The sequence below is a fragment of the Coturnix japonica genome, chromosome 1 (genome assembly GCF_054131305.1).
Source record: "Coturnix japonica strain WE chromosome 1, WE-NBRP24, whole genome shotgun sequence".
Lineage (NCBI taxonomy): Eukaryota > Metazoa > Chordata > Aves > Galliformes > Phasianidae > Coturnix > Coturnix japonica.
In genome coordinates, this window is record NC_140663.1 from 34,077,347 (window position 1) to 35,080,039 (window position 1,002,693).

Genomic DNA, 1,002,693 nt, shown 5'->3' on the forward strand with positions numbered 1-1,002,693 from the left:
GAAGAGACCTGCCCCACTCTCACTGTAAGCACCTTTCAGGTACTGGAAGAGAGCAATAAGGTCTCCCCTCACCCTCCCCTTTTCCTCAGACTAAACAGCCCCAGCTCCCTCAGCCTCTCCTCATAGGGTTGATTTTCCAAGCCCTTCACAAGCCTCGTTGCCCTTCTCTGGACCTGCTCCAGTACCTCCGTGTCCTTTTTGTACTGAGGTGCCCAAAACTGAACACAGTATAGAATTATAGAATCACCAAGGTTGGAAAAGACCTCCAAGATCATCCAGTCCAACCATTCACCTACCGCCGGTATTTCCCCACTAAACCACGTCCCTCAGTATTGTATATAAACATTTCTTGAACACCTCCTGGGGCAGAGGCAGAATGGGGAGGAGGGCAAGAAAGCAATAATCCTTAGTGAAGCTCCACTGAATTTTGCTGCCTTGATGCGGCGGTGAGTTTCCAAAGTGAGAAGGCATTCAGAAGCACTCTTTTTTGTCCTGTCTCGGCTTTATATATAATGCATGCTTCTCAGCAGGACAAATTAATGTGATCCAAGTGCCATGTTGTAGTGGCTAGACTGCTTCCTGCAAGCTTGGTCTGCTGTAGCTCACCGAGCCCCGCTGCTCTGTCCCCACGTGTGCTAATACCTGATGGCATTACAGAACAGCTGTGGAAAAGATGGAGTTTTCTTCCCAGCAATTTGCATCTCAGAAGGACAAAGCTGTCAGAACCACTGCTGTTGTTTCTTATTCTGCACTCACACAAGAATTACGTCAGGAGCATCTGTAGATGAGAATGAGAGAAATGCACCGCTCTGTGAGAAACTTGCAGAGGAGGAGACACTGAGGGGCACAGGAATATCAGACTGCACTTATGGGACTAAAGTATTGGGCACTATTCCAACATATCTGATACGAGGCAGTTTGGTTTTAGAAATAGCCCACCTTTTTAGGTTTGTTTGTTCCTTTTTTCCTTATCATACCGCATATGGAATCCATGCTGCAGCTTACAATGCAACATACAAACATGAAAAAAAAGGTAGGAATAGGAGATGGCAGTTCGTTTTGGTCAGTGTGGTGCAAACATTTGCTTCGCTACAGATTTAAGTGACTGTTGTTCAGAAATTGCTTTTTATCCCGGGGAGAAAAATACATTTTGACATTTCAGGAATGAGAAAGAGCTCTGCTGTCCTGGGCAGCAGCGTAGTGGGCACAGAAGGCCTCAGAGGCAAGGGCTTTTTAACAGCTAATACAACTTGGCAAGCAAGCAAATAGGAAAGGCAAAATGTGGGCTGCTCAAAGAAGTACAGCATGTGAACTAAAAGCCTTTTTATGAAAATATTAATCTCCTTGGACCTCAGTTCTAAACATCTCCTTTTCCCTGGGAGGCAAACCCCTACATTTCTTACACTGCTGGCTGACCTGCTCAGCGCTGCAGCCCTCAGCTCACAGGCAGAAGCATCGGGGCCCACCCAGACCTGCAAGCACACAGCTGAATGTGCTCCCTACAGAATTACCCTGGGAGTGGGGGGAAAGATAAATTGTCCTTGCTGGATAAATAGATGTTATATCTTTGCCTCACCCCAGGCGTGGATGAGTCAGCCAGGTGTCGTGTTCCTTGCCTGTATTTCCAAGAGCTGGACCTGACCTGTAAAGTCAGAATCCTGATCCTTATGTCCTCACTTGATCTTACCCAAACAAACTACCAGCCTCATGCAGGGCTGTCTTGACACATTTTTTGTCTGGGCTGTTTTGAAGAGCCCAGTTCTAATACAGCTTCACTGTACAAAATACCTCACCTCATTGCTTATTTCTTTGTGTCACTGTATGGTTAACATTTTAACCTTTGGTAAGCAAACTTCAGTTTTAGTTCACACTGTGCCCTTGCCTCCCAGGATTTACTCTTCCATTTTTATGTCTCTGTATGAGTACAAAAACGCGAGACCCTCCAGGTCTTCCTTCCCACAGATATCTCAGAAGGCATTGCAGCAGCTCAGATAATAAACACTGCCTCTATCTTTGTATTGACAAAGTAAAATAGGCCAATGCTCTTTGAGTAGCTGCATAAACTGCAAAAGATGCTGACACTGGATAGAAGAAGGAAATAGGACCTAGAAGTGGAGAGGAGCCATAGGAACAATGTACGTGGATGATTCATTGAGGCCAACAGGCCTTGGCTAAAGCAGATCCGTGACTGTACAGTATCAGAAGCAGCCACAGCACCTGGTGAGAGGCTGCGCTACAGCAGCTACAGGAAAGAAACACAGGGGGTCCGAGGTTACTGGGTGTACTGGGAAAAGCACCTGGGTCTCTGCATCCCCCTCTGTTGGGGTGGCTCCGAGCAGCAGTGCCTGCATAGGGCAGACCTTCCCCAGGTCTGTGTGCTCTGCTGAGGACAGAGCGGGTGCTTTCTCTGGCTGCATATTCTGCCTCATTTTTACAAGCGCATTCTGTAAAAAGAAAAATAGTGCTTTTCCTGCAAAAGTGCTTTGCTTTTGATTCTGACCCAGATCTTTCCAAACCGTCGCAGCTCCAGAGCTAAGTGGAATGGAGCAAAATTCTCACCTAGCTCAGAGGAGGCTGGTGCCTGCTGCACAAACAGGGAAGGTTCTGAGGTTGTGAAAGACATCCTTCAAAAATGCCACATTCTTCAATACCTAAATTTGCATTTATATATTACGTTCATGTGGGAATTTCCCTATACGAGCTGACCGTGCTAAAACCCAGCGATATGTTCTGAGCCAAAGATTCGCTGCAGGATACTGGTTGAAGGCAAAGATTGTCTTCATACTCTCATGCATTGTCCAAACACGACTTGAGAAACACAACAGAATGGGAGGGGTCGAAAGCGCCAGTGACCTTACCCAAGGACTGACCTCCCCTGCGCTGTGAGGCAAAGGTTTGGTACCAAAACGGGTATTTCAAAGAGACACCCAGGTGAAATCCTAACCCAGTTGAAATAGATAGGAGCTTTGATCAGTAGATTTCCATTTGTTTGTGTACTATCGCAGCTGAGGTGGAGCTATAGCATGTGTTCACATTTCAAACGCTGCAGCCAAACAGTTAGCAAAGTCTAATAATAAATAAAAGCAGGACCTTGAGGACAGCACAATCAAGTTCTGTTTCCAGTTGTACTCGAGAGTGCTTGTACGACCTTGACAAAAGTTGGCGTAGAAACTCTTTGAGGCTGCACCAGAGGGACAGAAGAGCAGAGCTGAAACTTGCAGGAGGCAGCTGCTGGGGGATGGAGGTGGAGGCAAAGGGTCCATGCAAGGGCAGGCAGTGGGAGGTGGAGAGGGGCTGCTTAGAGGGTGAACCAGGTGCTGATGGTTTGCAGAGCTTAGCAAGAAAACAGCAGGTAAAAACGGATAGATGAAAGGAGAGGAGGAATGTTCTCCTGCCCCAATCCAGCAAAATCTGTGCCTACTTTGGCTTCAAATCCCTGCTTAACACACAGAGCTCCACCAAGGCTAGTAAACAATATGTGGGTCTACAAGTAGGATTACACTATTATTATTTTATAGTGTTCCCAGTTGTGAGAGCAAAGGGAGGATCCTTCCTTGAGTAAGCACTGGTTTTATTCTACTTTTCTCAATCACAAAGAAACTTTCAGTAAAATCATTCCCATCTAAGTGTCTGATTTTATTAGGGCTGAATGTACTTAAGGAAAACCTCAAATTTACAGAAAACCATACTAAAATCAAGTGCTTCATCTGGTCACAAGAGAGAGAAGAGAAAGAAATAGCAGAGGTTTGTCCTTACTGAACACTGGAGAATCAGGAGTTGTTTGTTGAAACAGCTTTTCCTAGTGGTTATTATGCTCTCAGAATAGGGGGAAAAGCCAAAGTACTAAAAGAGGCTGAATAGAAAAGTGGCTATTTCCATTTCACTAACCGTGATGAATTTTGAGAAGACGTTTCATCTTCAGAGCAAGACTGAATTACAGGCAGGATGACAGATGGGTTCTGGGCTGAGCACAAGGCTGCAAATCACGTCAATGGCTCCGCTAACATCAGACTGCGGGGATGCTACCTGCTTAGAAATGTAGAGAAGCTACTATCACAGCATCATTTATTGGTTAGTTTGCATAGAAAACGTAGTTTGATAAAATGCCCTTTCTCTATGGCTGAAGTGTGTGAGATCTCCTCATCAATGCTGAAAAGGGCTTAAATGAATGAAATGATCCAAACCTTGCCCTGGCAGTGCAGCTGCTCTGCCTCTCCTCCTGTGGTATCCCAGCTGTGCTCCCACCTGAACCCTTCGCTCCTTGACATGCTGTTCTCTTCCATGCTGGAGAAAACCTTATGCTGGGCCATGCCATGAGCCCATCCTATGTAACATATTAAGTTCTTGGCTGAGGCCAGAGCACCAGGAGGAACCTTCTTGCTGAGCTGTGTTGAGCATGAGGCTCTGAGGCCCAAAGCCGATGGCAGATCCCACAGGCAGCTGAGCCCGGTGTGTGGTGTTGTGGGCTGGGAGATGAAACCTGAGGACAGCACATGCTTCTGCTTCCATGGGACTCTGAGTCAAGAGATAACTATATGGGTGAACAGGACTGGAGAGTTTGGTGTCCCCCAGACAGCCTTAGTGCTATTTTCAGAAGGCCCTGTGCCAGACAGGTCCTGTCGTCATGTTGTTCTATCAGAGCTTGCTTCTCGCTGCCTCGTTTCCTGCTGTCCATCTCTTTCCCACAATAAGGCCTGGAAATTACCTTGTTTTCCTGATTATTCTAACAACCGCACTGCTGTGAAACCTGAATGGTTCCTTCAAAGGAAGAAACCCGATGCTCCTTCCTGCTTTTGCATAGCAAGGCATCCTCAGTGCCCCAGCACAGAGAGCTGCAGGGCTGCCAGAGGCTGTTCCTCAGTGTGAGGTGAGATCACAGGCCCCGGTTACATTTGGGTAAACAAGGACCTGCTTCGTGTTTATCAAAAGCCTGCAGCATTTTGCTTCATCATCCATCAGTTATTCTATTCATAATAGAAACATGAATAGAGGATAGCGATACACAGCATGCTATCTAATGTTTTAATGGCACTAGACAGAAATCTGTCAGTGGTCCCCGCACCTTCAGCTCTGTCGCCATTCACCCTGAGGGTCTTTTTGTTTTCAGATGCTGGCAATTTCAGAAGAGCTCAGGGCACAAATAAAGAAGCTGAGTTAGCGTGGAAATGCTCTGGTTCTGAGGGACCGGTTTAAGAAATGCAGCCCGATGATGAAGACGTTATTTTAGGAAATCAATTCAGCGCCATGTTCAGGTTCATAGATATTCCAGATGAAAAAGACCTATTAGGTCATTTGTCTGTCATTCCTGCCAAGGAAGGATTATGGCAGCCATTGATAGCTGAATTTTTCTCAGTCTTTCCAGGTTCCCTCTATGCAGAAGCATGAATGTTGGCTGCAGGTCGTTCCTGCCTGTCAGCTTCTGAAGCACAATCCTGTTGGCAGTGCTTAGGATGCCCACGGAAGCAGGGATGCAGCTTTCCAAGGATCAGAGCAAATCTGTGGGCAATAATTTTCATTCCTCCTAATGGGACTTTTATATTCCTGGAAGACAATGAGAAATGAGAACGGCCCAAGGGGTGACAGCTTCGTGCTTCATTATCTTCCTGGTGCCTGCAAGGCAAATCAGGTTTTTCCTGATGTTGGGAGGGGATGTGTTGGACTCAGTTCTTGATTTTCTTATCCAAGACTGATTTCCTGAACTTTTAATTCCATCCCTGCAATTTGACAGGGGAGCAGCTATCTTGCCTTCACACGCTTAAATATCATTGCCTCCTGGGTACTGGCAGTGCCTGTTGGATGATTCTTAAATTCAGTTCTGAAATTGCTTTCAGGAAGTACACAGGTAGAGCTCAAATTGCAGAACGAAGTGTTTGCTTTGTAATGCAAATACTCAGATTAGAACAGACAGAAGCAAAAAGATACTTGGAAGCTTCTTTACACCCCTGTACATGCTTCATTGGAGACTGTGAGGGTTAACCTGATGCAAGGCTGCTGGGCAGAAGACAAACGGGCCCCAGCAGCACACTGTTCTTCTCTTTCACTGCTGAGTCTCATTTCCTTGTGCCATTTTCTCCTTGCCCGTAGCTAACTTCTCTTCCAGTTACTTCTAATGTTTCTCTAGCAAGAGAGCCACTGGCTCCTGACAGAGGTCACTAGAAAGCTTATTGCAAATGCAGCATCCTTCCTTCCCATTGAGGAGCTAAACTGGGTGTGGATCTACTCCCTTCAGCTAACAGTGGTGGGTTGTAAAGCTGCATAAAATATCCCAGTGCGAGGGACAGGAGGACATCCAGAGAGACCTGGAAAGGCTTGAGCACTGGGACTGCAAGAATCTCATGAGGTTCAACAAATCCAAGTGCAAGGTATTTCACCTGTGATATGACAATTCCTGCTATTAGTATAAGCTGGGGGATGTAAGGATAGAGCGCAGCCATGCTGAAAGGGACTTGGGGGTACCGGTGGACGGGAAGCTGGACATGAGTCTGCAATGTGCCTTCACAGCCCAGAAAGCCAAATGTATGCTGGGCTGCATCAAAAGCGGGTTGAGGGAGGTGATCCTGCCCCTCTGCTCTGCTCTGGTTAGACCTCACCTGGAGTATTGCATCCAGATGTGGAGTCTTCAGTAAATGAGAGACATGGAGCTGTTGGAGTGCATCCAGAGGAGGGCCACAAAAATGATGCAGGGGTTGGAAGACCTCCCTACAAGGACAGGCTGAGAGAGCTGGAAATGTTCAACTTGGAGAAGAAAAGGCTCTGGGAGAACTGAGAACGTCCTTTCAATATCTAAAGAGGGGCTGTCAGAGAGATGGGGACAAACCCTTTAGCAGGGACTGTTGTGACTGGACAAGGGAAAATGGTTTCAAACAAAAGGAGGGGAGATGTAGACTGGATATAAGGAAAAAGTTTTTTATGGTAAGGTTGCTGAGACCTGTGAACAGGTCACACAGAGAGGTGCTGGGTGCCCCATCCTTGGAGATACTCAAGGTCAGGCTTGACCAATCTCTGAACAGTTTGATCTAGCTGTAGGTGTCCCTGTTCATTGCAGGGGAGTTGGACTACATGATCTTTAAGTGTCCCATCTCATGATGCTAGCTCCTGTGCAGCACCACCTCCACTGAGGTGGGCAGGGGTCAGCCATGCAGGTGTTTCTGGACAAGCATCTTGCAACATGCTGCTTGGGTTGGCAATAATGCTCTTGGAATAAAAAACAAGGGTGAGAGGAGCACAAAAAGCTGACCAATAGCATGGACTTTTCCCAAAAGGCAATGGCTCCTTTCTTTAATGCAATATTCCTTTAAATTGTCACTCGGTTTATTCAGCCAGCCAAACATGATAGCAGATGGAGTCCTTGTTTCTTCTCCCAGTGTGTTCACAGCTGGAATGTGCAAATCCTTCATCTCTATTTATAGGAATATTAGTAAATATATTTGCATTCTGTGATGACTTGGAGTCTGAATGGTAAACAATGATGATCTCGATATATTAAGGTTGATGACACAGTGTGAGTAATCTGGGTTCCAATACCTTTCTGTAATGCTGTAATGGAGGAAGATTTCTTTAGGAAAATACCCGTTTGGTGCATCAATATCTATGAAAAAATATAGCATTTCACCAGCATCGTTCTGCTATATAATCCTGAGTTCTTTTAAACAAGAACAGTTCATGATACGATCCTTTCAGCGTCACTGTTCCCAGGAAGATATTTCAGGAGAGAGCAGGGAAATGTGAGGCAGTGGCTATCTGCAGGTACCATAATTGCTCAATACAAGGGATTATGAATACAATAAATATTGCAGATTATCAACGCACTGAGGTTGAATGTTGCCTCTAGAGAGTTGCTCCTGACACCACCACAGCAGAGCACAGAGGTCAAATGGCCACCTCTTCCCACCTGGGCTTTTCCTCACATGCCTTCAGGGACAACCCTGCACCATCACAGCCTGACCCCACCAGCTGAAAGGAGCAGGTGTTCGGGGAGCTGCAGTCCAGCTCATCCATGTCAGCCAGCTGCTCTGGGAGGAGACACAGCATGACCTGGAAGTTCACACCAGCACCGGGCAGCCACATCTGCTCGGGTGGCTCCCAGCCTGCAGCTCAGCCATGCACACATCGCTCCGCTGACTGCAGGAAGATTTTGCTCCACAGGCACATTCCCCTGCATGGATAATGGTTGGGATTCAATATAAAGAAGTATTTCAAAAATTCTATTTACTTTTTTGGGGGGAGGAATTATTTATTTAGTTATATTTTTGTTCGGTGTTACTTGGTAGGTTTGAAGGATGAATTTACCGTGTTTGGATCTTCCAACTGCAAATATCAGCTGAAATGCTGGTTCATTTAAATATTGTTGCAGGAAGCTCGTGGGGAACTGCATTTATTTCAAAACAAACAAAACTATAGTGAAGGTTTTCATTGTTTGGTCGGTTTTTACACTTACTTGCAGAAAACAGAGAGTTAATAGTAATAATCATAAAAATAATAATGAAGAGATTTGTAGCTCTGACCCAAATTAGCAAGCTGGATTGAAGTTTCTGAGAATCTCAGACTCAGATCTTGGATCTCACTTTATCATCAAATGGCCTGTGTTGAAAAGGACCACAATGATCATGGGGTTTCAACCCCCCTGCTATGTGCAGGGCCGACAGCCACCAGACCAGGCTGCCCAGAGCCACATCCAGCCTGGCCTTGAATGTCTACAGGGATGGGGCATCCACAGCCTCCTTGGGCAACCTGTTCCAGTGCGTCACCGCCCTCTGTGTGAAAAACTTCCTCCGAATATCTAACCTAAACCTCCCCTGTCTCAGTTTAAAACCATTCCCCCTTGCCCTATCACTGTCCACCCTCACTGTTTATACACTCCCTTCAAGTATTGGAAGACCACAATGAGTTCTCCCTGGAGCCTTCTCTTCTCCAAGCTAAACAAGCCCAACTTCCTCAACCTTTCTTCACAGGAGAGGTGCTCCAGCCCTCTGATCATCATAGTGGTTCTCCTCTGGACCTGTTCCAAGAGCTCTGCATCTTTCTTGCCTGACATCTTCCTTGTCAGTATAGGTATGACTGGGGAAAAGCCAGATTTTTACATCAGGATTGGATTTCCATCAGTCTTGGATCCACATGAGCTACAGGAAATCCGGTTGCTGTTTCATCTGTCTCTTATAAGGGATGAAAATCCTGATTCTGACAGAAGGTTCAATACCCATGTGCAGTGCTGAAGTGATGTTGCCCCTCAGTGAACTGGAAGTCAGGTTCTCACCTACAGGTAAATTCCCCATAGTAAACAAATCTTATGGACTGATGGCAGTGCCCTCCTTTCCTCCCCCAGTCAGAGCAGGTAGTCCCGTTTTGGCATAGGTAATCCCCAGGTGCTGGAGAAGTCCTGCTGACATGCATGGACACAGGTTTGTGCAATTGGGCAGATTGCTCTGGAAATTTTTGTTATCAAAAGAAAGGCAGCTCTCTGGATCCCTATTTTCCATATTCATGAAAGACAGCGGAGCTGCAGAAGAATGGAAGTAAACACCATGCATAATTTAACAAATATTCACTGCAGAAATATTTCAAAGATTACCTGAAGTAGTCCCAGAAAAGCATAAATAATGGATGTCATGAAGTGTGGAAACCAACGGAGCCCCTCACAGCATTCCTGTGCTGCCTGCCTAACAGAACTGTTCTCATGTCACTACAGTGGACACTGCTACATTGGTGATCTCAGTGTGATTGTGGTGACCAGGCTCACCAGCTGGCCTTCAGCAGTATCACAGACACCAGGATGCCGGCATTTCAGTCTGGTATGTCACTTGTTGGATGCTCCTAGGCTTTCAGGGTGGTGAAAACACGTGCTTGTTGTGAAATGAAGGCAAAGAAAAGCAAGAAAACCAGGATCTAGCAGTGGGAGCACCACTCCACGCTGCAAGGGAAAGCTGTGCTGAGCAGCCATGGCAAGGCTGGGGGCACTGGGCAGGCCTGGGGCCTGCTCCCCTCCTGCAGCACTGAGATACCTGAGCATAGTGGGGAAGTGTCAAAAGATGGAGATGAGCTTGTTTTGCTGGAAAGAGTCATCGATCCACAGCAAATAGAAGGTGGTTGTTGTTCTGACAGGACTGAACAACGTCCCTCTGGTGACACAGGAGGTGAAAGAACAGAGCTGTTCTACTCTTGGAGAGGTGCAGCCGTCCTGGGCCGATTCTCTCTTCCAAGAGAGACACTAGAAACATTGGTTACACTTCTTAAGTGCTGAGGAGACCGGGCTTTTCTATTTGCTTTATTGAAGCACGGGGCACTCCAGTTGTCGGAAGAATGTGGAAGTAGCTGTGGGACTTGTAGGAAATTTGATCTTACAAGAGACTCCTTTCAGTAATGCTGACGGTAAATCCTCCTGAGCACCTTTAATGAGATGATCATAGCCAGGAATTATTTTGCACTGGATGCCAGATGCATTTAAAGGAGAGATGCTGAATCGCGAGGGCTCCACAGAATGGTGAACAAAAACTCCCTGATTACTTGAAAATCGCTTTGAGTTACACAGATGCAATTAGAATTTCATTTCAGCTAAAAAAAAAAATCATTCTTCATTTCCAAAGAGCTATTTTCCTATTTTTTAATTAGAAAAATCCAGTTTCTGCTTAACGCATTTAAGAACTGGGCTGAGTAGAATGAAGTGTGACAGATTCCAAACATGAAATCTCTCCCTCCAGTGTTTCTGGGCTGTGTGGGCTCTGGATGCAGAAGGCAATGCCACACCTCCATGCACCTTCCTGCTGGGAGCTTGCAAGCCCTTTGCAGATGCAACTTGTTATCTGGGAGCATGATCCTCGGGTACTATTAGTGCTGCTGGCTTGCAAGTAGCACAGAGGACAAAAGGGTTCAGGGTTGAGTCCCACACCCCCTCTATGCTGTGCATAGGGCTCACAGAAACCCAGCTGCCAGCCAAAGCACAGGCCATTACCCACACAGATCAGAAGGGTAAAGGAGGACTCTTCCCTCCTAAAAATGTTTTGCTCTGAAGAAACCATTCCTGCTGCAAGTTTCTGTTGGGGAGATACACCTGAGCTCCCGATGGTGATGAACAGAGCCCCTCTGGGAAAAGACATTTTCTGTAATTCCCACATCATCCTTGTTTTTCTTCCAGCCTCTATTCACAGTTAATTATTGTTTCAGGCTCTACCCAGCCCTCCTGTCTTTTTCCCCAGGCAATTGCTGCAAGGTACTTGAAGGTTAATGGGCTGGCGTGCTTATTTTTAGCTCCGCATCTCTTTAACACGGGAGAACCTGGCTGTTGGCAAAATAAGTTTCTCTAGCCAACAAGAGCCATTTCTGCCCCCAGTGCCCTTCCAGATATTATTTCATGTTGGTTTTTTTCATTGAAGTGTTGGCAAATACCCAGTGACCTGCTGTGTGAGGCAAAACACATTGGCTCTCATATGTCTCTGGCAGGAACTTCGAGGTACAGGCAGCCTGTGAGGAGCTGTGAGGAGCCCCTGCTGCAGGTATGCAGAAACAGCAGAAACTGGGGCTTCCTGAGGGGAAAATATTCCAAAAAAGAAACCATTCTGCTATAGAAACCAATTCATATGTAATCTATTGCTCTTCTGCCCACAGCAGGCTCTCCCATATAGCAGCTCTAGTTAAGCTATCAAGGAAAATACATGGAGTAGAGAGAGAGGGCTGGGAGAGCAAGGATGGCAGAGATGCCACACATGGGGAGCTGTGCCTTGGCCAGCGCAGGCAGAGACCCTGACATGCTGTACAGCTGAACTTCAACCACTGATCAAAACACACCTTTTGCAAATTCTTCGAGTGGCTTTTAAATGCCCTGTGGTATCAAGAGAAAAAGCAGCCCCCAGCACTCCCTCCTCCAGAGGCACAGGCTGTGAGGGTACATGCTTTAGTGTCATAGGGGGTGGTAGGAAAAGGAGATCAAATCCCACCTGTGTGCTGCTGGATGGTGTCTTTTCAGTTCCAGAAGAACATCAGACATCACTGCACATCTCTGTGTATGGACAGCTTTGCCATGGGAGACAACATCTCTCCAATATAACTTTTATGTTGTGTTCAGCAGCCCAGGCCTCACCCAATGAACTGTTCTTATGCTTTAGTTTTTCTATGATCCGTGATACATTTGAGGGCAGTTATGGTAGCGTTGGTAACATTTTGAAAAGGGGAGCACAATTAGGGGCTCCCTGCTGATAGAGAGAGATGTGGTGGGCTGCAGTAATGCCAGGAATGCAATGTTGTATGATGAGACATGGGTCTGCAAAACATTGTTGCAGCGGTTACCAGTGAGTGGCTGAGATGGCACATTCCTTCTCCTGCTATGTGCATGGAAAGCTGTCAGTCCTAACAGGGAGGTTTTTTGGAGGTATTTCGTTGTTCAAAGGAGCTACAAGAAAATATGTTACAGAGATTGAATCCGTGCCTTTCTATTAAACACATGTTGTGGGAAAGGCTGCACCAGCTGCTTGTTTTCCCTCAGCTGATAAAGGCAAGGTGTTTTGGCTGGGGCTACAGTGGGGATGTCGCAGCCATGTCCTACACCTGCCCCTTCTGCTGGGGAGAGCTCCTGGCCACCTGCTTCATGGACACAGTGCAGAGATGGATGCTCCAGGTTGTTCAGGCAGCAGGGCTTAACTTGTGCTCTGTGGGCCTGAGGAATGGCCACAAGGAAAAGGGCTTTCTGGTGAGCTGCCACTTTGCTCAGCTGCTCCACAGCCTTATCTTCTGTTGTGAAGGACTCTGACAAGGAAAAACACCACCTGTGGCTGCAGTAATGCTGGCTCCCTGTTAGGTTCTCTCAGTCTCCCTTCAAACATCAAAGGCAGAGAAGGCGATGGCTGCCTCCCCTTTTTGATAGGTGTCAGTAGCGAAGGAGAGAGAGGATCAGGAGGCAGAGGATGGAGCCCAGGAAGAACTGGATCTGCAGAGGGCCCTTCCAACCTCAGCTGTTCTGTGATCTGTGATAGGAGAATGAACCCAGCCTTGCAGGGACTGGTTTCATCCACAGCAAGGACCTGCCTGGGCTTTGCCCAGGGTTAGATCATGTGCAGTGTGCTCTTCTCAGCACATGTTTTGTCATGTAGCTATGCAAGTCCTCTCTGTGTTGGCATAGGCAGGACAGGCAGCATGGGTTTGTGCCCCCAGGGGTGCAGGTTTAGGCTCAGCTGGCACCTCTGGAGCCAGGTGGGTGGCAGGGACCAGGGCAGGGTGCTAGGAACATAGGCTGGGGTAGAGCTGCTGAGATGCAAAAATATGGAGATGCCAAGTGTGGTGATGTTGATATGCAGTGATGCAGGGATATGAAGATGCAGAGGTCCTGCCCGGGAGCTGGAAGAGGAGATGTGAACAATTCCCATCCGTTTTTGTTCCTTCAGATTTGGGGTTTTAATAATGCATGATGCAGGAAAGCGCTACAGTTATTACTCATAAACTCTGTCCAACTCATGGGCAAATGAAGACCTAAATATTAAATTTGCCCTTAGCCCTTAATAAGGAGCGAGTTAAGTCCCATTTGGATCATTGATTTCAAGTGAAAATTCAATAACAAAATGCTTTTGACATGTTTGCCAGCTCTGTAGTTTGCAGCAGTTATCTGCTGCCACTGCATTTCCAGCTTATTTTCTGACTCCAAGGGCAGAGTTGACAGGTGTGATCTCCAGGAGGGGCAGCTGGCCACTGAGGCAGGCCTTTGGGATGGCCCAGTCACACAGCCAGCTCCAGAAAGCCCAGGGACTCACAGGAGAGGGCAGGGATTTACCCACTCCTGTCAGCTCCACCCCATTTTGCCAGGAGGCCAGAGGACGTGAGTGTTCAGACTGCAGCTACACTGATAGAACGTGAGGTTGAACACAAAGCCATTCTCTGCTGGGGGAGAACTAGAAGGCTTTTGATCACAGTCTGGTCCATATGTCCCCATTAGCTTGTGGGTCCTGAGCCCTTCCTAAGCTGGAAGCTCTTTCCTGGTGGAGACCAGCTCACTCTATGAAAGTTGCTTTGCAAATGTTCCAGTGTTTTATTCCTTTTTGCATTTTTTGAATCAGGAGAGCTCCACCACAGATGCTCCTCCATTTTACTGTTTCCTTTCCCTGCTGCTGACGGTGATACAGATCAACTGAGGTCGGAAAAACCACACAAGAATGTAGATTTTGAAACGTCATGGTTGGTAATTAAATGAAGGTAGCACGGATATTAGACAATTTCCTGTGATTAATACCACACTATAAGCTTTATTCATGAGCATTTCAACCAAGGAATGTATTTCCTAAATCTCCCTGCTTTTAGTTCCTTGTCCTATCCCCATTTGAATGTGTAAAAAGTCAGACTCCCTCCTCTCTATTAGCTTCCTCCAAGCACTGGAGGACCACAGTGAAGTCTCCTCAGAGGCTTCTCTTCTCCAGACCAAACAAGTCAGTTTCCCCATTGGCCTTTCTTCCTTTTCCCTTCCCCACAGCCCGGTTTCTTGCCACCCTTCCAGTAGAAACGAGTGTTACTTAAGCAGTCCGGAGGTGCTATAAGGTAATTCCCACAAAGCTGGGAGGCAGATGCTGAACAGCACTCACTGATGAATAAATGATGTGACAAAAAGGAACAGAGTGCGTGTTCTGGCGCTTCCCCATCTCTCACACACAGCACGCTTGCTTGCACAGCACAGCTTTTCCATGCCAGCTCTTCACGGCCTTGTTCTTCTTTACCCATTCTACTTTACGCTCATGCAGCCCTCACAGCTACCCCTTGGTTCTCCTACAGCCCTTTACCAAAACACGTTGTGCAGGCTGACCCATCTTCCAGGCAATTCATTTGCGCTCCCTCTTTGAGTTCTGGTCCCAGCACTAATTACTCGGTGCCTGCTTTTCCACCGCTGCCACAACAGGAGGGGCCCAGCACTGCTCTGACAGCCCTCAGACACACAACTAATCCCGCTGCCTTTGTGTAAGTGAAAGCGGCAGGAGCAGGCTTTTAAGGGCTAGAAAGTATTCCACTCAGGGTAACGTTCATTCATTCTCATTTGGCAGCTGAGCTTGCCTGCTGAGAAATAACTGCTGAGGAAGAGCATAGGGGGAGTGGAGAATTCAGCCTTTATCAGTGTCAGTGTGCACACTTCGGGAAAACAGCCATGTGGACATCAGTGTCCCCATCTGATTTTCCTGCTCAGCTCACAGACTGCTTGGGGTCATTGCCTGGACACAGCTCTGTTATAGGCCTGGAGACAGCCCAGTACCAACTGGAGATCTTCGCTGTCCTTGTAGCTTGTTGCCGGATGCTCACCCTCTGGGTGAATCATTGCACATGGTCTCAGCATGGCTTTTTTTTACAGAAGTCCTTCTTAAGTTCAGTTATATATATATATATATATACACATATATGTATATATATATACATATGTTTTGGGGTTTTTTTTTGAGACAATCTGTAGAGAAAGAAGAGCTGAATGAACATGTCACCAACTTGCCACTTTCCCATTTCTCTCCCTGTCTTTGCCCTTCCTTTAATAGTCTGAACCAATTTTAGAAGAGTCTCTGATGCCCCCGATGATGCATTGCCTTGGAGTCCCAGACAGCAGCCCACGTGGGCACGTTGCTCGCCGCAGGCACTGCCAATGGAAGAGTGATGCCAGCACAGGCAGCACCGGTGAGGGGCTGGGTCTGTGTTGTACAGCTGCTCAAGAAATCCCACTTTTAGTCCTTTCATTTTTAGCCAGAATAAACTGACACCCCGCTGATGGATCCCACACCTTTCAAGAGACATTTCAGGCTACACCGAATGCAGCTGTCATGTACAGAAGTGTGGAACGCACGATGGGAGGAGAGTGCATTTCAAGTCCCCAGTGCTTGAAAGGAGAGCCGGGGGAAGTCCTCACCCAACCCCCTGCTGTGGCAGCATCGATGCCGATGGGAGGTCAGGTCACTACTTTTGTCTCTTCCATCAGCTTCCATGAGAGCGCGGGATCAAAAGGGCAAATCCGCAAAATCCCAGGATTCAGTTTCCTGTGGATTACAGCCATGGAGGAGTCAAGAGCAAAAAAAACAGCACATGAAATTTAACAAGGACTGAAAGCTCGACACAAGCCCACAGTGTTCTCTTGCAGCCCAGACAGCCAACTGGGTCCTGAGCTGCATCAAAATAGGGGAGGCCAGCAGGGAGGTGGAGGGAATTGTCCCCATCTGCTCTTCCCTCTGAGGCCCCATCTGTAGTACTGCGTCCAGACCTGGGGCCCCCTGCAAGGAAGGATGCAAAGCTGTCGGAAAGGATCCAGAGGAGGGGCACAGCCACAGTCAGAGGCCTGGGGTACCTCTCCTATGGAGACAGGCTGAGGGAGCTGGGCTTGTTCAGCCTGCAGGGCTCTGGGGAGACTTCTTTGTGGCCCTCCACAACCATGGCAGGAGAGAGGCATCACTTGGCTGCAGGCTGCTCTAGCACCGAGCTCAATATTGTCTGCTGTAAGCAGCTCATTTTCAAGATGCATACTGAGAGGTGTTTCTCGGGCCTCATCGCTGCAGGCTGCTATCAGGATGCAGCAGGAGAACCATGCAGTGCAAACCTTGCAGTAACCTCGCACTCTTTCTGGGGTGTTTCTACTAAAGCACCCACACAGAGCACTTCTGGCATGCAGGGCAGGAGCCACTACTAGTGAAACTTTGTTTTTATATGAGAGATAAAATAGGTTGGTGGTGGCTAATAGAAAACAGTGAGGAAGCAGAGAGATGCTGTCAGTGTCACATCAGTGTTGTTCCTGCTGGTTTGTCAGGTCATTGATCCTCTGTATAACGCTCCTGCTTAGAGCTCGCTTGTTGTGTCAGGACAAAACGCTGCAAACCAAGCACTTCTGTTGGATGTTAGTGTGATCTGAACACGACCAAACCCACCCTGTACAAGTATTTTAAGCAAACAGCCCCAACGTTGCGCAAAGCCGATGTGGAGACACTTGTGGCAGCCATCAAGCTCCACGCAAGAAATCTTAATGTATTCCACTTGGGGAATTTCACTGGCAGGATGACACAGCCCGATGCACTTTGTTCAAGTGTCCTTGAAAACACATTCTTTTTGCATCGCTTTCATGTCAGCAAAATGCTGAGAGCGCTGCTGGAACCATTCCAGCATCCAACCTGCTTCCCAGCCAGCGTACGGGAGTGCGGCAGAAACCTTGATTGTTGTTTTAATATTTGCATATAGATCCTCATCAGAAACCCTAATGGATGTGCTCAGACACACCGTGAGATCTGCACGGGCTGTGGCCAGCCAGCAGTTGTAAAATAATCCCTGTGAGCGGATATGCAACATTTTAGCCCTGGGCTTGTGGATTTTACATCACCATGCCCCAGCCTGGCCTAGGATTTGATATTAACGGTGTTTTCCTACAGAAACATGCATCTTACTGCCACACGGCAGCTCGCAAACACAACACTGCATCTCCAAGCAGCAACAGTGTCTGCCGGGCATGGGGTGACTGCGGGTCTGTGCTGGTCCAAGAGAACAAAACAGGCTTGGATGGGGATGCTCCAGTTGTTCAGGCTTAACACTGCTCACTTCAGAGCAGGAACAGAGCCACTATCAGGGACAAAAATAAACACCAGTTGTTGTTCAAAGCCTTCAAAACAAGAGCAGGAGCAGAGCACAGTGGGTACCCTTCTCTTTTGACAGCCATCTCCCCCAGGAAGCAGGAGAAAGGCAGAGGCATATTTGGGTTTTATTCCTTAATTTCACACAGTGGCGTTCCCCTCCGTCCCAGCCAGTCCTCTCCAGAGGGTGTTTGCCCACATTTTTGCTTCCCACTACAATTTCTGCCATGCAATGCCAAGTACAGCTTTGCTGCTGCCAGTCTAGGGACATGGATGCGTGATCTACATGAGAGCTCATCTCCTTTATTAGACCAAATGATGCACTTGGAAAGAATGGAAAAGCTTTGGCGCCCTGGAACTCGCCTGCCTGTTTCCCTGAGGCCACTCTCCTTGCCTACCTTTGTCTTCATCACCCAAAAAGGATGCAGGATGGCAGCTCCCCACACAGAGCACCTGCCCTGCCAGTCTGCAGCACCCACCTGCTCTGTACTAGAGCCACAAGACTGACAGTCTCCCTGTGGCCGTGCAGCCCTCCCCCCAGTGCTTAGTACCTGAGCTTTGCTTCCTGCCTGAAACAAGCCATTGTGTTAGCACAGATCTCACACAGCTTGTGTGCCTCATGAAGAACACCTTCCCCTAGTGATCTTCCACGTTTCCATCTCCACTGTGCCACTAGGGACCAGGCTTCTCCCAGCCCCTGCCCCTGTGGCTGCTCATCATGACTGAGGACATGGAGTGCAGGAGCCCATCAGCCAGCTGTCACACACAGGTAGGTAGGTGTGCTTGCACACCATGCCCTTGTGCCACTGCTGTTGTACCAGTAAGAACACTGGCTGCTGTGAGGCCATTCTTGGGGGGGTTTCAGAGCAGGTGCTCCTGCTGGCTCTGCTCTCCTACAGCATTATTCCAGATTCACTTTCATAAGATGAAAAAATCATTACTGTGGATGAGTTCCCAGAGCATAACATCTGCTCACCATCCAAAGCCAAGAGAGATAAGGAGAAGAGAGAACAGGAGAGCCATGCGTACACAAGACTGAAAATAAAAGAGGAAAAAAAGCACAGAACTCAAAATGATAATGAAGCCGATGTGGCTCCTCTTCCCCAGCCTGTATGAGGGGAATGCCTGCTTTACAGGCATCTGAGATAGACAGCTCCTTACAGTTGCTTCAGTCAGAAATGGGTGGTAAGATCTACACACCTCACTTTATTTTCTTCCCCATTTTCTTTTTATTCAATAGGGCCAATATTGCTCATCCCAAAACATTTCTTAAAGATGAGGGGGATAAAATCATGACAGCGATTCATTCACACAGAGCCAATTTAACCCGGAAGTCTCCGTTAATTTGCCACAAAAATAATTAATTTAAAACCAAATGGGAATGACTGAAAACAAAGAAGAACATCTCCGGAGACTTTCCCCTCCCTCAGAGCGAGGCACCTGCCCGTCCACTCAGATTGCTGCTCTGCTTTAATGGCTGCAGCAGATTTACGCCTGCGTAAGGGAGCTATTAATTAGCCTCAAAGATTTATCTTCCCCTGGAAGAAGCCACTGACTGGCCCCACTCCAAAGGGACAAGCCTCCTTGCTGATGACCAGAGGCTGATTCCTGCGGGGTGAAATCAAGTGCAGCATGGCAGAGGGGCAGGCCCGGGACACCATGCTTTTACATCAGGGTTTTATGAGGCTTCCTTACTGCAGCAAAGCAAATGAGCCAGACTAAGAGTGGGTGACAGTCAGGTGGAAACCAGAGTTAGGGACAAGGAGAAAAGGGTTTTGCATGAGGAAGACTACGATCTCCTGCCAGGGAATAAGAATTCAGAGGTATGAGGTCCACAAAATCCCTGAAGGACAGCGGTACATTGAGGGGCCTGGTAGTGGGGAGAAGATGGGCCTTCACTCAGCTGATGAACTTGTTACTTCAGGGGGCTGTGGAGGTGCAGAAGGAAGATGGTTCAGAAACCACATGGATGGACTGAACCAGGATAAGGCCAGGAAAAAGCCAGTGATAGTGATTAAATAATTAATGAAGGATAAACCCTTCTTTAGACGTGGTGAGGAAGTGGCTCTATAGGAGCCACTACTACTCAGGACAGACCTCATTGCTTGAAATGAGGTTGTGGTGAGGTGGAGCTTGGCCTCTTCTCCCAGGTAACAATGATAGGATGAGAGGGAATGGAAAGTTGCACCAGGGGAGGTTCAGGTTGAGATACTAAGAATAATTTCTCCTCAGAAAGAGAGGTAATGCACTGGAACAGGCTGCCCAGGGAGCTGGAAGAGTCACCATCCCCAGAGGCGTTTACAGAAAGGGTAGGTGTGGTATTTAGGGACGTGGCTTATTATTGGGTCTTTTCCGGCCTTAATGAATCTATGATTCTGTGATTCTATGGTTCTATGAACAAAAATATTTTTCCCAAATAGCTTGAAAAGAAAGGATGGGTTTTGGCTTTTCCAAAGTTGGTGCTTCTGCACTTGGCACACAGACCACACTAGAAGAGCTGCCTTTTCACTTTGCATTAACATCACAGGATCCAACAGATTAAAATGCTACAATCAACAAGGCAAATACACTTGACTGCATACATGGTTTGGATGGCTAACAGCTATTAAGGACGTATCTCTTTTTGTAGCGAAGAAAATGCCAGAGAGAGAAATACTTCCAGCCAGAAGTGGCTGTGTGTGACTCAGCGAACTGAAGAGCCCAATATATGCCTTGCTGCTCAGTACCAGCTCGCTCTGAGCATCACAGCAGTGAGAGCTGCTTGCCAAACTGCTGCCAAACCTTGTGCCTGTAGCTCATACCTGGGATCTGGGAGTGTACCAGGCAGCAAACGGCTGCTGTGGCTGATGTATACCTGAAGCAAAGCAGAGGCACGCAGCAAGGCTTGCAGCCACTGTTGCAAACCTACACCGGTAATGAGTGGGGTTACTTCTGTGAGAGAACAGAAAGCAGCAAACAAATGCCTCCTCCTACTCTCAGCTACAGAGGGTGCAGCCGGAGCAGCTTTGCTTTTCCCAAAGCATTAGAAAAAGGCCCAGGTGAACAAATGCACAGAGGCAGGCTTACATATCAGGCTGTGCTCTAGGGGATGGGGAGAACAAAAACAGGCTGCAATTAACAGAAGGGCCACTTTCTCCTTTCCAATCAGAAGATATAACAGGCAATATTTTAAGACCATGAGTAGGAGTCCTTTTGTTGGATAATTCACAGGGACCGCTCATTACCTCTGCTGGAAAGCACAGCAAATCTTAGGCAAGGGACCGAGTTACTTTAGAGAAACACAGCAAAAAAGAATAAAACACAACAACAAAACCCAGGCTTGTGGTGTGCATCTCAAGAGCTGGAAGTACGCCCTTAGTCTGAAGGTTACTCAATAATGTGGGGACATTTGAAGCTCGCCATTCATTTGCTGGTGCTGCAGGAGGGCTGCACCCATAGCACTGTGCAGAGGTGGCTGCAGCACAGACCTGCACTGCTCTGCCCCCCTTCACACACCCTCCAGGGGCCCAGCTTATAGCAGGGGGGCATCCCTCCCAAAGGGAGCCCTGTGCCAAGCACTGAGGTCTATCTCATATAAAAGAGAAGGGTGTGGAAACAATCAGCTGTCAATAAATAACTCCACACTCAAAGCACTTGCTCATGGTGACCACCTACCACCTCTACTACCTCTCAAAAAGGGACTCAGAACTCAGCAATCAGAAACAACCGAGGGTCTGGGGAGGACTTTTCTTCTTTCAGCAGATGACAGCTTTATTTCATAATATAAACGCATTTTCAACTCCAACTTTTAATACCTTGGAGCTTTTATTCATTACCCTTCTGCCTTTTAAAAATCACTTTATGGCTTAATTCTTAGCCATTATTCAGTATTTTCATCAGTGTTAACTAAATGCAGGGAGCACTTGCAGTTTTAGCCCAGATTAAACCTTTATTCCTCATTGTTTTAAATGCATGAAAGTCAATCGAGTTGTTTTGTTTGATCCTCTCCATGCCACAGTGAGCTCTGTGCTGTTAAGGCTGTAAATGGGCCACATCACTCATGAATTACTAATCCCCATCACTCACATTTTCTGGGGAACATACACTATATTTAGTCCTTCGACTTGGAAAAACAAAGCTGGAGAACGCTGTGGCTCTTTTTTCTCTCTTTTTTCTCATGAAGAGTCTTTAAAATATTCCCTAAAAACCAGCAAGATAATTTAGCCACCGCGTATAAGTGCAATTCATTAACTGTGGTGGAAATTAGACCCTTGAATTGAGAGGCTAATTTAGACGTTTAGATATAGAGCCTGAAAGGAAACTACGCAGACATTTCTTACAGTCTCATTTACAGCTATGTAAATCTGGCCCAACTCCACTGTCATTTCTTGGATTTATACCCAAGTAATTGAAATCACTACCGAGCTCTTCTAAGCTCACCGTATCAGCAAAAGGAATTGAAGTAAAACAATTAGCAGATAGGCTGTGCTTTTCACCATTGATTCTAGAGGAACTCAGTAGCACAATGCTGGGACTTCAGGGGGAATTTGCCATTCTGATGGATTGTTTGTCTAAAATAAAAAGTGTGATGCATTTAGTGGGTCACCATTAATACAAGGAGCTGCCAACCCTACAGCATTAGCAAATGAAGAGAGCTGGAAAGCTTCAGCTTCTACTACTGCCCCTTCCAGGATGACCATTACTTTTAATTAGTGGCCCTAGCCACGTTTCTTTCCACCACCAGCTGCACCGGACTGCAGCTTGGAGCAAGTGAAAATACTGAATGAAACCTCTATACAAACCATGCAGAGAAGCAGACAAGTTCAGATGGGGGGACACAGCTATGGATTACAGCAGTGTGCTTCTTCTGTGCTGCTGGCCTCTCTGTCCCTCCTGGGCCTGGCAAAGCAACCAGTCCCTTCCCTCCCAGTTCCATCAGCACTGTGACACTGAATGTCATCTGGTGACATACTGGTGTGGTCATGGTGCTCCAGGAAACCTCCTTAGCAACAGCAGAATTTTAACCAAGATCTGTTGATTGCCCTATGAGCAGCAATGTACATCAACCTTTTTTTTTTAACAGCACGCTGTGTTTTTGATTGCTAATGGCAGATGATTCAGTTCCCTCTGACTTTCCCACATTACCTCTGGGGTAATTAGTCAGCTTCTCAGTTCAGTCATAACTCTCTGTCCTTTCACTTGCTGTGAGGATGCTCTGGCAAGGCACCCGCAGAAATCAAAGTTCAAAGTCAGAGCATCACGGCAGCACAACTACACCTAAAATATTCCTTCCCATGAATAGATAGACTGGAAATAGGGAAGAAGATTTTTATAGAAAGGCTGGTGAAGCACTGGAAAACTGCAGATGATGATCCCCAGTAAGTATCTGGTATTACTCTGAACCAGAGGTATGGGTCAGACCTGTTATCAGTAAAAACAGTTTACTGTTTTCTCAATAAACATAATCTCCAAAAGGAGATTAGAGGAAAGAAGTGGAATTCCATCGATAAATGAGAAATATGGAGATGTTAGACTCATCCCGATGGCAGCTACATCCTCCAAAACGTAGGCTGTTTCATGAGGGTTACCCAAGTTGAGCAGTCAAAGCAGAATCTCAAGGTGTTTTTGCATTTGTCAATGATAAACACGAGCAGATATAGGAATCGCATGACACATACATTCTAATAGAAGGTTCCTCACTGAATGCTCAGTTGTCACAGTCACACCGTGTTGCACAGATGCAGCTGGGACACACACAGCCTCTGTGCCTCTCCTGAAACAGAGAACAAGAAGACCAGAGTCCGGTGTCACTCTGTTTGCATTTCCTCGCTGAATGCAGCAGATGGGAGCGTTCCTCCCAAGGCGTGTTTGTGCCAGATACTGCGGTCACAGTGTGTTCCCAGTTGCTTGTGGTTCCAGCCACATTGGATGGCTCTGGGCTGCAGCAAGTGGAAGAGCTTGTCAAAAACACATCCCCACGCTGTGCACAGAAACCCTTCCTCTGTGAGTGAGGAGCGGTGTTACTAGCCTGCTTTGGCAGGGGGGTTGGACTCGATGATCTCTAGAGGTCCCTTCCAACCCCTACAATTCTGTGGTTCTGTGGCACTGCAAAACAGTGTAAGGAAGGAGAGCTGGGTGGGGAAAACACGTCTGTCACAATATGGGAACTAAGGAAAGGCGCATACATGCACACACGCCTTGCTACAGATGTGGGTGTTTCTGTACTTGGAACAAATTTATTGGAAGCTGAAAAGAAGAGCATTTAGAAAGCTCACAATGACAAGTGCGGTAACACTGGGAGCAGTAGAGGCAACATTTCAAAGAGGCAGCATTTATTCTACCTTCTGATGGTAACACCCACTCGCTCTGACAACTGCAATCCAGGGGGCATGACAATGAGAAACGTGTTTCTCTGCATTTCCACACAGATTCAGTCTCTGCTACAGAGCGGTACCAAAATGTAAAGGTAAAGCTGTTTAAAAGCTTGACAGCTGCCAAGGTACTGAACACAGCATGCAGATGCTGCTGCTCTGCAACCCAATTCTGACCTCAGGCACACACTGCTATAAGACTCCAGAATACAGAATTCACTGAGTGGTCCCTCATAACAGATTCCCAAGATATTCAGAGGTGTTTGCCACGTTTTTATTGCAATTTGATCTTTGCAGCTGAAATGATACAGTCGAAGTCAGCAGTTCTGAACCAAAACACAGTGTTAAACATGAGATATGAGTCATGTTTGTAATACCCTGCAGATGCCACAGAGCAAGAGGTTAGAACACAGATAAGTTTAATGTAAAACAAGATAACCATTTATGATCTTGTTAATAAACTTTTTAATCACCTTTCATTTTAATGTTGAAAACAACGTCAATTATTAATCAGAAACATATTGTCCAAATATATAATATAATAATACTGGGCAGCCTCATCTAGTGGTTGGCATCCCTATCCACGGCAGCAGGGTTGGAACTAGACGATCTTTGAGGTCCCTTCTAACCCAAGCCATTCTGTGATTCTATGATTCTGTGATAATAATAACATAGATAACAAAAGTACACTGGTGTGCTGCCCCTAAGTTTGGTATCTTTGGCTTGAAGACACTTGAATACATTTAGATTAGAGTTTTGGGTCTGAATGTGCAGAGGTAGAACTCTGCTGTTCTCAGTGGGGATGAACCATTGGACTTCTTTTAATGATCCCGAGTGCCAGCTATTAAACAAACACTAGCAATAAGAGGGATTGGTTTATAAGTTCCCAGAAAACTCTGGTTTTCATAATATTCTTTCCTCTCAAAACATCTCACTCAAATAAGAACTCAGAATGTTATAAGAAAGCTGTTTTATGTCCTATAATTCTATAAGGAGACTTATAGAATAGAGCTCCTGTCATACTTCACTATGTACAATAAGCTTAAAGGACCTAGGTGTGCTTTCTACGCTTAACACAAGTAAATTTAGATTAATTATCTGAGGCGTAGCTGGTGGCAAATTCATCAGATGATTTATGACTACAATAAGAGTTTGTGTAATTATTTCCAATGCAATAAATCTAGCAGCTTCCATGCCTTCCCATGGCATCCCTGTGCTACTTGCTGCACTTCCCACAGTATGAGCCCACCCAGTGCCCCCAGCCACACTCCAGGACCCCCTGCCACTGAGGTCAGGGAGCTACTGCTACTGATGGCCCCGGTGTGTGTCTGTAAGTGCCTAAGGATCAAAAACCACCCCAGTGAGGACAAGCTGTTCTATCTCAACACATCTAACACACACACCCAGTCCCTTTGGCACCCACCCCGTGACTCCTTGAGCTTCAGTATCAGACCTCTGAATTGTTCTCGCAGGTTGTCACAAGTTTATGGCCCAGATAGGCAGGGTATGTGGGGACAGGCTGCCTGCAGGGCTCCTCCCAAGGCTTTCCAAGGTAGCTATTTGCATATTCCAGCACAGGAGAAAATGTATTTTGGGGATTTTTTTCTATGTGCCACTCTTCCAAGAACACAGTGTCTTCCCCCTTCCTACCGCATACCCAGGGAAGGCTCTATGGAAGCTGTGGCTGCTTTCTCCTGTTTATATACACCAGACTCTATATTCTTGCTCCCAAAGGGCAGTTCATTCATCACTCACTTTTCATCTTTCTCTCTCTCTTCCCTTTGAACTGGGTGTTACTATCTCCTGCCTTCTCTCATTCCGGTTCCTCCCTCTCCCCACCCACGCATCCATGCAATTACAGCTGGATTACAATGTCTCATCACCTCTATAGTCAACCAGAGAGTAGAAGCAATGACCCAGCCATAAAGGAGGAGAAAAGTTCCCCCTTCCTGCTTGTTTACTGACTGGCTCCTTTTCACAGATCCAAGCCAGATATCTTCTGCAGCACTTAGGACTGCAGCCAAGGTGGCAAACATCTGAAATAGAGCCCTAAGATATAGTGATGCTGACAGCACTTCCTATTAACCATCAAGGCTTAGAAAGCGCATCTAACTTTACAGGGTGATAAAAATACCTCAGATAACAGGGAATGCACCGCAAATTCTGATTGCCAACATTTGCTGTATTATTACAAGCACTGGTCATTTCCAAACCTCCCCACTTACCCACACGGCAGCGTGTGAGATGGCCAAACTCACCCATAGGGATAAAGGCTACAGCAAGTTGGATGATACTGCATGTGACTTTGGCACAGTAGGACCCTTCCTGAATACGACTGAGCAGCTTTTGTGTTTTTCAGCCCCAAATGAAACAGGAGAGGAAACAGCTCAGCAACACCTGATATCAGACCCAGGACAGAAAGATCTTGGTTCACAATGTTTTTGCTGCTCGGCTCACATCTCTTTCCAGCTCCCCCAGCAGAGAAGAAACAGGAGAACTGTCTTCCCAGCAAGGGGACTGAAGAGAAGCTCAAATAAAGGACCAGACAAAACGAAGGCAAAGCAAAGTACTTTTCTGACTCCTTTTCCAAAAGAACTGAAGTGCTCGGCCAAAATTCTCCACGTGTCAGCAGGAAGCAGTCACTGCTTGTGCAGTGTGGGGAAACTTCAGCCAAAAAAGGTTATTCGGGCTGAATTACTAATGCTGAAAATCGACTTTCATTATGGGAAGTACCGGTACTTCTTACCAAGAATTGACCTTAAAGTATCACAGCTCTAAACCATTCTTTTCAGATGTGTAAGTTATGAAGAAAGGTTTCACGCGTACAAAGTCATCAATCAGGAAGCTGAATAGGCTGCCCTCCGCTGTGTTCTGGGAGCTATAAATGCACTGCTCACAGGGCAGCTACAGGCTGTGTGCAGCCAGCTGCACCAGAAAAGCACATCATCCAGGCCGCAGCCATGCAGAGCTGCCTTCAGCACACCAGGGAGGGCAGAGGCGTCCTGCAGCAGGGGCCCACAGCTGCCCCGCTAATTGAAAACTAATTATATTTGGCAACAAGGGCCAGCACTGATAACAGACTGTATTTTCTGCAGCACTACGTCATAACACTGTACTTTTTTCCTGTTTTACATCACTAATAAGAGTCTCAGAGTATTCCTAGTTTTAGGAGATGGCTTTGAATGGCTTATTTGCCTCATAAATACAATCCAGCGGTTTCTCCAATGGCTTTCATTGCTTCAAAAGCCTACATATAATCCTCACACATGCTGCCAGGCATGGCAAAATCTCAGCAGACAAACTCTCATTTGGAGCTGCCTTTTCCTGAGTGCCCAGAGAATTCCTTGCCATGTGTTCGCTCTGCATTTACATTTCAGGGTAGGATTTGATCAGATGCTCGGTCTGGAAAATGGAGACACCCACTGAAAGTAGGTCATGATAGTTCCAAAAAGCAACATCACCGCGCTGAATTGTTTTACTGCAAATCCAAAACACGACCAGGTTAGAAACTCTGTTCTGTTCAACAACACAACCTGCAAATACGTTAAGTGGAAATATTGCCCCTTACAGTGAGTTCTGCTGGCGGTGGTTTAGGACGCAGCCGCACAGGAAGCAGTATTTCTGATGTCCCTTAATCCTGCACTGAATCAAAGCTGCAGCATAACAGTGCTTTTATCTGTTCATGATAAATAAACTGACTGCTGAACCAGCACTTGCTGCTCTTTTTGCCAGAAGTGTTTTTAAACAGAGGGCAGAGCTTTACCTCCCGCCTTCATATCTATTGCAGGCATAAGCACTGCTTCCGAAGTCTCGTCCTCCACTGCATCATGTCATAAAGAAGCTATTAACTGTATTACATACTCACTTTTATCATGATTGGTTTTGGAATGCTAATATTACAGTTCTTACTCCTGAAAGCAGTTATTGGTTTGACGCTCCCACAGGGAAGCAATCTGTACCATCTCAGACCCAAGCGGCTGTTTCTAGCTTCACTCACAGGATACAAATGCTGCCTCACAAAATGCTGCCGCAAAGATTTAATTGTATTAATTGCAGACAACACATTTCCAAAGCTGCTGTTTATGAATTCTGACACCAGTGCTTCATTTGTTCAGTCTTAATAGTGAGATAAATGACATAGTAAACAAAGCTCGTGCTTGATACCTGTTCTTAATGGTGATTGAAATATTTACCCGTTCTTTAGATGTAAAGAAATTCAATTGCAAACATCTCTTTGCTTTCATACTGAAGTAGTTCCTTGCTTGAGATGTAAAAGAACGCTGAAGAAAAAAGAGCCACAAGGAGACACATTAACCTAAGCACTGACAGAAACTAATTTAGCAATCAATAAATAGGAAGTTTCTATGGCTAATAGCAGATCTGCTGCATGGCAAAAAGCAAATCTACTACAGGATGAAGTGAATCCGGTTCTAGCACAGTCACCGAGATGTGTGCGCGTGAAGAATATAATCTTCCTTAATCTCCTCATGTGGTACCATTAATCACCCACCTGTGTGCTCTGGAAGACTGTTACAAAGATAACAACTGAAACAATAGCAAGTTACCACAGTACAACAAATACCGCCTTGACATTTGGTACTGTTTAAGTTAACCTCAGAGCTTTTGGCTTAAAGGAGCATCTCACACTGGGCTCAGAGCCCAGGGCTGGGAATGAAACAGCCCCGTGCTGAGCACGTACCCATCACAGCAATGCAGAGCAAAGGCACAACTCCTGACATCCTCTGAGGAAAAGGAGCACCATTTGGGGAACTCTCTAGAAAAACTGAGGAAACTGTGATTCAGAAGTGAAAATGGATCATTCCCAAAACAGAAAACAGCAGGAAGTCAATGGAATACAGCACCCAAATCAAAGAGCCTTCAGATTTGAGAGCCTTCACCTCATTTATACTTGTAAACGCAGCTGCCCAGCACCGGGCCTGTCTGAGCAGGGAGCTCTGTGGGCTCAACTTGGGCCTGCTGTTGCGTTACTGAGCTGTCAGGAGTGTGATTTTCTCCCCTCTCCTTTGTGTTTAGCTCACCCACTCTTCTGCGCATATCAGGAATGATTCTACTAGAAGAAAAAAATTCTGTCTCTTGTCTCTTCCTCAAATAAAAGCTCGTTAGTGAACATGGAGGTGCTCCCTCATGCAGGATGGGGTAGAAAATGAGAACACCACCATGGGGTGACAGGGAGGGAGCCTACTCAGTAGTTACTGTCACGTACAAAATAGACTTGGTCTGAGGAAGATCAGCTTCAGCCTCAGCTCTGTTTCCCCCTGTGAGCAGTGCAGGGGATCAGGGCTGCAGTCAGTGCAGTCAGGTGTGGCTCCATACGGCCTCCCATAGGCCACAGCTCTCCAAGCTCTGCTCCATAACAACGTATGAAGAGATCTTCAAGCCTCCGGCAGTGACATTTAAAACCATTTGAAAAGAAGACGCAGGGAAACGCATTATCAAAAATGTTTTTATTTACAATTTCAGAAATCATCATCTGAATCGTTATCCTCAATTTTCTGCAGTGGCCGCTTAACGCCAATGATTAAATCAATATTGAGAAGCTCTGTAACACAATGAAGAACAGACGTTACCAGCTGGTATTTGCAATAAACCGACTCCAAGCCTTCCTCACTCACAGACAGGGGCTCATTCCTCCTGAGTGCTTCTGTGGTTCTGAGATAAAACTTGGTAAAGCCGTTCCGTTCTGTTCCATACAAGGCCTTTGGAATACTTAACAAAGCATCAGCGACTACATTAGATATGACAGTAACCGCTGACTGCTGAACCTGCTTTGCGTAATGCTGAATATAATAATGTAACAGGACTTCAAAGTAACCTCCTACCGGCAGAACTGATCCTGCTTCAATGATGGAGCAGGGATAACTCTGTGCAGCACCACAGCCAGCCCCCTCTGGGCCTTTATCGACACTTATGTGCTCACACAGGGTAGCAGTGTCGGCTACAGCAGTGGTGTCATTCCTGTGGCTACACACTGCTGGGTGCCTTTGGTGGCTCTCATCCATCCCATCTACACACTCACACTGTGTTTGTGGTTTGTGTGTCCCTGCTGAGCCAGCCCCATCACTGCAGGCATTCGGCTCCTTGCTGTGTGGGCCAGGGGCTGAGGCTGGTGGTGCGTGATCTGGATATCTGCTTCCCTGCAAAGCAAGATCTGAACTTTGTGCTGCTGTTTCACCCCTGCAGGCTCCCAGCTGATGCTCAGAAACCTGACTGCTGCCAGGAGCAATATGTCCTGTCACAACCTGCGTCTCAGTAGCTGGGGAATACCCGCTCCCAACACCGGAGGCACCATTGTTGCTCTCACCCTCAGCTCCACACTGCTGATCCACCGCTCTGAAGAGCTGCAGCAGCATGGTGAAGGCCCCGTGCAGAGCGGCAGCGTGCTGCTCGTTAACGGCATCGACTGGAGCGCACAGAACCAGGCAGTGGGGCTGGAAGGCGCCCGTGCTGCTGAAGCCGATGTGCACGTACCGCTGGGAGCCCAGCAGCAAGGGCTGGCAGAATGTTACCACCGCAGCCTCCGTGATCTCCTTCTGTAGGCTGTCACCAGCAGGGTCATAGGGCGACATTCCCGTGATCTCAGAGATAAGGGACACTTCTTCCTCTGACAGACACTCCACCACAGACACCCCGTGTAACTTTGCATAGTAGATAACCTCCTCGTGCTGCTTCACTGCGGACAGCAGCAGCCTCACTCCGCTGTTCCGCAGATGTTCCATCACAGCCTCCGTTCTCCCGCCGCACCAGCGCAGCGCAGCCCGGTGCTGCCTCTCGGAGCTCAGGGCGCACTCCACACCTGGGGCTGTTAGCGCGGCCCGCAGGCAGCGCGTCACCAGCACTGCGAGCAGTTGTCCGCCGGTAGGGCAATAGGCGGCGAAGTCCCTGCGGAGCAGGACGCCGGGCAGCACCACGGAGCGGCCGAGGGGCAGCCCGGACACGGCGGCGTGCAGCTGCGCGAAGCGGCCGCAGAGGACGCGCAGCTCGGTGGGGCGTCGTGCCCCGCATCGCGCACACAGCTCGCAGCCCAGCAGCGCCACGGCTCGGCGCTCCGCAGGCCCCAGCCGGCCCCGCAGATGGGCCGCCAGCAGCGCACAAAGCGACGCCGGCTCCAGCTCCGCCCTCGGGCCGCCCGCGGGGAAGGCGCTGCGGAGGTGCGGCCTCAGGCCCCGCGCCACGGCTCGATCCAGCACCCGCCGCTCGAAGGACGGCAGCGCCCGCACCGCCCGCCGCGGGGAGCCGTCCCGTATGGCGCCCAGCACGGCGGCCAGCAGCAGCACGAACGTCTTGGCGCCGTCCCCCGTCGCGCTCTGGTGGCGGCAGGCGCAGGCCGCCATCACCCTGCGGGCACACGGGCCGTTATCAGGCGCTGCCCCCGCCGTGCCCGCCCTCCGCCCCGGCCCCGCCCGCCGTACCTGGCCGTGTGCGGCTGCAGGCTCAGCGCCTCCAGCAGGAGCCGCCCGTCCCGGCTCAGCACCGCCCGCCCGTCCGCTCGCACCACCATTGCCCGCCCGCCCCGCGGCCCCAGCGCGCCGCGAACCGCGCCCGATAGCGCTGCAGCCTCCTCATACAGCACGGGCAGCGCCGCCATGGAAAACAAACGAGGAGCGGGGCGAGGCCGCGCTGTGAGAGTCCGCCTCAGTGCCCGCCTCAGTGCCCGCCCCTCACAGCCCGCCTCAGTGCCCGCCCCTCACGGCCCCGGCCCCAAGAAACGCTGTCCCAAGTGTGGTTTAGGTCTTTATTTGTAACCGGAGGGTCGGGCGCAGCAGGGGAGCTAGTTTCAAACACGCAAGCCTTGACGAAAGGTCGGGTGTTACATATGGCACAAAACTTGACAAACCGTGTCCGGGAACGTGTTGCACGAAACCCCTCGGGAAGGCACTGTTCTTACAAAGCTTCAACCTGCTCGGAGGGTACCCTTAAAACCCGATAAAACGTCCAGATGTACAGAACCCCTGTTATCCGTTATTTACATACACAGGTGAAGTAACAGCTTCTTAAGAAAACACTCTACACATGGAACCAAGAGTCCGCTCCATAAACACCAGGCTGGGAAAATAAGAAGTAAAGGAAATCCCAAAGGCACAGGAGGGCGGCAAACAAAGAGGAGAGCAAGAGAAACCACCATTATCACATTTGGAAGGAAGACCTATGAGATCATCTCTTGACCAGGTTAAACTGGAGGGGAAAGCAGGCTTTGCCCTCAGCAACGCCTCGTCTTTAAAAGACACCCAGATGTGAAATGCACATCGTCTGCTGTTGAAACGGTGCCCTATGGCACCTCACAATTGCTCTGTTAACCTAGGCCATGTGCACCTAGCTGGGGCAATCAGTACCTAATGGCAAATTAAAGGCTTAGAGTGCATCTGAAAACAATACAATAAAACCACATGGCAACAATTTCTGACCGTGTCTCCTGTACAAGAAAAAACAACCACCCCCTCCAGATCTCTAAATCAAATGTGAAAACAAGTGCTGTTTAATCATAAAAACTGGGAAGCTACAGCCCTCACACATCTGCAAGCTGTACAGTGTGTTCTACAACTCACACAGGGCTCAGCATTAGGTATTCCACATTCAACATCAGCCACACGCTGACTGCAGATATGGAACACTGGTTTAGTCTGATGTTGCCCGACACCGGCCGGGTCAAACCCATGAACAGTGCACGTAAAAATACATGCAGTCTGTGTTAGAGACTGATCTTAAACAGAAGGATTAAAGTCAAAACAAAAGAGCAGAAGGACATTTCCATTTACAAGGCAGATAAAAAGCTTGTCGCTGTCAGTCAAGAGTTTCAGCACCACGAATTTAGCAGAGCTATTTTAGGGGATTAAAGTTATTGCTCAAATTGTGATTTTATTTTTACCTTACTTGTTTCCTTTCATATTACTCCCACACACAGCGTATGCTTAGGAACCTGTAATGGATCATTAAGACAGATGAAACTTTGACATTTGAACACTGTAACGAATGGCCCAATTCCATGCCGAGTGGATTAAATTAATACTATAGTATTCTGCTTTTCTCATGCCATTTTATATATGGCAAACAGCTTCTGTTGGAGACTTAACTCAGGGACACAAAACTTAACAGTAAGGAACTTTCCACCTCATCATATATCTCATGATAGAGTCCACATTGCAAAAACTGATTCCAGAACCTACGCTAGTACGAAGCTGTAAGGAACAAGCTGAAGTGACTGCTTAAAGCAGTGAACTTCCACGTAGCTGAGGTCCAAAGAAGGGGTAAGATGAAACAGAAAGTGATGTGCTGTGAAGATGTCAGCCATGGGAACAAATGAGCCTGACTACCTTTAAGTAAATAGAATGTTCACCAAATGCTGGACAAGACTGATGCAGAACAGAAGGTGAGATCACCTGCACAGTTATTGAGGCTGCCCAGGGCCACGGCAGCTCCAAACTTTCCATTTGATTTCAGAGAGAATCCAACGAAAACAAACTTGGCTATAGTTTAGTGTTGCATCTCCCATCTTCCTGCTGTCCCGTCTGGGTTGCTGAAAGTAGCTTTACAATAAATACTACGGCTACTTTTTGGCTTGACAGATATACATGGAAAGGCTTGACTGCCGGGAGGACTTCACCAGATCAACACCGGTACCACTTTCCTAGCTGAAATTCTGTGAGTTCTGTACATGCATGTTGTTCTTCCAACAAAACATCACAAGCCCTGGTTTTAACTCCAGATTTCAAGTTCACATGACTTGGTGTGGCTGCAGATAATGAATAGTTGCTCTGATTACTCAGGTAGCATCTATATACTGTGAATGTAACAAACTGCTTCATGATCCTTTGTTCTTATTTTTGTTTCGTTAGCCATCCCACCATTTCTGAAGCCATTTCCCTTGTAAACACACATTTTCATTTGCAGGTGACCTGCTGACAGTGGCCAAATTCTGTCCCACATGGTCTCTCCTATGGGAAGCTCAGCTCATGCTATACACTAAGCCCAACTTTCCACCTTCACATTTTGTTCCTGAAGTAAGAAAGATCCCTGGCATTGGTAGCTGCCTTCGTACTGAGACGCAGCCGGACCCCAGTATAAACTCAGGACCGTCAGATTTATCAAGACTTAAAAAAACAAACCCTAAAGCCTCAGTATTTGCAGTTCATGAGTGCGAGTGTACAAAGACAACACCTTCCCATATGCCATGCTATTAAAAACATGCTCTGTACAGCAGATGCAGGAATGTTTCTGTGAAGAACCTGAAGTTTTAAACTATACAATAAAATAAAACTGGCTCATAAGCCGCTGTGGTAATTCAGGACATTAACTGTCATGCTGCCAAAACAAACCAAGGACAGAAAACTGCAGAATTCCCAGAGACTTCAGCTTTGTACTCGCCAGTTCCTACCAGCCCTGACCTTTGTATAACAATGTTTTCATTTGACCTTAAATAAAAGCTCACATCCAAACACCCAACGCCATTTACAAAACAATGTTGGTGAGCCTGGCTACTTTAAAAGTTACTTTGTTACAAAAATGGTAAGTTTAAATGTAACAAAGTCTGCTTGTTTATTACACTACCAAAACGGGAATCAGGTCCAACCTACAGCGCCTGACCTCTGAACTGTGAATGTATCTATTCTGTGGTGAAGATTCATCAGTACAGCATGGTAATACAAAACACAAGGCTGATGCTGTATGTCTGAGACAGAGGCACACACCAGGAGCAAGAGTGTACTGGCACTTACACGATTCTTACTTCAACTGGGTAGACGGGAGGATGATTCCGAACCATGGACTCTGAGGCAAAAAGTTCTGCAAGTTGTTGCTACAAGGCTCTTTTAGATAATATTGCATCATTTAAAGTCCAACTTAAAATATGGTCCCCAGTAAGAGTCTGATCATTCCAGTTCAGAAAGGCCCTTGTTCATGCTTCCTATTTGAATAAGAAATTGATGATAAGCTGTAGCAGAACCAGGATTACAATGAAGATATAGTGCTTCAGCTGCAAAAACTGGTTGTCCACAGGTGGGGAATTAGAAGTGACTCGATTTCTCAGAGCCATTATGTCCCTGTAAGACACAGAATAACATCGTGTAAATCACCATCCACACAATCTGACATTTCCAGTTTGCTGGGGCTCCCCACAGAGCACAAACTTTGAGGAAATTATGTAATACTGATAAGTAACTAACATTTAGAAGGAGGAGAGCTGACCTGGTTTTCAAAGACAACATGGCATGAAAAGGAGGAAGATACACACCAGCCCCCAAAGCAGCTGGGCAACCAGTATTCTCTTAATCACTTTAAACCATCTTGTATTTAGTACTACCTCTTAATGTCTTCTTGTGTTTCCTTTATAGATTCAATGGCACTCTGCAGTTCACCAAGGTCTGCTCCCTTTTTCCTTATTCTTGTATTGTGCTTCATAAGTTGCGCTAGAAAAATAGAAAAGATGAGTGTAATTCACTGAAGGAAGTCCTCAATCCAAAATGGAACACAGTAGTATGACAAGCTTGCAAAAACAAGGTGGGAGTTTTCTAGGTGAGTTTCTATTGAAAACTAAAGTTTTATTACAAAGTTACTGGAGCACAGAAGGAAAGCAAGTTAAGCTTTAGGAATACCTTAAAACTCTCAAGGTATTTAATTCTTGCAGACGGTCTCAAACAACTAAAATCTGCCTCTACACACTTAATAGAGAACATGCTCCATACTGAAGCGCTATCTAAAACATGCCTTTGTAATGCAAACATCTGGAAATAATAATATGTGCGACCAAATAACTTAAGTAAATTTCTTATATCACACAGAGTCACAGTATCACAGTCTCATGCGGGTTGGAAGGGACCTTAGAGATCATCGAGTCCAACCCCCAGGATTCGAGCCTCTGTGTAGCAGAGCGGCACTTCTACCACTTGCGCCACCGGAGGCACACAGTTATGTTTGAATGTAAGCATATCTTCTCCTACCTTCACTCCCAGAGGAATCTTGATTATCAGGCTCAGGGGATGAGAAACCACACTCCCCTTTCTTCTGGCTGGTTGGTTTTCGTTTGATTTTTGGAACACTAACCTGCAATTGAAAACCACATGGATTACTGCAGCAGAAGCAGACCTGCAGCAAAGCAGCGTGTCCTGTCAGTAACAGCTAACAGCACGGTACCTCACTAAATTCCAAATCAAGATTTTTATTGTTTTTAACACAAAACCAACCCAAAGTTTGCACATCTTCCCATTTAAGGGAAAACTGTGTACAACTGTTGAATTTAAGTTTGTGTTATTTTACGTTCTTAGTCAATTAAGTGAACTCCACCAGTCGGGATGCATTACAGAAGCGAAGGACTATGGACTGGGGAATCTACATTTTTGCAGGGTATCTTCCCCATGCTTTGAGGCCCTTCATACACACAGCACAATAAACCCAAGTCCCTGGAGCTTGCCGAACCTACTAACAAAACCAGAACATACCATTGGTGTGCGATGCCGAACTTTAGTTTGGATTGTGCCATCTTTTTCAAACTGAATCATATCATTCAAAGGGTCCCACGGCCTGGTACTAGACAAAATGAACACCGATTATTAGTATCACTGAGTTGAAGTATTTTATTGCTCAGAAACTATTCCGCATGGACAGGCTAACAATCTTTCTCCCTGTATAGAAATCAGACATTGAAAAAGCAATCCAAATGTCTACATATAGCCTGAAAAACCGTGAGATCCAGGAGCCTCAAAACTGCTTTCATTCCAAAGTGGCTAATGGTAACCTGCAATGGTTTCATGTGGCAGTAACGAGCAACGTACAGTTTGCTCCTTCAGATTTTTAACAGTGCTTTTCCAAATGCAAGTTGATCTAAAATGAAAAATACCAAGCAAAGGACATCTCTCATTAGAGAATGACAAGTTGCCAAAGGTAAAAACAGACATTCCCACTAAGCACAGCCTTTCCAAGACAGAAAGCACAAGTCAGCAGCATGAAGATCATTATTATGCACATCCTTAATGAGTGCAGATTAAGCATGGATTTTCTTTCACTTCTTCTGGCATGTCTTTTTTTAGAACATCTGTGGCTGTTTTGGATGTTGTGAACGTACACCTGCATTCACAGCTTAATGTGGCTTGAGTTAAATGCTGTCTAGGGTAACTGGATAAGAACAAGGCACTCCTCTCCCAAAGGTCTCTCAAAATCACAATCCAGGTATCTAATTCAGATACCTTAACATATGCTGTGTTTCACCAAGCACATTTTTCATAGTAAGTATAAAATCCTCTGCTCTTCATGCAGACCAGGTGGTGAGCTGGCCTCACATTCATAAAAGGAATCAGAAAGTCCTTCCAATGACAACTAACAACACAGACTGCTTTCTAACACACAGTAACACTTCTGTGGCACATACTTGAATGGTAGAACTTCAAGGACACAGAAAATACACACACTGCATCCCAAAGTGCCATGTCTGAGAAAGCTCTGGAATAAAGTACAAATCTGCAGACACACATAACCACAAATAGGGAAAAAAAAAACAACCAAACAAACCGAAACACAGGAAAAGTCCATTGGAATAAGTGCTTGAAACATAGTTTCCTGCTTTAGTAATTCAACTAGCAGTTTTGTTATAAGCATTCCAGCACTCACTCGGCGTATCTGTAGTGCCATTCTCCCGTGACTGAATCCTGATCGAACAGCTTGCACGTCCACTCTTCACCCTTAAGTTTCCTCTCTTTGGCACTCTTCCTCTGAGCTTCCTCCAAAACGTATTTCTCTTGAGTAGCTTCTGTTTGGTCTTTATTATTTATTGCTTTAGTCACTTGTTGCCAAAGCCTGACAAACAAGCAATATCAAGAGTAGCAATCTGGTTATAAAAATGATTGAACACATTTCTCTAATTATAGGCTTAGTAGAGGTCATAAGGCCTCTAAATGGTGAGCCTGCATTTAACAGTACCACTTTCTTGCCATGCAGGTCAATATTAGCAAACACAGGAGGTAACAAAACCATCAGCTACTGGCTAATGTCACAATTTGGAGAAGATAATGAGTTCTATATTATCAGAATAATCATGTGTGCTTCTAATGGGCACTTACTTCTCTGACTCAAAGTCATCTTGTTCTTCAAACTTCACAGTGTATCTCGGCAATCTACGCTGCTTGATATCAGAAGTTGGGTTCCAGAACGTCTCTGAAACATCAGTCTTCTTGTCCCTAATAGTAACTTCACTGTCCTGTAACACACATAATCTAGTGATCCTAACCGTAATGTGGCACAAACAATAATGCAAACTGAATGAATAACAACTACTTTTGTAAAAAAATAATAATAAAAATATTTCAGATTCACAGTCAAGAATAACTACACATGCTAATTCCAAGATTCAATTTCTGCATTCTACTCTGGTTCTAACTCATTATAGGGAGGAAATGGGACCACTGTTGTCAAACAAGGGTGCCAGTGTCATCTCATCAGAACTACAACCAATTTAAGTGTTTTGTGCTGGAGCCACAACAATTCCTCAAAGTATTAACATATGTACTAGAACGTTTTATAAAGCTAGTAGTATTCTCATCAGGAACTACCCAAACATACTCAACAACAACAGTACATTGACTCTAAAGTCATTCGTGAGGACTGTTCAGCTACAAAAAGACACCTCACTGAAAATGGCATTTACTCAACTCCTGTTTATTAACAGCCTTTTTTGTAACTAGGTCCTATTTTCACCTCTTTTAACTCAGAATTTACTCAATACTCACTACTTACCCAGTGGCCCTCCAGAATAGCCAGAACTTCTTTGCCAAGCTTAATTTTCCCTGATATTTGATTAACGCTGTCGTTGTTACCTAAAAATGGCTGCAAAATAAAAAGAAAAGCTTCCATGTTTATTTTAATAACAAAATACATTTGCACATATGTTGAGTGTTACGAAATAAAATGCATTTATGAAATCTGATGTGAACAGCCCTGAATGCTTTCGGTATTACAACCTCTGCCTAACAGTGCCACAAATAAATTGTTCTCTGTATTTTCTCAAGAGCTTTGCTGATCAAAATTATTACGATTGGCTAAGGAATTTGAAAAGGGCAAATAATGTAGAAAACATGATGATATGTGAGTGATATGATGATACCTTGAAGGAAATTGTCCTCTGCTATGCTAATCTCACCCCTTGGCCAAGGCCTCTGTTACTAGAGATTAACTCTTGTAAAAAACAACAAGAAAGATGACAGCAAGAACTTTTCTTCAGCCTTTTCCATAGTCTACACATGTGCTGAAGAGGTGAAACTTCAATTGATACAGCCTAACTTTTAATTTTCCCCTACAGTCTTAGCTGAATACAGTTTCTCTCCACACGCACAATTTTCCCTACTGACTCTTTAGCTTTAAATCAGTTTGTCTCAGAGACAGCAGGGACATTTTCAGCCATTTATACAGAACTGAGAAACCTTTTGTTTAGCCTTTGCATCTGGTGAGTGCTTCTATAGCACAGACGGCTGCAAAAAATAGTACACGTAACTGCTCTTCAATGCTGGACATTAAACCGACCTGAATGTTAGCTATAACCCTTCTATTACCTCTGTTTAAAGGTTTATTAAATACATCACATTAAATAAAAAAGGAATTATACTGTCCTCTGTTCCTATTTTTTTTTTTTTTGTTCTAATCACCAATTGCTAGATTGTATTTATGGTATGATCTGATAATATACACATTTTAATATCAGCGTGCTCATTCTCAGGTCCGCTCACAGCACTGACTGACCTTTAGCTTGAATTCAATTGTAGCACTGTAGCCAGTTTTTTCACAGGTGATGTTGACCGTTCCCCCAAGCTCCAAGGTCATTGTGCCATAAAGAATTCCTGCAAGAAAGAGCCAACATGAGAATTTATAACTGGACAAGACAAAAGAAAACCTAAACTCTTTTGGCACAATTCCTGGGGTAAACACATCTGTGCCAGAGCACAAAAAGAAAGCAATAGTGAGTGAAGTGTTCAACATTTACACCGATGGGACAGGTCTGAAGGTTGTATTGATTACTGGCCAGAAATCTTTTGCAAAGGAGCAGGAAATAGCACCACTTATTCTCTCTTTAGATGACCTTTCCTAACCATGAACACGATTTTTCTGCCCAACAAGGTAACCTAAACCAAAACAAGAACATCCAAATGAATTACCTAAGCAGGAAATCTAGTTTCAATAGGAAAACAACTTCACTCCAACAGATACAGTGAAGACAATCGTACAACCAATACATGACAACACTGATCACCTCTCTAAAGACTTTTGGGAGCAAAAAGGTTGATAACTCATGTTTCCTACAATCACAGTCTTTCCCATGCAATCCAGCATTTGAGACACTGAGTGTATTTCACATATAATGGATGCCTGTGGAAATATGTTTTCCAGCATGTACATTTTCCCTTCCATGCATATTCTTCCATCTTTCTCTCTCTGTATCAGCATCACTAGTCATTCTAGTTCTTCTTCCTGCTTGTTTTGTATGTATGTATACATGCTAGGTACTTATTACTTGTTAAGCCTTATTTCTGTCTCCAAAGTCATATAAAAAGTAACCACCAATGCTGCTTTGTTCAGAAACACTTACTCAGATATCAAGCTTAAATTCAACAACAGTATATTCAGAAGAATGAACTCTACCTTTGCAATGAGCATATGGCATAGTCATGACATAATCTTCTCCTCTGTTTAGGAATGTCAGCCGTCCTTCTCCATCCAGTATGGCAGATAATGAATTCCCTGGAATTCAAACACAGAGAAACACATTTCACAGCCTGCAAGACAACAGTCGACATCTCCTAATAACCAAGAAATGGAATGAAGATTATCACATCCAGCATTGAAATCTATCTCGCCTAACAAAGCCACTATAATCACAGCATCTCCAAACAAAAATTAAAATGTACTGTACACGAGACATTAAAATCTGAAGACCAGAAGTAAAAGCTTTATAAAACAACTGTGATACAATGATCCAAACCCTGATCCTTCTAAAAGCCTTTTTTCCATCAAGACACAGCCCTCTTGCACTGATTTTACACTCCTCAATAAAAGCACAGCCAAAAAATAATACAGCCCTCCGAACTCCCAAAACGTCACTTACCATAGAATTTGGATTTGGCCAGAATGCTACCACTAAGGCAAAAACCGTCCTTGCGGTTGCTAACGTAGAAGGCAGATATTGGGGGATGATGAGATACCTATTGAAAAAACAAGCAATGTGAAATAATCCTTGCTCTAATAAAGACAGAATGCAAAATTCACGTTACACAGAACAGAATACAATTAATCCATGAGATCACAGAATCTTAGGATATCCCACGTTAGAAGGAACCCACAGGGATCTGACTCCACACAGGACCACCCATAATTCAAACTGTACATCTGACAGCTCCGTCCAAACACAACTTTAATCCTCAGAGATAAAGATCAAACAAACATTTTCACTGAATTACACCAGTTAAAAAAAACTAGTATCTGACTTTCACTGGAGGAAGGCAGAACAAAAATGCTGAGACACCTCTGTCTTTCTAAGAACTATACTTAGGAGAGTTCTCAGGATACCACACCTACATGCAAATACATTTTCTAGCACTGCCATATTGTTTATCTAGCACGTTTATTATTCTTAAAAACATTCATGCTGGTTATGGCAGGTACCTGTTCTGCAATGTAGAAAGTCTTGCTGTTTGTCCTTGGATGAATCCACATACAGCGGAAAGTCTCACCAAGTATAGGATTGTACGGCTTTTTTAGTCCCTGAATAGAAACAAAACAGAAAGTAACCATACGGTGCATGTAGAGAACGCAGCATATTTTATCAGTCTGTCACTGAAAGACAGAGGAGGGAAAAAAAAGCAATCAAGCATAATGCACATGCCAAAGCACATTGCCTCAATTTCATCACTTGAATATTATGCTCAAGAAGCAGTAAGCAATATCATCTTGAAATACTATTTCCCATCGAGCTGCTTGTAAAGAATATTGAGTTTAAAGCTAATGGAAGTAGTGGAAATTTTACTCCTCCAAATAGGTTAAGGTGTCACTGAAGAACAGTAAACAAAGATATTGCCCAACTTTGTGTAATGTTTAGTTACATTTCTACTTCAAGGGCAAAAAGCAGTTGTGCACTGCCTACTTTAAGCGTGGCCAGGGACCATAAAGATCTACGATAGATTTATATAAATAATGAAAACTTAACCTTGCTTTAGAAAAAAAATGCATAACAACATAATGAAACAAAAACTCCAGCACATTCCTAAGCCCCCAAACGAGACACAACTTCCAAAACAAAGACAAAATAATGAGTAAAAAGACACCTTTGGCTTTTTGTAGAATCCAGACAAATACCACTTCACTACTTTTTTCATGCGGTTGTAAGCATTCTCTTCAAGAGCAGCTCTGTGAAACAAGCAGAAAGCACAGACTGAATGTCAGCACTGTTTCGATTATAAGACGCTGCCAATTGTTGTTATATATCTTATATCTAGGAGCTGACTTACACAGAAGTTTTGGGATTCTCAGTATTGTAAAACTTTCTTTGTGTACTTTCTTTGAGCAGGTAAATACATTCTAAACCAAAACACTATTTAATATTTTTTTAAAAAGCCTAACTCTTGCTCTTCTGCCATTATAAATACGCAGCCAAAAGAAGAAGGTAGAAACAAACTAGTTTTCTTACATCTTGAGAAGCCTTTTAACCATTTCCTAAAAGCTGCAACAGAAACGTTTGCAACACAATTGCTATTAAAGTATTAAGAGGGGACAGACTTTGAGACATACCAGTGAGCTCTTAGGCTGATAATTTTCAGAAAGTAAGAATATTTGATGACTGATACACAGTCAGACAAGCATTCTGACTATGCATTCTATTATGCTGTTCAAGAGAACCAGATCAAACAACAAAGACTTCAGTATCTTACTTATTTTAGCTTAAAAAAATATAAGGAAAGAAAACCAGCGATAGGATTGACTCACTCGGATAGGAAGTCTGCATGGTAGTAGTAATCAGAGAGCTTGTCAAGGAAAGAACGAGGCTCCAAGATAAACGTAGGCAATACAACCTTGGATAAGTCCATTCCTGGACGGACTTGCTTCAGAAGCGTCCAGATCAAACTTTTGTTTTCTTCAGACACTACTTCTGTCTGAGCAGCCTCCCCTGCCTGAGATAAATAACAAACTGCTTACAGAAAGGAGGAAGAAAATAAACCTTGAACTGTTTCAAAACATTCTGATGATGCCATAAAAACAGAAAACATATGCACAAAATGGAACACTCAGAGGAAGAGATATAAAACTTCTTTTAATATACTTACATTATATATTTAATATATGATACTGTATCTACTATTCAGCATTAAAAACTGCATTTCTATTTTTTTCAACCCTAAAACAGAATAACACCTCAATGTGCTTCTTTTGGGCAAAGAAAAGCAGAGAGATTCTTCCTTATCATAATAAAATGCAATCTGAACACTGAAAACATATCAAGTCTTCCACAGAATTCTGCAAAGCCCAGCACTGCTTAACTTCTCTCTTGCATTAGAAAAAGAGGTGCCAGATTGAACAAAAATCTTCAACTTGAAAATTTTTACTTGAAGAAAAAAAAAAACAGAACAATTTAATAAAAAAAAAAAACAGATTTAGTAACAAGAAGAAAGGCATTCATGGTCAACTTCTGCTGCAGGTGGTCCTTTTAGAGTAAGTGCCTTCTCTCTGAGAAACACCCCAAATAATCTTTAACAAAGAGATCATTCTCTTTATCAGCTTCTTTGCAGATGACACCAAGTTAGGAGGTGGTGTTGATCTGCCTGAGGGTAGGGAGGCCCTTCAGATGGATCAAGTTAAGCTGGATTGCTGGGCTGAGGTTAATGGGATGAGGTTCAACAAGGCCAAGTGCTGAGCTTGTACTCAAGTACTTTGACCACATGAACCCCATGCAACTCTACAGGCTTGGGGTGGAGTGGCTGGATTAATGTGAAGAGGAAAGGGACATGGGGGTATTGGCTGATGTTCAGCTGAACATGAGCCGACAGTGTGCCCAGGTGGCAAAGAAGGCCAATGGCTTCCTGGCCTGTATTAGAAATAGTGTGGGCAGCAGGAGCAGGGAGGTAATCATCCCCCTGTACTCAGCTCTGGTGAGGCCATATCTCGAGTACTGTGTTCAGTTTTGGGACCCTCTTTACAGGAAATACATTGAGGCCCTGGAACATGTCCAGAGAAGGGCAATGAAACTGGTGAGGGGTCTGGAGCACAAGTCTTATGAGGAGCGGCTGAGGGAGCTGGGATTGTTCAGTCTGGAGGAGGCTCAGGGGAGACCTCATTGTGTATTACAACTTCCTGAAGGGAGGCTGTGATGAGGAGGGGTTTGGCCTCTTCTGCCAGGAAACAAACAGGGCCCAAGGAAATGGCCGCAAGTTGTACCAGAGAGGTTTAGATTGGACATAAGGAAAAACTTTTTCTCTCAGAGTGTGGTCAGGCACTGGAATGGCTGCCCAGGGAGGTGGTGGAGTTGCTGTCCCCGGCAGTATTCAATGATAATGGGAGGATGGTTGAACTAGATGATCTTGTAGGTCTTTTCCAACCTTGTGATCCTATGAACTTATCTTTCAGAAGCACAGAAGCGGTGTAGCAGAGCAGAACATGGATGGACAATTTTTTTCCCTCTCAACATTACTAATAATGTGAAAGTCAGTCCTGTAAGGCAGCTGTCTAACACAGTACATCCTCTGAAGTACCACCTTTACATTCAGCAAGTGACTCGCTCACTACATAAAAAGTACTTCTACCTCTCCAAGTTCTTCATGACTTTGTTCTAAGTAAGTTGTTTCTTTGATATCAATTGGCTCTGGATCAACGTAAGAGTCATCTTGTCGCTCTGAAGTGTCACTATCACTTTCTTCACTTTTTCCCAATCCGTCATTATCAGATTCATCATGTTCATGATCATTTTCCTTATCAGATTTATCAGAGTACATATCTTGGTCTTTAAAGTGATGCCTTTCGATTTCACTGTCATTTAACCTACAAAAGATAAAAGCTAAATGAATCTTCAGCTTCACACTATGATTTCACGTTTCCACACAAAATCCTCACAAAAAACCCCACAATAACCCTTAGAATTAAGTGCTGGTGTGAACCTTGCTCTGGCAGCAAAGTTGAACTTGCTTCAGTGGAAATATACAGGATGTGGTGTTGTCATTGAACTGTTAAGCGTACCAAATTTACTTTGCATTTATATTTAACTACTATATTCTCTAACCATGGCTAATGAGGTAAGGAAGGGACTAGACACCAAGGAGAATGAGAATTCTATAATGGAAGTGATACCTCACACAAGGCAACAATTAGTAGGTACAGAACATTACTTCCTCTCCCACATCAAGACAGTGTAAATAATACTGATTTTAAACTCCTTATTAACTCCCCAACATGCTTTCTTCTCCAGGTTACACAGTCGTACACATTCCCAGAAGGACCAAGGCACCCTCTGCTGTGATTCCATTGAGAAATGTACAAGGCGAGCTCTCAGCTGCAGTTAAAACTGCTTTCTTGTTTTCTCGCTCTTCTAACCCCTTTAAAACTACGTCTGTAGTTTTAATTCCTAGATAAACACACTGAATACTCCTACAATACTCTACATCCAAAGATTTACTTAATTAAACTATTACTCCTAATTAGACTTAACAGCAGTAGCTAATTGCTGTGACTGTAATCTGGGCCAGCTGATGATATTAAATTGTTATTCATGACCACAGATCTCCAGCTGAACTGTACAAAGCCATTTTACTGTTTCCTTATGATTGTGGAAGGAGCAAAACTGCACCTGGACAGAATATCAGTCATCTGGATGGTGCCTTGAATCTGGACAGGAGGCAACAGCCTGCTTTTTCTAAGTGGTTCTAAGTCAGCAAGAAATGCATTTCTCCCTGTGCAGGCCTGCACTTCTGTCTCAACTACAGCAGTATCAAAGCCCTTCCCATGCAGAATAGACATGGGCAGCTGTCTTCAAGTGTGTGAGGGATTATTCAAAATATGTTTATATCAGTCTAAAAGTGTACTGAACTGGTAGAAGATCAGTGAGAAAAACTGTGCAAAGCTCAAGCTTCAGACTGAATTATTTCAAGCAAAGGACTAAATCTTTTATAGCTTTCTAATGCACTCTGATGCCACAACTGGGAGTGCTGGAAAGCACATTCATTCGCCATGCCTGTTTAATGATATATTTTCAGGAATGACCATGCTCACAAAAATTTGGATGAGAGCATTTACTGAAATGAACAAAGTGACTCAAGGGCCCTCAGACATTTTACACCTATTAGTAACTGTTTAATTTCATAGGCTGACGGAAGCATTACTCATTAATGTGATGATTCAAACTTGAGGCACATTAAAACCATTTAAATAGCTTTGGTGTTACTTATACCTCGACCAAAGAAAAGCAACTCATATTCACACCTGCCTACTTTTGTAACATAAACTAAACTTCTTTTCAGCTGAAACAAACAAAGGAGACCAACTTCAAGATCCAAAAAAAATAGTAAAAAATTAAACTTTAACAGTTTAACTGAGTGCTTAAACTTATTGGTTTAACACTCAACTTTGAGTTCCTTGGGTCAAGCTGCCCTATGTATCTGCTTTGAAGTGTGTGTATATATATATATATATATATACACACACATATATATTATCCATGTATAAAAACACAGTTCAAATAAGTCTTACATAGAGAATTTAGAAGCGAATAGAACTGCAAAGAGAAATCCTCCCCCAGTAACTTCAGAGAAGTTATTACTACATGGTTCTTCCAGAAAAAACAATCAGGTTTAAGTAATTAATTTACTTACGGTAAGTTGTCTCCACTGTTTAAGTTGTTAGCACGAAGCAGGCCATAGAGAGAGACATGAGCACTGTCGCTTGAAGAATTCAAGTCATGTTCTTTACCTTCTCTAATCATTGTACGTTTAAGTAGACTTGAACATTTCAAAGCCAGCTCCAAAGCATCCATCCAACACCTGCCTAAAGACACATTTATTATTAGACTAGAGACGTTGCTGTGTAGGGCGGGCAAGGTGGATGATTCATTTAGAGCATATTCCAGCATTTCTTCCTTAATACCAATATGGCTCCATCAAGGCTCTACCTACTGAATTCATCTAAAGGTGCTCACAGACATGCTCCACTTGGAGACCATATAATTATATCACATGGTGGAATTTGCTCATGTTATACAATTACAATATGGAAATTACAGTATAAAAATCAGTTCAGTAGTGGACATTAACATGTAGTTTTCTACTATATTCTACTACTGGAACCCTGCAAAACTCCCGGATTTTATAATATACAAACACTTTCATTACAAAGAGTCTACATTAGCATTTAAGAAAGGAACGAGCTGCAAGGAGCTGAGTGACAACTTCTTCAATTCAGGATTATCCTTGAATATACATGAAAACCTGCTAGTACCAACACAACTGAAAGCACCAAGTTAAGGAAGAGCCTTTACAAGCATGGAACTGTAACCACAGGGCTGTAATAGACAGTAAGACAGCTGAAGCAATTTCTTTCTAATGACTGACTGATGTCACGGTGGAAAAAATACTTGAAATGCCTATTTACCATCTGATTCTGAAGCGGCCCGGATGATCAAGTAACTGCTGGGTAGTGGCTGAGTTATAGAACCAACTGCTTCACCTTTTGGACCCTTGAAATACACAAAACAAGCATCATATATTTAAATTCAGTTTTAGAGTTTACCATTCATGTAACAAGCAGACACACTGCCGGCTATTTACCGTCACTCAGCAACATCTAATGAAGATATGAATGGAAAGATGGACAGCCCTCTTTTACTGGATTTCTTCTTCAAAAACATCCTTCTAAGTATAGCCCCCAATGCAACCCTCTTTATTTTAAGGAGAACAGTCTTTGGGATTCAAGTAATTTTTGCTGGTTTTTTTGTTTGTTTTAGGGATTTTATGTCTTTATTTATTTTTGCTTTTGGTAAATCAGATTTGGTGCAGTAGTTCAGAAATGCTCTGCTGATGCCACTTCAGGCAAAAAGACAAAAGCATCAAAAATGAATGTTACGAGGGGAGTCACCCTCACCTTTTAAGGGACTGTAGATGGACACTGAGACATCAGGAGGGATGAGTTGTTTCTCTTCAACTCCACATTTGAGATAAATAGGTAAGTTTGAAAACAAAATATATACATGGGGGGCATTTTAAGAGGGTTGATTTACAACGACAGCTGTCTAGCAGAAGACTCCACATTTGTAAACAACTAACCCGCCCCCTCTGGTCCTCATCCTACTCTTGATGAGAGCAGATTCCTCTCAATTCCTAAGAAGATGCAATGGTTCAGAAACCCCAGAACAACAGCAGAGCAAGCCAGACCACTGGAGAGAGCAGGAAGCTCTCCTCAGTGATCCACTTCATGCTTCTTTTACACAAGAACATGTTTGGTAGCTCAGCTGCATCCTATGCTCCAGAACTGCATGGCATCTGCTGTCTTTGGAAGACACAACTCAATCAATATTTAAAGAAAATGGAGGTAGTTGCTCCCACCTGAACACTAAGTCTTGCAATAGGAATCCACTCTTCTTGTCTCCCTCCTTCTCCCTTCAACCTATCACCCCCCCTCCCCCCCAGATTTTGGTGCCTAACTGTATTTATTTCCCTAACTAACTGTAGGCTTGGTGCTTAAAAAAATAAATTAAAAAAATGGTAAGGATGGTAGCTAAGTAAATAAAAGACATTCAGATGCTTCAGTCTTTCTACAAAGAGAATCAGCAGGACACTAAGAATTCAGTTCAATCAAAATAAACATACAGGACATTAAATGCCAAAGTTTAACTTTCATTACAAAGTGTTTTTTTTTCCACATTTGTAATGTAAAACAAAGCAAATCCAAAAGACCCTTCAATTTCTGCTAAGCTTTGCTTTGGAATAAAATACTAAGCAATCATTTTAAAGTCCCTTCAAACACATTTACCCACGGGAACATTCAGGTAACTGATAGGCAAAGAGGGCTGTATAAAAACACACTTGAAGCTATTGTTGAAAGCTGGGTTAAGTCTGCCTGATTCATGATTTATCACAGTTTGGTCCTGACTGATTTCCCCATAGAAGCCTGTATAAGGCTTATACCCCAGTATAAGGCTTGGAAAAGGGAATTTGAAAGCCAGCAGAAGTTTTGAGCAAAAGCAGATAATGGCAGATATTTTAGAAGCAAGCGTATGAAACAGCCAGAACATTTCTGAGGGTGAGAGGCAGGTAACCAGGAGTCTTAGTGGTGCTTAGATACCCACAGACATGAGCTCTAGCGCTGGTGTAAACAATCTTCAGAAACTTCTGAACAGATACAGAGTGGAAGTCATTTGGGTATTAAGATTCTATGTTACAGACTCCACTGCTGACTGGAGAGGCTCATCTGTGCAAGTTGTTTGATGAGGCGGCATGTAAGGACTGCAGCTAACGAGACCCATGAGAGACACTATGTAGAGCACTCCTGGTTTCAAGGGTGGATCACTAAGGGCCTGGCACACTGGGGGGACACAAGGGAGAGTTCATTGCACCCCTGGGGAGAGCAGGGCTGGGAGACATCACTGAGCACTGCACAAGGGGGATGGCAGTGTGCTGTGGTACCATGGGCACACGTGTACCGAGCAAATGCCTCCACTATCCCAAGTGTTCAAAATTGCCAGATCACAGGATACAAAGGGCAGCACTCCTCTCATGGAGTCATGAGCACTTAAGGTTATGCTGTGGGCATACAGGATGCACTACTTTGTACCAGATATAATAAAGAAAAAAGGGTTTGCTTTTCAGTGTGTGTGAAAGCTATACTTCCTTGGGTAGCTGCACAGTGTACTGACTAGCACAGAGTCACTCATTTGACTGAATATTTAAGTAGGCTGATTTATCTTGAAATATTTGCTTGTGCATTTTTAATTGATCACTGTTCCAAAAAAAACTGAGATGGCATCAGGATTGGGCACATGAGGAAGAAAGCACAAGGTTCAGTGCATTGAGTGCCTTAGAGTGCAGAAGGAACATCATAGACCACAACAAGACGCTTAAGGGAGCATGGTAAGTGACTGGCTGGAAACTACTGCAGATAAGAATTTGCAAGCTGTCGGAAGGACACACTGCAGAAGGTGCTTTCAAGCAAGAAAACATCCCGCAGTACTTATCTCTGTGTAAATTCCTTGCAATGTCATCTTCCTACACTGATGGCCAATGCAACTCATTTTGTCTTAGACTTCAACCTGGTTCTGCATTATCTACTCTGTAAATCAGTCAGTTGCTATTTATGCTCATGAAAGTTTACCTGACAGTAATAAATTCGTTACTAGGAAGTTATAATAGACAAGGAAAACAAGGCAGAAAATAGTTTCAAACTTCAAGGCCTCTCATCTAATTAAGTCCAGTAATTCTCAATTGCAAATAGCCATACCAAAATGAACAAATGCCACTCCAGCTCTCAGCACATTTAAAATGGACAATATCAACTTGTTCAGGTTCAAAATATGACCTACCTTAAAAAAGTAAAAATCTGGAGGGGCATGTCCTCTAAATTCTAAATATCTAGTTAGAAAAACAAACAAATCCATTTCTCATTGCCAAACAATAAGGAAATAAAAGATTGATTTGTGATCTTCTGCAGACAGGCCACTGCTTTGCAATGTACACATACAAGTTCATAAACAATTAAATCATATCAACACCAAACTCTGTCATTTTGAACACAAGACATGACGTTTGCGTTCCGCTAATGTGAGATCACAATTAGTGAAAAGTCCTCCTAAGCAATATTGAAATTTCCTACATTAGAGTGATGTAGAATACAATATTATATACTCATTCCTTCCACTTACATAACTGCCAGTGATGGCATTGTTCTCTTCAGGGCATACTTCTGCACATCATAAGTTAAATTTTAAGTATATACAGCAGAAAAAAAAAACAATTTTTTTTTTGCGATGAAGAAAACTACGTGCTGAAGTTTTACAATCAGAATAAACAAATCACTGAAAGTTATAACAGACAACGCAGTTCAACATTCTCTTATGGCTGTCTTAACTCACAGTTGGCCAATACTGGCCATCCTTAAGAACCATACGTGCTACCACTAACCTTTATAGCCCATATGGACTGCTCCAAAGGATGAAAAAGTTTGAAACAAAAGCCATCTTTTTTAGAAGGTCTCTCAATGAGTTCACAAGCGTTCAGGAGCACTGTGCCCACCCACTGGCCATTCTTGGGTGTTTTGTAAACAAGCAACACTCCTGGTTTCAGTACACACCACAGTTTGGTCCAGCTTTTCAAGGTTCCCCGAATCTAGAAGACAAACAGTTACAGTTACATCCCAGTGAACTCAGAACACAAATCATCCTCTTCAACAAAACAGAAATCAAAATTAGATGTGTCTGTGTTGTTTTTTTTTTAACTCCAAAAAACCAAAAAGTCTATTCAAGTTCATCCATGTTTATCAAATACAGTAAAAAGGCATAATTTAAGTGCTCATTCTTTTACTCTGTCTTGACAAGTACTTATTTTACAGAAGAATATACACACAAGATATGTGAAATGTGGATAGTCATCTGAAACTTCGTGAATTGTTCTATTTGGAACATCCTATCACTAGCATGAAGGCAGGATGATCTTTGGAAAAACACTTCTGAAAACATGACAAACATCTGATAAGAAAAACAGGATATTCACAAAATAAATTATTCAAATCAGATCTGAATCTTTGATAAAATCATTCACAAGGAACTTAATTTCAACCCATATCTGCTATGTAAGACCCTTTCAAATCCCTGAATTCCACATATCTGATTAAACTGCTTGCATCATTTCATCACCTCTGGATTTAGGTCCTTCTGTCTGTAGGACCAAACGACAAAACAACTTGTAAGCAATGTTTTAACTTGTTTACATTCATTTTGCAAAACACTGAGAAAGTTATCCTAGACAAGCTATTGTTTGGAGCTAAATATAAAAACAGGATTTCTAAGTAATATGTTACATGTTCAAGGCATTACAAAACCGACTGCCATCTTTAATGAATTCATTTCTCACTTTCTGTACAAGTATTAGCGGACAGTTCGTTCTTAAGAAAGGAAAATTACCAGAAAGAAACACAAATAAATATATTCATATACCTAATGTGACCAAACTACTCTCACAGCTGGCAACAAACATAACAGAGCTTCAATTCAAAGTGCAAAATAAAAAGGACAAGACTGGAATAATAAAGCCAACCCATTTAAAGCTAATGGCTACACACATGAGATGCATGTGACTATGGTGAGCGCAAAAAGTGGGTGGTAGGTTCCTCCATTATTCCCCTAGGAAGTGAGCACAAAGTCGCTGGGATGCAATTAGTATCTGCTGTTTGTAGAAAAACATTAACAGCAACTTCAGTTGCTGAGCCTTTTCTATTCTGGTCAGAAAGCAGATGGCAGCTGCTAAATCTTCAACTTAGGTTTCACATTTAGATTCTGACCTTCAGCCAGTCAGCCATAACAATAACTGATGGGTCTGTGATTGTGCTGAGCAATTCTTTCGTGGCTCTTTTCTTTTCTTCTCTGTAATTTTTCTTTTGAACCTGTAAATAATAATAAAAATAATATATATATGTATACATATAATATAAATATGTAGTAAAAATATTTATAATGCCAAAGACAAAAGCAAGTAATCACAGCACAAAAAGTCATCTACTATTTCAAACTGGGTTAAAATCTGCTAAATTCAATTAGCAAGAAAGATGGAGATAAGAAGTTTTAAAACAGTATTTGAATCCAAGGTCTAAACAACTATTCCATACTGTTTCAAAAGCTGCTACCAACATAACAGCTTCACGCTCCTGTACAACTTGGTTTTCATACCGAGAACTGTGAAATCCCTCTTAGAATCATGGAGTAAGATGAGATGGAATGAACCAAAACAATGACAAATACCCTTCCTTTTTAGGTGCATGGTACAAAACCAAATTTAAAGCTAAATTCAGATTTTTACTGGCACTTTATATGATCAATTTTTATCCACCTCTCACTTTCCCTCCCAGCAAAAATTCACTCTAATATACATTCCTCTTTTAGTGGCAAATAATGTTTTGTTTCCTCCTGAAATGGCATTTAACCAACAGAGGAAGTTTAGTCTTGTTATAACAGAGAGATAAAAAGTCAGTAAATAAAACAACACAGGGAAAGCATGCAAGCCACAGCTTTGTTATTTCACTTTGTCTTTTAATCACAGGTGTATGTCATGAGGTCCTTGCCAAGGTGAATTATCCTATAAGCTTCTAAGTTATCCTATAATCTTATGTATTCTCAAAGACTATATTATAAAAGCCCATACTCTGTAGCAGTACAGTAAGACTTGAAAACCCAAGAGAATCAGCAACTTTAATTCTCACAGAACATGGACATTCCACAGAAGTCTCCTCACTGATTGGCATTTCTCTTCTCACCAGAAGAATGCAATAAAACTTTGTGCGTGTTTATAGTCCATGAGAAGTTACTGAGACAGATTCACCTTGAGAGATTCCTTTTTGGTAAGTTTGCTTGAAGATAGAGAGACATCTTTCTCAGAGCCATTGAAAAGCTTGGATTCAGACTGAAATTAACAAAACACAGAAAAAATAAATGATAACAGATATGAAACCATATTACTGTATCAGTGTTTGAAGTGTACAGCTGTTTCCAAACTCCCCACCCCCATTCTTTTTTCTGCTGTTTATACACTTAGTAAAACAATGCTTGTAACAGTGACTATTCACCACCTATTAGAGTCTTTTCTTTCATAAGGGTTTTGTGGGGAACATATATGAGATTCCTCCAGAAGCTAAAGTAAATACAGTAAATATTTAGGCTATGTATCCTGTTGCTTTATATGTCACAGTCTGGACTAGGTAGGCATTACTTGAGCAGAGAAAGAAGGTTTTAGGAGAACCCTGGCATTTAAACTCAAGAGTCATTCCTGTGTCTGACATGTGAATCTCAACATCTTCCTAACTTCACTGCTCCTCCAAATGGATTGTTATAGAGGCACTTACCCCATGACCCATAAGGAAAACAGAGCCTCTTCAACCTAGAATTCAGTGCTCTGCAAGTTACCAGAATACAATTGACCACTGCTGGCACTTGTTCTGCTTCCTCCTTAATGCCACGCTCTCATTACTCTGCAAATAATCTCACCATGGCAATAGGCAGAAGACGACTCAGGTTTGTTTATAAAACCCAAGTCCTCATTCATGGCAGGACAATATGCTGCCTCAGCACCACGTGATTTCTGCCTCTCCCCCATCTCCTGTAAGGTTCAAAGTTTATTTCTTGGCATCTGCTGCCTACTAATTGTAAGGAAACGGGAACCACTGAAGATCCACCCTGGGTTACACAGCTCTTCTTGCAAAACAAGAAGAGTACACTGAGTTATCACACACCATTCCTATTCCAACTCAGAGAACACAGTATGGGCACCCCGCTGTATAATAATATCAGATTAATTATATAGTTGTATTTCTCTGTGCAAGGAAAGATAAACCAGATCGTCAAAACCACACGTGCAGCAAAAGCAACTTTAAATCAAAATCATTTCAGCATTAAGTAAACTTTCCTTAACTTCCACGTACGTCTTGCAAGAAGGAAGGTTATCTCTTCTTTTTATATTAAAGCTATGCTCCTAACTCTGAGAATATAAGACAAGCATGCACCTTGAAATTTAATTCCAGCCTAGAAGTTAAAGGAAAGATGGTACTTTAAATGTAATAACAAGAGAAGGGAAAAATGCTTATCACTGTCACATAAGAGGTAATGAAGTCATTATGCAGGGTATAATGGAGTAACACAAGTAAAACATTCATAAATATTCCAGTTGCTCACTAGCAGAAAGCTAATGTAATCTAAAGTCCACACGTATAAAACCCCAAACCAGTAAATATCCCAGGTTACCAAGACTCATTTTCTCAGTTGTAAAGTTCAATAACATGACACTGAGTGAAAGTCTGTATTTGCCCATCCAACAGATTATGGACAGAACACTGATGAGGATATTTTAATTTAATGACCTTTTCATCTGCATATGGGGGGGATAGGATCTAAATTTACAAGAAGAAACCTCTTTGGTTAGAAACGAGGATTGCTACTTCACCTCCATAGCTGGGACAGCCGGTAACCATCTTCTGCTGGCCTGAAGCTTAATGGTGGGGCATAAAGGAACTACTGGTCTTAACAAAATCCATTGCAAAAATAAGGACAGAGAACTAAATATGTTAAGAGAAGCAGAAATATCTGTCTCCTCTTAAATAGCAGAAAATCACAGGAGGAACAGTAAAGCATAAAAAGACCTGTGATTCTAGAAAAAATACAGAGCCCCTCGAAAAAAAAAAAAACAAAAACAAAAACAAACTGGTTAGTCAAAGATCAATTATTAATAGAGTCACAAATTCATCTGTGTTAAAACAGACAGTGCTAAATTATTTCCAAGACAAAAAAGATTGAGGTGTTTCTGGACCAATAAAAAAATACTTTGACCAGAAATAATCGAGGTGATTAAATACGCTTCCTTGATCTCCCTGATCAGGAGACGTTCAAGCTTACAAAAACAGTTCTGTGACTCCAGATTAGGTGGAAGGCAGTGACTCCAGGGGCTGCTCAGCTGTGACATCATGGAATTGTACCATGATCACAGAAAGTGACCTGCTGTTCCAGAATGCAATTCTAAACGTACTATTTAAGTAGGGGATGTTACCATAATCCTTACATCAGTTTGATTTTGTTCAGCACCTGGTTGATGTTTCTCTTTAAGATTCAGACATATGAAACACTGCAGAAAAACTTCTATGAAGGCCTGGAGGTCACTCCCCCTCTCTCCTCCGGCTGTGGCTGCCTGTGCCTGGGGCAGCTTGGGGATCCTTGGATCATGCTGAGAGCTGTGTGGGAGCTCACTGAGAAGCAGGCTTCTTCCTCACCTCACTCAGGAGATGGATGTATGGGAGCTTGGCACCCAGCCTGTGGTCCCAGCCCAAACCAGCTTACAGCTGTGCACCTAACTGACCCAGCAGCCGACCTATGCATTTCAGCTCCCAGCTTGGCTTAGTGTTGTCACCACAGATCGGTGCTGTAAGCTGAGCCTGGCCTGCACTACCAACCTCACTCTCCTCACCCTGTCCATTGCACTCCTGGCTGCTGCCCCACTGCCCTCCCCACACAGCCATGTAATGGGATCACTTGAAGCCTTTGAAACATAGCCAGTGGTGATGCTCAAATAAGAAAAGCAACTTTCTTCAATGAGAAAAAGACATCTGTTTTATGAGACACCCAATTAAAAATTATTTTTCTGGAATTCCCCATTCAAAATATATATAGACCAACAGATGAAAATGTTGTGCTTTGACAAGCCAGCCACTCTGAGAGTTACAATAATACAGTGTTTAAAGAAAGTAGCATTAGAACAGCCTATACAGTGTCTTAAAATGTAAAGCTTCTATTACTGTTATGCACAGATTTAAAAGGATTTAGGAAAGGAATAAATAGATAAGGCAGATTTTTCTCTGCATTACTACAGTGACTTTTTACACAAATGATTTGCATTGTATCATTTTATTCTGAATGCTAAAGCTATTGCAAAGTGTTCATGTAAATAAATTCAATTAGAACAAAAAGAAACTCTGGAGATAAGAAAAAACGGGATCACTACACAACAGCCTTTTTGGTTGCTCGAGCAGTTCAAGTTTTCTTCCTCTTTAAACTTCAGCCATCTCAAGATGCTTTATTTTTGGTGACTGCTGTCTCCCAGCTCTGTGCGTTCTCATTTTTCACTGCATCTCAGTGAACCTTTTCACAGACAAAAAAGGCTCCGCCATCACTATAAGATGATGATTATGAATCTGCATGAAAGTCTAATAACGTTTGTTAAAGCAGGCACTCAGCTCCTTTGCATGCTGACATTTTTAAGCCAGACGGAGGCAGCTTTCCTTACCTTGCTTTTGGACATAGAATGTGCTGTATCCTCTTTGCTTTGTGAGGCATCATCCTTCCCTTTGTCAGAACCTTAAAGAAAAGACAGCATTGTTGCAAATGATTTGAACGCACCAAATTAACACAAGTTAGCCTTTGGAATAAACTTGCAAATAGTATTTACCACTGTAAAGTGCAAGCAAACCACATTTTCAAACAGATGACATATATTAGTTCATCATGTAAGTTGAAAACATATCAGTTACCACAGCACAGTCTGATTTAATACCTGCTAAGAAGTAAGAACAGCCCACTGCATGTGGATAGTGCTGCACCCAATTCAGAGATCTAACCAACTGAAAACATCCTCAGCACATTTTCACCCTTTTATGCCCCTAGCCTCCCCTATCTGCACACACAGGTATGAACATAGCAGAGCTCTAAGGAAAGCTGGGATTGGTTTGTTCATTCCTTTAGCCAGAAATAATGGTTAAAATCCATACAAACGAAAGCAAATAGATAACATGGATCAAGATTGCCAGTCAGTTTCTCACAAGTACATGAAAAGATGACACACATTTGCCTTGAGTTTATACTTTGGACTTCACACTGTACAAATGCAACAACATGGCTTTATATTAAGTCACCAAAATTCCATATTTATCTTCTGTGAACGATTCACAATGTGAACCCCACACTTTCACGGTATCCAAAGAGCAAAATGAGCCAACATCTCAGTAATTTGCTTTCTTTGAAGAAGTTGGCTCTAGCACAGGCACTTATATACAGGAATAAAACAAAGACCTCACCGCATTTATTTCAGTTACAGCGCTGTCACTGACAAGCCCTCCAGACATAAGAATCACAGAATTGTAGGGGTTGGAAGGGACCTCTAGAGATCATAGAGTCCAACCCCCCTGCCAAAGCAGGCTCCCTACACCACATCACACAGGTAGGCGTCCAGGCAGGTATCGAATATCTCCAGAGAAGGAGACTCCACCACCTCTCTGGGCAGCCTGTTCCAGTGCTCTGTCACCCTCACTGTAAAGTTCTTGTGCACATTCATGCAGAACTTCCTATGCTGTACTTTGATCCCATTACCCCTAGTCCTGTCCCCACACACTACTGAAAAGAGGCTAAAGTGAATATCAGGAAAAAAGAAAACAGCAAAAAACAACAGCAAGAAGTGTGTTCAAGAAACGTTTAACAAGTACCGTTGTACTGAGGGACACGGTTTAGTGGGGAAACAATGGTGGTGGTTGGATGCTTGGACTGGATGGTTGGTTGGTGATTGCGTGGTTCTATGACAAAGCCTTCAGCCCGGCCCAGCAGAGGGCACCAGACCCACGGAGAAATGGCAGATGGATGGAAAGAAATGCGGCTTTGAGCCTCTGCTACAACTCAGCCCACTTCTCTGCCGCATAAATGGGTACTTACGTCCCCAATGTTACTTCGTTGATCAGAGAAACAGTTTGACTTCAGGTTCTTCAGTTGAGTGCGTGCACGTGCGTGTAGGCTTTATAAGGCTTAAAAGAACTTTTATCAAGTCTCTGTTTCATGTGGGATTTTATTTTTTAGGAATAGTATTTTCACCTTTCCTCAACGTACGCTAAACCCTGAGGGTTAAGACAGCACTAATTCATCTGTCACAAATGCACATCTTGGAAAGTCTCTCTGGGTTGTCAGAGACATTAGGACAATCTCCAGGTTCTGTGAGGAATCCAAGATGGCTGCTTTGCTTCAGTAGCCCTATTTTCACCTTCTTGTTTTCTAACTTATTACCTTTCACAGAGACTGAGTTTGAAGATCAGATTAAAATAAAAAATATCATATAGTGCAATACTATTTCATTTTATGCCTACCCAAACAAAACTTCACACATCTTTACAGAAGCATTTCTGCAGAGAGTTCATTAAGCCCTTCCTTCCTAACACATCTGTGAGATGTTTCTTCAGCTAACAAAAAAAAGGTGTAATGCAGCAGGCTATTTGACCACAGAGAAGAAGCATCAAGACATGCACTAGAACTGTAGCTCTCCAGCAAAAAAATAGTAATAATACAAATAGACGCAGCAGAATCCAAAAGCTGGTAACCATATTTCATACTTAAGTCCAAATACTAAAGCATATTTTCTACAGGACCAGTGCTGTATGAAAACAAAGATGACCTCAAGTCTTGGAGGGCAGATCTAAGTCCAGTGAGAAGTTATTAGACTTGATGCCAGTCTTAGACAGTCAAACATGCACTACAATCACAGTAATGATGTCTTCTCATCCCACAGACAAGAGAAATCACCAGTTAGGAACTAAGTTCTGCTGAAAAGGTAGTGCAGGGATATTTTAATCACTTTCCATGTTTCATTTATCTATTTAAACACAGACAGAAAAGTGATGAGAATTACCAAGGAAGTGCTACATCAGGGTTGGGATTACAGAAGAGAAGCCCTCTATCTGAAGCACAACAGCTTTAAGGACTTTGCACATTCTTATCTAACACGCACATTTTTCTTTTCAAATAAAGCTCTGCATCGGTATCACCAAGCACAACTAAAACCAGAAGGAGTTGTGCTATACTCAGAGCATCAGACAAAGACCAAAGCTGTCTTCCTTAATTGCACCTTCTTGTTCCCAATGCTTCCTGCCAGAAAGGAGTGCACATTTGCTGCTTTACAATATATCACTCCCTCTCTTAGCCACAGAACAGCAAAATGATGGCTGGGGCACTTGATAGTGAATCCAGCTGCTGAAATCTGCATCTTCATTAGATGAGGGGAATGCCTGTACAGTCAGTATCATGGAATGGTTTGACTTGGAAAGGAACTTAAAAAGCTGCATTTTTTTTTTTAAAAACTTAAAAGGCTACCCAGTTCCAACCCCTTGCCATGGGCATCACTGCCAGCCACTGGACCATCCTACCCAGGACCCCATCCAACCTGGCCTTGAATGCCTTCAGGGACAGGGCATCCATAGCTTCACCAGGCACCCCATGCCACTGCATTACCACCCTAAGAGCCAAGAATTTCTTCCCTATATCTAATCCCAATCTGCCCTCTTTTAGTTTAAAATCATTACTGCTGGTCCTGTTCCTACATGCCCTTGTAGGAACATCCCAGCTTTTAAGCATAAGCCCCTCTTTTAGGTCCTGAAAGGTCTTCTCCAGGCTGAAGAAGGCGCTCCAGGCCCCACATAGTCCTGATTCTCCTGACATTAGTGCTAGACTAATACCTTCAGGGAGATTTGTACTGAAACATCACCAAAAGCCAGGTATGAGTCCTAACTGAAGACAACATACACTCTGCCATGGAAATATTTGGTCAACAACATCAAAACAATTATACTCATAGAATCAGAAATGAGATGCAGTTTCCCCCCCTCCTGATAACAGTTATGAACTATGAGTTTCTCCACGGATTTCTATTTAATCTTATGAGACCCATCTTCAGACAAAACAGCCACAGGAAAGCAAGCAAGGGCAGTCTGATCAGCCCTCAGAGCTGCAGACTGAGCACCCATTATTTTTCAAGGCACTTGCAGTTATATCTCTTTTAATTGTAAACTTTTCTGCTGTAGCCTCTAAAGCAGTTTTGGATAGTAGAAACTGTATCCAGAACTACACTATCTTAACAGATTCCTCCCATTGCAATCTTTGTTTTGTTAACGTCACAGGCCCCATACTCTGAAAGTTGATCCCAAACCGAGCAAGCTATGGATCACGATCTGATCTTAAGACCTCAAGGGAAACTTTTCCAGGACTACATTCCTATTGAGGGCACATGACAAGTTCAGATGAAACCTCACAATGAACTTTCAGGAAAACCTGAGAGGAGGCTGACAACTGCACACAGTCTGAACAACCAGAACTTCATACACGTAAGCTGTCCTCGCAACAGAACCAATCAGTAATTGGCAGGGACATTGGAAATGGGTCATCTTTTAGCTTCCTGCTTATCTGAACCATTCCATGATTCTGTAACTCCTCAGAAACTGAGCTACAGCACACTGACAACACTAAAAGAAAGATCTTCCAAAAGATCATCCTTGACAAAAAATAACGAGTAGGAATGATGTGAGATTAGTGTTCAAGAATCTATAGTATGAAGCCTGCAGTAGGGTGCATTTACAACTAACATGTTTGTTTACGATACTTCAGTCTTGAAGCACAGCATGTGTTGGTTTTTTGAAGTCATACCTACGGTTTGTCCCTAAATCAATCTTGAGCAAAGCAGGAAAGAAAAAGCAGAACAACCATGCAACATCTTTGCATTTCACGTACTGGTACAGTACCTCCCAGCAGCTCTCATCTACAACTAGGATACGTCACAAGAAAAGATCAGGAACAGCAAAGCCAAGCAATAATATTACTAGCTTGCAAATGAAAAGAAACGGACTGATTTGATTACTGGTGTCAATGTGCAGTTCTGAACAAAAGTTGCTGAGCTGAAAATGGATATACTTCAAGGACAAGGCGAGTTATAATCTGTGGGAGACAGAAATACCAGCATTACTTAACAAACAGGGCAGGGAAAAAGGAAAGAATCTTTTAAGACTCATACATCAGAGACAGCAATGTTTTTGACTGAGTGATTTTCAGTAGCTTTGTGACAAATGCTTTTTTAAGAACACTATTCCATACTATCTAATTCATTTTGAAGGTAGGGAGGTTCTGCCTATTTGCCAACTTCAGGTTTGACATCTTCATCTCCTGAGCAGCTTTAACGAGGTTCCTGGTAGAAGACTGACCACTTCCTGATGCAGACAGAAAGGCTATTTTCTGTGGTAAAACAGGAGGGCTACCAGGAGGGCTAACAGTGTGCTGAGGAAGCACCCAGCTGCCAGCAGCTGAGCATGCCGCTCCAGCAATTCTGCAAGCCACTGTGAGCCAGTGGTGCGGAGAGCTCAGAAATCACCAGCCCACGGTATCCTGCTTACTCTGCACCCCAACTCTTTTTCATCACTTCAGAGGCAGAGCTTACAAACTGAGCGAGCTGTTTGTCTGAAGGTACAGTAAGAAGAGAAAAAAGTACTTCTTTTCCCCCCCAACATTCCAGCCCCACAACAAAGCTGCATTTGCGCAGGCTCAAGAGAAATCACACGTGCAGAATAATTCCACTAAGAATGTACAAATTTTGCAGCGTTGCTTCTAAGAAATAGGTGACCTTGTATTTCCAAGGATCAAAGTTTCATGAAGTAAACTACTGAAATTCAAGTACCTACATCAGCAGGACACGTGACGGACAACAAAGCTCTAGAAATTCACTTCAATATTCCATCACTAATTTTCAGGAGACAACAAATCTGAGGAAAAAGAGATTCAAGCCCTTTCTGGTGCTAAATTGTTTAAAAGAAGTCTTGCAGTACAGACTTCAGCAAGGCTATGGTTTTAGCCTTAACTCATTCTATCTTGTCACTACATGTACTTCAAGAAAGGGATTTATAAATCACAGTACAGAACCTCAGTCATGAAAGCTCAACCAACCAAACCAAAATACTCCACGAAGAATCAAGTAAACAAATTACTTTTAAACAGATACTTGCTGTAGGATAAGCTACCTTACTTGCTTGCCTGCGTACAACAGCTCTTGCTACTACAAAGAGCTCTTACTTCAGTGCACGCAACCAATATTCTTTCTGATTTCTGCTAACAATGTCTACCAACACCTCAGTAGACTACTTTCATTCAAGCTGAAAAATCTTATCAGAAATTATATTATCTTCTGTACATTTTAAGAACAACAAACCTGGTGAAGCAGGTGAGAGTTCATTATATCCTCCAAAGGAAGCATTCCGGACAAGTTTTCGGCCATCAGCTCTTGCAGAAAACACAGATGAAATCCCAGCACATGAGGAAAACCTACGTCGCAGTGCACCCTCTTCCTTCATGAGTTAAGATGTTTGTATAAGGATTATGTTCTCTGTGAAAGCTGGTTAGCATTAGCTGGCTGGAACAAGAGTGTTGCAGTAACAGCCTTCTACCTCATATTCTGATGAGTAAGATACAAAAGGAAAAAAACAAACGAAGGGCATACGTGAAAAATGCAGCAAAGAGACAGAAGCTGCCAAATCAGCAGCAAGCCAAGCAATATTATCCTGTTCTCGTCAACTCCATTAAAACATTTAAAGGTGAACAGCTGCGTTTCAGCTTTTCTTCTCCACAAATACATCTCCTACTCATCTCTGCTTTCTAAGAGCACTAAAACGACCATTATTCAGGTTGTAAGGGTTCATCAAATGAAATCTTTTTCGTGTTAGTCTTCCAAGTCCCAAACTTACACAGCACTTAAGAGCTAATGAGGCTTCCCTGTTTGATATTTCAATACACAACGGGAACCTAAAAAGGAAGCCAGCGTTTGCTTTATGCTGCCATGATGAACTCCCCTGTTCGGGCACTTATCTATCTAGTTTTCACCAGATGATTTATGTGGCTTCTACATCTTCACCCCTTAGTTCTATTTAAAAGGTGAGGTGCCAGCATATTCTTCTCTAAGACTCAGCCACATTTATTTATGCAAACTGCCTGACTTCTGGATGAGCTGCACAAAATAAGCTCCACAAAAAAGTTCTCATTTTTATTTTCAATGGCCAAACATGTGCAATGAATGCAACACTTAAACCAATTGTCCTAAATTTTAAACACAAAAAAAATAATTCCAGAAAATTATGCTTCAAGACCAGGAATCAAATGATCCAAACTGTTCATTGCCAGATAAGCTCTTCCTACCCTCCTTCATGCACTCCACATCTCATTGGCTGCTTCTCTGCCCCATTCCATATGTGCTTCCAATAATTCCATTCTTCCATCCCCTGGCTCTGATTGACTCACACCATATTTCTGACAAACTACATTTTGAAACCTGCTCTGTTAGCTGGAAAGCCTTGAAATAAAGTCTCGCGTGCTCCCTTACTTGGTACAGGAGGTCTTCTTAAAGTGAAATGCAAACCCTAAATCAAGGTAATGGCAACGTGAATTTCACTAATTCTTAAATAATACTGTGAAATCCAGATGTTTGTGTAAATAAACGTAGTATTTGCAGATAAGCAACTTCAGTCCACATTGGCTTAAAGGTAACACAGTAGACCAAAACACTCTTTAACTCCATGACAGGCTTAAACTGTGCAGAATGTTCATCTATGTGCACCTATGAATACATATACTAAAATACATACAGAAATCACTGAAAACTAACTCTTCTGATTATGAAGCATAGCAGCTTCCAAGATGCTATAAACTGCTAGAATTTCTTCATGCCTCTTACCAGAAAAATGTTCCAATATGTTTCAAGCGATTTAAGAAAAACTAAACTTGACATGTAACTTCCACTTATTTTGTATGAGAAGTGAAAAACTTATGGGCACGGTGAAGGGAGAAACTAGACATTTCTAGTTCCTAGACTAGTTCATTGTACTGAGAAGTAGCAAGATATGCAGGGGCTTGAGGAAACACTAAAATCTTGAAGGTTAATCTCTCATTTCCAGCCACATTTTCTCAGGCCCCTTGGCACTGTTTTGTGTTGCCAAGCTGTATCAGAGTACAGTCTAAAACCCTTCTCCTTATACCTTTTCCTCCATTTAGAAGGAAAAGTAAAATCCTTGGCTAGACTTCCAATTGTGATAATGTTGCAGCTGCATCACTCCTCTCTGAAGTTACCTCCCAGCCTAGGAAACTGCTACTTGCACCTCTTCCTTTACTCCAACAGCAGCACAGGAGCAGCAGACTATGAGCCTTTTGTCAACCATCTCATCAGTACAAAGGAAAGGGGAAAAAGTAGTTTATCACCCTCTCACCAAATCATCCTCATATCTCACTTCCACATGCAGTGGTAGAGCAGTTCATAGCAGGCTTTGGCTGTAAAAATTCCACCTCTGGAGCAACTTGTGATTTCATATGGCTTCTAATACTTGTGCATGCACGGTCAGTTATTTTAATGCAGAAGCATCAGATAACTGACACATAACAGAAAGGCTGTTAGACCAAAAGAACTCTGTAACTTTCAATTAAAAATGAGCATTCTTCTCTATAGTGTGACTGCAAATGGAAGTTTATTATCACTCCCAGGAATCAGCCTGCGGTACTAAAAAAGTTTCTGCTCCCCACAGACTCAGCACTCTAAGTTTCCAGAAACCTTCTGCATTCTCCATAGCAAATTTTATTACTGAAACAGCCTGAAAAGATGTTTCAAGTAGCTTGGACACACTCTTATCTGCACATTCTGTACACAACAATGGAGAGGTGCACCTCATAAGGCACCATTTATTAAACAAAATCCTTTTTCTCACTGTTTCCAACCTAAAAATAAAATAATACAGAATGAGCCAATATATTGATAAAAATGGAATTAGCATCATTCATTAAATTAAGATGCCAGAAAGTCTTCTATTCTTTTGATGTATTCAGTGCATAGAGCCTTAATAAACGGTATACTAAAAAAAATGCACTAACATACAAAGCTTGACATTTCACAGAGTTTCTAAATATTCCCAAATAGAACTACAGCCAATGGCAGATAGTAGATAACTGTCAATGTCTATAAAAAAAGGAAAATATTCTGGCTTCAGAAGGTATTCAGGTGCATGCCATAGTGCAACAGTTAAGTACTTCATAAAAGCAGACTTAAAGGGAGAAAATATCTTCTGTTTTCTGTTTCATGTAATAGCTACATCGGCAGAAAGAAGAGAAAGTCCATGACTGGAATACATCATTGATCTATCTCAAGGGAAAAGCAAACAACACAAAAAGTTCATTCCCATTTTTTGTCTTTTTTATATTTATATTTATACTTTTATATATGAAGCGCCTATCACCTGGTTGATAAACATTCTTTGGAACCATTCCATAAACTATTAAACTTCTCAGAGAAGGAAAACTTATGCGTTGTTCATGTTTTCTCAAGGACAGAATGTATTTCTCATACCATCTACTCAATCACAGCTCCTTTACTAATAAATGCTGTCTGAAAACTACACTGTAGTCCTGCACTTAAGGCATTCTTTCAGGATATTGCCTTATGTCTTTGCACACACACTCTAAAAAGCAAGTAGGCAATGCATGCAGTTCCACCATCACAGGAGCACTTTTGATACAGCATGGTTATAGTTTTAAAATATTTCTCCAAATAATAAATATTCAATGTTGAAATAAAGCACAGATTTATAAAAAACTTGGAGTTGTGCAGGTAGGAACTGCCAACCATGAAAACTGCATTCTAAAAATCAATTCATAAAAATCAACCATATTCTAAACTATCACACTGAGGAACTGTAAACAATTAATTTTACACAGATTTCAGTAACTTAAAATGATGAAGATTTTAAACAAATTGATATCACTATAATAATACAGCTCTAAGTACACCTACTGATGCAAAGTAAAGAATATTTTCTCTTAAGAGATGTGCAAGGAAAGCCCAAATGTCTTCTTAAAACCAAACTCTGTAAAACCTGAAGGGAGGAAAAAGAGAAAGGAAAACTGACAGCATAGCAGAGAAGCTGGGAGCTTTTTACACTCACTCTTCAAGTCTGACAATAATCTGCTCTGACATCTCAACAACGTGAGTTTCCAGCCGGCTTCTCCTCCCCATCCAGCAAATGAAAACATCATAAATCATTTTCTACACGTAGTATATGCACATTCTGTAAACTATGCAGAAAACAGTAAAAGCAAACTGCCAGGCTACCATGCCTACAAACAAGTTCTATCCAACACACAATCTTTGCACATTGATTTTAAGCAAGCGTTTTTCTTCTATTTCAGAAGAAAAAAATAGTAAAGATGTACTTGCCTTCAGATACCAATATTTGATTCACATCTGAACCATGAGCCTATGCATTGTGGTGCCAGTTTACAATGGTAAATTTCTTCCACCAAATCTTCTTTTGTTCTCTACTATTTCCAGGTCAAATGCAGTCTCGCTGAGGAGTAATTCCAGAGGCATGCCTAAGAATGGCTCATGAAATAACACCAGGACTCCCAGCGCCTTGCTGGCAGCTGCACTTGCCTCCACCTCATGCTTGCTAAGGCTCCTGCTACGCTCCTCCCACCCAAAGCAAACAGCCTTGCTCACTCACTGCTCAGGTTTCAGCGCTTTTCATCTCAGCACTTATAAAACTCAAGGTCACAGTTCAGGTTCAAGTACATCAGCTCTGCGGAGATTTACATGGAAAAAAGAACTTCTTTGAGAAGTTTCGCAGTAATCAGCCCTATTGTGCCCTTCAAACCCAGCACCATTCTTTCACAAAGCTATAACTCGCAGAAAACGGAGCACATATAATTTACCCAAGCCACAAATGCTGGGTGGAGCAGCATTTCAGAAATGGCAAGTTTTAATAAATACACATTGACTTGCAGAGGAATGTGCCAGAGCGTGCATTACGGTAAGAAAGCAGGACATCAAGATAATACACTCAGAAGAGTAATCACACACAGCTAAACGTATTCACCACCTTCACAAGAAACTCAGTTTGGCAACACAAACTGAAAACAAATTACATAGGGTCAAACTCCTTCCCTCTTTACTGCGGACAGAACTACATTAACATTCTCTCTGACAAAAGTATCGGTGAAGCTACTCCAAGTAAGCAGCGCAGTTCTGCACAGGCTTCACTTGCGTGATGCTATGCACAAAGCTGAAAAATGACCACTCGTGTCACTGAGGCCACTGACCTGCGCCTGCCTGCAGCAACACAACAGATATGAATCCAGAACTACCTGAAGAACCACCGTGTCCATGTGGTTTCTATACACTACAGATTACAAAACACTTCTTCAGCATCAAAGGGCAAGGTAAGACAAAAATACTTTCCAAGTGCATGGCAAGAGAAACCAAGACTAAGGGTTGCAAGATTTTAGACAGAAATACAGTGTGGCAATAGAAAACATTTCTAAGATGTTAGCTATACTTAGACGAAAGTGCTTGACTTCAGAATTACCATTTAATGTTAACACGGAACTGCTAAAACAAATACAAACAAAACAAAAACACAAAAGGAGTCTCACCAAACCTTTAGCAGTTTCCTTGTGAGTGCTGAGTCAGTTTTAGGTGAGGATGAACTACGTTTAAATACAAACAAAAAACCTCACATGACATGCTTGGTAATAAGTTGCTCATACTATAATCAATTATTTAGTCATTCTTCGGTTTCTCTGTTCAAAGGATAGATACAGCAGAGTGAAACAGGAGACTGCATGAAGTTATTTGCATGATTAAGTTTGTCTGGATATACAGCAGAAAAGTCAAAGGAAACATTAGAAGAAAACCAGAAATCATTATCAACCATTCGATATAACCCAGCCGCCCAGAAAACAATTTGACTTGGAACCAGACAGATGGGGAAGATCTATCATCTAAAAGCATCATAGTCAAAAAGCAATACTAACACTTTTAAAATGCTAGCTGAAAGAAAAGTAGGAGCTGGCATTTAATCAAAGATCAGAATTGACAGTCCTGGAGTGACAGAGGTTGGAAAGGAACCTCTCGAGGTTATTTGGTCCAATCCTTGTATTCCGACAACACCCAATGCCTGGAGATACAGGCATGGAGGACCCTTCTCTCCAACTCCAGCAGACACAGCCTCAGCTGTCGCTTCAGCTCTGTGCACTCCCATGAACAGGCTCTCAACAACCTGCCCAAAGGTCCAAAGCAAAGTGTCCATCTCAGAAATAGATGCTAGTGAACTAAGAAGGCTCTACTCCAATATCACAGGGCTGAACCTTTCCCCTTCCACTGAATCACAATAACCAACGTGCTACATTTCAAGAGCCTCATGCATGCTACCTGCCAGTGAGACACAACAGCCACCTCCGTGGTGTCCCAAGTCTGGAGTGCCATGTATTTCTTGCCATACAATCAAGCTGTCAACTGAGCCGGCCTGCTTGAAAACAAATGGTTTTAAAAGCTGCACGTTGTGTGGATTTACAGAGAACCACCTTTAACTTGTCAGTTGCTCAGGTAGACTGTAATTTGTGCAAGTCTTATGTTCTCTTGGTCAGCATAGCTACAAAGGCTTCTCACCCCTCCAAGAGTTAGCAAGTGTCCTTCTGCAGCTAATGCTTGAAGACATTTATTTTTCACTCACCATCTTCTCTCTCACATAAAAAATAGTGAAATTTTCTCTCCAATTTGTTCTCCAAAGCTTCCTACAGATCCTGCTTCTTAGATCAGCTCGAGCTCCTTCCAGACACCTTTGTCCAGGGCTTATCCTTATGTGACAAGCATCCACTTAATCATGCAGTACGTCAGTTTAACACATTAAAACAACCAAGCCCTTAAAATCCAACACAAAGAGCTATCTCTCTTTCTCCCCTTGCTCCTAATCAACAAACTGAAACAACTTCTTTGTTGCTTTAGGAAATAATGTAGGAGGCAGCAGACTTCAAAAAAGAGCAGGAAGCCACTAATCTAGCACAAAGATTTACATTACTTTAAAATACGTCCTCCCTAATCTTTATCATGGTAACACACTTTTCCCAGATACTACTCACATCTTCACTCGTTGATGCCTTCTATAAAGGTAGAAATACTGAGTTTTGATGCAATTAAATTAAGCCAGGAAGGTTGTATGCACAGGTCACTGTTCACCACAGGAAATAAAGAAATCAGAGCTCCAAAATCCTAATGCATCACCTGCTGAGTTGACAGCCTTAAAGTATAAGCCAGAATACCGTCAACACAAGCACCACTGGTATTTGCTCTTGATCAGGTTTGGATGATGCTCCCAGTACATATAGTACAGTACAAGTAGTTTAAAGTTGATCAACCTGCAAGAGTTCAAGATGACAAAAATGCAGAGTGGAAACATTTCCCAATAATGGATGCAGTGAATTTTGAATTCCTCTTGGTGGATTTTCACTGCCTCACACTTGAATTAAACTCAGAGACTATTACCTGAGTAAATAAACACACACGAATGCTATTCAGCATGATCAAAACCACAAAGCATTTCTTCTCTCCATATATGCTTTGTACCATACACTCAGTGGTACGCAGAAAACAACAGCACAGCACTCATTACATAAAGCCATAGAGAGGCAATACAAATACATGTAAAAAAAAAAAAGGTGTGATATTTTCAAATACCTTATTATAGAATGCTTAATGTTGCTACCTTAATTAAATTGCTCTCTTTATCACAAGAACAGCTTCTCAGTTAAGCATATATTTTATTTTCATGTTTTATGTTTTAACTGCATATTTACAAGTTGGAAGGTATCCCCTCCTGAGGAGGCTTCTGATTTCTTCATATATTTGAAGAGATTGGTATTTCTATATGAATGCCCTTTATCAAATAGAAATAAAGGGGCACACTGATGTAAGTCTGAGTTAACAAGATTTACAAAAATCCAATTTACGGGGATAATTTGTGTAACAACATAAACAGCTTACAACAGTGAGCACGTCTCTGATTCGCAGTTTTTGAGAATGCAGTCATGGGCTCAGTATTTTCAATGCTCATTTTTAACCGCAATAACACGGTTTTGTCAAAGGTTCCTTTCTATTGCACTGATGCTTCGATAAAAAAATAAAAGCAAAAAGCCCCAAATTTCCATATACAGCACTGACAAGTCAGAGACAGGGTTAACGTGGCAGGTATTAGGAAAGGATGAGTACAGACACAGACTTCAAAAGTCACAGTTAAAGACTGTATAAGGAAAAAAGGATTTGCTTTAAAAAGTTAGTTGTTCATATCACTACCAAATCCTTCTCTCTCTTTGATCACTTCCCACCTTGATTTAAGAAACAATGTAACCTTACTGAGTAAGCTGCCCAATGAAAGAATTTAGAAATGGCTGTTTAAACATATACGGACCGAGTGCCGGAAAAGGGAAGGGTGGAAATCAGTAAATGTCTTCAAGATCAACTAAGTATAGGGCCGCTCCAGCCACTACTTGCTCCCAAGCGGTTCTTGAGTCATGATGCTGAGAATGTCTGTGATCAGAACATTTTTACCTGTGCAGCTGAGCTTAGAGCTCCCAGAAAAAAGTTGTATTGCTGGCTTTCCAGAATTAAACCATTTCTTGCACACTATGGAGGCAACAGGCAAGTTTCTATATTTGTTTTCATGTCACTTGAACCTCAGCACATGAGCGTCTCAGTTTTTGTACTAGATGGCACTTGGCTTTTGGGTACTATGCAACTTAAAGCCACGACATTTGGAGGTTCAGTACTTGCAGAACAAAATATAATTGCAGCCAAACAAGACTGGCTTATTCTGACTCTGTAAATAACAAAATGGGCACGGCAGAAAGAAACTGAATCCACATTAATTAAAATTACAAGTCAATCTTAGGAACAAGGCTGTATAGAGCTGACTTAACCTTTCAGCACTAAAACTCTGAAGTTTCTGTTTAAACTGATGAGGTTATGCAGGCATAACTCCCATGATCAGCTTAGCAAACCTGCACTGGAAAGGTACAAGGAAGGAAAAAGCATTTTACACTAAGAAACCAAGTGTAGGAAAACAGAGACTTTCTGATATCAAGAACTACATTCATATAAATTAAAACCCAGTATCTATACATGAGAGTACTTGAAATTATGAAGTATACACCACTTATAACTTTACAATTGTATGTTATAATGCTCATTCTTTGTTCCAGATGGGAGGTCAATGGATAAAAATAATTGAACATTTAAATCTTTATCTCTGCTCCCTTATATTAAGAAGGTTCAACATCTCATCTACTTTAGTTATACTTGTAGTCATTACCATTAGGATCTTAAGACATGAACAGAAGACACAAATTAAGCCAGTTCCAGTAGATATGCCAAGGACAGGCACCAAGTTACATCTCTCCCTGGACCTCTGCTGGTTAGCCAAAGAATTTGACATACATTGTTTTCATTGACTTATTCCTCTTTGCCCACTCACACCAGTAACTCCATTAGCTGCTTCAACTCATTCATTTTTAACCACAGGTTTTACAAAAAGCTGGATTTGCCATGAAAATTACTTTATTCAGGCAGCAGGAATTATAACTTAGGTAATGGTGGATAAACCATCCCACGGCAGAAGCCAAGATACTCATGTCACAGCTTCCCTCCATATATATTCAACCAGAACCTTGTGGACTGTCATACATCTTTTTTCAGGTCTGATTCTTTTCTGTGCTGTGCCTAGTAAGCTTCTCAGACTGTTTGTTCAGATTGCCAATCTCCTAAGGGTGCATTCAGGTACCAGTGACTAGATGTGTCTGTAAGAAATGCCTGTAAATATTGTATCTAATCATTTCCTAAATATTTCCTAAATATCTAAACGTTTCCGCATATAATCACACAGCAACATGGGTGCATTAGACAGTAAAAGAAAGTACTTACCATAATATTTAAATAAATAACTGCATCACTTTTCAAGTAAAGGGATATGACACAGTACACAGAATAATACAACATTTATTTGAACAATCAGTGTTACAAAGAAGTTAAATTCACATAAACTACAGAAAACATTTCCAGACTAAGCACAACGTAAGCCAGAAAACATCAAGCACTATTCCAGTGAGATAAGAGAAGCTTTTAGAAAATATATCAGGGCTAGCTATACATAACACAGAAAATACTACTGTAATTCTTAAAGCACAATGAAAGAATACTAGATTCAACACAGTAACAACTATATTTGATTTAAAAGTACTTCCCCTCTTATGTCAATGACACTAATGAGAAAACAACAAAACGATTCAAAGATGCCTTAGAACCTGGCTTTATTACTATGACTAACATCATCACTTGGACAAATCACATTACAGGAGTTTGGGAGGCTTGTACCAAGTCAACTCAGAAACATGATTTGTGTTGAGAGCCGGAGTAACCACAGCTGATCAGCACAGCTGACAAGATCAATAAAGAGTAACAATTAAAATTAAAAAAAAAACTGTATCCACCGCTACAAATACTGGCTAGAATATAATTATAAGTAAGACAAATAGGTTCAAATCCAAATAAGTACAAGGACAGCAACTGCAGCTTGTTTTTCATTTTTGCTTCTAAGCAACCTATCAGTGCATCAGGTCTATGGGTCTGTTTTGCTGTGGATCCAATCAGTCACACAGATTTATTGAGAGTTTGTTTTTAGCAGGTTTAGTGGAGAATGGGTTGAAGACTGGCAGGCAGTGCTGAGATTTTTACCTTTCAAATGGAGAAGGATCTTATAGAATTAACTGTTAATGAACAAGGGCTCCAGGCTTAGTCAGTGTATCGTAACACTTCTGCATACCAGAGACATTAACATGACCATCAATTACAGGGTTATACACAGATAATGATTTTCCATCATGTGGGCTGTTCTCTCACAAGACACAGCATACTCCATTAAAGTACTGCACCATGTGGTAATTTTTTTCTTTCAGATCAACGTGTAAGGACAAAAGAAATTACCTGCAATACTTCAATACACTTTCTTCCTTACTTCTTTATTGTGGAGGGCTCTGGTTTTGAACTAATGTTTGAAATAGGCAATGTCAGCATTTAGAGTTCTTCAAAACCTCTGTAAAAAACAGGTTTGTCTTACCATGGCTGTGAGCAGTTGCTGGGCTGAGAGATGGCTGGAGTAACTCTTTGGTTGGAGTAAAATAAGCTTCTTTCCCTTGGCGCTGGCTCATTTTTCCTGGAGTTAAAAGCTGAGATTCATCGCTGTTTGTTACCACTGCTGAAATACAAAATGGATGCTCACTCAATCTTGTGTTCTTGTATATAGATTTATATCAACTTCAATGCTTTTTATGAAATGTGGATTAAACGCTGCCTTGTGAAATACTTCTTTCTATAAAACGAAGATTTCAAACCAGAGATTTGCTTGGGAGGGGATGGCAGCAAGGAGCCAGAAAAACTGGTCTAAGATATGAGTCAGAAGATGCAAACAAAAACTAGTAGATGTACGAAAGCTGCTACTGAATACAGACACTGCACTGAGCTGTTACTGAAGTGCTGAAATTAGGATTTCTTTGCCACTTTTTTTACTTGGTTTAACTAGTCACAGGAGAGTTGACCCAGGAAACAACTTGCTCAGTCAAGCTATACTAGCATCTCAGAAGGCTAAGATGAATGAATGTATACATAAACATCAAAGACATGCACCTTATTAATAAAGATCATGTAGGGAATATATTAAGGGAAAGGTTCCTCTCCTTGAACTTTATCAGTTTGAAAAGGACTTGTTTGATCTCTTTTAGCTATTCGTAACTAGGCGGCCATCCTGTTTATGATGTTCATACTTCATCCTTAAGCAGCACATATGAACTGTAAATTTTTTGATAGGGTAAGAATGGCTGACTCAGTAACATCTGCCCTTTGGAACTACATGTATGGATAAAAAGAGATTAAAAGAAAAACAGAAGATGCTTACTAAGTAACATTCTGCCTAAAAGACTGTAACTTATAATGCTGTTCACTTTAAAGAGTTCCCCAGCTTTCCCCAAAATAGTTTTAAAAGTTCAGTAGAACATCTAGTTAAAAAAAATTCTTAAATCACGTGGACTTTTCAGAAAATCAGTCTGTAAAATGGGCAAATAATTAGAAGTTTTTTAACATTCCTTTTAACTTTAATAAAAAGCATTATAAAAGTTGCAAACAAGTGGAAATAAATCAGTTAAGACCATGTATGTCTATGTGCACAGGAGCAGCAAACAAGAAAAAGTTATCTCCCTGCTTTCCAATGCCTCATCCTGATGCTCCAAGATATTTGCTGTAGGGCAAGGGGAAAGACAAGGACAGGCAGAACAAAAGCCTGGGATCATTCAGGCTGAAAAAAAGCTTTAAGATCATCAAGTCCAACCATCCACCCAGCGCTATTAGCCCACTGCTAAACCATGTCCCAAGTAACATACCTGTTAACCTGAAGGATGAAACAGTGAATAAGATTACTAAGAAGATTTCATCATTTTTACATAAGGGATCAACTAATGACTAATTTTTTAAGATGCCGTGCTGCGTGGAGCCAAGAGATGGACTCAATGATCCTTGTGGGTCCCTTCCAACTCAGGGTATTCTATAATTCTAAGCTTGAACACCTACATAAACCTTATAAATCTAATGGCAGAAGCTCTGGTACCTTAGACAGAAACAAAGAAAACTATTTCAAAGAAAAGGAAAAAGTATTTGGGAATGAGAGGAGGAGAAGCTATGCATGTAATGAACCTCAGTTCTTAAGATGTCATCAAATTGAACACCTTACATTTGGAAGTAGGTCTTTTATTTAAGAGGTGATATTTAATTATTACATACTAATAAATAGCTCAGCAATTTGAAGAGGCTCTTTGGCTGCTGTCTATAGTTTCTGATAAATTGATTTTATGAACAGTAAAAAAAAAAAAAAAAAAAAAAAGAAGTGTGGCAAACACATAAATTATCCATTTACTGACTATGCCTGATGGTCCTATGGCTAATATCTAATTCATTTGAAGTCAGAGATGATTTTATCCTGGAATTTGGGTAAATTCACAAAATAAAGTAGGTTTTTCTTTCAGAAAAAGAGCAATGGTCATTTACTCTAGTGTCTCGTGCACTTGCAAAATCAAAGTTTAACATGAATGAAGAAATGATGTTCCTAGTCAATCATATTAGTTCTCATTTACCCATAAATCCAAACTGAAGCTTCTAGTGCCCACTTGGGTGCCCACATGGACCTACAGTAAAATCTTGACAACTAATGAACAGTGTGGGTCTCAAAACCCACACTCAAATTCTGGCTAATCTTCAAAGCACCCACACTTTCTAGAGAGTGAGGTCTTAGCTTCTTATTCAGGTCTTTATGGCAAGGAAATCCAAAATCTGGTTTTTCTAATGATCCCAGGGAACATGTCACTTCCGTTTCAGATGTCATCTCTGCAACTTGAGAAATGGATTCAGTAGAGACATACGCAGCATGCACATCAAGTAAGATACAATAGCATTGCCAACCATTTCTTCCACTCAATGGCCTTGAAGTGGTTATGTATTTTTAGACTTTAGCTCAGGCTTCAGAGCACTCGCACAAGAGAGAAAAGAACTTAGTTCATTCTTTACCTGAACATGTTTAAACTCATAATCTACCTCCTTAAAGCTAAGCAGAACACTATTTTCAGAAAGAAACATTAAGTAGTAAACATCAAAGCCTCTTTGTGAATCTTTGGAGGGCACATTTGAATACCAACAGAACTGTTAGAGATGATAATTTATACTTCTATTTCTCACTACTAGCAATCAAATTACTAATTATAGATTGTCAGTAAGATTTATGTATCAGAAGAAATACAAATTGAGGTCTTTACAGCCAATTTATTTCATCAGATTAGGTTGTGAAAAAAAATAACTGAAGTGGTAGATTGCCAATTTTTCTGTTCCATAATGAGCATATCAAAGCGCCTACACACTTAGTACAGCACAAGGACATGAGATATAGGAAAAGGTCTATTCAAATTCAGTTCTGCATTAGTTTTTACTGTCTAAGAAGCAACAGTAACTCCACTTACAGAAAATGAGGAAAATTATAAGTTGGTAAATTGGAAGTGTTATTTAGGTAGTTATTTTAGCATTAAGCTTTTACATAGTCTGTTTTCAGGGATTTTCTAGCACCTAGCATGGTTACTGCTTTCACTGAAAAAAAAAACACCATGAAAAATAACTTCAAAATGTGGGAAAAAGAAGCTTCAGGAATGATCTGCAGGCTTATGAGTACACTCTACTAAGTGCCTGATTTTCAAATCAAACATTTATATAGCACAGCCATCTCATATTTGTTTCAAGGAATCACAGAGTAGTTAAGGTTGGATGGGATCTCTGCAGCTCATCTTTTCTATACCCTCGCTCAAGCAGGTACACTTAGAGCAGGATGGCCATTTTTACATTAGATTGTGAGATTTTTTGCAATCAAAGTCCGGGAGACTTTTTGTACCTCCTATCAACAGCTCAGAAGACACAGAAGCTGTGGATGCCATTAACTATATATCATAAACTGAGACAAGAGACGAGCAGCAGCCTGTACATTAATCTGCAGTGCAGAGTTTAAAACTTTGAATAAATTTATTTTGTACATCTATTATTACAGAAAGTAGCAAAATATATTAACTTGAAAAATAAATGCTTGGATGCTAAAAGAATTCTTTCTATTGTAAGTATTTTCATGATTAAATATCATCTTTATATTAAGAATGTGCCTCATCAAAATGCGTTCTTCATAAAGAGAAAACCTCTACCTGGTATGGGGTTAATGAACAGCCCACAAAAATTGATTAAAATCACAGCTTCTGCACAGATTTCTTACAAAGAAGAAAGTTCATGCCTGCACCTGTCCCTCCCTCACATACACAAACTCTAAATCCAAGGCAAAATTACTCTGCCAATCATACAATCACACTGATGCACATGAAGCAGTGGCACTAGTCAATCTTTGACTGCATGCTCATGAACACACATAAGCTTTCTCTATTGAAACAGCAGTCAGTCTTTGAGTACTACAGTATATGCACCAGTGGATTTCTGATGATTTATTGAAATGACATAGTGAAATTAAACCACACAGCGCCATAAACATAAATGCAAAAATGAATTTGTTTCTGAACCACTTTTCCTTGTCTTTATTATCTTCACTATAGTAGCTTTTTAAGGATTGTTTTTTGTTTGTTTGTTTTCAAAACAGTAAATTTTCCACTGTATCTCAGCTTCTGGATTTGAAGACAGAAGAAAATGAAATATTTAGCATAGGGGCTCATTTACAAAGAAGGAGGCTACCTATGGTGCACATATGTCCGAAATACCATAGTAAAGATGAGTTCACTTACTTGATGGTCCATGAGAGTCTCTGTTATCACCATGATGCTGTGCACACATACAATTGAAGAACGGAGAACAGCAAACAAAAAGATCCAGGCCAGGAAGAAGCAAGTGCACAAAAGCAGCAGCAGCAGGAAAGAAGGACAATGAAAACAGAGTTAGTTCATGGCTAAAATACAACATGCACCTCAATACCAAAGGCAAGACCTCAAGAGACTTAGCTTAGAAAAGTTGAAGCAACAAAACTGACAAATATACTAATAAAGAAGCCATTAGAAGCCATCACTGTGTATGGTTAGTGTACATGATGAGCAACTGACTAAGCTGCTAATTCTGAGTGGAATCTCCCACTGCTCCTATGACTTGATATATAACGTACACTAAGCAATTTCCAGCTGAAATGTTTTCAGAAGACCAAAGCTCCAAAGGTAGTTGAAATAACACAACATTCATTTCCAAAACCGGTCCACTTTCAGACGGGTGTTTCAGAAATAAAAAGGTTCTTAATCATTAGTGTGCAAACAAACACAAAAGTGCTAAAGAGATACCCAAGCCTAATGGCTTTGGCAGGCAAACATCAACTTAGAAGTCACATTTAGTATCAAAATATATCCAAAGAACCGATTTGCATTAATGAATTATCTTCCTCGCGTTGAGATATGTGAAATGTGGCCACCGCAGGACAACAATCACACACTAACAGTCTGGACACCTTTCTGACATTGGAATTGCTTGAAAGTCACTACTAGCAAAGCCACAATGGGCTTAAGATCCCACTGTGCTCATCAGTGTACAGACAAGGTAAGTCCCATCCACGTCTCAAAAGGTTTTTTGAGACACATACAAAAACAAAAGAGGTGAAAGCCAGCACATAGATCAGCATGAAATGCTATTTCCTTTCTAACACCAAAATAAATCCAAAAAAGCCGTACCTACTATACCTCAGACTAAAACCTTCTGCTCCAGTTCCATGTAGGAAAGAAACCTTCACCCTGCTTTACAGAGCATTCATTTTTGCCTCTCTGTTACCAGGACTAATTAAAAGCAAATTTGAAAAAAAGTAAAAATCTTTGCAGGCAGGAGACTCATCATTCCCCATCTGAAAATGCAGACTACTATCCCTCACAGCTGCCAAGGGGCATTAAATCATCAATGCAACGTGCAGTGACAAGCAAACCTAAAATAATGCAACAAGAATTATGGAATTGCAGGACAAATCATTGCAAAGATGAGGGAACACTTCTTTCATAATGTTGCACTTCATGGAAATAGATGTGATTGAACAAGAGAAGCTGAAATAAAGTGTGCTTGGTATACAGCCTTCTGCCCCTTGTCAGACACTTCAGGTCAGAGGGAAACAATCCTAAAGGAACTCATGAACTTACCAGACGAGTACCAGCATACGAAGTGCATGTAATAATTGAATAGTTTTCAAGGTACAGCTTTTTAGTGACATACAGCAGGAGAAAACTGCTGTTTGGATTGTAACCGTATTAGCCTATGCTGTTTACAGATTGAAGAGAATTACTGACAGGAGAGCAAGGAAAGAGTTTGCAGTAACAGATCCAGCAGCTGATGGAAGGACTTGAAGTGCCAACGCTCAGTGCTGGTCTGCTTTATTTTGCACTGCAAGTCGGAAAGCAAGAGAAGAGAACTGGAAAAATAAATTATTAACAGGCACATAGATCAGAAGTTTCTGATGCTCGGACAGCATGGATACTAACAGAGCATACTTACACATCGAAGAAACGGAGACAAAGCACAGCAGAGGGTTCTGTCTCACTGCCTGCTTCTCAAGCAGTTTGACCAAGATACAACATGACACCACAGTGCAGGGCAACTGGTCACCCGAGACGATGCAGGGACTTTTGCGTAAATATTTTAGCATTGCCTGGTTAATCCTATGCACTGGTACAAACAGCTCCCATGCCAGGGACTGAAATACAAGCCTGGCTAACTCTGTCCCCTCTGTCCCCAGTCTTCCCCAAAAAAACATTCTGTTTACACACCAAACACGTTCCTTTGTGGCCTGTGCATTTACCTACAACCAAAGGAATATTCTGAACACGATATGAGATGCTAAAATACTGAGATGAGATTATTTCAGTCAAGAAGACCTCTTCACTTTCCAATAGTCCATTGCACCTCAACGATTTGCAATTCCTATCCCTGCAGATCAGCAATTCAAACCCCTCAGGAAACAAAAAAAAATGATCGTTTTACTACCTCAGTGACTGCTTTGAAAAGAATGCCCCTCTCAGGGCGTTCCTGTTCCTCATCTCCCACAGTTTTTATTTTGAATATAAAGAATTAAGAGAAATCAATGTAACTGTATTTCCAGAAACACGGTCCACTGTATTATCACATTTATTGAACTGACAACAAGCTTCAGTTTCAGAGTAAATCCTCTGACAAGAGAAGCTCTCAACATCAAATAATTTATTTTCTGCTGGAGTGTATTCAGTTAAAAATGTTTCTACCAAACCACACAAAGCTCAGCACTCCTCCCAGTAACGTTTCAACTATTCAAGACCAAAGAATGAAGAACAGCAACACAGACCAACACACGCTACAGTGGCAATAATACTGTTTTCATACAAAAGCTGTTCTTTGCTTCAGAGAAGTATTATTTTTAGACATTCATTTCTCAGGGATAAAGCTTATACTGCCACTAAGCCTAGAATTACATCTGCCAACTTGTCCTACAAAACAAAATCCTTTTCCTGTCGAAGATTAGGCAAAAGCAAAAGTGAATGTCATGCTAGTGTGTCTCAGTCTCACTACAAGAGATCAATTTGTTAAAGATATTTACTGGACTTACAATCTAAACCTATCACTAAATTCTTAATGGAGTTTGAATACATATTTTAAAGCCAAATCAGAATTTTTAGCCTGATGAAGAGAGATATTTTTGGGAAGCCATTTTTATTACATATAAATCACTAATATTAGTCACGTTTCAATTAAGTTTAGGACCACTAACCCAGCCTGCAGAGCTAACCAGTAAAAAGGACCAATAAATTATGATTTGAGAGGGTAAAAAAAGAAGGTACTTTGCCATCTGCCAATGCATTTAAATAAAGACTGACCATACAACTTTATATCAAATGCAACATAAAATGCATACTTTGGTCAAAAGTAGTTGATTTCAAAGTTGTTAAAAATAGTAATTAAAAAACAATCTTTACAACAAATACTCACTTGAAATACCTTGCACTCTGTGCTACTTAAGCTTGTTTGAATTATTATTTTTCAGAAAAATAGGCAAAAACATTGGATCTGCCCAACTTCAGATTTCTATGTAGTAAAATGTACCCAGCCTCACTTCAAGACACCTTTTCAAAAGAAGATGCTTTTGTGAAGGTCTGTCACAAAAACAGAAGTAGCAAATTTCAATTACCTTCAACTTTACAGTGAAGTCCTTTTTAAGGTTAAGGAGCACAGCAATTGAACTGATGGTATTTATTTGTAAATAAAATATCCCATTAGAGAGTTGGCATGTGACACTCAAAGTGCATTGTGCATGGGATATGCACATATTTGTCCTGCACAACTCAAGGAACCTTTTAACTGTAGGAAAAAAAAAAACACTTTTTTTTTTTTTTTTAAGTGCATTGTAAAACAATCTTGAATTGATTGTCTCAAAAGTATTTTACTACTGCCTTTATGTTATCAAATGAATAGTTTTGTGTGGTAGTTGAACCATCACAAAAAAAAAGTTTGTTGCTAATTAAGTGTTAAACTTCATATTCACCTCAATTTACAGACTCCAATTGTGCCTTTTGGAGGCAGCACTTTGTGCTGCAGCTCTGGAAGGAAAAAATCATTTCCTACTTCAGTAATTAGAGTGCTTTCACACAACACAGCTTGTGGAAATATTAAGTTCTTAAATAATTCTGACAGCCTGATGATGACTAAGTGTCACAGCACCCACTGTGCTCTTCCTGTTTTTAACTTGTGCTTAGAAAGAGAGCTGGGAGATTCACTACTTCAGTAAATTTATAATCTGCATAGATTGCCAATTTTTATACCTGAAATGAACCTGAAAATACATCATTACCCATCTCTCTTCTGTTCCTGCCTCCATTCCATCGAGAAATAGCTTATTTTTCTTTTTGTCTATAGTAAGTAACTAGTGAAGTGTAACAAGTAAGACTGGCAGGAATATTTTTATTTTGGGATTCAGATGCACAAAGTATCAAATCCAGGAACCAGGCATTTCGGGACATCCAGCACTCCTGCCATTAGAGCCTACCAAATTATGGTTGGTAGGACATAATGTACCAAGTGCATATATAAGGAAAGCATCAGCTCCAGCAGAAACAATTCAAGCCTTTTAGCCCTTCTTCTTGGAAAAACATCTTTATGCTTTCATTTGAATAGATGAAGCCACATTTAAGTTACTCACTGAATTTCTGTCAAGTTCCCCATCAACCAGAACAGTCTCCATGCTGAAAGAGCACGCTGTGTCTCTCCTTCAGCTACAGTTCTTCCATCCTGCCACTCAGTGTCCTGGAGAGAAAACAAACAAACAAAAAATAATGTCCAGAGTCTGAAATCCATTAAAAATCTCTCATATTCTCTCTTAAAAGACCAAAGAATCTTCTGCTGTATACACTCTGCATTATGGTTCCTTGCAAAATGCGCATACTACCTATAAAACGCAACCTTTTAGGAGTTAAGGGAGAAGTTAGCTGCTGAATAAATGGCCAAAACAAAAGCTATTCCACATACACTCACAAAGGCAAGCCTTTACATTTAGGCACAACTGCCACAAACGACAAAGAGCTGAAAAAACATAAACGAAAGAAATAGCCAGATGGAGGGAAATCCTTCATTTTTCCCCTGTATTTTTCTTTCACTCCAGACATTAGCAGCACCACACCACTTCTGCCCTGCAAACACAAGCACAAACACACACATGCTGCTTGGATATACAGAAGGTGTTCTGGAATAGTAGAGACAAAGAGCTTCTCAATTTAACTTTGGAAACAGCCATGTTTTATTTTGTGGAACCACAACAGAGAAATTCAATTATTCAAGGCAACCAGCCCCTCTGTGGCATGCCGGGGCATTCAGTTCATGGTCGCTGCCCTGGAATCTGGCAAACAATGCCTCATTCTCTTGATATTTCCTATTTACTTCTCTGATAGAGAACAAAAGCTATAAAAAAAAACTCGATACTCACACCACATTTGAAGTCAATAGTGAGACAAGAAAAGGGTTTGGAAATGAAACAGTGATAAGGTTTAACCACGTGTTTAGTGGGTTCAAAGAGGGAAGCAGATGAAGATGGGATGGGCACAGAGATGCCCCCAGCTCCACAGAAGCAGAAGTGAGGGCTGCAAGCCAGCCCATGCAGAATAGAGGAAGGCAGCAACCCACAGGACAACAACCAGCTGTCCCTGCAGCCTCCAACCACACTCACAGCGTCTGCCCTCTTGCCAGAGCAAGCAGTCAGCACAGTATTAGCCCATGGACGCTTTCTTCTCCCTTTCTAAGAAGGGCTGGGCAGGAGGAAGCTGAGTCAGAAGCCAGATACTGAACATTTGGGCAAGAAGAGGAGCGTGAAGACGATGGCATTTTTTTTAAGCTACTGTATTAGCATACTGTGCTAGGGGTACACATGAAACTGTAGATTCAGCTCAAGCAATAGCAGAAACGTAACTGAGCAGAGAGAAAGGTGGTCCCACAGCCTTCTGGAGGACAGGGAGGACAGGGAGAGAGATGGGAAAAGAGAGGAGAGCACACCAACCTGGCCGTGCAGCCCCAAGCCTGCCTTGGAAAATACACACTCGTGGAAGAAAATCGTACTACAGAGAACAAGCATTTGTTCAGCTGTTCCATAATTGCCATAATTTTTGTTCTTGTATTACATAAAGCACATTAGAATTAAAACTCCCTTAGGCAGAACAAATAGAATTAACACACCGTAGCAAATTGAAATACTAAATTACCATAACATACGCCACTGAAACACAAAAGAAAGTGATAACTTTTTTAAACAAAGCCATAGTCTGCCATTGTGCTTAAGAAATTGCAAAGGTTATTGTTCTCTATGACTCAGTTCAAGAACCAAGGACGAGCTTTTTCATGTACCTCAGCAAGTACTGAGATGACACGTATCTGGGAAGTACATGTCTGGATGTTTTCATTTAAATTGGAAACTCTATCCATTGGAAGGGAGGTTATAGGGGATTAATTGACATTACTGAGGTGAAAGGTAACGTTACCACAGGCAGAACTCATCCCTACCACTTTATATCCATGAGCAGCAGGCACAGCAGCACTGCCTCCCCAGGAGCAGATGGGGTGCAGACCACCAAGGCTTCACACTCCTGCAGGCTGCTCCTTTTCATCTCTTCACCCCACACCCATTTGGGGCTCTATTATTAGCAGGCTATTCAGCAGCACCAGGATGGCTGTGCACACATTCAATTTACGGAAACACTAAGCACTCTTAAACAGGATGAAAAAGGAGTGACACCGCAAACAGATGCACACACTGATACCTAAAGCAGTCAGTCAGCTGTTGGCTTTGCACGAACTCGCTGCCACACTCAGTTATCCAAACAAACAGATCTTTCCTGACACAGGAATATTCACCTTAAAGCTGTTTTAAACAGATCTCTGTTTTTATCAGATATCTTCAACTTATGGTTTTTATTGGTAACACTCCTGGTGCATTCAGGTTCTGTCTGTCCACAATACTGCAGCCATTTCTTCATTTTCCCTTCTTTCAGTCACAAAGGTGGTACCCATGACACCTACCCCAGTACCCACTTCTTGCCATTTCCTGCCTTATCTGCTGGCCAGGCAACAGACCATCCAGCACAGCCCAGTGCACCACAGAGGAGTTACAGGGGGCTTCCAAGAGTGAGTGCAGTCTTTTCTACTTCCAACCCAAACATCAGGTTGGAAAATACAGCCCCAGTTTTAAATCACCACCGTCTTAGCTTTTGGGAGGCCTTTAGGATGTGCTTTTGCTGTTCTTGTCACACACACCAGCACAGACAATCTGTTTGTCTGTCTGGTTGGTTGGCCTGGGTTTTTTTAATTTACAGACATTCCCATTCCATAATCACATCTCTTAAGAGCTCACAAACTGAAATTGTTTCAAGATAAATATATGATGATAACCCAGCTAATCCTGTTTCTTCTATAAACAACAGATACAAACAGGAACTTAGAAAGATATTGCTCATTTTAAAGCAGCTCCAACAGACAAATGATGCTATAAAATAAGCTATTTGTTTCCAACTGTGAAGTTAATCTAGGGTGATTAGCTCAGAAGCATACATTTCAAGCAAAACGAAGATGCCACTTCTCACACAGCCAACAACCTATCATGCTAACAGCTCTATTTCATTTCCATTGCTGTTTCATCAATGGATCAAGATACTTGAATCTTGGCAGGCTACATATGATTTAGGTATGTTTTAGCTTTGTCCTTAAGCACCATCACCTGCAGTCATTAGATATCCCATTTGCAGCACGCTGCTGTTTCCTGATCTGCTGTAGTATCACAGTTTACACTCCAACACAGTAACTGGTAGACAAGCACACAGCCCCATCTGTGACCCGCTAATGGGCTGCAGCGAGTGCTGGCTGAAATGGATACTGCGCGCTGCTCTGGCCTGCCCAAGGGGGAAACATCCTCCAGGGCTCTGACCTCAAAACAGACCTGCTAATCTGTTGGACACCTGCCTTCTTTCTTTAAGGTCTAGAATAAGTTACTGCACTTCAAACGCCCAAGATGGTTATCAGCTGACAGCATACTCTAAATTTTGTTACGATGACACGGGTGTAATTACTTGACTTCAAAGATCAGTGAGGCAACAAACACAGGCACGCTAGCAAAAATGAAACCTTGCTGTTTGCATTGGCATCAGGAAGGGTAAGAATTGACCTAAGTCCTTTCTGCAGTCACAACAGCACCTGAGAAATACTCCACAGGGAACCACTGAATCATTTAGGTTGGCAGTGCCCCTGGGGTCCATCTGTTCCAACCCCTGCTCAGCAGGGACAACCAGAGAAGGGTGCCCAGGCCCATGTCCATGTGGCTTCTGAAGATCTCTAAGGAAGAGACTCCACAGCTTCTCTGAGTAGCTTCTGCCAATGCTCTGTTTCTTGGTGCTAAGAAGGAACCTCCTGTGCTCCAGTTTGTGCCCACTGGCTCTTATCCTCGCACTGGGCACCCTGAGAAAAGCCTGCCTCCATCCTCTTTGCATCCTCCCCTTAGGATCACTAAGAGAAAAGGTCTTCTGGCTGAACACTTCTAGCTTTTCCCCCTCTGAGGCCCTTCACTGAATTCTCTCCAATATGTCTATGCCTCTTTTGTACCGAGGAACCCAGAACTGGACACAGCACTTCAAGCATGGCCTCAGTGCTGAGTGGTGGGGAATAATCACCTCTCTTGACCAGTTGGCAGTGCCCTATTGCAGCCCAGAGCATCACTCTCCTTTGTGTCAAGGGCACATTGCTCCCTCACAGTCAATTCAATGTCCACCGGGATCACCAGATGGGCCCATGTAAGCTCTCAGCTGTGGTTATCAGTGGGTTCAGCTCAGTAAAGCCTTTATGAAAGGTTAAAATATTACCCTTGAGAACAGTATAGGTGCTTATACTTATATAATATATAATATACTTATATAATTTCTTAAAAATTAAGAGCTAATAGGAACAGGATAAGTTTTAAGAAATTCATTAAGTCTAAATCCTAAATCTAACTGGGGTAATCAAACTAAGGCTTTCAAATAATTCAAGTATCTTTCAGCAGCCACATGACAGGGAGAAGGCACTTTCTCTCTGGTCCATGCAGTGGGAGACTCACAGGAAAAGTGAACTCTGAAGAAGATACACATCTCCCATCTGAGGCAGTTTGAATTCAGTGCACCAGAACAAATACAGCACCCTGGATGCAGCACAAGACCACACACCAGCTCTTTCAGTTTATGAGTACACACACACTGAGTACGCTCTATTAACAAGCAGCAGATCAGGTCAGCTTCTTGCACATAACACAATGTCACCACATGCCAAGGACCACGTGCTTGTTGAGAGCAGTTCCGAGAAAGCAGAAACTGAAGCTGAGTTACTGGTAAAAATGGCAACTGTCCAGAAAGGTCAAAAGCGAGTAGAAGACCGTATTGAAAGAAATAAATCACATTTTCTTCAGCTACTAAAAGTAAGTACGTAATGCATGCTAACAAGAATTTGTAAGAACTTGAGAGAAGCTTTACTCTGCAGTTCTGTAAGAGAGAAATCTGAGAGCTGAATAAACCCTCTGGTTCCATCTCTCTTACTGCAAAGTCAGGTCAAATACAAATGCTTGACAAAACTAGTGATAATCTAGGGGAAGGTGTTCAACTGCATGGTGAGCTCTGAATCACAGCATTTAAATCCTCAAAGTTTAAACACCAAATTCAACAGATGCCCCCCCCCCCCCCCCATATATTGTGGCCATTTAATGTTCTAAGTCAACAAACACACGCTTTTGAAATGCTTCCTTCCACTGTCAATTTCATCACCTGCCTTCTCATTTCCTGAACAAACAGCTCATGTGCAATGAAAGTTCTTTCCTCTGTTTCTCTATTGCTGTTTTCAGACGGAACAAAACAGGAAGGGTGAAACGCTTCAGAAAGACTTGACAAAGTTCTCACTTAGAAAAATTTTGGAAAGTAGATGCATAGCTCTGATAGTTCAGCTATACTTTGTTAGTGGTAGATGGCAATGAATGCCAAGAAAGAGATACCAGGCTTCCAAACAGGCACTGCAACTTTAATGAATTGCTACCTTAAACAAGCATCCCACAGGAAAAATTGTGTTGGCAAAAAAAGGATGCTAACATCCCCTCAGAGCTTATGTCAGATATTCTGGAACCCTTCTGCCATTCAAGTACACTTCAAAGCTGCCCAGCCTGTCCCAGTCTTCATGATGCATATTTTGCATGACTGCTCCCACGATTCAAAGGAACCATTGGTCTTAGTGGTAAAAACGGCTATTTCTTTGCATAAGAACATCCAGTTATCAGAGCATTAGTCCCATTGCCTTCACAAGGCAGTTTTATCAAGGGTGAAATCTAGCTTTTGAACATAAGAATGAGAGGAGATATTATTAGTATTTTTGCATTTACTAAAATTGAAACAGAGAACATCTATGAAGCTTCATAAAACATTCAAAGGACTTGTCCTGCTTTGCTGTGATGATGTAGGGAAAGAAGATTGAATGACACGTTTCACAGGCAAATCTAATATTTTATTTTTCTATCCCAAGACGCTGCAGTACCAACCAGCAAAATAACCAAGCAGACACCAAACCCACCTTACAGCAGATGCTGATCTGTCACCACTAGCATTGTTTAAAAGAGATTACATTGCTCAAGGACAGCCTTTGTATGAAGGAAAAAAAAGACGCACTCTGACAAAGTGGTTAGACACCTTTCAAGCTGTTTTCCTTTCAGAACAACCCGCCCCCACCCCCTGGGTCACTCTGGCCTTATGTTTCTCCTGCCCAAAGATGATAAGCTAGAAAACGTTTTAGAAGAGTGCCAAGTTCAATCATTCTAATTTTAGGGAATCCTGCCTTTCTTCTAACAGTGTTGGAATTTCTCATTCCCAACTGTAAAGTTACTGCTAATGCCACACATGCATTAGCTACCCAGCTTGCATTCACCTCTTCAGAGGCTTGCATCAGAAGCCAAGACACTCCCAGTAATATCCCCTGTGCTGCGCTGAGAGGCAGGTTGGTACTTCTCATGTCTTCTTATCTCTCATTTTTGACACCTGTATGAGGCTGCAGCAGGACAGCCCCTGTGCTCACAGCTGAACAAGTCTCCAACCTAACAGCCCTCCACGCTGGGCTGCTCTGGTGGCTGCTTCCAGAGTGGCCTGCACATACAGGATGTGCTCCCAGCCCACTTCAGCCACATTACGACACACTGCTTTAAACAGACACAGGCAGATAACTTGAACAGGGCTAGGACAAGTGACTTTTTACATGCCTCTCTGCTTATATGTCCAGCATGGCAGTGACACAGAGCTTCAACCTCTGCCACATCACTTTGTGAAGACGTGGGCTATGCTTACAGCTATGGACCTGTCCAACACTGGTTGGAAACCAATGAGGAAACAAAAGGAGTCAAACCACTGGAAAATGAAAGGTAGTGTTTTTGTGAAAGGTTTTTCTGAAATGAAAAAGAAAGGTAAGTCAGCAGAGATGTTTCCATTGACAAGATGGATAGGGGACAGAACATTTCCTTCCATTTCCGATGCCAAAGTGGAGTCAGTCACCATTCTGATAAACTGAGACAGATCTGAGTTTCCTTTGCATGGAACTTTCCAAAACAAATCCAACCTTGTTTCTCCTAAAACAATTTTTTTTGTTGGTTTTGTTTTCCCTTGGCAGATATTACTGTCAGGTACAGAGCCAAAGCATAAAAAAAAAATGGACACCTACTATTTCAAGCCTAAGAAAACTAATCATATTAAGACTTGAAAAGCCTCAATAAGGGAATGCTGAGTCTATTTTAATACTTCAAAAGAAGCAGAGTACTATTTTCAGTGATGAAACCCTCTAAACATCTAAGTTACTATCTACATCATAGATACTGAACTATTTTACATGTCATGTGAAAGTCAAGATTACCAACGACTTCATAAGGAATGAAGCTTCAAAGAAAGCTATTCTGGGTTTACATGCAGTTAATTGCAAGGAATCACATTACTGCAGAAGAGTGAATTGCCAGTCGCACGATGAACAGTGACCAGATGAGGGCTGTTTACCTGGCAGAAATGAAGTACAACATGACAGCTTAAACTGAAGTTTCAGAACTTCTAAGTGGCAGTGACTTTGCTTGGACAAATAGTTGTTATTTCTTCCATTTCACAGAATTACAGAATCACAGAATGACCCGGGTTGGAAGGGACCTCAAGGATCATGTAGTTCCAACCCCCCTGCCTGGCAGGGCCACCAAACATACACATTTACTAGATCAGGTTGCCCAGGGCCCCATCCAACCTGGTCTTGAACACCTCCAAGGACGGGGCATCCACAACCTCCCTGGGCAGCCTGTTCCAGGACCTAACCACTCTCCTAGTGAAGAACTTCCCCCTAACATCCAACCTAAATCTTCCCTCTTTTAACTTAAAGCCATTTCCCCATGTCCTAGGAAAAGGGGAATCATCCCCTTTTCTCACCCACAGTCTCTCATCCATCTTTGCAGGAGTTTCAGATACCTCAAAAAAATAGGACAGCATTTTTCCTCCAAAGAAAACAAAGCCAGTCAAATCTATCTCAGGACACTCCTGACAATGGACATGGACCAAATCCAACTAAAGCAAATTCAGATTAACACTGCTGTCAAGAGCATCACCCAGCTGTAAATGCCAAAGCTCAGAATATGCTAAACATAATCAACTTAAAAAGTGACTAAAAAACCAAACACACAAACATCCTTTTCAGAGTGCAGAAATGCAAAAAGAATCATCTAGAAATGAATTACAGTTTCGCATGTTCAGCTGTACATGAGGTCCTTCCCAGTAACTAGAGTGACTAACCAAAGAAGATATCAATCTTTACTTTTCTTACTGCATCACTTAACTAATAGCTGCCAGTGTTTGACTGTAAGCTCCTTAGAGCACAAACTATTTCTTTGTTCTATATCCAGATGCTATCAAATTCAATTTGATCCAAACGCAACAAGGCTTCTCAAGTTCAAAGCAATATAAATGGAAATTATTGACTAACAAGAGAGTTAAAGGAAAAGAATCTTCTTAATGCACATTACAGCAGAAAGAAGAAAACGAAATTCATCAAATGAATAACATTCCACCCCAACTGAGTCAGTGTAAAGTTTTAATCTTTCCCCTGCACTGTGTATTTTGCCACTTCTCAGAACTGAAAAGGATGACAAATCCATTTTAAAACTTTTTAAAATAGATTTTTGTCTCTGTTAAAAGGGAACTAAGTTTCACAAAAAGGAGGTGAGGGGGTGGGTAGGTGGTTCCATGCAGTGAAAAAATCCTCAGAATGATGCTTAGCTGACTCACTGACACGTGCCCAACAAGAGCACAATGACTGTAACTCAGAGCATGATGCCACTTAACTATGATCATTTAGAAATACCACTGGACTACAGGCTTCCAAAGGTCTAACAATAGTAAAGCTTCCCCTCTCCCCATTAGTAAGCACTGTTAAGGAATAGCATTCATATAAAGAGAATAAAACACCATCCATCTTTCCTTATCCAGAGCTACCAATGTCCTACCAGCACAGAAGCACCTTTCTACACCCAAGGACTTAGTTCAACCACTTCCATAAACAAACTTCCAAGGGATTCTGTGAAGATCAGCTATGATCCCAACTTCAGATCTAAACTGAGACACACGTCATAGAAAACCAGTGAAAGATGGAAACCCTCTTTCATGCTTTTAGCTTCAACACGGATCTCAGCTGAGCTGTACGCAGCTGCTGTACAGTTACATTGTGTCCAGGAGGTTTTCATGAGATGGATGATCTGCAGTATTAAACATGGTGAGTATTTCCAACAGGAACCTAATGTTCTTTGGTATAATTTAGTTTTCCATATCTTAGCAGCCGTGTCTCTTCTTGATATTAAAATAGAGTCAGTGACATAAGAGATGGCCTTCCTTTGGGTTTCTTTAGGCCAGTGCTAGATGGTAGTTCCTACAATAGAATTTAAGAGCAAAAGGTCACAGAAGTGCAGGGCAAAAGGAAAAACCTTGGAAATAGTAACTTAAAGTAGCAGCAGTTCAAACAAGCAGTGATAGCATCTCACTTACACATCATGGTTTATTAAAAAGATTTTGAAAGTCTAATTTAGATTTCCACTGTTTATGCCAGTTTTTTGTTTTTTTCTTTGCTTAATTAAGATAAGTTGATGTATGAACTTCTGGGTTTTTCTGTGTCACTGCTATCCTACCTGTTTGTGGTTTGGGATCTGTCACAGAGTTCTTCTGTTCTATTTTCCGTTGTGGGGTCTCTCTTTATTATTATGTTTTAAGTCATGAACAAACATTTCAAGTAGCCTGTGCAAAGGTTTAGCAAGGACTAATGCTTTTAGTGCCTGACATTCCAGTTTACCTTTCTGAAGCTACTGAGCAACTTTGATTTGGAAGTGCTTCGGGAGTTTCATCCATCTTTTAGTGACAGTCTGAAGTAATGGCACTTAAACAACATAAGCTGGCTTTGTGGTTTAAGCCAGCAGGCATCCCATTGCCACACAGCTGTTCACTGTGGGATGGGGGAGGGAGTCAGAAAAAGGCAGAACTGATGGGCTTAGATAAAAACAGTTCAACAGGACAGAAATGGAAGAGTAAGCAACAGTGCTAACAATTGTATATACAAAATAAGAGGTGCAGTTGCTTAACACACTGTGACATTCCAGACCTTGTCAAGTTACCCAGCTCTTACTTCTTGGACATATCTCCTGTTTCCCTATCCATTTCTATCCATTAAAGTGTCTGTTCCCCACAGGATTTCTTTAGGTGATTTGAAGTACTGAGTCTTCCACGAAAGCAGCAACGGAAGAGATACAAGCATAATCAAGTGACAATGTACCTGCGATTTACAGCCCTCAGAAATCAACTTGATATTCCTGTTGAATGCAAGTCAGGCAACTGCTCATATGCTTTACAACACATACGCAACTTGCATAAAAAGAGCTTTTGCCAAAGGTGAAGACAGAATGCAAGTCTTCCAGAGGTCAAAGCCAATCCTCAAGCAAGGAAGTAATAGCAACAAGTAGCAACAACATCACAACATGACCAGAATACATTCGATGTTCTCCCTCAGGGGCCTATGCAGAAGATATTAAATACATTCAAAGAAAGTATATGCCATGGCTGGGATAACAGAGTTCTGTTATTACAGTCTGAGTATGGTTACAAGGTTGCTTTGTGCTGCACAGCCAGGACAATGAAGCCTCAATAATTCCTTGGGAGTTCTTTGAGATGCTCCAGAGAATAAAACAAATAAAGGAAAGCTAGTATTCATTCAATTCAAGCCCAAGGAATCTTGAATGGACAAAGAACCTCCACCCTCCCTTCCATCTAGACTACTCACATAGTGGGAATGTGTTCTACCACAAAATGGTTCAACGGAGCCATCACTAATTAATTAGCTAGTTAAGCAAAGTAATAACAGCATGGTGCGGGTTTTGAAAAGATATCTTCCTGTCTGGGAGGCCAGGGGCAGACTGAAGGCAAACACAAACACCCAGACAGACGGCTGCAATGCTTGTGAGCTCCAGTAAAATCTGTTTTCATCAGTTCTTAATCAGTTTCTAATAGCATGTCATTGTTTAGTTTTATGTAGAAAATTGCACCCGCCACCGAGATAACATTAGCTTAACTACCAAGATAATATTAGCGTAAAGCAATTCAACACCTGTATCCCTGCCACAGTCGCTAACTACACCTGGAAGTATCGCATTACACTTCATAGTTCCTCGAAGGGCACTCACATGTGTATTTTGAAGTCTAGCACATAGCAGTAGAATAAAACACTAATTTCCAGTCTTCATTATGCAGATTAATCTAGGTAGCAACAGCAAAGGTGTCAGCGACACAACTCAATGACAAACATGTGTCCTGAATTAGGCATTGAGAAGCTTCCATTTCCTTGGGTGTATACGATGGCTGACATTTATAGTCCAACACAGAACTGAGATGTCAGAAGGAAAATCAAATGTATCATTTTAGATCATATTAAGCTTTTGTTTCTTATGTCCAGATTGTCTGCTACACACATGCAATATGGAATTATGATCAGGTAACTCTAGGAACGCTATTAACTTCATAAATTTCAGACTGCAACTGAATGGCCTTTTGGACATTTCAATACTGTTTAAAAGCACCGACTGTAGAATAACCAAGATGTTTACCTACCCAAACCACCTAACCAAGACAAACACACAAGTATTCAGTAATAAAAGCCACTTGCCCCACACCACGAGTTCTGTGCCAATACTTCATATATAAGGAGACTGACTGTTTGCAAATGCTGATAAGTATAATTAACCTTCACAACCCTGTCTCTGGCCTTGAACATTGAAGCTGAATTCATCTCGAAAACCAATTAAAATGCTAAGTAGTCTATATGCTTTGGAGCTAGAAAATGGCACACTGCATTCAATAAAAGTATGAAAAGTACAATTGTCTCCTTAGCATCAAGGAGTTGTTGGTTAAGTGAAGTCTTAACTACATCATGCTTTTAAATAATTGAAGAACTCTTCAAATCTCCCTTAAAACCCTGAAACATTTAAGATTTATGCAGGGATACAGATCTCCAATCTCAACAAAACTGAAAGTTTAACAAAAACAAAAACCAAAAACCAGGCAAAGAAACAAAGGAAAGGGTTAAGTGTGTCACAAGGTTTGATGCTGCCTTTCTGTGCTTATCTGTAAGGACAGACATCAGCTGTATCAATAAGGGCCAAAGGCTCATCCTCCCTCACAGAGCACACTCTGCATTTCATTCTGCCTTTAAGTTCATTCTCCCCCAGCAGGGTGTCCTTACACATTCTGCCCTGCAGATCAAATCCTGACAAGGAAAGACACTTAAGATTTATGTTGCTGAAATGGCCTTTCTAGGGCTGACAGTTTTAAATGAGCAGAACAGCATGGCAAGCAAATGGATCCTGGAATTTTCATTTTTCTGACACTTCTTTCCTGAATGAAAAGCATGGCAAATATTGGGCTACAATGCTTCATTGCAAAGTAAGGCTTTGGACAGACCTCGCAGCCAAGTAAAAGCTGAATACATATTGAGAGCCTTATAGAAACATATTTTTAAAAACCAGACATTTCAGAATAGTAGAGTCTCCTTAGAGATCACTTCTGCAATCCATCTAGCTTTAAGACAACAGAAACATCCCCAAATGACACGCAGTCATCCATTCTCAAGAATATTTCTGAATGTGGTAGCACTCCAGTTTAGCCATGTATGAAATTCTGCTCATTTAATATGTGCTCTTTGGTATAGGAGGCTGCCACATCATGACAACAAAGGTAAAATCTGTATATCTTTATAGTTGATTATTACATCTATTCCTTCTCATTAATCATTATTGTTATTCGCTCTGTTACTACTTAAATTCACGGTGGTTGTTGTTTTTCCAGTTAAAACAGAAGGTAGATGCATAACTTCCTTGGCAGAAGGAAAAGTAGGTAAGATGATTACTAATTCTGCAATGAACCTGAGCTGCTTATCACCATTTAAAAGTTACTACTCCGTTCTACCATCAGAATATTGTTTCCAGTGATCTATGTGTGTCTTTAAGTAGTGTTCAATGCTGTCACGTTAAACCTTGACAGCTAATGTACATAGCTACACTGTAGATGGCAGCGTTTTATATAACTCACCACTTTACCTTGAGTTAAATTGTGCAATGTAAAGGATATAAGTTGACTCTGGCCCATCGGCCACCTACTTGTTATGCAGAGCCTCCCAGAAGCAGTTGCTTTCTCCAGGTGACTTCACACACCTCACAACACAGACAGCATGAGCTTCACAAAAGCAAACTGTCACTGGAAGCAAAGAGCAGTTCAGTCCAAAAATCAAAAAAAAACAACACGACAAAAAGAAACAAGCAAAGAAACAAGTCACTCTTTCCTTCCTTCCTTCCCTCTCTCCAAGACTTCATAAAGAGACAAATTTAACCATCACCTCAACGAAGACTCTGAGCTATATTCAGAGATTCATCTCATGAGTGGAGAGGTTGCTTCTACAACACTTCCCCCAGCATCTTAAAGAATTATGAACTACAACAGATGCTACTCATCCTCAGAGAGACAACCTAAGTATAACAAGTCTGAATTTAAGACAGAAATATCCACTAAGGCAACAGTTTACATTTCATTCGCCCACAAGAATCTAACATTTTTTTATTATTTTTTTTAATCTCATGAAATTACATTGACTGTTAGTGCTGGAATTGTAAGCATTACTTTTGAAACCCTCCAAAATGCCTACAGTGAATAACAGTTGGGATTTGCGTGCCACGCCTCAGATGTTTCAGCTATCACTTCTGGGCACTGTACATTGGGAGTGATGTCAGTTCTCTGTCACTAGAGCTTCCTTTTCCTCTGCCGTGACTACCAGCACCAACGCTTTTGTACATAATGTTTGTACAAAAGGTCAGCAGCCAGACAACAACACTCAGATTTAAAAAGAATAAAAAACTCAGCCTGTAATCCATAGTTCTCAAGTATAACCACCGAGTTACCCTTTAGACTATCAACTACAGATGCAGCAAAGCCTTCCTGAAGTTTAAAACTAGAAGCAAAACTGAAAGACTCAAAGTTTCAGGAAGCAATAAGCCTCCCATGCCTACTCAGCAGTACCCAGCAATCAATGTTACAGACAAGTCACTGGTCTTTTGCTAAAATCAGAACGAGACACTCAGAAGTTTAATTTTTCAGCTGGATCTTCAGTAACCTAATGAGGAAATGTTCAGGCTGGAGAAGGGGAGGCTCAGGGGAGACCTCATTGCTCTCTCTAACTTCCTGAAGCGAGGTTGCAGTGAGATGGGAGTCGGCCTCTTCTCTCGTGTCATTAGTGATAGGACTAGAGGGAATGGTTTCAAGCTACGTCAGGGGAGATTCAGGCTGGACATTAGGAAATATTACTTCTCAGAAAGGGTGGCCAGGCACTGGAATGGGCGGCCCAGGGAAGTGGTTGAGTCACCGACCTTGGGATTGTTCAAGGAACAACTGGATGTTGTGTTGAGGGACATGGTTTAGTGGGAGCTATTGGTAATAGGTAAACGGTTGGACTGGATGATCTTTTAGGTCTTTTCCAACCCTGGTAATTCTATGATTCAAATCACTGTTGCTTGCTCTGCTGATGAACTTGCAATTAAGTATTCACAGCATGAGAATTTCTGAGATGATACAAATTTCACAGATCTAAAGAATTCTGTGCATATACTAAGAGAAAGGAAGATTCTGAAATTTATTACATGGAACAATTAAGGAACAGAGTTAAAAAGATATGCCAAAACCTGAAAAAAGTACTGAACTTGAATTCAAAAACACATGAAGCAGCACAATTTGTAACCTGAGAGCTGAAATGCTGGCAGTCCCCAAATGAGAGCTCCTCTACAAATGAGGAACAAACCAACCAACCTCACACACCACAAGCCTCACTGCCTTACACTTCCTTCTTTGTATAAAATAAAAGCATGTGCTCCTGTTTCAACCTGAGAACCAGATGGAGCTGATGACAGGTGTGCCTGTATGCTCAGATCTATTTTCATCAGTTCTCTAATTTTATACAGCATCTTATTGCTTTTCATTCTGATTTTTTTTCAACCTTGCTTGGCAAGCAACAGATTGCTATGTGGAGCTCTTCAGTGAGGCTCTCTTTTTTAATGATAAGAGAATCCTTTTTTAAAGAAAAACATTATTTCTAGTTGATGATTTCGAAGATCAGTCTAAACCTCTTCCACAGTAGCTCTGTGAGTTATTCAAATAAATAGAAACTGCACTTTGCTTTGAAATATCATACACCTGAAACCTGTTTATTCCCCTGAAGAGTTTCTACTAGTGGCACTGTAACGTAGTTGTTTGTGCTAAGATTTATCCACTCTTATCACAGCAGCACAGTCAGGGCAGGTCTGTACGAATCCTATCTCAAATCACAGTACCATCTTTACATACACCAAGCAGCACATCCTCATTGGAAGGTATGCCTGGAGTCCCAAATTTAACTTACAAACATGCTTCAAGTGATACCGGCTTTTCTCCACAACCATAAAGACTGCATTTTTCTTACTGATGAGATATTCATTTCATCACAGAAGAAACATCACAAAAACCGTAATTCCTGTACAGGAGAAATGTACTGCTTCACGAGTCTTTCAGCCTCTAATAGATCAAAGTGGTCAATCTAGTAACATTACAGCATAAATCTTGAAGCCAGAATTACTGCCTTTAAAATTACAACTTTGTGCATATTGTGCAAACTCAATTTAGATTTTTAAAGAGACACAAATCAAAGCAAAGAATTATCTGCGAAGTCTTCAATTTGAATCACAGAGGTTATACAAATTTGCTCTTCTTACCCACACAAAAGCTTCCTTTTTCCAAAGGAAGCTGCAAATAATATGAAGGACTTCAGGTGCAGCCTGCCCATACTGCTGTGCTTATTGAAAGGCAACAGCTTTGAACAGATGACTGTCCGTTCACGGAAAGGAATCTGTTTCTGATACATTACCAGTACTGCTCCTTTACACATGTAAATATACACACTCCTACATGCAGACTATGTTCTACAAGTTTAGCAAGTCCTTGCAGTGAAGCAGATGCTTCACAGGCACTGCCTGTTTCAGAGGCAGATAGCACATACCACTGTCTCCGCCTTAGAAAAATCAAAAACACAACAAAACCCACCCTCCCCCCAAACCAGTAGCCATCCACAGTGTCTGAGCTACCCAAAGGGAATACAAGGTTCTAAAACTATATAATTCTGAGAATAGTTAAGTCCATGATTAGTCATATGGTGCCCAGAGAAGCAAGAGATGAGACGGAAATCTCCCTGCAGCCATTTAACCACACTCTGTGTAGGAGACTGAGGCCGAAGAAAGATGAGAAGTAATGATGGAAATCAGAGCACGCAGTTTAGATGAAACTGCAGGTGAGAGTAGACAGTACATACACCACAGGAATAGCCAGCAATCCCAGATGTCCCTTCCTAAATAAAACTAACACGCAGAAGGCACTCAGCATCCTACTCAGGCAGCAGGAAAGGAGAAGCAAAACAGACATCTCAATTCAGGCAGAGGGTTGTCCACCAGGTGTATGTGCAGCCACTGTATCAAGTGCAAGTCTTCACTGACAAATGCCATTCCTCCATTAGTGACATGCATACTAGATCCACCTCCAATATTCCACGTATCACAATAACAGGTTGTAACACAAGTGACAGAAACTTCATTCTTCACAAATTTTATTCATCTTTCCAGTAAAGACTTCCCAATACTTTATTTTCACCAAGAAACCTAAGCAACATGAATAACAACTATTATTTTAGCCAGACTCCCAAAATTGCCTTAACTGTGTTTTATTTGCTTGGGGGGGGAGGAGGGAGGGGTTGTTTTTCTCCCACAGAATTGCAGAACTGTGGGGTTGGAAGGGATTTCTGGAGATCATCTAATCCAACCCCCTGCTATGGCAGGTTCCCCACAGTAGGTTCGAAAAGAAAATGCCTAGGCAAGCTTTGAGTATCTCCAGAGAAGACAGCACCACAACTTCACTGGATTTTTCTCATGATGTGATGGAACTTCTGCGTTCCAGGGTTTAGGACCTGTTGCCTCCTTTCCTGTTGCTGAGCACCACTGAAAAGAGCCTGGCCCCATTCTCCAGGTATCCATTCTTCAGATATTTGCAACTGTTGATGAGAGGGGAGGATAATTTCCCTTAACCCGCTGATCACACTCTTTTTAATGGACCACAGGATACCATTGGCCTTCTTGGCTCTAAGAGCACACACTGCTGGCTCATGGCAAACCTGTTGTCTACTAGGACACCCAACTCCTTCTCTGCAAAGCTCTTTTCCAGCAGGTCAGACCCAACCTCTACCGATACATGCATTTACTTTTCCCCAGATGTAGGTAGGACACTATATTTTGCCCTAATGAAACTTCATCGGCTTCCTCTCCGGCCAGTCCAGGTCTCCTGACTGACAGCACAGCCTTCCGGTCAGTCACCCTTCCTTTGCTGAGAGCCCCTTCTACGAGCCTGGAGGCACGCTGCTATGCTCTATACAAGGGGCAAAAGCACAAAGTGAAGCCAGAAAGTAAATGAGTTGCCTCTATTCCATGATATATGTGAGAGTGGAAATGAGTAGAAAGTAAAACAACTAGCAATCAGAGCCAGGCCCCAGTGCATATATCATGTGTTAGTCATGGCATGACAATGTATTTATTTCAACCAGTATCTTTTTTCTGTATTATTAGTATGCATCCCCAATAGCTGATTACACTATTCCAAACATTTATCTAAACCATCTCCGCTCTCAGCAGAGCACAGATAAACTAGCTCTTATGATGGCTTCCCACTGGAAAAGCACAGAGAGAAACATCACAAGAGCTCTTGACAATGCAAAAAGAAACTTACATTGAAGGCCTTACAATGGAGCTCTTATCGGACAAAGGTAATGTCACATGAGGAGGGAGACTGGTGATCTTCTAGGCCACATTAAATATTTGCCTTTAGGCCTCACGCACTCAGAGCAGTCCTTCAACAACAAACAATGGTAAACCCATTCCCCTGGTACAACACAGCACTGCAGTTTTGACCCCCCACAGCTACAAAACAAAGACCTGTAGTTTATCTGGCCCAAATGTTTCCATGTCTACACAATATCCTAGCCGTGCTTCCCATGTTTAAGTACTGTGTTTGCTTTACAAAGGGTAATGGTTTGCAGGCCATGCTGAAAGAAGAGCAGCATTGCTCTGCTCTCTGCAGGACATCCCACACACAGAACAGACCTGCTGCCCAGCTACCCACCACACAGCAGCCCTTCAGGGCTCCAGCAGTGCGATGTGTCAGCTCTGTGGCTCAGTAAGGGGACCAGTCCTACAGCACTGATATCACTGCAGATGGTGCACCATGCAGAGCTCTCTAATTGCTGCTTGTCCCAAATTGATCAGAGACCTGCAAGCAGCTATTTGCACTGGACAGAGCTTAACATGCAGGAATAATGAGAAAAATATGCTATTTAGCACTGCAACTGTCTTCTATCCATCACTGAATCTCCATTCTGAGTGATCTTCCCCATTACTTCACAGCTGGAAGAGGGAAGCTGAGCTCTCAAGTGAACGTTTCTTAATTCAGCACCACTTGATGAGTATCTAGTCACACACGGCATCATCACGTACTTCTGTAAACTTGCAAAGACTGCAAGAATGTACAATCTGAGCATATTAACCTAAAAAAAGCAAGAAAGAATCCTCAGATCACTGCCTGAACAAATGCTTTGCCCAGGAGAATGCCCACTTTGCTGGTAGAAGTATCTGGATTACTACATGTCATAACAGTAATGAGAAAAAATATTCCACAGAAAACCTCATGCAGAGGAACCTGCTGTGTACCTGCCAAAAAGTGTTCATGTCTCTTACAGTGAATCATATTTCTCCTTCAGGATGCTGCCAAGAACCTTCAATAATTCATGAATTAGACAGCAGCTGAACCTACATTCACTGCCCTTCACAGAATCACAGAATTGTAGGGGTTGGAAGGGACCTCTAGAGATCATCGAGTCCAACCCCCTGCCAAAGCAGGCTCCCTACACCACACCACACAGGTAGGCGTCCAGGTGGGTCTTGAATATCTCCAGAGAAGGAGACTCCACCACCTCCTAGCTTTAAGTAACATGCTGTTTGCCTTAACTCTCCAATTCATCTATATCAGTTAAGAATATCCTTCTGAGGAAAATATGCCAGTTGCTGAGAAGAGGCAATCCATAGGTATTTATAGGAAATCCCAGTGTTGGAATCATAGTTCTTCCATTCATCATTTGAGGAGTCAAGTAAATCATCCATGAGTATTGTTACTTTTGCAGGGGGGAAGAGGGGAAACATACTGCAGAACTTAAAGTTATTGCTAAGGAAAGACAAATAAAGACCAACCCCAATCAAGTATCCTCTTCAGTACACTGGGCACCAGCTTAATATCAGCTTCAAGCCAGCGTGCATTAAAACCAGCTTATCTTCTGATGCACAGTTCCTTCAAGCAAACACACTTCCTTAAGTTGTATAATAATACTTTTATTAAAGAAAAAAATAAATAGATTCATGAGTTTAAATGAGGAGTAACACACAGCTGCCCTCTGAATTCCAAGTCTCTTAAAAAACAATCAGCTGGTCTTCAGAATAGCACGACTTCTGTTCGCAGGCAAAGAAAAGGTAACAGAAAGAAACAAGCTGCCTTCCCCTGCCTCAACTGAACAGTCATATCAACATCTTCTGCATTACTTCAATACAAATGCTGGGTGACAAGATTACAGCACTGGAAAATACATGAACGTAGAGATAGTGCGTGAATGTACTCAAGCCTAGATGCTGTGAGAACATAAAATGAGATACGGTGCAGGGAAACGGTCGAATTAAAAATAAAGAGAGGAAGGTCAGCTACACGCATTTCAGTTCTGTGTCAAAGTCACCGCAAATTCAGGAGCTTTCAAAGAGACAGATGGAACATTTTCACTGGACAATCAATGCTGCACACTGAGGGAAAAGGCAAACCAAGATAAAGCTCACATCTACCACTAACAGTGTGAAGAAAATGAGGCTTATTTCTTCATCCTGTACCAGAAGTCCATGTTACTTCCTCAGAACGAAAATCTCACTTTCCAAATGCCACTTACCATCTGTCAAACACTTCTAGTTCTCTAGGCTTTTTTTTATGCTACCATATACATTACATCTGCAACAGATTTCCCTGTTGTAGAGTACAGATGGAATAAGATTGTTTTATAACAAACACGGCAAAATACTGCAGAATTCAAACTGTGTACAATCCAGAACAAGCTACTCTAAGCAGAACGCTTCTGACTAACGTGTCTGCTGTTAATCAGCACCCTATTGCAAGAACTGTTTCCTGAACATCCCTCAGTTTATAAGGTTCAGTGCTGCACATATACCTTCCTCTTAGAGGTGAAGGTCAGTCCTTGAAACACCTTCAAGTCTACAGTATGAAATGACCATATAATGAATTATCAGAGACAAACTACTGGAAATATATGCAACTTGCTATTACCATGAGTTGGCCAAGTGCTTCCTTTAGATAAAGCCACAAGCAGCTGCTTCTACAGAGTTTAAATTGATTGACTTTTTAGGTAGAGAATCCATCTCCTTGACCAGAAATTGATTTATAGAAAACATCTCTGAAATGATGCAGATTGTTTAAGTCAGGGCTCAAAAGCAAGTGTACGAAGTAACGACATCTTTTCCCTTTAATTCCAAAGATTGTGAAAACAAATACTAATTTTTCATAGGAAATAACCTTTCTTGTACTGTCTGATTGCAATTAGACCTTCTGACATCTGAAAAACCTGTAAAAGCCACACTAGCCTCAATATCTGCTCATACCTTTTCAAGGAAAGCAAGAGGCCCTTCAAGTGGCTCCAGCTGTAAGCCCTTCACTCTGCATTAGTGGAAGAGCTGTAGCAGCAGAGGGAAGGAAGGAAATGAACCTACTGGCAGTAAACAGAGGTTATCAACATTATCCAAAACACAAGAGCAAAAGAAATCACTCGAGCAAATCCAGATGCAGCCCTCTGAAAGGAAACAAAGCCTTCAGGAAAAATCTTCCTTATCCCTCGGACTCTAAAAGACAGACTGCTGACACACACAACAAACAACTATGTGTTGTTAACTATTACTACTATTGACTGTAACTATCTCTACATGCCTTGTTATAAAAGTTAACTAGAAAGGCAGCCTAACAAAATAGAGAAGTTTTACTAATTCAATAACAGCATGAGCATAGAATAAAGGAAGGGGGCCCATTTGGAATAGTTAACTATATGATGTCATGTGTTCCCCGTATCAAGTTTATTTTCTGTTCCAAAACAAAAGCCCACGAGACTAACATGAGAAATGATTTGGCAGATAGCCTGACATGACAGAGATTTCATAGCACATGGGGGACGAGGGAGAAACCCCCTCTGAAAGTTACACAAGAGGTGTCAGAGAACAGTTGTGTGTAACGCAATAGGGAGGCAGGTGGTGGGACAGCCACCGGGGAAGAGAGCCAAACCAGCAGCACAGTTGATTAAATGTTGGCAAAGTGCTCCACACAAAGATTTACCAGAGGGAGAGGGAGCTGGAGCACAGCTCCATAGGGCACAAGCATGCATCGGTTCTTGTACTGGGTGGCAGCATGAGCATTTCCTTCAATGAATGATAACAGACAAAATAAAAAGCTGGATGCTTACACGTACTGCATTCCTTCATGCTTTTATCCATCAGTTCAACACAATATTTATCGCCTCCAAAACACAGCAATCCTAACACTTCAAATTTCTACTAATTCCAGCACTTCGGCTCCATTAGGAGTAAACCCCTGAGGTAATACGGTAAGATACAATGAAAAACAACAAGCATATCAGCCTGCCTTTCCCCCCGGTTCACTTCCCAGTAAGAAGTACACAAGCCCAATAGTTTTTCCCTCAGCCTCAGTAAATTGTTCCTTACACAGTAAAAGTTAACAAGTTCAAACAAACATTGATGACAATTCAAGCACAGAACACAAAGTACACACAGAAGTTCAGTGCTGTGCATGGACACGAGAGCTGCACAGTCATTTTCTGAGTTCATTGTACAGTAATTTGACAGGAAAGCGTGTTTAAACAAGGCCCTTTCCCTTAACCAGAGGAAAAGATAAACATATATCGCTTGTTGTATTCTAAGTTACACCTCTTTCAGCAGCTCACTATACTTACAGCACCCACACAACTCCCCAGCAACAGTTAAACCAGCACCCACAACTGAGCAGCTTGGTGCTTTGGTTTTAACAGGCTGTTAAGTTAGCGCTCAGAAAGGAGCTCTAAGAAAGTTGTTTGCTCACAAAGCAAACTGCTTCAAAGCTCAGGAGCTGTGATGCAAAACCAACACGAGACCCAAGCAGCAAACAGCCTCAGCAGCTGGCAGGGAACTCTGAAATGGAGCAGAATGGAGGTACCAGGTGTCAGCAGCACCAGGCGCTCTGTAAGGCAGATGTGTCCGGAGCTGCGCTCTGTGCCCAGTCCCACCTCTGACATCAGCCGTGAGCTTCAATTCAGTACCCACGGCTCTTACCACAATTTCCACCGTCAGGTAAACACCGAAAGAACACCAGCAGCGACCCAACTGCGTACCGGCGATCGATAGATCCGTATTGCCCGCACTTCGGATTAAATGACTGAAGTTAGGAAAACTTCCAGGTGCACCCTGTGGGGCACCCTGTGGTGGGGCACCCTGCGGGACCCGCAGCCCGGCGGCAGCCGCCACCCCCGGCCGAGCGGGCGGCACCGCGGTGCCACGCAGGCAGCCCCACCGCCCGCCGACGGCCCCTCCGCCGCGCAGCCCCGGCGGAGCGCTGCCTCACCTTGTCCCCAGAGCCGGGTCCGGACGGGAGACACGGCTCGGCCCAGCCGGGAGCGGGAGAGGCACCGGGACCCCTCCCCGCCCCCGCGCCGTCCCCGCCCCTCTCGCTCCGCTGCAGCCCCGCCCTGTCGCCGCTTGATCCGCTCATCCGCAGCCGCCGCCACGGCGAGAGCGCAGGCGCCGCCTTGTCATGAGGGTGTCGGTGGTGGCTCGGGGCGGGGGGTGGGAGCTGCTCGTCACCATGGGGACGGGAGGGAAATGGCCGCTAACGGGGAGAGGATGGAGCGTTTTGGGGCAGCGGGGGTTGGAAGGGAGCTCTGGAGATGATCGAGTCCTTGCTCAAGTGGATCCCCTGCAGTCGCATGGCGAGGCCTCCCATAGCCTATACTAGGCTCTCCATACTAGGAGAGTGGTTAGGCCCTGGAACAGGCTGCCCAGGGAGGTTGTGGATGCCCCGTCCTTGGAGGTGTTCAAGACCAGGTTGGACGGGGCCCTGGGCAACCTGATCTAGTAAAGGTGTATGTTTGGTGGCCCTGCCAGGCAGGGGGGTTGGAACTACATGATCCTTGAGGTCCCTTCCAACCCGGGTCATTCTGTGATAGCAGGAGTCTCCACAGTCTCTCTGGGCAGCCTGTTCCACTGCTCCATCACCCTCACGGTGAAGGAGTTCTTCATGTGGAATTTCCTGAGTTCAATGTCCTCTCATAGCAGTTTTAGCCATGTATGTGTTGGTAATAAAAACCCACAGCACATAGATCACGTTGTCATGTTTAAAATAAAACAAATGCACACCCCAGGTTTTCATCGCCTGCCAGTTGCTATAACTGGGAGCGGCTGCAAACTGCTGAGTAACTTTGGAAATGCTGAGCATCCTCTTTCCACTTATGTCAAGAGGGATGGCTGTCAGTACAGACAGAAGACATGTGGTGCCTCCAGTGCTGCCCAGCTGACCAGTGGCACAGAAACTGCCAAAGGATGAATGCTTCCAGCCCTGAAAGTACAACTTCAGCTCCATCTATTTTTCAGTGTTATTACGTGTCAGTGTCTCCAGGAGCCCATTATCTCCGGCCGATGTTCCACTCACGGTCTTTTCATTCTGTTCCTCAAATAGGCAGAGTTAATTAAAAGGCTGAGTATCCTTCCAGCAGCTCTTCTTTTTCTTTCAGATACATCTGTAGCAATATCTCCAGCTGCAGAAGGTTGCTTTTCCCCTCAGTTTTAGGTACAAAATGCCAAAGAGAAAAAACAAACAAACAAAACAACAACAAAGTGCCTGAAATCTCACAGAACAACCATGGGCAAGTCACGGTGTCGGATGTGTGAGGAACATGACACCGGGCAGTCATGGCAGCTAGGAACTGCTATGTGTAGCAAGCATACCAGCTGAATCCATGCTGCACTCTTTGCCTCTCCTGGAGGTCACCAGTAAACTCCTCTTACTCATCTCTTAGAGTGCCTTCTTAGCATTACACGTCTTGTATTTCAATCTGCACTAGGAGGGGAGGCTGACAGCATGCCAAAACAACAATCCTTTATGGAGAAGCCCAGTTCTCTGATCACATGGTGTCAGCTGAATTGAGTAAATGCCAACATGGGTTTCACTAGGTTGTGCAAACCTGGGTTGCATCACAGAAATTGTGTTAACAGACCTCTTATAGCAAGGGGATAATGACCACGCACTATTATATCTTCATGTTTGAGGACCTAGAATGCTGATGGATAATAGGAGTTTGTAGTTCAGTCATTAGGGCTTCAAGTGGAAGAAATACATGACTGTTACCACTGATATGTTGAGTGGTGAAAGCATTTGCTACCAACTCTCTTAGCTGGGGGCAGAGGAAAGAAGAAATGGAAACAGCTGTATAAAATTGGACAAGCTCAGTTCAATCTACGATACCAGGCTTTGATTAGGGCACGTTTTCCTTTGAAATTGAAAGGATGCAGAGAATTTAAGGGTGGACCTAGTGTTTGGAGTAGTTGGGAACAGTACATGCAGGTTGCTCCCCAAGAAAATGTGAGCTGGGAGCCCAAGGGGATAACATGGTTGGCAGGGTAGGGGCTTTGCCAGCCAGGGCCCAGTTTCATTGAATAAAATACAGGGATAGAAGCCCCCACCTGAGGGTGGGAGCTTAGGACAGCGCTGCCACCACACAGCTCCTTCCTAGGTTTGTGTATCCTCTGCTGTTGCTCGGAAAACAAGATAAAGAACTTCACAGTGTAAGGGGAACAGTAGGAGGGCAGAGTGCTTTGTGTTGTGGTTGGGCTATGATTAGGAATGGTAGATGGCAGAGGAAAACAAACGGGTTTTGTAAAGAAAAGAAGATAAGAAACTGTGTGTTATTCTCAGATAACACATTCGCAGAGTCACCAGAGGATAATTCATTGTAATCCTGTTAAGGGTTATCATATTATCTAGTGGCAACACGTACCACAAGGGGCTTCACTGGTGAAGTAAAACAGAGGAAGTCTAAAAGCAGCAGCAGAGTCTGAAGTAAAGTGAGATTTTCGCAGTCTTAACAAGGGAGCTTTTGGCACACTGACTTCTTTTTACTTTCTCAAGAATATATTACAGCTTCCTGACACACCCATAGGGGTGGACATCTCTCAAAGTTAGAAGGAAAAAAATCCCACCGAGAAATGATATAAAAATCTTGTATTAAGAACCATTAATATGAGGGATAAGAATGGGTTTGTGTTTTCAGGGAACCTATTTCTTCCTTGCTCTTCCTAGAAATTCCAGCTTCCCAACACTTTCAAAGAGAATAGACACGTAGCAAAGGTTGATATAATTGATTATAATTATAAAAAGTTTGGCTATAACTGAACAGCAGCTGGGGTTGGACGGGGGCAGGACAAAAAAAGACTTGCAGCTTGATGTCCACCGAAAACGTTCTCAGCCTCCGGGTTACGAGGACTTTCATCGAGCCTCCGTTGCCCTCTAGGGGAGAGCCTCAGCATCGCTTATAGAGCTCAGTTCTGCCGCCTCTCAGCACTTCTTGCCCCGCTGCGTTTTCCTTTGTATCTTCTCTATCACACTGTTTGGTAATGCCTGGTCATTTCTGAATAAGTACTTCGAAATTTTAAAATTACTTTGATTGCTAACAATGGTTTGGTTTTCTGATTGCAAGTCAGCATGGTTGTATTCATTGAAATTAGAAGTAAGACAGCAGAAAAAGAGATTTATTGCAACTATCAGATATTTCTGTTTTGCATTATGGTAATTCTTGTTTCCAGTTGGTTCATAGTCATGCCTGCTAGCCTTATGAAACGAATTTTGTCCTCAGTAATCCATAAGTTTCCCCACTCACTCATAATATAACAATCCATGTTTATTTTTTTCCACTCTCAGATCACTTGTTCCTTTTCTAAGCTCCTAAAACTGCTCATTCTGTCACAGGCATCAGCACTCCATAATGTCATTACATGTGTTCTTCCTTCCTTTTGATCTAAGCTTGTCTCTATGAAATATGTCAGTCCTGCTCTGCTGCATTATATTTAGTTATTTAGGACATGATGTTATAGCATTTTTTTTTAATTTATTTTTTAATTCAACCCAGGCATTTTGTCAAGTAACAGAATATTTTTATTCTCTTGCATCCCAAGTGTTCAAGTATTCTTAACCCTCGTCTGGTTTTTGGTATATTTTTTTTTGCAGTTTTCAGTATGCTCTCGTCTGACAAGTCCTCCTCAAACATCTGCTCTATCATCTCCTCCGCTATCTTGGCAAAGCTCCTTCTCTCCACACGTCTCCGTGGCTTCCATTTTCTTGCTGAGCACTGTTATCTTTTTAGCCTTCAACTTCCATGTTGAGAACCTCTCATTTCTCACGCACACTGAACTGAGCTTGATAAGATTATATTTATCTGTATGAGTAGGACTCAAATCCAGTAATCCTGCTGAGAAGTTGTTCTTGTCAGCAAGGAGACCTAAAGCACATTTTACCTCCCATGTAATTTGCATGCCTTTGTACTCAGCCTCCTCAAAACCCTTTGTATTAATGTTTGTTACTGTGAAAAAAAAATGGTTAAAGGATACAAGATGCAAAGGTAGCTTTCATGCAGAAAATCAGTTCTTTCCTGGGTTTGAAATAATCCTTTCCAGTAATGACCTTCTCAAGTCTTCTGTAAGACTCTCTGCAAACACTAGATGCATCAGACCTAAGTGGCACTGACAGGCTAAATGCTCCCCCGGTTTCAAGCCTTTATTTGTTTGTTCTGGAAACTCTGTACTGAGGAGATTCTTGGAGAGGAGGAGAACGAAGAGGGGGAAGCTGAAAAGTACCAATGCAATTACCAATTACTGTACAACTGTATCTTGGTGGTGGCAGTATTCACCTGTTCTGGCCAAGGGTACACAGTCATTAATGAAGTAATTAATGAATCCAGATCAGAACTTTGCAGTTCTGTGTAGAGCTTGTTTTGCGCTGTCACATATCCTTGTCAGTTGTTCCTAGGTGGAATTCTTCATCTGCCTAAAAGTAGCTACATGATTAGTATAATCTTCCCAGGCAATAAGCTGGTAGCCAGAACCAGACCTGGGTGGCTGTGCAGTCCTCATCTTCTGCACAGGGCATCCCTGTCATTCACATGTTCCATCCATCTCAGGTGGTTGCTCCTGGCAAGGAGTCCTAATATTTGCTCTTTCCAAGCTTATCACATAGACCCTCACTTACTCGCTACATTCTTAGTCCAAATCTTTGGAATGTTAGAGTGGGAGGAATGTAAATCCAGTACTCGCTGCATACTTGTATGTTTTGTTAAGGGTATGAAGCAGCAATTCCTACACAGATCAGTAAGGTTACTGGAGCTGTGTTGTCATAATTCCTCCATCTCCTGCCAGTTTTGCAGGAAAGGAGAAAGATGTGCACACATTTTAATAAAGGAACTCCAGGTGAAGCCTTTTTTTCAAGAACTTTTTAGTAAAAAACAAAAAACTTTTGTTTTCTTCTTTAGTGTAAAAGCTTGTGCAGAACATTGAGAAGACGTACTCAAAGTCACGAGTCTGTCTTCCAAAAGGAGATTATCTGCTTGTATGGAAAGGGAAGGGCCTCCAGAGCTGTGAGAATGTTCTGGTCTCTCACCGGGTCAGCAGGCAATATCTGCTTTGCACTCAACAACAGGATTTTTACCAAGACTTTTTGGTGTCCTTCTGTGATTTTTTTTCTTTCCCCTGTTCTTCCAACAGATTTCTACTATACTGGATGGAATACCATCTGTGGCCTATTCAGTAACTCAGAGTGAGTCAAGGCCCTCCCTGCTCTTAAACCTGTTAGCAAATGCTGGGTAAGCAATTCCATTCAGCTAGATCATGGCAGCTACAAATATAGTCCCCTTGTGACCAGCTGCTGAGATTTTTGCTTAGGTGAAGTAGCGACTTCAATTGATCCTTGGCATATTGCAAATGAAATCTCCTGTCCTAACCTTTGATTGCTAACTGAATTCATGCCCATAATGTATTACTATTTATGTCTTTATCCTTTATATCCTTAATACATAATCCTCAAAGCATATTCTGTTTCCAGGCCTCCTCCTAATCCTGGCCACATCTCAGCTCCTTCATCTTCTTGGTAGATAGCTAAGTTCACTTATCTTGTAAATGCTTGGTCTCTAGCACATCATTACTAAAAACATATTCTCTGCACTAAGAATATCTCAGCCGTTCAGGGTAGTTATTTAGTCAGTGCTTGGGGAATTTGGTCAAAAAAGGCCTACTGTCACATTTGATTTTTCTTTCACAGTCAAGAATTCATTAATCCAGAGCAAACCACTGGTATTTGGGATGATCCATTCTATGATTTTATGATTCTATTATTTCTCACAGTCTTGTTGAGATTGTTATTTAGCATTAGGGCAATTGAATAAAGACTCCATCCACCTCTGCAAATGTGTGTTGTGATTATGTGGTCTCCAGGCTGTCAGAAACATTTTCTAATCAAAGGAAGGCAACTCAAGCAGTTTTTCTCTTTCTCAGTTCTTGTACCACTGAGCTCCTCCATTATCTGACTCTTAATTTCTATCTTAAGAAGGGCTGATATATAAAAATCTATGCCAAAGCAAATCATCCCATGTGTTTCTAGGTCCTTTCCACATTATACAATACTACTTTTTATTGTTCACCGTATTTTTGTTACTTTCTTATATATTAAAGGCCATTGTCTCACATCTGGACCTTGACAAGCCTGACTGTGGTAACCTGAGAGTTATGGGCTCCATTTTGGCATGTATTTTATAACTATAAACAAATGAAATACAGTGCGTGAAGCTCATCATTACCCCAACTAATGGAAACTTCTTGTCAATCCTCTCTGCAGAAGCCTTGTGATCTACAAATTTAGCTGGAAGTTTCCGAGTTGGTTCTGCATTTCCAACTCACAAAATATCTGAATATCTGAAATGTCATTTCATTTTACCTGTTATATATATTACAGTCGTCATGAACCTTGACAATGAAGCACATTCTAGAAGACGTGATCAGCCTCCCCACTCTCCTTCTCTATAGGGATCTTTGTGAGGGAGAGAGTGAACTGGCCTTCCTATCAACAACAGTGTGTGCATAGTTGTGACAGCACTGCTGGAGCCAGTATTTATATATATATTGCAGAGTTCCAGAGAGGAATCAATAGAAAGAATGCAAAGGAAAACTGGGAGTATCAGCTGGGTAGGTGGAGCTATGAAATTCCACACAACATAGGCACACTGTTCCTATAGTTCAAGTTTTGAACAAACTTGACTATATTCAGTAAAAATGTTTAAAACATTCATTTCAACAAGTGCTAAAAGCATTCTGCAGTGTGTGTATCTCACCTGATTCCTCTCTGTATCCTCCTGTATCACAGAAATTGAACCACCCCTATCAAGTGAATTGCAAGTGGGTCCGAATTCCAGCTTAATGCATTCAGAAAACTGAAAACCAGAATGTCATGGTTTCTTTCTTTTTATTTTTCGTGAAGGTTTTAACTGAGCAAATAGTTCAACTGAATAATGAAAATCATCACTAACAAATGCTGATTCTGAGTGTAGCTGATTATTTCCAGCAAACTGTAACCTGTGCCTTCACTGAAATGTAACTGTGGGCAGAGTGAAAAAAGACCACCCCTTCCCCAGTACTTTCCATGCTCCTTCACTGGGAGAATGCACTCTGCTCTGTCAGCTCTGCAATACTTCATATGAATGGCACAGCTGTGAGGCACAGGATGAAAAGCAACAGCAGAGGGAGGCATACGAATAGGCACAGGACAAGATCTGCAGAAAGGAGATCTGAAAGCAAATGCAAGGAAAAGAGAAAGCCTTGCCCCACAGAGGGTCAGAGGAGGGTAGGACTGCACAAGTGGAATGGATGATCTTTAAGGTCTTTTCCAACCTGAGCAATTCTATGATTCTATGACAGAAAGGGACCACACTTTGAGTCTCAGTGAAACCTGTCCATTGCTGGCATTAACTAAAGGCAGGGTATGGAGCAACTTTGAACTTCCAGGAACTGCAGGGAGGAGATGAGGGAGTTAGGTCTGGAGATTTTTGTTTGGGTTTCACTGCTTCTAAAACGTTCCACTCTGGGGATTTTAACACTAACTTCTGCTCACTGATCTGGGCACTGGGAGAGAAAAAAAGTCATTACAAACACTTTGGGAGACATCTTTCCCTTGCTCAACTCTCCTTGCCATGTACAGCCTCTCATTTTGCTTCAGGCTACGCTCAGTCATCCTAGGTGGGAGGCAGGAGTCTAAGTGTGGTGGCTGCTTTCTGCCCTCCTCAGTAGTCACCCTTCATCCTCCCTGGAGCCACATGGCCCCAGAGATATCTTCCTTGTCGATCCCAAAGGCTCAGACATCTCCCTTCAGCTGGAGAGGGAGCCCTGGCACTCTCTGAGGCTGGCGACTGGCTGCCAAAATTTCCTGCCTTTGGAAGCATAGGAAAACTGCCCCAATAAGCATGTCCAAGTCATATCCTGGGCATCTTCTGCAGGACTTTCCTTTCAGCAGAAAACTGAGGTGTGCTATGCTTCCCAGGGAACTTCATTACTACTGACATTATTACATCTCTGCTCACTGCCACTTGTGTACTAAGAATCCTCTGGCTGGTGTGAAGTTGAGATATAATGAATAGACTGTAGGATCAGCTCATAAAGCTTGCAGATGGCTCCTATAAACACTCTCACTTATCTTCTGTTCCTGACTATGCATAAATCACTAGTTCCATCTGTCTGCTGTTTCCTTCTGCATCTTGGGCATTATAACTCATTAGGAGGTAGCAGAGAAACTCATCTCAGGCTGCAACGTTTTTTTTGCCAAAAACCACAAGGCACTGAACTCAACCCTCAGGAAAACACACACATCAGCATTTTGCTGATGATTCCCTTGCAGAAAGAAATGCCCTGTTTTATTTTAAACTTCTTTCAAGGTAGAGAACAGACTATTTGAGAGCCTGAGGTATCAGGCAAGAAATCCTCACTCCCTATTTTGCTGTGCTTCACAGTGGGAGAGAATGATGGCAAGCACAGAAATCCTGACAGATTTCACCATCATTCTGCTTGGCCCAGAGTCACTTACAGTTCCCAGTGCTTGCCTGCTTACTATAAATAACATCCTGTCAGGAGAAAAAGAAAAGGAAAGAAAAAAAAAGGGGGGGGAAATGAAAGAAAGAAAAGAAAGAAAGAAAAGGATTTGCAGCTTCTTAGTTGCTGGCAATAGGAAGGTATTTTCATGCTGTTTGTCAAGTATTTCAGGCTCTGCCTTAGCTTTCTGTAATAATGAGTATAATAAACACAAGTTGATTGTGGGCTTTGCAAGACATCAGGTGAGGGAAGCACTCAGACAGGCTCAGCTGCAGAAAGAGAGCAATATGGGCTGATGCAGTCTGAGAGAGAAAAGACTACAGGAAAAAAAAGTGTGAGTTAACCAGAAACCCTGAGGGCTTTGGAGGAAAAGAGCCTGTGAGTGAGAGGAAGACATCTTTTGATGGAGCACAGCCAAGCACAGTGCCCATGGGCAACGGTGACCCCAGTGAAGTGGTGAGCAAGCTCTCAGGTGAGAATTCTCATTTCTGCTTATGGGTATATTTCCTATTTAAAAAGCTTTACACATTTTTTACTGACATTGACATTTTGAAATTGATTTGGAAACTGAAAGTTTCCAGTTTCAGAATGTCGCTACTACAATATGTAGCTCATGAAGATACCCTTGTTTTGACCCTTAAACTTGCTGTTGCTCACTGCTAGTTTATGAGAGAGCAGGTATGTCCTCTTTGCTGTGTCAGGCACAAATCCTGATCTGAAACTGTGCAATGTAGAGGCAGTGCCCTGCCACACACGTGTGTGTTCTTCTGTTTGGCCCTGTGTGCAGAAGTGCAAGATTCCAGGTCAACTGGTTAAATAATGTGGGTGTCTGTAGAGGAGTGTTACACTGGATTAATCGTTTTACATCACAGTTTAACTGAACTGATAGGGATGTTTCAGCAGGCAAGATTCTAGTGTGAATTTTCTATCCTTCCTCAAACATCATAAGAATTATGTGTTATAATTCTTCCAAACATTTTTTGTTTTACTTTGCTTTTCCTGCATCTCTCACACATCCTCCTGCGTACACAACAGCTTCTCATAACTAGGGATGTGCCATTTAAATTATTTATCACTCTGGTACTTTCTGATGCTCCCTGACAAGATCTATGATGCTCTTGTTTAGCCCACCTTGCGCATACTGAAGGACTAATTTTGGTGCAAACAAATATTTTTCTAGCACTTTTTTAATCCCTGTGTCTTGCTTCACATCAAAAGAGCCCATTTCCACTAGAACATTAAGCATCACAGGATTCCAGCATTACAATCCTTTTTGGATGTATGGAGCAAAAATAATTATAATCTACAGCAGAAGGAACAAACTGATAGCAAGAATGTTCTGTCTAATGCCCATTACATTTCAGTCAGGCTGAAGTTTGTGCTAACTGCTGGATGGCTGCTACCATGTATCAGGAGTGCCCTATAACCACTGCTCCAGGCTGCAGACTCATAAAACCACCTAGAGACTTCGCTTTCAGGCAGTTCATACTTCCTTTGTTTAGCAAATACCCTGTGAACTCAACAACCTGCCAAATTATGCAGCCTTTGGGTACACCGTAGAGCTGATCTTGCCTTGCCTATTTCCCTACCTGTCCAGGAAGGAACAAGCTGCTGCTAATTTTCATAAAAAGGATGTGGGGTTGTTCGACGTGGGTCCTTTCTCATGATTCGGTAGTTTTATTGCAGCTATAAGATGCACAGAATCCAGAGCAAAGCCTACTGGTTTACTTTATGTACTCTAAGAGGTAAATAATATATGAGATCAAATTATTTTTGCTACCTTCCTGCCTTTTTGTTTTACTGTTCCATTATGCAGACAGCTACTTATTTAGGCTCTATATCATTCTGTTTCTTTTGATGGTGTTGCAGCCTATAGCCAAAGCAGAAGAATAGTATTCAAAATATAGGTCACTATTCTTTTGTTTTCTTTACTTATGCACGGTAGAATGAACAATATATAAATATATATTTTAAACCTGTGACTTACAGAATACTGGAAGAGTTGGGCTTATATACAGTATATTGATTATGAATAGCACTTAAAAACTGTGAGTCTAAATAATTATGTATCAGACTTCAGGGTTATATATGTTTTTTGAAAGTTGTTTTTTTATATATGTTTTTATGTTCCTACCAGTGAATCCATCAAATCCCTATCAGGAGCCATGGTGTATAGACAAGCTTAGAGGCATAGGTGTACACTTGCACTTGAGAATCATGCCCATGTCTAACGTAGTATGTGACCACCATGACTAAACCAGGCAAATACGCTGGTCTTCTGCTTTGTGCAATCAATTTGTGAAATCTGATGTCCTAAGGTAGAAAGTGGGATTGCCATTATGTGCTCTTTGTTCTCATTTTATGAACTACGTTGAGGCACCAGGCAGGCAGGCCTGGCTTAGCATGACCATCACCTGTTCCAGCCAGCGCAACACTCTGGATCAAGTCCCTTTATATCTCCAGAAGCAATAAGAATATGATGAATTCAGCTTTTTCTCCCCACGTGAAGCTCCTAGTTAGTATGAGATGAGGCTGTGTCTGCCACGCTGTGAAACAGCAGCAAGAGTTAAAGAGTAGAGTGAGTATCTGAGGCACCAACACAGAATGACACAGACAAATTGCTGCTCACATATGATAATGAAACAAAGAAAAGGAGAACCAAAGCAAAAATGAAGCAAGGGCACATGAGACACAGTAAGAGGAAATTACAGCTATGGAAACTGTGGAGCAGGTTTTCTTTTCTCCAGCAGATGGTAGGATTTTCTCAGCTACAGTCAGGCAACAGCAAGAAAAATCACCCAAATCCTTATCTCTGAAAAGCCATCTCCAGCCTCTTTTGGCTTGTAGATTCCTACAATTCTAGGGGAATTAGGATAATAAGATTAAGCTGCTGGAAGAAATGTGCAAGGTACCTGGCATGTCTGCTAGCACTAGTCTGTGTAGCTGAGGTTTAAGCTACGTGTCATATCTTTTCCATAATACATGCAAAAACCCACAGACAGCATTCTCCCACCCAGCTCTAACATGCAGTTTAGGGATATCAGATAAGAAAATGTGCCTGATAGAAGGCTATTTCAGCTTCTGAGTCTGAGCTTTGCTGAAACTGCAACGAGAGGCAAAGCTTCTGTCTGTGCTCTCTCAATGCAAGCAGAATTTAAAATAGATGGAAATTCAAGAAGGTTTTCCCACTCTTCAAGAAGGCGGAGAGAACTGAACAAGGCGGTGCAGTTTCTGCATGAGCACATGCATTCTTTTCAAAATCAAGGTCAGTGGAGCAGAGATAAAGTTGCTTAAAGTTGGCTCCCTCATTTTTCTTGTTGTTCTTCTGAGCCGTATGTGGTGAGGGTAAGGAAAAACTAATTTGTCTCTACAGATGTAGAGGTTTTATTCGCGCTCCTTTGTTTCCGGGTGAGCCTTACTCTCCTATCTTTTGTATGTGCTTAGAACTTGCAAATTAGCAGAATTCAGGTTTTGCCATACTCTTCCCTATATTAACAGCTTCTGAGTGGATAGGTATTCAACCATCTGCCAGGCGTAATGTGTAGGAGGTGGCCAAGTCACTCTGTCAGCTCTAGGAAGGTAAAGAGGCCCTGAATAATTTTCTTGCTGCTTTTACTGTAAACATTTGCAGCTATCTGCAATCCCTGGAGCATCACAGACGTCCACAGAGCTTCTAAACCTATTTTCCATCTGTTGCCTCTGCAACCTACAACAGCAATAATGTGCCTCAGAAGATTTTGCTGCTTTCCCCAACAGCAAGAGCAACATTTGGATCCTTCTGCTGTGTGCTGGTGTTGATGGGAGCTGGCAAATAGCAGGAGCTAACAGCTTCAGAGCCCTGCAGATAGGGTTAGATGCAGAGCTGGCCTGTGACTGAAGCCATATACTGACTGTGCTGGGAAGTGTGAAGCTCACGTATGATCTGATGGACAGTGCTGTGACCTGACACTTGCATGCCCAGAGCTGTTAATGCGATTGCCTCCACCTCTGCAGATGGCAGAGCCTTGGCTCCGCTTGGATCTCCTTTCTGGCCAGAGCAGCTAACCCAACAAATGAAAACCAGTCTGCTGCTCTTCACCAGGAGGAGGAAGGGTGAAAGTGGGTTTGTTGTGTCCTCTGGGCATAACCCACCGGTGGGATAGTTCACTGTTTGGGGATACAGCTGGAGGCAGGAAGAAGGAAGGAGCTCCCAGAGCTATTAGAGGGAGTGACTTGGGAAGAATATCTCCAAAAAGAAATAATGTCTGTTTATTCTGTGACCATTGCTATACCGTGATATACTGAATTGATTTCTCTTAGTCATGGATGCACTTCAATAGTGTATAATTCCCATCCAGGCACTCCTTCCCTCAGTGCTTCACCTTTGTATGGCCTATGCCAGCCGTGTGGTGGGATGCTGGAGGAAGCTGCCATTCTTCTCTTTCAGATTTTCTTTGCCACAGCTGGATTCACAGATCCATGCACAGAAAGAACAATTTGAGAGCTCGCTTTTATTTTCCCTAGGTATTAAGGTACATCACTAAATCACCAAACAGTTATTTCCTAATGGTACTTTTTTTTTCCTGTAAATGAGGTGAAGATGAGATTTTATGTGACTGTGATGCGAAGATGGGAAAGCATCAGGGAGAGTGTTTCTGAGAAGGGGAGAGACTGAGTAAGAAGACAACAAGTCTACTGGCAGAAAGAAAAGAGAGATAAATGGAGGTGGAGATACCTCTTCCCCTGTTTCAGGAACCAAAAAGTGGAAGAAATAAAAGCATCTACTTAACAGAGCAGAACTGAAACAGTGTGATGAAACTTGTGCTGTGATGACACAGCTGTGACTGTTGCCACCACTGTTTGTTTTCATGTCACTTGGAGAAATAACCCAGTTCTCGACTGTGATCCTCCCTTGGTAAGTACTAACAACCTGGTTAACCTTTTCTCCACTTCCCTGAGCTCAGAACAGCAGCAGCCGGCACTGATGAGGCCTGGAGGCTACCAAGCCACCCCCAACAGGCAGACAGGAGCTCCCTCCCATCCTGGCAGCTTTGCTTAATGCTGGTGCCAGTGCTGCTCTGGGCCTGCTGTCCTTCTGCCTCTCTAGTGACTGCAGTAGCACTCCCCACAATGATGTGAGACAGGCTGAGAGTGAAGACAGCAGGGAGGTGCTGCAGGCCTAGAAAGCATCCTATCGGAAAGGTGAACTCAGACAGAGCCTTCATCTGTGCTTTCTTCATGTGTCCTATGAGTGCCTGCTGTATTAAGGATGAGATTCCGAGACAGGGCCTGCTTGGAAACTTGGGTACTGCTGGTGTCACTGGGGGCCACAGAATGTGTCAGAGATCATCTACAGCAATGCACAGCAAGCACTGGACATACTGAGAGCTCCAATGGGGTCACTTCCATCTCCCTGAGCACAGTCTCCATGTCCATAAGCAGCTTATAGCAGCTTATATTAGGTGGGTTGGCAAAGCCTCAAGAAACTAGTATGAGCCAGCCAGGGGCTAGAAATGATGGCAGAGCACTTAGCGTGGCCAGACTGGAACACAGAGATCGGTTCTATGCTGCCTAAAGATCTGGGGAGGTCACAAGCAGCCAGTTATATACCTCTGCTGTCAAAGCAGAGCAAATGTGTAAACAGTTTCAACAGTACCTTAGAAATCAGCAAGACACATTTCTGAGAACAAGAATAATGGAAAATACGGTTTTGGTCCATACTAAAAATGAAAACCTCTCTAGTGCCCTCCTGCTTTAGAGATGGAAGTTGATATTTGGCAGGGGGGTGACCTCATGTCAGAAATGTGCCATTTTCACATCTCCTGACAATAGCTCATTTTGAAAAGGCTATAAATCTCTGTGATAGTTCAGCTAATATGCACTCCATAAAGACTTGTCAGAGCTTGGTACCCATATTCCCAGGAAATGTGATCTGCAGCAAGCACATATGTTGCCCAAGCTGTAGCATGGGGACTAAGAGCCCTGCAGCAGCTGCTTCTGGTTGATGCAGGCTTTGTGGTACTTGACACCAGGGCTGAGAGCAACAAGCCTGTCCCACAGGGATTTCCTGTGTTCCTTCTCTTGGAGCAATCCCAGCAGCAGGACAAGAACTGGAGAACAGCCAGGAGTTATGAGGAGGTGGCAGAGAGGAGTGAAAAGGAGCAGCACTGAGATAAAAGACTGGAGCCATGGGAAGAAGGCCAACACTTTCACATGATGGAAAAAGATAAGCAATTTGGCTCTTTCGGGTGCTTTGAGAAGAGACTGGAATGCTAGAAAACAGATTTTCCTAAGGAAAATTAACTGTAATTGTGTCATAAAGAAAGACCAAAAAGCACTTTTTAAAAACTGGAAGGAAGCAAAATTCCTAATAATTGTACTGGAAATTAAAGAGTAGAGGATATGAGAAACAGAATTCAGAATAGCAAGAAATGAGAGCTGTAAAGATGTTGCTCAAGGCATGTGGATACTGAGAGGCAGAGCAGGGAGCAGGGAATAAGAAAGTAATTTAAAATATAAGACCGGTCAGGGCTAGTAAAAATAAACACAGAGTTGACAAGTGCTCTCAGGGGCCCTTAACAGGCCTGCTTTACAACCAGAAACAGCAAACTCCTCCACACCTACAGGAGTGTACTACATAAGAATCTTCTCTTGTACAACTGTTCTTTCTAGAAGAATTTGCCCTCCACCTTCCCACATTAATTGTTGTTGTAGGACAGTTATGCCTGCAATTTCTTTTATAGTGTTAACAATAAAATCATCAGATTTCTCCCATCACTTCAGAGTGCTGCAGGCACAATGAACAAAGGGAGTTTAATTAACAGGGTATCGGTAGTTTCATTACTCCTTCTGTGCAGAGCTCTTTGCAGAAAGGCTAAACAAAATTAACTGCTCAGATGGAGAAGGAAGTGGAGAATGAAAAGGGAAGAACAAAGAGAGAAGCGACAATGGACTCTAGCATGTAGCGATCTGATTTGGCACTCTGTTGTACCACCCTGTGTGAGACCACAAGAAGATTCATCCTTGCCGCTAGCCCACTGGTTAAACTGGAGACAAAGTCAAGCTGAATAGAGCCCCCCAGTGTTCTCAAGTACACATTCTCTTCACAGTGAGTGTCTAAGCTAATTGTGCCTATGTGGGATATGTGGAAGAAAAATGAGGTTCTGCTACTGACTTGCCAAAACAGTACTGTTTATGTGGTTAACTTATAAGTGAGATTGCCTTCTGCTCAGGCTTTGTTTCCTTGTGCCCAACTCAGGTTTGGATGTGGGGAATCCAACACTGTCCCATACAGCAGAGAGTAGGGAAGGAGCAATAGAGCCCAAGGTCAAGACTGAGGTTTCAAAAGCAGCAGTGTTCCTGTTGTGAAAGTATATCAGAGCATGGCACCTTTTACTGCAACTGCTGTGTTTTGTTGGCTGCTGATAAAAAGCCTCTGTGAGAAACGGCACATGGACCTGCAGATCCAGCACACCTCACAGTGAAAGCAGGAGCTCAAAGTGGACCTGCTCACCATTGCTTCTGCACCTCACCTTTCCTTCATTCCCCCTGCCAGAGGAATACTGTCAGGTCTCACCCATGAGTGACTCTGAGGCTCTTTGATTTCTGGAGGAAAGGCTTTACAATGACAACCATGAGGCTGCCATTCAGTATTAATCTCTGGATGTTCAGTACAGATAGGACAATAATTTGTGTACACATTTAATTTAATAATGAGCAACGTAGTGCTCTTGGTAGATCTCTGAGTGACCTCTCTAGGCTTAAACAAACAGTACGCATAGATTTGTTAAGACCTGGCAGCACCACCTTCTGCTAATGTTTTCTTCTTGTCTGAAAACTAAAGACTACATTACTGTGTTAGAGGAAGTTGTGTTTGTTTGTTTAATATTGCCAGTTTTGTCCTGTCCAGCTCTTACACCTCAATTAGTATTTCAATTTGTTTTCCTTCCTTCCTTCCTTCCTTCCTTCCTTCCTTCCTTCCTTCCTTCCTTCCTTCCTTCCTTCCTTCCTTCCTTCCTTCCTTCCTTCCTTCCTTCCTTCCTTCCTTCCTTCCTTCCTTCCTTCCTTCCTTCCTTCCTTCCTTCCTTCCTTCCTTCCTTCCTTCCTTCCTTCCTTCCTTCCTTCCTTCCTTCCTTCCTTCCTTCCTTCCTTCCTTCCTTCCTTCCTTCCTTCCTTCCTTCCTTCCTTCCTTCCTTCCTTCCTTCCTTCCTTCCTTCCTTCCTTCCTTCCTTCCTTCCTTCCTTCCTTCCTTCCTTCCTTCCTTCCTTCCTTCCTTCCTTCCTTCCTTCCTTCCTTCCTTCCTTCCTTCCTTCCTTCCTTCCTTCCTTCCTTCCTTCCTTCCTTCCTTCCTTCCTTCCTTCCTTCCTTCCTTCCTTCCCTTTTCCAAATCTACATGTGCATATTCAGTTACATGCCCACATAGGTTTCAAGGATTAAGAAAGATGTGATACTGTGGAAAGATAAACTAGAGACACATATGCCTGAAAGGAACAATTATTGCTAAATTAGCAGTAAGTTTTTGCCAAGGCACAGTCAGTAAAGAAAAGCTGCATCTGCCAAAAGGACACCTCCCTGGAGCACATTTGGCTGAGTGATAATGAGATCCATAAGCAAATGTGACACTGATGGATAGCTCAGTTACACCAGTGATGTGAGTAAGGACAGGTATCATGTATTCAAGTGCAGATACAAGACTAAAACCGATATGCCCAGAAGATTGCAGTATAAGTACAGAAAATCAATGAATGACTTAATATGGTCTACAAATCAGTTACTTTTAACCCCTTCTGAATTTGGGGGTGTTTCTGTAGACAGACAAAAGACTTAAAAAAGGAAAGCCAAGCTAGAAGACATTTCAAGTTGTGGTCTAACTAAGGCCTGTGGTTTTAGTCTTTTTGTTGCCTCATATTTGACATTAAGTCTTTACCTGGGTGGTGGGGGAGGTTCTCATCTCCCATTCTCTCTTTGTTGTGTCAACTTTTTGAGCCCATGGCCAAAGCCTTTCTTCTCTGCAGACAGAGAACAGCGTCCATGCCATGTGCGCCTGCCCTTCCCCACAGCAGAGCAAGGGAAGCAAGTGCCTGGGTTGAGTCCTACATGCGACAGGGAGCAAGGATGACTTCATTATATGGTGAAGGAGGCTGGGGAGTGATTAGCTGATGTGACAGATTTGTTTGACTCTTTCTGGAGAATAGTGCATGGTTGGGTCAGAACTGCTGGGGAGAGAGATATTCATTCACAGGAGCTTTCTGTGAACTCAGCAGGTAGTGGGATACTGTCAGGGGCATGTGAGAGAAAATTAGGAGAACATCTGTAATTGGCACCAGTGAAGTACTGTTGTTTGAAAGTATCGATAGTCACAGCAGAGACTGGAGCAGTTTCATGCTAATCGTCTGACCCTCTCAGCTCATTATAAAGCAAAACTCAAGGCAGAGAGCAGGCAATATGCTGAGTAAGGCTGCTCGTTACTCAAGTCAGTGGAAGCTGAGTGAGGAGCTGAAATGTATTCCAGAGAAGTGACGAAGAGAAGGCAATTTGCATGAGGGCAGATGCACTATGCACTCACCTCCCTTAATAGGAGAAAATTCTTATCGCTCAAAGGATTGCAGGAAATACAGCAGTCAGTCCGCAGCGGTCTGAGATGATTCTCTGCTCTCACATGGGTAAGAGCTGCTTTCATCAGTTACACGTTATTAAGGCCTTTGTGCAGTGTTACATGTGGCAGGATGGCCAAAGAGGATGAAAGTTGCTTCTAATATGGCTCCTGATACTCTCATAAGTAAGTAGTCTGTCATTTTTATGTATTTCTTCTTACTTCAAAGGCCTTGAATCCACAAAACGCAATTATTGGAGCCAGATCTTCAAATCCATGCCTGCACTATGGAACATGTGCCCTCAGCTGGAGCTGGAAATTCAGAAATGGAGTGAGGAGAAGGGTGTGTGCCAAGAAGATGGACTGAAGAAGACAGCCACCAGTTGACACAGCCAGTTCAGAAAAGAGACCCGAGTGCAGCTTCCTAAGTCCCAGTCTGTCACCCCAGCAGCTCAGCTGTCAACCTCTGTCATTGAAAGTCAATGGGAAGTCATTGAAATGGCACCTAATGTGTGACACACCTAATGGGTCTGCATTAACACACATTGGTGTCTTCATACCTAGCTTGATTCTATTCTTTTCTTGGGAGGAATCACACTTTCTCTGCTTAGTTATTCATTCATTTTAGTGAGACCTCTAGCAATAAAATCAGCCATGCATGTTTCATGAAGCTGTAATTAGACTTTTTGTCCTGGCTTTAGAAACTGAACCTGTGAAGTAGTAGCATAGAGAATTGACAGTGGGGAACAACAGAAAGGAGGAATTCATGTATTTTTACTTCACATCAAGTCCATTCTGTGACAAGGATTCCAAAGCCTAATTTTAGTTTGTTCTGACTGCTCACAGCATTTCTCAGCACGACAAACAGAGGCACACTTGAGCTTTCGGTGATGTGCACATTAAGCTGCAGGAGACCTTCTTGTCCTCTTCTTTGGGAAATGCCTCAAGCAGCAGATGCTGGGCTAGAGCGATACAAGCTTTGATTAGAAGGAAGACTCTCTTTGGAACACGTAATAGTGGCATAATGATGTACAAACAGTAGCCACTGTGTGTATGCCAGTGGCTGGCAGGTGAATACTGCTCCCATAGCCTCCATCTATCGCAGTGTCACTGCAGCAGGCTCACATTGGCTTCCCTCTCAGTTAGCAGCACTGATGCTGTTGGTTAGCCGGAGAGGCGACTCAGCATGCACAAGCACATACCGCTCCAAGAGGAGCTCTGGAGGTCATTGGCTCACATTTCAGGCTCCCTGGCAGGCTGCCTGACAGCAGTCTTTTGATTTCTTTGTGCAGGAAAGCACAGCAACTTGGCTTTGGAACCCTGGGTTAAGGCAGATGTGGCCTGGTGCAGGCAGTGCTCCGCTAATATGCTGGGCACCTCCACTGTGCTGCAGAGAGGCTTCTGCACACCTCTGGACCAATGGATCCAGCATAAGCAGTGGGAGAACTACTTCAGAGTGCCTTCAGGGCTCAGCCTGGCACACAACGGAGCATGGTTTTCCTTCTGATAGGAAAGATCTGCTTGCTACCTCCAGGGCAAGCTGCTTATCCTTGCATTGCTCTGCAAGAAATGTGGGCATGCACCTGAGCTCTCCCATTGCCCCACCAACTGAGAGCATCCAGCTACAGAAAGGCCACTGCCAGTAAAGTTGATTTCCAGCACCACTTCTTATGTGGAGAGGAGTTTTTTGATGTCAGCAAAGGTGAAACGTTTGTCTTCTGAAACAGAAGCATGGCGTATCTGTTACACATCCACATTAAGCACCTGTTGGTCTCATTGCAGTAAGGCAGAGCTCCGCACCACGAGATGAAACTTTTCCCACGTGCAGCTCCCATAGTTTGTCTGCTTTCCATTCTCCAGCACTTACTGTGTGTTTGTCTTTTCGATAACTCTAACCAAAAGTTGGCAAGTGACTTCAGTGCCAGAGTTAAAATCTCTCTTTTTTACCCAATCTTTTAAAGTAGAACCCTTTGCAGTGACTCCAACAGAGTACTTATCTGAGGTTTGTTTCACTGGGCATCTCTGACAGGTGAGACAGACTTGAAATGACAGGTAAAGGCATACAAAGGAGAGCAACACGCGGAGCACTCAGGAATATCCACACACATTTGATGTTGGCATCCTCTAACAGGACTGTCAGGTGCCTGTCAAAATTCAGATGTTTTTGTTGTGAGGCTTGGCAGTATCTATGAGCACTGCTGACAGCTGTTAAAAATAACCCCAGAAATGCATCCTTTCTAGGTCAAAACTGACTATGAAGCTGAGTGCACTGTAATTACAGTGCACTAAATGAGCTACAGCTTGAGCTAATCACACCCCACTGCACTAAAAGCTGTAATTACGCAGAGATGGTGTGAGTTTGGCAGCATCTCCTATGGCAGTCCATAGCTCAAGTGAAGTCTGGCACTCAGGTTGCTGCCACTGCTGGCTGGGCCTCTGCTGGGCCAACACATGGCTCAACAGGTGGAATGAGCTGATGTGTGTGCTCAACAGAGTAAAGCACGCTGGTATTTAACTAGCAAAGAGGTATAAAGAAAAGCCAAATGGCAAAGTTACTTGAAAACATGCAGCTAATGAAGGACAGTTCTCAAGCCCACCAGGGCTGTGCTGGTTTTATGGCAGCAAAATGCTGCCAGGAGCTTTTCTAATTTATTGGTGTGACCATGTAGGGAACTGGGGCTTCTGTATTTTTCATGCATTTCATATTCTCCCCTTATGTCAAAGTAGGTATCTGGATAACTTACTGAATTTAGGGTTTGACCCTTCCTTTTTGATTTCTTGGTTCTCTGAAATGTTCGCTTTCACAATACTGTGCAAAAGTTCATTTCTGGAAGGGTACAAAATACTATTTTTGGCAGTTTAGCCTTGTGCCATCCAAGCTTTTCATCACTGATTGATAAATGGCTTTGAGTTATTTGTTCATTTTGCCCCATGTTATGATTATGTTATGTTATTTTGGCAGAATCATGGAAATCCTGTGAAGAGTGGTTCAAAGAAGTAACCTTAAATAAAATGCCATATCATAGAATCATAGAATGGCTTGGGTTGGAAGGACCACAAGGATCATCATCAAGTTCCAGTTCCCCAGCCACAGGCAGGGTTGACAGCCAGTAGATCAAGAACTAGATCACATTGCCCAGGTCCCTATCCATCATATTTGTTAAAAACCTCATTATCATCCATTCTCTACAGAGGATTAAAGCTGCAATAAAGGTAAATAAGAGTGGAGGAGTTGAATTAACGTTAAACAAAGAGAAAAAGAAGACAGATTGGAGAAAAATATTAGACAGATAAACTTGCAGAGAAATGACATATAGTGTGTAGGTCTGGGCCCCCAGTACAAGAGAGACATGAACGTACTGGAGAGAGACCAGTGGAAGATCACCAAGATGATCAAGGGACTGGAGCGCTGGCAAAAGCTTTCCAGAGAGGCTGCAATGACTCCTCCTTGGAGATCTTCAGACATCACACGGTCATGGGTCTGGGCATTGTGCTGTGGGAGCCCCTGCTGGGCAGGGGTTGGAGAAGATGGACACAGAGGGCTCTGCCAACCCTGGGATTCTGTGGTATTGTACTGCATGAGGTGACTCCTGAGCTGAATTTAAGAGATGAATTTAAACTTTGTATTCATTCAAGCAGTATCAAGTGCAAACTGCCGCTACAACAGTAGCTACAGAAACTGCCTGACTACAGCAGATACCGTTGTTGCTGTTAAACACAGTCTGATAGCGCAGTCAACTGAAAGCCAGCTGTAAGCATGGTTCCAGAAGGCACTTCTGTTCACTGGGGAATGTCTGTGTCACGTTTCAGCTGCACCCTCCATGCCTTTGGCTGTTAGATCTGTGCAAAAAAGATTGCTTTAATTTTCTGGAACATGTGACCCACAAATGATGGTGACCAGATGATCCCTTGTGCCAAGGAGAGCAGATTTTCTTTGTGGCAGGATTCCACAGCTGTGAGGATGTGACAGTTACTGAGATTCTGATGATGCCTCAGTGTACATTAGTGCCCTCGCACTCCCATCCTTAGCAGTAATGATCGATTATAAGTTTGGTTCACTTAGTTAAGGTTTTCCTGGTCTAGCATTAAATGTAGAGGTTGGTGGCCCTGCCAACTGCCCCTCCTGTGGTGGAGAGGGGTTGGAGCTTTATGATCCTTGAGGTCCCTTCCAACCCAGGTCATTCTATGATTATGTGAAGAGACATCCAAGACCTAGTGCCACCACAAGCAGCCTGCTCTGACACTACTTCCCTAAGCCAGCAATCACACCAAGTGACCTCTAGAGGTCTTGTATGACTTGGGATGTACTTCCATTTTACCATCCTGTCAGAAAGTCCCTCACTGCTGGATCCTCTTGAACATGCACACAGATTTAAATTACCAGTGAATAGATAAAGAACAATGCTTCTATTGCCTTATTTGTTGGAAGTATCCTTGGTTTCTTGTAACTCTCAATAACAGATGAATTTTGTCTAGGCCCGCTTACAGGGCCTAAATACAGCACCAGGATAGATCATTTAATTTCACCCCCGTACTTTAAATCTTCTGTAAGGTGGTTCTGGCTCTTATAGTTTTTTTCCTTTACCAAGGCTTGTGCTTATGTTCCATCCACCTTATACAATAAATAAAGCAGCAGGTGAGATTTTGAAGAAATTCTTGTCATTTTAACAGCAGTAGTCAGACTGGAAATGCTTTAAAGCGTGCAGCAGAAATTATCTGGAGTCATAGGCCATTATGAGAAGCAGTGGCATGACTTTGAAAGCATAGCATTTTGTTTTGTTTGACTTGCGTATTCTATATATTAATTTCAATAAATGACTTTCAATTTCCTTAAAAACATGAAATGCTAAGATATTTGTGGTTTTATTGCCTTAGTGGGGTTTCATCTAGGGTAATGCTGGCCCTATTTTACTGTCAGCTGGGGAACTTGTCAAACCAAGACCCTAATTAAGTACACAGTTGTATGGAACCTCTGATTGACCACCTGAAGCAGCGCTAAGTCAGCTGCAGGACCACAGGTGAAAGTAATTCAGCTGTGTGACCAGAAGGAGTGGAGCCTGGCTGCAGCTCTCCTAGACCCCATTTAAGGGCTGACTGCAACTGAGCAAGGATGTCTTTCTGGAGGTCACTCCTTATGGAGTTTCTTGTGAGCACTTTCATTTATCTCTGACTATCTTCTTCAACTTGATAACCTTACCAGCCTCACATCTCTGTATTCTGTACAACATCTGTATACTCATTGATCATACAACAGTGTTTAAGAGCAATGTCTGCATTGTTTACAGAATTGCACTTCATTAATAAACACAGCATTGTATTCCATGGCTAATGGCATTTAACATAATAACCAATACTTGGGTAGATAATTGCTTTTGAGCTATAACAGGAAAAGTTACTCTGCAATTTGAGATAATGGAATACTGCTCTTTTATTATTATTTTTTCCCTGATTTACATTAAGTACTTTTTTTTTTTTCCTTAAATAACAGGAAAAAAGTGAATCAGCTGTTAACAAAAGGTGCTTTTGTATCACTGTAAGGAAAAGCTAGCTTTGCAATGGCCAGGGGCTGCCCTCTTCTCACCCAGGTTCTGCTCTCTGTGCATGCACAGCACAGATCCACCTCACTTACCCAAACTCATCAGAGCTACCCATGTGATTAAACTTCAGTTGTCAGATGATTCTCGAACCCCATGCATTCACATTTGATTTTAGATGCTGAGGTCTAAAGTTTACTCAATATTTCCATGGCTTATTTCAGTTTACAAAATATATGATATATCCTAAAGCCCATTTCCCATCCTTCCAGCAGAAATAAATCTTTACGTGCCCCTAGTTTCTCCCTGTTCCAAGGAAGCAATCCTTAATCTGAGATCCTTAAAACCAGTATAAGCAGTAAGCCAAAGCCAGAAGTAGAAGTTCTAGGTACATTTTTCATATTCTTTGCTGGAGATTCAGGCTACGTTCCCCTTTTTGCTTTAGTCAGCATGGGGCTTACTTAGGGATGATTCATGGTTTGTTTTCAGAATGACAAACTGAAATCTTTCATCCCTTGTTTATACACAGTCACTACAGCTTGTCATGAGCAGTTTGGATGTTTCCCAATCCTTGCAATGAAATGCTATGATTTCTTTTTGAATGAAAAATATTTACTGTGTACAAATAATGACATGTTAATTACATATAGGTTCCAAGAAGTTTGCTCATTTTGATTCCATTATTTTTTCCTCAGATTAAGGATGCGGTTTTGTTTTAATTATTATTTACATTTCAGATATGTAATTGTTTATTTGTTAACTGTTACACTATAATGCAATGGAAAGGACAGCAATGTCAGTAAAGTAGCAAAGTTCTAGGCTGTAACAAATGAAGACTTACTTAAATGCAATAGCCATAGACACAGAAACAAAGAAAAGCCTCTTCTCTCCATTAGAAGACCTCAGGTACACGGATATCTCCAGCAAGATACCCTTGCCTCCATTGCCAGCCCTTAAATGAGGTCTGGGAAGGAGTGGATCCTGGTTCTACCCCTTCTCGTAACTCAGGGGCACTGTGTGCACCTAAGCTCCTCTGGGTTCGCCTTGCCTTCCAACTGGGTGCTCAATCACTGCTTCAGGCCTTGACTTAGCATTTCTGCTACATTGGGTCACTGCCTAACCAAGCTATCTTTTCAGTTTATTGCTTAGTAATGCTTCGTAAGTATTTTCTTTTCCCCTTTTCTTGAACTTATGAAGTGGAAACAAAGTTAGTGGTATCTTTTAGTTTTCTTGTCACATCACTTGGGATGTTCGTAATGGCAACCAGCAAGAGAGAGGGGAAAAAGCATAGTCTACTTTGCTCACATTTTTGCTGTAGGTACCTCATGAGGAGATAAAAACAAACAATAAAACAAATCAACCTCCCCAAAAAGCAACATTTCAGTTTGGAGAAGAAGAGGTCCAGTGCAAATTGGTGGGTTTGGGAATAATTAGCACAGAGACAATATTCAGAATGTGTTTTCATTGGTAGCTGCTTAAACTGCATGTGCAAGCAAAGGGTAGGAGCTTTTATTGCCTAGGGAAAAAACACACTATGCTTAGGTGTTAGAAGCACTGTCTCTGTGGTATGGTGCTGTTTGCTTGGGTTTAATGCATCTGTTTCCTCAGCAGAGCTAATTAGCCTGTGAGAACTCAGGATGTGCTCTGTGCAGCTGGATCCAAGTTCACAGCAGTACAGCAGGCACCATTGCGCTGCTCAGGAACAAGAGGTATCTGAAGGAGCATCTGAGGGGATCTCTGGCTGAAAGCTAGTGCTATAAGAGATGATGCTCCACCAAAGGAGAAAATGCAGGAATCATCTGGAAGGAAAACACAGAGCTCGTATGGGGCAAAACAGCAGCCCTCCACATAGTTTTGGAGGCAAGGTTATGTTTAGTGTCTCTGATGGGTGCTACTTGCTAATTAGGGCTGGATACAAATACCTAATGTCTGTATATTCCAATTCAGAAGAGAATAAGAGGAGAAACAAGCTGAAAAATGTTCACTCCCAGAGTGAAACAAGCAGTTGTTTCATCCACTGAGTATCCTATTGGTGCTGAAAAGGCTCTTGTGTGACCAAGAGTATCCATGGAGAATGGAGGGGCCATTAGGAAAGCACCGTGCTTTTTGGCAAGGAGGGCAGCAAGATGATGGAGGTCTGTGATCCAGAAATTTGCCATTACAGACAATAATACACCTGAGAGGGAGAGAAGGAGTGAGGTTACGAGGGTTGTATTGTATCCTAACTTCCCTAAACTGGGGGAAACAAGGCCTACCAAAATTCAGTGTGGAAGTTGTACTGAGTGGTGCTCCCAGTATGTGCTCTTCCTGGTGAGGGAGAGGTACTTCAAGCAAGATATAACTCTTCCAGCCTGGTTATTCATCCTTTGACAGGAAAAGTACAGGCACAAAGACATCAGTCCTGTACGCAGTTAAGAACAGAGATATGGATACTGCTTTCTTAGTTGCTGTTTTGCACCAGAAGATGCTGGTTTTTTATGAATCCAATAAGAAAGGCACTCTGACTTTGCACTGTTTTAAATACTCTCTGTTAGTGTTAACAGTATAAAGAAAGAGAAGATGGTGTAGCTGACCATGTGTCCCTTCAGATGCTGGGAGCCCCAGATTGTGCAGCATCAAGCAGGACTCTGATCTGCCATACAGACCCCAACCACCATTTTCAGCCATCAGTCAGGTCAGGAGCACTTTGGCTGGCTGCATCTAATTTCCCTATCTCAACAGCTACGTTAAACACTTCTGTTTCCATACCTTTATTTAACTTGGTAACTTTTATGAGCAAACTAAATAAACCCATGACCACAAATAAAAAATATTGCATGTTAAATAGAGAAGGTATTTACCTAAGTCAAGCGTGCATTTCGCTCAGTAGGATGACGTAATCTGCATGCATGGAGAGAGAACTTCAACTGAACCATTAAGGCTGGAGAGGTTAAACCTCTGAAACATGGTTGCTGGTGGGTTTGGATACTTTTCTCCAGAGACCCTTTAGTAAAATGTTTCATCGAGGTCTTCTTGTGCAGTGTCAGCCATAAATATGCCAACTGAAATGCAGTTAATTAGAAAGCACTTATTCTACTTCTCCAGAGTGTATTAAAATAGAGAGTTTCACTTTCAGGCTACAGTTTCTCCTTTCGTTTCCAGCTCCATTCTTTTGCTTTTTAATTTCTGAGATTTTCTTCTCCATTCAGTGACAGGGCAGTGCATCTAGCAGGCTTTCCAATGGAGATTTCCTTCCGTGCTGAGTAGAAAAGGTCATTGTCTGGGGAAGCAGATTGCAAAAGTCCTTCGGGGAGTGCAACAGTGGTTTCTTCATCTACCCTGTCAATTTCTTCTAGGTTCCTTTCCTTTAAGAAAACATATATATCTCCTTAACATTCAGAACTGGTAGAAACGGGCTACCTCAAAGTATGGCTACGGGACTCCTCAGACTCAGAACTGACATTAATTGTCTGCTAGCGTTATAAACTGCTCCCCATTGGGAGCTCAACTCCCCTATTTGCTTGGTGCGCTTGGTAAATTTGAGCAGTGAATTTGCTGAAGAAAACAATCTGGAGAGACTGGATAAATGTGTTTAATGACAAGAAACAGGATGGCAAAATTGTTTGAAACAGAGCAGAGTGTCACAGAATTACACCATATCTTGGCATTCTTTGACATTTTTGAGATAAAAATGGATTTTTCAAGTTCTTATAATAAAACCACCTCTTCTACAGCATCATCCCTGTCTGTGTTTCAGTTACTGGAGTGATAATTCCCCTTGGGTTGTGATCACAGCTTAAGTCTAAGACAGACTTGCTTGAGCTATACCCTACAAGTGAGATCTTGGCTCCACTGAAGAGAGCTGGCCTTATACTTTAGCCAGAATATTGTTGGTGTACTGGTTTTATTTCTATCCACCTGTACTTGTAACCAACAACTCATCTTTCTTGTCCTCATTGGAATACCACAATTTAGAGAAGAAAAACATAGGCTGGTCTGTTTGATTCTCAAACTTTCATATTTTCAGATCTGGGGATCTGGAAAGGACTCTGGCCTTTTTCGCTACTCTGAGAAGTTATGTGGCTAGAATGTGTTTGCCATTGGAACTGGAGCTGTTGGATGGAGAATGTCGCCAGTAAGAGAGGGGAGCAGCCTTGGGCTGGACAGTTTTCAGACTGGATTAAAAGGTGAGCACTGGAATATGTTTATCGGACAGATGTGATGGGCAGGGAATGATGGCCTAAGATGGATGCTGAAGAAAGATGTTGAGTTTCTGGTTTCAGTTTTGCAAGTTGAGGACCAAAGGCTGTGACTGCACATAAAAGAAGTATGGGATGGTTTTATTTCATTGGGTTGCTTGGGCTGGCTGGGGTTGGTGTGCAAGGTAGATTTTGATATCTGAATTAGAAGACTTCTGGGTAAGTGTTACTGTAATTTAGTCTCAAGAGAATCACAGAATTACAAGGTTGGGAAGGACCTACAAGATCATCTAGTCTAACCACCCTCCCATTACAGTTGCTACCACAAGACACTAAACCAGATCTCATAGCTCCCCATCCAGACACCTCTTGGACACTGCCAGGGATGGCAACTCCACCACCTCCCCAGGCAGGCCATTCCAGTGCCTAAGAGAACCCTGGTAGGAAGTTTTCTTGCTCCCAAATGACCAACTGGGTGATGAGGAAAGGGATACAGACTCTGTCTCAGCTGTAGTGTTGGTGCAGCAGTCACTGCATTGATCATTTCACCAGGGCAAGATTTTGGGGCCAAGGCACAAATCTCCCACTCCCCTGCCAGCCTTCTTAGAGAGCTGCAGCTCACAGTTCAGATCTTGAACGGGAGAGAAGGAGGCAAACAAGGGGAAACAGTGTCTTGTATATGTCACAGAATTTGAGCTCGGTAATTGCTAATATCCTTTATTACAATGCGTATCAGGCAGTTGCACAAAGAGAAAGGTCTGTGGATCTGCTTTCTTTGACATGTCATAGACTGGCCACAACTAGAATTAAGCCAGGGCAACAATCTGACAGACTTCTCAGGTTGCTGGTTGCCATATCCTGTTCATAATCCTTGGGCTAAGCAACTTGACAGATTTGGGGTTAATGTAAAGATTAATCTTTTCCTTGGTGTCAGATTGGCAGAGACTGAACAGCTTTTACTTTCCTGTTGGGCACGATGCAGGGTCCATCTGCTAGAAATTCTCCAGGGATGTTTCAGCTAATGGCCGTGCTGTGCGTGTCTTCTGATTGCTTTCTGTGCAATGGTGAATTTTTGAGGCATTTTGCTGCAGTTTTTACACACTATCAGAGACTACTCTGTGGTATCTGATACAGGTGGAGCAGCTGATAGTCAGAGGACCCACCTGAGCCAAATGTCAACACCATCACTGCATGGCTGCGGTGAGCTGTATTCAGGGACCCTGGAGCTTCTCCCCAGCCCAACACTCTGCCTCACACCAGGTGAGCTCAGACAGATATTTGTCACCTTTTGAAGTCTTATTTTCCTGTCTCTTTGCTACTCTTTAGTTGTCTCCTATGTGGAAATATCTTCTATCTGCTTATGAGACAACCTAATAATATAAAGCATTTCTGGAATAACAGAACATGGTAAATGACATAATCCTTTGAAGCATTACTGTTCTGATAATTCTTACACGTATCTTTCAGTTCCTGCATTAGCTTTGGAGGCAGCATTTCCACAAACAGGTGGAGTTGGGTTTGAAAACTCCTGTGCACTGTGGAAGTTGTGATTAAAGGTTTTCAGATGAAAAATGTCATTGTTTCAATCATAAATCAGTTCATAGGCAGTAGCCATTAAAAATGGGTCTGAGTCGAAGTGAATCAATGTGAGCAGAGAGAACGTTAACAAAAGTAATGTTATTTTTATCTTCAAAATCTCATGAAGCACTTGGCCTAGAAAACAAACTGCTCTACATCTTTGGAGGGGTGGGATGGATGATTAGCCTTCTTGTGGCATGGAGCATTGATTTCCATTCCTGGAGATCCCAAATCAACAATCAGTGACTTTTAAAATTAGAAAATCTTTCAGGCCTTTATCTGGTTGGGGGAGGATGTTTTCAGCATCTCACGTACCTTCAAACCACTTACCTGACATTACCCACATGAAGTAAATCTACTCCATGGGAGTAAATAGAATGTAAAGGAAATATTATTTTTTTTTGTTCTCCTAATGTGGGAGAGGAAAAAACGCAGACGTAGTTGTATAAGAGGAACTGTCTGCATGAGGCCTTCTTCTGAAAGGCTCACACGTGGAGAGTAAAGCTCTTCTTAATCACACACTTCTCAGGCAATGGTACAAACCGCACACTGTGCATACAGCCTTCAGTTGTGGTAGCATCAAGCATGGGTAAAAAGGAGGATCTGCTGCCTGATTTTCTAATTCTGTCTGCATTGTTTTGGGAAACATTATTTCTGCACAGAGCTTTGGGGAAGAAAGGCAATTATTTTCTATTTTTTGAGTGCCGGGACTTGTGAACGCTAGAAACAGACCAAAACCTCCATGCTGTTTTTGACATTCCGAAGTCAGAAAAGCTCAAAGACTGCTTAGTCACAAAAAGAATGAGACCCCATTGCTTCCTCACTCTCTCGCCCCAGCCTATAGGCTGTATGCATTGTGTGGGAGAAGATGGAGCACAATCCAAAAATCGGATTAAATACCGGCAACTTTACGATTAACCAACACTCCACAAAATTAAACATGTTTCAAGAGATAATGAGTAAGAAATGCCCCCTTTTTTTCTCCACTTATCTTTTGCTTCTTTAACAACCACCTTTCTTTATCGTTTACTGCCTGCTTTGGGCAGTAAATTGTCAAACTGCCATTCTCTCTCTGTTCTATAAATCTTCACTGACTCATGTTCTTTCCTTTCTACTCAGAGCTCTTTTTCTGTTTTTCCACATGTTCCCAGTTGCCTACTCCTTCATTCTGAACCTTGGCTTACTCTGTTCCTATTTCTACATCTCCACCTCTATGTCAAGGCTGCTGCCAACTTAAGACAAGAATATCAGTGAAGGGCAGAGTCTGGCTTCAGTCCACAGATGAACTCTTGAAGGAATGAACAGTCTGGGGAGTCAGTAGGCTTCAGAAATCTGCACTATGCCCTTTCAGACAAGGAGCTGAAGTTCTTTTGTGTCTAATGCAATAAGCACAAATACAGAGTGATAACACCACTGGAGGAAGATGGGGGAACAGACTGTTCATACTGTAAGGAGTAATTGAAATTTTCAACAATCCTATTGCTATTCATGAACTCATACTGTCTACTTCTGTGCTTGCAAAGGTACCAACAGTACTCACTGCTCCTTTCTCTTAAGAGGTGATTCCTGCAAATACTGAACCTGATTCACAGCTATTTTTGCTGAAATTTTGCTCCAGCATAACCCCACTGATTTCATTGGAGACAGGCCAAGCTTAGCAATATAAATGAGATCAGGAGGAGTAAGCCTAGCCCGATATTTCCTTCTGAGTGCCTTCGAAAGTATTCTATTGTATTTTGAGAGTCTCTGCATTTCCACTCAAATTCAATTATTCATGTATGACAGAACTTGCTCCAGCATTTACTGTGCTTTAAAAACCAGAAACTCCTCCAAGGTATAACAGAAAATATAAACCCCCCTATTGTCCTTGAAGGGAACTCTGGAAGGTTGTTGGTTCTGTTCTTTCAAGCAGACTGATAGATTTTTGTGCTATTGTGTCAGTTCATGGTTGCTGAATGTATTCTAAAACATCTCAATTACTTTCTACTTTACAGACATTTTTATTAGATCTATAATCTCATGCCTCATATCCTTAGAGCGTCCTCAGTGTTCTGCCATTGCTAAGCAATTACCAAGAGGATGTATTTTCTTCCCTGATGGATTCTAAGCTTTTCTTCCAGAGGCTGAATTTTATTGCAGATTTTATGTCAGGACAGCAGAGGCTTATTGTTTCTTCTTAATTTTTCCCACTAGACGTCAAAAACATAAATACAGAACGAAGAGCCAGAGTGATAATCCAGGCAAGAGATAGAGCTGTTTTAGATGTCCAATCTTCTCATAAAAATTCATTTCATGTTCCTGCTGACCTTCGTCTTGTTAACTCATGACAGATAACGGAATGCTTCTCTCATTTTTCTGCTGTTGTGATGCATCACAGAAGCCAAGCTCATTTCTTACCCCGTCTCTTTACTACAGAAAAACAAGCTACAGGATGGCAGAGAGTTTTGTATGCCTTCACACTTTGTTCTTTCTGCCCCTATCTCTATTAATTCATCCCCTTCATATCCTGAAAAACTTCATCTGTTTTGAACTTAGGTGCAAAGAAACATGCAAATAATTGCCAGTCTTACAAACATGGACATCACGTATGTTTATCACCTTTCTAATTAACCTTCAATTCCAGACTTTGCCTCCTATTTTGCTTCGGGCCTTGAAAATGAGGGTGCCAAAAAATGGTAGGAGAAATTTTGTCAGGAATACAGCGCATGTCATTCCATGCACATAGTGGATATTCTCAGGTGTTTTAAAGAATACGCGCATTAATGAGCTGAACAGCAGCAATCGAAGGGATGAGTCTAGACTCATTGGTCTCAGTATTATGGGAGATATCTTGCTAGCTGGCAGCTTTGTGTAACTAACTCACTGTAACTGCAGGCTGCTGCTTTGGTCTCAAAGGAGAAGGAGATTTTGGAGAAGAATGACAGAGAAATTCAGCAGCAAGGCTGAAAACAGTCCTGCTCAGTGCAGCTCCTAAAGTCGGTAGACTCAAACATTTAAGAGAACAGAGTTAGAGATTAGCATTTAGTGAGAAAACTACCACAACTTCTCTTGTTTTGGCAAAAAACATTCAGAGATCTACAGAATTTTCACAGTCTGAAGCAATCGCTACCAATTTATTCATTTGATTATCAGTCATTCGGAGTGTTTTCTTCCCCATGCACTTTGACAAGCACTTGAAATCCCACCACTAAATAAATGCACCTGAATTCAAGCCAGCATCCTTCCGCGTAAATGCAGTACTTCAGAAGATCCTGTATTATTTTGAAGCTAAGGCAAGTTTTAAAATGGATCCTGGATTCCCAAGCGATTCAGATGCCTTGGAATGTGAATTCTAGGCTGGATCAATGATAACGTCCACAAAAATTTCTTATAAGCACAAAACCTGGACAGAGGTAACCTTCAGCTTTAGACAATTGCAGGTGTGTTGTGCTTCTTCCAGCTCTGCTACCTTTTCAGAACAAAGCAGATGCAGCTGAGTCCTTTCACTGTATTTTCCACTTCTGCTTGGCTTTCTGTGTGGATTTACCCAGAGCTGAGGACAGGAAATGAACGTTTGCAAAGGGTAAGCTATGAGCACGGTGTGACACTCCAATTAAACAGCACTATGCCTATCAATATAGCTCGCTAATGGTCATTATTGTGTGCAGTGACTCTGGATTCCCATCTGCAAAGTCTCTTCATTTTCTTCTTTATATCAAAGACCTGTTTTGATTTGTTGTCTCTATCTACAGTAATCATGTAAAGCCAGTTTTGTACAATTCTTCAGGGCTTGGCTTTAACATACAACTCTGACCACAGACAGCCAGCTCCGCATGTTTCCATCCCCACCTGGGAGGTGTCTGGATGCACAGGTTGTGTGCACTGACTCTGATCACCTCAGAGCCTTAGGATGCTACCCAGCCTGTGCCTGCACAAGTACCAGGGGGCACTTGTCCCCAGGCCCATATGTCAGCCACAAGGCCGCAACAGGGCTCCCCAGGGCCCTGCCCAGCAAGAAGCAGCTCTGTTCCTCTGCTACAGCGTGCAGAAGCTCTAATGCACGGTGCTAAGAAGCATTACTTGGTTGAAAACTAAGAACACCAGACACAGGCAGTCAGGAAAAAGGAAGACATATCTAAGAAACTAAGCATATGGTGCTGTGCTCTGCATTATTTTTCATTTCATCATTAGCAAACAATGCTGCGTTTCTCTCTGAAACCACTAGTGTTATACAGGGGAGTCACACTCATGCAGCAGTGGAACGGGCTCAGCTACAACATGCTGATCTGCAGTTCTATAAGTGAAATTGATTTTTTTTTGCTGTTAATCCCCTCCCTCCTTATTACAATTCAGTGCTGTGGTGCAGCACTCCTGGTAGAGATGTTCTGTCATTTTGTCCTGGGTGTGCTGGAAGCATGTATGTGCTTCTAGCAGATGCTGAAACCTAAACTAAAAGGCTTATGAATTAGTAGTGGCAGGCTACACTACAATAAACTGCTTAAGTTTTTGTTGCTGTATAATGTGTGACCATTTGTAACAGTTTTAAAGCCCAGCTATACACCCATCTATTAAATACCATTCTGCCTGCCAAACCTTTTAGTTCTGCTGTATTAAATGTGAGTCTTTTTATATTATTATTATTTTTTTTGAACACTGATAAAAAAGTCAGCAGTAAATTAAGTCCAAAGCGACCAAGGGCTTGATCCTGCAAGTTCCTGAGCTCTGCACTTCCCATTAACATCAGGCTGTGTCGTTGGAGTGCTGGGAAGTCTCTCTTTAAAGAGACATTTTGGCACTTTTGAGAACAGGGCCTGAAAGGGTCTTAAACTTTACAGCAATTCAAGGGAACTCTGTCTTAATGCATTGTAGGAATCATCTGTGCTGTTTTGACTGTGTTACTTCAGCTTATAAAGGAAGATAACACGCTCACTTCATTTAAAATATCTTACCATCTAGAGACCCTTTTTTTTTTGTTGCTGTTGTTTTCAGACAAAAATGGGGAAGGTGAAATCATCTGGAATTATCTTAATGCTTTGATAAAAGTTTTGTTCTTTTATATTTTGCTCCTGATGCCATTCCTTTCTTCTTTTACATGAATGCAAACAACCTTTTGTGTTCAGTCAGTGGGCAGGTTCATCTCTGGCAATACGCTGCAATGGTCTTTAGATGTCTATCTAGATGAATATCATGATGCTCATGACTGCAGTTATGGATTACATTTGTTACAGAAAGTATTCCATGATGATGCTACTTATAAAACTGTCTTATTATTGTATGTTCGGGCATCATCTTAATCATGGAAAATTATTTCAATCAATAAATTTGACTGAAATAATCAATAAACAATAAATCAATAAATTTGGCCAATTTTAGTGTGTAAATGGGAACAGCGTTAATTTATCATGGTCCTCTGCTCTTTGAACTGAATGGAGCAAATATTTATTTCTTTTGATATAAATTACCAAATAATAATAATAATAATAATAATAATAATTCATTTATTGGCTTTCACCCAAAGTCGTTAACTTAAACTCCTAACTGTGTTCTGTATTTTATTTTAATATTCATCCTCCTTCAGATTCAGTTCCTGAGAAACAAGTCCATGAAATACACCGTAACTGAGTATTAATTGCTTCATTCTCATTAATACTGCTCTGAAACAGTGGCATGGCTACTGACTTCATTTTCTTGGTCTATCTTTGTTTTTCCATTCGGCAGAGAGCTCCTCCTTCAGCAGTTACACTTGTTTCAATCATACCCTGTTTGTCTTCAAAGGCAGCTGGGATTAGGAGCCCAACACATGCAAAGAGAGGTCCGGGATAAGAAATGGGCAATGAAAAATAGCCACGAACATTCATGAAGAGTAAGTCAGCCTTCAGCCCCAAATGTGTTCATCTTGCCTTACAAATATTAAACGTAATCCAGTATCAGCTGTTGCACAGGGCTGGGGTAGGTTTGCCCCCAGAGAATGAGCACAGGCAGAGACATTAGCAGAACAAACTGATATCTGCAGCACGTTCCTGGATGTGTTAATAAAAGAGCTGCAGGGTAAAGCTCAGAGGAGACTAATAAGTACATAAAAAAATACATTTTAGTACTGCTGTGAGACATATTTAAGCATTAGGCAGTCTAAGCAGTGAGAACATTAAGTAACAGTAAGTTTGGCTATAGTGAATAAAGAAAAAATAAATTATGCTTTGATAGCAGCAAAGCCATCCATGAGTATGATATGATATCAAGATCAAGCCTTCAAATTAAGATGAGTGGGAAAGATAAGAACATTGTCTTAGAGGGGAAAAAAAAATGGGCATAAGATTGTTAAATAAGATAAAGCCACCCATTTTTCTATACTTCTATACTAAATCACTGTGAATCACCGATGAATTTGTCTGCATGTGGAGTTGTACCAGCAAAGGTAATCACTAAGGGAAAGAATCTGATTATTCTACATTATTCTGAAGCTATACAGAAATTTGTAAGATTATTTTGACAGTGGAGAAAAATACACAATAAAATGCTAAAAACACCGAAAGCCAAAGAGTGAGGTTGCTATGCTCAATAACAGTCCACATTTAATTGTTTTCAGATGCTTAATAATGATTCCATTAAAACAAAACCAAACTATGCTAAAAGAGCAGAAGGGGATGGAAAGCAACTCTCTAGAAAGAAACCATAGGATCATGGAGTCACAGAACCGCTTATTTGGAAGGGACCTCAAGCATCATCAAGTTCCAACTCCCTTGCCGCAGGCAGGGCTGCCAGCTGCTAGATCAAGTAATAGATCATGTTGCCCAGGGCCCCATCCAGCCTTAAACACCTCTGAGGATGAAGCACCCACAGCCTCTCTGGGAAACCTGTTCCAGCATCTCACCACTCTCTCAGTAAAGAACTTCTCCCTGACATCTAGTCTAAACCTCCCTTCCTTTAGTTTAAAACCGTTCCCCCTCATCCTGTCCCTATGTATCCTTGTAAAAAGTTGTTTTTCCTCATGCTTGTAACTCTCTTCAAATACTAGAAGGCTGTAATGAGGTCTCCCCACACCCTTCTCTGTTTCTATGCTAAACAAACCTGGTTTCTTCAGCCTGCCTTCATAAGAGAGATGCTCCAGCCCTTGCTTCATCTTTGCGGCCCCCCTCTGGACCCTATTCAAAAGCTCCACTTCTTTCCTGTGTTGGGGGTCCCAGACTTGGACAAAATATACCATCAGGGGCCACATGAGATGTCACAATCAGAGGCTAAATTCCTTTTGAAATCAAAGCTTTAATAGCAATTATCTAAGCCATTTAGGATTCCAGAAGTATGGTCAGCATCTTACAGTTTGTCATCGTCATATATGTGTTTATTTTATCAGCACTGTATTTTAATAATATAACACTATGGGACCAGCTCTTCATGTTTAATTTGATATAGAGATTTGGGGTCCAATTGCTCTATGGGAAGGTAGAAGTAAAAAAAAAACAACCCTTCAAATGAAACATTTAACATATTTTAACATTGAAATGGGATTTCCAGCTTCTTTTAAGACTGCATTCTCCTCAAGTGTTTCCACAGGAGAATAGTGGCTGCCCAGGGAACAAGCAGACTTCCCTGGGGAGACCTATCCTGTTTCATACCAACAGTCCTGCAAAATACCTGTTATCTGCAGACCAATAGCCAAATCATGGCTTGCTTTCCCATCAAAACAAGTTTGCTCCCGATGGATTTGCACAGGAGCAGTGAAAAAGAAGGCAGCCATCTCTGTTAGTACCACTGTCCGTGTCATGTATTACAATTTACAGTGGTTAAGGGAGCACCTGGAAGTCAGATAATAGTTAAGCTGAGATTTTTCGACCATTTTCCCTCTGCTCTGGGAGGATCCAGTGATACTGCATGGTATCTAAAACTCCCCTGTATGAAATGTGGTAGTATATGAGAAATAGTAAAGCTAGTATAGACATTGTGTCTGCCTTTCCTCCCTTCACAGCATTGTAAATCAAGACAAACAGCACTGAAATTCAGAAACCCATCACTAGAAATCTGGTATAAGAGAACTGTCAGGCTCCCTGATGTGATCTGCAGAAACAAACAGTCTGCCACAACTGCCTATTGCAGCCACTGCGACTATTTCTCTTTGCTGGCTGTGCAGAGAAGAGGAGCCTGACAGTGCATGGCAGTAAGCAAACCTGACCATGCATGAGGGTTGGAGCCTGATGGTCCTCAAGGTCCCTTCCAACTTAAGCCATTCTATGATACTATGATTCTATGGTACCATGTTGCCGTAGCTTGGCCTGTAGAAGTATATTATGCAAAGATTTCAGAGAACACCTGAAAAAAGGAGGGCACCTGGGGGTGGCTGTACTCGTGGGTTGTCAGTGACCCAAACTGCTGCTTGAGAACTGTGTGCTTTCCACCTGGCAGTGAATGCAGACAGTAAGCACAGACTTGGAGCAGCCCAAGCAGAATTCCATGTTTCATGCATTCATCCGCATTTAGATGGGTAGATGCAATTATCAGTTGAGAAAACACAGAGCGCACAAACTAACACGATTAGAAAACGTACTGCAGAGAGCTAATAACAAAGATGTAAAACACAGGGTCACTGGAGTGCTGAGGATGTCATTCTAGCAGTATTTCATTTTTCCTGTGTTAATTACATTACTCATCCTGATCAGAACTGCTCTGCAGACATACCCAGAGAATAGGGATGTGATATGGTGATATGGCTTATGCAGGTATTTTAGCCACTGCCAGTGAAGCTGGCTTTTTTTGGATGATTAAGGAAAGGAAAATTTCAGAGAGGCCTCAATACGGTGGTAAATCCAATTCACAGTGTTTTAATTAGAGTAGGATTAGTGAAAATGACAGATGAAAAGTAAAGGACAAAGGCTGTTCTTTTAAAGATGTTCATTCTTGTAAAGTTAGGAAGGGTATTCTTGACTTAGCACTTATTTTTGCACTAAAACATTCCAACATTTTCACAAGTAGTTGCCTGCCAAGAGTACAAACATTTGCCTTGAACTGTGGTGTTTAACTGCAAACATAAGCATTGTTTAATTGCACTTTTAGTCATTTTAAATGGTAACACCGTAATACAAAAATACCACTAAGACGTCTGTCTTTTGTCTCGTGTTTCAAAGTTTAGTAGTAGATACAACGTAAAATAGCTGTACAATCAGCTATAGTGACAGGACCTGTATCTGGCTGCCAGTTTTGCAAATTGCCCTTCACATTTGTGCAAAAGAGGCGCAAGTTTTGTTACCAGAGCAGGTCATTGGGTTTGTTCCTGCTGCTCAGTTACTGTATGTAGTTATTAAGTGAATCTGTAGTGACAACAGAGACAGTAAAGAACTGTGTTTCCGAGCAACTGTATTACAGATGAGGAAATGACTGGGAATAAAAGACAGATCCAGTCCTGAAGAAGGATATAATGGGCCACACATGAACTGTATACACAGAGAGAGCCTTAAGTGTAATGGCAAGCATTCTCTATGCAGATGTCTTCAAGAACAGAATCAGTTACAAGACATGTGAACCTGTGAAGAACAGAGTATAAATAGGGAAGCATCAGGGCTTGCATTTACAATCCAGCTCAGAGCAGAAATTGAGTGTGTCATGGAATGAAGCACAGCTTCTTTGGACTTCTGGAGAAATACAACATGTATAGTAAAAATGCTATAAAGATTTTTGGTTGTTTTACGATCCTTTCCATTATTATGCATAAGAAAAGAACGGTTCTGATTTATAGGATTCCTGTTTCTGAGGTTTACAGAAGGTCGAACAACCTCTTCTTTACACAAATCAGATTGCAAATTATATCTAAGCTCTCGTATATTTAATAATATACATAGTTAAAAAAACCCTCTTCTGTATATTATGTGTTGTATTCTGCTCTTTCAGCTCCTCAGCACCTCAGGGTTTCAAGTCTGTGATTTCATACTCGTTTCATAGTCGTGGTTTCTAAATCTCATGCCATTCTTCTTCTTGACAATTGCAAATTTACATTTATTTAAACAGCAAAAAGATATTTATGGTTTAACATTTTAATAATGCTGTAGTCAAATTTTATTAGTGATTCTCTGTTATGTTTTTTATGAGATGGGAGAGTAATGAAGAACATATCATTGTGAGGTTTTAGGCTTACGAGCTTAATGTATTATGATATAACAAAATGTATGATATAAAGTCCCTTTCTCAGGAAGGCAAATGAGAGCATCATAGATATGACAACATAAAGCAGCAATCAAACCAGCAATAATGCTCTGTAATTGGGAAAAATGTTTTTTATAAAACATAACGTATGAAGGCAGATCATAAAGAGCTTTTGGATTGCCAACAGTAGCTGTATGCATATTGCATAGGTAGTAAGAACAGAGAATACAAATAAAACCTACTGCCTCACAAGAGTGAATTTGGTCTCCAAATGTGCAGCAGTTTGTCCATCTGGATAATGTATGTGACAGGATGTAAGTAACCATCACAGAATCACACAGAATTGTAGGGGTTGGAAGGGACCTCTAGAGATCATCAAGTCCAACCCCCCTGCCAAAGCAGGTTCCCTACACCACGTCACACAGGTAGGTGTCCAGGTGGGTCTTGAATATCTCCAGAGAAGGAGACTCCACCACCTCCCTGGGCAGCCTGTTCCAGTGATCAGTTCATCCTGGTACCAGTGATTGGAGAGAATCCTTTGGAGACTTCCTTAGAAAGGCGAGTTTTCAGTAACCTTAGAAATCACCTTTGATTTCCTCCCATGCTCTCTTAGCTACCTGGCAACATGAACATAACCTCCAAAGAGAACCGGACGAGCATTACTTTGTTTGGATACAAATCAACACAAACCACAGAGGAGTCCTTATTTTGCAAATTAGAATGAACTTAATTAAGTTGAAATTTCTCTCCAAACCTAAATTACACTAAACATTCCCTTTAGAAGCACTAGCACCGGTGTCTCCAGATGCCAAGAGGAAGCTCCCTCAGGCATGAAGGGCAGCGTGCTGGCAGTGTGTGCTGGCTGCTACGGGACAGGCTTTGGGGCAGGTAGCCTGAGGGACAGGAGTACTTTGCATCCAAGCAGGCTTTGTGCCCGCTGAGTTTGGTCCACAGATTGGTGAGGAAAGAAGCACCACAGGGCATGCCCTGCTCCTCCCCTCAGCCGCCGCAGTACCCGGCATGCAGCGGGCGGGCGGCTCGCACCAAGATGGCGGCGCCGCTGGACGAGTATGAGAAAGAAGCGGGTTGCGTCCCCATCCTGCACCCTGAGGTGAGGCCGGGCCCGACAGGGCGAGGCGTTGGGGCGAGGGCTCGGGGCGAGGCGGGCGCGGCGCTCGACGCTGCGGATAGGCGAGGCGAGGCGGGTTGAGCGGGGTGCGGGATGGATGTGCGCCGCCGCCCCCCGCTCCCGGCCTGGGTGTGCGCGGCGGGGCGGGATGGGGCGGGTCGGGCGGAGGAGGGCGCGGATGCTGCGGATGCCGCCGTGTGTGTGTGGAGGAGCGCGGGGTGCCCCGCGGGCTCTGCGCGGAACCGGGCCCACAGTGGGGGCGAGGCCCGGCCGCCCCCGGCCCGCTGAGACCGAGCCGCCTCTACCCGGCAGCGCCGCCCCACAGGGAACGGACGGTTCCTCTGGCTCCGTTGCCTCTGGCTCCTCCCTCTCCCATCCAGCCGCCGGTGCTGGGGTTGATTTAGGAGCCAGCCGCATACCGTGTCTGGAGTGTTCACCGGTGGGAGGAGTGCTGACAGGTAACGTGCAGAGGTCGTTCTGTGTCGTGTTTTGATTCTCCTTTGTGCCCCCCACGTTTGTCAGCAGCACCTGCGCTTTCTTGAGGACTGCTGCGATTGTTTCGGGGTATTTTAAGCAACCTTTATATGTGGGCTTCTCACCTGGTTTGCTTTTTCAGCCTACAAGTATGGACTGCTTTTTCAGCCTACAAAAAAGACAAGTGCGTATGCTCTGCTCCAGTTTCTGCTAAACAGATGGCACTCTGTATTTCTATAAACAACAAGTTAAAGACACTTCTAGTTTTCTCGATGACTCCATAGGCATCTGTATATGGTTGTATATCCCACCCTTTCTTCTCTGCCTCTCCAAACATTTGCATAGTTAAGACTTGGAAATACAGCAGTCTATTTGAAGGTTGATTCTTGCACCCCAACCATGGCTTGGGTGTTTCTTAAAATTGACTTTAGGTAATGTGCAAAGAGTGGTGCTACGTGTTTCTGTAGAGCAGCAGGAGAAACAGCCGCATCTCATGTATTTCAGGAGTGATAGAAGCTGACAGTAGCCATCCAAACTGATGTCTTTATTTGGAAGAGGATGTTCTGAACTTGTTGAAAGCTTAGAGGGGAGGATGAAAGCGATGAAATGGATTAACAAGCGTGTTCAGCCTGTTAGAAAACCTCATTGTTTTTAAGACTGAAAATTAGTGTTTAGTAAGTTAACTTTAAGGGCTGCATAGTGAAGAAGTGTCTTAATGTAAACTGATGGAAAATCTTGTGTGAGGTGATCTGGTAAAATGTGATATTTAAGTTTATACGCTGAAGGAATATGTTTACGATAGATGAGGAAAGAAGTTAATCTAACATATTGTATACTCAACACCAGCCCCAATTTGTTAATGTGCAATAAATACCACTAGTCTTGAGGTTTTTATAGATGGATCTGTCTGGAAATGCTGAGCATCTGACTGTACTGACTGTGTATCTGACTGCCTGACTATCTGACAGCATTGAAGGGGAGTGTTTACATAGATTTCAGTGGGTGTTCCCTTAGTCCTTAAAATTCCCTTATGCAGATAAGCTCTCATAGGAGGATGCTTTTAATGTCATTGGTGGTGACTATTTAAAGCGTGTTTATGGAGTGTTTTATTAAAAACTTGAGGATTCTGTACAATCACGGCATTGTTACAGACCTGCTCAAGGAACAGCGTTGTACCATCTGTGTTTAGTGGTTTTTTTTTTCCTCTCGGAAGTTTAGAGGCCTTTGTACTCAATTTGACTTCCACTTTTTAAGAAAATAGCACCATACCCTTATGTAAGTGGTGACGTTGGAGCACATAATCGCTTCTTACATACATACATGGAAAACGATGCTTTTTATAGGGCTGTCATAACCTTTCCCTGTTTCTCGTGTTTCATGCTAGTGTTGATCTCAGTGTCGTGCTTCATTTTCAAATATCTTTTTGTGCTTTTAAATTTAGTTCTGCTTCTTTTTTGTTTGCTTTGGTTATTTTGTACCACTTTCCAAGTTTAAGGGGCTTTTTTGAAGAGGAAAGTGTTTTTATGCAAATAGCTTTGCATTATCCTGTGAGGTGTTTTTGGGCACTGTCTTTAATTGATGTGTTAAAGGTGGTCTTAGAAATAAAGATTTCTTAAATAGAAATAGGCAGCCTGATTTTTATCAGGGAAACTTCTTGTTTCAAGGCACCTTATTTATTTATTTCTCTTAATAATCAAAGTTCAGATCAGTATTGCAGTGTGGAATCATGGAATTGTTTTGAGGTGGAAGGGACCTTTGAAGGCCGTCTAGTCCAACTCCCTTGCAGTGAAGAGGGATACCTACAGGTAGATCAGGTTGCTCAGTCCCCCATCCAGCCTGGCCTTGAGTGTCTCCAGGGATGGGGCTTCTACCTGTTTCAGTGCTTCACCACCCTCTCTGTAAAAGACTTTTTCCTTACATCCAACCTAAAACCCATTCCCCTTGTCCTATCTTCACAGACCCTGCTAGATCCCACTCATCTGCTAACACAGTTATGCAACTAATAATGCAGTGAAGTGTATCAGCATCATTTTTTTCACTAAGTACAACAATTGACGTCCACTTTGCATTGTATGAGTATTGCATGATCCTATAGCAGTAATAAATGGATGGAGTTAGCTGGTTAACTGCAGCTTCTCAGAAGTGGTTGAATAGAGGGGACTGTTCCTGGAAGTCCTATGGGAACAAATCCACAAGACTGAAAGCATTTTTATGAATGATTTGGGAGGAATTACAAAATCATCACTAATACAACTTGCAGATGAACAGGACAGATGGATATCAGATATTTGGCAGTGAGGACAAAACAATGACGCAAACCCATCTAGGACCCATGTTAAGTTATCCTAGTAAAGCAAGGTCCATCTTTGTGCCGATATGTTCTAAATGAAGGTGAGGAGCATAGGTGTGGGGCTGTATCAGGTAGTGCTATAACCAGGTGGATGTGAATACAAACAAGCAGTGCGGTGTGTTCCCTCATTTCTTATAAAGATGGTTTACAGATTAGGAACAAGAGGATGTTTTCTGGCTAAGCATCTAATAGTACAATGAAGCGCTGCACTGAAGATTTGAACACTCCCATGACAGAATCACAGGATTATCAAGGTTGGAAAAGACCTAGAAGATCATCTAGTCCAACCATTACCAATTCTTCCTGGCTAAATCATATTCCTCAACACCACATCCAAGTGTTTCTTGATTCTTTTGAAGTCATTGTTAAGCACTAAAGACTGTGTTGAAGTTTAAAGATGGTTTTAGTATTGCGTTACGGTGGAAGAGCTGGAAGAACTCTGTTCACACTATTAGGAATAGTGAGAAGTAACTTCTGTGCAGCACGCTTAGTGAGATGCAGCGCTTCATTTAGTATATACTTAACAAGATCAAGTGTCTGGAAAGTGAAAACAGATGGGATCAAACTGAAAGGCACAAGTGGTCAACAGTGAGGATGGGTGACAAAGCAAGACGGGAAATGGTGGATTATCTTATCATGCTTTTAGCTCAAGTGTGTATGTCTTTCTGGAGACCAAATGCAGTCTTTGAATTTGGTGCATGAATAACTGTTGTGTTTCAAGCCTGTGGCTATAAAGGAGCTTTCACAGAATCACAGAATGACCCGGGTTGGAAGGGACCTCAAGGATCATGTAGTTCCAACCACAACCTTCTCTTCTCCAGGCTGAACAAGCCCAACTCCCTCAGCCTGTCCTCATAGGGGAGGTGCTCCAGCCCCCTGATCATCTTCGTGGCCCTCCTCTGGACCCTTTCCAAAATCTCCATGTCTTTTTTGTACTGAGGGCTCCACACCTGGACACAGTACAACAGATGGGGCCTCACAAGAGCAGAGTAGAGAGGGACAATCACCTCCCTATCCCTGCTGACCACCCCTCTCCTGATGGAGCCCAGGATCCCATTTGCTTTCCAGGCTGCTAGAGCGCACTGCTGGCTCTGGTTCTCTGAGTGATGTATCACTGCTTTCATACCCGATGAATCCTTCATCGTGGTGGTGCTGGGGTGCAGAGGCCATCAGCTGTTTTGGGATGTGAGAGCTCTTCTCAAGGAGATGGGTGGTGTGTGCAGACCACCCTGGACAGCGCACACTGGTGGGAGCAGGCCCTGCTGGTTTGCCTCCTCCTGTCAGTGTTCACATTACACAGTGGCACTAAGAGTGGCAGGTAGCTCAGCTTCCAGCTATGCCTGTAGCTCTAGTTTGGGAATGGTTGTGCTGTTTGTACTAAGTCATCTTAGTAGTTCTTCTGATCTTAAATTCCTTGTAAATTCTGATGGTTCTTGGAGCCCTGATGGTTCTGTGGTAGGTAATGGTAGGCTTGAAATAAAGGAACTGCGAGGGAATGTTTAGAAACTGGCTTTTGTTTCTTTCATTCCTTCTCTTTGTTTGCAAAATATTCTTAGTGTGTGAACTAATACTGCCTGAACTGCCAGAGGTATTTCAGCTGTTCAGGCTGTACCTGTTCTGAGCTGATGGAGGGGAAGCTTTGCTTTGTTACTGCTATGTCATGTGCTCTCCAGCTTTGTTAGGTTGTGCTGGATGTGTGTGAGAGAGGTGGAAGCTGTCAAGTATTGCCAAATTCCTTTGGCACTGGAAAAGTCTTGGCTGTGGATTTAGATATTTTTGCTATTGCTGTTGTTTAATCTGAAGTCAGATATAAATCTTCCCGTGAAACTGAAAGAAAATTAAGAGTTATGTGTTCTGATAGGTATTAGCTGGTTGGAAACCTGTCGTGTTTTTGTTTTGTTTCTCTCCCCGTGATACGTAGCAATGTAGGAAGTCCGAAGCACAGAGGTGGGGGGTTGAAGAAAATGGACAAACGTACTGCAGTTAACTTTGGCTCTCGCTTTTTCCATCTTGTGAAATACCTGTGGGATTCAGTTGTTGTCATTGAGGCTGTGCTGGGCTGCACGTTGTTCTTGCTTGTCCTGTAAATGCGTGGAAATTGTTCCTTAATTTAGTCAGGGACTCTCCAGGAGCAAAACATCCGTTTGTGATCTTATTCAGACCAGTTATTATTTATTGTGTTATTTTTAGGTAGAAAATGAAGCTATGAAGTGCCAGGCAAGTTACCATGCTTAATATCGAAAGTGGAGTCTTGTCTTATTTAATGCATCATGGTCAGCTCATGGGCTATGAATCTAATCTGACCTTCTAACACAGCCATTGCAAGGTTTTCTTTAAGGAAATAATTCTTTTTATAACCAGGATACTGCTTCTACTGTGAAAAAGAAAATAAACACAATTTTACAGTTATTCCTGCATAGCTGGGCAAGTTGGCCCTGAATTTAATTGTTCTGTTAAACATTTAAACCTGCCTTTAGAATGAGTTTAATTTGTTTCAGGTCATTAGGTCCTGAGAGATATCTGTCCATACCCAGGTCTGTCTGTATGTACTTAGTACTCTGATGATTATCAGATCCCTACATTGCTGTTATGGTCTGTAGTCATGCTGAATACTGGACAGTCTGTATAGTACTCACAAAATGAGCAATAAAGCTCGTTGATCGAGCTTTTAATATATATGCAAGATGGTCCACATCATTTTCTTCAATATTCAGATTTCTTAATTGAGCTATCAGGGCATGCTACATAATACACTTGGAGCATTAAGGCAGACTGTCATTTGTGATCTGAAAGTGCTGTGTTTGGCTTTTTTTTTCTGTAATACCACCGTATTTACCATTACTAGTGTTTCCTTTTTTTTCCCCCCTAATAATTTAGAATAGTGGCTCATGTTGACCTTTCTCCAGACCTCTGAAGTTTCTTCAGGCTGAGGTGAAAAACAGTATTAACATCTTTTGGGTGATATATTTAACCTTAATCATCTGTATTTTTAAGAAGTCTGATAGTATTTAATAGAAATAGCAGAGAGATGCGATTTAAACTTCTTTTCCTCATCAAAGTGTATTGGGCAATTTCAGGAGTGGTTTGGGTTAGCGACAATCCAGTTGTGTTGTAATGCTGACAACTTCTATTTTGGTGGTGTGTGTGAGTTTGTTGCTTGGTTATTTTTAGTCTGGGTGCTCTGTTGACCCTGGTACCTTTTTATTTCCTTTCTTTTTATTTATTTCTATTGGATGTTGTGTTGAGGGACATGGTTTAGTGGGAGCTACTGGTAATAGTTGAACGGTTGGACTGGATGATCTCTTAGGTCTTTTCCAACCTTGGTGATTCTATGATTTATTTATTTATTTTTACTTCTGCATATTTCCTTTTGGAAATGTAACAGAACTGCTCAGTAACTTTCTGAAGCAGTCCCTCTTGAAGCACCTGTGATAAACATTGGCTTTGACCTACGTTTCCGTGTTGACTCCATCTGTCTTTGCGTGTTGTGCACACTCTTAATGTCTCTGATCACATAAAATCCTTGCGTTCCGACAGCATGTATCTCACTGTGTCTGTGGACCTTTCTGCTCAGAAAATCGGTGGGGCTTAATTGGGGAGAAAGTTACCACTAACTTCTCAGAAGTTTCGTTTGAGGGAATAAGGGGGAAATTTTGGGAAGGTTTGTTGGTTGCTTAAAAACCAGCTAACGTTGTCATTGGTGCTGCCGTGTTTAGATGTCAGTGTTTGCTCTGTCCCATGCTCCTTCTCAAAGATTGAGATAAGAATTAAACTTCTACAGCATCCCTGTAGTTGAGTGAGACTAGAGTCTGTTAGAAAGGAGACTGCTCAAAAAAAACTGTGGAACTTCTCAAATCAGGGAGGGAGGGCTGACAACAGCGGGACACGGGGAAATGGTTTTAAGTTAAAAGAGGGAAGATTTAGGTTGGATGTTAGGGGGAAGTTCTTCACTAGGAGAGTGGTTAGGCCCTGGAACAGGCTGCCCAGGGAGGTTGTGGATGCCCCGTCCTTGGAGGTGTTCAAGACCAGGTTGGACGGGGCCCTGGGCAACCTGATCTAGTAAAGGTGTATGTTTGGTGGCACTGCCAGGCAGGGGGGTTGGAACTACATGATCCTTGAGGTCCCTTCCAACCCGGGTCATTCTGTGATTCTGTGCTCAAAAAAGCTGTGGAACTTCTCAAATCAGGGAGGGAGTCTGACTGAACCGAACCCTGGGGCCTGCTGTGTGATGTAACATTAGACTACAATTTCTCTCACACAGTCTTGAGATGTAGTGATTCCTTCCTATGCTCCTAAAATGCCTTCCAAAGTGTTTCTGTGAGTGTCTCTGTTTGGGAGGTAGGTACCAAAACTGGAGGGTGGTGTGAGGCTGTGGTCAGCTTGGAGGGATGCTCAGTTCACATCCAAGGGAAGATGGCTCAAGGGGAACAGCAGTATCAAGGGAGAGAGGACAGCAAAGCATGCTTCAAAAGCCCCTGTATTGCTGTACTGCATTTAAGCTGATCTAAAGTACAAAGCAATCCAAACACAGTCCCTCGTTCTTCCTTTTGCAGTGTGTGCTCAGTAGGTTAGCTGGGACACAGATTGCTTTATGGGTCTGTGGTCTGGTCTGACTGTGCTGTAGGGAGAGCTGGTGGGGAGAGGGAGGTGTGATGGAGAATGGGTGGCCAGGACTGTGAGTGAGAGCAACTCATCTGGTCACCTACTGAGCTGCAAGTACCTTTCTTGTGCTTCCTGCTTCAGGCAGGTGAACCGGCCTGTGCTTATTATAAGTTGGAATGAGAAGTTGTATGGCCATTGATTTGAGGGTCTTTTTGCTTAGTGAGGATTCGCCAATTGAAGTTTTCCATGAGAGCTTACTGCATGTTGTACTAATGTTTTATTTTTGGTTTGTTTTCTGATATGTGCTAAGGAGAAAAGAGAGGGTTCACAGCTGGACAGATGGCTGGCTCTGTAATGCTCGCTTGCCAGTTTGGTAATCCTTGAGTTATTTATTCACCGTTTCTCAGAGATGAATTAGTTACAGACTCGCTAAGTGGCATTGCTTACGTTTGATATGTGTGCCTTGGCAGCTTGTGGTAGGAGAGTTTAATGAAGAATCAGAATCGTAGAATGGTTTGGGTTGGAAGGGAGCTTTAAGATCACCTGGTTCCAACCCCCTGCTATAGGCAGGGACACCTCCCTCTAGGACAGGTTGCTCACAGCCCCATCCAGCCTGGCCTTGAATGCCTCCAGGGAGGGGCATCCACAACTTCACTGTATCAGGATTCAGCTGCATATGTACTTAAGTGCATTTATGAAATTTAGAACTTGGAGGGTAAAAAAGCAAACTTTTTAGTTGGTTTTAAGTTATTCTCACAATGGCTAATTATTAATGCTGGGTCTCTGGGTTGTGTTTGATGTACACTGTGAGGTCTGCAAGCTCTCGTGCTCTTGAGACCTTGATATGTTTAAATCACTTGGAAAAATATAATTTCATTTCTGTTACAATGTTCTGGTTGTAGATGAGAACACAAAGCAAAACTCTTTAAAAGAAAACCAAGAAAGATGGAGGCATGTGTTAGTAGAAGTTGCTAAATATTGCAGCCTCATTGCAACCTTTCAATACTTCAAGGGAACTTACTCCCAGGAGGGGAGTCAACTCTTTGAAAGGGCTGACAATAGCAGGACACGGGGAAATTGTTTTAAGTTGAAAGAGGGAAGATTTAGGTTGGATGTTAGGGGGAAGTTCTTCACTAGGAGAGTGGTTAGGCCCTGGAACAGGCTGCCCAGGGAGGTTGTGGATGCCCCGTCCTTGGAGGTGTTCAAGACCAGGTTGGACGGGGCCCTGGGCAACCTGATCTAGTAAAGGTGTATGTTTGGTGGCCCTGCCAGGCAGGGGGGTTGGAACTACGTGATCCTTGAGGTCCCTTCCAACCCGGGTCATTCTGTGAAATAAGGTGGAAGCTGTATGGACTTACCTTGCTAGGAGGAGAAAATGAGTTACAACTAGTAAAAATGTCAGTGGACTTTGAGCTGTGAATATCTGTAGTTACTGTGGTCTTAAAGGTAATCATGTGATTGATGTGCTGCATAAAGAAACTGTTAATTCAGGAAGACCTTATTCTTTTCAACATCTTATTGCCATGCATTTATGAGAATATATTCACTTTCCTAGGATATAAACTGGATTCTTTTTTCTATATTGAACAGCCTTCTCTCCAGCACGCTTCTGTTGCTGAATTTAACTGGTGATGGTACGGTTTCATGCTGAATACTTCATGACTGTGAAGAGGAAAGGGACATGGGAGTGTTGGTTGATGCTCGGCTGAACATGAGCCAACAATGTGCCCAGGTGGCCAAGAGGGCCAATGCCATCCTGGTCTGTATAAGAAATAGTGTGGCCTGCAAGTGCAGAGAGGTGATCATTCCCCTGTACTCAGCTCTGGTGAGGCTGCAGCTCGAGTATTGTGTTCAGTTTTGGGCTCCTCACTACAAGAAAGACATTGAGGCCTTGGAACATGTCCAGAGAAGGGCAATGAATCTGGTGAGGGGTCTGGAGCACAAGTCTTATGAGGCGCAGCTGAGGGAGCTGGGATTGTTTAGCCTGGAGAAGGGGAGGCTCAGGGGAGACCTCATTGCACTCTATAACTTCCCATAGGGATGTTGTGATGAGGAGGAGCTTGGACTCTTCTCCCAGGTGACAGGCAGAACCCGAGGGGGTGGTTGTGGGTTGTGCTGGAGGGGGTTTGGACTGGATATAAGAGGGAAGATTCCTTCTCTGCTTGTTTCTTTCCATTTCTCTATGATATTCTTTCCAACTGTAAAGCCACGATACCTTTTCCAGCAGCAACACCTGTATTTACTGTTTTTGAGAACTTAAAGACTTTTGCATGGATATTAATGTGATTAAGTACATTTTAAATTATATTATTGTAAGCTTTTAATTGCTTTAACCATTCCGAATGCTAGTAAACATGTCTGACTTCATGCTTGCTGGTGACACTACCTGTGCAAACAGGAGGTGTTCTGATTAGCCTCTGTGTGAACATGATGTGGACAAAAAGGTAATAGTCTTCAATTCAGAAGCACCTGTAAGTAAATGAGGAGGAAGCGATCAGTTGGTGATGGACATTTGCTTTGAGCAAACAGGACTGAGTTGTTGCCAGCTGTGCCTTAAATCCCCCCATCTCTGACCTCTGTGCAGTGGTTGGATTAAAGGCTCTGGCTGAGCAGCTCTGGCTCCTTGTTATGTAAAAGCAGAGGTTTGCATTGGAGTGTATGGGGTTATTCACTGTGCAGGATAGCAGTTGTGGGTGGAAATCTGTATCAGCAGAACTTTATCATGTTTGAGATGAGGCTTTGCTATCTCACTTATTTTTAAGGAAAGCATTGCCTTCAGCTGTAACGTGCTTTCAAAATTAAACCCGAATGTTGTTTTAGCTACCGGAGGTTTTACCACTGTGTGTTAATTCTGTCATTAGCTTCTCTGGGGATTTCCTTAAGTTATATTGCTTTCTGTGGGCATGCCAAGGATCCATGCGAATTTAAGGAACCATGAAACAGACTTAACAAGATGCTGTCACATGTGAAAAGTAATGGGAAACGGTGACAGAATTGGCATAGAGTGGAAAATTTTTGTTTGTCAAATCACATGAATTTTGTGTCATTTAAATGCTGTTTGGAAGGGCAGTGAGAATCCCTGCGTAAACTGTGTGTCCAAGTTAAGGATGGCTTGTTTCTAAGGTGTTAGGTGGCCTGTTAAGATTCAGATGAAAGTGGCGTTGAACATCCTCTCATGGGCAGTGCAGACTGGTTTGGATGAGAGTTTTCTGGCACGTGTTATCTAAATGGAAGGTGTGTGCACACATCACCCCGGCTCAACAATCAAACAGCTCGTAGTTGTGTTCTGCAGCAGATGAACCCACACAGCCCTGCAGGCTGTTCTTCTGTCTAGGTCTTGTAAGCAAGATGAGGCTCCCATTTGATGGCAGTCAGCAGTGAGGTGAGCTGTACATCTCCTGCACTGCTTCTGGAGAAGAAACTGTGCTGATGTGATTCTGTCTGAAGTTAAGGCACAGTGACTTGAGTCTCTGTTCCTGTGACTGCGTTGCAGCATTAGGTGAAGGGGCAGGGAAAAGAAAGTAAGTGCCACCGGTCTTTGGAAAAGAGATTTGCATTAAAAATGTTACATCAGCAACGTGGTCTTTTTTAGTACTGCTATTAATTGATTTACTTTGATTATTTTGTGAGTATTTTTCTGTTAGTGTGTGAGTGGCTGGTGGATGTGTGTTCAGACACGCTATGGGTGTGTATGTGTAACGTCCAATCAGTATCAATCCATTGGTCTTCACAGGAGGGAGGAGCATTGCTTTTAAGAAGCCTTTGCAATGTATTCTAACAAATGACGAACATTGAAGTTGAATACATAATTTCAATACCTGAAGGGAGCTTACTCCCAGGAGGGGAGTAAACTCTTCAAAAGGGCTGACAATAGCAGGACATGGGGAAATGGTTTTTAGTTAAAAGAGGGAAAATTTAGGTTGGATGTTAGGGGGAAGTTCTTCACTAGGAGAGTGGTTAGGCCCTGGAACAGGCTGCCCAGGGAGGTTGTGGATGCCCCGTCCTTGGAGGTGTTCAAGGCCAGGTTGGACGGGGCCCTGGGCAACCTGATCTAGTAAAGGTGTATGTTTGGTGGCCCTGCCAGGCAGGGGGGTTGGAACTACATGATCCTTGAGGTCCCTTCCAACCCGGGTCATTCTGTGATTCTGGGAGAAGGAATTCACTAGTGTTAACCAGCAATAGTCTGTATTAAAGATAGCAAAGACATTACTACGAGAGTTGGTTCATTATTATCTACCCTGACATAGTATGCCTTGAAAAAAAGATTTTTTTCAATTGCAGCCACGACGTATTATGAAGTTGTCAATAACATATATATGTGTGTATATAAAATATATATGTGTGTATATATAAAATATATATCTGACTGCCTCAACGTTATGGGTTTTTCCTGTTTTTAATATAAAGCACAGAAAACAGCAAGCCATATTTTATTGCTGGTAATGCTTCCATTTCTACGTTTTTATTTCAGACCTCGTTAGTATTTTCTTTCCAAGTGTCTGTTAATTAACTTCATTCCCATTCAGATTTTGACTGGCTGACTTCGATCACGATATCTCTTCCTTGCAGCAATATTGCATAACGTTAAAGGAGAAGCAGCCCTAGCCATCTGCTGATGCCTACCAGAGCCATATGCAGCAGCTATAAGCAGCAGTGTTTTCCTCCCTTCCTTATGTCCAAACAGGCACACTGACCTATTCGTATCCTCCTGCTAAATATAATTGAGAACAAGGAGATTGCTATTGGAACAGTTCCACCTTTGTCATCTTATTCTTTCACACATAATTACTACTTTCTTTTTCTCCTCTTTTCTCCCCCTGTGATTACTGTTTCTGGGATTCTCTTTAAACTTATGTCACGTTTGGCTTTTTTAATTGGAAGAGATTAAGATTCAAGCACTGAGGGGAAGTTGGCATAGCTGGAGCACTTGGTGATGAAAAGAGGTGAGCAGGAATGCCGGTATTGCTTCTATTTGGGAATCATCCTCCCTCATCTCCTCCTTCTTCCCTTTTAGCCATATTTTTCATGTTTTGCTGTTTTCTGTTTCCCAGCTTATTGCTTCTGTTTTCCAGAGGAGATTCCCTTTTCTCTCGCACCCTGTTTTTTCTCTGCCTAATTCTTTCCTTCCCCTTCATTGCTTATGCATCTGTGCAAGCAGCCTGCACAATTTGTGACTAATGAGTAATGACAAACTAAGCGCAGATGCATGCGAGTGATTAGGGTGCTGTCAGAGGACGGTCACTGAAGTGGGAAGCTCGTCTGGAATAAGTGCCCCTTAGAAGTAATGAGGGAACCAAGTTCAATTATAAAACAGACAGAAATCTCTTTCTCTTGCATCCTTCCCAGCTGACCAACTGGTTCTTAGAAGCAGCATCGTTCTCATCCTGTCAGCACTGTGTACAGTTCTGTGATTGCTTTGTCAGGTACACAACTGGCAGCTGCCACGCTGCTCTCAGCGTCTTCTCTTTCCTTGTATGTCCCCTACCAGTGGCTGTGCAGCTTGTGTATCTACAGCAGAAATGGCCCTAGGGGAAGAATCAAACAAGGAACAGCAGGATTGAGTCTGTTTTCCTCTCTTAATGGCACTGGCTGATTGTGGTGGTGAAATCACAGAATCACAGAATGACCCAGGTTGGAAGGGACCTCAAGGATCATGTAGTTCCAACCCCCCTGCCTGGCAGGGCCACCAAACATACACCTTTACTAGATCAGGTTGCCCAGGGCCCCGTCCAACCTGGTCTTGAACACCTCCAAGGACGGGGCATCCATAACCTCCCTGGGCAGCCTGTTCCAGGGCCTAACCACTCTCCTAGTGAAGAAATGATGGACCCAAGCTGGCTGAGCTGGGCTCAGGGAGTGCATGGCCAAGAGCAGCAGGGAGGTTGGATGGAGCGCTGACCTTTCTCTTGTAGAAGTGCTGTGCTGCTCCTTGGGCTCCAGTCACCCCTGGAATTGGCTCCTTAAAAAAGGGTGCAGTAGAGATGTAGCATTTGAAGCCTGTTTATCTGGAGGCAGTAAAGTCAGGCCTTATCACTAATACCTCGCATTTAGCTTTCCTGGCATTCAGGCAGGGAGATGGGAAACCTATTGACCGTAGATATCAAAATAAATATAAGATTTTCGTCATATTTTCATCTGTTTGTTAGCTGATAGTGGTTTTTAAGTGGATCATCATCATACAATTAATATTTCCTGAAATAACATTGTTACTTATCAGTCTGTCATATGTTTAGAAATAAGTAATTAAAAACCCCATTGCAAAACAAACAAACAGCTGTAGTGATTGCAAGAATTTTAACTGTTGTTGTTTATGGAAGGAAATGACAGTGAAAGTGACAAGACAAAAGGTTCTGTGATATGCATCATGTAAACAGGTCATTGTTTTTCACTTCCTTAATGCTTTTTCCTGTTCCTTTAAAAACGGTGGGTAACTATATCGGACTAGGATTTCTAATCAGAGCTTTCTCTTCCAACAAGTCAAAGGAAATAATCTGTATTTTTGCATGTTTTAATCTTCTTTTGACCTCCAAAAATAGATGCTGTCTGAATATCAGGACTTACAATTTCTTCTATTCTAGCTGCTGGTGCGGCCTCTCTGATCCATTTATATATTGCCCTTATGAAAGCAGAGGTAGCGCAGCTGAATTCTGTTGGCCAGAGGTTGGAATATAACAAGCCGGGGAATCTTGAGGTGGTTAAACACAACAGCTTATAGTTTCCTGAGAAGTCAGTGTTCGATCTGATGCACTGGAACAGGTTGCCCAAGGAGGCTGTGGATGCCCCATCCCTGGAGGCATTCAAGGCCAGGCTGGATGTGGCTCTGGGCAGCCTGGTCTGGTGGATGGTGACCCTGCACATAGCAGGGGGTTGAAACTCTGTTTGTTGTGGTCCTTTTCAGTGCAGGGTCCTTTTCTGTGATTCTGATGAGTAAGCAGAGGTGTACAGAAACCAAACTGAACACTGAAATGACTGAATCTGGTAGTGAGTGCCAAAGGAAAAGGTGGAAGCCCAAGGGAAGCTGTGTTGAGTAGACTAAGACAGCGTTCATCAGTTTTGGGCTCACCTGTTGAGAACAGTACAAAAGGGGATATCAGAAGATAAATTTTAAGTGCCTAGTAAATGTAGTAGGTGAGAGTAGGGGCTAATAGATATAATTTCTCACTTTATTTTTGAAATGACATTGTTAATAATTAATATTCAGGCTTTTGCTCTATGCTTGTAAACCTTTTTGTGAAAGCATTAGTATCACAAGGCTGTGGTTTCATGGTCACTTGGGGCCAACATAATAAGCATCGCTTTTAAGTGAGCCTCTCTCTTGACTTGCTTGGTGTGGGCTCAGGGGATCGGAAGCCTGATTTGTGTACTAAAAGTGCTCAGTAAAATGCAGCTGAAGAGAAACAGTATTTCACAGTAGTAAATTCACAAATGCCTGAACACAAGTTTCTCAGTTTGCTTTTAATACCTGCTGGATAACAAGATGGCAGGTTTATTTTCCCCGCCCCCCCTTTTCAGTATCTGTGGAAGGCTAAGAAATGTCTGCCTGCTGTAGGGGGCCTGCTTTGCAGGAGGGCTGGACTCCATGCTCTCTGGAGGTCCCTTCCAGCCCCTGTCATTCTGTGATTCTATGAAATACATTGGAACAGGCTGCCCAGGGAGGTGGTGGAGTCTCCTTCTCTGGAGATATTCAAGACGCAACTGGACGCCGACCTGTGTGACGTGGTGTAGGGAGCCTGCTTTGGCAGGGGGGTTGGACTCGATGATCTCTAGAGGTCCCTTCCAACCCCTACAATTCTGTGTGATTCTGTATTCCAGGACAGCAGATTTCCTTTGCTCTGGCCTGTGCCTGTTAAATTTTTCCTTTAGATTTTCAAAGTCTTTTCATTATGGCTTGAAAAATAGTGGTGGTGATTTTATAGTGTAACAGGAGAACGGGGATGGTATGAATCCTGTTTTTTCTAATATGAGGGAAAAGAGAAAATTGCACGGCACGAAATAATGAATTTAGTATGGTATTATGTTTTCCTTTGTTTTCATTGTAATATCATCTGTTTGGTGCCTTTTGCAGCTTTACTCCAGAGAGCACGCTGACTTATCTGGTAGCTACGGTGGAGTGAGTTTGGCTGAGCTATTGCTGCTTTAAAATGCAAAATGAAGCAGTGTTTTTGGGCAGTAAGAGAGTAGTTTGTGACCTGCAATTTGGATGGTAGCAGATGCCCTGTTACAGTTTTTGGTTTGATCCTGGAGAGATGGCAGCAGAGCAGCCTTCCTGCTGGGGCTGGCAATGCTTAAGTGGTTAATCTAGTTAGTTTTCAGGCTTATAGAAACAATGAGAAGATTTAGCACCACGGTAGACATTGCAGTCATGTATAGATGTACTCTGGTCATCTGAGTACAAAGGGAAGCTGAAGAAAATCATTCCTTTTAACAAAAGCCTATGAATAGGAATAAATCTGTTTTGGTCATTGTGTCTAGAGGTCATTTGTTCTTAAAATGATGCTCCTGATGCAGTCATTAGTGTGGTAAGAAGATGCTAACACTTCATTTTAAGGAAGTAAGTGCAGGGGTGGGAGAGTATATGAAGTGGGAGAGTATATGAAGTGGGAGCCCTGCTCATCTCGATAGCAGCATGGCCCCAAGGCTAATGCATCTTCAGTCACTTGAGTGAGCTGGGGAATGTTTGTTTTCAAGAAGTTTGTGGAGATTTGAGACTGCAAATCTTTCTGTTAAGGTTAGGTGTGTTGTAGCATGATTATCTTGGCTCAGGTTAGCTTTATTTATATATAGAAATCTATATTATGCAGTTACGCTGAATTGAGCAGTTGTTACCCAGGACTTTCAATTTGTGTGTGTTACTTGTAAGATATGGGAAAGAAATGTGAACTATATAAAATCCATTCTTTTTCAACTTGCTGAGCTTTGTTATCTGAATTTCTACATGCACTCAGCTTTTAAAGAAAAATGATATGTTGCTACCTGAGTGATGTGTCAGTGCGGTATTTTAATGGAAATTCCACCAAGGGAAATGTTAAGGGTTGAAGTGTTTCCATTCAGCAAAATAATTAAGCAAATAGGGAGCGTTATCTGACTAAGAACTAAATGCTGATGCAGTCTATTTCTATGCTGAGGAGCCCTGACAAAGTATTAAATTCCATTCTTTCAGTTTTGCATCAAAAAGGGACCTGCTGATTTAACATAGGTAGATGACCTCTCAAGCAGGGACTTAAGCTGTAGAATCAGTAAAGTATCAGTAGATCCTACACACTGTTACTAACCATTCTTAATTCTTAAAATTACCCAAGGAAAGGATTTGCCAGAACTCTGCTGCCTACAAATGGCATCTTCCATAAGGCGTCATTACAAAATGAAGACATTTGAGCAGTCAGCTACCGCACTCAGATTCGGGTAGATTTATAGCATATGTAGGGTACTACTCATTTCATTTTTTAAATGTCCTTTTAGCAGTGCTGATTTTGGTGTCCTAACAACAGATTTCTTTTTTTTTAGGAAATAAAGCCTCAGAGCCATTACAACCATGGATATAGTGAATCTCTTGGACGAAAAAGCCACATTGACGATTATAGCACTTGGGACATTGTCAAAGCCACACAGTAGGTTTATTTTTGTGCTTTTAATTTGTTTCTGTATTATTTGAATAATGAAATTTTAATGTGAAGAAAGTTCAAGGCTGACTGTATTTGTGTATACACTAATGCAAGACCTTATAAATTAATTGTATTGTTTAGGACAGATCTTCACACAATGCTCATAGCACTGTGGTTAACTGTAAATACAGGTGGTTGCTGGGAGGACTGTTGGAAAATAAAGCATTTCTTTCCTGTTTGTGCTGGAGTTTATTTTCTCTAACTGATGATTAAAAGGTAGGTGGGCAACATGTTGATAAGCAGACATGAGGGTTTCCTTGATTTGTTGGCATCATTTATAGGTTAGAATATGTTATGTACTCATGAATTCTGTTTCTAATTCTGTGGTTTCAACGCTGCAATAACAAGAGTTATCGTTAAGAAAGGATTGTAGGAATAAACGGAGAGAAAATCTAATTAACAATTGCTTTCTTAATGCAGATTACTTATGCAGATTTGTGTTCTGTAAAGTCCTGTAATACATTCTAATTTGCAAGACTTTCTGAAGAATTGTTATTGAGCTGCCTTCCAACTTTCCATTATTTTCAGTTCAGAAACTACCAATGTCACTTTCATCTTCCTTCTTCAGAAAGCTGAAAACATGATAGTTTTACAAAAAAAAAGTCTTACATTGTTTTGAATGCCTACATGATTACATATATTAACAAGTTATATGACTCATATACATATTTATGTACAGATTTTTTTACATATTTCCTAAGGAATATCTTTAATTGAAAGTACCTTTGCAACTCATTTCCTGACTTAAGCCACATTTAGGTTTAGGAGATACGTGCTTTCCTTCACTTTCTGAACGGATGGGAATTTTTAACTTCCTGATATAGATGTTGACTGAACCTATGATTGTAACTCTAAAGATTTAAATAGTAATACTGCAACCTATAATCCTCTTAGCAGGGGATTCCTCGAAATGAAACCATTGGTATGACATGAAACCAGGCGCTTCTTGAACGTGTGGGACTATGATAGAAGGAGTGATGATTTTGTAAATTACGTTCTTCCTTTTTCTGTGCTTGTTGTATGCTTGAAAACCTAAATCCATCGAATTTAGGTTGATCTACGCTTGTGGATTTTAGTTCTTTTCTGGTCTCTTCTAACATATAACTGACTGGCCTGATAATTGTTATGCTCCTTCACAGTATTGGTATGATGAGATTGGTGAGATGTCTGTATATGTGAGCTGGGGGACGAAGTGCTGGTGAGCCACTTTCCCCAAGTTAAACATGAGTTATCAGTGTGCCCAGGCAGCCAGTCTAGCCATAACCTGGGATGCATCAAGCACAGCATCACCAGCAGATAAAAAAATGGTAGTAGTTGGCTTTTACACGTCAATAAGAAGGGGCATTTTTCACTGGCAATGTTATAACATTTCCAAAGACATCTAGTTAGAGTTTAAATTACTATTATCTTGTCTATTTCTATCACTTACATTAAGCACCTGCATCATTCAAGGCTGGAGTTAGCTTTGAATATGACTTAGGAGAGGTACCATGTTAATGTAGTGACTTAAAGTTGATTGCTGACTGTTTAAAATTGCTCAAGCCATGAAACTACGGAAAGGTAGTTATTGTTCCCAGATGGAGAAGTATAAGGTGGGCAATGACTAGAACCACCTCAGAGACAATTTAATCCACCTATATTGGAAGTAGTTGTTAAGTAATATTCTGAACATTAGTGTTAAACATTAATGACATTAGGAGCTACTTACTTCAGTTCTGCAAGATTGATTCCTTGTGCCCCAAGTATGATCTTTCCATTGCAAGATTAACTTTCTATTAGTTTTAGCACTGAGATCATTCAAAATGAGATTTGTGTGTATTGTGAAACAGTGTAGTGCAATGCTTGCAGAATCTGTGCTGAAGTTTGCTCAGGAAGAAAAGAAGTTGGATATGTTTGAGAACATTCATAGTATACCTAATAAGAAAAAAAGAACCTGCAGAACAGTGGCAATTGGTGAGGGCTGGCCAACATTACAGGTACTAATGTTATTTTCAGCCACTCAGAGGAAAGGACAGGCAAACTTTGACAGAGGCATGTGTGCTCTTTACCTGCTTATTGTTTTAGCCCATGGATTTTATATACACATACCATTTCCAGCATTATAATCAAAGTTCAGATGGAAGGCTGTGAGTTTCCTTTTCTGTAAACCACATTATCAATATATCCACAACTACCAAACCACTCTGAGACTTTGGAATGCATACTACAACTGAGTTTCTCATCTCCAAAATCATTGTTTATGGTTCATTAAGCAGCTCTGGAGTTTGCTAAAGAGCAGCTTTGCTGTTGAAAACAAAGCTGCCTTTCTGTTTAACACACAAACAAGATAAGAATATGTGAATAGCCACCATCATTCATGGAATGAGACTTGAAAAGATCGAGGGGAAAAAATGATCATTTTGATACTAATTGCATTTCTAGTTGAAATAGCTTGGATTACATTTGCGATGATGGCAAGATGAGGAAGTAAACTCTTGGATTGGCCTTGTACCGTCACCGAAAAGAAAGAGGTTCTTTCCTAATATTGAGTGTTTTGTGTTGAACTTAGGGCAAAGCTGGCAGTGTCTGTTTCTAAGGCTCACTGCTTGTTGAGAAAAGCGGATTCTGCATTTAAAATGGAAAGGGATTCTCCAATACTACTTTTCAAATTGGTTTTTAATTAAATTTAGATACGTTATGGTGAAAAAATAAAGCACTACATTAGTTTCTGCTGACATTAAACTGCGATAATGAAATGAGCTTAAGCAGTGGTATTTTTGCCTTGGAAGAACTAGTCCATTTTTTCTCAAGAACAAGACAAGCTTAATAGTATACCTTATGATTATACTCCATTGGTATTTGTAAATATCACCCTCGAGTATTCAGCCAAGTGTGGAATTTGTTATATTAATGTACAAACCTCTTGTGAGACTTTTTTCATCGAATTGCCAGAACAAGTTGCTCAGAGAGACTGAGGATGCCCCAACTCTGGGGGTGTATAAGGCCACCTTGGGTGGGGGCCCAGGCAACCTGATCTAGTCATTGATGTAGTGTCTGGCAACTTCACCTGTGGAAGGGGGGTTGGAACCTTATGATCTTTGAGTTCCTTTCCAGCTCAGTTTATTCTATGATACTTGTTTATATCTACATTATGAGTATGGTGAGTATAATGTACATTTTGTAATCTAACAGTGTGTCATGAACTTTTGGAGAAGACAGTGCCAAGACAACTGCAGCAAACTGATGAAAGAAGACTCTAGATAATATGTAAGAGAAGGGTGCTGTGTTTCTAGGACAGAGCTCAAAAAACCAAGACTTCATCAAATTCACTATTTTCTTGCGGAGAGCATGCTTTTTCCAGGAAACGGAATGAATTACTGCAAATTCATGATCTTTTCTGCCTGGTGATTTTTGTCTGTTTACAACCCTATGGCTTCTTGTGACAATAAATTAAAGAGTTATTAAATTTTACCTCACATTAAATCTTTTATGATCAGTTATAACCTCCAAACATTGTAAAATGTCGGTGTGAGGCAAGAAGTCTGGGAAATTCCTAAAGCACATTGAAGACTATTGAAGAGATATGATGGTAGTTGGCTGTGTTGGCCACAGTGATCATGAAGTAGTTGAGTTCAAAGATTTTGATGTAATGAGGAAAAAAAAGGTCAGCAGAGTTACCACCCTGGATTTCAAGAAAGCAAACTGTAAACTAGTTGGGGAGTCAGTTGTCAGTGTGTTTCAGGAATCATGCCCAGTGGGTTTGCAGATCTGTCAGTGAGTTGCTTTTTAAGAATGTCTTTTAAAAGCCCAGCAGTTTGCAATCCCACTTTGCCACAAATGCAGCAAGCAAGGTAGAAGACTGGCTTGACTGAATGGGGACCTCCTCCTGGAACTAGGGAAGCAAAAGAAAATGTATCTGTGGAATCAAGGTCTTGCTTCACAGGGACAGTACAGTGCTGCAGCTTACACCTCCTAGGAGAAAAAGAAAAGCCAGAGTTCAACTTGTTACAGGTCAGTGTAATGTCAGACAATGAAAAAAGGCAAGGTCTGAGGAAAACATTGGAATGATACTTGATGGTAGTAAGAATGAGTAAAAGGAAGAGGCATTTAATGCGTTTTTTTTACTTCAGTGCTTAATGATGATGATAGATCTTGGACTGCCTGGCCCTCTGTGCTGGAGGACCATGACTGGGAGAGAAATAACTTTTCAATTGCAAGTGACCATCAGTTGAATGTTCATTGGACCAGATGGGATTCACCCCATAGCATTGAAGGAGTTAGCATTTGTTATAGCTGGAACCCTCTCAACAATTTACTGCAAGTCTTTGCAGGCTGGGGAGGTTCCCACTGACTGGAAGTGGTCCCTTCCAACTGCCCTATTCAATTCTATGTACTGCCTGATAAGACAAGAATTTGCTATCTTGCTTTCAGAAACCCCGCCATCACCCCTCTTGCTGTGTTTTTTCACTGCTCTTCATTTTTGACTGATTTGCCTGTAGTTACCCTAAACCTGTTTCAGTGGAGCTTTTGACTTCAGGAACATCCAGGAATTGTATCTTGTTAATCCATTTGAGCAATCACTTGTCAGGTCACATTTTAGACTTGAACTTCAGAGATTGGTCAGACTTAGAACCTTTCTGATTTCTTGGCAGTTACACATGTCTGAGTGTGTGTATTGTCAAATTGGTTGCGTGTTTTTGAGTCTTCATAAACCACACTGTCCTTCAGTGTACAACCTCAGTTAAACTGTCTGACCCAAGTGGGGCAAAGAGACCTTCAGTTGTCTGTGTAATCTCTAAAAAGGAAAATGTAGAAGCAGCATAAGGAAAACATTTAAATTCCAGCTTTTAAAGGATGTTAAACTGCTCTAGCAGAAGTCAGATATTGCTTGGAGAGGAAGGTTTGGACTCTATTCCAGATCTTGCCTGTATCAGTATCCTTCAGACTTGGGAAATCCCTGTGGGTTGTACAGGCATTGAAGTGTATTCTTTACAAGCCTTTCTACATTGCTTTTATGGCCACTAAGAATGGGACAAACATTTAATCTTAAATAACAGAAAAAGAGCATCTAAGCCTAATAAGGAAAAATAGGAAATATCTGAAATGTGCTTATGTCTGTAACTGATCTGATGATCTTGTTATCTGCTACACTGATTTTTATTTATTTATTTATTTATTTATTTATTTAAGATAATTTAATCAGTCCAATTATTGAGGCCTTCAAGATAGAAAGGAAGGAGAGCAGGCATGCAAGATGCAAATATTGCAGAGGCCCTGGGAGGAGTTTGTTTTACCCTAGATATCTTACTGCTGTGTATTTCACCTTGTTCCACTCTATAAATACTTGTGGATACAGGTCTTCTGTAAAGTCTTGAGTTGGTTCATGTAAGTTCTAGAAGTGGGAAGTTACTGTTGTAACAGATCTGTGTTTAATTAGAAACTGAATGTTTCTGCTTCATTTCTGTTTTGTTGAAGATAGTGTATCATAATCTTTATGGTGTTTCTCTAATTTTTTTTTTCCCCAAGATAACAGCTTTAGTAATAATATTTTCTTCTTCAAGGTATGGAATATATGAACGATGTAGAGAGTTGGTGGAAGCAGGTTATGATGTACGACAACCAGACAAAGAAAATGTGACACTTCTCCACTGGGCTGCAATCAACAACAGGATAGATCTGGTGAAGTATGTACTATATATAAAGATTTATATAAATTACATTCTTTAAAATGTTTGTTTATTTATTTAAGACCATTAGATGCAGTGGCTACTTCCATTAAATATGTTGTATAGTGAGCTTGGAATCACATAGGCAGAGTTTAGGTGTAAGTGATCTGCTCTTGCAATAGCAGATCTCAGTGCCTGTCTTACCAGCTGTTGGCTATTTTAGGTCATCTGAATGAAGAAGTTTAGCAGTTTGTATGTGGAGAGTGCAAACTTAGAATTAGACTCCCTTTGTTTTTTGACATTCTTCTGTTGCAAAACTTGGGATTCTGCCTAGATAGGAGTGAAGTCCATGGATGCTTCATAATGAAAACTACAGAACCCTTCTTTATTTCTACAGTATCAGGGAAAAGTGTTCCATAAGCATCAGACATCTATAATGTACTTCTGTATAAATCACCGCACTGATTCTTTTGGTTTGTTTTTGACTCAATTTTATGAAAAGGCAAAAATAGCCTTATACCTCTGCAGTTATGAAGTGACTACATTTCACCAGATGCTACTTTTTATATTCTCCAGACAAGGATTTGTTTTCTGCTTTTCCTCTTTCTACCAACAACAATTGCATGCACTTCAGTTTCACAACAACTGAATCCAAGCATGGGCAGTTTTCAAATGGTTGGCCAAAACTTAGTGATTCTAATGTGGAAATCACTGGAAGTACTTTCTTTCTAAGCCAACCTATTATAAGGTCTGCCTGCCTTGAATTGTAAGTAGTTTGCTTAAATAAGACTTGTGTACCACACCTGCCATGACTCAACAGAGTCGAGTCGTTTAGTTTCTCCTTTCAGTAACATTCTCACCAAGCACAGAATTGAGAGAGATTTATCTAGGCAAGATTGAGTTCTTGGATTCGTTTTGCAAAAAAACTCACCATCTATGTATACTCCAGTAGAGTGATAAAACTCAACTTAGTCTGGAACACCCTTAAATAAACATTAGTTATTTCAGTGCACCATCTGGCAGGAGGTAGGCGCCTTGTCTTTTCCCAGTTGTCAAACTGGGAGTTTGTCATTCTAAATAAAATGTACTAGCCAACAAGCAGTGCTGCTGCTCAGTAAGATCTGAACATATTCTACATTTCTGCAGGGACTACTGTTTGAATGAAGACAATCTGTTTAATGTTCACCTCCCTATGAGTGGCTGTCACATCAGTAAGATGGATCCAGGCTTTGCCTGTGAATTTCTGTGTTGTCTTCTTTTCTAGACAGGGTTGCCTTGGAAGGTTCTTCCCCAAATGGACTAAATCTGCTTCTTGCTGTCTTTCTGAAGTTTATGTTTTCATGTCTGAATCTTGCTTCACCACAATGAAATGAAACCCCATTAGCTTTTATAAGCTTTGTCTATTCTCTTACAAGGGACCGGGTCTTTCAAAAAACTCCTCCTTGTTCCCTTTGAAGCATCCAAAAGCTTCAGAAGGGAGATACTACAGTGTACAGTTGAAATAACACAAGTATAATGTACAGTTGGAATAGTACAAACATAGTTGGAAATAAGTAGCCAGAGGGTAACTAAGGAAAAAGAACTCACTAACTCTGAGGCCTTCAAGATAGGTGCTTACTGACATCAAGAAAGAGATGCTACCTTAGTGGTGGTCAGCCCTTAAATGGGATCTGGGAGAGGTGGAGTCAAGCTCCACCCCTTCTGGGAGCACAGCTGAATTACCCTCACCTATGCTCCTGCAGCTGACACATTGCTTGCCTCAGATAGTTAATCAGAGGTTCAGGCTGTAATCGACTGTTCCTCTTACACTGCAGTTTTGTTCCTTTGGTGTCATAAAGCAGTGAAGTGGGCTATACTGCACTGATCAGGGTTAGATATCCAGTTTGTTCGACTTAATATCTGATAGCTTTAGACCTGTTGTGTAAAGGACTCTGCTTTTTAGCATGGGTATTGTTATCTAATGCATTCTTCAGTTGCTGTTTCAGTAGGTAAACTCTGGACTCTCTTTAAAGCTTCAATCTCAATTGATGAACACTTGAGCAAAAGAAGGTAGTTGCTTTGAGTAATGGTTTTCAGATTGTTTGTTGTTTTCCTTCTTGCCATCTACCTTGAAACGAGTACAGGAAATTGAGGTGCGAGCAGCTCTATGCTGAGGATTTTGAAGGACAGTTTGTGTGGGTAGAAGAGTAGGATTCACACAGACCTTGAAGGTATTGCATAGTGCAAGCAAAAAGTCCACAGGCACAAGTACTTGAAATGTGCAAGCGCTTAGGAATCTGTAGCTAGGTAGCACTTTTCAAAAATCTATTAGTTGTAACTCTTTGCCATTGGCACTTAATGGTACTGAATGAAGAACCGGTGTTCTCAGCCTTACTGGAAAACTTTTAAAAGCATGAGTTTTTGTAATATGTGCATTTTCTTTGACAAAGGAAAATACTGCTGGATTTGTGTGCCAAATAAAACAAACACCAAGGGAAGCAGTTTGCAGAAAGGTTACAAATGACAATGAATATGAGTTGCTACAGTTAAATAATGGATTACTTACCATGTTCTTAGGGGTAGCTTGTCTGTCCTTAAAATGTGCTGGAAGAAGAAATAATTTTTAGGCCATCATTTAAAGAGCTCAAATGTTTCTGTCCTTCATTTAATATTGCACTTCAACAGAGAAATGTATAAAATCTTAAGGCTTGGTTTAAAATGTAACTTAAGCAGAAACTCTTGGAACTGTGACATTAGCAGGGGTGTTCCAGCAATGATGATGCATGCTGTAAGATGAATTACATATAGCTTTGTCATCTTTGCCCAGTTTCTCTAAGTGTGCTTAGTCTGCTAGCAGCATTTCCTTTACTATTAATTCAGAATTATTTTTATCCTAGTGAGTCCCCCAGCAAATTTAGAAGAAACTGTTCGGGTTTTTTTTTAAGGTAGTTATATGGTGGCATGGTTTTTATTAATATATGTAGCAATTACTATGTTTTGCTTTAGAACCAAGTTAGAAAATAGCAGCCTGCTTAATACACAGAAAGAGGTGTACCTGTTCTCCTCACGCATATCAGAAAGGCAAAAAATTGATCTCTGAAAAGGAAGTTTATATGAAGAGATGGTGTTTTCCATAATGTCAAACAACTTGCCCTCTGTGTGTCCTTTCTTCTGAAACAAGATGAGCATTAACATGTACTGTTTTGTTGTTGTATAGATATTATATATCAAAAGGTGCAATCGTTGATCAGCTTGGAGGAGATTTAAATTCTACCCCACTTCACTGGGCAACAAGGTGAGGAAAAGTCTTTGGATTTTCCTTTGTGTTTTTCTTAACTTGGTACCTGCTACTGACTGATTTATACAGTTGCTGTATTTTATGGGAATACTTGCACAGGGATGAACGCAATCACTGATGACAGAGAATGCTGTGAATGTGATGTGTTTGAGCTACAAGAGCTTTTAGCATATGGTTTGATTCTTGTCTTATCTCTTCCTGATGCAGAGGAAGATTTCTGTGACAGGAGAAAATAGAGTGTGTAGTCACCTTGCTTTATTCTTACTTGGAAGATCTTTGTTTTATCAGTATTTTGAAGAGCAGTATATGTCCACATGGGGCTTGGGTTGATTTTGCATGACATTGTCCTTGCAGCTTTCTAGTATGTGTGTAGATATTTTAAGATCACTTAAAATCAGCGCTTTAAATCAGACTTATGGTGTAGAAGGAGGTCTGGGGATGATGACTGGAAGAATTGAAGTCAGCCTTCAGTAATGGCTGCTTCTTCAGACAACTGGTAGCAAATAGACAGGAAAGTAACATATTAATATTTTTGACAGCAGACTGCAGAGGAAAACTTAGAAAATGAGTTTGTATCAAATAATTTCTTTACTAAAGATGAGAACTTTCTTATTAGACCCCCTTTAAAAATCTTAGCTTGCGTATTTCTTGCTGGTACAGATCACGTTTTACTTTCTATGTGTTAACAGCACAAATGTTTGATTACAATTCCTGGTGTTCATAACTATAATCTATTCTTTGAAGCATTGTGCAAAGCTGCCTGTGACACATGAGTTGTTTTTTAGCTCATGTTGGTAAGTATGCTGATAGTTGTACACCTTATTTGCTGGAAGGATATGTCTATATATTCATTCTGCCAAATACCTGAGGTTCAAAAGTGTGGAGAAAAAGTAGGGCTTCCATTTTCCTTTTTCTCCAATTGTTATTTCTGTTATTTTAATAGTAGGAAAACAACATATACTACAAAAAATATATACATATATATATGCATATATATAAAAGCAGTTTGACATCTTTTAAAACAACAGGTTTCATATGTGGATGGGAAGAAGTCACAGTAGGCTAAATATCTGAGCTAATAATTGTTGTTGCTGATTGGCCTTTTACTTCACAACACACATAAGCCAATTGTGTATGATCTGTGTGTTGGCTGCATAGAATTTGCTCTTGTGAATGAGTTTATAAACTTGGCTGTGGAATCAGATCATGATGACCGCTTTTGTCAAAGTATATATTAAATGTCATGTTTGTTGCTTTAAAATATTTTAAAATTGCGTAGCTTACCTGTATATTACCTGTATATAGGTATTCACTTGTTTGTTTTCTGTGTTCTGTTGCATTTAGACAGGGTCACTTATCCATGGTTGTACAGCTGATGAAATATGGGGCAGATCCGTCGCTAATAGATGGAGAAGGATGTAGCTGTATTCATTTGGCTGCCCAGTTTGGACATACTTCAATTGTTGCTTACCTGATAGCAAAGGGACAGGTAAATTTTAAACAGTATCATTTTAAAGTAGTTTTTACTCAAAACTGGAGTAATGAAACAATTAAAAGTTGCATCTATCAGTCAGAAAGTGCAAAATGTTCACCTGACTAAAGACAAATCAATATCTTCTACTGTAGCCTGCTGTATTTTAGTTCATGAACATATATCCATTAACTTAATTTCCTGGAACAGTGGTACTTTGGGTTAAATTCACATCTTAGTGTGTAATATATGCAGATTCTAGGGTGTATTTCTTTACCATTCTTTATTTCCAATGAAGTTAGTATTTAAATATTAACAAGGACTATTACAGCAAATTTTTTTTAAGTCTTCATAGAAATATCAACTTAGGCATTGGTAAAGAATCTAATAACTAAGAGTTGACATGTATTTAGATTAAAAAGACAGCAAACCTTCATACCTCTTGTATAATGGCTAGATACGCAAGATGTGTATGTATAGCTCACTACATGTACTCACTACTCTTCACATTGTCTCCCATCTTTCATTCTCTGTGTTCAAAACATTGTTTACATTTTTGCTACTTGCTCTGCATTATTCTTAATAGATTTACTCAAACACAGGTATGTGCCTGATGCACATTTATTTACTTTGTAAGCCATATAGAGAAGTCAAAACCCTTCCCTCATTTTACAGTCTTGCTACTACTGTTCCAGTTGTGTATTGTGCCTGTTCTTTCAAATGTCAGGTGAGGTACATGAGGTACAATCCAATGAGTCTGATAGAATGTGAGTCTGAAATTAATTGATTTTGGTCTGTTTTCAGCTGCAAAGCCAAATACTAGGTTTGCTACAGGAAATCATCTGTGTATATATAATTTTTAAAAACTGCATTTTGCAGTAATCATTTTCTTATCTTATAATTGTTTGGTGAAACAATATTTAGGGTATGCTGGAGAGTAAGGTAGGCACAAGAAGGCCAGTCTTACATAATCACTATTTCATGAGCTGAATAACGCTCTTAACTTTGCAAGATAATAAATGCTCTTTGGTCAGGAAGAAGTTTTATATGTTGTTCACAAATTATCTAAAATGGAAAACCCATATTCTTACACCAGAAAAATCTTGCAGATGTTCTGTATTTGCAAACTTGTTGAAAGCGTAGCATTAATAATATGTAAATATCCTTTAAGATGTTATATCATTATTATGAAATCTCACTGTGAATGTTTGCCCTGATGTTTATATACAGACTTGGCCTAGTTATTTATTTGAGCATATAATGCTTCACTCTGAGGGCAACTGTGTGCGTTGTATAGTTGTGTACATACATGGATGCAAAAATCTTACTTTGAAATTTGAGTCCTATTATCTTGGTAACAGGTCTCTTGTTACCAAGAGCTTTTTCTTTTAGAGAGTAAGTCTTAATAAATCCCCCCAGTGTAATCAAACATGATTTCAGTATCCTTTGTATTCCCTTCCAAGTTTAAATTAACTCTTATTTCAAGCACTTCAGAAAAGCTGAATTGAAGTTATTTATTGATTTGTATACCTAAAATATACATTGTAAGGTGGAATGATACAAAGATTGTAACAGATATTCAAAAGGTTATTTATAAGGAAAGACTCACCAATACAGATGCCTTTACTGGGAAATGCTGAGGCAACCTCCACCAGGGAGCTATCTCCAAGTGATGCTGCTGTAGTGGTGGTCAGCCCTTAAATGAGGTCTAGAGGAGATGGAGTCAAGCTCCACCCCTTCCAGGAGCACAGCTGAATTACCCTCACCTGTGCTCCCACAGCTGACCCAACACTTGCCTCAGCTGATTAATCAGAGGTTCAGGCTGTGATTACCAGGTAATTTCCCATACAACATATAATAAATAATATAATTATAAATAACATAAGTAACATTGCAATGGCAATCTCTAAACTCATAATTTTTTTAGCTATACATACAACTACAGAAACTGCTCAGCTTCTGTAGAGGCTATGGGAAATTTAATGATTCTACTTTTTATTCTTCTTCAAAGTGCATATGTGTTTGTTAGTCATGGAGTCATTTGAGTTGTAAAGGACCATTAAAGGCCATCTGGTCCAAGTCTCCTGCACTAAACAGGGACACCTACAGGTAGATCAGGTTGCTCAGAGCCCTGTGGCCTGACACTGAATGCCTCCAGGGGCAGGACATCAACCTCCTCTCTGAGCAATCTGTTCCAGTGCTTCACCACTCTTACTGTTAAACACAACAACAACAACAAAAACAATATTTTCTTTATATCCAGTTTAAATCTCTACTCATTTAGTATTCTCTTGTCCTATAGCACCAGACCCTGCTTTTTGTTGGCATTAATCTTTACTTCCTTTTTATTATAAATGATTTGGAAACTTAAACTGTTTTTGCTAATATAGACTTACCCTGTTAATCTTGTAAACTTTTTTTTTCCTTTTTGCTTGGCAGAGATGAGGCTCTCTTACATTCTGAGAATGGGCTTGTCCTTGTTCCAAACCTAATTGTAGCATCTGGGTGATGAAAGGCATGTAAATTTAAACAGAATCATGGAATGGCTGAAGGTTTGACCAGATGGCCCTTCCAACTCCTGATCAAATACAGGCACCTAGAACAGGTTGCCTGGCACCTAGTCCATGCAGCTTTTGAATCCACAAGGGGGATGATTTCACAGCCTCTCTGGGCAACAGTGTGTGCCAGTGCTCCCTCTCATGTCAGCACTGAGCATTATTCTTGCAACAGCACTCAGACCAGAAGCTGCTAAACCAAGCATTTACTTCCTAAACCTACACAAGAGTGCATTAGTTACAGAATTCTGAGGCCAAGCATGATTCTTCTTTATGAGTGTCAAAACAAACTCTGATGGACTGTATTATTCAGAGCAGATCTCTTGTTCAGAAAAGCAAGGTAACTTCTTTTGCCATACCTAACTTGGTAAATTGCCTGTCAGTCTGCACTAGATTTGTTTCACTAGAATCCTATGAAGTCTTTTGGAGAATAATTGGTATATCTTTCCCAAATCAGAAAACATTTTCAGTTGAACATCCACCTTCCTGATTTTCTTCCTTCCTAAATTTTCTTTACTCTTTACTTTTATGTATGTTATTTCTTAGAGAGCCTGTTTTATTTTCTCTGGCTGACAGTCTATGTAAAAGATCTTTTCCTTGTTCAAAATCCTATTCTCCGTAAGCGTATGATGGATCTTCTTATAAAGTCATATCATATAAAATGATATGTAAAATAACCAGGAATGTTTCTAGAGATGATCAAAGTCCCAGTCTGTTTATGTGCAGTTCAGTGTATTTTTGTCTGGAATCCATTTATGCTTTTTGTGCTTTTGAGAAGGTTGTGTTATAACACGGGACTGGCTTGATCACTGCTATTAAAAAGCCCTGGTAAGCCAAAATGTTGCTGTGGTCTCTAGTGGCTATTCAGAATTTAAACTCATCAGCTGTTACTTCAGAAAGTGGTGTCAAGCAGCAGAATTAATTGACACAGCTCCTTTTCATGTAGGAAGTTGTTTCCTCCCCTGTTTTTTACCTCTGAAGCTTCTTGTGGAATCCTGTATTAATGCCACTGAACTAAAATCTGTCTAGTCTTTGAAGATGTTCTCTTTGAGAGCCAGAGCTATCCTATTTCAAGTACTTTTTAAATAATTACTGATGTTGGTCTGTTGTGTTCTCTCATTTAATTATATACATAGGATATAAGTATACTTTTAATCATTGCATCACTGTATTTAGTATTGAAATCTGGCTCTTGTCGCGCTGAAATTCCTTCCCTAGCAGCATGGACAGCTGTCCATGAGCATTATCAGATTGACCTGTCACCAGGAGTTAACAAGAAGGTAATGCTGAGATGCCTGATGGTTAACACCAGAAAAGAACAGTCTTCTGATGTATTATATGTTGCTGAAGGTTTACTTTGTCACCTCAGCACTTTGATACAGAAGAGCAACAAAACTTTCTTTCTGAAATGTACTCTTTTGTTGTGTGAATGTAGCATTATTTCATGCACATAAAACTGTGTGCAAGTGAGTCTTAGTTTCTTTGTCACTAGCTACAGTTCCTTTGAAGAGGGATCTGCCTCAGCCCATGTTGAAGCTTAGCATGAGTAATCGATGTAGCCTGCTCATATAATATAATAATTTGGAGCTCATCTTTTTTCCTCTTTTAACTGTCATCCGGTGTGCAAAATGTAGTTTCAGTTTGTCTGGTGCTATCACTAAAGGAGTCTTTTTTACTTCCTTACAAGCAATCAGCTCTCTGTAGATCACAAAGCATTTTATTTCTTCACATAATCTAAAAATTAAGAGTGATTGTTTATGTCTCATTAGTATGTGCATGTTTAAAAACATGTAGTTCACACAGTGTGACCTGTGAATCAAACTCATGCTTCTTAAGGATGAATGACCTGGAGGTTCAGCTGTGGTTCTGATTTCCTTCACAGTCTTGGCAAGGGAGCTTGAAGGGAGTGAATGCCAACAGTTGTGTGGCTTTAGGTGGTTCTAAAGGATGGACTCTGTGTGCATACATAGAGGAAAGAGGCTTAAATATTGGTCTAAGTACGTGCAGCTTGTTTCTCAATATGCTGGGCAATAAAGTAGTGGTTCTCATCCTTTCTTATCAGTCACATTTTATTTCTGATCTTTAATTTTTATTTTTTTTTTTTTTGTTTAGCAATTGAGTAAAAATACACTGCACAGGTATCTGCAATCTGGGGATCTTTTAAAAGCAGTTGTGTAGTTATTTAGTAGAACTAAACTGGCTTTTCTGGAAAGCTTTTTTCTGTATCAGGCTAGTAGCACCCGGACTTCTGGGTGTTTGGCAGATACCAAAGCAGAGAATTGGCAAGTAGAAAGCTACATCTTCTGCATTTTGAGTTTCTCTCAAGAGTTTCTATAGTATATGCTTTTATTAAAACACTTTCAAACTAATTTTCTTAGTAAGGGCTGAGGGAAGTAGCGTAGGAGATACTGATAGAGCTCTGCCACCTCTAAGCACAGTTGTTCCGGTCTTGAATTAAATTTAGAGTAATTTTGTGCTGACAAGCTGTAGAACTTGCTCACTTGTGCTTGAGAGACTAATCTGGCTCTGAATGTATATAGGACCCACCAACTTCCTTGCCTCACTACAGGCAGAGGTCTATAACAGGACAAAACACTGTAGATAGTAGATGCTTTCCTTTCTGATAGAAGTTAAAGAATTGTTTTATTTCAGATGTCCTGCGTACTGCTGTTTTATCTACTTGAACAAACACGTTTATCTCATCAATTTTCTTTTTTTCAGGATGTAGATATGATGGATCAAAACGGAATGACACCGCTAATGTGGGCAGCTTACAGAACACATAGGTAATACATATACTCACTGCAATTTTTTTTTAATCTTGATGTTAACTACATATGTCACTTGGAATAATGACTGATTTTGAGTTGTGGAGTGTGCTTTGCTTTAATTAGTCAGTGTATTTACCATAGTTGACTTTTTCTCTCTCTTAATTTATGACCTCTTCCAGAGTGAAGATACTGTCCAGATACACTCATTATTATGTTTTGGGTTTTTTTTGTTTGTTTTATTTTGATTTTAATTGAGTAGATCTTTCTGTGGAAATTGCTGAAGCAAGTTGGTGTAAAAAGGCAATTCTTCAAAGTTGGTTTGAATTAGTTTCCTGCTGGGAAACTAACCTACCTCCTTTGTTGAGTGATACATAAGTGAGATTTTGCAAATACCTGCCATTGGCCACCAGTATTTTTATTCTCATCTTTAGGAATGTGGAGTGGAAGTCTGAAATACTGTCTGTATAATAATTTGTTTCCTTTTACAAATCTACGTTAATACTGTTAGTTGTTGAGAGACATGAGAACAGAATTAGGTACCAAATGTGTTGCGTTATGTCCCAGAAGAAGCTCTTTTTAAATTCAACAGAATTGCAGTTGTTCTTTGGTGGGAGTAGAATTTGAGCCATTCATAATCATCAACAAATACGTCGCATCTACATAGTGTAATTGATGAACATTCTGTATAGAATTTGAACTCATTAAGAAGAAGATGGAATGTATTGAATTCTTTTGTAGGTCTAACAAGGCTTTTCTTTTCTAGTGTGGATCCAACCCGATTACTACTTACGTTTAATGTTTCTGTTAATCTTGGAGACAAGTACCACAAAAACACAGCATTGCACTGGGCTGTACTAGCAGGAAATACTACAGTTATTAGTCTTCTGTTAGAAGCTGGAGCTAATGTTGATGCTCAGAATATAAAGGTAAACAGTCTGTTTTTATTGTAAGTGGTTTGAGATAGAAATCTGAAGAATAAATTATTCTCGTGGGTATGGTGGGATCGTGAAGATGAAGCAAATATCATGGCATTAATTTTTATCCAGGTGTCAGTGCTTATTAACAGTGATGCATAAATACTAAATCTGAACCTTCAAAAGTACCTGCGTAAACAATTTAGAAGTGGTTGAGTATATTTGGAATAGGGTGCACCTTCAGATAAGATGCATGATGTGCCATGTATTTGGATGGAAAAAAATCTGTCTGAACATATTGTAGTGAAGTTTTGGGATGACTGTCTTTTTAACTATTACGAGATGTGAGAAGGTTCATCTCCTCCTGGCAAGGAAATTGAAGGCTGAAAAATACCAGTAAGAGTAGATTACAAAAACAGGCTCTTTCTTGTATCAGAACTTCAAGTTGCCTGGTTATTTTGCCAGAACCTCTTAATGAAGATTGATTCAGCACTAATTTAGCCCATCCTTAGCATGTGTTAGACCAGCCACAAAGCTATTAGAACTTATGTGGTAGGCATGGAGTCTGTGAGAGCAGCTTCTCTGATGGAAGGTGGGCCTATTCAATCTTTGTGGTGTTTTTGTCCAGTGCCTGTCCATTACCATTATGTATAGCAAATCAGCTGTACTTTATCACCTTCGTTGTTTCTTTTGTGGTGTTGGAATTCAAGTTTAGATAAAGAATTTTCCACTATCCCCTTTCTCTTCAAATATTTGTATTTTTCACCTAATATTGAATATTATAATTGTTATAAATAGACTGCAAAAAATACAGGTCTACACCTGTATTTACAAAACATTATATATCTAATTAATTTGACCTTTCACCATTTTTCCTACCTGTTAAGATGGCCGGGCCTTACTTCAGTTGGAACAAATAATAGAAGTGTGCTTAAGGCAAACAAAGCCATTCATCCATTCTCTTCAACAGCATGTAATAGTGTTGTTAGGGATGCATTTTAATTTTACTTATAGATTTTTAGGTTCTACATGCAATAGTTATGTATTAATGCAGATATGCTTCCTAGTCTATGAGGTCAGCTGTGAGACAAATCGTAATTTAGCCACACTTCTTATAAACTGTTAAGAAGCTCTTCTCTGTGCCACCTAATGGTAAAAATTAATAACTAGGTTTTTTTTTGTGTGGGGAAAAAAGATCAGTGTGTCATAACTTGCTTCCCTTGACAAACTGATTAGTTCACCTAAAGTCCTCACTTTATCTACGTTTCTGGACTCTTGTGCAATCCGTAATACAATTAATATGTTTGGCCAACTGAAATGATACCAGCTAGCCTGCAGCAGTTACATTATTGACAGACAGCAGCAGTCAGTAGGAAAAATAGGCTTCTGAACCTGCTGGATCATGATGTCTTTCCAGTCATGCCAGAAGACGCGTGCCTGGTTTCGTTATCTGCAGTGGAGTCAGGATTACTCGTATGCTTTCCTCTCAGTTTCTAGGATATTTAGATGTCAGAATGCTTCTAGCAGGGGTAGTTTCACGATCCTGTCAGTATCTATAAAGGGTGTTGTTTGGGGTGATTTATTGTATGTTCATCGCAAGCACATAATAGACATGAAACTTGGTTTGATTTCTTTAGATATGTAGAAACTGGTTTTTGTGCTTCTCATTTGACTGTTCAGCAAAAAAAAAAATAAATAAAATGAAATAAAAAATTCAGCAGAAAGACTGCTTTTGAAGTGGCTCGTATTTCTTTAGAAATAAAAGAAATAATGAGAAACTTCTTCCTAATGAAGTAATTCCTAGATTTCCGTAGCAGTATTGGAGTCCTTTCTTCAGATAGGTCATGAAATTGACCAAAACCAGCAAAGGCAGCTGCAGTTGAAGAAATAAACCAGTTGATACACCTTTGTCTTTTTTCAGATTATGAAATGGATGAAATTTTATTTATTAATTTTGACCTTTTTGTTATTAGCTCGAGGCAGCCTATGTTAGAAAACTGCGTGTTGTTGGCTTTCTAGTTTTGGGTTAGGTTGGAACCAGTCATCTCAGTAAGCTTTTATGTTGCATGATAGTTTGAATGCTATAGTGGAGGAGACCTAAAAGAAAAGCACAATCACACTGTTATTCCTGAATAAAACTGGATAGTTTGGAGAATAAAGAAACATGGAAAAGGAGAGAGAGAGAGAGAGAAGGTCCATTTTGGAAGTAAAACGATATAAAGCGACATTGTGGGTTATTAACAGCTGAATGTGTATATATCGTAGGTACAGTTGTTCCAAGTGAATCGAAGTGGATTTGTCCTGTTTTTGTTGTTTATCGGATTTGTATTATGCTGCACGAGAGAATAACAATTTTCTGTTGGTAGTAAGATAGGTTTTGTTTTTTTTTTTTTAATTTTCTTTCTTTTGAGACCCAGATTGCAATTGCAATTGGAAGCTTGTTAGTAGTCAGGGGAGAGTTGTGTGGTTTTTTTAAGTGTCTGGCCTTACTAGCAGACAGACTGAGCAGATGAGGTCAGGATTTCTTAAGAACTCAGCTAATAATTGGAATTAAATAATTAACAAAATTTTTTAATACATTGCTGAATAGATATTAGGTGTAGTTTGTTGATTATGCAGTGTATCCATAGGTTTGTCTGTGGAAGTCTACATGTAAAGTTCCCTATGGTAATGACGCTTCAGAAAATTCTTTCTGTCTAATCACTTAAAATATATACTCTTGGAACGTAATTGATTTCTGGCAGTCCAAGTTGTTTAGTGGACCAAGATCCCTGATTTTTTTAATTGCTTTTTAAGCAAGTCACCTATCCATCCCTTTGAATACAAGGAAAATATTAAAGTACCCAGATGATTAGACGCATAGTCAAAGATTTCTTTAAAGCTCCCTCAATCTTTTTATCTAGGCAGTTCCTAGGTGTCTCATGGCCCTCTAGTGGAAGGGATGCTCAGCTGGACCCCAAGGCAACTTCAGGATTTACTTGGGAGATGAGCTCCCAGAGAGAATTGCTTGTCCACAGGTAATCTTTATGGTCTGGAAATATAAAGTGGTCTTAAGAAAAAATTAAAAACACATGATGTCTGGAGTTTTCCAGATACTAGCAATTCAAAATGAGATGCCATTAAATTTTGTGGTGAGGCAGGCACCATAGTTTGATTTCAGACATTTCTGCTGAGAATCAAGAGCCTCAGCCTGTTTCCTAATCATCTGTCAAAAGAATATCCTTTTCTTAGCGATTTTGGAAGTTGAATTTTTTGGACAGGCCGCCTGCAAGATCGTGTTAGTCAGCAAAACACTTCACCTCATAATCTGTAGTTTATGCTGTTTGCCCTTTTAGCGATTTGGAGCTAGATTTCAAAGGCAAAGGTGACAGTTAAGTCTTTCTGTGGCATATAGATAGCTAACTGTCTTTTTTGTTTTTGACACCTCTTCTGTCTATAGTAATGATTGCCCTTTGTGGGTAATTTCAGTTTCTGGTACCTGTCTCACTTTTTTTTTAGGAGGGGGCCAAGCGATGGAGGATTCAGCCATTTTTCAAGCCTCCATGAGTGCTTTGTTTAGGAGGGGATTTAACTCCAGTAGAAGAGAGGAGGAGTCAAATGCAAAACTGAAGCTGGAGGTACCTGCAATTGGTTGTCTCTTGCCTCCTCTATAATTTTAGACGCAGTCGGTAGCTTTCATTAAGCTCTCTTCCTGAAAGTTTAAAAAGCAGTGATATCAAATCAGTCTGTTAGGCACCTTTGGCCCCTGTATATCTCTTTCTCTTTTTGCTTTGTCTGTCAGTTCTCTTAATGTAGGGAATGTGAAAGCATGAACTGTTGCTGGCTTTGCACCCAAAGTACGTGAAGCACAAGCCAAGCATCAAAGCTCAGACTTATAGAATAAGTTATACTCGAGCAATCAGTTAATTCTTTCCCATTTTCTTCCTTGATCTTCATTAACTAGACAGATTTAGAACATTAAACTTTTTGGGGAAAAAAATAATCTTTATTTAAAATATTCTATTGTATTAGTAACTTCACTCTGCCAGGAAAGCAGAGAATTAACTCAAGTCAGGCTTTAGACTGGGAGAGTTTCCATGATCCAGTGGGTTGTGAGCTCTATTTCTTTGCTGGATTTCTGCTGCCTGTCAATAGCTAAGGAGGAAACACAGTCTTTCTTTTGCAGACTGGTGGGCTGTGTATAGAGCAAGGAAACAGATATGTTATGCCAAAGGCAACAATTACTACTATGTCAAGACATGTATTGTCAGTATTACTTAATATTCTGTTTGATTGTATGGTTATATCTGTATAGTTATAAGAGCGTGAAAAAGATCAAAAGGAATGATGAATGAATGATGATTGGTGTCAAGTATGCTGTAAAGTAAAAAATAAATTAAAAAAGAAATAATGCCAGAATTCTGTTTCAAAAGTGCTTTGAATTCATTTTATTTTTAAATCAGTTTTTTTCCTACTTTTATGCTCTCGGCAGGGAGAATCACCACTCGATCTAGCAAAACAGAGGAAAAACGTTTGGATGATCAATCACCTACAGGAAGCAAGACAGGCTAAGGGATATGACAGTCCATCCTTTCTGAGGAAACTAAAGGCTGATAAGGTGAGAAGTAGCATAGCACTTATAACATAAGTCAGTGTTACTGCTGACTTTGGTGGGAAGGTGGAGTTATGTTTGTTTAGGGTAAGCAATTCAGTAATGCATATTCCCCACATTTTAGTTAGGAAATGCTGTCTTTTTATGCTAAAAATAATTACAAAAGAAAAATAAAACACCAGAGCAAACAAAAGCAACAAAACTGCAACCCACCATAAGCCTTCACTGTAACTTTTAGCATTTGTGCTGCTTACACATTAAGAAAGTGCCAAGCAGTTGTACTGCTGGGGCAAATCCAAGATTATTACGCAGCTAATTCTCAAGTATGTAAGGGAAGACATAGTTTTAGATATCCAGAATTCTGATCTCCTCACTGTTAGGTAGTATTTTGTGTCCAGTGACTAAAGCAGTTGTGCTGACAGACTTACAATGTTGTCAGAGTCTTTAATGTGGAGGCCTTTTTTTGATCACGTTATTATCTGATACTGTGGAGAGGAGGAGACTAGAAATGTGTGCATAAAGGGTTACTCTAGCATGAAGAACTGTCTGTTTGCTCAAAGTCTGAGGGCTTGTGTACTGTTAATGTTTTCTCATTGGTGAGAATACTGTGCTGGGTATTAAGTGTATCTGTAGTTTATAATTGTTTCTTGATTTAGGCATTGCATCTTGATTATTACAGCACTGGTTACAGCCTCTGCTGTAATTGTATGGCCATACAGTAATACAACAAATATGGCCCTTCTGTGATTTGTGCGCTGCATTATCTGCACGCGTGCACTTTCAGTATCCAGAAAAAGTTGAAAGTTCCTTAAGCAGGAATTGTACCTACATAATATGACCTGTCTTTCTTCACAGAGTCTTCTGTTTGGCAGTCTATTTCTTATAACGCTTCAGTCTTTAATGCTACCTGAGATTATCTGCACTATAGTCTATAGTAGCTTGCTGCATTTCAATGCTTTTAAAAAAGAACTGCTATTGCCTTTATTCGGGATTAGTAGTAAAATCTCTAAAAGGTTTTTCTTATAAATAGTTAATTTGTTACAGAGTTTAGGAACTTTTTTTTTTGCATATATACTGCAGATACATAAATATAGGTTGATTTAAAACAAACAAACAAAAAAAACTTGATACAAGTTTTTGTGACTGTCCTTTTTATTATAGAATGTTATTATACAATCTGTTCCTAAAAGTAGCATTACTTACAGATATTTGTTTCTATATAGGAATTCCGACAGAAGGTGATGCTGGGAACTCCCTTCCTAGTTATTTGGCTCGTTGGGTTCATAGCAGACCTAGACATTGATTCTTGGCTCATTAAAGGGCTGATGTATGGTGGTGTTTGGGCTATGGTGCAGTTTCTTTCAAAGTAAGTGTTTCATCAGGATACTGTCTGCTTAGCATGCATACAAGAAGTATATTTTGGCATCACGTTTGTTGGATAGATAGATTTGTTTTTCATGTGGTTTTTAGACATGCTGCTTTATTTACTTATTTGTGTCATTTTTCCTTGGAAAGATCTTGTGCATCTTTGTTCCGTTGTCTTGAGAACACATGGAATTACCTTGGCTGAATTACACTGAGCTTATAGAAGCTAACAGAAAAGCAGAAATTCAGTCATCCTCCAGAGGAGGGTGCTGAATGTCTGTCTGACAAAGAGTTATCAGTGTAAACTGTATAGAAAACAATCATGGGAAAAGCTACAGGGACAGAAAAAAAAGACCTGTGCAAGTATGCTATCAAAACCCCGTTTTTGTGCAAAGAGGTGACTAAAGAAAGTGGCTGCTTTTTAATAATGTTGATTTGTTAACTGATTACAGAGAGCTTTAAATGTGTTTGTGATTACTTAAGTGACTGTAGATGTACATAAATGTGTGCACGCACAGGTGTACTCTAGCAGATTTTCAGTGTCCTTAGACATCTTCTTTGCTTTTCTTTATCCTGTGTTTTGTGTATAGAAGAACCTGACATATAATTGAACTTAGAAGCTATCTCCTTTTCTGGCATTGAATATCATGTTTTTTAGAATCACTTTCTCCTCCTTCCTTTCTGTGCAGAGGAAACTAAAATTTTCTGCTTCCTAAAACAAGTTCATGGAATCTAAATGATCTTAATATATATGGGAGGGGTGTTCATCAGACTCATGTCTCTGAAAGACCTTTGAGAAAATCTGGTCAGTCTTTTAGTTATCTGAAGCTGTTCAATCTAGTGACCTCCTTCTACTGCTAGATCACTTGGTAATGCAAATCCTCAGCCATACTTCCTACAGGCAGGGATGACATTTCAGTTACTCAAGATGTGTGTTGTCATCATTTCTGTTCTATTTTTGATCTGCTTGATACCTGCTCAGGATTAATGTTATTTCTTATCCTTTGCTTAATGTTTGGTTATGCATGATTTTCAAAGCGTAGAGATTTGAATAAAACTTTTGCTATTATTGTAGTAATATTTCCTATGCCTTTTGAATTTTAGCTAATCTGCTTAGCTCTGTTTTCTTCCCTATTCCATTCACAAAAAACAAGTGTATAGGAGTCCCTGAAAGAATAGTTACTGCAGTGTGACTGCTGTGTATCTTAATTTATATTCGCATTTTATTTACCACCTTAACTCATCACCTTAGCCTTACAGGATTTTATCAAAAGATTTAGGAAGCTTATATTAGAAGAGTGACAGCTACTAAATCCCAACTAAATTCAAATTCTGTGCAGAATATCCTTTAAAATGGAGAGAATGAGAAGGTAAAAATAATTCTGATGGCTTGGTTTTTGTTTTGGTTGATGTAGTAGCACTCAGTCTTGGAAACTGGCAAATCTATTGTTATGGGAAGTACCAGATTTCCTCTGATTTTTCTATTAGAAGCTCTTACAGAAGTGAAAGATTCAAGAATCAGAAATATGTCAAGTATGTAGGCCGATAACACCAAAGTCTCTTAAACCTTTTCCTTCTTGAAGCGTTGTTGGCTTATGAAGTGTTATACTCAGTGAACCATGGTACTTTCCAAAATAGCAACAGGGAAAACATGGGTTTTCCAATATTATGAACAATTTAAAAACAAACTGAACTTTTTTTTTTTTCCTGTTGAGAAGACTGGGCATTTTCATTTTAGTGCATGTAACAAAGATATTATTCTTAAATCAGATAAGGAAATGTTATGAGATGATATTAAAGTGATGATGAGTCAGTATAAGCTGAGACTTTTTAATGGATTTTTCTTAAATCAACTATTGGTGTTTTATTTTACTGTAAAATACGTATCTCTGTTATCTTGCCCAGGACGTTCAGATCATGTTTGCCTGATGTATTTAGTATGGAGGTTTACTTAAAAAATGAATGTACAACAAACTTAACTGTGATGTCGCTTCTGCTCTACAGGTCATTCTTTGATCACTCCATGCACAGTGCATTGCCTCTTGGAATATACTTGGCAACGAAATTCTGGATGTATGTGACGTGGTTCTTCTGGTTTTGGAATGATATCCTTTTCTGTGTACAGAAATATTTTCTTCATGTTAGTAGTATGAGGTAATAGCCAGGGTTATTCTACATGGAAGTGTAAGTTTACTACTTAAAATTTTGAAAGACTGTCTCCATGAAAAATTGTTTTTTGTCTTGTTGGTAATTATTTTTTGTGCTTTGAAAATGTGATGATAATGTTATGTTTCAGAAAGCAGAAGATTTTCCTCAGAACTGCTTTACAGCAGTCTGCTAAATCTCCTATGCTTTGCAAGTTTAAGTGGGGAAATGTAAGCAAGCCTGTAAGATATGCTGTGGCTGTGAGCTGATGAATTTTAACTTCACAACAAAACAGTAGGCAGTTTGATCTGTGTTCTACTGGAGTTAACTTTGTGAGTAGTACTTACAGGTTTTACAAATTTTGTTTCATGCATACTGTAGATAAATTTGGTTTAACTGTATATTCAGTCTTTGAAGATGGATGCATTAGCAATACTTGATTACAGAATACGCCCATCTTTTCATTTTTTTGACTGTCTGCCTAGACATGAACTTGTATATTCACTTGGTTAGAAATTGTTTCAGAGTCCAATTAAAAATGTCCCTTTGCCCCCTAAGGAAGCATACTGAATTTTTTAAACAACTTTCTTTTGTATTTTAATTACAATAACTTAAAAATTGAATAGACGTTTAGTGTTGTTTTTTTTAAAAAAAAACAAAACAAAACGTTTAATGCTTGCAAATAGTTGAAGTGAATTTAATATTTATGATGGATATTGGTCGTAAGCTGTGCAGTTTCGGGCACCATAATAATCTGGAGATCATCCAAAGGAGGGCTACGAAGATGGGGAGAGGTCTGAAGGCAAAATGTGTGAGGAGCAGCTGAGGTCCGTTGGTTTGTTCAGCCCAGGGCATAGGAGCTGAGGGGGGAGGCCTCGTGGTATACAACTCCTCAAGAAGGGAGCAGAGAGGCAGCACTGAGCTCTGCTCTCAGTGACAGTGACAAGAGAATGGCGTGGAGCTGAGTTAGGGGATGATCAGATTGGAGGTTAGGGGAAGGTTCTTCACCAGGGGATGGTTGGGCCCTGGAACAGGCTGCCCAGGGCAGTGGACGCAGCCCCAAGCTGGTAAAGTTCAAGGGGTGTTAGGACAGTGCTCTCAGACATAGGGTTTGATTTTGTGTGGTCCTTTGTGGAATTAGAAGTTGCACTTGGTGATCCTGGTGGGTCCCTTCTAACTTGGGATATTTTGTCATTCTTCGATTTCCTGGAAAGGGTTTTTCAGTTTCAGAGGAATTATACCATGAAACAAGGTAGTAGCAATGCAATCCTTTCATTATCTCCTCTGTATGTTTTTTGATCTTAGCTTGTGGTTTTCATTTAAGATGGAAGTGTAATTTTCCGTGTCTGACAGAATGGAGTGGATAGTCTGAATACACTGTGCCTTTAGAGTGAAGTTGCTTTCTCTGTTATTCTTTGGTAAGAAGATGTGCCTGACTTCTGACAAGTAGTGAAATAAAACTTTCTCAGGCAGGTTTAACAACTGCACCGTCTCATTTCTGATCTTTCTTATACCTTATAGAGTTTGTTTAGGAACTCGTGGTTAAGTAGCAAATGCTGAGCTGCCTTGAAAAGCTTTTGTGTGCTAGCATAACATCATCTTGAACTGTATGTAAGTATGTGCTTAGTTTTAAGTTGGAGTCCTTCATTGGATTAGAATTGCTTCTACAGCCAAAACAGCATGGTGATGGCCTCCATCTTGATGTGAAAAGCTGTGTCTTGTGGCTAGCTTGTGAGATAGTTTTCCTGTACTGTATAGTTTTTTCATATTCCAATGAAAACTGATGTCTTTCATACATACCAGCTTGCTCAGATTTTTATTTCTGATAGCCGTCCTGGTTAATATAACTTAAAGTTTGTCACCGGGTAATGTGTATTGTTAACCAGAAGTAGTAAGCATAGGTAAGTAACTAATCTGAAAGCATGACTTGAGAAAATCAATAAGATACTGTACTGCTTCTGTAATTTAAGTTGTCTCAAAACCTTCGCAAAAGCTTTTTGAGACACAAAAGTAGTCTGAAAGTTTCAGTTTCTACTGATTGCATTCATTAGAGCTGACACAATTCTATGTGACAAGCAGCTTTGGAGACAGTACTTGGGGCCATCTTCCTTTAATTGATGATTTTAAATTGGAAGTCTTTGTAATAAGATTCCAGATCCATTCTTCTTCTGGAAAATTGCCCTGTAGCTTTATTGAAGAAGAAAAAAAAAAAAGAAAGAAAGAAATTGCATGCCTGTTCTATTTTTATAGCATGAGGCACAATGCTGTGGTTGGGGAAAAGATTCTTGTATTTTTACAGCTTTATATAATTACTTACAGCAGAGCAGAGCACTACTTTATACTCTGTAATGTTCCTCCGATGATGAAACCTGTCCTAGTCATTTTCATGAACTGTGACAATATTTTGCTCGGGAATAGTGTTTCTAACTTTTAAACTGTCAAGTGATGCCTTCCTGGAACTTCAGATGTAACATTACAAGTAGTATGAAAGTCTTTATTGCTGTGAGCATCACTTTAATATTCAAGTATTTGTTAAGAATTCTCTTTTCTTATAGATTTGTTGAAGGTGTCTGAAACAGCATCTAGTCTGCTGGCTTTAATCCTAATGAGGCAGAAAAGGGCAGTAGAAGCCCTTTTCCTTTTCACAAGGAACATACAAAACTAAAGATGAGCAGTGTAATTTCTTGAGTTTAAGGATTGTCGTGTGGAAAATAAATTGTTCTATAAATTACAAGACTTAATGATGTGTCATTTGAAGACCAATCTTGAAAGTAAATTTGAACAATTTATATGAATGTAGTGCCCTTGATTTTGTGCATGTTTCCATTTGATTGAGTTTTCTTTGTATTTTCTGAGACTGATTTATTTGTTAAAATAGAACACTCTTCTTTATAGCAGTTCAGAAATTCCTGAACCATGCATTTACACTTCCCTTCTGCTGTTTTGCCTGTAATGAAGGATAGTTGTCCTGCTCTCTTAGTTTGTCTTATTCTGTTTGCAGAGCAGGGTTTAATAATCATAGAATTATAGAATTACCCAGGTTGGAAAAGACCTTGAAGATCATCAGGTCCAACCACAGCCTAACCGTAGTACCCTAGCTCTAAAAACCCTCTGCTAAATCATATCCCTGAGCACCACATCCAAACGGCTCTTAAACACATCCAGGGATGGCGATTCAACCACCTCCCTGGGGAGAATAATAATAATCCTCCACACAGAATCACTGTATTTTAATTTTATTTTTAAAGAGGAAAAATGCATTGAAATTGCACTTAAAATAATGATAAATCCATAGAGTATTTCGTTCCTTTTCTTTAGTATTTTATAGGTAGAACATTCTCTTACGTCCTATAGAAATTCAGGGCAGATGTATTGAGTTCCTTTGTCAGTTGTTCATGCCATCTTCAAGTTAGAGCTAAACAAATGGAGCTTGTTGTGTTTGAGGTTATTTTGCTGCTTTTTGTTTACTTATTTATTTATTTTTAAGATATCAGGGATTGCTGAAACCCAAAATAATCACAGGATTTTTTTTCTTCTTCCTGATGTTTCCATTTAATGCAATTTTGAGGGTATGATTTTCTTTCATTATGATCTTTTGGTGTGGTGCAGCGCTTGCAATGCTGAAGTACTGAGATGCAAGGCAAATAACTCAAAATTGTTAAAAATTTGTCATTGACTAATACTTTGTTGGTTATCCTTATGACTGGCGTGCTTTGTGTATTGATGTTTTTTAAGTAAAGGAAAACATTATTTCAATTAGAGATAGTTGTTAAAACTGGTTCTAAGAGTGTGCATGATTATTTTGATGCTTTCACAAAGCTGTTACCGTAGCATACTCAGGAGGCCCTGATGCAGTGGCACAGCTGCATAGAGAAGCTGTGGATGCGCCATCTCTGGAGCTATTCAGGGCTAGGTTGGACAGGATCCTGGGCAGCCTGAGCTGGTGGGTGACAGCCCTGCCCATGGCAGGGAGCTATAACTGGATGGACCCTAAGGTCCCTTCCAACCCAAGCTGTTCTTTGATATTTTAAAATTATTAACAAGTTATTTGGTGCAGTTAAACAGTAAAAAAAACAGAAACCCACATAGTATCAATATGTAAAGGTGTCCATTAAGAAAGCACAACACAAACAAATAAATAAATAAATAAATAAATAAAAGCAAAAACAAAAGCTTTACCTGGAGAAAGGGAGCAACAGTGACTTTGTTTCTGAAGGAATCTAAATGTGGAAAAAATATGATCTCCAGTTTCAGCTGTCCATATCTTCCATTTAAAAAGTAGAAATCTGTGGGGTGTTTGTGAGTCAATTACTTTATGGAAAGTGAGGGATTTTTCTTTATAAATAGAGAACAGAGGTCAGATGTAGAGGCCTTGCTGATCTTAGCTGGTAAACATGGATATCATCTAATAAATATGTAGCTATATGAGACCTCTTGTATACCTATAGGCATGGATCTGAATGTACAGCTATTACGAATTGGCAGCTTCATTAGCTTGTGTTCATAGAATCATAGAATTACCCAGGTTGGAAAAGACCTTGAAGAACCACAGCTATAGTTACATAGTACCCTAACTTTAAAAACCCTCTGCAAAATCATACCCCTGAGCACCACATCCAAACAGCTCTTAAACACATCCAGGGATGGCGATTCAACCGCCCCCCTGGGGAGCCTATTCCAGTACTTAACTACTCTTTCTGTAAAGAAGTGCTTCCTAATATCCAACCTAAACTTGCCCTGGCTCAACTTGAGGCCATTTCCCTTCGTCCTGTCACTTGTCACCAGTAAGCACCTTTCAGGTACTGGAAGACGGCAGTAAGGTCTCCCCTCAGCCTCCTTTTCCCCAGACTAAACAGCCCCAGCTTCCTTAGCCCTCTCCTCATAGGGTTGATCTGACGTCTGATGCTAGCTGCAGATCTTTAGGAAAAAAGAATTTGTTATTGGCTTTGTAGTTAGTAGAAGGGAACATCTTGGTATGTAATGCTCGCTCTGGCTTGGTTTCAGTCTATTGTATGATGTGTAACGGTGATACAAGGAATTGGCATTAGTTTGGGCCATTCTAAATAGTCAGCAGATCAGGATAAAAAAATAGCTGATGGCATGTTTGTGACACTCACGGGGTTTGGAATGGGATGGGGATTGCTTGTTTGGTTTTGTTTCTTTCTAATGAGGCAGTCTTTAGGTTCCAAGTGGTTTCCTGGAATGATATTCAGCCTGTTGTTCTTATATAACCTTATTAATTGTGACTGAGGGTAGGAAGCGTTTTGTGGTTGTTTCTGCTTCATCTCTCAGTAAAAAGTGGGGAAACCTTGTAAAAGGCAGAAGGTCAGTATGGTGCCAGAGGTAAATGTTGTATCATGTTTTTTCAGCCATTAATATGGTAAAGGGTTTTTCTTTGCGCAGTTGCAAATGAGGATGTTAGGGCAAAATGAGGCACTGTCTCTGGAGAGCCAATTCCTTAGTGGATTGCTAATGCAAAGTTACAAGGATTTTGTTATGTATGGAGAATTTTGAGAGATGTTTGTGATACAAGTTGCTGTGATCTCTTTGGAAGTAAATGTCAGAGGAGAATTCATAATTTAAAAAAAAAAAAAAGAAAAGAAGAAGAAATTGTATGGCTCTGTTTGTCTGAATTAAGGGTCTTTATGCTGACAACTGGAAGTGGCTTTACTTACTGTTGAGGGGTCCCCTCATAACCCCTGTGATTCTGTATGTTGCTGAGTGACTGAAGGTAGGTAAAGTGAATCTCACAGTCAGAGTTGTTTGTCTACACTAGATTCGAGGAATGTCCTGGAAAGCACAGTTCTTAATATCCTTTCTTCATCAGGCTCTGGGTAATTTTCATCCCAGTTCTGTTTAAAATTTATGAGAGATATTTTGGGTTTGTTTGAAGGTTTTAGTTTTCAGCCTTCATCATTTATGTAGTTGTAGCTTGCTGGTACGTAAATCACCCTTCTTATGTGATCTCCCAGCATCTCCTGTCTATGGTATTTATCTGCCACAATTTAGATCTGTCAGCATTACATTTATCTCACACCACCATGGTAAAAGGCAAAATTTAGAGTTTGTGTTAGAGTTTCTTAGGCTTTCCTATGTATTTTACAGAGTAAGATGGAGGAAGGGCAGATGTGGAAGAATTCTACCTGCTGAATTTCCTGTGGCTTGAATCCATAGACATGTCACATTGTACTAATTTTGATCAGTTAAAAACAAAAACCTTAATGTTATAAAAGCATTTTATTAGGTAGAAAATAAATTGTCTTTTCTCCTGTCCTTTTTAAAAGTCTAGACATGACGTATAGTAATTAGGAATGGTCCATAACTTTTTTTTGCTGTACCTTTATTGTTTGTAACAGATGTCTGGTTAAGGTATTTTTAATGCAATGTTTTCACTGTTGCAGCAAATGAAGCTCAATGACAAAATGAAGCTCAATGACAGCATGAGTATTATATAGAAAATTTAATTTCTCTTAAGCTATAAAAATATGTGGAACCAGCTTAGTTTTGGCAGCAGGTAAACTTAGAAGAAAAAGAGGAAGAAAGTAGATTGTACATATACTGAAGTCAGAGCTTTTCATCTGTAATGTATTAAATAGAACTTTGTTCAGTTTATAGTATAGATGGTTGGTTTTTTTTTCCTATTACAAAGTACTAGCTACGAGATGTGGTTTAGTGGTTTGTTGGTAATGGGAGGACAGTTGGACTGGATGATCTTGTAGGTCCTTTCCAACCTTGTAATTCTATGGTTCTATGAAACTTGCGGGAAACAGTTTATTAGAGGAAAGGTGAGTCTTTAATAAGTTAGTACGAACATTCTACTGTATCACATACATGACTATGATTTTTATTTCATTTGCCAGTATTCTTATTGAAAATTTACAGCCACTTCCTTCCCCCAGCAGAACAGGGAAACAGAAGTGGGTTTTTTTTGTCATTGTTGTTTTTAAATACATTAACAATTAGACTTCAATGAGAAGAAAAAGAGAAACATCTCCCTCATATTTAGAAGGGTTAGAAAGGGAAACCCTGGGAGCCACTGAGTGGTCAACCTCTCCTCTGTGCCTGGGAAGGTCATGGAAGTGCTCCAGGACCAGGTTGGATGGGATTTTGGGCTACCTGATCTAGTGGGAGATGACCCTGCTCATGGCAGAGGAGTTGGAGCTAAATGGCCTTAAAGGTCCATTCCAACACAATCCATTATTTGATTCTATGATTTAATAAGTACAAAAGAGGCCCTAATTGCATTGTAGGGTTCTTCCATGACACCAGAGCATTGCAGAAGGATTTGAGAGGTTTATTGCTATTCTTCAGAACTTTAATTTTCTTTCAGTTAATATTTGCTTATATCTATGCCACATAGATTTATTTACAAATGGTTTTTGTGATATTTTTCTAATACTTTTTAATGCCTTTCTTAATCTGTTTTTCCAAGAATACAAACAGAGTAGAATATATTTATAGGTACATAGTGGAATGTATTTGAACATCTATTCTAGCTTCAAAATCCAATTTTTACTAAAGCTTGCAAAAATGCCTTTATTAAGTAGATTTTAAAGCCTTATATACCAGTTCCATACAAATTGCCACTTCATAACGCTTTATGTTTGTATGCAGAGGTTTTTTGTAACGCAAACACTTCCATATTAAGATTTAATTATGGAAGTCTCAGTGACTACCTAAGTAGAGAGTAATATTCATCCAGGTAACAAAATTGTCAGAGTAACAAAATAGTTTGTGCAACATTTTGTGGCAGAATAACTGTTATCCTTTTTACCTGGAGCTTTGTCAGGTATGGCATCTCATTGCACTTATGAATGACAGCTGGCAGGTATCTTTAGTGTTGGTCAAGTCCTCCATAGGGTTATTGAACAGTAAATACTCTTAATTTTTCAGTTTTAGGGGCAGAGGCATATCTGGAAGGGTTTGCTTTTCCAACGTCATTGTTAAGAAATGTTCTAATTCTGTGAAGAAATGTCAAATGCTGTAAGGCTATGCATGTTATGGAGGATCATTCAACACAGGAAATATATTTTAAACCTAATGGTTATTTTCTGTCTTAATATGGTAAATGGATTTCATAAACATGTCCTGGGACCTCTGAGTCTTATGTTTGTTTTTTTAAGAATTAGATGTATTAGAATGTTAAAAATAAGCTTCATTGGTGTGAAATATGGGTACTGCCATATGATGGGACCAGGGTCCAAATAGTACTTTTCTTGGAGATAACTGATTGTTGTGACATGATTCATGATCACAGTCCAGCATTGTTCCATTTAGTACAGTTCCTTAAAAGGCTGGAAACAGGAGTTTCTGTCATCTAACTGGAATTTGAAACCATTGAAGACTTATTAGTCAAATGATGATTTTTATAAATAGAACTTTGAAATGTTTATTGTGAAAACAGGAAATACTTTTGAGAAGATAAATTTAATGGAATTTATTTAAAGAGGAAAATAATTACAAAAACTGAACTGCCATTTCTAGAGATCTAAGTACTTTAGAAGTATCTCATAGGGGACGTTTTATAAACACGAGTTTGGGATTTTGAGCAATAGAAAATGCTGAATACAAAAAAAGAAGGTCAACTTTGAGTATTGTTATTACAGGCGAAGGCATCGTCTTTGTTTCATTTCAGAATTATTAGAGTGTTTTCAAGAGGAAGTTCAGTTCTAAACTTTAAATTCCTTGACTTTGAACACATCTCAATTTTTTCTTTATCCATCTTCCATTCCTTGCTAATAGCGTTGCACTTTTCTACAATTTTGGAAAATCCTGGAAATCTGATCCAGGAATCATCAAAGCCACAGAAGAACAAAAGAAAAAGGTAAAGCTGTGAGCATGTCGGACTTGTTCTTCAGCTGCCTTCTGCCAGTTGGTTGGAGTGTGCTGTATGATGCATGGCATGTCAAGAAAGGGTTGTATAGAAAGTGTTGAAAATACTGAATATTTCCTTTTGCTTGTCTCCCAGGTTTCTGTCTTCTGTTCACAATAAGCATTCAAGTCTAACCAGCCCAAAGCTGCGTTTAGGTTGTTCTCAATAAGAAAAAAACAAAAAAAAAAATCAATTTAGGTTTTCAGTAGAGAAAGTTTAAAAAGTCATTGGATGAAATGTAAAGATTTAGAATTTTACCTTAATGTAAGAAGTGACTCATTCTGGGTTATGTGTTGCTTGTTTGATGCTGTAAAAATTGTACAGACTTTAAAGCACCTCTAGTTCTCCTTACGTTTGTAATTAAAAGCGTTAAGTTGTTGAAGATTTTAAGTATAAAACAGCCAAAACCACTGGCTGTCTTGATTTAAAAATAAATAAATAAATATTAGAGAAAATATTGATGATCTTATGAGATTTAATGCTTCGTAGCACTAATGACATTTCTTCTAATCTCTATGCGTTTTCAGCAGCCAAACTGAGCATTGACCATGCCAAATATATAAAAGCACCAGGAACATGTTTGTTTTGTTTTGTTCTGAGTTTTCTAGAAGCTCATGTAGCAACAAAAGCTGAGTTCTGTGGTTCTGTTCCTCACTCACTTGTGGAAAACAGCTATGTGTATCACCGTAAAGCCACTCTGAGTCATGGCCTTAGGAAGTGATAAAGATCTTTACAAGATGGTTGTGATGGCTTGAATGACTTTTTTTCTGATAGATTGTTACTGAGTTTTGTTCATCAGTGTGCAAATTTTCTGTGCAAATTTCCTGTTATTGCAGATTTGCCAAAATAAAACCCAGGCTAAATTCTCTTCCTTCAGCAGGGCTAAATTAAGTCCACAACTGCCTATTGGTGCAGATACACCACATCGCACAAACATGCAATTCATTTTATCTACGTGCACTAGTTATACGTGGGTACAAAAACCTTGTTGAACTGTATAGGAATTGTAAAAGGCAACTTCCTTATTTAGATGTTTATCATTGTTAATGTTCTGGATTTTTTATCTTGCAACTAACCCAAGTGTAAACTGATTTATTATTGGCCTCTCTGTAGGCTATGTCTTAACTGGGTGCACTGTAGTACTTTGTCATATTTTCATAATTGGTCTCCAAGTGTGTTTACACTAAGTTTGCCCTTAGCTTTTGAATGAGTAAGAAGAAGGTTCTTCTAGCTCCATATGACCCAAGTTAAGGATGTTTGGAAATGCTGCAGTAAGCAGCATTTTCAGATGTTTATTCTTTGGATGATATGTCATGTCATTTATTTTTTTTTTTATATAGCATTTCTGCATTACAAAATAACCAGAATTTTTCTTAAAGGAAGAAGTCAGTTTTCACAGTTAAATGTTAATAATTTGAAAGCACAGAAGGTAGATCCAGCGCTCACAAAGCACAAAAGTGTGTTTGTAACATGTCCTTCCGGATCCCTCTGTGTTGTATGTTCTAAGGAAAGCTTGATTTGAAAGCACTTTACATACACCTTGCCAGCTCTGTTCTCGTGAGTTTTAGGATGTTTCCTTTGGCTATAGTGAACTCCAGGGTTGAGCATCGCATGTAAATTCCTTTGTGTATCTTCTCGCTAGTGTGTAGTACAGTGCAAACTCCCACTGGAGTCAGTGAAACTACTTGTGGGTGCATGGAGTGAGAGTCTGGAAGGTTGCTTTGATGGAGATGAATATTGCACCAAAAGTAATTGGAAGCAAGAAAAGCAAAAGAAAAGTCCAACTTTCAGAGCTTAGTTAAGAAATGTTAGAAAATTTAAGACTGTCCCTTGTTCACCTTAGATCAGCAGGAGAAGCACTAAGACACCCCTGGACTGTTGACTGTAGCTTTTATCATGTACTTTGAGGCAAATAATCCCATAAATGTTTCCTGACTAATTAATTGTGGGGAAAACTTCTACACCTTCAGTGAAGTTAGTGCTTGTCATCTTGTTAGGGAAGTGACAGTTTTATTGCTGTGATGAAATAATACCTATGAGAACCACATTACTGCTTCTCCAATGAAAAACCATGTTAATGCGTAAGCTATATGTGGTTTGAAAGGGAGCAATAGTTCTGTTTAGTGTTAGGCAGTTTATGCTGAGTGAATTCCTTCTGGATCAAGAAAGCCTATTTTGGCAGAAGATGCTTTCAGGATATTTTCCGTATGTGGCAAGTGTCATTTAAAAGTCTCATGTGAGACAGCTGCTGAATTTTGGAATTTGTTGGAAAGCGTATAACAGAGTTGTAGGTTTCTGCTGTTCCATCAATGAAGTAGATACTGAGGGAGTGCACTTAACACTGGATTAACAGAGTATGTTTAAAATCAGTTTCTACTAAGTTTAACTTGCTCCTGTATGTAGAGAGTGCCTGAAATTTGTAGAGTTCACAGCCTTTGAGTCAGACACGTTATTTGTTGTCAACATTTGTTCGTATGCTAAATTCTATTTCATCTTCTTTTTTTTTTTTTTTTTCCCTGCAGACCATAGTAGAACTTGCAGAGACAGGAAGTCTGGACCTCAGTATATTCTGCAGTACCTGCTTGGTAGTATATATATATATATATTTTTTTTTTTTTTTTACTGTGCCTAAAGCACAGTACTCACTAATTCCATATAAAGGGCAAAATTTATTTGCAATCTTTAATTCATGCAGTATTTTCAAATAATAACATAATTGACACAAAAAGCTTCTTGCAGCAGTAAGGAAGAAAAGTATTCATAATAAATGAATGTATTTCTTTTTAAAAATAAGACAACTTTGTAATTATCAGGGCAGTCAGTATTACAGTTTAATGCTCTGAGCTAAGTAGAACACAAATGATGTTATATTCTTAAAATCAAATCTGGAGTATGATGTACAAATGTGGCAACTTACAATTGTGATGTGTGTATATCTCCAAATGCTTAATATCAGATCTTCTTTCTTTGTTGCTATTTTATATTTCTTTCAAAACATGAACTTGAAAAAAAAATTGTTGAGAGTAATCAAGAGTTTTGAGCTGCAGTTGCTGAATAGCATTCCTGCCTTTAGAAAATAAGCAGAACAGTTTAGGCCTTCATTATGAATATTGCTGACAGAATCATGGAACTGGAACTCGTTCTGTACTTTCATCGCTGAGAAGCTGAAATGAAATTGGTTGCTATACAAAGCTCAAGAGCTGGAGGGGATAGAACTGTGGGGGAAAAAAAATCATTTATATAGGCAATTAAGGTTGTAGCGTGCATGTGTTTGTGTTAAATAATGTATAGGTTGAGGTGAATAGCTAGGATCATGTTAAAAGTTGAAGTTATCTGAGGAGTTAACAAAATAAGTTATTTTGCATTAAACTGACTTTTTTGTGTTCCTTACAAACGTTAATAATCATTGCAGATACGGAAGCCAGTGAGGTCTAAACACTGTGGTGTATGCAATCGATGTATAGCAAAGTTTGATCACCACTGCCCGTGGGTGGGTAATTGTGTAGGTAAGTGATCTTCTGAAATACAATGTCTTTGCACTGTCTGATAAAGAAGGCAAATGCTTCTGGAAATTATCTTGTGTGTTGTATGGGATTTTGCCTGTTCTTCTTTCACAATGAAAGTGAGTTGGCAGAAAAACCATAGAGGACTTTTGGTAGAAGGAAGATCATTTTTAATATTGGTCCTAAATTTTCTTTCTATACGCGATTCTCTGTGTTAGTCTTACCTGTACTGTCTGTTTTATACCCAGATTCACAATTGTTATCTGTCTAATTCAGTTTCTTATATGTGTATTTATGCTAACTTTTTATACTAACTTAAATTTTAGTAATTTAAAAAGTCAGTTAGGCTTTTAATCTTTTCTTTCTACAATAAGAATATTTACTGATTCCACAACTGACTCTTTATCCATTTGCCTAATACAAAATCTTTACTAACAGTTTTCTAATGGGAAAGTGTATGCATTCAAAAATGCAGTTACAGTAGTTAGATACAGAATGGCTTATGACTGAGATATTTTTCTCTTTTTGACCCCCTCACCTTCCACCCTCTAGTTCCCAGAATGAATTTCATTTTTTCTCCCTAGTAGTGATATAAAGAACTGATACAGAATGGGAATGTAGTCTCTAAATGCTGCAATTCCCCGTCTTCCTTCTTGAAAAACCTTCTTGAAAAGCTTACTTGAAAGCCAATATTATGCAGGGGCTTCACAGCTAGAAAATGAATACGACTGCTTCATTTCTTTTTTCTTTCTTTCTTTAAAAAAAAGACATGAGTAGAGGTAAATTCAGTCTTGGGGAGGAATTAGGACCTGGATTCATCGACATTGTAGTCCTTTCAAGTATTAATAATAACATTTAGTCACTGTAGTTTGGTTGTTCTTAGGGAACAGGACAGTGCTGACATTTGATTTATTAATAAAGCATCACTGAAACCTCATGGAGATGGGCTTGAGTTATTCCATTCTCTTTTTCATTTCCTACTGTTGTCACTCTATGAGTTACTTTTGATTTATATTATAGATGTTTTACAGTGAAGATCTAAGAAATCTTGTATGAACAAAACCAAAAAGGCTGAGTGGGCATAAGCTCAGATTTTGAAGACAGCATCAAGTGGCAGTTTGATATTTGCTTTGCGAGAGTGCTGAGAAGTACTTGTCAGTGGGACAGAAAGACCCAGAGCTTTAAGCAGTAAAATTTGAAAAGCATAAAAATTGGGTGGAGAGGGAAAAGAGAGACCTTAGTTTGTGTCTAACAGGAGAGTATGTGAGTAGCAGGACTAGGGTAGGTAGAGGTAACACAGTGGACTTTTTCTTGTTTGGTTGGTGTTTTCTTAACAGTGGTGGTGGTGATTGGTTTTGTTTTTTCCCCAGAAACATTGGAGATGAAAAAGCAAAACCTTCTTGGTCCTGAACAAATCAGGATAACTGTTAATAAAAGTAAACATGAGGAAACTTGAAAGTATGCTGGGAAAAAAAATGAGGAGTCACACCATGGGAAGGGAATGATGGTCTAATGACCTTATATGGCTTTTCTGCCTCCAGTTCCTAGGTGGTGACTGTGAGCACAGGATTACAAAACAGAATCCATTCTTAAAATTGCATCTGTGGCATGTTTCCCAAGAAGAAAAACATGAATTATGATGGAAAGGTTAAATTTGGAAATGTTTTGTATAGTCTTCAAATGTGTTAAAAGGACAAGAATTTTACCAAAGATAAGGTTGAGGAAAGAGTGTGTGCAGACACTGTAAAAATAAATTCTTTGGGGTTTATTTGCTATGCAAACAGATGAAAAGGACAGGCTTAAAACAAAAAAAGAAGTTCGGCAATAAGGACAAGTTATTTTCATCATATCTGCAAAAAATGTCATGAATGTTGCAGTGAGCGGGTCTCTGAAGGTGACTGATCGTACCCATCTTTCTAATGGAGTATCAGAACAACCAAATGCATTTCACAGGTGGTTGTTTACTAAAACAAAAAAAGTATTTCTCACTTTTAAACTTAATGTTAAGCAAATGCCATTTCAAATGCAAACTGTAGACTTGTGACAGAAATCTCTACTATCTATATATATAATCAAAACTATATAGAAGAAATTAACATCTGTTCTTAGTGCATTGTATTATCTGGGAAGTCACTCACTGCTTTCCTGTTAGTCCAAGGAGAACCTGTAGTATACAGTGCTGTGTTTTACTTAGTCTTAAGTAAGATGCAAAAGAAAGGTGGATTCTCTACTTTTCCAGTCTTAATAGTGACCAAGGCTGTGCACACATAGATGTATATTTTCACCAAATAATGGGCTCTCCAGTTAAGTAGAATTTGGTTCAGTATCTCAGACAGGAGTTGCTACTGAAAGGAACATTTCATTGAATTCCATATCAGGTGGATGCGTTGGTCAGACCATGCAACTTTCTGGTCTTGAATTTGTTTTTATGAAACTGAACAGTTCCAAAAGTGGTAGCAATACCTTAGGGCATTCCCAACACTCCTTGTGCGTACTCTTAGCTGAATGAAAGCAATGTTGTAGCGTATTTTACATCCAATGGAACTTGTTTGATACTCAAGGAAATGTCTCGCACCCAGTCTAGCTTGTGTTTATGTGTGGTTTTCCTCAACATTTTCATGTAGTCATTCAATTTGCTTGCAGAAAGCACTTGATTATTTTCTGCCTCCAGAGGATGTTCTCAGTTTAGCAGGCCAAACATCTGATATGATGAAGTAAATAGTTTGCTTGTAGATGATGACAGCTGAATCTTTGTAGCCCACTGCAGTCTCTGTGGGTTTAGCTTACAGCCTGATGCCGTTAGAAGGTTAATACAGTGGATGTATTTTATAGATGGAAGGTTGAGTCCTTCAAAATTAGGGCCTGCTTGCATAAGAGACATCATCTTAGCTATACTAATGTTTAAAATAGAGCATTCTTCTAAAAACCAGTTTTTCTTGTTTTTAACTTCAGTTAAAATGTTGTACTTGTTTTTGTGCCATTTGTTATGGTAGCCAGCAAATTAGGCCTTGTCTGTTCAGTTTTTATCTGACTTTTGCTAAATGTTTTTGGTTGGGCTTAAACACACTTGAAGCTAAGCTTCAAGTTAAGTTGTTACAGTCACAGGTCATACATTTGTCTCATCTTCCTGTTTATTTTAAGAACTCTGTAGTCTGATAATTTTTCTTCTGCTGTCATTCTAAAAAAAAATTACATATTGATGTGTAATTCCTCTTTGTTCTGGGTTCTGTAAAGCTGTTAACGACGTTGTTCTAAATGTTGTATATTAATAATTGTATTAACTCATGAATGAGGTTACCTATAATAGGAAATTAAGCTTCCTAGTGTGTTTTGTCTTCTGAAAGTGGAGTAATTTGATCTCTGTTGTTCTTGTGCAACTTTAGGAGCGGGGAATCATCGCTATTTTATGGGATACTTGTTCTTCCTGCTATTTATGATCTGCTGGATGATTTATGGATGTATCTCTTGTGAGTAAATGTGTGGGGTTTGTTTGTTTTGTTTTGTTTTTAATTACCTAAAAATCCGTGACAGGAGATAAAGTATTTATACAGGGTTTTGCCGTATCAGAGTTTTTGATGTTTTTTATTCAGGAATTAAACTGCATTTTAATTATTTCCCTTGGTAACTTAACTTAAAAGATGTTTTCTTGTCCTGTTTCTTTGTCTTCCTCACGGCCATGTCTGTGCCTATGTCATATATTGAGTGACTTGAAAAAAGAAGCCAGAACAAGTAAAACTCTTTTGGTACACCGCTGTTTTCATATTTCATGCAATGTGTTCTGATGTGAGGTTTATGTTGTTGTATAGTAAACATAACTTAAATCTTCTGTATGGTGTTTGTTGCTTTCTTTTTTCCCTAGACTGGGGTTTCCACTGTGAGACGAGTTACGCAAAGGATGGATTTTGGACCTATATTACACAGATTGCTACCTGTTCTCCTTGGATGTTTTGGATGTTTCTGAACAGTGTTTTTCACTTCATGTGGGTGGCTGTGTTACTCATGTGTCAGATGTATCAGGTATGGAAGAGCATTTCATTTGGGAGTACATAGGTATATCAGATAGTTGTTGTCCAGATGTTCATGTTCATTATGCAAGACCAAGTGTTCAGTCAGCCACAGCTGAAGGAGGGAGGCATCTGTTGTCTCTGCATAACTGAAGGCATCATTCGCTTCTCATTCATTTGTGCTTCTATTTTTTAATTTATTTTTTGCAGGAGGTTAAAATACTTTCCATTCTCAGAATGACAAAAAGGCAGAATAGACCAGAGGAAAGCAATAAAGACTAATAGAAGCCCAGAGGATAAAATCTGTGGGTAGAAGTAGGAGTAATGCAGTATGTTATTAGCTGGGTGGTAACTTCAAATGGGACACAATAATTTCTTCAACTGCTTCAGGGTGATTCGTCATCACATGACTTTACTGTAATCTGACCAAACCCATTTTTTTCTGTATCCTTTTTAATGAAAGACGAGTCATGCTGGAAGCCTTTCAATATTACTTGTCATTAATGAGCAGCCAGACACTGATTTAATCTGTCCACGGATCCTGGAAATAAAAATCGTGCTCTAAGATTTAGGTACAACTTCTCAGGGAATTTGAGTTTTCTCCTCCTTTCTGTAGAATGTTTATTAACAATATATGCCAATTTCAGAATCTTGTCTATGCGCCATTTGTTTTTCTAAAGGTCTTTGTTGGTCAAGACAAATGAGTGAAGATAACTATGTGTATTTCATGTGGCTTTCAAGCCAGTCTGAACCTCCAGACTTCTGTAGAAAGCTGAGTGTGTAACTTTGGAGAGAGCCTTCTGTCATATTTGTTCTGACCCACTGAGCTTCACATTGAGAATCCCTGGAAATAGGATCTGTGTGCAGATGAATCTTGGAATTATGCAACACTTGGAAAAAATACATTGCATTGTATTCTGTATCATTAGTGTAATTAGGCAACACAGTCTTAGCACTTGACTCATTTATTAATCCTGGAAAAATAAAATAAATTAAACAGTGGTATTAATACAGTGTAGCACTTAGAAAACTCAGGATCTTGTTTGACAGATCTTTCTGTGGAGTCTGACATAAGAATTGATGAAATTATTCTCCATGTTATTTCTGTGGTTGTGCAGCTACACAGTCTCTGCTATTGCTTTTTGTTTTTTTCCCTTCATCATCAAGTTTTGACTCGCCCTTTATATTGAACTGGCCGAGGATCTTGCCAAATACTACGTATGAAAGAAAAGTAATTAAAAAACTTTACTTCGAACTTCAAAAGTTGGCCATTAACACCTCATTTATATACATAGAAATGAAACTCCACTGGGTTTCATGGAGGGAGAGAAAATGCTTGAGACAACAAGTAAATCCAAATGAGACAGGCAAGCCCAAGTTTAATTTTCTCAGTGTTCATGTTTTTCTAACATGTAGCAGAGTTGACTTGATATTCCACTGGGAATTATAAGATTTTATCTTGCTGCAGACTACTAAGGGATTTCTCACAGTTCAGTTTCCAATTACATCACAGTACAGTAAACTCCAGTTTTATATGTGCCCCATTAGGCTGAAGTAGTTGGAAAGTTATTACATAAAATTGTATTATTTGAGCCAAATGATTGTGGTTTGAAACAAACAAACAAAAAAACTTTTTTCTAGTCATCTTTTTGTCTGCTGACAGAAAAGTTTTGCTACAAATTTTTAACAGAGAGGGAAATACTGTACTGTCATAATACTGTACTATTATCAGAATGTCAAGAGGAAAAGAAAGCGATTCAAATGCAGTGTAAAGGAACTCCTGAATCTGTTATCACTTCAGTTGGTAATTAATAAAGGCATCTCTACCCTATGACCTGGCAGGGCACTGTTGGTTTAGTGATTGTGATTTATTTCTGATCACTTTTAAGTACTTCACAAAGTCTGGTACGGCGGTTGTATGGCATTTTATGTTGGGATCCAACCATTTCAGCAGGACAAAAAATTGTTATTCAAAAGAACAAATATAAAAAAAGAAATTCTTTTTCTGCCTGTCTTATGTAGGGCTTGTTTGCCTGTTTTTATGTTGGCTAAATTGCTTTATGTTTTGTTTTCAGATATCTTGCTTAGGAATCACTACAAATGAAAGAATGAATGCAAGACGATACAAGCACTTTAAAGTTACAACCACATCTATTGAAAGCCCATTCAAGTAAGTTTTAAAGCATAAACATGCATTTCTCACTTGCGGTGCTCTTCATGTTTGAATTGTGCAGCTTTTTGAGAAAGAACATAGCTAAATATGGGGTACAAGATGTCAGAGGAGCTGAAGTGGATGTTGTGTAGATGAGATACAGGTTTTTTCAATGTCATGAAGAGTAGGGTGTATGGTGAGGTTCTGGTTTTTGTAGAGATAAGAGTGCAAGCTAAGAGAGGAGAAGTCCAGGATGGAGTAGCACTGGGATGGTTAGTACTTGTAGGAGGGGAATAAGGCAGAATGGAGAAGCTTGTAGAGTCAAAGCCGAAAATAAATGAAGGCATGTGGCTGGAATATTGGTGGGTTGAGGGCATGTAATGAAGAAGCAAAGAAAGGACAGAAGCACACCTCATCCTGCAGTGTATACTGTTATTTCTGTGGGAGCTGCTGCTCTTTCAGAGAGTACCCAAAGGAAGGGCAGATAGAAGTCCTAGTTGCATGTAGTTGATTTTTGTGCTGGAATAGAAGCTTGTATGATTTCTTAATATCTTTACATACAAAACCTTTATTGAGAAAAAGACAAGCAATTCTCAATGGTTGACATCTTCCTACAGAAGAAAGTTGTAACAAAATCAGGTAATTACATTTTCTGTGTTCTGTTCTGAAAGAACACGGAGTGGTAGGCAGAACAGGAAACAAAAACTACCAGTTTTATCCCTATTTTGATATCCAATTTGCAAGCCATATTTGTTGAAATGGCTGCTATTATATACGTGGTGTTAATTTTTGAGTCCTGTTTCTAAAATAACTGATTGGCATCACCTGTCAAAATAAGGAGTAGTCTTCTCGTTGCTTTCACCTGTTCTGGTGTGTTATCACATAAGCATGTCTTCCAGAAAACCATGAACATATTCAGCCTGTGTGCCATTATTAAAAAAAGAAGTATGTGTTTTGGAGTTTTGGTGCAAGCATCTTAAATATATAATGGTGAATTCAGCAGCAAAAAGCCCTTGAATGTGTAATCTACTTCCTTAATGCTTCCTTAATTTTGTGTTGTCTAGGAACTTCATTGATCTTAGACCTACAGCTGTGAACCAGTAAGTGTGACAGAAATAAGCATTAGGAAAGACAGAAGAGTTTCTGGGTCAAAACAGTGGATAGTTGAAGGACTAAGAAAGCAGATAGTAAAGGAAACATAGTGTCATGATTGTGTCCAAGGACAAAAATTCATCAGTACAATGATATATTTTAGAACTTGTGCTGTCAGCAAGCACTAAGACAGTTCTAGGAAGACAAAACAAACAATGTACTTTGTTAGAAGAGCTTTGCTATTACTTTTTAACATGTATTTCTCTTCTGTTTTTAGCCATGGTTGCATAAGGAACATTATAGACTTCTTTGAATTCAGATGCTGTGGTCTTTTTCGGCCTGTTATCGTGGACTGGACGAGGCAGTATACGATTGAATATGACCAAACGTCAGGATCAGGCTACCAGCTGGTGTAGCACCACCTTCATCCTGCGAGCATATCATATCTGAGTGGTGCCTGAAAATCTTTTTTCTCTCTCTCTCAAAACCACATCCCTTGAAGAGTAGCATGCTATGTGTAGGGCTGGTGATGAATCTTAAGGTACCTTCTCTTCATCAGAATTTTATTAACAAAAGTCAAAATGGACAGAATAAACTGCCAAACCTGATAAGGAAGAGGAGGAAGATCAAAAAGGGATTTTAACAGTTCTTAACATGAGAATTATTCGCAACAGCATATTCACAGTATTTGTTGCTGTCTTCTTTTATTTTATTTAAGATCTCTCACAATGGAGCATGACATTATTGGAGTATTGACATACGTAGTTATGTTGTGCTGAGCAGAACAATTTATTTCCCAATATGAATAATTCCACTGAAATGAGAATCTAGAATACAAAGCTGAATTTCATGATGCAAAGTTCACCGATTGCTTTGGTGTAGTTCCTGTAATGTGATTTTTTTTTATTTTTTATTTTTTGGTTATTATTACAGATTTTCTGTAGTATTACGTGCATTGAAACATGTGCTCTTCAGTACTGTGATAAACATCACGTGGTGGGGATCCCCTGTAATGTTCAGTTATAGCAGTAATGCACATCTGGTAATGCTAAGAAAAAAACTACGTTGCCCACATTTTTTGGTGGTGATTATTGTCACTGTGTACTGGTACAACTAAATACTTGTGGAAGCCCTGTTCTGAGATTGTATAGTCTGGAATAAAAGATTGCACGAATAAGAAAAGTTCTTCTGTCAAAGTCGAAGCCGTGCTTAAATGCATGATGTGCCTGCAGAAGTAGGTTGCAGTATATAAAGTTCAGGGGAAAAAAAAAAGTGAAAAAGAACTCATTATCTTTGAAGTAAATGTATAAACATTGCACAGACTAACAGTGCTTCAGTACTGCCTTTGGTCCCCTGACAGCACAGTGTAACATGGCTACAGATGCGTTCAAAAGTGTAGTTGCATGGGGGAAACCAAAGATGTGAAAACAAAAATCTGAATTATAGAAGTATCAAGTAAAATAGTTTTAAATCGGCTTCAAATGCAGAAGATGCCATAGTTACCTGAAATGCTCATTTTGTACGGGCGTAAAATAATGGAAACCAAACTTTGAAAAGAATAAAACATATCTCCAAAATAGCACACGCACATAGAAAATGTAACGTTCTGAAGAAGGTGATGTATTGGCAAGTGGGAATCACCCTTAATGTTTTTGAGTTCTCATGCTACAGAATGTTTGGAAGGTAAGGAGTCAACTGAAATGGCATTTCAAGGGGGCTCTTCTTGAATGTGATGCACTGATTTTTGTTATGGTGTTTTCATATACTCATAGTGAATTGTTCACTGCTTCCTTAACTATTGTTTACAGAGAGACTGAGAATCAGGTTAGTTCTTTTCTAAGTGCTGTAGCAACCTAGTGGTTTGAGAATCCTGTGAGGGGAGCCTGGGGAAGGGACCCGAAAGCCGATGTCTGAGACCAGTGTAAAGAATGTGTATCTGTACATAAATAATTTATCAAATAGTTTTCTCTCTGTGAGTGTGTGTTTAGTATATTTAAAGCTGCTCATTTTCATTTTATTCAACCAAAAAGTATAGGAAGATATCTAATGAGCTTTTAGTGATGTTAAATATTGCTGTTAATAGGCGTTAACGCCCTGCAAATTCACTGCATGTTTGATGCTTGGCAAAATTAGCGTTTTCTGTAATACGCAGATTACAGGTAATAAAGCAATCTAGTGGTATTCCCGCCCCTTGCCTTAGTAAGAGGAGCAGTGAAACTGTAAATAGTTGATGTTCAGTATTTGCAAGTAAACATTTTTTTTTCCTGTAGTTGTTTGTGGATCTCGAGACACACGCTTAGTTTGCAAGTACCAGATATCAGGATTTACAGAAGTGCAGCATTAAAGTACTTGAATGTTTAATACTGGAAAAACCAACATCATCTTGGACACAGTTTTGGTGGAGAGGTTTGGGTATAGGGGGAGGCAAGAGGCCTTTGCTGTTCTTGTCAGACAAAATTGTAATCCCAATTCCATTTCAGTGAAGACAGTCGCTGTCAGTTACTCATCTTTTTTTGTAACCTCAAAACAAAGTGTGAAGACCTTGCAATGCCATTCATTTATTCATAATGTTCTGAATACTTGTTCACTTCTCACATCTCTGTTGGGGGTTGGTTGACTTGAAGAACTGAAGTCCGCTCTATTAAAAGCCGCCTGGCACCAGAAGAGCGGCTCAGCACGTGAGGCAGGTTTTGGTTTTTGTTGCCCAGTAGCATTAATTGCCATGGATTGTCCTGCAGTCCTTTTAAAAGAAGTGTGCGAAACAAGGTGATCTTTGGTAATATGTGGTGAATTCTGCACTATATTCACTTGGTAAGAATTCTCTGGTGACGGTTTTGTGAAGGCCTGTAGAATTGGAGCAATATTGGTTGTTATTAACATTAACCTGTGTGTGGATTTGGGATGTGAAGTTTCCAGTGCAGAATGTGACTTGTCTTGAGTTTGAGTAACATTTTTGGATCAGAAGTGGTGAAATGGCACAGCGGGGGGAGCCAACTATGCAGCATTTTTCTGTCAAGTTATCAAACTTGCAATTCATTTGTTGAACCAAAACTGCGTTGCTTCTGAAACTCGATGAAGCTCATCCAGACCAACAGCAGATCAGACCAGCTTGATCTGATCCAGGTAGAATAAATGGGAATTTTGTCTTGGCCCTAAACATGTGCTGTTCCTTTGCAGATTTCTGTATTCTTTGATGTCCACCAGATTTATTATTATTATTTTTTAATTAATGTGTAAAACAGCATCACTACATTTTAAGCTATGGATTTTTTTTTTTTTTTTTGGTATATTCTTTATTTATAACTGTGCCAAGTATTATTTTAATACTGTCAAGATCTTGATGTATTACATTGTGAACAATAAAATCTGTAAAATGTTTAATAAATTAGCTCTCCTTACATAAATTAAATCTGTTAAATTTTGTAAGTTATTAATCAAATAAATATTGACTCTTAGATGCAGTGTTTCTCTTGACTTCTGGTGTGGTTACACATAGCACTGGCTTTGTCCATTCTCAGAAGTCTTCCTGGAAATGGACATCACTACAAGGAAGCACTTCCATCACCTAACAAGGCTACAGATATTGTCTTTGTGGCCTCAGCTGTTGCAGCCTGGATTCAGCTCCTGAGTTTGAGCCAGAGGTTGTATGTAGGAAGTTGGATAAAATGTTCTTTTACTCATTTGGTCATTAGCTCTTAAATTTGCATGTTAGGAGCAGCTCTGTCCTCAGATGTGAGATACTTATGTGTTTGAGATGGTGGCATCTATTCACGATGATGACAGTGACAAAACCCACAGTGAGTAGAATTTCATTTAGGAATAATGGCTTAATGCTGTTAAATGGTCTTAATTTGCAAGAATTTAACACGCTTAAGAATGTCTTTCCTAAAGGACCCTCAGTTTATGCACTGAATGCAGTTTCTTGAGACTACTGTTTGTAGTAATGCAGAAGCCTGATAGGAGCTTGTACAAAAACTTAAGTTACTGTTTAAGTGCAGGAATTCATTTTGAGTCGCTCTGAAAGTTTGTTTCGGCTCATTTTATTCTTTTTCTGTTGTGTAATGGCTTTCTACTCCTTTTCCCAGAGGCTTCTCGGCTCTGTGTAGCACAAGGGCAGGCTCCCTGGAGGCCGGCTGTGGCGGTGGAGGTGTGAGCCTTTGCTGTGGTTGAGAGGGCTGCAGGCTCAGGAGTCTTCCTGCACAAGTTTAAAGTTAGCAAAGGGGAAAACAAAATCATTTTGTAGCAGAAGAGCATTAAATTCTTCACTATGGAGGACCAAAGGGTTGCACTGGTGCTTGTGGTCTCGCTGCCACCCCAGTGTGTGCTGCTCTTTACTACTGGTGTCATTTTCAGTTGTAATTTTCCCCTGTGTGTGAGCCATGCGAGCTCTTGGCTCACGTTTTGATCTGCCTGTCTGCTCTTCCTCGTATCCACATTGTTCCTCCCTGACTGGTACAAAATGCTCTTTGTGGATTACTTTGAGGAGGACATATTTTTCTAATCAGGCAGTTGGCTGAGTGCTGCTGCACTACCTCAGACTGCGGCGGTAGACACTGCTTGAACCTCTGCCTGAGCCCACGCTCACACACGATTACCATTTTATTGCAACATTCCTCGTCGTGCTTGTGTCTGCATGAACTCATTCTGTAAAGGCTTTTTTTCCCCAAAGGTAGCAGCCTGCTCCCAAAACCAGACGGTTTCAGCTCTCATCTTTTCTGTAATAACTTCTGTTGGGCAGGATGAGAAGAGAAACAACCTCCCACCTCCACCCTGACCACAGCTTGGGCTGTAAGTGCTGTAACCAGTGTCTGCACTGCCTCAGCAATGCAGCCATGATCTTGAAGCCCTCCTTGCTGTGCAGGAGCCTATTTCTGCACTGGAAGAGATGGGAAGAAGCTCCTCCTGCAGCCTGTAACCTGCTGTAGCTCAGGCATATTCCTGAGGTACAGAGTGTAGGATAAGGAGCTGATTCCCAGATGAGGCAGCTTCCCTTAAACTTGAGTGACTTCTGCCTCACTTTTAATACCTCATTCTCACATAAGGCCGCTGCGTTGGGCTGGACTCAGGGCTTCTGTTGGGGAAGTGTCCTCTGTGCTTGTTCCACGGGAAGTGAAAGTTGAGGTACTGTTGACTCAGGCCTTGCACTGTCAGTGGGAGATGCTCTAGCCCTTAAAGGAAGCCCATCTCTCCTGAGAGCTTTCCACTCAGGATGTGGCCATTGTGTCTACACAGCTCCCCCCAAAGCACCCCAGTAACAGCATGTAACTACCTTCTCACAGCTAGCAGCAGAGATAACATTTGGCTTTAAGATATGTCAACAAGCAAAGCTTTATTGAATTGATACACAGTATGAAAAGTGGGGTTACATAAAGCAAGGAAAAAAGCAGTGCTTCAAAAAAAATCATCTAGAAGTATGGCCCAAACACTACAGTCAACTAGCATCTGTTTCACAGTAGTTAGTAACATCTTGGAAACTTTCCTTTAGCTGAATCTGCAGAGCTGTGCAGGTTGCGCTGTGCTCCCTCACTGGGCATGAACGAGGGCTCCTGCTCCCTGACCGTAGCCAAATCCTTTAGGGCCGAAGTTCTTTGCGTAACAGCCTGCAAGAGAGAGGTGCTGCTAAGAGCTGAAGCTTATGAGCTGCTCTCAAAGAGCAGCAATTTCTAGGTTAAGCCACTTGGCTGCTTTCCTCATCAGAACACTGGAATACAAAGTGACCCTTAAAAGTCAACAGAAGTGTGAGCTGCAGGTCAAAGAAGGCAACTCTGCCCCTCTACTGTGCTCTTGTGAGACCCCAGCTGGAGTACTGCATCCAGTTCTGGGACCCCCAACACAAGAACGAGGTCAAGCTGTTGGAGCAGGTCCAGAGGAGGGCCATGAAGAAGATCAGAGGGCTGGAGCACTTCCCCTACAAGGACACACTGAGAGAGCTGGAGCTTTTCAGACTGGAGAAGGCTCCAAAGAGACCTTGTAGTGGCCTTCCAGTACCTGAAGGGGGCCTACAGGAAGGCTGGGGAGGGACTTTTTAAAAGGGCAGGTAGCAACAGGATGAAGGGAAACTGCTTTAAACTGGAAGAGGGCAGATTTAGTCTAGATATCAGGAAGAAATTCTTTACTGTGAGGGCGGTGAGAGACAGGTTGCCCAGAGAGGTGGATGCCCCTCCCTGGAGGCATTCAAGGCCAGGCTGGATGGGGCTGTGAGCAACCTGTCCTAGAGGGAGGTGTCCCTGCCTATAGCAGGGGATTGGAACCAGGTGATCTTAAAGGTCCCTTCCAACCGCAACCATTCTACAATTAAATGATGGTGTTTGTTTCTTTCCTCACCTTTACAGTAGATTTCTCCCTCTTTTTCAGTTAGGGTTGTAGATTCTAGACTTTTCCCACACTTGGCACATCGGAAGCAGTTCTTGTGCCATGGCTGGGGGAGGGGAATGAAAAGAAAGATAGTTTAAATACACAGAACGCGTCAGTTTGTTTTTTAAAAAGCATTAACTAAAGATGACAGCATCCGAATTGTTTACTTAACTGGTGCAATGAAAACCAGTCAGAGAGCATGCACCAGTAACCAGTTAAGACTGTATTTTTGAAAGGCAAAAGGCCTGAATTCCACACTGCTTCCTGCTCAGAGGAGTGTTTTGAAAGGTCTGAGCTTGTCCTAATCAATGCTGATCTTAGCTATCGGTTGTGAGCCAGACAGCTGGTTGAATGCATTGCAAAGTGCTACATGGTGCTTGCAGAGAACATGCCCGTTCTGCTGAAACACGGAGCCCTTCATGAGCTCTATGAGAAAAAAAAACCTCATTCCCTCATCTGGAGGGCTCCTGTACTTTGAGGAAGTACTGAAGCTTTGCCTCTGAGAAACAAGGCAAGAGCTCATCACCCAGAATTTCCATTTCAAGTCCAAAAAAGTGAAGACAAGACTGATTTGATCGTTTCCAATTCCGAGAAACGCAGCATTAAGGAAACTGTGCCACGGTCAGTTCCCTGCTACCTCCTGGACAGCATGTTCCAGGAAGCCTTCGTGACTTACTTCACTCACTCTGGAGTTCACCTGGCAGACAGATACAGAAGTCACATTCCCTTACCTTTCCAGCACCTATGACTTTCTCCGCCGCATAAACAGAATCCCCACACCGAGAACATTTCTCCGCACCTCCAAACTTCTGAGCGAACTTTGAAGTATTTGGGTTTGTGGTGGGTCGGTGAGGAGAAGGTGAGCTGAAAAGGGACATTTGGGTTTTGTAGTTGAAGGGTTTTGGCTTTCCCCAGCAACACTAACCATCAGCATGCAACACACAGAACAGACTCATCTGTGAGGCACAGCTCAGGTGCTTTTCACATGCTTTGCTTTACAGCAAGAACTTGAATCAGATTAGGAATGTTTACTGTTTTAATAAGCCATTTGGTCTTGGCTATAATTAAGCCCTTCATTTACCAATTAAAAGCTCATTCTTATAGCCCCAGATTTGCAGCTCCCCGAATCCATCCCTGCACAAACCTGCTGAGCGGCTGCATTCGTAGCTTATTTAAGAAAGCATCCCCAAACCCACCAGAGCGCTGCAGAACCATCAGTGTGTCAGCAATCCCATCCCATTGCATACAGCTCGCTTCTCACATCCTCATCTATGCCAACACCTGCCCTTACAGGGCCTACCCAGAGTCACTACAGAAGGTTGTTGGCTAACTGCCCTGTACTTGGTTACGCTGGGGAATTCTGCAGCATTTCTGTTCCAGGTGGCACGAATTAGACAAAATCCAGCCTGAAACACTCCTGTGAGAACGCTGCCGGAGAACACAGCTCACACATACTGCGGTTCAGTTAACTCACCTCTCAGGCTTGATGCCTAGTCTCTCTCCCCTGTCCATGTTCAGCGTGCCCGCCCCTTGCCCATAGCCGTAACCTTTTGGGCCGTACTTCTTTCCATAGCAAGATTTGCAGTAAACTTCAGCATCATGAATCGCGACAGTTGTGCTGTCCAAATTCTTCCGGCAGACCACTGCAGGGAAAGAAGTTCAACATCATTAAGCGCCCATTTCCATCACCACACACAGTAAGCCTGAAGTCAAGCTAGAAGTGTTGATTAGGCTGTGGGACCATTGGAGAGATTAGAGGTGGCATGTCTTTAGAGATAATGAATTATGTGTAGCCTCATAAAGGGCTCTGTTCCCTCCTACCTTCCCATGGCCATACTCAGAAACCCAGACAGTATGGCCAGCAGTTTCCCCTGACAGATGTCATACAGTACAGAGCAGATCTGTGCAGTAAAGTCCCCATCCCACCCTCTTGCCCAGGGTGGGGTTTCCCTCCTGCCCAGTGCTGGGTTGGAGCACAGTTGGTGCTGTTTCACAGCTGTCACCAGAGGGTCCTGGCTTTTCTGGCATCCATAAATCATCCTTCAGCACAGCGTAAGCACCCTGCTCAAGGTTACAGTTGAAGGCTGAACTATTTCCTGCTTCTTCTTAAGCCTTCTTTTGTAACCAAGCTGATGTGCTTTCAGTCTGCAACAGCAGTTTGCTGTGATGAAGAATGCGGACTGGGAAGGAAAAGAAAAGAAAACCTTATGAATTCTGTGTTCAGAAAGAATTTAAGGTCTTCAAAATACATGGCGGCCTTTGCTTACAGCGTTCATTAGCTCCAAGGCTCCTTTTATAAGACACAAATATCCAGTAAGTAAATCAACTCATGCACATTTGTTAGAGCATGCAGACTTTAACCCCAGCAGAATTATCCACTAGGCAAAAGCAAACACAGAGTCAGACACACTAGAGCCATTGTCTGACTGTAAGTTCCAGGTTTCTTTTAATAGAAATTCCCATAAAAGGCTGAAAATGAGGCAGCTGAGACATCTGATTTTTTTTTGTGGCTGCTGTAGAGCAAAGGAAAAGGAGCGTAGGTGTGCCCAGGCTCCCATGCCAGCCCAGTGTGCTGACCTGATGGAGATTAATGGCAAAGCAGACCGAGAGGCCCGGCTGCAGCCACAGCTCACAGAGAGGGCTAAACCCAAGCTCTGTCTGCAGGCACTGAGCACCAGCAAGCAAGACAAAACAATGCTTCACGTTTGTAATAAGGTAAAGTTCTCTGACTCGGTCAGACAGGCTGCTGGTTTGCAAAGCATTCACAACCATAAAGTGACCCTTTGTTTCTTTCATCTAATCAGAAGTCTTTTCAGCAGAGAAAGCTGTTTTCAATGCCTCAGTGGACTCGTTGGCTGGATTGGAGAGCAGCGCTTTGGACTCCTTTCATCTGAAATAAGCTGCAGGCCTCTGTGCCAAGAGTGCCTCAGCTTTCGGCCGTGCTGAAGCTTTGACAGCACAGCAATGCCCCAGGCACATCTCACCCATGCTGTGCTGCCCACCGCCTCACTGCCGCAGGCCTGAGCTGTGCTGGGGTGTTTCTGTTGGGCCAGGAGGGCAGTACTTACTGCAGAGGAAGCAGCAGCGGTGGAAGCTCCGTCCGTCGCACTGCACCTCCTCAGCATGGTAGACCGTCCGACCGCAGGCGCCACATTTGTTGCCACCTCCCCAGTTCGGCATGGCGGTGCTGTGGGGAGGAGAGCTTTGTTAGGTGAGCTGACATGCTGTTCTTCAGGGCCCTGCCTCCATGCTGGGCTTTGGTGCTCCCTCAAACACCACATGTTGCACCCAGCTGTCAGGCACAAGCTTGGGATCTCACCAAGTGTTTAATAACCTGTGCTTCCTCAGAGCAGCTTCTCAGCCAGGCCCAAAGGCCCCGACAAACCCAAGGGAACAGTGGCCACTGCTGCCCAGCACTGAGGAAAGCAAACACTGAGCCCACAAGTTGATTCCCAGTGCACGCTCAGGGCTTTCAAAGCTACGTAAACTGGATACGCACAAATTACACTTTCATGCACAAGGGCTTTACCATACCGTACCTTGAGCTAACATCCCCCCAGATGGATGTAATTTCAGTTTCTATGCTTCATTAGCTCCAGGCTTCTCGCTGGTGGGAGCAAACCGAAGGTGCCAACAACGGCATTTTGTTTTACTGCGGGGCCCATCGCTTGGGATGGAGCAGAGCTGGAGAACCACTTGCTGGGGCTGCAAGGGCATTCTGAACTCCTCCAACATCATGCCTGGGCTTCAAAGGGGCTGGACCCATTGCTGTTACATGAACTGGCTTTAATGAACAGGTACAGGAGCCAAAAGCAAGCATGCAAAGGGCTTAGAGCTGCTGTAAGCAGCAGCAGAGCTCTCTCTCTGACACATGATCTGCAGCAAGCCCAGGAGGCTGGTGAAGAGGGACAGACACCCTGACACATCCAGCTTCAGCCCTAGCAGCAGACTCCCACACAAAGTAACAGCAACACCACCCAAAGCTATGAGCTGTTTGCCACACTCCCCCGGTGGCACTGCTCCCTCCTGGTGCACAGCCCGGTTCTCATGGGCACCCAGCTCCTCAGGACTCATAAATCCCAACACAAAGCACAAACTCCGCTAAGCCACAACAAAGGGACCCACCTCACCCATGTTCCAGCCAAGCACCCTGACCGGGTCAGCAGTTCTGGGTATGAGCGAGGGCTGCACGGTTCCCAAACATGACCCGGTGCCAAGCGTCTGATAAAAGAGCTTTGTCCCAGCAGCCATTTATGGCATGTGGGAAAATAAGATTAGTTTATTAACGTGAACTGGGGCATCTCTGGTACATTCCTAACCAGAGGCTTAGGAAACTTCCTCAATGGCTGAGCAGTGCCATTTACAGCACTGACACTAATTACTGAGATATTCCTTTGTTCAATGCTTCCACAGGATTAACACCATTACCGCTTGTGGTTTAGCGCTAATACTCTGACTGAGCTCATAAAATTAGTTTTATGACGTTTACCACTTTGCCTCTGTCATTCTTGGCACAACCGTAGAGCCTAAAAATTAAGATTCCATTTCTTTTATTCAAGTGTTTGGCCACGCTACCGCACAGCAGCTGACATCAATCATGGCAGACAGCGTCCTCACTTAGAGGGAATATGGGCTGTGCAGAGCTTCGCAAAAGGAGCCCGTTAACCAGGAGAAAGCAGAGAGGAGACTCCTTCCCACTTTGTACAGCCTCCAAAGCAGAAGTAGTAGAAATCTGACTCAAGAACAACTTCTGTCTCTTCCTCTCACCATCCCCACGCTGATGTCCCTTTCTGCATCTACTTCAGCTTAAACTATTGGAGCCGGCTGCAATACCCTGATAAGGTTGTTGGGGATTCATTAGACCAAAACCAAAAAGGAACTGAAGTCAGCACCTCACAGTGACCTTGCGCTCTTCCACAAAACAGACTTCCACTTATCCTCCCCATGCTGTTCCCATGCCAGCCTGCATGGGAAGGACGGCAGCACCTCTTTCAGTTAGCCAGCAACAAGGGCTGTCCCGGGGCAGCGATGCCCGCAAGGTATGGGTATAGGACAGCACACACGCCTGGCTGCCCATCAGCTGCTGGCAGCGGGGCACAGCGGGCTGCACAAGGAGCAGGTCCCAGCCTCACACCCTGCCCAAAGGCAGCTCTGCTTGCCGAAGGCTTCTTGGCTAGTCCAGGCAGGCCTCCAGGGAGCTCTGCAGCTGTAATTAAGCAGCCAGGTGATCTCATTGCCAGCACAAGCAGCTCTCACTTCAGAGTGCAGGCGTGTTGGCAGCCGCTTTCCTGAGATAAGAACCGCCTGGCTGCTGCGGTGCTTGTGCCCAGCCAAGAGGAGGCCACAGCACCCAGCTACTTCAGCTGCACACCGTCCTCTCCAGCGCATTTATTAGCAGAGAGTTTACATACAAGAACAGCTACAAGGCAAACACCGAGGAATTTCCAGCCACCCAGTTATCTTTAAAACACACAAAACTGCATTTCCAGCGACCCATCCCGGAGCCGAAGGTGCCAAAGCTGCGTTCATCCAGCAGGGCACGCCAAGCGCTGCCGGGCACAGCACGGTGCCGCCGGCTTCGCCCCTCTAGTTCCTCAGGCTCAGCCTCACGCTCCGCAACAAGAACCAAGGCTGGAAAGCCGAAATGCGTGCTGCCCAGGCTGGGCCGTCAGCGGCAGGAGGGGGCGAAGGAAAAGATGAGGGTTCCTCCCCGACCTCCCCCGTGTCCCTGTACAACAGTACCCGACCCCACACCTCTACTCACCACGGGATCCACTCCGCACCTCTCGGCACGGCGCGGCCCCGCAGCCGCTTAAAGCACCGGGGCGGAGCTTCCAAGGGCCCGGCCCCCGCCCCAGCCCCAGCCATCTCCTTCCCATTTATTATTATTTCTTTTCCATTTGCAGTGGATTGTGAATGACGCGCTTGTGCCCGGCTTGCGCTCAGCGCTCAGCGGGGGTTCCTGCGGGGTAAGACGGTGCTGGACGTGAGAGGGGCTGGGAGGCTGACCCAGCTCTCATGTCAGCCAACGTTCTGCTGCAGGATTTGAGTGCACGCAGAGAGCAGAGGGAGTTAGTGACCGCTGTGTCATGGCCTGGAGATAACGCTAAAGGAGAGGAACTCTTCAGCTCAGGAGAACGGGGTGTACGAGAAAGAGATACTCCCTGTGACTCAGGGACAGTGCTGCTGCATCACAAAACTCTGCAGCTCCCCTCATCCAACGATTAGTTTTCTTGTGTCCTGTAGTCAGCCTGACAGAGCAGCTGGGAGGGACATGAATCCATTGGTGCGGCACTCAGGGGTCCCAACTTGGAATGGAGGAAACGAAAAATGAGAGGGGAAACTTCCACCGTATGTTTTATTTCCAATGAAAATGACTGTTCCTATCGAGGCGCTTTATAAATATATATAAGTGTGCATAAATATTATGTCTGAATTCAGGCTTATTTATATGTCTATATTGTACAAATATGCCAAGATCTATGTATACACACAAACTTTATCTCTTCAGCAGATCCCTCTTCGGACTGTCCTTCCCGAGGCCATTCTTCAGAACCACTTAAAGATAACACATGCATCCAACCCTTCCACATTTCTCCCCTTGGTGCTGTTACTCCGAGCCTCCTCCTGGTCCTTGTCAGCTCCGCTGCCCCCTAACCTGCCCCTACCCACAGCCCCATGCTGGCTGTCTACAGGCAGCTGGGCTCCTGGTTCCTGCCAGTTTCTTCCAAACTTGTGCTGTTTTGAGCAGGGCAATCTGTAATTAGTCCCCTTTGTTCTGAGAAGCGGCATTGAGGTGTATGAACAACTCCCGCTTGCTTCTCCTATCGGTTGGGCAGCTCCGACATGTGGAGCCTGTGAGCAGAGAGCTGTGCTTCTGCTTGCTTCTCTTAGGTTTGGTGGCCATGTGCGAGCCTGCTGCTGTATGAAAACCTGTCCTCCCTTCCCTTGTACAAGTGACCCAAAGCATGTTTCTGCGCTGCTATCACCTCAAAACAAAGCCCTCTGTTTTAGTCCTGTGTTCTATAATCTTCTGTGAAAGTTGCTCTCCACGTTCTGGGCACTGAGACTGTCTGACCTATTTACTGCACTGCCACACACCACTGGCCCCAGGCCTTTACATCCACTGAATACTTTCCGCTCACCTGGGATTCTCTTATCCCTGTTTGATCTCATTGGTGCGGTTCCACAAGTCTGTTTACAGCTCAGGTGATCTGCTCGCTCCCCTGGTGCTCCCTTGCTAATCCTTGCTGCTACGTTACGTGCATTTATTTGAGATGGCTCCAATTTTACTTTGCAGAGGGGTTTTAGTATCTTTTTCCAGACATCGCTTTAATACAATGCTCACACTACAGATAGAGCTTTACCTTGGCTAATTTCTCACCCACACGCACCCTTAGTTAAAAGAGATTTTGAAATAAGCTCTGTTCATCATCAGCCGGTGAAAAGCAAATTCCTGCTTGGTTACCCACAGCCCTATTCTAGAAGGACATACCTCTTTAATTAATTTCTGTTTAAATATTCATGTATCTCAGTAGTGCTATACAGGCTTTTTTTAATGCTGTAAGTTCAACAATGATGATTTGATGAAGTTTGCACAGAGTAATGAAAACCCAGCAGACAATTCTAGAGTTTGCCAGAGCCGAGACTTTTTGAATCAGCTGTTTCAATCCCCTGTAGAGACCTCAGGGATGAGGAGGCCGTGCTGTCAAAGCTCATTGCTTTCCTTATTGTTGGTCTTGTTTGCCTAGAAGTTATAAGAAACAGCAGTTTGGTCATCCAATAAGCAACACGATCCAGCCTGGTGTTGTTTCATGAACTATAGTTACCAAGTCTGAGTGCTGAGGTTTCGCATGGCAGCGCCTGGGAAGCCTAGCAAAGCACAGGCTCCATTCCAGTTGCAGCTCAGCAGAACGCTAATACCTGCACCAGCGGTGATGTCACCTTCCTGGCAGGAGGCGTAATCCAGGTTGAAAGTATCAATTTCTTTAATAAAGCTTGATTTATTCACAGTACGCTCACACAGCTGGATTATCCCTCACATCTTGCCAGGGGAAAACCTGCAGAGGAGGGCTTTGGTAATCCCCGGGATGTACAAGCTCTGCTGCTGACTGACAATTTCATTAGTGTAGGACAGAACACAGGGACCCACATGTCTCGTTCCAATAATGCCACAAAGGCAAGGAAATGTGGTCATTGTTAGACAGGAGACACAGAGGGGATAGCAAAGTGAGACAGTCTGGTTTCTGCTATTAGAAGGCAGTGAGATGTTACCTGGATAGCGGATGGCAGCCACACAGTCCGCAATGAAAACAAGCAGTGGTTGGGCTGGGATAGGAACCCAGGAAATGCTCTTCATCAGGCCCTGCCTGTGGGCAGGTTGGGGCCCAGCACCCTTATCCATCTGCCCAGCACTGCCGTGTGTTGTGTCATGCCCTAACACGGGCAATTGCAAAGGCAAGTCTGCAGGTGGGATGGCAATGCTCTGTTCCCTGCCTGCCTTAGCTCTGAGGGCAGCTGCGCTGTGGGTGCTTCTGAAAGCATCAAGCTCTCAATGTGGAGATTCCTGCATCCTCACACCAAAGGGTGAGCACTTTGGTCTCCCCAAAAGCAGCCAGAAGTTGGTCAGCACGCAGACTGGGCGGTATGCTGGTGCCTACTGGAAACCAGGATGATCCCACTGGTGCTACAGAATGGATCTTTAGAGTCCCTCCCATAGAGCACAACCTGGAAGATGCCTCAATGTTTCCCAGGCTGGGGATGTTGGGTCTGGGGAGAGGGAGTGGGAGAAATGTTGGCAGGAAACCTGCCCAGCCTCAAGGGGAATGAGCTATTGTGTGTAGTTGGTGTGCAGCTTCTAGCAGGTCTCTTCACATTACCGAGCAGTTTAATGGCACTGCCTGCCTGTGGAGGGGCTCTGTGGGATTGCGTATTGTTCCACTTCTCATTTAAACAGAGATGAGCACCAGACTCCTGCTTTGTGGCTGACTGCGATGTCTGAATGACAAACAGATGTCACCACAGGGTGGATGAATGTGCTGTGAGGTGTCCTCTGCCCAGTGGTCAGACAGCAGAGGACAGGTATCCCACACCCAGCATCTGCCCCAGCCTTGCCTCCGTCTGGTGCCTTTCCACACACAGGAGCTCCAGCAGGATGCAAAGAGCAAATACTTGGAGATGCAGTGTGCTTGTACTGACACTGGGGTGCTGCTGGGTCCCTTGGTCCTGCTGCTACTCCCTGTGCCCATCCCTGGCCATGCCCTGTCCCCCTCACTGGCTGGAGTGCATGGAGCTCATGGTGTACAGTGGATTCCAGCTCTTGACGACTGTGCAGAAATCACATACATATAGCGGCAGGGCTGGCTCCGGCCAGTCGTACAGCTACATCCTCAGTAACAAATCATTGGAAGGCACTCGGTTCTTCTGTGGTTTCTTTGGATAACAATTTATGACCTCCTTCCACAAAGAGTGAGTGAAAACAAGCTGTGCTTAAAGAGACCACGTTGGCCAGCTCTTGCACATCATGCAGCCTTGGCAACTGTCCATTTTTCTTGGCGCAAACACAGGCACTAGGAAGCTACAGGGTGTCAGAGCCTCCTCTGCATGGTGCTGATGGTCAACTTTCAACACTTGGCTTATTAATTATCTTTAACACGGCATTCACTTTATAAAGGTCTTGGTCACATAATGCTCATCCTGTAACAGTGCAGAAATGATTCTTTTAACGTTGAGGGGCACCATTAAAATACAGATCACATTGCTGGTGTAAAAAGACAATGAAAAAGCCTAGCAGATTTCTACAGATCTTTTATCGCTTGGAAAAGAAGACCAGCTTTAACAAAAGGGAAATTCTGTGGTCAGGACAAAGCCCAAATAAGTTACAATATTTTCCTTAAGTGGGTTATAAATGTCACTTTTGGAACACACTTAAAGATCAATTATTCTTTTCTCCTTGTGCTCAGTTTGTTTTTCAGTGTCAGTTTGTTTTTTCACCCTTCACCGAGCAATGCAATGAAACAAGGCTGTTACATTTCTTATTGATTCCACTTTGTGTTCAAAGCCAGTTTATCTTGCTATAATTTGGTCAACAATGAACTCTTGTTGTTGTCTTTTCTAGCCCAGATGAGATGGTTATCTGCACTAACTTCAAAGCTGCAAATTGTCACTGTGTATCACAAGGTCATTTCCAGCTTTCTTGGGATGTAGATTCTTCCATTAATTAGAGGATGCATTGCACCCAACAAGAGATAGCATGAATGTGTGCAGGTCAGAAAGAGAACTTGCTTAACATAAAAGATAAAGTGGGAAAAGCCATAGGAACAAGAGCTGAAGAGGATTGTTGTCTGAAAGTTAGGGACTAAAGAGGAATCTTGAAGAAAGAGATTGCTCATAGGCACATCTGAGGAGATCATGATGAGCAGCACAGGAAGCACCAAGCCTGGGGTGAAAAAAGGAGCAAAGAGGGGAAATGTGCAAATGGGGAAAAAAGATGAGAAGGAAAAAGGGAAACTGGAGCAGGGATAACAGGGTAGACAACATGCAGCGTCCTCAGTGGATAAGGTCTTCTGGATGAGGACAATGAGCCGACATCTAATGTTGTTTGAGACATGAACGCTGAACAAGGTTTGTGGACAGAGGTCATTCTCTTAACCCTAATTCAGAAGTGTGTTAACTCTGGCCAGGCTTCTAGAAGCAGAAATATGTTTATTTTCTGTATTCCTTGCAAGTCATGGCACTGGTTACACCATCTGTCCAAAGACTTCTGTTTCCCAGTAGCAGACCACAAGTGCTCTATTTCTGATGTTTGAAAGCTTTAATAAACAATTGGCTGGCATTTTATGAGTTAATGGTGCTTGTTTTTCTTACCACCAAAAAGCTTATTCCTGAAACTCAAAATAATTTGTGTGGTTTTTTTTTTTTTGTTTTGTTTTGTTTAAGATAACAAATTTCAGGTTTGAAATGTAAATAGTCACATATCTGTAGGCACATATAAGTATCTGAAGGGGAGAAGCCTCTTTAGCAGGGTCTGTAATGATAGGACAAGGGGAAATGGTTTCAGACTAAAAGAGGAGAGATTTAAGTTGGATATAAGGAAAAGTCTTTTATCATAAGGGTGGTGAGGCACTGGAGCAGGCTGCCCAGAAAGGGGGTGGATGCGGATCTCTGGTGGTGCTGCTGAGATGCCCCCAGTCCAGCCAGGGCTGAGTCAAGAACCTGCTGATAATACCTAAAAGAGGCTTGTGGAGTTCAGTGAGTCCTGAACAGTCTTTCAGCCCTTTGTTTTTACATAAAGTAGCACCTGTTCCCGCTATGGCAGCAGCCATGTAGCACGCGGCCTTCTGCCTGCACCGTGCAGGCTCCCAGCCCATTGCCTGCAGCTGCCACAGCACCTGCATTTCACAGATAATGCTCAGCTCCCCGCAGGAACAACAAACAGCAGGACAAAGGAGCAACAAGCACCCCGTGCTTCCAACATGTGAGATGCTGCAGTATTAAAGAGCCCTCATATTAATTTTGCATCCCAAAATCTAACCTTTGTGTTTGCTTACTTAGAAGAGCTTTGTTTGCAGGCTGTGGTTGTTTGGTGGGAATCAGACCTCAAGAATGCTCCTTGGCACTGCTCGTGTTTTTCCGATACCAGCTTGTAATGTCCCACGGATAATTACACGGGGCTGAAATTCACAACTACAACTTTTATTTCCGTGTAATCGTTTTCATGCTGCCAGATCCTGTTTTCAGTGCAGCATCGTGTTCCTAGCAGAAAGGTTAACAGAAACCAATGGCAATCAGCTTTTCCAAAAAGCAGTCGTCTTATGCAAAACTTAAGAGATTTTTATTATTATTATTGCAAAGGAAACAAGGCAAAATAAGATTATTTTTCAGGTTTGTGCAATGTTTGCTGATTGATGGTCCTTTATGTGGCCTAAAACTAAGAGAAGGAGATGAAACAAGTCCACTTTCTGCAGCATGTTTGGACTGTGGTACCAAAACCAAGAGGGAGATGGGCAGAGAGACAATGGTTTAACCGGTGGTGACACAGCTGCTGGCAATTACACATTCATAGTAACAAATGCTGGTGGTTTCCATCAGCCTGTGCTGCTTTAGTGTTCACAGGGAGCTTGACAAATTCAGGGCGTGCAGCAGGAGACCTCACACACACATCAGCTCTTGGTGTGCTCAGGCTGCTCTCACCCATTTCATGTTTCAGGTGAAGGTTTTTGAGTGTTGGTGTGATTCAGGAGTGCAGTGCTCATTGCAAGAGGTGGCAGGCAGACCAACTAGATGTGAATCAGATGCAGCACTACATCCAATTAGCTGCAAGCACCTTCAAGGCCTGGAGGTCTCAGCCTGGCAATGCAGCCATGGTCAGTGACACCATGCACTGCTCTTGCCGCTGCATCCTGCGCTGCCAAGCAGAATCCTTCTCCAATGAGGAAATTCAGTGCTCCTGGGATGTATTTGTTTTAGCTACTGTGACTTCATGCGATGTTCAGACCTGTATAAACATAATCCTTTCCTGATGTTTTCTAAGCTAATTGCCTCCATAATGCCTATGGAGTTAGTTTCTAGGGGTTACCCGTTTGCTTATGCAAACACTTCCTGCTATTCATTCTGTTGTCATTGCCTCACCTGCTCTTGCTCTTTCTGCATGGAAAATTCAGGACGCATCATGTTGCTCCATCCATCCTTCATTCTCCCCTTTTCCTGGCAGTCTTTTTGCTGCCTCCACCCCAAAGCCTGTGTGCCCATCTGCATTTTCTAAACCATGCTTGTTGGCCCTGCTGGCACACTGAATCATGGAATGACAGAATCATTAAGGCTGGAAAAGACCTCTAAAACCATCTAGCCCAACCATCAACTGCCTTACTCACTAACCCTGTCCCTCAGTGCCATGTTTCTTGAACACCTCCAAGGATGACAGACTCCACCACATCCCATTCTTTCAGCAGTATGTTGAGATATTCTGCACATAGGAATATTATCCTCGTGCTGGAGTTGCTCTCTGCTTTATCTCATGCCCTTGCAGTAGGCGCACACTCCATTCCACTGGCAGCACATCTTTCCATCATTTCCACAGCTTCTTTTTCACTAGAGAGCACACATCTATTGTCTTGGCCCCTGCAAATAACTCCTATCAAATTATGTTAGTTTGTCTTAGCAGCATGTTTACCGTTGAATTTATGAGGTATTTTATAGTTTGACTCTTTTTCCTTGCTCAACTATACTTCAGGGAAAAAAATTCTGGAAAATAAAGTAAATACGAAATAAAACTGTTAGGCGATGTATTAATGTTAGAATTTCATTGTGCTATAAATTATTCAATATATAAATAAGGAACAGGCATTTAATGCACTACGGTCTGTCTGAACTAGTCATATATGGTAAATCTCCACGAAAGGGTCGTATTCGACTGAAGGTGTCTATTATTGTTGGCATATGCTTTCCAGAGCTGCTGGACTCCTTGTGGCACTGGACCAATTTGTTATTTTGGGAGCAGATAAAGTCTTCGTTTAGCCTTCTGGCGCTTGGTGTAGCTCTTAAAAATGGGTTTCTTTGTTTCGCTTTGGGTTTTCGGTTGCTCTCAATTCTGCTCCATTCTACAGTTTTGTCACGGGGGACCTGGGCCTGAGTATTAGGTGTACTCTGTCTTGGATGTCTTCCCAGAAGGTTTAATTTGGAGTGAGAGGGAGGGGGACTCTTGCAGATAATGTACAACACTGTACTTGTGCATTGTGGTGTCAGCACTCATGGCTTTGTCTAAGATCAGCAGCTCTCACTGCTGCTGTTATTCACTAGATGTCAGATAAGATATTTATATAATACCACAGCACCTGGAGTGCTCTGTGTTTTTTTTTGGGTTTTTTTTTTCCTCAGTGTATGTTGGCACATTGTGTACAGTCAATAGATAAAAAACTTGGAGTCAAATCCAACAGAGAACTTGGACACTTAGAGGAGAGTGTTTATACGTGGCTGCAAAGCTCCCCAAGTTCCTGGTTTTAAGGTTGCTCCTTGCTGGACCTGCAAGAATAGGGGGCCCAGAGCTGCCCTGTTCCTGGCACAGATACCACCTTGGGGTGTGGAGGATGCCCAAGGCCAGCTGGGATCCTGTGCAAAATGTTCCTGCCCCACCTCCCTTGCTGGGCTTTGTACACAGGCAGGATTGTTCTCACTGAAATGCTATTGCCAGCTGCCCTGGGGGCAGCTCTGTGCAGGATAACCTTGCAATTAGGGCAGCGGACAAGAGTCTGGGAAACCCAGATTTCATTCTCTTCCCAGGAGGATGGGATGAGCCTGCTCTCCTAACCAGGCTGCCAGCCTGAGGCCGCCAAGGCAGCAGGTGGGGAGAGCCACCTGTCCTGCAAAAGGTGCTGCCTGCCTTGCTCTTCCTCACGCTCAGGCTGTTGCAGATCTTGTACAGTAGGTATTTTTCAGCCTGTCAAGTCTAAAGTAAGATCCCTGGCAAAACACACTTGTTAGGACATATCTTAAGTTCCTGCATCCAGGGGCTCCCTATGGAAGTGGTCATGGCAGTGACCTGGGTGATGTTCTAAGACATGGTCTGATTTTTTAGTAGTCCCGTGTGGAATTAGAAGTTGGACTTCATGCTCTGTCTGTGTCCCTTTCTACTTGGGATATTCGATGATTCCATGCTTCTGTGATCCTGAATGAAGCTTAAGTAGGTCACTGAGTATCCCTCAGTTGCTTTGCAGCAGCAGACCATGGCTGCAGGACCTGACTTTGCTCTCTGTTTAGGCACAGGAGTCAGTAGGAGAAGGAGGCCGGTGCTACCACACCGCGGTCAGGCCTTGGAGCTCAAGGAGGGGTTTGGGCTTTGGCTCTCCATGGAGGAAATGATCCCTGGTGTGGTGTCTGGTGCAGAAACTGCACTGTGCTCCCTTTCTGTGGTCCTGCTCTGCCCTGTGTTCCTGGCTGCTCAGCAGGGGTGGCAGAATTGTAGTTTTCATGCATCTGAGCTGTATAAAATACCCTGCATTTCTCAAAGTGTGTATTTTAAACACCAACCAATGGGACTGTCTCCAGGAATCTGTTTCCCCAGGAGATGGTTTCTCATTCATCTCGAGTACCGCGTTATGCTGCGAAAGGCCCAGCTCCTCAAACATTTACCTTAAGGCCCAGGAGAGCCACACTGAGTAAAATCCCTCCTGGATTAACAAGTGTTTGAAGAGTCTGAATGCAGACAACTGATGCTGAAAATCCTGACGACAGCCTGACCGTGTCTGTTGGGAAGTGTCACCTCAGCAGCACAGGGATATCCCTCAGCCTACAGGTTAGCAGTCAGTGGGTATTACAAAGCCCTGTGCACAGGTGCTCTGGTAACAAGCATTTAATTGATTTTTAGAGGGGTGAGAGAAACAGAGCTTTAAGTTCCCTGTGAAAGCAATGTTTCATCAGAAGGTAACATCTGGCAGTCTGTTTGGAGTGAGACAGCTAACTATCAGCTTGCAGAGTTGCTTAAGATGTAGGGCTGTGCTGTGTAGCCCTTATTCAGCTGCTGCTTGGGGCTTGGGCACCTGAGCCTCCTGATGGTCAGCTGAATGAGCTGATGCAGATAGAACTGCAGCACAGCTGCCTACATGCCTACAGGTGCCTGTTCTCTATAGGGCTGCTGGCCCATATTACTCTTTTGGGGGACCTGAGAAGGAGAATACACTCCACCCTCCTTGTACGTAGCTCCTTGATTCTGGGATCAAGACTTTGGAATTTCTGAGATGTCATTTGGTTTATTTATAGTTCAGGGAAAGTGGCAATACAAGGAGTGCTGGTACATTCCACTCAGTGTGGGAATAAGGGTGGTCATACAAAGAGCACAGCAGTCAGCTTGTGTGGGTGGGCTGGCGAGCAGCATACCCATGAGGGCCTGAAAAGCACATGTGCACACTATTCCAGGCTACATCTTGAAGTGCTCACTCTATTATTTGCTCGAATGGGCTGTTAACATCAGAGAGGCTGTCTGTATCGAGAAGAGGCGTACTCAGAATGAGAGCAGCAGCATTAGATGCCTTGTGGTGAGGAAGGGAAAACTGGAGTTTTATTAAAGAATATGCTTTAAAATGCAATCTGAAAGCCAAAGGGATATGAGGAGTGGGAAGGAAGCAGCCCTCTTGCCCTGTAGCTAGAATGGGTTCTGACACAAGATCATTGCGGATACAAGGAGGCTGGAAGACACGGCTGCTTCTTAGTTCAGAGTTTTGGGCAGCTCATTTGTTTGCTTGTTTGTTGGCTCCGTAGCTGTACTGGCTTGTTTCCTTGTTCATTATTGACTCACCAATTTTGTTTAATTCTTTGTCGTTTCCAAAGAGACCAATTAAGGTCATTTCCTTCAGCTTCATCATTAGGGACAGGGTTCCGTTGTGTGCTCCGGTGACACAACAAATCTGGTACAGCCATCCCAGCCTTTGGGGAGACCCACAAGGAAACTGGAACCTGTGTTCCTCTTATCTTGAATAGATCTTCACAGAGTTCTGCACAAAGATGGCTTTGAGTTACCGGGAGCAGGGGGCAAGCGGTGTCCCACATGGGGACGTTCAGTAACACACACAACTTGGGTCTTAATTTAAGGTTTAACCAAAAGAAAGGTGTCAAAATATTGATCTTTCCAGACTGCGTGCAGATTGTATGAGAGCTGGTCGCAGAAGTGTTACTTCAGTCTGTATCAGGATTGCTGATGCTGATACAAGTTACTAATATAAATATTATTCAAAGGTTCATTTTCCTCCTTCAGTGTGTCTGCAAATGGTCTGGAATTCTTTACTTTCCTTTTTCATTCCTAAATATTACTTAGAAAATACACATTAAATGGATTGTCTATATGACTATACATACATATATTTGGTGTGGTCAGTGATGTTTATGGAAGAAAGATAGAACCTGGGTCAAAGTCATGCCAGAGTACAACTCTACTTTCTTTATACATTATAACAGGAAAGCAATGATGAAGGGATGTAGCTACTGTCCTGTAGTACCTGATGATGGATGCAGTCTCCTGCTGGAAGATTTTCTAGCATCTTATTTTTGTGAGGGGATGAAAAGTGTTACATTCTTTTTCTGATTGAATGAGAGAGATATATGGAAATTTTCCTTTTTGTGTGTGCTGGGTACAATCGTTATGTCTCTGGAAACTGCTGTCAAAAAGCAGAAATTATGCTTAATCTTTGCTGTGTTTCTTAATGATCTGAACTAGTTATTTTCTCTTGTCCCGTGCCCAGGAGCAAGTGTACCTTCCCCATGCACTGTGTACAAGCACGCTGCGGTCACCAGATGCCAGTCCAGCTGTTCCCATCAGATGCAATCACTGGCAGAACTGGGTTTGGAGGAACCAAAGAACCTGTGCTTTCCAGGAAACAAGCTTTTGGCTTCAAAACTTAAGTAGAAGCTCATTTGATGGTAGATTTCCATGTTGAATAAATTAATGCAAGAAGAAAATGCACAGCAGAAGGAGTTTATAGCCCAGGAGGAGCATTGAAAGGATATGGACATTTGTGCCCACTGCAGAATTATGACCCTTCTTTATTGGGAGAGATAATTACACCGTGGTTGTGTTACTGCCAAGTTATAATGTGGGTAGGATGGTGTCTTTCAAGAAGACTATCAAATGGTTCAGTAGCATGGATAACCAACTGTGGTTTTCTCTGCATGATGACACCAAGCACTAATAACTGGTTGGGAATAACGATGCTATATTTTTCCATTAAATAAAGTTTTATTTGTAGAACGTTGACTGATTTTTAAAGTAACGTAGACTTTCCTTACCACCAAAGCCCACATATTTAACTCGCAGCCAAACTGTTCCCTCTGAAACCACATTATGCATGTTGTAACAATACTCTCCCACAGACGATGAACAGTGAGGACATATTTTTCCACGTGAATCATCCATTCACTTAAAAAATAAATTGCCTTGTTAACAAAAAAGCAGCCATGTGACAAGTTTTTCAGCTCTATGTCCCACTTTTCTTTTTCATTAGACTATTAAAAATGTATTGCTGTTTCAAATCATTTTCTGATGAGTGCATAATTTTTCCTCCTTATTCCCCTCGTTTCCTTTCCAAGATAATATCAAGCAGTTTCCACCTTCACTTTGCTGCGAGCACAGCAAGTAAAATAAATGACCAAGAACTGATCCTGCAGTGAGCTGAATGCAAATAGATCTGCATTGCTTCCTTCAAACCAGTGGTCACACGTCGACCCATAAGGCTGCCAGTTGGCATTTCTCTGCTGAGTATGGCCCCAAAAGAGACATGAAGTTGTCATTACAATCCCTGACTCTCATCACTGAAAAAATATGGAGTCCCTTGCAATTTTTGTATGTTTTTCTTTAAAACTGGAAGGTTAAGAAGGAGCATGAAAAGCATATGTCGCTGCTGAAAGGCTGGTAGTCTGGGTCGGTATCCATTACCAGATGCTGTTCTGCCACTGATGATACTGCTTTTCATGGGTATTTGCTGTCCATTTAACAGCCCCAGATAAAAGGTAAACAAGATCCCAAGTTTTAGAAGTAATTCATTTGGATAATTGCTCTGCTGCTTTCTTTGTGCAATTTACTTCTATAAATATACACCAGGGGAATCATTTGTCTAGCGTACCATGGCACAGTAATTTCCGATATAATTTCATCCAATTGCTGCAGGAACTCATTTGAGCAATTGTTAATTAATCATTAACAATCATTAACTTTGGGTACCAGTGATTGCTAATCAAGATTTCCATGCTTCATTTTTAATCTCTGAAGATTCACCATTAATCAAATTAGTAACATTTTTTTGTTATTTGAGGAAAAGAAACCACACGTCTCATCTATTTAAAGGAGCTCTTGGTATTATCTTTCCCTTTAAAATCATTACGTGCCTTCACTCAGGCTGTTGGAAAAGTCAGGGGCTTTTTTTTGCTGCATAAATTACTTGCAAGTATTTTGCAGTTTAAATTAACAATGCTTTCCCATTGTTCATGCTACTGGCAATTATTATACTGCAAGGAACAGCCATGAACATACTGACAGCACTCCAGCTCTTTCCATCATGCTTAATCTTCTTTGCCCCATAGCACTGAACCAGCTACCGGTAATACTTGTAATACTCCCTTTTCCTCAGTGCCATATCTAATAATCATCTATTTTTCTGTGCCCGGTGGCCCACCGGCACTGCATTTGTAAATGGTGTAGACATTGCTGTATTAAGATTTTGCATGGCTGCTCCACAGAGGAACATTTAATTCTTATTTCCTACCATGCCACAGTATGAAGACAAGTGACGTAGCCTGTAGACAGTGAGCAGGTGGACATCCAAAGAAGGCCAGCCAGGTGTCTTTGCTTCCTTTTGCCCGGCCTGCACCTCCTGCTGCTGTGCTGGAGCTTATCAGGCCTGGCCTGCCCACCCTGGATTAGCTGTGCCGTGGGTGCTTCCCCAGAGAGATAAGCTGCTCACAGCTCACTGCACAGGGAGCTGTGTGGATTAAGGTGCGCCAGGTCTGCCGAGGGGGAGAACGCCAAGATCGGCGCTGGCATTTTATCGCTAATGCTTGCTATTACGTGTGTTATTAAAGCTCGTTTCCCACAGAGCCGTGCGTTGCGGGGCCGTGAATAGCATCAGGCTGAAATCAGGGTGATCTTATTTCAAAGAATTCCAGAGGAATGAACGGTAATTTGCCACTAATTGCAAAGAAGCTTTGATAAAAACTCTGAACAGATTCCCAACAGCACATATTTTCCAGAGCCTGCCTGGCAATTTTCAATAAGACCCAAGAACAATATGACCATTAACTGCTATGTTAAATGTCATCCAGATTTCTTCAAACCGTTCTTCACTGTGCTGCATCCTCTGTGCGTGTGTGTGTTCGTAATGGATGGTGTGAGGCCACACGTGGGCTTGCTCAGCGATACGCGTGGGGGAAGAAATGCAATGAAGTTCAAACCAAGCCCACCAGAGAGGGGTGATTACCTTCCCCATTTGGCTTTTCCTTCGAGTTACCTTTCAGTTTGTAGTTTCATTTGCAGACAGATTGCATCTCACAAAACCCCTTACGTGGGAAGGTTTAAATGCAGGTCACCAGCAGCGACAGAGTTTGGATCACACTGTGAAATACATGATGATGGTTCATGGCAGCCTCTGCAGCACTGTGTGTGTGTGCAGCTTCCTCAGTGGGTGCTCGGGATGGCAGGACCAGGGCTGAGCCCCCAGCCTTGTGGACTGCAGGTGGGCAGGGAGCAGTGAAGAGCCTGAGCAGGTCCTGCACGGTGCTGGGTGCCACTTCCAGTGAGTCCTGAGATGTCTGAGTTAGATTCTTTATGAATATGTTAAACAACATACTTTACTTACTGAAAAAAGTCACCCTTGTGTGCTTGGCTTGGCTGCTCATGTGTTTTAATAACTGTAAATGTTGAGATAGGTAAAGATATTCAGAAGGCTTCTTCACTGTAACAATGGCATCTAATTATTGTGAGTGCTTGTAAAAGGGGCAGGTTGTTTTTGCTTAAATTTGCTGCTGCTTCATGTTCCAACAGCTGGAATCAATACCAGATGACTTAAGTTAGCAGCCAAACAAGAGGACTTGGCAGATAGTTGAAACAAACAGTTTGTAGTACCTCATGGGAAAGTTATTTGTCCGAATTATTCAGCAAATATTGCAAATTCACAGACAATTAGAAAATCTTTTGAATGTTTTGTTGTCATGAAAGATCTATGTCTATAAAGAGTAGTATTTTAAATTCACATTTCAACTGTCTCATGTTTAATTTATCCTGCGTAGCTGGCCTGGTTTTGTCCTGTTGACGAAGGAAACAGCAGTTTATGAATGTTCTCTGATTCCCAAATTCCCTATTCAATAAAATATATTAAAAAATTAAGAACAAGCTTGAAGGCACATCCCAGTGCTCCTCTTGTTCTCTGAAGAAGATGAGCGGATGCGATGGCATCGTTGTCCTCGCCGTGCTGGGATCTCAGCTGCCGGGCTGACATCTTCCCTCATGTAAGCACAAGGCATTAAAAAATATAAGTGTTGGTATTTTATGTTGCCTAAATGAGGAGATGTCAGTACGTGATATTCATTAGGCTGAACCCTCTGCTGATGTAAACCCTCCAAAAAGAAATGGTATAAATGAAACAAACTGACAGTCTGAAGAGATTTCTTGTGTCAAGACAAAAGCAAACAAACAGGGCATCATCTTTTTCTGCTTAAGTACCAAAGGACAACTCAAGTGAAAGGCTTTGCGCCTGACGTCGTACTTGTTATCAACTCAGGTAAGATTTCTCTTCTGCTCTGTGCTTGAATGTACCCTCTGCCTCACAGCCCTGCATGGCCACCGCTGTGTCCACCACTGCCACAGACTGAAGGTTCAAGGGGGAAATGTTGTGTGTTGGAGTCTCTTTGTCGTCACTGAAATGCACTCTGCTCTGAAATGCTGAACACAGTCAGCAATGTCGTTTTTTCAGAAAGAGTCTTCCTAACAATGTGATCAAGCATGGATAGAACTTGACAGTGCTTCACATGAAGTGTACTTTTCAAGAGCTGAAATAATAAATGCTCAGGAAATTGCTATTTTTTTTTTCCTGCCTCTGCCAATTAAATCCATGGAAAAGGAACAAACACACTGAAAAGTCGCTTAATGACCAAATGGCTTTTCAGGTGGTGACGTGATTCTTGCAAGCAGAGAATTTCACTTGGAAATTTCATTTGGAAACCACTGTTATAAAACCCAGCTTTATTTATACTTTGCCTTCTCTTCTGTACATAACCTACCCATAATTTTTTCCCAATATCAGATGTTCTGTTTTAGCCCCACCAGGTGTTGTAAGACCAAAACATCAGTTGTCATTACATTTAAGAAACAGTTTTTCTATATTAAGGAGCTCCACAAGAAATACTGCAATCTGATATTCCCGCTGTAGGTAACTAGTATTCTTCCATGTTTTTTTCATTGTTTAATGATAATATTCTGTTCTTTTCCTGATTTACACATTTTGGCCCTTCCAAATACCCTACATCTTTCAATTAATTAGTTTCCTTACTACATCTATAATTAAAGACAAATCAGATTATGGTGATTAGCATATATTATAAAACATTTTACTAATTTCTGAGGGCACATTTCTAAAAGGGATAACATAGAAATTAGAAGACTAATTAGGCTGAAATTACCTTTGCTAATGAATCTAAGCAGTAGTTAAATCCTCTAACAAAAAAGACATTTTTGTGCTTTGGAGGTTGAAGGTTTGATTCTCAGGAGCCGCCATTAGCAGTAAATCTGTGGAGTTCCAAGAAGATTTGTGAAGAGCTCAGCTCCAATACACCTGAACTAAGTCTCTGCAAATCTGCTGCTATTAGGACTAACAGTGTTAGCTTCAGACATTCATACTATTGTAAAAGTCTGAGGGAAGAAGAAATCCTCCTCTGCAGTGCAGTTCTTTCCACTGTTCTCTGGGTTCGTGGGGACAAACCGAGAGGCTTGAGGTGCAGTGATTACCTGCTGAAACTTTCAGCCTCTGAGCTGAGGTTTTTTTCTCTAGAATCCATTTCATTTAAATGTGCAAGTAACGAGGCTCATTTATTTTTGCAGATGGGGAAAATATTCTCCCTTCATCTGAAGGGAAAAAAAAAAAAAAGGGAGGGAAGGGGAGAGAAAAGCAATAGATTGTTTTGAACAGCTCTGGTGTCAAAATGGGTGGGTGTAAGGAAAGAGTGAAACTCTATAGGAAAATTGCCCTTGGAAAGGCGACGGGCCTTCTGGTATTCCAGTGAAGGAAGCCAAGGCCTTGGAGTGATGGTTTCCACATGCGCAGTGGGCTTGCACAATTGTTTCCCCACATTCTCCATAAAGTAAGGCAGAGCTGTGCATGGAGATGTCAGGATGGTCTGAGTGTGGTAGGAGTGAAAGCAATACCTGTAAAATGCAGAACTGACACAGGGAAAATGCAAGGTACCTCTCTGATGTGGAACAAAAGCTGAGCCTGAACCGTTAGTGTTACCTGTACCCACAGGGTGGAAGAACCCAGTGGTTGTCTAAGCTGATGAGCTGAGAGATGCTTTATCAAACAGAGTTAAAAGGAAAAACATAAACTTCTCTTCAGCTGTGTAAGCAAGCTTGTGTAAACCAAACTGAGGTGGGAGCTTTGAAAAACAATGCAATAAAAGTTATGGGGCAGGGCAACACACTGCAGGGCAGCCAGAACAAGCAGTTGAGCTGCCTGGCCATGAGCAGGTTGCAGCCCAGGGTGGGTGAGCAGTGTGTGGTGCCTGGGGAGACCAGCACCCTGCACAAACTGGAGCACCCCAAGGAGCAGGCTGAGGTTACACCACACTGCCAGGAAGCATTTCCTTTTGGCTAGCTCAGGTTTCTGCCCCTTACTGATTTTGCTTCTTTCTGTTGAGGGTGGCTTTCTGTTAAGGCAAGCCCTGCTCTATAAGCTGATCAAGTTGAAGTGTACGTATTTCTTATTTGCATTGGGAAGAAAGCTTTCCCTCAACAAAACATGTAACAATAGCATTTTTCTTCCCTGTGGTACTTATAACAAATGTAAGCATGGAGAATTATTGCCAAATATAGGATTCGAGACACAAAGAACATTAAATAATTTTCCAGCTGAATTTATTGTGGGGAAAGCAGCGGGGGGTGGGAGGCTTCTCCCTGTGTTTCATTTTCCTCACTGGGTGTGACAGCAGCCGTGTCAGAGTGACTTTCTGGTGAGCATACTCATAGGGAGCTGGAAGCTGGCTAGACTGAGGTGGCTGCTGCCAAACCTCTATTGTTTGGCTGGAGATGGGTATTCTGGAGTGCCTTTGCTTGAAAAACAGCTGTCCTCCAAACTTTCTGCTCTATGCGAGGTTCCAGAAAAATTACTGGTGAGGCAAGAATCATGGGAATGGGGATCATGGAATGAATGTAAATCTACCACTCTTCTGAGATATGGTTTCTTCAGACTGAAAGACTAAACGCATTCAGAAACACTTCCCTGCCTGGGTATGCATTGCTGAGGAGACCCCACTGGAACACCGTGCTCCAGGAGAGGATTCACCCAGCAGCATGCAGCCGGCTGTGTGCGGCCACGGCCTGCCAAGCTCCAGCCAGACTCGCACTGGAAGTGCTGGCGGCAACAAGAATGTTGGCTGTGGGACAGGCATGTGTTTTAGCATGGAACATCTGCGCCAGCAAAAGCCAGAGCGGAGATGCAGTTGTGCTAACAGAAAGTGCTCTGCCAGCGCAGCATATACAAAGTACAACAGCAACAGAGAATGCCTTTCCAGCTCCTGGCATCTACGTGAGGACTGAACCAGAAGCATCTGCTGTTCTTGTGCAAGCTGAGGAGCAGAAGGCTCAGCTGCTGCACTGTGGCTCTGGGCTAGGTGTAATGCACCTGCCAGAGGAGGCTGAAGCCTGGGCAGCTGCAGAAATCAGCAGCTTTCACTGGTACAGCACACTGCGCTTTCAAATGAGGATCAGCTTTAGGTGTGCAAGGAGCTGGTTCCACACGTGCACCAGTGTGCCTGAACTAGAGCCTGGTCTCCAAGTGCTCAAATCAGGGCTAATCCCCATTATTGATAAGTCCTTATAAAAATCCCACTAAGAGCGGAAAATCTGACTCAAATGCCACTTAGCAAATTTCATGACCAGCTGGCTCAGGCAGACGGGGCTAAATGGTACTGACAGTTTCTTCAAGCTGAGCACCCTAAAGGCACCGCAAAGTGCACCACACTGACACCTTCCTGGGGCCGGTACAGTGCAAAAGCCAGGGGGGTCTCAGGAAGATGAGATTTTGGCTTTGTTTGGGAACCAGATACCTCGTAACAACAGTTTACTTTGTCAGAGGCCACGTGGTGCCAGTTTGTGTTCACGAGACAAATACAAATTCCATTGAGGAGATTAAACTCATAAGAGTCTTACGAAAAATAAACATCCTGGTTAGTGAGAGAGACTGGAAAGTCGGTGCTAAGTGTAACCACTGGGTACTTGGACCTCAGACAGCAGTGACGGGGTTAATGGATAACTTGATACCTAAAGTGCTGGAGAGAACCTCAAAAGTCCATTTGAAAGGAGGTACATAAACCCTGTGTGTGTCTAAGATAAGGAAGGAGGCCAACAAACATAGCTCTGTTTAAGTCACACAGTGTGATTGAAGAAATGGGAAGAGGATCCTAGAAAAAGATAAGGCTGCAGGAGTCCCTGCTTCTCAGGGTAACAGGATTCTGATTTTCCTGACCTGAGATGCAGGATATAAACAGGAGAAAAGGAGTTGTTTATTCTTACTGAACAAGTTACCATTTGTGCAGATAGAAGCTGAGGTAGATCTGTTCACAGACACAGCACGTAAGAAGGTTATGAGAAACAGTCAACATGAATTGCCCTCTACAACATTGTGATTTGCTGTGTGGGAAAGGTGAGACCCGCTAATGCAATAGTCCTTGACTTTGTTAATGACTTTGATGCCATCACTCACAGCACTATCATTTGGAAGCTGAAGAAATACAGGCTGGGGGAAAAAATTAGCTAGGTGGACTGAAAAGCAGCTGAACCTTTGGGTTCAAAGTGTGGTTCCCATCTGGTTGGCAGCCATTTATGAGATGAGTTGTTTAATGATTAACAACCGGCTTGGTAATGAAATAAATCATCAGCAAATTTGTAAAAAATATTTAATTAGTGTGAGTGGCTGATGAGATGAGAGACAAAGCTTCAATCCAAAGGATCTTTGCTATACATGAGGACAAGGGCAACGTAAACAGCTTTAAAAGTTTAAGGAGAAAAGCAAAGTTTTGTACCTGTGGCAGTAGCAGCCATGCTAAAAAAGCCCTGGATGTCTATGGTGGATGATGCTGACAGGACACCTTCCCTGAAAAGAAGGGAACCAACACACTGGGCTGTATTACAAGGAACACTGCATCCCAGAATATATGGATGAAAGGTATACGTCAATGTAGAAGTGAGACAACCCTTCACATTCTTGTGCAGAGTCACCTTCCTCCCCAGACAAGAACACTTACCATGAAATCATCAGGTGGGCCGAACTCTGGTCTGAAATGTGGTGTGTGAAAGCTGGGAGTTGTTTCAGTTGTAGTCCTACACTGGCTATTTCTGGCTGGCTTAAACTATTTGCTTTATACCTCAATAAAGTGATGCTTACTGTTATGAATCTTGATAGGTGGGAGGGGCTGGGTAATAATCCTTCCTTGTTTTCATTACTGCTCTGTATAATTGCAGTTAATAAAAGTGATGGTTTTTTAAAATGCTCTCTGTGCACTGCAGCTGTCCTCAGGCAAGAGGACAGTGTGTCTCTTTAAACACTCAGCCTTTAGAGCAAGAACAGAAAGACTGATGGTCTCTCCTGAAACACGTAAGAGAAGAAAGAAGTGCACCCCTTGCTGAAGGTTTTGAAATTATATTCTCCATCTTCCTCTGGTTTCCCCAAACTCTTTTGGTACATCCATCTATCCACCCACTCTCCTTCTAAACTGAAGAGAAAATGGAATGCTCTGGGCTTCTGGGGATTAGTGACTTCAACAGAGCCACTGGGATGAGATCAAAGGCTCGTGGGAAAATGATGAGTTAGCTTTTCTCCAAGTAGAAACACAGCAACAGCCCTCACTCGATTCCGGTGTTACACTGCCATGAACAATTTTGCCCAAATTCATCCCATCACATTTTAAGCACTTAGTGAGGCACCTAAATTAAGAGTTTCATTATCTTAAGCTCTCTGATTCTTCTGGACAAGAAACTCCAGAATGCAATTTAGTCCTCCCATGATCTAAATTACCGTCTCAGGGTGCCTGGACTTCAAGGAAGCTTTGGGTGACAAATGTAGGCACTTCAAGCATTTTTGTTTTGGTTTGTTTGTTTATCAGTGCAGAAGTCAGGATTTATTATTATTATTTTGCTTTGTTTTGCTATGTAGAGTTTACAAGCTGTGATTAATTCTGCTGGCTGACTGCTTCACTGGAGTGCGTCAGCTCTGGCCTGACACATTGCTCACACAGTGCCCAAACAGTCTAGAGGACACTACAGACAAAACAAAAGAGCCATTAACATAAACGTCTCCACTGTAGACAAAAGAGAATTAAGATAAGAGTAAAATTTGAACTTGAAAGGCTGTTTCACAGAGGCCCTTTTTTTTTTTTTTGGCAAGTGAGCCATCACAGCAGATAGATACTGTCAAAGTGGGATCTCTTTCCTCCTAGAGGCATCAAGCCTGCAATGAGGATAGCATGATTCGTAATGTTGGTCTGTACATACATAGCAAACATACATCCAAGATTCCCGTGAGCTTCCTTCTGCAGGTACACAACAGAACATGCAACTCTGACTCAGTTGCTGTCTGGTTGAGGACTGGGAATGTAAATCTAGGTGGAAGAGTCCTGTCCACTGAGGTCTGAAAACAGGTCATTGGTGGTCCCGTCTTCCCACCTCCCTTTTTCACCTATGCCTGCTTCATTTTCCCTGGAAGATCCCATCCCGCTAGAGAGAGAGGTAAGTGTGAGCTGATGGTTCTTTGAATCCCTGAGTTCCCTGGGTCTAAAGCTCACATCAGCTGAGCTCTTGCAGAAGAGGTATGGCATCCTTCAGTGCATTACTTCATATATAAATACCACTGTAAGTTAGTTAGCTGTGTTGTGGGTAGTATTTAGCCCTTCTATGGCACTTTTGGATCACCTCCTCTTATATTTTTCCATAGTAGGCACCTATCTGGGATCCATCTGCAGTGTTTGGGAAAATCTGGTTCAATCACATTATTTCTCAGCAGTTATTTCTAAGTTATTTCCTCTTTTTCTGGTCACACTAGCTCTGTGCTTTAAGCAAATGTCTATTGCCAGCTTATGGATGGAAACAGAAAGGGGCACCACAAAGACAAGTTTCAGCTGTGATATTATGAAAGGTTTTTCAGAGCTGTGGCCTGGATTCCTGCCTCTTGACATCAGACCCTCAAACAAGGTACCAAACAGCCTAACCAGTACAGCTACTTCCAGGTGGCAGTTGTTTTTCAGCTTGCTTCACATAACTCCAGAAAGTGCCCATCTTTCTCTATTGTCCATCTTCCGTAGGCCAGGAGGGGACCATGCTGTGATTCCTGAGGTGCTGAATGTTGTCTGTATCCTGGAAGTCCTCTTTCCTGCTGTGAGGATGGAAGATACATCCCAAGCCATAAGAGTTATTCCTATGAAATAAAGGCATTTGTACCCATAGAAGATGTCAGCTTTCCTGTTCAGATATCAAAATACACATTCAGCTTTAATTTCACACAGTTACCCCACTTGTTTGAAGTTGAAAGCTCATGCTGAGTGTTAGTTTCCTTCTTTTCAGAGTGTATACTGCATTCCTGTGTAAAAGTATCTTTAAGTGTAGGAAAGCCTTCTTCCTCTCATTGTCCGCCTATTGGACGTGCCATCCATTTGTGTAAACATAAACTTCATTTTAGAGAAGTAGGAAAAAAACAAGCACTTCCCTGGATTAACTCATGTTTTACCTTTCCAGAGTTTGTGTTGATTTCATTTTGCAAGGTGCAGCACTCCCAAAACTTTCTATGTGTCCCTGAGGTATCCTGAGGGACACCAGGCATCGTGCTGATCAGGGTGTGGGGTGCTCAGGAAGGTGGTATTTCCACAGGTAGGGCTGCCTGCAGCAGCATCCCACCTTTCAGCCATACAATACAAGAAACCCTGAGTAGTTCTGCTCCCAGCAGCTGGTGCAGGGCTGAGACAGACCTTGCAAGCACAGGGGAACCTGCTTCATAGGGTTACAGCAACAGTGATTGTAGAGTCAAGAGTTTCGGCATGACTTTGAAGTGTATTTATCCATTTTTATAAACAGATAGCTATCTTGTTTCCCTGAAGAAGAACAGAGCGTGGATTCTCTTCCCAAGGACATCCACGTGGCTGTGTGCAGGAAGGAAACATCTGTGGAGGTGAGCAGGAGTGGCTGGGAGCTTTTGTTCTGTGCTGCCTTGTGGGAGCTTATTGCAGGCCACTTGAGTGTTTTATTGAAAGTAAGCAGTGCGCTTATGTCCTGGCACTTGGCAGTATTTCAAGGCAGGAGTTTTACACTTGTTTTCCTTGTTGCTTGTGGAGCATGAGATGCCAGAGAATATTAATTGGAGGGGTGATAACTGCATCTGAACTGCACCTGAATGGTGGCCTGCAGCCTGTCTGGAGATCAGATCTGTGCCAGGGGTGTGGTGGGACGTGGAGGGCATCAACACTTCATTTGAGTGGCACCCACACTCTGTGATGCTCTTTGTGACCCACACATCATGAGATACCATCACACCACATTGCATGAAGGTGGGTCTGGGAGCTCTGTGCATTTTCAGCCTCTGTTTCCCCCGGGAGATGGGGGCATCTGTGGGATAGTGGAAGGTCAATTCCTCATTGTCATTATCTGCTAACAGCTTTAGCAGGCAATATTCTGTGGAAGAAGGTATATAGTCAGTTTATAGCTGTTGGAAAAGTGGGACAGGTGAATAGCTCAGAGGCTATCAGCTTGAAAAATAGAATCCAGAAAGATGTAACATAAAACCACGGTTATGATGCCAGCTGTCCAAGCTGTTTCCAAAATGTGGTTTGGAAACCTGCAGGACCTTAGTCTGCAATAAACCAGAATTTAAAAAGAAACAGGTTTTCTTCTCCTCCTTATTCATTAGACAATGATGTTGATCCAAAATGCTTACAGTGCCACAGGGCCTATCCAAAATGATAGGGTCTTTGAGACTTACCTGTCAAGATTGGATCTTAACAGAAGTTCTCCCAAACCAAACCTCCATGCCCTGCTGTTACAATCCCAGCAGCTGGAATAATACTCATTTCCAGACTTATTTCACTCCGTCTGAAAATGGTCTTTAGCTGTACTACAACAATATTAAAATACACCAGAAATGTATTTTCCTGCCCAGTCAGTCATTTTGACTTAAGAATATAGAAAAACCAGATGGGACTCATTTTCTCTTACTTGGTCCAAACATTTCAACAGGTGGGTTATTTTCCTTAACAGCAGCTGGACTTCCCACTGTTCTTAATAGGATTATTTGGATAAATAAATCGATCCAACCTTGGCCCTTTATTAATCATACACCTGAGGCAGAACATGCAGAAGTTAATGGAAAGAGAGGATGTCTGGTCTAGTAAGAAATGAGCTCATGTTGCTTCACTGTGAAAAGGCATCAAATTGCCAGTTTTATTTCTGTTATGATTAGATGAACACACTAAAAATGAACAGGTTGGAACGTAGCTTGGGAGGATAAAAGAGAGGAGAATTATTATAACTATGTTAATGATTTACAGATGTTTCCAGTGGGTATGTAGATGGATCTCTTTCAGAGACATCCCTGTACCATTTTACCAATGTTCAAGCTCATTTCTCCCTTTGAGACTGTATGTACCTAAACTACTGCTGGAGGAAAAAGAGGTTAAAGCTTAGTATGCAGCAAAAGTGAGATAAGAAAATCAAATAATGGAACAAAATTAGTTTCCACTAGAGAGGAAAATGGAAAATTTTCAAGAAGTGAAATGAAGAAACAACACAGGATGGACATTCTCTTTCTTTTCCTTCAGGAATAAGTGAGTTAACAATGCAAAGAGGCAGTGAGATACAAGTAACAGTAACAGATGCAAAGTCAGTAATCAGATGGAAATGCTGAATGATGGAAATAAAAGCCAAGCAGTGCTGTAAGCCTGCAGACTAGAGAAGGGGTGCAGGTTAAACTCCCACATGTCAGCTCTAGATTGCTGATGTCTTCTTCCTAAACTGTGATCATCAAAGGATTGAAGATGGAGTAAAAAGTTCCAAGGAGCTGACTTAGATTTAAGATGAAATAACTGGAAGACAGGAATGATGGTCATGACTGCAGTGTTCTGACATGCCAACCTGTGTAGCATTTCTTGCTTTCCCTTTTGTAAAGCAGATGTGGGATTATAGGTGTAATGGGATTGATGCTATACTGGAGCTGAAGTAGTAGCAGGACTGAAGCATCCCCTGTACCTGCTGACTGAAGGTGTAAGAGGCATGTGTTGTCTCAGCATGCAAGTAACAACTGCATGATACCACTGGACTGCTTGGCTGCTAGGAACTGAACACGGAGTTGACCATCAATCAGAACCCCCAGACCTCTTTCTGCAGGAATGCACTCCAGCCACTTGTGTCTTTATCTATGTATATCCAGGACTACACAGCAATGGTGGAGAGTGGGATTAAGAAACCGTGTCTGCAGTCTCTCTTTTGTTGTATTTTTTTCTTCCTGCTGTACTGCCATAAGTTTCTGTTTGCTCAGATCTGTTGGTTAGGCTACTCATGATCATTTCTTCCTCGCATCAGTCCAAGTGAGATGAGTTAATACCTACAAACAGGATTGTTCAAACAAACAGAAGTGACTGAGGAAATACTCAGGCAGGGGAGAGTGGTGACAAGTGTTTGGCAGCCAGCTGACAGTAGCAATCTCTATGACTGGCACATTCTATTTGTCCTCAGTATCAGGTCCTCCTGTGAACTTGGCCCAGAGAATTTATCACCCTGTTACAGTGGAGCTGGTTCCAATCATGAATTTGAAGAGCATGTATATAACTTTAATGATTTTACCAACTCCTGCATTAGTACAGTTAGCTATGGCGCATGAATAGACAGACAGATATGTGAGAGCAGGTTTTCTCAAGTAATTTTGTTATTTGCAGCATAAAGTACTTATTAATAATCAGTGAAGTTGTGGAAGACAGTGTAGGTAATGGTACTATACTATAATCTCTCTGCAGATTTAGATGCTATGGAAATCAAACCAAGCAGACTGCCTTACTTGACAAGAGGCAGAGTATTGTGCACAAGGTCATTTTGTTTCTGGACAAAGCATTATTCACAGCTGCAGAACTGTTCGGGTGAGAGTGGTGTGCAATATATATTTTAATGAAATATTTAGGAAAGTAATGAACACTGTGTACTAATTTCAATTAATATTGACTGCACTTGTGACCTTGTTTAGATTACTGCATCTCTTTCTAAGTGTCTTTCTCATAGAGATGTCATGAGGATGAGGTAGCTAATGTTTATGAAGTGTTTTGAAGTCATAAATACTGCTATTACTTTAATGACTCTGAACTTCACAATGTTAAGAGGGCATCTTATCCTTCACATCCTACTCACCCATCAGGGACGGCAATAGCCATTTCACAAATAAATGCATCATTCACATCAATCTTCATACCAGCTGCTATTCACTCCTAAATTTCTTTATAAATCTGGGTGATTGCTGGCTGTTTGCTCTCTGTGATTGCCTAATTTTTTATGGCAATTAAGAAATAATTTATGCTCAGTTTTTACAAACATTTTACACTGGAGATAAACAATTTCTGCATGGACTAGTATTTGTCACTTCAAGCAGCTACCGGTTGATTTTTTTCTTCTTCAATTATGATTGATTCATATAATTGCAAATTCATCATTTCTCAGACAAACAGCAGAATCCTGTTTTGACATGGGAGCACCATTAAAATGGCATAAAAGAGAATTACAGGAGTTTTATTTTACGCCTAAGCTTTGGAAGACATTGACAGCTACTGTTGGTTTGGTGTTTCTTCTGTGTTTCTAGGCTAATATACCCCAATGATGTACTGATGTACCTCTGTTTCTTATGCTGTAGTTTAATATCCTAGAGGAGATCTCTCTGGCAGTGAACAGTGAACCAACAGAAGTCTCAAGTCATGGAAAAAGTGTAAACACTCATAGAAATCCTACATACTGTTGAATCTCAGATTTCCACCTACGAAAATAAAATCAGACTTTGTCCCAAGTTGGCTGGTAACTTCTGTTGTTTGTTGTTTCTTTTGGTCTTGCTGGCAAAAGGAACCACAGAGCCATGGAAATAGGCAGGAGTTGCCCTAACTCTTAGAGTTGTTCAACATTGCTTTAATTTTTATCTTGATGTACAGTCCCTATGCTAATTTGTCCGTGCCTCTATTTCACTATGTTCTTCTGTGATGAGATAACTTCCAGCATGAACAAAGGGAACAACTGCCAGGTGTCTGGCATGGCATGAAATGGGCTAACAATTACTGGATGTGGCTACTTGCCTTCACCAGAATGAATTATTGGAAAGAAAAAGAAGGAAAATCATTTGTTGGTTGCAAGACCAAATCTGAAGAGACAGGTCTTTTGGTTTTGCTGCCATCTAGCAGAAGACAGACAGCCTGACAACCACCCACTCATAGGGACAGAGGTGCATAGCAGATTCCCTACATAGGTGGGGAATAATGTGGCCTCTGAGTTTTGCTAGTTGTTAAAAGATGCTTGATTTTGGAAGAGCAGTCCGTAGGCTGCTTGTGATTACTTTCCTTGATATGCAAAGACTTCTTCAGGCTGACAGTCATTCACACCACTGAAGACTTGAGCCAAGCTGCTGCTGCCATGACAGTCCAACTATGCTGGAAGAAGTGTGTGGACATAGATAAGAGACAGAAAACAATTCAAATACACCCTTTAAAGACAAAATCTCTAAGCAAGAAAGAGCCACATCTATTCCTCCCAGCACACAGCATTCTCCTTCCTGTTATGGTCCTCATGAGTAGCCACGACAGAGCTGTGCTGTGGAAGTTTGGCTGCTGGTGGCCCTGGCCAGTCATTCATGTTACCTAAGGATTCTCCTCTGTAGTCTTCTGAGGTGCAGTGAGATTGAGAATGCATTATTTGTACATCCCTGCTCTGAATTAGATGAGCCAATACTCCTACAGGTTCCTTCCTGCTGCAGGTGCCTCTCTGAGGAAAAATTCACATCCATTAGACTTTTTAATGCTAAGACTTGGATTTCTGGGGAAGGAAAGCACTCCTCATGTGTATAGAACACTTTTAAAAACAATATATAAGTAATAACACGCATTTTGGTGTAGGTCTGGTCAGAGTTCATATAAACAAACGTTACTTTCTAAAGCACTCCATGCAGTTCATTAGCTGAGACTCAGTTTATACCACTTTATTATCTGAATGGTTATGAACAAAGCTTAGTTACATAATGATCATGTTAGGCTTCTAAATGAGTTTTCTTTCCTGCAGTCATTAATCCTCCAGCTTCCCACTTGCTTGCAATCTCATTTTCTCCTGCATTGTTCCTTTCACAGAGATAGATAACTGGATCTCACGGACAGTCATTTATGGTCTCCGTTCATTAGTTCATAGTCAAAGGATGCTAAACAGACTCTGCTCCGACTTTTCTTTTGTTCACTGGAAGCTGGACATTTATTATGGTTTTATTGCTGATGGGAAGTTCAGTTTCTAACGTAACATAGACTAGAAATTCACAGAAGATAAATACTTTATGTTCAGGAGTAACTGAGCTCGTATATATTCTCAAGGGAAGGGAAAAGCCTACTGAGTTGAGATTATTGAAATGTGCCTTTGAGGCTAAAATTCATTACGTTGTAGATGTGCACAAACTGAAGACTGAAAGTTATGCTCTAAAAGAAACCAAGGTGAGTTAAGATACAGAAATACACAGACAGATCACCCAGACAACCATATGTCTACCCAGAAGTGGTGTTTGATTGTGTTCATTACACGGTCAAAAAGAAGTCCTCACTTCTGCAAGATCATGTTAGACTGAAATTATGTTTATATTTGTTTGCTTTAAATATATAGAGGAAGGTTTTAATGCCTTTTATTTTTTATTTTTCCTCTTGGATGTCACAGTTGGTGAAGGTCATTTGTCTGAGGAGAATATCAGAAGCAATTAGCCCTCAGCTAAGTTTCTGGACTATTGCTTTTTCTTTGGCCTCATGAATTCAGCACTAAATAACGCTGTAGATGTTTAAATTACCCCTTAGAGGAGAGAGCTCTGGGTCACACCTTCAGACCATTTAGAGCCACAGCTCTTGTCAGAGTACAATTTATCAGGATGTCATTGATCAAGGCCACTGCCTGGGGTGGACTCCACATCACTGCATGAGCACCCACCCTCAGTCTGGCAGGGGGATGGACTGGAGGAGGGGAGCTACAGGGTGCAGGCATCCAAGGCATTGTTAGGGCCCATCAGGATGGGTGGAGGCCCATGGGAGGAAGTTCCTTGTGCCATGGGACGCTGGAGATACCCAGTTCATGGGAAGGAACTCACCAGCCTTCCTCTTATTCCTCCTTTAATTAGGAACATAATTAAAACATGATTTTATCACAAAAACCTTCTTCAAATATATATATTTTTTCATCAAGCCCATTGAATCAGTGAAAATGTTTTCTAAACTCAGGTTTGCAGCAGTAACCTTCCCTGAAGGTCTCTCTGGAACTCATATGGTGTTTGCAGCATGGTGACACAGATGCCTTTTGTATTATACTTGGTAAAGTGTAAAGATGTAACTTGACCAAAGGGCAAAAAATAAGGGATTCTGGCAAGTAGGATTTATAGTCCTCAGTAACCACCTGATATTACAAAAGCATTTCTGCTTCAACTCCAGATTTTATGTGCCCTATCTGTACAACTAACCCTACCTATGGTTCTCTTCTTTGCTGGGCTGTGACATCCCACTCCAGCCTACAAGAACTTTATGGTTAGCCTCTTTATGTAATTAAGAAAGGAAGCATTTGTGTAAGCTTAGTTAAAATTAATGACCACAGTCATGAGAGAGGGTAAGAGAATAATTTAAACTTTAAAGCAAATTAGCTTTCAAAACATGCCATCGTTATCACCCAAATAGTCTTTTTAAGACCAGTATATTTAAATCAAATAGAGTTAAGTTTGTAAAAGTAAAAATGTCTCATGCTACAGAAACATGCATTTATGCCTTCCAGGCAACACTATTGTGGCAGCACCATTGTGACTGAAAAACAGATTAGAATAAACTGGTTTTTTTGCACCAACCTACTGCTACATTTAGAATTATTGCCGTCTTTCTAAAGTCTCCTCAGCTCATGTATTCATATGGACTGGGAACTCTTAGGAACTTCAGTGAATGCTCAGGTTTTATGCTCATCAAATCAAGACTCGTTGAATTAGGGATATTTTTGCACTGGTGGGGTCATACTTGTGATCCAAATCCTCCCTCTGAAGGCAAAGTTTCTGTAAAACTAAATTTCAATCAGGTTCAAAGAAAGTAGAGTTATGTGCCTGCTTTTTTATTATTTTGACTTACTGCTTCTTGCTATATTAAATCACTCGCTGCCCTATAAGCAATTTCTGTGATAATTTACAGCTGGTCTAGTGATTGGAATTGAGCACATCTATGCCAGCACAATCTTTTTCACTGTAGAATATCACTGGTAATCCTCTGAGTACATGGTAACCTGAATTACACTTTCAGGTCAGGAAATGTGTTTTTAGACGTGTGTCAGTACAAGGTCCCAGGGTGACTTCTATACAAGCAGTAAATGCAGTTAAGTTAAGGGGGCTCAGAGTTGTGTCTTTATGGTATCGGCCATGAAAGGACAGTCTGTCCAACCAACACAGATTTAGTTAATACAGATTTAGTAAAATCCAATATTTGGTGACATATTTATATGCTACTGATAAGTGACCAAAAGCAGGAAAGAGCAAAGTTCCCCAAACCAACAGCATCTGTCTTATAAATGTGTGTTTATATTCTAACATACAATAATAGCATTCATTCACTGTTCACTATGTGTTATTCATTCCTCTTAACGTGATGTCTGTTTCTAACAGAGAAGGGAAAATTGGATTTTTTATGTCCTCTTTGCAAGATTTTCATTTTCTCACTCACACCACCAGTTCTTTCTGTGCAAGTAACTGCACAGACAGTTTTGCTTCCAGCAGTGATTTACAGGTTCAGCAGTTGTCAGCTGGGCGTATTCACGGAACGATGCTACAGGAACTGCAGTTTCTAAGCATGATGTTCCCCACACTGACACTATTTAGCCTGCCATGTGGAGGCTGAAGCTTTGTGGAAAAAAAATGTCAACATCTATTAAGGGATATGCTCATTGAGATTCCCAAAAGGGAGAACCTTGTAAAAACATAAGAAGGGATTTTAAAATATAACAGAAAAGGTGAGGAATAGCGTATTTCTCTCCAAGATGGAAACAGAGAATCGAAGAGAAATGATCGTCTGTGTTCCCCTGCTGCTGAGATATTTTCACTCTCAGACCATGTGTGACTGCTTGGAAAACTATTATATATGTAGAACCAAAGTAAACATAAGGAAATCTGAACAAAATGCCATGACAGTGTCATCTATGTTATTTAAGCTGATCACCCAGATACTGGAAAAAAACACTGTGCTTTTATCATGCATAGATATAGTTTCTTGAATAGCAAGCTGGGACTGCTCACTCGCTCTGTAATGCTGGGGTCCTGCATGGCAGAGACTGACGCTATCCTTGGTACAGCAGTATCTTTGACAGCTTCTGATACCAAAGGCTGAATCATCTTAGTAGTTGTTAGCCTTTCACAAAGCAGCATCAGAGTTCACACCATCCTGTCACATAAATGTCCAATTGATGTCATAGACTAAAGCCTGAAGAGCTATGTGTACCTATAGTGGGGAGCAGGCTGGCTGGACCCAGAGGCCTGTTTCATTCTTGCAGCTGAGCTAATAGCAGCAGTGTTGTGTTTCTGGGAGCAATTGCTGTATAGGACAACAGTGACAATTTCCACAAGCCCAGGCCAATGCAGTGACTTTCTGGGGAGACCTTCTACACAGCTTTCACATGGGACTGCACCTCACAAACAAATGTAAAAAAGAAAACCCATTTTGTTTAAAGGAAATTTGAGTCATAACCATGTTTGGGTCTAGAGCGTGACATAACAGATTTTGATATCGAAGGCTAACTTCAGTAGGTCAGCACTCCTTGACTGAAGGAAGCTCCCCCTTGTCTGTCTGCTGAGATTCCCGTTATGGAGGCTGGACCCTTTGGTGTTTCTTATAGTGAAAATAAACCTTTTAAAACGTTTTGTTTGACGGAAGTGTTTGGAATCTGAACCAACTGGAAGTGCACTAAGAACTGTGACAGAATAGTGCTGAATGGATGATGGGGAACACTACCAGCTGTGCTGCTGGAGATGATACCATTTCTACCTCCACATACTTCTCTTCCTCTATGAAATATCAACCCCTACATAGTCAAATAGTAGTTTTATAAGGCAGTGGAATCTGCCTGTCTGTTTTAGCTAGAAAGTCAATTTAGCGCTTTTCTCAGTACAATGCCTTTGGTATGGATACTAATGTGATTTTTCTGGCTGCAGCAGATAAGGCTTTGGGCATGGCAGCGATATGTTCACAGCAATTTGTTGTTAAGCAGATATGCTGCTTAGTTTCATAACAACTGAAATATTTTCTGCGTTTATGGCTCCCATTTCAGATGTGCATTCTGATAGTTTATATTCAGAGGGTATGAACATACATATAGATACCTCGAGTCATACTTGGCTCCAGAGACAAACCACTGATAGAGCAGAATTTCACTGTGATAAAGGAAGTGAAAAAAATACAATGTGATAAAACCTTGCTGCAGGCCTTCAAAAAATCTTGAAATGAGAAACCTTGGCTCAACTAGTCTGTTACCAAGATATTTTTCTTAGGCATTAATTTTCTCAGCATTTTCAGAGAGATCCGCTGTTCTGAATCTGCTAACTGAAGTCACTCCTTTTCTCTCCTCTTTCATTCCACTTTTTCTCCAGAAGTACAAAGTCAAATCCCTTTTAGCTCACTTCTCAGAGGAGCTGCACCATACTGACTCCTAATGCAACTAAGTAAGTGACTTAAGCACTCACAGGTACTTGAATGCTCTCAGCGATATGAGTGATGGCCTCACAGAATTGAAGGCCTCAGAAAGCAAAGGTCAAAGGAAACTCATTTTATAGCTTTGCTCTATGTGTAACAAATTATCTTACTGTATTATGTCATAATACACATACTGATGTCTTATAAGTGAGATTTAATCCAGGTCTCAAGTGGGATTTTTTTTTTTTTCTCTGCATATGGTGTGATGGATGTCCCATAAGAATGACTCACTCATCCCTAAAATCTCTTGGAATTGCTTCATTACACAACAGGAACAGAAAAATCTGTCCCTGTACAACAAACCAAAGTTGTACTGTTGAGAAGAAGGCTCATAAAATAGGAAGTGATTGTGGTAAGGCTGAACATTGAGCCCACTAAATGGAGACCGTACTGTTACACATACAGATACACATAGCTATTTGACTTATACTATAACTCAGTGTATTGAGAGCAAGCACAAACAGAAATCAAACTCCTCAAACAGAAATCACAGAAAGTACTATGTGGGACAGCTCTTTGTTTACTGGAGGACATGACTGAAGGGGTCTCTAATTTTCAGACAAACTTTCTACTGCTTTTTTCAACACTTGCTGCAATGAGGGTAACTCACCTTCCAGGAGCCTCCCTGCATTTCCTATTTTCTTAGTATTGTTAATCTCTAAATGCCAATGCTGTGTAAGAAAGCAGGGATTGTCCCTGTAGCAGTAATGTAGTTCTATGCTCCTTGTAATCCTTGTCTCAAAGGGTGTGAATGTTACACAGGAAACAAGATTCTCCTCACCTCATTTCTGGATGGTTCTGTGCAGAGACAGGAATTAGATGTGAAAATCCTTGTGGGCCCCCCCCCAACTCAAGATATTCTATGATCCTATGGTTCACACAATGAACTGTCTTTTGGAAATGCAGGATGTTGGTCAGGAGGGGTTTCAACTTCAGTTAATATAAACAGACAGAGACATCACTGTCTCCAGCTGCTGTACAGTGCTTGAAACATGACAAAGTTGTACCAGTTATTACAGCCCCATAGAAGACCAGGTGAATGGTTTCAGGGGGCTGTCATGAAGGATCATAGTGCAATATGCAGTAATGGACTGCTTGAATTTGCTGATATTGCTCATTCTTTGCATAATTGTTTCCAAATTCATGATCATTTTAAAGCTGCTTCATATTTCCATAGGTTTTAATGGCTTCTATTTTGGTTCGGCTGAAGTTGACTTCCTGGCTGGCTCTTGTTACTGCAGAGACTTCTAAATTTCTTTCATTATTCTCCCCCACAACATCAGCATCTTGTCCTCCAAAGTGTTTTTGGTGTCATTTTTTTCCTCTATATACATTTTCCAGCTGCTGTAAACAAGCTATATTGCTGGTGAGAAGACAGGAAATAGCTTAGAAGGGCAGGAAGGACATTAAAAATAAGCCCCAATGGAACAGATCTTGAGTATCTTCAGCTGCATTAGGATAGGTATTCATTCTTTTGGTGTGGCAATTCTACAACTACTTTGGTGTCATGCTGATGGAAGTCACATGTAAACGTCCATCAATTCTAGTGAATGCTAGACACACCCTGCATTTGTTTGCTAGAAAGAAGCTTTAGCCAGATGTGAACAGGAAAAATTCCTCTTGTGCACAGGCTTTCATAACATTTCTGTGGGCTGCCATTCAGTAAATGCTAGTGGTTGTTGCAGCATCCTCAGGATGGTGGTGTTTGTATATGATATAGAGTAACTGCACATCTCTGGTTGGGAAGGTGTTTAATACAGCTCACTATGTTGCTTCTTACTCTTCCTAGTACTCTCTGTGTGAAGGACTACTGAGAGGAGAATGTTGTTTTTACTCCCATCTGTTTTCAGCTAATCTCAGCCAGGCTCTCCTTGGTCAAGGAGAGGCCTGAGTCAAGACAAGAATGGTCTCTCTCCTTCCAAATTGCAGGCTTTACCCTTTGGTCTAACACAGGAACACAAGTAATTAGAGTGCAGAAATGCCAGAAGCTATACGTGAACACACAGTCAGCTTACAAGGTGATATGTTAAAGCTGATTCAGGCCTGTACACAATCTCTTTTTCATTAAGGAGGTGTAATTAATCACTTTGTCTTATTATCACACAATTGGATTAAACAGTCACTTTAACCTTCTCTATATCTTGGAATCTATTCTGGCACAACAGAAGCCAATTTCCTCTGGAAAATGTGATTGTGTTTCAGCATCTGTGTGGATGCAGCTCTGCAGAGAGTTGATTTTAGCTTTTCTATTCATCACCTAAACTTGAAGTGCACATTAAAGTTTGTCCCTTTCTCTTTAGCAAATCAAGCTGTCCTGCCCTCTAGGCATTTGGTGACTAAGCTGAGGAGCTCAGCTGCATGACTCCTAGGCCAGCAATGTGCTGATAAAAGCAAGAAGAAAGATAAGAGGGAAGACCCTGGAAGCTGCTTTTCAGATGAGGCTTTACCTCTGGCCCCAGCTGGGCTACATCACAGCAGGACAGCAGCCAGGGCTGCCTCAGGGTTCATTCCTCTGATTTTGGTGTGGCTTGGTCTCAGGCTTTGCTCGTTACTTTGCTAGGTGATCAGTGGCTGCGCCTGGGCCCAGTCCTGACCCTGGCTTGCCCCGCCATGTCCTGGCTCCTTGTGGCTGAGGGCACTGCCTCTGAGGGCCTCGTTCTCACACTTGGCTCTCTGTGCCTTGATGGAAGCTGCTGGGACTCACCTAGGTCTGATAATAAAGAGATACCCTCCTTGGCCTGGTTCTGAAAGATGTCTGAATGCAGCTTCACTCAAGTTAAAACTCAGGGGTTAATGGGTAACCCTGAGAGTCATAATCTGAAATAGACCCAGACTTTTGGTGGACCTCTATGATTCAGTGCAGCTTCATAACAGAGTTATTTCAAGGATCAACTGCTCTTTTTACTTCATCTCAGTTTTTCCTTTTGATTTTACCATGAAGATTTCCTCCTTGAAAAAGGGACAGAAGCTTGACCTGTTTTTGCACAGAACCACAAGAATAACATTTTAAAATGCAGAATTATAACCTAGACCAAGATTTCCTGGGCTTTAACAGACATAAAACATTCATGAACCTCTGAGATTTGTTTTGCTCTCCTTAATTAAACTCTCCCTACCCTACAGAAGGCAGGCTGTGGTCATGTTTACCTAGCACAAGAAGTGGCAAGGGCTTTGCTGCAAAAAGGGAGCTGACAGGCTGGTACTTACTTTCTGTCTCCTGGAGATAACGATTCATTAGGATCCTACAAGACTTTGCAGTGTGCAGTAGCTTGAAGAAATGTCTGGAGAGACTTCAGAACTGGGGGAGGAGGGAGGCTGGCGCCTGAGTGAATCCTTTTATTCTCTGCAGAGACTCCTGGAGCCCAGCCCTAGTTACTCTGGCAGGGCACCGTGTAGTTATCTGATTATAGTAAAATATACTCACTGATTGCATCTGAAATGTTCTTTCCTCTTTAATTGTATATGCTGGGAAGACTGAAAAAGCTTTTTCTTCCTTGGCCTCTTAAAATAATCTTTTATCTAATGAATTTTGAAGCATTTTTGTGAATGTCTGGTAGACATAATGGGCTCTGATCTATGTGATTTCAGCCTTAAGACACATATCAGGAGTCTTAAATTAAAAATCAATGTCACATAATGGTCAGACAGTAAGAGAAGGTCAGCATAAAACAATCAGGCTTGTACTACGTGGCTATCAGTCTCTGATGTGACAGCCTCTAATAATGTGAACACCCAACGATGGCTGAGTTTACATTATTTTCAAATCAGGGAATGTTTGCCCACCTATTTCTTAAAGCCTGCTCAGCAGGGCTGCCCTGGGCTACTCTTCAACCCTATGTCTCTCCTCCTGCATGCCATCTATACTGGCTAGACTTTGTGAGGCCAGGTGATAGGCTTGACTGATTGTAATTGTTCCGGTTTTAGAGAAGTCAGACTGATTTTCTCAAAGTCATGCAGTAAAGAACAAGCAGAAGTAAGCCCAGAACCAGGAGACAGATCTTCCCATAAATCAAGATCTTCTTCATAAATCAAGAGCAAGTGCATTGGAGCCACTGGCATCATGATGATATGAAGGAAGAAAGGAAAAGAAGCATTTGACACTAGAGCCTGAAGTATCTGCAGAGCTGTTGTTCATCAACATCTTCCAAACCCTCCAGTTTTAGTGCAGCTGCAGTAATGACAAGAGCGCACAGCGCAGGTTGGGGTCCACTGGTTTATCTCCGTCCCTGGCAGCTCCCTCCTCAGGGCTGTGCAGGGTGGGTGCAATGTCACAAGCCTCAGTGATGTTGCACTTCCAGAAACAGGAGGAAAGCAATCAGCCCCCAAGTAACCTCTGCAATTTTCCCCCAAGCCCATCTTCGTTAGATTTTTTTCCTGTGGCTTTTATTGCTCTGGTTTTCCTACTCCACAAAGACACTTGGGTGCCTCTTTCATATTACTCAAACAAGGGGCAGCTGGGCCCAGGGGCAGGGGTTGATCACTCCCAAAGATCAAAGCATCACTTGCCAGCAGCAGGTAACACCTTCTAATGCTCTGGGCTGAATTTGGTCTCCCAGCTGGCCCTGGCTGCACAGCCCAGGCCACAGGGCACTAAGAACTTTCATCCACAATGCTACAGCTTTTAATTTTCCCTTTTAACAGAGAACTAAACCAGAGGGCATTTAATGCTCCCCTCTAATTATTTTTTACTTCAAAAGGGCACACAGATGTGGATGGGAACTACTTGAAGCTACAGTCCTGAACTCTGCCAAGGAAGCTACAGCCATGGCATAACTAAAAGGGCTGGAGCAGGGCTGGGTCTGTTAGCATTCATCCCTTATTTAATCTTATTAATTTGTAATCTTTTCCTGTCAGTGGAAAGGGAAAGTTAATATTGGTGGAGTCACAGGTCAGAAAAAAGCCAAACAATATTGAGTGAGCTGCTGAGTTTTCATCTTAAAAAATGACTTCTGAGGAGCACAACCAGTCATAACTCATAGATAACTCATAGGCATCTTGCAGCCAGGTCTCCGTGACATGAACTTGCATCTCTTTAATTGCTGGGGGAAAGCAATGCAGGACTTGGTGAAATCAACAATAAAACAGCCCCTGATTTTAATGGAGCCCCAAGGTCCCTGGTAGCAGCACAGGCCCCCTGTGAAGCTGATAGCTCCTAAGGGCAGTGCCTACAGCCTGGTTTAGGGGCAGAGCTGTGCTCCTAGCCAGCTCAAGGACTTTATTAGCCAGCTTATGTTGCACTGGTCCTTGAGGCTACAGCAGCACAGTAAAACAGCTGTATGCTAAAGCAGTTGAAGTATGCTGTCATCCCATTACATATTTGGTGTTCAGATTCAACAGTGCTAATCTGAATGCATGGCAGATGGTTATTTATTTTCAAGGAATGCTCTCCATACTGACATCACAGCCTCAGACTTGGTTTTAGTTCCACTTTTATTCTGTAAAAGTTTAATATTTTGCTAAGAGATAGGATTAAAAAAATAATCATCCCAACATTGTGATTGGAGTAAAGCTATAAAGCAAACAGCTAAAGATTGCTACAGAGCAGGAAACGCGGGACAGTTACAAGCAGCAATAAAATTAATACCTATATTAAACTAGCAGTGCAAAGATACAAACTGGAAGCAGCTTTACATTAAAAAATACCGCTTTTTAAATACAGAAATAGCACCAATTTACAAAAGATAATCAGTTATGTAAACGTGGCAGGTAGATTCAAGTATAAGTTACACACTCACCCTCCCTAACAACTGTTTCAGAACAGAAAGGTTTTACAAACCCTGCAAAACATCATAGGTATGCACTTTTCCGCAGTGTGAATACAAATTCCAAAGCTACTTTGTTGGTGAATTGTTACCAGTTCCATTTACTGTTTTGCTTTCGGTGAAGGCAATGATAGAAAACAAACTCATTCTCTTACAACAGCCCACCCCTCTTGCTTTGCCTGTCAGCAGCAAGCAGCATTGTCCCCAGTGTCACCCAAACACCCCAGTGCTGCTGCTTTATCCATCCCTCCACCTACTTCAGTGATCATTTTGCACTGACAAAACCAGAACAGCACATAAACCCCCTTCTGCTCCCTGCCCCACATTTGCTTTCACAACCACATCCCATCCAACAGCTTTGACTGTGAGGGAGTTGATCCTCATTTCCAGGCCTGCTGTATTTACAGGAACTCAGAAGTAGAAGCAGAAATTGGAAATGGAAGATGCATTTTCAATCCCCGCATTTTCAAGTATGCTATGACACGGACTACAGCACAAGGCAAACACCATGATCATGCTTCAGCTGGAGTCAGTACTCAACCCCAGCACTCCCCCCTGCTGCCAGCTGCCATTTCATTCAAAGGCTGCACCACGCTCAAGAGGAAAAGACAAGGTTTCTAAAACGACATCCATGACATCCACCTCAACCACCGCAGCCTCTCTGCAGCCAACAACTGTAGGTTAGCACAACTGCAGCAGCAGCACCGTGCCCGTTACAGGTAACTTTTCAAAATGAAATAAATAGAAGTGGGTGTATAAGAAGAAAAAATTCAGAAGCAAAGATTGTAAACTTTCACAATTGTAGTGTGATTAGAAGAAAAAACAACAAGGAAAACCCACATTTAGCAGTCTGAACATTTCTTCTTATCATCCCTGACATTTCCTATGATAATTCCACTGTAGAGATCTCCCTTCGGTGAGGGCTAACCAGCTCTCCTTATAAGGCTGCTCTTCATTTATTCGAAGATAAGGCCACATTAACTCAATTCCCAGTTTAGGCAAAGTTTTTTCTTAAATTCAGTTTTTGTAATATATTATAAAAATAAAAATCCTCATCAAATTCCCAACTCCCACATAAAAGCTCAGCCTCCCTCGACCAAGTAGCACATCAGCCTCTCTGCTCTTGAACACCAGTACCAAAGTTCCTACTTGCAAGGGAAGAGCTGATGCTGTTGGCCCTATGCTTGCTAAAAATCCAGACTAACATGAAGTCAACAGCAATGCCTCCTGTCTTTTGAAAAGGAAACTGCACAAGTTTTATGGCAGACTGCTATACCAGTAAAGAACATACCCAACCATAAGAGTATTAACCCTTAAAATTATGTCCTATATTATTAATAGCACCACTCGTTATTTGAAGACCCTGAATGTTAAGTGTTACACATGCCCTTTTCTTCCTCCTTATCTTCTCATATGGAACACAAATAATTTTTTCCTACTTCCAAAATTGGACTCCCATTCTTTTTTCGCTTCTTTTGTGGTTTAGACAGATATGTGCCAAAAGATAAAATCTGCCTCATCTTCCAAGTACATTCAAACACTATTAAGTAGTTGCAAAATTCCCACAGATGAGCAGGCACTTAAAAATCTACTTAAGGGGTACAGACTGAAGTAAAACTCTAAGAAGGCACTTAAGGAGACCCAGGTTAAACTGAATCCCATAGTGTGATTACTGACTTACCGGTGTCCCTTTAGTCATAAAGTCCAGGACATATATTGCGTGGGAAACTAAATCTTAGCACAGCTCTCCCAGCAGCTTGACACTCTCAAATGACTTCATCAAACTTTTTTTAAGAAAGAATCCGGTTTTGTGTTCTTCACACCCACCTTTGTACCTTTTGCTCAGATTAGGAGAAAGAAACCCAAGGAACAATGCAGTTCATTGACGTAACTATAACAACGTTAACACAGTTCTTTTGGTCTTAATGTATACATTCACTCACATGGCGTTGTTATTAGTTTTCCTAACCACAAGCGCTGGGCAAATTGTACAACAATTGACTGACATTCAAGTAATCCTACCCTGAGAAAATCTGCTACTCTGAAGCTCCCACTCTAATGTACAAAATACACAGCAAGAGGCTGTACTGAGGAGGCAGGGTTTGGCAGATTGTTTTAGCTCATCAATTTCACCACAGATTTACTCAGGGTAAGCAGACATGTTAAAGAAAAAATGGCTTACCCCAGGTAAGTGCTAGATGTCTCACTTAAAACCATGAGCAAAGAACCCGTGGGGACTCCAAGGAAATCTCTTGGCATCTCCTCACAATGATAAGAGTTTTCCAGATTAAAACCACAAATGAAATTTGATGCCCACAAGGTTATGTGAACTACAGCACCTGAATTCAGATCAGTACTGAAGGAACAATTAAGTACAAGGTTTTCAGTGCCAAGTGTGATTTGTGGAGAAGGTTAACAGAACTGGTGGGTGAATGGATAGTGGGGAAGTGGGCCAAAAGGGATGATATGTCAACATGCTCCTCGTCAGATTAAGAGCTTGTTCTCTTGTAACAAATACCGTGTCCTAGGACAATCTGCCCAACCTTTGCAATGCGTGGAGTTAATCAGTGCTGGTACTAGAGATTTCTAGCCTTCTCTGCACGGAGCTGGCATTTCTGGTCTGGTTGCCTTCGCTTTTCTTCCACGCACCAGGATCTCCAAGACTTCCCGGAGTTTTGAAGAACGCCTCGTGACGTGCAGGACGAACGCTCTTGGGAGTGACAGGAGTCGATGAAGGCTATTTGTGAAACAGAACCAAGGTAATTCAGTTGTGTTTTATTAGTCTACATGCAAGCATGCCTACAAGGTCTCTTCAGTTTGCAAGAAGCCCAGCATCCTGTGCTACTATGGGGAACCGTGTCACACAATACATTCAGGAGCTCCACATGAATAGCTCTGAGCTATCTGTCACTGCTGGGAAACTGAAAACCTTTATCTCATTTCCAACTTAAGTATATTCACCACTAGTTTGTACTCATTCACTCTTATGCCAGTCTTGTCCTCTAGCTTGAATGGCTCTTTCCCCTCCTTAACGTTTTGATCATTTCTGTTATTTGCTAGCAACAAAACAGATCTAAAATTAGTCTACTAAACCCAAGCCTCTTCTGCTTTAAGTGTTGCTCTAATGCTGGTATCTGTAAACAGGTTGACTCTATTACAGCCTTTTTGTAAAGCCTGAACAACATAAAATAACATTCATAAAGCTTCCAAAAGTTCTGTTTGTCTCTTTATTAGATGGCAGAAAAACACATCTCAGACTAAAAATATGTAAGCTAAAGCAGTGCCAAAATATCATTGCTAATAGTTGTGCACAGCTAACACAGTGTGACATAACTATTTTAACTCATTAGTTGTCCTTCAGATCAACGAGTCCTTCCTTTGTGAATTTATCATTTATATATTCAAAAAATCCACTGCTATGGTAAGTTCTCAAAAATACTTTTTGATCTTCAAGGAAGATCAAGTGGTTATCACTCAGTTCTGTTAGGTGCCGCTGCTAAGCTCCCTTTACTTAGTGAGCAGAGATTAGAATGGGGGTGAGGACATAACCCAGAACATTACCACCTGTTCTGGCCATTTGACACTTTAATGATGACAAACAATCCTCCCATCTTCCCAGTGAGTTTCTATAGCTCCTGCATGATACACTTAGGATCAAACAGGGGTTTAAAAAAAAAAAAAAAAAAGCAACAACCCAAAGCACTCAGATCTTGGGAAAACAACCACAGACTCGTTTTTCTTCCTCTGTTCAGTCAGACTTCTAAGATTTCAAAATGTAAGAATTGAAAACTCACCACTTTACCACTCAGCATGAGATACCCTACGCTGGGCCGTGTGTTTAACAAACACTATCCCAATCCCTCCCACCACGACAGATGGACACGTGAATTATGTGGACTACACCACCTCCCAGCCTGCCAACTTGCTGCTCTGGCACACTAGCACCAGTCTGCAGCACAAGCTGCCTTCAGTCCCATTGAGTTGGAACTGTGTTTTCACTGTTATTCAGTCACCTTTGATGCTTACCTGCTGCAGTTTCAGAAGGGTCACCGGATGCCCCACACACACAGGGGAGTCCAGTTTAACAGCACTGCAGGACCTCGCGAGCATAGGTCTCAGATGCGCAGCAGGGTGAGCAGTTTGCTGGGGATCCACTGATGGTGAGGGTGAGGCATTTGGAGTAACTACTGCTGTGGTGCCTATGAAAACAGGAGTTGTTGATGCCAGGCCAGGCATGCTGATATTCATGGAGGCAGCAGCAGAGGAGCCATCAGGAACTGGAGAAAGAGGGCTGGGAATTGCAGGAGAACAGACGAGAGGAAAGGAAGCCAAGGCTGCTGATGGCACCATGACACAGGGGACGCTCAGAGAAGGTAACTGGCCTGCAGGCAGCCCGATGGCACCAGGAGCTTGGTTTGCAGAGAACAGGAAATTAAAACTACTTAATCCTAAACAAAAGAGAGAAACAGCGAGGCATTAATACAGTTGACAAATTGGGATTAAGCTAACACAACTTCATACAGAACAGGAGGGAGGTATGACAAGAAAGAAGGAAGGATAGGCTGCCCAGGAAGAAGCAGAACTGTGGCTGTTAAGCCAGGCTCTTTTTTCCTACATACCCCCATGTCCCCCCCTGCTGCCTGTTCGTTCTCTCTACATCTGTTCACTTCATTCATACTAAGCACCACCTACGTCTCGCTATTTTCTGCTTCTAACTTGAGTTATGGGCAACAGCTTGGCTAAACAAACTCTTTACACTAACAAGAATCCTATTCTCTGCTATATCAAAGTACATGCACTGTGTTTTAGCAAAAAAATAAATAAATACAAAAAGAAAACATCTACATATACCCTAAAGATGCTCATTTTACTTTGAAAAAGAAGCTGGTTCCCACTTTGTTTGACCTTCCAAAATTCCAAGTTCAGCATTTTCCAACTGAGTATCTCTATCCTATAAGTTCCACACAAGTCAAAGCCCACAGGCCCTATTCTATGCCACAAGGGAGTCAAATATGAAAGCAGTGGTCATAAAAATCTACCTCGCATGTGTTGCTCCCAAAAATCAGTCTTTGGCACCATGTAAGCACAGAAACAAACAAGGGTAGACATGAAATCCTGGTGTATTTGCAGCTGCTTCCTCCCTGTTCCTACTGTGTCCTTGGATACTCCCAGCAATTCAGTTTGTGTGGCACGATCCCATTGAGGCATAAACAAGAAAGTGCAAAGGGTGGCTAAGTGCACCCTTAGGGGAATGCTGCTGCACTATTCTGGCCACCTTACTGACAAATCTAGACTTTCAATACCCTCGGTTTTGAATACCAGACAGGTGTCTTAATTTTGCAGCACATAATTCAAGCGTGCAAAATCTACACTATTTATCTCTAGTAACACCTGAGTGCCTAAAAAATAGAAAGCCTCTGTTTTCAGAGAAGAAACAATTCATATGGAAGTCAGTTATTAAACTACTACAGAGAGCTGCTGACACTTATTGTGCCAACCACAGACTTCCTGACCTATCTGTAGGTCTCCCTGTTTGAATGCCTCAGTGAACAGATGGAAAGGTTTGAGTGCCTCTAGATCCCATGTCTGCCCTTACCAGCAGCAGGCTGAACATAAAGATACTGTGGTACAAAAGGCTGACTGGCATTTCCTTTAGAGATGTGATCTTTTCCTGGAGAAGGTTCATCGTGGTCTTTATTCTGAGACCATTTTTCTTGCTCCTGAGAATCCAAAAGCTTAGTAGACTTTTTGTCTGCAGTCTCTGGAGTAGCAGGACTTGAGAGGTCAAGATGAAAAGCTTCTAGATGTACAGCAGATGCGTAGCCACTTTCTGGGGCAGTGTCTGCCTTAGGCGACTCAACAGGCTTCTAAGCAAAAACAAGAGAGGTAATGAGGAGTCCAAATTGAAGTATGGTATGATGTCTCATATGCCTTCTTCAACTACAGAATAAAACACGTACCCGTTTCAGATTTATATTCAAACACTGGTGTGGGGCCTGACCTCTGCTTTCAATAGTGAAGAGAGCTGAGAAATAGATGCACTTCATTATCTGCTCTCTCACCAATGTGCTGTGGGCAACCCTGAGTATATAATGAGCGTATACTGAGGCTGGAGATTAGGGTGAAAGTACTAATCACAATTTCTGTGGGTCAGTGGAATAAGCAAAGAGTGGAGGATGGGGAGTAATAGTCATATTGATTTCTTCTCCCCCGCTACCCCAATGATAACAATGATTCCAAAGGACAGCTGATCATCACTTTGCAATTCAAAGCAATCATGGTCCATTTTCTACTAACACTGCAAAAACATTTCCTAGTTAATGCCTATACTTCCTGATACAGCACTCACGTAATTCCATTAACATGCTAATTTGTATCCACGACAAGAATGATTTTCTCGTTTCTAAAAACACTATACTGGGAAAAAGTTTTCCCAATGAATAGGAAGCTCAACTGATAAAGAAATTCATTTCTTTACCTTGGGTACCACAAGTGAGATAGGGACATCACTCTGTCCAATGATCTGCTTTTTAGCAGCTGGTTCTTCATCATCAGTAGGAGCAGAGGGCGATGTGCACCTGTGGGAGCTGCGTTTCTGGCAATGAGCTGGAGGTACAGCACCCTGAGCTTCTGGGGGCAAGGCCTTCTCCTCTGCACTCCCGCTCTCCCTTGAGAGATTCTCCTGAAGACCACCACACAGCATGAAAAAGGATGATGAAGGGAAACACAGGAAGGGTTGGCTGGGGAGTAAGGGAGGTTTTCCATTCTCTGTCTTGGTGGCTGCTGCACTGGAAGGATGCAGAGCTTGGCTGCTGACCCCTTTTGGCAGCAAAAGGCTTGGCATATCTGCCTGGACCACAGGGAAAACTGCCTGAGATAACGGGTTAGCACAAAAATCAGAGTCCCCAGGAACTGGAAGAAGGGAGATAGGTGAGGTTTCACTTGGGTTCCTTACTGCATCGAGTATTGCTTCTGCGGCACAAGCTTTGCTCCTAAAGAAAAGAACAAAAACATTCAGTACAAAAGTAAACCCATGTTTTATCCTTACAAGCTACTACATACACAGGCATAAACACGGAAAATTCACAAAAAAACTCCACCTATTTTCACAGTTTGCAAGGGTCTCTTTTTATTACATCAAATTATACGGAAGCAGACTCATCAATTGCTTGGCAGAACAATAATGCTTTCAGCTGCACTTGACTGGACTAGAAAAGGCCACTAGGGAGATGCGCCTGGCATCCAGACACAAACTCAAATTGGAATAGATGTAGAGAAGACCCACTAATATGACAAGGGAGGTTTTCCATGGAACTGTGATTTGCTCAGCCTAAGTAACATGAAAAAGCCTCCTTTTTCAGTAAAGCCCTGTATGGACACACCTGAGATAAACAACTACTACTGAAGCAAAAGGATACCAGTGGAACAAACATAAGTACATATGCGTTGGCTGTGAATAAGCTCAAGTAGTTAAACAGAAGAAAACTTTTAATTAATATAGCAATCAAGTTAGATAGACCACTAGACAAAAAGCCCCACCAAAGATACAAGCAATACTGAGACCAATAAGCATTAAAATACCTATAAGGAGACTCTGGGTCCTTTCTATACTGGTACAATGAACTGAATCCAGCCTTTAACTTCCCATGGCAAACACCAAGCTGAAACAAGACCGGAGTTTTTAAACACCATCTTACCTGGTATCTTCCTCTATCTTCTGCCTGCAGACAGTTGCTAGATTTATCATTTTTGAGCAATACTCATCTGAATTCACAATGCAAGCTGAAAGAACGAAGGAACATTCAGTTAGTAAAAGACAGGTTTACTAAGTGTATTTTGATACTGGCCATATAAAGTACTGGCTACAGTGTTTCTTCCCTGACACATTTTTATAGTGTCTAGTAATCACCTAAAGCCAGAACCTGAAACATTCTCAGAACTCTCAGTCCCACCCAGGAGGTGTTTGACACCATTACTTCCTATAACAGGGACCCGTGAAAGGCTTGCTCATTTTAAAGAGCTATCTGTTATTATTACAATAAATTCCACTATTTTAAGAACCATAAATTAAACCAGCCATCCAAAATACAAGTGAAAGTACTGGCACCTACCTAAGGTAATTCATATATATTTTAGTAGGCTGTTTCACTTGGTCAGCTGCCTTAATGAGTGTGCTTACATTTGGGCAGATTCAGTAGCATACAAACAAACACGCTTCCTTAGTAGTTACCTTGTCTCTCTCGATTTGGGCTGCTGGGCTCAGAGCTGACCTTCCTTTTGGTACCTTCACAGGGCTGTGCACTGTTAAACGAAGCATGACGTGTGAACCTCTGCTTTCCGGTAGTACAGATCTGATACGGGGCACAGGCTCCTCTTCGTGCCTCTGCTGGAGGACCAGATGTTGGGCAGTGCCCTCTTGGCTCATCTGAAGGGATATAGTTTGGTACAAGTCATTCAAAGTAGACAGCTCGTTATTTAGACTTCTGCCATGTTAATAAAATTGGCCATAGGAGAAGAGGTAACCTCTATACCATCCCAAGCCCCACAACATTAAGTATATCACAGTTGGGTAAGCATGGGTAAACAAGACAATGGCTTCCCTCTTTACAGTTCCATGGTAGCTGCAGGAAGCAACTATGCTCCAGTGTGTATGGCCAGCAAGAGAAAGGGGCCTAAAATATCATTAACATTTACAATCAAGTATGCTTTACTTTTACTTGGTCATAGCACTGGCCCAACTCACAAAAAATACAGTAGCACAAGGCTTTCCTTCACACTTGTTTCTAGACAAGAATCAGCAGCTTACAAGAGTTCAGGCCAATCCTCTCCTTTACAAACTTCTTCATGAGAAAATACAAGTTCTCTTATCAAGGAAACAACTCATTATCAAGTTATGATAGAAATACTGAGGTGTTGTAATCCCTAAAACCCACGGAACCACATCTGGAGATGTAGGCATAATCTTCTATTGTTCTACAACTCATCTAGTTAATTATCATTAGGTAAGCTTGGTTAGGGCAAATTTGGAGCTGGTAAGTGGTTGATAACCACACGACAGTTAATTAATGTCAAGACATTCCTCACATGCGGAAAACTACCTTCTGTAATCTGGAAACTAATGTCAGAAGAAAAGTGCAGTGAGCTACACAATTTACCGGTCTTTCCAGGGAAGTCCACAGGCCCAATCCATTTGAAAGCTGGCTTGCGGCCTCGTTCCTCTGTGACATGAACTTTCTTTATCAAGCATAGGCTGGTAAGGACATTGGCGATATCATACAGCCTTCGTACCTTTGCTAAGGAAAAAGAACAGGCGTAGTCAAGGCAGTCACATTTACAATGCAGACAGTACGTATTTATGTAGTAATTTCATTCTAGAGTATCATCACAGATGAGACAAGTAAAATCAAACTGAAATGGACTCCAATAACCCCTCTAAAGGCTGCCATACCAGCTCCCATTTCCACCTGCTTATCATCACTCATTTTATTTTAGCTGCGCATCCAGCCTACCTCATTTTGATGGAAATGAATTAGGGAGTGATTACATCATTGGAGGACCAGAAAAGGCAGCAACCTCCATAAAGGGAAAAATCAACACATATAAGAAAGAAGCTTGTGAATGTGCACAAGGAAAAGAAAAAAAAATCTCTGAGACTCCAATAAATAACATTTTGGAGCTGGATACAGTACACATATCCACTGCTCAGCTAAAATTCTTTCCTTTCTCCTGGCATCTGGAATAGCATTTTAACACTGACATAGCTATACTTCATTTAAAAGGGCAAAACGATTTCCTAACGCTGTTTTTGTCAAGTTGTCCAAGAGATCTAAGTACCAAACCCCACTAACAAAACCATGCTATCCAGCTGTCAGACTTCTGGGGTGAAAAGGAAAAGTAACAAACTTCTTCAGAGAAAACACAAACAACACATGTCATTTCACTAAGTCTTAAAACACGCCATTCAAAGGAAAATGAAATAAGGTATCAAGTATAAAGAATTCAACTTAGAAACCCAATTTTCACACATTCTGAAACTAAAACTTTAAGATGATCGTTAAATTGATACTTTTTACCCCAAGGTCTATTTAGAGAAACTGTTTCCAATCAATAGAATCCAACCCCTATTTTAGCAAAAGATTCCTGACCTGTTCTTGCTGTTACCTACTGGTGTCAGTCCAAACATGCCCCTTTTCCTTACTCACTGTCTGCTTTGTCTCTCAATACCCAGCTTACTTTTAAATTTGCTGTAATCCACCGTATCCTGGTTTTCTTCTATCAAGATCTTCGCTGCGATGTCCAGAGTGACTATCTTGGTCTTGGAGACAAGGAACAGCATGACAAACTTTTGGCTCATAATCCGCAAGGACTTGTCCTTTCTGCTGTTTGCAGATGCTGTGTTACAAATAACACCCAAGCCTCTTAGCATATGTCATCCATCACAGCCAGAAAACTAATCAGTAGGTTTCTCACACATAAAAGGAGTAAAGTATTTTCTTGTCAGGAAGCAGAAATCTTTTGAAAGGCAGAAAATAACTGGATAAGGCAAACAGAAGCCTCTCTTCAAGAGGCAATACAAATTAAAGCTTACAGAAATAGCCTTTAGAAAGACAGATTCCAAAGCTGATTCTCCACTGTGTTACACAGTCCTGTGCAATTATCATTTTAATGGACTTTAGAACTTAAACAGTACGCATTATATGGGGAATGTGTAAATAATGGACAATGGAATATGACTCTTTCTGTTAAAAGAATGCATTTATTGTCAGGTACGGATGGGGAAAAAGAGGACTGGAGCATCTTGCAGAGGTTTCTGACAGTCCAGAGGAGAAAAGGAAAATCTGCTCTGACACCAATGCTAGGGGCAGGGCAGCAGAATGAATTCCATCACTTATACAGTGAATTCAGCTCCTTTTTGCAAGGAGTAACTTTTTACCATTTAATTCAGAAGCACAACAAAGGGAAAAAGTCACACGGTAAACAGGAGAAAGAGACCTATGTCTGTATCTCACACTGCATGCATTAGTTATCTTACCGGATGTGCAATCTGGTTCTGCAAAGTCAAGTAACGGTCTGTCTTGTGAGTCTGGCACTGTTTCCTTTTTCTGCTCTCCAGATTTGTACTCTGTGTCCTGTTCCTTGCACTGGGAGGTCACTAGCTCTCCATATTGCAGCTCCCCTGCTTCCTGAAGCGTCTGCAGAGTCTGACTTAGGTTGTGCCGCCCGTGCCAGCAGTACTGGTTCTTGGCCACACGACTAACCAAGTGCAACGACTCCAGCACATTCACTATGTCATAAATTCTCCTCCTCCCAACTCCTGTTTTAAGAGGGGAAAATAAAAGAGAGAAAATAAAAATGTTTGCCTAGTTTTAACCCGCTCTTCAGCAGAAACTGAACAAAAAACAGGCGGTTCTCCACACTGAGTATTCACAAAGCATCTTTCATTTGTTCTCCTGAACATGTTACATTACACCCACCCAAATCTGCAAAATCAAAACCAATGCATGACTGAGGAATGATGTCTTCTGTCTGTTCAACAGATACAAGCTCAACCATAGCTACATCTTGAAAGACTGACAGAGTTCAGATGAACTTGCTGCAGATTGTTCAGCTTCATTCACACTTAAGTATACTGTCCTAAGAGCAAGAGCACTTTGGCCCTTCTTTTCAGAGTGCTGGAGTTCAGGCATGGATCTGCCTAAAAGTGTGTGTGTCAGGAAGGGCAGGGAAGGGTCTGAGTCCTGACACAGGGTAGATATGAAATCTTACACCTGCAGTGGAAACAAGTCCTCATAGAAAGCCAATGGGAAATCTACAAAGTAACAGCAATTAGAGTTCAGACTGACCAATGTGAGCAAAGCAGGGAACTGTATATGAAGGGGCTGCTGGCTCCACTTGCTATCCCAAGCACTGCCCTCCAGTGGTGTTTGAAGTGTGGCTGTTGTTTACGACACAGTGTACATTACACCATCGGCAGCAACTACACCTGAAATCCCATAACTATTAGCATCAGCTGAGCAGAACACGGGCTGGCCAAAGGCAAAGGTTTCGAAAGATTTCTCGGCAGAAGGCAAGGCCTTGATGCATCTGTTTACCCATCTGCATAATATGGATAACACTTACAGCTTCAAATGGATATTAAAACAAACAATTCATGAATATTTCGAGTGTGGGCATCCTGGAGTGAAAGATACTCCAGATAAGCAGAGTGCAACACACATTTTGGTGCCCACCACATACCAGCAGCAAAATTTCTCGTCATTAGAAAGGCAGGGTAACACCAGCCCCAGCATGAGATCAAGCACTACTCCTATGCAGCTATACAAAGAAGTCATGAAGTATTGTTTCCCTAATTGACTTCCTACGCCTACTTGTTTGCAATTGTTTCCCTAAAGTTTTCATTTTGACACAAATTGTTGTTTACTAGTTTCCCTATAAAGGGCTTCCAACTCCCACAACTGCTCCAATGTTCAGCACATGGAAAATTTAAGAAAGCAACAGCATTGGGAGACAGCTGAAGGACTGACCTGTTTAGTAAGAAGTACTGCCAGAAAGCAGATTTCAAAACAGCCTCTTTGGAATATTAGGCATTTCTAGCTTGTAATTAGTATGATTAGAAGAGTATCCAGATGCAAGGAAAGGCAGATTTTGAACACTCAGTAACAAGGTTGGCCTTCTCGAACACATTCTGTAAGATTACCCGGATGATCATTTACCCCATTTTTGCAGGTATACATACCAAGAATTGATGCCACTTCATCCAAAGAAATTGTAGTTTTTTCTGTTGACAGTGGATAACTTGGATAACGAGCTAGAAACTTCTGGCACAAGAGTCCTAAGCTTTTCTGTTTTCTGCTGGGCCTTTGCTTTTCAAATTCATCAACCGTGCCGTCATCTACCATATCATACTGTTAAAATATAAGCGTTGAGCCTTTAGTGCAGGTGCTCAGAAATAAGGCATAGCCAAGCAAGGTATATTTCAGGTGACAGCAATATTCAGACTTCCTAACAAGAGCCTCTCGCAAGAGCAGAGCACTTGGGTGACACACTTCTGCTTGCATATACTTTAATCCAACACACAACAGCTGTAATGAAATACTCTTACCTGTAAGTTCATGCAATAATGGTTTTGCATAAACAAACACATATCTGAACTAGCAAATTGGAGCTTGGAAGGAATACTTCTGTTTGAGAGAGGAAGAGGAATACTTCCTTTAACACCTCTGGATCGAGTAAGTCAGAAGATGAACAAACCATCAAATAGCTCCTGCAAAACCACTTTCAAGAGAAATTACTGTCCTTCACAGTGGTTAACTTTAAGGAACTGGGCTGGATGGTGTGGGGAAGAAGGGAAAGTATGATACTAAGAGGCTATAAAAGGCACTACAAAGGCTCTAAGCCTTAAACTTAGTTAAGCTGTTAGTTTAAGGGAACTTAACTTTACTGATCAGTCTGAGGAGGTGTGGCAAATAAGGCAGAAGACTGCAAAAGCAGAGGGAAATACATGCCCATGCTGTAGTCCAATTGCTTTTGAAAATGGCAGCACAGTGGCCAAGCAGGGCGTCTGTTTAAAAATAAACTGGCAGCTTTCTTTCTAATGTGGTTTGGAAAATAGCTTTGAGGAAAACTGAAATGTGCTGGTTTCACCACTGTAAGCTCTACTTCTTTCACTGTCCTCTCAGATCAACTCATCTTCAGGCTCTCGTGTGGTCCCAAGTCAGTCATTGCTAAGACAGCTACCTTCAGTCTTTGAAATTCACACTGGTCAAGCAGCGCTGCTCTGGCAACTGACCTTGGGAATGTTCTGACATACTGCAATAGGGGAGCTGAGGACCAGTTGGAAGAAAACTAATGCTCAGTTAAAAGAAGGTCTGAATTGGGACTGAATATAAGGTAACCATGTTCTGAGTCTTACCTGTAATGAGTCAGGTATGTCATTCTGCTCACTATTTTCTATTGGCCTGAAGAGCTCTTTCTTCTTTTCCCTGTCCCTCATGTCAGGGCTAGCAGCACTAATGAGCATCTTCAGGTTAGCAGTGGGGGTCCAAGGGTCAGCCTGAGGTCTGTCAATGAGCTTAACAGGTGTCATTGGATTTCTGTCCGGGGTGCAGCCCTTCTGCTTTGATAAGTCAACTGGATCATTCTTAATGGGAGTCTTTGGAGTCATCCTGGACCGATCAAGTATGTTTTCCTATTAAAAACAGAAAACAGTTTGATAATCAATTTTATTTTGTTCTTATGAAAGTAACCTTAGCGAGTCATGCCTTGGCACTCACCACTGTATTTAGTGCAGTTCTTCTGCATTCATTGGAAGCAGTGAAACATTCTATGTGATAGCATACGGGACACAACCCTAAATTACAGAAGATGAGGTGAAGCAGTCAAACTTGGCCTACTACACTTTTAATTTCCATTCTTACGAGACAGCATTGCCCATGAACATAAATTGGATGGAAAGAATTCATTGGTCACATTGCACTCATAATATAAAAAATATTTTAAAAAAAAATAAAAAAATATGAGGTTCTGCTTGAGAAGTCTCCAATGAAAAGCCATGCTGGGAATGCAGCTTGGGTTGTCAGGAGCATCGAATTGAAATGAACTTCATGTGCAAGGGGAGCAAGCTTTACACCCATGCTGTCTGCTGCTCAGAACAACAAAGAACTCAATAACGGCATTCCTTGACCAGAGCTGGGAGCTGCCAGAAGGAAAAGCTTAACCTGTAAGCTGATTTTCATCGTTCCTTGAATGAAATAAAGCTGAATTCCCTCCAGTCCCCAGCTGCAGCCCAACCTTCTCTCATCTTTGGGTCTCATAGGAGGGCCAGATTCCTTACCCCTGCCCTTACTGTGAGAGCCCTCACTGCCAACCAATAAGTAACTGAAAGGAATTCATTCCAGAAAGCATCAATGGCACTGAGAAATCAGCTTCTGAGCTACAGAAGACAGTTTCACAGCAGCCTGTGGATTGAAGCAGGTCACAAATGCTGAAGGAACGAGGAAGACAGAAGGTCACTCTGCTGTCTTTGCAGGATGCATCAGATGGCGCAGAGAAGGCCATTTTCTATAAGGGTGGTGAAGTGCTGCAACAGGTTGCCAAGAGAGGTGGCAGAAGCCCCATCCCTGAAGGAGATACTCAAGGCCGGGCTGGATGTGGCTCTGAGCAACATAATCCAGCTGTGGTGTCCCTGTTCATTACAGGGGAGTTGGACTAGATGCCTTTAGAGGTCTCTTCCAACAATAAGGACTTGATGATTCTAAGAACTTGTTCACGTTTTGCTGTTTATCATTAACAATTCAGCTATCACTAGCAAATATATTAGGTATTTAAGCAGGTGACCTCAAATACTACTTCATCAAGCCCAATCCAGCCAGCAAACACACCTACAGCTGGCTTTTACCAGAAGCAGCTCTGCAACATTCAGTGTGGGGATCAACCTGGCCCATCAAAAGCATTCTGAGCACCAATATGGAATATTTATGCATACATTTATCTATGAATAACCCTAAATTAGATAATAAGTATCTTCTTTTCCAATCAACAGCAGCCAGCTGTAACTGTGACAAAATAGGAGTGAATTCAGAGGCGACAGCGCTGCTTGGAATATATACTCGCACAGAGCTGGCACTTCGTATGTTCTTCTAAGTTCCCATCTGGCAACAGATCAACACTCAATGTGCAGCAGAGGAAGTCCCTTTCCCCTCATGTTTCTGCTGGTGCCATTGGGACTGCAGTGAGGGTCACTATAGAACCCCTGCTTCCCCTGCCTCCAACACCTGTCCTTGTGCAGGTATCACAAAGGAGTAGATGAAGCACTTCTGCACTTCAGCCCACATCCACTCCACTACCAACCTCCCAGACTATGACATCTGGAACACCACAACTACCCGCTGAGATGAGCGACCAGGCAGGTAAAACCTGGCTTCACGTTGATAAAGGAGAGCTGGCTCAAAGCACAGAGGGCCGCAGGGTTTAACCCGGCGGCAGCGCGACCGAATCCCCCGCGCCCAGTCAGAGCCCGGAGCCCCGTCCCGGGGGGCAGCGCCGCCCCGACCCCCTGACAGCGCCTGGGGCAGGTGCTCCCCGATCCCCCGCTCACCTTGTGCGCCGCCTCCGTCTCGGCGCGGCCCCGGCGGCTCGGCCGGACGGCCGCCAGGTCCCGCAGGCTCAGGACGTTCGCCTCCATCCGCACACAGAGAAGCCGCCTTCGCGCCGGCCCTTAAGGGCAGCCCGCCCTGCCGGGGGGGGTTGGACGGGCGCGGCAGGCGGGCACCCAGCGGCGGGCGGCCTCACCTCGGCAGCGGCTGGGGATGGAGCTGGGGCTGGGGCAGGGCCGGGCCGTGCCGCCCGCCCGCCGGCCGCTCCCGCCAGGCGCCGCAGTCCCCGCGCTGGCGCCCTCAGCCATCGCTTGCTCGATCCGGCCAATCAGGCGCGGCCTGCAGGCCAATCAGAACGCGGGCGAGCGGCGCGCGGCAGCGCGGGACCAGGATCCCGCCCGCGCGGGGCCGGTTCGCTCCTTTTTTCTTGGCGCGGGCGCCGGCGGCCCTAATGCCTTCCCCTAATGCCTTCCCCTATTGCCAGCCCCTACTGCCAGCCCCTACTGCCAGCCCCTACTGCCAGCCCCTGCTGACATCCCCTCCTGCCCCGCCTCCAGCACCTCAGACCGAGCGGCCGGGTACGGAGCTGGGGGAGTGTGCAGAAGAACTTCTTTACATGTAAGTGTGAGGGAGCACTGGAACAGGCTGCCCAGGGAGGTGGTGGAGTCTCCTTCTCTGGAGATATTCAAGACCCGCCTGGATGCCTACCTGTGTGATGTGGTGTAGGGAAGAGACTGATCACATCTCTTTAGTCAGACTTGCACCTGAAAATCACTTCCAGCTGCTGCTGTTAGAGAGCTGGCTTTCACAAAGGTAGCATTACACCTCCAAGCGATTACTGGATGGTGAAATTAAATTGTTATTAATGATCAGCTCTTTGTACAATTACAATTTCATTACTCTTCTCTGAATGAGATATAGTTTGCTTAATGTCCCATAGCATAAACCTTCTTTGCTAGGGTTACAGATAGATGACTTTTCAAGCAGAGAGGCGGGAACAAAGGATCGGTGTTTAGTTGTTTAACTAAGAATTAATACTTAATGCAAAACAGTTGTAATAGTTATTAAAATAATTACTAGAGTATTATAGGGTGACACTGTACAGACACAGGGATTGTTGGCTGAAGCCTTGTCTTCCTGTGCAGACCGAAATATCTTTACTGTGGACAACCCTCAATCTAAAAGATAAGGGGTTTGGGATATATATTGGGAAATATGGCTTCCATGTCACAGACACAGAGTACATTTATCTCTGCCTTGACAGATTGTCTTTAGTAAAAGTGCCCCAGTACCTCTGCTTAACTTGTTTAGATTCAACCTGGGATGAATCAGGAGCTCGTAGTATAAGATGCTATTTAGGCATGAGTCCATACCTCCCACCGATTCAACTTCTGGAATTGTTTGTTTCTGTTGTGGAATATCAATGAAGAACAGAACCATACAGTTATTTCTGCCAAGCATTCACAGACCAAGACTTGCTGTTCCATGAAACTGTCAGTAGTTTAACAGCCAGAAGGATGCACTCTGTGCTGTTAATGTTCAGAACTGCTCTCTGGTGATTGCTTGCTACTATTTCACTGTGCAAGATGTCTCAACAGCGCTAGTTTCCTCCATGGACTAACCACCTGAAGGCCTGGCTTTTCAAATTAGCACTTAAAGAGACTGCCAAGTATCTTCTTACAGACGAATGGTTTACCTCCTGACTTCAGTCCCAAACCAGGACAGCAGTCCTCCCTCAATCACTTTAAAATGTCTCTTGAGACCAAACATGAAAAATACGGGTTTGAAAAGTAGGTTGTTACCTGAAAGTGATGGACATAAATGTTATAACAGAAGTCTCAGTATCACCCCAGCAATGTGATTCTGTAAGAACATCTGCAGTCAGTTGTGAACTCTATCTGCAAAGCATCTTCTGATGGAGGAACAAAATTAAGAGATGAATGAGCATGAAGGAAAAGAAAGTCCTGCACTTCTTAGCTTTCTTGTATGGCACTCCTGGCAAAGACTGCTTTGCATGCTCCTCGCTCATTTCATTACCTTGCCCGGTGTGCTTTGATCTTGTCTGGTTGTCCCCAGATTATAAATCCTGAGGGACCATTGGATCATCTGATCTGACCTCTTGTGTGTTGCAGGCTATTAAATTTCATTCATTACCCTTGTATTGATCTGAAGGTCTTTTGCTTGGCTACAGCTTGTGTTCCAGTGATGCCTGTGGTATTGATCTGCAGACAACAAAAGACTGAATTCATCATTTCTGCTATTATTGGTTTAAATATTATCCCATTCTCCCCATTAATTTCCCCCCTTATTTCTAACTTTATTTTGTCTCATTTCTGTTTCACGCCATTATTTTCCTGTTGGGATTTTCAACCCTAAACTGCAGAACATTTCAAGTACTGCTATTTTCCTGTGTGAATGTTGGAACAGAAAGCTAGTAATAGACTCAGAAGGAGAGCTTTTGTTTCTCTCGAAAAGCCATTTTCTGATGCTCTCAAATGAATTCTGTTGTTTTTTTTTTAATCAGGTTCTCCATTTTTCCTGATAAATGCAGCATTTCAGTCAGGATGATAAAAAGGCTGCTCTGCTCCTTGCTTCCACTACAGAGATTGCACTGGCCCTACTTATACAGCGCTGCAGCCAGAGCACACTAATAACTGATTGTCACCTATGGGCTCTAGATCTTTCACAGTCACCGCTCTGTAGCCCCACAGCTATTCAGAGGGACCTGCGTTGCCCCTTCCTAGTTGAATAATGTGAGCATGTATGGATGTTTTCTGTTTGCAAAGTGCTCTTCTCATCAAGTTGCCCGTATTCCTCTATGACAGCTCTTCTCATCTGTGAGTTTTATCAGTTTTAAATTTTTTGTCTGCAAATTATGCACCTGCTGGAAAGATAGCAGACATGGCTCTTCGTTTGCTTTTCAGTGCTTACTGCTTTGGCAAGTTACCATGCATCACTGAAACTGGTATGTATGAACGACAGGAGAAAACAGGGACAAAGCTGAACCTCTCAACCTAGGTGTCTTAAAGTGTTTGTATGATAGAGCCTAGTCCTACAGTCTTTGGAGCAATGGAGCTTCTGGGTATGCCTTGAACCAGAACGTATGTGCCACAAAGGTACCCCAGTGGCAAATGTGTTATGTTGTCTGAAGACTGAGGTTTCAGGAGTGCTTTTCTTGGCTCTTGAGCTCAAGCTGCTGCCATCTGACTCTGCACCCAGGCTTATAGACCCTTTTGTAGAAAAGAATAACTTATTATTGTTATACTTTCAGCGTATTGCATTCCATTGTAAGTGGAATATTGGTCTGAGTTACCATTGCTTCTGTCACTTCTTTTTTAATTCCTTGTCCCAACTCTTCCTTTTTGCCCAGCACTTTCTTGTGCTTGCCCTGTGGCTATCCTACTATGCAAAGCAGTATTCCTCCTGCTTTTCAGTATTTCAGTCCTTGCAGTCTGAGCAGAGGCAGCTCTGTGATTCTGTAGGTCACTGACTGCAATCTGGCAGAGCAGCAGTATTTACTAGCTGGACTGCTTCCACCGAAGCATTGCTTCCAGACTGTGGGATGGAACAATACAGGTGCACTCATGCAGTGCAGTCCCTGGAATAATAAACTAGCGCTGGGATGGTTCTGCACAGAGCCCTATGAAGTGTCTCTACTTGCAGCGAGGTCAGGTTGTAATCCAGATAAATTGCCAATATGTAACTGAGCAGAGCTGACTATATATCTGAAGTCTCCTATGACTGCATTTTTGACAGTAATGACACTGAAAGAAAGCAACAGTTCAGCATTGCATTTGATAGACAGCTGGAGCTCATTTGACCTGGGGAGGGAGGAGGGCATTTAGCACCTTACAAGAGCAAGCCCTCTTGGTATTTGTGAGGATTTAGTATTATACTTACTATGCACTTGAAGGAAAATAGAAGCCAACTGAAACTTATGGTTGGCATGTGAAAGCTGTGATTTAATGAAATTTGTTCCATTATATGAAAGAAGGCTCTTGGAAGTGGAATAAATTGAAATACCTATGTGTAATGGTCCTGTCAGGGCTAGAGAACAGAATAACATTGTTATGATATAAGTGGCATGGGCCATATTTATAGTACAAAATCTCTTATAAAAGTTGCTCTCAGTGCACTTCAGTTTCTCTGATATTTGTAAGCCAAGAGTAATATTTTCCTCTTTCTCTGATGTATGAATGTGGATGATTTGAAAGAGATCAGCTAATGCTATAGAATAATACCAGAACCCTACCCCAATGGGCTTTAAAGTGCCACCATAGAGTAAAACTGTGAGTCTCTTAAATAAAAGCCAAGTACCATTTGTCTTTTGTTCAAGATGTGCCCTACAATCCTCACACATCAACGGAGGAACTGCTAAGAGCTTGGTGTATGTTGGTGTCTGTTTAGGCATGAGAGCAACAGCTCTCAATCACAGTGGAAGTGATCGAATGTGGACCTAATTTACAAACTCAGAAAGACTCCCTGCCCTCTAGACAGTTCCTTTTGTGTTTCCCTTTTTGCATTTCATGCTTGAATACACCACAGGGAAATGCACAGGAAGATCTCCTTTCTCATCACCCAGTCCAATTTTCAAGTGAATTTATTTTTCACTTTATTTTTTTGTTGTTAAGTGTTTATGCCTGATGTAGTCCTTTTGAAGCAGATAGAGAGAAGACTTTCTCGTAGAGCATTTGGGGTGTATTTTGAGCCACGCTTTACTAGGAAGGTTTTCAAATTCACTTACAGAATCACAGGATGGCTTGGGTTGGAAAGCACCTGGAAGACCTTCCTGTTCCATCCCTATACTTTTGAACTGAACCATGAAGTCACGTGCTCTAAAATCTTCATAACATATAAGTCGGATGCATAGAGGACATCAGATGCAGGGAGGATACCTTGAGCAAAGCTGACAACATCCACAGATTCATAGATTTTACCCAATCACTATAGTTATTGCTGATGAATACAGGAGAATGTAAGAATGGCCATGTCAGATAAAGCCAGGGCTCTGCTCCACCTAACATCCCACAGCAGGCAGGAGCAAATGCTTAAGGAGAATGCATGAAATAGGACTATACAGAAAATGCCCTTTTCCCTGCTCATCCATCCCAGACCCAGCATCATAGGGAACTTCCTGCTATGGCACGTGCATCCAGACTGCCATGTTGAGCAGCCGCCTCAGGGCCCAGTCTGTACGGCCTCCTGAACTCGTCCTGGCTCTGAAGCAACAAGCTCCACAGGCTCGTTATAAAGCATGGAAGGTGCTTCACTTTAATGTGCTGCCTGACTCAGTACAAAAGTTTTCTTTACATTAAGCTGTCCCTTAAAACAGTAAAAATGAACTAATGAGAGATCTGCTGTGGTAGCCAGCTATAGATTTATCTCCAAGTGCATTAATGCTACCATTTGATTTGCAGGTGTAAATTGAATATTTATGTGGCGCTGCTGTTCTTATTCCCCTAAGCCCTCTACAGCGTATGAATGAGCTGCTGTATTTGAGCTGCAGTGTGTGCAATCAGAGGCTTCTGGTTCCTTTGGGAATTCGGTTATAGCATGAAATTAATCTTTTTCAGCTACTCTGGTTGAGCAGGTGAAAAGTGAAAATAATTATCAAAGCACTGTGGCCTCCAGTAATTGTGTGAAAGCTCTGAATATGCCTGCACTGCAGCTTGCTAACATAGTTTGCAATTGTCTCAAATGACATCGTGCTTAAAATAGATAACAGCGCTGCTTTATTCTTGGAATGCTGGAACGCTGCGAAAACCACGTAGTCACTCACGTGGCTTTGAAAAGCCACTCATTTTCAGCACGAGTATTGAGTGAATTGCTTATTCACTGCTCTTCTGACGTGCCCCAGGTAGCTGGGAATGCAAGTAATTGGGCTCAGTGTGGTGGCTGTCTCTTTAGATGGAATGACAAGAACTGATTTTGCTGGTGCTGCCCACATTATCAAGAAAGAATACAGTATCTAACCAAGAGAACTGGCACCAAACCTTAAATAGGAGCTACTGTTGCTTGTTTTGGCTGAATACCAAGAAGGGCTAAATATAAGTTCAGAGCTTACTTTCACTGCTTGGTGAAAACTGTTAATAATCTGGCTGCTTTTACTTAAGCCTGCTCACTCACTGAGAAATCAAAATAATTGCCGGAAAAGTCAATGGCTGCTTCTTTTGCTCTCTTTTTTTTTCAGCTAGTCCTTTGCATTTTTAGATATTTAGTACAAATGAGAAACCTAAAGATGCTCAGGAAGGTTGTGAAGGAATAACTTGTTCTCATTCAACAGCTTGTAAGAAAGTAGTAAAGGAGATGTCTGAGCAGGTATATTCCAACCTTGCTTAAAACAGACGTCTTTCCAGATTAGGAGTGATGTTCCTCTTCATCTGTGCATCAACAGAAATGATAATAACAAGAGTCAGCAAAGGGCCTGTTGTCTAAAGGCTGGGAACTGTACCTGAGCAGACTCTGAGTCCAGAGCTAGTGGCTTGTGCTGCTGTGAGAAAGACTGGGGCATCTGGGTGCAATGGTTATACAGATCTGCCCCCGAGATCTGTCCTCCTCAGCCTTCAGTAAAAGAAGACTAACAGCCTGTAGGACAGCTTGGTACTCAAAATCTGAGAGATGTTTTCAATCTTGTGTTTTTAACCAGATTATGACCAAGGGAAGCCCAGAGGAGCAGTGGGATTTCAGATCATTCCGCTGTTAGTTGGGTTAGATGTGTCCAGGGCTCCGAATATCAGACGCTGAATATCCAGTTCTGTCCTTTTCACAGGAGGACCTTGGCTTTAGGAATTCCACACAAATACTGGCAGTGCCCAAACAACCATGAAACAGAGATCCAGCTTGACTTAAGGCATAGGTACTAAATGTTCTTGATTATGTTGCTCATGAGCACTTGTTTTGGAAACAAACATCTTGGTTGCGCTTATCCCAAGAATAGCAGATGTTTCTAAGCATTCAGCTCATGTGAAAACATAACTTTTTTTTGTGCAAACCACGGCACAAATGAGTCTGCTATCATTAGAGACTGGTGTCTGACTCAGGGTCAGAATTTTATTATCATCTCTAAAGATATGTGCCAAGGGTTTATAGGCATGAAATGCCCTTGCTTTGCTCAGGATTTATTGATAACTCCTCTAGCTGGGGATGGAGTATAACCTCTTTGCTTGTAAAGCAGCATGTAACATCAGTCTCAAAAACATGTAGATTGATTGGTTAAAGCTTCTGAATTCTCCTGGAAACTGGGAAACATGCTGAGGCCAAGTTATGCAAGAAGTACATGTGAACTTCATGACATCGGTCATGGACATGCCTAATTGAATCCCTCAGGGTTTTGCTTTTCTTATTGTCTGTATGGATACAGTGATAAAGAGTAAGATTTGATTTATGAAGATGCTGATATTTAAAATGACTGACTGTCCGTCAGTATTGATTCTGGAAATCAACTGTTGCTGGAATAAATCTGACAGAATAAAATGTCTAAGTGTATATCTATCCGTCACTACTCATTTGTCCTTTCTGGCCATTTTTATAAGTGTGCTATGGGCATCTAAAATGAAAAAGCATGTTAATAGTTCAGAGGTGAAATAAAAGTTGATGAGTATAGGATGTGGTAAAAAAAAATCCAGTGGGCCACTTTTTGCTTGCCAAGTGATTTCAAAGAAGGTTTGTTGATATACCATCTGTTCACTGAGCACGGTAACTCTAACTCAAGTGTAAAAGGCCTTACTTATTAAACTTGAGGGAAGAACAGAAATGCACACTTCAGCTACCAAATTTAAGTCCTTTTAAGACTTATGAAACAGCGTGTGGCTATTATATTCCTACAGAAAATCCATGATTTATGCTATGTGTGTCATGTAAGCAGAAGGTAAATTTCAGCATGGAACAACATTCAGACTGGAACTCTGGTTTATGCTGTCACCAGATTTGAGTTGAAGTGTTTGTTTCCCTTACTGCAGCCCTGGGTCTTGTTCTGCTGTTGTTTCTCTGGACACTCCCAACTTCAAGAACTCTTCGATGTCTCGGGGCTTCAATACTCTGTACTCTACCTGTATCACTCTGGTGCCCCTTTTCAAATTTTTAATGATGGAAGTGTTCACCTTTTGATATGTCAGTGGGGTGCTCTGTCTGAGACTGCTCATGAGACCAAATGTGTACAAGTCTATAAGGCCAGACAACAGGCATCTATGGTCCTGAAGAAACTGGATGATGTGAATGCCAGGCCATGTTTCTTCATATTTCAGAAGTCATGACTGTCAGGCAAAGATTCCAGTGACTCACTGAGAACAACTCTGTGGAGAAGGACATGGGAGTTCTGGTGGACAAAAAGTGTGACATGAGCCAGATGTGTTCTCTTGCAGCCTGGAAGGCCAACAGCATCCTGGGCTGCATCAAAGAGGGGAGGCCAGCAGGGAGAGGGAGGGAACTGGTACCCCTCTACTCTGTTCTTGTAAGTCCTCACCTGGAGTACTGCATTCATGCTTGAAGCCCCCAGCGCAAGAAGGATGTGGAGCTGTTGGAGTGAGTCCATAGAGAGCCATGAAGATGATCAGAGGGCTGGAGCATCACCTCTCCTGTGAAGACAGGTTGAGGGAGCTGGGCTTGTTCAGCCTGGAGAAGGGAAGGCTCTGGGGAAACCTCATTGTGACCTTCTTAATCCTTAAAAGGATTGTTTTGACCCAGAGCACTTGCCTGGCCCAGCTCCCAGCTCAGCCCCACATGTGCCTGGCACAGGGATGAGCCACTGTGCAGTGGGAATCTGAGGGTGTGTGAAGGCGAGGAGAAGAGAGAAGCAAGAGATTTTTGGGACAGGACTGACTTCTGTAGGTCTAAATGGAGACCAAGGCCAGGGCTGGCATCCCATGGGTGTTATTTATTCCTCAGAAGCTGTCTTCATGGGCTGCTGGTCTTTCCATATCTCTCCCTTTCCTTCCCATTCCCATTCTGCAGTTCAAAACCATTTTAGTGTGACATTTTTTTTTTTTCTGCAGCTGCCATGTATGACAAACCATAAAGTATACCAGACCTTATGAAAAGGGGAAAAGGAAAAATAAAGTGTTCTAAATTAGATTTCCAGCAGAAGGTGAAGGTGATACTGTTGAACTAGTGAAGACCTGGCGTCGTTTTGATTTGGCAGGCCCTATATTAGGAAAGCCTTCTGCCTTCAGCTGTTACAGCAGGGCAGCAGCAGGTCTGGGAGGTGCAAATTACAACAGGCACCAAGCAGGCAGATATTGTCTGTACTGTCTCCACTGGTCTGATGTGGCTGGTACTGATGTATGCAAAACTTTTATAAACCTGAAGAAGTTTTGGCCATGCAGCTGCTTGTACTGCTTGGACAAGCAGTGAACTGTCTGGAACAGATCATCAGATACTGCCCTGTTGGACGGGAGTCCTGTGGTAGCAAGAAATGGTGAGGCTGTGCTGTAACACAGCACTTTCCTGCATGGCGGCCCAAAGGCAAGGCTGAGCGTGTCGGGAAGAGCAGTGAGAGCTGGTGTACAGGCCTTTTAAAAACATTTCTCATTAAGAAAAAATGTTTTCTCACATCCTAGCTATAGTAAAATGCAGACTTGGCAGAATTAGTTTTGTATCTTGGTACCAGTATGTAAAGTTACAGGTTTGGTTCAGCAACGTCTTGATGAAATTTTATGCCTTGAGGGTTTTGTCACTATTTTTGTTTTGCTTTTAAACCGAGGGTGTTAAATGAGATGAGCAGAATGGTGCTTTCCTGTGCTGAAGTACTTGGAAGGTTCATTTCTTTTATTCATATTCCCCTTTATAGTCATGGGCCATAAAATAACTTCCGTAGTGAACTTTATTAAAAGGAGAAGGGCTCTTGGAATTGGTCTTGCTTTCCTGTTAACTGTTAGTTGCTTCACATCTTGAAGTCACAAATTAAATGCAGTACTTGAAACCACCCAATATTAATATAAATAATGTGGGCAAAGATACTGTTTTACTTCTTATAAAGCCAAAAATGCACATCAGTTTTGAAGGTTAAAACTCTTATGTGTTGCCGGTTTCAGTGGCTATAAAAACTTCTGCATAAGTTCTAATCAATCTTAAGTTCTCCAGACTCCCAAGGCAGCCATCCAAAACCCAGCATATCCAGTGATCATTCTAGTCAGGTACGTCTAAACAAGGAAGGCTGCTGCAGATCTGTATGAGCAAAAACCTCTTCCTTCTACCCCACACAGGCTCTTGTTTGCCACTCAGCAACTCGTAACAAGATACATTTTCACCTCAGAATGACTTGATTCTCATCCCTGTATTTTTTGGCACTTTGGAAGGGGCATCTGTCATTTCCTCCAGCAGCCTGCAAGCCTGAGCTTGTTTTCACAGTCATCTGGTAGGAACTCCCAGCAGGAGCAGTGCGTCACCTTCTGTCAAAGTGGCGGCAAGGTGGGAAGAAAAGAGAGACAAAGAAAGGATAATCAATTAATGAGGCAAAAGGTTAGAGGCATGTGGCAACAGGTATCCTAAAATGAGCAGATTTACGTTAATAGTCACACCTGAAAATCACAGGAAGTGATTTTACAAAAAAAAATAGGAGTTTTCTCGTGCTCTTCTGGCTCGTCACAATATTGTTCAGTATTATTGAGTTAGAAAAACTACTAATAACATGGTAAGTGCTATGTTAAAGGTATATGGAGGTCTGGGAGTGAGTAAGGATCCTGATTGCCCAACCAGGAAGCAAACTCGTGTATTTCTTTTTGATTTCCAGTAGTCACATAGCTTCCCTAAGCCCTTGGGTGTGTTGTTAGCACACACGGTCAGCCACCTGTGGGACAAGGTGGGGGGAAATAGTGAATAGGGGGTGGAGAGGCAACACACCAGAGAGAAACAGTGACATGGGAGACTGTGACAGTCATTTAACTGAACAAATTCTAAAGCCCAGAAAACAACTTGTGCCTCTGTATGGTTCTGTCATGGTTTAATAATTTTGTAATTTTGCTGATAGCAAAATCATGACAGGGTCTCATCTTCTAAAGAGTCTGCCAGCATACCTGTCTGCAAGGCCATCTTTTTCATCTTTCCACAATAGGTTAGATTCACATTTCTAGAGTTAACATTTCTGTTCCAACATGAGGAAAATGATGCTGTGCAGCAGGAACTGTTTATTATGAAGAATTGGTCCCAGAGCCACAAGAAAGGTAGTGTGGGAAACAGATAATCATTGCCCGTGAACTCGTGGCTGTCACTACTGTTGTTCAGACAGAAGGACAGAGAGAGTCTAATAGCAGATACAAAGAGCCTGAGGAGGGTGCAGATGATGTCAAAAGTCAAAATATCTTGGTACAGGCTCTGGATGGGCTGATTAGTTGACAGCTGACAAGAGAGATTATGCTGAGATATTGGACTTCCATGGAAAGGAAACTTTTCTCCTCAAGGATCCTAAAGACCCATGTAGCTGTCAGCCTGCTGCTTGGACAGCCTGCTGTCTCTGCCTTCTCCCAGCTGATTTCCTCTGCCATTAAGGGATATCATGGATACCATGTCACCTCCTGTTCTTCTGTGCCAAGAAGTAGCTGCTGTGGGCACCATACTAGAAGTGGCAGCTCTGAAAACTTAAGAACAGAATATGAATGCCTTCCATGTGGCTTTAAGCAGAAAGCCTACCTGAAGATGGGACAAGGATTCACAAAGCCTGCTGCAGCCAGATGCCCCACAGTCTATGGAAGCTCAGAACCTGAGAAGGAGCTGGAGTGGCTTCAAGACCCTTCCTAGTGCCATCTGCAGCTCAGCATGGACAGCTAATTCCATTCAAGCATATAGTGAGTCCAGAAGGACACCGTGATGGGGAGGAAAGTGTTGGCAAAAGGAGCGGCAGGGAACAAAAAGCACAATAAACCTGAAGCCCGCTGTGCTCTCTCAGGCCCAGGGGCTAAGATACAGGCCTTATCTCACACCATCCATGGAGTGGGCTGCTACTGCAGTAAACCCCGCAAATGTGGGCTCCCACGTACACTGTTACTTTCACTTAGCTCTCTGGTGAATAACTGATGGAAGTCAGTGGTTCCAATGAGGCTAAATCCTTACTTGATAGGCAGACACTCAACAGCTTCAGGATACCCAATTATTCCACACTTTTCATCAGATTCCTTCTGAAATTGGAGTCACAGCCCTGTGATTGTCCTCTACTGGCCTGTAGGTAGTGCTGATCTCATGTCCTTCCATGTATGGGCCCCTTTGGCTGAAACAGCTATTAGTATTTTAGTAGGCCCTTCTGCCCACAAAACGGCATTTCCTGTGCTGCAAAAGCTGTGCTTTTCTGTGATATGAAACAAACTTCCAACCAAATTAAGAAACGCAAAAAGACTTCATTTTGTGATAGATCATTTCATTCTTACTTTTTGTAATTATGTGCCTATTAATCTGATATTTTTATTTCATATTTTTTCCTACACTGCAATATATGGGGATCATTTGTTTGGTTATTGTAGTAGAAACCTGATGAAATGGCGCAGGTCTATCAGATAGGCCCTGGAGTCAAGGGATTTACTGGGTAAAGGCACCTTTGTGCTGCTATACGTAAAAACATTGAACAGCTGATCTGGTAAAACATACACTGACTTCAAGGGAAGTGATATAGAATAGTTCAGAGCCTCAAGAATGGCCAGACATGAATTATGCCTATATATGTCTACATTACTATTTTATTGAGCAAGATAAGGATAAAAGGAAGAAAATCAATCTTATTCAAGCAACCTACAACTACCAAATACATCTTCAGCTGCATTAGGCAAATGTTTTCATCCATTTATGTGAACAAATACTTTGGCTCAATCATAAACAAAATAAAAATGTGTTTTTATCTGTGGTCAATTTGAGTGGTGTTGCAGACATAATGGAACAAAAAGGCACAATAGCCTAAGGATACACATTCTGTCTGAGGAGCCAGCAATTTCTTTCCTTTGTGCTTGAGTGAATGTTTGTTTGGGGGAGAAAATGTTCTTTTACCTGGTAACAAAATATTTCTCAATATCTTGGCTTTGATTTCAACACTGAACATATATATACTGGAAGAATTCAGTTAAAATAACTGTTCTGGGAACATAAATAGAATCTACCCTCTGAACATGTAGTAAAACAAAATGTGAAAATCTAAATTTGAAGTAAGGTTTCATGTAGCTGGGGAGATTTCTACCAAGAAAAGTTTAACAGAAAGCCCGAATCTGGACATTTAAAAAACCATTTCATGTAACTCTACTCCAGTTGGGGAATTTAAATCTATTTCTAGAGGGAGCTGTGCTATATAATTCCACAGTTTGCTAAGATTCTGCTTCTCGTTGAAGAACACTCACTGAACCAAAGAAATCTAGGCTTGACTCAAACTAATTAAGCTTGTGAGGATTTACAAACAGAAGTCAAAATCTTGCCAGCAAAATATTCATTGGGAAACTGTGTAGAAGCTCAAACCTCTTTCTGTAAATTGAACAGCTTTCATTGGAGCTCTAGCTAGGAGTACGAGGCTTAGGGGATATCTTTGATTTAAAGAGGGATTTTCAGAGCACAAAATGAAAACAAAATGCTGAGGGACCAAAAATATTTTATGAACTCTTCCTGATAGGCTGTGCAGAACGTCTGAATAGCTAAACAGATGACCAGTCTCCAGATAGAAAGCTGATTTGCCATAACTTGGCCTGCGCATGCGCTCCTAACTTGGTGCAGCAGCAGAACAAAATATGCTAAGCTAAATTAAATATATAAGTTCTATTCCTCCATTACGGTGAGTCAGAAGCATGCAGATGGTTGGTTAAAATTCTTCAGATGATGAGTCAGCTTCTCAGACTTTGTCATTTGCACTTAACCTGATTGTCTGTGGTAGTCTGACTGCCATTACTAAAACATGAAAAAAAAACAATAGATTTAATCTTTCACTCTCTTAGCAGTATTGGACCTGACACCACACACATATGGCGCCTGGGTGCAGCACAGTCCAGAGTCTGTGTTCTCCAGAGTCTGCACATAGCCCCATACTTTCCCTTCCTGTGTTCTTTCTGGAAGGTGAAATCTTGAGTGAGGTGGGAGGTTTTCAGTCTGGCACATTCATGTATTTTTATATCGACACTGAGTCAGCCCGAACACTCATGAGCACAGTAAGGGATTAGAGACCCATCCATTTTAATGGGCGTGTGCTGATGAATGTCATGCAGACTTGGAGACAAGAGCCAATTCCATAAATGCAAGCATGGCCAGTCTGTCACTTACAGGATTTAGGCTCTTTGAGGTAAATCTGATTTGTTTTGTAACTGTGCTTGTTCTGGATAATGTTAGGGAAAACCTTACTTAATAAAAGCCCAACTGGCCCTGTACAGTGAGCTGGTCAAGTTGGCTTTCTGATCCACATACTGTAAAACAAGATTATTACTTACACTTGTACTGAACGTTTCCAGTTTGCTCCACCTCTCATGAAGCATGCTGCACAACTGACTGGTAAGAGACGCTCAGAGAATGATAGAGAACAATTCTCCAGAGAGTGAGCTCACTCCTGTCCAGGAGAAGTCCTACAGGAGATAATTTTCTGACAGTGATAAGCAGAAGGGAAGAGGTAAAGGCATAGAGCTAGGCAGCCCGATTGAGCTGCTTGAACAGAAGTGCACATTGGACTCTGAGAGATCCAGTGAAATGTGGATGGTACCCAAGAGATGTGCATGGGGTTGCCAAATATGACATAGGGCCTCTGATAGTCTTGCACCATTATGGAAGGGTTGTTGGAAGTATTTGAAGGCACCTTAGAGCACTAGATGCCATTCAGTGGTGTGTGACAGGAAGAACTCCTCCATTTTCCAGTTAGAAAAGTTTTGCTGCTTTGGGAGAGAGCAGGAAATACCTAGACCAGATTTGTCCAGGGCTGGTACGGAAAGAATTGGAGGTGAAAAGCCTAAAACAAAGATGGCTGATTTTTTGGTGGGGAATGGGAAGAGAGGTTTCAGACAGAGTTACAGAACTAGACTGTCACGAAAACATATGCACCATTCAGCATTTACCTTGATTAAGCTGGAGGCTACACAGTGGAGAACTCAACTTTGCATTAAATGCTGTATTTTTCAGTAAAGCCACTACAATTGCTGTCTGTCTGGCCTGTTGAAGATGAGCCACAGTCTTACTGACAGGCACCGTGGACAAGTAGAAGATGGCCCTGCCATGGTGCCTTAATGTCCTTCCCATACACCACTGGGAATCCCAGTCAGCTCTGAGGAGCAGCATTGCCTTGGCACCCCAGCTAAGACTTTATGAACTACATGACTCTTGAGAACAAATCTACTCTGCAAACATCTTAGCTTTCCCCTTAGCAAAGTCTTCTTCCAGATTTATATGTTGCTACGTATGCACCTGTTCTGTTGTTAGTTATACCTACACTCAGACAGATTGCTGTAAATTTAGATTTAAAAGGCTAGATGATCTCATTCTGACAATATTTATTAACTGGGCTTTATTGCCATCTCCTGTCTCCATCACAAAGAAGCAACAGGCTACAAGCGATTTTTCTTACTTCAGATAATCTATGAAGGGCATATGTTAGAATATGCTTTCAGTTGTTGCTGTTGGGTATCCTGCCTTACAAAACACAGATATTTAAATAACTTTATAAAACATGGTATTCTAAGACTGATGAAAAGATTATTAAAAATGAATTGTATTTAATATATTGTTTATATATTTATATACACACTTAAATCACTAGTGCCTTTTTCCTTCACCAAACCTTGTATCAAATCATACGTTTCTACTGCACTTTTCAACACTTACCTACATATAGGTGATCTCTGTAAGGTGTTAATTGCCCTCAGCACTGATTTATTTCCTAGTTAATAGCCGTTACTACTGATACTCCAGTCATACACCTGCTTGGGTGCTTGGGTTCATACTGAAGTCACTGGCAGAGTTTTAATTGGAATTGTATCAAAACTTCAATTTTATAGATTCCTTTGGGCACTGAAGCTTTTCAGTGTCAGACAAAAGGTACACAAAGGTCTTACAAAACTGAGTTGCTATTGGTGAATAATGCTGCATGATTGCTGGCTAATTACCATTCAATATTCTGTTAGTTTCAGCAGCCAGTGGCATATTATTAATCCTGCTTTGAATGATTAAATCTTAAGGTGATTCTCTTTGAAGACTTCTCATTCATTGCACAATAAGCTCTATTTTCCATGTTCTACATGAGCTATTTTTTATTGTGTGAAGTACTGAAAAAATGACTATCTTCTTAAATACTTCAGAATAGGATATTTTCAGTAAGACACAGCATTTTATCTTATGAAAACAAAAATCCAACACCTCTAATCCTTTGCTAAGATGCAGCTGTTCACTCATTCCCTTTTTTTTTCCATTCCATTCAGTATTTTTGAGGGAGATGGGAAGAGATTTTGTTTGTTTGCTGTTGAAAAGAGCTATAAAATGGTGAGCAGCACTTGACAGAATCATCTCAGTCAACACGTAACTGAGCCTGTGTATAGGAACCAAAAAAGACAGAATAGATGTCTGCAAGGAAGTTTAAAGTAGACATAGTGCGGAATAGTGTGAGATACTCGCCTCGGCTTAATTTTTAACATAAATCATTCCACAGAGGTCAACTTGGAAGAATACTATGTGATTAACAGCAGAAACAGCAGTGAGCAGAGCTTGACAAGCCCTGCGGAAAGGGATCCTTAAGGCAGTCTGAATGAGCAGATGGTTACTTCTGGAATAAGAGAGGAAGCAAACTTTATGAGCCTAGTGAATGACAGAGACGAGGATGGAGGTGGAGATGATATGACATGTTTGGAAGCTGCTACTGGATCATGCATGGCAGAATTTTAAGCTTCAAAACCTCACTTTCACAATAGCATTTTGTAGCTAATCACACATCTGTAGCTCCATGTTATTAAGTAGACAGACAGCAGGTAGCATTTATACACAATATATTTTTCATATTCTTCATTTTCCATGAAGTGCTTTCTGAAACTTATTCTTACATATAGTAGATCACTTGCTAACAAAAATGGGGAAAAAAAAAAAAAAAGAAAGAAAAAGAAAAAGGTTTCATCTACTCTCAATCTCTTTCAAGTTCAGAGCTGTAAGAACAGGGAGCCAAATACATTGCAAAGCCAGGCTGTCTGCCATTTTTTGAGACAGGGAAACTTGAGTTTGATAGCGTCACTTGAAATTACCAGCAGGATAAACTGGTCCTTGAAGTAGGTTGACATTATCCATCAAGCATGTAGCAAGACAACAACATGTTGTCAAAAGGAAGGAAGGTGAGGTGTTTTTTTTTGTTGTTGTTGTTGTTGTTGTTAAAAATAATTAACAATCAAGCAAAACTAACAGAAAACGGGGCTGTGGATATAGCAAAAAAATGTGTTTGCATGAAGGAATCAAACATCTCTATATGATATAGTAGAGGTCTGTAGTAGAATTTAATACAGAAAGTTATCAAATATATGTGGTAGTTCCATTTGTTAATCATACTTCTGCTTGTTTTTGGCAATTCACTGTGAGAAAAGGAGTGAGGATCCAGCTGGAAAAAGTGCCATAACCATTATTCTACTCAAACTGCAGAAGGTGATTGGCAATATTTAGAAAAAATGCTTGTTTTGGGGAGTGAAATAAGTTTTCAGTTGGCTTTTGTATACAGAAAGATAAATTACCTGTGATTTGGATTCATTAAATTAAATGTTCATGTTACCCACACTTCATGTAAAGACGTATAAATACCATTCCTGGTAGTCTACTTTTTCTCGTTGTTTGCAGTTTTTAACTTATATTTTCAAACACTGTTCATAAAGTCCTTTTCTGTGTACTGTACAGATTTTATTCAGATTGCCTTCCTTGCTCAAGACTTTATAGCCAGCCTTAAAGTTTCAAACAGTGGTAGTGGAGCCAGGATAGTGTCATGTGATTCATTGCCGCTGCAAGTCCTAGTGCTTATCTTCATCACAAGGATTGTAACAGGCACATATATTATCACTTGAACAGTCTTCTCTCTGTTTTTGAAGAATAGTTAGTTCTGGTACCCATGTGATAGAAAACAGCTGTAATGTAAATTCTATTCTCATAGTTAGACCTACACCACAATTGTTCTTACCTGATGCCCTCAGCAACATGATTTGAGACTTGTGACGTAACCTTTTCCACTCACCAGAAAACCTTTCCCTCTGACACTACATACACAAATTAGCAATCAAGAAGACTGGATATGAAGTTCACACAATTACTGCAATGCTCTGATCTTCATTTTGAATTGACATTACATGTTGTATTCATAACTCTGGGCTGCTGAATCTGTTTCAAAGGGTTCTTTGGTTTACAGAAAGACCCACGTATAACTGTGTTGTGCTGATAGTGGATGTGAGTGATGGAAAAATATGATGAAAGTTTCAAATGGCAGTGACTTTTCGTTTTTGTTGTCCTGCAGTGCTTTTCATCATTCTTACATCTCTGATCAAGCTGTAAAAGTTGTTGTGCATATCTATGCTGTATTATTCTTCATATTATGACCAGGCAAAATTCCTTCACTGCATCTTCAGGTACTGCATTTCACTCAGTGTTGCCATCTGCACTAGCGAATTATTTGTTGAAAAAGAGTCAGAATGGGTAATGAAATTGCTAAAGAACTAGTGAGGTTCTAGGTTACCAGTCACCTTCAGTTAGCAATTAACAAATATAATCAACTTCCGTGCTGCTTTTAATCTATATGGAGGACAGTTGAAGTTGTCTGTTCCCCAGGATGCTGCCAGAAGAGTGGACAGTTATGGTCCAGCACTTTCAATGGGGGAGCACCTACCTCTTGCACAATGGGCTTTTTAAAATTAGCTTTTGGTGCTATCTGTATCGTAGTGATATTGTTCTGGTATTCTGACCAGGTGAGTGACAGGCAGCTCCCAAGATCACCGATACACCCAAGGTGTAAGGGGTTGTTAGTGGAAGATGCTAAGTAATTATGAAGGGAGACATCAGAATGATGTGTAAGGGTTTCTTGCAAGATTTGCTTGTCCCAGGCAAAACTTCATCAACAGCTTGCTTAATTTCTGCTATATTAAGAACAGGAACAGGTGACATAGCCATGCTCACGTCTCTTAATCACATTAGTGCTGAGTCTCTGGGCTGGATCCTCAGGAACTATGTCATTCTTTCATTGTGTTTGTGCTAAAATTTCATTTACAACATGTGTTTATAAAAGCTGCTGGCATAAGCTTTTTGTTACTCACAGAGTTATGAATGTTTTCTGTCTTTGCAGGAAAATGTAGAGAGCATTGCAGAGATCCAATCCTCTGCTGAAGGTTTTTCTACTTACGAGTGTCCTTGCTAATACACCAGTATGCAACATGTACCCTAAGCTCACAAGGGAGTAGATATGGCAGTAGAGAACACGATCTGATGACTGAAGGCCTGGAATAGCCTTACTGAGTGCTATTTACTATTTTATGTTTATGTCCCATTTATGTTGCAGATCAGGGGGAAAAAAAAGCCACCCAAAAAACAGAAAAAGAACAAATGTGACTGATGTTGCTGCCTTTGCATGTTGTGAGAGAAAGCCATTGCCAGGGAGAGAGAGACTGACGTTAAGACAAAACATGAGCTAAAGCACATGTAATTGTTTCTGTGAGCTCTAAAAATCAATTTTTGAGCCTTGGCAATGTACAAGACATTAAAATTCTCACTAAGTCTCTAAACAAATTCACTGAAAAAATGTTATGTTATGAAACTGGAATTCATGAATACTTACAAAAGCATATAGAAAAGAAACGGCAAATAGAAATTCAACTCCTAACATTTCTAAATGCCTGTGATGTTTTTAAATCACTTGTTTGACCTAGGAATCACACCACCGTTCTTGAAGTGAAACGTTCAGCAAATTACTCATAGTGGGACTTTTCTCTATAGCGTTCAAATGAAAACCAGAAGCCACCTACATAAATATAAAGGGAGAGGTAAAAGCAGTATTTCTCACTGTTGTGCTTTTGAAAGTGTTGGTAAGTAGTACGTGATGTGGATTGACTGGATGTCGGCTTTCTTTTTTCAGTTCTTCCAGCTGTATGATCAAAGAGCTGTCAGTACAGTGCCTCTCTGCATGGAGGCAAGGGGCATACTGAGTATACATCAACACAGGTACAAGAATCCAAAATGAAATGCTAAATAAATGGTCACTTGGTCTGCCAGATTGCAGCCAGCAGAGCTCAGTTATGGGATGAGATCTCTGAATGGTTACCTGAATCACAAGAAAAAGGCTCTGGTTAGTTCCATAATTCAAAGTTTGACCTTTAAGAAATTAATTGGTAAAGCATATCTTTTTACCAAGCCTACACTTGCAGACATTTTGACTGCACAGGACTCTCCTAAGGTAACCTGTCAAGTTTATTCATCTCTCCAGACAAATCACCAGCCTATTGTGTCTGTGCTCACACGCAAAAGGCAATCTAATAGAAACAGGTGAAGCACAAAGTGAAAATTTATGAGTGCAGGGTAGGTCTCCCTGTCAAACAAGGGAGTGCAAATTTTTCTTTATTACTTGATTGAATTTCAGGTGCATCATAATCATCACTGGGCTCAAAATCCAAGAGTCGTGGATATTCCATTATTGCTGCTTTGGCTTCATTTATCCCTCTAGCATAATGTGCTTACCTCAGAAGATGAAGTTCAGGTTTCAGAATAAAAATTCTTTGCAATATTTTCATAACGGCATCAAGACCAGAGTCAGGGAGGTCATTTGTTGATGCCGCTGCTAACCCAAGTGAGCTACACAAGAGCACTCATTCTTATATGGACGGGGGAAAACAATTCCCTATTGATAGACAGAAGAAGCATTAGTTCCCAGTTCAATAAAATAGGAGGCTAACAAAGCAAGCAAAATAGGTGTGAGTCCACATTCTCCTTGCATTCCCATCCGAGCCTTGATATCTCCACTGAGGCCCACAGGGGTCAGTACTTCTCTGCTCTTGGTGTCTGAATCTGCGCATAAAGGCAGCATTGGAATGAGTGAGAGGAAAGAGAAGGAGCAGAGCTCTTTTGTTTTAAGAAAATAATGGCAGCGGTGAATCAGCAGGATTCCAATAGTAAGTAAAATACCCAGATCACAGCTCTTTGATGGTCTACCTCCTTCCTCTCCACCCTATTGTTAGCTACTCATAGACTTTCCTGTCATTCTTCTTTTCAGGGTTAACTAGGATCAGATCGTAACAATTCCTTTTAAAACTTGCTTCTTTCATTGCAATGCTCTGCAATATTTTTTCCAGCCCCTGCTGACAGACAGAAGCCTTCCCATCCCTTTGCTGCCCAGCCTTGAAGAAACTCAAATAAATTTCCTCAGTGTGGTCTGTGCTTACAAAGATGCACTTACCTCCACTAAGACCTTGCCACTCAAACTCATCCCAAGGGTTTCAGGCTCTCAGGTGAAAGCCACACTTAAGACACAGCCCTTTTGTGCTCTTCCAGAGGTACCTTGAACATTCAGAGGGACTGGCTTTGGTGACAGCTGGCTGACACTGTGGGCAGCGCCCCTTTGGAAATCCTCTCTGGGGTGCTGCTTATGGTGGAGGTATGCAGCACCAGGCCCAGCAGATCCTGAATTATTCTTTCACCTGGGAGAGAACTGTTACTGAACTGCAATGGCAAAGGTAGCTGCCATTTAGGAAGGGCTGCCTCAGTACACCCTGCTTTCTAATAACAGCAGTGATTGCAGCTGTAGGGCTGCCACACAAAGCAGCAGTCATGGATGTTTGCTGCTCCCATGGGTGCTGCTCCCATCTTTGTGTCTGGAAGGCTCCTTCCTTTACCCAGGCCAAGAGACCTCAGTGCTGTAAGTTCTGGATGAAGGTGACAAACACTCAGGTTCATGCAGTCCCCATCACTGTTATGGTTAACAGAGGGCATTAATGCTTCTCATTCAGCTGGAAGGCAAAGCAGATGCAATAAGCATATTCGTGGTGCATAAGGCTCTTGAGTTAGCCCATCCTGTGAGGGTGTGCTCCACTTTAATCATGCTTGTTGTTCTGCTGGGCTATGTAGCTGAAGTCAGGCTACAGCCTACTCTTGGCTTGAGCTGCCTTAATTCATTATGCTGCTATTAAGTCACCAAGTAAGGATTCTTCTCAGAGTGTCACAGCACCCTGGTGCAGCATTGGGCCAAATCAACTCCCTGCTCAAGAGAAATGAAGGAATGAATTAGTAAATTAATAAATATTAGGAAGGACTGGGAGGGAACTTTTGTTATATCCAACAGTCGCAGTGATGTAGCACAGAACTAATATCGCTCACTGATGGAGAAATGAAGAACCTGGCATTTCATTCTGGGTCCAAAGCAGACCTGGCAAAAGCTTCTTGTGTCTATGGACGCTCTTGGGGTTGTAGTGTAAGGCAATAGGAGCATAGCATTAAAGTTTAGCTTTATTTAATTCTTCCTAGTAAACTGTCATTGTGCTTCAGAATGGTTGTTATGACCAGAGTGATACAAGGGAGCATCAAAGTAACGTAAGTTTTAATGTTCTATCTAGTGGATAGAATTGACCCTCTTGGGTGTTTTTATCTTGTTTGGAGACTAAAAGGCTATGGAAGGCATCAAGCTTATAGTTAATGACCAAGTGTCTGCCTTGAAAATGATATAAGCAAATCCTTTAGCAAGAAGACTTAGTGTCTCTGTGAGCTGACCCCACAGTCACAGGCATGAATTCATCATACTCATTTACTGTGAAAACAGCAAATTTCAATCAGCAGTGTAATATAATGCTTTGATTCCCCAACTTCTGCAGTCTCCAGAGTGGAACAAAATAAATGTAAAGCCAGATTTTCATGTGAAATTATAAAATTCAAGTGAATTCAAGGCGAGCTGACTCCCAAATTGCTGATTTTAACCTTTCATAAAAGACCTTCAGCTGATGTTCTTAATATGAGCATGCAGGATTATGAGTCAGGAAGTGCTGAGTGAAGAAATCCAACCCAACCTGTAGGGAGAACTGTGTTCATTTGTGGATTTGAAGGTGCTTGGTGCTCTCTTAGGTCTCTGCCTTGACAGCACAAAGCATTTTATTGTGTATAAACATAGATGTATAACAAGGTTTATTGGAAGGAATGCAGTTGCTCGTTAATATTTTAGTGCTGCTGTGAGCCTGGAGGATTTTCAGACTTCTAAATATTTGTGCATTATTTGAGTTTATCCACTAAAAAACTGTACAACCTAAACTGGGAGGGAATAAGGAAAGACAAAATGTACTAGTTGAAAGTATGAAGGCCTAGAGATCTCACTAGTTTATTCAGGAGCTCCAGGAAGGCAGGAAGGCTAGAAAGACTTATCATTTTTCAAATATCCTTTTAAAAATGATGATCTGAACAGCCACATTTTTGCCTTGGAATAATTTCTTTCTTATTATTTTCTTGGTATACTAAAAAAAAACCAGCATGAATTCACATATCTCAGAGCCTGTGAACTCGAATATGCTGCCTTGCCATTTCTCCTTTCCTGTAGGGGGTTTTCAGAAGCACGAGAATCAAGGCAGAATTGCTCTGTATTCTTTTACTCCGAGTCCTGACATGAGGATACTCTCTGTTTAAGCACTAACACACTGTTCTAACTTTCTCCCTTTTGAAATGAGATCTAAATAGCAGATCAAACCCAGCTGCAGATATCAGCCATCAATATCTTTTCATTTTACATTTCACAAATATGGCAGAGATGCTGTGTTTGTAGTTTTCCATGCAGCTGAAAAAGCGCAGAATTACTCACCAGCCCCTGGAAGTCATTTATATGTGCTTCCTTCTCTGAGCTGTAGAGCAAGCACCAGCATTCACAATCTAAAAGACTAAATCACTTCCTTCCTCCATCCTCATCAGGGTGCATGCATAAAGATGGGTCCTGGGTGTCAAGCTGTCAGCTTTACTTCACTGATTGTTCTGAAATTCCTCTACTAAGAAGTGAAAGAAATGAAAAGGTGAGCAAATAGAGTGAAAAATGTCTGTAAGAAATAGCACCACCTGAATCCTCCTTCACTAAGAACCCTGCTGTTTGCTCTGCTGATGAACTCAGTGCCATCCATTGGGCAGGTGGGACAGGGACAGACATGAGACACTCCACCAGTGTTTGGTTAAAGGGAAGTTGTGCTGGGAAGGGGCTGAGTCCACTTGTGGGAATGCAGTTTGATGCTGAAGATAATGTCATTTAACAGGTATTTGCCCCTGAAGTGGCATCCCAGTGGCTTTTCCTGTAAGGAGAAACAGGAAAGAGGGAACATGCCTTTTAGTAACAACTAGCTCTCTTGTTTGCATAGTGGAGTTATTAACATCACCCCTGGGCCTAGAACCACTCTGACCCTTGCAAATCCAGCAGCTTCAGTGGTGCAGAGCATTGCTGGATACAGAGAAGGTAGATTTTGCACTTTTTTATCAGACTTATTCTAGTGACATTTCTTTTGTGTGCAAAGAGCAGAATTTGATCATCTATGTGTGGGCATCTACCTTGTATGTCCAGTAATGCTCATTTTAAGTGCTAAGTTCTTACTAGTTCAAATAGCAGCACTGCTTCACCTGTGAACAGATGGAGAAAGGATGGAGTGGAAATGTCTGCAATCTTTCTGAACTTGCTTTGGCCACTGAAAAATTCAGTCAAACCTAAGTGCACTAAAGTACTTCTATTGTAATGCCAGCTTCACATATGTGTACTGGTCTCTGATGGAATTAAATCCACGCTGAAAACAGGCCAACAACACACTGTTAGCATTGAAGGTAAAGCTAAGCAGGAGCACCCTCAGCACTTCTGTCAGTCCTGACAGGTGTGGTAGGCTCCTGAGGCTGCAGCTCTGCAGGTGTCTGCTGAAGGGCACTTGGAGGGACTGTGACAGTTGTTTTGCTGGACATCTTAAAAAGGCACCTGGACAAGGTCCTGCGTAGCCAGCTCCAGATGGCCTCCAGGCGGCCCTTCCAACCTCAGCTCTTCTGTGATGCTGTGATCCTATGTGTGCATATGGGTCAGCTTCAGTTACCCAAATGAGTATTTCTTGTGCTGTTTGGGATGCTCTGAGGTAACTTCCAGCAGGATGCAGATATCTTTTGGATTGTCTTTTTTTTTTTTTTTTTGCCATACCCTTCTCATATATGTCAAGGCATCTCAAATGCATGGTCTCCTTTCAGATAGCTGTGACTGCTCTACGACAGACCTGCTGGACGGCCTAGCTCCAGGAGGAGGCAACAGCTGAGAGCTGCTTGTCAGAGCAGTGTGAGAACTTAGTTAACTTTGAAGTCCTGCTTTTCTTTTCTCATTTCCTCCTGGCCAGATACAACTGCCTTTGTTCAGTGTGGTGACTTCTCATTACTGTAACCCAAGCTGACTGGCTCTCCCTGGGCATGGTGTAGAGCAATGAAGATTGTAGTAAAAATCACTGTGGAAGCAGGGTTCCTTATAGCTTTGCTTATTCAGTTGTTTATGTCATCTCAGGATGTGTTACATAGGTCCGTCTGGAAATCTGCACTCAGTACTTACTCAGGTCTCTGGGAGCTGATAAATAGCAGACAGGACCCTGTGGCATAGCTGAGAAATATGTGACTGTATCCCCAAAGGACCCCAAATTTGATGTTTCTTGTAAGTGCTTCAGCAGATAGGTGGAGCAGTGGCTGGAGGAGGAAACACTCTGATCAGAGGAGGCTGTTATGGTGTAACATGGCTGACAGCTCAGCACCACACAATTTGCTCATTATCCCCCAGTGGAGAAAAATGGGAAAAAGTAAAACTCACAGGTTGAGACAAAAACAATTTAATCAGACAGAAAAGGAAGGGAGAATTTTATTTATTTATTTATTAATGTATGAAACAAGGGATGCACAAAGCAATTGCTCACCACCCAATGCCCAGCCAGAATCCAAGCAGTGGCAGTTCTCTGCCCCTGGTCAACTTCTCCAGTTTTATAATTCCATAATACTGAATGGTGTCATATGGGATGGGATATGGGATGGGTATAGATAGGTTATCCCTGTTTAGGTCAGCTGACCTGGTTCTGTCCCCTCCCAGCACCTTGTGCACTCTAGCCTCCTCTCTGGAAGGGCATCAGGAGAAACTGAGACATTCTTGATTCTGTAAGAACTGTTCAGCATAAAATAAAGCATTGGTGTGTTACCAACATTATTCTCAGCCTAAATCCAAAACATAGCATCATACCAGCTACTGGAAAGAAAATTAACTCTATTCCAGCCAAACCAGGAAAGGGAGAAGGGAGCAGCAAAGAGGAAGCTCTGTCACTGTGCACAGCGATACTGCTGTGTACACAGAGCTGGCTGCAGTCTCCTGACATGTTCTGCTGTTTTTCCCTAGGAATTCAAAGTGTGTTTCAGTATCACTGCATCACCCCTCAGGAAGATGCGTGTGTTGGTTAGAGAACAGAAATATCCCACTGGGTGCATGTGCTGCTGCCTTTCCATGCGGAAACTGATTCAGTTCTTCCCAGAGCTCTCAAAATAGCATATGTAAATGTGTTCTTGCTTTCACATTCATTTTCTTCTGCTTTACACCTGTTAGAATTCATATTTTCCACAAAAAGAAGCAACCATTAGCCATTGCCTTTTTGTTCCAGAAAACATTTCTTTTCCTGCCAGAGCCAGCCAAACAGCTTGTGCTCCCGATCAATGTAAAAAATAAAGCTGTTCACCTGAAACCACAGATAAGTGAATCATATTCAGCAAGGTCATCTATTCCCAGCTAAATAAATTACTTTTCTTCCAGGGTAATACAATCTTCTGGTACACAGAGATTGAATTACCGGTTTTTAAAAAATATAGAAGTCTTAACCTTTTAGAATATCGAATGTTTGGGAATTTGCTTTCAACGGCCTTAGTAGCAGAGCATTCTACCAAAGCAAGCCAAGAAATGCTTCTTCTTGGGCAACATGTGAAGTGTTCCAGGTTTCCCTTAGGTCAATATTCCTGCTAGGTTTTTTTCTCTCTACTGTCTCTAAACTACCTGTTTACTATCATTATTGCTCCAGATACAAATGGCTTATGACTTCAAGAAGTCAATTAGGAAACTGGCTTTGAATCTCTCTTCTACCTAACTTCTGTCTGCGGCTGTTGTGTTGCCAAGGGAGCTGTATTGTTTCCTAGTGCAGCAAATGAATAAAGTTAAATTTATATCTTGCTATGTGCTAGAGAAATAGAGATGTAGTTATGTATGCATTACCTTGCATATAAATCATATAGAAATCTCCACCTCCTCTGTCTGCTACAAGGCATGCATGAAAATGTCCCTCTGGGATAGAAATAAAACTGCAAAACACTATGTCTGCAGCTAGAGATGAGTCAGATGGAGACTTCAGAAGTGGATCCAGATTTCAAATACCACCCAAATCTCTGTGCATGATCAAAGGTTTTGGTTCTGACCCAACTCTAAACTGTCATAACAGCCTGGATACAGTTCTGAAGCTATAAATCTCTACCTTTTCATACACTCATTTAAACATATGGAGCTTCTTTCTCAAAGCAGAGCTGTGAGAAGATGGGGCCATTGCTAGGCATAAGTATGACTCCTGGGCCAGCCATGGAGCTGTTTTGTAGCCTTGAATCTGACCCTGGATTGAAATATTCTCTAAATTGTAGGGTACTGAAATCAAGTAGTCATAAGGGCAGAGGGGAGATGACTGAGATGCTTTGTGAATTTACCACCAAGTGACCTTTAAAGAAAATATTATGGGCTTGTTTGCTGTTTTTTTCCTAAGTAAAGTTTCATTTTGAAGTAAATGATCTTTAAACCTTATTAAAATAGTCAGTCTTTTTTTTCTTCAAGTTTTATTTTGTTGAAATCATTTGTCCCCCCCCTCATAAAACAACAACATTTAAAGTGCAGTGGGTAAACTTAGAAAGAGCTCTAATCACAGCTCTCTTAGATGCTTGCCTTCTCTCTTACTGTCTTGGAAATTGCATTCTTGGTGAGTGTGGTAGATGAATAAGAGTACCAGTTAACACTAAGGTCAGACAAGGGTATCAGACCTGAGTTTAGTCAAATCACCCAATTCACTGTGACTGATTGTGTTATATCCCCATATGTTACATCCTAGTGAAGTACAGGCACATACTTTGCCTGACAGAGATGTCCTAAAATTAATTAATGAGCTATGAGAGTGTAATGAGAAGTGGTTGTGTCTCCTTTAATAAGAAAAGGATCATATGTATCACTTCTTAGTGTATCATTAGTCTTGACTGAGACTTATCCCTCTAGCTCATAAATAAATATGACAGTTCAGATTTAGCACATCTCCTAAAAATCAGCAAATGTTTTTTGTTGTCAGGGTAATGGAAGAGATAGGACAGGACCAGAAGAGGACAGATCTCTCCTTCTACACATTGCTTTTCTCTTTTCAGGGGGAATTATTAGAACTAGGAAGGGGACAAAAGATTTTCTCATCTACATTTAGGGGAAAAACTTGTAATAGCATTTTTGAGGTCAAGAGATGAAGTGAATGAAAATCTTACTTCCAACATGCAGCAACAATTCCAACTCTAAATAGGAATGTTACTTCCAAAGCGTCACATTTTAAAGCGCAACAGTTCCATTTCAATCTCCTAAAGCTGTTTTCCATTCTCCTAGTAGTGAAAGAGAGAAAAGCTAAAGGAATGGGGAAGACAGCATTTAGGATGGGAATCAGGACAAAAAATTTGAATAACCAGAAAAGTTTTAGATGCTTTAAAAAAAAACAACAAAATGAAACAAACAGACAAACAAACCACAAACAGACAAGCAAAAACCCTAAACCCTTCTAAATGTTCTTAGTGCTGGTTCTTGGAGTTTTCCGGCTTGACAGAGACACTGTTTCATTGCAGCAGTCCTGTGCCGATAAAATCTGAGCTCACGAGCACTGTGTGGAGATGCCATATGGGAAGCTTTGTAAGCCTCTGGCAAATATCTGTATAAACTACACTTGTGTAGTGCTTTTTGCATGCAAAGCACAAAATGGCAATGAGTGAAACCTCTCAGCATCTGTAGGTGGCAACAAATCACCTTCTCCACTTACAGATGGTAAAATTGGACCCACCTGTGCTGCATCCAGCTTCATCTCTGAGGAGGAAGGTAGTCTAAAATTTTGCTGTGCTAAGCCTATAGTTAACAAAGGAAGGCTGGGGAAGGGAAGAGTGAGCCCAGCACATTCCTGGAAGGAATGTAGTCTAGACTGGGGTCCCAGTCCACCCTTCTGCATGGGAGAGTCATCTCATAGCTGGTAAACGCAACTGCTCTGAAAAGATACAGGTACTGGTGTCACATTTATTTGGTAACTCAAGTCTTTTTGCATTCTAAAATGTGTGAGCAACACAAATGTAAATCAGCTCTGATTGCAGAGCAGCATTACAACATGCTTCAGGGCATGGGGGATCCCTCCTCCTCCCAACACTTCTTATCATCATGGTAACATGCCACATTAATAAGCTTTATCTTGGTGGGCCATTGACCACTCACAGCTTGGAGCAAGGAAGCAGTCTTCAAGGAGCAGTGAGCCAGATACTGCCCTTTATGGCATTTGCCCAGGGAAGGCACATGCTGCAAAGCGTAAATGCTTTAGAAATCAGTTATTTCCAGGCAGGCTAGGAAACACTGCGACTACTTTCAGGCCCATCCATAATAAAAATGAAAGATGAGAGCTTCAGTCTTCCCTGTTTCGTGTATATCTTTCCCACTCAATATTCTCCCTGAGCAGGGAGTTATTGGAGCACCTTTATTGAGCATTACAATATATCATACACACCATTAATTCAGCTACGTGCAAGCAATTACAGCCATCTAAACTGAGCATCACAGCAGGTCAATATAGAGAAGCAGCTGCCATCACCCTACAGAGTTATTCTGTTTTAAGCTACCCTACCTACTAATTATTCATGTGCCATGTAGAGTACCAGAAATGCTCACCCCTGCACAGCAATTTTAAAGTGTTAAATTCTTTCTCAGTCATTTCTACAGAGCAGTAGCTGCAGTATTGCAACTATTGCCTCTACAGACTGTCATCAATAACAACCGTCTGCCTCTCAGACACCACTAATAAATGCTGAGTTTAGCAGCCATGTACACAAGCAAGAAAATATATCTGCAGGATTGTTTATCACATACATCATCCATCAATAAGAGAAGACAGAATGCAGTCTATGGAGATCTTACAGGCCAGCTAAGAGAGGGACTCGAAATTGAGATTACGCACCCATACCTTAATTTAGCTGCCTTATGCCTAGGGATTATGATAAATTTGCTAATTACACGATCACATACGGTGTTTTCCCCATTTAACTCCAGCTTCGCTTGGTACATAGGATGCTCTACCATGGGCATCTGTTCAGCGAGCCTCTTCTGCCAGTTCCCTGTGCAGGGGCCCTGTGCTGCTCTGACTAAGCACCGTGCTGCATGAAATGGATGTAATCATCTCCTTGTGTGCTTTTCTGAATTGTGAGTCACTGGGAAACCAGAGCGCTTCAAAAATACCAGCAAAGATATCTTTAGAGCTCCACTGTGACAAAAGAATTTATCCCCATTGAAGAGACATGGCTGAAGCTTGTGCAGGCCTAGTATCATAGAATCATTAAGGCTGGAAAAGACTTCTAAGATCATCTAATCCAACTGTCAGCCCATCGCCACCATGCCCACTAAACCACGTCCCTCAGTGCTTCATCTATACATTTCTTGATCATTTCCAGGGATGGTGACTCCAACACCTCCCTGGGCAGTCATTTCCAATGCCTTATCACTCTTTCTGAGAAGAAATGTTTCCTAATATCCAACCTGGACCTCCCCTGTTGCAACTTGAGGCCACTGCCTTTCGTCCTTGGCCATTACCTCTTGTCTTCAGCGATATTTGCCTGAATTTGACCCTCAGCTCTACCAGAAGTAACTAAGTACCGTCACAGCAATCGTGGATAGTGCTCCCCATGAAGGCTGTTTTCCAGCAATGCCAAAGCAAGGCTGGCATGTTTGGAGGGATTTGTGTATCACTTCTCATGGGGGCCAAGTGCATACCGCCCATGTTAACTAGGCCAGAAGCAGAGGCCTAGACTGGGGAAGGGGAAACCAGCCCAGCTAATTACCGTAGTAATACAGTTAGATAACTGGTAGGGGCAACCACAGCCTAAACAGAATACAAATATCTTAACCAGTAAAATCTTGGAATAAAACTGAGAGTAAAAGAAAACCTGAAACCTCATACTTCCAGATTAAATGAGAGGGGTTCTGGAAAAGCCATCTTGAAACTGTTTTGTGGATTTTCATATACCTTTAGAACTGTCTTCTGCTTCAGACTTGGCAGCTGGGTCCACTTGGAAAAATCTGTATTTTGGCCTGAATGGTATCCATCTCCCTTTGTATTAGACATATGTAAAGGCCTCTCAGCCCCAATAATGCAGCAGTTTTTAGCACGCCAATACTGACAGCAGGAGAACTGACACCACAAGAGGTAGTAAATGCTGTAGGTTTTCCTACTTGATACAGGTAGTTTGAGCTGCAGCTCATCTTTCACGTAGTAACTAAAGTTCTTGGTCAAGGACAGTGAAGTGTGGGTTTTATGCCTGCATCACTGTAGGTGAGGTTTTAACCTATTGTTCCCAGTTTGTAGGGACTGTGCTTCTCAATATCCCATAGCTAATACAGATGGGAAAAGAGACTAGAAAAGTGTGAAGATAAATTTGTGGGAATAGGAACATTTAGCTCTACCAAATGAAACTACGCCAGTATAAAAAGCAAAATCGATGGTCTACAAAGCAAGAATTCAAACAAAAGCCTGAATTGTAGCCCAGGAAGTTGGGGACTTCATACATTCTTATCCATTAATGACTGGGTAAAAGTGCATGGGGGGAGGCACCAAAACCAACGGAACAGGGCTTAGAACCCGGGCTGGCAAAATCACATCCGAATCAAAGTAGCAGACAGCAAGGGCTAGTTATACTGGAAGGCATCACTCCTCAGTTCTTCTGCAAGAAGTTGCATAAAGTTGGCCATATGATTAAGAACCTAGAAGATTTGCAGACAGATGCTCAGTTCCTGTAAATCTTTGCATAGCCTGGTATGAAGGTGTTATAAGTGAAAGTGGATAATTTCCTCATTTGAAAAACTTGACAAGTGGTAATCATATTAAGTTGTGCTCTAAGAGAGATTTTCTCGTGACTCCAAGTTCCTTTGATCAGAAATGCAGCACTGATTAAATTAACACGTCCAGTATCCCTTGCCTTGACTGCAGACATCCAGTGGTCTTTACACACAGTTTCTTGCAGGCAATCCAAAGTTTGTATTGAGGGAATCTTCTCAATTCCCCTGTTTCAACCAAATGGCACAGGCCTTATTTTGGTGGACTATGTGCCAGCAGGCTATGCCTCTAGCCCAACCAGGGCAACACCATCAGCACTGCCATTCTTGCACAGATCACTTTATGCCTTGCTTGGCAAAGAAAGAGAAATTTCCATTAATTTCACTGCAGAAGTAGCAGTTGCCCTCCTCCCAGCTAAGCAGGTCTGGCCTTACAGCTCTGTAAAGAAGCGGCCTCTTTCTGCAAGCAACCTCTTGATGTTTATGAGCTGCAGAGAAGCAGGCATGCACACACCCTTCCCCTTGGGGCTGGGATTCAGCCATCCTTGGCTTTGGGGACTGGAAGCCCACTGAAACCTGCCAGCTCTGACTAAGTTCCCTGGGCTGGGTCCCAGCACCTGCATTTAATTTTCACTTAAAATTGGGGGACCGGCTGTACTTGTATCCTTGCAGAGGCTGTAGTTCCCCCTGTGCTTGCCTGGCCATGTTGTGCATTGGGACACTGTGTCTTTGATCAGGCCTGTGTCAGTTGAGCACATCTGGGTTAATCTATCCATCCTCATGCCACACTAGAGGGAAAAACGGTTTCTCCGTGCTTGTATGGGTCTGCCTCCTACCACTGTTCTGGGTGGCAGCCTGACAGGTGCCACAGGTGTGAAAAAAGCAAGGATTCAGGACATTGTGTTATTCAAACAAAGTGGCATCTTTTCAAGAGCTGCCACCTGCCTTCAGGGGATTATGGCAATCTGGCCTGGAGCTGCCCTGAGCCTCCTCTGGCTGCATAGGGAATGAGACCACTGAAGAATTGTAATGAGTAAAATCCTACTTCAGCTGCTAAACTAAAATAACACTGTAAAGTAGGCTGTAAAAGCTGTTCGGTTTGTATCACTCTGTGGCTGTTTGCAGACTAATTTACAAGAGCTTTTACTCAACAAATATTTCAGTTTAAGCACCGTTCTCATTTACATCCTCGCAATTTCACTGAAGGTCATGGGGGTGTATTCTCTATCACATCGAGTACTAAGTGGGAAAAGCAGACAAAAAATCTAATGAGTCATATTAAAGCGGGACTATTCCCTGCAGTCTGCAGAATTGTGCTGTTAAACCCTGAGATGGAGAGTTTAACAAAGGCTGGAGACCATTATCTCGCAGCCGCTAACCGCTTGCAATTTGCAGTTGGGGTTTAGCTGTGCGAGCGCTGCAGGATTTGGCTACCGTTGAGGCTTTTTCAAACCTTGCATTCACTCAAAATCTGACAGAGGCTGATTTTCTTCATGAAGCAGATAAATGAAATGTGACCGTCTCGTTAATATATGAATTGCTCAAAAACCAGAAGATGTACTGTGAATCTGAATTTGAAAGGCATCGTTTAGTATTTCGCATGTCATTAAAGCAGAGCCAGTTTCCAGTGTTTTTCTTTGTAGCATATATGTATGTTCAATGTAAGTATAGCGCTGCACTGTGTCTACACACTTTCTATATGATGCACAAATGATTGGCTTTATGTAGGACCTTCATGTAGGACTCTCAAAATTACAATTCAGAATCTGTTTCCCATGCTTTTATCCTAAGTGCCGAATCTAGTCCAAACACAGCAGTGAGGCAAAATGTTCCCAGGGCAAGCCAATCTCTTTTGGAAAACAGGAAAACCGTTAGCTGTTTTATGCACATGAATATTGCTTAAGTGTATAATTACATGTAGGAAATTATTTCAAACACAGAAACACAAGAAACATCAAATCAAGTGTGATTCAGTAACGGCAGTCCTCTGCTGTGCTTTTCCACGAGGGGAAGCTGTCAATCTTAATCTGACATAGTGGTAGTTCCCAGAAATGAAAGAAAAAGCTGAAAGCAGGATTCATTTCAGAGAACTTTTTCATCTAAAGCAAGGTCTCTTGTGCAAGCTCTTCACCTGTGCTCCCTCTGGGATCTGAGAAGTGAGAGAGGAGAAGAGTGAAACCCCACCAGGCACTTTGTTCAGTCCTATAGCAGGGCATTCGGGGTGGTGGGTTTTCTCCTGAAGCTGCCAGTTCTGATCACTAGCTGGAGAAACAGAGGCTTAAATCTGCATTTTTATTTTTCAAATAGATGAAGCTGTGTGAGCAGACCTCACCCTGAAGAACTTGGCAGAAACCTTGCAAGGCACCCACAGAGGGGATCCTGGAGCAACAGCTCAGCTTCTTCCCAGAGATGAAATATTTCTCTCCTTTTCCTCATCTACTGGAAATCCCTTTGAACTCCAGTTTTCAAAGTTTCCAGAGGACTTTATTCTTTCATGGCGTTTCAGTGGTTTGGATTTGGACACTTTGCTTCTGACAGAGTCCTGTGCTGTTCCGTGGAGCAGCTGAGCTAGGTGCCTGCACCAAGGAAATGCCAATTACACAAGCTTGTTTCCTATTGTGCACAATAACTCAACTCTTCAATCCTAAAGCATATTTTTTTCCTCAACTGATTCAAGACACCATTTCTTTGACTTCTTTTGTTGTTATGTTTTTCATCTTTTTTTCTCTGTTCACAAAGCTCTTTGTTATCATGTAGGTTTTTCTTCATGTTTCCCTCAAGCCTAAATTATCCTTCACATGTGCCTTATTTGGGGTCTTGTTTGGAATAAACGTTCAGAAAAGATAAGCTGTGTTCAGACCATTTGACCTCTAAGCATATGCTTCTGATCTGCTTACCATTACCAGCTACCATCTATTCAGAATCATTAGTCATTTCAACACTGTGACATCTTCCTTGTGTTTGTTGATTTAAACAGAAGCCAGATGAGCATACCAATGAGAACTTCATCTCTCCAGAAGCCATCACCTCCCTGGCTGTACTGAGAATGCTTGCATGAATATGCAGGGACTACAGAGCACTGCAGAACCCCTCATTCCTGGAATAGCCATTCACAAACAGCTCTCCTCACACTGAGCTGGATAATCTGAGCAGAGATGCGATGCCTGATAACAAAAGGTCATCAGGAAACATGCCACTATCCACAAACCAGCCTAATCCCACAGTTTTATGTTTCTCTGAACAGCCCATCCACAGACGCAGCCTTTGCTGCAGAGGGGTCATGGTGCCATGCCCTGCTTTACACGGGGGTGCTCCCTGCAGCAAAAGTGCTTTCATGTTCAGTCTGTGAGATCCTCTTGAGAGAATCTGAGGATGGTAGAGCTAAGTCCATCCTCCTCCTACAGCATGTTATTTCACTCTGCTTTCTGGAGATAGATTTTCCGGCTTTTTCTTCCCAAACTACTCAGTAGATCATTAGTGTTGCTTTATATAGTAAAGTGAAAGCAGAGCTAAGACAGTAACATGATATTTTTTTCTTCCAATGGAAAATATAGATTTTTGTTTGCTTGCTTTTAAATCAAAGTGTAAGTCTGCAGTTTTATTACAGCACGGCCTCTCTAAAAGATTTTATGGTTATTTCAAAGAATGTGGGCTGTGCAGACATATAAGTTTATTGTATACTTGGATGAAAAGATTTAGATTTCTCTGGAAAGGAAAAAAAAAGTGCAGTTTTTGAGAAAAAAATAAAGTTTACATTGTTTTACAATGCTGAAGATTTTAGCATTGCTTGAAATTTTCACATCAGGGTTTACATCTGAACACAATAAATAGCATATGTAATAACAGGTCAGGGTAAACTGCTCAAGGACGGTCGATGCCCGCTATTTTCTTGTTCACTGTTTCAAAGAATCTCCCACATATGTGGGGAGTGGATCTCCATGGGATCCCTGCACTGAGTCCCGCTCCCTGCTGCTCAGTCTGTAGCTGTGGGCTGGGTAAGGGCATTTGTCTTTATGCCAACAGAGCTGCTGGATCTCAATGTTCACAAGCAGACTTGGTGTAACAGGTGTTTTCACACTGAAGACTTCTTTATTTTCTTTCACACTGGGCATTTTTCAGGCTCTGCATGTATGAAAATTCATTTGCTCTTCTTACATACTCTGCTTTGGATCCATCCATATGATTGTATAGGCTTATCTCCATTTTTTAACTAGTGAACAGGCACAGAAATACCCTCACAATTTGCTACTGTAACGAGCACAATCTACTTATCAGCCTAAACATAGTATTTCTGAGTTCTTCATTTTAATTTAAGCCTACACTTAAAGCTTCTTCATTCATGGCAATATGTACGAAGAGTACTGAAATATTTATTAAAAACAATTTCAGCTCCTTGTCAAACTAGCAGGCCACTTGCAGAATGACAGTGTCTTAAGTGGGTTTGCCGCTTGGACTAGTGAAGAGAAAGCAGGCCATAAAAGCCTAAAAAGAGAAAGCTCACCATAGCAGCTCCTGCTAACATCCGAGGCAATTCACCCATTGAAATCACTGGTGCAGCAATGCGTTCTTGCACTGTAAATCCAAACAACCACCTAATGCATTAGTTTGCCACAGTGACCTCATCAGATGCACGTGGCAGATATTTCCTTGTAATGGTGAGGAAACTCAGAATGTTTCCAAGTTTTAGACATGATATCGCCTGATTTAAAGTGGGTATTCTTCATATAGCAATAGAAGGACACTATTTTCACTGTCCTCTGTTACATGCCTTTACTTACCTTGCTTGTACTGTAGCTACCACTTTCTGATCTGTCATTCCTTTTACATGAGACACTTCTACTGAAATTAATGAAAAATGTGGGTGTTCAAGGAAGTTCTATTTACATGTTTTAGCATAAAGATGCAAATTAGGCCTGGTGTTAGAAACCTAACAGAAATGGATGGAGCTGTAAAGCAGAGGCTGTGTTGTATAGAAGTAATTTGTTCAGACATTTTTAATAAATATTACAAATAATTTAGGGTCTTTATTATATATACTGCTTACTGTGAATCTGGCAGCAGGATAGCAAGTGTTACAGAACAGCTTTTTATTTAGCAGTCTCAGCTTCAGTTTTGAACTGATTTTGGGAATTTGCTGGAGCACCTTCCAGGATGTAGAGATTTTGTGGGTTACTGAACAAACTGGGAGCATACATTCATTAAGGCTCGGCTTTTCAGAAGGAAAAACTTGATTTAGGAGTCTTAAGTGTGATTCCAGGCTCCTACCGTAGCCAGCTGAGATCACGTGGAGTGACTTTGATTACCCTGAGTGGACACATCCTGGTTGGCCAGCTGAGATAACCTCCGCTCTCTGCTGGAAGATCTGGCAAGATCTCCATGGGCTAGTGTGGGAACTGTGTCTGCTCCCCGAATTACAAACCTGAGTTTGGGTGTCACAGCTGGAACTGAATTCCTCTCCCAGAAATTTCCAGAGGTGTGAACTTATGACAGGGTAACTCAGGGGACATTTCTAACTGTGGAATAAAATTCATAATTTCTACTGTAACAAAATTAATGCTGCCTATTCCCTCCATGTCTGTGGGGTTTAGACTCTCTGCCTGGTAATTTCAAGTACTGACTGCTCTGCCGAGCTGCCCCTGACTCAGCTGGGGTCATTTCTGTGATATTGCTCCTTGGGTGGGCTCCCACCTGGCCCAAGAAGCTGAAAGGAAGAGAACCTTCCAATACCGTGTCATGTATTTTGTTTCTGAATGCTTTAAAGCTTCCCAAAACCCTGTTTAAAGATTTCATCCAAAGGAAATAGAAGGTCTTGTATTTTACTCTGAAATAACTTCTGGAGACAAGCCAGACTGAAGTAAATGGAAAAATAAATTATTTTTTTAAAAAAAGGAAATGAAAAGAAAAAGCATTTACAAAATCTAATCTGTAAGTGGATTTTGAGTCAGAACTGCTCTTATGTGAAGTTAGCCAGGAAAGAGAATATGTAATTCTCAAGGGAGGTGAGTAATGTCAGAATGAGTCTGTAGTGTAGGGCCTACAAAAGATATTTGCCTTGTTGCTTCTGCCTGAAATACAGTGATTCGTATAAAAATGATATTGATGACAGAAAGATAAGATGTTAAGTAAGAAGAGAGGGAAAGAGAATGAATAGTGATAGTACAGTGTGATGGTAAAGAAAAGACACTGACTCAAAAACTTATATTCTAGGAGATTTTTTCCTTATTTCATTACAAGAAGGAATTATAGCATGGGGAGATGATAGTTACTGATAATGGATAAGAAATTTTGCACATGGATAGTCTCATAACACATAAGTGGGGAACCTGATGCTGAAGCACCAGTGATCCTCCTTGGTGTAAGATGCAAGAAATACACATTATCAACTTCGATTTGGTTCTGTTAATCCTAAGTGTATGACCTGCTGGACGGAAGCAGTGCTGAAGCAGCCCTTAGCCTTACAGTTGCACATTCAGCACTGGGGAGAAGTCAACTCAACTGTCAAGCAAGAAATACTGGAGACCTACCAAGGAGCAGGTCACATTTGCACTATAATTTTTCTGTTGTTTAGAAAAACATTTGAAGCAACTCTTGCCTTCCTGCAGACTGAATTTTCACATGGACAGACCGTGATAGAAAAAGGAAGAATGGTGTTTCATTAAAAAAAGGTTAGATTAGGTTGGATGTTAGGAAGGAATTTTTGGAGTGTGGTGAGGCCCTGGCTCAGGCTGCCCAGAGGAGGTGTGGATGTCCCATCCCTGGAGGCATCGAAGGCCGGCCGGGTTGGATGGGGCCCTGGGCAGCCTGAGCTGGTAGGTGGTGGCCCTGCCCATGGCAGGGGGGCTGGACTGGATAATATTCTAGGTCTTTTCCAACCTCGATAATTCTGTGATCTTTAAGCTCTCTTCCAACCTAAGCCCTTCACTGATATAGCTGAAACATTAATGGCAAAGTAACATATATTTTAATTTGTAGACGAGATGGTAGATTGCATAATAATCGCAGTAAAATTACTATAGTTCCATGTTGCTTGCATTTAATAATCAATATAGTCTGACTACTACATGACTCTTTATTACAGTATAGATTCAATGGAGTTAGTATATCTGGAATCTAAAAATAGGCATTAAGTACAAAGCTGATTGATTAGAAAGTCACTCAGTCATAGAGACAATCTCCAACTTTTAGATTTTATATGCTCAGGAAATTACCAACATTGTGATACCACAATGGCTCGACATAGCCTTAAAACAAAGTTCTGCATTGTTCTGAAATGCACATTTAGCTGAAGGACATGAAAATCTGTCTAGTTGTATTTACTTTATGGCTAGAGTACAAAATAATAATGCAAGTTGCTGTTTCCGTGTCTTTGGAAAAATAAAAACTAAAAAAAGAAATCAATATCAGTTCTGTAAGTAGTCACTGTAGGTCTACAAATCTAGGGTTGAAAACGTGCCTGACCACACAGTGTATAGAATTTGGATTTATACATTTTCCATGTCATGCCACTGTCTCAGAAAGGTAGAATGAAACACAAAAAAGGATAGTAGGAGACTTCCATGAGTCCCAGGATCTGGGAAAAAGACCAAAATAATAATAATTGTGTAGAATGGCCTTCTGGGCTTCGGTCTGTCTCTCAATTAAGCTTATACAGTGATTTCTCCATCTTGTTCAGACTTTCATAGCATATCATTCTACGAGACATTCACTCCTGGCTTAAAAGCTCAGAGTGAAAGCTCAATAAATACTTTCTGTTTTGAAATGGAAGGATTTCTGGACTGAGTTTGTCTGCTTATAGCTTTCTGCCATTGGATCCTGTAACTTTTTCTGTTAGACTGAAGACTTGCTAGCTGTGAAATGTCTCCTGTGTATTACAGTTCTTTTATACTGTGATAAAACCACCTATTACCATTTTCTTGGATAATCAAAATAGATGAAACTTGTACATTTTCTTACCAGAGGATGTTTCCTAAGCCAGATCATTCTTTTCTGGCTCTCATGTAGCTCCTAAATAGTAAAAATATCCTTCATATCCCCATCTCTAGGCACCATAGCGAGGATAATCAGTGCCTATGGATTATCCTACCCATTGGACCTGGAGCAATGAGCACAGCCTGGCCTTGCCACTGGGCATAGAATCAGCACAGAAGAACCAAAAGCTGTAAGAATAGACCAGCCACCTGAGAAAGAAAAGTGGCAACTCCACTGACACTCATAGTTAATGCTTTATTTTGAAGTAAAGAACATAATGTATCTGACAACATAATGCTATTTCCATATTCCCTCTTGTCATTTGCCTGTTTACATGGTGATGGACAGGGTTTGCTCTTTCAGCTATGGCAGTGTACTGCTTATCGGCTACAGCTACTAAGTCCTTCTAAAAGCCATTGCTTCAGATATGACCTCCCTTATGAATGGGATTTATTTTCTCTCCGAGTGTAACCTTGTATTTGTCTGTGTTGAAACCTGCATTCAAATGAAGCCGCTTTTCTGAATGATCCAGATGTGTGCCCATCATCTTTCCTCTCTTCCTTTTTATTCTCCACAAATACTATCAGCAGTGATTTAATATTTTCTTCAAGATCATTGATAAAGTTACTGAGGGAGATGATGGCAGCTCCCTGGAGGCTTCTGCTTGACAAACCCTAGGTGACTGCAAATGCCTTGCTGAGATCTAAGAACTGAGCAATTCTTAATCTTTTTTAAATGAGCCTGCATTGATTTTCTTGTACAGCTAATTTTTATATGAACATTATGAAGGACTTGCTGTAAATCTTCATAGAAACTGAGTAACCGAATGAAGCCCGTGACGTCACAAAACTTCTGAGGTGGATTTGAAAGATAATATACAATATTGATTGAAGCACTTGTTCTTTTGACTCCTTGCTGATTGTTTTCCCTGCCAGCCTTGCCTGCATATTATCAAAGACCAATGTCAATCTCAGCTTGTCTGCAACCTTGCAGGCTGGATTTTTTATGATCAGTCTAGGATTTATTTGTGTTAATAATTCAAAGAGCTCCTTGGCCGCAGATTTAAATCCATATTGGTGCAAATTGCCTATTCTCGCAGACTCAAAGAGGTCTGAGCAGGATGTGTGGGACAGAGCATCTCATCTGTGTGTCACTCCCTGGTGTCTGGCTCTGCCTGACGTCACCTCAGCTCCTCACACCCAAGGGAAGAGCCGCCTGAATGCTTCAGCCTTCTGCATTTTGTTATGGATGTTACTGACAGCCCTGCCCAGAAATGGGGCCATGCTAATGGCATTTCATTGCATTTGCTCTTCATGTATATAAACAACAGCTTCTAGATAACCTTACCCTAGCTGGCCACTGATGCTTCTTCTCTCCAGTCATGTTTTCTAACTCCTTATTTCTGCCTACTGCTAGCAGCATTTTGGTTTTTAACTGTTTTTCCACCTCAATTTCACCACTGAGTAGATGGAGGCATTAATCCCCCAAGGAGCTGAGGAGTCTTTACCCAGATATGGATGATTAGGAGCTGCTTTCTACAGAACTTGATTTCTCTCAACCTCAAATCAAGGAAATATCTAACAGAGCACAGGACCGGGCCTTTCTCAAATAATGTCTTTTGGGTTCAGCAGCTGTGCAGTCAGCTCTGTCCCTGCAGCTCATCTCAGCATTGAATCTCCTCAGGGCTTCTCAGTACAATGGATAGGCTGAGGAGCTTTAGAGCTGCTGCTAAAGCCCAGTGGAGGTGGGACAGTTCTGGGAGTGATTCCTGAGGAGACCTGGCTCCCTTCTCCAGCCCCATGAGAGGCTTTATAGCAGCAATGAGTGAACAACTGTTCATTTGCAGGGCATATAGCAGGTAAAAATTGTGAGCACTTGTATCTATGCTATTCAATGACTGACATATTTGTGTTCATACTTAATACGGATTTCTTCCCAGGTATTGTAGTACATTTTGATAGAAAACTCAGAAACATTACCAAATTAGCTGTCTTGGAAGGGTACATCTGCCTAACAATTAAAAGGGAGGGGATCTGGTTATTGTGCAAATGTGAAGTGTTACTGATAGTTTTGTAACGTACTGTTGTATATGATAACGTTTCCATCTGAAAAGCCAGACAGTGACATTTGAATTGATACTTGCAGAATAAATATTGGCTGATATACTGGCAGAGGAGGTCTCGAACAAAAATATTCTTTGTATTAAATAGCGTGCAGTTTAATGCATCCAACTATACCTGCCAGGGTGTAGCTGATTTTTTAATACATTCCTTTGATTTTGTAAGAAAATATTCATTAATATTATTTTCCAAAAACCAGAAAAGATACTGAATAGACATGGAAGATCAAGAAGACTCATTATGTGCTATCTCAACCCATTGTATCTCTGGATGAAATTTGCTCTAGTGTTCTTCCTGCCTGTCTGATGTTTGTTATTCAGAATGCTCCTGATCTCCTTACATGGCCGTGTCCTCTTTGGTGTTAGGTTTTCCTGCTGCATGCACTCCAGAATCAGCACTCCTCATGGTGCTTCTGGTAAATCTGCCCTGTGGCCCAGGGGAGACAGACCCACAGTCCTCATTGCCAGATGCAGTGGATGATGAATGACATATAAGAAAGGATAAGGTTTGCCACTGGGCAGCTTCTCCCACTTTTGCTAGTACTGTGGAAACCAGATCAAATGCAGAGAGATGACAAGCCCTTAACACTAGACATATTGCACTGTAGCTCAAGTGCAAGCTATCATCCTAAGTGAAGGCTTTCTCTTAAGCTCATCCTCCATTACCATGGGGTTCAGCTTAAAATAAATTGTGGATATTTGTGACCTGGAACATACTTAGCAAGTGTCTACAGAGCTGTTCTGAGTTTAGTGGTAAGCAGTGATGGCAAAGCAGCACACACGAACTGCTGATGGTGGAAGCTTGCACATCTACAAGGCCTTAAACCAATGCTCAGTGTTTCCATTTATGCTTTTTCCTGAGATGCATCAGGGGCCACTAAGGAGATAATCAAAATTATGCATAGACATGGAGGTAATTCAAATAAATTTACTTTAACATGCCATAACTTAATGAAGGCAGTTTTACTGCCAATGAGTATCATCCGAGATGCTAACACACACATTTGTGCAAAGATCAGTCAGTTGCACTTACAACAGAGAAGAGCAAACTGAATGCAGGCTGAAAGTTGGTTAGCAACTTCAGATTTTCATTAAGTTTCCCCACTGGACATATGAACCATATGTAGAAATAAAATGTATGCATAAAACTGTAAAATCCCTGTGCAGTATATCAGATACTTGACACCTCAATCAACATACTAATGTACTTCCTGAGATGCCTCTTAAGCATCTGCAAATATTTCCTTTTGATTGCTTTTGTTTTCTTGTGAAAGAAAGACAAGCCTTCCTCTTCTGGCCATTCTTGGTATCCTGAGCATGTAACCTTCTGTGCCTGCCCTTGGCTCAGAGTTAGTGCTATCTTCCTGGAAATACTGTGACTTGTTTTCCGATGGCCTCCCTCTGGGAGTGTCCAGCTTCCCAGGGGAATCTCCTTTGACTTCTAGCCATGGGTTTTAAAAGAGGGGCCTTTAAAGAAAAGAAAAAGTACCTCAGAGCAGAGTCTCTGAAGAGTTATTTAATGCTTTTACTCTTTTCTTTTTGACAGAATCCTGTGCCAATTTATGGTAACAGAAACAACAAAACCTACGGTCTGACTTTAGGTGTCTCTGTGTACACTGGTGTTAATAAATAAGGATGAGAGAGTCTGCTCTCTGATCCCGAAGGGAAGTGCCAAGCTCCAGTCTGTGCTCCTATAACCAAACTCCTCCCCTGTCCTTCTGGATGTGGTGATTTCATTCATTCTGCCTTCTGGCCTGTGTATCATCTGGCTGACTTCCAGGCAAGTACCACTTGGTGTGGGTCAAACCTGCGCCAGGTAATGTGTTACTGCAAACACTCAGTTAAACGGGATATATGATCACAGGCCAGTTGGCCTTCTGCACTGCTTGGTTTGCTAGAACAGATACAGCCCCTAATTCCCTTCAGTAGGCATCTCCAAAAAGTGTTCAGTCTCGACAGCTTGCTGGAAAGATGTAGACTTTTTATGGGGGGAATAAAGAGCTAATGCAGATCCTGCCTGCATTTGGCACCTGCTGACCTAGCTGACCTGCTCTGTGGCTTGCAAAGGGACATGCAGGAATCTTGGATAGCAGGACAGAGGTTTCATTGTTCCACATTTGCAGTGATTGTTGATGCACACAGTCACTATGCTAACATGCAGATATAAAGCCTTTCCTGCTAAAACTTGTTTTCCTTATATATCTTCCTTGCTCCATCATTCTTGCTCCCTCTCCCTCCATCTGTCTCTAGACATGGTTTGCAAGAGATAGAATGCCACAGATTTTGAACAATGACAGTTCCCGAGCACGCAGAGTATCAGGAATTTGCTAAGACCTGTTGGTAAGTATAGCCTCTATTTGCCAAGTGACAAGTAAAAATATCCTAAACATACAACATTTCTTATTTGCCCCTGTTGGAGCCCAGAAGGACTCCACAAGCTGTACTATCTCATCATAAATTCTAATAAGCAGCTGACGAAGACCTCTGTCCCAACCAGATCCTCCACTCTAAGCAAATATAAATCCTACCAGTATAGGGAAACAAAGAAAAACAGCAGACAGGAACAAGCTCAGAGCCAGGTAACCGGCCTGGAAATATCCCCAGGAGGATAGTCTCTCCCACTGGTGGGAGAGCAGTGCAGCATCTAATTTAGCTATTGCATTTTTTTTTCTCCTTCCAATCTCCATGTTCCAATTGCTTCATCACTCATCAGGCCACAATTTGTGTTCCTTTGGCACCCAGCACCTCCTGGGCTGCTTCTCTCATCTGTTCCTTCACAGCTCTAAGAGCTCAGTGACTTAAGACACAAGAGCCCTGAGCTCACGGGATACATGATTTCACTGCGTCACTATCCCAGAAAGGTCAAGGCTGTCAGTGTCCTTTGTGTCAGTCTGCTCCAACTCTTGTTCTACAGGGACACACACAGCAGGGTGCCCAGGCCCATATCCATGTGATATCTGAAGATGTCCAAGGAGGTGACCCCACAGCCTCTCTGGGCAGCTTCTGCCAGTGCTCCATCACCCTCACAGCACAGACATGCTTCCTGGTGTTCAGAATCTCTCATGTTCTGGTTTGCGCCCATTGCGTCATGTCCTGTCCTAGGTCTCTCAGCCTGTCCCCATAGGAGAAGTCCCTATAGGAGAAGTGCTGCAGATCCTGAATCATCTTTGTTGCCTTTGCTTATTTATTCCGAGGGGGGCAAATTTTTGGCCCCTTTGATTTGCAGTTTATTTGTCCAGAGCCAAGACGAACAAGTGAAAAAGCAGGGCTTGTGGCTTGGGGTGCATTTCTTGGAGGCTCAGGAAACTACCACAAGAGATGAAGGTGTCACACTGAGCAGGAAGGTTAGGAACCCAGGTACTCATTCAATCCAGAGGACAGACGAGTGTTGTGCTCAGGTGTTCCAGGAGGAAGAGTGTCAGGCCACTGTGAGGCTCTGGGCCTCAGAGGCTGAAAGAGGAACCAGGAATTACAGAAGAATTTGGGGAAAGAAAACTAGCAGTTAATTTCAACTGTTTCTGTGTCAATAATGATATGGATAATAATTCAAACAATTCAGTGATCTAAATCCATACATCTGAACTGCCTAAGTGCATCCAGGACTAAGGGGCTGGCTTGAGGCCTACATTAGGAGCCTGCATTGTTGAAGCAGAACAGCAGTTGCTGCTGCTGCTGTTATGCTTGAGAGAAGGTCATGCTCCACACTCTGTACACGCTCCATACTCTGTAGTGATGTGGTCCTTGGTCCTTTCACAGCCCCTCTGCACTGTGTGTTACTGGAGCATACAGAAAGGAGTCAGTGCAGAATGGTGGATGGAGACCTATCTGGGACATTGTTTTATTTCAGCTGTTTCATTTAGTAAATGCAAGAAGCACAGAACTGCTGCAGTTACGAGGAAGTACTGTCTATTTATCTAAGTTACAAAAGGCAAATTTTGAAAGGGCATTACATTATAAAAGGCCACAGGAGGGAAGAGAAAGCACACACACTTAAAACCTGACATCAGAAAGACACGGTACCTCTGAGTAAGCCAATAGAGATGTTAAAGCTCAGAAGCCAAGCAGACATCTGGTAACTTAAACATGCAACTGGCAGCTCTCACTGAGCCATGCTCTCATGTGTTTCTCGACTGTTGCTTGCTTGTATTTTCTAATTTCAACATGCCTCCTTGGTGTAACTCCTACATGAACTGGCAGTGTTGTCAGAGACAATCATGTCAGTGCACTGCAGACCACTTTTTCCCTTATGAAGAGGAAGTTAACTTGATGGATCTTGTTGCTCGAAACAAAAAACACAGATTTCATTTGTTCAAAGCTTTATATTTTTGCACTGGGAACACTGCCTGTCCCTGTTTGTGGGAATTGGGCTAAGGAATCTGCTTCCAGCCATGAAAAGAAAACCAAGTAGAAGGAAGGTGATTCCTCTCACTCTAAAGCAGTATGCTCCATAAGCAAGTGGACATTCCTAAGGTTCAGGGGAAACAATACTAAAATGTCATCTGTCTGCAGCAGTTACACAGTCCAGTGTGATGGCAAACAGCAGCAATGGCAAACCCATCCTGATTTGGGATCACATAGACTCTCTGTGGAAAGCTGATGTTATAATTAATTGTCAGGGCTAAGTAAGCTCTTCCAATCTACTGTTGGCATGGATCTTCACTTTAGGTGTGACTTTTGATTTTTAATAATGATAAACAAGGGTCATCTCTGCACTTTCCCTGCTCCCATGTGATGGGTAGAGGCAGCTCTTTGTGAGCTCTCTTTTTTCTGTAGTGCATGGTGAGCTCCAGCAAAATGCCTCAACCACCCAAAATGGGAGCAAAAGAAAAGGGAAGAAATATGGGCAGGGGGATCATGAGGTCACAGATCCACCCAACATCCGTAACCACCAGAACTACTGATATTTTAATTGAGAAATAAGATTAATTGACATCAAGGGTAGAGAGTTAATTATGAAATGTTTAAGCGTGCACTTAATTCAGTCAGCGGGAACTCAGCCAGAACTGTGAGGTTTTCTCAGCACTAATAACAGGAGTCCAGAAACTGTTTTTGCACCTCTTCCAAAAGACCAGCACCCAGCAGCCTGTTTTATTTTGCTGGCACTTGGACTGAGTACTCACTTTGCAGCAAAAGCCAAGTCACAAAGAATCACAGAATCACAGGTTCAAGTCTTCTCACTTCTTTCTTCAACACCTGAAGGAACCATAAACTCCCTGTTTTCTATCTCAAGGCCAACTCAGTCCATCTCCAGTAGATAAGAGAGAAAAACTTGTGATAACACGTTTGTAGACCTGAAAAGGACTGGTATTAAACACAAACTTTTATGTTACTGTGTATCGATTCTGAGTATGTATTTCAGTCTCTCTGCTGGCTAATAGTCATGTATGAGGAGCAGTAGACAGCGGCACTTTGTCTTTTATTGTGTTTATATCAAAGGGCATGTTTCAGTGCATTGATACAGCTCTGCTCTCAATTCTTATGAAAAAATGAAGCCTGCAAATCAGTGATCAGTTTGCTGCTCTTTAAGCCAGGAGCGACACGGCTCCATTGAAACCCACCCTATCTCCGGGGTTGCTTTTCAGATAAAAAAGAAAACCAAAACCAATTTAGGAATACCCACAGAAGAAATGAGTCAAACGCAGCAGTGTACAGAAGTGTTTTAAAAGAAACTAACAACCTTGTGGGGCAGCCTGCAGCTCTGAGCCTGTAACTTTGCCCTTTGGACATGTCTCTCTGCAATCAATGGGATGCACAGCAGCAGCTTTCAATTCCAGGAGGAATCAGCTGCATTAATGCAGGAGGTAAACAAACAGAGAGGAGCTTGTTTGACAGCCTCCTGTGTGTGTGACTAGGAATCCTTTAGTAGCATGCCAAACACCTTTTGGGAAGGTGCAGTTTGGTAATGAATATGCCAATCACTTGTGACAACTCTGCCATTCAGAGTTTTGTCGCTCAGAGCTTCCAGACCTTATTTTACTTAATATGTTTGCCTTTTGGATAAGATTAAACCTAGCAGTGGTCTGTGGCATTCAGAGGGGGTAAAATCACTATAAAAAATATACCTTATCAGGATAATCTTTTCCACTTTCATTGCTTCCTCTTCATTTGACATCTGGTTAACTCCCTCTTCAAATACGCGATGGCAAATTAACTAAGTTAAGCAATTAAATCAAAGATCACCACGTCTCAGGCAAATCGTGGTCTATGAAACTTCCTTCTGCAAGTAACAGCCTTCCCTCTAGCAGTTGGTGTCTGCTAATATAAATCCACTCAGTCTGATTAAATGTGACTTTGAGCAGTGGGCGTTTTTGTGCTTGTCTTTATGCGTAAAGGTAAATGTCAGCAAAATGAACAGAGCTTTGGGTGTTACTCATGTATTTGGTGAACCCTCTCTATACTTTCCCCGTGAGTGTATTGTAGGAGCTTGACTAGATTTATCAGCTGCTTTATAAGGAGCGGCAAGAAACCCAGATTAAAGGTTGCTAAGTTACAAACCAGATAAGACATAGGCATATTTCCAAATTTATACAAACTCCATGCCTAAATTCTAGAGAAGCGTAAGAAGCAGTCTGAGTTCAAGAATAGGTTAGCGTGTAAGATGGATTTCTCTCTCTATTTCCCTGCATGGATTTACTTCCAGTGATATTTCAAAGGGGCATTACAGCATTCAGAACCTATTACAACACGCCAAGTATGAGAGAAATAATGCCTAACACGCAGCATGGGGGCTTTTTAATGGTAATACAAATATTATGCGGCAGTTCCCTCCCCAAGTCAAGCTGTGCCTGCCTTGAGCGCAATCCTCCTACAAATACATGCCAATATGCACATCCTGGGTGCACAGACCATCGTTACAATGTGGACAAAGTAGAACTGTCTTCACTGTCACGGGTTACTTAGATTTACCTACGCCCGTGACAGGGGAAGCCACCCCACGCCCCCCCCCGGGGCCTGGAAAGGAGGGGGAAAAGGGGAGTGGGATAAAACAGCGACAATCTAAGGAGGAAAAACTTATTTTACTAAATATGATATCGAAATACAAGATAACACAATATAATATAATTAAGGCTAACAAAATCGAACGAAACAGAGAGAGAGAGAGTCTCCGAAAACCGAGAGGCCTACTGTGAACTCTAGGCGACACGGCTGGAACGCTTCCCACTCTCCGAGAAGTTCGAGAGAAGAAGGAGGGCACTCCAGCCTGGGAACGAGATTATATAGAGTCCTGGTCCCGTGACTTATTGTTACTCCTGTTGTTCTCTGGGATATGTAGTCTTCTTCTGTGGACTGCACATTCAACAGAAGTATCCATACTTGACATGATGTTATGATGTGGAATACTGATAGCAAAATTACAAAATTACAAAACCATGACATTCCACCCCTTATTCTACATTATTACATCATGGTTAATATATACATATATATACATATATATACACGTATGTAAAATTGTGATAGCTAAATAGTAGAATTGCATGTAACATAACTAAATGTACAACTATAATAACTAAAATACACTACACATGCAAACATATATATATATATATAGATACATAAAATTATTGACTGCACTCCCCCAGCATCAAATTCCCTTGTGGCACACATTGAACATCCCCATCCTTCTGCATTACCCACCAAGTGCACCCAGGTCCCTGGGCAAAGACAGTTCCACGGATAGGTTTGCCCTTTCCAGAAGCTGGAAGGACCCAAACAGCTTTTCCCAACATGTTCTTTACATGTATAACAGGGACCTTATCTCCTTCTACAGTGTGTAGGGGGCTAGATTGACTAGGACCATCATGATTGACAGATCCTCTAGTATTGACCAGCCAAGTGGCTTCTGCCAGATTCTTCTCCCAGTGCTTAAATGTTCCACCACCCATTGCTTTCAACATAGTTTTCAACAACCCATTATATCGTTCAATTTTACCAGAAGCTGGTGCATGGTAGGGAATATGATAAATCCACTCAATGCCATGATCTTTGGCCCAAGTATTTATAAGAGAATTTTTGAAATGTGTCCCATTATCAGATTCAATTCTTTCTGGGGTGCCATGTCGCCACAGGACTTGTTTCTCAAGACCTAATATGGTGTTTCGAGCAGTTGCATGGGGTACTGCGTATGTTTCAAGCCACCCAGTGGTTGCCTCTACCATAGTGAGTACATAACACTTACCACTGCGAGATCGTGGCAAGGTGATATAATCAACCTGCCACGCCTCCCCATATTTATACTTTTGCCATCGCCCTTCCTCCCAGAGAGGTTTCATCCTTCTGGCTTGTTTAATTATGGCACATGTTTCACAATCATGAATAACCTGCGCAATAGCGTCCATGGTTAAGTCCACCCCTCGGTCTCTGGCCCACTTATATGTTGCGTCTCTTCCTTGATGGCCTGAGGTCTCATGAGCCCATCGAGCTAGAAATAATTCGCCCTTATTCTGCCAATCCAAGTCGATTTGAGCCACCTCAATTCTAGCAGCTTTATCTACCTGATGGTTGTTTTGTTGTTCTTCAGTAGCCCGACTTTTGGGCACATGTGCATCCACATGACGCACCTTTACAACCATATTCTTCGTTCGGGAAGCAATGTCCTTCCATAGTTCAGCGGCCCAAACAGATTTTCCCCTCCGTTGCCAGTTATTTTGTTCCCACCGCTGTAACCACCCCCATAAGGCATTTGCCACCATCCATGAGTCAGTATAAAGATACAGCATTGGCCACCCCTCCCGTTCAGCAACATCTAAGGCCAGCTGGACAGCTTTTACCTCTGCAAACTGACTTGATTCTCCCTTACCTTCAGTGGCCTCTGCAACCTGTCGTGTGGGGCTCCACACAGCAGCTTTCCATTTGCGATGCTTCCCTACAATGCGACATGATCCGTCAGTGAATAGGGCATATTTCTTTTCATTTTCTGGTAATTCGTTGTATGGTGGGGCCTCTTTAGCACGTGATACCTCTTCTGCTGGTGATGTTCCAAACTTTTTATCTTCAGGCCAGTCCATTATTACCTCTAGGATTCCTGGACGATTGAGGTTTCCCATTCGCGCTCGCTGTGTAATCAGCGTAATCCACTTGCTCCAGGTGACATCGGTAGCATGATGAGTGGAGGGAACCTGTCCTTTGAACATCCAGTTCAGCACTGGCAGTCGAGGTGCCAAAAGGAGCTGTGTTTCAGTCCCGACTACTTCGGAAGCAGCCCGAACCCCCTCATACGCGGCTAAGATCTCCTTCTCAGTTGGAGTGTAGCACTCTTCAGACCCCTTATATGATCGACTCCAGAATCCCAGGGGTCGGCCTCGGGTCTCTCCTGAGGCTCTTTGCCACAAACTCCAAGTAGGGCCTTTCTCTCCAGCAGCAGTGTAGAGGATGTTCTTTACATCCTGTCCAGTCCGTACTGGCCCCAGGGCTACAGCACGGGCTATCTCTTGTTTAATCTGTTCAAAAGCCTGCTGCTGCTCAGGGCCCCATGCAAAATCATTCTTCTTCCGCGTTACCTGATAAAGGGGGCTTACAATGAGGCTGTAGTTTGGAATGTGCATCCTCCAAAAGCCTACTGCACCCAGGAAAGATTGTGTCTCTTTCTTGCTAGTTGGTGGAGACATGGCAGTGATTTTGTCGATCACATCTGCTGGGATGTGACGACGTCCATCCTGCCACTTTATACCTAAGAACTGAATTTCCTGGGCAGGTCCTTTTACTTTGCTTCGCTTAATAGCAAAGCCAGCTTGTAGAAGAATCCGGATTATCTGCTCTCCTTTTGTGAAAACTTCTTCTGCTGTATCGCCCCACACAACAATGTCATCAATGTACTGCAGGTGTTCAGGAGCACCACCCTGTTCCAGTACAGTTTGGACCAACCCATGGCAAATGGTTGGGCTGTGTTTCCACCCCTGGGGCAAACGGTTCCAAGTATACTGAATGCCCCTCCAGGTGAAGGCAAACTGTGGCTTGCATTCTGCGGCCAAAGGAATAGAAAAGAAGGCATTGGCAATGTCAATGGTGGCATACCATTTGGCTGCTTTTGACTCCAGCTCGTACTGGAGTTCCAACATGTCCGGCACAGCAGCGCTCAATGGGGGTGTGACCTCATTCAGGCCACGGTAGTCTACTGTCAGCCTCCATTCTCCACTGGCTTTACGCACTGGCCATATGGGACTGTTAAAAGGTGAGTGAGTTTTACTGATCACTCCCTGATTCTCCAACTGGCGAATCAAATCATGAATGGGGAGCAAGGAATCCCTGTTGGTGCGATACTGCCGTCTGTGCACTGTCTTTGTAGCAACCGGTACCTGCTGCTCTTTTACTCGTAGCAGCCCCACAACAGACGGGTCCTCTGACAGGCCAGGCAAAACAGACAGCTGCTTAATGTTGTCCATGTCTACAGCAGCTATCCCAAAGGCCCATCGATACCCCTTAGGATCCTTGAAATGCCCCCTTCTGAGGTAATCAATACCCAGTATACATGGAGCCCCTGGGCCAGTCACAATAGGATGTTTTTGCCAGTCTTTGCCAGTGAGGCTTATTTCAGCCTCCAGCACAGTCAATTCTTGAGAGCCCCCAGTCACTCCAGAAATATGAATTGATTCTGTCCCTTCATGACTGGAGGGCATTAGGGTGCACTGTGCACCGGTATCCACCAGTGCCTTATATTTCTGTGGTTCTGATGTGCCAGGCCATCGAATCCACACAGTCCAATAAACTCTATTATCCCTTTCCCTCCCCTGACTGAGGGCAGGGCCCCTCTATTGGTTACCTGTGATGACTGGAGCAACTCCACTGGTGGTTGGTATGTCTAGTAGTTCTTTCACCCGTGCTCGTAGTGCAGAAGTAGGCTGATCATGCCACTTCCTCATGTCTTCTCCACGGTCACGTAGGTAGCGCCACATGGAAACACGCGGTGCAATCGTACTGTTGTTCTTTGCTCGAGCTGGGAAGCGTGTGCGTTTAACAGCTGAGACTTTTGATGATGCAGGTGAGGAGTAGGACTGGAATACTTTGATCAGATCCTTCATTAGACCTGGTGGCCCGTACGAGGATTGACCTTCATCAGTTGTTTCTGATACTATTACGGGATCATTGCAATTAGTTGATGGAAACAATTTCTTGCACATTTCATCTACTCGGTTTTCTAGCCGTGAGATGGCAGAAACTGCGGCATGCAGTTGGGGGAGCTGCTGATCGGTGGTTTGAAGCATTATAATCAGCTCAACAACTCGGGGCCATCTGTCCACGAACCCTTTAGAACCTGTTACCAATGACTGTGCCATTCTCTCTGGTGCTGTACTTGTGATTTTCTGCCACATGTCAGGATCGGCCCTTACTCTCTCAGGGTCAAGTTCGCTTGGATCAGGGCTGTACAACATTTTTGCCATGGCCAATTCCCTCAAGCGCTGAATACCTTTTTGGACGGTATTCCAACTATCAAATTTAGGCTTCAAAGCATCCTTATAGGGGTACCTTTCTCTCACGGCTTCTAACAGCCGCAACCAGAGAGTGGCAGCTCCATCCGAACATCTGCTAATCCCTCTGTCGATACCTGCATCTTGGGCAATGCTTCCTAGTTGGCGAGCTTCATTACCATCTAGAGACAAGCTGTTGGCCCCGTTGTCCCAGCAGCGAAGCAACCAAGCAAGGATACCTTCATCTTGACGCCGTGTGAACTCCTTTCTTGAGCCTTGGATTTCAGTCAGCTTCAGAGGTCGACAATAGGTGATTTCCTCCTCATCATCAGTCTCTTCTTCATGCCTCTTGGTTTTTGCCTTTGCTTTTTTCGGTACTGCTCCATGCCCGGCACCTGGGTCTTCTGCAGCCCCCCCCTGTGCTTCTCCTTCTTTTCGTTCTAGACGCATGGACACCCGTTTCCATTTCTTGCCTTCCACAGGGGCAACTGATATTGCTACTGATGCCTCCTGTGACTGATCAGAATTAACTTGGGCTTGAATCTCAGATCGGAAACTCTCTCTCTCCAGAATAGTATGATACAAAGCACGGTATGCATAAGCCAAACCCCACATAAGGTTTACCTCCTTAGATCTCTGACCCAAATACTCACTTAATTTCTTAGGGTCCCTTAGGTGTTCAAGAGTGAAATCCCATGACACTGCGGGTCCCCATGCTTCTAAGACTTTTCCTAAACCTTTCCATATTCCCTGCCAGTCATCATTCTCTGGTTCTGGAGGGGACTTCCGCATAGAACGAATGCATAGGAACATATATGCATGCATTGATAGTGATAACATGAGTGCAAGTATGAACCCTATCTCAGTTATTGAAAAGCGTGTGGAAATCTGAGAGTACAACCCAAATAAAAAGGGTTTTTTTAGCCTGTACAATGAATTAAACATGGTGGTGTTTGTAAAATTACCTGTTCCATCTGGGATGCAAGTATTTGTAAAATTGCCTGTTCCATCTGGGATGCAAGTGTTTGTAAGATTCACAATTCCATCTGAGGTGTAGATGCCAAAATTCTGACCATACCACATCTCGTAAAAGTACCAGGCAGGTGTCTCCATCAGTATCCACCTTATTAGGCTATATATCTGCACAATTCCACAACACCAAATTATGGTGTTAATAGTTGACCAATACTTTAAGAAGATCATAATTGCTTTCAATCCCTTAAACAGAGCAACTGGGATGAAGAGTGGATTCATAGCTGGCAGGCTCTGTAAAAGTCAGAGCTAGCTAGCTTTGCTCTAAGGGAGAAAGAAATCCCTTTGTTTTCTACACAAAAGTTAGATAGCAATGCTGAGAATGTGCAGCAGCCCTTAATGTTGACAATTTGTCTGGTATTTCAAGGTCACGTTCTCTGTGAGTAGCTACGGAAAGATAACACTCCCAACACTCCCGTAACGAAGCTCTTTAAGAGCAAAGAGAGAGTTGTTCTAAAAGCTAAAAAGCTCTATGCCCGCATCCTCCACCAAAAAATCTGTCACGGGTTACTTAGATTTACCTACGCCCGTGACAGGGGAAGCCACCCCACGCCCCCCCCCGGGGCCTGGAAAGGAGGGGGAAAAGGGGAGTGGGATAAAACAGCGACAATCTAAGGAGGAAAAACTTATTTTACTAAATATGATATCGAAATACAAGATAACACAATATAATATAATTAAGGCTAACAAAATCGAACGAAACAGAGAGAGAGAGAGTCTCCGAAAACCGAGAGGCCTACTGTGAACTCTAGGCGACACGGCTGGAACGCTTCCCACTCTCCGAGAAGTTCGAGAGAAGAAGGAGGGCACTCCAGCCTGGGAACGAGATTATATAGAGTCCTGGTCCCGTGACTTATTGTTACTCCTGTTGTTCTCTGGGATATGTAGTCTTCTTCTGTGGACTGCACATTCAACAGAAGTATCCATACTTGACATGATGTTATGATGTGGAATACTGATAGCAAAATTACAAAATTACAAAACCATGACAGTTATCTGTACAGATAACACAGACAGTAATCCGGAGACTGAAGAAATGGGATTTTGAACTGTGCAAATTCCAGTTCAAAGGAGGGATCCTTCTCAGCATAGATGTCTTTGTTATCAGCCCATGTTTAGCTAATAAATGGTTTATTAGAAGAGGCACGGCTGTGAGTGGATTACATACACATCGCTGGGTTTGGAGCAGTCCAGAACTGCAGCTTACAGCGCTGACTGCTCAGAGATGCCTATGTGCACTGCACAAGGAAGCTCCCAGCAGGACGGAGTTTTCTGTAGGCTGTGCTGTTTCTGGTTCCGGGGGTAATTTGTGTCTGATGTTGTCAGCAGATACTGTGACAGCCTGGCCATGGAGGCCTTCAGTCTGACCGGAGGTGCCACCAGGTGCCCCAGAGCACCTGTCAAAATAGTGCTATGGAGCTGTGCCACAGGTGAGACCAAGCCCAGTATTTTAACATACCTGGTCTGTATTTTACAGACTGCTTTCTGCCTTTGAGCAGACATTTATCACATGATTTTCCCCAGTTTTTGGAAAACATTAATTGAAATCCCCTGTCTATGTCTAGAAAAGGCTCTGGTAGAGGCTGGCTTGCTGGGATACAAAAGCACACTGGATGCAGTCATTTTCTTATGCCCTTTTCCATATGCAAAAACAAGATCCAGCAAAACCAGACAGACTTCTGCTGTACCATATTGATGCCTTCAGGGGATTTCCAGAGGAGAGATCTTCTAGGGCTTATGGCTTCATTCTGGTAGTTAAACACAGACTAACCACCTGGCTCCCAGACCACGGGTACTGCTCAGCCTGACTTTATCACCACTTGGATCTCTACAACGTGACATCTTAATAAAGTAGGAAGTGGTTGGTGGGATGTCATATTTTCTTCTTTTTAAAGGAGCATTTTCATTTACATGAAAAAAAACAACAAAATCCAGCCTGAATTCAATCTTTTCTTCTATTTAATTTCTAGCTCTTACTTTTTTCATTCTGTTTTAAAGCGAGCATAATTCTCCTAAGAGGACTGAGGAAGCATGAAATAGGGCTGCTTTTTAGATGAGAGCCAAAAAGGTGCTTTGAAAGCCTTGACGGGACAGACAGTAAAACATGGCTTAATGGTGTTCAGTTATAACATGAGAAAAATGGCATGGCTTTAGATCATCTGATAAAAGTTATGGGCATTGTTTGGCCTGTGAGCTATCTCTGCCTCATGACTAGCAGGAAGACAGAGAGTAGCAGGGACAAAAGCCCTTCATTTTGGACACAGATTTAAGCCCAGCTCTGTCACCAGTACTACATTTACTTTAACTTCCAGCCACGGTGACAAAACATTCGTTAGGAACAGCGTGCTTTAATTTGGAAATGCTTTTTCCAGTTACACGTCACAACTTTTCTTTAGGCCAGTGTTACAAATGCTCTGTGAAGGTGGATTTCCTATTGATTATTTTTGTTTGACACAAAGCCTACATCCCTTCTTAGCTCTGAGAATTCCCAGAGAGAAAGATAGATAGAAATTAGCCCTGATGTAAGATGAAGTTTAGGACTGAGCCTTTGTGTCATTAAGCTGACAACGAGGTGCTCTGTTTTTCCTTTGTATATTTGATGACAACTGAATCTTTCCCTGCCTGTCAACTCCCAACTGTAGAACCAACCTTTCAAACCTGGAGATCTCAGTCACCTCAATAACCAGCGGAACTGGTTGTTGGAAGGGGGTAAAATGGTACTACCTGGTATTCCTGCTTCCTGACCAAATCAGTGGAAATTTCTTGAGGATTATACAGAAACTAGGTCCTTCCATTGCATTCATACATGGAAGCCAAACCTCCAACCAGTGGTGCCTCTCGTTTTGGATGAGGTGCTGCATGAACAGATGACACTCATTTTTTCTGCGCTTCAAGTTGTTATATGGACATAACACTCTTCTTCAGATCAAGGTATCTGTTGACTGCAACAAGAGTTTTGCTCTAATTATTGAATCCTTGATGCCTATACCATCAGTCTACGTCTAACTATGGGTGCCACATGCCAGAAAACTTTGTCATACATTCACATTTGAATTTGACAGGCCTAGTGAACAAAAGGAAGCACACTTTCATTGTTGAGGGCTTGATTTTTATGTAGACATTTATTTGGAGATTATTTTCTAGGAACAACTTCCCCTTGGAACCTGTCAACTTGTACCAATCTGTCCCAAATGCGGGAATATATGTCAATATGAGCGTGGCCTCTTGTGTCCCCTGCTGACCTCAAAATGTAACAAAAATGTAAACACTATGATGTCTTGCAGGGTCAATGGGACAAGGAGTTTCAGAACATTGCTGTGTTTGATTATTTATATATCTGTAAGTTTATCTGTCTACAAACCCATTCCTAATTAAGTCACGCATTCATCCCCCATTCAGAGTAGGTTCCAGGTGAATTGTAACAGGTCTATACGACTTTAGAAAGTCTAATTAAGTAAAAATTTCACAACATACATCATTTTTTGCAGTGTTTGGATATTGTGAACATTTTTTTTCTATTGTCTTGAACAGAAGTATTTCCTTTGTTACAAGTTGTGTACATTGCATTTTGTTCTTCCCTAAGGTACATCCAAGACGTGTCTAGCTGCTCCTTTTCCCTGCTCTCCCACTGGGTATTTGAAACCCTCCCACTGTCTCTATCATCCTGCCCCTTCTTTCTTCTGGACATTTCTCCTGGAAGAAGAGATTTGATCTCTTCCCCGTCTTAATCCCGAATTCTCAAATGCATTGCCCTTATCTATGGCCATAAAGAAGTACACGGACTTCAGTAAGCCAAATTTAATTACAGGGCCATAGCGTGATGTGAATAGGTTACTAATAAATTACTTTTTTACATTTTGCTTTTTTGCATTTATCCCTCATGAAATAACCTGGCAGCTTTTACATCTCCAAAAGACCAGTGCAGCAAAGTGTTAAATCAGTGGTGGTCTTTAAAGCTCCCTCTGCTTCATATCCAACTCCTCTTTCCAACTCCCGAGAAAAAATGAGCTTTTGTGAAGGATGAAATCCCATGGGATGGCTGATGCAGGGATTATGACATCGAATTTAATGGGGCAGTTGCTGCCACTTCTGAAGGTCTGCACTGCAGTTTTTTATAAATCCCATAAGGACCGAAGTCATCTGGGGCTGGATTGATTTTGATTAACTGTGCTTGTCTAGCTGGAATTTGATGCCCAAGGTTCAGTCACTTAGGATCCTTTCTAATTCACAGCCTTTCTAGTGAGTCAGTCAGCCTGCAGGTTGCCTTCTTTTTCCATTCATTGTACAGCAAACATGGCTGAGATGAGATTTGCCATTTTTAGGCAGCTAACTTTAGAAAATACGAATCACACCAAGCTGGCGCAGAGGCTTCTTCCTGTCATAATTCCTGGGCAGGCTGAATCTCTGCATCCATCTGCAACTTAGCTGGATTTTAAGGGACTTCCTGCAGATGCAGAATTCAGGTAAGAGGTGAAGCAATGTCTGAAGCTACACACAATGGAACTGATATTAATGCACACCTAAGGGACAAGAACAATGCTTCATATCCAAAGTGCATATCAACATACGCCTCTAGTTAGGTTTTACTTATCATTCATTATATCTTTAGAAAATCTCACAGTTGCTTATAAATTACACTGTCTGTGCTTTAAACTAAAGACTGATTTACAGAGAGGTTGGAACTTGACACAGAAAAGAGAGCTAAAAGGAAGAGCATAGAAAAGGAGTAGGAATGAGCACACATTTTTCTGACACTAGTTGTGATGAAGTCACAGCAATGTAGCATGGCTCTCTTCTCCTTTCAATTTCCAGAAGTATTTGAGAAATCTTGAAAGGCCTTACATTGGAAAAATCCCCAAACATGAAATTCAGATCTGCATAAGCTGTGACAAAACACATCTACGGTGTCTGAGATCCATGGAAATGCAGATTTTTAGACTCCTTCTAACTGGGGAAAATAAACCTTCACTGTATATTTCTATACAGTCTGATTTTCCACCTAAGGCACATTTTCATACTCTGCCTACGTACTCATTCCACATTTCTGTGTGTCTGCTGAAAACAAAGAAGCTGCACAGACAGACACACAGACACCCCCAGTCTGACGTGAGAGCTGCAGCCTATGGTAGTCCCTGGGGGTTCCTTAGCAGGGAGCCACCTCAGGCAGCCGCCGGGATGTGTCTGCAGCACACAGGCACTTGTGGGGAATCCGCTCATAATCACACCAGCAGGGCCACGAGAAAGCCAAAAGCATTTCATGGCATCTCCATAACTAAACTAAAGGCTCTGGTGGTTGCTAATATTATTCTGCAGATGGAGAACCAAGAGTGCTCTGGACCAGTGGGGAATGATGGATAACTGGACCTTAAAAATGTGAGTTATCTATTGCATGTGGGCAAAGTAAGCCAATTGTGTATGAGGAATATGAGGCTGATATGAGTGTGCTCATATATATATATATAATAAGCAGACAGACTCAAATGTTTAAAATCAACCTAGAAACAGCAGGACTCTCACATTTCCCAGCAATACGCACTAGCTGGGCAGCAGCACTGATCCCGTGCTTGCTGATGAAAGGAACAGATACAAGAGAAACAAATCCAGGCTCTTTGGTGTTCACTGTCACTGTCACTCCTTTAGTCCCCTCACTACTCCTTTCCGCTACTTAATTAAAACACATTAATGGCAATGTCTATCAACTTGCGGCTTTGCATCCGGCATCTGTAACTCTCAGACCAGTCGCTGAGTCGATCCGACAGATGAGAAGAATGTTTTGGCTTCTTCAGTCCTTTAGCTGTGGCCTCCGAGCGTATGCAGGGTGATGCAGAAGTAATGGGAGCAGTTCAGGCCTTCAGTGAGAAGCTTCTACCCTTGCTGTGCATCTGCCCCTCTGCCTCAGCTGACTTCAGCAGCTGACTATGGGCTGTACCACTGTTGGCCATCCTGCTTTTCCATCAGTAGTGGTTAGTGATCAACTACCACCTTTCTTAAATTGTTTGTGCTGCTCTACCTCTGATAAGGGTACTTTTAAATACTGGTTTTTTTCCCCCTCTGTTTGCTTTTCCAAATGTAATTTGCAAACAATGCAGATCGCTTGACTCCAGGGAAAGGTAGTTATGGGAGAGGACTGGGGAATTTGTTTATTGTTTTAAGGGGGAAAAGGAGATCATAACCAGCATCATGAGAAAAACAAATATGAGTAGATTTTATATTATATTGGCCAAGCTCCCCCCTCCATCCTTCCCCCACAGAAAAATGGGCCATTCATGGGCCATTGAATAAATGGAATAAATAAATAAAATGTTTGGGTTTTTTTTAGTGATATCATTCAATAACACCAAATAGCTGCTGATGTCCAAGTAAAAGTGATAAAGATGGAAACAAGCTCTGATTGTTTTATTTTTCATGTAGAGCTGTCATGCATCAAAGAACTTCATATACATCAGTGAAGTCTCATGACACCACTCTGAGCAAATGAGCATCGCATAACAGATGGGTAAAATGAGACTTAAAGAAGCTGAACAGAAGTGGCCTCCCTGGAAACAAAGCACAGCAGCCTCCTGCTCAGATAAGCATCCTCAGCCTCTTTCAGCATCCATGTGTTTGCGGCAGCCACACTGGGAACATCATGCTGAGACAGGAATGGGATTGTAGCATCAGCTGTGGGATCTGCTGCCCTTCCCCCCACACCACACCTGGGTGCATGGTGTCCAGCATCCAGCCCTGCTCCCACCTTTGGGAATCAAAGCCCACGCAATGTTGAAATGAGCAATCTGAATTACCATCCTGTAAGAAATGCTGAGATCCCCACCAAGCTGTGTGCTGCAAGATAAGCATATCACTACTGCATACTTTAGCGGTTAGGATATTTTCAGTCCTACTAAATACTGTCATCTGTAAAAGTGTACCATCAAAATCAAAGGCAACTTCTACACACCATAGACAACTCCCCATATGCGCTCAGTTACCCAGAGAGTGAAGACGGTAGCTGGCACAGGGTGTGTTTCACCACAGAATTAGCTCAGAATGCTGGAGGGTTTGTGAAGGAAGCCTCTTCATTGGTCTCACCACAACCCTTTGAAAAAGATAGGGCAAGAAGCAATTCCCACTAACAGAGGAACCCTCGAGTGCACTTGAAATTGGATTTTGCAATGCCTATCAGTAAGAGCTGTCTGTCTGAAAGATGCTGCTTTGCTTAACGTGCACAAGGAATACAGAGAATCCAGTTCCAGTGGCAGTAAGGTATTTTTGTCAGCTGACTTTGATGCCAAACTTCTGCCTCTGAAAGATCATTTCAGCCCTTGGACTCAGTGTTACAGAAAATATTTAGCTCTGTGCAAAAAAAAACCAACAACCAGACGGAGGACCAAAATCTTTCCCATAACCTGCGGAAACTGCTGGATTTGCTCCAGGGAGGCATTTAGTCCCTTCTGTTCAAAATTTAGGACCTGCTGTTTTTCTGACAGCTCAGGTAATTGCTGCAGCTGGAACAGAGCAGTGTCTCATTGTCTCTGGCCTCAGCATTCCCTGCCTTTTTTCTTTTTCCTGTGGTAGGACCAGAGCATCCCTCGGAGCACCCTGAGAGATTAACTCTGTGCTGGATCCCTGCTGCCATGGAGCATGTGGGGGTCTTTCCTGCTAACTGTGGCATGTCCTGCATTTATTTCCCTGCAAGAAAGAAAGAGTCAGGTTTCACCTACCAAGGTAGCCTGAAGAAAAAGGAAGATTAGGAGGTTTCTGAGGAGACACCCTCCCCTCTAATATCCCTGGGCAGCAGGGACAAATCCCTCAGCTTTGAGAGCTTTCTCATCCATTTCTCCAGCTCCTGATTCCCCGTTGGGAGTTACTGAGTTGGCAGGATCATCCTCACAATATGCCATGGTGAATGTCTCTGTCTTGAAGAGCTTTGGAAAGAAGACATAAAGCAGGGGCACTAGAGGCTTGTGTTAGCCCGCAGCTCAGAAGTGAGATCACTATGGTGGTGATTTATGCAAGCTCATGATCTCATCCAGCCCATGGTAGGTACGGGCAGACTCCTCCAGTCAGATCTGCATTGTGCAGATACATCCATGTGGCTCTAAAGCCTTTTTGGATCATTTGTTAACAGAGAAGAGATGTTTCTCAGCTTTCAGCTTTCCTAGTCGTAATCACTCATTGAGAAACTTGTGAAAAGGGCAGGATCAAGAGGTGAATTGTTGGACGCTGTGGTAAGAACAAATTGACTGCCTTTCTGCTACATGATTCTGATGCAGCATGAGTACATGTGCTAACTCATAAAAGCACCAGAAGAATATATTGCAGTCAGGATCGCGTATGAATACGTGTAACTTGGACTAGAAAAATCCACCAGTTTCTCCTTTCCCTGTAGATGTACACATGCACAAATCCATACAGAGATTCAGCTATGGTGCAATATACAATAAAATATGTAAGTGAAACGATTATATCTAAAACACTGCAAACTCAGGAGATGGATATCAGCAGTTCCCCACGTTCCAAGACCTCCCTGGCTGCATATCTACAACAGACACTTCTTTGGACTTACCATTGCTAATCACTTCAATTTGCAGTCATTCCCTTAAAGTGATTTTAGTCAGATTAACCTTATTTCTTCTTCTTAATAAGAGCATCTTTCATGCTGAGTGTAAAACAATAATCCACTTGTAATGCTTACTGGCATTGGCTCTCATCAAAGAGACGGGTGGGGAATTGTGGTTAATGGCTATGACAGCCTGCTCGTTGGGTGGCTGCCTTGGGTTTCTACCTGCCTGTTGTGAGACTCCAGTCAGAGGATTTCAAATCACGTATGTACCGTCATTATGGAGGAATCTCAGAATCAATTCATGGCAACTGTAAGATTTTATGAGATAAATTTCAGTACCACCATCTGGATTATTTGGAGAGAGAAAAACCTGTGGACTTGCCTTCTGCAGCACGGCAGCCCTCATCATTATAATGAACATTAAAGCAGAATGATTCTTTTTTATCATTTTCACATCCTCCCGTTCTGCATGTTTGATTGCCAGCGTGTGTTGGAATATGCAGATTTGGATTTTCTGAAGGGCAGGATTTTTCCAGTTGTTACACCTCTTAATGGCCAGGGACCAGCAGTGACCCAAGACTGCATGCTGAGGAGCTCCACTGATCAGCCTGCTGCTTCCTAGCTCTGAAAATTCCTTCCCTTCCCCCAGAAGGTTATGACCATGCAAACAACAGAAGTCATTTTATCACTCAAAAGATGAAGCCCGACCTTGAACTATACAATTTCTACAAATAAAAACAAATAAATGACTGAACAATGTATGGGACTTGAGAGAGTAATCAGGCTAACATTCCATAGGTGGTGAAACTGTATTTATACATGAGAAACAAAAGGACAGGCTTTCTGACAACACTGTGCTTTGGTCATTCTAACAGAAATCCAAAGCTAGAAACTTGTCCAGTATCTATAGCCAGCGAATTGTGGTATTTTTCTTGTGGCAGAAAGCAAAGTGTTCAGTTAACAACAGTGGCATTTAGTCTGTGAAAACCTGTCATAGATCAGTCACTTTACACAGCCTTTCTGGTACTACCTGGTATTTGCAAGCAGGCTATAAAGTCCATACAAAGACCTTGCAAGTACTTTTCCATGTCCTTTCTGGATCACTCTATGTTGTACACACAGACACACAGTTATACTTTCATTGGAGTGAACTGGAAATGAAGATCCAGGATGAGCTGTTTGGCTGAAGAATTATAGGGAATATAGAATGGGGATATAACAGAGATTACATCAAATGTAGAATATATATAAATTTTCTTTTTTTGTTCTCAGCTTCATTGTCCTGAATGAATAAGAAGCAGCCTTTTTTTCTGCTCCGAGCTCTGTTAATGGCTATTTTAATGACTGTCTCCTCCAGTTTACAGCCAGCTGTCTAATTACAGAATGTCAATATTTATGAAAGCCCAGCCTACCAGCGATAATGACACAACTCAATATTTACAGGGAGCACATTTTTCTTGAGTACCAGCACTGACTAATCATTGTAGTTGACAACAAGCAAATTTCCCTTGAAGCTCAAACTCACAGACCATTCTCCCCTCACCATTTTGGTGACTTCAGACCCTGTAGTTGCAGTCAGAGAAAACTGCGACTCCTGATTCCTGATAAATCATTGCTGAACTGGTGGGTGAGGGACATCTCTGAGTTGTTGTGATTGGTTTGCAAGAGGCAGGGAGCCTGGCACAGGGGGCAGCAGGGAAGCACACTCTGTCTCTCACACAATAACTCCGTGATTGTAACAATGTCTGGAGAGGGGGAGAAGCTCCTTTTCTTGTGAGAAAATTCTAAAGATGCTTCTTAGAAAATTGCACAAAATCAGAAGCATTTCTTGATTTTGGGGCCTGTGAGATTAAGCAGTTGTTGAGAATAAAGTTGTTCTCCAAGACTGAGATGACTCAAATGCACCTACGCTGCAGTTCGGGTGGAACGTGGCCAATTGCAATTGAATGCAAAAGCCAGTGAGGATGGGGCAGGGCACACATCATGGAGGGAAGGACCTTGTTGGCAAACTTCATTTCCATGTAGTAAGGGAAACATTGCAAGTCTGGACATTAGAGAAGCCATTCCTGCCTTCTGCTGACATATGTACTTCCATGTTTAGGACGCAATTATATTTACCACATAATTGCAACCAGAGGAGCAGCTTTGATTTTATGTCTTATTCAAGAGAAAACCCTGTACTATTGCAATGTTTTCTAATACTAGGCTCCCTTGATAGCAATGACGTCAGTAGCTCACACCATTTCCTGCAGAGCCTGCTTCCTTCAGACATGTTACAGAGCAATATTCATCCCAACTAACAAAAGGTGTAAATTAAGTTGAATAAAATTGGATAAAATTGAGGAAATATTCATTCTGCCTGGGAATGACCACATGGATATCTAATGCAGTTTAAATAATGCATCCTAAATGCTTTCCTTTAGGCAATTTGATTACTATTCCCGACCAGCCCTGTGTAATAATCAGATGTTCTCTGCTGCAGCATTAACCAGACTTGCAGCTCGGAGTCTGCTCTGAAGATCTGAAAAAAAGATTCCACTGAATCCATTGGTCTTTGCATCAGATAGCCAGCCTGCAGGGCTGGCTGAAGTGAGCCTCAGAAGCCTGGGAGTAGCCTGCCCTGCTACAGCATCGGAGTATAACATAACACAGAGCACACACATTATGTCACTGCAAAGGCTCATCTGGTTCTGCTTTCTCTCACCCATACACATCATTAGAGGATGTTCAGGCAAGAATACAAAAACAAAGGGGTGTGCTTTTGTTCGTGTATTCATGAACATGCATTCATTCATGGGATTCCATATCTGAAATAACCAAGTAACAGAACAGAAATTAAGCTTTTTTGTCATTGTCGTTTACTTGGGGATGGGAGGAGGGAAGGTGTCAAGATGTCCATGATGAGTTGCCTGGAGAAAAGAGAGAAAACCGAACAAATGTTCAAGTTGAGGTATGTGCAGTAGTCTGAGTGGAGGCAGAAATGTTGAGTTTCGGTGCAACATTTCTTCATCTTCACTGTAAACAATTTGCCTTCATTCACACTATCTTTACTTATATGGGTTAAATAACTGCACAAGTTCATATTGAATGTGCTCACAAAGAACTGTAAAACAGCAGAGTCCCTTCCTACCAAAGCCATTCTATGACTCTAAGAGACTCCTAAGTAGTTCTTATTTGTGGCCACCGTCATTTCTGTCTAAGCTTAATCTTAAAAATACATTATTTTGTAACCTCTGATTCTGGGTGTTTCACACGGGGAAAGCCAAGGCGAGTCTTGACATTGCCCTTGTCATGCCTGTACAGGTAACGTGTGAAGTCAGCAAGAGAGAAGCAGGCTTGTAACCAGGAGGCTTCACTAATGGATTGTTGGCACAGTGTGAAGACTACATTAGATCTTCACTGCTGATATGACAAGATACTCTCCCTCCTGGGACCATGGATTGGAAGAAAAGAAACATTGTCAGTCTGTAATCTAAGCTGCCCAGCTACACACTGGGATATGTGCCCACTGTCAGACTTCTGCAAGGTTTCATGAAGTTAGCAAACATTTATCATTAATGCTAAGGCTTTAAGTAAATTCCATGCATGGAATTAACTAAAGGGTCAGGATGAGTTTTTGTTATAAAGTACCCATTTCAGGTTTGCTGTGGCCAAACAGCAGCCCCTTCTGACCTGTGGTAAATATTCCCTGCCAGGAATACTTGTCTACAACAAGGATTTGATGGCTATATACCATCTCAGCCCCCTTACCTGGGGAATTTATCCAAAGAGAGCACATGTGAGACAAAAGATGGAATGAAATTGGGTCAGATAGGCACAACACAGATGAGTAGTATCAATACCAAAGCACTTGTTTTCTCCTGTTCTATAGCCATCTCTCACACTAAAGAATGCACATTTTAAGGAAAACACTTCGAACTAGCATAGATTTAGCTTTTCCAAAAGATAACCCCACACCCCTAAGGATGTAAAGGCATATCAGTTGAAGTACCTTTTAAACTCTTTTCATTATTCATTGGATGTCTAGGGAAACATTTTGAATGGTGTAATTCTATATGCCCAACAGGCTGGTGCCAGAGATTCCATTAAACCAGTGAAATGACTACCTGAGCTACCCGGCATGTGAGGAGAGCCTCAGCCATGTATTAACCCTTATTGATCAGAGCACCAACAACAAGAGAGAAAACAATGCGTGCAAGGGCTCTAGACTGTCTGTTCTCTGCACAAGGTGGGCTAAGACTTCAGCAAAGGAGAGAAAGTCACTCACAAAACAAGGGCTAATTTGAGGGCAGGATTTCAGCTCCCCTTTGGAAGATAGGAAAGGAACTTGCTCTGATTCCCAATCTGGGATGTGGAGGGAAAAGCAAAGATTCTGCTTGGTAGTGTGAAGAATCTGGAACTGGCCAAAGGAGAATGAATAAAGGCTCACTGTTACTATGCATTTGACTCTGACACCCTGGATGAAGAAGCAGTCATCTTTGTAGCTTCAGCACTGAGCCTGACCAGATGCCCCAGCTCTGGCTGCTCCATCACATCTATTCTCATCCCCGTGCCAGGCAGCCCTTACTGTCCTCAGCAGAAACACACTTTTGGAGTGAGACAGTGTGATGGATGATTTTTGTGGTCTCTGATAAACTGTATTCAGCCCAGATGGGTTCCGGCCCACAGGGACCCCACAGCATCTCATGGCAGAAACACACACACATTAATGGCAGTGAGTGGAAAGACCATCTGAAATTCAGAGACAGTGATCATGTCTCCTAGAGCTCTCTGTGTCAAAGAGAATCCAAACATTTGTTTAAAGTGCTGCTTTGCATGCATTCCGGGTCACTTCCATTAGGCCTGTTAATTCCCCAGAGTTATTTATATTTACCTATTCTTGCCCCCTTCCACAGCACAGTCATCGCAGCTGCATTTTAATTTATGAAAAAACAACAGAGAAGTATTTGTGTATATAAAGATAGATACCTTCCATCAAATATGTGTCTCTAAAACAGAGAAGTTTCCTGATTTAAATGTATTTAAAACCAAGGCAGTGATGTGGCCCTTCTGACTTGATTTCTTTTATCCATTATTATTTCTCTTAAATGATTTTCTTTGCATTCTTATAGAAAAAAAACCCCACAAGCTGCCTCAAAGACAGAAACAGGGTATGCAGACATATCTTAGAGGAAGCCAGCCAGTACTCAGGTACCCTGTGTCCTGCTTGAGAACTGATGTTATTAAGATCCCAGTAGTTGAATTGTTCCAGGATTTTTCCTCCAACAGCATGGGGCAAAGTCTCCATCTGCCACGGAAACAGGCTGGGTAGTGCTGTCAAGTGGTCGATTGTACAAATAATCTGCAGTTAATGTGAATATTGCTCATTGCCAAGGTATAAATGTCGTACTTCATAACAAAAAAGTTTCCAGCAGATGTTCCTGTAATACTATCTACTGGTTCTGTACTATTTTCCCCCGGTCACTTAACATGACTTTTCAGTGTTTTTTTGTATGTTGGAAAGATCTTTATTGAACACAATGTAAGATATAATCTGTCACAGGCAGAGGAATGCAGTGGATGACCTGAACGATTTCCAATTCCTACTGGTTCTTTGTTATATTAAATATGCTCATAATTAGAGGACAAAAGAAATATTATTATGATGTAAAACCATCCACATTATGTGCTGTAACGGCAAAAATAATTAGCTAAAAAGTCATGCCCTCCGTGACAGTTATATCATACAAAAGTGTGCGTTGGCCAGGCTTGGCATACAGCTCTCCACGTGGGAGGCTGTGCTGGAGTGTGCCCTGGCCTCAACCAACAGCATTTCTTTGGGCATTCACTGCATGATTTCCCAAACTATTAAACAAAACACTGTTTCTCTCCTTGCTTACTAGACACAGATAAAATCTACCAAAAGTGCAGCTTTCGTATTCACAAGGCCGTGTGGTTTCTCTCCTACCTCTTTTGCAGTGTGTGATTTGCTTGGCTGTAATTTTTAAAAATCTCTTCCTGGAAAATCAACCTGGCAATAAAGAGAGAGAAGCAAGTAATGCAATGATTTGGCTTTTCTGTAGTGGAACAAATAACATTTTAACCCTAGATGTGGTAGTAATCCTCATGGGCTTGTATCACAGAATCACACAGAATCACAGAATTGTAGGGGTTGGAAGGGACCTCCAGAGATCATCGAGTCCAACCCCCCTGCCAAAGCAGGCTCCCTATACCATGTCACACAGGTAGGCATCCTGGCGGGTCTTGAATGTCTCCAGAGAAGGAGACTCCACCACCTCCCAGGGCAGCCTGTTCCAGTGCTCCATCACCCTCACTGTAAAGTTCTTCCGCACATTCGTGCGGAACTTCCTATGCTGTACTTTCATCCCATTACCCCTAGTCCTGTCCCCACGCACTACTGAAAAGAGACCAGCCTCACCACTATGGCTCCCACACCTCAGGTATTTATAAACCTGGATCAAGTCCCCTCTCAGCCTTCTTTTCTCAAGGCTAAACAGACCCAGTTCCCTAAGTCTCTCCTCATAGGGGAGATGCTCCAGGCCCTTCACCATCTTAGTGGCCCTCCGCTGGACTCTTTCCAAGAGATCCCTGTATTTTTGTACTGGGGAGCCCAGAACTGGACACAATATTCCAGATGAGGCCTCACCAGGCCAGAGTAGAGGGGGAGGATCACCTCCTTCGGTCTGCTGGACACGCTCTTTTTAATACACCCCAGTATGCCATTGGCTTTTTTGGCTACAAGGGCACACTGCTGGCTCATGGTCAATCTGTCGTCCACCAGGACACCCAGGTTCCTCTCAGCAGAGCTCCTCTCCAGCAGGTCTTCCCCCAGCCTGTACTGGTGCATGCAATTATTTTTACCTAGGTGCAAGACTCTACACTTGCTTTTGTTAAACCTCATCCGGTTTCTTACTGCCCAGCTCTCCAGCCTATCCAGGTCTCGCTGAATGGCAGCACAGCCTTCAGGCGTGTCAGCCAATCCTCCCAACTTCGTGTCATCAGCAAACTTGCTGAGGGTGGTCACTATCCCCTCATCAAGGTCGTTGATGAAGATGTTGAACAAGACCGGACCCAGTACAGACCCCTGGGGGACACCACTAGTTACAGGCCTCCAACCAGACACCGCACCACCAACGACAACCCTCTGCACTCTGCCAGTCAGCCAATTCTTGACCCACTTCACTGTCCACTCATCTATCCCATACTTCCTCAGCTTTGTTATAAGGATGTCACGGGGGACAGTATCAAAAGCCTTACAATTCCTGTCAGCAATATACATCTCAGGAACTTGCGTATTAAGATCAGAATTATTTACTCCAATTAACGCTATTTAAGAAAATTTTAAAACTACATTGAATAAAGATTCACATAATCCAGAGACTACAGTTCTGATTCAGATCCTGGAACATCCAATAATACTCATTAAGAGTTGCCCATAATGTGTGCTATTTAATCTGTCGTGATCCCTTAAAGGAGTAAAAGAATTGGTGAAAACTAATCGAACTGCAGGCAAACCTAAGGGAGACCCTTGGAACTCAGAAAAACATAGACAAGGCTCAAGATGGACAGGCCCACTTGATTTACTGCACTGCAGATAGGCTGAAACACACTCGTCTCAGAGATCCCTCTCTTGAGTCAAGAAGTCAAGAGTGGACAAAGACTGAGATTTAAAGTGGACCAGAACAGGCTTAGAAGAGCTACATCTGCGGAAAATAATAAAAAGAATATTGCATCAACAAAAACTGAAGAAATTGAAGCAAATGCAACCAAAAAAATCAGGTTAAGAACAAGATGTGTTTAATCTGTAATTGCCCCTTAGAGTAGTACAATATATGAAGCCAACTGCTTTCTCTGCAGTAAAACCCGAGGGAAACAAAGGCAATCCAGTCCGGCCACGTGCCTCAGAACAGGGTCGATGCCGTGGCCATGGAAGCCCAGGGCAGCTGAGGGGGCCGAAGGGTGGGGCCGAAGGGTGGGGATGGGGCGTCTGTGACGGCACAGCGCGTCACAATGCGGGGCTGGCATCGAGGCCAGCAGCAGGCAGCGCTGCTGCACTTTGGCCTGGGCCAGCGGTGAGTGCAGCAGCAGGGGGAAGGCTATGCTGGGCCGGGCGCGACCTGCGGCCCGCGAGGGGTTTGGGAGCCTGCAGTGCCGGCAGAGGCTCTCTGGGCAGTCAGCAGCAGCGCTGGCCTCAGCCCCCGCTACCTCCCAGCTCCCTCGGCCCCGCTCCTACCTGACCCCAGGGGATGTGTGTGGCTCCTGGCCATGCTCCCCCAGCCGTGCTCGAGCTCCCACCCAGCCCCACTGACCTCCCCTCTCTCATCTCTTCCAGATCATGGCTTTGGCATTTTTCTTCGCCTTGTTGGCGCGGACAGTGGCTTTCGTTGGTGATGAGTTGGATGCGGATACGCTTGAACGCATGCGTGAGCGTGAGGTGTTTCTGCAAGAGCAGATGACACTGCAGTGGCAGCACGTAGACAACCTGGGGCAGAGCTGGATAGGCATTCGAGCCTTGTCCTCTGTGTTGCCTTACTGGAAGGTTTGCCGCCTTCTTGAACGCATGCGTGAGGTGTTTCTGCGAAAGCGGATGGAAAAGCTTCCGCTTCCACTTCCACAATTAGAAGACAGCAACCTGGAGAAGAGCAGGGTGGATATTCAAGCCTTGCTTTTCTCTGTGTTGCCTTACTGGAAGGTTTGCAGTGTTCTTTGCATTCTCTTCCTTTTTCTCTGGTTCATGTGGAAGATCTATAAAAAGTTCCAGAGAAGTGAAGACATCAGTGATGAGGAGAGCTCCATCCGTGAGCAGGAGCAGCAGGAGGAGCAATGGGAACCGGAGGTGCAGCAGGAGAAAGCGGAAGAGGAGGGGAGTGATCTTCTCTGTGCTGATGCGCTCTGGCCAGAGCAAATTCATCGAGATAACTGTGAGCAGATACTCCTCCTCTTTGGTCGCCTCATCAACTTATGCCAGTATCTCGTGTCAGATACTTTCTTTCCAGTGCCAGAGCACCCCATCGGGGTGGGCAGTGCCTATGAAGGCTGGTGTCCCCCTGAGAATGAACCCAACTTCCGCCTGCTTGTGCCCCTGTCGGCCCCCCGTGGGCACGTTTTCCACCTCGATCTGGGTGCCGCAGGGGAGCTGCCAGCAAGGAACTCTCGCATCCGTGTAGATCTGGAATGCACGTGCGGGAGGGAGCAGGAGATGGGTATGCGGTGTTTCCTCCACACCTCCAAGGAAGAGCTGGGAGATCAGCACCCCAGCCTGCTACGTGACTTCTGCAAGGACGCCTACCTAGACGTGGAGAAGACTGCCCGATGGTTCCAGGTGCTGATCACAAATGCCTGGAAATACATGCCTGAGGCAGAGACATGCACTATGAATGTGGCGTTCTGCAGGCGCTCCTGCAGGATTCACCTGACAGACATCTGCAAAACAGACTTCGTTGCTGAGACTGTATTTGGCGTCCAGCAAGAAAATACAGACATCTTTCTGAGCAGCCAGGAGACAGAGGCTGCTTTTACCCCCAGCACAACCTGGCCACAGAGTTGTGCGGTGGCTGAGGAAAAGTTTTTCCAGCACATAGCCACCCATGACCAGGGGAACACTTTCAACAACCTCAGATATGTGCAAGTGGGTGCCCACATCCTGGCGGGCCAGACTTTTTCTCCCTACCAACTGAGGACAGTGATCATGCACCTCCTGACTGCCATCCCTCTGGAAAGCTGGCATGGGAGCTATTTCCTGCAGCGGATGGATGACATCTTGCGCTACCTGCGCTGCTGTGTGGAGGAAAAACGCCTGAACCATTTCCTCATAGGAAATGAGGACGTGCCTGCGGAGATTATCTTGCCGCAGGAATTCCGAGCGTCCCAACCGCTCAACCTCTTCCAGCATCTGGTGCAAGATTCAGACAGCTATGAGCAGGCACTGCAGGAGTTGCAGGAGCTGCAAGATGGGCTCATAGGCCTGCTGATCTATAGGAATTGAGAGACGCCCACTTGTCCTACAGACGAGCACTCTGGACATGGAGAAGACACCACTCAGCAGGCAGTCGGAATTGCTCCCAAATGTTTTCTCCACAACAAACCAACAGTGCGGTAGCCAGAGTGCTGAACTGAATATGCACAAGGGAGCAGCTGATGTGAGACTACACTGTCCTTCCTTCACCACCCTGAGGACCACCTGGGGAGAGAGAAGATGCTCAGCCTCCTACAGACTCTCCAGGATATGGAGAAAACTGCAGCCTGGTTCCAGGAACTGGCGAGAGAAGCCTGGGTAGCTATGCCTCGACTGTCAACAGTGCAGCGCGAGTTGAGGCCCTCCGTCTGCTTCTGCAAGCTCCGGCTGACAACCACCTCTTGCAGAGTCCTCTGCATTGAGCTCAGGCTCAGGGTACAGCAAGAGGACTTGGACACATTTCTGTCCTTTGAGTAGGCAGGGGCTGTTGATAGCAGAGGCACGAGGAGGCCGCAGAGATGCGATGCAGCAGAGACTTCTTTGGGAAACACCGCTACAGCAGGCTACATCTGATGGATTTCAAAAGAAGCTGCTTACTTAAGGCAGCGTTTGGAGTACAGCAAGACCATGAAGACATCTATCCGAGCAGCCAGGAGACAGAGACAGCTAGACCCATATCCTGGTAGCCAACGGCATTTCTACATATTCCATGTTAGTCCAGGCTTTTAGATGCCAGGACCACATGGAGTGAAGAAGAATCATCTTTGTCCACACTGAAAATATAGTTAAATAGTTAAATATATTTAATGTAGATCAGAAAATGCATATTATTAAAACATATACTTTGATATTTCATCGATGTATATGTTTTAATAATAATTTAATAGAAATTAATAAAAAATTATAAAATTTTATAAAAATTATAAAAATCTATAAAATTTATAAAATTTTATAAAAATTATAAAATTTTATAAAAATTTTAAAAATTAATAAAAATTTAAAAACAAACCAAACTTGTGGTATATGTGCCCTTCTTTTGGTGAAACTAATGCATCAGCTTTGGGACACTGGTGGATGGCCACCTGAGACTAACAATTGCAGAAGACAGCTTTAAGCTTGACTATGTTCATTAGACATTATTTTTGGGCTTTGTAACTTGGGTTCATGGTGAAGGCATGGCCAGGACCCCTTTTCTGCAGAGCTGGCACTGACATCGGGAAAGTATCGTGAAAGGAGCCTGAGTATTTTCAGCACTGTTTGTCTTAATTTCCCAGCTAGAAGGCAACTATTCTTGGTTCACAGTTACTACAGGGCTGTAACTGAGTATGGGGAAGGGAGGACTAGTATATAAAAAAGCTAGAAGTTATAGGACAGTTAGTGGAAGATGTGAAGTAAAAATGTTACAAATAGAAGCCATAGAGCTTCCATCAGAGGACACTGTGGTCTCTGACACAATGCAGCAAACAAATCTGTATTTAAGGATTTTAAAATGTGTGTTAATGGATCTGTAATTGCTGCCTTTGGAGTATAGTGTTTAGAAACTGCTCAAAGAACAGGGAGCTCTGTACAGAGGACAACCCTGGTGTCACAATACACAGCAGCATTCCCTCACGGCCCTTCTCATACTATTGAACTTAAAAATGGTATTACATTATATGTATATACATCGTTATATGTTATATATAAATATATGTTTAGGTAGAAGTACAGGTAGAGGGAATGCTGAAGTCACTTTGGTGTTAATGAGCCAAAGTTGACCCATATTTCAATCAGACGTTATTGAGAAATAGATGATTAAGCAGACTAAGAGTTTATAAGTAATACTTTATAGACCTCATGGGCTATTTTTAAAGGTGGTTGGCGTTATGTGTCAGTAATTTTCACGGATGAGGTAAAATACTGCTCCCTCTGAGAAGAAATAGATAGATAGATAGATAGATAGATAGATAGATAGATAGATAGATAGATAGATAGATAGATAGATAAAATGAGGCAGTGTCAGTGCAGATTAGGGGAATATCTAAAGTGCGGGAGGCAACTGGATGAGGCCAGACTTTTTTCAGTAGCATGTAGTGATACGGCATGCAGCAACAGGCCAAGAAATGGAACATCAGAAGTTCCACACAAATATGCTGAAGAACTTAACAGCGAGGATGACGGAGCACTAGAATAGGTAGCCCAGAGAGGTTCTGGAGTCTCCTTCTTTGGAGATATTCAAGACCCATCTGGACACCTACCTGTGCAAACTATTGTAGGGTATCTGCTTTCACAGGGAGGTTGGACAAGATGATCTCCAGAGGTCCCTTCTGACCTCTGTGGTTCTGTGATTGTTCAGTGCTGGTTTAGCTCCTCATGCAAGCCCCAGCACTGCTGATGGTCCCAGGAAAGGAGCTGGGATCTCAGGTGGGACACCAACCCAGAGCTTCCAAGGTGAGTCACCAGCATCCCAGGACCCGAACTGCACAAACGCTCCTAGCAACTTGGGAGCAGCATTTGCTGCCTGCTCCTCTGCCATACCTGCCTTTCATTCTCAGTAATTTGAAAGCAGTGGGAGCTCCGCAACAAGGATGTCTGAGAGCAGGTTTTGGTCCCTGGGCTATTTGTTTTTTTTTTGAGTTAGAAAGACTAAAGTGGTTGCGGTAGTATAATATACAGATCACTTGTCAAATTTAGATCAAAGCAGCTTTAGTTATGTAAGAACAGAAAATGTCTTAACTTGGCAAACTCCTTTTTTCCTCCAGGGATGCTATACATTCGTCATAGAGAAATTTCACAAGACACACTTTCAGCTGTCACCTACTTCTAAAAACAAAGCATCTTCTCTGCTTACTTTCTAAAAAAGACAGAACAGAGCTTTTTCCAGCCCTTGCTATCCTCAATCCTGGCCAGGGGAAGATGCTGGGGACAGTATGGTGCCACCAGGAGGGCTCCATCCTCTCCTGCCTCAAATGGTGAGGACCAAGAAGCAGAAACATTTCTATACTTCCACTGTTTTATTTTATTTCCAAGGAACCACCGTACCTTGTGTCAGATTGTACTTCACATCATGTCTATATGAGGTGTAATTTTTACTTTGAGTACTTCAGGAAAACATTATGAGGAACATGAAAATTGATTCTATGAGCTGGGGCCAGAGTGCAGCTTTACTCAAAGGTCATGAGCACAAACTTTCCTTGCCAATAGCTATTAAAATTTGTAAACCTGCATTTTTAAGAGCTTAAGTTGAATTCTAATGACTCTAAATGGCTCTTTAAAGGTGGTGACAACTATGCTTCAGGTATTTTTTCCCTAAGCTCATATCGCCCTCTCTCTTTGATATAGTAATCATAATAAATAATGTCAGACCTGCAGAGACTGAACATGAGAGTCTCTCCATTTTTTCCTAAGCGTTTCAGCCATGCAAGTAAAGGAAATGTGTAAGGTGGAATGATACAAAGATGGTAACAGATATCCAAAAGGTTATTTATGAGGAAAAACTCACCAACATGAATACCCTCACTGGGAAATACTGAGGCAATCTCCACCAAGGAACTATCTCCAAGAGATGCTGCCTCTAGTGGTGGTCAGCCCTTAAATGAGGCCCAGAGGAGGTGGAGTCAAGCTCCACCCCTTCCGGGAGCACAGCTGAATTACCCTCACTTGTGCTCCCACAGCTGACCCGACACTTGCTTCAGCTGATTAATCAGAGGCTCAAGCTGTGATTACCAGTTTCCCATACAAGATAGCATTTCCCTACAATCCCCACGTCTTTTGAATATGTCATGCAATGTATGTGATACCGTCATAGTGAGGTAATAAGCAATAACAGTATCAACCAAATTCTGACCTAGAAAACTTACAGGGAAAACCATTATTGAAACAGTAAGTGGTGTCAATACTGTATGCAAGGAGAAAATGGTTCAAATTATGGATACCTTCAAAGCTGCAAGTTTTCTGGTTGTTTCTGAATATTCTGATGAGGACTGGAAGGGCAAAAAAGTGCCTTTCTGTGTCACTGTATGAACCACGGCCCGTGTCCCTGAAGTTTGCTGTGGGTGGATAGGGGGAACACAGCTCCAGCTGCTCTGTGTCTGCCTTGAGAGTCCGCACGAATAAGAGAGCAAATGTGAGTGTTCCTTACGAGGGGAGACTCAAATGATTAAACAGCTGCCTACTGGCCTTGTTTTCCAGAGCACAAAGGGAAGATTGACAGCCCACTCAGGCAATGAAACCTCACGTCACTTCTGGAACTTGCCAGTGTGTTTGTGTTGAGTACACCTTGCTCCATTACAGGTGGCATGATGAAGGTGAAGTCAGCAAGCTTACTGGGGATTAAATGTAGCCTCCTCCTTCGGGACAATAACTAATTCATATTGGGGAGATGAGAAGCCTGCTTTTTTAAATAGTTATTGCTGCCTTCTTTTGTCTGGGCAGAGAAGAGAGTGAGTCTTGAGCAGAGTTTCTCTTGGTGACAGCAGGTTGTCCCTTGGGTTGCCAAGCTGGGCTGCCTGCTGCCTTTTCCTGGAGCAGGTCTTCATGTCCTGGAGAGATAATTTCATGGGCTGTCTTCTTTTTCCTGCACATGAATTTATTTTCCCTTGCTATTTCTTTTATTTTTTTCTTTCTCTTTGTTCCTTACTAAGAATAAATCAATATGCTGCTTGAAGCTAAATATCAGCTGGTTTGATGAAGGCTTATATATATCTTCTGAGGACTTATTTTAATATCACAGCAACAAACGTGGGAGAACTGGGCAGACAAGCAATATTTTTGCACCTGTAGCACCATGCAAGTAAGTGATTGCTTCAACAGCAGGTGTTGTTTGGCTGCAGATGGAAGGTGGATTGCTTTCTAGGAGACACCACTACTTTTCTCAGACTTGCTGCACCAAATGTTCTGGAGGGTTAGGACACACCTGGGCAGTACCAAAATCTTGTAGCCAATGCAGCACCCACAAAGTAGCCTTTAGAAGCCAAAATTCCTACTCCTAATCAGCTGCCGCTCCTCAGGAGATGAGGTGAAGGATGTTTGTTTCTGTGGTGACCATGGAGGAACTCAAAAGCCCGAGCCTCAATCCTGCCAATTAAGGGCTCATTCATTTAATTACAAAAATGCCACTTGCAGCTTTAGGGTTATAGAGTACTCTCATCTGTAAATCTGTTTTCTGATCCCCAGTTTTCCAATGGATTATTTATTCCACTGTAACTGGAATAGAAAGAGAAAGCATGGACACAACTCTGCTGCACATTTCCATCTTGTGCATATAGACTCCAGGAAGAGAAACCATTCATCCAGGGCTCCTCCGTGTGACTCTATGTCATTTATCATTGCTCTCATTCCACCTGCCAACATGCGCTGTCTCTCTTATGCAACTCATCTGCCAATCTTCTGGTGGTCTCGCAGAGCTCAGAACAAAACTGCAGTTGTTACTCAACAGTAGAGTTTCCAAGATCTGCTTATCCTGAGGAGCCATAAGTGATTTTTGCAGATTTCAGTGCAAGTAGGAAGATACTTCTCCATGGATCACATGTGGAGGGAACCAAGAGGTCCCCAATTTAGGTATCTTTGATTTTTTTTTTATCTTAACTTTTTCTTCTCTCTGGAGAACTATTTCAAATTCTCAGCTTGAGAAAAGCTCTGCACACCTTGCTTTGCTTTTTATGTTCTCGTGAACTTTGTATTGACATCAGGATGTAACGGCCTACAGAAAGACTGATTAAGTGTTTAGAAAAATCAAAACCGTAAGTCTAGACAGCAAAGTCTTGGATCTGGAAATCAAATGCATGCGTGGATGACTCATTCTTGTTTTCTTGAAAGAAAACTGTATGCCTCCCTTTAATTTTTATGAGTAAAATCCTTTTCACTGTGTGTTCAGCGGAGTCTATTTGAAAGATCTTCAAATGCATCTTGTATTGGCAATGCATCCTAAGCAGTAAAATATTGCACAAATCCAAATCCATCATTCTCTCCATGTTTGGCCAAATTGCAAAGAAATCAGTGAAAATCCATGACAAGGCAATGAAAATAAGACATAGTAGGTTCGAAAGAAAATAAAAGAAAAATATCCTTCCTGCCAAGTATAAGATGCAAGTACTGTGAAGTTATTGTCCATTTAGTGGCTCTGGCACAGGTCTATCATGTGAATATGCAAGTCCTCTCTTTGACTCCAAAATAGCCCACTTGGATAGAAAACTTTGCAAGGCAATGTTTCCCCTTAGAATGCGTCTACTTCAGAGCCCTCTGTTAGTTGGAGTTTAGTTGATATAAACTAAATTATGCATACTGATAACATATCATAACAATACACTTAATAATTGTTTATCCCATTCCAAACAATCTCACATTATGGCCTAATACCTTTCTAGGTATTAGATTTTTACTGTTAATTTGAAAATAAAGAGTGAGACATATATGCATCAATTACCTCCACCATTACAGAAAGCTACTTTCTTTCTATAGGTTTCCATTCTTTCTTGCCTACACTGCTGACATCTGCTGCTCTGGAAGGCATCTGCCCTTTCTCTTGTGCCTTTCTCACAATCAGTCACAGAATGATGCTACTGCAGACTTCTTGGTTGTCAGTCCTGAGTTTTTTTATCCATGGATGATATGGATAATAGATACTCTTTGCCTCCTGACATTGACGCTTCTTCCATCAAGTTGGTAAGAAAATGTACAGTCTCTTTTAAGGCACAAACTGTAGCATAGCCATAGGTAAAGAAAGCATTAAGCAATATAATCCAGTAGTAGAGAACCTTTTGTTTCTTAGAACAATGCCCATGATTTATACTCTTTATTGCCTAAAGAAAGAGGATAACATGCAGAATGTTGTGCCAGTGATCAGCTTTCACTGATCTTTATTGCTGGGTATAATATTGCTGCATATTGTGATGGTCAGTGTCCAAGTAGTTCAAGTTTCAGCAGTGTAGGAAGTCATATCAGTGCAGATGTGATCAGGCTTAGTTCTGTTTGGCTTGTTCAAAATGTTCTTGTTAATAGTGACTTGCGGAATCAAACTCTATAATCCAGAGATGGGTTATAAAGCAGGTATGTTTATTCCAGCGTTGCGCAGCGCCGGGTGCAAGGGGGATAGCTCCTCCAAACTTGCACACCGTAAAGAGAAAAGTGTGTTACAGATATAGGTTAAGCTAATACATAATCAATAGTCTCCTCCTCAGTTTGATTACATATTCATTACATTCCCTATGGCCCCGTTCCCCGCGACCCCATTCCCTCATTCCCCCTGACCCCATTCCCCGCGACCCTTGCCGATGTTTTGGGGTGAAATTCTTCTTCTGTTTTCTTCTTGGTGTTATCTGCTGTTATTGTTCTCCCATGTCGGCATCATCTTGCCCGGGGGGAGGATCTAATCCTTCTTGTCAGAGGTCTCCGGACAGTTTCTTCTTATCTTTATTGCCCTCTTCTCTGGCTTTATTTTGACTAAGTGTCTGCAATTCCCCCTTTCCCTGCACTTTTAAATGTACAGTTACCCTTTGTCTTGGTTTCTGTGAAGTTCCCCTTTCCCTTTCTATAGCAAAGTGTTACCTTACCACCATTTTGAGGCTTTGCTCACTCTTCAATTCCCCCCTTTTCTTTAATCTAGCAGGCTTTTACCTGCTAGATTCTTAATGGGTCTCAAAATAGGCTCCGCTCTCTACCTTTTGTCTCAGCTCATGTCTTTTCCAAACCTCGTATTCCCTTCCAGTACCTTGGTACAGACACAAAAGACATCTTATAACAACACAAGTGAAACACACCAAGAGTAGCAAGGTGATGCAGGCTAAGAAAAGCTGTTTTAGTCATCCTAAATTTGGCAACTAGTAAGTTTATCCCATGATCCAGAGAAAACTATTCCCCAATCGGTGTTATCCCTGCCTACTCCATGTTGCAATGCATCTTTGGATAAACAGGATATCTCCTTTTGGATTGTCCATCAAGCATCTGCAGCAGCATCCTCAATTGTTTCTAAGGTTACAGAAGTTTTCATACAGTGGTACCCCCCTTTTCTTGGGAGTTCTGTGAACTCAATTTGCCGTTGTTGCCCTGGAAGGCCCTCTCCCATGAGGCCCACTTGTGCCCTGTTCCTGGTACTGGGACTGTACTTTGTAGTGTTGGTTTGCCCAATATATTCTCTTATCTTCCCTTATAACCAATTTCCATAAAATACTAAAGGGCATAATAATGTGTCCATTTGGGCATGCACACATCTGTCAGCTTGCTCTCTTCCTTTCTAAATTATTAATTGGACTCCTGTTCTCTTTATAATATTTTCCAGGTTTTGACTTGGCTTTAGAGATTTTAAGTTTACCGTCTGGAATTGAAGCCCTCTTCAACTGCCTGTTCTGCCACCTGATCTATCATCTTATTTTCTGTTTCCTGTACAGTGTTACATTTCTGATGTCTTTTACAACATATAATAACCATTGGTAGATTTAAATCAGGCTGTTTTTCTTGTGTGTGAGCAATCCTTGCTCTTTTCAGATGGTACTATGAGCGTGTGACACATATTTAGTATCTGTCCATATGATTAAAGCTCTTGTCAAGGCAGTTATTTCAGCCTTCTGAGGGGAAGTCCCCACAGCTGGTGGTTGTGCTTCGATTACCTGGTCAGTAGCAGTTACTGCATGTCCTGCCTTACAGTCTCCTTGTCTCATAAAACTGCAGTTGCTGGTAAACCAGGCATCTTCTGCATCTTCTAAGGGTTCGTCCTTCAGGTTCGACTGACCGGCTGGAATGTGCAGCTTCAGTTGATTCAAAGCAGTCATGTAATAGTGGTTCTCCGGGAGTTCCGCTAAGGAAAGATACTGGGTTGACAATATTAGTCACAATTATTTCTACAACACCTTGCTCTACCAGGATGGCCTGGTATTTCAGGAATCTTTGGGGTGAGAGCCAATGAACTAATGTCCCCCTTTTGCCTCCAATACAGTAAACACTGTATGAGATATTAAAACTGGTGTCCTTTGGCCCAGTGTAGATTTATAGGCTTCTTGAATATTGAGCACTAGTGCAGCCACTGCCCTCAGGCACCATCCCTTACTCACTTCAAGCTGTTTGAGGTTTACCATCAGTCCATAGCTGTGTATCCATGGTCAGCATCCTCCTGTCATTCCTGGGAACGTATGGAGTTCCTTGACAGTTTGCAGCTCAGGGGCTTAGCAGATGGCTTCTTTCTTGGCAGTCCTTAAGGTCCAAAGTCCAGCTGTAATTTCTGAGTTATTTGTGCTTTCTGTAAACCAAGAAACTCAGCAAACTCTCAGTCTATTGTACACAGTCCTTTTGTTGCTGTGGCATCCACATGCTCCAGTAAAGTTCCACCCTAGGATGGAGGATCCCAGGTCTCAGGCTCATGAGTTGACTAGTTCTCAAAAATCATTAAGCTGTTCTCACAACCCTGGGTAACACTGTCCAGGTTAACTGAGTCTCTTCTCCCTCTATTAGGGTTTTCCTATTCAAAGGCAAATAACCTTAGGCTTCCTTTAGCCAAACCAGGCAGAAGAGACATCCCTCAAATCCAGAAGGTAAACTCCACCTATTCATTCCTTAACTTGGTTGATAAAGTGCATGGATTTTCCATCACTGAGTGTATCCATTCAACAATTCCATTACTTGTCCTCATGTCTTCTACCAAACTAAAGCACTTGTTATCCGAAAATTTAGCAAATTGGCAAAATTGGAGTTTTGTACTTGGATTCCCATTCAATTAGTAATTCAAACTCAAAAAATTATCTATTATTTCTTTTGTCCTTCTACAGTCACATATCCTCAAAGGGCACCACTTTACCCTGAGTGGGTGAGCTCTTGCTTTTAACTTGTATTTAGGGCTTAATTTTGGCCCTGATGCCCACACCCCTAAGTGTGTCTTAGTTGAGATTGCTGTGGCTCCTGGGGGTATAACATTGTTTTTCTCAGTTTGTGTTAATAGTCAGACTTACAATTCTTAATCAGCCAATATTGTTTGACCCTTAGCTCCAGTTTTATTAAATTTCTTGCCAGGGTAACCTGACAGGTACAAGAATTTCTGTATTCCTACTTGTTTTCTTAGCTTATATTTAATTAATTCCAAAAGTAAGCCTTTTCTTGTTGGGCAGTAGCACCTACTAATGTTACAAAACCATCTATGGGTAGTAAGAAGCTCCCATATCCATCAGAAAATGAACTACTTTATCCTGCTTCCTTAGCTGCAGTTTCATCGGTGTATCTGCTAGGGTTAACTTCCCAAGTTCTCATTGTTCAGTTCTGCAATCAGAGACAATTCCTTCTCACTCAGCTTGGTCGGATTTCTCTACCAGTGTCCCACTGCAGTTTGTACACTGCTTTCATTCCAGCGGGGCAGAGCCCTCCCTGGGCTCTTCAAGCCTCCCTCCCCCCGCTTTCCTCGTGGGGGATCCCTGGGTCCTATGGCCCTACTCTAGCACCACAACAGAAACAGCTGTTATTATTCTCAATTCCCTGAACATCTCTGATTCTCAATCAGGTGTTTGTTTTGTTATTTGTTGTTGTTGTTGTTGTTTGTTTGTTTTCTTCTTATTGTACACCTCTCTTCAGACCTGACATCCCTGTTTTTATCTTTGCCTTCCTCAACCTGTGTCCTTCCCAAACTTTCTCACTTTCCAAACTCTAATCATTACATTTCACCTCCTCTCCAGAACCATCCAGTGCTGCCCAGATTTCAGATTTCCCAGATCTCTGCACATGAAGGCTATTCTCACTTCCAGTGCCCTGTCCTCTCCACCTTCCCCTTTGCTGTTTACAGCAGCAGTCTCTGACCCTGGCTCCCTCTCCCACTCTGAGAGTTCTGATTGCAGGGGAATGGTGCGGGGGGGTTGTTCTCATGCCAGCACAGATAAACTCACTTTCTCTTTAACCCTTTTTCCTCTGTACACTATTCCACTATTTGTACCCTCATTTACACTTCCACGTACCATCAACAATACTTCCGTATGACATTAACAACTACACTTTCTTATACCAGCCAAACAGTTTGTCCCATTCCCTTCAAAACCCACAAATCAAACAACACAGTTCTTCAGTTTCCATAAACACTCTTACTACCTTATAACTTTCCCTTAGCAATCCATATCGTTCAGTTATACACCCCTCGCCACAGAGCCAGCACTGACTGACCCACCTCCCTTACACCTCTTTGCAGGCAGAACACAGTATCACATAAATGGCTTGATACTCATTCCACATAGACATCCCTCTATATGTTCATTGTCCCTGTCCTCTAGCTTATACATTAACCACCACTGATTACAATATTTAATCAGGATTTTTTTTCTTTTCGGCTCAGGGTTCCTCCTGGTTCCCCAGCGATATCTCGCCAATGTGCCAGTATACACCCCAGGGGTGAGCGCGCAGGGACCTCTTTGCTCTGTGATTTCCCCATCGTAACTTAATATAAACCACCGTATTCTTTTATAAGTAAAACCACTTCTGACACAACAGCATTGTTATGACTTATGACCACATACTTTACAACAACCAGTAATTAATAATACAAAATAAACATGTATTAAAACAAAGACAAACAAGTATTGGAGACAACTTTCGCTTCGTCCGTCCCCGGCCGTTTCCCTCGCGGGAGGACGGAACCGCGGGTCGGGACTCCTCACTCGCCCCGCAGCTGTGCTGCGTCTCACTCACACCACACTCACACGACAATTCAAGCACAATTACAATATATCATTTGTTAAGCTTAACCAAAGATGTTAAGAACACCGGTGCTAGTTGTTGACTTAGGTCACCTATATAAACAGCACTGTACAATACCAATTATCCCAGGATTACCCAAATCACCCTGTACCAGAGAGCAGACAAGCTCTGCCCAATTAGCAATCACCTGAATGTGAGCAATAGCTCTTTTACCATGCGTACGACTTACTGGCCCCTTTGTAGGCACTCCCTAGGGAGTCCTCCTAACCCAGCCGGCAACCTAACCTAACCCGTGAGCTCACATCCCTGGGGGGGAGCACGCCGACTCCACTGTGCCCTGCGTAGGACGTCTCCTCACGACTTACAGGTCCCCCATTTCACATACCTGGTCCGCCGATAGATGGTTCTTGTCTGCTCCTGCAGTGATCAGATGAGGGAGGGGAGTCCTTCCGAGAAATCTCGGGGCGCGCCAAAGGCGTCCCCCTTCTCAGCTGGTCCTGCAGCCGAACAGAGAGGGTCCCATCTGGGGTGCCAAATTGACTTGCGGAATCAAACTCTATAATCCAGAGATGGGTTATAAAGCAGGTATGTTTATTCCAGCGTTGCGCAGCGCCGGGTGCAAGGGGGATAGCTCCTCCAAACTTGCACACCGTAAAGAGAAAAGTGTGTTACAGATATAGGTTAAGCTAATACATAATCAATAGTCTCCTCCTCAGTTTGATTACATATTCATTACATTCCCTATGGCCCCGTTCCCCGCGACCCCATTCCCTCATTCCCCCTGACCCCATTCCCCGCGACCCTTGCCGATGTTTTGGGGTGAAATTCTTCTTCTGTTTTCTTCTTGGTGTTATCTGCTGTTATTGTTCTCCCATGTCGGCATCATCTTGCCCGGGGGGAGGATCTAATCCTTCTTGTCAGAGGTCTCCGGACAGTTTCTTCTTATCTTTATTGCCCTCTTCTCTGGCTTTATTTTGACTAAGTGTCTGCAATTCCCCCTTTCCCTGCACTTTTAAATGTACAGTTACCCTTTGTCTTGGTTTCTGTGAAGTTCCCCTTTCCCTTTCTATAGCAAAGTGTTACCTTACCACCATTTTGAGGCTTTGCTCACTCTTCAATAGAAGACAGAAATGTATGAATGTTGCTATGATTGGTAAATGGACATCCAAAACCAACAAGTTGCCCAAAAACTTGAGACGGAGACTTATTTTAACAATCTTAAGATTTATGCCTTTGAAAGAAGAGAGAAATTCTTAAACATTCTTTCCCCTTCCCAGAACTGGCTGCTCTGTTTTGTCTGGATTCACCGTAATGCGATTATTTTTCATCTTACTATTCCAGCAGGAGGCTGGGAAGGCAGCGCTGCTCCTCATGCGGTGCAGAAGAGACGGGGACTGAAGGCTATAACTACATGTTTTAGGCTCTCTCACATGTTTTGTCTTGGTCTCGCAGCACCCCTCACACCCCACATCAGATGTGGGATTCAAAAAGGTGCTGTGCACACAAAACTAGAACAGCTTGGGATTAACTGAGGTAGAGAAGGAGTAGTAACATGGTGCCAGCAGGTTTCGGGTAGTGGTCAGTCTAACAGAGCCAAGCTGCAGGTCCTGCCTGCCTGCTCCACCTTTGGTAATACAGGTAGCAGCATGCCCCCCCTGTTCTGCCCAATACTCTGATACAAAACAGGACTTTCTGCTGCTGGTATCACTGTTTGAAGGGGCAGATAGGAGTTTTTGAAGGATGCCTGCATGAAGCTTACTACAGCCATTCTGGTCTCTTCTCATCTTACACACTCATTGCATGGATGTGTGAGCCTCTAAGGAACATGTGAACGGGGCTCTGGAGGTTCCTTCAGGAAAACCTTCTACATCTATTCTCACAAGAAGGACTTCAGATGGATATGGCATTTCTACTTTTTTATTTATTTATGCCTTTTGATTTGTGTGTGTGTCTAATACTTCTAAGCCACTACAGAGTGGGTATTTCCCTCCTCAGCAGGCAGGAAAAGAGTCAATGCTATGTCTATACTATCTCTCTAGACAGAGAGATACCCATATGCTAACCCTTAAAAAGCATCGGAGAGAAGGTTTTCTAGTTATCTCACAAGAAGTGAAAAATTCTCTTAGTTGCAACTGCAACAGATTCTTATAGCTGGATTTTGTCCTGTGTGGCTACTGGTTTAGATCTCCCTTCTTTGCTGTAAGACAGGCAGTGAGAAAGAGGAAATGGTTCCTATTTTGGTTTGATGTTCAAGCCTTCCTCCAGAAACCACAATTTATTACAATTTGTATCTTCTTACTATTAGTCCACCAGATTGAGTCTATGGCTGAAAATGAAAAGCTGTTTTCCTGCTTTGCATTACTGTTGCATCCTCAGCTTTAAGAGGATTCACTCGCTTTCATGTTTAGATCTGGTATTGCATTTTCTGCTTTATTCATCCTTAAAAGATCAGAAGGCTCCCTCCCTCCCAATTCCTTGCCTTTTAATTTACTTAGAATAAGCACGTTAATTAAACAGTTGCATTTGGTTGGTTGAAGGCTACGCCTGTTATTTATTTAGCTGAAGGTTTATCTGGCTGTCAGAATAACTCACTGGAAATATCACAATTTGGTAACAACACTGTTCAACCAATGTGACCTACAACAGGACCACCTGTGGTGGGCCTTATGAGCCAGCCTGTAGCTCTTATCCCTGCCTTCTCTGGCACAATTTTGTATGCTACCGCACCTCGGGCGCACAGTGTGAAGCTTCTGTCAAGTCTTCAAGAGAGCAGCAGTGCAATTCAGAAAGAGCTGATAAACATTGGAGGTATGACTCAGAGATGCCCATGTTACCTCTTCTGCTAAGGTTTCTAGAGCTATAAACAAGGGAGTACAGGAACAACCAGTCAATCAATTTATGGAACATTGAAAAGGTCAAGATATTGTAATATGCTGTGTTGCACTGAATATATGGGATATTAAAATTCAGATGCTTCACTCCTAGGAAAATAATTGCAGTGGCACAAATACAGAAGCACAGACTCCTACCCTGGTGGCAATTAAGTAAATACATCTATTTCAACGGCAGACTGAGAGAGACTGTCTGGTGTGATTCTCCACCAAACCTGATAACAATCTTGGATAGAAATCACTTCCTTCCTTTCTTCCTTCCTGTCCCTTTCTTCAAATCTTTTCACATCTTATTTTCTTTCTGTATTTTATTCCTTACATTTCACTTGCTCTACTGGAGCAATTCTTCTTTACTTTGTTACACAGGCTCCCAGAACGCTAAGTAGGACCAAGTTTTCTGGTCTGTATGCTCCTATATCCTTCACAAACTTTGAGAGAAAGCTGTTCCTCACAGTCTATGATCAAAGCCTCTTGTCATTGCTCTATCTCCAAGTGACTCTTAAGTGATCTGTATACCTTTTTTTGTTAAATCAGTGCCCTAATCTGGACCAACTGTTACAGCTGAGGATGCAGAAGGAATACAGGGAACAGAGGACACTCTTGTCTGTACATCTCTCTAAATGTTTGCCTGAGATCACAATCCTCTACAAGCATCAGATGATGCAATCCATACCAAGGGCATTTTCTCCAAGGGTAGTCTACTAGAAGTGCTTTTCACCAGTGCCCAGCACCTCATTACCTGCCAAATGAGTAGTCCTCCTCAGTTTCTCTGACTCCTATAGCTCCCTCCATTCCCTTGCCGTGGTTTGGGTGGCAGACATCTCACACTGAATGCTCAGTTTCTGGATCAAAGCCTATCTAATCTTGTTCACACATGCTTCATGTATGCATGATTCATGCTTGCTTGTTGTGAATTACCAACACTGACAGCAGGTAGCCTTGTCTCCATCCAGGACAGGGCTTCTGGAATAGGGTAAAGAACATCTTATAGCTTGAGTGAGTGCCAGAAGGACCACAAGGAAGGTGCTTTCTGGAATTACATGTTATAGTCTACTACAATTACATATTACAGACTATAATTCTACTCCATTTGCAGTCACACTTCAAGAAATGTTATTATCTAAAAGATCTTATCCTTCGGTAGGAGCAGTAGACTGTAAGGTGCTCAGAAAGTTTAGCTGGAATATTAAAAATACAGTATATGAAGAGATCTCAGTCATCTGAGAACCGAAGAGCTGAAGGATTAAAGAAGTGCGTAAAACCATACCCATGTCTCCTCAAGATATTTTCTTATATCCATGGCAGACTGGTGAATCTGACAGAAATGTATTTATGTCTGCTGGGCAGATCCTGTTATAAGAAAAAACTGCCTATGAAAGCTGTTTTGTCGGTAAGAAAGCTATAGAAGCTCATCTCTAATGCATATAAGCTCTTACTGAAGTATTACAGAATCGCTCTTCGGGGTATTTTTGCTCTTTGTTACAAGAAGCATATATTTTATAATGCCTTCTGATTGCTCTATTTGGGATGTAATGGTTTTGAAGTAATATTTAAACATAAATAATTTGGTTTTCCTTCTGTTTTGCGTTTGAAAGACTTGTTTGTTTGTTTCTATGTTTGGTACATTTTTATGTGTGGGTTGTTTTTCTAGTGGTGTTTTTTTGTTGTTGTTGTTTCTTTCTATATGGAAACAAGGGCACTAGAGAGCATTTTCTCTTCCATCTGAGGTTGAAAATAACAGCATGGAGTCCAAGAGGGCTATTCAGCAGCCAATTTGTGTCCCCAGTTGGGTATCCCTTCGGATGAATGGAAGTGGTACAAAACACGCAGGGTCTGGGGCTAACAGAAACTGCAATCAAGAAAGTGAATTTACTAAAAAACACTAAAACTATAAAGAGTTGAGCACGCTGTTGAAGAAGCTGTGAATTTGGCTCAGGGGGCTGCTGAGCTTTTCCCTTTTTCAGAGTCAGATTGCAGTTGCTGATGTAAGACAATCTGACATTTCACCCACTTTTCCCCATGAAAATATCATTTTTAGGCACTCAGATTGCCTATTTCTGACCCTTTAAGTTGTTATATAGCCATGGTATAACAAAATGATTTTTTTTTTTAATGTGAAAATGAGACATTCTGTGAATGTGAAAAAGATGCAGCATTAAAATTTGTTAATTTGTTGTGCTCTTTCATTTTAATAACTTCAGCCTTAGAGCAGGTGTTCGAAAATTGGCAGCAAAGTGATCTTTCCATCTCAGAGCAAGGTCAGCCTTTCTCTGCAATAGCGGCTTCATTCCAAGGTGGTGTCAAGGCTGGAAATCAAGCAGGCAGCCTTTCTCTCCTGTACTCTCAGGAACAGCCCATCTGATTCTTGGTTTGTGAAGTCTTCCTGTCTGTGTTAATAAGAGATGTAGGAAAGAAGACTTCTCTCCACAAAGGCAGATGGTGGAGTCACTGCCCCTGGAGGTGATCAAGAACACTGTCAATGTGGCACTGAGGGACACGATTAATGGGCATGGTGGGGAGGGGTTGACAGTTGGACTAGATGATCTTCCTTCTGCCATGCACATGATCCTATGGGATGCAACCTGGAGCTCACAGTTGTATCGTCCCATTCAAGTGCTTGTGACTCTGCAGGGCCTCCCTCAAGTTTCAATAGCTAGATGTGAAACTCTTAAGCTTTAATAGATTATGTAAACTCAATTCTTGTTCAGATATTAAAGGTTTCCATTTAGACATACAAAATTGTGATGCGTGTGACATCAGGGTACAGCACTTACTGTGCTAAGTGAAAAAAGGCTTTTGCATTTTATTTGACACCATAAAAAACACTAAGTTTGCAGCATGGCTGAGTTCACATTTCAAGAGAATTATTAAAGCTGGGAATTTTCAATACTGCTGTAACAATAAACTTTTGCTTCCAATGTAGCATATTGCTTAGATGAAGAAACACACTCTTTCACTACCACTGGACTCCAGAGCCTATTTATGAGCAGTTCTTTTGCCTGAGACAGGGATTTAGCATCCAAAAGGTGCTAAGGTGTCTGAGTGGAGATGTTGTGTAAATCTTTGTTGTTGATAGGAGACTCCTTCAGCCTCTGTGACAAGGTCATGTGTCATGTAGTGGTGTAATTTCAAAGGACTGAAAGTACCCGGTCCATGGGCATAATATACTTTTGCCTTTGTGACCTTTTCATCGTTTTATTGTTCTACTTACATAAGCATATGTTAGCTAAGATAATTGATCTCATTTAAATACACAAGGCAAGATACTGCAATTTCAAATTAGCTTATCGCTGCAGTTATCTGAAATATCACTGAAATAAATTTCCATTTAATCTCATGTAAATGACACCAACAAACTTGTTTATATCTCATCTAGAGGAAAACTAAACCATAACTGACTCCCCCCCCCCCCCAAATCTTGCAAATTAATTCACAGACACCTCGAGGAAACATAAAATAAAACTCCCCATATACTTTATTAGATAAGAAACCATGAAGTTTTATGTATGAAAGCCAAGTGTCAGCCTTTTATTCTTCTCACTATACATTACTCATGTTTCTCAATGAAAGGAAAAATAAAGGATTGATTTGTATTTTCTTGGCAACACTGTGGAAATGTGTTCAGATAAAAAATGTTCTGCTCACAGAGCCACAGTGCAGTAAGACAGTCAGCTTCCTTCTTGCCTTGCATCTTCAAGCAGGACCAGCTCCAATTGTCCCCTTCTGGTCCGCTGTGCTTCGTAAACTATGATCAAAACAAGTTGTGTTTTATTCTGGGAGGAACAGTGCAAGCTATGGTGGCATTTGGCAAGCTGGACTCCTGGACAACATGACAGTGGATTCCTGCCTTTTTTTTTTTTTTTTTTTTTTCAGCCCTTTTAAAAAAGCCTTTGTTATTTCTTAACGCTAAGCCCTTGATGTGCTGGCAGCTGGTTTTATTACACCCCTCGTTTTCTTAACTAGAAATGGCCCACTGAAATGCCAGGAATTATTTGGAATGGGGAAATACCACACAGCTCAGTAGGAGAGTTCTCGTTTCTTTCTTTTGTTTTCTTCTCCTGCATCCAAACACAGCCCCATTGGCCAGTTCCCCATCTCCAACCCCGCTCACAATTTAGGATCTGCCAGAAAGCACAATTTTGGCTGCAGCCACGCCAAGCAGCACTGCAAAATAAAGAGCACTGAGGCCCAACCAGCTGCATTCTCTGCAAGCAATGGTTCTCAAAGACCCACAGGTGTCATGTGGCCACTAAGTGCAAAATGTCCTCCCTGAACTGACCAACTGCAGTGTGTTCTTTCTCCTCACTCTTACAAGAAAATTGAAGAAATTAGGCATCCAAGAGTGTGAGCTTGAAGACATTTTTGGATTTGGATGCAACTTGCAGGTCTTTCTCACCTGCCCCCTCCCTCCTGCACGAGCACAGGGCTCCTTCCTTTGCAGGTCACTTGAGAACTCACAGAAGTTTTCTCCATTTCTCCCCTGCTTGGGATCTGGAGCTGTTGTCTGCAGCAACAGAGCAGAGCTCACTTCTCCGTGCTCTTCAAGCTGTTTGTAAGAGCAGAAAAACTCAGAAGCTTCATCCCCTACCAGCAAAAACTTGTAGAGATATTCTAGGTGGGGTAAAGCCGTCCCTCAGTGGCCAAGCCAGAGCCACACTGCAGGAGGAGAGGGGCGTGTAGTGGGAGGTGGGCAGGTGGCACAGCAGGGGGTGTGAGGACTGAGCTTGGAGACTGCAGCAGTAGTTACTTCGCCCTGTTCATCGGCTCACGCCAAATCTGCACCCGAGAGCAGCAGTGTTTGGCACTGCTCTGTCGGAAGCACGGTGTCAGATGGGCACTGGCTTTAAGCCTAGATGACTCTGTTGGGCCAAGTGCACTTGTTGGGACAGGTGGGGTTGGTGAAGGTTCAGGCAGTGGGGAAGGAAATGAGGTAGGATGGCACCTTTCACCACTGTTGATTTTGTTTCTTTTCTGGTCTGTTAATTACAGTTAAATATTATAGGGGCCAGGACAGAGGAGATGGGAAGCATTCATTCTCCCCCCGGATTTTATACCTTTTCTTCCCTTTGCACGCTCACGTTACCACTCTGAGGCGGGGGCTGCCTAGCGCACCGCTCTCCCTGCAGCCGAGCCCTGCTGAGGCCTTCGCGAGCTGCTGCTACGCATACACTAATTCACAGCGCCTCGGGCTGCGCACAGCAGATACTTCGCTCCCTCCCCCAGCTCCTCGTGCCCCTATCTCAGCCCCTCCGCAACGGGCCCCCGCGGGAAACTTTTCCTCTGGCGGCACACCCAGCCGGCCCCGTTGGCGGGGGCAGCGGCCCCTTTAAATTCCAGCTGTGCGGCGGGGGGCAGCACCGCTGGCGGTGCGGCGTGGGGCTGGGGCCGGGGCCGGCTGCCGGTGCGCGGCAGCGGGGAGCGCGCAACCTGCGCCCGGGGGAGGTAGCGGCTCCGGCGCCGCGGTCCCTCGCGGAGGCGGAGAGGATGAGTGTGGCTTCTGGCTGCTTTTTTTGCCTCCTCGAGATGATTTCCATAGTAACCTGATCGAGCGGTGCAATTTCGGAAACTGGGGTGGTTTTATTATTATTATTTTTATTTCCCTATTTTTTTTTTATTTTTTTTTCTCCGCTTCTTCCCTCCCACCTCGTCGGCCCCCGAGGAGTGACAGCCGGCAGGTAAGGTGTCCCTGCCCCGCGGGGTATTTCAGCACCGCTAACTTCCCCGGGCGGCAGCAGCGGGTCGCGGGGTCCTGCGCGGTGCTCCGCGGGCTGGGGCTGCACGTCGGGCGGAGCCGGGGAGCCCGGCGGGGGGTTACCCCCGGGAAGAGCGCCGAGCTCCTCTTCCCCTCTTTGTTTGCTTGTTCCCACAGAGGGTTTTATTCTTCCCTTTGTTTCTCCCTCCTTTATTTCTCCCCCTCCCAGCCCTCGACCCCCCTCCCTATCCTTCCCTGCCTGGTTTGTTTCCTTGGATCATCTTTCCTTCCTTCTCCCTTTTGTGAGGGTGAGAGATCGCACGCACTTTACCTTAAAATCAGCGGCGAGCGAGGACGCAGCCGCCCGCTCCCTGCACCGCCGCATCCCAGCTCCTCGCTCCGCTCCCCGGCCGTTCCCCGGACCCGGGGCTGTTCCCTCAGCGCCCCGGGCGGGCTGGGGTCAGCCCACAGCGTCCGAGGAGGGTTTGGCCCGAAGCGATCGGGTGCCGGGCTCAGGGGATGCTCATTGTGGAAACCTGCGGGCAGGATGGTCTAGAAGCTTCTCCCCCCATAGCCCGCACCTCACCCGCCTGCTGGGCCGGTCCGGAGAAGTTGGGGATGAGGGATGTGTCACCTCACTGTTAGTGGCAATGGGTTGGTGGTGGCACTGGTGGCCCCAATGGTGCTGAGATGCCTGCTGGTGCCAGCCCCGCTGCTCAGCCCCACCTGCCTCCTGCTCCCTGTGCAGCACTGGACTGTACGTGGTACTACATGGTAGGCCTTGCAGGTTTGGGTTTGGTGGTGGAGATTCTGCCCATTTCTGTCCCTCTGGGCCCATTACCACTGTCAGGTGGGAGCCGTGCACCATGTGGGGCAGTGCTACAACTTCCCATGGCTCAATGGCCAGCCTGCCCCTCCGGCTGCCAGCCAGAGATGAGCTTGTGGTGTCTGTGAGTCGGTTGAAGGGGGTATCTGTCGTTTCTTGTGCTGGGTTTCACTGAGCACGAGGAGGAGATGGCTGTGGTCAGGGCTTTTTGTTTCTGTCACCAGTGATCAATAATCATCTGGTGGCAAGGTGATCTTATTACAGGAAAGCCAAAGTGCACGCTGCAAACAGCGGCGAGGCAAGGTCAGAAACTCGGAGCTATCAGCGTTCTGCCTGCTTTGCATATTTGAAGATGACGTATTCCTTTCAAACTAACAGCAACTTCGAGCTTCTGATGAGCTTTATTCCCACTGTAAATATCCAGCGCTGGGTTGAGACTGGGAACCATTACTGTTAAGCAGAAGGTGCCTCATCCCGGAGCATCCTCAAGCCCCTTAAAGCCTTCTCATTTTAGCTGGGCTGCACTTGGGGGGTTGTGGTGCTCTGAGGGCGAGAATAGTTTTTTGTCTCTGCCAACACAAAGCTTGGCTCGTTCTTAGTGCCCAGCAACTGCTCCCGGCTTCCAGACACAAAAGAAAGGCGTAGGCTGTGGCCTGAAGAGCGTTCACGCTCAAAAAGGCCGTCAGCTGGAGGGGAGCGCCGAGCAGCGGCAGCGCTGAGGGAGCCGAGCTGAGGCGGGCGGGGAGCGCGGCCGGGACCCGCCGGGATGAGGCGCTGCGGGAGAGGGAGGCCGGGCTGCGGGCGGAGCGGGCAGGTGAGCGGCGCCGAGGGAGCCGGCGGGGGAAGGGGTTACGCCGGGACTCGGAGTCTGACATGAAAAGCTCGGGGTAATGAGCTTAATCTACGAGATCTGGTTCTGAAATTGTGCGCGCCTGCCAATTAGCTATAACCATTCTGCTTTGCAGAATGGAATTCAGATCCTATCTCGGTAAGTGCATTGACTCTGAAGTGCTGCGAGGAAAAGAAAAATCTCCTCTTTCCCCTACTGCGGGCTTTAAATATGAGCAAAAATCAGATCTGAGAGCCGAGGAACCCTTTAATAACCCTTTAATAACGCTCACTTTCCTAAGTTCCTAAGACCTTTATTAGCCTGCATTAAAGGGAGTGCTCACATATGTGTGTGTGTGTCAGTCCGTGTGTGCCACCAGAGTGTTCAAAATGGCTGAATGCTATTGATCCAATTAAAAATGCCACGGGAAAATCACTGAAATTGGTTGAAATTTCAGCCTGATGATGGCTGTAAAGGATAGTTTGGGTTATACGTCGCTTGAGCAGCTGGCTGTTATCATGGTGAGGAGTTGGCAGGGTCCTTCATAAAGCCATCCCTTCACCCTGGTGTCACTGGTATAGACTTAGAAATACAGGTGCAAATGGTGCTGTGCTGGGCAGGGTGCTGATCTTGGTGGCATTTTCGGTCACTGAATGTCCTGTTGCTTTTTTTCTGAGTGTGGGAATGTTTGCTTCAGATGGCATTAATATGGTTTATTCTACAGACCATCAAAAATTCATTATGTTTGGTTGTGCTGTGATGCAACAATAAAGATTTTCTCTAAGAGAAGTGTTACCTACTTAATGCTAAATATTACACTTAGCCTCCATGTTGAGGTGGTCTACACTTGGGACCTGCTTATTTTAAGGATGGATTCTGACCTGCACCTGTGCTGTGCTTGTTTTTGTACCAGCTGCCAGTGGGGCTGCCTGCACGTGCTGATGGAGCAATCTGCCTGAGAGCTGTTCATATTTGCATGAACAGAACCGGTTTGTTTATATGCAGATCAGTTATTACTGAGAGGATAAGTGTGTGTGTGGAAAGTTGTTAGCGCAGAGGGATGCTGGCTTGTGAAATCTGTCCCACCTCTGCAAGATAAACTTTCATGTATAATGTCAGGGAAGCAAGCAACGGAGGGGCAAGAACACTGCTGTGCCTTTGATTATGTTCTGCACCGAGTTGCATGCTCGTCAGTATAATATATGTTTGGCAAGACCCAGTGCTGTGCTTACCATTAGAATACTTAGGATTTAGTCAGTGTAAAACCAGAGACTTGTCCAGATGCTCAGCGTTTCCCTGATAGTTGTTGTAGGAAATGGCTGTGTTAAAACTTCCCTGCTGAAACATTCTGCCCAAATATGTAACGATGAATTGCACAATGTTTTAGTTTCTAAGTTCTTTTCTACTCCTGACAGTGGCTGCACCCCTTTACTCACTTGTTTTCCCTACTTTCACATCTAAATTTAAAGTAATACCTTGATGCATCCATTTAAAAGGCCGGTGCCTCTTCTGGCAGAACTTCTTAGTTCTCCCCAGCTGCTCAGAGCTCTGATTTATGCAGCAGTCTGCAGGCACATCAGGTGTCCTATGAAGAGCTGCATGTTGGCACTACAAACATCAGTGCTCCCTCGTATAGCCATAGATGTGCAAGTCAGTAGAAAGCACACAAAAGTGGCTGCTTCTGGGAAATTGTAGGGAATGGGGCCAGCTAACAGTAAGACCCGATGAATGTTGTTGACTTCAGCGGGAGGAGATGATGTCCCGGTCTATCAGGAATAGACCAATGAGCATTGCTTACTTCACAGCTTGCTTCACAGTGTTTGCTTGTAAGTGGAGCCTAGAGAGCTCAGCCAGGCTCACAGCTCCTTGCAGCAAATGTATTCCACCTGCCTCAAATGAGACAGCAATGTTCCTTCAGACTAATTCAACAAATTGCAAGTGACAAACCAGCAGACAGATGAGGAATACGAGTAAGAAAAATAAGGTCATGCCATTATGTCTGCCAGCCTTTACACTTCATTTAAAAACCGTAATTGTTTTCTGTTATATGGCAGTGTTATCATCACCGGTTGTTCTACTTCTACGCATCATGCTGCACTGCTGGGTAGTGACTTGGGCTTTGGAACAGGTGGTCCCAGATGGTTTTGGAAGTTGTCTCACTGCAAACAACTGGGTAGTAGTAGAATAGCAGTGTTAGTAAAGAAAGTGCAGGTTTATACTGAACCAGACAAACATTTGCGTAGAGTTAAAAAAGGCCTAAGGGCTATTAAAGAGCAGAAAAAAGAATGCTCGACTGAGAGCTTACAGAAATAGAAGCAGTTGTTGTCTTACCAGATTTTAATGAGTGTTCTGTCAGTGACAGAAAACTTGAGGTTTTCTGATTGTTCAGAACCACGCTCGTAGAGAGATAAAAGTTAATAGTAGCTGCCTTTTAAGTGGGAGATCCTGTGGTGTTCTACATAATTTGATTTTGAGGGAAAATAGATCAAATGTGTTTACGTGTCGTAAAAACAACACGAGATATTTTTCATATTAGATTTATTACATAGATACCTCCGTCTATATGGAAAAATTAGATAACTGTGCTGCTTCTCTCTGTGCTATTGACATTTTCATTGGCAAGATGATGGATGCTGCTTGAAACAAAATGGTTTGCTGACGACTAAGAGAATCACTTCTTTTGGATTTGAGAAGAAATATCTTCAGCAAGGGAGATAGGTTGATCGGTAAATTAAGCATTAATCAAGTTTACTGTTAGAAATCTGAATTTATGGTGTAATTACCTTTTTCAAGAGTAGCTGCTGTGTTGGAAGGTTCTGATTTGCTCATACTTGGCTGTATTTCACAGTGATGTCAATTACTTTATACAGTGAGATGTTACCTTTTCTTGAGTGTAAATGTAATGTCTAGATATTTTTATCCAGTGGGCTCAATTCCATCTGGCTTTCAAATACAGGTCCGTGCCTTCTTCAGCTTTATGTAGAATGATAGCATCTAATTGATATGAAAACTGCTCCTAGATAACATGACAATTCGGAATAGGATATTGAAACTAAAATTGTCTAATAGCTCATTATGATCAGTTCTGTTTACTACAGATAAGCAGGCTTTACAGCCTAACTCCAGCTGCACTATAAAACTTTCATCTTTGGTCTTTGGCTGTATATCTTAATACACAGTTATTAAGCCTTAAAAATTAGTAAAATGGGAGGAAGTAAATAAAACGGGCAATATTTACAGTAGCCTTTACAGACTGGCAGTTAAAAAGTGGTGACTAAAAAGTGATGATGGAACAACTGAGGAATTTTCAGGAAAAAAAGAAACCTAAGAAGATAAGGATTCCTATGATCTATTTAAGGGCACTGCAAATTCATCACTTTTCTGGAAGCAATAAATCCACACATCCTTACTGAAAGTTTTAACTTGCCACAGACAAAGCTGATTAGTCATCCAAACTGCCAAAAGAGTTAAAATAAGAGTAAATATATCTTACTTTACAATGCAGGCTACATGCTTGGTTTTAAAAGTGTATCTGTAGGCACTGAGTTACTCTACAAATTACTAAGGAATATAAGTAAAATCAGTATTATTTTATTTTTGAAGATTTATCTGTACATCACAGATACAAACTGCTGTGATTATGTGTTTTGTGGTGTGATTTCTTAAGGGTGCCTCTGAGGAAGATAAGAAGGAAGATAAGAAGGATAACTTTGCAGATGGGAGTTGCCTCAGTAAGAGTGGGTGAGGTGGAAGAGCACTGCCACAATCAACACTGATGCACAGTGCTTTTTTAAAGTGCTTGTTTTGAGGTACAGGTTGTGAAGGGAGAGGGGCAGGGGGGTGGAACTGCTTGTAGGAACAACAAAAAAGTAAATAGGTCTTCATTTTGTTGAAGTAATAAGTGAACTGGGCTGCTATTTTTGAGAGTCTTGGAGGAATTATTTCTCTTGCTAACAAATGGTTTGTTTCTGTAACCTGTTGTCCTCTCTCTTGAATATCAAAGCAGCCCTGTGGTTCTGTGTCACTGTAATGCAGAGGTAACGAAGGTGAACCTTCATAGATTGTCACAGCATTGTCATTATTTTGGCAGTGCACTGGAGATAATTTCAGCAATGAGACAAAGAAGTTCTGCATCAATAAGAAGGTTTCAAGCTGAACAGTGGGTAGAAATAAACAGTACCAAATGGTCAGATAACAGTTTAAAACCACCTTGCTGAGATTTTTATCATCAGGATAAAGACTATGAATGATTTCTAAAGAACAATAACTTTTGTGCTCTTTCCTTCTTTTCTCTGCCCAACAATGAAGTAAAATATTTAGTAAGTTTTAGTTGTAACTCCAGTTCAATCCTTTTTCATCACCATCATTGTGCACCCTGCTCCTCTGGGGTCATACTTTGATGCCCCAAAGGATCATGCTTTGATGATTCTCGGAAGTGTCCATAATTCCCACTTAATGCCTGCATTTGGTGTAGGTTCTTCCTCTTTTTCTTACTTTATGGTGAATGGGCTTCAAAGAACATGAAGTAGTGTCTGGACAGCCAGGCTCAAAGAGTGGTGATGAATGGAGTTAAATCCAGCTGGCGACTGGACATGAGTGGTTGGTATTTAGGCCTGTCATACTTAGTATCTTTGTTTTTTGACCTGGTTAAGGGCATTGAGTGCACCCTAAGTTTGCAAATGACACTTTAGGGCAAAGAGTTAATCTGTCTGAGGGTAGGAAGGTCCCTCAGAGGGATCTGGACAGGTTGGATCACCGGGCTGAAGCCAACTGTATGACGTTTAACAAGACCACGGTGCTGGCTTCTATTCTTTGGTCACAACAACTTCATGCCGTGCTACAGATTTGGGGCTAAGTGTCTGGACAGCTGTGCAGAGCGTGGCTGGAGGTGTTGGGCTGTGCTTAGCTGAATGCAAGCCAGCCAGAGATTGTTTTGTCTGGAGAAGAGGACCCTCAGGGAGGAGACCTTACTGCCCTCTACTACTGCTTGAGTTTATGGTGAGGTGGCGGTCAGCCCCTTCCCCTGGTTAACAGTGGTAGGATGAGAAGGAATGGCCTCAAGTTGTGCCAGGGGAAGTTTAGCTTGGATATCAGTAAAAATTTCTTCTCAGAAAGTGTTGGAACGGAGTGCTCAGGGAAGTGGTGGAGTCACTGTCCTTGGAAGTGAAGGATATGTTTCCTGCATATTCAGGAAACATGCAGATGGGGTACTAAGCTTTTCATTTCCTTGTCAAGAGTTAAGGACAGAAACACATCCCACTGACATACATAATTTTATGGACTTCGATTATACCTGCGTAGTCTCACTACCCTCACAGCCCTCCTGATAATATGAATAATTCACAGTACCCTTGACCATATTTCTTCTGTTACATGAGCTACCTCCAGCCTAACTTTTCCATTTCTCTGGTAAAGAGACCTAGAAAAGCCATGCTGTAGCACACAAATTGCTGTGTTCCTTTTTGGCACATTCTGAACTGAAAAGACATCTGTTTGGATGAGCTCTTTAGTTCCTTTATAATAACTAGTTAAAGGATTTGAATGGAAGGACTTACATAATTCGATTTCTATAAGCAGCACACAAGAAATGTGTATGTTCTTGTTATATATGTAGTTTTCTATCACATTTTATTAATGAACAGATTAAGGCAAAATGACAATCTGCATCACTGCCACTCTTGGACTAGATTTTGCTGATGAATGGTAGAGTTTTATGGAAGTCTTGAATGAGATAATGGTGTTAAAAAGATGAAAGTGGTACTTCGAGCCTAACAAGGTACGCAGTTAGTTTAGATGTCTGTGTGCTGATGACATTTAAAGCCACATTTTCTGCAGTGCATTTTAAATTATGCTCGTGTCCTAGTGGTCATTTCGTTATGTCTCTGTAACTGCCCATTTTCAGCAAGAGTCAGTTATTAAACACTGACTTTAACACTGAGTCAGTTTTGACTAAAGCTCTGCAATTTGCTTTTTAAAAGGTTTACTGCATTAGAAACCAAACCAAGTTCCTTTTATTTACAGTAGCTTGGCTGCAGGATAATTTCATGTGATCTCATCCATAAATGAGTCCATTCAGAACTCTTTCTACTTACTAACCTGTTCTCTTCCTATTCATTTAGTGTACTTAGCTGGACGATTAAGACTGAATACATTAGATTTATGCATTCTTATTTTTTTTTCAGGGAGTGGGTAAAAAGTTTACAGATAGCTCATTTTTTTGAGAGAGAGATCTTAGTGGATATGTACCATTGCATATCTTTCTCTTGCAAATAGATTACATTATTATGTATAGAAATTGAGGTTCCATAAGTGATCTTGTAGGTGTCAGGTGACTAATTCAGGGACATCTGGCAGACTACCTGGGAAATCTTGGAGGACACTGCCAGACTCTTGTGTTTCTGGGCATTTCTTTGGTTTGTTTTTTCATTTTCTCTTTATTGCACGTTGCCTGTTTCAGGATGGATAAACCATTGGCTAATGGAAGGCTTAAATGTTGACTAGCAAGGAGTAGTTAACAGCTTTGAGTTAATTCTTCTTGCAGAGTCAGTGCCCTGCTGAAGTAAGGGAAAGAGCCAAATTTGTCTCTTGTATCTATTATCTGTTGCCACACTGAAGAAGAAACCACTCAGCTGATGCATGTTGGACTGGTTACTTTCACAGCTGCAGAAATTAATGCCTAGTGATTCTGCCAGCCGTACTTCTAATGTTGTTGTTTCTACTGAGTTTGTCATTTCTGAATGTCTCATACATGGTTTTTTAAAATGAGAAAGAAATCTGAAGAAGGCTTTGGAAATAATGAAGATTAGTAATCACGAGGACTTGGATTCAGTTAAGTATATTATATTAAATGGTAGTTTCCAGGGTTAGTATTAGTGACCTATAAGTGCTAGTAGTCTCCAGAGAGAATGAGTTTATCCTGACGTGCCTTCTAACGATTGTTTTTGGTCACAAAGCAGTCTAAAATAAGAAAAATCTTTGGATTCCCCTTGCCTAGACTGCAAGACAGCTCCATTAGGAGAACAACTTACTCTGGGTGCAGTCTCCAACAAGCAGAAGAGAAAAAGGTTATCAGGAGTAATCAACATGGATTCAGCAAAGGGAAATCACGCTTGACCAATCCGGTAGCCTTCTGTGATTTCATGACCATCTGGCTAGTTGAGGGGAGAGAGATGTTGTCTACCTTGATTTCATCAAGGCTTTTGATACGGTCACCCATAACATCCTCGTAGGTAAGCTAAGGATGAGTGGGATAATTGAGTGGGCAGTGAGGTGGATTGAGAATTGAGCACATCTGTACAGATTAGGGGCTGACTTGCTGGGCAGGAGCTCTGCAGAGAAGGAGATGGGTGTGCTTGTGGACAGCAGGCTGGCTGTGAGCCAGTAGTGTGCCTTAGTGGCCAAGAAAGCCAGTGGTATCCTGGGGTGCATTAAAACGAGTGTAGCCAACAGGTGAAGGGAAGTGATCCTCTCCTTCTGCTCTGTCCTGGTGAGGCCACATCTGGAGTACCATGTCCAGTAAAAATGTTACTTGTGATGTAGCTGTACTTGGTTCCTGACAGATCTGCTCCTCAGCTTACACACCATCTCCTACTGCTGATGAAAACTTCAGTGCAGTAACTTCATGGCGCATAATTCAATGATGTTAAAATAGGATAATTCATTCCTTTCCCTCTCACGTTTTATTTCTTTCTATTAAATGAATTCCAGGCTCAGAAGTAATGAGGGAGTTGAGTTCGTGACCTGAATATATCTGAGATTTACCTGCAGAATGATTCCATGTTACATCCACTTTCAAACTGCTACTCTTGCTAGTAATATCACGTTACTTTTTCATGGAGAAGCTTTAAGGCATCGAATTCCAACAATCTTCATTTTATGATGATCAGTCAAGTCCTGAAGATCAGGCCAAGTCCTGATTTCTTCCAGCTGTTAGGTGGCAAAAAGATTCTGGGGTATTTGGACTGCAAGCAATACATTGTGCCAGAAGCAGACAACTTTTCTGATGTTCCAGTTTGCACATTGTTCTTCACACAGTGAGAGCCACAGGACTGGTGTCCCCTTCCTTGCAGAGCACAGAGTGAAAGGAGTGAGTTGGGCCTTCTCAGGAGGCAGATAATGGGCCAACACACTCCCTTACAGACAGCGGTGGTCCTAGACTGATGTACTGATGGTCTCAGCATCATCTCTTAGCTTGATTCCTTTCTCTTGCAGGATTTGAACTAGCTGGCAGTTTCTTTTACACTTGAAGTACTGAGCGAGTAATGACAAGGTAAAAAGGGCTTAGGACTAATTTATGTGTATTTTTAACTCTATTCCACAGATTGCTGAAAGCCTGGGTGTTTGTTTAAAAATCGGAGTTCTCATGCCTAGCTGCATGTGTGTGTAATAGCTCTTGGCTGTGCCTCTTCTGCCCTGGGGAGGAGACCAGGAAATCTTAGTTCTTCTACCCAGCCCTCCCATCCTTCTCATTCACAGACCCTGTGAGATTAAATGGCTGATAGTGTTCTCTGACCCATGCCACTGCTTTCCACTTTGAGGGCCTGAAATAGATTTCCCTTGCCTTTGGCAAGTGCAGCTCATGTCTGTGCTCTACAGCCCATTGCCTGAGGTGTGCAGGAGAGCAAGCAGCAGATATGAAGGCACCGGAATTCAGGCAGCACCAATCTCTGTGAAGAGCACCAGAACATGCAGGTTTTCCCCCATGCTGGCACTAAAGATTTCTCGAGTTATCGCCAAATACTCATCCTGCTGCACAAAATACACATGCAGTGCCTTTGCTGTAGGACTTAACAGCCAGAGCAACTTATGATGTAGAATATTGACAGCATCAGCACAAAACCATGACAAACTCCACAAGAAAGGGAAGCCAAGCAGTAAGGTTAATGGCTGTTACTTGTTGGGTGGGTTAGTCCTGAAGCACTAGGGAAACACATTCTGAACTTCCATGTTGTAGGGTTGTCTGTGGGCAGTGATATAACTTGTCCTCTAAGAGTGTTCCCTTGGATGGAAACAGCCAGAATGTTTTATCCATTGATATCTACCTGCTAAAATGAAAGAAAATTGGTACAAGTTGCTGTGTTTGAGGAGAAGGTATAAATTTATACGTTAATGTTTCATACTGCTTTTTTTTCCCCCCAAGTAAATACAACAGAACATCCATTTGAAAGGAGCTATTTTATGCTCTCTTTGCTACCAACTCTCTTTTCTTAATCTGAAGGCTTCTGACACCTCTATAGATAGCAATTTTAATTAATTTCCCAATTATTAAGAATATATTCACTGAGAGGAACATGCTAAACATCACAATTGCAAAGATTAATTGTTCAGATATAATTAGAGCCATGCTCTGTGCTCAAAAGCACTGGTGAATGTCTACAGTCGCACTGTTTAAATCATTTGAATCTATATTGGACTAATGCCATTATCTCTAAAATCAAGATCTGCTCCCTCCCTAGTGCTTGGTTATCCTCTTGCCTACAATATTTTTAATGTGGAGCCTTTGTCTTCAAGGTTCTGGTGAATCTTGTTTCCTTAAAAACAAAATGAAACAAAACTTAAACGGAATCTAGGCAAACACTTTAAAGAGGCATGAAGCAATTACTTCTCTCTAGTGGTCATTCCATTCAGAGTTTCGAACAGAAGACAAAGCCCGTTTTCTATGGAGCAGTTTTCTGAAGATTAAGTGCTAAATAATTACTACTTTTTGGTTGTGTGAATCAGTGGGACACAGAGCAAGAACAGTTTGTGGGTTGAAAGGCAGGGAGGAGGTAGTGGTGTTAATGGAAAAGAAGTGAGTTGTTATAGTACAATAAAGACCTGAGGATATTAACCTTTGACTTGCGCATGTTGTTTATTTCATGCTTGATTAATAGTTTTAAAATTTAGGAGAAAAGACACCTTTTGGCCTTTTAAACAATGCACACCTTCAGCGCAACAGTCCTCTTTGTTTTGCTGGCTTACTGGAAAGAGGAAAATCGAATGGTATTAGTCACACTTACAGCCATTTGATTGCATTTATAGCAGTAGTTGATGGTCTTTTATTTGGAGCCTATGCAGTTTCATTTGGAGTGCAACACGTGCTGCATTCATCTAGAGGATTAACTCAATTCTCTACATTAGGAGAGTGACCTTGACCAGCTCAGTGTGTTTGGCTACATGCTGTGCTGCCGCTCCTTGATTTTGGGGAAGGTGGTTTCTTTTTAATCTTAGTTAATAATGCCAAAGTTTGTATGTTAACTTATGCAGATTCCCATCCTTATTTCTGTTTGAATGGGTACTACTTGATTACTGGGCAGCGTTCTGCCTCAGAAGCAAATATCTGGTTCTCTTGATCCCCAATGGGAGCCATTTGTGTGCTTGCAAGCAATTTGCTTTACAAACCTCTGCTCATGCATTGAGTGGACTAGCTGGGGAATTCTAACCCTAAAGGTCTTAGGGGGGAACAGTCTCTGTTTGCCCCCAGTTTGCATCTGAGTCTAAATTTCTGTAGGCAACATAGCACAGTGATATGCTTAGAGTCTTTTCTATTGATGTTTTCCTCTGCATTATAGGACTGAAACACCTCACACATATTGTACTTATTAACATACAAAGAGCCTTGGCCTGGAAAATGAGCATAATAAAACGTTTAATTTTGCAGGCTTTACTTTGCATAGCATGCAGTTTTATTTCTGTAAACATCAGACATTCATATCTGTTATTTATGTAAATTCCTATGTCTGTTATAGATTTGCAGTCTTTGCACATTCTCCATTGAAATTTGATTATGCAGTTTGTAAAACACAGACAGGAATTTAATGCCCGTTCCTGGTGATGATGAAGCATTTTCTTGCCTTTCAGAAGCACGCAATCTTTAGACTTTATCAGAGGCGGAGTCTAAATAGGTGTATTGGAACAGCAAAAAGAATGAGTGTGTTTTTGGTTATTATGGAGCTGTTATGGTAAGAGGTGTGTGGCTGCAAAAAGAGCTGCTGTGCGTGTGTGGGAGTGCTGGTGTCTGAACTGATTGCTGCCAGAGGTTGCTGGAGTGAAGATAAATGAGTTCTTCAAAGCAATTAAAAGCAGCGTAGGTGATAAAACGGCGTCTAGTAATCTCTCACAGTTTCATATAATGTCAGATTTAGGTCCCTGTCCGTGCCATGTGTTGCACAGAAGGTGAAAGCCACTGCTGAACCTTCCGTGCAGATGCTCTGTAGTAGTGTCTTTTGGGGCGGAAGGAGTGCTGGTAGGAGCTCACCACAAGAAAGCTCTGCACACTCCAGTGGTTCCCCTCGCAATTCTGAATACACTTCAGGGTCCTGATCCTACCGTTCTTAATGGACTGTGGCCTGTCTTTGAGGCCACCTTACATTTGCAGTCAGGATGCAGAGGTTTAACGAAGGTGCTGCGCTTGTTACAGCTGTGTGTGAAGCGGGAGTTGGAGGCAGAGAGTGCTGCAGGCATGGACTGAGCAAGCAGCAAAGGTCAGAGTGAGCCCGGACCTGCTCACAGCATGCTGTGAAGACTGAGTGGCATTGCTGCTACTGCAGGAAGACTGAAAGGGAAAATACAGACATCAGTATATCCTATGGGCAGAAACCATTGCTGCTGTAAGCAGGTCAACTCAGCCAAACTTAGATGTAAGTAAGTTTTAATTTACCCTGCCACAGCTAGAACTTGGTACCATAACACTTCAGACTGTGTCTGCTATGTACTTATGCATGGTTATGCAAGGCCAGTGCATCGTACTACAAATGTATCTGAAAGTTCACAAGATGTCCTTCATCCCCATCCTGCTCCATCCTTTGTGACCATCACATACCATCTGTACTGAGCACATCTCACACTGTAAGGATACATGCTGCAGCTTTGCCCTCTGCCTCCTCTCCGGTCACGGAATCACTTGGGTCAGAAGGGGCCTTTTGGGATCACCTGCTAGCTGCAGCTCTGTTGAAGGAGACTTATTTCTGTTGCAGTAGTATGAGCTGATGATGGGTGATGTAGCAGCATCCAGATGCAGTCTTCCAAGAAACCTGCCCAGGAAGCATATGCAAATGCTTGTGGCTGAGGTCAAGCAAGGCCCGGTTTGCCATTTACAGCAGTTCTCTGCGTGGCAGTGGTGAAAAAAGGGGGCAAAGCAGTGTAGAAGCCTGAGAAAAATACTCTTCCCTTAGGCATACTGAACTGAATCATTGAATGCTGGAAGCTGTTACCCATGGTAGTACCTGAAGCAGAGAAGTCACACTGTCTTACCTCAACACAGCACTGCTGTGTGCTGGTGAACCCCCTCAAGTTCACACTCAAGCAGAGACACTGAAACAGCAAACAGTGAGTAGATTGAGCAGGTGATGTGGGGAAGGGAAGGAGGCTTAGGCTGGGAACCAGGAGGAAAGGGGAACACTGCGTGCTCCCCTGTGCTGGCAGGGGATGGATGGGATCGACTCTTTGTCATGTCAGGCAAAGAGGCATAAGACTTGATGGAGTGGATGGTGTCTGTGGCATTAGAGAAGTGCTACACCTCCTTATTTCTGCTTTAAACGAGGGATTCAAGCTAGTTCTCCAGTTCAACCAGAACAGGTGTGGGAGCCATGGCTATCTCTGAGGATGGTGACTTGTAGACGTCACACTCACATCCTTTCCAGCAGAGTGTTAATCAGCTGCAGTGTGCCTTCCTGCCACTTCTGGGGCCCCGGGGGACAGGAGAACCCTGGGGAGCCTGGGTAAGCCCAGCTGTGCTGTGGGGCAGTGGTGTCTGGATGGCACACGGCAGGATGCAGCCAGGCAGGTGTGGGCACAGATACCCGCCAAGCTGGATCGCTGTACCCAAGGTGACAGCGATGACTGTGTGTAACAAAGTTGTATTTGGTTGCCATAACGACAGGGCACATCCTTTGTAGTCTGGGCACTCCACGCCTGGTGTGCGACATGCGGCAGTTGCTCTAACAAGCTGAAATCGGCTTTTATTTTGTTCTTGCAGCATCTATTGTTTTGGATGGAGGAGGAACAGCATGTGATGGATTTTTTGCCATTGTGTCCTAAAATTCATGAGTACAAGGGAAAGGGATGTCTGGATGGCACCACTGACTATTCTTATTTTGAAGTCTGGAAAATAAGTGCTTAGCATACATATACGTGTATATACATAAATAGAGGGAAAATAATTGCAGGAAACAATTCGGTATATGTGGGAGTGCAGTGTCACAGTGACTTTTATTTGGGGTGTTATTCATCGTTAGCTATGGAATATATTACCAGGATTTTAATAGCGTGGTGTTCCCATCATATGAAGGGACAGCAGGTTGCTCTGCTCCATCACTGCTGTGAAAAAGCCTACCAGTGTAGACCGTTCTTCTCTATAAATGTAAAACAAGCAAACAGTTGTGTATTAAAGAGTCACAGTTAAAATGTTAAAAAAAAGAAACACAATCCCTTTTTTTCTTTGTGTTCCCTCTGCTCTCTTGTTCAGTGGACACTGAAGGCTTTAGGCCACAATACAGGAGGGTGCAGAAGGAAACTTGTCATTCCCACTGCTTGACTTACTGCTTACCATTCAGAAGAACTTTCATTCTTTACCAGTAAATCCAAAGCTGTTGTCTTTATTTTTGATCATTTCCTTGATATTTGACAGTCACTTAAGGCAATTTTTAAGGGGCCTGATAGTCACCCTAACTCTTAAAAAGAACAGAACCCTTTTAGGGTGACTCCAGTCATGGCTTTATACCTCGTCCTAAAGTGATCTGATGTTTATTATAAAGAACTGTGAACAAAAGATTTATTTTAAATAGAATGAGAAAAACACAATGCCACAGCTGGGCAGGTAAAATATTTTCCAGTTGACACTTCTAAAGGAGTAAGGACAATTCGTATTCAAGAATGGGTTTAGATGCCATGAGAAGCTAGAATTGCAATAGCAGTCTTTGCGAATCTTAATGAAAGCCATAACTCAGTGGTATAAGTCTGCTTCACAGTGTTAAATCACTGTAGGTGTTGCCTGCTCTACCAGCCTATTAGGCCAGAAGCTGCAAAGTGCCATCTCCTTCTCTGGGTATAGTCCACACAGTTTTCACCTACTTGTGATTCTTAACTCAAGCATTGGCATCTGGAGTTTCACTACAGTCCCCTGAGTGCAGGGAGTCAATGTATTGGTTTACCATTCAGCTCAATTAATCCTCCCTCCAGTCAGCTTCTTCATCCACTGTCTGCTGGTAAGTTTGCACTGGTTTGAATTATCCTAACAAATAACAATGCCCTGCAGATATATTTGAGGGGATTTTATGAATAACCCCCTTTGAGGAACTGCATGCATTGTATACTGTAATATACTTCAAGTATTCAGTATTTTGTGACTTTCTGAGACAGTAGTTTAAGTGTTTATATTCTTGGTACAGTAGCAAGAGATGATCTCCACATCATGTTTTACTTGTCAGTGCTGCCTCTATTATTAGCAGGGGAAATTGCACCATATAGTATTTGAGGCCATAATCAAAAAAGTATACATTTTCCATTATAGGAAATCCTCTCTTTCTACTATATGACCAAATTGCAGTCTGCTAAAATCAACAGACAATAAAATAGTTGGATTTCTATGATTTATAAAGTAATCCTGCTGCCTTAAATAGTCCAAAAATCAGCTACTCATTTATCCAAGTTCCAAAATGCTGACTCTCATCTTTCTTTCAGTGAACATAATAATTAGTTGCATGGGAGTGTACTTTATGAATTTGAAACTACGTTATTGTGAGGCGTTTGAGTGTTTTGAATGCTCGGTGAAACACAAGTACCAAGTTGTGGTTTAACTCGGGCAAGCAGTTCAGCACAGCACGACTGTTCACTCACTTCCCCTGAGTGGAAGAGAATTAGAATGGTGAAAGTTGAAGAACTTGTGGGTTGAAATAAGGCAGCTTTCTAGGTGAAGCAAAAGCTGTGCTCATAAGAAAAGCAAGGAAATTCGTTCACTTCTTCCCACTGGCAGGCAGGCATTCAGCCACTTCCAGGAAAGCAGGGCTCAACCTACAGTTTGGTTTATTAGGAAGATGAATTCCATTGCCGTGATCATCCCTCCTTCTTCCTACTTTACCCCAACTTTTACTGCTGAGCTGAGTTGTCTGCTGAGTTCTTTTGTTGTTTTGGTTGCTCATGTGTTACATGGAGTTGTTGGACACCAAAGCCAGTGCAGGTTAGGTCACTGTTGTGCTTGTACTGCTTCTTGGGAGGCCCTTCCTCTTGGTATGAATGGTTCCTTCTACTGCAGCTTTGTTCTATGCTAAGCAACAGTTAAAGGCTTTGCACTTGAAAATGCAGTGTATATATCTTTTAATGTTTACATAATCCTTTGATGTTTCAGGGCAATTCACGACGTTATTGAATGCCTTTATTGGTAAAAAGAAATAAAGGTGTCCAGTGAGAAGGAAAAAATGACTCATCAGTCTGTTTGCATGAGAAAATTTAGCCAAGTTACAGCCTTGGGAACAAAGAGAGTGGTAACACTCCTCCAGGCTGCTCTCCCACTACAGCAAAGAAGCTGTGAAAAATAGACTCTTTCAGGGCTTGAATGTGAATGAGTGAACTCTCCAGCTACTAGGAAATCTTTTCAGAATCAGACAGCAGAGCAGGTTTTCAGCTAGTTGTATCCCATTCATTCCCTCATCCCTTATCCTGCACATACTGATTCAGCTTGTAGCAGCACAGGTTAAGGCTTTTGAAGTCTGATCAAAGATCCCACACCAGCTGCAGCGTGGTGGAAATGAAGGCACCTTGCTTTTTCTGCTCTTCCTTGTTGCGAATGTTACAGCTCTGTCACAGCTATCAATGGCATCTAAATCAGGAGCGGAAACAAAGCAAAATGCAAATTGCTCTGTTACATGCCTGGTATATTAGTTGTTGCATCATGAATAATCCAAGAGACCGGCTAACGCTGAATGATTTAGTTCGCTCTGCTCATGTGCCGATTACTTGTCAAATCCTACAACCTAATCTCCCTGGTCTAAACTATCACCTCTATCTAAATGCATTACAAGAAGTGTTTGGAGTTGAATGCACCTGCATTACCACTCACCTGGGAAGAGCTGCCTGGCAACTGCTTGTGAACCACAGGCATGTTTTTAACTTTGTAGATATCCCATTTATGTGGAAGGAGAGGAGAACTGGAAAACACCTTGTATTAAACATTAGTCTTTAAGTATGACCAGAAGGTTCCTTCTAGCCCCGTTTTTACATAGGGTACACACAGTCCACTTGCTTAAAGGAAGGAATAGTAGGAAAGGTCTCTGTCTCGTGGCCGTTTTCCATCCTACAAATCTTTTTACTGGAACAGATTAGAGAAGAGATTGTGAGAGATCTTTCTTGCTAAACCTGTGAATGTGACAAGACTGCTTTGCCTTTGCCTTTACTTCTTGGGCACTTTCCTCAGCAGCTGATGTTTTGCTGCCCAGTTGTTTTATTACTGTTTCTCACTGTCTACATCTGATGTCAGTACTGACATGTATCAAGGCTGACCAAAATACTCAACTAGTCAGCAGCACGATACCCACAGACTGGCACTTTTCTCTTATCTCAGCATTCTCCCTGTAGAGGAAAAGGCTAATGTTTGCAGTGCTGCTTCTGATTCAGTGCAGAGGCAGCATTCCACTGTCAGTTCATTTCAGTTCGTATTGCATGTTGTGATTTTATGTGAATTGCAAAAAAGTTATTGTCTTTTATTATCTGTAGCATAAAAATGTTTCAGTGAGATTATTGATCTATAGAAAGATATGAATCAAGGGCTTTCCCAAGTCTATGAAGGGCGGGCAACGTTATGGGCAAAGGCTGGAGTCTATTGAGTTCTGTTTTCCTTCACAGCCTCATTATTTAAGTGGCTGCTGATAAATGAGGTACAGAAAATGACATTAAACCGACTCGTGATGTCAGCAAGCATTTCTGCTTGGAAATGTCACGTTGCTGTCACTGCAGTGAGAGAGGGACCAAACTTGGGCTGTTGCGTACAATCCATATGATGAACTGATCCTTGGTCTCTTCTTGTTCTTTGTAGAAGAGAGATTCTCATTGGACACGAGAAGAGAGAAAAAGAAGCAAATAGTTGTATTTACATTTGCTGTTGATTTTTACAGGCAACAGGAATAAATATTTTTTGTTTTTTAAGTATAGAGAAATGTTTCCTGGTCCTGTTGGTTTGAACAGCATGTAATAGTGTCTGACTAGCAACATGAATTCATTGACTACCAACTGTTGAATATTTGATCTGTTTCTACTCTTTATGTTTTATTAATGCCAACTTTCAGTTATAATAACGCCTGATTGTTTGCTTCTCAGTCAGCCACTAAGAAATGAATTTTCTGTGGCTGAATCATAGGGAAGAAAGGATGTAGGACTGAACCTGTTATTCCTGTGGAACATTAACCCTGCTTTGGTGTTTTAAGATCCTTTCAAACAGTGTGCGTTAAGTAAGGATAATAGCAGACAACAAAAACATATTCTGTGAGCCCTGTAGGCTTAATGTATTATACTTGCTGGATGTAATGCCCCTGGGTCTGTTTGTAAACCACAGGGATGAGATCTCTGGCCAGCATGTGCGTCCCACAAATACATAACTAAGACAAGGATGCCATCTTTTTCTCCTTCTCTCTCTGTGCTGCTAGGTGGAAACTCGAGAATGTGGAGGAGCCTTGGGATGAGATCCAGCACATCTCCTTGCTCCAGTTGAAAAGGAGATGGGGTATGCTGGCCATGGTGGCAAGAGAAAGATTTCCAGTCATGGGGTACTCTGCTTGATCCAGTTGGCCTCTATCTGTGCAGAGTCATTAAAAACCTGCTGTTAGGAAAGGAATGTGTGCTGGCAGGTGCCATGACCTGCTTCAGTTTATTTCAAGAGATGCTTGGTTTGATACTGAAAGGTTCTCCTGACATGGTCATTTCTGTGGAAGTGTCCGTGCAGGTCCAGAAGCCTGAATGGGTGGCTCAGATTTAATTTAAATAAATAACATTTGCTTGCGTGAAACCAGACTTTTTGGGAAACCCTATGAAAGGGTATCTTGGTTTTTCAGTGGTACAGCAAACCAGCCCAAATCCCCCCTTTATTTCTCTTATATAGCTTGAGACAATTCTTCTGAAAATTCCTTTTAAATTTGTCTTTAAAAGGAACCAAATACTTGAAGGGGGGCTATGCTTCTGCAAGACAAAGCTCATGAGATTTGGACTTAGTGCTTTTTGTAACAACAGGCTGTGAAGCAGTTAGTATTTGTCTTTGGGATATTGTACCTTACAATATGAACAGAGAATGCATTTGATTAGTCAGATGATTTTTGTGTCCTTTTTTCACAAACTAACCATTTATGAGGTAAGCATTTTCCTCTGAGATCCAACAGTAATGTTGTCCTGATATTAAGTGGCTGGCATACTATTGAATTGTTGGCGTATAGTACGTAATCCTTTGTATTTAGTCTGTTGTTCCACAGAATCATTTTTTTTTCTATGTTGTAAAGCACATTTGTGAGAAGCTTTTCTGAAGTAAAAGTATATAACCAGTGCTTTAAAAAATATGGCTCGAGGAAATCATTTTATTAATCCTACACGCAATATCCTTCCTGTCAAACAGTGGAATTTAGATGGCAGAATCAATAATGTAGTATCCTCGTGGGGATTGCTAATACACAAATTAGTGCATGGTGCTTCTGTGCTTGGTAAGAAAGAAAGCCTGTATTCTCTCAGTCCTTTATTGCTGTGCAATCAAAGAGAATTATGGACGCAAACAACCCAGTAAAATATAATGGAATATTTCATGAAATGTGATGTTTACTAACAAGAGTAGAAGTTGCTCTTTCAGAGATGTGGCTGAACAGAGTAGCAAGCGATATTTAGTACAGTAATAAAAGGCAAATTATCCATGTTTTCCTTTAAAGACCATCACAGAAGTAAACTAAAATCTAATGCAATCTGTAACATTAATGCATTCTCTTTATGGCGTAGTATGTGAATATGGGAATACTAATGGTTCATCATATTTATTGCATATAACAATATTCTTCCGAGTTACTGAAAATGTAAAGGGATGTAAATTACTCATAATGAAATAATTTCATTTCTAATGATTACTGAATGATCTAAATATACTGAACAAGACCCCATGACTGCGTACTCCAGTAATTGCTCAGTTGCATGCTTATTTTCATAATCAATGCATTACTCAGACTATATCCAGTGGAATTTATTACCTCATTTTCAGTTCCATGCTGCTTAAATATGCAGTAGCTGGTCCCACAGAAAATTGTGATCTGTGCAGCGAAGAATCATGGTGTCAGAGGTCAGAGTTCTTTGTTTTCATTCCTTTGAAATCACACTTTAATATTCTAAAAAGGGCAAAAAGCATGTAATTTGCATTTAAAGCACTGCTTTCCTGCATTACATCCCCTTGAATATATCCTTTGGATAATGGACATTTATCATAGTGTTCCTCTTGACTCTGGAAGCTGTGCAGAAGGTAGCTGAAGAACCTTTATAACCATGCAGCACAAGGCAATAAATCCCAAACTGTCACATGATTACTATGGTAACCATCAAGCCTCTCGAGCTTCCAGCCATACTGAAAGGTAGATTCAATTTTCAGCTCATCAGCTCTTCCTGGTGATTTACTTGTTGACACTGCACATTTGATATAGTAGTGTTAATGCCCTCTTGCACCGCCAGGGACTAATATCAACACCCCCTTTTACAAGGCCTTATGCTGCACTGACCTTAGGAAGTCATTTAAAATTGTAGAATTGTATTCTTGTCAGCAAATGCATAGAGTGGCATAAATTACCGGATTCTGAATCCTGTTTTTAAGCCTCTGCAACTTGGTATGGAAAATGAGACGCTGTTCATAAAGGCAGTACGAAGTATGAATTTGGCATTGAGATATGGAAATCCTGTACTTGCTTAAACATTTCTGCCAGGGGATATGTGTGGGTCACCTGGTACACGCATCTCTGCGCTTGCAACCTTCCCCCATTATTTGCTGCAGAGACAGAGACAGTTGTGGCATGCAGCATGGTGATTTGTCTTTTTGGTCCTAGCATATTCCCCATGGAAACGATCTGTGTTTCTCAATGAATACGGCAAATGCTGTTACGCCTCAAACAGATTACTTGAAATGTTACGTTTTGCATTTACACACCCTCTTACTTTCTGCCCAAGGCAGATGGAAGCTGAATCAGGTGGGCCAAATAATCCAGGGATTGCTGGCTGACATCACTGTGTTTTATTGCTGCTGTGTCTCAGCTTCCTGGGGTCGATCCAAGGATGAGTGCTGTGTAAGCTTAAGAAGTTTTTTGATGTTGAAGAAAGGAAAGAAATCCATATTAACTTTTAAAATCCAAGGATGTTCAGAAACAGCATAATTTTTGAAGGCTGATTTACTAGAAGATTCCTTTTTATGTGTGTGTTACCTGGAGTGTGGCTGGATCCTCTGGCATCCAGTTAGGCATGAAATCTGATTGCCTTAGTAGTACGTAATGGCAATTATCCGTAACATCTCTTTAAGGAGTACATTCTTTGTGTGTTGATAGCCAAACTCAGCATTAAGTTTTTCGTAGAATCATAGAATCCTTAGAGTTGGAAGAGACCTCTGAGGGCCATGTAGTCCAACTCCCCTGCAATGAGCAGGGACACCACAGCTAGATCAGGTTGCCCAGGGTCTCACCTTTTTTTCCTCCATGGGGTTGCTGATCAAATTTAACTTCTCTGTTCTGGTACTGGCCTTCAAAAACATGGAAAGCACCCAAGCTGAAAATGTGCTCTACCTTTTACCTTCCCACAGCGTAATCTGGATTTTCTTCCAATCAGCAAAGGCAGGGGTGGGAGCGGGGCTGCATAAAACAGACTGTGGCTTGGCACACTTGTTCGCTCCTGTGGTCTGCTCACTGCTGTATCGAGTTGTTTTCTTCCAGTATTATTACAGGCAGATTAAAGGAGATTTCATGGAAAATAGTGCTATAGGCCAGCCTTGAACACTGGATTGGAGTATTGGGCACCGTACTATTGAGTTGCACAGGGCCAGGTCCTGTGCAGGCTCTCTGTGGGCTGTGCCTTCTCTAGGCCTCATTCACATGGCTGCCCACGGGGATCTGCTCCTTGTGGTGCCCATGGGCTGAAGAGAAACAGCCTGCACACCATGGGCAACTCCAGGGCTGCAGGGAGCTTCTGCTCCACGCCTGGAGCACCTCTTGCCCTCCAGTACTTGCCTTGGTGGCTTTAGCACTGTCTCTCTCACATTTTCTCACTCCTGTCTCCTAGCTGTTGCGCAGTGTTTTTTACCCTCTCTTAAATATGTTAGCACAGAGGCTCTGCCAGCACCCCTGGTAGGATTGGCAGTCTCCTGCGTTGGGCTTCTTTTTGGATGGGTCTGTTTGAACATGGGGGCAGCTCCTGCTTTCTTCTCACAGAGGCCATCCCTACAGCCTCCACCACTGATAAAACTTTGCCATATAGATCCCATACAACAATGCCTTTTATTTTCAAGGTGCAAGCATCTGTAATGCAATTGAGAGTCCTTTGGAAGAAAAAAACTGTTTTTTTTTTTTTTTTGTTTGTTTGTTTGTTTTTTTTTAACTGAGTGGTGCAGACTGATATATCTGATATTTAAGATTCCTCTCCAAAACATGCTGTTTTGTACTGAACAAGACTTTTCCAAGACCTACTTCTGCTTCGCTTACTGTTTGTTAAAGACTAAAGATGTGTGGAAATCACTCATCTGATTTCAGGTAAGGCATCCTTTGAAAGCAGAGCTATTTCTGCTCAAAGTTCACAGTGACCAGCACAGTAATGAGGACTATTTTGCAAGGTAATGACTAAGATACAAGTGAGACAGTAGGCAGAAGAAGCTATTAACTTCTTGCTTTATGCAAATCTAGAGAAATTACAAAGAAATGTGTTTCTCTGGCTTCTTCCAAATTTGATGTCTTTCTTGACTTCATTAGAATGATCACTCCATTCCGTACAATAACTTAGTCTACCATTTGGAGTATCAGTAGCACATTATCATGCAGGGCCATGGGCTTTATGGCAAAAGGACAGAAAAAAAGGGGACACTGCAGAATGTAAAGAATAGAAAGAAGGAAAATCAGAGAGAAAAAATATATATCTGTTTTTGTTTAAGTGCTCGATGGTGATAGATGTTGGTTAGTGTTGCTTTCCAGACCACAGTTGCTTGAAGGCAGTCAAGTTCACTTGTTTTGGCAGATCATAGCTAGAGCTTTGTTTGAAATATTAGTTCTTGGCTATGCTGTTAAGCAGAAACTTAATAAGCATCCATATTTTCACAGTCCTAAAGCTCTATCTGTTCTGAGATTTGAGTAGATGTATGTGTCTTTCTGGACAAACACAGATGGATTCAGTTCTCATTGGAAAGCTGCTTATGATTTTCTTCGGGTAGTTTATGCTTATTACAGATTAGAAACGTGCCTAATAAAGCCTGGTATCATCTTACAGTAAAAACTACCTTCAAATTAGCTTTTCTGGGAAGGTACTAAGACAGAAAAAAATGCTGAATTCTTACCATGAACATCATTGACAATTAATTAAAAGTCTGTTAAAATTGTACATCTTCAAAATTCATCTTTTGCCACAGAATTTGTTTCTGGAATTTTGAGCTTTTATTGAAAGAGAAATTCTTCCCTCGCTCTTGTTATTGTAAATAAAAGCTTAAAAAATGTGAAGGAAAGTATGTCTTCCTCCATGAGCTTGGCAACATGTGCTCTGAAACTTAGCGCTTGGATAATTTTAAGGCTTGCTCAGCTCCTTCAGTGCTGTCCTTTTTAGCAGATGAAGCTTCTTTGCTAGCCTGTACTGTCATCATTAATAGTTATATTGATTCAATCATTCATTGTAATATTTAATTCATTACGGAAGTGCAACTGCTGGAGAGGTTACCTAATCCAGAAATCTTAGTGCACTATATTGGAAGTTGGAAGAAGGAAGCTATAAAATGCAAGGGAACTTCCCTTCCTCTGTATTGCACGAGTTGTCCTTTTCTTCTTGATACTTCTGCCATGCTTTACATGCTGTCATTTGGGTAGCTTCTGAATTTCGTTTTGCTTTGTTTTTTTTTTATTAGCCTATATCTCTACATGTTGTTGAAAAGAAGGTTTTTTGTTTCCAAATAATGTTGGCTCTACTCAATCGAATCCCAGCAATATTGCATTAAAGGGAAGCCAGGGACTCTAGGAATTTTCAGTGTGCTTCATGAAGACTATCCGTTAGCGCATACACTGAACACTGTTAATCCATGTTTTTGCAGTTAAAGAGATCTGTGATGGATTCTCTGTTATTATTTGTGCATGTGCCACTAAGTAGTCAATATCTCAGTACTTCATTTTTTAAATAAAATATGGCCTAAAAATGCTCTCATAAAATCCAAATGTACTGAAATGCTGAAAGAGATTTTCCTTTCTTTAAACATATTTATTTTCAATTCAGAAGAACACTGTCTCCTGATGATGAGGTTGAGGGATATCATCCTTCACAGAGCAAATCAATGACAGCTCTGCCTCAAAAGTGCAGAGCGTAGGAAAGGATGAAAAATGGAGCCAGGTAGACACAGAGGCTTAAATAACTTTGGATACTAACAGATAGGCTGAGGTTTTTGAGCAGAAAGTCTGAGGGAAGGAGAAATGTGACAAGTGCTTTACAGAACATGCAAACGTGAGCTGGTGGATGGGATAAACATTCCTGCTGTGGGTAGGACTCAGTGCTGTGTGGTGAAGGATGCTTTTGATAGGCAGTGCATGTGATGCTGAAAAATTTCACAGTGTGAGTGTGTGGCATGTGAACATGTCTGCTGCCATTGGTTCCTTGGGAAGGACTGACAAGACTGGAGGAGTCGCTTTGGGAAGGTGATTGTAGGCACACACCGTGGTAGATTTCTCATGTTTGAAGTGCAGAGATTGTTTGTATAATGGAGTGGCTGGGAGAAATGCAAAGGCTGTCTGGTGACAACTAAGATCCAGCACACTCCTGCTGTCATCCTTAAGAGATTTCAGAAAGCAGTACACAAGCAACCTCTGAGGAAAACAAAATTAAACCTCTCTACTACAGGAGGGAGAGTATTGTGTTGTGTATGCTAATTGGAAGTCTCTTTATAATTTACTTCATTTGCAGATCGTGTCATTGACTTTCTGTGTCATGCAAGCCTAAGCTCCAGAGTGAAATACATTGTTTCAAGAAAAGGTGGACAGCAGCATAAATCAAGTGCGAGCAGGTCGTTGTTCCATGGCTCTTTGCTTTCAGCGAACATACAGTAATGAGATTTAGAGAAGGTGGAGGCAGGGCTTGCAGAAGAGAAATATATGATAGTGAGTGACAACCAAAGCATGAGGAATAAAGAAACCCATGTTTTCAATTAACCATGTCCAGGATCAGATCTTGAAAGAAATGAGATTGTGGCTGTGTAAACCATGCATAATTTTTGCCAGCCTGCATAAAAATGAGACAGTGTGCACTGGAACAGGTTGCCAGAGGCAAATGCTTGTGTGATAACTTTCCCTGGGGAATAAATGAAAAAAAACCACAACAAAACATGCATGCTGTCAGCTGTAACATTTTATCTGTTGGCAGCTACTTTCCATCTGGGATGGATGGTTGGCGAGTGGCAGAAACAGACCCTTTACACCCAAGAAGAAGGTCAGAGAATTGGAACATATTTAATTATTTCTTTATGAACATGATAATTTTCTGAACTTGTTTCCTTTGGGGATCCTTATTACTCGCTTACATAGATTTCCTCTTAGTTAATGCAGTGTTTGTGGTCAGAGTACACAGCGCTGCAAATAAATTCTAAATTGGTTTCCGAGTTAATTCTTTTTGGAGGTATTTTAATGACCTGTTACTCATCTGTGTATTTCTCCATATTGATGTGGCATGAATAACAAACAGTTTGATTTGTACCTGAATCAAAGAGGGATTCTGCTGGAAAGGAAAATCCCACATGGATTAATGGCACACTGAATGACTAGATTATCTCACAATGGATATAGTATGAGAAAAAATATCAAGCAGTGATTTACCTCGTTTTATACATATGTGCATCTGAATTTAACACTGCTAACTCATAAGAATATCTCTACTGCTCAATAACTGGATTTTATACTATCTCCTTCACTCCATTCCTTTTATCAGAGATAATTAACCTTGTGACTGATTGAAACCACCTTTGGTGTCTATTAATAAAATTCCGTTAGCAGTATACATGTCTCAGATGTTCATAAAATGAACATTATTAAGGTGCTAATTTCCCAAGTAACATGAGCCACAAGGCTTTATCACTGGCCTGAACAAATGTTCTTGGTTTGTTGGTGATCTCATTCAATTTTGCCACTTAGGGCTTTTTTTGTGCTTGCACCACGTTTATTCTAATACACATCCATCTTTTTCTGGTTTTGTTCTTTTATTTTAGCGTCCCTCTTGTTCTGCAGCTCTGATGAGTAGAGTTTTCAAACACTTTCAACAGTTCATTGTTTTCCCTTGAGTTTTCCTTGAGGTTTGCTCTGTGCAGAGCAATGTTTTCAGAAGGATTTCTCCCTGTGCTTGGCTGAGTGGCACGGCTGTGCCCTGTGAGTGCTGCAGGCAACTCCTCTCCGTTCAGACACAGACAGCTGGTGAAAATTTCTTACCTTCGAAAAGAGAGTAGGCTTCTAGCTTACACTGAGATAAATACACTGACCTTGTCAACTAACATGCTTTATTGTGCCAAAGTGTTCCCCTAAAGTGGAATTTCTTCGACATAGTCTGCCAAATTCTATGTGCTGAAATACTTGCTTCATGTTTGGATTGAGATTCCAGGAGCTCCGTATTGATCGGAAGTCTTTCTAACAGCTGTTAGACTGCAGAACTCTTAGTCATGGTTGCAGTAGGAGAAAGGTACTTTCTTCTGTATAAAGCTCAGGTATTAAATAGTTGTAAAGGCTGACTTACAGCCTCCTGAGCCCCCATGAGTATCTTGGCATGCTGCTTGGCGTTGCACACAGCATGGTTGGAGGGCCTTCCTCCACCTCATCTGTTTGCACGGCTTGTGTTATGCTGGGTTGAGCAATCTGTGAGTGCTTGGTGAGCCAGTTCAGCCAGCTGATGGAGTGACAAACCTCGTTGTGGCAGATCAGCCTTCTGCCAGGCAGGTCACCGTGCCACCTGGTGCTGTGGGCACATGCTCGGCCTGGTGGGAGGTAAGAGCAGGCTTTCTGTGGCAGCTCACCCCTTCACCAGGCTGAATATAACTGTACACTGAATTTCAGGACTAAGATTTTGAGGACTGGTGAATGGATTTTATGCATTTATTATTAAACAATCCACACTGAACTGGCTTTCACTCTCCAGAAAGACTGAATTTAATACACTAAACTGCATAAATCTTTATGAAGGGGGTTTTGTCTTGACATGCTTTGTGTCACTGCAAGCTAAAGTTGAATGCAACCTTCTCCAGAAATTAATTGCTCTCTGTCCCTCTCTTAGCAATCTCTCAGTTTCCTCTTCTGTTAATGCTTTTGTCATTTGTTGTGACATCTCTTACAATTCCCTTTCCTTACTTGTATTAATTTATTTAATTTGATTTTAAGATGCTTTACTTTGCTCCCAGTGCCCTTCATAGCCTCTCTAATAACTATTTGGATGTATGGATTACCACCTTTATTCTGCTAGCTGTAAACTTTCAGGTTAGCACTATGATGTCTTTCTCCAGCCTTTATTTGGCAATAATGCTCTATTAGTATCTGCAAAGCTAATTTCTTGTTTGTTTGTTTCTTATCCTTCAGATCCCTTCTAAAACCCATATTATAATGCTATAAAACCAATGGCTAGCTGGTGCACTGAGATGGCTAGTTGTCCATTTGCTGTGTCCTTTCCTTTCTTACTGTTTCAGTCTTTCTTATCTATTTTCCTCACCTCTTCTCATGTGTAAGCTCTCTAAGACAGACCCATTGATTTTGACTTGTATTGAAGAGAGTCAAGCCCAATGGGGCCTTGGTCCTTGATAAGGACTTAGTTGTTTACACACATGCTTCTATCTGCTATCCCCAGTCCCTGCAGACTTTTTCTCTGATATATTTATGTTTCTCAGCTTCAAGACTTTTTTCCTCTCGGTATTTCTTGCGTATCCTTAATCCAGCATTTACCCACTTTCTCATTTATATCGTTCTGAAAAGCACTTGTAAGTTAAAAATGTCTGATGATCTCACCCAGAGTGTGATGTGTGGATTAGTTAAAGAAATATCAGGATTCCTGTTTGTTCTTGGTTCCTTGTAATTTTAATGAGCAATGATAATTATAGTTGTTCTGATTAGAAGCTCTTGAATATGCACCAGGATGTTTGCTACATGTATTTGCTGTGATAGAAACAAGCTGGGTTTTAATTCCTGGGTTTGGAAAATATGCTGTAGACCTTAGAAACTGAACTGGGATTTTGAAGATCACTGACTGCACTTTAATAGTGTGGCTGTATGCATTGAATCTCCTGTTCCTGAGATGGTGGGTTTCTCTCTTAAAAAGTCTTTCTGTTTATTTTCATGAACATACTCTTCTCCATAGTAAGGCAGCAGTGTTCTTCCCTTTCTCTTAACTTTAATGGGTTGCGACTCCATACTAATATGTCTTAGAAGTTCTCAAATGCACTCAAGTGAACAATTAAAGTTCATTGCTATTTAGTAGTATCTGTGTCAAACAGCTCCATGAACTGCTCTCCTAAAGGACATTGTTTGTTTTTTTTTTAAATGAAGTTGTTGAAAACATGGACAAAAAAGCTTCTAGCAAAATTACAGCTACTAGAAGTTTAAGATTTTATATTTGGTAAAATTTTAAGGACCTGATCAACTCAAAAATTCTTCATTAAAATGAGAAACAACTCAAAATGTACATGACAGGAATGAAGAAAAGGTCTGAGTTCTTATATTAGAAACTATTTTACTCCTAATAAAAAATAACACAGTGTTTTTCTTAAAAGAAAAGGCTGTTTATTGTGTTTCACTGGAATCATTCTGTTTGCCTTAATTGTGTACAAAGTGAGAAGAATCATACAATGAATGTTGCTTAGGGTCTGAACTCCAGAAAATCCCAGTCATGTTTAACTGATATTATGTTATAAAAATATAATTTCACACCTATGCAGAGTATATATGGATGTATTTGGAAGTTGTTCTGGACAATATCAGATGATGCCAGAATGCTGACCAAGTGACCAAGGAAATGGATCATAACAAAATGACGTATTATCTGCGAAATACTTTAGATGATTTCCTACAGCACTGTTGCTTGTTTTGTGAAGATGCTATTTGCTAAATATCTCTTTGCATATTGTTTTGCTTTCAAGCCCTCAAGACAGTTCAGAATCCTTTGGGTTATTTTTGTTTTGATTTTTGCTCTCCTCTTTTTCATGCCTCAGTTGATTCAGGATGATAAAATAAACTTTGTATGCATGCAATGCTGATTCTGTACCTTTGTTCAACCTGGTTTTGCTGGCTTTGTACAGTGTAAGTGAAACATCCTCTGCCTGACCTGCAAAGACCTTTCTGATGTCTTGCCCACTATTTCCTGATGTTGTATACTCTCTCTACATAACGATGTCTGTTTTGCTGCCCAATACTATTTCCTTCTCTTTACTGATCTCCTTGTTCTATTTGTTTCTTCCTTCCTTTCTGGTTGTCATAAAACTGTCTTTTCCTCTGGGAAAGAGCAGCTGCTTGAGTTTGGTAATTAACTGCTGCACACCAGATCAAAGGGCTGAAGGCTGATCTGTAATCTAGAAGTTCACTCAGCTGCAGTATTTAAATGATTCCTTGAAACACACTGGATCAAAACATTGAGATAGCTGCCTCGTGCTATTTTTTCATTGTACTACAGCAGCTGCTTGTAAAGAACTCCAGATATTTACACAAATCACCAAAATCAAGCATTTGTTTTGGAAAGAACGATGATGGAAAGATCACTGTAGCCGAATTTTTAGTAGCTGCAGTGCTGGACAGATAAAATGACATTTTCCTTGTGCATTCTGTGCCGATGGGACATATGTGTCTAAGAAGGAGGTTCAAGAAATGACACCTTCTAACCAAGCATTGGCTGTTTTACTAGGACTGTTTCTCTCCCTCCACACGCACACATTATCAGTATGGATTTGGGGCTGAAAATAATAGTCACAGAATAATAGCAGCATTTTAAAAGCTTGCATGTGGATGGTTTCTTCTAGTGTACATCTCAAAAAGCATATGAAGGCTGATCCAAAAGTAATGCATCCTGTTTTATTATGTTGCCCCATAATATCAGAGGAGGATGATGGTTGTATGGCAATAGAGGCTGAACCTTCCCACCAATATTCCGTTCTATTTTGTTGCCATGTGATAGATGGCAGCAGAGGGGCAGTGTGACGGAGTGGCATCTGACATGGAAGTGCATATGAAACAGAGGTGTGTCACTGAATTCCTGAATGAGGAATAAATGGCACCCATTGACATGCATTGATATTTGCTGAACATTTACGGAGACCAAACAGTGGATGTGAGCACAGCGAGGCAGTGGGTGGTGCATTTAATGAGTGGCAACAGTGACAGTGGTCACCTTTGCTGGAGCAGATTTTAATGAGCGTGGCATGCAGGTTCTTGTTCATCGGTAGCAAAAATGCACAGCTAATGGTAGTGACAGTGTTGAAAAATAGTGTTTTGTAGCTAAGAATATGCTCTATCAAGTAGTGTTATTGTGCTCTTTGTATCTATCTGTTATAGTTTCTGTGGAAGTAAATAGGAGACATTACTTTCAAAGTGATCTGAGTATGTATTGAGGTGCAGAGAAGTCTTTCCGAATAGTCCTTCATGTGCAGAACCACTCAAGCAATATGTTCATCATCATTCAACGTAGTTCTGATCTAATTTTGGTTTAGGTTAGTAGAGGCTTCAGTCATGGGCAAGATAGTTGTAATAAAAATGTACGTTCCTTTTTTATCATCACGCTGCAAAACAGAGTCCTTTCCATCTTTTCTTTCATTCTAATGCTGTTTATCCATATTCTTAACCTATTAAATTAATCCTTGACTAATATTATTGATAGAGAAAAGGCTGTTTAATACATTTCTCTGTCTGAAATGTTAGACACTGGCATTCTGCTTCCAGGGAAAAATAAAAAAAAAAACAGTGTTGGAATCATTTGTGACAAAGCAGGAAATGGCTTGGACATGCTTTCTTACTCTTGTCCTCAAACACGATTATGTTTTTCTGCTGATTGGATATTGACTTATTGGCACCAGGATTAGACTTTGCAATGAATAAATTACAGGGGAAACAGTATATTGCTGTTCAAGAATAATCAGCCTTATTGGATGCTGCCTTCATGGCCATGCTCAGGCTGTATTAGCAGTGGATGTCAACTCTTGTAGGGCATTGTCATCAGACAGTGCTACTGTCCTTCTGACTCTTCATGCTCTCCACTGTTACCGCTTTGTTCTTGTTAGTGCAAAGCTATTGGAAATGATACAGCCCTGTGTGAAGCACTCACTCACATTATTGGTACGGTGATGATTCTATGGTTCTAAGTAATTTGGGGAAGAGATTGGTGGATTTGGGGATGAAAGTGAAAGTGTGGCATGTGAGATTGGCAAAGATTTATTTTAATAGTAGAATGTTTCTGTTCATATGTGTTCCAGCAGAGGTACCAGCATCCCAAGGTTAGTGTACGTAGCAGCTTAAATTGGTTTCAGAGGTGTCGACTGTGAAGACTTAGTCATGTTGCTGGCCCTGGAAGCAGCTGGGCTCATTGCTAAGTGACAAGGGGATTATTGATATGCCTACTGCCTTTATGGGCTGAAGTCTATTATGATATCTTCACACCAGTCTTTTCCATCATATGTAGAAAGAACCTTTGTGTCCTTTGGAGAAAACTAGGGTAGGGGCACTGGAAAGCTAAGTGCAGTCAGATGGCTCTGCTCAGCGGCTTCACTCAAGGCAAGGCAGTTTGAGCAGCTGATTGGAATCTCAGCAATACATGCAGCACCACTGATCCCTGCTCAGTAGGCTGTTTGTGGGCTTAAATCTAGGGAGTAAATCACATTCATTTTTGTGACAAGAGCTGTCAAGATGGACATTTGGCAAGGGGAAGCAGCCCCACTGAGGGCAGTTGTAAGGAAGGAATAGCACATGTAGTATGTATCTTATTCTGAGTTGCAGCAGGCTGTAGTGGAAATGCTGTCATAGCCTGATGTAATGGAGCACCCGGTGGAAAGGCAGGGCCAACCCAGGAGGACTCAGGTACATGCAGTGCACCTCAGTGACTGGAGAGAGTGGAGCCAGGATCCACCCCTTCCCAGACCTCATTTAAGGGTTGGCAGTGGAGGCAAAGCTGTCTTGTTGGAAATCACTGTGTACCCGAAGTCTTTTGAATGTAAGTAGCTTTCTTCCTATATTTCCGTGCCTGTGGTTGTTGCATGTGAGCATATCCTCACTTGCTGCAGACCAGGACTTTGCTCCTTTGTTGTGCCTGTGTTTTCTATCGCATTACACAGGTACACTGTGAAATTCACAGCTGCTACCTCTAAATCTTGCTTGTGGTCTTTCTCTGGGGCTTTTCTTTCTACAAGTGGTGCCAACCCCTCTGGTAGTGCAGAGGGTACCATCCACGTGGGCACAAGGAGGGTGAAAGGAACCATCTCAGTAAGAGGCAGCAGCTTCACACTACAGCCTGGATCACAGCTAGAAGGTGCTGGACTGGGGGCCCCAACCACCCACCATGTGCCTTCCAGTAGTGAGCAGTCTAGCTCTACAAATTTTAACAGTGAAAAGAAGAGACCCATTAATTTTCTTCCTCTATACCCTAGAGCCCTCGTGGAGTGGCTGGAAATTCCATCTGTCCCTCGATACTTACCCAAGCAAATTGAAACTATTTATTATTGCCAAAATGTGTACTTTCTCTTTTGTTTGTGTTTGGAGAATAGTGGTCTTAGATGAATTGTCATCACTTCCAAGTAAAATACTCTGTTCCTTCTTATTGCTTTTAGACTTCAAAGATAGACTGAGGGGCTGAAGGTGTCAATATGTTATTAATTCTACAGTGGCAAGTTCCTGGCACCAGTCATTCAGATGAAGAGGTGTGATAAAGTGAGGCAGTTTAAAATTACAGCAAGTTCAAGATAGATATAGTACCTCATTCACAGTATCTTCAGGCGAAATACTGAGATGAAATTGGTGAACTTTGATTGATTGTTTGTTAATCACACCAATGGGCTGAGCTGACAAAACCACCTGCCCTTACAAGATAGTGTGCAGCCATTCGTTTCTATCCTGTCATTCGTGCAATTTGTGCAAGAAATAGCTTTTAAAAAATGAATTAAAATTGATGCAAGTAACAGGTAGTGCAGATGCAGGTTGTGTGAATTCCAGCAATACCCATTTCACAGGGCAGTGGAGACAAATGCACTTCATTTTTCACCCCATCATAGTTGATGAAGATGAACTGGATTAGAGTATGATTATAGACAGAAAAAATAGCTCTGAGAGGACAGTATTGCCTTGCCTTGACTGTTCCTTGACTGTTTACCCCCGGGGTACTGAGATAGATTTGCTCATGTCCATGGGAGAAAGGAAGATACACCCACCACTGCCCCATGGTGCTGGTACAGTGAGGAAGTAGAAGGATTCAAAGATTGGTGCTGTGCATACTTCCTTTTGTACTGTGGAGAAGTATTAGGATTCCAGTGTTCTTTTCACACAGACTTAGCCCTGGTCCTACAACTGAAACAATGTGGTTTTCACGATTTTTTTCTATTTAGCTACCTTAGATCTTTCACTTCCACTCTAATGAGCTTTTAGTTCACTATGATGGTCTCTGAGCATTCTTTTGTGAGTAGCTGAACATGAGCTATCACTCGGGTGACTCGCACTGTGCAGACTGAGCCTTGCTCCTGCACTGTCTTGTTCCCTTCTTGTGGTCACCCCATCCACCAATTCTCTGCTGCTGTTTGAAGCTCCTACAAGGCCATGTGAACCTCAGAAATAGCAGGAGGCTCCAGAGTTTCCTATGTGTCTTGCACAGTGATAAGTTGGACCTCTTCCTGATGCTTCCCTCCACCCATTTCCTTCTCTGAAAGGCATCAGATATAACTAGTAACTCCATGTTGTGTATTTGAGGAAAGCCTTGGGGCTGCTTATGTCTCACCATGAGGATGGTGAGGAGTGTGAAGGTGGGACCTGGGAAGGGGCAGCCTTGCAGGGGGGTCAGAAGGGTGGCCAGACAGCCCTCCATCTTGTGAAGCATCACTGAGGGCACGGAGGACTCTTGCCATCGTTAAAAGAGGCAAAGTTGTATGAAGAGTCCATGTTGGATTTGTCGTGCTGGCAGCATAAAAAGTGTATTTTGATTTGCAAATAGCTGCATTTTATATGTAAATTACTGGCAAAGATATATGTGGAACCTCCACAAAGGCAATTCTAGTTTATGTCAGAATGTAATTCAATTTTAATGAATACAGCCTAAGTTTTTAAAGAGATTTCATTTAATTGGAAAAATGTTTATTTGCTGTGTTCTTTTTCTTTTCTTAAGGAATATTTGAGATGCATTTGGAATATATTGCGTAACACCAATAAAAATTTTACTATCAGTATGTCTGGGTTTGTGTGTGTTTGAATAAGTTTACTTTCCTATTTTTATACCAGTTTGTGATGCAGAAACTCTATTACCCATCTTGCAGCCTGCTAAATGTGCAACAATTAAATGACTCGCTGGGACTAATTAAAAACGATTCTTGCTGCTCTCTCTACTTTTACATAGAGAAACTTGGAAGCTGAACGTTTTGGCTGTGTTTCCTGTCCCCTTGTACCCTCCATCTGATTTATGAAAACTAACTGCTGACTGCAGATACTTTCAGGTGGGAAAGTTTTCTTCCTTTTTACAAGACTGTTCAACCAGTATGAATCACTTTGCCAAGTGAAGTATTTCTCTTTCACTATAGTGTACCAGAAACTCAGGCAGGTTTTCCTTTTGGTGAGCATCATGCCTCGGAAGTTGGGTCTCTAAGATGGCTGGACACAATGGGAATTTGCTGATTATGGCAAGTAGACTTGGTACTGGGACAGGGTGTTTTGCAACAGTTTAGAAGTATAAAGGTATAGAGGATGGAAGACTGTAGCAGAGGAGTATTTGGATAGTTACTGACTAGTGAAATGCTAAGGCTGTTGGTAATGGAAGAGGATTTCTATTTTGAAACAATCGGTCACAGAAAAAGAGGATCCTCTATTAGGGTTTTGTGTGGTTGTGGTCCTGTCTTACGTGACAGGAGTTGAAAATATGAAGGTTGAGCAGATTCTTACTGTATCCTCAGCATTCTCCCTTGCTGTTTTTTTTTTTGTTTTTTTTTTTTTTCTTTAAATTCTTTTCTTGTAGTATTTCTCAGTGAATTTCTCAATATGAATTTTTCCAGATTTAAATCAGACCACTGGAAAGATAAAGGCACAGGAGGTGGTTTCAATTGAATTTAATTACAAATTTAGCAGGAGTAATTCAAGTGTTCTTTTATCCAGGTTTTCATTATCGCTGAAGTGTTAAGTGAATTACTTACTGTCTGCATCTGCCAGTCATGTTCTTTTTATTTTAATTTATTTTAATTCAAAAATATTGGGAGTTTATGGCACTGTTTAATTCTTACAGACAAGTAAGCTATGATTAGTAGGCAAGAAATAACTGTCCCTACCAAATTAAATTGTCTTCTGTGTTAAATACCTTAAATAGGTTTAATAGGATGTTAAATTGTTAAATTGTTAAAAAATGTTAAATAGGAAATACCTACTGTTACAATAAAGAGCAAAACAATTAAAAACAGAATGCTTTCACTCATTAATAGAGATGTGACTATTAGTTTAGCAACAGTCTGAAATGCAAAATCTTTCATTTTGAACTTCAGTGTAATTGGGCTTCCCCCAACCCTCTACTTCAGTTTATACCTCTGCTGGAAAATGCTGAACTGACAAGGAAGGAGATGGTTTGATTGTCTTTTCTGCCTGTGCCTAGTGCACACTGTATTAACTTTGTGGTTGCAATACGATGCTCAGCCCGAGTTCCAGCTCCAGCAAGCTTTCTCGGGGACTGTTTTGCTCCACTTCTTAATGTTCAGCTTGGAGGCATACAGGAGTTGAAGAGGTATTACAAGTCAAAGGCCATATAAACTTCCCTTGAATGTGTCCTTTGTGCATCGCATACCTTGAATAAGTGTATGTCAGCTGTAGTGACTTGGATGTTGCCCACTGGGAAAACTAACATATTCTTAATAGCTTCACTGCTGAAACACTACTGAAGGGCGTGTTTAAAGGTGGGATCTGACAGAGGCTCTGTAATTGTGTTTATGCAGAGAGGTTTTCATCTTATCAATGTTTTCTTTTTTTTAACTCTTTTTTTCCTGTTAAAGGCAACACCTGGCTCTTTGAAATCTAAAATGCAAGAGAAATTGGAACACAGAATTGTGTGCATGGCAGAAAATGCTAATTTACCTGGGACAGGTTTGCAATTAGGAGCTGAAGATGTGACCAAGTAGCAATATGTGAACTTAAACAGGCATTTTTATCTCTCTAAAAGATGCTATGAATGGATCCCCTTGAGACCTAATCAGGAGGGATTTTATATCCATTTTATTGTATTTAATTGTAAAATATATAGGTGTTTTCTCTTGCTAATAAGCTGTTGAAAGAACATTCTCAAATCTGAGGTGATGTTAAAGTATGTATTTCCTGCAGAAGTTAGTAAGACTCATGACTTTCTGAAGACTTAAGCATTATAACCTGGTATCAACAGTTCCTTAATTTTTTTTTTTTCAATTTGCCCTGAAACAGTATAAACCTAAGATGTATTCTGAACACTTCTGATCATTTGCTGCCACTATCACCTTCATTCTTTCGCTGGCACCATTGCTTGTGTGGTAATTTCATGAATGAGATCAAGGGACTAATCCAGGAAAGTAAAAGAAAGCCATATTTCTCTGATCTGTTTCATTGTATGCCTTTGTAAGTTGCCACACACTGAAAGAACAAGTTGAGATTGAAATTAATGACCAAGGACAAAGGGAATGAGGAAGGGAGGACTTCTGCTTTTGGCAGCTGCAGTGATGCTGTTTGTTGAGAACTTCGTGCTATGCTTAACCCACTGTAATTGCAGGCTGTGACTGATGGATAGTCTTCTTTCTCTGTAGCTAGAGATCATGGGCCAAATACTTGGAAATCCATCCAACTGCTGTAGTTCTCCTTTGGATCTGCATGCTCAACAGACTCCTCTTACAGCCTGTTCATTTACCTATACCAGGTAGAAGTGGGAGGAGGGAATTTTTGTCAAGTGATGTGGAGAGGTAAAGTGATAGCCTCTTGTTGACAGTCTGCATGTGTACTGAACAACCAAATGCCAGCCTTCATACCCTACTTTACTCTTGCTGTTGAAGGTAGGAATTTCAGTTGTCTAGGAGAGTGAGGCTCCCCCAGACTTTTATTGGCATCTGTTTCCCTGACTTCTGGACTTCCTGAAGAAAAAAGTTCTCTCTTGGTGCCATCAAATATTTTTTGAAGAACTGCAGGTTGCTTATTTTGGCTCTTTCAGCCTTTAAATATCAATAGTACTGTTATGATTTTTGGCCACCAAGATGGGCCTCTGTACATTAGTTGAATGCGCAATAAAGATGATCCATGTTCTAAGGCTCTTGGCAGTTTAGGTAAAGACAGAAAAGTTTTGTTCTCCTTATTAAAATTTAAATTTAATCTCAGTGAAATGAAATTTGAGTTCTGGTACAGAAGTGAGTCAAAATGTCTGATTTTTATTGAGAACTTCTCCCTCCTCATGAAGATGTTAAGTCACATGGAAAAGAACAAAGAGGAAATCAGATACTTTGAGTCACACTCCTGCTTCTTAACCAGATGTGTTAATTTACTGCCTTATTAAGAGAAGGCAAGAGTGAGGAGGTGGTGAGATCTTCCTTGATCTGTTAACATCTGTACGAAGAGGCTGGCAATCTACATTAACTACTGAAAAATTAATACCAACACCTATAGTTTAGTATCTGGTTATAAAGAATTTCCTGTTCCGTTGCACGTGGATGGTTCCAGGGGGACTGGAGGAAGGGAAGAAAAAACGCCTGTTTCTGGCTTTTCTTCCTCACAGCGGTTCTTTCAGAACGCTGATGTCTGCATTTCTACATAGGTTGCTGCAAAAGTAATGTCTCCTATTTATTTCCATGGAAACTACAACAGATTAAAAAAAAAAAAAAAGTATAACAACACTATTTGATAGAGCAAATTCTTGTCTAAAAAGCATGATTTGTTCCACTTGAGCCACCACCATTAGTTTTGCATGTTTGCCAGTGTTAAACAAGAGTCTGTGTGCCACACTTGTAAAACTCAGCACCAGTGGAGGTGCAGTTGAGGCTGTTTTGTTTCCTTGTTGTGATGGTAACACCATGTGTTGTCAACAGTAATGATGCAGCGCAGGAAATGGCCACTGTCAACCTTGTATCGGTTCAGTAGGTTCTGACAAATTTGTGCACAGTATTCTTTCTGTTCCTATGTGAGCATACGTGGGAACCACATGGTGCAAATTTTGCAATAATCCAATGTTGCCACCATAATTTTCAAAGCATTGTTGCTGATAATCAGCTCCATATACTATTCCCTGGCTGTAATGGAATTTGCATGAATAAGCTGATAAGGGCCACTCTCCACTTCATGGTGTGACAGCCATACATGGCCATCTGCAATGTGGCTTGTCTTTCACGTTGCTGTTGCCACCGCTGAAAGCACCACCCACAGTACTCACATCCACTATTTGGTCTCTGTAAGTGTTCAGTAAGCATCAATGAATGTCAGTGGGTGCCATTTTTTCCTCATTCAGGAGTTCAGTGACATGCCATTTCTTTGTATGTGCTTCCATGTCAGACATCATTTTGTTGGACTGCCCCTCTGCTGCCATCTGTCACATGGCAACAAAGTAGAATGGAATACTGGTGGGAAGATTCAACCTCTGCTACCACACCACCAACATCTGCCTCTGACATTGTGAGCCAGCATAATAAAATAGGCATTACTGTCAGAGCAAACATTGTATGCCTTTGTGAAGGAGAAAACATGATGGATCGATATATTCCTTTTTCCATTTATCCAGTTTCTTTTGCCTCTGCCTCTTGTGTTGTAGGCTATCTGTAACAGTGCCTTAAGTAACAACTGGTGGTAGTAATGAGACTGCAGACTTCTCTCTAATTTAACCCCATCTTTCCTTCACATCAAGCTTGCAGAATGTGTGCTGGTGCCAATTTCTTCCTTCCACTCCATAGCTTACCCCTAGTATGGCATCTGAACACATGAACATCCTGTTTTACGTGTCATGTGTAGGAATGAGGTAATTGTTGCTGTTTGGCTGTGATCAGTTCATTGCTCCTTAGTCAGCTGGAGGGAGCTGAAGGACTGTGCTTTGTGTTCGCAATTACTGCTATGACTCAGGATCCCTGCATTGGTCACCTAGCATGAAGAAAAGAGGTGCCTAGCAGCCAGGCCACTCTGGAGCCTGTGTGGTGGGTGTGTTTGTCTGCTCTTGCAGTAGGGAATGGACATCACTTTAGAAAAGCCTGTGTCCCTAGTGGGGGCAGGAGATGGTGATAAGCCGTGATTTCTTAATTCACACTCTCTATGGCCTCCCTCTTGAAAATGGGCAGCTGGGATTGCCTGGGTTTCAATTCAGGTGAGCAAGCCTCCGTAGTCAGAAGTGGGAATGCTTCTTTGCTTCCTTATAGCTAATAAAAATGCACTTGTATGCTCTGCATTTGTGAATTGAAAGCTCACGCAGCTGTAATTTAATGCCACTGCATGTTCTGAGGTACTCGAGTAAACCCTTGCAAGGACTGTGGCGTGCTCTGCTCCAGCCTGGAACTCCCCTTGAATGCGTGCAACTACACTGGATGTGTAGCAAGTGTTCGGGTTAATGTGAGTTATTTCTTTTTCTTTTTTTTTGTTGTTGTTGTGAAGGGATACTCCAAATACCTATTTGTTCTTCAAAGGGCTACTTTAGCACCTTTTTGCTGTTTATTTTGTTCTGTGGCAACTACTGCTGGGAGTGGTTTGTATGCTGCCTGACTGGAGGTCTCCTGCTGTTTGTTAGCGTTGTGAACTGCTTTTTATTTCTGAAATGGTAGATATAGCATTTACCCAACTGTGTGACCCTAGTGCTTTGATTTGCAAGAAAAATATCAGCAATCCAGAGTAGTGAGAAAGAGATGAAAATGCGCAGAGTATTTTCGAAGAGATTTCATGATGGTTTGTATTTTTTTCTGCTAATCTTGATATATTTTGTTCCTCATTTACTCATAATGCTTGGAAAAAGTAATTAAAATGTACGTTAGAACTGCTGAGTACAGAACAATAGAACTCTCTGGAAAAGGTCAAACAGTGGTTCTGCAAAAGATCATATTCACTTCCAGCAAATTTGCACAGTCAAGATCTTTGGATTGAAAAATAAAAGCTTCAGGAATAAGAGAGTTTCCATTGTAATATAGATGTCTATTGAGGAAAAAGAAAGAATTCTGACATTATATAACCCAGGAGCCTATATGTACCAACTGCAGCATTAAAAAAATGGAGTAAAAAAGCTTCATTTGAGCATGGGAAAGAAAGTGCTGCACCTTTAAGGTAACATTTCCTATTTTCTGCTTCTTTACATTGTCAGAGCTGACTGCAGACACTGTGCCAGTGCACCTTCAAGGTGCAGCAGCAGTACTCTGAAATCTGACAGGTTGAAGTCTTGAATTGAATTAAACTGACAACCCTGGTCCTTTATATCCTGCTTTAAGGTAGTAAGCCAGAAAACAGTATCCTGTTAATAACAACCGTGTATGCTGGTGTAAGAAATGCACTTCAAAGGAAGGAAATAAGGTGGAAATCTCTTCAACAACTATGAGGTGACCTAGCAGAAATTGGTTGCTTAATAGATGTGGCTTTCAAACTACAGGTCAAACATAACCATCCCAGAAACCTTAAGGATACTTCACTTTGGTCTCTTAAGATGATAGGCTGCGTGGTCGGGTTGGCTATCAGAGTGCTTTTAGTGTGTGAGTCACCTGTTACCTAGGCTGCTCTCTGCCAAAGGATACACTGAATTGAACATCTCACGTTGTGGATATGTGGATAAGTAGAATCTTAGGTAAGGTACTTTGCATTTTATTTTATTTCTTGTCTATGCAGGAAAAACTTTGTAAGGTCACTGTACTCACTGTCTGTTGAGTGCTGTTGGTGGTAAAAGAACACCAAAAACCAGTAAATGCTGCAGAAACCACAGGGATGAATAAAAAATTCCAAGCTGTTAAAAGAACAGCAAGCTATTCTTTTTTTTTTTTTTTTTTGCTGGCATTTTAGTATCAGGGCTTTTAGCACTATTAGCAATTGTAGCAATATTAGATGCATAGAATCTTTAGAGTTGGAAGGGACCTTTAAAAGGTCATCAAGTCCAGCTCCCCTTGTAATGCTTTTGTAATTGTTATTAAACCATGAGATCTTGACTGTATTATTATTAGTATTTTTTTAATGCAATTTCAGGAGTATTTTAGGCTGTGTGTATTTTCATAATTACAGGTGGTGGATAACTTGAGTGGTGCTGACTACTGTTTTATTTATATTACGTTGCCTTGCTTACTCCCAGACCCATGTATTTGCTCAGACCTCTTAGCATCTGTTTTGTTTTGATCCTGTAACACTGAACACTGATTTTGTTCTGCAGCAAGTAAACTGCACACACTTGCGTGCATGGAGCTGGTTGGTAATGTGATCATCTAGATCCAGGCACAAGAGGAAGGTGATGAAGGCAGCTAGTGTAGCTTACCAAGCGCTCCTGTCATGTACTTTTAACAATGCATGCAGTCTGATAAGTTTCAGCTGTAAATCCCTAGGCAAACCCAACCTCTCAGGAGGCTGCTCTGATGGCAGGAGGTGTTCCGGCAGCAGCTGTAAGAGGAGGCTCATGCTCAGCTTCTCACCAGAACTCTCAGGGAATATGGGACCTGTGGGATGGTAGGTGCAAAAGTGGGAAGTACAGGGCTGTAGGCAGCTGGCTGCAGAATAACAACATGTAGAAGTATGAAGCTGTTCCTGGAAAGCTCCGCTTCTTACTGTGAGAAATGCTTGTAGTCTAGTTAGCAGCGTGAAGCTGTGTGCTTGTTGCCAAATGGAACGCAGGCATGATCGGGAACTTCACTTGGATTTGACTCTTCAGTATTGCTCATGTGATGTGAGTGGTGTTTTTATTATGATTTTTATTAAGCTTTATTCTCCCATGAGATTAACTAACACTGAAAGAACAACAGCTACGCTTTGTATGTTGTATATTTAGTGGGAGCTTCCTTCTATTCTGTTAGACTGCAAGTGGAATACACCTGGTGTTTTTCACTGTAGCACAGTTTTGTTCAAAGTCTTTTTCTGTTTTGTTTTCACTTAATGTCTGTGCGCACTGTGGTGTGAAAAAAATTTCTTTTTGTTTTTTATCATTTCTTTTTTCTTTCTTTCATTGCTTTTTTTTTTTGTTGGTACACAGCTTGTTAGCCTGAATGCTCCTTGAAGTCAAACTCATTGCTGTAATGTTCTTTTCTCTTCTTGTGCCTCTACTGAATGTAATAAAGAAACTTCAGGCTGTTTAAAATCTGTAGTGAATGTTCACGGGTTAGTTAAGGAGATTAAGGAGCTTAAAGGACAAAAAACCTTTATGTAGAGAGGGAGAAGTAAAATGGAAAAATCCTGAAGTCTTACCTTCAGTGTAAGAGACAAAAAGTGTAAGGGTGGTCTTGTTTCTTCCTCCTAGGGGATATCCCTTGTTTGCTATTTCCCATTGCCATCTTAATTGCCCATGAGAGTGCATGAAAAACTGAGATGAAAATACCTTTGGACCACTGGAGATTTAAGGTCCCCGAGGGAAATCTTGGTTTGCTTCAGCAAGTCCCCGAGCCCTCAGGTGGATGGGTCCAAGGGAATCATCTGTATAGATGTTTTAGTTTAGTATGTCAGCGTTACTGCTAAATGAAAGTCATCCACAGACAAAATTCAAATGGCTTTTAGCAGGTACTGATGCTCACCTGAAGAGAGGCTGCTGGTGGAATTAGCTCAGCCAGTTTGGTCACTGTGTAGTGATCCAGAACCTCCGCTTCCCCTCTGAGTGGATACCTCAGGTGGAGACAACTGTCCATAAGTACTGGCTGTGTTGTATCGAGTTGCTACAAGTGGGAGTAAAAGACATATCTGTGTTGGGAGATGCTTTATGGAAATTCTGATGACGGAACAGTACCAGATAGAAGTTGTTCCTCTTTGAGTCCTGATAGTTCTCATTTTTATTTGAGATCCCACAGCATGGTTTCTGTTTGGGCTTTGGGGACAGTTTCTGGGCTTAACACCAACATCTTACACAAAGCTTATTTTTCCATGTGAATCAGAAGAGTTACACTCTGAAGAACAGAAATCACTTGAACAATTTCAGCATCAAAGAACTATGGAAGTGACCACTGAACTGACTGAAAAAGCTGCTTTATTTATTTTTGTTTTTTGTAATCAATCTGGGTTCAGTGTTTAAATTCACAGCTAGGCCGTGATAGTAAGAACTCAGACCTTTTAAGATCGCAACCCCTGAAAGAATATATGAGTATGTTTAGTACAGCGAGATGTGCAAGCATGTCTTTCCTGAGAAGATTTACATTGCGTTTGTGTAAATTAGCAGCTGTTTTTGGTACCAAGGTAGATAACTTCAGGCACTGTAAACAGGCATACCTACTTTCCAGCACTTTCAGTTGTAACACTGTGTGGTGCTGTCATGTCTTAAGTTGTTTCAAACTTTTCAGAGCATTCAGCTTTTCGGGTGTAAGTCTTCCATGACTCTTGTAGGTCTCAAATTATCTTGAGAGGTTTATACAACAAAAGCAGCTCTGCTCTTTCTCAGAACATGCATATCATTGCTTTGCCCACTTTAGACACCCCTGGTTATGATTCTGAGAAGCTTAAGCATATCTGTTCTTTGACAGAAGTGTTTTCTGAATGTTTTGTTCAACAACATATTTTCACTATTTTGTGAGTGTTCTTTTGCGGGGTTGGTGTTGGTGGTTGTCATTTGTAATAATGGCTGGAATCAGTTTATGAACCTCTGGAATCTGTTTCCACAACTGCTCTATATTACAGCTGAAACTTGGCATGTCTGTATTGAATGAAATGCCAACATTGAATTTTCCTCTTTAGAATGAAGATTAAAACAAATATTAATTTGTCCATAAAACTGTTTTATTCCCCCCCCCCAAAAAAAAAACATTACTTCAGCGTCATGGAAGCTTTGTTTTAATGAAATCAAAACACTGTGTTCAGCTTTCAAATCTTCTAATTGTCCCGTGCAATAGGAAATAACATCCTAAATGGAATTTTTTAGAATGAAGCATGCCTTTTTAAAATGAAAACAAACAAACAGTACTTCAGAACATCATTTTCACTTGTTTTTGTTTCTGTTCTTCAATTGAAATGCTGAACATGAACTCTCAAACCTCCAGTTTCCTCAGAATGGCGGTTTCAGTTATTCCTTCTGAACCCAGTTGAGCCTTGTTAATGATCAGAAAATGAAGCAGTTTTGATGCCAGAGCAGTCAGTGATGGCTGCACGAGGCCTTTTGTGAATTGCTTCTTCTAACAGCCAAGGGACAGAAACTAAGAATGCTGTCTTTAAATTGTCACTGACCTCTGTCCCATTATTTGTGCCTGGGTGTCAGGGCAGGATATAAAGGTATAGTTACAAGGGTTTAGAGCAGTTGCTTGCATTCAGAGAGCTGGAAATGTAAAAAAGGGGTGTCTGAGCTTAAATGCACAGTAAGCAACTTAAAAACTGAGAGATGATTAGATGCGTTAGGGGGTGAGGAGTTGTGAGTAGATATCAGTGGGTACCCCGGATTTGGCCATCAGCAAGAATTGAGAAACCTGATGAGAAATCTTGCTTTGCTTCCTTTTTGTGGCCCCAGGAGAGGACTATTTCAGTGAACACAGTTACTGTGATGAAGTGGGTCTAGCAATTGTCTCTGCTCACTTTCTACCATGGGGAATGTAAATAAGGTATGGGGATTTCACTAGCTGCATGAAACATGGAAATGCTTGGAAGCAGTAAAACTTCAAGCAAATGAAAGGCAAGCTTTGTCTGCATAATACAACATAGAGTTTGCTGCCAGATGATATGCTAGATGCCAGAACTATGAAAGATTTGAAAGGGACCAAAGCAGTGTTGTAGGAATGGAGGAGCTGTAATGCTCCCAAGGAAGCAATTGCTTGGCATGTGTTTGCTGCTTAGGTATCTAAGCTGTGAGCACTGCTGGAGGCGGGGTGCTGAGGCTGATAGATCTTAAGCGTTGTCAGAAATGGCTGGTTTTGGTATTGTGCAATGACTTCTTTCCTTTTTTCTTAACGTAAGAACTGTGGAAGTTATGACATTAATAGATGCTTATTAAAATTGAATGCTTGTCTTCATAACATAACTTCATTATGCTCTGATTTTATTTTATTTTATTTTTTTTAAATTATTTTTTTAAGCTAGAGAAACAGGTGAGAATTTCAATTTCACTTTCCTGATCAGAGGAATTTGAAGCTAAAATTTCAGGATTACAAGTGTGGCCCTCTGCTATATCATCTATGGTATGTATTGCCAAGAGCAAATTGACAGTAACAGTGGTGGTTTTGTTCTTCAGTTGCAGGCTCTTTCTTAGCCTAAAACAGAGTCAAGGAAACCTGCATAACCCTCTCTTTTCTGTGCTGTAGCAGTTGAAAAGATGCGTTCTTGTAAGGGCTCATTCCAGGGATATAAGATGAGTGAGGCTGTATGTGTGATCCTCTCCTCTTAAAGCTGGGGGTTAATGACTGTAGTCTTACCCATACCAAGTGATAACAGGAGGCTTCTTGCAACTGGTTTGGTGGGAACCTCAGCATGTTCACCTTTGCTTCTTACGTGGGTGCTGTTAACAGTCTCCTGAATGCAGAAATAGTTACTTCTCTTGTTTAAAATGTTATTTTTGGAGATTTCTTTCTTAGCTATGCCAGAATGCAGCAGAGTCAGCCTGCCCATTGAATTTCAGAGCTTTGTTGCAGGTCATTGAGGTGTTAGTGACTCTCTAGGAAGGTCACAGAGATCACCTGTAATAGAATAGCTCAGAGACAGGGACCGTATTCCTCTTGTGCTGCAGGTTTCAGTTGCACAGAATTTCGATTTTCATCATTTTTTTTTGTTAAATGAAGGTAACTTTTTTCAAAAGCAGAATGAGCCGTGCTGATGATAGCTCTTTTCTTTTAAATTTGTTCCTCAATTTTGCTGCAATTACATTTATCATAACTTTGTCAGTAAAGTTAATAGCAACTCGCATTATGTTTGCTTCTACAAAGTGTTCACCTTTTATCTTGAGATTGTAGTAGAAATTTTTGGATATAAGTATTCATTAAGTATAAAACTTTTGGCAAACTGTTGCTCACGTTTCCCTTTGCTTCTTCACAACATTTGTTATCCAAATGGTGAAGGACAAATAAAAAATTCTGCTGTTATAGAATCGTAAAATCATTGAATGACAGAATAACCAAGGTTGGGAAAAACCTCCAAGATCATCCAGTCCAACCATCCACCTATAACCAGTGTTTCTCACTAAAACATGCTTGTCAGTACAGTGTCTAAATGTTTACTGAACACAAACGTATAGTTATATAAAAACATAGTTGTGTAACTATAGCTTTATCTTGCCATATTCAGCCTTTCTTCTAGGAGAAACCCATAGGAAAAATCTAGGGAGACAGTAGCATCCCTGTGGTAGACTTGCATTTCCTGCAGTGCATATGATTGAAAGTGTCATGAGTAAGGGACATTGAGGTCCCATGGCCCTGATTGCCTGAAGGACACTTGGTCCTGGAATTCCCTGGGTACATGTGACTCTGAAGAAGAGAGTATTGGTATCTACAGAAACTGTCGCCTTTCTGAGCTGTAGCCTGGCCTTTCCTCCTTATCTGTGACACTTTTTAAAAAGATATTATATTGTTGACAAAATCCTTTGGTAAAAAGCCATGGAAGGGTTTCAGTGGCCATTCCTGGTTGGATACCAATAGTGCCAGTCACTGCTGGTGTTATGTAAACTACAGAGATAAAGGCAAATCATAGAATCACCAAGGCTGGAAAAGACCTAAAAGATAATCCAGTCCAACTGTTCACCTACTACCAATAGCTCCCACTAAACCACGTCCCTCAACACAACATCCAGTCGTTCCTTGAACACCTCCCATCTTTTGATCACCTTCCCCAAAATTTGCTGTAAATAATTTAGAAAAGCAAAAGGGAAGGAAAAAAAAAAAAAAAAAAAAGAAAAAGATGTTTAAGGCAGAAAATAAAGCTTGTTGGAATGAAATACAAAATCCCCCATCTCATTAGTACTGAGAGACAAGATACATCCATAAATCAGTTATCTAAATTGAACTGCAAATGAAGCTAATAACAAAATTTACATGGTAATAAGATAAGAATTTAACACAAGATTACAGTGTTAGTGGTAGGTTGTAGGTACCTTTTCTAACTTAAATTCAGGTTTGTAGCTAAGATTTTCTCAAAGGGCAAAATAGTTTTTTATTCTACACCACAGCGACAAAAACTTTGTTCCAAGGGTGCTGAAATAATCTCTTGGAAGTAAACCTTGAACTACATGGAGCTCAAGAATCATTACACCGTAGGCTATTTTTAATTAAGATTTATCAGCATTTTTTGACTGGATTATGAAATGTAAAGCTCCTAGGCATGCTTATGAACAATGCGTGGTAAATACGCTGCTACAGTGTTTTCCACTTCTTTCTTCAAACCCTCCAAGTCTTCAAGTTGAAAAATAGCATTTTACACAGTACCAGCTAAACCTTTGTTATTTAAATATGTGGTACTTAGGGCTCTAATTTTCTGTTGTTTGCACGTGAAGTAGCTTTGCATTTTCCCAGAATTTCAATGCAACTTATCATTATTCTCCTACTCAGCAGCTGGTGCAAATTGATGGATGCTGGCCAGAAGGAAAGGTGGGAGAAAAAGCATAAGCTTCTAAAGAGCATTGCTTCCTTTTAAACAATGAATGCCCAAGCTTCTTTCCCTTTTCTTTATGTGCCAGGCTCGAAAGATGATGCATCAAGCTTGGGTATCTCAAGAATTATTGCAGTTTGGAATGGTACCTAGATTTAAGCGTTTATTTTATGTATGAAATATGTTATGTTTAATTCCCATTGTGTTAAGCGAGTATCTAGGAGAAGTTCATCTAGTTCTAGTTATCTGTGATCCTTTGGGCACTTTAAATGCCACCCAACACCTATGTAAAGACAGCTGAGTTGAATTCCATGTCAGGACAGGCTACTGGCTCCTAGAGAGTGGTTCAGTTTTCCTTGAGGTAAGCATTTAAGTTTGTTGCCTTGACTAATGACTGCAAAGAGAGCTTGAATGCTTTTCAGAGACCCCTAAGTGTAGATGTTTTAATTGCGGATAAATCCCAGTCAAAGCAATTAACCTCACTTCTGATCACAAGTTGGGATTTTGATGGCCTTAGTTGTTAATTTACATTACGAGTATTTAATTCTTGTACAACAGCGATTTTGTTTAACTACAAATCTCTAATAAGCTTGTTCAATTTGATGCTGGCCTTCTTTGTTATTTTCTACGTAATATCATGGCTTGAAAACCTATATGTAGGTGTGAATAGTAGTTTGAGAATACTTAGATTGGTGTTTGAGTTGAAAGTGGCTTGCTGTGAGTAATTTGTGTATAGGCATGCATTTGCTCTCTCCACTCACACAAGCACTATGAGCAGATTTCTTATACTATCTGATTTAATTTCAAATTATACCTGCAGCAGTCTGCGTTATTCTGAAGTGTTTCCACTGAATAAGTTATGCTGAAAACTGACTTATTTTTATATAGTCTTGTTTAAAATGGAGCATGTAGCTGTAAAAATCAACCTAGGAATGGCTTCCCAATGAACTCCACAACTTATAAATTAGCAACAGAGCATTCTCTTTCCTAGACTAGACAGCACATAATGCCTGGATAGCTGTGAATCTATATGCTCCTAATTTTTTGGGCAGTCGCATTATAAAGATCAAAGAAACAGATGAATCCCAATAGCTTCATAAACATGTGAAACACTTAATTTTTTGTTTGTGTTATTCTAATGCAATAATATGAAAAAAACTTTGGTCTGTTGGTTCTATTTTATAGAAAGGCAATTGCTTGGCAGCGATGATATTTGACCAAAAGATTGTGATGTAAAATTCTAACAATAGAATCTGCCAGCTCAGGATGTTTGTTTGTTTACTATCAAATAACTGAAATTAGCTTTGTTAAGAGAGAGGAAAAAACTTTCTGATATTGGCATAATTAGAACTGCAAGGCTAGCAAAGGGGAGTTCAGATTTCCCCCATATAGTAATAAAATCTGAAATTTATTATTGACTATTATAGCAAGGGAAGGACTGAACAAGTAGAATAATAAGGTTTCCTTATAAAAGTCATAAAATCTTATCTGAGGAGTTCAAAACAGCTCTGGGAACTGATAAACTAATTCCACAGGGTTGAAGTTGAGCTTAATTTTGAATATCTTACTCAATGTGCAGTGTACTTTTGGTCTAGGTCAACCAAGAAAAAGCGTTCCATCATTCTGCGTCAGCTCAAAACAGTCTGAAGTGCAATAATGAATGTATACCCAACAGTCAGTGAAGGGAATTGCATCTGCTATAGCACATTTTGTTGTGATCTGAGTGAAGTCGAGTCCGTAGCCCAAACCAAAAGCAAGGTCATGTGTAGAGGTAGCTGCAGTGATTTGTCTGATTAGTTTTCCCTTGGTCTGAACCCTCCAGCAGAGCAGAGAACTGGTGGTTTCATCAGTGAAGTCCTGTGACCATTGCTCATTTCTCCAACCTTGTAAGTAGATCAAGAACAGAATCTGGGAAAGAGTGTGATGACAAGGCATCTCTTCAGGATCATACGATAATGGAAGCAAACAGGTATATTCCTTGAGCAAGGTTCAGTGCTTCTCATTTAAGAAAGTACTAGCTGGTTTTTTTTCATCCTCACCTCTCTGAAGGTCTCTTTGGAAACTGGGCCAGGATATTTAAAGATCTTCTTTCTAGGACTTTGTTTCTGAAAGTCTGATTTCTGCAGATTGCTCTCTTTCTTGTAGCTGACTTCCTTCACTTTAGCTTCACGCTGCCTGTTTCCCACCTGCATCCTTTTTCTGAGTCTCTCGTGAAATATGCATTTTTTGTTTATTTTTTTCTTCTCCAGGTGCCTACAAAGATGTGGTTCTACTTAAGAGAAAGATCCATTCTTTATTTTTTTTTTCTAACATCTAATTTCAAAAATAAAGGTTCTTGTCCATGATTTTACTGATGCACTCTTGAAATTATTTGCCGTCATACAGATGCTGATTAAAGTTTGTCTTCACTTTGTCATGGCCAGTCCTCCCTTGGTTGCTGATCAGAGCAGCTCTGTCACCTGCTGACGGCTGCTGAGCACTAAATGGGAAAGTAGCAGGGTGCCATAGGGATCATCCCTTTCACATATCTTCATTGGTAAAGGCAGTGATTAGAAGCACAGACGAGCCGCATGGCAAATATCTGATTAACTGAGTGACTTTCCAATATGGCACTGTTGTCAAATTGATTCAGCATCCATATGATGTAGTCAGTGTTCCCTATAGTTGTCTAACTGAAGACAGCAGTGGATGATACTTTTGTTTTTTGTTTTTTTTTTTTTAAATACGGATTTCAATTTCAGTCTTTTAACCTCTTCAAGCTGTATTGTTACAGTTAATTTAGTTGTCAGGCTTGTTTCTGGGGTCTGGAATACGTATATGAATACAAAAACTCTTTCACTCTTTTTTGCCCAAACTTCTGTTCTGTTTTTTGCTTTTGATACTTCAGCAGAGGACCATCACATGAGGGGGGTAAAAAAAAACACAGCTATGCAGAACTGATACAGTAATTACTGACATGGGATTTTTTTTTTTTTCTTTTTAATAAAAAATCCCAACTTCTTTGTCACATTTTCCATATTGGATCAGTGATATTGATCATGTGGGATACTGACTCTACCTGTTGAGTTAGGTACCAAGAAATGGCTATGGGGAGGATGACTTCCCAGTCTGAGCTCAGTATGAATCAGCTTTGATACTGGTTGCAATGTCTGAGACCTCTATTTGTTAGTGGTGCTTGCAAGCCGTGTAAGGGATAGAAAGCACATTTCATTTGTGCCTTATTTATAACCACTGAAAATGGAATGAAGGTATTCTTTTTAATGGCCCGTCTCCTTTGTGTATTAGACTGTATGGTGCTTGCTTGCACAAAATCTCAATTACTCCTCTGTGTGCTTCTTCAGCTGAAGCCTGCTAACTTCATTAAATAAACCACTTCACCACTACCCGTAAGAGAATATTGATCATAAATTTCCACTGGTTTGATTGCATTAAAGCTATCCATATGACCATTTTTAGGTATCTTGGAATACAGCTGGACCTGCACAAGTTAAGCTTTTCATTACTTCTTTCCCCCACTCAGTCATTATAGCATGGTAAAACTAAAATGAGTTAGTTATATATAAACACTGGATCCCAGATGTCCCCAATGAATCATAAAGAAAATTCTCTGAGGTGATTCACCAAAAATACTGTCTCTATTTTCTCAGATTAAACAAAAAAATACAATCTGTGTAGAAGACAGTGTTAAAATTCAGCATTGCACGGAAGAATTATATCATGTCACACATGCTCTCAAAAATAGCATCTTGATGGCATTCAAGCAACAGCATTCAACTGTGCATTTTTCACAGTTTTTCAAGATGTTCAGTGGAATTTTATACATAACAAGCAAGCTGAACTCTCTCATACTCTGTGCTACAGGAGGTAGGCTGCAGCCCTGAGACCTGTGAGAGGACAAAGAAATTCATTTTGCCCTTGAAACCTTATCTGCTTTATTTTAATTGGAACAGCTGCGACCAACCTCTATTTCCTCATCTCTTTGAAACCCTCTAGATGGCAGAAAATGTTTCAGGTTGGAGGCGTTGTCCCTTGGAGCCAGATGGCACATCAACCAGTATCCACAATGGCTGAAATTACCACTTCTGATTGAGGGATACTGCAAGTACAGATTTTCTCTGACAAGAGCCAGATTTTACACAGTGGGAATTTGTTGCCTCTTTAACTCTTCATATAGCTCAAGGTCACTGGAATAGGATCTTCCAGTAACAAGTTTCTTTCATAGAGCAGAGAACAAATGTATTCTTTGTTCTTTCCAAGCACGTTGCTTGCAATGCAGGGCAAAAAAGATGAGAGCAAGAGTAGGCATTGGCAGATGTATGCTAGCAGGAAGTCTCTGAGAAGAGGGTTTTGGCTGGTGAAATTTGGCAAAAGAGCCTCTTCTTGATGTCTTGGTGTGAAAAGACAACTCGTGCTTGGGAATCTGTCTCCATGTCTCTTTGTACGTGTGTAGTAACAGCAGGTGGCATATAGATTGTACCACATAGATAGCAATGCGTTCAGATTAGAATGAACTGAAATTCAGAGTGACGCAGAAGGGGATGAGGTGTGCCACAGACTCTTATCTATGGAGTTCTTATCTGCTTTCTGTCATTCACTTCTCAAACACACATGTCCATTTTTGGAATGGATTATAAGCTCACTTGAGCCAGGACATTGGTTTCATGATCCTTGCCAGGATTTTGAATGTGCAGTAGGTAGGTTCTTCTATTCCCTAATTAAATTACCTGATGCTTCACACATTTACAAAGAGCAGGAGATAGGCATTTTGATAATGGGACCTGTGTTTACAGCCTTTTGACTGACAGCTTACTTAGTGTATGTCTTGTTAGTGTTTGAGCTTGGGTTATGTATATGTGTTTGATGTCAGTATTTCCAGTTTTGATCCATAAAGTGGTATTTGACCACTCACTCCAGGATGAAACTATACCAGATGAAGTGCTCCAACTATTTATGTGTTGGGACACTTTATGGAGTTACAGAATTATTTAGAAATAGTTTATTTCCCACATTGTGTGTATGCTGCGGATGTCATGCCCTTAACACTGGCTGTTCCACACTACAGATCCCCTGTAGAGCTGTGCTGCTTCCTGATACAGCCCAAAAGCTCTGCTGACATAAATGAACTGACTGAGGGCACGACAGTGGGGGAGGTGTCTTTTCTAGGGGTTACAGATTGGTTCTACTTTGGGCTTTAAACCAATGAACTATCCCTCTCCTTGTAAATGTAGATGTCTTGCTTTTTTCATGAATAAAACTGATAATGACACGGTGCCTTATGAAATCTGTGTGGTTTGGTCCTACCTAAAACCACTTGTGAAAGCCATTGGCCAAGTTTACACAGTAGTGCCTGGGCAGCTTAGAGATCCTTTCCACTCAGAATTGCTTTATGTAAATGCACCTACATAGCAGTGAAATTGTGTTAACCATTTTAACAGTCATGTGATAAGTGTTTCTAAGACCTGAGGCTTGCTGTGCAGCTGGCTCTTGTGTCACAGTACTTCAGAGAAGATCTGTTAAATACTTGGCTAACTTGTGCGTGCAAAGGTGAGAACCTGGCAAAGCTGTGTTGCATGCGTTTGTGTGGATAAGAACTGGGTTTCAAGCTTGTGCAGATGTTTTGTGACTGTTTTCTTCTTACTACGTATGTGCATATCGCAGCTGAGATCCTCTTTCTGTACGTATATCTGACTCACCAGCGTGCCATGCAAATGTGTCTGAATATGTATCTGCTCCGCTCATTCTCTTTGTTCACTTTAAGAAACAAACGCACACTTATCAAGGGAAAATGATGATGGCAGCAGATCCTTAACTCAGCTTTCCTGCAGTTACTGGAAGACATAATCCACAGTGAAGACGCAAATATGTACTTGTTGGTCCCTCTTTCTACTCCCATGTTTCTTGAACTCATGGGATGTTTTCCTCTTATCACCTTTATTGAGGGCTGCTGTGAATTAAAAAAACACCTTTTTCCATAATTTATTAAAAATGTATTTGCTTCCACATCAGTAGTGCAATGAATATCCTGTCTCTGAGAGTGTGCTCTGCTGTTGAGAGGACAGCAACTCTGACTCAGCTGTGCTAGAATAGCTCCACAGCCCTGCTTCCACAAGGACCACTGTCTGCCTTTCACTCCTCAATGCCTCTGTTTGCTTGTAAAGCAGAGCGGAGCTGTTTAAATGCTCAGTGGCTTCTGAAGACTTAGACACCTGTGCCCTGCTCAGACCTCCAGCCATGCCTGCAGACTCACTGGCTGTTAGTCCTGGGAGCTGCTGTTGAGTTGTGCTCTCACTCATGTAAATGCTGAAGGGATGATGATGTGTGGCTCTAGAGCATGGCGAAGAGAAGCTGGTTAATTTCATCTTTCTCTACTTCTGCCTTTTCCTCTTCTCAGGTTGCCTTGTTACTGCTCTGATAATTGCCACCCACCAGTGCCCTGTTACTGCTTTGGTTTCTGCGGCATCCAGTGGTAAATCCCTGATCCTCACTGGATTTTGCAGGCTCTCCAAAATTACTATTTCTACTAGTAATGCATAAAAAAAACATCAAACTATTCAAAGTCATGTCGCTTTTCATATTACAAAGGAATAACTCTTTATGTAATTGTGCATATATTTATTGTCTGTTTGGTTGTGGAGTTTTTGGTAAATAATGCTATGAATTTCTGTAACTCTTTTTCCCCATTCTCTTACATGTACTTGTCACATTAAAACTTGTTTATTGAATCTTGTTCCACCTTGTACTTTAAATACTATAAACGTAGTCCCTGATTAACAACATAAAATCTAGGTTGCATAGGAGCCTGTATGTATCACTGCAAAGAACGTATTAAACAGAATTTCCTCTGAAGACAGCAATATAAGTAGAGGTACTGGGACTCCTGATCTGCTTATCAAATAGAAATACCATTTTAATGCCTGTAGCTGCAATGAAGTGATATCCTCAGTGACCAACATGCTGCAGTTTCCATGAAGGAAATCAAATTAGAAATGTATGCAAAAATAGTGACAATGCTTGGTATAAATGCTTATTAAAACTTGATGAAAGGGCATGGGAGGAAGTACTCAATTTATAGTTTTGATATTGAAGGTGTTTGTTGGTTTCTTTTAAGAAAAGTGGTGGTTCTTATCATTTTGTTGAGGAAAAGAAAAATCTTCTATGTTTATTTCAGCTCTGGGCATTACAGGATATAATGACTCTTCCCTCCTCTGCTACCAGACTTTGATTCTTTAATCTCTGTCAGTGCAGGAAAGCGAAGTGCTGTCTGCAGAGCTGTTGGATTATTCCCAAGCCAGCTTCTTCCATTAAGAGTATTATTTCATAATATATCATGGCTTGTGACCACTGGTGAAACAGCCTTTGAAGCTAGAGCCATCTCTCTCACTTTACTGGCAAAGACAGTGATGCTTCAAGTCTGTGGTCTTGCTCAGTTCTAGGAAAAGTAATTCATTGTGTCCGGTGGAAGCAGTTCAAAGGAATAGTCATTGAGCAGTTATTTTTTCACAATTACTCACCTATTTCAGACAGATATGCATTGTCTGTGGCTGCAGCAGCTCTTCACTTGAATTCTCCGGTGGTATGAAAATGCACAATTTAAATACTGTGATAGTTTGATTCATGCTTTCCCTGGCATACTATAAAATAGTATTTATGGTGGTAGGGCAAGAACAGTTTTTATGGGTATCCCTTGCTCTGGCTGCGTCTCAGGGTTTAATCACTGCTGTGAGCAATATTCCTGAAAGGGCAACAGGATGTGGACATCCTGATTCACTGAAAGCATTTGCAACAGAATTGTTAAACAGTCAGAATCACAGAATCATAAAGGTTGGAGAAGACCTCCAAAATCACATAGTCTAACCCTCTCCTGCCTCTAATATTGCCAGCTTCTCCAGGAGAATGCTGTGGGAGACAGTGGCAAAGGCTTTGCTAAAATCTAGGTAAGAGTACATCAAGAAATTAGTCTCAGTATATCATGAGTTGTTTTTTGTTGTATAAATGCATTTCAAGCATTTTTTGAGGTATGAGACTACAGTAACAGTTTTAATTGAATAGAAGCATGGAACGCATGTTTTCAATAGTAAGGTAATAAGTTTCTCAAATATAGTTAATTTCTCTGTCTTCTACCATGTTCTGTGAAGCAGAATAGCTGATGGTAAGCTGTCCAGAGTAGTGGTCTGCCTTTGTTCAGTCAGTGTTTGTAATTTTGAAGCTAGGACATTTATAAGTGCTTGCTGCATTTAGAGAAAAGTTACTGAAACACAACTAAATCAAATGCCACTGGATCCAGTGGCAGCTTTGTATATGTTGATGACTTGCATTTAATTACAAATTACTGTAGTCATTTCTTTTTTTCTTTTTCTTCTCCCCTTACTTGTATTTCACTGTATGATGCTGTGTCCTGCAGAGAGAAGGGTTATTTTCCCCTTCTGAAAAACTCAATGTTTTATAATTTAAAAGAATGGGAAGCCTCTTTAATCTCTCTCTCTCTTTTTTTTTTTTTTTTCCAAAAAGATCTAAGTATAGTAGATTATTAAAGTTCCATTATTCTAAAGTGGTAAAAGTTCAGCTATCAGTAGTCATCATAGACCTTAAGTGAACAATTCAAGTCTAGAGATCTGTGTCTATCTGTCATTTATTATTAAAGATAATCATTTGCTTAATTATTCACAACACTGGCATGGATTGATTTCTCTGCGGTCTGGGAATAGAATTTTACTCTGATTTTTAAAGTAATGTAGATAAGCTTCTGTACAGTGTCTCTGTTTGCAGCATACGTAGTTAAGAAAGTTGCTCATTTTTCCCTGATAGCATTTTTGTTAACCTGCTAATAATAGCTATTTATTTATTTATTTATTTATTTATTTTAATACAAAGAACAGAATAGCTCACATTTATGGAGTTAACTTCTACATTTACTACTTCCAAGTAATGTTAAGATCACTTGACAGCCACGGGAAATTTAGGTGGAGGAAGGAAGGTGGGTATGTGATTTTTGCCTCCCTGCCCCCTTCCAGTGTGTGCATAAATTTCTTTCTGAGTCTGTACTGTGTATTTCACTTCAGTTGTTGTGGTATCATGGTATCAGACACAGATGTTGAGAACTTGTTTCTTACAGAGTAGTATTTAGTAGCTATTAAATCTGGAGCGACAGTAATGGCAGCAGACCAGGTTCTATGACCATCATATCTTTGTGCATGATCAGCCTAAGCTGCTTCCCACTGGTGTCTGACAGTTTTTTGTGCAGATCAGCCAGTGACAACATTTCTGTTGTTCACTTCTGGATACTTATTCCGGTTGTGTCCTTAGTCCTGGAAAAAGTTCCTAAAGCTTGCATTGTTTTTGTGTGTGGACCGTGTCTGGTTTTCTGTAGAGAGTCTACATATTTACTGAAATGCAGTAGTATAAGGCAGGATTCCTTTATGACTTTCACCTCCTGTATTTCAGAGCCTGATCTGTGCTGTATTTCAGTAATGGTATTGTAAGGGCTACCTGTTAAAGAAGAACTGAGCAGTGTTTTACTTACGATACAAAGGGGGTTATTTTTATGAGTCCTCCATTCTCCTGGTTGACTATGTGTTTACTGTGAGTGGTAAGTGTTTTGTTGAGCTAATGAGATTATTATTTAATCTGTGTATCCTTAGCTTGGAATCTTTAGAAATGGAATGTCACTAATCATTATTAAATACATGGCACGTAATATTTATGCCTTCTTCACTAGTCTAAAGGTTACAGCTTTGCTTGTAGATGCCCTTCCTCCCCTATCCCCTATAGAAATGTAATTTCCAGGCATCTGGAATTTTGTTCTCCTTGAACTGCCATTGGTAAATATTGGCAAATCTCGAGTTACTTCAGACAGATGTTGATGTCTCCAAGAATAGATTGCGTGAGGCTTTTCTGAGCTGGGCACGGACGCCTCATCACAATAGTCTTAAAGAACATGAAACCTGGCACCTTGATCAATTGTTCACACTTTGTATGTGGCAGCATTCAGTAAAGGTTGTGTGAGGAAGAGGTGTTCGACCACAAATGCAAAAATGATTCCTTTATTGTATGCCCTAACTTTTCCTGAGTATAAAGGCTTCTTGAACCAAAGTCTCATCTGATATTTGTGACTCCCAATAGATGTTGAATTTTAATCAGTGAGCTTGTCTATGATCTTGGGCCCTTTGTTAAGCTTTTAATGTATGTTACATCACGTGTTACTGTGTTCAAAAATCTATTTTCTCCAAACCCAGTGATTTTGTTTAAAAGTTCTGCTTGCTGTTTTATTTTACTGATGCTCCATATCTTATTATAGACTTCTTTTACCGTAAATCATTCATGATTTACTGTCACTATTTTCTTTCTTTCCACACTCAGCCTGAACAGTAACACTATGTGATGTGTATAAAGAGTTACATGCTGATATATTGTCTTCCATTGCAATCCTCCCTACCATTCTTATGGTACTCTGGATAGCTGTCCAAAACTGAATAACTTACGGAACATTTGATGGTGAATCTGAACTACTGTACCTAAATGGTAATAAAAAATTTACAGTCTGTTGCTGGCTGCTGATAGCCAATGTTAGTTTTGGTTATGTTCCTTACTTGAGATCTGAATGTCATTTGCTGTCCTATTGCCCAGTTTTTCAGTATTGTAACAATTTACAACTCCTCATAGCTTTAGTTTTTTTTTTTTTTTTAGAATTGCTCAGGGTTACTTACCATACTTTCCATTCATAATCCTTCTGTCTTAAAGCACATATTATATTAATCTTTGAATTTCTCTTTCCTTTTATTTTGAGATAGCTTTTGCTATGGAACCTTACCACTTTGGTGACCGCAATCCTGCTTACTGATCAAAGTCATTTTGTATATCCTTAGAATTGCCTTTTATTCACATGCTAGATAACTTCTTAAAAGAACACTTAATATTTTTTAGTCTGATATCAATTCTGTCAATAAAGCCATTGGTGTGTATCAAAGATATTCATTTATCTAGTGATGCCGTTCTTGTAGTTCCCAGCAATGAGAAAGATTTAAATGATAGTGTGAATGGGATATGTGGCAGTACTTGGGGAATTTCACAGAAGGGCTCTTTTAAACCTCCTGGGTGAGCAACCATCTGGTCTTGGCAATTTTTTACTATTTTTTATCGATCTGTTCTACAGCTAATTTTCTGGCAGTTCAGTTTATGACAGGCTGTGGTTGCCCCTCCCTGGAAGCATTCAAGGCCAGGCTTGATGGGGCTTTGAACAACCTGGCCTAGGGGAAGGTGTCCGTGCCTATAGCAAGGGGTTGGTGATTTTAAAGGTCCCTTCCAACCCAAACCATTCTATGATTCTATGACCTTTCAAAACCTCTTGGTACAAAAAGAGTCTGATAGCCCTTCTGCTATCTCTAGTTGGCCATAAAAGTTTTGTTGTTTATTTTTGCTTACATTTCTTACACTTCAGCTCCTGACACCTTTCTATTATGATAAACTGGTTCTTGTTTGGAGACATCCAGCAGCAATTTGTATGCTATTACATTGGATGTCTTCTTGTTAAAGAAGGTAGGGAGGACTGTATGAAATCAGAAAGATGGGCACAGAAACATAGATGTTTCTATTTAGTTTGTTAATGACCTGCAATGCTTAAATATGTAAAATCAAACGGAAGAAAAGCACAAAACCTCCATCCTATTTTAAATTATATAGGAGGGCCACTTCACAAGTAATTTTCAGAGACACCTGTATATGTTTATAGACATGCTATGCGGTACCATAGTTGTTCCAATTGTAACACTTTCTTCAATTGGAGCAAGCCGATGCTTTGTACAGGTAAGTCTTGAACTGTGGGGAAACGCTGAATTTGTTATTGCCTCAGCTTGGCTGGGGCAATGAGGACTCTTTACCTGCTGTGGTTGCAGACCAGCTGTGCCGAGGCAAGCAGGCCTCCCTTGGGTTCTTGTGGAGCTGCTGACAAGAATCAGATAGAAGCTCTGTCAAGGCCAGGTTGGAGCCAGGACAAATGTTTTCAGTCCTTAGGGAATTCAGCTGCCAAGCTTTTAGACAGCCTTTGAGCATTTGTGAACTGAGACTTTCAGGAGCACATCTTTGTATTTGATGCAGGCTTTCAGAGGTGCAGAAGGCATGGTCCAGTCAATAGAGCAGCCTCCCAGCCATTTTGTATCCTATATGTTTCAAAGAGCTTTGCCAGCTTGATGACGCATGGTATCCCACCCGGTTTATGGGTTGCAGACTGCACACCCACGTATGCAGGTTTACTGCCAAAACCTTGTGCTGTCTGAAGAGAGTCCACACCAATCTGGCTGGGATACCACACATCTAGTAGTCTGTTTCTTGTTATCCTCTTTCTGGATGCTCCTTTGTCTATTCTCATCTCCCCTCCTCCTCAAGGTGCCTCTGCCTTTCCTCCATCCCACATGTGGTCAGGTGGTAGGTATCATTACTCCATAACCACAAAACTCTTCATTCCAGTGGCTCAAATAATTGTTCTCCTGGACGTCTGACTCTTCAAAGTCTTTGTGAGCTCAATGACTATTTAGTTAATTTTATGGCAGAGTTACATTTTTATTAGTGATGCTGTTACTGATGAACATATTAAGTTGTTACAGTGTTTTGTAGCAGTGTTTGGCAGAGATCATTTCATCAAAGTAGAATTCGTGCAGCTTATTGACTGGAGAAAGACGTGTCTTTAGAGGATTAGTGATTTGTAGAATATCTCTGTATCTAATGAAGGGCTTAATGGATCCTACTTATGCCTATGAGATATTCACGTGCTCAGAAAAATATAATTGGGTTTAAAAAGAGTAGAAAAATAAAGATAATTGAGAGTATACAGTAATGCAATTTGAATATATCCTATTGTTCAATTACTTTTAAATGTTACATATGTTATGGAAGTGAAATTCAGTAATACCTGCTGCTTTGTAAACCAATCAAAGTACATTTTATATGGCGTAACCTTTCTTTAATCTTCATTGTTTTTGCAAAGTTATTGGTCTTTCTTTAATTCGATAGAGGGATGTAGAAAAAAAAAATAATAGTACCATTTACTGAGAAGATAAATGTCTTTTGGTTCCAAATCAAAGGATGACTATAAAAGTTACACCTGTCTACCCAGGAGATCTAATCGCCTTGTTTTTGGTCTGTTTCATTAATGACAAAAGGTCATCTTCCACTGTTTTTTAATCCCAGTTGACTAGAAAAGTCTTAGCAGAGCAAAGAATGTATTTTTATTATGCTTTATACTGGACTATTAAAGTTGATAAAATTTGGCCCCTCATCTGGGAATTAATTCTCCAGATTTGGCCAGTCAAATTACATGGCATCAGTAATTTAAAATGTTGAAGATACTATAATTACAGTGGAACAAATGCAGATAAATATATATATAAATGTAAATATAAATATATAAATGTGTGTATATATATATACGTATATATATATATATTCACACACATATATATTCATGGTGATAGTTTTTGTATTGGAAGAGGAATTCTATCCTATACTGTCTTTTAAAACCCACTGGGCAGAGCTTTCCAACTGGTCTGCATCCCTACACAAACCATTCTTCAGTTATGAAGATCCAATCTAGAAGCAATTTGAGGTGCTGTCGTGAATATTGCCATGAATGAAACCTGAGGACAGATTTCTTGAGATGGGACCCGTTGTTGGTACTTTAGCAGGTAGTGGGCTTTAGGCTCTGCTAACTAATGCATTCCGAAGTTATTAAAGTCATAAATAAATTGGCCTCATAGTGGCTGCTTGCTTGGGGTTTTTGTGGAGGTGGGAATAGTCAAAGGGTTGGCATATTCTTAATTAGCATTAAAATCGAACAGAGAGTTCCCAATGCCTAGTGCTGTTTTGACCACAAATGAAGAACTGATGTAACTTAAAATGTATAATTATTTTTCATTTATTTTTAATTTATGCTTCGAAGCTTTGCTTTCTTTTTCTAATTTCTTCCTTCTTCTGACATATTTTGATCATGTTTACCACCCTGTTCCTTCATTAAAGAAAGACCAATTAAATTTACATTTACTTATTCAGATTCAAAATCTTGGAAAGAGGCTCCTCTGTTTTCTTACAGTGCCCCAAATGACTCTTCAGACATGGTTGAAGCAGTGCAAATGATGAAGAAACACGTGCGTGCTTAAAGACTGAATTAATTACGTTTGGGTTATTCTGTTCTAACAAAAGTCACTCTAGTCTGGACTGAGAGGATGTGGGTGAAGTGCCTGTGACTGTTTGCTGCCTCAGCACAGATATATTGCTGTGCAAGACAGTTGTCGTCTGAAAGAAAATCTATGCTTGGTGCTTATGTGCTCTCTTGTAGGACAGAACCCTGAGGTCTGTGTTTCAGGTTTAAGTGGGGATGAAGCACAAGGCCAAAGTCTGTGTTTATATGGTAGCATGCAGTAAACATGTGGTGCTTCCATCCTGTACCTCTCACACAGTCCCCAAACACCAAGTTGTGTGGTGACAGATCTGCTGCAGAGCAGGAGCGTGTCTGCAGGGAATAGGACTGCTGTGGGAACACATGTTGTAAATGAGGATATTTCTGGCTCTTGGATGTCCTGCATGATGCACTGAGATTCACGTCAGCCAGCACTTGAAAGTTAGTAAGAGCTTTCATAACCCTCCCCCAATTTCCTTTCAGCGTGAAAGGTTCTGAGATGTGAGGGTGGAAGGGGATGAAGAAGTGTGGGGAAACTCCCATATTTCTTTTGATCCATTCATGAATCATGCCTGGCATGAAATGTTCAGACGCTCCTGAGGAATGGAGTACTGGGAAATGTCTCGTCTGTTCCTTATTCATTTCTGGATTATGGAAAAAGGGCATCTCTTAAATGTGATATTTCTATTCTATATCTTGTAAAGGTCATCTTTGCACAAATTTACAGAAAAGATCATATTATTTCTGCGGTGCTTCTGTGTTGAATAGGGAACATCTGACGGAGAGAAACTAAGTTCTTCAGTATTACTCCATTTATTGGTCTGCAGAAAGAAGAGTTAAGCAAGATGATTTGCGATCATGTGTGTAGTTAGCAGGCATGATTGGTTTAACTTGTTTCAATATTGCAAAATTGTTTGAGATAGAAGGTGCCTTTAAAGATCATGTAGTCTCTCAGCTCCCTTACAGGGAGGTGTTCCACCCCTTGGATCATTTCTGTGGCCCTCCTTTGGATGCACACTCACAGGTCTGCATCTCCTGTGCTGAGGACTCCACACCTGGATGCAGTACTCCAGGTGAGGTCTCACTCGTGCAGAGCAGAGGGGCAGGATCACCTCCCTCACCCTGCTGGCCATGCTGCTGTTGGTGCAGCCTAGGATACAGTTGGCTTTCTGGGCTGCAAGGGCACATTGCTGGCTTATATTCAGCTTCCCATCCACCAGTCCTTTATGGCAGGGCAGTCCTCCATGCTTAAATCCCCCAGCTTGTATTGACAGTGGGGGTTGCTGTGACTCAGGTGCAAGACTTTGCACTTGGCTTAATTGAACCTCATGAGGTTCTGCCGGGCCCACCGCTAGAGCCTGTCTAGATCAATGTGTGAAACATAATGTAACTTCATAGAATAGACTGGTTGTTCAAATAATAAGGTTTGTCTATGACAAAGCCCAATTCAGATACAAAACTAATACCTAACTGCAAGTATCCAAGTCAAGAATGTACAACTTTGATGTGTAGGATTTATTTTCATTACGTCATTCCTTAATGGCTGCTAAAATAAATGCCTCAATGGCACTGGGGAGTAATTAGGAACAAAATCTGCTCTCAGTTATTTCCAGTAACTTCAAAATAACTGCAGCATTTTATGGAGTTGCAAGGATGTGATTCATAGTACAAAATAGCCTTTTGCTTTCTCTTTAAATAACAGAAGGCTATTTCAAGTCTGTATATGGTTTTGGGCTTCTCCAGTAGCTGTCAGTGTGAAATTTCTAGATCCTGTGCTTATTTTAGGCCTGCTTTTCTGCACTTGGCAGGGGAGAGATGCAGGGGTGCAGTGGCTGAGGTGGCCCAGGTATGGCTGCTGAGGAAGTCTCAGTATCTGGCTGGTTCTGCCTGAGGACAGAGCCTTTTGTGGCTTGCCAGCCTAGTGCATCATTAAAGTTAGTGTGGGATACAGGGAAGGCACAAGTTTAATTACATTCAGGTTTTTGCAGCAGCTTGCAGTGAGATGGGTAGGAAGAAATCACTGGAGGTCTAGAAGGTACATTTCTGAAGGGTACTGTGATTTCATAGGCAACTGTTAAACTTGGTTTGGCAACTGTTCTACTGTAATGGATAGATGCAGATAGTATCATCCTCTGGACTAAGTAATAACATGCTCCGTTTTGAGAGAAATAGCAGCTTTTAACTATAACAACAACAACAACAAAAATAATAGATTGATTCCTTATTAAAACGACAGCTTTAGCAAATGCTGAAGACAGCTACCCTACGTTTGTGAGCTGGAACTCCATGCTGTGATTGAATAGTCAGCTTAGCTTCAGCTGATTTACTTAACTTGCTAATTTAAGCAGCAGCTGTACTCATAAATAGCACATCAGCAGAAGTAAGTGGGAGCCTGGCTTTTTGGACTATGTAAGGAATTTGTGATGGACCAGATTCATTCCCACTTTTGAGATACCTATAGAGCTACCCTGTATCATGCAGCTATAGGAACAGTTCCTATTTATCAAGCTTGATATATCCATGTGCAGGGGTAATGTTTTGGATAAAATTCCCTAAGAATGCCAGTGTTATTTTGTTATGGGAACCTAAGTCAGTCAGTAAGGCAAAACCTGACCAGATAGTGTGAATGTAATGGGCATAGGGTGTCATGCCAAAGGTTTCCTCATGTAAAATATGGTCCAAAATAGAAGAACTGGAGATTTAGGCAAAGGTTGTCCCAGCAGCAGTTTTAATAGAATCCTCTATTAGAGAAGGAAAGAAGGGGGATTGAGCTGTGCTAACTGGAAAACAAGCGTGGTTTGACTGGAGCTGGGTGATGGGAATTAGAGGTGCCTGTGGTGGAAGCAGCAGGGTGGAGGTAGAGAAGGTCCAGCCATGGTACTGGCGGCTTGAGCATTGCTTCCTATGGCCTTGTCCAGGGCACTGTCAGGAACTAGGATTGCAGTCTCTGAAATCCCAGAAAATCCCAGGAATGTATGCTGCTGGCCTGTAGTTTGTCTCTGCAGGGTTTCTGTCATTTGACCTAATCTGGTCACATTTTGAGTTTTTTTTTTAGTCTGGAAGAGACGAACAGCTCAAAGATTTTAATCCTGGATGTCGTGTATCACAAACTCTACATTAGAAGGTGGAGCTGCACCTCCAACTTTATTTGGTGTTCAAGGGACATTTAGATGTTGAACTAAGGGATGCAGTTTAGTGTGGAAATATTAGAGGTAGGTGGACTGTTGGATGGGATGATCTTGGAGGTCTTTTCCAGCACTGGTGATTCTATGATTCTGGGGGGCGCTTTGTTCTGCTAGGAAACCAGCTTGAAAAAGGAAAAATTTGCAGATGGATCATCTTGGTGTTCTTTCAGACATCCAGCAATCCAAAGTAATTCTTCAAGCATAACCTGAACTTGAGGACAGTTTTGGCCATCATGATGATATTTTTTCATGAATGAAAATTTCTGTGGAAACATTCTATTTACGAAAGTGACTTAAGAGATCCTACAAAAATTAGGATGATAGATGGTTCTGTTGAAGGAAGTACTCAGTGGTTATTATCTGGCAAATGCCCCAGATATTTCCAAGTGCTCTATAGGCAGTTTGACAAAGTACTTGGTTTTCCCACTGCAATCCTATATTACTGAATTCTGCATAATTCTGCATTAGTCTTCTTAATCTGTTTTGATATGTCTTATTGTAATAGCAAGGCAGTAAAAGCAAGGTTTGAAACCTTAGCATTTGGTTCCACTTGTCAGGAGGTTTCTTTTTTTGACATGAAGCAGATTAAAGAAATGATGTATAAAATGGACAATGTTTAAAAATAATTTCTTCTTGAAGAGTAGGGTCTGGATTTCACATTCAGTCTGTCATTGCACTGCTTCAAACATAGTGTAACCCTTGCAGTTCTGTAAGTGAATTTGAAATGCCAAGGTAATTCAAAGTGGTTTTCAGGTGTTTTTTCATCTACAAGGTAGATACTGTGGATGAACTATATCAGTCTGAGTTTCTTCTTATCAGACTATCTGCAACCCTGCCTAAGAGAGGCCCAGACATGGGATGCAGACTTGCATTCAGTATTTTTACAAGGGTGCAAATGAATGCTTCCTATTCCAGGCATCTTTCCACTAAGAAGAGTGGAAACCAGCTATTTTCCTTCTAATCCTTGAATGCAATTATGATTTAAGATGATTCTTTTCTATTTCTGTCATTTGTGGGTGATTTGAATCAAGAAAGTGTTATCAGTTCAATTCCGGTGATATTTGTTGTGGAATCTGGATGTATGCATTTATTGTGGAAAGGATTAATGACTATATATCACAAAGACCACGGAGTATCATTTCTCCTCCATCTTGTCTCTAAAGTCAAGTTGAATCTTTGGCAAACCCAAAGTAGCTGCACCTGATTGAAGGTTCATGTAACTTTTAGAGCAATGGTAGAGAATGTGGAGCTTGGATTTCTCATGGAAGGTTTGTGCTCAGAGCTGCTGGTTCAGCAGGGAGATGTATCTTAGAGGTCTGGCATATCACCGCATCTCTAGTTGTGCCACCACCATCAGCATACCAGAAGATTTCATTTCTTAACTTAACCAGTTCTACCTTCCTACTGCTTCATCCCTGTTCTTATCAGTGTATCAGTAATGCTGGGTCCTTGCATTTTGGACATTGGTTTGTTCCTTGATCTAATTAATTCTTCTAAAAGGCGGCATTATAGGCTATCTAGAAACTCCTCCTTAATGATTTTTGTCCACAAGAGTAATTATTCCTGAGAAATTGAGGAAATATATGACTACTTGGTTCATTTCTTCTGTTTATACCCCTAATAGTATGAATTCCAGGCTGTTAGGATTTCTTTGAAGAGAAGATCAGGTTCATTTTTTCATTCAGGGTACATTCTGTGTGCTAGAATTACTGAACAATTTCTCCCATTTCTATAAGATCTCCATTGGAAGCAGAAATTCTGCAAACAGTTAATTAGCCATCATTCTCCTTACCCAAGATCAGCTATAAATAGAACTTCTGTATTGAGTCTTGAAGTCTTTGCCTTCGATTTGCTGTCTTCATTTTCTGTACTGGTGCCATTTTTTCCCCCTGCTTTGTTGTTACTCTGAAATTCGGCAGTGGAATACTGATGTTCCACAGAGAAGGAAATACTGGATAAAAGAATCTACAATACAAAAGATTGTTTTCATAAATCAGCCAAATAAATGATAATTAGAATGAAACATATCAATAATATGTAGAAACCATGCTCCTCGTAAGCTGGTTGATACAGCTTTTATTAGCAGTGCACGTGTTTCTTTAGCAAACCTGATCCAGATTGGTAGGATGGGTAATAAAGCTGGCTGTGCATGTGTGAATAGCGCTGCTACTCAGACTGACATGGGGAATTCTTAGGAAGCAGCTCCCTGGGTGCTCCTTTTGCCTCTGCTGTATCTCATGAATTGGGGAAGCGGAAAGAGGGTGTTAAAGCAATTCTAGAGTTGTAGCTGTGTTTTGTTTATGTATGTGCCTGTCTTGTCCAACAACCAGAGCAAAGTCAGTCTTTTTGTGCAGTTTTGCCTCAGCTCAGCCTGAGCTCTGCATGACAATAGTTTCAAATATATATGGGGGAATATGCTTAGAATGAGAATGTTTCAATTTTCAGGCTGTAATATGTTGAGGAAACAACATCCTTTATTTAAATCCTATGAATATCGATACAGGCACCTGAGCTGATGTAGACTTATGGCTGAGAATGTGAATGCAAGAGAGATGCGGGGTGAGAAAAAAAGTCATGAAATTAAAAATGATGGTTACCAAAGCAACTGTAATTCTTCCCTTACTTATGCTGTAGTAGTACTGTATACTTATCAGCTCTGCTGAGCTCTGATGGGTTCATATATAAATGCAGGGCAGCTGAGTTACTGTGGGAACCAAAGTTGTGGGATTTTTGAGATGTAAAGTCTTTGCAGAGTGACAGAGATGACAGAGAGTTTTGTTTGGTTATTTAATTCATTTTTTTTGGTAACCATCATAAAACTGAGTGTCACCACAAACAAATAATGGAATATGAGCATACGTAACCATTACAGAGCCTCTTTCTGAGTGGTCGTACTAAGGCACAGGGGAGCAGTAGACTTTTGCATTGCAAAATGTGATTATTTTCCTGCTGCTGGGAGAGGAAATAAGTTAAGAGATGACACTGAAAACCGTAAATTAAAAATCGTGGTTACAGCAAATGGGATATGCCTTAAAGACAAGGAGCCAGCTAGAAAAGTGATGCACCCATCCGGCCTTGCAGAAGTGATGGCGCTGCCAGAGCTCTCCTGTCAGGCAAAAGGACCATTCTGACCAGGTTTCTTCCTGCACGGTGCAGTGAGAGCTCCCCCTCCTGTTTTCAGCCTTACCTTAGCTTAGATAGCTTACCTTAGCTTCTAGATAACATCGATAATATGAATTAGGATTTTAAAGCAAGTATTGAAATATTTATATATATCTGTAAGGAGCAGTGACCAGCCAGAAAGCCTTTCCTCTGAGTGACCCAGTGGTACATGGTGCTTTTTGGCCCTTGGGTCACAAAGCAGAATTTCTGTTGGAGTGACTGAGTGGAAGAAATGCAAGACCAGCAGTGACATTTGTTAGCAGGTACAATGCAGGTAGCCTCTGCTTTTTCAAGATCCTTCTGTTTTCAAACCATCCCCAGCCACAAATCCTGTGTAACAAACTCTCTGTATGCCAAACCCTGCAAAACAGTCCTAATAAACACAGGAGGGAAAGAAGGAAGGAAGAGATGAGCTGACAAAGCATTATGCCTGCGTGCTTGTATCTTAGAGAGTTCAGTGGCAATTGCATTCATACAATCATATTCTTGTTGTATTAGTCAGAAAATGTGATTGAGGTTCATTTTAGCTTCATGGTTTTATATCAGGTACAGTATCTGATGGAATATTACAGATAGAATCATACCTTATCTACAGTAAAGGAGCAGTATGAGTTGAACTGTCAGATTTGCTTGAGCTAAGATTAAATCAGTGATCTGTGTCATGTAGTCCCTGCAGGTTGGTCCAGTTGCTTTTACTACCCTGTCAATTCTGAGTTTTGGAGCAGCTGTGACAGAAAATAGGCAACTTAGGCTTGCAGGCTGAGCAAGACTTCTTCACTCCTTTGCACATTTTTGTGGTAGGTAAACAAGTTGGGTAGTTTTCACTTTGTGTGTAGCATGTTATCTTAATGGTAATGAAGACAGGAAATTTCACTTAATGTTTCAACTAGTTTTTTTGTGCTAAAATTCTGGGATTTAATTTGCCTTCAATGGTAGGAAGGCAACTCCATAAAGATGTAGCAGTTCAAGCTATGCAGCCACCTCCACCTGCACCTTTTTGTCTGTCTTTCTCAACAGAAATTGGACAAAGCAGCGTTAAAGTTGCAGGTGCTAAACACTATTCAAGATATCCACACCTCCTTTGAGTTATTAGATAGATATAGATACCTGAGTAACACTGCTTCAGCAGATTGCAGTAGTCTGAGAAAGGTAACAAGCTTTGTAGCTGTGGTGGTGAGGCAGGAAGTGTTTCGTTGTCAGTACACAAGTGAATTTGCTAAAGGATTCTTCACTTGAGTGACATAATCGCCTTAATGCTTCTAGAGTCAGCCTGAGATATCTTCTTCAGAGCCGCTCTTCATGCAAAGTAGATCACCCATTGCTATCCACGTTTAGAAAAAAATATTTGAATAGCAGTTGTTTGCTGCCTTGTGACAGGTTTCCCTCCTCTTGATTTATTTTTGGGCACAGCCTCAATCTGTTTCTCCTCGAACAGGGCAATAGAATTAATTCCATAAATAACTCAGCGCTTTTGTATGTAGCGTATCTAGCAGGCAGATATATATATTTTTTTGAGTGGATGTATCCTTGTGTAGGTTGCCACATTTTTTCCTCGCATCGCTCTTAAATGAAGCCACCATAATCTGATCTTAATTTAAATGTCAAATTAGGAATGCGTATGTGGGAGTGCAGGATCCTACCACAGCTAATTATTCACTAGGGCTTCTGCATTCTATGTTAATGAGGTAAAATGTGCAGAGGACCGAGTAGCTGAACATCAAAGCTGCTATAAGCGAACAAGGAAAAGATTTAAAACTAAAAAAGCTCCAAACAGCACTTTTTCAATGTGTGTAGATGGCTCAGAGCAATAAAATAAAAGTATGCATTCAAATCTCTAAATGTCAGTCTGGTGCTGAAAGACGTCAGCTATCCACGAGTCAAGACTCCTTGCACACAGCACAGTCATAAAATGAATGGAGCTTTCCGAATGTAGAGATGGGTGCAATATTGTCAACGTTCAAAAAGAGATGGGTCCATTTTCTAAATAAGTATGGAATTTTGACAACCATGGTGGACAGTAAGATCACCCGCCACAAGCCTGCTATCGACATCCGCACCTTCATTCACTAGTTTGGCATTTGGTTGGCAGGTTTTGAATAATTACTGTAACAAGGACTGTGTATCTTTCATTGCCTAAGCCGGTAAGTTAAATGCTGTCACTTGCTCAGCAGCCTGACCTTGCTCTGCTCCTGTGTGCCTGTCTGCCACCCTACAGCCATGCTGCTCTGATGTGCCATGTCAGGACAGCAGCTTCCCAGCAAAGCCTGCCAACAGCAGCAGAGCTGGTGCTTGGGGAGCTGAGCTGGCAGCCTGCGTGTTAGTGCAAGATCCTTGTGTGGTTTATTCTATTTTTCGACAATTTGAAGGCTGTTTTGGGACTTCGTGGAGAGGGTCAGTACGTAGCCTGTTCCTGATAGTGGCAGCAAAGGTGAGAGGGATTTTTGTAACTTTGGATGATTCAGGGCAGCTCTTGAGGTATTTCTGTGAAGGCCTCTTTAAAACCATCAGAAAGGGTATTGGAGTGTTTTTGTTCCTTCAGTGATTTATTTTGCTTGTAGACCATCATAAGAATTAAGGGTTTAGTGGGCGCTGAGCAATTCTGTTTTCCACAGTGACATTGATATGATTGTGAAATTGGCTGTTGCAAAAGATGCTAGAGAATAGAAAAGGGCCCTCTGGAATAGCTAACATCTCTTATAAATCTAAAGAAATAATAAAAGTAGAAAATGTGTGTTATGCCCAGAACACACAGACATTAACGGGCCGCTTGGGAAATACCTTTTGACTGATTTGCTGCTTGGTAAATGGCTGATGGGATCAGAGAACAGTCAGGAAGCAGCAATGCAGAGAAGGCTTTTTCCTTCTTTAAATATTTGTCTCTAGGACTACCTGGTAGATTTGTCACCAACCAGAAGCAGATGCTGTGCTGTACAAAATGCAACAGATAATAAAGAACACTTCCATATCCACTTACCTCATCCTCTGTTCTTTCTCACCTTGTCCTTTCATTTCTTTTACATCTTTTCATTCTCGTATTCTCCCCATCTCCTTTCCTCTTTTCCTCCATTTATTCATTGCTAATTGAAAACAAAACAAAGTAGAAAGCACCACAGTACTTTCCTGTATTGCATTCTCTCTTCAGTCTCCAGTGACTTTGAAATGACTCCAGCTCCTTTATAAACACTCCTCTCTTTGCCTTCCCATACCTTTTGAAATGTTCTTTTTCTCCCTTCTTCTTCTTAGATTTTCTCTCCTTGTCAAGATGTTCATCTGTTCTCCCTAGATACAGTGTTCCCAGTGTTTCCTGTCCACTTTTTATGAACTTCTCTGCTCTTCCTTTGTTCTCTGCAGTTACAACTTTCAAATATGTTTCCACGTGTATCTAAGGGATAGGAGGGATGGGGGGAATAAAACGCAAACCATAACCAAGCCAGTTCTTTCAGCGCTGGTTATGAGCCCTCAGGCACCAGTCTTCTAATAGCGAGGCTTTGTGTGTGCAATTGGGGTTGCACTGAGCAGCACGGATGGCTAACGACGCTCTTGTGCACATTCTGATTCCAACAGTAAATCAGAAACGTACTGAGAGCTGGAGGGCTCAGGGGGATAACATTAGGCTCTTTTTTACCGTTCCTGCTTTGAAATAACATCTAACCTTTCTGGTCTTTTCTGGTAATGGCTCTTGAATATACCAAAACAAAGTGAAAAGGGCTAGGAGGGAAGTGAGATCAGATAGATGTTACAAAAAAAGGATGAAGAAAATCCTGTTCGCTGCTGTGACAACACTTGATCCCTGATTTCATTTTCTATTTTTTTTTCTCCTGGCCTCAGGCTGCTGTGAATGAGCCAAAATTTCACACATTTGGATGTGTATTATATAATGCAGTATTACATTTTTAACTTCCAGTTCTTAGCCCTGTTTGTGTTCTCTCTTGTGTTGTCACCCTTGCAATCTCACTGAGCGTAAAAAAGAGAGGTAAGATTTTTTGATCTGCCTGTTTTGTTTCTTTTTATGAAGCTTATATCTTTATCTGCATAGTCTAAACCTCTGCCTTCATTCAACTTCATCTCTTCATTCAACATAGTATCTTGCAAGGATTTGAAATCATGTGAGACCCAAAGTTGAGCCATTGAACCAAAAACTTTTTATCTTTTGAATTCTCTGGCACTCCGTATTTGTGTAATGAGTTGCTCCAGCGTACTGAACAGACCAGGAGTACAAATGGTTTCAGGGGGTTCTGGACATACCAACAGAAGTTTGCAATGGCTGCTGATGCACCAAGTCAAATGTGGCCTTCGTCTCAGAGGTCTCACTAAGCTAAAGATTGCTTGCAGCTGGCACTGTTTGTTGGATGGTTTTCTGCTTGCACTGTTCTTTATTTTGTGAACATATGCTATGGGATTTTGCCCCTCAAGCAATGCAAACTGTGAATTTTGATGAACTCCTCCTCAACCATTGTATGTAGCATGTCTAGTGTTTAAAATGTACTGATAAAACTTGAAGGCTAAAAGATGATGTAGAAGCTTTTCCTTCCATATCTGTAGTTTTTCTCATCACAAATCCTGAGATTTAAGAGAAAATAGCAGCGCTGGGTGATGTAATGGTCAGTTTGACTTCTGAGAAACATGAATGTTGTTGTGCGTGGTGGATCTGCCCTTTGATAAATATCGCCTTTCCTCTTCTGTGGTATAGCTGGGTAACATGAGCGAGAGGTTGCATTGGAAACTGTGTTGAATGCATCAGGAGAGACAGAAGTATGATCTGGTCTGTGGCATGGAAGCTGCAAGGTCCTTGCGCTCCCCTTTGGTTCCTGTTCTAGAACCTCTTATGCACCGAGGACCATGGTAAAACATGCTGTGATGGCTAGTACTGGTCCAGGAATGTGATGTAGCCCATGGAGTGGAAGATCTGTCACAGCCTCTGCTGTGATTAATTGATGCCATGAAGCATGAAATAGCATTTGCTTTCTCAGCTTCAGGTATCAAATGGTGTGTCCTTTTTATTGCTCCAGTGGTATGACAAAGAACTGTATTTCATAATTTGCATTTACAAAGATATCCCACTTGTTGAGGTGATACAGTAAGTTATACAATAAGTATAACCAACAATAGCTTGTAAAATTCTAAAGATAGTTAATTCCGAAGGTGAAAACCTGGCTATGTGGAGTCTGGTGCATTAGTAAATCCCATGGTTTAGTTTCATTTTCTGCAGCCCTTCTTCCTATGAAGAATATACTATTTCGACCTTTATTTAAAATTAGATTACCTAAAGGTGATCATTAGCTGAACATAGGCTATATAAGGGAAGCATTTAAACAACCCTTCCTTCAGAAAGAACCGAGGGTCTCTAATCACTGGAAGATATGCACAAAAGCAAATGCAAATTTAAAAAGAAATCAAGTTTCTGTTAGGCTGATTTTAACAGAGTGCTGTTTAACAGCCTAAGAAGAAATAGGATATGATTGTCTCAAATGAGGGATTAATTTTTGCAGTGAACTCAACCTCAGGCCAAATGGTTAGCGCTGAGCAAGCTCCCAAATACAGACAGGTCTGTGGGATTACATTGCCAAGGTTTGGGAGATGCTCAGCACTCAGGCCCTTGTCTTTTGGAAAACATACTTATGAATAGAAACTTCATTGTGTTTCCTTCCATGATGAGGCTGTTCAGGGCATTGCTTCAGCAACCTACCTGATTTTTTTCCCAGAAGTAATTGCCTGTTGTCACATCTAGACAACATAAAACTGCTTGACTATCTAATACCTGCTCTGTACGTGCTTGGCTCCTGATCTAGTAATTGTGGAAGTTTGGTGGCCCTGCCAGGCAGGGGAGTTGGAACTTCATGATCCTCGAGGTCCCTTACAACCCAGGTCATTCTGTGATTCTGGACTGCTTATGTTTCAGCACAGAAATCCCTTAACAATACAATTTGATGATCTATTCATATAGAATAATCCATTTATATAGACAGCACAAAGTTCAGATTTTCTGTTGCTTTCCCGTCTACTTTTCTATTGACCTTGCTTCTGTTTCTTCTTGTCAGTCAATTACATAAGTTCAGGTGAATACATACCAAATTACTTACCTTTTAGTACTAATATAATATACAGTGAAATAACTTCCTAGCTTATTAAATTTCTGCAGCTTGAATCCTTCCTTTTTATGAGATAAGGCTCATTGAAGTGATTACATTAATAATACATCATTATAAAAACTAAAATGCGTCCCAGAGAACATTCTAATAAGTGTCATTGATATAAAATTGTAAATCGGTGCTGGCAATCAGAAGCCAGGTGCAAATTTGGCTTTAAATGAGCCATAAGTGATAACAGTTCCAAAATCACTGGCAGGATTCCTAGCTCTGATGTTAAGGAATAAAAATGTTAAATATAATGAAGTTACTCATATTTTAGCTTAAAAAATCTGAAGTGTGCAGCAGCACAGGATCAGTCTTTTATTCTTGTTCAGAATTTAAACCTTGATCTAGTATTTTTCACATTCTCCTGTTTCTTTTCTCCCTGAACTTGGTTTTGTGTTTTAGGGTTTAAAAATAATTGTGGGTTAGGATTAGTTTTATCCAAGCAGATAGAAGTTTTCTTCAGAATCAATTCTAATTTCAAGGGATCATGAAACTGGTGAATATTGAGCCCTGCACTCATGCATTACTCTGCCATTGGATATTCTTAGCCTTACCAGTCTCTAGTCGCAGACATTGGTACTGCTCTCCAAAATCAGCATGAGAAAATGCTAATATTCTTCTTTTTAGTAAGGAAGAAAGCAGAAATCAAGCAGAAAGCTTGACTGGCGTTTGTAAGTATTTTTATTTCAATAATGAACAGAAATGTATTCTGCTTGACAGAGATCTGGAGTCATGTTCTTATCTGTGTCTCTACATCTTGATTTATAAGATCATTTTAAAGTGACTTTGCACTTCCTATCTTGCATATATGCTGCAGCTTAAAATTCAGTCTTAAGAGACTGACTCTTTAAATAATTGTTTGCATCTTCAAATGCAGAATTTAGACTTGCATACTGGATTTCTTTTAAGAAGAGTTCTTTCCACAATTCCACTTTATTAAAATTATATAATTAATATAAATATTTGATAATAATATAAAATTCCACTTTATATATACTGGTCACTCCAGGCACTGCAATCCACATGCCTTCAGTGTTATATAAACTAGTTTAAGAAATGTGCTTTCTGTTAATGATAAATCTTGATATATATATATATATATAATATATATATTATACACACATATATATATCCATAGATAGGTCTAGATATTACCCTTGTTTCTGTGGTACCTGGCCCATCAGAAAGCTTATCTGACATCTCTGCAGGAAGCAGGGGAACGTTTACAATCTGAAGCACGCGGACTTGAAGATGAAGAGAATTTGAGACTTGTGCAAAATCCTGGAGGAAGTTAGGATCAGATCTGGAAATTGGATCCAGATTTTAGCTCAGAACTGTAACAATTTACATCAGCTGGCTACTATCCATGTCCTTATTTCCTGCAAATTTAAGTTTCAGGCATGGGTTTGGAGATACTGGGCAAGATCAGGCTATTGAGACTCCTGTGTTATTTTTTCTTTAGTAAAGAACTTAAAGGGTATAATACATCACCCTTCCTTTTTACAAGGGGTGCTTTGAATGTGTATGAAGATCTACTCTCTGAATTTGCCAAGGAGTTGAACCAGATGTGCCTTACTGTATAGAAAGAGAGGAGAATCCAGCAAAATCAGAATGAGCATATTAAATATCTTGGAATTAAGTGGTTTGGCAGTTCACAAGTTGGAAAATCATAGGAACAAAGGGTAGGCCTCTTATGGGACTGACTTACCATAAGATTTCACTTTTTGTTTTGTGACGTGGGGGAAAGATATTCCCAGGGTCAAATTCCCATGAGCTGTTGTTTAGGAGGTAGTAGACTTGGAATGAAGAGTACTTCTGCTCAGCCATCTGCCCCCACTCAAATATGAGCTTAAAAAAATGCAAGAATGCATTGTGCAGGGCTTTCTGCCAGTACAGGATTGTTTGTGTCGGTGGTGTTTTTCTGTCACCTGAATTGTACCATTTTATTATCTTTTTATTGTTTATTTTTTCCCTCTCTGCATGTGGAAATATACAGCGGACGTGTAATTTAAAATACAGTGTCAGCCTCGTGATCTTCTTCAGGGCAATTAAACCTTCAAAATATGACAAAAGAATAAATGCAAATGCCTGCTTGCTTAATTCAGGCTTTACAAGCTGTTTTGATGGCTGTATACACGTAGCAGGAATTGCAGATTGATGGCAAAGAGCATGGGCCTTTCAAAATTGGAGGTGAATGTTGGGGCAATATATTAGCTCTGGTTAGTCCTAGTTAAATCATTCACTGGTTAAGAAAAGGAAAAGCCTCTGTAAGTACCTATAGGTACGTGCTGTTTGTGAACAGTGGTTTGAACTCATTTATTTATTTATTTATTTATTGCATGCGATGGATTTTCTAATTTTTATTTATTTTTTCTTCTTCCTCTATGAATGAGGTTTATGTCCAAATGGGAAAAGAATAGAATGTGTTGGAGAGCTCGTATTAGAAAGTTGTGTGTGTACAGGGAGATCAACAGAAGTGGGAAAGAAAGAATACAATAGTTAATTATACTCAAGGTTGTGGTTAGTGGTGGGAGATTGGAAAGCTGACTTGCTTACGTGCAGTCTCGTCTTCTTCTATTTGCAGTACACTATGGGAAGAAAACAGGAAAAATATTCCACAAACATTTATGGTTTTTCCTCTCTTCAGAAGTCTGATTATTTTATCCTACAGCACTGGCAGTTGCACTGTATATGCTCCATATATCTCAGTTGTCCTTTTTGTCTACTGATGTTCAAATAAGAATTGGTAACTCAGTCATATATATACATTTTTTACACAAAACATCCATTGAAGGGAAGTTCAGAAACATGAATGCTAGTCCTGAATTTGTTATTATCAGATTATTCTCACATGCATTTTGCTTATGGCACTGACAGCACTGAGGAACATTACTGGCCTTCTTAAGCAGCACCATATTATTATTTATTATTGTTATTGTTTCCTGATGATGTTCATTACAGAAATTATGAGGTGCTGATTAAAAGTAAAAATCTCTGGAGTTGAGCTGCCAATAATCGTGCTGAGAGTTTCAATTATATACTAATTCCTCCAATTATTCTGCTCAATTTTTGGAAGCAGAGGTCACAGAAATAAATTTTCTTTGTGTGAACAAGCACTGGGGAAATTATTGAGGATTGAACTACTTCTGTAGTAGATGACAGACTGTTCTGTCAATCTAGACACTTGCAGGTGATGGCAAATCTCTCTGCAGGTTTAGTAGCACCGATGCTAGTGGTAAGAAACATTTGTGGAGCCTTTGTAAATGTTCCTTGTGAGTGTGGCTGCCCTGATAAAGCCACTGTAGGATCCATAGGCCTTGCTGTGACCACAGGTAAATCAACCCTGAGTGTTTATGTGAATTTCATCTGTAGGTGTAGGGAATCTGCTTTGGTAAGGGAGTTGGACTTGATGATCACTGGAGGTCCCTTCCAACCCCTGCGATTTTGTGATTAATCTATTTTATTAGGATGGAAAGAACAGGAGCAGTAAATGCTACAGCTTTGTGGGAGCTCCTGTGGCTCCTTCAATGTCTGCAGTGCAAGACTGCAGCAGGAGTGGTCATTCAGTTCTCTACTGACTGCTTGGGTTGTATTCAGCCTTAATCCAGCAATAGAAATATCTTCCTGCTAGAATAGATGGGAAAGACTAAAGGAAAAGATACCTTTAGTCTTTTCAGTGGCCCTAAGGAATGGCAGTGATATATGAATAGCGCAGGATACTGCTAAACTTTAATATTTTGGTCACAAGGTCATGGGAAATAACTTCTTAGGGTATTAGGTAGTCCTTCTAGGCTTCTGCCTCACTTGAATGTTAAACAATCTAGTAGACATTGTACTTGCTACTTGCAATTTCCACAGTCATTACCCATGTAAATGTAACGTGTAGAGTGCAGTGATGACAGGAGACTCTCTGTGCTCCTTCTTAAGAAGCTGTTTTACAGCTCCTCAGGAGCTGGTGGTTCCCACAGCACATGAGTGTGTCCCAGCCTGGAGGAGAAGGCACGGGAAGCTCCTTCCTGCACTCAGTTCTGTCTTCCTATGTTCCCTTTGCAGAGAAAACTGCACATTGGAACCTATAGTCTGTAAATACAAGTGTAACTCTTCACTGTGTCCATTAGTTTTGGTGTGAGTGCTATTTCAGCATGAAATACAGCTGAGTGAAAATACATGATGTTGTATGACTGATAATTGGGGAAGTGGAGAGTAGGAAAAGACAAAAGGCATCCAGTTTTTCAAAAGAAATGCTATAATGGAGATATGTCAGGAGACCTGTGGGTGGGAAATGAAGAACAGGAACAGTTTTATTTTTGAGTATAAATAGAATTCAGAGCTCCCAGACATGGTGGATGAAAAAAAAAAAAAAAAAAAAAAAAAAAAACCAACAAAAAAAAAAGAAAAATAAAAGGAATAAAAAACCATTTGTCACTTGGATGCAAGGGAAATATGGGAGATTTATGGCCCTACACTAAAAAAATCTCATATATAAGCCAGCCAACCATTTTTGTTCTGTCAAATGAAAGGAAAGTAATTATTCATTCTGGTTGATGTTCTATAAAGGAATGTGCTTATTCAAAGTTGATGCTTCTGATAGGAAATGAAAAGCTTTGCTTTTTCTGCCTGTCTATGAAATCTGGTTTCTTTTTTTGTGATAACATTTAAAAGGAAGAAATTAGAAAATGGTGAAGATTAGCTTTTAAAAACAAAGCACAATAAACAAAATAAACAAGCAAACAAAAAACCCATTCTGTTATCACAGGGTAATATATATATATATATATGCAATATATATATGTAATTCATTATATATATTATATATGTAATATATATATAATTCATTTTATTTTTTTAACAGGAAAAAAAAAAGAAAACAGGAATAAGAAATGCAAGTAAAACATTACAATAGATATAATATGATGAAAATATTTGGAACGTATCATGGATCGTGAACAAGTTGGAATGGAGATATTCATCTCTGGGTCTCAGTACCTTAGTTTTCCTACGTGTGTCACTCAAGTTTGAATCCATTCACACGTAGCTCAGATGAGGAAAAAAAAGACTTCTGGGGATCTTATGAAAATAATCTCACTTTCCACATAGCTCATTTGATCATTTAGCCTTAAAGAACTGTGATATCCACTTACATTAAGTGAGAAAGCAAATCAGCTGAACAGGATAACTTAGGAAAGTGCAAGATATATGCTTCAGTTTTATGAAATGTTATTACCGATTTAAAGTCATTTTATTCAGCCATAATAGCTCTATTTATTTCTGGAAATGCCTACTGTGAAGAAGACCAGGCAACTGGTGGCCTCGATTTTGTGTCACTGAACGTGTCTGTGTGCCTGTCTGTGCTGTCATAATGAATTTATTTTTGAGTTCATGTATCTGAAGAGCATTAAGCAGTGCTAAAGACACTGAAAAGCCAAAAGCATGAATTCTTAGAATTGTCAGAGGGAAAGTTTTCATTCTCTCTATAGCCCTGGAGGACAGAAGGATGCTAAGGAAAAAAATTATTTGTGAGCATGCTCTAAAATGCTTGTATTGGGAGAATTGAAATAAGGTATAAAAGTGTCTCATTTTGTTCATCTGAGTGTATTTTGTCCTCTCCAAATTACAACAGTCCTGTAATTTGTCAGATTTGTTTTAAGTGTTGTATCTTTTGAAGAGGTAGGTAGTTATATAGGGGGGGGAAGGGGATCATATCCACAGATTGGAGTTTTAGATGAGTTTGCTCAAATAACTTGGTCTCTGGGAAGCTGGGGGTGTATTTTGGCTGGGTGGAGAGGTTCAGGTCTTGGAGAGCTGAGCCTGGCATGAAATCCACATCTCTGAAAGGTGGTTGAGTCTCAGAAGTGAAAGTGATGACTGGACTTCAATTAGCTACTCTGAAGTAGCTTCTGCTGGAGCAGGGCTTGGGGTCAGAGCAATCTTATGTGAACCCAGGAAGGGAACTTTTAAATGGTGAGGCTGCTGCTTTTCCCTCCCTCCCCAAATTTCCCATAATGTTAATGTATCAACCCTTGACTTCCTCTTTCTTGGACGTCTCGCTTCTCTCTAACGTTTGTCTGAAGGCAAGAAGAATATTGGTCTCTCTTGAGAAATCATAGTATCATAGAATCACCAAGGTTGGAAAAGACCTAAAAGATCATCCAGTCCAACCATTCATAGCTCCCACAATCGTTACATTGATGAGTTCTCCTGTTACCATCAGAGCCTTTATACCTTTATAGTACTGAAGTATAATTTTCAAAGGCTTTCAGGGATTTAAAACCATTTCTTTGTGATTAACTGACAAGTTCAAACTGCTTATCTTAGCAGATTATTTGTTTAATTTATTTTGACTTTTAATCATTTATGACACTTAGAAAGGAGACTGGTCATTACTTAAAAAAGCGCTTTTTCCTTCTGTTTATTCTTTTGAACACTCAGTAAAAGAAAAAAGAATATTTTCAAGGCATCCTGGAGATTATTCTTCTTAATGTATTTTCTTTCCTTGAGGTGCTGACATACATTATGTATGCAAAGAAGAGATTAGATATTACAGCCAATCGTCAGAACGTTGCACTGTGTTCCAGGTATTGCTCATCCTTCATGAAACTGGCATAGTTTAGATTGTACAGATGTTGCTCTGAAAGTAATGCTTCCTATTTATTTCCATGGAAACTGCAGCAAATACAAAGAGAACAATAACGCTATTTGACAGAGCACATTTTCAGCTAAAAAACACTATTTTTCAACATAGTCAACACAGTTAGCTATGCATTTTCTCCAGCACCATTGCTGGGAAAACATTACCCATTCAGTCCATCTTTTGTAGGCCTGAGTGGATGGAAGTCAGAGGGCACCATATCTGAGCTATATGGTGCGAGTGAACTATATGGTAAGACATTCCAGCGATGTGTTCCTCAGTCTTCAAACTGGTATGGGGCCTGGCATTATCATGTTACGAGGGAAAAGTTATCAACTTCTCTGGCCTGACTCTGGAGTTTGAGCTTTCAGGTTAGGCAGCATTGCAATGGACTGATCATAGTTGATGGTTTGTCCAACTTCCAGGAAATCCAGAAGGATCACCCGTTGTCTATCCCAGAAGGATATCGTCTATCCCAAAAGACAATACACATCACTTTTACCTGCTGAGGGTTTAATTTTAAACTTTTATTTGATGGGGGAATCATGTCACCGCTCCATGCAATGCTGTTTTCAATGCAACTTGTAGTGGTGACACCATGTCTTGTCACTGGAAATTATAACATCCCAGAAAGTCTCCTTCAGCCTCATTTTGGTTCAATTGGTTCTGACAAAGTTGCATACAATGTTCTTTCTGTTCTTAAGTGAGCATTTGTGGCAGCTCTGTACACATTTCCTTTACCTTAATCTGCTGGTTTGCATGGATAAGCTGATCAAGAAATACTTTTCAGTCCGTGGTGTGACAGATGTGCACAGCCATATGGAACACGGCTTATCTTTCCTGTTGCTTTCACCACTGCTGAAATGCAATAGTGGCAATGGAAAGTATCAAACAAGTTGTTAGTAGCCACATATTAATATGTTATATGTACTAAGATGTTTTTGAGGTTATCTGTACTTTCCTGTATGTTGGCCAAAGTCTACTGCAAATTTATTCTTATACAAAATCTTAGTGAGACTGTTGAACAAGTTGAATGAACATTCTGAATTTGAAGGAAATGTGTAAAGACCACTTTGAGTGATCCTGATGATTCGGGGGGGAAAAGGAAAAGCAAAAAACTGAAGAAGTGGTATTGAAAGGTTGTATACAAGTAAGTGGCTGAATCTTGTAATTCTCATTTGTCTTATATAGGACATATTGTACAAGACAGAAAACAGAAAGGAAAACTATGTTCTTAGTGAATTCTCTAAATAGATAATCCTATAATGTCTTCACAACAAACTTTATCAACTCATTTCAGTGTGTTTTCTGAGAGGTTCAGTCTGAAAAGTTGAAATGATCTCTTAAATTCAGCATGGCTTTTAAAATTGTATGTTAAGAGTGTAGAACCATAAAATCATCTAGATTGGAAAAGACCTTCAAGATCACTAAGTCCAACCATCCACATGATCTACCAAGTCCTAACTCTAAACAATGTTCCTTAGTGCCATATCAATGCATCACTTTAATACCACCCAGGATGGGATCTCCACCACCTCTCTGGGCAGCCCCTCCCAATGTTTGATCACACTGTCCATGGATAAATTCTTCCAACCATCTAACGTAAACTTACCTTGGTGCAACTTGGGAATGTGTCCTGTCACTTCTTATCTGAGAAAGGCGCCTTCCTCCCTGTAGCCTCCTTTCATGCAGCTGTACCTCTCAGACTCCTCACCTTCAAGCTAAACAACACCACTTCCCTCATCTGCTCTTTGTATACCTTGTTTTTCAGTCTCTTCTCCAGCTTTATTACTCTTTAAACACATTCCAGTAACTCAACATCCTTCCTGTAGCGAGGGACCCAAAATTGAACACAGTACTCAAGGTACAGCCTCACCAGTGCCACTTACAAGGGTGTAAATATTCTCCTAGCTTTGCTTACCATTCTGTTCCTGATGCAAATCAGGATGCCATTGGCCTTCCAGTCTAGCTGGGCACAGCTGGCTCATGTTCAGTTGACTGTTGACCAGCACACCAAGGTCCTTTTTTGCTGTAACTTTATAGCCACTTTTCCACAGGCCTATACTGCTGCATGGAGTTCTTATGATCCTAGTACAGCACTCAGCTTTTAGCCCGGTTGAATGTCTTGCGATTGGACTTGGCCACGTGATCCAGCCTATCCAGACCCCTCTTCAAAGCCTTCCTGCCCTCAAGCAGCTTAAGAATCCTATCAAATTCTGCAAATATACTAAAGTGACCTCAAAACTGAGGCCTCAGTAATGCCACTGGTCACCAGCCACTGACTGGATTGAATTTCCTTCGCAGTGTTGACATCTTGAATTTTAGGTAAAGGTACTTGTTTTTTAAGAAGAACCTTCTTACTGTTATGAGATACGTGATAGTCATAGTTAACTTTGCACATAGAATACTTAGACTGTTATCACTTTTAAAGCTCTATAGTAATCAAAAGAATCATATTTATCATTCGGTGTCCCACTTCAATATTCTTCGGATGCCTCTAGAAAAATAAAAGTAGAGCATTGTACCTAAAACCCCAAGTAAATGACACTTTATTTCTTTTAAGCAATTACATTTGAATACAAATGGGTAGAAGCCTTTACCTTGGGGAAGTGAGTTATTCAGGTAACATCTGCAACTAACATTTATGAAATTCCTTTTCTGTCTTGTACGTCACTTGAGGAGTCATTTGCTGTCATTTTCATGGCTGTTGTGATCGCTGTTATAGAAAGTATTTCAACATTCTCAGTCTTCAGAATGTTTCCACGAATCTGACAGTTGGTACCTAAATAAAGTCGTTACCTAAAGAAGCAGCAGAGAAGAGACTGTGCTGCTATTATTACTTTTTAAGATAAGACTTATTTTTAAACTGCTCAACCTGCTATTATATGCATGCTGTTCTTACCTTGTTATTAAAACTTCACAACAGAGATCAAATTCAGCTGTGATGAGGAGCACACTGTTCATACGTAATTCTATTGCTTAAAAGTGTGATATGATAAGAGTTGCATGGAGATTTAAAAAAATCAGTCTTTTATTCAGCCTACAGAAAATCCAGGAAATATTCTCTTTTTTCTCTCTTTCCTCATCGAGAAAGGAAATTGTAATCCAAGTATCTGAGCCAAGTTTTTAGGTGCATGTAAAATGTACTAAATACATTCGGAGAATACCTCATACTACACAGAGAGCAACAGTGGATTTATTTAGCTTTCCTATGACGTAAGGTGGCTGAAGCTTTAATTATGTTAGAAACAGCATTCCATCAGAGGACTTTTGCATATACGTTGATTCAGATGGCTTTGAGTTCCTTATAAGCTTCTGAAGGATGAAAAGAGTCAGAGTAAAAGGCCACAACACAGTCCTGTGTCCTTTCTTCTTATTCTCCTGTGTTACACAGATGTGTGTTTCACCAAGCTCTACCAAAATATGTGGAAGTTATTTAAGTTGTCATTTTATAGCCTAGGAAACGACCATCTATTTCAGAACAGAGTGTGGGTGCCAGAGCAGGTAGGAGATAAAAGTGATTCCCAGTTGCTGAAAGTGGCATAGGCATAGCTATAGTAATATAGTAAGCAAAACAATATAGTACCTCTTCTTCTGTGTCACTAGGCTTTGCACTAGCTTATTTTCTTTGCTTGCTAAAGGCAATATGAAATCATAGAAACTTGATTAAAGTAAATGGTTGTTTAGTACCTTCCTACTTGTAAAGATTTTGTTTTTAAGGAGATACAGCAGATACACCAACAGTGGCACAGTTGCCTTAACCTTCAGAAATTGTATTTGTGTAGAGTAAAATGCACATCTCTAACCCAAGTATTCCAGCACCCTTCCATATAGCGTGTGTGTATGTAAATACCTTAGCCAACTGGGACAAAGAGGAGGCTGTCCTTACAGTAAAAGTCTACTGCAACTCCCTGTGCAGTCTGTGGAAACTGTGCAACTTTCCTGGGTTTTAAAAGGTGGATGAAAGATGCAGCCAATGGGGAGCTAAGCTACTGCATTTTCCTTTTCAAATTTAACTCAGACTGATTAAGCATTTCCATGCTCCATTTTTTGTCAGAGAGCATTAACTTTTGTCACCCTCCTCCCCTCTTCTGCCTACTGAAAATCTGTTTTTGATGGCTTTCTTCTATTTTTTTTCTTGGAGTCTGACAATGCAACATATCTCCAGCTTATTTTAGGAGTGACTGTGAGCTCTGTTCAGATGAAATGGCCTTACTCAAGTTGTTACGTGGGAGAAAATAATGTTTATATAAAATGGACATTTTTTTAATTTTTTTTTTTTTCTGAAAGAAAAAAGTGTATCTTAAGACTAGATTTGGACCTGTCATTTCTGACCACTGAGGAAGTATAATCAATCCCTCCAAGTGTTACCAGACGTAGAATGAATAGGAGTGAAAATATTATTTACTGTCTCAAAATGCATTTTGTGCTTGTGTGTAATAAAGCTAGAAGCAAATACAAGCCTTCTTCTGCAAGGAAGACGGCACTCCATACAATGGATAGAAAACCTAGTATTATCTTCCTATTTGAGCACTTCAGACATGAAAACATCATAGACTGATGACCGCGTATCTATTTCAAGTGCATGTTTGTGTTGCTTTAAAATGCAGGGATTTCAGATCTCTGAGATGAAAGCTGGGATGGGGTAGTCTGAATGCTTGTATGTATTGGGTTTGGCACTAACTGGACAATCGTGATGTAGTTTGTCAACAAGCTGTAAAGTTATTCCCAGACATTGTTATCTGAAAAAAAGCAGGAATGGAGTACGTAAACCAGGAAAGTATAATTTCCTTTCTCAATGAGGAAAGAGAGAAAAAAAGAGAATATTTCCTGGATTTTCTGTAGGCTGAATAAAAGACTAATATTTTTTTTAATCTCCATGCAACTCAAATTACTACTGACATCTTCGCATTTGTCTAACAAATATATCAATGGGGGAAGGTCAGCAGCTGTGAAAAGGTCAGTCCTGACAAACGATCCGTTGTGATTAAGCAAATTTCACATGTTGCTTAACAGATCTATCTCTCTCTTGAAGATCAGGGTGTATTATGAACAAATGATAAATACTAAATGGTAAACAAAAATGACTTGATAGGGTCTAGGAAGAGATTTGTTAAACATCCTTCCTTGTAAATATTTTTCTTGTGTAATCTGACTTCATTTTTTCAAGTGTACAGCTCAGATACAGTGGAAAATTCCGAAAAGCAACAATTCTTCTAACTCTCACTTCAGGTGCATCACTTGCGTGAGGTAAGAGGAAGGTTAGCAAAAGCAGTAAAGAAAAGACAGAGTCAGAGAAATATGTTTATTTCCTTTAACTTTGTAAAGGTAACCATCTTGCTTCAAGCATCTGAGGCATCTCCTTCAAATGGATTTTCATTCTTGGGCTTGGCTCTTACTGGGACTTTGTGTATGTCTTCCTCCAGCTTTCTCTAACCATATTCATAGCAGGTTGGGCATTTCTTTAAGGCTGTGCTTAAGGTTACCCTTGGAGATGTTGGATTTTACTGCAACTTAAATTTTACCCATGAAAGAACCCAGTCTCTATAGTACTAAGAAAAGTAAAATAACTTTTTCCCCCCAGTATGCTTTACTTTTCTTTTGCCTAAAAATATCTGACAAGTTCTGCTGTAGATTATTATGATTTGTGAAAAATAAAATAAAATCAATGTCTGTGAATAAAGCTGTAGGAAATATCCTGAGGCATGCAAAGCAGTGTACAAAATGTGAGAGTATGGGGGTAGCTGAGCTGTGGGGCTTGTCAGCTGAGGGCATGTCGCCATCCATGTAAAATACTGAAAGCCACTACTTCCTGCATTAACTATGCGGTGTGAAAATACTTGCCAGGATTTTGCACAGTATTCATTTTTAAGAGAACTTAGTGGCAGTTTGCTTTATGATCACTTAAGATTATGTGAAATAGTGTACTTGGCAGCCAGTTAAGAAGGTGCTTTGAGAGCAGCTGCAGCAGCCTGAACTGTGCAAAGCTAGAGTCAGTGTTGATTGTTTGTAGTCTCTTAAGTTCAGAGGGCTGAAGTGCCTCTCCTTTGAAGAAAGGTTGGGGGAACTGGGCTTTAGTTTGGAGAAGAGAAGGCTCTGGGGAGACCACATTGTGGCCTCCCAATATTTGAAAGGAGCATATAAACAGGAGAGGGAATGGCTGTTCGTGAGGGTGGATAATGATAGGACAAGGGGGAATGGTTTCAAACTGAGACATGGGAGGTTTAGGTTAGATATTAGGAGGAAGTTTTTCACAAGGAGGCTGTGGATGCCCCATCCCTGGAGGCATTCAAGGCCAGGCTGGATGTGGCTCTGGGCAGCCTGGTCTGGTGGTTGGTGACCCTGCACATCGCAGGGGGGTCTAAACTACATGATCACTGTGGTACTTTTCAGCCCAGGCCATTCTGTGATTCTGTGAATTTGAAAGCTTCTGTTCTTAAAGGATTATGGGAAAAGTGTTGAGCATGCAATATAATATTATTATTGCTGTTGTATTAATAACTGTGGTGTTTATTCTTGAAAATGATGATAATGGGTATGTGGGGCATTTGATCTTAAATAATGCAGAGGGAACACTGGAGAATACTTAAAGATACTGAAGACTTACATATTAGGAAACATCTATACCCATGTTTTCACTAAACTAGCTTGTATAATTAAAATAATTTTCATGTGTTGTTTCATTTTGTACATAGAATTCTAGTGCATTTAAGTGGAATTTAACCTCTGCTCAGAAATTTGGAATAGACATACAGAATGAGCAGGAAAAAAAGAAGGTGCTTCAAGTGAATGAAATCTGCAATATTTGTAGATGACCTGATCCAAAGTAAACTGCAGCTTTATTACTAGTTTCAGCTTCTCTTAATTTTCAGAGTAGTCTTACACTGTAAACTGTATTTGAACTAAGGCTTTAGGGCTTTCCTTAAACACAGTACTTGGAATGACTTTCAAAAAGGTAGTTCAACTGTTCAGAAGCTAATCAAAACTTCAATGCTTATATTCACCTCTACTATTTGGGGTTCTTTTTTGTACCAAGCTTCTGCTATACTAAAAGAGAAATTTAGTAAGCTATGATGCCATTAAATATTTTAACTGAATTAAGTTAAGCTTCATTTTCCTTCTGTTCTGCTTAGTATGCTTTTCAAAAGCATTTAATAATGTGTTGGGAATAGAAGGGATGGAAATTAATGGGATAAGCTTCCAACCATTCGTGCCTCTCTTGGACTTCTTTTATTTCAAAGTGGGAAAGTTAAAGGGGTTTTACTCAACTCTTTGAACTTCTTGTTTCAACTCTTTGAAAGGGTAGCTAACAGCAGGACAAGGGGAAATGGTTTTAAACTGAAGGAGGGAAGATTTAGGTTGGATGTCAGGGGGAAGTTCTTTATTATGAGAGTGGTGAGGTGCAGGCACAGGCTGCCCAGAGAGGCTGTGGATGAACACCTGGAGGTGTTCAAGGCCAGGTTGGATGGGGCCGTGGGCGGCCTGGTCCAGTATCAAGTATGAAGGTTGGTGGCCCTGCCTGTGGCGGGGGGATTGGACCTTCTTTGAGGTCCCATCCAACCAGGGCCGTTCTGTGATTACTCAGTCAAAACTGAACTCTATGTGTAGTGGCTGTATATCATGAAAGTACTAACTGAATGTGCTTAGGTCCTAAGTTCTTAATAATAGAGCTATGTTACAGAGCAGATATCCAAAAGCTTCCCTGAGGAGTGAGATGTGCAAGTTAGGTTGCATAGGAGCCTGTGAATTTGATGATGAAAACATTTTAAGAAGTGCTCTGGTCCCTGTCTGCATAAAACTTTGCTGCTTGCTCAGTGTCATAATATTTGAGTATTTGAGGAGCTGCACCGTAAACAGGCTCATTGGGGAAAAAGGCGAGCTGAAAATCTGGCACAAAATTTTTCTGTTTCCATCTATTTGAATAGTGTTGGCATAAGCAAGCATGATGGAAGAGATCTCTTTGTAGTACTATACATTGATTCTGACTTATTTGTCATCAGATGAACATGGTAAAACTGTCATGTAATTCCATAAAATCAACTGTTTTAATGAGCTTTTATGTTAATTTAAAACATATTCACCATAACAAAGACGTGCCATGTAATGGCTGAATCTCCTTTGTGTTTCTTATAATTGAATATTTAATTACAATTTTAAAATGATAATATAATTTACATAATTTATTTGAGAAACCCATATTACTGTCCTTAATTGCATTATTTCTAACAATACTGTGCATTAAAGATAGTCCGATAAGTGTTCTTACACTTGTGTCTCGTGATGCTTGCCCTCTAGACATCTGATGGTAATCCTTACAGTTGAGGAAAAAATCTATCATTTCTATCTTAAGATTATGGAAATGCATGTATGTAGTCTAGCGAATGAATCCCATTAACGTCTCTTACCCCAGTGGCTTTGGTTGTTCGCGGCTTTTTGTATGAAACTGTAAAAAGCATAAAACTAACGCTAATGTGGGTTTAAATACTTGCAATCTGTTCTACTTTCAGCGTGATGTTTGTATCCCTGCAGCTGTTCTGAAATAATGTATGATGTGTGTCAGGAAATGTTCGCTTTCAAAGCCACATCTTTGAAGAAATATCGGCTCAGTGATGTAATCTATTGGTTGGGCCAGATGCCACGAAAGTAAAAATGGATGAGATTCTTGTAGTCACGCCTGTCTGTACCTCAGAATTGATAACCCTGAGCTGTCATCCTAGATGTGGGATCTGGCAGGGGAGTGCTTACAACCAATTGGAACAGGACTGCTGTACTTCTGTCTTGTGTACTTTTGTACACTTCATAATGATCATTGATTTTCTTTGTTACGCCACACAAAGCAACAGCTCATCTAAAGTCTGAGCATTAAACATGAATTCAATGTAATAAAGGCTTGAAATATATTTAGAGAAAATAAGATTAGATGTAAAACATGAAGGGAACAAGGTTTATTGGACAGAAAAGGAATTAGTAATCCTATACACTGGAGAATAATAAGGTGAAAAGTACAAAGGAAAAGGTAATGAGTGTGTTGAAAATGGCATGCTTAGGTAGGGAAAGACTGAGGTTGTATGCAGAGGTGGCAAGCGAGGGATTAGAGGGTAAAATAAGCTAGTTACTGGATCAAGTGGTGTAGAATCTGGTTCAGTACAAAGGGGTGAAAATCTGGGCTGCTTGGAAAAGGATTAGTATTGAAAAGTGATAATTGCAGTTGAAAAGGAAGACAATAAGGCTTGCACAAGAGGGAAAGAAAGAAGGATAAAACTGAATCTGAGAAACCATAGTAAAAAAACAGGATTTAGTGAAGCAGATGTCTGCCATGTAATAGAAGCCTCTCATTTAATCCAGGAGGGGATGATGATAACACAAATGAATAATCAATTTGGCTTCAGCTTTCCTCTCATGACGTGTGCCTCAGAATCCTACCTGGAGGACAGAGGCAGGGAGGTCACGGTTGTGATTACATGAAGTGGATTTGGAGCACTTGGCTTTTTCAGCTGCTGCCAGGTACTCTCTGAAGGGGGAGACTTTCAAACCCGCAACCACAAGATGTGTCTACAAAAGCTGAAATTTGGATCATAATGGATTGGGAATACACTTCTTTCCCACTGAGTTTGCATCCCTAAGTTTGTCAAGAGACATGCCATTCTTCTCCAGTTATTTGCATTTCTTTATTTTTACATTTATTTGAATAGTAGTAGGGAATTTTTATTCAACCGGTATGAAGTTATGTTCCTTGAGTCGGAAATCCTGATACAGAAATAATTTTAGTTGCTAATAATAGTAGAATTTGGAGCAATTTTGGCATTTCCTATGTGGAAATCACTGGAGCAATAATGAATGGAGTTAGTCCAACACTAGTAAAATGCATTTAAATCATTCTGTGATTGATTTCAGGAGTTATCATTGCATGAATTATTCATGCACAATTTTTTCAAGCATAGATTAATGCAAAATGTATTCACTCTATTTGAAGTAATATGGAAAATTAATAAATGCAATTTATTAATCTCAGTGTGGATAGGCATAGTTTGCAATGATTGTTACTTCCTGCAGTACTTAGGGTAGGAAAAAGTAAGTCAGTTGTAGCGATCTGAAATGGAAATGTTTGCTTGTACTTGAGATTAAATGTATTCCAAGAGAGAAACTATGGAGTTTCTGTAGAAATATTCTATAACATGTTTTACCCAAGTGTCTAAAGCTGAGGATACTGTTTGTTGAATGCATCTTTCAGCCTTTCATTCTCACCCTAGCAATATCATGGATTAGATACTCCTGAAAACTGTGCTATCAGCAGATAAGGGAGAAGAGCAAGTGATGTCATCTACCTCGACTTGCACAGACTATTTAACTCTGTTCTGTGCAATGTTGTTGTCTCCAAATTGGACAAATTTGGATTTAGTGGATGAACCATTGGTTTGTTTGCTATGCTCAAATAGCTACGGTCAGCAGCTCAGTGTTTGGGCAGAGACTGGTGATAAGTGGTGTTCCTCAGGGCTTAATGTTGAGACCAGCAATCATAGAATCTTAGAAACATAAAGTGGCTTAGCGTGGAGAGGACCTTAAAGATCATATAGTTCCAACTTCGCCGTCATGGTCAGGGTTGCCAGCCACCAGAGCAGGCTACCCAGGGCCCCATGCAACCTGTCATTGAATGCCTCTAGAGATGAGGCATCTACAACTTCTCTGGGCAGCCTGTGCCAGCACCTCAACAACTTTGAGTAAGAAATTTCTATCTAGTATCTAACCTAAATTTCCCCTTTTAGGTTAAAGCCAATCCCCCTTTCCCCATCACTATCAGACCTTGTAAAAGGTCAGACTGTAAGGCTGCAGTGAAGTATCCTTGGATATTAAATCCTGGATTTAATAAGTTCCAGTTTTTGTCTTTAACAAAACAAGATGTGAAGTGTAAAGTGTATGCCAAGGAACTGGTTAGGAACACCTGATGCTGTTTTGGTAAGCAGAGCTGAGATCTCATGGACTTTCGGCTAATCTTTCCTTTTCCAAACCTCTGTTGCAAATGGAATTAACATGTTAGAAAATGTATTAGCAATCCAGTTTGTAGTGATAATTTTTCCTTTTATGGAAGCTCTTTCACTTCTCTGTGCTGGAAATCCAGACCATTCAGGGAGATGTTACCATTTCAGCTCCATAATGAGCTTTGATTTTTCACCAGAACTGTGATACAGAAGTCTGAAAGAGGTGGATATTTGCTTTCTACTACACAAGATGTCTTGTACAGTCTCTTTAGAAGCTGGAATGAACTTCAGCTATGGAACAGTAAATTCAGGCTTATTTTTTCTGCTGGCATGTTTTTGGCAGGGGTATCATTCTTTCAAAACTGTATAGTTACAGGACATTGCAAAAACTTCAGAAAAATCTGAGGAACCAAATAATCCATTGATTACAATCAGCGGCTAACTATATTACTGATTTTCTTTCCTTCTGTTGGGAAGAATGGTAATTCATTATGTGGGGCAAAGTGGAGGTACCTTAACACATGATTACATGTTTGTTTTCAGAATTAAAGATAATTAGGAAGAAATGCGAATAGGCAAAACAAACAAGATCTGGAGGCGATTATATATAGTGAATGAAGTTCAACTTTGTATGTTACTTAATGACTCATTGGACTGCATACCAACTTCACATTTTAAAGCAATGCAGATGTTTTGAAAACAGAGGATTCCTTTTCTTAAGACTTAAGTAAACTTTTGAAGATGAATTGAACAGATTTTTTTTTTTTTTAAATAGAAAATATACATTCTCTCAAAGTGCCTTTCAAGTGCAAAATCTTCCTTTTGCTTACTTGATTGCACAACATTCAAAATCTCTGAAAAGAATTGTCAAAGATATTAACAGAATTACAGCAGAGTCTGTTTCTACATTCTGAGCTGGTGACTGTGGAAATAGACAACTCGTGTAATTCTTTGTTTCTTTGGTTTTCACCTCAAGAATTAATACAGACTTACTATATTTTTTAAATATTCCCTTTAATATTGCAAGAGAAATAATGCATGTATATTTACGCCCACCACTGAAACTATACAAAAAGGATCATTCATCACAGAAGCAACAAAAATGCTTTAATTAAATGAATAGTAACCTATTATATCAAAGTTTGAAGCTAAATAATAATAATAAAAAAATAGATTCATCAGCCACTGGTTATTATATCTTTACTGAGTGGCGTATTAAATCATATCTTATCTTCAAATAGGTGGGAATTATCCTTAAATTCAGTTGTTCACACATTCATTTAAAATTTGTGTGGGTTCTCCCCCTTTACTCCTATCTTCTTATTTGAAGATTACAGAATTAGTGCATTCTTCATTGCGAGATCGGTGTCTGATGGCTTTATGAAAACATAAATCAAAATAAATTTATCAAAACCCTCTTAATACATAAATTTGAATTCTAGACTCTGTTGCCACTGCTGGAGGAATGGAAAATTAAGGGAGACTTTAATCTGGGGCCACTTCATTCAGTTTCTTGAAGCAGTGAATAGTTTTGTGTCTCCACAGTGTACTGTTGATTCCATGATAATCAGGTTAACAATTTTTAAACCCCGAGCTTCATTGTAATGCATTAGTACAAGAAGAGTACTTCAGCTGAGAATACACCATTACCTGTAGAATATTCTAAATCGTTTGGGTTATCTTAATGATTTCTCATGACCTATGATGAGAGTGAAAGGACAATAGAAGATTACTTGTCTATTAAAAAACAACAACAATTGAAGCAGTGTCCAACTCTATCAGTGTAATCTGGAAACACCTACAAATCTTTACGTGTCACTTGCCTGTTCACAGCAAGTTCTGTATTTGCAGAACTCAAACTCTTGTGCCCTGCCTGTAATTTACTTTACAAATACTTGTAATCCTTTTGGGACTGGATGTCAAGCTTTTTCTTTGTTTGTTTGTTTTAATGTATGACTCATTTTTCCAATTACATACCATTTCTTTCCTGTAACTAAATGTCAGGCTTATCAAGAATCTCACTTTAAACACATAGGGGGTGGGAAGGGAACAACAAATGAGAAATTAGCAGTTACTCCTCTCAACATGTGATTTACTTGATTTACAAGGTATTAAAAATGTTTATGTAGCAAATATTTGGTTGATATATTGTAAGCTAAACTCCTGTGACAGAAACCTTTGTCTGCATTTTTGCTCTTGAATATACGATTTATACACGTTCCTATATAGTCAGAACAAACACATGTTCTTATCTACACATTTCAAGCCATTAGTTAGTCATACCAAATCATAGCATCACAGGAGTTGGAAGAGATCACTGCCATGGCCCGGCTCAGAAACAGTGGTCCCAGGCTGCAGTCATTGTGCTTGGCTCTTGCTATCCTGGAACACTTTCTGCCTGTGTCTTGTCATGTAGAGATATGGATGAGAGAGCTTACAGGTTGGTAACCTCATTGTTAATGAAAAGATTGCAATATGATGAATAACTGTAGCATAATTCACTTTCAGCAAACTATTTATCTCCCTCTTATATGGATAACTTCCAAGAAAGCCGTAGCAATGTTAGCAATGCTTTTACATTTTCCTGATGGTCTACCTGCCCTCAGTAAAAATGGCCTGGATGCCTAATGACAGCAGGAATTGTTTTTTCTTCCACTTTCCAACTCATCCTTTTTTGTCTCATGTTCAAACTCACTACTGTATTCTGAAGCAATTAAGTTAGTTGCATCATTTTTGCAGATCCATGAATCCATGTTGTGGACCGCTATTCATTTCTCTCATGCACTGCATTCACCTTATTTATCCAAACTCTCTTTTGCTTTTCATTTATTTATGGACATTTAAAAACTGAGGGTCATTTTAGGCTTTGACTCATAAATAAGTGCTTGCTGTATCGTTAGGTACTCTTTGCAGTGGAGTGCTTGCAAGGAAATTTGTGGTAGTTATTCTACTCAATCAAATGTTTTTATTATTTGAGGTTTTCACAGTGTTCTCTCTGTTTCTGAGCTGTTCATCTGATCTGCGGTTCAAACGATATCACAACTGTGGAGGCCATTTTCGCTCACTTAATTCAACGTGCCTCAGTATCGGAAATAGAGGGAATCAATATTCAATATTCATTCTTGTTGCTTGTGGACAGTAACACTACAAGGAAAGAGATGCACAGAATGAAGAAATGTAGTTCTTCCTACTAATGTATAGTGGTTAAAAAACTGCATTGCAACATTAAAGGTCTTTGAGAATTAAACATTTTGTACCTTCATTATAGATAACTCCTGTATTTTAAAATACAGGGGCTAAATTGTTAGTCTCTAGCTTTAAGAATTATATTTTTAAGCAAACTATGAGGCCCTATGGAATTGTTTTAAATTTGATGTTGTCGTCTTGAAATTGGGTAAATTTAAACATGAGTTTACTTTGTTTCTTTTTTGATGTTGTTGCTTTTATGGGTTTGTGGGTTTATTTTGGGGACTGTGGTCATGTTTTAAAATAGAAGCTATGAGATCAGAAGATTTTATGGAATAGGCCATTGGTAGAAACAGTTCAGAATGAAGCAGCTTTCGTGTGGGCAGTGCTGGAAGTGGATTTTGGCACAGAAGCAGCACCTATAGCATCTGTGAAGATCAGTACATCTTCTGTATTTCTGTCTTTTCCTGTCTTGGAATGTTCATTGAAAAAGGAATATTAGCTGGCGGTGATCAGGTACTGAGACTTCTGAGATTCATGGATTTTTGGTATTGAGGGCTTAACAAATATATAGCTTTCGTTCTTGCCTTTTGTAAAAAGAATCTGAATAAGAAGTAGTTAAATAATACATTCTCCAATATTCTTTCTTTGCTTTCTTATCAAAAGAAATGTTTATTGTTTTAAATGGGTTTAAAAGAATTGAACTGTGGTTAGTAGGTAATACATTACTCTTTCAAACTAGTGTCAATCATGCAAGTAGTGACAGGTGAAGGAGGGCATATTCAAAGTACCATACATTTGTATTTGCAGAGGTGATCCGGCTTGTATTGAGCACTGATTGCACTGTAACATATAACTGTTATTTGAGGCGTAAAGCAATCCAGATCCTCCAACTTTGAATTGCTTAAGCCTAAAAAGGAAAAAAAAAAAAAAAAAAAAAAAAAAAGTGTGTTTTACCACTTGTTTGCATTCTTCTGTACAAGATTTTAAGGGGGGAGATTAAATTTATTGGCAATTTAACTTTCTACCCTTGCCTGACCTTACTTCTTGAGTGTCTCCATTGATGTTGGTTACTGTGACTGCGGTTTTCTCCTTTCACGTAGCTCTCCTTTCATGTAGTTTTCATAATAAGCTGTGGTAGAGTTAAGTCAATACTTTCCAAGATTAATCTGTATGATTTCCTCAGTTGCTCTATTTTTAGACCGCTTCCTTCTCTTTGCAGCAACCAAAACCCTCATCTATATGCAGAATCAGAAATTCTGTAGCTTTTCCAGTGCATATGCTCCAAGTCAAGCAGAACAGGGAATTGTACCTTTGCCTGCTATATTAAAGCTGAAAGTTGTGCTCAGCAGGATGATGTGCCCATCTGGTTAGATTCTTTTAGATCTTTGTAAATCTGGGTCTAGTTGTAAATGAACGTTTTAAGTAGCATGTGGTGGTGAATATGAGCATGGATAAGATTAAAGGGAACTCCTTGAGCTGGGCACCTGCAAAACTTTTGGACAGCAAATTATTTCCTGTTTCTTGCCATGGCCAATGAAAGGAATTGCCAGTCAAGCTTCCAAAGCATTTATAAATCTTGAACCTCTGAGCAATAGGAAGACATTTGGAATGGGCTCAAGTAATTACTGAGACTAATACTGTAGTGAAGTATCCTTCATATCACATGGAATTCATGAATGTGGGCACCAGCTTCATCTGTGGGAGACCTGGGTTCATTTTTCTCAGCCGTTACTGTCCTAAGGGAATAATGGGATGTGTGATCCAGATCCTGAATTTTTATATAGGACTGTGCTTCACTGTTGCTAAGACTGCTTACTGTGATGGGAATTTGCGGGAGCCAGGAAAAGTCTTTTGAGTATGTCTTTGTATTTTAAACACTTATGAAACTGTTGCCTGTCTGACAGTGTGCATTTAGAACTAGAAGAATATGTTTCGGAGTATGATGATACATTGGTTGTATCCAAGTAATTCTTCTGTATTTATGCTGGCAAGTCTCTTGTGTCTTTTCTGTTACTGAAAGTCCATCCTATGTAGGTAAGGAAAATTTGAGAGTGGATTCTAGTTTTAGATTTATATGTATTTCTGGTCCTGCAGAGATGAAGCTGCTATTGTAGTCTGACTGCTTCTAGTCAGATTGTTTCTAGAACCTTTGTTTGTTTCTCTTTGGTGCAAGTAATCAGTGCTAGAATAACAATAATGTTTGCTAAGACCAGAAGGTAATGATGTGTGTTGTTGAAAAAGTAAGACTGATTCAATGTTGCATGTGGTACTGCCTGTGACTAATCCATAAAACACATTCAGTGTGAATCAGCAGCGTTCAGACTGTTTTCTCTTTTTCTCTTTTTGATTGATTATTTCATTTACAAGATAACTCTGTAGTAAGTTAAGTGTCATTTGTTTTCTGACTGTGCTGCTTCATGATCCTATTTCAGTTTAGAATTTCATTTGAAAGGAGAGCAGTATTTTCCTCAGTCATGCTGTGTTAATTCAAGCAGCTGTTTGAAGAGCCAATTCCATAGCAAAGAAAGGGTTGGGCTTCTTCTTGGGAAGAGCACGTGTGCAAAAATGAAGTTATCTACAGTAACAATTATGATCAACTTCTGTGTCTGCTCAAATGATGAAATTTAGATAAACACAGAGTTGTGGCACAAATTGAGGCTTTGTTAGCAATGCTCAGTAACTCAATGTGTGTGTCTGTCTATCACAGTATTTGATATGTGGCAGACTGCTGCATAATCATTTCCTTCAATAAATAGGGCACTTCAAAATGTGCCAAAGAGAGCAGGCACTCAGCTCACAGGCAGAGTGATGGATGTGTTGATTTATTACTCTTTTTCTGTTACAGAGCTTTATTTGACCATGATTTGCCCTAAATGTATGTAGCTTTACTGTCAAAATAAGCCTCTATAACATCCTGGCCCAAGAAAAATCACTTACAAGAGAAGGAACCCTTTTTTATATGCCTGCATTTCAGCAGTTACCATTATAAAATGCTGCTATTTGTTCTTACCACTCTTGTTTTCCAGATACTAGACTATATTTACATTTCTTTCCTTCTGAACAGTAGTTCTGCTACTAAATTCCCATTGTAATGGATCACAGAGTTAAACTTTGATTAACTGAATAGTATGTATGCACAAAAACTCTTTTTCTCTCTGCTTCATAAAACTAAACTTTCAAACTGGCTCAAAGCTTTTATTTTTTTGTTACATGTGAGAACACTTCCACTTTGTTTTATGCTGCGCTTAGTTTTGAACGAGTTTCTATTTGTGGGTGTCACGATGCTTCAATCTTGTGAGATAGTGTTTTGTTGGCTGCAAAATCCACTGAAGGTTGGTCTCTTAAAGCATTTTTCACTCTGCAAGTCACGTTCCTTTTTCTTAGCTTCAAGGCAGATCAATTCATTCAAGTGACATGGTAACAAATCTCCAGGTTCTAATTACAGTTCTCTCAGCCAAAGGGGGTGATTTTGAGAAGAGCGGGGTGCAAGCGATGGACCCTATTCTGTGCAGAGCCACCATTGTGTGCTTTTATGGTCCTGTAATCATTGTGTTTGTGTATTTATTTTTAGCTGCCCGTATCTGCATGCGGAAGAGGATTGGTTCTTTCAAAAAAGGAAAAAGAGCTCCAAGAAGAATCATATTTTATGGATGAAGTTCATTTGCATTAGGTTTTATTTTTGTTAATTTACCTACAATTATCATCACAATTTCCTGAAAATTACAGTTTAGTCATGAGGGACTTCAGGCTGAATAATGAAGGGGTGAATGAATGCAGCATGTATGTTGCAGCTCCAACCATCTGCTGTATGTTTATCCTGGGAGTTTCTACTTGCACTGAATTAGTACCGTAATGCCATACAGTCTCTGACTAGAGAAGTAGGAAGAAATTCTGCCGTTCCATACCCCTGTACTTATTGCGATTAGGTAATTGTTGTTTTATGATGAAACAAGTATAAACTGCTAAATCAGACTGGGCTGAGCAGTTGCCCTATATGTGTTGTGTTTTACTTTTAATGTGAACATTTTCATTTTCAATGACCTTTAAAAATATTAATCTTGATTCTTCTCTGTGGTAAAGAATGACTGTGAACTTCTGTGTCCTCTGGCAAAGAAATGTACAGATAAAACACGGAAGAAATGGGTTTTGTCCAACCCTTAGCTTGTGAAATGTTTAGATGATGTTCTAAGGGACATGGCTTAGTGGATAAATGCTGGTGGTGAATGCATGATTGGTCTAGATGATCTTGGAGGTCTTTCCTAACCTTGGTGATTCTGTGATTTTATGATTTGCATTGCTGCTCCAGGCTTTATGGGAGATCTTTGACAGAGTTGCATCTTTCACTTAATTCTGCAGAAATGAGGCTTAGAGCTACTTTCTCATGTTCAGTTGACAAGAGTGAATTGTTCTTCCAAAGAGCAGAGGTAAACTTAACAGTGTGGTCTTGTGAACACTTCTAAAGGTAACCAGTTTGCAGACAGTGAAAAATCACTTTTGTCCACTCTCTTTACATGTTTGGCTTTGTCGTTAGGCCAGTGTCCCACTGATTCCAAAAGAGGTTTCAGTTAGATACTTCTGGTGAGGAGGACTTGGAGCTGTTGAGCAATCCTCTACTATAAGATGTTTTCAACATCTTATTCCCAAGTACACATTTCAGACTCATGTCCTTTCTCCCAGTCACATACAGTTAGTGAGGTGCTAACGCTTTCTACAGCAGCTTCTCATAATCTTCCTTTCTGCAGATTGAATCTGCTTGCAGTGCAAGATTTATTTATCCAAGACGCTTGTATTATCACCTCTGTGGTAGAGAGATAAGTGAGATTTGCCCCAGTTTCTTTTGTGCAGATTTATCTGTTTTCCTTTCCCAAAGCAAGCAGTGTGTTTTGCAGTACCTTGGCTTACAGAGAGCCTGAGAGTTCCACTGATGTGCCAGCCCTGACACTGCTCTTAAGTTTGCTTCAGAGAACAGAAGATGTGTAGCCACCCTGCTTGGCATCCCACTGGTTTCTTGTTAGCAGTCTTGCAGGATTTCATAGCAATGTTGGATTAAAACAAAGTTTTGTTTAAGTGTTTCAAGGGAAAAGAAGTTCTTACAGAAAGCTATAAACATTAGAAGATAAGCATTGTGTTAACATGTATGCTTCCTTTTGTATTTGACTTCTTAATACTCTTCCTGTTAAATGGAGGCTTCATTTATTACGTTCATTTATATCCTAGCTTTATTATGTATGCTGTATTAAAGACTGTATTTCTTATTTATTTATTTAATGTTAAGTTGTGGGGATCTTACATAATAGATTTGTAGCTTTCTAATAGGGACCACTTATAGTTCTTTGTTTTTCAACTGCTGCTATTCCTCATTTGTACCCATTTCCATGTTTGCAGATTCTTATAGAACTGCCCAGGCTGCCAATTGGCAAAGTTCCTCTTTGTTGTGTTCATCAGTAACAATGCATTGATCAGAAATTTGACAGGTTTTAATTGTGAATTTTATTAATGAATTTTGGTATCTGTTATGTTCTAAATGCAGATATTTGGAAGCTGCTTGCTGTTTATAGTTGTCAGTTGTATGTATTTTGGATTGTTTGCAAAACTGATGTCTCATTTTCTTCAGTTTTATTTCTTTGTGTGTAATTGCTTTGGAAGCAATTTGCAGCGCTGGAAGCTTGTCTTCATCATTCTGTGGGGCCTTTTAATTTTTATTTTTTTTTCTTCCAAGATTTCTTTTTTTAATTGCACTCAAACAAGGTAGATTTCCATTAATAATCTAACAGAAATACACAAAATCTTGTTTGGATCCTTGTGAAAACTAATTGACAATTAAATGCTATATTCTATGATAGAGAAGTTAATATAATGACATTTCATTTATGAGCTGCCACTTGGTTTCCATGATAAGCATTAGGGAGAAATAAGTTGTCTTTTCACTGAGCTGTTATATATCTGTATATTAGTAAATGCTAATTTAAGCTGCTTGAGATCAGTTCTCATTTAAAGACATATGCATTGGTTATGGGTCTGTCTTTTTTGTTGGAACTACTTGGTTCTGGAAGTGTCTTTTTCTGATGTTTCCACAACTCTTAAATAAAAGCAAGCCACTGTTCTGAAATGTCATTATTATTTTTAAAGGTAATATTTTTGTGTTTAAGCAAAACTATTAGAAAAAAAAGAAAGGCCACATTTTCCCAATAGCTATGCTATTTTTCATTGCATATTTAATTTTTGTCTTAGCCCTTCAGGTGTATACAATCTATGTGAGATTTGAATGTTTAGTAGCAAGTGTCATGTGGTGGAGCCCTATAGATATCATATATGCAGATGGCAATGCAGAAGAATGTGAAAACTTGCTTATGCCTTTATTTTCATCTGATTGATGGGTCTGTTAATTTTCATGCCTCATATCCCACGTGCTCAATAAAAGCACCAACTGCATTTTATCTTTCCTAGAAATAGTTATGCAAATGTAGGGGTTTTGTTTTGTTTTAAGATAAAACAATAACCTCTGACAGTAATTGATGAGCGTATTATCTTTTTATAAAAGCCTAGGAAACAAGTATTTAGTTTATAAGTGTAATTACGTGGAAGTAAGATGTCAAAAAGGGTGTTTTCAAGTTTTAGCTTGTCCTATAAGAATATAAACAGATATTCTTCTCCTTTAGTGCTATCAAGATTCATCCAACTGGCGTGTAATGGACAGCAAATGAATAACCTCTTTGTCAGTTGGTAGGATGATGCCATTATTAACAACTTTGTCACGTACGAGTACATGTTACTCGATTCCCTAGAAAGCTGTCAGAGGCTGCCTTTGAAAAATTACTCTTTGTGTATTATGTGAATATACATTATGAGAAGACACAGCTCTATCCTGGCAACACATGACTTCATTGCTAGCAGTAATTTTCTGAACATCCGAGGCAATACAGGGCTGTCATCTTCTTCATTTTCATTGTCATTTCTACTTGAGGAGCTTCTGATAGGAGCAGTGAGTCTGTTATACTTTATTCTTCACTGCTTGCAGTGAAATAAACTGCTTTGCTGTGATATTCTCTAAACTATGAACGTCTGGGATGCTGCATCACACCTGACTTCTGAAAATTTTGTCTTTGAAAATAATTTTCTTTAATTTGATTATCCTTTCTAGAGGAAGAGGTGGGGGGAGGGAATGAACTATTCAGATTGAAATTCAGCAAGTCTCAGCGTAGAATAGGGTAGGCTTTTAATTAATTTCCCAAGAGCATGATATTGCAAAGAGGATGACAGAGAAATACCGTTAATGGCCCTATTTCTGACTCAGGGGAACACGTCACTAAACTTAAAACACGCAAACAAAATGCTGAACTCTTTTGTTTGGAAAAAGCGACTTTTTGGTAGCTGGATTTTGAGTTTGCTAGAGGCAGGAGCCCAAAGAGAAGAGTGCTTTTCATTCCTGCCTTGAGTTTGCTACTGGATCAAAAAAGTAGATTGACTGCTTACCCAGGCATAAATTTTGTTCATTATGAGAAGAGGGCCCATGGTCAATAGGTGAGGTCAGGGCTCTTGTGTAGGTAGTGAGGAGCTGCTCATGGCTGCCCTGATGAGAGAGAGAAGTAGAGATGTTCTGGGACATGCAGAGTTGTGTCAGGTATTTTGTTGTGCTTCTATCTTTGCTGCCTGAAGAGATGCTTCTCTGAAAATGCTGCTTTCCCTCCCCCTGTAACAGTAATGTTCTTAATAAAATTACGTTTGCCAGGGTGGTTTTGTTGGATTCATATAGACCTTGGAATCTGCACATGTACAATTCATACATAGCACGGGATTCTGATTGTGTACTAGAAGACACCAGTCAAAAAATCCAAGTCTTCAATGATCTTTAATTCTCTTCATTTCGTGTACATTGCTGTGCTCATCATTTCACTGTCAGAAGCTCTATTTACCTTTTTTTCTGATTTATTTCTTTTAACTTATTTTCATTGTTTACTCTTTTGCTGGTTCTGATTCCACTTTATAGCAAGAAATTTAGTAACTCAGAAAGGAAGGATATTAGTATTATAGTCTTATTTAATACACTATGTAGAGTCTGTACTTAATAACATGTGTCTCCTGGTTGTTGATGTACAAATTAAGTACTTTAAAGTTAATTTAGTGAATTTTTGTTGCCTTTGCTACCCAGAATCAGCATCCTTCTGCTGTTCAGAATTTTATAATCCCTCAGCAAATTATCCATCTGTTGACTTAATAGAAACCAAGGGCAGCTAAATTAAAGGGATACTTCTAAAGGCAGTTAAAGAAGGGATGCCTGGTAGACAAGAGTTATGGCTTTTGGTTGGATACATTTTACTGTAACTAATTTTTCCTCTTTTTTTTTTTTTTTTTTTTTTTTTTTTTTCCCCAGTGCCTATTAGTAAACATCTCTGTTGTTGACTTTTTATTTCTGTTGGTATAGCTTGTTTGCTTTCTTCTCTTGGGAGGCTTCTGATGTACTAAAGTTTTACTTAGCAGTTGCAGCCTGCTTTGATGCACTTCCTTCAGCCTTATGTACTCAAACATTACTGATTTCAAACAACCCGCCAGTTTTCACTATAGACCACTAAAAGTAGTCCAGTATACTTGCAGTAATGCTATTGTTGCTTTCTGGGGGGCTTGTGGAAAGGTTTGTTCTTTCATATTCAGTGATTGGAAATAACTTGTATAGTCTCAGTAGCAAATATGTAGTTTAGTCACCATGAAGTTAGTCATTGCTTTTTGTCATCTAAAGAAACAACTAAGAGACTTTGACCTGGTGATGTATGTTTTGGAAACAGAGCATTGTGTATCACAGTATGCAATTACTTGCAAGCCCACTTCTCTGCTTCTTGGAGATAGGAGGTCCCTGAACGTTTCTAAAGCCTTGTAGCTCTATCCCATCTCCAGACAGGACAAAATTTGAAGAGGAGTTTTAACAGAATGAGACTTGTGACTAGACTGTAGTTTACTGGCGTTTAGCTGATAAGGGTTCTGCATGGTTCTGCATGGAGCTAAGTGTAAGTTGAAACATCTTCTGGACTGTTTTAATTTGCTGTAAGGCTCTGTTGCGGCCGATGGAACAAATGTAAATGTGATTTTTACCCCCTGTTCCTCTGTTTGTGCTGGACTAGCTGGCTGATTTAGCCTATAATCTACAGATGCCAAGAACTTTTGAGCATCTGTTTTGAAGTGAACACAGTTTTGAAAGGACCATTTTCAATATTGCAAACAGACCAACATGGTTGGGATATTTTATGCTTATTTCTGAACTTTTAGTGTGACTGCACAGAACACAGATTGTTAAGTACAATAGCACTAGTGAGCAGATCTAAAGATGGATAAGTCAGCTATTGTGGTGCTCAGAAATCATCTGCTAAACAAAGTGAACTGCAAAGATAAAACAGTTGAGTTTGCTTTTCAGTTGTGGAACCAACTATTAAAGAGTTATCAAAACAACATAAACATTAGTTAATTTTTGAGCAATTCAGGAAACGGTTTTCTGAGACATCAGTTAAAACTCGCAGGAATCTTTCTGATCTTTTATATATATATATATTTCCCCCAACAAATGTGACATTATACAACCTGCCTGATACCTGATGTCCTGGCTGGACTGCAGAAGTACACTGCAGGAATTTTGTCTCTGTGGCTGAACTTTAGCAGAACTCCTAATAGAATGTAAACCCCACGAGTCTGTGTTCATTTTGCATCTTTCATTGTCAAAAGGCAGATAAAAAGCCAGTAAACAGTATGGAAGAAGGTGTAATAAGCAACCTGCAGTATTGATAGCGATGGCCTGCAGATTTTGATGATGGGTGCTGAAGTCTCTGTTACTAATTCCCCACAGTCTGGAGTACAGTTGTATCACTGGAATAAAAACTGGAACAGAATGTGTTTTCCTTATAACAACTCTGACACTGTTTTGAAAGTTTTGTTCTTGTAAATATTATGCAGAGCAATGTTATGTTTGTTTTTGCTAAAGTTTCATTTTGAGAAAAGAGGAGGAATATGCATAATATCAGACTGGTGGGCTAGTTCATATGCGTGGATTTATTATTGTGTAATTGAAGGTAGCAGTGCTAAGATATCAAAACAATGATGCTCTTTCAACCCAAATTTCACTGACAACAACAGGAAAGAAAAATCTTGGAATTAAGAACTCTTGATCAAGCCAGAAAACTGTCCTTTGTTATCTGGAAACTGAGATGTTTTTCACTGACCTAGTGCTGATAGATCTGTCATTACAGTATCCTAGCACCAATTACAGGGGTTGCTGCTAGTGTTGTTCTGTTTCTACTATATGTGTTATTATATCAATTGCGGTGTAATTCCCTGTCCTTGTGCATCATCAAGTATACCACGTGACCTATGTTATGTGAATTAATTGAAGGGAGAGGAAGTCCTGCAAATCAGTGGTAGTAGACATTAGCAGATTATAATGTTTTATTGGCTCCTCATTACATAGGCTTTGAAATTAGAGGAAGACTTCCAAAGGCAGGCTGCTGTGGGGTGGGGGGGGCAGAGAGAAGAGGATCTGCATTTCTTATGAGCTGCCCTACAAAGCCTCAGGACGGCGTATTTGCTCTTTCATTTCTTTTATGTTCATGAGATACCTTTCTTTCTTTCTTAGAATCTGAATATGCTTAATTTATTTTTCTGCTGTATTGCTATTAATTTTTGCCTTTTGGAATTGTTTGAATGTCAAATGTTTAAAGGTAAGACAATGAGAGCATGGTTATAATTCTGGTAAAACTCTTATTGTTGGAAGATGCTGAAAAAAAGGACATAATGTAAAAGAATAATGATACAGTGACATGCATCTTAATATCCCTTTGCTGTAATTGTCATTTTAATTAGAGATGGCATTTTAATTGGCTATTTAACCAGTAAAACTTGGTTATTAGCATTAGCTATTCCTTTCATTATTGGTAATTTGTCTATGCAATCTCCATACTAGATGTTCTCTAGTGATATTTTGTTGGCTGCTTAGAAAGGTCTTTTTCTGTTGCTCTTCTAGTATACTTTCTGGTTCATGTGCTGATGTCTGCAGTGCTTGCCGTTTGCATAAATAGGCATGGTATAACTAAAATCACAGATGAATAAGAAAAATGTCTTGATAGCAAATAACTGTACATTACTTATCGTTACTGCTATGTCAAGACCTTTAAACACAAACCTACCTTGGAATCTTATTTACAGCCTGCATTCCAGGTGTTGTTTTCCTTTGGATTTTGTTTCAGAAATTTTAAACCCCATCTTGCAATATTCTCCTACATTACGAAGAAGAGCACAGAGATGGAACAGAAGTGTGAGATGTGTGCACTTTATAAAGCTTCATAAAACAGATTTTTTCTTTGAAAAAGCAGCCTTGGATTCACTAGGAAGTCTAGAATCAAAGGAGCCCATCTGGGGCCATGGATAAGGCTTTGAAAATCGAAGTTTAAGACAATTTACTCTAACCAGCTTTAGGCAATTTATTGCTATATTTTGCTCTTTAAGAAGCTGTCACGTTGTGCCACGGAGAATAGAAGTGTGGGTGAAATGATCGTTGCTATTCTTGAAATGCTTCTTAGGAGCCTTTTGAGAGTTAATTAATATTAGCCTCTTGAAAATTGCCTGGTAAAAATCGCTGTAGAAATAGAATATAGGGGGGGAAAAGTTATCATGAAAATAGCAAGCTGTTTCTAAGTTTTTGTGCAAGAGAAATTAGGGCTCATCTGAGGTGCCAGATTGACAGCGCTGTCTGATCTGTTCCCCACAGAACATATGCACCGTGGGCAGTAGCAAGTCATCCTGTCAGTGCTTCTGCCCTGTCCTAGATGGATGGCCTCCAGCTTGGAGCTTGCCTCTTGGCTCCGCTAAAGCTGCTGGCGCATACCTGCTTCTGCTATGGCAGCTTTTTGATGTAGGTGGTTGCCTGCTGTGAACAGGATGGCAACTATCTTTCTCCATTTCATTTTTTATTTGTGCTAAGGATGAACATGGTGATCTTTCTACAAATTGCTGTTGAGCTGGACAAGGCGTTTGTATAAAGGAGAGAAAGAGCCCACAGATGAAGGTGATGAAATGGGAACTTGATGGTCACTATCAGTAAATCCACCCCTTCATGTGGAGATTAAAAAATAGAATAAAATTGTGTTCTCCTAAGCATAAATGGCTGCTAAGATGGTTCCTCGCCTGGTTATTAAATCTGGAACAGAAAGTGGTTTGCTTCTAAAAACATCGACTTCGTTTTGTTCTTGAAAATATTATGCAAAGAAATGTCACTACATAATGGAAACAATTTTGGATCATGCATTATAACGTGCTCCCTCCATTCTGACTTTGTTATGCCACTAACGTCTGTGACAGACTACAATGATAAGCTTTGCTTGTTGCTGCTATTATTGTGAGGCAGCCATGAAAATGGGCTGTTTTTATTCATTTCTACTCATTTCATAAAGGGGTACGGAGGAAAAGGAATGGTGGAAAAGAGTTATGCACGACACCTTTTCACTCTTATAAATGAATAAACATGTTAGGGATAGACAAGGCTGTTCATATTACAGAAGTGACCAGTAGACCCAAACCCTACCAATTTAACCAATTTTCTTTAATTGCTATTAACCTGATTTATTATTATTATTATTTTTAATTTAACCTTGTGACTACTAGTTGCTTCTGTAGCTTACAAAAAGAAAGCTTAATATTGTTCTCAATGATGTTTGGTTGGTGTATTAGGTAAAGTAAAAGCAGCAGCTCCGGTATTGATGTTAGCTTGAGTGTCCAGCACTACACTGTAGAGTTAATAGCATCTCATGCAGTATAGCTAAGCCTTGAGTAAATTAATGCTGATTTTCCAGCAATAAAAATCAGTTTCTCCTGACTGTAAATACTGGACTGTAGCTCAAACTGGGGCTGAACTTCATAGAAACGTATAGCTGAGCTGATTGAGGCTGGCTTTTTTTTTTGTGAATAGGGATCCTAGGGGAGTGTGTCTTAACTGCTTTTGAACTTGCTTACCTACAGTTTCTTAAGCTTTTATGAGGCACGTAGCCTTTTGCTTGCTTCATTTATGTTAACTGACCAAGGCCTGAATTTTCATGGTGATACTTATGCAAAATACCATGTTCTGCTTTCTGTCGTCTGGGAAGGTTGTGTGTGCGAATGCTTAACTGCTGTGTTAGGCTATCTTACTTTCTACTCTTTTTTTGGAGAAAGCTCATTTAAATCCTTCTGGAACCCCAAATATTTCACAGCTTTCCCTAACTCCTTTTATTTCTGTACTTGAGGGTTCAAGATTAGAGACCTACCTACTGGGGGCTGTGTGTGCTAAATATTCTTGCAGCAAGCCGATGGCCCTCCTCATCTGGCAGGATGATGCCTTACATTCCCCTCCACTGCAGGGGGCTGCCTTCGCAACTCCCCACCACATGCTGAGAAAAGGCCAGACTTGGCTCTCATGGCCATATGGGGAATTAGGCAGAGGGCTGCTAGGCTCGTGGAGGCAAGCATGCTCAAATGAGACAGAGATGCTCTTGATTTGTATTGCTAGGAAATAGGAGGGAGGTTTCCGTGTGTGAATTGCAGTATGTGAGCAAGCTTGGTAGGCTGCATGGTAATACTTGTCCCTGATGACAGCAGGCATCTAACATTGCCGTGGGTTTAACGCTCTCAGGCAGCTCACTTTCTTCCTGGTATTGGTTTCTGGGAAGGATGAGCTGTCACCACTCTTGATGTGTGTAGAGAACAGAGGTCTCCTGAGATAAGGTTGTTCATTATGCTTCCTGAAGAACCATTAAATTTCAATCAGTGCAATGTGATCCACTCCTTGGGTAGAGGCATTGTTTTCTGAGCCTTTTCTTCTAACCTCCACTTCTCTGATATTTCTTTTTAATCTACAATTGGCAAGGATGTAAAAATATGTGAGTAGTAATAGCATGGCGTTTTCATGCAGAATCTCCCAGTGAAAGATGAAACAAATGATGCATTTTTACTGCATTGTCTGGTATGTATAAGCCTTTATAAAATGAGACGTCATTCATATTGTGCTGCTTGGTATAACTTTGTTGGATTATTTTGGATGCGGAGGTTGGTTTTAAAAAATAGATCAATATTGTGGCAGTATTTCAAAGTGTTGTTAGTATTATATGATAATAAACCTGGCAATATTTTGGTTGAAGTTGTTTAGGCTGATGGATTTTAACAATTAAAAGAAAGTTGGTTTCAGCTATGCAAGAGCGATTGAAGTAAATTTAAATGTTAAGATGCATTTATCTGTGTGCATGCTATATTATAGCAGTCATCTGATTTATCAGTCTGTCTGAAAAACTGCTCAGCATTGTTGTGCGTGATAATATTGGGAGTATATTGGCTATATTCTTAAACAAAACAATATATTCAGAACTGCTTCTTTGTTCTTAGGTATTCCTGGCTGTAGTAAAAGAAAAGGACTGGGTATGTTTTTAGGGGGAGACTTCTGTATTTGTAGACAACCATGTAACACAATTAATTGCAGAAATTTCTGTAGGTAGTTCATCTGTCTTTAATAAATCTTGCAGTACGTTCTACATTTCGATCCTTTTTGCCAGTCTGAGCAGCTGGTGAACAAATTAATTAAACATGTGTTTATAATTTCAGAACCCAGATTTCCTTAAAATACATACTCAGCCCAGCTGCTAATCTCTTTCTGGGTTATTTCACACATGCTTTGTGATTAACAGTGGTGCTAATAGCAAATTCAGACTGTTCTACAGAAGAGATGCAGATATTATCCAGCTTAACACTGTTCACAGCCCTTATTAGACTCTGAATGTGTGTTTGGTCACGTGGAGAAATCGTCCTTCTTTTGTCAATGCAGATGATCTCAGATGCTCACGTTTGTTTATCTTCTGACTGATACATGTTATCTCTGATGATTGCTCATCGTCTCTTCGAGGCTGGCAATATTTAGATGCAAATTCATTGATGCAAGCAGTGTACTTTGTGGCCTCATTCAGGAGCATGTTTGTGACATAAGTCACGTTTTAATAACCGGGAGGGCAAATTTTATGGCAGCTGTCTCAACAGAGAAAATATGAATTATTTGCACTGTTAATTACACGTTTCCCTTTTTTATTTAATTATGGCATGTTTCGTACATACTAAGTTAATTTTCTGGCATTTTTCAAAGAGCTAGAAAGTGCTTGCACAAAAGAGATAAATAGATTTACTGGCATTTTCAGCTTTCAGACTGGGTGGTTTTGAGATCAGTGTTATGTATGTGGCTATTGCAGTGCTAAAAGTGAAGGGAAATTTATTGGTATTGTTCTCACAGTTCAGCCTCGAGGAAAGGCTGTTAAAGGTACTATTTGTGGCTCTGTACATTCTAGTGCTTATGTTTTTTAATGTATTTACATGCTGAGGGCTAAACTGCAGTAATTTGGCAATATGAATCTTCTGTGATTCAGAGAAAGGCTGTTATACATTTAAGGGAAGATTATAATGTTATTCCTAGAGTGCTGAAAATTAGCAAAGCCAGTGGAGATGCTGAAGTTGCCAGGCTATAGACTGAATAAATGTATTCTTCGAAATATTAAGTGATGTAAAGATCTTAGTCAAACTTGTATTGTCTTGGATTTACAGTCCAGCTAAACTTATCATCTTGTCATGGAGGTCTTCAGTACTCTTTTTCACGGGGTGAATTTCAGCCTGGAACAATCCCACATGAAAATAGAAGTAATTGCACTAGCAAGGCAGGAAACAATGTTATTTTCACAGTACTTTTAGCTTTTAAGAGCTGTTGGGGGGGAGGGAGGAGGGAGAGCAACAAAACATATTTTTTCAAGTCAGGCCATATTCCTTTTTAGGGACAAGAAGAGAAAGTAATACTTTATAAATCATTCATCCTGTAGTGAAGTTGGATGAACAACCAGTGGCAATTCAGTGTTACTGCTCTACTTTCCATCTCTGACCAAAATCTGTGGTGTTACACGCTAGCAGAATGTTAAAAAGTGCTTAGAAATGGGAAAGAAAATTTAAAAAATGATACATAGAGAGGCAGCATAATGTATGCAGTAAATAGCAGAAGCTATTAAAAGGGGTATAAAATACAATACAGACAGTTCTTTAAGCATCTATAATCTCATTGTGTGGCAATGAATCTCAGAACATTTGACCTGGATATGTGTTAGGAGATAGCTTGTAGCTAGATCTGTGTTAGGAATGATATCTGCAAAACTAAATTCATGGGGTTGGTACAGTTTTTACTGCTGCTTTTCAGGACAGGTAATTTGTGTGCGGCACAAAAGAGATCTGCTCTCTACTCTGAGATAGGAGTATGTATGTAAGAGCTTTTGCTGTAAAAGGAACAGTTTTGTAGTTTCCCTTGAGTAGGAGCAACTTGCTGGAGCAACTATAATCCTTGACTGTGACAAATCAGTAGGGATCAGATGTTCCTGCAGTCAGAGACCCTGCTCTCCACTTTCAGTTAAGAGTTACTAACAGCTGATAGATTACTCATTTGGAATTATTTGGTGGGAATTCATTGGATGTATTAGTCATGTAAATGTAAAACTTACTCCATATGCCTAACTTTTAAGAAACTTCCTAGAGCATTCAGCTTTATCGGACTGTTTAATATTCTCCTGTGGAGAACAGCTTGAGCTATGTCACTTGGGAATTTAAAGTAATGTCAGAATAAAGCATTGGAATATACATTGTCAAATTCTATTCTGTACTGGGAGATCAGGAAGCTGACTTAGCTAGATGAAGCTGGGTATGAATCTAGGATGTAAAAATATTCTCTACACTGCAGCGGTGGAGAATGGCCTCACCCAGGGCCTCTGGCAGAAAGCACCAGGGGAAAAGTGAGGTTTTGAGGGTGATACCAGGGGAGACAGAATGGTCTCTCTCAGGTTGGATTTAAAGAAGATTGCAGTCCTGTGATTGCAAAGATGAATAAAATTCCACCATTAAGGGTCATCATTTTACTTTATAATTAAGATACACCAGCTATTGCTGCTTTATAAATATAATCACTTGAATCTGTTTCTATAAATGTATATATTTATATTTCCTTTTGCATCCTTCTTTCCCTTCTCCCCCTTCCACAACATCTGTCTCACCTGCTCAGCTGTCTTTCTCCTCTGCCTTCTCTAGGAGCTGTTTGTTGGTTCAGTCACATATTTGTTTGAATCAGTCAAATTAATTGTGAGACTAGTTTGCCCGTGTCTAGAATACTGAAATATGGGCTTAGTGGAGCATGGCTTGCAATCTTTAATCAGCACCTATGTGTAATTTCTTGGGGGTAAGCATCAAGTTCCCTTGGAAAGGCTGCTACTAAACAAATACTGAACAAACAAATTATCCACTTCTGAAACGCCCGTGAAATTATTAGAGGCATGTTCTACAAAGATAGGTGTGCTTTTTTGCTCTATCACTTGCAACAGGCATAAAGTTAAAAATGTTCTGAAGAAGCAGCTAGCTTTGATCCAGTGAAGTTATTTAGCAAGTCATGGTAGGCCAAGAGAGGTTGTGTGGCTTAATGGTAATATAAGATTTAAGGATTTAGGTTTATCAAATTTGTGAGAGTGTATTCTCATTTTCGGTAAGGTGGGGAAGTAAACTTAACCTTTGCATGTAACTGGAGAACTTTCAGTAGGGAATTGCTGTGTATGAGTATATAAATTGCTCAGAACATGAATATATATGAATCTTTAGTCTCTTCTCCCATTTCTGTTACTTGTGACCTAAGAATGAGAGAGAACACACTTCCTGTTGGACAACATTGCCATTCATGGAATGGTAGCAAAGTTTTGAGGTGTGTGAAGTATCAAGAAATACCAGATGTGTTGGTATCCATAAACCTACCACCTATCTAGGTATTTCCCAAAGCAGACTGCCATTTTCTTCCTGTAAACTTTGTAAAGTGAGTAAAAATAAATGTTTAGTAAATTACCTGGGATTTCTGGTGTCTTAGCAACATAGCTAGAGATGACTGGAAGTCCCAGGAGAATGGCCACTGATCATGCACACACCTTCTGCATCTTCTTTCAGCATACAAGTTAAAATCTAAAAGCAACAGAAAGGAAGGTATAATCTCTCCCTAAGAAATGAAATTTCAAAGGTCTGCAGGCCCTTCTATTTTCTATTAGCCTTTCTCATGAATCTCAGATTTTTCTATTTCATTCACTGAAACATTCTCTTTCTGTGAGGAAATGCATATTATGTATGCTGTTGTATGTAATTTTGGATTAAATTGCATTTAAATGCAGAAATATCCCACTAAAAATAGCCAGTATACGTAAGTTGTTGAAATAACTGTTTTATTTGGAATGTGGCTAGTGCAGCACCTCTACTAAAGTGCTGTAAGATGCACACCGAAGTGTAGATGATTTATATATCACACAAAATGGTTATTTTAGCATCAGGACAGAGCTTGATAGGATAACCAAATTTTATTCAGGTCTGATGTTCAGTCATGTATTCTGGTAGAGTACTGCACATATAACAAAGTGTCATCTCCCATGAAATGGGAAAGCCTACTGGAATAGGCTCCCCAGGGAGGTGATTGAGTCGCCATCCCTGGATGTGTTTAAGAGCCATTTGGATGTGGTGCTCAGGGATATGATTTAGCAGAGGGTTGTTAGAGTTAGGGTACTATGGTTAGACTGTAGTTGGACTTGATGATCTTCGAGGTCTTTTCCAACCTGTGTAATTCTATGATTCTGTGAAATCTATAGGAGATCATAAAAACTGGAGCAGAATCTCAAATATTGCCTTGTGTCTCTTTAACTCTGATGGTCAGTGGCCAAATAATTGGTTGATGGTAGGGATAAGAAATTCCTGTCTAGTGCCGATTCCAAATCTGAAACAAAATTCATACATAACAGCAGCTCTAACTTGTCTGCATAGCTTTAATACTGCTTGATGGAGTTTGCTATAACAAATAAAAAGGATTTGAGAAATCCAAAATAAACTAATTTGACTATTGTTACGAAACTTTTATCAAATACAAGCCAACTCCATTCTGGAATGAATCTGAAACTGTTGTGTGCAAAAACAAGGCAGTTAAGACAAGTACAATTTATAGCAAAGGTTCTTGGGAATATTGGAACCTGTAATGTCTCAAGATATTGCTAAAGGATATTATCTATTTATTTATTTATTTCACTTTACTATCTGAATCACTATCTGAACCTGTATTAACTCATGCAGTCAGTCTGAAGTAGAAGTGATGAGCTTCTTCCTTTACAGAACAGTTAAGTATCATCTCTGGACTTGTCCTTATGTGGTTGCTTTTCATCTGAGTGAACAGGATTGCATTGATTGGGAAGGGCTGCATACAATATGGCTTTTTGTACTGCCATGAATCAGTATATTTGGACCGGTTTTACTGCTATTGAACCAGAAGTAATTTTGTATCAGAAAAAAATAAATTTGTAGGCAGGCCTCGATGCTTAGAGAGATTGTTTTTGGCTCACCAGCTGCCTTTCTAGACGGCTTTTATCTGGTGCAGACAAGCCTTTCCATGGCACTTTTATCGTTCGTGTTTACAGAGAACAGATACTGGCTTTTCATTCTGAATGCTGGCTAAATGCAGGGTTCTTTGGCATTGCTCTCAGATTCTCCAAGAATCAACATAATCGTTGTCACCTGATAACTCTTTGTGTGCCTGATTTCTATGCTTGTTTAGGCCCATACAGAGTTCCTAAATTCTTTCTCCTTTTGGGAAAAGCCCAACAAGAACATTAAAATGCTTTCATTATAGTAGCTGTGAAGCTACTGTTATTAATAGGGCCATATTTAGATGCCATGTTGCCTAGGTGTTTCATAGAAGCATGTCAAGGATGGAAGTTAGATCTCTGGTGAACCTGAGGTGCATGTCTATAGTGCAGACTTTTACAGATCTTTGCATCTTTTTGTACCCATAGCCTTAAAGATCAGGACGGAGGACACCGGTGCAGAGGACTTTGTACTTAAGGTTGTGTTCATCTCGTGGGAGTAACAGAATCATAACACTCTGACTTGTGTGCTCCCAGCCCTTCTGCCAGGCTGCCAATGCTAATGGGCAGAAACTGTGCCTGTCTCACATCTTGCATTCCCTCTAGCTCTGTACTGAGATTCAAAGCCGACATTTGCTTTTGCACCTGAATTACCTACTGTCATGTTTCAAAGATATTGACAGATAAAATGTTTGATTTTGGCTCTGTCCCAGCCTTTGACTTTTGAATTTAAGCAACAGATCCTGAGTATGATGAGTGGACACACATCTCTTTGCTGCAGCCTCTCTCAACTTGCAAATGGGATGCTCACATAAACTTCACTTAGGATTTCCATTATGGTTGTTCATCTATGTCTACTGCCTAACCTGAAGACTCCCTACTCCTAACACAATCCCTGCACTTCTCTAAATAGCTTTGCTGCTCATCAAGACCCCAGCTCATTTTCTGACTGGAAAGGAACAAGAAAAATGAAACAAACAAACAAAAACCCTCAAAAACCAGAAGCAAACCAATGCACAGCATGTTCATTGAGCACCAGCAACATTAATAGCTGTGCGTAAGCTATTTGATAACAAGTTATTAACAGAGAAAATGGATATGTCTTACCTCTAAAATGCCTGTGGCCCTTTTTGTTAGAATACCCAGACAATAATTTCTTTATCAATATTTCTAGAAATGCTTTAATAAAAGCATAACTCTCAAATGCTTTTAAAGATAAATCCTAATCAATGCAGTTGATAATGCTTATTCTATACACAAACAAGGAAAATAGAGAAAACATTAATTATAGCCACAGTCTCATACCTGGACGTGGCTCAAGTTCACTGCAATGCAGATTTAATGGCATGGCAAAATTTCAGTACATCCATGTAGGGATTATAGTAATATCATGGAAAAGGAATTATCTCTGGTGGCTTCAGTATCCATCCTTGCCAGTAATGACTACAACAGAGCAGTTTTGCGGTGCGTGACCTACTAAGTAGCTATCAGAACTCACTTCAGCAAGTCAGGGATTTTTAATACACCTGAAGGCCCAATTGATTTAAACTTTTCAAGAACTACCTGTGTTGATAATAAGAATATAGAAGGAATAGCTCTGGCTGTGTCTCAGATAATTATCTCGGGATTTCCCCAGTAATCTGTGAATAACATACGGCTCATTGTGAAGAAAAACAAATTTTCCCAGGCGTGTTTCATCTGAATTATATCTAACTGAATTAAAGCATATAATAGATGTAACTAAACCAGAAGCTTAATCGCTCAGAGTTCCTAACATAGCGTGTTTCTAAGAGTAGTAATTCAGTAACCCACAGTCAGAAACACTTCTGCAAAATACTTCCTTTATTGTGCTTTTTAATGAGTCTAGGCCTGTGCCTCGCTCAGGTAGCTCACTCGCTTGCTTTAGGCCCATGTTTGCAGTGCTACATGCTTACTCTGCCAGACTGTTTTATTAAGACTACTTGCAAATGATTAGAGGTTCTTACTGAATGACTGTTACATGTCTATTAAGGGAACAGCATTACTAGAAAACTCTGATTCCTCTTGCATTCTGTATTTGTAGATGATATGTGATCCATGCTATCTAGCTTGTGGTCTGTAGGGTTTCAAGGATCCTGGATATTTTATAATAAAAAACAAAACTGAACAACACAACAAAACTTGCTATCCAAGAGCATTTCATTACAGCTGTTTATTTTGAAAAGGCTGGAGACCACTGAACAATATGCTGAATGGAATAAGGAAGAATTACCATCCTGTGCTTTGCATGCTAAAAGTAATGAGGGCAGTCCAAACAAAGTTATTTGCATTCTATCCAACTTTGACTTGAAAACATGATACAGTTCCACAGAATAGCTTAATTGCCTAGTATAGCATAATTGCTAGGCACGGGGAGTAATATAATTTAAGTCTGACCATACAATGAACCAGAGAAACTGCTCATTTTTAACAGCTTGGCTTTGACTTATCTGTGCTCTAGAACTGCGACAGTTATAAATCCATATATTGGTGACTGCAGTGGTACCTTGTGTTTCATATTTCTGCATAGTGACATTATGGAAAATGGGGAAAGGTTTTAAACTGGTAGAGGCTAGATTTAGACTACATATCTTTACAGTGAGGGTGGTGAGGTATTGTAACAGGTTTCCCAGTGAGTTTATGGATGCCCCTCCCTGGAAGCATTCAAGGCCAGGCTGGATGGGGCTGTGAGCAACCTGTCCTAGAGGGAGGTGTCCCTGCCTATAGCAGGGGGTTGGAACCAGGTGGTCATAAAGATCCCTTCCAACCCAAGCCATTCTGTGATTATACGAATTCCATTGCAAATACATAAGATTGGTTCAGATCCTCCTAGAAACTGCCGTCAGACTTGGCTGTTAACCTCATACTTAGGCACCTTGGAGGGAAAAATCATAGGTGCCTAAATGTGGATTTCCTTGTCTGGAAGCAGAGTCCAGCCATCAAGTTTACAGTTCTGGGCCTGAGTATAAATCAGTTACAGTGGAGTAACACATGCAACTTAGGTACAATTAAAAAGCAGTTTAAGCTGATAGTAATACTGGCAATGACTGCACTAGATTTATTTACCTTGTTAAGAGAAAATCACCTTTTCAATGACTTTTTATTATAGATGGATTACATGACCTATTGTGTATTATTCAATCCCCTGTCTACACATTTCTTATTCCGTATGTGATAGTGAGGACATATTGTGAGCTTTATGGCATTTAAAATGAATTGAATTGGCATTCAAGTTAATTTCTGTGTAGACCTTATCTACTCATTTAATCGAGTTCAACAATTGGATTTCAAATGCACCAAAGGCATGAATACTCTATGATTTTACTGTCAAAAGTGACAGAAAAGGTACTTCTGTGCCTTCTCATACTGTTACTAGTAGAACTTTCTGGCAGCCATATCTCGTTTTTAGTGGCATCCTCCCTTACCCTCCCCCCTTGATTACAGCCTTAAAGAGAATTTGGGGGAGAGGTTTTTTGTTCATTTTTATTTTTGTTCTACTTTTCTTTTTTTCATATGATCTTGGACTTAATATTTTGACTGCAGATTTTCCACGTCTGACTCTGTCAGTTTTATACTGGATATTGCTTTATTGCTTTCTGAAGGAACTGAGTGAGCATCAGATTATAGTGGTGTAAAATTTTCATCAATACTTTCTTCATTCAAATAGTGTTTGCTTCTCTCTTTCTTTGAATGTTTCTTTTCTCCACAATTGGAATTTGCTCTCTTCACAGTGAATATTCTGTATACCATCTGCAATGTGGAGGGGATCAAGTGGGATCATTCTTAAATTCAGCCTACACTAATTATTAAATGACAAAACAAATAAGCAAACAAAAACAAAAAGCCCTCATACCTGAGAAGGGCAGACATCTACAAAAGTGATGGCAAATTGCAGATTAACCTTATACTTTTTTTTTTTCCCCTCAACAGGTTCACAGTCAGAATGTAACCTTACATACAATGGAAACCTGTAAAGAAAGTCACAGATAGCGGCTGTGGATAGTAGTGGAAGAATATTTATCTTCTTAAGCATTGGCTTTTTAAAACGCTATGGTGATTTGGAAAGTCCCAAGAGTGAACTGTGAAGTTTTCCTCAGCTCGTTCAATGGATTTCTTAGGCACTTCTACAAATCACTGATGTCCAGAGATGACGTGTGATGGAAAAAACACCCTGCCTGTGCATTTGTAGCCCCTGTTTTTTGGATTCGTTTGCTGCATTGCTGAACCAATTTTGTTTTGAGGGCAAGGAGTGAATGTGATGGATTTATCTTCAGAGATGAACAAACATGGAAGGAATCCAGTAAGTCACAAACTAGAAGATCAAAAAAAGGTAAGGCTATTTTAACGTGTACTTAATTATGTTGTAATGGAATGCCAACTCTTTCAATGTTAAAACTGAAAATCAGCATGCTTTCATTGAAAAGGTAGTCTGCCATCGTTCAACCAGCATGAACTGCTGTGAGGGATTGTGTTTCTTCATTGTCTGCTAATTTTGTTTCTAATACTGCCTGTTTGCCTGGTAATTTGTGTCAACAGCTCCCTACCAATAGTTCTATATAATTTGGTTTTGTGATAATTAATTGTTGCTATTCAAGTTTCATTCTTCGGTAACCAAGGCAATTAGCGCATGTAAATTCACATTTCCACACTATGGAAAATTCTTTCCTACATCCCACTTCCATTTGGTTTTGTACCTCTGAAATTTGTATGTATTAACCTGAATTATTCAGTCACAGCTGATTTTGAAGTCACATTCTGAAGTGCACAGAATTGCTGGAAATGCACCACGATAACACATGCGATGTGATATTGAGAAGTTATGTTCAGACATGAGCAGGATCTTTGTAATGGAAAAGATAGAGAAAACAGAAGATAGCTGGCTTAGAGCATGGGACTTTCTCCAAGTCCTAATTCCCACCCTTTTACTGCATGAAAGAAAAGCTGAGAAATGTTAGGGTTAATCTCAACATCCACTGAACTGTTTTCTGAGCCATTATTATCTGATATGGAATTGAGTATGCTCGAAGGTGACAATTCTCTTTTCCTCTCCCCCTTTTTTGTTTTTTCTTCTCAAAAGGGATTTAGCAGATAGATACTGACTCTTCAGATTGCTTAGGAGTAGAAAGATTGTTTCAAAGAGGTTCTGTTACACCTTGAGGTCAAATTTGTCTTTGAGTGAACTGGAGGATATTTTACCCAGCCATAAAACTACAAAATGATCACTAAAGACTCTGTAACTGCTAAAAATCTTTGGTCTTGTGGCAGAGTTGATGCTGAAGAACTGAATTTTATGATAACAAGCAGAAGTCTGGTTATTTTTCATTACATACAGGAAACCTAACTAGAAATTTCATACCTTTGCTGTGCTGCTTTTCTTTTTCTTCTTTTTTTCTTCTGTTTTTAATGGGACATTACATGTTATTAAAATAAGACTGTATACAAGTAGTGATAGTAATTTGACTGGTTTTTACATGGCATTAGATGCAAGGGGTGTTTAGAAATACATTAGGCAGAAATAAGTGAAATAAAAATGGATAATTTTGGAAAATACCGGCTGACTGTCAGAAATAGATGCTGTGTTGGTGCTGTGCCTGGGTCGAGCAGAAGTTGAAATGTATCTCTTAAGAGATCTTGCGTTTTCATTAATAAAAAAAAAATATTGTATTCTGTTAAGATTTAACTGCCATGTTGCTGCAGTATGTGTTGCCACTGGAATGCTTTTGCATGGGGAATTTAACAAAGAAGAACAAAATGCAGAAACATTCTTTTTGCATAATTAAAGTTATAAAACTAACAAGGTGGTTATAAAAATGCAGAGTAGACTTTGGCATTTAGCTATTCTAATAATTTCAAAGGATGGTATGAACTATATAGTTGCTTTCTCTATGTCTGGATTTGGGCCTAGAGAACCATGTTTATAATATTTTCATTTTGCTAACGTATGAATTGTAATGCTTATAGGGTGCTCAGATATGCTCCTTCTCTCAAAGCACATCAAATACTATCATTTGCATTTTAAATAGGTGCATAGTAATTTCATGGTTGCAGAACTATCAAGCTCCTCAGTCTTTCTGTGACTCCAAGCCATTATGATATTTCACTGATATCCATCAATATGCTGCTTGCCTTTGTAAGCCTGGCAGGTATACCCAGCTGGACTCCTACTCAGTTTTTTGACCTCATATACAAAACAAAATGAGAGACTTTATTGTCTGCATGGTAGCAGTAGTCCAGTTTCTGTGCCTGAAGTGTTGGGGAAAGAAAGGAAACAGGCCAACAGGAGACAGTTCTTAGAAGAAGATTTCAGGAAGATCATTGTAATCAGTTAATTTGATTTCCTATGGAACACAGACATTGCATTTCCATTTGCAGATTTTTCTAGCTGGGAGGGAAGATTCAGGAACTGAGATGGAATAGACAGATTTGGGATGTCCATCACCTCTGCTTGAGGCCCATGTGGCCATAGTATCTCAGTCCAAAATGTGGCTATCCCCTTCCCCATGCACCATGCTGAAAGTGCCATACATGCAGCTTCATCTGTATGGACATTTCAGGTTAAATGCTGTGCTTCTGCATCTATTCCTCATTCATGTAGTGCACTGTAATTTCCTATTTTAAAAGTGTGGAAATACTCAGAGCTTTGGGACACGAAAGCTGCTAAGTAGCAAATACATTTATAACCATGTATGGCAGTGTGCAGATTCATGATTTCAGTGCACAGTAAATGACACAGGGAGTTATGAACTACTAGTTTGAATAACAGGTTTCAATGAGAAACTTGCTGTAAATAACCATTTGAAAATCCAGAAAACACTGATTAACCTGCAATTTATCATTTAATGGGATTATTCTGTTTTCAAAATCGATGGAAAAATTTGTTATCTGTTGGTCACATACATAGTTTATGCCAGCCAAACCTATAAGATACATATCCAGATTTATCTGGCTATTTCTTTAATTTTAATGTTTTTCTCCCAAAAGGAAGTGCCATTCTGGGCATTTCTTTGACAGACTATCCAGGCTACTCAGTATCTTGGAAGAGCACCTGCTGGCTGCAGGCAGGCAAAGCTAAGCCTTTGAATGATGCTGCAGCTGCGGCCTTGTTAAAGTCTGGAGCCTGAGAGCGCTTCACCTCAAGTGTATGGGTGCACGTGAGGCAACACGTAGGCAAATAACATGGATTAGAATACCCTCGAGTATTGTTTATCTACTTGACCTTGCGTAAACTTGTAAAATTGCTTCAGAACAACAGTAATGCACAAAATGGTTCCCACTAACAATAGTTCACCATGTCTCAAAGATTTGGCACATCTGCTTTGTGGGCTAACAAATTTGCTGCTTTCTGTTGTTCTGCATTGTCTAGGCTGTTTGAGAGGAAGACAAACCCGCTGGGTCTCTGTCCTAACTTGTACCACATGATGTGTTTCTTGATTTGAAATCTACCATGCAGAATACAGTGAAGAAAGGAAGTTTAATGCTCCATCATTACCATCTGAATGTATCTGAATGTTAAATATGAGAAAGTGTAAGGATCTCAGTTACTTTCAGAACAAAACACACTATGTCTGTTAGTCTTTCTGGAGGCTGATGAGCCACTGAGCTCAGAGGGTTTTTAATAGGCACCGTGACTGTAATATTGGGTAGTAATTAAATGTAATTAAAAAAGCAGGAATACCAAACAGTCCTTGACTACCGTTGGATGTTTTGGACTGAATGTGTGCACAGCGCAGCTTATCTCCCTTTGAAGATTAACTAAATGGCCAATAATCAGGTAGTTTTTTTGCTATTAAGATAAAATAGGAGTCTAGCATCAAAATCATCAGGCTGTCTTGATATGAAATTCTTTAAAAATCAAATCAGAAGAAAAGGGTTTTAAAAGGGCAGCAACCCAGTGAAATGGGAGGAATCAGAACTATTCCTCCATTCTCTGCCTACTTCATTGTAGTCAATATTAAGCATATGGATTATTTCAGGAAAATCTGTCAATCATCACGAGACATTTGGGCCAGGAACACTATATGTTCTTGCAAACATGCTCATACTGCTTTATCTGTACTCCCCAATTGCATGTCTCCATTCTTAGTTTATTAGTGATGTTATAGTCAGCCAACAGTCTTTTTTTATACAGTAATGGCATTAAGTATTGGATGGGCCACGTTTGTTGCTATTGTGACAAGCCAGGATCTGGATGGTGTTGCTTGTTCTCTCCCTGAAAAGTTGATTTCTTCCATCCTGATTTTACTTCTGTCTCCAAGGCAGCTCTGAGTTTTCATTCCCCTCCCCCCTCACCAGTCCCTCTCACATATATACATATATACATATGTGTATGTTTTTTTGTTTTGTTTTGTCCACCTGCTCATCTGTGTCTCTGTCAAGAAATGCTTTGCAAACAACTGGAGGTTTGAAGATCTCTCGAAGAGTCAGAGAGTCATTAAGCTCAATGTTCACTGTTATCCCTTATCTCACAACAGCTGGCAGGTTTTATTTTTCAGGTTATATATTCAGGCTTTTCACCAAAAATAGCAGAGTGAGCGGATGGGGAGACGTCTTCGTGGTTGGGAGGAGAAAATTGTTCTGTTCTTGGTTTATTGTTGTTTCTTCTTTAATACTTCTGAATTCGGCAGAAATGGGAAGAACCCATCAAACAGATAAGGAGAAATTAGCTGTGGGAATAACTGCAATTGCTCTCCAAATTCTTTCCTGAAGCTGTCACATATTACATTCCTCTTTCCCTTAAACTGTCTCCCTCCATACGCCAGGAGTGTTCTGTTTCAAAATTTATGCAAGAAAGACTTGAATTACATCCCTCACTGTCAAACCTCCCCAGGGCCCCACCACCTGACTCCTCAGTCTCTATATCCCACTCTCTGAAATTGTTCAATGCGCTCTGCTAGTGCAGCTGTTCCAATTTGCAATCTTTATAGGCTCAATAGATGGTATTAAATATCATTTTATGGAATATGGAACTGATATTTAATATTTCTTAAAGTGAATTCTTGCTTACAATTTTTGTTTCTCTTATTAGAGAACCACGATGCAAATATGAGAGTACCCACTTCTTTATTATGCTTTTTTCCGTCCCCCCCTCTTTTTTGTCTTTCCTAACTGATTACATGCAATGAAGTGTCAATTACAGAGCAATATTTTGACTCAGTGCTGCACCAAAATAGCTGAAATATTAAATACTGGTCGATTCATTGTTTTCATGAAAAGATGCTGCCTGTGTTGTATATTTCAGTAGTATGTCTTGGTTTCTTATTTGGTTCCTTTCTGCTCAGTGTCATCTTGCCTGCTAACTGAATAAGACTCATTCAGGAATACCAGGTAGAAGCTGTACCAGGACATCATCACTGTGTGACTGGAAGAAGCTCAGCTGCTTTGCAGTTGTTTTATTCTGACATATTTTTGCGTAATCAGATAGCTGAAAAGAATACTATTTTGCATGTATGCTGCAGCATCATTTGTGATACACGCTGCAGAGTAGAGTGAGAAGAAGGTGGGGTTTTGTTTGTGTTGGCTATGAATAATTTTTTTTCCCGAGAAGTGATAAAATTCTTTGCTGCCCTGTAGGCTTTCTGCTACGAGTGGAGGAAAACTTTCACATGGCTCTCTTTTTTCCATTCTTTAAGAAGTATTACTGAATAATATTGACCCTCCATTACCATGTATGGGAAGATATTGCCCTTTGAGGCATGCTACAATTAGGAATGGATTTTGTTGCTGACATAGTTAGCAACACTGTCCTGCTTTCCTACCCCCGCTGTCCACTTATTTTTTAGTAATTTTAATTATTGTTCCACTTCTGTATTAATAAAAAGGTGCTTTTGTGTTTAAAGACTGGTAGAACTGTACAGAAAAAGTGGTGGTGGTTGTTACCTTGTTTGTTTGGCTATTTTATTGAAATCGTTCTGTGCTGTTCCTTGAGATTTTAATTGAATCCCAAACTCAGGTCAAGGATTCTAACAGCATTCTAACAGCAGAAATAAAGCATTGTGGGTACTGTGGAATCTCTGTGTCATGGATGGCAGTCTCACTTACTTTCTTCTTTAATTCCCCTGGAGCTACAGTTATTGACACTGTAAAGAGAGGCATCTTCTGCTGCTGTGTACGAAGAAATAAGCCAGTGTGGAAATGCACTGCAATGTACCTTTGCAGGAGGGATATAAAGATTTTTTTTAAGACTGATACATATGTGTTAAAGCAAGAAGTCTCTTGAGAGACAGTTGTGGGCCTGCTTGTAAAGCAGAGTTGTAATAGCCTTTTAAACTCATTCTAGATAGGTCTGGCCTTAAGCAACATATGAGAGGACATCTATATCTGGGATTGTGTTTTTTAGCTTCTGTACAGGAACATCTGATGGAATCATGGAGTGATTACCAGCAGTCCTGCATTAAAGTAGATCTTGTTTTCCTGGATACGGTATGTGAATTCACCCTATGAGAGAGTAAGAAAGAATTGTCAGAGCTTGGTTCAAATGCAAAAACGATGCACAGACATGTTTAAAGCCTAGTTTCTACAAATGAGTCTTTTAGTATTTTTGAATGTTTGCTGTAAGAAATGCACGTGGAAGGAAGCAACGTGCAGACTTAGGGTAAAGACATATTCTCAAGGCTCTCTCTGAGTCAGGATATTGTTGCCAAATGGAAGACTATACTTTGTTATACCTAAAACTTAAGCATAAGAGTAAAGGCGTATGTTTGGTGGCCCTGCTAGGCAGGGGGGTTGGAACTACATGATCCTTGAGGTCCTTTCCAACCCGGGTATTTCTGTGATTTTGTGATTCTGTGATAAGAATGCATACCTGCAGCATCTCAATAACAGGATACTGCTGGGAAGTGCTTTGCTTTTGTTTTTCAATACTCAGGTAGAGGTAGTAGCTGTTGTCCAGTGCCGGAGTACAAAAGAATGCAAAAGGAGGAAAGAACTTTGCACATGGGATTTTCTTTTCAGTACAAAATTCCTCTTTTTTTCCCCCTGCTGTTTGTTCACAGCAAACACAAGTATAGCCATGAGGATCCTTGAGTATAATTGCACGTATACACACAAACTAAGATTGTGAGAAGAAAAAGCAGGTGGAGCTATGGAGTTTCTTTCATACTAGTATATTTCATCTACTTGCCAGCTCTGGTTTGAGGGAAGGGGAAAACAACAAAGCCATCTCTCCAACACAAAGATGAACTTTCAGGATACACCCGTGTTAGTATACTGAATCTCAGAATGTTACCTATTTTTGATGGTATGTTTAGGTGCAGTAAATCTTTGTTTCAGTAAGCAATGCTGCGTGGAAAATCCATACTTTTTTTTTTAAACTATAAAATTTCTTGACATCTAGAATCGTCAGCATCAGCCACAGCTATTTCCTTGAACAGCACTTTCACTTGAGTGCCTGAACCCAGGCAGCAGGACAGCCCTTGGCATCCAGGGCTTTACCTGAAGGTACATCACAGAGCAGCTGCATTTCCAGTTCAAAATGTATTGTTCTTGAAGGAAAAATAAGCCTGTGGTTGAAATGCGAGTCAGCAGGCTGTCGTTAAAGGTTGGGCTCCTGATATTTATTTATTTATTTTTTGTCTGTTCCTTCTTTCCTTTTGTTGTTGCTGCTGCTGTTGTTTTCTCCTTCCTGTCAGGTGTATTTTCCTTACCTATCATCTTCCTTCTATTGCTGTCACATGGCTTTTGTCCTCTATCTGTTTTTTGTTTTTGTTTTCCTTATCCCTTGCTCAAGTTAATCCTCTTTTCAGTATGTATCTCCACACATAGAGAGATGTGTATGAATGTCCATGTGTGCACAGATACATGTAAGTATTTTGAGCAGATGCTTGCACGTAAAGATGTGAGGAGGGGAGTCAACTCTTTGAAAGGGTACCTAACAGCAGGACAAGGGGAAATGGTTTTGAGTTGAGGGAGGGAAGATTTAGGTTGGATGTCAAGGGGAATTTCTTTACCAAGAGAGTGGTGAGGTGCTGGCTCAGGCTACCCAGAGAGGTTGTGGATGCCCCATCCCTGGAGGTGTTCAAGGCCAGGTTGGATGGGGCCCTGGGCAGCCTGGTCTAGTATTAATTGGGGAGATTGGTGGCCCCGCCTGTGGCAGGGGGTTTGGAGCTTCATGATCCTTGAGGTCCCTTCCAACCCAGGCTATTCTGTGCTTCTGTGATTCTGTGACAATTTATAGCATAAATGCACATTAAGATGTTTTGTTCCTGTTATATTCCATCTGTTTCTTGATTTTTCTGGAAAATAATACCCTTAGTTCATAGTCTTTGTAATCCTTTGTGCACAGTTGAAGGTGTGCAGTACTTAGGACTGGAGCCATCTCTTTTTAACTGGGAAAAGTTGTTCTTAGTTCCCACTAAAAAGACAACCTTATGATACTGACAGTTCCTCCTTTACCTTACTGATAGGGAACAGTGTTAGGAAATTTCTTTCTCTGAATACATAAAGTGATGGCAGTAAGCTGCATGGTAAGTCTGAGCAGAAAGTGTGATCATTATGGTTGAACTGATTTTACCAGTAAAACAGGACAAGAGGGAAGCTGCCAATAATTTATTTGTTTAATTGCCGGGTATAAACACCATGTCCATGATTTGTTGTTCATAAGGGCTAACTTCCAGATGTTCTTTTTGGCTAAGTTGCAGAGGTCAGATGACTTTGTGTTTGTTGTTAGCATCAGAAATGAGAAACAAAGGAGAGTACAGTACAGAAATGTGCAGTGATTCAATGTAATAACCTCTAGAACTCTGAGTAGCCATGAAGCACTAATATGTGTGGTACCAGCGATGTGTGCTCTGATACCGTGAAGGAATTTCCTACTTTCCTGATGTGTGGTGATGGAGGTACATGCTGACTTCTCGGTGGTGATGTCTTTTTCTTTTTGTCTTTTTAAATATGCTGACTCAAACATAAATTGCCATACACAACTGTCATTTTATCTCTGAGGTAGCAGATTAACATTGAAGCCAAATTACTGGAAGATTGTTCGCCAGAATCTGCTGTTTTTGGAGCAGAAAAACTATTGCTGCTTTGTGAAAAACCATCTCTAGCAATGGCTTATTAATAATACATTTATGACTATTGGTATATTCCTGTTGCTGCTGTATCACTTTAGGAAGGATGATGTGAGTAAAGCTGGAGGCAGAAAGGCTAAAGATCTGCTTCTCCTTCAGCTTTGTCAATATTCTTCTTGCCCTCAGGGAAGTTGCTTAAACTCAGTTTTACCCATCTGTAAAATTAAAAGATCTGAATCATTGACCATTGATTTTTCTCAGAGCATTAAGATCCTCATATTGAAGGCCTTGCTAGTATTTAAAATAAATGCACTGCATTTAAAGCTATTTATCTGCATTGTGGCAGAGGAGAAGATTCTCAGTCATGAATCCGAACAGAGCTGTGCTTATGTTGTATGGAACCAGAACAAAAAGACTCTGTCTGGCTTAAAGACCATAGTATTCTGGTTGTTCCCCTTGGTTTCACTCTTGAATTTAGTACCCAATAGTGGAATACACCTTTTTTTCCAGGTAGAATGTCTGTACAGAATTATATATCACTGAAGAAAGTTGTACTTTGTGTATGTGAGAAGGGAGAAGTTTGTGCGCTTAAAGGAAGGGCTCTGCAGGCTTTGCCTTATTGTCATGCTTTCCAAAAATCCATAATACCTTGACTGTTAATGCATTACATCTGTATTTTCATCTAATTTTCTGGTTTTTCTCCACTGTAGTCATTTGAACACCATTTCAGAATTTCAGCAGTCTCTCCAGCTGTGCATTAAGCAGAAGTTTGTGTTCTAAATTCACTGGATTTAGTTGGTAACTGAACTAGAAGTCACTTTGCTGTCATTGTTAACTGTCATATGACTGATTCCCACAGCACCAGTAACTTGTTCCATTTCCAAATGATCACTTAAATCATATGAGAGGAAGAGATTTAAATGAATCAGTGAGGGAGATGGAAGAAAGAGATAATAGAATAAAATTACAGAATTTGCCAAAATGTTTTCCTTTGTCACTCTGGACAGCTGGGATTTTGTTCTTCTTTGAAAGCAGATGGAGCTGATAACAATGTGCTCTGGAGTTCTGCTGTGAAAGATCTTTTCTGGCTTAAAATCCAAAGGAGATCACTTAAAAAATGTACCAGTAATGCAAGCTCATTTGCAGAATCGCATTACTTATACAAAAGAATTAAACGCTCCTTCAAAACAACACTCCTAAGTCAAAGCTGTCTGTTAAGGAGTTAACACTGCATCAAGGTTTAATTGATATCCATTGGAGAAAAAGACTGTGCTATTCTGTGCTACTCCATGCTCGGCGGTAATAAGCTAAAATGGAATGTAAACATTATATTATAAACAAAGATGATCCCAAGAGCAAAATTCCTGAGTGGATCTGTAATTCAAAACTGCCAAAGAGTGATTATAGAGATCTCCAAGTTGATTTTATCCCATCATAAGCAAAAATAGAGAATGCCATCTCCTTTGCTCCCACCTCCTTTTCTTTTATTCACTTCTTTGTTGGTGTTGCTAAAAACAATTAAGTATAAAACCAGTGGCAAAATACCTTTAACAGTAGTTAGCCTTTTCCTTGCCGTGTACTTATCTGTTTAGATCGACAAGGTGATTAAGACAAAGTCATCCACAGTGTATGTCTAATAACTGAAAATTTGATCTGCCAAAAATCTCGTGTTATCTTGATATGTCAGTTCATGGTACAGCTAGAAAGGAAGGCAGAGTAGCCATTTGATAGTGGAACAGCTGGCATCACAGACTGGAAGTTGTATTCTCCAGGAGTTACTTTTTTTTTACCAAGGTAGGTTCGGTCACAGGTTTAAACCATTAAATTTACACAGCTCAGGCTGTGCTGATTGCTTGGCTAACAGCAGGATTTTAGGAGAGGTTAAAGGAAAGCTATTCAATATAACGTTTGGTATGGGGGAGGGTTTCTTATTATAATTTTTGTTTTCTTCCCCTGGTTTTGAGACTGACAATTACTCTGACAGCTGCCCAGGGAAATCAGAGACTCTCCCATATGGGTATCAGTTCGTTATGTTCACTATATACACTTCAGTTCGTCTCATTTATTCATTGTCTTCTGTAGCAGGACTTCTCTTTTGAAAGCAACAACTGAAACCTCATTAGGGGGGAAAAATGAATCCATCGCTGCTATTTAATGTTTTCAGAAGTTAATCAGAAGTACTTGTTAACTCCAGTCACGAGATACTGATTAAGAAGATGTAATTGGAGTATGTTAAACTCCATTTTTTTCCTTCTTTCGTTAATACAGCATATGTTCAGGAATTCTATTGAGACAGCTTTTCCAGAAGTACGTGAAGGGATGGGAGATTTGCATGGCAAATCCTTTTTAGATTTGAGCATTTATTTCTCTTTGTATTTTTAGAAGTGTTTAATGTTTCTAGCTTTTAATGCCAATTGAATTCACTGGGAAACTTCTGTTTGTTTGCAAAGTATTATGTGGTTGTCTTACTACTGTATCTACAGACACACAACCTGGTAAGGGCGTTTTACTTGAATGATGCTCCTAAATGAGGCTGAGGATTGATTGAATTGCTTCTAATATCTCCTCGATCAAACATGTATTGACTCTTCCCAAGGAAGTATTTCAAATGCCCCTAAATTCTTCACCAAATCTAGCTTATTTTTAGGTTTCAGGAGGACCTGAAAACACAAGTTGAACTGGCATACAAGACACAAGGTGATACTTAGATTTTACTCATGTATTAGTTCTCATGCAGTCATTTTCCTTTTGGGGAACTGGACAGATTTCTTCAGGTCTATTATCTGCCTTGATATGGAAGAAGATCCATTAGCTAATGTGGAGGAGTGTGTGTAGGTCCGCGTGTTAGAAACATCCTTCCAAATGGGGCACTGTAACAGGCTCTCCAGGGCAGTGGTAACAGCACCAAGCCTGCAGGAGTTTACAAAGCATTTAGGAAATGCTCTCAGTCGTACAGTTTGAATTTTGGGTGAGTTGGACTTCACGTTGCTGTGATGTTGCCCTTCCAGCTCTGTGATTCTGTGAAATGCCATAAGCTTAAGAGAGCAGTACTAGTTAGGCACTGCATGCTCTGGAGTTCACCCGTTGGTAGTTGTCCTGCTGGCCATCTGTCTGGCCCTGCATCTTGGGGGAGAAAGAGTAATGTCTGCTTAAAGAGAAGATAAAAGATGAGAGCAAGATAGAAGGCTATGTATCCTAGTCACATCTATTTCAAACCCCACCTGTTTTGTTCATGGTCAAGGGTACCTCAGCTATGTAGGCGGGAGATGAGAAAAGAGAATGAGGATGAGTTTTCTTTTGCTTTTACAATTTATACGGAAAGCCTGTTGGAAAACTACTTAGGAATTTCAGGGATTTGCTCGAGTGTAACAATGAGACTTGTATCTTTACAGAAAACTTATCATTCTTGACTTTGTCAGTATCAGATTGAGCTTTATTTCTGCAGTGTTTTGATTTGGTCCCCACTCTCCATGCTACTTAAAATACTGTGCTTGCTGTGTATCATATTTCTTAGTTTTTGCTAAGCGTATCAACTTGGAGCAGTGTTAAAAATTAGCTTCTGTGTAGAATGTTAAGACCTTTTTAAGCAGTCAGTGTTGCCAAGATAGAATCAGCTGCTTATTCTTCATATGCACGTGCATCCCATGCTCAGAAAGTTTCTGATACTACAGGTTTCACTCAGGATGAAAATATACTGGCATGACAATCGTCCCTGCAATTTCAGATATATGCAAGTGTCAGATTATTTTATTCTGCTTTCATGAAGTTCACCGTTTCTTGAGAGTTGTAAAATTCCAGTCTCTCGTTCATATTGAGATAAATGAAGGAGATGAGAATACTGCTTTACAGTTTCATAAAGCTGAATTCTAGCAGGAATTAAATTAGATTCTTCAAACAGCGTAGCTCTAAAGGCCACTGCAAAGAAAATGGAAGAGTAAATTATCAGGGGAAAAGAACACATTGCCTTCCTTAAATAAAAATCTGCAAAAAGTGTCATAGAACATGCACTTAATCTCTTTATCCTCATCCCAGAATTTTCAAACTAGATTTTACCATTATTTGTGTGAGAATATAAAGATCGAAGAAATGTCTGTTTATTTGGTTCGATTCTATTTTATGAAATGATTATGAAAATTTGTTTTAAGACACAGTGGATACTTGGGTTAAAAAAAAATTTAAATGCTTGTAGTATTGATTTTACGCAGTAATGATGATATCGTCTAAAATGATTGGCACTGTTGATGTCCATTATCCCCAGTACTTTCACTGATGTTTTGTCATGTGGAGTGTTTGTCCACCACAGAGGATGGGGAGACATGTAACAGGGGAAAGAGTCAGATATTCTGCTCATAGAATGAAGGACAGAACAAATAAAAAAATGGGAGTAATAGGGATAAAGGTGGCTCCTGTGAGTCTCTGCAGCACAACACTTCGCCTGATTGAAGACAAAGACAAAAAAGGAAAGCAAGAAATGCCTGTATGTTCCTATCGTAGCACAAAAGCCTTGAAACTGCAGCCATTGATAGAATAGTTGTGACCTACACTTGTGAAATATTTGCATGATACTTACACATTTTGGGAATATTAGTCTTTTTGTTACCAAATTCTTCCTCTGTTGCCTATTTTTCCTGTTGTTTTTTCTTTCTTCTTCATCTTTTAATCTTAGCCCCTCTCATCCTCTTCCTCCCCAGGATATATTATCACAAATTGAAACTGCAAGCAATTAGGGACAGTGAATTTATTTTTTCAGTGTGTCCATGCTGTGTTTGTTTAAACCAAGCCTTCAACCAAATAATTCATTTTTGGGTTAATTTTTTCAATTTTGTTTAAGTAATTTTTTGTTTTTATTTTTTCATGCTAGTGGTTTTTTGTTTTTGCTTTTGTTTTTTTTTATAGCTAATAAAAGTGTTCAGGTGGCTTTGTCCCTTGTTATAAACAAAGGTGGAGATCCACCTTTAGCTGTCATTTTGCAAGTAGGTACTGATACGTCTTTGCATGCCGTATGCAAATAGTTCTTTTTGGCTTGGCCTTGACAGCAGCTGCCCCAGGGAAGAATAAGTAATTACCAGCATTATTTTTACTATTTTTTTTTTTCATAGTAATTTGTATTCAGGAAGATCTTCAGAGTTATAGTCAGCGCTGTGAGGTCCCATGGTGGTACATACTCCTTGCATACATACAAATCATAGGCTGTATTGAAAAAGTTGCAGTCTAAACAAAGATAAAGAACATATTTTTGAGTGTCTATTGTGCTTCAAGCTTTTTCAAACGCCAGGCACCTTCTTTTTGTTTGCAGTTACACACATTCCCACTATACAAGGATGCATAAGCACATAAGCATCCCGAATAAAATGTGATATTTGAAGGCTGTGTATCTCACAGTGAGCTGGATATGTCTGAGTGTATTTTTAGCATTGGAACAAATTGACAATTAAAATTATGTCAGTGATTTAGAATGCTGTAGAATGACATAATTTGATGATGTTAGTGCATGTGTAGGTCTACTTTCATTTAGAGACGTGGTCAAAGTAATGTAGTAGAAATGCTAGCTTTATCTGGGGAAGATGACCCTACAGATTCATTTTCACTAATATGATTATCCCAAAGGCTTAATGGAAGTGGCGATTAATCATGGAATCATTAAGGTTGGAAAAGAATCCTAAGATCATCATGTCCAACAGACTATGTAGCACCAATGTTGCCCACTGAACCACATTCCTTTGTACCTCGTCTACATGTTTCTTGAACACCTCCAGGGATGTGACTCAGCTCTTACCGGGAGCATAAATGTCGGGCACCATAAAAGGGAAATGATGTAAGATTGCTGCATTACTTTTAATTGTGACTTAGGGCTTCTGGTACAAGGTCTGCCTGCCTTCCTCCTCCCCTCTACTCCTATTAATTCAAAAACCATTATTAGTCTGTTAGCAAATGGTTCTAATAACCTCTTATTTGTTGCACTCTGCTGTTTTCAGGGGAATGGAAACAGTGCACAGACTCTTCTTGCTCATCAGGACCTTCCAGGGCAGAAACATGAACATGATTTAGAATATATCCATAGACATTAAAACCAGAAAAGATCCACTGATGATGAATCCCACCTCTCTGCTAAGAGAAGCATATTCCCAGCAGTATGCTTTGTAGTGTTTTATCCAGAATAGCATAATTTCTTTTTTTTCCCTTGTTTTTTGAAGAACTCCTTAGCATCTACTTTTTGTTTTATGTTGCACAAAAATGTAATGACTTTTCAGATGAGTTTAACGGTAACTCAATTACAGAATAGATTTTGTTGCTGATTACAGAGAATAAATTTACCATGTTGTATCTGACTTACATATCCTCCTTCGTGTTTGTTGACTCTACTACTGTTAATTCCTGCAAAGATACCATAAAAATAGTTTAGACAGGAGTACGATTCTTGAAGGAGAAAATGGTAAAATAGTAAGGTATCGCTCCATTTATTATCTGAATTCCTCTGGTAGTGCCTTTCCTACACTAAAATCTATCAGCCCTAGTCTAAAGTCAGACCGCACTGTGCTTTTAACCATACAAAACTGTATGCAGAAATGATTTCTGCACTGAAACCAGCACACCAGGCCAAACTCTACGTAGGTAGACTGGGAAGATATGTTTAATATCTGTGATTTTGCATTACCTTTCTTTTTTTCTTCTTCTTTTTTTTCTTCCCAGTGAATGCTTCATAACAGTGGTGAATCAAAAGAGAGGCCATAGTTGGAATCCTTCTGACTAATGAAAATGTAGGGAGATTTAGGCATTCTTGACTTTGTAACTGATAACCAAATGCTTACAGGGAAGAGAGGAGGTAAACTTTTAAGTATTGCAAAGATAAAACATATTTGAATCTACTGAAAATGATCTTTTCATTTATCCAGTGTTGTAGATGAAAAGGTTTGATGTCTGTACTGTATCCTCGTGATGATCTGTCACAATTAAAGTGATGTCTGCTGGAATATCAGCAGGTTTGACGAACTTCTCTCTGCATGAATAGACAGTTCATGCATTTGAAGTGAGATGATCCCTGAATTAGAAGCAAGTATAGAAATTGAACTCAAACAGAAGTTTTATTGTTAATAGGAAAATGTAGCAATGTTATGTGTTGTCAGCATCATAATCTGTATAGCAAGAGAGAATCATTTTGACATTGATTATATGTGTCTCTAATGAAGATTTCTGATTCCTCATAATTGGTTTCTGGAGCACAGAGTCTCAAAAATCTTAAGTCAGTTTGGCCAACAGCATGTTATTTTTTCTTCTCTTTAAAGAAGCAAATTCTGTCAACATATGCTCCTTATGCATTGTTTTCTTTTTAGCGTTTTGAAGATAGACAAATGAAGTCATAATGTTGAGTAAAAATCATGTGCTTCTGACTTTGGAGGAGGTCAGAGTTGATTAGGACTAAAAGTACTTCTGTAGGTTAGACCACAGCACAGTTTGGGTGATCAAATGCTTGTAAGAGAATCTGCCCTGCTAAGACAGATAAACCATTATAATAACCCCTGCTTGTGTCTGTATCTTTGCTACTGCAGTGTGCTACTGCATTTTGTGTGACTGTTTTTGGTTGTACAAATCCAAATTGAACTATTTTTATTTTTGTGAGTAAAAGCATCATTATATAGTAGCTCCTAAATCATTTTGCTCTATGGAATCATTGGTTTGGCTTTTATTAAACTGCCTTTAGCCAAATCTGTGCAATTACAGTGGAAGATAAGAGGCTGTTGTCTGAGAACAGCTGAAGTCAAAATGTAAAGACTTCTAAGCTACACATAAGGCACTGAGAATAGAATTTGATCTGCAGAAGTTATTTCCTGCAGTTGGTGTACAGAAGCTAAAACAAAAAGGCTGGTTTTCAGCTACAAGGGAATGTGTAAAATGTTTGACCCCAAGCACATTTGATGTGGAAAATAAGGCAAAAGTACAAAATGCTTTGTACAGAATTACATTTTGCTTTCATAAGTGTCAGTAAAAGAGCACTGCTGTTGAATACAGCAATGCAAAATCAGTATTTTGTTATTTCTAGCCTCATCCAATGGATGAGGTCTGTAACTTTGCATTTATAACATACTGATGTTGGTTAAAAAGCTTGTCCAGGTATTGTATAAAGCTCAGAGAGGGAGCATTTTTGAAGGATTTTTTGTCTTCTTTCTCTTGTCATCCCCACTCCTACAGTCAGGAATACATATATGTATGCACGTATAATGATTGTTTATTGTTGTTAATTCAAAGGGCTACTGAATTGAAAACACATTTATTTTTTATTATTGCCTTTTGCTTCCATCCCAAGAAAAGAGAAGAATAAAAAGAAAATGAGAGCTTTAAGCACTTACTCTTCTAGTGTAACACTCTAATACTTAGAATAGTGCATTTGACCTTTGAGCAAAGGAAAGCAGGGTATTGAAGTATGCCCATGCTCATCTCTTTCCGTGGGGTTTGCTTTTGATGCCAGTGAATTTATGGAAAAGCAGTGCAAGTGGACTCCATGTATTTAAAGTTTACTTGATATTTTTGAGCTAGAGATGTTATTTCCATCTTTCTTTTAAAAAAAAAGTCTTTCAAATTAGAAGAGATGTGTATTCTCTGTGTATTTTTTCCCTGAGGCTTGATAACTGGAACTCAATTGTGCTTTTTAAATGAATTTAGCTATCAGCTTTCAATTTGCCATGCAATATTTGAGTCTTGTCTGTATTTTCAATGAGCATTACTCTGGAATGTCGCTTTCTAACAAAGATGTGATGTTAACAATCTCTTTGCCATATTCCTAATCTAGTTATGTGTGGCTGGAGACTCAGTGAAAAAGAATGATTTTCTTTTTCTATTTTTGGTCAGTGCTGATGGCCTTTTTGATCTGCTATTTTAAAGTTTATCTTGTTTTTAAGCTAATAGTAGACTTGGAGGTACAGATTAAAATTGCAACCATGCAATTATTATTCTAATCTTTCTGAAAAATTCATTGATAGCTTTAAAATGCTTTGTAAATGCAGCAATGATGATAACATTGACCAGAGAATCCACTAAAATTATAACAAAGATAGTAACTGAATGCTGGTGCTCTTGTGCTGTTTACTATGTTCTGTTGTCCGTGTATATTATCAGACTTTTGTATATAAATGCGAACTCACGATTCTTATTATTTGTTTTTAATACTTCAGTAAGTAAGATATGGAAGTCAAAGTCTTTCAGTGTAACCATGCTTCCACTGATGGTGGATATGTTTATTAGAGCACACGTTTTATGATTTAATTTCAATGTATTCTTCAGAAACAATTCTGTCAGACCTCAGAAATAAATAAGTGCATATACAGAACAAGAACTGACGGGAAAAGACATTTGGAAGGCACTGAAGGGGAATGAATCAATTTGCCGATGCATTATTGCTGTCCTGACATTGTTTTTTTTAATAACTTTCAGGCAAGCTGCTGATACTGTGAGAAATTTATACAGGCATATCACATTAGGTTTATTCACAATGCACTCATAAAATTCATGAATATGATGAGACTGAAGAATTATGCCATTCAAACAATACACTGTATTTTAATAGATGTGCAAATAGGATTGGAGATGTTCAGGGCTGTTACTGCTTAACATCCATAAGATGCTGTAAATAGGGTGAGCATCCTTGTCTGTCCTGAGCTTGTCAGGCTGTCTTCTTCTGCTTGGAATCTCATGGAAAAAGGCCTTGCTGGAATGGATCACACTGTTGTCTGTGAGCTCCCCTGTCTGTGTCAGGAGAGGGGTATCCCAGATGTTAAAACCCAGTTATTTATCTTACTCTGTATTAGATGTAACTTTCCAATTTCTGCCTCTGCACAGAGGTCTGTCTCTGAGAGACTGCAAGAGAGCATGTCCAGAAATAACAGACCAGAAGGAAATCTGGACTTTTAATACCTTTGACAGGGAACAAAATGAATAGCATGGGTGTTTGTGAGAAAATTATAACTTAACCTCTCAGCTGAACAGTTCAGTTTTGATGGTGAGACTGTATCCCGCAGATGCTTATGGCCAGCCACAGCATTTACCATTCAGTGACTTCCCTTAGTAAACAGGGCGAAGTACAGCAATGTGCTGAGTTGATGTGTAAATTAGGCCAGTCTATGTAAGTTGTGTCCTCTGTTCACAAGGTCTCCAATAGAAGGCAGTCCAACTTGTAACCCATCCTGAAAAGCACAGATTTGATTCATTCAGTCTTCTACTGGAGCAGAGAAAGATTGTTTTATTCATTTGTTTTACACTGAAAGGTGTTTAGCTTTGGCAGTCTAAGTAGGGAAGGCAATTCGAAAAGGGTTGAGGAAAAAAAAACAACAAGGGAAGATTTATAGATAATCCTTATGGTTTTAAACTCCAGATGTGTATTCTCAGGTAATTTTCTTGTAGCCTTGGCTTCCAAGCAATTGTCAGCACCATAGGAAGTAAATTGTGTCAGTGCAACATGCCTTCTTGACAAGCCTAACTTTTCTCTGAAAAAAACATGCTTGCAATCAAGGAACAAGAGGTAAAAATCAAAACTCTTTTTAACAGGCCAGGCAGTGTCAGATGAAGATCTCATCAACCAACATAGAAATGCTTTGCTTTAGTTGAAGAGGTGATACTGTACTTTTATGTACTGATCCTTTTATTAGACTGGAAAGGTTTCTTTCTCTGATACAAGTTGTTTGACTTCAGATTGTTTAACTTTTCTTGCAAATCATTTTCAGAAGTGAATGAACCTTCATATAAATGTATTATAAACCAGGGTTTGGCAGACTCTTCTCCTGGAATGGATGCTTGACCGGAGATGATTTTTCAGAGTCAGAGGTTGATTTAGACAGTACAGCTGAATCATAGGATTTATGTTTAAATACTAAAAATAACTAGTTTTTCTTTGTCAAGTGCCAAATATTCATGCAGACATTGTAAAGGAGTGTAAAATGTATCCTTCATCCGGAAAAGCAAGTGATGTGATATATTACTTTCAGTGCAATCAACTTAAACAAGTGGGATTTCCACATCATCAGGATTGTGGCATTTCAGTTACTTTTGAACTTTCGAACCTTTCCAAAATATTACTTTTCATTACACTGGTCTTTTAGTTGATCCAGTGTCAGCATTTTTCCTCATGTTTACTTAGTTTTCGTATTCTCCATTCCTTTTCCCTGACTTCCCACATTTGGGTTGCTAAAATTCAGTGCTTCTAGTGCAAGAAGTGTTGCTGAAGTTCATCAGCTGGGCCTGAGTCCATAATTCTGGGCTGAGCTGTTTATGCTTTTGTTACATCAAGGCATACAGTTGGCTGTGAGCTCAGTGAAGCTCACTGAAGCCAAGAACTCTTCACTTTCAGATTTTAAGGTCTTGGCGTGTTGAAGACAGCTTCACACATTGGTGCTGGCAGCTCCTTCATGTCTACAGCTACACATCCATGGCTGTCTTGTGATCCGTGGCACGGCCTCCCTGTATCTTTGCAGTCAGCTTTCTGGAGGCATAGCTATATTTATTCATTTATAATCTGGTAAGATACCACTCTGGATGAGCATGGCACTGTGCCTGTGCAGTCGTGTCCTGCAGGTACTCGTTGTCTCCTAAATACCATCTGGCAGTGCAGCAGGGCCAACTGTATCAGAAACTCCAGACAGTGAAAAGGAAATATTCATATGAAAGTGCTTCACCTATTTTTTTTGTCTTGCATGGAAAACCCAAATAGGTTGTTTGACCTGAATATAATCATTATGCATGGATGCTTGGTGGGATGATAAGCCAGCTATGGTAACCCCTAAGTTTAGATTTTCTCACTCCTGAGATTAAACTCACAGTTTAATGATGTCATTACATGGATTTATGCATTTAATTCCTAATTATGTTTTGAAAGTAATGTCTGCCTGAAGACCTAAAACCTCCAGTGCCTACTGAAGCTGGTGCTTTCAGATTCATCTAAAACATGAGCCATGGCACGTGCTTTTTGAAGTCTTTGAATTTCATATAGCTTTAGTTTGAGCTCTGTCTACTTCAGAGAGAAAGGGAACACTTTCCTATTCTGCTCACAGACAGTCTGTGCTGGAGGGCTGCTGCCTCTTTTCTCACAATGACTGCTGCAGCTAATCAAATGTAATCCCTGTGTTACCACTAACAAAGAAAATCAGTGGTCATTGGATAGACATTTTTTACATGGAGAGATGCTTGTATTTTATTTCATAATCCCAATTGCTTTGGGTCTGCAATTGTTCATTTTTTTCGTGTGTAGTACATTGATATCATGATTTAATTTGTGGATTCCTAAAACGTTTGATAAATAATTTTCTTTTTTTCTTTCATCAGATGCAAATATTTTGGGAGTGTTCTCAGTTTTATTCTTTAGGATAAAATGCTGAGCCCCTGTGAACTGTTCCACAATAGAACAGCCACGTGTCTATCCCTGGAAGCATTCAAGGCCGGGCTGGATGTAGCTCTGGGAAGCCTGGTCTGGTTGGCAACTCTGCACATAGCAGGGGGTTGAAACTAAACGATCTTTGAGGTCCTCTTCAACCCAGGCCATTATGTGATTCTGTGATTCTATGATTCTATGTCTATCTTTTTATTTAATACCCTTGTGGAAATTCTCTTTTAGGGCAGGTCTTTGCTGGGCTGCCAAACATCTGGAAATCTTGGACAAATAGCCATTTCACATGGATGGATTCTACTGCAATGTGTCCAGCACACAAAGATATGTCCGAATTGCTCTGTAAGAGCCATGCAATGCATATTATCACCTTAACATGTAGCATTTGAAAGACAGAAATATGAATCCTATTCCTTGTGATAGATTATGGCTTTAATTTACAGCATTAAGGTTTTGGATGCTTTTATGCTCTTAAGCAAATGTGGATTCAAATTTTTGTCATTTTCAGATGGCTATTTAGATTGTGATTCTATAATTGTATTTAAATGCAATTCTGCACAATAGGATCGGGTAGTTCAAATATATATATATTTTTTCTTAAATACTTCATAGTTTATCTCCTGGATAGTACCTAAATACTAGCTTTGAGTTAGTAGGTAGGCATGTACCCCTGTTCTCTGTGGAAAACTGTTTAAATTGGGTTTCTCACAGAGATGCAGGGTACTTATTGGCTTGTTTAAATGTTCGGCATCATATATTTGTTGATATACTGAATCATTTTGACGTTGAGTTTTAGACTGCCTTATTGCTGTTTCATACAGCTTGGTTTGTCAAGTGTACCCTATCAAGTAGGTTACTAGAGGATTCAGATCTCAGTCAGAGACATAGATGTGTTTGGGATAAGATCCCGTACCAAAAGTGTGAGATCAGAATAAATCTTAAGTTAAAAAGAAAACTTAAAGCTTAAGTTCTGCCTCTGTAGTTGTTAACAATAAGGGCTTGGTTGTGAACTGAGATACATTTTGGGTTTTTTTTTTTTTTTTGAGTAAAAAATGAGTGCTGTTCATTACAGCTGCAGTCTATGAATACTTCATTAGGTCCAATAGGTCTGACATTTCTCTTCTACTAAATCTGTCAGTTGCCTTTGAGATGATGGTGGCCTTATTATTCAGGTTCTTATTTTGATTTCAGGTTTTAGCAAGGGGTATCAGAATAGTGCTCAATTTTTTAATCCTCTCCTCCTTGAAGAAGATAAAAGTTTGGTGGCTTTTCTGTCCTACAAATACTAATATGACAATTCAGGATTTAAATGTTCACTTCTTTTAGGACAAGTGTGTTTCTGCCTATAATTACATATGCAAGACAATTCCTGGAAGGATCTTATGCATGAGAGTTTGTTTAGGTCTAAAGTTTCTTCTGCCAAAACAGTCTTCACATAAGGTATGTTTTCTGTCATCTAAATAAAATGAAGACAGAGGTGAACATTGATCTTCATCCAAACCACACAAAAGGATTTTTGGCATGTTATGGAATATTTGCCAATGATAAAAGAGTTAAATTAAATCTCTTGAAAGATTTTGACCAACCATTTTCAGTGTGATGAGCAGTTTAGAAGTTCTGATGAGGACTTGCCATATTTTTTTCTAAGATAGTTTTATTAAGTACATCCTTAATTCTTCCTTACCTGTAAGTACATTTTCTTCCTGATCAGCCTTTATCATATTTATCTCAATCATGTCACAGCCAGATCAGATTATGATGTTGTAGCCTGAGTTTAGTGATGTCTGAAGACCATTCAGAATTTCTTTTGAAGAAAGAATAAGACATCTTTCTTGCTTAATCATGTCTTGTGAAGATCTGTGCTCCATAGATAGTTGTCTTATTTATATATGTTTGTCATAACTGTTTTCATTTTCTGTATCTTAGCAGTTAGTTTCAACTCAGCCTATGAGTCCTACATTGTTTTTATTGATTCTCTCCTCTATCCTACTGGGGAAGAGAGACTTGAGTGAATGTCTCTGGTGCTCAGCCACCTGCTGGGTTAAACCACAACAGTAATGTAGCTGATAATTCATTTAAAGCCTTTCAAATCTCCTAGTATAAGAGAACTCTGATCTTAAATTCATTGTAACAACAACTAAAACCACTAAAAAGAAAGTAAAGTACACTTGGCAAGTATTTATTTACGGTTGACTCTGCTATACTCTGTAATGAGGTGGGAAAAAGAAAATAAAGCAACCCCCCAAAAATTTAAAATGAGTTACAAGAATATTCTGTTCATAATTTGTATTCAAATTCATATTCAGTGCCCCTCTGATTGTAAGTATGAAGAGCTGTGAGTGCATTTACTTCCCCTTCTGAAAGGTCCCCAGTGCCTTCCTCTTTTGACTGTGCTGTCCCTCATCACCACTGAGATCTCTGAAGGGGCCTGTGGACAGTTTATTTTAAAAGCCAGATATTTGTTCAAAAACAGTGCAGATATCAGTGTAGGCAGCAGGCATATATGAAAAATACTATGAATTTTAAGACGCAAGTAACTGTGCTATAGTTTGAGTTTCTATAAAACACAGAAATCAGAAATCATCAGGCAAGAAAACTGTATTAATGTTAAATGTCTTCGTGAATCAGAATAACTGAAACAAAAAGAGCCCCTCAGAATGTTAGTTCTTAATGTTTATACTTGATGCAAGGTTGTGGCTTTAGTTTAAGTTCCCTGGAATTATTAATGTGCTGTTGTTTTGTTGGATGTAGAGCTAAGCCAGTGCTCTATATGAGTACAGCCCTACCTTAGCAAATAGCAGTTTTTGAATCATAGAACTGTAGAATCATAGAATTTCTCAGGTTGGAAAAGACCTCAAAGATCATCAAGTCCAAGTAAGCTTTCTTTCTGTTCTAAACCCACAGTACTAGAGAAAGCAAATAATTTAGTAGAAGCTTAAAATCTACATAAATTATTGTTCTGCACACTGCTTATTCCCTTATGATATTGAGGCCTAAGGCTACAAAACTGCTTTTTGCAGAATCTAGAACTGAAAGGTATACAGCTTAACATTTTAATTTGGTAAGTCCTACTTAAATAAATGCCTAGTTTTAAGTTAGAAATATAGTTTGTTTACTGGGGAATCTCTGAATTCATCAGCTGTCATTCTACACTATGGGAACCACCATCTTCACACATACAGATCTCTCTTGTGAAATCTTTACTTGTGAAACCAGAAAGGAGTGAGCTGAAATGCTATTAATCTGTAGAAATTTAAGTAATCTTTTCCACTTTTATTTAAAAATAACTCTCTCTGCTTATATAACAAAACTGTCCATAGAGCTAGTAATTATTTTCTAATGATGCTTTCGTAAAGTCTATTGTCATGGTTTTGTAAAGGGACCTGTCTGATGTTGCTCAGTGGAGAGAAGCAGAAATATTCTGTATGGGTATGCGTGTGCCCAGCTTTGTAATGTACATAACAGAAACAACCACCATCTCAGAATAAAACGTTTTCACGCCCAGGGGCTTCTCTTCATAGGCACTACGTTCAGATTGTCAGAGATACAGCTGAAGCCAACTACTCTGCTCTTTTGGAAGCCATTTGGAAACTCAGATAACTTCACACCAATGCAGAAATCAATGCAAATACATTTTAATTCATCTAAATCCATGCACAGTGCTGACATTAACACTACAAATATGATTTCTCTTGAGCTAAAATTGCTCTTACTGATGAGAATAGAACATTTATTTATTTCTTCAGGGATCCTTCCTCACTGAGATTAGACGCTTAGGAAAACTGATATTTATTTCTCTTAATAATGCAGGGATCAGTATTGTGCAAAGCCAAGGTTATGGCTTTGCCAGGAGGAATTCCGCAAGGAAACTGGACTGTAGCACCAGCTGAAATAGCACAATAGAAAATGCCACTTTGACAGCTGGAAGAAATCCAGGGCACAGAGTCAATAGCTGCCTTCTGTTGTCTCAGTACTGGTCTTGTGTCTGGATCATGGAAGACTTGTGATTTTTCCCAGTCTCAGACTGGGAGAAAAAGCCTGTCTTTAGTTTTAGTGGATATGTTTTATCTGAGCCTTTTTTGATGCTGGGTAAGTCATGAAGTGAGTCATCTTGGAACTGAGTTCAGGTCACATGGAGTTGGTGGTGGTCAGTGGAAAGTCAGCACAAATTACCTTCTATAATAAAAATACCTGGATTCACAGATGAGGGGAAGGCAGTGGTTGTCACTGACCTCCATTTTTGACAAAGCCTTTAAGATCAGTTCATGCAACGTACTTGTGTGAGGGTGTTTGTGATCTGGTGGGGAAAAGCAATAGTTCATGTGTTGTGCTCTATCAGGAGAAGTATCCAGTAAAGTGCTAGAGGGTTATTCTTGTTTTGTTCAATATCTGAATAATTTGAAGGAGGTAAAGAAGTAGTTGGGTTTTGCACCAAATTGAGTGAGACCAGTCACAATAATCAAGAAGAGGGCTGCCATCCAACAGAACCTGGCAAGATTGAAGCAATGAGTGTTACAAAATTCAGGAATAATAAACATGGTTGCTGTCCTTAGAGATTTTTGAGACTGGGGACAGCCCTAAGCAAAGTAATAACAGACAGCTTAGAGAAGAAGGTTGGATTGGAGCTCTGAGGTCTCTTCCAGAATAAATTATTCCGAAATTATTCAGAAGAGGTACTTAATACAACTGATGGAGCAGCTTAGTCTCGTTTCCACAGATATACAAAATTAAACAAAAACAAACAAGCTAAAAACAATTTAAAAAGCTACCAACTAGGAGCTCTGTGGGAAGATGTGGATGTGAATACAGCTATACATCCCCAGAATAGTATAAAACTCATTCCTCCTCAAGGGCAGTTTTCCATCCTGTTGCCAGCCTTGCAGTGAGTAACAAACAGAAGAGCTCTGTTTGCAACTTCTGAAGACATTCCACAGTCATGTCCCTTGCTCTGCATAGAGGATTTTTTCCCTTTGGTTAGCTCCAGTTTTATTTCTCTAATAACTTTGATCACTACCATTTGATCTGACAAGAGCTCCTACAGGGTGTTTTCCAGCACCATGATAGTGCATTAATGTCAGCCCTAAGGAAGAAGGAAATTCATGTACTATATCTTACAGTCTCTTCTTCATCTGGAACTCTGCAAGTTAGGAGTTGGGGAAGAAGAAACAGAAAGACTGCAGAGTCCTGGACTTATGAAGAAAAGGGACACAGAGTGTTAGGAAAGTTGCTCACAGGCCTACAGCAAGGATGTGTGGTCAGTCTCATCTCATCGCAAAAAAATGTTTAATGGAGAGGATCATAGAAGAAGACAAGGGATGTCACAGAAACCAAGATCCAGCTCTTTGTGAAACTTATTGGGAATGCTGATCTCATATGCAAGTCATGTGTTGTTGAATAAGCATTCCCACGAAGCCCAGTCAGGTCTTCCTGATACCCACAGAACAGTTTAAAGCAGTTGGCAAGGTCAGGGTCCTGTCACTTCTGGGCTGGTAATTGCAAACCTGGCAGATCTGTTTACCAATAAGTGAGGGAAAGCAATTATTGTGTCAGAAGTGATAGAGGAGATAATGAACACTCATAACACTGAAAGAGAGAGGAAGATGTGCAATACTTCCTGGAATTGAGAACATCCTTTTTTAGGAGTTGCAGCTTTGTCTTGATGAGGGTGGTTAAGAGACATATTCATTAGTAATGTGGAATGAGTATTATCAGACTTCTCAAGTCAGAAACTAAAGAAAAACCCATGCACCTTTTGCATGGTGCATCCATGCAAACCATCCAACCTCTGTGTTTGGGTAAGACTAAATTTCTCATAGCTGTCTTTGGTTCATGAGTTATTTGATGAACAGAAGTGTCTGCTTACTGGATTGAAATGGAATCTGTACAGGGAAGTTCCCTTATTTCATTTTAAGTAATTTTTGTACTTTCTCTCTGTATAGCAATGACTGTATAGAGTACCTTGTGGCCTTCTCTAGCCATCAACACCAAGAATACAAACTGACTGGATGACCTTTAAAGCTCCATTCTAACCCTCAGGATTCTAAGCATGGTCAATATCAAAGTAGAATGGTCGTGCCTCCTGAGTAGCATCCTATTAAATGGCTCTTAGCTGCTCAGGAACATTCATCAAAATCTCTTACGGGTCACCCGATACTGACCCACTCTGTACTGCTTGTTGTAGACATCTTTTCTTTTTCTCATTATTAGTATTTTAGGTATCTCATTTAGGCAATTACATCTTCCAATTGGGAAATGCAAGGCTATTCAAGTCCAATTTTAACAGTTCTCTAGAGCTTAATATGGTGAACAGTGTATTGTATTTGAATTTACGTCTCTGATAAATAAAACCCGCTTGTGTGGCCACTGTGTCATAAAATGTTTATCCGGAATTGAGACCCAGATAATTATTTTTAGTAATGAAAGTTTTTATTCTGTACTGGGAGATAATGCTCTGAAATTGATTACTAGGAATGAGAAATATCACAGCATTTTCCAAACATCAAAATATCTTTCAGCTGAAAGAAGCTTCATATATATCATGTCATTCCTATTTGTCACTGACAGACTGATTTCTTCCCCTAAGGCTCAAGGAGACTAACTGGTCTACTGTAATTTATGTTTGGAGTTTGTAATTTGAGGAAAGAATGTACAGATATTGGTGTATAAATGCTGCTGTTTTGTCTTTACACAGAAGTGGAAAAGAAAAAAAAGACCCCCAAACAAAAAAGGTTTTTTCCTTATTTTTGCTATTTTTTATCTTCTGCATATGATGAATACTTCCTGTGCTTTTCTAGGTTGCTTTGGTATTTGCCTCAAAAATACATCATTATCCACAAACCCTTAATCAGAACATGAAAGGATCATTTTATCTCCTGTACTACTTCTTAGCCGGTATTTCCCAGGGCTTCTATTGATTTTCCTTTTTAATGCAAATAACCCCAAAATGTTTCATTTTAGTTGTAGCAAAGCTATTACCTTCAGTTTGAAGGCTTCTAATTGTGATTTTCCTTGAATATTATGTTGGAATTTAGTCCAATAGCCTCTAATGCTTCTGTGTTTTAAATGAATTAAATACATATGCTTAAATTACCCTTTCAACAGCAACAAAAAGTTTTTATTAGATATTGTTCCCTTTGAATATTATTGAGATTAGAACTGTGTGAGAATTCCTATACTGCCAACTGTTTTCTGATGAAATTTCTAATAGAGGTCTTTCAAATTTACTGTTTCTTTTTTCCATGATAGGTTTCCGCAAACACTCTTGGGAATAAATGTATTAAAAACACTAAATAGCAATAAGTGGTCTGATGATAAAGCCTATGAGCATATATTTAATGGCATGGGGATGCAGATCTCTTTTTAATATGTTGTTTTTAATAGACTTCTGAGGCAGCTAGTGGTATCCTCTGGTGTTACAGAGAATGGGCCTGACATGCAGAGTGATTTTTTCATAACTATTGGTAAACCTGTATTTAATGGTATGAGCACATTTTAAAGCTTTTTAGTAAGTCTTCCTTGCTCCTACATTGAGGATCACTTTTGCCTTTTTAGGTAGATGTAATACTCTCAAATTACAGTTTACACTGTTGTTCTCCAGAATTCTCATTTCTGCAGTGCAAGAAAGCATGTTCTTCATGTAGGATCCCAGAGAGTTTTAAAGGTGTTCACTTTTGTTTGCATAGACTGAATATTATCAAGTACAATTCTAATACGATTTCTGGTATTTCATCTTTTTCTGGTTTATTTACTTATGTAATAAGATAGTCCTTTATATGAGGCCGCGTCATTGAAACATGTTCTGCTGTATTGAGAAACATACCTTGTTTCTTCTTACATACCCATGTTATCAGTTAACATCCATGTCTTGTGCATAAGGGCTCTGAATGGTGACCACTTTAATCTATGGGATATGCCATCATGATAACTATCCCATACAAACAGCTGAATGAGCAATTACAGCCGTTCTTACCATGGCTGGGCAGGTGAACAGGCAGCATGAGCTGAACACATGGCAGTGGTGTCTTGGGACCAGCTGCTGCTGTCTGCTGGCTGCCCTCTGCATAAGTCTGTGCCTGGGTGTGGGAAAGGCAGCTGAGTGTAAACCCATGGGCTGTGTGGAGCTGCCTTATGCAGGAGGGAGGGATCTCACTGATAGAGCAGGGATTGCTGTGCACTGTCACATCTGAAACTGCCTCAAGTGTACATGCTGCTGCTTTTGAGAATCACTCAGTTGATGTAAATATCTCTGCCGTACATTTGGCCTTCTCACCAGGGGCAACAGGGACAGGCAAACATGAATATGTGGAGCTGCAGATACATGTGGCTATGTATGGAGCCAATTTAACTTGCTCTGTGGATTGACAATCTGTAGTAGGTGACTGGAGTGGGAAAAAATCACTTGCAGCGAGACTGTGTGGAAGAGAAAAGATAACCCAGTCCTTCCCATCCCATCCCCCAGCATGAGGAGGTTTTATCTGTGTGGGAAGGTGAGGAGTTTTGTATTAAAGCTGGTTGCTGCATTTTTTATCTATAATAAAAGAAAGTAGCCACAGTAATAGAGCTGATAGCCGTCCTCTTCGGATATACCATTGCTCTTTAATGAGCACAAAGGTTTTATTTTGAATCTCAGAGTGTAAACAGCACATGCTGGTACGGTGCCCTGAAATGTAATTCTTCTCTTGGGGCACTGGCTCATTATAGGCTTGGAGTCAAGAGTGTGGACTGAAAAATTGCGAATATCACTTTAAGGTTGTTCTATGTATGAAGGAGTGGAATTGCTTCTGATAGGTTCTTTATAATACCAGGTAAAGTAGTCACACCTCATCACCAGGTGCTCAGTCATCAAGCCTGACCTAACAGCTCCCCTTCAGATGGTATTCTGTACTTTGCCCCAAAAGCCTTGCAACCCAGTCCAGCTTATCTTTCAGATGTAAACAGTGGAGAAATGTAGTTTTTCAGCAGTATTAGTGAGGGAGACAGGCAAGATACCTAATTCAGAGATCCTGCTGCAGAAGTTATGGTGTTGGAGGAGTAACTCATGTAGTCATCTCCAGGAGCATAGCAGCCAGTCAGGTACTGAGTCAAAGCTCTAGGACAAGCCTTCCTGTCATAGTTGATGGATGGGAATCTAAGGTGTGCTTTGTTTTTACATCTCCTGTTATATCTGTTGTTTTGGGAGGGAGGTGTTGCTGTTAGGCTATATATCTGAAGTCAGGACTTAAGGAATTCCATGCTTTGTTCTCTGTCCTCCTCAGTATTGTCCATTAGTTAATCATTTATTTATTTATTTATTTATTGCTACGTTCTGTGCCCTGCACAAATAGAAGGTAAACTCTGCAAGAGTGGATAAGTGATAGGACTAGGGGGAATGGTTTTAAACTGAGATAGGTAAGGTTTACATTAGATATTAGGAGGAAGTATTTCACCCAGAGGGTGGTGAACAGTTCCACGCACTGGAACAGGTTGCCCAGGGAGGCTGTGGATGTTATGATTCTGTGAACTTCCTCAAAACAAGATACAGTTTAATTTTAACATTTGGGAAAAAAAGTGAGGATGCATGTATTTGTTTATTTTACACACATACACACAAGGCTCTGTAAATGTTAATTTCTTCTGAGTACTTGCATTCTTGGTGAATTAAGCATCCCTTCCCAAACTCGCTTTTCCTTTAAGACTGTGACATTGGTTTGATTTTGGTTTTTTTTTGGTCTCACTTTGCTAGCTGTATTTAGAGGCTCTGACAATATCAGTTGGCTCACTGCTGTTTCAAAGGCAGGATCTTATGGCAAATGGCATCTTACTGTTTCTGAAGAGCAAGCTTTTGTGCTATCTGCAGCTAATGTTTATTTTCCTGCTTTAATGCAGTTAGCCTCATTTTGAGTTGACCCCATGCTTTCATAGAGCAGTCTCTTTGACAAGAACCAAATGAACAGCACGTAAGGGATTCTATGGATTCCCACAGAGCAGGACTACAGTCTTCAAACAAACGAACCCTTCCCTCACTGAATATGAGTAAGGAATGTCTGAAAATCTGTCTCTTCTTACTTGTTACTTTATTCATCTTCTGCAGAGTATTCTGTGCTACAGAAAATCTGCAAGAGCTTAAACAGGTCTCCAGCTGACTTCTTGATCTCAGAGATTTTTATTCTAATACTTCTTATCCTTGATTATGAAAGGTTAATGTAGATGTAGTAGGAGTCTTAGGGAGCCTCTGGGATGCAGAGCAGTCGTGTAGGCATTCACTCATGCATTAGAGAAGCTATAATTTCTCTTCTGTTTATAATATTGTTTGTGCTCCATGAAATGTGGTATTTAGTGGAGGTCTTTAAAGTTCTGTGCATATGCTGGGGTCAGTAACTTAAATTTCTGTTGCCTCTTGTCTTGCATATGGTGATAATGATACCATGGAGGGAAGATAACAAATTCTCCTCTTCTCTAGGCTTATCGATCTCTCACAGATGTAGAAATTGCTTTTCACGTCTTTTACTTTTTTCTCTACACTTACATTCGACTTTTTCTTAGCAGCTAGAGACACAATTTGCAGGATAAACTCTCACTGAAATACAGGCATACTGTAGATATATGTTTGCTCTGTGCACTGTTGTCCCCTTATAGCACTGGGAAGTACCTATGCTTAGAATAGAACGGAAAAGTTCAGCTAGGAGATTCTCAAGCTCAACTGCCTTACCTCAGGGCTAACCAGAAGTTAAGGCATCTTATTTATTCAGTGCATTGTCCAAATACCCCTTGAACACTGAGGTCATGGGGCTTAAACCACTTTGCTAGGAGGCCTGATCCTGTGTCTGACAACCTCATGGTATGGAAATGTTTCCAGCAGCCAAACCTGACCCTCCCCTGGCAGTGCTGTGCTGTTCCCATTCTGCCATCAGTTCCCAAGATCAGAGCCTGGCAACTTCCTCTACTTCCCCTCCTCAGGAGCTGAAGAGAGCAGTGAGGTCGCCTCTCTGCCTCCCCTCCTGCAGGCTGGGGTTCCCAGTGCCCTCAGCCTCTCCTCACAGGACATGCCTTCCAGACCTACTCGGTTCTTCGCCCCTGTCCTTGAAAGTATTCATACTAGGGACACATTAGTATCCTTTTTACATCCTGGAACCCAATTTCTGCTTGTTTACAAAATGTTTCTTGTGTTCCACATTAGAATTCAACTTGTGTCATGTGCTTTTCTGAGTGGCTGCAGTTTAATCATTAAATACACAGAGGAAGAGCAACTATCTGTTATAATTTGCCTGAGGATGGAGTCTGCATTGAAAAGCATTTAGAGCCAAAAACTGTCTCCACTGACATCATGGGAATTGCAGTCCAGGCTACAAAATGCCACTGATCATAAGGTCATGTAATAGAGATTACTTATCTGAAGTGCAGTCCTTAAATCTCCTGAACTCCCCAGCCATCTCTAGAACTGCAAATTACATTATTTTGATGTAACATCTAAAGAAAAAAAGATTTCCTGTGAGCCTGCAGATAAAAAAATTTGGGTGAGGAAAAAAGAGCAGCTGCAGCAAAGCTCTACTTAATAAACCCAACAAGTCCCGGTTAGATGGAAAATCTTTTGGATATACAAATGTATGTTTGCAAAGCTAACCTTGATGGGAATGTTTAGCAAACTGGATTTTGAGGAAAGCTGGGAAATTTGTTTGACTACCTGATCATGCTTCTGGTATTTGGTGTGTGTGTGTTTTTTTCCCATCCTCTTGAGATACAGCCAATAAAAATATATATACATCCTCCTATATTACATTTTTATCAACATCCTCAGCTCATAGTATCTAGAAGTCTATTATTTTATAAAGATATATAAATAATGTAGTAGTAAGCTAAAATAAGAACTGTTATTTATCAGCTTTCTAAATGTTATTGTTTTACAGTGCTGTACATAGCAGGTGATGGGTGCATCCCTTGAGTCTTACTCATTTTGTGCTATCTCCTTTCTCTTCTGTTCCTTTGAATTCTGTTTATCAGTCAGGCATTTTTCTTTCTTTCCTTCAGACTCCTCTGAGCTGTGTACACAGTTTCAGAATGCTGGTGTTGCCACAGGACATGAATCCTTAATTTGGTCTCTTGGGACTCTGCAGTGTGAGGAGAAACAATTCCATGCACACTTTATGGTCTGTCCCATCAGTGAGAGGCAGATCTACTTATTGATGTGGGAGGGGCTGTAAAGTTAGGTCAGATCTCAAATTCATGTGTATTTCTTTGCATCCCTCAATAATTATGTAGGGTATAGTCAAATTTATTCATAATATTTAAAGATGTGCTGTGTGTTCTGATTTTGAGTACTTTGGTGATAGGCCTTTCAAAAATAATCTTCAAATAATCACACCTTAGTTATCTATTCGTATGGAAGGCAGGTTACACTGCTGTGCTTATTTAACCAATAAGGCAGTGACATATCTATATCGAACAATGGCAGTTTCAGTGGACCCATTTGAGTTAAAAATGGTAGCTGCTGTGCTCAGCACCCATGAAAATAGGATGAGTTTCAGGTTATCTCCCAACATGCTTAAATCTTACCAAAGAGCAGATCTGGAGGTTAAAGGAGAGCCATGCCAAAGGCAGAAATCAGTTTAAAAATGAGCGGATCTCTTTTGTTTTTAACATGTTAATTTATAGTTTAGAATTTTAAGTACCTGCTTTAATAAATTATAAGATATAATGGCAATAAGTTCATGACATTCTCAATGTTTGCCGAATAGCAATCCAGCTGTATTCTGCTTACTGCTGTCCCTTTAATCACCAGAGGTGTTATTGGACAGGCTGACCTTCAAAGAAAAGGAAGCAAGTGCACAAAAACAGCTGAGGTTCTAGCAGTAACAACAGTGTGTTTAGCTGCAGTACAGAATATTATCTGTTGCAGCTCTAATGAGAAAGGCAGATGTATGTTCTGTATTGCCATTTTGGCTTTATGCATCTTAAGACAGTCTTAATATCAAACTGAAAGCAAAATCGAAGCACGTGATTTTTTTAACCCTATGTATTGCATTGGCGATGCGCACTACTACTGAAATCAGGGCTGCACTTTCCTAATGTAATTATAATCTTGTAAAAAAAAAAAGAAGTTTACAAATCTCTAAGTAATACAGGCTTTGCTTAATGAGGTATTCTCTCTGTATTCTAGCATGGGATCAGGGAATTGTCATTTTAGTCAGTATATTTTTTCCTTTTTAAGAAGCCACAATCCCATTCATTAGCTAACCCAAACACTGAAAAGGTGCCATCTACGAAAAGCAAAAATACCATTTGCTCGGTGATAATTACTCGCGTTCATTTTCTCACTTAAGTGATAGAGCACGTCACACTGCTGCCATAGCAACCCTGCTTCTATCCCATTAACTGCCTAATGTGAATTTATGAATGCAAGTTTCAACGTGTGGAAAATGGCTCGAAATAGGGTGTGATTCATCATGTGCGGCACCGACAGCTGAGTTGCAAGCTGATCTGATCTGATTTGCAGTGTTAAAGTGGTATACTGTTTTGCGGGTATCCAATTAAATACAAACAAATTTGGTATTTAATGAGTTTTTGAATGATAATGGAATAGGTGTTTTAAATTTTGAGGTGTTTGGTGCTGCATTACAACATTAAAAATAAACCACTTTTTTTTTTGTTAGTGTTGGTGGATACTGGCTCTGTAGTAATATTTTGATGAAGACTTGAGACGTTTCAGAAGTGTATATCCATTTTGAGTTAGGTCGTTAATGCTGAATGTGCTCCTGGATCCAGAGTTGTAATTGATTCAAATCTTGAAGTACTGGAAATCCAAATGAGATACTGGGTTACATGATTTAGTCTGTTTCTTTATTTTCTTTTCTCTTGTAAAATAGGCATAAAGAAACCACCACCAACAATACAAAAACATTTGTCATCTAATTTCTGTATGTCACGGCTACTCAGTGCTGGTTGCTGTACCTCTTAATTTTCATGTTATGATGAGTCTTAATGCATCAGCAGAGATATAGGGGTACTCTTCTATCTAAAATAGCAAAAGTATCTACTCACAGTCTGTCTGCTCAGTACCCAACATGGGGTGGCCATGCCACTCATTAGCTGGGGCTCTGACGACTATTTCAAAATGAATAGTTCAGAATGCTGGAAAATCCATGAAGAAGATGGCATCACAAATACAATGCCAATCATTTAGAGACACAATTAAGGTAGTTCCTGCAATTCTTTTTCTTTTCTTGCATCTGTGCATTTGCATTATGGTACAGTCCTTTATCATCTGATTATATATTATTTTCAGCAATTTGTTTGAAGTCAAAGATGTGCTGTAAGTCTTTCTCTGAGAAGCCATATTAGCCTATTCACCGGCAATTACAAAGGAACTGTTTAAGTTTACTGGAGATAAAAGAAGTGAACCTCCTTTCATGTTAGCTATCTTTCAGAATTATATTCTTACAACAAAAATACTTGCTCAGTTTTTTGTTTCTTTTCTAAATATCACCGAAGTGGAGTCTGAATTCATTTTCATGTTTTCCTATACTGTACACTATTAAATTGCATGGAATCATTCAGTGGCAAAAGAAGACTTTTGCTTCATTGTAATCCAGAAGTTTGCCTTTCAGGGTTGTTGTATATGGAAGTGAAAGGTGCATTATTGCACACAGGAAGGCTGAGGAGGGATTTTTTATAAAGGCAGGTAGCAACAGGATGAGGGGAAATGGTTTTAAACTGGAAAAGGGTAGATTTAGACAAGATATCAGGAAGAAATTCTTTACTGTGAGGGTGGTGAGACATTGAACAGGTTGCCCAGTGAGGCTGTGGATGCCTCTCCCTGGAAGCATTCAAAGCCAGGCTGGATGGGACTGTGAGCAACCTGGTCTAGAGGGAGGTGTCCCTACCTATAGCAGGAGGTTGGAGCCATATGGTCTTAAAGGTCTCCTCCAATCCAAACCATTCTATGATTACATGTGCTATCATGTCATGAATCTTACTCTCTTCCTCTTACATCTTACTCTCTTCCTCTTTCCATTTGCTGTGGTGAAGTTTCATGGTTGTTGCACTACTCTTGTTTTTACCTATCCAGCTGTTCCAGTCATTATGGGCTAACACAAGTCAGTGAGGAAGATCCCCTGACATTACTAGTCTTCCATATAGGATGGAAGGAAGACTTTGCTCATAAATCTGTAAGCACAACCATATTTTGAAGTATCAGTACTGAACAAATAAAGACCTTTTGGAAGCTGATGATGACATGGGATTTGATATGTGTGTTGCTTCCATAAAAGGAAACACATCAAAGTAACCCTTTAAAAAAAACCTGGAGTTCTTACATGGAGGTTACAGAAATGACCAATATCATCATTAAAAGTCTAATGTGATCATTAAAAGTCTAATATGAACCTTTCTTCTAGTATTAAATCTTCTTCTACTACAATTGAAAATGTGTCCCCTGTATGTTTAAAAACAGAACCACAGCAAAATGTTCTCAGATCTCCAGCTGGTCTGGATATGAAAGATCAAGGTTTCTGGCTTTTTTGTTCATTTGAGTGGGAAGATGTAAACTGAAAAACAAGGAACATTTCTCTGTATGGAATCATTTGACAAAGAAGCAAACAAAATTACTTTGAAATCAATACCTAGAATAAGTTATTAGGAAAGCTACCAACTTGATTCTTTTTGCTGGTTAGCTGTCACTTGTGAAACAATCATCGAATTACCAGAGAGTATAAAAAATGGATATATGAAAACGGTAATCTTAATTCATAAAGGAAGGAAGAACATGCTAATGGCAAGCTACTCAACTAGTTTCTCTAGCCATGGTACTGTTTTACACTGCAATTGAGGGAGACAATTATGGAACAGTGTCGTCTGCATCCCAAGGAAACATTGTTCAACTGGATCTTGGTCTAAATTCTGAGAATCAGAATCCACTTTAAACAGCCAGATTCTATGGGCTTACAGAGTAGTTTGTGTGAAGGCACTGTGGTCTGTGCCTGTTGGATTAACTTACATTTGTAATGCCTAAAGACAGAACCAAGTGAGATTTATTTTAGTGAATATTAATGTAAGAGAAATGTGAAATTTCATGGGTACTAAAACTAGTTATGGATGTAGCATAAATTGTAGGCCAAAATGCATTGTCAAAAAAGTTGTTTTCTTTAACTTCATTCATTTTGAAAAAAATAAAAATAAGGCATTTCATTTTAGGAATAGTTTAACAGTTTATATTTACTTTTAACAATGCTTTTAAAGTTAAACATAATTCTGCTAATGAAACCAACAGAACTGATTGGCTCCAAGTCATCCTAGAAATGAGGCCTTCCCTACTTCTTTGGCTTCTTCCATTTTGCAGTAAAATAAACACAGAAATTTATCCCTTTTAAGAAACCTCAGCTGTACTCAGTTTGACAGATCCATTTTTATCACTTATTTACTGGTTCAACCACTGAATGAAAACAGGATCTGTATTTTGCTTTGCCCTTTATGTCAACATCCTGAATCATCCAAAGCTTTGATGTAGATGCTTCTAGACTTTCTATATGATATGCCTATGGGATGCAAGAAAAAGACAAGTTTAAATGGAATATAAGTTAAAGAAAAAAAAAAAAAAAGTAGATTTTAAAAACGATTTCAAAGTCAATATGACAGAAAATTGGACTAAAAAAATCACAGATTTTTTTCTCTATCTGACCTGTTTTAGGTTTCAGCTTCCAAACTTCCCTGCAGTTATCATTGTCCATTTTTGACATTCAGCCCCATTCCTTACAGATGCAGGAAGTTTCTTTCCCACCTCATTCCAGCTCTGATATTTCTCTGTACTTACAAAGTGCTTTCACCTTCTTCTTGAAGAAATATATACTTGGGATATACCACAAGTGAACAGTGTTCACAAATAAAAAATGAACCATTTTATCGAATATATGATTCAAATACATGAATATCCAATTTCCATCTGTCATGTCATCACATACCTCGTGATTCTGAGAATGTATTGAGCAGTATCAATGGAAAGGATTTCTGAGCAATGTCTTCCCTAGTGGTACAGTGGGTGGGAGGACTGCAGGTTTAGCTCATTTCAGTAGCAGTGCCTTGGCAAGCTGTTTTCAGTTATGTAGGAAAGGTCTTTTTTATTTTATGGTTTATAAACTAGGAATTGCAGCAAAGGTTTTGAAACCGCATCTTGCTGTCAGGTTATGCAGTGAAAATGTGTCACTGCTTATGAGATTAGAAAGTCAGAGAGTCTTAGGAGGCTGCATGGGTTTACCAGTGATAATTAGGAAGCGGTGTTTGTATCTTTTGTAACTTGTTGGCACATCATGTCACTAGAACATTTATGGCATGTTCAGTCACATACGTTTGTGTATATAGTGATATACATGTAATTACTGACTTAAAGAATTACTGTTCATTTCTTCTTAACGAAGGAAAGGTAATGAGTTTTTGTAGATTTATTGACTTTGGAACATAGATTGTAAAGTTTAATTCCAGAACACACATGGATATTCAAAATATTTCAAAAGTTAACAAAGAAGTTAAAGGGAAATCCATTATTTATACAAAGAAAAAGCAGCCCCTTACTGCTGACTGGGTGGCTTTCTGAAATACGTTGACCTCATAGCTAACGTCTTGACTGTAGATAGTTTATAATACAGAAACACGAGGAGTTGTTGAAAGTATGTTGGAGTTGAAAAGGTGAGAGGGGAAGGAAAAGTAGGCATACTGTAAGAAATGCCAGAGAATTTCAATTACTGGAAGTTTTGTGGAGTTGGTTAGCAAGAATGTCTGCTAAGAACATATATTTTCCGTGGCTTTTATTAATTCTGGTTATTGGAATTGACCTTAGGGAAAAAAAATGTTTAAATAGTAGCTGGTACTACTGGAGAGCGGCAAGTGGATTAATAACATTTAGAGAACGTGTTTTGTGTTGAACGCTGCTGGGTGTATATACACAATATAAAACCTTGTGAAAGGCATTGCAGTTGACTAGCAAACATGTAGAAAATTATTTTCTGCATGGGAAAGACTTGACAGGACTTTTCCTATATAATCTGCATGATTCAGCATTTGAGTCTTGATGTCTGAGGCCCCGAATCTATAAAACTTAGCACACTCTCAGTTACTTAATACAATCTAAAGACTATCCTAAGTAAGGAAATACATACCCAAGTACCCTGCTAATAAGGATTATAATAATTTGTCAATGGTTGGTATTATCCGTCTATCTGTCTGTATTTTTTTTGCACATGAAAAGCAATGCTTGTCTTTACATTTGCTTGGTCTTTAAAAGGGCTATGAATATTATCAAATAAGAGAATTACTGTCTATAAATTCATAGGTTTTACAAGAGATTCATATTCTGTGTAGCATTTCTTTTACAGGTAATGTTTCCTTTGCTTCACATGCTTGTCTATTGGCCAAAGATGACAAGTGTTTCTATTTGATATGATTTATAATAAATAGTTCTGTATCTAAAAAAAAAGAAACAACAAAAAAGTCCCACAGAAATAATAGGAGCAAATATGAGCAAATATCACTATATACAAACATATTTTGTTTGTTTCAAATACTCTTAAGTGATGAGATGGCATGTATAAATTGCGTTCCCAGTGAATTACTACATTATTTGTTACTGAAGGCAAAGCAGTCATTTACATACATAGAAGTTTTGTGAGGATTATTTTCTCACTCATTCTTCATAATATGGATGTTACTGTCTGTAGGAGCTAAATAAGATTGTTCCACAGACAAGCATAGCAACAATGACCAATTTAGGGGCTGTTCTCATCAGTTAATGTGATTGGTGGATTTGGATCATCCTCAGGAAACAGTAAAAGCTATTTTTCAAAGTAACATTTATTCTTTTCACTAAAATTATTACAAAATACCTTAATGCCCACCAATAATGCTTACATTTTTCAACAATTTAAATAGAGCTTTTTTTCAACAGTACATTATTATTCTCCTGCTCTTGATACTTTCTACTACTGGTAAAAAGAGTGGAAAAAAAAAAAATCTTCCAGTTAATTCAAAACTATTTGCACTAAATAGTATGCAGAGGATTGAGGAGAGCAAGACAAGGCAATACAGACATTGAGACTGGGAGACAGAGTGATAGGAACAGGATAAAACAGTACAGAACTGTCAGTGTGAAAGGTTCAAAAAGAGCTTTGCACTTAATACAGTAAAACACATAGAATCATAGAACCACCAAGGCTGTAAAGGACCTCCAAGATGATTAAGTCCAGCTGTCCACCCACTGCCAGTATCTCCCACTAGACCATGTCCCTCAGTACAGCATCTAAATAGTTCTTGAACAACTCCAAAGATGGTGACTCAACCACTTCCCTGGGCAGCCTGTTCCATTGCCTGACCACTTTCCTTATGTCCAACCTGAACCCCACCCCTGCACAAGTTGAGGCCATTCCCTCTAGTCTGGTCATTAGTTATGTGGGAGAAGAGGCCAACCCATACCTCACCACAACCTCCATTTAGATAGTTGTAGGGAGCAGTAAGGTCTCCTTAGAGCCTCCTCTTCTCCACACACCCATCTCCCTCAGCTGCACCTCATAAAGCTTGTGCTCCAGACCCCTCACCGGCTTCATTGCCCTTCTCTTGACACGTTTCAGTGCCACAATGTCTTTCTTATAGCATTCTCATTATGACCTATATATGATTAATTCTGAAGGTTTTTATATAAGGTATCACTAACAACACCCCAACTAATACCTGCTCTGTGGTAGTCAGCCTAGGACTTGGTGAACTTGAATGTGTAAAGGGGGAAAGGGAAAAGTGAATAGTATTGAAGCTGGGAGAAGTGAATAGTATTGAAGCTGAGACCACCTTTTCCATCAGACAGTACTCACAGCTCCTCCCTGGCCACTTTTATACCTGAGTCTGGGTTTAGAGCTCCCTGATTAAAGAGAATACCTCTCTTTAAAACAAACTTATTTTAGCAAAAATCTCTTATTTTCAACCTCAAACTGAGTCTTGAGATGAGCTCAGAACTTTTTAATTTAATGTATTATGGAGTAGCGTGTGCCCTATAGAAAATTATCTTTTTATTGAAAAGGTTGTATAGTAATTTAAAAATACAATTAGTAAATAAAAGGTTTTCTCAGATAATGGGTTTCCTCTGATAAAAGCAAGGAGAACCTTTGTCTCGGTGCTTTTTCAGCTCTCACCAAGTTTATTTGTGTATTATAGTGTCACACAGACTAAGATCTCCTTGGGGATTTATTCAGCTAGTGACCGTTAATTGAAAAACTCATTTCAGATAATCCTCGTGGATGAAATTAATCCCTTGACTTTGATGAAGTCATACATAACCAATTTCATTGTGAATGTGTGTTTTGGGCTCATTTTTAAATGTCAGTTTGGAATGCTTTTTTTTTTTTTTTTCCCCATTAGCTATTATACTCTACTTTTATCTTTATTTTTTTAAGAAAATTATTGTTGTTCTATTAAAATATAAGAATAATAATACAGTTCTTTGTGGTCATACTGCATTACAAGCTTTAGAAAGACTATAAAACTGTCCTTGCTGATTTTCCATCCTAACAAAACTATTCCTAAACCTGATTTGTGTAATTCTTAATCTGTTTTAATTGCAACATAATCACACATTGTTTTGTACTTATAATACATATTTTCAATTAAATCTATATAGGAATCTTGAATGTCTCTTGCATAGGAAGGGAGTAGAGTGTCTGTGAGGCTCCCTCTAAAATCTGTAGGGTGAGATGGTGTCCTGAATCAGTTTACAAGCAGATAAGTATTTTGCAAGACTGAGCAGCAGTACATTCTCTTTCTCCTGCTAAATCTATAAATATTTGAACTGCTGTGCTGTATGCATACTCTCGTACTATGTACGTGGATTAAGTCTTCAGCACGGTGTCAGATTCCTGCTCTTTAGTACCTTGCAGCCTTGAAAATGAGAAATGGCTCTTTTGGTGTTCTAGTGCATGTACGCTTATCTATATACAAACCAATAGCAATCTAGTTGTCATACAATTTTTATATAAAATTATATGTTTACACATATGTGGTCAGATTTAAAGATCTGCATTATCGAATATCAGAAGTCAGGGAAAAAAACACAAACAAAACAGCACAAGCTGATGATTTGTCTCAAATCCATTGCCTGGGCTCCAATCATGAGTCTGCACAGAGAACCTGATGACATACTGTTTTCTCCAGCATCCTGTATCCCTCAAGGCGCAGGATGTATTTATTACTTTTCTTGTGATATATTCTCTGACATTTACCATTACAGCAGCTGAACATTTCCCCTTACAAACTACCTTCATAATATGTCTAGTGAGGCAATTGGTCGGTTGGTTGGTTGGTTTTGGTTTATTTATTTTTAGTGTTTTATGTATTATCACCTAAAGGACTTGAAGGTTTGCTTTTGTTAATTTTAGAAGCCATCTAGAAATGCTTTGGCCCTGATTTTTATTTTCACAAGATTCAGAGTTATACAGGATTTTCTGAATTTAGTGCACAGATCTCACTGGCTTCCACTGCAGATGTACCAGCTTAGCATGTCTGCACACCAGAATTTAGGGCTTCCTGTATCCATCCACAAAGTGAGGAACTGAGGAACAGGCAATCAGTGAACATGTGTGGAAGGTTTGGTTTTATCTTGTATGACAGGCAACATACAGGAACTTTGTGGCACAGAAAGGAATAAAGGGCAGTTCTCCAGCCAACACTGAACTCCTGTAATCACAACAATGCATTTCCTCTTCTTGCAGCTCTGTACTTTATTTGCTACCAGAGTCCAACGTAGTCATAAGATGCTGCCAGGAAAAGTGAAAATCAGTTTATCTCTCAGACTGTGTATGTACTGTGCACTTCATCCTTGACCATGCATTAAGCGATTTCAATTCTCAGTGCTTGCATTTCTTGGAGCTCCCACATACCCTTCACACACTACACTCAGCATTAATAAGATTGCATACAGCAGCTGAACACAATATGAAAGTACAACCTTTTCTCCCCCCTTGTACCTAAATGTTAATTTTAACGGAGAGTCAGTGTTTACCTCTAACTCTAGTATAGTGCATGCTTTTGTTTAGTAGGCTGTGTAATGTTTTCTCTCGTACTGGTGTAATGAAGATGAGGGTCTTGGTAGGGCTGATGCATTTCAGAAAGTTGGAAAGCTCAGGAGAAAATTCTGCACGGTGTTTGGATCTCTCAAGGTGCGCGGCTGCTCAGTGGCAATTGGAGCATTGCTAGCAATTTCAACCTTGGTTTTAGTGTTCAAAACTGAATTTTCCTCATCAAATTTGTGTTATGACTTCGGGCAAATTTTCACACAGAAAACAAGAAGTAGTTTTAATTTCATGCTCAGCTATAAGTACTTGTGCAGAAACTAGCAAGAAAATCTTTAATCCAAATAGCAAATTTCTAGCAAAGTTCAGGCAATATTATTATATGGTGACAACCCCATGGTTTTAATCAAGCTTAATTTCAAGCAGAAACTCCTGTGAGCAAGACTGAGTCTGAAGAGAGAATGACCCAGTTTGAGTCGTTGTAACCAGACATTATATTGACCCACAATGTAGTGCTGTGTCCTTTGAATCATCTCCTTACTGGTATGTGCTGGTGCTACCTGCATAGAAGCACCTGGAAATCAGAGAATTTCTGCTTAAAGCTCAAGTATTAATATACACCAATCTGATTGTGGGCTACAGGGATGATATGTTACAGCATTGTGTGCTACCAGCATGATTTCTTGTTAGAAATGTACAGAAATTGTCCTTTTGATTTTATTACACTCTTACAGAGAAGAGGCTGATATAATAGTGGAAAATATGGTCTCTCTGGAAACAGATTACCTCTATGTCGGTTAAAATAGGAGAAATTTTTGCTTATGATCCCCTGGAAAGAAGAATTTTTACCATTTACAAGAAGAAAAAGTAGTAAAAAAATATGAAGTAGATTACTATTGTCAATGATATATATCTGAATTACCTGGGGCTTCATTATTGTTATTATCTTCTTATAAAGAAAGCTGTAAGTGAAGTATCTACCTTTTCTCCAAGAAAAAGAAGAAGGGATCATGGTACTCTTGACACATAATGGTTTTGATTTTGTGGGAAGTAAGGAAGATATTTCATTTCTTTTTGTCATGGGAGATTGCTGCATTCCCAACTTGCTAGCACTGAGAAGATAATATAAGCCTCCCATCAGTAAGCTCAATTAGAGGGGTTATTCTGCTCCCACACCAACTGTAACTGTGAGGGGCAATCTCATTAGCACATGGCCTGCTGAATACAGACAATGTTTGCACCTTTTCAAGCTGGAATGCACTTTTGCTAGTAACATATTCCTAGCAATTATCTCTTCCTCCATCAATGTTGTATGTGTGTAGGGCTTTGGAATATTAGCTCTTCTTTATGTCTGACACTGTTAAAAATATTTTGAAGTAATATAACATGCCAGCCTCCGGCTCATGTGTGGCTGTTGGCAAAGTTGCTACTAGTCAGTTTGTGCTGGTAATACATTGAGAAATGCATTGTAGGTGCCTGTTTAAGTTTTTCACTGCTGAGAATGGAATTCAAATGTTCTGAGCACCCTCCTGCTATTGAAAATTGAAACATTCCTTTGTAATTTCGACTTCAGAAATGACAGCAGCTTTCCCTGAAAGCACCCAAAAACACTGTGAGAAACACTTCTGGACAGATCTGTTTGTTAACTTTCTCTTAGACCTGACAGCAGTGTTTTAAATTGAAGAACATTGTTGACAAAGGAATGTATGCTTGCAAAACACAGAAGAATACAGGAAATAGAAATTCTTAGAATTAGCTGTTCTAAGATCTTCTCAGTATGAATATGGTAAAGAAGATTTCCTTGCAACTGAGATAATGAATTATTTTGTTTCTATTAGTTGATTTAATGTGCTCTTTAATATTTTCTTTTAACCAAAGTGTCAGAAAGTGGTATTCACAGAGCTAATTCAATTAAATAATAAGTCCTTCTTAGTGGATTAGAGAAATGCAGGAAGTTGAGTATTTCAGGGGAGAAAAGAAAACACTATCAGCATCATAATTAATGCATAAACCACAGGAAATATTATTATGAAGTTTATGTCATTTTATGATCCACATGCAGTTTCCTTACAAGTAATCCGGAGAGTATTTTCAAAGCAGCAATCGTCCATTTTTCTGAGCTGCTGTAGGACCAGTTTTGCTAAGAAAGGGATTCTGGAGATGCCTCCCTTGTAGAATAAAGGACAGCAGATGTGCTCAATTTACTCTGTTGGTTTTTTTTTTCCTGCAGTGGAAACTTAGTGTATGGCTGTTTTAGGCGACGAATAAATTAATTAAAAGTGAGAAACTTCAGCACTGATTTTTACCTGTTCAAGCTGCCATCTAATAACACACACACACACACGTATATATATATATATATTTAAAAGGAATACTTTATAAGAAAATGCCCCTTACCTTTCCATCCTCTTAATCCATGAATTCCTTAAGGCCTATTACATTCTTTCTGTACTCAGGCAGACACATAGCTAACTTAAAATCAGGTGTGTAGAAGTTAGGCTTCTAGTCTGCATTGCTTGTCTAGGATCATTGTCCATATTGCAAAGATGGACACAGAAAGATGTGAATCCTTGGATGGTGTTTTGCTCTCCTTCCCTCTTTCCATTAATTTTAAGAAAAGCTCAAGTACAGATGCTAGATTCTTAGGTACCTGAAATTTGGTTAAATGGTGCTGTAATTAGTACTGGGCTCCCCACATTGATATTTTCCACTTTTCCTGCTCAGCCTGAGGGAACGCTGAGTAGAAGCAACCTGATGTGCTTTATCTTTCCAGAACAGACCACTCCCCATGAGGATTTTGGGGCAAACAGGACAGTTTCCAGTGCTATATTCAACATTTCTTACGATGCTCAACCTTATTTTGAATTTTGCTTAGTCTGGTTTTGCTTATGTAGCGGAGCTGATGGCATCTGCTGGGATGGTTTACAGACTGCAGTTTTCTTTCTTCATCTAGAATCAATATGAACACCATAAAAAAGATGCTGTGGGTTATTAAAATCATTTTAACAACATTGTTGACTCAACAAGAGCACGAAGATAATGCCTAAGGATTCTGAATTTTTCACTACTTTTTTTTTTAATTCTTTTAACTGGAAAAATAATAACTTGGTTCAGACAGATTTGCTTGAGAGTGCTGTTTTTTGGTTCTTTTGTTTTGTTTTGTTTTGTTTTTTAATAACTGAGCCTGCTGCTTCACTGTTGTAGCTCACAGTGGATCATAAACCTGGTTGTTATACTTATTTACTCTCCGTGAATCTCGTTAACAAGGGGACTGTGCATTTTTTAAGGAAATAAGTGATGACTGCATTAAAATACAGACCAAGCATATTTTTGAGAAAATGGGGTTTGTCTTTTTTGTCTTGTCCTTTGTGGTTCAAAATCTTACCCAACAGTGTATGATGTGCTAGAATAAAATACAAATTACATACTATGATCATAAAGACATCCAAGATAGAAACTTGGGTGGCTTAGCAGTTAGAGATATTTACCAGTGAGTATATCCTCTGAAAAAAAGCATTATTGAGACTGAAGTTCTTCCTGAGAAAACATTATTGTAGCTGTATGGAAGAGACAAGTCATTCTCTGAAAAGTTATTTTGTCTGAAGCAGTTGGTGGGAGATTGTTGAGCACTTCTGCCTCTTTTGGGTTATTGTTCAGTTTTGGGGTAATTAAGAGAATTCTGCATTACTGGTAGGAAGGTTGGGATGAGTGCTGGTGACACACTCACGAGGGAATTATGCATCCATTAATGTACTGTCCATTTATGTTACTCATTTTTTCACTTGAGTGCTTGAGACAGTCTGCCCTGTGTCACTTAAATAAGCCGTATGTTTTATTCATTCTCTTAAAGAACAGATGTTATGGTTACTCTAATATGTGAAGAGTGGTCGAGTAGTGATGTTTAAACAGTTTTTATGATAATGGAGATGTTTAGTCACATTTATGTGATTAGGGAGATAATACATGTCTTTTCTATAATTTGAGACAAGTTGTGGTCATGTGTGAAACAGCAAGTTGCATCTAACATTAATTGTCTTCACTTGCTGTGGTTATGTGAGGTCATTTCTTCTTTAGAGGAGGCTGACCTGTGATTCCGGCCATGTATTTTGTTTACCAAATGGAAGAATTACTCTCATTTTTAAATAATTCAGCCTAACAACCTAGTTTTAATATATGATTTTAAATTGAACCTTGTTCCCGCTGCTGAAAATACTGGTTAGCTAGGTTACAGATACGATGCCTAATCCTCTGTTCTTTGAAAACGACAGTAAACTGGCTTTCAACATGGCTTTGCTATGCAGATAAAGGGAAAGGAGATCTCCCAAATGCTGTCTGCAGCAATAAAATCTGTTCTGTCATTGCTATTATGCTCTGGGAGCTACTGCACCTCTTGCTGCAGCCTCAGGTCAGCCAAAGGCTTGTGGGAATGCTTACATCTAGTTTCAGCAAAGCATTCAATTGTGTGCTTAACGTTAAATTCAGCAGGACTTTTACACACACTTAACTTCAGCGCTTGCCATTATCAGTAAAAGTGGTTTTCTCGATTGGGATTACAGTAAGGAAAAACAGATTATCCCAGTGAGGTAGATATCTGTGGATGCCTGCAATTGTACCAACATCAAAGAACTCATTTTTCAACTCTGAAGTACTCACATCAAAACCACAATGCTTCCTTTGCAATCGTGCAGTTGGCAAAGGAAAGAAAGCAAGCCTTTACCTCCCTCTGAAAACAGCATACGTAATTCCACATCCCAGCTGCTCCATCAGGATGAGGAAGGGCACCTGGAACTGCCCCACCTCCCCTTGATGTTGCTTAAGAGAGGTGGAGGGGAAAGGTTTGATTCTGTGGAAGGAAGTCTTTGAAGACCCACCTGTTTGAGTTACCCTTTTTCTATTCTTCCCTTGGAAGAAGTCATGTCTCCTCACTGTATCTGTCTTTTGTCATTCACTGGTTCCCAATTAATCACCCAATGCCTGACTCTACTCAACTTTTGCAGGATAGAACCTGCTGCTTCCATTTTTGACACACAATTCATATTAACAAGAGCCAAGATTAACAGTTGGATGGAAACACGTGATCATCATTTATAATAGACATGGGCTACCAGCTGATTCATGTATCTGTGTTAATCATGTGTAAGCTAGGCCTGTAACAGGGAGTTAACATTCAGTTGACAGAAGCATGCATGTGATACAACACTATATATTGACAGTCCTTGTTTGTTAACTTTTTTTTTTTTTTTATTTGTCACTGTTATAAGAGGAACATTTGAATGCATAAGATTTATTCATAGTAGCAGTAATATTAGCCTTCCTAGTCTTTATGAGTATTAATTTGATTGAAGCCTGGAAAAGCCTTATGCTCTAATTAGAGACTCTCGGCATTAGAATTCAGATCTGTTACAGTCCATGTTTTGAAGGCCAGTTCTTCAGAAATGATACCCAGGCTAATGTTTTTTTTCCCAATGAACTGCATTACTACAAAGAGAGATCTCAGGAGCAAATGTTCCATTTGTTTGCAGTACTGTGAGGAGTAGGCTTGAGTCGTGGACAGGCTGGCACCAGAAGGCTGGAAGGAATTCAGAGAAACCCATCAGTGATGATTAAAGATTTAGATTTCACAGAGACATTTCAAAAACTAATTATATAGAATTTGTCTGGAGGATGAAGTAACAGTATGCCAGTGGAGAATTCTCACAGGAGAAAGCTAATTTCTGCTCCTAAATAAATAAGTAAATAAATAGTACTAAACATTTGCTTTGCTAGTCTATCGAAATTGCATGCTGCAGGACAGTGTAATTTGCAGCAGACTGTGTCCTTGTCTATGTTATGTTACATGATCAGCTTATTGTTACTTAATGTATAGCTGTGTTCTCATTCCAATTACTGTTATATGCTTCTCTTCCAAATTTTGAGTGAAGCTGATGGCTAATTAGCCATTCAGCATACACTGTGATTGCTCACTGGGTGCTTCAGAGCCATCAAATGACTAGACAGTTGATTTAGTAGAGTTTGAAGCAATCAGTGGAATGTGGAAAGTGGTGTCCCTCAAACCTTTCAGCTCTTGGTCTGGAAAGGAAAAATGGAATTACTCTGTGCAGTTGTTAAACATCTCTAGCATAACAGGGCTTGATTCTGATTAGAAGTCTGAGTACTCAGAAGTGTTGAGTGCCCAAGCTGGTTTTTGGTGGATTAACCCAAGTACATGGGATCTTGAAAGCAATAGTGCAATCACATGCTTGGAATATAAGAGAACAGTATCTGCTTCTGTCAGGAAGAGCCTACAGAAAATAGATATAAGGTCCTATGGGTTTTGCAAACTCCATTTTCCACCCCCCCCCTGTGACATCCTATTCTTTCAGTCCAGGACTTTTTCTTCCTGTAAATGAAGTGTATACCTCTGAGGCGCTCTCCATCTCTATTTAAAGATACACATGTTGCCTCATTCAGCAATATAATATAATATAAGTTGCTTTTTTCATGACCTTCTTTTAGTTTCTAAGAAGCGTTTTGTTTTGTTTTCATTGTGGATGTGTTGCATTGTAATGCCTCAAAGCTGTTGAGGGACTCTGGAGAAAGCTCATTTGGTTTCTCTACAAATGCAGATCTACTTCCCAAGGGATAACACTAAAATTTTTATATTACTGTGCTGACCATTGGCTCTAATAAGGACTAGTAATCTGTTTGTATTTTAAAGAAGATACCTCATGGAATGTAGCAAATGAAGGAGAGGCGATGAGAATAGATGACTAGCCTAGCTATCTGTGCTGATGCAAAATGTCTTAGCTTTGGTCTTGTGCCGTCGGTAACAGCTATAATTGAAAATCAAGACAGTGCATCTATGTGTGTACTAACCCTGGTGTGTGTAGCATATATGACCAACTTCAGTGGTCATAATAGGATTGTGCATCTTTATTTCTGCTCAGCACTCTGAAGTTGCTGAGCCATAAATTTGTATTTGCTAGGCTTTTTCACAGTGAGAAATGATTGGGAGTAATGTCTGCTAAGAATGCCTTACACATGCAAGAATTTTCACAGATACAACATTGCATATTTGCTCAGAGGTGCAGAAAAAACAGCATGGTTATGTTGATCACACTTGGATCTGTGTATTAGCAATAGTTAATTAGTTAAATAGTTAGCATTAGCAATATAAAATACCTAGTGAAATCAGTAATAGATACCATTTTTTTTTACATCTAATATGTACTTGAGCTTGTTTTGTACACCGTATGCATGAATAGTAATGGTAGTTTCTGTGTTTCTGACAATAAGCTATTGCTTAATTTAGAGGGATTCTTATAAGAGATGTTAAGTCCCAGAAGCTTCCATTAGGATTCATTTCTTGTGTCTGGACAGTCTGCTTGCCACAATCTTCAGATGTTTGTATTGTGTCACTGGTACCATTCCCTTGAAGCTAAAGTTGAAGATATCTTTATTGATAAGTCAACTCTTTTGACCTTTTGCTTTAAGTGGATGAAAAATTGTATGCACATTTGTACACATCTGAATATTTTAGGTCTGTGTTTCCTAGTTTGGATGGAATCCCATGCACTATGAAATTCTCAGTCATAAGCTTAGCATGCAGCCTAGAATTTTTAAACGTGTGCCTCAGGTCAGCACTCTTTAGGCAGAATACTTTGCTTATTTGGGCTTATTTGATGAGAAGGAAAGCTGTTACATTTTCACTTACTGAAAATCAAGTAAGTACTGTAAGAAAAGGATACTAAAATACTAAAATCTAGAGCACCAAACTTAATGACAAACCATAAATAAATAAGTAAATAAAAATGCAATGAAGAAAGAGCTCAGGTCCTGTCTGTTTTACAGAGATTCTTAGTAAGATGTTAGGAGAAGCCTAAGCCCCATGAACAGATACTAAATTGACTCTTGAACACTGCAGATGTCCATGAAAACAGGCATGACTGGAAAACAAAAGCCAATGAGGAACTATAACAGGAGCATGGAACAATCCAGTTTTTACTGGTTAAGTGAGTTAAAGCATGAAAGAGAGAGCTGAAACTATAATAAGGTGAAAGATGTGCATGAAATAGCCAAGAATATTTTAGAATGCTAACAGCGATGAGTGGGCTAAATGTTCAAATAGTTCAAACAACAGAAGTAATAACCTTTAAAAATCTTCCTGCTTGACATGACTTACTGTTTCACTGTTTTTGTTTTGGTTTTTTTTCATCTGATCAAGATAATCCATTCAGCAAGTCCTCACCAAGTTGCAGCTAAAATAATACCGAATCCCATTTAAGTAAATATATTAAGGTAGTATATTTTGAGTATTTTTTTTTACATGGAGCTGCAAGGTACTCTGAATTTTGGATGTTTCTGGCTGTTATGATTGTCATTAATGCCACCAGTATCTCTGGAAATCCACTAATGAAATACTCATATTGTGCAGTTCTTCATCTCTGGAATGCTCTGGAAACACTTCTGGCAATGTATAGCTATACCAGACCATCTTTCTGTGATTTGAAGTAGTGGTGTTTTGGAGAGATGAATCAAAAAGAAATCATAAATCACACTTGAAGACTTGCTTCCTTTTGGCCTTTTACCATTTCCTAAAGACAAAGAAGCTCCCACTTCCAAATCTAACAATCCAGTCGTACTAAGTATACACATGATTAAAACCTTAATATCAAATTCACTTTGTGAGAGAGTGAGAAACTAACAAATAATCCTGGCTTCTGAGTCTTTTGATCTCCAGATCAGTGCTTAGCTGTCAGTGTGAGCTGCATCTTAAATAGACAAGTAGGACTTGATCTATCTGCAGCATCTGCTTTAGATGATAAAAGAGACAATTTGACCTAGCTAGAAAGTGTTCCTGAGACACAGAAGATGAATATTTTTTAATGGCCTGCTAATCTAAAAACGAAATACAAGCGATGTGAAATGCTCTGTAGCCATTGCTGTAAATAAACAATAAGCAGCTCAGGCTAATGAAATGGTGGTTCTTCAGAAATATACAGTACTTTTTTCTTCTAGGGGCATGTCTTCGCACTCTTCTTTCAGGACTGACAGTGTACACTTTAAAGAAATGTGTGCCTCAAAGCTGCTTCCAGATCTCACAGACCTTTAAGTATACATACATCCTTGTGTCAGGCTTTATCTTCTTGATTTTGCAGAGGCACGGTTTCTAAACATGGGGACCTTGGTAAAAATGATTTTCATATGCTCAAATTGGAATATCTAGTGACATGCTATTAAGATGTCCTCACACTTTTATATTGGCACTTCTTAGCCTATGCATTGCTTCAGCTGATTCAGAGGTGGTTGAATTTCACTGCAGTGTATGGCTTGTTGTGATTCTCTTGTATGCCTGTAATTAAAAACTTAGATGATACACCTAGGATACAGTTGACAGATACAGAAGTAGTGTTTAGATCTGTTAGATCTATTCAATTCAACATGATTTTTAAATGCTTCCTCTCCTTGTTCATTGGGTCCCCGCTGTACATTACTTTCACCATTTAACTCCCTCCATTCAATTATTTATTTGGCACTCTTTCCACTTCCCTTTCTTCTTATCTGCTGTTCCAACATCTGTCACAATTTACCTCAGGCACGGCTGAATTGTCAGCAGCCACCATGTTGACTTTGAGCTATAAGACTGAAAGAGTGAATTCCACCTGGCCAGTGCTTAGACTGTGTTAAGGTGTTCATCGAAGAGAGATGATGTTTATTATTTTTATTAGGTTTCTGTTTGTTTGTTTGTTTGTTTTGGTTTTTTTTAATAGGCCCAGCCTCAGATAATGAGCCAACAGTGCTAAGTGTTACAGAAGCAAAAACTAAGTAGACCATTTTTTGTTACAAGTCTTCATCAGTAATGTAGAAAATAACTCTCTTTAACTGTGGCTTTAGATTATTTATGTTACTTTAGAGAAACTATCTCTCCAAAATACAGATGGATAGGGTAGGATGCTCCCCTTATTGAAGCCTATTATATTACTCTGACATAAAAGACCTCACTGAGACAGAGTTGCTGTAGTGTCTTTCCTTTCGTGAAGACTGCATTAATTAAACCAGGAATGCGTAACTTCATTTTTAGGTTGTCAGCCGTGTATGTTTTTCAAGCTTTCCAACCTTTCTTTCTTTTGTCTTTGAGTGAAAATTTATTCTTTCAGAGGTTGAGACATTGTAATGAGCTAGACTCATTAACAAGCCATTGTAGCATTCAAATACAAACCTCTGGATAAGGAGGTGCTCTACTTCATTGCAAATGTATGCATGTTTGAACAGCGAGTGTTCAGTCTGGCTGTCCTTCACTTTCCATTTCCTAACAAATAATTTAGTGTTTGTATTACATATAATATCTTTGACATCTTACCTACTATCTGTGTCAACCAATATAAATGAAACAAAGGATGAGAAAAAATAAGATAATCTGCAGACCTTGCAATTGATAGAAATGTAATTGCTTGTATGATCTTTCCACATACTCCAAATACACACTTGAGAAGAAATGTAGGTGGCCATGTGCTCAACTGTGACAAAACAGAGGTGAGAAAAAAAAACAACTTTCTAGGCCTAAAATACTCATTTTTCTTTGACTATACACACACACACACACACATATATATATACATGTACATATACTGAACCCACCAAAACTTATAAATCTCATTCTGACTGAGGGACATTATGTGGGGGTATAACAGAATACATTGCTGCTGTACCCATACATGAATCCACGATGAAGTGATCTTTTGTTGCCCACAGTTTCCAGACAAATCTTCAGAGCTGTGCTTGGATAAGTGCAGAACCACATGAAATAGTGACACTATAAATAAATATTGGAAGATAAATGTCACTGAACAGATACTGGCCTAAAAATATATCACTTAGAATAATCATTATTATACTCTAAGGCCCAATAAATGCCTAAGATCTTTGTTTGTAAAAATATTTCTCATAAAAAAATATAAATATGTCCTGCATCACAATAGATACACATACTGATGAAGAAAATCAGGTTATATGTACCTTGTGCTTTCCTAGTTATTGTGGTTAATGGATAAAACTACCAATTCACAGTAAAGATGTATTAAACTAGGCAAAGCAGTGACGACACATTTAGTATCCGCAAATTCATGTTCCAAGTTAAACTCAAATTGGGATAGTAGAAGTGTCCAGAAAAAAAGGCAGAAATCCAGTCTAAAAATAAGGGAGCATTGGGTTAGCACAGAAGGTTCATAATAAAAAGAAACAGATGACAAGAAATAGATGACAAGGCTAAAGGAAGCAGAAACAGAGTATAAAAGGCTTTCCTGGCTGTAGGTACTTTGGGAGTATAAACTTCCAAATGGAGGAAGGACTTAAAGCAGGAGTGTCCAACCCATGGCCCTGGACAGCTAGCAAAGTAGTTCCACATGATCACAGACTTTTAACACTGCAGTGTGATTTCTAACAATATTTTTCTCGAGTCAGTTGCACGTAGCTTGAGCTTGGACTGCATAGGCAATAACAGAATGCTGTGGAAGGGAGGGCTCAGTGCAGTGCTAACTCAACCTCTCGAGATCACCACACACACACTCCATTGACTCAAACCTTGCATACATTACATGATACATGTACCTGTGCCACCTGGAGAGTAAAAATTTGTGATCGCTAATAATAATACTTCAACCTACCTACACGTGTATGTGCCCGTGGAGGAACATGTTTTATGTTATTAAGAGAACAAATATATTTTCTTATTGAAACTCGGGCTTTTGTTATTTTGTAAAAATAATAGATATATGTGAAAGTTTTGTTACTTTCATGCATTAACAATGTTATATAGTTTATATGTGGCCCAAGACAATTCTTCTTCACACAGTGCAGCCTAGGCAAGCCAAAAGGTTGTCACATTTGTGACTTAAAGGGAACACTAAAAGTAAATAAAATCAATGAAATCTCCCATGCACTTTTGAAAAATAAAACTAATATAGCCCAACTCTGGTCAAGACTGAATATAAATTAACAGGCTTTTCTTCCCGCCTTTATTTTAGCTAGCAAACAGCTGTCCCACACTTGTCATAAGTTTTGCAGCTCTCTTATTTTTGTCCAAGACTGTCACCCCATGGTGTTACTGAATAATCTCACACCCCTCCTGCAGGGCATAATGTTAAAATACAGGTAGAAAATGTGAAAGCTAATTAAGAATTTTAATCCATTGTATTCACTCTTATTCTTATTTTCAAAGTAATAATTGAATATATATCCTCAGGATTTGTAAAACATAATGCTAAAGATTAAGAACAGGCAATAATGAAATGAAAGCAGCTTTTTTCTTTTCTCTTACATAAATTCTTCTTAGCTATTTTTCTTAGCTATAATTATTTGTCATATTTTATTCCCATTGTTCTTTAGATAATATTTTTCTTTGTTCTGCAAAGTAAAAAATGATGCACATTTCCACTCTAGAATGCATGGCAGTGCTAGAATCACATCATCTACTGTGTACCAGTCTCTAACCATGAGTATTGATTGAACTGTGGGGAAATTATTGCTTAATTTAAAGATGTGAATGGTATAGTTTGACCTGACGACTATAAAATTCTTTGTCAAGTGTCAGACATATTACTAATTAGATAAAATGGCCCACAGAAAGACTTTGATGATAGTCACAATTTAGTATGCTCCTGCAAATGAATTCTCAGACTGTAGTGTAATTAACTTGTCAGTGTGTAAGTCTTTACATTTACTGCTTAGGGTGTTATCTGGAATTATGAAATAAAATCTTCTTGTTGTAGGGCAACAGGAATTCTACACGATGGAAATGTTACCTAGATGAGTTCAACATTTTATGTCTTTGTAGTACAAAGCGATAAATTCACAAATGAATTTGAGAGCTCGAGAGCAACTTCAGGTTTAAAAAAAAGGAATGGCCTACCAAGGCTAAGAAATTTAGTAGTGTTTAATTTCCCTTATTATTCCTGTTTCAGACATATTAACTAGTTGTGCATGAACAATTCAGAAACCGTGATGAGTTTTTTTCTATATCTGTTGGGAACATCTCCATTAAATAATGCCATTTTCCCCGTATATTTTATATTCCTATGATATGCAGTCCTTTATTATATACACATATGTTTTTAAAAAATCATCAGAGTTGGTAGTATATTAAATAAATGGGTACTGTATAATGGTCTATAGAAGGTAGTGCGTATGTTTGCCACTCCACAAGTTTGAGAAACACAATTTCTGTCGCAAGATGTCTCCCTATTAAAATTAAATGCAACATATTTTTCCATACACAGATGGATTTTATTCTGTATTACATTCTGTAAACAGTATTTAATTACTGAAAACATGTTCATCAGCTTACTAGTTTCTCAATTGTTTCTTGCCCTCTTCACTTGTTTTCTTCCCTCCCATCTCTCCTCCCCCAAATGGTAAAAATAAATAAAGGATGAGCTTCTGGTGTTTTCTATAGAAAGTTAAGCTTTGCTGACATTGACTAATTTATTTTACAGCTCACATACATTTTGAATTTAAAATTTAATCTGTTCAAATCAGCTTGCATTACCAGAGAATTGTGCTTAGCATGTTCCATGAATGATTCAGTAGATCTTAATAGCTACCTTCGTAATTTCTTATGAATCATTGAAAGAGATCACATTAGTAAACATTAGTGGTAAGTACTAAGCACATTTTTCATGCAGTCGTGTTTCATGAATGTAGTTGGTTCCAAAATCTATGTGTAGCTGTCATGTGAAAAACTGTGTCTCACATCTTCTATTTATTGTGCTTGAAGAACACAGAGCTTGATTTCTTTCCTTTCTTCAACTGATCTGACTAGCGTGCTACTGCAGCACACACAGCACAGTCACACAGGCTGGGATACTCCACAGTCCAAATGTAAATGATATAAATGTACCTCTGACTTCCCTATGAAGCCTTTCTTTTAAAATACTCACTTATTTTGTATAGTACTTCTGAATTTCTGAGAAGACAAATATTTTAATAGCAATTGGATGAATCAAAATAGCTCATGGAAATAACAATTATTAAGAGAGGTTGTTGTTTTCTGAACTTTATGTCCCAAGGTCTTAAAAATAGCTCTTACTTCAGCAGTAATCCAATGGAATACTTTTTTTAAATTATGGTTCCCATGAATGTTTTAATTATGAATGAAAAATGCCATTGTTTCTCAAGAGATTTTTTTTTTAAATTAATTAATTAATTTATTTATTTCCATTTGGAAACATTTATTCTTTTATGTATTATTATTATTATCTTCACATTCAAAATCTTCATTGAACTTTACAGTTGCAGTTATCGTCTGTTGTATTTACAATCTTCCTTTTTGTTTTCAACTTACATAAATCCTAATACAGGCACCTTTTAGAAGCTTCACTCATTTAAGAAAGTTACATAGCACTAAGCTAGGACCTGAAGTCCTTAAATCCGCAGAAACTGTTGCATGCAGACCTCTACAGAGAACTCAGAATCATTTGTGGTCACCAGTGATTAGCAAAATTAGTCACACATTATTTTACTGACAGATAGATTTAACTTCACGTGGTAAGTTCTAAGTGTGGCAGACCAACCAAAGGGGTGGAGACAAAGTGCAGTTTTCTAAAATTTAATGCTGATTTCTCTTGGTGTCAGAAAGTTTTATCTGTACTTGTCTGCAACTGAAATGATCAAGTAACCCTTGTTATGGTACCTCAAAAATCAATAAGCATGCTTTTCACTACAGAGCATGTTAAATCGCTGTCTACTGTATTATACTGCATTGTAATGATATAAATATATTGCTGTAAATATCCTCTATTCATTGCAATTCTACTTTTCATCTTTATAGTTCTTTTAATGCTATTTCATCCCAGAATGCTATGCAATTGTGGTGTGCAGAAATGGCTGCATAAATGATAAACAACCTGTCCAGTTATTCAACTTCAGGCAGGGGAGTTGAGTTGGTATTGTGGACATTAAATCTTAACATTTTTTTATAAAAGTGTAAGATCTGAATATCCCATGTTGGGCACTCAGAATCATTTCTGAGTGTCATTTCAGGATTCATTTTCTGTTGTCTTGGCTCGTACCAGTAAATTAGTTTACCACCTCACGAAGAAAGAGAATTCAATCCAGTCTGTGCAGGGCATTGCTTAAAGTACATGTAACCAAGTTGACTGGATGTGAGGCAAAAGTGCATGATTCTGACATTTCCCAAAATTCTGACTGTTTTCCCTTGCAACTGTGATTGCAAAAAATGTTATTTTTGCCTTTGGGATATTATATTATGAATTACTCAAAATAAAAGAAAAGATCTTATTTAAGTGTTTGGAAGTTGTTAGAAAACACTTCTGCATGTCAGGCATGAACTTTCCTTTTCAACAGGAGGTCGGATTAAATCCACAAGAGACAAATTTGGTCTTAATTTTAAGATGTAAACAGTAATTTAAGTGAAGTGTGCCATATGTCGACATTCAAGCAAGTCTTTCATTTTCTAAAATAGATCCATTGTGTTCAGCTTGAGAACAGGTGCTAAATTTCATCTTTATTCCGGCATTTCCTAATTTCTTACTTCCTATCATAATTCTGGTATTAAAAAAATAAAATAAAATGTTTTTCCGGGAAAAAAATAATACTGCGTATGGATATAAGTGGGACTATATTTAACTTTTTCTTTGGAAGTGCTTTATAGGAGAACACTGATTTACAAAGGATGCTGCAAAAGTAATGTCTCCTATTTATTTCCATGGAAATTGAAACAGATGCAAAGAGCACAATAACAGTATTTGATAGAGCAACTTTTTACGTACAAAACTCTTAATTTTTAAAAAAATTTAAAGCATATTCCAGGATTTTCATCCAATCAGAATTCTTTGCCAAATTTCACTTGAAAGTGCAGGTAATTTAGCTATGTCTGAAAAGGGTATTTTTATTCAGATGTACTCTCTGATGTAGACTGTAGATGGAGAAAATGTCTTCATCTCTGCCATCCTAGTAGAATTATGACCTTTAAGGCCAGGAAAAATTTGTCTTCTTATATTCTTCTAGGCTATTTAAAATGTGGGGTACCATAGCTGATAAAAAAAAAATAATAATAACTTCACAACATTATCTAAGGTACAGATCTCATTAGTTTTGCTTACAGTATTTAAAACTAATCAGAAGTAGTGGTGAGAGAGCTTATTTATGCACAAACTTTTTTCAGTGTTTCAAATATGCTAAAGTAGGCTTGAAAGTCATGAAAGACAAAGGAGAATTTTTGGGAACATTAAAGCTATATTAGTTTTCAGAGCATCTGCTGTTTTCTGTTTGCTTTTATTGAGAATGTTTCCTCCAGAATAAAAGAGATGATTGTGCAAATGATACTTTTGCAGGTAATTAGTCTCTGACATTTCTATAGATCATACTCGTATTTTGGCAATAGTTTGAAATAATTCAGCACCAAATGTAGCTGTTTTGTTTCTTTTTTTTTTCACAGATCTATTTCACAGTAATAATTTTCACGTTACATTACCTGCATGTAAATTATGATTTGTTTAATTGGTACGAGTACAAACAATGTAGAATTGAAACGAATGCACCTGCTAATTTTTTCTCTCTCATTCCATCTTATGTGTGCTTATAATTTTCACATTGCTTTTAGGCTTTTTTTTTAAATATCAGGAATAACCAGCAACTTACACTGTTCCTAAATGAACAGGCTGCCATGTTCTCAGTTGAAAAAGTGTGATTTTTCAACAGTCATCACCATTAGCCTTCCACTTTCACTAGCCATGCCTGTGTGCTTCACTTGTAAACATGTTCACGAGCAGAGGCTACACACTGTCATGGTCACCATTGCTAAAATACACCACCCACAGTTTCACTGCACTCAAAATTCACTGTTTGGTCTCCAGACCCATTCAGTAAGTATTGCTGAGTCAGTGGGTGCCATTTTTACCTCCTGAAGGAATTCAGTGGCACACCTTTGATCCAACCACACTTCCATGTCAGATATCACTGTCAGACTGCCCCTCTGCTGCCATTTGTCACACAGCAACATAATGTAACGGAATATCGGTGGGAAGGTTCAAGCTCTACTGCCATACCACCACTGTCTGCCTCTGACGTTGTGGGAAAACATAATAAAACAGGAGGCATTACTTCCGGAGCAGCCCTCATAGTATATTATGAGAAGAGAACAGAACAGCTACAGCCTTCAAATTCTGATGATTAAAATATTGCATAAATCGAATAAATGAATGTATTCATCTCCTGTTTCTAGTTACCCTGTCCAGTTACCCGAATACTGCATTACTGGTAGTGGATCTCCTATACTGCTAGGAAGGAAGGTGGAGTAATGCCCCACTGTATGGACCAAATATAACACCTACATTTAGGGTGTTTGTTAGACTGTAGGTTGCAAATCAAGTGTGAGGGATGTCTATATTACGTCATCTGTGGACAACACATCACCAGAGCATTTCAGCTTGTGTTCAAGTTCTTCTAATGCAGTAGAATGAGAGCTCCTCTATCAGATGAGTGCCTTGAGTCATAACCCCTTCCTTTTCAACTCCTGGGGGCACACAAATGGATGACATTACTCTAAGAAGCCTTGGTGCAAGATTATCTCCTTCTTACGGGGTCTGTTGGTGCTGAGCCCTGCAGGGCCTTTTAGGGATGGGTGCTGGACTTGCGAAGCAGTGCTGTACTGACAATCAGAATACTCCCCTCAGGCTTTTATCTGACAATTTTATTGTTTTGCCTGTATGTTGCTTAGGCCTTTGTTTTTCATTTTCAGTCAGCTTTACTATAGATTACTATAGCAAGAGCAGCAACACATCAGATTTAAATTAATTTCTTTCTTTCAGGGAGGAGCATGTGCAGGTATCAGCCTGAGCTGCAGTTTGTAAGATAGTGTTACAAGGAGTCTGACCTTGGGAAAGTATGTTCTTACGTCTCATGTCTGAGATTGATGTTACTGATAGGTAATGAGCTGTGTGCTGCATTTTCAAAGGAATAACTCTCGATGCAGCTATTCGACTTAAAAATGCCGCATGTCACTCCTTTCACAGCTCACAGGGTTCAGAAATAGATAGGGGGTATAAGGCTTGGAGAACTGTAATTAAATTGTGATTGTATCCTCTTGTTGGAAGGAACACCAAGCTGTTAGCAATTGAAAATTAATATACCTTGCCAACTGTTTGCCCTGGATGAAAGAGTTGGCACTTGCGCCGCAGTTCTCAGTGACCAGGTATCCCCATGGCACATATTACGATGACAGTGTGTACAAATTGCCAATATATTTTGGATTCTCAGAGAAGACGAAGCATAGGGAAAGAATTTACTTTAACACAACACTACTGTTTGTCATCTGTAATCAGCACAGAAGATAGAAGACGTTGTTGAGGAATTCTCAGCTGTTGTTCCCTTTTGATCTCTTTGAACTGATCAGTGAAGAGCTTCCTACTTTTCATAATCTCTTAATCAATCTTGACTATATTTCTGGGCTACTCTTATTTATTCAAAGAAGTTGTTTTTGTATGCCATGCAAGATGCTTATGAAACGTCAGTTCGCCTTAAGACACTACACTACTTTGTTGCTGGGCTAATTATTTGCAGTCATTTTGAAAACAAGGAGTCTTATAAAAAATAAATCAGTTTCATCACCGACTTCTGTTTGCTGAGCAAAGAAATCGTATCATTGTATTTTTCACTGAAGAAAGCATGCTTTATTCAAACTTGACTTCTATTAGCCTGTACCAGCTAAGAAACATCAAAAACACCGTCAGTAAAACTAGAAGAGTTGCTTCTTTAAAAAAAAGAAACAAACAAACGTAAGTAGGTCTGGAAGAGTATTTAGAATCATAAAGAAGGGGAAAAATAAGATTCAGACAATCATTTTTAGACCACACCCTCAAAAAAACCTTTAGACTTAAGCAAGTCAACTGCATTTTATGCTCTCATCGACTGTACTCACAGCAGTATTTCATTTCATAAATAGGTCCAGAGGTGGGTTTCTAGAGAAGCACATCATTTCTGATTCCAAGCCCTTTTAAGACCAGTGGGTTTGTGTCTGGAATATAAAAGTAGCTTTTAGAAGAATCTTGATGAAGATGGTATTAGAAACTTAACTTGCAGTCTCTTCTATGAAGATTCATAGATTAATAAGCAATTTTGTTATGATGATGCATAACAAGCCCAGTGAGATGCACTAAGTCCAAATAATTCTGTTAGTACAAGAAGAATTGTTAGATATTTTTTCCCCAAGAATAATTGTGCTTATGTTAATTCAGAATAAGAAACATTGCCAAACCATAAATTGTAGACTGACACTTAGATATGCTGACAGAAGTTGATCATTCAAAAAGGCTTTTGGAATGTTCTTGAATTTAGAAAGAGGGGCTGTGAATAGACACAGGTGGGAAGGAGGATCAAGTGGGATTTGAGAATTATGAAGCCCAGCCACACAAGGCCATGGGAAATTCAGCTGATGTCACAAGTCATGGTTGGACAATTCAGTTACTGTCCATGACCTTCCCCTACTAATTTCATCAGTTATTTCTGCCCACATTAGCAGAGTTTACATCTCCAGCTATTAAGGAATGATTACACTTCCATACCATGTGAAAAAAAATTGTGACAAATGTCACATTTTGGTACAATCCATAAGGATCAGTGGCTATACTTACAGAACCAGGTGCATAAAGTAAAAAGGGAAAGCTTTATACCAATTTATACTTAAAAATAAATGAATGTATAATTCCAGTGATATTTCAGGGTTCCTATTATTATTTGTTTTTAGTGATGTGTGTCATTTTATTTTATAAAATCCTGAAAATGAGTGTCAGGCTTTATGAAAGCATTATGTTTTGAAATATGTTCTTACTCAAATAATTCTCCAATATAATATATTGGAGGCGTATAATAAATTGTGATTTATACTAAAGGCAGTTCTTTGTAAGACAGTATGAAGAAAATGGCTTCTATTGTTTGAAGCACCTATTAGTTTTGCGTTTTCCTTTTGTGATTCAGCTTTGCATAATGGTAATATTAAGATTCTGCCTTCGCTGCTTTCAGTATCTTGGAATAAGATATGAGGACACATTAACTTTTCTTAAATAATTCCAGTATTTTGAAGGTGGCCTTTGTGCATTTGCGTGAGTTCCTTGTACTGCGTGTGGTATCTGCCATCTTCTGGATTTGGTTGGAATTGCTTGCTGCTTCAATAAGCTATAAAATGCTAGGAGTGTGGTTTCTTCATCTACATATCTCTTGCAAAAAATGAGTAGAATTAATGTCTACACACACACTAACGTATCAGGGGAAGTAGCCCTCATTTCTCTGCCAGTCACTGTAGTGCTGTACAATGCTTTTATTTTTATGGTCTGGTGAAGTCCTAAGTAGTGTTGTTTTTTTTTGGTCCTACATGGTTTTAACTAATACTTTGCTTTAAAATAGTTTTGCATTTTGACTAGGACATGAAAAGCAACACAGCGAATAAAAGCAGTAAGCTACCCAAACAAATAAAGTAATTAAAAATTGAGGAACATGCACAGAGTTGTTTAGACGGGAGACATTTTAGAAGAATCAGGGATGTGGTATGAATGTTTCTGCAGCTAGTAATGTCAAGCAGTTAAATAATCTTGAAAAAGTGCTCAGATGTTATGGGTGTCTGATGACATGAAGAGAAGTGAAATCTGAGTTATTGACTCTAAAAAGGAGTTACGACCCCCTATCAAGAGCCTGTAATTTCAGTGCCCTTTAGTCCCTGTCACAATTCAGTCTCACTTCTATATGCATTAATTTTGCAATAACCTTTCCCCAAAAAGAAGCACTATTAGCCTTGTACACTTTCCTTGACTTAACAGTCCTCCACTGATGCTCAAGTCTTGCTACTTTCACTTCACGGCTCCGTCTGAAACCTAAAAAATGACCATATGCTCTTTTGTTGGTTTAAAGTGGCAAATACGAATGGTTTAATATGTGCAAGAATACTTGGACCTGGTTTTGAAATTAAGTTCCTGCTTAATTACAGCTTGCAGTAGGGAAACAAAATTGCAACTTTCCTACTGCACAGAACACCATCAATATTTCACCTTATGTGAATGACATATCTTGCTTTTTTGGCTTTTTGCTTATTTTTTGTTTGTTGTTATTAGCAGGCTTAATTTGATCTTTTGTCTGTTTTCCATTATGAGCTGTTCCCTTTAATGAGATTTGAGTTCTAAATAGGATTTTAGATTTTCTGCATGAATTATATACAAGCTTCGAGATAATTGGAAGATGATCTTCTTCAGGTCTGATGATGCTATAGGGAAGTCTGGAGGTTATAGCAGTGCTTGCATTTTGATGTGACGCAAAAGAAATTCAAGTAGAAATGCATGAAAATGATGTCAAATCTCAAATCTGTCCCTTCAGATATTCTTTCTGCACTTGCTGTTTCTCTTCAAGTGCTGCACTCTGCAGGCTGTCAGAGTCCTCATGGCAGCCAGCAATTACTTCTTTTAAATCTTTTCCAAAATATGTTTTCCCTGGAGAATGTCAGCTTTGAGTTCAGAAAGGCAAACTGTTTTTTTTGTCTATTCCCTGATGGCAACGTGCTGGCTGATGAGCTGAAGGATTTTTACACCCTATTAGCTGCAAAAGATGGAAAAAAAAACCTCTGCCCTTGAGATTTGTCTAAGTGAACTCAGCTTAATTTTTTTTTCTTTCTTCCTTTCTTTTTCTAAAATGCAAAATAGAATCCTAATGAAAGAGCAAGAGCCTTAAAGCCATGTTATGTGTCTCTCTGTTAGTATAACCTTTTAAAGTCTCCAGATATACATACTGAATGAAGCATGAGATGGAAGAAAAAAAGATGAAAAAAATATAGAGAATAGTAGCTTTAAAATGATTGGTGTGTAATTGGAGCAGAACAAGTAACTATATGAAAATCCTCTCTCAGCAGTTCATTTTAGGCCATGCAGGCACTTGAGGAGGTTATAAACTGAATCAGTGAGAAAATTAAGCGTTGTTCCATGTACGCAGAATTGAAGTAAATATGATAAGGCAAAACAGTATTCAAGTCAGCTTACAAAGCCCATCCTAGGCACAACACTCCCTTCAGTTTCTGCAGTGCCAATTCAAAGATGTGGTTCTAGAGAACTTATCTCCTCAGTCTTTGTGTAGATTCCTTATGCTTTAAGCCAACTAGAATGTAAAATATCCTCAGTCAATTGAATGGAAAAGTCTGCAGCACATCCCCTCTCTCTAACATGCCATTCACTTATGTGTCTGCTTCTTAAGTGCTACAGTTGGGCTGGATGTACATTTCTCAGGAGGTACAGCCATATTCTTCAATCAAATGCAAAACAGTGTTCATCCAAAGCATTGTTAGCCAAGAGATGCACAACCATAAAATGCAAACAATTTAAAACACAGAATTAGGGGGAGAAACCAGTAATATGTCAATTCCCAAACCACATAAATAGCCTTCCCATCTCAGGGGGGTGGTGAAGCAATCACTCCAAGTTGTATTTTGAAATCTTCGGGAATAGGAAAGCAACTTCAGAAAGAAAAAATACACATCCAAAACCTGTTCTCAGAGGAGTATCCAGTAAATATATTTCTATATAGAGTCAAGTCTTACTTGCCATTAACATTTTTTATGTACCACATCAAAGCAAACATATGGAATTAGGTTCACTTTCATATTTAAATGGTATTTGCATTAATGGGAATAATTTCCCTCTTACCCTGTAAGAGTTAAAAGAGTTCATACTTGTCACTATTTCAACTCTTTCTTCTGTGTTGCAAACAAAAGACTCAGTGACCAAGAGAGGCTTGATTCTGATCCCATTATCATCCCATATCATGATCCCATGTATTTGCAACCAACTTCAGCGTAGTAAACCTTTGCAAAATAAATCTTTCTTACTAAATGGCTTAATGGAAGGGGCTGTTATGGTTTAACTGTTTTTAATGAGTGGAAAGGTAACTATGAGGTGAAAGATCAGTAGTAGGAGTGACAACAAGTTGCAAAGATAAATAAACCAATTTGTAAATGATACAGATAACAAAAGGACCATAGTGAACATGGTCTAGAACAAAACTAAAATGTTTTTACCTTAATGTGAAAAAAAAATGGAGATGTGAATTACTGTGCACTTTGAAACTGGGTATTGTTGCATTAACAGATCTGTGGTTGAGGAAGTAATAGTGGTGACAATACTGAAGTGTTCAGTATATACCATATTACAAACAATAAAGCATTTTTATTTAAATCAATATCACTTTCAGGAAAGACATTAAATTGAGATAATGCTGAGATAGAGATTTTAATGTAGAATGTGATATCTTTAGATTTCATAGAGAGAAAAATACCAGCCAGTATAGATGTCTCCTGTTACAAATTTTGAGAAGAAATGTTATTAACAATAATAGAATACAATTTTCTCATAAATGAGGGCAACATTTTTTCATTGCATATAAGCAACAAGAAGAACCGTTTTATATATATAGTTAGTGACAGAGTTTTTATAGGAGGGCAGATAGAAGAAAAGATCCTTAGTTGATGTGGTCACACAGTACTCCACCCCATCCCAATTAAAAAATAAGAAAAGATCTTTGTGCCTTAACTAGATAATCTGATAGTTCTGAATAGGAGTTTTAGGTGTGTAGAGAACTTAAAATTGAGTGGGCAGCAATGAAAGTCCATTTTAGAAGTCAGGTAGTACAGGGAAAAAGAGAGCTCCCTAAAATGAAGCTGGGTTCTGTATTAGCATGGTAAGAAAAAGCAAGAGGAAGGGAAATTGGTATAACAAATAACATATATTGTGTTTGTGACATCAGGATTAAAGGTAGAGTAGGAGCGACCTCATAAATAAATAAATGCTTAAGTTGGTATTCAGTAAAGATGTTGATCAGGGGAGATGTTATAGCTCTCTACAACTCCTTCTAAGGAAGTTCAAAAGATTTCTTCTCAGAGTGATTAGGTGTTGGAACAGGTTGCCCAGGAAAATGGTGGAGTCACTGTCCCTGGAGTTGTTTTGGGAAAGGCTAGATGTGCTACTTATGAACGTGGTGTAGTAGGCAGTATCTGTAGTATGTAAATGGTTGGACTGGATGATTTCAGAAGTCTTTTCCAACCTTAATGATTGTGTGGATCTGTGATTCTATGAGCATGGAGCTACAGGCTAGGTGACTAAATAACTAGAATGGTTGATCCTGGGGTACTGGATTCAGAAAAAAGAAGTCAGTCATATGAAGCCATAGAGCAGGAGTTTTAATGACTACCAAGTCATGACTTGACTATCATGGATGATATTGGGTATGAAGTGTCTTATAAGTATTTAATGAAAAAAATCCAAGGGGCTACAAAACCTTTAATGATTGTTCATCATATATTTTGGAAGAAAAAATGTGGAGGTAAATGAATGATGAGATAGAAAATGATGTGGTAGTTGATAACTTATTGTCTTGACAAGACAGTTGTGCTTCTTACAAAATATAGTAGATGATGAAAAGTCATGAGATTGCCCGTTATGTTACCGCTCATCTCAGCAGTGCATGTTCTATAGCTGTCTCACCTTCAGCGAGATCTGGATACAGATAGATCTGGAGATAACTCTATGACACAACTGCACCCCTTAGCTTGATATTATCTGAAAACTTGTTGAGAGTGCACTCAATCCTATTATCCATGTTGCCAGTACAGATTTTAATTTGATGATGTAAAACTTGGGAACTCCTTTTAAGTCAGAGAAACTCAGAACTGTAACATGATTAGAAAGATTTATAAAGAACATGAATGAACCCTTAAACTACAGTTTGAGGCAAGTTGCTGGAGGACTTGCCCAAGGAGTACTTTGGGGGTGGATCTTGTTTTACACTCATTAACAGCTGTAGCACAACAAGGTTTTTGCCAATGGCACTTGTAGATCACTACACTGAGATGCATCAAAAGAAGATCAAGCATCATGAAAGAGTCTCTTTGAAGTCTATAAACTAAAATAAATTGTGAAAAAGATATTATAAATGAGCTTGCTTATGCCATTTGGGGTGCTTCATCTTAAAATGACTGAAGAGAAAATGATACTTACTGATCACAAATGAATATGATGAGTTCCAAGTGGAATGAAAAGCTGAATTTGATCATAGTTGTGTTGGACAACGTATGTCCAGGGAAGGGAAGTTTTCATGTTACTATCTACAGTTATTGGTAAGATGTCACCTAAGACTGTGTTCGCTGTTCTAGCCTCTGTATTATAGAAAAATGACTGTAAAAATGTTGACATACAAATACAGGATTACTAGGACAGTCAGCAGAAGGATCAGTTTACCTTAGGTATTACAGGAAAGCTTGCCTAGCCAAGTGAATCAGAAGCTGAGAAGGGATATAATTCATTTTTATAGATGCATCAGATATGGCGAGGAGGAATGTGCAGTAGGGAAGAAAAGACAAATGACATTACTGCCACAAAAAGAAGTACTTAAGATGACCCAGAAAAGCATTAGAGGTGGAAATTAGAACCATCAGAAAAGTGTTGCTGTGGAATGGCTTTCAAATTCAAGTGCTTGGAGAAAAAAAAAAAAAAAAAGACGTATTAAAAAAAACAGTATGGTGAAAATCTATAATGGAAATTATAAGATGTAATATACTGTGATGGTAGAAGACTAAATAGAAGGGCTTGCATAGTACCCACATAACAGAAAAGAAATCAAATGCCTATTTTTTTATTCTCTAGCAAACCATTGTTATATATATTTCCTCCCCAAATTCTTTGCTTTGCATTGATTCTTTCAGTAGGACTCTATTTATACTAATGTATGCAAATGAGCTTCTGCTTGGATTATCAAAATGTTGTCAGCTTTCTTTTTCTAGAACTGTACATATGTCCGTAATACTGTTTGTTTCTGTAAATTCCATTTCTCTTTTTTGAATGCTTACAACTCAGTTACTTTAACACAAAAGCTAAACCTAAATGCTGACACTGATGAAGAGCATACACACTGAGAGTGGAGTTATTTCATGTTGTCTGAGGAAAAGGTTGAAGCAATAGGAGGAAAGTAGGAAAAAGCAAGATGGGTAAATACCAGGAAGCTGAGAAATCACCATCATTGAACCATTTAAAACTCCAGTGAACATATCTGTAACATAAAATGTGAAGAAGAAACAGTTAGTCCTGAGGAAGTGAAGAAACATCATCTTATTTTTCAACTGAATCCTGATGTTTTCCATACCATTCTCTTCCTTTCCCTTATCCACAAATTTTTATGGTATTACAGAATACATTTCCACACCGTGAATATTCATAACAGTGTAAACATTAAGACAACTAAACAGAAGTGACTCATAATAAAATGCTGCAAGAAGGAGGGAATCACAAAGTAAGGTCATCAGTTAAGCTACAAGCAGGCTTACTGTTTCGACCACCCTGTTGCAGCTAATACATATTTGAAGCATTAGGCCAAGCTACAAATGAAACTGATACATTCCCTTAAAATCTTTGAGTAAATGGTTCCAATAAATAGTGATCAGTTGTTTGTGTTACCTCTAAACCTTCATTACTTATTTTTCAGAGCCATTAGTACTGCATTCCAGGGCTACCCCATGCCACTGTGCTTTCCTCCTGTCTGTACATTGTCCTGTCCTTCCACTCTGCTCTATTTCCTCTCCTGTCCTAATTCAGAATGAATGGATAAGTGTAAGCTTAGTGGAATTTACTTTTGTATTGATGTGGACATTTCTGGCAGCTATTTCCATCTTATTTGAGATATCTTGGCTTCATTCTTATTTGGATTTTCTGTCCTGGCATGAATATTGTACTATTATACTGGTTAGTTGATTTCCAAATCAAATGGCTTATGAAATAACCAAAGTACTTTTATAATGCTGCACTTCTTTGTACTCCACAATGAAATTTAAAATGAGCATAATTATAATTTCTGGGAAGTCCTTTATATTGTGCCTAATTGCCATTGTGATTGTTATAAAGCAAAGAAAAATTATTGAAACTCTGGGTATTTCTTAGTAAGCATCATCTATCAAAAACCTGCATGGCAGCAAACTCAGCTTCCCAGGGTTTTTCTGGTTTGGAAAGAAAGCTCTGGTATCCAGATCACACTGATGTTCCCAATGAGAACAGCTCTCTGAAGAGCCTAGAAGATGTCAGAGTTCTTCCCACTGAAATACCTTATCAGTGTCTGAGTATTATTGCTTCTTAACAATCTGAATGCAGAGCTGAGGACAGCCACTACTAGCAGTTCAGTTGCATCTTACACTCATCCAAATCCCAGCAGGAAAACTACATTGTAGATAAGAAAGAGAAGGAACAATGCCATGAAGATAGGAAACTTGGAAGAGAGGTACGGGAGTGCTGGCCTTTGCTCTCTGGGCCCTTTTTATGTTACTCTTTTTTTTCTGTTATCTTCTGATGAAAACCTAATGTAAAATACATGCACTTTCCAGGGAGCTGGGTCAGCAGCAGCGGGTCTGTTCTCATAGTTGAGTGTCCTCATCACTAGGTTAGGTTTTATTTCATCTGCCTTCGGCTTATCACACAGGTTTTGACTGCACAGACAGACAGCTGCACTGGAAGAAGAGAGTGCTATCAGTTTCAGCACTGCTGGTGGTCTAGTAGTTGGGAATAATCCTCCATTGCAGGAGATCTAATTTTATTGCTATGCAAACAGAGTACCTCTAAACTCTAGACCTCTCTACTTCAGGTACGAGTCTTTTACCCACAGACTTGACCATATTTGTTTTGGAGGGATCTTTATGAGTGACTGAAGGGGCTTGTGCTTGTCTAGGTAAGCCTTCAATAGGACAGAAGTGAGGGCTGGAGAGAGGCCGTTGTCTTCTTGAAACAGGTTCTCTTGAGAATCAGGGGGCTCATAAAGGGGGGAATCCAAAACTGATTTCAGTATAATTACTGTATTTATCACCCAACTGGTCTGAACTTTTTCTCAGATGTCTGTTGTTTTTGGTTATTTTTGTGTTTTAGACAGGGAAATAATGTGTCTGTGTACTCTTATGGCCAGCGAACACAAATGTCTTCCCCCTAAAATTTCCTTTGACCATTTTCCTGATGTTTGCTGTAAAAAGTCAGAGACTTCATTGTAGTTTAGTTGAAATTTTAAAAAACACATATATAATTTTTTTCCTCTCTGTGTTCTTAAATTATTAGCAAATATTAAAAAGCATTTTATGACCTAATTATATGCATATTTTGAAGGTACTGAAACTATTAATATCTTTAGGGTGAAACAGAGACATATAAGCTCTGCAGAATGCATCCAGGCTGGCCAACATACAGTCTGAGCTGTGTATTGCTAAGAATATCTGGATATGACACAAAATGAAAATGCTACTGTTAGAAAAACAAAAATCCCACACATAGAATTAGCTATTGTATACATTTTTTCCAACGTTTAAAAATCCAGTTTACCTTTAAAACCCTGTATATTATAATGTTCTTTTTTACAGTCCTATATGAGTTTTTCAGAACATAATGGGATTAATTCTGAAAATACAGCTTAGAATCTCATGGACTCTTCTCATATGAACTCACATGATTTTTTTGTAACTCATTGACTGATGCCTTTGTCCATGTCTATGGGTCAGTATGTTTGAGGAAGAATACAGAATGACTCTATTTCTTGTCTCTCACCTGCAGCTTTCTGTATTTTCTATGTATGAATGTTAGTAATAAGAGAAGGTGTAAATTCAAACAGCATCTATCAATTTAGTAGTAATCAAAGGCAGTGGTAGCAACTGCATTGCAAAATAATAATTAAAAATATAATTTTTACCAGAGTAATCTACAGTGAGGCAGAAAAAAGGCAAAAAAGACTAATGCAGAACTTCTGCTATTCTATAATAATTCTCCTTATGTAAATAATCACATACATTATAATGAATAAAAAATAAAACATAGCAAAGTTTTTCGCTGCAGTTGTAGTATCACAGGAGCAAGCATGAAGATAAATTTAATGAACTTTACAAGATAAGTAAATAAATCTGCTGAGGTGAGTATGAATGTGTGGACACAACTGATCTTGAAAAAAACTGAACTTGAAAAAAACATACATATTTCTCTGTATCGTATATTTAAAATTGATGAGCAGATTAATAAGTGTGGTCTGTTGTCATGGAAGCATCACAACCCTGTCTTGATCAAGAGTTGAATAACAGAGTATTATGAGCAGTGTCTTTTTTTGTCTTTTTTCCTTAGTAAAAGGGAGTGAAACTGTTACACCACTGGAAAAAAAAGATGAATATTTTAATAACTGAAATAAAACCTGCCTTTGTCAGGAAAGGATTTTTTTTTTCCCAAGTACAAATTATTGATGAGTTTTGAGATGACATTCATTTTTCCATTAGCTTTTGTTAATATACCTCAGGGTATATCATTAACCAAGCTCAGAACATATGGTTTGAATATCTCATATTTGCTGATGTGGTTATATTCAGTTCAAGTATTTTTGTTAACAGCCATTGTGCCAATTCTGCTGAGAATGAAGTGAATTATGATAAAGTTCGATTGATGTTCCTGGAGGCCTCAGCTTGTTTACATCCTTACAAGGCACAGTTATACCAAACATCTTTTGTTTTACAGGACCTAGTACAACCCCTATAAAGCAGTAAGAAAACAGTACAAAGTTTAGGGAGAGCAACGTTATGGCTATTCAAAAAATAAAACTTTAGCAGCTATTGCTGGTGCTTTATAGAACAGCTTTAGAATGCTGGTTTTAATCTTTCTGTATTTTTGCATTTTGAAACACTTGATGCTTTTCTGTGGTGGTACAAACCCCTGTGCGATATGTTTATCTTACTTTGTTGCCGCTTCAAGGCCCTTTAGAAGCAACACAGAGTTCCCCTGAGTTTCATAGACTTGCTGTTGAAAGCCACTGCTTAGAAAACTGAGCCAAACCGTTTAGAAATAAAAAGATGTCTGCCAGGAACTCAAGTAATTCTCTGTACTATAAACACTGGTAATATCCGTTTTTATATAATTACAAAAAGAAGGTTTTATCCCTGATTTGTACGGTCACATAAAAATGTTGAGGCTCACAGATGTGATAAACCAAATGTTTTAGGGCTTTCAAAAGAGAAAAACAAATGCTTTAAAAATAAATAAAAAGCAGTCAGTTTTCTTTTAGACAGTAAATTCAATGAACTCATGGACAGATAAGACAGTTTTATGTTTGTAACTGTAGTGTTTTCAGTGATGCTGCTACTGGTGTCAAGACCTCTTGCTGCAGATTGGGAAGAGTCAGAGGATAGATTATGCAGACATAGGAAATACTTATCTGCAAGTATATTTTCAATAACTTTTAAATAATAATAGTAATAATAAAAAGATGGATTTTTCATGAGGAAATTTCACAATAAATTACTCTTTTCACCTCTGTGAACATAACTTTGTTTTAGCCGATTACATATTTTAATACAATTGATGTGTGATTGCATTGTAAATAAATAGAAACCTCTAATTAATGGAATTTACATGAGATGTAAGTGTCTGGTAAGATAGACTGTAACAAACTTTTTTTGCTGATTACACTAAATATCTGATTCATATTTTGTATTAATGATGCATTACGTTAGGTTTTGATTAGACTTAATGAAATTTACTTTAAGTCTCCAACAGTACTCAAATTACATCAAAAGTTACAGAAATGGAATAAAATGAAAATACTCTCCCTCAGTTTGGTTGAAGTGGCCTTAATTCATATTATTATTCAGCTCATTGAGTTCTTTGAAGAACATCCAAGCTGTTTCCACACTTATTTTTATAGGGATGTGGTTTAAATAAAAGAACTATCGAAAGTGTTCTTGTATGCAGCCACATACATTGTCATTACTGGCAGAATATCATCCCATTCCTTTGAAATTAGAAATGTTTGTCAGCTATAACAGGTTTCAGCTACATTCCTCTGTGAATTCTAATTAACACAATTATGTTTAACAGACTGCCCTGAAGCTTTTGCCTTATTTTTATAATGATTATTTCTAGTGGATTCAAAGCCATCATGTGTGAGTTTTGCTAAAATCTGATTTTTCTGTCTCAGCCTTCATTTTGTCTAGTTTTTTGTTGTTTGGTATTACAGACACATGAAGCTCCAGTTGATCAGCGCTACTTGTGCCAGACAGAGTATTATTGAATGAAAAGAAAATTGTAGCCCAGTTTTATCTCTAGAGTCAGAATAGAAAAGAAAAACACAAAAAAAGTCCCAATAAAATGCATCAGACAAGTGGTAGGAAACCATTAACATCTTAGAATCATTGAATCATAGAATCATCAAGGTTGGAAAAGACCTAAAAGATCATCCAGTCCAACCATTCACCTATTAGCAATAGCTCCCACCAAACCATGTCTTCAGTTCCATAGCAGCCTAACTGCCAAATCAGCAAGAGACACTGCTGTCCTGACTTGCAGATTGGATCCAGCTCACTGCCCATCAGCATTGGCAGGGGGTGAGTTTTAAGCAGGGTGCTCCTGGTGCTCGTATCCCAGCTTTTATTCCAAATACATTTCTTTTCACACAGCTCAGGGCAGGTCTCTCTAGACTGGGCAGGTCTTTTGGGACCAGTCTCTCTTTTGGACATAAAAGCGGTTTCAGGTCCCTGGCTGGTGTTTAGAGGACTTTGTAAGGAGAAGACTGTGATGGGTTGCCTGACAGATGCACCTTCAATGCAACAGTGAAAGATCTGGCTCTGGAAGAATCTGTTGGATCTGTTGGTCAAGAAACAGTCCATTCAAGGACAATACCAGCCAGTGATTTTCACTAACATACAAATCATGTTGGAAGGATGCTTCAAATTCTTTTCTCACCTTAGATGTAAGTGATGCTCTTCATAGCTTTTACACATTGAAAAGTAACTGTGGGGTTAAGATTCTTTGTCTTGGAGAGATGATTACTTGCTTTTTTTCCTTTTTTCCCCCACTCAGATTAACTTGTATTTTGTTTTATTATTATTTTTTAAACAGTTTGCCTAATTTTTCATTAAGAATATAATTAGCTATTTTGAATTTACCTTTCATGCCACGATTTTGCATTTTAACATAAAATGTGAAATGAAGCTGCATTTCTCATACTAAAATCAGTAATCCTTACAATTGTGATTTAAATTAAACTATATTTTTAGATGTGAAAGCTTTAGTAGAGAAAGAGTTTTCATCAGCTTTCCCTGCACACAGAAATTTCTGAACTGAGCATGGTTTGTTCTGAAAGGAACATCTGCATCCATAGGAGTATGGCAGCCTGTGGGTCTGTGCTGGCTTTGATTTAGCCAGCATGCTGGGAAGAATTACTGACATGCCAAGTTGTTAATAAGCATATGTTGATGCAGTTTGCCTACCGAGGGGCAACAGCCACTATTACAGTATACAGGTAGCAAGAAACTGAACTGAAAATGTGGACTGAGAGTTAATTATAGACCACTTAATTTGCCTTTGGATAAAGAAGGATGAAGTGTAGCCACAGTGTATTCTCTGGATGTTAATAAAATGCCCCCTTCTTGTATTATTAATACACAGCATTCAGTTAAAATTCGCTTCCTGCAGTAAAATCAAAAGGGTTTTTCATTTATTTATTTATTTAGGTTTAAATTTCATTACCATTTTTTGTGTGTGTTTGCTTGTTTTTTACTGTTCCATAAAGTTCACTTCTACAAAGACTGGAATGATGCCTTGGAAGTTCACTGGATTGCTGCAGCAATTCTAGTCATAGAAAATAGAGGACTTTTGCCAATGAGGAACTGTTGGTTTTTTGCTGCCAAAAAGAAAATCCACTTAATAGAATAAAATTTATTCAGAAAATCTTCATTTTTATTGGTACGATCCAAGTCCAAAAGATAATTTGCTGTTAATTGTGTTGGCTGTGTGCGCATAACCAATCTGGGGATATAACCACAGTAGCTTTTGGCCTTGTCCAATAATTGTCTGAAATTCTGCTGTTTTAAGAGTCTTCACTTATGGCAGATATGAAGACATCCAAAATGCAGTTGATAACCAATACAAATTGCATCTTTTACATTTCTTTTAACTCTACTTAAACACAAAGTAACATTTTATAGTGCGAGCACTGTCAAGCAATAGAGCAGGTTATCCAAAGTGTTCCTCCCTTACAGCTATTGCTTCTAGGCAAATATTGATAAATGAATGTGTGAAACTAGCATAGCATCTTTACATTCCTACTTAGAATCTAATAGGTGTTTCTACATGTTTCCTGCTGAGGACAGCATATCTTGTCTTTTAAACTTTAAATGAGTAAGGGGAAAAAGGAAAAAACTGACAAGATACTGATGGCAGAATACTCTTCATTAGAGCAGTGAGGCAGGTAGCTCTATGTGTTACCAAGCTACTAGATGTTCAGTACTCAAGAAACACTTCAGCACTATTGAAGTAGAATTTAGCTAGATTCTGCATAATATGAATGAGATTTGGCTTGCTAGTCTTATGTCCAAGCATGTTTCTAAATGTTACAATTGAGAAATGAGGGAAAAATCATGTCGTTTTGTACCGTTAAATAATCCTGGTTGTGTTTCATTTTAAGGAATTTAAAATATGACAGCCACGTATCAAACACTGAAGATCTGTCCAAGTCTGGCAGATTAATAAGCCTTTAAAGATTTTCAGAGGTCAGGCATGTTCAGAAGTGACTTCTGTGGACTATTTTTGGCTGGTACGTGTTCTCTGAAAAACTGCTTATGTTCAGGCTGTACACAAACTCTGTGCCAGAGTGACTGTGTATTTTTCAGTCTGGGTGGGTGAAGCAGGATTTCAGTGCTTTGTAGGATAAAGTATTATCCAAGACCAGACAACTCGTAATTCCTGAAATCTTGGCAGTCATCCCATTGTTCCTCTGCCAAGGGAGAAAGGCTAGATAAGATGAGAGAGCAGACTGAGTGAATGAGGAACAGTGTACTGGAGGAGTAGACAAATGAAAGCAGAGAAAAAAGTAAAAATACAAAAACAAAACAAACAAAAAAAAACCCCAAAAACCTGTACAGGAGGGTAGATGTTGGAAATGAGCGAAAGGGTTTGGTAGTATTTGGACACAGGGACTGGTTGTGAGTGGGAAGCAGTGACATGCTTGCCTGCCACTGTTAAGAGGCATGGAGATAAGCATTCTGGAAGCAGAGATCAGCTAGGCAAAAGTACAGAAGAGATGAAGTTAGTTATACTTAAATTACACTTTTACAGAAATAAGATGTATATGAGATGCCTTCTGGTACTGTAAAGGAGCCTATAAACAGGAGGGGGAACAGCTGTTTACAAGGATGGATAGTGATAAGACAAGGGGGTATGGTTTTAAATTGAGACAGGGGAGGTTTAGGTTAGATATTAGGAGGAACTTTTTAAGCAGAGGGTGGTAACGCACTGGCACAGGTTGCCCAAGGAGGCTGTGGGTGCCCCATCCCTGGAGACATTCAAGGCCAGGCTGGATGTGGCTCTGGGCAGCTTGCTCTGGTGGCTGGCGACCCTGCACATAGCAGGGGGGGTTGGAACTACATGATCATTGTGGTCCTTTTCAACTCAGGCCTTTCTATGATTCTCAGTTTCCTGTATACTGCATATTATATTTAACTGTTAAAAATCCCTGTAGTTAATTATAGGACCAGTTTTCTTTGTTTCATATTGCACATGTACAAGGACAAGGGGAAACAGCCATAAACTGGAGCATAGGGAGTTCTGCACCAATATGTGAAGGGACTTCTTCACAGTGAGGGTGATGGAGCACTGGAACAGGCTGCCCAGGGGAGTTGTGGATGCTCCACTGGAGATATTGAAGACCCATCTGGTTGCCTGCTTATGCAGCCTGCTGTAAGGAGCCTGCTTTGCAGGGGGCTTGGACTCAATGATCTTTAGAGGTCCCCTCCAACCCCTATGATCTGTGATTTCTGTGATTTGTTATGCCTCATTTTCAGAATTTCAGTGTGCTTTTTTTGTTTTGTTTACTTAATAGGGAACAATTTTATGTAAAAAACATACTCTTATTTTATATGATATGGGAGCATGTAAAACAGAAAACAGTACTACATCCCTTGCACCACTGCCAGCTTTATAAGGTCTTTATTTTTTCCTCTATAGAATTCTCTGGCAATATCTTTGCAAGGTGAGATTACTTACTTTACTGATGCATCTTTGAAATGTCATTACTTTTCAGAAGCTATCACTGCCCTTTTAAACAGTTCCATTAAAATATATTTGAGGTCCCCTGCAGCTTTCTGGAACAAATCCCAGCCACAACAGATTAGTGAGTAATTGACACAGTAGACACTCCATGCAAAATATGACTTTTTATCTTTCTGTTTTTAGCAGCACAAGTAAACACCTCTCTTGGCTTGTTCATGATTTATACTTATTACAGAGAAGTAAATTTTAAATCAAATGGAAATAGATAATGTCCTCAAAGAAGTTCTCTATGTATTAGCTTTATGTTACGGAGCCGTTTTATTACTAGTAATTCAAAGTGATAGCCAAGAGATTTAGACTTTGATATGCTTGAAAAAGGGAGTTTCAGCAACAGCCTTGTACATGGTTCTGCATCATTAATGCAGATTAATGCAAGTATTACTCCTTACTTGCACTACCTCCTTTTCTACTCCACCAACAGTAGTTACACTAAGAAAAAAGTCTGTAGGGAAGCCAACCTTCTCTAAAGCAAAGATATTTTTGGACATCCTGATTTCTTCGATACATTTCCTTTTTTGTTTTGTGTTTCGGTTTTGGGTACTGATTCAAATATGTAAAACCAAAGGAAATCAGTTGAAGAAGAGAACAATGTTATTTTTAACCCCCTTAAAATCAGACTCTAAACCAAAGTATTCAGATTTATTCTGATATTTCTCATGTAAAACATCTTACGTTTTAGTAAGATACTTAATTCTGTAGCTTTAACCAAATGAGTGATCTAATTGCCTCACGTAAGCATCTAACTCATACCTTCCTTGGGACAAGCACCAATATGTGTACTGATCTGAATGGAGTTCAGTGCTTCTCTTGGCTCATACAGCAGCTGTGGAAAGTCAAATGAATTCAGCAAGATATTTCAGGAGTCTCAAAATATTGTTGGAAGAAATATTATGATATCAAACAGCGTATGTTTTATTTGCATGCAAGTGAAATACACAAGACATCAAGCAAATTTGTTGTTGTTGGAATAACTGTTAAGTACTTAGCAAGAAAACCATAAGGCTAGTGAGTGTTCAGGTGTTTTCTTTAACCTCACCCCACCTCGCTCCCCTCTTTTTTCCTCAGCACAAAGCAGATGTAAAGTTTGAGTGGATGCAATTGCTAGTTCTGGTCAGTTTGAAACGATTATTGAAAAGCTTGTTGTTTACCTGCTAATGCCATCACTTCTGTCATCTTTATTGCAACAGCTTTTTGACTGAAGGCTTTTAAATGAAGCCTTTAAATGTTACAAATCTCTGCGTATCCCCTTGCACACAAGCGTTGGTTGGCTGCAGAGAAGCTTCAAATTTCTCTTTTTAGTTCATGCTTATATTTACGTACCTCATATTTAAAACTAAGGCGTTAATGCCAATATTTTGAAAGGAAGAATATTGATTTAGCTGAAGCCTGCCTCTGCTTATGTGTGTGCATGAGACAAATCTGACTCCATCTGGTAAATGTCAAGGCTGGCACAGAGTAGTGACAATTCAAAGGAGAGTGGAAGAAGCAGCCATGCTGCCTTTCTCTGCAGTTCTAAAAGTCATTTGGTGTGTGCCTGTGTTTCTAAGTGTCTTCTTCAAGGCTGACATGACAAGAATGTAGTACGCACCTTATGAGTCTTTATAAAAATATATAGTTGTCTTATTTAACCAGAAACAAACAAACACCAACAATCCTATCTTTGGAAGAAGATAAACATGCTAAAATCAGCTGCATCTGTTAACTCTTACTACACTGTCTATATCTCAGTGGGGGGAGATGATGAAAAACTGAGAAAACTGGCAATGAGTTTACAAGCCAAATGTGATGAAGGATCTACATATGCATACTATATTACAGAAGATGACTTTGGCACGGCAGGCTGCCCATTATATTCCTCCTCCATTCTCCCACCTCTGTTATAATGTTCACTGTAGGCGTGAGAGTGAATTTTCAGTTCTGTCATTGATGAAGCATACAGCCTGAAGACCAACACAATTTACTCTGTATGTCTTGAAAAGTAAAAGAATCTGTAATAAGTTAGAAAAATATTGCTGGAGAATGCAAACACTTGGCTCCTTGGCTTGGTAGTCAGTGTAGGAATGGTAAGAAAGATGACTTCTTCCCAGTTCTCTTCACTATTGACATTTGTTCCTTTATTAAATACGTACTCAGCTGTGTATTCTGAATGAATTCGCTGTAAGACCTGGGGACTTTCAGGCTCTCTGATGCCTTTGAGACCCTAAATGGTATATGCCCTTTTGGTGGCGGCATATTGCTACAGTTGTTGGAGTGCATATGTCTATATAGGCATCATTTTCCTAACAATAACACAAAAAACTATTTCAATACAGTGTTTTGTAAAAGGGGATTCAGTGACTGATTCTGCATGTCTCGCATCTGCTTTTCTCTCATAGAATTGTTTGAATTTCACACCCACTGATAAAAGTAGCTGTCATCAGCTGCACTTTCAGTTGTAAGACTGAAAAACATTTATAATTCCAAACTGTAAAATGTTATATAAAATACATATTCATATTCCAGTTCAGAGGCAGGCACATTTTATGTGCACGCTGCAGCCAACTCCCACCAAGTTGCTGGCACAAAGGTAATAATATGATGGCAATGGTGAGGACTCCATTTCCTAGGCTGTTGACTTTAGGAGGATCAATTCTTACCCTGAGTTTTCATGTCTTTAATTCATGACCAAGTATGTAAGCATGTTTGGGAGATGGTTGTATTTGACCGGGAGATTTTCTTACTGTCTTCTCCAATGAGTCAATTGGCACTGGCCCTGAAACCTGATAGGGAATGCTTCTGCTGTACCCAGTGATGTACAGAGGGAGGCAGCCAGGACAGATGCAGCAGTGTCGGGCTTTAGGGGCCAACATGGCCCTGGATGTGCTGCAGCACTCAGCTGGTCCAGTGTGGTACATGCAGATCAAAATGCCTCTGATCAACAGAGTAGATCAGAAATGGGATGAGGCCATCGTGTTTATGGGCTATGCATGGGGTATTTTTGTGGCTACACAGGAGCCTGTGGCAAGAGCTGGCTGTGTGGGAGTCGCTTGTGCTTGGAGTGGGAGATGGGGTGGGCAGTTTCTCTGTGGACTGAAGGGACTACTGTGGTATCATTATGGTACTGATGGATTTGGAGAATGAAAAGGAAATGAGACGCTTAGACTCTCTTTTTCCTTCTTCCACTGCTGAAGTTGCAGAACAAGCATTTGTGTCAAGGCTTTTTAAAGAATCTTTTGGCCTGTTTCTCCTCCTGAGCTATTCCAAACTCTTTAGGAGCTGATGCTTATTTCTTCTGTCCTGCTTTGTTGCTGAAGCAGTGATAGAGAACTTTGATGTATGAATGCTTACTGCAGTGTACACAAATGTTATAAATCATTGCATTTATTTCTGCTTCCTAGAGTACAAAAAACTTACTTAGCCCATCTCCTATCACTATATACTATTACTCACATGTTCAGCTGAGACTGTGAAGTCTCAGCTACTGTGAATCATAATTCCCTTATTAAAAGGTAGCAGGACTGTCACAAATAAGTTTTAAAGGGTTTTTTAAAGTATCTCTATTTTATTTTGTAGCTCTGTATGTTATGTAGTCACACTTTTCTTATTTACTCAGAAATAAAACACATGTAGCTATAATTTGTGTGATGGTGAATGGGGAGACGTGATTTATTGGTGTCTCAGGTAATACATTGATGAAATTGCTTTGGCTTTGTATGCTTTGTTTACAGATAAATCCCACCTGCATTTTATATATACCTTTGTAGAATCACTGTGGCTACTCAGCACGTTTCAGTGAAACATAGCATCAACATATTGCTAGAAGAGTAGAAGTTTATTTAAGTCAGTCCTAACTTAATATACAGGAATATATTTTAAAGCACACTGTACTTCAGTGAGAAGAATCTTCCATATTAGTAAAATCTTCTCTGTAGCCTCGAGATTACTGAAGTATAGGAGAGCATAGGAATTGTAAATGCGGATGAGATGTAATCTAATTCTCGTACACTTTAAAATAGAAACATCAGCTAAGTTTTTAAAGTGGTGATTCTCTCATTAGAATATGTCCAGCATACTTCAGTGTGACAGAATTTCCAAGTAATCTGCATAGGTTTTCTTTTTTTTTCCTGTGAGAGGAAGGAAGGATCAAGAATCATCTCCTGAAAGGAAAAGTGGTATTACTGTACACGTAGGAGATGACTCATGAGGAATCATTCATGGAAGCAATATTTATTGCCCTCTTATAACTCAAATGGACGTAATATGCTTCTGTCCCTAAGGGCATTGCTGAGTTTATAGCAGAGTTGTGAAAAAGTGCTATCCTTCTGTCACAATCCATTGCCATGCATTGCCTCCTTTCACTTACAATTCAGCTGCTGCATTGACCTGTGAACTTGAGTAGCCAAGATACACCTGCAATTTGTTTCTGTTCTACAGGTGTGATAACCTCTGGCAAAGGGATGAGGGAGACAACAGGGATAACAGGAGGTGTTGAGAATACATAAAAGCAGACTAGTGCAAAATGTGATGGGGTTGTCAGAGGTGTAAAAGCTCTTAGTAAGTTTGGGTGAGTTGGTGCTGGACTATTTCTCTCTTCCTGGCCTGGCTCATGGTATTGACTTTCATATTATTATTGAATTTACTGTTTCATTACATTTGATATTAGTAAATGAGTATCAACATTTAGAAATGTCAACTTATATGCAAAACTAGGAAGAAAAACAACTCTGGAAAATGCAATTCCATTTAGAATTGATAGTTCCATTTAGAATTGATAGTACCATTTGAAGAAGAAACTCAGCATCTAATGTGCTTCCTTCCTGCTTCTTTCTTCCTCCCTTCCTTGCCTCCTTCTCTTCCCTCTCTTTATCCCTCTCTTTTTTTCTCTTTCCTTTTCTTCCTCTCTCTTACTCCCTCTCCCTTCTTTCTTCCTCTCCCTATCTCTTCTTCACTGTTGCTTCTTCCCACTTTCTCTGTATACTCTAATTATTTGATCTAAAGCACATAATACAGTTCAAAGACAGCCATTTCCCCGCTATTCGCGAAGCAGTAAGCTATTCCATGACATCAACTGTTTTAAATGATTCATCTTCCTGATTATTTAGTTGGTTATTTAGGAATAATATTGGAAATATTAGACTTTGAAAATGTAAATCATATACTGCCAGACAGATGGAAGTTTGTCTCATCCAAAAATATAAAATATATGACTCATTCTTATCTTTGGTTTTCCACTCAAAAGAATGGGTGTCAGCTTCCTGTGTAATTTTGATTTGTTTATCCAGCAGTTTTATTTGTCCATGCAGTTTTCTGTATGCCAATTGTGGTCTATATTTGGTTTTCATAAAAGGTATGTTTCCTTTGAGGCTATCGGGTTTGTTTTACCACTGCCAAAACCACAAGAGATGCACCATTACTGGGACTTTTGTTCTTAATTTAAATTTGGCATAGTGTCTCCCTCTGGTGTAAAACATGAGACAAGATCTATTCTGACATAAAAGCTAGGAGTTAACTCCTTTGGGATTTAGGATGGATTCTGTTCTGAACTTTTGTACTTTCCTTATAAAGGAGTAAGGGACAGATGAAGGATGAGCCCCATGTACTTCCATTATGTTTGAGTATTTCCCAGAGTCGGTTCTTTTTAGGGAAATACTGCAGGGTTAAAAGTCAGAGGACCGTCTGTTTGTTTTGCCAAGGCTGTTCCATTGGAGAGCAATATGACCCCCTTCTTACTGTTTTTCCTGATCTGAATGACTGTATTGCCTTTGAACAAAATGAAAATAGGCGAAGGTGAAAAAGTCAGCTAGAGTTGCTAAAACATCACAAGTAGGCCTGCCCAGTAGCAATGGCAATAGTGAGTTCTTATATAAAATACTTGTTAGATTGAGGTGGTAGCAGCTGAGGGCATTTCTTCCCCTTTCTCTGTTTTCTTCCTTCCTTTCCTTTTTATTTTATCTTTTTTTCTTCCTCCCTTCTTTCTTCTGTTTACTTCCTTGTAAGAACAAACATGGATACCAAATCAGTGTAAAGCATTACAGAATTGAAAGTCTGCATCACAGGGTTCTGACTGAAATAGAAGCACAAAAAGCTCCCTGTGTTTCACCAAGTATTGTAAATAGAGTTTATTTATTTATTCACCCTGCAGAGAAAGGAAATTACTGCATGCTAGGTTGCTTTAAATGATCTTAGTTGATGATATCCAAAGCAGGCTGTGAAGAGGAAAAAAAATACAAAAGAAGCTTTGGATGAGACTGTGAGCTCACTGAGCTAATGCTGCTGGTGATGGGGATCTGTTACCTGGTTGTGGCCGTGCAGTCTCCGTGCAGTGGGTGTCACTGCAATCTCAGACAGCATCTGCTAAAGTTCTTCTGACAAGAAGCTGAGAGAGTAGCATCTCCTGGCTTTTCACAGCCCTTCATCAATACTGAAGGCAGCATAAGTTTAGTGACCAGCCACTGTGGGGTACAGTATCAAAAGGTAGGCCTAACTTTCTCTTTCTTCTCCTTTATTTACCTGGTACTATTTTAGCCACATAGACATAACTTGCTGTGTTTAACCTTTTAATTAGTATCATATCTCAACATGGATGAAAGAAGTAGGATGTGGAGAACAGGGCAGGCTGTAGTTCTGCATATCATGCTGCTTTGTCCTAGTCTTTTCTCCTTTGTTTCTCTTCCCAAGTCTGAAGTGATTCATGTTGCTGTTTCTGCCTTCAAATAGGTGAAAAATGCAGAGAACAAACCTTGCTGTTTGTTAGAGCAGCTCAGTTCAGATGGTAACTAATATTGTTGGGATTTAAGGTGTGTAGCTCTGTATTTTGTAAATAAAAAAGATATTTCAGCCAAATAATTTGAACAGCTAACCTCATCTTCCTCTAAGAGGTAGATCATGTACCTTGCTGTTTGGTCTTGACACATAAATGTGGGTTTCCAGGCGTCTCTTGTGCTGTTGTGATGTTTGGTGATGAAAGTCATTACAACTTGATTTGAATGGGTGCTTTTATAGATGTTTCAAAGCATAATACAGAAGAGATCTTAGTACTAGCTGTGCCAGTTTTAGTTTCTGGACCTGGATTTAACAGCAAGATTTCTTATCAAAATTGTCAGTCGGCTACAGAGGGAAATGGTCTCCCATTTAAGTAGGAGTACTGCTGAATACCACTTATGACATTTTAGGTAAGATTTTTCAGTGTTTGAACCAGGATGATAAAATAATAAAGGCATATAGTCCGAAGTCTTCGTTTCTCTGCACCACAACTGAGAACATGCCTGAAAAGCCTGAGGAAAGAGGCCCAGAAGGCAGAACTCTGTTAATTATAACTTGTTCAGGAATTCTCACATTGGGTGACAGTAATTTCTGTTGCTTTGGGGTTTTCTTCTATAGAAGTGATGCTATTGCCCACATCATAAAATAGTGAAGTAGCTCATTTCTGTAATGAGACCCTTCGATAAAAGACTACTGATTATTAGTTTAATGTTACAATACAGAGTGACATATATTAAATAACACAGATTCACATATAAATCATTGTTGTGTAGCAAGGTTTATTAAAGCATTTGGGTTTTTTAATGCATCTGTTTCTCTGCGATTTCCATATGTGACATATACAGCAGATTTATTATCGCTATGTTGTATCATCATTAGGTATTTCTTGGGGCTCAGTTGAAAAACAGGAGAGCGGCTGTGATGACCTTGGACGTAGACTACTTTTTTGCTGAGACACATTCCTTTCTCCCCATCTGCATCACTGGGCTCTCCTCCAAAAACAACTGGATTGTGTTTATATTGTGTCCTCCTTCACTTTAGCTTCGTTAGGATCTTGTCATGCTCAGCCCTCACACTATGTCACGTTCATTACGGTGACCTCTTTATTCTCCTTTCCCCAGACTTCGTTGTGAGAACTGTGTCTCATTACTTTGCACTGAGTATATTTGGCATTTTTTTGTTAGAAAAAAGGACAAACAAATGGTTCCAGGGATATCAAAAGATCAAAATGTGTTTATCAGCAAAAACTCTTAATGCTATTAGTAATTATAGCCTCAGCTTGCTTTTCTAAGAACGTTCAAGTTAAGCCAATCAGAATTTCTAGAAGATCTGAACCATCAAATGCCAAGCTGTCATCTGAGACTTTTGTTTCTGGTTGCTCGATGTTCTTCAAATTAAGCTATTTGTTTCTCGCTGTTAGCATGAAATAAATGGTAGGTGGATGGTAAACTAGATGATATTGGAGGTCTTCTCCAACATTAGTGATACCAACATTCCATGATTCTCAAAAATAAAGCAGACAAAGCTGCAAAAAACTCTTGGTAGGACTCAATATAACCTGCGCAGCACTATGATTTAGTAAAGCATTAATGAGATTGAATTAAGTATTTGATCCTTTCCTTCCCTTTCCCAGTTTCACTTCTTTTCACTTCATTTCTCTTTTGCTCTCTTTCTTTGAGGTTGAATATAACTTATTATATTAAAATCCAACATACCCTAGAGTATTGGGTCACATTTTGCTGTTAAACTATGAAAGCTATTGATATGCTGAAGGATGGGGATTTACCTGAGGTTTCTCCTTAAAATTTTGTATCCACTGTTAATCAGAGTGGTTTATTTATCTTGCCATGGACTTCTCCATCTCTAGGTGCTTCGGGTATCCTTTCAGTAGCTGACACATCTCTTGGCTCTCTAAATGAAAAATATTACAGATCTAGCCACACTAAATAGCAGCATAGAATTATTTAGTAATGGAAGTTATCCATGAATGAGTTAACCATCACATCTTCCATCAAGTGAAACAAACTGAGTAGTGCATTATCCTATCTGCATACTCTTTATGTTTTGTCAGCAACTAGTAAACACAGCAAAGTACAACTTAATGAAGAACACCTTTTTTTTTTCCCCTTTTTTTTAGTTAGGAGGGAAAATAATATTTTCTTCACTCTCTTGCCAATGATAAGCCATCAAACATTTTACTTATTTATTTATTGTTGGAGGGGAAGAAAAGCATCCAGTGCTTAAGTATCTATGACAATAAAGTGCCGTGACAAATGTATTTCATAGAGGGTTTTATAATATATGTATTTATCTATCATTTATTTATTTACTATTTCGAGTTTTGTGGTAATTGTGGTAAGTCCCTACAAGTACCAGTGTTTTTATCAGAGTGTATTTAAAACTGTCAAGCAATCTGAGTTCACCTGAAGGCTTTCGCAACTGAAGATTTAAATTGCAAGGAGGTACTCAATTGTTTAAAGCCCTTGCTGAAAATCATCTACTTGACCACTTCAAGACAGTTGTGTGGATGTGTCTGAGTAAACCCAACTTCACGATACAGACTAATCACTTATTGAAAAACCTGATCTGGTAAGCAGTGTTATTCTGTTACTGTATGGTAACCCGTATGTCACTGTGTTAGCTTCACTAACAAACTAAATGAAAACCTATGTTCTTCTAATTCTGCCTCTTTCTGCTCCAGTCACAGATGATGTATTCATTGGAGCAGGCTTTTAGAACTCCTACACTGACATTTTACTGGGGGTTTGCAAGGTAAAGAGACTATGAAGGGGAAGGTAAAGCCTGAAATAGGCAGGCCCTGAAAGTTCATCCTGGGCACCAAATTACACCAGCTGCTATAACATACTCTATTGGGGAACACCTGGCTGTAAGGAGCTTGCTTCATTAAGTACAGATTCTATTAAATATTGCATTTTGATACTTCTTTGATAATGGCAAGAAAGGGACAAAGCTGGACCATTCTTACAATCTTCTACTTGGAATTCTCCTAGTGGACATACTGACAGGCAGAGCATGTGTTCAAAAGGTGAAAAATCAATCACAGAGCCAGGAAGGTTCAGACTTCGGGTAGGAAATAAGGGAATTTCCTGTTTCCTGGATTTAAGCTTTACCCATAGGATTACAGCTATCTGTAGAGGTCAGACTGTAATAAGTGTTATTTAATTTAAACTCATCTAATATTCAGAGGTTACTGTAACTCCCTTTTGCACAGTGTTCAGGGCCCTCTGCATCTGTCCATATATATACACAAGTTTTTGTTATTTTCATCTGCAAGGAGCAGTACAGTTTTCCAGGAAATTCCCAGCTGAGAAATGACTTCAGGCTGCAGATCGTTCTTCTGATCTTTCTTCTCATGAATTTTAAACCTGCAGAGATGCATTCTGATACAGCTGAGGGCACAGAAGTAATTATAGTTTTTCTTCGCTTTGGGCACACTTATTTCTCTGGAGGTTGCTTTCCTAAACATGGAGTGTAACAACTGCCTATAAACCAGGTGTCAGAAATCGGTTTGCACAATAATTTTATAAAGAATTGAGGAGCGGAGTCTTCTAAACTCCTGAACTCTGCAAAAGCCATGCAGATTATCCTGTGTAAAATTAATAAGGCATTTAGTATTTAACTATGATTACTTTTAATCATAAACTGAAGAATAGTAGGTAAGTTCATGTATGCAAGGAAAAAATTTGTTTCAGTCATTTACTTTGATTACATAGAAGACTAGAACATCTATTTTCATTTTACGTAGTCTGTTTGTTGACAATGGTTAGTTAGATGCTCAAGGGAAGTTGGTTCATTAATGAGCAAATGACTGAAATTCTGCTCAGTTTTTGGTCGTATAATTCTGAAAGAAATTCTAAGCTATTGCAGAAAACTCTACTTCATTCTTATTCCATGAGATAACTGCTGCCTTATCAGAAAAAACAGTATACTGTGTTTTATAAATAAATGGCTGAGTTTTAATCAAGGACTGAGATAGTCCCTATTTGGACTTTAGACAGTGCTGTATAAAGGGTGGATAGTGATAGGACAAGGGGGAATGGTTTTAAACTGAGACAGGGGAGTTTTGGTTAGATATTAGGAGGAAGTTTTTCATGCAGAAGGTGGTGATGCACTGGAACAGGTTGCCCATGGAGGTTGTGGATGCTCCATCCATGGAGGCATTCAGGGCCAGGCTGGATGTGGCTCTGGACAGCCTGGTCCGGTGTTTGGTGTCCTTCCACATATCAGGGGGATTAAAACTACATGATCATTGTGGTTCTTTTCAACTCAAGCCATTCTGTGATTCTTTGATTTTCATTTTCTGCTTATCAGAATCTGTATACAAGTCCTGTAGTTGATGAGGAGAGTTAGCAAAAATTTCCAACTGTTAGCATGCATGTAGAGCAGTGTAGAGCTGGTGTGTTACCATGTTGGTACAGCCTGCACTTGTCGCTTGTTTAAAACATCTGTTGATGAATAGTAAAACTGTAAGGAGTAAAATGTTTATGCATCACAGCAGTTGAGTACATTTTTCTGTTACTCTAGGATCAGTGGTGTTACTGACACTTAATTTTTTTAAAGTATTCTGCTTCTTGAGCAATTCTCACATTACATGAAGCAGTAGACTCCATAAAGTTACGGAATAGACTCCAGGAAGTTATGAAATAGTTTGATTATAGTCACAGGCAATAGACTGCCCTCTCTCTGTTGGACAGGGCTTATATTAAACTTTCTTAGAAGTACCTACAGAACTATACAAAGACGTTGGTTAACCAAACTCTAACTTTTTTACTTCCAGTGTCAATGAGGTTCTTTGCATCTCTTTTCTCCAAAAGTAATGCCTCTTATTTATTTCCATGGAAACTACCACAGATACAAAAGGCACAATTACACTAATTGATAGAGCAAATTCTCAGCTACAAAGCACGATTTTCTAACAGAGTCACCACCATTAGCTATGCATTTTCACCAGTGATGAACAAGAGCCTGTATGCCACACTCCTCTAAATCTGCAGCAGTGGAAATGACCCACTGTCACTGTCACCAATGCTGAAATGCACCACCCCCTGCTTTACTGTGCTCACAGCCACTGTTTGGTCTCCATAAACATTCAGCAAGAGCTGATGGTTGTCAACAGGTGTAACTTTTTCCACATGGAGGGATTCAGTGCCACACCAGTGTCACACGCACTTCCATGTCATAAGCCATTCTGTCGGACTTGCCCCTCTGCTGCCATCTGTCACACAGCAACAACATGGAATGGAATCTTGGCCATAAAGTTTAACCTCTACTGCCATACCACCAACATCTGCATCTGATTTTGTGGACCAACATAATAAAACGGGAGGCATTATTTTCTGAGCAGCCTTTGTACAAAAAGTCATTGTAAAGGGCATGCAGTCCTCGAAAGTAGCATATCAAATACTATTTCATTATTAGCACCTTTATTGTTATTTAAGAAGCAGTAACAGCATGCTCCTATTATAAATTATGCAGGAGAATTAAACTCTTAGGTGACTGGGAGTACAAAACCAATTAAGAGCCTAAGCTGCTGAGGTAATTTGAATATCTTATTTTAAATGAAGTACAGAAAGCAGTGATGATCTTGTGTTTATGATCATGAAATAAGCTTCAGGACTCCAGATTTTCTGGCTCTGCCATCAGGTGTCACGGTTGGTTTCAGAGAAACAGTTTTCTCTGTGCTCAATTTCCGCAACTCTAAAGTGGGAATAACACTGTAGTGACAGTGTGGAGAAATCAATTTGTTTACAAAAAAAACACAACACATTTCCTGGACTGAGTGCAATTAAAAAGCGTATAAATTGAATGCCTCACAAAAAAGTGCAGTGCTGTGATATCTAATTATCTCTCTTTTAGAAATTGGTCCTGACATAATGCTTCTGTACATTGGCTTTAATTTACTTAAAAAAAAAAAATTACTTTGGCACATACAGAATGCTTGTTTGCCAAGAATAATCAATTTATAGAGAAGTGAATCTTTTCCAGAACTGTGAATATTAAACGATGCCTTAAACATTTTCTGTGGAACCATATTGGTGACTGTATTTGAATGCATGAATTCTGCATGCTGCAGTCATTCCTTCAAATAGTTTTTTAGTAATACAAAACGTCTCCGCCTCAGCTCTTTCACTGCCTAAAGAACAAATGCAGTTTTCACTTGTGGCAATGTTAGTGTAAATATTTTCAACTGTTTCACTGGAGGTTACTGAGGATCCTAAGTTTAGAAGAGATTGTTGCAAACATGAAATCACAGAGGATACTTAACTGTTTGGTAAAAATCAGTAAAGTGTGTTAAACTTCCAGGAGTCCCTGCAGAAATCACAGAACACAGTATGGCCTGAATTGGAAGGGATCTCAGGGATCACAAAGCTCCAAACACCACAGGCACAGGCAGGGCCACCAACCTTCATATTTAATACTGGACCAGGCTGCCCATGGCCCCATCCAACCTGGCCTTGAACACCTCCAGGGATGGGGCATCCACAACCTCTCTGGGAAACCTGTACCAGCACCTTCCCACATTCATGGTAAAGAACTTCCCCCTGTCATCTAATCTAAATCTTCCCTCCTTCAACTTAAAATCATTTCCTCTTGTCCTGCTGTTATCAGTCGTTTCAAAGAGTTGACTCCCCTCCTGTTTATAGGCTCCCTTTAGGTACTGAAAGGCTGACAAAAAAAAGATCTTTGCAATTGTTAGGGTTTCTTTCCTTTCAGTGGTTGTTACATCCTTTAATGTTTTGGTGAAATTTAGTTTAACTGGTATAATGACAGCCCCAATTCACAAGTTAAGACTAGATTTTCCAAGGTATCGAATCACACAAATAGAACTTAATGGGGTTTTGACTTGGAAATCGGTACACAGAGACTTTTGAATATACCCCTTGGCACTTATCAGCAACTAATGTCTTTTAAAACTACATACTGGTGTCTTCAAAACTAGGGTTAAAGCCAGACGTTGAATGTTACTGAGCTGACTCAGTCCTATTTAGGACAATGGGACGTAGTTGCTGAAGTACTTTCACAGATTTGTCATTGGGTTGTAAGACTGTTTTACACTTCTGGGTCTGGATCAATGTTCTTGATAATGAGGCATCTGATTATCCTTCTCTGGGGAATTTATCCCTCCTCATTCCCATGTGTATTCACTAATTTTTAAGCTGCATTTCAATTCTCATATTTTTTATGGGAATTCAATGCCAAAATACACTTTAAACCTTTATCTAATAGTTCTATTTTAATCTGAATTATCTCAGAGATAAATGTTTAATGTGAGTGACAGAGTGATGCATTTAAGGTATTGGGAGTGGACAAGCTGCAATAACGCCAAATTCTACATGATTTACTCTGCTTTGCCAGTAAGTCAACTCATATGATCCACACTACCCTGGGTCACTTGGAACAGTCTCTTTTGAAAGAAATTTCAGTGTTTTCTTTGTTTCTTGTATTGTTTATCCACTGCAGTGATGAATGCGATGTAAATATGAAAGCATTAGGCATTCAGCAAGATCACTCCAGTTTTATGACATTGTAAATGGATAGATAATTATTTGTCACTTCTGGGGTAGCTAAAGTATTGGCTGAGACAATATTCTAACTAAAAAGGAAAGAAAGAACACAGATGCCATCTGTAATTGCATCACTGAGGATGAGTTAACAACTTAAAACAGTGGGTAAAAATTAGAAATGTGATCCCCGGGATAAAGGAATACCACACCATTAAGAATATTAGGTATTCTGAACAAAGATCCTTCTATTTCAGGAACCAAAAAATGCTCCAGCATCACAAGATGGGCCTAAAATAAAATAAAAAATAAATTTAAAAAAATTTAAAAAATAAAACCATACTAAAAAATTAAGAATTGATACTGCTTTACAGTTTCTTAATAAGGAAAAAGAAAATGTATTGAACATGTAAATCTACCTTGATAAAGACAATATAAAGCCAGTAGAGAGTCCCAATTCTGCATCTGTTTATGCATAAGCTTAGCGTAATGCAAGTGAAAAGTCCCATTGGGTTTAATGGATTTGCAAGTGGGTTTTATGCTGCTAGAGCATGCACACTTGAAGTACAAGCTAGAATAAATTCCTTTTCTTGGAAGAGAGCTAATGAAAGCAATATCAAGCAATACTCCGGAGAATCACTCAGGCTATGTGTGAGTGAGTGTACAAGACTTGTAGGATAAAGACATGGAAAAGTAAATGATGTGGCTCTCCAGTATCTCTATTTAAACTCAATTTATATGTGAAGTGCTTTGTTTCCATTGGCCCTTCACAAAACCTTGCTTTGTTTTAGATAGGTTTTTGAGTGTATTCATTTTGGTTTTAGGGACAGTAGTTGGAAGTGAGGAAAAATGTAATTACTCTGTTGGCTAATTGCATATTTTTTCTGGCTCACTGTTGTTATCAGTGGACAGTAATTTGTTGTCATAGATGGTCTGCTGGGAAAAAGGCTTAGTCTAGTCCAGTGGTGATACGACAGATGGGAACTTTTGAGTTACTGAATTATTTCTGAGTGCATTTCTTGACTGGCATAAAGCTTCCATACTTGCTTCCTCATTCCATGGGGAAAAAGTACTACATGGGTGACAAGTTGTCCTGTAACAGAGCCAGGCTTTTGCACTGACTCACAATGAAAGTAGGGTAACAAGCTTAATGTGTTGGGTTTTGGTGTTTTTTTAATAGACAGTATAATATCGTTTCTGTTTATTAAGTGACATAGCTGTTGTTCATAGACCTTCAGGCATTCTACATGACAATGTCCAGTTGTTGCAGATGGGGGATGTTCATGTTCTGTGCTGTGTTTTTTTGAGGTGGCATCCAGTGTGCTACCTCTTGATTCACAGAATTCTTCCAGGTGGTCCATGCAGAATGATGATGTAAGTGCTAAAGTAAAAATTCCTTAACTACGGAAAGAGGGAAAAAATATATATATGTATACAGCAAAGATGGGTTATAACGAAGAAATGGTACCCTCCATGAACACAGCCTATTTTCATCTAGCTCCCTTCACACTATTTTAATACTATTTTTTATGCAATCAAGTGTGCCAGTTTCCACAGGAAAATATGTTGATATTGGGAGTTTAGTGGGAAAGGTGGCTCCAGGTTTATTCTTCCTTAAATAAAGAAGAAAGAAAAAGAAAGTGGTCTACAATGTGATCACAGTTGAAAATCAGTTTCACAGATTGTATTTGGCCAGAAACTGAGTTTAATATGAATAAGTAAGGAAAAAAAATCTCAGTTAAAAATATAAAGAAAGGATAGAGTTGGGTAGATGCCAAATGAGAGATGGTATGGTGTGATCCTGCAACACAGGAGCATGATATGTATGGAACTATTCCATCTCTTGAAAGCCAGTGAGAGATTCTTCACCTTGCTTCACTACTTCTAATTAGAAGTGACTACTTCTAATTAGATACTAAGAAGTAGCTACTCCTTATTAGAACAAGAGGACTAGCTTCTATCTCTTATTTCATATTTTGAGGCCTTTGGTGGGGCCTAAGTAGACTCTGAATCTTACCTTCTATGCTTTAGTGAATTTCATCCAAACAAATAGCTTTTATTTCTTCAAAGAAAAAAAAAGGAAAGAAAAAAACAACACAAAAAACCCACAATAAAATAAAACAAGAAACTTTCTGAATTGTTTAAACCCTATAAAAGCATCCCAAACCATTCAGTTCTGTTTGTTTTGGGTCTTGAAGAAAGCCTTCCTCCCAGTTGGGTTCATACTGCAATTTATTTTATGAGGACATTTTACACTAGGGAGAAGAAAAGGGATGTGGAAAGGGTAGATAGCCATGTTAATTCAGAAGTAGCTCTTTTCTAAAAGGAGTTGAGAGTTCCTTTTTCCAAAGATTTTCTAAACTGCTGACAGGGCTGCTCTGCTGCTCAATGTGAATCAAAACTGGCCATGGGCAAAGCTTCACTGAAATCTTGCCGGGGGTATTTTGAAAGTAGAACTATATTTTATGTTAAAATGTTGCATTTTTATCTTAATTTTCTGCCCCTTTTGACTACTACGGTGAGATTAAATTTAGATGGATAACGTCATTTGAGAAGCTGGGTGGAAGATAAATTGCCTGAGTCAGTTCAAACAACCAGAAACAAAGCTGTATTCTTCTTGGGTTTCAAGGATTACTGCTGATGGCCAAAAAGGTCTTTTGTGACATTGATATGAAGCAATGTTCATGACAGCACTCAGTCTTGATTCTCCACATTTGACTGGAGTACTCTTCTTTCCTACTATCATCAATTCATTGCTTTTAGTTTTCCTCAAAGAACCTCCTTTTATAAAAGAAACCTCAGGCCAATCCTTAAGGGCATTTCAGTGGTATCAAGGTATCTAATAATTTAATCAGTGTCATAATAAAGACTGTTTTTCTATCGTCTGGCTGGCTAAACATGATAATAAACAGAAAGGCTGTAACCATATGGTACTGCTGTCAGGGGGCATTGGCATATGGTGGCACTGGGGTGATGTGTGCTTGATTTCTGTCTGAAGGCTTGTGGTAGAAGTAGCAAATAAACATCTGGTAATCTTCAAAGCTTTGGTCTGTTCCTTGCTCTCTGTCTTCGCATCACATTTCTGCAGTTTGCAGACTGAGGTAATTTCTTTGCTGTTCTGTGAAAGCATGTTTCTATTCCATCAAGGATTGTTACTGCCAGTGTTCAGGTGCTCAATCAATACTGTGCATGTATTTTTGTGCCTATTTAAATAGTAAAAGCAGAAACTTTTTTGTGCTGTGTAATAAAAACAGTATGCACAGCTTGCATGGATGACTTTACTGAATATCTGAGAAAATACTGAAGTACTTGTGTGCAGAAGTATCCACCAGTTTCTTCATCAGTTCACCAGAAATATTTCAAGTGGTTGAAGGTATAAGAAAAAAGTTGACTCACAAGCAGAGGTACAAAAAAGATACCATTTGTCATCTTAGTGAGGTTGTGTGTCATCTCTGCTGACACCTCTTAGGAGGGGAAAGCCTGGGAGATACAAGCAAGTGGAATCCTTCCATCAGCACGAAGGAGAAACTGCACATCCATAGGGAGACCAAGATTAAACACTGAGGAGACCAAAAGTAAACACTGAGGAATAGATTTCTCAGCTAAAATAAAGAGAGCATTAGGATAACGTGGGGACCATTGCAGTTTTTCAGTGATCAGGACAGAAATCTTAACTTTTTAAAAAGGAGTGATGGTTTTCCAGTGACTGCTAGGCTGGTATCACAATACAAGAGCAGTCCTGGCAGCTCATAAAAGGTATCTTAGCAGTAATGGGTAGTTGGGGAGATGTCTTCCCCATGAGAGGCCATGAGCAGCTCTGAGATAAGTTGAAGAAGGTAGAACAGATGAGCAGTGATGTCTGCAAGCTTCAGGGATGTCAGAGAGATAAAGAGGACAACAGAGTTACCTGTAGGGCTGCAACTTTGCTTGCATCATAATTAGCCCACTGGGGTACAGTGCAGCCCTGTCTGCTACTGAGTGTTCAGACTCTTGAAAAAGTACATCTAACGTTTGAATTGATGCATGTTTATATGTAAAATACACAGCGGTGGCTGAGGAAGGAATGTAACTTGTTTAAATTGTGTCAGAGCTGTTAGCACTGTAGCAGAAATTCACGCTCTATCTCAGATAATAATTTAGATTGCTTAACCTAGCTGCAGGAGACACATGAACTTCCAAAGTGCGAATAGTACTTCCAAAGTGCCACAAACTAACAAATACATCTAGGACTTTACAGGGTATCACTGATGAAAAGTGGAATCCTGACCTTGAAGCCAAATGGGAGTTTTGTTACTGATGTCACTGGCTGTGGAATGTTAATCCAAAAGATGTCTTCATTTCTCGGGTAGAAATAATGTGTAAGTGCATTGAAGAAATAACCCTAGTTGAGAAATGAAAGTGCAGGGAAATAAGTGTTTTAAGATTTTACTTTTACTGTTTATTTTTAATGATGATCTTTCCACTCCATCTGTCATTTCCTGTTTTGGGAAATGTGTTTTCATTCTTTCTCCCTTCATTGCTTTGATAACCTTTCTTCTAACTCTCATTTAGTATAAATGGGAGCGATACTATTTCATTGCCAGTCAGTCCAGATAACGTGTGTTTTATTCCTATACATCTGCAAGATGTTAAGGACGGATGTCACAAGCAAGTATTAGTAGAGGTTAGGTTAGGAAATTCCTTAGAGCTGTGTTCCCTATATGCTATGCACAACGCTGCCTCAGAATATGCTCTTAATAGTCCTTTAGTAGATCACCTGTCTAAAACCTGGGAGAACAGTGTCCTTGTCTGTTTTAGGAATGAAAGAATTCATTGCATTTAAGTAACACATAGACAATTTAAAGAAAATGCTCATTGAAAATCAATTTATTTCACTATAAATCTTGCCAAATGAAATACAGCTTTGTACAGTCAGGCAGTGCATCAACAGTAATGAAGTGAAAGCAATGATGATAATTTTCGTAGTGTTTAAGGTTGTCTTTACTGAGCATGTTCTGGATGAAGGCTAAACATCCTAATGGTAACAATTTATTCATATGAATTCCAAGTTTTTGCTGAAGCTGTTGATAGGCATCCCAAACTGACATCCTTCATCTTCTGCCTGATAATAAAATAAACACTGTTTTTTTTCTATTTATTGTTCAGTATCTCAGGGATTTCAGTGGGGATATCATGAAATGGAAATACTCTCAGTAATTTGTACTTCTTATGTACTTCAGCTGTCACTGAGGAAAAACCCAAATATAACATCTTAACTGCTTGATGGGATTTTATTTTTTTTTCAGTGGCCTTAATACTCCTAATCAGGAAAATTCTAACAAAAACCTTCAATTTCTTTTTAAAATTATATAGTTCTCCAGTTGCAACTAGCAGCATTCAGTATGTGCTGGTGAGATTTCTGCCTCAATGAAACTGCTTTATGAAAGCAACACTTGCAAAATTAGGCTGTGCATATTTTGAGTGAGGTGTCTTCTTCCCAAAACACCAGAAATCACTAATAACCAACAGGAGAAATAGGCTGGGTAAAACCAATAACCAGCATGGCAAGTTATCAATTTTGCTACGTCTAGCCTAATGTCAGGCTTAATTGCACATGTTGGAGGAGGTCGTTTTTGTCTCTTAAAGTAGTTAGCAAAGCAGTCTTAAGGCAAACTTCTAGTTTTTCTTGGTATTTATACAGATTCTGTGATGCTTTGTATAGAGAGGAAACATATATCACAAGGAAACATTCCCTGTGGTTTTGTTGATATAAAGGATTGCTTTCTCTGCAATAATGCACTTGTTTGTAAGGGAGTTTGTCAGAGAGGAAACAACTCTTGTTTTTTAGCTAGACTCTTAGAAGGAATGCAGTTTCCACAGTGCAATCAGAAGTGCAAGCAAAATTTAATCTTCTGCTTCTAAGATAAAATAGAATGTTTTCTCAGTAGGAACATATGCACTGTGCTAGTAAGGCTCACAGGCAACACTGCCATGGCCACCTTTTACAGTATTTTTTCTTAATGCTTCCCTCCAGCTCTTAGCTCCCTTGAACTCCCACGCTGCCTCTTCTGGCCATGCATGTCAGCCCTGATGCTGATGCGCGTGGCTCAGTGTGCCCTGTTGCAGGAAAGCCATACCCCTTGTGAAAGTGGTACTTTGACCTATACACACTGTGTAACAGGATTGGCAAGTGCAGCTCAGTGGGATTTTGGTGTGATTTGAGGCAAGACTTTGAAGTACTATTTCAGTGCCCTAGAGGTGAACCAGGGAAACAAGAGAAACAACGTTCTTGCTCTGTGTTGCTGTAACATACTTTTCTAAATCATCAAAATTGCACTGTTCCATGGAAAGTTGAAATTTCTGGGAGCGTATATTCTGGAAGGCATTTGGGACAGAGTGTTTCCAACTGGAAGAAAAAAAATTGGCATGTCCATAAATTCTGTATCTCAGTAGGAAAAGAGTGGGAAAAAAAAGCACTTTTGTAACACATGAGTAAATTCCTGCATGAATTCTAGAATAAAGGAGTTCATTTTACTTCTACTCTACTGTAATGGAAGGCTAAAATGAAAAAAAAAAAACAAAAAAAAAAACAAAAACAAAGGGATATCATTCAGTATTCCAGTAATAATCTCATAATAGGAGACAATTAGAGAACACTGAAGTAACCATAAATTATCCCAACACAGACTGAAATTTGTGCCCATACTCCTGGAAAATGAGGGACGTAACTGTGGTACTTCAGATTGAAGAGAAGTAATTACTTCTTGCTTTTCCATAGGGGCCAGTGTACAGAAGGAAAAAGAGAAATTCACATGCTTGGAAAGAGGAAATACACAGTTAACAGAATATGAGAAATCTTTGTGACAGCACAAATTTATGTACTTGTATTGAGAATATGGGACTTAAGTGAGGTGTAAGAAGTACACAAATCTTGTGCCAGTGCTCCGCACAGGGGTGAATTTCATCCAGCTTGAATAAGGGTCTTTCACTTACCTTGTTTATTTTCTGCAGTCACCGCGTCCAATTCCTAACAGTGTGTTTTTCAAGTGATGTTTTCATACAGCATTGTGCCACACTGGAATCAAACACTGAGAGCTGTTTTTATAGGAAAGTTAGTCTATTGCTTGAATTTAAATCAGCATGTTGCTTCTAATTACTAGTGAATTACTAAAATGCTAATAAATCCATTTTAACTTATTAAATGCTATAGTTCAGAACAAGTACTTAACATTTGTGAACTGAACTGCATGAAGAAAAAAGTAGCTTTTGGGATGTAACTGGATTTTCCTCCATCAGCTGCGTAGTTTGTGGTACAGCACCTGATAGTTACTGACATTATTTATTTTATGAGAGCATTTCATAAGTGTGATATCCTGTTCACTGCAACTTGTGGATGCAGATTTTGCCACTGTTTCACCATTAAATGTATTTGCGAAGTGTGATTTCAGTATATTGAACAGTCAGCTCAATCTTTTAAACAAGTCTCAGATTTCGGAACGAAAAAGTAGTCTGGTTTCCTTTTAATACAACAAACTCTCTGCATGGAATTAGCATGGCTGAACTTTCTTTTAGTATATGTTCTATAATGCTTCCTTACTAATTCAGAGTGTCTGTAAACTATTGTTTGAAGGTAATTTGCCTTTTCGTCAACAATTTATTTAGGTCAAATGTAAGTAAAGTAGCCTGCACTGAAAGGACCTCACAGAAAAGTTTGGATTAGCGTGGTTTGAAATAATTTGTTCATTGTTATTACCAGGAGAAATATAATTGCCTTCTGTAATACAGTCAGAACATAATATATATTTTTTCACATATTTTTCTTTTTCATATTTCTTGTGTTCAGCCTGATAGTTACTGTTTTTAATTATTCATCTCTGTATGTGTATGGTGTCTGGTGTATGTATATTCATGTGTTTGCAGCTGTGATTTGTCTATTCAAATATAATTTATTGGTAGATATGCTTTTGTAAGGTTAGATGCTAAATTTCATTTAAATTTATTGAAAGATATCTGTCATTGGGATTTCTTCCAAGATACTCATAGATGCAAAGACCGCAAAGATTTGTAATGTTTTTCTTGTTTTCATTTTGCCATCAGACATTTATTCAGTCAATATTAAAGTAGATTCATTATCTGGTAGTTTCTTAAAGCCAGATTCCAGTATTGTTTCAGTATATGCAATTTGTACAGATTGCAGGACAAAAGAAGTATCTCAGAGCAACACTAAAACAATCTTCTTCTTTACATATGCAAGCAATCTTACTGTTGAACTCTGGAAATTAGGTCTGTAATTTTATGAGAGTAGTCTCATGCAGGAGAGGTATGCATCTGCTTTACTTTCAGATATTGAAATGCATCTTGGCTTTATGGTAGTTGGAAATCTTAATGTAAACATTTATCTAAGCAATGGTAAACTCTGCCTCAAGTGTTGTTTCAAAGCGAGTTATTTTCATCCAACAAGTATACCACATATTGAAATCAACACAGCTGTTTTTCAGGGAAGCTGTATTCAAGGAGACATTTTGTGGGGATGCTTTGAATTCACCTCAATGCAAAAAGTAGTGGAAATCTTTTACTTTCCTTTAGTGTTTCACAAATAATATGTAAAATATGAGTATGTGGGTATGAAATGCATTCTGGCTCCTTCACAGAGGTTGAAATGACCCTTAAAAAAGCAACGAGCATTAGGCTATTACATTAGATAAATTAATAAGAAGGAAGAGTTGTGGTATTCCATTGGGTGCTTCTTGAAATTCTTATGTGGTACAATGCCTTGTATTGTGAATTTGCAACTGATTCAATGTCTGTAATGCATGTGATAGAAACTCTTCTGCTTTACGGATTACAGCCAAACTGGGGGCCTCTTAAGCCATTATGTTACGAAGTAGTACCTTTTTTCATGTTGTCATTGTGTTTTCAGGGCTCATGTAATGCCCATTTCAATAACATAACCAGATTAATGTTTCAAAAGATGCCATTTTACTCAACCATAGCAATCTGTCTATCTGCCAAAGTGTATGACTAAGGTATAGACTTCTGAACCTAGCAATTAAAAAGCAGAGATAAGTCAGCTCCAGTTACTTATGTGTCGTGGGGCAGATGTGACAATATAGTGCTGTGCTGTAAAAATCAGGGTAGTCATTCATCAGTGACCCTTTAGGTATTTATCCTTGTGTTCATGCATGGTACCATTTTCCTTTGGTAATCTTACACCACAGCTAATGTTTGGAATAAACTCCTCAGATAAGTAAAATCTCAAGTATAATAATACGAGTGTCACCTCCCAGAGTATAACAAATTTTCATTGCCAAAAAGCTAGGTTTTACACTACATCCAAGGAAAATGTGTAATTATATGAATTTGTGAGCAACTTCAGACAGGCAGTTCTCTCTCTCCTGCCTCTAGTCACCACTCTCAGCTTCCTTGTCTGTGTGTAAATCATCTATCATCCAACTGTGCAAATACAGAATGTTTTATTTTTTCAGAAAATATACTGTCAAGCCACCCAAATTTGGTGGGGTTTGGAGGAAACTGGAGCCATCACAGGGGGCAATATTTACTCAGCTAGTGCCACTTAGCGACACTGTTGTGATGCTCCTCTGCCCCCAGTACTTTACAGGAATCTCCAAAAGATTTGTCAATAAAGTGATATTGTTTTTCTGATAGACTCCATAAAATGCAGGAGAATGTCTGATTCTCAGCATTATTTTGTTCCTTTCCTAAGAAAAAACTATATAGACACATATAATGCTGTAGTAGTTCTCTTCCTTTGGTCACGCTGGGTGAAGTAATGCTATGGATGCTCCTTTGGAAGTGGTGGGGAGGTGCTCTGCTGCTGGAAGTTGATCTCATACCAGTATAAAGGAGGAGCAAGGCTGACTTGTACCATATGAAAACCTATTGCCTCCCCCTACGGACTGCGATGAGATGAACTGGCCACACAGTCATGCACTGACCACACATCATGTTTTTCACACATTTTAATATGAGTGTGGCTTAGGTCCAAGTAAAACATCTGAAACAGTGCTGTTAATAGGCAGTATTTCCTGGTTTAACAGGCCTTTGTGGCCTGGTATCTGAAATTGTACTGAGTGTATTTTGACCTGCAAACTTTGTTGCATTTGTAAGGGGAGAAGACATTCCAGGGGAGCCTTCATTCCTCCCGCACACTCTTATCTACTACGTGCCCAGGGCCAGACTGCAACCAGCTCATAGTGGTCAGAAACTGGTTCCAGACAAATCAGAGCAGAAAGTCGTGTGTCAGAATGGGTTTCTCTTCAACATATTTTCATTTATTGCAGCTTTCTTTTATCTACACTATATAAAGCGAATCTCTCTATAAAAACAGTAAAACATATTAATGTTCTGTGTATTGTTTAGATAAAGAGAGAGGTATGTAATATATGCAAATATAATCTTCATGGCGTCCACTTTGACATTTAGGAAAAAGCAACTTCCTCAGGCAAGGATCTGCCATCACATCTCATGCCAGGGTTGGCAGGGACTTGGATTGATCTGCTCCTGCTCCTACACAAGCAGGGACACCCAGAACAGGGTGCCAGGCCCATGCCCAGGCAGCTTTTGAGGATCGTTGAGAAGGAAATACCATAACCTCTCTGGGCAGCCTGTCCCAGTGCTCCGTCACCCACACAGCATGGAAGTGGTTCCTGATGTTTAGACAGAGCCTCCTGTGTCTGTCTGTGCTCAGTTGCCCCTTGTCCTGGCACTGGGTGACACTTAAAAGAGAGTGAACTGACTGGCCTTGCCATCAGGTCATAAAACTAACACAAGTCCTAGGATGGAAGTCAGCCCTGTGGATCCTCTGCCCATGCTTGAAATAGTCAGATTAGCAGCCCTTCCCTGAATCAGTCCAGCTCTTCTCTGTGTTCAAAGCTGGAGGTAAATACTGTTCTTTGCCCATCTACCCTCAGTCATAGAGAAAAATGGATAAGTAGCTTAGTATATTCTCTACTGTGTTCCTACCATGCCCATTTTTGTCTTTATTTCCATTCTGAGGTATGTTCTGAGGCAAAGTGTTTCAATATCAAATAATATTTTATCTTTCTGCCCTTCTTGCTGTGAGATCACTAAGGATGTATTATTCCTGACTATACTGAATGCACACTTAGTTTTCATTTTCTCTACTTCTAATTTAGATTTGCTGATGTTCTGTATAGCATTTTACACACTTTCATTTTTAAAACTGAAGTTATCTGACTTGTTGAATGATGTCAACATTTGCCCATATCCAGTTTGAATTTCTGAGTCAAATAATCCCCAACAATTGCAGTTGAACTATAGTCTGTCAGTTAAGAAAGGATTTAGTGGCAAATGAAACATTCTCCACTGTTTGTAACCCTGTTTCACTGGTGAATTATTATGACAATTAGGAAATGTGCATTTAAATTCTAGGGTAATTTGTAGGGTTTCAGCTTTCAGCCATCCTATACTTTCTTTCAGTTTTTCAGTATTGCTATCTACACTAGGGCTTGTGCTAGCATGTATTGCTTCCCATTTAGTTGACTTACATGGCCATAAGCCTGGCCTAAGGAAAAGATACTTTCTTTTCGTGGAGTAATCTGATTACAGCACTTATATATAACAGTGGAGAAACCTTTTTATGTCTTTTTTTTCTTCACATTAAAAAATAAACTAAAAAGAAAAAATCAGTTTGACCAGCATATCTCTATTAGCTTAAGAATTATAATAGTCATTCATACTAAGAAAGGAGTTGTAGTTTGCTTCAATTCACTACATATTGGAAATGGCATTTTTGGTGATCTAGATTTTAATTTAGGGAAAAACTAGATTTTAATTTAGGGAAAAACTGCCTTTTTTGTTGGGGGGGGGGGGGGGTGGGGTGTGGGGGGGGGGAGTTCATTTTGCTTTGAGCTCATTTCCTAGGGATTTTCCACAGCTTCTGTACCATAAAAGCTGCTTACCCTGTTTGAGCTTCTTATTAGAAGTCATATAGCAGGCTGTTTCCTTGTGTTTGCATGACCTGAAGTTTCTCTTTAATTCCTTTTCTTTCTGTCAGGTAATCCTTGGCTACTTTTACTCTTAAATAAACATTTCCTGAGTATCCTAAATATCTCCCTAAAAGGAACGAGAGCCTTCTTGACTTCATTCTTCTTCAGCTGAAGTGTGCTCTCTCAGTTCAGTGTACTTCCAGTGGACTTAAGCTTTTGTCAGAAGGTAGAGGACAAGGATACAGTGCAAAATTCTTGCTCTTTTCATATCTGGAACATACGCAAGCACCAAATCCACGGCATTTGTTTTGGCCTAATTCCTCAAATTGTAAGCGCCGCATTTCAAACCATGCTATTTCAGACAGTCCATTGTTTTGTTTCTCTAGATCTTTCTGGAGATAACATGCATGTTTTGTGTTTGTTTGTTTGTTTAAATATATATGTCACTTAATGTCATATATATATTTTTTTCCTCCTGTATATTTTGGAAAAGTGAATTCCAGTGATACTCTTAGAGTTCTACTTCTCTTCCTACATAAAACAATAAACATAGAAAAAAAAAATCTCAATAATCTCAAAGCAGGTGACCCTACATTAGTCTTTGTAGTGTTTCTGAACATGTGCCAAGTAGTCTTTAACAAGGCTAGACTAGAGGGAGAGATCTGGACATGGGTGTGCTTTTGAATAAATACAAACATCCTGAATGAGATAACCAAGGAGGTCAATTTGCATTCTGCTGGATATTCTTGAAATGAAGTGCAGCAGTTTAGAATGCTGCTGCTGCCATGTTTACAGAAAGAAAACATTCCTTTGGAGAAAATGTTCTGGGGTAGTCCAAAATTGTATCTGTTCCACTGTGCTTCTGTGTACAAAGTGTAGTAAAACTTCTAGAAACCATATCATTCAAGATGCCCAGGTAGCATCTTGAAAAGAGTTATAGGTAGAGTAGCTCTACAGTTTAAAGAAGGGGTGAAATTCCTCATTTCCTCCTTTCTCATGCCTGAATTCATATATATTCTTACTCTCATGACTTTGAGTGTGTTCCATTCTTTTGTTCATGAAATAAACTAAATCCAAATCAAATAATATTTCTTTTTCCTCTAAGTTTTGTTGTTGGTGCTTTTTGGTTTTGTTTTGTTTGTTTTTTTTACTATTACCCAAATTGAGATTGAATATTCAGTTCCGTTTTGTAGCAAAACCACAGTTTTGTAGCGTTTTCTGTGGTGAATTACAGAACAATTTTGCTTTCAAGGATGAAAGACATGGACTTGGTTAGACTGTTGTATCTGTCTTAACTTGGGTTCCTTATTTTCTTCTGTAGCAAAAACTGTCTTGCCAGATATTTTTATTGGCTTGTCACCTTTAGTATTATAAAAACATTAAAAAGAGAGTCTATTAAAACCAGATTTTAAAAGGCCTGAAAATCTTAAAAGTGCTTTGCAGTTGTGTGTGTGGGGTCATTTTAGTGATTGTCTGGATCTTCATTAATTTTTCCATTAATTTTTTTTTTTTTTTAAATTCAAAAGCTGACTCAAAGTCAGCTTGCCTAATTTAAGACTTCCTTAGGCAATTTAAATGCTGTCTTTCACCGTTTCACAAGGGAATGGATAATTAAACTGAAATCCATGAAAAGTTTCAGCTGTATTTTCTGCCATGAGTGTCAGGGGAGGATATGGGAGGAAAAACAGTCTTTGGAGCAAGATAAGAATTGGTGCCACCTAGAAGGCAATGTGTTTGGCAGAATGTCACAAGGAGATGCTAGTTCAGAAATTCTGCATAGGAAGAAAGTTGTAGGGAGCAGCAAAATCTGACCCACTTGAACTGAAATGGAAGTTACTGAATCAAATGTAGCAGTGTGAAAATATGAGGCATCTTTCTGTTTTCTGTGGCATATGAGCTTGGATAGTTGGATTTACCCCCACTTGTAATAGCTTGGGATATATTTGCCAAAACATTAGAGACACATAAAGATTATAAACACTGAGTCTTTGTATAACAGAAGTGAATTTTAATATGCAATACTCTCCTGAAAAGCACTTTGCAATAAGGGATGTGATTAAATGAGATATCCTGTTATATTAACAGAGGTGTTAGTAGTCTTTTTACTTCCTTCCTACCGCAAAGCTATCACTAGTCCTCCAGTGCCTTTTTCTATGCATCTGTTTATTGCATTGGCTATAAGGGACGAATCTTTCTTGACCTGCAGTTATCTTTTATTGCTTCATACAAGTCTTTAGATTTATTTTTCTCTTCTAAAATGACTTTTTACAATTTTGGATCAAAACTGCATGAGATGTTCTGATAATAATTTCACGAAACCAGATGCATACACTTGTGTTTGCAATGTATTTGGTTTCCAAGATTTTGTATATGGAAAAATAATAAAATGTAAAGTTTAAAAAAACATTCATTCTTGGACTAGACTACAAAATGAATGTCCGGTCCTTCTTTACATCCTTGATTTCTAATCTTGCTTCATTTGGAATACTTCCTTTGCATTTACAAATACTGAGCTGCACCACGCTTATCCAGCTTTTCCTGCTGTTTCCACATGCAAAAAAAAAATATCACGCATATGTATCTGTTCTCCTCAAATGCTGGCGTGCACTAAAAAAGAAGAGAAGAAGCCATACAAAGCTATTGAAAAATATTGGTGTGTGTCAGATGTGAAGTACGTGTTTCTTATGAGCACTGCTGAAATACTGATGCTCATCCAGAATTATCCTACCTTTTTTTTTATAATTTAAAGGATATTTCTTTGACTTAGTCAATTTTTCCATGTTTGGAAACAATGCAATGACAAGCACTATCAACCATTTTGTTTTATGAATGTTGTAAATTGCTTGTAGGTTTAAAAAGTCAGTCTTTGTGGATTTCACACCTACCTATGAACTGACATGTATTAGATTTGGACTTCTATTCATATAATAGCGATTATTCTTTCATTGAATGAACAGTATCTATTCTAAAAATACGCATGCCATTTCAGTGCCTTTTTTAACTCACACTGGTTTTACATTTGTTCAATTCTAACCACTATCCAAATGTACTCATTACTTTGGAGTACTTGGGTATAATTCTGTGGTCAAAATCAAGACTGAATTGCCCAGGAGTTAAATAGGAAGACCAAAACGGAGTGAACATTAGAGAAGTATTTTATAAAACCTAGAAATGAAACCAATCCATATGCACATGTGTGCAGACTTTCAATCTCTTACTGTAAAACAGTTTTAAGAGTCACAGATAGATAGAATCAAAAAATGGGTAGGCATGATTTCTGTTGCAGAAGAGGCTGGTGTGGACTATGCTGTACATCTGAGCAGGCTGAAGAATCTCATATTATTAAACAGCCAACAGATTGTCCTCCAGGTCTGTCAGCTGTATTGCCTCTCTACTTGATGTAAACATAGACCCAGCAAGACATTATTCCATAGTTATTTGTAATCAAGATGACACAAGCATCCTAATCTACCTGTGAGCATGTGATGAGCTGTTTTCCAAGATTCTGCTTCCATTGCTCTGTGGATGTGGGTTTTGACCGAAATGCATCTGAGGGAAAGGTGGGAAGACAAAGAGAGGGCAGAAAGTTGATGAAAGCCTGGAACAGTATGGAGTTGTGTATGGCTGCCAGTGGATATGGTTGCTCAGATGGTATCCAAGGACCTTTTGTTTAGATGGAGCCACTACCCACAGATCTGCATTTGGAAATGTCTGCTCTTTCACAGTAGGAAATAGGGAATGTTCTGTATCTTTATAGGTTATGAAGTAAGAGTTCCACTTACGTTCAAACCTGTCAAAAGCTGTAGGGTGTGATGAAGGCTGCCCCTGCCTTGTGTGAAGACAGTGATGGATCTGTTTGAGCAACTATGGCACGTAGATGTTTGACAGTATTAAGCTACAGATAAAGTATTTTCTTTTTCTTTAATAACTTTTTTTCAGAGTTCTAAAATAGTTTAAGAAAATCAGTCATGTTCATGCACTCTTATTTAAGAATCATTAAAGTTTCATTTTTTTTATTAAAGACACCCTACCTTGCTGTATAAAACTGATGCAATTGAATCTAAAGATAGTAGCCTCATCAAATTATATTTTTTCTTTGAAGTGATCATTTAGGAGAAAATCAAAAGGAATTTTAAGAGCCGTTGAAAAGATTTACTTGCACAATTCTCACTAATGAATTGATTTTAAAAACTGCCACTTTTAGCTTGCTATAAAAAGGAATGTTTACTGAAACAGGAACTTCCATTTAAAATGTATGTCTACGTTGAGGTAAATGTTTTTGTATCTGGTTTATCTTTTGCTTTATCATACCCGAACAGCTTCTTTTGGTATTCTTTTTCTCTATGTGGATACGATAACACTTTGTTCTTTTCATTCTGGACTGCGATCCTGTAGTATAAAAAAGAAATAATATAGCATGAGATATGATGTAATTAGTAGCCAAGAATTTAAACTTTTTAGACAGAATAAAATTTGACTGAACTTACTGAGATGTTGCCCACAAAAAAAATATTGTAGGGCACCTTCCCAGATTACAAGAGCAACAACCCTAATACTACTTGTAGCCAAAGTACACTGGCTGCCTTCTCATCCAAACCTGTCTTGAGCCAGAATCATACCGGTACCAAAACACAGGATGCCAGGAAGAGATTTTTCAGTATTTTGAAGGTAAAGTGCTGAAATGGGTCACTGGCTTATGTGTCCTAGGTATGACATTCCACACCGTGACTGGGATAATGCATTGGCCTGTGGTGAGCCTTTAGGCTACGTTTGTGATAGTCAGCAGACTAACATCTGGTCAGCACCAGTGCTCCTGTATGTGCATACCCTGTTACTGTGAAGCAAGTAGTAGATAGATTGGCCTGGGTTGAAAAGGACCACAATAATCATCTAGTTTCAAACCAACCCCACCACCCCTCCCCTTCCCCCCGCTATGTGCAGGGTCAACAACCACTAGACCACCCTGCCCAGAGCCACATCCAGACTGGACTTGAAAGCCTCCAGGGATGGATAGATAATCAGAGGCATTGGATTGGAAGCACTTGGGGAACAATTTTCTTTATTAATGAAGACTTTCTGTATCAGTGATGACTTCTGGAGACAGTAGTGAGTGATTAAATGTAGGAGTTTGTTTCAAGATGCACTGGACCAGCTATTTGCCTGCCAGAAACTACATTCAGATCTGTGGGTGCACGCAAGTTGCTCATACTTGACCTTGATTTTACATTCTCTGAGTTTTCCCTCCACAGGAATTGTGAAAAGCACAGTTCTGTTTCCCCCACTGCTGTTATTTCTAATGTTATTCACCTCCTAATTGGTATTCCATGTATACTGAAGAATAAAATAATATCAGCTTTTTATTGCTGCTTGGGCTTAGTAGTGGGCTTAGTGCTTCACTGAAACAGGTCTCAGAGTGCTACCTAAGGTTAAATTGTGACTCTTAATCACCAAAGAGGTTCCAGCAAAACCAGGGCTGTGTTCAGCACTGGCCTTTAGTACCTTTATTGTGTTCTGATTCTTAGTTTTATGGTGAGAGTACATAGAAGTACTGTAGGCTAAGAATTGTTCAGAAAGTTTGGGGATGATCAATTTAGTGACATACAATTGGAGATACAGAACTAAAGAATTTGTACTGTAAAAATATGAAAGTGATCCCCTGTATATGGCAAGTGGGACTCTCATCTCAGCTGGCTTTGGATAGGATATACTCACTGCATGTTTGGGACAGTCCCAGCCTGTTGTTCCATTTTATCAACACCTCTCTCACAAATCCTTTCATGCAATGGAGAGAATCCAGCCTCCTTTGTTTTGAGTACACATGTTTGTCTGAGACCAAGCTTCCTTCATTGAGAAGACAGTGTAAGTGGCTCAGGGAGACTCTGCAACTTCACTCTTTGGAAGCCCTTAGGTACCACCTTGAAAAAGCCATGTGACAAGATGAACAAGGCAGTCTCCAGGGGTCCCATCAAACCAACGCTTTTGTGATTTTTTGACTTCTTGTTTTTCCCAGTGGTTTCCATCAGAGCTTCATTTCCGTCAGAGATAGTCATGATCTTTTAGACCTTTCAATAAATGGCATGACAAGAAAGCAAAGAACTTGACTGCAGGGGAATTGATTAACCCTTTAAATAGCTTTAAGACTTGTGCCAGTTGAGATAAGATTGTACTGCTTGAATAGATGTCATGGTTTCACAGTACAAAATGTTCTGTGTCTATACTGTCTTGAGTTATCCCAATTATTCAGGAAATGTATATGGTATGGACTGTGCTGGAGTCAGATTAAGTATTTTATTCTATCCTTAAAACAAAAACAATTTATTGATTATTAAGCTTTATCTTATTAAAAAAGATCAATTCATAAACATGACTGGTACTACTAAGGGGTAAAGGGGCTATGAGTTGGAGGTGGGAATAGTGTTGGAGGCACAAGGAAAAAGTTAGGGATAGTTTAATGCAATGTTTCTCCCACATGCTTTATAACTGGAAAATGTAACCCCTAGTGTCTTAAATCTGTTCATATCTAGGGGAAAACCCCAAAGTGGTGAGTGGAAGGAAACAGACTTCTCAAGAAGTTGATTACTTTAATCCTCTAACTGGCCTCTATTTTTCATCTGTTGAGTATAGTTACAACTGAGGCTGGTTTGCCTAAGCTTAGATCTATAAAGATACACGGAGTGAATACCTGCTTGTGTGTATGCTAAGATAGGCAAAATCCCTCTGCCTGGAGTGATTCCTTTCTCTTGGTACAGATCAGGTCATACCAGGGACTTCTTTTGATCTTCTCAAATGTTCCCCTGCATTCAGTTGTCTTCCCATGTCCTACTGTTGACCTGTGTAAAACTAAATACCTGTTCTATGAGCTAACGCTGGTGAGACATTTGAAGAGACAGAGTTGAAGAGACTGCATCTTCAGTGGTTTTTCAGTTATTCTTCCACCAAGATTTCAAGCATCTTTTGTAGGGAGAGCAGCTGTCTGGGAAGTAATGTGATAGGTTTGCTTTGGGCAAGTTTAGACATGTGTTTTAACATAATACAAAATGTAGTTCATAATTTGATAGAGACGTGTTCCTCTGTGTAACGGATACAACAGACAGATGGGGGAGCACAAGTTTCAAGAGAGACAATTATGACTCGTTTGCAAAACATGCCTGTTGCACAACAGCTGCTTGCCAACATCAGCTATTCTTTATGTCCTACAGCTGTGCAAATCTATTATGAATTTTAAAAATTGCTTTAGAGAGACAAAAATATATTGTTTGATTTAATATGTTTTAAATGCTTTCTTTTTTTACATTCTGAAGTAAAGCATCTGGGAAGTTTTGAAACGAAACACTTTCAAAATGAAGACTTAAATCCTTCTTTTGAAGAAATGTAGCAAAGACAAGTTTTTTTAGTATGTTTTGGGCTGAATTTAATCTCTGGTTGATTTGGAGACTTAGTTTGAACAGATGGATTTGAATAAATTTTAAAGAAGAACAATATAATTTAGAGAGATGATGAAGGAGTAAGAAGATCCTTTAAGAAGTAAAGAAGGAATTACTTAGACTTTTTCCAGGCTGAAATGTAGAGTTTCTAGATATCTATTTTTCTAGTTTTTATTGAAACATTTCCTCTTTTGCCATTTTTCTTCTCGTATTTTTTACAAGTTCCCCTTGTCAAGGCCCACTCCGAATTTTAAACTGTGTGGCTTCTAAGTTAGAGAAATTAGATTCCTAATGGAAATTTTCACCGCCTGAAATATAGCAGTTCATGCTTATATAGTTACTTTTTAGTCATCAACATGTATTTTATTGCTCATTGAATAAGAACCAAACATGCCCTCTGTTGTTAGAATTATAAGTGGAAAGTTTATTCCTTCTGTCACAATTTTCCTAGCTTTCTTGGAGAACCAATTGATGTATACACATTTTAGTAGTAGCAGGTTTTAATTGTTTCAGAACCTTCCTGGCAGTATGGGATGATTTAATATTTCATGCGGTTTCCTTTTCTGCTTTTGTACTTCAAAGAGTGGTGAACAAATTAGCGAGAACTTCAGAGCCAGCTACTGTCCTGTAGCTGCACAACTCCCACCAGCTCCAGCTCGCAATCCCTTATTAATGGCTTGAAATGGATACATCCTTATGGGCCCAAATCTGCATCTGATGACTGAGCTCTTCTGATGGCAGTGAGAACTAAGCATGTGGTAAAGCTGCAGGATTAAAACCCTTAGGAAGCACATTACACTCGAGTACAGCTTAAGGCAGCTTGTCCGCCTTGGCTTCTTTAACAATAATTGAACTAATATATTTTAATCTGCACCTCATCTTCTTTTACTTAATGTGAGGAAGTACATTAAAAGTAGATCATTAAGGACAGTAATTTATCCATACATCGAATAAGCTATATAGATACCTTAACTGTGTTTAAAAATAGCTTGCACTACAAGCAGATAATTTTCTGGTGAGTTTCAGCTTATTTCTTTAAAAGCAGTTTGTTAATAAAACTTTGTATTTAGTATAGAATCTTTAAAAATAAAAATAAAAATGATGTCAAGTATGGAATTTTTTAAAATGGGGAAGAAAATATAAGTATTAATTTCAATCTGGGCACATAATAGCTGTAAGGGTGCATTTTCAAACCTATATAATTAAGGGCTTTAGGAGGGTTAGAAGGCAGCTTAAGTCATAGGATTTTCAGCTGAAGTGCAGCCATGGGCTGTGTGTAACAATCTGGATTTTTTCCTTCATTGATCAGCCTGAAGGACAGTAGAATGATGAAACTATTACAGAATCCAAATCATGACTCATAAGTGTCCCTTACTCTAAGCATAAGAATACAGTAGTACTGTGTGCTTTTTCTGTACATAACTATAGGAATAAAACCATCATGACAATAATAACTACTATGTAATCCTTTCCCTGAATATTTTAGACATTAGCCATGTTCTTATAACATTTTCAGCACACGTAGATGATTGGATAGACCAATCTACCACCTTTATTTTCCTACAAGTAGATACTTTTTCTGAGTATTTTCTGCTCCATCTTCTTTCTCATCATGTCAAAATCTTCATAACTGTCATCCAATGCTTGGAAGCGCAAGATTTTGTTCTTTCAGCCGAATGTGAGGTTATAGTGTTTCACAGTCATTTGCTTTGCAAAATCCTTATGGTGGCTTATTGATCTTCTGCTTTGTAGCTGAGATCTCTTCTAACAGACTGTCATAGTAGGTGGTGGTGGGGAATCACCAAGAAAATCCAGATGACCTCTCTCACTCTTCATTGCCAGACGAGGTCAAAAAAACATTCTTACTGCAGTATTTGGGGTCTTGGTCTGTGACTATGACTATTACATACTGCAAAAACACATTGAAAAAAAAGAGTATCCCGGTTTGCTGCTGCTTTCCATTGCTATTGTACCACTGTCTGAACTATCAAAAATCAGTGGCTATAAGAAAGTTTCTAGAAGGCTTCACAAAGAGTCTGGGACTCCTACCCTTAAGGTGAAATCTCTGGGTCCTGGGCGGGAGTTGTGAACTAAAAGACTTTTGGCCATAGAAGTTTTGCTTGTATTGAGTGTCATGGCAAAAAAACAGTGACTGTTTCCTGTAAAATTAAGGAAAGGGGAAAAACAACATGTTTATTTCAATTCAAAATAGTTTTGAAAGTATCTGAGCCTTTCAGGTTCTAAATTCTTTTCTGATTCCTTGGAATATAGCTTTCAATATAACATTCACAGTTTTAGTTCTGGGCAAGAAGTCTCAGCCTTTACATAACCCACTGCCCTTCAAATGATTTTATTCCATTCACAGATGAGTTTTGACTTCAACTTGGCTGCCAGCAGAATAGGAGAATTTGAATAAATACATTTTTAAAACCAGCCTTGATAATTTTTTTAATCAGTTCATAAGAGCTTCTGCATAAGCCGGATTTGTTTCAAAGAGTTGAGAGAAGTGAAGCCGAGTACTTTGGCCTGCCAATTTAAGCAAATCTCATAATGGTCCTAAAGTTTCTACCATCCCCACTAATTTCTACATTTTCTTTGAACTGATTTAAATAAATGAATAATATAATCCCAGCCTCAGAATACTTCAGTGAGAACTATTGAGCACATGTGGCCATCGAAGTGTATGGAAATATTTCTGTCTGTGGAAAGATTTTTGTGGAAATTGGGCTTGGTTCTTGGGTTCTCTGAGACCACTGCAATTAGGGATGGATTTTTTCCCCTCCCTTTCATTGAAATCAATGAGAATTAAGGTACTCAGTGACCTTTAAAATTCTGTCCTTTCAACAGTTTTGCTCAGAGTCTTTTTAGGGAATAGTTAAAGTCTGTACGATTTTGCTTTCACTTGTACTGTGTAAATCCAAATATAATTAGTGAGAACTAAAGGTGGCCTAAGCTGAAGTCTGAAATGACTGGGGATATTCACAGCCAGCTCAGAGTAGATCCAAAAGGTATGATGCTAAGGTCTGACTCACTTTAACTCTGTTTCCTGTTGGATAAGTCTCCTGTTGAATGTTTTTATTTTTATTTAATTGAAACCAACTGTCTTTCATCAAAGGGGGGGAAGTGTGGCATTCTTGAAATCCCAGATCAAAGAACAGCAATACTCTAGTCCCAGTTGGACAATGTAGATCTTTCTGAGTTTCAGGTACTGTTGTTTTTTGTGGACAGACAGGGTGGGCTGAAGCCACTAGCGTGCTCTGGAATATTTCTGTGACCCTGTTGCCTTCTCTGGACAGCAAACAAAGGATGGCTTATTGTTTCAAAGGAAAGTCTACTGGGATAAATTTTTAAACACAAATTGTAAGAGGGATTTGTACTTGGTTAAATCAAATTCTTTACAGTGAGGGTGACGGAGCACTGGAACAGGCTGCCCAGGGAGGTGGTGGAGTCTCCTTCTCTGGAGATATTTAAGACCCGCCTGGACGCCTACCTGTGTGACGTGGTGGAGGGAGCCTGCTTTGGCAGGGGGTTGGACTCGATGATCTCTAGAGGTCCCTTCCAACCCCTACAATTCTGTGATTCTGTGAAACAATTTGTTAATATATAATATAAAAACAACAACAACAAAAAAATCATTTCTTCCTAGAGGAAAACTCACTAGAATTAAATAAAATGATTTGTGTTTATAACGAGTTGGATTGTTACAAAATAGTTGTTCAACATTTTAAAGATTCTTATTAGAGAACTTCTGAGACGTCTGCTAATCAAACTTGCAGCAGTCTAGGAATTAATTGATAAGATGGTACTAATAAAATGTTCCTCAGTCTTGAGCTGGGCAGTCATCCTTGCTGTCTGTCATTGCTGAAAAGTTCTTCTGAACTGTTCTTAAATATTTTCAATGGAGAAAAAAAAAAAAGGAAAAATAAAAGGAACAACAAAGAAAAGCACCTCTTGTTATTTACATTCTTTGGAATTACATTGTCCATTAACTTGGAAATAGAATATGTCCAAAGATGTGTTGTATTGAAAATTCCAAATATTTATGATGTCAACTTGTAGAATAGCCTAAAGGAAAAAAGAGAGTTGGGGCAAAAAACTGGAATGTTCACAAGTGTGTTGGAGGATAGAAATCTTAAACCATGTAATATTTATGAGCAACCAAGAGGCTACATTCTGCTCTCAATTACTCTGGCATAAATCTAGAATTACTTATTGGAAGTTCAAAGTTTTTGCTGCAGATTTACACTCGTATAACAAGGAACAGAGTTCAGTTCTGTAAGGGTGGGAAAATCAATTTGGCCTGAAGTTAACTTGCCTGGAACTCAAATTCTAATCACAGAAAGAAACCTTTTTCAGGTCAAATACCAGACTGTGCATTATGTATCTCTCTTTGTCTTTAGCTAAGACACTGAGGCAAGGATGCAGTCCTATTCAGTAATGTCCCATGGCACCAGGTATTGGACTGATTCATCTTTATTGCCTAAGGCAGGGGGAAGTTCTCATAGTGGAGTCATGAAGCTCCACAGAAGACCAAAAGAAAGATGGGAATTAAAATAAAAAGTTACTGGCTTTTAGCCTGAGAGAGTAAACTGAGACTTGCAAAGGGTGAGTGATCAAGAAACAATCAAAGAAAAACAAGAGGAAAAAGACAGAATCAAAATCCCATAGTATGGTCCTGTAATGATCTGGAAAGAGAGAGGGCTTTCCCAAATTAAAGCAGGTTTCAGAAAAAGATGGAATCTTCTGACAAGTTGTCAGTTTCCTCTTTTGAATACTCTACTAGGGACAGATCCCAGCAGTGCTCAGGTGATTGGTACTGTGCTGTGCTGTGATGGTTTCTGAAAAGAAAATAAATACTGCCTACACATCTTGTTCTTATTCTGAAGAAGATTCTCTCACTGGGTGCAGGGAAGGGAATGGAATGAAAAATAAGACTTTCAAAGAGAGTAAAAGAAAACAATAAGGGAATAATGTATGGCATCTAGTTACACCTTTTCTAAATGCAGAGTGAGGCTTTACTGGTGTGTCTCACACTTGAGTGAATGAAGTACCTGGAATTATGCAGTTTTGTACCTTCTGAAAACCTTTCTGTGTCTGTCAGCAAAGTTGTTGTTGGCTGTGATGGTAACAGAATTTCTACTGAAGTCATTTTCTGTAGATAATGGCCTCGGATTTTGTCACCGTGGAAAGTATGTGTGGTACTGCTGACGTGTTCACTGGGGCTGTTAATTTAGTGTTTGCTGTTTTTTAGCTAGTATCTATTAACTGGCTGCTCCAGTTAAGTAACCAGTTTAGTTTCCCTTCTGGCTTTGATAAAACTCTGCTTTGTTCATAGCTCATCCTAGGCTTATTGTAGGTGGAATAAAATTATTTTGGCTTTCTATTTTATTTTTTTTAATTTGTGAATGCTGATGTTGCTTTTATGGCTGCCATATGCTTGTTACATATGTCAGTTCTAAAAGCTTCACTGATGGATGAAAGCTGGGAGAGGAGTTTTATCATTTATCTCTCATCCAGTATGTTTCTTGCTTACTTGAAGGTAAGTCCAATATAATAAATAATGATAGCCTCCTGTTTTTTACATGCCACATCTGTAAGGTAATATTTCTCCTCAGTGTGCTGAGAAGCAGGAAGGAAGCATCCAACATCTGCAGGATTTGAAGTTATTTTTGACAGCTGTGTGCTATTGGGTATTGCTTTCTTTTTGTGGAAGATAAAACAACCCAGGTGAATTGCTCAAAGGGCATTAATGACTGTCAGACATGTTAAACATATGTTCTCATATGTACATAAAGATAGACACAAAAGATAAAATTATGTATCTGTATAAAGAGCAGAGTTGAGAAAAGTTTGCTGACCTGAAAAGCTGCTATTGTAGTGTACAATCAGATTTCTGTTAAGGAGGCACAAGGTATATGGCATGCTATAGGTGGGAGGTTTTTGATAACAAGAAACAGCAGTTCATCCTTGACACCTATTGATCACAAAACTGGAAGGCTTGGTCTAGAGACATGCAGGATTCATTTCAGCATTTAGCCTGGAGCACGCTCTGATCACAGCAGAGCAGAGTAAAGCACAAGCTTTCAAGGCTGAATGTAGGAAATGTTCACATATGGTCAACAGGAGATAAAAGTAGACAGTTGTGATTTTTAGTGTATGCACTGGACCTGTATTTATTTGAAAAAGAGCACTCTCATATAGCCAAAATGTATGTGGTCAAGGTTTTTCTTATGTATAGAAATGAGTGACCTCTCTGCAAGACCTCCAAGCTATCAAAGCACAAGATAAGAGGTAGGAAGCAACAATGAGTATGGTGATAAGCCCTGGAGAAGAAATGCTGCAAAACAATGTGAACTCAATGCATCATTATCATAACTAGTTGATCAGAGCAAGCCTATAAACCAAAGATATTGGCAGAGATCATGTCTGCATACCAAAAAAAGTGTCGTAGTGTGACTTCAAAATACTTCATGATATTTGGTCTTCACCTAAGAATTTGAGATCTAAAATCGTGTTAGGAAATAGTGAAGATTAATCACTCAGTATTCTGCTTCAAACTACTTGCAGTGGAAGACATGCAGAGAAAGTGTGTGGAGATAGAAGCACATGGGGAGCAATGATTCTCCTAGGATATCCATCTGGTGTCAGAGTAAAGTAAACACCAAATTTCAAAGGGAAATGTGGCAGAGAGGGTGATGTTATGATGATCTTGAGGGTCTTCACTAAGAACTACAGTGTTCATCCATACTAAGCACTGTTGCCTGTAAAATGCCAGCCAGTGTCTTCCTAATTATGGCAAATCATAGAAAATGCAGGTAAATATGAAGTATGTATGTAACTAAACAAAATTAAAATAATTTGTTAGTGTAAGGAGGCTTACTTGATAAAAAATGAAATAAAATACTATGTCTATCTGCAAAGAGAGCAAAACGTAGTAGCAGGAAATCAAAAACATGTCTTGGATCATTCACCCATGCTGTTAAGCAGTGAGAACTAACAGACAATATTATGCAATACTTGCACCTTAGATCAAAATATGAGGAGGCAGATGAGGAGAGATGGGAAAACTAACACAGTAGATATTTTAAATTGTGGGTGATACAAGCCAACATTAAATTACTAGTCTCAAAGCAAGAAGGAAGTAGACAGCAGATTGTGAGTCAGAAGTGTTTCTCCAGCTGTGGAGCAGCTCACACTTGTTTAAGGTCAAATATCAAAGCCAGTACCTGCAAATCTATCCATCTTGGTTTTCAAGGAATATTCTTTAAGTATTAACGTAGTTTTCTGTTTTCTGGAAACAGGTATTCCTAACCTTTCCATCCCAATGGGAAAATTAATTTTTAATTACCCAATAGTTATTAAAAATAAATAAATAAACATCTTTTTTTTTTCCACTGCTATCTACATCCACTTCTAGAAAAGAAACTTCTCTTCCTATCCCCCAAACTCTCTCTCTAATTTCCATTGACTGCAGGGGTGTCTGCTGGTGATAGCGAAGCTGATTGACTTCAAAGCCAGTCACTGTTGTTGCCGCACTTGGCCAAGAATCTGCTCATGACTGTAGCAGATGTTTCTAAGGTTTTTTTAAGTTTTTTTTGTTTTGTTTTGTTTTGTTTTTAAATAGACCAATGAGAACCTTATGGAACAGTTTTTTACTTAAATCCTGGACTGAATGCCAGCATAGCTATGTTGCTTGATTTCAAAACCCTCTATCAGAATTGTGGTGCTTGTAAGAGGCAAGTTTCCCTTTCCAGAAGGTAAAAGCATATTTTCACTCTTGCCAGCTCCCTGATGTTAGATAATTAGCAGATTCCTGTTTAGTTTAATTGCTTTACCTTAACAAGTTGAGTTTTCTTTTACAGTTTGTTTGAAAATTTCACAGTAAGCTTATGTTGTCAGGAAATTTTGATTGAAAATTCTGAAGAGTTCACATTGAGTATTGAATCAGAATGACTTTGATTAACCCACAGACTTAATCCTAAGTTCTAGAAATGCCTGCTTTTGTATTGGCTACCTCAAACACTTCTCCAATAACTCTAGACTGAGCTGGAACACTCCTAAATGCTCTTAGAGTCGAGAAAAACATTACTTTGGCAATATGAGAGGGAAGGTATGCACATATAATGTTCTAAAATGTAAAGATACCAGGCATACAAGAGTTGGAATCAATAACTCACCACAGTGCACCAAAGATGATACAAAGTCAGAATTCCCTGCAGCGATAGAAAACTGTGGGAAAAATTAGCAACATTGAAAGAGGTGAAAGATACCTGCCAGAGAGATGCTAAAGAAGTCAGCGTGCCTGCTGTGGACGTTGCTGCCTGGAGTTAGTAAATGGCAAACTGAGGATACAAGGAAGAGAGAAAGGAAAACTTAATATTTGGATTCTTACAGCGAGTGTAATTTGTTAGACTACCTTGTGCAGGGTGATGTTACTGGAGAGTTGCCTTATTAGCTATAGTTAACAGCAGTTTTGGGAGTAAGTAGCTTTTGTTATTTGCTTAAATTACTTAAAAAAAAAAAAAAAAAAGGAACAAATACATTGCCTTATTTTATTTTATTTTATTTTATTTTATTTTATTTTATTTTATTTTATTTTATTTTGTTTTATTTTGTTTTATTTTATTTTATATTTTACCATCTTCCACCTCCCAAAGAGGAAGGCTGATGTTTTCATTAAACTTTACCAGCTGGCCATATGGTGTAGCCAGTAGGTCAGTATGTAAATACTTACATAGCGTATTAGCCCTTTCTTGTTCTTACAGCATTTTTGTTTACATTTCCCAATCTGATAGTATTTAAGCTTGATTCCTTTGAGCCAAACACTCCATGATTAAATACAGTGCATAGCAACAAAGAAATAATTATCATTTTTAACCCACACGTATGCATAAGACAAAGAAAATCTCTACTTGACAAAGAGGGCATTGACTCCCCACGTAGTCCTCAGAAGGGCATTTAACTTCATGCACCCACTTCACAAGATTTTAATGTACTTTACATGCTTTACAAGGACATATAATGTGTATGTGTAAATGTCTGAAATCACCTCATGGAAGATACTGCAAATGTAAAACAGAACTACAAAATTACAAAAGAATTACAAAGAATTACAAAAGATCTGGTCATTTACCATTACTCCTGGTTGATCTTTGAAGGGCCAAGTTACTCAGAGGATAAATAGATATCCTTATTTAAAAGTTGTTCTCTTTGAAAAACTTCCCCAAACATTCAGCCAAGGCAGAAGGATTTCCTTTAGGAAGCCGGATGCACCTTTTTCATCAACTATAACTGTGTTTTGGATTATATATCTCTTGGAATTCGAAACTGTTAAGTAAAACAATAGCAGTTTATTCAGTAGCATTACATACTTGCAGATCGGATTAAATACTTGTTACACATCTTCGTGACTAATAGAATTGCCTAACTCTTGTAAAAAGCTCTGCTGTGTAGGTAGGATTATGCTCTGAACATGAGGAATGGCTGGATAATTTATCTGATCATTATCTGATGGATTGAAAATACCTTGTTACACCAAATACGGCATGTTTCTTACTTTAGGTCAGCATTATTGTATTAACATTTTTAAACCTGACTTACCTTGTTTATGAAATAAAATATTTATATAAATTTGTATTTATATTTATATTTATATGTAATATTTTAATATAATTGGTTTCTTCTTCAAAGGTTCTGTAATTGTTTCCAAGATTTCTGTCCCCAGCTGTTTCTAGTTGGGGAATACTGGCTTCTTAACCCGAAATGAGTACTCACAAAATAGGGTGATTGTATCAGTCCATTCAAACTCTTTCAGAAGTTATCCCAGCTCGTGTGAGCTATAGACACAGCTGTTAAACCAGTGGGATGAAGTATGGAAATGGCTCAGAACAGACCTCAGCAGTCTCTAGACCCCTGACATTTCCTGTTTGACCCAGGACATATGCAACAGCTTCCTTGTTGAAGATCATAGACCAGAAGGAGCAAACAAATCTCTTGGCTCCACTTTTGAGGCAGGTGTCCCCTCTCTTGATATTTCCTGTGGTCTGGGAGATGTTGCCAGCTGTCTGTTCAGTTCATGCAAGCAGTTTGTCTGAGGTCTGGGATTAGAGAGGGAAGCAGCCTTCATGGAACTCTGGTATCAGATACAATGAGGGAAAGACAATTTATATTGAAGTTTTGTACTGTACTGTAGATAATTATTCATAGTAAGTCTTCAGAACAGAAATTCACCTCAATAGTACATCTAACAGATACCTTATTTTATGAGGTTATTTGGATTTCATGTGTTGTGTGAAATAAATACTAAAGGGACTTTGGAATTATCATTAATGCACACATACTGTCTTTCTCTGAGATACATTAACTCATAACTATTGTTAAAACATTTTATTGCTTTGTACTTCCAAAGTTGTACTTCATGGCTATATTGTCATCGTTTTTGATCCTTATTAGAGAAAGAAGTAGTTCTGCCTTCAATATCTCACTGAGCTGCCACTGCTGTTGATGAGACTTTGAAGGTTTGCATCATGACCTTTGTTCTGTTTTCTCATATTTAGGTCTCTCCTAAGTTTTATCTTCTTGCTTAACATACCACTTGAAATCTTACTCTCACTTTACTTTGAAAGCTCAGATGTCTTCTAGCTTCCTCGTAACATTCTGAACTTTCCTGCAAAACTTAATTTCACCTGTGTCTGGGTTTCAGTCATAATCTCTGCCTATCCCACTTCTTGAGACTAAATAGAATCCTCTGCCTCCCTGTCATCAGGGTGTCTAAGCTGATTAATATCTAAATTGGTAAATGATAAACCTGCAAGTTCTCAGTGTGTTTAGCCTTGCTTATTTGTCAACCCTATCTTGATATGTGTCTATCTGCTTCACACAATCAAGATATTTTTCCCTTGTTCATATCTGCCATATATTTCTACTCTATACTTTCTTTATCCTGCCAGCAATACTACTGTCTTTCATGCCAGTCAGTCCAATAATCTGATACTGGTTTTTATTTAATGTAGTCCACAGATACTTCTAGCAACAATTCTCCCCCTGGTTTCTCATAGGTAGGCCTTCTTTCCCTTTAGGTGCCATTCACAGATAGCTAAACCATCTTACTTCTGTTTTTGGATTCACCATAGCAGCCTGGCTTGCCGGTCTCCTAGCTCCCCACCTCACAGCTACCGTGAACAACCCCACCAAATTCACAGACCTCTTTTATCCCTCTCCAGTACCTCAAGGGCACTTCTCAGAGCAATGCAGATATCTTTACCTGAGATGTTGTCTGTCGTCGGTCCAGCTCCATTGATATTACCTGCACTTTGTCCACAGATGCTTTATGCTCTGCTTTATGGTTCACATGGAAAACACGGCTGAAACTTAGCTGTTAAATATTCTTTTCCCCTGATATTCTTTATAAAATCCGCAGTAATCATGAGGTATGCAAATCCTTTCTAGTGAAAAATGTGGGTAAGTGATCTCTAAGGACAACAGATGTTTGTTTCTTATCTTTTTCTGAGAATTAGAATGAGAGAGAACAGAAAAAGATAAAATAAATAAAGGAAAGTTAGACTTGTAACCAGGCCTGCAAATGCATTCTTACCTATGGAATATAGGTATTGTTTTCCTCCATTACCTTGCAGAAATCAGGAATGATTCCTGCAAATAATCCTGTAGATTCTTCTTCATATCTTTGCAGATCAGAAGCAATTCAGTTTTATATTGTTGCCAAAGATCTAGAAAAATGGGATTCTAAAGCTGATGGCAGTGACCTGGTAATCATACTATAATTGATGATTATTTTGAAAGAGTAATAATTTTCTTGAAAGAGTAACACCAGCTTCACATCATTGTTTCCAAACCCTTCTGGTTATGCATTGCAGATGACTCTCTCCTGGTAAGCTAGCTTGCTTATTACTTCTAGGGTTTCTGTGCTGGGAAAATGGGTTGCAAAAGAGGCTGTGGGTATCATGACCTCATCATTCATATTCAAAAGAAGAGCAGCAAGATTGCCATAATATATTACTTTGTAAAATTATAACCCTGAGAAGTAATAAGATTCAATTACATTTTTTTGGCAAAGTTCTATTTAAGAAAGTATCTGTCTCATGACTCTAGTTTATTCTTTGTCTTGATCATTGGTCAGCAGTCCTCATGAGGGTTTTTCATCTCCTCAAACCTTGCATCAGATAAATCCCTCTTTTCCTGTGGTCCACTTCAGCCTTTGCATATGTGCCCTTTCTAAAGTGTTAACAGTTGTGTCTAAGAAACTTAAACAAGCTTCAGTGCTTTATGGTGCTGCAGAACAAATGCAGACCGCACAAGGAGCTTTTTTCCCTTTTGCTCTGCACAAGACCTGAAACACTACTTGGAACGAGAATATTCTGTCCATTGAGAAGAGTGCTGGATCCAGTGTGCTGAACTTGTCCAAAACGGAGTGAAGGTACCTCTGTGCAGTCGTGTGTAAAGCTCACTGCTAAGCAGAGGATGCTGAAATAGGTTTTGTTGATTCTCCGAGTACACACTGTGAAACAGAGGAGATTATTAAACAAGGTCAGATTTACTCCTTTAAACTAAAAGCATGAATGGATAGTCAATATAGGATGCTTGATTCATAGCTATCATCATGATCTTATAAATGAAAGGTTGAGGATAATACTGTGTGAGGAAATGTAGTTTTATAATGCCAAATGATTTCAAAAGATGGCCTAGGAGTTTCCTTCTAGTCTGCTTCTTATCTGCTCTGTTTTCTTTTAAATGCTTTTTATCCTCAACTTGGATCCTCAAGACTCTTATTTTCCCCTGAGCTTACATCTTAGTGTGAACAGTGTCTGCTATTCAGGTAGAGGAGGTTAACACCATGTATGAGTGGCAGAATAGCATTCAGTTCTCTGTGTTTTATTTTGGAAGAGATAACAGTAAAAGCATGGAATATTTTTGCCCATAGTGTGGGTGATAAAATCCCACAGGAGCTTAATAGTCTTTCACTTTTGTACAGTTTATTTTTCCCCATACATCACAGTTTAAAATGTGTTTCCCTGCTGTAGGTGCTCAAAGGAATTTACAGTTGTCCTTTTAAGCAAGTATTTATGCTGCTCAGCAATTGGTACCATCCACTGTGATTCATTTTATGGCTTGCTCTGTCTGCCTATCTGCTGTGTGTTGCCCTATAGAAGGATTCAAGGTTGCCAGAAAGAATATGACTATAAACAACAAGCAGAAGTGATGCATTGGACGTGCACTTCATGGAGCTTTAAATGTTTTTAGAAAGGGAAGTGTTAAAACTGAATAGATGACGTTAGTACCACCACTGAGAAAGAAAGAAAAAAAGTGCCCTGAAACACTGTATTGACTAAATCTCCTAACAATGCTCGTGATTTTCCTATATCCTGCTCTGTGTTTTTGTATGGATTTTTCATAGCACAGGCAGACGTTACCAGCGCTGTGATTCAGCGTCTGTTCCTAGCCACGCTCTTGCATGATTTTAACCTGATTTCACGGGAGGAACGGGGAATGAAACACTCTAGCTCATGGTTGTCAGCAGTGAAAAATAGCCAGGAATCAGACAAACAGCTTCATTGCTGAGATTATTTCCGGGATAAAAACTCTTCCAACAGCTGTTTGCTTTGGCCACCACTCAGGTCTTTTTTTTTTTTTTTTTTTCATCAGAAAAAAAAAAAGAGGCTTGCTTTTTTCTTTTTTTTTTTTAAGCTGTGGGCTGGTTATTTATGCAGTCAGGAAGAGGTCTCTGCTTCCAGTGTTGTGGTCTCAGAGCTGTTTTGACAGTTGGAGTGCAGGGAGATTTCATCTCCTCTCTGCCTCCTTCTCTCCCGTCCTTCATTCACTTACCGTGCAGACCTGGAATGCTGTAGGAAGAAGAGAAAGCAAATTTACGAGTTCTTTAATCCCAGACAGGCAGCTTTGTGGCAGTTACCTTCAAGAAAAGTTCACGCCCCAAAGGAGTGTTTAGTCTTACAGAGCCACTGACTCACTGAGCAGCGCGTGTGAGTGTCTGTGAGGGAGAAGGCAGAGATGAAGGAGAAGTTTTGCTTCCTTGGGAAACTCGTAATATTATTGTTTTAAGGACTTTTTGAAAAGATGACTGCTACTTTTGTTTAAAGTATCTGTACCGGAATTGCTGAATCTGGAGTCTACCAGACTGAAGTCAGGAGCATTTTTTTTGGCAGAAAGAAGATACTTTTAGAGAAGCCATGCCTGTTCTTGGGGTTGCCTCCAAGCTAAGACAGCCAGCTGTAGGGTCAAAACCTGTTCATACTGCCCTCCCAATACCAAATCTTGGCCCCACCGGCACGCAGCGCTATTCACCAAAGTCCTTGGAGCTTACGGGGGCAGAGAGCTCGATGCTGTCTTGTCAGCTCACCTTAAAGTCAACCTGTGATTTTGGAGAGAGAAGAGCACTTCAAGGGAAAACCCAGGAGCTGGAAGATAGCAAGGTTAGTTGGAAACTTTACCTGCACATCTGAATTATCAGAATATGTTAATTTATTTGGACAAAATCTGGTAGAAACTGGCTGCATGCACAGCTCGGGTGTGATTGGGTAAGAGATAGACTGTTACTGTCAGCACTGAACTTATATAGCAGCACTGTAAATATTGTTTGCTCAGTGTTGTCGTTTGAATAAATATTCTGTTTCTGAAATATTAATGTTAAGCTGATGATACAGTAAATTTCACAGAACAATCTGATAAGGATCAGTAGAATCACAAGTAGAAAAAAAATCACCCCAGCAGCCCATAAACAGAGCAATGACATGACTGCAGTTACTTAAAAAAAAAAAAAAAAAAAAAAAAGAGAAATCTTGGCTGCTTCACATTATATTATGAAGTTTACAAAGAGATCTCACACCCACACTTATTCCCACAGGGTGACTCCTTTAAAACAACTAATTGATTTTCTTTTCACTTTCCAAATGATCTGGCTATTCTTGCTGCAGAACCTGAAAGGCAGCTTCCCAGTGAGAAGTACCTACGTTTTTTCTCTTCTCCAAGGAACTCCTTCCTAGCCTTCATCTAGCTCTGTTTCATTATGATTAAATTAATATTAAAAAGTTCTTCTTAATTAGGATTCCATAGCATTTTTAGACTGCTTACAGTCTTGATTATTAAAAAAAAAACCTCTCTTGCTTTGCTAGTACTTCTGGTTTGTGGAACTGATGACCAAACTGTGGTTAAACATGTATTTGTAGTTGCTTCACATTTAATTTAAGGACACTTGAGTGCAATCAGAACTGTCACAGTAGCAAGATAGATGTAATGTACGTACTCAGTTTTCCCTTGTTTTTAATTACTGTATTAGTTCAGTATTAATGAAGAAAGTTGGTTTTGTGGTAAAGCACAGGGTTGGGATTCTGAACATTTGGTTTCCTTTTTAATCACTGCCACATATTTCCCACGGGATTTTGGTCTTGTCACTTAATTTTTCTCTTGGAGTTCTCTTCGTCACCTTTCTCTCTGCCTTTCAAATGATGTTTTGGTGATCTCAGAGATGTCCAATAGACAGACTGGACTGTTCATTTCTTGATTTCCAGATATGATGAACAACCTTTTTCTATGACACAAGTGCAACATGAAAATAAGAATAAAACTTTTCAGCACAATGTGATTCCTGCTTACTCATTTATCTTTAATAGAAAAGATTCATTTTGTTACACTTTGATGCTGTTCTTTAGTGGATATTGCATGAAAAGTATTTTAGATTTTCAAGTATTGTGTTCAGGGGGAAAAAAGAAAAGAATACAGGTAGCATTGCCTGCTGAGAACTGTATTTCCTGACTCTTTGAAAAAAAACTGGAGAGAAAGACAGAACATCTTGTTTCAATATTTAAACAGCTTAAGATCTATTAGTGATTAGCGTGAGACTTAATGGGAGTCAGTTACTGTGGTGATCCACATTTATTTCCAAGACATCTGGTCCTGAGTACTACTGAAGTACTAGTGAGTAAAGTAAGTAACAGACTACATGGACCCAAATGGTTCTCAAATCTGAGGTTGAGAATTTCAAGTTTCTTTGGTTTATCTATGCTTATACACTTAAAGGCTGTTATTTGAATAGAAGTCCTGATAGCTATTAGAACCATCTCTTTCTTCTCAATGGTGGCAGCTGAGCACATCTAGAATATGATCCTTAAAGATGGTTTATGCATGTGCTGGCCTGAAAACCTCCCCTGGCTGCCTAGATTTATAGATGGGTTGGCAAACTTCTGTAGCTTTTTTGTATTCCCTTTTATAAGGTCTTGATATTTCCAGCAAAGGTTGGTGGATGCCCTTGTTCAGTTTTATCCCAAGTATACTTTTTTGAAGAATGTTCTTTTATTCACTTATCAAGTGAATGTCATGAAGCATTTTGGCAAAGACAACTTGCCTAATAAAGTGAGTAGTTATGAAGAAGTTGATTTTAGGCTTTTGTCACTAATAAACTTGAAAATATCAGCCTAAAATACTGAATGATACTTTCATTCATGAGTGACAACGATTCATGCCTCCATGTTTCCCATTGCCTGGTCTCCTTAGTGTGGCTAGAATATCTAAGTAGTTCAAGCACAAATTTGAAAGAGTTGTTAAGGTGAGGGTCACTTCAGGTTTGCTGTGTGGATGCGGATGCAATATATCACTGTGTTCTAAAACTTGACTATTTATAAGAGACCATAGGTCTTTGGCTGATTTTATGATTGACAAGGACATTCCTACATGGTTCTATAGTACACAATGTTGTACATCAGGAACGTTTCCATTATAACAGTGATCAGATAAAAGTCAAAATGCTGTAAATTCCTTGTCAGAGTTTCTACATGAGAGTAAAATGTTTTTCTATAGTATACTGCTTCTATGCTTATGTTATATAATCACTGGGTATGAAACAGCACTGTTTTTTGAGGGTAAGATGATGAATATCTGCAGAAGATGGTGGAACTTATGAATTAATCATCCGGTTAACATTTGCCCTTGTCTGCTGGATTGCAGGCTTTAGCTTTGCTTTCTTCTGTATTTTACACATTCTGCTCTGTGGATCAGCAGCTTTTTGTCCGGAAGGCAGTTAGATTGACACATGCAGGCTCTCTGATACATCCTTCTGCTATCTATAAATTCTAAGGACCCCAAGATAACTTTGAGTTGTGTATGTCAATACAGTAGGTCATTGCCACCCAGCTGTTTCCTCCATGGCCTTCAGTCTCACCGCACCTGATTGTTTGAGACTTTTGACACTTGTGTTGGCTTTCTCACACAACTGCACTGCCAGGGCTGGCTAGGAATACAGCTGCAAACATCAGATCTGTTTTTCCTAAGCATTTTTCCTTTCTCACATGATTTTGTTGCTTTTGCATATGCAGTCTTGGAGGCTGTCTGTGGACGTGATGCAGTTTGAAGTTTAGTAAGAGTGACATTATTTTAATAAGAACTCTGTAGTAGAACAAAAAAAGAGTGATTAAATTCAGTGCTTGCTCTTTATTGGCAAATAAGTTGCTAATCATTAAATTACTCTGTGTGTAATTTATTCAAATGCACTTTTGTTCAGAATTCTCCCAATTTGTGCTTTGGTATGTAAGTCCATCTGCTTTCTTGCTAAGCCCACTAATGTTTAAGCTGACTGCATGAGCACTTATGATGTGAATAGTCATGCAAAATATTTGAACGCAAGCATTCAGAGCACATTCTTCTTCCCTGAGTATCATATAGACAAAAGTTTATTCCTATATATGTACACAGGAAAAGAATCCAGCTGCTGAATTAGTGAGGTGAAATGCTGGCTTGCCTTGAAGCAGATGGAGCTTTGCTGTTCAGTTGGGCCACGGTTTGTTTTTATGGAAATCCACATCTGAAAATATCAATATTTGCTGTAACATTTTTCTAACTGTATATAGAATATTATTTTATATGTCTGTGTCTCTCCTTTCATGCTGCTTGCTGAAATAATGAGACCAAAATTATCAGATTGCATCTAAGGAACTTAGAGAGAGTTTATTTTTGAAAACAACTACTTTTGGTCACTGAATGGTAACTTCATGCTTTACTGACCTGCAGAATAATGTCAATGCCAATAACAATTCACTCAAGGTGAATATAATTTCTTTCAGCAGTCCTCACATCTTTGATGCTGTGGCTACAAGGACACTGTCACCTCTGGCAAAAAATCTGAGCAGATGCTGGGTGCTGGCACCCATGCTGAGCATGTCAGTCTTCTGACCTGGCTGCCCAGAGCTCCTTGTAGTGCTGTGACATAAGTTCCCCATGCTTTCCTTTCATCGTCAAACCTTCTTACTTCAAGAGTACTGCACAATCATTTAAGCTTGCCAACTTAGTTTTCTATGGGCTGAATCTGATATATTAATTGTAGTGTTTTGGTTATATGACTTCAAAGATAAGACTTTATCCTTCTTTCCCAAGATAATTCATTCCTGTACTGTCACATTATCTTATATACATATATATACATATATTTTGCCAGTTTCTCTGTGCTATCTGTCCTTTGCTGTCCTTCTTCCTTCCTACTGGCAAATATCTTTACAGGCTTCTATGGACACTAATTTTTCTCTGTATCTACAAATCAAGTCTCTATGTTATGATTGCAACATGTTTTACACCATAATGGAAAGTGTTAGGTTTTATAACTAATCCAGTACATATACATAAACTTAAAACTTCTATAGATACATCATTTTTTAGGGTCTATGTTAAGCTTCTCATAACATGGAGATTATGGAATCACAGAATCACCAAGTCTGGGTAAGACCTTCAATATTCTATGATTCTATGATTCTAATGCCAAAGAATATGTTGTCCACCTGATGAAAGATGTGCAAACTGTTTCTTCTCTAGAACATGGAAATCTGAGCATCTGGATTGGGAAAGTAGACTGTAGAGCAGCAGAACAGAGATGAATAGATGCACTCTATGTGGGGAATATGGCCCTGAAAGACTAGGCTCTGTAGTACTTAGTTGTACCAAGAAAACATCATTAAAGTGATCTAAAACAAATTTCAATGTCAATGTCACGAAACAATCCTAAATGCTTTGCTATGATTAGGCAAAAAACATGTGCTACTGCTATTAAAAGGGCTCCTAAAGTTCATTTCATTTTGTTTCATACTTCTATATCTCATTACTGATCTGAGGGCTTCTGGTGTTGGTGTCATTCAGCCAGTGCTTTTGCAGCAGGGCATTGGAATGAGCTTGGAAACCCCTCATTTCTGCCCCATCAACTGTCAGCAAACTAGCAGTGATGTGGTAACCCCTGCCTGTTGCCAGACACCAGACTTGAAGAATGGCTAGGATCCTCTGTCCAGACAGATCTTAAGACAAACATTTTTGCTTTCTTTGCAAGGGTGGAGCTCCCTGATCATGCCTATGGGAGTATTGTGCACACTGGAAACCAGATATGTGCCATGAATGACTTCCATATCTCTGTCTTTATTCAACTAACCCTTCCACACCATAGATATTGTGTGTCCCTTTCCCACCATTCCCCAGCACTCCCAAGTGCGGCATCTGTTGCAATCCCACATCTATTTGACCTTTCAGATTCTTGGATACCTTTCTGTCTGGTCTCAGTGGGCCAAACTTCACAAGGTTTCTTGACATACTTAGTCTAGGGAACATAAATAAATGAGTTTATTTCCACACTTTGTCATACCCTTCCTTTTCCCAGTGCTAGTACATTGGAGATGTCTGCCTTGTGGGTTGGCTGCTCATTGTGCCGAGTGTTTCATTTACAGTCCTATGGCCAAGGCAACAAAAAAGACAGCAGAAGCAGCCAGGGGCCGCCCAACTTCTCCCCATAGTTAGTGCTATGTGCTGGGAAGCTAGCACTGTTTCAAAAGCACTGAATGAGCTGCCAGAAATTTCAGTCGGCACTGCTGACACCTGGGACTGCATGTGTTTAAACTTCACACTGGCCCAGTGAAACCAGGACAGCTGGCAGGAGTTCAGATTGTCAGCATTTTCAGCTTCTTGCCTTGTGGTCTGAATTATTTCTTTATCAAACAGATAACAGCATCTTTAATGTGCTTTGTGTATTCAGCACCATCTGTCTATGCTATATTATAAATGATTTAAGAGTCTCGTGCTGCATGAGCTTGGAAGCAACTTTACTGTTACATGTTTATTTTCTAATCATCTGTAGCAAACACATTTTCACATAGTTAAGATAAATGAACAGTAAGACGAGTACACAACTCTGAAAGCTTTTGTATTTATGAGCAAATTGTATTGAGTGTGGGTTGAAATATGCCTTTTGTTTGTGATTTTTAATTAGGATTATGAGTAGGAGGGTATTTATGAACTCAAGTTTAAAACCTCTGCCTACCTTTAGATGTCTATGTTTCTGTAATAAAAGGACTTAGAACTCAGCATTTTTCATTTTAGATGGATAATGGGAGCTGATGCAAGGCATCTATAGAAAACAATTGCTTTACGCTTTTGTACTGCATCTGTGCCTAGGGAAGCTGGCAGGGGATTTCCTGAACAAACAAGTTTTAAAAGTCCTCTTTCCTTGAAAATGGAAGTGTTCCTGAGTGTTTATACACTGCTCCCAGAATGTGTGAAAGCAGCAGAGCTTCAGATCCCGACACAGCCCAGCAACATTTGCTTGGTGCAACACCAGAGCTAATAAATGCAGCCTCTCAGGGTAATCTGTTCTCCATGACCATAAATGGAGATAAGTGGTCTCCATCTCTACATAAAAATAACGGGCTTATACTATACCCTAGGAGGTTTTTGTTAGGCCTCAGTAAAACCTTCCAGCAGTTAATAGTAGTTAAACAGAGGAACACATTGCATTCAGAAGGTGTACCATCTCTGTCACTGGAGAATTAAAAAAACCCAAGCAGATGTACACCTGGTGGTCACTGCATGGTTACACTGAGCCTTCCACTTGCAGAGGACTAGGTAGCTGCCCTGAAGGTCTCTTTTCTCATTCAACTGATTCAGCTGAATGCAGGTGTGTGGTGGTGAAATTGCTACTCCAGGAGCCTAAGTTTCAACCAGACCTTGAGCCTAGAAGCTTTTACTGGATTGTGACCTTATTGCAACAGGTAGTGTGCATGCACAGAGCAGAAGATGCTCACAGCTGTATAGCATGTATGGCTATATTAAAGGGTGGGAGAAAGGGAAGACTATTATCACCACAGTACAGAGGGAGAGAGGAGATTTAAGGGAAAATGGATGATTTTCCCACTCTTGGGCTGGGTCTTTGTGACAGGACTTTGAATTTCAGTTCATATATATCCTGAGTTCCAGCCCCATATCATAACCACAAGCCAAATCTTTGTCTTTTCTAAGGAATCTGTTAGGAAAGAAATATTCTCATTATTATTTACTCAGCCTGTTTACTTCACAAGGAGAGCTTTGTTTCTTTCTTCCTCCTGATGTCAGTGGTCAGCATCACCCTGGGCCCAGATCTGAGGTGGAATCAGAATTTCACTCCAGGAGCCACATTCTTCTATTTTAATCTGTGTGATCAACAAAGATTTTGACCTGATTTATTCAAGATGCAAAAATATTATGCCCTTTGTAGAGTGGTACAACACTGAAGAAAAGTCTTGTGTGTAACGCTGCTCATAGGCCTTTCACTTATGAAACATGATGTAGAAAGTATAAATGTTTATGAAATAAAAGCAGGCCTTTCTTAAAGAGAGATGACATACTTTTTGTACTTATGCCTGCTTTTGTACACACTGATTAGCTTCCTTGTATCAGAAATTCTTGTATTTACATAATTGTGAAGGCAAATCAGTTGCAAAGAAGTGCTAGTTGTTTTAACTCTGTTTATTCCCACTGACTTCTAGGCCCACTGACTTATTTTCTCCAGTACACTAATATTTGTGAGTTGTGTAGCTTTTCTTACACTTGCATGCAGAGCAAGCAAATTGTAGTTCATTTAAAGCAGCCCTATGTTTCACTTTGACCCGATTCACAGGATGTGGTCTTGGAGGAAACCCATGCTTTAACAATAGCCTTTTGACAGCTAGAGTGGTTGGGGACTAAGCTGGGAGAGGAGGGAGCATCTATCTATTCTCAGACCATCTAGTGGAATATTTTGTGTGAATCTTCACTTGCCTGTGATGTTTTTAAGGTCAAAAACCTTGCTTTTTTGTTTTTACTGGCAGCAGAACCTTGGCTGAACGATAGCATAACTTATTTAAAATTCAGAAAAGGAATGTGGAGTGTTTTGTCTGGTAAATGCAAAGGAATAATTCCCTTGTGTAAGATGTGTAGATTTCTGATTGCTCCTTTGTATGTTCCGTGTAAACCAAGTTGGAAAATAAGCAAATCAAAGGGAAGCAGAATTTCAAAGCGATTAGGGCAGGATCACAGTTTTTTTGGGTATACAAACTGAGAAGGTGCCAGCCACTGTGCTAAAACTCTGCATAAAACATAACAGAACTTAAGCAAGTACAATATTAATACAGTCCTAACCTACTTTCAGCCTGATATTTGGTCTGACTTACCTTTTTAGTTATTTTTATTTTCCTATAGCCTCCTTTACTGCTCTGCCCTTCCGATCTCAATCCAGTGGAAATGATTTCATCATTCTGTATATCTCTCATCACGAGTTTAAAATATTTTGCTTGGGTGAAGCTCACCAATTAGTGAATGAACTGTAGCAAATTTGCAAAGGTAGAACAAAAATAGATGTTGGCCCCTCTCTGATGTTTTCCATTTCAAAATATCTGCCGTTGAGGATTTAACACCTGGCTTTGTATCATGTTGATACCGCGTTAAACTCCAAAAGATCTGGCAGTAAGAGCTTCCTGTTGTGCATCAGGAGTTGATTTACAGGGCATGTGTAAAACCATCATGACTTAGTAATCGGAGTGGTCATGCACAGAGAGACGACTTCCTAAGATGTGTTGTAAAACATCTGACCACTTTCATTAATCACAAAAAGCTGCATGGCTCATAGATGATTTAGGGTGAGTAAGACATAAGTCAGGGTGCAGGACTTCTACTCACCACTACAACAATGGGATTTCCTGGCAGCACATCTATGCAGTAAACAGGCTGTTTTCCTTCTTGTTTTATTTTTTATTTTTTTTACTGTAAGCCTTCTCTGTAGTGGAAATAAATAGGCATTAAATAAGAATGTAAAATAACAAATAAAAGTTCAAAAGGAGCTTAGAAATATCCTCAGCTGATCGGCCTGACTGCTTTAGTCATTGCTGGCCAGCTCAACCGCCAGAGACAGCAAGTTGGAAGGAAGAGCTGGGGAATCTGTTTCTCATGAAGAAGCAGCGCAGATCTGAAGGCTTGAAGGCTGCAGGTTCAGATTTGCTTTTGAAATGCTTCTGAGAGGGAGTAGGGCTTAGTTATTAGCATGGGAAGCCACAAACTAGTTTCACTTCTGGTTTCTATCACGTACCTCTTTGAAATCAGCTTATGTGCAAAATGGTACTAATGCCATTATTTCAGAATAAAGGTTTTTGATGGCTAAGTATTATTTCATTTAATTTTTTTAAATACCAAGGGAATAATCTAATTAGCTACTTCTAAAAATATTGTTGAAGTCACTTTGAATGACCTTAGGAAAACTGATTTTTTTTTCACCTAATCTGTTACTGATGTTAACAGCTTCCTGTCTGTCAGCTTAATAACACGTACATCCTTAGTTCTTGTTTGTAATAAGAAGACATGAGTAGAAGCCTTTTAATATACAACGTACATTTGTCCTGTGGAAATATGTGATCGTGGCAAAGAATAACAGTGTCCTTGCTGCTTTCTGTACCTCACTGTAGTATCACACTAGAGACTGGCAGAGTTTTAGATTATTAGCCAAAACCTAGGAAGCAGATTATTCAGTACGTAAACTATGTCTTTCTGACAGTAAGATGCCTTGTTTACAGGCAATACCGTCACCACATCCTTATCTTTAAATGCAATCTATTTTGCAAAACTTTCAGGTCCTGACTGCACTTGAACAAGAACTTGGTTTCTTCAGCTCAGCGTTGGCAGTGGGTTGGTGGTTGAATCAGCAAAGAGTGAAGGCAAGGAAGCCCTCCCAACTCAGGCCAGCTGTGTCAGTCACAATCTTCCAAGAGTTTGAGCCTATAAGCTATTAGCAGATGGGAGTGGGGAATAAAAGAAAAATGTGCAGAAAGTAAAACATGGCTTTCTTCCCAGGGCCCTGTACTGTCAATGTGGAATTTGTCTCACTTGTGCTGCCTCATCTGTGGGCACAGTGCAGGGAAGTATAGAGTCCCAAGGGAAGCTGTAAAACCAAACCAAGCGAAGTTTTGAAGAAGGAAGCACATGAGAGTGAGCATATTTGGAATTGGTTTGTCGGACCAAACACTGTCATTCAAAAAAGAAACCCACAAAAACCAAAAACCTTAAAGGGAGTTTGGCAACAGAGGAAGAATATAATACAGGAGATTTAGATCAGCAAAAGACACACTGGAGAACTCAGACTCCCTAAAAACAAGGGGATTAGGGACATATTTGCATCTATGGAAAATTTGATCCCTTCTCTCCTGAAATCTAGAGATGATCTCATTTAATGTGAGAGAAATGTTAAGATCTCATTGTGAAATACTGATATAAATGCCAGCAAAGGCAGAGTGATAGTGGTCATATTTCAGTCCAGTGGGACAAATGTTTCTTTCACTTCCCACTAAAAATTTCAGCTTGGATGACAGTAAAGTCACGATTTTCAACAGTGATTTTCACTCAGATGTATGCATGTCTTTAAGGATTTCAACAGCCTTTGCACACAGAAACCAGTGATTTACAATATGGTTACAAAATAAACAAATGTTTTGTCCAAATTAATTAGGAAGGAGTATGTATTCTGATCAAATCGTAATACAATGGCACCTCTTCCAACTCCAAGGATTCTATGATTCTATATTTACAGCACAGAGATAGTAAATGTAGGTTGAGCCCTTTGGCAGCAGTAGTGCATCCTAGATGGATGGAAACCATTGATAAATTACAGATCTTTGGTTCATATTAGAAGTGGGTATATATGCTTGTATACAGCTCCCTATTCACATTTATGTCTGTATTTGCCTAAGTATTCATAATTTTTTAATTTTTTATTTTTATTTTTGAATGTTGTGAGAGACCATATATAAACCTGCAGCAGCTAAGGAACTTGAAATCTCAGTTAAAGAACAAAGACTCTGTCCACTATCTGTTCCTAGATGCCTTCCCTGTTTCTCTGGCGAACATTTTCAGCAATGCAGAGGTCACTGATGCAGAGAAGGAAAAGGTGTTTAAGTTATTGAGGAGTCAGTTTCCATACAGAGTATTTATTGTTGCTCCCTATTCGTACACTTCTGCAGCTCTCTGCTTTTATCATCACCCCAATAAAGTTCAGGGAGATATTTTTTTTTCAGTTAGATCATTTCCAATGGCTCAATTGAGAAACATGTCAAAACCATACTTCCGTAATAAGAGCTCACTGTGTAGTTGATGTTATCAGTGGGAGTTTCTCTATTTCCTCAATGTAGACTAGTCATTGTGGATAGAAAATTCTTCATTTCTTACATTATCACAAGATAGAATTTCAAGCCACACACGCTTAGATACTGAATGCTTCTTCCATGACCCAGTGATATTTTATAAACAAACAACCTACATCCTGTCTTGGAGGGTGTTATGTCTGTAATCCATTCTCATTATTCATGCTGTACTAAAGTATAGCTCATCTTGTCATAATGTAGACAAGTGAAGTAAAATAGTGCAAAAACGTATTTTATTTTGTGGAGGAAAAAGAGAAATATATATATATATATTTTTTATGTTTGCTCATTTCTAAATTCTTCATAGATGTTCTTGGAGTACTCCAGGTTCAGTCAATAACTAAACTCTAAGGTCAATACGGTTAAAGCCTCTCTACTGGCATTTCTTTCCAACTCAAGAAATCCATCCAGAAGTTAGTTAGTAACCATCAGCCATTGCCATAGAGTGAAGTTTTGTGGGTTTTTTTTATTGAGAAATACAATTAACATCTCTGTCAAGGTAAGCTTGGGTGAAAACTGCCATTAATAGTGCTGCTAATTGGGGAAATTGGTTTATCTGTCAGTAGATGTACTGATGAGGCACACCTTATGTACCTGGGTCATGTGGATTGTGTATGCCATATTCTGTGAGCATCTTGGTACTTGTACGCAGAGCTGTAGCTTGAACCCAAGTCCCCAGCACTGGAAAAAAAATCCTTGAAGTAAAGTATATAAATGCACTACACTGTAGGCCCAGGATAGAGGCCTCATTTTTGGGAACATGAGGCTGTTTTGTTATCCTGAGCTGTTTTATGCCAGGCAACTGGTATTTTCTGGTAATCAAAGATTTTTACTCATGGAAGTTATGGATATATAAATTGTGGTTATATAACGAAAAAAATAGACTTCTTTGTGCACTGAAGCTACTCAGTTGAAATTGTTTCATGAAAAGCAAGCATATTACAGAAGAAAATAAGACCCCTTCCATCCGTTTTTGTTTTTCTCTTTATTTCCTTTATTCTGTCTATTTAGATGACCTATAGAACTTAGTTTAATAAAAAAATCCCCAAATATTTAGGTTATGCTTGTTGCTTAAGTATTTGGAAACATGGGTTTTTATTATGAGTGATATCATTTTGAGTTTTCTAGCAAAACTAATGACCATGATTGGCATGTCATTGCCTTTACTTTCCTTGTATGGTACAGTATGTAGCTCATGTCCATTTCTGCGCTGTATGGCTGAACTGAAGCACGCACAAACAGCATGAGGAAAGGGTTATCAATCTGACTGCTTGAAAATTCTGAGGAAATACTGATAAGTAAAACAGCTCATAAATTCTGCATAGAATTGTTCACATTCATGGCTCCAAAGATTAAAATTGAGGCTCCTTCTGTCCCACCCATAAATAGTTTTTGGCAGCAGAAACGAGCACAGCAAAAATCTGCTCACAATCCTAATTGCCAGTCCCTTTTTGCCTTCAAAAAAGATTTCAGTCTGTATAGTCCAGTGTTCTGAAAAGCCGTATTTATTTAATGTTCTTTTTTTTCTTTTCAAGTTTGGTAATATTAGGTCTTAATAGCTGAATACTGTTCTTTAGTCAGGACTATGCACGTGTGATAAATACTCAGCATGAGCAGAAGATGTGAAGCAGGGACAGGCTGTTTGGGACTACTTTTTCCTGTCTGTAAATAACTTAGGATTAAAGAAAAACATCAGTGAAGTTCAAGAGTGCCCCTAGCTATTTTCCTGCATCACAGATCAGTGAAGTTTGGCTGGTATGGGGAGCACAGAACAGAGAGTATTTGAGGAGAAGCTGTTAATTCTGTCCTGTAATTCGTGCATTTATTGAAAACTGAAGCCATATTAGTTGTAACTGTCAGACTAAAAACACATGGAGGATTCTGCTGGAGACAGAACAGACAACACACAGGCAAGGAGATACTGTCAGGTTAGATGTCTTCACAGATTGTATGGAGCTTCTGGTCAGAGCGTGGTTCATCTTACCTCATTATAGCCAGCTACAAGGTTGGTGTCTAGTCTGAGGTAGCTGCTGCTGTAGTCAGATGGCAAAGATAAATACTTCCCGAGGGCAATTCCTTTCACTTTTCTGAGATGTTTATATAAAGGTAGAATGACTCACCCTCTGGAGGTATGTGCATCTTTACCTTAATTAAGGGGAGATGAACCAACTAGTTTAACACCTACTTTTCAGATGTGTGGTATTGAGATGAAACTTACCCATAGTATAAAACTTTTATTCAGGAAGATATTCCCATTTCAAGTACTGAATGCTATTATTACTACAGTCTACACATCTATGTTCCAAACTTTGCTGTTTAAATCTCCTGAGACTACTCTGAAAGCTGAAGCAGACATTGTCATGATAAGAGTGACGGAGCCAGGCATGCTTTTTTGAGGAGGCGAGGAACATCCTTTTTTAATTCTTAAAACAGATTGATGATACTGGGTTCTTGAAAGTCCCTGTGAAGTGGTGAGGAGGAGTGATGAGCAAGCAAAGATAATACTGAAATGAGCCAGTTACATAGGAAATCGAGGTATCTCTGTTAGGGAGATAGGTTTCACTTTGATATATTCTTGCAGCTATCTTTCAGCTCAGTGCTCCAAAGATAGTAGACGTACTGAGATGAATCATTACCCTGAACTGCTGTAATTAATTAGTTTACTGAATATGTGACAATGCTGCTGTGTGCACACGTACATAGGCTTTACATGCACACAAAAGGAAAAGTATCTAATGAGTTGGTGGGCAATGTATTTGCACATATATTGAAAATCTCTCACCATTTCAGCAGCGTCTCAGTGCATGATTTACATGTCATTTTCACTCAGCTCCAACATCCCTCCTTCTCCATTTGTTGTCACAATCCAGAAACTACTTACGTGCTTAAGCAAATGAGATATGAAATCAAGTAGTTCACCTGTTACAAAAAAGAGATATTCAATTATAGTCTCATACTTCTGCAGATTACTTCATATATAAGTTCAGGAAAGTTTCTCTTGTGCTTTACAGCTTCTCCATGTGATACTTTTCTTCTTTTTAGGTAGGAAATGAATGATATGGCTGTAACAGCTGCAGCTGTTGCTTACAGGGAAGGAGAACACTAGGGGATTGTGGTTGCTTCTTACTAACTTGAAATAACTTGCAAGGCTCAAAATAAGTGACAAAACTACAGGCAGCCTTAATCAAATTGGATATGTACTCTGAAAAGGGTGTTTTTCCAGGCTTCACTGAAATCTCTTAGGTAATTCCTCTCTTGAGCCACAAACTTCTTTGCTTGGCAAACTGTTTTGAACTAGAAAGTGTTGGAGCTGTCGCCTCTCTAACCAACCTGTCTTACAAAGCTTAGAGATTGATATCTTAGCTAGTGGGAATATGTAGATGGTCCCAAATACACCCAACACCAATGTGGTGATGGTGACAATTCAGCTGCTATCATCTGTATTTCAAACAAGGCAGAAACAAGAACACAGATGTAGAACATACCAGAGTGAGAAAGATATTTCAGATAGATTAAGCATATATTTTGCGAGATGGGGCAAAAGGTGTATAAATGCCTGCTAGCCAAAAATATAAACACTTTGCTATGTCACTGTTGCAGGAATATGGGAAATGAGCTTTTTAAAAGGGTGACTGATTTGTACATATCAGTGTTGAAAGTCCTTGCAGAGTACCACTTTTTTTTTCACAGACATGATTTTCCTTTCAATCTGGACAACCTAAAATTTGTCACTGTCAAGTTCTCAGGTTACATCTAGTAATTAAAACCCCAATCATTTGTTCTTTTGTTTGTTTGTTTTTCTATTTGTGCTATTTTCTTTTAGAGGCTCCATCTATTTCCTTCTTCACATCCTCCTGGCTTATTTATTTCCTCCGAACCAGTCATTTTCTAGGCCTGAATGCAGATACTTTGGGTTGTGCCACCAAGGCAGTGGACCAAGTGTTTTTTCAGAAGAGCCTCAGACATCAGGGAGAGAGGAACCTCCAAAGATGCCCCTAAACTTGAATCTCCATTTTTGTTTTCCTCTCCATTTTTTGAGAGAACCTGTGGTAGATCTATTCCCAAAAGTGCAGTGAGTTTGGATCTCTGTCCCTGAACATTTTGTTTGTTTCTAGCAGCTCACACATCTCACCTTATTCATCTCAGTTCTATCAAACTATGTCAGTCAAAAATGAAGCATCTGACAAAAAATAACTTAATTTTGGGGTACCTTGTAGGCCCAAAAGACCCGTGGCAGTTCTGACAAAATAATCTGTAAGTTTTTTAATATTGGTAGCTTAATATTTTATCCAGTTTATAGGTGAGCAAAGGATAATCACCATTTGCACCTGAGTCCTTGTTTATCTTGGCGCTTCTTAATCACATAGAACACTGCTGATCATCCTAAAGAAAGTGAGTGTGTGATACTGTGTGCATTTTGTCTTGTCTCTCCTGTTACATTAGACGCAAGACTGAAACAGTTAGAATCAGAGAGAAGCAAATCAACAAGTTTTTAATATTTTTTTGCTCTTGGAATCAGTTTTAAGCTGCAGATTTAATTTAAAGCGCAGAATGCTGAACTCTGCCTTCTACATTTCCACTAAAATTTTTTATTCACTCATGTGAAACCAGTGATGTTCCAAACTAACTTTTTAAGGCTAAAGAATCACTCTTGTATAGCTTCATGATAATGAGTTTCAGCGCCTCAGATAAGAAATGTGACATACTGAAGACAACAGTTCAAATGAACTCACATGTTCCATCATTCTTAGGACTTACCAGACAGTTAGTCCTAGTGCTCAAATAAGGGTTGGGGCCCGTTGATATTAGGTACTGAAGAAGTGGGACAACTATATAGATTCTGTTCTAATAGACTCATGGAAACAGCCTCAAACAAGTGAGTAGAGAGGAAAGCAGCTTATAGATAAATAATTTTTTATCTATGTTTATGTTATTACATAAATGCTTAAGTATTGAACTTCTCATGGCCTTGTTGGAGTATGCTCACTTATTGCTAGTCAGATACTGCAGCAGAAATTGCTCTTCATAATGGGCAATGAGAGCCTTATAGACCTTCACTACCCTCAGGATGGGGAATAAATGTGTATATCTGGGAGAGGAATGAATGTGTGAACAGTGAGGCCCTGCTATTGCTTGCTGGACAGTGCAGCAGTGTTGGTGATATGTAAGGGCTCTGTCTGTTTGAAAGAGCTTCAATTTGAAATTCAGTGAATCAAAGGAAGGATGTTCAGAGAAATGGACAAAAAGCTCTTCGCAGCTGCCTCTACTATCTGGCATGCACTAATTGCTGTGATTGTTTGTTAAAGCAGAGCTTTGATGATTAGGAAAATCTTTTCCAAACAAAGTACACATTGAGGATGATACTGCGAAGTTATCTGGAAGCCTTTCTATGAAAATGACTGCTACACAAATGCTGCAGTCATTGCATTCGCTTTCTTGACCATGCTGCCAGCAATTTTATTTTGTCATTCAAAGAGAGCTTTTCTTCCTATGTCCATAGGAGTGAAGAAGCACAGAAAAGAGAAAATTAGGACAAATTCTCTTATCCTTGGTTTTGTCAGGAAGGATGCTCACATATCCAGATCTTCTGTGCTGTGGGTCACTGTGCATACAAGCATGTTGCTCTAAATAGATCATGGTCAACCTTAGAGGCTTGAACTAATAAAGGTGCTATGGAAGGGTAAACAAGGAGGGAGGATAGGGCCCCTGAGGACAGTAGAAGATGACAGCTGCAGAGGATAGGGCTGTGCAACCCAGCGCTCAACAGAAGGGTTCACACACACAGCCTGGGCCCTGAGACTGTGCATAGACATAACCCAGCAACTTTCTTAGTGACTCCATGAGTGTAGAAAGTTCCACCCTCTCTATCTTAATTCCTACAGAACATATGATGTTAACCATGAAAAATGAAGCTTAGACATCTGAAATTATAGCTTGACTCTTATCTGATCATGTAGCAGAGTAATTCCAGTCACTTAGTAGAGTGTTTTACACTTGTATGACTGACCTAATTAAAGTCAACATCTAACTAAACAATGGGGTCCGTGCAATATTTTTTGCTGATTCTCTTCCTCCATCTTTCTTAAAAAGCTCTTATCAAAGGCTTTCTCAGAAGTGCATTTGGAACACTTCACAAAGCTTACCACCAAAACCAAGAAAAAATAACCTTTATGCTTTGGCTTTACCACTGGCTGCTGTTTGTATGAAACAGTAAAAGCTTGCTAATTTTTTACTATGTTCAGGAAAGATTCTCTAACATGTAGAGGAATCAAAACTTATCTCAGGAGCCATTTAACAGCACTGGAAGTAGCTACTTGATTCTTTGTACGAGGATGTCTTTTCTAACTGCTGATTTACCACTGCACAAAAGACCCAGATTATGGACCCATCTCTACTACTCCAGAAAAGCCAGATGGGGTGGTTTCTGAAGCACATCAGTGAACTCTTGGTTTGGCTGGCAAGGACGACTTGGGAACAGCACCAGATGAGTCATCCTCCCTCTATGCCTTTAGGGACTGAACATTTTCCTTACACAGCAATTTCAGTCCCTGTTAGGCTGCTTCTGACAAGTAGGGCAGTGGGAAGCATAGCTTACACAGATCCTCCTGGGTCTGGTTATTTTAGAGGACAAAGCATGTTGTCAGTTAGAGCATATTCAATGTAATGAGGCTAGTGAAAATTTCTCCATTGTTACAATCTCTCTGCGTAGGGTCCTTAACGTGACCCCCTCCAAATCTTGGTAGTTTGTGTCATAGCTGACTGATACCTAAGCACTCACTGATGTTGGTCTGCCATGGCAGCAGCTGTGATATGCTGTGTTGGAAACAGTAGAAAGAGTATGGGTTCTCTGCATAGATTTTTAAAACACAGTTTTCAGCTGTAGGCTGCAAAGCTCACAATGTATATCTGAGGCTGATAGAGCTGGTTAGCGCTGTTTTCCCATTATTCATTCCTATTATTTCAAATTGCCATAGTTTTTCTACTACTGATATTTGTATAAATTATGTAGCCCATCAAAACCATGGTGGAATCTGGCTTCTTAATGTTTTGTGCCTTTAAGTGATCGTCTGCTAAAAAGTGGTGTCAGAGTAGTCTGTGTTTAGGGAGAAAAAAAAAGCTCAGTTTTTCTTCTCCCTCATTAGTAGTCCATCTTGTCTGTACAGTGTTCATACTATAGATGGAGACATACATATATCTATGTAGCTGTATATTCATATATTATACATATATGTGTTATTCGCAGATCTCACAGTTCAGTTCTCTTTGGATTTCTTTGTGGATTTCTTATTTATGTGCTTGTCACAGCGTGACTTTTATTTTTTGTTGTGAACCTTGTAGATCTTAGACTTTGTGGAGGGTAAGCTCACACTCTAAATTTAGCTACACCTCATAAAAGTTAAGAAAGTATCTGGCTTATAGAAAGTGGAATGTTTTCCAGAGAAATAACAAGAGAAAATGCTTATCTGTGTAACCCTGCATCTATATCATCTGCAGACCTCATTCTTTATATTTGCCCAAATCAATAGCTAATTCCTTAAGCAGTCTGAAGCTCAGACCGGAGAATTGTCTAAGCAAAACTGTTTGATTTCTCTTTGGCCCTGAGAAGCTGGATATGCTAGTTAACCTTCACAGGGTAGACCTAAAAGGCCAGGTAGGCATTTTATTTTTGGCTTTTCCAACCTACATATGCATTTTTAAAGTATTCATTATTTTGTTTACATCCTAGAAGTTTTATATGATACAAACACAAATGATGCTAAACTAAATTGGCAGAGAACAGCATCTAGAAATACAGGTTTTAGTTGTTCAGTCACACAGTTCCTGTATTTGAATACAGCAGCATTATGCAAGAAGCCAAGAAAACAAAACAACATTAACTGTTTGGCACACTTCATAGACGTTCAGCTAGGGAGGAAGAAGAGAATTTGAGGGAATATTAGAAGCAGCTGCAGATACCTCAAGCAGGTTTAAAACTTTAAGAGAAGTGCATATGGCTTTAAAGGCAAACAGGGAGGAGTGCTGGCATTGGCTCATGCAATTTTTGAATGGCAAGGAGCATAATATTTCAGTAAGTCTTCGTCAAACTGTTTTAATTAGTCTACAAAAGAAAAAAAGATCTTATGAACCAAAAACATCTTGCACTGAGTGGGTAAACTTGATCAGTTTAGTCTGAATTATTTGGCTACAGTCTACGTCTCATTTGATGTTTGTTGGCCTTTGTACAACTGCAGAAGAGTCATGTAGGAGAGAGGGGTTGGAAAGTACTGTAGACTGTTCTTTTCAGAGACATTTGTCCCTCAAATTTGTGTACTTGAGCCAGAGAGTTCAGGGTAAAGCTTTGAAAAATAGTGCTTCTTGAAGCATAGCCATGTTTATCTGGCATGGATTCACATACAGTGGATACAACGCTGGCACAATTACAAAAAAGGAACTGATTACAAGAGTATATGGAGTGATGGTTTTAATAGGGTCACAGTTTATTAAAATCATAGCAAGAAGAAGAGGAAAGCTCTTCAGAAAATATTAACTTATTTCTCCACCCTGCAACTTTTCTCCTCTTTATCTAACAGTATATCACTATCTTTAAGTTACAGGCACAAAGAGGACAAAACATAGATGATCTTGAAGTGTTTCACCTCTTTCCACCACTTTGGTTATAAAAAAAAAATTGAATGTTCTTTTGTTTTTTTTCTTTTTTGTTTGCTCTGGGCCATAGTGGTGTTTCTGGGGGATTAAAAGGAAGAGTCTGTGAAATTCTGCCTGTTGTCTTTCCTCAGAATAGTGTACAGCAGACAGCATTCACTGTACACTTAAAATCTGGGCTTATTGCGAAGGTTAACTCACGTATCCAGCTTTTCAGGGCCAAACTCAAATTGTTGGTGAATTGCGGCCAAAAGTCTACTATATAAAATTACATATATATAGTTATGTATGTCTGAGTTAGAAAAGACTGTGAATGTATGCAAGTGCACAGAGACAGTCAAACTTGAATTCTTCCTACATCAGCCACCTGCTGTATAAGCAACAGGACAAGTGAAATACAGTTGTAGGGGCATCCTGTTCTTTTCACTTTAAAGACAGAAAAGCACTGAAGCCAATTTTTGAAAACGGAGCGGGAAACCTAAAGGAAGCAATAAGAAAAACCCTCTGGAGATTTGAAGTGTTTTTCCTTCAGTGTTGTTTACTGTACTGTTGAAAAGGTATTGTGCTCTTACAGAACAGAGTAAAACTGCATTCCTCCAAGTCATTAGAAAAAAAAAAAATTCTAGCTTGGGGATATTCCAAAAATGTCTTGCAAATTACGGGTGGACCAGGTTTATCAGATGATCAAAGGAACAACTCGGTGTGAAATTATGTGAAAATAAATCTCTCTTACTGCAAATCATAAAATAACACACTCTTAATTCTGAAATATAAGAATTGAAGATTTCTCTTTTTGTTTGGTTTTGTTTGTTTGTTTTTTTGTCTTCTTTCTGGTGTTTTCTCAGTAGAGATTTGGTATTGCAGGTTTTTGGTTTTTTTTTTTTCCTTTTAACTTGGCTTTGTGTAACTCTTAAGGGGCTTCTCCAGATGTTGGATGCTCATTAAAATGAATTCTGTTCCAGTTCAAAAGTCTTTGGAGGAGCACCGAGTAAGGCAACAGTCCATTGATTCCTTCATATTAGACTCAGTGTTGGGTTCATTTCATGCACTTAAGTTCAGCAAGTAAAAATGTGCAGCTGTTAGCTCATTTCTCATCCGTGCTTGTGGCCAAAGAAGACTTTTATGTGCTGTTGCAATTATTTACATTTTTTTGGTGGTAAAGATAAAGGATGCTCTTTGCTTCCTTCGATCGTTGTCCTGTGAATCTGTTGCACCGATGATGAATCACTTTTAAATCCACAATGAAAAAAAAATTGACTTTTCTGCCATTAGTGAAAGAGGTTAGGAACAACACGACCAGACTTTGCTGAGTCTATTGAGTAATATGAGCATGTTTGGATTGGCTTGTGTTTGTGTTTAGGAGAAGGCAAAGACAGAACAAGAGTCGATATTTTTTTTTCTTAAATTCATTTTAAGATCAGGGTAATCCCACATAAAGTAAGAACATGTTACAATGGAAGGAAGTAAATTCAAGAACACAGAGGTTATATCCTACTTCCTTTGCTTTTTACACCGACGCAGTAATTTCATAGACTGCTCTGAAGAAGTGGATTGGGGAAATGTCATTCTTTTCCCTGGGGAGGACAAATAATCACTTTTCAGATTTGATTGCTAAAAGTAAACATATTTTTTTCATTTTTACCGGCTGCATGCACAATCAGGTGTGTAAATTTTGGATTAGCAGATTGGATTAGCACTCAGTAAACAGCATTATTTTTAACCCGGATGCTTTTTCTATCTAATAAAACATAATGTTTTCTATTATCTTAGTGGGACTGTGGTAATGCCAAGGGACTTACCCCTTTTAAAACACTGCGTGTTAAACAAGGTTCTAGATTGTAAAGTTAAACATGACAGATTTCTAATACTCAGACATTTTTCACAACAGTTTTAAGTAATTCCCCATGAAAGCTAAAGGTTCTTGATTTACATGTGAGTTGATTTACATGTGAATTTTACTTTAATCTCAATGCTTCATGGCCATCAAAAGAAAAAAAAAAAGGTAGTTTGCGCTAAAGCTATTTCCATCAAGTAGTCATGAATGAAGACTTTCTATTTTCCTAATGACTGACTTTTTCCAAAACACTTCGCATGTCTTTATTCACTAACAAGTCCATTACTGTAGCTGTGACACAATGGATAGTGTGATTGTTAACATATCTTATTTGTTATGTCTTTTATTATGTTAAATCTTATTGTGTTAGGTACTCTATATTTTTGGCACGTTTCCATTGAAACGAGAACCTTTGGATTTTCTTGTTGGGAAAGAACACAGATTCTCATGACATAAAATATATGAGAAGCTTCTGACTGGAATGCAGGCAGCATTTAAGGACACTTTTAAAGACCTACTTGACACAAACAAAGATGGAATGTGTACATAAGATATTATGGAACTGAAAACAATTTCACTTAATGTACAAAGACAGAATGACCAGGCAACCTAAAATTGTATTGACTATGTTGAGGAACAGAATCTTGTGGCTCAGAGTTTGCTCTATCAAATTTTCTTTGCCTCTATTGTAGTTTCTATGGAAATAAATAGAAGGCATTACTTTTGGAGCGACCTATATAGTTACATCTAATCCAAAGATTCAGATGTACACTTCTCTGTAATTCTGTGGTGTACTCTATGTGGACATCTTTTATTCTAACTTAAATGGAAAGAAAACTGACCATTGACTTACACAGTAACTGCTATAGTTATTGCTTTTGTTTTACCAGAGCACACAGAGTGAACCAGAACCACTGTTACTGTATGTAACTGTCACTGATGTCGAAGGTATTTTTTATGTGACTTGGTGGGGCTGGATTAAAGTGAACTGGGACTAAATTCACACCACACCTGACATCACTTCGGGTTGAGTGTTTTATCTATGAGTACATCTGGGAGCCACGCACATGCATGTCTAAAGACAGAATCTGGTCCTTTAACTCTTTGCCAGAAGGTAAGGATTTGAAAATCCCAGTGGCCTCATGGTTGTTATTCATTCAAATGAAACTATCCTAGCACTAAGAGAATTTATTTGTAACATATATTAGGAGTTGTCTTTTTTCCTCAGAAGGCTGCACATGTGCACAGCAGCAGTCTTATGGTGGTTGGCAGGTATCCTTGCCTCTGAAATTCCAGCACAGGGAAAGATTATACTCATGATTGCCATCTGGTTGGCCACGTTCTTTTGTTTTCAGACAGCAGGGAAAATCTATATCAAATGGATAAAGAAAGTTTTTGAAACCTGACTTGACAGTACTGCTGGTTGTGGATTGTTCTATTTCTGTTCTTATCATTTTTCTATTTATTGTTTAAAAAATATAATACAGCTTGCATTTCTAAACATAAAACATCTTAACATAAAAGTCTTGATCATGAGGATACCTTTCATAGATTTACTCAGAAGATGTAACTTCCCTGCAGCTTTATTCTCTTGGAAAACTTGCTTTCTTGCTTTGGATGAGGATTTCTTTTGCTGATAAGTATTAGGATAAAGTCTGAAAACTGTTTCTCTGGTTTCTCTGTTTTCCTATGAATTTTTCTGCTTTTATTTTCGGTGCTTAACATAGAGATTTTGGCTTCTCACGTGTTCTTTTTAATAGAAAGGGCATGATATTTGGATCAGCGCACAACTCTCATTAGCCAAATCTATGTTCTTTATGGCATCTATTATTCTTCTGCAAGTACTATTGAAACAATTTATGTCACATCTTTAAAGTTTCTTTCTCTGATTTTACCTCTCATATTGGTTTTAATTTATCAAAAAGAAGTTTTCATTTCCTTTCTTGTTCAGTGTATGGCATCTACTTTGAGGTTATGATTTAACATACTGCTGTGCTGCAGAAATCTGTACATCTCCACGATTTTCTTCTTACAGTCTTATGGAAAGAGTGTTGGAACATGTCTTTGCAGATATTACCTTTGTACGTAGATCAGGATGCCAAGAAATGCAGATCTCCATATGTTGAATGGCACTCTGTAAAACGTGATCATTTCTATGAGGCTCTGGTGTACTTGATCAGGGTACTGCAAATACTGTACTCTTAATAACTCATAAACCAGCCTAAAAGATTTTGGAGCCAAGTCTTCTCCCATTCCTGAGCCAAAGAATAAAACTTTATTCAAAACAATTTTTGCATCCTTTCCTTTTGAACAGAAGGAAAAGTGAAAATTTCACAGAAATTGCTGTTGAGGCGTATTAGAAGGACTGATGTTCTTTGATCCCTGTGGTAACCCTTGGGATGGAGCAGCAATTTAGATTATCATTTCTTCAGGCCAAATTAAAAGATGGTCTGTCTCGCCTCATTGCAGATGGGAAGATGGATAACTTTAGCAGGCATCAGCCCTGTCAGAGTTCCTGTGTGCTGATTCTCTCCTCTCTACCACCCACTCACATCTGTTTAAAGATTTGGTATAATTTCATATATCATCACAACTCCAGAGATCACTCCGAGCTCCTCTTTGTGGTGTCTCGTGAGCTAGGAGTTACTTTGGCACCTCCTGTATTTGCTCCCCACTCATCAGGAAATACAAGAGACCTCAGTAAGGTGTTGACTGCTTTTCTGGTTTCTGTCTGTCCTCTGTTGAGAGGCTCCGGGGAAGGTGGCATTGATCTTGGAGTGGAATTTGGTTGCTTGGGTCACTAACCCTAATTTAGGCTTTTGAAAGGAGACTTCCTGAAGGCAGCATGAGGCATAGTTATGGATTATAAACTGTATGGCAGTGCTGTTTAAAACTAGGAAGCTGGCATGCTTTGGGTAGAGCCTGGAAGTCTTCTTATGCAGTGTTTACTCTCTGTTCAATAAAGTAGTGCACCAGTCTCATGTTTGTATTTTACTTTTTTTTTCCCCTTATATAGGGCAGGACAATGCTGACCCTTGAAGAACCCTATTAACACTTAACACTGATTTTTTAGATGTGATTTAGCTGAACTGTAACCCATTGAAAATGTAGCATAATTAAAACGTAGAAACATAGTTAAGATATTGAATGGGACACAGAAAAGCATGATTATTAATCCTGGATACTAAGTTCCTTTCTTTCATATTTCCTTTCGTTTCCATTTTTTTTTTTCCTGTTCATAATTCTGAATTATAAACAGTCCTACCCTTGAATTGTTATGCACTTCATTTTCCTGAATGGGCAGGGGAAAGAGATAGTATAATATGCACCAACTGGTTATGCTAAACCTTTGATTAATGTATATCATAGTATTTGTTCAAGTATGAACGTGAGGCATGCATGGCTTTTACCATTTTGGCCACTGGGCATTTTCTACTCAATATGTACTGCTCGTCTGATTCTGCTGTTAGATATATGGAGTGGATGATTACAGATTGGCCACATTTGTTCCTTTAAGAGCACTGTCAATTGTTTTAGTTATAGGGTTTGATGTAGGAAATCACTGAGGTGTGATCATATTTTTTAAAACTGAAAGGCCTGTCTGATTTTAATCATACTGTGCTGAGCACCCTTTAAAAAGGAGCTTCCAAAATGTTTTTTAGTATAAAATATGTGTTTTATGCTCTATATCTCACTGAAGTAATTGGCACGTTCTCTTCCACTACACTTGAAAATGAGGAAGGCAGTTGCAGAAAATTAGAACTTTGGATTACGAGCTACTCTTGACAACAGAAATGATACTTTAAAAGAGATCAAAGTGACTGTGTCTCTTTAAGAAATCTGCCTGCCTTTTAATGAAATGCTTTTTATAAATATGTCTGATAGTTTGCTTTCTATCACTGAAACTGTGTGGCTCAATTAGGCTTTAATTGCAAGTTTCAACTGGATATAGCATGTCTAATCAAAGTTATTGAGGAAGAACATCAGAGTTTTATTTCAAACAGTGCTATCTTAGGTAACATTTATTTCAAATGTATACACTGGTAAATTGTTTCATGCTCAGCTTGCAAACTACACGGCTCTTAAAAATTACCTGGCATCCATGTTTCTTTGAATTTTGCTAAAGTCATGCACAATGAAGAACGTGCTAGTGCTGATCCACCTGTGGTTTTGGATAAAGCTTTACCAAAAGCTTAAGGTAAACGGAACTTGTAGAATGTCTACCAGAAGCTAAATTAAAAATGTGACTTAATCTGGGTCTGTTCTCTGATGCTATTGACAGGCTTTTATAACAGGAGATAAGGAGAGGAGTAAGTGGTGGGTGTAGGAAGAGGATGGGACTTTTTAAACAGCTGTCAGTTATATCAATTTCAACATTCCTGAGGCTGAGATTCAGTAGACTAAAATGATTCAGTAGATTAAAAATGAAAAGACCAAAGATAAATATGGGAGGCCTTTTGATGACAATGCTTCTGTCCCTGATGGATAGGAAGCTCTACATTTCATAATTACTGTTGGTAGGCTTCAAATTACCCTATTATTTCCTAACTTTTTCCAGAATCTTTAGAAGTCTGTCTGCTAATGAGACAGTTTGAATCTATGTATATCCTTGATACAATTAAGCATTAGGTTTACATAAAATAAAACTATTGGAAAAGGAAGTAATATTTAAGAATGAAATAGGAAAGAATTTACTCCTTACATTTTAGATCTGTCAATGATTTTTATTTAAAAAAAAAAAGTCACATTGCACTTATATGTGTGTGTGTGTGTATACATATATATGTATATAATACCCTGAATCATCAGAATAATTCCTGTCATCTGTGGTGATTTACCTATTGGCATAAGTAAACCTTTGTATTGCTTTTCATGGGTTGTTGTATATTTTCTTATGTATCGATATATACACACCATAAACCTATTTCCCTATTTCCTACAAATATACCAGTTAGTGGCCTGAAGATCTTTTAGGAAATTAAATTCATTGACGATTTCTTACCATCTGCAGACCCTGCGTAGACCCTATGATGTAGCATTTGCCACCAATAAATGCTAAAATGACTAATGACAAATGGCAAAATGTGTGACTTATGCACATAAAACTAAAAGAAAATGCTATAGGAGTATGTCTGATAGATATGGAAGTATAAACTGTCTGAAGGAGTAGACACTGCTATAACCTTCATTTGTTTAATCATTCATTAACACTGAATCATCTTAAGTTCTCACCCTGTCCTTGCAGTTACCTGCAGAAATGTTGTTTCTTTTCTTCATTTCACCAAAGAGACATCCTCTCTGATAACTACTAATTACAGGTGTGCCATAAAGGCAGAGGAAAAGGTGAGAGGTGTAAGAAAGAAGAGAAACGAAAGGGAGGAGGGGGAAATTTATTTAAGATTAGGAACTCAAAAGGTAACAGTGAGAGTTAGAAAGAGTTGAGCTCAATAACATGAGATTCATAGTATATCAAATATTAGGCATAAAGATTAAGATGCTTTTTATAATATGCCAATAGAGATGATTTATAATGAATGTTTAGGTACATAATGAAAGGAAGCTACTTGATAAAGAATTAATATTGTGGGGTTTTTTGGTAATAAATTAGAGTTGATCCTGCTAGCTTTCAGAAAATAAGTTTTCCACTGGAACTGACATATTTAAATTAGTATTATAACATTCATACTGATTTGCAGGAAGCTATGTAAAAAAAGAAAAGGATGAATGTTGAATCCTGCTTTAAATAAGAAACATAATGATGCTTCAAAGGAAAAAAAGAAACATATTTGGAAGGAAAACATTTTAGTTGACTGACAATTTCTCTCTTTTAAATTAGTCTCAAACAAAGAGAATGAAAAACAGGTTTGTGCTTTTGTTTGGGAAACATGAAGGGAGTTATTTCTCATCATTAAGAACAGGTCCTTAGCTAATAAAATTTATTTTTCTTTTATTATTATTCATTTTATGAGAGTTATTAAGCAGATCTAAGAACTTCATCATTCTTTTGAATTTGTACTGTTAAATAGAGTTGAGATATCTCCAAAGACAATATTATTATTATTAATAACAAGTTTGTGTGTCATCTGACTAGAGATCAGCTCATTTTCTTCTTATCTATCCCACTTTTCCAATCAGTCTACTTGACAAAGTAATGACTGTCCGATTTCAACAAAGTTTCCTTTTCTGTTTCGCTCAACAAATGTTTACATTTTTTCAATTAACTTAATTTTTCATTCACTCAATACTTCCCATTCTTCCCTCTTCTGATTCACTGTTGCTTTTGAACCAAAAAAGCAACAGTTTTTCGTTGCATCTCTTCCACTGTTCACAATGTCTCCTTCCCTTCCCTTCCCTTCCCTTCCCTTCCCTTCCCTTCCCTTCCCTTCCCTTCCCTTCCCTTCCCTTCCCTTCCCTTCCCTTCCCTTCCCTTCCCTTCCCTTCCCTTCCCTTCCCTTCCCTTCCCTTCCCTTCCCTTCCCTTCCCTTCCCTTCCCTTCCCTTCCCTTCCCTTCCCTTCCCTTCCCTTCCCTTCCCTTCCCTTCCCTTCCCTTCCCTTCCCTTCCCTCCCCTCCCCTCCCCTCCCCTCCCCTCCCCTCCCCTCCCCTCCCCTCCCCTCCCCTCCCCTCCCCTCCCCTCCCCTCCCCTCCCCTCCCCTCCCCTCCCCTCCCCTCCCCTCCCCTCCCCTCCCCTCCCCTCCCCTCCCCTCCCCTCCCCTCCCCTCCCCTCCCCTCCCCTCCCCTCCCCTCCCCTCCCCTCCCCTCCCCTCCCCTCCCCTCCCCTCCCCTCCCCTCCCCTCCCCTCCCCTCCCCTCCCCTCCCCTCCCCTCCCCTCCCCTCCCCTCCCCTCCCCTCCCCTCCCCTCCCCTCCCCTCCCCTCCCCTTCCCTTCCCTTCCCTTCCCTTCCCTTCCCTTCCCTTCCCTTCCCTTCCCTTCCCTTCCCTTCCCTTCCCTTCCTCTCACCTTTTCCTCTGCCTTTATAGCATACCTGTGTGAAGGAATAGAGGAATATTTATGTGCATGTGCCTTTGAAAAAGAAAAAGTACTTCTGTATCTGTAAAGCTTTGATATTTCTCTAGTGTGTCAGCCATAAGGGGAGAATTATACAGTCATAGAAGTCATTTTAAAAATGTAGGAAAGCACAAGAGAGAATACTGTGGGCAGTGGCCTACTCAAATGAATCCTGGTTGAGTTAGAATGGGGGCTCCTGAACTCATTTGTTGGCGTGTGCTACCCTTTTCTCCACTCTTCATCACAGATAGACAGAAATTGCATGGCAAATTTCTTATATAACAAAACTGTTGCAACCTAATAAATGCAACCATTAATGTAAAATAGTTTTGAGTGACAAAATAATATTTATAGTCTGTAATGTTCATGCAAGTTCAAAGACTATGCACTGTCAAAAAAAAATGACATTAAATCATGTATCAACATAATTGTTTTGCACGCATATGTTTGTTTAGACTGTAAAGTTTAGGAACAGAATGTAGTTGCCTTGTTTTATGAGGAGTATGATTAGAAGTCATAGAAGATTGAAAAGAAATGTCTTCAAGAGGAACTGAATAAGGCAGAGTCATTCAATTGCAGATTTTTTTCCAGGAGATGGAGGAGACAGAGTAGAGGGAGGAATTAATCGCATGCAGTGTAAACACAAAGAAAGGTATTGGAAAAGAAAGACATCTGTTAGTTAAGGAGAACATATATTGGCAAGAGATGAAGTGGGACAACTGAAGGAAAGCTTCTTTAACAGCTCGCAGGAACGTATTTTAAATCTCTTTTGGAATGAAACAGCCTGAAGATTTCAGTGCATTTTGATCTGGATATGGAAAAATGATGCCAAATTAGGAAAAACTGAACTTTTAGGAGTGTGATTTAATCTTAAGGAATGGATATACTCTAGATGAATGGCAGAAAAGAACATATAGCATATATAGGATTTTTGTATTTGGATGTTGCTGTTTTTTAAAGTGAAAACTGAGCAAGATTCCAGATTTAAGCTCAAGTCTCATGTTCTCAACCCCAGGTGTGGAAGGTGGATGTAACCTTAGGGTTTTCCTTCACTAACAGTGTTAACAGTGGCCTGAGTACTAGCTAATGGGACAGTGAATTGATATAATAAGCATATCTAACATCAGTCAAGTAGAAACAGCCTCAAGGTAAGAAGTGTGTTTACTATTTCTTTGAGATATAATCCTTTTAACAATGGACCTCATTTTAAGAGGTAGATACAGAAAACAAAGTAGCTAAAGCTGAAAGGCACTACATTAACAGTGAGATCACAAATTGATGTATCTGGGATCTAAGAAGATAATCCAAACAACTTTGCCTAATTTCTTTAGCTGGTGACAGACTTGCTTAGGTTTTTCTTCATTTGCTTTAGTGGAAAGTTCTGTTAGCTGTGGATGCCTTAAAGTAGTTTACTCCTAGTGGATCCTTGCTTTCTGCTTGGAGTTTGTAGGAATTTCCCTTAGTCCCTGAGATGGCTTAACACTTTGCCCAAGCTCCAAACACATTTCACATCGCATTGATCACAGTGAACATGTAGTTCCATTTTCTGTTTCAAACAACAGCAGAAGATGGACTTCTATGCCTTTTGCTTGATAGATTAATATTGTGCTTAAACTTACACCAAGAAAGAGTGATTTTTAGGTTTTCCTCAGACTCATTGCCCAGATCTCCATTTCCTTGGAGTGTGCCCTAGCTGCACTGGCAGCTCTATTCATATGAACAAGACTCTACTAGCCGACTCTACTCGTAGGAAAAAGTGTAGGGTAAATTGGATTTTAATAGATTACTGGATGAGAAAATGTTAGGGAAGGGATGAGTCTCCAGGAAGGCTGCATCTTATGGGCTGAGGAAGGAGAATGCAGTGACTGCTACAACTTACACAGGAAAAACTGTGCTGTGGGTAACATCTTCTCTCTGGGTGACTACTCAATGCACAACTTAAATAGAGTGGGGTTTGGTGAATAATTAAAAGGTTCCTTTCTGCATGTTCTCTTCAGTAAGGAAGGGAGAAATCAATTTACTTTAACTTGATTGTAAACAATGTTATCCCTGCGCTTTCACTGTGTTCTTTTAGAGAGGATAAAACTTGTTCTTGTAAACTGAATATATTAAAAACAAAAACAAACTAAAAAATAACATAAATAAATCTTTGGAAGAAAAGGTGCCTGGAAACCAGATGTATGAAATTATAGGATAAGGTACCTTTAAATATTGCTCCTTGTGAAAGCTGTCTTTGCACAACAAAAATGAAGGGGTAGACTTGCTTTATGTGAAATAGAAGGACCACCAGTGAACAACTTCAGAAGTTTATAGAAAACACTACTTCTGCAGGATTAGATGATGTGATAGTTTTCATAATAGCATGAACCTTGTAAGAAAGAATAGAAAAGGACAGATTTCTTTTTGAGAACAGAAATTTCCACAACCAGTCCCTCAGTTTTCTCTTTTGTTTTCCAACAGGGCAAAATGGATTTGATATTAGAAATATGTTCTTTCTGGATCCAATTTCAATTTAGGCCACACTCTTTAAATAAGAGTCTATAATCCAACTGACTGTTGCAAAGTTTCCCTTAATATATCCGTAAACCTAAATACGTGTGCAAGCACAGACTGCATGAATTTAACTAAATTGGCTTGAAACACACATATTTTAGCTAAGTGAGTGCAGGATTTTGTACAGACAATGTCTATATCACCTGCCTTTGAGTCCTGTTTTAGTTAGGAAATATCTGAGAGGAATGTCTGTGAGGGAGGAGAAAATTCACTTATAATCAGTTATTAGAAGGTTTTTAATGCAAACCACATTATGGAGGGAATAAGAGGGAACAACTACCGTTCTTCAGCTGGTTACTATGAAGGCTGCTGAAAATCTGAGACTTCTGGAAAAAAATAGAAAAGAAAGAAAAGAATCTCCACCTTTTCTGGGAAATATTTTACCATTTTAATAGGGAAAAAATAAGAATATCCATAAAGAGAAGATAATCTTTGAGTATTTAACACTTTAATTTTAATAAAAAGAACCAAAATGTGCTCTTGATTATACATTACTTTCAGTAAGTTGAAAAAGGGTAGTACAGCCAAAGCATAGAAATTGGCTCATGGACATAAGGAAAAGAATGGACTTGAAAAATTACAAACTCCATATAATCATCATCATCATTATTGTAATAACACATGTGGTTGAATTTTAGAACAGATTTGCAAATGTGGTGACAAATGGTGAATAAATCAGAACAAGTGACAGAAAATGCAACTGAAGATTATTGCTGTTCAGGAACAGGAACAGTGCAAGGTCATCTGCAAGTTTATGTATATTTATATATATATTTTACTTGTTCATTTTACAATAAAGTTTTATTTAATGTTTCAAGTATTAAAAACAGTTGAAAGTGTGAATATGTGCATGAAGAATGCCACTGTACAGTTACAATTATGAACTCCTTTAAATATCTCTTCGATATCATATATTTTTAATTAATTCCTATTGTACCAGTTGAATTTCTGATTGGGAAGACATTGCTGTAGTCTGTCTGGTTGTCCTTATTATTCCCTAAATGACTAAGTGTCTGTGTTGATCATTTCCAAGCTGTAGTGAACTGGTCTAAAAGCTGTTTGCAGAACAGTTCTACTTCCTTCCACCACCTGCAAATGCAGAACACAAGAGAGAACTAAAGTGAAATAAATAGCAGCTGTTCTTTTCCCTGCTTGATAAGTTGGTCTTACACCAGAAATCTCCATGAGAGTTCAAAGTACTGGAGACAGGAAGATAGGAAAGCGTCATGAGCTGTGTTAACGTGAAATAGTTCATAGAAAGGGTCATGTGAACAGAAGGGCTGTTGATGACTAAAATTTTGCAATCTGTTTTTGTGGCCCTCAGGGAAAATTATGGTAGTTCATCTTCCTAGAAAAAGCTGGGTACTTTATAGTGATGTTTGGTAACTGAATAGACTGTGTGACTGCTTTTAACTTCAAGATAATACAAAAGATCAGTTGGATTAGAAAGAATTACATTCTACAATTCCTATGAAAAGCAATACTGTCTTGCTTTACAAACACAGATGCTGTGTTTAAATGAGCTTCCCATAGAAAGGCAAAGCTGGACTGTTTCATGAGCCTAAGGTGAAGATTTACAATCTTTTGGCTTTCCCACTGTAATGAAAAAGTTAGTCCTGCTGTTCAATAAATCCTGGATTCCTTCTTAATGTAAATGTACATGGAAATTGTCTGCACATGCAGTTTTAGAATTACAAATTATGAAGATCTCATTTTGAAAATACTAGAAAAATGAATTTAATATTTGAAAGGCATGATTTGAAAGACTGAATAGAATTACATATCTTCTATCGTTCTGTGTTTTACTCAGATTCTGAACTTTATAAAACAATGTTCTGAGTTACAGATATTCTATTGTCCTCCAGTGAGAGAACTGTAATTGATCCTGAAGGTTATAATCTGAATGTTGGACTAATTTCTTAGATTGTAGTGGAGAGAGAGCTTCTCCAAAGGTTTGTTTTTTACTTGTTTGTTCATCTCAGTGTCCAGTGAATCTCAAGATCAATCTGATCTCATCTGCACTCACTGAAATCTTGAAAGAACCTATTCTAGAAGTTAGGCTTATAGCTCTGGCAACACCAAGCATTGCATTTAGACTGCTATAGTCCCGTTCATGAGAATAACTGTTATTTCTTGAGACTCGGGTCATGCTTCTTCCTTCATATTTTAAATCAAAGTTGATAGTGACTGGTGGAGAGGAGAAGAAAACATGTTTCAGCTGATGATTCAGACCTCAGAGAGTGCTTGCTCTACTTGAAAGGAAGATCAGATACAGATCTTTTTTTCTTTCACTCTTTGAGTCAAAGCTGCATTGGCTGTTTCATGTGCTGCTATTCACCGAGACCAAGGCTTGAGTTCTTAGATGAACATATGGTAGCGGGTTAAAATGTACATTGTAGCTGAGGTACAGCTTTGTACTTTGAATGATATTTTTTGTCATTCAGTACAACAGCACATTACAAATAAGATACTTCAAAATATTCTTTTCCAATAAAATTAAGAGCAATAGTTATGGAGAATGTTGCTATTCATAATAAACTTTGCAAAACCCCTTTCTTTAAGGAAATAGAAATGTTGATCCAAAGTCAAAATATTTGGTATTATCCTAATATAAACAAAAGTACTATCATTATTTTTTCCTCAAATAATCACTCAATTTATTGTAATAATTTCAGTTACTAATATGTAAGAAATTTAACTTTTTCAGTTTGAGCTGAACTTCATCCCCACGCAGAGTCACTAAGAATAAAACCTAGTAAGGCAGGGTAAGGACAGTTCATAAATCTTCGTTTGGGCAACTGCACAATGAAATTCACCCTGGGTGAAATTTATAGGTCTTATTCACACTGAGAATTGCTCGATTATTTGTTGCATCCTGTTAGATGGTTCAAATGAGCCAACCTTTATAAGTGCTAACAGCTGAGAAAATTAAATCTGCAGACCTAATAGGAGTTAAGACTGCTCTGTAACAATTGGGAAGTAATGCTGAAGTTCTCTTTAATTTTCCAAATGGGTTTGCATTTCCCTTACCAAGAAGGCAGGCAAATATGTTATTTGCACTGTCAGTCATGTATGGATACACTATTTTAAGTAAAATTAAAATAATCAAATGTAAAATTAGAGTTATAGTGATGTTGCTGATAATATTTGCATTGGTCTATAGAGCCAGCAGCTCATCAAAATGTAAAAGAAGTGTTCAGAGAAGATAATGGATCAGAAAATCTTCGTTGATTCTAATCATCCTCTGTTTAGTGCTGAAAACGCTGGGGAGATAGCAGTACCCTTCTCTTATCTTGGGGAACTCTAAAGGAAGTCCAACTCCCTTCAAGAGTTTATGGAGGTCTTGAAGGAGTCGTAGAGCATGGGGGTAAAGTAGGTCTAGTTGGCACAATCTGCTGCAGTTTCCAGAAGGTTTCCAAGATGCTACCTAAACAAAAGCTTTTGAAGAAACTAAGCAGCTATCACGTGAAAGCTAGGAACTCATATTTTATAACATGCAGTTGGTTAAAACAGGGGTTAGGAATATATGATTAGTTCCTGTAGTGAACTGTCATTAGCAGTGACTGGTGCTAGAACCATGTGCATAAATGGCTCAAAGACGAAAAGTTATCTGACCAAGTTAATTATGCTGTAAAGTTATTAAGACAAGACTAACTGAAGATATTACAGAATTTTATGAGACTGAGTGACTGAAGAAAGAAATAACAGATAACATTCCTCACAGACTGGTTTTATAAGAGGCACAAGTAACCCATCACCTAGAGTTCACACAGTAACTGATAACATCTATGATTACTGCACAGGAGGTAGGTTCTGCCTTAGGTTATGACAAATAAGTTATGAGCTATGAGTTATGAGCATAACTTTTGACAGTGGAACATGCCCAGACTGTTGGAGTCCTCTGTTTGAGACTGGCCAGTGTTTTAAATTGGAGCAGATATGTGTGTGCACTCTCTGTTGTGCCAAAAGGTACTTACACCACTTACCTAGCAGAAGCTTTTCTAAGCGTGGTTGTGACCATATTTGGTGGTGTTTGTGGGTCTTGTTTTAAATTAAAATAAATTATGCAAAAATGGAATGCATCCTTTTTCTGAAAGTCTGATGATTGTAACACACCTCAGGTGTGTCTGTGAGAAGAGGGTGAGAAGTGAGAAGGCTATACCTGGTGAGTCAAACTCACCTTTCCTACTTCATGCAGGACAGCTGGAAGCACCCAGCTGTGGACAAATGTAAGATGTTGTTAATTAAGTAGTACACAAATCCAGCGAGGGTCTCAGAATAGATCTCTGAGCTGTTTACTTGAGCCTCAGCTTTCAGGCATGCCCTTCTCTGAAGTATTTCTGTAGGTGAATCCTCAGCACTTGTATGTCTGATACCTGGATCACTTGGCTTTTTGATGATCCATATTTCTTTCCAAGTTCTACATAGGTAACCTAAATACCTGAGAAAGACCTGTGAATTCTGTGCTGTAGCAAAAGTTTTAAAGTCAAGCAGTTTACTACGTGACATCTATCTCCATGCATATATATATATTTACTGAAATTTTGCTGATTCTATGCTTTGTCAAGTCTTTATGTTGCCACCTAAATACTTTTAGTGTATCTTGATGAGTATTCTGGGAGGTTGTACTGATATATTTACTGATATATATATACTGATATATTCACACTTGTAAATAGCATGATAGGTACTGTTCTGCCCAGCTTATAATGGAAAATTTAGCAACTAGGGTAGCGATGTCTCTTAATAATTACTGATATTCCCCGTTCGGATTTTGCTTGTAGAGATCAGAATTCCTTGATAAGCTCCATAGATGGCAAACAATTTTAATTCTGTTTGTTTAACTGGATGATATGGAAAAAGAGATGCAGCTGATTTATCCTTTGTAACTATGATGGTGGTTCCTGGAAACTCAATTGGTTCCATCTAAAGGCCACCCAACTGCCTTAAAGAGTCAAAATCCTGTGATCTGAGCAGCCCAGGCTGTTTTAATAGAACATTTTACTTCCTAATGAGTTTTCACTATCACGTTCTCATTTTTCCTCACTCCAATTTATCAGGGTTAAATTTAATTGCTGTGATCACTTCAGGGAAAAAAAAAGGATAATTTGATGCATGGAGTTCTAGATTATGTCAGCTAATGCATATTAATGAATTCATGCTTTTGTAATCAAGCTAATGGTGACCTCAGACCCTGCTAAGTAAGGAAAAAGCCAAATAAAACAGAGCTCTGACAATTTTGCAGACAAAGTATGGACCTTCATGTAATGTAAGAATTCCATTTGGGGCCTGTTTATTTTGGTGTATTATCCTGAAGAATGAGAAAGAATGCAGTATTTATATAAATAAGAATGTACTGCTCTTATTTTACCTTCATCCTGTAAAGGAAAAAAAAAATCTTACACAATTTAAAGAAAATGATAAACTTTCAAAAAAGATAATCTGTGTAGTTCTGAGAGCCTTGAACAAAACCAGATCAAACTCAGATTCTAACTTATCACATAATTTAACCCCTGTTTAACTATTTAACATGTAGTTAAGCAATATGTTGTGTTTTTTAAGTGAAATTCAGCTTAAATACTATAATTAGACCATTGCTGAAACAGGATTTCAGCAGTTATTGAATGGAATCTACTTACTCCTGAGGAGTGTTTCTGCACCCACCGCGGCTTCTAAAGCACCCCTTCAGGAACACATCTACCGCTGGATCCGTGTAATCATATTATTTCTGAAGATAGCATTCACTTCTGCTGTGCATACATTCATTAAGTTTTGTATGCAGATCAAAACATTTAAACAGTTCAAAAGTGTGCATAGTTTGATTTCTACAGCCCCTCTTTTCTTGGTCAAAATATTCTCAAGAAAAAATGTCTTAAGCTTCAGATTAATATCCAAATATCCATACACCACTTATTAGTGACACTTGCATTCTGCCTGACATGGCTCTGTTTAGTGCTTTCTTATTTGTCTGGTGCTTTAATTATGTTCCTAACTATGTTTAAAGACACTTTTGGAGAATGTGTAAGAAAAGTCCTGATAAAAGACATCTCAAGAAAAAAAACAAACAAAACGACACAACAAAACTCACAAATTTTAAATAAGGAAAATAAGAAATCACAAAAAATTGAAATGGAATGAATGGAAAAGCAAACTAGAGATATCTGCTAGAGGCTTTTACATTTAGGGGACTGATTCAGTTTAAGTCCTGATCAGTACTAACTAGCTATGTGATGGCCTATGTGGAGTAAGTGTGTGGTCTTGCATGTGATCATGTGTTGATATTTCGGAAGCCCATACATCAACTGGAACCAATTAATACCCTGCTGGAGATCACAGCAAGGAAGGCCAGTGACTGAGATAAGCTTGGAGACTAAACTGTCCTCTGACCCAGGGGATGGCTTTCTCAGTAGCAGCTAACATTGCCATTGTTAAGAAATTTGCTGCTTTCAATATTACATGCTTGTTTTGGGTAAAGAGAAAAATCTCACTTCTGCAGATGTCAGAGGCCTGTGACGACTGCTAGAGTCATTTCAAAACAGAATATGTAAAACTTGTAAATTCCGGCATCCTTACCTTGTTTTCATGTAGTAGCATTGAGATTAATGCTTCACATCTTTTTAGCAATATTGCTGGATCTTGCCATCCCAATTACTCGTGTTTACTTGTAATAATGGGGATGGAAGTCTTATGATTACTTTTAAACATCTCTTATCTGTACAGACAGGTGGAAAATGCAGAATCCTAATAGAAACTCCGCTCTACCAGAGAAAGTGAAAGCTGAACTTATATGACTGGAATACTTGCCTCATTTAGGGAAAAGCTTCCAGGCTTGTGAAAGATTCCATTGTGAAGAAATGAAGGTGTTTGACTGAACCATTTGTGTACAGTTCCATACAGAGATTTCCTCATACTGGACCCACATATATATGTAGGATACCATACAGATAGTGGTTAGTTGTTCTTGCCAGCCTGTTAAATTCCAGCTTGCTCACTGAAACTAGAGATAATTTGTAACATTTGCAGGGCAGTGAGGAAATCTTCATCTGTCTCAATTTCACATTTATGCAGAGAGGTGCAGTCTGTCAGTGGAAAGCAGATGTGTGAAAGAAGAAGGGTTGGTTTTCTGTGTCACAGTGAGAATTATGGTTTCATTCCCACTCAGGACATTGGCTGCCTTAGCTGTCTCTCTCAGAGCTGCAATATTTTAGAGACGTGGGGTGACAACAAGTACACCTGCACTGGCAGTCAAGTAAGAGATTAACTTCTGAACTCTGTGAGATGGCAGATGTGCGTATCTGAAGAGTAAATGTGGAAGATTTTTAAGAAGTAAATGTGAAATATTTCTGCAATCATTAAATTCATCATAAAGTTATGTCTGTTAGAGACACATTAGGTCCTCAAGCTCCTCTTACTGGCTGTGTGTTTTTCCTTTATCTGCAGATGAATATGCTTTCACCTTTCTTTCACACACCTAGAGGCTAAATATGCATGTAAATATTGAATTGCAATAAATTTATATTGCTTATATTTGTTTATGAATGAAGCACTTCTGTGGTCACACCATCACTGGGGTCCTTGTGTAAAACCCTGATGAATTTTACCACACCAGCAGATAACCTGGCAGTTCTTTTGAATTCTGTAACACAGTACTTTAAAAAACAGTGAAACTGTTTTACATGCAACCTTATAATATCCTGTAAGCAGTAAAAGAAAAAGTTCTCGAGCAGAAATACTTGTGTTAAGATCTGGACCTTGCTGTTCAGATCCTTTTTAAATACTGTTGGAATTATTTCTGTATTTCATAGAATCATGGAATGGCCTGGGTTGAAAAGGACCACAACGATCATGTTATTTCAACCCCCCTGCAGGGTCACCAGCCAACAGACCAGGCTGCCCAGAGCCACATCCAGCCTGGCCTTGGATGCTTCCAGGGATGGGGCATCCACAGCCTCCTTGGGCAACCTGTTCCAGTGTGTCACCATTCTTAATTACTCTTATCTACTGTTAAACTCTGAGGGAAGAAATGAGACAGCTACTAAAAAACTATACTGTCTTTAAACGTAAACCTTAACCTCTCTATCCTAGCAGGATATTCTTCGTCCATTTGAATTTTCAAACGTAGAATTATAATCACAGGAATCCTCAGGTGGCTCTTTGATACAAATCATGACAATAAAACAGTTGTAAGAATTAAGAGGTATAAAATCATTATTTTTTTGTGTTTAAGGTTTTAGCCAGATTTTAAAACAGATTAGGATATCCAGAGCAGTTGGGTACTTTCTTCTGTTCTTGCAGGGCACAAACTGTCAGGAAGCCCCACAGAAGCCTCAGGCTCATTTTGATGACCCGAGTGTGTGCATAAAGATGAAGGACAGATAAGTAGATCAGTGATCCTGCAGCCTCATTAAGTAAACTTGTAGTCTGAATATGAAAATAAATAACAGTGCAAGAATAATAGTTTGGTTCACACACCAATGGAATGCTCTTCCAAAATCTAACAGCAATGGACATATAGATACAAGAATGATGTCTTCATAGAGGCCTATCTATAAAACTATCGAATGGAAAAAAAATAATATTAACTTTAGATCTCTTCAGAATACACTGTAAATGCTGAAGACTGACATTGCAACTTCTCATATTAATTTTTATAACCCTGTTGCAAAGTACATGCTGGGCTCTTTTACTGAAGTTAGATATGACACTGTGTGAGTCTGGGTAAGAGCCATACACCTGGTTTTTGCATTATTATGGGCTTCTGAACATTGAGTTGGAAACCAGCTGAATACTGAGTTTTAGGGTACATCACTGTTTAGCTGGTAAATGATTATTAAGTAATTTTTAGGATTTCTTTCTGAATATTAGACATGGAACAATAGAAGTCAATAATGTAAAACAGTTGTTTCTCAGTCAAATTCCATTAGGGCCCTTGAAAAAAGATCTCATTAAGCATGCTTTTAAAAGATGACCTTTACCTAAACACTGAAAAAAATTCTACTATTTTGTTTAGGAGACATTTAGGTTGTTTCAGCAAATTATTATTGAAAGTGGTCATCATTCTGTTTCACTGCAGGTTTTTGTTTAGTTTAAAAAAGGAGAGGATACAGAGGCTTTCTGATACCCCGGATGCAGCAAGATGGTGCTAAGACCAGGGTCTTTAAGTTTTGTAAATAAGATATGACATTTTCTAGGTCTAAGCAACAAAATGGGTTTGATTGCACAGTCGTCTGTTGGGTTACATCTCATGCTTGCTAGTGTGTGAGCCAGAGAGAGAACAATTGGCTGGAAAATATGTAAACAAAGGAGTTAGAAATGGCCCTGAGGCTTCCCCATTTAATTGGTATGTGCATTCTGGATCTACATAGATGTTGTTCCCTCCTGTTTGCGTGCATTCATTGTGCTGTGCTTTATAACGTTTTAGTCAGTTGTGCTCATTGTGTGTTACAGTGCAAAGATCAGAACAGGAAAGGCAACTCTTTTGTCAGTCCCATTTACTACCTGATCTACAAAAGGCACATCAATTGCTACTATAATCTGTTTTTAGTTAGATTTTTCTCTCATTAAAGGGAAAATAATCCAGGAAAGGTAAATACATTCACTCAGTTTAACTGGAAAGAATGTGGAGGCTGAAGGCTTGGGGACAATTGCAAGTTCTGTATACACAGTTCCCGTGTTTTGTATGTGGCAATGAAGCAGTACGAGCATATATAAAAGCTAAACAATTTAAATCTTATTTACAGTGTTCTTGTAATGTTCGCTGTGTTCTCATTTTGCTCCCAATCCACTGTTGCTTTTTGTTTTTTTAAAGTCATTTGAGGACATGGGTTTCTGCTCAGCAGTGTTTTATATTCTTTTATCTTCGCCTTCAGAGGTAGCCTTTACCTATGAGCGACAACGCATTATTCCAGGGAAGCATTTGATGATAGAGTCAAGCAGATCCAATGCTTATGCGCAGAGAGATCATTCTTTCTGCTCACTCTCTCCTGCTCCTTTTATTCCTGTTCCAGGACACATACAGTCTTCTCCTGCTTGGGACCAGTTCCAGTGCTTGCAAAGCACTTTGCTGAATTGACCCCACTTGTTCACATTTTGAATAATAATTTTCCTCCATTTGCCATCCTTTTTTCCACTTATCTTTGCCCAGCAAGGTAGACAACAGCTATCCAAGTTTGGGAAAGACTAGTGGTGATGAACATGATTGTAGAAGCAGATGATGGGAGAAGAATATAACGAGACATCATCTTGGGCTGTATCACTTAACTTCAGACTTGATTTGGTTTCTTCATGAATCCACATGGCTGAAGAGCTACACTTTAATGTCCTATATTTAAGGTTTATTATTTGCTATATAACCTAAAGAGATATGGAGCATCTGCAGTAGCAGTCTATATACGTGGGCATATAATATTATTTACGAACATATTCATAATTGACATTATATATTGATTTAATAATTCGTATTTTTGTTTTTTGTTTTTATATGCATAAACATGGCAATTTAATATTAATTCACCATGGCATTCTTGATTATTTTTCTTCCTATGGGGATTTCAATTCAGTCCTAGCTGTTTCTTCACATAGAAATTCTTTTCACAGAACAGAGGTCAATAATATATTGAAAACGAAGCCTTCAATACTGGCTTTTCTCGAAGTGTTAGTAAAAAGACAATATCCAGGAGCTACCCTGTATGAGCTCATACAGATAGCTTGTATTGACTAGTAAGCTGTAGTACTCTTTCCCAGTGGAGTTTTGATGGCTGTTAAAATATGCATGCATATTAGAAATATATTAGAAACATATTTATAGAATATAAATGTGTCATATTGCTGGTGCTCAAATTCACGTTATGTGATCAGTGAACCTAAATCACCTACGTACTCCAAACACACGGCACCTTTAAATACTGTTCTACTTGTTGCGCTTGACTATAGCCCTTTAAGTAGGCAAATGGTTCCATTTCAATTTCTTGTTATTTTAAAAATCTGTGCTTGTCTCACCCTTTGAATAAGTTTAAGACATCTTAGTTTTCAGATTCTTATGTTTTATACAGATTATGTTCCTTGTATGATAGGTCCCAGCTTCATATTCTATTTGTGCAACTTTTCTTAGAAAAGCTTATTATGCGCATTTTCATTATTGCATCCTAAAAGATCCAATGTGAGGGAAAAGGCAGCTGTCATGGTTTTGTAATGTTGCTGTCAATATTCCACATCAGACAAGATTGGGTGTTACTAGGGTGGGATGGCCGTAGGCAAACTACATATCCCAGAGGACATCGCAGAGGGTATGACTTATATGACTTGTGAATAACTATAGTGAATTCAGTTCCTGATTTCTTCTGTATCATTAACTCAGCTTTTGTATTTGTTTCAAATGTTTGTAATTAAGTTGTTTGGCTTGCTATGTTATGTTTAACAAAAATAAATGCTGATGGTTTCTTACTTTAACATTTCTATCAACATTGTATATGAAAACTGGAGCAAATCATAATTCTTATCTCAGAGCCTACTTGGATGTAATAATAATTTAATGGCTAAGGAATCCAACATTGGAAATTAGTAATACACAGTTATTTCTGTGTTTTAAAAACCTGCCAGAGCATTTGTTCAGAGAGAATAATCAAACACAGATTTCTTTTACTCATTGTGTAGAGAAAAAGGCAGTGTGCTTTGAGCTCTTCAGATGCTGTACAAAAAGCTGACTATGGGTCTTTCTAATTCAAAACAGTACCCCTTCTATTATCACTTCCTCTGACTTTCCATCAAGTGCAGCTCTCCATTATTATGTCTCTCTCTCTTGCTCGTACATACCATCCGCAGCTGTTGTCATCAAAATACCAATTTAAATCTGCACAGGTAAGTCAAAACTGCATTTCAAGTCTTTTAGGCTACTTCTTCCTTTTTTTTTAAGTTTGATTTTCTTGAGGTTGAGACAACGTTCTACTGAACATCTCAGTGTCAGTTGGTATTGCTTTTCACATTAATCTTGAATCAATTAGCAGTGTGCTAGGTGGCTGCATGGGAAGTATAACTGTTTGAGTCCCAGAGCACTAATAGTTTGTCTTGCGTGCAATTTCAGAGATGCTAATGAGCAGCAGAAAATGCAGAGGTTAAGAAAGGGTGATGCTGAAGCAATAACAAAGAATGAGTTGGGGGAATCTGACACATTTCTCTCTTAATTCAACTTTTAATTTAAAATACTGAATGTGAAGCACAACACTGCATGTTCAGGAGATAGCAAATAAAAAGTATTGGAATGAATAATCGCATTGGGATTTGTGCCATTTTCATAACAATCTCGCTTTCAATTTCCAATAACAGATCAGGTAAAAACTAATTTTTTTTCTGATGGATTTTTTTTACATCAGAGCCCTACGCTAACACTGTCCAAAACTATCCAGTTATGCATATTGCATGGATATCCAAACCCAAAAATAAACATGAACATACAAATAGCCCACATGACTACTTGGTCATTTCTGTTAAGGATTAGCATTTGCTGTGTGATGTTTTGCTTTTCTTTATTAGACATTGTTATTGTCTACAAAAATTACTCAGAAAATTTTCTAACTGCTTAGTGATAAAGTATAAAAAAAAAGAAAAAGGATCTTTATTATCTCAACATAAGGCCATTTCCTTCTATTAGCATGTATCTTTACTCGTTCTTAGTGTGCAAGGATGAAAGTGATATTCAGTAGTCTTTTTTTAATTACCACCTTTCTCAGCTGTGAGCATCTGCTACGCACAATGTCAATGACACATTTGCAAGATCATTCCCTGATGCTGGTCTCCTGCCAGTTGATCTTGCCTCAAGCACACAGATGCCTTTCTCTTGAATATTCTTAATCACTTACTTTATTTTTGCCCATCTAACTCCGTCTAAGTTAGCTTTGCTGATGGTGAAAGAGAAGGCATTAAAAAAAAAATCTGTAGACTGTGGTGTGTTGCAGAAAGAACTAGCAGCCTATAGACAGCCAGGAACATCATAACACTTGAAGACTAACCCCTAAAGTTTTCAGTTACTGACAGATTATACAGCTATTATGTCATTATTATGCAACTATTGACAATTCTTTAGGAGCTTCACTGCTAAAATAATAACAGGACACAGTTTGCTTCCATCCACATCACTGAAAACAGGAAGCAAAGATGTCAATAAGAGAACCTTGCCTAAAAAGCTGTGTACTTGTAGAGTACAGCCTCTTACTTTGGAAAGTCATAAATGAGGGCTTGACATTGTATATGATCTCCATAAACAGTTACCAGCATAAGGACAATGAAAACAAATGTAATTCAGGAAATACATGGTCCTTTTCTTTTTTTCTTTCTCTTGAACAAATAAAGCATTTAATTGACTTCCATCTGGTTTTGTGGTTCCCCCTCCCCCTTCACTTTCGTATAAAAGAAGACAGCCTTCATGGAATTTCCGTTTTTATTGCTGTACTTTTAAAAATGAAAAGCAGTTATTTCGAAGGAAAAGCGTAACAGGAAAACAGACCCCAATACTCCGAGCCCAAGTGCTGCTGCCACTATTTGAATACAAACAAAAACCAAACCTTCCTGTGCTTACACTCCAAGTCTGCTTTGCTTCAGTATTGTTTAAACTGCAAGGATACCACAAGTAGTGTAAAACAAATGATGCCAGTGAAGTGACAGTGTATTTTTTTTCTGAGAGATTGTTCAGTCACTGTTCAAATCTCCCAATTCCTTCTAAGCCAGTTAATGACACAGAGTCACTAACAGTTCTCTAGGATCCTCACAGGCTTTGTGCCTTCTGGCAAATGATTTAAGTGTCTTCTTCAGCAATAAGCAAATACCTTTAATGTATATCTTGGGCTTTTGTTGTTATTTTCCCCCTCCACTGCTTTCAAAGCATTCACTGTTTATGTTCAACCAATTCTGCTTCCATTGCCCGTCCTTGTTCATTTTCCTTCAGGGTGACATTCATTTTCCTTCAGGCCAGTTCATTCATCTGGAGTTCCCACACATCCCATTGCAGCAATTTATTTGCCTATGCCGTGTTATGTTTTGTTTTGTTTTTAATTATACCACACGGTTTTTGATGCTGCAAGTAATTGTGTCACAGAAAATCACAACCCAATTGAGGACTAGAGACCAATTTTGGGAGGGACAGTTTCTTTATGGCTACATGTAGAATAAATACCTTTCAGAATGGAGCCCTTCCGAGGAGGTTACTTTACTTAAGCAATCATTTCATTTATAGGCCTATTTTATAGTTCTTTGGGAAACTTAAGGAAGGCTTATTTTTAGAATACTGGTTGTGGTGTGCTGGGACTGGGAGAAAATTATAACTTGTTTTATGGATGGAAGAAAAACCCTCAACCCGCTCTAGATGCTATATGTTTAAAACATAATGAATAAACACTCTTGCTGAACTATAAATTACACTTTGGGACTTTATCACTCCATTTCTTTATGCCACAATGTACATACATTTCAGAGTCCTCATAGCAAAGGCCGGGGTGGGGGGGAGTGGAAATGCAGGGCCATTTCCCTTTGTGTGATGGTCAGGCTGGGGCCTTCCCAAGCCTGACTGGCAGCAGCAGGGTACTTCTGTCACATCTGGCTTCCGAATCAAAGGCTTATTTATTATTGCTCCTCCTCCCAGCCAACTAATTAGCAAGCTGAATGGTTAGCATTCTGTGGGTTTTTGTTTAGTTTCTATTTATTTTTTAGCCAGAGCTTCTACAACTGTGGATAGATGATGCACATACTGAGGTTAATAGAATCAAGGAGGTTGGTTTAGATCAAGAAAATTATTGATGGGACTTGTGTTAAATTTTTCTACTGTCCTGGAGACTAGATGTCTTGGTCATGGAAGCTACCTGAGTGTTTGCAGTGTCTCAGGATAGGATGAGGGGTCATTGGTATTCAGCTGCCAGTCTCCAAGATGTATTGAAGGATGTAAGCACAGTGAATCATCTCTTTTCATCACAAGGCCTTGTTTTCAGTTTTTTGTAGGTTTGTTGACTTTAAGCATATGTGTTAATAATTTTTTAAGCAGATGTTGGCTTTACCCAGAAGTTTTAGAAGAAAAATCATAAAATTATGTTTCATTTATTTCTGAGAGGGAATTTGAAATGGAGAGCAACTACTGTACTGAATAAAATGGGAAAAGTCTCATAACTATTCCACTAATTGCTGTGGCAATTCTGTTTTGGAGAGGAATCCTTGAATTTGGCAAAGGAGAGCTGGAAGGTCAGGAAAGTGCTTTTCACTCCTTCCCTGTGAAAAATCTTCTGAAATTTGAACAGGATGTGAGCGTTGGAAACGCTCAGTTCACATAAACTTGCCCTGAAAATGCTCCAGCCCTTGGACTTGCTTTTCCCAGCAATCAGAAACTTCTGTGATACCAGCCACAGGCACTGAGAAAATCAAATCTCTGCCTTGAGCAACAGGATCTCTCCTCTTCAGGCTCTGAAATCATGAAATGGCCTGGGGTTGGAGCTGAGAGCAGTGCTGAGGAGGAAAACTAGCAGGTAACTGAGGCTGGGAGAAAGCTGGGGCTAATGAGTCAGGTAAGTGAAAGAAGGAATAGAGGAGGGGTGGAAACTTGGGTGAGAAGACAGAGGGAGCGTCACAGGTGAGAACTGAAATACTGTGTTGATCTTAGCCTTTTACAAGAGGACCTGTGAGCTGTGATGTTTGTGGATTTAAGACATTGCTAGGAAAACTTTTTATTGCTTTGTAGACTGATGTATAGGGATTAAAAGGTGAAACTGAGGTGAGAAAGACTGGGTGGTGTTACTCATGGCTTCCAGGGGTGCTTGACTCCTGAGTTCCAAATCCTGCTGGCCCCACAGGTCTCAGAAGTCTTCCAGTTGGTTGGACTGGTGTGACTTCTATGGGAAGCGCCCTGGGAATGGCTGCCAGCTCCTCTGGGTACCTCTCCTCAGCACGGCACGGGGCTCTTCTGCTCAGGCTGTGTGGTCCTTCCACAATCAGGCAGAAAGGTCCAGTGTGTTTCTCTAAGCATCAGATTGAATTTCTCACTACAATATTTAGGGATTTTCTTCATCTTGTCGCTTTTAAAATTCACGAGTAAAAGATTTGGAAAATGTAGGATGTTTTAAACAAACTTCATTGTACAAATGATTTTTCATTGGCTTCAGACAGAGTCCTGACAACGTTTTCTTAATATATATGAATGTGGTTCACCCAACTGTTTCTGTATTAACACAGTTAATAATCCAGTGCTTCATTAAGTTTGGTCACACATCCGTAGAGCTCAAGACACCATAAACTTTTCCCCTTTGTGTAGTAACTGCCTTCACTTGTGAATGGTCTGCATATCCGGCTGTAGAGACTAACCTTTAATGCCAGATATTGATAGCAGAGCACATTCAAGCTTTCTTTACTACCTTGCTGCGTTTTTATTTTTCTCTCAGAAAAGCTATTTTTTGATATTACACAGCAGTGTACTTTGACTGTAGCATTTAATTTTGTGCCTGAGTAATGAATAACTTGCCATTCAGTTAACCTCATTCACCGTGTGAGCATCACAAACATGTTCTTTTGTAAACTGTGCATTTGCAAGAGGATCTCAAGGCCCCTATTGGGATTCATTTGGAGCTGTATATAGAGACTAGTGATTCAGAGTGTAGAAACAGAGTAGCCCAAAGAGATCTCTCTGTATAAAACATTGCTGGGATTAAATCTTTTAAGCAAAAGGGAGGAGATACAGAAAAATAAAAGCTCCTTTATGGCTATTTAAGTCACTGTTTTTGCTTTCTCCTTGGTTTGTTCCTTGAATTTTCTACTGCCTAGTGCCTAGCACTTATTGAAGAGTGAGTGAGAGTCTTTTTTCCCATTGTTTTACATTTTTTCTTATTCCTCTGTTCTTTACACATATCCCAGTCATTTGGTTGCTTGGAGACCTCAATTCATTTCTGGACTCACTGGAGATCCTCTACCTGCTAGAGGAAAAGAGGATCCAACCTCTTTCTATCTCACAGATTTCTAGCTATTGGCGTGAAGTCAGAACATAGACACAGCGTGTCTCCGCTTAAATCAGAAGTATGGAAGAGCTACAGAGATGAACAGCTGCATTGGAAGGAAGGCAAGAACACGCTTTAAAAGAGAAACTGATGGAAGAATGTAGTTCTTTCTGAAACAGTTCATTTCAGGCAGTCATTCTCCAAGCAATCTGAGCCCTCTCCTGCACACAAACGATTCATTCTAATAATTCATTTGAGAGAGTGTATGGTTTATGTGTTTGTTTTCACATTGTCAATAAACAGTATCAGTGGTAGTTCCTCCAGCTGGCATATTAGATCTATGACAGTCAGCTGCTGCTCTGGAAGAGGAGAATTTCCTTAGAGTGCAGCACCTTATTCACTGCTTAAGGAGAAATGCCAGTATTTCCCTTATGCCTTTTCAACCTTGCCTTTGTGGCATTGGCTCAGAATGTTCAGCAGAATTCCAGCATGCTGATTTTTGGTGACAGATTATAAAAATTAGATATATATTTTGAGTAGATGACATGTTGATGTTAATCAGTTCCTTGCCTGGCTTCAGTTGCCAGTTTTTAAAGTAATAATTAAAACATGATCAGTGCCAGGCCACTCCTGATGTGTCAGTCTGAAAGAATGATATTTCAAAAGATGATGAACGTGGTCAGTTAAATTCTGGACTGTCTTCCTCAAGAGTGTAAAATATCTTTTAAATGTAGTTGAAAAATAACCCAAAAGGAGTGAGACAAAACGCAAATGATCTTTGGCAGATCATCTGACAAGATTAATGTGCTAAAAGATACATGGTAATTATTCCTGTGAGGAATAGAAAAAATATTATATATAAGTAGTATATAAGTAGAAGACTCTTAACTAGAAATATATTACACATTTGAGTTCCAAAACAAAATAGGTATGAACTAGTTTCCTCCCAGTCTCAACAGGGAGAAAGAGGAGGACTTTTTGGACTTACGAAGGAAATGAGATGTGCAACATTTGGAGTTTTCTAGAATTTATCATAGTAGCCCTGTAAGCTGCCTTTTAAACAGGCCAAATAAGCTAAAGTGTATTCATTGTTTGTATCATTTGAGTGTTAAAACATTATGCTTACAATGCCTAAAGCAAACCTGGTGTTCCTGGTACTACAGATGTGCATTGAGTGCTGTCTACCAAAGGGACCTGCATTACTTCACTGTGGATGCCCAAAGAGGGCTAAAAAATCCGTCCCAGTGACCTGTCTCAGTATGTCTGCATTGTGCTGCACTTTGCTGTATGGACTAGAAAGTAAACTCCACACAAGCATCAACACACCACAGATGGAGATGAAGGTTTATTCCTGTAGGAACAGTATACATGCACAACAAGCATGTGAATTTCCAGGTTTTACCTAAGTGTACCTGAACTTACACTTGTAGGCATGTCTGATATTCTCCTAAATACCATCTTTTTTCTATCCATCTGCATTGTCCTATCTCATTACTAGATCTTACATTGTTTTGAACTAGAAATACCTTTTGCTCCTTTTGCTTGGAGGATCTGAGAATATGCTAAGGCTCCTTAATGCTGTAGTAATTTAATTAGTAATGCATATGGCACTTAGTTTAGCTGTTGCAAAAATATTTTGGGATCCTTAGATTAGAGGATGCTGTAGTTTAATCTAAATCATTACAGCTGCTGTCATTTCTGAAGTGAATTTTGGGTCTGTTTGCTGTTGAAATCATATATTTGTTTCTCATCACTAGTAGTGCTGTACTGGTCTAGGCGCCATTTGGGGTACATAACTGGTGCTAGCAGGAAAGGAATTGGTGGTGTAATTGCAGAGATTAGGTCAGACCTTAGGCGACAGGTGTGCTTTTTTGTAGAAACTCCAGGCATCAGAAGACCATTAAGTTTTATTAACTCTTATCCTTCTCTTGAACTAAGAAGCTTTTGACTTTCACTTGTTCTTGAAGGAATCGGAATACTGAGATTTTATCTTCATCATCTCTTTAGAAATCTTAGTACTGCAGTGTGATGAGAAAGGAATAGGAAGATCATGTGTACTTTGACAGGGTAGAAGTAATATTATTAGCAGAAATTGTTCTTTATGACATTGTCTTTATTTTTACTGTGATTCTAGTATAGGTTCCTGAGATTTTGCTTTGGAAACAGAATGTTGTTCTTGCCTCAATGTTACAAGCTTTCCGCAGACACTGTTTGCCATTTAAACTCATTCACTGAACCACTTATTGTTCTGTTAACCTTGCCTCAAGGCATATAACAGGTATTGCCTGAGATATGCTTGCTAGTTCATCTTGATAGAGCCTTCATTTGCCTTCAGCCTCAGTTAAAATGAGCAGTTGACATTCATGCTACAATGGTACACGTATGAGCAGGGTATATGCAGGTGGCTTCTCAGGTTTCCATGTTGAAGATCTGGGGCCTGCCCTTAACTGCATTTAACTTAACTGTGCTGCCAAGGCCCAGTGGTCTTTGTGATGAGAAGTGCTCAGGAGATTTTGTCACAGCAGAGACTACGTAAGGACCTGCACAATACAGCTGTGTGAGCAACCTCTTTGAGCTGGGAGGTAATTGATGCTGTGTGAAGGCATTGTGGGAAAATTGCTGGTTCAGTTAAAGGAAGAATGGACTAAAATTATATGCAACACATTGTTAGTTTGCTCCAACCAACATCTGTCCTTCTTTGAGAGGGGTTTGAACGTCACCATTGGACTAAAACAGAAATAACTTTCATCAAAAACACATTCCTGGCATAGTGGCCTTGCTTCCTCCTCTTGGTTTGATTTGTTTTCTTAGTAAATGGTGAAGCTCGTGATGCGGGTGGGACATGAGGCAGTAGGAGATTAATTAAGATTTGTGATTTTATTTTTCCCTGGTTCATTTCCATTTTGCTGTTTCTTTTCTTCCATGCATTATTGCTGATTTTATTTTTTTCTGTTTTTTTGTGAATGCATTTTGGAAAGTATTTATTTTCTTCTAATTTGTTGTAAAATAACGTGGTTTCATGAATTGAGTACTTTTTGGCATTTCTACAGCAGGATTTTCACCTAAACATTTGCTACAGTACTTAGATTTCCATATTTCAAAAGAATAAAAGCAGTTTGCTCACCTATTATTTATGCAGTAGATATTTCCATATGCCCAACAACAGGAAAAGAGTCTTTTTTCTGAATTTGATAATGACATTATATATTGGTTTGTCAAGCGTCATGTTTTGTTTTGGTAGTGAGGTGATAGACCAGCTAGCCTGTTTGGTTTTCTTTCTCCCAGTTTTTTAATAGATTTTTTCCAAGGAGGTGTTTCATAGTGCTTATGTGTCTCCTTTGCTCATTCTCAGGAATCTCTCATGTGTTTGTTTAATTGTTGACATTAATATTTGTGTTTGTTTTGGTTTTCATCTCCCTGTCTGCAACACTTCCCTCATGGTGTTGGAAGTTTTCATCATTTCCTAATATGCTACTTGCAAAACCAGTGTAAAAACCCATCTATGGCGTACACAGAATGCAGGAATGCAGATCTGAACTCCTGTACTCTATATAATTATCAGTGGATGATGCCTTCCAAAGTATTAAGCTTTAGGTTTCTGTCTACTATTGATGACATTTCTGGCATAGGGACAGATTAATTTTAAATCCATTTGTAAAAGATCACTGTCTGGCAGAACATCCGAGGGACTTGCTGCTTTTCATACTACAAAGCAGAACAACATCACAGTAACAAGCAGTAGAGAAAATAAGAAATCAGCTGAGTTCTGCTTCTATCTAATGGCAACGTACAATTCCCCATTAACTTAGTATGTTGAAAGAAATGATTTACTATAAACCAGTAAAGTTTTTGAAGTAGATGTTTTTAAAAAGCTTAACTATGCTAGTGTTTCTTCATGTATTGCTCTTAAAAGCAATAAATAACAAAGCAATAAAGTAACAAAACAAGGCAGTTCAGTTTATGTAATGAGTTAGCAAGCTGGAAACGTTTCTTATTATATGCATTCTATATGTTACTTCAGAAACAAAAATAAATCAGTTTATTTTACAGTGGTCCTCTGATAGTGCAAGGCTGATTTCCTGCTTCGTATTCAAGAGACAGGAATTAGGAAAACAACCCTGACCTCATTTGAGGTAATTTTTTTCTTTCTCTGGCTGTTCTGCATTCAAATTGACATTTTCCAATCAGAGAAGCAGGTGCTCTTCTAAATTTTAACACCATCTTTAATGAGATTCTGGCTTACATAATGTCCTGGGAGGCTTGTAGATGGATCTATTCATATGCCACATAGGTACATTAATTCTTTAGCCTGATGGAACAAAGTTGATTACTTCATTTTACAAGTGAGTTTTGTGGGATGCAAAAAGGGATATAATGAATGGTAAATAAAATAGATTGTTTTATAAAATGTCATCGGTTTCATGGGCACCTTCTTAGAATATGTTCTGGCTGAGAATAGGTTATGTCTGCCACATGTTTTATTTACACCTTTTATTTATTTTCTTTTTAAAGAGACCTTTTAGAGTTAATAGTGTTTTATCACCTACATGTAGTTCCGTTGGTGTAGGAGTGCAAAATGACTCAACTGAAAGTTCTCTTGAAGGAGCAGCAAATGAGTGTTTGGAGACAGGAGAACAAGAGTCATTGCTGCTCAGAGGACTCCATTGTTTTGGAAAGGAAATTGAGGGTAGGAAAAGGCAACAGCTGCACTTCAACAAAACCATGCAAATGTCAGGAAGTTACCTCTTCAGTATGTCTTGGGATAATAACACCTTTCTTTCCCACCATCTGAAACACTTCAGTTGTCAGTGAGTGGATGGTGACATTGCACACGTCTCCTGGACTGTGAGTAGCTTAATATAGTCTTTACCCCTTGTGAAATGCTTTGCAATTGGAAATATATATGGAATCCAGATTTTACCAAAGAAACATTTGCATACTCCTGCCAAAAATCCAGACCCAGAAAGTCAACCACTCTCATGAAGATGCCACTTAATAGTGGCTTTTATTATGTTCCTTCTAGTTTAGTTTTTAGTTTAATAGTTTAAGCATTTGAGGGACTGTTTGAAAAAGCGGCCACAAGTTCTATGTATGCTGTTTTGTTCTACACAGTGTAACAAGCACACATACAGCAAGAACCTCGCAATTCTAGCTTGTCTAAGAGGCCAGTCATTTTACATGTTTGTAGGTGTTTTACCTTCTGTAAATAAAATGTGTTTGTAGGCGCAAACAAATGTCTTAGGAAATCAGTCTGAGAACATTTCTTTCAGTAAATTACAGCTTTATTTTAAAAATGAGCATTCGTATTTGAACTAATCACAGATAATTGTACTGATAATTCCCTTTTCTTTCTTTCACCAAAGATTTTCGTTCAAATAAAGCTTACCAGCTGCTCTAGCTGTGTATGCTCTGTTTAAATAGAGCTGAAAAATAGGCATCAAAGTATCAATTTCTCCCTGAATATATTTCCTCAGTGCTGGTCTAGTAGATGGTGGTGGGTGAGGTGGGGCTGTGTCTCTCCAGAGCAGGTGTAACTGAGCATTGCTTACAACCGTCTTACTCATGAGAAGTACTGTGAATGCTTTAAGCAGTTAATGCTAGTTGGAGCAGTTTTAAGGCTACATTAATTAATGCCAAATTATTGGCCTGATGCAGAGCTAGCTCAGCATTGGGGTGAATGCAATCAATTTAATGTTAAGTTCATCTGTATGCCCTCAGTTTGTGTCATATAAATGTATTAATACTGCTTGACGTGTTTATATCTTTTTATTGAAAGAATACATAGCTCTACATGAATTTATTGCTTTTACTTTATTTCTCATATTTATCCATGGATGGGACAAATTGATCTTGATAAAAGCAATTCTTTCTGCTGACAGTGTGCTATTTGACTGTTGCTGCAGTGTGGCTGGATTTAATATCAACGTTTCTCAAAAAGACAGCTTAAGTTTAATGTGGGCCTACAATAAATTATATGTATAGTATGAATACTCCAGTTGTGTTTGTGCAGAACTGAAAACAGGGAGTTTACCAAAAAGCTAAATGGGAAATGGCAATTTGGGCCTTTCCAGGGAAATCCAGAAACTTGATTAGGATATTTTAGCTTTCTTTGTACTTACAACTTATTTAGTATTACAGAATGGCTTTTAGATCACAGAGACATCTAAGAATCATAGAATGATTGAATATCCCAAATTGGAAGAAACCCAGAAGGGTCATTAAGGACATACAGGACACCCAGAAGCCATATGTTGGATAGTGTTGTCCAAATGCTCCTTGAACTCCAGCAGTTTGATGCTGTGTCCACTACCCTGTGGAGCCTTTTCCAGTGCCCGACCACACTGTTGGTTAAGAAGCTTTTCCTAATACCCAACCTAACCTGCCTTGACACAGCTTCATGTCATCAAGCTCCAACCCCTTGGGGGTTCTGGACTTTTTGCCTGTCTTGAACTGATTGTGATGCCTGACCAAGATGACAGCATGAAGGAATAGAATCTAATTCCACATGAAATAGGATTAGAGTGGTACAAAGTTTTGAATGGTGTTAGTGAAGCCACTGACTTGATGCAGAAACAAATCAGTTTTTTGAGCATCTGTAGACAAGACAGGACATCAGATACTCATTAGTACAATAGGTTTACAAAAGGCTGCGATGAACACTTCCATTTGTGTAGCAGTGCCAAAGAGAGAAGTGGTTTGTTTGTTTTCCTGTTTGTTTAGCTCCAGGCCCTAGCTCTTTCCCTAAACATAAAAGAATCCTTTTTCTGTTGATATATTGCCTACAGCAGAGCTATGGTGCAGGTGAGAAGAGGCCAAAACCCAGAAATTTTTGTGGAAGATCCACTTGAAAACAGATGAATGTGTTTTTAACTCCTTTGTGAGGAAAATGTTATTTACTTTTACACATCAATATGTGCTGCAATTGGCCATTCCTGATGAGGAGAATTTTGCTTGTGTGTGATAAAATTACACTGGGCGTTCTGCTGGCAAATGGACTTCATGCAGAAAAATTACATCCGTTGACACTTGCTAAACTTTTGTGGAGACCAAAGAGTGGATGTGAGCATAGTGAGGCAGTGGGTGATGTGTTTCAGCAGTGGCAATAGCAATGAGAAAGACGTGTACCAGACAATTTTTGTGAGCATGGCATACAGGCTCCTGTTTAACACTGACAAAAATGTGTCACTAATGGTGGTGACTGTGTTGAAAAATATTAGATATGTCTTATGAGATACATTTCTTATGGCAGAAATGTCAATGTAAGGATTTTTTATGAGAGAATATCTTATATCATATTTTTTTTCCTTATTAATACTCAATATTTATATATATAAATATACATATAAGACCATGAAAAATGCACTTTGCTTGCAGTGATGTTTACTATGTCATACAACAGTCCTACAGGAATCAGTGGAGTGCTTAAGGCATCTGAAAAGTAGCTAAACAAAATATTTATTCTAAGTTGGCTTACGTCATGCTAAAAGGAGAAGAACTAGTAAGAGCTAGGAGGTACAGAAGGACAAGGGACTATTTATGAGAGGTTGTTGAGGCTTTTTATTATGTAAGATGCGGTGCTCTAATATACAGAGCACGTCCAGTCTGCTTGCTTGAAAGTATTCCCAAAGAGAGGTGAATGCCTCATAGCTCCAGGTGCCCCAGACCACTTTGGGCTGTTTCCTTTCTTGGGGGTACGTGAGCTCATGTGAAGTGGGTGGGTCCGTGCTTCTGCTTTTGGACCAAGTGACCACCTCATAGTCAGGAACTGATCATACGAATTCAAGGCTGGAGCCAGGAGCTTCCAGGCAGGAATAGAGAATGGCCCAGAGTAACTTCTAAAATGCTTTCAAGGAGCAATAAAAACTTAGGAAATGGAAAAAAAGTGTTTGCTGCTTTAAGCCTTTGTTCTGCCTCCTGGCTTTAAGTGAATTCATAAACGGTGTGTTTAGAAGTGTTTGGGTTTCCCTGCAACTTAGATTCTGACAGCTTTCCATATAATTGTTTTCTTTGTGACAAATTCAGATGGTCAATCAGATTAATAAGCCATGTATGAAACTGGACAGGTGATAACAAGTTGGAGGCATTGTGAAGAACACAGCGCAGGAGGTGCAAAGGTGTATCTTCAAAATGCTGTGGCAGATGAATGCCACCATACTTTTCCAAGCTTCACCAGTGCTGAGTACAGGGAGACTATCACCTCCCTGTTCCTGCTGGCAACACTATTTCTGGTACAAGCCAGGATGCCATTGGCCTTCTAGGCCACCTGAGCATACTGCTGGCTCATGTTAGCTGACCAGCAGCCAGCATCCCCAGGTCCCTTTTCTTCTACATAGCTTTCCAGCCATTCAATCCCAAGCCTGTAGTGTTGCCTAGTTTGATCAAAGTGCAGGACCCGACACTTGTTCTTGTTCAATCTCAGTGCATCAATCCAACCTGTCTAGATCCTCTGTCAAGTAAACGTAAGTGCCCAGTGAGCTTATAAACATTTATTTTGTAAAGAGTGGGCAACATGCAATTGTATGTGCATGCTATTGTGATTAAATACCTTTGCTAGAGATAGGATAAATGCAGGGGATCTTCTTGTTGTGTGGGCAGTTTTTTGATTGAACTTTGTTGTAACGCTGATTGTGCAGTATTGTCACATCCACTCTTGTCACTGCAGTAATTGTATGATTAGAATTTGGAGCACGCTGCCACAATTAATTGAAATATCCTGCTCTTAAGATAATTGTTTACAGAACTGTGTGGTATCACTAAGTACGATCACGAACACTTTAAATACCTTTTCTAAGATGTAACATTTTATAATGGCTTATAAGACAAGACCCTTGGCTCTCCCTATGCTACACTTTGTATCTTAATCTTACTGCAGAACTGTCAGACATTTCAGTGCCCCTTGGGGATGCCAGTCCTTCATGTTTGTTTTGCTTGCTGTTTACCATGTACCAAAGTTACATAGTCCTCTACTTTTATATAAATAACTGTTTTTAAGAAATACTTCTGTGGAATTATTCCTGTTGAATAAATACAGCACATTCATGTGTATAATAAGCATAAATATATTTCGAAAGAGATTCATTTACATCTATGTAGCCAAGTTTGGGATTGGTTTACTATAAAACCAAAAACTAGAGAAGCAGTTTGCCCACTTTAATTCTTCTTTTAGTGTTTAGAATATTTTTTTCAGTCAAAGGGACACAGATGAAACTTAATTGCTTCAGCAGATTTCAGATCAGAGCTTGAAACATGAGAGTTTTACTGCTGTTACTCAGAAATAATTATTAGACAGATAATATCAATACCATTATAACCTGTAGCAAGATAATGACAGTAACATAAAGTGAAGTATTAAGGTACGTATGGAATTTTATTGCTGATAGTAAAGTAATGTGAATCTGCTGCAGGAAGCTGAGAGCAAAGCCATCTGGTGTAGTGTTTCAGGAGCCTTTCTGTGGAAATGTGCAACTTAAGAGGTACATCAGTTAAGAAAGTTTCAAACTTAATTTTCCTCTCTAACTCATGGGTCCCAAATGTATACATTCTTCAGTAAGCGAATAAGAATGCATAAGGGTTCCGTATGTTTTAAAGAAGTTCCTCCAAAGTATTTATCCTTACATTTATATCAGAAATGAGAGACATTCAACAGGTCATGCTGAAAAGGGTAATTGTTGATTATCAAAGGCCTTCAAGAAGCTCTGTAAAAACTGAAGGAAAATTTTCTTTTAAGGGCTATATATTTATATACCTATTTCATGCACTAAATAATGTGGTAAACAGTTGAATTTTTAACAAAGAGTGTACTTTTCACAGTAATTCTTGAAATATGAGACCTTCCCACCTCCTCCAAAAAATTTATGTTCCTATGACCGACCTCACTTGCATTTTAGGTTCCTATATACATCATTCTCATCCTCGAAACTCCCACTCAGCAGCTGCCTGTTTTGGCAGTGCTTGTAGTCCATCCATAGCTATCCCAGGTTTTTACATTAAGCATCTGTATGGTCTTGAAATTGTATTTCTGCGAATGCTCAGAAGCTGTGTTGGTTTCACAGTGCCAAGCACCTTACCAGCAAGGTTTACTTAAAGGACAGGTGAAATAAGCACCTGCCTGCTGTAGCAAAAGGTTAAAAAAAGCAGTGCAGCATAATGAAATAATGAAATATTCTGTATTCATTGGCAATAGCTGTTTAGCTTCTGCAAACAAGAAGCAAATTAAGCAAGCAGATTTAAATTAGTTTTCATTCTACTTTATTTGGAAATCAAAATGACAAGATCAGCAAAAGTGGTTTTTCTTATCCTAAATCAGTAGACTAAGACCTACCCATAGAAGTCCTCAAAGTGATACTCTGCACACTTCTGTGTGATTGAAGTGGCTGTGTAGGCTCTCCTGTGGTACCAGCCTCCTCACAGACAGAGCTACCTCAGGAGCTAGTGGTGCCAAGGGTGCCATCCTGCATCACAGTGCCAAGAAAAACATTCGTCATTATGTGGAAAGGAGCAAAAAGTGGTACACTACAGGTTTTTGAGAAAAGACCTGATCCTCCTTTTACAAGGGATCAGTTCTGTTTCTTACATTAGTAGGAAAAAATACAAAAGGGATTTTGGAAGGAAGGGCTGCAGCGCACTCTCTTCTCTCCAGAATGAATGCCTGTAATCTCTAGCCAGCAGAGTTATTTGTTTGTGTTTTCAGGGTCCCTTTCTTATTCATCCTCTGCTTCCTGCTCACAACTTCCCAAATCTTGAATTATTTTCTGCATAGTGGTGTGGCTGCAATGAGAGTATCCCCTCCCTAATCCCTTACAGAAGCCTTTAGTCCCAAGGAGTCATTGTGTGGGAGGTAGAAGATATGGATTTAATTAAATTTAAGACAGTGGCCCTTTAAAGTGAGTCAGTCAATCCCTATCCTTCATTTCTAGTCTGGTATTCAAAAGACAAGAGTATCACTGGAGTATATAATTTAAAGGGAAACATGGGACAGTGAGTGAAGATTTGCAGATGTGGAGCACAATCCCTTGAGTTCAATGGTGAGTGCCCTCTGTATGATCAGTCCCGAGGACCTGGAGAACAGAACTCAAACTCAGAATTGCCAGCTGTTTTGTGGCGTAAGAGAGATGGATTTGGCCTAGAAGTAAAAAAATAAATAGCCACCACATTTGTAGAGCTAAGAGTAGCATTTGTACTTACATATCAGGCAATGATGTCTATAGTGGGGAAGATGAAAAATATGTATCTGGTAATTGCTGAGCTGTCATGTCAAGACCTATGAGGTTCAACAAGACCAAATGCCGAGTCCTGCACTTTGGCCACAACAACCCCAGGCAGTGCTATAGGCTTGGGACAGAGTGGCTGGAGGACTGTGTGGAGGAAACGGACCTGGGGGTTCTGATTGATGAACATGAGCCGACAGTGTGCCCAGGTGGCCAAGAAGGCCAACGGCATCCTGGCTTGCATAAAAAAACTGTGTTACTAACAGGAATAGGGAGGTAATTGTCCCTCACTCGGCATTGGTGAGGCCGCACCTTGAGTACTGTGTTGAGTTTTAGGCCCCTCACTGCAAGAAAGACATTGAGGCCCTGGAACGCGTTCGGAGGAGGACGACGAAGCTGGTGAGGGGTCTGGAGCACAGGCCGTATGAGGAGCGGCTGAGGGAGCTGGGATTGTTCAGCCTGGAGAAGAGGAGGCTCAGGGGGGGGACCTTATTGCTCTCTATAACTACCTGAAGGGAGGTTGTAGTGAGCTGGGGGTCGGCCTTTTCTCTCATGTAGACAGTGATAGAACTAGAGGGAATGGTTCCAAGCTGCGCCAGGGGAGATTCAGGCTGGACATTAGGAAGTATTACTTCTCGGAAAGGGTAGTCAGGCATTGGAATGCACTGCACAGGGAGGTGGTGGAGTCACCGACCATGGGAGTGTTCAAGAAACGTTTGGATGTTGTGTTGAGGGATATGATTTAACTGGGAAGTATCGATGATGGTTGGACTGGATGATCTTCTAGGTCTTTTCCAACCTTGATAATTCTGTGATTCTGTGACCCTTTTCTTCTTCACATATCAGCCTCTTGCTATTCTCAGATGGTAGACTGGTAGTGATCATCTGATGTAAATTCATTTATAAGATGCTTGTGTGCTTGGATTCAGCAATGACAAGTCCTAAAAATCCTGAAGTTCAGTTTGCAGTTATGTCCAGAGCTGGAAGTGTTTTCCAGTGTCCAGTCTCACGTCTGCTAGTCATTTCTATTTCTGGTTAACAATTCACACCATGTTATTGAGTTGTAGCATTAAGAGTAAAAAAATAAGTTATCTTATTTGATGGAGAGATCCAGACATTGTAGTTTGGATAGTAATTTGAAGCAATGGGGTCCAGTGCATGCACTGACTCTCCTACCACAAAGTCTCATTAAAAATCTTCAGCATTCATTTCTGTCAGTGTAAATCTTAATCATAAGACTTGATCTTTGATCTTTCCTCCATTTGTCTTTGCAATATGATAGAAGGTTCTGCGTTTAAACTTCATATCATTATCGATAGACAAACTGTTACACGCTATCAAAACCTCCTTGGTTTCCAGACTTGAAGTTCACGTATCAGTATGTATCTCTAAGTCACTATTTTTACCCTGAGCTAAGAGAGATTTTTTTCCTTGTCTTCAGAGGTAAATAGCAGATGAAAAAAAATAATCTGTTCTGAATTTTTGATGTTATTTAGGAGGATGTTGTAGTCTTATGGGAAGACATAGCAGAACACCAAAAAGTGGGATATACCTTCAAAGATTTTTATAGGAGACTGTGGATAGGACACAGACAAAGGAAAGTCACCAGGAAAAGACAAAGGAAAGTCAGGCACCCCTTCCTGAAACAGCCTTTTTATGTGTGATGTACAGTCAGAGCTCTCACTGAGGTGTTTAGTCAGATCTCCCCTTTCATAATAGAAAACAAGTGTATTCAGAACGTTTCAACCTTTTACTTTCCATAGGATGTTCCTTCCAGATCTGTTTGTGTTACAAAACCAATGTATGACATAGGGCTTTTGATTAGAAGCGAGGAAAAATACAATGTTAAATCTAATCTGGGATGAAAAGCTTTCTGCTGCAAAAACGTTGATAAGATTATCGTGTTCCCTTTGTTATTTAAGATTACTATTTGGCAGAATTGCTTCATACATGAAATGTATTGTGCTGGATGATTGCTGTTTTAAGTATTATTGTCATCCAAATGGGCATACCTTTATTTTGGCTCTTTCAAAGGGAAAAAAATCATAAAGTGGCTTTCCAACTGTACTGAGCTCCATCCTTAGTCTTTCAAGCCCTAAGACTGATTTGTATATTTGAACTGAAGGAATATACACAGAGGCTGTCATCTGTGCACATCATTTCATTTCCTTAAATTTCAGCAAGGTAGCAAAAGGCCAAACACTCACACAGTGATCATTACCACTAACACCTGCGCCAGGAAGACCTGTTTGAACAAAAATGAATGACAGTAAGAAGAGGCCCAGATCGCTTTTGCTTGAAGTCATTAATATGTGCACTTAATATTACGTTACCTTCAGTATCTGAAAGCTGTGCTGAATATGTGAGACACATTTATTGATATTAAATTATAAATCATGGTGTTTGTAACAACAAACTTTTAACTGTCACAGTCCAAAGAAAAGTTGAGTAGAAGTTAAAGTGCCTTGTTATAAAATGTGCAGCTCAGAAAGAGGACTTTATTTTGTTTATTTTGATTTGCAAAATCATTCTTCCACATGAGAGGAAACCAAACAATTCAAATCACTTCCTAAGACTCAAAAGATACAAGCTGGATGGAGACTGTAATTATAAAGTTATTTGCAGTGGTACTGCCACTGATTTCTTGTAACAAAAGAGCAAAAGTATGTATTAATATTCTTGCATCCTTATGTATCAGAAATTTGCCTTCCCATACTTAAAAAGAAGTGCTGGAAAAGAGGGTTATTTTGATCCCTGGGCCAAGTTCTTTAATGCCAAATCGCAATGTGGAAAGAATGTCTCCATCCAAGTTATAAATCCTTAAAATGAGCTTTGATGGAAAATGTGGAGTAGTTTCACAGTGGAATCTCCTCAGCTCCGTGTGAGGAGCCCCTATGCTGCATCTACGGGGCAGGTGCTCTTTCTGTCCAGAACCGCTCTGATGACACTGCTTTTGAACAGAAAAGAGCAAGGATGATTTTATTCTTCAAATTGCTTTGTGATTTCCAGACAGATCTGAGTACTTTTCTCTGCTCTTTTTTATTAAAAGGAATTTAAGACTAGTCTTGAAACTTATCCTAGAAGTGACAAGATATGCAAGAGACAGAAGATTGATGCAAGTATGGAATAAATGATATCTCACCCAGAGGAACAGAAAGAGGCCTCTGGTACAGAGAGCCATCATTTTCTATCCTGGATAGCCTAGGAAGTAGGAAAAAGGCTTTCTTTTACCCCTCCTCTTTTGGACAGACACAGGTGTTCCATTCCAACTCACCTGTTTCTTCCAAGGGAGATCTCATTTGCCAGGGACTGTTGTAGACAGCTGTTGTTGAAAGCTTTACACAGGTTCACATAATGTGCAAGTGCACTTGGGCCTCTGGGAAAGAGGAGTTTCATATCAGCTCATTTATTTGGTCTGGAGAATGCAAGTAGTGTTCTGTTGGTCAAAGTAATTTCTTAATACATCACTACTATCAAAAATAAAATATTTCCGCTGTGTATTTGTTGCTGCTGAAGCATTAGAGCAGCTTTGAGAAGCATACCAGTGTGTGCCCCACTACAAAGCTGTCACCTTTTTTTCCATCATATCCTCTCTCTTCTTCATCACTTCAGAGACACACATATGTCAATATTAGGAGGAAGAGTTGTTGGGTCAGATTCTGTTGCATGGGCTGAATGCTGGTTAATGGGTGGATTGCTTCCAGCGTGCTCCTGAAACACATCTCTCTGTCTCTTTTTTTTTTTTTCCATGTGAGATGCATCCTGCTTATATGCAATAAGTGGTGGGACATTACCTTTAGGAGTGTTCTCTGTATCATCTGAACTGATATGCCAATGCAGACTCACCTTCTGAGTGCTGTCTCTGGGTTTGATGGTAATGCCCAGCGTAGAATGATGGTTATCTTTCCCTTTATAATATTAATGAGATACCAGTTTGAATCATTTTTATTTTTATTTTATAAAAGATGCACTGAATAAAAGGTCCACTATTCTTTTGTACTTACACTAAGATGACACTGGAATGTGCTCTGAGGTTGAAAAATACACGTAAGAAATAATCCCAAAGTTAGAGGTACAGGCAATTACATGGAGTATTAATACCAGAACATCTCAAGACTGACTGTTTTGGAGGCTTTCTCTGTGTGAGTGTTGCCTTCTTTTAATTCAGGAGGCTCGAGGCCAGTATTAATAACTGTGGTGTTGCTCTTCAGACAAGAATCTCTTTGCAGCAATAGAAATCTGCAGGGGCCCAGCAGCTGCTTTATGAATATCTGGCTCCTTCCTGTGGTACTTCCTTGCTATTGCACAGGGCTGAAGAGAAGCTGCAAAAAGATAGTAAACAAAACAATGTGTTTAAACTATAAAGCAAATTGGTATGGTTGTTTTCAAAAGATGAGTAAGTTATTCCACTCTATAAAGATTTGATTTTTTTATAATTTGCACTACAGAAATCACATAGCAAACCTTGCCCACCCACACATGCATCAATGTCATTGGTGAATACTGGCCTAAAACATGTATTAAATTAATTCTGAGTTGGGTTTGTTAAGAAATGTGTGTAAAGAGAGAGTAGTACATCAGGACTAATGTCATTTGGGTGATTCACAAACTCTAAATTGAATAAGTTGTCTAAAAATTGCCAGTGATGGTTGAACAGTGTTAATGCTATTCATTTTCTTTGCTGCTATTAAAGAAATTTTATTTCATTTAATTGTATTTTTATCTGAAAGTTACAGAGTAACATTGATGGGTACATACTGCTGTTTGTAACACAGTATCATACTATAGGGATTCAGACATTTTGGTTCACTTCTGTATACTACTCTAAACAGTTTCTATTCCTAAACTTGTGAATGTTGTCATTTGCTCAGTCAGATTGAGAAACAGGGTTTCAGGAATGTCACTTAGTGCTCATTTCACTCTGTTAAATGAAATTCATTGGCTTCCATTTTGCCTATAAATTATGTCATTCTAGTTTCATTTTTCTGGCCTTGTATTTTTAATTATGTCAGTATTTTTCCTTCTCATGTAATTTGCTCCATGTTGAAGATAGTGCCATCCCCAGCTTTACTTTGAAGCATATGAGTTGGAGCGTGTTTTCTGTATTAAGTTAAATCCTGACATAAATCGGATGCTTGATCTGTCTCTGATGGCAGTCTAAATATAAATATTGAACTGTTGTTGGCAAAGTTAGCCCCTTTCCTTGTTAAGAGGAGGACAGAAACTAATGAATTATGCTTTTGAAGCCTGGGGAAATAACCTGCAATAAGAAAATATTTAAAAGGTCAGAACCAGACTCCCAGTGCAGTTTTCCTTAGTGAAGAGACAGGATAAGGAGATCTCTTTGCAAAATGATTTGCTCACCTTCTTCTGACACTAGTCAATGCATTGCCCAACTTCTCTTTATAAAGGCCAGAAGCTTCAGGAACAGTCCAACACATGTTGTACTACCCACGAGTCATTGGCCAAGAATAGCTCTGTCAAAGTAGAGTTGTGGTCATGCCCTCTTGTCTGGCAAATTCCCTTCGATGGGGACTCTGGGACTGTTATGGAGGCTCTTGTGGGTATTCAGCATCCAGTTTAGGCCACACACTGGAAAACAGCCCAAGAAATAGATATACAGCCTTTGCAGCCCATTGCATAGCATGCTGGAGAAGAAAAAAGAAGATTCTGAGAGAGGTTTGCTAATGTCGAGGGGATTCCTTTTGGGAAATAAGTTCTTAAAACCATCCCCTTCCTCAAAAGATATGAGGCTGCTATTGTGCACAGAAGAGAGCACTAAGGGACTGCACTTCAATTCTTTCATTCTAATGAAGGAAGACATGGCTGTATTCTAGAGAGCATTTGAAAGGACAGAATATGAGAGATGGGTAATATCTATTGATTCCCAGATATCCAGGGGGGAAACATTTTCATACAGTGGAAAAATGTTTTAATATCCTTTCAGATATAACGTATCCTCCTAAACGGCATGGAATTCTGTCACGAGGTCTCAGCATAACTCAGCTGGCTGCAACTGTTGTTCTTCCTAAGCAGCAGCACTGGCACATAACAGAATGACAGTGGTGCACACTAAGTATGGAAAGCTGCTTTCTCAATAGCAAGAAGAGACCATTTTCAGAACTGAAAATCTAGATTCTGTAGCAAGCAAATATACAAAAAATATGTAGAAGGATCTTGATTCTTGGAATATGTATTTTCCCACTGTGCCTATTTATAATACTGCCTGATTAAAAAAAAAGAAAAGAAAATTTGATTAGAAAAACAAACAACAACAAAAAGAACATACAGAAAAGAATGATTACAACTCAGAATATCTGGGCTGTATTTTCACCTTTGCTGGAGTGAGACATGATAATATATAAGTGTATATATGTATATATATATTTATATATATATAAAATACTCTGATAAAGCACTTATTTGTTGGTTTTTCTACGTCTTAAATAAAGTCTAGGGGTGATCTCATTTATTTCTGTAAAGCCTATTGAGGTGGCTTTGTGGAAGACACTAACAAAGTGTTATGAGTTATTGCGTTAGGCTGTTTGTAATTCTGAAATCCAGTTGACATTTGACGTTGATTGGGTGTGGTAACGTTTCTGCATTAATTTTGAAGGGGATTAATTACAGCTCTGCCTAGTGTATAATTGCCTGGTTTATGATTAAAGCATTTTCAACGGATGGTAGTAACCTGTGAGATCCCTGTTCTTTTTCACTCAGTTAAAGTAACGTATTGCAAAGTGTTTTGTTTCTTCACCAGTCCTGCCAAGTTGCTCTCCTGTGTTCCTTACAGCAACGTGTGAAGTATCGAGGTGAAGTTCATAACTATATTTGGCAATGAGAACTGATTTCCTCTACCCTCTGGAAGGTTAGCATGACAAGCAGTTGAAGAATGCTAGGGGAAACCATTGTTAATACAAGCAGGCTGTGCCCAAACTCAGATTGCCCTGCTGAATTCAGCTTCGTGTTACAAGTGGTTAAATCATCCAATGTCAGGACACAGCTTGGACCACACAAACGCAGTCTGGGTTCTCTTCTGTTATCAGGTTGTTGAGGCTAGTCCTCCACACTGCAGATAGCAACGACTCCACCATATTTCTTCAGCTGCTGGTGCCTTGCACTGGGGACATATACTTCTGTTTCAGCTGGGTCTGTGAACCACTGGGCTAAGGGAGGAAGCCTGGGAGGAAATGAGTAAGTCATCAGCCCGCCCCAGCATGTAGTTGTGAGGCTGGGTGGCTGGGTTCCTTGGCTGGTCAGTGCAACGAGATAGGAAGTGTTGCAACCACTGACCCATCTGTGTGTTGACTTCTCTGGAACAGCCTCAGAATTAAAAAAAAAAAAAAAAAAAAAAGAAGATAAAAATGTATTTGGGAAATGTTATTGGTCAACTGGTGCAAGATGAGATGATCTACTGCTAGCTCTGAAAAGAGGAGGGGCATGGAGAGCTCCAGTAAAAGGGGAGTGCCTACTACAAGCAAACTGTTGCATGAAATTACAGGGCTTTTATATCTTGTTCTGTGTAACTTTTTCTTGCAACAGAGTACCATCAGTGATGACGTATACTGGAGCTTTTTGCTGTCCCGAGGAGTTTAAGATGAAATTACAGTTATGTTGATAATGATTGTGAAGGGGGTTCTCTATGTCCCCTTTTATTTGCATCCAAGAGTATAGTGTGAAATATATAGTGCATGCACACATTCTTATAATTTCACGTTTCCATCTGCATGCTTCTCATTTTCTACAACTGACTCCTGAGCAGTTGGGTTTGTGGAAGAATGAGATGAATGAAAACGGAGTCCTGTGGGGAAGGGGCAAACTGAAGCAAGTGGTGACCCTTTGTAAAGAGAGGAAATTAAACGTGACATTCCACTGCCAACTGGATATTGGTTTGCTCTATGGTCTCTGTCAACGGCTCTTCACTTTTTGATACTTCTTTTGCAATACTTCTGAAGTGAAAAAACTTTTTTGACTACCACCTCATCTCAGTTTTTTTCCTATCGTTTCATGACTGTCAAAATACAGACCATCGGTACATTTTTGTGGCCACTGGTGAGATGTGGTTATCAACTTTTGATAGCAAAACACCCATATCTATGACAGTTCATTTCCATCTCCGCTGTTTAGATTCTTCATACTTTCTACTTTTAAATTTATAAATAAAGAAATATATGAAGAGTGGGTGGGTGAAGTCTATTCTTTGAGTATTAGATACTTGTGCAGCAGCTGGTAGAGTAGAATTTCTCTGGCTACGTACTGAGACAGTAGTTCAAATTGCAGTCAAAATTAGGATTGGTACATCAGATTATGTGTGGGTGTGACAAGAGAAAAAAAATGAGATGCGTGGTAAAGCATTTTTATTTGGAGTACAGAATCAACCCAAAATAATATTAGTGGGTATTAAATTCTATATGTTCCAGTGGATCGGTTTCATTGGAGTACAGAAAATAGTTCAGCTAATAGTAGGAACTCAGAGAATACTTAAGATGCATTATTTTTAAAGAATGACTGAAGTTGAAACACTAGTAGTAGGGAGTGCATGATGCTATGGGTGTGGTATGTGCCTTTTATCCTCCTGAATTCATATTGTTCTAAATAGTTGTTAATACTATCTTTAGAGAATCCACATTGGCATTCAGTATATGTATTTATACACACTGAAGAAACACGTTCATATCTACTGTTGGCTTTGAAAAACATTTTAATGGGGTCTTCCATGTGATTCACCTATGTAATAATGAAAAAAAGAGTTCTGGTATTTGAAAACATATGACCCAAACAGACTTCTGGGTACAGCAGAGAAATTTAGGTCCTCAGCAAGCAGCAGCATCCATTGGCTGTGGGAGACCTGAATCCCTTCTCACAATTTGATGCCATGGAGTTGTTTAAAGTTATTTAAAGCTGCCAAGAAAGCTATGGCAAACCAGTTCGTGATCCACCTGCAGGAATTTTGAGATAAAGGATAGACTAAACCAATTGAAATTTCCTATCAGTTTTACTGAGGAGTGAGAAAACCTGTGACAAAGGTTTACAGGGCGCAAATGAGCCTGACTTGAACGTGGACTGAGCAGCAATACCTTTGCTGGGTGGAAATTGGATGTTGGTTCTCCAAATAAGGCTCAGGACTGGCAATTTCTAGTTTTGCATTGTGGTTCTTCCACAATTTTTTTTGAATTAAGCAAGTAGTTGATGGCTTTGGTCTCTTTGTTTTTCTGTTCACAAAATGGAATTCTGACCCCTTCCTCCCAAGGGTCGCTGAGGTTAAATAAAAGGATGTTTATAAAGTGACCTCACGTTGTTTTCATAGATGAGGTGCAGTTTGAACAATTTCAAACAATAACTTCAGCATAGAGGGTACCACAGTTATTGCATATACTTACATAGTGATGCTGCTAAGCATATATGCTTGCTTTCAGCAACCACATGCAGGGACAGCGGGAGGGTCTGTCTATGTCCTGTCTCCTACAGCGGGGAGAGGGACTGTGGGAACCCCATAGATAGGACTCAGCCCTTGCTGCCAAGAACCATTGATACCCTGATGGTGTGCCATGCCTGGGCAGTGTTTCATTGGTCCAGGCTGCCCTGCCTGCTGAGAAACATGGGAGACAGCATGAGAAACATGGGATACAGTGTGTGGGGTGCTCCAGGCCTTCAGCATACATGGGATGGTGTCCCTGACTCTCCATCTCCTTCCTTCTTGTTTTGGTGGCTCTCAGTCAGCTGGGCCTTTTTAACCTTCCATTGGTTGCTTTCAATTTCTATGCAACACACAAAACCATGGGAACAAATGAGCTGTGCAGGGTGGGAAACTGTGATTATTGCAACAAGTGTGGCAGAGGCACTGTCACAGGCAAGATCCTGTGTGACAAACCAATGAGCTCCCACCAAAACACAGGCACACACTTCTGCTCTCACTTTCTCTTTGGCAGCTTCTGCGTGCAGGGCGTGCGGCGGGGTGTGCGTGTAGGTAGGGGCACGGCGGGAGGTAGGACTGGGGCAGACGTGACTGATTTATAGCCTGAGTTTCCTCTACTGTCATAAGGGGAATTTTGCTTGGTCACAGCAAGCTTGAACCCTCATGAAAACCGAGTGAATCATTTGATGTTAAAATAAAACAGAAAACGGCAGTGGGAGGGGCATGGCTGTTTTAAAAAAAAATAACGTTAAAATTGTTTCCTTTGGTGCTGACTTCTTAAACTGGAATGCGATCCGGAATAGTTCTCGTGTGCAAGCCAACATTTGTTTTAAGAATTTTTATTGTCTTCTTCCCCTCTCCCCTCTCTCCCTCCTGCCCTCCCCTCGGCTCTGCAGATTTACACTGACTGGGCTAACCACTACCTAGCAAAATCTGGCCACAAGCGGTTGATCAAGGATTTGCAACAGGACATTGCAGATGGAGTTCTGCTAGCAGAGATCATCCAGATCATCGGTAAGACCCAGGCTCGGAGATGTACTGTGAGCTGACTCTTTGCGTGGGGGAATATATAATTCAAGTTGAATGTATTTAACAATGAGATGAACCCCGAATAATATGATTTGACTGACTCCATATGTCTCTGATATTTGTGTGGTTCATCCTTGTCTTAATTAAAAAATATGTTTATGTGAGCATGTTTGGAACTGTCTGTTTAACCATACTTTAAATGGCCAGAACTGTATCTTACACACTTTGAATTGTCAGAAATGAATGCTCCATTAAACCGTATGTCTCCCATGTGTGCATTTCGTTAGCCGGAGTGGCTCATACTTTCTGGGCTGCCTTGAAACTGTATCCTGACCCTGCAAAGACAATTGTGGAAGATTTCATGTCAGCAGTTATTTTGCAGGGGCTGAAGAATTAGCAGCAATCTCCTTCACACTTCCCCCTTTGCATGATTTGGCATGTGGAAGCAACTGCTGCTAACAAGAAATGTTACTGTGCAACAGAGCTTTACTTAGAAAGGAGCTCTGTGTCAACAAAACCCCATGCACTTTATCGCTGTGTCTGTTCTGCTTATTCTCTTTCTTTTTGGTGTGTGTGGGGTTTTTGATTTGTTTGTTTGGTTTTGCCGAGGTTGGGGGTGGAGAGAAAACTTTTTTCTCCCTGTTTACTTCTCCTTTCTCACCTCACTGTTTCTGTTTAGCAAATGAGAAGGTTGAAGATATCAATGGCTGTCCCCGGAGCCAGTCTCAAATGGTAAGAATAACGTATATTCTTAGTGTGCATTGGAAGCTCTGCATTTTTCTAAAATGCTTTTTAACAATGATTTCTTTAAACTGTGAATATTCTGTCCCATGTTTAATGTACAGTCCTAATTCTCCCATACTGTTCTTTATATTTCTTTTTTTTTTACCACATGTACTTAGTGTCTGTGTCTTCGTTTTTATGCTTGCTAACTTTGGGTCTTGATGTAACCCAGCAGCAAAACTTCATTATTTCTAATGAATCCAGAACTGCCTCAGTGAACCTGTTCTCCTGATTATCCAGATAATTTCATTCAACTTCATTTTTAAGGGCAATAAATCAAAGAACAAATTTTTAAGTGGAGTCTTTGTGTCTGGAAAACTGGTCAGATGAACAAGACTTGCCAAATTATTTCTGAATATAAATAGCCCTTTGGACTGCCCACTGTGAAGTCCAGTTAGATGCACTGACTCCACAACTTTCAGAAATAGCACTTTAGTCATATAGCTTTCTGAGCTATCGCTGGCAGCTGCTTAAAGACATTCTGATACACTCAGGCAACAAGCACTCTGTGACTGTGATTCATATGAGTCTGATTAATCTTCTACTGTGCTTATGGTTAGTAAACAACATTTAATAAGATAAAGCCTCATTAGAAGGCTGTGGAACTGGCATGTACAAAATGTGAGCATCAGTAACGTCACTGTGCATTTGCTGAATCATTTGCAGTTACAACCATGCTCCTCCATGCTGAGGAGTTTGCCTGTCTGTTCGCGTCCAAATAGTAAGTGAAAAGGTGCACAGCTGTGCAGCTGGCAAGAACTCTGTAGTATCATGGTTTGGGTGAGCTTGTATGATAGCTGGGCTTTGAAGTGGAAATGGAAAATAAGAATTTTGCATTTTTTCAATGCATTCTTAAAAGATGGAATACATTTGCAGTGTTTTTCTGCAAGGCTTTGGAAAGTGGAAGGAAGGATTTCAGGTTTCAGCAAAATAACTAATCAGGCTTTTTCCCATTCTTACTTTCTACAAAATCTGGAGGGTTAGAATAAGTTTCTCCTCTGGCTCTCAGGCTGTTTGAAACATTATGTAGCAAGAATATAGGAAATCTCCTTAATAAGAGTTATTATTTTAATTACTCATATTACAGCAGCACCTAGTGGCCCTGGCTGAGAACTTTGGGAACTCCAGAGTGGAACTCTAATATTACACATACAGATTGAGAGATAATCACTTTTTACTCTAATCACATTAAAACCTGCCATTCCAGACAGACAAGGCAGACAAGAAGAGACAAAAGCATGGAAAAGTGATATGATTTTCCCCGGTCATGTAACTGGCAAATGATAATCTATGGTTGCTGAGGGACTCACTGCTCCGATGTCTATCTAACTTCATTTCCATGATACAAAGCCAAGCTGCAGGGAGAACTCCAGCATTGTGTTGCATTGCCTCCTGCCCACCCACACATTCCTACATTCACCCCCCAGAAAACCACACAAAAAGGGCGTCTTCCCTTTTTGCAGGTATATCTTTATGAGATGTAGTGATTCTGTATTTCATCTCCCTGTTCTGCAGCTATGGGGGAAGCATGGTCAATGAATGCATGCCCATGCTACAGCAGTACCTGCAGGGTTCTTTGAGTCTGTCTTCTCTCTCCCATAAAACCAACTCTGATCTCAGCCAGGTCAGAGATTTTGTCTCATGTGCTTTGGCTCACAAGTGGATGCTTCAAACACTCACACCTGTAAACTATCTCAGATTAGTGTTTGCACAGTGCTAAAGCATCAGTTTTACTCATTTCAACTTTATAGAAATGTAACATATTTTTACCTCTTTCTTTGATTCAGTCGCTTTATTTCTTTATCTCTGCAGTCTGATCAGATTATTTTCCTGTGCTTTGAAATAACAATTTTATACTTCTGATTTCCTCAACTGAGCTAGGAAATTTAAAATGCTCTGAAGGTAAAGTAGTTCAAATTTGTCAGCTTTCCAAGCCTCCCTGCACTCCATTTGTCTCCTTTGGATCATTCACTCATATAGCCTAGTAGAAGACACCTTGTTATCTTATTTTCAGGTCATTTTCCATGACAGTCTTCAATTATGTTAGCCAACGAGGTAGTGATAAACCAGATCTCTTCTCCTTGGAGCAGTGAACTCCTAGATGTTTGTAATATGGAAAGATAGGTAAATAAATAAAGAAATAATTTCAATGGTCAAAGTCAGTTTACATCTGAAATTCACTAGTATGTAAAATTTTGTCCTGTCACAGTTAGTCAGAACGTCAGTCAATATGTCAGCAGTCAATATTTCAGTCTACTCTTGTATGCATAATAGCCATCCATTCATTCATATTTCTATGCGTGTCAGCCATTCATTCACTGCCTTAATTTCATTCTTTTCCTTTATTAACCTCAAAAATCCCACCACCCTTCCTTCACATATGTTTTCATGATCTTTTCTCTCATGACTTATAATTAAGAAAAGATGTTTTCTGTTCTCATCTGCCACTTGCTACCCTTTCCAGGAGGTGATGTCTAACATATTTTATTGGCTTAAGTTAGAGAATACTGACATGAATTGTCCATCGCTGACAATTCTTGATGTTTAGCTACACTGTAGGTGATATCTATATTGATTCATAATTAATCACTACTAGTATCCACAAATTCTGCTTCAGTCAGCATTTTGCTTTCCCCTTGCCACTGATTTCATCTTTCAAATAATCTTTAAAACAACTCAGCTAAGCTGTTACCCTAATTCATAAACTTATTTTCTTGTTTTTGAACTTTTTCCAATGCTTCTCCTTTAGTTTTCTTTTAGTTAAGTCTGTTGCAATGTCTTTCACTCTGCTGTCATGTTCGCAGCAATACAGAAAAACTTCTAGACCAGTAGAACCAGCACCAGAGGTCCAAGATTATAAAAAATAACAACTTGTAAACTCTGGCAGTGTCCAGTTTCTGCATAGTTATATTTGCCATTAATTGTCATTAACTGGTGAGATTTTCTTCCTGTGGATAAACCCACAGTGGTAAAATGATTTTGGTATTTGCTGTGAAGTATTATAATAAGGATGTAGTATTCTGTTAATTTTGGGTTGTGTTGCCTGTCTTCTGTATCATACACAATCTGCCGTTTTCTTTTTCTCAGCTATTCTGCTCTAAGAAGAAGATGGCACTTGAGCCTCTTCATTACATTGCTTTCAAGCCCTTCTTTGAAAATAATTTCGTAGTCATTTCTGTCTTTTCTTTTAATGAATTATTCCATAACTTTATCAGTAAAGGAAACATTGAATACTTTTTAATAATACTAGTATTTCTAGGTTTTATGTTTTGATGTAATAAAGTGGTTATTCCTTTCTGCTTATTTGTAAGCTGTTTATTTTTTTATTGAAAATCCCACCACCATTAGAAAAAGTAGGAGGGTATGTCAGATAGAAAATACATTGTAAGATATTGATATTTACCATAGCTAATTGTCCAAAAGAATGAATTCAGATTTTTTTATTTTTTTTTTTCTTGCTGAACATTTAAAAAACACATTGGGAGATTGCCAGTGTTTTAATCTCTAACAAATCTTATAAAATGTGTAGTAATCAAACAAAATACCAAATTTTATCCATTGTGAGGACGGCAGAGAAAATGCAAGAGACTCAGAGCACTGGAGTGAAAATCTTTTTATGGTGACATTTTCAGTATTCTCCTTTCAGAATTTTACAGAAGTATTTCTGTTACCTCTTCATGCATTCTGTGGTTCTTTTGTCTACATAAATATGAGGACTCTTCTGAAAGCAGTGCCTCCTTTTTTATTATGTTGGCCCACAGTGTCAGAGGCAGATGTTGGTGGTATGCAGTGGAGGTTGAACCTTCCCGCTAATATTCCATTATGTTTTGTTGTCGTGTAACAGATGGTAGCAGAAGGGCAGTCTGCCAGAATGGCGTCTGATAGGAGAGTGTGTATGAGGTATCATTGAATACCTCCTTGTGGAAAAAATAACACGTATTGACAATATCCAAAAGTTGCTGAATGTTTATAAAGACCAATCAGTGGCTGTGAACACAGTGAGGCAGTAGGTGGTGTTTTTCACCAGTGGTGACAGTAATTTGAAAGACAGTACATCTTCCAGATGCGCATGAAGTTTAAAAGAGAGGCCTGCAGGCTCTTGGTCATCGCTGGAAAGAAATGTATAGCTAATGGTGGTGGCTGTATTAAAAAAATAACATTTTGTAGCTGAGAATTTGCTCTTTCAAATAGTGCTGTTGTGATCTTTGTATTTTTTGTAGTTGCTCTGGAAATAAACAGAAGGCATTACTTTCAGAGTAACTTCTATGGTTTCTATGCTCTTGAGCAGCTCCAGGTGAGCCTCCCACACAAGTGTGACCCACAGAACTATACACAGAAAGTTGACTTTGTGTAGAAATGTGCTGTTGCAAATGAAAATTTTGTATGAGTTTTAAAACTGAATCCCATCTCCTTTATTTTGCAGTCTAGTGACATTGTTTTGTTTAAATTCTTGCTATCCCTATGGCTAGCAGAGAGTCTTCATGTATTTCATGACTGGATGCTATGGGAGACTTCAGAAAATAGAAGATAAATGAGAGATGTGAGTTTTCTCAGCTTTGCAGGTTTGGTGTGAGTGAAGGAACAGAACACAAGTTAGTAATCTAGTTTCTGTGATTCATGCAGTGCCTGCTTGTGTGCAGATTTCAGAAATGAAGTAAATAGCCTGAAGTGTTTCAGTGGAAATATATATTATTCCATGTAATTGAGTCTAAGAGAAGTAAAAGTATTTCATTGTATAATAGAGGAGTGCCATTGTGCTTAGCAGATTTTCAGGAGGACTTTTCAGAAGGTTAAAACAGAAGCTGTGTGGGATGAAGCTGGAGGTAATGGATTGCTCATGAGCTTTTTCTTGGAGATGACCACAAAAGCCATTAACAACTCCTTAAGAATGGAAAACAAAGAATAACTGGTAAATAGAAAACAGGCTATGATTCTCATCTCCCAAAGGTTTGTGCTTCTAAGTGATCCATTTATTATATTCAAAAAGGAAAAGGGATGAAAAGTAAAATGTTGTTTGTTTGTTTGTTTTCTTTTTCCAAATAGTTATTCAGGATAGTGAAATCTAAATCTTGTATAATATCACAGTACTATCAAGCAATTCTGAACAAAAAGGTGTGTTGAACATCTATTGTCCTTCACCAGCAAGATGTTAAAAAATATATATATAGAAGAGAGTCTTCTGAGTCGATGGCTCTTTCTTTGGGGGAAGATGCAGTTTGCCTAAGAGAGGGGACAAGCCTTCACTGGGGCAAATCTCTGTTAAAAAATACAACCAAAAGTTTGGCATCTTGAAGTGTTGGCAGGACAGAGTCAAGAGCTTATTTCTCTATCCTCTGTGGTAGGGAAGGAGATCTGGTTTTCAAAAATAGGGTAGCTCTGAAAGAGGAAAAAATACAAGTACTTTTAGATGAGAAGTTTGCAGTATGATGTTTAGGGAAATGTTCTCAATAAAACCAGAAAAAAAAATGGTAGAAATTAAAATATGAGCTTCTCTGAGAGGTTTCCAGTGTTTAAGTGTAGGAAAGCTCTTGTTTTAGTTGCAGTACATAGAAAAATGTTTTCAAAACATAGCTATAGCTTGAGGGGAGGAGAGGAACTATTTGGTGGAGAGCAAACAAAGAATACATCCAGGTGTTATGTAAGGGACTAAATAGAAAGGATCTTTCTATTTAAAAGAAGGTGTTTAAGAATTATGCTCATGTAGGGAACTACTGAGAAAGGTTATTTTTATTTGTATGAGAACATTCAGATTTGGAATAGAGTAAGAGATGAGACCCTCTTTCCAGTGACAGTATGCTCGTATTCTAGTTTATTGTAATTGAGTGAAGTGGAAATGCTAAGTCACAGCTTGAACCAGTGATTGAACACCTGGTGGGAAGGCAGGGCTAACCCAGGGGAGCTCAGATGCACCTCAGTGACCAGAAGTGCTGGAGCCAGGACCCAAACCTCATTTAAGGGTTGGCAGTGGAGGTAAGGGTATCCTGCTGGAGATCCCTATGCGCCTGAGGCTTTCCCAGGGTAAGCTAATTATTTTCCTTTGTTTCTGTGCCTACACCTGTTGCATTTGAGCGAGTCTGTACTTGTTGCAGCATAGAACTTGGCTATTATGCTGTCATTGCTGGAATTTCCATGGTGTTACGGCATTACATTTAGCTCATTAGCTATTTGGCTTGACCACATTGGGAACATGCATACTTTTGTTTGCTTGGGAAGCTTTTCCATGTACAACATTAAAAACAGCATCGAAGGACTTCTGCTTCTGCACAAATCATGCATACAGACATAAAAATGTTGATCATCATAATTTCTTCTCCTGTCAGTCAACTTCCTGGTAACACGGATCAGATGCCTTATCTTCTGTCTTTTTGTGTACAGCTAACACGAGAATTTCCTTATCATTTCAGAGTTCCCTTCTGCTCTGTAAGTCTCCTGACACTTCATTCTGGGACTTCTACTGTTTGGATGTACGCCTTAATAATTTGAGTTTCTGTCGTGGGATTTCAGAGGTGAATGGCAGTTGCTCAGTTCATAGTGCTGGTGCAGTATTTCTATATTTTGTGATAAACATAGCATGTCAGGATGCTGAAAACCCTGGAAATGAGGATATGGAACCTTATCTCCAGCTGTGTCAAGGCTGACAGCCATAGCTCTAGGGCTGTCTGCTATCTAAGTGCATGAGTTCATCACAGCCTGGAAGCCTGCAGTAGCAAGCTGTCCTTACGTGTCACATCAGGGCTGCTTATTCTCTCCGGTTCTTTAACAAAGAAAACTGTATTGTACAGTACCACTGTAACTGAGGAGAGCCATCACCTGTGCAGCAGTTCACTGGCTAAATACTCTGAAATATGGTACATAGCCATTTTGGTCTCCTTATTACTGTCTGATCTTTCAGATATTTCTTTGACTGGTAAAATTCATTGTAGCAAAGAGTAACATCATTGCTGACTATGGTGTTAGCAATATGTGTGTTCCAGATCAGGTATTTGAAACTATATATGAGTGGAATATGAATATATTCATATACATATGAACTAAATTCCTTCATTTGCTTCCATCTACAAGGATTCTGGAGTTCTAATTCTGTCTTTGCAGTACTTCATTCACTTTCTTCTGTTGAGTGAAGAAAGGCCTGGATTTTTTCGCCAGCACTTTCTGTTTGCTTCTGTAATATTGCTACCCTCCCCACTTTCACCCGCCAGGTTTTCTATAAAGGACCTGGCCGTAAGAAGAGTAATCATGATTGTGTTACGACTGGATCTGTCTCTCATGGGCTTCCTTTGTCTTAGAGATCTTTTATTTTCAGAGTAGACTCTGTTGTGCTGTAATTAAAAGTCCGCATTTAACTTACGTTTCTGTTATTTAATTTGGAGTTTGGTCAATTTTTGTTGTTCAGAGGGCTTAACATCGTTCTTGATAACCTCACATGGCCTCAAACTGGGATGATACTTAGAGGAGTGGTTTATGAGAGCATTTTGCACTCACAGCTGAACCTATCCTTGTACACAGTTCTTCCATGGTCTTTGTAAGCAGTGGCTGAAGTATCAAGCTCTCCATTCCCTAGCAAGTATTTGTCATGACAAGGCAGCTTATTCATCCTTTGGCCTCCTCCTACCATGTTTTTAGTTATGGCTTAATCCTACACTGATTGTATCCTGCTCTTATGGTTTGGCACATAATAGCCTCATGCTGTTCTTTTTAGACACTGTGAGTTTAAAATCCATTGGTGCAACACTGTTTGCAAATACTTCTGCCAGTCTACTCTCTTTCCTTGTAACAGTGACAGTTGTGCACTGAAGCATGCAAGACTTGCTCAGGTCTATTATCTAATCACAGTCTAAGCAGATGCTTATGGAAGAAATGACACTTTGCAGTGTGACACGTTTTCAGAGTTCCCACTTTCTGATGATAGTTTCAAGTAGACCATTTTTGACTTAACTATGAATGCTTCCTAAGATTCCTCACTAGGTTTGGTTTGCTATTAGGCTGCATCCTCCCTGTGGTTCCAAGGGATGTATCCAAAGCTGCTACATCCAGGAGCCTTCTGTCCCTCTGAAGATATTTTCTTGAAAGAATCTTCTCATTTCCTAGGCATAGATGTCCCTTCTGAGAACCAACCCCATTTGCACTCCCCTCCATGAATGGCTCTGTTCTAGGGAAGAATTTCTTTAACATATTTGCCTCATCCCAGTATGTGCAATATTCTGTTTAATGTGTAACAAAATGGCTTCTATGTGTGTACAATTATTATTGAGTGTTCAAACAGACTATCCCATTGAAATCTCCAGAATTTCCTTGGTTGATGATAGGAATGTAACTGCTAAGATACTTTCCATTTAGGAATACCATCTAAGTTTATAGGGCTCCAAAACTTATTCCTGCTGTCTGAGAACAGTGGTGGTGACAGTGACATGAAATACAAGCCACATTCTGGATAGCCATGCACAGCTGACACACCACAGAATGAAGAGCATCTCAATGTGCTCATCTGCCTCCATCAGTGGATTACAAAAAGCGAACTGTGTATGGAGCTGAATATTGGTTTCAATGCATTGGAAATGATGGTGGCAACGTTGGAATATCACATAGTTTGTGTCAGGTACATTCCATGTATGCTCACATGGGAACAGTGGAAAGAACACTGTATGCATACTGTGTGTATGTATTCAGTTTGTCTGGAACTATTGAACCAATGCATGGCTGAAAGTGGCAGTTTCCTGAATCGCTTCATTAGCAGTGTTGTGGAGTCAGAACTACAGGTCAGAGTCAAAATGGCAGTCCATTAAGTAGTGACATGTGAACTCCCATTGAAGAACAAGTTCAAGATGTAGTCCTGAGCAGGTGAAGTGATGTGTGCTCTGTCTTTTGGGATACGTAAGGAGTGAACTTTCTGGATTTCCTGGAAACTGAACAAACCATCAACTGACCGCTACATCATGACACTGCCTAAACTAAAGGTTCAAACTTCCAGAGTCAAGTCAGATACAAAGACAGCCTTTCTCTTGTGACACAGTAACACCTAGCCTCATACCAGCTTGAAAGCTGTGGCTCGCGTTGCCAATCTTGGCTGAGCAGTCCTATTACATCCACCCTAGAGCCTGGATTTATCACCTTCTGACTTTCATTTATTCAGAATAATGAAAAATAGACTGCACAGGCAACATTTTCCTAGCAGCTATGCTATCTTAGGAGCTGTGAAACAGTGGCTCACCTCCAATTGGTGCAGATTTTTATGAATGGGGTATATAGGCTCCTCTGTCACTGGTGAAAATTGGCTGATGTTGGGGACGATGTTGAAAGAAAGATAAAAAAAGTGTGGAATTTGCTCTATCAAATAGTGTTATTGGACTCTTTGTTATAGTTTCCATGGAAGTAAATAGGAGGCATTGCTTTTTGGGGTGACTTACATAGATGGTGTGGGAGCTGCACAGATAAACAGAGTAAGCTGGTTTTTATTATGAGAGAGAGAGAGAGAGAGAGAGGAAGGAAAGAAAACTTCATCAATCTTGCTTAAGTATGTTACAGTCATGGAAAGAGGAGGAGAAATCAAGCAAATAATTTCTGTATTTACATGATTTGATTCTGGTTTGGCTTTTCATTAGACCTCTTTATTCTGCACTGAAACAAGCATTTCTCTTTACATCCAGAGAAGATCTGAGAACATTAAAAGAACCACAGATTTTATGACAATCCCTCTTCACAGAACAGCTCAGAGTTACTCACTCGCATCAGTCAGTGAACTAGATATTTCCCTGAGTCGTCTGCATTTGACTTTCTGAAGTCATAAAAGAAAATGCCACAGAAACACATCTTGGTTCTTATTTTACTGTACTGGAAGACGTACATTATTCATTAAAAATAAATCACATGCAGTTATTAGTCGTCTTGTTTAGGCTTACAAATTCCTTGTCCTATTAATGAGTGGAGTCACATGAGTGTAAGTCATCTAGATGTTAATGAAATAATCGTGTCATGAGAATTACTTATATTGTGATGGTATCAGTCTCCATTAAACCTACTGAGAAGTTCATCTAGGGTTAGGTTTGCTTGCTGAAGGTTGCTTGGTTAGAGGCTAGGATTAGATTTATGTGCATTTTGCTTCTGTAGGCTAAGATTGCTGAAAACAAAAAGATCTATTTCTTCCTTAAAACCAACAAACAAAAATGCCTTCAAAACCTTTCCTCCAAGCAATCTCTTGAACTCCCCTGCCTGTAATGTATGTCTGGAATACACCAGCACCTCCATGACATTAAGGAATACCCATTTTCACCCCATTCCTCAGCAAAATTTGTCAGACATGTCAGTTAGCTTTCTCCCCTCTTCAGTTTTCTGTTGTTTGTTTGTTTTTTTTGTTTTTGTTTCCGCTCAAATATGTAATTTGAACATTACTTGAAGTTTTGTAGTTGCTGATATGTATATTTGTGATACGAAGAGACGATGCTCAATTGATAGAAATGAACTGAAAAGTTTGGATGCAACCATGTATGTCAAATGCATACACGCTAATTGACTATGACACACATTTTTAGAAAGCACCTATTGGTTCTAGTTATATGCTTTCCCAGGATAACAGCAACAGGATTACTGTAAATATGTGTGCTTCGTGGTGGTGTATTTTTATCTTCTTCTATAGGGAGAATATGCTATAAATACTAGGAATGTCTAGAATGTTTACTGGTTTTAAAAATAGAGAAGTGCATGATATTTAGCTGAACAGCAAAAATGCATATTTAAGCCTTACAAGAAAATAAACTATCTCTGAAGTAGTTTTCCTTTACAGCACATCCAAACAAGACTTTCTGGTAATTTTGAGGTTTTGTCAGCTTTCTAGATTTTTATCGAGCACTTGATTATTTTGGAAATGTGGTAAAGTGCCAGTTCTGTTATGATTATAGTTGAGGACTTCCTTCTATTTAAAGACTTTGTGACTGTTCTGTTTACAGTAATTCTACTTAAATTGTCTTATACTCTTTTATTATCTATGCATGTCTGTGAGATTTAGATTTCTTCAGTATGGTAAACTTTTCACAGAAGAGTCTTCTTAACTGTAAAGAAGAACCCCAAGATTCTTCACAGATCTTTCTCCAAAGGTAATTTGCCATCACCTGTCATGGCATCTCAGAATGATTGAGGTTGGCCATGACCTCTGAAGGTTGTCTGGTCCAGCAGCTTCTCAAATAAGGACACCTAGAGCAGAATGCACAGGACCACATCCAGATGGCATCAGTAGTAGATTCTGTAGCTTCAGTAACATGCAAGATTCTCAAGAAATTATATAGATGTATGTTTTGGTGTGTAGTGCATATGGAACATCCATGTGAAGTATTTTGTATGGTTTTGATAAAACTCTGTTTTTATTCTCTTGAAGTTTATTGAAAGGCATTAAAGCTGTTCTCCGTGCCTCTCTCTGATGAATGTAGGATTGTGGGACCTTTGTCATTATGTGAGTTTTACATTTTCTGCACACCTATACAAATCAGATACATGTTCTTCTCTAGAGTTGCCAGAGCTACTTTCTCTGCTCCGAAGAGAACAGGTTTTGTATTGTGAATTTGGCTGCAGGAGAGGACAGTCAAATACACTTATCTTCTCACATGTACTTAAAATTACTGTAAACTCTATCCAACAAATTATCAAGCTTTTGGAGTTTTTATGTGGTATGTGATGCCTGGATAACCATGCTGAATCGTCTTGTTTAAACTATTTTCAAAACTTGGCACTATACCAAGGAGAGTGGAAAAAAGGAGAATAAAGTACTACAGAATTTCCTAACAAAGTAGCGTGTTAATTACAAACCAACATGATAACAAAAAACATCCCACCCTGTAACTGTAATTGTCAAACTCATACAAAAAGGCCTGGTAGTGTCCCTCTGCTCTCCTGTTGGAGATGGAAATACAGACCTTCAGGCTAAAGTTTTTTCAGCAATACTGCACTACTTTCAGAACAGAAAATGTTTGTAGTATTAGAGAATCAGGGGAAGGAACAGAAAGTAGGTGTATAATTAAACTAATATGATCGGCCCAGATGTATTTTCTCATTCTGCCTCTGATCCTTGCTTAAGAAGAGCTATCTACATCTGCTGTAGCTAAGTGGTAGCCTGTTTCATGGAAAGAATGCCCAATCTTGATTTTCTTTTATTTTCCAAGTGTCTTTTGCAGAGTCAGCATATTGGAGCCCATTGACTTTTATGTGTACTAACCCAGCTAACCTTGCTCTTTGATTAGATAGCAATTACATCCACAGGTGTAAGCCCACCCCTATTTGAACCCTGTTGCAAATCCTGTCAACTGAAATCCTTTTTCCAAGTTGTCTATTGCTATTAATATTCACTGTTGCTTCTAAGCCATGGTGTATCGGGTCAATATTCATTCTCTGAGAGTGCCACTGTGAGAGGTGTGTTAGGTAGAACAACTAGCCCTGGCTAATTTCCTGTCTCTATTCCTCTTGTTTTTCCCAGATACCTACAGTTACTTTATTAGGGAAATTAGAGGACACTTTGCATGCTTCTTCAGTATATAATTTCATGCACTGCTGTGTCACCATTATTTCCACATAATGAAACATGTTCTTTCTCCTATATTCTTATACAAAGCCATGGGACTGGGTTGTAATAAGCATATTTCTTTCATTGTACTTACTATTCTACCAACCATCTCTGATCACTGACTGTCATGAGCCTGGAGATGTGATCAGTCTGGAATTACTTGAGATATAGCATCAGGAATCTGAAACTGTTAGTGAACATCTTGGTGATATTGAACTGCACTTCAGTTCTGACATTAACTCTCAATACAAACCCTATTAGAGCTTATGACCGTATAACAGGCAGTACTGTTAAGGTACACAAAGGTAAGCTGGCTTAAGCTAACAGTAGAACAGGCAAGATATGACAAAGGCTGCTTATTTCAACAGCATTAGCTAATCCCTTTTCATGTAAAGACCCTTTATCAGGTTAATTAAAATATTAACACAATCTTCTTTCTTTTTTAATGTAAACTCTGCTTAAATCCACTTTGACCTGAAACTTAATACACAAATAGTTAGAATACAGTATAACATTTTTGTTTCAGTATAAATAAGTAGTACAAGTACAGTAATCTGTTTGGCAGCTTTCTGATGTGTAGGAATTATTTAAAGCACTCCCAGTCTGAGGAATCTGCTGACCATATGATCAACAGATGATCTTATGACATAAATCAGAACAAGACTTTTTTTTTCTTTTTCTTTTTTTTAAGTTGAACTTATTTTAAGCTGTCCGGGTGTTTGGATGTGAATTAGTCCAGGCAGGGTACAGTTTCAGAGTCAAAGATACATTTTATTTTATTTTATTTCTTTATTTTTTGTTAAGACTCGATCAGTTTGTGTGGTTGAATGTAGTTAAAAGTAACTTCTGCTTTTTGAAGAGCTGATCTCAAGTCAGTGTATCTGTGTATGTGGTTCTTAACAGTTCTTTCTGGTGGCATCCTGGCTAAAACCTGTGAAGTCCGTGAAGTTGAATCTGAGAGGTCTTTCTGAAATATGTGTTCATGTTTTAGCTGTTAGCTTTTAAACATCTTTAATTCTATTATAATTATTAATAATATGAATATGCTTTGTTTAGGCTTGTGCTGCTGGCTAATTAGGACCTTGTTTGAATTATTCATACTTGATCTTTCTGAGTTTATCTGGAATGACAATGGGGAGTATACCATCAACATTTCTCTCTAGGGAAAAAAATACTGAGACCTATTTGCATGTGAAATAAATGATAGCTCACAAAGTTAGGAAGCTACACTACTGTGTATTCAATCTGCACGCATAGGTTGCTCCCAGTCTTATGTTATTTTTGGCTTGTCATTCACAGACTTGCTCAGTAATTCCTCCCAATAATGACTTTAAGTTAGTTTTGTGGTTTTATTTTTTATTTTATTTATTTATTTATTTATTTATTTGTAGAAGCTTTCACTTAGTTTATAGACTGATCAGCAACACCAGTTCACAGCAAACATATGTGCCACGGTGTCTTCACAGTTCTTGTATATAGCAGGCCTCTGATAGGATTTCTTAGCGTAAACAGTCTTGAAAGATTGATAATGCTACATTTTATATGTTAACATATTTGAAGACATGTGGGCCCTCCAAATCCCAGGAAATGCTTGTTTTTCAGATAGTATTGACTGTGTTTTATAACTTGGAAGCACTTGGATAATTATTTATAACACTGCTTCCTCCAACACTTCACCTTCATTGGCTACAACTGGGTGTGAAGTCACAAGCAATGTCTGCTCAGGCCTTTTACAGGCTCAAATATTTCTGCTGTTTCTATTATAGCTTTGATTAAGAATACAAGAAAAATCCTTGTCCTACTGAATGTAAGAGTGGATATCCCATTGCCTTAGAGGTGCTTACATTCTCCTTGACTGATATGCCAAACACAAGATCTTGTGCAGAATTTGGAAAATACTTCCCAGCTGTATGATCATATACCGAGAGATAGATAATTAAGCAGCTATGTGTATGAGCATATTAATATATATATTCGGCCCTAATATTTTATTTTATATTATGCCAAACAGGCATAATATCAAGGGAATAAAGTACAATGCACAGGTGCACTAGTCTACTAGTCAGAGTGAAAGCCTGAGTCCTTCATAAGATTTTTTCAACCACATAAACTATACAGTTAAAAAAACAACATAGTTTTTAATGATTTCTTGTGTATTTAGAATGTATTTTATAACATGTGATATTAATTTATCTTTGACTTTTTTCTTTCTTTTGAGATTTTTACCTTAGGATTAAGACTAGACTTAACAGAAAATCAGTGGTGTGGTACATTGTTTCCTGCATGGTTCCCCAGGGACTTTTGGTTCCTGTAGGAAGACCAGCCATGTAACTTCAGACCTACAGAATCCTCTAGTCCGTGCTTTCAGAGGTCTTTATTAACAAATATTTGTATCACTATTATTTTGATTAGCTTAACCTTCTGTAAATATTTTTACAGGGTAATATTAAAAGTACATCTAAGAAAAAAATCAGAATGTTTATAAAATCAAAAGACCAGAAGGTACCCAATTGTTGGAGCCTTTCCTTCACATGCTGTAGCACTGTACCTTCTTCTGTAGTCAAGAGTGAAGTGTAGTTAGAAAGCATGAAGTCAACAGGATGGACTCCATTTGCAAAACTCAAAAGACATATTGAAATGCTCCGTAGTTTATACATTTACTTATCTTTGACAGAGTTCATTCCTTCACTGTCAGTAACTGCCTTTACTTGTAAAAGCTGCTTTTTTGATGAGCTAAATGAAGTTGCTATATACTAAATAGTGCTGAAGGAGAGAACTGGAATGCTTTCAGAGGTTTAATTAAACATAGTAAATGAATTCTCTGTTGTAGAATCTCTTTTGAACTAATGGAGAGAAACTACTCTGTTTTAGAGAAGTGTGCACTTTCACACTGCCCTCTAATTTTCTGAAGCTGCCACGCTCCATAAATATTTAGACATTGGCACCTTGCTGACTCAGAAGCCCTGCATAAATGAAAAAGAAGTTGTAGACAGGCTTGTTAGAGTGATAGTTTGCTTTAAAAAACATCATGATGTTTGAACAGAGTCCCCTTTATCATGATGTTAAAAAATGTCCTCCCAGGGTAGCATTTATCTTCAGCTTCGTGTTCTTAGTTCATGTACAGGGATCTTTCATGGTGCTCATGGCCACGTGTCCGTGGAGTTCAGAGCACAAAGATACGGTGTTTCTTTGAGACCTTAGAAGAGAATGTTGTGCCTAGTCTTTTCATTGATACCGGCTGCTGTGGAATCATGTTTTAGGTTTCTAAGAAATTTGTACAAGATGATGAAATACTCTGCGATGGCTTTCTGAATCCAGAGCCAGGAGCTTAATTCAGGGCCAAGTCCAGCACTGTATTCCAACCAAAAATCCAACACTTTCCACTCACTGTGTCTCTTGTAGCAGCACAAAATCACTTTGTGCAGGATTGCTGGGTTTTGTATTTTACAGTGTCTGCTGTAGCGGCTATTGCAGAGACTATAGTAGAGCAAATGTAGGATAAAAGAAAGAGGAAAGGGTAAGAAAGAAAGATAAGGAAAGCAAGAATGTACCATTGCAGATAAGCAGAGGAGAATTCTGTATTGTCTTAATTGTTTGGGGAGTTTGTAGGTTTGTGTGTGTTTGTTTTAATGTAATAATGGTGAACAGCTGTTCATAATCCTGTTTGGACATCTTAAAGTTTAAATAAACGCTTTATTAGAATCATAGAGAATTGAGTATTTACTGCTGATATATACTAGCACAAGAAATGGCAAACAACTTGCATTTGATATCACCTCTCATTCACTCCAAGCTTTCAAAGCATCAGATTTGGGGCAATATAAAATATCTGGAACACCAGCTGTCACTTTGATATTCCAGACAGTATTGACAGCAATATATACTAAGAAGAATCCATTTCCCATTTTTGTATTTTCTTAAAATCGATACACACCCCAGCTTATACTCTGACCTTTATAATGACCTCATACATTCTTTTATCAGCAGGTCAGTACATATGTCTGTTGAATTCTCCAAGTATTTGGGACATTAATTTCCTTTACATTTCTGACTTTACTGTTCATGTTTCGTGTCTGGAGTGCATGCTAGAAGAATTTGGTGTACGTGTTCCATCATACTTGTTAAAATAAAGGAAGTGGAAGGTATTTCAGTTTTAAATAACACCATTGTCCTTTTTTCAAAAATAAACAAAAAAAACCTAATAATTAAATAACTTCAGCATCATTTCCTAAAAATTTTTGCCTGGGAGGCCTTTTACATACCAGTAGTTATTATTCTCTAAGGTAAAATTCTCCCCAAATGCCTCCAGCAAATCACTTTTTAATTTGCTTATGTGGTCAATGCTGTGTTTGGAGCTGTTTTTTTGATTGTTCTTACATAGATCACTGATAGTTATTTTCTTTAAATGTTCCATAATCTTTTTCTTTATTGAAAGTAATGAGTAATTCATTAGATAACAAGCTGAATCTGTGTACGTGTCAGTGGATTTTGCTTAACACTCTGAAACATACAGCAGTTTCCACAGGAAAATGGAATGTCCTTTGCATCTGGGTGAGGTAGCTGGCCACGTGCAACAGCAAGTCAGCAGAACACACTTAATATCTCCCAGCAGGACTACTAACACCTGTTTCACCAGGGTGGGTTTTTTAATTTACACCACACACTGAAATTTAACATTGTCTTCCAGTACAGTAACAGAAATGTCTTGCAATGAACTGTCACCTTAATGGTGAATGGTTAATGGGAAATTAACTATCAGAACAAGAAATAATGCAATTTATAAGTTTCTCTTCTTTTTTGCTGGAGAGCTGACTTATCTCTCAATTTCCACTAGTTTCACTTTTCCTAATTTCATTTGAGTTCTGCCTCATGCTGAACCAAGAATTCATGGCAAATTTCTCCCACTATCAGTAGTTGCAGGTCAAGGGAGCAGTGCCACATTCAGCCTGCCCTACTTGCAGCTTGTGCAATAATAATAGTAATAATAATAATGAAGGAGTAAAGTTACAAGACAAACTGAAAATCTAGGTGTTGCCTGCACCACAACTGAATTGTCAGCAAGTTGGACTGTGTACAGCATATGAGTCAACTAAGAACAGAAAGTGAAATAAACTCATCCTTCTCAGTCTCTGAGAACAGCTTTAGGTGCAGCAGGTCATACAAGGTTATAAATTTTACCCTATAAAAGATCTTTTAGGCGCTGGAGTTTTTTATTTAATTTTTTTTCTCTTTACTTTTCATTTTTACTGCATATCTGTGAGAGTATATGTGACCAGTTCTCATTCTGCACCACATTATGTGAGCAGTGATGTCAGTCTAGACCATGTTTACCTTAAAATATTTTTCAGTGTTCTCCAGAGCATTCCATATAACCAAAAGTCTTCATGGACCATTTCATACTTTCCCTGGTTCAAGTGTAGACCAAAAATGCTTTTATCTATGCATGGACATGTCTTAGTTGCTTGCTTGAACCTCTACTCTCTGTACAACTCACAACTAAGACCAGCAGGGGGTTGGAACTTCATGATCCTTGAGGTCCCTTCCAACCCAGGTTATTCTGTGATTCTCAGTATTGGTATCAATATTGATAAAATCAATAATAAAGAAAAAAAAGGAAAATACCTTTCCCCACAGTTTCTGTGCTCTAGAAGGTGAGTATACATGAGGCTCTCTGGGGTTCTGTGACAGTTTCCATGACCATCCATGATGGTCTGGATAGTTTTTATAGATAGTATAAGATAGATAGTATGGAATAATGTGCTTGCTTACAAGAAGTACTGTTTTATTTCTGTGTCCATAATAATAGAGAGACTTAGTAGTGTGTAGGTATAAAAACAGTGTTAATAATGCATCCTGTTCTCGAGGGTGACAAATCCTGCTAGAAGCAGGCAAATGACGACTCACATCTGTGTCTATAGGATCTTCTAAACTGTACTGTCATAAAGTTAAAAAGAATTAGTCAAACCAAGATATTTTTCAGAGCTTCTTACAAATGCAGGAAAACATCCTGCTGTATTAGTCATCGTTACTTGTCTTCTGAGTATCCCACAATTAAATTGATGCTGGAAGTGAAGAAAGTGTTTTCTGCCAGACAAAAGAGATGAAAGCTAGTCTTGGTAACAGCAAAAATAATTATAATAAATAGACATGTTCTATATGTTGAGTCACTGGTGAGCACAATCCCACAAATGATCTCTTCCTGTAAGTCTGCTGACTGCTGGGTATTAAGGGCTACTGTTCATCTACACGCAAGTCCAAAAGTCTGGTTTAGTGATTTATTTCTATCAGTAAAATTTGAAACAGCCACAAGTAAAAAACAGATTACCAAAGACTAAGTATGTAATAGATTACAGAAGATTTGAGACGTGTCTTCTTTATATGCCATATAATGTAATAATAGTGTGCAACTGTGCTATTGTTGCTTATTTGTACATAATCATTTAAAAAGTAATCCTTTAAAATGTGGGTGTAGAAATATCTTGGGATCCAGTAGTATTTATGGTGTAAGTATTTCACATGAATTTTTTCATAATGCTGGGTCTGTGAACAATATTTAAAGGATTTGATTTACAATAGTAGTTAAATACTGTATAAGCATTACACAGTAGCCTAAATTTAATTAGCATCAAATAGTATTATATCTAGTTGATGATGCTCCAAAATCTTGATTCCTAAATTATTATCCTCTTAGCAGATTGTCCGCACCCATGAAGTTGAAGCTACCTTTCAGAACAGGGCAAATTATTCTTCAGCTTTGATAAGGAAGTCATTATGCAATCAGATATGATAGTTTAGTTGGCCTCTGAAAAGCAATCTCATGTAGTACTGATTGACTTTTGGTATGGTTAATTAAATAAGTAGGTGGACAAAACTACATGTAGTACCAGGGAAGTGATACTACATCACTACTTTACTTAATCTGTTTTAATATTTTAACATTTTTGATGTGGCAAATCTGTTGCTCATATCTTCCAGTCCTTTAAGTTGTTATTATAAAATAAGAGACTAGGTATTATTATAAAATAAGAGACTTGGAACAAAAAATGTTTTGGATTGATAATGAAGAACTGTTCAGGAACAGCCCAATCTTGGCAGTATTTAGCTGTACAAGCAAATTTGTTCTTCTGATTTACTTTCTGTCTCTTGATACATAGAATTTTGAATGTGTTTAACCTGAATTCTGTAGTGGGATGATGTGGGACCTACACGATAATTCTGATGATGCTGTTTGTGCTAATGAGGAACATCATCTCTGTTTAAAATGGGTGCTGTTTGAAAGCAAAATTCATTACAAAATTGTGAGCATACATCATGAAATTTGTCTGGCATCTATGTGAGGAGTAACAAAGCAAAATTCATAGTCATTGATATATTAGCAGGTAGACTTCTATATGTGCAGTGTTAGCACTATGAAGAATTTATCCCAGCTTACAATAATGCCACCACTAACTACTTAAATAAACACAGGCCTTGGGGATTCATACCACTCTTGATTGAAACAGTATTGACTGGAAGCTGCTTGAAATCTCTTGGAGCTTTTGTGATTGAAAAATTACTCTCATCTGTGGGTAAGTTTGAATAAAAAGTGTTTGGTATTTCTAGGGTTTGAGTTCAAAGAATAACTGTGGTTTGCCAAAGCAAGAAGTAGGTAATTAAAGCAGCATTTATAGACATACTGAAAGCTTCAAAATGGGACAATGTTAAGGCTAACTTCTACTAGAAAGCTTCTTCTGGAAAGGAAAGAAAGCGAAAATAATCCAGAAGTCTATTAATGGATGTTTCACTGAATCTAACAGATTCTGACAGTTGTATAGTAACTGCAGTTATTATCAGAAAACTGACTGCAAGAGTTGTGTTCTGACATTTTCTGTGTACTGGACTGTGAACTGCCACGCCAGACTTGCTCTATTCACAAGCCAAAATAAGACTTCATTATAAGGCCAATACTGCAACCACAGTCAATTGTCTGAAAGTTGGCCTCTGCTATTACTTCATACGGCACCACCAAGAGGAATGATTTTGGATTCAGGGTTTCTATTAGAGTTCTCTGGGTGAACTATGAAGCAAAACAGAATTTGCTTTGTAGTTTGCAGTATGTTGAGTCATCAATGCTAATAATAATGACTACATTTGTCTGAAGGTTTAAGAGATGTGACTTCAAAGACACATACAGTAAATGTAGATATGTGAAGTAACCAGGAGACATTCCTATTGGGTATTTTTCATCCTATGTGTATGGAAAGGTTTTAGCTTTCTATTTACTAAATATTCAGTATTACAGATAGATATTGAGATGTTTTCATAATACTAGTTCTATGCATAATATTATGTACTAGGGTACATAAACGTGTACTATTGTAATGTATACTATATGTAATTTACTGTAGTAAATAGTAAATTAGGGTTTGTTTATAGTTATAGTCTCCTGAAGTACAACATGCCAATTATGAAAAATGTTAGTTATGTTAGCAGGTCTGCTAGGAAATACTGGTTTGGTTGTTTGGATGTGGGCACTACTGACTCCGGTCTCATTTTTATTTTTTTTTTTCTCTCATTTGATCCCCAGTTTTAAGTGGTAGAGCAAAATTTCCCATCTTTGAAGTAGTTCATTTTGCATTATGGTTGATTTGGAAGTTCAAAGAGACAGTTATAGAGCTTATATCCAAAGAAATCTTCACTTCTGTTAAATTCTTCAGGACAGGAAGATTTCCATTCAAATTGTTTTCTTGTGTAGTTGATGTTTTTTAAAGGTCAAGCATAGCTATTCTCATCATGTGTATTATTTTCATGACTGATCCAGGGGTGTAGTTGGAGGTCAGGGCTGAGCGAGCTCATTTTCTTGCCATTGCTGTCAGGAGTGGCTTAATCTCCCTGTCCCTCCTCCTCATCTGCCCTGTCCTCCCCAAACTATGCCTTACTCAGGCTTGGACGCACCCTTTCCTTCTGTGATGCCTGTGCTCATCAGTCTGCATGGGAAACTGGAGTGACTAAAATATGATTGCTTTGTTTGCTGGGTGAGTTTTGTGTGCTAAGCAAGCTCCTGGTGTGCTCAGAGAATCGTGGAAGATCAGACGAGGTGGCAGCAGCAGGGCCCTACACCTGGGAGGAGAAGGAGGTGAGGAAGAAGCCGATCTTCCTATTTTTGATGCAGCCTACTTTCAACTCCCTTAGCTGTATCACATCATTGCCCTTTATGAAATGACCTAGTTTGTTTATCTATTGAATGGACTATTTGTTTATTTTTTTTTCTTGATGTGAAACTACATAAACATTTAAGAAAATCACAGAGTTAATGCCTGAGCATTTGCATTTACATTTCTTGACCAGAACTGGAATAATCCCACTGATTTTTATGATTGTTATTGCACTATCCCAGCTGTCCAAATAGGTGAATGCTGCCAAACTGATTGAAGACAGTTTTATGGTGAACCCCAACTTAAGAGTAGCTTTAATTAGAGTTAGCAGCAGAGTTGTGTTTATTATTCTTCATTGGTCTAGGAGAGACAGTGCTTATTTCCTATAAATGGTAGTATGTCAGTAGAAATAGTTAACTCAGTGTAAGAAAATAGTTTTTAAAGATATGGTTACTAATGTTTTGGAATTTGTTGTGCTTAACAAGCACATATCTAAGAGCTTTGCAGATGCTTGTGTTTATAAGTAGTATCTGTGGGTCAGGAAAGTCTATGTAAACTCATAACACATATTTCAAGGATCACTGTTAAAAATAATGTTTCTATTCCTTTTATCTAATGTTATTTGCTGAGAATAAGCATAGAAATGCAATCATAGAAAAATAGCCATAATAAAAGACCTTACCCTCAGGTTAGGAAATATACTGTTGACAATCAAGTAATTTTATTCAGGGAATGAATTTAGCTCTCATGTTATGAGGGCTGAAAACTGATGATAATGAGCCATTGTAAAATGTGTGAGCATTAAAACAAAAGTAACAGCATGGACTGGATCTACTACGGGTGTATGGGTGTGGTGCTTGGTGCTTGTTTCTTTTCATATTCCCCAATGACAATAGGTATCTTAATTATACTGTTAAACTTATTTCTGTGATCCCAATGATGTAAAATCTTTCAGCCTAACAAATATAGTTTTAAATCAAGTCTGTGTCAGGCACTTGACAGAGGACACCGCTCCACGTACCATTATTTTGAGTAGATAAGAATGCACTGAGTCATACAGAGTTAGTAGTTGAGAGGTGTTACCTTTATACCTGGTATTTGCTTCATACATCCTAAAGGGGTGTGGGAAACCAGTCAGGGATGGTTATTCAAACGAATCTTTTGGAACATTCTGCTCCCTAATCTGCGAAATGTAGAAAGCTGAAAAGAGTTGATGCTGTGACTAGTCATAGAGACAGAAGTTTGATCCTCTTCTTGGTCTACATTTAGGCTGTTTTCTTCTTTCCTTAAGCAGTCTGTGGCAACTGTAAAATTAATCTAAACCATCAGTTTAAGTCAGCAATGTCTTTTAGTAAGCAAGCACCTTTCAGAGACACACAATCTTTAAACAAATAAAATTATTTAGAATGATATTTAGAGTGAAAAGGAAAATAAAACATTGCTCTGACATAATGTTCACGAAATTCTACGCCATCCCAGGGAAATACCTTTATTAAAACATTTGTTGGATGCTTTTGATTTCATTTTTCAGCTAACTCACCCACTTCTCTAGACATATGTTCAGCGTCTAACCCTCTATGGATGCTTTCATTGCTGTTTGTTTGCAGTGTATCAAATCCAGTTTTATGTTAAGTAGATGGGTTGCTGATTTGCCAGCATGCCATTCTGGATCGGGCATTTATGAATTGTTTTTAAGCAGCGAAGTGGACAATGGAAGCTTTATATCAGGTCCCTAATTAGGGGTAATCATTCTTGTTAAACTTTGGTAAAGAGCTGTAGTATGCAGTGAATGTAAAGTATTCATTCCTAGGACGTTTTTTTTTCTTTTTTTTTCTTTTTTTTTTCCCCCCTACACTTTAGTACATTTTGTCAAATAGTCTTATGCTGCTTGTTATTTATGTTCATATTGCAGATTGAGAATGTTGATGTCTGCCTCAGCTTTCTGGCAGCCAGAGGTGTAAATGTCCAAGGTCTTTCTGCAGAAGGTAAGAGAAATCGATCATCAGAGCAAATAACCGGATTTTATTTTCCTGAAAACTAATCTTATGAATGGAAATGATTTTTACCTCTATGCTAATCTGTAGTTGTTTTGAATAGAATTCAAATAATGATAAGGAATGAGAGAAAACTTTAATTTTCCATTAATATTAAACTAAGAAAGTTAGTATATTTGCAAAACTTAAGGCAACCATTATTAACCTTTCCATTTTACTGCCACAATGTCAGATAGGTACAGCTTTCCCCAAGTATGCATTTTGTCTTGTTCATATGTGGGTTTCAAAACAACAAACATAGATGTATGAGAATCTTTCTCAGATAAATAAACCCAGGGAAGACTGTTTAAGGGCATTTATTATCAGTAATATCATTGTCATGATGCATCTGAAACATATTACATGACTGTGTTGTGCTGTATCACATGAAAGAGAGAATGTTCTTGCTGCTTATATCATAGCTCTTTTTATTGTCTTAATTAACTCCTGATGCAGTTATGAGTAATCAATATATTAAATCAAGTACCAATTTTTTTAAAATGTAATATTTGCTAAATTAATGTAGAATTAACTCAAGTGATTATTTTATTTTGTAGTGTAATAAAATGTATACAAACATTTGTCTTGCGGGGGATTAAATAGTTTTGCAGAGTTCTGTGCCTTTAAACTCTGTGGCAGCTGAAGCTAATATGTATTACCAAGTCACAATCCTATACATTTATTTTGCATGTGGTAAAAGTGAGAGATGGGGGATATTTTTTTTCTTCTAAGAGATACCAATTTCCATTTATTTTTACAAGATAATGTGGAGAAAAATGTTGAATTCTAGCTATTGTTGACTTTAAAATTAACTCATCACTGTTATCTTTTACCATCCCCACCTTCCCAGTGCCTCTGGCGGAAGCATAACACAGCCATAATGTGTACAGTCTTTTTTCTTTAATTGTTTAATTATGGAAAACTTCGTAACTAATAGAAAGGAACCTCTATAGATGATGAAGATATGTCAGTGCATGAGAATACTGACTATGTACCTGCTGCCATTCATCTCAAAGTCATTTACGACTCATTTTTTCAGTGAAGCTTATTTTTACTTGTATACGAAATAAGAATCAGATATAGGAATAGCATGAATTTATTTCACAACAATACTCTTCATTGTTTGATAGCATGACACAAAGCAACACTCGCTCTGTACTTCATTGTAATCAAAATTGGAGTGTATCTGTAATACACGCCTTTATGAGTACCTTTGCTTTGGAAAATCACTTGTAAAAATGTTAGATTAAACGATTTGGCATTAAGTGCAAATGCTACTAATAGCAATAATCTCATGCAGTTTTTAAAGACTATTTTTAAAAACTTCTATTAAGACAGAATTTCAACACTGAGTTCTGAAGTAATATTCAAATATATTTTGCTGTTAGTCAGTTGGCATTGGCTCTGGAGTAGATCTTCCTGTATCTGATGTTACTGCAAACTGATAGAGAAACACAACTCCCTTAAACGTACAGTTTTTAACATGTACTATTTTGAACACTGCAGTTTCCTGGAGAAGAAGGAATTGAGAAAAACTGTTGTTTTTATCATTAAGTTATCAGGTTATCATCTTCATGGTGGTTTTTTCATTGTATTTGTGTTTAAAATCCATGAAATTTACAGAATTCACTGCTTCTTGTAATAGGCTTTGGTAAAGAAACATGTTAATGTACTTTTTCAACAGTTTCACAAACAGAAAACTGAAATCTCATAACCAAGTTCCCACCTCATTTAAACACTTGAGCAAGGAATTCTAGAACTAAAGTTGTTTTTATGTTTTGACACCAAAATCTCTACTGGAAAACCCAAGTGATAAATAATAAACCAATTTTATCATCATCATCATCATCATAGTATCATAGCCTCGTGCGGGTTGGAAGGGACCTTGGACCTTAGAGATCATCGAGTCCAACCCCTGGGATTCGAGCCTCTGTGTAGCAGAGCAGCACTTCTACCACTTGCGCCACAGGGGGGATTCGAACTCCGAACAATTTTATCGAAGAAAAGTAGTTCCTATCCTCTTCCTTGTAGTACATATGATAATTTTCTGGATGTCTGATTTATAAGAGAAGTCCTCCAACTGCAGCAGGTCTAAAAGCAGGGAAGAATACAGGCAACATTGATCACATTTCCTTTACAAATAATTAACACACTCACACACACATGGTGAAAGTATTAGATAAAAATATATGGACGTTTAATGAACAAGGGATTACTTCCCTGAGCATTACGTGACGCAAAATGACAAGAATAAATAAGTTAATATCTGGAACTGAACTAGAGAAGCTTGAAGAATGGTAGTTACATGTTTTGGTTTTCCTTTTTCTTTTTTAAGATAAATAAAAGCTTTCTTGATCTTCCTTGGTGATGATCTTCCTTGACAGCAGTATAACTGCAAAAGTCAGTATTCCTTAAACAGCTTCCTTATTCTGAGAAAGTTCTGCATGCTGCTGATCTCATGAGGAATCAGCAATCCTACTGCATCTTCATAGGGAACAAGAGCTAGTATAGATACATAGAACAAATTTCCATTTTGCAGAGTACATTAGGATGTTCAGAATTATTTGCTCTTGCTGAACAGAGAGAGAGCCTAAGGGCTCTAATGCTTGATGGCCTGTTCATATATGCACCAGCATTTCACCTGTGGAAAGGAAATGAATATGATTTAAAGAACATTACTATTACAGCATTTGTTTATAAACTGTTTTAAACATTTATTAGGAAAGGCTATGTAGCACATAAAACTCATTCTTCGTATTTGCAGGGAAGACAAAAAGTCTGAAATGCTGCACGTTAGGTTACAAGGCTATTGGCCTAATGAAAACCTTACACAAGAAGCCCAGTGCCAAAGAAAATTAATAATGAAGTTATGAACAGACCTAAGTGCTGCAGATAATTTCATTAAGGCCCCCTGAGGCTTCTTTTTTGACATGGAGATCCTTTATGAGCAAAGAATAACATTAGCCTTTTAAAACCCTCATCTCAGGCTGTGCGTAGACAAAGGAGTGGGAGACTTAAGGACTCTACCCTGAGAAAAAAATTCATATAGAAAACTATTTTAGCCACAAGTGAAAGCAGTAGTTTTGATGTTTTTGTTAATCAGTACAAGCAGTGTTGAATAGAAAGTTAGAAAATCACAGAACTGGAAATTCAAAGATATAATCACAAATCTTATGGTCACCTCTTTTCATTGGTATTTTCCATTAATCAGCTTCTCTTGTCTTCCTTCCTAATTCTTGTGAATGCATATGCACTCATCCACTAGATTGCTGACATCTCCATTGTTTACTGCCACTGGGCAAAGAATTTGCCCAAGAAGCCAGAAGAGAAATGAAGATTTTACTAACTGTTCTTGCCTCTCAGCTTCACAAGAATTCCTGTACTGAGTCGAGGCTGGGTTCTGTGTTTATTTTCAAATATATATATTGTTTAATGTTAGCTTTACTCTTCTTTATGACCATGCACGTGTGCTTCGTCATGAGGACATTACAGAGATGTGTTTCGTGCAATAACAGCACATAAATAAGCAAAGACTATGATATACAATAAAGTAACAATGACACCTGGCATGTCTCTCATAGTAGAGAGAAATGCAGAATCGTATTCATATGTATAGGTTTGTTTATATGGATGTTAGAGCATAAAAAGTCTTTAAAATTGAAAGTCTAAAACCACTGTGTTTTCACTTCTTTTTCTTTTTTTCTTTTTTTTTTTTTTTTTTTTTTTTAAATATAGAAATAAGGAATGGAAATTTGAAAGCCATTTTAGGGCTGTTTTTCAGTTTGTCTCGATACAAACAGCAGCAACATCATCAGCAACAGTACTACCAGTCTTTGGTGGAGCTACAACAGCAAGTACCTTCGTCTCCAGCAGAAATCAGCCAGTCCAAAACACAAGATATGCAGTCGAGGTAGGTTAAAAAGTTAATTTTCTTATGTGTAAGAGCATTTTATTTGCGTGTTCAAAAAGGAGCTTTTGTGGAAAAATAGGTCACTTACAAGAAACTTGTGTTGTATTTTATTTGTTATTATTATCATTGTATAAATGTAAGGATGCAATAATTATCTTGTTTGTTTGATACTAAGCTCATATTTCTTGATGATAAAGCCAGAGTGTGAATCTCCCCACTTAAACTGAGCAGTCCTTTACTCAATAAGAGATTGTTAGTACACACTCATGTTTCCCTCTTATGCCCAGTTGCACATCTAAATAGGTGATTTCAAATGCTTGGGAAAATGCACAGGGAAAAGGTACAATTGATAGTTCCGTTTGTTCTAAACTCTTTTTGTTCCCACGCGTTCTCTTTTTGAGTACCTGTTTCGTTGCCTTTTGAATGAAAATGATCTTAATCTGTTTTTTTCTTTTAAGGGGTCAAGTTAAGTTTTAGTTAGGAAAAGCAAAAAAATTGGTGGCATCTTTAATGGTTGAATTATATTCCTCTCAGATTGAAGCTGCACAAATATTTGGAGAATGTGGTTTCCTAATTGCCATGACAAAAGAATCAGCTTTAAACAAGTATCTATTTAAATCAAAAGAGCATTAGCAAGATATGGTGTACTGAGGAAGGAAAAAAAACACATAAGACTATAAATGAATCGTTAATGAAAAGTTTTAATGTTGCTCTGATGGCTTTAATACTTGTTTCATTAATTTTCTTGTTTGAAAGGTTTTGTGTGCTTTGTGAACAATTGTCTAGAATGTGATAAAACAGTGATTAAAGTATGAGAATGAAGTAGTTAAATTTTGGTTCTTGACTCTGCTTGCATCTAAAATACTTATTCATGTTTATGATAAACAGACTTATTCTTCAGTTGGAAAAACCTTTTGTACTCCAAAATAACAGAAAACTTTGCCTTGAGACTGAGAATGTTGCAAAAATAAATCTATAGGAGAACATTGCCGATGGCATTTTAAGTATCTCATCTGATGAAAAACTTAGGGTCCGCTTGCATTTGCCTTAGACGTTATAACATGGAATGAATTTTTTCCTGCTTCTGAAAATTAATCTCTTTGAATGTGGGTTGTTTGGGTTTTTTTGTTTGTTTGGTTGGTTTTTTTGTTTGTTTTGTTGTTTTTGTTTTGTTTTTTTTCTGTGAAGTTTTTTATTAGCATGTAATCTAAGGAATTATGGCATCATTCTGGAACAATCTGAGCACTCTGAACATTTTCTGAGGTTCATGTTCTTGCTTTATCCAGGGTGTTTAAGAACTGCATAGGAGAACATCATACCTTGTTATTCAAAAAGTTGATATTTTTCTAATATAACAAAGATATTTTGAACAGAGGTCTAGAAGCATTCATCGCTTTGATCTGTTACCCTGTTCTCCTACGATGTAGGTGTTCCTTTGTGCATCACCACTATTGTAAGGAATTCTGTTTGTCCAAAAAAGCTTGGAGAAAACCAGTTGTTTATCATTTGGAAGACAATTAGGACACTACTTTGTCTGCTCAGGAATGGTCAGCGCTGAGGGGATGAATTTATATAAAGCTTTCCTTTCATTATAATCTCACAGGATCTCGTGGTCCTTCAGTGCCTATTTCTGCTCTTTCCTTTGCTATGTTTAAACATACATCGTTATGAAGAAAGGCAGTCTTTCTGCATCCAGAATCTCAGCTTTCTTGACTTCATTAATTGGCATTCTAGGCTGATTTAACAGTTTCTACTTTCATCAATGCCTATTAGACTTCCTTCTTTAATGCTGGGAGTCTAAGACTGTCTCATTTATATGTCTGTACATGTTATTTATAGGTATTAATATTTCAACTAATAATTTTCTTTGTAAGAAAGTACACCAAGATCAATAATGTCTTTCTTATTTCCTACCTGTAAACTAAAAGCAAGAATTTGTTTGCTTTCACATATACATATTTTGAGTATTTCTCACTGCAAACTTCTGTACTGTCAGAATATAACTCTCTCTCTCCCCATACTTATCCATAAAGGCTTTAAAGATTTATTCTAACAGATCTATTTGAAAAATATGATTTCCACATATATATACATATGCAAATATCTGTTGATTTGAACTGCTTGCGGGAGACATAACAACACTTCTTTACACAGCAGTCATTTTACTTAACTCAACTTGTTATTTTTTCCATCAGAAAAAAGAAAAAAATTGCTAAAAAAACTTTTTATTTTGAGATGGTAATGAATAGGAAGGTTCCATTCAGAAGGAAGCCAAAATATGAAATTAATAAGACTCCCTTGATGGTATTAATCTTGCCTCTTGCTACATTTTTTAGTCTGAAACATGGACAAGTAGCTTACATGACTCCCAAGATTAATTTCTGTGATATAATTTCTTTCAAGGCAATTCTGTCTCAACGTTAATTACAGAAGATCTTTACATGTCCCTTCCAAATCAAAATATTGTGCAATTCTATGACTGATTAACAGAGTTTCTAATGTAGAAAGTCTTTATGAACTGATAGTTGATAGTAATCTTTAATGCAATTTATTATACTAATTTATCACTGAGCAGTGAGACTCTTTACTAAGTCAGTTGCAGTTCTGAACATATCCTTAAAAAATCTACTTGCACCTGGGCGTAGATGGCTACACAGCACGCTTTAGGCGCTGCCTCTTTTATTTTAACTGAAAAATCCCATACACCTAAAGTGTTAGACAAGCAAAATCTTTTTGAAGGATTATATACATTGCAGTGTGCTTGGTTTGTATCTGCTTGTAAGCGTGTACACAAATAAACAAAGACAAAATGCGTACACTGAAAAAGGCAGATGCAATTTACAAGCATTTTCTTTAAAAAAGTTGAGTAATCACATCTCACATTGTTATTTAAGTCTTTGAAACATGTCTTTATAGTTGCAGTTAATTTAGGCTAGATGGTTTTCCATGCAGACTTTTCTGTGGCAGACTCCTAGCAAATGTGTCTACAGTTGATCAGTGTGGCAACACTTTGGCATCCCCAGCCATATGTAATCTATCCCTAACCAAACCCAAGATATTGAAAACTGTACACAGAAGGGCAGCAAGATTCTGAATGTGGGAGGGTATCGTTTATGGTGAGTGGAATTTCATTTCAAAGAATATGCTTTACTTATGGTAGATTGTAACTTGTACCTCTAAGTATAAAATCTCTTAAAATCATTTAGCAATTAATGGAAAAGTCTGCGGTAAATAATAAATGGTAATTCAAGGAAGAGAACAGTTGTAGATGGGATTTCTGATTTCTTTTAATCCTAAAATTTCCTCCGTTCTTTTATGACTAACTGGGAACTGAATATGTCAAAATCTGGGGTAGACGCTTCGCTGTTTAGTTATGACTCTGTTGCTGCTTAGAGATTTGGTTAAAAAATACAGTGCTGGTGGCCTTATTTATATCTGTCAGTACAGATACATGACAACAATGGTTACATTATATTTTTATGCTTCACTTTGCTGGTGGATTCCATTATCACAGCAATACATCTAAACTTTCTGCAGTGATGATCTTTCAACCACCCAGATACTAAGAGAAAACACATGTGGATGAAAGAAGTTCTGTCTCATTTATGGATTAGGCAGTAACTGGTTTCAGTAAGCTGTCAGCAAAATTCCAGAAGATGGACAAACTATTTTATCACGTACAGGAATGATGAACACAGCTTGAGGTCCATATGGATTTTGTTAGATTTGTTATATTAAAAGAGCACCCTGGTTTTCCTAGGCGCATAAACAAAGTTAGGTAGCTGATTTCTACAGGCAGTCGCATATATAACTAGTGTAATGAACTCGGTTTCATGTTGCCTACTTCTTAGATGTACTAGGGAAAAAATGAAGCGTATTGAACGCGCAGCTTGTGCTGTGTGAAACACAGTAATGCAAATGTAGTGGTTATGATTATGAATTTAAATAGATCCATGCCAGAATACTGGTGATTCGTATGCCAATCTCTGTTCCACAACTGGCAATTTAGAAAAAGGCCTTTGTTCCAGTGTTCTTGAGGTTTGAAATATAGCCTTAATAGTCCGCGCCAAGTGCATCGCACCAACATAGGGTAAAAAATGGAAGTCGTGTTCCTTGGTTAATGAAAGGCAAAGGGATGAAGCACATCTCTTCTCTGTCTTTAGCTCTTGCCATTACTGATCACTTTGCTTTAATGAAGATAACCAGGTATGTTGCTCCTGCTTTTTTCACTATACAATCACTATTTAATGACCAAAAGGAAGACAAATTATAAAAGATTGATTTCTTTATTTTTTCTTAGTAGAGATCTGAATGAACAATCTATTAGCCACATCTGATGTATTTTTATTTATCTGGGAGATAATGCAGAATGAACTGCATTACTTAAAGTGATTGCAAAGGGGTGTGTGACAGCTGTCTGTCAAATGGACCTTTGGGATTTCATTTTGCATTAATTTTTGCCCCATTTCATTCTGCTCATTAAAGATACATTCATTACAGTCTTTACAGTTGCCAATGAAAGGAAATTCTAATGCCTTAACCGACAAGGGAATTAAGTTCATCCTTCTTGACCTGAACAGAGCCCAAGTAACTAAACTATGTGCTATCCCTGCATACCAGTTTTATCAATTAACTGTGTACCTAAGCAAATAGATTCTATGTAACAACGTTGGATTGCATAAATCAGAGATTTGTTCTTGTATATAGTTTACCAGTTAATCTTCTTGTACATTCCATGTTTTTACATCACACAAGTATCAAATTAATTTACGCATATATATAACTCAACTCTCACATACATGCTAGAGATTATTACAGTTTTGGGAATTCTCTAGGCTATATCCATGACATGTTGATAGAGAAACATGTAAAAACTACACCACCGTTGTTTCCTAAATATTAGTATTTCTGTCACAGTTGCATATGCAAGTTGTGATTTTCTTCTAAAATGTCTGTTTCAAAACAACAGGCAAAGTGTGAGCATTATTTGCAGTTGTATAATACATATTCCTGCTGCATTTGAACAACTTAGAAATTACAGTGCTCAAAAGGATTACTTTTTGATAATGGCAAAAGATGTTCCTCTCTTATAACCCTTATTGGAAATGGCAGACAGTGCAATAGCAACAATATATTTTTCATTGACTTCTTCCCTGTAGCGTACTCTCTCTAAGATAAGCAATGTTAAAGCTTAACATAAGGAAAGAAGATTTATTTTGAAGAGGAGTTTCAATTTCCAAAAGAAATAGTCTCTTTTATAGCTATAATATACCACATACTAGAGAGGAAATAAAAAAATGTAAATTATAAAACATTTCAGATCCTTGAAATGCCTTTTCAGATTTCTGTAAACGTTTCATCTCTTATTTAATCTTTTTGCTATTGACCTCTCTGAAACTGCTGATATGTTTCACCATCCTACATAATTCTTTGGACTGGTTCCTGAAAGTCTTGTCCTTTGTTAGTTATTTATTATATATCTGCATATAATGATATATAGATGACTTCTCCTGTTAGATCACCTCTGCTACCTGCTCAAGGATGATACTTCTCTTCCTGTCTGCACTTCAGGATGAAACTGCCATCCTTTCTTCTTATCCTTGCAGTTTTCAAAAGAATGTTTTAATTCACTTTAGTGATGATTTTCATTTTGTGCACTTGAGATGCTTTCCCTGTCATGTTTTTCTCCCTTGCCTCTCATCACTTGTTACTTTTTATATTTCAATATACATCGGCCATAATTTTCCTGTAGGACTTAATGGGAATTCTTTCATTTATCTTTTTAACATCAGGATCCACCTTTTTATGTATTTCCTTTTGAAGGAATGTTAGAATATAGTTATTTTCCTTTCAGATATTCTTTGCTACTCTGGCCTCCTTATATGTACAGATTCATTCGTTCTTCTGATTATCTGAAAATAAATTCTGCTGAAGTTTTGCTCATGAATCCTTTTCCTTTTCCAGATATGGCATCTATTTAATTCAGATGGCAGGCAAACATTTGTGTATATGGCAAATATAATTTACATAAATATAGCATGCAGTGGAAGCCATAATGATTTATTATGGTCTTCATTCTTTCTCATGTTCTATGATTTATTTTTATCTATTCTGAAGCAAAATATTTTCTTATTTTTATTTATTCCTCAATAGATTCCTTGCTGGCAGTGTACAACTTGATCTTTCACTTGTGTTCTCCCCTCTTAGTCACAGCTTTATGTTTGTACTACTTTTTGCTACAGTCAGTCCTTTTATCCATTTCTATCTGATAATATTCTCACATACTGTGCTGCAGATGTGATATGATATTCTACATATTATTGTTCGTGGGATATCAGTTAATAAAAGAACAGTACTCTTTGCAGCAGCTGTGGATCTGATGAGTTTCTCTCTTCACTGACACAAGAAAAACCCAACCAAACAAGACCAAAAAAACCCATACAGGCAGAAGTGCAGGTAGTGTTATTTAATGGATTAATGCAAGTTTATAGCAAGCCCAGCCATTCCATTGGATGTGTTGATGAATGTGATTTTTTAAAAATATATAATTTTTTTCTTTTTAAATCTGTGAAAATGTTCCAAAGACAAATCTTTTAGATTTCAAAGAGTGACAACTTCAGACTCTGTGGCACCCTCTTTTTTATTCCCTTTTGGAGAAAACTTTGTTGTAGCCTTAGCCTTAATAATGACTTACATTGCTGTGTAGATCATCTGGTGTATTCTTGTTCAAGATCAAAAATGGCATAGAGATAGGGATAATTTTACCTACTATGAACCTAAGGATGCAGTCTCAGTTCTGGTAGCACAGTGTTGCTTGATTGGCTCAGAAAAAAACGGTGGTTTTAGAAAGATTGCATTGCTTGAAATGAATTACTTGTCAGATTAAACACGTTAACTAAGTTGTCATCCTTTTGGGTTCTTTTTACAGTGTGATTTCACATTCTTTCACTGAATAACTGTACTACAAATACTACGACCAGGGCGAGAAAGATATAGTCGCTGTGGTAGATGACTGGTTCTGACTACAAATCACTGAGCACTGTGAGAACATAACTGTAGATGGACAATTGAGTTACCCGAGTTTTTGCATTATGTGAACTATGAATATGGAAACATTGAGAACAGAGTTGTACTTCTCTCTCCAAGCCTGAATCAAATGCAGATAAATTTCTTGTATAACATTCTAGAAGTTAAAAAATCAGAAGGGAAAGATATCTAGATAATACAAAACAGATCATAGAATCATAGAATAGCTTAGATTTGAAGGGACCATAAAGATCATCAAGTTCCAACCTCCTGTCATGGGCAGGGTTGCCAACACTGTATCAAGTTGACAGGTTTCTTTTGATATTGCACATTAAACTAGGTTAACACATCTGAACTTAAGCCAACTGTTTCTTTCTTGTCTACTGTATATTTACAGTTGGATGTGCTTATTAACATATGTGTTAGTGTGTTCATTGTGTTGGAAAGGACATTCAGCACCATATAGTTTCAGCCCTCCACCCGACTGTGCGATCTCACTGGATCCAGCTGCCTTGGATGTCTCATTCAATATGGCCTTGAACATCTCCAAGGATGGGGCACCCACAATTTCTCTGGGCAGCCTGTGCCAGTGTGTCACTACCCTCTGAGTAAAGCACTTCCTAACATCTAATTTTCCCCTCTTTAAATTTGAAGCCATTTCCCCCTTGTCATAACACCGTCAAACTATGTAAGATGTTGGTCTGCCACCTTTTTATAAGCTCACTTCAAATACTGGAAGACCACAGTAAGGTCTCCCTGGAGTCTTCTCCAGGCAAAACAAGCCCAACTCCCTCAACCTTCCTGCATAGCAGGGGTTACCCAGCCTTCTGATCATCTTCACCTGCTCCAGCAGCTCCAAATGCAACACCTTGAGCTTGGCCTTGTTGAACCTCATTAGGTTCTTAAGAGCTTACTTTTCAAGCCTGTCCAAATCCCTCTGGATGGCTTCCCTTCCTTCTGTTGTGTCAGCTGAACCACTTGGCTTGGTGTAATCAGCAGACTTGCTGGACAGTGCACTTGATCCAACTGACTGTGTCACTGATAAAGATGTTGCAGAGCACAAATGGACTCTTGCAGGACACCACTCCAACACCCACAGACATTTCCTCCTGTGAATGAAAAATATTAATGTTTCCATATCATATGTATCTCTATGATATGTAAAATACACATGCTTATGTAAGACTAAAATGTGTATATGTAGCAGATAGCAGGCACTTCATTTGGAATAAGATAGTCTATTTCTTTATATTAGCTCATGCTGTCGAACGCAGATAGTGGTGGTATATCAGTAGAGGTTGAACATTCACAAAAATATTCTTTTACATGTTTTTAGCATATTTTTTGTTACATTTTGTTGCCATGTGACAGATTGCAGCAGAGAGGCAGTCTGACAAAATGATTTCTGACATGGAGGTGCATATGAAGCAAAAGGTGTGTCATTGAATTCCTCTATGTTGAAAAAATGGAATCCTTTGACATTCACTGATGCTTGCTGAATGTTTATGGACACCAAACAGTGGATGTGAGCACAGTGAGGCTGTAGGTGGTGCATTTCAGCAGTGGTGACAGTGATGTGAAAGACAAGCCACATTCTGGATGGCCATGAAGTTTTTTATGTGTGGCATACAGGCTGTTGCTCATCACTGGCATAAATACAGAGGTAATGGTAGGCGCTATGTTGGAAAGAATAGCGTAGCTGAGAACTTCCTCTATAAAAAGTGGTCTTGGGCTGTTTTTATCTGCTGTAGTTTCCATAGAAATAAATAGGAGGCATTACTTTCAGAGCAACCTTCTAGTATATAAAAAAGTATTATTTCACCAGAGCTGGGCTAAAATAGCACAAGAAATGTCAAAAGTACGCTGTTTTTGGAAGCTTTGGAGTGCAGTCACCCTAGTGATATGTAAATATACTTTATAATATCAACAGCATATAAAATTCAAGTATGCCAGTAAGGTAGAACTTTGATTACATGCTACAGACCCTTTTGCCTTTCTTTCTGGCTTTAACAGATCACATAGCTGTCATTTTAGAGCCATCATACAGCTCAACGTTACAGGAAAATGGCTACACAGCTGTGACACAGTGGTGTAATGCGATTCTTTTGATCTTTCAAAAGACTTAATGGGAAGTAGGGTGATCTGCAGGCTGACACTGCTTGGGTTACCTTTATTAGAAGACATTTAAAATATTTTATTTGAATCAGATTGGTTTGTACTCTCTATCTAGGCTTTTACAAGTTGCATCCTTCAACTTTAAGTGTTATACACTCTAGCAAGGAGCTTCTTTCCTGCTATGCAATGCTATTTGTACAGCAGAAACATCTTCTGGCAGTTTAGTCCAGTATCTAGCAGTTACTTGTCTTCCTGCTTCATCTTCTTTCTATATGCCCATTTTAGTTGAGTATTTCTCTTCACTTTCAGCAGGATGACATTTAAGAAGCTTTAGTATTGTAGCTGAGGTGGACTTCTTAGATTGCCTGCATCTTTCAGGACCATTTTTTAAAGCCTTTTATTCTACCTGTGGCTGCATGCTCTCACTCAGCTCCCTGTCTGGCTGTTATCACTTGCAATGCATTCACCCCACAGTGACTGACAGTGCTGCACAGCCACTGGTTGTGGTATAGCTCTGGGGTTTTCCATTATCACTTCAGGGGCATCACAGTCTCTAACATCTGCATTGCTTCCCTCTCAGTACTTCCCCAGTTAACTCTACAATGAATTCTCTTTCTGGGCTGCCTCAGCATGTTTACATCACCAAGGGCCAGCTCTATCTTTCATCTCTGTTGTGGTGATTAGGTGCTTCGCTGGAGTGTGAGAGAGAAAACATTAGGGCTTGTTTTCACCTGGAAGCCAGTTTGAAGAGTCTTCTAAGATTTGGTATCAGATGTGTTTATACCATATTGCCTCTTTTAGGCACGATTTGTTTAACCAGAAGAATCTACTTGCTCATTCTCTATGCACTAGATAGCAATGCTAAACATGAAGCCAGAGGCCAGCTGGCTTGTTCTTAGCCTTGGCTCATACCCAGTCTGTGCCAGTCTCCTCCACAGTTCCTGTGTCCCCTTCAAACCAATGTATCAAGGCTGGGCTTTGCAGGCAGCTGCTGTGGCTGCTCCAAGGAGCTGAAGCTGTGACTGTATAGCAGGGAAGGCTATTGATAGTTCTATGGCAATGGAAAGGGTCTGGGGAGTAGACAGCTGAAAACTAGGAGCATGACACTTTCTAACCTTTTGGTAAATATAACATTCCTCATCCTAAAACTGTAGTGTTAAATTTCTGCTCTTTGGATCGTTAATGTGCATCTGTCCCACTTTAATGCAGGAATATATTTATTATGCCTCTCAGTGTTTATAAGCATTTATATATATATATATATATATATATATATATATATATATATATATCTTATATCTTTATATATCTTATATCTTTATATATCTTATATCTTATATATCTTTCAGCAAAACAGCTTTACTTTCCTGACTGCCAGATGTTACCCACTGATAATCAGGTGGGATGAAAGGCAGCAGGTATATATTTTATACACTCAGAATATCTCAAAAGTGGCTGGACTTCAGAAATGTTGCAGTTCACATTTCTAACAGAGGGAACAGCAGATGCAAAACAGGCATTTGTGCAGAGTTTCAGTGGGTTCATCACATCAAGTGCTAACTGAGAAGGAAGAACCAAAATAATCAGGAGCTTGATACACTTATTTGATGAGCTGTGAAAATTCTCCTTTTCATTTGATGCGTTGCTTTGAAAAAGAAATTTAGCCAGTCACAGTGCTGATATACCGCACTGACAAATCCATCCATTCCTGTCAGTACTGTCTGGAAAAATTGAATATGGTCTACAAAAAGATTCTTGAATTTGCTAGTGGATGGAGTCCCAGGAAACAGGCTTAAGAGGGAAGAAATTTTTCCAGCAATCATTTCCAAATAGATGCTTAATTTAGTAATTAAAAAGAAAACAAAGTAAAATGTCCCATCACTCTGTGGACTGGTATATCAGTAACTCAGTAACATCACTGAGTTCAAGTGATCTGGGTAGATTCCAGCTCCACTGGAGTAGCACTTTGAATTAGAACAGCTACCAAGCACCATGACAAGGCAGAACCTTCAGCTCTTCAGCCAATGGTTAAGGTGCATCCTATTCACTCTGCTTCTCCAGCTCACTGTCCATGTTGACTGTACTGTGTATCATTGTATCTTCTACAACATAAACGCTTTAAGGTTTAATTTGACATTCCATTTTTTCCCCACAAACTTTTGAGTTTAGTCAATGCAGATAAGTGGCTAAATATTGCTGGGTTCCTTCATTTTAATCTTTCGTATGGAGGAGACAAAACACGAGTGGAGGAACTTACCAAAAGATGGGCTAGTAATTCAAGCACAATTTTAACAACTTCAGTAAAGCATCATGTATCATATTTATATCATATGTCTAGGCATTAAGAAAAAATGACTGCAAATGAAATACAAAGTGATATACTGATGACTATACATAGAAAAAATATACACTGTAATTATGATGATGATATTATAATTTTTTACAATTCCCATGGAAGTTATAGTCATATGAAAGAGCACTTTGTTAGCATTAATGTGAAGATATATGTCAGAGAATTGAATGCTTTTATGTGTAGGACGATTTGATTTTACCCTCTTAACACTGAAGAGTTAACACTTAAGAGTTATTCCCTTTTATTTTTCATTACGTGCACGTGCATTTTGTAACTGGCAGGCACAGAGGCAGTGTTGAACCCCTTACTGTGTATAAGTTCATAAATTAACAGAAAAATAATCACAAAGCACATTTGAGTGTTGCTTTGTCCCTTTACATGTGCCTTTGCTGTGCTCTTCTTCAGAGCAGCCGTGCCTGTGTGGGAATATTTTTCTCCCCTCTCTTCTACACTGAGCCTGTTCACTTCACTGGGCCAGTAGAAATTTCTTAATGTTTTTCTGGTAGAATCAGTGTCACTAGGCATTTCCTGTAAGTGCTGCCAGTCTGTCAAGGTGGAACTAAGCATTGTGGTTTCTACCACTACTTGGAAGAGTTAGAGGAAGATGCAGAACTGTAAGACCGTGATTGTCAGAGCTTCTGCTTATTCAGTTCTCTATCACTTTCTGAAGAATGCAAGGAATTTGATTCTGTGATGGCATTTGATTCTACCCTTAGGTAGAGTACATGGGTCCCACACATAGATGGGGAGGTGCACCTGCTTGTTGTATCCGAAATTACTTGGCAGGAGGCCTCACTTTGGCCATACCTTTGAGACCTCCCCTGTGCAAGTGGCTAAACAGCAGTGGCATTGATATGCTGTTTAGTAAAGATACGTTGCAGAGCGTTAAAAGGAACGTATAGTTTTTAGTCCTGTAGCACAGCATATGTAGATATACTACTTGGATGTCTTAATAGACTAAGGTGCATTTTCCTATGAAATGTAACAATGAATTTGAATACATGTGTTGGCTTTCCTAATGGAGCCTCTGATTCAATACCTGGGTAATGCATCATATACATGCACTGTGCTGCCATAACAATAAAGAAAATTATGATAGAATTCTTTCTATATAGCTGTACTGTTAGGAGAATTGCCTTTCTTTAGTAGGAATTCTTCTGAGTCTTCTACATTCTGTGGGGGCAAAAGCATAGGCATAAAGTGTTGGAGTGCTCTTTGCACAGCAAAGCTAGCGTTCATGCGCTGTGCCCAAATTGTTGATTCCTAAAATGGTTACTAGAAAATAAGTCAAGTTATAGCAATATCCATTATTTCATAATCTGTGCATTGCATCTTTCATAAAAATCTGCATGTTGCATTACTTCATATTTTTGCCAGTTGATTTGTATTTTCTCTCCATGTTCAATTTACATTCATTAACTCATAGCTTGCTGGTAAGTGTGTTCTTTCTATACATGTTCAAAGAAATCCTTTAATTCAATTTCTCTGTTTCTTCTCATACAGTCTCACAACCAGATATGCAACTCAGTCTAATCACAGTGGAATTGCAACCAGTCAAAAAAAGGCTTCTAGGTCAGTTAAATATCTCTAATTTATTGCTTGTAAGCGATACTCAAGTGAGTCAACGTCCATTGGTATTTTATCCTTTGGACATAAGTGGACGTTAATCAATGTGTATTGATGTTATGCGTGCAAACTTTGCATCAGTGAGCTTTGCAACAGGAAAGCCTTGTATGGACTGGAAAGAGCTGATTTGTACTCTGTTTATTAGTAATATTTCTGGTTTATATGTATCTTGCATCTTTGTATCCTGCATGTAAAGTACCAGGTGGAGGGTTAGTTGCTGATTTTAGTGCTCTCCATTCTCTGGCTCAAATTCTTACTTTAGTCATAAGCAAAAAAAGTCTGGGAGCCATCCGAGTTCCCAATAGTTGTTCCACATGTATCAGAAACTTACCTGAGAGGTTCATAGAGCCAAGTTCATGCAGAAGCAAAACAGGGCAGTAAAAAGCACTTTCAAGAGTTCTGCTCCTTCAAGCATAGGCCCCACACAGTCCCTGATAGCAAGATGGTTTGCTTTGGCTGTGAATTTGACACAGCTGCCCTGATTCTGATCTTACCTATACTTATAGTACTATGAGCACCATGAGCACTAAAATCTACAAGCCGGGTTGCAGAAGAAAGAAGCTGAGATCTAAAGCTTACTCTTTTTTTTTGTGGCGCGCAATTAATGTGTTCATTAATCATAGTTTTGCTGGACAGTTCATTGGTGAGAACAATGAACTATAAGTTGCATAATCTACAATAAAGATTTCATTTTGCAGCATAGTGCACTAACACGATTTGAGTTGCTGGCGATAGCTTGAAGTGAGCTATACCATGGTCCAGTTGCTTTGCACCTGCGTTTATAGGTCTTCCGTTTTCCTTACTGCTGATGCTCCTGTCTTGTCCGCATTCAACATGTTGGGGTTAACAGTTTAATGTCTAATACTTTAAATCTGTGGCAGTGTTTCCGAAGCCTGTTCAGAGGTATGTGACTCGTCCCTTACTTGTTATTCTCCTCTTTGCATTTCCTTAGCTGCTTAACATGATTCTGCAAGAGCAATTTAAAACCTGAATTCAATTAAAAGAGACAGCAAATGAGGTAAACTGGAAAGTGTGTAGAGCAAATGACCTCATGTATAATGTGCTTACTGTGGCAAGTTCTCGAATTCTGGCATGCAGAATATATGCATAAGTATTTCATATTTAAACAGAACAGATGAATTTCCAGTTTTGCACATGCCTTTTCGTTGCTTTTTTTCATTACCTCTGACAAATGATCTCAGGGCTCTCACTGCCTGTCAAATTAGGGTAATGAGAAGGAGCAAATGGATTTTTAAGTTTGTTTTAGTGCATTCTTCAGGGAGCAGAAGATCACTAGAATTCATGGGTCACAGTAAAGGTTAGCACGTGTACGGCTGTAGTGCAGAGACAGTCTGCTGCGGGCTTGGCACAGACAAGCAGGGCAGGCTGACGGCCAGGAGGAGCCATAAAAATAATGGATGGATTAGCTCTCTGAGGCTTGAATTGATAAAGGAAGACATCATGAAGCTGTTTACACGTGTCTGCTCATGGACACAAAGTTTGAATCTCTCTGTTATACTACCATAGTCAACATAAAAGGTTTAGAAGAAATCTATCATTTTGTAATTCATTGTAATGTGATGTTTTTCTCCCTTCTCGTGCTGTTGTTTCATCATATAGTGTAATACAATTCAGTACCTCTGAATTCAGTACCATAATTTTCACTGACACCATTGAAATCATCGTATCATTGAACTAAATGAAAAACACAAGATAGATAGTCCTCTCCTATGGAAAAAGTGTTATTCCAGTTTAAGCATTTCATTTTGTCTGTCAGAGAACCAAAGTGGAAAGAAGTGGAGTGACCTGCAAAGATGCTGCAGAAAGTTTTATGCAACGATGTGTTAAAAAATCTTTCATCAATGAGCAGATTCAGACAGGAAACAGTGCAGGTTTTCACTTGCTGAGGATATGAGTCTGCATTTTTTTTCCTTTGCATAGCCACCCTGTAAGGTTCAGATGGTGGCAGCAAACACTAACAAATGAACGGTATAATTGTATGCTTGTATCTAAAAGGCATACTTTCTTCTGTGGCATGTAGGCAAAACATTCATTTTCAATACTCTTACTAGGAATTATAATCTCACAAGCCTAAAGAGGTAGAATTTCTAAAGACAGCAGCCTTCTGGAAAACTAAATAAGAAAACTAATATACCAGCTTTTTGTTAAATGAAGCTGTGGAGTACTGAGTACAGTTAGAGAAAAGAAATATGTCTCAGATATATATCTTTGTGTTTTAATCAATTTCTGCAAAAGTTACTCTTCAAAAGTAACTTATTTAAATACCAGTTAATGCTGTACTTTAATGGTCTGTTAAGGTGAATCTGTTTTAGCAATGTTAATGGCAAATGCAAAGCATCTTTCTACATGTCTTGTGAATCTAGAAAGCATCTTTTTTCTCTTCTGTGTGCATAAAGATAAGCTTTTATTTTCATTTGTTGAATCTACTCAATTTCAATCCTCTTGTTTATTGTTGCTTACATGAAATCATTGATTTTGGTCATTGGTTTTGAGTTGTGGTCTAATATTTGCATACCACCTCTTCTATATGTTGCATTGCATACAACGAACCAGTTTCTGATTATACTTCTAGGCTTCCAGGACCCTCAAGAGTGCCAGCTGCAGGCAGCAGTACCAAAGTTCAGGGAGCTTCCAATTTAAATCGGAGAAGCCAGAGCTTTAACAGCATTGACAAAAACAAGCCTCCACAATATGCAAATGGAAATGAAAAAGGTAAGTGATTAAAGTTTGTCAACTTACTCTACAGAAATAATACACAATGGGAAAAATAAGAAGCAGCTGTCCACAAGGGTTAAAGAAATAAATATAAGACTTGTCAACAAAGTGCTATGGAGACGGCTCTCTGAATTAGGACTTGTGATTGAGTTAGTTGATACTTGAGCTGATACTTGGTAGTTGAGTTGTGATACTTCTGAAGGAAAAATAAATCCTCATTGCTTGCCTATAGTCTTGGTCCATGCTCAAGTCCACTCATACCCATAGGAAGGCTGCCATGTTTTTCATGAGAACTTTGCATCTGAGTGTTTAAAGGAGATAAATGTTATATTTACATGAGAATATCACGCCCGTTGTTTCAGGACCCTACCTATTAGACTGAACAGAGAATTGGAAATCAGGTCAAATGTAATGAAGTTTTGCAGGGATTTGAATTCAATGGTCATGTTTTATTGCCTTCATTAAGTATGATTGTCTGTTTTGCAAACAGACTTCCCTTGGTCCTTCCATTTCATCAGTCCTCTGATGCTGTTTTCCTGGAAAATGTGCCTCTTCAGGCTTTATCTCAGAAATAATAATGTAAAAAATTCAGCCTTCTGAGTTGCATAACTAATCCAGTCCTCTATTTCTTTCTCCCTCTGTGTAATGAACAACATTTTATTCATATCTCTGGGTTAGAATACAGTTGAAAATGATACAATATACATAGTACCCATTTGCATCCTTGGGGTCTGTGGGAGGAACAAGTATGCAGTGAATGTTCTTCATCCAAGCAACAGGCAGCTATCCAGACTACTTTTTTTCATAAAATTCTGATGCACACAGTTTGCCCCTGGCTGTATCTGAAGATATAAAACCATCCTTTCAATAGTTACTTTTTTCTTTTTACTATCAGAGTTGAATGTTTTAGATAGTTCTGTGGTGCAATTTATTTTATGAAGGACTTGTTTATGGCAAGACACACAGACTAAAACTAAAAGGAGATCAGGGAATAAACTGAGCAGACACTGTATAGTTCACAAATACAATAGTGAAGTTATGAAGTAGGAGAGGTGGCCGCTCGAGTGAAGGTATGTACAGCAGTTCAGGTTTTAGAATTACTATGTAATGTTGACATAAGTTTTCTATTGAAATATTTGAAAGAGTGAAATGATTCAAGGCATGGCATGCTTGTCGCTATGATTGCTCTTGGTTCATTAGTTGGAAGCTGTCTTTGAACTGCTAAGGTTTACATCGCATTGCACATTTACATGGCTTTTTGCATGATGGATTTCTTTGCTTACTCATTTCTTCACAGCAGGGGATGAGAACCTTGATGAGGTTTTTAGTGAAGTCATCACTAGCAAGAAGATAAGGGTCTCTTTGTTTGTATACAACCATCCAGTTCTTTTTACAGGATATAGAAATTATAATGTTGCATAACTAAATTAAGCGTTGCATTTTAGATGTTTCTACCTGCTTTCTTTTCTCTCTTTGAAAAAACAGTTAAATGGATGGAGGAACATTCATTTTTCTTGCAAACATAAGCTGAATACAAGTTTTATAATATGTGTATAAAGAAAATGCTGGAGAAAATGACTGCTGCAAATGCAAAGATAGCTGTCTGATGTTTTTTCTTTTATAACCCTCTAAAATAACACACGGGAATCTGTATTTCCATTCACTAAGCTATTTCTTTGCCTAACTAGAGAAGTAGTTGTAGCATGCTCTTTTAAAAATAAAACAATGATAATGGCTATTTTAAAAAAAGTATTACAATGAAACTTACAAGCTTTCTTCATTTTTTTGAGTACCTGAGAATGTTCTGTGTTTTTGACAATATTTTTTTTGTGACAAACCTGAACCCTCACAGTAGCATTACTAATAATGACAAATGTCTCTTTAAAAAAACATGTGGCACTATACCTTGCATTCCAGCACACACAGCAAGCCTAGTATTTTAACGTTTGCTTCTAATCAAGATGCTTGCAGGAAGACAACTTTAACAGCTTATAATGGATATACAGTCCACATACACTAATTTCTGAGGGCAAATAACTGGTGATTCTTCTTTTGCGCTGCATAAGCCGAAACTGAAAAGGGGGTGACTTGCATTATGCAAGTAGATAATAGAACTGGGGACATACAAACCTCTTCAAGGTCAGACCACTTCTGATATTGTTTTTTTGTGCTTCTGTACAACTTCCTGTATGTGCTATAAAGTGATCTTAGAAAAGATATACAGCATAAGGGTTTTTTGATCCGATTATAAACAATACTTGAAATTTGTTCTCATATATGTCTATGCCTGTATATGCCTTTCCTTACTGTGACTGAGTTCTCAGCTCAGTCACAGTAAGGAAAGGCATATACAGGCATAGACAAAGGAGAGTTAAAGTGGTCCAAAATAAGATGTGATAGGTGTCTGCCATGTAATGTGTCATAGTAGGTTATTTAATGTTATCTCTTCTGAATGTTGCTTAGTACGTAGTTTATACCATATGAAAGCCAAGTCCCCTTAAGTGAAAGCAGCTTTGCTGCTCATTCAGAACTGTCCAAATTTCACCCATGGACATAATGCGTTGCCATGATATAGGTAACATTATGTTACAGTGATTAAATTAGGAAAAAACAACAACAACAAAAAAGATGCACCTAAATGATAAAGATGACGTGCAGAAACTTTGGGGTGGAACTCTGAGTCTTTTTCTTGCCCTGGACTTTAGTTTTCGATGGGTTCCAAAGAAGTTATTCAAGTGGCACCACATCTGTGTCCTTCGTATTTAGTAAAATGCAGAGGAAAAGAAAACTGTGAAAATGTGAAATTTTGAGAATTACAACAAAATAATTCAACACAAATTTAATATAAAAAAAAACCCACAACCACAAATATTTACATTTCAGGACTTAGAAACACTGTCTCTGAGTCCTAATAAGGACCTTTATGTCACCAAGATAATTGTCTATCTTTGTCACATATACTGTCCTAAGCCAATTTCAGTGCTTTTTGGTTATAAAGACTCTGGGAAATGCTGAGCTAGATCCCCATTTTCTGATGGTTACAGATGATTATGCTGTGGCCAGTGCACCCACTGCCAATTTGTTAACCTGTGCTCTGGTGCATGTATGCTGCCAGCGATTCCTGATGGTGTTATCCTCCTGTTCTGATAAGGGATGGCTGCTTTCTCTGGTTGGAATGTGATAGCTGAACTGGCTGAACTCACCAGACAGAGCTCCTCTTCTGTCAGGCATCCTTACTGCTATCCCCTTACAGCTCTTCCATTTTCTTTTAACCTTTCTGGTGTGAGTGACTAACATTGAGTGCTCTGATCTGGGCACCTGGCATAGCAGTATTAATAAGCCTGCTGGAAACTCTATGCCTGCTCCAGTATATCTGGAAAATCACTGCCTGGCTATACTGCAGCTGGGAGCTGTTTTCTCAGAGCTCTTGTCTTATCCACCAGTACAAAATACAGAAAAGGTCAGTGATGAGAAAGCAGAGGAGCATGATTGTATATTGGGTTCTGGAGCCAATTTTGTTTTCTGCAGTGCACACGTAAGGGGATGAAGTTCTGCTTTCCCAAAGGAGATTGGGCTGAGCCCTGCAGCACAGAGCTCTCGGGCAGAACGCAGAATTGTTTTCACCAGAAGATTATTATGCCTTTCAATAATAAAGGAATGGGACCCTATACAGAAGCCCATCTTCTTGTAAAATTTTGTTTATAGAAATATGAAATCTTTTTCATAGTTTGTATTATCAAAAACACCACAAGGTGGGGACAGATTTCATATAATGAGCATCTAGAGCTAAAGCTGACTGCTCAGAAAGCAATGGAGGATGTGAAGTTTCAAGTCATACATTTGGACTAGGAGGGGAGAAATCTTTCTGTTCCACATCTTTAATCAGACATGCAAATTCTTCCTTTTTCTTAATAGTGTGCAGTAGAAACTTTGGATTTAACATTAAAGGCACGTTCTCTGTTTGTACCTTTTGATTTTGTTTATGGTTTGTGACACAGGGATCAAATAAAAATCAGTGGTTCTGGAATCTGTGTGTCTTATGTATGTGGCAGAACAAGCTGGTGGTGAAACACAGAATGCTTCTTTTTTTACAATTTTTTTCCATTACTTCAATATTATATAGCAGAAAATATTGCAAGGCTTGTACTCTTCTTTCTAATCAGGATGCTTTCTTTCTTGGTAAAACTAACAGCCTGAAGCCATACAAGTGTAACAGAATTAATTCAAGAAAACGCAATGACATCCTGCTGTGCACAGGTTGTTACATCTATTCTTCATTAATTTTGCACGTACTTTAGGTGAATTTTCAACTACAGTACTGCTGGGATAGCTAAAGACTCCAATCCTCCTGTGTAATGAAGGCATGTTTAGTAGAAGGCAGTGCATATGTGCAAGAAGGTCCTCATACACACCCAGTCCTAGGCTATCAGCCATAGGGTTGATCCCTGATATAAATTAAGGAAGCCTGAGGGCTTTATTAATATGTAACAGCTGTTGTTCGCCCCAGGCTCTGTTCCAAGATCTGAGGCTCACCAGAAAATAGCAGGGGCCCAGCCACAGTTCCTGCCTTGGTTGAGCAGTGGGGAACAGTTCTGAAGCAGCACAGTGAAGTAGCTCTGTATGTGTGGTGCTGCCTAGAGCCAGAAAAATAAGCCATCACCTCACCTCTCCCAAAAAATGCTCTGAGGCCACTCATGTCAGTTAATGTTTTGCTGCCAACCAACTGGACCCAGCATTCAAAATATTCTCAAAACCTTCTTTGCAATTCATTTAACAGTGTAAAGTTTGCATATTGAGCTGAGGGCACATAGAATACTCAAGGCAGATGGAACTTAAGACATCTGTAAAAGGTGGAGGTGATTTGATTTCTGGAGTGCAATTGGTAATAGTGTTAATCAAGTAGGGGCTGTTACATTTCTATGGTGTTAATTTTGTTTGGATTTTTATTTACTTATTTTTAAACCAAAATTATTTTACATTCTATTTAGATCAGTAGGTTTTGTTATGTGTTCATTCGATTTGTTAAAGAAAAAAAACTGTTCTCCCAAGATGCTCAAAATCCTCTATTTACTATATTATTGACCTTAAGACTTCTAGGTGGGTAGTCTAATCTATACAATGGCCTAAGGGCTGAGAATGAAAAAATGGAAATTGCACACAACTTCAGATTCTGCGCTGAAGGCAGATATGTCCTTTCTGTCCTCATCTGCTGTATTATTTAGACAGGGGAGCCACAGGGTATAACTGTGTCCTCTTGTGTAAGTGAAACATCAAGCATAGTTTTTCTACTATATGAAACTTCTATATGCTCTTCTATTACATGTTTTGTAGTCTCAGCTTAAGGTGAGCAGGGCTAGGGAAGTCAACCTGCCCCTGTACGCGGCAGTGGTGAGGCCTCACCTCGAGTACTGTGTTCAGTTTTGTGCACCTCAGTACAGAAAGGATATTGAGGTGCTGGAGCAGGTCCAAAGAAGGGCAACAAGGCTTGTGAAGGGCTTGGAAAATATGCCCTATGAGGAGAAACTGAAGGAACTGGGGCTGTTCAGTCTGGGGAAAAGGAGTCTGTGGGGAGACGTTATTGCTCTCTTCCAATATCTGAAAGGTGCTTACAGCGAGAGTGGGGTGTCACCAGGCGGTCTTGCTGGTGACAGGATGAGGGGAAATGGCCTCAAGTTGAGCCAGAGTAAGTTTAGGTTGGATATCAGGAAAAACTTCTTTACAGAAGGGGTTGTTAAGCACTGGAATAGGCTCCCCAGGGAGGTGGTTGAGTCACCATCCCTGGATGTGTTTAAAAAACATTTGGATGTGGTGCTCAGGGACATGATTTAGCGGAGGGTTGTTAGGGTAGCATGGTTGGGTTGTGGTTGGACTCGATATCTTTAAGGGCTTTTCCAACCTAAGCAATTCTGTGATTCTATGATATATATATATATAGATAAACACCAAAACAGTCATCTTTCTCTGTTTTTTAATTTTTTTTCTTCCAATGTTGTAGCATTCTTTTTTCCTGTGGTCTTTCACATTTTTTTATTATTAGCAACTGATTGGATTATTTTTTTTTTAAGGATTTATAAAAGGTAAAATCTTTACATTGAAAGGTTTAATTTGTATAATGGGGTTGTCAGGCATCTTCAGGCACGCTTGAGCTCATAGAGGGATGTATTACACAGTACAACAATGGTGGGAAAAGGCATTTTTGATGATGTATTCTTGGATATTTTGTGCACGTGTAAAACATACTTATTAGAAATCATATATACATTGATTCATGAAAGTTTATACATGAATGTGTTTTTTATGCTTGGGTATATGCTGTTAGCTTTAGGCAGGAGACAAGAGAATAATCATACCATTGTCATTCTTCCTGGTTTTTTAAGCAGATTCACCAAAAGGCCCTCACCCATCTGCAGGCATGAATGGAAACGTGCAGCATTCCACCAGCACTGGGCAGCAGCAGGTCTCTGCCATACCCTCTCCAAGTGCCAGCAAGCCTTGGCGCAGCAAATCCATGAATGTCAAACACAGTGCAACCTCGACCATGCTGTCTGTGAAGCAGCCCAGTCCCGCAACCTCCCCTACTCCATCCTCAGACAGGCTTAAGCCACCTCCTTCTGAAAGCGTGAAGCCTCCTTCATCTGGACAAAAATCTATGCTGGAAAAATTCAAGCTGGTTAATGCTCGGACTGCTTTGAGACCCCCTTTGTCGCTGAGCTCAGGGCCCAGTGACAGCGGGCGAGAGGATGACACCTTTTCAGAGAGTGGTGAGATGGATGTGCTAAGTGGTGGGGTGAACAGCGGCGGTTCCACTAGTAGCAGTCCTAAAGTATCACCGAAGTTAACTCCTCCAAAAGCTGGAAGCAAAAATCTCAGCAATAAAAAGTCTTTGCTACAGCCAAAGGACAAAGAGGAAAAGAACAGGGACAAAAATAAAGTTTGCACTGAGAAAACTGTCAAGGATGAGAAGGACCAGGTCACTGAAACATCTACAAAGAAGAGCTCAAAAATTGCAAGCTTAATCCCAAAGGGAAGCAAGACAGCAACAGCCAAGAAAGAAAGTTTAATACCATCTTCTAGTGGGATCCCAAAACCTGGATCAAAGGTGCCAACAGCAAAGCAGAGTGCTTCATCTGCGTGTGCAGGAAGTAAGGAGGCTGAGAAACCGAGGACTACAAAAGGAAACCAGTCCCAACCAACACCTAAATCCCAACTTAATGAGAAGGCTTCTCCTTCCTGTGGGCTTGCTTTTTCTGAAGGGAAAGAACCAAGCACTGCTCTCACCCCCGGGCCCTCCACAGCCCTGTCAGGCACAGCAACAAGCAGCGGCCAAAGCACAGGGAATGGTGTTGTCCAACTTCCTCAGCAACAGCAATACAGCCACCCCAATACTGCCACAGTAGCTCCTTTCATTTATAGGTAAGGTCACTCAGGAAAATTTGTTTTGTGTTACCATTCAGAAGAGAGCTAAAATTGAGAACGTGATGAGCTATCGCACTGTCATGTTTCTTATCTCCCAGGTTCCACATGCTGTCACAACATCACACATGTTTTTCTGATATTATGTTTTAAGTAATACTGCTTAACAAAAAATTTCCCCCTGGAGCACTGATTCTCTACTTTATATGAAAGCACTCCATCACAAATATTTGCCATTTAAAATTTGGGATAATGTGTTTGGAAATCCAAGTCACGTTATAAGTTTCCTGCTCTGTTTTCAAAAGGTCGTGGCTGAGTCAGGTTTCCAGTGAGAATATTCCTGTGTGCAGTTTAAGAACCTCGACATTTATTTGCTGATATCTGATAATGTTTGCTTAAAATACACCCTTTTCTAAAGGATTCCTAAAATAAACTGCTGACGTTTTCAGAGTATGTGACAGAACTTGTAGGATATTTGAAGAAAAATCTTATACAAACTTTCGCAAGCGTTCAAAAGCATTTCAGTGTTTTGGGCAGAGAGAAAAGGTTGCTGGCTGTTAGTTTTTATATGTGAACTAGATATAAGTTAACTCCTCAGAGGCAGTATAAGTTTTAGTGGTGGTGATCTGCTGGCCACGGCTCTGGAATAGGGGAATGTGCAGTTAAATGCGTTGATCTGTGTCTGAATTTATTTTGCTATGTAGTAAAGCAACCAAAGGAAACTGAGAGATTTCATTGTTATACAAACTAGAAGACAGAGTAAGTGTAGAAAAACTGGCAAGCAGCTTTGAGTAATGATTTCAGATGTCAACTATTGGAGAGCTTCAGCTACAGTTGTGGGTAAATTTAACATCTGATAAAATGACAAATATGTTATTAAACAAAATATACTGGCAGTTTTTGTTACTGAGTATTGCTGTAGATAATCTTGGCTAAAGAATAAAGACATGATGAAGTAGGCTCTGAGGGAGTATATAGATCATTACATACAACTAAACATAGCTTCAAAACCAATCTGGATGAGTGATAAACTGTTTAAGTTAATTCTGAACAAAAGGAGTTCTGAAAATCACATGGGAAGGGCAAAGGCATTATATAAGATACATTTATTCTAGTATGCAGTGGGTAGCCTCCTGAGTTTCAATTAAATGTATTACTGAGTGTACTAAATATGCAAGGTTTCAGTATAGCTGGCTGGAATATTTGCAGTGAGACAGCCGCTTGCAGGGTGGTACATAAGATGGCCTACATATGTGTTAGACTGTATATATAAGGAGAGAGAAAAGGAGGCTATGCTTTGCTTTCAGATGCTTTTGTTACTTAATGGCAATGTTGCCACAGATTGATGCCATTTCATTGCTTGATGGAGAATCCTTATCGCTCTTTTAAGCTTCATCATGATGAAAAATGTATTTGGAGTTATAAAGGGTGATATAAGCTTGCATCTTCCAGCAAAATTTGGGATTAATAATCTTCTGTTTGCTTCAAAGAAGCAGTAAAGGGGAATGCATTTGAAGTTAAATCTCACATGAAAATAAATTTCTCTGAGCCAAGGTCTGATCTCAGAATGCCATAAGCCCAGGGTAATAAGCCAACATTAATGAGTTTTTTTCAATGTGTATCTCTGTAACTGAAAGCCAAATCTGACCCACAAATACACAGTAACTGCATTCCTTACAACTCTCAAGGGCTTTGTAATAATACACGATGATTTCACAGAGGAATATAAATATAACCAAGGATAAAATAGTCATATTTCCAAAGTCAGCAGATTTATTTTTGAGGACAAACAGCAAGTAGAAGTGTACACAAAGCTGTGGCATTATATTTACATTTTCTTGCTTTTAAACATAAATGTTTTTTGAGTGGTGTCAATAATTTATACCTGGTATTTTCTGGTACACTTGTTAGCTACTGGAACAGCTGTATAGATCAATGAGGTAATAAAGAATAATTAACATTCAGACTAACAGGCTTTTTACAGCTAGAAATAATGTTGACGCTCAGTGAACATCTATTGTAGTCCTTGTAAAAAGTTTCAAAATAAATTAATAAAAATTATAATTCATTTTATTCAGAAATCTGCAGAATTGTTCCAACTGCCAAACACTATAGTAGTTAGTATAGGCTATTAACACAAGGCTAAATAGACAAGTGTTTTTTCTGTTTTATTGCTGATATCTGTGGATACCGTATATTTGGCAATGATCAGTTATTAGCTCTGAGGATATTAGTGTAGATTTGTGAATAAAAGGAATTACTTCAAAGAGTTTCTTAGAGACTGGCATGAGTACTGAATACTGTAATAGTTATCAGCGCTCATGGCCTCAAGAAGAACATTTTCAGTGTTAATGGGTAGCAGATAGAATAGCTTGTTTCACTAGCAGGTGCTGATATGACACATTGCACTGTTCAGCTTTGCACTCTTCGTGCTTGGTCGCTATCTGATACACATTGTATTTATGCCTCTTAAACACCATGGCATGGAAATTCTTATGGGATTATTACTTCTTTTCAAAGATTAGCAACAGTAAAAACTGCAATTGACATAATCTAAATGGATGTAATTTAAATTCTTCCATCCTCATCAGAAAGTAATTATTTATTTTCAAATGCAGTTGTGAATGTGTTATTTACATCCCCTTTAATGTCCTCTCTGAACTTGCCTGCAGGGTCCGATGGATTTATGGCAGGCTGAAGGAAATGTAATTTGGCTGCCAGAAAGCTTGATAAGAAAGATGCAGCAGAAAAAACAACTCAAAGGAGGGTGTATAATTTTTTTTGAAGTAAACTAGCCACTGCTTTAAATTACACATTCTTCCATGCAGACAGAATTAGAGGAAAATGGAAATTACACCATCTGCCAGAATCCCTTGGACTTATATCAAAATTGGCTGTAGAATTTAGTTATCTTCCTAGTGTTGCTTAAATTTCAGTCAGAGAAGAGTAATACAGAAGCTTAGTGCTTACTAGGTTACGCAGAAAATAGGGAAGGAAGACACAAAAATGCAAACAACATGCCTGAATCTTTTGCCTAAAATCTTAACAGGATAACAGCAACTTAATTGCTTAGTATTAAGAGTCCTTAGCTTTCAAATATATTGCTCAGAAGTATAATATAACTGGTACTTTCAGACATTTTCTTGCAGACAAGTGCCTGTTGTTTGCAATTATTGCTTTATTTTGTCAAATTATGTACAACTATTTTGTTTCGATAAAATGGAAAACTGAACAGTCCTTATAGTAATGTAAATATTAGCTTACTCCATAATATAAATGCTTAGTTGACATAAATCATCTCAAACTCAGAAGTATGTGAAATGTTGGCAATTAACATTTTCTGTGGACTTGCTAAAATACTAAAGTAATTTTTCAGTAGAGCATTAAGTTGTATCACATGAACTGTCACAGTTTTATTTTATTGGTTCCTGTAGTCACTGCTGCAGTAACTTAGTGGGTCTCTTTCATATGATTAGAATATAGAATTTGAAGTGCCCAAATCCCAGAGGCTGCAGAACTCAGAAAGTATTTAGTGCCTTAAATTCTGAAAGTTTAGAAGCTGCTGAAGAGGATTAGCTGACTGCTATCCTGAAAGAAAGACAGAGACAGACTCTTCTTCAAAATGCAGGATGATAGAATGAGAGGTAGCATGCAAGTTACAGCAGGGGAAACATTGATTCAATCCTAGAAAAATATTTTCACCATGAAGGTGGTGAGACTCTTTATCAGATTGCCCAGACAGGTTGTGGAAGCTTTACCCTCAGAAAGGGCTAAAACAAATGAAGAACTGAGTAACTTTGTGTAACTGGATCTATTTTGAGCAGAATGCTGGATGAGATGGCTTCTAAAACATCTTTCTCATCTAAATTATAATTTGGAGAGGACTAAAGTGTTCACTGTACAGAGGCAGAGAAAGTAAATATAATAAAGAAACATGTTACCAGGTACTAAAATCTTCCCATCTCCTTTCCTGTATGATAATTAAAACAATTGTATTACTAGACCATAGCTTCAAGGGCACATAGGAACTGCAGAGCTATGACAGATGGAAAGGAGGATATAATCTGGTTGCACCTCTGGAGGCACAGTGAAATTAAATTCCAGCTGCTTTTTCAGGATGTTTTGGTACCAGCTTAAGGAAATAATTAAACTACTCCTCAAGGGTCTTTGTAACACAGCACCTGCAGGGCCTGTAGAAACCATATTTGTGTCTACTTTTAGTGACTTGAAGTCATTGATTGTGGAGTTAAAATTAACTTATTAGTAAAGGGTGTTTAATCAGTTAATTGTGTTTGTTAATAATAGATTGTGCTAGTAAGCATATTGCAACTCTTAAAAATATGATGACTCAAATTTATACTGCAGTGCTTTATTGATGTGCTGTGAAATTAAAGCAACAGTCACTACCAATATTTCCCAGTCATAGGTAGCACTACATGTTGTCACTCAGCATCAGTGTTTAGAAAAATCCTCCCATTTTCTCATGCTTGATTTTCAAGTAATTGTGCAAGAAAAGTTTCCAGTGTAGAGGAGTTGACTTCAGAGGTAGGAAGGAAGGTAGCAGGGGAATAAGTCATTATAAGCACATACTTGATTACTGAGTTAAAACATTAGCTTGATAACTTAGTTTCCCACTGTTTGTGAGATGAAGTTATTCTTTTACATTGTCATGCAGACATCTTCCTTTGACTGAATCATCAGTAAAATGGGGCCAAAAATGATATTATGAGTCCTGTTTGGTCTTCTGTCACTGGCAGCCCCGTAAGCCCTTATCATAAAGCATCTAAGCCTCATCTTAAGCTAGATATCCTCACTACTCCAATGGGAAGTTTTGTTCAGCAATTCCTTCATCTCATTGTTAGAAATAATTTACAAGCCACACAATTAGAATGCTTCCATTTATTATTTTGTTAATATTATCCTTTAGCTTAAAATTTTCTTTTCCCTCACTTGAATTTGTTATCACTCTTTTAAAATGCATCAGAGAATAAGCTTATCTGCATTCTTATCTTTTGTAAGGCTAAACCAAAATCATCTCTTTTGTTTCCTCTAAGAGTTTCTTCCTCCCCATGATCTTCTAAGTAGCCGTTCTCTGCAGCTGTTCCCAATTTAACTCACATGTCTTGAACATGGGTGATCAAACTACTCATATTGCAGATGTGGTCCTGCCAGTCTGTTGCACTGACAGCAATACACATTCAAGACAGCTGCACCTCAAAGAGCTGCTTGGGGGAGTGGGGGAAAAGCAGCATGTTCATCTGATATCGTGTGAAATGTCGAGCAATAACCAAACAAATCTTTGATGTTATCTGTGTTTATCAAAAGTTGGCTATTTTGTTAGAAACAGGAAATTACTGACTGTGTTAAAGGCAAATTATTAAGTAGTGTTTCAAATTCTGTTCTTAATTACTTCTGTACACAATCATTTTAATCAAACTGAATGAGCTTTGTGCAGGTGTGATTGAGAACAGTTTGTCCCATTAAGAGTGTCTTAATCTCTTACAAATAGGTAACATGTATTTATTTCAGTGAGTTGGGGATAAACTTATTCTGATTGCTGTGATTAAAATAGAAAGCAGATTGTCTTGATTTCATGACGGCTGCTTATATGAACCAAAACTGCAGATGCACATCATTGGAAGAAATGTCAACAGGGTGTTTTGAAAAAGCTGAAAATCTATTCAGCTTCCTTGATGACGTGAGAGATGCAAGTATTATTTTTTAAAGGGGCTACAGTGGGCTACAAACAGGTAGAGGATAGAGGTCCATTCATTAAGATCCATGTCTGAGGTAAATGAAATATATTTTATTTACTGTTTGCTTGCCTGGAGAATGATCTGTGCTTCAGTACTGCAGAGGTCATTTGAGCCATTCATAGGATTAATATGACCCACAGAAAGAAGTAACAGTCAGGAATACAGGGGAAGGCAATTCTCACCATTTCATCATTTATTTATTTATTTATTTATTTAAATAAATAAACTAAGATGATTGAACTAAGCAAAGAGGCACCTACATGAGTAATCCAAGTATCACACCTTGTGATTGTCTTTGAGCAAAATAAACTTGATGTTTCAGCTGCCCTGTCCATACCTGGACCTTGTTGTTCCCCAGGAGATGCATGGTTTTGTTTGGAAGTATTTCACCACTGGACCATCTTCAACCCACATGGTCTAAACTCAGCTCCAGAAAAAAGACAGGGCCTTAGCCATCATGCACCAAAGGCAGGGCTGCTGCAGAAGTGCTGGCTGTTGGCAAGACGGGTGGAGGCCTGTTAGAGAAAGGTGTGTTGGTGAGGCCTGTCCATGGGTTCATCCTTGGGTTACTCAAGCACAGTCCTTAGGCAGGTGCTTTTTGGCCCAATGCTTCTGCTGGCAAATAACTATTTTTCTTATCTAAGCAGAACTTACAGTGTTCAAAATCCATAGTCCTCTGTCAGATTTCTATTGTCACTTTGGATAATTAGAATCATTGATGTTTTTACTAAATTAAACATTAAATTGCTGAATAAAGTCAGTAAAGCAGTTTCTTTATAATGTGTTTTCTATCAAATCAAATTTATTTTACATCATATTTGAACTTTCAAGTCTGAAGTAATATAAAAGAAATGTTTCATGCTTCTTAAATCTGTTGTTTCAGGCTGCCTGTAAAGTTAAGAAAACCACATTGCATTTACATTTGGTTTTGTGTTTCTACAGTCTTCTTTCTAAAAATTAAATCAAACATTTTTGAATTAGTGGTGTTATGTGATATTACTTCTTCATTATTTTGAGTTTGAGACTAGATTTTGATGGTATTTTATACCTCAGAAACTGATTTTGTGCTGTAGTTCAGCCCGCCAATCAGATTCTAAAACTTGGAATGGAAATTTCATGGTGTTTTTTAACATCTCCTGATTATAGCTGTATCAGGTATTTAAAAATGAGGAAAACAAACAAACAAAACATAAAGAGCAGGAATGTGCTTGAATTGCTGTTTGTAATATCTCTGGAAGGTTTGATTTGACCTGAGATGTGAACAAATGAAAACTTTTACTCATTCTCATGTCAGGTGAATAGATGCACTCATTCTGAAGTTTTCTTATCTACTGTAATTCACTCTTTCCTTATCTGTGCTCTTTTACCTCTAGGGGAATCCATCCCTTTTACCAGGAACAAATATATACCATATAGTCAGTACTGAGTAATGTACTTGTCTTTGTTGACTATACAGGCAATACTATCTGACAGGGGACAGTCCAGATCATTGAAATTCTTCGTTTAACTTTTTCCCTTTTCACTAGATAGAGAAGTGGAAATGTTAGATACATTTGTGTGTAGTGTCCAGTGACATGTGTCCAGTGACATGTGTCCAGTGAGGATCCAGATCAATTAATCTTTTTTTTTTTAGTTACAGAAAGACAAATAAATAAGAATAGATCCTTTCAATCCTCCTGTAGAAAGTAGCATATAACGCTCTTGGTCATTCAATGAGGAGTTTACATTCCCTGTCTGGGCTAATGCAGAGACTGATGAACAGTTACACAGTCAGGCATGCAATGTTTTAAGGTCAGAAGGTGAAAAAGTCTTTTCTACTTCTACATAGAAGTGGACTGATGTAAGGTCCATATACATTTATGGATGTGGCTATAAATGCTTGAACTGTTCTCACCTAGCTGAGGGCCCTTCGTGCAAGACTAAAAGAAGCCTGCACGTTTCTAGTGTTCCTCTTAACTCCAGCCTTTCTCTGTCACCAGCCCTTGTAACATAGACTTTTGAGATTAATGAAAAGAGAGCAGAACATTTTGATTATCTTTACCATTATTGTGTCCTTTTCTGAGATGTAATTTTGGACTGACCTTTTGTCCTGAGCTGATCCAGCGCTAAGCATCAGCATAAAGCCCAGACAGAGCTTTCATGGTCCCTCAAAGTTACATTCAGTGAAAGAAGACATGTCCCTCATGCATTTTGATTATTTGAAGCAAGAAAGGAAAGCCGGTGGGGCTGAGGGATTTCACTTTATTACTGAGATCATTGTCCTCATCCAGTAGATGTAAAATCACATTCAGAGTCAGTAGGACATGTTTAACCTTGAACTGTGCGCTGCATTTGTGTTTCCAGTAGTGTGCAAAGGGAAATAGTAGACAAGTTGTTAGAGGACTGTTGTTTGTTTCCCAAACCTCTGAAGTTCATAAAGAGATAAGGAGTGCACAGGTTCCATATTTCTGTTTCTGTCTAAGTAAAGTCAGAGTTAAATTACTGGAAGGATTACAATCAACAGATCTCAACATGACAGAACTTGCTCCATTGAATATATATATATATCTGTTCCCTCAGTTACTGCCATGAAGTACTGAAGAAGTCTGTGCATGAACAAGAAAGTAATTTTATGACACAAATTGTCATAGAATTATTTTGAGTGATAAGTTAAATGCTTGTGTGTTGACAGTTTAGTTGGTCATTAGAAACACAGTTGTGAATTTTAAGACTTGAGCTATAAATGTGATGCTTTAAAACTGAGATATAAATATTTCAAAATGTTCTTTTAAGGAATCAGAAGACTGAGTGTGTTATTCGTGTCAGAAAAACTAGAGAAAATGCATCTGTCGCTAAAGAATGTTTTCCATTTTATTTTGAAAAGTAGCTGGTATTATCTTCAGTTGCATTCTTTTACTGTATACAAATGGGGTAGATTGCTCTTTAATGTCATCATGATCGAATAGTTCATGGGTAGGAGAGATCACAGAATAACAGAATGGCTTAGGCCGGAAAGGGCCTTGAAGATCATCTCGTTCTTCATTAGGAAGAGATAGTAATTGTTAAGTTTTATATTATAATCTATGTATTGGTGTATTTTTGCTGCGCATCATTATGCAGTGGAAAATAACTGTATCCACAAAGTGTACCCATTATAATTTACCATTAATATCCACAGAAATATGCCAACACAGAAAATATGGGCTATCTGTTAGTAAGTAAATGGAAACACTTTTATTATTCCATTTTCCCTGAATTATATAAGGAGCATTATCAAAAGAAGCTGCAAATAGATTTAAATATTTGAGTCAGATTTGCATTCCATTCTTGCCTAAGCTTCTTCACACACGGCCTTTCTCACTTAGTATTTCAGCAATCAAATACAAGTTTTCATTTCCCTTATATATGTCTAACCATGTGACTTAACAGATTTAAATGGATTTTGTCTATATTTGGTTGACTCCTCCTGCAAAATAAACGTAAAGAAAAAAATGGTTCCAAACTTCTCAGCTTAAGCTCTTGAGTTGCTTTTGAAGAGACAAAGTTCCAAATTTGTCTAACTGGAGTCAAACTAATGCAGTAAGAATGTGACATTCATGTTTTTTTCACCATATGTCTTTACCTAGGATCTATATGGTGATATAATTTCAGTTGGAGCTGCAGCTAGCGTTTGTTTCCATTAATACCTGTACAACAGATGATGATAATCCACCTTCTCGCTTCTTTTCAGAACTCTTTCAGAAAATGACAGTACCTCTTTACCACCTGCTGATACCTGCACCAGTCCTACTAAAATGGATTTGTCATTCAGTAAGACTGCCAAACAGTGCCTAGAGGAGATATCTGGTAAGTGACAAAAAATCAGAAAAACCTCAGTTTTGGAACTGTGTGCTTTGTTTATATTTTCTTTTCTTACCAGGAGCTTTACAGTGCACTGAAATAATATTTCTGACTTTGTGGGTGGCTTTAAGTACACATAAAATTTGGATCATGCAGAGTTACTGTTTCACATGCAAAACAGAGCAAAATAGCACAGTTCATTTGGAAGAGGCCTTCAAATATCACTGTATCCAACTGCCTGACATCTTCAGGGCTAACCAAGAGTTAAAGCATGTTATTGAGGGCACTGTCCAAATGTCTCTTGGACATTGATGGGCATGGGGCCACTAGGAAGCTTTTTCCAGAATTCAACAATTCTTGCCGTAAAGAATTTTTTCCTTGTCTTGTCTGAACCTCCCTTGGTATAACTCTATAGCAATTGGTTCTTTGAACTGGTTCCTTCTGTTCTATTCTGCCCCTTCATCATTGCAGAAAATGGGGATTCGTGAGGGTTTCAAGTCATTGTTACTGTTCATAGAATCATAGAATCACAAGGTTGGAAAGGACCTACAAGATCATCTAGTCCAACCATCCTCCCATTAACATTGCTACCACAAGCCACTAAACCAGATCTCATAGCTCCTCATCCAGACGCCTCTTGAACACTGCCAGGGACAGCGACTCCACCACCTCCCTGGGCAGCCATTCCAGTGCCTGACCACTCTCTGTGAGAAAATGTTTTTCCTTATGTCTAATCTAAACCTCCTCTGGTACAACTTGCAGCCATTTCCTCAGGTCCTGTTTGTTTCCTGGCAGAAGAGGCCAAACCCCTCCCTATTACAACCTCCCTTCAGGAAGTTGTAGAGTGCAATGCGGTCTCCCCTGAGCCTCCTCCTCTCCAGGCTAAACAATCCCAGTTTCCTCAGCCGCTCTTCATAAGACTTGTGCTCCAGACCCCTCACCAGTTTAATTGTCCTTGTCTGGACATGTTCCAGGGCCTCAATGTCTTTCCAGGGCTCAAAACTGAACACAGTACTCCAGGTGCGGCCTCAGCAGTGTTGAGTACAGGGGGATGATTACCTCCCTGCTCCTGCTGGCCACACTATTTCTAATGCAGGCCAGGACACTGTTGGCCCTCTTGGCCACCTGGGCACACTGTCAGCTCATGGTCAGTTGAGCATCAGTCAACACCCCCAGGTCCCTTTCCTCTTCACAGTCATCCAGCCACTCATCCCCAAGCCTATAGCACTGCATTGTTATAGGGTTATTGTGGCCAAGGTGCAGGACCTGGCATTTGGCCTTGTTGAACCTCATCCCATTCACCTCAGCCCAGTGATCCAGCCTATCCAGATCCCTCTTAAGGGCCTCCCTACCCTCAGGCAGATTGACACCACATCCCAACCTGGCGTCACCTGCAAACTTACTGAGGGTACACTCAATCCCCTCATCTAAATCATCGATAAAGATAGTAAACAAGAAGGGCCCACCACCAGCCTCTGGGGGACACCACTTATAACAGGTTGTCAGCTGGACTTAACTCCATTAACCACTACCCATTGGCATGACACTCTAGCCAGTTCCTTACTCAAAGGCTTTGCTGAAGTCTAGGAAGACTATATCAACAGCCATTCCCTCATCTACCAGTCTGGTCACCCAGACATAGCAGGAGATGGGGTTGGTCAAGCACAATCTGCCCTTCATGAACCCATGCTGTCTGGGCCTGATCCCCCAGATGCCACACACATGCCATGTGATCTCACCCAAGATGATTTGCTCCAAAACTTTCCCTGGTACCGAAGTTGGGCTGACAGTACTGTAGTTGCCTGGATCCTCCTTATGGCCCTTCTTGTAGATGGGAGTCTACGTGGATGTTAGAGTCATACTGAATGCTTCAGAACAGCCATGGGAATTATACTTAAGTATGTTTGACACCATGTTACATTTAAGACCTTCAAATGAAGTCATAACACTAGAACTGAAACATAAATGATATAAGATTATCTTCTTTTGTAAATGAATCTTTATTTAGTAAACAAGAAAATGAATAAGTTCTTCCTATTGTACCTGACTTTTAAGTTACTGCTAGAGCTAAGCTGGTATGGGTTCTGTTCTGCAATTCCTTGTAAAACTGGAGTAAAGGCTTTATTTCCCTTGTTAGGTTGCAAATGTGAGGGATTTTATTTTTTTTTTAAATCGTATTGGAATAGTTCCTTTGAAGTCAGCAGAGACCTACTGATTTACATTAGCCCAGGATCTGGCCATAACTGCCTACGGATGCAAAGCAAAGTGTGTCGTTGCTGACTTCTTCATCAGGATTGAATTGCATTGCAGGCTTGTGTGGAAGTACTTTCAAAAGGACTCTCTGACAGAGTTATGTTTTGTTTTGTTGTTGGTTTTTTTTCCTTTTCCCTCTAATCAGCATTTTTATTCTCAATATCCCTTTTACAAGAATAAAAGGTGAAATCCTGTCCCTGCAGATTCAATTTTAGTTTTGCCATTTCACTCCAAATTCTTAACACTCAAATAAATTTAGAACGAGTCGTGCATTTCTTACACAGAATATAACTCACTTTAAAATACTAATTTGACACCTCAGTCTAAAATTAAATCTCTACCAGAAGGGAAATCAGATGCCCAGGATTTGTGGGACTGCCTTGGCATTTAGCTGATTCATACTGACATGGAGCTTTTGTCCTGATTTGTCTTACTTCTTTCAAAAGTTCTGTAAGTCTAACATCCCTTATTTGCACAACCAGCTTTTATAACACATATGTCACCCTGAAGCTTAGTAAAGTGTTCCCTGCAGGTGACAAGTGCCTGTTAAAGTTATTTTACACGAGTAATACTTTAAGTAAAAAGAAAAAAGAAAAAAAAAGATTCTGAATTAATCCAAAAGTACTGCAAGTCTTTGGTCTTGTATGTATAAAGAGTATAAATTGAAACACTTAATGCAATTCAAAGGTTGCTTCAAGGAATTATCTACTGAGATTATTAAAAAAAAAAAATCAGTTCAGTACTTGCTGAAATGATCAAAAAGGATATCATGTCTCCTGGCCTTTTTCTGTTCTGAACAGAAATGGAACAGCATCAAAAAGAAGAAAAAAGCATAAGGGGCACTAGGCATCAGAGATGTTTCTAAGCTGATTATTCAGACTGGTATTAGAAGTTGATTGACATAATAGGCAGCAAAGCAGAATCACTGAGAAAATATGGTTGAGAGCTTTTGTGCTTTGGAAAACAGATGTGTGTCACCTATAATTGGCTTGTAACAGTATAAATGGCTCAGATACTACATTTCCTGAATATATATTTGTCTGCTTGGTGGACTACCACTACCAAGGCACTGTTGACTGTGCCATTGGTGAAGCTGTATGGGGAAAAAAGCTTTTTAGGTGGCTACTGTCTTTCTCAGAAACTTTCCACTGCTGCACATTCTGTATATTATCTCAGGCTTCTTTTTCTAAATCGGTAGCCAAAGACACTAGCACAATATATTTGTAGGCAAAAAGGATCAATGAAAATCATGCTAGGGACTGAGCATCTGTGGAAACTACTAACAGGCTGTAGGAGAAGGTTCATATAGTGTTGTCCCACCTGTTTTATACTTCATCAGTCATTCTTTTTTTTTTATGGAGACAACTATGAATAAAGCTGAAATGTTAAAGAAAAAGATATCTTAATCCATATAATTGTTTGATTTGTTTCACTACTTTCGTTATAGTTACATTCTCCTGTTTATTATTTCCCATTGGCGGAAGGTTACTGTCTTTTAATTAGCCAAGCAGGTCATATTGGAGTTCCTAATCTACTTCAGGGTGAAATCAGTTCATCAGTCTTAAATTAATGTTGCAAGCACAACTGTTTCATTTCTTCTCCAAAACATAGGAAGACTTGGATGAGAGTAAAATGATTAAAATTCTTAAAATAAAATGAATTTCCTTCTTCCACTGGTGAACTGTCTCGGTCATGGCTCTGTTTTCTGTGCCTAGAGATGTAGTTCGCAGCCGCACCTCGACAGTGGTGATGGGGGGAAGTAGGGAGGAAAGGAAGCTCTAGGGGTAGTTTCCAGCTTTTCTCCACTTCATCTTCCTTTCAGTTTCTAAGGCAGTTGGTTTCTTTAAAAGGCATTCCTCTCTTCCATCTCAGAGTTGATGAAAGGATGGCACAAAGTCAGAGTGCAGCTGGCTTTCTCCATTTATGAGGGATGCTCTGAAAGTAATGTCTCCTGTTTTATTATATTGGCCCATGACATCATAGGTGGATGTTGGTGGTATGGCAGTAGAGGTTGAACCTTCCTACCAGTATTCCACTCTGTGTTGTTGCCATGTAAGAGATGACAACAGAGAGGCTGTCTGACAAAATAGTGTCTAGCATGGATTGTATTTGTATGTAGCAAAGGTATGTCACGGAATTCCTCTGTGTGGAAAAAATTGTACCCATTGGCATGTATTGATGTTTGCTGATCACTTATGGAGATCAACCAGTGGACATGAGCACAATGAGGCAATGGGTGGTGTGTTTCAGTAGTGACAGCCACAGTGGGTCACCTCTGCTGGTGCAGATTTTAATGTGTGTGGGATCAGGCTTTTGTTCATGTCTGGTGAACATGCACAGTTAATGGGGGTGACTGTTTTGAAAAATAGTGTTTTTGCTGTATCAGTATTTTGTGCTTTTTGTAGATGCTGTAGTTTCCATGATGATAAATAGGAGGCATTACATTTGGAGCAGCCTACCTATTTCCAGCCTGATACTGGCCAAGTGATGACTTGTTTTTTCTTGTAGAGCCATAAGACAGGAATCTGGTGCTGGAAGGTGGAGAAGGTGATAAGGCTGGTGCAGACACAAACCCTCAGCAGTTACCTTGTTAATTGGAATAGTCCCTTTCTTTGATTGTCCCCAGCCTGCTGCCATAGCTAACTTCCCATGTGTCTTATACCTAAAGCCAGTTCTTCCTATTGGTAGAGCTACTGTAAGTCTAGGTTTCTCCACAGTTCCTCCATCTCTGCTGGGAACGTGTTCCAGCTGTGACCTCAAGTGCTTCAGAATTTTTCCCTCTTCTTTTTGATGAATATACCACAACTCAGCAGAGCACTCCCAGATGTTTTCATGGTGCACGTACAGATCAGCAGCGCAGCACACATGCAGTATGCATAACACCTCCTGCACACTTTGGAGCACCTTTGCAGGCACTGTGCCAGTCATACCCATGCACCCATTGGGCCAGCTATCATTGGGATAAGGCAGATTTGCAGCCATGGATCACCCATGCAGTAGGTTAGGCGCGTTCTGGGTTCATTAGCCTATTCAGGTTTTGATTTTTTTTTTTTCCCTGAAAAGATATATAATGTATATGTGATGTTACAGACAGAGTCTGAAATTTAGAATGCAAAGAAAGATTAACAAAATGAACCTAGTTAGGCTCTTGATTTTCATGGTATGTCCAGGGTTAAGCTGGTTAAACTTTTTAATGCAATATTTTTGTATGTAGTATCTGTAACATGTATCAGTTTCAGCTGAAAATTTATTGGAGAAGGATGTCAGTTAATTATTTAATAGTCCTCTAAAAATGGTACATATCTGTAACTACAAAGTGTGACTTTATGATATCAGTGATAATGTTTGGCTTTAGCAAGTGTTTACTCAATCAAAGAGCTTAAAGCAAAATGTTTAATTAAATAATCATTCACGAATTTACAAATACTGGCAAATTATTAAAAAAATCTGAGGGATGAAGCAGAAATAAGAGTGATTTATTTTAAGAGTTATGTGCTAATATCAGTGACAGGATTCTTGTAGCATTCAGTTTTCAGGCTTTTACTGTGCTTCTTTTGTGCTCTCTGAAATAAAGAGAAGAATAGAGAAATTGGAGGAAAAAAAAAGAACTGGAAATAGTATGGAAATAGTTTACCTTTTTTTTTTTTTTTTTTTTTTCAAGTCAGCTTCACTGAAGAGACTCATAATGAGAGACTCATAATGTTATGCATTTGCAGATCTATTACATTATTCATTTGAACAACTGCAAACGATGTAGAGAGACTTCAAAGAACATCTTATCTGACAGTAGAAGTTGTCCCAAGTTTATTAGTGGTTAAAAACATTTTTATAATTCCTTTTATGAAAGAGATGGGAAATACAGTGTCATGCATTATGCTGACTGTGATGGAGTGGGGAAATTCCCTGTGCTGGTCTTTATTTAACCATATTCCTGTATGCTGGGTGGAGAATACAGTGAACTGCAGGGTGGTTGGGGAATAATGCTCTGTCATGACATTTGCTTTCCTCTAGTCTCCCATTCTGTGCAGTTGGTTTAGAAAGATTTATTTATTCATTGCTACAGTTTAAAATGGAGGTATGAGCATTACAAAAGTGCTTTTCAGTAAAGAAACCTGAGAATTTCCATACTGCAGTTTTGTGTTTTGTCAAATAACAGACTACAGGGAGGTGTGGTAAAAGCAGGAGGATAAATCCAGAGCTCTTTGCACTGATAATTTGGTCCAAATGTAGATGTGCATCTGCTCTAAGGATAGATCTGTATACCAAGTGAGGCAGTGGGATTCACGGGAGAAAAGTTTGTATGCTCTTATAATTAAGGGCTGCAGTGTAATGTTTGTATATGTGAGGGCTGAATGATGGTTGTGTGAGTAGACCAAATGACTCCATATCCTGGCATTTCTCTCATTGTGTTCTGAATACACAAAAGGAAAGGGTAGCTGCCAGCTACGCTCATGTGCCCCCCACACAGCACAGCTGTCATTTCCATCCTGGACTTTGGCCCATGCTGCAGCTGGGCTGCAGTAGATAGCATTGAGGACTAAATATGCCAGGCCAGGTTTGGTGCTTCTGTGCCTGGTGTGTCTGTGCAGAGAGCTGAGTGCTTCCCTGGGAGAGCAATGCTTGGTGCTGCCCACAAAGCTGGAGCCCCACCAGCTGCTACTGCTCCTGGGCACGAGCACGGTTGCAGAAGCCACCATGGGTGTATGCCACTAGGCCTAGAACCCCTTGGGTGTTATGTCAGTAGTGCAACCCTCCAGGTGTTGCTTTTCAGATGTAACATGTGAGACTTTATCATATCAGTGTGACAGAGTTTTCTTCTGGTCCTATGACTCTGTGGGATAGGTTGGGAATGGGAGTAGGCTCTCTTCTTGACTCTCTAGGAATTTGCCAGTGATTCAGTGTGGAAAGCTGTCATTGTTTGAGACTGCTGACTCTTTTCTCAGTTAGTTCTGTGTTCATGAGGGCTACCCAGGAAAAAATGCAGCCTTCCTTTAACATTTTTTAAGAAGTTTCTCCCCCTGTTCTTTTATTTTTCTAATGCTTTAAAAACCACACTGAGAAAGGGAAATGTAAGCAATGCAGTGCAGTGAGGCTTCTCTTTACATCTGCTTATTCCTGTAGGGAATCTGAATACTTTGTAATTCTTACAGTGACATTTTCAAAGGTTACCTCCCTGTCAAAGCTTCCCAGGTAGGGATTTGAGAGAAGCGATATATTGTTATATAAAAAAACTATGTTTGAAGATTTCTACATAGTATTTTATGACATCAGTTGCCCTTAGATAAGGAAATTTGTATATATTAATTAGGAGTTTTCTTGTTTATCCTTCTACCATTTCTGGGGCTTACATCCTTTTCCCTGTGAGAAAAGGTATATATTAAAATGTAAAGTATTCTGTTCCTCTTGATCTTTTATTTAAAAAACACATTTAGAACTGAACAACTTAGTTCAGGCATGATATTGAATTGCTTTATATGAAAATTACTATTACTATTACTATAATAGAATATCTTCAGAATATTGTGAAACAGTAATTTAATCACAGCCTTTTAATTCCATGCCAGAGTATGAACCTCACAGAGATGCAAACAAGGTGTATTTTAACACTAAAGAAACAAAATATTTCCTTTTATAAATCATCTTGCTGGGTAGTTGCTGTTGTATTCTATTTATTAGCTTCCTTACAATCTTAAATTACATTTTCTAATTTATAAGAGAAATTGCAAGGCTTAATGTTCATTTGCAAATCTGCTTTTAGCTTCCTGCACAAGGAGTAGCAGTGATATGGAAGAAACAGTTCATCATCCTTACCTTTCAGGGAGAAAACTAGCATTTGCACTGAGCTAGGTCTGTGACTGTGGCATCCCGTTCAGGTGGAGCTTTGTCTTGAAACCTGTGGCACTGTAAACTGGGCAGAGGCTTCTGCGTCTCCGGTTTAATTCACCAGGATGTTTGCTGCCATGGCAGCCAGCAGCATTCGCTGCAGTAGCAGAGAAGAGTCATATATCTGGGAATGCAGGTTGAATACTAAAATGCAAGGAGGCTTGTGCAGAGCTTTGCTTCAGTGGTTAATTTTGGCTCTTTATTGAGCTCTGACGTGGAGGCTGTACTTGCAGTTCTGTGTCAGCCCATCTGAAGTGAAGAGCCATGCGCCGGGATCAGTCATGATCTGGTGAGAGAGGGAAAAACGCCTGAGATAGCACTTGTGCCTACTTTGGATTTCAGAGTGCAGCAGCCGTAGACAGAGATGCAGGCCCACCGCTCTGATGAGACCGGTGATTGGATGGAGAGGGGAAAACACAGTTGGCTTTTGGGATTACTTCTGTGCTGGAGCAGAGTGTTTGATCAACTCTCTTCTGCTTGAGAGAAATCCAAGTGAAAATGACTGTAAGTACTGCAGATTAATGTGACAGGAGAGAAGTGGCTTAGCAGAGACAGCAGCGTAATTTTAAAGAAAATGACTGTGCCTGTCTAGTCATTTACAGTGTGTACAGTGCATGTTTGAGCTGTGCTTTTCATTACACGTGAAAGGATGTGCTCCCTGGGATGTGCAGCGTGTGATGCTGCAATGGTCACCTCCAGACCATGCTGAAGAACTGAACTGCTGCCCATCTTGGAAATATGAAATCTGACTGAGGCGAAGCACAGCTGGGAAGATGCAGCGATCTGCTGAATTGTCAGTGTTTAAAGGCAAGGAGGTTAGGAGAGGGTGTGTTCGTCTTCAGAAGCAGAAGTCTCTAACCAACCTCACGCTCATCAGCGAAGGGGAGAAAAGGCGACACTCATATAGGGAGAACTGGTTTGGAAACGCCTCCAAGTCCAGCCAGAGTTACCATCAGCAGGAGGCAGAATCTGGGAGCAAAGGCTTGCTTTCCAAGGCACTCTCGCGCTCAGTGCACTCCCTCTGTCAGCCTGGCCTCACCGCACCCCAAGCATTTCAAGCACTGTCACCTGCTGGAAGCAGGACCTCCAAGAGATCTGGAGACCGGCGTACAGATGAAGGCTTTGGGATTGATAATCGGGAGAGGGGGAAATCAGATGATGAAAACGTATCGTGCACGGCTCATTTCCCTAGCAGGAACTGGACAGAGGAGGAGGAGGAAGGCTGCTTGCGTGAAGGAACTGCACATCTGGATGAAGATGTCATAATAACGATGCTGGGGGACTTAGAACAGGTCCTTTATACTGATATTCTGGGTAAGTTAATGTTGTCTTGAAATCAGAAAGAGCAGGAGACCCATGAATTAGTACATTTCTGCACGGAGCAGATTTTTGATCTTGACAGTGATTTCATGAGACAGAACTGGGTTTGTTTGCAATAGGACACAAAAACAGGGTCTGGTCATTTTTTCCTTGTTTGCTTACTCTTATCTCTAAAGACTGTGAAATAAAGACAATTGTCTAAATAATTTTTGATGGGTGCGTGGGCAGCAACAGTGTGTGAATAATTGAGCATAGTTTTCTTAAGCTGTTGGAAAAAATGAAGGCGAAACACTTAGGTACTATTAATTCGCTCTAAAATTAATCTCATGGCATTCATTCCTATTAATTTTAAACCAAACTATGAATTCAAGATCCCAATTTATAGTAAATATGTCTTGGCCTATGTACAAACTATCCATTACTGTTCCTCCCTTCCCTCTGTTGATAATTAGATCCATATATGAGGAATTGTTAGTGCCAGGGTTTCACACTTTAGCTATATCAGTGCATGCCAGAGAGCATTTGAAGTCCACTGCCATAGGTTCTTCAAAAGGCTTCTGTATTACTGGCTTTACTTTTCATCCCCCAGTGCTCAAAGTGTTCATTTCTAGAGCTTTGTTCTTTAGCCTGAATGGTTGAAACGTCTTCTTGCTTATCCAAGGTCACTCAGCATGTGTCTGGCCTGGAGGCTCTTTTCTCGTGGGTGTGCCAGCCTTGATTGTATTTAAATTCAGGATAAAGTGTTTGCTGTACATGTAATGTAGAAAGCTATCATCTTCAAATGTCAGTGAAACAAGTGCTCTCTTTTTATTCTTAAACTGTTTGACTGTAGTTGTATTCTAGAAGATGTTTCTTCTAAAGATTAGAAGCTTGTTAGCAAAGGCAGCTGAACTCTTCACCTTCTCCTGCTTCACTTCAGCTTTCCTTGAGCAAATCTCTGTTCTTTGTGAGCCTCAGTTTCCCCACCTGCAGAGTGATAATGGTACTCTCATTTGTGAGTGAAGTTAATGTCTAAGAGCAAAACATTCTCTGGTGAGCTGCTTATTATTTGAATCATTTAGGGAGAAATCACAGAATTAATGCAATTATTATTCTCTCATTATCTGCTTTGGACTGTAATTACATGTATACAAGTACCAAAATGATCATGAACGTTATTTTTAAATGTGCAATGTGGGTAAGCTTCAGAACAGTAAATGTAAAAGTTTAGCCTATGTGATCATTGATTTCTGTAAGGTGATTATTTTGATCTCATGTATGTGTATCTCACTCAATGGAAAAACAAACAGTGTTTCTTAGAAACTTACTGAGAGAAGCTGTTATGTTTCACTGCTAACAGGCAAGAATTTGAAGGGGGAGGAGGGACACATTTTTGGAATGTTTATGCTTAATACAAATGATGAAGCTACAACTGATTGAAGGAGAATACATTTCATGAGGTCAATAAAATATCTACATCTGACTTCCTTGTAAGAGGAACAGTATTTTGAATGAAAGTTTCACAGTGCCCTAGTTTTAGTCTTTCTTATCCCAGCCGCTTTGTGCATGAAGCAGAATGACTTTTCTTGTGTGTGAAGCAGAGTCACTTGAGATTACAGACCATTTCTGATATGTGAGGGCATGCAAATATGAGTAGACTGCATGATGGCAGTGCCTATTCTTCTAACAGGGTGTCAGGAAGAATTTGGGATCCCTTTGAACCTATCTGTTGTGTCCCAGTCCTTCTGCAACGAGCACATAATGTCTGTTCTTGCAGACAAGATGTATCTAGCTTTCAGAATAATGTATCCACTAGCCCCATGGACTTCTGTGTGGAATACTTTATGTACATTAGGAGCAACAGAGAAGTCCTTTAAATACAGATAATGTCAGGTTTGAGTCAGATCTGAGAATATTACACTCACTACAGAAAATTTCTCAAGCATTGTGTTTAGTTGTTTATACTTTCTGACTTATTAATAAGCATAAACCTGTCAATCTAACCTTAAGATAAAGAAAAAAATACTATTTGTAAAGCACTTAGTAGCTGTAGTAATGGGGATTTCTTACATAGCACTATATAGTATTTTAAGATCATAACATTCCAGTTCTGTCTCTTTTAGAAAAAGTAGTGGAGTGCTTTTGATATTACCCCTGTGTGACTGAGACATCAAAAGAGATTACACCTCAAAATTTCCACCTTTCCAGGAGATAAGAGTGCTACTTGTTATGATGTTATCTGTCTAAAGATGAAATATTCTCTGTGAAAATATATTTTGGCAGTTTGCCATATAAAGATGCTTTTCTTTCTTTCTTTTGCTATTGCAATTACACCTGAAGGCTTTGTTAAGCTAGTTATTGTGCAATATGTATATTAAAAAAGACAGTTATTGTCATTGTTGCTGCAGGAATTTGCAGAGTTAGCATACAGTGAAGGACAACTGGCCAGGATAAACAGGGAAGGAAAAGGCAAAGATACTGTATATGCAGATTATATTCAGTTCCTCAAATAAATACAGAAGTAAATGACTGTTTTGCCTTAATTCTGCCTGCTCACACCCTGAAATTATTTTTCTGTGTTAACAGAATACTGGCTCATACCAGCAAGCTTATGATTCACTTCTGGTTTGAGGCAAGGCAGGGAACAGGCCTGGGCTTTCCTCTGTATAAGTATTGTGGCAGGAAGATTCACTTTCACTCTTGAAAGTGAATTTGAGTGCATTTGCCAGAGGGACAAAGAGCGATGACAGTGTGTACAGGAGGCATCTGCCTGAAGGCTGTCCTGGACAGTCTGCCTGAGCTCAATCTTGGCTTTCAACAGCAGGCTCAGTCTAACTGGATATAATGGTCTCCAGCACAGCTTTGGCATGAACTCTTCTGCCTCACAGGAGTTTCCAGTATGGCATAGAAACCTCTGCAAATAGTACATGGGATCCATGCATATACTGATCAGCAAGGTACTTGACTGAATAGATGCCTGTCCTAAAAGAGAAACAGTGGTGGTAATTTCAATGAGTGTGAGCATTTGCCTTCTTCAGTGCACACAGATGTCTAAGGAGCAAAATCTTGTGGATGGGCATGCCATCAAGATAAGATAGTTTGGCAGCAGTTCTTGTCTCCACCCCACTGTCAGTTCCATGCCACCAAGCCAGAGGTTTATGGACTGTTTGACCATGAAATCACTGTGGAATTGATTCCCAGCAATAAAACAATCAGGACAGCAACATTTCCTGAAATAATACTGGCTGCAGCAAAGAGGGCAGAAGAAATAGCCAGCAGTGAGGTAGATGGGAAGTCCTCAAACTGGCACTGCTTCAAAAGCTAGCTTGGCATTGTACCAGAGCTGCAGAGGACATTGAATAGTACTGTACATCCTTGGACTATGAGGGAAGAAAGAAAGGGTATATAAAATGTGTATGCAATAGCATGTTTCCATTTACTGCCAAAAGTAAGCAGTGAGCAGACGACAGAAACATGGAGAGCACAGGAGCAATGCAGTTTTTCATCTTGCTGAAAGGCTTTATCCTTTAGTGAAAAATTAAAATAAAGAAGTTAACCATGGTTAAAATAATACCACTTCTTTCAGCAGGCTCTCTCTTGTATTTGAAATAAACGCCTCTATATATATTAAACTATTGCCTGTTGTAGACCCATGTTAAACAAATGTTTGTGGTTTTGATACAACTTAAACTTAGTATGTTTTACACACGTATTCAAACAGATGTTGCATTTAGATTGTCTTATCAGTTTTTATTTCACTAGAACCATGTTGAATATTTCCCAACTTTCTTGTCCCCAGACATCCTCTACTTCTGTCACTTAGATGATACACCATGCTTTTCCTCAGAGACGTCATCTTTGTTTAATTTATACTTGTATAAATCCACATACAAACATGGGATGAATAAGGATGGAACGGAATGAGAAATGCAGCAACTTAGATACCAATCTTCATGTGTATTTTACATTTTACAAATGTGGAATATCTTAGTGCTGCATAGTATTTTGTCTATTTAAATTTCTGATCTTGAAATTTGTATGATGTTGAATTTAAATTCACAAGACTATTTCATGATGGATGTGCTCAAAGATGAAATAGTTTCTCAATGCCATGAAAATTCTAGAAATAAAATAGAAGATTTTTCTGGATGGGAATGTTGGAATCTGGAGTTAAATATTAGAGAAGTGTCCAGTGACTGCATGATAGTGTAATTGATGATGATGATGATACTGAGGAGTATTGACAAAGTGAGGTATGGCTTCAAATTTGTCATAGATAGAGTCAAAAAGAAAGGACCCACAAGACCAACTGTACTTCTGTCACCAGTGCTACCACAAGCCACTAAACCTTATCTTGTAGCTCCTCATCCAAACGCCTCTTGAACACTGCCAGGGACTGCGACTCCACCACCTCCCTGGGCAGCCATTCCAATGCCTGACCACTCTGAGAGAAAAAATTGTAATCTCCCCGGTGCAACTTGTGACCAGCTCCTCGGGTCCCATTTGTTGCATCCCTGCTGAAGGCTGCTTAATTCCATAATTATATAAATGATTCACCTCTTTAGAATGTTTTGACTTTTAACCCAAGTAAAATAAATTAAGAATAATCTACTACTTCAGGAACCAAACAGTTAAAGAAAGATGCTTTGAGTACTTTGAAAGAGCCTGGATATTAATTGCATACAGAAGAGATGCTGTAACAGTAGTTTTGGATCTTTCCAAACACAGATTTACTGTGGCTTTCTTTCTTGCCACATCATGTAAAATGCCCAGGAGGAAAAAGTCAGCGTGTAATGTCTCAAGTGGTCCATGGTTGCATTTTGCTTTGATTGTAGAAAATAGAAATCCAAACACTCTTAATCTAGAGTTTCATTAATGGATTAGGGCCCTATCAGGGATGCTTCACTAGAACTCTCTTCAATGTATGTGTCTTTTATTACTGAAAGAAAGGGGTTTTATTTTTTTAACAAGTTAAAGAGACAGATGTGTTTACAATCATATGTACATATTCTCAACTGTTTACCATGACATGTTTGTATGCACTGAAATTTATATGACTTTTGTTGATTTCTTGCAGGGGAAGACCCTGAAACAAGAAGAATGAGAACTGTAAAGAACATAGCAGACCTGAGGCAGAATTTGGAAGAAACTATGTCCAGCCTTAGAGGGACCCAGATAAGCCACAGGTATGCTCCTTTTGTGTAGGCTACTTAAATATCAGCTTATAGAAATGTGTTATTACTTGCTATGTGATTTAGAGACTTAACAAGGGAAAATTAACTATGACATCATTCATACTGTTTTCTAGACTCCCTCAAAACCACTTATAAGTGACTTCAGTATACTTTTTTGTCAGTGCCTTATGCAATCATTCACAAAGATGCTTCTTGTTTCATATACATATCTATTTAATAGTCTATAAAGTTTATTCTAAATTATTTACAAGCAAAGATTTTTATCACACATGTGTGCCTGCAGACAGACAGACATGCACACACAGAGCTTTTTTTAATACTCCAACCATATTCCCTGCCCTTGCTTTTCTTCCTGATTTCTCCATTTTGTTTTGATAGCACACTGGAGACAACTTTTGACAGCACTGTGACAACAGAAGTGAATGGGAGAAGCATCCCAAGCTTGACAAGCCGGTCCACCCCAGTGACGTGGAGGCTTGGGCAGGCCAGCCCTCGGCTACAGGCAGGAGATGCCCCGTCCCTGGGTGCTGGGTATCCTCGCAGCAGCGCAAGTCGATTCATCCACACAGACCCTTCTCGATTCATGTACACCACCCCACTTCGCCGAGCAGCTGTTTCTCGCCTTGGAAATATCTCACAGATCGATGTGAGTGAGAAGGGAAGCAGTGATTTGGATATGTCCTCTGAAGTTGATGCTGGTGGCTACATGAGTGATGGGGACATCCTTGGAAAAAGTCTCAGAACAGATGACATCAATAGTGGGTAAGCAGCATTTTCTCCTATTTGAACTAACATCAAATTGGCAATTTCATTACCATTTTCCTGAAAAATTCTGGCACATAAGTGGAATGTGCATGATAGATGCTACATAAATATCTAGAAATAATGATAATAAAAATAAGCCCCTAAGTTGCCAGCAATGTTCCCACCTGCCTTCAAATCCAGATCTTTCTCTTTCACATCAGTATGAATCTTCAGTGAACACTGATAAGAGCAGAGGTTTATTGCTGTGGAATTTCTTAGTTGTTTGGTAAACCATCAAGTTTCACTACTTGCCTTAAGATGGGTTTTCTGGCAGCATTTCTGCCTTTAATGGATGCGTAGATTTTTATTTTTTTTTTTTAAAGAATAATAATAATAAAAAAATAAAAGGAGTGGAGTCCTTTGCAGTGACTGATGAGTTGTATTAATTAGCTCATCACTTCAGGGAATGAATATAGTCATCTTGTGTGACTTTTCTTTGCATCAGTAATAAGAATGACTCAATAGACAGTAAGTTACAGTGTACTCAGTTAACATTTTTAGGTGTAGTAGATGTTAAAAACAAGTTAATAAGTTCAGAAAATTCAGAATTCATTGAGGCATATAAAGTCTTATCTTTTTCATTCCTCTTCCATTTTCAGTTTAATTACTTTAAACGCTTGGGGATAGGAATGCAGCAATAATTAGAAATTAGTGTGAAGGAGGCCTGTTAAGAGACTTGTAATATCTCTCCATTCAGGCCTTAGTTATAGAATATAAAGTCCATATAGACTGATTTTCACTCAAACCAGAGCAAAATTTAATATGCAGTTTAAGAACATTGGAGTGTATTGCTGAATACACCCCTCGCTAAATAATCTCTCAGAAAGTCTCAATTTTGTCTTTAATAAAAGGAAGATCTAGTAGCATAGGAAAAAAATATATATATCTTCTGCAGATTTCAGATATCAGACCTCCAGAAATCCCTTTCTGAACTGTGGATCCCTTGATGTTTAGTTAAAAATAAACAAATTGATCCTTTGTGTTTTAATGTACATGAGATCCAGATTGCCATCCAGGACACGATGCTGTCTCAGGCTGTTGGTGTCTCACAGGGCTTCCCTACCATAGCTCTGAACTCTTAAGTCTGGACCAGTTCACATCATGAGGGTGGTGATGGGTGTTCCTGAACTGCTGTGTCAGTCCCTCAGTCTCACGGATTGAGAGAGCTGTTGATTTATATTAAATCAACTCCAGAAGGAAACATGGAGTGAGGGCCAACACTACATCTGGAACACCAGTGGTGTGTGTGAGCTTTGGCTTGTTCTTCAGAGTCTGTGTAGAGTTATTAAAGTTAAGTGTTTGTGTACTTGGACACACACTTTGGCTGAAAGATGGATTTGAATGGCATCATTTCATGGCTCTAGGAAAACTTTTGTTAATGGCTTGAATTGGGAGTGAACTTCTGTATTTTAGATATTCTCCCAGCATTGTGGATCATGCTTATTTCAGTAAGCCTGTACATTTGCTTTTTAGTAGGTCCTCTGTGGAATGCCAATATTTTTCAGTTATCAGAAACAGGAGGGAGATATAAAAATCAAGTTATTTAAGACAGTTTAATGTAAGATCCTTCAAGAAAATAATGGAGAGATCTTGAGAGAAGCTCATGGTAATGCTCAGTTACAAGCACCATTTTAAACATCTCACATTGATAACTAAACTGCAGGTAGGCATTTCAGAAATTACTGCTGCTACTTGAAATTCAGAATTCGTTAATGGTTCTCTAGTGAGTAAGCAGCACTATTCCCTCTGTTCAATTCATTAGTCATTCACTATAATGTGGAGTGGTAGAAATAAAGCAAAGGAAACACAGATAGAAACAGATGTTTAAATAACACTGTAAGGGCTTCAGTGGTATCTCTCTTCATATGAGTGTGTGCATCCCAGCAGGGACTGTGGATTTAGGTTCTTAATTTCTGTTGCAATTTAGATGAATGATTTTGTTTGCTCATTTGTTTTCCATTAGATTTATATCTCTTGCACCTAGTGCTATTCTTTGACAAGACTGCAGTACTTAAAAGGTACTTCAAATTTATGAAAATACTTTGAGCTTCAGTCTAAATATATTGTGGCAAAACAGGTTACCAAATGATCCTAGAAAATGAGCACATATCTAATCTCCCTTCACTGAATCCGTAAACTGAGAATATTTAGTCTAAGTCTACATCTAATAGCACAGTCTTTACCTTAAGTATTTGAATTCCACACTCCATTAACTTCAGAGTGAAACATAGTTGGCAGATGGCTTCATTTCCCACTGATTGACCACGCATTTATTTTCAGGTACATGACAGATGGAGGACTCAACCTATATACGAGAAGTCTGAACCGAATACCAGACCTAGCTACCTCTAGAGATGTCATTCAGAGAGGGGTTCATGACGTGACTGTGGATGCAGACAGGTAACGGTGCTTTGCACAGTAAAACCCTATCTGAGCTTTACAGATATTTTTCATCCTTCATACCTGCTAATATACCACTATTCTGTTCATAAGGAATAGCAAGAGAAAGCAAGCTTCAAAGACTAGATGTGTGATCACTGGATATGCTAAATGGTGCAGTGGATGGGGAAAACGCAAATTTCTCACAAGGGATGGGGAATCGGAGCAAGAATTTATTGTTGAAGGTGTGAGTGAAAATATTGAGCAGCACACACCTCAGACCCATAAACTTGAATTTCTGAAAAAAAGACATGATTTTTATGGGTTGCCTTGTCAGTAAATGTGCATGGGGAGAATACACAGAGTCACTAGGCAGCAGGGAGCTTGCCTGTGCCTGACAAGTGCTATAAAACATACTCCTGGAGTTGGCTGGGACCAGAACCCTGCTCTTCTTCCATTATATTGCCCCTGAGCAGTGGGAGGCAATAAGTGTGGTTGTGTGCTACTGTTCATGCAGCATGAAAAGAGACATTATCATACCCCCATACATGTATATATAGGTGTGAGCATAAAAACATACTCCCACTACTACTTCTGAAGATCAGGCAAGAGTTTTCTTTTTCTCTTTCTTGATCTTAAAGTATTTTCACATTTGGTGGCTTGTGTCCCTCTCTGGGAAATACATATCCATAACCTAACTATTGCAGAACTTCATCATCACAGAGCTGTCAGCTCTGAGGTTTTGGTCAGACAAGCACAGAGATAAGGAGCAGCTGTGAAATTTGGCAGTCTTCAGTTTTAGGGGTTTGATCTGTCCCATCCTTTCAAAATCAATGTGTTTAATCAAGGGTTGAAAGATTTGTAGAGCAGCAAGTTAGTTGAAGCTTCAGGACAATAACCTACATGTGATATTATTTTCACTTCTCCCAGTTTTTCAGTGAAAATAGATCTATGACACAAGTCAGGAATAGTCAGCATTAGTAAAACAATACATGCAGTGAAGTAGGGTAGATAGCATAATTTTCTTCTCGAGATTCCGGTTACTTAAAATAAAGGATTGCTTTAACTGACTTAACATTTATTGACCTTGAAGAAAAAGTCAATTTTAGATGGTTTGTGTTGGTTATTTAGAACACAAGCAATGATACGATGCAAAGACCAGAAAAGTGTTGGTAGGCGTTTAAGAAAAATAAGTTGGATAGAACCCAGGCAGTAACAGAAGGAGAAAATGAAATGTGGGCAGGAGAGACTTTGTGGAGCTCTGTATGTGAGAACATGAACCTTAAACATGAAGTGGGAGAGATGGTGGACAACTTGGGAGATAGGAATCTAACAAGAAAAGACAGAGAACACTGATAATGCCCACATTTTTATGTTTCTGTATATCTAGTTCGTCTGGGATGAGAAGTTATTAGAGATCTCTTTTTGAGTTATTCATTCACAACCAGATTTCAAACCACAGATTTTCCTTGGAAAAAGGATGTCCAAATATAGGGATTTCAAAATTTTCTTCTCATTCTTCATAACCTAGGTGCCACTCTAAGCCTTTGTGTTTGTTTTGCTTTGATGTGTCCTTTAGTAATGTATGTGTTAATTTGTTCTGTATAGTGTGCAGTTACGTATGTTCTGGATGTGAAAATATGGAGAGGTTATCAGTTCTCAATTAATGAGATTGTCCAGTATTTACCAGTACATAAATCTGTTTTAATGTGTTTATACAGACTTGTCAGAGTGGCTAAAAAAAAAATCACACCCTAAACTATTCTGTTGTTTCCGAGTCTATTAAATTTGAGTCTTTTTCATGTTAGATTTTGAAGCAGAGAGTTCAGAATTTTAAGGAGATCGTTTTGGGTCTTGAGGGAAAAGCTGACCAGTGTTAGGCAAGACACGAGGTTTTTAAAATATTGGAATTCATGCATGCTTATGGAAGAGTTACTTGATCTCAACTATATATATTTTACATATATTTACATATATTCTGTCTTCACTGTGTATTCTCAGACTTCTCTTGACATTAGTAAACTGCATGAGCAATTCTCAAAGTCATTTTTTTTTGAGGCTATAGTTGTGAAGTTGGATTTACTTTGTGCAGACAGTTTACCCTTACACAAACAATGAATGCTTGTGCTTGTCCGGATGGGATGCTATAATACCTGCCATTTGCTGTCATGTAATTAAAAACTTAATCATGGTGCACAGGCATGAGGAATTTAAATTAAAGATTATTTTGCCATTTTCTGACCTTTCAGTGCTTGATTTTTTTGCACGTTAATCATGTTTGACACTTATTTTTTTGTATATAAGTGTTCACTATTCCTTGAAGCAGCAAGAAGGTGTTTAGGAAGTGGGAAAAGCTCAAGTATTTTTATGAGTTCTGATGACAGCAAAACATATGCTTGCCAAAAATGAATCACAGCAAAATTGTTCTAGGTCACAAAAAACCTGTTTGTTGTGATCTTCACCAAAGCATGTCACATATATATGAAATCAGGTAAAAAAACAGTATAGAAATTGCTGAGACTCCTGCTTTGTTTGAAAGGAGATGTTTTGAACCTTCACAACAGTGTGGATACCTGAGATTCATTATCACCTCATGTAGCTTTCTACGTATAATTTTTATACTTTGGAAAGGGAGGGAGGGAGGTGAGGGAAGGTTTTCAGAGGTAGGTTTTTCAGGGTTTCAGGGTATTTTTTGCCACTAGTTTGATGAACTTCCTTGGAAGCACATTATTCTATTTTCTGTTCGCCACGTAGATTTATGAACAATATTAGCATTTTCTCTATAGTATCATTACTGTAGACCATTTTAATAGTTGGCAGGATTTGCCCTGGCCTTTCTGTTGTAAAAGATTTTGCTGGCATCTCTGTGCAGGGAGAATATAGGCTGCAAATATCTGATTTACATTAGCTGGCATCCAGAGAGAGAAACTGTCTGTCCATCACTACAGCCAGCAAATTTTGCTGACAGCAGCTCTATGTTCTTCATGAAAATTCATCTTAGATTTTCTCTGACGACCCAAACTGCAGCTCCTGCTTACGTTTTACAACTTCTTTGTTTTTGTGGGCTGGCAGTGCAGTATTCTTCAGGTAGGTGAGCTGATAATATCCCTAAGAATAATGCCATTTCTGGAAAATGTATACTTTGTGTCTGATTCTCATCTCATGGACAAATGAGGAACAATTCATTAAAATTAAGGGCATAATCTTGTGTAAACAGACAATCAGGTCTCCAATCTGATTGCACTCTTAAGTTGGTTTATGATGGCACCTGCATTTCTGCTTCTTTGGTGAATGCCAAAAAGCAAAGTGTTCAAGGATCTCCTTTTGGAAACATAGCATGAATAATCTCATCCAAACAATAATATTAGATTGCCCTTTGAACAACTTCATAAAAACTTAAATACATGAATGCAACATAAGCTAAGGCTCAAGTGTTGCTTGCATGCTGCTCAGGAAAGCAGATCACTGTAGAAATGAATGCAGAGTGGTTCTGGAGAAAGAATTGAAGTGGTTCAGTAAAAGGATGAAGGGAACTGGCACATGTCAATAGTTGGATCTTCTTTTTTTTTTTTTAAATTGAGATTTTTTGTCTGTGGGTTCCTTTTACTCGTGAGTTACCTTCCTTCAGATCCCATAAAAAATTAGAGGGCAAGACAGATTGTTTGCAATGAGAGTAACTTGGGATGTGGCTGGGAGAATTCTCAGTGGTATGATACTCCTTTTCATTTATTCTTCTGTCTTCCTGCTCTACTCTCTATCATTTGCCCTCTGGGACTCTTAGAGGGAGTATTTAAGGAACATTCTTGGAGTTCAAAACCTTTTTCAAAGTACGATGAGCCAAAAGAGATTAAACATAACCACACAAAATGAATTACATTCTTGGAAAGAATAAGGTTCATAGAAAAGTAAATAGCAGTAGTTCCAAACCACCCTGTATTGTCAATAAAGCTGTTAAGGAGGCCTAATGGATCCCTTCCTAGGAGGGTGTATAGCTCTACTGAGTTCAGTCACATTGTCCTTCCATACTCTACACCCACTGAATTTAGCACGCTATCAAAAGTCACAGTTTTCTTCACTTTCACAGTGGTAAGTGTAAATTATGCTGCTATTTTGTCTTGACATCTCTTGATTGCACTTTTTCACCTTTTCCTTGGAAAAAAAAAATCTGTAAAGGTAGATAGTGTTGCTTAGTGTGCTTTTATCATGACCTGCTTTGTGACTCAGCTGTTGCATTGAATCTGAGTGCCCTTTTGCATGGCTTCAGAGTTCTTGTGCACGGGGAGCCCTTAAAATGTTTCCACCATCTGTCACACATGTAGAAGATTTGGCAGTTAGCTCAGATGCATTCAGGCTGGTCTGCTTGTTCTCAGCCAAACCATAATCACCATAATACATAATTAATTATAATTATAATAAAATAATTCCAGATTTTGCTTGAGGTTTACTAACTGACTTCCTGCATGAAAGGCTATAAGTCTTCTTATGGTGTTTATCAGAATAGATGAACCTTGAGGTGGAATATTGTACATTTGGAAAAGGATCTTTGAGGTACTGAACTGGGAGCCCTCTGTTTCATGGTAGTATCAGAAGAGGCCAAGAGAGACCATGAACTAACTTAAAACCCTGATGGAATATGATGCCCAGTCTTATACTGGAAAATTCTGACAGTACAGTGGAATTGATGGTGGTGTTTTAGACCTTGACTCCTTGGGAAGTTGTTCAGTGCACAAGCATACTTTGCATTGCCTTCCTGTCCAGTTATTGTTGTGAAATGTCATATATGTGAGCACTGTTCTGGTATTGTGCTGCCTGCAGTGTGCCCCTGCAGTTTGGTGTTGATGTGATCACTCCTCTGCTGTTTTGCAACTGTTACCTGCTCACTTTATTGCTTCCAGAATTTACTATAAATAGTTAAAAGGAAAAGTGTATCCCACTACATTTGTGTTCTTCGCTGTCTGCTCTCATCCAACCTGCCCTTTCATCTCCCAACGTTTCAGTTCTACCCAGCTCTAAGGATCAGTGCCAATGACAATAGCACAAATATTATCCTGTAGAAATGAAATAATATACTGAAATAAACTAAATAAAATTGATATATATACCTCTAGGATGGATCTTCTTTTGCTGTAAATCAGCTGCACTGTGGGAGGCTTCCTCTACATTTACTGCACCTGACTTCACTGCTTAGTATGCCTGGAAAAGCTGTATAGGGGCTTAGACTGAAAAAATTGCTCATAGGCCTTAAAGTTAGCTTCATTCATCCAGTTGCATGACCTGCTATATCTTTTCTGGCTGTGGTTTTACAGTATTAGTAGGTCCTTAGGACACTGAAATAATTATAAACATCAATTTTTCACTGTTTTTGCAATTATTACTCAAATATCTCAAGAAAGAATAATTAAAGTATGCCTCTTGTGGAGCAATTTAAATTTAAAGCTCTGTTTTTAATGTTGTTGCTCTCTTCTATCCTTTTAATCTTGTGTAATTTCTTTTCACAGCTGTTACTGTTAACATTTCCCACCATTTACTTTTATTATTCTCGAATGATCCTGCATTTCCATAATCTCTGGTGTAAATCTTTCCCCATTTTGGCATCTGTTAGGCTCTCAAGAATGTTACTAGTCAGAACTATCTATTTCAATGCATAATTCTTTTTTTTTTTTACGTTTCTGCAAAATAAGGATACTAAATTTAACTACCTACAGCATAAATACATGTGCATCCATGCATGAAGAATAGAATAATTATATCAAAAAGGAGTGCTTCTGGCTTTTTGGCTCATTATGACTTAAAGTACTAGGATCCTTTGAGAATAAATTCCGTATTTTATAATGCACAATGAAAAGTAAAATTCTCAGTAATATGATTTTGTACAGCATTATTAATTTAGAAAGAATTGCTTTTGAATTGAGTATGACTTTATTTCTGATCATGCTTCCAAAAGTAAGGATTTGGACAATATAAGGTAAGCAGAACAACTGGACTTTGGTCTCGCTTTGTGAGGTTGTCCCTTTCCTTAGTTGCTTTAAGTGTCTGTGGAAGTTGCCTACAGAACTAAAAACCAGAACATGGAAACACTTAACAGCCGTGTAAGCTGTTAGATCAGATATTTTATTAGTATCGGTGACATAAATTGCATTGTTAGCATGTGTCATTAGTATGTTAAACTGTCATGATCCTGCATCATTATGTCTGCAGAAATGTTTATTTACACCCAGCTTACATAAGAAAATGACATTTGGAAATGCAAGAACAGTGCATGGCAGATGCTTACTTTAAAACAAGAATGAGCTGCAAGTGTTTACATGGGGTGAACGGCAAATGAAGTTTTCTGTTCTTTGTTTTTTCTCAAGTGGCAGAAAGAGGGACAAAATCAAATAAGTTTTTAGACTTACAGGGAATGGAAGTGAATTGCATTCTCATGTGGTGTTAAATGAACTGAGTATATAGTTTTCTGTAGGGCCATTAAACTGAAGGGTGTCTGTTTATAGCTGGTGACTTTAAAGTTCTCACAAATCTGTTCCTTCAGAGTGGGTGGTATGGAGCTGTGCATTAATGTCATGCAGTCTTTATTTCTTCTCATCTCCAAGTTTTGTTCAGATACTTAAAAGTTATTTGAAACAAAGCTGGACTTTAAGTATTTTAGCAGATTGCTATTGCTTTCCCTGTGGAAAAAATACAGATGGTTTATTTTGATTGTAATTTACTTCTCAGGAGAGTACCAGTGTATTTAATAGTAGCTACCTAAAATGCACTTTCCAGTTTCAGTAGCAGCATCATTTTGGTTCACTGCTGTACTTCACCACTGTCAGCAAAGACTAACATACTAGCTCCCTTGTGTTAGAACAAAACATGGGTAGCTGGATATAAGTCATTACCTAAAATACTCCAGGCTAAAACATAAAATCAAAGAATTCGAATCTCTGGTGTGATGCATATTTGAGCCTTGAAGTCAAGAAACATACAATGTTCTTTCAGATGTCTTGATTTGGTTATTTGGTTGATGGCTGGAGGAAATAATATTGTAATTTTGTTCTCCTTCTGTAAAAACAAAAAACAAACAAAAATCTTACTGAAATGTGCAGTGAAATAATTCCAATTGAGATTACAGTTCAGACATTAAAAACATGGCATGTTTTAGATATAATTCATGAAACTGTATATAAAAATTGTGATTTTGAGAATTTAATATTGGAGAGGCAGCAATTTGTGATCACTTAGCTGTCTTTTGTTCTAATTTGCATTGGAGAGGCCTAGTTCCTCAAGGAGTAAGCTATTCTTGTTTACTACTTAAGTCATTTATTAAACTGTTTTTCTGATTGCTTCTTAGCAGATTGAAGTACTTCTTCGTGTGCATATATATGCCCGTTTGGCAAACATAGTTGAAGAATTATGAGAATAACCAATTAGCACTTTCATAGAAAGCAATTCTTTTGAAATGCCATAAAAATCCTTTGCTTTAGATTTATTAGTGGTAAGTTCACTTTAAAGATCCCTTGGATTTGGCATCTTCAGCAGACACGCAGAATGATGAGGAAGATAAAAAATGGAGAGCATTTTTTGCACCCACAGGAGGTAATGAAAATAGGGTATAATGGTCCATTCTGACAGGTTCTAGCCATTGTTTTGTGCATTGGCTGCTCCTCCTAGTTGAGAGGTGGATGAAACAGGCAGGTAAAAGGAAAGATAAGGGTAATGTAAGCTTAACATCCCAAGGATGAGGGTGCATATTTACTTCACTTGTGGGGATGCTTGCAGTGTGTCAGGGGAAACATCAAGGTTTAGACCCTTTCCATTGAAGTGTGCTACTCTTAGTTTAAAGCAGTGATGCTATGTGTCTTGTGGTGATGTTCAGTCTGTTTTGTTTTGGGAACTACATTGCAAGGTAACTTCTTCATTAGTGTCTGAATAAAAAAAGGCAGGAATCTAGTTGAAATCTGGTTATGGGCTGTTTATGATCACACAAAATGAAGAGAAGGATGTATGAAAAACCAGGCAGGTTAAAAAAATGTGGGAGTCTTAATTTCTGGAGGAGGAAATGGGCTTTCATTCCTATGAGCTCCTAAAGAGATTGTTCAGCAGGAGAAATAATGGAGGGTAAGATGGATGGGAAGGCTGCAGCTCTGGCTGAAAAGCTTGCTGTGTGATGCCTGCTGTTGAGCTCAACACATGCTAACCTTTATAATTGTAAACAAACAAACAGACAGACCAAAAAAAACCCACTTTATTTTATTTTATTTTATTTTATTTTATTTTATTTTATTTTATTTTATTTTATTTTATTTTATTTTATTTTATTTTATTCTGTGTGTGTGTTAACATTTTTCTTGTAAACCTTAAGTATCACCTCTGAGTCTTCTTTTGGTGGGGAGATTAAGAGGCGATCCTCCCCATCCTGCCTGTTCTTTGAGTGCTGTTGTGACAGCCTCGGCTGCTTACAGACAAATGGTTGGTGCAGCAATGTGCTTAGTGTTTGTTTTCTTTTGTAGTTAAAGCATTAATCTCATCTATAGCTTACTGTTAAAATATTAAGTCTTCAAAGATTTCTTTTGTCAATGAAAGATTACCATAACAGTCTGAGCATGATCAGATGTGTAAACTTATGAGTAGAACATACAGTATGTTTTACGAATCAAGTTTTGCACAAAAGGATGCAATATAGCTAAAGTAGACCGAATGATGTAAACTATATTACTTTAAAGAAATCTAAATTGCTTTTTCTCACTTAATCTTATATAAACAAATATTTCCTTAATCCATTACTTATGCGCATCAACTTTTATCTCCAGTGTTTTAAACAACTTCTTATATTTATTCTGGATGTATGTTTCTCTAGATCCATTTCACACTGTAGAACAGAATGTAAAATGGCTGCTAAAGATATTAACTGCTGTGTAGGTAAATTCAGGAAAGCAAAAAATTGCAGAGACAGAAAATATCAGTTTATGTATTATACATCTTCTAGTTGCTCATTAACAGATTAACGTCGATAGCCATTGCCTGAAATCTGAAAATTTAATTTGAAATGCATACACAATTTTAGGAGCAAGATCATGAACTTTAGGAACAAGCCATGAGAAATTAAAGTGAGCTGTGCTTATCTTGATTTTTGAATTCAAATCTTGATGATTCTATTAGATATTTATTGACATATTCAGACACCAACGTCGACTGAATGTAACAAATGATCTGTGTCTGGATCTGTAAAGCTTTATGAGAAGTTAGTGATTGATAATAGGATATAATCTTCATAACTTGTGAACCACGGTCTACAAGTTCTCATCTCTTTTTATTGCCTACACTCAAAACATAGCTAGACAGCTAGCTTTCAGCTTATGTTAAGATGGAGCACACTTTTATGTTTAAAAAAAATAATATTTATTTTTTGCTTGTTTTGGCTTGGTTTTGATTTTATTGGGTTTTCTCCTAAAATAAAAGAAATTCTAATGGTGCACTGTAGTGATGTGACATACCTATATGTACTTAAATCAGCCACAGCATGACATGATCTACTGTCATCCAGGGGTCACCCCTTAGTAGAAGGAATTGCCTTTCAAGGGATTTTAGAATAGCTCCATTTTAGGAAAACCAGTTTCTTCTGTACAAAAAAGCTATTGAAAGAAAATTCAGTGTTTCTTTAGAGACAAAATGTTTTCCTCCTCAAGTGAAAATCATTCCCCGTCATGAAAAGAATTGCCTTAGTATGCCATTAATGACCCAAATCTTTTGATGCTTAAAAAAAAACACCTGAAATGGCTCTATTCTATGTATTTCCCCTTTGTTCAGGGCAGAAAGAAGTTTATGATCTCCTATCTTGTACATCTTTCTTTCTCTTTCTTTAATCATTTAAATTAATGATAAAGTAATACTCTCAAAAAATGACTGAGTATAAAGTGGATAAACTCAATGGAAAACCATTTAGGAAAAATAATCTTTTTCTGTGTTCATAATGATGTTGACAGGGATAATTTAAAGCCTTCCAGATAAATTGTGAAAGCTAATTTTCCAACCTGATTTTCATTAGAGCTATATTCTATAATATTATCCATCATGTTTTCTTTTGGAAGAACTTGATTGGACTGGCGGTGTAGGAAATTTTAATACAACTAGGCTTTGTATATGAGTGTCATTCCAGTGTGCCTCTGAATTGCTGAGTAGTGGTAAGTGAGCCTCAAGAACTTGAACAGAATTTCTTCTGATTTCCAACGTGGGCAGTAAAAGCAGACTCCATTGCAGAAAATTTACATGAGAGAGTTTATTAATTTTGGATTGCTGCTCTGGGGATATCATGTCAGATTCTTGGATCTGCTGCAGCTGTTTGGTACAACTCGGCACAGAGGAGATAAATACTGAAGGTAACTGACCAGCAATGCTTCACACAGTATTGGTTCTTTGTCCCCAGTGAGCATATCTAACACTTACTCAGGGAATCATTGCTATTTCCTTGACAGGAGCTCTCTTTCTCACACTGGCCGTGGTGTTCATACAAAGAGGAACAGAACAGTGAGGAGTTTTGCATGTGATATTCATATTCTGGAAGCTTAACAAACATGGCAGATATCTTCTCTACCATGCCCAGCGCTGAAAACATTAGGCTGTTCTCTGTCTTCTAGGAAAACAGCAATAAACCCCAAACAGTGCATTTCTTTCACTAAGAATTGAACTGTCAAAGGAACAAGGGCATCGATCTTCTCTTTCAGGAAGGCATCAGTGCGTTTCTGGGTTTACAGTTGTGGCCTTGCTATAGGTTATTATGATGCCAAGTTGCTTTTGACACTTTTCAAGTTCATAGAATCATAGAATCATAGAATTACCCAGGCTGGAAAAGACCTTGAAGATCATCAAGTCCAACCGCAGTCTAACCAGCTTTTTGTAAAAATACTCCTCAAACTAAAGGGATCTCAGATTTTGTTTTTGCCAATGATCCTTTCAAGAAGTCACTGTTCCTCATAAGGCTGAATTTGAAGTGTGTCTCCTGCTTTTCCAGCCTCCTGTCCTGTTCTCTACACTATTTCCAAAAATCTTTTTGTAAGAGTGTGCCATAAATTAAAGATTATGCCTTACACATAACCAGGTCTTCCTGAACGATGGTGATTAGATTCAAGAGCTAGATGCTTATTGTAGATTTAGTAAATTACTTTCTCTTTTCAATTGACCCTGGAGAATTTCCTCAGGATAAATCTGTAGATTAATGTACATGTCATAGAAAACATTTGCTCTTTAAGGAAACTCAGCTATGAATCTTGCTGTGTTTCTTTGTACTTTTCTGTTCCTGTAAGAAGAATAAACATCACTATGTTGAACCAGTATGATTTTAGAAGACACATGTATTTTTGCTGGAACATTCTCATGAGAATACTGTGGATTTGTGATGTATGTAATCAGACTAACATTTATTATTTGTGTTTTAGTACTTGGCCCCACTAAAAAAGATGGAACAACTCCTACATTGGGCCCCCCCATGCTGTCTGCTTTCTTGTGGGTCTCTAGTGCATACTATACACACAAGACCATACTCACCATTAAAACCTTCCCCCAGAAGATTGTTAACACACTCTGAATTTTCTTTACAGTTAGCCAGAGAGTGCTCAGAATGATTTAGTGCTTTCCCTACAGTTCTTCCAAAGAGGCATATGTGAAAAGGGCAGGCAGAAAGTTGGTCTGGCTGAACCCGGAGCAGGAAGATCCTAGAGACATAGCAGGGATGTGACTTTATCATGAAGAATGGGCTAATCTTGTTGCTAATTATGTACCTAAAGAGAATTATCATGTGTCTCTTTAACATCTGAAGTTCTCCTGAGGCTGTGTGCACACAAGACATCAAAGGGATACTGAGAAGAACGCTATTCTCAAGAGCATATGTGCCACGACAAGTACAGTATGCATTAATGTAAAGCTGACTTTGGCTCTGGTTAGTACACCAGGAAAACAGGACTGTGCATCATCCTCATCCAACTCAACTGGAATGCTTTGAAAAGACTTTATGGGTTGTTGGCTGAAAAGTATGCAAGTATTTCTGTTGACTCTATTTTCAGCATGGATGCAGTAAGTTCTTGCAGTGGATTATGCTGAGCCCTTTCTTGCAGAGAAAGTTGGCCAGGTGCAGAGGGAGACCTAGCAGTCTCTGCAATACTGCTAGCAGCTCAATAGAGGTGGTGTGGCTCCCTTAGCTTCACACTTCAGCTCTTGCCAGCTGCTGCACTTAGCCAAATGGTCGCTCAAGAGCCCTTCAGATGCTCTCGATTATAAAAGACGTCTCACTAATTTCCATTTGTCTTTAGGTTGCAGAAATCCTGGTATGGCCTGGAGATGTTCTGGGTGCAATTGGTTTGAACTAGGGAATGTAACCTGCAGTATCTGTGTGTAACATTTTAGTCAGATAGATGAGATAGGAAACTATATTAAATGATAGATAAAGCAGTGCTGCATTATGTCAGAAAAACATATTTATCAGTATAGTACTTCAGAGTAATATTCTATTGTAGCAAAAAAATAAAATAAAATAAAATAAAATAAAAAATTGATTCCTTCTCTGCTGCAGTTTCTAAGCTTTCTAATCCATATTTATCTGTCATGTTATAATGAAGTCTATATGCCAGTGCCATCAGGACTTTGTACAAGCCCTAAGGATCAGCTGGCTTCATATTACAATCCCAGTAAATCTCATGGAACTAACAGCAGAGGTGGTAAACAATATATGACTGTAAATATTCGATACAAATAAATAAATACTGACCTTGTGGTAGATATGTTGCAAATTAGAGTAGTTGTACAAGCAGTGTGCTTTACATGCTATTTCACTTTGTATACTCTGGTTCCTATAATTTTCGATACGTTAAATAATCACAATACTTCTTTGGATTCTGAGTACATTTTTGTTTTTGTATTACCTGTCTTATTTTTGTCAGAGACTTAATGCTGTATTGGCTGAGAACACAGGCACTCATTCGTGCATTTTGGGAAATCTGGTAGTATATTCCTGTTTTTCCATGAAGATGTTCTGTCTGCTATTTTTCTCTAAATTAAAAAATAATAAGTTATAACTATTTAAAAAAAAAATGGTCACTGGAAAAACACGGGCTTTTTAAAGCCAAAAGTTTGCCAGAGTTTTAATTTATATGATTAAACAAGGGTTTTTAAGAAGAGAGGCACTATATCCTTTTATTTCTAAGCTAATTTAAAACCATACCCCCTTCGTTAATGGGTTCTTCTTCCTACTGCTGTTTTTGTCCTCTGATATTTTTATAAAAGCCTTCTGTATTCCCATTTGGATAGCATGACTTCATGATGCTTCTGCTCTGGCCTTATCTCCTGCCTGCAAGACTTGGCTGAAGCTGACTTATTAATTGGTTTCCTCCCCTTTTTCATTTTACAAGAAAGGACATTTTTAACCTTCGAACTCTGAAATCACACCAGTCATTTATTTCTCCTTGCATCCGTCTTCTGAAGCAGTATTGAATCCCTTTATACTTCCTGGGGTGTCTTTTAGGTTTGACCCGCTTTCCTGTACCCTGGTAGTTATCTGCAGTGTTTTTCTTTCTCGACTTCTTCCAGCTCCTTTTATTTGGATGTTTAATCTTATATTTGGCATCTGCTACTGTTATTTTTTCTTATTATAAAATAAGAGAATGCTAATCAGTAGTCTTATCTTTCTGAAGGATACTTCAAAATACACTCTGGTTCTTGTTGTTGGTAAGCATTTGACTGAATGCATAACCCAGTAAATAGAGATGTAAATGTAAGACTTTCCCTTACATTTCCCACAGTGATTGAATCATTTAAAATGTGTTGTCCCTGCATTTTTGATGGTGGGATTATAGCTCAGTGATGGTACCAGTCCAAAATCTGTGTTCAGAGAATCATAGAATGACCTGGGTTGAAAAGGACCACAATGATCATCCAGTTTCAACCCTCCTGCTATGTGCAGGGCTGCCAACCACTAGACCAGGCTGCCCAGAGCCACATCCAGCCTGGCCTTGAATGCCTCCAAGGATGGGGCATCCACAGCCTCCTTGGACAACCTGTTCCAATGCGTCACCACCCTCTGAGTGAAAAACTTCCTCCTAATACCTAGTACTAAACCTGCCCCATCTCAGTTTAAAACCATTCCCTCTTGTCTTACTTCTATTTACCCTTGTAAACAGTCATTGCCCCTCCTATCTATACACTCCCTTCAGGTACTGTGAGGCCACATTTTGGTCTCCCGGAGCCTTTTCTTCTCCAAGCTAAACAAGCCCAGTTCCCTCAACCTTCATAAGATAGGTGCTCCAGTCTTCTGATGATCTTAGTGGCCCTCTTCAGGAAATATAAGTATTGTTGATGTTCAGTTACATTTATGAAGGTGATTGCCCTTCTGTTTTTGGTTCAATTTTGTGGTGTTAAATGCTAGCCCAGTGTTGCACTTTGAACAGCCGTGTCTTTCTTCAGCTTCTCTTTCTGTCTCTTGTGCTGGTTTTGGCACACTCATGTTCATTCTGGTGTGAAACTGCATTCCATGCTAGGTGCTGACTGGGAGCTGGAAGACAGGATCATTAGGCAAAAATGAGAACAAGTAGCAAAAGGCTGTTGTCAGTATTCAATTTGGAAAGGAGCCTTTGACATCCTGATAAATACTGCCAATGTGAAACATTCCAAGAAATTGCTTCAGCATCTCAGAGTGGGTGGTAACAAATGCGACAGACAGGAAGGCTAGAATGAGACAGGAACATCTCCTAAACTGGCAAAGACTATTAATTGCAACAGGCAATTTGTGTTGCTGTCTGCAGTCCTATTTGTATTTCAGCTCTGTCCTGCTAGTCTACTCTCCATCGTAGAGTGGAGCGTTGCCATCATCTATTAATGTAGGAAGAGAGAATTTCTTAGTAACAAGGAGGTTTTGGTGTTTTTTTTCTTATTTGTGTTTTTCCCCATATGCTGAAGCCATTCAGGGTTTACTCCACCTTCATGTTAGTGATCTGCCTCTGAGTCTTGGGCGTCTAATTGGAGTAATTTGTGGGTTAGAGACGTGTGCTGTTACATTTTCCTGAAGCATTCTAGCTGATGAAGGATTTTTTTAATTTGCTTTTGTGTTTTGTTTTTCCATTTGGTTTGGTTTTGTTCTTTTCTTGCCTAGCTTAAGCCAAGCAGTAGCCCTGATTTTTGGTCTGCTCCAGCTTTAAATCAAGATGACATTTATGGGAGATCAGAGAGAGATTCAGGATGCTGGGGAGAGATCCAGGGTGACTCGTTGCTGTACTGGCATTGATTTATTAAAGCAGCTGCCGTATCTCCCTAACTGAGATTCTGGCACACTCACTGCCATAAGCCCAGCTCACCAGAGGTCTTGGAACCTTCTCAGCAGAACTTTCCTGTGTCATGGACTTTGACATTCAAGATCAAAGCTGAAGAATGACTTCATTTTCTAATATCAAATATTGATATGTTATAACTAAACTGTGCTTCATTGCAGCAAGCCGCTGTTGTGAATATCTATTGACCCTGTAAATGCTGAGTCATTATTACTTTTTCTTAGAGAAAGTAATGTATGTTTTTTATTTTCTTTTAGAAAAGAATGAACACTTTTGAGTTCTGGACATACTATTTTTATTTTATGAAGATGCTTTGGGCTTTAATAATTAGTAGTCATTCTAAGAGAACGATCAAACAACAAGGCAAGAAAATTACTATGACATGGGTTGTCTTTGCTTCTAGGAAAAAACTATCTTTCCTCTGTTTATCTAGTGCAAAGTCACAAACCTACAGCTGTCATTTAGCCCACAATTATAGGAAACACAATGCAGAACTGATGGAAGTGATATTAAATAGGTATAGTCTATTTCACGCTACCTGAATTTAATTGCTTTACCTAAAATCAAAACAAAATGACAGCATAAAAAGAAACAAACATGAAAGAAAATATAACCTCTAATTGAATAGACCAGCTGGGCAAAAAACTGAAGTTCCTAGCTTAATGCTATGTCTCTTGCTGTTTTAAATTATCTTGATATAGTACATTTTCAGGGGGTGTTTTTTTTTCTTTCCAAGGAGTACAGTAGAAATGGCTGTGTATTGTAGAAGGCAAATTTTGCATGGAAAGAATCTTGCCATATATATTTTATTTAATCACCTCCACCCTGAAGCCATGCAAGATTTGAATGAATTTAACTATTATTTTTCTGTCCTGCAAGGTTAGGGATGCTATATATCCCCTGTAATGCCATTGTTACTGTTGAGAGGTGCCAAAGGAGGCAAAAAAAAATTCCTAGAAGCTCAGTGATGTATACATGCATTCATTCTGCATACTGGTGTCCCTCCAAGCAGTGGGAGCATGCACACACATGCATGCTATGTGTCAGTGTCTCTGCCTGTTGTTGGCAGTGGAAGGAGTGATGCTCCACAAGCTGTGCTGCCTCTTTGTGCTGTCACTGTTCATGCAGACTCTGGGCTCAAAGCTGGTTGACTTTGAAAATCTCCTAGCAAGCTGGTGGGATTTAAAAGCTAAGAGGATGTGACCTTAAATGGTTTTCACTGACACAGCACGCTAAGGTTTCAGCTCTTGGAAGATAAAGCATAAGAGTCCTAGGAAGCTAACAGATAAAGAATGATGTTATGAGCCAAGGGGATATAACCACAGTGAAAAAAATTTCATCATGATTCCAAATAGATAGGTTAAAATTACCAAAGCAAAAAATTGTGAAGATACATAAGGTTTGAGAAGCTGTTTTGGTTCCCACTGTCTGATGAACTAGGTAATTAAAAATTTACCCTGACAGTGCAGTTCAAAACTACTAATTATTTATCAGTTTTTGCTTGGCAGCACGGTGCTGTGTGTCTAGACCTAATTGACATTATATTTTACTGTGCATATCAGAGTTTGAAATGAAAAAAATCTGCACATGTTGTCTTTTCCTTTGTTACAGTGACAAAAGAAGGAATTATTCTTTAATTATACTCTGTCATTCAGTACTTAGTAGTTTTTGTCTCCACAACTTTAACAGATACTCCAAGCAGCTAGGGAAATAGAGGAGGAAAGATTTATTATTATTTTATTTTTTATTTATTTTTTTAATTGTTTTTTTAATCATCAGGCAAGTCTGCTGGCTTCTAGACTTTTAGTCCCTTGATGCTGTTTTCCAAGTGCTTCAAAAGCATCTGCACATTTCTTGTGCTTTATTTCTGCAGTGGGGAAATGTTTTCTTCCTGTTAACTGTAAAAAGTCTGCCCTTTACATCTGCTGCTTGTGTTATTGATTAGGCAAGCAGCTTCTGGCTGCTCTGCTGCTTTGCTCAGCTCTGAAACTGCTCACGACATGCTATTCAATGCTCACCCTGACTGATTTCCCATCCTGCCTTGTCATAAGAGCTGTGGAAATTGTAAATTTTCTGGGGCAAAGAAACTTACTGGTGTATTGCTACACTGCATATATAGTTATGGTAACTGTTAGTAACAGTATTCAAAGCAGCCTTCACAAAACTAACTTTGCATTCATTTTTTGAATTGATTCAAATCCATTGCCAAATGCTATTTCTCCATGACTCAGTCGCACACTTCTTTCAGAGTACTCTTATTTTTTTCCAGCAGAATTCCTCCTTGAAATATGTTGCTTAAAATAGAGGGGATGCAACAACACATGAAAAGTTAATCAAGGGTATTTTGCACTGAGGAAGTGGGGCTGTGAAGTTAGAGATTTGGATTGGAAAGCACCTATGTTGTCCCATCTAGCGTACTTCTCTGTTGCTGAGTAAAGATTTTTGGTTGTCTGTTCCCACCTTTAATATTATGTTTCCCTGAGTGACAATTTTATGGTCTGCCATAGCAGGGTATTAAATTGCCTTTTCTTACTGAGTTGTGTTTTTATATAGATTTTCTCAAATGCAGTAGCATAAAATACTAAAATAAAATACAGCAGTAAATGGTAGAAGGCAGGAAATTTAAAGAAACGTCTGTGAGTTAGCTATCAGGAAAGCAGTCAGAACAAGTGAAACATAAAAGCAAAGCACAATAATTTCTGAGTTAGGAGTTGAAGGAAATGAGAATGCATTCTGAGTTAAAAAAAAAATAACAGTGAAGCAATCACCATGGAATAAGAAAAGTGGTAGATTTCATCATCTTTCAAAAATTGAATTAAAAAAGGTACTTTTATCATACTAATGTCCATGCCCATTTTGATAAAGCATCCCACTGATACTCTGTAAGGCTGCAGTTAATTATCAAGGTGCTGTTAGCACTTAGTAACAGCAACAGGGAGAAATGTTGCTTCATAGCTTAGTGATGTGAGGTATCTGGACAAAGAACATCCAACCATTTAAAGGAAAAGCGAGGAAAAAACTTTAAGATGTTCTTCACTTAATTTTGGAACCCAGGAAGGCAGTACCAGTCAATTAGAGAAGTTAAATAAATGCAGAATCGCACTATGGGAATAGGATGCATGTAGAATCAAGAGAAACTGCTTAGTAATCCTGATGCTTTATTCAGAATATTTGAGCATATATTATTTACATAATCCTTACGTGTGGAGAGGAACATCATCCATTTGACAAGCAGCCAAGATGAGATGAAAGAGAACATGTCAGGCGTCTTGCTGCTCTTCAGTAGTGCCTCTCCCTTGCATTTATTATAGAGTTCTGGAAGAAGCTATTTAATAAAGCTCTTGGTAGCGCTTCTCACGACTAGTTAATTTCTGTCATAAAATTGCTGAGAGACCTCCTATATTATATTCTTGATTGCAATATGGTCTGCTGTTTGACAACTCCAGAAGACCTCATTATCTAATCAAGGAACCTCCTGATTCAATTTCTTGTATTCCACAAACGTGTATACTCTGAAGGGGTGCTACCTATTGAACACTAACACCAAGATCACATTGTAATAAATACTTTACTAAAAAATATAGTTAAATAAGATTTGCTGATTACAAAATTATTTTTATCACACACACACAAAAAAGAGGAAACCAGGAGAACTGCACTATTTCAAAGTCATTGCTCTCATTCACACTGTTTTTTTTAATATCACTATTAATGTTCATGTATCATTAAGTTAATGGAAATATTACTACAGTAATGATAAAATATTCACTACGTTACCAGAAAATGTTTAAGAATGTATTCATCCATCAAATATCTGAATATTGAGTGAAATTAGAACAGTTCACAGTAAAATGACTGGAAAATAATGAGATCTAAGTTAGGTAAAATCATTCAACCTAAATGAAAACAAGATAATTTTTCAGGATGCCATTTTCAAATTCCATTTTTCTTACAGGCACTTTCTTGAAAATAACTGCAGCCACTTCTATAAAATCTTTTCTGTTGATCAATATTTTTTACAGTAGTTGAGATTAGGTTCTTCATTGTAGTGACAACAACGTCAATGAAATATTTGGTCTTAATGGTTCTGTTCTGGCAGCAGCTACTAATTCTCCTTACGATGAGAATGAAGGTTTTGGTATGGCAGTTACTAGGATGGCTGACAGGGTGGATTAGTGCTGCTGAGCCCTGTAAGAAAAGGTCACTGCTGCAGTGCCCAGGGCAGGTTGGGAGAGGTGAGGCCTCAAAGAGAGGTATAGACTTGGTCAAAATAGTCATTGGCAGGCATAAGTAGCATTTGTTCATTGCGTCCTCCTTATCTTTGCCTACCAACAGCACTCCAGGTTTCTAATCACTACTGCCAGGCAGCTGTCACCTTCACAGAACTGTCAGCTCTGCTCTTGCCTGTCCCGTGTTATTTGTTGGTAACGTTTCCAAAAGGAAAATCTTCAACAAGTGTGGTGCTGCTGGGTGAGAAGGCAAAAATGAAAGATCTTTTTCTACCAACAGTCTTAAAAGCTCTTTTGTTGTTGTGTTGTTGGGGGTTTTTTTGTTGTTTTTTTTTGGCTTTTTTTGGGTCCTGTTTTCAAAATTGCTCACAGTATTCTATATTCTTCTATATCTTGTGGAGAGATCTTGTTCAACCCAAGTAAATTTTGTATTTCATTTAAGTTGGAGTAATTACTTTCAACTGTGAATTACTAGCCATAGGGGTACAGATTCTCTTAAAGAGTCACAGAAAAATGTACTGTGTAGTGGCCTTAGGAGACAATTTCACTCACTTGCACGTGGTAATGTGGTCAGTGAAGTACTGCTTGCCTGAAAAATGGTGGCTCAGCAGTTCACCCTGAGATGTCATGCCATTTCGAAGACTTATCTTTCACAGTGTTGCAAACTCACCAGGCTGTATGCTGAATATTATGTACACAATAAGGATGCTGCATGTAAATGGAAGCATGTGAGAACTTGAGTTTACAAAATGAGAAGTGAATTGTGAGAAGTAAGAAGTGACCGGCAGTTTTCTATTTGCATTTAGTGGCCCTTGTCCACAGCTGCATTAAGGGTGCTAGCTGAATTTGATAAGCTGACCATTTGTAACCACTTCATATGGGCAACTTTGATTAATACTCTTCTTGATTCCTCTATTTGGGCTGTATGTTTCTTATACCGGTTGCAATTTTAAATATAGACTTTCTTATTTTTTAGGAGATACATAGACTACTGATTGTTATAGATGTTCATTTCTAATTCCAAAAAACTAAAGATTGAGCCCACATCTGCTAAAGACATGCATCTCAAACTTCTAGCGATTTTAACAACATTGCAAAAATGCACTATACATATAGAGTTTACAGATTATAACAGGAGGCCTTAAGGCTTGTACACAGCTTCTGAATCAATTTAACTATATACTCAATTTAGGAACTAATCTACTTGAACCAGGCAACATTTTGGTATACCCACAAACATTTAGCTCCTGGAGGGCACAGGTTCTTTTGAAAGAGAAATTCTGGTCTTGTAAAGAGAATTCAGTTTCTCCCTCTGTTGCCTCTCACCCAGCCCTTCTGCAAAGAGAACATAGCATTTATTGCAAAAGGTAGAGGAAAACAGATAACTAGTTTGAAGAGCAAGGAGGCATTGAATTTAGGTTTAGGATATAAATATTCATCAGATCTTGATCACTTAAAATAATTGTCAAGCACAACATTTCTATGGGAAAAGCTGTCAAGTTTAATGTACAGTGCATTCATAACCTGACTTAGAAATGATTAAATCTGAGATGGAAGAATCTCTTCAAGCAGCATTAAGCAGAACATTTTGCTACTTTCCCAGTATTATTATTATTTTTTTCCAGTACTGGTAAAGTTCATTGATTTCAGAGGAATGGAAAGCAGCAGTGTGTAAAAGATGGAAACTTAGTGCTCTGGAGCAAACCAACTCCTCCCCCTTCGAGCTTTAAAAACAAAAAGAGGAAAAAAAAATGCATTCTGATAATGTAAAGATGTAAATTAATCTGTCTGACACATGGGAGTTCTATATGGAAAGTAAGTCAATAGGAATCCTTCCTCCTTTCCCTGCTCAGATGGATTATTTGCTATAACTTTAGGCAGGCTGTTTCTCAACAGACTAAGGGGTGTGTAATATCTTGGGAAAATCAGAACATTTAATCATGTTCTTAACTGCTTAGGTGTCACATGTTTAGGCTCCTAAGCCTGGTCTTTACCCAGATTCCACACATCATAAAAAAAAAAAAAACCAACAATGCCATGTATCATCTAATTTAGAATTTTGAGTCACTCAGAAATAAATACTAAAGCCACTGTAAGTTATGGTCTAATTATAATGGAAACATCTTTTCTCTAAGGGAAAATTCTAGGACAATCTGAATCCTAGAACAATGATGTTTAAGGATGACTTATACCTAAGAATGTAAAGTTTTTCATGTTTATTCTAATATAAAAATATTTGCATTACTCTTACAGATCCCTAATTCCTTTAAAAACACTAGCGAGGCTCCGGCATTTAATCATGTACTACTTTATGGAATACATTACATTTTTGTCACCTGTTGCTGCTTTTCAGTTTCAAATTTATTTTGTCAAGCCAGTTATATCTCAGTTTGCTTTGTTTCTTCCCCAGGAGATTTATGCTTTTGCAAGTCCTCCTGAGCAGGGGATTTTAAAAGAAATGAGTTTCAGAAATAGTGCCATAAATAAAATAGTGTGGATTTCCTTCAAACTCTGCTAGAAGTTTGTGTATCGTAAAACAGCAGCAACAAGAAACAGAAAAAGAAACAGCCAACCAAAGGTCTGCTGGAAAGATGTGTTAGAAAACCTGAACTAAAGTGCTTGGTAAGGTGAAACTGTACTAAACAGAAAATCAAGTGGTCCTAGGATGTCAGGTTTATTTATTTCTTTATTTCAAATAAATGTCTTGACTTCTACTAGCAACTGTTTCACTAACTGTTTTGTTTGTGAAAAGGGAAGAAGATGCAACAAACTGGACACACACACACTGCACAGTCAGCTTGTTTATTTTACATCATTGTAGACTTCCCAAGGGTAAGCCATCTCATTTGATAGAGTTGAGTATTCCAGAGACCTGAACCAGCAGCCTGTCATAGCATTCAACTATGCGGAATGCTTTTAATAGCAGTGTTGCAGCAAAAGGGGGGAGGCCAAGCAGCTCATTGCTCTCAGCAGGCTCCTGCTGAGATCCTGCATCATCTGTATCTTTTGTCTTAAGGAGCAGGAGCCCTGTAATGTTTTTCACACTTACCTGTAACATGTGGGAGATGCTCTTGGTGGTTGCATCTGGTTGATCCATGTAAAAGTCTATTTGCAAGCTCCTGCAACTAGCTTTGGATTTAGGTGTTGGTTTGGGATCCTCCTGTCTTGCTCTTCAGAAGCACTAATTCCATTGATGTTTTGGATCAATGCCTGTGTTTCTGAAGAATGAGTCCGAGGCCAAAAGAAGAGGGGTACTTACTCCAATGCATGAATCAGGTCCCTTTTCTCAAGGAGAAAATAAGCAGCACCGGATGAAGGGAAGGACACATGTCATGCTTTGCTCTTCAATTTAGAGTACCCTATAACTGATTTGCTTTGGAATAGTGTGTATATATTCTTTCCAATCTCCAGTTTTCATAAAGGTATAGAATTTGAATTTTGAACTCATTTTATTATTAGTTTATTAATGACCATCTGTGTTTAAATATTTTATGATCAGTAAATTAGAATGGGATTATTATTATTTAAGTACTACATGATGTTCAGAGCGAACTATTCAAACTGCTGTTACTTGCAATGGGAACACTGATAGCTGCCCTATGAAGAGCAGAGCTTTGATGGAAGGATTAGAAAGCAAGTGTCTTTCTTAAGCCAGTGAGTTAGCAAGAAGTAGAGGAAGGTCAGAGGTCTAACTCTGTTCTGTTTTCTTTTGCTGTTTCTGTGGAAGAAGTCAAAAAACATACTAAAGTGAATGAAGAATTGCCTCTGTGATACTGGTGCTTTTGCAGTAATATCTGTTTTGCCTTTGCAGTGATTGAAGGAATATAATCAAGATAAGGGAGTTGTGTTTTTGGCAGGGACCTCTTCTGCACTGCTGCAAATGGAGAACAGTAGTTTTGTTTTACTTCTTACAAAACAAATACTTGCATAAAAGTTCCTACTCTTCTGTTTATTCCTATCTCCTTTATTTGTGAGAAAATGCATTAGCACAGTGAACTTGAGTATTATCAAAAATATGGTTATGTATCTCTTCACCCTTAAATGCATTCATTCAAAACCACTTTGTGACATTTTGTGATACACAGGTATCCCAGTAAACCTGTACTTTTCCTGGAAATGGACATTTTGAGGCTTACACTTGAAAATTAATACTTTTATTAGGGAAAAAGCTGTTGACATTATATACACTGGTTAATTCTAGAGCTGTAGTAGTACATATTGTATGGTAAGTTTGTATCAGAGGTCCCATACTAATATAACCTGTTCTCATTAGTGAGGTAGCCTCTGCCCTTTCATTTCCCCTGTCTCCAATAATTGCATCTGGTCTGTCAGAGGGCAAAGATTATCTGAATTTTGGGTTAAATGGGACAGAACAGGGCAATTACAGGTGAAAAGTAAACACACAAAATACTTGAGTGATGTAAACACACTGTTCTTTCTATGGCTTCATTGTATGGGAGTGGCTCATTGCTGCAGGCTGTGTGCTGGTGTCTTTAGTGCCCTTTGTCTCTGCTCTGTGTCCAGGTGGAGATGATTTCATTCCTCAGACTCTCTGCTCTGACCTTTGTGAGTAACATCCATGCAGTGTGCATCCAGGATACGAGCGCTGGTTTTCTCTGCACCACAATCCATCATCTTCCCACTTTCTTATCTTTTGATGGCTTTTCTGCATCCTGATTATTTGTGTAACTTTACAGAGTATTTTCATTCTTTGTTCTCTTAGCAGGAGGTGAAGATTATGCCGTTCCTTTTTGTTCTGATTCGAGCAGAACTGCAGGTTTCTTGCCCATCTATTATTGTATTTTTTTTTTCTCCTTTTCTCTCAAGAAATAACTGCATTGTAGAACTGCAGTGTTTTTGTGGATTTTTTGTTTGTTATTGGGTTTTCTTTTTCATGATAACTTTATTTCCCCACTTAGCAAGTTTGAATTTTCTGGGCTTTTTGGGGTGGTAACAACAAATAGCAAACTTTTTGTGTTACTAAAGCTGTTTAAAAGTTCACACAACCACAAAAATAAGTTGCACTGAAAATGTGTCGTAGTTGTAACCCTCATATTTGCAACCCCAATATAATCATCAGTTTGCAGAGAGTTTAAAACTGGTTCTGAGGTGAGTTGAACTGTGCAGCCAAGTGAAGTGGCTGCTAGAGCTCAGCCACCAGGGCCCAACAGGTAACTGTCCCAAGTAGGATGCTGTGGGCCTGACACTCAGTCTTGTGGGTCTATAAAGCTCTTCATGTGCCAGTGTCTCCACCATCCAGTCTGTTCTGGTGCTACCCTTCCTCTAGCACACAAGCACAGCCTGGAGAGGATGAGCCAATGGGCTTTTATCACTTTTTGTCCTCTCCCACCACCACTTTCTGCCCCTTGGTGCTGACTCAGTGTGCATCCCCATCATCCTGGAATCACTGAAAGTTTAGAACCACATTCATTAAGCACTTGGTTAGGTCCTGGTGTGTTAGAGTAGTAAATCCACTCAGGCAGCTGTTTATATACCTTTAGGGATATCATTCATTATATTTCTAGTTCCAAAATGCTAAGGGGATAGAGACTGAAATGGGTCCCCTTTTCAAAACCATCAAAATCATGCTGACAAGCGATGAGCAAGGGCCTGAAGGCCAGATGTGTACAAAGCATTTCAGCCTTCTTTCCATACTTAAATGACACTAAAAATCAGGCCATGCAGAACGAAGAGAAAGTCCCTTTCTCCTTTTTACTAAAGCAGTAATCTGGGGCTTACTTAGCAAACTCTGAGAAGAGCAACAAGTGCAAGCAACAACCTCAACAGATAAAAATAAGAAAAGAAAGAGTTTTGTGTTCAGCTTGTTTGTTAGCCAAACTGCTGTGATGCTGACTATAAGCAAGTAAGCCCATTAGACTTCAGATAATAGGCTTACCCATTTAACTGAACATATTTATGTGGATCAAGCTCTGGAAGTGTTTCAGTGGTGAAGGTTTTTATTAAAAGCCCCTTCAGACATCAACCTAACAGCTTTTCCACAATCACAACTTGTTGCTTAACTCAACAAACCAATAACCTTTCAAAAAATCACTGTCTTTAGACATACAGGGAGAAATTACATTGAAGAAGGGGGATGATCTAGCAACATAAATTGTTAACGGTAAGAGACTATGCACTGAGAGGATGTTACCAATAAATCAGAACTTGGAGATAATTACTGGGAGGAGTTCTCAGAACAATTATCAGCAGGATCTGTTTGGTTTTGTCAAGTGCTGTATAGGTGAGGCTGAGCGAAGAGCTTTGATTTTTCTCAACACCCCTTCCTCCCCTCAGCTGAATCTGACTGGCAGTTTGCAAGAGTGCATGGCAAATTGTGCTTATCTCAGGGTGTTTTTTAAATGATTTTCCTTTAAATTCAAATGTGGCTCCCTTGAGATATTTCTTTATGCTTGCAGGATCTCACATCTTACTTTGGGGGGATGCAAATTGACCATGTACAGAACAAAGAATGACATTTCTACTTCTTACAGAGTCTAGGTAGCAAAAAATAAAGTGGTTTTGTATTTTCTGAAGAATTACGTAAGCTCTGTAATTTGTTTATTTATGTCTGTTCAACTGGTGTTAATTAACTTGTCTGAATCTGCATTAGAAAAATTTAAACATCTCTTGTATCCAAACAGTGGATTAAAAACATAACAAACAGCAGCAGGAAGATAATTCCATCAAAAGCTTTTCTCCCTTGGTTTGTTATGATATTGTCAACAGTTTTTGATGGAATTATTTCCTTACATGTTACTTCAGCCCATATATTCGTATTTTCCACTGGCTGTTTGAAATGTAATTAAAAATAGATGCTGTTTATCTGCCTCATGCAAAAAAATAAAAAAATAAAAAAATTTGCACATTCCAGGGGAAAAAAAAAATTCTTTTAAGTTGTAAATGTATTATTTTATTTAGGCAACACCTAATTCAATTTTGGAAGTTACTTATTGTGATTGCAGCTATATTCTATTATGAATTTAGAGCTAGTTGTTGACTTTCCACTGTCCCTCTAATGTCATACTAAGCATTATTACGCAGAATAAGTGCAAACCAAAGAGGGGCTCTGGTCAAGAATTGTTCAGGTCCTGAGATGTGAGAATTGAAGTGCATAAGGTTATCACAAGAAATGTAGGTCTTATATCAAATCAATATTTTATTTTTATGTTTTTTTTCCTGCAAGGTTCTAAAGCCAAATTATTTCTTGAATAATGTGGAAACAGAAATATGGAAACAAATTGACATTGCAAAAGTACGTTTTGTTCTGATTGTGCTTTAGTAGGATGTAATTCTTTTTTTTTTTTTTCACATTTAAAACAAAAATCCTCCCAAAGTGATGCTACATGAAAGCTAATCCATAAATGCATTGCTATTCTTCCTAATTTTAAACTTTTTTTTCCTTAGAATATGCTAAATAAATGCATTTTGAAATGTACATGACATGATTTTCTATCAGTGACCCCAAAGTAATGCAGGATTAATGCTTCAGTGGTTGACTTGTTTTAGCATGACAGGTAATGCATTAAATTTGCTGAGGAAAAGGCAGTGAAGTATGAGTCCAGCTGACTACATTTTCATTTCGCTATGAGGATAGAATAGCTATAATGAAATTTATAACCCTGGACAGTTTCTGCTTTGATTCAAGGCCTAGGATTTTGCTCTGGCATCCTGTGGATTGAAACAAAGTATTGATTTTATGCACACTGTGCCATCTTGAATTTGTGTGCATAGGGTCAGTGTATCTGTTTTATGAATAATGAGCAGGTGAGCGCCCAGTAAAAGGTGTAAAATGGATTAATTCATGATGAACTGACCTTTGAAGGAGAAAGTTCTCCAGCTGACATACTGACACGCTATTGAGGAGTTACTCTGAATTAAAGAGTCCAATTATTTTCTTATATTATCTTCTTAGTGAGCTAGGAGATTATTTTCTCAAAAGTCAGTTAGGAGAGTACCTATAGAGTCTGTATTTTAGGGCTGAATTTTAGTCTCCCTGAAATGTGCTGAAATACAGAGAAAATGATGATTCATGGCAGCAGCCTGCACTTCGTGCTGATATCCATTTTACTGATGCATGGTAGAGAAGAAAAATGCTCCTCTGTGCAGTGTGTTCTGGAGGTTGACTGATGCACTGTGTTCCCTACTTTATGGATTTAAGTGTGTGGGACTAGCTTAAGCACGAGCTGGTGGTAAATGAGTTTTGTTTTATTTTTACTGGGCCAAACTTGTGCCAGTAGTATAGAGAGATGCACTAAGTTTGATCTTCGTACTGTGAGCATCTGGTTTTCAGTCATATCACTCATATCCTTTCAGTCTTTGCTTCTTAACCATTTTATGTACCTGCCTTTGCTTGCTACTTAAAGGATTAAATGTAAACCTATGATTCCCTAAGTCACAGAGAATGGCTTGTGTTGGAGCTAACCATAAAGCCCACCCAATTCCAACCACTGCCATGGGCAGGGCTTGCCCCCCCAGCTCAGTCTGCCCAGGACCCCATCCCTGAGCAACTCCAGGGATGGGGCACCCACAGCTTCTCTGGGCAGCTGGGCCACTGCCTCACTGCCCTCTGAGTAAACAATTTTCTCCTAATATCTAAATAAATCTCCAACTTGTCCAACTTTGCCAAAGGCTGGGTGTGCTGAAACAACCAGACTTTTCCAGAATTCTCACATTGATTGGAGTCTTGCTGCTTTCATTTGTCTGATGATCTGCTTGAGAAAAGCTTTTCTATTTGCTTTCTTAGGCCACGTTGGCTGGAGGCACTTTCAAACGTTAATGAAATACACCACTGTTGAAACAGATTCCAGGCCATGACCCAGCTTATCAGCATGGTGAACTTCATTGAGCTGGCAGGTTTAAGAGCTTATTGGAAAATGCTGAAAAAAGAAACACGAAGGGTGGAAGGAATCATTGTGGTTGTGCTCTCCATCGTGTCTTCTCTGCAACTAGAGATTGCTTTGATTTTCTAAAACCAGTAACATGAAAAGAGAATAGTTATATGTATCCATGGAGCTAACATGGATCGTGAGCTCCGTGTTCCTCTTGTCATTTACCTTCAGTATTCAATGCTTGCCCAATAATCTGCATTCTGTACTTTTGGCAGTCACTCAAAACATCTTGAAAATGTTGCATATTTCTGTAGGTCTTTTTTATGTACTGTATGATAAAGTATTTTCTGTCTTGTTTCACTGCCTCTTTGCCCTGGAACTCTGCTGCTTGTCCACCTGCTGTGTAAAACCGTGTCTTATTCCATATAAAATATTCCTCCTTTGGTTGATACACTTCAGTGTGTGAACTTAAAATTGGATTTTTTTTATTTTTTTTTTTCAAGCAGAGAAAACTGAATACATGTGGAACGTAAACACAGAAGTGACACGAGCACAGCTGAGTGCAATTTATCTTTCCGTTAGAGAATACTTATGGGGATATGCTTATAATCTTCATTCATCTCTACATACTGATGTTAAGCACTAGGTGTTTTGACTTCAGACACCTTGCTATTTCCAGAATAACTAAGCAGCAGAAAGGTCAATAAGAGGATTATTACAGAGATCTTTTTAGTACCTCACACTAATTAAATGAGACAAAGAGATAGTGGAAACTAACCAACTGTGTGGAAAGCAAGTTGTGGATTCCTAGACTTCCTGGAGTATTTGGAATTTTGTTTCAAGAATTTTGAGCAATTTGTGGAGAACTGGGATTTCTATAATATTCGCAGACACCTTCTGCAATTAAACCCAGTTCGGAAGTGACTTTGTTTTTCAGCGGAAGTGCTATGGCTAGCTTCAAAATGCATAGGAATTGTTAGGATGTAAAGCAGCCAAGATAGAAACAGAGGATGAATTTTAGAGCTTTAGCTCGTGCAAATAATCTGATAGGCACATCTGATGCATCAAAGAAAACCCAAACCACAGATCATCTTGTTGAAAGCATATTGAAAATATTACTGCAAAAATCCTAGGCAAACTCAGCTAGCATGATGTATGCTTCAGAGTAAGGATTCTAAAATGCTGACTGTAAATCTAACCAGGAACTGGGAGGGAAGCCACTATTCTGTGCCTCTCACATGGTTAGCATGCCTTTTCTACCTCCCAAATTGAAGAGGCAATCCTTCTGCAGTACAGATTAGTTTTCAACTCTGTGTGTCTGAAGTGTTGTAATAATTATCAGAATTAAGTATTGATAAAGCTAAATGCTATCAGTGCTGTATCATGGGGTTGTAAAGGCTCTCAGAAGTAGGAAAAGGGTTGCTTGTTTCACCTGAGTGCATGTTTCTTATACAGACACATTTGCAGGCAGTCATTATTTGAACAACTTTTCCTGAAATCTAGAGCCCTTGTTTTATATAATGTGAGGTTGGGTTGTTCACTTTTAAAGTAGTTACTTGGAATTTTGTGTTACTTGTTACTCATCACATGTGGCCCCTTGTTTTATTTAATATGCAGTTTGAGGTGCTACTAATCTAATTTTTAACCTATCCCTGCAGTACATGGTAGTTTCAAAGCGTACACTTGCAAGCATTACATCTTTGCAAGTTAAGCTCTGAAGAAAATTAGAAACACTTTATTCGCATCCAACTTGTTAAAAACTTTGGTTGTAGCAGTCGCCTAATAACCTGCAGGTTGCAAGCAGACTTCAGTTATGCTTCATATAGCCCCCTTGCAGAAGTCTTTTAACTTCACAAAAAAATGACAAGAGACAGCATGCTTTAGTGCAAAATTCATATTCATCCCTAGAGCAGGCATCTTATAAGTACTAAATTAATGAAATGTTCCTAGAGAACAACTACCAGTATGTGGTTGGGTTATTAGAAATGTATATTCACAGTGTGAGCTGGCTTGCTGACTTGCTCTTGGTTTGGTGTTTTGAACCCCAGACCGCAGCAGATTAAGGTGAGCTCAGCTGAGCTGCCACATGTCTGGGTAGAGACTTTGGGCCATTAGCTGAATGAAAAACTAAAAAGCCTGTGCCCAGTAAAGTGTGATTTTTAAGAGACTTTTAAATTAGTCAGTTATGATAGGATTACTCCCATAAAAGGCAAAATGAACATCTTTAATGTGAAGATTGTGACTTGCTAAACGACAAGGTACTTCTATTCCTCTTGGGATCCGAGGGTTTCCTAAAGAAAAGACTGCCAGAACTTGTCAAAACAAGGCATATTTTTCATAGCCTCAATCTCTCAAATAGCACAGCTGCATTTGCTGAGTCTTCTTCTAATAAAATTAAACTGAGGCTGACACCCTACAATAAAAGAAAGATTTTGACAAAGATACAGAAAGCTAAGATGCACTTCTGTGACGTGAGGCATTAATGAACAGGAGGGCTAACCTGACTTGTCATAAACTGTGTAGGATGCCTGAAAAAGAGAAAAGTAAATGAAAGACTAAATGAAAATGAAAGATAAATCCTTTCCAGTATATTAAAATCTATATTAAGTCCTTTAGGTAGGCTGACAATGAATAATGTCAGTATTGTTTTGATGAAGGGTAGGAGGAACAAAAGCAGAAGTTATAGTGAAAATTTGCTGCAGAATAACAAGAATGGGTTTATAGTCTGAAGGTGATGCACATAAAATTTTTTGCTGGATTTCTTTGACATGCATTTTTTCTAGTGTAAAGGCAAAATGAATATGAATCATCAGAAGATGTTCCAAATTTTAAATGAGGCATCTTCATTATCCAGAAATTATATTCACTCATTTGATGACTACTATACTATCTAGACACAAGTAAAGGGGGCTCATAAGGCAGAAGCACTGTATGCTAAAGCAGAAGAGATTAAACTGCTTGATCAAGTTGAAACAGCTCTGGACAATGCAGTAAAATAAACACAGGACAATGATCTTCGTTACGTCATTATATGGTCTGTTATGACAGAGTTATCATTTTTTACTACGCATTTTCAGAAAGATCGTAGAAAAAAAGCGTGTCAAGAAGGAACCGGATTCTGCTTAGAAAAATGACTTCTGGGAAAGGAGATTTTTGGTAATCCTGTCACTTCAGGTATTCTGAATGTTATTAGAAAATTTGGGGTATGGAAGCCCCCTCATTATAAGAAAGACGCTGAGGCCCTGGAGTGTGTCTGGATATATGCAGTGAAGCTGTGGAGAGTCTGGAGCACAGGTCTTGTGGGGAGTGGTTGAGGGAACTGGGATTGTGAAGTCTGGAGAAGGCTCAAGGGAAACCTTAGTGCTCTCTTCTGCCTGAAAGTTGAGCCAAGGGAAGTTCAGTTTAGGTGTTAGGAACAATTTCTGTTCCAAAAGAGTGGTGATGCATTGGAATAGGCTGCCCAGGGAAGTAGCGGAGTCACCATCCCAGGAAGTGTTCAGTAATAGCGCAGATGTGGCATTTAGAGACATGGTTTACTGGACATGGTGGTGAAGGTTCAACAATGGATGGACTAGATGATCTTAGTGGTCTTTCCCATACTTAATGATTCTATGATGCTATGATTCATATTTAGAAAACTTCTTGAGCATCTACTGTCAGAGAAAAAAAATTCCAGACAAATATAGTGGTGACTCTGAAAGGTCAATAGTGGAAGTGTCAAAGTAATCTTGAATGTATCTTAGAAGATGGTCATGAGTGTTCCCAGAACCTACTAATAATCTCCTGGTGAGTGAGGTGTGATGAGTGCGAAACACCGCAGAGAAGCCGTACAGAAAGAACATATGATCATAACCATTTTTGCCTGACAACTTCAGCTGTTGAGAGATAATGCCGCGTATTTTGTGAATCAGATGGACTATTTCAGAATTCAGAAATTTTGAATCTTCTTACTGAGAAAAATTGGCATAAAATAAAACAGTAGAAAAATGAAATAGAATAAAATAATGAGAAAATGTGGGCAAATTGAGTTAAATGTTGATCTTTATCCCCCGGGCCTTACAATAGTGCTGAGAAACTGATGGTAAAGTATTCATCAATGTGACTGTCATACTCAGAAATTCATGTTGCTTGTGCAAGTACCCAGTACTTTGGATCTATCTTGTGACTGTTTACTTTTAAAAGGGCTAAGGTGATGTCATCATTACAAAAACCAAATCACATTTTCAAATACTTATGTTTTTATTCATCTTAAGGTTCTTGATTTTAGTTGTTGTACAAGGTATGTTCCTACGTGATGCATTACTTTTCAGTAATGGCACTTAGCATCAGTGAAACTCCATATCTCATTAGGCAGTGAAAAACACAGACACTATAAATGTCTAGTGCTTCAGAGAGGGCTCTTAGGTCAATCTGGGCAATCTATAATATAATGGCTTAGATATGAAATCACATTTTAAAATACCTTGTATGTACATTGCCTGGTAATGTTGCAGATTAATTTATTTATTGTCATTGTACTAAATAGTGAAAGCACAGTACTGTAATAAACTCTTGCCCTCTGAAATACATTTACCTTGTCACCGAGGTAGCTTACTAATGTGATTTTCTACCCTTCACAATATGGAGGTAATGCTTACTGCAGTTGCTATGATACAAGACTAGTGCACTGAACTGTCTGGTGCATCACAGCACACATTCTGTTGTCACACAATTCATTGCCACTGCTTCTAGGACTTTCTAAACTCTTAGGTGAAGTAGTTAATTGCATCTCGCAAAACAGGATTTACTGGTGTTTTCCTAGCTTGCTCTAAATGACTAGTAGCAGTAGTACTGGGCTTTAGACTGTAGGGCTGAATTTCAGAAGCAGGGTTTGAATTACAAATTCTGACCTAAAAGGCAGCCTGTGAAAGAGTCTGTAGCAGAACAAAATGTACTCTTTCTTGTTTTTTTGAATTTTAACATCATGCCTAAACATGTCACCTAACTTTGTTTCTGTGGAGGTTACGTGTCGGTAGTAGGCTTAATCAACCTTCTATTCCAGGAGGGAGAAAGAGGTATAAAATGGACCTTCATCCTGCAAATCTGTGGTATATTTTAAAATAGGATAAATTGCCTCCTTAGGAGCCTTCTTAGTTAGAAAGGACGCTTATAGGCAGATAGATTAAATAAGGCACCTAACTTTCGTATGGCTAAAACTATCTGAGAGAGAGAACAATCTAACAGTAGGACAGAAAGTGAATATATTTAAAATCCTGGACTGGGAATAACCCAAAGCAAGATTAACAGGTGAAAATGTGGCAGTATACAGCTATAATGTTGGATACAGCAATAAGCTAAGAACCATGGTAGTCATAGTGTAATAGCATGGAGAAACAGTTGTGGGGAGAAGGGTCTGAGAAATACTAATCCACCTCCCTTCAATGGGAAAACAAATTATTTGTGAAGATAGATAGGTGACAATTCTGTAAGAATAGCTTTTCTCTCATTCACATTCTTTGCCTCAATCTCCCAAAACAGGAGTTGACAGCCTGTGTTTCTTGAGAGATGTATAACATGTTCTCTGTCAACTCTGGTGACTGTATTGTCAAGGAATCCTATTTTGATGGTGCTGCACCCATGAGACAAAGGTTTAAGATATGAAAATAAAACTTCTGGAAATACTGGCTTCCTACTGACAGTTGATTAGGCTGCAAAAGAGGTGCTCTTTCTATTTTTCTGTAGCCTGGAAATCCATCAGTTGCTCTTCAAGCTATTAATAATGATTTAGCTAGAAATACCAGGTAGGTTTAATGGATTTCCCTGCCAGTGTACTGTGTTTGCAGTGAAGCGTGAAACAACCTGCTTTAATGACTTACCCTTCTTGCTTAGACCTGATGTTAATTTTTTCAAAGGCAACTGTTTATTAATGGAACAAGCAACCACTTGTCAGTGAGTGAAAAATTAATTTTAAGGTCTGAAAAATAATATGTATTGTACATTAGGAAACAGAACTGAAAAGTTTCTGTTAAACCTGTTGAAAAATAAGTAATAGTGTCTGTGTCTGTTGATTTTGAGATGCTTTCTTCCTGTTGATACACAGTATGTAAGTAGATGTACTTCTTTCACTGCAGCTGGGATGACAGCAGCTCAGTTAGTAGTGGCCTCAGTGACACTCTTGACAACCTCAGCACAGATGATTTGAACACCACCTCATCTGTCAGCTCTTACTCCAATATAACCGCCTCATCAAGGAAGAATGCTCATGCCCAGGTAAGTAGTTTTCCATTGCCATTTCTTGCCTCAGCACTTAAGTATGCAGTGTATGAACAAACAACCAAAAAAGGCTTAGTAACAATGCCTCCAAAACAAATGAAACATTTATATTTTACCAGTTTAGGCCCTGTCTCTGGATGGTAGCTTGTATTTTAGATGGGGATATGGACCAACACATCTCTTGAAGTCTTCTCCAATCATAGCCCCACAAAGGAAACATTAAATGTTTAACTATCTCTTAAATTTTAATTATTTAGTTCCCTATTGCAGATGAAACTCTAGCCATGATTTGTTGGCCTCTGTCACTTTTGATTCACAATTAATCTTTTTTTTTTCCTTTTAAATCACAGACACTGATCCTTTTATCCAAATTTTGCACAACACTGAAAGCTGACAATGCGTAGTGTCAAAATAGAGTTCTGATAAATCTTTGTATAAAGCATTATATATGATACATATATATGTTTATGTTTATGTAAGAATATACATACATGGGTGGATGGATGGATGGATAGATAGGTAGATAGATAGGTAGACAGATAGATAGATAGATAGATAGATAGATAGATAGATAGATAGATAGATAGATAGATAATGAAAAGCTTTTGTGCCAGACACTCTCATATTTCTTCCCAGCTCCCCTTAAAATTTCAAGTGATAAAAAAGGTGATGTAGGCTGCTTACAGGATTTGGTTCATGAAAAATCAATAAAGAAGGGAAGCGTTACTCCCACTAGAACAGTATGGCATCTTCTTTATAAACAAGGAAACTTGAGACAGAAAACTCAGCATAGGAGAAATGTTTTTGCCTCCAGTGATTTCATGTCAAAAATCCAGGAACCAAGACTGACACCCTGAATTCCATAGAGACTTGTGCAGGCAGCCAGCGCCTGAAGTTGAGGGAACTATTTTGTAGATAGATGTACATTATGGTGGACTGTGTCAATATGAGAACACATTTATTATTTCCCCCCAGACAACGGAGAAGTAGTTACCTGGGGGTGGAGATTGCTTTAATCTGCAATAGAAGCTTCAAAATAAATTTCAGACTGATTCTATACTCATGAGGTGGTACTCACACAGGTGCCAGAGTTCTTCAGTTTTTACCATTGCTTTCCCATCCAATCAGGTCCTCCCATGGTTGCTAACTGGAGATCTGCTTCTCTTATCATATGAACAGTGACAGCCAGCTCGGTCCTGGCTTACTTATTCCACTGCACCATCATCATCATCACTGAGAAAGCTCAGACTGACCATTTACCTCTTTCTGGGTTTTCTGCTTGAGTGAACTAATCTTCTAAATACTTATCATACTAGTTGCAATTTGTTCTTTGATAAACATAAAAGCAGCATGTTTTCAAACACTGCTTTTCTGCCAACATTGTGTTATGCCATAAAAGCTATGAACAGACTTTTATTAGTTTTCACATCAAGCAGATTAATCAGAAAGCAGAGTATTCCAAATCAGCTGCAATCTGAGCCAGGAGCTGAGATAAGCACGGTATTTAAGGATTTTGCCAGCTGTTTTCCAGGTGCAGGACGTAATCTTGCAACACAGAGGTCCCTTTTGCCACTTTCATGTGATTGTAGCTATGCAGGCTGAGGTTTACATTGCATATTTTGTAGTTGTTTACACACTAAAACAGGATTATCATTGCTTTTGGGGTCCAGTAATGGTGAAAAAAGGGCTTGTAAAAAGCATTGTTTTTGTCGCTCCTTGGAAATGGTGCTGTTTGCTTTAAAAAATGTGTAGCTATGTGTTTATAACTGCTCATTTGTGAGAAGAGTTCTGGGAACGTTACACATTTGAAAACAGTGCCATGAAAAACTATCATCTGAATGACCCTATAATATTTGTGTATAAGTTTTGTTTATGCTTTTTGGTCCTTACCCCAAATCTATGCAAGCCTCTCTAAAACAGGTATGAAATTTTGAGAGCACTGAGTGCTTTTGTACTTTCCATGCTTTATATGACAAATGTGTAAACAATAACTGATTACTCTGATTATCTAATCAGTATTAATCCTTCTTATGACAGCAATGCCTAGGAAACAACAACAGAAGGGTCTCTGTGAAGGAGTTGTGGTAACACAGAAGAATAAATAGCTCTCTTCTGATCAACATCCAGTTTGGAGGAACGCTTAGGGTGGCTGTGTGAGGACAGGGCTGTCACACAGTGCGTAGTGATACCTGAGCAACGCACTGATTTTACTGTTAGAGGTGTAGGTAGGCTAAATTTACAGATGAAGGAGTAAAGAGGACAGGCTGCTGAGATGGAGATGTGCCAGCGAGGCTTGAGACTGAGCTAGGGAGGCTTTGGGAAAACGGAGGAGGAAGGGTTACAACAACCAACCTGTCAGCACAGAGATGGTGAGTCTCAACAGCAGAGGTAGGATCAGTCTTCGGCATTTCTATTTAAGCCACTTCCAAAGCTGGTATGGTACTTGTGTTTTGGGCTGCTCCTTGCAGTACACCACTATCACCCAGGGCTGTGGGAAGGCAACTGCCACTGCACTGTTAATCTCCTGGGATCTGCTGTGGTGGTCTGAGTTTCTCAGTAAGCATGAGCCCAGCTGGACACCTTCTCTACTGGTGGGGTACTGCTTGCAAAAGCTGCTCTTCTGGCTGATAAACCTAGAGCAGTTTTCTTGATCAAAATGATTAAGCTTAGTGGAGACAAATGTGGAGAAAAGCCATCAGCTGCAGCACTGATAATGTTAGTGGAGATGTTATGCTTTGTTACTGGTGGTACAGCATAATCACTGCTGCCTGAGCAGTGGTTCTAACTTATTTAGCAGAAGGTTTGAGCAGGTAAATAAAAGCAAGAAAGCAGCCCACAATTAGTTGGGTTAGTTGTATCTTTAGGGATTGTCCCAATCAGGCTTTTAGTGAACCCCCTCAACAAAGGATTCTTCTGTTAAATTCATAGGCAGATGATAATAAATAAGATGTTACATATGAGAGTAAATTATGTTTTACTTCATGTCAGCTCACTTATGAAGGGAATAGTTGAATTCTTCTGAAAATAAAAGTGTCTTTCACAAAATAGGAAACATTTTAGCTGAGAGTTTTCCATGTCCCTCAATTCAAATATAACATGCTTACTCTTCTCCCTATCTGGGGCTTAAATCAGCAAGTTCTGAAGATGCTAAAGCTGACCGTTTCCCATACAAATCTCTTGTAGCTGAAGACAGACATGGAGAAGCGCTCAGTTACAGACAGTGAAACTTGGGGCAGCACTGAAGAACTGAAGAAACCAGAGGAAGATTTTGACAGCAACATAGACAGCAGCGGCAAGTGGAAAGGCCTTCCCTCAGGGCTGTCTGAAGAGTCAGAGAAGGGGGGGCAGAAAGCACCTCTCTCACAGACAGGATCCTGGAGGAGAGGCATGACTACACAAGTAGGAGCCACTCAGTCCAGGCACAAAACAGGGACCAGTGCTCTCAAGACCCCAGGTAGGAGATTTTTGTAGTTCAGTTTCCTGCATTAAAAATTAAGCTTTATACTTTGACTTCACTTATAAGCAAAGGACTTTTGAAGGGTTTAAAATAGTTAATTGATGTCATAAGTGAGTGGCAGACATCAAAAACTGTGTGTTGGTGTTTATTCTTACAAATGATTCTAAGCCAAGATTGTGTGCTGTGTTACAGACTAATAAGTTATTAAACAACATGAACATATAAGCTGTGATTACATTTTGTTTTAGTATCATGTGAATACACAATATCTACCAGGGAATTCTTCAAATCACAAGAGGTTGAAAGTTGAGTTTAGAAGTTTAACCTTTAAAGGTCAAACCAGGGGACTCAAATTTAGTGTTAATGAACTAAACCTAAATTGTCATATTCAATGTACTGTAGGAATCTTGTAGAGTATTTTTAAGAAATAAAAATTGTAAAACCATTCATTTTTACAAGCTTCCTTCTATTCCAGATGACTTTTTATCTTCTGAAATGCTTCTCAGAAGTAATAGCCACTTTTGTAATTTACATTTGCACCAAAAAATTCAAAGTTGGTTAAAGCCATCTATTAATACCTTCTAATCTATCATTTTACTAGGGCACTAACAATCCTGTGTAGGGCATTTTCTAGCACTTTTGTCCTGTCCTGATGAAACACTGCATGAGTGTGTATTAACAATCAGTTGTACTGGTAACTGGTAAGGAACTTCTCAGAATGAACTCATTGTGAGCCTCTTTTATTTCTTGGTAATTTGGAACTGCTATTAGTCACCCTCTGATCCTGTAAGGTCACTCAGGATCATTGAAGCAGTCAGTGCTTACATGGTTGCAGCAGTGATACCCTCATAATAGCAATTAAAAGAAGAGATCCTGCCAAGATAGCTATGTGCCAAGCTAAGTTTCCCAGGTCTTCTGTTTTGTGGAAGATTCAGTTGAAGTTGCTGCCATGTGACACAAAGCAGAGATTCTAACTTCTTAAGAGTGTACTAATAGCCTGTGTGTTCACAGTGTAAGTGCCTGATCAGTGTCCTGGTGTGTCTGTGTGGCATAAAATGTGCACAGTGCAAATACTCAAGTGGATTTATTTCTGACTTGTGGGTGTTGCTCTTTGTTAAAGTTTAGTTCATTAAGCAAAATCAGCCACCTACCTCCAAAACCTCTGTAATCACTTGAATTAAATAGGAATTGATGTTTTTGTTGTGCCTAATGTTTGTGGCTAATTAAGAACGTACAGTAGATGCTGAAAGATAAATCAGACTAGAACAGAAATAGCATTTCTGTCTGCCACTTTCTTTTGAGATGGAAGGGAGTATCTTATTTAAACCTTTCTGAATGTCACAATAATTTTATGTAGGAATATATGGCATGTAGGCAGTATAGAAAAGCCTCTCTTGAGGCTCTTGAAAAGACATTAGGGATAGGACAAAGACTATTAACTCATATAATTGATATCATTATAGATCAGGAAGATTCGTACCATGACAACATAATCTCTCTGATAATTTTTGTAGCTAACAAAAGAACAAATTTAGTGATAAGCTAAAAAAGTAATTGGTGAAAACCAAAGAACTCAGTAAGTACCACTGATTTCTACATTCATAATTAATGTCATTCTTCAGGAAATGTTAATTACATGTCATGTTTTATTTTCAAATAGTATTTCTTACAAATAAAATACCATCAATAGAAAAAGAAAACCAAAAGAGCAGAAAATCAAAATTTGTGTGGTCCATCCTGGAGTATTTTGTACTTCTACACTTTCTTGCTATGTGTAGAATGTGGAAATACTGAGGAGGGCTTCAGATTTGTAATATTCAGCACTTACTTTGAAGTATCATATCCGATCCTGACTGCTTATTGGGAACTGAAGGAGTCCTAAATGAATGTGCTTTTTTAAGATGGCATTTCTGTTTACTTTTTCATTTTGAAATTGTAATCACATAGCATTAAAATTAGATTTGGAGACATTTCAGCTTCAACACATGTGACCTTTTCAAATATACTCTTATTTAGGAAAAACAGATGATGCAAAAGCTTCAGAAAAAGTGAAAACTCCTCTGAAAGGAGCCTCCATTCAGCGTTCTCCATCAGATGCGGGGAAGAGCAGTGGCGATGAAGGAAAGAAGCCTCCCTCTGGTATCGGGCGATCAACTGTTACTGGGTCCTTTGGATTCAAGAAGTCTGGGATGGGATCTTCTACCATAATAACCACAAGTGGAGCAACCATCACAAGTGGATCAGCAACTCTGGGGAAGATACCCAAATCCTCAGCCATTGGTGGCAAGTCCAACGCGGGACGGAAGACAAGCTTAGATGGTTCTCAGAACCAGGACGATGGCATTCTGCATGTGAACTCGAAGACAACTCTGCAGTATCGAAGCCTGCCTCGCCCATCTAAGTCCAGCGGCAGTGGGATCCCAGGCAGAGGTGGCCACCGCTCCAGCACCAGCAGCATCGACTCCAATGTCAGCAGCAAGTCTGCAGGTGCTGCTGCCAGCAAGCTGCGAGAGCCAAGTAAGATTGGGTCCGGGCGGTCCAGTCCTGTCACCATCAACCAGACAGATAAGGAGAAGGAGAAAGTGGCCGTGTCTGATTCTGAGAGTGTATCACTGTCAAGTTCCCCAAAATCCAGCCCAACTTCAGCAAGCGCCTCTGGCACACCAGGACTTAGGCAGCCAGGATCCAAATACCCGGATATTGCATCACCCACATTTCGAAGGTATGTGCTTCTCTATGAAGTCCTGGAGTTGCTGTAGATAAAGGAGAGTTTTTTGATTTGACAAACAAGTATCTACTGGGCAAAAAAGGTTTTTGAGTATATTTTCCCATAAGCAGGGAACCAAATACAGAAAGAGGCAAAAAGGGTAGTACTTCTTTCCACAACACAATTGTTTGTTTGGGCCTAAAGACCTCTCTAGATGTGATATAGCTATTGCTTGAGCTTCGGCCTTGGCTATTGCTTGAGCTTTGACCATCTTAAGTACATTCTCATGATGACAGTTTGAAAGCTATAAGTTCTTACTGACTGCTCAAGCACATGAGAAGTTCTTTCTCAATATTCTGATATACCCACAAATAGGACACCTTATTAAGGCACATTCTGTCCCTTGAACATGTGATGTAGCCTGTTCAGAGAACTGATGAGCTCAGTAGGTTAACAAAGTATTTTCTTGTACATTGTCAGCAGCTCCAGCTAGAAGAGTTTCATTATCCAATCAGCTTTGTTATGCCTTTCTTCAAAAGCATTAATGAAAACTAAATTTCAGTTGGAGATGCCCTACTGTAACGTTTTGGGATGTATAAATCAGTATGCGCTTTTGGGTGAAGCGGTTCCATTGCTGGAAAGAAAGCCAAGTCTGCCGTCTGGTGGCTAGTTACTGAAACAGCATCTCCAGCTGCTGAAGGAGCTGCAGCTTGGTTTTGTGGGCTTGGTAATATGTAAAACAGATTCTTACATTATTAGCCATGCATTTTTCACATCACAATAAGCTTTGCATTTATTTCTCATTAATTTATGAGCTGCACTTTAACTACAGCTTAATACATTTTCAGTAAGACATTGAATCATCACATGGCCTTTATTTCAACAGTTTTAGAGAACTGGGGGACTTTTTCATCATCGCTGCAGACATGTTCTATATAATTACAGGGAGCAATGGTGTGAAATACACCTCTGCCAGGACTGCCTTTGGAAACAAATGGGGCATGTTTAGCTCTGGTGCAGTTTGTTCTGTCTGAAGGGTTACTAAATGACTGGGGACCACATGAGGAACTCTGCACAAGAGCAACAAAGGATAATTTTACAGAAATACTCAGATATATAAACTGTGAAGGATTTTGCAATTGATTGTTGCAACCATTTTAGCAGATTTGAGAACAGGAGGTTTGAAAGCCTAATGACTGTGGGAATGTTAAATTCCTGAATTTGGGTGAAAGTGTAATCTGTTCATGCAATAATAAGACAAAAATGTGCTTATTTTCCCTCTCTCTGGGAGGGTCTGCATGTGCAAGAGCACATCTGAATAGGAGTAAATGATAGCTATTTCGAATGAAACAAACCCTGATTATTATGATATGGTTAAGTGAATTTAATTTTGAGATGCCGTTGAACAGCTAGGTAGGCATGATTTTAGTAGCAGTAATTAAAATGTGTCGTTCGGCTCTTTGGATGTTACGCCATGAATGTTTAATGTGGCTATTAGTTTCTCTAAAGCTATTTGTTTTACATTTAGGTTGTTTGGTGCCAAGGCAAGTGGTAAAGCTGCCTCTGCACCCAGTACTGAAGGTGTGAAACCCACATCGGCAATGCCCAGCCCTAGTACCACCTTGGCACGGCAAGGCAGCCTGGAATCGCCGTCCTCGGGCACAGGCAGCATGGGCAGTGCAGGTGGGCAAAGTGGTAGCAGCAGCCCCCTCTTCAGTAAACCTTCGGACTTAAATGCAGATGTTGTAAGCTTAAGTCACTCCTTGGCTTCCAGTCCCGCCTCAGTGCACTCTTTCACATCAGGTGCTCTTGTGTGGGCTGCAAACCTGAGCAGCTCTTCAGCGGGCAGTAAGGACACACCAAGTTACCAGTCCATGACTAGCCTGCACACCAGTTCCGAGTCTATTGACCTTCCTCTTAGCCATCATGGCTCTCTCTCTGGACTGACAACAAGCACTCAGGAGGTTCAGAGCCTGCTCATGAGGACGGGAAGCGTCAGATCTACTCTATCGGAAAGGTGAGCTTGCCTATAGATACAGTGACCACAAAACCAGTGAGAGGCAAAAGGACAGGAGCCAAAAAAATGAAGCCTGCATCCATTTTCCTAAAGGGACGCTGTTAAACTAGCGGCCCAGTCCTACATATAAAAACGGAACAAAGCTCAAAGCTACTGCTGGCTTTGCATGTGGAATCAACTGCCTTTTGAGGTTTTACAAACACTTTTTTCTACCTTGAGATTTTTTTGCTGTTGTTCCCTTGTTCTGGAGAAGAACCAGAGAAAAAAGAACATTGTCTAACTAAAGGCGTATCTACCTAAAAAGCCACACAATGAGTCCTGCATGCCAGCTCTGCCTGCCCTCCCAGCATTCAGCAGCTCCACGGCTGTCTCACTGCCCCCCAATAGACAAACCTGCTCCACATGTGGGACCATACCAGTTTTCTTCCCACAGGCACAGAGGGTCCCTGCCTTCAGTTGATCACACAGTCTTGCCTTAAAATATCCAGCCCTGACCAATTTTTTCTTACCCGATAGTCATTACACAAACACTAAAATGCAGTTTCCCTTGCAGAGATATTGTTTAGAAGAGAAGAGTGACAGCTGGAAAAGACAGACAAAAACAAGAAAGGGTTTTCCCCTGTTTGTTAAAGACTTTTGCTTTACCGCTTAAGTTATAATGCAAAGCGGTGTAGCCACCCTGAGAAAAGATTTATTTATTTTTTAGTTTAACTTTTTTGTGTGTGGAACATTTACTTTGAATTTTGTAAAGGAGGTGAAATAAGTATTGGTAGACAGTCAGTAGTTTTCACATCCCATGCGAATTTCCAAGATTTGATAATGAAATTCTTATCTCACATGAGGATTGAAAATTTAGTGATGTTCAATAAGTATGCAGCATCTGATCCAAAAAAAGAAAATTATACCGAGTCAGAAATATTTAAAACCTTTTAAGGTTAAAATTAGTTGTTTGGGAAATGCACAATTATTTAAAAGAAAGAAAAAAATTTTGTATACATTTGAAGAACAGACTATTTAGAGCTTTCTCCTTTATATTAAACCAGAGATTATTCAATACCAAGACTTTCCAATGGAAAGATTTCACTTTCAGTGAAGCAGCATGAAAAAAAAAAACAAAAAAACAAAACAAGACAAAAACTAGATGACTCTTGGTCAAATCTAGATGGAAACTCTCCACACATTTCATTCTCTTATGTTGCCTTCATAAGTATTACTATATCAGCTCAAATCACACCTCTAACATCATTACAGTACTGTGTTCTATGCGTATATACCAATATAATCTACGATGTAGCAGTTAATAGTACACTGATACGAGTGATTCATAACTTGCACTGTGCCTTTAATTTTTCTAATAGTAATTTGCATTGTGTGCCATCAACCAAATATTTCTCAGAACATTAATTATTAATATTTAGATTAGAAAAACTTCCACTGAGGTTTATGACTGCATTTATGGATAGCGAGGTCAATAAGATGATGTGGAAGAGTGGTGAATTTATGCTAAAGATCTTATTTATGCAGGGGATGTTAAACATCGCATTTGAAATGTTAATGTTTTGGCATAAACTCCTGAGCAACCTCTGCTTCTAATCCTGTATGTATTTGTTCAGTGACTTAATTTCAGTGGTTCCAAATACTTTGCCTTTGGCAGTATTTTAAGTTTCAGATTTGTCTGTATGGGGATATCATGGTTATGTCCAGAGAGAACCATTTATCATATTGATCTGGCCTCAAACTTAATAAATGCACCTTGAGAAAAGGGTGTCTATTCTGGAATTATAGCCCCAGTAGGGTTTTTGGAGTTTTATTTTTCTAAAAGATAATTTACAAGTGATGTGTGACTTCTGAGATGTTTTATAAAGCAAAAACTCCATGCTGGAAAGTATTTTCTCAAAACAGAGGCATTGTTTTGCAATGCTAGAGGCGGATATATTTGGCAAAATATTGTATCCTTTTTCCTTTGTAAGCCATTGTGGGGGAACCCAGGTTATATTCTATAGTCATAGTGTGATCCCTTGGTCACTCTAGAGTTTGCACAAGACTGAATGAGCAATCTGCACAGTGAGATGTGCTAACATAACCTGGAGACGAGATCAGAAAGACTAAAGCAAAAAGAGTCAGAACTAGCAAGCTGCATACATTTTACGCAGAGAAAGTATAGGGAAAGGTAAAAGAGAAGAGAGAGATAATAATAAATGATACAAATAAATTTATTTTTTGCTTTCTTGAATTATTGATCCTACTTTGATAGCTAAGCATCACTAATGGCACGCATGCTAAGAAGGAATGTAAAGGTTAAATATTACTTAGAGATATCTCCAATTCACTAGTCCTGATGAACTTTTCAATTCCCCGCTTCAGTCAGAGCGAATTGGCCCTGCAGTCTCTGGGGCTGGAGAAGATGTTTCAAAGGGCATGCACTATGTAAAGGGAGTGAAGAGGAAGGGTGGGAAGGAGGTGACTGTGGGCAAGGCCTGCTTAACCTCATGTCCTTGGAAAGATACAGAGGATGTTAAAACAGATAAAGTAACAGATAGTATGGGGTCTGTCATCCTTTTAAATAATTCTGGACTTTTTGATTAAAGGAGAGGAATTAGTAACTACAGTAAGAAATCTAAAACTTAGTAAACCTTCATGTGTTGTTTCAAATGATATTCTCATAAGCAAATGAGGGAATAAAGTAAGGCGCTTGGCCAGGTTGAAAAAGAGTTATCTGAATGGTAAGCAACTGTTTGTTAGATTGAAGGGATGTAACAAGGTAGGGTATATTTTCACAGATACAAAACAGAGGATGATGAAAGAGTGTCTAAGGAGTTGTAACGCCACTTCTGGGGGATAAAACATTGTCCCAGTGATCTATAATGTGAATGATCTATCCATGATCTGAATTACCTATTCCATGATCTATCATGGAGTCATATAAACATAAAATGGCATGGGTTGGAAGGGACATTTAATAAAGATCATCTAGTTCCAATCCCTGTGTAAGACTTAGAAAGTAGTTATCTTGTACTGCTTTTTCTTGTTAAGTCTTTAGGTTGAAGAAATTGGGACAAAAAAATTTAAAAAATAGTTATTTGTTGTTATTTGAAAGAACACAGAAAATGAGATGAAAATCTCAAGGCATGGGTTTCTTGCTAAGGGTAGTTGCCCTTGGCTGCCTTCAATAAAATAGCCATTTGCCGTGGAGGCAGTAAGTCTACAAGGTCTCTGCCACGTGTGCTCACACATACCTGACAGGTATAAGACCTTCTTGGGGGCACTGGGTTTAAAATAAACTGGAGACTTCCATATACTCCATGATAAAATTCTCAACTGGAGCTAACTGGTGAAATAACGCTGGTTTAATTGATAAAGTTTTCCATGGATACTCATCTCTAGTAATTAGTTTAATACTTAATTGCTGTTGAGTATTACAGACTTGACTGTTTCTTCTGGTTAGTCTTAGAGACAGCAACAGATGCACAAGAAGTGCAGAAATGCAGGAATTTACAGTGCAATTTTACATCAGCAATAATGGCTGCACTTCAGGATTAGCAAAATTGGAGGTATTTTCTAATTACATGACTAGTTTGTTTTTGTTTACTTCATTAGAACGTGGTTCAGTTCTGAGAACCATGAGTGTGCACTGAAACCCATTTAAGCACTTAAACACTTTAAATTGTTATGAATTATCAGTGGAGTTGATGGTTGTGATTTTACAGGTGTGAAACAGTGCATCATGTATCAGATTTTCTGGTGTGCTCAGCCAGTCATATAAACTCATTTGTAAGTCCCATATCAGCTTGGCTCAGCCCATCCAAGTCGGCCCTCAGCATTCCCTAGCTTGCAATAATTTGTTTTATTTCATAGCAGCTCTGCAACAGTTAAATTTAGCCCAAAGATATTTTTTTATGGCCGTTGTCTGCCTTTCCCAAATTGAAGTCAACACCAAGGAAAAGGAAGTACAAACTGTAAGACTTCCTGGGATTATCCCAAGAGGACTTGCAGGTGGTTTCAGCAGGGCAAAATAAATGAAGGGAATGGATAGGTGGTGGGATCAGTAATTTCAGCCTACATGTATGGGTGTATTCCTGCAAGACTGATTTTGGCAACTGACATGGCAAAGGAAGACAGAAGAAACCTAAGAAGAAAGAGTGGCAAATTCTCAATCACGTTTAGTGGTGGTGCATGGCTCCTATTTCTTTTGAGCCAGAAACAGGTTTCTATGAATGCAATGCTTCTATTGGGAAAGGAAAGACTTCTTGTTCACATTGTCTTTCAAGGTCTTTAGCACACTCAGGTCAGACTGGGGGTATCTCCAAAGGGGATCACTGGACATTGCAGTTCAGTTCCATTTACTACAAGTTCAGTTTCTGTAGCAGTAACATGCCCAGCTTTTTGGAGAGACAATGTTCTCAGATACTAAAAATATATGACCACTTATGGGTTTGAAAAAATAATTACATAGAACCCTGGTTAATATTTTCATGTGGCTAGCTTTGCAAATTTTAGTATATTAACAAAACAAAATGAAAGTTTTACACATTCACTTTTATGCAATTGCAATAATTCCATACTTGTGTTTAGGAATGTTCACCTCAATTTCATTTGAGCATCTGAATTCAAAAGTTTTTCAGCAGAATGCTATGGTACTCTTAACCTGTGTATATGACTTCTTTAAACAAATGACTTGTGGATTGCCTTAAAGGATCACTGACTGACTCCCTTATTTTTGGATAATGTGATACAGATCGTTTTTAAACATATAGGACTTTAAGCTAAATAAATATTAGAAAATATATTCTTTATTAGAATATTTGAAATATTTGCAGGAGCTGTTTTTCTTATGATCATGTTTATTTGTTTTGAGATTTAGATATGCATAAAGATACATAAAGGAATATCAAGGCCTCTTTGTTGTTTGTAGAGAAGTAAAAAATACAGGAATCATACTCTCATATTTATGTTGTCTTACTACCAATTATTCTTCTGTTAGTTATTTCAGGAGCAAAATGATGAAAATTAAGTCTTCTCTCTGACAGAACTACCCTTAATTGGACCACTGGGCCACTATAGTCATCCAGAACAAGGCCCTGATTAAACAGAAGAATAGCCTATAAGTATTTCTTATGCTAAAGGTGGTTTACAGCTGTTAGACTGACCATTATGGTAACCCCAACAGTATTTTACTGCCTTTACCTACCTTGATAACGGTAGTAACATGAAAGTACCCAGCATCCCTGAACCAGTAGGAACTGACCATTAGTAACATTGTGAGAGTCTTCTTAAATAGAAAGTATGGTCCTAAGTTGCCACTGCTCTCAGAGGTGTGATTATGATATGTAATACAGAAGCGTTCTTAAAGCCATTTCATAACTTAATCCATATGGTGAGACTACATTATGTTCTTAAGGGAAAAAACATTGCCACATTTAATTGATGATAACAAGTTCAAGTTCAGCCCACACTAGTCAGGGACTGATCTTCTAAGTCTTTTTAAGGATATGCCCAAATACCACTCTGTTTGAAGGAAGGATAGTGAGTGCCCTTGCAGACAGCTCTGTAATGGTGATAGGGATTGAATTAGGAAAATGCCAGCCATAGATCTCTGATAATCAGCCACCCTGCCATCTTTGAGCGTGAATATGGAACAGTGCTGCCGCAGTGCCACTTTTCATTGTCCACAACATGGCTTAGCTATGTGAGTCCTGCTGCAAAAGAAAGCTGAAGGTCTGTATGTTTGGCACGTATTTCTTCAAGCTGAGCTGTCATTTGGCTTCTGGCAAGGCCATGCTGTCTCCTAGCAGGTGCCACAACCTTCATTTCTTTTGAAAAACTGTTGGCGCATCATAGGAAACTGTGAAAAATAAAGATTCATACTGTGACCATATGATTCTTGCACAGATTGTGGGGCGAAGCTGTAAGAAGGATAGAAATGATAGGGAAGGTCTTCTTTATGACTTGAGCAGTCTCCAAATTATTACTGACCCAACTCAGAGCTTGTCTATTTGAAAAATGAATGGTGACAATACATGTCCCCACGAGTCAGGGATTTATTGTGAAAGATACATTAAAAACATTAAATGACCTTCTGTTTTGCACCCAATATCTAAACCTTTAAAATCTGTAATTCTGAACAGTCATGTTTATGTATGTCCTTAGGGATTTTTTTTGTTTTAACAGCATGCACCTTGACAGAAATACACTACCCAAAAAGGGATTAAGGTATATATATTTTTTGAGCATGACTGTTACTTCTCTGTTTTACTGTAATTTTTCCTACACTGTCTTTCCTTTTCTTTCTCCTCTTGTTGATCCTGTTCCCAACAGAGTTCATTGTATTTAGATTCAGATCAAAACTCATGGATTTTAACAGTGGATTTTTTCTTTCCAAGTCTGCCTAGTGCACAAAAAATCCTTTCTGGATATATCTCAGAAACTGAATAAAATTAAGGATAGATTCTTTATGGGATGATTGTAAGAAATAATCAGTCCTGGAGAAAGAGCAAGGTACCTTTGCAGTGCAGTGGGACTAGTTGTTGAAAACATTGAGAAAATCAGAATTTAATAAGTGGATCTGAACTTGAACTCTAGATGCAAATGCTCATGCAGTCTGAATTGAAGATCTAGTAAAGGGTAAATACAGAAAACACTAATTCTTTTCTCCAAGATTTCTAAGTATAAAATGATCCCCACTCCAGCTACTCTTCTTGGTATGTAACTAGCAATACTAAAGCCAGTTCTGCTACTAATTCCCCACTAACTAGAGCCACCTTCAACACATAAAACAGAAGTCATCTGCTTTCTTCTGTGCTCGATGTTTAAAAGAGGGAATCAGTATTTAATTTATCTTGTCTCATCAGGCATGGCGCTTTATGGCCCTAGTCCAGCTAGTAGACTTGGCAAGCAAAGGTATATATGTAGACACAGAGACACTCAACAGCCTTCCAGTTGTTGAAAGCGCATGGCTAAAATCTCTTGAGTTCTTTATAAATAACAGTATTTTATTATTAAATATAGTTCTAAAGTGTTGTCAGTAGGTAACACCTTCTGCTCTCATGCACTGTCCTCTCCTTAAAAGTATTTAATCAAATTTCCCATTGTCCCAATCACTTTGGATTGAGAGAGAATGGAAAAGGTGGAGCATATATGAAAGAGGCACAAAAGGGACCCTGAAAGGGTACAATGGAATGATTGAGGTTTGTGGCTGTCAGATTGTAATGGTGGCTGAAAGCTGAAAGTGAAATGGAGAAGCAACTTATAGACATGCAAGCCTGATCAGTTATCCTAGAAGAACTGTCAGATTGATTCAATGTGCAGAGATCCCAGACCAAAACCCAGATCCTGAATTCTCATTTTACCATCTTTCTGATCTGATAACCATTGGGTAACTCTTCTATCCCACATTTAGAAGCTAGGATCATAACTATTTTTTGAAAGAAGAGAGGAATTAAATATTTAATCAGGACAAGATGTTCTAATGCCTTAAAATATTGCACAAAACCCCAAGCACAACATGGAAACTTGTTCATTCAATCTGCTTTCTAAGCAGAAATACTCCTGCCTCATAGGCCTGAGGCCAGAATATCAAAAGCCCTTTCAGCTCTGCTGTTTCAGAAACACTGATGGCTCTTGACAGTGGTGAAGAACATGCTCATTTTTCAGCAGGCAACTGTGCTGAGTGAAGCAAACTATTGCAGACACCACTGAAAGTAATCTCTTGGTTAAGGCCCACCCTGCCTGCACATTTTACTTTTTAATCACTGCTGGAATTGTCTTTCTTTCAGTTCAGCTATAAAAGGCTGAAGCAGTGAGTTACCAGTTCTTAGCCCATGTGGCAGTTGTGCATGTTTCTTGGATTGCTGTGGGAAGCAGTAGATGAATTATTTGATTTCCAGACTTCTTTCTGAATAGTTTTTTCTGCTAATTGCAATTTTTTCCTGTCCCTTTCCCTCCCTGCAGTTTGGGGAAGGACACAGTGCCAAGTAGCATTCAGAGCAGCAGACCATGACTGTAAACATTAGCGGTTGTCATTACCACTGCAAACTGCTTTTTCAGAACTGTTGATCTGTTTCATTCCTTTCATCTAACCAATTGCCCATATGATGTGGCAGGTGTCATTTTGTAAGCAGCTACTCACCTTTCTTGGCTTCTAGTTTGTCCATTGCCCATTCTAGACATGCAGCTCCTGAGCTTTTGCATCAACCTATACACTTCCTTTAACTTTGAAGTTCTTTCCTGTCAGCTATCTGTTTTCTGTGGCTTATCATTGTATTTCTTAAAATGAAGGGAATGCTATTTTGGGGAGGGGGGTGAAGCAGAAGGGATTTCAAGCCTTGTGTTTTTTGTGTTGCAAGACAGTAAACATTACCTTGGTAAAATTGCTGATGGTAATCATTTGACTAACTAGACTTGATGCATTCTAAGGGTTTGGTTTTCTGTAACTGGTGAAGGCTTTTTATGACACATTCATTTATTTCTGAACCACCATCTTGTCATTGTTTTGAGCTTGTCAGCTGTGGTTTTTCAGATATACTCCATCATCCCGGCAGACAAGTCAGGAAGAAGGCAAGGAGTGGCTACGCTCCCATTCCACTGGAGGTCTGCAGGACACTGGCAGTCAGTCCCCACTTGTTTCTCCTTCAGCTATGTCTACATCTGCAACTGGAAAATATCACTTTTCCAACCTGGGTAAATGCTATTTATTTCCCTTCACTGTTTCTCCCATTTCAGAATAACATAATTATATCCAATTGTTCATATTTATTTTATTAAATTCGGTAATTTATTTAGACACCTCTATCACCACATTTTGGTATTTCATTAATAAAGAGAAACAACATTTTTTATCGAATAGATGAGGATGCTTATTCTGTTTACAAGAAAAAAGCAAAAATTTTATGTGATTTACCCAAGGAGGAGAAAATTGAAGGCAGAAGATGGAAATTAGCCTTTAGCTCAGAGCTACTCATCTTTTAGCCTGTCTGAGGCAATAGGATTCTTTCTAGTGAGTTTAGTGGATTTCAACCCAGGTGCTAAACATTGTTTTTCTTCCTTTAAGCAGTCTTGTTTTGAGGCCTGTCTTTCCAGTCATTCCAATGCAAGCGTCTGGACCTAGCTATAACTGCATTGCACCCAATCAGTGTCTATCCTTAATCAATATAGTTTTATGGGATGTGAATCACACTTTAGGTTTATTTGATTACAGGTCAAGATTTAGATTTGTCTAGGTCTTTCTTCAAGTTTATTCAACCCAAATCTAGTTTAATAAATTTGTTTATTCTTTAATGATTGATATAAAATCTTTTATTTTTACAGCACTAAACACAAATTTAGGCTCACAATAAGCTGTTGTATTTTTAGGTCCTTACTGTGGAATTTGCTGCAGCCTGTGAAATGTTCATACTTCTGACACTCTGTCACAGCTTATGGCATTTGTAGGTTATAGTCACTCAAAAGCAATTTGATCAACCTTAATAAAACTGGTCTTTATTACATATGGGGAAAAGAAGTTGAACAAACCCAATTTTGAAAAGGAAATTGGATGCTGCCTAAATAAACTACTACTTTGGATTTTTTCCATATACTTTCAGTAGTTTTAGACACAGTGCTCTTTAAGCGGTGATTTTCTCACTCATCAATTTTCTTCTATTATCTTCCTTTCTGTTCATAGTTCTTCCACTCACATCAGAGAGTAATAGATCTGTTTATTTTGTTGATGTCCTGCTCTGCTTATCATTATCATAGCCCAATTGATAGGCTTTCATAGGAAAAACTCAGGCACATCTTGAATGATCTAAACCAAAAGTTTGATTGAATTTGAATAGACAGCTGCTTCTTCTAGGCATTGAGTCAAAGTAAACAAGTTTATTCAGACACCAGCATTAGCGTTACACATGTTTTTCAGGAATACACTCATGTAACTCCAGCTCCTTGGAAATCATCTGTTTCCCCTTTCTGTATAGCTTTGGATATTGGAATAAATGCATTTTGTTATTTTCTCAGCAGTGTGAACTCTACATAACCATACTAGTCCTTCATTACAATTTTATTTTTTTTTTTAAGAACCAGAATTAATTTCATGGAAATGTACTTCACTAATAAAGCTTTGTATTCCAGTGAGTCCAACCAACCTGTCTCAGTTTAACCTTCCTGGACCCAGTATGATGCGTTCAAACAGCATCCCCGCACAAGATACTTCTTTTGATCTGTATGATGACTCTCAACTGTGTGGCAGTGCTACATCCCTAGAAGAGAGGCCACGTGCAATTAGTCATTCAGGTTCATTCAGGGACAGCATGGAAGAAGGTAAGACTGAATTATTATTTGAATCACTGAGTAGGCCTCGAAATCATCAATATTTCTTCTACAACATGAAAGCTTAAGTAATCTTCTGAAACGTTGTGTTCTTTCTCTATTTTGTCTACTTTCTTTTTGGAGGTTAGTCTTTCTGGTTTCTCTAATGCTATGTACAACACCAAGAATTTGAAGATTATTTGTTGGTTTTGTTTTGTTGTTCTTTTTTTTTAACCAGAGAGCATTTAAGAAGTCCTAATTAAATGTGTAATGACATTTTCTTCTGCTTAATACTTCTATTAAATCTGATCATTTGGAGAATTCCCCTAAGTACAAAGTTCTCACATATTTTAATTTTAAAAATGTAAAATGTAATGGAGCTTCATTCTAAAACATCATCTCTTCTGCATTGCTTACTGCTAAGTGATGACAATAGAAATTGATCTTTATAACAAGAAAATTAAAAATTTCCCTCTGCCCCCAAAGCTCACAGTCAAGAGATAAAGAGGAAAAAAAGAAGTCCTGGGTGAAATAGCAGACAAATAACACTTTTCTATTCCTTCTTCTGCAATTTAGATGATGTGTCAGGAAGACATCTGGGTATGTAATACTAGCAGTAGGGTGCAGGACAGATTAAGCTGTGAGTTGTCAGTACAGAGAGGATGGTTGACTGCACGGAAGCAGATCTCATAATTCAAGGACAGAGGTGGCTGTGCACCCTTTGCTGAGGAATAGGGGAATTGTCAAAGATAGTAGTGGAAGAATAATAGAGAAAACAAGGCAAACAGTCGTGAATAGAAAAAGATGTGTTAAATCTAGAATTTCAGTAATCTGTCATCAGTTACTTTGATGAAGGCTTTTTTACTGATCATGTCTCATATCCAGCTGGAGTGGATAACCACAATCAGCCAGAATAAATAGAAGTCTGTGCAGCAGTAATTAACAGTTTTAAGCAGTTCGTGGTCATTACAGAATCACATTAAATTATACTGTTAGAAGGAGAAATACATTTTATTTTAAATACTAGCTGTAAGGAAAGTGTTAGTGAAACAAGTCAGGTAATGGGTAGAGCCATTGACTGCATGGAATATAGGAGCTTAGCTGAGAGTTTAAAACTAGAGGTTGAAAATCAGGGCTAGATTGGAAGCAGCAGTACTTCAGTGATGACCACATCCTTGCAAATAATTACACAGATACAAAATTGCATTTGAAGTTCATTCAGCTAATCCAAGCATCTTATATTGTCAGTTTGGTATATATATATATACCAATATATATATGTGTATATATATATATATATATGTGTGTGTGTGTGTGTGTATATATATATATATACACAATATATATATATATATAGATAGAGAACTATTTAAGCAAAAGAGTATATTTACCAAACAACAGAGCATAAAAAAATAAACACATTTCTTGTGAAACAAAAAACAAAAAGTATTGAAGAAATAAATAAATCATCTCCTGCAGAGTTCCCTGTTTGTGTGTCTATTCTCGGGAGAGTCACCAGCAGCAGAAGGGGCTGTTTTGTCACAGTTGAGTCTTCACCTCCCATTTTCAGAGAGGTCAGGAAAAACATGAGGTCGAGGCTTTCAGTCTTCACTCATTGCTCTTTAGACGGACTCTGCTGATGATTAGTGGAAGTATGTCACTACATCTTGCAGTAGTCCCTTCACAGAAACTACAAATGCCATCATGCAGTGGTCTATGATGTGCTTTGAAGAGAGAAGGCAACTGAGAAAACCCTAAGAATTCATCCCAGGGAATGAGAACTGTTTTGCTAGGCACAGTCTCTTATTAAAATCAGTTTGCTCAGCTTTGGACATGTACATAACTCAATTTCTGGTTTCTACAAAGAATGTATTTATAAGATGATCCATTGTCAAAAAAGAAGAGAAAATATCAGCAGCTTTTCAATACCGGTAACTCATAATAACTGCTCAGTGGAAAACTGGTTCTCATTTTTAAAAATATGCATGGTTATTGAACTTACTGAGTTATTGAGGCCGTTCTGTGCTTGCACTACTTCATTATATTTTCCTTTTTTTAAAGTACATGGGTCCTCATTATCACTTGTCTCCAGCACATCGTCGCTCTACTCTACGGTGAGTATTGACATTTTAGAAAGTTCTCTCTGTCTCTGCTCTTGTTCATTTTTCATAAAACTCCTAATAGTTTAGGTTTTAGAAGGATAAAAATTGCACTGCAGTAAAGCAGGAAGATTTATTTTTAGTGTTGATGTTACTGTCATGCTATTTTAAAATACATTATTTCCTGCTTTTTAAGTGATTGACATAAAACTGCTTAAAATCACCTACTGTATATTTTGAAAGTTAGAAAGAAGGTAATAATTTAGAAATCTCACTTTGGGGTTGGGGGGGAGCTTTATATTGTTTTAATTAATAATCTTGAGTGGTTCTGATTATTTTCAAGCTGTTTTTCTAATTGTACAATTTACAAAGTCATTTTGTCCTGTTACTGTTTGAGGTGGACTTCAAAAACACAGAATTGCTTCAAAGTAAGGGAGACAGAATTTTCAGCTTAGATTTCTATTGATCTTTGTTGAAAATGACATAATTATTTCCAGTGACAAGAGCGTCTTTTAAAAGTCATTAATCTTAGATAATTAGATCATTAGCTTAAGTAATCATTAATCATATTCTCCTGTCTATTTTATAAGCTATTTTAAGCTTATAAAATATTTTAAGCTATTTTATATTTTTTCTTTTCCTATTGTTTTAGTTATTGTTCCTTTTATTCCTTCTGCATAATTTGTTCTTCCATTTACTCTATGAACAAGAAATCATCCAGATGGGAGGAGTTAAACAAGTTTCTCCATTCCCTTGCTAATACAAAACAGCTGCTTTGCAACCTGTTTGCAAGCCACAATTACATGCTGTAGTTGCACCTGTTTTGTACCATGCATTTATGAACAGTCTCCTCCTCTATGGATATTCAGGTGTTGAATAGTGTCGGTTCACTTCCCTGGAACAACATGTGCTCTGTGCCCTAGGCCAGCACTAGTTCTAGCCTGAGCATATGCAATCCTTGTTGGCTGCTGCAGCTGTACCGCTTGTACAGGTGGTAGCACTGTCTCAGTGCTTAACTTGTGTTAGCTTGAAAAGTGGGGTGCATTTATGCACAGAGTAATCTAACATCCACTGCAGCAGTGCATCTCCTACTTGTTTTTAATCATAAAAGGCCTTTACACTAGACACAGAGACGTGTCTAAAATGTCAGTACACATCCATTAGTTCTGTCTGGGCTTAGCAGCAAAGTTGCAATGAATTCCTGTAGTGATCAGACCTGTGTTATCTGAGGCGTAGAGTGTGCATACAAACTGTCTGCACATGAGATGTAACTAACATACAAAGCAAAGCTTCTTGCTATTATATCTGTGTTCTGCTGTAGTAAAGGTTTACTAATAATTTGCATTTATATAACCATCACTCAAGATTGCAGAGTATTTTGAGAATTGTAGTTAAGCCTTGTGGTTTAACTGGCAGTTTTCCTATAAAACAAACTTTAACTTGTTTATCCAACATAATGCTGTAAGCCAGTGAAATATCTTCTGAAACTTCTGGCTGTAAATTCACATTGCAGCTAAGCCCAGCTCCTTAAATCTTGAATTATGTAGACAGAATAATAGAAGTTACAGAAAAATCTGAAAAGGGCAAGGAAAGAATTAGTATGCTAAAATTACCATTTGGGGATGGTTTTGATCAGAATTTCTCCTACTTGATCCCACTGATCCTATGAAATTTATCTTCAGAAATTAATCAAGAGATGAGGAAAAAGTGATGTGGAAAGATGAAAGGTAGACAATCAGTGTCGAATCCTCTGGAAGTATAAGAGCCATGAATCATTTTTCAGTGATACTATGCAGGGCCCTATTGCCTCCAGAAAGGGATAGCTTTACAGCATTATGTCACATGTAACTCACTTCCAGCTATTACTGGATTTAAGGAAGAATACAAGAGCTGAGTGCTTTACCTTACTTATGCAGGCTAAAATCACTCAGCAGGAACTCCAAAGCAGCTACCTTTCCATAAATGTTTCAGTAAAAGTCATTTATCAGATTTCAAGCATTGCCTTAAGCCTTGATGCTTCACATAAAGTACACAATAAAGATCAAGTTCTTTACATATTTCTACCAGAGAATAGTTGGAAATCTTGAACATGCTCTCAGAAGATTGTCTCTTTGAAAATGAGAATATGAGATTCTGAAGAGACGCTTCATGGTTTGCTGTTATTGCAGTGAATAAGTCCAGTGAGACAGATCTTCTAGTGTTTTCTGTATGTATTGGCTTTCTTCCTGGGTTTACATTTGAGTTTTCAGAACTTCCTTGAATAAACTGAGAATCTATCTTGTTGAGATACACTTTTACAGAGAAAAACATTTAGTTTCACAGAAAAGTATACTGTGTGAATGGATGTAGTAGACTCTAGGGTTGAAACACTGATCCCATTTACCATGAGTACATCTAGCTCTACAAGAGGCTGAAAAAAGACGTGTGATAGTGTAAATTATGATAGGTTGTCTCCAGTTTTAATCTCCTGCTCAGTAGGTGAAACACCGCAATTTGCACATATTTAGTTAATTGCTCTATTTCTCGCACTGCCTCTTCAGCATTAGCTACACTTAGAATCCCCAGAATTCATTAGCTGTGCTAAGCCAAGCTTAAAGGAGATGAGTAAGGACATGTCATTTGTATGCTAATATTTTAAGACTTGAAAAAAAAGGAAAAAATTACATTTCAAGGTTGGATTGCATGGATGCAATAGAGAAATACGGGAAGAAAAGAACATTGCTGCCTTTTAGCACAGAGTTTTGAAGTTGTGAGCCTATGACTTAGAACTAGATTACAGTGATGTCAGCATGAACTCCTGACTGAAAACTGCACACTTCTATGTGGTTTTCAGATCTTATTTTGTAAGCTGGTAAAACACCGAGAATCCTCTTCTTTCTCTTTCATCTACTTCTTCCACTCTCCACATAGGATGACTTGTGTCATCTGCCTCTATGACATCTGGGAGAAAGCCAACGCTTCCCTGTATGCTGAGGGAACCATCTGCTAGCAACATGCAGCACTTCCCTCATCAGTGGGGCCACAAGTAGCCCCAGGTCCCCACGTGGCAGTTCCAGCAAAAGATCACCAAACCTAATTTTTGTTTTCTTTTCTTGGCATGGTAGACTTAGTCTTTCTTGACCCTCTAATGGCTTTTCATGCATGACGTGTTTGAAGTAACAATAATGAGAATAGATTTTCAAAATGGTCTGTAGGCAGATCCTGCTTTCATGAATGTAAATCAGAAACCCAGTGTCAGGATGTGTCACATCGGTGCTGACAAATAAAACAGTCACTACTCCAAATCATTCCTGTGTGGTGATGTAGGTATTGCAGTAGCTTCATCTAAGTGTTGCACAGGGAAATTTCATATCATCTCAGCCTTTTTATTGGCAATTAACACATAAACATGTGTTGAAAAAGGATTTTTCTAAGTCTTTTACTTACCAACAGTAGGTAAGGAAAGAAAATGTTTCTATAATCAAGTAACAAAATTCTGGCGACACAAAAGTTGTGCATCATATAGCCTCAAAAACAAACAAGCAAGCAAACAATAAAAAAGATACTACCTGGCATCTGAGAAATATCCGAGGAACACTTACCTTGGGTTTTCCTAGCGTTTTAGGGCTTTTTACTTATAATTCTTCTACTATTTTTCTTTTACTGATTACTTCTCTTAACACCTAATATCAGACTCTTTCTCTGAACTTCGGCTACCTCAGATCGTGGGGGGCATTGATTTCCAATACACTGCTTCTTATTTTGTGTTACAGAATGGTTTCTTCTCTCGTGCTACATCTTTATTTTCCACTGGAATCCCACTGAACTGAGATTTTTCTGTCTTCCTGAATTAGTCCACTCTCCTGCTCACAAATTCAATGATTTTTATCTTAGTAGGCTTTGTAATGACTTAGTTTCTTAGCTTGTTGAAAAAGGCTGCTAAATAAATAAGAAGCTTAACATCATTATATGATGTAATACATAAAGATGTGAAAAAAATATCTAGAATTATTAATTATTATTAACAAATGTAAGCTAAAACTTTAACATGCCTCAATATACTTTTAATATTCTGTGTGGGAGAAATTACCTTAAACTGTAAGTAGCCCTCTCCCCCTCACCTTCTCCCATATATACTTTCCTGGTACGCTGCCAACTTCTCTTAGCAGGGATTAGTATGTTAGGATTATTGCACAGTATACAGTTAAGCAACTTTAGTTGCAGGAGCCATAATATTCATTATGGTATAAAAGTTCACATGTGCAGACTTAGGTACGTTCATTGACAGCATAGCAAGTTTTCTTTCCTGTGTTAGAAATGTAGCTGCAGTCTTACAGTTCTGTTACCATTCCTCCTGTACCCCTGGTTTCATCTTGTCAGTATGCTGGAAAACTCTTTGGGTTTTCAGCTGGAGCCTTTCCAAGTAAGTTGCAAAGGATTCCATTTATTGTTTTTACTGCATACCTCCCTTAAATGTAAGGGATATATGAAGCTATTCATTTCACTTTAGAGTAGCTGGTGTTTATTTTCTATTACCTCAACTATGTTGCTCTTGTTTCAAAACCATTTCTTTTGTGTTTTCTTCCAGGCAGAAGAAAAGGCGCATTCAGAGGTAAGAACACTTCTTCATTTTTGTAATTGTGTATTTGTTTGATATTTCTCAGAAATGTATTGTTTATCTATAAATTATGATCTGCTGGGAAAATGACATTTAGCTGCATTAAAAGGTGTTTTCTTAGCATTGTGCGGAAGGATTCCTGGCTGAGGTTCTGCAAAGGAGTTGTAACACATCTCAGACTTAAAACTACTTAGTATTGGGTCTAAGGGACTGTGCAGTTCAAGGTGACACGCTGTACTTCAGCAGAAAAATACTTTAAATGTTCAGTTTGAACTTCCATCACTTACATTTTACTTTATATTAAATTTCCAAAACTGGCCATTTTGATGAATTTCGGAGAGATGCAGATTGATTTCAGATATAAATCAAACCTGACATGGAAAACAGCTTCACTCTCCTCACAGTGCATCAGAACGGGTGACAAGAGTGAGTCAGCAGCTGGATATAATTACCGTCTTTCTCCATACAAAGTTCTGGTTGTATTAAAAGGTCACCAGGGAATAGCAGCAAAAAGCTGCAGCACCAAGGGGTGCATGTCCACTTCCCAGAGCTGCATGTCTTCAGACTGCATTTGTTTGTCTCCTTTGTCTGACAGTTAAACCAAAGGAGTCAAAAAGGTGCATCATGGCTCAGTAGTGTGAATGACAATTCCTTGTTTGATTTCCATTCATAAAGGGCTGTGTGTAGTGGTGTAACATTTATGAAGGTTTCTTAGTATCTAGATGTGCCCTGTGAGATCTGCATTTCTGTGATCAGAGGATTCTGATGAAAGTGTAGCCTAAGCAGGCAGCTTGAATTATTGCTACTGAAAAGCAAAGAGAAATCTTGGGAAAAGGAGAAAGCCAAGATGGAGAACAGCTCAAAAATGTCTTTGATTCTGAGCAAGTGCAAATGATTTAATTACTTTTGTATCATTAGCATGCAGAAGCTTGTTTACCTTTAGAGAACGTACAGTATTCCCTCTTGATTTTCACGGGAATCATAAAGTTAAAATACAGCAGTAGTTCTTACAGTGAAAGTATTAGAATGTCATGTGCTCTGTTTGCTAGGCTGTCTGTAGACATTTCGCTTCTCTAGTTTGCAGTAATTCCTTTCATGTTTAAATATGAAAGAGGTTCAAAGTGATACTCTATGCTGTGCTTTAAGTTCAGTGCAATGTCTGGAATCCCTGTAAGATCTCAAGTAGAGTCAAATGCTCTTAAAATGATATGCAAGTTTCATGCTTGATATCTAGCTTTTTTTGCTTTTGTTAAGGGTAATGTTTCTCATAAAAGGATATAGGAGCTTTGAATGTAGTTTATTTCTACATCAGCATGTGCATTTAAAGCTACTTTTTTTGTAAGCTGACCAGAGATTTTTTGGAGGGAAAAAAAAAAAAAAGATTTAGAAAGGTTAAAGGTTGCATATTTTAATCAAATTTCATGTGGAAACTATTTATGTTAGAGAAAAAAAAGTTTTATATATATATATATAAATATGTGTGTGTGTGTATAAAATCATACCTCATCTAACTTTAGACATTTTTCTTGAGAAAAATGTCAAGAAAAAAATTCAACAGAAGGCAATTGCTGAAATACTGATGGTAGCCTTTTTTCCATCTAGCAAATTCAGAAACTACGGAGAGAGCTTGTTGCGTCACAAGAAAAAGTTGCTACCCTTACATCTCAACTTTCTGCAAACGTGAGTATTTCTGTCCCTGCTGAAAAACACTGTCAAATAGGTTAATAGCTTCTATTCAATACGGGTGCCCAGATGTGATCTAGGATACTTCTACTATTTATTTATCTTGTTGTTTTTAAAATGCATTATTTCATTCACATCTACATTTCCACACCTTCAGGCAGAAAAAAATCTTACAATCGAACACAGTGGGTATGGAAATGAATGTTGCAAAAAGGGTAGTGGTTGTGATTACTCTTTTTCTGATGTTATTATCCATTCCTTAAGATGGAATTTGAAGTGTTAGATTGTGTCTGACAATTCTAATACGATCCTGCACAAGTAAGAGTGGCAGAGTCATGCTTCCTGACAGAAGTATCAATCCATTCTATTTAGATTGTAAAAAATCATTTGAAATATATAGGGATGGGCTCAATATGAACCAAGATAAATAAAATGCTGTTGCTTAACAGTAGAACGAAATACTCTGTTCCATTTCATGCCATCCAAACTAAAGCTTATTAGAGATCTTGAGCCATAGTAAAATTTATGTCAGTGTTAATGGAGTTAAACTGCCAACACCAGTAAGCTACTGCACTTCTTAAGTTGAAAAGAAACCTGTTTTTTTTCTGACTTATAAGATGATACAAGCACCAATTGAAACAAACAAACAAAACAAAAAGCAAATAGTTAATACTTGTACTGTAAATTACTGGATTTCCTTAGAATCTCAGTTTAGTATTGTATCTTTGTGCTGCAAAGCTGTCAGCGAGTTGTGTAAGCATAATTCAAAAATTCTCTTTTTCCACTGCCAGGGTGAACGCTTGATAGAATCAAAACATCATAGAATCATAGGATAGTTTGGGTTGGAATAGACATTAAAGAACACCAGTTCTGATCACCCTTCATAGGCAGGATTGCCACCCACCAAATCAGGCTGCCCAAGACCCCACTTGGCACCACCATCTAGTCTTAGACATCCCAGCAGATGGGACATCCACAACTTCTTTAGGCAGCCTGTGCAGGTGCCTCAACATCTTCTAAATATTAAAAAATATATATTGTTCTAATATCTAACCTAAATATTCCTTATTTATGTTTAAAGCCATTTGCCTTTGTCCTGTCACTATCAGACCATGTAAAATGTCAGTCTCCCTCCTGCTTATGAGCTCCCCTCAAGTACTTGAAGGCTGACCTTTTCTCCAGTCTAAAAAACCCCAACTCACTCAACCTTTCTCCTTAGGAGAGGTACTCTGGCCCTCTGATCATCCTTGTGGTCCTCTTTTGGAACCGCTCCAACAGCTCTGCATCCTTCCACTATCGGGGGCCCCAGGCCTGGACACAGTACTCCAGATAGGTCCTCACAAGGGTAGAGTAGAGTGGGACAATCACCTCCCTCTCCCTGCTGTCCAGCCCTCTTTTGATGCAGCCGAGGATACCACTGGCCTTCTGGGCTGCAAGAGCACACTGCTTGCTCATGTCCAGCTTTTTGTCTGCTAGGAGGAAAACCTGGAAGCAAGGAGACACAACAAATGGAAGGGCAGGAACTGAAGATTTTGATAGAATTTATGATAGTTAAATTTCACAAAGATAAGCTCAGCAAAATACAAATAGATGTGCAAGTAAGAACAATGTAAAATTATACATGGAAGCTTCAGTAACTACGCTGGCATATAACTAATGAAGACTGGCATTTCACAGAGAGATACCTGGTTCTCCTTTCAATTGCTGATATGATGATTATCAATTATTAATTGATAATATGAGTTATTGAACATGTTATCATAAAATAATGCCAGATACAGAGTGTGAGCTGCAAGTCTGTTTGGCTACTGTGGCTTCAGATGATGTTACCAGATAGATACTAAACAATCTGTTTTATTGTGGCTTTTAAATGCAATTCAGGATATATATTTGGGAATCTATAGCCAGTGTGCCCACTCTGTCTTTGGGGGTTCCTTCTCTTACATATTTTAGAAGTAAAATGTTAATTTTCATCTTTGCCAGGCTGGGCAATTCTTCATTTGCCTGAGAGCAACAAACTGAAGCCAACAATTAGAGATCTCAATTCATTTCAGGCTGTAAATTTTTGTTATCCTTTCCCTTTGTAGAACCAAGCAAAAAAGGTCTTTTATAACCAGGCTATTTGTATCGTTTTTTCCTTGCTTTGCTACAAAAGACACTTCATAATGCAAGTGTCATTAAAAGACCATCAGAATAAATTTTGACCTGTTTGGCCAAGACTTTTCTTCATGTATTATTTTATATCAAAATCTTTCCATTTGGTTAAAGTATTTGTTAAGCATTTAGAAACCTCTGCTGAGAATTTTCTTACTTGTTTCCATTTATTATTCAGGCATTGTTGGACTCAAGTACTATGCTTGATTTCAGCTGCTTATTTCATTTGATTAGCCCCAAAGTGTTTTGCCTGCATGTGATTAAATCCATGCCAGGCCCAGATGTTTATTTGGATGCTTAAATTATTTTTTTACACATATATCATCAGGCCTTTCCCTTATGTCTCTTTCAATGTTGCTGAAGGGCAAATCTCTATGCTAATTGAGAAAGGGTTTTTTTTCAGTGCTGGAAATGTCCAGTCAGTGGACTTCATATGAGACTAATCAGCTCAGAATCCAGTGAGCAGCTTGTTTGGAGGGCCTTTGATCACTGCTTTATACTGTATGAAGCTGAAGGATGTATGCTTACCCATTGTAGTAGACCCTGGATGCCACTGGAAAGTGGAGGGGGCTCTCTGGCTAGTGCTTGTTTGGCCAGCCCCGCACCGCTGTCCTGCAAGCAAACAAGATGTAAGCCATGAATGCAACAGCTATATCTAACACAGTCTTCTGAGTTATTAAGAGATTGGCTATAACTTATGAGAAGAAGTCTACTTCTAAATATTTTTTGCTAGAATGAAAGAATGGATCTTTTTGGACAAAGTAGAACATCTTCAGATTGAAAGGATTCCGATTCAGTGAAATTTAGCAAAGATAAAAATTACTATATTAATGAGCAAAAAAGAAATATCTAATTTGAATTTATAATCTCTTATGGCCATTCTGAACATTTTTGCATCTCAGACTTTAAATGCAGACTGATCTTAAAAAGGAATATAAACATACAAGTCTTATACATATACCCATACTAATATATAAGTATACTGGGAATTCGTAGTTGTGATAAGGCTGTCATTCTCTAGAGACTGACAGATAATAACTTCATAGTTTCAATAACCTTTAATGACATTTTCAGTGATGCTCTTTAGTTCATTGTACTTTATTCATGTAAAATATAAGCTGAAGTTGTATCTGTGGAATAGGAAATTACTTTGCACAAGCATGCATGATTAGGTACCAAAGAACTGCAGTTATCCCAATGCAATTGTGAGAAATCAGCAATAGCAATGCATAATTAAGCAAATGATTTCTCTTTTCAAACCCTAAATACCCATTTTTATTTTCATAGTTAAGCAGACCCATGGGCCATCAGCGGAACCACAGATTTTGTTATGAGGCAGTGAATGGAGAGCCCCATTAGGTTCCTGTTAAACACATGTAGAAAGGACACATTTGGCTGTAGCTCTACTTTTGCTGCATCTGCTTTGTCTCAGTGCTCTGGGACATTGGTTATCACCTTCACAACATCAAGCTGGGAGAGTGTGTTGATCTGCCAAAGGGGAGAAGGCACTACAGAGGGACTTGGATAGGCTGGATCAATAGGCCAAGGTAAACTGTATGAGTTTCAACAGGGCCAAGTGTCTGGTCCTGCATTTTGATCACAACAACCCCAGGCAACCCTTCAGGTTTCAGCAGCAGTAGCTGGAAAGCTGCATGATGGAAAAGGACCTTGGTGTGCTGATAGACAGTCAGCTGAATATGAGGCAGCAGTCAAAGTACATTTGACCAATGTTAGCATTGCTTACAGAAGCATGGCAGTCTCTAATGAGAAGATTTGCTAAGCAAAACGTATATATGTACTGTATTAAAAGAAAGAAATTGTCATTCTTGAGGAGTGAAGATGCCATTCCCATTATGGTAAAAGATGGATTATCTTGTCGGTTTTTTATGACCAGTTGCCCTTTTTTTTTTTTTTGCCTATGAAGCTCAATGTAAATTGCAACCACTAAAGAAGAGATGTGCTGTTTGGACATAGGGTATAGGATGAATGATGTTAGAAACAGAATGAAGCTTATTTTATTAAATCTTCGGTTCATTTTCAACATACTGCTCTTTTAAAAGCAGGACTTAGAGTTTTCAAGATTGTCTTTGATATGCATTTTTGCACTTATATGTATAAATATCATGTTTATATTTTATGTAAGTTCCATACTAATTTCATACATATGGACACACACACACGCACCCATACATACATGTAATCAATATAAGATAAATAGATAAAACAATGACCTTCTGTACAAGAAAACTGCAGTGTTTTTGACTCTCAGGATTCCACTGGAATGTTTTATTTGGAAGCTTAGAACTTTCCTTTTAAGAAAAAGCAACTAAATTCCTCTGTTGAAGGGTCTGGTAATTGAAAATAATCACTTGTGGACTTCTATTTGGAACAGACTTCTGGTCCATATATCAGGAACTTCAGGCAGGACATTAAATCTATAATTCATTGCAGGCAGAAGTACCTAAGCTAAACTCCTTGGGAATTAGAGAAGCCCAAGGAAGACTGGGCTTACTTGGCTGCTACACATAGTCAATAATCTGAGTTTAAAATTAATACAAGAGGTTTGGAGAAGATAAGCTTGGAGGAGAAAGAGTACTTAAAAAAACAAATAAAAGGAAAGAAAGAGATCTGGGAGAAAGCCCAAACTGAGAGTGCTGAGTTTTATGAAGTCCAAGTATTGTTTGTCCCACCAAAATGTATAGAACACCCCACAATTTCTTTAAGATTAAGACCCATTACCACAACTGCTGATATCTTCTGTTTCTTTCACAGGCTCATCTAGTAGCAGCTTTTGAAAAAAGCTTGGGAAATATGACTGGCCGTTTGCAAAGTCTTACAATGACAGCTGAGCAAAAGGTACGTTTACCAGAGAAGATGCTGTAATGAGGAATGAAGTCAGCAGATTATATTAAAGTTTTGTTTAAAAAACACTGAAAGGAAACAGAAACACAAAAACAGCTGTGTCAGTAAGGCAGACAGATCTTTCTTTAATGACTATTGCAATCAAATCTTCAGAAAGCTCCAGGAGAATTAAACTCTGCACATCAGGGTTATCCAGACAGTATCACAGAATAGCTTGAAGATAAAATCTTTGCTTCCAGACTTTAATTAAATAGATGCATTTCTAGGATTAATCCATACTGAAAGATCCTGTAATGAAGACCAGTCATAGCCCAGCCTGACAACTTTGTCTGAATGAGAGCAATATGAGAAGGGCAGGGCTCTAGGCAGGTCAAAATGCCTACATTCATTGTTAATCCAGGTTAGGTATGCCTATTCACTTAGAAACAGTCTTGATTTTCCATGTGCTGTTGTGACTTTGGGGAAGAAATGAGAACCTGGTAGCTTAATAAATTTAATGCGAGGCTTTGTCCCCAGTTGAAGATTAGGAGGGTGCTTAGCACCTTCCAGTATTGAACTTTTCTAACTGTTATCTCCCCTTAGTCGGCTAGTCTCCTATAAATGAAGGGGCCTCAGTGAGCCAAGCTCTGAAAGGAACTGTACATCAGTGAACTGCTTCTCACCTCTAGAGTCAGTGTACTTATGTATAATATAAAATTTTGCACTCTAATTGAGAAGCAACAGATAAAACATTGCAAGAGGCATTGTGAACTGGATAGTAAATATTGAAATTGTTCTGTTTATTTTTTAAAAGCAAAATTATTAAATAAACAAAAAGATTTATTTAAAAATCAACTTTTTACAAAATATAATTTCCCTCAAAGATTTTCTTTCCAAAAGAGATTAAATACTGACTTTGAAACAAATAATCTCATAAGCAAGCTTGTTCCTCCTAAGATTTGGAATATTCCTTCTGCTGTTGGGATTAAATTCCTTTGATCTTCATTACATAAATAAGGGCTGGAAGGAGAGGTTTAACATGTCAGTATAAAAAGCTGGTTTTTTTTAATTAAAATTGACGCTGCTTTTCAGTACAGAACTTCCTTGAAGGAGGGAAGATTTAGGGAAGATTTAGGGAAGATGTGAGGGGGAAGTTCTTCACTAGGAGAGTGGTTAGGCCCTGGAACAGGCTGCCCAGGGAGGTTGTGGATGCCCCGTCCTTGGAGGTGTTCAAGACCAGGTTGGACGGGGCCCTGGGCAACCTGATCTAGTAAAGGTGTATGTTTGGTGGCCCTGCCAGGCAGGGGGGTTGGAACTACATGATCCTTGAGGTCCCTTCCAACCCGGGTCATTCTGTGATTCTGTGATTCTTCCTGCACTGAAGTAATTTCACTTTAAATTACAAGACAGTCCCTGTTAAACAGAGTATTATTATTATTATTATTATTATTATTATTATTATTATTATTATTATTATTATTATTGTAATTGAATTATTTCTTACTTTTTAAATTTTATTGAAAAGTAAACAAATTTAGATTGAGTTTCAGCCATTAAAGAGTAGTTTCTCATTCTGACAGATATAATCCAAATGGTTTTATTGCCTCTTGGCAATAGCTTTTGTCTTTTTCTTCACTTTATAAAGAGTATTCAACCAAGACTCCTTTTAGATCAAATTTTATATTTAAAAAATTTTCTTCTCCCTAGGGATAACATGAACACATTGCATAGAAAAAATACACAATTATACATTAGTTTAATTTGGTATCATTGGAGAGATTCTACTTGAAATTTGTGTCATCCTTGTGTTCATCCAGGCAGTCTTAGGTACTGCAGTTTGATCTTGTCACTTTTCTTGGCTTTGATAAATATTGTTCTTGTGCCATGTATTTCCAGCTCTTGTTTCTCTTCCCATAGGAGTCTGAGCTTATAGAGCTACGGGAAACCATTGAAATGTTGAAAGCCCAGAATTCTGCTGCACAAGCTGCTATTCAAGGAGCCCTGAATGGCCCTGATCACACCCACAAAGGTATGTTTGTGTCACTATTAAAATAAATACAGAGTTTCTCTCAGGGGAAAAAAAAAAAAAAAAAGTTAATAAAAAAGGCTGATCACTACTTTCCTGTTGTTCTGGGGGCTCTGTTGGAAGGCAAACACATTCTGATGTGAGTTGTAGGCATACTTGTGGTATTTTCATGGCTGGAAACCTTACCTGTATTTCCTCTGTGCTGAAGAGTTCTGGTAACCTTGTCATCTCAGAACTGGGTGGCCAGGCATGGCCTGTCAGGAGAGGTCAAGAGTTAAACATGTTACTGCAGTTGTATATTGAAGTACTCCCAAGACACCAGTGAATTCTTAAAGCAAAACTTTGTCATACCTTGGAAATCCAGTATGAGATGTAGCTCTGCAAATTGTTGTAATCATTAAGAGACAGACTGACAACAACTGGTCGATCTCTTCACAAGTTGCCAAAGCAGTGCAGGAAAGCAGGCATTTTAATTTCCAGATTCTCAATTAATTTGTCAAGTGGTTTGGCAGAAGTTATGTGATATATACATCAGAGGTGTGTGTTGATGAGCAGTAGCAAAGTAATCACTTGAAGAAAAAAATAAATCATGGCAGCATTCATTTTTGAGAGCACCATTGATCTTTGCTTAAGAAGGTCATTATTTAGATATTTAGATATTTATATAGATGTCTGTCCTGAGATAATTTCATTGAATGAAACACAAGTTAGCAAAGCTAACTTCTTGGAAGTAAAAAATAACCTAAAAGTAATATCCTTTGGTATTAAAGGTATTAATATTAATGGTATTAATGAGTATATTCTTCAAGAATATATTCCAGTGATTAAATTACAGTTATTAGAAACTTTTAAGAAATTGTAACTCAGAAGCCTCACCCTTCATTTTAGTAACCTCCAATTCTTATTCTGTTTAATTATTATTTTTTTGTTTAGATTTACGTATTAGACGACAGCATTCTTCAGAAAGTGTTTCCAGCATCAATAGTGCGACAAGCCACTCAAGCATTGGCAGTGGTAATGATGCTGACTCTAAAAAAAAGAAAAAGAAAAACTGGGTAAGTGCCCAACAGGTCTAAATCCATCTTTTATCTGCTATGTCATTTCCTTTGCAGTGTAGCATAGTTGGCCCATTTTGTCTACAGTGTTCATGTTGGGCCAGACGGATGCAAAGCAATTCACTTCTGATACGTACTGTGACGCTGCTATTCAAAATTGTTGAATACTAATGGGGAATTATTTGAATAAGCAGATAATTTAAAATATATACATTAATAATAAAAACTGGAAATGACCTTAAAATATGTTGTGACCTAAAATATATTTGGGCCACGTTCAAATCCCACTTAATTTTTCTTCAGTAAGAATTTGATTCAAAAACTTGACTCATACATTTTCCAGCAATGAAGGGAGTTGAAATCTGTTATGAATTATCATGTAAAATTAGTATGGTGTTTTAAAAAAGTAAGATACTTCCCCACAGGAACACACAAATACCACATGGTACTAAGGATTTAATCAAATATTTTCAATTAATAATCAGAAAGTATGTTTTTGTTACTCTAGAAGTATTACCTTAAGTAATCATTTGTTTTAAAGTACTGATCAGCCTTCATTCCCTTGATTTGTAATTCCACACTCTTTCATGTTTCTGCAAGGTGAACTCTAGAGGAAGTGAGGTGAATATGTACCATGGAAAATTTGGCATGCATCTATAAAGAACCCTATCTTGGCATGATTGCTATTTATTTTGGCAGTAGGCTTTTATACCTTCTAAAAACAGATTATCTTGTTTGTCTTCTCAGTTTCTCTTTATTCATTTTAATCGCAAAGTTTAGACTCTAGAAAGGGGGAGTGTAGCCAAAATCCATTTCTTTCTCATTAGATTTCATGATCTGAAAAATAGAAAAATACTTAATGTTTCTGTGTTCAGTGGTCACACTCCCCAATTACGTCATGAAAATAAAATGTTTGAGTACCTTTTAGTTTTTTTTGCAGATGTTTGCCATTGTGTTTTATGCAATTTTCAATCAGAAAAACTTTCTGAAAATAAAAAAAATAAAGAAACATGTTTCTTCTAAGATTATCAATTTCTGTATTTAGACAAAGGTATCAAAGAATGGACTAGTTACAATTCAATGCAAACAAAACTGTTCTCGTCTTGGCTCCAGAAATAAATGGCTCTTTGGCTATTCTGTCCCTTTTCAATACCAGCAAAGCTTCTAAAGAAAAAACGCAATGCTTGTATATTCAGAGATCTGACTATTGTAAGGGAAACGGCAGCACAGTGTAGATACCTTTCAGCTAACATTCTTCTTAGCAGTTCAACAAAGCAAATCTTGTGTCCCAGCTTAAGTCTTCTTGTTTGTGACCCAAATCATAGCATTGGAATCGTTTGACCGTTCAAATTTTAGTCAATTGGCAAACTTAATAAATTGGGCTTGTATTTGATTTCAGCATTTAGGAATACCAGGATCTGCCTGTACCTAGATGTGAAGTGGTTATTTAAAGCCATCCCTGGAGGGGAATGCCATGGGAATGGGATTCCTCTGGGGTCTACTGGCTTTAAATGAGCACCCCTCTCTCCCAGAGCTGCACCACTCAGTCCTGCATCTTTTCCAAAGACTTATGTTTGCGCTGTGCTGGATTAATAAATGAAAAACAAACACTGTATCATGTTTTTAGAGATACCGTGTTGCATATGTTAATACCTTGCTTCTGTATACTGACCTCAGGCAGTAGCTAGGATGGCATCTGCAAACTAACTCTTCAAAACATGACTTGCATGCATATTGCTGGGATGAAGGATATAATCTTGCTCTGTGTTTATTTTCCAGCTAAGAAGCTCTTTCAAACAGGCCTTTGGAAAGAAGAAATCCACCAAGCCTCCCTCTTCCCACTCTGACATCGAAGAACAAACAGACTCCTCTCTTCCTTCATCGCCCAAATTGCCCCACAACTCAGGAGAGTGCGGGGCAACATCAATGAAACCGTCACAGTCGGCTTCCGCGTAAGTCTCTCCCTCAACAAACCCTTCTTCCCAAATGGTATGAACTGTAGACCTCATCGAACTGCCATGGTCTTTTAAACCCTCACTTCATCCATTTTCCAGGTTCACTCCATTTACGCACTTATTTTCCAGGAGCTTCTTCTTAAAATATTCTCTCTTCCCTTCACAGTTTTTTTTTTTCCCAAATCATCTAGCGGCACAAATCTCTTCACAAATGAATGCCCCAAAAGTTTATGCTTCCTATACCAATAACGTTTATGCTATACCAATAAAGTTTATGCTTCCTATACCAATAACAACTTGGTCATATCCATTTAGTAAAGGCCAAACACTGCAGTTGCCCTGCTTCATAGTATACTAATAAAATGTCATTTTCCTGACAGCTGTGAATTTTTACAGTATGTTCATCCTTTCTGTTCTTACTTTCTCTACTATGCAACTTCTAATTTATATCTTTTTTAATCAATTTCCCCTGTTTTTTCCGCTTTTTTTTTTTTTTTTTTTTTTTTGCAGGACTTTACCTTTGAATGTTATTCAGATCAATATGTTTACTCTGTCAGGGCTGAGAACAAATCATCAATCAGAAGAAGCCATCTCATTTCTTCATTGTGAAACCATTGTGTACTTGTCATCATTTTTATTTTCAGTGCACTCTTAATGGAAAACTCAGTTCCTATTCATATTCTCCTCCCTGTTTGATTTTTTTTTCCTAATACCTTTAAATTCAGTCCTAATTTTTTCTAACATCAGCCTCACTGAACACTCTCCCAAGCATATACAATTACCATTAGCCTTCCTTTTTTTGTTCTGAGGAAGATCAGTTCAGAACTACTCCTCCTTAGACCATGCAGGGAATTCTCTTCTTGTGACTGACTGCTGAAGTTTAGTTTCCCTGTGTTAGGTATGCACCTTTTTATGATCAACTTTTGATATACTGTAAGGATTTTTATTACTAGGTTTAGGCAGCAAATATTTGCATAAAAGAAACTGCTCCGCAATAAATGTTTTTCATTTCACGCATTCCATGCAGCCTATTAAAGAATAACTCATCTAGGTGTCTAGTTTTATTAGGCATTTTATGTGCAGCTCACACTTTTATGGTTTCAGGTATATGTGTGTATTTGGGGAATAATTTCTACATTTGGTACCCTTCAGTCTGATTTGCTATCAACTTTAAAGTCACTAGTAAAAGCCTTAATAGAAAATGCTTGAAGTTAAACAGAACACTGTTCTTCAAAAATTATCTATTCGTGATTCACAGATCTGCTTTCATAACCTTTTCTTTTCCTTTGAACTGTATCTCTTTGACTTTCTGTCTAGATGTCCCAATCACTTGGATTTATCAAGAGCAATACTACACGTCTAACTTTTTATCCCAAGTTCTTCCCATGATTGCTTATGGTCTGAGCCTTGTCTTCCTAAACTCTGGTTCTTCCTCTGTAACATTTCTGGACACCAATCTTTCAAATCAATTTTTTTTTTTTTATTATTATTTTGATCTTTCTACACAGTATATAAGAAGTTCCTTTTTTTCACATAAAACATATTTCTTTAAATTAATTAATTTCCTTCTGTCTTCCTTCTATTGACAGTGTTACTTTCTTTGCAAGACTCTTTTTTCCATTGCACTGTTTAAAATTCTATTGTCTTTCATAATTGTCAGCAGTTGCTGCCTTAAGATCACAACTTGGTTCCTTTTGCCTAAAATAACCTCATGATTTAAAAATCCTGCAAGTGCCAAAAGAGAGAAAACAACTTGAGATTATCTATAAACATTTAAAATCTTTCTCTGCAGATCAGAATTTTGCCTTTTTTTTTTTTCTGTGACTGCTCAGGAATGCTGACTTTTATTTTATTTTTTTCCCTTTTATTAAAACCTGAACATCTTCTTGAATTTTATGGATGTAGGAGCTGCATGTTGAAGAACTGCAAAAAGAAATTGTTTTCTACATTCTGTTTCCATTCTGCTAGCAGTCTAGACATCATCTTCCTGATTTTTCTAGTACCATAGCCAGGCTTTCTGCTGAGTTTTTATCTACTTTGAAGAAGCTTGGCAAGGTGTTTTCTTTCTACTCCTTCTTATAATGTACTGAAAAAAAGGCCCGAAAGAAAACAGTGAAAAAATATTTATGTGACTTCCCAGCTGTCAAAGTTATTGTATGGGCTAAAATATGCATTTAAATAAAATTTCATCTCTCAGTTTGTTGGTGTAGGTATGGGCACTCCAAACCAAGAACTGTGTCATAATATCTGGAGAAAAAAATCCTAGTATTTGCTTTTTTTAAAAATTTTGTTCACATTTAAAATATTTGTTCATGTTGGGAATAATGTACTTCCTTTTTCTTCTTCAGTTTGCCATATTTTTTTTTTATTTCCAATGAACTTCATCATCTTCCATTTTCTTATAGTTTCTTTACACTTTTTCTTGATCTTAGTCTCTTGTTCTAAAACGTTGACTTTACTTTCTTCCAATTGCATCTGTCCAATACATGTGTGTGCAGGTCGTCTCTAGGCTGGGCACCAAAGAAAAGGCAAAATGGTCACGTGGTCTACAAGCATAGATCCCGGTAAAACTGAGTGTGGGGCATGGAGTTGTGTACCCAGCTGCTGACCTGAAAAGTGCTGCATCTTCTCTACCAAAATGCATTTGCATGCATTTGGCCTTAAATTTGACCTCTGTTCCCTGTTTGTATTCTTAGTAGTAATAATTACAATAATAATAATAATAATACTTATCATTATAAAATGTGTTTTATATTTAAAGTGTTCTGCAAATATTAACTGTTTACAGTGTCAGTAATAAGAAATGAATAACGTTTGGTGAACTGGCTGAAAAGATTGCATAGTATAACAGTGGGTCCAAAATTCAGTGTTCCATTTTGTACTGGTTCTGTTATGTAATGGATCTGGGTCTGATAAACACATAGATACCAAATAATCTGAAACGAGACTTGAAGAGTTGCTGAATGCCTCATCTGGTCATGTTTTTATCTTTTCTCATAATATAATGGTTTCTTGCCTTAAAATTAATACAAAAAGTTATCACATGGTGACTACTTCTAATTCTGTATTCAAAGGGGAGAAAATAAGCTTTATAAGGAACAACACCTTTTAATTTAGACACTGCAGGTTTCCAAAACTATAGGCAAATGGATAAATTAAAACCAATATGGATTAAAATCTGAATAACAGGACAATGTCTGTTCAAAACAGAAGAAAACTGCTTGTGCCTTAAAGATAATCAGTGTCAGTAACACAGTTTGATCGGCGTACTTCAGTTCTTACTATTACTACTAAGAAAAATCATAACCTTTATATTGAAGAAAAGATGCAGAAAAGTCAAGTTAAAGCTTGGTGCACAGGTGATTCACAGCGAAAAGGAGATTTCTGAAGTTTTTAACAACTATATTTTTTCACTATAGTGATGTAACTAAAATAGAAAGGTATAAAGCAAGCTGATCATTTCATCTGGAGGAGGTTTTTTCCTTTTTTAATTTGCAGTTTAAGCCTTTTCATGTTTCTTTGATAAGATTTTCTCTTCACTCATAGGGTTTCACCAGCAGCAAGCATTTTCTGTACTTTGATGTTTAGTAGTGGTGTTGCTTTGGGGAGAGAATCTTCCTTTAATCTCCTGCCTGTCACCTGCTTCTTTGTAGGATCTGTGAGTGCACGGAGGCAGAGGCTGAAATTATTCTTCAGCTAAAGAGTGAACTGAGAGAGAAAGAGCTAAAATTAACGGACATCCGTCTTGAAGCCCTGAGCTCTGCACATCATCTGGATCAGATTCGGGAGGCCATGAACCGCATGCAGGTCAGTGCAGTAGCTGAAGTGATGACGGGTGCACACTGAAAGTATGCTTGGTGCATTTCCTTTGCTTTGTTTCAGGTAAGTGTTGATATGCAACAAGCTACCAGGTTGACAGTGCTTCCAAAGGATAAGAAGTGTTCATCTTACAATGGTAGTAGCCCTAGCATTTATATCATCAGTTAAAATGACTAAGAGTGGTGGAAAAAGAGAAAATCCATTATCTAAACCCTGTATGTGGTGAAAGAAAGGTGCATGACAGACACGCAGATCAAGAAGTGATTTCTATAGATCTTTAAATGCTTCAGCCATGGGGCAGTATGTGCATATATTCTCTCCAGGTCTAATTTCTAACCTAGTCGTGGCTTGCAGAAGCAAACTATGTAAAATTGAACTAGATTATTGTACCCAGCATCACTCAGTTATATTATATATCACTATATTATTACTTGTGATACTGCTCCAAATATTTCCTGAACACATATTAGTATTTCAGAAGACATTTCCTTTCATGTGGCTGAGAGGATGCAGAAAGAATGGATGCATTCTTCAATGTGGCATGGAGCTCTGTGGAACTCATCTCTGTCTCCCACATAAAATTGTCTAGAGTCAATCTGAGTGTCCAGAAATATCCGCAACATTCACACAGATAGGGCACAATCTTACGCTGTGTTATAATGGCCTAAACAAGTTGAACCTCTGCAAGAGCGGGATTCAATGTAGTTTCATGGCTCCAAAGCTTTAATTTCACCAAAACTTGGCAGAGGTAACTACTTCAGGTGCTGCCCTTTGTCCTCACCAATTCTTCTCAAGTTTTCCCAGTCAGACAGACAGTCACATTGGAGATTGGGTGGGGATTAGGGATTAGGGAAGGGGATGTGTAGGATTGGTGAGGAAGATATAAGAATGCTATGTGAATTCTAAGCACCGCAAAAATCTGAAGCTTTCTGGAGTAGATTGAAGTTACGTGACTTGTTTCACCACAGTTCCTGACATAAACCCAAGGCTAAATGGTGCATTTATCTGTTTCCTTCTGTCAGTAGTTTTCTGTTTTGACACTTCCATTTCACTTTTTCCTTACCTTTGCCAATAAGATCTTTTTATTTTGTAGCAGTTGCATATTGTGCTGATACTCTATATGATCTAATTGTATAATGTGGCTGAACAGCCTCCATAAAATAAAAGGACTCTTAGCAGAATGTTAATGAATCTGGAATTAAATCTGATGTGCAAAACTGTCTGTGAGAATAAGTCATTGTTTTGTGCTGTGCTTTTTGATGTGACTGAAATCTACCTCTAGCTGATACCAAGCTGTTGTCAGGCTGTTTTCATTTTATTATTGCACATTTAGTAATCACTTAGCATCACAGAGAACATAGTTAAAAGAAAGTGTCCTAGTTGTGCTGATTCATCTGTCACTGTGTATTTTTATCAGAGAGGGTTTGCTGGACGTTGCACGACCAATTCCATGTTTGAATGATCAAAAACTCTTATCTGATACCAAGGAAGATTATGAAATTGTTAAAATATCAATTTCTAATTGTTTGTTTTTAATTTTGTTTCTCCTCTGTGAAGAAAATGTTACCTTCGATGACAGTAATAATTTTCATTACTTTAGAAGCATTGATAAATCTAAGATTTTGCTAATAACTTGCTTAAGATACTTGACAATTAAAAATAGCTTCTAAAACTGAGAGAAGCTGAGGAAATTTCCACTGTACTTGAAGATCAACTAAGAAATACAGAATCTTGGAGAATGTGGTGTTTATGATGTATCTTAAGGCAAAAGCTAGAACAGTGTTGTAGGATTCTTCCTGCCATTTCAGTTGTAAGGACAATCTACCTTTCACTCATTGAGTTTATAATTCTGATACAGTGCTACACGCTGTAATGAAACTGCTGAGCCACTTATCTCCTCCAGGTGAACAGCAGGCACCAGAAAGAGCACTGTCAGTGGTTTTCTAAAAGAATAACCTCCTGTGCTTTCATGTTGATTTCTTTTGAATGCAGAATGAAATTGAGATCCTGAAAGCTGAAAATGATCGTCTAAAGGCAGAGACTGGAAATACTGGAAAACCTGCCCGGCCATCATCAGAGTCGTCAAGTAGCACATCCTCTTCTTCATCACGGCAGTCGCTAGGACTTTCTCTGAACAATTTAAACATCACTGAATCTGTTACATCAGGTAATCACATTATGAGCACGTGCATGACTCATCAATTTATAATAATTTGTTAGTTTTCAACTTCTTAAGAAGCATGCATGAAAATTAAAATGCCTCATATCACTCATATGAACATCAGATAGACGTTCAGTAATGGAGATGAGGAATAAAGTTGACAGACATTTCTAAAAAGAACAGTATGGACAGATTCTCATGTTCATACGGGACAAATATGAACATAGTACATGCAGCTTTCCTTGTTTATTTACGGATCTCTTCAGTCGTCTTCCTTAACATCACATTTGTATCTTGAGCAAGGTGGTCTCAGTTAGCTTTATCCTTTACACTTCCTTTATGTGATATAGCTAGCTAGTCCATGTTGGACCAAAACATCATTCATCACAGGAGATAAATCCTGCCTGGCCTTATTAAGTACTCATTGTCTTCTATGAATGAGAGAAAGCAAGCAGAACTGTGGTGTACATCTTGAACATTAACATTTCATTATTTTCCATGCCACAGAGTTTATGACAATAAGCCTTCTACAATTGTTTTGATAATGTAGCCAAGAAACAGAAGTGTTGTCTCTAACATTAGAATCAGAAGCACAGCAGAAGCAAAGCAGCATTCATTAGCATAGACTCCACAGAAAGAATAATGCAGACTCTGGAAGCAATAAAAATGTGGCTAATAACTGTAGAAAGAGTCTAGGCAAGTCTACAGCTGGGAATGGGCCAAACTGCCTGACTGTAATTTGGGTTGGCAGCCAGACATATTATCTTGCCAGTCATTAATTACATGGATATTTAAATATTTCTTCTGGTTAGCATCAATTCGATATGAAAATCAATATACTTTTATCTACGTTCCAGCCAATTTTTTTATTTTTTTTTTCAATCCTAGCTTTTAGTATGTATGAAATCAAACTGGACCATGATATACAGTGAAGTGTTGTGAAAAACAGGAGAAGTTTGTCTATTTTCCCTGTTCACACATTTGCACACAAAAATAAATAAATAAATAGATTTTTTTTTCTTTTTTTTTTTTTTTTTTTTTTTTTTTCCAAAAGGTTAATTTTAGGAACTCTTTTATTATAGCAGCTATTAGCACTTTGACTCTTGGCTCTCACTTTATCTAGATATAGGAAAAAAAAAACATAATACAAGATTTATATAATTTTCTCTTATTGGTTTAAGATTTTTTTGTAGCATGCAAAGTAATTTTGGTTGTAAGAAATCAAAGGAATAAGAGTGCCTAATGAGGAGTGGAGGATTTCATTTGATTATGAATCCAGCCTTTTTGATCATCGAGGGTGTCATTTTATTGCTGTGCCAGAGAGCTATGAAATGTGACATCTTCCTCACAAGTTCTGTGGGGTTTCTGAGGCACTATTGAGCTAAAGTCCCTGAGATATGAAGGGATGAATCCTGTTGGGAACTAAGCTAAGATGGGTAATGAGGGCTTTTGCTCCTCACATTACAAATGCCATGGCATTTTCTAGGAAACCAATGTCAGCTGGAAATCTCCAAAGCCTTTTCCCAAGAATATGGCCATATCTTCCACATAGGTGAGAGGGAGGAACAGAAAACAAGGAGCAGTACAGGACTTTCTCTGCACTGTCTCATGAAAAGCATCCTGAAGTCCTACCAAAAAGTTTCTGGGGCCACCATAGCATAGCTAGGTATTCTAGCAGGGTCCTAGCAGGAGGCAGCAATTGTCACACTCCTAGAATTAGGCTCATTGGGTGCATCTTCTCAGCTTATTGTGTCTGTGAGCAAGACCTCTCAGAAACAAATGTAATTTTATTTTTCTAGCCAAAAAATGTTGCTGTGTTCTTAAAGGCTTACTGAAAACTGTATTTGAAAGGCTACCTACGGGTCATTTAGAAACTGAAAAATTTCAGAAGATCAGAGATATTCTAAATTGCCCTCAGATGAACTGTGACATTATAAAAGCTCTTAAGGTTTATCATATATGCCAAAATGCCAAACAAGTGAAGTGAAACATTCAGTGTTAGTGGACAGAACTGGCTGCCTAGAACAAAATATGCAGAGATTTGATTTTGTCAAGCTGACAGCAAAATGCACTTCATCTGATCCATTAAAAATAAATAGGTAGACAAACCAGTGGAATCTGCTTTCTAGACCTCAGTTTTCAAGGTCTTGGAGTAAACTGTCAAATATTTTACATGAGGACCTACTTATTTACAGTACATTCACTGAGGTCATATTGGTAAGTTTTATTTCCTTTAGCATCAAGCGAGTACTTCTGTGATTGAATCTCACTGACACCTTCTTTAATTTGAAGGAAATTGGACTTTGTGCAAGTTATGACAGAAGTCAGCGCATTTGTTCAGTCATAATAATGGCAATAAGCAGGATTTATGGTAATGGATTACTGAAGAAAATGCAAATTCATAATCTCTCTGAATTTGATAGTTAAATTTCTAACATTAAAGTCTCCGACAGAACTTCTAGAGGAGAACAGCCATTTTGTTCATTGCAATAAAGCTTCAGACTTAGCCTTCACTAAACAATAACAAATCCTTCCAGATTCTCATTTAAGGAATTTAAGGAGCTAGAAACAGAAGCACGGTGCAGATCAGAATTGCTTCTTACCTCCAAGAAAAGTAAAGCTTTTTTTTAGAGGAATGGCTAAATACAGTCACGTGTTCTGGAGGAATGAAAAATTATTTTCTAATGGATTCTCTTTTAAAGCCTGTATTGAGGGGGAAAAATTGTTTTATGCATGCCATGTGTACAGAAGGTAAGAAACTAATCAAGAAAAATAAATTAAAATGCTGTTTTAATGGAGCAGCAAACATATCATTGCAATGATTTGTTGTTTTTCTCCTGACAGCATTCTAAAGGGCATAGTGAGTGCCCAAAGACATAAACTCAATTTAGATTTTAAACAACATCTCTTTGTAGATGAATGGTTTTGAACAACTTCCAAGGAGGAAAGAAAAGGCAAAATTATAATGCAAAAATGTCTTTCTTTCTGGTTTCCCAACTCATTTCTACATGATTAATGCTCCTAATATTGCTTCAAAAATTGACAAATTGTAATCATCTTTTTCATCTCCAACAGAAAAGGAAAAATGGGAATAAATAGAGATTATAATGATTGCAAGTTGTTGTGATGGCAACCTTTGTTTTTAATCAAAAAAACCTTTGAGCAAGTGTTGAAGTGATGAGGTGAACATAACTGATGTGATTTGTCAGATCTCTTTCCTTCTTTTATTGCAGATATTTTGTTGGACGATGTCACAGATGGAGCACTCCACAAAGAGGGCCATAGTGTGAAAATTTTAGTCACTATAAATAAGGGTTACAGTCGATCCAAGGTAGGTTTGTTACCCAACAGTCACAAAATTGTTACTCTGATATATTCTCCATTACAGTTACTAAGCTCTTTTCAGTATTTTCAGCCAGAAACTGAATAAATGTCCAAAAGGCAACAGCCTTTTTCCCTGTTGTCTGTGTTCAGTTTGGCTCTCTCCATAGACTAAAGTCATATGTCTTCCTCCTGCCTTTGTTGTGGCTCAGACATTACCAATTCTCAGTTTAATTAGTAGTGAGACATTCTGGGACTTGCTAGCTCCATTTAAAAGTAGTTATAAATTAGATATACGCTGTATACCCCTTAGAATGAAACTATGAGTATGCTGCTGCGTAATCAATTTGGAATAACGTTGTTGTTTTTTCATATTCTGTATTGCAGAAAAATTACAAATACAGTGCAACTTTCATCTACATTCAGCTCTTTATAATTACTGATGAAAGCTTAGAGAAGAATAAGATACTGTATTTCCTCCTGTATAAATATGTACCAAAGTAGTATCACCTATGCGCTATTAACAAACTTGTAAAAACGCATTCCAATAATACTACTTTTCTTTACTGGGAAAATCATGAGTCTTTATAACCAATTAATTGCCACCAGTTTTAGTCCAGTTTACAAAGAGTCTGTCTTTTCAGGATCAAAAATCACATACATATCTGATAGGATCAATTGGAGTTAGCGGCAAAACAAAATGGGACGTTTTAGATGGTGTAATCAGACGTCTCTTTAAGGTAAGAAACTTAAAACATAACTCAAATATTTATTCAGTGTTCCTTCTCAGTTAAGAAAAAGACTATGTGTTTTAGTATGTCTTATCAAGTCATTATTTTTTTTATTATATAGCTAACACCACCATCAACCTTTACTGTTAATGTTGCTGTACTTTTTTTAATGATAATCGGTGGTTTCTATTTAATTTGACTGTGAGAATCTCCTTTCCAAATGAATTCATCTATACTTTGGTATACTGCTTTCATTCAATAACTGTATCCACTTTTCTATCTTATATTTTTATATAATTTCAGGAATACATTTTCCGAGTGGATCCAGCTGCTAGCCTGGGTTTAAGCTCTGACTGCATTGCTAGCTATTGTATAGGGGATGTAATTAGAGCCCATAGCCTAGAAGTGCCTGAACTGCTGCCTTGTGGATATCTGGTTGGAGATAATAACATCATCACTGTGAACCTGAAAGGTAAAACCCAAAGAATATTTTTGCAGACACTGTACAGCTCTTCAACACTTTCCTCCATACTTTCTTTTACTTTCCTAAAACCTGACCTTTCTGTATTTTGTGTCCAGTGCAAGGATACGTTTATCACATAAACTCTCAGTATGATGTTGTACAATACCTGACATAGGGACATCTTGAGGTAAACCTATGAATTTCTTTCTCCTCTGTTTGACTGCCACATTACAGCAACAGAGTGTAAATTTCTGAATTGTGGACAAAGAAGAGCAAGCAAACAAATGGGAAAAAACCCAGAGACCGTGATGAAAAATATTCATGTATTACCGAATTCTTCAGCTAAAAATTTGAACAGTTTGAAAGCTGTAGGGATTTGCAGTTGGAGGGGAGAGTGGCCTTCAGAACTGTCCATGTACGGATGTACAACTGGTAACCCCTGTAGCTGTCAAACTGACCTTTTTTTGTCTTACCACAGTTGCCTGTAGTGTCTGAAACACACATCTTTGCCTCACTGAGCCTTCTCTTCACATTTACTTTGATGTGCTATCTCCCATCCATTTAGTCACACTGCCACTGCCACTGTTTTATGTTTTGGCCCTGCATAAGGATATTAGCATTTCTTCATTAATGTACCCGTTGGCAGGTGTTTGGTTTAGGAACTATCTCACCTTGCTTGAAGTGTGGCACCTGTGTCATCAGATGCTGGTCCAAAGCTGTACTTAACTCAGCGTGGATGAAGACAAGCCGTTTTTCTTTTCTTTCTTTCTTTCCCAGGAGTGGAAGAAAACAGTTTGGACAGTTTTGTGTTTGACACATTAATTCCTAAGCCAATTACCCAGCGGTACTTTAATTTACTGATGGAGCATCGCAGAATTATTCTTTCGGGACCCAGCGGCACAGGAAAAACCTATTTAGCTAATAGGCTGGCTGAATATGTTATAACTAAATCTGGCAGGAAAAAAACTGAAGATGCAATTGCAACTTTTAATGTAGATCACAAGTCAAGCAAGGTAAGTTACTAATGAAATAATAACTTATTGCCTGGTTTGTAGGGAGAATAAAGAGTGTACCCTATTAGCTGGCAGACTGATTGTAGCTCAATTAGCATCTTTTTCTACAAGGATTCACTCTCCAATCCCAGTTAAGAATAGAGACCAGATCTTTCTATTCTAAACAAACCATTGAAGCACTGCAAAGGAAGTCAGAATTTTTCCTCGTTTGAGGAAATCTATCTTAAGGCTATATGCACAGTCACATGACAATTCTTGAAGTATCTGTAATTCCTTCATCAGAAACATTATAGAACAGCTGGTCTAGCTTTCTTCTGTGTAGTGGCAGTAGCATCTTGTTGTTAGTGAAGATCTGAGAATGGGAATTTTGAACCACTGTCTTGGGTGCAGCAGTCAGCTATAAATATGAATGCTGCCGTGGTTTCCTATGTACACTGGTCAGGAAACTGACTGTAGTAAAATTGCCTGAATGTGACATTATGTTCACATTCAGAGTGATTTACATGGCTCAAATTATCAAGCCTCTAATGTGACTATTGTGGCAGCCCCAGATCATACTAATCACTTGCTATCCTAGATTGGGTATACTCCTAACTTGGTACCCCGGGAAAAGAAAATGAAATGTTTTGTCCAGAGCTTTCTGACTTGCACAGAACATAATGAATGTTAACATAATATAAGAAGGAAGAACATACAGATCTCAAAGGGGTGAGAGAACCAATGTATAAACATTGCTTTCCATTGTCTTTATACAGAAGATTTGTGGTGCCTTTTACTTTGGCGGGGAATGTGCTCATGTTTTTATGCTCTACTGCATATACATTTATAATAGAAATTGTCCCACAAATGAGCAAGCTTTTGGATTGCTGGTAAATTACTTGGTGTATTTAGTGGGTTTCTTCCCCCTTCCCCCTTCTGCCTTTGTTTCTATTAAGATTTGCATAGAGCTTTTGAGTTTGTAGTAAAACAGAAGAAACATCATTGTCAAATGCCATGTGTGCTCAAACAACACAGATGGTGCTTTTTCTTGGAAGAAACCCATGATGTTCCCCAGAGACACCTGAGCATATGAAGTCAAACAAAAATCTTTCTTGAAGTAAAAAAAAAATTAAAAAAAAAAAGATTCTGCTTTCCTCATTCCAGGCAGTGAAATGACGATAGGAACTTTGCCCATAATATTGAACAGTCCTAACACTGACACAATTAGTTACGTCTAGGGAAGCAGCTTTAAAACTGTATACCTCAAGGGCAATAAAGCATCAAGGAAAATATGAAATATTTTGATTATAGAAGGCTTGCTTTTACTTCAGCACTGAATGACTGCCAGACAGGAAAAAAAAAAAAGATTCACACTTTATTATGAGGTGTGATATAGTAACCCCAAAAGGTCAGATTTTCAATGAAAATCATAAAGGAGATTTCAATGGAAGTGGTTCAGTATGCTTAGTTTGTGTGACAATTTGTTTGGATTTTGTTTCATTGTTTTTTGGATTTTGGTTTGTTTCATTGCTTAATATATATATATATGTGGTATTCATAAAAATGGATAGGATATTTTATTGCAACCTGTTTTCTACTGGACATATTTTGCCAGCAGGTTTCTAAGAACAGTGTCCACCAAATACGAATGTGTCTGTTTCAGTCATTTGCCTTAAGTTTAGAGCCTTTGTTCTTCCTAGCACGTGGCTTCAGTGTTGTCCCGTCTGAGAAGCATGTGCTCATCCAGCTGAGCGGTCCACAGTGGTGAAACTCTGTAGCAGCCTCTTTTTCTAAAATTCATTTCCCCTGAAATTACATCTGTGGTCTAACTGGGCTAATCTTTTGTGGTTTTTGTTAATTCTGATGAAGGATCTGCGACAATACCTCGCTAACCTAGCTGACCAATGCAGTGCTGACAACAACGGTGCTGACCTCCCTGTGGTCATAATTCTGGATAACCTCCACCATATCAGTTCACTAAGTGACATCTTCAATGGTTTCCTCAATTGTAAATATAATAAATGGTAAGTAGGAGTTCTTTTCTCCCCTTTCTCACACCACATTTACTCACATTACAGTAAAAGCTGTTTGTTACTTTGCAAGATAAAATGTTCCAGTAAATACTTAGACCCCTTTAGGCTGTCAGCAAAGCCTCTGCACAGCACCTTCAATTTAAACGCTCAAATAATTTTGACCCTCTTCAGCTGAGTACTTACGTACCAACTTTACTTTATGATCCTTTGCATTGCATTGAGACTGAGTTTAAGAATACACTTAAATGCTTGACTGAATTAGGGTCTTATCTCTTTTGCCCTGACAGATCACATAAGATCATTAATACCACAAGGTTAGCTTATGGGAAAGAATAAGAAATGTGCTTTATAATAGGGGGATTTGGGACGTATGAGAATACATGAACCATGCCATGCAGAAGCACCTGTGGATAGTTTTTATCTGTAAGTTACAATAGGGAGGAAGTGTGAAGTTAGCTGAATGCTCTTTATTGCCAAGCAAGAAGAAGAATGTTTTCTGGGATTTCTATTGGTCAGTTGCATTGACTATTTCTACTGTAAAAGCACCATCATAGGGATTTCCCCTCATTAAGTTGCTGAATACTGTGTCTTACTCATGGGATTCATTGTCTTCTAAAATTCAAATTCTACGCTTCCCACAAAATAATGAGGCATATGAACAGAGTTGCCTTATTTATTCTTCATTATAGATGAGTGGTAGTAAACTACTAATGTGAAGAGAGGGAAATCACACAAGAACAAGCATTACAAAAGGGGATACCGCACAAAAGTCTTAAATCTAAGATTAGAACACATCCACACTCTTCAAAATTAGCCTAGCACAAATAACATTAAGAACATTCTCTGAATATCTGAAAAGATTATCCCTTAACAAAACATGCTACTTCTCTTTCCAGTCCCTATATTATTGGAACTATGAACCAGGGAGTTTCCTCTTCACCAAATCTGGAGCTGCATCACAATTTCAGGTACTTCACTTTGTTTTTACCATGTCTGTGTTTGCACAGAACTTGCAAGCTCCATGCTCCTCTGACTAACTGTTCAAAAAACACTGATCTTGTGTCTCATCACAGCGAAGTGTTTGGGCTTCTCTGACTCCTATGTACAGAGAGGTCTCAGTACGTTGTTAGGGAATGTTGAAAGAAATTAGATGCATTCCAGCATCTCTAGCAGTGTGCTGAACATGATGACATTCTTGCATTCCATTTGTCTTCAGCAGTATCTTGAATGCCTGCTGGGACCTGTAACAGTGAGCAATAATACATTTTATGAGAGCAGTTTTATACTTGCTGGCTCATGAGATTTAGAAACATATGACATTGTCATCTATCTGTTTGAGTGGAAGTTATCTTTTTGCAATTCATTGCTACTTGACATTTAACCTTTCTACCCAGGTGGGTGCTGTGTGCTAATCACACAGAGCCTGTTAAAGGTTTCTTAGGAAGATACCTGAGGAGGAAACTGATTGAGACTGAAATAGAAAAGAACATACGCAATAATGAGCTCATCAAAATCATTGACTGGATCCCAAAAACGTGGCATCATCTCAACAGCTTCCTTGAAACACACAGCTCTTCAGATGTAACCATTGGTGAGTCTTAGCAAACTGGTTTGCAATAAAGACACAGGTTGACTGTTTTAGAGGTTTGTGAAAGTTGAATTTTCTTTTTAAAACTTGTCATCTGTCAGTAGTAAATACAACATAAGTGTAAGGAATTTGCCTACTTAGTGTTGTCAGCAAGGCTGAAATGAAAATAAAAAGATAGTATATATTTCCGGGTGTTTGTGCTTTGGTTGCTGAAGACTTTAATGTAAATCTTAAGAAATTAACTTTACAAAATATTACCTCAACATCAACTTTGCTAAGCTTTATTTTAGTCTGGCCATCACACTGCAGCATAATCAAAGCAATAAAAACAGTTGGACTGTCAGTTCTGCAAACTAGCAAACTAGTGGGACATGAGGTCTTATAGTAGAAAAGCTTTGTTAGCAAGTCATCCTTCTGCACTGGTTTGGCAGTAAAACTGGTAAGTGTTCATCCGACCTTAGAACTGGATAAAGTGACACTAGTTCATTTTTAATAACAGGTTACTGGTAGATCCTATACTGTAGTCTTATATTCCTGTTCTCTACACTTGAATGCTACTTTTTTAATTCTATAAAGGTTATTTTCAGTGGGCTCACGAGATCTACTTTTTCAATGTACAACTTGACTTCTCAGGTCCCCGCCTTTTCCTCCCTTGTCCCATGGATGTTGATGGCTCCAGAGTGTGGTTCACAGACCTGTGGAATTACTCCTTGGTGCCATATCTTCTGGAAGCAGTGAGAGAAGGACTTCAGGTATGTCATTTGCTTCCTAGCAATTGCTAATGGGCTTCCTCTAAGTTACTTTTAACTAATGCATCCAATTGTGAATACTGTTGAATTTAAAAGAAAAAGTCTCTGATGAGATAATAGATATTAGTGTTTGTCTCCTTTTGACTTGCTCATAACCTGAGCACGTCTCAGTCTACCTCCAGATGTGAGAGTCTGTAGATCCTGTACTGGTATGAGAAAAGAGCTTTAGTCTGCCTGATCTTCTCCAACAGATGTAGAGAAGTACAGGCACGTGGAGGAAAGCTTGTGAACAAGGATATTTTCATCATACAGAATTCTGAGATAATTTACTCTTTGGCCATGTTGAGCATGATCTGTCCCTTTTCATCCTTGTATCTTGCACTGCCACTTATATTTCCCTGAATTGTGTTCTTTCCACATCTCTTTCTCATTTTGAGCTTTCTACTGACGGTAATTATCATTGTGGATAACTGCACTATCAGTTCAGAGTACTTCATTGTTCCCTCCATCCTGTCTTCTCTGCATGTAGGCTTTAACATCAGTTCCAGTGTTCAATCTATCTATTGATATTGAGCCAGTAATGTTTAATAGTAATTTTAGTAGGACTACAAATAGTTTTGCAGTGTCAAGGACTGTAAGCTGTCCCATGGAGGTTAAGATTTGGAACCACAGCACAGGTTTGGAGCAAACTTAAATCTTGAAATTAATCCCATTTTTTTTTTCTGTTTGTATTTCTCCCCTTTCCTTTTACTCCCTGCAACTCCGTGCCCTCTGACAAGGCTCATTGTGAAAAGGCTTTTTGTTTATTTTTTGCCACACATGACAGTGAAAGGAATTACTTCATGATGCAGAGGGAGTTGTTATGGAACAGTCAGAGATCCATGTAAGCAGCTGCAGGTTCTTTATCTCCTTGTACTGACATAGTGGAATGCTGACAAGATGGAGGTTTCACATCTTGCCTGTTGAATATCTCACACAGTCCTAAAAGTGCTTATCTCTCTGGAAATTACAGCATGTTTATGCTGTGCAAAAAATTGCCAGGCCTCCAATAGAACAGCCACAGTGAGATTAACAGCACTTGTTCAGATGAGCCATAAAAACGCAGTGATATTCATCGTGTTCATATTTTCCCAAGTGTACAGGGCACCTCCTTAAATAAAAACTTCAATTTTGAGCAGAAGATGGCAGCAGACAGACGAAAATATGTTGTTTCATGAGCCATTCCACTTTTTATATGCTTTGGATGCCTTCCAAAGAACAGCATTACTAACAATAAACAGAAACCTTTTATATGATATAGTTAGATGTCCCTGGAACCAGGGAAGGGTAGAAAATGACTTTCTAGCCTGGTACTTTGTAAGCTCACTTGTCAGACACACAGTTTACAAACTTTGCCCCAGCTTCCAGAATGGGTTTAGCCACTCTTTATCTCAGATGAGAGGCAGTGCTACCTACAGCCAGGAGATAGGAGTCAGCTTGCTACCTTCCCATGAAACATTTCTTCTTGGCTTATTTAATCAAATCTCTTCTAAGCAGCCATGGCTCTGTAGGGCAGAAGGAGTCTGAGTATCTCTGTACACAGTACAAGGAACTTGGCTGCCTAACCTGAAACTGTGGATCCAGCAAGTGCCTGGGAGCAGGTGTTAGAATGATAAGCACAACACATCTCTCTGGCTTCAGCACTAGAATCCTTCATTGTTTGCATCATGTTCGGAGCACAGCCCATTAAATGTCTCTGCCAGTGTTATGCTTTTTCTTTGATTGTGTGAAGCTGTTTGAGCTGAGAGAGATCATGGAAAGCCCTGGTGGTGGGCGCCCAAGCCCCACATGTCACTGTCACTGTCACAGCTAAAGGAAGACTGTAAAGCTGCAGCCAAGGGTCCCTCAGTTCATGTTTTGTGAACAGCAGTGTAGAGAGGGTGCATTTTAGTGAGGACCTTCTAAACATATTGTGTTCTTATTTTTCCTTCCTTCTGGCCTTACAGATTCATAAGCCTTTCTGTGCTTTAGAGTGGGAAAAACTTACCTTTTGTGAATTTCTTCTCTTAACCTTGTGAAAGATCTCAAGGTTTGTACAGCTGTCTGCTTCTGCATCCCATTTTGCTAGGAGAAGAAAACAACCAATGCTGGCACTTCCTAATTCCCTTCAAACGAACTCCAGTTAACTTGAATGTTTTAGATAGATCAAGGAGAATTTCACCTTACATCTTAGGCAAGTTACCTAAAGGTCTCATTTCTCGTACCAAAGGCTTGTAGCTCTACCATTGTCTACAAGTATTATTAGTTACAAAGTGCTTTTCAATTTTCATCCACTCCAAGTGTTGAAGGAGTGCTAATGGAGATAAAGTCTTTTCAGTGTGTTATCATATCTGGGTGCTGAGCATGTTTGAAAACAGACCTTTTACTAGAATGGTTTAGATTAGTTTGATGACTTTTGTCTGCCATTAAAATCAGTAATGAAAATTGTTGGATACTTACCTGTGTTATATCCACACTATAGATGTATGGTAAGAGGGCACCCTGGGAAGATCCCTCCAAGTGGGTAGCTGACACATATCCATGGAGCTCTGCATCTCTACAGCATGAGTGGCCATCATTACTCCAGTTGAGACCAGAAGATGTTGGTTATGAAGGTTATGCATCAGCAAAAGAAGGAACAACCTCGAAACATGTTCCACAGACTGATACAGAGGGGGATCCCTTGGTAAGACTTATACTAGGGAAAAATGGTTTTTGGTATATAATTTGATGTCACGTGTTAAATTATATGTTATACAGTAAAAGAAAATGTGTTATGTACCTGTTCCAAAGTGTGTTCTTAAAATGAAGCCTGCTGAGGTTTTTAAGAAATAAGGAAAACAAAAGGAAAATCTAACAAGTGAGCAAGAATAATTGAACTGCTCTTCCCATATAGCACTTCTTCTGTAGACTGTCAATCAGAATTTGCAATACTGTTTTAGAGAATCGTGCCTCTGGAATACAGGGTGCTCTTGGAAGGAGGGAATTTCATAGGGGAAAATGCATTAAACTCTTATCAGTGCTAAAGCAATGACTTCTCAGCCCCCTTGAAATGTATGGGGAAGCATTTGGTACCCAAATCAGACCTTGCATCCCAAGAAAGTGTAGGAAATCATCTCATCTGATCCCATCTTCCAGAGGAAATGATATGGAGTGATTGTTTGGCCCCATGATTTGGTCTTTCAGTGAGTGTACTGTCAAGGCTTCCAGCACTCATGCATCAACTGTGGTTGGACTGGGTGATCCTGTGGGTCTTTTCCAAACTTGGTGGTTCTATGATTCTAATTCCACTAAGGTGACAATACTTGGGTAGGCAGATTTCAGCATCCTATCACTCATACTCCCTGCACACTGTGATCATTTGTTGTTTACAGCTTCCTCTGTCTGACCAGTTGTCAAAAGATGAAACTTGAGAATGTGTGGCTTAAGGTGAAGCTCATGGGGAGACACAGTTATACAGGGGCAGCACGATCATATCTCAACACTTTGCTTTTGCAAGCAGGACGTTTCATAGGAAGGCTGCATTACACACTCACTGCATGTATCCAGTATTCTTCCACATAAATACTTCTTAGCCTTCAGCAAAAGCTTCCTGGTAGCATTTAAGAGTATTAAATGCTCTTCAATTCCAGGATAAATCTTTGCAAATTGTGTGGGTTGAAATCACAGAACTGTACACTTTCCCCAGAAAACAGAGAAAAAGAGTTTAACATGAGTATACAAAGATGTGCCTTTGCCTCTGTTTTTTTCATTACCTGTTTTCTTTCAATGGGCAACTTATTTGTTAAAAAAAAACAAACACTGGAACAATGTCAGCATCACTTGAAACCCTAAGTATGCTAGTGGAAGTAAATAAAATCCTGGTAGTTATATAGGTAGGCATCAAGAACCTAAGTGATTCTCTAGAGCTTGTTGCTGCTTTTTGGTGTTTATTTTCAGGTGGCCTCAAGTCCTAACAATGCCGTAATTAGTTATTTGGGGTTCCCCTCTTTTGGGAAGGAGGCTCTCTTGCTGCTCCATGGCTAGGCCATTCCCTCAGGAGCAAATGGGACCCTTTTAGGAAGCAGCAGGCCTGAGACCACCCCCCACTCCCTCCCATTCTCTCTCTTGCAGAGTGGCTATGTTAGCGTGATTTTGTTTGCAGTTGCTTTTCCAGTGTGATACTTCTTTGCCATCCAAAAATTATCTGGAAGCTCAACTGTCTCCAAATATGGGCCCAGATGTCCGGCTGTGATATGGCTTCCTTCCCCTGCTGGTGGTGCAGCTGCAGCCATTCTCACCCTTGAATGAAAGAGAGCTATCAGGCAGCTTCATTATATCCTTCTGGCTCTCTGGACCTTTAAACTCACATTGCTATTTAAAGACCAGAAGGCAGCAAAAAGGGTGCCAGGAGGAGCTGCTGACTCCCTGCCCTTTCAGAAATCCTTTTGTTCGGTCCCCTCAGCTAGATACCAGCACACCTCGTTCAGCAAGGCAGCTTAATTAAATTTTAACACGGCTGCTGCAGCATTAAATGAGACAAGATTATGTAAACATTTCTTTCTTCTTTCAGATGAATATGCTAATGAGGCTTCAAGAGGCAGCCAACTTTTCGAGCGCACAAAGCTGTGACAGCGATAGCACCAGCCACCATGATGACATTTTGGATTCGTCCCTTGAATCGACTCTCTGAAGCGGACAGCCCTTGGTGGAGGATTATGGTAAAATCTGCTTCCACGAGACCACTGCCAGTATTAAAGCAGCATGCCGAGGTCCCAGAATGAGAACGGTGTGTTGTATATAGGCAGGAGACCTAACTGCAAAGTCAGGAAGAAAAATTGAAGTGGAAAGCTTGAATTAGTTTAATTTCAAGGCATTTTGATACCTATGGAGCCAAGCAAGGCTCCATTTGTCAACTGGAAGGGGCCCTGGATCAAGGGCATCTAAGCAGATTGCACACGTTAGCCAAACTGGAATTTTTTCTTTCCTTTTTCTCCCTCTCTTTTTCTCTCTCTGTCTCTGCCTCTCTCTCTTTGTTTATCTGTACAAGTTTACAGTGCAACTTCTTTTGTTGGTTTTGTGGGTTTTTTTCTCTTTCCTTTACCCTGAGGCGCTGCATGAACAATGCGGTCTTCTAATTCTCTTCTAACCTCTGTTGTGCCACGTGGTGCTGGTCACAGGACTGCAGTGGTGTTGGTGTTGAACGCTACTGCCCATTCCAAAATGAATCAAAGATGATGATCGTAACTCAGTAAGCACAAGCAGTATTGTGCAATCACCAGAAGACATGACTGTGATATGCTGGATAAGTGCCAATTTAATTCTAACTGCCATGGTCACGGTGATGCGCTCCATCAAGTTTTTAGTATACGAGTCACAGATTTTATAAAGTTGTTTTTACCACAAAGGTCTTTTTTAACCACCTGCCCACTCCTGAACAACAGTTTTATACCAATTATTAACCAACGCTGATTAAAGGCTTCTTAGGGCTTCATTTGTTTGAGCCTTTTCAGTGAAAGAAGGAACATTTCTTATGGTGCTGTCTCACTGCCTTAAAACAGATTTCTAGAACAGTTTTACAGTTGGTTTAATTCCTAAACCATTGGTAATTTACACTGTTTTTTTCTTCATTTACTAATGAGAAAGCGTCAGTTAACACAGTAGCCTCATATCTGTATATCATGATTTTTTAAAGAAATGGATAGGAGAAAGAACAGTTGCTATATAATATTTTTATCTTGTGAATAGATTGCTCTGCCTACCCTCAGAAATACACAAGGAACCCAAACCCACTTCCACTGCCACCTAAATGCTGAGAAAATCGGCTCAAATCCATTTGATCCCATGGAATGGAGTTTTTGGAGGACAGACATTTTGAATTTTTATCCAGCAGAGCTGGATGCACTTGATGCAGCATGAGCACAAATATATGGGTTTGGTTTTGGTTTTTGGTTTGCTTTTTTTATTTTTCTCTTCCTTTTTTTTTCTGGTTTTAGCATGTTGTTTTGATTGCTATTGTTGTACATGAAAAAATTCAGCATAGAAGAACACTGAAGCAGTGATGTCCACTGTGGAAGAGGAAGAGTTTATACTGTAAAAGTGGGTTGGTTTTGCACAGTCTATTGGGTGGGTAATGTAAATATATGAAGAAAAAAAAAAAAAAAAAAGAAAAAAAAAAAAGAAAGAAAAAGAAGAAAAAAAAAGAAGAAAAAAAAAGCCTTGCACAAATCAAATAAAAACAAACAAACAAACAAAAAATTGTATTTTATTCTGTTGGTGTTAAGAGATGTTTCACTTGCTGAGATTCGAAGTATGTTACAAACAAACACAGAATGCAAACCTTAAAAGCTGTTCTTACCTGGTGTGTTTGTCCTGTACTTACAGTTGTTATGACTATGCAGGAGCTATCAATGCTACGGTGAGCATGTTTCAATATCTCTATGAAACCAATACATTTTGGGGGACTAAACATCTGGAAATGCTTTAAGTGCATATGTCATGGCAGGCTACAACCAGATTGCATTAAAACTGCTCAGAATAATCGGAAGTGCTCTTTTACCACAAGAGGCATCCGGTTCAAATAGGTGCACATAAACCAGAAGGTACCTAAGGGCTTTGGCATTGTGTAGATGTGTCCTGTACACCTCCATTGATGTTACCTTCAGGATGTGTATTTGGTGCTATTAACTGTGGCCACCCCGTGGTCACTTGCTGTAAAACAAAGATAAATCAATGCAGTTTTCAAATGGCACTGAGCTGCATCACTGAATCTAGAGGTTCCTACACGGTGCTATTGCCCTAATAAAACTCCAACTGATGTTATGCATGTCGGATTCAGCCAGACCAACATCATGGCCCCAGAAGCTGAATCTGTTTCTGTCTGTAAAATGTCGGTATGTACATCCTGACTGAATCGAAGAACTAAAGGAAAGCTACTCTTTCCTGTACCTGTGCTCTGAGCAAGCTTGCAGATCTCTTCCTGCCATATTTAACACACAAACACACGATACCACACACACGAAACTTCCTGCAATACATCTCAGCGAGTCCACCTAGTTTACAACTCAGAAATCGTTTGTGAAACATTTGTCTGTATACATTTTATATTTTGTACATTTTTGATGTAACATATCGTGTAAATAGACAGAAACAGTGAAATAAATCATCTGAAAAGTTTTGTAGTCTTTGTAAAGCCCTAATAATAAGTATTTGGTGTCATCGGACTTAACTGGATGATGTATTTTCTATTGGTTTATTGTTCCTCTAGCTTGTAAACCAGCTTGCGTATATTTTTTTGCAGGTGTGCACACTGTATCTGTCTAAATTATTACTTTGCCATTAAAGTGGAATTATTTATTGAAAACACAGTCTGGTGTTTTTGCAGTCAGGACCACTTAACAGCCCTATCTTATGTCAAACAAAAACACAGGAACTACGCGACAAACTGAAGAATGTAATGTTCTGAATTCAGCTAAACTCATGTTTCTAAAAACAAAGTGAAGTACTGCTTCTAGTTCCAGGATTCAATATTATTTTAGGCCAACTGTTTCCATGGTGAGAACAGGCTGTGGAGTTCAGCAACAACTTTACAGGTTTCCCATTTTCAAGATTTTCTTCAAAGGGGATATTGATTTCAGTGGTGGTGGACCTGCGCAGAACAACTGATGCAGTATTATGGCTCATTTTCAAACCTGAAGGATTCGGGGACACTTCCTCAGCAGGTATAAATCAATGTAATTTAAGAGAATTCAAAGAAAGCAAGTAGAAATATGTTAGTTAGATAATGAAAGGTATTTTGAGGCTGGAAGAGATCATTATGATCCTGTGAGTGGTAGCACCTCAGCTCTAAACCTCAGCAGCAGGTCTGTTATTTCCTTGAAATTGTCATATCTTTGGAAAGATAAAACAGTGTAGATTAGAAAATTGAGCATATCGCTGTCAATATGGCTAATTATTCACTGGATTGGTTTGTTTTTTTGAGTGCTTTATTTGTAGCTAGATCTTACAAAAGTCCTGCCTTTCAGGAAAACAAATACCCCAAAGTGCCTTTTGTTATACCTCTTCCTCTTATACTAAGAAGAAAACCACAATCAAAAGCGTATTTTATGGTTAGGTGACAGTCTTCCTTGCATCTGTCTGGTAAAGCAAGTAGTTTGCTCATTCTCGTCTCTTCATGGAAAGGCACACCTTACAGACTTCAACACATTTTTGGAAGACTTTCTGAACTCTTCATCTTGTCGTGTCTGACACGTAGATATCAAAATTGTATGTGGTATTCCTGTACGTGGCATTCCTGTGATGACTTTACTTATGCTAAAGGCAGGGCTGATGTCACTTTCCTACTCCCACTTCGTATTTTCCCTGCTTAGGCTTCAGTGGTGACATTCACTCTCTAATTGCATCGTTCTGCTGCAGGCTCATGTTCAGTTAATTATCTGCCAAGACCCGAGTTCTTTTTATGTTGCATCATTTTGAAATACTTTGTCCAATCCTGCTCGTATAAGCCATACTTTTTGTTCCTTAGATGTAAGACTGCAAATTTACCTGTATTAAAAAAGAATATTAAAATCAGCCCAACCTACCAAATGATTCAGGTCATTATCTACAAGTGGCATCCGTATAATTTATCACTCCATCAGCTTCCCTGTTTTGCAAAAACTGATAACCAACCAGTTTGTAGATGAAGGTAATAAGTAACAACAACAAACTCCTATTGGATCCTGCAAGGAATCTCCATGAAGGTTTCTGCTTTATACTCACGTTGCTGGGTCACTTCATTTGCGTATCTGTGTTCCAGTAAACATGGATATGAATACCAGTACATCATACAGAACCATGTGTGTATAGGTTTCTCCATCACTTTCAACCTCTAAGGATGGATTACGTTAGTTTCTGTTGAAAGTGATATATGTAGAGTTGGTCTTATACAAGAAGGGGAATTGAATAGACTACCGCAGTAACTCATTTGGTGTGATTTTACTATAATTCAGTGTTGTAGTATCTACATGTTATCCATCTGCAATTACATAAGGGAGTAGGCATTAAATGTAATTGTCAAGCTCCCTCTGCAGTTATTGTGTCAGCACATCTACCCATTATCCTTCATCTGGAGGCCTGCCAGTGAGAACCCAGGTGTCCAGGGCAGGGAGTGGAGCAGGACGGCACAGTCTTATGGAAGGAAGTGTTTTTAGCGCAGTACTTGAGACGTTGCTCTCGCTCATAAGAACTCATTTTTTAAGCCATTATTAAGTAGCCACCGTGTTTCTCAGCATGCACTACTTTTTCTTGATAACTGAATAATGTCACATAAATTAAATGCTACCACTAAGTTTGACAGTGCGTAAGCTGCAGATGCACTATCATGGAAGAAATGTATTGCTGGGTAATAACATCAGTAGCAGAAAATAGGATCTGTCATGAAAGATAAATTAACTAAGACCCAAGCCACGTGACCTTGCCTTTCTACACTAAATTGCATTTACTGTTCTTCATTCAATTGTAACCTTAAGCAAACATTGATAAATAGCAATGACTGAGCACACAGAGCTAAGTCTTATTTTTAGTAATAAATTGAAAAAATGAAATAATGTTTTGTCTTTGTCAGTGTATTTTCTTGTTTTGTAAGCAGCTTTATTAAATCAGTCCACATAATTTAGGAAACTAAAATGCATCTTGACAATTAAATGCCAAAACTGAAAGAAAAGGCGCCCAGTAACTGCTGTGCAACAAAATAAAGCATTTGCATGATGACACATAACCAGCACTAATAATTTTATCACGCCATAAATGGATGGCTCTGAAAGAAGAAAGAAGCAAACAAAATACTTAATGGCTGTATCACCAAACCCCAGGGTCTTAGTGAATTAAGTCCTTTAGACCAGTGAACTCTATTTTAGCTCTGACTTAATGCATCTAGAATACGTCTGGATAGTGATGTGTTCTGCACTGCACAAGTGCAATGACAAAACGTACACAGACTAAAGAAGGACTCCTCAGTGCAACTCAATGCAGATTAGCTCCTCTGCTCAGGCAGGCTACATCCAATAAAGATCTACTGTTTCTGTACAGAAGTCCCTGAGCTACAAGAAATAATTGGGTAGCAGGATGAATAACACAACTCCATCATTACTGCACACTTTAGATACCTGAAATAATCTTCAGTGTTCTCCATCCATGCTGTATGGGAAACTGTTGATCACAGCCTGAACCTCTGATTAACCATCTGAAGCAAGCAATGGGTCAGCTGCGAGAGCACAGGTGAAAGTAATTCAGCTGTGCTCCTGGAAGGGGTGGAGCTTGGCTCCACCTCTCCTAGATCTCATTTAAAGGCTGACCACCACTAAGGCCAGATCTCTTTCTGGAGATTGCCCCTATGAAGCATTTTGCAGTGAGCCTTGCCATTGGCATGCATCTATCCTTACTGCGAGCCTCAACATCAGTGAGCATTTGTTATTTTCTTTTCTACATAACCTCCAGTTATCTGTCAACTTTACAACTGTACAATTACAACTGTATGCATGCTAATGCAGGTTTAGCTCAAACTAATGGCAAAGTGTTAGACTTATGGTACTGAAGCTTGATTACAGCTGAGGGCTGTCGCAACAGACACAAAATCTAACATCATATCTGAACAAATGTTACAGAGAAGATGTATTTCTCACCCAGTAGGAAGAAGAAATCTAAAAATGTGAGGAAACTTCATTGCCTTCTTAGTAATTGCTGTGGTTTTTCTCATTATTGCTTAACAGCCATTCCTTACTCATTTGCAGTGTCAATGTCTCAGATATGATATAAATAGTCTCCCTGTAAAAACTTCAGTCATGACCACATTCCCCTCCTGTGCTTAACACAATACTGCTTGTTCAAGACTTGATTAGTACTTGTTTCATACCAACAACTAATTTAATATGCTACACCCACAAAGTAAATTCCAGCTCTAGTTTAAGTGCCTATAACTTTGAAGAACAAATGACCCAGCAATGTTTAATTTCTGCCCCAGATAGTGTTAAACATGTGTTGAAGTGTTTTCCTGGTTCAGATTTCAGTGCCTGCAATTCATTCTTCCATAAACCTCTGTCTTTAGAGGATAAGATGGTCAACTAAATGCTGTGAGATTCAGCTAAATGTCATTTGTAGTGACTGTTCAGAATATTGCATGCAAGAATTATAATTTAATTGCACACTTAGGCATGGCATTTAGTAAGATGCCATATTGTCTGTCCTAATGGTCTCTGAAGTTGAATAAAACCTTCAGACTATGTTACTAATCAGAATGGAGGGAGGGCTCCTTTTCTGGAGTGGAGCAGCTGCTAGCAATAAAACCTAAGTGCCCGTTTGTAGTTATAGGATAATAGAAAGGTTACTTCACTTCAAGGGAGAAAAGCTGTAGTATGTGTTACAGAGTGAAGCAAAAATGCAAAAGTGCTAAGTCAGGGCTTAAAGCACTGGCTGAACACCTGGTGGGAAGGCACAGCCAACCCAGGGGAGCTCAGGTACATGCAGTGCACCTGAGTGACTGGAAGGGGTGGGTCCTGGCTCCACCCCTTCCCAGACCTCGTATAAGGGTCGGCAGTGGAGGTAAGGGTATCTTGTTGGAGATCTCTGCCTACCTGAGGCCTTCTGCAAACAAGTGACTTCTTTCCTTTATTTCTCCGCCCACATCTGTTGCATTTGAGCAAATCCTCACTCCTGCAGCCTGAGACCTTGCTATTCTGCTGTCACCACTGAGTCTTCTATTGCTTTTCACAGAGCAAGCTGGAAAAATATTATTCATCTGTTACTACCCTTTAGCAGAATTAATCAGGTAACTTTTATAACTAATAACACTATCTTACTAGTTGTCTGATGTCATTGGGGTTTCTGAGCTGTGCAGTGATCAAGACATAAAACGTGAGGCTGAGGTTGAATACGAGCCTTGAAACAAGTATGCATGCTCCAATGGCTATACTCTCTGCCTATCAGGTATGTGCTATTGTGAGTGGAAACTATGGCTATATCCATGGAAGCCGCTGTGCCTGCATGAGAATGCTGCATATTGCTCTAATAAATGTTCAAAGGAGCAGGATAAAGAGAAAAAAGGATTTCTGTTTCATTTGCCTGTCTATGCTCACAAGAAGTCAATGTGCTGCTGATTCTGTCCCCTTGGCTTTTTCAGCAGGGCTGCTGAATACCAAACCACAGCTGGTCAGAAAGTTTGCAGCCACACAAACTGTCCTTTTAGGCCAAAATGATGTGCCCAAGAATGTCAGAGTAAACAGATGTCAGATATCCTCTGCTTGTGGTGTGCTTTGGGCCTTGTTTCCTGCCAGCTCAATGAGTTTTGGCTTCAGAAGGCAGATCTGCTGAAGTTTTGCTTAGGACTTAGGGCATGAAGCTTCTCACTGTAGAGCCAGAGTCCCTGTTGTTCTGATGTTTCAGTTCCAACTGCTGCTACTTAGGTTACGGTGGATGGGAGGGGAATACCCTTGCCACCTCCAGCTCATGTGAGTATGCCTCCCAGTGCTGGATATAGTCTAAAAGTTACTAAGATATGAGGAAGGGGACAGAGTCCTTGGTTGTTTTGATCTGCTGACAGTATGACTGAAACTTTTTGCAAGCTTTCTGGTATGAAAACACAAAGTGCTCTAGCTGGAAAGGAAATTCTTACAAAGTTAATTTCTCTATGAAACCATCATTTTGTGCTACCATAGCAGCTGGCTTAGGCTGTTATTTCCATGTTAGCTGTTGAGTGGGGTGTGATTCACCTTGCTGAGGCAGCCATCCTGCTGACTCAGGGAGGTATCTTTCCAACAGAGAAGGCATATGCTCAAAACACCCCAGTCACTTCAGTTTTAGCCTTTTTTTTTTCTTCTTTTTTTTTTTTTTTTTTTTCTTTCAGTAGGAAAATAACTCTTGGTACTGTCACAAGATTTTTCCTCTGTGTTCTCTTCCCTCTCTGCCCTTCTGGTGTTCAGCACATCCCCAGCTTTTGCCTTTCTTGAGTGCTGCTGTTCCTGCTGATATCCTGCTTTGCTCTCTGTCCTTCCCTGGCATGTTTCACTTGACCACATCCTTGCTCTCCAGAAGGCCGCTTGCTGCTCAGAGAGTGCCAGGACAGCATCCTGTCCCTCTCTGGCTCTGAACACTGAGCATATGCTGTCACAGCTGAGCAGTGTGTGGCAACAGCCATCCAGAACCACATTGTCTCTTCCTGCTTGCTGCCTGAGTACTGGCATTTCTGTGGATGCAGCAGTGGGAGAGGGTAGCAGGCTCTGGGAAGAAGCCCTATACCTCACCCACAGCAGCGTGATCACAGGGAGAAAGCTACATGGTTTCTGGGGCAGTCACTTCCCTTATCCTGCTCTCTCTGCTGACTAGGAAATGCTAAGTCAAAAAACAGTATTTCGCTGTTTTTATTATTATTTTTTTTTTCTTTAGTATTGCACCAAAGTAGGTCATGGTTGCCTCAGCTTTGAGGAAGACCCTGTAGGATGTAAGACAGGAGATGTGCTGAGCTAGGACAGGGTTTCAAAACTTTCAGAGCATGTCTGGGTCTATCCAAAGAAGTCTACTTCTCTCACTTTATTGCTTACCATAGGAATAGCATAATATCTGCGCTGACACATCTGTGATGATGCATAGACCAAGGAAGGTGAATTTTCACTGTATTAAAAAAAAAGTAGAATTTTGAATCAGTTTTGGGGAGAACAAACAGATAAATTTCATCTTGAAGGTAAACCAAAGTCTCTTGGCCACTTTCAAAGAAAATCAGGAACAGTCATGTTACTATAGTGATATCTGTTAAGTAGTCATGAGCTCTGGGGAGTGCAGAAAACATTTTTCCATAGCCATCACTGGGGTTATAATAATCAGATAATGTTATTTAGTACTTGCTTAGTGCTATTCAAGCATCATCCCAAAGTACTTCACAAAGGTCAGGAGGAGCATTATTGTTAATGAGGTTTCTTTCCCATTCATTCCTTAACAGCAGCAGGGTGCAGATGGCAGTACAGCACAGCTTCGTGCATAGACCTGCACTTTTAGAAGCTGCTAATGAAGAAAAGCCCAGACATGATTAACATCCTTATCTATCCTTTATTTGGTGGTGGTGGGGGGTGTTTGCAATACTTACCTCCAGGACATTTTGTGAACTGTCATTATGGAAGATACTGCTTTTGGTGAATGAATGACATTGCAGAAGTGTTTTAGACCCACATGACTGATCCTAGAAAGTAAGAAGCATTTTCTTGTCTCTGTGAATGCATGTAAATATATGTTCCTGTGTAGAGAAAGGGAGGAGGAAAAAAAAAAAACAAAAAACACAACAATTACTGGATTTTGGATTTCAGAGAAGTAGTTATCCAAGTGTGGTTGATGTTATTAAAGTGACTAAGGAGTCTGAGCTCTACTTCTAATAATAACTTATTGTTGCCTCAGTAGACTTTTTCAGAACTATCAATGGATAGTGCATCTTTGGTAGCTTGTTACATTTTCCTCAAAATCCTTGTGCTAATGGTCAAACACGACAAGGATGAGCATTTCAGTTCAAGTCTCAAAAGCATTTCTGTATCTGAATTCCAGATTTCAGCTCTCACAGTTGGTTGGGCTTGGAGTCTTCCATGGCTTAGTAGAGCAGGTATTTTCTGTTTGCCTCTGGGAAACAGAAGATTAATCACCTCATATGTGGTAATGCATATCTGCAAATGCAGTTTCCAGACAATTGCTAGACATATTTTTGGATCCTGTATTTTTAGTTTGATAAAAGCCATCTTAGATATCACTCATTTACGGACCACACCAGTCCAGCCATAAGCTGAAATACTCCATTTTATTAGGACACAGCGAGGTACAACCTCTAGCAGCAGTGCCTGTAACTAGCTGTTAAACATGCTTAGCCTAGCTTTTCTCAGGAGATGGCAGCAGCATCATTCCTGAGATGGCTACAGTCACTTCCACTTATTCTGGGGGGCATGAGGAGCTGAGTGGGAAACAGTTCCTTCATTTATCCTGAAAATGTCTTCCCTGCTGCTATTTGGAGTGTTATGTTCAGAAACACACTCTTATAAGCTTCATGCAATGGGAGCTGTAATCAAAATGATATAGCTAAAGAAATATAAAAGTCTGAGTTAACTAGCACTATTTAACTTGAACATGCTACAAGTAACCTAAAGCAGGGGTTTCTTCTTGAGACAGTTGAACAAAGGCATTGTAAGCAATGCTGTGACAAGGTAGTTCTACTGCACGTCCCTGTCATCAACTTGTCTGCAGAGATGGAACAGAGGGTCAAAGAGGAAAGGCATGAGCAGGCAGGCAGTGTCTGTGTCAGACAGTAAGCAGGATTTCAGTTGGCTATAGCAGATGCTGAGGTGCTGAAGGATAAAAGAAGCAAGAGACAATAACATGGGAGAGGCAGGCAGGAAGAAGAGAAACCTATATTATGTTTTAATGTGTATTTTTCTGATGTGGTATCAAGAGCTTCTGAAGACTTGTGTACAACAATGAGTATCTGTCAGTCTTATTTGTGTTTACAATCCCTCCTCCACCAGAAGAGATGGAGAGAGAAGTGTTTTTTGAAGATGATTTCACGTGTCTGACTTTAAATGTGTGTTCTGTTGCAAGGCTGGAGAAGTGAGAGAGGGGTCACTGACAGCAGAAGGTCAGCATTGTCATGGGCAAGACACAACCCTCTCAGATCACAGATGCACTGCACATGCAGATTTGTTGATGGCTCCTGTTCAGCCAGCTGTAGTGTTCTGCATCATCTGGAGTTTTCTAGGCCTGTGGACTTCATGCTCAGATACAACACAGGGACTCTTGCCAGCTAATAGGTGTCAAATAGAGAATAACCATCTCCCTGCTCTCAGCCTCTCCTGTCTTTGCCGACTGTAATTTGTGTTCCACTTCAGCCTGCCACTTTTCATTGGTGCATTGATCAAATCTAAGTACAGGGTTGTATAGGCGGCAGTGATATAATTGCTTGTGATAAAAGATGAGTTAAATGTGTTGTTCGCATGAATCTAGACCATCAGCTAATTCTTCTTGGCTAGGGAAAAGCAGTCTCTATTTATTAGTCACTTAAAGGAAAAAAAGAATCTAAACAGAAAATAGTCCATCTCCCTCAGGGGAAAAATTTCACCCAGGGAAACAAGCTTTCTTGCAAAGAAATAACTCCTCTAATTTGTTGCCAGTTCTTCCACCCATTCCTGCTGTCTTGAGACAGCTGTATGAGTAGCATGTGAGAGAGGCAGTCCTTACCTAAACACTAAAGGAGTGTTTCTGTACTGCCTTTTCCTTCTGATTTCAGATGATTAACAGTGCAGAGAGGTGAGTGGTCTCTGCTTTGTAGTTTCCAGGTGGCACAGCTGGAATCTGGCTGGATCTAATTCTTTCACTGCAGCTGAGAAACAGATGTTACTAGTAGCAGAGGATTTAGTTTAGTAGGGTTTAGATTAGTTAAGGAATCTGAGGTTTGTGATACACAGTTGTTCTCAGCTGTCAGGGTGTTTTACATTCTTTCCATCTTCAGAAGTAAAAACTGAGCAAAGGGGCAAATGATTTTTCTTCCCACCTGAAATGGTAAATGGATGAAGAAGCTGAGCAGGAATCAGAATGAGGATGGTGAGACGATGTAAGACAATGCTGAGATGCTGCGAGATTTCCATCCTTGGAGAAGTTCAGAACTTTTTTAAAAGATACGGCCATGAACAACCTACTCCAACACTGAAGTTAGAACTGCTTTCAGCAAGGAGTCGGGCAATGTAACCTTCAGAAGTTACTTCCAATCTTCATTTTTTGTATTTCTAGGAATGGAGGATCAAAAAAAGAATCAAAGGCTGGCCCTATTTAAAAAGTCTATCATTAATTAAAATGAAACACTGCAGGTAGCTGCATGCAACTGAAATTCATCTGTAGAGAATAAGTGGGAACAGTAGCAGATCCCATTTATGCTTCTCTTCAAAACCTTTTTATTACAGTCCAATAAGAAAAATTTCCAGATAATCCTCCAATCTTCTGAATAAAAAGAATCTGCTTTTTGTTGTAATTCACTGTCTACAGGTCAGGAGTTCACTTTTTCTTTCGCACATTTTCAGTTAAAATGCAAGACACATACTGATTGCTCCCCAAGGTCAGAGCTATTGATGCTCCTTGATTACTTAAAGGTGTGCGAGATAGATGAGTGAACATCTAAGGGCAACGTTCAATGTCGAGACTTTACAGGTAAATCTAGTGATTGAAGGTGATGAGACCATGACAGCCTTATGGATTCAAGTAACACTGCATTTAGAAGGGGTACCATCTAGGGCTCTCACTGTCTGTATCGTGATTATTAGTGACCTGGAAATAGGTTGAACTTTGAGCAGCCAACAACTGTGGGCAAGAGCATTATTTTGATTGTAATGTCTGGAGGTGGCTCTCCACACTATAGAGGACATAAGATCTTTGGAGGGTTTAAAAACAAAAAACAAGCACATAAGGGCACACAATAGTAAGTAAAAAAGGCATTAGTAAATGTAACTGATTCAGCTTTTAATAAACATGTGGAGTTATTCATACATTTTTTGTAAGTTCTCAATTAATTGTGAACACTTGGCCATCTGTGGAAAAGCCTCTGCTTGCTTCAGAGGGGTCATTCAAAAGGCATATGGATTGCTGGTAGATCTAAAGAATGGAATTGAAAATAGCACTTGGGGTATTATATAAATAAATACTTCACATTCAGCTGACGTATTGACAGTCCCAGTTCTAAAAGAGTAGGAGGAGAAAATGATTTATAGCATGTGAGTGGAGGTGGGTTAACTAGGTAATTCTTGGAAGTAATAAAACTATATAGGCATATTATAAGCCATAAACACTATAGGTAACAAAAAATTAAGATACTTAATTTGTCATTACTCTACTACAAGTGACAAAGGAGGAGGATAACCAGTGAATCAAATCATGAGTCAACGTCATGATGCTCTTGAGAGGTAGAGGATCTTTTGAAAACGTAGTTCTGTGCACGAACACAGCTGCGTGCATCCAAGGGCTGGGAGAAAGAAGTAACACATCTAGGCTAAAAAGAAAAGTTTCCCAATTGCATTCAGTCTATAGAAAATTATGCAGTGATTTACTGGAACATGACAGTCACGGTCTCCAAAACATGACCAGTGTTGGACATCTAGCAGAGTAATGGTCCTTGTGTTCTTTTGCTGATTTGATTGAAAATGACCAAACTAACTGCTTTAGAAAACAGGAAGAAAGTGCATGACCAAGATGAAACATTACAATACAGCTCTTATACAGGCCCTGGATACTAACTTAGGAAGGCAAATCACACTTGTGTCTCTGCCTGTTGCACCCGGACCATGTGCACAATAGGTGGCGTGGGGAAGATGTCTCCTCCAAACTTTGTACACCTAATACAGTTCAGCAGAATATAGGTAGCGTACGATGATTAAATCTGCCCTTATGCTTTTGCCTTTGTGTCATAACTGATTTAAATCCAAGGGGAAAAATAATAGTCTGACATTGACACAGAGTCAGACAGGTTTCTCACCACCTGTCTTCCTCTGGTGCCTCTTCATGATGCTCAGCTGGGTAGACTTTGGAGCAGGAAAGCACAGTCCTTGACACATCAGGTTATTTTATCCACAGTCTCTGATGTCATTTAGCTGTTATCACAAAAACTCAGATTCATTGTGACTTTGTGCATGTAGTATTACAAGAGTTCACCATAATTAGACGCAGTAACTAATTTTGGATTTCCTTTTGTTCTCCTGGATAGCAAGATCAGCCAAAATCCTCCTGTCCATGCTGGCTATTTGAGATTTTATTCTATTATTTTTTTTTTGTTGTGGGCATGAAGATGTACATGTTTGTAGAACAAAATATAAATACATATAGCTGTCATTGGTGAACAATTCTGAGTACTGTGGGCAAACCCTGTTCTTATGTTTTCAGATACACGTAGTATTACTCATATTGCTGTTTATCTAAGGTCCCACAGCAGGGCCTGGACTACTTTGGTTTGCTCTTTATTTGTTCTTCTTAATGCTAAGAGAATTTCTCAAATTATTTAATTATGCTAAGAATTTCTGAAATCTGTCTTTGCACAACTCTTTCAAAAAAAAAATTCCTGCATATGAGAATTTCATGATTTGTAAATTGCTCCTATATAATCCAGGCGATTAAAAAAAAAAGTCTGAAAAATTATGAAAGTATTTTATCACCAAATAACTGTATTATTTTTCCTATTTATTTATTTCCCCTATGGCAGACAACTGCAGTTCTCTGCTCTTCCTTGTGTGTATGGTTATTAACAAGTCTCTCAGTTCTTATCATTTTCTGTGTTCAAGTTCTTCTAACTCACAACTCAGGCTTTCCTGCAATAGGCTGCTTCTCCTTTTGCCTTCCTTCTCAGTGTTCTTCTGTTCCTCACTTCTGATTCATATCAGGCAAAATATCAAAAAAGTCTTATCTATAATATGCATCTTTAGTTTAGAGACACATGAAAAATACTTTTTAATCTTATTTTAGCTTTATAGTCTTCCACTTCATCTTATTTTTCTTGGTCAACATTGTTCTCACTTCAGTAGAAGGTTTACATATTTGGCATGGATTTTAAGTTTCAGTTGCATTCACAAATCTCTCTCAAATTACTTTTTCCAAATGATTCTTCTCTTCTATTTGATTTTCTGTCTCATTAACATAGTTCATTATTAATACTACTTTTATTCTTCATTCTGTTTGCAGAAAGCCAGTGTAAAAGTCATGATAGCATCTTGCTGTGTGAACGTATCCATGTCATCACTGAGATCACATCTATGACCTTTCTGTGATCCCAATGTCTCACATGTTGTTGCTAGTTCCTGTCTCTGTGTTCCAAATCTTAATTATCTGTAAAGATGAGGCCTAATAGATGCATGACTACTGCCAGTGTTATGAAGAACAAAAGTCCTCATGGTAATGCATTATTCCTTCATGACTCAAAGTTGTTAGCAGATGTGTAATAATGTGCTCATCCTGTTCTCTAGTCTGCTTTTATTACAAGAAGGAAGCACCAAGCACTGTTCTAAGTCTTGAGATAATTGATACCTAAGAATCCAAGACTGTCTGTTTCCCAGATATGAAATTAATAATTTTAATGGTGTTATACTTCTGTCCTTTGCTGAATTTAATGTATTTGAAATTGGACCTACCCATTATTTTTAGCATGTTTTTCTTGCACGTTCCCATCACATCTCAGTAATACCTGCTAGGTGAAATGTGTGCTCTGGAATAAACAATTCTGACTCTTTTTGTTTATTAATCAAATCCCTGATATTGCTCTTTAAGCTATTAGAGAATTTTTCTTACTCTGCATGTGCTCTGGTATCTTGATTAATTTTGTTCCCCAAACTCACTTTGAAACTCAGTTCCTGTCTTCATCTTTTCCATTTTCTATCAAACAAACCTTTAAGTTTGCTTAGCCAGACTGTCCCCAGAGAGGTAAGTTTTCATTACATGGACATAGCTCCCAGAAGGTCATGTAACCCCTTTACCTTGTGGAACGTTAGTCAAATGCTCTAGCTAAAGAGACCACCATCACGGCAACTACCTAACAAGCAGACAAAAAACAGCCTCTCTTTTCAAGAACAGGTGAAAGAAAATTCAGGAAGATCCACTTCTGTGCTCTTCCTTCAGCTCACTTCTGAGTTTCTCTGACACAGTCCATATATTACAAAAATTCTATAGTGCAGCACCATTAGGTCAGTGCCTTCACTGTATTATCATTACTGATTGAATCTCAAAGTATGGTGAAAGTGTAATCTACTGTACAAGGAGGAGACAATTAGCCTGTTTTGAAGTCTACTCTGTTTGCTTCCCTGCTGCAAGGACTCAAGAAGAACTTTTTTCTTTTTTCTTCTTCTTTTTTTTGATAGTATCTCTTCTGAAAACTGGTGATGATACTGCAGTATCTCATTTGCAGACAGACCTGCCAGTAGCTGTACTTAGAGAGTGGCACCTCGTGCCTGTGCCTCAGGGATACAGCACACCATCTGTTGTCTCCTTGTCCCTTACAGGATGTTCTCTCAATTCTGTTTAAGGGAGAAGGCATCATACCAAACTACATTCTGATCTGCAAACTTGATTGAAACATTACATCCTTGAACCAGAAATCAACCCAGCTATTATTTAACTTGATCCAGAATTTTAAAATAAAAAGATCTGTGAATCACAGTCTAACTCAGATTAGGTTGGACAGTTTGGTCAAGACTGACTTTTCTAGATAGTTGGCGCTCTTTTATGGTGTGGTTAGTTTTCTTATGGGTCAGATTTGTACAAATATCTTTCCCACTTTCAAGTAGCTTTTTGTTTAGCCAGCTGGCACTCTGCAACTGTAGCTATCATTTCAATTCTTATTTATTTATTTACCTGTATTGACAAGAGTACAACTGTTCTTCTCTACCTCCCTGTCTTGGTTTTCTGATTATTTTATTGGTTATGAGTTAAGAGACCTCTCTCTGCTGTTTCATTGTTGTCAGCTCTTTCTCCTTTGATACTCTGCCTTATCTTAAACCATATGTCATCTCTACTTCTTGTTTCAACTTATTCCACTTTCAGGACAGTCCTCATATATATTTTATATACAGGAGATTTCTTATGGCTTATGGTAGGGAAAGCAACAACTACCAAACAAGCAAAAACAAAACAATAACAAAAAACAACTCATCCAAAAAGAAACTTTAAAAGATGATATCACAGATCTGAGTACTTTTCCATATAAACCAAGGACATAGCTGGCATTATGAAGAATGTCCCTTGGTGGTTCTGTTTTTATAATTCATCAGATGCAATATCTAGAACTAGCCAGAGCCCATTTTTAGAGGTAAATACGTTGGGTTAGACAGTATCACTGAATTGTATTGTTAGGGAATTTCCAGACTGTCTGAAATTCCTTAACCTTGACACGTCATTATACCCCAAAATATTTTGAAGTTATTTTCACATGATTTGAATAGGAGGCATGTATTATAACAGTTCCTTGTCTACCACTGTAAGAAGTAATGGCAAACATGAAAAATATTTTTATGACATTGGCAGCTCAATGGAACTCACCAGCTAATTTTATGTTGTCATAAGTGCTTGTACACAATTTTCCATTTATGTAAGTTTATTATTATATTATAATTCATAATTAATCATCAGGCGAAATGAAAAATTTAAGTATGCATTTGATGGAACAAGTCTCTGAAGAAAAAACAAAATACATTCTAAAGGTATTAATGAAGTAATGTACTATACTTAAAAATGTAAATTCTGTTGTATTATCAGCTAAGAACGTAACATAACTACAGGAAAAATAAGGTGAGTTAAGTAAATAGCAGGCAGGATTTAAATTCCCTGTTGCTCCTCTTCGTAATGCAAAAGCATGGTAGCACTGATGTGGAACAGGACTGCCCAGACTTACTAGCTCTGAGGATACACTGCTCATAAAATTTTAATATCCTTTATAACATGTAGCTTTTCAGAGATAAAGAGCCTTGCTGTAAAATTACAGTCTTGTGGACTAAAGGCTAAAACTGCATAAGAGCATCTGAACTAATACAAGCTTGAAGAAAATACATATACTTCAGAGCTAATCAGGAGACACTAAAACTCTTGGCTTTCAATACGTATTAATTGGTGCAGGGGAGGTTGTATGGTGCTGGTTCATTACACTTTTCTTCACAAAGCCTGATTTCTACCAGGTCCCTGTATAAAGTTCAGAGGTGTTGTACTTAAAGTCATATTCCTGTTTTAGTAATCTAAACAAGCATTTATTTCAGTTCTCGATAGGTATAAATAACTTTAATCTAGTGAACAGAAATTGATGAGGAAAGGGGGAAGGGAAAAGCGCCTGATAAACCACAGATCTTCACCAAATATGCAGGCAGGAGCACCCAGACATCAGGAGAGCAGGAGAGAATCTGATCCCATCATGAACACGTCCGCTAGTGAAGAAACTGAAAGGAAAAACAAAACAGGGGTCTTAAAGGACAGCATTTCCTGAAGGCTCACGATCAAATGAGAATTTGTTTGGCAGACAGAAAATCTGTATCATTGTTAGAAAAGGTCAGCCAAGATGTAAAGTCTTAGGTTTGGTATCAGTTCATTGTGCCTCTGAGAGGGTCTGGCCTTCTCTTTCTTTCCTGCAGCTTTTAGCATCCTGGAACTATCTATAATGGTCTCTATATAAAGGCATTAATTACATAAAATCCTCTTTTTTCTTTTTCTTTTTTTTCCTGTTCAGTCTCCTACAGTGTGCCAGGTGGCATGGAACACAGAGCTGTTGCACAGAATGCCCTTTTTATATCAGGCAGCATTTAAATCGCATCGTTTGTTGAGTGCAGCCCCATTCCCACTGAAGTCAGTGGGTGCTACTGAGCAATGGTACCATGATGAGATTAGGCCGTATGCTTTTGAGGCACTTCCCCGTTATAGTCTACACCTTAAATAGCATCTTCCCTCTAATAAACAAGCAGGGATGGATGGGAGCAAGCTGCTTCCCTGGTTGTTTCCTGCAGCACTATTTTATACCCACCGTCTGCCCACCCATCTGTTCAATCCCTGTTACAAAAACTGAAAACTTTCCTGATTTTTAAGAGGAATAGGTGCTGTGAGATTTCCATGAAATTACTGCCTTGATCATTCCAATTAAGCGTGATAAAATCAGGAGATTAAGGCTTTTATTTGTTTAAGGATACTGTCTTTTCTGAGCATTTTGTGAAAGCAGCATATCTTGGGAAGCATCTATCACCGAGTCAGTGATTACCTAATCACTAACTTTTAGACTCCTAAGCCAGTCTTGAAGCACTAAGTGGGGCAGAGCTCTGGGCCAATATTTTTGGGAGCCTTTGCATGGATCTGGGCCCACAGAGCAGCAAGCCAAGGAGCACTTCACAACCCAGCTCTGTTTGGTGGCAGTCATCAGGTAGCTCCAGCCCTCTGTAGACCTGGCTTTAGCCACAGTTAAAGGTATGGAGCTCCTGACCAGGCCACAGAGGCTCAGGTCTATCTTGAGGATAGCAGTCTGATCTCCTGACATGGGGAATGAGGAGTGGGGAGGGAATTTATTTGCTTTTCTATATGCAGTTATAAGGATTACATAAATAATCCAGACTCCTAATGTGAAGCCTTATAGGTGTTTTTACAAGCAGCTAGGGAGTAATATTTGGAGACAACTTCAAAAGGGATAACTCTAGCAGGAACTAGGTACATGGGACAGGGGCTCAATATGTTTTATGGCCCCTAAATGTTTGTTCATCTGGAAATTAAATCCATTTATGTGTCAACTGTTGAAAAAGAAAAGAAAAAAGAAAAAAAAGACAAGTAGATAGAATGTTCTTACCATGACAGGAAGGGACAGTGCTGTTGGGCCACATTGCCTCATGCATGGATGAGAGAGGGTGGAGCATGAAGGAGTGCATGTGTGAAAAACAGAACCAGATAGAAACAGAAACTAGAAATTACATAGCTCACAGCTGTATTTTCTTTCTTGTAAAAGTTTAAGCAACATTTATCTCATGCAGCATCTTTACAAAATCATTGAGAGATGTGACTGGTTACTAGACATAACTGCTCAAATAAAAAAAAAAATAATGGATACTTGCTGTTTGCCAAAGAAGGCTGGTACTGGACTTCATCTTTTTCAGAATTTATAAAGCCAAGGCAGCTAAGCACCTTGGATGTTTTTCACACCATGACTAATGCCAAGTAGTTTCAGTGAAATCAAGGTTTGTGAAAGAATCTCCACAAACATTCCTGTGTGAAGTTGCTGGCTTAAGCTCTTATCTGAGCAAAAGGAGCCATATGCAACAAGGAAATGAATTTTAGTTTGAATTACTGAATGTGGATTCAGATTCCAATAAAAACTAAGTAAAAGGGATTTGGGATATTTCCAAATGTAAGTTGTAAATCAAATTGCTTTCCCTCTGTTGACAGTCTTTTCCACACAGAGAGCATCTTGCTATACTATAGAAAGGGCTTATCAACAAACAATGTATTGCAAAAGACAACCTTTTCCAATAGGCTTGAATCCAATTAAAAAATAAATAAATATTAGAAACTGCTGAACAGCTGTAGTGAACATGAGAAGATTTAGGCAATTTTTTAGCTGAGAGAAAATTATCTACCATAAAATTTGGGGTGGAAGAAGGCTGAACATTGCCTTTGAGACAGGCAGTGCTAATACTAATCTTAAAAGATTGATCCAATGACAATTACTTTTATTTCTTTGCCTTTTATAAATTTCAAGTCTCACTCTGCAGACCTCCACACTTAGACTACATGAGAGCTTATATTTTTGTAAAATAGACTTCTTGTCAGGGAAACAAATCAATAAGAATAATGCAGAGTACTCTTAAAATCTGTCTAAAGAGTCAAATAACAGAACCATCAAATGTTTAAAGGTTATCTAGTTCCAGCCCCCTGCCTTGAGCAGGGTTACCACACACTAAGTCAGATTGCCCAACTCCCTACTCAACCTGACCCAGAACACCATAAATGTGTTTATTATTTTCTAATCTCAAATGTTCCAGCCTACCAAACAAATAACAAACAAACAAAAAAAAAACCCAAACAACTGGGCAAGAAGTACTCCAAGTACTAAAATAGAAAAGAATACAGTTGTAATTAGGGGAATCAGAGTCTGCTCCTGTGCGTCTGATTAGCATTTGGATAGCAAAGTCAGGGTGTCTTAGCAAGGCTGTGTATACTAACATGGTAAGGAGTTGGGCTCTCTGCTGCTGAGGGTATGCTTTGCACCACTGCTGCTCCTCCCAGGCCCCTCACATCCACATCCCACGTGGCTTGTGTAATCTGTAGATATTGGAGCTCGGCAGTCATTACAGACCTGGAGGCGTTGAGTTTCAATCCCAGGCTCTGGGGTGCATTATAGGCTAAATGAGATCTTGCACTCTGTACCTAACACTGTAATTGCCATTGTCAGCTCTGTAGAACTGCAGCTACAATCCATCTCCAGTAGATATAAGTATACGTGCAGAAGTTAGTAATCAAATCTAAACGTGCATAGAGTAAAAAAACAAAAAACAAAAACAACCAAAAAAACCCACACAGGAAGAAAGAAAGAGGATGTGCATTAAAATAGAAGTTCCTGATTCCTATAGCAAATAACAGGTTTTCAAGAGGGTTTTCTTTTCTCCCATGTTGGCAGCCACTTTGTTAGATAATTGCTGTGTTCCAGCCTAATGATACCACTACACAGCTTCTGGAGAATGTCTGGTGCTTATTAGGGCAGGGAGTTTGCCCATTTTATAAGGGATGCCGAGAAAATAATACGAAACTTCTGGCATTCTGTCTTTACTGCTGTGCATATTACTGGGACTTTAAAGTCAGTTTGCTGACAATATGTCTGTTTTCTAGTATCTAGTACAAGTGTTTCTTCTTGAGATATATTTATTTTCTTTTGAAAGGGGAGGGTTCATTAATTTGTCTTGTTTACACTTATTGAGATGGGATTTCTCTATCAAGAATGCAAGGCAAGGAAGAAGCAGTAGTCTTCTTATATACTAGGAGACTGTGCGAGCAAGTAAAGAAGTATTTTTTCTTCTTACAGGTCTAATGCTACTTATAATTGTGGTGGAATACAGTCTACCTTCTTTCCCCAGGTACACTGTGTTATAGAAAGCATGTAGTGTCGTCTTGTTGAAGACAGGACTTATAGTATGTTTGCCAAGTCATTACTTGGAAGTAAAGGAAAATAAATAAATTACAGCTCCACAATAGAGTGGAGAGCATCCTTCCAATATCACTTGTGAGAGTGTTATAATCATCTTGTCCAAATGCCAAAATAAATTACCATCCCTTTGCCAGCAGGCTTGTTTACATGCATGCAGTGCCTAGTTTGCGTGCCAGAGCAATATAAAACACCACAAGGTGAGGCAAATTTGTCACCTTCTATAGTGATGGCAAAGTTTGGTACAATAGCTCTGTACCCTAAGAGGATGCTGAGGATGCCAGATCACAGTAGGTTCCTTGTTTGCTCCTAAAAATGTTCTGAGACAGAATTTCCTTCACTGCAGCAAAGCACTGGGACCACAGTCTGGATTCAGCTGCTCACAGAATGCTTCCGAATTTCTGTGCTCTTTACTGAAGGTCAAATCCTGAGTCCTTGTACAATGCATACTAGCATCATCATCCCTGGTCTGGCTATGCAAGGTCACCTGAGAACTCTGTAAATAAAATTGCATGTGATAGGTCATGGTCATTGGTTTATTAACGTGGCATGTAGATTAAAGAATTAAAGATTTTGTATGACAAAGGATGTGAAATTCTAATTTTATTTATTTATTATTTTTTTTTCAAAACTGAAGATACTTGTTTCATCCTAACATAGGAAACTAGTCAAAGTAACTTTTTTCCAATGATAGATTATTAAAGTTTTGATATCCACCACTAAGCTAGCTGGCATTGGCTCTCTTTATGGAAGCAGTTTTTTTCTGGAGCACGATTCATTTCATCTGAAGAAAGAAATCTAAGGTAGGTCAAATGAATTGCTCTTTGGAGGCATCTATTTTTCTTCCTTGACTATAAAGGGAACCTGGGATGAGTAACTCAGGTGTCTGAAAGTGAAACATCTGAGCTAAAGGGAGATGAATATCACTTGGAACGGCAAGCCAGAGATAGCTTTGTGGCAGGAAGTGCAATAAGCCTCACCAGGAGACAGACCTCACAAATGCGCAATGTGTATATAATTAGAAATTCTTTTATGTTATTGTTTGGAAATATAGCAGCTCCTCAGTACTGAAGACCTCTCTCTCTGGCTGCCTCTATTTCTTCTCTCTCTGTTTCTAGATGATCTCTTCATTTGCTGTCTAACAGTTAATTTCTTCCCTCTCTCTAGCTCTTCATGTTCAGATCCCTGATCATCTCTGTGGCCTTCCTGTGGACTCACTTCAACAGCTTGATGTCCTTGTTGTGTTGGGGGCCCCAGAACTGGATGCAGCACTCCAGGTGAGGTCTCACAAGGTCAGAGTAGAGGGGTAGAATCACCTCCCTCGACCTGCTGGTCACACTTCTCTTGATGCATCCCAGGATACCAGTGGCCTTTTGGACTGAAAGCACACGTTGCTTGCTTATGTTGAGGCTTTCATCAACTGAAACCCCCAAATCCTACCCCTCAGGGCTGCTCTTAAGTCATTCTCAGCCCAGCCTGTATTTGTGCTTGGGACCTCCATGAACCAGATACAGGACCTTGCACTTGGTCTTGCTGAACTTCATGAGGTTGGCATGGGCCCATCTCTCATGCCTCTCCAGGCTCTGGATAGCATCCCTTCCTTCTAGCATGTCAACTGCACCACGCAGCTTGGTGTCACGAGATATAAAAATGCATATAACAAATGATGTATGAGAAATTGCTCAACACCCTCCAACTGATGCCCATTCAGCCTTTTATGCAGCAGAAGAGAGTGGGATGAACTCTTATCCCTTTCAAAACTTCCACTTACATGTCGTATCGTTCTGGCCAATTGAAGTCTGCTGTCAAATTCTTTTCCCTCCCAGCTCCTTGGGGTCTTTGCTGTGAACTGCTTTGACTGTGTACAACACTACTTAGCTGCAACTATAAACACCATTCTTTTGCCAGCAGTGTTTTTCTCCTAGAACCAAAACACAGCATCATGCCAGACACTGTGAAGAAAAAATTCCATCCCAGCTGAAACTAAGACAGTGTCCCCTGTAGCACATTTGTAGAAGTGTTCGGTATGAGTCCTTGGAGAGATTAAATGGACAGTAGTTGTATTAAGTTTTAATTGATGCTGTCTCCTAAGAAATAATAAAAAGAGTCATAAGAGAGCCAGATCCTTCTGTTGTGTAAACTGCTCTGATTTCATAGACTACCACAGCTTCACAGACGCATAGAACCTAAGATTTATGTCTATCAGGTATCACTAAATCTTCAGAGATGACTGCAATTGGATCCTGATCCAATTCAAGTGATATTAAGGAGCCATATGTCATTTGTTGTAGAGAGAGCCACATTATATATATATATATATTTTTAAACTTCTGCTTTCTGCTACTCTCTGGTCTGCTAGTTTATTTTTTCTTGTCTTTCTTCAGTGGCTTTAATTTTGCTTATTAGTAAAAGCTGCACTGGAATATGAAATAGGGAGAAGTATCTTAATCATAAGAGTTTTATTATTTGCTACAAATAGAAAACAGTCTCCTATTATTTATTTGCAGTGCATTTGCTCCTGAAACCCTAATTGACACAGGGCCCCACTGTACTGCAGGGGTACATTGTAAAAAAAGAGACCCTGAATCAAAGGACCTAAAACTGTAAAAAAGAAAGAACAACTAAGGAATACAAAAGAAAAGGGAGGACGTTAAAAGGTCTAGATAGGTGTATTAATTCCTGCGTGTATTAAGCTGATCAGTTGCAATGATAGTACCTCTGCTATTTGCTCTTCCAGAAAGACTAGGCTGTAGAGAATTTAAATTTCAGAGCTCTGCATACTAATTGTGTTTGTATTACCCACTTGTCTTTTTTTTTCCTGGATTTTGAATGCTTTAGTACAGGCTTTGTATTAATTAAAGCTTTTAGCTGAAAAGGATTTCTTGGCCTACATAAAATGGACTTGAAATTTAAGCATCTTCTATGGCATCAAGGAAGCTAAGACAAATTGCTTGCACGATGATGTGCAGAGCAAGGTCTTCCCATTGTTGTGGTGAGTGTTGATCCTTCTCTTTTCTGGAAAGAACCAATGGTTAGGTCAACAGCCAGTCTAAAGCCGTGATAATCCAAAGGTATTCCCCACGGCTGTCACATCACTAAAATATAACTGCTCCTTTTGCCATGAGATTCATGCCTCTCCATGACTTTAGTGAATGCAAACAGCATGTCTTTGAATGTGAAAAAACAAACAGGAGATGGCTAGGACCCCACACTTACTACGATGTTAAATTTCTGAAAGCATATTAAGGGACTGGGGCAGAACCAGACTGAGAATAATCAACCTCAGTTTAACATTCAGGAAGATTTGTCCACAATCTCTTCTCATTTTTAACAATGCCACCTGCTATTTCTATTACTTATCTCAATAGCTAACATATTTCATGATGTGATCCTTCCCACTACCCATTTTCCTCACCATTAACCTCACAGACTTCTACTCTGCATGTTTCTGGGAGAAAAATTATTAATGCCTTTTTTTTTCTGTCTATAAATCAATATTTATTTTATCTGAAAAATAATTCAGCATTCATATGTTCTCGGCTTGAAGAAGCTCCAGAAACTAAACCAATTCCTTACCTGATCTCCATAGAAGATTTGTTTCCTTCTTAAATATTATTTTTTTAAGGAATGTAAGCCCATATATACTTCTTTACAAAAATCAGTTGCTTTGTTCCAAGATATGTGAACACAGAAGCTGTTCGTTTCTACAAATTCAGTGTGACTGCGCAGTTGCATTCAAGTATTTAAAACTGTGAGAATTTCTTTTCTCTTGGAGCTGTATTCCTTTTGTGGTTCCATTAAATTAGTATTCTTTTCTCTGGGATTTCACAGATATGTCTTTAATGGTATCTGTAGGAAAATCAATACATTTTAACATAAAAATATTTGTTTTGCAATATCAAACTGAAAGAGTTATATAGAGTTTTGTTTTATATTTAGCCCTAAAACTGAAAGGCCAGATCTTGAGCTTCCTTAGGGTGGCTAGATTTCTCTTCTCAAGGAAGAAAAAGTTTTTTCCATCTTACTTTTCAGGTCTAGCCTAAGTACCTTGTAGAAGTATATCCCAGTCCATGTGGAAAAATGAAAGACGAAGGAAGTCTGTTTGGTAACAGACATGGTGAAGAATGCTGAAGAAAATCTTACAGAGCCCCTGAATTCAGAATCACACGTACTCTGAGATTTCCAAAGTCAATTTACAATTTCATGCTCAGTTTCAAATATGAAGCAGTTGGAAAAATCTATTGTATTTCTTATATTCTTGCAGATGGTCTAAAATGCTCCTAGGAGTATCAAATCACTGTTTCATAAGTGATTTATCAAAATTTTTATTTTTATTATTATTTTTTTTTTGTAGTATAATTCAAATATGCAGTGTTGATATTGTCAAATCTGTGTGGACATAAATGCTTTGACTTCATGCTTTCATAATAACTGCGGCCTCTGTATGCTGTGTTGTTTAGGTGTAACAAAGACACTATAAAAGAAATCACTTGTAAGTGATGTTAGGGAGGATTATTATCTATAGAACCAGGAATGGAATGGTAAATGGGTGTTTTTAATACTAAAACTAGGAGGAGGAGGAGGTGGAGGAGTAATAGTGATAATAATAGATCAGCGCATGAAAAGTTCTGTGCTACTTTCTTCAGAGTCAATAAGCTTCTGATATAAACTCATGGATGAGTGTTTCAAGTCATGCTATTCCTTTCTGTATAGAAAGGTGGACTAGTTTGTCTGCTGAACTTTTTGTTCAGCAATTCCCTTTCAATTTAGATACTACATATTCTGAATCTGCAGACAAGGGTTTACCCTATGCCAGTTCATATGTTCATGAGAGAGGCCATGAAATATCCTGGGCTGCCTGTTTAAATGAGCCATACTGGTTCTCCCTCCAAACGTACTCTTGGGTGCAAGGGTTTGATCAACAAGCAAATGAACATTGCTTTGATATTCTTGCTGAAGGCCAAGCAAAAATTGTGGCAGTCAGAACAAATCTCATGTTTATTGCATTTTCTCTCTTCTTCCTGTTTCTAGCCTTTTCTCAGCCATCGATGAATAAAAATTGTTCTCCTTCTCTTTCAGTGTTTATTATTCAGCAAATGCTTAAGAGGATATTACATCAAGACAAGACTTAAAAGTCTCTTCTACTTAAAGTCTCCTTAAGAAAATTTTGTCATGGTATCCGGGAGACTTATATTAGTCCCTATATAATGAAATGAAACAGCAGGGGGTTTCAGCATTGTTTCCCTTACCTTCAAAAATGGGTTCTTCTGCAAGACTTTAGAACTTTTTTCTGAGAATCTGGATGAGGGCTTCAGGGACAAATTCCATCACAAATGCAGAAATATGTAATGAGATGAATCTTTTGTTTTCTTAGTGATACAAACACTAAAACTAAGCCTATATGGGGGAGGGGAGCTGACTTTAAAAAAAAATTGTTAAGAAAAAGTAGCTTTGCATTGATGAAATGATAACATTCTTCTACTGACAACTAAATCCCTAACTACTGGTGTTTTCCTGAGACAAAATTTTCAAGACAATGTTTCCTTTACATAGTTACAGGCATACAACTGCATTTCAGCTCTTCATCAAAAAAGACTTGCAAAGCTCCAGGATAGCTTCCCTAGTGAGAGCCCGCTGCCTCTGCCTCTCCAGGACCTCTGCCTAATGTTGGTATTTGTCTTCTTTCTGGGAGAGAATACCATCATTCTGTTCGAAGTGAAGTCAAACAATTGGTACAGACGTGACATTTCAGAGTGTGAGTAATACTCATAGCAAAGGTTGTCACATTTGGGCCATTACTAACATTTCCTGAGGCAGTAATCATACTGGATACAGGAAACTCTATAGAATTGTTTTCCTCCTTTAATTGCAACTGAAACACTGAATTAAACAGTTCCACGCGTGCACCAAAACTGTAAGCATTAGATGGCAAGATTCTCAACTCTTACTGTCAGTGGGGAACACAGAAGAAGGGGCTGTCAATGGGTGCTAAGAGCTGGGCTGTGTGCTGCCAGATCCTGCACACAATTTTTGTTCTGCAGTGTGCAGGATCTGCCTGCACTTTGATGGACCTGCTTCTGCAATGGAAATTTTAAAGTGACATCAGGGAGGAATAAACAAGCCATCGTAACAGCAGGAAGTCAAGTCATTACTTTACTTAATGAGGCAGTCTGCGTGTGAAGTACCTGCATGTGTCTAACTGGTAAATCTTCTCCTGAGAGGGAAACTCAGCTCTGAAAAGCAAGTTGTTGCACTCATCTCCTGTGTGCTTCTTCTTTCTTTTAGTTTTTTTCTTTAGTCCAAGCAATGGGTAAATGGCACGTACCTTAAACACAGTGCATTTACGGAATAGTGACCTTAAAGCTTTAAATGACTACACTGTTTAATTTGAAGGAAAAGAATACCACAGATCAGTGGAAATGTCAGCAGTATTTTTAATGAGTCAAGTTTGTTTTAATCGATATCCAAGTCTTCTTTCCATTGCCCTGAGATTGTCATGCTTTGCAAAGAGATAATAGCAAATGTCATGCTCCAAAAAAAGCAAGTGACTTTGTTGCTACAAATCAATTGAAAGCGTTGTTCTACTAAATGTGATAGACGCGAATGACAGAAATGCTGTATTTCCAAGAAATCACTATTTCCATACCACATTTTGAAAAGGGTTTAGGGTGTATTGCTTACAGCCTTAGTATTCTGCCCTCAGACTCCAGCACAACCAAGATAAACAGAGGAATGCACGTACAGGACACCAGAGACTTAATCTAATGGAGAAATGCCCAGAATAGTTGAGAGGACATAACATGTTTTTTTGTTTGTAGCTCTGTATTGTTAGTTTTTTGCAGTCCAATTGAGAGTCTTACTCACAAGAGCCAAGAAATAAGCTTGTTCCTTTTTTTCATGTAGCTGTTTTCTTGCACAGGCAGCTGAAACTTATCTCTAAGGAAAAGTCTTTTCACCTGTTCAGATTTGTGTGTTCTTCTCTCCCTAGTCTTTATGAGAATGGCTGTACCTTTTTTTTTTCCTAATACTTTGTTCTGTCGTGCTTTCTGAGGTGTCTTTGGGACTAAGAGTCTGTAAATTTAATAGCCAAGCATACAGGTGTCTGAGTTCATAAACTCAGTTCAGATCTGAGTAAATGAGAGAAGCACTCTGTCATCTAGTTCAACACAATGTCCAACGACAGGAATTTATTACTTTAATGCCTTAAGCATTAGCACATGAACCAAAGTATATAGCATTTATCATGGGCCTTGAATCTCAGGCCACGTTGATCTCATGCTTCCTCTTTTGACCTTAACTTTATACTTCTGCAATGTATGCAGCAGTGTAGAATGTGAACAGGTACTGTGTGCGTAGGTGTATGATTCAGAAACTTCAACAACTTTATGAGCACTTGGCATGAGCCAGCGTCAGGACTGAGCATAGGCAGATTAATGTAGTTTATTGCCCACAGACAACAGACTGGAGCAGTGAGAACTAAATAAAAACACCTCCCCCAGGAGGCAGGGAACAAAGAGGGGCTGCAGTCAGTCCTAAATACTTTCTCTCTGCTGCTTCTTCATGGCAACTCCCTACCCTATTCCACAGGGACTTCTCATAGGCTGTGGCTCTCCAAGCATGGCTGCAACACTGGTCTATAGCACAGAGCGCACCCGTCAGGCACTGCCCCCCCCATACTGGTCCCCCAGGCCTCCTTTTCCACTGCAGGCCCCTTATAATGGGCTGCTGCTCCAGTCTGGACTGCTCCTGCAGGGGTATATCCATGGGCTGTACCTCCTTCAGGCCCTGTAGCTCCCAGCATCAAAACCATGCCATAGCAACCCACTGCTCTTAATGTAATTTATGTGTGAAATCAGTACCCTCTCTGATTGACAGCTTTTGCACTTGGCTTTACACCAGAGAGATTCCTACAAAAATAATAATAATTATATATATATATATATCCTGTCAGGAGCAAAAACTTCCAGATGGCTAGGAAGGCCTGGAGCACAGTAATGTGGAATAATATCTGTATGCATAGGAATGGTGCTACTCCCGAAGAAGGCCAGTTGTTTGAACTTCTTGATGACTTCTTCAGTTGTCCCTGCCTGTGTTTACTTATTTTGGCCTGTACTGACACAGATAATGAAAGCTCCAGAATAAAGGAGAGCCTGGGACCAAGACAGGTCAGATGTGAGTCAGCTGCTTGTCTGTGCTGTACCAAGATCTGTAATGTAAGTTTTTAAATTTAGATTTGAACAGAATTTTCTGTCTTCTTTTATTTCTTTTGAAGATAGTTCTGCTTTCGCTGGAGTGGAAGGATAATAAGGACCCCAGGCAATGCAGCTCTTGCTGACCTATTTCTTTAAGTGTAGGACAGGCATCAGCTCTTGGATGGGATGGGAAAACATTCCTTTAAAAATTCCTTTAAAATTGTGTTGAAAAAAGCATTGTGTTTCACCAAGGATGGTGTGGTTTTGTATCCTTGTCTAGGACTGGTTAGACATGAAAGAAAGCAGAATAAAGAATTTAATTCCCACATTTAATTCAGGTTTTCAGAACTTGAAATGATAGATTCAGTAGTTTGAACCTCATTGGAAAATGCACAGAACTTCCTGCTTGGTCTTGACGTATGAAGGCTGTAAAACCAGAAGGCATCTTAGACTTATGAGGATAATTCTACCAAGCTGTAGGCCAAATCATGACCTCTTTTCATGTCCTCTTTAGGATGCTCTGATGGAAAAGGCATACAAACACTCATGTTGTTATCTAAGGTTTGCTTCTTCTGCAGAGATGGGGAAATTACAGAAGAGAGGAAGCATTTGTGCTTATAGACCTTAGTCTTCATAGCCCCAGAGCAAATTACAGACATCTTTTTATACCATTTCCTTCATGTTGGATAGCCATGTTTGTGCTAATGTTTCAAGCGTGACTGAATTGCACTGTTTTCATGGAGATCTATTGTTCTGATGCATAATAGTGTCGTATGTCTGAGGCAATTGCTAATAGCGTATGCAAAACTTCCTTGAATAGATTGGAATTAAAAATACATTTATAGTAGAATTAGCATGACTGCCATGTATTTTATCCAGTAAGTATACATGCCACCTTATATTTCAGTAAATTAAATTATTTTTTCCACTCATAGACACTCATAAACAATTGAAATGAAGGATTTTAGGAAAGGCTATGTCTTATATTTTGTTACATTTAGCATGAATAAAATATGTTACATAATAGAAATCTGGCTTGTCCTTGTACACTTCAAAAGAACTGTTAGACTACTGAAGTAAGAAAAAACAAATTACTAGCACACCATGAAAGGATAAACATGCTGAGGTGCCCTCTGTGCTATAATTCCATTTGGATGTGTTAGATGCTTTGCTGCACGCATTTGCTCTGAGCATGCCCTCTAGATAGCTTTCTCTGTCAGCAAGTCCCATCATGTTTACAGGAATCTCTATTAAGGGATCTGGAAAAGCTATGAAATGTATTCGCTTGAAGCATAATGCAGGGGGACTTGTTAAAGCAAATTCCCGTGCTTCTGCAATATGTAAAACTGGACTACGATATTACATTTGGGTTAATGTCATGAAATAAAATAGTTGATGGAGGAAAAGGCAGCTTTTTGAACTCCTGTTAATTGGCAAGCTTAATGCAAGGTTGGAGGGGCACATAGCATTCAAAGTTGTCCTGTTAGGAAGGGGGCTACTTCTCTCTAATAGTTATGTGCTTGTCTGTGTTACTGTCTTGCCAGCTGGCCCTGGATGTTCAGTTCAGACTCAGACTAGGCAAAATACAAACTTCCCAGACATGAAGCACTATACATCAAGGAATTTTCTGGAATTCTTTACAGCAGACCACCAGGAATTAAGTGAAGTTCTGCTAGGAGGTTGGCTGCTGAGGACAATCCATGGGGAAGCTGACAAAGCATCATCAGTATCCTTGACTCAGTTTCCCCTCTGGATAACTCAGCTAACTGAATCTGGAATCAGATTTGTGACTGATTCTTTTGTTCTCCACATAGCTGCAGAGCCTGACTGCATTTTTATACAACTTCTTGCAGCTCTGCTTCAAAGGGCTTTCCAAGATTATTCACAAAATGGCACTCTGGTAAGAGAAGATAAGGTATATGCTCAAATAAAATACTCAGGCTTAAGAAACCATACTAATCTTCCCATCTCTATTCACTCTTCTCCCCAAAAAACCAACCAACCTCTTTAAGACTTCAAGCATATTTATGTATCTTTGCATGTAGTACATACTGATTCACAAGAAGTGGAGTTGGAAGGTCAGAAGATGCACAGAGGTGTGGTTAGCATTCAGTCTAGTTTCCAGATACAGCTTCTACTGATTGCCAGTGCAACCTCTGATGTTTGAGTTGTGATCATTGAACCAAGCAGACCTGTGTATTACCTGCACAGCACTGTGTGGATACAGCTCCTGGTGGCTGTTACAAGGTCAAGCTGAGGTGGTGAAACAGCTTAGAGTTCTTACTACTTAAACCCACAGAATTGGCTCTTACTATAGTCTTTTTTATACCACTGGACTGTGACTGTATTGTTGGGTATATACAAGATTGAATCATACAGCAGATGCTGGTTGAAGAAAAAAAGGAAAAAAGGACTCTTTACACAGAGCAGATACAATAAACTGATAAAAGTGTGCAGATAATAAACTGCAGAACTGTATGCAGAGGTATTTAGGAATACAGTCACTACAAAATCATCTGAATTCTGTAAAATAATGCTTGAGGTTAGCACTTGATATGTACCAGAAACTGGCTTTAAGACAAGTTTGTTTTTTGCTCTCATGACAGTGCCTTTATTTATCATCTCAGTGTTCCCCTGCCTGTCTCAGATAATGTAAATGCTGTGTTGGGGTCAATTAAATGTGACCATGATCATTGGCACAGCATGTCTTGTGATCCTGCTTGCTGCCTATGGGCATGTTCCCTGGACTATATAGCATCCCATCGAGGCTTAGGACATGCTGGGGGTAGTGCTGATATTTACAGGCTGAAATAATGCAAGGACATATAGTGGCAGTTATCTGATATAGGCAATTGAATTCCTATTTTTGAATACTTGGATTTAGTAGTGCACCTTCAGCTGTGTTGTATTGAGATGCTCAAATTTGCTTTTCACACGTTGTAAATATATTTCGTAATCATTAGCAGAGATAGTTGGATGCAGTATAGTATGTGAGTATGGTGCTTACTTCTTCATGTTAACTCAGCAATTCACCTCAAATTTAGAGATAATTTCTTGGATTTACCAGACTCATTATCATGTTTATTACCTTTTCAGCTATGTGCCATGTTTAATGATAGAAAAAATTAAGAACCAAATGTTGCTTATGTTTTCTTCTCCACTACTCCTCTGCAGTACAGAAAAAATCTGTGTTGCCTGAACAGAAGGGCTTGTCTGTCTCTCATCTGACAGAGAGATTGAGGCACATGTGTAAACAATTATACCTGTTATGCTCTGCTTAAAAGATGCAAAGCTATTTACAATAATCACCTGTAGGAGTTTGAAGTAAGACCAAAGGGGATAAAATCAGCCTTTTAATCCTGTTAGCTGATGCTGTGGCAACAGATCGTGCTGCAGTTGCCCTCGTTCATTATCCTACTGATGGCTTAACGGAGAGTCCTGCCTTCATTTTTCTATTTGGCAAGTGGCTAATCACAAAAAATATATATTTTATGAGATACTGCACTGTTGTGGTGGTTCTCAAAATGGTGTTATGATTGTACACGTTGTGTAGAGCAGTGGTAAAGCAAAAGAAAGCTTGTTTTTTGGTACAGGAGACAACAGGAGAACAGACATCCTCATGTCGGATCTAGTTGGCTTCATTAAGGCCTTCAAGGACACCTCTTGTGCTACAGCCTGGCTGAGATCACTGGCACTGGTAAAACCTTGACAAATCTGAGTATCTATTTGCTTGTGTTTTTCAAGAATGGGGCACCTATGCTTTTATTATATACATTCTAAGATCTCAAAAAACAGGAAGAAACGTTGCCCTAAAATTGTGAGTAAATATTTTACCTGTTCATCTGGTTGCATGTGGTGTAATCACCACTGATTTATCACATCTGGGGCTTATTTGTAAGCAGCAAGAAATTCAGTAAGACCCAGATATCCCCATTTGCTTCTTCTCTGCTATTCCATAGTAGTTAGCTAGGGTAAAAAAAAAAAAAATTAAAAAAAAAAAAAGGAAGAAAGAGATCAGATTTCTGCAGTGTGAGAATAACGTGAGAGAACCATAAGCTCATCCCTTGCAAGTCATGATTGCTACCTTTAATAAGTGTTATACACCAAATGTGGAATGCTTAGTAAATAATGCTGAAGCATTCAGAAATAGAAGGAGCTACATGTGTATATGTATCATAGTACCATTGGTCACATCATTCCACATTAACAGAGCCTGACCTCTGGTGCAAATATTTACAGAATTATATAGCGCGATGTTAATTAACAGTCCAATTAAATGTTTGTACTAACAAAAAGATTAATTTTGTTGAGAACAGAACCTATCATATTTCTGATATTTCACCCTTCATAAGCATGCCTTTTGAATGATTTAATAAGCCTCATCTCCCCCAGAATTAAATACACTGGAAAAGAACAAAATATTTTCCAAGTAACCTAAATACTACAGCAATATAATGAAATTTCTGAAACACATGGTCCCTAATGTTGGGCAACAACTGTTTCATGCTGTCATGGTAACAAGAAATCTTAGGGTTGCAAATCCATAATTTAAAAAGATTATCATGAGAGTGCAAAAGGTTTTTATAATGCAGCTGCAGCCATAGGATGCACAGTGTACAAGTGCTGGCTACTTTGCAGTATGCATCTTTTTTTAGCTTGTCCTGCTTTTCATGGCTCTTAAACCTCATTCAAGTGTGTGATGTCCTTTTCTTGAAGGATTTGTTTGTCTTTCATTTCAGTGTGAAATTTTTATTAATCTGATTTCATGCTAGTTTATAATATGCTTTTATGAAATATCTAGGGTTTGTCCATCTATTTATTTTGTGTCTTTTTTCTTTTTTTTTTTTTTTTCCTTAAGAAATAGGTGCTTTGTGTTGAGATTGATTTTGTTGTTTTGTTTTGGTATCACTGCATATAATTTTAGAAATACTAATATCTAGGTACTGTTCCTCTGAGTAAAATGTTCTTTATCCTGAACAGGGATGATTGCTGTGGTTGCTTTTTGTTCTCTTCCACATACTTAATGTTTGATAAGGAGATTAAAAAAAAATCATAATAAATCAAGAGTAAAGAGATTTTCACATTTTCTCTTTAGTAACAGTTAACTCTGTGATTCCAGCATTTGCTTTTATTTAATGTTGAGAAGCCATGCCACTCACTACCTGATGTGTGGGTTGTAATATATAAAAATACAGTCATCTTTCTCTGTGATCAGTGGCAAAATTCCCATAAACTTCAGTGAAGCCAACAATTTAAAGTAAAAGGATGTTCTGTTCTGAGCAAAGGAGGCATGAAGAAATTATGTAATGTTCTTTCTTGATCTTTCTTCCAGTCACGTGGAAGAGAATGTCTCCCTATCCTAAATTTATCCTTAGATAACAATCATGCAGGATGAACATTGTCTGAGTAGCTGTGTCTTGTTAACACATTTCATAAGACTGAAGGGATCTCCTGGATATATGCCATAACAAGAAGCTGTGTCATAAAGTTAATAAAGCTTTATCTCAAAGCTATGCAAGTTGTTTGCCTCATTACTCATACTGAAAGGCCATTCCTGTAAATACTCCTCTAGCTTCCTAAACTGAGTCATCTCATCTATCTATTTGTTTTTGTGTTGATGTTGCTCTTCAGCTTTAATAAATCTTTTATTTTCCTGCCTTGACCCACAAATATGTTTAGAGAGAACAATCGTATCTATTCTCAACCTCCACATTGAGAGCTGAGCTTTTATTCTCTAAAGCCTAAGTTTTCTTGATTGACCTAGTGGCCCTTTCCTGTACTTCATCTGTATGAATTCAGCTGCCTTTGAACAAAGGGAAGATGGATGATTGGAGCTGCTTGGTGCCTTGTTGGGTCCACATGGCAACATTCTAATGAGATCCATACTACTCTGTTATCCCAAATTTGAATTAGTTGTATGTATCGCAAAGTGGAATTTGTTTGTTATGTGGTTACATCTTTGCGACAACTTAGAATTTTGTTACACTATGACTGTATGTAGAAATTAGAGCAAAACAGTATTAGCAAGAAAAGGACTCCTGATGCATGCAAACAGAAGTTGCAGCCCCATGTTAGTCTACAGGTATTAATGAAGGGATTTTTATATAGTCTGCATAGTGCACCATATGAAGCACCAGCAGTATGAAATGTTCTGTCCCTTTCACATCCTTACATGGCATAGTACGTACCTTAGGCAAGAAATGGAATTTATTCCTCTTCATGAAATACAATGCAGTGGATGACTATTCATTTGGCTGAAAATAAATCACTAAATTTTTCTTTATTAAAAAATTTGTCAAAATATGAATAAAACTAACTTGTAGTTCTACTTTACTTAGGCTCTGAAGAGCTTATCTCATTTCAGCTCAAAGAATCGTGTATATGATGACATACTGACTTTCTATTTATAGCTCAGTATGTAAAACTCAAAATCTTAGCAAGAACTCATAGCAAAGCTCTGAAATAACAAATACTGCCTTAAGATCAATAATGACTAGAGGCTAGGATAGGGCCTTATCTTTAAGTTCTTCCCTGTGTAGCACATACAGATTACAGGGTAGACAGTGCCTGAATATGACATGCACATACTATTTCACAGTGCTCTGAAAAGTTATAAATTAGCTCTTCAGGGCTTTTCCAGAACAAGACTGAGATTTGTGTAAGGACTACATCCTGAGTCTTTGCTGCTGTGACATAACTACAGTTATAAGAGCCACCCGTAATCGCAGACTCTTTGGGACAGCAAAGGACACTGGGAGGTCTTCTGGCCAAATTTATTGAGTGAAGCAGGGTCAGCGCTGAATTCAGGCCAGGTCGCCCAAGGCTTTGTTTACAACATCCACAGGCAATTTTTTTCCAATGCATAATTTTCCTTATTAATTTTTTTCTTTTTTATTCCACCCAAGTCCCACCCAAGTCCCACCCCCAACCCCCACCCCCCCAACCACTTTATTTCAAGCCAGAACAATTATCCATCATTTTCTCATCATACACCTTCCAAAAGACTTTGACTCCATCTTCCTAGTGACCACCTCCTAGGTATGAGGTGTTGCTATTATTCCTTCTGAGGCCATCTTGTTTCCCATTGCTGAATCCCACTTCCTTCAGCCTCTCCTCATAGGGCAGGTGCACAAGAAGTCCCCATTTACTTTGTTAGTTCTGATGATCAGATGAAGATTGGTTAAAATTGCTTACTTTTGAAAAATTTTGTTGCTGTGAGAACTACATAGAATCCAAGTAGTCTTGATTGCTGAGGACATTCATATTAACCAGTATATAAAAGTGCTGAATAAATACCCTCTGGAATATCAAAATGATTCGGGGATGAAGAAGACATGGGGGATTTCACTTTGGAGCCCTTAATGAAAACAATGTTGGCAAATTAGTAAAAAAGAAAGAGATCAGTCTATTGGCAACTCATTTCCAAATCCTGTTCTGGAAAAAACCACATTGGAACTATAGCAAGCTTTATCGGCTTGTCTCTGACCAGGCATTCCACATGGCAGTTCTCCTCTCTCTGAAAGCCTTGTGTAAGCTTTAAGTGCAGCTGGACCAAGGATGTGAGGGCTGGACCAAGAGTGCAGCTGTGTATCTCACATCCTAAAGGAAAGCAGGGGACTGTATAATGAGTGTGTGTTATGCTGGTGCTGATGTTAGGCTTCAGTTTCCCTTTTGCTTGTCCTTTCTTGCTGTTCCGTGTTTCAAGGCTGTGTGAACTCAGTGGCTTGTCTCTTCTGTGTCTTCAAAGCCCCGCTCCTGTGGCTGCTCAGTTCTGTGCATGGAAGCAGAGGTTTGAAGTCAGTGCTGTGTGACCACAGCATCCAAGTAATGAGTATTTAAAAAGAAGATATTTGAGCACTAGGGAAAAGGAGGAGAGGGCAGGCTGAGGGAAATGCTCATCTGTTTAAAATGTCAAGGCTTAAAATACTGCTCCCCAGGATTTTCAGGGAGCTTTGAGCCCAGCCAGGAGCTGTCTCCTTGTCCCACTTCAGGCATTTTGTCTTCAGTGAGATATGGTCTGTATAGATTAAAGACATTTTTTTCCACTTGGCTTGGATTTGCATACCCCCTAACACTTTTTGTTTGGAAATTCTGATTTATTTCTTTTAAATCGTGAAAACATTACTACAACAGTGTACAATTCTGGATGTATAATTGTCAGACTTCCATGGTCTGATGAAAGCATGATATATTTACGTGTATGATGGATTCATGAAGGCTTTAACCCCTTGTATCACTGACCATCTTTCCACTGGCTACAGCACAGTTTAATGCCCCCTATGCCCACCCACCATCCTCCAATTTATTGATGATTGCATTGTGCATTATTTCTTGTAGTTTATCAAGTTCGTATTATTGCAATTTAATTAAAACAATTAATATTCATGTAGTAATAAATGGTAGCAGCAATTTTGTGCAAAAAGTGGTTTTGAAAGTACCCTATGTGCATACAAATTGTTTAATTAAAATAAATATTGTAATTAATATCTTATTTGTAACATAAATCAGGAAATGCTCATAGAGCTCTGCTGCATAGCAGTTAGGAAGACAAAGCTGTAGGCACTTGCAAACATAAGGAAACAGAGGTGAGAGGAGGAACAGTGCAGCCACTGAACGGTTTATTACCATTTAATCTTCCAGGCTGTATATAATCATTTAATAAAAGCAACAAACAGGTTCAAATGAAAGGACGGCAAAGATGAGAAACTGTAAGACAGAAATCACACCACTCTGTCAAAGAAAGATTAAACTGAAATTACCATGAGGAGGTGCTGAGTTTGGATCCTCTCACTTGTCACTGCCTTATTTTCAGCGCAAAGTTCAGTATGAAGCCTTTGCTGGGTGACAACAGTCACCTTCTTCCTGCAGATCTGTAATTTCATCCTATCAGATGTTGAAAAAACAACTCCCAAGCACAAAGATGTCCTGTCACTGTGCACCAGAGAGCACTTCAGATAGTAGTGCTGTGCCCTGACTTACCCATAAATATTTCATTGGCAACATAAAACTTACTCTCACCCAACTAAAAATCCAGCTGACATATTTTTGGGGAGCACTGTTCTGCACTGCAAATATTGGAAAGAAATGATGGGGCCTGGGAGTCTTGCTAATCTCTCAGCCTCCATATAGCATTCCATCTTGGTCCTCATCTCAGCTACAGCAACCATCTTTGAGGTACCTATGATCCAAAGTTCTGCTCAGGGCTGTTTCAACAGTGCCCACTCTTTGTTATAACCTGGAGTTCCTCACTCCCTTCCCCACCTTTAACCTCTGGGGTAAATTTTCACGTTTGCTGTGAGCTTGAAGGCTCCCACTGGAGTCAGCAGTTGCTTGAGTCCCCTCTTTATTCATCAGTTATGTCATAATATTGCCTGCTATAGTGGAGCCACTGACATTTTCCTCTACAGTGCATTCATGGATTTTTCAGTTATTCTTTCAGGGCTTTCAGGCATTTTTCCAGACACTTTTCTGCTGCAGGAGGAAAGGGATGAAAAAGAGAAGGCTGGCTAATGTTTTGTTTAAAATCTAGCCATCTCATCCATCACTTTGCTCCCAATCTTCCAATACTTTTGTTTTTAGAGTCCTTTTTTCTGTGTACCTTTAACCCTTGGTAGGTGGCACTAGCAGTTGAATTTGCCTATTCATAAACATTCTTTTGCATAGGACTCTTTAGTTTTCTAATTATTATGGTTATTTTGTTGTACTTTTTTTTTTCAGGATAAGGTAAAATGCTCCATTAACACTCCCTGGCTTTCTTAGCTCCAGGATTTTCATTTTTCTTGAGACTCAGTTGTGTTTATTAATAGGAGATGCAACTGTTGCATGAGAGATTCCACTGATAACATTGACAAAATTGGTCTAGTGATCACTGAGATTGTAATACATTGAGAAGGTAATAAAAAAAGCTGTTGAAGCACTTAAACTAAACACTTTGAGAGTAATATAGGCAATATGAGTAAAGTTATTGGTTTTCTTGTTATGTTATATTTTGTTAGGCTCTTCTCTTTACTCTCTAATATGTCTCCTAAGATTTGATGGAGCTTGTTCAAAACCTCATCTCCCATGGTTTCCAGTTTTTACAAACAGCATAAATTGATTCTCAATATAGTTAAAATAGTTTAAGAGTGTTATAGTTATACCCATATAATTGTGTAACGTGCTGTATAACACAAACAATTACATGAATGTACAGAGCATAATAAGACAATTGGCTTTCTAAAAATAATCACAGACATTGACTGGATTTCAGTGATACTTAACCACACAATTTTTGTTTAGAATCAACTGCGTTCCATTAGTTCTTGGTTAACTCTAGATTAAAAGAAGGAAGGTGGAGATCATACCACTTTACATGGGCTATCTGAGGTTTATGTGTTATTCCTAGGTGCACGTGTTGCATCTCTAAGGAAAGTCTCTGTATTGTTCCGACATTTCTGTTATGTAAAGAGGCTGAATGAAACAGTTCTGTCAAGAAGAGATTTTTCCTGCATGTGCTCTCCTATAACAGGAAGCAGTGAAACAACTGGAAGGCAAAGGATGAGGGAGGGCCCATAATACTGAGTTAGTGTCATTTTTTTTTATTTATTTTTTTTTTTTTGGTGGGTGTGTAAGTTATTAGAAATTAAACTGTATTAGTAGAATTAAGTAAAGCACTTAAGGCAAATCCCTGCCTGCTTTTATTCTAGTGATATTGTACATGAGTCCATCAGAGCAATGAAAGCAAATAAGAGGGTTTTTGTTACCATAGCATTCCCTGAGACAATACATTCTGTGATTCATAAAGGGAAAGAAAGAAAGAAAAGGGGTTGGGGGAGAAAGGGACACATAAGTTCTTATTTATCAAATTTCCATCAACAGTGATCCCTACATTAAGGCAATGATCCTAGAAATCTTGAAAATCAGTTGTGTCAACTTCAACAAATGATATAATTTATCTTCCCTTGGAAGAAGTTGCTCCCCAGCAAATACTAAGAAGAAAAAAAAAAAGCTTTTGGATCTAACATAGGTGCTCAATAGATTGCTGTCTTTGCTATCACATATACCAACTGTGAGCTACAGCAAACGAAAAGATAAGAGTAAAAAGGTGAATATTAGCATGATATTTTCATTGTAATTACTGTCCCTTAGTGTTCTTGTTAATTTAGAAAATAAATTACAGATGATAATTAAAGGCAGTATGTTTATTAAGTTCCTATCTAGGGCTCTAGGAAAAAAAAAGGGGGAGTGAGGGGGGTGGGTAGGGGGACAATTTTATATTCAGAAGTGAAATAAAAGGAATCTTTCATATTGAGTTTATTCTCTGCTTATCACTTGCTGCCACATTCAATTTTGTTCATTAAACAATAGCTCTTATTCTCCGTCTTAAGCATTAGTTAAATTTTTGACCTATTTTTCTATTATAAAATTGCTTCACTCCTGTGATCATTAGAAACCTTTTCTCATTTCCAGCATAAATGCATTCATGACTGCTTTATACTCATTTATTCTTGTACCAGTACTGCCTTTGAGTGTTAAAATTTCCTGTATTCCTGTGTTCCTTTTCTTCCTTTGCCCTATGTATTAATAGATAGGAGTCTCATCCACCCTCATTCTTTTAGTTTAGCTGAACAAGACTCTTCCAATAGCTCAAGTTTTCAGTGCCAGACTAGAAGTATACTACATCCATACAACTTCAATCATTCACATTGCAAGTTAGGTATCTGCCTTGCAAACGAGGATCCTAATAGGAAAATGTATGTGAAGCATACAGTAAAAATCAAAATGTATTGCATGTATCTGTCTTAGATATCTTCTGCTATAGGTTTATGTGGCTGTAAATTGTAGGTTATGTTTTCTTATCTTATTGTGACAATTTTATTGTAATAAGCAAATTTGCCAACTATCAGTTAATAATTGCATCATAATTTTATAAACATCGGTTCTTCATACATTCAGAACAAGCAGTGAGTGATACTGAGGACAGAACTCTTGTTTCTTAGTTCAACAGATGATGAAGCATTTCGTGAGGACCAACACATTGTTTTGTTCATGTGAGACTGTGGTTCATGTTCACCTTTATTTTGCCTTGTTAGCAGGTCTTCATCACAGAATGACTAATTCAGGAACTTTGCTGACAATTTCACTTTCATGCCCTCCAGATCTCCCTTTACCCACCTGCAAGGAGCTTTCTCACTAATATTCCCTGAAGTGGTCATGACTCAAACAAAAATCTGTTACTCATTCTTTGTGTCTCATTACATCCTTACTGCAGGTTATATGAGCACCTTCACCTTGATATCTTTATTTCTCAAATAAAGCGTGTCCTTATCTTTCCCATCAGGTTTCATTTATATCTGAAATACCAAATTTATACTCCAAACCTGTGCTTAGAGTTACACTTTGCAGTAATATCCTAAGAGCCCTCCCCAACTCAGTTTCCTTGAAGGATTAGATGTAGCAGTTTAATTTACACTACTGTCTATCTGGCTTCTGCTCTCACCCATATGGATACCTTCTGCTCTTTTCAGCAGGTTTCTGTTCTTCTCTCATTAGAAGCCTGAATCAAAACCCAGGGCTCCTCCTTCCCTCGCTGAAGGGAGTGATAACAACAGTGACTTAAAATGAGATCTAGGTACAAGCACAGATGAAAATTTTCTGTTAGAATAACAATTGTTATTAATCTGCATTTCAAAACATGCCCCCATGACTGAGTTACCAGCAAGCTGTTACAGCTCCACACTACTGTTCTGCAGCTTTAAACTACTGCAGCAAAAAGTGTGATCAATAACTCAGTTTATAAGAATTTGGAGAAGAGGAGAGGGTTTGCCCACTTGTGAGCAAGACAGCTCATCTCATGCAATGAGGCTGAACAACTCCTGTTTGATGATCATCACAGTTGGGTGAAGTGGAGCGGGAAGAGAATAAATATCGTTCAAATAAGACTGCAAAACTACAGGAGGAAAATGCCTGACTTGAATTTTGAACCAACTACAGTCCTGGTTGCTTTGAATAATGTCTTTATTTAACTTGATAACTGTTCTCTTAATTTAGGTTTAATTTTTTAATTTTAGGTTAAATTGTTAAGCCCAATCCTTTTCAGCAGGGGTCTGTTCTGAGACCGTGTTTGCCTACATAGTGTAAGGGGAGCTTTGCCTGCTCTCTGCCTCCCCCACATCTCCATGAATGCAGTTATCTCAGCAGTCACAATTATAGAGCCTCTTTGGGATTCTCTGGCAATGTGGTAAGACAGTTCATGGCATTCTAAGCCACATAAGCCTAAAACACTTCCAGGCACCTTGGGTGTCAGTGTCAGACACTTCAAAAGGGGCAAATTCACAGTCAAGACAGACTTAGCATCACCTTTAGAGTCCTGCAGAGGCAGCTTTTAAGGGACAGGGTGGGTGTTACCACTGAATTTTAGTGCAAAGGCCACCTTACTGGGTTGCAGATAGACATCCCGAAAGCTTTATGTGGTTGTTTGCCTTAGCAAAATTTAAGAATGCAGTTGAATTCACTGTTGAACTGGGACCTCTCCAATTCAGACAATAAAACTGAATGATCAGAGTGTGAAGTAAACCTTATATGAACTTTATTTCCAACTAAAATGCTTGTATCCTATTTCTCAGATGGTAGCAGCCGGTTAATTTGCTTCTGTTGCTGTTCTAACAGATGAATTACAAATGTGTTTGCTTTTCACAGTAACTTAAGGTTATGTTGGATACATCGCGTTCACTTTTGATCGAGCAAAGCAGATGCTGCATTGCCAGTCATTCTGTTTATATGAAGCTCTTCATCATCAAAATGTATACTTTGCTCTCTATAGCTGATGATTTACAAGAGAGATACATGGAAATATTTATATGATGGTGAACAGACATCTATCCACAATGGCCATGAAACGCCTTCTTCAGAAACTCTTATAAGAATACGACTGTGATGTTTTACACCATTTAACAAGCTGTCCCTCCAGTAACAGCACAGGGGGACAATGCATTTCTTTAGAGCAGCTGTAACTGAGGAGCAATTTTGCTATCCTCCTGCTGTTATCCTTTAAAAGAGAGTGATTGACTTATATTTGTCATGCTTTTTCTATCAGGAAAAAAAGAGGGGAAAAAAAAACCACAAAAGATAAATGGGGCTGTCTGTGCAATCACTGAGAGGTGTTGGGAGCAGCATGATGGAGTGATGGACAATATGTGAAGTTCCCAGGGACCTGGAGGAAATCTGATCAGCTCCTACCACCAGAGCAAGGTTTAGAGAAAAAGAATTCATTTTCAACACACAACTTTGGCTTCAAAAGAGCAAAGTTGCTCTTTCCAAGCCCCATTTGACTGTAGTGGACAGGGGAAATGGTGTGTAATTAATCCTGTTGAGGTTTTTACCAGCCCTTTGCAGAGTACAGCTCCCTTCTATGGGCCTCCTTGCAAACAGGTCTTTCACAACTGCATCTGTCCATGGCAATTGTGAGCTCCTGGGGTCTGGAAAGGTTGGGTGCTGGAAAGAAATCCTTTCTAGATCTCATATTTGGTTGAGGCAGGGCTTACTTTCTTTTTTTTTTTAATGGGACAGGTCAGTTTACTCAATCAAACAAAGGGAGGAAGCCAACCTAGTGGAAAAATAATACTTTTTCAAAGGCTGTATTCACTTGATGTTTCAGCTTTCCTGTGGCTAGTGGATTTGATTACCAGATTTGATACTGAGAATAAAATTTTGGTTCTCTTTTCTTCAACAGCTCTGGTAAACTTCACAGCGTGAGGATGACTTAGTCCTTAGTTTGTGATTTGCAGCAATGTGAGACGGATATTTTTTAGGGTCGTTGGGGCAAAATGCTGTAGTGCAACTGAAAACTATGGAAACAGCACAAGCTAGGACAATTTTACATATAGTTTTTGAAGCATGGGTTGCTTTGCTGCTGAGAGAATGGCTGGGAATAAGTGACCCAGCTCTATGATGTGGCTGAGGGTCACTCCTGCATGGAGGTTCTGTGTGCTGACCCGTACCTGGTCTCTCCTTCATCTCTCTTTAGGAGATAATCCTGTTTGGACTCACTTCCACTGTACCAGCCACAAAAAATACCTGAGCAGCTGGGAGCAGGAGGTGGGGGTTGGGCATGAATGTGAACAGGACTAAATTCTGCAGAGACTGTATCCGGCTGCATGAAAAAGGCATTTTAACAAAGCTGGGCCAGTTTTTTCCTTCAGGCTCCCAACGTGGAGCAAGTTCATGACCCTTGTTCTTTCTCAAGCAGACATATTTTCAATTAAAGCTGCCTCCTTAACAAAAAAGGATACATATAAGAAAGAGCAGGTTAGGATGAGTGATGGCTCCTTAAGGCTCTTCCCCTCCAGTGTGACCGTAAGAATGGCCTCAGGCCAGGCTCCTTATGAAAAGGGCAAAAAAAATTGTCTTGCTGCCTTTTAAGTTATGGCAAAGGTAGAGGAAGTTTTTTCCTCTGAAAGCTGATTTTTTCCTTTTTTTTTTTTTTTCTTTCTTTCTTTTTTTTTTGTTCCCCCATCACAGCTGTCCCCTATTACAATTCAGGCAGCATGAACGTGTCCATTATAAACCCATCTGTGTGAAATATCCCATCTATTTCGCATCGAATCTTAAGAGAAAATTTCATAACTTATAAATGTGGAGAAAACTTTTGGTTTGGTACAAAAACAAACAAATCAAAACGAACAACAAAACAACAGAGAAACTAACCTTTCCTATTGTCCCACTCATAAGAGTTGCTGGTCCTCTACTGACCAAATTGCTGACTGTATTCATTTGATATTTATTCATCAATATTCATTCAGACATCACCAGCTCTTGAGTCTTGCTTTGGCCGCGGAGTCTGCAGAGCCTTTCATGGCATCCCTGATGGATACCCTCTGGGATAAACCAGAGGGTAGCCATCTACAAGTCTTCTCTAAGAAAAGCCTGGCAGGTGAGTTACCTGGTTTCTCAGAATCTATCCCAACATTTTTTTTGTTTAGATCAAGTCTCATACCACTTAGACCACAGACCTCTCTGAATTCTTCAAAGACTCTACAAGGAGGAAGTAAATGCATTCATCCTCTTTATCCTTCTTGACTAATAAAAATATACAAATCCTGGCACAAAATAGAAAAATGGTAGCTGTATAGAGTCACACTGATGGCCTGTCCAACCCTATATGCTAACCCTGACCACTGGTAACCAGTTTCCATCCATTCCCTCACCCCTTTCAGGACAAAGCCAAAGTGCAGCTTCCTTCCTCTCTCAGTTCTCTCTGGGGGGGATCTTCTGGTGCTGCATGGTACCATCTGCCTCTGTTTCCTAAAGTCCTTTTACAACAACTCCTCTGCAGTTTTGTAAATTTGGCAGTGCTTGTACCTTAGCACCTGAGTAGCAATTTATAGGTGTGACTTACTTTGTTTCACAACTTCAGCCAAGAGCTTGATCCCATAACACCACCATTCAGCTTCCATTATGCTGTACACTGGCCACTGGCTACACCAGTGTTTAACACCACAGGATCACCCTGCATCCTTTTATCTCTTTACCATGAAGGGTTTAATGTTGCATGTAACATAGACATTGCCACCTTCACTGGTCCTTTGTTTTCAGAGCAAAGGCAACTCCCAGCAAGAAAACGCTGCTTCAGAGTACTTGGAAGACACGGTGTCCTACAGGATACTGTCTGCCATGGCCAGACGCAAAGGCAAAGGATTGGAAGGGGGGTGGCAGATGAACAGATTGAGCTGATTATGATTGCTTTGACCCCCACCCAATACAGAATCTTTCTGAAATGTAATGTAACTATTTTTTTGAAATATCTAGCTTCCCGTGGCTTTGATTTTTTGAGAGCCAAATAATATATGAATTATGGAGGAAAACAGAGAACAGGTTTTCTGCTATAAAATGATAAGGAAGCAGATGTCTAATAAATCCTTGAGACATAACTCAGGTTATGATATAGTGGTTATAAGGGAGTAACAGTTGTATGGACTATGAATAACACAACCCCTGATGCTCCCAGTGTTTGCTTCTGGACTCCAGCAGGAAATTTCCTTCCACTCTGCAAAACTGCAGAGTCTCAAAAGCAGTGCTGTCACTGTCTGCAAGCTTTTATTCTGGTTAAAGGGCCAGAATGTTGTCAAATGAAAATGAATGCTGTCACAAGCAAATTTAATATCTGTGTTTACAGCAAGCAGTTCTTCCAGTGCTGATTAGAACATGGCTCCATCTGTCTCTGGCTGGTCATCCCACCATGTTTTGTGCAAGGGCTGTGCAATTTAAAGGAAAAGCTAGATCTGAAAGCAAGCTCTGATTTCTTCCTTGCCCAGATACACAGTATTTCTAATTCTTTTGATTTCCTGATTCCTACATAGATGAGAACATGAAGCTGTCTTATTGTACTGAATAGACTGTTGAGACCTTCCTTGAAAATGAACAAAAAAGGGTTTGTTTTTTTTGTTTTGTTTTGTTTTTTACTTTTGTATATGGTCTGTTTGCTTGTTTTATTATCTCTTTCCTCAGCTGTTAAAAGCCCTCATATACAATGGTTTGCAGTTCATTCTGAAGTGATTCTTGTGTAGAGTTTTCTTATTATAAACCATACTCACTAGATGAAACTGTAATTCAGAAAATATGTAATCTCTTTCTGTTTGGATGGTTAGACCTGTTTTAAAGTGTGAATGTAAAAACTGAGACATATCAGCCACTTCCACATGTGCTACTTCAGGAGCAACATAACTTCAGCAGATAGGAAGAAATTGGCTTAGGGGGATGTAACAAGACACAAGAAAACTAAAAAATTCAAAGCTCTGTGTGCTGACGTTCTTAGTTTTTTGCTAAATGTAGAATAGATGACATTTAGATTTGTAGTCACGCAGCTGTATTTTCTTGGTAAATCTAGTATTACTAATTGTTCCTATGCACAGCACTGTTTTCTTTGTGAGGCTCTTCACATCAGCTCTTAACTCCCAGTTCTGTGCTTTAATAACAATACCATCTGGCTGAGGTTTTCAGATTTGCCTCTAGGGGCTGAAAGCCCATTTTTTCATTATAATTAATGAGATTTGGGTGTCCAGAACCCCTGGGCAACTTTGAATACATCACCCATGTCTTTGGGGTTCATAAGTGTTTTGAGAATTTCAAAAATAAAAAAAAAAAACCAAACATTAGCTGACCTGAGATGATAGAATGCTGTGCAGTCTTGGTGTTAGACGTTTTGTAAAGTGAGATCAAAACTAGCTTTGTGGTATCTGAAATGGAATGCCGTTGGCTTAGCTAACAATATGCAAACCTGTTGAGGACCTTAGGAGTTGCATTTAATTTTCATTCAAAACATTGTTACCTACAAGGCCAGAATGGTACTTTTTGGTATTCAGTATCAACACCTTTTAATGTCTTACACTAGAGCAAAATTTGGTACTCAAACACACATAAAATTATGGCAGCTGTCAGTAGCAGCAGACATTTATGGTATGACAAATATGCACTCATTTGCTTTTTGATGCTATGGGCATTATTAATGATGGCCAACATTAAGGCCATGTTCCAAAATCTTTGCATGGCCACAATCAACAGGAGCTCCTCTTTATTGTCTTGAAGGCTTGGCTTCAGCTGCAGACATTGGCTGTCCCTCCTGGGTCAATTCTTCTTGGAGCTGAGCACTTAGGGGAGCTCCCACAGCTGGGACATCTGGATCCAGCTGTGCTGGGGAGTCACATAAATTGCTCATAGCTCAAGAGCCACCCACTGGTCTTTATCTTCAAGCAAACTTCTGTTTTCAAGCAAATTGCTCAAGAACAGAACAGTCTCTTCTGTGGGTAAGGAAAAAGTCTGATGGCCAGTACATTTCGTAAAGAGGGTAAAAACGGTGCTTGGTGCTTTATAAGGCAGCATTAAAGATGATTAAAGATGTTCCTTATCTTCTGCAGGAGAATCTTCCCAGCAGCGATGCAATAGATGGGCTCACTAAAAGGTGATATCGGAAGAAAGTGATTTAACACAGAGGAAAATTGTTTGCACTTAATGGTAGGTAAAAAATAAGCAGCAAGTCAGTTCAAATAATACTGTTTGGGGTAATTCATTTGTGTATGCTTATACAATATAGTTATATAAGAATCCACATAAAAATGTCTGCTCATTCAGTCAGAAGAGCCTTGTTCTGTTGCTTTATGTTGTTTTAGATTTATAAGTCCCTTCTGTATGCTTTACAGACATAAAACAATGAGTTTATTCCTTAAAACAAAACAATAAACCCCAAAGACTATTAGAAACTTCATGCAATAATCTTCTGGTGGGCTAATATATGCTACCTCAAATATGATTCGTTTATTAGGTTTGTAAACTGCATAAGGGAGGACATGGCTTCATGCTCATCTTAAGTAGATACAGAGCTTGTACCACCTCTCAAAATAGCAGTCAGACTGCAGGATCTCAGCTTTCCCTTGTGCCTGTGTTGGCAGAGAGCAGATCTGGTTGCAGGCTAACCTTCATTTGGGGGAGCAGAAGGAAAATAACACAGAGAGACAGTTTGCAATCTTGTCTGTGCCAGTAGGGTGGAAGGATGGAAGCACAAAATGAAGGTCAAAACAGGCGCTGGAATCACCCTTCTGTCCTGAGTGTGGTCTCAGTTCAGCTTCTGCTCCCTCACTCTGAGTCATTATGAACACACCTATGCAGAGAATATGCAGTCATTTTAGGACATCAGAAGCAGCTGACTGCATGCCAGAATATCATATTTGTTGATAAACCGTGTTGCTGGGTTTTGGATTTGTTTTTGTTATTGCTGTTGGGTTGTTTATTTATTTTGAGACTGCCGGCTCTATATTCTACAAGGACTTCAGGTTAAATCAGAGGAATAATTAGCTATGTAAGTATGTGCAGCAGTTTCTGTATTAGTGAAGCAGAAGGAAATCCTGACAGACCTAGATGGGAGGGATAAAAGGATTGCAGTTTTCCCAGGAATAAAGCACGTGTTTCAAAATAAATGCTGTGTCTAAAAAATACAACTGTAGGCTCAGTAGGATATCAAAAGATGTGGGCATGGTAATGTCTGCATTATTATTTGTTATGAATTTCAAAGACCACAGACTGGACTCTGGAATTGTTTATTAGCTGGGCTCAGCAAATCACCTCTGCCCCTGTTTACTGGTGTAAGTGAGCAAAAAGGGAATAATACTGTAATTCAAGGAATTACAGCAAATTCATTACAAAGTGTTTACACCATGTAGCCAACTGCTAAATGTTATAAACATTAAAAAGGCAAGACCCCACTTACTTATGCTTCTGGAAGGGTAGAACCTTTGTTTTAAAGTGAAAAATGATGTTACTCAATTGAAAGCAATAATCCAAGAGGGTATGGTTGATTCATGTATACTGTAAGAAAATCATTGTGAGCTACTACAGGCTTCTATTTATTTTTCCATGTCCCCCCCCCGCGCCAAAGTGTGACTGAAATATTGCTTTTCCATCCCCCAGATGGCAGTGCTGCCTTCTAAGATAATAATACTCCCTAGGTCTAGGAAATGCCTGCTGGTCTCTGGCTGGCTTATGGGCCATGTTTCTTTGTTTCAGAGGAAATATGCTACAAATTCTCATGGAACAAGATTGAGGTAATCAAGATGAGTTTGACCATCCCAGACTGACAGCAGCCATCTTCTGTCAGAGGCACCCATCAGATCACAGTCCATTTGTAAAATAATTGGTACCTGTGAATGACAGTTGGAATTTCTACCAAACTTAACCTTAAATGTGCAGTTTCTAACATCTTCTAGGTGCACTGGAGAGGAAATAGGTAAGATGGTCAATTTGGTTCTCGAAGGACCTGCAAAAGAAAAATGTGCATGCTAATCTTGGTCCACAGATCCTTGGTATTGAGCCTAGTCCTGCCTACATTTTCCTTACCAGCACAACTCTTGTGGTTCTCATCAGGCAGGACACTGCAGCATTGCAGATGCTTTGTTAGGTGATAAGTATCCCACTGGATTGCAGGGTGAGATGCTCATTTGAATCCTCTGCTTTTGTGCAGTCCCTTTAGATATGTGAGCTCAGCTATCCCTCTCTGGGGCTGCCTGCACCAATAGTGTGCAATCTTTAATACGAGTTAATTAACACCGGGTTTAAAATAATGAGTGTAATGGTATAAGAAAAAACTGTTTTGTGGAAGTGTCTGTCAGCTCCAGTGGCACACTGAACAGGGAATGAGGAGCACTCGACCCCTCAAGAGGTCCTGGGGGAGTACACCTGGTTGACATGGAAAGTGCAGCTTTTTAACGATTGACAATCCAAGTGAATGGTCAGGCATGTCCTTTTGTATTTTGGAAATAATGAGAGAGGTCCAACCAGGTTGGGAAGGTGTGAATTTTTTCTCAAGGATCTCAATGCTCACTACAGCTTGTTTTCTTTCTGCCCGGGAAGAAGGAGACCAGTGACTTTGTAGTGGTATTTGCATCTTGTTCCTTTCCTTCACTGGAGATGTCTGTGTGTGTCAAGTTTTCTCTGGAAATTCCTGCTACATTTTGAAGGTCCTAAATCACAAGTGGCAAAAGAATGCTCCTAAAAATAACCCCCTCCTTCTAACTACCCATTTTGTGGTTTAAGATTCAGTGTGAGGAGGTTATTTCCCACCTTTTCCGCACCGGTGACAAAGCTCGTGATGGAAGAAGGTTAGATGCAAACAGAGCCCAGGCACGCATGACCTGCCCTCTGTCAAGCCCATGATGCAAGGACCTGTGCTTGCAGGGACCTCCCTGGCAGGAGGTGACAGGGGGCAAAGGAGGGGAGCAGGGCAGGAACCCCCAGCAGAGTGCAGTGAAGGCAAAAGCTTCATCCTTAGTCTGTTTTGGAGCCGTTTCTGCTCTGTGCTGCTCTTTAACTGGAGCAAGCAATAAATATAACCTGGCCTTCCTTGGTAATAGGATAAAAGAAATGCAGATTTAGTTCAGAACGGCTATTGTGTTACTAGTGTTGCCTGGGTCACAGCTCCCATCCTCAAGCCCTCCTTTATCTTCCTTTATTCTCTTTGTACTTCTACCTGGGGAAAAATAAAAATAAAAATTATTAATAATAAATCCCTTATTCAGGAGGGAAATGCTTCTCCACTCTTTACAGGTTGCTCTAATTTCCCCCTCCTCACCTCAAAGCTCTGTCACCGATAAAGACATGCTTTCCAGCCTTGCACCCTCACGACCATCTTTTCCACTGACATTGAGAATTACTAAAACAAAGAGCTATCAAACATAAATCATGCAATCTCCACTCTGCCACAGCAGGAATTTCTCTTCTGTTCTTTTCTAGCTGCAGAGAAGCTTGTGAAAAAAATCAAAACAAACTGAGAAAAAGAAAATCAAACTCGTAATCAAAATTATTATGTTTTTGGGTGAGTGCACTCAGACCTCCAGCCTAATAGAAGTCTCAGACTCGACAAACATAAAGTCCAAAAAACAAAGGCATTTCTTAGTAAAATCATGGATGGTATTTGAAAATTGAGAGAAAAAGCTGTCCTTCAGATTGGGACCTATATTTTACACTGTCTTCTCACACAAAAGCCTTCTCCTTCTAAACATGTTGGCAGGGAGGGAAAAGATGGTTTAAAAGTCATATTAGTAAACCCCTAAAACTTCCCTTTTTTCCCCTTTAGACTACAAAGATGGAGTATGAGCTCAGTCATTTAAAGGCACATCTGCTCATCCCCAGAATTTGATTTCAACCGTTGCCAACTCACCTGAATTGATTATATGGGAAACAAAGCTTATCAAGTCCAGTTTCCCAGTTCCAGTGATTACAGCACTTTGCAATTCTGTTACTTTTTGCCTGCAGAATATGGCAGACAGAAACGTCATCTTGGTTTATTTTTTAAATAACCAGATTGCTCGGTTAAAAAGGAAGCCCACACAAAATGGAAACAATATTTCTGCTGCTTGAGAATAAAGATCCTTCCATCTCTTAGGAAAGGTTTGCTGCCAAACTGATGATTTTTACATGGCTAAAACATATTTTATATTCAAAAGCAAAATATGTAAAGTTTACTGAAAACAGAGATGTTTTATCTGAAATTTAAAAACCCAGAACAGTCTTTTCCCCTATAAACATGAGAGAAAACTTATAACTGCTTTTTAATGATTTCCTTTATATGTGGACTGTAAAATTAGGTTTGACAGAACTTAGAAATAGATTCTCCCTCTTATTTCCCATGTTTTAAATAGGAAGGCAGCAGCAGAACGTGTTGCCATGGTTGTATTAAATCACCCTGTCATTAATATCACGCATCCTTCATTATTAAAAGCAACTTAAAAAAACAAAAAGGAGAGGGAGAGAACAACCTTTGGTGTCTTCTCAAGACAGAGGTGGTACAACAGCCACCTCAGTGGTACTTGCAATATGCGTGTGGATAAAGGAAGACGTTTTTTGTTTATATTCCTTTTGTGGGGAAATATACATATTTTTCTGTCTCTGCGTAAAAAGAGATTTTCCTTAGAGATTCTAAGCAAAGATGATTAGAAGAAAACTAAAGATGAAGTATTTTAGGAGAGGGCACTAAACTGAAAGGATATCTGAACTTTCTGCAGAGATCCTCACGTCCAAGTATTGTTCTTGTCTTGGCCAGGGAACCTGAATCAGAACTGAACAGGTTGCATAGGAGAAATGTCTGTCTAATCTTAGATTTTCCTTTGAACCAAAATCCTCTGTCTAACTGCTTGGGTCAAAAGGAGCAGCAGTGTTTTACAGCTTAGCTGGCAGAACTTGGTTATACGTCTGTCTCCTGACAAATCAGTTTTCTTAAAAGCAGAGGTGACTCAGAGATGCGTGAGGCAGGCAGGCTGTGCACCTCAGCAGCCGTCAGTCGCTTCCCTCCCCACATCCTTTCAGGGAAGGCAAGCTTACAAGGAACAGCATGTCTTTTGACTCAGTGGCTTGTGTTGCAAATATGCATAATATTGAGACAGAGGCAAAGAGTAGATGTCCCTCATCCCATTTTTTCTTGTTGTTGTTTGAGACAGTAGGATTTTTCCATAGCTTCTGTTCCATAGTTAGACATAGCTGAGAGCCCTCCCATTCCTGTTTTTGTCTTTCTGCTGTCAACTGCTATGCAGCTGGAGGACGAGTTTTTTTATGGCCATTTCAATTGCAGTGTTCGTCACGACTACTGATAAACATGAACGACCGCAGTGTCAGAGAGATCTTTCTCTGTCTTGCACAGTGACAGATTTTGTTTTCTTTACTGGGGAAAAATATCTGATTCAGCCAGCAAGCAAGTACCCTGGCTTCTGCAGGTGGGCGTGCAGCCTGGGGAAGGTGGCCTGGTCCTATGGCTGCAGCTTTGTCCTGGGTCCCTGCTGTAGAGCACAGTCATACCGCACCCAGGTTGCATTTCAGCCAGATAGCATCATTTCCCATTAACTTCAATTTTTGATTTATTTATTCACATTTTCTACCAGAATATTCGACCTGGACTGGATCCTGGCATTTTGAAGGCCTAATTACCAGTCTAAAAGGGAAGCCTGCATTAATTGTCAGTAAGACAGTGTGACTATTATCAAAGCAAATGCTGGCAACATACCCAAATGCCTGTTATCAGCAAGGGGAATAGTCTGCCAACTTTATGCTAAAGAGAGTTTACACTCAGAGTGGGATTTTTATTTATTTATTTATTTATTATTCTGGAAACTACATCAAAATGCAAAGGCTATCTCCAAAAAAGAATTATTATGAAGGAATGCTGAAACGAAATGTGAAGAAGGGAGAATGAGAAACAAAAATCTTCATGGAGAGTTTTTCCCTGGATGCATAATTTGGTTGGAAGGAAACAGAGAATGGGGAAAGGAGAAGATGCTGTCTTTTCATTTGAACCACAGGAGACTGAAGACAGGTTTTTGGGAGTGCTGCAGGAGTACTCCTACTGCTTCTAAAATTTCTCGAGGGCTTGATTAGTACAGCTCACACATGTTTAAACAGACAGACTCATTTGTGGGAGGGAAAGAGTATTGCCACAGGGCAGGTATTTGAGATCTGGTTTGTTTCTATTTTTCTTGCCCTATCAAATGGAACATTATAAGTGATGATCTGAAAATTTCACTTTGCAGATTTCTTCCTATTGCAGAGACCCTTGAAGTCTTCTGCTGTGTTTTGTGATACATTGCAGCTACTGCGTTTACTGTTAAACAGTAAAGCCTTTGAGCCTTAGAGGTACACAGAGGGTACTCCAAAGTATATTGTAAAGATTTTTATGATGTAAAGTCCCTTATATGTCTCTGAATGAATTTTGCTTTTGTGTTTGTCTGTGCCAGTGAGATAATCCTGTTGAAGGAAAGAACCATCTAGTGTGGCACTTAATGCAATAGCACACAGAAAATCTTGCCATGCGGAGCACTGAATGTGCCCTCAAGGAGAACTTATATGCCAGGACTTCATTGCACACAACAGCCACTTGTACTTATCTATATAATTTTTAACTTAATGAAAATAAATAGCAATAAAAAGCTTTGTTCTTCTACTTCATTAGGAGTTAATTTTCAACCATCATTTCACAGACTGGTCAAGCCCAAACAGAATGAAACCCAAGATAACTTGAAAGATTATCAAATTTTGGTAACAGCTAACAAACTCTCTGTTTAATGATGAGCTACATTATATCTGTTCCTCAGAAGTTATCTAGGAAGTCACTACTAGATAATGTGGAAAAATGAAATACACTGATTGAGCAGGAAATTAATCAGTCAGCTCACTCCTGGTACCTTTGAGATGCTTCCTTCAAGAGTCTGGCTGTCTCTTTGTGGTACTTGTTATTTGCACATACTGAGGATATTCCTCTCGGAAACTTCTTTATCATATGCTCTGTGAAGGTTAATATCATTTTTGTAAGAAGATTTTAAGATAGCCGAGGTAAGAGGTATTAAAAATGCTTTCCATAGAAAAAGGTAAGACTTTAGAAACTCGGGCTTTTTACTCATATTGGGAACATTTTAAAACCATGGAGAGTGTTTAGCAAATCCATTTGAAAAACAATTCATAGTTCAGATTCATGGGAGCAGCTGCAATGAGATGTAAGCTGTGAGTTTGAATTACAGGTATTGACCATGCAAGCTGACAGTACTGAAGTTAGACTGAAGCACTTTGAGGGGGATTTTCTATATGGGAATCTCTATGATCTTAGCTTTGAAACTCTAGTCATGCCACCAGAAACTCCTCATTAATTGCCTGTGTTTCTCATGGAAACAATATCAACCAGTGCTCTTTATTTTGTCTGCACTGAAGAATCTAATTGTGTTTTTCATCATAACTCAGGGTCTTGCCTATTAAAATCTCAAGAGCTTGTACAATTCCATTCTATTTCCTTAAGTGTTACAACTTGAGTTTCCCAAAGGCAGTTCTAACTTTCTTGATTGCCTTCCCTGCTGGACAACTGAATACTGAAGTATGATTGCAACTATTGATAGACTCACTTCTATGCTCCTAATCTGAAAAATAATTCTATTTTAATAATGAAACAATGTTTGCTCATTATTCTTGGCAGGAGATTGTTGGATTGAGAATTAGGGTTTTTCTGTTGTTGATGTTCATGATATTTTTTATGCTTTTTAATGCATTCCTTCATTTTTTCATCATTTTGCAAATGTTTATTATGGTACTATAGCAAACCCTAAAAGTGAAAAAGAAATGCTCCCTTGGAGGCATCTGACTTTGGATCAAACTCCCAAATAACATTCAACTTCAGTCTAAGTTTAAACAGCTTCTCCAACAACCCTCCCACATCTTCACAATGCATTGAGGGAAGGAGAAAAGCTAACACTTGTAATATCCTTTGCTCATTTAGAAGCAATTCTTTTAGAAGGAAATAAATGTGATATTGTGTACCCACTTATAACAGCCATGGGTAAAATTATGCTGCATTGGTTATTGTTCTTTACATATATTACCAATTGAAAAGGAAATGAAGTTTGAATTAATGGGCCCATTTGTTCAAACATGATTGTTAGTATTAATATGCAGGGTAAGTCAGTTGGCAAGAGCAGAAATAAATTAGTAGGTCTCTCAAATGCAGCATTTCACTGGAGACCAACTGCACAGATGCTGAAAACACAATCCCAGAGTTAAAACCAATGTGCTGAGAGACTTTGCTGAGAATTCATAGGAAATATCAGAGTGCAGATTCCCTGCAGTATACACTTATTGTCCTAAAGTCCACATGCACTGCCGGAAGATTATTAGTGTTTACTGAGAGAAAGCACTCTGAGAGGGAAGGAACTGGTAGAAGTAGTAGCCTCCCCAGTTTCCTTCTGCAGCTGCCAGGATCATGCTGTGGCTGCAGACTATTCTAGATGGATTTCTCCATTGAAAAAATAGCCATGGGGAGTTTACTTTGTAGGCTCAGGCAGAACTTGGCCCTGCCTGTCTCACAAGTGCTCAGTCCGGCTTCCATGTGCCACCAGTGTAAAGGAAGGCTTCACAAGCAGAGGGACCACTGATAACTTTTGTTGCCCTGACCTGCAATCTCACAGGATGAAACCGTGTCCTCAGTTAAAAGGAAGAGCTTTGGAAAGCTCACTGGGAATCCAATTAGTAGATTAGAAGTTTTACTAGTTGATTATTCATGTTTCTAAACTGTTCATCTAAAAATACTCAATTTGTGATCTTTCAGTAGGATGCTGAAAGCAGTATTTGTGTGCATCAAGTCCGAATTTCTCTTAATTATTACTTATCTTCCAGGAACTGAGCTTTTCGGAAATGAAAAACCACCCACCATAACTATGTGTCCTTGTTTGTAATCTTCTTCATTAACTCTGATTCTTTCAAAAATAAAGTACAAGAATTTTTCTTCCCTTTTTCAGAGCAGAGTTTGAATTACCTTACTGCAACAAAGCTGTCGATCTCTTACCCCAAAGAAGCTTTAGAGATCAATCAAACTCTTTTGTGTTTTGTTTAGTTTTATTTATATATATTTACAAAATAGGAATGGCAACTTTTCATGAAATCAAGCATATTCTCAGAAATGGTCTTTCTTTGTTTCCGTGAAATACTTCACATTTGCTTTCATTTTACCCATTCATCAAGCTTTCCAAATGTAACAGTAGAATAACAATGTTAGAAGAAAGCAGGACAATCACTAAAATGTTACAGTCTGCATCTGAATGATAAGAATCCCATTAAAAGTCAACATTAAAGCACTGTTTGCTGAAAATAAAAACGATCAGGTCTTTGATAAAGAAAAAAAACACACAAAAACAACCTTGGCTTTTCCTGCTTTAATCAAGTAATTTGTGCCCTAGTAAGCACTCTGCACTGCTGAGTTATTTTAGGAGCATTTATCACAGGTGTTTCACATGTGTTCAGCACATCCTGATTCTAATCCTCTTAATACGCTTAACAATAGTAGGGCAGCTTTTTAGAACAGGCAGACTGGCTCTCCTGGTTATTTTGGACTGTGTTCTTACACAAGCACTATTTATTTGGAATTTGAATCCCTGTTCCAGCACTCACTTCATCCAAAAGCCAACTCCATCTGTGCAGGAGGTGCTTATAATGCATCACTAAGCTGAACAATTCCTGCTGCATGGAGGCAGCAACACGTACATGGACTAATCAAATCCTGAGGCCAGTGCCTTCCGTGTTCCTACAATATTCAGTGCTCTGAGCATCAAGTATTTGAATGTGCTTTCCTCTTCTGGTTTGCTCACTATGTAGGGTCTTCTCAACCAGTTGACTGACACCTGAGCAATATTGTGAGTTTACAGTGTAACGGCCTGCAAACAGAAGTAGATATCACCATCATTCTCTAATTAGCCTCATTAATTCATTGCTAGTGAGAGTTCCTAGCTTCACTGGTCCTGTGATGGATTGCAGCAAGTGCAGTGTGTCTCCCAAGCCAAAGGTGAGGGCATGTAATAGAGCAATGTCCATGAGATGATCTTCAGATCCAGCAGGGAATATTTCTGTTTAAGTATTTTTTTTTATTTTTATTTTTTTTCCTCTTTAAAGTACTCCAGGTCATTTTTCTTGGAATGATTATGCTTTTACTGTGTGATAAATAAGACTCTGCCTGAAGATACCAGAGGGCATGTGGCACCAGAATAATATCTCTGCAGCATAGTTTGAGTGGTGATCACACCATTTTCCAGCTCACCATATGGCTTGGTGCAGATGTCCTAGCATTAAAATGACCTTCTTCATTACACAAAGGTCACAGATGCAGAATTCAACATTTTGAACCCTTGGCAGTGTGCACACTGTACAGAGATTATACCTGTTGCTTTGCCCATGGTTCAGAATGCTCTCACACAATATTTGACTAAAATACAGATATTGAATTCTAGCTTATGCTGCTCTTGGTAACATCTGTTAATAAATGCAGATTTTATTAAAGAGAGCAATTGCTGATACTATCGAACAAAAATGTTAAAATTCTAGAATTCATTTCTACATAGGGTTTGCTTTGGTAGCCCCACTAACAAGAAGCACCATGTCCTTCTTAAATGTCAGGTTGTTTTGTCTCTTTGGTTAAAAAAGAAAACAAAACAGAACAGAAAGTTGGGGCAATGATCAGGGGTTTCTGCACAGGAAATAGAACATGAGATTCTGCTCTGATTAAAAAACCTTTTTCTCCATCTTACCCTGGAGCAGGCAGGCTGGCCAGCTTTAACTGCTCCCCCACTTCCTGTCCTGTAGAAGCAGCCCTGTTCCACATGGCCTGAGCTGTGTTCCCATGCCCTTCTCCTGAGACTTTGCACCATTCCAAGTTTCTCTGCCAGAAAACCTTGGGACATCCTCAGAGTGCTTCTCCTGCTTCTCAGCGCTGCCTCAGTCAGACAGTATGTTGAACAAGACAGAGTACGTGGCCTCTTAATTTAACTAGGATTGGAAAGGCCATTAAAGGGCACAACCAAATAACAGAGTCAAGTCTTCTCTCCTAGGGACGTTCAACGATATTGTCTTTTGCTGGTCATTAGATTATTAGTAAAAAGATTTGTGGTTTACACGCAAATCAAAAGATTTTCTACATATGGCATTTTCAACATCATATTCAAAAATCATGCCTGACATTGTTTTTCTCAGCCAAGGAGCCAGAAGTACTTTTACACAGCCGCTCCACATTCAGTAGTTCTTTTATGGGGGATTTCTCCAGTATGATACTAACAAATTAATAAATCTGAAAATCACGTTCTCTCAGCTATTCTCAGAGTGCTTTATCACGCATGCTGTTCTGCCTGCTCTATGCATCTTCCTTAGCAGTGAGCTTTCATGAGAGACACCAATTTAGTATGTTCGAGATAGATACAACCAAAATATGCTCATTGATAGCCTAACTGAAGAAGGAACATCTGACATGGAAGCTTTTCATTAAAAACAGATAGCAGCCACTGATCTGGAGTATGATCCTTTTTTTTACTCAATTTAAAAAAAAAAAAACAAAAACTAAGGTGTATGAAAGGTTGACCAAAACCAAACCACATGCACACATGAAGGAAAAGCCAGACCTGTATTTTATTCCTGCAGGTGAAGGAACAAAAGGAAGTGAAAAGGCACAGAAAGGAAAGTACATGATGCTTGATGAGACTGGCACAGCATTATGAAGCGTCTAATTTCAGCTGCCAAAATGGCTCATATTGATTTTTTGTATTTTTCATTCTCCTTTTGTGCTTTTACAGAGACCTGAAATAGAGTCTCCATTTTGCTCTTATGAAAACCATGTTTCTTGGAGGGTGATGTGGGAGAGAGAAAAGAATAGCTCATTTCCCTTGGAAAAATAGCAGCCTACTTAGCACTTACTGGAGGATTATACTCCCTAATGCTCTGTGAGGCTCCTGTTAGGCATGCTGAGGGGAGCTGGATGCTTTAGGAGTATTTAAGGTAGTGACTTAAATCCATACAGGCTGCTGTGTAGTTTCCTGTTTGTGCACTGTGAGAGAGACCCACATTTCAGACATCCCTTTTTAGAGCTATAAAATGGAAATTAAGGGCACAGAAGACAGCAATTCTGAAACACCTCAATTTGTAGATCATATCCAAAGTTACTGAAAAGACTGTTATGAGGATTATCTTTCTTCAGGGTTCCCCCCACAGCCACAGTCTGTCTCTCAGATGGTGAATATGAAAGCCATGTACAGATCAGACTGGTTTAAAGATCAACTCTTCATACAGTAAATCATCCCTGACAGTTAAACAAATTCTAAATCTTTGCAGGATCAAAGGAAGATTCATTAGTAGCACAAATACCTATATTAATTTCTGTCTTTAGAGAGTCTGTCATTAATAAGTAGAAAGTACAAAGGTCCAAGGGATGTGTAACACATCTTAACAACGTCAGCATTACTGCAGCATGAGGAAGGGAGAAAACAGCTCTTCTGTTTCCCTTACTTGCTTGCTGCACAGTCTCTCACTAGACCCTCTCTAAGTTTACATCCCCTCGGTAGCTTTTTAGCAGCTAGAAAACTGTCCAGATTTCTGTAGTCACATTTGTTTGCACTTTTTCAGCCCTATGGTTGGTTTTAAAATGGTCAGAGGCTGTGGTAGATGCATGTCTTGCAGGGAAGCTCTGCTGCAGGAGATTCATTTAATCAATTTTTAGGACAACAATTAAACAAACAAACAAGTCTTCTGTTAGAATTTCAGTAGAGTAAAAATACTGAAAGGAATCTGCATCTATTGCTGCAGATTTGAGCTACCTCTTGCTTTTTGGCACCGTAACAGCAGAATTAGAGCCATCCAAGTGACAGTTTTAGAAGAAGGGAGGAGGGAGCAACAAAAAACTCTTATGACTCAAACATCTTTCTCCCCCCACATTATCTGGCAGAATTAAAAACCCAGCAGGAAATTAAACATATACACCTGACAAAGAACTGCTGAGAAAATGTGATGTGTGATTATAGATGACTCGTTCGCGTTTGGAAAGACTGGTCTTAAAAGATTCTAGCAAGCTCTGTTCTCTTTATTTATTTTTTTCAAAAAGGCATCTTACAACTGAATTTTCTAAAAATGATTTGCAGTTATTGTTTATTGTATACAAACGTAACAGGCTTCTTTTAATGATGCATTCTAGCTACTCAAGTTATCACAAATTTATATGCCAAGTTCACAAATGAAAATATTTTACTATCTTGCTTTCCTAGCCAATGGAAAGGATTCCTTTTCTAGATACATATGAACTGTATTTTTAAGCTTGTATGGTTTTAGCTGTGGGTACTATGTAATAATTCTTGAACTTATATAGCATTTCTTACATAAAGATTTGCTATGTCTTTACAATAGCTCAAATAATATTTTTTCATAACACCCCTAAGACATGAAGAACATACATGTAATGCAGACCCGATAAAGGACGAAATAACGGGAGGCAATTAACTCTGTTGTCGAGGATGTTGAGGACAGCTGCTTCTTGAAGACTTCATCAATAACAAACAGTTTAAACAGTAACTTGGTTTCTATCACTGAAACTGTCTGGGGATTTGAGTTTTCAGCGTGGCATTCCTGAGCTGGAATTCATCCAGGACATCCAGGTTAAGAGGCATACTGTGGCTTTCAGAAAAATTGCTATGAGCATTAAATGATCAAAAAGGGGTCACAGCCCACTGGTAGGTCCCATCAAAGGATTAGACCTGCATCATCAGGGTGTTCTTTAATAAAACCCTGTTGGAATATTGGCTCAGTACAGACTTAAAAAAAAACCCAACCAACTGCAGTGTAGTGAATCTGCTTAGTGCAGACTCAGAGTAATGTCATTTAACTTGAAGGATTTGACATGATGAGAACACAAAGTGGTGAGATGCGCAGCCTACAAGAACCAAGGACTTGTGCTTTCAGAAAACACATTTGAAATATTGTACTAAATGTACAGAGTCTGTATTCTGTTTCCTGCTATACCAGGCAATCACTAGCAGTGTAAGAAGTGATTCTAAATGACTAGAGGAGTCCTAATCTCACTACCTTGATATCCTATTCTTAACACCTCTGGCATTTAACACTGTGACCTGTTTTCTGTTCAAATGGGTAATTTTTTTCCTTTGGAAGTTCACGCTGTTTCCAGAACTGATATTGCCAATAATAAAAGAATGCATTTTCCATGATTAAAAATAGAAAATTTGAACAGCTGTTTGACTTCTATTGTTCCTAAGCCTTGAAGGAGAAAACTGCAATTTCTGAGAATATTGTTTGTTTCAGGGATAGATCTCATATATTTTTTTAAATTAACTACATCTGACCCAAACTCCACACATTTATGTTCAGTAGTTACTTCTAACAAGCAAAATTCTCATAAGTTCCTGAACTGTTCTTGTTCTCTCATCCAATGGCCCCTGAAAGTAAAACTGTTGGTTTCCTGTGACCCCTTTCTGAAAGGTTACAGACCACTTCCCTAGCTCCCAAAACAGTTCTGGACCAGACCCATCTGCAAAATAACCACACACTTTTGCATGCACATCTCAGATCTTACTGAAATAGGGTCTCTTGTTTAATTCTTTGAACAATAAAAAGCAGAAATTTGTCTGCTTTGCCAAAGCTCTTCTTGAAAGCTCAACTTGCAAACAACTGAACAGATTTACAGATGCATAAAAAACAACAACATCTGACAGAAGACTCCTCCTTCTTGTACCATCACCACTGCATACCCTGCAAATCCTGTGGGAGAATATGCCTTTCCAGTCCTTCACTTGCTCAGCTAAGCCCTCTGATGTGATTGGTGATTCGTCTCTTTTTGTTCTTCTTGAAGAGCCTGTCTCTTTGATGACAGTCTTTGATGTTCTTGTTTCAGATTCAAAGATACTGCCTTTTTCTACTATAAAAAATGAAATTTTAAAGCAAACTAGAGGTCATAGTAATAAATGGAGTTCATAAAATCAAACAAAAATAATTAAGATTGCATTAATGGATTCTTCACAGTCTCTAGGGGAGTGGTAAACCACTGATAGGTAAGGGATTTTTCTGTATATGTTTTGAGTCTAGAGTTGAGAGCTATTTTATTTATTTATTTATTTACTTACTTAATTACTATTATGATATGTTCACACAATTTAGTTAAAATTTAAGTTATTGCTGTTGCTATGAATTATTCCACATGGTATTCACTGATCTATTGAAGCCATTCCTGACTGACGCAACGTACCTTATTGGAAAACTGCTGCTGAGAGTATGCGTTCAGAGGGAGGAGAGGTCTCCTAACTGTGCTCCTCATCTTTTTTCTTTTCCTTTTTTGTCTGGAGGATTTACCCAACATTTCTTCAGTAGCACAAGAAGAGTGACAAAGAAAGAAAACAAGTAGGTGACTCCTGAGCCTGTCTTTCATTTATGAAATACTGTCAGCTGTGAACAAGAAAATCTTCTAAAGGTCTTCTCACTGCTGTGGCAGTAATTTCATCCACAGAAAGCTACAATGCTCATGGTTGAAACTGGACTCTGTGCAGAGCACTGTGTCATTGACTTGATGCTTGACATCTTCCCCCTCTGTTATTTTTAAATAGTGTCATATATTGTTTCTTTCAACTTTTAAAGTATTGAAAGGTGCTATTAATATAGTACACTCCTTGACTTGCTCTGCTTTGAATGATCAAAAAATGCATTACCCAGTAGGGATTTTTCACTGTAATAAAGAATTAAAAAACATGGCTGCTTGTCAAAGAACTTGCCAAACTTTCCTAAGCTCTGTCAGTGGCAAGGTGTGAATCAGCAGAGTATCCAGGTATTATAGCAAATAGTAGAGGGCTAGAACATTGCTTAACAAGTCTGTCTGAGCTGTACACAGACCAGTGTGCTGTAAACAAGGAAATAAAATGCCTGCTTGGAGAAGACAATACATTCATTATGTCACTTCAGATGCTTTCTGCAGAAAGCAACAAAATAAGATTTTAACCATTCCAACCACTGTTACCACAACAAGGATAAAGTATGGGAGGGTGCTGGAATATTTTTTTTCAGAAAAATAGTGCTGTCTAAAGGAATTTCATAGTTAGGTTTGCTCACAGTAAATTGAAGCTAGCAATTTCTATGGCAAAAGAAAACTTAGCTCTTCTAAACAAGATCAAAAGTGGAAATTTTATCCCTGAGGAGCCTGACACAATTGTGTTGTGTATTAAGAACATATTAGCTATTAGCTATAGTTTTACTCAGAGCCTCATTCTATAAATAATATTCCAACAACTTTGTTCAGAAGAAAAGAAAGTGAAGAGTGGTAGTTTGTACTGCAGGATGCGCTGAAGAGAGTGAGTCTAACAGTCAAGCCTCAGATTGCTTCTTACTTGGGAAATTGAGCTATCCATTTAAGCAAAATGTTTTGAAGGATGTGAATGCTGAAGTTTATATAATTCCTTTAACAACGTGGATTGCAATACATACAAAGGTCACTCCAAAAGTAATGCCTCCTATTTATTTCCATGGAAACTACAACAAAGAAGCACAATAACACCATATGATAGAGCACATTCTCAGCTGAAAAACTCTATTTTTCAACATAGTCACCGCCACTGGCTGATTCATGTGGATGAACTGAACAATACATTCTTTATTTTGTGGTGTGACAGCTGTGTATGGTCATCCAGAATATGACCTGTCTTTCATATAACTGTCACCACTACTGAAACACGTCACCCACTGCCTCACTGTGCTCCCATCCACTCACTGTTCAGTCTCCATAAATGTTCAGCAAATGTCAGATATTGTCAGTGTGCTATTTTTTCCACATTCAGTGAAACACCTTTGCTTAATATACACTTATATGTCAGACGCCATTTTGTCAGACTGTCCCTCTGCTGCCATCAGCAACACACAGCAAACAAATTTAACAAAATATTGGTGGAAGGTTCAGCCTCTGCTGCCGTGCCACCAACATCCACCTCTGATACTGAGGGTCAACGCAATAAAATAGGAGGCTATGCTTTCAGAGCAGCACTTGTACGACTAACTGGGAACAGTAACACTGTGAGGATTTGTGTTGGAAATTCTAACCACAGAATGTACAAGGAAAGTCCAATATCACTCAGCAACTCAAAAAGACTGTAAGGGTGGTCTCAGGCCTGATGGAGCAACAGAATAAGTTAATGGGACCATAGAGATTCAAGTGAATGCAGAGAGTACTAAATAATGAAGTATGGGGGAAAGAGTGTTCCAAGCAATGAAAACAGGGCTCTATAAGGGAACATTACAGAGATAAACCATAATAATGTTAATTTTTTGCAAGCTGATCACATGCTACTACATACTGCCTCCTTGCTTCATTGTCAACAACCTCTCACAATACTGGTCACGTCTTTCCCTTGCTATCCTTTGAACTGGGAGTCATGGGCAGAAGATCACCATACTTACCAGCTGGATTTGAGTTTCAGTAGCTTGTCTCATATGTCCCTCTATTCCTCAGGTAACATGGGGCAGGGGGAGGTGGGAAATGGGGTAGAATGGGATCTGAGGCAGTGCATGGAGGACATGTGGTAAGAGAAACTGATAAAGAGAAGGACAAGTGCATCCTTCTGTTTCTGCATATTAAGTGGAGATGAGTGTGGTTCCCAACATCCATAACCATGCATAGAAATCTATAACTTCTGAAGGTGTCAGCAGTCTGGACAAACTTTCTCTGTTATGAAGAAGCAAACAAAGAGTGTGGGAACTGGAGATGAGAGCAGCAGAACAGAGATGAAGATAGGAATGGAACTGGGGACTGGAAGCTAGTACCCATGTGGGAGGAGAAACAGGCAAAGTGGACAAATATCTTGAGAACTTTCAGACCACTCACTTCTTTCTCTTTCCCTTACCATGCACACACAGAGCATGGCAGACTCTCTGGTTAAATTACCAGTGCCACTTTCCTCACATTTCCTTAGACTTCACTATGAAACCTTAATGGTTACTTTTACATGCTTTCTGCAATGCTGAGAGAACTTGTGAGACAGATTGTAAAGGCCCTAAGTGAAGATGCATAGGCATACAGGCATTTAATTTCCAAGTTATATCAGGCGCAGCTTTTAAGAGTGAGAATAACAAATAGGATGGGGGAGGGCTCACCGAATAAAAGCAAAGCAAATAAATCCCTAAGAAGAGTTTCCTGGCAGCTTAAAAATATAGCCTTTGAGGCAGTACAGTAATTAAAGTACACTTTCTCTCTGACTGTATTTTCTGTTACTTTTATGCCAAATTCTGCATTTCTTTTGTCTCCTGGCATTAGTACAGAAGGGAGCACCTGTTTCTAATTCAAAAACAAACAAACAAACAAAAAGTATTGTCTTAAAAATACCCTTCAGAGAGTAATTCATGTTGCTATGAAATGTATTTGTTTCCTTTATCTGTTACATCCCAAATTAGGAAAGGAATTTTAAGTAATGTTATGTTTAGGTGATGTGGCATTTTCTTCCTTTTTCCTTGTTTGTTTGCTTTCCCCCAAGGACTTTTAGAACTTGGAACAAGGAAATCCTTAGGTAAGGGTATATTTTGTGGTTATCCAGCAACACTGCATTCTCATTTGGCTGAAGTGAGGATTATTTAAAGTATGTAATTGCCTTAAGGAACATGTGCTAGTTGGGAAGATTCTTCAGTGTATTAAAATAAACAAGTGTCTAGAAATGTTCTGCAGAGGCTGTTGCACTTCCTTGTTCAGGGTCTATAGCACCAGCTATATCACCAGTGCCTGGCTGCTTCTTGCAGAAGTGATTGTTGTGGAAGAGATTATGAAAGGAAAAACATATAATTTATACATTTTGTTTTACCATCTCTCTGAACGCCAAACTGCTATCGTCTCATCTCATCTCATCTGGGTCATGACTTGACCCCTTATTGTTGGACTTGGTTCTTCTGGCAGTTGCTTATGAGTATGTATGTTGTGAGATATCTGTTCTGGAGTTATGCAGATCAAGCTTTCCTGTTGTTAAATGTTAGGTTCATTTTAGGAAGGTACACCATGCTTAATATGAAAGATCATCTAAGATGTTCCAGCAAGGAGACTGTCTGCGTCATCTTAACTAGCACACACAATTGCCTGGACAGCTACAGATCCCACTGATTTCATCACAGGTGCCAGGCTTCGGTAATAAAAGCATTCTGCACGCAAAGGAGACAGAGCTAAAGGATCCCAGACAACCATGGGAAAGGTATTTTCCAAGCCATTAATCTTCAAATCTTGCGGAACAGACAGAATTCATAGTGTAAATTCAGAAATTTCTCATCAGACTGAAAAGCAATGGGTTTCATATGCAGAAGTACAGAAAGACTTTCAGAGGTCATTTGGTCCAGCTTCTTTCCTAAAAAGCAGGACAGAACTGTTACCAATACCCAGTGGCTTTGTGTCTTAAAAATCTCCAGAAACTGAGATTTTGGGATTTCCCTGCACAGACTGATGTAGCACTGGACTGCAAAGATTTTCCTCTTGGTGAAAAGTTTTTCTTAGTGACCACTCTAACTTTTCTAAGAACAGTTCATGCCAATTGCCACAAATTTTAAATGCCACTGCCGGGAGGATTTTGATTTCACGATCTTCCCTTATCAACTACTTTTCAAGTAGCTGTTGTCTGCTATTTGACCAATCTTTAACTGCTTCAGCAGACTAAGGACTTCTCAACCTTACCTTGTGGCCCAACACTTATGAACATCTTCATAGTACCCCACTACAATCTCTCCAGGCAAAATCAGATTTGCTTTTCTTTGCACAGCCCCATGAGCTCCAAGCAAAGAAGTATAACAAATTCCCAAAATCTTCAGGCCAACTTCTTTATAACAAAGCCTGATCTTCAGCTTACCTTATTTGTAGTGAAACTGAGAATATTCGACATACATGTCCATTATAGCTCTTCTTTTCCGAAGGGCTGCTGCTGCTCACATTTTGATTACATGCAAAATTACACTGTACCAGGATAAGCTTGTTTTTCTCCTTGTTGAATATCATAAGGCTTCTGAGAGTCCATTTCTCAAGTTTATCAATGTCCTTGTGGATTCTAGTTCTTCCATTCATTGTGCATGTCTCTTGACTTAAATTAGCATCATTCATGAATTTGTAGATGATAGATTTTGGGTGATCAGCCAGGTCATTGATTAAGATATTCTACATTATAAGCAACAGTTTGGCCCTTCTGGTATCCTACTTGTTCCGGACACCAAGCAGATGCTGAGTTACTAATTGTCAATCTTTAAGCCAAGAGTTACAGGCTATTTTCAGTCCATCTAGCCATCATTTCTTTCATTCCACACTTTCTCAGATGCTAGCTGAGACTGCTATGGGAGACAGAATCAAAAGTATTCATGAAGCTGAGGTAAACCACATCCACAGTTCTCCTCTTGTTCATAGAGGCAGTGATTTTGTTGTAGGAAGCAATCTTGTTGAATATCATTTGCTCCTTTAAAATTCATATTGTCAACTACTTTAAATATTTTATACTTCACAATGTGAACTTGATGGGCCCTGAGGTGAGGCTAGCTGCCACATAAGTCCCTTGGTCATTTTTCTTGACTCCTTAGAGAAGGTATCAGTACTATGCAAGCTATCCAGGGAAAGCAGGTGGGAACCCTAGGGAAATTTGTTTTTTCTCTCTGAAGGACAAGGTGTCTTGGAACTGGTTTTCTGTGACAGAAGAGTCAGAGCCTGGGAAAGCATCATGGTCCTGGCAGTATCCACTGAGCACTTGCTGGCCCTTGAAAAATTGGAGAAGCCAGTGTTAACCTTATGCCAGGCTATACCTATATGGTATTGATACCAGCTGATTGTTTCATTTGTGTATAGTCATATTAGGTGTAGGCCTCTAGCTTACATATCTGAATTAACAGGATGGGCCACCACATACAGAGTAATTCCTCCCATGGATAATGCAGAACTCATAGTCCAAGCAGCATTTTAGTTCAACTTTATTCTCTGTACTTTGTTCTCTTGAGAGAATATTGGCTATAAAGGAATCTAACTCTGATTCAGTACCCTGAATTAAGGAATCATTCCCTCAGGCAGCGTGACTTAGTCCTGTTGAGTTCAACTTGAAATTTATTTTGTTGCATAAAGCAGCAAAATATGATTCATATATTGTGAATACTCAGCTGAATGTTTGCAATTTGAGCTCTTAATGAATTTCAGTTTGACAAATTAATTGCCAGTTTATGCTGTAAAGGTTTCAGAGGTAAATGGGAATAAGAAACATAATTCTGTTTCATACTTTCTGTGGAGCAACACGCGACCTTTACATCTAATGTGTTTAAAAAAAGAAATTCTTTCTATCAGGATCTATCATCAAGCCAGCAAAACTATTTCATAGGTGAAGTCACAAACTATTGAAGTTTTTAACTATTGCTAGACATTCATTCAAAGACAGATGATAATTCAGATTTCAGCAATAATAATCAACTCTCCACTTGAAAACACAAACACATAAAATTCTAAACCTAAAAAAGCCTTTTATGTTACCTTTAAGTAAAATATTTAAAAATTGTTTTGTTCACAGGTTGCTGTATTTGGAAGCACCTCAGTTGCTGAGATCTACAGTTTTTTAGGTCATGCACTATGAAGAACTTCTGGCCCACCAGAGGCTTCCTGTAGTGCAGACATTGAACTGCTTCATCCTTGATCCTTTGGTTTCAGTGACAGTATGGGGAATATCCACACAGAGTACAACAAGCAGTAGCAGGGCTTGTTTGTGAAAAGGCTGCATTTCAAGCCTACACACGTCAACAGAAGAACCTCAGGAATCCCCGCAAGATTTGATTGTTTCTGAAAAGCAACTTTAAGAACTTCTTTCTTTCTCCTTGACAATACCACTAAAAGGGATAACAAACATGAAATGCTAATAGAGATTTTTTGAGAGCATTGATGAAAGGCCAAATGGAAGTTGTGAGGAAATACTGTGTAACTTTTTAAGCTGAGTTTGTGATTCTGGATCCCATTAAGGGAAATTCAGGAAGAAATTCATTCCAGCATGGATGCCAGTGGAATGATGTTAATTGGGGGCATGGATCATGAAAAAATATTGACACCTCTGAAACTTGCTACAAGTTGTTGATTTATATGGGAAATGAGAACTACAAAGGTGTATTTGTGGATAAGCATTCCTGTTTCTATCTCAGTATAAAAGGGCTAAGAATAGAGGTGAAAAAGCCAAGGAATGAGAAGAATACAGAAGATACCCAAACATCTAATGAATGCTATCTTGTTCAGTAAGTGACATGCTAATTTCCTCTTCGAGTATTACATGCTGTGCCCCTGCTAAAGTTTATTATCAAATAAATTAAACTGGAACTTGCAGCCTTTGGTATATCAGTCAGTCTAGGGAATAAATGCATTTCATCATTATTATTAATTTAAAAAAATAAAGGAAAATTGTCATTGTTTTCAAATAAATAGACAAGTGGAGTAATGTGTGCTGTCTGTGGTGTTTCACATCTCTATATGAATTTACTCAGCAGTTAAAGCAAATTAGTAAAAAGATAATAAAAAATGCCAATTTCTTAAAAGCTTATCGCTTTCATTGTACATCAACTAGCTCTTTAAATAAAGTGAAGTGAAAGATGCAGAAGGAATTATATTAACTTTGCCCTCTTGTCCCTGAGCTACTGTCTGAAGATAAAGTTCTGTTTTTAAAGTACTGAGCTCATTTCAAAGGAATACAGCAATGTATCACAAAACTGTGATCTAAACCTTTAGCTTTCATGTGTCAGACTTCAGTAGAGAGTAGAAAGGTACGTGCCTCCAATTCTAAAAGAAAATAATTTGGTCACTGAGAGTTCATGGTCTTTATGCAGAAGAATTTCTGTTAGAAAACTGAAAGACTGAGACTACATTTTACAAACCAGCAATTCTACTGGCTCACTTTTTTTTGTAGTCTGGCTACTAGTCATACCATTATCTCCATTATTTATATCTACATTACTTAGAATTCTTGCAATAATGATATTTTTATGAATTTATTTGGACTTCATCCAAGGTAATGCATGCTAGAGAAGGCAGTGAAGTTTGGCACAGGTGATATCTCAGCTATACAGATATTGTGATATTTGGTCTTCTTTATTCTGTATAAATCTGCCATCAGTAGATCATAATTAATTTCATTTCCAAAAATTTGTAAGGACTTGGCTATTCCTTAAAATTCAATCTTTCTCAGACTTTCAGTATTTCTCTTATCTCTTCAATATATTACACAAGAGAATCTCTCTCTGAACTGAATTTAAATAGTCAGTGACACTGAACAATTAAGCCTGTTCTAGGTATTGTTGTGGGTTTAGGTTTTTTACATTGAAAGGATGTAAAATTTCATAAGAAATAAAGAAAAACTGCTTGTTGCTGCCATTGCAGAACTCACTGGTGATTCTGTGTGAGTATTCCTTATTGTGAAAATGCAAAAGAAATCACAAGTAAGAAGCGAGGAGGATGTTATTATAGGCATTGTCACAAAACCAGTGTGGCTGAGTGCTGAAGGCGTGGGGAGAGTGGCAGTTCCCTAACATTTGGTTCCTCACTCTCCCATTTAGCATGCAGTTTGAATGGTAAAGAGAATGGCTGCAAATTAGATAGCGAAGTTGGGAATGAAATAGAAGGAAGTGTAAAAATAAGATGGATTAAATAAAATGGAGAAACAGAAACTGAGAAGCATGCTGATAATGATGGGAGAATTACAGCGATATATGATTAGGGACTGGATTATATCCTGCTAATCCAGTCCATGATTTACCCACCTGTAGCAGCTGTGATGAAGGGTAATATTTTCTCACCTCTTTTTCATTCAAGTGTGACAAACAGGATCAGCAGCAATGCTATCTTAGGAAAAAGATTCTCAGCATTATCTCCTGAGCTACTTCCTCCTCCTGTGAGCCTGCATCAGTTGTAGTTACATTGCAAAAAAAGCACAGGAATCCCTTTGCCAGTCATTTTCTATCAGTTACATTAGCTCTCTTCAGAAATGCAACCCTGACCACTTCTACTGAATCTGAGGCAGCTTCTCCCCCTGCCCTAATGAGTGGTCAGTGAGGTATCAGCAGTGACAGGTGTTGACACAAGACAGACAAAGACTCCCAGGACAAAATAAAGAAATGAGCAGACTATGGAATTCTATCAAAATAAAAGACAATACAGTTAAAACAGGAAATGGGAGAACATGAATCTGGGGCAACCATCATAGAGATGTATGGGGAAAAAAGAATGGCCAAAGAAAGCAAATATGACTTCCCCTGCTATTGAATGAACATACCAATCACAGAATAACAGAATGGCCCAGGATAGAAGGGACCTGAAGGATCATGAAGCTCCAACCCCCACCACAGCAGGCAGGGGCACCAACCTCCACATTTAATACTAGACGAGGCTGCCCAGGGCCCCATCCAGCCTGGCCTTGAACACCTCCAGGGACAGGGCATTCACAACCTTTCTGGGCAGCCTGTGCCAGCACCTCACCACTCTTGTAGTAAACAACTTCTCTCTGATATCCAACCTAAATCTTCCCTCCTTCAACTTAAAACTATTTTCCCTTGTCCTGCTATTATCTACCCTTTCGAAGAGTTGAACGAATTAAATGAATAAATAAAAGGGATTCTGGATAGTGCTGTTACTCTAATGAACTGTTCAGCTGATACAAATACCTCTGTCCTAGGATATATATGAATATATATATATGAATATAGTGGCCATTACAAAGAAATGAGGCAGGGCTGGTGCTCTTTTTCTCAATTAATACTCTTTTTATTTATTACAAATATGGTATTTGCATATCTATGTAGCCAAAACTTAGATAACAAATGGAGAAAATTAGTCCTTTTGGTACAAAAGTAATTTGACTACAGAGCTATACCAAATAATCACAAGACTAAGCTCTTTCCTCTGTCCGGTTTGTGACTCACTTCTGATCTAGATAGTAACTGGTAGCTTGCAGCTTGGCCTTTTCTTTCCAGGATAGTGGAGCAGTGTTTAAAGCACATTTGAAGTAGAAGGAAGAAGCTTTATGACACAGATGCATATTTCTGAACCTCAGGTAGCAAATGCCATCCTGTGTCTGTGAAACACTTTAAAGTAGCTTCGGGGCTGCTGTCGCTCATGCTGTCTGCCTGCTCCAGATGCGCTGTTAGGGCTGCTGGTGAGAAGTGCTGCTCTTCAGCACTTTCTGGTGACTTAGTGTTGGAGTGGAGGCATGGCATGGGAGATGATGCGGCTCTTTTATACCATAGTGACAACTTAGTTGCTCATTAAGCCAGTGAAAACTGGAAACAGTCTCATCATCTGGTAGTCTAACTGGGTAATTTTAGTTTAACAAAAGGAATAGAATCCAAAAACTTTCACAATAAGAATATTCTTGAGGAACAATATACTTTATTTTCCTTTTTTCTTCAGTGAAAGGAATAGCTGCAATCTATGGCTGTTTTGTGACCAACACTCACCTTGTCACTATAGTCTTCAGATTTGTTCATTTTATACCTCTTAGGACAGTTAGGTCATTGTGAATGGTCAGAGTGTGAATTCATAGAATCACAGAGTAGCAGAATGGTTTGGGTTGAAAAAGACCTCCAAGGTCATGTGGTTCTAACCCTTCTACCATGGGCAGGGACATTAACACTAGACCGTGTTGCTCCAGTTCTTTCCATGCTACCTTATTCAGAGGGACAGTCAAGAAGATGAACCCATGTCCTGTGCAGTATTCTCCAAGAACAATATGCAGTTCTAAATGTATTGGTCTTGCAGTTCTCTGATAGCACTTTTCTTAATGAAATTATCCTCCTAATTGCTGCCAAAAACAGAGATGTGTTACTAACAGAAGTGTGGCAGAGAACTCACAAGGCAGTATGCTCTGTACAACTGAGGCAGCCCCTCGCTTTCTATTCCAAAGTGTTTTCTTTAATCCTTCATGCCTGTGCAAAGCAGGATTCTCTATTTTTTTTCTACAATTGGAATCTATATACATTACTTTGAGATAAATATGTGCTAGAGAAATTGAAGCACTCAAACACCCATGTCTACCCAGATTAATTCTCATGGCGTGGCAATGTTTGACAGATAGGAAAGATGTTTTTTTAGTTAAGAACTTAAGGAGTAGAAGGATATAAGCTTACAGCAAAGTTTGTCTCTGAAACTGCTTTCTGTCTGGGAGAATGACAACACAGAAAGAATGTTATGCCAAATAACTGTAAATTCTGGGAAAACAGCTATGTGAAATTCAGTAAGGAATAAAGAAAAAACTAATGCTGCATTTCAAACCACTTTTTTACAGCCCATTAATGTTCTCCTTTATGTTCTTATTTACGTAGGTGGTGATCTCCCATAGTTTTCACAAGCTGACACACAATATATTGCTGTGCAGATGGGACAAATAATCATGGTAAGTACCAACAGAAGTCACAAAAAGCCTTAAACTATTTTATCCATCCTTGCATATACCTGGACACTATGTATATATAAACAACCCACTAGCAAAGATAATCTTGTGATAAGCCACAGCTCTACATGACTACCTGTATAGATATATAATTGCTACGCACGTTTCACCACACAGCTTTCACTTGGACTTGTTCCTATGTCTCCTTAGGCTCTGTTTCTATCATTCCGAATGTGCAGTAGCAGATAGAGTGATAATCTGTCAAAATTTTTCACTCTTTTCTCTCTTCTCTGTGAATCAACTTTTCTAGTGAGGTCACAAAAAGGAAGAGGGAGAAAAGGCAACCTGTCTGTAAGGGGTTCAATTATCCTTTTCTTGGTTTAAAGAAAGGGGTGGGGTGGGGGGGTGGGGGGGAAGAGAGAAAGGAAAAAAATAAAAGCTTTTCCTTTTCCTTGCTATTTCTCAAGCAGATTTAAAAAGTAGTGATAAACCTTAGATGGAGGATTCCAATGTGTCTGTGTCCCAAGATTTATAAATAGCAATCTATAATTAAAATTTATTATAAATATATAAAAAGGAGGTGGGAGGAAAAGGGATGAGGCAAGGTTCTTCTTGGCGGTGTGGAGCAACAGGACAAGGAGTAATGGCCTAAGACATGTACGCAGGAAATTCCATACTAACATGCAGAACTTCTTTATGGTAAGGGTGGAGGAGCACTGGAACAGGCTGCCCAGAGAGGTTGTGGAGTCTCCTATGGAGATATTCAAGACCCATCTGGACACCTACCTGTGTGACCTATTGCAGGGTACCTGCTTTAGCAGGGGGCTTGGAATCAGTGATCTCTTGAGGTCCCTTCCAACTCCTGTGATTCCGTGATTCTGTAAAGTATAGTATATCTCAGTTTATGAGGGAGCTGGGATTGTTTAGCCTGGAGAAGTGAGGCTCCAGGAAGACCTCTTCTCCCAGGCAACAAACAGGGCCCGAGGAAATGGCCACAAGTTACACCAGAGGAGGTTTAGATTAGATGTAAGGAAAAGCTTTTTCTCAGTGGGTGATCAGGCACTGGAATGGCTGCCCAGGGAGGTGGTGGAGTTTCCATCCCTGGCGATGTTCAAGAGGTGTCTGGATGAGGTACTGCCAGATATGGTTTAGTAGCTTAGTGGGTAGTAATGGTGGCAGGAGGAAAGTTGGAGTAGATGATCTTGTAGGTCCTTTCCAAACTTGTAATTCTATGATTCTATGCAACATTTCACAAGAGACTAATCTTCCAAGAGGAGGGATACATTTTTTTAAAAGGCTTAAAAGTATCATATTTCCTTCTTGTGGTTGTAATCCTATAAGTGATTACTGCTAGAGGGACTGGGGTATGGATGTCTAGCTTGTCTGATGGGCCATATCTGAAGTACCTGTCCTCTATGAGGAGATGCTGGGCTCACTGGACTGCACCCTTCCACTTGAGAGGATGTTTTCTGACATAATAAATGAGGCTTATTTTTTCAGCCACTGTCTTTCAGTCTCCAGAGTTAATAATAAGTCCTTCCAGGCATATTTGTAGAAAAGCAGGGTATTCAGAGACAGACTTCGTTCATTTGAAAATGAAATGAATTAGGCAGTGTGCTCTAGATGTTTGTCCCAAAGGCTAGTATTATTGCTATTTAACCAATGTCTGTCATTTACTGAAATACCAAACCACATATTTAATTTTAATGTTACTGTCACAACTGAATTGATAGGTTAGGTATGTAAATTTGATTTCAAATGAGAAATTAAATGTCTAATCAGCTGATCATTACATTCATAGTAGGTCATTAGCATTATAGCTCTCACATTATTATTTGTCTTTGACTACTGGGTAGTTTTACTTTCACAGTGTGTTATTTAACCCAGTTGCTATTTTTCTTGCTGTATTTAATTAAAACTTGTGAGAAAATATTTACAAGGGAAACAACCAGAATTGCTGTTTTGTTTTTTCCATAGTCTGGTGTATCTCTTAAAGAGGTAGAATGTTAAATAAACATGTCTGTGGGTGTAAGACACTATGTGCATTGCTTTCTGCATGTGGTTTGGTCTATTCAAGTAGATCAGTAAGCTCTGCATTCATATTTGTGCTAGATTTTAAGAGATGGGAAAAAGCAGAAGACAATAATCAGTCAATTGTATCTTTTACAGTGTTTATGCTTTGGATTGGTGTCCAGTGTTTGAGTGATCATCTACTGACTGACTATTGAATGGCCACTGACTGGTCTATTCAAAAAACTAATGTCTGTAGGAGACATTAATACATGCTTGTTTGGTTTATTGTTGTTTTTTTTTTTTATTTTTTAACCTTAATTTGTTTTGTTTCTTTTGTTTGTTTGTGGGGGTTTTTTTGTTTGTTTTTTTTTTTGTGGGTTTTTTTTTTTTTCTTTTCTCAACAAATTTAGGAGAATACTGAAAAGAATGTAAGATTCTTACATAACAATAACCTCTTTTTCAAGAGAGAGATCAGTGCAGAGGAAGTTGGAAGTGAATTCACATTATGGGAACTATATTTTTCCTTGGATCTTCAGTTAGAGTTGAATTTGGCATTTAGTGAGGAGTAACTTCTTTCTGTATGAAAACCTACACACGCCTCATAAGTCAATGCAGGTAGTTCACACATGCTTAGAAATTCCAGCATATAATTGCTCTGAAAGTATCATTTTCTTTGAATGTAGAGCTGGGCTGAATTCCTTCCTCCTGTTGCAGCTCTGGGCTGCTGTGGTTGTGCTTGGTCCACACACCCACACCCACACCAAATGGTCTGTGTGTTCCAGTTCTCATCAGGCCCCTCAATCTGGCAGCCTGCAAGGCTAAGACCATTTATCTATCTTACAGCTAAATCTTGTCAAGATTCACAAATTGCCATTCTTTTGCCTGTCTTTTTTGATTAGGTATCTGTTTCAGAGCCTATTAGGTTAAGTCTGGCACAATATAAGGTGCCCCTGCCAATAACTATGCCAGCAGTATTTTTCCAGTATGCCAGTGTCTAGAGCATTCACGTGGCTCTGCAGATCTTGACTGAAATTGTCTAACCAGCCAATGTGAAGCAGGGATTTTAATGAAAGGCATACTTTGGCTGAAATACTTCACTGATTTCTGCAGAATTTCCTCCACTTTGACTAAAAGAGTTAAACCGTTCACCTGAAGTAGGATCAGAAATAGCTCCCTTGGTTTTGTAGCTATTATCCACAAGTGTGTGCCCATGAATGCCCATCTGTTAAGCTGGAAGCTTTTTCTGCTTCTCTCATTCAGTGAATACGCATTTATTTCATGCAATGTGAAAAAGGTTCCACTGGAGAGTTTGTGAATCTTTCTCTTAGATATATTATATGGGGAGCTGGAGGATGCAAAATCCAGTAAATGAAATGGAGCCAGTCTGTAGGGTCTGGGGTTTTGGTTTATCCAGCTTTTAAACATCATTTTGTACTTTGTACTTACTCTCATGGCTTACATCCCTTGGTTTCTGGAGACATATACTCTGACTTGCTAGAGACATATATTCTGACTTGCTAAAGTACCACATGCACTTCACTGTAATCGATGCAGTAGCAGCTGCATTTCAGGTGGATACAGTAGAGCATAATTCCAGATATGCTCTTGAGGTTCAGGCTGAGTATCTAAACACTAGGAGATCTCCATGCCTGGGCTCTCCAGCTGTTGGATGGAATTAACACCACTCCCAACAGCTCCCACAGGTGGCGCACTGTATGTGAAACTTCCAAATAGTACTGTGAAGAGTACCAGAGAATAGATTTTAAGGAGATTAATCTTCAGAAAGGTTTGTGGTGCCTGAAGCCAAACCCTTGAAAATGAGAAGAAAGCAAAACAGTCATTGTCACCTCATTAGGTGAGCATAACCATTCTGAATGAGACATGGTAAGGTAGGAAAAACCAGTAGTATGCAATTGTTTAAATGGAGAGTGTATCATCATGTAGCTGTAGATAAAGTTGAGTACATGGATGTTAATACCCACATTTCTAAACTTTGGGGTATTATAGTCAATGTCCTTTCAATGTAGTTTTACATGTAATCTTCATGTATGATTTTTGAAGCATGACACATGGCAAGTTTTTCGAATCATTGTGCCTTTACTTTCTCAGAATGAGATCTCGTTGATTGTAGAATAAATTCCCAAGCGAAATGGCTTCTTCAGTGGCTGTGTCAGTTGAAAGAAGAGTGTGCAATATACTGCAGAGGACAGCTTTGCAGTGATAACTCAGTGGACTGTATGACTTAATAGGGCTTTTTCTGTTTGTGCTTTGTGTGGTACTGGGAAAGGGCATTGCTTGTGTCTGTATTATCTTGCTCTTCTGCCTCAGGGAAAGACTGGGTTTGTGCAGGATACATTATTTTCACTCGGACTGTAACTTCCTCCTTTTTTCTTAGCGTCACATTTGAAGTTCCTGTGTTGTGTGATCAAAAGACGCATGACAGAGTTGGTCGGTTCTGCTACTGTCAGCAAGATTGTATACAACACAGACAGTATTAAGGATTATGGAGATACTATCTAACCAGTAAAGAGAAGAAATGCATCCGGTCTTTAATAAAAGGGTTGTATCAGTGAGGGTAGAGAAACATTTGATCAGTGAAGACAAGGCAACATTTAGTACAATCTTGAGGATTAACTTTTCAAATTTATCTGATATGGAAAAGGGGGAAAGGAAAATGTTTATCCCCTGAAATCAAATAAATTTTCTTCTCCAGGCTATGAACATCACAGAACAGCAAAGTCATCATTTAACTTATTATATTCATTGCCTTACTTCTGCAATATTGCCTAAAACAGGTCAGCTGTAAAGAAGCAGGCTTCCCAGAATTTTTTTCTACTTATTCACTATGATGTGAGGCAAATAATGATATTGAGAGCACCTGATGTATGCCTAGATTTCTCCTTCCCTTCCCTACAATTATTCTCTCTTTCCCTCTCTGTCCTTCATTCTCAGGTATAATACTGCTGATCAATTGCAGCCTCCATCTAGCAGCATCATGGATTCTTTACTTCTGTAAACTCTGCAAGTGCATTCAGTTCTCAGTCTAACTGGCAGTACTGCTGGCACATGAATGACTCTGTCCTCCTGGAATTGCCTGAAAGAAGAAAAAGCATTGTTATCTGAACAGAGTAAGTAGCAAGGGATAATCTTGCCAAATGTAATTGCTACTAGCATTGTTAAATTTGACACAATTTCTTCGTTTACCTGTCCTAGAAATAATGTATTTCTGCATTGCAGTGATGTGTGTAATGCCTACTCCAGTTAAGCCTGGAAAACGCCATTCCAATGTTTTTGTGTTCTTGTAGCTTTACTGAAGCATTCAAATTTCATTCTTCAACTTTTTCTGGAAGCTATCCATGCCAATACTTTTTGCAGAAATAAATATGGAATAAAATAAAACTACTTAGTTGAAACAGCATATCATTTCCAGCTGCTGGACTGGTTTTCATTGTTGCCTCTGCTAAACAATCTGTATAAATGTTAAACTCCTCCTATGCCATAGAAAGCTATTTTTCCCTTTATAATTATGTCAGAATTTCAGAATCACAGAATTACAGTGGTTGGAAGGGAGTTCTGAGCTCACCTAGGCCAACCTCCTGCTACAGCAGTTCTCTACAGTAGGTTATACATGAAAGCATCCAGGTGATTTTTGAATACCTGCAGAGAAGGAGATTCCACAGCCTCTCTTGGCAGCTTGTGCCAATTCTCTGACACTCCTACAGTAAAGAGGATTTTCCTCAGAAAAAGATTTATTTTTGTAATAAGATATGGAGGCACTGAAATGTCAGCCTGAACAGTGTGGTTACTCAGCCTCTCTATAAGCTAATAAAAACAGTTTCCCAAAGGTACACTTCAGAAATGCCTGGAGTTTTACAGGGAATGAGGAGCATGGAGATTCCCAAGGAGAAACTGAAAATTGATATCTAATATTTCAAATAGTGGGTGTAGACATAGATTTATTCTTGTCCAGTTCCTTATTAAAAAAAGAAATATCTTAGACACAGCTATGACTGGGTATCACTACATAGTTAATGACAGATCAGAGTTCTAGTTGTTTTTCTAACTGCATCTTCACTATGGTGCTCTGCCTACTACCATCACTGTGAAGCTCATCTCCACAACAATGATATTAAGATGAAACTTATTTGCTAGAGTACCTTTCCTTGTTCTAGAAGGTCTCTACAACAGTCTTGTTCAAAAGCTGATTTATGGTATTTCACTGTAACTTAATCCCAAGACACTGTTTACTGTCAAACTTCTCTTTGCCATGTGCATGAGCACATATGACTGCTATACCTTTTCTTCTTTGTCTTCCTGGAGCCGGGAGGGAGGAGAGGAAACAGTTTTCCATGAGTGGGTGAGCAGAGAAAGTGTATAGTGGGTGATACCATTCAGTTCTACTGGCCTAAAAACATCTGTTGTTGGCTTTAAAAACTTTATCAGGTAAATTTGATTGATGGTCAGATCTCTCAGAACTTGTTTTTAAATTGTTTATTCCATGGCCTTGAGCAGATTGCTTCTTGTTTAAAACGTCCATAAAGCCTCTACATATTTAGTGTTGTGTTTTTATGAAAAGAACTAAAATAAGAGAAACTGCTTTTCATTTCTCTTTACAATAGTGTAATCTATGCGGGAGAGTAGAGTGGTTCTGCAGTTGTTCCTTTTTATTGATCTATTTGATTTTGCAATCCACAGCAAAGCAGAAGCTTTGCTTTGTATCAAGTTACTTGGTTACGTGGACTAACAAAGCCAGAAGCTGCTGCTTAGTTTTTAATTGCTGCTTAGTTGTTCAAGAGGAACTGTCCTTGGTCAAGGGAAAGAGAGAAGCTGCTTCTGCATGATATAACATGAAGTTGAAAAATGATCTGCCACTCGTCTGAGTGGGACAAATTTATGCAAGCTTTGTCATGGTCAGCAAGGAATATTAATGGAAGATGAAACTGGAGTCAATCAGTTTGGAAACAAACTGAATCAATTTATTAAATAGAAACACTTAGTAGAGCCTGTATCAATAAATATACATGAATATTGATGAAGATCCTTAAGACTGGGGGCAAAGGAAAATGAAACGTAGAGAACAGAAAACACTAAAAACAGGAAGAGTTTCATGATGTCTCCACTGCTGACCATCCAGAATGATAGATACTAATGGGAAAACTTCTCTAGGACTTGCACAGAAATTTGGGAATGTACTATTCTGCTGTAATTAATCTTTTCTATATTTCTCTTGTATTTTTCACTCATAGCCTTCAGATACTTTTACATTTGTAATATCTATGCAAATTATTCATAATATGGAATGTTCATTAATTTTTATATGCTTAATCACTTGAAGAGTGAAGGCAAAGGCTATTATTTGGAATTAAAAATGTACAGTCCCAAAACACCATGGAATAATTGATATATATTGAAACTGTTTTTCCTGGATCAATTATACATATGATGGCAGTTCCTTAAAATTGTGGGTAAAATGAATGCTCCTGTGACCAGGGGAGTTTCTCTTGAGCTTTCCTGCTGTTGAATTTCTCCAAGGTGCCATATTATAAACCAACAAGAGGTAACTTGTTGATGCTAGGAGCCTTAGGACTAATTAAGTATTGTTTAAGAGAAGTTTAGGTTTAACTAGTGGTGCAGATGTGTCTTTTATGAAGGGAATAAGTAATAGCTAGAGTTCTTCTGGATTCTGGCTGGGGCGGTCAGGAGTGCAGTGATGATGTATGAATCAAAAAGATTAATAAGGAGTATAAAGAGATGTTAAAATTCTGACATCAAAGAAAGTGGTACTCAGATGAAAATTCTAGATTCAAGATTCAAGTAAATTCCAGAGTCTTCTGTTGTGTAGGACAGACAGCACCTTTTTCAAATTTACGGAAGTTTACAGAAATAACTGATGATAAAAATCTTGGGGTATTTTTTTTCTCTTCTAAACCACTGAAGTGGGCAATGCATGTCAAGACAAAGAAATTGAATCACTGAATCATTTTTTTCTTTCACCTTTTTCCTGACCACAGCATTAGTAACTAAGACTTATATATATATATATATATGAGAAGTTATTATCTTAATAACTTCATTTCCACATGGCAACCAGTTCTCACTGAGGTACACGCATTTTGTTCATAAGGGAACACTGCTGGAAGGGTTATATATATAAGGCTCCTAGTATAGAATCCAAATTGAATTAAAGTGCCCTTCTGAGCTGGGATCTGTCGCTGAAAGATAGAAGAAACAGAACAGAATAACATCATGCAGCTTAAATTCATCTTGCTGTATCTCAGCTCCAGGAAGCTGGTGGATGATATGACCTCAGAGAAGTTCATCTGAATGCTAAAGGGAGTTGTTCAGATGATTTGAGCAGTCAGAAAGAAAAACAAAACAAAAATAAAGATGAAAGAGAAAAAAAAAAAAGAAAAAAAAATAGTAAATAATTGTTTCTAATTCCAGACTGAACTGGAAAGGATCAAAATTGACTCTCTGGGCCTGATGCACTTGCTAATAAAATCAGATATTCTCCAACTAACGCAATTTGGAGCAGGTTCAAATTTCATTTCTCTTTTTTATTTTTAAAAGGCCCTCTTTTATTGCTTTATAATGACATGAACATTAAAAATGCTCAATATTTTTAGAAGTTGAATACGAAAACAAGCCTGCTTGCTGTCTTTCCCGCTTTCCTATCAGGGCAGTGGAGCTACAACATCTAATTAAGAACATAGTTTTGATCAGCACTGTAAAAAAAATAAATAATAATAGTAATAAAAAAGAATATATATAAATAAATTAGAAAATAAATAAGTTAAAATATTTAAATATACGGTGATGACAATGCAAAAGCTGCCTGTAACAAAAATATCACTGAAAACACTGTCAAACTGTCAAATTTTCATCCATCAGAAGTCTTATCAACCCGGCAGAACCACAAACATGGAAAATACTAAATGGTTTTGGTGTTAGATTGCCTACAGTTTTCTAGCTCATTCAGTTTTGTCAGAGCAACCCTTTTTGTAGGATATATATGTACATAATTCTGTTAGGAAAAGCCACAGTGCAGAATTGTGCTTTACACTGTTCTTGCGGTGCTTCACAGAGCTGACATGAAACTATGTTGGCACAAGCATTTGTATGGTTGCATCTATGGGACCTCAGGCTGTAAAATGGACTTCTTAGCAAGGCTTGACTCCACGTCTCCCAGATCCCATTTAAGGGCTGATCACCACTAAGGTAGCGTCACTTTCTGGAGATTGCTCCTTTGTGGAGTTCTTGTAGTGAGTCTTGACATTAGTGAGCTCCTATCTTGAAGGCCTCAGAGTTGGTGAGTCCTTTTCCTTAGTTACCCTCTGGCTATTGAATTCCAGCTATATTTGTACTATTCCAACTGTACATTATACTTGTATTATTTCAACTATATAATACCATACTTATGTTATTGCTACTGTAAATCTGTCTGTGCTGTGAATTCCTCAAGAAATGAAGGTGAACAGTTGATAGTATGAGTTGTAAAATGCTCCAGTTTTTCTTTACTAAATCCTCACTGCAGATTAATGTGAACTGAAGAATTCTTAGTGCATTTTGAATGTCTAGATGGTGAAGGGCAGCTGATGCAAAGTGAGACTTCAGCAAGCATATTCACTTTCTTTGCTCAGTTGAATTGTTTGCCTTCAGGAAAGAAGAAGAGAAAAATCCCATGTTATTCCTACTCCTAGAGCACAGCACTAGTGAGGAGTATCCTGAAAGAACTACCCTGGGTGCTTTTGGGAATAACAAAGTTGGAGCTGTTCACAGCGACGTGTCTCTATTTGAGGCACTAGGCTGGGATTTTCACCTGGAATGCCATTAAAATTTATGGCTCCCCTGCGTCTTAGAAGAAAGGTAATCTGAGCCAGTGGGAACCAACATAACGCATAGATATGTTAATACAGATATAGTAACAGTTGAGATTTTTTTTTTTAAATTTAGAGCAGTGTTAAGTGTGTCACTCCCCACCCAAATCTTTTTAATGTTTTCAGTTTGCTCACAGATGACTGGGCTGTCCAAGGGTTGAAGTAAGGTTCTTACTAGTTAAGCTTCACAACAGCTCATGCAGACAGCTTTATCCGATTAGGAAGTGAGAAGAGTTTCTTCAAGGGACAAAAAAAAACAGTGCCCTGATCCCCAGTCCTGCAGAGCAGGAGAGGTACTCCAAGGGCTTTCTAGAGCATGTGACACTAATTGATGCTTCTGTTGATTCTCATAGTAAATGAGGCCGTGTATTCAGAAACAGTTTTCTAGAGCATTTAGAATAATTAGTTAAAAACATACTTTCTCTTTTGGAGAACATAGCTGATTTATCTTCTCAGAATCACAGGTGTGTAAGGATGAAAGCAGTGTTTGTCTGGAAAAAAAAAAACAAAAAAAAAACAGACGCATCTCACAGTTTTGCAAATTATTTCCTTTAAAGCAGTCAAGGTAAATGAAGATGGAAATAGCTGTTCAATATTTAACAGGGAAGTTTCAGTTATGTTTTGGTTTTGAAACAATGTTAAAAGCTGCCCTAGTGTAATTCTGTTGAGGCTAATGAATTGTCGCTAGAGATGAATATGGTCCTGGTATCTCTGTTTTCACCTGCCAGGAAAAAAATGTTTTTCAGCTGACTTTACATATTAATCACTCACCAGCAGGAGACATGTCTTGGAACAACTCTGTCTTCTTTATATGGACTTTCCAATTCAGTTTGTTTTCTAATGATGTGAGAAGGAAGTCAGGACCACTGCAGTTTTTGTTATGATTTTAAGTCAGTTCCAAAGATCTGATAGTTTTTCCCCAGACTCGGGAATTTCTTGTTCAGCTGATCAAAGGCATAACTTTAAAAGTATATTTGGAGAGTGGAAAAAGGGGAAAAAAAAAATAGTACTCCTTTGGAGATTTTTGTTAGCTGACTTGCATACAAAACACTGCTTCAGAAGAAGCCAGGTTAAATTTCAGATTTCTTGAATATCCTAATTTTCAGAAAAGTGTCAAATGTGCTGTATTCCTGCTCTGCTTAGGTGAACAGGACACCTCCACCAGTACGGAGGGAGTGGTCCCGCTTGTGATTTGCTGACAACCATGTGTTTGGGCAAAGGACCCATGAAAGCTGAAATGATGGTACATCAATAAATTGTATTTTGAAAACAGTAGTCTTCCTTCTATATCCACTTACTGCCCAAGATTTTCTTTGGAGTGTTTATGTGATTAGGGAAATTATTATCCCTCTGTACTTGGTATTAGTGAGAGCACACTTAGAGTTTGTGGCCCCCAACTACAAGAAGTGTACTGAGTCACCCAAGCATGTGCAGAGAAGAGCAATGAAGCTGATGAAGGGACTAGAAAACAAGATAAATGAAGATCAGCTGAAGGAACTATGGCTGTTCGGTCTTGAGAGGAGGAGGCTGAGTGAGACTGCACCAGTCTCCACAGCAACCTGAAAGGTGGTAGCAACAAGGAGGTATACCAATCTCTTCTCTGAGGTGACAAGTAACAGGACTCAAGGAAATTGTCTTAAGTTGTGCCAGGGGAGGTTTAGACTGGATATTAGGAAGGATTTCTTCCTGGAGAGAGTGGTGGGACTTGCTAGGTCAGGTCTACAGTTGGGCTTGAAGGTCTTTACAACCTAAACAATCCTATTGTTTTGTGATTCAGTCCCATGACTTCCAAATTCAATGTCAGCAGTGTACAGCTCCTGGAAAGATTTAGCTTACAGCTAATTGTCAGGCAGCCTATCTTGGAAATTGGGTTAAAGAGAGGTTTCTTAATCAGCAGAACATTTCTCATTAAAGAAAATTTGTCTCTATCAGATACACTGACTTGAAGATCTAGTTGAAATTATTTGTTGCTTTAACTTGTTCTAAAAACATCACATTATGTAATGTAGAATTTTAAGATACTGTGATTTCAAGAATGACGTATATTAGTGACTGTGTTCTCTACAAGAAGATAAGTTACTTTCTCTCCCAAGGGGCAATGGAATAATTGGTGGGCTAGTATTAATGAATTGTGAGTGGCATACTTCAAGGCCACTCAAATCAGGTTAAAGTCCTTCAAACCTCAGTTTGTAATTAAAAATGAGAGTATAGGCATGGTCCTTAAATCCTGATTAGGAGTCATTTTAATCATGATGTTTTAAAAAAGAATAAATAAATAGACCACTGCTTGGTAGCCCAGAGTATGCAGAGACAAATCTCAACAGTATGCTAACAGCCCTACAGGTAAATCACTATCTATTATACGCTCTATTATAATCTACGTAATTGCTAATATTACATTGTATTTAATATTTTATAAATTACTTTGATATATCAGCTATATTCCCACAGAACTGCCCTAACTTCATTACCATGCATGCAGTTCTCTTGCAAAACACCCATGTGATTTTATTATGTGAGTTTATTTGGGTCCTCATTTCCTTAGATTCTAAGCTGCATTTCTCTTCATGTATGTAATTGTTTCCTCCTTTTATTTTTCCTGTTCTGATTTGTGTTTTTGTGAAGCTCTGACTGAGAATCATAGCTGTTTGGGAATGAGGTTAGAAACACCATCTTGTGCTCATTGTGATGTTTTGTTGTTGTTGTTGTTGTTGTTTTGTTTTTGTTTTTTTGTTTTTAAATCCCTTGCATTCTCCCCAGATTTTCTGAACAGTAATACAAACATTATGTAGTGGAGGTGTCATCTCAAGGCAGCCTTCCATAAAGCATTGACCATCAGTGCACTATCTGTTCTACTGCATCATTCACATGATTCATCAGCAGCCAGGAAGGAACAGTTTGCTTTTTCTGGCTACCACACATCATCCTTAATGTATTTTCTCATATTTAAATTCAAGGATTTCAGACAATGCAGTGCCATTAAAAGCTTCTGTGCTGCCAGTGTCCTGATAAAAAGCTAAAGTTACATGTACAGCTTTCTCTCAAGATTTCTTTTTGTTCTTTATTCTTTCCCCCTCCTACTTAGAATCCACTTTGCCTTTAAACATTGCAACTCTGTCCTGTTCTTGTCATTGCGTAGGTGGAGAAAGCAGTACTGCAGCCACATTTTGCTTTCATAGTAAACCAGTTTTAACTTCTTCTCTGAGTCTGCAAGCTACTCATGATTTGCAAAGGAAAAGAAATAATCGTTAACTATTTATCTTCCTGTCAACAAAGATGAGAGCGGCAACCTGCATTTGTGTTCCTTGTGATTTTTGGTTTTACTGTATTTGGGTAGGACATGATGACAGGAATGATTCTTCTGGAATGATCTAAACAGGTGCATCCATCTCTCATGCTCCTTCACAGTCTATGTCCATCCACTGAATCCACACACATTCCTATCATCACAGCCATTCCCTGTTGTTGTTTATGCTAACTTAATTTGTGTTGTTGCATGATGCAACTCTATGAATGCATGGAAGAAAGATAGGGTTGTTTGTGTTCAAAGCTCCTAAAACATATGGAAGGATTTTTAAAACACATGGATTTTGCAGATCAAAGAAGCAAACTGTCACTGAGAAATCTGCAGTGTAAGGATGTGGAAGCACAGTCTTGTGTCATTCTCTTCAGGGTGTATGTTGGTTCACTGAGGGTGACTGAAGGGCTGTGGCTGACAGAAGTCATTACAGCAATGTGAAGAGAAAGCTTTCCAGATCAGTTGACTTACCTCCAAAGATCTGTATGTCAGTCTTGTAAAAGAGCACATGAGAGGAAAATGTCGTAATACTTAAATCTGCTCTTGTTTAAAGACAGATAAGTTTATTACCATCTTGTAATAAAATCAATATGGAAGATGCCTTTCCCTTGAACTTTTAGCCATTCATATGCAAGTCTGCATATGAAGTACAGCAGATTTTTGTCAGCCGAATGAGGTAAGGTCACATTTTAGGTGTACTAGGTAGAAATATATGTGCTTCTTGTAGACAGTGCTGGCCTTAAATTTATGCATCCTTGTACCACTTAAATACTTTTCCAGTTCTTGATAGTCTAGGTGCTGAAACTTTTTGTAAAATACATCCTAAAAGACAGTAAGGCAGTGGTCAAAAAGGAGGGGTAAAAAGGTGCTGCAGTTCTTAACAAATTTTATTGTCTCTTTAAAAAACTAGATTTTGAATGTTTTGCAGTTAGTCCATAACTCCTTTGTGGTTTGTGTGTTTTAATGATTGAAAATATAGCATTGTGTGAATACAGCCTACTTTAATCAATTTATGGCTTCTTTAAAAAATAGGTGGATATTCCTTAATCTTGGGATAAAATGACTATTATTCATTTACTTTCTGGAGCTGACTACTTCTAGGAAAGTCATGCTTAGGTTCTATAAGGGCTTTCATGACAAACTTCTGTGTACTTAATTAATTTCTGATGCATGATGCAATTAAATGTATTTTCATTCTTGATTTGTTACAGAAATAGGCATTTAATGAGTTAAAGACTGATACTAGCTAGACACACACAAAAATATACTATGTTCATATGAAACATTGAGACTGAATCATGAACCTGATGTTTTTCCCCCAAGCTTACTGTGTATAGTAAGTACTAAGGGGAGCTGTCATAAAGCACAGCACCTCCATGTAATATGTCTACGGAATAAAATCATCTTTGGGAAACTGACATTTTTACATTGCCTCTTTACAATTGCAATTGAATTTTAGAAATGCTAATTTAAATTTTTAAATAAAGAATGACAGAGATATATAAGTGAAGTACTGGGATTGTTGGTTTTGTTTTTGTTTTTGGTTTTTTTCATAAGCTCTGTTATAGCAGGAAAACATAGATCTGCCAGGTTCTCAACCATCACTTTTCTTGATGAGTCAAGTTTTGAGATAAAACACACCGTTCTGACCATGCCACATAACTTCTAACACAGCAATAAGGAGACAAGAGAAACAGAGTAAAGGAAAATTTCTGTTCAACTCTGTGCCCAACTCTCTGAACTGAGTATGACAGGCCCCTCACACAGGGTTGTTCCTGGTTTGTCCCCTTCTCTAAATTCTCCCCTGGAGAATTTCTGTAGATCAGTAATTTTCTTCAGAAGGCCTAAGTCTTGTTGCTTCTACAGATTGGAGATGACATTTGCTGGGTGGCTGGAGTTGCTTGTGCCAGCCAGAAGGCCTATTTCAGAGGTGTCTAGGGCATCAGAATGTAGCTGTACATACCCTAGACACAAGTACAGTATTGGTGTATATTCTCCATTATTGGTGGAGAATAATCTCTCTCCTTCGGTCTGGGAACATGGTACAGTGAGGTACTTGTTACAAAAAGGCACCTAATAGCTTGCAATATCTCCTGCCATTAGCAGATTAATTCTTTCTGACAGAGGCGGCTGCCACTTACAAGGCATTTTTGGAGCCTTGCCCACGGGCATGTGGATGTAGAGCAGTGCTTCAGCTGCTCAGCTGAGCTGCTCGGGCATAACCAGAGCCCAGCTGGAGCCACCCCAGCAGCCATGACTGACTGCTTCTGCATATCCTTTCATGTGGATTGGGTGAGCGATCAGCCTGTGTAAGCCAGGCCAGTGACAGCACTTGTTACAGCAAGTATGGCAAGCTTCAGCACAGGGATGTTAGCACCACTGGCCATTCTGGCCTCAGATGTGGTGCTGCTCATTGGATCTCCCTCTGTTCCTTGGTTTTATTTTGCTCTCCTCTTTGTTTTTCCTGTGGTGTGTGCAGGCGTGTTTCTAGGAGCTCCTTTTTTGAGTCTTGAGACCCTAAACTATGCACATGTCATTTCATTACTGACCTTCTGTGAGGCCCCATCTGGAGTACTGTGTCCAGGTGTGGAGCCCTCAGTACAAAAAAGATATGGAGATTTTGGAAAGGGTCCAGAGGAGGGCCACGAAGATGATCAGGGGGCTGGAGCACCTCCCCTATGAGGACAGGCTGAGGGAGTTGGGATTGTTCAGCCTAGAGAAGAGAAGGTTGCGGGGTGACCTCATTGCAGCCTTTCAATACCTGAAGGGAACTTACTCCCAGGAGGGGAGTAAACTCTTCAAAAGGGCTGACAATAGCAGGACACGGGGAAATGGTTTTAAGTTAAAAGAGGGAAGATTTAGGTTGGATGTTAGGGGGAAGTTCTTCACTAGGAGAGTGGTTAGGTCCTGGAACAGGCTGCCCAGGGAGGTTGTGGATGCCCCGTCCTTCGAGGTGTTCAAGACCAGGTTGGACAGGGCTCTGGGCAACCTGATCTAGTAAAGGTGTATGTTTGGTGGCCCTGCCAGGCAGGGGGGTTGGAACTACATGATCCTTGAGGTCCCTTCCAACCCAGGTCATTCTGTGATTCTGTGATTCTTAGAAAAATGATCTGCACTTTTTGGCAGAAATATACCTTTTCTTACACTGAGGGGAGAAGCATGTTTTGTGTGCTGTGTACCACACCAGCAGAGATTACAAGAGGTGAGCAGGGAAGTAGTGTTTCATAATCAAAGGTGATTCAGCAGTGCAGCCCCCATGACATTACATTCTCTAAGAGAAGAAATTTACAAATAAAAAAAATTACCGGGAAAATGAAAATATTATTCACTATGCACAAAGCTAGCATTTAAAATATACTCATCTGTCTATGAAAATTAATGAAATGTTGGTTTGAGAGCTTGAAACATATTGTGAGATTGTATTTTAATTTGGGAAGACGAAGATGAAGTACATTGCATGAAGTGAAATAGATAGGAAAGTCTGCAGCACTTACTTTCCAAGCGTACTAGCAAATAATTGCATTTTAGTTGAAGACATACTGTATTTAGGCCAACTGAAAATTAATATGGTGCTTGGCAAGATACTTGGGATATGGGATATACTCCTTCACCTGGGAGACGCATTCTTATTTCTATATGAGCCAAAATTATGAGGAATTACTGTGAGAGATTTCAGCACCTTCTGTTGGGAACAGCCTGATGAGAGGGAAAAAAAAAATAGTGTGCTAATGGAAATCAAACTGTATGAGGAGAAAGTAGCTGTAATCTTCATGAGCATTAACAGCCCTAAAATCATTGGCATTAACTGTAATAATGGTTTGGTCAGGAGAGAGTGTAAGTCATTGGTGGGTGGTCAGCAAGTGGGGAAGAAAGGACTTAAATTTCCTTTGGAAAATTGGATGTGATTCAGTGCTTTGTCTTTCATGCAAACTTTCATGATGAAAAGAAATCTCAACTTCCCTTTATTTCAACCACATTTAGTGGAAAACTAAAGGTCTCAGGGTTAATTAACTTTGTCAAGTCTTATGCATCTTTCCAGTAGCCCTGGTAAAGGAAATGCTGCTTTTAGTTCACTAAGCAATGGAGAATTCACCCGGAGAAACACCTTAGAAATGTCCTCCTTAAGCTGTGGATTATCTTATACCTTCTAACATAGCAAAGACAATCAGACACAAGACACTGACCCATAGGAAGTCAGATCATTAATTTCAGATGTTGCTGAATTATTTTTTTGGTTCACATGGTGGGTGATACTCAGAAATTTAAACCTGAGCTATCAGTAGAAATTCTGTGTTTTCAGTATAACTTGTAAAATGACTGACAGTTTTACTTTAAAACAAAAGTAACATTCTCTACATAATACTTCTGGTTGAACAATACACATACTCAATGAAACTTTCTTCCTTCTCAAAAAAGGAAAGCAACTTGCTACCTACTTATTCTTTATCTAAAGCCTTAACAGTGGTTTTGTGATAAGTCTGTCTCAAATATAGATATGTAATACTAAGATGGTGAAGGAACTAGAGGCCATGACTTGTGAGGCAACAGCTGAGGATTTTGAGGGTTGTTCAGTTCATTCTAGAGAGAAGAATGCTGAGAGGAGGCCCCATGGTGACCTCACGAAGAGAGCAATGGTGCAATCACTGATCTCTTATTTCTGGTGAGCAGTATTTGGAAGCAAAGGAATAGGTTTAAGCTGCATCAGATGAAGTTCAAGTTGGATATTAGGAAAAAGTTCTTCAGCAAGTTGGTGATCAGGTAGTGGAACAAGCTCTCCAAGAAGGTTGTCATGATGCCAACGTTGTCAGTGATCAAGAAGCATTTGGACAATGTTTTTAGGTAAATGCTCATAGGTTTCTCAGTGGCCAGACAGGAGTTGAACTTAGTGTTCCTCATGTGTCCTTTCCAACTCAGGATATTCTATGTTTCTACGATTATATTTCCATGAAATTCAGCAGTAGAAGTGCTAGTGAAAGAAATGAGGAATATTGTGAGATGTTAAGCAAAATTGTTTCTAAGTAGAGTGGATCTTTAACAACATCTAAAAACCAGTAGATGAACTTTAAAGGTTGTGTACGCTTCAGCAGACAGAAGCTGTGCTTCAGCAAACCTGAGGCTAAGTGATGATAATGTTAAATGCATATTGCGCACTTCTGTAAAAGGAGCAGTGGAAAAAAACCCTTCAAAATCATGCTTTCCTAAAAATTTAGGAAAAAAGGTGATTGGTGGGTGGATGAGATTTAAGCATCATATAAATAAGCTAAATGTTCTGAGGGAACTTGAATCTCTTCAAGAAGTGGAATTGACACAGAGGAATCAGTGATTACAGCAAAGCTTATAGACAGTCTTCTGGAGTAAGTAACAAAAAAATGTAAATTCTGACCTTGCACTTGTATGTCATTTGCAGTCATAAAGTCACCAAGGAACAGAAATGCTTTGCATTATTGATTAGTTACTGTGCCCTTATGATATATATTTATTTTTTAGGGAATTCTTGCCTGAGTGCTCAGGTACTGAAACATCAGTTAAGTATCATTTCCTGTTTTATCTCACACAGAAATTGTTTCACAATACTTAAAAATATATATTTGAAGTAATAGTACAGGTAAATAATGGAGGGATATTCTAGATATACTAAATATTACATAATTACATTTTAAGAAGTGTGAATTCAACCATGTATAAACCTTTTTTTTGTATAAAGCATAAAAAAATTCAGTGGTACAATATGCAGGATTGAAAATGTCAAGCAATTACAGATGTAAATGAATTTACTTTTCTTCCAACAGTTTTTCAAGGACTTTTCAAGAGATGCTGCTTTAACATATATTTGATCTTTGGGTTCTGAAAACATATGTATGACAGTAACATTCTTCAAACTGAGTACCTGCGTATCTTTTCAGCAAGTCTCAGGTGGCTTGTATTTAACTGGCCACATTAAAGACTTAAACTCCTGGGATTATTGTTCACCCTTTTCAAGGGAAGACAGTTCACTACATCTTGTTCTCCTGCAGACTCTCAGTACATCCCTTCTTGTGACAAATGGAGCTGACACTGTAATAAGGCTTCGTCCCTGTCATCCGTCGTTCTGCTTTCTCATAAACAGAAACAATTAACCTGGTGACCAGCAGCATGCAGTGTTCAGCTTTGTCCAAAGGAAGATGTGACAGACAAATGAATTTCAGTGGTCTGGAATAGTGTGTGCTATCCTTGGTTGTGCTTACTTGTGAACATTGGATGCTTTTGGTCAGTTGAATATTGTTGGAGGAACATAAATATTCAGGAACAAAAAATCTTTTGCACTATTTACTCCACTCTTCAATTGTGCTTCTCCCTTTAAACCTTCATTAAGAGGCTTTCAAAAATCCATTTAGCTTGACTCAGTTTGATATATAAATAGCAAGCAGGTCACTGTCCCAAATATCATGTGTGAGACTCTCTTTAGCATCTTTAGCACTTAAACAACATCCTGTAAGTGCCTGTAGCACGCATAGAGAAATGAGTTTCTGTGGAATAAGCTGATTTAAGCAGGCGTCATGAGACGTACATGTGGCCAGTCTAAACACTGAAACTCGTGGCTGACCTTAACTAGATTTTAACTAGCAGTGGAGGAGAAAAATAGACAAACTAATAATAAATTGCCATGGAGTAAATTTTACATGATCAAAATCCTGCAGTAACTTGTCCTTGTCATGTATATGAATATCAGTATTTCCCACTCTGGAGGAGGAGATCTAGATCACTACTGAAGTAAGCATATTACACACAAGATCTTTTATGTAATGATTTCTCAGAAGAAAACAGATCAGTTTAGTTTCTAGGATTTTTATACACTTCAACTTTGCTTCTATGCTATAACATGTCCTAAATTACCAAAAGTACCACTCGGAGTACAATGTGTAGGCTCTTATCTCACCTATGCCTTTGCACAGTTCAAGATGAGGCCACCTCTTGCCTTGGAGGTGTAAATCTTGGCCTGAAAATATGCATGCTTAACCTGTTTGTGTCAATATCTTGCTTATAAAAGCAGAAATATGAAAAGCTTATGCAAGGGCTGCTCCAGGAGTAATGCATCCTATTTTATTTTGTTGACCCATAACATGAGAGGCTAATACTGGTGACATGGAAGTGGAGGGTGAGCCTTCCCACCAGTATTCCATTATACTGTATTGCCATGTGACAGATGTGCAGAGGTGCAGTCTTATAAAATGGTATCAACATGGAAGCATGTATGAAGTGAAGGTGTGCCACATGCAGAAGAAATGGTACCACTGATGCTGCTTGCTGAACGTTTATGGATATCAATTAGTGAGGTACAGGGTAATGTGTTTCAGCAGTGGTGACAGCAATGTGAAAGAAATGAAATGAACAGTGTTGATCAGCTTATCCATGTGAATTGGCAGATTATGACCATGAAAATGTTATGGATCTGAATATCAGCTTCAATGAGTTGGAGACAATGGTGGCAATAATGAAATATCACAGTTTGCACCAGATGGCTCCCACAGATGATCATATAGGAACAGAAAGAACACTGTATGCAAGTTTGTGAGGACCAATTGAACCAATACAATTGAACCAATACAATACAAGGCTGAAGGTGGCCTGGTGGTTTCCCAGGTTGCATCATTACTAGTAACAAAATGCAGTGTCACCACCAGGAGCCAAAGTCAAAACAGTAGTCCATGGAGTGGCAACATGTATTCCGCACTGAAGAAAATATTCAAGATGCAGCCCTCTGAGGGTAAAGTGGTGTGCAGTGTCTTTTGAGGTAGATAAGGGACAATCCTTCTGGATTTCCAAAAACCCGGACAAATCACCAACTCTGCTTCAGCTGAATGCTCAAACTTTCAGAGTCATGCCAGAGACGACTTTTCTCTTGCAACTTGATAATGCCAAGCCTCAAAACAGTCTGAAGACCATTGAGCACACCACCAATCTTGTATAGATTGTAACACCACATCCACTGTATAGTCCAGATTGAGTGCTTTCTGACTTCTGTCTGTTTGGTTTGATGAAAGATGGACTGTGTGGGCAACATTTTCCTAGCAATGATGCCATCGTAGCATCTGTGAAGCACCTCCACTGGTGCAGATGTTTACAATCACAACATGTAGGCTCTAGTTCATCTCTGGAGAAAATGCATAGCTGATCATGATGACAATGTTGTAAAATATTGTTCTGCAGATGAGAATTTTCTCTATCAAACACTATTATTGTGTTCTTTCTATCTGTTGTATTTTCTATGGAAATAAAGAGGAGGCATTGCTTTTAGAGCACCCTGCATATTGAGGATTGATTGGATTCAAGAGGTATTTTTATCAGAGTTTTACTACCAAGTACAATTGATCAAGAGATATACATTTACAAGATTTTTTTTTTAATTATTTTTAACATTTTAATACAATAACATTGCATGAAGAAAACAGTTCCAGTTTTCTATGTATTTGAGCAAGAGCCTATAGTTTTGTATTATGCTCCTGAGTAAATTTGCCTCACTTTAATTCCAGTTTTTGAACTTACAAAGGCATTACCAAAACGCAGTTTGCTTCTTACCTTACTAAAAAGTAAAATAAACTGCATTTAAAAAAAAGTACAAAAAATCATGAAGTGCATTGTACAACACAATACTGGTTTTGCATTGACTTTCCATTCCCTTTTTAAAGGCATGGCACAATCAACTGCCTCATGTTGTGAGACTCAAGTTTGAGTTTTTCCATTAGATCTATCAAGTTGATAAAGCGAACATCCAGCACTGCAGCCAGCAAGACATGAAAAATGCAGGCTTGAAGTTCAGAAACTGGCAAGTGTTCAGTTTTCCAATGACTTAGCCCAATTAGCTCTTCATTTTGCAGTATAGCAGATACACATGCCTTCAATTTTCTGATGGTCACACTGAAGTATTTGCATGAAGATTTATTATGAAAAAAATAAAAAAAGATGAAAAAAAAAAGTGAAAAAAAAAGATATGACTTTTTTTTTTTTCTAAAATAGGTGATTGAATATTTTGTTGTGATGAAACAAAACTTCTAATTTATACTTTTTTATGACAAACTCTGTCCTCAGAATTCTGAAGTTGCCTTTTATGTAACATTTTCAAAATGTTATCCTTAAGTGTGCGTTATAGCTCAAGTGACTATATGTTTAGCAGGATGTGTTAAGAAGACATACTGCATCAACACCTTTGATGCTACAGCTCATGTGGGAAAATGAAGAAAGTACATTATCTGATAGAATTCTAATTTTAGTTCTGGAACTTCATTAACAGTGTTCTCTTTTCTGATCGTGACACAACACATCACGAAAATAGTTCTTTATCTATATTAATGATTGTTATGAGCATTTAAAGAAAGAAAATACACAAATAATGGAACATAAATTGGATTAAATTGGGTTGTTCACAGAGCCTTGAATCTCACAGAGCTTTACATCATCACATTGGGAGGAGATAGTTTCTATTTTATGTGATTTTTTAATTCCTAACCTTTTCCCTCTCTCATTTCCCTACTCATACTTGCTCTGATCTTACTGGGAACACTTAAACTTTCCATTTTTAGCTTTACAAGCCATTTCAAATTCATAGAATTTTTAAAACTTAATTTAAATTCCAACTTCTACACTGTTTTCTTCTTCAGATTTAAGCAAAATTTTCCATTTTCTCTCTCAACCATGGAAACTAGTAAAGCTCTTTTAACACGACACAGTTATTTTTTGCTGAATGCATTGAAATGTAAGGGCTTTTTTTCTTTTGATATTAAGATGCCGCAATCTGCCCCACGCACTCAAGGTCAGCAATTCAAGAACATGTTTAAAAGATCACCTGAAAGATGTATGAGTACCAGACAGTTATTGACGCGTGTATCATTTCTGCTGACAGATCTTTTCTGTTGTTTCAATGATCTCCAGAGAGAATACCAAACTGATTTGTACTTCTGACATTAAAAAATAAATTGTGATTATTAAGGAAATGCTGAAATAGATATAGGAGAAATTGAGGGGGCTGAGAAGAAGCTCATGTGTTTCTCATCATGAGCATTTGCTCAGTGTGGTGGAGGGCTCTGAAACTGTTCTGGCAAGGCAAGCCATGGTTTATCCAAGACTGACTGTGACTTAATTCTAGTTGCTACCCAAGAACTACGTGTAATAGAACATAATTCTTATCTGAATACTCAACTGCATAATATCTTTTTAGTTGATATTTGGAAAATTAATCAAGGCTATACAGCTTTAACCCACTGAAGCATTCTGAGTTCAAAATGCTCTTTCCTAATAGAAGTTACATGATACTCACAGATGTCTGTCTGTCCGAAGTTAAGATTAACTGCATTTACCATATGTAATTTCAAATAATCTCTGATGCTGACAGCTTGATAACTTCTACAAGAAATCTTTTTCATTTTTTACCTCCTGTTAGATTTAGTTTCCACCTTATCCCACCACAAATATGCAGCCCAATACCTCACCTGCAATTTTTGTTGGTTTTTTTTTTTGTTTGTTTGTTTGGTTTTTTTCCCTGTACATCTTCCCAGATCAGTGCAAATGGGAGAAACAGTGTAAAGCTGCTGGAACTTCCTAAAGTATGCAGAAATTCTAATCACAGCCAGTAGTGCCAGGAACACGCATTCGAGCTTTGCACAGAGAATAAACAATGAAGATTACCGTGTCAAAGTTTTCTGAATAGGCACTTTTGCAGAGGATGTCTTTTATTTAATAGAAATGCAGTTGAATGTAATTTTATCCTTTTAAGTAAACTATTCTCCAAGAGAGATACAATTACAAAATTACAACTCAGTCCTTAAAAAGACAATGTTCAACCAGTTCCAAGAATTAGAGACTGGATTATCTTTTGGGTTCTTCAAAGCATGCTTTCAAATGACACTGCTTAATACCAACTGAGTTGCATTCTCTGTTCATAAATTTAGTCCTTTAAAATGTGCTTTGGTGCAGCACAAGATAGTCATCGTGGCTCCCTTTGTTGTCAGCAGAAAGAAACAGATGGAGAGAATTACTTTGTGGCTGCTCCTGTCTCTCCGCTGACTATAGATAAATCCTAGACAACAATCTCTGACTGTCCAGTACGTTTTTTATCTTTTTCTAGAGAAACTTTTGCAAAATCAATCCTATTTGTAAAGTTACCGGCATCTGGTGAATCTTGAGAGGATTCCAGCTGTTACTTAAAGCCCTGCAAAACTCCAAAACCTCTCCAGCTGATTCCTTTTGTCACTGCAAGAGGACTTTTGTCTAATCTTGCAGTGTTCATACACACCTCTCTCCTCCTAGCAGTCTCTAATTAAATCATACGATTCTTTAATAAAGGTCTTATGCAATCCAGTGCCAAATTAATGGGAAAGTTCACAAGGCTCTGAAGTAAGTCTTCTACTTGCACTGTGACCCTCTAGGATTTTCCCAGACTTCCCTCTTTTATCATCAGTTCTCCCCCTCTGAACTTGACGATCAGCTTCTGGTTCAAACAGCTGTCAAACGCTCTGCTGGGCACCAAGTAACTGCTGCTAATTTCAAATTCCATACATAATGAAATCTGGCGCAGTACCCCACAGCACGTGAGATTTGAATTCAGCTCTCTAAAGCATACTAAATGAAGGCAGAAATTCACTGTAAATTCGCAGCTCCTTGTCTCTGATTGCTGAGCAGATAGGGCTCACATCTCTCGTGAATCCTTATCATTTCTCTTTTTCTTGATGCACACTCAGTTTCCCCTGTATTCCATTACCACTAAATGCAGTTAAGCGTGTTACTGTTGCTCACAAGCACATTCTGTGTGCCGACAGACTTCGCATTAGCCAAATACTGACATTCTCATTAATTGGAGCACGTAAGAGAAAGATGGAAGAAAAAGCTCTGCAAAGCATAGGCTCAGCCTTCACTCACAGAAGCAGATCAGAAGTCTCACTCAACAAAAGCAGTGCACTGCCTGCAGCCACCTCTGTCTGGACAAGCCACTGCTGCCTTTAGGCCCGCAAGACCCCAGAGCTGCCGTGTGCAACAGCTCTGCCCAGGGTTCATCAGGAGGCTGCAGCAGGAAGCCATCACCTCCCCAGGAGGCTCCCAGTCATTCCGCCACACAGCCGCTGCCAATGTTGCCAGAACGAGCCCAGGCTGCTCTCGCACCGCTCCGCTGGGCTGCCTTCCTGACAGATGGCGTGCAGCAATGCAGCGGCCACAGCTGAGCATACGTTGTGGAAGTGTGATTCCACTGTAAAGATCTTCCAGCGCTGCTGTTCAGAAAATCTCCAGTGAGGAAAGGTAGCAGTTTAAAATTCTATTATGTACATAAAAGTGTTTTATTCACCCCTCATTGCACACAGGGCTGCAGGGCATTGCTGTGCCTGTTAGCAACATTTTTTGTTACCTGAGAATCATGCAGCATCAAAACAAGACCTGCTGAATCATACAATCATAGAATTATTTGAGTTGGAAGGGACCCTTAAAGGTCACCTAGTCCAACTGCCCTGCAATGAACAGGGACACCTACAGCTAGATCAGGCTGCCCAGAGACCTCCCAGCCTGTCTTTGCACCTCGCCTCCAGGAACGGGACTTCCACTGCCTCTCTGGGCAACCTTTTTCCAGTGCCTCACCACCCTTATTGTAAAAAACTTCTCCCTCTTAACCAATCTAAATCTCAACTCTTCTAGTTTGAAACCACTTCTCCTTGTCCCATCTCAACAAGCCCTGCTGAAGAGTCTGTCCCCTTCTTTCTTTCCTGAATCCTGACTTACTAAGTTGCTGTGAGAAACAACTACAGTTTTTAGCTTTGACCAGTTTGAGTGTTGGACATCATGAACTGTGAGCACTAGACCCACACATGCCTGCAAAGCTGTGTAAGTCATAGAAACATAGCATGGCCTGGGTTGAAAAGGACCGCCACAATCATGCAGTTTCAAGCCCCCTGCTATGTGCAAGGTTGCCAGCCACCAGACCAGGCTGCCTAGAGCCACATCCAGCCTGGCCTTGAATGCCTCCAGGGATGGGGCATCCACAGCCTCCTTGGGCAACCTGTTCCAGTGCATTACCACCTTCTATGTGAAAAACTTCCTCCTAATATCTAACCTAAACCTGCCCCGTCTCAGTTTAAAACCATTCCCCTTGTCCTATCACAAACCACCCTTGTAAACAGTCGTTCTTCCTCCTGTTTATACTCTCCCTTCAAATACCTGAATGTCACAATGAGGTCTCCCCAGAGCCTTCTCTTCTCCAAGCTAACCAAGCCCAGTTCCTTCAACCTTTCTTCATAGGAGAGGTGCTCCAGCACTCTGATCATATCAGTGGCTCTCCTCTTGAACCATTCCAAGAGCTCTGCATCTTTCTTGTGCTGGGGACCCCGGGCCTGGACACAGTACTCCAGATGGGGCCTCACAAGAGCTGAGTAGGGGGGGGCAATCACCTCTCTCTCCCTGCTGGCCACCCCTCTTTAAGTCAGAGCATTCTCTAGCTCTTTATATGGGGCTGTTGCACACTGTCAATCTTTCAACTGTGCACACACACAAAAAAAGGAAGAAAAGACCAAGTACTCTGCTGCTTGGTTGGATAGGCAAGTTTAGGGGCATCATACCACTAACACAGTTACCTGCCCTTTGTGCTGCTCACATCTGGCTTACCTGGCAGGAGACATACATGAACATCATGTGGAAGGACCTTATTTGACATTCAGTATGCAGAAAGCTCATGTTTTAGACAGCTTTAAGAAAGGCCAAGCTGGCGAGGTCTGGAGAATGAAAATACTAACAGAGTGGTTGGGAGGCAGAAAGGAAGCTCTGCAGGAGCCTGATGACTGAAGAAGGAGTCATTTTTTTTACAGCAGGCTATATGTTCTCCAAGATAGTTAGAACTGCAAATACTTGTACTAGGGCCCTTTAAAACAAACAGCTTTTTCAGAATATATTTATTTATTTATTTATCTATCTATTTATTTATTTATTTATTTATTTTCCCCCAAAATGAACTTCAAAAATAGAATTTCTGGAGAAAAAATATATGCATCCCACATCCACAGAGGCATATTTGTGCTGTGAAGCATCGGACTCCGGAGTAACAGGGATTGTTCTGCCAGATATATAGAGAAAGATTCCACAGAAATTTAGGCTAAAGACCTATGGCATTTGTGTTAGACCACCTTACACTTTGAGGAAGATGTTTGTCTAAAAGGATTATAAACTGGCTTAGTCTCTCCACCTTCTCCACCCTGGCTCTTGCTGGCTTAATTTCTTCACTGTTTTTCTTCACTTCAGTGATTTCTCAATCCAAGGCAGGATGATGGCTTGCTGTCAATGAATGAATGCACTGTGCATGATGTCTACCTCTAAACTGCTTTCAGGCTGATAACTCTTTCTAATACACTGTGAGACAGCACTCAGCATGTTTAATGTTTCTATTCTTTTTCTACAGAATTATAAGCCCTTGCCAATATTTTTTTCTTCTTCAAAACTTTTAGCCCCCTATCATCTGGGAGTGAGGATTTATGCTACAGGTGCACAACTCTGAGCACAGCTGTCTCTCTTGCCTGTTCACAAAGGCTTGTCATAGCAAACCAAACAGCTGCCAAACTAGCTGCTAACTGACAAATATATATTCGCACATTCTCACTTTTGTTTGGTTCCTTTTCCTCCATAAAATCAAAGTGTGGGTATAGAGCTCTATATGCAGTTAACTCTGGTGCCCCCGAGGGGTCCCATCATATTGAATAATATATATATTTGCTAATTTGTTGTTATGAAAGTTTTAAAATCATAAGATTAAAAAAAAGGCATCAAAGTGACTATCCCTTCAGAAGTCTGGCAACAAAGGGAAAAACAGCTTCACAGCCTGATATTGCTGCAGTTTGGCAGCCAAATGGGTTTGTGTATACTGTTGTTGGCAGCAGCTTGCATTAGCTGAGGGTCTCCTTTCTGGAATGACAGATTTGAGCTGTCAGGCATGGCTGCTCAGGCTGTGCAAGCAGGACTTGCACATCCTGATGAACTGCCCTCATGCCGGGCCTCTCCCCTCTGAAATGCAATTCTCTTATCATTATGGCATTGCACGTGAAACTTTTAAGGATATTGCCTAGCAAATATCTTAACTTCTGTCTAATTCTTTTAAATTTAATTTCTTTCTTTCCGCTGTTGGTCATTCAAGCCTTTGAAGTGAATGCTCCCTCCTCTTTAATTCCTCTCTATGAGCCAGTAACAAGTTTATTTGCAGGATTTGGATAAGATAGTAATATCTCACATCCTATAGTCTTTTTTATTTAAAAAATGACAGAAAAATATTCTTATTTTCCTCAAATGTTTGAGTTTAGGTTTTTTTTTTTTTTATCTAAGCTGAACTTCCTGTTCTGTTATAAGCAAGCTTTAAATCAGGACTTCTCATCAAGGAGAACCAGTTCCTGTATACTTTGTATAAATTCCATTCTACAGTATTTGAGCATTGCTTGAATTTGTAAATGTAATTCAGTTTCATGAGAATTCTTGTAATTCTGTAATGGGCTCAATAAATAAAACTCATCTAGGATCACTGCAATATACATTGATTATCTTTGGTACATCCTTCAAAATAAAAAATATTTGAAGAAATATGTACCATTACTGATCAGATTACAGTCAAATTATTATCATCCCAATGCATCTGGTCCCATGGTTGTTCTCTGATTATTCTAAGATCAGAAGGACTTAGCTCTCTTTCTTCCAGGTTGCCTGAACAGAAACATGAAATTATGAGTTCTTCCCAGAGCGATATTGTAGAAGGAATGAATCAGTCCTCGTGGTGATAGGATTCTTTTTAAGTAATGGCAATTGTTACAAAACAACTCAGAACTTCTTGTAGCGAATGGTCCTCTCATTGCTCTTGTACTGAACATACTAAACAAAGATTTCATACACAACAAAGTTTTTAGAATGATAAATTTCCAGAATTCTGGAAAAGAAAACAGAAGAATCATTCAGTATCCTGAAAGACTCCTAAATAAATTGTTTGCATGGAGTGATGTCTGATACCTCCTTATTAAACATTTTTTCTTAGTGTCTGCATATTAAGTGGAGTTTTTTTTCCCAGTAGGGCTAGTATTCAGGCTGGTGAGGTTCAAAATCTTACCTACAAGGGTAGAAAATCAATGAAAACTCATTATAGGAAAGATCAGCAAAACAAAATAAAAAAGAATGTATCTCTGTACCCTTTCATTTTGTTATTCAAATAGCTGTAGAATTCTGTCTCCTTTTAGTTAATCTTTAGCTTATCTGGTATGGTTTTTGTCCAACTAATATTTTCACAAAGCTGCCTTGAGAGTGAATTATCACTTCTGTTTTGCTATACTGGATTTCTTCCAATCTGTCACCGTCTCCCTGTAATGAGATGTCCAGAACTGCTGCAGGTGTAGTTGTATTTATCATCTTACATAGATGAAATACCCACTGTAGATTTAATACTGTTTAGAAAGCTGTGGACTTTATGCTACCAAACAGCATTGGAAAAGCACTCCTTAATTGTTTCAACACTACTACAAGGTCTCTCTCTCACACACACAAAGGTTCAAAGGTGGGATATTAGTTTAAACCTTTCTTTCATTTTAATTAATTGAAAGAGCAGAAGAAACCCAGTCTTTCCACTTCTGTGGACATCTGATGCAGCTAAACAAATTAGGCACCTACCTTTTGCTTGGCTTAGGTTAAGCAAGATGTCCCCTGTGCGAAACATTTTGTAAAAAGCCATGGTTACTGTCTAAGTGACGTGTGACTGTAGTAAATGTGAACATGTGAAAGGAAGACATTCAGTCACACATTCTGGGACTCGTGTAAATGACAAATGCAACTCTTTCTTGATTGACTTATTATGTAGAAGAAGGCAGAACTAATGCATAGATAACTCGTATATTAGGCATGCCCTGCATGAAGCCAGTAGAGGCATCTCTGTGCCTTTTAGATGTGCAGAGTGAGAGATGTGAAGGAGCAGCAGTCAAAACTTGCAGTCAGATATGTTGTTTTTCTCTCAGAGAATACAGCATCTTTAAAATTCAGCCATTCCCTTGATGGCTGTCAGTGTGTCTCTTTGTTTGGGGGAAAATAAAAAAAAAAAAGATGAAATGCTGCTTTTTGGTAAGGTTAAAACCTTTTCTTTTTGAGGTTACCAAGAATGTTTTGATTGTTTCAAGGTTCACATTCTTACTCTACTGTAAAAAATATAAAACAGTAGGTCTGTATACTCCAACAGAGAAAATATGTTTACATTTATCTATTAACTTAGAAGACTACTGAAAGGAAAACTACAGATTCATCTTAACTGTGTAGTTTAGTAGATACTGTTGTCCCTATAAGTTAATATTAAAAAAAAAAGACAGAAACTTTCTGCTTCTATTTAACATAAGAATATCACTATCATTTTTATAAGACAATTCTCATGCTAAATCAGCTATTGAGCTAGCTTTGTAGTGTGGAAGTGCCTAGGTTAGATCATGCACAAATGCAATGACACAGCCCCGAATATCAGTCTCAGAATACAAGCTGGGCTTCACAGAAGAGACAAGCTCAGTCTACAGCTTTACCCTTTGTCACTGTCAGTACCCTGTACAATGAGTCAGCAACCTCCTGTTCTCTGCGGGAAGGTTCTAATACAGGATTTATTCAACAATTTTCCTCTAAGAAGGATGATTTTCTCCTAATGAGAACATACGGTTTTGGCAGCAACATTCTTGAAGGAATGCAGTCTTTTTCTTTTTTTTTTTTTCTCCTTTACAAAGTACCAACATAAGCTGAGCTCACTTACCAGTAAATCACCAAGGAGAATGAAGTATTCCAAATTCAGTCATTGCTGTCCTCACTTGTACAAGGCTTGGACTAATGTGAATCATAACTGAGATTCATAACAAAGATAATATTGTGTAAATGTTCCTATCCAGAAGCAATGAGTCATGCTACAATGACCATCACTTAATCATTCTGACTAAACAGAGGATCAACATTTACAACTGAGCGTGTTAACTTTTGTAATGATTTGGATATAGAGAAGTTTGGCAGAATAGAACAACTCATAAAAACTACTATTGTATATTAATTCATACAACCTACGAGCCACTGGTTTTATTTGGAAAATATGCGGTCAGGGAGCTGTGAAAGGTAGTTGCCATTTCAACACGCTTGCGGAAAGTATCAGTATCAGAAAGAAAAATCCACTTGACCCTTTAACATGATGGTTATCTACAGACAGCACAGAGCCTTCTACAGTAGATGAATGTACTGATAAATGCCTAGTATAGCTGAGAACAAAAGCAGTGTAGATGACCACAAATGAAAGATTTTGTTTATCTGGCTTTGCTATAGTTTAACTTTTTATAAAATCCTATTACAGACTTGCAGTTTGCTATGAAATGGCCTCATAAAGGACAGGTTTATAGTCACACAGCTAATGACCTTGGGTTCCTCTTTATCTGGTAAAGATTTAAAAGCTTTCTTTGACAAACTCTTTAATAATAATAATAATACATATATTTATATATATATTTATATGTATGTATATTTAAATATATATAAATATATAAATGTATGTAAATGTATGTAAATATATATATATATTTAAATCAAAGCTAATTTTAAAGCCCATTTCTTAAATACTACATTATTTTCTCTAGATTGCCAAAGATTGAGCATATGCAAGCAATGCAAGCTGGTGGTGTTCTGGGGCGCAACAAGAAGAGGGCTCCCAGCAGTCTGAAGTTGCTGATCCTTCCCTTCAGCACCAGTGAGCCACATCTGGAGTGCTATGTACAAGTCTGGGATCCCCAGTGCAAGAGGGACATGGAGCTACTCAAGAGAGTCCAGCAGAGGATTATTAAGAATGTTGAGGGGCCAGGGCAACTTTCCTATGCAGAAGAGGCTGAGAGCTGAGCCCAGAGAAGAGAAGGTTCAGGGTGAATCCTGTAAATACACATAAACACCTGAAGGGACTGTGCAAACATGGATACAGACTTTTTGCTCAGTACCAGGATGAGTAAACATGAGGAAGCAGTTCTTTACTATATGGGTGACTGAGCACTGGCAAAAGTTGCCCAGGGCAGAGCTGAACTCCATTCCAAAATGAATCTCTACTACACTTCATAAACTTTGGGAAGTATCCTTGATCTGTCTTTGTGCTCTGCTATTGCTGGTCACGGGGTGTAACTTCTACACATGCAGTACTTTCAGACCTCTGTCTCTTCCCATGCATTACCCTTCCATTTTAGAGATGTTCATCACAGTGACTTCTAATTTACTGTCCTCCTCTAACTTTTAGCACTGACATGACATCCATCTGGTGCAACTGTGCTGATACCTCTAAGACTCCTGCTCAGTGATATTTTCTGCTGCTCTTGTAACATCGTGCCTGCCGCCATCCTTTGAAACAGGAGAGCATCTGTTTTTTACACACTGCTTAACCTGGAATGGAGACTCTTGGTTTCTCAGACAGTATACTGTTGACAAGGATAGCAATACGATGTGAGGTTCCAGCTTACTGTATTGATTTCATCTAGATATAAACATGAAATTTGGGAATAAAATCTGATGCCTCAAAGATATTTTTTTTAAAACTCCAAAGGATTTCCTTGCAGTGAGGACTTCATCTTTGCTTTCCCAGCTAACATAAAATTGAGAGCTTGTACAATTTCATGTTCAGCTGGCGCTGTAAGTTATACCCACCGGATCCAATTGAAGAATACTTTTTATACAGAAGTGAAATACAGAAATACTGTCATAGATTATGAGAGGAAACTTTTGTAAACACATAAATGATATACCAGGTGGAGCACAGAATGCCTGGAGGCAATTTTTTTAATTGTTATTATTTTTCTGAAGCCAAAATAAGACAAAAAGAAGAAACATTTTGTTATTAAATGAAGATGTTATGAAAAGCCTTCCAAGGAATTTTGCAGGCCTTCTTTCCTTGAAAAAAAAAAAAAAAAAAATGTGGAATACAGCCATTAAAAAATGTTTAAAACTTTTAGATAATAATCAGGCTTTTTAAGAGCAAAGTGGATCACAAGGCTTTTTGAGAAATTCTTTTAAGTGCAAAGGATACAATACAGTCTTAAATGTTTGTCAGAATCATTATTTTTATCACTGACATTTGTGGGCATTTCCAGCTCTGAACATTACAAACTTTAGATTCCTAGTGAAAAATGTGAAGGAACCTGAATGATAATAAAGGTAAACTTTGGTGTGTGGGGTGGTTCAGCTGCTTTCAATTGAAATGGAGAAAAAAAACGCCTTGTTTTTATTATATAATAGAAGTCTATCAGTTGCATCACTTGACTCTGAGTTTCTCATGTTGTAAATACCAAACTGATGCTGATGGGCATCTGTAATTCTAAGTTATAAATGCGTGTTAATACATAATGTTTAGACAGTAGATAGAGTACCTATAGGCAGATACGTTTTTTGCTATGGTCTTGAAAATGTAAATTTATATTCTGACTGAATAATTCAGAATTAGCTGAAGGGATTGCCTTCTGCTTTTGCAAATCCGTTTTCAGGAGGATCAGCTTTGAAAGTTTGGAAATCCAAGCTATTAAATAAGTAAGGAAATTAAACTCCTGTAAAGAGGAAATTGAAAATCTTATCAAGCCAGTTAAACTCTGAATGCTAGATTTTTTTCATGGACAGTTCTTAAGAAGTCACATGCAACAAAGAGAGCTAGTAACAGCTATTTATATTTGTATCTAGAACTATGGGAAATGCAATAGTACTGAACTATTGTTCCTTTTCAGCCTGCAGCCTATTGCATACTCTGGAGCTCCCTACTCTAATGGGTGAGCTATCCACAGGAAAAATAGAATAACCTGCATTATCTAAAGTTGCAGTCATGGTGTGTCAACGGACTCATTATTTTCTCTTTTTTAGATAGGAGTACCCTTTAGAAAAGTTGATTTCACACAGCAAATTATTTCACAAATGGCAGGTTAGCAGCATCAACTACCAGCACTCATGAGGGGCAATTAGAGAACTCAGGATGTCTTGCAACCTGTTGTGAATATATATCCTTAATTTTTTGCGTTCTTAATTTTCTATTTAAAAAATAAGTTTGTATCAAGTAATGTTTCATTTTATGTTTATTTTATGAAAAGGTATTGACTATAGTCCTTATTTCTGCATTTCTGGCTTTATTTTTGTCATCAAAATCAAGTTAATGTAAAAAGAATAAAGACATCTCTATGATTCTATAGTACTATGTCTTCTGACTGTCACAGTTTTTAGATTATCATAGAATCACAAGGTTGGAAAGGTCATCTAGTCCAACTGTCTTCCTGTCACCATTAGTACCCACTAAGTCACTAATCCATACCTTGTAGCTCCTCATCCAGACTCCTCCTGAACACTACCAGGGACAGTGAATCCACCACCTCCTTGGGCAGCCATTCCAGTGACTGGCCACTCTCTGAAAGGAAAAGTTCTTTATGTCTAATCTAAACTTCCTGTGGTATAACTTGTGGCCGTTTCCTTGGGTCCTGTTTGTTGCCTGGGAGAAGAGGCCAAGCCTCTCCTCATCACAACCTCACTTCAGAAAGTTGTAGAGTGCAGAGAGGTCACCCCAGGCCTCATCGTCTCCAGACAAAAATTACAAAGACACTTCTTGTCTGATAGAATTAAACCTCCTAAGCAATGAGTATGAAAGTGTTCAAAGCGGAAATATTTGAATAGTGTTAAATTAGTGAGAGTGGGCTGTATATGATGCTTAGTGAAACTGCAGCAAGTCCTTGTAGGTCACTTTTACTGTTACATGCAGGCAGATGTATACAGTAAAAATTTGGGTGGTGGGTTGAAAGATTCAGAAAATATGGAAGGGCTACATCAGACTGTCTTTTATGTGTTGGTAGAGTTTTGTCATCTTTCCTAAGAAGCAACTAAAACACACACCAAAATAAAAATTGTTTTAAATGGTTTATTAGTAAATGTAGACAGAAGTATTTCAGAGCCTAAAAAAGAAAAATGAAACATGACTTGAATTATATCAATATAGATGAATATCTATAGTGTTCTGCTAGATTGGCTAGACATTTGGTGAGGTGCAGAAAGTATGCAGTATTCATAGAACTCGAGCAATAGTCACAATAACTTCTAGGCAAAAAAACAAGAACAGTGGGAAAAGCTTGTGTTTAATTAGTTCCCATGTATGAATATTCAAGTCAGTTTTGAGAGTACTTAAAACTTGTCCTGAAGTTCTCTTCTCCACCTTAATACTCAAGTGTCGGTAGGAAGAGCTCAACCTGATTTGCTTCTGCCAGGTAAACAAGAGAGAATCTCCAGACTAATAAAGGTTAAGCAGGGGAAATGTATTTCTTACTTCTTGCTCCTGGTTGTTCCTGCACTGCCAGTAACTTAAGATTTTCCTGAGGTATTATGTGAGTAACTTTCACATTAAGTAATGGTAGAAAACACTTGTGAAAGATAACTGAAGATTTGCTGTAGTTTGGGTGACAAAATTAAATATGCAGAAGCTTCTGTCTTCTGAAGGTGAAATAAACATGCAAAACGCTGCTTAAACACAATTAAGAATGGAAGGGAATGCTGAGGCTTATAAACAAGAGCAAAGCATGAAGCAACACATAAAACTATTTTGGTATTAACTCTGTTTTGGGATTTTGACTCAAATATTTTCAGGGCTTTAGCTGTTGACAATTAGGTATTTCTAAACATAAGATAAAACCCTCAAATCCCAGTCCTACCTAGTTTGTCTTAGTTTATAGATTGTTATTGTCTTTGTGGCCTTAATCAGTAAATGTTAGCAATCTTTTTGCTGTAGTGCTTACAGGAGTTAAAGCTGAAGGGTAGCTAAACACATTATTTTACACCACTTTGTGCGCTTCCATACAGCTTCACAGCATCCATCCATTTTCCTTCTGCTTATTTGAAAAGCAGTAGGATCAAAAATACCAGTAGGTATGAGACATACAAATCACAAACGCTGACTTTGTCTGACAGTCTTAAAAATGGCAGTGTTAGGGTTCATACCTATCATCTATTGCTTTTGCAGAGGAATAAACTCTTACTAAACAAGATTATTGAAACTTTGCAGAATGAAGGCTTTAGGATGTTTACAGCTTTAGAGGTGGATGCTGGATCATGTAATGGATGTGAAGTCCTTGGTCTGCAATACAGAAAAATGTCATTCTACTGTTGGAATTTTAAAATAGATATTTAAAATGTAAGCTTTATTAGTTAAGATGAAATAGTCTAAATGCTGTGTGTGTGTGTTTATATATATATATATTCGTATAATCACTATTTAGATAGATAGATATAGTAAACAGTTAGAAAAGATAACTTGAATAACAGACAATTGGGTAGTGTTTATAGGGTGGATCCTACCATTATCCTATATCTTTTATTTCATGGGTTCCTCTTAGGAACCCAGAAATGCCAAATCCCAAACCAAAATATTGCTTTTGAATTGGGAGGCAAAATGATTAATTTAAGAAAGATGTATTGAAGAAGATTTCAGTTCTTACATGGTTTTTATGCATCTGGTTTCTGGGGGATTTATCTGCTGTCTAATGTTAACTTTAGCTGATGGTGTTCGGAGCTGACAGCAGGGAGAGAGTTAAAAAGTCAACATGTTTGTGTTTGTATGAATAGTCAGCTTCCTCTCTCCTTTTCTATTTCCTGGAACCAGAAGTACCTCAAAAACCTGAGTTCATATTTTTCTGCAAATAAATGACACAGTTTTGACAGAAGGAAAAACAGCAGTTTGAGTCCTTGCCTTCAGAGATACTGACTGTCAGATTCATTCATTCTTCAATCATAGGATTACGTAGGAAACTGCTATCTATAAATTGACTAGGTCTTTGAGAGCATCTGAATCTCCTCAATCTATCGGCCTTCTTTAGGAGGTTGATAACTGCACTCTTAGACAAGAGGGAAAAAAAAGTAAAAGTTCTGCCTCTCTCTGAAAGCAAACTTACAAAAGGTCAAACAACAGTTTGAAAATGATACTTCTGGGTTCATCCTTCCCATTACCCTGTTGCTCTGGGCTGAGGCATTCAAACCTGATGTTTCCAGCCTGAAACTGTATGGCATATTGACTGAGTTAACAGCTCTGTGAAGATACTGGGGTAAATCTGCTGAGGTTTAGAATGCTTGTTGTCAATATTCTTCCAGAAATTACATCATATTTTATGCAGGAAAAGAAAAAATCATATTTGGAGTGTTTCCAAAGCAAAGAAAAACAAAATCTGCACATTGCTTTCCTTCTTTTTCCTTCCCCCGTGCAAACCCAAGAAAAGTTTGACAAGGAAATATTGGCCTACTTAAGAGAAAGAAGACTTCTTTATATAGGCAGACTGACAGGTCTGTCACTCTATTCCCCCCTCTTCATGACCTGTTATCAAATCGGTCGCCTTTGGAAAGCTATCTCTTGGTGCAGGGAGCTTGAAATGTTTCAATTTCAGGTTTATTTGAGGAGACTGTAGGAATCACATCATTTTTCTCTGTTCTTTGCTTAAGTAGAGTCTGTTTTTCAGCATTCACAACTGAAAATATTCAGCTTTGGCCCAGCAGGCTCAAGGTTTTAATGTTTTAATTTTACATTACTCTGAAATCCTAGATGTGGCACACCTCTCTAATGTGGTGTGCTAACAGCAGTGCCATTCTTTCGAACTCTTTGTTGTACTGGGTGGCAGGGGGAGAAAGCTTCAGAAAACAGAAACTGGTGTTTAAGAGAAAGGTGCATCTAAGCAGTGTGTTAGAATTATTTCCTTCATGTACTTCTGAGCTGTCAGAATGAATGGGAGGTGAAGTCTGAAATTAGCATGGGTGTAGTTAGTCTGGCTTTATCCCTGGACTGGCAGCTAGCTGCCTGTCAAAGGTTTTAAGTAAAGTTCTTGATTGTAGGTCAGTTCTCAGTGGATAAATCACAGAAACAGCCACAGATAAGGCATATGATTGGCTATTCTCCTGCTGAGGAGAGACTGCATTAAGGTAGACTAATGAATACTGAATCATTTTCTCACCCTCAGGGTGGACGCCCCTGTCAGGGCTGAGTCACTGTGAAAGCAGTATGTTGAAGTGATTTAAAATGCAGCAGCCTTTAGTGCCAGTGACAGATGGATATAACTTGGGATTTATTCGTACTCATTTTTAGGCCTTCACAAGCCATGAGTGCAAATGTACAAGAAAATGAAAAATAAACCATGATAAAAGACTCCTGTTTATACACACTTTAGGAAAGCGTGAAGTGGAGACCTTGCCATAGCTGTTTAAAGTGACCATGGGGGTTGACTTCTTGGGCAGACAAATATGGGTATTTTGCTCCAAGGTTTCTTCATTACTTTTCCTATTTCTGTAATACTGAAGAATTTCAAGGAATAAGCAGTGCGTTACCTCTGCCTAATGAAATTTCATCTCTTACATTTTCTGCTGAAAACTTGTTCTGATGTGGTGATCATTGGTTTACCTGGTGAGCTGGAGGTGTCATGGCATCAGAACTGTGTATCTGAAAAGCTTGAGGTATGCTTTTGCTCTGCCAGTTGCATTATAATTTGAAATATATATTATTGAAGAGAAAGATGAGACTAATTTCCAAAGTATCAGCCACTCTGAAAAGGCTGGATTAAACAAATTCTATTGCAGTATGAGTCAGGAATTATTGCGTAATTTCCAATTTAGGGAAAAAAAAGTTCTATGGGCTAGGTTAAGGTGTGTAAATTAAGAATTCTGTTTGTGTAATTGTCACTTCCTGCATCAGCACCCTGTGAGAAGTAGTGACAGGGAGATCTTGGGGTCTCATGGCTGTCAGGGACAAACCCTGGAGCAGTGCTAGTGTGCATTCTGGACAGTCCCCACTGGTGTTGTTGGGGGGGGGATGTCTATGAAGGTCCAACTGTTCACTGTCAGAGGGTACCTCTCTTCCTTGAGGAGAAGGTGTAACATTGCACAGCCCTGTGACCTCTCTGTGGTGAACCCTCATTAGGCAAAAAGTGCAAACAGGGCTGTCTGCGCACAGAGCAGACACAGAATGTATCCTGCAAGGTAATGAAACTTCATAGCATACATGCATGAATTCTTCTAGCTCCTCAGTCAAAGTGTAGCCTATGGAAACCTAAACTGGAAAACTGTTTGGGAAAGGAATCACATGCCAGTGGTGACTGTAATAGTCACCAGCAGAACAGCTTTATGAAAACAATAGCTCTAATGCTAGCATCCTGTTCTAGTTGTTTAAAACATTGCTGTTCATTGTAAAAAATGAGACTTTTAAGCTGACCTTCTGTTTTACCTTTGGGGAAACTAATGCTTGTATTGCAAAGGGGAAGCTGGTTGGTTGTTTTTAATATGGTATGTGCCACAAATGAGAATGTCAGGAAGGTCTGAAATTTCATCTCATCCAAATCTATTAGAGTTAATGTTCTTTTCATTATGATTTCATCAGAATTAATTAACAGAATCTGTGAATAATATGCTGCACACATTTGATATGCAAAACCAAATCAACTGTACAATTTATGTTTCCTTACAGCTGGTGCTTTGCATATTGACAGTCAGGAGTATAGACTACATGCATTAGCCTAGACCAGCTGTCTGTGATCAGCAGCTCCCAAGCCAGGATGTGCCCTGGATCACACACCAGCTTAGTGCTGGAAGCTGACCTGCTGGGCTCAGAATGTCTGAAAAGGACAGACAGCCCCTAAAACAGCGAACTTCTTTGCTTACAAGCTTAAGAGGTTTAACTCGTGTTCAGATAGTGTTGGCATAAGTGTCTTAACTATTTCATCTAAAAATATTTCAGGATAAACTTGTGGAATGACCAACATTTGTTTTTGATGACTTGTCCCAGTCTTCCTCTGAGAGCCCTATAAATTGCCTCACTAACATGATTCATCAGTAAGTAGGCATGGCTAATACAGGAGTGGGATGCTTGTAATTCTCAGAGAAGAGCTCAACATTTATCAGAGATAAATTTCTGTTGATAGCAACAGCAGTGTCTAATTAATCCCCCTCTACCTAAATGCCTGATTTTTAACAGGAAGAGCCATTTCTTAATAATTGTAGGGCTTTTTCTATTATTTTGGTTGCTGATTGCAAGATAAAAAATTGAAGTCTCCTGTGCTACTATTAATATTATTTTTAGAACACAATAAGCCATCTTCACAGGCACTAAGTTCTGGAATATTGATACATTCTGAGGCATAGAACTGAAGCAATGAAAATCTGTTTACTGATTTTATTGGGCTTGGCTCTTGTTCCTGGATATTTACATCTTAATTTCTTCCACTCAGATGTGGTATTTGATTTGAGTGTTTGTGAAAACTACCAATCTGATAGTCCTGTGGACTGACGCTTTCCATTTATTCACCCATTAAGTACAAAGTTCAAGTTTCCCTTTCCAATTAAAGTGCCTCCACTTGTGCTGGCCTAACCACCTCAAGGGAGGCATCATTTAGATTCTAGCCACATGCCTTCCCCTGCCTCACTGTTGTGAATGCCAGCAAGAAGCTGATTTATGCCAGCTGTTGCATATTTTTAATGGGCACACTTGTCTATAGGGAGTAAAGCTATCAGATAGCCACAAGAAGATAACAACTTCAAGCTACTACCAGTCTGAACAGGATTTGAACTGATGCTCTGCAAGAAAAATCTCTGAAACTGTCCAGATATGTTTTGGAATCTGTGCAGGGCTCTGAGAAGTATTTTAACAGGAGATATACCAGAGACAGAAATATATATATATTTTAAATGTTTCTGTCCACATATAGGTGGATTATCCAAATTTCAGGCTTTATGAACTGCTCTCAGACTTGCTTTATAGTTAGTATGTAAAGAAAGTAGCTCACATTAGGAATGCCGTACATATATAATATACCTGGTGCACATTTATCTAAACAGTGTCAGGTTTTGAAACAGCTTACATTAATTCTGCATCTGTGCTGTGAATCCAAAAAGATGTTGAGGTTTGCTCAGCTAAATCCTTTTTCATGGTGTTGGCAGCTGAGAAAGAGTTTGTCATAGATATGCTTACTGTTTTGTTTTTTTTTCTCATTCCTCATTTCTGAAGAGGTGGTAAATGAGAATAGATTGATTCTAAAGTAACAGAAGGAGTGACAAAGAGATGATAATGATGAGCGTGTTCCAGCTGCATGGATTATGGAAGCAGCCCAAAAACTCCAGGTTCTCATTTTCTCACAGGACAACCCATTCTGACTCTTTAATATACAGTCATGAATGAGTCAGAGGGGAGAGCAAGGAGGTGTTTTGTACCTCTCTGCAGTTACAGTTCGATGGCTTTGGTAACTCTTGGGCTTTCAGAACCACACTGTTTCAGATGAATTGAAATCCTCATCATTTCAGGGGGAAGGCAGAAGAAAGTGGCATGTTTCTTAGAAACTGTTGAGACTCCCATCTGTTCTGTTGATGCTGGTTTGGAATGGAAAAGGAGTTTGGGTAGGACTTCAGTATGCTGTGCACTGTACTTTTGGTCCTTGTCATGCGACCAATGGAGGGGGTTGAGCCTCCTCATTCCTGTTACATGGGCATATGTTTCTGAATTAGAAAACTGATTTCTTAATGTTTCCCACCAAAACATTATAAACTTGTTTACCTGTTTCAGTTTCCTACCTTCCCTGTCTGTTTGGAGTGTTTTTTACATGTTACTTGTGCTGTGCTTTAAAAGGACTGGTCAAAATCTCAAGTTGTGTTGGGGTTTTTTTTGTTGTTTTTTTTTTCCTCCTACATCTTGTTCCTTTCCATCACTTCTCCTGTCTGAAACAACTAGCCAAAAACACTTGAAAAAATTAAGTTAATCTCCTTTTGACAAACAACTCCCCGTTCTGTTTTGCCAGGAGATTGATTGATTGGTTAATGGTACCTTTGGCCTGGCTGTTTTGTTTTTTTCTTTCAGAGCTGTCAGTTACTTTGTGTGGTGCTTCTACACGAACAAGTGATTGTTAGGGGCTTGCAGACAACTCCTGTTCACCTTCAATCTCTGTCTGCTTCTGCACAGATGAAGATACAAAACCTTAAAAAAATTTGGACAAAACCTTAAATCAGTTTGATGCTTGGAGTCTGACACCTACAATGACAGTGCAGCATTAGAGAGAATTCCTCAAGTTAAAACAGATATCTCAAAGCATTACAAGACTGCAGTTCTTTGCACTAGACTATTATTAGTCCACTTGTTAAGTGCAAGTCTCTCAGCTACAGAATCCACTGAATTTTTGTCTCAAGCAAGGTTTTGGGGCATATTGTTGTGGTATGTTAGCTTACTAGTAGTCTGAAGGGAGGATGAGACATATTTGTCACAGGAAGATGAGAAACTGCACATTATAATGATGCAACCAACTTTTTTCTTTGAAGCAAGCAGTCAGAACTAGTCTTGGCAATTCCCTGATCTGCAGTTCTTTTCTGAGTATTTTAAATATGAACATCAAAATATAATCTAACTACTCAAATAAAATAGGACTGTTTAATTCCCGATTTTTTCCTAAGACTGGTCTTGGAGCTAAGGGATTTTCAGTGTTGAAATCCTTTTGGTTTGCTGTTTTGGGTATTTCTACTGTGGACTAAACAGAGAAATCAGTATCTTTTGCTCCCTTTCCTGGGAAATGCACTGGAAGTCAAGGAAGATTTTCAACAACGAAGGAATTTTGCTTTGAAGCCTAGTTTCAGATGACTTGCTCCAGCATACAAAGTGGAAGAAGGCAAGAATATGACTATAACATCACTTTGGAAAATTGCTAGTCTGTATTCCACTTTTGTTAAGTGGTTTGTCAAAATGATAACATACAGGATGAAGCCTAGACAGGAACTCAGTTATATCTTGCATCAGTGACTGCACATCTAAGTAGTCCTTTGACACTGGCTTTCCCCCTTAGTGTTGTTGGTTTTTTATTCTTTCTTTTTTTTTTTTTTCTTTCTTTCTTTTTTTTTTTTTTTTTTTTTTTTTTTTTAATATATATAAAAAACAAAACAAAACCTGTGAGAGCCCTACAAACCAGGGCAAATATCTTTGGTGGAGATATAGACCAGTCAGTAGATCCAAAGGAAATAACCTAAAAAATATGGAATTGTTATTTAGTCCATTTATAGTCAAATTAGACAACTTGTGAACAAGTACTAAGAGTATTGTTTGGGGTGGGAATTTCCAAGCATACTTATAAGATTAAGACAATTTAGGTTGTCATCCTTGATCAGTTTGCAGATATTACATCCCATTGCTCAGCTTAGCATATCTGGCTTCTTTTACAATGAATAGGTCAGTTATATCCATTAACGTCCACCATGATCTTCAAGGCACATGGCAACTCACTAGAAATAAATTTAAAAAAACAAAAAAACAAAAAAAAAACCAAAAAACAAACAAAAACAAAAAACCCACACACACATAAAACACAAACAACCATCCCTGTTGTTTGTTTATTTCCAGCTCAGCTTCTGGCTTTGGAAGACAGAGTTTCTAAGTATGCATTGGTAGAGATTAATCTTGTATCCCTCTCAAAATTAACTGCATTATTTTCCTTGTTTGTCAGGAGCTCTCCTTTTATTCTCAGCAAGTAGCCTCTTGTTATGTGGATGATGTGCAGATGGTCATTCTGTCACCTTTAGATCCTATGATGGATGGTTTTGATGTGGTGGTAAGTATGGTCCTTCTTAACCTGCAGGACACTTTGACAAACGCATTCACTACTTGAAAGAAATTAATAACAAACAGACTGCTTACATAGAGTTTTATTTTTACAGTCCCCAGCCATCTCAGGATTTCAATGGAGAAACCTAAAAGAGAGTTAAGGTTGCACAAGGTCATAAGAAAAGTCGGTTTAAATACTGATGTTTTCCAATTGTATGTGACTGAAGGTTGGGTATTGTGATTTTAAATTTTACGACTAAAAACACCACATTTGGATTAGGGTAACTCATTCATTTCTCTTCAACTAAGATGTGGACAAACGTATTTATAACACTAAAACATTTGTATTAAAGGATTTCAAAGAACAGGAATGAATTCCTCACCTAAAAAAACCTATAATTAATTTTGCTCGGTCATGAACAAATAATTTTTGCAACATTTCTAGGCTAAGATTGTCTGTTTGACCTTGTTCTTGTAACCTCTTATGTCAGTTGAGTCACCCAGACCAAAGCCATGTTTTAATGAGACATAGAAAAAATAAAGCGTATTTGCTGTCAGTTTTCTCTACTGGAACTACAGAAGTAGTCTTAATTGGTTTTTACTTATTTGAAAAAATAAATAAATAAATGACCCTTCATTTGCTTGGGCAAACCATCTTCAATGACCATTTTCAATGACCTTTCCCTTAGCTGACAGTTGGTTTGTGACAGATAAAGCTGAGTAATCAGCAGACTGTGGTGAAAACTGAAGCCATGTACCTGACACAGTCTGGTTCTGAATTGTCACTTTTGGTACATTTGAATTTGTTATGAAAGCTTTAGTATTTTGAATTATTTTGTATTTCTGTTAAGATCATGAGCAAAAAATTGCTAAAACCCATTTCTCCCTAGGGAAAATATATTTTCTTCCTGAATTTACAGAGCTCAATTTATGACATCCCTATTTCCATTTGTCCTGGGAACATTACCTTTCCTTTGGTAATTTCACATATGTCCTGTATTAAATATTTCCCCTATAAGGAGTCATAGTTCTCTAATGTTTGAAGGACCTGATGTGGAAAAAAAAAATATGCAACTTTCATCTGATGTGGTGTCTTTGTTGCTGAAACGCAGAGAGACAGGGAAGTAATAGAAATGTGTTTATGCTTAGCAGCTAGGGAAAGAAAAAATGACAGTGAGACTTGATCAAACACTGCAACAACTTGTCCAGAAAACTTTTGTTTTCCACCTTTGGAAATATTCAGAACTCAACAGAGTATGGACCTAACCAAGCTGACATAAGTTCTCTCTGCTCTTCCTTCGCTGTAATGTTTTTAATTTTTTGTATTTTGCATATTGGAAACATTCAATTACTTTTTATCTTCTTTGCATAAGGAAACAAGTTAGAAAGGCATGAGGGGGAGAAATGAGCAATATACCCACAATTATTCATTTAGTCTCCCAGTCTTACAAAACTCCCTTTGGAACAGGAAGAACAAAGTAAGCATGAATATTGACCAGTTGTTTTGACAGCCTGTTGTTTTCTGTATCCTGTCTTCCTCCATCACCATGCATTCCATGAAACAAACAGTTACAGATAATATATTAGCTGGAAGACCTGCATTTTAATGGTGCTAAAGATAAGGACTTCCCACACATTTCTAAAAATAAGGTACGGAGTTGCTGGAGCTTCAAGAAAAGCAATTTCAGGCTCATTAGCATTATACATACCGTTACTAGTTCAGCCACTCTCATGGTAGGCCTAGAGATTAGTACACCAAATATACATGATAACAATTGAATACTGTCATTCTCTCATGAGGCTCAGCACTATCAGGAGAAAACCAGGAGAAGCATAACAAATGCATGGAAATCCTTCACAGGAAGAAGATATCTATCTTCCCAGGCATAATATATTTTCATCAAGCAAAAGTGAGGGAGGGGAAAGGTAGGGATATGATGTCCCTATGTAATAGCAGGCTGTGATCCTTGTCTGCCCGTTACATTTTCTGGGTTATTTTCTACTCGGGAATGAGATATATGAGCCTGTTTTAGAAAAAGCACTTATTCTGACCTAAACTATATAGCATAAAACAGAAGAAAAAGAGAATTTCAAGCAGCCAGGATCATCAGAAATCCATACCATTCCTGGGGGTAAGCCATTAATTCACAAGTCATCCTTGCATCCGAATTTGACTGGTAGTGAAAAGGAGATGATGTGGCAGAATAATGTCTTTTTTGCTACAGATTATGTAAATTGTATTCTGTCAACTGCTTAACCAAACCAATGACTAAACAGCATAGGACAGTGTAACACTGTTCACTGCAGGAAAGTAGGGCTCTATTATGCCTCATTGGCTCCACGTTTTTGTCCTCCCCCTCCTTTTAATTGAAGAACTCTGTTTCTCAGCAGAATTCTTTCAAGGTTAAATCTACACACCTTTTATCTTTCGTATATATCTGTAACTTATACAAAACATATAATGTATTAATATATTAATATGAAAATAATGTTTTACCATTTATGTATTATATAAGCCCTATATATTATATGTATCACTACATTTCACTGTGCATTGTTTATTAAAAATGCTATTCCTTAGTTGTTGTTTTTTTTCTGACTCTGAGCTAACTTCTGGCTGATTTCCTTTGTTCCTTGCTTTTCATTACATGGCTCAGTCTTCCAAAGACAATTGCTCCACTAGGAAGATAAGGTGAAAAGCTAACTGAAATAACACAATGTGTCATCAAAATAAAATGTGGTACAATTTTAGTTCATTACTGAGGGAATTCCATTTTTATATCATTCCCTCTTTCCCCAAAAGTAAGATAAACTACTGAGTTTTATACTCCTGGTCAGAAATTTTCAGCTCTATAATGTATAGCTATGTGCTGTTCATACAAAGCAAAAGTAAAGTTTACTCCCTATAGATAAAAGATGATTATCTTTAAAACTTTGATTACTTCTAGATTCCTGATATTGTGGAGGTAGAAGCTCACATTCTTTCTCAAGAAAGAATAGATTTTTGTGTCTCTACTGGAAAGTGCAGACATTTCTCACAGTACAAAAATCTAAAAATTGTGCTTGTCAGTACTTTTGTGTCATCCCTGTGGTATTTAGTGTATTTATGAAAGCTTTGTAACAGTCAGTTTATTTGGTTGATGAACTTGGGAAACACTTGCTTTTCACAGAAGATGTGCTCACCAACAGCTACTACCATTGCTACACATCCATTCTGTGTAGCAGCCACAGTGAGGGTTTGAAAGTCTGTTGTTTTTTACTGTAAAGTTACAGGACAAATTAATAGTCTTTCTGCCAAGAACTCAACACTTGATCTGAGATAAGCTGAATTAATAAATGTAATAAATAATAGGAAACAGAAAGAGATGAACATGAGACAATCTAACGTGCTTTCTTCTATCAAGTATTCAAGTAACTTCTCTCAGACTTTCTAGAAAATGTTTTTATGGCCAAAAGAAGAAACCTAGTTAACTAAACTCGAATCCAAAATGTATACTATGCTTTCTGCAATGCAAAGTGTGTTGTTGCTTTTTTAAGACTGAGTAATGTTGTCTAGTTTCCTGGAGTGCTTTACAGAAAGACAAACTGATAGAGAAACATAATTTCACAAAACGCCACTCACTGGTTGAAGATCTGGCTCTCAAAAGTCTTAGCAGATGTTGTGTAAAATGTGGAAAAGAACTTTCATGTAAGCAAAAATAATCAAAAACTGGGATAAAATCTATGTAGCTTTCAAAAAAGAAATGCCTGATGTTCATTAGTTTCATGGAGTTATTTCAGTCACTCATAAAGTTTTTCAGTATTGAATGGTATTATGGTAGCTAAAAGCACTGTAAACCTTTAAACTCCTTCCCAAGGAGAAATTGCATATTCACTGTATTCTCAGTTGCCATGACAGGTACAAGCCTGGTCTATTTCTCTCTGACTGTGAGCCCAGTTTTGTTGCATTCAGATTCTCATAAATTTGGAATAGCCCAGTTGAAGGTAAAGAAATTGTTTCAAAGGGGTACAGAAATAATTTAGAACAAATATGGACTAAAATAAACAGATCACATCATACCTGTAGTTTTACTCTGCAGGCCTTCACTTACTGAACAGTGAATAAAACCAGCTTTTTAAGTATTGGTTAAGTAGTAAATAGATTTTGTATAATTCTTCATCTGTTCATAAATTAAACTTGTTTCAGTAGCAACTGTATTCCTTGCTGTCATGCTCTGTGCTGCTGTGATGGCCATTAATTCAAGGAAAGAGCCAGTCCTTTTCTCTCATTTAGGAGATTCTGTCCACCATATGAAATTAGGTTTTGTCGAAACCACACTGAAGTCTGTTGCAGAAACTCCTGTGACTTTCACTAAGCTTTAGATCAGTCTCTGAACAGGTCAGAGTTCTTGTGGAAAATAATATCATAAGACATTGTAATTATGCCTGAATATATACTATCGGTGTATAAGAGGTATATCTGAAGGAATCACAAACTCTCAGAACAGCTGAGGTCAGAAGGGAACTCTGGAGATCAACTAGTCCACCCCCACTGCTTGGAGCAGGGTCAATTAGAGCATGTTTCCCCAGGGCCACACAGGAACATAACTAACATTATTTCTTTAGTTTTAAATGGCTGGCTTTCCCAATGTAATGCTCTCTAACATAAAAGTCTGTGTTACATTTCACTCTGTAATTATGGGATCATTTGCCAATCCTTTATGGCCTCATATCAAGAGAGTGGAATCCTGTTGTGCATTTTACATTTAGTATGTTTGTTTTTTTTTTCACTGAGCAGGGCATCAGGATTTGGAGTTTTAATGCGATCTTGGAATTACTGTAATGTGTTAAACTAATTCTGACCTCTTTAGGGTTCTGTATTTTGATTGCGAAGCACTCCGCTTCTTTAGCATGAATCACTGAGACTACAGTCAATGGAGAAAAGAATTAAACAGAATCAATGTAAAATGGATGGTTTGGAACATAGGCATATCTTTCAGAATGGTAGGTAGAGGGACCCTTAAATCTTGTCAAAAAGTATTCCAGAAATGTAGCATTCTAAGATGCTTTACTGTCTGATATTGTCATCAAACCTTGACCAAAGGAGAATGCTGAACATCCAGTGAAGACTCTATGCTGATAATACTCAATTCTTGTCCCACTTATTTTAATAAAATTGCTTTCACAAATTGTTACATTCACAACAGAGATGCTTCAGTGAACATTTTCCCCATTTTCCTAGATGCTTGTTAGCTGACATCCTGCAACATCCATGTTCTCATGAGTCTGCTTATCTTTTAGATTGAGAGCTATATGGCAATTAGCTGACAGGAAGACTAATTACAGATTATCAATGGATGCTGTTGATGTGTACCTGATACTGATTGTTGGTAAGAGTTATATTTTAATTGAAATTACTGCCCTTGTTATAGTAGTGTGACTACTTAAATATAAAATTCAGTTCTAAAAAATTGAAGACTAGATCTTGAGTACTATCTACTCTCTGTGCTCAGATTCAGTCTAGAAGTTATTTTGTACCACCTATTCTCAATACTGTTTAACCCTACAGGTGTCTTCTTCAGCTCAAAAAATATCACTGATCTTCCACCAAGAAATCAGCACAAAAATCAAAAGGGAGATTGTGCAGCAGTTCAGCCTGAGCACAGTTGTCAGGGTAGGCCATGAACATGGGTGGTATGTACTGGTATTCCCATTCCTGCAAGTGCTCTTCATGCTTGGCATGGAACTTTGCAAAGCCAAAAATATGTGGAGGGTGAAACTTGGCAGAGTAATCTCTGCCACTTTAACAAGAGTATTCTCCTTGGATCTATAAAATAGAAGGTGCCAATCTAGCTAGGATTTTAAGGATAGTCCTAGTCTTAATTCTCATCTCCCATTTCCTTATAAAAAATAAGAGTGACATGTTCCATTTGTGTGTTTCTCCCATTCTTTTCATCTGGTGAAGTCTGTAGCTAGAGCAGTTTATTGGTTTTCACAACCTGTGAAATAACTGAAGTTTTCTGTGAGGTGAATATATTCCCGTATGCTAGAATTAAAAATTTAAATATGTATTTCAATTTTAGTTTCCAATAAGAATGTTAGTGAATAATATATATATGTGTTTCCAAAAAAAGTCTGATTTATATACTAAAAGCCAGAGCGTAACAGTTGGAAATGTGCCAAGTGAAAAGAGAGTTTTGGAAAGAGAGCTCATGAAGCTGTTTTCTGATTTGGGTGATTTGAGTGCTCTGTATTACTGAAACATTTCTGAATCTCCTTCATTACTGAAACTTTTGTGGTGTGAAGAGGAATAAATACACTGGCAAAGAAAAGTGATTGAGATTGACCTGAAAGTACTGAGTGACAAAGCCTTTCTGATCTTATTTGAAATGATGTTTCAGACTTCATGGCTTACACTGAGGCTCTGTTATCAATCAGTGACCTTGTTAGTAATCTCAGTGGGCAGAGTAATTAATGACACTGTTTTGCATAGATGTGAGGGATGAGTAGGAAGCAGATATAATTAAACTATTGTAAAGTCTCAATTTTGTACTATCACTTCTAAAAGATGTTCATTGATATGTGAGTTTTATCAAAGCTAGCAAATATGCATGGATTTATCTTGCTAAGTTAACTTCTGGAGCACAATACCAGGCAGCTCTGTATCAGATGCTGCTTTTCGATGCAAGCACTGATTGATGAGTAACATTTACTACAGCCTTTATCTCACAGGGCAGAATGAGAACTAACTTTCCTAGCCATGTTTTTGCAGTCTGTGTTTCAGAAGGTGCCACCACTTTGGTTGGTACAAATATCAGCCACTAAGCTTCCTGAATCTGCATCATTAGGTGTGTAAATACCATGCTGTAGGCCAGGCATGTCCAACCTCTGGCCCATGGGCCCACAAGTGGCCCTACACAGATTGCAAATTTTTAACATTATTTTGTGATTATAACAGTATTTTTTTACAAGTTTATTGTGTGTAGCTTCAGTGTGGAGTGGGTAGGAAACATCAGAATACTGTGTAGGGAGGGACAGTATGGTCCTAAGTCTACCATCAAGTCAAGCCATCGTACAGTCAAATCGAAACCCTTGTGTTACCCCTTACCTATGCTTGAGCCAATGGGAGAGTAAAATGCAGTGACTACCAAGCACAATACTTAAACCTATCTACACATGCAGTTTTTTTGTTACTAAGAGCACATGAAAGCTCTCTTAATTAATTATTAAACTTGGGCTTGTGCTATTTCATAAAATAATTTAATAAGCTAACAGTTCACAATAAAAAAATTTTGTAATTTTCAGCATCTAAAAACAGCTCATAGAAAGTATAAAATGTACTTACTGATTCAATCTGTTGTTTCTTAGAAGTAATCTGTAAGCAGATCAATAGTCTTACTCAGCAAAAAAAAAAAAAAAAAAAAAAAAGTGCTTTCACTTGACTGATTTGCTCTAACTCTTGTTTTTAAAGCAATTGAGTTTGTTTTCAAATTGTTCTCCTGCTGTATGTTGGAGTACTGGTTTAAGCCGTTTATTGGGTAGAAGATGTTTTGAAAGTATATAGGCTTTTCAGTCTGCATAGCAACAAAACAGAATCTATGTAAGTTTCTAAGAGAGATAATCTGCATTTAAAAGAAATATGATTTACAAACATATGTACTAAAACAGCACCTGCCCACAGCATAAGTAGTGTTAGCGTTCCTGTTCCAAATCACTGGCTTCAGGGGCTTCAGTATTTTGTGCCAAACACTGTGTTTATCAGTATGATTGTATCTTGCCTGATGGCAGAGGGATAATCAAATGAGGATTTTTACAGCAATCAGGAAGGAGAAAATAAAAGATGGAAGAAAAAAAAAATTAAGCTCCTTAGTGAGAGCCAGAATTGGCCAGTATCCCTACCTGGCTGCTTCTAAGCTTGCAGTACTTAATCTTTACAGTCCTAAGGCTGGGATCGAGCATTCAGAGCAACTGACCTAGAAAACACTAAAGAAACCAAAGCATTTTGTAAGTGCTGGGAGGGAATCTCAGGCATACAAACAGCCAGGAAGTGCTGCAAGGAGATCACTTTCTCACCGACCACAGAATGAATGAAGTTCATCAAAGCTGGCAAAGAATGGAGAAATTTCAGACAAAATGTGATAAAACTAGCCCATGGCTCCTGCATGAGAAAATAATGGATTTTTTATTTATTTATCTAAATACATGGGAAAGTCACAGAAAGTGTTTGCTGAAGAATACAATACAGAAAAGAGTAAATTTACTTATGGTAGTAGCCATAGTACCTACCCTTTTGATCAACCCAGCACCTTGTAAAGTTACAAAATGAGTATAATAAGCTAGTTCCTTTGCAGCCACTTTGATTGTTCTAGATGCTCTGCAGTCTAGTCCCTTTAAGCTTTTCCTAATGCATAGATAGTGTTTTCTGCAGAGAGCTCTCAGACAAAAGTAGTGCCTTCAGAGCAATTCATGGATGAGAAAAGTGGTGCACACTGCCAAGGTGTACTTATAAAAGAACTGTCTATATGTTTAATCACAAATCTGGGACATAGAATCATAAATTGTTTGAGTTGGAAGGAACAGAATCACAGAATCACAGAATCACAGAATTACCCGGGTTGGAAGGGACCTCAAGGATCATATAGTTCCAACCCCCCTGCCTAGCAGGGCCATCAAACATACACCTTTACTAGATCAGGTTGCCCAGGGCCCCATCCAACCTGGCCTTGAACACCTCCAAGGACGGGGCATCCACAACCTCACTGGGCAGCCTGTTCCAGGACCTAACCACTCTTCTAGTAAAGAACTTTCCCCTAACATCCAACCTAAATCTTCCCTCCTTCAACTTAAAACCATTTCCCCTAGTCCTGCTATTATCAGCCCTTTCGAAGAGTTTACTCCCCTCCTGGGAGTAAGTTCCCTTCAGGTACTGAAAGGCTGCAATGAGGTCACCCCGCAACCTTCTCTTCTCCAGGCTGAACAAACCCAACTCCCTCAGCCTTTCCTCATAGGGGAGGTGCTCCAGCCCCCTGATCATCTTTGTGGCCCTCCTCTGGACCCTTTCCAAAATCTCTATATCTTTTTTGTACTGAGGGCTCCACACCTGGACACAGTACTCCAGATGGGGCCTCACAAGAGCAGAGTAGAGAGGGACGATCACCTCCCTATCCCTGCTGACCACCTCCCTATCCCTGCTGACCAGGGATGGTCCAAAGAACCTCACAGTCAGAGAGGAAAATATGTCATGGAAGTGATGCTCACTATCTAAGGTTTTCAGTACAGTGATTTTAAGAGCTCGAGGTAATAGCATCTGTAGGTCTTTTCCTCCCTCTTTCTAGATCTGTGTTGAAGAACGCATGGAGATTTATTTCTGCTGGCTTGTCAGGAATATCCTTTTAAATTTAAAAGGAAGAAATCCAAGACCTGTGAGAGCTTTAAATGAGAATAGAATGTAATATGTCTTAAATGCTGGCAAAGTAAACACAGATATTTTCAAATAAGGGAAGAAAAAGATAGTAATTTTGATTCGCCTTACTTCTTAAACTGATATAATTTCTGTCAGCCTCATGTGGAGGAAAAGAATAAAAGATTAATTCCCTGGGAATAAAGTAAAATAAGCATAAGGATAAACACAGATACATCAATACATCACTATCAGTGAAGAAGCTGCCCACTATAACCCCAAATCCCTGTCCCCATGTAAAAATTTATTCATGATGGAACCACTCCCATGACTGGAGTGCTGTGATGAATGGTTACAAGCTGTTCAGAAGTGATAGATGAGGAAGGAAGGGTAGTAGTGTGGCCCTTCATATTGAAGACTGTTTTGATGTTGGGATTGATAAGAATGAGTCACTGTGGGTAAGGATCAGGGGGAAGGTCTGTATCAGCAACATTTGGTGGCCACCTAATCAGGGTGAGGAGATGAACAAGGCATTCTATAAGCAACTAGCCAAAGTGATGTTATCACCAGCACTTGTTCTCTTGAAGCACTTCAGCTTCTCTGATATATGTTGGAATTATAATACAGAGCAGAGGAAGCAGTCCAAGAGGTTTCCAGAGTGTATGGAAGATAGTTTCCGTATGCAGCTGGTATGAGTGCGTACCAGGAGTGATGCCCTGCTAGGCCTGCTCTTCACTAACAGTGAAGGACTGGTGGGAGATGTGAAGGCTGGGGACTGTCTTGGGCAGAGAAACCATGAAATTGTAGAATTGTCTATTCTTGGAGATGTCAGAAGGGTGACTAACAAAACTGCTATCCTAAACTTCCTGAGGGAGGACTTTGACCTGTTCAGGACACTTGTAGTATGGGTCCCTTGGGCATTGCTTTTTAAGGGTAAAGGGGTCCAGGAAGCCTGAACATTCCTCAAGATGGAAATCTTAAAGGCACAAGAACAGGCTGTTCCTGTATGCCTTAGGGGAAGAAAAATGGTGTGGATGAGCTGGGAACTATTGTAGAGACTCCAGAAGAAAAAGCTGCCTATGGCCTCTGGAAGAAGGGACAGGCTACTTGGGGGGATTACAGGGCAGTTGCTGAGGTGTGCAGGGAGGAAGTTAGGAAGGCAAAAGCCCAACATGAACTTAGATTGACCACTGCAGTAAAAGAGAATGAGAAACCCCTTTACAAATATATCAATGGTAAGAGAAGAACCAAGGAAAATTTCCATCCTTCAGTTGATGCAGTAGGGAATGTGACCATTGAAGATAAGGAGAAGGCTGAGGTCCTCAACACCTTCTTTACATCTGCTTTTAATAGGCATATCAGTTATTCTCAGAGCACTTAGACCCTGATCTGGAAGGCTGGGGTGGTATGCAGAATACAGCCCTGGAGGAGACAGTTAGAGAGCTCCTCCTCCATCTGGACTGTCACAAGTCTGTGGGACCAGACGGGCTCCATCCTAGGGTGTTGAGGGAGTTGAGGGGAGGGGGTGATTGCCAAGCTACTCTCCACCATCTCTCAGCATTCCTGGTTATCTGGAGAGGTCCTGGAGGATTGGAAGCTTGCCAATGTGGCTCCCATGTACAAGAAGGGCTGTAAGGAGGATTCGGGGAACTACAGGACCATAAGCCTGACCTCAGTACCAGGGAAAGTTATGGAGCAAATCATCTTGGGTGAGATCACACAACATATGCATGGTGTCCAGGGGATCAGGCCCAGCCAGGTTCATGAAGGGCAGGTCGTGCTTGACCAACCTCATCTCCTTCTACGACTGGGTGACCGGACTGGTAGATGAAGGAAAGGGTGCTGATGTAGTCCACCTAGGCTTCAGCAAAGCTTTTGACATAGTCTCTCACAGTATTCTCCTGGGGAAACTGACTGCCTGTGGCCTGGACAGGTAAACCCTGCTTTGGGTAAGGAACTGGCTAGAGGGCCATGCCCAGCAGGTAGTGGTTAATGAAGTCCAGCTGGTGACCCATCACATGTGGTGTCCTCCAGGGGTTGGTACTGGGGCCCATCTTGTTTAATATTTTTATTGATGACCTCGATGAGTGTATCCTCAGTAAGTCTGCAGATGACACAAAGTTAGGAGGTGGTGTCGATCTGCCTGAGGGATCTAAATAATCTGGATTGCTGGGATGAGGTGAATGGGATGAGGTTCAACAACGCCAAGTGCTGAGTCCTGAAATTTGGCCACAATAACCCCACACAGCGCTATAGGATTGGGGATGAGTGGCTGGATGACTGTGAAGAGGAAAGGGATGTGGGGCGTTGGTTGATGCTAAGCAGAACATGAGCCAACAGTGTACCCGGGTGGCCAAGAAGGCCAATGCCATCCTAGCCTGCATTAGAAATAGTGTGGCCAGCAAGAACAGGGAGGTAATCATCCCCCTGTACTCAACACTGGTGAGGCCACAGCTTGAGTATTGTGAAATTTTGCTAAGCATCATATACAGCCCACTCTCACTAGTTTAACACTATTCAAATATTTCCACTTTGAACGCTTTCGTACTTACTGCTTAGGAGACTTAATTCTATCAGACAAGAAGTGTCTTTGTAATCTTTGTCTGGAGAAGAGGAGGCTCAGGGAGACCTCTCTGCACTCTACAACTTCCTGAAGTGAAGTTGTGATGAGGAGGGGTTTGGCTTCTCCCAGGCGACAAACAGGACCTGAGGAAGTGGCCACAAGTTGTACCAGAGGAGGTTTAGATTAGGCATGAGGAAAAACTTCTCTCAGAGGTGGTCACGTACTGGAATGGCTGCCCAGGGAGGTGGCAGAGTCGCCATCCCTGGCAGTGTTCAAGAGGTGTCTGGATGAGGAGCTACAAGATCTGGTTTAATGGCCTGTGGTAGCAATGGTAATGAGAGGATGACTGGAGTAGATGATCTTGTGGGTCCTTTCCAACCTTGTGATTCTATGATTCTATGAATAGAAATTAATAACTCCCTCTCCCATAAATATTCTTTAGTTGTTTTGGTTTTTTTTTTCTTTGCTTGAGGATTCGTGTATCTGTATTTTATATTTCACTTCCTTTTCTACAAAGACTTTATCACTTTTCTATATGCTATTAAGCATATGTTGTTTAATACTAGAATATTTTTGGATCAGCTAAGCATCAGTCAAATCCTATTATCATAAAAGTCTGTTCTGGAAAGATCACCTCTTTCTAAGATTACTAAAATGAAAGTAAAAGCCCTTACATGTTAGACTTTCTTTTTCCAAAAGATTTCCATTTTCTTCTGCAGACCTGCCACTTTACTTGCTAGTTGCATTATGAAAAGCTGTGCTTATAGCAGACCTATTGTAGAGTGAAAAGAGAAAATGCTTGGCTACAAGGCAGTAGCTAATTCACTATTCTTCAGGGACTGATATTCATCTATCCTTCAATAAAAGCTAATGGTTAAATAGACCCAATGCACTCAGCTAATCTAGGAAGAAGCTGATGGTCGGGGGGTTGGGATTCAAAGTTCATGCTGAAGTGCTATTCCTGAAGACAAAGATATTCTTACATTTGCCATAGAAAAGGATGACAGTGTTACAAAAAAAGTATCAGATGGCCTTCAATCTCAAATACATGGTTTTATGAAAAGCAACTACTGCCTCTGAAATTTTAGATTTTATTAATTTTTTAAAATGTATTACTTTTCTGTATTCTTTTTCTTTTTTTAGGGATGTGAGTATTTAAATAAAGGGATTTGATTTTAAATAACCTTCTGACTAGTCTGTTGTTACTTGAGTTCCATCACCCGTAAGAAGACACAATGAATTTTTTTGGGAAAAGAAATTTTTGCAAAGCACCCCCAGAAGGAGGAGAAATGACAACACGTTTCCCTCTGTATAACTACCATTCTATTTAAAAGTACTGCTGTGCTGTGCATATCAAACAGTCCAGTGTGAGAAGGAAAACTCACATGAGAAATCAACAACAAGAAAAAAAATCAGCCCACAACTAACACAGCAAGCTACACAAGGGCAGAGCAAATAAATAAGGTTATGATTTAAAATACAATATAGAGAGAAAATCACATGACTTATGGACAGTTTCTGCAGCTATGTATAAATGCGCATGTGCCTCTGATTCTTTAAACAGATAATCTAAAAGTAATTTTTCTGTTTCCTAGGATCTCTAGCTTAGCCATACAGTGTATGAAGATGAAAACATTGATCTTAATGTGTAGATGAGTTACTTAACTGCAGGGCAGAGATAGTTGGTCACTAAAGGCCAAATACTTGTCCTCCTGAAGGAGTGGCAAGACACTCCATAGTTTCACCATGAATAGAAATAAATAATAGTTAGGAGTTGAAACCAGTGGCTTATGTTCAAATCTGGGGGCACTCTCATAATGCAAGTGATGAAATAGCAGATATAAAATAAGTCACAGTTCTGAACACCAGAAAATCAGCGGCAGATCTGTTTTCACAGTAATAAGATTAGACACAGCACTTGTGAGAGGGCTTGAAGATCCGTCTCCTTCAAAAATCTCAGTGCTATACATGTTTTTTTGCCTTTCTATATGTTCTCCCTTATTTGTCAGTTAGAGGAATATATATACGTATAAGTACACTTTATTTTGCAGGGTTCTGCATTTTTTTTCAGTGCCCATAAACAAATTCCTCCTTTATGGGATATTTACCAATAAAGCCGTACCTTTCTATCAGAGGTCAGACTGTATAACTCTTGTAAAACAGAGAAGCACTGCAGTGCTACAACCAACAACTCTTACTTTCCTTCAACGTGTATCCATAGGGAAGTCTGCAGACCAACACTGTCTTGCAATAATATTTTAAAAAATTGCCTCAAAAAGTGGATTGAACTGCTTGTGAGTACAAAAATGATTCATTTAGTAGATCTCCCATCTAATTTTTGTGAGGGTCTCTTGTTACTCTGGAATTGATACCACAGTAATTTCCCTGTGAAAAATACTAGAAATTCCAACTATATGGTGTTGGAAATAGATACACTTTAGACCAGTGGAGGTCTTTGAGATGGTTGAAGGTCAACAATTTTAATGGGCTATACAACAGCTTTAGGATTATTAAGTAAACTCTTGGTAGTTGGATCATACATGAAATTGTAAGTGTATTTTGATATTTGTGTTTACTGTTCTTTATACTAATACCTTCATCTTAAAGCTATGTCAGTATCTCTTTAAAATAAGGGTCAAGACTCCATAACACAGTAATCTGAGTGAGATTTATTTTACATTATTTGACATTCAAATTAACTATGAAAGAAACATATTTTTTTAATTCTATTCTCACAAACAGGTCAAACATAGTTAGCAACTTCATGAAACTGGTTCAGGGAAAAATTTTCCACTAACTTTTTGCAATGTTACAGGATGGTTTTTGTTCAGTTTCAGAAGTTTGAGAAAAGTAGCCTTAGTTGGGTAGCTCCGAGAGTAGGGAACCTCACAGAATTCAGACACCCACCAGGCAGTATCGTTTATCTACTCTACAGTTAATGGCATGAATGGGATCTGTTTTTTTTCTACTACCATCACCCAAGTAAGCCCAAGCAAATACAGTAATACAGTGGTGGAGTGCCTGGACCATCTCAGTGCTGGTTGTTTAAGATGGGGACTTACCGTTCAACTGCATTTACATTCTTGATGCTCTTAGATCTGATAGGTTGATAGATATGGAAGTGAAGACGATGAATTCACACCATCCTATCTTACACATACGGTCATTGTAGTTAGACACATTTCTAAGCCTATCATCACAAAGTTTATTTCTTTCTCATTGCATATTAGTTTTGAATTAGGTGTTCATTAAACGATAATATTTCATTCTTATATGGCTTTCTTAATGAGTCTTGTTCCAACAAATGCTTTAGTAATGAAAATACTAGTACCCTGAGTATGGTAAATATGAAGAATGTAGATTTCTAATTCCACCTGCTAAAAAAAGCTTTGTCTTTTATTTTTTTCAACAGGAGAGATATTAAAGTTGTTAGAAGTGGAGAATCTTGCTTTCTATTTGTTAATATTCAGAAGGTCAATTCCTTTGAATCTGCTTGTGAGGCAGACTTGTTTAAAGAGTAATCACCAAAGGCTGTGATTGATCTATATCACAGTTAGCAATTTCTGAGTACGTGCCATTTCATTTTCTCAGGGTGTCATTTCTTGCTAAATTTAAACATCTCTGAAGAATTACAGTATTTTGGAGGATTCTCTGACTCTATCTTCTCAATCAATTATACTGAGTGATTACAAGTGGAAGAACCTGGGCTGTTCAAATGTGCTGTTTTATAATGAAGAAATGCAGATAGGGCATTTGATATGAGACAAAGGTTTCACAGTACTCTTGAAAAGAACTGGGAGCACAAAGTAGTCAATATATGAGGAGAATACATGGTAGAAAAAATTGTTTCTTTCCATAAATACATATTACATTTCTGTTTGCTTCTTCTGCTTTTGGAGAACTACCTCTTCTGCTTTCTAAATGTCATCCATATTTACCAGACTGCATGGTTCTTGACATTTAGAAATATTTTCTCATCAAACTGTAACTGAAGCTTTGACAAAGGGTACTAATTATCAAGGGATTGGATTTTTTCCCTTTCTCTCTCTCTCTCTCTCCCTTTCTTTCTCTCTCTCTTTTATTTTTAAGGAGTAGAAGGCTATAGGGAAAGTGTAAATTATCAACAACCACCAACATTATGGTAGCAGTCATTCTTCCCTTACTGTTGCAGCAAGGTTAGAACTAAGAAGTTAAACATTTGCTAAAGCATGTGTTAAAGGTTATGGGTGTTGAATGGCAGTGAATCTTAAGTGACAGAGAAGTCATTAAGTTACCTACTCAAGCAAGAAGTTACCACCTGTTAGAAATACAAACAATCCCAAGTGAAGTAAATTTTATGAGTACTTCTAATATAAGTGCTGATTAACTACACTCTCTACTCGCCACTGATGATTTCATGAAGTATAGGATACATAACTTTTATTCTAGAGTACAGTGAATAAAAAAGTAGAGCACGAAAATCTTTTTAAGAAAATATTCTGTTACTAAACAAAAAGCTACATTGTTTTAAAAGTTATGTAAGTATACTGTGATGTTTATCAACAAAATTTGTATTGTTGGAAATAGTACATTTTCTTGTCCTCAGTAGCAGTAAAGACATATTGGACTCTGATCAGAAATATGATGTTTTTCAGATGTCCCTCCAAATTAAGGGTATAGATATACAGCTAAAATCTATTATTCATCCATTTCCAGTTGCCTAGCAATGGCACAACTGCAAAGGAAAGAATGGTACATTGTATGTAATACATGATTTTATTGTTATCAATAATCTTATGTCCACACAGTCCTCCTTCATTATGATCTTGCCAGCCATCACAAATAAATGATTTGATTTCCTTGACTTGTCAATTCCAGGCTACTTAGCATGAAGTGAGTTTTTTAACTAAGGAGGGAATGCAACATTTTCCCATTAAAAAATCAATTTTAATTTAGATTCAATATCAAAGTTTGCTTTGAATATATGTTCCTTGAGTTCAGCTATGTTAATAACAGTGTTTAGGTCAGACTAATTGAATCAATTTTATAAAAATTCAAGACTAAGCACAACTTTTATGTCTTAGGCTCAGTCTTGCTTTATGTGATTAACTGAAAATTGGTACACTTGCTTTACCAGCCCATCTAGCTATAGATTTTAAGTAAAGAATGAAGCCAGACTTACATGCACCCTCAGGAGAGAACAGTTCCAAGCAGTTACCTGTGACAGCAGAAAAGAAATATGGTCCCAAGTATTCCTAAGGCTCAGCAGTTTCTAAAGAGTGAGGTCTGCCCCCTGTTGCCCCCTTCTATTTTACACACAATTCTTATAAATGTCCTCATATTGCACATTTTAAATCATCATATATTTATGAAGTAGGAGTGAAAGGAAACAAGTATGGAACTGTCCCTAAAAAGAAAGCACAACAGACCAGATCAGCCTGGCTTTCATATGATTTTACAACATGATTTCTTTCTTTAGAAGCAATTATGTTACTGATTTAAGGTAAAGAAACAAACAACAAGAACAGCTACAAACAGAAACAACAACAAAAACGCTGCTCCTTTTATATGTATATATATATATATTATTATTATTTTCCACAGGCTACAGAAAACTAAAGAATTCTTGGCTATAGCATCCCTCTTGCAAATGACTGTCTGCAAAAACTATTGAAGTAGATTGGATTTACATCCTACGGCTCCACATAAATTTAGTGCACTTTTCCCCTTCTTGCTTTTTTTCTCCTTAACTTTAGCTCAAAGAAACTCTCTAGACTTCAGTAGATCAATTTGAAACCTCTGTCCTGCCTTCTGACAACAAGATTTCTTATTTGACTCTCACTATATATATTTTTCCCCCTGGGAATTTTCCTACTCAAAAAAAGTACTGAGAACAGCACTTCCACATTAAATTTATCATAAAATCCTTAAAAGATTTGGAGGGAGGCATGTGCTGGGCACTGATTTTTCCAGCTTTTGAGTTTCAAGTTCTTCAGAATGTTTGGCAAAATAAATTGTGGTTCAGTAGAGAATGAATGCTTCTCTGATGTTGTACTTTTCCATTTCCCCCGTGGAATGGTAGAAATGATGATTTGATCCTTCTTTTCTCATAGAAAATAGCATCTTTCCACTCTGATTTTTCTAGCAGCTAGAAATCTGAAGAACTGCTCTTTCTCTTCTCAACAGTATTGCACTCTGCAGTATGTAAGAGAAATTTTCATGTCACTCGTGAAAAAAAAATATGTAAGGAATTAACAAGTTTACATCATCATGTCAAGTCCTAAAAATCTACAACTTTCAGGATTTGGCTCATTTGTGTTGTGCGTATGTGTATAGGTGGATACTCACTTCCATTTTGAAGACTAAGATGGTAGTGAGGCTACTGAAGCTAAGTAGATGAATGGGTTTACATGCTTGCCTGTAAGGTTGACAGTTTCTGAGAGTTTCAAGAGGAAAACTCTCAACATCATACTCCACAGGCTCTCTCCTCCATTTACATTTGGGTTTCTACACTCTTTGTGCTGGAGAGAGGCGTTTTTCTCTATTGATTAAGAGGTTGTTAAAATTTCACTGCTTCAGCAGGATCCTATTTTATTTAGTACAGGTGCTGCTATGAGCTGAGGAATGGCCAACTGCTTCTCATGACTGTGAAAGAGCTACATTGTACCAATTCTGTGGTATGACTGCAAAGCATGGTTGAATTGAATTACCTGAACTTGTGTAAATCCTATAGTCATTAGGCATGGAAGGTAAGACAACACTTTTTTTCCACATTCATCTACCTTTGAATAAATTAGCCTTGCAGGTAGACCACAGGAATTTCATGATGTAAACAACCTTAAGAAAACATTTGAAAGCCACTGAAGAATGGTGTAAATGGGACAAAAGAGAGGCATAAACAGGATTAAAATGTAACAGACACCCTGAGATAAATTATTTAGAGCCATTTTCATTTTAAAGTAATCCATGTGAGGGAAAGCAAGAATCATTTTCAGTCTTATTCTTGAATATTGAATTAATGGAGAAATGGTAAACCTTGCTGTGGCTTCAGCAGAGATCCAAATATTATTTCCAAAGAGACCTTTTCTACTCCATATTTAAACTACATTTGTCTTAGTGATGCTAGATTCTATTCTAAGGTAAACTAAGATCTCATTTAGCCTTGTGATATTTCAGTCTTCACCAAGAAGCGGTGACAGTATGAAGAGATCAAAATTATTATACTCTAGTGAACAACAGCTTTGGTAAAAAGAAACTGGTAAACTGACATTGAAGCCAATGCTTTAATAAAATATACACAACTAGCATTTTGGCCTCTCTACCATTTTAAAAGTACTCCTGATCACTTACGTGAGACTTGAGAATATGTCCAGGAAGGCTATGGAAGTACTGAGGGAATTATCTACCTTAAACTGGGATCTGGTAAAAGTAAAGAGTAATTTCTTTCCAAGATTGGAGAAGAATTCCAAGATCATTTATCCCAACTGTCCACCAACCACCAACATTTCCCCACTAAACCACTAGCCCTTGTACAAAATCTAAACATTTCTCGAAAACCTCCAGGGATGATGACTCCACCTCCTCCCTGTGCAGCCCATACCAGCACCTGACCATTCTTTAGGAGAGGAAATTTTTCTTAATATCCAATCTGAACCTTCCCTGGTGCAACTGGAGGCCATTCTCTTTAGTAATATTGCTTGTTATATGGGAGAAAAGGGCAACTCCTGCCTCATCACAACTTCCTTTCAGTTGTAAAGAGCAATAAGGTTTTCCTTGAGCCTCCTCTTCTCCAGTCCAGACAATTCCGGTGACCCCATAACGTTCGTGACAGAATTTAATAAATTCATGGACAAAAATCCAGAAACAGATACTAAAGCAAGATGCACACATGTATACCTTCAAGCATCACTTGCTGAATTATTGTGGGTGCTGGGAGACCACCAGTGGAAATGGTAAGGGTTGCATGTTCTTCCTAAGTAATTTTATCTGTGCCGGACAGAATACTAGGCTAGATAGACCATCAATCTGATGCAGTTGGTGTTTCTTACATTCATGCTCATGGACATATGTGCTCTGACACAGCTGAAGTGTACCTACAGCATATTCTGTTGCAAGGTACAGACATATGTGGTTTTGTCTTTCTTTCTAACAAGTACAATAGTGATCTAGATATAAATATGTTTTTAAAAGAATTAAGGAGCAGAATTAATGCACTGACATTTTACAAAGTGCCGATACAAGCTGTTGGACTCAACCTACAGTCTAGGTTAGTCTCAATTGGCTTGGCTTCAAAGAGGCTGACTATTCAGAATAATCTGGGTTAAACTGATTTTAGCACTAAGCAAACTAAACCGAAACTGCAAATCAATCTTTACTTTGTATATACAGAGAGTACGCTATCTGTTCCACTGTTTGTTATGTGCTGAATCATTCCTCAGTGTGAATTCTAAGACAAAAATTGAAGTAGAACTTTCTAGTCCCTCTCCTACTGCCAGTGAGTGACTGCACATGATGGTTAATTTCTAAGGGTGCATCTTCTTCAACTTCAGATCTGCCTCCATTAGCAGCGGATTATTCATCTTTTCTGTTAAATGTGTTGGGAATTTTGGCTATTCTGTAATGCATCTAACAAAGCAATGCTGTCTTAGTAGCATGTAAGTAGTACCACTGAGAGTTTAGACAGTAACTTTTTCTATTCCTTTTCCTCTATCTGTGAAATGGAGACTGTAAAGCTTACAGAACTTACAGTGTTATTAATGTTTGTTCAGGTCTCAGGTAAAAATACCATAAAAAGGCAAGATCTCGCTTTAATAAAAGTTCAGGTCTGTGTCTTATTTTACTTATTTCTTTTTGACCTTTGAAGGGGGTGAAATCTGAACTTTCTACTGTTCCTAAATATAATTCCTGATGCTTATGACTTAGAACTTAAAATCTCCTTGCTTTAGCTGCAGTTATCATGAATTAGTGACAAAAATACATTACATTTGATGCTTTTAAATTTGTCTAGTCAAATTTGAGAATGTGATACTGTAGAAATAACAGTAAATAATAAATAAATACAGGAGTAATAAAATAAATAACAATAGTAATTCAAGAGCAACACATTCTACATTTTTATTCTTTATTCTTGTTGTCTCTTTTGGTGAAGAGTCACCAGCAGAATCATGTTACAAAAACACTGTAGTTAGGCAAGAGGTCCTGGATATGTATGTGAGTGCATGCAGTCCTCTGTACACTCTCACAGTTGAACAGTGATACAGCAGTTTCTAAACTATAACATATATTTCTAGAAGACACAGTCTTGTAATAAAATATTGCATATTCTGAGGGCTGAGGCTTCAGCAGATGTAATTTTTAATAACTGCAACCAGCTACATTTTTAGAATGCTATGTTGCTTGAAGATAAGCAGTTATCTGGCAGTGCAGAGGTTCAGTTCTCAATCAGGAGTTTGATAAGGAGAATCTCTATGCTTGTCAGATCTCTTTTAAAAAGTAATGGAATGATGACAGAAGGAACTTGTTTTCGAGGCTGAAAAGAGACTAGCAAATAATTTTAACTTCATAAGACAACTTCAGTAAAGTTAGATGCATTACCATGATCATTTTCAAAAGACTAACATGACCATTTCTATTATGACTAAAACAAAGGCTTCAGGAAAGCAAAACCAGATGTGTAAATCTTTAATGGTCTGTAAAATCATATTCAACTACATGATATATAACAGATACATATTTTTATACAAATAAATAAAGTTTGGAAACAATTCATGTAAATAACGAGATAACCATTTTGTTGAAAGCAAAGTATGGATGCTATATTTAGAAGAACTGATGGCTTTCATTATAATGCCTATTTTGGGAAAACTACAATGTGATACCATCTTCTGAAAGATTCCTCCGTGTAATGAATACTGCTCAAACTTCTAGTCAGTATACATGAAAAGTTACTTCTGGAGACTTCACTTGCATAAAAGTCACCGTATCCTGCCATTAGAATTCATTGACAGATGTATTTAATTTATGTTCGGTGTAATTGAACTACTCCATCATTCCTTTCTGTTTGGACAGTTATGGCCACTTAGGAGTTTTATGTCACTTTTAACCTTGGATGATACAGGTTTTCTTTTTGATGGTCTAGAACCAGGAAAGTGTAATTTCGTTATTTACTCAACAGCTTTGTATCAATTTATTTATTTATTTATCCATCTATCTATCTATCTATCTATTTATTTATTTATTTATTCTTGTCCATTTACATTTTTCCCAATGTTTGAACAACACAAACTCCTTTATTAAAGATTTAATGATAATGGAAAATCTCCATGCTCTTTATTAATCCTCTCTTTTCTGTTTTATAAATATTTTTAAATCCTTCTATCATTTTTTTCATGCTGACATCTTCATTTTTTATCTCTTTACAGTCTCATATTTGGACTCTATTTTTTCATAATATTGATTATATAGATGCATCAATAAAACCTCTATCTGCATATAATTCACCTATAAAGTTTCTAAAAAAGACATATTGCCAGAAAACATTTAGGCTTTTTCAGTTGGCATCTTAGAGTGTTCTTTATCGTACAGGCTGGTAGCATCATTTTGAGGGAGGCAAATATAAAGAATACTGCAGGCCTGGAAAAACCTCCAGCATAACACTGGAAAAGCGCAGGGATTTACTAGTGGTGCTGAGCTGTCGTCAGGTCCCTTTATCTTAAAGATAAACAGTAATAAGACAGAGTGGATGATAAGCATGGGAGAAAACTTCAGTGATGTCAAACATACTTATATATGAATATTTAAAAATATGTGGAATTATTTCCCAATTAATAGTTGAAAGGAAAAGAAAGGAGACAAGGAACAGTAAATGTTTTATCTTAACAAAAGGAAAATTAAAAATAAAAAATAAAAAGGAAAAGGAAGAGGAAAACCCTGAACACATGAAGAAGCTTTCTCAATAAAATATTGTTTTTTATCTATTGTTAGGCAGACAGCCAGGGGAAGATGACTACTCACTAGCATTCTAACTCCTCTCTTCAGTCATATATCCAAGACTGCTCATTAGCATTCCCAAGCATGTACCAATTTGAAAATGTCTTCCTTTCAACTCTGCAATATGGAAACCCCAAAGTGCACTTTATTTGTCTAATAGGTTCCTTGAAGATGTTCAAAATCAGTTGTGAGTCTTCTGGTTACATTCAAGTAAAATCCACTCAGAGGGAAAAAAAATCTTTTTACCAGATAATGAAGACAAAGAGCACACACACACACACACACACACACACACACAAAACAAACAAACAAAAAAAAAAAAACCCATGGTATTCTCATATGATTATACATGCAGCACTGTCATCTTAACAGCAAAGCATTCTGGGTCTTATCACATCTGATTCTGGATTCACCAGATAGCCCCAAGAAAATAACACCAACAGATTATTTTGCTTGCTAAAATAAATATATTTTTAAATGCTCAAATTATCATTCAGTAAGTTGATCAGCCAAATTCACAATCAGCCAAGAGACTGATGAGTACAATATTATTCAGAGCACAAATTTTTTCCTCCACATTACTTATTGTATTGATTTTGTTTTCATTTTCTGCTCTATGAGGAGCCAAGAAAAGCCCTGTCCATCCTCCACTCATAAACACTGCCAGTGTAGCTATATCTGCACCTCACTTGGTCTGTTGTGCTATGTTGAGATGCTATTTATTTCATCTTGCATTAACTACTTCCCAGGAATTAGGAGTGAGTGAATGCCTAGTTGCCAGCAAGTCAGAGACTTTCCTTTTGTTTAGGAATGTAGAGAACTCCTATTGTTAGTAGGCTGTGAAAGTTAACAAAATTGTAAAGAACTGGACAAAAAAAAATGTTAATATAAAAAAAAAGTAAATACAAAAAAATACTCTGTAGCATGTAAGCTGAAATTGTAATCAGGTGGGGTATAAGTTGTACTTTATAAGGCACAAGCAAAGTGCATTAGTGGCTAATTTGCCTGCATTTTACTGGTTTAATGACTTTTTTTTAGCACAGAAGAATTCATCCCTTTCCATCTCAGTTTCCTGTAAAACAGAGCAGCAATATTTATATACGGCCCAGGGCTGTTGCAAGGATTCACTAATTAGATACAGATTGGTTTTCCAATGGGGTGACTCAACCACAGCTCAGGCTCTCCACTCTGCTCCAGCAGGGTCAGAGCTCAGGCATCCTGCTTCCCTGGGGGCTCTCTTCTGAGCTTTGGTGAAATGATAAAGAGGGACTTAAAGAATTTGCTTTCCTGTACTGCATACTGTATTTCAGGAGAATTACTAGATTGTTTAGCAATAGCTTTACAATACAGAAAAGGTAGGAACATTTTTAGAGCTGGCATCTTAGTTGTCTGTTCAACATGCACTATGTGAGGTCCAAGTACAAATCTCCTCAAAGGGTCTACAGATGAAAGGAACTTCCTTACAGCTTTCTCAGTTTTCTTTTTTGTGAGTTCAGGATGCGGCTCTCATCCAAATTTTCACATCCATACAGGCTTCCCTCAGCTCCTGATGCATTTTGCAACAGCTCTTCAAGGGTAATGAGGAGCTACACAGTAAACCTTGTATACCTGTAGAGTGCATAAAGTAAAAAAGACCTGTGTAACCTCCATTGCTTGGAAGAGAGCAGAGGTAAACTCAGAGGAGATTCACTGAGGATATAGTTTAAAAAACTTAGAATCATAGAATCATAGAATAACCTGGGTTGGAAGGGACTTCAAGGATCATGAAGTTCCAACCCCCCTGCCTGGCAGGGCCACCAAACTTCCACAATTACTAGATCAGGTTGCCCAGGGCCCCATCCAACCTGGCCTTGAACACCTCCAAGGCACATTCCTTTCCAACAGATTTATTCTTATGCATCTCAGTTATTCACTGCAGTTTAATTAAAGTCAGGACAATATTTCTCATTTTAAGGAGGAAAAAATATATATTTTTCTCCACACACTAGCCATATGCAAAGCTATTTCTTCTCAAAGGTTGATATGAGAGGAAATAATTCCTACAGTTTCAGAATTGCACATTTGTACAGTTGTGAATCATTTGTAACACTTGACAGCATGTAAAGTAGATGTACTGTATTTTGCTCATATTCACTACATATCTGCTTTCTCCTTGACAATACAATTTTGGCTCCATAACAAATCACTGTTGCAAATCATCTTAAGAATTTTTGTCCCATAATTTACCCTAAGCTTTTTGACCTTGCTAACTGCAGTTTTTAGAGCAGAAGTTTAAAATAAATGTCAGCCTTGCTGATATGGCCATATTGTTTTCTCCCAAGAAGACAGCTTAATAAGTTTAGACCACAGGAAGTGACAATTTCATCCGAGTTTCAAGAACCATCACTAATTTATTTTAATAATGGAAGGCAAAATGATGTGTGACAATGGCTTTGTACTATATATATACTAATTAAGCTCTAACATCTGTAATTAAATACTGTCAGGTATAGGAAGAGCTGGAAGCAAGGTATATTACTAGTAATTTGGTATCCATTACACTGCTATCAGTGAGGTTGACCTCAAAAAAAGTATTGATATGTATTGTATTGATATGATAACAATGAAGGCAGGTATGCTTTTTATTTCATTGCTGCTGACCTTAAAAAACATGAGCTATTCCACTGGAGATCTGCTTTTCTCTTGCTAAATTCAATAAGGATTTGATATTACCAACAACAGCAAGAAGGTGCTATACTGAAAGTTTTAGAGCACTTGGATTTGAATTACAATATTTGGGCTCTAAATATGAACACAATCCTTCCAGATCTTTCTTGTATGTCATTAACAGAATAAAATATTATGGGGAAGATATTTTTCTAATTTTACATCTCTTAGAGAAAATAGAGGGTGGCCAAGAAGGCCAAAGATAATGACATGGCCTCAGCACTCTCTACAACTTCCTGAAGGGAGACTGTGATGTTCTCTTTTCTCAGATGACAAATGAAAGTACATGAGGAAATGGCCTCAAGTTGCTTCACAGGAGATTCAGATTGGATATCAAGAAAAATTTCTTCACAGCACAAAGTGGTTAGACATTGGAATGGGTTGCCCAGGGAAGTGGTTAGTTCCCCATTCCTGGAGGTTTTTAAGAGATGGATGTGTAGCTTGGGTACATGGCTTAGCAGAGAACTTTTGGTGTTAGGTGAATGGTTGGGTTTGATGATCGTAAAGATCTTTTCCAACTTAAATGATTTTATGAATTTATGGTGAGAGGGAAAGTCATAATCCTGAAAGGACTGTAGGTTCTTAGTACCTTCAGTACTGAAATGTCATACAGGCATCAACAGCTACACTGTTGGGGCCCATTTGTCAACTACGTTCACAAAATAGACACAAACATAAATGAACACTGCATAGAACTTTCCTGACGATAAATGAGATAAAAAGGTATAAACTTGAGAGAGAGATCAAGAGAGACAGTGTTTACAGAAGGTTTTTTTTTTTAAGACAAATTCAGCAATAACAAACAATGGCTATAATGAACATGGTACAAGTTTGCTGGCTGCAGAACATAAAAGTCTACAGCAATTACCCTTGGCTGTGGCTGCATACTGTGGAGTATAATATTATGGCTAAAGAGTCTTGCTCTTATGAGATTGTTGGTAATTTTGATACACAGTGAATGTTGGAGGCAGTACACCTGAGGAAGAGAGAAGTATTCCATTAAGCTGTATGAGATCAGAGCTGCTAAGGCCATCTTTGGCTATCTCATGCTAGCTGCAATACCAGCCTCTGAACATGATAATGAACAGAGAATCTCTCTGAGATTTCAGAGTGCTTCTTCTGGTGGATTTAAGGGATTCTAAATGAGACAGGCTTGCCAGGGTGTCACTCCCTTTTGGCAGCAATTTCACTCAATCCTAAGCTGTACCACTTGGTAAGTGAAAGTGATTCACAGTGCACTGAATTGGAAATTCTAAAGGAACTGTTTCTGAATGTAATGCTCATGAGAACAAATGACCTTCTTTAAAACGCAAACAGGAGCAAGACTGAGAAAACTGCCCCAGTAGTTATAGTTATCCGACTCCTCTATGAAGAACAAACTTCTATATAGTTACCCATAAGTTTCTCTTGACTAAATCTCTGCATTTTCCTAAGCTACAGAAAATGGGATTCTATCCAGTCTTTGTGTACTGTCTCTTTAATCAGTTTAAACCTGTTTTTTTCCTGTTAGATTTACGTCAGTGAAATCTGAGGCACTGAGTTAACCGAATTGATTTTAAAACAGATTCCAGTTAAACCATGTAATTTATGACTTTAGAAAAGGCCTATTTGGTTCTACATGTAAGGACAGGCATAGTGAGCATACGTCATTAACATGCAACTCTTTTTGTGGGCATATTACAGGCACTTCAAATGCCCAGCCTGAAAGTGCAGTCATTTTGTTCTGTTCTTACTAACTTTCCAGAGACAGAGTTGGAGAAGCAACTGTATAATTTCTGAAATTCTATTCATCATTTTCAGCGCTTTTTAGTAAATTAATAGTGTTTGTGTGGACGCTTTCCATCTGCCATACAGAAGTGCTGTTTTGTGTCTGAGGTCCTAATAAGCGGTCACGAAGGTTCAGTATTTCAGACTTTTCTTTGAAGATCAGAATGTGCCTTTATCTGGAATTATGCAGTGTTTGTATATAGCTCTTTTCTTTGGATTTGCTGCTACACTAAGCATGGAAAAACACAACTTCTGAGTAAAATAAATAGTGACAACATATAATTTTCTTCTTTGTGGCCCTTGCTATAATTTCCTGTCTTTCAAGCAACAGAAAAGTCATTTTGATAAAGCTTTTTCCATTAGTCTTGTCAGTATCTTGTTACTTGTGCCCTAATTGTTTGGAGAGGTATAGTTCACAGGTGTTTTATACATAAAGTACATATTTTCCAAGACCACATTATGGAAATAATTCACTGAAGCACTTAATTTTCAGAAGTCAAAACTAATATCCTTGCTGAAAAAGTACTCAGTGCTTAATCCAAAAATTACTGAAGACTTGGATTCCCATTGGCAGATGAAGGTCATTTGTTTTTTTTATTTTCTAATTAACTATACCAATAGGAATATAAACATAGCCTTGTTTCTCACATTGCTGTTTCTATTGTACCACATACTTTGTAGGGTTAATAATGCTTTCAGGACAGGCTATTTCAGCCACAAAGCTGAAAGAAGTGGAGAATGAACACCTTCAGGCAGATGAGCTACATTGTCAGCTGCACTGCCCAAGGATAGCCATCCACAGAGACTGAGCACAGGAGCAATAGTATGGGGACAAGGAGCAGGGAGGAAGCATTCTGTTTACCCATCAAACCTTCTCAGAGATCAAGTGATATCAGGAGAGTATCACTAGGCCTTAGTTTGGGAAGTACCTGGAATCTTAGTCCTTTCTTCCCTCCTTCATTTTACATTAAAAATAAAAATAACAATAAAATGAATAAATAAATAAATAAATTGAACAAAGCTTTCTGCCCCCATTCAGGAATTCTGGCGCTTTGATCACTTTCATAGCCTGCAGTTCTCCTCAGCCCCTACTTATGTGCTGTCTCTGATGCTTTCAGCAAACAAACTGCTACTGTTAGTCTCCCCATGGCATTTCTTCTCCTTGCCCTAGCAGAGGTACCAGGTTCAAATTTTTATAGGTTTCACCATGGAGTACCCTGCACCTTGACCAACTAAGTTGAATAATGATGATTTGTTACTCCATGGAAACTGTTTGTCATTCTGACTTATCCTTCCTGGCATCTTCCTTTGTCTTAGCATCTCCATCTTCCCTTATATTTCTCAAACCACATCATATTATTTTACCACACTTGCCATTCCTAATAGGCTGCTATAAAGCATCATATCTCCATGATGTAAAAAAGTGGGACACTGCAGTGTCCAATAAAGATTCATTGGAGTAAATGATCCTTTCTGAGATAATATTTCTTTGTTGTTGAGAGAAGCAGGCAAACCCTATTGCTTCCTTAAAACAGCAGGGTAGGAGACTTCAGCCTAAAGAAAATGGACTGAAGGAAATTGGTCTGACATACTCTTGTTAGTCATAGGATGTCTTGCTTCCAGGATGCCTGCAATAATAAAGCAGCTTCCCAGTTTGGCAGTGTGCACAACAAATGATTCTAAAACCATTCTAAAACTAAAACCAAGAAAAGCAATCCCTCTCTGCTGAAATGTAACAATACTCAAATACTCAAGAAAAAATGTAATGTAGTTTCCCCGTTATTTTTGGGCAATTTTAAAAATAATTGCAAGCATACTCACAAATTTTGCCCTTTTGAAATAAGAGTCTTTTTTCTTCTTGGAATTCCTATGGCTCTCAAAACAAGTAATCTAATTTTCCCTGTTGTTTACTGGAACCCACATGATTCAAGTGTTCTGCAGATTCGTCTTCTTCTTAGACTCTTATTCTAGCTCTAGCATAGAAGAGTACAAAAATGTTTAGTTTTGTGTTGCTGCTACATGAAGATTAGCTAACTTCCACAGCTCCTGGATTTTCAGTGGAGGATATTAATTTGCATTCCCAGAGGCATTTCCCAGAGTGTGTAGGTTCTTTTAAAAATATGGCTGGGACTTCAGTACATTGAGAGCATGTCTTTAAGGCACAATACCACAATAGATTTTCCTCCGTAAAGTCCATATCCAATTAAGGAGAATTAGTTGTTAAAGAAATACATATAGCCACTATAGTTTTTAATAACAAAGCACATCATGTGACCACAGAGACACATTTGAGGGGCAGGAAAGGAAGCTCCAGCCTTCAAAGGAATAAGGCAAATAAACTGCCCCATG

At 39.6% G+C, this 1,002,693-nt stretch overlaps 8 protein-coding genes and 5 long non-coding RNA genes across 69 annotated transcripts; 7 read left to right on the top strand and 6 right to left on the bottom strand.

Moving 5' to 3' along the window:
- The first annotated feature begins 22,598 nt into the window (after nt 1-22,598).
- On the top strand, nt 22,599-26,349 carry LOC146762350 (uncharacterized). The gene is made up of 3 exons (XR_014942494.1): nt 22,599-22,680; nt 22,831-22,906; nt 26,259-26,349. It is a non-coding gene; the product is annotated as an uncharacterized LOC146762350 (long non-coding RNA).
- Nucleotides 26,350-29,349: 3,000 nt separating this feature from the next.
- On the bottom strand, nt 29,350-31,585 carry BBS10 (Bardet-Biedl syndrome 10). Its single transcript, XM_015856894.3, has 2 exons — nt 31,330-31,585; nt 29,350-31,255 (listed from the first exon to the last, which is right to left on the bottom strand). Exons 1-2 carry the CDS (start codon nt 31,503-31,505, stop codon nt 29,377-29,379), a joined length of 2,055 nt encoding a protein of 684 aa, XP_015712380.2. The 5' UTR covers nt 31,506-31,585; the 3' UTR covers nt 29,350-29,376.
- A 53-nt stretch (nt 31,586-31,638) lies between these two features.
- Nucleotides 31,639-104,819, bottom strand: OSBPL8 (oxysterol binding protein like 8). 12 transcript variants are annotated; one of them, XM_085537195.1, is made up of 25 exons: nt 104,715-104,819; nt 82,010-82,113; nt 77,610-77,646; nt 73,364-73,501; nt 62,602-62,844; nt 56,887-56,957; nt 53,443-53,523; nt 52,409-52,510; nt 51,034-51,237; nt 47,513-47,597; nt 46,738-46,909; nt 44,680-44,914; nt 42,869-43,053; nt 42,211-42,292; nt 41,552-41,650; nt 40,995-41,091; nt 40,532-40,630; nt 39,635-39,732; nt 38,636-38,725; nt 37,963-38,099; nt 37,514-37,699; nt 36,349-36,436; nt 35,851-35,953; nt 35,214-35,319; nt 31,639-34,953 (listed from the first exon to the last, which is right to left on the bottom strand). In XM_085537195.1, the coding sequence occupies exons 5-25, from the start codon at nt 62,741-62,743 to the stop codon at nt 34,818-34,820; spliced, it is 2,598 nt and encodes an 865-aa protein (XP_085393321.1). In that variant the 5' UTR covers nt 62,744-62,844; nt 73,364-73,501; nt 77,610-77,646; nt 82,010-82,113; nt 104,715-104,819; the 3' UTR covers nt 31,639-34,817. The 12 variants fall into 12 exon arrangements, with proteins under 12 accessions (XP_085393321.1, XP_085393326.1, XP_015712401.2 ...); XM_085537200.1 differs by lacking the exon at nt 77,610-77,646; XM_015856915.3 differs by lacking the exon at nt 62,602-62,844 and having other exon boundaries at nt 73,364-73,498.
- An 8,539-nt stretch (nt 104,820-113,358) lies between these two features.
- Nucleotides 113,359-140,635, top strand: LOC107310900 (uncharacterized). Its single transcript, XR_014942497.1, has 4 exons — nt 113,359-113,735; nt 132,375-132,534; nt 133,681-133,806; nt 139,822-140,635. It is a non-coding gene; the product is annotated as an uncharacterized LOC107310900 (long non-coding RNA).
- On the top strand, nt 116,583-123,500 carry LOC116653181 (uncharacterized). The gene is made up of 2 exons (XR_004306643.2): nt 116,583-118,157; nt 123,064-123,500. It is a non-coding gene; the product is annotated as an uncharacterized LOC116653181 (long non-coding RNA).
- A 4,604-nt stretch (nt 140,636-145,239) lies between the features above and the next one.
- Nucleotides 145,240-210,260, top strand: ZDHHC17 (zDHHC palmitoyltransferase 17). 5 transcript variants are annotated; one of them, XM_085537257.1, is made up of 18 exons: nt 145,240-145,342; nt 162,291-162,394; nt 167,989-168,111; nt 171,290-171,367; nt 172,715-172,859; nt 178,118-178,182; nt 178,931-179,093; nt 182,580-182,698; nt 183,553-183,678; nt 184,896-185,038; nt 187,042-187,142; nt 195,882-196,006; nt 198,577-198,639; nt 199,467-199,560; nt 202,941-203,024; nt 203,417-203,574; nt 205,637-205,731; nt 207,083-210,260. In XM_085537257.1, exons 8-18 carry the CDS (start codon nt 182,594-182,596, stop codon nt 207,219-207,221), a joined length of 1,233 nt encoding a protein of 410 aa, XP_085393383.1. In that variant the 5' UTR covers nt 145,240-145,342; nt 162,291-162,394; nt 167,989-168,111; nt 171,290-171,367; nt 172,715-172,859; nt 178,118-178,182; nt 178,931-179,093; nt 182,580-182,593; the 3' UTR covers nt 207,222-210,260. The 5 variants fall into 5 exon arrangements, with proteins under 5 accessions (XP_085393383.1, XP_015712462.3, XP_085393388.1 ...); XM_085537262.1 differs by lacking the exon at nt 145,240-145,342 and adding an exon at nt 145,541-145,818; XM_015856976.3 differs by lacking the exon at nt 182,580-182,698.
- A 1,848-nt stretch (nt 210,261-212,108) lies between these two features.
- On the bottom strand, nt 212,109-218,978 carry CSRP2 (cysteine and glycine rich protein 2). Its single transcript, XM_015856995.2, has 6 exons — nt 218,924-218,978; nt 216,228-216,346; nt 214,634-214,802; nt 213,891-214,023; nt 213,130-213,223; nt 212,109-212,405 (listed from the first exon to the last, which is right to left on the bottom strand). The coding sequence occupies exons 2-6, from the start codon at nt 216,337-216,339 to the stop codon at nt 212,329-212,331; spliced, it is 585 nt and encodes a 194-aa protein (XP_015712481.2). The 5' UTR covers nt 216,340-216,346; nt 218,924-218,978; the 3' UTR covers nt 212,109-212,328.
- A 38,281-nt stretch (nt 218,979-257,259) lies between these two features.
- On the bottom strand, nt 257,260-273,984 carry E2F7 (E2F transcription factor 7). Of its 2 annotated transcripts, none has more exons than XM_015857006.2 (12): nt 273,706-273,984; nt 271,522-271,797; nt 270,346-270,514; nt 268,642-268,923; nt 267,843-268,001; nt 266,765-266,902; nt 265,840-266,034; nt 265,307-265,391; nt 264,088-264,601; nt 263,206-263,476; nt 261,636-262,057; nt 257,260-260,346 (listed from the first exon to the last, which is right to left on the bottom strand). In XM_015857006.2, the coding sequence occupies exons 1-12, from the start codon at nt 273,790-273,792 to the stop codon at nt 260,170-260,172; spliced, it is 2,775 nt and encodes a 924-aa protein (XP_015712492.2). In that variant the 5' UTR covers nt 273,793-273,984; the 3' UTR covers nt 257,260-260,169. The 2 variants fall into 2 exon arrangements, with proteins under 2 accessions (XP_015712492.2, XP_015712500.2); XM_015857014.2 differs by having other exon boundaries at nt 263,206-263,473; nt 273,706-273,958.
- A 48,732-nt stretch (nt 273,985-322,716) lies between these two features.
- On the bottom strand, nt 322,717-329,221 carry LOC146762351 (uncharacterized). Its single transcript, XM_085537278.1, has 2 exons — nt 326,558-329,221; nt 322,717-325,759 (listed from the first exon to the last, which is right to left on the bottom strand). The coding sequence occupies exons 1-2, from the start codon at nt 328,455-328,457 to the stop codon at nt 323,361-323,363; spliced, it is 4,299 nt and encodes a 1,432-aa protein (XP_085393404.1). The 5' UTR covers nt 328,458-329,221; the 3' UTR covers nt 322,717-323,360.
- Nucleotides 329,222-345,103: 15,882 nt separating this feature from the next.
- Nucleotides 345,104-347,546, top strand: LOC107310721 (inositol 1,4,5-trisphosphate receptor-interacting protein-like 1). Its single transcript, XM_015856607.3, has one exon. It carries the CDS (start codon nt 345,113-345,115, stop codon nt 346,760-346,762), a length of 1,650 nt encoding a protein of 549 aa, XP_015712093.3. The 5' UTR covers nt 345,104-345,112; the 3' UTR covers nt 346,763-347,546.
- Nucleotides 347,547-366,863: 19,317 nt separating this feature from the next.
- NAV3 (neuron navigator 3) lies at nt 366,864-856,511 on the top strand. 41 transcript variants are annotated; one of them, XM_015857110.3, is made up of 41 exons: nt 366,864-366,935; nt 486,448-486,847; nt 682,633-682,750; nt 683,445-683,497; nt 707,139-707,211; nt 710,995-711,169; nt 724,167-724,235; nt 726,883-727,022; nt 733,403-734,438; nt 743,904-744,019; nt 758,526-758,634; nt 759,022-759,405; nt 761,728-761,847; nt 767,771-767,791; nt 796,281-796,419; nt 799,606-799,876; nt 801,896-802,601; nt 804,115-804,603; nt 810,772-810,813; nt 813,119-813,279; nt 814,708-814,896; nt 816,946-816,998; nt 821,551-821,574; nt 823,183-823,260; nt 828,190-828,273; nt 830,176-830,287; nt 831,218-831,339; nt 831,940-831,960; nt 833,119-833,291; nt 836,948-837,101; nt 839,106-839,280; nt 842,508-842,605; nt 843,240-843,335; nt 843,630-843,798; nt 844,567-844,802; nt 846,651-846,805; nt 847,711-847,782; nt 848,209-848,405; nt 849,036-849,154; nt 851,652-851,855; nt 853,722-856,511. In XM_015857110.3, the coding sequence occupies exons 2-41, from the start codon at nt 486,776-486,778 to the stop codon at nt 853,839-853,841; spliced, it is 6,945 nt and encodes a 2,314-aa protein (XP_015712596.2). In that variant the 5' UTR covers nt 366,864-366,935; nt 486,448-486,775; the 3' UTR covers nt 853,842-856,511. The 41 variants fall into 41 exon arrangements, with proteins under 41 accessions (XP_015712596.2, XP_085393510.1, XP_085393516.1 ...); XM_085537384.1 differs by having other exon boundaries at nt 733,406-734,438; XM_015857101.3 differs by lacking the exons at nt 366,864-366,935; nt 486,448-486,847 and adding an exon at nt 612,334-613,098 and having other exon boundaries at nt 804,115-804,269; nt 804,390-804,603.
- Nucleotides 749,722-752,459, bottom strand: LOC146762352 (uncharacterized). The gene is made up of 2 exons (XR_014942605.1): nt 752,078-752,459; nt 749,722-749,829 (listed from the first exon to the last, which is right to left on the bottom strand). It is a non-coding gene; the product is annotated as an uncharacterized LOC146762352 (long non-coding RNA).
- A 46,075-nt stretch (nt 856,512-902,586) lies between the features above and the next one.
- LOC107310983 (uncharacterized) lies at nt 902,587-910,153 on the top strand. Its single transcript, XR_014942610.1, has 2 exons — nt 902,587-903,001; nt 904,547-910,153. It is a non-coding gene; the product is annotated as an uncharacterized LOC107310983 (long non-coding RNA).
- Nucleotides 910,154-1,002,693: the final 92,540 nt, after the last annotated feature.

Coding starts and splice junctions, on each gene's coding strand:
- LOC146762351 (XM_085537278.1), bottom strand. CDS start 328,457: ATGAATCCACTCTTCATCCCAGTTGCTCTGTTTAAGGGATTGAAAGCA. Junction 325,760..326,557: donor AGTTGCTCCAGTCATCACAG/GTAACCAATAGA, acceptor CTTTGGCCGCAG/AATGCAAGCCACAGTTTGCC.
- ZDHHC17 (XM_015856976.3), top strand. CDS start 145,280: ATGGCGGCGCCGCTGGACGAGTATGAGAAAGAAGCGGGTTGCGTCCCC. Junction 145,343..162,290: donor TCCCCATCCTGCACCCTGAG/GTGAGGCCGGGC, acceptor CTTTTTTTTTAG/GAAATAAAGCCTCAGAGCCA. Junction 171,368..172,714: donor CCACTTCACTGGGCAACAAG/GTGAGGAAAAGT, acceptor TGTTGCATTTAG/ACAGGGTCACTTATCCATGG.
- LOC107310721 (XM_015856607.3), top strand. CDS start 345,113: ATGGCTTTGGCATTTTTCTTCGCCTTGTTGGCGCGGACAGTGGCTTTC.
- OSBPL8 (XM_015856903.3), bottom strand. CDS start 82,051: ATGGAGACTGTTCTGGTTGATGGGGAACTTGACAGAAATTCA. Junction 77,647..82,009: donor GGGAACTTGACAGAAATTCA/GTGAGTAACTTA, acceptor ATGTGTGCACAG/CATCATGGTGATAACAGAGA. Junction 34,954..35,213: donor ACACAAGAAGACATTAAGAG/GTAGTACTAAAT, acceptor TGTGTCTTACAG/GGACATAATGGCTCTGAGAA.
- E2F7 (XM_015857006.2), bottom strand. CDS start 273,792: ATGGAGGCGAACGTCCTGAGCCTGCGGGACCTGGCGGCCGTCCGGCCG. Junction 266,035..266,764: donor GGACTTCCCTGGAAAGACCG/GTAAATTGTGTA, acceptor ATATCCCTTCAG/ATGAGCCAAGAGGGCACTGC. Junction 263,477..264,087: donor TCTCACTTGTGGTACCCAAG/GTAAAGAAATGA, acceptor GTTTTTGCTTAG/AAGCCTGTTGAGTCGCCTAA.
- BBS10 (XM_015856894.3), bottom strand. CDS start 31,505: ATGGCGGCGCTGCCCGTGCTGTATGAGGAGGCTGCAGCGCTATCGGGC. Junction 31,256..31,329: donor CTGCAGCCGCACACGGCCAG/GTACGGCGGGCG, acceptor GTGTGCCCGCAG/GGTGATGGCGGCCTGCGCCT.
- CSRP2 (XM_015856995.2), bottom strand. CDS start 216,339: ATGCCGAACTGGGGAGGTGGCAACAAATGTGGCGCCTGCGGTCGGACG. Junction 214,803..216,227: donor CCGCTGCTGCTTCCTCTGCA/GTAAGTACTGCC, acceptor CTTTCCCTGCAG/TGGTCTGCCGGAAGAATTTG. Junction 214,024..214,633: donor CTAGGCATCAAGCCTGAGAG/GTGAGTTAACTG, acceptor GTCCCTTTTCAG/CTCACCTTCTCCTCACCGAC.
- NAV3 (XM_015857027.3), top strand. CDS start 612,856: ATGCCTGTTCTTGGGGTTGCCTCCAAGCTAAGACAGCCAGCTGTAGGG. Junction 724,236..726,882: donor AGTCAAAAAAAGGCTTCTAG/GTCAGTTAAATA, acceptor TTATACTTCTAG/GCTTCCAGGACCCTCAAGAG. Junction 843,799..844,566: donor CATCACTGTGAACCTGAAAG/GTAAAACCCAAA, acceptor TTTCTTTCCCAG/GAGTGGAAGAAAACAGTTTG.